The sequence below is a fragment of the Diceros bicornis genome, chromosome 14, assembly GCF_020826845.1.
Source record: "Diceros bicornis minor isolate mBicDic1 chromosome 14, mDicBic1.mat.cur, whole genome shotgun sequence".
NCBI lineage: Eukaryota > Metazoa > Chordata > Mammalia > Perissodactyla > Rhinocerotidae > Diceros > Diceros bicornis.
In genome coordinates, this window is record NC_080753.1 from 20,442,004 (window position 1) to 21,547,998 (window position 1,105,995).

The 1,105,995-nt window shown below is 40.2% G+C and overlaps 4 protein-coding genes and 1 non-coding gene across 16 annotated transcripts; 2 read left to right on the top strand and 3 right to left on the bottom strand.

Moving 5' to 3' along the window:
• Positions 1–39,420: 39,420 nt before the first annotated feature.
• Positions 39,421–163,679, bottom strand: RUNX2 (RUNX family transcription factor 2). 2 transcript variants are annotated; one of them, XM_058554225.1, is made up of 7 exons: positions 163,275–163,679; positions 154,165–154,321; positions 147,990–148,094; positions 94,494–94,667; positions 75,053–75,214; positions 45,210–45,275; positions 39,421–43,660 (listed from the first exon to the last, which is right to left on the bottom strand). In XM_058554225.1, the coding sequence occupies exons 1-7, from the start codon at positions 163,650–163,652 to the stop codon at positions 43,182–43,184; spliced, it is 1,521 nt and encodes a 506-aa protein (XP_058410208.1). In that variant the 5' UTR covers positions 163,653–163,679; the 3' UTR covers positions 39,421–43,181. The 2 variants fall into 2 exon arrangements, with proteins under 2 accessions (XP_058410208.1, XP_058410209.1); XM_058554226.1 differs by lacking the exon at positions 45,210–45,275.
• Positions 163,680–199,431: 35,752 nt separating this feature from the next.
• Positions 199,432–734,265, top strand: SUPT3H (SPT3 homolog, SAGA and STAGA complex component). Of its 9 annotated transcripts, none has more exons than XM_058554232.1 (13): positions 199,432–199,577; positions 212,181–212,281; positions 461,235–461,319; positions 547,737–547,823; positions 551,374–551,464; positions 560,931–561,070; positions 598,312–598,387; positions 603,430–603,542; positions 604,343–604,450; positions 607,995–608,162; positions 614,682–614,792; positions 696,423–696,508; positions 733,648–734,265. In XM_058554232.1, exons 2-12 carry the CDS (start codon positions 212,181–212,183, stop codon positions 696,462–696,464), a joined length of 1,122 nt encoding a protein of 373 aa, XP_058410215.1. In that variant the 5' UTR covers positions 199,432–199,577; the 3' UTR covers positions 696,465–696,508; positions 733,648–734,265. The 9 variants fall into 9 exon arrangements, with proteins under 9 accessions (XP_058410215.1, XP_058410212.1, XP_058410214.1 ...); XM_058554229.1 differs by lacking the exon at positions 733,648–734,265 and adding an exon at positions 717,467–718,937; XM_058554231.1 differs by lacking the exon at positions 733,648–734,265 and adding an exon at positions 710,585–710,962.
• Positions 734,266–1,019,657: 285,392 nt separating this feature from the next.
• CDC5L (cell division cycle 5 like) lies at positions 1,019,658–1,064,007 on the bottom strand. Of its 3 annotated transcripts, XM_058554237.1 has the most exons (16): positions 1,063,850–1,064,005; positions 1,061,119–1,061,222; positions 1,059,552–1,059,713; positions 1,058,839–1,058,966; positions 1,057,356–1,057,455; positions 1,051,423–1,051,641; positions 1,049,903–1,050,047; positions 1,048,518–1,048,706; positions 1,044,062–1,044,210; positions 1,042,249–1,042,411; positions 1,039,909–1,040,073; positions 1,038,552–1,038,632; positions 1,038,002–1,038,244; positions 1,034,982–1,035,179; positions 1,024,163–1,024,375; positions 1,019,660–1,023,198 (listed from the first exon to the last, which is right to left on the bottom strand). In XM_058554237.1, the coding sequence occupies exons 1-16, from the start codon at positions 1,063,892–1,063,894 to the stop codon at positions 1,023,094–1,023,096; spliced, it is 2,409 nt and encodes an 802-aa protein (XP_058410220.1). In that variant the 5' UTR covers positions 1,063,895–1,064,005; the 3' UTR covers positions 1,019,660–1,023,093. The 3 variants fall into 3 exon arrangements, with proteins under 3 accessions (XP_058410221.1, XP_058410220.1, XP_058410222.1); XM_058554238.1 differs by lacking the exon at positions 1,034,982–1,035,179 and having other exon boundaries at positions 1,019,658–1,023,198; positions 1,063,850–1,064,006; XM_058554239.1 differs by lacking the exons at positions 1,019,660–1,023,198; positions 1,024,163–1,024,375 and adding an exon at positions 1,025,652–1,028,352 and having other exon boundaries at positions 1,063,850–1,064,007.
• Positions 1,064,008–1,071,459: 7,452 nt separating this feature from the next.
• SPATS1 (spermatogenesis associated serine rich 1) lies at positions 1,071,460–1,091,524 on the bottom strand. Its single transcript, XM_058555463.1, has 9 exons — positions 1,091,516–1,091,524; positions 1,088,573–1,088,702; positions 1,083,958–1,084,105; positions 1,080,869–1,080,993; positions 1,079,426–1,079,587; positions 1,074,532–1,074,652; positions 1,073,864–1,073,926; positions 1,072,465–1,072,580; positions 1,071,460–1,071,521 (listed from the first exon to the last, which is right to left on the bottom strand). Exons 1-9 carry the CDS (start codon positions 1,091,522–1,091,524, stop codon positions 1,071,460–1,071,462), a joined length of 936 nt encoding a protein of 311 aa, XP_058411446.1.
• A 14,027-nt stretch (positions 1,091,525–1,105,551) lies between these two features.
• Positions 1,105,552–1,105,658, top strand: LOC131414271 (U6 spliceosomal RNA). Its single transcript, XR_009222164.1, has one exon. It is a non-coding gene; the product is annotated as a U6 spliceosomal RNA (small nuclear RNA).
• Positions 1,105,659–1,105,995: the final 337 nt, after the last annotated feature.

Sequence of the window (1,105,995 nt, forward strand, 5' to 3'; positions counted from 1 at the left end):
CCTCATGCCCGGCACACACGAGCTCAATCATATTTGCTATTACTGGTGGTGGCAGTGGGCAAGCTAGTCACTTTCTCTAGGCCTCCATTTTATTTTCTTCTGCCAATATGAAAAAAAAAAAAAAAAAGCACATTTTATTATTTGTAAAGTGTAAGTTTTACTAAAAGGCAAATAGATCAAAGATCAGTTTCTCCCTCCATTAAATTGCAAATGTCCTGAGATCCAGGACCAGAATCTTGTTTTTGTATTCAAGGTCCCCGGCCCCCTCCATTGCCCAACAGTACCTTATACTTGGTAGGCATCAACAAATGTTTATTGAGTTGAATTATCTAAGTTTAACTTCATGATAAGGGAGTAAATGAGTGAGCTGTTTTTGTGGGGGTGTTAAAGTGAGTCTCAGAGAGTCTGGGTGAGAGTAGGCGTGTTTATTAGCGATCTAGGGACGGACAGGGGATGACTGCACACAGGTATAAACATTTCTATAATTACCGAGCCTGCTTTAACTGACCGAAAGACTTCCAAGTAACATAAATCTCCATCTGGCAGACAGAGACGCCGTTATTAAAATTAAAAAAGAATAATAATACGGAGGCACATCTTAGCTCTCAAATGAATCAGATTTTGACATCAATCTTCCAAAGATAAGTCTGCATGGGGACAAAATGAGTGGCATGTTTTCCATCTTGGCCCTTTCTTGCCTTTATTGAAAATATCACCTAGAAGACCGCTTTTTCACTTTAGAAAACAACGGAAGGCAAGCCTTGCTTCTGCAGGGGTCCCACCCATCTCCCCTGTGGATAATAACAAGTACAGATGAAGGGCTTTGAGACAAGCCTGGGTGTCTAATACTCTACTTTAGAAACTTGAAATTAAAAACAAATCTAAACAGTGGATGTTAATTTATTTTATTTTTATTTTTAAATAGAGGAAAGAAAAAAACCACCAAGTGTTCTACCTGGCATGTGTGTGATGACTCACTTCAAGAAAATTGTAGGGGAAAAAACCCACCTCACTTTTACCTCTAGGAAATTCCCTTTTCATGGGAATGAAAATCCTGGCTCCCACGCTCTCAGATCTGGGGACGGTGGCGTGGGGAAGTAGGTCTGTCTTCCTGCCCCGAAGCTCCAAGCCCCCCGGCAACCCAGGGCTTTCTCTCTAACCAGATCATATTTTTCGATCTGAATGATTTTATGATGGGGGCTTAAGCAACTTCCTACATTCCCGTTGTTGCTCTTAATTTCTTCTACTTGGAGTGAAACCCCTACAGGGAAGCTGTAAAGAAAATAAAATAAAGAACGAACGAAGAAAATGTTTCTCTTCTCTTTCCTCCCTAAACCTCCCTCATAAACATCCCACCCCATGTCACAAAATGTATGGCGAGCGTTAAGCCTTGGCAGTATTTTGACACGGTGCGCCGTCCCTTTCTCCTCTCCTATTCCTTTGAGGTTCATCTCGCAGCCCAGGGCTCTGTTCCCCTGCCAGCTTGGTGGGAGTGTTTAGTGACTGGAAGGCTGTGGCCTGCTCTCCCCAGAACTTCACACTTCATTTTTCCATATCCCTGGGAGCAGCAGCAAATATTTCACCAGCCTGGTTTGCCGGCTACTGCCATAAATCAGACTTAGGCCTCAAAAAATATCCAGGCCTGTCAAGGCATTAGGCTTTTATTTTCTAACTCGATCCAGTGGTAAATGAGAGCTTGTATTTTCCTTTAAAACTGTAAAGGGATTTTTAAGGATTGTCGCTGGATGGTTGCCAGCTACGAAAGATACAATACAGAGTGTAACTGGTTAGGAGAGATTTGAAAAAGTCTTAAGTATGAAAAATGGCTTTTCTTAAAGGTTTTTCAATGAAATGAGAAACGGGGCTTAAATTTCATAAAGGTTTTTTTTTGAAAGACCTGAACTATTCATGAGAAAAGCATTAAGAAAGGGAAGAGTCGCGCTCTTGGAGAAATATGAGTTATATTTGTTAGGCGTGCTTTCTGCCATTTGCCCCCCTTTCTTCCTCTCTCTTTCTCTGTGTACACAGATACTTGGGCCGGTTCATTAGTCAGTTCCTGCCATCATTACTGAAGATATGACAGCAAGAACAAACAGACTGGACAGTTTTATGTGCTGTATATTAATTGCTTCATAATTTAGGCCTGCAAACCGGGACAGTGAGGCAAGTCCACTTGGAAAACCCCCTGCTTAAAATTCTAAGCAAGTTTGCAAGGTGCAAATCATGCCTATGAGATCACTTCTTAACGTCTCCCCTGGTTGAGTAATCAAATCTCAAACTCCAAATGCTGAAAGCCTTCTTGCAGATGGGAGAGCGATGGAGTTAAGTAGGCAGGTATTGCACCAAAACACCACGTCCAGGAAATCCAGAAAAAGCTGCAAGGAACCAGGCTGAGTTCAGGCCCTCGGTGTAGAAAAACAACCCACTTAGATTTTGTGATGTGTCATGTTTCATTGAGGTACACATTTAATTTCAGTAAAACATAATGAAACGAGAATAAACATCATCTTTCCTCTGCCTAGTCCAGGCCACCACATATACTTGCAGCCTGGGGTGGCCAGGAGGTGTGGGAAGGCAGGGAAGAAATAACTCAGGAGACAGTGATCCTCTGTTTGTGAAGGTTTAAAGTAGCATTTAAATCAGGATGAGACTGATCAAGAGGGTAACAAGGCCATGTAGACAATGTGATCTGATTTTATAACCAGAAGAGTTGGGGATGAGATGGGTGGAACTAATGGGAACACAGCAGCAATGGACCCAGGGAGTGGAAATGACAGGCATGTACCAAGGAGTGTCATAATAAGAAGAGGTAGCCCGGGCTGACTTTGCAAGGATCCCACAGACTATCCGCCCTGCTCCTGTAGTGTTTCATGTACACCTCTCCCACCCAACCCCAAGCCAGTTAGTTGCGTTAAATCTTGGGTGTTCCTAAGGTGGAGCGTTGTTTTCCTGAGTGTTGCTCTTTCTTTTTGAAGCAGTGCAGAAGAATCTGAAAGCAGACTTTCTGGCCAAAAGCAGCTTGAGTGACGGTTCAAATCTCCATGCAATCCCAGAATGGATCCACTTCTAAACCTCCTCCTAACTGATCTGGTTTCCTGACATCAAACCCTTCAGTGGCACATGGAGCCAAGCTGTCAGTGGCTGAAGCCTCTGCAGCCACATCCCCCACCTCCAGCTCCCACTCAGTGATCTAGAACAATGTTCTCTTCGTTCTTTCCGTTTGCTAAGCTTTGTCTTGCCTCTGGTCATTTCCCTCTGAACACTATGAAAATTATAAGGAATTCAGATTCAATGTCCACAAATAAAGTTTTATTGGGACACAGCATGTGCATTTGCTTACATACAGTATTGTCTACAGCTGCTTTCACAGTGTAACGGCACAGTTGAGTGGCTGTGACAGAGATTGTGTGGCTCACAGATATCCGGCTCTTTACAGAAAAAGCTTGCTGACCTCTGCACCGCTTCCCTTCATCAACCACACGCACCCACAGAGTCTGGCTGGCCCCTCCTCTTCCTTCAGATCTTCCTGCAGACTAACCCTCAGCTGAGTTGTTCCTGTCTTGTACACCCTGTACTTCTCTTGCATAGCGAATATTTTGTATATTGAATTCATATCTAAGTGCTTTTTTCATTCAAACTACAAAATGACAAAACTAGTAGATGAAAAATTAAAAAGCCATCAAGCAATTATAAAAAAAATTGAAAACTGGAATAATACACTCAAAATGTTCATATTGGTTATCCATAAGTAGTGATATTATGGATGAGTTTAACATATTTTTGATTTTCTGTATTTTCTAAATTTTCATAATACACATTCTTAAAATTTTCTCTATAATGTACATGTTCTAAATTTTCTATAATGTATATTCTGTAATGTATAGACGTTATTTTTAGCGAGACTTTTACAAAACCATGTCTTGAGCAACTTTTACACACAAGGCACTGAGTTAAGCACCATGGAGAATGTAAAGATGTATAAGAAATAATCCCTGCCCTCAAGGAAATCTAAAATCTGGTAGTTTGGAAAAAAAAGACACGCATAATGATAGTGACGATATGCTGATTTTGCCTATTTTGGTTGAGTATTCAAGAGAGCACTATTATTTGCTGAGGAAACGTGTTTGGGTGTTATTGGGTAATGTGTACGTTTGTGTCTGTGATTCCCTAGTTTATTTCCTCTCCTCGGGGGCATCCGCTTGTTTACTATAAGTCCTTGAGGATGTCTATGTCCTTTTTAAAAATGGAGTGTACGTGTTTTAGTTTACATTAAAGATATTTCGGTATTATTATACTGGAATCTTTAATTTTTACATTCTTTAAGAGTTATTAAAATTTCCCAAGACAGTTTTGGGCAATCTTCTGCTAGGTTAATTCCCAGAGCTATTGTGGGTTAGCTGCTACCGTGAATGGCATCTCATTTTCTACCATCTTTTCTAGTTGGTTCATGCTGGTGGATGATGAACCTTGAATATGGTACCCCTGCTGAGGAAGGGAAAAAGTAAGTAAAACGATAGAGGAACCTCTTACAGACCACTGTGCCCCAAACTATGTAGTCTGAGTCAGCACCCAAGTTCTAAAAGCCTGGGGTGGGGCAGGGCGGGGTGGGGGAGCCGTCTCTATCTGTGTCACTGATCAGTGTGTTTCATGTTCTTTATAACTCAGACCACTGCCAGCCTGCTACCCATGCATCTGGCATTTCCTGACACCACATCACTGCCACACGGACTATCCAACTTCACCACACAAGAGCGCCCAAGTAACCCATTCTTTCCTTAAAAATGCCCTGCAGAGTCTAGCTGAGGCTCTAAACCATAATCTCTACCATAAATCTATTGGCAAGAAGCAGCACTGGCAGTGTCTTCTTTCTCTTTAGGTTGCATTTGTACCCTCCAAGCTCTCCTGGCCTCCAGTATCCAGTAGATTGTTCCGGGTGGAGCTTACTATTCTGGGGAACACCTACCGGTTCAATAACTCCTGGAGAAATCTGGAATGATCTGAGCACCAGAGGTTTCAGGTCATGGCTGGTCCCTCTTGGCACCACCACCACCTGGGTTAAACCGTTTCATTGGTGTCATAACTTCCTAGTTCCCCCAGAGGTCTGCTGAGAGCGCCATTTTGGCAGGAGTAAAATGAGCTGGACAACAGGACAACTTTCTCCACATCCATGAAACGTTGGGAATAAGCTTTTGAGAGGCTTGTCAAAGACTCTAGATAATCAAAACTATCCTTAGCTGGTGTTTATGCAGGAAAAAGCAATGCTCACTCTTACTATGGCTGGGCCCAACTTCTCCCCAGTGACTTGCCTTCTAAGGACAGTTAGTCATCCCAGTTCTTTCAATAACTAGACCAATGGCTCTCAATCCCCTGGGAGCTTTAAACAAATACCAATACCTAGGCCCCACCCCAGAGAAACTGAATCAGGATTTCCCCATCTGCTATGCCTAGGGTGTCGTGTTCAGTCTCTGAGACCAAGTAGGACACTTCTGTCCATCGGGGAGAGGTGGAGGAGTGGGGTGGAGAGCTTCTCCTCTGACCCCACCTCTCTCTAACCACATCTAAGTTAAAACCACAAAGCCAAGTAAATAGGCAAGTGAGGATTGATGCAGTGATTGGAAGGAAGGGGGAGTGTGGGGGTGGGAGGATGGAGGAAGGAGAGAGGCCGTGTTTTATTGACAGTCTTCCTCAAGTTCAGCACTCGTGCTCCACAGTGGAAGGGATCTTTGAATGCCAGCGAGAAGGACCGAGCCCCTCTGAGTCCAGGCTGGAGAGGGCTGAGCCCCGGCTAAGTCCAGGCGTTACTTCCCCTTCCTTCCTGCAGCTTCGGGCCACCCTCCCGCTCCTCCACGTGCCCCCGGCTCACACTCACTTCATCATCTGCTGCTGCCGCCTGTGCTTCTTGGGTGTTCCACCCGGCTCTGGCTGCAGCGCGCGTGAGGGAAGTAATTTCCTAAAATGCCACAGCCTCAGCAGGCCGTTTCGGGAATGGGCAGCAGGATGAGCCACATGGCTCAGGAGAAAGTGTATCCAACAAGTAGGCGTGCTGAATACTCATTCCGGGAGCACTCGGAGTGGGGCAGTTTGCTCACCAGGGGTGTTTCTAAGAAAGGAGGAAATCGGCACCCCAAGGCCTTGTCTGACACTTTCACCAAAGTTACAAAGAAACAGAAATAATTTTGCTTCCATCTCTGTTTTCCTCTTAAAATGATCTTTCTTTCCCAGCCCAGGTCCCCTTTGCTTCCTCTCCACAATAATAAATACCTTTTATTGAATGCTAGTCAGTACTAAATGCATTGTGCTAAGTGCTCTCCTCTGTAACATTCTGTTCAGAGATGAAGAAACGGGGGCCCAGTGAGTTTCAGCAGCTTGCCTCAAATCACAAGGCCAGTAGCTGGCGGAGAACGATTTGGACTAAGGCCGTCTGAGACCAAAGCCAGAGCCTGCAACCACCACACCATGCCGACAGCTTTGTAGGCTACAGACCTGGGTTGTCAGTACAGTCAGAGTTGGTGCGCCAAGGGCCTGACCATCATCCCCCTATTCACCAGAACACAGAGCCACTTGGGCGACTCTGGTGGGCACGGTATAAGCTAGAGTTGGAAGCACCCACTGGCTTTGGAGTCAGACGGTTACTTGACTATCCAATATTCAGTGTCCTCATCTATAAAACAGGATGATAGTACCTACTTCGTTGGGTTGTGGAGGAAATAAAATAAGATAACACAGGGGAAACATTTACTACAGGGTCAGGCATAGTGTAAGAGCTCCATAATGTAGCCATTTTGTTATTAATAGTATTATTATTAGAAATATAACCACCAAACGTTTACTGACTCATTCAATGAATATTTACAGAGGGCCCTGTACCAGTCACTGAGGTACATGGGTGAACCAAAGAAAGAAGACAGCTATCAGTTGACCAGTTCATTCTCTCCCCATTTGGAAAGTCCACTATGGAAAGCAAGTCGCCATTGGAAAGCTGCCTGGAAGTTGTGGAATCATATGGCAAGTGTCTTCAAGTTCTGACAGCTTGAAGTGGCCACTTCCCTTCAAGCATCTTAGAATACTGGGACCAAGGCTCAGGATGGCCTGTCCACAGACAGGAGAATTGGGGAGAGAAGGGACCAAGCCCTACTGAGCACTTTCTAGGTGTCGGACACAATGCTCCTTGCTTTCATGCAGAGCAATGCCTCCCAGTGCGTAGGATGCCCACAACTCATGATGCAGGAAATGCTTGTAGACAGCACCAGAGATGCTCTCAGATGTCATGAAGTTGTAGCATTAAGTAACATTGACTCATCATGCAAGAGAAGAAATAGTCCTGTGGTGAGAAACTTCGGCTCTGAGACAAATCACTTTGGTTTGCATTGTGTCTGTACCCGTAACTAGCTGTGAGCTTTGAGCAAGGGATTTATTCTCTCTCAGTCTTGGTGCCTTCAGCTGGAAAAGGGATGAGAATGATAGGAGTACCTCTCTCATATGATTGTGCAGGTGTTTGTGGGAATACATGTAAAGATGGACTCAACAAATTTTACCCATTTCTGTTACCCTCTATCTATCTACTTTATTACACCAAAGAGAAAGTCTCAGTTGGGTATGTTGGTAAATCTAACACTTGCTAATCTGCTCTTTAACAAAAAGAGAGCAAGCCTTGGGCCCAGAGAATTCCACAGGCAATAGTACCTTGCTAGGACTTGACAACATTGCTTGTTTTCATTGTGGGGTGTGTGTGTGTGCATGTGTGTGTGTGGGGGGGGGGTAGCTTCTAATTGTGGTGAGTGATACTGGTTTTTCATTTCTGATGGTAAGAGAAAGCTTCCTTTTCAAATAAACATATTTCAGTAAAAAAGAAATCAACTTAAATGCAAATATTGAGGAAATAATAGGACAGGTAGCAGGCGTATATGGCAAACATCTTGACTGTGGCATTCCAATGATTGAAGTTTGGAAAACAATGGCAGGGCAGCCCCCACGTCACGGCTTCCAGACTCCAGTTAGAGCTTAAGAGCAGTAGAGCCAAACTCTGAACCTGGTTCTACCTCCTTCTCAGACCTCTGCCCTTTCCCAGTATGTGCTATCAGCAGAAATACATCTTTTCTTTCCAGCCACCAATTTTTCAGACTCCAAAGAGACCACTGCACTTCAGCCATCCCCTTCTTCTACCAGGTCATGCACCACGGCTGTAGTTTCACTCCCTGGAGTTGTACCCCAGCCTTAGGGACACAGCCCAGTCCCCTTGGAAGGATCAAGCTGTTTTTCAAGTCTTCTTAGAAACACAACTACAAACTGTCTCTAGGTGTGGTCTACTTTGCACATGGCTAACCTCACTCACAGGGTATCAGTTCCAACTACTTCCTTCCTTAGACGGCAACTGTGGCACCTTGCTGCAGCTCCTCATGTTCCAACCACACATCCGAGACAGATGAGCATCTCATGAAGCGGGAGAGGCCAAAGCCACATGAAGGATTCTGTTTCCATTGTGGCTCTGATTCTGTTTCTCACCATTAGAGAACAGGTGACTCCAGGCAGACATGGTTGGATAAACAGTATTTTTTAGCACAGCTGCAGCGGTGGGTCTTAGAAGTTAGTGAACTAGGGAAGCCAGGGGATAAGGGTTGGGAAGAGATGAGAATCATAGAAGAGGAGATAAAAAAGTTCCCTGAAACTACACAGCCCCACTATTTTGCTTCACACACGAGGGGAATGAGGCCGAGAGGTTACTGTACCTTCCCAAGGTCTCATGCACCCCAGTCAGAACACGACCACTTCCCTTTGGGCTTCTGAACCCAACTTGACTCTGGGCCTCATTAAAAATTCTTGCCATGTCTCTTTCTTCAGTGGATAATTTAAAATAGAAATAATAATAAATATAACACCTCGTTGTATATGTGTAGCACCTTTCTTCCAATAAATGGTGTTCTTTCAGCTTGCCCACCCAGGCTGCACAGAGCGGAAGTGTTTCCACTGTGGACTCTGACACTGGTTACTGACTGGAGCCCAGCTTCCAGCCCACACACACGTCCCTATCAAAAGTGTAGCTCGGGGGACAGGGCTCAAGTCCTACAGCAAGATCTGTTATTAGCTACTTCAGGGTGGTGTTAATACGGTGGAGGAATAAGTTTAGACAGCTAAAATTTTAACTATTTTTAAATTCAACTATTTTTCTTTTAACCATCTAATTCTTTGACTCTCCACAGAATAGCAGGCCCTTCTGTGTTTTTAGTAATAGTTATTGTTGTACTGGTAGAAGTAGTAATAGTAGACTGGTAGCAGCAGTAATAGTAATTGCTATCATTTACTAAACTTCTACATGGAAGGCATTTTTATCCAGTATCTTATTTAATCCTCACAAAAATCTTAATCATATAGATACTATTCCACCTTCCTGATGAAACAAACTAAAGCTCAGAGAAGTAATCTGTCCGATGCAAAAAAGTAAAGTCGTCTCTTTTTGACAATAGAGTGGACTAGATTTTCAGAGAATTCCTAGGAGTACCAGGTAAGATATAAAAACATTTTTTTTAATGTATGACAGATTTGGCTAGAAAGTGAAGTAATTCATTGGGTCCCAGAAATGACCAGAAAGCCCAAATCCAAAGAGTCATCAAGTACAGGAGTCGGCATTTCCCAGACACGAGAGACAAAACCTGAAGCCCGAGATGAGTAAAAGGTCAGAGCAGAGCCCACAAAGCCAAGAATATTGAAGGGCAACAATCTCCATGAATGAACTAAAAAACACCTACCCCACAGAGCAAGAAGATGGAGACACATGCCAGCTTGGCCTTAGCTCTGAGTGGAGCAGAAGAAGAAAAAACTCCCCCTCCCTATATCTAATTTCAGATCTGGACTTTTATGAGTTTGGGGCCTGAATATACACAACCATTGTGGATGAAAGAAAACCCTGAAAATTTAGTTTAAATTGGTTCCAACTTCGTGATATGCTTAGGCAGCTGGCAGAAGCAAATTCCAATCTTCTCTGGAAGGAAATACTTTTAAATGAGGCCTCAAGGAATTCCTATACATTAAGTTACAAGGAAAATAAATTATTTTTTTTAAATCACTAAACACACAAGGAAATAAGCCACCCTGAGTGAAAGTCACTAGAAACAATAAATTCTAGAATCAGATCTTCAGAGACCACAGATACCGAAACTAATCAAACATAGAATATAAAATTAGTATGTTTAATATATTCAAAATATATAAGAGGAGATTGAAAGTGTAGCAAAGAAAAAAGAGATTATCATAGTTGGCCAGATTTGAAAGAGGACCAAATGGGAATTCTAGAAATGAGAAATATGATAAATGAATTCAGAATTTCAATAGGCTGAAAGAGAAAATAGATGAACTGGAATACTGAAGAGATTACACAGACTCTATTAGTAGAGGGGGGGAAAAAAAGCAATGAGGAATATGAAAACATTTAAGAAACCTGGAGAATAGGATGAGAATATTCTACAGGAAACAATAAAGAGAATGAGAAGAGGCATTATTAAAAGAGATAATGGCTGAGAATTCTCCAGAATTAATGAAAGACACCAGTGCATGGATTAAGAAAGCCCAGAGAATCTCAAGCAGGATAAATAAAGAGAAATCCATTCCTAGATATATCACAGTGAAACTGCAGAACAAAAACAAAGAGAAGATCTTAAAAGCAATCAGAGAGAATAAGCAGATTATCTAGAATGACAAGCTGACAACTGAATTCTCAAGAACAGCAAGGAAAATTAGAAGCATTAACATCAAACAACTAGTATCAAATAACTAGAAATCTAGAATTCTGAAGAAGGAAAGCTATCTTTCAAAAAAAAGGGAAGAGGGAGCAAAGACATCATTTCAAACTATCACAAACTGAGAGAATTTACTACCAGAACACTCTCATTGTAGGAACTTCTAAAGGACACGCATTTTAGAAAGAAGGAAATGATTCCAGAAGGTAGGTCTCAAATGTAAGAGGGTCAGTGAGCAAAGATAAAGGTAAACATGTGGTTAAATCTAGATAAACATTGATAATATAAAACATCAATAATGTCTAATTTATGGACTTTTAAAAATCAAGAGAGAATCAAAATCCTGGATAACTGCATGTAAAATTTGGAGGTGTGTAGTTAGAATTCAAGTGTTCTTTGCTTCTTTCATTGTTCAGAAAGAGCTTAAATATATTGATTAACTTTCAATTCTATTATTTTAAGTATATATATTAAAATTTCTAGGATGACCACTAAAAGAACTGGAATACAGGAGAAAAATTAGAATTGGGTGTGGGGGGAAAGGAACCAATCAATTCAAAACAAGGAAGCAAAAGACAAAAAAAGAAAAAAGAAACACAGAAAAAGCAGGATAAATAATACTAGAAAGTACAAGACAAGATGATAGAAATGAATCCAAATATTTCATTTATTACAAATAATGTAAATGGACTAAATGCTCCAGTTAAAAGACAAAGACTACGAGACTAGAGCCTGACTTGGAAGGAGTGGTTGGTTGGAGTTAAGAAGGAATAGAAATAAGTTTCAGAAGGTAACCTGAGCAGCACCATATTACATAGGGCTTCAAAAGCTTAGCTGAGGCATTTGACTTTGATTCAACAGGCTGTGCTAGTGGGAAGCATGGGGCAGGAGACTGTTGTTCTTCATTTTAAGACTTCTATTGTTATTTGAATGAATTTTTGCTTAGCATATGCATGTATTATATTGATAAACATTTTAAAGTTAAAAAAGAAGAAAAGAAAGAATCTCAAAATAAAGAACAATCCTCTGGTTTGAAGACAGAGAGACAGAGAGAGAGAGAAAGATGAGATGAGATATTTTCCTTTATACACTTTTATATTATTTGAATTTTGGACAGTAAGTGTTATTTTCGTGATTAAAAAACACAAAAATAGGCAATGGGGTACTGTAGAATTTTAAGTCAGGAGGAACTTGAGAATGGAATATTATTTGCAGAGTAGACTGCAAGATGGATTGAGAAATCAGGAGACAAAGACTAGAGTCAGAGAAATAAGTCGGAACAACTAAAATGATTGTCTGGACTAGTGTGATAAATGTGAAATGGAAGGAAAAAACAAATCTAAAAGGAAAGAAGTGGTAGAATTTGTTGACTGTTCTTGTCCCTGCAGGTCAAAGGTAGTAAGAGCAATTGAGTTCTTGAAGATGAAGGAAGAGGCAAAAATTACTTAATGAATGATGATAACAGTGCTTGTTCTAGTCCGTTCCTGCAGGAGGATTCACTTCTAGCCTGAGCCGGCTGCAGAGAATCTCTATTTGGAAAGCAAAAGACTCACATATTGGACGTTCCGTAGGGTTACACACAATAATGACCTCCTCCTTGATATCGTTCCTTGAAGTAATTTGGCATAGCAGAGGATGAAACACCACCATAGCCTTCAGAGCCTCCCAAAACACAAGCCAATTTGATTAGAATGAAAAAAAAAACCTTCATTTGCATATTCTCCAAGGACCTTCCTTAATCGCAGTCCACAACACTGGAAGATCTGGAATGACCTTGGAATTTCAGATAAATTGTTGGAAGGAAGAGAGCAGTGCCGCGACCATGCTATGGACTCTCACATGGGGTTGGTAGGTGCACTCTGTGCCCTAGACCAGGTTCTTCCTGGAGCCCTATTATCCAGTGGTTAGACATGAGATCTTAAGCTCCAAAAGGCAAAGAACAAATTACCTGAAAATGGAAGCACCTTTATCATCATTTTTGGTGCCTCAAGAATGGTATCCAAACTGGTCATTTCCTAGGCCTTCTAGAACTCCACTTGTGTGACCTGAGCAAGTCACTTAGTCTCTCTGAGCCCTAGTTTCTAATCTGTGAAATGGGAAAGGCAATAACAGACTTCTAGAGGTTTATTATGAAGGCTAAATGGGACAATGATATAGAAATAACTTGTCACAGCGCTTGGCCAATGTACCAACTTAATACTTACTTTTAAAAATTAATTTTTCAAAGAGAAAACACAAAGAAAGTCCTTCTATTTCTGGAGAAGTGCTAGTGGAAATGTAAAGGAAAGAAGAGATATGAAAAATAGAGGAAAGGTAGAATCGACAAGACCAAATAGTGGGGATGAAAGAGATGGAATCTTCACAAATTCAGAAAATATATGCCTGGGCTATGACGGAAATTATGTTAGTGATCAAAATGAAAGATGTCAGGAGGGTAAGTCTTGTCTCTACAACAAGACTGTAAGATCTTTGAGGCAAGAAACTATGCTTCTTTGCCACAGCATTGAGCACACGCCAAAAATTATTTTAGTTCTAAAAAACTAAAAGTATTTGTTGAATAAATAATGAATAAGTGAAAGAGTGAATGAATGAGAAGGGGGAAGGAGTGCGAGGGAGGGAGGACAAAGCATAATGCAAGGCAGGTGCCCTCTCCTAAGGTGAGGACAGCAGCTCTCGCATGCCAAGGAGGGAGCCACTGTGGCAGCCCTCACCGCCATTTTATCTATTCCAAAACAACATGGGATTCTGAACCTTGAGGCCATTTGTACATTATTAACCAGAATCCTTTCCGAGTAGCTAACATTGGCCTTGAGTTTCATCTCCTGCTCCCTCATAGCATTTCCTGAGGTCTGAGCCCCGAGAAATGACCCAAGGGCTAGTGGTGCGCTCAAAGAAACATGGCCTTCGTGGGCTTCGCTGTACCTGGTTACAGGTACAGAGGCACGTGCTAGCCTGAAGCTTTTGCGTCTGCACTGCTCCAGGCCTGGCTTCCACCACAAAGCCCTTCTGCTCCAGAGGCATCAACTGACTCCCACCCTGGCTCTCAGCACTGGTAAGTCAAGTGGTTTTGGAGGACCTTGTACATGGAGTCAGGACATGAAAGGAGTTATTTATTTTCCCCAAAGACAGCTTGTTCTTTTGATAAACTTCAGTTTTATTTTATTAATGCCAACAGTGGATTGTGTTTTCTCACGATTAAGCTTCTTTTTCCCCCACTCTTCAGACTTTGGCTATAAATAGGAGCTTCTTTGTTAAGTCTCCTCTGGGCAATAACTGGAAACAGAAACTGGGGGAGACACCTCATGTCTTTCTGCGTCTCTTGGTTGTTTGTCCACAAGTAGGCAGTCGCACAAACAAACAGGCTGCTTTGTTTGTGTTTTCTCTGAAATGACAATTTCCTCCACTACATGTTTATGCATTCCAGCATCTCGAGAACTTCAGGACCAAGACTGATGGTATTTTAATATTCGTTTGAACATGTGTGCTTAATGTGCTTGGTTAATTGGAGTAATTAGTAGTCTTTTCATTCCAAGGCCGTTGCTGAAATTAAAACAGGGCTGTTATTTCTTTTAATGGACTAACTGAAGAATTTTTATTTTGAAAGTGAATCAGGACTGACAGACATGAAGTTCTGCTCTGCAACAGAGGAGGAAGGGACAAGGATTCTGAGGATCTGGGGGTCTTTGGGGACAGTTTCCAGCCTCATTTACTCCCTCCAGATTTCCACCTGTCAATAATTACAATGCCCGGGGTAATATAATTTAACACCCAAACCAGGACAGTTCTGAGAATGAAATGGAGCCTCATTACTGATTTCATCAGGACAACTGTCCTAAACAGGGATTGTACTGGGCAAACCAGGAGTATGGTCACCCTACCTCATGGATGTATAGCTCTGTATATGGGACATTCACTATTTGATCCTATCTGCTCCTCACTCTCAACCATGAGGGAGGGATCATTCCTATTTAACAGATGAAGTACCTGAGGCTAGAAAGCTAAGTGACTTGCCCCAGGCCCACCAGGCAGTGCATAAAATCATGCTCAACCCCAGCTCTTCTTCAGAGCCCTACTCTTCGTCCTCCACACTGACCCACATTCCTTTTGGTCAGCCAGGAATGGCCACAGGGCTGAGTGGTAGCATGTGGCGTGTACGGCAGAACCAGAAGATGGATGGGAAATGAAGGATGGCAGAGGGAAGAGCTGCATTAAGGAGTGGGCAGGATGTCCTGGCCAGGAAGACTCAGGGGCAGTGGATTGGTTTTCTGAAAGAGGCTGACCTTCTCTAGGGGCCTCAAAGACGGCTGCTCTGGTGTTTTGGCCCAGCTTCCTGCCCCTCAGGCATGGATGTGGCTCAAACGAGCTCCAGGGGTCCTGTGTGGCCAAGGGAGCTCTAATTATAAAGGCAACAGCTGTGTGACAGAATTTTCCAGAAGACAATTTTTGACAAATTTGTGGGCTGAGGGGGCTGGCCATAATGTGGCCATGGTCTGGGGGTTACTCTCTGTGTGTCACCCTCCTCGGTGACTCATCTACCAGGCAGTACTAATTCTCTCATTTCTACCCATTGCTTCTCTCCACCTCCCATCTCTCCTGCTCCCCCTCATCTTTCTTGCTTGGTGAAGGCAAACGTCCCCTGCTCTGTTTAACTAATTCCCTCTGATATCGGCATTTCTATCTTTACAATTTGGCGCCCCTGTGAAGTTCCCTTTGTACATTTCCCTGTTCCTATATTCCCATTATTCAGGTATCATCACTCAATAACCATTCGACAGCAGTAATGCTTTTCATATGGAAAGAATTCGTTTTTTATTGATGGCAAATGTTGTGATGAACTTTCATGCCCACTTGGAGCCAGAGGAGCTTTTTATTGGGTGAACCGCACTAAGATGTGGTTCCAAGAAATGTCTCTGGAGTGTAGACTGAGATGTACTTTTGGGAACAGGTCTTGTGGCCAGGGATGGGGAGGGGAGCCTTTCCCTTTATCAAAATCTCATCAATCAAAGTGTATAATAGCAACATTTTAATAGCCCTATATTTGCATCGCACTTGGTATTTTTCCAAACACTTCCCTGGAATCCTAAAATGAAGGCAAGGCAGATATTATTATTTCCACGTTACAAGTTAAGCAACATTGTAACAGGACTGACTGGCCCCAGGAGCGAGGAGTCAGTTGATAAGTGGGTAAGTGTCCCACAAGAAGGACACTTTTAGCAGGTGTGAAAAGCCATCTGTGGGCATCATAGATGCTCTCTGAAGATCAAGAGTCCTTCCCAGGCTAAACTCTTCTCAAGGTCCCCTTTGCCCAGTCCAGTGTAAGATCATGGCCACCACATCCAGGCATGGTGCTCATCTCAATGCTGCCTGTAATGCAATTAAGAGTCCTGACACCTAACCCAGATGCAGTGGGAAGCCAAGGATTATTTAGCAACATATGCCATTGGCACAGGGTGTGGCAGACAGAATGTGAATGTCATATATTGACTGTCCCAGACAGAGCCATTCTCCATTGGATCAACAGGAGAATGGAAGACATTGGGTGATGGAGGTAGTGATACTAGGTTATCCTGTCAACATTAGCCAGTTGGCTAGTTTGGACCCCAGCCCCACCTGCACTCCTCAGAAGCCAGCCTTGGCAGTGGCCTTGGTAAAATAAGAGAATATGGGGACTAGACAGGAACTTGGAAATCATCTGGGGCTGTCACCATCACCATTTGATGAATATGGAAGCTAAAGCCTCTAGACTATGAAGGGATTTGCCCTAGTTAGCAAGGTCAGCCAGGGCAGAGCAGTGCCAAGAACCGAGGACCCTAGCCCAGCACGTGGATCTCTTCACTCAGCCTCCCACATTGAACTTTTTGAACTCACCCTACCCGACTCTTCCTCTTCCTTCTTAACCCGTTGGCTCTCCCTTATTGCTTGTCTGCAGCTGGTGCTCAGGGACTCATGAGTCTATCTAAGTTTAGAAAAGGACATTTTTCTACACCTTTGGTTTCTCCATGCCCCCTCCCACCCTCTTGTCCACGTCCCTCATTATAAAGGAGCAAAGCCCCCTGAGCAACAGGTTGTGCAAGGAGCGCCTGGAGGTGGTGTGAATCAGCAGGATGTTGTAACTCTATGGGAAGCTGTGTGCTCAGTGTCCAGCTAGCACACCCACCGGGGGTGCACTATGAGATGTGTCCTGATAGCTCGGCTTCAGTTTGTCCTGGTCCCAGACACACTAGATCACTCAGGAATGCATGGGGAGGAAATGTGCTCTTGTTTCTAGACCACCAGCCTCCATTATTCATGGATGTCCCTCACCGGGTCCACAGCCTCATTGCTTGTGTTACCAATTGGCTCATATTGAATTGAAACACTCGGACTCTTTGGGGCTCAGATCTTTTGTCATTTCAGACATAACCCTCCCTGGCTCGTGTTTCAAGCGATGTTTTCTTGCTTATCCTTTTTGGCTTTCTCTAGTTCTTCGTCTGCTCTTTCTGTTTTGCTTGGCGTATGAAATGTCATATTTCATTCTAAACCAACATGCTCCTCCTGTATCAATTCAATTTCAGTCACAGAAGATTGAAGAGAGGGCCTAGATCACAATGAGCTTCTATAGACTCTAAGACTGTAGGAAATTCCATCCAATGGATCTACAGCTAATTATCCATGCTAGATGCAGGGTTCTTAATTTATATTTTGCTTGGCAAACAGAGCAACTAATGGGGACTTTTCCTCCTCAACTTCCCCTCAGAAATCAGCCATCTAGTGCTATTACAACCACCATTTGGTTAACGAGGGAGCCAAAGCCACCAGCCAGAGCAGTGGTGACCCTGCTGGGCCCTGATTTCATAGCTGTTATGGTCTTTCAGCTGCTGGACTTGCTGCACTGTTCCATCTTGCCCTCTGTCCTTCCAGCATCTGTCATGATGAGTCCTCCTCAATCCACCTTTTCCAATCTGGTTCCTTCAGGTTCTCCTGATGAAGATAGCTTAAGGGTTGCTTCCTCGTACACCCATGGCCATTGCTCTTTACAGTCAAGGTGTCAAGAATTAAGCACCTATTCTGAACCAGATACTGTGCTAGGCACTTTATATACATTATGTACATTATCTCATGTAATCTTCACCATGATCTTACATGGGAGATCTGAGAATCGAGCTCAAAGAGGGTCATGATTGCACAAGGTCAATGAAAGATTCAAATCATATCCACCTAATTTCAAAGCCTGTGCACTATCCAATATTCCACCAAGTTTTCTCAGGGAAGTGATTTCTATATAAGTGTCGCTTACCAAGCACAAGGACTTTTACCATAAGCCAGGTTTCCTCCTTTACCTTTGTATTTAGCCAATTCTTTTTCATCATACTGCTGAAGCTTACAGTCAGGGAGACCTTCAGGAACTCAGACTCAGTGACCATTTATAATGGCGACCGCATTTCAATGAACAGACACAGCTTGTGGTGGAATTACCAAACCTGAAATGACAAGCCCTCCAACTTCAGCAACATAGCCCCAAAGCATAAGCTGTTCCCAAGTGTAGCCTAGAAAATGCATTTGTAGTTTCTACTTGTACTCAAAAATCATGAACGGGCTCCAGGATCTCCAGAGATCCTCCAAAGAAGAGGATTCCAAGCACTTTGAGGAGGTGGAAATAAAAGGTATGCTGGAACCCGCTACACCAGCTTGTGAGAGCCAATCGTGCACATTTCTTCTCAACTCTGGTTTTAGTGATGTCATATTGGTAGCTTGAACTTGGCCATGGTGGGAGTATGTACACCACAGAAATCAGCAAACTACAAATAGGGTTTTTCTTTTTTTTTTTGGCCAGCATTTGCAAGAATAGGTATCATAATGAGAAACAGCAGGGCAGCCAGTTTACCCAGTGGGCTGTGAGAGGCTCCCCCAAATCCCTCTGCTCAAGACTCATTTGCCATGGTGTTCCCCCACCAACCAGGGCTCTACTCCCAGCCTGGGCCACTTCTCAGGACCAGACCACAGAGGCAAGTGCTCTCCCGGAAGGTTCTGGTTACCAGGCCCACCTAGGACCCACTTGTTGACCAGGCTTTCCCTCCTGCCCTGCCCTCAAAAGTGGTAGGCAGCATCCCTTTACCCAACGAGGAAACCCCCACTTGGGAGCAGTGGCATGCCTGGCAAGGACACAGGAGGCCCCGGGTCCCATGCTGAAGAGGACAGCATCCAAGTCTGAAGCTTTCTTGCTCTCTAGATGCCTGGCTGTGAGGACCGAGCCTGCAGGAACAGTGGGAAAGTAAGGAAGAACTTGGCAGAGGCAGGAAGCTGGGTTAAATCTCAAACTACAAAGTGCCTGCGTTCAGGGAGTTCGCTTTCTCCCCTCCAAGTTCTGGGGAAGAACTGCTCTTACTTGAGGAAACCCAGGCCAGGTGTACTCCTCCCCACAGTACTGTGGAGCCTCCTCCCTCCTGACAAGGACCCCAACCTCCCTCTCACTCAGCTACCCGTTTTAGGTGAAGGATCTGAGGGGAAGAGCGGCAGACAGAAGTCAGAAAGAAAGAAGGAAGAGGAAGAGATACAGAGGATAGAGGTGAAGCCAGAAGCAGAGGAGGAGAACGGAAATAGCACCTCCGCTTTGGAAACCAGAATAAGGAAGGAGGAGGGGGCGGGGCCGGGACAGGATGAGGGCAGAGGCCAATGGCACCATTTTGCACATCTCTACCGCGAAGGCTTTCTCAGCACGGATCCATTCTGCACTCAGCAGCTGGATGAACCATGAAAATACTGCTTTCATTGAGTCACTGTCAAAAACTTTCAACAGCTTCCTGTGGCCCCAAATCACTAGCTTTGCACCTGAAGTCTCCCTTATCTGGCCCCAATCTCCCTTCTCAAACCCATCTCCTTTTTCTCCTCTGAGCTCCTCCCAAAAGAGTCCTCTTACTTCAATATTCAAGCCTTTGCTCCCACTGAGCTGTCTGCAGAGGACTATTCTAAAGTAGAAGAGACAAAAAGGCATGGCAGCCAATGCAATGCCATCCCTGATTGAATCCTAGAACTGTTTTTTAAGTAGCTGTAAAGAATATCACTGGGACATTCTGAGAAATTTAATATATTACTATTTAGTATATTTACTATAAATTTACATAGTAATATATTATTTTAATATTTAAATAATCATAAGGTAATATTATTTTATCAAAGTCTCCTGGGTGTGATCGTTGTATTTTGGGCAAACATGATGAAGTATGCAGGTGTGAAATGTTGTGTTATCTGCAACTGACTTTAAAATGGTTGAGAAAAAAAATAGACAGAGTCAATGTAGTGAAATGTTAATTGGTGAATAATCTGGGTGAAGAGTATATATTGTAAAGGTCTTTTGACTTTTCTGAAGATCTGAAAGTGTTCAAAATAAAAGGTTGGATTAAAAACAAAATAACAAATAAAGCCTAAGGTAGCTCATGCCCTTCATCCTCCACTACCAAGAACTTCCACGGTCACCTCAGGATAAAATCCGAAGTCCTTCACAGCCTGCTACTGATGGTCCATGAACTGGTGCTGGCTCAATCTCCTACCACTCCCCAGCTCTCTCACTACATTCCAACCACACAACCCTCCCCATTGTTGCTAGAGCCAAGCATGGGCATTATAACTGGGAATACAGACAATAAATGTATAATCAGATAAAGAATGTAAGACTGGTTTTGTTAGTGCAAGAAGAAAAACAAAGCATGTGCCTGCCTCAGGGCCTTTGCACTTACGGCTCCTGTTGCTTGGAACAGTTTCCTCTGGGGTTAACACTCACTCACTCACTCACTACTTTCTTCAGGTTTCTATTCAAGTATGACCAGAAAGATCTTTCCTAGCAACCCTATCTATAATAGCATCCCCACCTATTCCATTACTCTCTGTGCCCTTTGTGTGTTTTTTGTTTATGCAAAGCACTTATCACAACTTGACATTATGTTATTTATTTTATTATAGGTTTACTGTTTATCTGCCCTTGTTATTATCTCCAGAGTCTAGAACAGTGGATGCCACATATTTTACATTACATAAATAAATGAGTGAATAAATGAATTGCTCTCTATATAGTACTTTGACACATATCATGCCTGAGTAGGTATTGTTGGTTACCTTTCCATGTATATGTATCTTCCATCACACCTAATTCTAGAAAGTTACTTTTTAAAAATTGATTCTTTTTTATTTACCGCTTGTCTAAGTGACTGTAAGCATAATCATTGTCATTATAAACTAACATGAAAAAGTAATTTTCCAGTTAATAAATATGCACCAATGTAAACTGTGTTCTTTCGCTAAAACAATTATAAAAGCTGCCGACAACTTTGGAAAGAAAATCAAGGTATTTGTCAGTGGCAAGACCTGACGAAAACTCTGATGGTCTAAACAACAAAAATTGACAAGCACAATTCCTCCCACAAGAACACTGGTAAATTACTTTAGATTTAATGACTTTGCCTAAGGATGATTTCAGGCATCATTTTCACAAATTCTCCCTGTGAAAGTGCATAGTAAGAGAACCCGTGTTGAAATCCTGGCTCTACCATTTATAGTTTATGGAACCCTGGGCAAGTTGCTTAACCTCTCTGAACCTCTGCTACTTCACCTGTCACATCATTACCTGCCATACCTTGCAAGCCTATTGCGTTAAATAAGATCAAGTATGTGAATGCAGTTTGTAAACTATAAAGTACTATAAAAATATAGTCTATTATTTTACCTCTGAGAAAGATTTGGAGAAAATAAACACCTCAAGTACCATTAAAAGTGTTAATAAAATAGCAATAGAACTAGTTATAAAAATGTGATTCCTCCTATACTTATTCTCTGCAACAGCACTGTCCAACAGAACTTTCCACAATAATGCAGATATTCTACATGTGCACCGTCTATGCTAGTAGCCATTAGCCACATGTGGCTATTGAGAACTTGAGACGCGGCTAGTGTGAGCGGGCAATTGCATTTTAAATTTATTTAATTTTACTTGGTTTTATTTAGATTTAAACAGTCTTATGTGGCTGGAGGCTACTATATTGGATAGCCCGGCTCTAAGACATCATTTCTCCAAACGCATTTTGCAGAGAACTCCTTCTCAACCTAACCACAAAGGAATTAGGTTTTGCAAGCATCAAGAAGCCGTGCAATGGAAATCTTACGGTTTGGAGTAAAGGATGAAGTGTGGAATGGAGGGAAGACTGGAAGAGGAGAGGCGAGGATGGCTTCCTTGCCCTGTCGCCATGCTGATTTTGAAAAAGCAAATAGAACCTGCCCCTTCGGAATCCAGCGTCCCTTCTTATTTGCTGTGTGACCTTAGAAAAGATGTTTAACCTCTCTGAGCCTCAGTCTTTTAGCTATAAAATAGGAATCATAATGCCTACTTCACAGGATTATTGTGAGGATTAAATGAAACAGATTAATGATACAAAGTGTCTAACACAGTGGCCCACACAAGGCAGGCTCTGAACTCTCTAATTCTCCCCTCCCTCTGGGAGCACGAGGAGATGGGCAGCAGCACAGGGATTCACGTTCTTGCCCTGACACCACCGTGCCGGGCTGCCTAGTGTGAGCGGGGCATCCCTTGGGCTGCGTGATGCAGCCTCAAAGCAGCCCGGCTGGGGCACGCCCAGCTTCCCGCCCGCCATTCAGGCCCCCTGAAAGCCCTGACCTCACCCAGCGCTCTGCTCTGGAGATCTCCGAGGGCTTCAAAGACTCGTCTCTGGATTCAACACAAACGATGTTCCTTCTGGGTATGTACACAGGTGCGGGGCAGGCCAGAGGGCGGGGCGCAACCACCTCTCAATGAGGCCGCAACACCCTCTGCTCGGCTCTCAGGAGATTGCCCGGCCAGCACTGCCATTTCCTCTGCTGTAGGGAGAAAACATGAAAGTCTAGCTCGTCCCCACACAGGCTCCCAGGTGAGGGCCTTGGTGGCTGCTGGGTAGACCTACTCCAGCTAGAAAGCAGGCGGTCTCCCACTTCTTAGGCGTGCCAAACGGAAATTTTAAGCAAACTGCTTAAAAACCATCCTTTCCCCCAGGATTACCCAAAATAATCCCAATTTTAGTTATTCTGTCTCCATAAACCTTCAAAATGCCCCAGAGATCAAATGTGCAAATCTCATCTCTTCGATTGCCTCTCTCCCCTGGAAGCAGCAACCACACCATTAGACGGTGGAGCAGCGCTCAGAACACGCGATCACCGTATGTGAGGGTTTAACAACACAGGTGCCAACTCTCTGACACTCCTCCCTTGAGAGGTAGAGTCCCCTCTCTTTGAATCTAGGTGGCCTTGTGACTGCGTCAACCAATAGAGTACAGTGAAAGTGACACCATGTGACTTCTGAGGCTATGTCATCAAAGGCCACGCAGCTTGCACCAGTTAGGCTGGGACACTTGTTCTGGGAGCCCTAGCAACCACAGAAGAAGTCTAACTAATCTGAGGCCACCACACGGAGGCCCTCTAGCAGGCCGTCCTCGCTAAGACCATCCTTTGGCCGGTCCAACCCAGGCACCTGACGTGTGAGTGAGCACCTCTCCGGCCTTTCGAGTCTTCCCAGCTGAGACCACAAACGTTTACAGTGGACACAAGCCATTCCTGCTGTGCCCGTTCAAATTCCCCATCCTCAGAATCAACGAGCATAATAAAATGTTGTTCTTTTGCACCACCAAATTCTGGGGTGATTTGTTGTTCTGTAATAGATAATGGGGCCCCAGTACATTGTCTCCATAGAGCCCAGGCCTCCTGATTCCCAGCTCATCTAGGAGACTGAATTCCATAGACCGAAACGCCCTGACTGTTGGTGGACGTATGCAATTTCCAGTGTCTTGTTGATAAAAAGGAGGCAAAGGTGGATAGGCATGAAAGTTGTCTGGAGAAGAACTGGGGGCGAGGGGAGACAGGCAGGAAGGAGACATTTTATTTTTTACTTTATTATAATTCTGAACTCTGATCTTTAAAATAATTTTTTTAAATAAAAAAGAAACTGACAGCGTAGCAAGGACTTACTAATGTGATTTCAGTGGATGGCTTTATTCTGAGGTTTTCACGTTGAAATCTGCTGGTGTCTTAGGTGTTTTGTTTTATGTTTTGCCAGCATTTTCTCTTCTGGTTACCCCATGTTCTTCAGGGTCATATGGAGCATTCAGTCCAAGAATTAAAAAAAAAAAAAAGCGACCATCATGAGTTGCAGTGTGGCTGTGATGGAAAATTCTTTACATCCTTAGAGGGACTTAAACATCTATGGAACAGAAGAAAGAGCCATGGGCCAAGAGGAGGAAACAGGTTCACCAACACGTTGCTTAAACTTGGGCAAATCATTTTCACATCTCCAGGCCTCAGTCTGGTCATTCATGAACTAGATTCAGTGATTTCTAAGGGCCCTTTTCTAACATTTTGGAAAGAAAGAAGTTAATATTTATTAAGCACTTACTTATGGCAAGCACCATGCCAGCCCCTCTATATAGATTATTCTATTTAATCCTCAAAAGGAAAAAATCCTAAGAACCACCGTCCCCATTTTGCAGATGAGGAAACTGAGGCACAGTGAGATGGAGGTTTCGGTAGCTGGGAGGTGGAGGGTGGAATTCCAGAATCAACATGACCACCCCCAGGGAACACTCACTCCCTCTCTGCCTCCACAGTGTTTCCCACACCTTGTGCCCAGAGGCTTCGAGAGTCTGCTTCTTCAGTTGCTAATCCTCCGTAGTTAGGAGGCAGGGTCCTAACTACATTCCTTTGTACTGTCATCAGCTACTTAAAGTGGCAAGAAACAATAGCCTCTTTCTCTGCTTTCCTGGAAGGGTGGCTCTTTGGACCCTGCTGAGTCTCTGAGTGACAACCAGGTAGCCCTTCCAGCCCGACTGTCCCCAGGTACCCTGGGCAAGTCTAGAGGAATCCTGCTACCCAGCTCTTTCCTGCAGATGTCCAAACTGTTGAATGATGTGAGTTTCTATTTTCCCCTTAAGCAGAGCCCCTCAAGTCTTGGTTATTTGACATACACTCAGTCTATCAGAGGACTCAAGGAAGCATATGATGACCCCTTTTACAAATACCAGGGGCTCATCTTTTCCTGCCAAACATGACCTTCTCCATCACCAGAATGCCTTCTTTGGGGGAGGGGAAGATTGGCCCTGAGCTAACATCTGTGCCAATCTTCCTCTATTTTGTATGTGGGATGCCGCCACAGCATGGCTTGATGAGCATTGTGTAGGTCCCTGCCCGGGATCCGAACCTGAGAACCCCAGGCTGCCAAAGCAGAGCACACAAACTTAACCACTATGCCACCGGGCCACCCCGCAGGATGCCTCTTATCCTTGTGTTTTGGTGAAGAAGGGTCTCCCTGCGCAGGGATGCCTCGTGCCCAAAGTCTCTTCTCCCACACCTGTTCCTGATGCCTGAATCCTGAAATAATTACCAAATGTCAACTGAGTCCCCCTGCAGTCAGCAGTGAATGGTCGTTGAGAACTGGGAGATCTCAGGGGAATGACTGCAGAGTGGTTAAGATCATGGGCTTCAAAACCAGTCAGGTTGAGTTTCAACTACATGTGGTAGTTTAAAGATAAGTGTAAATCCTCTGCCTTTCCTCCTAGGAAGAGTTGGAGGTCTATTTCCTTCCCCCTTGACTTCTGGGCTGACCCCTGAGACTGGCTTTGACCAACAGAATACAGTGGAAGTGACCTCACCCAGCCCCTCTTCTAAGGTGGACCTTAAAAGACATGCAGCTTCCACTTTTGTGCCTCTTAGAAGCCTGTGCTGTGGAAGAATTCTGACCACCCTGGGGCCACTCTGCCTGGAGGAAGCCCACACCAGCCCTGCAGAACCGCCCCGCTGAGCCCTGCCCCACAGAATCATACGCGATAAAACAGCTGTTGTTCTAAACCGCTAAGTCGTGGTATAAAGTAGCAATAGATGACTGAAACAGAGTATAAACGGATTGGAGTACAAAACTCACAGAACAGACGACATATGGCGTCACTGAGAATCGGGTCAGAATGGCGAGGAAGTCTTCATAGAGGTGGGGGACCTGAATGTTTGCAGGAAGGGGTGGAGTTGGATGAGTGAAAGGACGGGAGGTGGGGGGAGGAAATTCCACAAGATCCAGCTACTCACAGGGCTCTGGGGGAACGCCCTGAACGCTGACAGGACCTCTCAATTATTTCTGCTACAGCCACCTGACTGCAGAGAACAGACCCTTAACTCTGGGGCATTAGCTTGAGTTTGGCCCCAATTAACTTACTGCAAGTAGATTTCTCCAAAGTCCTGTTTTCTCTCTGCAACTCCTATGGATTTTGTATTGCATTCCATAATTTATTCATCTTTATTTTGATACAAAAAATGGTTGAAATTACTTACCAGTTAAATTACTTAACTTCACCATACCCCAACCTCTCCAAGGAAAATAGACACTCCAGGAAGAGGGGTCACAATAAGACCTGGGACTCTGCAGCCCCAGAACACACGTGCACCCTGAGAGGAGTGTCAGCCTCACCCTCCCTTTGAGGTCAAAGATTTGGGGTTTTTCTTGCACTATCAAGTCACACATCTTCAGCAGACAAACCTGCTCTCTGGCTTCCCCACTCTTGTCTCATTCCAGCTTTAAGCTATCCCTAGATTTACAAGGGACCCAACTCAGGAGAGACCCGCTGACTTCCTCCAGATGTGGATTAAAGACTAGTCACCTGACCATCTAGTTCTCTCTCTGACCTGCGCTCCAGGGCGGCCTCCCGTGCAGTGCTGGAAGCTTCCCCCACAAACTCGAGTGCTCCTCGAACTTCTCTTTTTCTTAGACAATTCACACACGCGCACACACACACATCTATAGCCTATGTAGATACGTTGACACTTGGAAGCAAAATAGAGGAAAGCTTTTATTATTGTTTGCCATTTGAAAATGATTATCCGGCAGGTTGACGCGAATTGAAGGAGACAGCTGGCAGTTAGCATCCCGGGGAGCGCTCCCTAGATCTGGGTGAGCCCACCCCACCTCCCAGCTTCTCGAGGCGGGGCTGCCTGGTGCCAGACTTGGATGCCTCCCAACACAAATTAAAGGAATAAGATGCCTCCTAGATGGGAGGCAGGACGTGGGAGAGGGAGAATGCTGAGAATTTTAAAGGGATCATCACCTCAGCAGGAGACCAAACATCAGCCTCAGAAAGAGCAGCTACCCCAACAGATGGTCCCCTCCGGTTCAGAGAGTCTTGGGGCTGGGTTACCGTGCGGTTGCAGATGCTGTCTCTCCTGGGCCCCACACCCACCCCCAGCCCAGGGCCTCGGCTCCTCCCGGCAAGACAGGCTCTCTCCTCCCAGTCCTACCGGGAAATGGAGCAGAGCCTTAGTTAAAATTGTGAGGCCCTAAAATGACACTATGGGAACCAAGCTAACCAACTTGTACTCAAAAGTGAATTCAGAGGTGGGAACAGGGAGCAACGGTTTAATGGGTACAAGGTTTCGGCTTGGGGTAATGAAAATGTAGTGGTTGTACAACATTGAGAGTGTTCCAAATGCCCCTGAGTTGTTCACTTCAAAATTTAAAAGAAAAAATTTAAAAGAAAAAAAAGATCTCCCACAGAAGAGCAAACCTTTCTAGAATCCCATCAACTGGCCCACATTTGACTCTGGACCTCAGCCTCCTCATTTGCTAGTGGGAGGTTGTGGGGGAAGAAGCAGTTCCAACATTCTACGATTGTTCCAGTTCCTAGCAGGACAAGGACTTCAGATGATCCGAGGACAGAGAGAAAATAAGACCAGCATGCTGCCCAGTAGGCTAAAATTAACTGACCCTCCATGATCTGGATTTGGCAAGTGACTGGAACGTCTCTTATGTTCCTCCTCTGTGAGCTCGAACACATCTTATGAGACTCCTGAGAGGAGCCCATAAAAATGATTATAAGACTCAGGCCAAATCTGGGGAGCTGTAGATTTGAGTCCTGTAACTTCATTTCATTCTCAGCCACCAGCTAGCAGTCTACACTAAGTCCCCACATCAGGCAACGCAGGATTTTTCTTAATATATGATTTCAATCTTCAACAGCCTTTGCCAATTCAAAATAAGGAGAAGAGAGGATGCTGGGAGCATGTATCCTATAAAATTCAAAAAGAAAATGAAAGAGGTCCCATTTTGTTCTTCAACAAGTTGATTTGATACTTAGAAAATGATCTGTTTGGCCAAATAATATTTTTACTTTGTGTGTCTATATAAATCAGCTTTTTATTTTTAATAGAAAGCACATCACTAGTGTCTAAAATCAAACATGGTTTTGATTGAACCGGACTTACACGTATATCTGAAGTTCATTTGCTAACAATAGAACTGGCTTTCCCATTCGCCAACATCAATGTTGACCTGTTTTCACCTAAATTTTATAGATGTCAGAAAAAGAAACTGTTCACTGCTCAGTGGCATACGCTGGCCTTTTTCAGCCACACTTCTTGCATTTTTGCAGCTCCTTTAAATTCCCCTTGTCACAAAAACTAACAATAAGGTCAAATATTTCAGTAAGAAATATTGAATTATTATCCAACTTTGTCAAAAAGCCAAGAGCCTACGAAAGCTAACCACAAGCTGTAGAAGAGAACGGCTTAACCTCAGGCCTCCCAGCCCTGCCTCCATTGCTCAGGGAAGGATTTTTGGCACTGGGGGCACTGGGAGGGTTGGGGAGGAAGGGGGGAGGCTTACGGGTGGAATGGAACTGGACGGCTCACAATCACGTCCAAGCTCCTGTCCCTCAGGAGTGTCTCATTGCACTCGCTTGCTGCTGCAAAGAGCCAGCTTTGATTTTTCTTGGAGAGGGCTCCAGGCACCCTAACATCTCAGCCATGCCAACACCACGAGGCTGCCGAACTCTCCCGATCCCCTGGCCATATCCCTGTCCATCAAGGCTAATTTCTATGACAACACAAACTTCGCTGTGTAGCCAATAAACTCAAACCCGATGGAACTTGATGGGGCCAGGAAGGAGAATGACAAACTGGCAAGACGTCAGGGCTGGAAATACAGCTCGTTTCACCGGCCAGTGGTTTGGGAGGGGTAGAGATGGATTTATGTGTGTGTGCATGTGTTTTATTTGTTCTAATCACACTAATAAAGATTCCATTAATCAATAAACTGTCTCTTGCAGAGACAGGAATAAATGCAAGGCCTAGAAAGCGAGCTTCAGGTAGAACCAGAATTCTCCCTCATCTTCACTTTAACCCATAGTGGCTAAGGGCACGGATCCTCTGTTATCTCAAGGGATCTAGGCAGGGTGCTTGGGCAAGAGAGAGAGAGAAGAAGGATTGGCTGCAAGGGAAGAGTTGCCTGCAAGAAGACGGCAGCCGCAGGATGGGATGTGAGGGATATCAAAAAAGTATCCCAAGGAAGGCTCCTGCCCTTTGAGCAGGGTATGTGGCTTTTGGTGGTTCCAGAAAAACTCCCTTGAAATGCAAATACACTGACTTCTCAAAGGTGAGGGTCAAGACAGTTTCACTTTATTAAAGGGGAGGTCCACAGTACAGGGTTACTTGGTGTGGGCTTGGGGAGAGAGGAAGAGTTCATGTGAGGTCCTTCAGCGGCATGGTGGGCCTCCCAAGGAGAGGTCTGGAGGTGTGGGTAGAGAAGACCCCAAGATCCTGCTTTGAAGTTTTACTTAGGGTCAGTCATGGGCATAGCTCTCATGACGTTCTTTGAATGTGTGAGCATCCAGAGCATAAACTTATCCCAACCATTTATACTTGTCACCTTTCCCTGTTGAATGCTGAAGGGTCCTATGCGCCAAATTACCCCTCATTCTCTCATCCAGACTCCAGTTCACTTGCCGCTAGGTGCAGAGCAAGCAACTGGATAAAATATATCTACAGTCTGTACCAGAAATTTGATATGTTATGCTATTATCTCTCAACATTTTTTTATATTGATGGCCTCTTTTGATAAACATTAAGATCTCACATTTTTTTCTTCCTGTTCTATATTTCGATAACATAGGTATTTCTTTTGGTTTTTACTTATTCTAATATTGAATATGGTTTTCTGAAGTATGACTCGTATCCCACAGAGATTCGGATACTGCTCACCCCACTCCACCACTCTAACCCCTTTGAGAACCCCTCTAGCTCGTTTTATTAATAGACGCGTGGTTTGCCAGCCTACAGAGCACCACAGAGCCTGGGGGCGCTATCTCGCTCTCTTTCTGGAACTCTCTACATGGGATCTCCGTGGTGGGGGGATTTGTCTACTCCCAGGTACTGCACTGCAGGGTAGATGTGGGGCTGACCCCACATCCCAGCTGCTGCAGACCCAGAATTGCAAGGAATTACTCATCCTTCCAGATCCAGCTCAAATGTCAGCTTCCTGCCTTGGCCAGGAGTTGCTGCCTCCTTGGGGCTCCTCTACCCTTGGTTTGCATCTCTGTTAGGGCACTGCTGCATTCTATTGTCACTTACAGGTTTATTTCTCTGTCTCTCTTAGCAGGTGGTGAGCTCCTTGAGGATAGGGGTATGCCTCGTTAGTTGTCATTCCTATCATTTTCTAGTAAGTGTTCAATCAGTACTTATTGAATGAATAAAAATGCAGCCCCTCCCTTAAGACCAGATGAGAGTTGGGGATTGTGAAGCAAAGCAATGACAACTATTCTCTCAAGCAAGGCATAGAGTGAAACTACAAATTCTTTCTCCTCTCAGCCCTCCACCTCCTTCTGCCCTGCAAATGGCTTAGCACTTTTGTCTGATAATCACCTGGCACAATGAGGTTGTCTCTATCATTAAACAGCGATCAAGCGAGTAACTACGTTGTAAGTTATGTTTAACAACACTACACCTAACACCTGTGTGTTCCATCATTGCCCCATTAGCATGGTTTTCCTCTTGCATCTTTTAAATTAAAGAGACGTGGGTTATAGATAACCCAGATAGTAAGTAGATAAAAGGTAAAAATGAGATGAAAAGTTTATCTTTTTTCAAGATTAGCTGTCATGTTTCCATTTGTTTAGGTGGCTAGGATATCACGTAGCGAAGTCAAGAGTGTGGCCTCATCTCTACAGCCAGAGTATGAAACAGCAAATAGAAAGACCTTTGACCACAACAAGGCCATGACATCCACTCTTAGCATTAAGGGCAAGGGACCATCTTGTCCCCTAAGGGACAATCAACTTGAAGCATGTTGCCAGTGGAGAGATCATCTTTGTCCGGGATGGAATGGCACTGATGCTCTTAGACTGAAGTTCTCACTCACTGTCAGGCCTGGCATATCACTTTATCTGTTTTTTTTGAAGTAACGTATACAGCAGGTCTTTTTCAATGAGGTTAGCTGGAGCAAGGTATGTTAGAAATTAATTTACATGAGTATAAGAAATTTTTAACAGAATCAGTTTGCCTAAGTTTATAACAAATGAAATAGGTTCATAAAAACTAGAAAAGTACATAAGTGTTAGTGCTTAATGAAAAGATAATGAAGAAGATGCTGCTATTATGAAGAAAGGAGATGTCTCCTCCAATGAATGAGTAGAACTCCTTGGAAATAGATGCCCAGCCCTTGGACATCTATCTGCCTGCATATAAATATCTTTCTACATTTCCCCTCATCTCTCTACATGGTGATCCTGCATAAGTGATTTGACCTCTCTGGGATTCCATTTCCTCATCCTCTACAAAATGGCCATTTTTGCCAATTCTCTGAGAAACAACGGACCTTATTCTCTCTCCTAATGCTGGGCAGACCGTAGCTGCACCTCTTAAAACTCCCCGTAATTTCTCCAGTCTAAAAGCCACTCCAAATCTATAGGTAAGAGTTACCGCATGGTCCAGTAACATACCATCTGGTAGGTAGTATATTATTTCCCACACTTAAGGAGAAGGTCAAGAGGGGTTAAGTGGCTTGTTCAAGGTCACACGTTTAGTTAGCAGGGGTTAAGGATCTGGAACCCAGATCTTTTTGTCGCTTTCTGCTTCCCCCTTTCAATACACCACTCAACCCCTTAATGCAGAGTTGGCTGCATGGCTGCTACAAGAGGGAGGAGAAAATGGAAGGGCAACTCTTCCCTCTTTGATTGTATGTAAATCACCCACTTTTTAAACACCAAGCCCCCCATATATTGTGGTGGAAATGAAAGGCTTGTATGACTAAATATAGATGCCAAGTGCCTTATAAATACTTGAGTATTTTAGGAAATGAGAAATGGGAAATGAAATTGGCTATAAGCAGAAATCAAAACTATCTAAAATCTCTCTAGAAACTAATTGCTAACTTTTTGGCAATCTGCAGCATTCATGAATTTGCTTAAATAAAGAATGGCCTTTATTGGAATGGATTAGGTTGAACAAAGATGCTTTCCAATATGCTTTTTAATGGTGGCAAGCCTTCTAGCATATTGCTCTGCCTGTAATAGGTGTTCGATAAATATTTGCAGAACGGTGAAAGAAAAGAAGGCAGAGAGGGTGAGAGGGAGAGAGGTCATTTCTGTTCTCCAGGATTTCAGTAAAATAGGATATTAATTCCATATAAAGTAGATTCAAGGAAGTAGTTTGTAAAATGCTTTAAGGTAGTTGGAAAGAAGTCTACCTATTCAGTGTAAGAGGTTTAAAGGATTCAGGGCAGGGAACACTGATGCCCCAGTCCCGAGTTCCTCCCGGCCCATGCACAAGTGCACACAGCCTTGCACACACCAGGTGTTCCATTTCAGGCTGCAGCCAGGTTTCCTGAGGCCTCCGGCTCCCCAGGTCAGCTCTCTCTACTGCACAGCATTGCCTCTTAGTGATGCCAGTTCAGGAATGGGGGGCCTGGGGCTGTCCCTTCATCAGGTGGTGAGGAGGACCCCAGAGCCAGTCCTGGAAAGGTAAGAGCTGAGGTTGACAGGAATTTCTTGGCTTGGGTCTTTCTCTCGTTAGATGAGGCCAATGCTGCCAAATTAAATTCAAATTAAGTTTTCCAGTAGCAACATTTACACGAGACTCAACACACGTAAATGGAAAACCTTGGAAGAGATTACAGATTGGGGATTAGGGTTGGGGTAGGGTCAACATTTCCGTTCTGAATGTGTCAATGTGTTTTATATTTATGGTTTATGTGATATGAGGTCCCTGAGCTCCTTCAGGGAAGGAGCCCCTGGTAAGCCAATTGCCAAACTTAGCCATGATGTTCAGTAGAAAAATAGTTTATAAATTATATAGAAAAATATTACTTTCAAAGAGCAACATTTTTTAAAATGTTAAAATAGTATTTTTAAAAAACTGTTCGACTTGTGCTAAAAAACCACTCTATTGTGATTCAAACTAATTGAAAATTTTGTTTATGCTTTTAAAAATAATCAATTACTATGAATAAGAATAATAGATACCATCTATTTTATATCTATTGTGTGCTGGACACTTTGCTAAGTACTTTCATGTCTCATTAACTCATTTACTTCTCATAACCTCCATTAAATAGATGATAAAGCAGATTGTGTCTAAAGTTTTAGCTTAGGAACACAGTCTTTGGAATCAGGCAGATCTAGGCTTGAGTCTTAATAGCTGTGTAACCTTGGGCAAGTTTGAACCTCAGTTTCCTCATCAGTAAAATGGGGATAAAAATGGTACTAACTTCTTCATAGGTTGCTGGGAAGATTGAGATAAGGCCTGCGAAATATTAAGCAAAGTGCCAGGCACATAGCCAAGTGTGCAATAAAACTTAAATATTATTAATTATTATCATTATTATTCAATCATGCTACCAGGACCAAATATGACTTTTCCCCAAAAGGAAATTAAAACAATGGCCTTCAGTGCCATCCTAAGAGGTGAAGGAGGGAAATCATCTTTGGTCCCCATTCCTTTCTCCCCAGGATGTTCATACTGGTGCCATCAGGGCCAAGTGAGCTTCAAGGACAGCTCTGGAGGAAGAAAATAGGGAGAAAAGGGTAGCTACTGTGCCCTTGGTACATTGCAGGGGAGGGAGTGGCACTTGGGGAAAGGAGGAAGGAGGGTTGAGGAGGAACAGTAACAAAGGGGACTATTGCTGGTAGGAGCCTGTCTACCTGCTCCTAACACCCTTCCTTCTCCCATTCACTCCCCTGCAGGCCTCGAGAGGAAAGCCCCAAGGAGAGACCGTCAGAGACCTCTGTGTGGACCCCTCCCACGGGGTACCCTGCTCTCTGGGAACTGACTTCTGGGGGCATTCTGAGGTGGCCTGAACCAGCACTGTGTCTGCTTTGTCAGCCTGGCCCCGCAGAGCCCCACACCGGCTCTGGCAGCAACCTGGGAAAGAAGAAAGCAGTATCTTGGGTGTGTGGCATATCCTAAAACAAAATAATAACTGAGAGATGTGATGGACTCTGACAGGGGGAAGAAGGGAGTGAAAAAGATGGAACAAAGATGCCATTTTAAAATTATTGGCTGACGTTCAGGATTTCACTATTTTCTATGGCAAGGAGCAAGTAAAAAATTCCTCCTATTGATGAGTATTTTTCTACAGTCATTGAAAGCCAAAGGGCTCAGGGCTTCCGACTTTCCCTCTTGGGGAACCTGTGAGCCGGTGTTCTGGATAACTTAGGAAAGGGCTGGATGGAAGGCAGGAGGCTCCAAGGCCCCCAGCAAGCCGCTCAGATGAGGGACGGGCGCAGGAGGACACACTGTGTTTTCAGTTTGGATTCTGTGATCTTTCTGCCAAACAGGGGTTTACAAAGCAAAAACCTCCAGAGAATTCTCATACTTTCTGGCTTATTCTCCTGGTGTTCATCTTAACAGGAATCAGCTGTTTGCCTTCTCACTTATACAGCATGTTGCCGAGGAGAATTTAGCATCTGGTCTGGCTATTATTAAAAACAAGAACATCCTGCTCTGTTGGGAGAACCACTGGTAATAAAAGGACAGAGATCATTTGCATTCAGGATTCCAGAGCTGTGTTTCGGTTCAATATCTCCTCTCCCTCCTCCCCCTATGGCTTTCATTTTAAAATTTCCTGATGCATCCATCATTGGCATCGTGGTCTCCTTTTTCCGAAACAGAAAGACAAAGCTGACTTTTTCCTTTCCCTGGGAGGCAGGAATCATTGGAGTTGTTCAAACGCTGACCCGCTCCTGCAGTGTGATAAAGTTGAACTACCAGAGGAATTTTTTTTTTTTTTTTTTTACAACTGCGGAAATGAAAAAGTAAACAAGACTGGGACGACATCGGTATTTAGGCTCCAGCTTTTTGTTGTTGTTTTTGTCTTTTTCTTTTTTTAAGCATTGGGCTAGGAGCCTGAAGGAACCATATAATATGAAAAACCCTGAGAGGTTTTATTAGCCAATAAAAAAACTTAGTTCCCATTAACCACTTAACTCCTTGCTAAAGTTCCACACTTCTTCCTTCTTGAATACTTCTCTCCCTCTCACGCCCATGAGGAATGAAAGTTGGTCCATCGGTCTCCCCCTGCACAACCTGAGTTCACGGTTCGTGTTCCAGAAGTTGTGGTTGAGAATTATATTCAATAATAATCTCTGTGTTTCTCATCTGTGAAACCACTAATAGGAAGATTTCGATAAGGAGTCACATTTTCTACGCCCCCAAATCCACACACAAAAAAGATTTTTTAAGCACACTGTGAAAAAGGAGAAAGGTCACTATGATTTTCAAGATTTAAATATTAAATGACTGTTAGAGAAAACAGAACCAGACTAAGGCATTACTGGAATATGTCATGATGCCACAGAAGGCTCCTCTCCTTTGAGGGCAGAAAAATAAAGAGAAACACAGAGAAACAGAAAGCGAAACTGGTCAGAGTTGTGTCACTGTCAGAGATGGATGGAGTTATAAAAAATAAATGACCTAATTTAGGAAGGAAAAGATGTCCAAGGAGACTTAAATCATAAAACCGTTGTATTAATACTCCCACAATTATCTGTGACATGTGGTTTTGTTGTTTGCTTTTTGGTGTTTTTAAAGAATAAATTTGCACGTTTACATCAATCCATCATCCAATTGTGTTTTGGGAGTTCCTGGTACCCTATCTCTCAAACACACCCTAAGCTCTGCCACCATATCCTGTATCTCCTAATTCCACTAAGGCTGCTATGTCTCACTTCCATTTTCCACATCCAGGCTAACTCTGGTACTTATGGTTCTGCAGGAGAAATGGCCTAAGGCCTAAGGAGTACAAGGCCATGAGAGACCTGGTCGCAATTTTGTGTTCTGGTCTCATTTAATGTTGTGGAGACAAGACTAGTTCTTGAGGGGCTTGTGTGGAAGAACTTTTGCTTGCCCTTCCCCATTTTTTTTTTTTTTTTTTTTTTTTAGCATTTTGCCATATGGTCTTGATTTCTTTATAAGAATGACAGGTGGGGGTAAATTCTTCCCTTCCTATTGGCTATGGAGTGGGACAGAATGATCTGGGACAAAAAGATAGCAATCAAGAAGTAAGCTACGTTCGCAATGCTAAAACATAAAGCAAGTTTTCCAGAAAACTCCAGTAAGTAGCCAGACATCACTGCAACAAGATAATAAGAAAACGAATTAAAATAAGTTTTAGTGAAAGTTAAGTGGGTTTCCAGAAACTTGATCCTTCTGCTTTCCAACTGGCTGAGCATGTCTGAACAGCAGGACCGGCTGAGTCACAGAAAGCTTTTGAATAAAAGCTTTACAAAAATTCATAATAACTCCTTCTTAAAGGTCAGCTTCACCGTGCTCCTGACATCTCAGGGGCCATCCAGTGTCCCTTGTCCCCTCTAAATAACCTATTTGAAGAAGAGTAACGGCTTCTTCAAGACTTGCGGGAGGAAGGTGGTGCTTTTTCGCAGAATTTGCATGAATAACAAACATCCAAGCTGTGTCAAGGAGCGCTGTGTACGTGGTGAGCTTCCTCTCTCTCCAAAAGGCTGCTCAGACACCTCTTTCCAGCCCTCCAACCTCCTCCCTCCCTCCTTCCCTCCCTTCAGGCATGCATGCACACATCACACACACACACACACACACACACACACACACTCTAGTATATTACCCTTTGCGTCTGCAGTGGATCCTTTTATTTGCTAAATTTTGATGCAGAACTTGTTTTAAAACTTCTTGTCCAAGACCTCCTGATTAAATAGCTACTGCTGGGATGCCGCTGGGAAGCCACAAAGAGGCTTATTGGAGTGCACAGGAATGGTGGCCAGGAGGGGAGAGATTCCCTTGCCTATGCTCAGAGCTCATAATTTACGTACAGAGCATCAGCTATCCATGTATCGTTCCTCCCTGGCCTTACTGAAGCACCTTCTCCAGGCCAGAGGAGAGAGCCACTGAAGGAAGAGCAGAGGCGAGGGGAGATAAATTGGAGTCACCCGGTGTCCCTAGGCCTAGTGTGCAGGCCAGCTGTCTCACCACCTGCACGTTCTCTGCACCAACACCCGGACAGCTCAGACATTGCACACTCACACACAAAGCTGTCCTTCCCAGGCCCTTAGGAACTGACTCGAGGAGCAAATGCATGAGTTTGCCTGGGATCTCATAGGTGAGCTGGCCCACACTCACTAAAGCCATGGCTGTCAGCTTATGTGTCCCCAGAAAACTTAGAGACTATAAGATGGCAGTTTTATCCTAAACTCCCTACACCTTTCAGATGCTCCCAAACTGTTGTTTCCTAGGACTGGTCTCTAAAATGATTTTAAATAATTGGGACAGAGCGGCCCGTGGACTGGATTGCCTGCTGTTAACCTGAGTATCTAGGTGGGGTTGTTTGCTTAAATCGGACAAGCCAGTCCCTCCAGTTCTGCCGTGGATCTTGGCTGTGTCATTATTGTTAACCACCCGTTTCCAGAGGCAATGAAAACTCAGTTCATGAAGATCTGTGTGCCCTGCTCTGTCTGTCTGTGAATGAGGGCTTCCTCCACCTCCTCCCTTGCCTTTGCAGACTGTTCTCAAATCCCATAAATATAAACATGTGGCTCTTCAACTGCATCTGTAGATAATAACTTCAGGGGGCTTCCTGTTTACATGGCAATACCCATTTCCCAGCCAAATAAACTCTGCGACTGAGAGCTGAGGTGTTTATTGGGCCAGTCTCGGCCGGGATTGAGTTAGCAGGAAACACCCACTCTCCAAGAAATGTCTGATGACTAAATATTTGGGGGGCAGGGGGCACAAAGGGTCAAAAACACTGGAGAAATTGCTTTCCTCTTCTGCCTGTCTTTTCCGGCGAGAAACAGAAGCAGCCATGATAAATGTGGTCAAGCAGCTCAGGCCTAAGAGAGCCCCACAGCTGTGCTGTTCACTGCTGCACAGCCCGTGACGCTGGGAGGAGGGAAGAAGTGCAGACACGAAAGCCAGGGCCTGCCTCACAACACACCAAACCTCAGGGGGCCATCAGGCGAAGGGGCAGGAAAGGTTGATGTACATCCACCACTGGGAGCCCCTCAGTCTTCTGCCTGGCTATCCTGTTTTAATGAGCAATGTATTCTCACACCAGCTCTGTCAATAAAGCCTGACCTGAGAATTCAGAGGGAGCCTTTAGCCCAGTGATTCTCCGTTGGGGCGATTTTGCCCTCCTGGGGAGATTTGGCAATGTCTGGAGACATTCTTCATTGTCACACCTGGGCAGGTGCTACTGGCATCGAGTAGGTAGAAGCCAGGGATGCTGCTCAACATCCTACAATGCACAGGACAGCACTCCCTGCACACACACTAAAGAATTATCCAGCCTGGAATGTCAACAGCGCGGAGATCTAGCCCAATGCCCTTCCATAAACCAAGAAACTGAAACCTAGAGGTGTGAAGTGATTTGCCCTAAACCATGCTGCTGGAGAAAGCTGGAGAGGACGAGAAAACCACTATGCCCACCTCCCACGCAATGCCTTTTAAAGTCACACAGATGTTTCATTTAAAAGGATAAATATACATCCTCAAAGAGTTGCAGACAAGTTCTCTGGCCTAAGTTCACCCAAGTGCTTTTAGGATGTCTTCTAGTCTTAGAAATTAGCTATTTCCAAGATTTCTCGGAAAACAGTGTCAAAGGGGTAAGAATGAGCAGATCTTCTGAAAGGATGCCTCTAACTCTTAGTGTGATGGGGCCCACTGGCCAGGACTGAGCTTCTCTGCACCACGGTTTCCTGGTCCCTCTTTTAGAACTGTGGTAAGCCAAGGCGTACAGAAAGTGCAGGACCTAAAGAAAGCAACCACTCTACCCCAGGCCCTCAACTTCATCTCAGGGGAGGGACTTACCAAAAATAAACAATGGCCCAGAAAAAAAAAATCTCCAAACCATAGTCATGCCCGCTAGTAGAACTTTTCTGAGGCTAGAGGTCTCCAGACCAAGGTCCGCTTTTACTCATCCTTGGGCTTTGGGTGACCTTCTTTTTAAGAACCCAAAAGAGATGTGGGAAGGAAAATAGATGATCCCCTATGGCTGGGCCGCCTGAGAGCTTGTGACTACAGCCAGGGGGGTCACTGCCGGGCCCCGTTCATGTGCCCAGAGATTAGAATCATGGAACCATCAAGGCTACTGTCCTTACGCCCTGACTGGTCCCATAGCTGGAATAAGGGGCTTTACCCAAGGATGGGGGGAGCACGCCTTCCTTTAGACACAGGATGATAAGGAAGTGGGTTCATGGCTAGATTCTTCGCCCACCCATTAGGAGCAGGACAAAACAAGACCCAGCGCTTACCAAGATTTTCTTTCCTCTCACCAGTAATATAAGATCTCTTCTCAACCAGCCCTGGCAAGTCCTACGGCCAGTAAGTGCCCAGGCGTAGGCAGGAGTAGGCGTCAGAGTAGAGAGGAAGCCGCGGATGAGAAAAGACCCAATGTACACACATAACAAAACCAAAAAAGCCATTTTATTGAAAATTAAAATCAAACTTCAAATTAATATTACAATCATGAGAAAAATGCCAAATAATTCAATTTACAGTTGCAACATACAATACAAATAGTCCCTTTGAAGTTAAGAATAAACTCATCCACAATCATGACCTGTGGCACAAAGCAGAATTTGTACAATATGTGCATGGAAAGCAAATCTTGGGCAACAGCAATTGGAAAAAATAAAAATGAAAAGCTTGTATTTACACAAAATGCTACAAATATTTTTGTTCCACAGAAATCTAAGAATGGTAAAGCATATCCAGAAAAATGGAATTTTATTCAGAATACCTAAGAAATTACTGTAAGTTATGGTTTTGGCTGATATATTTCAAAGTACTGCATTAAAAAGCAAACAGTTATTTGTAAACATGAAGTAAACAAACATCTAAAAAATTCTCACATAGAAAATATTTTTTTAAATGCATTATCTTTTTAAGAACAACAAATTCAAGGTTTGGAAGAGTCGTCTTTTATTTATTTTATGTATTATTGTTCTTTCAAATATCATAGATTTGATCATTGTTTGTGCTAATGCTTTGTGTTTCCATGTATTAACCTAGACTCTGAGTCAGTCCCTGTCCTGGGAATGGAGGGAACTCTTTCAGCCAGCACACACATCTCCTCCCCTCTGAATTTGCAACGATGGTCTCTAATGGTGTGGATTTCTCGGCTCATTTTTAAAAGGCCCTGGTGCGGAAGACAGTCCAAAGAGCAAACAACAGCTGATCTGTTGAGTCTCTCAGTTCCAGGCGGGATGTCATTCCACTAATCTAAAACCGAAGCTGTGGTACCTGTCCTGGAACTCTGACATAGGTTAAAATGTGTGAGACAACTGAAACAGACAGAAAAGTGGCTGTGTTGGTCACACTGTTAACTCCAGCAACGCTGATGCTACCTAAAGACTGTGCTATTTTAACCTGAAATAGAGTAGTAGTAGTAGTAAGGCTTTGCTTTGGTCTTGAAATCACAAATCATACACATGGCCCAGTGCAAATTAAGGACTTTTTTAAAAAAAAAAAGATAAAAGAAAAATTTAACCTCCAGGCCAAAAAGGGGTAGCATTTGATCTGAGAAATGTGAATTACCCCGTTGGAGTGGTTGGAATGAGGGTGGAAGGAAGAAGTGCTTGAATTTTTCCCAAGAAAAAAAACTTCTAAAGTGTTTCTGGGTTGCTGCCTGCAGCCACTATAATAACATTTCAACACAAAAGCATCCCTAACGTCACTTAGTATGTGTACTGTAAACTTAAAAAAGCCCTTTTAACATTAAAAAATAATGTACAAATATAGTACCTTTATTATTAAATAGGGTACAGCTGGCACTGGCGGTAACATTTTTATGTCAATTAATTAAAATCGAAATGTGTAACCAGACACTGGCTTTTTTAAGTGCTGCTGAAACAAACACACATATTTTACACTTACAAATAAATGGACAGTGGCGTGCTTCAAGCTACCACATACAAACAATAAATAGTATCAATTAGCACTTCCATCTTACTTAAGCAATAGAAAAGTGGCTTCTTTATCTAAGCATACTTGGTATACAACCTTCAGAAGGCAAAGTGTTTTGTTTTGTTTTGTTTTGTTTTGCCCTCAATTTTTATTAGGAGGAGTCAGGATGAATTCCCAGGGAGGCACCCAGGCAGGAAGCACAGGTCCAACTGCCGTGTCCTGCCATGCTTGGCAGCCTACAAAGCTGGGCTTGGGAATGACTAGAGAGCAAGGGCCTCAGGGCTGGAGGCACATCTCCGCAAAGTTCTGCTGAGGGGGGCACAGAATTCAAATGAAGGGGCCCTGACCTGTGGGGGGGAGGGCAGGGATTTGCCTGGCAGTGTCATGGAATGATCCCGGCTTGGATTAAGATTCATACTTGAGAATCTGCCCCATGGCCGCCAGGAGTGGTCACAGTGCATCCTACAGGAGGGTTGTTAACTCAAATCCAGACACAGTAGCAGACGCCCAATTCCACATGGCCAGCCTTCCCGTTCCCCTCCACTGTGAGAAATATGAATGTCAGAGGTTGTACATGGGTCCCCACAGGCTGTCTGTTCTCTCAGATCAGCTCTCTGTGGAACTTCCTGCTACTTCAGATGACCCTGCTCTCATAAGACAATGATTTAATTCTGCTCCTTTAAATGCAAATTATGCGGAGAGTTGTCAGTGGGGCTTTGGGTAAGGCAGACTTGGGTTCCCCTGACTGACTTTGGTAAGGCGGGTTGGTTAAGAATCCCTGGTGCAATTTTGCTTTCCGGTACCATGTGAATCATGACTGAGCCCTTAGCCACCTGCGTGGCTATAAGCTGACTGTCTTCACTATGAAGCCTGGCGATTTAGAGTTTTGCTTTAACTATGAAACCACAGAACATTTTTCTGCAGTTCAATGATTCACTTGTGCTTGTCTTTTTTAATATGACAGAGTCATCACTATGTGAAAGAAATTAGGAAACCACATCACTGCAGCATTTAATGCTGATAAAGGGCAACAGAAGTGATAAAGGGCTAAGAGTTGTTTCTTAAATCCCTAATTATTGCTTTAAAAGGCAAAGCTATGTTAGAGGCAATGGAAGATCTGAAAGAACTAAACATAACATTTCCTTCATACATCACAAAAACAAGCTACACCTAAAATATTTGGAGATGGAAGTATTTTCAAAAATCACATTGTGCCTGGATGAACTGAAATTGCTTAGCAATATTTCAGATATGGCTCTAGCCCACTGAAGAAATTTGTTATTTAATAAAGAGCACTTTTAGAGACCGAAGTCAACATATCAATACACTAAGAAATGTTTCAAGGGTCCAAATGTCATTAAATAATTATAAATATATCTTTAAAGTTATATGACCATTCACGTTAGCAAGTTACCTCAGATTTTACACATATTCATAATTTAAAAAAAAAGAAAACAACACACAGCCAAACGCAAACACTATCTATACCGTTATGGCTATAATAAGGTATTGCCATTTTCAGTTTTGCATAAAAGGAGAAGGGGGGCTTGCGGGATGGGATTTCTTTTTGGTTAAATGGGAAAAGGAAAACAAAAGTATAAAAAAGTAAAATAAATCTATCCTGACCAGTATTCTTGAAGTCATTTTCTTAGAGTAGGAAAAAAAAAACCCGAACCAAACAGTTCCAATGAGTACTTGCGGAAGTCTGAAAGCCAAGTTTGGAACAGTTGTTCCGAGTGGACCGTCCCGTCATGGGAGCGTCCATTCTCCCTCTTCTCCCTTTACGTGCACCTCGACCGGCTTTGTAAGCGGGTCTGCAGCGTGCACTGGTCCATCCACAGCGCAACCGGGAGGGCGTGTGGTTTCAAAGCACAGGGAGGAAGTGGCTTTGCTCCTCCTCCTCCTGAACCTGGAGTCCACCTCTCTGAATTGGCATATGAACAGGTTATTTATGATAACAGATCAAACAACAAAAGCAACAAAAATATCTTTTTCCTTTGTTTGTAAAAGTACATTTTAAATAGAAAACAATCTGAAACCCGGTTATGATTGTCTTTCTTGGGCCTTTTGCGTCTCAAAATCTACCCTCTTATGGTTGCAAGATCATGACTGAGTGAGTGAATGCAAAAATCTTCTAAAAAATAGGCACTTTGTAGATAGCTAATTGATATACATATATATGCACTCTCTCTATATATGTATATATCGATACATTTGGGACGTGGCTCCCAGATACCGCTGGGCCATTGCTGAGGAATTTCAATATGGTCGCCAAACAGATTCATCCATTCTGCCACTAGAATTCAAGACAGTTGGGGAACTGCTGTGGCTTCCATCAGCGTCAACACCATCATTCTGGTTAGGCAAATTTGGATTTAATAGCGTGCTGCCATTCGAGGTGGTGGTGCATGGCGGAAGCATTCTGGAAGGAGACCGGTCTCCCCCCGGCACCATGGGGAACTGATAGGATCCTGACGAAGTGCCATAGTAGAGATATGGAGTGCTGCTGGTCTGGAAGGGTCCACTCTGGCTTTGGGAAGAGCCGGGGTAGGGTGGTGGCAGGTAGGTGTGGTAGTGAGTGGTGGCGGACATACCGAGGGACATGCCTGAGGTGACTGGCGGGGTGTAAGTAAAGGTGGCTGGATAGTGCATTCGTGGGTTGGAGAAGCGGCTCTCAGTGAGGGATGAAATGCTTGGGAACTGCCTGGGGTCTGAAAAAGGGCCCAGTTCTGAAGCACCTAAAAATTATAACAGAAGATGGGGGGAAAAATCTGTAAATATCAATTAAAATAATGATAGAATTTTTACAAGAAAAAAGAAAACTTTAGCTTCCCAAAAAGGAACAGCAAGCCACAAACAGACCTTCAAAAGCACCAGCCACTACACAGTCTCTTTTTCTTTTTTCACTTAGTCTTAGTGGCATTCATCCTTAAGTTCTTTACCTCCAGAGAATCCCAAAGGGCTTTAAAAACCCAAACGTGTGCTAGGTCATATGCGTAAGCCAACCCAACACTCTGACCATATTGATTCACTCACCAGACTTTACGACTGAATCTTCATTGATCTTTTTCTCTTTTTGTTTCTCGTTGCACCTCAGATATTTGAAAGTGACATTTTTACTGAGTTGGACAAGTTTTTTTTTCTCAACCCAATACGAAGATATTCCAAAATGATCAATTTGTTATTGGTACTCTTGGTGGGGTCCCTTCATCGATGAAGGAACTTCAAAAAGATACCCTAACATGTTCCTATCATTTCTTTTCAACTTTAAAATAATTTAAAATCTTGTTTTATTCTTCATTTTAGTAACAGATTTCAAAAACTCAAACCAGATTTCAATGTTTTCCGGAACGATCTTACTTATCTGGGGGCGTAGAGGAAGGGTCTAGCCCTTAAGGGTCATAAACTAAATAAGCAGGTTTTGAAAGTAGGGGGAAAAGGCTTAGTACCTAGGAATCACTGCATTTACAGTCTTGATGGGAGATGTAGGACCTGATTGAGGCCAGGTACCGACAGTAGCTTTTGTAAAAGGCTCACTATGCAGGAGAGATGTAAGGGGAGGGCACCTCATCATCCATTTACTGGGCCCTGTCCCACATCCTACAGAATTAGCTTCAGGCCAATTTGAACAGGTAACCTGGAGGCAAAGATGGTTTTCCCCTAAAATGTAAAGTCTTTTAACTTCTACAGCTAACAGTATACCTCCTTTATAGATATTTCTGGTGCTTAACTCATGAAACCATGGTTATAAACCACTTCATGTGGACATTAGTTTTATGAAATGCCTAAAAACTTATAGTTGCGATCTTTAAAGACTGGGTTATGCTTTTCTAAAATTGACAGAATTGTGACAAGCCCTTTTATAATACCAGTGTTCTTAAGATTTGGCTCCTGTCTAAAATCTTCCAATTCCTTGGATTTCACATCTTTGTTTTTCCTATAGCTTTTATCTAGAAGGGAAAGCACTTAGTAATTCTCGAAGGCCTAAGGTAGTGGGTACACTAGCCCCATTTTTACTTAGCCCTTGTTCTGGGATACTACAACATTTATTAAAGAAATAATCCTAATACTTTCCTTTAAAGGTGCTGATTGAGAGTTGTTGATTTTTGTTAAAATGCACACAGCCTGGGATCTTCATAAAATGTTAGGGGTAAGTGCCATGATGTGCACTTGTAATAAAAAGTGACAATTTAAAAGCAATATACAGTTAACAAAAGTTTTCCTCACAAATTGGACAGTACAATCAGACAGCCCCGCCCAGCCCAGCCCGGCAATGAAAAGTCTCACCTGCCTGGCTCTTCTTACTGAGAGTGGAAGGCCAGAGGCAGAAGTCAGAGGTAGCAGTGTCATCATCTGTAAAATGAGGGGGATGAGCTCTAAGTTCCCTTCCAGCTCTAAGGTTCTATCACCGTGAAGTCCAAGACAGAAGAAGCAACAGCCTTAGGGGAGGGGGAGGCAGAGAAGTCCCACCCCCCATTAAGTACTTCCCCGGAATCCACAGGCCCACGAGCAGAGGGGGAAGAGCTAGCGAGCAGCTTCTAACATCAGAAGCAAACACTTTCAAGATGACGAACCAAAACTCACACAGCCTGGGCAGTTACTCTCTGCTTTTTATAAATTCCTCCATCCTCAACTGGCCTTGACCTAAGCCCTCCCAAGTACGAAATTCCAACAAGCTCAAGTTTGAAAATGTACAAGTAGTGATTATGACAGAAATCGCACACGGGAGCAGATGAGAGGTAACGTCGTCCCCCCCCCACACACTTCTGCACTGCCTTACACGATCCAGGCACTACACGGAGGCCACGGACGGCCCTCGCCTGGCCTCTTCATTGCAGGGCATCTAGGTGAACTTGAGTTGGCAGAGCTAATAGTTAAAGGCAGGCCACTTCTGTACATATTAAGTTCAATGCTCAGATCATGTGAGAGAAACCAGAATAAAGTGAGCAATTTCACACGGAAATAAGTCACACTTAACACATCAATGTTTGCCCCCCACAGAAGCACCGAGCTCACATAGATAGGCCTGTCAATGTAAAAAATGCTTCTCATGGGTATTTGTACTTAAAATATACCGTAGTCATAATTAAAATTCCATATGGTTTCCCTTATTTTGATGCAGAAGCCTCATTAAAACCCTTTCTGTGGGGCCCTGCCAGTAAATTCCAATATGGTTCTGAATGTATCCCTCCACCTCCCCACCTTCTGTATTTTATTTGATACATTTTGCTGATGTTTTTATTATCCATCACATGCCAGGATCACTGTACCTTTTTGGTTTATAGATGCCAGCTAATGCAAATTGACATTCATTTTTCAATTAATGAGCTCTGGTTGTGGTTTATAGAAAACAATGCAACAAATTTCTGCTACGTTTACAGAATTTTGACCAATCACTTCTAGTCATTTGAGACTGTAATATCTTGAGGATTAACTCCTTCTGGGCGAAAAGATTTAACATGGACTTTAAAGGGATTATACAGTAATTTTTGTAACTTAACAAAAAATAGAATTTTCTGGAATTTACTTAGTCATTTTGTGTTACCAAGAAATGTTTCTGAAATATACAGTAATGTGCTCTGTATGAAGAAATATTAACAACTTGCTAGTATCACATGAGATCCCTTACATAATAATCTATGATGGGGAGACAGAAGGAATCCTAAACTTAAAAAAAAACCATAAACCCTTTCCTAATCTTCAATTTATTTACAATAATTGTTGCAGAAGCAAATGATATAATTAAATTTTCTTTAATTGAATAGGGTTGTATCTAAACTTCTAATCTCTGTTTTGTACATGAATTCAGATTTTTTTTTAGACTTCTTGGGTTATATTGGCATTGTGCCCTAAACTATTCATACCTGTGTCACTAGTCACATTACAAACCTAGAAAAACACATTTACAGACTTAAAAACATAGACCTAGATATTATATCAACTAAAGAAAACGTAATATCTACTTATTAAAAGGGCCAAGATGAAAGCCTGGAGAGTTCGAGAAGTCCCATTACCCCAATCTGATTTTATAAATGTAAAGCCAAGGCTCAGTAACTGCCCAGTGATGTGCCCTAAGCCTTGAAGCCCCTCAGAGCTAGTTTACAACTCCTGACTGCAACCTCCTGACAAAAGGAAGCCGGCACTGCCCAGAGGTCCTTGAAGCCAAGATGAACATGGCACATCCTCCCAGTGGGCTGGTTCTACTCAACTTGGAGTCAGGGGGACAGTGTACAGTAAACATGAATGTGATATGGGGTAGAATCCAACACTTGAGTGAATTTGTAGACAAATAAAAAATGTCTTTGACAAAATTTTGCACTTGTGAATATTTAGACTATGTCTCCAGATTCCCTAAGGCACCCACTTACCCTCCTCTGCCAGTTGGGGTACTCTGATATGGAAAAATCCAAACCCCTCATTTACTGCTTAGATCATACTGAGCTAAGCCGCTGACCAACGGGGAAGCTGAGGTCCAGGGCAGGGGAGCCACTCACTCTACAAAATCATGCAGCTTGAGAGAGGCTGAGCCACAACTAGGCAGACCTCTCTGACTTCTGACCTCTTTGTAATCTTCGTCACCCTTAAGGAATCTGGTTGACAAATCACAGATACATAGATCTGCTGCCCTAAAAGTCTATTTGCCTAAATAAATTTGCCTAAAAATACTTAAGTAGGCTCCTCTGGAGCCCACGTGTTGCCCGAATGAAAGTTACGGTCCTCAGGACACTAATAACAATGCCTTTAGGTCTTGTTTTTGATCTAATCTGCTAAATAGTGAGCAACTAGTTCAGTTGCTCATGGCATAATATGAAGGAGACCGAGGTCAAGGGTCTGATTCCCTTAGGACCTGCTGGTTTCCTACAGATGCATCCCTTCCAGAGCCCTATCTGCACCCCTGGCCACAGTCAGAGAGCTTGGAAACAAATACAGCTGTCGTCAAGAGAGCTGCAAGAACCTGCTCCTTACCACAGCAGCAGGAGCAGCAGTGTTTCACAACCTAATGCACATGAAGAAGAATATATTAATAAAATGCCTGTGAAGCTCAAAAAAAAAAAATTAAATTAATGTTAAAAGTAAAAAAATCTTGCCCCTCACCCCAAGGTCTACGGGGAAAAAGGAAATAGCCTCTCTTTACTCAACCAAGTTTCTTGGGTCAGAGAAGTGGAAAGTGTGGTAGAAACAAGTGAAATCAAGATCAGGGAGAATGAAAGAGAACCTCTGACCTTTTATTCTCGTGGCCTGTGATCCCCTCTCGGCATCCTTCACGCACTGCTTTCCAATGCTAGTTATCTTGGGCCACACGGGACTCCTAGCTGAAGAGTGGGCTGTTGGGGGCAGAGATCCGTCTAATGCTTGCTTGCCCCTCCTTCAGGGCTTAATAACAATAATATTTGACATTTCTAAGCCTTTCCCTGGTACTTTAACATCCATTTTTTCATTTAGTAGGCCCTCAGTAAATAATGGTTGATTGAAAATGGGCAAGGAGATCTCTAAAATGAAAGGAAATGGGCGTTTGAAAAGAATATTAGACTGGGTACTTGCCATGCAGGGCTGTCAGCTCAGAAACATTGTACCCATGTATTGATCCCTGTAAGCCTGGAATTGACACGCCCCAGCTGAGGAGGAGGCTGGGGTAGAGAAAAGGAACAGGGGCCTGGAATCCAGGTGAACATAGCTGGCATGTTCAGAGTCCTCTGTCCTATGTTTTTAATGCAAGGGCATAAGGGTACAGAATGAAAAGCCATCATACTTCTCGGCAATGAGGTGTTAACTTCAAAGCTTCATTGGGGCCTTTTAAATGGCAGGAGTTACTGCTTCGACAAATCTCAAAAAAAGCCCGAGTACTTTTTTATTAACCCCCTCACGGCATTCCTTCTATTGGAACACAGAACATAAGAGATCTCCAAAGAGCTGCTCTCCTCTAAGAATCTTCTTTCTCTTCTACAACATTTTGCCTGCCCCCTCTCTCACTGCTCTGTTGTATCATTTCCTATTTCACTCCTGTTCCAATAGCATTTATTTTCCATGTCACACTTTTGGGCCCTTAGTCACTACTTTACAGGATTAGCTGTTTCTTAGCCTGTTCTCTCCAACTATAAAGTAAGCTTTGGATGGTAAAGGTTATCATTTATTTTCCTCTCATATCCCTCAGAACCTTTTACATTGTAAGAGCCTAAATATTTTTTAAATGTAGGCATATGGACGGATGGATAAATGAACGAATGAATAATTAGTTGAGGGATCAGGAACTCTGCACAGTAACTGGTACATTTTTGACACATTAAAAAAATACATATAATAAGCATTAAGCAATGCTGACATCAAACCTAAAACGTAATTCAAATACCATTCTCTACCTATAAAACCTCGTAAAACTCTGTTTAAAGAGTGCTCAAAGGTCTTCCCAAGCATCATGACATCCCTTGACCTCACGTTTCAGACAGGGGCCCACAAATGACAGTTGCCACTACTGAGCAGACGCCTCTGTTTTGCCACCAGTGTTGTTCGCAGTATCCTTAGAGCCAATATCTGCGTCTACGTCTACACTGGGAGCCACGGGGAGAAGAGATGGAGAAAAAGGGCCGGGCCAGAAACACACGGCCTGCAGGAAGGTTCATCAGCACACTCGTCTCTCTCAGGATCCTGGGGTAACTGCTGCCAAGAAGGTCATGTTATTCATTTGGAGTGGGGGGTAAAGGTAACAGAGGGTAAAACTCACAACTGTCTGAATCTCTAGACTAGTACACAGAGCCAGTACGTCAGAGTCATGAAGAATCATAGATGACCTTTATAGATGAAGAATCAGAAGCCTGGAGACACGGGGTATCTGAGTGACATCATGAGATTAAAATGTGGTCTTTCTATCCCAGGTCAGCGTTCTGCTCTGCCTCTGCTGCCCTGACAGAGGAGGCCAGCGGGAAAATGTGGAGGATCTGCCTTGAGTTTCCTTAGATCTGCATTCTATGAAAACACACATGAAAGGGGAAAATTTTCCACTTACATAGCACCTTTTCAGGCCACACAGGTGGCAGAGCCTTAAAACCAGAGGGTGTCACCCCCTACCCAAGCACAGGTCAGCCACCTTTCACAAGCATGACAGAGCAACTCTACAATGATGGGGCGAAAATAAGGAAGAGGTTGTTGGCATATTCAGAGTCCTCTGCTCTACTTTTCCAAGGTCACGTCCCACTACTCCTCATGGTCTGAACCCTCCTCTTCATGGTAGGACATATATTGAGGATCTTCACCTCATGCTCTCCCCAGACTCACGGCCACCTCTTTTCTCTCTGCCAGACCAAGGGAAGCAAGGACTGTCTTCAAAGTGCACCACTACACAAGGACCGCCCAGGTAGACAGATGCTTATCATCTTTTCTTTACCATATACATCTTCAACATTTATGTATGTAAATTCTACCACTCCATGCATTTCAAAGTATTATCATTGGTTTTAGATAAGTATTTTCATCTTCCAACTAAATGGAAAGCAAACTAAGAACCATGTGACCCTTCTTTTAGATCCTATTTAGTACATAGCATGGTGCTGACAAAAGACGGGTGCTACAAAAAAATGTGTTAAAAGGATGAATTACTAGCATAGTCTCAAGCAGGCAACATGATGGAAGCAGAAATGCTGTGTAAACATTATTCAAAAGTCAATTTTAGACTACATGCAGAATACTACTTTGCATTTTCCACATTGAGGTTTTAAGGGATTTTACATCAATTTTCTTAATTTCCCTGAATTTGTCCCCTTACACTAAAATGACCAAGTATCTATCACTAAATTAGTTTTACTTTTAATTTCATTAGATAATAATTGGAAAAATATACCCTATATGGGAGAAATGTAATGGATCATGCTGATGGAGAAGAAACCAGCAAAATGAGAATTTGAAATCAATTTTTCTAAGATAATGAAAGGTCAGACTAGCAAACTCCATAGTTCTGCAAAAGAGAGGAAAAGCGCCTCAACTATCCAGTATAAATATTTATTTTCCGTGTTGTAATGAATTGTACTTTTCCACTGCATGCTCACAAATTCTGAGAGACCAGCTGATCCTAAGGCTAAGAAAGTATGCTATGCTGAAGGAGAGAGAGAGAGAGAAAAAAAATAACCTGGCAATTTGCAGAAACTTCAACCATTCCTTAAACCCACCCAATTTTGAGGATATTGTTGGAATAATATATTTCCTCTTTACGAAGGAAAAGGAGGTAGGCAGTAGAAGATGTGCGAGCGTGTGTGTGTGTGTGTGTGTGTGTGTGTGTGTGTGTGTGTGTGTGCGCGCGCGCGCGCGCGCATACAGGGCGGGAGAGTAAGAGAGAAGGAAGGAACCAAAAGGTTGAGGGGGAGACAGGAAAAATGAGAGAGATCTTCTTGCTAGGCCTTGATTAAGAACTTTTTAAAGGCTAGGAAGGGTGGATAGTCTTTGAAACCAGATCCTCTGCAGGAAGAAGGCCAGCACCCAGGACACCGTGTCTTTCAGAAGGGGCCACCCACGGTGCCGTGGCGGTCATATGACTGCTCTGTCACATCCTGAAGCCATTTCCAGCCCATGCACACGTCTGTGCTCCCATTTAGAGAGGATGGGCTATATTGGGAACACACATATGGAAACACTTTCAGAGAATCAGTTTCCATGAAATTCATAATGAGCCAAGTGGCTTCAGATGTGGTTGCGTTCCTCCGATTAGCCAGAAAAAAAAAAAAGGAAAAAAGGAGGAAAAAAGGGACAAATCCACCCTTTCAGACCTTATTTCAGTTTCAGAGAAATTAAAAACCACTAATGACTTATGGCTACCACAACATGGAGCCACAATTAAGAGAGCAGGAACTAGGAAAAAGAAGGAAAGAGGTTTAAAAGCAATAGTCTTTCCCTCCTAAAAATAACAGCTTCAATATCAGTAATCTTATCTTAAATCAGGGGGAGGCTTTCCTGTGATGGTATCGGCTACAGTGGCGTCATGATTTTTCTGACATCCTGGCGGAATGTACCGCGCATGCGCACTTGTTGGGGGAGGACGCTGCAGAGGGAGGCAGAGGCTAGAAGACCCGCTCTTATTTGATAACATATGTGGCCAATTAAGATTATTTTAAAAATTGCAACTAAATGATAAATTGTTCCTAAGTAAATCTTTCAAAAAAGCCTGAGTGCAGAGGGGACAGCCTGGTATTTTCCTGTGGTCTGTGCGAGTGGTAACTCAGACTATATTAAAAGCAGAAATTTATGAACTGGTTGAGATGTTATATATTAGACACCAAAGCCTAGCTGATAGAAGGGCATGAAATACAAGAAGGGGACAAATGGGGGCGGGTTTGTAAAGAGGGACATTGAACTGATATTAGTAAGTTAAAACATTATTTTTATATTAAAACAAAAACAGGCACATTATAGAGTAAAATTCACATGAATTTTAAGATAAAACAAGAGACTTGAGAACGCTCTCCTTGTGGGAGCTGGGATTGTTTGCGGTTGTGTCAACAGCCTTGGGTGAGCAGGGGCAGTGAAGAGCCCTGGAGTTTCCTCTGCCCTTTGGGGTACTTCAGTGGAAAAATCTGAGGAGCGTTTCTTTCAAGCTTGGTAGCAAGACTAACCCATTGTTTAGGAACGCTCCGACTCGAGGCTGCTTGATGGGCCGAGAACCAGCACTGGCTATTGCTTAACAGACCAGTCTTCGCTTTGCTCCAACCCTAGGAATCCTATAAGTGACTTAATACTCACACTATTCTGTGGTGTTATGAGTTTTACTAAGAGGAAAGAGTGGCTAACCAAACAACTGAGATGCAATGGCTCCCATCTGCAGAGGATCTTTACGGAAGCACTTCTACTTACTTTGTGGCATCAAATCCTCACCACAGCCCTGTGAGGTAGACAATGTCACTGACCCCACATGATGAATGACAAACTGAAGCTCAGAGAAGTGAAACGATTTCCTCAAGTTTACAGACCAGTAAATGGTGGCCCAGGACCTGGCCCCAGAGCTGTGGGGGTCAGCTGCCACAGTCTCCTGCAGGGTGCGGGGGATTCAGTGTCATTCTCATGGGAATTCTAATAGATTGAGCATGCCTACCTGGAGGGCATGATGAAAGGGGTTTTGATCAATTTATCAAGGACAGCCCTGGGGATGGAAATGGGGATGGGATGTGCAATGGGGAGGCTGATGCGGCCACTTATTTGCCATGCTTGACTCCAGAATTCTCATATTGTCTTTACCACTGATATTCTGAGTGACCTTAAGCAAATCATGTTTATATTCCTCAGGTTCTCTCATTGGGTAAGACTCCTGTAAGCGAGAACTGGCAAAAAGTACACATCAAATAGCAAACATCTCCATCTCAAAAAGGCTTTCCTCTTACTGGTACTATTTGAACTAGTAGAGCCAGAGAAGAAAGAGACTGAAAAGATTGGGTCCAGGCTAGAAAAGACATGAGTTGAGAATCAGAATCCTGCAATTCCAGATTAACTCCACACATCCAGCTCCGGGCCCAACCAAACTCTTCTGTAAAAAGCCGCGCCTGCTGAAGTGGGAAGAGGAGGCTCAGACAGCAAATAATCACCACAGAGACCTCATTCCACCACCCCCCGAATGCTTCTATCTTCAGACAGGGCTTCAATTCTCTGCTTTTTAAAGTAGGAATAGTTCTGCTCCTCTAAATCTAGCCTCTCCAGTCTTACACTCTGCTGATAACTGAGTCTAGTGCTGATGCAAAGAGGTGCAGGGAAAGGAAGAGTCAGCTCCAGGCTGCCTCTGAGGCAGTATCACTCAAAACCTGAAGCTTGGAGCACACTTTTCTCAAATATAATTTCCCTCAAAAGGTTTAGCCTCTGGTGTGGTCCAACAGCCCCAAGGCCATCCTGGATCTTGAAGCATGTGACTCAAACCTCCCAAAGCCCCAAGACCCAGAACTTGAACCGGATTACCAAAATGCTGTTCAGTCTGTCGAAGTCAGCTCCAAGAGGTACAGCCATCCCAGGCCTAGCACATATGAATCTAGATCAAAGCCACCGGGGTTAGCCTCCAACTGTGTCCTGCCAGGACCTATCCTTATCTTTGCCCTCTCTCCCCTACAGTCAGGGGTATCCACTTACCTGCTCCCCCATGCCGGCCTGGGCTGATCATGCCCTGGGATGGGTTCCTGTCCCAGGAGGAAAATATAAGAGGTTTCCTGGTTATGACAGAAGGTTGCCTTAGAATCAAGATCCACTTTTGGGTTGTATGTTCTGCCCAGATGGCCTATGGAGGTTCCTGAATCCTTCTCTTGTCCAACTTTCTGATTCCTCAGGCTTTCCTTGTTTATGACTGCCTACCTGTTCTGTGACTTCATGTCATGCTTTTTACTCAAGTAGGTGTACATTTCTAGATCTCCGTATTAGGCACACCACAAACGTTTGCTGGAATACCGTCTTGTCTCAACTTACCTTCCAGCCTGTCTCTCTCTCTACTCCTTCATGAACTCGACCATCCAGTCAAACGGGACTCTCTTCCATTTTCTGTACGACCCTCCACTTTCCCACCTTCATGGTTTGGTTGACATTATTCCCTCAGTATTCCCTTAGTATCCCCACCCCCACCCTATCTCAGTCCCTGGAAATTCTAAGCAGCCTTCAAAATCTACCTCACAATCCCCCTCTGCTTCAAAGATTCTTCTCATGTTCTTGCTTAGCCCAGAGTAACCTCTCCTTCCTCTGCACTCAGTTCTTCATTTGTGTCTAGCCTAGGAGCTACCACCACCTACGACTTCTACCAGCCTATAAATTCCTTGAGAACAGGAACTCTGTCCTACTTATCTTTAAATGCATTGTATGCAGCTCCTCTCAGAGTGACCTACAGAAAGTAATTAAATGCATGTATAAGGAAAAAGGGATGGTGGTACCAGCTTCGACCTAACTCCTTATCTCTAACTGCAGCTTCCGTGTGCCTGCTGTTTCTGCTGTCCATCTTCAGCCAACTGCTTTTCCCGACCTACTGTGCCTGCGTTTACCTGGACCTAAAGGGCTCGAGTTAGTTCCACATTCACAGCTCTGCTCTGACCACCACTTTGGGGGTGCATCTCTTGTTCTAACCTGCTCCCTGATTTGTTCCCTAATCCTAAGAACAAAAAGTTTTTCTGGCTTTTAGAGTCCCAAGCAAAGTATCCCATCCCACATCAACACTGACTCTTAAAACTAATAATTAAATTAAAAAATAATGTCTCAAATTTATACATTGCTTTTTAAGTTGTCACTGTTTTTACATACCCCTGGTTTTACCTTCACAGAAAGCCTATGAGGTAGGCATGACAGGTACCAATTGACTGTGAAGCTTACTCAGAGAAAGGATGTACTGTCTCCAGGACGCAGCCAATCAGGGGCAGAACCGAAAGGAAACTGTTGGGTTGCCTAATCTGTGTCCCTTCATCCCCACTAGACTTGTCTCATTAGCATCTACACTTTTCATCCTAATAGAAGTCCTCATAGGGGAAAGGATGGTATTTCATTAACAATAGGGGACATTTCAATTGAATTTCTTGAAAAAGTGATGAGCGGCATGCTGTCTCACATTGGAGGTTTAGATCCAATAACATCAGAAACTAAACTACTACCTTTTATTGAACTGAAAAACTGACTCACTTTGAAAAGAATTTCTTTTCCTTTGTTGCTAGGATTTAGCCTAAAACCATATACAGGAGTCTCTGTACTATCCTGAGACAAGGCTCCTGCTGTAACTTCCGAATCCAGCGCAGTGTTACAGTAACTCGTTCCTTTGACAGTCTCAGAGTTTTTCCACTCAAGCCTTGCACACGGAATTAACTCAAAACTTCTGCAAGAAAAACGTCCCTTTTAGAGTTTGATTTGGCATCAGTTTCAAAGAGCTGTTTGTATATTTTAGAATATGTAGAATTTTCCTTTGATTGAAACCTCTCTTTTAACAATGGACAAGAGATGATTTCTCTTCTGAGTGATTTAAACAAAAACAAACACATCTTAGTTACATAGAGCCTTGTTCTCAGAGTGGTTTTTTTGAGAGAAATCAAACCCTACAGATTGTTAAGCATTTGGCAAAAGCCTTCCACCAGCCAAAGCTAAATAGTGAAAATTTCCTTGTTGTAGGAGATAAACAAATACCAGAGCAAATCGGAAAAAAAGAGCACCTCCTTTCACTTTCTACTCTGCTCCATAACGTGCCCGTCTCAATACGCACACCCACTGCTTCAGAGGGTTTCCTCCGCAGTGTTTATTCCTGGCGCTATAGTAATAAACTCGCCACAAATGGACATTTTCAACATCTGTTTGTGGCTGCTCCCAGACTTCTTGTATTTCTTCGGGACATGAAGCCCTCTGTCTCCCAAGTGTAAACAGACACACCTAATTATGTATTAAGGTGTCTGAGGAGCTACTTGTTTTGATGACCAAAAAAAAGAAGAAAAGAAAAGAAGGAGAGAGCCTGGTGTGCTCAGTGTGCTGTGAGACAAACACGCAGAGACCAGCAGTAGCTCCTCAAACAGCGGAAGTTCTCCGCTTGCCACAGACAAAAACCAAGCCCTGTTTTTCCCAGCCTGAGAATCCTGTTCACTGAATCCACTGCAGACATGGCCTGAAACAGCTGACGCCTGGTCAAGAGAGATGGTGCCATCACAGATCCAGGACAACGTCCATTCCATCTCTTCATAAGGATTTCATTTTAGAGTGAAAAGAGGAAAGGAGCAAAGGAGGAGATAATTCAGGGGTAGCTTTTTTCAGATAATAGTGGCCATGTAAAGCAATAACAAAAAGAATTTCTAATAGAAATGTAGCAGGAGAAAATGGTTCTAGAGCGTTGGACTAGCAGTGGGGGATGTGGCCTCTGGTCACGCACTGCCCCTAACGAGAAGGTGATTATGGTGGAGTCCCTTCCCTCCCTGACCCACACATTCCTTGTTGGTAAAATGATGGAATTTGACTAAATCATCTCCATGGGTTTCCAGCTCTAAAATTCTGATTCTGCTACAAAATAGACAATCTTGAGAATTCCAAAAATGCCTTTAAAAGTTCTATTAGAACTACTGTTCCTCTAAAGAAAGGGGCCCATTCATTAAAAAATAGTATAATAGTTTTTTAAAATGAGGTACATCTACTGTGCAAAAAATAGCCAGGTTTTCTCTCTAGATATAGAATACCAATTAGAAAATTTAGGATATTTTTCCACAAAATAAAAACATATAATTGTTGATAGTCTCCAAGAGGCCAAAATAAAATGGGAACACTATTAGCTTTTTAAAAAAGTTTTTCATCTTTAAATTTAGCACTAAACAGGGTTAAAATTAGCTTTAGGCTCACACATTCAATGAGAGAGATGATGTGAGTTATTTCTCTTTCTTCTTTGTTCTAAATTTTTCAAGCAAATTGTTTGATCTGAACTATCTGAAGTTAAAATAAATATTTTATATCAACCTTTCCAGCTCTTGCAGGATAGGATATATTGTTGTACATAATTTAAGTAAGTTTAAGTTTCCTTGCCCCACATATAAAAATATATACTTTGAGGCTTTAAGATTTTATGAATATGTACATTTTTAATCTCTAGAATAAAATTTAGATTTACAAAATTAGGAAGTGGATTATTTCCACTGATATTTCTGGTAGGAAGTTGGTGAATTTTACGTTATTTTGGGTACTCTGATCCACATCAAGCATGAACATTGGCTACTTAGTAAGGATTAGTGGTGTTATGTTGCCCAATTGTAGCCTGCAAAGACCAGTATGATAAAAATCCCTCTTAGGATGATACCCAGCCGGATTTGTAGCCAAGTCTGGCTCTGATGTGGAGACACCCATGACAAAGCATAGTGGAGAAAGCACAACTGGAGCCGAAAGACTTGGGGTTGAGTCTTGACTCTCCGACTCTTTCACTGTGTGACCTGGGTCAAGTCTCTGCATGTCTCTGTGCCCTAACTTCCTACTGGCAATATAGGGACTATAGTCACATCTATGCTCCAAAGGGCTGTTCCAGCAATTAAATGAGATCATGTCTGTGAAAGTGTTTTCTATATATTTAAAACATTATCTAAATATTATTATCATTATTAATACTAAGTTTTGCTATGCACTTATTTTTACCATCCCACTTTTGGACTTAGTTGCTATAATTCTTCCCCTTTTCCTCTGCACCTAATTTGTCTTAGTTTCTAAGGGGTGTTATTGATCTGTAAGCTTTAAGTAATTTCTGCCACCAGAAAAGCCACTGTTATAGACGACCTGAGTGTTCTGGCTCCTTTCAATTTCGTCACTATCTGGAGTTCCCGAATCAGAGAAGGAGAAGAGTTCAAGCTTCCCCCCAAGGATGCCTCGTCCTTCCTGGTGGTGTCCTCAGGTTTTCTTCACATGTTCTGCGGCACTGCTCGAGTCTCCACCTCTCTTGGCTGATGAGCCTTCAGGCCAGCATCCTCTGAGACAGCAGCTGGACCTGCTGCTGGAGTCCACGTGTCACCTAATTGCACTGGGCATGGACCTCTTCACATCCGGTGTGATGCTGCGGGGAATCCAGAGTCCTAGCTCGAAGATTGCATTTGCACAAATCTCTATTCTTCCCCCTGTTTCCCTCAATGCGAACCTGTTCATTTGTTATATTTGTTAGAGCTTACTTGCCACACTTTTAGGAAATTGAAGAGTTTTACCTCAATGCGAATGGCTCTAATTTGCCTTCTACATAATCTAAAGTGGTACTGTTTATTTGATTTTTATAAACTTTTAGAAAGTATTTTCAAGCTTTTAACTGGAAGTTCTATTTACAGTTTGAAATTTTACCCTTTTATTAAAATGTTGGCAGGAAGACCCTTGAGTGGGGTTCACTTTGGTGAAATAGTTTTTCTCTTCTAGGCACCAGGGAACACGGCAAAGAAGAGCAGGGTGATGCAACTGAGCCATCTGCAGGGGCCCAGGGCACAAGCTGTGGCTTTGTAAGTCCAAAGCTGACACTTCAAATACTAGCTTGGAAGTCTGCACATGGGGTGCAACAGAACCACATCTCCAGTTTTCTAGTTCTAAGGTTCTTTAATACAGGCCTAGTTATCTATGGCCTTACCCACTTTGGCAGTGATTTTCAATATTATACTGTAGTGTTGTAGAGAAAAAGAATGGTACCAACACCTAAGACTGGGGAGGACCATGAGTATGATCAAGACCACCCCCTCATCCCAAGAGGAAGGAAATTAATTATACAGGTCTGTGCCATCAGGATTCAGACCTCCTGGCTCCTGGGGAAAAAATACCCCTCCTTCTAGTAGAGCACACTATCTTTAAATTTTATTCCTTTTAAAAGTGACTATTTTTTTTCCCAGTGGCTTGTGTTCTGTTGTTTCTCAATCTAGTTTTGCATCCTCCTTACATTGAATCTTTGGCTTCTATTCTCCTGTACTGTTCTATTCTAAAAGACAAAGCCAGAGAGAAAGGTTAAAAACCAGGTTTGGAAACCAAAGAAACAGCCAACCTACTGTCCAGAACGCAAACCTATGAAGTTTTCAGAGTTCTTGAAATTATTCTAGATTTCCCATCCTCCGAAATGCCGACACCCTTTGAACTGTATCTTATTTTAAGTCCTTTGAGCTTCCAAAACTCAAAATAAATCCATCAAATAAATTTTAATTAGATTAGGTCACTGAGAAATGTGCTCCTGAGACCCTGATTTCACTGCTTTCCTTCCTTCCTTAAAAAGAACTGACAAACACATGTTTGTTAACGGTCTTCAGCACGCACACCTGTGCGCCTTGGGATTCCAGGAAGAAGAGGAAGCTCATGTCCCCGGAGAGCAGGATTTGTGTTACTTTTCAAACAGGAAATGTAAGAACAGCTCGTATCTTCATAAGATCTTGAAGCCAATTTCTAGGGCCCAAATTGAAGGTTGGAGGGGAGGAAAGAATCTCTTTTTAAGGCAGGGTTAAAAGATCTGAGAAGGGAGTGACAGCTGACGACAACCGTTATACTAATAGTCTCAACTATTTAAAGCTTCCTCCTTTACCTTAGTTTGTGCTTATGAGATTCTGCTTAGAACAAGTCCCTCATCCCTTATCAACTCAAGTTCCTTCCAATTTAAGACATGCCCCAATTTCCAGTCCTCTGGGAAGACGCTGCCTGGGCGGTGACTCCACTCACAGGGAGGACGGGTGCTGGTGTCTCAAGCGGCTTCACTTTTCTCAAATGCAGGATGTTAGCTTGCAAGCCTGATGTAACCAACCACTAGCCCTCGCCCAGGGGTCTCCTCACTTCGGGGCTGCTGCCACATCTGGTATGACCAGCTAATGAACACCCGCATAGCCAGCCTGGTCACACCAATGTCTGGTTTTCATTTTATTCCATCTTAAAAGCAGTAAAAGGAATTGGTGTGTATAAAGGCTATGAAAGATATAAAAACACTATCTACATTTTAAGAGGATAAGAACATATAATGCTGGTCAGTCCTGCAAACTAATTTCATCATTGCCCTTCACTGCACTGAAATCTGGGTGTGCACAGTGCCCAGGAAAGGGAGCTACTGGAAATAATCAGATGCATCAGTGAAAACAACCAAACCACACATTGCAGCTCTCAAAATGGACTTCTGGCCTGAATTTTCCAGGTTGGTGGTTCTGTAGTCACCCAATAAATCAAGCAATTCCTGAAATACCACTTCACTATAGAGTGTATGAACAATGTCTAAACATTAACTAAAATCTTATAAGATGCAATATTATTCCTTTTAAAGTAAACTAACAATTTGGGGAAGCATTACTAAACTATTTTGATGATATAGGCAGAATACCCTCTCCAATCCAGAGTGTCTCCATCCCTACCACTTCCAGGCAAGCATCAGCCACCATCCTCTCACCAGGGTGACTGCCATAGGCCCCAGCCACACTCTTGCTTCCTCCCTCATCTTTTACACAATTCTCCCCCAAATAGCCAGAGTGACCTTTTGAAAATAGAAATCGGTTCATATCACGACCCTGCTTAAAATCTGCAGGTGTCTTATCATTGCACGTCCCAGCAAATCCAACTTCTAATCCTGACCAGTAGAGGCCCTGCATGACCTGGAGCAGCCCATCTCTCCCCAGCCAGCAGCATTCTTCTTCCCATCTATGGGCCCCTGCGCTAGCTTCCCCACTGCCTGGAATGATCGTCACGGGGCTAACTCCTTGTTGTCATTGAGATCTTAGCTTAAATGTTTCCTCCTCATCACATCATCCTATTTTACTTTATCACAGTACATATCCCTAAATAATATTTTCTTATTTTCAGTTGCCTACACTTCCCCAGTAATAGCTAACATTTATTGAGTGTCAGGCATTATTCTAAGGGTTTTACTTATAATAACTATCCTTTAGTCCTCATAACAACCTTTTGAAGTTGGAGGTATTATTATTAGCCCATTTTATTTATTTATTTATTTATTTTTAAATGGCAACTTTATTCTTCCAGTTCTTTTTTTTTTGTGAGAAAGATCGGCCCTGAGCTAACATCTGCCAATCCTCCTCTTTTTTTTTTTTTTTTTTGCTGAGGAAGACTGGCCCTGGGCTAACATCCGTGCCCATCTTCCTCCATTTTATGTGGGACGCCGCCACAGCATGGCCTGAGAAGCAGTGCATCAGTGCGCGCCTGGGATCCGAACCGGCGAACCCCGGGCCGCCACAGCGGAGCACGCACACTTAACCACTTGCGCCACCGGGCCGACCCCAAGCCCATTTTAAAGGTGAAGAAATTGTGGTACAGACAAGCTAAGTAACATCCCCAAGATCACAAAGCTAATGAGTGAAGAAGCCTGGATTTAAACCCAGGGAGACTGAGTGTTTAATCAATATGTCATAAGCCAGTAGAAAAAGCTCCCTGAACTTTTCTGTCTTATTCACTGTGGTATCTCCAGTGGCTAGAACAGTCTCAATAAATGAGTAAATTTGATGTTGGTAATAATTTGTATGAATAAAGATTTTTATCATGTGGTCATAAAACACCATGATAGCAATGTTTCACTAAAGGGAACTTTGTTATAATTCTAATCATATTTTCTCTAAATATATCTAATTTCTTTAATATATAGAGTCTGGTTTTCTGATCCAATTTATTCTATTATTAACCAACTTCACCTGTTCTTTTGCTTTAGTAACCTTTAGCTTATAAGATTCTTATTTCTGTAGTAAGATAAATTAAACTTCGTTATAACTATTCTCAGGTAAAGAGGGTGTAGCACAGATAAGTTAAATAAAACCATGCAAGGGTATATAAAAAACCAATAAAATAAGTTCTTTAATTTTAAATTAAAGCTGGAGTTTCAAAATCCGCCAGCAGACTCTGACACACATGCACATGTATCAGACTTCATCCTGAAGAGAAGTTCAGCTGTGGTCAAGTGTCAAGGTCTGAATGTGTATGTAGTTCTTTGGCATTAATTAACTTAATCTTAGACTGCTTCTCATCAGAATCAACTAAAGCACAAGACAAAGCTTTTCTTGACATCTGTAGTAGTTATTCCTATTAATTTAGTTCATAAATCAAATACTATACTAGCCTTTATTTCTATTATGGGTGGTGGTGTTTAGTTTTCTGATGTGCTGATTACTAAATCTTTCCATGATAAAACCTATCCTTTCAGGCCTTATTTTAGAATCACAGACCTTGACAGCTTTATGACGTACCTTGGAGAATATCGAGCCCAACAAACTCATTTCACAGAAGAGGGAAACTAAGACCCGTAGACATTAAGTGACCTGCTCAAGAACTCAGAGGCACATCCAAAATTACATGACAGGTTGCTCAATTCCCAACCAAGCGCTGTTTCCAACACAATGCAGTGATGCTATGAGTGTTTAATCACTGTGCCATATACCTGGGCCTTGGAAGAAATGTTTTTCTGATACACCAAATCAAGTCAACACAATTTTATTGAGCAACTGCTATTTTATCAGTGTTGGGTTCAATCCTCCTTTGGGATGCGTGTCTCAATTTAAATGCTTCAATCATTTGTGAATTAAAGAGGTTGTCTGAGGTTTTACTAACCCTTCAAAGAGACAGTCACCCAACTGTATCAATAATCACTTTGAATGTCAGTGGTCTAAATGCACCAATTCAGACAGAGATTGGCAGAGTAGATCAAAAAACAAGACTCAACTGTATGTTATCTACAAGAAACCCACTTTAAATATAAAGACACACAGAGATTATGTGGAACAATGGGAAATCTCATTCATTGCTAGTGGGAATGCAAAATGGTACAGCCACTTTGGGAGACAGTTTGGCAGTTTCTTACAAAACTAAACATACTCTTAATGATGTTTGATCTAGCAATTGTGCTTCTTGGCATTTACCGAAAGGAGTTGAAAACTTATGTCCACACAAAACCTACACACAGATGTTTATAGATGATAAGGTCCTCACACTACTCATGAAGTGGTATAGTGTTATTGAAAGTGGACTTGGAGTAGTACAAGTGGACTTGGAGTAGTTGTACATGTATATGGCAAACTCTAGGGCAGCCACTAAAAATAGGTGAAAAAAAGAAGTATAACTGATATGCTAAGAAAGAAGAGAAAATGGAATCATATAAAACATTCAATTAAAACCAGAAAGGCAGAATAAGAGTGGAAGATAAAAATAGGATAAAGAACAAGGACAATAAATAGAAAACAATAACAAATGCTACCGGAAGATATTAATCCAACTATATCAATAATTACTTTGAATGTCAATGGTGTAAAAGCACCAATTGAAAGACAGATTGTCAGAGTGGACCAAAAACCAAGACCCAACTAATACTTCAAAGTACAGTACCTGTGACACGTACCAACTTCTAAGGTCAGGACACAACTTTAACTTTCTCTGTTAACTGCCCTGGGGGTCAAACTCTTTCCTTTTTGGAATCTTTTTGGCCAGCTCTCCACAGCACCTTTAAGCAACACTGAGAATGTACTGTTTTCCTAAGGTGTAGTTTGGGAGCTTACAGGTTTGTTTTTTGATGATGAGTACCACAACACTATTACCAGATGTTTTCCTCTTTTCCAAGCCTGTTTTCATTTCCTTTGTAGTTTTTATTTAGAAAGGTTCTTCTTAATTATGTATGGATTTATTGTGACCACATCAATGGGTTTACTATTGATTTATCGTGAATCATTGTTCTCCTTGGCATAGGGTGGAGTCTTTAGAACCATCGTTATATTTGTTATTATTACTCCATTAACTATAGCATTATTCTTAATTCCAGCAGGGATCTGGAAGAGTGACCGTTTTGGTTGGAGAGAGAGCGGTGAACTTTGGATACAGAAACATCGGTCTTGTCCCAGTCTGCCATGCATGGCTGCGTTTCTACCTTGGTCACTTAAGGTCAAAGTCACTCTGGAAAGATATGACACTTTCCTATTTAAGAAATCCTTTGAGATATTCAGCGACAATGTTGCCTAAGCAGTATTTTATTTTAATTTACATGACTTTCATGTTTTTGAGATTCACGAATTTTTTGAGAGTCATATTAAAAAAAATAATTTAGACAATGTAGTCAAATGGGATCTTAGATTTGCCTGAGACCAAGTCACTTAAATTCTGACCCAGTTTAATAATATATGCCTCCATATTCATTTTTTAAGAAAACAAAGGAGTCTGAAAATGACTTTGAACTATTTGAAATAAAATGTTGTCCAAAAATGACTTTGAACAATTCAAATTAAAGTGCTGTCATTTGCCTTTTTTTGTATAGGATTTTAATTATAAAAAAGCTTTTTACTTGTTTACTTACCTCTTTCATGTATATCTTTCCAAGTTTCCCCTTATAACTATTAACAAACCTAAAAACTAACTTAAAATAATCATGCAGTTTCTCTTTCTCTTTTCTACCAGCACCAATCAATTAATATTTCCTGAGAAATCAATGCTCAATGAAGTAACAAAATAATACTAAGACACACAGGTTTCAATAGTTCTATTTTTCCTGAAAAAAGTAAGTAGTACCTCGGCTGATATTTATTAATATCCCAAACAATCAAGAATATTTACATGTATATTCATTCTAAATGTAGTAAATAGGTGAATATACACATATGTACATGTATATGTTCTAGCATAGAGCTAACAGTGTTGCTTCACTTTAAAAGAGATAGTGGAAAATTCTATAATGTAATCACATGCTAGGACCATATTTGGGTATATGGAATATGAAATTAAGGTAAATGGCAACTGTCATTAGTCTCCTATACAGCCCCACTTCTAGATCTATTAGCCAGTTCCTAACAACAGTCATAGCATAAGTAATCCTGAAGCACGCAGCACTGACTATCCAGTAGACCTTTCTGCTGCGTGCAAGTAACTTCCCATGAGCATCTACATGCAGAGCATGAAACTAGGAGTTACAGGGAGAGATAGCAAAGGATTAGCAGGCCAGGTCTTTGGCCTGAGGGGAGCTTTCAATCTAGCAGAAGTGACAGAGAGATAGCAAAGGATTAGCAGGCCAGGCCCTTGGCCTAGGGGAGCTTTCAATCTAGCCGGATAAAGACAAGATCTTATATATTCCTGTCATATCTTAAGAAACAGTATGAAACCACACATGTCAACAAGCGTAATTTTTTTTTCAGTTGGAAATGTAATTGTTGAAGAGATTCAGAGTAAAAGTATAATCTGAGCAGAATGGGACTGATTTTTTTTTAAATTTCCTAACGGAGAAGGTTTTAAGTTGATTATGCATAGCGGCAAAAGAAATCTGTCACTGAAATCCTGAGCATTTTTTGTATATTCTGGCATCTGCACTGCACGGGCTGGTATCATAATGTAACTGTGTCATATTTGCATTATGTCACCTCCTAAAGGGGACTGAAAGCTTCCTGAAGGCAGAGATACTGTCTTCTATTCTGTTTTTATCCATTGCCTGCTTAAGCACATTTTAAATACGTACCAAGAATTTGTGAAGCTGACTTGAAATGATTGAAATGAATTGAAGGAAGACATCCCAGGTAGGAAAGAATGCAAGAGGCTACTAATTTATGGGGTGATTATAAAAATCCAAAAAGTTCTCGACAGGCAGAAAATATTACCTGAATTAAATAAGATAAACCTAACAGGAATAACTGTAAAGTATCATTCTTGGATCTAAAAACAACTGTAGAAGTAAAAAAATGGGAGAATGCAGCTTGACAGCAAGTGACAAATATGAGACAACAGTGTAACATGGCTATCAAAGAACTAAGGCCATGTCAGCCTGACTAACAGAGGCCAAGGAGAAAGGAGTTTGGTTCTGGGTTCCAGGCATTAAGAGGGACACTGACAAACTGTAATGTGCCCAGAGACCACTGAGCAGGACAATGAGGTGACCTGAAATCCTATCATACAACAAGGGTTTAAAAAGAGAGGGGGATGGGGGAATATAGGAAAAATTCAGCCTAAAGAAGACAAGACTTTGTGAGAAGCGATCATTGTCAAAAGCAGATCTTTTGCTTTGTTTTAGAGGAATAGTTTTGCTTCAGTTTACAGCTTAGTTAATATAATTTCTATCATTTTCTCAGAAAAGACTTTGACACTTCATTACACGACAGCTATAATTAATGTCAGACTCTAAATTAGAAGTCAAAAATTCTATTTGATCATTTGGTTTCAAGCTGGACCTAAAGTATGTCTTGGCATTATTACTAACTGTTAGCAGCAAGTTCTGGAAACAGATGGAGTCTTGATATGTGCTCTAAATACGAAACACATTGCAAAAAGACTTGGAGATAAAAATATATACTGCTTATGCACACTCTCACTGTGCTATTTCCTGTCCTTATCAGCAATAGAAGTTTCTCTTGTTTTGCCCTTTCTTTCTTGTTCCAGGTGAACAAAATCTTCTTATTTTTCCATTTCTTCTTCCCTTTTTCCTTCTACATGCTTATCTTCGTCTTCTTTTCTATCTTGTTTCCCACTAACAGCTGTTTATTAAACATTTACTGAGCACCTGCCATGTGCCCAAAATGGTGCCAGGTTATAAAGATTCAAGACTATGCAAGACACAGTCACTGTCCTCGAGAAGCTTACCTCCTACAGAAGGGGAAAGGCATGTAATCAAATTATTACACCAATGGAAAATATGGACACATTAGAGGTGTGTTCAAAGCACAGAGATGAGAAATGGATGAGTGCAGATCAAAGAGTGACTCACTTTGGGGGAAATGATGGTTGGCAAAGGGAGGCCTGAGAAGGATCAACAGGGCCCTGTCCAGCCGATGCAGAGAGCGGGGCTGGCGTGGAAGTGTGAAACAGCACAGCATACTCAAGGAATGCCAGGCATTCATAAAAGGAAAGGAGCATCCTTTACGCAGGAGAGTTGAATATTTAGGCAGACAGCCAAATAGCCACGTAAATGGACTGTTATTTTTCTCTGGGTCTGTTCTGTACTTGAATTGATATGAATGACCATCTAAAGGTAAATGTTTAGGAATTTGTCTATGGGTAAAACTAAAGAAAAAATTTTTAATTAAAAAATGGACGGGGTCGGCCTGGTGGCGCAAGCGGTTAAGTGCTGGCACTCTGCTGCGGCGGCCCAGGGTTCTCCGGTTCAGATCCCGGGCGCGCACCGACGTACCACTTGGCAAGCCATGCTGTGGCGGTGGCCCATATAAAGTGGAGGAAGATGGGCATGGATCTTCCTCTGCAAAAAGAGGAGGATTGGCAGATGTTAGCTCAGGGCCAATCTTCCTCACAAAAAAATTTAAAAAATGGACCAAAGATATGGAAAACCATAATCTGGACCATTTGGTGACAATTGCTGTGACAGAGGAAGTGTTTCCCCAGGAAGAAATGCTTGAAATATTTTCTGAAAAGAAATACCACTGACAAAGGCAGAGACAAAAGGAAATGGGGTGGTGGTATTCCTAGGGGCAAGGAGAGCAGTCTTGAGGTTTTTAAAAATATAACAACATCCTGACAATGGAATATTATTCAGTGGTAAAAAGAAATGAGCAATCATGCCATGAAAAGATACAGAAGAACCTTAAATGCACATTGCTAAGTGAAATAATCCAGGCTGAAAAGGCTACATACTGCATGATTCCAATTATATGACATTCTGGAAAGGAAAAAAACAGAGAGACAGGAAAAAGAGCAGATCAAGGGGCAGGTGAGGAGGGTAAATAGGCGGAACACAGAGGATTTTTAGGGCAATGAAACTATTCTGTATGACTCGGTATTGGTGGATACACGGCATCATGCCTTTGGCAAAATCCAGAGAATGTACAACCCTAAGGTAAAGTATGAACTTTAGCTACTAATCATGTATCAATACTGGCTCATCCATTGTAACAAATATACCAAACAAATGCAAGATGTTAATAATAAAAGAAAGTGGCGGGCTGCAGAGCGGATGTAGGGATATAGGAACTCTGTACTTTATCTTCAATTTTTCTATAAATCTAAAACTGCTCTAAAAATAAAATATTAATTTAAAAACAAATATATATAATAGTATGTTTCCACTTTTTTGAAGCTAATGACACAACTTAGTTTTTCCACTAGCACTTATCAGGTAAGGCGAGCTCTCTCTACTAAAAGTCCTCAGAACAACAAATCCCTGGACAGACATCATCTTCCTCCTTGCAGAACCTCTGAGACACATGGATGGGCAATTGGGAGTAATTTGCTTCCACGAGACCACTGAGGCACAACAGATTAACTGATATATCTGAGACTAGTGCAAAGAATCTCCAGTGACAACGAAACTAAAACTCAGGTTTTCCCAGTTAAATTACCTCCACCCTCTTCTCAGGTCCCAGTGAACCACAGAAGCCACTGTGTCATCAAAAAATTAGCATTAATACTTTTGGTTAGTGAGGTTCAAGCTCCCAAGTTTTCTTCTATGAAAAGAAAGGGATTGCAGCAAATCTTTCAATAAAATTTATAACTGTGTCTTTGCCATCCCTGCATAAGCATGATTCCCTTCATTACTAAATCTTCTTTCCATGTGTGGGTGGTTGTACATGCATCAAAATAAACTTTCACAAAAACAACTAGTAAGAACCAGGCATAAAATCAGGGTCAAACCATGTACGCAGGTTTCATTCTGAGCTTTGGTACCTCAGTCTGGCTACAAATAGCAGTAACTAGTCATACAACCACATTTAGTCAACTTTGTGAGCCGGGCCAACTATCCCCAACGGATCTAGTAGGAATGGAAACCACCTCTTGGGTCCTCAGCACTAGGAACTCAAAAGTTACAGTAAACTGAGGTCCAGGTACACCCTGAACCTGGGCCCACAGCAGTAAGATAAAAACATCAACTGCTCTGTGTCGCAAGGCAGCTTAATTTTAGAGAAAGCAACATGAATTTCAACTTAGAGAATGCAAAAATAACCCAAGCAATCACAGTCGATATAATAGAGAAGAATATTGAACATTTAATTGGTAACACAGGGCCTGCCTTTGTTTAGGGTCCATTAAATTTAATAACTTCCCCCTCTGTGGCTTTAAACAGAGAACGTCTTCAAAATAAGAGTGGCTCCTATTAAACTTAATCACTTGCCCGTGGCTGCTGCAGCAGAGGTGTGTCTACAAACAGGTGGCTCTTAATCAAGGAATGTCTCTGTAGTAAAAGTAGATGTACTAGTGTTTTGTTACAGTTGCCTTAACTTTCTGGTTTATTAGTATTAATTGCTGGAGTTTTCCTTTTAACCTCTCTTAAGGCGTCATTCCCTCCTGTGAGTTAAGTGTGCCCTGCTGAAATAAACGTCCATATATACTTGGCACATCACTGAAGCTGCTGGTTTCAAAACTCGACTCAGAGGACTTGAAGGAAACTCAGTTACAAGGGACATTTAAAAATGAGCTGCACTAAACACTGCACGGTTTGAAATGACATGAAACGATTCTTCCAATAGATCTTGAGTGATCAGATGGAGTTTTTCCACTGGCAATTTCTAGATTTTGTGGTAGTAATAAAATAATTTTTAGTAACTTTATTAGACTAATGCCTATTCTGCTGACCTGGGAAATACTATAGTTTAGCAACTGGAGTCATAAAAAAGGAGACATCTTTAATAGTCCTGTGCAGTTGATTAAGTGCAATTTTTTGATATTTATATTTCACTTATTTATTTACTTTTTTTGGTGAGGAAGATCGATCCTGAGCTAACATCTGTTGCCAATCTTCCTTTTTTTTGCTGAGCATGATTAGCCCTGAGCTAAGATCTGTGCCAGACTTCCTCTATTTTGTATATGGGACCCCACCCCAGCATGGCTTGATGAGCAATGCGTAGGTCCACGCCCAGGATCTGAACCAGCGAACCCCGGGCCAGGGAAGCAGAGTGCGTGAACTTAACCACTATGCCACTGGGCCGGCCCTTATATTTAAATATTTTGAAAGAAGAAATTTAAGATTATTTGCTTAAACAGGAAAAAAATAACCTTCAAAAAGATTACAGTTCTTAACTATTTCTCATGTAAAAAAACCCTACGAATGCAGAGAAAAATCATTCATACAACCCGTACTGGCCTCTCCCAGAGTAACTGAGGCAGACAACATGTACGACCCTTTCCTTGAATCTCTGACTTGTGTATCCTAAGTCTCTAAGAGACCTCCAGAAAGCATCAGAGAGGTCCATGGGCACAATGACCACGACCACAGAAAAATGCCTGTGTAAATCCCTGCCACCTCACGCGTGCCAAAGAGTGGTACAGACTTAGGTTAGTCTAAGCTACTTCACGCAGATGGGTGGGACAGCGAGGAGTTATCTGCAGTGAATGAACCTAGGTAGGGTCCCCGTTAGGACGCTAAGAATAGCTCACACTCTAACTACAAGTCAAAGAATCAGACTCAATAAACAGTTGTGCTTCTTTTCATAGCAGGTTAATTACAGAAAATACTTTTTGAAAGTCAGTAATTATTTATTTACATAGTATTTCGTAACGACCTCCAAAAAAGTAATTATAATCTTTGTGTCAAGCCTTACAAATGCTTTGAACATCAAAAATGTCATGAATGACAATATTACTACAATGCTAAAGGCAGGCAATGGTTTGGGTCTTTGTCAGGCTTATTGGTCCTGGCTTACCACACCTTGATCTTTAACACAATCAGTGAGAAATAACTTTGGCTACCTCTGTGCAGTGAATATTCTTTTAGGATCACATAAGACGAAATGAAATAATGTATAAAATCACTCGGGGGGTGGAGGACGCTACCTAAATATGTTACCTAAATATAAGATGAGGCCATACTTATCACAGTCAGTATGATGCGGGAGGGAACCAACCCCTCCAGGGCTTCCTCTGCACTGTAACATCTCTAGACTGGTTTCTGATAAGTCATGCTTAATTTTTATAATTCAGCTGAATACGAACTAAACTCATTACAATAAGGTACACCCTATTAGCCAATTACACGACAATAACTTATTGTTCAGTCATCAACCTATAGCTGCTGCTATTGTCCTTGTTATAATATTCAAGGCTAGTTGAAGTTAAGGAAATATTTCCTGAATCTTTGGATTGCACTTACGAACTTCAAGACATCTGGTTTTGTATATTTCTTTGCAGTAAAGTAGGGATCGTGGGTGACATACCTTTATCATCTTAAATTATTTACACCTTGCTTCCATAAAGGATTCGAGGGAGACTACAGGAACTATAAAATATAATATCATCATCATTATTGTAATTCATTAGGTTCTAGCATTGGTAGCCACACTTGAAAAATTACTCAGAAGAAAGGAACCAAAAAAGGAAGTTGTAAAACTAGAGTCTCTGAAGGTTTTTAAATAGATTAAATCAGGGTCTTTCTTTGGAATGATCTTTTAGGATGAACCAGAATTTCTTTAGAAACAGTTCTTTCTGAAAGATCTTTCTGGTTGCTTTTATTCCTATGATTCCTTTGAAAAGAACATTGTCGTGTCAGGTTACATGTAAATGTAACTTAACATTTTCTATTTTCTGACACTATAATTGAACAGTTATTTTCTCTTAGTGCTTTATTGATTTTTTGTGAATGGCTCTCAATTGCTTTTAGCTCTATACATATTCATTATAAATCTATAGAATAACAATAATAATAACAGTAAATATTTATTGAGTACTTGTATGTGCTAGGCACTGTGTTAAGTACTTTATGAATGTCATATGAGTACTAACTCATTTAAATATTTCAAGGGTTTTTTATTTTAAATATGCTCTGGTGATTCATTTTATACAGCAAATAGTCCCCTTTAAAATTTTAGACTTTAATCTACTTGATTCATTTAATCTAGGGCTTACCTGTAAATTATATATAGATATACAATTTTTACTAAACAATTTTAGCTTCATAATATCAGCTACAATCTGTTTAGCACATATGGTGTGCCAGGCTGGTCCTGAGACCTTTTCATAAGGCATCTCATTTAATCCTCACAGTAACCCAAAGAGATGAATATTATATCCCTATTTTATAAACAACAAAATTAAGTTTCAGAGAAGTAAGAAACTCACCTGATATGTGTACAAGCTGGGATTCAAACCTAGGTCTGAAACCTCCAAACCTATCGTATAAGTGAGGAATTTTATTCTTTCTTACCCAAGATCATATGAGAATATTTTGTGCATCCCTTCACATAGGGAGATGAGAACTGATTTCTCTACAAAAACATGAACCATTCTGGAAAGCATCTCAAAAAGTGAATACAGGACTGCTTGGGGATGGAGACGGAGGTTAATATTTTAGTTGACCATGTTACAGAGAAATAGCATCCTGGCCCTTAGGGACGGCTTTAGATATTGAGGACAAAAACTATGCAACTTGGCACCTCGGAACCTAGGAGACAGGCTCCTCTCCAAGGAGGTTCCCAGGACCAGTCCCCAGGGAAGTGAAATGGTGCTCACTCCAGAAGACGTGGTCCCCGAGTCCACCAGGCAGCGCTCTGGGGTGCGGGCACAGCCTCACACCCAAGAGCAAGGTCAGGTCAATCAGGGTTCCTCCGGTCCCCTGACAGTCCACATCCAGTTCTTTCTTGCTGTTTCCCTACTGCTGACAAGAGGGATTTTCTGTTCTCTTCACTTTAATGTTTATACAGAACCTCCCACCCTGGCACCATGTTACTCTGCCAGTAACAACTCATAGAATGTTTGGGGCAGGAAGAAAAAACTGGACTCAACTCAGTTTTAAACTAGTTTAAAGCAGAGGCTCATTTCTACCTTTGGCCTCAGATCAATATATGGCTGGATAATTAACCAGTTTCTGCTCCTACTGCCTCCTCTGTGAAATGGGAGGAGTTGTGTGCTATTTATTTTGCAGAAATGTTTTAAGTAATTATCAGTAAATTGACTCAAAATAATCTGGCTGTTCTATATTACACACGTAAATGAGAAACAATAGTGACGACCCATTGATGCAGCATTTTTCAGTGTTGTTTTCAATGGTTTTCCTACTGAGTTCATATACGAGTACACCTCAGTCAGAAAATGCTGTATTAAGCATCTCTAAAGCTTTACAATCACTCCCTGAGGATTCTTCCTCTAGGTACTGCCAAAGGACAAACAGCAAAATCTGCTTCAGCCACAGAGGGTTGGACAGATGGAAGCCCTAGAGGACCCTAAACAGAAGCAAGTTTGCACAAATCTGTGCTGGCAAAGTGTCATTTTGGCCCTACGTAAAACAAACGGACTCAGTGTAATATACAGCAGGAATGACCAGAACTAACTCAACACCATCCAGCACTGAGCCTTTGATCCCACATCAGCCTCGCTATCCCCCTGCACCTCACTGATCCTTCCTTGTGTCTTTAATTGACGTTTGCCTAAAAGAGGCAGTCGTTCCAATCAAGGGAAATGATAACTGAAATTCTATACTCTGCACAATCCCCCCAAAATACCATGTGATTCATGAAAATAACAATGGCAATCATAATGGAAAGTGGTAACATGGTCTTCCACAGAATGTTGCAGTTCCCCCTCCACCCCTCTTCTTTCCCTACTCACCCCTACGGAAGTCCATCTGCTGCAGAAAATGTGAAGGCACTAGGACCAGGGAGCCCTTGCCCGCTATTTGCTTGAGAAACAAAGCCTTCCCTCCTCCCAAGTTGAAAGAAAGAAAGGCAGCTGAACTAATCAAAACCTGCAAGCCGGCTGGTGGAGCTTCAGCTTGTCAGTGATGCAACTCAGGAGTGAGTAACGGCTTCGAGCTTTGCAGAAAACGAGAGAGGGAGAGAAACAGAGACAGAAACACAGAGAGAAAGAAAGACAGGCATTAACCTGGCCAGGAGTCAAACAGGTGCATGGGGCCCGAACGCTGAGAAGAGTGTCTGACAAACACGGGATCCAACTGTGTGTGTCTCTGTGGTCTACGTCTTTATTCATAGGGGGGCAGTGCTGGAGTCTGTATGTCGGGGGTGTACTGCGAGATCTTCTTTCTTATTCATAGGACTCATACGGTTGGCTGAGAGCCTTTAACGTTTTTCTACTTGTCAGTTTGAAGTCTTGGTGGACATTTCCGGCTCTCTATGAATTCTCCATGACAGAGAGAGGCAGCCAGGGTGTTTACCACATGCACATCCACCGTGAGCCACAGGTTTTTGTGGTGCCTTTGGAATAGTGGCTGTGTGAGCACTGGGGCTGCCACAGTGAGAGCGACAGCGGTGAGCTATAGGATTCACAGAAAGGCTGCCTCTGTCTTGAGTTGGCTACTCAGAGGCCACACGTTGCCTTTTAGACCCTTCCAGGCCTCACTGCCCTTCAAATGACTAGTTTCTGCTAGAGATCTTAAGTTTGCAGGTGCTCTCTTGGAACGAGCTAGCTTGGACTCCTGGGATTGAAGAGCCTTTAGAAATGGAGGGCTGTGCCCTCAATCTGTAATTTGGTTTACAGGCAGATATTAGAAAAAGAAAGGAACACAAGCAGAGGAAGGCCTGGCATAAGACCCTCAGGAGAAGGCCCTAGGTATGAGACAGTGCCCATCAAAGAGGAGACAATTCAGCAGGACTGAAAGTGGGTGGCATTAAATATCATCTTAAGAAAATTATGCCATCTCTGGTGGATTTTCAGTCTCTTGACTTAAACTATTCAAGTCTTTGATAACCCACAATTCAGAAGACCCAGTTTGTCCCTTGTCATATTGCCCACATGCCTTTAATAGAAAATTCCTGTGAATGTAGACATGAGAGCCTTGGCCCATCCTACAACCCCAACCCCACCCCTGCAAGGGAGTGGGTTTCCAGTTAAAATGCAGTCTTTACCTGAAATGCGCCTGGGCACGTCGGTGATGGCGGGAAGCCCTGTGCCCCGTGTGGAAGACAGCGGGGTGGTGGAGTGAATGGACGGGGACGTCATCTGGCTCAGGTACGAGGGGTAAGATTGGTCGTAGGACCACGGCGGGGGAGACTGGGCCTGCCTGGGGTCTGGGAAAAAGAAGAAAAGTCTTTAGCATACCAGCCACTGTGGCCTCAGAACACGCAACCCAAAACTTAGGATAAAGCAGAAAAAAAATGAGAACATATAAGGACTATTTCTTTCCTACAACCCCACCCTTTCAAGCCCTGCATAGCACAAAGCTTTCTAGACTTCCAGTCTCGATGACAGTAACAAAATAGATCATGCCTAAGGACTATTTGTCTCTCTCTCACATAAATATTTCTATTTGAGAAGACTAACAGTCATTTAGAAAACAATCTGCTTCGATTATCTTCACAAAGTTGAATTTTACTTTATTTATTTTCTGTATTTTCTAACATTACTCCAATCAACATGTTTTGCTTATTTTTTTTTAAAAAAGTTAGAAATTTTTTTGAACAATTAACTTGGTTAAAGAACAGGTAGACTCGTCTTTTACTGCTGCATATCCAGCTACTATCTTTCAGACATGCTTTTTGGTTTTTAAAGTGCATGATTCCACGCACAGTTCACTTTCTTTCCAGGCAAGGCAATGGGATGGCACTTTCTAGCATGTGGGTTAGGAGGCTAGGGGTAGAGATGGGGACAGAGGGGGCAGCATGGAAGAAGAACAGAAAGGGGGGGAGCCCAATATATTATTCTCATGCTAAAGCTACCCCAGAAAATAACCTTTAAGAAAAAGACAAAGCTTAATTTCAAAGTCAACTATCATTAAGAACTGAAAAGCTTCACCACCATCCAGTTTCAATGTTAAATATACGAATTTCTGACAGTAAGAAAATGACCCAAAACAGGAGAACAGGGAAATGTCTTTAATCCTATAGAAATCTGTTTAAAAGATGTCACATGTTTGGAATGTGACCTAGCGTCACCTATAGTCACTATAATAATGAAAATAATGGGCAGCCACCGTGTTAGGGTTAACTGCTGGGCATTAACGATATCTTTTGATGTATCTCTATGGAGTTTCTCGGAAGAACAACTTTGAGGCCAAGCAGATGTATCAAAAGAGCTTCAGTCTATACGAGAAAAAAAAGTAAACTGGCTGCAAATTTCCAGGGCAAAAAAGTGTGTATTTCAAACTGTTTTGTTCTTATTTGCGGGCTAATCAAACAGAAACATAAGCAAATTTTCTCTTCACGTGGTTTTTTTTGCTAATTTAAAAATTTTTTGTTAATTTTTAAAATTCTAATATACTAGGCTGTTCACAAGATGGCTTTGTATACTAGAATATCCATGGACTTTGGAATGTGGGGAATGAGGTTCAAGTTCTGAGACTTCTGCTTTGTAGCTGTGTGATCGTGGGTTACTCAGCGACTCTGAGACTCAGGTCCCTAAATTCTAAAGGAAGTGGGGGAGTAATTACATCTGAATCACAGGGATGTGAGAATTACACAAGAAAACTATGAAGAGAGGGCTAGCATGGGAGGCACTCAATAAGTATTAATTCTCATCTTTTTCAAAAAAAACCTCTTGCTGACACAGAGATAGTTCCATGGTTAAAATACATGTGAACTGTAGTTAATACATTTGAAATAAGTTGAAAATTATTCCCATATCACCTATCAGCCTCTGAAAATGAAAACCTTAATTTTCAAAAACTATTAATATATTGGAACAGTCAATTCAGGTTTATCTCTAAAATAAAAATGAGTATAACAAGACATGGGTGTTTCTGAGATGATTCCTCTCTTAAAGCCTCTCAGTTTTTCTGTACAATCAAAGCCATTTAGTTTCAGCTATTTCTTGTTTATTTGTTCACTTCAGAAACAATTTATTTAAAGACTCTAAATAGGACATACTTTTCTTGAGTCAAAATAATTAAATACATCTGGATATTTATCCGATGTTTACTATATCAAGAGATACACAGAAAAATTTCATTCAATTCAATTTTAAGGAACATTTACCTGTGTTCTCAATTTGAATTAAAGTATAGTACTGTAAATGGTTAACATAAACTTTTCCTTCAGAAATCTAAAGGATACTTGATCATTAAAGTAATGAACTTTTGTGCTTTAAAATGTTCAAGGCTGAGATTGTATAGATTGGCAACATTTCAAATCTGAGTGAGTGGTCCTTGTTATATATCTGATACTGACATACTTCCTTGCTTTAACCATTAACGCAATTCACTGTTCAGAGAAATGGTAAATGATCTTCAGATGGAAATAGATGCATTTCTTACAGCCCCAGAAAGCAATCTCAGACAGGCCAGGCCTTCTCTCAAGCAACATTTTCAACAGACGAAAAGGACAAGAATCACAGCTGAATGAGCCAGGCACACACGACTCAAATTTGGATTTGAGGTCTGATCTAACTTCACCAGATGTAGTTTAACCTGTATGTCCATTCCTCTCCTGTCACCTGTTGTTACCAGTAGCATAGGGCTCCCTACCTAAAAATGGGAAAAAATACAAAGACATGTAAAGAATAACTAAAATTATTAAAGTTTAAACATATCACAAAGGAATTAGGGAACTTAACTGGGATATAAGATACAGGCTTTCAGTTCTCCTTGTGCAAAGAGGCAGCCCAGGACAGCTGGAAACGAGCAGGCTTTCTAATGAAAGGATCTGAGTTGGAGCCCCAGCTCTGCTATTTATAAGCTGTGTGACCTCAGCTGCAGTAGCTAACTCTCTGAACCTTAGTTTCCTCATCTGGAAAATGAGGCAGCATACATGGTAAAGTGAATCCAGCCAAGTGGTCATGTGTACTGGCTGGGCGGACAAGCCCAGACTTGAATCAGAGCTCCCCACTGTGCTGAGCAAGTCACTTAAACTTTGTGGGCCTCAGTGGCTCATCTGTAAAATGGGAATAATGATATTAGGGTTGTTGTGAGCATTACATGAACTAGGCCTTATCTGATAAGCTATCTGGAGCTCTTGGCACATATTAACCACATAATAAATAGAAGTGATTATTGCTATGTGTAAAATGAGCATAATAATTACTATCATTTTTATTTATAAAATTAGATGAGATAAGTAAAGCATTTTGATAACTGTAAAGTACTATATTGAAACTATTACTGTTCTCTTTAGGAGCCCACAAGGTAAGGCCCTGCTGTGTGACATGGGGTGTGTTTCTTAATGTTGCTAAGCTTTAATTTCCTTATCTGTAAAATGGGTATGATAACACTATCTCAGAGAGTTGTAAGAATTAAACAATATATGGTGAGTGGGGAATCAACATTATTATTCAAAAAGATTAAAAATCTGACTCTAAACTATCCAGTGTTTAGAATGTCCAGTGTTATTCTTGAAGATTTCCAAAAGCAGACTCAGCACAATTCCATCCATATAAAGCCTGGCACGTAGTAGGTGCTCCATAAACAACCACTGAGTGACCCTCCCAGGGTGGCTTGAGTGAATAATGGAGATTTATAATGAAATACTAATTAGTCATTCCCTAACTTCCCCCTAGGCTATAAAAGAAGTTCTATCAGTGAGATTTTAGCTTTTACATAAACTTCCTGACTGCCAGAATATATACTAGAACAGCCTATTAAAGGAGAGTTTTGCTTTTAGTGGAGGTCCTTTCTGAAGATATCCAAGATTAGCAAAACTAAGTTCTCACTATCCCTAAACAAGTGAGAAGATCCCTCTTTATTTCTGTCTCTCAGAGGACAGACTGCAGTCCAGCCCATCTCTTTCAAGGTCACCATCCTAAGATTCTATGATAATAATCTACTTAAGGAGAGAGAGTTACTGAAAAAAAATAAAACACAAGAACTGCCGTCTGGGGTTCACTAGATCTAGTGTAAGTAATTTTAAAAGGGGAATGCAAAGTTAAAAAAAAGGAATGGTCTCCAAACACCCCAGGCGTTCTCTACTACCCTGTGAATGAGCCATCTTCACTGTCAGCTCCACTTCTGGCCCGTGCGATCTGGCACAAATCACAAACCTACTGAAGCTTCAAGTTTCCTAATCTGTACAATGGGGATAAGTATGAAGACCTCCCTCCTAAAGTCATTATGAAGATTAAATGAGAAAATGGGGTAAAGAGCTGAGCACATAGAAAGAACCGAGTAAATGCTCACCACTATTAAAACCTCTACCTTTACTGAACCTTCATTCTGTATTTATATTTCCAACCCATAACCTCTTATTCCAGCAGACAACAATTTTTAGAAAGCTTCCTGCAGTTCTGAAGTCACTATTTGGAGAATATATCTGTGTTGGTCCTGTCAATACCCCTTATGATCATTTAACCTTAATCACATTCTTTCTTAGTCTTGGTTTCTCCCAGGCCAAGAAAGCCTAATGCGTTTAGTATATTTTCTAATACTGTACACTTTAACTTTTCTCAAACTTTTAGTGGCAAAACATGGCTATAAAGTATTTTGACTTCCTAAATGCCCAATCACCAAGAAAATATAATCCTATAATAAATACACGATTACAGCATATTTGCTTTGCTGTGGACAATTATTAATGCTTACAGTAAAGATAAGTCACCTTAACCTGATCTCATAAAGGATTTCTGAACTCAACTTCCTGAAGAAACCTGAGACTTCTGAGATTCACTCTCAATTTGGATGAGTCAGAGCAGGTGACAGATGTTTTTTAGGCATCGCCAGTCAATCCTAAGGTTACTAATAGGGAAGAGGACAGGGCCTAACTCTGAGACAATCCTACTAATTAATTAGCCATTAACAAACAATAAATTGTCTTAATGTCAGGTCCCTCAGAGCTGGTATAATCCATTCCTTCACTCTACCCCATTCAGAGTTACACTGAATGGTTTGTCTTTTCGAATCTACAGAAACACGGAGGGTAGCATCGTGTTCTACCATGCCAACAAAAATAAGACTACCCTTGATTTTGTGTCTCAGAGGATAGAGGTGCCAATCATAGTCTTGATATTACATCCTGGGTGATCTGTAATCAATTATAAGCACCGACAAGTTTTCAGAGGCTAACTGAATTCTTTTTTTTTTTTTTCCCCCAAAGCCCCAGTAGATAGTTGTATGTCATAGCTGCACACCCTTCTAGCTGCTGTATGTGGGACGAGGCCTCAGCATGGCCGGAGAAGCGGTGCATCGGTGCGCGCCCGGGATCCGAACCCAGGCCGCCAGTAGCGGAGCGTGCGCACTTAACCGCTAAGACACGGGGCTGGCCCTAACTGAATTCTATTTCACAGAAATTTTCAAAAGACATGAAAACTGCTGTTGAACTTTAAATATTTTTATGCTGTTTTAAAAACTATAGTTCATTATTTTTATACGGCAATTCTCAGAAACAATATCAATATTATCGTTATTACTATATTATAGAAATTAAAATATTGACATGTTTTTTATATAGGTATGACGATTTAAAAACAAAACCTTTGGTGTTGGGTTTTTTATGTGTACATACTCTTTAGTGCTCAGGAAATGTGAAATGCTAAATATCATATGAGCATTTAAATAGGACTCCACCGCTATTTCTCCCCAAACTTCTCTCCTGTCACCTAAAGAAGGGGGTCTTAAAGGGAAGTTATAATCAAATTTGATCTGTAATATAAACTTGAGAGAGAAAATCAGGTCTTTCCTGTATAATAGGCCTGCTGTACTCACAGGCAGGATGTGACTAATCAAAATGACTCAATGAGAGAGAAGAGAAATAAGCACAGGACCCCGGGCAGAGCAGAGCTCCTAAAGACCCTGGAGATGAAACCGATGAGAAGCAGCCCCCAGTCCTAACTGGGAAAGCATGCTGAGAACTACCACCAGGCACACAAGGTCAGGCTATGCATTGAGCACCTCAGATTACAACTGCACACTTCCAGAAGAAATCGTGGTTTCCTCTGTGAGAGTAAACCAAATCTAGCTACTAAGAGTTCAGGTTAAATAAAAAGGAACTAGTCATTTGACATAAGGAATCCCTTCAGCATCATTCCACCTGAGGCAGAGTCTGTCACAGACACAGCTACTACCAAAACTCCGTGGTGTCACTCCATGTAGCTTGTATTTTAAAAAGACACCGGAAGCCCAGAGGCCTGCATACACTTAGCAGTTTCTCTCCCAACTCACTAAGTCAAGGGCAAGGCTCTTATTTAGCTGTCCCTTTCTCACCTACAAAGTGCAAATGGCGATTATTGCCACCTTAACAGGGCTTTTGAGGAGGAAACAGGAGTTTTTAGATGCTGCTCTGGTGAATCAGCAAATTATCAATTTTTATTCTGATAAACAGCTTCTGTATGCCTAGGTGGCAGTGTGATGGTCTAAAAGGTAAGAAATAAGACATTTCTTGCCTTGAAAAAGCTTACACAAGCAGTTGGGAAAGTAAGATTAACAGATATAAAACAACAATCAATTCAAAAATGTTAAAAGCATGTATTTGTGTTTTTAAGAAAGCTCTAAAGATAGAAATGAACTGCGGAGCAGCAATGTCAGAGTGGATTTTATAAGTTCTCCTTCTAGGGTGGTTTCCTCAGCTGAGACCACTTGGAGACTGTCTGCATCTGCTTTCCATACCATAAACCCCCAAGATATAAAAGTACAGAAGGCAACGTACCCAGGGGATGCTCCAAAATGCTACCTGGGGGAGGAGCGGTCCATACGTCTCAAGCTGTCTTTGCATCAGGCAAAAATGGAGACGACCATTCATTTAAACCTGTGGACTGAGGAAAGTAAGCTCTCTTCTTTGAGTTGGACCATAGCTTCTGAAGTTCAATAATTGGCATGGGGAAAAGGAAGGAGTAGCTGTGATTTCCTAAAATGATATGGAAGGAGTGACGGGCTCAAAGAGTATCCGTACTTTCAAACGACTGAAAAGCTAAACTTCATGTCTGCACAATTGAACTCTAAACACTTGGCGTCATAATAAGAGAGGAAGGAGGAGGCAGATGGTTAGAAAAAAAGGTACCGTAGGAAAATGAACTGACTCCAGGAAAACATGTAGAAGTCTTTTCTTAATTAATAAGTTTGAGCAGGGGGGAGGAGAACAGAGTGGGCAGAGAGCCTTATAAAAGCCCAGTGGAAGGTGTGCGTGAAACTCAGTGATTGCTATTAGCAGACCTCCTTCTGTAAACACTTGGGTTATACGTGTGGGTGTGAAGAAAGGCCTGCTTTCCTAAGAATCACTCACAACAAGGTACATCATGGACACGGTGCTGAACTTCACACAGAGATGGGAGGAAACACAAGGCTTCTTCCTGTTTGTGCTGCCAGCAGGCTGCTGTGTCACGTGACCCGACAACAGCCAGCGATTCTGCCAGAGCTCAGCGTGTCCACAGTGAGCACCTGTCGTATTTGGGGACTGGGGTACAAGTAGAGAGCCCCACATTCCCACCCCTTATCCTCCACCCATTTTCTCCCCACTCAGTACTCAGATCAGGCTGTGTAAACCTCAAATATTTCTTGAGAAAACTGGAGTATTTAAAATGAACTTATATAAAGTCTGGGTTAAGATTACACCTCTCCATTGCTACCAGGGTCAGATAAAGTCAACAATCCTAACAGGGAGAGGCAGCTTTACGGTTTCCTATCCTAAACTATTTCTGTCATATTATGGTCATTCAGAACACAAATATACTCACATTCATACATACATTAATTCCCATTTCAAAACAATTTACACTAAATACTAAATGTCAAATTCTATGTCTCCCCTAATAACCCTTTTAGCTAGACTGGAGTTTTAGAACGAGCTTTCCCACTCATTTCTGGTTCTCCTGACTAATAGGAAACCCGGTCTTAAAACAAACAGGCTCCTCCAAGTGCGGGAAGAGCCCTGGACCAGAGGCTCTGGCACTAACCATGCAGTCGTGCGCCAATAATTTACCTTCTCTGAGTCTCACTGTTTTCACCTGTGAGATGAGAATATATGGGTTATCTCTAAGATGTTTTCCAGCTATGAAAGGCTATGATTCTAACTACTGAGAAAAGTGAGCTCCCTACCCTGCATCCTTTCTGGAGACAGTAGTTGCAACAGAAATTACTGAAGCCACGTTGAGCTGGTCTGGGGTGGCTCTGAAAGGTGGCTGACACGGCTGATACTCAGGGCACCTCCCATCACAGAGTGTTTTGGCTCATGTCGGCAGAGAAAACGCCAAGAGCAGGATTTTGACTCTGCCTCTTGTCCCCACCAGGGACTTTCTCAAACTGACCAACGTGGCTACCAGAATCACTTGGCAGAAGATCAACTCAACTGAATCACAGAGCTTTAGACTGAAATTTGAGAAATAAGCGGCAAACTGTGTGGATAAAACTGGATGCTATGTAGGGTGCACCAGGCATGACAGCAAGTTATATTACAACACAAACAATGGAGAAGAGGGACTTAGTAAATCTTAAGAGACAACAGAAGGGAAGAGAATGAGAAATGATGTGTATGACCTAAGACGTCATACCCCATAACAAAATGTTAAAAGAAAAACCAGAAAGAAGTTCAATTGCTCAGACAAGGTAATAAGTGCTTTTTAAGTAACACCAACTTTTGGCTGGATGGGACTCATAACTGTCTTACAGAAAATGAGGCGATCTTCTTATTTAACAGAAAAACCTAATAGAAGAAACAAGAGGCTATACCACATGTCACACCGAACCAGGCCTCAGCCTTGGCATATTCTGGACCTCAATAGTAAAGCCAGCAGAGGGAAGGGAATAAGCTACAAACAGGTAGGACCAGAACTTGAGTCCTGTGGGTGTGGTGCTGGCCAGGGGAAGTGACCCTTAGTTCAAATCACAGTATTCAAGTGGATGTAGTAAACTCAGGTTCCAATCAGGCTGATATCAACATGCAGGGGGTCAGATATGGCAGGTGGGATGTTATAGAAGGTCCCCAGGCATGGTGATTCCTGTCATCGGATGATGGTGTCCCTGGTTCTAAAAATTGTCTCCAGCTCATTCATCCATTCAAAAAACATTTATTGAGTGCCTACTCTGACACTGCGCTACACACCAGCGATACTGATGGTGAATGAAGCAGACCTAATCCCCGCCCTCACAGAGTTGACAGTTTGGTAGGGGAGACTGACATTAATCAATTCATCATACAACTATGCTAAGTGCTAAGAAGGAGATGTCCTTGGCACCATAAGAATGTTCACTGGAGGACTCCAACTGCGCCTGGGGGTCAGGGAAGGCTTCTCTAATGATGTGATGATCAAGCCCTGAACTGAGTGGCAAGCAGAAGTCCAGTCGATAAGCAGGTGGGGTCACGAGAGTTTTAGGCAAAGCGAACAGCATGTATCAAGTTCCTGGGATGGAGGCAGTATGGTTTTTTTGAGGAGCTGAGAAAGCCAGTGTGGTTGGATTACAAACAAAAGGCTCAAAATAGTTCAAGATGAGCCTGGAGAACAGGCAAGGAGGGGCCAGGCCATGCAGAACCTGCTGGGCCACGCTAGAGGGTTTGGTCTTGATCCTAAGTGCCGTGGAGGTCACTGACGTGTTTTTAAGTAAGGGGTGACACAACCAGATCTGCATTTTTAAAATCTCCCTCTGACAGCATCATAATAGAAACAGGCAGAAGCCCAGTGGAGGTCTCAGCACATAGGGAAGGGTGTGCAGGGAAACAGCAGCTGCAACAGACACAAGGGCAGAGTCCAGGAGCTGCACTCAGGAAACGAGGAAGCAGCCTAAGGCACTTAGCTGCCTCCACACATCATCTGACCAGGGGCATGAGGCTCCTGAGACACCTCGGCTGCATCAGACAGGCTCTGGGTAAGCAAGGTGAGCCTGGGTCACGGGCCTTGGGCTGCAGCTGTGATTCGGGCAGGCTCCACCTCTGACACGCTGGTTCAGCGGCACAGCCTGGGCATCTGTACGTTTAACGAGCTCCCCAGGTTAACGCTAATATACACGAAAGTTTGAGAACAATGGGCATAATTTTTACTGATGACAGTTAGTTAGAAAGGAAAATTACCCAACACTATTTTGATTTAATCTTCCCTATCAAGAAGAATGATCTTCAAATAGAATGAGCAGAACAAACAAGCTTAAGAGGAAATTACGGGCCAAGAGAGGTAAAGAGCTAAGGGAGAGCAACTTGCTGCTCTGAATGAATCCAAGTTTCTGCTCCCAGATCATTATATCCGATAACAGCGCAAGAATTTGTGGAGACTAGCAGGCAAAGGGCTTCTACTGGGGAGAGCAGGGTCTACCAAGTTCTTCCTTATAGTAAGTACACACGTCCCTGTAACTCCACTCACTACTCGTCTTAGCCTCGCTCTCTCACTTCTCTTCTGCATGACGTTATTACATTATCTGAAGATTATGCCTTGGAAGTTTACTACACAATATACAGTAGTTTTACATTCTCTTACCCATTTATCTTATTCTGACAATGGCATTACCATTGGTAAAATCTAAATTTCAACTAGATTTTTGGAGCCATTGTTGGTGTTGACTTGCTTGCAGTCCACTAAAAACACATAAGTCACTTTCAACAGTCTGTGTACAATGAGCTTTCCACACTTGATCTCCACTGTGACTATCGGAAAGCAGAAGAGGTTCACTAAAAACATGTTTCCTAGGATTACTAGAGCAGTGGATTAGAAGAAAGCTCATCTATCTATTGTGTATCTTCACATCAGCAAGATAGATGCCTTATCTCTAATGTGATTTATAGCAACTGAAAAGGCCGACCAGAGAGCGGTCATTGATATGGATCATGATCAGCTTTGAGAGAGGGACACAGGGGCATATTCAAGGGCATTATAATCCTAGTTGTGTTAGCATCTTCATCAAATTCTTGAAGAATTAGAAGCAACCTTTCTAAATTGGAAGGAATAGCCAGCCAACACACTGGATGAAGAATCAGAACTATAAAGTAACCCTACAAAACGGAAAGAGGAGCTGGAAGCCACATGAGGAAACTGAGGAAGAACAAAAGTACAGTGCTGCATTCGGTCAACTCCAAGACAGGACGGGGGAAGCCTGCCCTGAGCAGAGTTTTTCACGGACCGCAAGCCATAGCATGATGGGATGACAAAAAGTGACCACCGTCTTGGGCTGTATTAAGAGAGTAGTAGACCCCTCCCGCCCTGGTCAGACATAGCTAGAGGATTGTGTTTTCTCAGCGCTTGTCAGACTAGAGCACTGGGGAAGACAGAACGAGGTATGGGATGTCCATCTGTCATCTGAGGAATGGTTGAAGGAATGGCCAAGAGCTCCCATCTACCCTCAACCTTTCCGTAAGACACTCCTACTTCCCCCTGGACTGAAACTTGGATTTCCTCAGATCTTTCCTCCTAACCTTTTCACGTGGCTGCTGCTCATTCTCCAAGGCCACAGATGAGCCAACTCCTCTTCAGAAGTTCTTCCATCTTTACCATAACCTACCAACCTCCAGAACATTCACCCACATTGGCAACTGGCTCAACATCTTCCTTGTTTCCCTGACTTGTACTGAGTCCTAGGAGAAACCGTCATTCTCACTGATGGTCCACCACACCAGAGCCCACTCCCATTCACAAACTGCAACCACTGCAGGAGATAATCACATAATTGTGCTAACAGTTCTTCCAATGATCTCGGCCCTTAGCTGGCTCCTCAATGATGCTCAACCAAAGTTATTTTCCGGCCCCCAGGCTTCACCTTGGTGACAGCTCCAAACACTTCCATCCATACTCTCACACCACCCCCAACTTGAAACCACCCTGTCAGATGTCACCTTCCTGGGACATTGATTTCTAATTTCAGCTCTGAGAGTTTCAGAAATCTCCTGGTGCCTAAGTTCTCTTATTCACTAAATAAGGTTCACAATACTCACTCTTCTGTGAAATCCGTCTTTTAAAGACTATTAGAACCAACTGTTTTTAAACAATTGAAAAGCAAGTCCTTACCAAAATTTAAAAAAGCCCTTGAAAGAATCTGATGGTCTTAACTGAGATTAATGCCATACAATTTTATTCCTGGAATACTTCTGCATATATTAAAATGAAAAAAATGGAATGAAAATACTTTTTAAACTGGTAATATCTGTAATATATTGTTGTTGCTATTAATACTGCATAGTGCAATATACACCAACACTCTGTTTGAAGCCCTGGGTGCCCAACCATGATTAAACACCAAAACACACCACCAGAGCATCCACTATACCAAACTGCATGCACGGCTTGCCCCTCTCCTGGATTAGCCCTATAGGTTGAAAGTTTCATTCAAAGTTAGACTCATATTCTGATCATTTTGCCCACAGGCCATTGCAAAAAGTAAAGAGGGGAGAGAAAGGTCCTTAGGCAATTAGTAAAGAGGAAAGATACATATACGTGTGTGTACACATATACATATATACATGTATGTAAAGATAAAACTAAACATAAAACTAAAAAGAGGAAGATGACGCTTTAGAAAAGAATGAGAGAAAGAAACTGAGACATCCTGTGGGCAGAGACCTAAAGACAGGCGAGAAACAGAGCAGTCTCGGGGAAGGATAAAGTGAGCCATTATGCAGGAGATGGGTTCTTCTTATCACCATTAGTTATTAACTATGAATCGTCTATTCCAGATAGGAGGAAATTAGAAAGACAAGTTTTTGGAACTCAAGACATTAATTTTTCTTGGAACATTGCCCCTCTGTTTTTCTAAAAGCACAATAAAGCCAAAGCATCTTCAGTTAATAAGGGAATTCCAACAGAAGCGCAGAGACCTTTAAGAAGCTAACCTATGGATGCTGCTAACAGGTCAAGAAACAACATGACATGTTGACTGCCAGCCCTTCACAAGGTCTTACTAAGCTTTGTACTTCAAAGCCAGCCCAGGCTTCCTCATAAGGTGGTGGCCAGAGCCAGATAGAAGTGAAATTGTGTTTACACACAGGATTTACACCATTTTCTCATAAGGATTGTAACCAGCAACCTCCTCTAAAGAGACTTCTTGCTCATATATGTGCATGGCAGCAGCAAATTTACTTGGCTATCCTGCCCAAAAGATCTCAGAGGAAGAAGACAGGACAAGACTTTCCAGTAACTTCAGAAATTAAAACATAGCACCACCAAAGTAAAAGAACAATACTTCCAACAATCTGTCTTTGAGTGTGGTGATTCAGTTCCTTAAGACACAAGATGCCTACAGGTGAGCAGGACCACAGCAGTCAGAAAGCATGAGACCTCACTTAACTCCCACTTTCCACACCCTACAATTCTCACACACACGGCACTAGTCATTCTTCCTGCTCACTCACAGTCACTGAGCCTCTCACGGGTTCATTCTCCCTCACACTTGCAGCCCCCACCACCCCACTGCATGCCCACATCACCTCCCAACTTGGTTCACAGTAAAGAATCATGTGGTCACTTGGCAGTTGAATAGGACAGTAATTTGAGACACACACTACTCAGCTGTGCTTTCCTAGTTCTGAAAGGATTATGCTAGTAAATGTTTCAGTGCAAGCACAGTGGGCTGGGGTCTCGGACAGCAAACATATACGCAGCCCAAGCCCAGCTGGCCTAATGGGTGGAGATCCTCTTAATGTGTAAAGAAGCAACGCCTGCCAAGAGAGTACAGAATCAGGCTGAGGTTGTGTGGAAACTACTTCACTTCAGTCAATGTAACTGCTGATAAGATTATGATTATTCTACATGATGTCAGGCAAAGTGTTTTTCAAGACAGTCCTAAAAATGTTACCTTGAACATATGCTCACATAACTGTAATTTAATCACTAAAAACAATGACATTGCATTTTAAAGCATGATTCAGATACTCCTAATGCATCTCTATTATAAAAATATCATCTCTAAGGATCCTAAGTAATATCCAAAAGAGAGAAGAAAAAGAAATTCGTCCCTTAAGACACATGTCACTTAGATTGTCAGCAACATGCTCGACTTGATGGGGATGAGGGTGATTGCCTACTAAGAATCTGGAACTCACAGTCAACTATAATAGCTGAAGAGGCCTTTAACAAGTCATTTCTCGAAGAATCAAGTTCTTCCACCCGTAAAATACGTACTTTTAAGAATTGTTTTAAGGCTTTAGCAAGAACTTTATGTAAACTAATTTGTGAATGGTAAAGAGCTGCACAGATGAAAGTTGTTAGGTACTGAAATGGGAGGAAACAGAGCCATGACAGAATATGCTTCAGCCTCCCAAGGGTGCCTGGTGGCTAAGAGCATAGGACCTTGGAGCTATATAGATCTGCTTTAATTCCTGTATTTCCCACTTACTAGTTCTAAGTGGGACCTTGGGCAAGTTATTTAGCCTCTCTGACCCTCAGTGTTCATAATAATGCCACCTATCTCATAGAGCTATTGTGAGGGGTGTGTGAGTTAACCTCATTAGAACAATGTCCGGCACCTGACGCATTCATAAATGAATTGCTAATAGCAATTCAAGCAAATAGGTACTAGAAAAATATTAGGGCTAGGATAATAATGGGTCACACTTCCTGAAGAAGTCAATGACCTGTTCATTCATTCATCACCAAACCAAAGTCACCAAGCACTAGGCATTATATAACACAATGGGGACACAAAGATAAATCAAACATGGCTCTAGACTCTGAAAGTTTAAAGTTTGATGGAGGAGGCAGACATGTAAACAAATAATTGTCACCACGTGGAACAGCAGTATGGAAGCCTTAGACTCGGCTTGGGTAGGTTGGAAGAGTCCTGACAGAGATGCCAGCATGGGATCTGAATTTTCAAGAAAGAAGAGAAATGCTACCATCCTTAACTCTCTCTAACTGCAATAGCTTCCTGAATGATGACCTGACTTCCACCACCTTCCCCTTATGATCCATTCTTCACACAGCATCCAAAGCGATTTTTTTAAAAACATGTGAATTAGATAATGTCATTCTCTTGCTTCACATCCTTCAATGGCACCCCACTGCGATCATAACAAAACCCAAGCTCCTCACCAGGACCTTGAAGACGCTCCATAATCTAGCCCCTGCCTGCCTTTCTGGATCATTCTCCTTGTTCACTACATTCCAGGAACTGGGGAATTCCAGGGGACTGACCTTCCTGTCCCCTGGACACACCACATTCACTGCTTCCTGAGAGCCTTTGCACAAGCTTCCCACCACCTGAAATGCTGTTCCTCACAGACCTTCAAAGCCCTTCAAAGAACCCTTTCCCAACTTTCCAACCAAAATTAGCTTCTTCCCTCCCTAAATTGCTCTCTATCGCATTACCCTATTTCATTTTCCCAAAGCGTGTATTATTATCTGAAATTATCTTGTATGTATGCTTATTTACCTACTGACTATACCTGTCACTAAAATGTAAGCTCCTCGTGAGCAGACACTAGATCTATATTGTTCACTTAAGTTCATGCCTAGCAGATAGTAAGCAATCAATACTTTTTGAATAAATGAATAACAGAAGAGCAGAATGCCCACCCCAAAAGTTAGGTGAATGTCCCAATACACCAAACCCAAGGGCCTGAGTTAGCCTTTTTTTTCCGTAGGTGCAGCTCACCCATCCAGAGAGTACTGAGTTGAACACAGTGATTATTTTGAGCAATGTCTCCTCACATAATATCCCTACTCCACTGCCATCATCACGTTCTGAATCACAAGAAGTAGACATCTGTGACAGACTAGGTGTTTCCTAGCACCAGAGACAGGCACCAGATGTCTGAAAGATAAAAAAAAAGGTGCAGAGGAAGGAACTTCCTCAGGAAGCCGTGGGGAGGCCCTGGGCCCTCAGGCAGAACATCAGCCATGAAAGACTGCCACAGAGTGACACCATCAGACCAGCACTGCAGAGAAGCCAGCCCACGCACGGCCAGGACCTGCAGCCCTAGGAACTGCCAGAGACACTGGAGAACGCTAATATGAAACACTTAATGCTTATGACTTCCTCAATTGGTGATTTCTAATTTCATTTCGCTCTTCTGGGAGTTTGACTTGCCTTTTATGTTGGCAAGTGGGAGCACTAGTGGTGACCATACAACCATGATCATTATCTACACTTTTGGGGTAAGAGCTTGAGATATCAAGAGGTCCAAGCCAACAAGAGTTAACTGGGCCCTTTCTGTAACAAACACCTTTAACCAAAGGATTACATGACCTAAAATGCAAATGTGGCATATTGCAACGAAGTTACAAAAACCATTATACGAAAGGCTCACAAGCAGAATTTAAATTTAATCATGCAATTATGTAGATCTTAAATTGGAGTGATACGAAATAGTTTAACTATGTAGGTGATATATTGAAACGTGATGTCTGCCGTTACTGTTCATCACCAGAGAACAATGGCACCCTGGGAGAGGAAATTAGAAAGAGCAGTTAATGCCCACAAGGCAGGATATTCCAGCCCCTCTTGCACTGATTTCTTCTCATCTAAACTTTCATTCATTCAACATTTAATGAGACACTACCACTGTGCTAGGCACAAAAGAAAACAAATCCCTGTAATAAACCCCTCAAAGAATTCACAACCTAGCAGGGCAGAAAAAAGCAAATATACAGGAGCTATAAAATAAGACAACCTCAACTAAAGCTTAGAGTATGGATAGGCAGCCTCTAGATGCAGGTTCCAGGACTCTTTCCTGAAGAAGATAACAGTGACCTTAAAGGATAGGTGGATCTTGACAACAGACAGCGACCACCATCCATAGACTAGGCTAAGTAAGGGGGTACAGAGAGAAGAACGTATACTCAAGGAACAACAACGTCACAGTCTGGGGCACAGGATGTGGCCATGCCAGGGCCTATCTTCTTCATTAGACTTTCACTCAAGGACAGAACTTTTCTTCCCTCCCCCATACTACCTAAGACCCAATTCTCTACATGTGGTAGGCTCTAAATCAGACTTATTAAATAAATAAGAAAATTAATCCAGAGAGAAAAAGATGAAATCTATTCAATTCACGTTGAAGTTGCTGCTGCTATGAGTGTTCTTGGGTTTTCCTAAGAATTTGGGTCACGGTAGAACTCTGTACATATTCAGTTAGGGGAAGATACTTGTATTATCTCACTAACAATATGGAAGCATTCAAAGAAAGTGCACATAGCCAAGAGTAGGTCGTGGTGGCATGTATATCTGCATGTGAATCTGCAAATTTGGAAAGTTGGAGAAAGTTGTTGGGCCCAATACCTGTGGATGTTAAAAACATGAGAAGACTGATCTGTAGATCGATTCTACCAGTGCTATAATCCCAAAATGCAGAGCTAATACTCTTGTAATATAACTCCAGAAATCTATGAGTACCTAGAAATAAACTTGTTATCTATTTTCATTTTTAAAAATCTATCTAGTGAATATTTAAATATTATTTTTAAATGATCATGATGGAATTGCAGTATGGTATTGTATAAGAAAAAATATACTGCACTGAGTCAGAGAACTAATTCTGCTCTGCCACTGACGTGCTGTAAAACTGCAGACAAGAAGCTTAACCTTCCTGAGCCTCCGAGCAGGGAGGAAGGAGGCTGATGAGAGGCTGGCGACCAGAGGAGGGCCGAGTCTGTGGAGGTGGCCACACTCCTGTCTGCTCAGATGCTCTTCTGGCATCGCTGTGCCCCACACCTCCTCAGAGCCTCGCTCTGCACTCACATCTGGGGAGGGGGGCAGGGGGGGTGTGCTACTAAAATGTAGATCCTCTTCACAACTTTTACCAGCCTTTGGTTAATGAGATCTAAGGTAACTTCAGATTCTAAAATGTCTTCTGGTTCTATTTTATGGTGTCATCTTTAGGTTTGAGGCCAAAGCCTTGGGAAAAGCATCTTCTTAAATGAATCAAGCAATGCAAAGGTTCCAAAGGCTGTTTAAAAGCATTAGTCATTAGCAGAACATAATGAGAAAACAGTTAAGGATTAGAATATAGAAATCAAACATTTAAAGAACCCAGAGGTTGCCAAATCATAACATAGTTTTTTATGTATATTTTATTAGCCATCATAAGTCCCTTAAAAATCATGTATAAACACTTTTATATATGTATACATATGCTTCTACACACACACACAGAGTCTAATGATTACTATAAGGAAAAAGGACAGCTATTATGAACCTTAATCAATGATCTAAAGTCTGCTCCTCTAAATGCAGTAGCAGCTATAGCTATAAGCTTCAAATGCATGAGTTAGTGTGAATTTCACCCTTGCATTTTTATCAAGGACGCATGTGTAGTAAACATATTAACCTTTTGATTCCTACACATCAACATTTAGAAATTTATTTAGGCTAACACGTGGCTATTCTTCACAGAGCTCTAAGGTTTTCCCTGATGCAGATATCTGGTTCTCTTCAGTGTTTACATATTTTATTTTTATAATTCTATATTATTTTTAAAATACATACTCAGGCATACCCATATATTCAGACTAATATGCATATACCCACAGAAACCTACTCTAAGTAAATATCCAAGAAGATATATACCTAATATGGGCAGGAGAGACAGAGAGGTAGATCATTTAGTTTATAAACAATTATGTTTATAAACCATTAAGGACACTCAAAACCTAAACCACTATAGACAAAAACCTAACCATTAGAAAAAAATCCATGTTGCGAGTTTATTGTACATTTTGTTTTGAGTGATTTTTCCTCTGTTCTAGTCCATTTCTGCCACCAATAGCAATTAGATGACATGGAGAGTTCCTTTCAGCTTTCAATAATTGTGATCTACAGATTAAAGATCTGTGATGATTAACACACTCTCTTGTCACCGTGACCTAAAAGCAATCAGACTAGTCCTAAAATATGATCTGTTTTTGCACAAGTGGGGCAGAAAAAAAGAAGAGCTGGGAGTCTTAATGCACCAAATGTGAATGATTAGTCTATAATGCAATGCTGATGTTAATTTTAAGAAGAAAGGTAAAGTAAGCAGCTCACTAGAATATATAAAGAGAAATGTCGCATGAGGAACTAGAGCTAAATGTGAATCAGAAGTGCATTCTGTCTGCCCGATGAGCCGCTCATTGACCTTCCCTTATAACCACCAATCAAGGCTTCCTGTTAGCCCTGGGCAATTTTCAAGCAAACGTAATGAAACAGTTATATACATAAGAAACTTAAGCCCAAATCTGAGACGGTAACACTAATTTTCTAATAGTGAGGGTGCGATGTTATCCCCTGGACCACCTGGACACAATATAGAAACTTACAGCAAACATTCTCCCAGAGAGCAGAGTTATTACCGTTCCACCAGCGTGCACACTGACACTGCTACAGAGTCCAGCATTAGTAGAAACTTCCCCCAAATTTTACCTCAGAGTTATTGAATACTGGAATTTGTTTTTTATAAAAAAAGACGGTCAGTATCTTCAAGTCTTGATTCTTTGATAATAAGCCATGTCACAGCTCCAGGAGTTCTGAAGTGAACACATCTCCTCTGGTAGCCCCTCACCCCCAGCCTGCCAGAGTCTGTGCAAGTGAAACCTATGAGTCTGTCTTACCTGTAATCTGACTCTGTCCTTGTGGATTAAAAGGACTTGGTGCAGAGTTCAGGGAGGGCCGTGGGTTCTGAGGCGGGACACCTACTCTCATACTGGGATGAGGAATGCGCCCTAAATCACTGAGGCGGTCAGAGAACAAACTAGGTTTAGAGTCATCAAGCTTCTGTCTGTGCCCTGGAAACAGCAAATCATAAAATAAAAGCATATTAATTAGCTGAACAATTGATCATGCTAAATAGATATGTGAACATACATACTGGGGGTTTAAGCCAAGGAATTATCAATACTGATATTTATAATGAAGTGTCCATACAATGCCTTCCATTTCAAATTGCTTTATAAGCATCCTCTGGTGGCAAGCATCCTAGTTCTGTCCTATAAGTGGAGAGTTGAGGGTCCCAGAGGGTGCCTCCGAGTCAAGCATCTGTAAGCAGGCCGGGATGCTGGAGCTCAAGAGGAACTCGCTGGGCACCTCCTCCAGCCTCAAAGTGAGGATGGGAAAGGTGAATGCGTACTGGGGTGTGTTTGCTTGTTTCATGAAGGAGAAACCTCCCCTGAAAGAGAGTCCATGCATGTGTCATATTGTCCCAAAGTTGGGGCAGAAACAGACACAAACATATTTGTCAAAGGGAAATTTCCATGATGACCATAGTGACTTTTTCTTTTTTATGTTACAACCATACCCTACTGAGACTCTTTTCTGAAAAATGAAAACTCAAACCCAGACCCCCTTAAGAAGAAAAAACAAAAATATAAGCAAGGAAACTCAAATTCTCAAGAGGAATCTAGATATTTTGTGAAATGCCAAAGCCTGAAAGCATATAATAAACTATGCTAAATCAGAGAAAATGCTTTTTTTATTTTAAATCTAGTACTGTGGTTTTGTAAAAGAAATTGAAAAACAGCCTTTGGGTTACCATGTGAATGTGAGAATCCATTATTTAAAAAAAAAACACAAAACTTAGTCTCTCTTCCAGTTTATTCAAGTCTATGTCCAAGGAAATTCTAGATATTAAATAAATATGCAAATTAAAATATAACCAAGGTACTAAGACTTTTTAAAAACCATCAAATCATTCTTAGCAAAGAGTATAGTATTGCCCTGGTGCAAATATAACAGAAAACCATCTGAATCTTGGTGCAACATTAGGTAAATGTAAATCTGTAGAGTGGTGCCGTAGTGAACAAGCACAATAATGCCTAATATTCAAACAGAAATATATTGTGGATTCCTTCTTCCATACTCCATACCAGTGAGGTCTCAGTAAGTGGCCCCAATGTTTTATTAAAATGTTAAGTAACTAAAGCTGATTCAAAGAAGAGCCATTAAGATGATGACTGGAATAAGAATTTGCCCTTTGAAGAAAAATTAAGGGAATTAGGACTATATCCATAAAAGAAAATACCTTGAAGGAGGATTATTAAGAGCCTTCAAGAATGGGAGGGTATATTCTGTGGGTAGCAGGAAGAACACCTCATCTTCCACTTCGTATAGGAGAAGAGGAAAAATCAGGATAGGGTTAAGTTGAACATTAGAATTTCCCAACTATAAGCTGTCTTCATAAGACAAATTCCTTATTTTATTTGCCCCAAAATGTATTTTCCTGTCTCCTTTTTCATTGCCTACCCAGCCCAAAGAAAACAGACAGGAAGCCAAGGCTTGGTAATATGAGTGTAGCTGTCTCCACAGCCAAACATGTTCCAACTAGGCCCATTAACTGAAATGCACCCACCACCCTATTTCCTGCCTGTGTAAGTTGGGGCATCTGCTGTAACAGAGTAACTAAGACTAGGAGAAAAATGACTAGGAAAAACTAGGGAAACTCATTGTTTCTTGATGGTTGTTTTCCCATCAACTTTTTATCCAGATTACAAGCAGACTTTAGACCTCTAAAGGACCTTCAGAAATTACCCAAACAGCTCCTAGACCCTGGCAAGTAAGGTGTTCATAGATGAAGCAACTAAGTCCAACAGAGGTAAAACAACTAGCCCGTGGTCCTCAGCTACTTACTAGCTCAGCCTGGACCAGGATATGGTTCTAGTCCTAATTTACTAAGCATTCCCCTCATCATGTGGCACCATCAATGTTGGCATTCTAGCTTTCTCTTCCCTTCCTCTCCCAGGTGCAATGGAACACTGAAAATATCCAGATCGACAAAGTGAGACACCTAAGAACTAAGTCCTGTGAGGTGCCAGGGCTGGTTTTCAACACAAGCAGAAGCAGCAGCAAGGATTCAATTACAAAGTTAATAGCTCACCCATTACCCTAAACAAACTTCCATCAATACATTTTGCTGAGTCTAACTAGTTTCACGATTAGGGAATTATATAGTACTTGTCACAGTTAGATCCATGGAATCCATTCCTCAAACACATACCAAAAAAAAGTATTGGTGTGGTCTTGACACAGCTGTAAACATTAACAAGAAAGCTTATGGAATTGTCCCTGGAAGTTATTTTTTTTAATAGGCCATATTTTTGGAATGGCAGATTCCCTGAGGGTTAAGGGAGACTACATGATCTTGCATGGTTCCTTTATACACTGGGACTTTATGTGGGCCATGGGTCACAAGGAAATTTAATAAGGTTTGCCTCTGTTTTCTACAGCCCTTTCATTAGGTTTTCATGGAGACTGTATGAGATATGAGCTCAGTACATGGATGTGTGAGCACACTTTTATTTTCTCTTAGCCCAGAGCTTCAGGGGAGTAATAGGACGTTGTAGGCAGGAATAAAGGACTTGGAGTAGCACTAACAAGTGTGAAAAACTTAAGAGCAGGTGAAATTTTAAAAGCCTCCATGACCTTTTGGAAATTACCTTCAAAGATGAGCTACCAAGTACTTACAGACACCACAGAGGAATTCAGGGAACATCTCTCTGTGGCTGCATGTATACAAAAGATATACCCATTTTCCTTGTAGATGTCTGCCCCTTCATAGCCACCACCACAACCACAACAAAATTCTTACTGTACAAGAAAGAGCAAAGGCTGAACAGGTTCTTTGTCTTTCAACCATGACAAATACCCGCTACCGCTAAACCACATCAGGGTAACACTCACATGATGGGCAGAATGAAGATCCTCAGCACCCAAGCGATCCCTTCAGAAATTGAGAACACAGAAGACAAGGGTGCGCTGACTTAAATCAAAGACAGGGTGCTCTGCCACGGCACACAGAGAAGCAAACCTCATCCAGAGGGCCAAAGAGTGGATCTTCCAAGCAGGAGGAAGGAATAAAGAACGGAAAACTCTTGTGTTTAAGACTATGGAAAAGCTCGGTCCTGGATCTTCTTTTCTAGCTGCACTTCCTCCCTTGAGAGTGGCTCCTCCACCCTAGCTGCGTAAGAAAATCCTCTAAGGAGCTTTGAAAAATATGGATGTCCAGGCCCCACATCGGCTCAATTAAATCGGAATCTCTGGGAGTAGGTTCTGGGGAAAGTTATTTTTTTAAAGCTCACCACATGATCCGACGTGCAGCCGAGGTAGAGAACCACTGCCCAAGCTGATCTCACTGTCCCAAGCACTCAACGCCTCCCCGTTCCTGGCTGAGCCCTGACCTCTGTCCTAAGTTCCAGGTTTGTGCGTCCCACTGCCTACTTGACTCTCCCCTGGGATGCCTCAATGGTATCTTAAATGAATATATTTAAGACAGAATTCTTGATTCTTCTCTCCAAAAAACTCTATTCCTCCCTAAGAGTCCCTCCATCTCAGTAAATGGCACCAGCCACTAAGTTGCTTAAGCCAAAAACCTAGACATTTTCCTTGATTTCCCCTTATCCCTCACTCCCCACACTCAATCCATTCCCAAGTCTTGTCATTTCCATCTTGCAAGTATTATTCACTTCTCTCATTTCCATCGGCACAACCCTAGTCCAGGACCCCATCATCTCTCTCTGGGCATCTGACATCGTCTCCTTTTCATTTCCCATCCCAGAACCTTTCTACTTTCCTGAAATGCTCTCCCCCGCTCCTTTGTATAGCTCACTCTTTCTCATCCCTTAGACCTCAGGGTGAACACCACTTCCTATGAGGAGGTGGAGGTCCTGGCTGCCCACTCTACCCAGAGTAGGTTCCCTCCCTCTCGAGCACGCCCTCTGTTTAGTTCCTTTATGGATAATTACACAGTCTGTAATTATCTTGTGTATTTATTTGTCTCCCCTGCAAAACTATAAGTCCCATAAGAATGAGTGCTCTGTCTTGTTTACAGCTGTACCCTCACAACCTAGTTCAGTGCCTGCCATATAGGAGGTGCTCAATAAATATTTATGCAATAAATGGACAAATGAATATTCTCTTCTTTTAGATAAATGTCTTGGTCAAGAGAAAATTTTCTGGCCCAAGATATCATATCACAACACTATCTTTACCAAAAAAAACTCTTCTCTTCTTCTTTGGCAATCTAGTGAATCCAGTGGGCAAAGCCTTTCTTTAGACACCAGCCTTTACTGCTGCTTCCTATGGAATTTCCCTGAAGGACAGTCACTTAAGTGAGACCTTGCTTTCTTGCTTTCTGAAAAAGCCCCATTTGCTCTCACCAAAATTCTTAAGCATTGTTGCAAGTCATTTAGAATCACAGAGCTGAGAAGGACAGCAGAAATCATTTAGACTCTAAATTTTAGAGCGATGTCCTTCTTTTATGGATGAAGACCCTGAGTCCCTGAGAGGGCAAGTGACTTCCCAAAGTCACATAGTTAGTGGCAGGACCAGAACTCGGGTTTTCTGATTGCTGGTCCAGGGCTCCTGTCACGCCCATTGCCAACCAGCTTATTTTAGATTCTAACAGTACAGCATCAGTCATTCAGGGGAGACCACGGTCAGAAGTGAATTTAAAACAGAAAAAAAAGTTTTCAGAACAAATTTCTTTCAAAAAGTTGAGTGTGTTTGGCTGAATATGACTTTTGTTGCAATAAATTCAGGGGCACAAGAAGAAAGCACAATCAAAAGGTCATAGCATTCACACATCCTCGGAGCAAAGGCATATGAGGCTCTGTTAAGTCACTAAGCAAGAGTCCAGCTAATCGTCCCATTCTTCCCCACCCAGCTCTTTTGGTCCAAGGGCAACTCACCCACAATGAAAACTGGTAATGCTGCCATTAGAACTTCTGCTTAAAAAATCATACATCTGAAACTGGTACGCAAAGACTCCGAAACTGTGGTATGTGAACCACGAAAATAAACTTGCCTCTGTGATGTGACTCATTTTGCCCATTTTTACAAAAGTTGATTGAGAGCTGCCTAACAACTCTGGAGAGCTATGTGGCCCCCCGCCAGAACCTCACACTCCATGCACTACATTCACAACATGATGCATTGCTCCAGTTAGAGCATTCCTCCCAAAGGATGCCCAAACACACTTACAAGAGAGTGCACCTTTCAAAACCAAGGCACCTTTCACAAAGAGGGCACCATGTCATGGTCAGTCCAGCCTAATGTGGCACAGCAGGGTCATTTTGCTGATCATTAGGGCATTACGGCAGCTCATCTTTTTACAGTCGTATTTTAAATCAGTTTTAAACGCTCACTGCTTTTATTACGTATCTACTTGTATCCTGGGTATCATGAAGATACAATCTTTAAATAAAATAAATAAACTTAAAAGGCAGATCTGCAATAGAGCATCAATCAGGACTCAGCACCATGTCCACATTCAGGTCAGTTAGTCCAGCTAGTGTGTACTGGGCAGCTACCACACACGTGTCTCAGTAGGCATTGTAAGGAGGAGAGAAGAGGAAATATACAAGATAAGATAATGCCCTTGCCCTCAAGCAGTTCACAGTGTAGTAGGGAAGAAAGGCAAGCAGTTAAATATAACTGAAAAAGACGGTGGTGAGGGCAATCACTAAAATGCTATGGTTTGGGGAGCAATGGAGGAATTACGAACATGGACTATTTCAAAACATTAAGGAAGTGGTGCTTTTTGTAATTAAGTAAGAATATGCTCTTATTTTTTGGAAGGGCTCACTGACATATTTAGGGGTAAAGTGTCACGATGTCTGGTATTTGCTTTAAAATATTTCAGCAAAATAACAATTGAAGTGAAAATGGCAAAATATTATTAATTACAAAATACGGTGATGGGTATATGGGGTTTTATAAAATATAATCTCTTTTAATGTATGTTTGAAATTTTTCATAAGAAAAAACTTTTTAAAAAAATTAAGTGCTATAGGAAGAACAGGAGAGCAACTGATGTTGACTAGAAGGAAAGAGAAAACTCTCACTGACAAGATCATCGTGTTCCTGGAGGTGGAGTAGGACTGTGATAAGCAGAGAAGGAAGGAGGGAAGCTGGCTGGAGGACAAACGACAGAAAAATGATAATAGATACCTTGTGAGATAAGATAGTGAGAAACATATATGTGATCTTGATCTAAACAGAGGCACACTATTCTTCAAATCACTTGATACCTCTAGTTGTACAACTACACATTAATTCTTTTACACTATACAATATATACGGGAATCGGCCCTTTGAAGACAGATCTTTTTATCCCCTGACCAATAAAACGATACTCTGGTAGCCTGTGAGCCTCCTCTGCCATGTGTTCAGCCTTCCCTGGAAGAGAAGGGTGACGGGGGAGACATTAGCTAATTCTGCTGTCAGCAAGTGTGTGACAGAATGAGATCTGGTTGAATACTCTAGGGCTCAAGCCACAGGATATGACTACTCAAGAATGTTGTGACAATGATCCTTGGAGCGAAAAGGAAGAGAGCAGAGGACTTGCATCAGAACTACCATTTTTCTGAGTAAACTGGTTATACAGCAACAGAGCTGCTATTCCACAGCAGTTCGGGGGGGGGGGGCGGAAATGGCGCCTTGAGTTCTAATCTCTCTACCCTGCAAGTGGTACAAGAAGGAGTGTTTGTAGGGAGGGTTTAGGGAATGATTTGACTAATTTTAGAGTCATAATTCAATTCCAAATGAAATTACTTAGAATTCTACTACTAAGGATGAGCCTTAGTATATCTCAGAGAGCTCAGTTTAGACGGTTTCCAGCAAAAGCAACATAACAGGGAAGATTACACAGACTCAAGTGAGTTCTGAGGGAAGCCATGCAACGTCTGGAGCCTAATACTTTATATAAGTACTGAGGCTCTGGATTAAAAACCTTGATTTTCTGCATTCCTACATATGTGTGAAAATGGAAATACTATTGAGAAAAGTGAAACTCTTCTCTGTTTACATTTGGATGACTACATTTCACTGGTGGTTCGAGAAAGCCTAAAAATCAAAGACCTATATTCTTGTAATGCTTGTAATGTTTAGTTAAGCCCTTTGCCTCTCCCTGAAGCACTAGCCCCCCCACAACCAATATAAACAGTCCCAACCAGCTTCTCCTCTAATTTCCTTATTTCTATTAATAACTTCATTTTCTAGTCTCCCAGGCTCAAAATCCAGCTTACGTATATCTTTGCCACCTCTCTTTCCTAGACCCTATCATCCAGTCAAGCCCATTCCTAAAGTTTCTACAGGGATGGGCCCCTGCTTTCCATTCCCATCAGAACCACTCCTAACCTCTCAGTTGTGGCTAATACACCAGAGTATCAGCCTGGCATAACTGAAAGGGCACCAAACAGTTGTATGACCACAGGAAGGGATTTAATGGAACTTTCTGGGTCTACCAAAATTGAAGGGTTTGTTTCCGTAATTTCTAAAATCCTTTCAGTCTCTAAATCCTAACATTAATGTTACTCACCTGCTCAAAACCTTTCAATTGTCTTATAATGTCTATTGAATTAAACAGAACCCCCTGAGCCCAGAAAACCAGGACCTGGAAAGTACAGTCTAAATGTACCTGGTCACTCTCATTTTCGATGGCTACAACTGCGCTGCTCCTAGCCTGTGCTCTACTCACCCTGGACCATCCACGGTTCCTCAGGAATCCCTGTGCCTTTGCCCAAGCTGTCTCCTCTACTTGGAATACCCTCTCCCCATCATCTCCATTTGGCCAAATCCCTTCCCAGTCTCAACTTGGTCATCACATTGTTCTGGTCTTTTCCGTCTCTAGGGCCTCGCTGATCCTTCTGGTTTCTATCTCAGCAAGCTGAGAGCAGCTACAATTGTTTTTTGTCTTCCACATGTGGTTATACTTAAGTGTAGTAGGCATTCGGTAAGCATTTACTATGAATTGATATAAAATATTTATACATAATTTCAAACCTTATTATCTTAGATTCTCCTGGACTTGACTGTGAACTCCTTAAGGATGGGTGTCATGTCTTATGTCTAGCACATAACTTGCAGCCTAGATACAGAGAAGACATACAACACATGTTTGTGGAATTAATAAATAAGAACATTCATAAATTTAGAATTCTCTCTCCTTTTGTCCAGTAAAAGACAGAGAGGATGAAAAAAAAAAAGGCTGGTTATTGGGAAACATTTCCCACAGTAAAATTGATGAGTCTATAATCTTTGCTGGGAAAGGCTGCTGAGTCATCTTTTTTCCTAAGAGTATGCTGTCTGGTTCAGGTCAAAAACTATTTCTGGACTAGAATAATGAAATGGACTAAGAAACTGTCTTCATGTTTAAGGCCTGTAGCCCCTCTGAGCCACTGGAAATTAGCAGCCATGCAGTATGACGTGTGCACGGGGCCCCACAGCTCACCCAGGACGGCCCGTGAGAGGAGACGGCCCTAGAGCAGTGTTAGTGTGTGGCTTCAGACAGAGGACCACAGATCATAAACAAATCTCCTTCCAGGAGATTCTTCTCTGATGGTATTTCAAAAATGAACTAACAGAGCTTCTCTCTAAGGGCCCTTCTTAATATATAAACCAATTTCTAAGGGAAAAAAATATCATAATCACTACCACATACATTCAAGAGCCCCCTTTCAGCCCTTGAACAGAGTCAGGCATGCAGAATTCAGAGAGTATCAAGGAGGAAGAGAGGAAGAACAATTTCACCCAAGAGAGGTCTGAAGCCTTCCAGTCTCTTGGGTAAAAACATAATTATGGGAAGAAAAACATAATCTACTCAAGAGACATAATTACGTAGTTAAGCGATAGACTCCATAGAAATATTCTAGGAACGCCAGTTCAAAGAAAAAAAATGTTAAAAGCTGAATTTGCTTTCTTTTAATAATAAAAGGCTCCGGTTTAGATCAGTGAGTAAAAAGTTCACTCTCCCAAACTCATATGTAGTCATTTTTTAAATACAATTAGACGCATGAGAGAGATCATTGAAGGACAGCCTCTTTCAAAATGCAGGCTTCTAAAGGTTAAAGAATTCAAAATCTTTCAATAAATATACAAATGAAAGAACTGTGAAATATTATTTTGCATGTATAGAAATGCAAGTTCCTTTATGACTTTGAGATTTTAGGCTGTGGCCAGTCACGGCAATCAGAGAATAAAGTATCTGGAAGAAAGGACGGCCCCATCAGGCTATGCCCCTATCATTCACACATCAGGAATAACTTCTAATAAACATATGCTTGGAGTATAATCTTTTTTCTTGAAATAATGGACTCAAAAAACTTGAAACACCTAAAGGAAAAGAAACTCATGGGAGGCAAGAAGAAAAACAGGATTAAAAACATTTAAAGAAAGGCCAGATGAAATCATAAGGGAAATACACAAGAGGAGATGTAATACCTTTTGCAGGCAGGGGAACAAAGAGCTAACAGAAGCTGGCTGTGTTCACCGCCGCCCCTCTTCCGCGTCCTAACATCTCTCATCTACTCTGCCGCTTTACCTCCAAATTCTCTGGCACTTTCTTTCTAGTTCCAATCCTGCTATCCTTGACTTTGTCTGCCTGCTGTTTCCAAGGGATGCTTCTTTCCCTCTTTACTCCCATTCAAAGTAAAATTATATGAATTAGAAGTTTTCAGAGCTGGAAGAGAACACGTATTTCACCAGACCCTGTCCTTCATTTGAGAAAAGTAACTGATGCCCAGAAAAATACTCTGACTTGTTTGAAGTCATGGAAGTAGGCAGGGACAGTGGAAGCCAGTCCCCTGACCTGCCTCAGCCCTCTTTTTCATATACCAGGCTGCCATACCAGGAAAGAAAAAAAAAAAGTTGAGGAAAAGAGACCTGGAAAGAACAGAATAAGAGAAAGCAGAGAAGCTTAATTCAGAGAGTTTATGACATTATACCCAGTCATTCCGACTCCGTTTTATCACAACACAGCTTATTCTCCTACTAATTACGACCCAACGTTCACAGCCATCCTCGGCTATCTGAATCTGTATCTCTCCCTTCAGTTTCTGGGAAATGAACAAAAGATCTCTTTCTCTATGTCTATCTACACTTTACTCCCAAAACTTAGTAAAACTTGAGTGTTTTAGTTGTGAAAACATTTCCTTTGCCTTTCCTTACCATAATATATTCACACACACCACAGTTTGGGGTTACTAGCATTTATAAAGACCCCACCGAGAGATGTAAAGATTTTTTTAATGGTAACGTTTTAAGCAGTGGAAATGGTAGTTTCCACAGTTGAACAAAAAGCATCACTGTTTATTTGCCAACAATCCAGCTAAACATGGATGGCATTATTCTTCAAAGAGTCCAGTGACAACTAGCCTACAGACTGTCACGCAATTCCTGGATCCTGGCTGAATGTCCTTAGCATGCGATCTTCTCTGTTTCTCTTTCATTATTACAGTTTTGTGCACATGTTATGTGACCTTGTGTGTGTTTCAAGCAAAGAAAGAAAAGCTACCTAGAAGTAATTAAAAAGTGCAAAGGGCGCCTCTCTTGACATGTGCTGCTACAGCAGCAGAGCCTCATTTTCAATTTTCCCATTTCTGTAACAGGAAGAAAATGTTAAAAAGTAATAACCAAGGAAAAAGGCAGCCAGCTGCCACAGCCTGGTCTTGCTGTGCTGAATGGCAGTGAAGATCATAGAGGAAGAAAAAAGAAAAAGACAGAAAGGGGGGAAATTTCTTGCTTGAACTGGACCTACTCCAGCTGGCAAGAAGAGGTGGTTTTCTTAACGCTTGCGAAACCTGATTACTTTTTTAAAGGAATGAAGAAGAAGGAGATGTAAACATAGCCATTAAAACAGATTTAAGGTACTTAGTTTTAATCTAGTCTAAGGCCTATCCAATTGTCTGCCGCTCTGGAATTCTCTGCTTGCTAGACATTAATACGGTGCATGCCAGTGTCTTCTAAGTGGCGAATGCTGTCCTCTGCGCTCTGTGGTTAGCCTCTCAGGTCAGGCATGGAAGGAATAGCAGCTTAAGCAATAATGGATGGATGTCTGTTAGTGCTGTGGCTGTCAGAAGTCTGTTTCACTACATTAAAGGACTATTGTGTTTATATCTACACAACAGGTCTTAAACAGATTGTTTAAACATGATTAAACCAGAGATGTCTTTGAAATAACCCCCCTAATAAAATTCAGATGGGTAAGGAACTGAAAAACGCCGTCAACAATACATTAAAAAAAAAAAAAAAAAAAAATCAGTTCTCTCTAAGCTGCAAGGGTAGCACAAGATAAACTCCAAAATAAAACAGTTTACAAGTTAAACTCAAAGGATTCCCTTACATATCAGCACCCTTTTCTGAGAGAATAGCCTTTATCCATCCACCCTTCCTTAATGCTGTTGCACAATTTACTACAGTCCTGATAGACAGATAATTGCTTTATTCAGCCATGTGTAATAAAGGGAGTCTACTGTGTTAATCCCGGTTTTCTTATCTTCTGTGAACTCTGAAGAAGGAATTGAAAACTCTATCACTTCATTCCAAAATGACTGGAGTTGACTCACGTTCAGATCTGCTAAAGTGTTCTTACATTCCACTCCGTCACCAAAGGGGCCAAGTATTTTGAGTAGGATCAAGTTATTCTTATATAAAAGGGAATCTAAAGTAGTGTTAAATGGAGTTAAAAGATAGCAAGTTTTACCCTTTTTTCCAAGGCACAGCAGATTAGAAAAGCACATTCTTTTCAAACCAAGGAAGTGGGTTGGTGCTCATTTTTCAGAGTTTATCGTCACCCTCTACCTCAATTAAAGAAAACGATTGAGACACTAGCTCAATACATTTTTTTTTTAATATTCAAAAAAAACTTAAGGTGGTCAAACTTTTTCTTTTTCAAAAGCAAGTGTAAAGTTTTAACAATTTTTGTCTGCTGGCTTCATGCTGAATTATTTAATCAGTAATGACAGCTGGTGAAATTTTTCCTTTTGCAAACATGAAATGTATGAAGTATTGGCTTTTCCACATATACATGTATATAGTTATAAATTTATATTATGTCTATTACATGCATACATATATATGCACAGAGAGGGAGAGGCCAGTTGAAGGAACACTGATACTAGGAATATGAGTTCTATGTCTCTTTCCAGGTAACTGGGGATGCTATCCTCTCGAGGCCCAACATGTTTTATCCTCTATTTACACCAGGACACCACAACCCTTCTGACCAGTGAACACACCTTTCCTTGCAACGTAGAGTTCTTATCCATCAGCCTAATTAAATGTCTTTGTCTTATTTTAAAATGGCACATGGTCAAAAATCTAGGAAGCTCACTGGAAAAGAAGCAGTGCAATCTGGAAAAGTGGGGTAACCAATGAAAAAATGTCATCATTTAATTCTTTCTCTTCTGGGTCGTACCTCTTTCATGGACCTTTCACCAAGAATGTTCAGAGAAATGATATCCTTTCTGCTCCAAGAATAGGCTCTTCCCAAGAGTTAACTGGCCCAATGGCTCAACAAATCCTACTAACAACCCTTGAGACTCAACAGCAAAGCTCTGTCTAATAGAAAAGACGATTGCCCAACGTGTAGTAAGAAAGATAACGTGTGACTGAAAGTCAGGAGATGCAGGTTCTGCCACTAACAGTAAGTTGTGAACATCTCAGGCACAGAATTTTCTCTTCTGATATTTGCAAACCATACATCTGATAAGGGCTTAATCTCCAAAATATATAAAGAACTCATGCATCTCAACAACAAAAAAACTACCAACCCAATTAAAAAATGGGCAAAAGACCTGAACAGACATTTCTCCAAAGAAGATGTACAGATGGCCAACAGACACATGAAAAGATGTTCAAAATCACTAACTATCAGGGAAATGCAAATCAAAACTACAATGAGATATCACCTCACGCCCGTCAGAATGGCTATAATTAACAAGACAGGAAACAACATGTGTTGGAGAGGATGTGGAGAGAAGGGAACTCTCATACACTGCTGGTGGGAGTGCAAACTGGTGCAGCCACTATGGAAAACTGTATGGAGATTCCTCAAAAAATCAAGGTTAGAACTACCATATGATCCAGCTATTCCACTGCTGGGTATTTATCCAAAGGACTTGAAAACACCAATTTGTAAAGGTACATGCACCCCTGTGTACATTGCAGCGTTATTCACAATAGCCAAGGCTTGGAACCAACCTAAGTGCCCATCAAGGGACGAAAGGATAAAGAAGCTGTGGTATATATACACAATGGAATACTACTCAGCCATAAGAAATGATGAAATCCAGCCATTTGTGACAACATGGATGGACATTGAGGGTATAACGCAAAGTGAAATAAGTCAGAGGGAGAAGGTCAAATACCATATGATTTCCTTCATTAAGTAGTAGATAACAACAACAATAAACAAACACATAGGGACAGAGATTGGATTGGTGGTTGCCGGGGGGGTGGGGGGGGAGGGAGGGGGGTGAAGGGGATGGTTCGGTACATGTGTGTGGTGATGGGTTGTAGTTGGTGTTTTGGTGGTGAACATGATGTAATCTGTGCAGAAGCGGAGGTGTAGTGATGTACACCTGAAATTTTTACAATGTTGTAAACCAATGTTACTGCAATAAACAAAAAATTAAAAAAAAAAAAAAAAGAATTTTATCTTCTGTAAAGTAAGAGACGCCCTAACTTTCAATTCTAAGAATCAGTGATGCTATGGATGCTTCTACTATCACTATGGGTTACACATATACACACATACAACTAGTGAACTTAATGGAAGAGTTAAAAGACCAGGCTGGTATCTGACTAAAAAGGAGAATCCTGTATCTAAACCTGGGCCTGATTACACAAGGAGGGGAAAAGTTGGAGTTTGTTCCCAGCTTTGCCACTAATTTGGTTGCAGAGCTGTCGGCAAATGACCTGTCATCCCTGTGACTCAGCTCTCTTCCATGACTCACCTTCCTCATCTATCAAATGAGGATCAAGTGTCTACAGCTCAGGAGTGTTGTCAGGATGAAATGTAATGTAAGTGAAAATGCGCTACACAGGTCAAACCACTAGGCAAACATAATATTCACTTATCAATTAAAATTTCCTAGGCACATACTATGTATCATGAACTGTGCTAACCTAGGGGGGTGCTCAGAGTATGCTTAGGAAGGCATCAAATAAACAAATAATTACAGCAATGTGACAAACATCATAATTAAGGTGTGAACAGGCAAAGGGGAACCAAAGAATAAATGCTTCACTTCCAAGAGAGGTCAGGAAGGGCTTACAGGGATGGCATTCAAGTAAACTTAAAGGATGAATTGAATTCAGTTAAACAAATACAGAAGAAAAAGACATTCCAAGCAGAAGGAACAGCAGATACAAAGACACACAGATTAAAAAAGTGTAGAGTGAAGCGATTTGGCATGGCTGGAGCTCAGCCACGGGGGTGTGGGAGCGAGGCAGTCGGGCAGGTTAGATGCTGAAGGGCCTTGTCCACTGTGTCACAAAGTCCGAACTTCATCTGGTAAATAACAGGGGACCACTGAGGAATTTTAAGCAAGGGTGTGCCATGAGCTGATTTACAGTTGAGGAGGAGCACTTTACTTACAGGGGAAAACAGATCTAGAAAGGAGTGCAGCTAGAGGCACAAAACCAGTTAGGAAATTATTTTTATATTACTGGCCAGTAGACAAACACTGAGAGTGTGAACCTAGCTAAAGCCATGCTACTAGGGATGAGGGAATGCCTCTGAGACACAGAACAGAGATACAGACATAGTACAGTGGCGTCATTAGATGCAAGAAGTAAGGCAGACAGAATGAATCTCAGGTTTCTAGTTTGGCCAAATGGGTGAACTGTGGGGCACTCAAAACTGGTAAAACTAGAAGGGGTTCATATTTGGGTAGAGAAGTTTGGTTGAAGTGGAGGTGAGAAATCTCAAATGCTGTGCGGGACATCAGTTTGAAGTACCTGTGGGAGGCCTTCAAGTGGAGATGCCCAGGAAAGCAAACTAGAAATGAGTCTGAATTTCAGAGGAGGGTGAAGATGCATTTTCAGTAGTCACAGGAACGTGAAGCCATTGGTGTTAACGACATGGCCACTCGGAGAATGGGTACAGAATGAGTGGAGGAAAGTATCAAAAAAGGAACCTAAGAAGCACAAACATTTAAGGGGTAGGTAAGGAAGAGGAGCCAGCAGAGAGATGTAGGAAGGAAGAGGAGGAGCCAGTGGTGTCATGGAGACCAAGAAATAGGCAGCTCTCCTTCTGGAGGACAGAAACCAGGATCCCCTGCTCTTTTGCTGCCTCAGGGGCCCAAGGGAGCCTGGCAGCAAAGCAGCCTCTCCTTCTACTCCAGGGCCAAGGGCACGAAGCTAATTCGGCCATAGTAAAGAAGCTAATTCTCCTCCACTCATTCTGTACCCATTCCCCAAGCAAACTCATTGATATCAATGGCTTCAAGCTCCTGTGACTAGCAAAAATGTATCTCCAGGGGCCGGCCCCGTGGCTTAGCGGTTAAGTGCACGCGCTCTGCTACTGGCGGCCCGGGGTTCGGATCCCGGGCGCGCACCAACGCACCGCTTCTCCGGCCATGCTGAGGCCGCGTCCCACATACAGCAACTAGAAAGATGCGCAACTATGACATACAACTATCTACTGGGGCTTTGGGGGAAAAAAAAGGAGGAGGATTGGCATTAGATGTTAGCTCAGAGCTGGTCTTCCTCAGCAAAAAGAGGAGGATTAGCACGATGTTAGCTCAGGGCTGATCTTCCTCCAAAAAAAAAAAAAAAAGTATCTCCAGTCTCTCCTGAACTTCAGACTCATATTTCTAGTTGCTTCCCGGCACTTTTTTAATAAGAATACCTGTAATGGTGATTGCAAGTGTGTGCAGTGTCTTTGAGTTCAATCTTGGTCACGTTATTTTGAAGGAATGGGGAAGGTACCTGGCCTACAAGCCCTCCCAACAGCGCGGCAATCAGCCCTTGCTGGGCCAAGTCACAAGTCAGACTGTGGCTCAGTACCTGTCACTCACACAGACCAGAAGCAAAATTTGTTCTGGTCTAAATATCACATTGGGAATGCCAAGATCAGAGTCAAAGATAAGGAAGAGCAAAAGAAAACGTGAAGCAAAAGCCTCTAAAACTAACCATCTTCCCAGCATATCTGCTGAGAAAAGTTCCTTCCCAAATCCCATGGAGCAGTATATTTGACCACTTCTCATCCTGCCATTTGCACTCCAGTAAGCTTAAGAGAAATACAGAAACAAAATAAAATAAACTCAATCCCTCTTCTCCACCCTCCCCCTTTCTGCATTCTCACTGCCATCGTCCACCAGAAAGTAACAAACCCTGAAGAATGTATATGGGAAGGGAAGAAAGGAACCCATCTGTTATGGATGGAGATATGGCAGGCATCCAATGCAAATAGCATGAGGGATATCATTTATAGAACTGCAAACTTACCTAACAAACACACAGGAAAGGACTTTGGAAAGCAAGTCTGAGCCACCAAGTTGGCCTGAAGATTTTTAGACTTTTTCCTTTTCCCTTTATGAAAACTGAACCCCAGAGGTTGCCAAATTCTAGAGGAGTTTAGCATTTCCCTGGAAAAAACATGATTATCACCTCTACTGACTTTGCAATGGGCTTATTTTCTATTAATTCAAAAGTAGGTCCTGGGCTTGTCTATAATTTTATGTGCCAGTTCACAGGATAAATTTTTATTCCTTAATATTAATCTTAAAACAAACTTCAATATGTATTTTACAAGTTAATTCAATGACATAATCTACTTTGTTCAACTGAATTACCTTCAACTGAATATCTACAATGTGCAAAACATTATTACACTGGTACTGGGGCAGCCCAGTAGAGGAGATCAACAATTAAGACATAAAAAATCAGGGGGCGGGCACAAGGGGTGGAGGGATGTATTTATATGGTGACTGACAAACAATAATGTACAACAAAAATTTCACAATAAAAAAAAAAGAACTAAAAAATGACAAAACTGTTAAAGTTCTGGAGAAGGCAGCATTTGAACTTAGACCTGAATGTTGAGTAGGCCCCAGATTAGGAGAGAAAAGAGCAGAAGACAGCTGAGGCCAAAGCAGTCACCTGACCCAAAGCACTGGGCCAGGCCAAAACTTCCATAGATCTGGAAAAGGAGCTAGGGTCAAGCTGGGGGGGTTCTGGGAGGGTAGGCGTTAATCATAAAAATAAAAGAGATTTAGTGTTAGTCTTCTGAAAGTCACCATCTATCTACCTAGCATTTAATATTCAAGAATTTCTGCCAATAAGTTTAATTACTGATATTCAAGATTCCACTCACATGCCTTCACTTCAATAAAACCTTCCCTCCACCCCAAAACTGAAGCACAACTGCTTCTGAACTTCCCATGTCACTTCAGCTGCCACTTTCTTATGCCCCTTCTCATTTTGTACTACTTTTTGTCGAGATCACAGTCCTTAATTCTGTGCTTTCTCCCCTTATTAGACTGAGCTTCTCTCTGGGCCATATGTATGACTAAGTCATCTCTGAATTCCCACAGCCCTTTTTAAAGCACATATGGTAGGCATCCAGTAAGTGTTGTTGACTAAATAAGAATGAATCCAGGGGCCAGCCCCGTGGCGTGGGGGTTAAGTTCTGCGAGCTCCACTTCAGCAGCCCAGGTTCAGTTCCCAGGAGCAGACCTTCACCACTTGTCAGTGGCCATGCTGTGGCAGCCACCCACATACAAAATAGAGGAAGATTGGCACAGATGTTAGCTTAGGGCAAATCTTCCTCCCCAAAAACAAACAAAAAAGAATGAATCCAGAATGTGAGTCAGCAACTGATGATATCTATATGCCAGCAACCATTCTATCTAGTAAAAAAACAGCTCTCACTACAAAAACACCTAAGGTAATAGAGAAGCCTTCTAACCATCCTAGATAACCAGTCACAGCTATCTTGCCTTCTTCCCCTAGGAAATGAAATGAAAAGCTGGACTTAATATCTATTCAGTACTCACTGAGTGTCTGACACTCAAGGAGACATTTTAACTTCCTAGTATTACCAACAGCCAGACTAAGATCTATAGATTCTGATAATATTTGAGCCTTATTAACAGAAAAAGAACAAATATCAACTTTTGCTTATATTCCTTCTACAGCAAAGACTAAATAGGAAGACTGGCCCCCCCAAAAAGATGAAAGGCACAATGATTCATCATAATGTACTCATTGTGTTGTGCACTTAAATACACCTATATGTGTAACATAAAAATACTGAGTATTACTTAATATATTTACCTTAGTTCTCCCCCAATTATTCCCTAGCCGTTATACAAACTGCACTCTTACTCATCTTACCTCTCACTCTAATATCGCTGTCTCTGGGGCACATGAGTACTGTGACAAGTAGTTCAGAGGAAAATTTTATAGCCAATGATGATGGGTAACAGAAAAAAATAGCAAAGCCACCTGCATCTGCATTAAGGCTTTGGCAGACAGAAGGTAATCATCCTGACCTTAAGATGTGTTTTCAGTGTTGACAAATCACGTTTCACTGGATTAAGGGAAATTTTTCTTTTCTTTTAAGAACAAAATCCCTAGGCCCAGATAATAATTCAAAACATGTATACCTGAGATGGCTGTGCTGCTGTAGCTCAGCTGGCCTCTTCCCAAGCCCCTGTTGACCACGGTGGCATTTGTGAAAAAGGCAAGAAAACATCTGACTTTCACAACTACGCTGGAGGAAGAAAACTTGACATTCATTCTCAGACATATGTGACTCCTTTCAAGAATTCCTGACTCAAAATTTCAGAGGGAAGTGGCCCTGTAATAACATCTCTTCTGAGAATAGTGCCATATGGTTTTAACAGAGGTTTATTTCCTGAACCCAAAGAGGGCTGCTGATTCTCAATCCAACAAAAATAATTATGCAGACAATTTCACTCTATTACTTTCAGTGAAACCCATTCTGTGTGGTCCACACATGCCCGCTGACACCTTCAAATAGACTTTAAGCCATTTTTATGTACCATACCCTTAATGGGTGGAATGCAAGGTAAATTTCCTTGAAGATTAGCACCTGTCGACACGCATAAGGCACCCCCACTTTGACTACCACATGTTAACTCTCTGAGTGGGTCAAGAAAGAGGAGAGAGCCGAACAGAAATTCCAAGTTGAATAATAACTAATTATCAGTCAGATATTAAGGCAAATATACACACACACACACACACACACAGACACTAAGAACCAGAAATACTGCATCTCCCAAAGTCAACAGCACTGCTGGGAAATTACTTCAGACACAATTGGCAGGTAGGAGGACAGGGGGAGGGTAGAGCTGGGGGGGGGTATGGAGAACCACTCCCTTGTGTAAATTTTAGCAACATTCAACTGCTAACTTTAAAATAATCAAGAGAATAAGAAAATAAAATCCCTTCAGTGCAAAAGCTGAACAACACAAATGCTGTAAAAATAAAGATTTAAACCAAAGAATACAACCATTAAAAATACCGCTTTCAAAGAAGACCACCCTTTAAGCCTAAGAATATTCCCTTAAGAACAGAATACGCTGACGCACGCCACGTTGCCCCTGAATCTGAATTTTATTACAGTAGTTGGCTATGAAATGAACCAGTTCTCCCTTTCAGACTATTAAAGATCACCAAGTTTGAAAATGAACCCATGAAAACTATTTTTTATTTTGCCAGCGTACTTGGCGCGTTGCAGAAAGATCTTCTTTTCCTCCCATAAGATCTTTGCCTTCCAATACCTACCCACCTCTCTTTGAATCAGTAGAGAAACAACCAAAAAAAAGGTAAAGTTTCTCTAGATGTCCACAGGAATTTCACAAAATGGAACCAAAATCACAAATATTCTTTAAGAGAGAGAGAGACTGTAAGGAAAGCAGTGTCCAGGACCACAAGGTCAGAGCGGGAACCAGATACAAGCCGGCACAGTATTCACCACAAGGCAGGCCCAAAGGCTGCTCCAGGACTGTTTTCTTTAGACTGCCTAAAAGCCTTGCCAAGAAACAGACGGATGCTGCTGAAAGAATATCTTCCACAGCTGGGCATCTGGGTTCTATGACAGACAGCCCTGCTCCTGTGTGTGTGGCCTGTAGAACATATCGAAAGCTTGGGAGGGAGTACTTGGCAGAACAGGAGAAAACCTAAGGATGTTCTTTTTTCGGGGAGAAGAGAACGAAATTCCAACATCACACGCATCTGATTGAAACTGTGCCATTGCTGCTGACACCCCAGACTTAAATTTTGTTTCTGATGTCTAGTGAATGACTGGACAGAGAACTCTCTCTGCTCGCTTCCATTTCCAGTAATACTTTTACATCTCGTTTTTGCACCAGCCAACACTAAGGCATTTTTGTTGCTGACAATCCAGGGGAATGTTTAAATAAAAAACAAACTGAAAATCTTGAAATTTCTTAAAAACAGAAACAACTGGAAACTGCCTACCCATGCATGAGAATGATGTTGTCAAACAGGTTTTGGTTGAATTTTCTTAAATTAAAAAAAAAAAAAATTCTACTTATCGTTGTTTATCAGATTTATTTTCTTAAAACACTAGCAGTACCAAAGTTTTACTTTGATAGTATAGGGGCTAAAACAATAAAACAAGAATAGAGCCCTATTAAATAAAGAAAACCAGGCTCTATTGTGCGCCCTTCAAAGTAAAAAGTCAGAGCTCTATAGAGAAAAGGAAGGTAAAGCCTGGAAATTAATCGTTACTAGAGATGCCTAGCTTCTAATCTCAATGGAATAATAGGACACCATCTTCTTGTCTATTCCATTCAATTTAAATAGCTCTGAAGACACCTGAGGTGAAGGATAGAGGTACTACTTGAGTTCCGCAGAGAAAAAAACATGCACAAAACATAGACCCTGCTTTTTAAAAACTTAAAAATAGAACAATTCTCTGATTTATATCCATAAATATCACCCCAACAGCAGCATTTTTTACAAAAGCCATACATACTCCTTACAGTCAGGAATTCCTCTGATCTGGATCTGCTTTTTGATGTAACAAACCTGGTGAAGCCAATGAGTGAGAATCACTCTACTAAATTTAAAAGTTGAGGCACCTTTGCTAAAAAGAATGGAAAGACATACAGTAATCTCTACTCCCATTCCCAATTCCCAGTGTCCCCCCTTATTAAGATGGCTCCTGGGTTGGTTTTCTATTTTCCTTGGCTCTAACTGGCAAACCCAAACTGCTATACCATTTTAATTACCACAATACCATTATTTATGTAAGTTTTTGTTAAATCTCGGATTTGGGGACTTGAATCCACAAAGTCTACAAAATTCTCCCTGGTACAGGGTGGTGGAGGGAAGAAATTAAAATGAATCCATTTAATTTCTATAGAAACTTTCTGTCCTCCCAAAAGCCACAGCACCTGCAGGAGTCTTGAGCTAGCAAATGGGAGAACTACAGAGCTCGGGGCGTGTCCTCAAAGAGGTGTATTACAAAGGGGAACACGCCTGGAAGGGAGACATTTTAATGCCCAATCTCGGTGCTACAGAAGACACAATGTCTGAGCCCCAAGAGAAGCTCATAGTGACCAAGAGAAGCATTCTGGCTACCAAAGGACAATCTGATCACAGGACAACTGGAGACTCAGAAGGAGGCCAGGACGTTTTTCCAGAGTGTCAGGGTCCACAATGACCTTGTCCTAGAAATCTGCAGTACTCTTGTCTGTATAACTCATCTGACATTTATCACACATTTCTTTTCTTTGTAATTTCCTCTGGCAAGTATTTCTAAGCTTCCCAGCTCTATGAAAGATCCTTGAAGGTAGATCACATCTTTATATTCCATTATGTCTCTCAAACTACAAGACGAGCTGGTTTTTAATTGACTGATTTGTCCAAAGTCTGGGCTTTTTTCTAAGTTGGGGTCTGGGCAAGGCTCAAAGCATCTGAGGCAAGAGATGGAAAGAGAGTAATGAAAATTAATCATGTCATTTGGCCATATCATTTTCTTGGATCACTTTACGTGGTCTCTACATTCAAAGACAAATACTTCCTACTTCAAAAAAAAATTCATAAACAAAGAGCTGTTAAGTTTCTCATCGTCCTAAACAGTAACAATATTTCTCTTGATTAGCACCTATGGCTTGACTAATTATTTAATACATGCAAACACAACCATCACAACCACACATCACCAGAGTGCTGCAGTTGGATTGACAGAAAAAATAATACCTACTTTTCCAGTGGCAGTGGTGGTGTGCAGTAGCTTAAATGTGTTTTTCATTGTCGAAGGGGTCTGATTTCTTTCATACGGATATTGTTAGCAGGCTGAGGACTGGTGATGGAGTTAAGATGACAGAAAATGAAGCCATGGCAGGAAAGACTGCACGAATGCTTCATGCTCCTCTAGTCAGAGATGAAAGGTGGGTGGAGCGAGCACTGGGCTTTCCGAGCTCATGTCATCGGAGAGAGATGCTCAAGAATGGAGTATAAAGAGTAAAAGTTTCAAAGCATTCAGTTCTTGGAAATCTTGCCTCCTCTTCAGACTGTATGTGTTAGAAGCAGATCTTGAGGGAATTACCCATAGTGGTTTTGAGGTTTTTGAATAAAGAGGGAAAACAGGGAAATTGCACGGGCATCCTGACTGACTTCAAAAGCTGATTTTATCTGTACATTTCAGAATTGAATGAAAAAGAGGCACTTTGGCCACATTTATCCTCATTTTCTCTATAATGTTTGAATGCTGTTTTCATTTTGCTCCAAACTCTTGCTATAGAGAATGTTCTTTTCTTTAATAAGAATTCTAACAACACATATTCACAAATATATATACAGACCAAACCTATAGACCTATAGAATTTCTGTGTGCTTTTCTGATATTAATTTGTACTATAAGAAGCTTATGACATGAAAATAAAATGTAAATATCAAAAAGTAAGTTTTAAATGCTAAAATCAGAACTAAACTTCCTTTTTGTTTTTCTACAAGTATTCTTTAAAAACTATCCATTCATTTATCCAATAAACACTCACTGGGCATGCACCACGTGCAAGGCCCTTTGCTAGAAACACCGAGGAATATAACCTCCCATAACACATGGTTTTTATCCTCTAGGATCTTACAAGCTGGTAGGTAAGATAATATCTATATATAAATAACTAACACAAAGCAAAATGTTTTAAGAATTGTAGAATGTCGCAGCCAGAGTGCTACAAGATTTTAGACTGCTAGACGTCCCTCCTGAAGGAAAGCCTGAAGGAGCATGTACCATTTGAGCTAGAGAGGCAGGTAGGGTTTCAAAAGATGGAAATGGAATAAGCATATTCAAAAGCAAAAGGCACAACATGAAAAGAGATATGCAATTGAAGAAGGGCAAGGCATGTTGAGGGAACAATAAGAACAGCTTGGTTAGAGCAGTGGTTCTCAACACAGACAGTACCAACCGCTGGGGGAGCTTCAGAAATTCGTGGAGGTGGTTTTGATGGTCACGTGAGCAGAGGTGCACGACTGCACTTCAGTGGGCAGCGGCTAAGGATGCTAGTTGTCCTGCAATGCATGGGACAGTCCTACGAAATGTAGCTTTTCCACATCCCTCATGACTTTTGTAAAACCCATCAGGCATTCAAGTAGGTGAAAAAATCTGGTTATAATTACCTGAGCGTAGAACCTAACTCTACTTAAATATAAATATAAAAGTATTCTTTTCAACAGTTTTAACACATTGGATTTTCTCAGAATAAAACTACCTAGAAATCAAGGGAAGAGCACACACTTTGTTTTGTCAGGAATTTTACCAGGAGTTGCTCAACATTTCAGAAAGTCTTCACCAAGAGTAACGTCACTGTTGGTGTCTGAGCCACTAATACACACGTGCACCAATCTCACTTTGTGCCTGTCACATGCAAGATGATTCTACACATGTTCAAGCAGCTGGCTAGTTCATTATGTTTTCTAGCATATTCTTCTCCAAGTACTTAGATACTAAAATATATAAATGTAATTTTGTCTTAAGCTCCTTTGTTTTTTCCTTTATACTACAATCATGGCATTATATTGATCTTTTCGAAATTATGTGGATAGATATGGAAAACCTATGATTTACTGCAGGATGGTAAAGGGAGATTATTGAGTATTTGTTATGAAAAGAGGGTGTTGGCTCTAACACATTTGAGAGCTACTGGACTAGAATGTGTGTAGGAAAGTGATTGGAGATGTAAAGATAAGATGGGGCCAAGTGATCGTGGGTGGAGAGCAGCCACCTGAGAAGCCTGTCATTGATTGGGTGACATCTAGGTCACCACTGAGGGTTCCCCAACGTGAAGCTCTCATGTTGACATGATCAAAGCTGAGCCTTAGGAAGACTGAGCTGCCGCACTGTGTAAAGAGAACTTTAAGAGGAAAGAGATTGGTGGCTAGAAGAATAATTAGTAATCCTGGCTTGTCACTACTGTTCCCTATATTAAGTAAGGAAGGGGCAGTTTTTACACAGATAAATTATTTAAAGATCAAAGATCAAAAGGATTTTGTGACACTAGTTTTAGAGATAAGGGAGATGGGGAAATTGAAGATGATGGTTAGGATGAAAGATAAAGATTTGGGAGTTGTTCATGAGATCAAGGTGATTGCTCACTCGATCACGCCTTAAATGAGCAAGCAAGGAAACAGAGAGAGAAAAAGCAAGTTCAGAACTTTTGGTGAAGTCCACCTGTAGGAGGAGGTGGGAGTTTAAAAGATAAAGCAAAAGAGAAAGAGGAGCAGTCAGAGAGGCAGGGGGAAATCGGAATATAAGGCAGAAGCCAAAAAGAGAGGCAGAGGAGGGAATCAACAGGGTTACAGGCTGCAGAGGGCGGGGGCCGATGACTGAGAGAAAGGCTGCCAGAGGGAGACTCGGGCCCTTCTAGCAATCCTCAAGTCAGCAGTCTCAGTGAAGCCAGGGGAGCGGAAGCCAGACGGCAGGAGGCTAGGAGTGAGTGGGTGTGAGGAAGTGGAGGCGACAAGTCTCAGCGACTCTTTCAAGAAGTTTGGTGGTTAGAAAGAAGAGAAGTAAGATATTAGCTCAAAGGAGTAGTACAAAAGAGGGACATTTTAGGACAGTAAATCTGACCAAATAAACAACAAAACGTTGTGGGGACTATTTTTCAATTTCCTTATCTGTCAAATAAAGGAACTGAGCTCCAGCGGCCTTGGTTACAACTCTAAGCTCTGTGATGAGCTGCTCGGATGTACCAAATTATATTGGTTCAGAAATAAAGCATCCTAACAAAGATCTGTTTCATAGAAACAGGATTTCTCTCTCTCTGAGATTTAAAGAGGGGAAAAGATAAACCGCCCACTCCTGGTAGGCTCCTTCTGTAAACTACAAAGCATTGTGATACTTGAAGGGCTCGCCAAGCCCACCCATAACAGCTGCCCGGCGTGGCGACCTGGAAAACCGCACAGCCACCCCGAGAGATGTGTCCTGGGCTGGCAAGGGCTCGGGCTCAGACGTCGATGCTGCATTCCAATCCTGGCTGTGCAACCCATTGGGCTTGAGGACTTGGGCATGTTACTTAGCTTCTCCAAGCCTTTTTCCCTCATGTTTAAATGGAGATCATACCAGTACCTACAGGGTTGCAATCACAGGGTTATCATGAATATTATATAATGTAAGGTATTATGATTGGTATTCTTCATATCTCAAGATTAGAGTTACTGCTGCAATTTAATAGGTACGGAACTGAGACATGGAAAGATGAAATGGCTTTCCTAAGTTGCTACAGACACAGAATGGAAGGCAAATTTCTAAGCTAACAACGTGGGGACCATATCAACTAGACCAAAATGCTTCTTCACTAACTGAGTAGTTAGTACCAGCTCAGATCAACTAAATATTGATATACATTATACAAGGTAAGTGTGGTTCTAAAATTAGAGTCCTTTAAGAATAAGACTCTTGTGACCAATATATCTATCTGTTGCTGAATACATCATGCAAAACTCCAAAATATCATATAATTAATCATGAAAGACTAATATTTCAGAAGAATGGATTAAAAGTGGTCATGTTTCTTTTCCACTGCCCTGTTCTGGTCTCACCTTACCCAACAGCCAAGCTCAGGGTGTGGGGAGAGAGGGGCATCTGGGATCTGGTGCCAGAGAGGAACCTAACTGACTGGCACCGGGCCCACTTGAACTTGTCACAGACATTTGGCCAGTGTTCATTTCTCAGGGCTGAGAATCACAATGTTTCTGAAAGATCCCCTAGGATCATAATAGGAACTTGGAGTTTTCAGAGTATCTATGGAATGCCCACAAGAAATGGTTTGGCCAAGGCTTATAAATATGTCATAACACAGGTGACCTTTCTTTCAGAAACATGCTACTCTCCCCAGAGTCACTGGGTGAATTATAAGGAACTACAGTAGAGACAAAAGAGTCACACATAAATTCTAAAACATCTTCCACAGTTTATAAACATTTATCTTATATGGCACAAAATATGGCAAATCTTGTATACTCAAGTATCAAGGACTCTCCTTAGAGTTCTCTTGTGTCTGAAAGCAGTGACGCAGCCATTTTGTAGACCAACGTCCCAGATACTTAGGAAGGCTGCCATGGTCCCCTTGTGCAATGAGAGAGATTGTGATTCACGTCCAGCAGAGGCTTTGTCCAGGCAACTTAAAAAACCATAAATCCAACTAAGACACAGTTAGGTTCCCAAAGCCATCAAAATGACAACTCCTGATGTTACTAGTGATATGAGGATATTCATTAGGGTAAAATGAGAAAGTGAATGAACAGGCTATATATCACTCAATCACATGCAGATTCTGAAGGAGGAAATTCCTCCATTTCCTGCAGTGAAGTGAGTTCTGGATCATGCTGTGGCACTGGTCTCAGCTGGTTTTTCCAGCTCTGTAGAGACCAAAGTAAAGGACACAATAATCTGGTTTGAGGCAGCTCACGTCACCCAAGGGCCGCTGTAGATACAGCTTTAGAATGCTGACGCTTCTCAAAAGGAAATAAAGGATTTGTATTTCATTTTACATTATTCTCATGTCATCATTCTAGTCCACTAAAGTGAAAAAAACCATGTTTATATTTAGGGTACTTCTTGGGTGTAGCAATCACTTACCAGTTCATTTACTCATTCTAAAACTTGACTGTTAACTACCACCTGACAGGTACTGGGCTGGGCACTTGTACACTAGGGTGAAAAGACAAAGTCCCTGATAAAGAACCTATAAACGTTCATTTGGGAGCCCAACTATCTGTTGCAAACAGTTTTCTAATTTTGAACACAATCCAAAATGAGTCCAATTCACTGTCTAGTTGGTCTTATCCAACAAATATAATAATATCTGACAAAGATAAAAACATTCCCATTAATTTGTTTATTTCCAAGATAAAGGGAAGATCTGGATGCAAATATTTCACTATATTGTCTCAAAGCAATATGATCCAGCTAAAGAAGAATAACAAACTGAGCAACCCGATTCTTGCCAGGGAGAAACTAAACTGAAAGAAAAAAGGAACAAAAATAAGAGCTAGGAGAATTAATGTTTTTATTTATTTATTTATTTGTGAAGAAGATCAGCCCTGAGCTAACATCCACGCTAATCTTCCTCTTTTTGCTGAGGAAGACCAGCTCTGAGCTAACATCTATTGCCAATCCTCCTCCTTTTTTTTTTCCCCAAAGCCCCAGTAGATAGTTGTATGTCATAGTTGCACATCCTTCTAGTTGCTGTATGTGGGACAAGGCCTCAGCATGGCCAGAGAAGCGGTGCATCGGTGCGCGCCCGGGATCCGAACCCCGGGCCGCCAGTAGCGGAGCGTGCGCACTTAACCGCTAAGCCACAGGTCCTGCCCGAGAATTAATGTTTTTAAAAAGAGCATTTAAATAAATGTGAGCATCACTGTATAATTTCTTTGGTTTACTACTATGACACTTAACGCTGAGGGAATCCATCAGTTTTTAACTCCCCTGGAAAGACAAAAGGAAAAAACATATACCAAATAAAATAAAGATAAATGTGGGAAAGATTTTTTTCTCCCCAGCTAGAAAGGAAATATCTCCATCCTTTTGAAATAAGGGAACTTAAAATGGCTTCATGTCAGCCTATTTAGCATATAGCCCACCTTACAGTGTTACTTTACTATTTTATGTCTTAGTCAATTCACTCACTTTTTAATACGCCTGAGGATGATATAAATGCTTCTTTGTAAAGAGCTTTCCTCTTGCTTCCGTATGAAAAGATTTTATTTCTACTGGAGAGCAACGGTATGCGCTTTATTTCCTTTAGAAAGGATCAGCGTGTATTTTATTTCCTGTGCTCATAAGACCAGAAAGAAAGACAAAGAAGTGACCCAGGAACTAAACCATTTGGGAAAGACTCCTTCCCTTTAAAAGCCATTGACCAATAGTTGGTGGAAAGAAATTGACTACGTCATGCTCCCATTTCAGTTCAGATACACAAGTGGCTGCTACTCTGCGAAGGTGCCTGAGCCAATGGATGTAACCCTCCCACAGGTCCAGATGGGGGTGACTTCAGCCTTGGGTTCTGGCCAGCCAGTAAAGTCAGAGCTTAAACAAGTCACTTGTTTCTTTTCTCACATGAACACAAAGAGATGAGATTACTCCACTGCTCATAAAAAGTATGCTAATTGGTGATGCTTTCCAGACATCTATGTCAAAATTAACTTGTAGCTGATGCCTACTTGCTTACGTTTCCTTCATTTGAGTTCAAATCATTTGCTCTGAAAGGGAAATGTTTACTTTTGTACACATTTTGGTTTCAACCTCCAAAACCATTGCTAGAAATTAATCTTAACCACTGAACATCTGCCTTAAAACCCAAACCCAAGTCCATCATTTTAATGACATCAATTACAAATACACTGTTTTTAAAATTGTATTGTGAATAGTGCATATCGTCACCACACAAACCATTAAAACCAGAGGCCTCGTCCTGATGAATTACTCAAAACCATAGTTCACAAATTAGTGAGCACTCATTATCTTATGCTTAAAGCTAGTTTTTAGCCAATTCAAGAGTTCGTTTATTCATGTAGCTGTCTATTCTCACCTAAATCTCCAGCTGCACTGTTATGTGCTCTTCTTAGACATATATACATAGCACCTATGAGAACATCAATATCAAGGAAAAATAAGGGCAGACCTGCCCACACCCCACTAGCTTAATGTTGAACCAATGACGGTGGGCCAGCACCACCCTCTTCCTATTCCCTCTGTAAAGATCAAACCAGCATTTTCCACAGGATTAGAAATAGAAAATGCGTTACTTCACTGACATAAATAACTCTGCAGCGCACTTCATTGATTCTAAATCCTTTAATGTATCTAAACCAATTCCCTTAAGATAGACTGTCAGAAATTGAACTTTTTTTCCTTTATTTTTAATCAATGTTTCTCTGTGTGTTTTATTTATTTTCATCAATATCTTCTATTTTTATTACTTACTTGTATGAGTGTCACATGAATGGCTGGGCCGGGGGGGGCTTGAATTTGACAATATTCTTTTGCAGTTGGACAAGCCAAATCTGGTCATGAGTTCTAACCACAGCTGCCCTGGGAACATATTTAAGGCTAGTAATGTGTATTGACAAGTCACATTTTTTTTTAAATTGCAGCAACAGATTAATATTGCTAATTCACTTAATAAATTACAAATTCATTTAGCAAACTATGTGACAGGCACAGAAGAATATACAGAATCCAGTAAAATATATCCCTCACAAAACAAAAAGAAAAAAAGAAAAGAAAAAGAAATGTAAGCCTAGTTCTGTCACAGCTTGGCTTCCTCCCACACATTTCCTGCCATGAAGGGTGTTGTAGTCCACCCTTAGAACAGAGCTCGGAGGAGTGCTCAGAACAGCAACGGCACATAGTAGGTACTCAATCAATACGTGTTGACTGACTGACCTAGGACTTGTTTCATGAATGTGTCCCCTTTTTGAGACACTTCTTCCTTTTGTACTTTCCTTCCCCATGATGTTAACACTGACTTTAATGGCATATAAACTCCCAAACAATAAGGTTCAATCCTGATTCTCATCACACTGGGTTGCAGAAGTACCTTTCCCGCTGGCTTCCTTGCCTCCATATGCTCCTTACCTCCTGTTCCTTGTCTGTTTCCTCCTGCTTCCCCCACCAAACTAAAATATCTCAGTTGCATCACAACCCTGGAGGTCTTCTGTAGACAGAGGTAGAATTTGCTCTAATCCCTACAATTCCACACCATCTAGAAATCCAAAGCCTTCCACTTCCAACTACCCTGCTGGGAAACCCACAGGGCCACCCTACTGCCTGCCCCATCAACCCAGACGCTTCTGAATGGCCTTTCCAGGCCCGCATCATTAGCCCAATTCTACCTATCCAGCCTGATTTTCCTCTTCTCCCCAACGTTCATCCTCTGTTCCAATCTGGCATTTCTCTTCACTTCCTCTTCACATTCCATGGTCCTTCCCTTCCCTGTGCCTTCAATGGATGTCTTCAGTTCACCCAATCATTCATATCCATTTTCTTCAGGACTCAGCTTCCTCCAAGCAATCACGTCTTTCTTTTAGAATTTCTACCACACGCTAAAGATGATAAGACTTTTACATTTATGTTGGAGTTTACAAATGACAAACTCTTATTATGCATTATCGCCTATAGTAACCATTATAGGTAGGTTTTATTACCCCCATTTTTATGTTGAAGATGCCAAGGCCCTGAGAGACAAAGTGGTTTGTCAAGGACACTCATTCATGAAGGGTCAGCACTGGGGCTCCAGTTTTGTAACTCAGAGTCCAAATGGTCCTTCCATTATGCCATAGCCCCTTCCAGTTTCTTCCCCATTTCTCTAATCCCCTTACAGAGAACACTCTGAAAGTGTGTTCATTTTCTAAATTCCTTTTACTCACCTCCTATCCTCCATTTTCTCTTAAACTTGCACCAAACGATCTTTTTAACCTATCCTTCCACGGACATTTCTCCACCAAGACTGCCAATGGCTTCCACATTGACAAACCCAACAGCAGTTCTTGGTCAGGACAATTTGACACAGTTGGTGACATTACACTTGAACACTGATTCCTTTGCTTCTGGGATGCCACATTCTTTTGGGATCCTCCTACTCACCAATGCACTTGCTCAGTTTTCCTCTCTGGCTCCTCCTCCTAATTCCAATTTTCAAATGCTGGGAATTACCCTACAGCTGCATCCTTGGCCCTCTTCTCTTATCTATTTAAAATTATTTCTTCCCCTCCCATGGCTTTAAATACCACTCCAGACTTGACCTGTAGCCTGAACTCCAGACTCACAGTCTAGATCCTACATGATCTGGGCCTTACAGCACCACTCTCTGCCCTCAACTACCTCTGTGGCTTCACAGCCGACCACTTTCCCATTCACTCACTCTGCTACAGCCACACTGGCCATCTTGCTACTCCTTAAACATGCCAAAGAGCTTAGCCTCCATGCCTTTGTTCTTGACATTCCGCTGCCTGGATCCTTCCCCAGACATGGATAGGGGGCTCACTCCCTAACTTAATCCAGGTCTCTGCTCAAACACCACCCCATCAGCAATGCCTGACCTACATAAAACAGCACCCACCACCCCTCCATGTTCTCTATCCCCTTTCCCTGCTTCATTTTTCTTTCAAGCATTTATCACTACCTGCATATTTGCATATACTACATTTGTTTGCTTATTATATGCCTCTTCCAATAGAATGCAAGCTCCATGAGGGAAAGAAATTTGTAGGTTTTGTTAAAGGCTATATCCCTAATACCTAGAAGAATGTCTGGCATATGGTAGGACTTAATAAATACTTGTTGAAGGAATGAACATGTGATAGCATCACACAACTGAATAAGTACCATTAATTGTTTAGTAATTATAGTGCTATCTCCTGGACCGTATTTTAATTCCTTCAGGGCAGAACTTTGTGCCTTATATTCCAAATTTGTATGTAGTTGGCATAGTTGTGGGCACACAGTAGGTGCTCAATACAGATTGTGGTTGCCTGATTGATTTAAGCAACGCAGAGAAATGCAGGATCAGAATTTCAAGGATATTCAACAAGTAGTTATTTTTAGGTAATTCTGTGTGTGTAGATTTTTACAAGAAAATTAACATATAGTCCCTGCCTTGTGGAAATATGTTTTATGATATTAAAAATCGAAAATCATAATGTGTGTGGACATAAAAAGGTACAGAAATAAATAAAAACATGTCAAGCCCTTATGACAAGAACTCAAACTGAGATAAATTCAACTAAAAGAGTAAGGGTGGACAGTCAGAGGGAATACGGGATTTTAACTCAAGCAATGTAGATAGAGATAAGGGCTGAATAATATTCTATACAAACAGCGAAAGGGAGATTAATCAGGAGAGAGGATGGAAGAAGGTCAGTGGTAACCTCAAAGCTACAGGTTACTGTCAAGTTTCAGAAACAAAGAAGACAGCAACACATCTCTGTTAACAAGTTTGTTCTGAGGGGACGGGACATGGACCTTGAGATTTTGCATCAGTAGCACCCACATCTCATATCAAAAACATTAACAAAATTGCAGCAGCTCTGGAATTTCAGGGTGTTGGGAGGTTCTGTAGTATTTCCAGATCATTCTTAAAATCAATCTCTCTCTCCTGCCACAGATTACTACCAATAAGTTTTATTTATAAAATGCATATGTGAGACTTGACAGGTTCACTGAACTAACTGGAAGATTCTGTTAGCAGCTGTTATTCATATATTTTTAATGGAATTTTTTGTACCAAAGAGGAAAAATTATCAAGAAATTATTTTTTGTTGACTTAATTAATTTACATGACAAAAAGGATTATCAACTGAAGAAAGCCATACTGTATTTGCCAGTTAACACATTTTGGCAGTGAATAAATGTATAATTTATTTAAGTTATCATAGTTGGTTCCTCAGTAACCCGGTGTTTCTTTCTGATTTTTCAATGTTATGAAAGTGAAATATGAACTCTAGGTAGTTTCATCAAGACCTTAAGACGCTTAACAAATACTCTGCATTGTCTATGAGCACTGTTATTGTGTTTAATTTCCTACCCCAGAACACATTATTGCATCTGTTTAGCTCCCATATAATCAGAGCATCTCCATTTGTCCTAGTCTATGCCTGTAAGCCTCCTTGTCTTATTAACAGGGGAAAAATGTACTTTAGAATCACCTCTGCAAACTTTTCAGAGTTTTTGACCACAAAGGTTGACTGAGCCTCTAATTTTTCCCCTCAGTCAGAGACCTTCCTCAGCCACCTCACCACTGCCCTGGCTTCTTTCTTCTGCCTTGTTCTGTGGGGCAGACTCTCCACAGAGTTGCTGTTGCTACTTCTGTTTCTCTACTTCACTTAGCGCCTCTGACGTTAGAAGTCAGACACTAGAAAGGCTGGTTTCGTTTTCACAAGCTTTGAACAAAAAATAATAATAATTCAAATTACAATTCCAGGTAGACTAAGTAGCTTAAAGCAAAGTATCTGCCAAAGAGAATGCTTCTTATTTTCCAGATATCCTTATGAACTGAGGATGTTTTAGATTTCAGGATTTTCTAAGAATCTTGAATCTACAAACTATCATCTTTCACGTTTCTAGAACTCCAGAAATAGGAAAAGCCACTGTCTGACATTGGATCTTCTTTCCACTTGCCCTTCACCAGACACCCGATCTCCTGTGGAGATGCGCCAGGAGAGAACAACTGGTCTACCCGCTGATTCAGCTGTCCCTCATCCACAGCCGTTTTCTGCTGGGAAGGCAGAATTATTCTCTTTCCCTTCCATTCCTGATAATGAGTGAGCAGCTACACTGAAGAGACAATCATTTTTCCTACATATATTTTTTTCTCCAATAACTGATTTAAATTGTTTTTTTCTTCACTTGTACTTGATTCCTACTTACTTTTGCAAAAAAAAAGCATATAAAAATTGGTTAACTTTTCTAGTTAGAGTAACCCGAAATTATCTTGGCTGTGGTAATACTTTTTGCACTCTTCTTTAAATTCTCAGCTGGAACCTTTTCTCGTCTTGAATTTGGTTTGAGTCACACTAAACCATTTTTAAATACGAAATGTTCAATAGAGATGTGTGACCCTGGGCAAGTCCTTTAACTTCTCAAGGCTTTTCCTCACTTGTAAAATGACATCTCCTCTGCCTACTACATAGGGTTATTGTGAAGTCAAAAGAGTTAACGTAAACTTTGTAAACTACACAAATATAGAATATAATACTTTCTCAAAGGTAGGTCTGAGAATCCTAAGCTAAGGCACACAGGACCACTCCAAAGGAGAACATATGGAGATGGAGCCTCAAAGAGGTTTGAATAAGGGACCCTGAAAGCATGATTATGGCACCCCGCACAGGATATTCTTGGTCATTTAGCACACCAGATGTCACATGAGCAGCTATTAGCACACCAGACATCACATGAACAGCTATAAAACAGAATAAAGCTGAAATGAAAAAAGAGACAAGAAGAAAAGCAAAGAGGGGCCGGCCCCGTGGCCTGGCGGTTAGGTGCACGCACTCCGCTGCTGGTAGCCAGGGTTCGGATCCCGGGCGCGCACCGACGCACCGCTTGTCTGGCCATGCTGAGGCGGCGTCCCACACACAGCAATTAGAAGGATGTGCAACTGTGACATACAAATATCTATTGAGGTTTTGGGGAGAAAAAGGGAAAAAAAGGAGGAGGATTGGCAATAGATGTTAGCTCAGAGCTGATCTTCCTTACAAAAAAAAAGAAGAAAAGCAAAGAAGAGAATGTACAATTAATGTAAGTTATATTCTGAGGCAGGCAACTATATAAGGAAATAATCCCGCAGGCTATAATATTTTTAAAGAAACTAGAATAGGAAATTTTATACCAATTTTTATAAACTAATTTTCAAAATGTTTATCTTTACCAAGCAGAAGATTTACCATTTTGAGATTAAGCATCAGGGTGTAGCCCAATTCCTTCTAATAATTAAAAAATGAAATCAGCTTAGAAGATATGAGCAAAAATGTATAAAATAAGAAGTAGGTATGAATATACATGCATACACACAAATATGCACTTAGGAAAAATATTAAAAGGAAATACATCAAGATGGGTTTATCTTTGGTGTTGAGTTTCAAGTGACTTTTACTTTCTTCTTTATGCTGTCTGAATTTTCTGAAATTTTTACAATAAATGTTTTTCTTACATAGTAATTAAATTAAAACATTACTGTGAGTAGATAAACTGTAGCATATCCAGACAATGGAATATTATTCAGTGTTTGAAAGAAATGAGCCATCAAGCCATGAAAAGACATAGAGGAACCTTAAATGCATCTTACTAAGTGAAAGAAGCCAATCTGAGAAGGCTACATACTGTATGATTCCAACTCTACGACATTCTGGAAAAGGAGAAACAATGGAGACAGTAAAAAGATCAGGGGTTTCCAGGGGTTGGAGGGGGGATGAATAGGCAGAGCATAGAAGATTTAAGGCAATGAAACTACTCGGTATGATACTATAATGATGGGTACACATCATTATACATTTGTCCAAACCCACAGAATGTACAACACCAAGAGTGAACCCTAATGTAAAATAAGGACTTTGGATGATTATGATGTGTTAATCAATGTAGGTTCATCAACTGTAACAAATGTACCACTCTGGTGGGGGATGTTGATGATGGGGAGGCTGTGCATGTGTGGGGGCAAGTGGCATAAGAGAAATCTCTATACCTTCCTCTCAATTTTGCTGTGAACCCAAAACTGTTCTAAAAAAATTAATCTTAAAAATAAATGTTATTTAAAATGTAAGCAGAAACAAGGGGCAGCATTGAACATTACATATGCTTTTATTACTAGTCCCACAAATGTTGTATTTTCACCAAAAAAGTATATTTGCCACATACTCTAAACTACCAAAAATAAAAGTACTACTACTTCCCTACAATGGCAGATCATTTATCCACAGTGGCATTAAAGACTAAGGAAACAGCAAATTCCGTATAGAAGGTGAGAATATCATTTCTTGTAACTAATAATAATTCCAATTTCTCTAAGAAGAAAAGATAAGCAAGGCCCAGAGGAGTCCAAAGTTGTACTGCTGATTGTCACACGAGACTCTCTTTGCCCTGGTCCCTCACCGTGCACCCGTCTTTCACTCTTCACACTGAGCTAAGGACAAACAGAAGGACTACTATTAATATCTGAGACTCTAAGTTAGCTTAGATTTGTCTTAACCTCTGATATAAAGTTCTATAAAGTTTTCCCCCAAAATTACTCACAAATATTCAAAGCATTTGTTATCAAGCAGCAGAAAAAGAACTGACCTGAAGTCAGAAAACAGAGCTGACTGTCCTACTGTGAGGGACGTGAGGCAGCTAACGCAACGTTTTAAGGCCTCAGTTTCCTCATGTGTACAAGAGAAGTTCATGGATAGAAAGCATCCAGCACAGAGCCTCAAAAACTCACGAACATCAGTTTTTATCCCTTACTCCACCAACACACATGCACTTTAAATTGGATGGGTTTTGTTAGACTCTATTTAGCTCTGGAACTCTTTCTTCGAATCAAAATGTACTCGGAAGCTCATTTTGTCAGGCAAAGAAGTGCTCCCCTGCTCAGGTTGAAGGGAGCATTGTAGAGAGCAAGGAAGCTTAAAGGTGCTGGTAAGGAAGTAGGTCTAGTGATTGACAGAGAGGTGGAGAGAATAGAGTGACGAGACACAGTGAGATGCAGTGGGAGATGGCGGGACTGAGTTCTCAAGGAGGGCGGAGAGCAGGTACGGTCGGGACAGAGGACTGAACACTTCGACGAGATGTGGCTGTGGACAGAGGCTGGACAACTGAAAACAAAGCATGACTTACCAATCATAAACTTGTATAAGTTATTAAAATAAAAGCTGGGACCCTGCTCATTTTCCCTACAAATTAAGCCTTTTATGTCCTGATGTGTTCAAAATAATACCGGGTACTACCCTTGGCTTTATTTCGATTTTGCTGTGGCTCTTTCAAGTTAGATTCTCAAAGTTATTTCAAAAGCACCTAGCATTCGGAGGCTCTGACACAGAGCAGTTTGCTATAAATGTTTGCCCAATTAATGCAGAAATACAGGATGGAGATTTATATATATATTACTAAAGCTGATTTTTCTTCCTAAGGTTAACTTACTTTACTACCAAAGCCACTACCAAGAATGAAAGGGTCTAAGTATCAACATTAGAATTTCACTAATTGCTACAGGTACTTTGTAAGTGGGTAGAGGTCTTGCAATTTAAGGTCCTAATGTACAAATAATCATATTTTTTAAAGCAGTTATTTTAAATAATTTACAAACCATGAGTCTTCCAATAGCCTGGCTAAATGTGGAAGAGAGCCATGTGACTACATTTTCCTGATGTGAAAACTATCAAAATCTATTCCAAGAACTGGCCAAATAGTACCAGGGATAGAACCAGGAATAGAACTCAGCCATGGTTCAGCTACAGGAGCTCTTTGCATGTAGCAAAAAAAAAAAAAAAAAAAAAAAAAAATGGTTTTCTTCCAATACACTCTTTGGTGCAATTTCTTCCAATTTTGAAAAGAATGAAAGGAGACATTTATAAATTAGCCAGAAATGCCACCTATTCCTTCAAACACAAGAATCTCTCCTTTCCCCATAAAATTTTTTATTTACAGCTATATTTGACTCATCCTGTTGAGTTCCTAGCATAGAGACACACAGCAAAAGTGGTAATAACCAGAGGCATCTATCTAGATCATCAGATTTCCTTCCTCTGGTCAGTTTGTGCCACAAATCTCATGCTGCAAAAGCTACATTTCATTCTTCAGTGTCAGATTTTTTCCAATTCAGTTGCAAATTGTTATTACTTATATTTCAGTTCTCCTAAAAAAAGAGAATGAAGAAGTGGTGACTGCACACATAAGGGCTTCTCCTGAGCTGCCACGGTGGTAGAAGGCTGACCCTCAGCAACAGTAGATGCTTGGTGCTGTTACATCTCATGAAGTCCTTTCTATTAACTAACTTGTATTCAGGCGCTGCCACGGGGCTAGCATGTGACAAATTAACTACAATCAAACAGCATCTTCAGCACAGCTCCTAGAAAGCCTGGATGAAGGCAAAGGGAAAAAGCACCTCTCCCACTTGAATTATTCCAGCTACTTGGCTCTACCAAGGAACTGCTGCCATTAGGTCTCACAATATATAGAACCAATATGTAATATATTTAAAAAGGGTGAAAATATGCTCTGCAAATAATAGAATGGGCATATATCCTACATTTTCATCCACCTATGCTTTTCTAATTATAGAATCTAAAAACTCCTGCACCCCTGGCCCCAGCCAATTTCCTTGCTATGTCTGATGGGTGCCACCAATGTAGAGTTCTAAAAATACCCAAGGAGAGCCTGTGTGGGAATCCCCCGAGAAGCGATCAAAGCACAGGATCTGCCACTGACACGCTACCCAAATCATCCACTTTTGCTCCCTTTGAATCTTAGGACCTTTATAAAAACCTTTGTCCTTCTTGATTATGCTTGAGACATCATGGCCATGTGTCCAACCTTCTATAAAGCTCTGACCACTGAAAGCTCTCACTCTGTCCATCACAGTTTCTCTAAAGGAAAGGGAGGTTGGTTCATAAGTCTAAACTAAAGTCCTCAAGGAAGAAAGGAGCTCAGGGAAGAACAGTTTTTGTGGGTACACCCATGGGTCCTTCTGTTGCTTCAGATAAGCCAATATATGATCAGTTGCACAGCTGATTCCTCAGGGAAACACAGCTTCGGTTCATGGTATTTCAAAGGTATTACAGAAGATAGGAACAAATGCCCTTCCACTGTCCACTCATGTGTAATGAAGAGGCTTTTCCTGTAACAAAGTATTCAGAAGAGGGCTTTTTTTTTTTTTTGAGGAAGATTAGCCCTGAGCTAACATCTGTTGCCAATCCACTTTTTGCTGAGGAAGATTGGCCCTGGGCTAACCTCCATGCCCATCTTCCTCTACTTAATATGTGGGACGCCTGCCACAGCATGACTTGATAAGCGGTGCGTAGGTCTGCGCCCAGGATCCAAACCTGCAAACCCCGGGCTGCCAAAGCGGAGCGTGCAAACTTAACCACTACACCACCAGGCCAGCCGTGAGGGCTCCTTTTTATATTAGGAGAAAATCACACCTCTTTTCAGTTGTTTTTCCTTCCCACCATCAATTTCCTGGCCTCAAGAGCAGAAAAGAAGGGCCACTGATCCCCTTTAGGTCACCATTTCCTATGGAAAAGGCAGCTATAGTTGTGGAGAATCCTTAGAACAGGTTTTGAAAATAAATTACCTGCAGGAGGAAGGGTTGGGGGGGACCCAAATGTAGAAATCATGAAAATAACTAAATAAAGGCCAGAAGTGCCAAGGGCGCTAAGAAAACATCACAGACAAGGAAGAAAGGAGGCCAGTAAAAGGAAGTGGGTTGTGACTTCTGACCCAACCGTGGGCTGCGGGTGGCTCTGCAATGGTGATGATGCTCTGGAAAGGTAAAGTGTAGTGGCTCAAGGGTCTAAATGCACTTAATGAGCCAAGAAGCCCAGGTTATTTTGGGAGGAAAGAAAAATATGTTTTCTGAGTATTTTTCCTTCCCCTAGCTTAGCACCACACCCACTTAGCCTTCTTCCCAGTCGTGTCACCTGTTTCAAAGTCTGTTTCTTTAGTCTCTTTGATTACTTTCTTCATTTAGAGAAAACTATATCCCCTTAGTTCAAAACAAAGGACTCATCTGAGAACACTGTCTGTGCCCTTTGTTTTTCACAGTTTCATCAGTGAGCTATCACGAGTATTTGAAGCCAACCATCTGCAGGTGTGCTAATTTATTATTACAAAAGTTGCTCAGACAGGTATTTAATAAGCAAAAGAGTAGACGCAGGAATACATTTAAAAACAAAAACTCTGACACTTGGCTTCATTGAGAAAGGTTAACCCAGGATCAGGGCTCTTTGCTTCCCTGCAGCTCCAGCTCCCACGTCGAAAGGAATGGCACATTCAGTCAGCCTTTCTCCAATTTGCTCTGCTCAACGTCTTCACTGCTCTGCCAGCTTTTAAATGCATGAAGGTTTCTGTTTTCAGAAATAAATCCTGCCTATTTCCTCTCTCCTTCCTTCCCTGTGCCGATAAATTCCTTGAGGGTGATTTTTGGATTGCATCTCTCAAGCTTCAGGTTATATGAACTTTGGTGTCACCTGGAAATGTTTTTAATTTCTCCCAGTAGGGAGGGAACAGAGAAAAATGAATCGACTTCATAAAACCCTATCTTTGTATCTGGCATACACAAGTCAAATAAACTGAGTTTTTCTAACAATAAAGCAGTCTCACCCTCACTCAGCCCCAAATTCTTAATGCATCTTTTCTGATTATCAATAACAATTTTTTTGATCATGTAGCAGATCTGTTCCTCTTTTTGGTCTTATTTTTCTCAATTAAAGATTCTAATGGCCATTGAAGCAAGACAAATTACCCTCATCATTTATGTCTACAAACCTCTGTGACTCTGAGCTTCAGAATTATAATGGGAAACAGAAATCATGCCTTTGATTTTAAAAGCAGAGAGGTGGCGCTTTGTTGCACTTCATAAACACACAGAGAATTGTTAAGATGGAAGGGCTTTGAATGAAAAGCCCTCGAGTCAAATCCTCAGCCTTCAGTAACCCATTCTATTTAACAAATCTTATAGTCAAGAAGTTCTTCTTTAAATCTAACCTAAATCTGTCATGCTTCAGTTAAAACCTATCCTTTCTCTGACTGTACCAGAAACAAAACAGCTGGTCACCATACACAGCTTAATAACTCCTCATAATCTTGAAGTCTGTTATTAAGTCATTTTTCAGTCTCCTCTTCTTGAAGCTAAATAATCCCAAGTCTTTCAACCTATCCTTATAGGTTCAATTTTACAATCCTTTAATCATCATCAATGCTCTTTGCTAAACATTCTTAAGTTTTCCATGTTGCTCGTATGTTTTGAGACCCAGCTCACCTTTGGAATTGCTTCTCATTGTCCATAAAAGCCCAAGACTTTAGTGCATTATACACAATCCAGAGAATCTACTCGAATAGGTAACCTACTGCTTTGTTTGGGTTATCTTTAGTACAAAGCTGCTCCTTCTCTAAGAAAAACATATTCTTCGGGACCCAGTATTCTTACTGAGTGCCAGCCACAGAGACGCCATTCCCCTCCACCTACTCCCATTCACTCTTCCTCACCTGAGCTCTTCACGGTCTTTCTCAACCCACTTTCCCTAAATTATCCTGTTATAAAATGAGTATCTAGCTAATCTGATCGGATCCACTTATTTAAACCAAGTTGTTAACCAAAAATATCTTAAAATGTGTTATCGTTGGCAGACAACATCTATGAAGGTCCTATCCTGAAAGCCTTAACTCAAAGAAGAATCTCAGGCACCTTGGTGAGAATCACAGGAGAGAGGTTTGGGGTCAGTGGGAATGGACACAGAGAATCCTCCTGCGCTTCTCAAATTATGCCACACCAGCCTCGGGTAGAACTAGAAAACAGGCAACTTTGGGGTGTGTGATTCTAGTCAACTCTTTTCCTAACCATTTAGGCATTCCTAATGCCCGCACTTCTATCAAAATTAGATAGTAGATTCTGACACCAATCATGTTCAGGGCTTTGCACATGATGTGCCCTTTTCCCTCAAGCCTCTTCCCCACTTTTCCTAGAGCTGGCTTTTTCTCGCCCTTTGGGTCTCTGCTCTAATATCATCTCCTCAAACAGGCCTTCCCTGCACACTCTAGAACGGGTTCCTATCTGACCCCAATGCCCCATTATTCTTTATTACTAAATCAGCTCCCTTTACAGCACTTATCACAATTTGCAATAGATGCAATTACAGATAAATATTCGTTTACATGTTTCTTGTCTGTCTTCCCCACGGAATGTAGGCTTCTCAAAGGTGGGGATTGTGTCTGCTTTGCTTTGTATGCTTGGCACCTAGCTAACAGTACACACTCAAAAATAATTTTTGAGTGACTAAACGTCCCCACTGCCAGAAACATTTATGTTTTAAAGCATATCTCTAACTGTCATAAAAAAGGCTCTATCAGCTATTATAAAGGAGGATGGTGTTTTTAGTAGTGGGACGGGGTCATGGGAAGAAGGGGTCCTTCTCAGATCCATCTTGTCTTAATCATTCAGGCAAGGCCAGCCCTCCCCATCACAGAGACAGCTGCTGCCTCTTCCAACAAATTAACTGGAAACTGTCATCAGTCCCATGGTCTTGGTCCTGCTCCTTAAAGCAGTTAATCTCGTTTCCAGTTATTCTCTCTCCTTTCAGCTTCAACATGGTCACGACACTTGTACCATTCCATCCCCCCTGTCCTGATGCTATTTCCTCCCTGCCGTTACCTTCACAGAAGTACTAGCATTATCAGAAAAATATTCAGGGGATTACATATCAAAATATTAGCAACAGTAATCTTTGGAGATGAGATTATAGACACTCTTTATTTTCTTCTTTTAATTCTTTTTTTTATGTTTTTTTTTATTTTATTTATTTTATTTTTTTTCCCCCAAAGCCCCAGTAGATAGTTGTACATCATAGCTGCACATCCTTCTAGTTGCTGTATGTGGGACGCAGCCTCAGCATGGCCGGAGAAACGGTGCATCGGTGCACGCCCGGGATCCGAACCCGGGCCGCCAGCAGCGGAGCGCGTGCACTTAACCGCTAAGCCATGGGGCAGGCCCTAATTAATTCTTATTTTCTAATTCTTCTACCATGTACTTGTCTACATTTTCTACTTGTGTAATTTTTTTAAAGTTAACTTTTTGTTCAAGTACTAACTATTTCACTGGTTTTTGAAAGTGAGATTCTACTTAGGGTTAACTTACACAGCTTATTTTCATCTCACAAAATTCAGTGTTTTCAGCTTTGTTAAACTTTCATCTTAATGAATTCAAGACTCAGTCAACATATACATATATCTGCCTTCTGTGTGTCAGGCCTTATACTTTGGGACTTATTTACTATATAGCAAAGCTATTGCATCAATGGCTTGCTTCTTAGGTAACGCTACTTCATAACATCAAACAAGAGTACCCCGGGCCCAACACCAGGAGCTTCCACAACTTTGATGACAAAGCCGCAGAGAGTTTTAACAGTGAATAACTGAACAGGAAGAGACCTGGGCTCCTTGCCCACCTCCATAAATCATCTGCTGACTTGCAGAGTGATACACAGCAAATGAGTTTTCAAATGCCCATGCCTCGGTTTACCTGCCTGTAAAGTGCATAATGCATCCCTCAAAGGGATGTGAAGAGAATCCGTGAGGTAACGTCTAAGTGTTTGGAACTCCTTGGCAGAAAGGCGCTACATAATTACTATTTGGTATTTAAGTTGCCCTTCACGTGTGCCAAGTGCTTTATGATCATTCCTTAGGAGTTACTCGCAGGCACTCTGAAGTTGTCTTCATGTCTAATTCCACTTAAGAGATGAAGAAACTGAACTGGAAAGAAGTTTGGTGATTTGCTTAGGTCACTAAGATGGTGGTCTCAAAAAAGGAATTTCCAAGTCCTCAATTCCCTAACCCATACCTTAATACAAACTCCTTGTACAGTTGAGTTCCCTCTTAAGCTACTCTGAAATAGCCCTTATGGAAAGAAAAACATTGTCACCTGTTTTGAAACAGAAACCAAAGCTCTAGAATTAGTAACCAGACCTCACCGTCATCCCTCTTTTTCACACACCTCCATTTCTCCTCATTTCCAGTATAACAGCCTGTGTTTCGGTACCTTCACAATCTCCTTGAAGGGCCCATATTTTTCTACTAATAATTTCCAGGGCCAACCCTGAGGAGGCATAGAGCCCAGGTTAAGTCATCCCGAGTACTGCCCAGCCAAAATACATGCTAGCACTTCTACCCAAGTTCTATCTCATGAAAACTAGTGCCCAGAAGGTAAAGAATGAGAAGATGCACATCACACGCAGAAGGTGCATATGCAGTCCAGGGTTCACAGAAAGGCAGCAAGTCCCAGCTTGCTTCAGTGTCAGCTAACCTCTTCCCCATCAGCACCTTCCTGCACGACTCCAATGAGGGGCGTGCAGAACCAACACTGGAGTCACCCCATCCACTTTGCCTAGCGACAGTTCAAACCCAGATCATGGTCTGCTAGCTCTCTTAAATCACGCTCCTCTAGTCCACACATCTGTTTTCTTCCCTCTACTTCATTCAGTGACTCATTTACCATATAAAAAAAGCATCTTTTGGTTCTGAGTCCTATACTCTCATTATAATGACAGATATTGTATGGACACCAACATCTAAGAAATGCTGCTCTAGCTATCCAATGAGTAACAGCCAGAAGACCTCTGAAGATCAAATGTAATGATGTAGTCCTTTAAGACAAATTTGGATAGAAAGTTCCAAAGCACATTAGGTCTTGCCCAAGGCAAAACAGTGAAGTAGGGGATTTAATTTCCTTTCCCTATATGCTCCTTTCTTTGCCTTCTCCCCCTCCAGAGAACATGCTCTCCCACCTCCTCTCCACTCATTGGCCCTAGACTCTTCAGAGCCCCCCATGATGAAAGGCGCTTAGACCCATTTCCCTTCATCCATCTTCCATGAAACTACATCTGTCCTGTATTCCATTCCCTTAAATACCACTCCAACTAACCTGATAATAATGGCCTAAAAGTCTCAGCACAAAGGAAGGACTAGTCGCGTGCTCTCGGGCACTCAGAGCAGACAGACTTTCAGCAGGGTGCCTCTCATATCACATCATGTTGGCGGCCAGCGAACACAATGGCTGACATTTTCAGGAACAAAAACTGAGAGTATTCCGCTAACAGGTTCTCACTGAAGGAACTACCAAAGGATCTACATCAAGAAAAAGGAAACTGAATCCAGAAGGAAGAACTGAGGTGCAAGAAGGAATAGTGAGCAATAAATCAATAAACACATAGGTAAATATAAAATAAACAGCTTAAACACTGATAATGACTAATCCAGGGAGTATAACACAAGGATAAGAATATCAGACAACAACATTAGAAGAGAGGGAGCGACTGCAGTTTACAGTATGCTAAAGTTCTTATATTATTCAAGAGGTGGGCAGAGATCATGATTAATTCTATTAAGACAAGCATACACGTTAAAATGGTAAGGATAACTATCAAGAGAAAGAAAGAAATTAAATGATAATTTTCAAACCAATAGAGGAGGAAAGCTAGCACATATCTAGAACAAAACTGAATAAGAAATATTCTGTAAAAGGGAAATATTTGCAAAAGGGTTTTTATATGGAAATATAAAAACCAAAAACTTGCTCTTTAAAATTACAGAATCCTGCAGTCTTAATAGCACACCAGACCTGAAAAGCATCAGACTCCACACCGCTATGGCTGATCCACAGCAATTCTGCGACGCTTGAAGAAGGCAACGACTGCCTTCAAGGCCCGCAGAGGCCCTGCCTGCACACTTGACTCACTGTTACTTTCTAGTGTCCAGGACTTCATCCATCGCTCTCCCTCTATCTCCCCAAACCTGCTCCCAATAAAAGATTCTACATCATTTATTTTTACCTTAATATGAATTTTAGTCTGAGTTACCTTTTCCAGAGGTGTTTGGATTTAAGCCTTAATCCTGAATTTTGATGAAGTGCTTTGTCTACTAGCAAATAGATTTTAGCCACCAGTGTGCAGTAGCAGAGAAATCTGGAGAGGAACAGGGAGCCCTTCTTTTGCTACTTAAACACCACATCCCAAATACAGTCTTCTACTTGAACTGCTGCGTATAACCTTGAATTAAGATTTTAGGTTAAAATGTTAGGTCTAAACAGCTTTTATATACTTGCTGAATTTCCAAAAGTTACTTGAACAACATGAGCAATTATTTTCCATACCCAGCTAAATAAAAACTTTTTTGAGATTCTACATAAAGACCAAACATGTGCTTTAGCTGACATCATAAATGTATCCTATAAATATGCTAGGTAGGGACAAGTATGAATACGAAGAGCAACACACTGAAGCTTTTCTCTCTGTTAATTTTAAGTATATCCTATTCTCCTCTGGTCCAGTTGTCCCTGAAGAAAATGCCATAGTAGAAACAAAATAGAAGGAAAGTAGTAGTTCAGCGATCTAGCAGGAATTCTCTCTCTTGGGAAGGAAAATTCATTTTTTTAATAAATAAAACCAAAAAAAAAAAATCTCTCTTTCAAGTCCCTAACACTGTCTTAAGAATGAGTGATTTCTGACTACACCAAGATACAAACTACTGACACATTTGGATCAAGTATACGTGTGTTTTTAGAACACATATCACTTGAAACCCTGCCATGCTATATTTAGTTGGAAGCAAATATATCAACTGGAACATATGCATGTGAAAATGTGCTCTTATTGTGAAAGCCACAGCTCCTTGTTAACACAAGTCCAATACAATGAGAAAGCACACTGAGGACTGGGAAGCCAGGGAAGAGTGCAAAGGAGGGACACGAGCATGTTTTAACGGCTGTGATAATTTGCCATGAAAGGATGTTAAGGCCATAGCTCCTTGCTGCAGCATGCCATGTGCTGCTGAATTAAATTACTGCCATGCAGTCTGCTAGCGAAGGAATGTGTAAACAGGCCATATATCCTTGCATCAGTTCCACAGAATGTTGCACAACACAAAATGCCTCTCGATGTGTCATTTCCTTCTTGGCCATCTTCCCAGCTCCTGACAGTCAGTCAACAAAAAAAAAAAATACTGAAAGAGATTTAAAACGGCTCTTCTCAAGAGCACATTCCACCAACCACCAGACACAACCTCCACCAGCACTTCTGACTCCCCACCTCTTCCATCCTCCTCAAAGAAAGGGAAAAACGGAACAGTTTTTCTAACTGTTATTAATCTCTTAAGTCAAAGATTTTCAACACCGTTTTATATACTAGTGACCAAATGATTAACATTTATGACAATCAAACTGCTGCTTGTATTTGCTGACTTGTAAAGATCAAAACACGGCATTTACCCATGACCTCCATTCCTTGGGCACTTCAGAGACAGCAGAGAACCAGGGGAAAGTCTGCAAGTCAAGAAGTTGAGGGCTTTCCTCCTAATGCTTTGCAGTAAGGACTAAAATTCAGGCATGTGGCACCAGGAGTACAGTACAAGGAGTACACCAGGAGTACAGTACAAGGCCTGTCAAGGTTTTCTCAAATTGTTTTCACAGACAACAAGCATGTGAATGCAAGAAATGCGTCCAGAGGTATCAAATCACCTTTAAAAAATTCTTCTGCTATCCCTCCATCCAACACATTTTACACATCCCCCACCTTCTTTCACACGTGACCAACCTCTAAATAAGCATCCACCATCGATAAATAAGTGAAGGTCGTGGGCCAGCCATCACAGAAAGCCTATTCCTTCACCCAACTAGGTTGAAGAGTAGTGGAAGACAAAAGCAAGCTGCCACTGACATCATCTGGAATGAGGAAGAGAAAATGCCCAGCCCTCCATTCTCTCCACCCTTTCCTGGGCTAGAAAACCGTCTCAGAACTGGGTAGAACAGCATGAGAGAAACATGAGCTGAGGCCCTGCCCGGACCACCCCATTCGGTTTAAGTCTGTTACCTCAAGTTTGTTACAGTAAAACTTCGGCAACTGGAAGTGCCTCAAGAATATGGAATAATCAAATGTCCTCTGAAGCTTTAAAAACTTGTTGATGAATTGGGCACAGGTGAGAATGAGCAAACAGGGAAAGAAAACAGTTTGGCTGCAGGACCTGAGCCTAACGAGACGAGTGCACCAGGCACTAAGGCAGTCCTAGGAGCAAACATTCCCTCCACTTCCAGAGAGCCTCTCACTCACCTGAGCGCCAGCCCCTACTGACATCACCAAAGGGGCCAAGAGGAGCGTTGCAGCCATTAACTCTAAGCCTGCAGGAAAGGAGCTGGATCACTGGGAAAGAAAGGGCAGAGCCTCTCCCTTTTCCCACCAGGCCTGGACAGGTAGCTGGTCCACTGTGAACAGCAGTGTCCCAGCAGTAAGTATACGGAGGATGGCTTTGGTCCCTCCTTAAAAGTAACTAGGATTTATGTCCCTGGGGCACAACACACAAAAACTCTTAGAAAACCACACACGTGTGTTAGCTATCAGGTCTGCAGGGTGCTGGCAAGTGAGAATTTTCAAAGCTGAGTGATATAAAGTATAAAATCCCCAGGCTTGTCCATTTGAGGATTCACAAGATACTTCTTCTACAGACGTGCCACATTGCCAGGCAAGGCTAATAACCTGTTTATGTTCAAACATCTGATGTTCTTCTCCCCTACAAGTACTCATCTGGCTCAGCTTCATACTGACCTGCTAATACCAAGCACCACAAGGTAACACCCACCCTTAATTCATCTGATAATTACCAAATTTGTTCAATTCAGAATGAAGCTACAATAAGCGACACTTGGAGTCACCTTGTAGAACTTTAAATGTCCCCCAGATTAAAAAATCAAGAAACCTTTCAGAAGATAATACCTCGAAAAAACTATTTCTCCTGTTGCAACAATGACATTTACCATCTAAGCACCTCTGGAAGTTGAAGATGTTGGTGGTCCAATGAACGACTGTCCCCATCAATCATATCTTTATGGGGTTTCTTCTCCTTGAATCTAGGCTGCACCTGTAGCTTGCTTTAACCAACAGAACGTGGCAGAAGTAACTCCATGCCGGTTCTGAGCCTTAAGAAGCATTAAGAAGGCCTGAAAGTGCCCATTTTTGCATGGTAGGGAGCCCTGTGCTGCCATGTAAGAAGTCAGACTGTGCCAGACAGACTTCATGGAGAGACCACATGGAGAGGCCATGTGGAGAGGGAGAGGTTCTAGGACAACATGGAGAGAGAGAAAGGCCCCACTGCCCCATCATTGCAGCCAAGCCCAAACCTCCAGTCATCCAGCCAAGGCACCAGACATATGAATGGAGCCATCATGGATGTTCCAGCACCAGCCACCATCTCACTGCAGCCACGTGAAAGACCCCAAGCAAGACCACAGAAAATCCACCCAGATGAACTCCAGTCAACACACAGAATCATGAGTAATAACAAACTGGTTGTAGTTTTAAACCATTATGTTTGGGGATGGTTTGTTATTTAGCATGGTTTGTTATTTAGCAATAGACAATAGAAAAGGCAGCAAGAGAATTAAAAGGATTCTAGCTATGTAAGGTGATTTCCTTTTTCCATCCTCCGGAAAGCCAAAAATATCTTTTCCATCCATCCTCCTCCCTAACTCAGAACCACTACTGTAGAATATGATGTTGCTAACCAAGTTTTCACCTTCCGGTAGAAGTTCTTCAAATCAGACTGCAGGTGGAACCAAGTGCATAAAGGGAACAAAGGATCCTAATAGAAACTGATGTTTAAAAGAGTCAGGTATCCAAATGCATTACTGTTGCTGCTGCTGCTACACTGACTTCTCCTGCTGGCGAGCACACAGCAGTTATTCTTCAGAGCTAACTTGCCAACAGAAGGTCAAAACGCCTTGCCTAAACACAAGACTTACAAATTTGGGATCTTAAGTATGATGTCATGTCTTAAAATGATAAGCTGGCAAAGAAAATAAATGGCATTTTGTAAAGATGTGCACCATTTTCATGTTTACACTACTTAAGATGAAGGTTCTAATAAGTCATCGGCTATGTTCCTTTAAAGGGAAGTTTTATAACTGAGATGAATCACAACTGCAGAAGATCAAAGTTAAAAAACATCAATGATGCCATGGGGTACTTTTTAATCTTGTAATGAGTGATGATCATGTGCTCTTATGAAGTTAGTCCAACTGCCAACGCCAGATGTGTATATTAAGAAAAGAAGTTGTTTGTGAAGTGACAGCACCGGTTCAGCTGCCAGAGACAGAAAACATAGAAGGACGAACTCTTTCTGATTTCTGAGTGAAAAGCAAGTCTTGGCAGATGTGTTGATCAGCAGAGCCTCAGAGGAGGACACGGGTGCCATCACATCCTCTCTTGGACTTTGCTGCAAACAAATTGTGTTTATCATCAGTTCTGCACAGCTGTCCTCAGGCAGCATGAGTACCTGCTCAAGGCACACTTTATAACACTTATTAGTGTCATTTACTCATGAGTAGAAATTAGTAAAGCCATCAGCAAGAAAAAAAAGTAATACACTAGAGAACAGAATCTAGATAGTATCCATTTCCTGGAAGCCTACTATAAGCAAAACTCTACAGCAAACTTCTGACACTGGAGGAAATTGATGTAATGACAGCTAACACTTAATGAGCACTTACTACATGACAGTAACTGTGCCATGCATTTTACATACATTACATCATTTAACATCTTTGCAGCAACTGATGAGGAAGATTATTATTATTCGCACTTTAGCAGATGAGGAAACCGAAGCAAAGAGAAGTCGGGTAACTTGCCCACCACCACACAACTAGTAAATGGTGGAGCTGGGATTTCAATCCAGACAGTCTGTCACCAAAGCCCACACCCTTAATCACCATGCTATACTGAATAAAGACTCAACTAGTTAACCCAGAACTTGTCCTTGTTCCACTAGCTCATTCACTAGAAGTAGCCTTTTCAATATATACTCTGATGTTCAGAAGGAGTGAAATTCCATTAAGAGGAATCAGTAGTGCAAAATCATCAACTCCTTCAAATCATTACAGTAATAATCAGATGTATACTATTTCTATGACAACCACCACTTAAAGAATTATAATTTGGTGAGAGAGGAGGCTAAAAGAATTACATTAATTGTCTTCTTTTTCGCCCCTCAAGAAAGCCTTTTTCTAAAGCCCTTCTCTGCTAACAGTCAATAAAATAAGCCACTTTGAAATCCAGAGCAAGGGTTGGCAAACTACAGCTTGTGTGCCAAATCTGACCCACCACCTGTTTTTGTAAATAAAGTTTTATTGAAACACAACCACAACCATTCATTTATATACTGGCTAGGGCTGCTTTTGAGCTACAATAGCAGAGTTAAGTACTTGTGAAGGAGATCATATAGCCTATAGAGCTGAAATTATTTACTCTCTGGCACTTCATAGAAAAAGTTTGCCAAGCCATGTTCTAGAGGATTCTCCATTTAACATTATCTATACACCAATCATTCAAAATCCTATTATACTCACACAGTTGAAGAAAACTGAAAATCCTGGGCATTTTCCACATGTAGGGGTCTCAAAATTAAATAATAATATGAGAAGAGCACTATCCTACAAACATTCAATGCCCGGGATGGCCAAAAGCAGGGCAGAAGGAAATAATCCAGGACAGAGAGTGCAGATTGTAGGATTAAGATGTTACTGATACCAGACCCATCTGTATATCCAGACACTGAATTTGGCAAGTCACTTCATGATGTCAGAGAAATGACATCACATTTTCACAGATATTTTTGCTTCACAAGAGATGTTACTCAGGCTGATCCGGGGCAGTGGTCTGCCACTCAAGATCTGTATCTGCTTCCCCCTCGCATCCTCAGCACCCTCAGCAGCACCCAAAGCCTGAACTCAGGTCACATGTATACCATCTGCCCTCTCTACCCCCAGCCCTCATTGCTTTCAAAGTCCTGCTCGGCCTTTAGGGCACTGCGCCTATCAACAAATTAATTCTGCCAACAACCTCTTGGGAATCAGATAATGCTATCCTCTCTTGAAAGAGAAGTGACTTTCCCAAAGCTACCCTGCCTCCTCACCTTTTGTCAAATCTTTCAGAATGGGGCAGCACCCATACTTCCCTGTTTCCTCTCCCAACCATCAACTTTTGAGTGGATGGACACATACACACACCCAGACACACAGACATACACACACACAATAATTATTTTTCCAAGAACTGAGAAAAGCAGCTGAGATCAGCGGGAAACATCTTTAAAAGAGAAGTATTAGTAGTGTTAAATGTTAAAAGACTACTACCCTGCCTTTTCAGGAACTCAAGCGTTAATTAGATAAAATGTTACAAGGTGTCTTCCATCACAAGGCATCCTCTCCGATTTATGGCAGTCCAGAAAAGTCAGGCAAAGCCCCAAACCAGGCAAGACAGCCCTGCTCTGTTCTATTCACCTGCACCGCCTAACCTCTGGCCCTTATGACCAGAGACTTGGGGCAACCCAAGACCTGTGTATGGCAACCGCCTAACACCATATTCTCAAACTGAACAGACAGGGACAGCACTGACCCAACGCTGTGAACCTAGAAGAACGCCATACACATGAAAGGAGGAGAACAGAAAAACCTCCAAGACTGGCTTTTGAGACAGGAAACCTCCCTAGTTCAGGCAAGTAATCAGCCTTTGTGAAAAGAGACAGCCGCAAGAGGAACGGAAGGCACCGTATGTTCCCACTGCTCAAAGATGTGCTACTTGCGGAGAAGCAAAACTTTACCAGCCCTTTTCTCTCAGTTTTAGGGGAAGAAAAGACATGCCACTCTCACTGCCTAGGCAGGTGTATTGCTATCTAACAAATATTTCTGCCAGCTGTACCTCTACCAGAAACCAAATTAAACTCTCTCAGCACAATGGTTAGGACTCCAGTGTATTCACTCATCAAAGGCAGAAGTTCTGTATGATGTTTCCATGGGCACAGAATTTTTAATGTTGTATATATCAAATAATGTTTAATCTCTAAATACACTTAAATACTGCTATGCCAAGTTTGTTCAAATCAGTGTTGAGGGAGAAAGCAAACCTGTTTCAATTTAGATTTAGGAGGAAAATGCATATTAGCCCAAATGGATTATGTGTACTACCTTAAAACTGATGCTGGTTAAACCTTCTGGATGTCCAGACAGACAAATAAACCAAGGTGGATTTAAACCTGGTTTGACTCTATCTGTTGAAAGAAACTATCTATAACAATTACTCGAACATGACCAAACAGCGGTGTTGTAACAATCAAGCAAGTTATCATTTGCAAATAAATTCTTTGTAATTAACCAGTGTGCTCTTTATAAAGGGAACTGAGTGGGCGAGTTAAAAAGTTAAAACACATTCTTAGACCATGGGAAACATACGCAAATGCTTTTTGACTAAGCTCAAGATTTTTCAGTCAAGTCTTTTCTTCCTCAGCTCTCATGGGTCTATTCTGCCCTGTCTATTGTGTACAGTGGATGAGCAGAATTTCTTAGGAAACAGTTACAGTGACTGAATAATTATGCACTCATTTCCCAAAGTTATGTAGGCCTTAGCAGTTTTGTGGCAAAGGTTAAAAGTGTAATTTGACTTTCTACTAACTCTGAAGTTCTACTGAATGTCTGTCATAAAAACAAGCAGATAGCAAACTTTGTAAAGAAGCTACTGACATGAAAGTAGTCTTAACTTATTTGGAATCAGTTCCTCAGAGGGTCTCCACCAACTCTGTTACCATTTCCGATAGGAAGGCAAGTACTTACTTCTGGGTTCCCGGGGTCCATCCACTGTAACTTTAATAGCTCTGTGATAGGTGGCTACTTGGGGAGGATTTGTGAAGACAGTTATGGTCAAGGTGAAACTCTTGCCTGCAGATGTAAAAGGGGAAAATCCACAGTGAATATAAAAAGATAGTATTGATGATAATATAGCAGCATCGATGTCCACATTGCATTTTAGCATCTCTGAGGAGGGGATGAGACAAAGCCAAGAGTCAGGACCCCTTATTCTAAATGAGAAACCTCTGATGGCCACTTCAGGAAGTTACTAAACTCGTTGAGTGTTAAGATCGTCATCTTCATTGCAGTACTACACAAGGCTCCAATTCCAAATACAAAGCAGCTCAGTAGCAACAGTTGTAATAAAAACAAAAACTTGGGTCCACTTGAGGAGGGTTCTCTTCCTTTCAGTTTTCTCCAACATCAGGAACACATCCAAGCGCAGACAATTTTAGAAGTCTTTATTTAGGATTAGGTCATGACCCCATGAAAGAACAATAGTAAATCACTGTTGATTATGTTATTTATTTCACCATGGCTTTAGCATTTCATTTCTTAACTGCGCACTACAATAAGAAGATGAAAGAGGAAGGTTCTTATGGGAATCATTTTAACAGGAGCCAGTGTCTCCTGTCCTGGCCTTAATGTGCCTGTGGTATGATGATTTCATCATTACTGGAACAAAGTTTTTCTCCTCCCTGCCCACCCGCCTTTCACTAACATACATCTTTGCTGTTAAATCTTGAAATAACTCCCTGACAGTGACTTATTTTTTCCTAAATGTACATGACATCTCCCAATATAAATATGGATTTTTGCTTTTAGGAGAGGGTGAGCTTCATCAAAATATTATATCTGATCTTTCAAATTAAGGAGCTAAAGGTAATGAATAAAGAGGGGAAAAGACAGGGAAAGTTTGGTAGCAGATTAGGACGTCTGCTTTCTCCAGGAGAAGATACCAGACTCTGTTACACAGGCTCACTGACAGTTGTAATCAGTTAGATTTGCAACGGTTAGTCATGTCAGATAGTCAGAACTGCAAACTGTTACAAGACAGGAAAAGGTGGGTGTGAAACAGTGACTCAATAAAACATTCAGCAATCCCAGGCCAGGGTATTCATTTGGCCTGCTCCTGTAACAGACCTTTAAAAAGCTCATTTTGTTTTGCTTTGTTTTTTGGTCAGAGACTGTTTTTCCCTTTACTGAAAGCTGAGGATATTAAATCAAAAAACAAATCTTAAACAATGTGTAGCAATGCAAAGTTTAATGCAATCTTTTCAAAGCTTAATATGGAACAGGTTATATACAAGGCTTAATGTGGAACAGGTCTTTGGCTGTCAAGTCTAGTGAATGGGTTTTCTTTCAACTCAGATCATATAAGTTCTTAAAATATGTTTAAGACACACATCATTTGTTATTCAGTATATATATTTTTAAGTCTTTCTGGCTATACTTTTCCATGGCCAAGAGAAAAAAAAAAGGAAAGAAAAGACAGGAAGGGGGTGGGGGGACAGGGAAAGATGAATATTGATTAGAAACCTATTAAATGCCAGCCAATTTATACACATTATCTCATTTAATCCTATCCAGTTAGGTTTATCACACCCATCCTACAAATGAGGAAACTGAAGCCCAGAGAGGCTTAGTAACTTAACCACACAACTAATAAGTGGAAAAAAATCAGGATCTGAACTCAGTCAGGTCTTCCAGACCCTAAAATTAATGCTCTTCTTTTTAACTTTGTCAGAGAACATTTAAAAATATTAATAGGTAATTTATTTCAACATGTGTCCCAATCAGCTCTATAAGATCAAGAAACAGTAAATATAAATATACTAATACAGTATCTCGGCCAGGATGATGAAAGCATCTATTCTTAAAGTGTTATTGATATATCATATTTCATCCACTATATATTGAATGTTACATGGATTTAAGTAATTTAATTGTCTGGTTAGGGAATAGAGAATTTATTATAAACATTAAGACTAACCAGAAGAATAGGCAACCAGGAGTCTAAACTAGTTACAGAAAACTGAAAGTCCACAGAAATGAAGATTAGAAAGTTGAATAGGAAGTCACTGGATCCAGATCAGGACCTCAAAACAATGGAAGGTCTGGAGGAGTGAACGAGATGAATCCCTGGATTAAAAGTTAATTTACATTAAACCATTAAAAAGATGCCATTCTGGGCTGGATCAATGGTCCATGAGCCAGGGCTGCATTTCTAACATTGGCTCCAAGGGCAGTGCTTGGAAGGCAGTTGTCATCCATGGCTTTAATCTTAATAGATCAAGGATGTATATACATATCAGTTGTCCTTAATGACTCTAAATGACCTGCTAGAGATACTGTCCATGAATTTCTCTAAACTGGTTCTGACAATATTTCTATTTGAGACTTTTACAACTTACTTAGGATATTAAAAGTCATCGATGCTTCTCCCAAATTCAGAGAAACACTTTGTGTAGGAACAAAAGCCAAATATAAAATTCACCTTATAAGCATAAAGTATCTAAATAGTCAAAGTGGAACCAGTTTTCTATAAAGTCTTCTAAAAAAAGGTGGGTTTTCGGGCCAGACTGGTGGCGCAAGCAGTTAAGTGTGCACACTCCAATGCGGCGGCCTGGGGCTTGCCGGTTCGGATCCCAGGCACGCACCGACACACTGCTTGGCAAGCCATGCTGTGGGGGCATCCCATATAAAGTGGAGGAAGATGGGCACAGATGTTAGCCCAGAGCCAGTCTTCCTCAGCAAAAAAAGAGGAGGATTGGCAGATGTTAGCACAGGGCTGATCTCCTCACAAAAAAAAAAAAAAAAAAAGGTGGATTTTGTGGGGAGGAAACAAGTATTTAAGTATGACTACAGTCTTCTAAAATCAAATCCTAAGGATCAAGATGTACTTTAACAACTAAAACAAAAATCAAGGAGGGTCCTTCCAGTTCCTATTGACCCTTCAGAAGGAACATGAACATAATGTTCAAGAAACTTCCAGAAACTACCACCCAAGTAACTGGTTCTTCACCTTATAAATAATGATATATTTGCTAAGTCAAATGCTTATGTGAAAATTCATGATTTCCTTAAATTAAAAAAAAATTTCCAAATCTCATTGTTTATCACTTTCCATAAGTGATAAAAACGCAAGTTTCTACTTAAAAATGCATGCTCTTACTTAGGGAGCTGGCACTCATTCGACAACTAATTGTATCATCCTTGGCTTCATTTAGGAACTAGTTCTGCAATATGTCCTCAAGTCATATATTTTCTGAGATAAATATAGAAGCTGTCATTGAAAGACAATTACAACCTAGCCTGAGGGGCTGTCAGGAATAGTCAGGAGGGATAAGAGTGTGAGCAGGAATTGTATCCTAAATTGATAAAGTACCATGCTCTGTATACTGTAGGTGCTTAAAAACGATTATAAATTAAAAGCAACACACGACGTCAAAAGTGACGAAGCACATGAACAAAACTTAAGGACCAAAGTCATTTTAAACACTTCTGTTTAAAATATAAAGGAGAAAAAAGGAAAAGACAATTAAAAAACATAAGCCACCCCTAACTTAATGCAAGTTTCATTGATGCTCTACTTTTATTCCAGAGCACTTCCAAAAGTTGTGGTCATCAGATAACTCACAATGCCAAAGTAAGTAGTGATGTGACTCCTTTATAAATCTAAAACTGTTTTTCAATTTCTGAGAGTTTATATTCCTACCAGTGAAAAGAAAAGGTATAACATTTGAGGAAATTAGCGTTTTTTAGTTTTTAATGCTACTGAAAATAGAAAATTGAAATAGCTGGGGAAAAAATACAAGGGTATTAGCGGGTTAATCCGGACTTCATGATTTAAGAGAAATGTAGAAGTGTGAAAATCAAAGAGGAAGCTGGAAAGAGTCTGTTAGAAAGCAGGTCAGGTACACAGGCAGGTTAAAGCGCTTCCTACCACTGAAAAACTGACCCTTTTTTTTTTTTTCAAAGAGTGATATCTCTTATCAGTGTTCTCTGTCCTTTCTCTTCATTTCAGTTTGATATTATTGTTTCGTTTCATATAATGAAAATGTAGTGATCTAAAAATCTATTATTAGTGATAAATCAATTTTCCTTTCTCTCTCCACCCGCTCCCCCCACCCCCAATCTAAGTCTCGAAGACAAGTCTGGACCAATTTCTCCATCCTGCCTCTGGCAGCAGACTGTAGCATTTCAGATCCTCCACCAAGTCCCGGCTGCTTCAAAGGAAAAATCCTACTTTCTTCAGTTAAGATCATAAGAAATATAGGGGGAGGGGGTCAGCTCTGTTTGGACATAATTACACTTCATCAAAAGAAGCTTTCTTCATCTTCCATGCGTGAAAAGTCTGCAAGCAGTTAAGTCTGTCTTTTTTTTTTAAATATAAAAATTGCTATTTGGGAAACCAGCCAAAACTCAGAAAGCCAATATAGTAAAACAGTGCACACCCTTTGTTTCTCTTTGAAGTTTCTTAAATAAATATGTTGAGGGTTTACAAAGTACACTATCACTCTGCCATAGCTTCTACTCAAATTGATCAGAGAAAAGTTATGCAGCATCTATATCATACAAAAGCAAGATGAATGAACATGCTGGCTTGAATCTGTAAAGTATAGTGACCGATCTTTTAAACACTAAAATTACTTTAATTAAAAACAAAGTAATATTACATAAGAAGAAAGATGCCATTCGGAGCATACAGGTAAATCATCATGTTCAAATTTTTCTTGATTCTTACTAGAAAAAAAGAGAAACTTTAATTGTACTGCAGACCTGCACCAGTAACTGAGAAAAAAACAAAAAAAAAGAATGAATACACACGCATACACACTTCACACCTAATCAGTCAATAGCGAGATAGGATGTGTCTTTTTTTCTTTTAATGAAAGTAAACTAAACCTGATGCAGAGATAACCCCTTTAGTTTTGATTCTACTAGAGGCTCTGAGCCTCATTTTATTCAAACAACCTTTCAGTGACAGTATCTCATTAGCATGCAACATTTTTTTTTTTTTTAAGTTAAAAGGTACAACTTCTTGGCCCTGTTCCTAGAAAGTAAACTAAAACTACTCATCGGAAACAGCCTTGCTTGAATTTCCCTTATCAAGTTTTTACAATGGTAATAATTTGACATCAGATCCAAACTAAAGAACAATTATTGGACATGGTTTAAAAATTGATGCTTCTCATTTCCTAATTCAAACCTGAGTTGCATTAATTCTGTAGATCTTTATAATTTATTTCACCTCAGTCCTAAAGTAGTCTATTTTCTCTCTTCTTATCAAAATACTTAAAATGGAAATATTAGAGTCAATAAATAAATAAATAAACATAATAATTCTAATGAACGACTATTAAAAGTCTCTCTATAGAATAAGTAAATAAAAGCCAAAGTATTGGTTTCCTTAGAGACTTCTTTTTAAAACATTAACCCCATTTATGAAACAACTACAAAAACCCTAAAAGTGATTATTTTCTATTTTATTATCTTTTTAAGGATTCCTAAGATTTGAATATGGATTCAGATGGTGGAAACACTTAAATAATGTGGAAATATTTACAGTCCTCATCATTCATCTGTCCAGGCAACTCTGTATGGTCATTCTAACATAAGTAACACATTATTCACTTATTCAACTGAAAAGCCTTCTATAAAAACCTAGGATTTTTAAATAGATTCTTATTATAAGAGTAAATTAAATCATATAGAGGTAACATATGTGACAAGTGAAGAACATTATGCCCGCTGTCCTTGCTACAACTTAGAGCAAAATTGATATTATCAGGAAATTGATCCAATGTATTCCTTTTTCTTTCCCCATTGCCACTCAATTTACTCAGTTATTTGGCTCCTCATAATTCAGAACTTGAACCTCCACTGTTCTTCTCTCCACCATATATGCTCACACTAGTGAAATTAGGAACCAGCTCTTCCGAAAACATTGTTTGAATTTTCAATACCATAAAACAAATGAAAAAGGCCTGAGCACTCAGAAAAACACTCAACTTCATCTGGACATATTTAAATAAAACCTCCAGTAATTCTGTTCAGTAGAAGGTGCTGATTTGTATACAGACTAGCCTACATTTCATCAGAGGAGTCGAATGTGTTTATTTCATTATCAATACTGTATTAAAAATCAGAGACCTACCTCGTCCACTCCGGCCCACAAATCTCAGATCGTTGAACCTTGCTACTTGGTTTTTCATAACAGCAGAGGCATTTCGGAGCTCAGCAGAATAATTTTCATCGTTACCCGCCATGACAGTAACCACAGTCCCATCTGGTACCTCTCCGAGGGCTACCACCTACATAGAACAGGAAACACAGCAGCAACAATGGCACATCAGAAAGGCTTAAAAACTGAGAATATATTCTCACTGTAAATGGTGTGTCTTATTGGGACTTAGTGCTCTGGTCCAATAATGGCAGACAGAAATGAGGCATCCGAATATGGGTGAGGATGCCACTTCAAACAGACCAATGTTGCAGGGTCCACCCATTTCAAAGGCAGGCAAAAGTTTCCTTCATTTGTTGTTGGATTCTTCACAGAATACATGTACATTTTTATTAAATCCCCATGTTAGGTTGTCCGTAGGAATTATGCCACAGAAGGAAAGCTGATGCCCCATCTGCAGATTGCGTAGTACATATTAAGGCACCGCCTGTCTGCAGCCCAAAGCACCCTGAAGTGTGGTCTCATCCAGATCACAGGCTAGAAAAAGAAAGTCTGGGGGCAGGCCCAGTGGTGTAGTGGTTAAGTCCACTGAGGCCCAGGGTTTTCGGGTTCCAATCCCAGGCGCAGACCTGCACACCGCTTGTCGGGCCATGCTGTGGCAGCACCCCATACACAAAATAGAGGAAGATGGGCACAGCTGTTAGCTCATGGCTAATCTTCCTCAGCAAAAAAAAAGAGGAAGACTGGTAACGGATGTTAGCTCAGAGCTGATCTTCCTCACCAAAAAAAAAAAAAGAAAGAAAGAAAGTCTGGTCAGCTCTATGGGAGAAGACATTTAGGTGAAATCTTAGAGTTCCTGACTATATGGAAGCCTAAATATGGTGTGGTACCCAGGACTACATTTCACCTCCTTACTTTGGACTAGATATTCAGCTTTTAATCACACTGCAAAGAATTACCGAATGCCCAGTATGCAGTGGGACACAGTGGGATATACAAAGCCATCAAGAAGCTCAAAGTCTAGGTGCAGAATAAAGACATGTTACAGGCTGAAAATGATGACTGAAAAATGAGTGGTATAGACAGAAAATACAGTCTTAGCCAAACTTCTATTCTGTCTTGTCCCACTTGCCATTTTGGAATGACACGTTTGCCTCCTTAATCATCAACAGTTAACCTGCGGCAGATTAACTCAGTCAAGTAAGGATCCAGAATAATCCATCTTTGAGGCTAATAAACATTTTCACTACTCCAAAGCTAGGGATCACACTTGTAACCAGGGTGGGCTAACTTGCAAATGGGTGCCTCTGATTAACATGGAGCCTGGTAAGGAATGTTGGTGCAGAGCCTTCACTGTCATATGTAAAACACACTACTCTTAATCCATTACCAAGACCCTGCCCCTTGATAACATCTTTTCTCTCAACTAACTTCCAGGATCCTGTATTCAGATGATTTCCATCTCTTCCTCATTAAGCTTCCAGAAGCCTTTGTGGTGACTAAACAGTGGCTCTAGCTAGAGCAGCCCACTACTCTCTGACACCACCACCCACGTGCGCTTGCCTGTCTGGCAATCATCCCACTCACCCTGCCTCTACTCCTAGTGCTACTCCCTCCTTTGTCAAGATTTCCATAAGGCAAACCCAAGCATTTAATTCTATGCTCCCAGTACAATTTGTACATACTCTCATTAAAGCAGATTTCTTATAGTGTGATAAAACACACACTAGAACAACACTTTAGGGCTGAATTTCCCCCACCCATGAACCCTACCCCAACATTTCTCCACTATACCCTCTGCTCCAGCCAGGAAAACAACCAAACAAAAACTTGTCAGTATTTTTTTCATCCTTACTTTTCTCTTAGTCTGTTTCTCAATTCTGTTCCTTCTTTAGCACTTTGTTATTCAGTTCAAAATCCTAAAGCTTTCCTTAAATTACAGAACCCACTTCCACAGCATCCCACAGTACTCAAATGATCCTCATTTCAATGTACATATATTTATGATCTAGCTACTCTTTTTGACACACTAGCCCAAAGCTGTGAGACTCACTCCTTAGAGTCCAGATTATACTAGACTGGAAACAACATGAGGGAAGGGCATTCATCTGTCTTGTTCACTACCATATGCTCAGCTTCCAAAACAGTGCCTGGCACACAGTAAGTGTTTGATAAATATTTTTGAAATAAATAAATGAAAGAGCTCCGTAAAGAGCACCACTTCCCAGGGCCAGTGGTCTGTGAGGCTACCAGCTAAAACTCTAAGAGAGAGAACCAGTTAAAAGGTTGAGTCAGCATCCCTCGCTAGCAGCTAGGAGCCCCTGCTCCGAACTAGTTTTCTGACAACTTCTTCCATCCCAGAGGAGAGGGAATCATGCCGACTATCCTTTACCAGGGGTGTATGGCTACTCTATTCAATCCGAGAAGTCTCCCAGGTCAAGGGTAAATCCCTTGAGAACATGACTTCCTCCCTGCATACTCCATCTAGTAGCTGAAGTGGCTACTGAATATAGGTAACGCTGCATTCCTGATGGAGGCAATGTGCTTTTCAATTTTTCGAATTCACACTGCCAAAAATGTGAACATTTGAAAATACTGAAATAATTGACTATGTTTGCCAGTATTCATCTGAATGTTTGACATTTTTTACACTCAGCATATTGTGTTTTAACACCTGCTGTGTGGCTTTCTATGTCAGAGTAAATATGGAACCAGTAAGCATATTAATGAAGGCAGAAAAGTTGTACTGTTTAGAAGAGAATGAACGCACCAAAAATCAAGAGCCTCCCCGCCCCCCGCCTTTTTCCCACCTCTGTTACATATCTGCCATGATCTCACACAAGTAACTTCATCTCCCGGAACCACAGTTTTCCAATATAAATTGGAAATAATTTTTTGAAAGTCTGTAAAATGTAGAAGATACTATATAAGTATAGAGTGTAATTACAATGATGTACTTTTTGTAAGACGAGGAGGCTAACTTCTATTCCAAGTCTGCTGTGTGCTAAACATAGGCTTTTACTTATAAGCATCCTTAAACGGTTCGGTTGAATACGCGATTCTTCACTTCATGTCCTGAGATATTTTTTGGTGTCGTTGAGAGATAAAGGATGACTGACTGCTGATGGGTTTCACTCCAGGCTGGCTAAATGTCAGAAAAAAGTAAAGAAATCTGCCCCAATATAAAGATTTTCAAGAGCTCTGGGACATTATTATTTTACTGCATATTTTTAATATAATGGATTTCTTTTGAGTTAGAAGAAAAGGAAAATTGATTCAATATGGGAAAATATGAAAGAAAAGATCCCTAAGAGTGAAATACATAAATCCATTTTTCTTTGCTTAAGCAGCATAATAATGACCATATTAAATGCTGGTATGTTTTACGGATTACATTTAATAACAAAACAAATAGGTACTCACAAATTGTGCAAGTCTTCTATGAGGTTTTGAACTTGGCCTGAAAAAAACATGCTAACTAAACGATATAGTGACAACTTTTCCTGTTATGGCTGAATTCTATTTTAATGGCTAAATATATTGTTTTTTCTGCTACCAAATCAGATTCCTAATGTTTTTCTGAGGAAAAAAAGAGGGGAGGGAGTACTGTATTTGATTTTATATCAATCAAAAGTGTAATTATATGTTTGAGGGTTTTAAACAGAACTAGATCTCTGAAGCTAAAAAGTTTCCCTTGGAGATTCTCAACTGTGTTTATCTAAAAGAAAACCAAAAGAATCAAGAAATTTTTACACATTTCATCTGTACCAAACCCAAGCAATGGAAAACATTTTAAGGGGTAGAGAGCAGTCAAAAATTGCTCTTTAACTAGTTAGGAGTAAGCACGCAATAAAAGTTGTTTCCACACTACCCAATACAAAAGTTCTGTCCTGCAAAGAATAATTTGTGATGAAATCTTAACAATTACTTTTCTAGGTGTTTTTAAAATACAAAATTTACAAATTCAAGAAACTTCATGGGAAAGAGGGAAGTCATTTTGTGTCCTAACATTTCAGAATAGAGAAACAAGTTCCTTTATTTAGCGCACCTCACTATAACCAGCATTTAAATCACATGATACGTAGCTTTTTCAAAATAAAGTAAAAAGCTATTTAACTCTAGAAACGCTATTGAAATTTTGTTTGAGACTCCTTATGATTAGATCTGTGAATTACTCTGAAAGAGGAGCAACGGAGAATTAACTCAGACCCTGAAAATTGTTTCTGTGGTCTTATTATATGGAAATTAAAATTGCCTATGACATATCCATGGACAGAAGTCTAGTCTTAACTAATCAATTACTGCTACGGACCAATATCATTTGGCACATTGTACTTGCCGCAAAATTGAAATATAATTATTTTTCAAGATAGAATCTGATCAAATCCTTCTTTGGAATAAAAAGAGAGGTAAGGAACTAATTGCAAGAGGAAAAGTTTTATTCCTATAGTAATTATTTAAAGATAACTTTAAATAAACTATCAAAAAGTTCCACAAATATTACAGCTGATTTTTAGAATTTAACCTAGAATTTAGGAAAATCCAACTGAATTGTAGAGAAAAAAGGCAATACAATATAAAATATCATTTCGTAATTTTTAAAATACATGTCAAAGACAAATTTGATGGGAATTATTTCAATTTAAGCCAGGAATTTGGGTGCCATGTATCAAGCTGGTTTAAATCATCTAACAATGGATATTCTGGAATTTTGAAAGAAAACAAACAGCAATGCCAAAGGGGAGAAAATAATAAAAGATATCTTCCCATGACTGTTTTCAAATATAAGTTTTTTTTAATTTTTTATATATTTATTTTCCATTTAAAATCATTTAGATTACCTTACTAATAAGTTTTACATATTGAATCCTAAAATTTTTAACTTTAAATAATTTTTACTGCATTTAAAGACATAACACAAAAATGTGTCTGCCCTCAGACAACTTGAAATCTATTATGATTTACATAATTTGCATAACAATTCATAGTAGGCTTAATAAGGTTTGAACAGATTTAATAACCTGTTTTCCTTTGCGTAGGTATAATTACATTCAAAAAGACACAGAGATGAAATCTGATCATTAAATATATAAGGAAAATACAACTCACTAGTGTCAAATATTTATTAGTTGCCTACTTGTTTTTGAAGAAAAAAATGGCCAATGATGTTGAAAAAATTATTTTCAAAAAGAAATTGCTCCATCATTTTGAAACCCTACTTATGACAAATACTGAAAGGTCTCATTAAACATATAGAATTAACTATGAGTGATAGATCACATATCTAAAAATGTGTTTTCTTTCTTTAACATTGCCAGAAAAACATATGATACTAGTAAATATGCAGTCCAGTGTTCTCTAACTTAAAACAGCACAATAGTCTTGCACTACTTTTAGTTTTAAAATATACATCTGGACTTAAACTTTCCGCATAGTGTTTCAGCAGGAAGCTATTTAAAGCAACTGAGTTATGAGCCCTGAACACCAGGTTTCACGGTGGAAATGCTGACAGAGCCCTAACTGGAAGGGTGCTACTGGATACAGGGTGGACATGTTCCTCCACCACTTCTACCTGACCATCAACTATTGAGCTTAATTTGCAAACAGCTTTTTTGTCACTAGAATTATCTAGGACAGAAAAGGCCTGGGATCCTCTAATAGTATCCCTTAACTATTTTAAGCTTTCAGTGAGATACACCTGAAAGAAATGTTAAAAATATTTATTTCCATTTCCTTGACACCTGGGAGGACTGAACATTTCAAAACTGTAGAACTTTGTTAAAAATATAATGCTAATAAACAACTTTACATATTTTAAAGTGTACTAGTTGTTTTTGCATTTTTCCATGTTGAGTATAAACGAATTAAGTACTTTTGTGTATCCCCAAAACAAGATCTTTTTTTGTATAACCCCAGATCTCTACTAATAGGTTACTTCCGTCTTAATACTATAGGTTATCAATATCATTTTGAAGCACTATTTTAAATTAACATATCAAAACACAGTCTATTGAATTCATTTCTGATTCTCTACAGTGCTGAGCTCAGTGTCACAGACATAAAATACGGGCCCAATAAATACCGTATTGATTTGAATACCAGACTTCCCAACAATTGAGTTCTCTGTGTGTGTTTTTAAATATATTTACCTATCCTCTATCTACCACACAACACTATAATTTACTTTGCACATAGCTCTAAATATGATAGCCAAATTGCTATCATCACTTTTAAAACTAAGACTTCATATTATTTCTTCATTGCAGATGTATTTGATTATGTTGCAAGAGTGAAGAAAGTCTATTGCTCTCAGGCTTTTATCTCGAAAGTAAGGTAAAGAGAGGCTGTTTTTACTAACGTTCAGATGAAAATAAAAACTGTTGTCAAAATCTAGATGTTCCAAATATCTACACCTCTTTTTCAGCAGAGACAAAACTTCTATATTGAGTGGATCTCAGCTATCATCAGCTATCTGAATTTTGTTAAACACAGGCATGGAGGTGGAAAACATTGCGAGTCAAGTTTTAGGTTAACTGTTTTTCAATTAAAATATATAATTTTATATGTCCATGTGTTGTCTACGGTTTTGTTTACTGTTTGAAAGTAAAATTACTCTGTAATTAACAAGTATAACTAATAGCAAAGAAAGCAATTTATTTTCAAAATTAATTTTAAAATGGTGGTAATGAGAAAATCTAAAGATAACCAAAATATCTGAGAAAAGCTCAAACTAAATTGCATTCTCTTTATGCCAAAAACATCTTTTCTATCCAAAATACTAATACTCAAAATTAACTCAGCAGCATAAACATAAGAGAATAGTTTAAGACAGTTATACCTAAAATACGTTTAGCAGAACAAACGGAATGTAAAACATCGAACATCTAAAGGATATCTTTAAAAATGTAGGCACCTATCCTTATATTTTCACATATCTTGACTTGTGGCATTGTATAGACAAAATATCTACTTATTTGCATTATTTGCTGTTTTCACTCAGGTTTTTTGTTTATGTTTTGAGGTTTTTTTTGGGGGGGAAGGTTGGTGGAAACAAATTTCTCACATAAGGCTAAATAGAAAATTCTAGGCCCTTGGACGATGAACATTGTAAAAGATATCTCTTGTATGGAAATTCAAACTTCTACAATTCACATATATTCTGAGTTTTTCATATTTCAAGGAAGAAAATATAACCTACAAAATGGGTAGTTTACAAAAGGAGAAATGGGACGGTTAAAAAAAAAAACACATTTCTTGAGCCAACTGCAAAATGAAACTTGCCCCAGAACGCAACATCCCCTTTCCATAACAATTCATTCTGATTTCTTTTCTGATATAAGACCCAGCGAGATACCCAGCTCTAATTGACCTGGACTCCTCTTTCCACGCCACCCACACACGGAATCTGAATTGGTGCGTGGGGGGCAGGGGGCCGATCAACAAATGGGAACTGCCGGTGGCCCGTGGGAGTTTCGCCCCAGGATTCCCAATGCAGGAACTGGCACGATTCCTCCCCATTTTCCCCCTCCCTCAAGGCCTTGCTCACCCTGCTCTCCAGAGACCCCAGAACCCAGGGGACCCAGGCCCACCTTCACGAGTTCAGAGGCTACACAAGGCCGGAAGCGCCTTTCGGAGCGCGCTCTCCTCCCTGTCTGGCTCATCGCCCCCTCCATCCCCGGCGTCCAGTCCCGCGAGTGAGGACAGCCCAGGAACCCGTTTCCCCATCAACCCGCCGCGCGCTCGGCCTCGGGGGCTCCGCGTCTCCCCCTGGCGAGGGCTGCCCGGGGAAATCCTGATCGCATTACGGAACCCCCTCGGGCTCCTGTGAGAGGCTCGGGACCTGACACCCTCAACCTGCAGCGCCGCCGCCTGCGATCCCGCCGCCGACACCCGCCCTCCAACTAACGGGCCGGGCTGGCGGAGGAGGCCGCGGGGCGCGCCGAGGGCGCTCTTAAGCCCCAGGGGTCACTCCCTCCGCGCCCAGGCCACCGGCCCGAGCCTCCCACGACCTTTCAGAAGCAGGAGGGACCCGTGGGATTTCAGTCCTCTGAAAGTCATCGTAAGACAAATCCGCACATTTCATCTCTGTTCAAGGCGGGCGAACTGAAGGCATTTCACAGGTTTCCTCATCCCTCCCAGGCGGGGCGCAGCGGGGAGCTGGTCCGGGCTGAACCGGGCGGCCCGAGCCCCCGCCCCCTCCACTGGCCCGCGCCGCCCCGCACTCGAGGGTCAGGCGCCCAGGACCCGGGCGCGCGCCGACCCCAGCGGCCCCGCCTTCCTCCGGTAACGGGAACTGGCGCGGGGCTGTAAGCCGCGCAAACGCCCCCGTCCTGTCTCCCTCTCACCCTCCCCGGGTCCCTAGGTTCGCCCGGGACCCTCTTGGACACGCGTAACGCGGCCCACGGGCCGCAGCCGGCACCCGGCGCCCAGTCGCGGGCGCGAACGCCTGGCGCCGGCGCCCCACGAACAGTGGCCCCCGAGCCCGGGAGGGGCCGGGCCGCTGAGGCTCAAGCGGGTCAGAGAAGGGGTCGCCGAGACGGGTGGCGGGGCGTTCCGCGAGGAAGGAGGAAGGTGGGAGCGCGCGGAATCCAGGCGAGGGGGGCGCGGGCAGCCCGCGGTGTGGGGTCGCCGGGATGCCCGGGGAGAGGGGATGCCCCGGAGTCCAGGGGAGAATGCCGGGGATCCTCGCCCCTGGGGAGTGGGGGGCGGGGTGGAGCAAGTCGGGGTGGCGGCGCAAGGAGTGGGCACCTGGGGGCTGCTGGGGGGAGGGGAGACGGCTCAGAGGAGTGGGTTAGAACATGGGCCGGGAGGCTGGAGGGGTGATGAACGGATGAAGGGGACAAGGGCTGCGGTGGTGGCTGCGGGCACAGGTGGGAGAGGGAAGCATCTGCGCAGGGTCACTGCGCCCTGAGCCCGCAGGGGGATCTGGAGGAAGAGGGCCAGCCAGGGGTCCCTCGGGTCAGAGCCACCAAGGTAGGAGGCCTTGGAGGCCGTCCGGGCGCCGGCCCCCGCGGGCAGAGAGACGCCGGCGGGCAGGTCCCGCGGCGCCCAGCCGGGGGCGGGGGGCGGCCGCAGCTGCTTACCTTGAAGGCCACGGGCAGGGTCTTGTTGCAGCGCCAGTGCGAGGGCAGCACGGAGCACAGGAAGTTGGGGCTGTCGGTGCGGACAAGCTCGGCCGGGTGGTCAGCGATGATCTCCACCATGGTGCGGTTGTCGTGCGGCGGCCGCAACCGGGGCACCGCGGCCGCTGCTGCCGCCGCCGCCGCCGCCGCTGCCGCCGCCGCCGCCTCTTGCTGCTGCTGTTGCTGCTGCTGCTGCTGTTGCTGCTGCTGCTGTTGCTGCTGCTGCTGCTGCTGTTGCGCAGCCACCACCGGGCTCACGTCGCTCATCTTGCCGGGCTGCAGGCTGCTGGAGGGGGGGCTGAAGCGCCGGCTGGTGCTCGGATCTACGGGAATACGCATCACAACAGCCACAAGTTAGCGAAGTGGCCGGGGGAGGGGGAGGAGGGTGGAAATGAGGGGCGAGGAGGAGGAAATTGGGGGGGGTGGAGGCGAGACGGGGGAAAGGGGATGGAGGTGATGGGGCTGAGGAGGTGAGAAATCAAGTTCGATGAAGCCAACTGCCGGGTGGAGTCTGACGGGCCCCGCGGTGGCGGTGCGGAGCAGTTGGGTTGGCGGGTGGGGAGACCCGGGAGGCGCTGATCCTGCCGAAGCCTTTGGAACACCCGGGGTGGCAGCTGCGAACCGGCGCGGGGATGTGTTTCGCCCGGCGAGGCGGGGGGCTTCAGTTTGCAGCTTGGAGTGGGGTCCCTTGGGGCACCACGTCCTGGGTGCGCTGGCGCCCCCTCCCAGTTGGAGTCCGGCGGTGGAGCGGAGTGAGTTCAGCAGTCCAGCTCCGGGGTCGGCATAGCCGCGCGCCACCCGCCACCGCCGCGCCGCGCCACGCCGAGCGCAGCTCCCCAGCTGCAGGCGTCCGCGCCGCCGCCCGCCCGCGCCGCTGCCGCCGCCTCCTCCGCGGCGGCCGCCGCTCCCCCCGCGCCGGCTGCACGCTCAGATTCCTCCCGCGGCGGCTGCCAGCCCGGCCCCCGGGCTCGGCTCCTTCCTTTCCCTTCTCTTCTTCTCGCCCTCTCACCGCCACCTCCTTGCATCCACTCCCTCCTGCTCTTTGCAAAGCTCCCCTGATCCTCGCGCTTCGAGGTGCCCAGAGGTAAGTCGCGGGCAGCGGAGCTCGGGGCAACGGATCTCGAGCCTGCGAATCGCAGCCGCTGCCGCCGCCCGCCGGCCGCGAGAAGGAGCCCCCCGGACGCCGCGCGCAGCTTCCGAAGCCGAGAGAGGCGGCCCCGGTCTAGGGGGAATCTCGCCTGGTTGCGTCCTCTTGCTTCTCCCCCCTCCCCCCAGGACAAGGAACCCCCTCTTGGTCGGATGAGGTTGAAGCTGAGACGCCAGAGAGCCGCCGGCTGATCTGACTGTCGTTATTTTTCGTTGTAACTTCAGGAGAGGAGGAAGGAAAATTCTTGAGCGTCTGTGCTGACTTCTCAGTACTCTTCACCCTTCCCCCACCCCACCCCCACCTCTGCCCGAGCGGCTCCTGGGGAAAAAAAGATTTTGCAGGGTTTGGGTGCTTTTTTGTCTTAAGTGACACAAAAAATTGGGGTGGAGGGAGCACTTGTCAAAATAGTTTTTAGAAACTCAAGTGGGTGGCTGGACACTTTTGTCTTCTATATTCAAACTTGTCGTTCCTAGAGAACAAGGATGAGTTTTTTTAAGGACTGGAAAACTGTCGGCTTGATGATTAAAATAAGTTGCAAAAACCTTGCTGGGGAAAAACCCCAGCAGTCTTCCATGAATTTCAATCTTTTATTAAGTCTATTCTGCATCTAAAACTAAGTCTAATGTCTTAACTTTCTTCCCCACCACTCCCGGGGGGGGGGAATAAAAATACAAAATAAAATATTCAAAATGATTCAATGGCTATTTATTTATGTATTTATTTCCCAACCTGGGTTAAAAAAGCGACTTTGGATCCCCCCAAAAAGTTGTGGTCGAGAGGATGAAGGAGCGCGGGAAAAAAGCGGCAGTTTTACCTAAAATGTGGTTTTTGGAGGCTGGGATTTCTAATGATTAGGTTTTTGTGGTTTATATAGACACGACTCTGGCTAAGGCGATCATTACGCTGATGAGAGTCAGAAGCACGTGGGTGTCTCCGACCAGCCTCAAACTCTGAGCCTTCAAAACAAATCAAACAATGTGCGGCGCCCACAGAAGCCGGGAAATCCGCTTGAGGCTATTGCACCCCTAAGAACGGGGCACAGGGCCCTTTCCACTCCACGTTGTGTACTGCTAAGTTCCTTGCTTACTGTCAAACGCCTTTAACCTCCCAAAGCTTGAAAACGTGTTTGCAAAAAGAATCATCAGTTGCCAAAGTTTCTAAGGTTCCTAATAGCGTAGCTGACACAGTAATAAGTGATTTTATAAAATAAATGAAAAATTATAATGCCTGGCCCTAGGAGTATTAAGGAAGCAAGATAGTTGAGTCATCACTTATCTCCCCTCATCTTATTTAAAACAATTCATACACCCATTAATCGGCGAATTTATTGCTCAGCGCAAACGCCTCTGTCACTCTGGTAGCGACCTGCCACAACCCTCCCTCTCGGTTTTTAAAGCTTTTCTTCCACTGGCTGAGACGGCGCTCGGGGTCTGCGCCTTTGCAGGGGCCTGGGAGAACTTCGAGAGCATCGGGGGCAGAAGGGGGGCGCAGAAGAGAAGACCTGATTCCTGTCACGGACTCTGGAGCCCATTTCAAGCGCAAGATGAACTGGCAGGGATGCAGTTGCATGACTTGGAGACCAGGATTGCCCTCTAAAGAGATGCGAGGGCGACTGAGCGTCTTCCAACCGCTGGAGCAGAGGTGGGGGGCGGGGGGGCTAGGCGTGCGCCCTCGCGGGAGTAAGGATGGGGTTCAGGGGGCACTGCTCTGTCCTTCCTCTTTTGGGCTTTATTTTTACCTTCCCTTTCTCCATTCACAATTCCACTCCTCCCTTGTCCGTCTTTCCCTTTCCCACTTTTCTCTCCACGTTCCCGCCTCTCTCCAAAATCCCCCCACAGACGCGAGCTTCGTCGCCGCGCCCCTCCCGCCTCCTCTGCCTTCCCAAGGCCGCCTGCCACCCTCGGTGACGCATTCTGCATCACCCGCTACGACACCCCCTCCTCAACCTACTCCTCGCCCCTGGCCACCTGGCTTCCAGGCCCGGGCGCCGCCGGGGTGCGAGGACCCCCTTATCCCGGCGAACTTGATGCACAGCGAGGAACCAAGCTGTCTGCTGCGCGTGCGATTTTTAATTATCTTTTCGGTCACAGGGGAGAGCTCTAACCCCGGGCACCGCCGCGCCGCCTGAGCGCACGGGGGTCGACTCTTCCCGAGCTGCACGCGGCCGACCCGCCAAGGGAAGCCAGGCTTACCCATCAAAAAAAGACCAGACTGCATCCATTACTCTGCTACCTTACACACCCACTCACATGCATTCGGACGCGCACTCTCGCACATCCACACTCTGACACTTATAAATACACATACGCAACTCACACACACTCGAATCTTTTATTTTATTCTTTTATTTTTTTGCCTTTTAGCGGGGCAGTTTTATTTTGGGCACGTTGTACCACTGTCTAACAAAGATCTCTGACTTGTTTTGTTTTTAAATGTGTGGGGGCTGCAAAGGAGGGAAGAAGTTACAGGAAGTGGATTATTTCTGTGGTCAAAGGGAGATAGAAATTCAGTAACTACCCTAGTAGGTGATATGCCGCCTTCTCTAGGGTTTTCCTTCTTCTCCCAGGAAGTCCACAGAACGGGAAACTTCCAGAAAAGACGCTAAGTAACAGGCAAGATTTCAAATATGGGCGACCAGATGGGCTTTTTTGAATAAGAAATTCTAGGGCAGTTTGAATTTAAGTAATCATCTTGGGGACTTTCCTCTGTCTTTCTCTATCGCTGTTTTGTCCTTTCTTTGTTTTACTTGGTGGATAGCAAAATATGAAGGCCTCAAAGGTTGAGTCCCTTGACTGGGGATTTTAGGGGCGATTTAATCAATGGTGAATTATTTATTTTAATTAATCATATCCGGTAATTCAGCTTTATAGCCTTCCTTGGGCATCCTCCCTCCATTTCACATTTCAGTGGAACTAATATAAGCAGCTCTTGGAAGTCACTAGTCTTGGATCCCTTAAAATATCCTACAGTTATTTATAATGTGGAAATGAAATTTTCCACTGAATACCCTAACAACGTTTCAGGTATCTGGCACAGCGGGTTTTCAGTCTCCTTTCAAAAATATCCTCTTGCTGAACATTCACACTTTCAACTGGAACTGACTTAGCCTGGAACTGATGATGTCTTGGCTCAGAGCATTATACTTAGAGGAAGAAAACATTTTTACAGACCCCTAAACTAAACCTCTCCTGGTAATAGTAGGCACATAGGAAAACCATGAAATTTTACATATGTGTATTTTGTGCTATAGTTTGCATGATCTCACTCTTGAGTTTAAATTTTCTTCTACCCCAAATGTTCAGAACAAATCACCACTAGATTCCTCTTCAGAGGTATTCATCTTTTCTGTTGTATATTATGGCATAAAAAACAACATACATTTTTCTGAAAATGTGGCTACTTCAGAAGATATAAGCATAATTTTCCCCTCCATCTCCTTTAACGTTTAATATAACTGCTTAGTAACAACAACTGGCAATTTTGACTTTCCAGACAAAGAAAATGATATGTGAAGCAGTCAAGTTATTTATCTAGTCAAAGTACTGATCCCCCAAACTAGGAACAGAACTCATGCTTTCTGCATCCAGGTTTCATCTTTTAACCCCTATACATTATTTTACATATACTTTTTCGTAATGAGAAGTGAAAAAGTCACTGTAAAATCTTAAAATAGTTTTCAATGGACCAGCTAATAAAGTGGGACAACCTTTCAGATGTGCAATGGAAAATCATGGACATAATGATGATCCTTAAAGTTTTGAATGTGTTGTATGGGAAAACGGAACCATCTTTAGCGAGTTTTCCTTTGGACTATGATGGAGTAAAAAAGTTACCCAGCCCTTGTAGAAGTGGCACTGCCACTAGATCAGGCCCAATCTGGCCTGATGCCTATTTTTGTATACACCGCAAGTTGAGAATGGTTTTTGCATTTTTAAGTAGTTGGAAAAAATTTAAAGAAGAATAATATATATGACACATGAAAATGATATGAAATTCAAATTTCAGTGTGCACAAATGTTTTATTGGAACACAACTATATTCATTTGAGTATGTATTATCTGTAGCTGCCTTCACCTAAAACAGCAGAGTTGTGTAGTTGTGACAAAGATTATATGGCCTGCAACGCCTAAAATATTTCATATCTGGTTTTTTACAAAAACGCTTTGTCAAATCCCTGCCCTAAAGTGAATGGGATGCAGGACCCTGGTGGAATGGGATAGCAGAAAGAAGTAAATATTAAAGAAGATATTGGCATGGAGTGTGTATAAGGTCCAGATTAGTCATTTAAAAGTGAAAAATGCTTCATTTAACTTATTCTTTTCTGTATAAAGTGTTAATTAATTAGACTAATATTTTTCACTTAATAATTTTGGATGTGCCAAAATAGGGAGGAAAGAATGAGAAGTTCATGCTTTTTCACAAGCTCCTTAAGAACCATTGTCTTACACATCTCTGTATGTCAGCATGTTCCATTGTCCTTCAGAGTGGGAGCACATTAACTGCATAGATGAGAAAAGAGTAAAGAAACTTTCGTGTAGCCTGAACCTGAAAAAAATAGGTAAGGCTTTAACAGTTTACTTTATCTGTTTTACAGATGATTACACAAGAAACATAAATGAGCTTACCAAGAATTTTCTGGTATATGATATTTTCACAAGTCCTACACGGTATATACTTTTAAGACAGCTTAATAACTTAAGTGATCCCAAAGCCATCTGACATATTTTTTCCATTTTAATTTTTTATACAGTTAAATACTATATGATTTGTTTTAAGCTCACTAATTTTTTCCCTTTGTGAATGGACCTATAATAATTTGCATGGCTGTAACAAGAGATGAAATGTTTGTAGTGGAGGGCTTAGCATCATAAACCTTTCCTTGTTGTTCCAGTTAGCATTCCCATGGGCCATTTTCAGGCCTTTTTAGAGAGTATGGCATTGTCATTAAAAAGCTGACACTGGCCACATGATCTTTCAGAACCACACTTATGGAGCATCTGTCTAATTGCTGTTTAGGAATGCACTGACTAAAGTGACATATATTGTGTTTGACTAAAATACCAACTTACTAAATGACACTGTATTTACCTGAAGAGACCAATGTAATTTCTAAAAAGAGTCTAATTAATTGCCCAGGAGTCAGAGAAATAAAACTAATTTTCTCAAATCAGCCCTTCGGTATTTTAGTGTTGGCAACAGTCCTAGGTGGTAGCAGTAATCTTTGAGAAGTAGTGGAATATTACATGTAAAAGTTTACAGAGGTCTGTGATGAAACATCTAAGAACACCCTAAAATTAAACATTTCCTGTAGTAATTGAACCCTTCTTTATTGATATGCTCACATATTACTTTCAAGGCACCAAGGAAGGTTGCTATCCAATTCTAATCCCATTGCCTAGGGTTCTAAAGTTCGACTTTAGACTTTGGGATGGTGGCCTGAACCATTTATCCCCTCTCCACCTCTGGCCATCAGGGTGAGAAAAGTAAGTCATAATATTCTTGGTCCATCTAACAAAGTACAAAAATCAGCATTTTCTCAGTGTGAGAAATTTGTACAAACTAGAAAGGCAGGAAAAATAGAAAAGAAAAAAAATAGAAAAACAAGTGTCCAACTTGGTTCTATTAGCTGCAATCCTAGGGGATGCCAGTTCTAGGTCACTATACTAAGTGTTTTGCTCCTCTGGATGTCATACTCAGAAACTCTTCCCCAGTGTTTTTCCCCAAGCTTTCCTGAGCTATACTTTTCTCAGAGAAAGCACTTTCTTCTTCCCATCTAGCCATGATCAAGTTCTATAAGCAATGATTCTTTTATCTTCTTTGACTTCAAATGATTCCCCTGAATTATTTTTGTTGGGCAGGATCTATTCCTCAATCACATTCCTACACGTCACTATTTTTCTTCCTGATCATTTTTCTTCCCTAGGTGTGCCACTTATCAACTTATTGCCTCTCACGTCCAAATTCATGCTTTTTACCTGCTCTGTGACAATGGATCTGGGCCCTTTAAATATTTCTCCTTACCAGCTGGCATTGATGTTTTGTCAGTAGGGGGCAAAGGAGAGACATTGCAGGAGGACAGGATTTTGCTTCCTGGTTCCCTAGTGTTCACACAGCAGGTTTCTACAGCCTAGCACAAGTAGCTTCTCCAGCTTCTGGCTCCTGCAGTGCACACACATGCAGCTTCCCCAGGGCCCAGCTGCTGCAGCAAGGGTCGTTTCTCCAGTGCCAGGGTCCTGCAGGGCACAGCCCCCAACAGCCCCCAGCAGCTTCCCCCAGCACCCTCCACCCTTGGCTGTTTTGTAGCAGTGTGCCTCTGGTGAGACACCTACTTGTGAACACATTTCCCCAGCACCCTAAAGGAGAGATCCAGCAAGTTCCACCAGTGCAACTTCTCTGCCATCCAGGGAGCCAAGGCTGTGCTCTCCTAACCAGGTCTGGATCTCAGCCCAGGGGGAGGAAGGAGGAGGACTCTTCCTTGGTTGCTCTATTTCAGTCCTGAGGGTAGTGGATGCTCTTATTCCTGTAGTCTTTAGAGTTCTCTTTACTTTTTCCTAGCCAACTCTTTGTTACTTCAATCCCTTGTTATAGTCAACAATTCTTTATATTAAACTTTCCTTGTTCAAATTACCATGTGGTCTCTCTTTCCTCATTGTTCCCAGACTGATATGCTAGAGTTTTAATTTTCTGGTCCCCAAGATGCTCTTATTCACACTAGTTTCCATTTTGGTGCACTCCATTTGGGTCACTATAAGATGAGTATTTCCATTGTTACATCACATCTATTAAATGATTTATCTCTACCTGATAAGTATATACTTAGAAGGCATATATTCTTAACAGAAGAAGGTGTGGTCAATTCTTTTTTAAGTTCTTTTTTAAATATATTACTAAATGTAAATTGGTCAATATTTCCCCCCCAGAGTCCTCTTGACATCTTCCATGAAATCCTATAGTCCACACTTCAATTAAAATATACATAAATAAAATCACACGCAAAAATTCCAGAGCTGCTCTATGCCTAGATCTGATAAAAACCAGGGCCAAGGAAGGTGGATAGATATCTTGCAGGATCAGAAGAGCAAAACCCTACCCCCGAGGAGAGGAGCGGGGAGCAGGATTATATGATGCTGCCTTATTGTACTTAAAGTCAGAGACTAGGCAATGCTATGGCTCTACAGTAAAATAAAACAGAAAAACACTGGAGGGGCCGGCCCCGCGGTGCAGTGGTTAAGTGCCGGCACTCCGCTGCTGGCTGCTCGGGTTCGGATCCCGGGCGAGCACTGACGCACCGCTTGTCAGACCATGCTGTGGTGGCGTCCCATATAAAGTGGAGGAAGATGGGCACGGATGTCAGCCCAGGGCCAATCTTCCTCAACAAAAAGAGGAGGATTGGCATGGATGTTAGCTCAGGGCTGATCTTCCTCAAAAAAAAAAAGAAAAGAAAAACACTGGATTAAACAAAACAGACCCAGCACTGCCAATTTTCTCCCAGGTTTTAATATGTTATATACATCTTGAATCTCCATGAGAAGAACCTAGAATACACCATTTCCCAAATTTATTTAATTATTGCTTCTGAGTGGACTTAAAGGTCTTTGAACTATTTTTAGAAAATACTGAGCTAAACCAAAGTGGAAAAAAATTTGTTGGAACATTAAAGGGACCATCCAGTCTAGAATGGAATATTGTAATATAGTAGAGAAATAAAGTTGAATAGGCTGCATATAGTTAGGTCTCAGATGGCCTTGGTACCATGATTCCTACCTTATACACATTTACAAGTGGGATAGTGTTCAGGCTGCTTCTAGAAGCCATGCTCTTTGTCCTTGTCCCACTATTCTAGCCCATTACCCTCCTTGGTCTGAACAGGAGAGTTGAAAGGAAGCTTCTCCGGCCACGGCCAGCAGTAGGGTGAGCCAGACGCGTCCTGCAAGTGCAGGGTCGGATCCCATCTTTATTTAAAGTTTTGATACTTTGTTCATGATGGATCTTTTGGTATTAAATTTGATTTTTAAGAATATTGCATTAAAATATTATCTTAAATAACGGGCTTCTTGGAACCCCCTCAAATTTTGCACCCAAGGCCAGTGCCTCAATTCATTTCATCCTAATCCTAGCCCAGCCCTAGCTCTGAGGGTACATGTACAGAACTTACAGAGGGATTCCTAACCTCCCTGCTTCGTCACCATTTACTTTGTTCTTTTTTAAATATATTACTAAATGTAAATACAAATTACAATAATTCCATATTCTCCCACAAAAGAACGCATCTTATAACTCTCAGTACCTAACTGAGGTTTCAACAGCAGATATAACAGAAGAGTTTGACATTCGATAACATGTAAAGGAAGTGTGTGTGTGTGTGTGTGTGTGTGTTTACCTGGTTATCACTCTTTGGCAAAAAATAGAGATCATCTGCTTCTTACTATGCAATTTGAAAAAGGTGACGCTGTGGCTTCTTTGTTGTTTAACTCTGTTTTAGAAGAACTATCTTCAATTTTATTTAAATAAAATATTTTGCAAACACAGTACAGTTAGGGCCTGTTATCTTTCATTTCTAGAACTATATCTTTGGTGTTAAATTAAATTCTTTTAATAAATTAAATGGATTCCCCCGTGATCAAACCTTTACAAGAGTTTTGTAAGAAACAATCTCTACTGGAGCTACTGTGAAAGTAAACTTTCACGAGAGTGGAAAAAAAAGTAAGACATTAAAAAAACCTTATTTGGCCGGTGTTCTTTCCTCTGTCAATACAGTTCTTTTTCTATTAATTCACATCTTTGCCCAGGGAATATATTTATTTCTATTTCCTAAGTAAAACCTCTAACTTTCTATAGTTTTTGATGACCAGATTTGAGGCTTAACCATGACATGTTGATTCTTAGGCATTCTGAAATAGGGATTTCTCACATGCCTTAAAATTAAACTCCTTACTTGACTCTTCCTGGCAAGTCTTAATTAGGACTTTAACCTCAACATTTATGCCAGATTTATATGTACATGGCTAATCAACAAATCTAAAATTCTATTGGGTGACACTATGTTCATTATTTTCAAGTAAGAAATAAATTGATGAAATGTTCCAGATCTTCATCTGATTTACTTAGTTTAAAGCTATTCTGCAAGATTGCTGAAAATGTGGGTTGCATCTAGTAGTTTCATTGAATATAGTCTTTTTTCTGTTTTTAACTTGCTTCACTGCTGTTTATCCTTATTGAAGGGTGTTATTATGGTGTGCCCATAACTGTAAACATGAAAACTAGTTGAGGTGTTACAATTTATTATATATTGTCATTTGAGATTTAATCATGGCTTCTCTGATGCTGATAGTATTGGTTTGTACAAAAATAAATACCTTTTTTTGAAAGTATCTGTGATAAAACTTGAACTGTGAAAAATATATTAATAAGGTGAAAATTACTGGAAATATGATACATAAGAACCATAACTCATCTTACAGCCAGCCTTGAAAATTGAAAGTCTTTGCATTTTCAATTTTGTTTTGCAAGCATTTACAAACTCAACCATAAAAATTCCCTCTAGGCAGAGATCTGACAAAACATTTCAGTTGAAAGCCAAACTTTCTATAGAATATTTCTTACTGTCAGTGTTAAAAATTACAAAACTGGAAGAAAAATAGTTGGAAAATTGCTTTGCACTTGTCACTGAAAAAAGAGGGGAGGCATATATCTAAAGTCTAAACAATCCATCAGTAGTTTTTATTAGATATGTATTTTAAAAATTACTTTTAATTCATTCAATTCACCTTTGAAATTATTGTACTAGGAGAAAAACCTGTGCGGCCTTGATAATTTTAATACGAGTTGCTCAATTTTCTGAACTTCTCAGTTGGAGAGTATGCAATTTGGAGCCATTGACAGAAAAAAAACTTTCAGAAGGTTTGTATCGGAGTGGAGACTTGGTCTCTTGGCTTTGAACTCCCTTCCAGGAGCAGAGCAACAGGACCACATGTGAACTATATTTCTTCTGGGCACATCTTAGAAGAGAGGGTAGAGCTGCAAATTGGGGAGTGCATTGGGACATCTTTTTAACTAACTCCCTATAAAACCTTGAACAAAGGCTCCAGACCAATATGTCCGATGGCCTCACAGAATTACCATCTGAAGATTCATTCCATAAACCCCTCAAGGTCAATATGTCCAATATACCCAGCTGATTGTTTCAAGCAGAAAGGGAGATAAGGGACAACTTTCATGTTCCCAAGGCCCACAGTACACAATCCTTACTTTTTCTCCATCTTAGTTAATAATACCACTGTACACAGGATTGTGAGTTCCATAATAGTAGGGGCTATGTTTCTCTGCTTCATAAATAATCTGGAACCACACCACTGAAGAAGCCCAAGGAATACTATTTCTACTATATTCCATGCATACACAGTGTGAATAGTGTCCTCTGGAATGGTGTAATATGGTAGCCCTAAATAGCCCCCCTAAAACCTGACAGAGAGTACATGATCAATATATATTAGTTCATCGAATGAATGAATATTCCCCCTTACACGGAAACTTGGGTATCATGATAAACTAATCTTCTCCATCATTTTCCACTTCTAGTCTATCACCTAATTCTACTAATGCTACTTCCTGAATATCATTTGTATCTATTTTCTTTTCATCTCCCTTACCACTGCCTTAGTTCAGGCCTCTATCATCTTGAGTCTCAACTGCAGTAGACTCCTAACTTGTCTACCTGCCTGCATTCATGCCCTTCTCAATCTGAATCCATCCTCCACATTGCCATCAGAGTTCTCTTTTTAGAATATAATTTCAATCATGTTGTTGCATTGCTTAAAACTCTTCAGTGGTTTCATATCATATATCATACAGGATAAACCCTTCACGATCTGGTCTTCTCAAGTTATCATCACAGAACCACAAGTACAGGGTTTAAAAGGTGAAACCCAAATTTGAAAACAAACACAGCTTGTGAAAAACCCCAGCCCGCACATTTCCTAATAGCCCTTGCCCCAAACTCAGCCACATTTTTCTCTCTCTCCCTCATCACTGCTATGCCAATTTACACTTACTTCCATTATTGCACTCATCTCCTGAATTCTCTGTTTACATAAATGTCTCCCAAATAGAATGTAAGTTCCTTGAGGGCAGGGATTGGTTTTATTCATCTTTTATCTTTAGCACTTAGCATAATCTAGAATATAATAAGTGCCTATAAATATTTGTTAAAATGGGTCAATGAACAAATAAACTGACCTATGAATAAATAAACTTACTTAAAATTCTGTTTAGACTTGAATTTTCTGTCTCTTAAAATAGGAACTTTCGTGTTATTAAATTCTATGGTTCTGTCTGAAATTATCAAATATTGATGAGGATGTGGAACAACGGGAACTTTCTTACATTTTATTGAGACTATGAGCTGGGGAAAAAGACTTGGGGATAGTAGTTTGGCATTCTCTTGTAAAGCTGAAGCTGTATATGCCCTGTGACTTAGCAATTCCACACCCAAGTATCTCCCCCAGTTACGAAACACATAGAAAATGACAATATTTTGTATGTTATGCTGGAGTAAAGAAATGAGAGGCTTGTGTTTGGAGGCAGTGGAGTGCAGCTCCATCCACTTCAGCCCACACTGTTCTGAGTGCTCAGGGATCAATATCTCAGTACTTGGGCTTTGGTGGTGGTCTTCAAACCCCGTGTACTGTGGTTTGCTGTATTATTTAAGAATATTCATTCTGCTCTAGAAAATCAGAGAAACAAATAAGGAGGATACATGAAACTAAATATAGAAGCTAGTAGCTTGTGAGACGTGTTAGACATAAAGGAAATAGAGCATATATGTGCTGAACATCAATTGGAAGGGATAGAAGGACCAAGAGCATCAAATACTCATGATACACTAAATACAAGGCATTCAATATTCTGAAGGTCTTAAATTGGCGTCCCATTGAGGACATCCATTCTGGCCCATATGTCCTCTGCCCAATAAACTCTGTAGCTGCTCATCAATCTAAATGGCAAGCTACAACTGTAGCCAGATGTACCAAAAGCAAGTGTGTATTGGTTCTAGGCACCTTCCTTCTGCAGAGCACTCTTGTGCAAATCTCAACTCCAGCTTGTAACCACACCATCAAGGGAAGGTTGATGCCATCAGAAACAGAGATGAGATATATGAACTTTGCATAATTCAGAGTTTAGGTAGTGGAATACTTCCACGCTGCTTGCACCCTATCCTAAGTATCTTAATCTACACCATCTCTATCCCCTTGCTTCTCCCTGTGTTTTCAATTAATTCAATAAATTGTGTGATTCGAGAATCGTAATGTGGTCTGTAAGCTTTTTGTTCAGTGACAGATATCTTGCCCTAGTGTTCTTAGAGGCTGCCTTTGCATCAAGATAATTCCCCACATAATACTGGGTTACACATACCCGTACAAGATATGAAAACTTTCCAGGAGCACAGATAGTTTTTTTGTGTGTGTGAGGAAGATCAGCCCTGAGCTAACATCTGTTGCCAATCCTCCCCTTTTTCGCCAAGGAAGATTGGCCCTGGGCTAACATCCATGCCCATCTTCCTCTACTTTATATGGGACGCTGCCACAGCATGGCTTGACAAGCGATGAGTTGGTGTGCCCCCGGAATCCGAACCCGCAAACCCTGGGCCACCGAAGTGGAGCGCATGCACTTAACCACTACACCACCAGGCCGGCCCCCACAGATAGGTTTAAGAATTAATTTTCAAATCCTCAAAGTCATACATACTCCTTCCTAAAAGTGATCTGCCTGGGAATTTGCCTGGGAATTTCCCATTTTCTGTCTTCACATTTCCCTTTTCCCACTTCACAAAAGAAAGAATACCTCCTGCTCACATTCACTTCCTATTGGGCATTGCCCCAGAGCATTAAAAAATCTCCTGGCTGCCACAGAGAACCTCGACGAATCAAGACACCAAAGCACCACTTCACTCAACTCCTTAAGAGATACATTTCCAAAAAAAAAGTCTGACTTTCGTGTTCAATAATTATTTATAAAAAATTATAATATATTTATGTTGTTTTCATCAATTGTATACTATGGCAATACTAATATTATAATAACTCAAACCAGAGGAAGTATTTTAACAGTTAGAAACTATGGATCTGGGATACTTAACAATTTCTAAATTTAATTTATGTAAGTATTTTTGCTACTGACAAATAGTCTAGCACAACTCATTGAAGACTTTAAAGCATAAAAATATACTGCATTAAGCTACTTTCTGTGGGAGAAGTGGAATAGCAGTGGGGTGAAAGGAAACAATATAAAACTTTTGACTGATGAGGATCTTGTTCATATATTTTTTAAACGGATGAATACGGTCTCAAATCACTATGGTATTTACTTGCACTGAATATATCTGAAAGAGTGACATATAGGTTTTACTTTTAATTCAATAATTACATTGGAAATGGCATCCTTGGCAACTATTTAAACATATAATGAAAAATGTTACATGTTCTATCAGTCAAGTCCAGTGAAGAAAACAAAAACATTTATAGGTATTGTTTTTTAACAAAAGGAATTTAATAAAGGTATTTGCAGACTATGGAAGAGCTGAGAAGTCAACAGGGAATATGAAGCAGTCCAGAGGCTAGGAACAGCTGGATTTGGTCCCAACACAGGACTATAGGAACAACAAGAGTAGATTTTGTTACCAGAACTCAGAAAGCAGGGCCACCTAGAAGCCAGACGCATGGTGGGACCACACTGAGGATCTGGAAATCACAGAGGGAAGAGTTTTTTAGTGTAATATGGAGCCACAGAGGCAGTACAGCAACTGCTTGAGACACTACCTGAGGTTGAATGAGAAAGAGAAATTCTCTGGCTTCGCCCTCCGTCTGTCCTCTAATCTCCCACTAATGCCTCCAATGGCTGGCCCTACCTGGGAGCCAGTTGGTAAGGGAGCCTGGAAAAGTAATTCCATGAAATACACAGCAGAATGTGAGTAAGGGAAGACAGACAAGTGACCAGCACAGATATTAACCTAAAATTGGGTAAGCAATATGCAAAAGAGTGAAGTTAGATCCCTACCTCACATTGTATACAAAAAGTAACTCAAAATAGATCAAAAGCATAAATGTAAAAGCTAAAACCATAAATCTCTGAGAGGAAAACATAGGTATAAATCTTTGTGACTGTAGATGACAATGGTTTCTTGGATACGACATCTAAAAGACAAGCAACCAAAGAAAAACAGTAAACTGGACTTCACCAAAACTAAAATCTTTTGTGCTTCAAAGAACACTATTAAGAAAATGAAAAGACAACTGACAAAATGGGAACAAATGTTTGCAAATCATATATTTTTTATTTATATCTGATATATCAATACATCTGATAAGGGTCTAGAATCCAGAATATACCAAAAATTCTTATAACTCAACAACAACAAAAAAGGCAAACAACTCAATTTAAAAATAGGCAAAAGATCTGAATAGACATTTCTCCAAAGAAGAAGTGCAAATGACCAATAAGCACATGAAAAGATGCTCAACATCATTTGTCATTAGAGAAATGCAAATCAAAACCACCATGAGATACCACTTCATACTCACTAGGATGGCTGTAATGCAAAAACTGGACAATAACAAATGTTGGAGAAGATGTGGAGAGATTGGAACATTGCTGGTGAGGAATGTAAAATGGTGTAGCCACTGTGGAAAACAGATTGGCAGTTTCTTTAAAAGTTAAACATAAAATTATACCAGAAAACACAGCAAGTATACCTAAGAGAAAAGAAATCATATGTTCACACAAAAGCTTGTACACAGATATTCATAGCGGCATTGTTCATAACAGTCAAAATATGTAAACTACTCAAATGTCTATCCACTGGTGAATGGATAAATAAATATGGTATATCCATTCAATGGAATATTATTTGATCATAAAAAGGAATGAAGTACTGATACATGCTACAATGAGTATGAAGATTGAAAACATTATGCTAAGTGAAAGAAGCTAGACACAAAAGACCACTTATTGTATGCTTCCATTTATATGAAATGTCCAGAATACAGACAGAAAGTAGATTAGTGGTTTCCAGGGGCTGGTGGGAGGGAGTAAAGGGGAGTGACTGCTAATGAGTATGGGATTTCTTTATAGGGAAATGAAAATGTTCTGAAATTAGATAGTGGTGATCATTGTACAACCTTGTGAATATAGTAAAAAACCACTGAACTGTACACTTTAAAAAGGTGAATTTGGGGGCCGGCCCTGTGGCATAGTGATTGAGTTTGGCCTGCTCTGCTTCAGTGGCCCAGGTTTGCAGGTTTGGATCCCAGGCACAGACCTACACCACTCATCAGCCATGCTGTGGCAGCGACCCACATACAAAATAGAGGAAGACTGGCAATAGATGTTAGCTCAGGGCGAAACTTCCTCAGCAAAAAAAAAAAAAAGATGAATTTTATGGTATGGGAATTATATCTAAATTTTTAAGAATTAAATTTTTTTAAAAAATGAATGCGTGGGCCCATTGTTTTTCAGAACTCTATTGGGGGAAAAGAGCTATAGCACTTCAGCTGGAAAATTATTCCCTAGAGAAACCTGTGGGTATGTGCTCTAGGAGAATATGTGAATATTTACAGCAGCACTGGAAACATCAACAGTAAAAGGATAAATATATTGTGGAATATTTATGCCACGGAATACTGTCAGCAGCGAAAATGAATGGACAACAGCTACACACAATATCACGGACGAATCTCGGGAACCTACTATTGAGCTAAAACAACAAATTGCTTGAGTATAAAGACATGTAGGAGAATGATCATAGCAATGCTCTTCATAATAACCAGAAAGGAAACTACTCAACCAACACCAAAAGTAGAATGGATAAGTAAATTGTGATATATTGACACAATGGAATACTATGAGCAATGAGAATGAATAAAGTTCATCTACATGTAACAATAAGGATGGAGCGCATAAAAATAACATTGGATAAAAAAGACAGAAGAGAAAGAATGCATGTTGTATGATTCTCTTTATATAAAATTCAAAAACAGGTAAAACTAATCTACAAGGTTAGAAGTCAGGACAGTGGTTACCTCAGGCAGAAATGAGGATAGTGACTGTAAGGTGGCCAACAGGGGGCTTCTGGGACGCTGACAATGCTCTGTTTCTCTGTCTCAGTGCAGGTTAATGGATATATTCTCTTGTGTAAATCCATCAAGCAGCAAACTTACGATGTGCACACTTTTCTGTATGTGTGTCATGTATCAATTAAAAGTTCAAAAAGGAAACAACCAGTTGCTAAAGAATTAGTGATGTATAATACCATTTATATAAAACTCAATAACATGCAAAATTAAATAATATATTGGAGAAACTAATATTTGGTAAAATTATAAAGAAAATCAAGGGAATGATAAACCCCAAATTCAAGATTTGGTTACCTCTAAAGTGGATCAGAGACCAGATCAAGGTTTCACAGGTATCAATAATGTTTTATTTCATATGCGGGGTTGTAGGTATACAAGTATTCATTGTATTGCTATTCTTTACACTCAACGATATTTTATAAATATTATTTTGATACTATTCAATATCTAATAAAGGCTATTTTTAAAAATTCTATGGTTCTGAATACCAAAGTCTATAACTTAAAGCACATATATTTCCCAGTGTTGAGTTGTGCTGGAGATTGGTTTGGAAAATCTACGTCATTATTTTTAGTACCTTTAAATACCATTAATTACTCTATTGGTTGAGTCAGGATATTGGGGAAATAAAAGTTTTTAGTGAAATCCTTTGTGAACCAGTTAACAAAGAAAAATCAATCAATCAATTTCCAAGTATAAACAATTACCCATTCAGAAGAATTGCATTCCCAAATTTTGTTTGCAAAAGGATTTTTGGGGGTTGGTAACACTTTCCCACAAAACAATATTATAAATATTGGTCAAATTCCCATCTGGCCTGGGAAAGCCTATTTAGCCTGCAATATAACTAAACATAATACTAAAAGTCTTATATTCTTCCACTGATTCTATGGAAAATGAAGCCCAACTTCTACCTGAGAAGTCAGGATGCCAGAACATACGAGCCACTACTTTAGCCCCAGCCTCTCAGTCAGTGATCCTTCTACTGTAATATCTAGAGACAGATTTCCATTCCGCAGTCAAGATCCCTTATCATAGGGATAGGTGAAAAGGAATCCACTGAGGCAGCAGAGAATGTGTACTCCTTTGTACAGCAGAAGAGTTGTGGGAAATAATGTTCCATAAATCAAGCATAGTTATATTGTGGACTTCCTTGAAATTTTTCCAGAGCCGTTGAGAATTAATGAGATAGGTAGAGGGATGATTAATAAATATTAAGCCATCAGTCATTAAATATTTACTATATATCAAGGATTTTTCTAAGTGGTTTACATGCATAAACTCATACACTCCTCACAACAACTTTATGAAGTAGGTAATTTAATATTCTAGTTTTCAGATGAAGAAATTGAGTGGCAGAGTAGCGTTTCACCAAATGTCACACAACCAGTAAACAGTAAAGCCAGATGTGAACTCAGGCTACTGATTTGTAGCATCTGTCAATTTCTACATTGTAAATACTCTCGTCAGAGTTGACCTTAAGCTACCCACACCAAACACTGGGTTAGAAAGAGAGATGCACAATTGGCTCTAGCAAACTGATACGAGCCAGCTCTATTATAAAATGGAACAAAGATTTATCAGTGCTTGTCCTATATAAGAATTAGTATGCTAAAGCAAAAAGTTGTTTAAGCTCCAGTTCTTGCCCTTATGGTAGTGATAGTATGAATGGAGAGACAATATTTACAGTCATGAAGTATTGAATAGAACATATATATGCAATGTTATAAGAGGAATGATAGTTCACATTTAATTGCCAAATCAATGTTATAGATATTAGTTTAGAGGTGGAAAAAATAGCAGTGGCCTCTATGGACACGTAAGGTTTAAATCATTGCAAAATCTGCATGGGTGAAGAGGAAAGCATTCTAAACAGGCATAAGAACTTGAACAAAAAGTGCTACTTAAGTGAGTTAACGTTCTTTGAAATCAGTTCAGTTTACTCAATCAGACTGCAAAGAGAAATTATAGAACCTCTCTCAATGGAAATTTTTCTAGTGACTTGGATCAGGTCAGTAAATCTGATCTGCCAAGAGGCACGAGGATGAACCAGATGACCTTTTGAAATCTTTTAACATGTATATCCTGTTTATCCATTTAAAAAAATCTGGGTTGGACATTTATATTGGGCTTCAATGTGAGGCCTTTAACATGTTTATCCTGTTTATCAATGAAATCTTTTCCAAGTTTGCTAGTTTTTTATAGTCATAGCTACCTAGCCTTCCTGATCTTATGTCTCTATTGCTGCCTTTTCAGAAAGGCATTAATGACGAGAGCACTGAAATCTAATCTTTCAAAATACAATGTTCTGGTTCTGGAATGCTGAGAATCTTCCTCTGGCTAAAATATGAATTTCACATCCTTTTTTTGTTAAACTGTGAGTAATCAATCAGGTTGGTCTGTTATGGTGATGTCTAGTATGTTGTTGACAGACATCCTGAGAATTGTAAATTCTGTTCAACTGCATGGATATTTTAAAGAATGAATTAACAAATGTCAATTGACAACAACACTATCAGAAAGAATGAATGAGCTAGTAGAGGAAGAGGAGCAGAAAGTGGTTTCCACACAGGCTTTTCTCTAACCAGGGAGAAGGCGAAGAAACACCACTGAAGGGCAGGCACAGAGGAGGGAGGAGTGGAAAGGCAGGGATTGCGGATGGAGACAGCTTAGAGTAGGAAAGAGGTATAGGGTGGGTCCTTTGCACTTGCAGTTCCTTATGCCTGAAGACTTTCATCCAGGATATCTGCGTTTACTGCCTCGTCCTTTCAAATGTCACTTTCTCACTGAAGTCTTCCCAGACTCTGTATGCGAAGTAGCAATTCTCCCCCAACGCCCCAACTGATTTCCTTATGTCTCTTGCCCTGCTTTATTTTTCTCCATTTGTCTAACAGTTCCCCATTTGGTATATATTCACCTGTGTTTGCTTATAACCTGTCTCCTGTCTTCCCCCAACTCACACATATGTTAGACTGTCAGCTCCATGAGAGCGTCTCTTTTTGTTTACTGCTGAATCCCCGGCACCTGGACCAGTGCCTTACACATAGTAGGCACTCAATAAATACTAGTTTGAATACAAATAAATGGAGAAGTGGTGATCAAAAGCAGCAGAGATGTTCTAGTTCCTTGAATAGACTGCATCTCCAACATTGATTAGCTAGATTACACATACCTCTCTCGATTATAAGGAAAATCAGAATGATTGAGTATAGAAGACAGCTTAAACCCACTGCCAACTGCTGAAGAAAAACAAAAGAAATCCTTAAATCCTATCTCTGTCTTAATGACACAGTTAATGCAATGAACTTGGACCCTTACTATAAGTGGTTGTGATAACAGCCTCGTAAGTGTTTTACAATCCTAAGAAGAAAAATGTCCCTGAGCGTGGGCTACTTTTTGAAACTGCATATATTTGCCAAAATGTTTTGCAAACATTGTGGTAAAGTTATTTAAAAAAAATAATCTACATTTATGCTTTTCCAAAAAAGGACTGTTAAATAGATATTTCACTATTGATTGTTATAGTCAAGATTTTTTTTAAATGCTTCATATAACTGATTATTATCTTTTAGCATTTTATAAGAAGCTCTATAAAAATTCCTAAAATATTCACTGAGAAATATATAAAATATTAATATGTATTTAACCAACTTGGGTGAAACCATTTTAGGGCTCTATAAAATCTTTTGTATTCTTCTGTTTAAATCTTGGTTTCAAATGACTTGCTCTGGAAGACATCCTGATATTGACTGATCTTTCATAATTCAGCTTGTGGTATATGATTTTTGCAACTCCAAGCTCGGTATGAGGCAATTTACAAAATTTGCCAGTTGCTAGGGAATAATTGTTTTCAAATTCCTGTTTATATTAGCTTCAGCTAAGGAAGAAGACAAGTTAAAAGAGGATAAGGGATGCTTAAATTGTTTTCAAGAAAGTGAAGTGGTAAAGAAACTCTTAAATGGGTAAAGAAAATTTATGGAGAGAAAGATGAGATACTATTATATACGTTCTGTATATTTTATTATATATTATATCTATATACAATATAGTATATATTATATACAGTGTATATTATATACTCTTTGAGCATAATTAACCAAGACTCATCTTGCATTATTTAATTTATTTCTCAGAGTGTAACAGAATGTTAAGTGGGACATTTCTTGATGCTCTAGAAGTAACTACTAGAACCCAAGGCACTAGGACCCAAAGCTGAAAACAAAGAGAAGTTGAGTATCCACGTTACCACTGTTTGGAATGACAAGGATGCATGAATTTTGTTTGTGCCCAGCAGGCCCTGCAGACAGTAACAGTACTGGAACCATTAAATGAACCAGTAGCTCATTTAAGAGCGCTGCCAGTAGGGTTGGAACTGGAAATGGCAGAAGGGAGCTGTTGGAAGAGGATGAGCTTTCACATTAGGAAAATGTATGGGTTTTTGAATGCCTGTTGTTTGTTAGCCGGAAAGGCAGGGACCCCCAACAGTCAGTCACATAAATAAGATTTGCCCTCTTTTCATTATCCAATTGTTCAATTACTGGTTACAGTTTTTAAAAGCCCACATTATCCAATTTAATTCTCATGGAAATCCTGTGTGAGCTAGGAATTTTTGAAAATCATACCACTTTTTCAGATTAGGAAACTTGGGAATGGACTCAGAGAAGTTATACAGCAAGTCCAAGGTCACACAGTGAGAGAGCCAGGACTTAAACCAATTTTTTCCAGCTTCATAGGCCCTCATGTATGTATTCAGCATCTCTTACGGACAGGGCACTGTTAAATGCATTAAAGACTATATACATATGTCTAAGATGGTTCTTGCTCTTAAAGAATCTTAAGGAGGTCTCTATTTAGGAGAAGTTCTTAAGCAGTTGGGTGAGAAGACAATAAAGGTCTCATTAGTAGGAGATAATACAACAAAGAAAGCTAAACTGCTCATTAGAAATGAACAGAAATTTTGGCGGGGTTTCCCCACTGTAGAGACAATCCACAATCGAAGAGAGAGAGTAGAATGGATGGTTGAATGACTTGCCAGAGAGGCTGACACTTCTTTCTTTTCCCAGAAGTGTTTTCTCAGATATTCTTATTTTACCCTCCTAGTAAGCCTATGATTTAAGAAAAATGGATATTACCCTCATTTTACAGATGAGTAAATATGAGCTCAGATGGATTGGGTGATTCAGCTAAAATAACCTGGCACCCAGGGGAATTAACACCCAGATATGAGCATAAAACAGGGTGTCATTCTACCACTGAATACTAGAGTGGCTTCAAATGATAGATGATAAGATTTTAATATTCATAAAATTATTTCTATATATGAGATTAGAGTGGACTTCCAGTTTTCAGTGTGACATAAAAAGAGCTTGGAAATCATCTCTCATCCTCACAAAAAAGAAAAAAGCTGAACAAACTGAAAATCAACCATTCCTCTTAGACCCATCAGAGAATTGAGATAACCACTGCCCCAAGCACAGGAGAGACAGGTCAACACAGACAATCACAGCTTACCAGGAAGAGAAACTATGACTGGATTCTGGTGGAACACTTAAAGTGGGTAATTCACTAACTGCTGGAGACTAAACTTGTGAAGTAGTTTGAGAGATTGAAAAAAAGACTCTTGGAGGCCCAGCCTTAGGAGAACCCCCTTACATTCCTGAGTTTTACCTCCAGGAACCCCACTAGGTTCTCAGGGTAAAGATCAGAGAAAAATACCCTGGAACTTCCTACAGGAGGATGGGGGAAAGTAGCCATTCTGAAATATGCCCAGAGCACTCTGTTCTGCTTAACTCTGTTCTGCCTTTGCTTGCTCTCAAGAGTAACTGTTTTACCAGAGCCTAACTGACCTGGAGGAAGAGAAATATCCAATTCCAGCCCCTCTAGCCTTCCACATGGGGGAAGAGAAATACCCTACTCCAGCCTTTCTAGTCTTCCAGTCCAACTTAATAGAGGGTGGGGGGGAGTGGAGAGGAAAAGATGAGGAGTACATGTGAAGGTCACAGCCCAGGGAAACATGCTCACTAAAGAACTGAAACCTAATCATCTGATTATAGGACACTTCCTCTGCCCCATACTTTACCACCACATCCATCAGGATCTTGTATAATAACAAAAGATTACAGCTAAAGGACCTGCAAGCCTCAGACTCTACTTGAGAAGGAGTCTCTAGGAGAGACGAAAATAAGGACACTAGAGGAAATTTAGCCTCTGACAATATGGCTACAGCAACAGTAAACACAGCCTAACTCCTAGCCAGATAAACATAATACCTCACATCGAAGGCCTATCTACCTCAGTTTCTTTCACCCAATACATCATGTTCAATTTTCAACGAAAAATTACAAGGAATGCTAAAAGGTAAAAAACACAATCTGAAGAGACAAAGCAAGCATCAGAACCAGACATATAGTGGAGTTTTGGGAATTATCAGACTGGGAATTTGAAATAACTATGATTAATATGTTAAGGAGTCTAACGGAAAAAGTGGACTACAATGCAAGAATGGGTGGATAATGTAAGCAGAGAGATGGAAATGTGAAGAAAGAATCAAAAAGAAATGCTAGAAATCAAAAACACTGTAGCAGAACTGAAAAATGCCTTTGATGGGCTCATCAGTAGAAATGACAGGGACAAAGAAAGAATCACTGAGCTTGAAGATAAGCTAATAGACACTTCCAAAACTGAAAAGCAAAGAGAAAAAAAGAATGAAAAAATCAGGACAGAATATCCAAGAACTGTGGGACAATTAGAAAAAGGGTAATATTATTGTGATGGGAACGCCAGAAGGAGAAGAAAGAGTGAAAGGAACAAAAGAAATATTTAAAGTAGTAATTGCTGAGAATTTTTCAAAATTAATGGCAGACACCAAACCACGGACTAAGAAGCTCAGAGAACACCAAGCAGAATACATACCAAAAACCTACAACTAGGCATATCGTATTCAAACTGCAGAAATCTAAGAGAGATTGGAGCATAGATCCAAAGTGTAAAGGGTTTTTGCTTTGATTTTTTCAAATTAATATTAGAATTTCTCGGTCTCGCTTCTTTTTCTTCTGACTCCCCCATCTAAATTCTCTTCTGTTGGGAAATATGGCAAAATTGTCACAGGGGGCTGTACAGCCTAATTATTTCCCCTTTCTATGAGGAAACTATATTTAAATATAAATAGCAAAAAATAAAATGTTCTATTAGCTTTATCTCCCCAAATGGACTGCAAATTTCTTGAAGGCAGAGATTATGTATTATATAATTCTGAATTTCCTAGAACGTTTAGCACTGTTTATACTGTACAAGCAAACGAAATGCAAGTTGTTTTAACTGATTGGAAGCACGTGTAAAAGCCTAACTGTACTGGAACCTGGCAGCTGTGTGTTGCTGTGATGCTGAAAGCTACACTGCTGGTATTTCAAATACCAGCGGGGGCACCCGTGGTGGACAAGTTGCAGCAGAGCTTCTAGACAAAGACAGACTAGGAAGAAGGACCTGGCCATCCACTTCATAAAAACTGGCCATGAAAACCCCATGAACAGCAGCGGAGCATTGTCTGATATAGCACCGGAAGGTGAGAGGATGGCGCAAAAAGACCAGGCAGGGTTCCGCTCTGCTGTACACAGGGTCGCTAGGAGTCGGAATCCACTCAACAGCGCTAACAACAAAAAATACTGGAACCTGCAGGTTAGGACTGCAACCTGGTGAAGAGATAAGCCACCAGTCACATGGATTAAATAGTTTTGAAGCAGTATTTAAATATTTGAAAAGTAAAACTCATCTCGTCTATGATCCCATAGTATGTTGTGCGTATAGTGCAAGACCCGCAATGATCTGTTTACAGATCCATTTCTCCTGTTAGACTGTAAGCTCCTCTAGGACAGAGATTACATCTTTGTTCTTCTTTTAATTGTGAGAGGCACTTAATTCATATTTGGTAAATAAAAAGTTGAGAGACACCTGATCAGAGGAAAGAGAGTCTAAAGCCATTCTATAGTAATAAAGTTACGCATTTAAAAGAAGTACCTAAATGTTATATTTCAGAGCAATTTTGAAGGAGATTTCTCCAGAAGAGAGATGTGCTCCCTTGCCCCACAAACCCAAGCTTCTCGGGGAGTCTGGATTCCACTCATTCCCCTTCCACCCGGTGACTTTCATATCTCTATTTCCATTGGTTCCTTCTCTTTTTTCCCCTAATCTAGTGTCCTCTTCATGGCGGGGAAACCCAACAGCAAAACAACCAAACCTCTTCCCATTTACCCAACTACCCTTTCCACTTCTGTCTTGTTTCCTTCCTTCCTTTAACTGCTAAATTTCTCAAAATCATCATTGTTCAATACATTCACATTCACAACCCCACCACACCATCAAGACGAGTTATGTTAATGTTAAAGAATTTCTAACTGAACTCAGAAGTTATTTCTCAGTTTCTCATCAACTTTAAGTTCCCTGTGTTTTAAGATCTTTTCATAAAGCAATGATCCTTTTATGAAGTGAGTAAGCACATGCTAATTTATCTGTTTCCTGTAGTTGTTAGGAGAAAGGCAGGTTTCCAGGTTGAGGTGCTGCCAAGGAGGGCTGTCTGAGCCTCTCACAGAAGAGTTGGAGTTTGGGGTTTGGCTCCCTAACCCTCACCAGGCAACATTAGCACTGTTCCAGAACTGACTCGCCCTAACTCATAAGAGATGCAGCATAAAAACCAAAATGCTGAGTCATTGATTGGCAATGAGGAAATATAACTGTTGGGTGGAATGAACCTTCCTATCAGCCTGATCATCACACTATTTGGGAAGCTTCATGGAAGCCAAAATATCTAAAGATTGCTGGTCACAACATTTCAGGGTAAGGGGAGTTAGCGACCTCGTTTGAATTCTTTAATACTATTAGGACTCTGATAGCCTGACCCATTTATCTTTTCCCAGTTATCTCCACAGTATACGAACGTGCTATGCCAGTTTGTTCTAATTCTGCTTTTTCTATGCTTTGTGACTAATTAACCCCTTTTCTTATTTACATACTATTCTAATCAGGTTATAATTAAGGCTTGTTGGCTTCGACCTATGTCCCTTCCGTGATCCATCATTTGTTTATTGTACAAATTAACTTTCAGAGGTTAGTTTTATCTGTAAGTAGTTGGGGGAATTTCTCACTGTCATCTGCTATGTGCACCTATAGATATTAAATATGGATTTCCACATATTATGTCATATTTTTTAAAGCAAGGCATACCTGGATAAATCAGCCTGATCACCCACCTACCTATTTGGCTGTAAAATAAGTCTTTAAGATCCTTTGAGACCATGACTATTGGCTTTTCCATTGTTTAGGGTATTCAAAAGAATGTCCCCCAGATCCTGAAAGTAGTTCCAAGTTAGGTTCCAAATATTTGAGCAAAGGCAACATTGCTGGAACAATGGTAGTAGACAATGACTGTATTATTGGTGTGTAACATAAAAATCACAGTCATAGACGTGTGTCCAATCACAGAGAAACTGTTGAACTAAGCATGACTGGCTCACTTCAAGTTTCATTAATATTCATGTATTATTTGTTCACTTATTTTGTAATCTATTATCATTTATTGAAGGATAAGCAGTTGCAAGGGCCAAAAGTTTAAGAAAAACTTATAAGAGAATAATTTAACATTGAGAAAATTCAATTCATAAACTTGAATTGAGAAATGACCACTATTATTTAGTTAGAATGCTTGATACCAGTGCAGGAGCACAATTTGAGAACTGCTACTATACAACGAGTTACTGAATATGTTTGATGCAGTGAACAACAATTTTATTATTTCTCTATTGTAAATGTAGAAATTGAGTAGAGAGGCAAAAATGTTTTATAGTATTTCCTTTGTAAGACTTGGAAGAAAGGATTCTCTTTGTTCAGAATTTTTAATCTTGTATGACACCCATTTCCAGAGAGAAACCAGTAGAGTTTTTTGTTCTGAATAAATATATTTTACTATAATATGGAAACTGTTACTAACAAATGACCAGAATGTGGTCAAGTAGCATAGTTTGCTTGCTAGTTGGAGAAAGTCACAAGTTCTGTACAAGTTCTCAATCATTAGCAAACCTCAAAATCACCTGGAGAGATTGTGGAGCTCTGCCTCCTGAGTTTTTTATTTTGTTGGTGTGTAGGGGGGCCTAAATTTGCATTTCTAACAAGACGTACGTGCTGCAAACATACTTTGAGGACCACTGCTCTATACTCTGCAAATTTTCAGTTTAATAAGCCTTGGTTCTCTCTCTCCAATTCCTCATATTGTTTCAACAAAACTTTATCAGTTTATGCCTGTTTTACTGCATCATCTCCACTTTTTCAGTATCCTCACTTTCCCACCTTACAGGGAAAATTGGGGTCAATAGGTATGAAGTATGAAGTGCCTCAAATTCTTATTCCTTTCTTCCAGTCTATCTTTTTCTTTTTTTGGCTGAGGAAGATTCGCCCTGAGCTAACATCTGTGCCAATCTTCCTCTATTTTTTATATGGGTCACGGCCACAGCATGGCCACTGACGAGTGGTGTAGGTCCATGCCCAGAACTGAACCCCAGGCTGCCGAAGCAGAGCGCACCCAACTTAACCACCAGGCCACGGGGCTGGCGCCTCCCTTTTCCATTTTAAGGCTCATCCCACTTCCTGGACTCTTGATCAAAAACTTTCCTATCTCTTCCAGGATCTAATTCCATCTTTTCATCCTAGAGATTTTGTCATTGGCCCTCTTCTATCTCAAGTGTTCAATCTTTCTCTCTTTACCAGCTTCTTTTCCAAAGCTTGTAAATAAGCTCAAGTCCTTGATCTTGAAAATCTATCCTATGACCCTAGATATTTCTCTAGCTACTCTCTTCTTCACAGGCCAAGTTCTTTGGAAAGAATAACACACTTGATTTCTCAACTTCTTATCTACTCTTCCCTTTCAAGTCACTATGACCAAGTTTCTAATCCCACCACTCTATTGAAGCTGTTTTGTCAAAGGTCATTTTGAACTGGCTAAGTCCAATTAACTCTAATTCTCATTTTATTACTATTAATCTCTCTCTTTGAAACTCTCTGATCTCCTGGTTTCTATGACACCACTACCTTCTCAGTGCTCTTTGTAGACTCTTCTTCTCCCTCTCCTATTGAATGTGGGTGTCTAGAATCCAATCTTTGACAACCTTCTCTTTGTTCTCTGTATGCTTTCTTGGGCATTTCATTGTCTCTCTTGGCTTCAGATGTGCCCACACAGATCCTTGTGAGAATGTTTCTAGGCCAAAGCTAAGAACAAGGCTAAATTCCACATCTAAGTGATGTATGTGGAATGCTGTATGCTGTATGGTGCTAGTTCCCAAAGCTAAATCTCCATCTACTCTCTTGAACTCCTGACTTTATTCTAGCTTCTATCTTTACCATTCTGTCTGAATAGTTGACTCCTGGTTATAGCCACCTGAAATTTTGTATGGCCACTCAGTAAGCTGAGAAACCTTAGATTCATCCTTGAGTTCCATCTTTGCCTTACTTCCATCCTCATATCTTACAGTAACTGAGTCCTATAGTTATACTTCCTTAGTATTTCTCTTACCTGTCATCTTCTATCATTTCCTATTCCATGGATATAGCTCTAGCCCATACCTCTTTCCTGAATTGGTAGCTCCTTCCAATTTTTCACCCTTCCAACCTTTCTTGCTCGTTACTGTTAACTTACTAACAGGCAAATTTAATCGTGTCATTACATTTAAAAAAAACACATATGTCCCAGGCTTCCCATTTTTTATTAGATGAAGTCCAAATTCCTTAACATAATGCACAAGACTTTCTTTGATCTGACCCCTACCAATTCTCTGGCTTCCCTTCTTACACCCTATGATCTCATCATGCTGGACAACTTGCAATTCCCTTTAACATACTGTGGCTTCGATCATGCTGCTCCTTCTGCCTAATTATCTTTCCTCAGTTTGTTCAACTATTACTCACTTTTCAAGGCTGAGTTTTTGAGTCATCTTCTCAATAGTAATAATAATAAACAACATTTATTAAGTGCTTATTATGTGCGAGGCACTTTACATACATTCTCATGTAATCCTCACAACGAGATTTTGAAGTTTATATCATCCTCGATTTATGAGGTGACAGAGGGTCAGAGAGATTGCCTTGTTGACATTTTTTTCCACCCAGTCAGCACTTAGTGCCCTCAAATGACTACTCCCTACTTTGTGTCTGTGCTATAATCTACACACAGAAAAGTGAAATAATTTATATTACAGCTGATAGTTTTGAAGGAAATGATCAACAAATTGTTTAAGGAAATGTATTAATAAGCTGCTTTGAAGGCCAGTAAGCCTTCAAAGACTGGGGCAGCTGGAGTCTAAGAAAAGAAGAAAAGATAACCAAACTACTTAGTATTAGAAATAAATAGGAACTGGTGGGCAGGCAAGACAGAGAAGGGCAGAGTAGAAAGAAGGAAAGGGGGCACTGTAGACCAACACGGCAAGTGGCAGGAGGGCTTCTAAGAATAGGCATTTACTTTTAAACTGTGTTTCTGTGATGTAAACCCCCTTTCCTCATCTCAAAACTTTAGTGAAACCTGCTGTCCCCACGCAGAGCTTTGTGAAAATGCTTTTGGCTGAAATCTAGGGATAAGGCTAAGTTCCACATCTGAGTAGATGTTTGTGGAATAAGAACAGTTGGCAGCTCATCCATGAACTTTGCTAATTTAGCATACGTGGAAGTTCAGAGCAAGAGAGGACTGTGAGAACATTAGCTCCCCAGAAATACAAAGAAATCTTGTGTTCGGCATCAGCCTTGCAAAGGAGGTGGAATGGAGGCTCAAGCCAATCTTAACCTAGAGCTTAGAAGTCAGGGAGATCTCAGCTAACATCTGGGTTACATAATATCATAGCACCTTTGCTCTTGTTTATATACCTTTGTCTCTCCTAAATTTATCAGGAAGAAGTCTTTTGGAGGGTGGAAACTCTGTGTTATTTATCATTATAACTCCATGGCCTAAAGACTGGTGTGCTTAATGAATCCTCAATAAATGTTTGTTAAAAGAATATTTGGTGGCCAGCCCCATGCTGTAGCAGTTAAGTTTGGCGCATTCTGCTTTGGCAGCCCCAGTTCATGGGTGGAACCCCGGCTGCAGACCTACACCACTCATCAGCCACACTGTGGCAGTGACCCACATATAAAGTAGAGGAAGATTGGCACAGATGTTAGCTCAGGGCTAATCTTTCTCAAGCAGAAAACGAGGAAGATTGGCAATGGACATTAGCTCAGGGATAATCTTCCTCAGAAAAAAAAAGAACAAAAGAAAATTTGTCATATTGACATATTTATTGAATTCAGAAAAAATAAAATGCTCATATTTGAGATAGGATCTTGTGTGTAATTTATTCCCATGTCTAATGCATCAAAAATATAAATAGCATAAAAATTACTCAATAGCTAACTAAAAACTAGAGGACAATAAAAACTACAAATTAATGAACGTTTTCAATGTGTCAAGAACTTTTCATTTAAATCCTGATAACTCTACCATATAGATATTCTTATACCTATTTTATAGTGTAATATTTACACTTATTTTCTGAGAGGTTGAATAATTTGTGCAGGGTATTATGGCTGATAAGTGGCACCAAAGGCCATATTTTTTGCACTTATACTTGACTGAATTAATGAGGTTGTTTTAAATATATTCGGGAAAGAGAAAATACAGCTTATGCTGCATCTACAAGAAGCTAAAAATAAAAATAGAATAACTTGGTCAAATCTGTTGGTATAGCTCCTTGATTACTATTTAACCATTGATCTGAGCATTCCTTAGTCAAAACAGATTTATTGCATCCAGCTTCAGAGTGTGAACTAGGAATAGGAGATTGCATTAACCATACTGTAGCTTATTTCACTCATGGCACTGATTAATTTTTGGCCCTGTTTCCATGCATAATAGAAAAATAAATGTATATGTATAATAGAAAATGGAGGCAGTTATTCAAATAATTCACTGAAATAGATTCAGTTTTACATCTAAATATTTCAGTGAAAATACTTTGGGGAACTGGATGTTTCCATGTATTTGCCTCAACTGAATTCTCCACTTACTATCAGGTATTGATAGACCAAAAAAAGAAGTCATTTCTTTTTCCCTTTTTTTTTTTATTTTTTTACACAAAGGGATGTTTAGCTTTCCTCACATCTTCTTAAAACAAGACTAAAATACTCCTTGACATATGTTGGACAGGTCTAGGTGGGCCTCTATTATGTGAGCAGGATTAGAAATTAAATTATTATTATAAAAAGTTACAAATACAACCTTTCCTTCATTTCCATAAGAACTTACTTATGTCAAAAACATTAAAGATAATATAAACACTGTACTTAATTATTTATTTATACCTAAAACTGAATTCTTGGTCTCTTACACCCAACCAACATACTCCATCCCCAGTCTTTCCCATCTCAGTTAATGGCAAATTCATTTTTCCAGTTTCTCAGAAAACTTTAGAGTCATCCTTGATTGCTCTCTTTCTCTAGAACTCCAAATCCAATCTTTCAGGAAATTGTATTTATTTTCAAAATATACCCAGAATCCAACCATGTCTTATGGCATCTACTATAATAACTCTAGTATAAGCTACCATCATCTCTTGCCTGGGTTACTGCAATAAGACCCAATACTCTACAAACCATTTTCAACCCAGCAGCCAGAGTAATCATTTTAAAGCCTAAATCACATCATATCAATCCTGTGCTAATAGCCTCCCAGTCTCAGGCACACAGGCCTTCCACCATCTGGCCTCCTGTTCCTCTGTGACCTCACATTATCCTATTTTCTTTTTTGGGTCACTCTGCTTCAGCTAAAATTGCCTCCTGGCCATTCTTGCAACTTACCAGGCCTGTTGCCACTTCAGGGCCTTGGCATAGGTTGTTCTCACTGTCTGGAATGCTCTTTCTTTAGATATCTGCAGCTATGTCCTTCACCTTCTGCCAAATCATTATTCAAATGCCACTTTCTCAGTGAGGCCCACCCTGCTTGCCTGATTCAGAAATTACCATTCTCCCATTTCTCCTGTGCTCTGTCTCATTCCATATCTCTTCCCTGTTGTATAATTTTTTTCCCTGTAACACTCATGGCCTTCTAACATATTATATAATTCAGGTATTTATTTTGTTTATTATCCAACTCCTCCTACTAGAATGTGAGTTTTGATGGCATGGATTTTGTCTGTTTTGTTTACTGCTATATCTGTAGTATAGATAGATACTAGAATAGTGTCAGGCACATGGTAGGCCCACAGTAAATATTTGTTGAATGAATGAAATAATTAGCACCCATCACTCACATTCAGCAAATAGATCTTATCTTCAAGTGGGGGGAATGTAAAAGTTGTTTATTTCCAGTACAAGAGGTATTATATATTGGATTCCATGGGAATGGGAGCAACTAAGTTTCCATGCGTCTAGAGAGCTCACTGGTCCTTTGAAGCCCTGATATTCTATGATTGCTTTCCCATTCTGAGTCTCAAAAGCATGATCATCTTCTCAGCAGCTAAGCACTAATTTTAAAAGATCCTGGATCTACAATCCAGGATGTACTACAATGAGAGGTTCCTAATAGGGTGGATCATTACAGTTCTACAAGCTGCTCAATACTGCAATTCTTAACATTTCTTCTCTCATCACTGTGTTGCTCTTCCTACTTTGAAGTATATAAATGTAATTGGAAATTATGGAAGCCAATTTGATTACACTTCAAATAATTTTGTGATGCATTCTCCTCCTGTGTATCAATGGATTTGATTAGTATATATTTTTCTCATGTCGGTCTTTCTTTTGAAATGCATAATATCAGTTGAACATCCAAGTTGGCCTAAAGCAAGAGCCCTGCATATTCACGTAATTTTTGGTAGCACAAATATGAATGCTGGAATTATTCTGTAAAACTTTAAGGTCCATCTTTCAGTCATTCCTATTTTAAAGGAATAGAATCAGGGCTGCAAGGTTTTAGCTCATTTGTTTTAATCACCTCATTTTATAGATATGAAAACTGAAGCCCAATGATGTTAAGTGACTTGCCCAGGTACCACAGAGCTGAGTAATCTTTTTGGTTGGAACAACTTGTTCTAAAAATAAAGCAAGGTACCTTTGAGGTTGCAGTTGAAAAATAATTCTAAATATCAGGAAATTAATTGAATATAGCAACAATTGCAATATACAATTCTAAACAATATGCAGTTCTATCCAGTTTATTTCCATGGTTACTATATACGCATTAGAAATCTAAGGCAAATATAGCAAAGGCTAAAACAACTGATAAATAGGAAAAGAAATTGCCCCTACAAGCATCCTAATAAATAAGAGTCATGGAACACAACAAAAGAGTAAGAATTTGCAGGTCACCTGAAATGAACTGTCCCCATAGCATCCCCATGAGAAGAACCCACTTTATCACAGAGATGATTCCATATTAGGCATGGCTTCTGCTATTCTTTGGGGGAATTAGGGCCTCTTTTATTACCTAATCTAGTCATTTTTTTAAGATGCCACAAGGCCTTTTTACTTAGATATGCACACTTTCTCTTTGCACTGGTGAGTCTATACGAAGGTTATTATGCCAGAGGAATGTAAACGTCTACAGTAACAATGCTTCATTTTCCTTTAACGGTTTTGTTCAAGGGATGGAGACATTTTTGTGGTGTGATGAATTCACTTGGTCTCCTGATGTGTTTTCTCCACATGCTTTGGAAATCATGTATTTTTTCAGAGAGGTGGTAGTCATCAATGTCTTAATTTCAGCAACAGCTTCATTGTTTTAGCTTTGTTATAATTAAGATGCCCTAGTAGCATTGATAGTTTAGGATATTTGATATTAATCTAATGGAAAATATTTTTGACCCTTTGTGTACAGCAGCGCTCTCTAACTACAAAGTTATAGCTAAATTAAATTTTTAAAAATGGATTTTAATAGATTCCAGGAGGTAGGGACACTAGGATAACTCATGTGATTTCAAAGTTAAGGTCTCTGCCAACAGCACAATTCACGATTTCCTAAGAGTGAATTTCTGAGCTCCCTCTACCAGTCTTAACTCCGTTTCCTTTCTCCATGGCTCACTTTCATTAACTCTTATTGTGTGTGATCATATGTAGGTTAGACACCAGTAGCCTGAGAGTAAGATCTGGGTTCTAGTCTGAAAAACTAGGTCAAATCTGGCCTCCATGTGATGCAGGTAAAACTCCCATGCAAGAACTACTATGGTAACATTAATTGAACATAGTCTTAATTGAAAGGATCTGCTTCTGTTATATTTCCTTAGGGTTCCTAAGGGTTGTATTTCCTTAGATGTAATATTAATTCTTGTCTTAATTTTCTCCTATTTTCTTGGTAATGTACTTGAAAGGGCTTTTCAACCATTGTATAAACCAGTCTTCGTTTGTAAGAAATTATGACAATTCTCTCTCATTGTTACTCTCCTTTACACTCTACACTTTGCCCAGCATTGAACTGAGCCCTGATTTACACATTATGTGAGCTTTTACATCCTAAATATATTTAATCTTTTGGAACTTTAAAGGATTTGGCAAATATTGAATGAAGTGTTGGGGAGATTAAAGAGAACTAAACACAAAATTAACAGAAGACTCAACTACAATCCACTGAGGAAATAACCAAATAAGTTGCTATTTTAAACAATGTAAGCAAATAGGAGGAAGGAAGGGATTATTTCAGAACACAAATATTCATACGTAAGAAAATTACTGAAGCAGTAATGCTTAAAAAGATCTGATGAAAGGTAGTAGTTGAATCTCTAGGATATATTTTATATTTGACATTGTAGGAGTGGATGTAAGCATGGATAAACCAGGTTTCCTCTCCAAGCAGCTGAAAAGAATGTTAATAACAAGACTTCACATAATATAAAGAGTGAAAGCAACCGAAATCATTGTCTTACAACTGTATTAATTTAAAGAACTACATCTGTATTACTCAAATGTGAGAGGACAGGATGTACAATTCAATAGCGGGGGTGCAAGATTTACAAATGAGGAAGAGGCCAACATCTTAAGTAAAAATACCAGATCACCCCTAAAAGACTTTGAAATAGAAAAAGATTTCAATAATAAAAACGTGGTCTTTAAATGCCTGAGCTTCGTAAAATGAGTTGGCGGGGGTGGGGGGTGAAAAATTGCAGACCATATTTTCCTACTGCATGTCCAATGATTGTGCAGGGGCTGGGTGGGGAGGGCTGGGGTGCGGGAGCCCGCGGAAGGGCTGGTGTTTCACGATCCCAGGAAGGGCTCCATGTCCACACCCCGGCCTTCGGTGCTTCGGGGGACTGGGACTTTCTGATCTCCCCGTTTCCCTTCACCATTCTAAAAGCACAGTCCGCCTAAGACGCTGGTTCACCCCAATTCCTGGCTCAATTCCATGGGCCGATTTGTGCTCTGAAGTTGACAACAAACTTCCAGTGTCGGTCACCAACCCCTCGAAAATCCTAGCCCTCTCAGCTCCACTTCTAAAACAGCCTCCGTCCTCAGCTCATCCCCTCTCCTCTCCCAGCAGCCCCCGCCCTCAGGGACGCCGCGCGGCTCAGGGTTGCCCGCCCCGGGCCCCGCGGCCCGAGGACCACAGCGGCAGAGACAGCGGCCGCCTGCGAGCACCCCGACGCCCCGCCCCCGCGAGTGTGGCGGAAGTGGCTCGCTCGGGAAAGGAGACCGCGCGCCACCTGGCTGAGCGCGCATGCGCCAGCGCCAGCGCCCGCGCCGCCAGTGGTGGGGGCGTCGGTAGCGCTCCCTCCTCCGTCTTCGCAACCCCCGCCTCACAGAGTCGGGCTCACGCCATCTTGCGCCCCCCCACCCCGCCCCACCCGAGCCACCTTTTCCCTTTCGACACTCTCAGCCCCCCACCCCGCCCCTTTCCAAGCGTGTCCCGGGCCGCAGGAGCAGAAACCGCACCATCTCCACCCCCACATTCTCCACGCGGGACGCGCAGCCGTGCCTACAAGTGTTCCTAAAGCAGAGGTTGTAGGGGGCGCGGAGGGCGGCGCGGGGTAGCGGGGAGACGGCTGGGAACGGGGAGGCACGCCGCGCGGCGAGCCCCGCGCCTCCGGGCCCCGCCCTGGCCCCTGCCCGGGGGCGGCCGCGGGGGAATAATTGGTGTTGGCGCTGGAGGGCTGAGGCGGCCGGTCGTGTGAGGCGCTGGCCCGGCGCGGCGCCCCGGTTCCCCCGCGGAGTGTGGCCTTGGCGCCTGGCTCCTCCCCGTCGGCGGGTGGGCGTGGGGCGCGGGCAGCCGGGCCGGCGGGCAGAGCCGGCGTGGCTGGGGTGTGTTAGGAGCACCTTCCGCGTGTCATCTAGGGAGTGCTTTGGGGGGAAGAATCCTTAAGGCAGGAAATGGTTGCTTTATGGGCAGGGTGGAAGAAGAGTTAGGTAGCGTTAGTAGAAGCGGAGCATTCAGAAAAAGGGCAAGATCCACTCTCTTCTCTGTGGGGTGAGCCCACCTCTGTGACCCCTGGGGAAATTACTTAGCATGTCTTTGTCTGGGTGCTCTGGTTTGTAAAATGGGGATAGTAATAGCCTAGCTCAGAATTGTGAGGATTATGTGAAGTAGCACACGTTAAATGATTACAACAGCGCCAGGCACTGATCAGTTACGTGTTAACTATAATTAATTTTAGTCTCGATGTTTTAAGAAATTCAGAATGACTGTGACCTTGTTTTCTAAATTAAAAATCAAGGTGCTTGGTCTGACAAGCGAGAGTGGATTTATAGGGACAGTGGAATGTAATATCTGACACTCAGACGATCCTGGACATACGTTGTTATTGTACACGTGGATAAATGAGCATAACTCCATGAGGCTGATAGAAATTTTAAACCATTTCTTTCGAAAGAAATGAATAGATCTGGGAGGAGAGGACGTAGGGTCCTTAGTATGTGTGAAGGGCAGAACTTGGGAAGTGGAATTAAGTTAGCTCTGCAAAGCTTTACTTGAAGACCGAACTGAGGAGGGAACACTGATGGATGTTCCAGAGAGGCTGGATTTGACTGAATGTGAGGAACAATTTCCTGACAGTACTTTGAAAAGATAGAATGCACCTCATTGTGCCATTGCAAGTTTCTTGCTTCTGGGAATATTCAAGCAAAGATCTAGAGCAGCCTAGGTCTAGAGCAGCACTGTCCAATAGAACTTTCTGCCATGATGGAAATATTCTGTAATCTGTGCTGTCCTAATATGTTACCCTTAGACACAAGTGGCTCTTGAGCACTCGAAATGTGACTACTGCACTGAGGAACGTAATTTTTAATTTTATTTTAAGTATAAATCACCACATGTGGCTAATGGCTACCTTATTGGATAGCATAGGTGTAGAATCTAGACTTTGAGACCCCTTCCCGTTCTTGATTTGGTTGAATTTTAAGTCAGAGAAGCCAACTCTCAGAACATTTATAGCCTTAGGGAATCATAATTGTATTCAAATATTGCCTCATTCAAATACTGTAGTTCAAAGCATGGGTCTGTTAGTACAGCTTGACATATTAGAGCAAAGCATTTATTGACTCCTAGGTTGTACAGCTAATGCCAGATTCATTTGGAGAGCAATAACAATACTAACTGGAGTTTCTTGTAATCATTGTACTGTATTGTGACCATGGGTTTCCACTATCTTTTATCACTTTGGTTACTTTTCAGTGAAACTTTTCAATTGTTTTATTCCTGAAATTTTTTCCATTTGAAAGGTGTTTTTTTTTTTTTTAACTTTTTGCATAATAAAACAATTTGATAAATTATAGTAATAACCTTTGAGCATCAGGATATTTTAGAAGTAGTTTTGTGGTTATTGGTATTCAAAACTTTTAAAGAGATAAGTCTGAAATTTGGTGATATTTTGCACAATTACTTTCTTTGAAATGTGTAAATCTGTTTTTTCTTTTTCAAGCAAATGTTTATAAAGTTGTTTGAAAATAAAACTTAAAAAAAACTTTATTTATAGATGGCACCCTTAACTCTGTCTGTAAAATGGTGCCCTTGATTTCAAGACTGAAGATAATCATTAGATCTAAAACAAAAACTTAAAGCTCATGAATTAAGTATATGCAGAGAATAGCTCATAATGTACAAGTCGAAATGGGTTGCTCTTATGTAGGGTAACTGTATACCCCACTTTTTCTGGGACCGTCATGGTCTAGAGCCTGTTTGTCCCAGCTCTAATTATTAATAGAGCCCCTTCACTGTAAAAATGTCTCAGTTGGGACCACATAATAATATGGTTACCGTATTTTTAGGGTTGTTGAAATTTGTAATATATAATTTTAGTAGGATTAACTATATTGCAGTCTCAGAAATATACTTGCTTTAAGGTAGTGACAAAGTTATTGCTTATGTGTTTAAATAATAGATGAGCTATCTGGAATGAGGCAAGCAAGTGACCTGTCGGTTTAAGGCATTGGTAATTCAAAAATTTTTCTTTTCTCCTTATAACTGGGTAGAAAGCTTGGACAGCCTGATTTTTGGTTCTCTCTCAAAAAATGATCTGTCACTGTGGAAGGCTGCAAAGAAAGGCCATGTCAATCAAATCAGAAGATTCACTATTCTTGTTGAAAATAATAGTCGTTTTATGGTGAGGTCGAATAGTGAAATCAGTCAGAAATCTGCTTATTAAGTATTAGAATGTTAAGGAAGGATTTTGCTTATAGATCACTTCAATAGTATAGAAAAATAATTCAGCCAAATGCATTATTGTATTAATTGAATTTATACTGTAATGGATAAAATATTTTATTGAGAGTCAAACACACTTGGTTTGAATCTTTGCTTTGCTAAGGGTTAAATCAGGTAACCCATGTGATGTGTTAGGTGCGGTGTTGGGTGCATCGAATCACATAAGAAGTACTCAATGAATGTTATTAGCGGCTGAGACTTAAGGTTATTGAATAATGGATCTGGAAGAGATATTAATGTTCTGAGATGCATTGTGGGTAGGTGCAAAGAGCGCTTAAAACTAATTCCGAAACTCTAGGTTTAGCCCTTTTCTGCCATATTCTCTCTTTGTGATTTCAGTTAAGGTATTTAACTTTTCTGAGCCTCAGTTTCCTCATCGGTAAAATGGAATTAGTACATAACCTCTTCCCACCTCCTCCCAAGATTTTTGGAGGCCTCAGATGAGAATTATATCAATTCGTGTCTTGTTTTACAAACATTTTATTATTTAATTAGTTTTGTCTACCTATTACTTTCAGTAAAGACTGACCCTAAATCTGCAAAAATTGTTGTATATTTTAATTTGTGAAACAGCATAAAGTATAATAGGCATCATTAACCAAGATTGTTTTCTTTGACAAATAAGTCACAGCAATGGTGCTTTATTGGTCTGGTTACATATATTCTGTACACAAAACAACTCCATACTACTGCTGGGGGGGAACTGACATTTTCATGGGGACTTGATGTGTTCCTTCCGTTGTGCTAAGTGCTGTACCTCATTATTTATCCAAACATGTCTTTCCCGCTTAGTAGGTATACTGATGAGGCTTTTACTTTCTGGAACAGATCTGTCAGTTTTTTGCATTATACTACTGCCTCTGCTAATATCTGGCTGTTAGTTAATGGATATTGAGGTTAAATAAGGTAATGGATATTGAGGTTAAATAAGGTAATGAATATGAAAATAGCATGCTATCTGGTGTGCATAGTATGTAGTCTTTTTTGCTGCAAAAATGCTGTGTTCCTTGAATTCATAGGGCAGTAAATTGAAATAATTTATGTGAGGGCACTTTATAAGTTGTAAAATACTATACAAATATAAATATTTTAAAATCTTGACATGTACTTTTGCTATTTTAAATGCTGTTGAGGTTTTATGACTGAATCCTGTATATTTTACTTTATTCATATTATTTGTTTTTGAATCTTTAAAAGACTACTCCTAATCATAACATTCTTTCTCTGAGAATATACATGTTTACTGATAATACTTTGTGATACATTTTCAAGAAGCAATACTTTTGCTTGGATTCTTCTTCATCTTCCATCATTATCATTATCATGAATTGAGTGCTTTCTGTGTATCAGGCACTGTCCTACATGCTTTATGTACATTACTTCATGTAACTTAGGAGGCGAGTATTTTTAATCTCCATTTTAAGATGAGGGAACCGAGATGGGGAGGTGATGTGACTTGCCCAAGCTCACATGGGGTTAGAGCCTGTATTTGACTTCCAGACCCCAGCTCTTTTACTGCTAACCTGTGAGTTGGCATAGGCAGATATTTCACACCAAAGTTCACTGTGACAAACACGGTGTGGAGGTCGTGTGAGTTAATTATGATCAATTTTTATTTTATGTTCCTTGAGGGATAGTAGAAAAACTCTGGACCGGGAGTCAGGGGACCTCAGTTTTAGTCCCAGCCGTATCACTAAATAGTGATATGTCCTTGGGCAGTTCAAGAAACCCCTCTGGACTTCAGTTTCCTCACCTGAAAAATGAGGGATTTGGATGAAATTAGTGATTTTCAAACTGTAGTTCTGAACCTCAGATGTCTTTGGTCCCTCTCCCACCAATTTGCATAGATATACTTTTGTCTGTTGTAGTTGTTGATCCATCTGCCTAAAATTTACTTTTCAGCAAAGAATTCCTGAACATAACTTATAAAGTCATCAGTCTCTAAGATAACTTAATGACAAGTCTCCTGACTACTACGTGTACAACTTCTCCATAATTCCATGTTATTTTAGTGTGTTAAAGGAGATAGGCATCTTTTACAAATGAAAAAACTAAGGTACTAAAATGGGAGAAGATTGGTGAATTTTTGTTAAAATATGTATGTAGATTGACTGAATATTTCAGGTTATCAGCTACTTGGGGTCAACCCTGTTTTTTGTTAGATTTGTGACCTTCACCTAGTATTTTTACTTTCAGCTTCCTCATTGGTGGGGGGAAGTGCTTGCCTTGTAGGGTGATTTTTGAAAAAATGTGAGCTAATAAGATGAAAAACCCTTTATAAACTCTGAAATGCTTATACAAATTCACCTATTTTTTATATGTTTACAGTAAATTTCCCATTCCTTTTAGTCACATGAACTATGTTTTTAACCACATCAGATATTTTTATTGAATTGTTTATATTTAATATAGAGTTCTCATAAGGTTTAATGTTTCTAAAATGTGAATCTAGACTGGAAGAGGATCTTGATGTTTAAGAAGTCTGCTCCTTTTTTGATATCCTTGTCAAATACACTTACCTCTTACTATTAGAAGTATAAGTGATTCCAAAACTTTGCACATATCTGAAAAGTTAACCATTAAGTCACTCAGTTATGTAGTATTTCATGTAAAAACAGCAGTGCTTCAGTATTGGAGAAGTAAGGTTGTCATTTTGTTGGGGTTTGGATGTTAAGTATTTTAGGGTGATCTGGTAGGCACATTTGCAGTGTACTTGAAGAACCATTTTTGCAAAGAATAAAAATTTTTTTTGAAACTCTTTTTCTGTAGGAGAGTACTGGATATGAAGGCACGTGAAATAGAAACCTACGTTAATATGAGACTAAAGAAGAAAAATATAGTAATGGAACTTGGTGTGTTTCTGAGCAGTCTGTCGCTGGGTTCCTATGTCTGTAGGTTAAAAAAATAATTGCTCATGTAGCCAACGAGGAAATGTAAACACACTGTTTATATCTGTCTGTCTATCTAATGGGAATTTCATAGTTGCTGGGTGTTTTGATATTCTTTTCAATTCAAATATATTTTTTGAGTGGCCCTCATGTGGTAGCCTCTGTCTTTATAACACCCCTCTGAGACAGGCAGAAATTGTTCTTGACAGATGGAGAAACTGAACTTTGGAGATTAGCTGATCCTTATTACCCGGTTCTACTATGTTGATTAATTATCCTTCTTAACAAAAACCCTATGACCATGACTTTTATTTCAATTTCCTGCTTTACGACATCTGTCACAAAGCTTCTGCAGGATTTCATTTCCACTCGAATGTCTGATAGTTGTCTCAAACTTAACATGACCCAAACTGAACTCCTGTTTTTTTCCTTTCCAGTCTTCCTGATCTCAGTAAATGGTGCCACCATTCAACCAGTTGCTCAGGCCCCAAACTTCAGAGTCATCCTTGACTGCTCTTCTCTCATATCCCGTGTCTAATCCATCAGCAGGTCAGCTCTGCCTTCAAAATATGTTCCAGGAATCTGACCACTTCCCACCATCTCCACTTGTTACACTAATTCAAGCCCCTGTCATCTCTCATCTATACAACTTCAGTAACTTGCTAACTGGTCTCCTTGCTTGTACCTTTGCTTCTTTATAGTATATTCTCACAGCAGCTGGAATTATCTTCTTAAAACCTAAACCATTTCAAGTCACCTCCCTTTTCACAATTCTGTAATAGCTTCACATTATACTCACTAAAATTGAACCTCCTGTGGCCAACAGGGCTTTATGTCATCTGACTCTTGCTTACTCTCATATCTTATTTTCTACTGCTTATCCCCTTTGTTCTCCTCATTCCAGCCACACTGGCCTCAGGATCTTGGTACTTGGGTGTTCTTTTTGCCTGGAGTTCTTCAGAGCCCCCTCCTGGGCTTTGTTCAGATCTATATTAAATGCCACCTTCTAGTTGAAATCAGCTTGTTAAATTGGTTTTCGAAGCGTTTGTCACTACCTCACATTATATTTATGTGCTTGTCTCCTGCATCAGAGTGTGTTTCTTTTTGTCTAGCTTGGTCGCTACTGTATCCCAGCTCTTACCCCAGTGTTTGGACTGTAGTAGGTGCCCAATAAATAGTTACAAATGGGTAAACCAAAGCACGGGTGGTGCATTGGCTTTAAACAAGAGGGTGCCTTGATTGTAAGAAGAGGGAGTCGAGAAGATGCAGTGGCTTTGGTAGAGGAGAGTGGAGGGAGTTACTAAAGAAAGGCCTTTTATTTCTCTGTGAAGGAGGAGGTGCAGTCATCTGCCAGTAGTTGGGGGAGAGATTACAGGGCAGAGGTTTATTAATAAACTAAAATAATTAGTGTGCACTAAATATATAATGTTAAACTAAAAGGATTAGTAAACTAAAACAATTAGATGTCAGAGAAAGGAGACTTCCTGATGGGTGGGTGTCTGGGAGGGGTTTTTGGAGGTCCTGAGCTTGGGTCAGGCTTTTCTAGACCACTGGTTTGGATAGGCGGAGAGAAACAAAAGGTACTGCAAGATGGGGAGAACTGTAGGGTAAAGATTCAGAAGAACCTGGGGGAGTTCGGGAGATACTGAATGTTTGATTTGACTGCTGCAGGAAAGGAGGCTGGAGAGGTCCCGTGGGACTGATGTTAGACAAGTTTTGTCCTCCAGGCAAAGGAGAGCTGTTGGAGGCTTCTGAGGAGAGGAGTAACAAATATTTAGAATGAGCACGCTGGAGGTAATATGCAGAATTATTTAGAAAGCTGGGAGATGGGTTTAAGAGATACTGTAGTAAGGATGTTGATTAAGGTGAGATTGGAAAGGAAGGGACTGATTTAGAATTGCTTTTTAAAGAGAAAAAGTGCCAGGACCAGAGTGCCTGAATATAGACAGGGAAGGGACTGGAGAATCAAAAATGCCTTGGAGTTTTTGACTTTATGTGACTGAAGAGTAGTGTTGCTCTTATAGAACTGGGAATGGTGGACAGGGAAGCAGATTTGGTGGGAAAATATACCAGGAAATAGTATAATATATTACAGAGAAGAGTTTTTCTATCTATGAATATGAAGTCTTTGATAATCATATTAACATGGTGGTTCTCTTGTCATTTTGATCATTAGGTGTTCCTTATGAATATTTATAGCTTCTTATCCATAGTAATTAGAATCAAACTGATTTTGGTTAGGAAGGACTTATTCCTGTTCTAGTAGTTTTTAGGAAAAATAATTGCTCAATGAATGGTGAGACAGAATATTTCCTTAGATCATATATTGCCCTTTATGGTGCTTCATAATTTTCAAAATACTTTCACTTCTGCACCTACTTCATTTAACAGTAATCCAGTAAGAGATGGGTAATTTGGACTTGCTAGTCATTTATCTGTTTTTTCTATTTAAACTGCAGTTAAATATGATGTATTTTCAGATTGTAAAATGTTAAATCTCAGTACAATTTTCCCATAATAATTGAGTGGGTCTGATGTTCCTCCTCCTGTCGTGTAGTATCTTCTGCATTATCTCTAAACTCATTCCATTGGGTATATCTGTTAACTTCAGAAGGCTGTAAGCTCCTAAATGGCAGGGATGTGACTGTCTTATCTTTATATTCTTTGTTATACCATTCAGTCATTTGTTTATTCACCCAACATGTACTGAGCGTCAGCCATGTCAGGCAGTATATTAGGTATCAAAATTATAGATACAACAGTGCCCTGTCCTTAAGCAGTTAGCAGTTTGAAGATGAGGAAATGGTTACACTACAGTGTGAGAAGTGCTGTGGTAGATAAATCTCATTTCCAGTTCTGAACTCATTTGGTGTATGGTAAGTGAATACAAATGATTTTTTAATTAGTGAAGAAAATACAATTAGCAGTTTCAGAAAAATTGCTATTGATTTCAAAACAGTTATAGATTATATGTGAATCATCTGTTCTTTGGATTATTCATATTACTTCAGTTTTAGCAGATAATTGAATGGACACTTGAGTTTTATACCTTCCAAAATCCACTTGAAATGGGGCATATATAAATATATTAGAATTACCATTGTGTCATCCCAAATACTTGGTATAGAAGTTTTAAAATTTTGTACATTTTAATTTATTTTTTATTTTTTGCATTCTCGGTGATTGAATGATCATTTCATATTATTTTTCACAGCAGGAGAAATTTAGATTGTGATATAACTTGAGTTTTTTCTTTTATTACAACAAAACTAAAATGCAGTGTATAATAGTGTTGGCTTAACCATAATTGCTTCCTGCCTTTGGAGTTCTAAGAAAATGAAAATGTTCTGATTATAACAGTTTTCTGTTTATATCATGTGTGATGTTCAGGTTATGAATAATTGGAATTGAGACTCTGTAGATGCTCAGAATCAGTACATAGGTCTATTTGAATTAATTTTTCTCAGCAGTGATATAATAGAAGAAATAGTAAAAAAAATTCCACTATTTTTTAATAAATGAGTAGACAGATGGATTTCACAATCCAAATTTTGATGTTGTTTTGGGGGTGCTGTAAATAGTAATAAAATTTTCAACTCTTTGAGGTATTTTAAGCTAATGATTTTTCATGGTATTTCTTCTTTGGTCATTTAGTCACCAAAAATATGAGCTATAAGTAGAAACCCAGTAACAATAAGTAAAAACCCAGTAACATGTTCATTACATTTTTAATTCACATTTGTGATGTATAACTTTACTACAGTTAAAAATTTTTTGTTGTTGTTGCAGTATTTTTGAGGAAAGGGGTATATCCTTAAATTCCACTATTTTAAATTAAAAGATGTTAGTTTTTCTTCTCTGGAACAGGGTTTTACAGGTGTGACACAGTATCGGCTATTGGCTTAATGATCAGATTTAAATATAAGTATTAATCAGAGATGAACTTACTCCTTGAGTTCACATTTAAACTGTGGCATGTTGAAATAATCTAGGTCTCCATCTGCACATCTGAATTCATTTTGTAAAATATGGCAAACAGCTGCATTTCAATTGAAAGCTAAAACAACTGCAGGACATTAACCCATTGAGAAGATTACAGTAGGTTTTCAGTCCCATGTTAACTGTATTTATTAGAGAAAATTGACTTGAGTGCTCCTGCTTTTAACTGACATTTTTTTTTAAATGTCTGGGAGAAAGGAAATAAAGGATTGGAATGATAGGACTTTGATGTGTAAAGAAGTTAATGTCTAAAGAAGTTAATTATCTAAATCATCAAACAAAATTTGGTTATGGGAAATAATTATTTTAAAGATTCTAATGAGCTATCAGCTCATCATGTCAAGAAAAATGTTATTCACCTGTTTGATTTAAAAATTGAGTAACTTGACTGTGAAAGGATGATCGTGGTTATAATAAACTAGGATTGGGACCTTTTACCTCTTACCAATAAATACTCTTGATGTGAAACATTTGCAGTAGGAGGACAACCGAAGAAAGCTGTGGTTTTAATATGAATTTACTTTCTGAAATGTCTCCTATTCAGAGAGCATTAAAGCAGGGTGACTGGATTTAAATATGAAAAAGGGGCAGATTGCTCCAGCGTTGTCTCAGGACATTTGACTACAGGATAATCCCAGAGAAAGGCATATCTTCAAATCTGACATGAGTCCATTTAAGTCATAACTGTTTTTGGAGGCTGGGGTTAATACCTCATCTTTGAGTTCAACATTTTCTCCAGGTTGTCATTGATCTGTTGGGACAACAAGGGAACCATTTTCTAAGGTTCTTGAGAAAGCCAGGTGTCTTTTTTATCACTTTGTCCTGATTCTGCGGGACTGTTCCTGGAAATCTTTGGTTTCCTGTCTGTTTTGCGCGAATCTTGGACTGGTGATGTGACTTTTTTTTTTTTTTTTTAGCCAGAGTTCTAAATGGTGATGCTTCTTTTCCTATATTATTTGTAGACAGAAGTACTTGTTTCAAAGGTCTTTGTGAAAAAATAGGACAAATTTAGGCTTCAAAAAAGTGATGGTCTTTCATAGCATTAGCTTCCTTATGTGTTTAAGAATTTTGGTTTTCATGCTCAATTTGAGTGAGACTTTTTTCCTTCTCTTCCTCTGCTCCTGCATTTTCTATCTAGTGGTTTTGGCCTGGCGCTTTGGGCCCTCAGACTAGACAAGGGCTTATGTTGGCAGATAGTTGGTCTTGTCACAGAAGGATGTTGGGATATTCCAGATCTAGCCACCCAACCAGCGTGCTGCTTGTCTTCGATCTCTGTCTTTTCAAGAGAGAAACTTCTCAAAAGCTGCATATATGGCCTGTCTCATTCAGTGGTTTGTAGTAGTGTTTTTTCAGCCTTCTTTCATGGGGCCCAGCCTTCCATCTCAGCTCTTGGTGAATGACCCTGGCTCAGGTTTCCTTTATCAATTTTAGCCTTCATTACCCACAGGAGTGGTCAGATTAGAGCTGTATTAAGAAGATAAATTTGGCAGCAATGCGGAGAACAAGAGGCGGGGAGGATGTAAGAACATAAAGTAGAATTTATTTGGCTTCTTGCAAATTATGGGGTACAGGAGAAGGAGTCCAAGGTAGCTACTGAGATTTTGAGCTAGGGTGACTAGTAGCAGTGGAGATGCCAGTAGTAAAACAGCACTTATTTTATAAGGAAACTACTTAATATTTGTTGAATTGTATTGAGGTCTTTTAGTGAAAATATTCAAGTTTCTTAAACTTTTGTGATTGTGAAGTAAGGGTAGTCTAAATTTTTCATAAAAGCCTTTAGCAGATCAAGAAAGGGAGAATTCTTAAGGTCTTTCTGTTTATAATAATAATAGCTAACATTGTGTGCTTACTGTATGCTCACAACTGTTTTGAATGCTTTGTGCATGTTAGTTCATGTCACCCTCACAACAACCCTAAGAGGGTGGGATTATCATTCCCATTTTTCAGATGAGGAAACTGAAGCACAAAGAAATTAAGTAATTTGCCCAAGGTCCTAGTAAAGTAGCAGAGCTGGGATTCAAACCTAGGCAGTCTGACTCCTCCTAATTAGTTTACTCAGAGTTCTCAGTACTGCTTTATTTTATTGTATGTTCTAAATTTGTTAATTCTTCTTTAGAATCTGCATGGTATTTTTATGTTAAGAAAAATTACAGTGTGGTAAAGTTTATATAAACATAAAATAATAGCTAACTTTTATTGAGCACTTATTGTGTAATAGTTGAGGCTTTTATCTACTTTCATTATTTTATTTTAATGTTATTTTCACTAATTCTTGTTTACCAGACTGCCACATGCATTAAATAAAATGGCATATATTAGGATTGGCATCTAGTTTTCCCATAATGCATCAGCTTAATTTTATTGGGAAAAAAGTCACATTTTAAATTGATGAGTTACTTAGCAATAAGATTATAAAATATCACAATGCTTACTTCTTTTCTACTGATTGACTTGATTTGTATTATTTATATTTTAGGCTTTGGTTCAAATGGGAATTAGATTATGCTGTGGTTTTCTAATTTTGTATCTTACAACTGTGCAGCTCTTTTTTTAAAAGAAATCTTACTTGAAACCCTGGTATATAAAAGAAAAATCATTGTTGTTCTGGTTTTCTGGATGGAACTGGGCAGGAGGATGTATGCTTGGGGGCCAGTGGGAGCTCCCTGAAATATTGCTGGTGAACCTTAGGGCTCCCTGGAATGCATTTTGAACACCACTGAGCTCTATTAAAATACTCTAGTGAGTATTTTTCTTCTGTTACTTATTACAAAATATGTACTGAAGTGTTTATCACTTAAGTGAGTAATTTTTTGATAATGTTCTTGATTAAGCAGTTTTTTTCCACCTTACTATTTCATTTTAATAGAGAACATTAGGTATGAACATATCAGATTTACATAAAACAAATCAGAAATTTAAAATTTTCTATACTTTTTGAAGTAATTTATAATTGCTTCTGTTTTCCATGCGTTTATTTATAGCTAAGTACATTTCTTTTTATTTCTCTTTTTTATTTAGATGAATAATACTGCAGCCAGCCCAATGTCTACTACCACTTCAAGTAGTGGAAGAAGTACAGGGAAGTCTATAAGCTTTGCAGCAGATTTACAGAGTATGATGTAAGTATGTCTCTACATCTCACTTATTACTATTTTAAGTTTACTCAAGTTCATGAAAGACAATAGAAATAACAAAATTTGTAAAACTTAACTTGGAAATTTGTGCTTAATCAAATAAAAATGAAATAGTCTGATAACATTTTAAATAACCATATGCAGAAAGGCCAAAATTGGTTAAAAATGCTACAATGGTACTGTATTAAAAAAATAAGTATTGGTTCATCTTTGGAAAAGAATGAACAATCACACAAACATTTTTGCTCTAATTATTATCTGCCCATATCTGTGTTATGGATTATTACTATTTTAGGTTTAGAGTTAGAAAATTTTGAGACTGATTGTATTCTTGGATAATTGAGATGTTTTCACAGAGTTCTCAAATGTCATAATAATTCTATGAGCCTAATTTAAATTAATTTTGTTTTGATAGTATTTGAATTCACTGTATTTGAGAATGTTGAGAAAAAACTTAGAACATTTAAAAAATCATACACAATCGTTAAGATTTTCCTAAGGCTCTTTTCAGCTTGACTTCTGACGACTTGCATTGAGTGAGATTGCATATCTTGATTCGGTGGGAGGTAGCCTATTTATTAGAAATGTTTGCTGGCACATATTAGTTTTTCTTTGTTATTGGTTCAGGAAGCAATTATCTGCATAAGAGGGACAACACCTTAGAGCTCTTCTTTTCCTATGGATACATTATTCATGATATACCTGGCAATTTTAAAAGAATGCTTCTGTTGAAGGTTGCAGTGTCTTCCTCTTGTGGGCATATACGGATAGCCTTCATAGTGGATTAACTCCACTGTGTGACAATTATTGTTCAAAGGAAAACTGAGCTTGAGCATATAGCTCGTAGTTGCTTGGTGAACATATTTAAACAACACTGAAAACATTTATGTCATAGGTTTTTAAGCTTTTAGGTCTCAAGATCCCTTTGTACTCTTAATTATTGAAGACTTTAAACAGCATTTGTTTATGTGGGTTATATTTATTAATGTTTATTGTTTAGAGTATAAAACTTAGAATAAAAAAATTATTAATCCATTTGAAAAATAATAAACCTATTATATGTTAACATAAAGAGTATATACCCTAGGGGCTGGCCCCGTGGCTTAGTGGTTAAGTGCCCGAGCTCCACTACTGGCGGCCCAGGTTCGGATCCCGGGCGTGCACCAACACACCGCTTCTCTGGCCATGCTGAGGCTGCATCCCACATACAACAACTAGAAGGATGTGCAACTGTGACATACAACTATCTACTGGGGCTTTGGGGGGGGGGGCGGAAAAAGGAGGAGGATTGGCAATAAATGTTAGCTCAGATCCGGTCTTCCTCTGGAGGAATTAGCATGGATGTTAGCCCAGGGCTGATCTTCCTCACACACACACACACACAAAAAGAATATATACCCTATAAAAATAATTCTATTTTAAAACCAAAAATTGGTAACACATTTTGATAGATAAGATGAGAATAAATTAAATGTATTAATTTAGGAGTTGTATGAGGTGAGCTTATATTTTAAATTATGGAAAATTTTAAGGGTTTATCCTTGTATAAACTTTTGTATATTAGTTTTTTTTGTTTAGTAGGTTTATATTAAGAATCTTTTATGTTGTATTATGTTAATTATGTTTAAAAATATTAAACATGTTATAGAAGTTTTATAGTAAAGTGAGGAAATTCATTTTCCGGTAGAGCTGGTTCATTGATGTACCTTGTATTTTTTTTTTTTTTAATTTAATTTGATTTTATTATTTTTTTTTTATTGATGTTTTAATGGTTTTTAACATTGTGAAATTTTGGGTTGTGCATTTTTGTTTGTCTATCACCATATATATGACTCCCTTCACCCCTTGTGCCCACCCCCCACCCCCCCACTGCCCCTGATAACCACAGTACAGTTTTATCTGTCCATGTATTGGTTTATATTCCACATATGAGTGAGATCATACAGTGTTTGTCTTTCTCTTTCTGGCTTACTTCACTTAACCTAATACGCTCCAGGCCCATCCATGTTGTTGCAAATGGGACGATTTTGTCTTTTTTTATGGCTGAGTAGTATTCCATTGTATATATATACCACATTTTCTTAATCCAATTGTCAGTCGAGGGACACTTAGGTTGCTTCCACTTCTTGGCTATGGTGAATAATGCTGCAATGACCATAGGGGTGCATAAGCCTCTTTGGATTATTGATTTCAGGTTCGTTGGATAGATTCCCAGTAGTGGGATGGCTGGGTCATAGGGCATCTCTATTTTTAATTCTTTGAGGAATCTCCATACCGTTTTCCATAGAGGCTGCACCAGTTTGCATTCCCACCAGCTGTGTATGAGGGTTCCTGTTTCTCTACATCCTCTCCAACACTTGTTGTTTTTTGTCTTGGTGATTATAGCCATTCTAATGGGCGTGAGGTGGTATCTTAGTGTTGTTTTGATTTGCATTTCCCTGATGATTAGTGATGTTGAACATCTTTTCATGTGCCTATTGGCCATCTGTATATCTTCTTTGGAGAAGGGTCTGTTCATTTCCTCTACCCATTTTTTGATTGGGTTTTTTGTTTTTTTGTTGTTCAGTTGTGTCAGTTCTTTATATATTATGGAGATCAACCCCTTGTCAGATGTATGTTTTGCAAATATTCTCTCCCAGCTGGTTGGTTGTGTACCTTGTATTTTTAAAAACTTTTCATTTGAAAATTTCAAACTCATAAAATTGTAGAGAATAGTGTAATGAACCCCATACATCCATCATCTGGCTTTAAGAATAATTGTGTTTTGCCAGTCTTATTTAACGTTTCTCCTTGTTCTCCAACTTTCTTTTTTATGAAATATTTTAAAGCAAATCCCAGACATCGTATTTCAAATTGGTAGTATTTATTAAAACAATATATTTGTTGGTAGGTATAAAACATGGACTGGCTGCCTGTTTTTGAAAATAAGGTTTTATTGGACCACAGCCGCACTCATTATTTATCTGTTATCTATTGCTGCTTTCATGCTATGTGGCAGAATTGAGTATTTGTGACAGAGACCATATGGCCTGTAAAGCTGAAAATACATACTGTATGGCCTTTTATAGAAAAAGTTTGATGATCCCTGATGTAGAAACTGCTCTCTATAGGAAGAAAGCTGTATTTCCTTTTGTCATTTATACTTAGGAGAGGTTCTACTTAGTGCATTTGATAGACAGCAGGCCACTTAAGAAAACTGGGAAAAAAATAAAAGCTAAATTCAGCACTTTTCTTATTAAATACTTTTGCAAACATCTTCCCAACTAATGTGCTTAAGTTGGATTCAGAATGCAAAAGTTATTGTTGGCTATGGCTTTGGAAGAAATGTACATTTTTCTTCTGTTTTAGACCTCATAGAGACGCCACTCCTAATGGTTACATTCATCATTTATAATCTGAAGTTATTTTTTCCCCTTATGAATTAATTCATAGAACAAGAAAATACGGCCAAATTGGGGAATCCTTTTTAATTTACCAATATTTTCTATTGATATAAGGTTTTTAGGCTTTTGGTTATATAAAATTAGAATCAATATACATTTGATCCTTGCTTATGTGATTTCAAATGAGAAAGTGCAGACTTAAGTCTCTGTTTATTTTGTGTTGTAGGAATTTCATTCTCTGAATCCCTACTCTTTTTTTTTGCTGCAGTTTTATAGTTCTTCTAAGCCTGTTTGTATTGTATTGCTGTTTTTTAATCCTCTACTGCAGCTTTTTTCCCCACCCATTCATTACTAATGAGCTGATTTTCTCTTGGCTGCCTGCTCTCTAAATAAGCAACAATATTGTAGTGTAATTTCCAGGGAATGGTTTCACTGAAAGGTCTCTAGTTGTCAGGCACAAAGGAAATTGTCATGATGTGGTATTAAATGTAGAACTGGCAGCCAGTCTCTTCTACTGTTGGAGCCTTGATAGAATTGACCATATTTTAAGTTTGGGTGGTAAATACTACCAGTGAAGCGCTCTTTAGGAAGTGCTTCTACAAATTTTAAACTAAAGGATTAGCAGTCAAATGATTGCCGGTGGATTGGGGATGACAGCAGCTTTCCCTTACCTAGTGCTTGTAACTGAGCACATTTGCTATATGCTCTTATCACAGCTCTTTGAATAACGTGCTGGAAGGGTCCAGAAGCTTTTCGTTTTAAGTTATTGAACTTAAGTAGCCTGTAAATTAGAAAGTGAAATCTTTTCAATCTACATTGCAGATATTTTAACAAACTTAAGAATTTTAATTAAGTTAAATGTACTTCAAGAGGTCTTCATTGGGCTCTCTCTTCCATGTTTTACTCATTTATGTGTTTCTTGCCTTGTTATGTTTTACTTTTTCGGGTTTGTAGGCCTGGTGATGAAGCCAGCTTTCACTGCTTGGTAGTATTTGGTAATTCTCATGTGACCAAATTAAAAAAATGAAAATTTCATCCTTATTTAAAATTCACAGAGTGGAAAATTTTTAAAAACCAGTTTCTTTGTATATAATAAAATCAGTCTTTTAATTATGCAGTTCTGCATGTTTTGCATTTTTTAAAATCAACATTTATTGAGGTTTTATATGGGAGGACCTAAATGCTTCAAAATAGCCTAGCAGTACAGAAGGGTTGTGGAGAAAAATAGTTATGTAATAGGATGTGAGAAATCCCACTTTAGTACAAAGAGGGAGTGGTGAACTTCTGAGGATATGCTTCCTAACTCTAGGTCTGTACTTCTGATCGCTTCCTGGAACGTCCATTTAGTATTGAACACGTCAAACTTAGTATGTCCAAAACTGAACTAATATCACAGTAAGGTTTGCTTCTTGGGAATTTTTGGGATAAATAGCAGCAACCATTTATTCATTGCTGTACTAGGCTAGGGCATAGCCGTATATGTGAAATGGTAATATTTGGCTATTATTTAGCATTATGAAGTTATGAGCTGTGGAAGAACATGTTCCCAGTTCTATCCTCACCTTAATCTGACTTTAAAGAGACCTAATATGTAAAGATGTGAATTAGTAATACCTGTTTATTGGACTGATGCAGGGTTCCTTCAAATATTGATTTTCTCTGGTGCATTTAAGTTTTTCAGGAAACTGGAGGAAAGCAAAATTCTTAAAGGTAAAGAGTGCTAACATTAATATATTACAATTTCAGAGATGCTCAAATAATCCCAGTGATGATAGCTAATGCTTGTAGAGAGCATCAGGTGTGCCAGGCACTCCCCTGAGTGCTTCCATATACCGTTTCATTTAATCCTCATACAACCCTATGAGGTGGATACTGTTAGTCCCTTAGATGAAGAAATTGAGACACAGATGTTAGTAACTCACCAAAAATTGCCATTATAGTAAGTGGCAAAACCTGAATTTAAACCAGGAAGTCTAACTCCAGAGTTCATGCTCTGGACAAATTATGCTAAACTACATTTCAATCAATACAACTTTTATCTTGACTTATAAAATTTAGTTTACAAATGAAGTTTTACCGGTTTATGTGTGACAATTGTGCTATAATGAAGTAATAATGTGAGAGCTAAATAATTGTTCAGTTAATTACTGTTATTAGTAAGGACGTCTAATTTTTATAAGTAGTATTGGATTAAGTTGTTATTTTCATATTATTGTAGCATTTATTTCAATTTCCCATACCTAACCACCAAATCTTTTTAAGTGAGGCCATATCAGTGACCAGGAGAAAGTATAATTTTTTATAGAAATATACTTATATATTTCTGATATTTCATAATTTTGGATATAAACTTGGCCACATCATTGTTGAATATTTAAATATTTATGATACTTTTATATTTTATCACTGTTAAATAATATTTGATTTTAATTCCTGATATTTAAATTACACTAAACTGTGGATAAACTTATCCTTGTACTTTTTGTGACATGCATCTATTTGGAATATTTTGAGATATATACTGTTTATAAATATAACAATAATGCGGAAGACTTTCAAATGATAATGTAAAATTGGTCACATTCTTTCCTGAAAGTGAGAAAATGTGTAAAAGCTGATTGAGAACTTAAAAGCCCTAGGTAACTAAAGTTGGTTATACTTTTTTTCCTTTCAGAAATGAAATAAGGAAGTGTTTAAATTGCTAGATCCAACTGAATTAAATGCCTGCATTGAAAAAATGTCATTTAATAAATGTGACAACATACAATTTTGAATTTGTACTTAAATCTCTCTCTCAATTCTCTCATAAAAAGAAAATAACTAGACCTTTCATTTTAGGATAGTATGCATATAATTACCAAGGGGGAAAAACTTTTTCCCATCTTAGAAATGAATTCTTAAAATTCAGGGAGACAGAGTTGTTTTTGTAGTTCTGTGTTGAAAATCTTTAGTTACATGGGGAAAAAGAGGTAAAAATTCACAGATCTGTCATTCTAAAATTGCAGTTTAGTTGTAGATTATCACACTGGAGAATGGGAATACCTGTTCTGAACTAATTTGATGGCAGAACCAGGACCTAACTGATAAGCAGTTATTTATAGTCTTCACTTATCTTTAGTGTTAATAGTCATACATTCCTCTGTGTCCCTAAGTGCTTCCCTAGACCCTGCTGAGGGTATTCTGAGTGTGTGGTTTATGTATAAACTTTCTCAAATCTGAAGCCTTCTGAATTCTGAAATACATCTTTCAGATAAGGGATTGTGGACTTATGTCTACCTCATAGGGTTTATGTGAAGATTAAATGAGATATTGAATCAAAGCACATAGTATTGTTCCTGGCATATAATAAGCAATGTCCTGTTAGTTATTATCATCTTTTTAGAAGATAATTATCATCAACATATTAATTAAGAAGTCTATAAAAATATTTCAAGTGCAGGGGGAAATGTTTACATTTTTATGGGAAGAATTTTTATTATAGAGAAAGAATGATTTGTCTGCATTATTGCATGCTGTCCAGTAGAACTTGCTGCAGTGATGAAATTTCTGTCTCTGTGCTCTTCAGTATGACAGCCACTAACCGCATGCACCTACTGAGTACATTAAGTAAGCTAGCAACTAAGCAACAGAATTTTAAATTTTATTTTAATTAATTTAAATTTAAATAACCACATGTAGCAAATGGCTACCATATTGAACAACACAGAAGAAATATGGAAAATATAAATTATTCACAGAATACTTCTTTTCTGGGTTGCTTGTATTATGTTTTTATTGAATTGAGAAAAATACATTTTGAATGTTCCCTGGTTTGTTGATTTTATATTTACTTTTAACACTGTCATTGATTTACTTTTTGCATCTTTCTCTTTTTTTGAGTTATCATTGTCCCACAGTTCTTTAAAGGTTTGGGAATGTTACTTTTGGTTACTTCGCAGGTCAGATTTGGTTGGGAAGTTTAATATTACATTCATGTTCCATTTTGTAGAAAGTCTGGATAATGTTGCAGTGTGTTAGTTTCTTAAAAATGTTCTTTTGAGAATTTACATAGTTTATTTATACTTAGTCTTTCTGAAAATCTTGTGACAATAACTCTGAATGTATTGTATTGCATTTGATTATCATGCTGGCATATGTAATTGAATATGTAATATCATTGCGAGTTTTGGGTCCTCATTTTAATGTAGCTAGATTTGCATAATTTCTGGCAGTTATAAAGTTAGCAATATGTTACGTAGTATTTTGTCAATTCATTATTTTTATTTTTAATATGCTGAGATTTTGAAAACTTGTTATTTTTAAATGTACCAAGTTCAAAATTAATCTTTAAAAAAGATACTGGATAAAAATGGATTCTTCAGTACTGAAAATATATCAGAAAGTGGTTAGTAATTTTGGGTAGGAAATAAATTTGATATCTATGATTATGTGTTGATTGCCTCCTTACAATAAATTCTGTCAATATAGAATGTAAACAACTCCTAAAATTAAAAAGATGTAATTTTATAAAAGAATGGTAGATTCTTAATATAGAGGAATGAATCTTTTTCATTTTGACTGTTCATTGAGTCTAAGGGTCCATGACTGTTTTTAAGTTGGCCAAGGCACAGTTCTAAATCTCTCTAGATATGAGACTGATATGCAATTTTATGTTACATCCAAAGAAATGGAAAGTGACTTATTCTGTGATGTGTTTTTAATATGTTAACAGATATGTTAATGTGTGTGCTGGCTTTTGTAAATATGTCTCTTTTTGACATATCTGCATAAATTTTTTTTAATCTTAAGTAAAACACCATATGAGTTTTTAAAAATCCTGTAGTCATTAGATTTTCTAACTGGCATAACATTTTTTCCTAGGACAGAATAAAGAGAGTTCACAAACCACTTTTCTAGGGAAGAGTGGTAAGAACTAATCCTTAATCTGTTATCTTTGACTGACTGCTTTCTTCCTTTACTTTTTTTTTTCCTCCCCAAAGCTCCAGTCCATGGTTGTATATCCTAGTTGTAAGTCGTTCTAGTTCTGTGTGAGCCGCTGCCACAGCATGGCAACTGACAGACGAGTGGGTGTGGTTCTGTGACTGGGAAGCAAACTCGGGCCACCAAAGTGGTGAGCGCCGAACTTGAACCACTAGGCCATCAGGGCTGGCTCCCTCCTTTACTTTTTATAGACTTCTCTGTCTTGAAAGAACCACGTTAGGACCAGTTTTTGCTGTACTTGTGGCTTTCTCCCTATTCTTGTATTATGTAGGTTGGTTATGGGTGTTTAATAGGGATAACAATATACTAGTAATATGTTTCTGCTAATTATGGATTAAATTAAACTTTTTGGGCTGGCCTGGCAATCAATTAATACTTATTTCTGCAACAAAAATAACATTCTTTTTGTGTAGAGTTACTCCCAAACAGTTGAAGTTGGAGTACAACCCATTTCTAAGTCAAACACTGATTGCGTTTTTTATTCTGCCTCTTCCAGCCTAGAATTTTGGTTTAACAGTGTCCTTTATGTATCTCTAATGATTTATAAGGATGTGATCAGAGATAATGTTTTGTTTTTAATATACAATAAAACTTCACTTATCTGGAATTTGTGATAAAATATTTTAACAGGTAAATTAATATAAAGGACAATAATGTCACATATAAGTGAATGATTAAGATAGCATGATACAGTGTAAATAACTGTAGATTTGGAGTCAGAAGATCTTAGTTCACTTCTGTATTGCTGGATTTTATATGTTAAGAACAAAATACCATCTCCCCTCCCCCGCCCGAAAAAATAAATCTTGGAAATGTTACGGGTAGAGGAATTGTCACATTAACATTTTATTCAAAATGATGTGTCTTTTATATTTCCTTATAGAAGCAGTTCCTGTTATTTTCTGAAAGGAAAAAAAATTGGAAAATACTGAAAGATCATAAAGAACACTTTAAACTGAGTTAAAGCAGTATTAATGCTTTGGTATTTATCTTTCCAGTTTCTTCCCAATGCATATAAAAAATAAATACTAAATCCCATATTATAACTGCTATTGTATGATTTTGGTTTTTACTTATTGTATAATATCATAAGCCCTTTCAATGTTGATAAATATATGGCATTTATCTTTATAGTTGTGATAGTTTATATTCTATTATGATATTTTTAAGCAATCTTGTTAAATACATTAAGTGGTTTCTAATTCTTCAGTGTTACATATAGGATTGTAATGAACTTCCTTGATATTTAGATATAGATCTATCTATTTTTGCCCCCCCTTCTCCCCTCCTTCCATCCTTTCCCTTCTCTTTCTTTTCCTCTCTCTCTAGCTTTGAGCATGTGCCTGGATATTTCGTTAGGACTAATTCCTTTAAGGTTTTTGATGACCTTCCCTAAAGGCTTTAATAAGTTATAATCCCACCAATAGTATATGTATGACTTGCCAATATTGAGTAATGTGGCATATGTATATAATATATATTGTTTATATATAATAAATTTGTTTGTATTTATATATAAATAAATACTTTTCTTTATATATATTTTAAATATGTTATCATGAAAGAATTGTTTCAGTTTAGTTTTTAATTAGTAATAAATTTACACATTTAAAAATGGTTATAGTTTTACAAAAAAGTTCTCCTTCCCTGTTGCCTGGTATCTTCCCTTTGAGTAACAATTTGTGTTCCTTCTTGTGTATTCTTCCCGAGTTTCTTTACCACATATATACACATATGAATATATTCTTATTTTTTCCTTTTTACACACGGAGTACCATGCTATAGATATTCTTTTGTGCTTGCTTTAAAAAAAAAAAAATGCATCTGGAGATCTATGCATAACAACATACACAGGAGCAAGAGAGATTGTTTGTGTATGTGTTTAATTTAAAATCTTCCTAGCATTTTGTAGTTGAGGTATTGTTTGATGAACTCTGGAGCCTAAGTAAACACATGGGAGCCTTCTATTATTCAAGGAAACTGAGGCAACTTCTAAATGAGTTTCGTAAGTCAGAAGAGGGAATGAAATCTTCAAACAGATAAGCAAAAAGAAGAAAATAAAAGCTATCTGTAATCCCTTATATACTTTGGGGTGTGTGTGTATGTGTCTGACTTAATTTTTTTATATTTTTTTAAGTTCTTAGTAATTCTTTGCCATTGTTGTGCTTTTTTGGTACCCTGCCCTTTTTTTTCCCCCACTTAATGTACCATGAACAATTTTCCATGTTATTAGACAGCTGTTTCATTGTATGGATGTCTATTATGTTATTAATCACCTGATAATGAACCATTTGATTATTTCTAGTTTTTGCACTGTTACTAAAAATGATGTAATGAAGTCTTGATACCTCTTACCTTATATTAAAGTCTTAGAAGAAGAACTTTTGAAAGCTTTTTGATAGTAACTTCCTAATTTTTCCTCCAGGAAAGTTCAACTGATTTATGTTTCCATCAGCAGTTATGAGAACACCCCCCTCCATCTCTCTCTGACATTTAACAGTAGAAACATTGTGCTGTTTTACACCTTTTCTCTTGACTACTGAGTTGGAAAATGTTTTGGTCGTTTATATTTCTTCATTTGTGGATGTTTGTTCATATTCTTAGCACAATTTTACCGAGTTCTTATTTTTTCCTATAGATTATTAAGGGCTTTTAATATATTAAAGGCATTGACCCTTTGTTCATCATATTTGTTGATCCCTAACTCGCCCCCTTGTCTTTTGGTTTCCTTAAGGTTTGTTTATAGTGATTTCTTTTTAATATGTGAGTTTTCATTTTTAATGTAGTCAAATCAGTCCTATTCTTCTTTATTGCTTCTGCCTTTGATGGAAAGTGCTACCCTCAATTTTTGTACATCTCATCATGTGCTTCTTATATTTCAAGATTTAGTTTCTCCAGTTTAATATTTAATCCATTATTTTGTTGTTTGGTGTGGGGGAGTGTTCTAAGTTAAAACAGTTTTACTTTACACTGGTTTGCCAGTGGTCTCACCACCACAAATTATATAAGCCCTCCTTTTCCCTCAGAATTGAAATGCTGTCTTTATCAGATAATAAATTATTTTTGAGTTTTCTGCTTTGTTACCCTGAATTGTCTATTCCTTTGCCAGTACTGCATTACTTTAGTTATTATAGCTTTTTAATATGTTTTAATATTTGGTATTATAGTTCAAGGTCATCTGCATAACTTTTCTTTTTAAAATGTTTCTTGTCTCTTTTCCTATTTTTATTCTTCCAGATAAATTTTTAGGAATCATTTTATCAAGTTCCAAAACAAATTCTAAGGGCAAATTTTAAGCAGTTTCATTTTTCTTTTCTTTTTATGCTTTTTGCCATTTACTCAGATTTCAGACATTGGTCTGTGCAATTCATTTTACTTTTAAAGTTGATTAATGAAATAATTTTACATTTAGAAAGTTTATTTGAGTCAACACTGGATAGAAACTGACTAATGAGTGAGTTGGTTAACTAGTGTATGATTAGAGACTCTGAAGAACTTCTCAGTTTCCCTTAATATTTGTTTTTCTTGCTTGAATGTAGAATTGTGCTGGGCCTGCAGTATGTAAAAATCAGCCAAACTATCCCCTCAATTTTAAATCATGCAGATATCTTGTTTTTGAATGGTGAGCATGATTGGAAACAAAAGACTAGTTTAATTTTTTTATAGATATGTAAAACAGTATTCCAGCTAATGGAATTATATACAAGGGTGTCTGTGTGATATAAATCACAGAGAATAAATATATGCTTCATTTTATAAATACATGAGTTCATCTAAGTGATCAAATGGATCTTATTTTGACCATTTTAATGAAAATATTTCTATTGTAGATTATGCACATTTATAACTATGTATAAACAGATTACCAGGTACAATTTAATCTTTTTTTTTTTTTGTGAGGAAGATCAGCTCTGTGCTAACATCTGCCAATCCTCCTCTTTTTTTTTTTTCCCGCTGAGGAATACTGGCCCTGGGCTAATATCCGTGCCCATCTTCCTCCACTTTATATGGGACGCCACCGCAGCATGGCTTGCCAAGCAGTGCGTCGGTGCGTGCTCGGGATCCGAGTGGGTGAACCCCGGGCCGCCGCAGCGGAGCGCATGCACTTAACCGCTTGTGCCACCAGGCCGGCCCCAATTTAATCTTTTTTTAAACTGAAATTTCATTGTAAATATCAGGTGTTGTAATCCGCTTGTACTACAGTGATGCCCTAGGGTACCGTAGAGGCGTGAAGTGTACTTTACTCCTATATATAGTAAATAGTCCTACTTTGCTATGTTGTTTGAATTTACATATATATTTTTGCACAGTGTTTATGTTTTCTCTCTCCTTTGCAGCTGCTAATTTTGTTGCTCTCATTGTGCCATGGTCTGGCAGTGTTTCACCTCCCCCCTTTTTGGATACTGTTTCTAGTCTACGATAGACTAGTAATCAAATTTACTAGATTTATATCTAACATAAGAGTTCATAAGCTAGGAAAGCCTGGCACACTTTCTCTCCTGAGAAAAATCACTTGATCTTTGGTGCATAAACTTAATATCAGTTTTGGGAGTTGAGCTTACTTCTTAGTTCTTGTTTTTGGCTGCATTTTAAATAGCTGAAATTGTCAGGTAGCAGGTCAAAGTTTATTTGTAAGTCCTTTGTTTGGGACTGAATCTGTTTTCTCAGCAAAACAGCGTTAGGACTTTTAGTTAGATTACTGGGTTAGTTCAGTCCATACAAAATTTTTTTTACTCATAAAAAAAGTCTGAAATAATATTTTCAGCTGTGCTTAGTTATCATTCTTACCATTTTGAAGAAGTAGGCAAGGCCACTGGCTAGAATTGAGAAGGATGGGAGGTAGGGGAGCATGGGGAGAGTGGTGAAGGTTTGTAATGGCAACAGTGGAGTTAGGAGAGAAAGCTAATTAGCAATATACTTAGTGTTGCCTAAGTTGTCAAGACTCAGCTGAGCTTGGGCCGCATCTATAAGGGCTTGAGCAGCAAGGTTGTGTAATTTTCGATAGCAGTGCTCAGCTGCTGGGCATAGGACTGGAAAGAAAGATGACTGGATTGATGTAGGGATTTGAAGGGCTGATGTAGCAGAAGAATATTGAAATTTGAGGTGTTAGAGGGTCTGATCATGGAGGCTCGGCTGGTGGGGAGGGATGGAATAGAAAGTATGAAGGAGTTGATCAATTTGTAGAAAAACAGGAGAAGGAGAAGGGTTTGGAGATTTCAGTGAAGTAGACAGTTAAGTAGACTAGCAGGAGTAATCAAGATAGCTGAAGGAGTAGAACCTGTAACAGAAACTAGAAGCGTCAGCTTGGACATCTCCTCCAGGAAGACTTCCCTGGCCTGTCCACTCTTGCGAACTGTCTTTCTGTGGCCCTGCACCTTGTGCTACACTTTCATGAAAGTCCTCCTTTTACTGCGTCGTATGTCTATTTTCTTACCTATGTCTGTCCCCGCTGTAAGCTTCACGAGTACAGGTTGTTTTAATTTTCCTGTTTTTTTCTACTGTGCCTGGTACCTCTTAGGTGCCTGGTAAATGTTGAATTTAATAGAATGAATAGGAAATTGTATTCACAGTAGGAGGTCTATCTCCATGGGAGGTGCTCAAGGTGAGAAAAGGTCAGAAGTCTTCAAAATAGAAGAGGTAGGAAATAGGGGCATGGGTGATCTATCTTCATACTGTATGTCCCTGTTAGAAATTCAAATTACTGCTTTATTTTAGTCATCCTCTGATTTTTTAAGGTTTTCAGCGTTTTTATTTATTTTGCTTCCTTATTATTAATTTTAGAACTGAAATTTTACCATTCCCATTATTTTCTTACTGCATTAACTTTAGTTTCTTCTTCATCTTAGCTGCATGGAAAACATTTTTAGGTGTAACATTTTGTATTTAGAGTGTCTCTGATTTACTTGAAACCTCTGCTGCTTCCTTAGAAAACTGTGATATATATGTAGTGTCTGGTTTACAGAAGGAAGAATGGTCTGGTGGAGTCATACAAATAGGAGAGGATCCCATTAGTTCTCTTTTTTTATATTACTGTGAGATCTTTATTATTTATAAAATTCAAATAACGGTACCCATCTCTCAGGATTCTTGTGTGGATTGAATCAGATTATGTGTGTAAATCATTTACATAGGAGATAGGTAGGTGTTCAGTGCAAATCTCTATATAAATGTCTGTACCTTTTAAATTAGTTTGAGTTTATGGATTATAGATAGAATTGAACCTCAACATATTTTTGTGGGACCACCTACCTGCCTTCATTCAGAAACAAAGGATTTTGGGTGGTATCAATTACTTTGAATGGAAAATCTGAGAGTCCTGAGAAATTGTTTGGGGCACTGGTTTTATTTACTCATGAAGAAACTAAAGAGCAGAGGGATGAGGTGGTTTGCCCTAGGATGTGTATTAGATTAGTTTTGGGTTCAGGACTGTATACCTTGTCTTCTGAATATCAGCCCAGTTTACTTTCCCAGAGCCTCTCTGCTATAAATTAGTGTTAATTTGACTATTTCTCCCTTATTCCTCTTTTTTTTTCTTTTTTATGCGAGGAAGATCAGCCCTGAGCTAACATCCGATGCCAATCCTCCTCTTTTTTTCTGGGGAAGATTGGCCCTGGGCTAACATCCGTGCCCATCTTCCTCTACTTTATATGGGACATTGCCACAGCATGGCTTGACAAGCGGTGCATCGGTGCGCACCCGGGATCTGAACCTGCGAACCCCTGGCCGCCAAAGCGGAGCGTGCGCTTAACTGCTGTGCCACCGGGCCGGCCCTATTCCTCATTTTTTAAACTACCAGCACCGACTCAGTTCTTTGTTTTACTTGTATATTTGAGATGACACTACAATGTTGACCCACTTTAAAGTGATGAGTGAGGTATCTACTTGAAGTGTTTATATTAATTCAGAGCATCACTTCATGTGCCTTAATTTCTGTGATCATGTGTTATAGATTGCTGAAAGTATAAAGACTTCATTCATTTAGACACTCCTGGGATGTCCACATTTCCTGATTAGAACCACACATTTAGCTGACAAAAAGAGCTTATCCTTACAATTTTGTATTGCTTTTGTATATTTCATAAACTTCCTTTAAAAGGCACAGTGACTTGATTACAACCACATTTCAGCAGCCAGACATTATTTTTACAAATTATTTTTTGGTTTGAAGTTAGTTTTTTTCCCTCTTATTTCAACTCCCAACGAAGTCTAACGTAGTCTAAAGCAGTGCCACCCAGCTGCATAGCCAGTATGTGAACTGTTTGTCATTCGTCTTTTATGAGGTAAGTAGCTTGAGAGCCACTGTAAACCAATCCACTGTTTCCTTCATCGAGGTAGTTTTCCTGTGATAGAAGCTGAATTGAACGGTGTGCATAGGGATGCAGTTGGTTCATATTCCGCTCCTTATCTCACTGTGGACTTGTAATAAACAGTTCGTAGACTGTCACCTGTTGGCAGACCCCGTTTGGTCTAAAGGATTATTGTATGCTAATGCTTTTCATTTGTTCATTCAGCAAATGCCTTTGAGTGCCTACTGTGTGCTAGGCACTCTTCGAGGCTCTGGAAATATAGCAGTGAATAAAACAAAAAAAACCCCCAAGTCTTATGGAGCTTACTTTCTGGTTCTGTTAGAAACAACATTATCATTTCTCATTTCTCAGAAGTTCTATTGTTTTTATAGTAAACTGTATTTTTGCAGTTTATGGTCTTGTGCACTTGAACCTTTAACATAATTGTGTGTATCTTTACATGTACTGGTAATACTACTTTTTAAAAAAATTAAACATTTTTAATTTAATCAACTTAATTTTTTAGTTGCTTCTCCTAAGCTTTCTAGATGGAGAATTGTATTATTCACAAATAATGGTTATTTCTATTTTAAATGAGAACTTCTAGAACATTAATAACTGAGAGTGAGGATCAGAGACCTTTTTATTCCTAATTTTAGTGGAAATGCTTTTCATATTCACTAGTAAGTATGATGTTGGCTTTTGGTTTAAAATAGTTTAAATCACTTTGAGGAAGTAGTTTTATATTCCTGGATCTGAAAAAGAAAATGAAAGGGAGTTGAATTTTATCAAATGCCGAAAAAGGTAATCTTTGAAATGATTGTATGCTTTTTTGTCACATTTGATGTACTGATGTGTTATATTGTGTTAACAGATTTCCTGTCATTAAACCATGTTTACAATCTTGTTGTGGCAGTTTATTATCATTTTGTTAATGAATTATATCTCTAAAATAGAGATTAATCTAGAACCCACTTGAACCTTTGCCTTGATTGTATATATCTTTACGTAGAGTGGTAATACTACTTTTAATTACATTTTTGACTCACATCATTTTCTTTTTCCTGTGACTTATAAAACCTTTGAAAACAGTAGTTGTATATTTGAGTCACCTTCCAGTTTTACTTGAAATTAGTGTTTCTGAAGCAACGAGTTTTTATTTAGAAGGAGAAGTAGGAGTTGATTTCTAATAAAAGAGAACAGTGACAACATGAATTGATTGTGCAGCGTATGTGGATAGAACAGTGTTAAATGCTTAATAAGCAGTCCATCAGTCTTTGGTTGCCTGTCTTATATTACTGACAGATGCCCTATTTGTCAGACTGTAGAGTATTTTAGAGGTTATACTGCAGTATTAGAATTTTAATGATGGGGGCTGGCCCCGTGGCTTAGCGGTTAAGTGCACGCGCTCTGCTACTGGTGGCCCGGGGTTCGGATCCTGGGCACGCACCGATGCACCGATTCTCTGGCCATGCTGAGGCCGCGTCCCACATACAGCAACTAGAAGGATGTGCAACTATGACAAAACTGTCTTCTGGGGCTATGGGGAAAAAAAAAAAGGAGGAGGCTTGGCAATAGATGTTGGCTCAGAGCCGGTCTTCCTCAGCAAAAAGAGGAGGATTAGCATGGATGTTAGCTCAGGGCTGATCTTCCTCACACACACACAAAAAAAAGAATTTTAATGATGAAATATGAAGACTGGCAAATTAAATTGGTGAAAACCAATGAAACAACCTATTGCTTATAAAGAATAAATCCTCTAATGTGATGATTCTCAAATTTTAGTGTGCATTAGAATCACCTTAGAGCCTTGCTAAACCATAAGACTGCTGGGCCTCACCTCCAAGCTTTCTGATTCAGTAAATCTAGAGTGAGCCCGATAATTTGCATTTCTAGTAAATTCCCAGGTGATGCTGATGGTCTAGGGACCACAGTTTGAGAGCCAGTGCACTAATGTTATCTAGCAGTGCTCCCCCGATTTATCAATCAACAGCTGATTTAATCACAGTTGTAGCAAATGGTGATTAAAAGAAAACTCAGTAGGTAAACTAAAAGCCAAGAAAGAAACTTAACGTTTTTCTTATTCCTTTTTAGTGGACTCATTAATGGAAGATTGAGGGACAAAAATCTAGAGAATTACTATTATTCTATCATTGTGACTTTAAATATTTAGAAGTAGACTGAAATACTAGTGATGTTCTTTTTTTCCCTAGAGCATTTGTCCCCAGAAATACTAAATTTAAATTTAGGTACCTCATTTGTATTACAGTCAATAACTTATAATCAGGATCCCACTGAGTATATAGAGATAAAATTTTATGATATCGGTGGAAAGATTATAAATATAAACATCTTTATTCATAAATTCACTTATTCATAATTTACTAAGTACATATAGTATGCTATGCACTGTGGATGTGTTTGCATAAATAATTATAAATTGTCATAAGGTCTGTGAAAGAAAATGTAGAGGGTACTATGAAATAGTGGAATGTGGGAACTTAATTTAGGGAAAGCCTGTCTAAAGAAGTTGATTTAGGCTGAACCTGAAGGATAGGTAGACATTTTGGCTATACAGAGTTATAGGAAGAGGGTGTATTACTACCGTTACTAAATAGGCATTGTGCACTAATATCTTTCCACATATTATTTCATTTAGTAGCCCTGTTATTTGGATATTATTATTCCCAAATTTTAGATGAAGAAACTGGAGATTAAAGAAATTAAATGACTCTTCCAAATTTACCCAGCTGTTAAGTGGTGGAGCTGGGATTTTATCAGGTCTTTCTGACTTCACAACCAAACTTTTAACTACTATGTTACGTTAGAGAGATTTGAGAATATTTTCTTAATTATTAAAGAACATAAGTTACCTTTCTATTTTACTTTTTCTCATTTTTACACCAAGGCTCTGCTTTCTGTTTGTATAAATTAGACATAGGTAGGCCATTTAGGGGGATACACACACACATGTGCAAATATACACATGCATACCTACATATTTATATGTATATAACTTTGAAAGTAACATGTTTGAGAGATTTTGGAATCTCTAGAAGAGCAAAAGAAGGAAATAATCTCATCATCCAGAGATAACCATATTGACATTTTGTTTCATTATTTCAGTATTTAGGCATTTATTATTTTTTTAAAATTCTAATTGTACTGTATGCAAAATTACTGATAAATAGACATACAGTGTTCAAATGAAAAATACATCTGTTTTTGGAATACTAATGCACTTTTAATAATTTCATTTCATAATATATCGACTTTACCCTTCATATAGGTAGTGAGAAGGAAGAGGGCTCACATTTTTCATGAAGTTAAATGAAAAGCCTTCTGTTGTAGTCATCTTTAGGAGTTAAATTTGGTAAATCATGCCTTAACCTTGTTGCTCTGATGGAGTGAAGTTTTTATAAGAGATATTTATAATCTAATTTCTGTTTTTCTAATTTTTAAGGACTATAAATAATTTTAAAGAATAAGACCTAATCTTGACTTATAGTTTACCATTACTTCAAGACATATTATGGCAGTAGTATCGCTAATTTTTTTATGCTGTTACTTTTCATTTACTGATTTGCATCCATTGCGTGAAGTTTGTTTGTTTTGTGAATACAGAAAAATAAACCACTTGGATTTTAGCCCTCTGTTTAAAGGACAGTCCCACAGGATTGTTTCTTTTATTTGAATTTTTTCTCACTACCATGTACATACTCCTTTGCTTTTCTAGACAGACACCAAGGATGCCAGAAGAGTTAAAAAATATGTGGAATGTAAGCCTTGCTGCATTTTATGTTTATTAACCAATTTTAAAAAATATTAAAGGTCAGATTTTGTTTTTATCTAACTTAACGTCTTGACTTTAATGATATATGCCTATTCCTTTTGGGTTCGTTATGTGTCATAGTGATTTGTGTTGAGGTATTTCTTTTGTGCACATCTACCTCCAAAAGATTTTAAATACAATTGCAGAACTTTACATTTGTAACTTGAGAAACAAGGGAACACACATTTTAAAAAGAAAATCAGAACACCATTTACAGCAGTCATACATAAATCAGTGAAATAAAATTCGTTTTAAAAAGCATGATAATTGTTCACTATAGTTTAATTTACTATAACTCTTATTTCTAAGCTGTGGAATATAAATTGAGTTTAGATATTAGCCAGATAGTGTATTATTCACACATAAACCTTAAAATGATGTGTGTAAATAATTCTTTTGTCTTTCTTTGGTAGTAAATTTTTATTGAAAACATCTCCAGTTTTTAAATATATAAAGTATTATCTTTTTTCTTTTCCAGCTGTAAAAATTATTTAAGTATTTTTCCTTTTTTCGTATATATTTCTTTAGCATGTCTTTTTTCTGTTCCTGTTATCAAATCCCTTTTCTACATCTTTTTATTTTATTTTTTGTTTAGATAATCGTAGTTCATCATTCATCTGTCCATCCACTCATACATTAATTCATTCAAGAAATTTTTATTGAATTCCTATTACATACTAGGCATTGGCTAGATAATGTGGAAGGAAAGTAAGGGGATGAGAGAGTGAATAGGAATTCTTTTGTACCTATGCTATCAATACTATGAAGTATGACTTTTATGTGTCCTATCTGTCTTATGTCATGTGTTCAGCACATGAGATACAGTTTACCATTTCCATTTTACATGAGAATTTAGGTTGAGAGAGAGAAAGGATTTGCATAGAGAACATAGTTTATAAGCAACAGAGCTCTGATTTGACTCCAGGAATATCTGATTTTATACAATGTTGCCTGCCTACGTGGGAGACAGATAAATAAAGTAGTAAGTATACTTCTTGTCTGCATAGATTGTGTAGTGTACTATACATTGTGAAGATGTGTGGGGGGCTGCTCAAGAGAGGGTGTGAGGTTCCAGCTATCTTCTCATCCTTTTTCCTTTGCAACCAGAGAGGCTCCTTTAAAAATCCATTTTATTTATTGGGCTTTCTTACAGCATTTTATGTGAAAAGTGGATTTTTCAGTTAAAAGGAAAAAAGCTTCAGAGTCACTGATCTTGAATGATATATATTTACATATATATATAAGTAGAGAGATAAACAGTCGCATACACCGAAACTGAGACAGAGAGTGATAGGAGGTGAATATGAGAGAATGATGGAGATAAATATGTGAAAAGAGTTACAGATACACTACTATGGGAATACAGAGATAGGTAAGAGAATTTTCAATTTGGAGGATGTAAGCTTGTGAAAATAATGCTATTTGAGCTCTGTCTTCAAGGATAGGTAATATTTGACACTGTAGAAATTTGGGGGGAAGGTGGCTAAGAAGATAGGAAGGGGACACTGCAAGTAAGAGCAACAGCTTGACCAGAGACCTAGAGGCAAGGATGAGGCATATGGGGCAAATAGTTTAATGTGTCTAGAGAGAGTCTTGATTGTAGGAACTACGGACCAGACTGTTGATTGGTATCAGAATGTGGCAAGCTTTGAATGCCAGACTAAGGAGTTTAGTCTTTTCCATAGGTATGCTTACACCTTTAAAATGTGTTTGAAAAGATAAAACATATGGTGTGTATTGATACTGCTTAAGAAGGATTGATTATAAGCAGCATGTAAAATGGATTGGCTGTGGGAAGACCTATTGTAGAAGTCCAGGTGAGAGGTAATGGCATAGGAATGAAGACTAGGAAACAAATATAAGTGATAATGCAAAGGCTGGATTGTTAGGTATTGGGGACTGATGGAATTAGTAGATTAGTTACCAAAGAGGATTCCATGGTTTCTATCTTGGAGGAATGGGAAGTTGATGGTGCCAAGTGGCAAGTTTGAGTGTTGAGTTTTATCGTTTGTATCTTAGTTGATTCTAAAAAGATTTGAGGAGTTTATCATAATTTTTATAGTAGAATAGGATAGAAAAAACAGGAAATCAAGATGAAGCCTAAAAGGAGTAGAGCTTGAAAATCAATCCAGGAGGTAAAAATTCACAGAGATGCATGTAATAAAGTCCCTCTCTGCTTGCTGAGATGGGACAAAAGTTTTACTGTCGAGCTTCCTAGCAATTAGGAAAGCATAGCGTTGTATACGATACTGTCTCAAAAGAAACTAGATTGACAGTCCATGATAGAACACCTGCTAATTGTTAGACGTATATCATTTTTTGGTGCTGAGGCCTGAGAGAATTTTCTTCCACAGAAGCCTGTGGGGACTACTATTATGTAGTCAACAGTGTCCTTAACTGTATCTCTACAGTTATAATACAGTTAAGTATAACCTCGAGTATTCAGTTGAACCTTATAACATCTTTGACTTCAAACTAGGGAAACAGCACTATTAACTAAAAGCACATTTATTTATTTATTTTGAAAGAGGCTAATGGAAAGTCTGATCTTAAGATCGAACTTTCAAATTGGGCTTATTAGAACCATAAGGGTTTCATCACAGACCTCTAGGTTCCTGGTCCCTCATTACCACTTTAATCAGAGCAGCTCTACCCTTATTTGTCTTATAGATTATATTTGTATTTTAAAACTTGGTGTCTGAACAGACAGTTTCGTAGCTTATATATATTTTTTAGACCTTAAAATTTCTATTTTCATGAACAATACAACAAATTATAAATAATGTTGGAAAAGTAACACATGTATATAATTTATAAACAAATATACAGTGGTAATCATTACATGTATATATTATGTTATAAAAAAGATGACACTCACTGAGCTAGAGGGATGCATAGGCAGAGTAACTTTGAGATAAATGTTATTTCACAAAGTTTACCCTTCAAAACTACTTGATTTGCTGAAGACTTCAAAGTTTTATTGTCTGGTCAAAAACTGACCACCCCATATCCTGTGTTACCATTTAAAGGCACAAACATATTCTTTTGGTCTAGTGAATAGAAGTTTGACCTTGTTTTTTTTATGGTACTAAATTGTAATAACTTATATTGATATACTTAAATTTTTATTAGTACTTTGACATATTTTATCTCATTTAAATCTTAAAACATCTGTATGAGGCAGGGCAGGTTGGTGGGTAGTTTTTCCTCCTGTTTCACAGATGAGGAAACTAAGGCACGAAGAGGTGAAGTTATTTTTCTCAAAGCCATGCAGGAAAGGAAAAGGGCTTCAGGATGAAGTTCTTCCATTTATCTGCCCTTTTCATTACCTTTTCTACCTCTTATCACTGCCCTGCTAGTGCTTTCTTAAAGCGTGGCTCTAGGGCTGCAGAAGCAAAGATCCAAAGTAAAAGATAGATGTCAGGGATTCGGTAGAAATGAGCATGGTTGAATGAAAGTCGGGAAGAAGAAACTGAATTTTGAATGAAAATATAAACCTTCATGAATGGAATGGTAAAAACTTTTCTTCTTGTCCACAAATTCCGATTGTTTATTAGTGGCTCCCTGAAGACCTGAGTTGAGAAGGGTTGTGGTTATGCAGAGTCTCAGTGGGAAAAAACGCCTTGTACGGTGATGTCTGCTGTGGGTGGCCTTATGCTGACCAGGAAATACTATTGGAAATAATCTTCTATCCAGAATATAATAAATATGGCAGGAACACAGACTTTGGAAAAGCCTTAGGGAGCACTGTGTAGTTTAGTACTGGCAGATGATGAAGCTGAAGCTCAGAAAACTAAGTGTTTAGTCTTCTTATATCATGGTAACTCTGTAACTAGATCTTAGTTCTCCTGACTTGCAGCTTAGTGCTTTAAAAGTCACACCCTACTAGAAAAAATTAGGGTGAGGTGAGAAGCTTGGAGAAAAGCAGAAAATTAAACATGTAAAGATATCAAGAGAAATAATTTATTAAGATCGTGTCCTGTGACTAGAATATTAGTCTTGCTTTGACTTTCTGATTTCCTGGTTTAATCATACTTTTTAATTAAGTTTGTTTCCTTCTTAGGGCTACCAATAGATGTTTGGGTGCTTTGAGCAAGTAGCTACTGGTCGTGAGGAACATTTTAATATACAGTCCCTTTTGTTAACGGAAATCAGTTTGCTAGATTTTGATTCAATTAGGTTCACTGGAGACATCTCTAAACTCACAGGAATGAAGCCTTCTTTATAGACGAGTACATGGCAACTGCTAAACCACCCTGCTGATAAATAGTCCTTTGTACTGCAGAGTTAAAAATTCTCTACCTTCCACTTGTTTTATTGCCTCTCTTGTCTTAGCTCTGAGTCTTGGCTTATCACATTCTTTAAGTGGCGTTCCTTTCTCCATCCACTAAGTATATTCTTCTTTTTGTCTTAAAGACCAATTCACATTTCATATTCAGGTTTTTCCCTCTAAGCCTTCCCAGCCAAGACTAAAAAGTGCTGTTTCATATATATAACTTTCTTACCCAAAAAGGTTGATACGTGTTTCTCTGTTCTTAATTTTTAGTGGATTTTAAATTTATGGTAAGCATATCTTTCTGTGGGCTCTTAATCATTTTTGGTGTGCCTAGCATAAAGCAATTAAGTGCTTAATTGATTATGTGACTATTCTAGGTGACATTCGAAGGGAAATCTACAGATATGGGCTCTCCACTGGAAGTTTGGAATCTAAGGCAGTGCTCAAATGGACAAGAATAAAAAGAAAGTTCAGAGAGAATGAAAAGAATAAAGCAATGCATGAATGGGCTCCTGAGGGCATGTCCTTTTTAAGGGTAGAGAGCCAGAATAAGTATATGGGTAAGGGGAGATTTAGGCAGAGAAAATGAGGGAATTCTCAGCTCTATAAGAAATAAAAGAAAGTTGAATGTCTGCTTAAGGCAGTCTAAGCAATCCCTTCAGAGGAGGTAAACGTGTAGCGGCTCTGTAATAGTCTAACTCTTTAGCTGCTGATTTACTAGATGTTCTGTTCTTTTGTCATATCTACTTTATACTGCCTTTTATTTCTCTAAATTAGGAAACTTGAATTACTATTTGGCCTGACAATTTTTCATGTATACAATTTTCTTCTATATTCCCTGTTTTGTTCAGTCAGTAGTCATGGAATAGAAAAAAGACAAGAACATGTACCTGTGATTGTGAAATACTTAACAGTAAACAATTAAAATGTCAAAGAGAGGAATTAGTTGCAAAATCAAAGTCTGATTTTGTCGGCTTGAGGCCTCTGCTGGCTAAGATTCTAGAATGTGTTATTAAAGGCATGATTTGTGAGGCACCGTAGAGGTGAGTACTAGAAGCCAAATGGTTTTACTCAGCAGTAGCCATGCCTCACAAACTCTGTGCTGTGTCAAGACTACTAGGTTGCTATCTCAGGAACATGGGACAGATACAGTGTTTTTAAACTTCAGTAAGGCATTTGACAAGTTTGTTGTGAGACATCGTTGACAAAATGGATAAATATAGACTGGTAGCTAGTTAATACAGTTGTGCAGCTCAGTAATTTACAAAATGTCTCAAATTATTTATTTATTTATTTATTTATTTTTTTTTGTGAGGAAGACCAGTCCTGAGCTAACATCTGATGCCAATCCTGCTTTTTGCTGAGGAAGATTGGCCCTGGGCTAACATCCGTGCCCATCTTCCTCTGCTTTACATGGGATGCGGCCACAGCATGGCTTGACAAGCGGTGCGTTGGTGTGCACCTCGAATCTGTACCTGCGAACACGGGGCCCCCGAAGCGGAGCGTGTGCACTTAATTGCTGCGCCACGGGGCTGGCCCCAAAAATGTCTCGAGTTATTGAAGACATTGTTTTAAAAGAGAGTTATGTACCACAGGACCCTCTTGTTCAGTCATAGTGGATAAATTGAGGGGTGAACATGAGAGCTCCCTTTAGGTTTGAAAAGTCTTTTGGAAGTGGAAGTAGGTTATACTTTGTGTCAATTTCTTCCAAGTCTCTCAGAATGAGGAATTAGGAGTAAACTACCAGGTGCTCTTCACTCAGCATCAGAAGGAACTCTGGAATGGAGATGGAGTGAAAAACTTCAGGAAGCTTTGTTCTTCCTGGGGATCTTGTGAAAATGCAGATTCTGACTCAGAAAGTCCAGGGTGGGGCCTGACGTTCTGTGTTTTTATACAAGTTTTCCGGTGATACTGAACCTGCTGGTCTGTGGACCACACTGTGAGTAGTCAAATTTGGACTTCTAAGAGGATTTAAGGATTGGAAAGCTGATTCTGTGTAATAACTGCAGTGATTTTTTTCTGGTTGGATGTAGGCACTTTACATGTGTTATCTTATTTAATTTTCACAGAAAACTTTCAAGGTAGGTGGTAGTATTTTTTACAGATGAAGAAATTGAGATGCAGGGAGCTTAAGTAGCTTGCTCAAGGTTTTATAGTAATTGGTATAACTGTGATTTAAACTTAAAGGACACCAAAACCCTTGCTAGGTCTGTCATGTTTCCATGAGATTCTATGGTTTTTCTGAAACTGATTTTCCCACGTAAAAATAGTTTCTAATTGTAGGAATTTGCTCTATTTCTTAGAACTTGAGCATATGGGGGAGAAAACCCAACATTGTTCTCAGTACCAAATTTGTTGTACGGGTTCAGGAAGAATAAGCATTTTAAACATTAAAGCATACTGTCAACTAAGTTTTTAAAGTTGTAATATATATTCATTTTTTTCGTTGAAAAATATTGGCCAGTATAAAAAAAGAATCTTCCACAGTTCTGTTATGTAAACAGTTTTTTTAGTTGAAAAGTATTGGCAAGTAAAAAAAAAACAGTCTTCAATAATTCTGTTTTGTAAACGTAATGATCATTACTGTTTTGAGTTCCTCTGATGCACATGCACACCCCTGTATAATTTAAAAAAATTGAAATTGTGTTATATATAATTAGTATCCTGTTTTTTCCCACTAAGCACAACTTTAATAATGATGAAGACAAAACTCTTTCTACTTTAACCCTCTCCTATTTTTCTCTTAATCATTGGCAACATCACCGTTCTCTCCTAGGCTGTAATCTCATTTTCCTTGTTCTTTGCCTCTCCCGATAACTGCTGCCAAATTCTACTGGTAGTTTCTTTGTAATATCTCTTCAATTGCCCATGTTTTTCACATCCAGGCTTGATTTTTTTTTCCTACTAGATTAATGACTACTAAATCACCATATCATTCTTAAATTTATTCTCTGCTTCAGTGGTTGACTGTTCTGGCTGCACACGAAACCTTGTGTCTTTCTTTTCTCACATCTTTTTAGTGGCTTCTAATGAAGTAAGTGTGAACACTGTGGAGTTTAAACTAAAGTCGATGATGTATTTCACCCTCTCAGCTTTCATGTCTACCCAAATCTTTTTTTAAGTTCTTGCCTCCTTTGCTAGATAGGGAAGCAGTTTGCATGTTTCCTTTTCTAAAGTGTAGTATCTATGATTTTATAGTTGCATATGTATTCATTTAATTTTAAGAAATGATTCTACCTTATTTAGGGTTTTTAAAGTTGGTTTCATCATTAAAATGTTACATATCAAATTAAATGTGGGTGCAGAATGATTGGAGAAGTCTGTTGACATTTGTAAATGCTCAAACAGCTTTCTCTTCTCCTCAGTTCTTTATTCTTTGGGAAGATGTCTCATCTACCTACCGTCTCCTATGGCTTCTGGTCAGGGCATCTTTCCCCAGTGGATCCTTATAGACTGAGAAGTATAATCTCACAGCTTTATTCCTACCCTCTGCCAGAAGACAAGCAGCTAGAGCTCTTTTGTGGCTTCTCTAAGAATTTTTGTTTTGAATAATAATGGAGAAATGGTTGTGGATGAAATTGAGATGAATAGTACATGTCAAAAATTACTTCCTAGAATCATGTACATAATTTCTTTGGTAGGCAAAGAAAAAAATACCCTTATCAGTGGATCTTTGGGAATGTCAAAGATTTAAATGAATAAGAATTTAAGAAATTATAATTAGAAATTAAAACTTAGAAGTTAAGATTGTCTTGGTCACTCAGCATAAGTGTGGGCGTGTAGGCCTTTTTAGGTAGGATAACGAGACCATGGTAATGGGAATGTTATGGATAATTATAGGAACTAGGATATGACTACAGATCTGACTGACACCAAAGCCCATGATTGAAACCAGTATTGTTTTAATTTTATAAATAAGCAGGATTACAAATTCCTTGTGTTCAATTTTAAGAGTTTAATGCTATTTTCATATCACATGAAGTATATATTGTATGGTGTGGACATTGAATAAGATTATTGATTGTAGTAATTGATTGGTTAAGAATTATTTAATCCCTTGGAACTTTCATTTTTCAGATCAAATCTGAGCTAAATCTTATTCATTGGTGTACTCTTAAGTTTTATTTTTTCTTAATCTCTTTCCTTCTCACTGATCAGTATTACTTAAGATATACTTTGGGAGAATTTGGAGACTCAAAGATTATCTCTCTTTTTGTATTTTGTCAATATAATAACTTCAAATTATATTTCTGAGAACTAACACCTTTATGGATGAAGCTGGGGATTAGGAAGTAACTGCATTAAGGTTATATATAACACTATAAGGAAGTAATTACGAGTGAAGAAGGCTTGGATTTGAATCCCAGCTCTTCAACTGTTTGATCTTCAGCAGGTTGTATTACCTCATTTTCAGTTTCCTCATCTGTAAATAATTATAATACCCATCTCATATAAGGGAGTTGTGAGAATTAAAGGAAATAATGTTTATAGCGGATGTAGCACAGTACCTGGCACGATAAACAGCCAACAAAGAAAAGCTAACCTAGAAACAAAGTCCCTTTTCAATTAAGGTATACTCTGAAGATGATGGAGGTATGCTAGGCACATGTATTTTCTTAAAATATGTTAATATGAGCTTAATTAAATGAATTTAAAGTTTAAAATATTAAGTTTTTATTTATTGATTTATATTTTTATTTTTTGTGAGGAAGATCAGCCCTGAGCTAACATCCATGCTAATCCTCCTTTTTGCTGAGGAAGACCAACCCTGAGCTAACATCTATTGCCAATCCTCCTCCTTTTTTTCCCCAAAGCCCCAGTAGACAGTTGTATGTCATAGTTGCACATCCTTCTAGTTGCTGTATGTGGGACGCGGCCTCAGCATGGCCGGAGAAGTGGTGCATCGGTGTGCACCTGGGATCCGAACCTGGGCCGCCAGTAGCGGCGCGCGCACTTAACCACTAAGCCACGGGGCCGGCCCTAAAATATTAAGTTTTTAGAATAAATTGAATATATACTTAGAATAGCTATTTAAACTTAAAAGAAAAAGAAAAATATTAATATTTTTGGGTGTATTCATCTTATTGTCTATGCTTCTGACTTTATTTTTCTTATTAATATTACTTGTTGGACACATCAACATTGGCTAGCTAACATCTCTACTGGAGGAAAGTAACAAAATGAAATTTTAAAATTTTATTTCTTGTGAATAAGCTTTACAAATGTTTAGGGGAGAGAGAGTTTGGGAATTTATCTATTTTGTATATACATTTTGTCTTTGGCTTATTTTTGGGTGTATTAAAAGTTGGCTATATTGGCTCTCAAACTTGGCTAATTTACCTGGAGAGCTTTGTTTAAAAAAATTCCCAAGACCCTCTCTTCTCCTCTCCCCTCCCCAAGACCTATTCCTCAGGTGATTCTGTTGATCAGCCAGATTTGGATTCCACTGGGCTATAACAGGTCATGTGTAACGCTGTGAATCCTTTAATGGAACATACTCAATGCTTTAAAAAAGTCTCATGGTCAAGTAATAAAGCCACTTAGTTTACTTTGAATGATACTTATGGCAATATAAGTCATCTTTAAAGAAAATTTGTTAACTATTTGTGCCATCTCAGAAACTCTAACTACTCATTAGAATATAAAATGATCATTTTTTAAATGTTTATTTACATTTAAGTTCGAGTGGGTCCTTTTTTTGTTTTTTAGAAAAATATAAATCTGATAGGCTGTTAAACATATACATTTCCTTATTCTTATCTTACTATACTTCTATGTTTTATGATACTCTGCTTAAAATATATCTCATGAAATGTGCCTCCAGAGCTGGACCTGGGCCTAGAGTGAGGCAAGCAGGGTGCCTAGGGCACGACATTTAAGGAGGCGCTGGCTTTCAGGGTTGTGCATGAGTGAGTACCTCCTTAAATGCTGCTCCCTAGCTGCCTGCTTGCCTCACTCTAGTCCCAGCCCTGCTCCAGAGAAGTAGGCTGCATATAAATTATTTTAATTTTAGTGCAGCATAATCTCATGCATGCTTGGATGTTTTATAAAAAATTGATGACAAGATGAAAATAATGTAGCCAAACCCAAATTTATATTACCCAGGAAAAAAATAAGTTAACTGTTTGAAAAAGATGTTATGATTTTATTCTTGCATGTTCAGTAATTGTCAGAACTTCAGAAATTCCAGTTCAGTAGAATCTTGGTTCACGCTGAAATATGCTTGGTTGTTTTATCTACTGGCAGCTACCTGAAATCCTTAGTGCTCTATGACAAGTTTCTTAATTTGTTGTATAGTAACATTCAGCCTTTAAACTTATAGACGATCATTGCAGTAGTAAGTAGTGACTCCAGGTTTACTACATTTTTATTAATGATTTTAGAATTCTTTGAGAATTTACCTATGATTTTTCTTTTTTTTTGAGTGCTACATCTGGAAATGCTCAAAAGTTGTTTGCGTTTTTAAGAGAATAGTTTGCAGTGAAAGTATAACTTCTTTAGAGGTGAGGTTCAAGTTAACGAATGGTGAATCATAATGTGAGGAAGCATAATATTGTGAATTATTATCTGGCAAACATAACTAATGCAGGCATTAGCTGCTGAAGCCATTAATAAAGTACCACTTGCGGAAACCTAGAGAGATAGGCAGCACAGAACTTTCTCTGTAAACTCTCAGAATGTAAACTAGCATACAACTTCGTTTTTTCAGTAAGGACTTAATTCTTTAAGTTTGATATGTTTGTAGGTTCCATGATTAATGTGTGACTAGAGTATGAAAGGAGTATTTAGAATCCGTTAAAATTTGTAGGTGTGACATCATTGTCAAGTTAGGCATTTTATTTCTTCAAGTTAGAATTTATTTAAATGCACTTTTTTTCAAAATAAATTTTTATTTCTACTTAGAGTGGTGCCAAAATAAGTTTTCCTAAATAGAATTATTTAATATTCAGGTCTGTTGATAGTGTTTAAAGTAAACAAAAATAAACCATAACAACCATGGGTGGAGAAGTATCTAGATTTGTTTTTAGCTTTCTTTCTCATGGTTTCTCAGAAGTGTGTATCATATTATAAATACATTCAAAATGTTTTGCTCTGAGGATATGTAGCATTCCTATAAAGGTTAAATCAATAAAAATGATTTGGACACATTCCTAAGCATGGCTAGAACAGGTAGCCCGTTGTTTTAGGTACCCTTGAGTTTCTGGAGCAGATCATTATGGCGTAGCAAAAGAACTTAGTAAAAGTTGCTTTCTATGTGTAGATGCATCAACTTAAAAAAAGTAAGATTTTTCTGGCCCTCTGGAAATGAATATTTTTAAAGTAGCCCTTTGTATATTGATTTAATGATGTGTTTTAAACTCAGTTAAAGTTTTGAAGCTTTTTTTTGTTTTCTCCGAATGCTGAAGATACACGATAATTGATAAGGAAGAGGTACGTACAGGAAAAACGCAATGGGCAAGCCTTTCTGGTCAGTTTAGAATAAATGGTAGTCTTAGGATTAACGAAAGTATCACACATTATAACTGCAAAATTAGGAATTAGATGTGATTCTTTTATGTCTTGCCAGTTTAGAAGAAAATTCTGTAGTCACTGGAATGTTATCTCTTCATTTGAGCAGTTCAGAAGGCAAGCTTTAATTTGAGCATTTATTTAAAAAAGCATATGTATTTCTACTGTGCTCAGGGTTGGCTGCTTAGTATAGTATTGTTGCTAGGTAAAGTTTTATGCATTTGTTTGCTGTTTTCTTGTTCTTTTCATGTGTTTGAATATGTAAGTTTTAAGTTCATATGTAAGTTTTCAGATCACACTGTTTTCACAGCTACTTTTCAAAAAATATCTTTCTGTCCGCTTGTAATTATAAGGTGATTTTTCTTAAAGAGTCCTTTAAAACAGCATTGAGGATATTAGATGTTTTTGGATCATGGAAATGCAATGAATTGACCATATATTTGGCGGAATAATGTTTAAATCAGGGTGAAAATTTCAGTTACTTATATTAATGTAGTTTCATTACAGAAGATCTCTTCCTGTCATTTGTACATGTAATACAGAATTACTTTGTAAATAAATACTTTATCAAAAATATTTTGTTACGTTATTTGTTGGAGTACATGATTTTATTTCGTAGTCAAGAATATCGTTTGAACATGTCTAAGTAAAAATTTTTTACATGTATAAACATACAGAGTTTAACCATTTAACAGTTAATTTAACAATTTAAGCCAAATATTTTGCTCTCTTAAAAAATATTTTTGTCTTGATATATTCTGATTTATCATTATATTTTTAAAAATAAGAATATTTATGAAAATAAAGATAAGCCTAATAATTGGCATATGGCTCAATTTTTTTCGGAGTACTTGTGAATGGTAATTTTAAGAAAATCTCCTTATGTCTTTTCTCAGGTCCTACTGGTGCACTAAAGTATTCTTCAGTATGCTTTTGCATATTATAAGGGAATGTATTATTAAATCTTTATTACTAAATCAAGGAATATGTTCTTCTCACAATACTGATTGTCCCTGTCTAGCTTAGATAATAACATTTTTAAAACAAGGTGGATACTAGTGGTAAAAATTTTTGAAAATGTTATAAGTTTTTCTCCTAAAATACAGAGAGAGAGAACATATTATGTGTATGTAGTTTTTAACAACTGGGGGAATGTGAAGAATTCTGTGTGAACGCTGGAGTTTTAATACTATGAAAAAGAAGAGTTTCTACTATGAAGAGAAGGTTGGGTTAATGATCAGAGGTTTGGATGACATTGACTTTTGTGTTTATACTGCTTTACGGATGTACTGTAGTACATTGTAAGTAGTATCTGCTTTATGGATCATCTTAAATGTTTTCATTTCTGTATCGAACTCTGTATTTTTAAGAGCAGTAGCAGTTTTCTCTTCATTTTGTCAAAAGCTGAATTACCTAAAAGCTTTACGAATTTCATGAGAGGTAAAAATTAATCTTACTAGATTACCTTTTGTAACCAGTTATCTTGCCTAGTGTTAGGATGCTGCTGTTTTGATGGAAGTTTTCTCGTAGATATCTTCTTATAACGTCTTAATATTTTTGAATTGGGTGTTATGGTCCTTAGTATGAAATGCTTATATACTTTTACAATTATCCATTCTATGGAAAACACAGTGATTGATATAATGTAGATTATTAGCCTAAAGAAATTTTCTTTCTGTGGTACTATAATATTGCAGGTTTCTGTAATCTGATACAAGTTTATGAAATAAAGTGAGAATTCATTTTTCTTCAAAAAATAAATTTTTTCTGATTAAGCTGTATTTACAAAAAAATCTTATAATAAAATTATATTTGATTAAATGGAATCTGCACCCTGTATCTTTTGGATGCTCATGTATCTGTTTTCTAGGATCAAATTACACTAATACCAGTGGGTTTACACCAGTGGGTTAAAATGTTATTTGTAAAATATAGTTCTTTATTATCTTTTCTTTTCAGCTTCACAGTGAATTCACTTTGTTTAGATTCATTTAAGCAATTTTTAATCATTTGGTAGAAATAATACCTTTTTACTTAAAGATTATCCTGGAAATTTGAAGTTTAAGTTGGAAAGTTAAGTAGAGAAATTTAAAAATAAAATTAATTATAATTATTTCTATCAAAACGAAACAACCAAATTAAAAATCACAAGCTTCATTTAAATTGTTTACCCAGGTTACATGGGCAATGAGTAGATATATAGAAGATATACTTGTTTAGCTCCAAGCCAGAGTTGTTCTTTGAGATAATGTCCATAAATAGGTATCTGTTAGCAGATTAATTGCATTCATATTTGCCCTTGTGACCTGTAATAATTTGATATCAGTTTTTAATCATATAAGTTTATAACTGGAAAATAACGTTCTTGGGTTTTACAGGTAGACTTTTTGATTATTTTTATCTTGAAATTCCCAGTAGATGCCTGATCTCTGTTATTGGTTTTATAGATTGACATTTCTCTGTTAGTATACATGCAAAAAGTAATTGATTATCTTTCACAAAAGAACTACAAACAATACCCAGTTAAATGATTTACAATTGTTTTTTTCCTAGTTTGCAATCATTATCCCAAGTTCTGTAGTCACTTATGTGTATGCATTCATATGCACATGCAAATGCATGTACTGTGTATTAAAATTTTGAGCCTGGGGTGATAGTTGAAAGAAATTTAAGTTGTATTTATATGACAGATATTTCATTTCTGTATAAAACTATGTTCATGTCTATATAAAGTTCCATGGACTATCACAGCATCATTATTCTAATTTTTCCAGAGAAAGACTGTGCATATGTATGTTTTTAAACCTTATTGATGATTGTTATTGTGATTTGGCTAGCATTTTTCCTTTATTTGCTTTTTTTTCCCCTGCTTTTACTAAACCACAAAATGGATTTAGTTGCAAGATATCTGACTATAAGGAATATGTAAACAATGGTTTGGCACACTCATGGTTCATATAATTTTAGAGGAACCTATAAATGTGTATTTAAATTTTTGGGTTTTTAACTTAGTCTTTTGTGTAAATATATTTTTGTGTAAATATATTTTTGTGTAAATATATTTTTATGGTTGGTAGTGTAATGATTTCAGTAGACACCATTGATGTAAAAAAAAAAAGCCAGTTTAACTGAAAAGTAAAATAAAATTAATTTATTTGATTTTGTCATAAAAATTATTTGCCCTGCACAGGATATTTAGATATACCTTGTTAGGAATGTCACTTATCTAATGTAACTCTTATCTATAATTTCTTAAGGGATAACAATAGAAATAGTGCAGATAACAGAGTCTTTAAACTAGTTGCCACAATAATCCTAAATATATGTGTAAGAATAATGTTAACTTGGTAAATTTTCTGACATCAGTATACTAATTTAAAAATATCTTAAACATTACTAAAAATTTCATTCATTTAATATGTCTGTATGATGCAGAATTCCTTGTTTTGTGGGCAATCGATTTAAAAAATGAAAATCATTTAATGAAGATAAACTAACATTTCTCCTCCTTTTATTAGAGCCAGAATCACACTTGATATGATTTTTGGTCCTGGACTGTATATTGGATGTTGGATTTATGAGTATCAAGAAGAACATATAGGGTATTTATGGGAGGTGTATGAATAACGAATTTTTTTTTCATGGCAAGTATTAAATGCTTATGTAGCAATTGGCCTTTAAAGGACTCTCTTAATTCTACAGCTTATCTTGTTTGGGAATTGATTTATATATCATGGTAAATGATGAGGTTTTTATTTATTAATGGAAGAAAGCATATTTATGAAAAAATATGCTTTAGAGTTAACATCCTCTTCAACAATAACAGTAAACACCTGAAATACTTGATTGGTGTTGCTTACATCCACCCAACACTGTTCCAAACCTTGAATCCTGTGTTCTTAATAAATAGTTTAAAGGGAAGGAAATACCTAAGAATTCAACATATGCCGAAGATATTGTATACAATGTAATAAAAGAGCATTTAATCTCAACTGCTATATCGGTCTTTAAAATGTTATGTGGGAATGTATGGCCTGTTTTGTGTGTGTTTGCTGTTGAATGGACAAAAGCTTATGGTCAACTGTGGTTAACATTGTAAGGAAACTCCCTTTGAATAAGGTATAGAATTTCCCCATTATTTTTTGAATTGTAACACATTAATCGAAATACATATCCACTGAATTCCATAATCTTTGAAATGTCAATAGATTGTATTAAGGTGTATATTTTCATTATGTGAGACTTCCTTTTCTAAAGATTTGTTTTAAAATATTAAACATTTCAGGTTTCATGAAGAATTTCCATATACTTTAGACACTTTAGAATATTTTACTCTTTAGAAAATACTAAGTATTGGCGTTTATTGTTATCCTTATTATAGGAGTTTAATGACAGGTTTTTTATTTTTTTGGGCAGAATTTTATCTTCAGTGGAATTCATTGGTATAGGAGAAAAAAACAGTGCATTAAGGTAACCTGGTGGGAAGCCTCTGCCTAAATTAGCATTGGTTTTGCTAGCACCCGTTTAATAATAAGTTTTGCATGGTAAACGACTAGAAAAAATAGTTAATGCTTTGTCACATTTACAATTTTATTTGCAGGAAGGATTTTTTCATATTGAAGGTATTTATCTATTTGACCTTATGTGTAGTATTTTTAAAGAGAATGTAGAGTTAGACTGTTCCATGTGAACCCTTAATGTAAAAATATCCCTAAAGATTTTTGTTAGATAATAGCATTTACAGTCTTAATGCTTTTGAGGAGCTTTTGCATGACCTCACTATTGACTTAGAATTGTCACATTTTAGTATCCTGGAACAAGAGTTAGAAGAGCATGGAAGGTTGGTATTTGTGTGCTTTGGAGAGGAATCTGAGATGTTACCCTTTTTTGCCATCAGTTTTCAAATATGCACGAGTGTATCATTAATCATAGGAAATGCAAAAATAAATAATCGAGTCCCATTGGATTTTTTTATATGAATACTTACGTTTTCCCTTTTTTGTGTATACAGTTGAGGTATTTAGGTAACCCCTAACCTTTTGCTTCAACAAAGAAGTACAGTATAAAAATATTACCACAGTTTTCATGTGAGCGGCTCTTGAGAGGAAAAAAAAAGCCCTTTAGATGAATATTTGTTGAAAAAAAAGTTGTGATACAGAATGTCTTAACTCAGCCCCAATACAGTACTTGAGGACCACCAGTGTATAAAATTGAAAGCACATGAGTTTTGAAGCACTAGAAAAGGTTTGTAATTGATTAGCGCTGCTTGAAAGTTTTGAAGTACAGTGAGTTTTGATTTGTGAATGGTTCTATTCAATAAAGATTAATTCTGTGTGTTTGATAAAATCTTAGTGCCTTCAATGAGTTAGCTTTTCCCCCCTCTGCAGTTTATTTAACCATCAAATATTTCAGCGTTCTTTTAACAAACTGGAACATTTCTATCTTACTGAATTTAACTTTAGCGTGACTGATTTAAACAAGTCCAACTATCAGTGATTAGTTCGAAGGGTGTAATTGAATAGATTAATTTTTGTTCTTTTAAAATAACTAAAATATATCATAATGTAATCGTGTGTATTTCATGCCTTCCTTTTGATTTAGAGACTATAAGGAGGTTCATACAAACTAAGAAAATATTTTTCTGCGATTTCTTTTAAATCTTTTACATTTTAGAATATTTTTAAAATGTAAAAGTGGAATCTTTAACAATTTTTCATGTAAAATTAGGGTTATTTTATTATAATTTAAAATAATTTACAATAACGAGTCTTTGGGAATTGCATTGACATTTTTAGCTTTTAATACATGTTGCAGTGATCTTCTGTGTAGGTTCTTGACTTTTTAAATTGTCTTCCTGGATTTTAGAATTTAGCTCTCTTATTTTAGAAGCAAGTTACAACACTTTGTCACTATTAAATCTTGAAACTATAAAATTATTATTGATATGGACCACAACTATTATTTTGGAAATAAGTGTTCACTTATCATGTTCAGTCAGTCGCTGTGGTCATTTACAGAGGTTTTATGTAGAAATTTAATCAGTCAGCTGATACATTTTCATAAATAGGTTCTTAATTGTAAGATACTCCATGAGTCACATCTATCATTTTCAAATCTTTATTTATGATAAATAACAGATTTTGAGTAGTGCAGTGTGAAAATTCTTGTTTAATTCAAGATAAATGGTATGCTGAGAGAACAAGGACACTGAAACACTTCCCCTTTCCCTCCCTCTCCCTCCCTCTCCCTCCCTCTCTCTCCCTCTCTCTCCCTCTCTCTCCCTCTCTCTCCCTCTCTCTCCCTCTCCCTCTCCCTCCCTCTCCCTCTCTCTCCCTCTCTCTCCCTCTCCCTCCCTCTCTCTCTCTCCCTCTCCCCCTCTCCCTCCCTCCCTCTTTCATACACACACACACACACACACACACACACACACACACATTTCACTCATTATATTTGAGGTGAGGTAATTGGTCAGTGTGTGCTTTGTCCCTCACCTAGGAAAAGCCTAAACTTTTTAAAAACTATTTTACAAAATTGGAACACATACTTATGACATTTCATTAGATTGTTTTGATAATCATTATATAAGAATTTGAAGCCTGAAGTGAGGTTTTTGACTTTATTTAGAATGGGGAAATGTTTGCGATGTGATGATAACCTGTACAAAACGTCCACTACCCACCTGTAATTAGTTCAGTGTGGTGGGTTCATCTTAAATTCTCTATCCAGGCTCTAAAGTACTATTTGGGGATGGGAGAGGGTAAATTTCACTTTTCAGAAGAGGAAGAATTAGTTATGATGTCTGAAAATCTATGACATGCCATAGCAGATGATCTTTATCCATTTAGTTCACTATTATGTCTTGTTTAGAAACCTGGTTAAGTTTTGGAAATTTTACTGTAGAAATAGTAAGGATATCACAGAAATATAAGACCCGTCATATGATAGAATAAAGAGCATTTTAACATATTTTTTGTGACAATGTTAATAACTTTACTGCTAGTGCTGAAGTAGTCCTTGAAACTTGTATTGTTTCTGATCTGGTTAGAAAAATGAATCTTTGAAAAAATAGAGTAATATTGTGAAAGAGTAACTTAACTGCTTGAGATGTCTGTTTCAAGTTATCTCTCCATATAACAATAGTTTTAACCATTTTTTTTCTCATTTCTTGGGTGGGAACAGCAAAAGTTCCCGTGTATAAGCTATAATTATAATATGGGTTGTAATGCAGTCTAGTTGTATATATGTTCTGCTTCCTTAACACAGCAATTTTTAGAGTAACGCTTATTATGTACCATTAAATTTTTAAAAAATAATCTGTGATTATTATATTGTGTGTGTTATAACTAAGGGGGTCCACTTACAGATATTGAGGGGGTCACGGCAGCAATTTTACATTTTGTTTTCAGTAAACTACAAAGTACATTTCCTCACCCTTTTAAGAGAAAACTTCTTTTCTCCTTCAGGTTTAATTATTTCTCTTTGACCTAAACTAAGATTGATCCTCTGGTAGCCAGTTAAAATGTGTGAAGTAGGAGGAGTAAAGGAAACTCCAATCGTTAGTTGTAAGTTATAAAGCAAAGTTAATATGGGTATACACAGCAAAAGGATTTATTTTAAAGGATAAAAGATAATTTTATAAACTTGCCTTGTGGTTGGAACATGTTGGACATCATAAAGAAAATCTTGTAAGTGTTTAGATATTTTACTATAATACCATGTCAGCTGATGAATGTTGAAGTAGTTTACTTTTGTGTATCAACACTAACTTGAAATTAAATATTAGGGGACTATATTATGCCTGTTTTCTTTTAAAGTCCAGCATGTTTTAGTAGGTATGGCTCTTTTAAATCATGCAGGGTATCCTACGGAGTTTTATTTTTCATGAGGCTAAATGGTATTCATTTTGGTAGGTCCAAGAATATGATTAAAAGAATCCTAGACGTTTCGATGGCTATGTGTTTATAACAAGTTCTACATATGGATGATAGTGTATAGATGTAAAATTAGAATTATATAGAAAAATACAATTACATGTAAGTTTTCAAAGACTTCTGTGAACTTTTTAATATCCTGGATATCCTGGGCAACTATAAAGATTTTTAAAAATGGCTGTTACATACTTATCATAATTTTATTTCAGTTGTAAATATGCACCAGTTATATAAAGTTGTTTAGAAAGAAACTTATCCAGATATCTTATGGTGCAGTTTAAAATTATAAATAGATTTCTTTTAGTTGAGCTTGTTAAAATGTTAACTGTACTGCAGGTTTATTTCTCTGTTTTACATAGTAGAGCATAATGCGAGATAATTCTGTGGTGTGTTATTTTGTAAAATTGCTTTCTTTTTGAAGTTTGCTCAAATATTGGGAGCTGCCAGAGTGAATACTTCATAATACTTCGATTAATTTAGTGTCTTATTTTATTTCAGTGAGGGTTAATCTGAATATTAAACTTTCCTTTACTAGTTTAATTATCTCATTTCTATAATTTTAGAAAACATTTTGACTAATATGAGATAACTTAATTTTTTCATTTCAAGTCATTACTCTGAGAAGTAAATAAGGTACAGATGCCAAATGCAAATATGTACAGCAATTGCATTTTTCAACTTTTAGTTCGACAAAATAGCATTATTATTATGATCTTTAGTATAATGTTATCCAGAAAAGCTAGCAGTTTATCGAAGAAACATACCTTTATGTTCAACAGGTTCATCTCTTAAGGATTTTAAAATATGGTAACACTTACCCCAAAAGAAGTTTTGCTGACATGGTGTCACTGTGCTGAAGAGGCTGTTTGATGCCATAGTCCCTCCTTTTTTTTTCAGATAGAACTTGTACCCTCTCTTGTAAATTCTGCTTGCAGCCTTAAACTGAAAATACAAACCATACCCAAACCTTGTTTTAGTTTTACAGTATGCCTGGAGTACATAGACTTTATATTTATTTTTTTCTGTCAAGAAATTATGTAGCTGGTAACATGTGAAAAGCAAGGAAACAAAACAAAAAGAGAATGAGCAAATATTTGAAGGACCTACTATTACTGCATAGACTGTGGTTAGAGAGCACTCACTGACTCTGTTGGTCTCGGTGGCTGGTAGTGACCTGCGGAGATTAACCATTTAAAAACCAGAGACTTCTTGCTGTCCTCCTGGAGAAAGTTTGCACCGCACTTGTGGTTCTGTGGTTGTTTGTGAGGCGAATGAAGCATTCACACAATCCAAAAAAGCAAAAGCTTTAAAACTCCTTTTTTTTGCAAGCACTATTACTGGAGAGACAGAATCATGTGGTTTGTGACCTCACAGTACTCAAAGTAAAGTGGGACTGCCTACCACTGTGGCTTTTCCCCTCTTGCTCTTGCGCTCTCTCTCTTTCTCTCTCTCTCTCTCTCTGACAAAAGGCTTGTGGTAAGGCCCTTCCTGGCATCCAGAAGGATATAGCTTTTTAATTTTTGTGACTCATGAGGATTTGGATAGAATACAAATGCTGAAGGAGCCCAAACTCCTGTAAGGTTAAGCATTTGTAGAGCAGAACTCTGCAGTTAAGGGCTTTCCTTTCTGTCCTCCCACTCCCACTTTTTTTTTTTTTGCCTTCTCTTGTTTAGTTCATTATTGTGTCTGTGGAAAAGTGAGCAAAATTGGCTCAAGAGGCTATGTGAAATTCTGAACAACAGTGATGATTTACAATAATTTACATCCTTGGATTGTATCACATTCTGGGGTCTGCTTCATATTTGCTGGGTGATTGGAGTCCTTCTGTTTTTCTTTTTCTTGTCGTCTTAAACTTGTGAATCTGTAACTCATTGTAAAAAGGTTTACCTTTCTTCAGGTCTGGTTGCAAACTGCTTGCTGGGCTTGACTGTGATTGGCTGTCATGAAAGTGTTAGTCTGGGGATTCCTTTACAAATATTAAATCATGTCTGTCTAGTTTATGTGTAATCAATATTAGATGCTGACTCCTACAATAAAGATTAAATGTAATTAGTATCTTTTATATTATGCATACTGTTATCTCATGACCAGTTTGAGGATCTTATAAAAATGAATGTTGAGTTGTAACATAGTTTATTGGATGAACCTTAGTTTTCTTGATGCTTGTAATTTTATTTTTCAAGGAAATGTATTTATTTTGTGTGTCTTTAGTTTATTTGGATATTAACTTGAACAGAACCTTTGATAGCAAATCTTATACGTATATAAAGTAAAATTCTTATATTGTAACTTAGATTGTTCAATACAAGGTTTTATAAGCTCAGAATGGAGTGGGTTAACAGAAGCTGTATTTTTTGTTTATAATGGAGGCTTTGAAATAAATTACAAAATGCTGCGTGTAGCAAGGAATAATGCACACAGACAGAGTATGTTAGTCGTCTCGATTTGCTAATTCTGATTCAGAAGAAAATTGGAAACATCTTTGGGAAACTATCTCCTTTTTTGCCCCTTTGGACATGTATGTATAGAACTCATTTTCTTATTAGGATGATTATATATCATAGGCAGAGAATTTTATATTTATGAATAGAGCTTCCTGTTTTCATCAGTTGGGAGCAAGGAGGTATTTTTCAACAAAAATTACAAAGTCGAACAGACCGATTTTCTAGGCATTTTTTGCCATTTATCCATGCCACTCTGAATTTGCATGTTAGACTTCTTCCTAGTGTGATCGTAACTAGGAGTGGCGTGAAGTAAATGACTGGGAGGGTGGGCGGAGACAGGGAATTACAAAACATTATTTGGGGTATATAATGGGGTAAGGGCTGGGGAAACACTCAAGAGGGTGTTAGAGCCAAAATACCTCTGCATATGGTCTTCCTGGAACAATTCATTATCTATTTTTGGTTTATATTAGATAAAGATAAATGTACAAATATGTTCATGAGTTACCTTACAAAAAGTTGCTTTGCTCAAAATGCACTGGGAGGACATGGGAATGACTTTAATCCTTATTATTCAAATGTCCAGAACTTCTCCGTAACAAACTTTTAGTGATAAAAAACCAGAAATACATTTTAGTGTTTTATTTTAGATATAGATTTATCATGCCTCATTGTGTGTGTAAACAGGTTTTACATTGAAAAGTAAGAGCTTTCATTTAACGTGCAATTATTCATGCAAAAGAAGAAAAGTTGTTCATTTATTCTCTCTTGTAAATAAGGTATACCAATATGATCTACATCTCTAATTAATATCTACAGTAAGTTAAAGGAGGGCTTTGTCTATATAATTTGTGGAATTTCCAAACATGGTTCCGTATGCACATACAATAGCAGCAGAACCAGGCAATGGAAAGAACTTAGGTATCTGCTATAGTATGGTAAGTAAATGCTTTTCTGCTTTTAGAATGAGTTTTTAGTTTCTGTATGAGAATTCTCTGACATCTTGCAACCCCATATTACAACTTTTTGCTAAATATTTTCTCCCTTAAAATTTTTTTATTAAGCGTACTTTGGCCCTCCAAATTGACTTAATGTGTATTTGAATAATTTTTAACGTCTGTGTGTCTCTTAACTGCTTGTTCTCTTCTTGCAGGTAACCCTCCTGCACATAATTTTGGGTCAGGATGATCACTCTTATTGCATAAGAGTTTAATAGATGTTGTTGAATATGGCCTTTCTGTTCTGTTAGGCCCATCAAATTCTGGCAGGAGAAAGATAGTGAAGTCATGTGCTTTAAAGTTTGTATATTCGTTATCCACATATATTTTTGTTTTCTAAATTAGAAATATATCCTCTTTGGAGCAAATATTACTTTGTGATAAAAATTTGAAAACAACAGTGATAACTGGTACACGTTTGATAACTGACAGTTTGTTTTATTAGAAATAGGTTATTACACATGAGGAAGAGAGACTGACTCAGAACAGTCACTGCAAATAAAGCTCTTGATTATGGATTCATAGTATGTTTAAAATCAGAAATGGAAAGCACAGGGTTTTTTTTGTTTTTCAAAGACCCTCAAAACTTCATCCTTTTTGGGGATGTTAGTATTTGCTATGTGGAAATAACTAACAAGTTTAGGTCAGCCGTATAAATTACCTTTAATGCCGCAGAAATGAAATATAGCTTTGAACTTGAAATCAGTTTTAAAAAGTAGTTAGTTATCTTGCTTCTCCATTACTTGATATTTACTAAATTTGTCAACTTTGGTCGAACTTTTTATATTGTATACTGTTATGTGATATAACAGTATAATAGTGTTTTAAATGCTGCATATATCTTCATTGTTACTTTTTGAATTATTTTTTATTTTCTGAACTAATTATCCTATTTTAATACAGTAGTAGTTTTATTTTATCAATATCAATATTGTTCTCATTTCTATGTGTTTTTTGTCTTGTTTTAAACTTCTATTTGCTGCTGTTCTATTTTTCCTTTAATTGAAAACAGTGGGAGCAAATGGTTTGATATAGGAATTTTATAAATTATGGAAATCCTGATTTGGCTGAAAATGTTCTCACTGATTATGAGGTTTTAGCAAGGAACTTTTTCATTTATTGTTTCTACTTGGTGTGTCACAATTTATTTTTTCAACAGTTTCTTTTTGGATTTGATGAATAGCTGTTTAAGCTTACATAGCATTTATTGGTCCTTATATTGATGATTTGAAAATTTTTTATATTAGTAGAATATGTATAGTTTTATTAATGTTTTAAATTGTGATGATTATTAGAGATTAATTCCACTTCCTTATTTTAATGAGGTATATGTCCATGTACACAGCTGCATGCACATGTGTGCGATTGTGTATGTGTGTACAGGGTATTATTTTGTGGTACTTTTTGTAATGAGAGTATTTTTTTTTTTCTTCTCAGTTTGTTTTAATTAAATTATATAAAAACCCAAAGCACCACCATGTCCATGATTGTTTGAACAACTTCGTTTGGTTAGTACTAACAGCTATCTGTCTAAATGTGAGATTACGTGGAAATTGGATTCCGAAAGAGAAAATACTCTCCCTCTCTCTCCTCGTCTCTCTTCCTCCCTCCCTTCCTCCCTCCCTTCCTCCCTTTCTCCTCCAGGCTTTTTTGGTTTCTCTTTCTCTGTTTTGACATTTCTATAGAGTCTCAAAGTAGATTCTTAAGGTTCTAGTAGGGGATATTGACATTAATCCTCATAATGAATACCTGGCAGGTTTGAAGCTCCTAACATTCAAGGCAAGTCATGCCTATATCCTGATATAGTACACCTCATTTGTTAGATGGTCTTGGCATCTGATTACAGAGATTTTCTTTTAACAGTTTTTAATTCCTTCCTCTATGTTTTTACTTTAACACTAACTTCACATGACATTAATACTTTAATTATAAGGATTGCTTTCTTTTTTCCCTTTGACTATTCTTCGAAATGCAGAGTGATCCATACTTGTTTAATATAGCTGTATAAATAATTCATGTTTTTTTTAATTATTAGAACAATTCATCTTCTAATGCTGTCATCTTTCTAAGAAGAAAAAAAAAGGCGAGAACTTGCAGAAAATATGGGAAACATGCTCATATGACAGCTGAGGATGTGGCTAGGCTAAAGCAGGAAACTACTACCCACAATGCAATGTTACATATACTACCACTTAATAAAATTTATATCAAACATGCTACTGACAAAACCAAAGAAAAATAATATCCCAGCTATACTAGTTAACGTACTAAATATATCTAGGGAAAAGTGAAACTAATCTTTTGGAACCTTTGTACTTAGAGTATATAGAAAATGAGACTGTGGGACGTCACAGTATGCTGGAACTCTGTGGTGACCTTGCCTGGGCTGTGGGACTTGGTTGTAGATGAAACTGTCTTGTAATGAGAAGATTTTGGATATTAACTGTCCTGGAAAAGGCACAGAAAGACACCCCCTTTCTTTTTCAATTGATTTGTTGCAGTGTTAAATTGGGTTAGAGGACATTATCATCTAGTAGGAAAAATAAGTTAAATTATAAGATATTCGTCATGATTACTTAAACTTTTTAACCAGCCAGGTATATTTCTTTACATTTTGTTTTATATTGCCAGGTTGGAGGTGGGGCCTGAATCGTCCACTGAGGCATATTTCTTTTCAAAGTAATTGTTTTTCTTGCTCTTTCTTTTTATTTATGTTAATCTACCTGTAGCTTACTTGATCAGTCCATATGCTTTGCTGTAGGTAGGGTTAGTCTAAAGCAAAAATGTAAACTGCTTTTATAATGTGGTTGAAAAAGATATTAAGGTATCTTCTTAAAAAAATCAGGTTTTAATATATTTAGGGTTTCTGTTTATAAATCTTAATCTTCTGTGCTCTTAAGCCTGTCAGACTTCAGCAATTTTGATGAATTTAGTACCCTAGTAATTTAGATGAATTTTGAGGTTTTATAAGGATTTTTAAAAAACATTTTAATAAGGGAACATAATAGAGTTTTTGAGTTGATAAATAATATATAGAAATTTTATCAGCAGAAGAATAGAAAGGACTAGTAAGTTAGTGTTACTTACGAAAGATCCTCTCTTAGTATTCCACTATATAAATTGTTACTGTTTCGGACCTGGCATGGTATATGTCATCTCATCATTTAAACATTAATATATTGTTTATCTGTCTGTATTGCTATTAAGGATGACTTGCTTAATTGTTTGAAGTATTTTCTCCTTTAGAGACTACTTATCAATAACAGCTGTGGCACTGTGGCTTTTCTCCATGGACTCATGGTGGTCTTTGGAACGACGTTCTTCAACTTTGACAGGTGAGACAGAGGCTCTCCAGTGCCACTGCTTTTGGATGAATCTAGCTGTGGTTGGAGAAAGTGCATCTTGCCAAAATGTATGGGTGAGACCACACACAGCCTTTAAAATAGTTATTGTAGGCTTATTTTTAGGGATACATGTCTTGACAGTGCTTTTATTTGCATGCCAGTTTCATTGCTGTGTATAGATTTTTCATTGGTTTCAGTAAAGGCGAGTGCAGATTTAGGGCTCTATTTGTTAAGCTTTGTGTATAACTTACACTGGAAAATACCCTGAGTTCAGACATAATTAACAATATAGAAAATATATTGAAAATGAGTCACTAGAATACTGATCTTTTTGTTGTTATAAATTTGACAGTATTCCCATTGGAAATCTTAATTTCTTAGTTTAGTAGTCAAAAATTGCTTCAATGTGAACATTAAGATTATATTAGGAGAGATTAGGAGAGAATGTTAAAATCTTCATATACTTTAATTACATTAATAGTAAGAAAAAATTTGTGGTTGTTGTACATATTTTTGTAATATTTATATAATAAAGCATTGTTCAAAATGTAAGTTTTGTACTTTAGTAAAAGCTTGAAAGCATTGAAACAAATTGACAAAGAAGTTAATTTCTTGATAGATAGGCGTAATATGAAAGCTATCCAGTCTTTTTATGGGATGATTAAAATTTATTCAACCTAGTGAACCGTAAAATTGGGTATATGTTTAAAAAAGTATGTTTAGTCTTCTAAAACTGATTTTTTCAATGACCAGTCAAGTGCACAACTTTTATAATATGTTGTTTCTTTTTATAAAATGATATATTTGGATAATTATTCATGATTCTTATTAAGGAGTGATAACAATATTAAAGCTTAACTTCTTGAGCCCTGGCAGGTAGTTAAGTCACGAGACTTTTCACTTAATGATCAATGAATGTTGGTTGGGTATAGATTTATAAAAAGTTATAACCAGCTAAGATAAGATTACAGTTTCCTTCTAGATATTCTTATAGGGAAAGCAGAATCTACCGAGATAATTGAAAATTCAATTTCCTCCTCACCGTTATCACAATACCCTTCTATTGCTGAGTGGTTCTGGCAGGAAATACTGGTGAAATTGTGTTTCTATGGCTTTTCCAGAGAACAAGTTTATGAAAAGAAGAGAGAACATGGGAGGCATAAAAAGATTGTTTAAAGAAAAATTAGGCAGTTGCCTCTCAGAAGTTGGTCATATATGTGAACCTTGATTGGATGTTATATTTTAAGAAAAGCTTAATCATTTTTAGGATGTTTGAGTAAACTCGATTATCAACTGGATATCAATACTGTGGAATAAGTTAAGTGTGATAATGCTATTGCATGTTTATAGGAAAATATCTGTATTAAAAGAGGTGCATGATGAATTATTTTCATGAAGTCAGTACTATACTTAAGCAAATACATATATAAAACAAATGTGGCAAAATATTAACAATTGGTGAATCAAAGTGAAGGGTATACAGGCATTCATTTTACTGTTTTTCATCTTTAACAGTGAATTCTGAAAGGTGAAGCACTTTGTAGGAAAAGTGTACAGGGATTTGATTTCAAATTGAAATCAAATAGATAGTTGGGGGAAATTCCTCTATTTGTATAAATAATCAGTTAAAAAAAAATAAGTGAATATGAATAGCTTGGGCTGTACATAGCAATTTTAGATTATAGTTTTATTTTTTACATTTAAATTCTATTCACAGTACAACATAGCTAATTTTCACAAATTTATACATGGCAAATATAAATTGGAAATGGTAAAATATTTTTGAAAATACCAACTTTTAAAATTTTGTGTTTGTATTGTAGTAACTCTAGTCTAGACCAATAAGCTAGAGATTTTTAGAGGATCAAAACAAGCATCTGTTACTACTGTGTCATTTGTTTTTCTTATTTGGATGCTTCTAAAATATATAAAAACACCTTAAGTTCATTCACATTAAATAAATACTACTGAATTGTGCTACTTCTACTAAATCGTTTATACTATTAAATTGTACTCTTTCAAGAAGTATTCTAATAAGCAGAAGCCTGTATCTCTGTATACAAATTATTAATTCTGAATTGTGTTGTACTAGTTGATACCCTACCAGGGGTCCATACATTTTTCCTACAGAAGGCCAGATAGTAAATATTTTTAGCTTTGTGGACCATGAGGTCCCTGTCCACTACTCAGCTCTGCAGTTGTAGTCTGAAAGCAGACAATAAGTGAATGGACACGGCTGTGTTCCAGTAAAACTTTTACATAAAGAGGCAGCTGGCCTGCCATAGTTTTCCCACTCCTGCCACCTATACTTTATACATAGAAATTTTTGGTCCAGCAGATATCCTTTTTTATAGAATGGGCAAGAATAGTTTGAGATAATGATCAATTTTTTAATTTACATATCATAATGGAATTCTTTCTTAATGTGTTTACAGAACTTGAGGGTCTTTTTTCTTATGTGAAAGATTACTGTGGTACTTTCAACTGTCAGTTGAATTGAGTAGTATAATTTCATCTTGATCATGTAATTATTATATATTGTAAATAGTTTTATAAGCCACCCTAAAATCTTTTTAAGGATAAGGTTGGAATACAAATAAATAATCTTGATTATAGTCTATTCCAAAATTATCATAAATCTCAATATTTATCTAGTTGTTCATTATTATTAATAAGAAAGATGCTAAGGGGTTTAATGCTCAAGCATAAAATATTTAACAGAAATCATATTAGTGATTGTGATGGACTATTTTCCCTCTTTTTCATTTATATTTGAGTTTGTCTGAGTAGAAAAAGAAATTAATTATTTTTGGTATTAATTTCCAGAACATTCATTACACCCACCATTGGACATAATATCAAAGTAAATTAGTTTCCTGAGGATTCAACTACATTAGGTAGACAATGACTATTATTTATTGGATGATGATGATGATTATTACAACAACTGAGCAGGAAAAATAACCAATTTTTTTTATTGGTAAAGAGCAAAGGAACCCATATTCTGATCTGAATTTGAGACTTTTAGTGTATTAATACGTAAGGTTTTAAATATATGAGCTCTATATAAATGAGATGGCTTTAAGCAAAAGTTTACAATTCATATTATTGAACACCTTATTTTACCCATGATCATTTTAATCAGTTCCAGTTATACACGTAGCTAAGGACCAGACAGTGGAAAAATTATTATATAAATCTTGTACAGTTTCGTCACAAAGGAGCAATCCTCCTTCCTTCTTTCTCCCTTGCAAATTCCCGTCATTGCCTGTGTACCCTCATTTGTGATAAAGTTCTAACAGATTGTTTTTACACCTCTCCCCTTTCCCCATTATTTAGTTATAAAACAGACACATAAATCATTGTGAGGAATAAGAAGAATAGCTTGTTTGGGAAGGAAACACACAAAAATACTAATATACGGAAACTCAAAAAGCATCATCCAGGGTCATTTAATGTAAGTTCAGCCTGCCCTATCTACTTTAATAGATTTTTAAAGGTATCATTGCGTTGTAACTATTTAATAAACTAGTTGACAGGAGGAACATTTTATTAAGCATACTTTGTTTAAACAGATAAAAAGATGAGAACAGATTAGTGGTTACCAGAGGAGAAGGAGGTGGGGGGAGGGTGAAAGGGATAAAGGGGCACATATATGGTGACGGATAAAAACTAGATTACTGGTGGTGAACACAATGCAGTCTATACAGAAACTAAAATAATAATGTACACCTGAAATTTACACAATATTATAAGCCAATATGACCTCAGTAAAAAAGAGGAAATATTTAATATTTGTATGGGGAAGATTTTCATCCAAAATTAGTAAATTAGAAAGAGTTTTGGCATTTAAAGTTATAATGTTCATTTAATAGGAAAATGAACCTTTGAGGAATAAAACCTGGCCTAAAAATTAATGGTTAAATTAAATTTACTTATTATATTTTGCTGTCTCTTTGTACTATTTTAAATCTCTAGATTCTTGTCCTTTTTAGCTATCAGTCCATTTTTTAAAAAATTAAAAATCCTGAAGATTTCATATTTCTGAAAGAATTCATGGTTTATTTAATGTAATTGATATTGATGGCAACATTGCTATGTAGTTATTTACTGAATGAAGTTTTTATAAAGTTTAGTACTGAAAATGTCAAAAAGGACTTTTTAAAAAATTAATAGACTATTTTTTTAGAGCAGTTTTAATTTTACAGAAAAATCGAGCAGAAAGTACAGAGAGTTCCCATATACCTACCTCCTCAGCCCTCAGTTTCACCTGTTATTATCATCTTTCGTTGGTGCCCTACATTTGTTACAATTGATGACTCAATATTGATACATTATTGTTAACTAAAGTCAGTAGTTTACATTAGGGATCACTCTTTATGTTGTGCAGTTCTGTAGGTTTTATCAAATGCATGATGTTATGTATTGACTATTAAAGTATCATACAGAATAGTTTTTTCTAAAAATCCCCATTAAATTTTGGCTAAATACATGTAACATAAAATTTAGTATGTTAACCATTTTAGCAACTGGTCTTTTTGCTCTCTGTATAGTATAGTCATGCGTTGCTTAATGATGGGGATACATTCTGAGAAATGTCTCCTTAGGCGATTTAGTCATTGTGTGAACATCATAGAGTGTACTTACACAAATCTAGATGGTATAGCCTACCATACACCTAAGCTAATAGTACTAACCTTATGAGACCATAGTCTTGTGTGTGGTCCATTTTTGACTAAACCGTTGTTATGAGGCTCATGACTTGTCTGTTTCAGAATATCATATAGTTGGAATCATACAAACTGTATCCTTTTCAGACTGGATTCTTTCACTTAGCAGTATTCACTTAAGGTTCCTCCATTCTTTTTTGTGGTTTAATAGCTAATTTCTTTTTACTGCTGAATAATATTTCATTATATGAATGTACCACAGTTTCTTTATCCATTCGCCTTTTGAAGGACATCTTGGTTGCTTTCAGTCTCTGGCAATTATGAATAAAGCTGCTATAAATATGAGTGCAGGTTTTTATGTGGACATAAGTTTTCAACTCATTTGAGTAAATACGTAGGAGCACAATTGCTAGATTGTTTGGTAAGACTAAGTTTCACTTTGTAAGAAACTGCCAAACTGTTGTCCAAAGTGGCCGTATCATTTTGCCTTCACACCGGTACTGAATGAGAGCTCCTGTTGCTCCACATTCTTGTCAGCATTTGCTATTCTCAGTGTTTTAGATTTTAGCCATTCTAATAGCTGTGTAGTTGTACCTTGTTTTAATTTGCAGTTCCTCAATGACAAATGATGTTGAGCATCATTTCATATGTGTCTGTTCAGATCTTTTGCCCTATTTTTAATTAAATTTTTTATTTTTGTTCAGTTTTAAGAGTTCTTTGTACGTACCACATTTTGTTTATACATTCATTTGTTGATGGACGCTTGGGTTGTTTTCACCTTTTGGCTTTTGTGAATAATGCTGCAGTTGAACATTGGTGTACCAGTATCTGTTTGAGTCCCTGTTTTCAATTCTTTTGAGTATATACCTAGGAGTGGAATTGCTGGGTCATATGATAATTCTCTTGAGTTTTCTAAGTAGCCGCCAAACCAGATATATGTTTTGCAAATATTTGCTCCCAATCTGTGGCTTATCTTTTTATTCTCTTAACAGTATCTTTCACATAGCATAAGTTTTCCATTTTAATGAAGTCCAGATTATCAGTTTTTCTCTAATCATCCAAGGTCATCTAAATTTTCTCCTATGTTCTCTTCTAGAAATTTCATAGTTTTGAATTTTACATTTAGGTCTATGATTCATTTTAAGTTTATTTTTATGAAAGATGTAAGGTCAGTGTCTAGATTCATTTCTTTAATATTTGGAAGTTCAGTTATTCCAGCACCATTTGTTGAAAAGACTGTTCGTTGGATTGTCTTGCTCCTTTGACGAAGATAAGTTGGCTATATGTGTGAGTCTGTTTCTGGGCCCTCTATTCTGTTCCATTGATGTAGATGTCTGTTCTTTTGCCCATGCCACACTCTTGATTATCGTAGCTTTATTATGTTGTAATAATATAATATATCAGTTTGTTGATATTGACAAAGTAACATGCTGGGATTTTCATTAGGATTGTGTTGAATCTACAGATCCAGTTGGAAAAAACTGGCGTCTTAACAATATTGTCTTTCTGTCAGTAAACACAGACTATCTTTCCATTTATCTGGATCTTCTTTGGTCTCTTTCATCAGAGTTTTGTAATTTATCTCATATAGATCCGCTACATATTTTGTTAGATTAATACTTAAGTGTTTATTTTTTTGTGCCAATGTAAATGGTATTTTTTTTTTAAATTTCAAATTCCAGTTATTGATTGCTGGTATATAGGAAAATAATTGACCTTTGTATATTAACCTTGTATCCTACAGCCGTGTTATTAACTGCTGTTTATTTCCAGGAGTTTTTTGTTGATTCTTTTTGATTTTCTACATAGACAATCATGTCATCTGTGAACAAAGACAGTATTATTTCTTCTTTTCCAGTCTTTGTACCTTTTATTTTCTTTCCTTGGCTTATTACATTGGCCAGAACTTCCAGTATGATGTTGAATAGGAGTGGTGAAAGCGAATATCCTTGCCTCGTTACTGATTTTAGGGAGGAAAGCATCTAGTTTCTCACCATTAAGTATGACGTGAGCCGTAGGTTTTTTTTGCAGATGTTCTTTCTCAAGTTGAGGAAGTTCCCTTCTATTTCTAGTTTGCTGAGAATTTTTATCCTGAATGGGTGTTGGATTTTGTCAGATGCTTTTTCTTAATCTATTGATAGGGGCATATAGTCTTTCTTCTTTAGTCTGTTGATGTGATGAATTATATCAGTTGATTTTCAAATGTTGAACCAGCCTTGCGTACCTGGAATAAATCCCAGTTGGTTGTGGTATATAATTCTTTTTAGACATTGTTAGATTTGATTTGCTAATATTTTGTGGAGAATTTTTTGCATCTATATTCCTGGAAGATACTGTTTTGTATTTTTCCTTACTTATAATGTCTTTGTCTGCTTTTGGTATTAGGGTAATGTTGGCCTCATAGAATGAGTTAGGAAGTGTTCTCTCTGGATTATGGAGAATTGTAGGGAATTTCTTCATTAAATCTCTGTTAGAATTTACCAGTGAAACCATCATGGCCTGGTGCTTTCTCTTGGAAAATTATTAATTATTGATTCTATTTTTAAAATATATATAGCCCTATTCAGATTATCTGTTTCTCCTTGTGTGAGTTTTAGTAGTTCCTGTCTTTCAAGGAATTGGTCCGTTTTTATCTAAGCTATCAAATTTGTGGGCATAGAGTTATTCATTGTATTCCTTTATTATCCTTTTAAATGTCTATGGGATAAGTAGTGATGTCCTCTTTCTCATTTCTCATTTTAGTAATTTGTGTCTTTTTTTCCCCTTAACCTGGCTAGAGGTTTGTAAATTTTTTTTTTTCAAAGAACCAGTTTTTGGTTTCATCAGTTTTTTTTCTCTTGACTTCCTGTTTTCAATTTCTTTGATTTCTGCCCTAAATTTTATTATTTCTTCTGCCTACTTTGGGTTTAATTTGTCCTTTTTCTGTTTTCCTAAGGTGGAAGCTTAGATTATTAATTTTAGATCTTCATTTTTTTTCTAATATATGCATGTAATGCTATAAATTTCTCTCTAAGTGCTTCTTTTTCTGCACCCACAAATTTTGATGGGTTGTATTTTCCTTTATATTTAATTTAAAATATTGTTAAGTTTCTCTTGTGAATTTTCTTTGACTCATGTGTTTACTGGTATAATTGGATTAATATCTACCGTATTTGTGACTGTTGTCTATCATTGCCCTTGTTCTTTTTTTTTGTTTTCCTCTCTTTTTATGCCTCTCTTGGTGTTAATTAAGCATTTTATATGATTTCATTTTCTTTCCTCTCTTACCGGATCAATTATACATTTTTCTTTCTTTTTTTAAAAAGTATTTTTAGTGGTGTTCTATAGTTCAGAATATATAGTTAAAACTAAGCCAAGTCCACTTTGAAATAACACTATATAGCTGCATGGGTATTACCACGTACCCTATAAAAGAATACCTCCTTCCTTTGTAGCGTTGCTGTCATTCATTTCACTTATTTATAAGCTTTAATCACTGAATACATCATTGCTGTTATTATTTTGAACAAACTGTTATCTGTTAGATCAGTTAAGAATAAATTAAATAAAAAAATTATTTTACCTTTATTTCTTGTTTAATGCTGTTCCTTTCTTTATATAAGTCTGTGTTTCTGACTTATTTTCCTCTCTTTGAAGAATTTCTTTTAACATTTCTTGCAAGGCAGGTTTACTGGTTATGAATTCCCTCAAGTTTTTTTTGTGTGAGAAAGTCTATTTCTCCTTCACTTTTGAAGAATAATTTTGCTGGACACAGAATTCTATGTTGGTGTTTTTTCTTTCAATACTTTAAATATTTCATTCATCTCTCTTCTTGCTTGAATTCTTGTCGTTGACTTCTATATGTAAGGTGGTTTGTTTTTTCCTTTTCTGGCTTTTTTCAAGATTTTCTGTTTGTCTTTGATTTTCTACAGTTTGAGTAGGATATGGCTGGGTGCTGATATTGTGGTATTTATACTATTTCATATTGTCTCAGCTTCCTAGATCTGTGGTTTGGTGTCTGTCCTTAATTTTGGAAAATTCCCAACCATTATTACTGCAAATATTTCTTTTTTCCTTTCCCTCTTTCTTCTTCTTTTGGTAATACCATTTACATGTATTTCACTTTTTGGGTAATTTTCCAAAAGTTCCTGAGTATTTTTATCTGTCTTTTTCACTCTTTTTTCTTTTTACCTTTCAATTTTGGAACTCTTTTGACATATTTTCAAGTTCTTTGGTTCTTTCCTCTACTATGTTCAGTCTACTGATGAGTCCATTAAAAGCGTTCTTCATTTCTTTTACAGTGGTTTGATTTTTGTTTTAACGTTTCCTTTTTTAGCATTTCTTTTTGATTTTTCTTTAGTGTTTCCATCTCGTTGCTTACATTACTCATCTGTTCTCACATGTTGTCCACTTGTTCCATTAGATCCCTTAGCATACTACTCATAGTTATAAATTCCAGTCCAATAATTTCAGAATCTCTGAGTCTGGTTCTAATGGTTGCTTTATCTCTTCAGATTGGTGTTTTGCCTAATTAGCATGCCTTGTAATTTTTTGTTGAAAGTCAGATGTGATGTATCTGGTAAAAGAAACTGAGGTAGGTAGGCCTTCAATGTGAGGTTTTTATTTTTATCTGACTAGGAGTTAGGCTGTGTTTACTGTTGCTAAAGCCATAGTGTCAGAGACTAAAATTACCTCTAGTGTCCTTGTTTTGTTTCTCCTGTTGTCTTTGGGTTTCCCTCGAGACTGCTTCTTAAGTAGAGTCTGAGGCTTGTGGGTCTTTCAGCTATAATCTGTTATTATACAGGAAACTGATTGTCATGGTGGTATGGATGTGAGAAGGGGAAGTGTTCTATAATCCTATGATTAGTTTTTATTCTTTTAATGAGCCTCTGTCCCTGGCTGTGATCTTGCTAGTCTGTGCTTAGTCTCCAGCAATTAGTGAATTACTCTTTAAATGAACCTACCAGGATCCAGACATGGGTTCTGCTTCTGGTTAGCTGTTACTCTTTCTGTTCATTTGTCTCCTCCAGTGTTTACCATGGTAGTTTGCTCTGTGACTTCAGTTCTCTGACGGATCTAAGAAGAGTGATTGATTTTCAGTTTGTTTAGCTTTTTTCTTGTTTCGAGGAAGGGAGTGACACCTTCCAACCTTTTTACATGTCATACTGGAAGTGGGAAGTCAGAACCTCTTTTTACAACAATTTTATATATAGCAGTGTCTTAAAACATGGAATTTAAAAGTTCAGTAATATTCATTCATTTGTTCATTCTGTATGCATTTACTAAACACTAGTGGTATGTTAGGCTCTGTGTTAGTGCTGGGAAAACAGAGTTGAATAAGGCATAGTTCACAAGTCAAATGAATTTATATTGAAGGACCTGTTTGGTTCACACAAATAAATCAATGAATATAATACTGTGTGTTAAATACTGCATAGACGTATAAACATGTTACTAGGTAGTGGTAGAAAAGGGTAATTTCAATCAGATTGAGGGGTTCAGTGAAAGTTAGTCAGAATTGGTGAAAGTTAGTTGAATTTGAAGGACTGTTAAGAGTTGACTCAACATCTGTATGTAGGAAAGGCAAGAGGAGTGAAATCCAGAGAGAAAGAATAGTATGGTCCAAGACCACACAAAACAACATGCAGCATTTTGTGAATTGCAGTCAGTTTTAAGATGCTGGGGTAAAGGTTGGGTGAGAAGTAGCTAGAGAAGAGTCTGGAAAGGTAGATAAAGGTTAATCAGGAAGGACCTTTCTTATTTTTTAAGCTACTAAGTAGATTAAACTTTATGTTCAAAACTAAGGGGAACTGTTACTGGATTTTTAAGGAAGGAAGTAACATGATGTGAGTGTAGAATGATCCATCTGATAGCAATGTGGAGGATACATTATTAGAGGGGACCGGGGTGATTTTTTAGTGGAAAGAGGGCCTGAATGAATTAAAATGATAGAAAGAAAGGGAACTCTGAAAACCACTGGTGGAAGTTGATAGTTTTATGTGGCATGCAATTCTATTTATGAACAAACTAATTGACTGAGTGGATATTTTGTTAGGCATTATTAAAATAGATTCATCTAACTGAATTTAGGTGAATGTATTTGTGAAAAGGTTTTTGTTACTTAAGAAATTCAAAACATGAGAAATCATGTACATTTTCTCTCTCTCTCATAGCACTAAATCATGAAATGAAGTAGATAGTGCATGGAAACAATAAATACTACAGTTATGTTGGAGCTGGTGTGAAAACATCATGCTATTTTGTGGTTTTTAAGGTTATTTAGAAGTGCAGGTGGTAAGATAAAATGAGTTATGTTTGAGTATTGTGAAAGCTGTTGGTTTATGTTTATAGCTAAAAGCTGGTATTTGTTATTTTAAATACAGGACATAGTCTAGTATTTTAGGGTTGGAAATATCTGTGAGCCATGATTAGCCACATTATTTTCCAGGCTTGATACTTCAAGATAAACAATACTTCCAGATTTCTTGGACTTTCCTTGAAAAGCAAACAAACAAGCAAATGCAAAGACTTGAAGAAAAAGCCCATTCACTAGTGATTTCTGTTGAAACGTATTATGTGTTCAGAGTCTAAAGAAAATCAGGCCATGGATTTAATAGAGATGGCATCAATGCTTCTTTGCTTTCCGTGTTTCAATTGGGTTTGTGTCATCAACTGTTTCTAGGAATAAAAATTTCAGCTTGTTTGTTTCTTCTGTTTGTGTTCTGTTATAGCTCAAGTGCGTTTTAATGTTAAGTATATTATAAACTGGTGACAATTTTGTATTATTGTTTGCATTTAAAAAAAGGAAAACTAAGTGTAATGGCATTGTTTGTTCACTTTCTAAGATCGTTTTGGCATTCTTACTCATTAAAATGGTTTTCTTGGTAAGCTAAACAATTGCAAAAAAATCTTTGAAGCCTTCTTTCCTATTTGTGTTTTTCTGCTTTCATTTTAAATGTTGTTTCTTTTATTTTCTCACCCCGTATTCCTAATTACCTTCTTCCTTGGCCTTTCTTGTTAGGAACATTTTTTTTTTTTAAACTCTTTGAGGTCTGTTGGTATAGCTTTGAAATAGCTTCTGCTAATAATCTCTTTAGTTTTAGGAAAATGATACTAGCCTTTTAGAGTAATGGAATACATGCAATAGCACATGTTATTGTTAATGCCAAACATAATGATAAAATAGTGGAAAAATTCTCTATAAGTTTAGCTTTTTTGGATTTAATTACATTGAAATCTGTCTCTTTTTCAGCATAATTATTATTAATTATTGAGGTAATTTATCTTTCCTTTAAATTATTTAAAATAAAATTCCTTACTATGCTAAATTATTTTTCAAAATTAGAACTCTTTAATTTGGACGGGTGAGTAGAGAGAAGTTACTTTTATTTGTAACATTTTCCTTTAGAAAACAGTGTTAAATGTCTTTTGATCTATTCTAAGTGAAATGTAATTGTTGGATGTTAGTATTTATACGTTTAAATGGATAAAAGGATATGTTATTTTTCCACTTACCTAGCATCCAGTTCATGAGAGTGACTCTAGTCTGTCATTGATCCTGACCTGTGGTGTATGAGCAGTCAGTTCCCATGTAGCAAGCAATTTAAGCAACTTTTCTACAGTAGATAGTCAAATCCACTTGAATCAAGGGTATTCAGAATACAAAGTTAAAAAAATCGTCTGTACTTTTGATTCCTTTTTAGTGATGTTAAAACAAAGTACAGTTTAATTGAACAAACTTTTATCAACTTCCTAGTAGATGCCATATATCAGTAGTATAAGTATGGGTAAACCCATGATCTTTGCTATCAATTACATGATAATTTAAAAAGCAGACAGTCTTGCAAACATAATGCAGAACCATAGCTATGAACAGGATTTTGAGGGAGACAATTCTTGAGAGCAGTCACTTCTGCCAGGTGATGTGATATGAACTAGGAGTTTGGTAGGGATGAGAACTGATGGCAAAGGCCATTTCATGCAGAGCTGAAGGGACCATCTACTCACCCTCCCTGCAGCAAAGCAAAACACCCAACCAATGAAACAAAAACTCAAAACAAGAAGAAAAACAGAGGGATAAACGATAGACCAAAAAAATGAATTCCCCATTATGTTTTAATAGGTTGAAATTATGCAAAGTTGGAATGGAAAAGAGCATGAGTTATAAGGTAAAGAGAGTAAGTTTCAAGTTCCACTTATACTTGCTGTGTGATTCTAGATAAGTCACTCAATTTTTTAAGCCTCGGTTTCCTCCTTGAAGTAGATGCTGTTGGTACCCCACCTAGATCCTTTTTACCTGGGATGGGGTATCTACCTATCCCTCACCTGTGGTCTTGGTGAGTGACAGCTCTCAGTTGTAACCTCCTTCACAGAATTGCTGGGAGCTGCCTTGACCAGAGATGCCTGAGATGTTATGCTCCTCACTTCCCCAGAGAGTGGGTGGGTGACCTGTAGCCAAGACTGACTTTTATGGGCTATGAGGGCTTGGCCAGGTATCAAGACAAGACAACTCCCTGGTGCCCTTTAGACTCCAGAGTTCACTCTGGGATCAGGTTGAGACTAGACTTAAGTTGCACCCATGGCTTTGTTGCCTTATCCACTTCCTTGAATTTTTTACATGAAACACTCCCTCAGTCCCTTGCAAAGAATTCTCATCTTAGGTTTTGCTTCTCAGGAATTCGACCTAAGACACTCCCTCCCCCATTTAAAATTGTGATCAAATACACATATTTTGAAGTTTACCATTTTAACTATTTTAAAGTATACAATTCTGTGGCATTAAGTACATTCACAATGTTGTGCAACTATCTAGTTATCACTATCTAGTTCCGGAACTTTTTCATCACTCCAAAGACAACCCCATACTCATTAGGCTGTCCCTTCCTGTTACTGCCCCCGTCTCCCCCCACCCCCCCAAAAAAAAAAAAACAGACTCTCACTGGCAACACCTAGGAGTAGAATTACTGGTTCATATTGTAATTCTCTGTTTAACTTATTGAGGAATTGCCAACTGCTTTCCAAAGAGGCTGCATCACTTCATATTCCCACCAGCCATATATGAGGGGTCCGATTTCTCCACGTCCTTGCCAACACTTATTATTTTCTATTTTTTGGTTTTGTGACCAACCTAGTAAGTGTGGACACTCATGTTTAAAATTGAACTAACACTTATCCTAAGGTTATTGTGAGGATCAAATAACTTGGCAGACAAAATATTTGACATACTACAAAGCACCATACAGATGCCTTTACTTTTTGTGTTGCAATGTGCAGTTTGAACTGAAATTGGATTTAAATGATAGATCTGTTCTTAGCTTTTGTAAGACTTGCGTGGAAAGAGAATCATAAAACTCAATTGTGATAGACCATGGGGCAGGCTTTTGGTGTTAATTTTTTGGTTATCTGTTTTTACATTTAAAAGATGTTATTCTTGATATAATTTCAGTGTAAAAATAGATAGTTGGGGATCTGTTTCATTTTCAGTGCCTGTTTATTAGCAAAAGGGCCACTTTCACCACAACTTGCCATTGTTATGCTTTGTTGTGAATGATGTTTATATACTAATTTAGAAAAATAGCAAAATGTTGCTTATAGCAAATAGCAAAATAGCAAAAGAACATAAAAACACTCATGATTCTTTTTCCTAGAGGTAAAAATTTTAAATCAATCTTTTTTCTTTTAGCGTTAAATCAGTTTGTTTTTTCTTTTTACATGTATTTGAGACATATATAATTGTACATATGAACGTGATTTTGTTATTTATTTTTTTTAGTTAGCATTATGATTTATCCCTTCTAAATATATTAAAAATCTCTATAACATCATTTTTAGTGATTGTATAGTATTCCTCCTTGGGGGTATTATAGCATTTTTTTTTTTTTTTGTGAGGAAAATCAGCCCTGAGCTAACATCCATGCCAATCCTCCTCTTTCTTCTGAGGAAGACCAGCTCTGAGCTAACATCTATTGCCAGTCCTCCTCCTTTTTTTTTTCCCCAAAGCCCCAGTAGATAGTTGTATGTCATAGTTGCACATCCTTCTAGTTGCTGTATGTGGGACGCGGCCTCAGCGTGGCCGGAGAAGCGGTGTGTCAGTGCGCGCCCGGAATCTGAACCCAGGCCGCCAGTAGCGGAGCGCACGCACTTAACCGCTAAGCCACGGGGCCGGCCCCTATTATGGCATTTTCATATGGTTGAACTTTTAATTCTCTATGTTTTTTTTTGTAATATACGTGCGTGTGTGTGCGTGTGCATATATTTAAAGGCTTTTTTTGTATTTGGGATCTTCAGTTATTTTAAGATGTCTTTTGTTTCAGAGGCTACCTATTTTAGAGCCTGTTACTGCTTTTGTTTTTAAATAGTCATCAGTTTAATATCATTGCTTCATACATTTCTACAAAAGATTTTTATTTATTTTGATGCTTTTTAAACTTTGGACTTTTGTGGTTTTGTGACCTTTCTGCCAGGGATAATCAAAAGCCACAAGGTTAAAATGGCCCCAATTCTTGAAGCATCATTTTTAACCTTGTAAGTAACTTTTTAAAAATCTAATTACAAACATGGAAATATTGTAAGATCAAGGTAAAGTTAAAGATAACAGGAAATTTAAAGATAAAATTGGAGATTTCAAAAACATTTTATAAATTTTAGTACTTTGGTGGAGAGGTTTGAGAAGTATTGGTTTAGTTTGCAGTATGTGATATTTTCAAATTTTACCACTCAGATCATAAAATAATGATTATGTTTAGCCTGCGGTCATTTATTTTTCTTTTTTGAGCAGACCTAGTAGCTCTGTATGTTTTACAGTTTATTGTTGGGGACTTTTGAATTATTTTTCATTAAGAATTAGATAACATTTTAATAAATATTCTTTACATATGTAAGATACATCTTGCAGGACTCCTTTCTGATTTTGTAGATGATTTTTTTCATATGTTACAGATGGATCAAGGCACAGATGTCTGGGATTAACTGTGAAATGTCTCCAATTCTCCTCTTGGTTCCCTATTTTCTTCTTCATTTAAGTAATTAAAACAAATTTTGTTTTTTCCTGATTTTATAACTTATACATGCACGTTGTTGAAAGGTAGAAAACAAAATTTCTTAATGGCAGAGTCGTTCTTCCAGTCATCACATTTGCAGTTCTCTTCCTTGACTCCTTTCAGCTGGTTCTTGTTTCCCTCCATCCTTTCTTTCCCTTCCATTTCTCCGTGTTGGTTTATACCCTAAACTTTACTACCCCTTATAAATTATGTATGATCTGGCTTCTCTGTCTCCAAATTTATCCACTCTAGTTCTTTTTAATTTTTATTTTTGCTACTACATTAATCTTTTCAAACCTCTTATATACTTAGATACTTTCTCTTAAGTTAAGTGCTTGGTTTAGGTAAGGGTACTAGACATCATTTCCCAAACTTGTTCCCTGCTGTCTGTCTTCTATTTTTTGCTTCTGTTCATTTCTTTGTCTGTAATGGCTTCCTTGTCTCTACTTTCTGAAGTCCTGGTTATCCTTCAAGTTAATCACAAGTCCCACCTTTTCATAAAACTTTTTAGTGAACTTCAGAGTAAGAACAGCATGAGGCTGTAGAAAGGTAACAGCTTTGGAGTTTGTCAAAACTGCGTTCCAGCCCTGGCTCTGCAAATTATCAACCCTGTGACCCAAAGCAAGTTATTCAACTTGTGTGATTTTCTGCTTCTTCGTCTCTAAAATGGGCATAATTATAGTTTTATGGATATTGTGAGAATTATATTAGATAATGTTTGTAAAGTACCTAACACAAGGAAGCAGGTAAGCAATTTATGTTGAACCATTCATTCAATAAATACGTATTGAATGTCTGCTCAGTGCTGTGTTTTCTCTAGATGATGAGCTGCATAGGGAGGTAGATGTTCCAAGTTTTAAAATTTTACATACCATTTATAATTTGGAGGAGGGGAAGTATAAGGTAAGAGAAATTAGGACTGTCTTTTAAATTTTTAATAACAAGAGACAAAAGTCCCTATGCTTGAATGTTCAGAGAGCCTACTTCTAGGTATAATATAATACTGCAACTTAAAAGACTATAGACAAAGTGTTTATGAATACGTTTTTATTTCTGTTGGACCTAGGACAGCTTTAGGATGGTGTGATTTTGGGTAGACGTCAACCTCAGTGTCCTCATCTACAAGTTAGGGTTAAGAGTGTATGCCCCCCACTCTGGGACTTGTGTAAGGATCAGATTAGATAATGTATGTAAACAGATTAGCACAATGCTACCTGCTATTGCAAGTCCTCACAATAACACTATGTAGTAGGTACTATTATTTTCCTATTAAGAGATGAGGAAATGGAAGCACACAAAGGCTAAGTGACATATCCACAGTCTTGCACTTAATAATAATGGCAGCAAAAGCAGCTACCTCTCTCACTACCCACTGTGACTTTGTGGATTCTGGTCTCACCAAAATTTTGACAACGTTTTGTTTTTTCGTGAGGAAGATCAGCCCTGAGCTAACATCCATGCTAATCCTCCTCTTTTTGCTGAGGAAGACTGGCTCTGAGCTAACATCTATTGCCAATCCTCCTTCTTTTTTTTTCTTTTTTTTTTTTACCCAAAGTCCCAGTACATAGTTGTATGTCATAGTTGCACATCCTTCTAGTTGCTGCATGTGGGACATGGCCTCAGCATGGCCGGAGAAGCGGTGCCTTGGTCCGCACCCAGGATCCGAACCTGGGCCGCCAGTAGCAGAACGCGCGCAGTTAACTGCTAAGCCATGGGGCCGACCCGAGCACGTTGTTTTTAATGCAGATCATTGTTGCACAGGGGAGTAGGCAAGAGAATCACAGTGGATTTTCCTTGACTGTTATGGTTGATGGGAAGTTGCATATCAATGTTATTTGCTGATGGTAGAGAGTTTAGAGAATCGAGAGAAAAACTATATGTCCAGAATTGCTATTAGATTGCTGAAAGATCAGATGAATTGATAATCTCATTGTGGTTCAGATTAACTTCTAAAAGAACAAGTAATATTTTTGAGAACTCTTTATTCTGCTTGGTGATACCATTGGTATAAGAGGAAAGATGCATTATCTTTGAATTTAGAAGGGTATAATTTAAGTTTTTCTTCTACCACTTAATAACTGTGACTTTGAATAAACCACATAACCTCTGAGAAGCTATCCTGAAAAGTGATGATAATGTATCTTGCAAGATTATGGTAAGCTAAAATGAGATAAAGTTTAATTCCCTCTAGCATGATGCTTAGCTCATGGTAGATGTGACATTCATGCATTATCTCACTTAATTGTCAGCTGTGGAGGCTCTGTTTTTATTTCCATTTTGCAAATGAGGAAACAGAAGCTCAGAGGAAGGTCGTGTGAATTGACTAAGTTCATACAGCTAATAAGTAGTGGATCTAAGATTTGAACCCAGATGTGTCTGCTTTCTTTGCTAACTAGAATTCTGTATAGTAGAGTTGTGTCTTAGGTGGGATTTAGATGGGAAAGTGTTTGTGATATCTAAGGCCAGCCTTCTCCCTTTCTCTATTTTGCTTTTAGTGTAATGGTTGAGTCAAACTTCTGGGTTTGAAACTTGGCTTCACCATTTATTTGCTGTGTGACTGGGGATGAAGTACTTCACTTTCTTGGCTCTCAGATTCCTCATTTGTAAAATTGTAAAATGGGAATAGCAAGGCATCTCTTTTTACGGGATTTTGTGATGTAATACTGTGGGATGATTTAGTATATCGAGTAAGCCCTCAATCGGTGTTAGCTGCTGTTATTATATGACATTAGAAACAATAGTGTCGAAAGAGTTTGGAATTGAATAGATCTGGGACCTGATCTAACTTCATACCTTTTAACTTTGAGTGAGACTTTCTTGAGCAACTTAACTTTTTTGAAACTTAGTGTTTTTTTCTTATCTTTAAAAAGAGATCTTAAGACCTACCTTACAGGATTTTTGTTGATGTTTAGAGGACAACATATTTAAACAATGCCCAGAAGAATAAATATAAAATAAATGTTAGCTTTCCCTCCCGTTCCACTCCCCACTCCTGCCCGTTTTTTGAAATCTTCGCTGTCCTGGTCCTTCTCCAGAAAGATTCCTTTGGTCCTCTGACAGTGCGGTTCAGAGCTGACTGCTGTGCTGCAAGTGTAGTACAGCCTGGGCCTGTAGACAGTCTCAGTCTCAGGTCTTCTGAGGTGGTTGTATGTCTGTTAGCTCAGTAGTTGTCTTCCTTTTTGCCCACAAGTGAAAGCAGGAGTCTTTTTACTTCTCAAATAATTTTTAAATTTAAATTGAATTTGTTCAAAGGAAGGCAACTGTATTTTAATATTTGCATAAGAAATTGTTGCTGTTAAAAATATAATTCATACTTCATTCTCCTCTCTACTGGTGTTAACAGCTGACTGATATGATTTTCTTTAAAATCTTTCAGCAAGCATGTTTAGTAAATGTCTCACCCTTAGCTATGACTTACCACACGTGACATAATCCAGGTATGATTGATGGATGTTTTCTCATGTTTACCTGTTTTTCAGGAACTGAAGATAAGATAGGTAGGCATAAATGTTTTCTAAAAAGTCTATGTAATGTGTTATCTGACTTCTCAATAAATTATCATTCTGATGATATCTCTTAAATATAATACCATTAATGATTATATAGTATTTCATGGTTTATTTTCTTAAAATTTACATGGTAGTTTTGAGAGCAAAATATTACACACCCTTCCCCTCCTTTTTATGAGATCCGTGAGGCCCACCAATACACTAGGATTAAGTGACTTAAGTCCCATTGTGTATGTAATTCCCAGAACCAGGACTGGATCTCAGATTTTAGTTGAAATTTTAATGAAAACTGCATTATTTATTTAAACGCTTCATGGTTCCAAAAGGAACTTAAAATACCTTTTAAAAGTGGAAACAGTGTTGCAAGATATTTTAAGAAAAAGTGATAAAATGAGACTGCAAATAGAATATAAAGATAGGAAAATAGGATGGTGTTCAGGAGTCAGATTTATATGTGAAATGCACTGTTGTTTAATACTCTCGTTAAAGCTTGGATGCAGATTTGGGTTTTCAGCTTCTAAATCCCCACGCGCCACCACAAAATAATCAGTAAACCTGAGAACCTCTCCCATACAACAAGGAAACTGAGCACAAAGAAATATGCATAAAGCATTCATTGCAGCCTTGCTTGTGTTATCAAAAATAAAAAACAATCCAAATATCAAATAGGAGAATGGATAAATAAGTAGAAACAAAAACATAGAATGGTTGCTATTGAGCAGTTTAAATGAACGAAGTCAATATGTATTAATATGAAGGAATTTTGAAAACAAAGTTGAGTCTGAAAAGCAAACTGTAGGAGGACATGTACAGTAATGACATTACTGATGCAGCTTTTAAAAATAAAACCATACTGTTATTGTGCATAAGAGTAGTATTCTAAAACATGGATGAGAAGGATAGACACCAGCCATCGAATAGTGGTTATTTCTAAGAAGGGAAAGACAGAGAGTGAGGGAAGATAGTACAAAAGAGATTTCAACCACTATCTCAAATAATGTATTTGAAAAAAAAAAAGTGATGGTGACTTTCTATTATATTCTCAGTAATGTTCTATCTTTAAAGTAATTCATAATTTAAAAATGTTAACATGAAAAGTTTTAACAAAAAGCAAATAGCAGTATATTATTAGAATTTAATAACATTTTTGTTCTTATTTTTACAGTTCTCTTATTTATAGTAAATTATTCTGGATTTTTATTTATGTCAGTGATTAAAAAGATTCCCTTTAAAATTTGTTTAAGTAAAGAAAAGGGTTGATATTTGAAGAAATATTTTAAGAAAATATTAAGTAAGTAGGAGTTCAGTAGTATGTTGATGTGCAAAATTGTTGAAGATGGGATATGGAAAACACGTTAGGACACATCAAGTTTTAACACTGGGTTTCCTATAAGATTAAAAGAAGTATATTCCTCATTCTTTCCTGATGCTGAGACTAGAAATTTCTCTTGTGGATCCTATAGGGAGGACAGTATATAGTTTAATGCGTATCATCTGTATCATAAATACAGAATGCACTCACAGGAATGCGTCCATACAGTGCTTTTATATTGATTGATATTTCGCACCAAAGTGCAGTTCAGAGAAGGAGAGGAAAGGTGGAAAGATGGGATAATGGACAGAGGATGGGCAAAAAGTTGTGCTCTAATGATTCATCTTTTTCAAAGAGTGGGTTTTAAGAGTATATTAAAGTATCCCATAGCTTGATTATTGCAAGGAATCTATGGATTTATAAACAGTACTCAGAGAATATTGAATGTAGACTTTAAAATGGTTTACCAAATATGCATACTACTGTGTCTCGATTGTGTAAATATTTTTGTGACTTATAAAGTACAAATACATTTAAAAACATTACTGAATGCATAGTAGGTTTTGTCATCTATATTCTTCATCATTGTAGCATAGTTATTATGTTTGAATATGTGATTTTTTTAATGTTAAAAAATCGATATTCTGACCTAAAATGGTTGGAGACCCCTGTTATTGAATTGACAAACTACATATGCTTAAGTTTCTGCTTAATAAATATTATTACTTTTAGTTCTCAGTGATAATCCCTGAAAGGTACATAGATTTCAGTCCTTCTTGGTTGCTGATTAAGCAGTGACTTACACTTTGAAGATGAGTTGAAATAGATTTGACATCATATTGTGAGAGTTGAGGAGCCTAAGTTAGATGTGCCAGATACGGGAGATGAGCTCAGGAATTACCTGATGGCAGCACTGGGATTCTCTTTAGGAAATAATATTAATAATATTAGGTAAATTCTAGTAAGAAATGGGCCCCATAATTTCATATAAAAAAGCATGGCCATAGTCATATTAACCTGGAAACTTTTGAAAGCAGATGTAACTATTAGCTATTCTTAGCCATAAAAAGATAAAATTTTAGGAAAGCAGTGTACGGTATATATAACTCTGGATAATATTTTAGTATGCAGAATTAATGTTTAGCATTTTTTAAAAGTTACAAGATACACAAATAACTATGTGTAGTAACTTGCCACAAATAATTATTAGAATAAGTCAGTTAAAGTTAGGAAGCTGCAATTTATTTTTTGGAAATAAAAAGTTGATTTAAGTTTATTAATGTTCATACACTTTTAAAAATTGTGGCTACATGCATTTGTATAATGTATTGCTACATAACATTTTACATTTGTATAAATGTAAAATTTAACATTTTAACCATTTTTAAGTGTGCGGTTCAGTGGTATTAAATACATTCACATTGTTGTCTAACCATCACTACCATCCATCTCCAGAAATTTTTCATCTTCCCAAATTGAAGCTCAGCATCCATTAAACAATAACTCTGTATTCTTCCCTCCCCGTAGCCATCACCGTTCCATTTTCTCGCTCTGTGAATTTGACTGTTCGTACTTCATTTAAGTATAATCATATATTATCCATCCTTTTGTGACTGGCTTATTTCACTTATTTCACAGCATAATATCAGAATTCATCCATGTTGTAATGTGTTTCAGAATTTTTCCTTTTTAAGGCTGAATTCCATTGTATGTGTATACCACATTTTGTTTATCCATTCATCCTTTCTAAAGTGAATTAGGAAAGGTACCCTTTCTGGGCAACTTAATTAGAAAAAGACTCCCTCTCTGGGCTGAAAACCCTTGACTATATAGACTGGTGAGCAGATGGCACCTTTGGATTAAAAGAAAAACCACTCGCTTCTTCTGGTGTACTTTACCTTGCACCAGGATACACAACTGGGTAGTTGAGCCTTTATCTGCTCTCTCAACCAGGTGCTTTTGTGCAGTATATAAATCTTCTAACTATGCTTGATAGTCCTGTTTGTTTATATATTTCCTTTGGTTAAAACCATGTGCCTTGGAATCATTGTCTTTTTTATTACTTAATTTTCTTGTGTTCATTCATCATAGCAATTACGTATTGTCAATATACATACAGTACGTATGGTAATTGTGCTTAGTGCTGGAGATATAGAATGGATAAAGGACCTTAGAGTGTGTTAGGTGGTAAAATGGATGAGCAAAACAACATCATAAGGATGGCAGAGGAGAGGTACTCAACTTAGCCTGAGGGGATAGCAGTGGGCTAAATATGATTTTTAAACTGAATCGTAAGATAGCAATTATAGCTAACCCTTAAAATATATCTTGCATGGCTCCTACTCTTTTAAGGCTTTATATACATTAACTCATTTACATCTCAACAACCTTATCACAGTTAACAGATAAACTGTGGCAGAGAGAGATAAGGACTTTGCTAAGATGATACAGGATTTAGTCCAATTTGGAGTAAGGATTCAAATTCAGGCAGTTTGGCCCCCAAATCTATGGTCTTAACCATTTTGCTACATGTTTCTCAGGACTTGTAGAGTGGAGGGTTGGATTAGTGGAGAGGGTTGTGGTACAAGTGGTGGTAGTTGTGGGGACACTAAGGGAGATCCGTTTGGGAATTCCAAAGAGATGGAACATCGTATGCAGTATTGCAGAGGCTCGAGAGATCATTGCCCTTCTGAGGGAACTGCAGGTTGTATATTTGGCACTTGGCTGGTATGCGCGAAAAATTGGTGGGCGATGAGCTAGGAAGTAGATGGATTTAGATAATGAAAGACTTTGTATACCAGGCTTACATTATCTAGAAATCCTCCATTACTTTGAGGGTGACGCTCTGTATATTAGTTCCCTTTGTCTACTTTTAAGTCAAAATGATTCCTCACGTCTACCTTCGTGTACATCTGTCCAAATGGGATGAGTAGAGGTGGGGTGAGGAACGTAGTAGAAGATGAGATCAAAGACATATTAGGGTGTCCGTCATGTAGGGCTTTTTAATGATATAAGTGGTAATAAACTCGAGGAATGGAACTCCACAAGAATTTTAATGAGTGACAGTTTTTTCATTGTACTTACAGGGTCTGAAAGTTTTAAATTTCATGAATTATTTGAATATTTTTTCCAGAAAGATTGTTCAAATAGTCATCTATTTTTCTTTCAAAGTTAAGTAATTATCAAAAATTTACATCATACTTTCTGTATCAATTAAATGATTTTTATATTGCTTAAAGGTCAAGATAAGCACTTTTTGTGTTTATTGTCTTATTCATGAATGATTTGCAGTTCCCCTAAATATGTCTGCTTGTTGTCCAAGAATGCCTCAGTCAAGTGTTTTTTAACTGATTGTTCTGTCATTCTTTATAATCATCTTTATTGAACTAGTCACAGACTTATCATTGTACTCTCCTCAGTGTAATTCTTGCTCATAAATTTTAGTGCTTTGAAGAAATCATTCAGTTCTTTTGAAATGACATTTAAAATGAAATCAACTTTAGTTGTTAGAAAAAGTAACAGCTGTGACTTTGTAAGCTACTGTTAGTGGCTTTGGAAGCTAGCTGGTTAGCTAGTTGTCATAATGAGGTCATTTTCCAAAAGAAGATGAAGTCATTTGCCATCTTGTTTTAGTCATAGTGGGCTCTTTCTTTGACCAAATATTTTCAAATTACACATTCCCACCCACTTATTTTCATAGTTGCTAATACTTTCATGGAATAAGATAATGATGGAACTTTTGAAAGGCAACAGTTTATACTTAACATGGTCAGTATGTGATTTGTGTTTTATACCATAGTTAGAAAAAGACCTGTATAGACTTGAAATATTATTAATTTATATTTCCTAATGGGAGAGCCAAGTACTTTGTGGTATTTTGTGTGTAACTCTCAGCACACAGAATATTAATTCTACCAAGAATTGTGTTCTCCTGAGTGCCTGTAGGCTGTTGATCTAATCAGAGCCATGTAATCTCTACCTACTTGAAGTCCTGTTGCTTCACCATATATTACTATATATTCTCTTGTGGTCTCAGGCCCTTACAGATCCACTTGTGATGGAGAATTTATGTGCAGTAGAGATAAGGAGTGTTGATGCAAAATAATCAATAACCATTCTATAGATAAGAGAAATAAGGTGACTTTACTTGAGCCAGAGTGAGGATTATAACCTGGGAAGGCCTTAGAAAGCGTTCCGGAGAAGCGTGGTTTGCAGTACCATCTTATATCTTTTTAGAACAAAGAACATACATTAAACACACCAAAGATACATTTTTATCAAAATTTCAAAGAGGTATTCAATTGCAAATTAGCAGGTCAAAATGACTGTGATGTCAGGAAAGGGACTAATCCGGGCATTTTACCAACAGGGCATTACCAATAGGGTGTAGGAGGGGAAGTGTGCATTCTTAAGAGAGTGTATTCTTTACCTTAATGGTTAAGCAGATGTACAATGTATGTTTGATAGGCCATAAGTCAGGCTTTTTAGTTCAAGCAAAATCAGTTTTGAACCCGAATAGTTACCCCATGTACCTCAATATGTGAAAATCTCTTGTCAGGAGTAACTATCGCAATCTTTCTCATGTAGTTTTACTGGTGCTTGAATGATCTTTTCCTCTGGGTTGTAGCCGTTATAAACCTGTATGTTTATTTTAGCCTCCGGATTCCAAACATATCAGAAGGGGTAATTCTGGATACTTAATGACTATCTGAGCCAAGGGTCCTTTTCTTTACAAAGGAAAAATAATTAGTACATTGTTGTTATACAGTAATATAAAAATAGTTATATATAATTTAGAAAGACACTTCTAATAACGAAAACTATTTCTATGAGATATTAGAATTTATATTTAAAATAATAATTAATTTGAGATCAGTGGCATAAAATGGAGAGCCCCAAATTAGGTTCAGCTGCATTTAAGAATTTAATGTAAGAATCACAAAACAAGAATAAGTAAATGTTAAATAATGTCACATTGGATTAAAGAGTTTAATGTAAAGGTAAAATCATAAGAAAACTTATAGAAAACAGAAATGTATTCTATCTTCAGAATATTGTAATTAAAATATAATTTTCTGATGACTAAAGTACTAATGTTAAAGTAGTAAATAGGTATCTTGTATAGGTTATCTATTGCCAAATAGTGCTGTATCACAAACAACTCCAAAATCTCTATGGCATACAATAATAAGTGTTTATTGCTCATGTGTCTAGTATGGTGAGTTAGGCAGCTTTGCTGATTTTGGATGGCCTTGGCTGGAATAACTGATTGACTTGGTTTTACTCTTATTTATTTTATCATTCAACTGGCTAACCTAGGTATGTTCTCATGGTGATGAGAGAACTGTAATAAAGACCAGAAAATGCCATGCATTTTGGAGCCTGGCGTTGTAGTGGGTGTGCCATTACTCCCTCTTTAATCTGTTGGCCAGAGTAAATCACAAGGCCAGCTTAGGTTCAGGGGGTGGGAAATAGACATGATCTGTTTAGTGAGAGGAACTGCAAAATCACATGGGAAAAGATTCATATATGAGGAGGGGTGAAGAATTGGAGCCCTCATTGCGGTTTACCTCACATACCCTAAAACATCAAAAACCAAAACAATGAACAATTCATTTCAATGCATGGCTTTCTTCTCTTTACATGTCATTTGATTTTATATATATATATATATATATATATATATATATATATATATGTTTTTATAGCTGGGGTTTCTTTTTTAACTATGAATTTATTTTCAGTGCTAGTAAATATATTTCCATATTATAATTTTAAAAAGCTGTAATTTTTTATATTAATTTTTGAATGTTAAATGATCCTTGCATTTCTGGAATAAACTCCACTTAGTTTTGTTATATCACTCTGTTTATATGTCTGGATAATATTTTGATGTATGTTTATTTAAACTATTTTTATTCAACTTTTAGGCTGTTTTATATATGTATGTTTGTTTGAATTTTTGTTATAGTCAACAGTGATGCAGCAATGTCCCTGTAGCAGAATCTTTCAGCTCATTCTTTGCATAAATTCTATGATTGGAATTTCTATATGAAAAAGGTATTTCTAGGGGAAAATAATATGCATACCCATCCATGCATGTATTTGTGCATATACATAAAAAAATCTCCAGAAAGATATACAAAATAGATGATATTGGTTGCCCCTTGGTTAGGGTTAGGGAACTGGATAGATGGTAGATGATAGGAGGAGGGAGACTTTTCAGTCTGTATTCCTTCTTATTTGTTAACTCTGACTGTTAAGTCATGTAAGTGTATTTAGTCACAAAATACATTTTTTAAACTTTTTACTTTGAAATAATTTAAGCAGTTCAGAAAAGTTGCAGAAATAGTGTAGTGAATTCATGTGTACTCTTCACCCATCTTCACCTATTGTAACAACTTACCTATCCATAGTACAATTATCAAAACCAGGGAATGACAGGTTTTTTTTTTTTTTTTTTTGGTGAGGAAATTGGCCCTGAGCTAACATCCGTTGCTCATCTTCCTCTTTTTGCTTGAGGAAGATTAGCCCTGAGCTAACATGTGTGCCCATCTTCCTCTATTTTGTATATGGGATACCGCCACAGCGTAGCTTGGTGAGCGGTGCGTAGGTCCGCACCTGGGATCCGAACCTGCAAACCCTGGGCCGTGAAAGTGGAGGGCATAAACTTAACCATTATGCCACCAGGCTGGCCTCAGGGAATGATAGTTTTTATAAAGCTATTAACTAAATTACAGACTTCATTTAAATTTCACCAGTTTTTCCCTAATGGTCTTTTTCTGTTCCAGGAATGTGTCTAGCATCCCACATTGCATTTAGAGTTTCTGTCTTTTTGTCCTCCTAGTCTCTTCCAGTCTGTGACAGTTCTTCTTTCTGTGTCTTTGATGACCATGACACTTTTGATGAGTACTGGCAGCCATTTTATAAAAAGTCTAATAGATAATTTTTTAAAGGACTCTTTATAACAACAAATTTAGAAATACATCATAGTGATTTTTTTCCTTTCTCTAAAAAGTTGTTGAAGTAAAACATATGGAAAAGAACACACATCATAAGTGTACAGCTCAATGAATTTTCACAAACTGAAATCACCCATAAAACCAGCATGCAGATCAAGAAACAGAAGGTTGCCTTCATCTCAGAAGCATTCCCTCATGCTCCCTTACAGTCACTGATCCCTTCGCTATCCTACTTCTCAGTTCATTTTATGAAGCTAGTATTATCCTGATACCAAAACCAGAAATCACAAGAAAACTATAGAGTATTATCTCTTGTGAATATAGGCACAAAAATACTAGTAAACTGAATCTAGCAGCATATAAAAAAGATTAGACACCAAGTGCAAGAGGGATTTGTCACAGGAATGTAAGGTTGGTTCAGTATCTAAAAATCAATCAGTGTAATACACCGTGTCAATATAATAAAGGACGAAACAACATGATCATCTCAATAGACACAGAAATAGCATTTGACAAAATTCAACATCTTTTCAGAATAAAACACAATTGAAAAACAATATAATTTACATTCACTTTAAGGAAAATGAAATAGGCACAAATCTAACAAAACACATACAGGACTTGTATGTTTAGAAATACAAAGCGTTGATGGAAGAAATCAAAGAATGCATAAATAAATGGAGGGATATATTATGTTCATGGATTGGAAGACTCACCACGGTAAAGATGTCACTTCTCCCCACACTGATCTATATGTTTAATGCACTTGCTGTCAAAATGCCAGCAAGGATTTTGGTAGACATAGATAAGCTTATTCTAAAATGTATATGGAAAGTTATAGGCCCTAGAGTAGCTAAAACCATCTTGAATAAAGAAGAAAAAAGTGGGAGGAATCACTCTACTTGATGTTAAGGGTTACTCTATACCTGTAGTAATAAAGACTGTGGTATTGACTGAAGGACAGACACATAGCTGAATGGAAAAGAATAGAGAACTCAGGAACAGACTCATACCTGTGTGCCCAACTGATGTTTGACAAAGGTGCAAAAGCAAGTCGATGGAGATAATATAGTCTTTTCAATAAGTGATGCTGGAGGAATGGGACGTCCGTAGGCAAAAGAATGAACCTTGACCTAAGTGTCATACCTTATACAAAAATTAACTCAAAATTGGTCACAGACTTACCTGTAAAATGTATGACTTTCAGGAAAAAAAAAAGGGATGGAATCTTTGGGACCAGGGGTGTTTATACTTGACACCATAAAAGAAAAAATTGAAAAATTGGACCTCATCAAAATTAAAATATTTTGCTCTGAAAATACTATTAGCTGGTTTAAAACATCACTCTTTCATTTAAAAAAATGTTAAAAGAAAAACAAAATGAAAACATGTAAATAGAGGAGGAATAGAAGGGAACTACTGGGGGCCGGCCTGGTGGCGTAGCAGTTAAGCATGTGTGCTCCACTTGGGCGGCCCGGGGTTCGTAGGTTGAGATCCCAGGTGTGCACCAAGGCACTGCTTGTCAAGTCATGCTGTGGCAGAGTCCCATATAAAATAGAGGAAGATGGGCACGGGTGTTAGCCCAGGGCCAATCTTCCTCAGCAAAAAAAAAGGAGGTGGATTGGCATTGGATGTTAGCTCAGGGCTAATCTTCCTCACAAAAAAAGAAAAAAAAAGGGAACTTCTTCCACTTAATATAGAGCATCTACAAAAAACCCACAGCCTACGTCATACTTGACGGTGAAAGACTGAAAGTTTTGTCTTTAAAATCAGGAAAAAGAATAGAATGTCTTATCTCACCAGTTCTGATGAACATTGTGCTGGAGATTCTGGCCAGGGCAATTAGGAGAAAAAAAAAAAATGCATCCAGAAAGAAATAAAAGGCATCCAGATTAGAGAGAAAGAAGTAAAATTCTATTTGCAGATGATATGACCTTGTAGATGGAAAATCCTAAGGAATCCACAAAACAACTGTTAGAGCTAATGAGTTCAGCAAAGTTGCAGGATACAAGATTAATATACAAAAATTGGTTGTATTTCTATGCACTAGAATCAATCTGAAAATGAAGTTAAGGAAATAATACTATGTACAATAGCATAAAAAAGAAAATATCCAGAAATAAATTTAACCAAAGACCTGCAAGACTTGTACACTGAAAACTACAAAACATTGTTGAAAGAAAGAAAACCAAAATAAATGGAGAGAGATCTTATGCTCATGTATTGGAAGACTTGTTAAAGTTGTTACTACACAAAATTGGGGTTCACTTGCCTGATGTGCATAAATGACCAATTAATTACTTCATCAGCCTTTGGGAAAAGAGATCAGCTTTATTCTGCGAGATCGACCTGCAGGGTGACAGAGAGTGTGTGCCCTCAGATCTATCTCCCCAGTTCAGAATTTGGGGCAAAATTTAAGAGGTTAGAGAGAATGAGCTGGCACACGGTAACACTGGTGGGACGGGTTTTGATTGGTGGGCTTCAAGCATTTATGGTAAGGTTTTAAACATTTATGACAGGGTTCTAAACATTTATGATGAAATTCTAAACTTTTATGATAGGGCTCTAAATGTTTTTGATGAGATGGGGAAAGAATTTTAACACTGGATCTTCCTGAATGAGGGACCCCTCGCTTCTGATAAGAGTCCAACTTGCAAGTTCCAGTCGTTGGGTTCCTTGACCCATTTCAGGTCAAAATTTCTTCTTTTGCACACGCTCTGGCTATGTGACTTTGCAGATTTTTTGAAAGGCAATTTTTAATCACTCTGTTGATAGGAGATGAGGTCAGTTGAACTGGTCCTAGAGGGCCCTTGGTTACAAGGTGGCACTAGACTCCCCAACTTGATCTATTAATTTTCCCTGCCTTTTTATAGAAGTGGACAGGCTGATTCTAAAATTCTTATGTAAATGCCAGAATCCGGCATGGAAATGACCTGTATTCTGGGTCAGAAGGAGCCCAGAATAGCCAAGACAATCTTGGCAAGAAGAGCGTTGGAGGTCTTATGTTTATTGATTTCAAAACTTACTATAAATCTATAGTAATCAAGACAGGGTGGTATTGGCATAGGGCAGACATTTAGGTCGATGGAATAGAATTGAGAGTCCAGAAATAAGCCCTCAAATTTATGGTCAGTTGATTATTGACAAGAGTTCTGAAACAATTCAATAGGGAAAGATTAGCCTTTTTAACAAGCTATGCTGAGACAGTATGCAAAAGGAAGAGTTTAGACTCCTTATTCACCATACACAAAAATTAACTCAAAAGTAGACTATAGGTCTAAATGTAAGAGCCCAAACTACAAAATTCTTAGAAATCAATATAGGAGTGAATGTTCTTGACTTTGGTTTGGGTGAAGTGTTCTTAGATATGACACCAAAAAACACAAGTGACCAAAAAAAATTGGATTTTATAAAAATTAAGACATTTTATGCTGTAATGGACAACATCAAAAAAGTGAAACTAAAATCTATGCAATGGGCGAAAATTTTTCAAATCATATATCTGATAAAATACTTATATCTAGAATATATAAAGAATTCTTACAAGTCAACAATAAAGAGACAACCCAGTTAAAGAAATAGGCTAAGGAGGGGCCAGCCCGGTGGCATAGTGGTTGAGTTCACGTGCTCCACTTCGGCCGCCTGGGGTTCTTGGATCCTGGGCGCAGACCTACGCACCACTCATCAAGCCATGCTCTAAAGGCATCCCGTGTACAAAATAGAGGAAGATGGGCACAGATACTAACTCAGGGCCAATCTTCCTCAGTGAAAAGAGGCAGTTTGGCAATGGATGGTAGCTCACGGCCAACCTTCCTCTCACACACAAAAAAAGGCTAAGGATCTGAATAGATGGTTCTCCAAAGATTTACAAATGGCCAGTATATGCGTGAGAAGATGCTCAGATTCATTAGCCGTCAATGAAATGCAAATCAAAACCACAGTAATACACTACTTCACACCCACTAGAATGTCTATGACCAAAAAGATAACAAAATTGATGATTTGGAGAAATTGGAACTCTTTTACATTGTTGATGGAAATGTAAAATGGTGCAGTTGCTTTGGAAAACAGTTTTTTACTTCCTCAAAAGGTTAAACAGTTTTACCATGTGATTCATTAATGTCACTCCTAGTGAAGGGAAATGAAGAGAAATCAAAATATTTGTCCACATAAAAATTTGTATGTGAATGTTCATAGCAGCATTCTTCATAATAGTAAAAAAGTAGAAACAGCCAAAATGTTCATAAACTGATGAATTGATAGATGTGGATTATTCATACAATGGAATACAATGGAATATTCATACACAAAAACAACGAATTACCAATATATGCTAAAACATGGATGAACCTTGAAAACATTAAACTAAGTGAAAGAAGCTAATCACAAAAGACCTCATATTGTGTGATTAATAGTGTGAAATGTCTAGAATAGGCAAATCAATAGAAACAATACATTGGTAGTTGCCTAGGGCTGTGGGCAGGGGGCAGATGGGGTTGGGATGGGGGAATAACTACTAATGGGTACAGGGTTTATTTTTGGGTTAAGGAAAATATTCCAAATTTAGATTGTGGCGATGGTTACACAACTCTATAAATACACCAAAAGTCATTGAATGGTACGGTTAAATGTGTGAGTTATGTGGTATGTGAATTATATCTCTATAAAATTGTTAAAAATGATCAATAACCTTTGCCCTTTGAACATCTGTCTCATATGGAAGACAAATGTGTAAAGCAATTAAATTTATAGTGTGATTAGTGCAGTAAATTGAAGATACTGCTAAGCTTAAAGGTTGACTAGTTGTCTACCTGGGAGATAATTCTATGTAGACAGGATTGTCTTTGCTAAGCACACAAGCATGGGAGGGACTGATACTTTCAAGGATTGACAATTGTTCTGTTTGAGTAGAAATAAAGTGTGAGGATAATACTCAGCCTTTAGTAGACTCTCAAATTGTAGCTGTCATGATAATTACAGTGGGACACAATACTAATAACTTTAGTAATTAAAATGGTATAGTCTGATGAACTAGTCATTCCTATATGTTAGCATTTTCTGAAATATGCTCTGAGGAAGGCCTCTCTTCAGAGTCTTCTTGACACAAAGGTGATAAAGTTAAAAATAAGTTTGAGGAATGTGGTATTTTTGGAGCTTAACAGCGTGTGTACTATAGTAAAAGTTCTGAGTAGTCCTATAGTAAAGAAGCTGTTTGATTTTGTTAACTCTAGATTACTGAAACTTAGTTTATGCAATGTTCTTTTGTTCTCACTACATTTATTAACCTGCTTTGTAATTTGTATTTCCTGAAACAAATTTCAGTAAATGCTGCTCTAATTTCTTGATCTTGTTTACAGAAACAAAACTAAAACGCTAGATAACTAAGAAGACAGTTGAGATAGTTTCAGAAACAAAATTATTTCAGATGACCTAGGCTGGGTTGATTAATTGAACACAGATCTTTGTTTTGAACTTCATGCCAGCCAAAGTTAAAAGAAAAGCATATTGGTTACACGGCTCCCATTGTCTTACCTAATAAAATGAAGCACAACAGTTCTTCTTCAAGAAAACAAAACTTTTTGCCTATCTTCAAAAGGATAGTGTCATGCAGGGCTTTTTGAAAGAGAAAAGTGACTATTACAACTGAAAGTGTTGTTCTGTAAAGTCACTAAGGACCCAAATAAGTAAAGCCTAAGTACATAATACCACCTTCAAAACAGCTGGTAAAAAGTTTCAGTTTTTGTGCCTTTCTTGTAGTTCACTTTAAATCCTTTTTTGAAAGTAGGCGAGCTATACATTTAATTGCTTAGAATGAGAAAAAAATTCATATGTCAATTGACTTGTATAAGAATGTGTTGTGGGCCAGCCCCGAGCCTTAGCGGTTAAGTGCGCGCGCTCCGCTACTGGCGGCCTGGGTTTGGATCCGGGTGCGCACCGACGCACCGCTTGTCCGGCCATGCTGAGGCCGAGTCCCACATACAGCAACTAGAAGGATGTGCAGCTATGACATACAACTATCTACTGGGGCTTTGGGGGAAAAATAAATAAATAAAATTAAAAAAAAAGAAAAAGAATATGTTGTGGTTATGTTTGGGAGAATGTCTTTTAAATGACCTCCAGTTTACCTTAATTATTCATTTAAAAATATTCTAGGGAGTTTCTATTGTATATTTACATTGTATGAGGTATTTTTTTCTTTCCCGTTAGGCAGATTTACAAACCATGTGTTTAGATGCTAACCAATGGAAAAACACATCATTTATCATTAAAATTTAATTGAATTTTCATATTTTGGATGATTTACAACTGTTAATTGCAGTATTTCTCACGCTCTTCTGATTTTTATTTCTAAAAGTGTTAATTGGAGTTATAAAATATAAATTATTTGGGTCTCTGAGTTTTTGTCATTTGTCAAAACAGCATAATTATGAATGCATATAATTATGAGAGATAGTCAAAGGAAAGTCTACTTTTTTCCAGTGGTGTGTTTACTTGAATGATTTTATTGCTGTTTAGTTGAAAGTTTGGAAATCAAGACATTTGATTCTGTGGAAAGAGAATTATTTTTATATTGTGGTTGTTGCAACATTGATGCCAAAGAGAATAATGGCATCCTGTAACTCGTTTTGCTATTGCAACAATGTCCCCAAACCCAGTGACAACAATTATTTATTACTACCTTTTTGCTTATCATTTGGCTGGGCTTACCTGGGCAGCCCTGCTTCTCATTGCAGATGTGTGGGTAGGCTGGATTGGCTGTACTCCCTTTGACTTTCCTCTTTATTTTATGGGACTACCTAGGGAATGTTTTTTTTTTTTTTTGGTGATGGCAGAGCCTCAAGAGGCCCTCTTAAGATCTCGGTGTGTAACTGGCACATTTTACCACTTCTGCCCATTTTTCATTGGCAAAAAAAATTTCACGTGGCCCATTTAAAGTCAAGAGGCAGAGAAGTATACTCTACCCACAATGAAGCCATGGCAATGTTATGGATGAAAACATGGAGCCCATTATGTAACCTACCACAATTTGAGAGTTCAAAGGAGGTAGATGCTAGACACTGCACAGTGACACTAAGTGACTGAATATTAACTAAATTCCCCTAATCATCATCCCCTAATATCTCAGTTGGGTTTTTCAGGTGAATAAATATCAATTAACTGTCCCGATATACAGCAAATTAATATTAGGATCATTTAAAGCTTAAAATAAAAACATTGCACTTATATGCATGTGCAAGCATGTGTGCATATATATATTTATGTATAAATGTGATGGAGAATTAAATAAAATAGTTTTTCACTCTATGTACATAAAAGGAATAGATTGAAGAAATAGGATATTTTAGGTATCATTAATTCCTTAATAAGGGCATGAATTTTAGGTCTTAAAAATGCATATTTTCCAGACCTATTTTATAAATTAGAATCTGAGATATATGTGTGGCATAGTCATTAATACTGATTTATTAAATATGTCAACAGTTTTAGTAAAGAAGGCTTTCTGTAGTGGCTACCTCTGTTAATATTGGAAAATATATTTTTCGTCCTATGCTTTGAAGTTGCTATATGTGCCTGAATGTAGTATCTGAATATAAGGCAAATTCCCTGGGTCAGAAGAGTGAAAAGAGTTTTTACCTACTGGAATGTGAAAACTATTAGGGATGTAGATGTCATAAAATGTTTATGCACAGTATTAATTTCATTACACGTATTTAAATCATTAAATAAATGATATTAATTTAGAAATAGAATTTTCTCATTTAAATTTCATGAATCTTTTCAAGTTGTCCACATGCACCTGATTTTAGTGTCGTCATCAGCGTTAGAGCTATTTTTAAGCTATCAAACACAGTTTTCCAGGGCATATGATCTTTATTCATTCTTGATTGTTTGAGGTACAGCGTAATTTAATGAAATAATTAGAAATTTTTCCTAAGCCCTAAGTACCTATTCATTATTTGTGATATCTACATGACAAGTACTTTGATCTATTTCTTTTTTAATATTAAAAGACTGTTTTTTTTGCAGAAACAGCTAACATTTTGAATTGTAAAGTAATTCTCCCAGGAGTAACTGCTAAACCTGCATTGAATTTCCTTGTTACTTCTTTCTCTCTATTTTTTAAATCTTGATTTTGTCAGGTGACCTTTATAAGCTTCCAGAACTAGTATAGCATGAGGTTGATTCAGGCTAGTGTATATTTCCCAAATTCTACTTTTTGATTCAAAATAAAATATCTTGGTAGAGTGCCCTATAACATGAGAACCTTTGTTAGGATTCTAATATGAGGTAACTCTGTTTTTCTGAAAGGTAATTTTGTGAAAAAAAGAAGTTTGATATATATTTGGGCAAAAGGCATACATAAGTTCATTTTTGATCACCTTTAGGGAGATGAATTTTAACATATTTCCCTCTTCCTAAATATGCACCATTTTTCTTCCTTTAGTGTGATCTTACCTTTAACTACTTTCAAGACATTGTTGATCAAACATAATAATTGTTGCATGCGTAATATGTTTAGAACCTCCATTAAAATAAATGGTATAATTTCCATTGGATTTCTGCATGGACCACATGAATTTTATGTGGTTTTTCGTGGCCATGTGACACCATTTGTACTTTTCTGAAGAATTATTTCCAAAGACAAGAGGTAAAAATCCTAATTTGGTGTGCCTTGTATATTTAAGGATTTTTCACAAGTCCTAGACTTAACCGTAATGTGTTTAAATGTATTATCAATGTTGCTCAATGTGCAGTTTTTTCTTGCTAACCTGGAAGTTGTGGTTGCTAAGAAGACATATCCTAAGTGGTATAAAGGTTAAAAAAATTATAAAAAATATTTTAAGACCCAGTCTTACTGAAATCATGCTAGATTTTACTACATCAGCCACAATTGTTAGTGAATTCTATTTGATAGGACTAAGTTTAGTTTAAACATTCTCTATCCATGAACAATTAAAAGAAAATGAACAAAAATAACAGAATACATAAGGTTATTTTTGTGACATCATAAAATAGAATTGAAAGTTGATATGAATGAAAATCTTTTAATTAAATTAATCATGATTTAGTACGGTTTTATTAAAATTAAGGATCATTTAAAATAAACTGATAATGTTAGGTGTTCTGTTGTGAGCTCTTTTGTATTGTGTGTATTTAATTCACTTCAAAAAATATTGCATTAACTGGAAGAATATAAATTCTCTTGCTGAAATGTACTGGTTTGAAATAATTATATATATGTCAAGGAAACTTTAATTATAGCTGTTTTCTCCTTGGCCAAATACTTAATAGGGGAATTTTCAATTCAAATCAATCTAAGATAAATTTTTTTCTTTTAATAGATAAGTTTATCCTATTTACATTTATTGTTCTGATATGTTTGGTCTTCTCTCACATAAAAATAGTTTTTCCTTTTTTTTCACTAGTTCCTGTGTTTTCTAAGTTTTTCTCTCCCTCCTTTCCTATTTTTTTAATTTTTTAAAAAAATTTTGCTTGAAGAACATTTCTTGGAGAGTAGGTCTTCTGGTGGTGATGAATTCCCTTAGTTTATGTTTATCTGAGAAAGTTTTTATATCTTCTTCATTTTTGAAGGATAATTTCTCTGGTTATAGAATTCTAGGTTGGTGGATTTTTTTCTTTCAACACTTTAAATATTTCACTTCTTTCTCTTCCTGCTTGTATTGTTTCTGATGAGAAAATGGTAATTCTTATCCTTATACCTCTGTAGGTAATGTTTTTTCTCCTCTTTTTCAAGATTTTCTCATTTTGTGTTTTAGTTTAGCTTAGTTCTGTTGAATCTACTGATGAACCCATCATAGGATTCTTCATTTCCTTTACAGTGATGTCAGTTTCCTTTTTTATCATTTCATTTTAATTCTTTCTTAGAATTTCCAGCTCTGCTTATATTACTCATCTGTTCTTGCAAGTTGTCTGCTTTTTCCATTAGAGTCCTTAACATATTAGTCATAGGTATTTTTTGTGTGTGTGTGTGAGGAAAATCAGCCCTGAGCTAACATCCATGTTAATCCTCCTCTTTTTTTTGCTGAGGAAGACCGGCTCTGAGCTAACATCTATTGCCAATCCTCCTCCTTTTTTTTCCCCAAAGCCCCAGTAGATAGTTGTATGTCATAGTGGCACATCCTTCTAGTTGCTTTATGTGGGATGCGGCCTCAGCATGGCCAGAGAAGTGGTGCGTTGGTGCGCGCCCGGGATCCGAACCCGGGCCACCAGTAGTGGAGCACGCGCACTTAACCGCTAAGCCACAGGGCCGGCCCAGTCATAGTTATTTTTAATTCCCTGTCTGATAATTCCAAAATCTGTGTCATATATGTGTTTGTTTCTGATGATTGCTTTGTTTTTTCTGTGTCTGTTTTTGCCTTTTGGCATGCCTTGTAATGTTTGTTGACAGCCTGACATGTCCTGTTTGGTAATAGTTACTGAGATAAGTGAATCTTTAATATAAGGATGCGTGTCAATTTGGTTGAGAGTTGGCCTTTTTTAATGGTTATTTTACCAATCATTGATGGAGATTTCAAATTTCTCTACTGTCCTTATTTTTGTCTCATCTTGGATTTGGGCTTCACTAAGTCCTATTCCTGAGAGTAAGTCTGTTTTTTACAGCTCTTTAAGCTGTAATCCACTGCTGTGATATTGGTTATTGATTTGAGATCTTTCTTCCTTTTTAACGTAAGAATTAACACCTGTAAATTTCTCTCTGAGCACTGCTTTTGCTCCTTCCCATAAGTTTTGGTATTGAGTTCTCATTTTTGTTCTTCTTGAAATGTTTTCTAATTTTTATTTTAGTTTCTTCTGTAATGAGTTGGCTGTTTAGGAGTGTGTTGATTAATTTCAACGTATTTTTTAATTTTCCAAATTTGCATATTCTATTGATTTCTAATTTTATTTCATTGTGGTTGGAGAAGACACTTTGTATAATGTCAGTTGTTTGAAATTTATTTAAACTTGTTTAGAGGCCTAGCATGTTGTCTATTTTGGAGAACGTTCTATAAACTCTTGAGAAGAAAGCACTTTCTTTTGTTGTTGGTTGGATTGTTCTATAGGTGTCTGTTAGGTCTAGTTGGTTTATAATGTTGTTAAAGTCTTACAATTTCTCCTTTCTGGTTCTATCCACTATTGTAAGAGGAATTTTGGTCTCCAATTGTTACAGTTGAATTTTTTATTTTTCCCTTTAATTCTATCAATTTTTCCTTCCTGTATTTTCACGCTCTGTTTTTAGGTGCATTTGTGTTTATAATTGTTATCTCTTCTTAGTGAATTGACTATTTGGTCAATAGAAAATGACATTCTTTGTCCCAGTAACAAATTTTGTCTGATATTAATATAGCCCCTCTGGCCACCTTTTGGTTATTGTTTGAGATTTTCTTAAATGCCTGGAACCAAAAAAATCTCTTAAGACTTTGCCAAGCTTCTTTGTGCGTGTTGTGGTATGTCTTCATTACTCAGATAGGCAGGTTACAACGCATCCTTATCCTTCACTTCCTGCTTGTATAGACCTTCAAGTTCTGCCAGAGGTGAGAGCTTTAGACCTTCTTAGGTTTCTCTGAGCATGCAGAGAGTCCTACGTATATGTGTCATTTTTTAGGTTACCAAGAATATGTTAGAGTTTTCAAAGCCCCCATGGACATCTCATTCCTCAAGTTTCCTTTCAATCCTTTTCGTTAGTTTATGATTTGCCCCAAAAGTTATCCATCTTAGTATTGATGTTGAAACACTTCATTCTAAAATGTGTTTTCTTTGAATACCCCAATCTTCTGCCAAGAGAGGCTTTTGTACTATCTGAGTTTTGGGTCACGTGACATAAAGATAAGCCTTTTGAGTGAGGTCTTCCAGAATACTACTAGACAAGTCAAATAGTTACTGGTCTTGGGAATGAGATTTGGAATGAACTTAAGCTTTGGAATGCCAATTGTTATTTTCCAACGCTACCTCTGAGTTTGGGTGCAGGGGATGGTATTAGGATAAGTTAAAAGACCATAAAGATCCCTATTCTTGCTGAGATACAGCCATTTTTCTTGCACAGATGCTCCTCTATTGCTGGAAGCATTTAGTTAATTTCCAGAATTCTGAAAAAATTGACTATGACAGTTTTTACCAATGTTTCATTGCTTTTAGAGAGGGTCAAAATTTCAAAGATACTGTCTTTGCCATTTTCACTGATGTCACTCCAGTTTGCTGATATGTATTTTTTAAAGGAATATATTTTCATCAAAGATATGGGTTTGTAATTTTAGTTTCTAATGATATCTTTGTCTTTGGTATCAGGGTAACTCTGATGTCATAATGAGTTCTGAAATATTTGCTCTATATTCTGAGTTTGTGAAGTAATATTATTTTTATAAATGTGTACTAGTCAAGTTGGTTAATTTTTGTTTTTTATTCTTCTGTGTATTTAATTTGCTTTCTAATTGGTATGTCCATTATTGAGAATTATTGTATTAAAATCTCCTACTGTTGTTGAATTGTGTTGTTTTCTTCTTGATGGTCTCCTCTGTTTTGTCTCATCTGTTTTGGTGTATACATTTATACCTTTGTTATATATTGACCCTTCTATTGAAGTGAAATATCACTTTTTGTTTCTAATAATACTTCTCTTGAAGTCTATTTTGTTTGATATTAATATAGGTACTAGGTCTCTTTTTACTTCTGTTTGTATGATATATCTAATTCCATCCTCTTACTTTCAGCATTTTCTGTCTTCGACTCTGAGGTTTGTCTTTTGTATACAGAATAGTCTTGGATCTTGTTTATTTTTCTAGTTTGATGTTTCCTACCTTTTTGATGGGTTGTTTATTGCCTTTACTTTTAATATGATTATTTATAATAGTTGATTTACATGTAGAACTTTTCTTGTTTTCTGTTTGTCTCCTGTTTTTTAATTCCTTACTTCCCCCTTTATTGCCCTCTATTGTGTTAAATAAGTAATTTTATTGTTTCGTTTTGCATCTTCACTTGATTTCTTTTTTACTATATATTTTGTTTGTTTGTTTGTTTGTTTTGTTTTTTTTGTGAGGAGATCAGCCCTGAGCTAACATCCGCCAATCCTCCTCTTTTTTTTTGCTGAGGAAGACGGCCCTGGGCTAACATCAGTGCCCATCTTCCTCCACTTTATATGGGACGCCGCCACAGCATGGCTTACCAAGCAGTGCGTCGGTTCGCGCCCGGGATCCGAACCAGCGAACCCCGGGCCGCCGCAGCGGAGCGCGCGCACTTAACCGCTTGCGCCACTGGGCCGGCCCCTTTACTATATTTTTAATAGTTATTTTCTTAGTGGTTGTTCTAGGAATTTCAATATGCATCTTAATTCATCCCAGTGTACTTCAGAGTAATATTTATTCAATTCTAATAAATATAGGAACTTTCCTCTAATCTTTTTCTCTACCATCCTTTGTTCTATTATTGTTAGATATATTACATCTATTTGATATAAACCCAACAATATATTATTATAATTATTGCATATTCATTCTTAAGTCTTTTACAGAAGTTAAGAGGAGTATTGAGATAAAAATTTTTGTTGAATTTTTGATATTTACCCATAGTTTTACTATATCTTGCACTTTTCATTTTTTATTTGTGTTTGATTTTTTGTGTCATGTCTGCTCCATTTAGATGCAACCTCTTCCTTCAGTATTTCTTTTAAGATTAATTTACTAGCCATGAATTTTCTGTATGTTAACTTGCCTTTTCAAGCAATTTTGCTAGATATAGAATTCTTGATTGACAGTGTTTATTTTCTTTGAGCACTTTGAATATGTTATCTAACTGCCTTCTTGCCTTTATTGCTTTTGATGAGTCAGCTCTTAATCCTATTGGTGTTCCTATGTATGTGAAAAGTCACTTTTCTCTTAATGATTTTAAGATTTTCTCATTGTTACTGGCTTTTAACAGTTTGGCCATGATGTGCCTATGTATACATCTTTTTGTATTTATCTAATTCTTTAGTCATTGATATCCTTGGGTTTGTATATTGCCTTAAGGAGTTTCAGCCATTCCTTCAAATATCTATTCTTCCCTTTTTTTTCCTTCTCTTTTTCTGAGACTCTTATCACATGCATTTTTGTACATTTTGTTTCATCTCACAGATCTGTGGGGCTGTGTTCATTTTTCTTTTTTCTCTCTGTTCTTCAGAATGAGTAATCCTCATTTTTACTATCTTCAATTTCAGTAATTCTTTATTCTGCTATGTCAAAATTGCTATTGAGTGTCTTTAGTGAATTTTTTATTTTAGTCATTGTGCTGTTAAATTCAAGTATTTCCATCTTACCATTTTTTTTTTATAATGTCCATCTCTTTATTGAGGTTCTGCCTTCATTGAATTATTGTTATCATACTTTTTTTTTTGGGGGGGGGGCGGGGAAGATCAGCCCTGAGCTAACATCCATGCCAATCCTCCTCTTTTTGCTGAGGAAGACTAGCCCTGAGCTAACATCCGTGCTGATCTTCCTCCACTTTATGTGGGACACTGCCACAGCATGGCGTGACACGTGGTGCGTCAGTGTGTGCCTGGGATCCGAACCCGGGCTGCCAGCAGCAGAGTATGCATACTTAACTGCTTCGCCACGGGGCCAGCCCCCCATACTTTTCTTTAATTCTTTAAATATGGCTTCTTTTAGTTCCTTGAAGTTATTTATAATTGCTGCTTTGAAGTCTTTGCCTGCTACATCTAATATAATATCTGGCACACTGAGAGAGTTTCTATTGACTGCTCTTTTTTGTGTGTGTGTTGGTCATTTGTTCTCATTTTTTACGTTTACAGTACTTGTTTTTTGAATACTGGACTTTTTAGATAATATATTGTACAAGTCTGCATTCTGGTGTTTTCCCCATAGGAAATGTTGTCATTGTTTGTGAAGTCTGTTTCCCTCAAAATGTGGGAATGCTTATATCTCTTTCCTTTTTTTTTTTATTTTTATGTAAACGCCTAGGGCTCATCCCTTTATCTGCAGCGTTTCTTGTTGCTTCTAAGTTTGATTAGAAGTCATGCTGAAACATTTTTAGGTGGTAACACTTCTGCTCATTGCTGATGGATCTGTTTGTAGGTGGAGAGTATTCCCTATTCTGGCTGTTTTTAAGTCAGCTTTGTTGTTTACTTCTTTTGTTGTGTCTCGTATCTTTTCTGTGCAAGTATGTAGGCACTATAGGTCATGGATGTGTAGGTGACTCGGGTCTACTTCAGTCTCTGCTGTACATGTACACCTCTGGTCAACCTAGGATATGTGAAGAGCTTGTCAGCCTCTATTTGGCTGTCTTACCTCCTGGAACTTTCTGTTAAACACCTGGCTAGTCACTCTGTTTTAAACACAATCACAACCTGAGGTGTACTGAGCTTCTGGTCATTCTTGTTCTAATGTCACTGAGATCACTTTACGTGATGATGCTCCAAATTAAATGAACTCACTTTAGCATCAGCAGAAAAACTGGTGGTTTTCACAACCTCTTTTGCCCTGCTTGAACTACTATAGTGACAGGGCTTTGGCAGATGGAAGCATATCTAGGTAAGATATCACAGCGTCATGATGTTTTCCATTGAAGTTGTGTATTTTTCACAAATACATGCTTCTCAGTTTTTTGTATTCTTTTGTTTAATTTCCACAGTGCTGAAATGGTTCTTTTTGACAGTTTTGTCTAGTTTGTAAGAGAATTTGTTGGCTTCTTCACTCTCATTCCTGACACGAATTTCTGGTATCATCATCTCTTGCCTGTTTGTTAATACATCTCACTCTTCCCTCAGTTTTTGTCCTTGCTCTCCCTATATTCTCTTCTGCATGTAGCAGCCATGCTTTAGATGTTCTGAATGTTTAAATGTTTTAAAACGCAAGTGGGATGATGGGTTTTTTGCTTAAAGCCCTCAACGTCTTCTTGTCTCACTCATGGTAGAAGGCAAAAAGACTTACAATGTCCATTGAGGCCTTCCATGATCTTTCTTCTGTTACCTTTCTGACCTTTTCTCCCCACATTCAGCTGCTCTTGCTATAGTAGTTTTCTTGTGGTTCCTCTAAAATACCCAGTATGTTCCTATTATAGGCCCCTTGTACTTGCTTTTTGCTCTGTCTGGAAGATTACTTTTCCTTCAGGTTCACATAGCTCACATCCTCAGTGCCTTAAGCCTCTGCTGAAATGTTACCTTCTTAGTGAAACCTTCCCTCACCACCTTATAAAATCACAGATTCCCAACCAACATTTTCCTTCACATGAACCAAATATCACTACTTCCTTTTTCTCCACAGCATTTTATACCATCTAATATATTATATGTTGACTTGTCTATTCATTGCCTGTCTACTCGACTATAAAATAAGCTTCAATAGTGTAGAGATTTTATTTTGTTCTCTGTACCTCCAGTGTCAAAACTTATTTTTCCACAAGGTAGGTAAACATTAAATATTTATTGAGTGAATGAATGGGCACAAGGTATCTGCCTTATGGCTTTTCATTCCAGGTAGAAAGACTTGGAAGGACAATGTATAAGACATTGCCCTTTTATAGTTTACATATGAATTTAGTGAGAGATAATTATAATGTGGTAAGTACAACGTTAGAGGTACATGCATAATGTTGTGTTTTCAAGGATAAATTTGGCTAAATTTTGCTTGCAGAAGTCTCGAAATGTTTCGCTCAGAGACCTTTGAACTAGGCAAAGGAGGAGTAGAATCTGCTGGGAGATAAAGGGAGACGAGGAAAGAATTGTGAAAGTGTCCGTGTCCAAGAAATGTTGATTTTATTGTGGGCATCACTGAGTGGGATGTGGGAGAGTATAGGAAGATGTAGATGGATAAGTAGATAGAGGTCATGTAATTGAGGATTGTGACTGCCATATTGAGGAGCTTAGACTTCAGTGCCAACATGGGTCTTAAGCAGTTGACTGACTGAGTTTTATGTTTTTGGAAGAAAACTATTTGAGCATATGGAGGTTGAATCACAATAGGGATAACTGCAGGATAATGCATTTTAGAAGGCTTCTGGAGTGGTTGAAATGAGAAATGATGTCATTTTAATCTTCTGTTATTGGCAATGGGAATGAAAAAAGAGGAAGGATTTTGCATGTATAATTGAGATAGAACTCATAGGATTTGGAAGTTAAAGAGAAGAATGAGTGAAAGATTTAGTTATTTTTTCAACAGAACACACACACTGTGTATTTTAGGTGCTAGGAACATACTAGTGAAGGAAACCTCCATCCCTGCCCTCACTGATCTTATATGCTAGAAGGAGAGACAGACCGATAAAAATAACCATAGTTCCAAGACCCCCAGTGGATGCCTGAAACCACAGACAGTACCAAACACTATATATACTATGACTTTTTCCTATACATACATAACTATGGTAAAGTTTAATTTATAAATTAGGCACAATAAGAGATTAACAGCAGTAATTAATAACAAAATAGAGCAATTATAACAATATACTGTAATGAAAGTTACCGTAGATCTTAGCAACCTCAGCATATGATTTTTTTTCTCATGAAGTCGAAAACTTTTACCTTTTCAATTAAAGGAAGCACTCAGCGACTTCCCTTTGGCGTATCCGAATTGCCAGCATCACTACTCTTGCGTTTGGGGGCTGCTATTGAGTAAAATAAGGATTACTTGAATGCGAGCACTGTGATACCACAACAGTCTATCTGATAACCAAGACGGCTGCTTAGTGACTAATGGGCAGCGTGTACAGCGTGGATATGGACAAGAGGATGATTCGTGTCCCAGGTGGAATGGAATGGGACATTGTGGGATTTCATCATGCTGCTCAAAATGGTGCACAACTTAAAACTTATGAATTATTTTTGGAATTTTTCATTTAATATTTTCAGACCGTGGTTGACTACAGGTAACTGAAACCGCGGAAAATGAAACCACAGATAAAGGGGGGACTGCTGTATGCAAATAATTATACAGTATGTTGGGTTTTAATAAGTATTGTGAAGAAAAAACAGAAAAGTAGATAAAAATGTTTTGTGGAAGGATTTTTTTTTGGTGTAATAAGATGGCTGTGGAAGGCCTCACTGATGAGGGGACATTTGAATGGAGGCCTGAAGGAAAAGTGGGAATGAACCTTGTGAAGACTGAAATTTAATAATCACAGACTAAGAAAATAAGTAGAAAGAGAACCTAATGAGGTAATGGCTCTGTCATGGTGGAATAAAAATCTCTGGGAAGATTCGCCATCTGTTAGGGTACAAGACATTTTCTACCTGAGACAGTCATGTGCTGACCTACTGAGAGAAGAAAAGCTGGGAACATGCTTGAAGGTCTCAGCACTTATGCTTTTGAAAATGGCATTAGTTGTAGTGCCATTAACTGTGACAGGAAATCCATAGGGAGATGCATATTTGTGGGAAGAGAGTTTACTCAGTTATCTTGTTCTTGAGTTTGAAAGCTTGCGTAAGGATTTTGCTGCTTAGTTTGACATTTTTCACATCTCCTGTTTTTGTAAGTTCACGTTTTTCTCAATGAAAGTGGTTTATTTCTTTGAGATGTTGAACATCCATCTTCTTTACTGTTTCTGGCACAGTTTCCAGTGCAATGGTTGGCACATCCAAAAGAGTGAATGAATGCTTTACTCACTCCTGCTAAGTAGAAATCTCTGATTAGGACTTTTTTTTTTTGCAGTGAACATGAGTGTATTAAGATATCTGGAGTCTGCCTTGATGTTGTGAGACTTTGAACTTTGTGCTCCCAGTGGAGCGGATTGTCACCTGTTTTCCCGCTTTGCTGTCTCTATTCATTTCACTAGGAAGAGTAGGGTAGTTGGGAGAGGGGAATAAGTTGATTATCTTCTTTAATCCGGAGTGTGGGAGAGGAGGAACTCCAGAGGTATCTTCTGGAGAATTACATTTTATATTTGTAAAATCCTTTGTAGTTTATAAACTAAATGTTTATATATATGTCTAACTTGATTCTTCATTTGAACCTTATCAAAACCCCATGAGACAGGCACATTGGATGGGAATAAATACATTTTATAGAATAAAAAAAATTGAAGTTCAAAAAAGTTTAGTAATTTATCCAGTGTGTTGCTGCTATTAAGTAAGAAGCCTTGAATCCACACTAAGGTCTTTTGATTTTCATGTTTAGGAGAGAGCAGATAGTGGTTTAGAACCAATCTCAAAAGGAAGACTGAAAAGATATAAGTGAAGTGTGCTGAAAAGTAGGCTTCCCTCTGATTAATTTTCAGTGAAGAGTGTTACTCATAGGTTTTAAGAGATTTTTTTACTGAAAAAATTGTACTTATTTGAGGACAGGAAAGGATCAGAGATAAAAAGATAGATGAACTTACTACCACCGCTACCTCTGAGCTCACTGTCTGGTTTAGGAAACAGATATATAAACATATCGTTATAATATGGCATGAGTAATGATTTAGTTGAGCTATAATAATAGCTTATATTTGTATAAGCCATTTTTTATTACAGCTTGCAGAATATATTAATATGTCTGTTCCTACATACCCCCTTTGGCTTCATCTTCTAGCGCTCCTCAACATGTATTCTTTGCTCCAGCTATCAAAATTATTTTGCTTTTTTAAAAATTAACCACTTCTTTACTGTCTAAACTTTATTCGGTCATCTCTTCCCAAATGCCTTCCGATACTCTTAATTCTGTATCTCTGTTGTACCACTTATAACACTGTCCTTCAAGTATAGGTATTTTCTCTGCCCTATTGTAAGGATTTTGAGGCTTCAGAAGGTTTCCTTTTTGATTTTTAGTCCCCATTATTAAGAAACTACGACTTGCAAAGCATTATAATTACATAATAATCCCTCTCTCTAAAGGCAGGCCTGGTTTGTAATTATTTATTCAATTGCTCCCCCCTACCTTAAAAAATGTTGCTTTCCAAGTGGTAGTTCCTTAATAAATGTCTATTGAATGAATTGTATCATTTAACTGCAGCTTTGCTACATTCCTCTGAGGTTAATCTCATTGCCCCTATTTTACAGGTAAGCAAACAGCCCTGGTGTGGAGTTAACTTATGCAAAGTCTCACAGTTGGTAAGCATCAGAGCCTGGGTGCCACATGTATTCTTGTGCTCTAGCTGAGATAGTCCACTGTAGAAGATTATCCAGCTTTCTGGAGGTGACAGGGAGGACTTCCCTGCCAGACTATCCTGCTTTTGTCTGCCCTTTGAGTGCTTTAAATTTACATGAAAGAGTAATGGAGAAAGTAAAAATGTCTTGGTATCATTACAAATTTGCAGAGGTTGGATTAAATTTTTTTCCACTTGAAATTTAGATCTTTGCAGGCCCATAATTTAGATTTAATAATTTCTTAATAACTTGAGCTTAAGAATCAAATTTTAGTTGTCAAACATAGCATTAATGTAGTGGGAAACTTTTCCAGTAAAAGGATCAGTGCAATGATTTTGAAGAAGCTATTTAGCTCCACTTATTACTCTTCTTATGTCATTTAATGAGAAGGTAATTCCTTTTTCCTTCCTCAACATAGGCTTACTTTTCTTGAGAAAGTTAGCAAATGAAAGAAGAAAGTTGGCTGGTGAACTTTTTTCCATTTTCCTTCACAACAATTAAAAAATGTGTATAAAAACACTTTTTATAAAAGCTGGCTCATTTAGTGATGCGGGTAATATACTGTGGACAGTTTCATCTCTTTGGATGAGGAATTTATTGCAAAGGATTAGACTAGGCCAGTGACACAGCTGGGTCAGGTCCTTGCACTAGTTCTTATCTTGATGACGTCCAGTGAAGCTCACTTAAGGCTTACACAGGTCCCTTACTGCGAGAGCAGATATCCGATTGTAAGATTTATTTGGCTATCTAGTCAGCTTGGTAAGAAATTCTTTTGTTGTTCAGATGATCTTCTATATAGGTCATCCATGTGAAGATTTTCAGGAGTTTTTTGTTTTTATAAAGTAGGAGAATTCTATGAACATCTTTGTACCATTGCTCCCCAAGAAAATGGCAAAAGCTATTAAATATTCTTATGCAGTTAATGTTAATTTACTATTTTATTGGTTCAATTAAAATATAGGGATAAAAGATAATGATCTGCATTATGAAAGACCTAAAAATTAGTGAAAACATTGACTTATCATTAAGTATACTTATAGGTTTTAAAATGATATATTATGATTGCCATTTAATCAACAATGCTACTAGAAAGCTGTCACTTAGCTTGATGTTTTTCTAAATATGTTAAAATTTTTTTAGGGCACATTGATTTCTAATAGGAATAAATTGAACGTGCAGTGACCATGGCAGCTTTGGCCATGATTTTTTAGGTAAACCACAACTAATTCATAAAGTGCTGTGGACCCTTTAATACCAAAAGTGGGCAGGCTGTCAATTTGGAAGATTCCATCTAAAACATATTCCTTCACTTGGCCCTTGAAAAACTCTACCGCAGTACCCTGCATAGAATTTAGTTTATTTACTGAAAAGAAGGAATGGTTGAGTCAACTCACAGGAGATAAATCTGTGGTAGGTGTTACAAGGCTGATTTTTAAACCACACGCCATCTCCCTCTTTTAGTTTATTTTACTTGCTAATATGTAAATTTTACCAATGAAGCCAGGTGGGCTCATTCAGAGATATTTTAGACTTCTTTTTGTTGAAGAAAAACAGTGCTTTTGTTAGAAATGACAAATTAATTTTGTCACTGAATAACTAAGTTCAAAGCTTTTAGAAGAGGATGAAGTTCTTTATTTAATATGTGTTAAGACATGACAAAAGTAACTATCCAATGTTAATTTATTAATTAGTTAATATTTTTAAAGGTCAATTTACAATACAAATTGTAATATTCGGTGTTACCTTTCATTAGATTAACTGATAGAAATGAACTTGTTATTTCCAACATCAGCTTTCAACATCAATGTTATGCTGCCTTTAATGGAGGGGATCAGTGTATATAACATCCAGGTTTCAAGCAAGGCCCAGATGAGGCGCCAGAGTTACTAGTTTTTAAATGGCTTGATTAAAAAAGAGGAGGCTCCTATGCACTGAAATTTTCTCTTTTAAAATGGGCACATTTCCCAGCATAAATATGATACTTCTATACTAATCAGGATGGAGTCTTATCCTGCAATAGGACTTACATTTTGGGCTTTTCACCACATCATTGCTGTTTTCTACGTGGTCAAAAATAGATATAGAGTAAACCAACCCCAAAAGTCAATTACAGGGTTTTATAGTGATGTACTGTGAAAAATTTGGTCGTGTTTTTCATTATACAGAATGTTCTTTCCAAAGACATAAACAGAAAAAGCGCACATATGTTTGATTTTAAAAATAACTCTGCTTAGCTCTTTAAAATGCTGGAGACATTTTGGATACTTTTAAATGATCAGCATTATAATTACATGATAAACCCTCTATCTAAAGGCAGGCCTGGTTTGTACTTATTTATTCAATTGCTCCCCCCCACCTTAAAAAAAATTTTTTTATGAGGGATCGACATAGATATTTTGAAAGTATTTGTGATGTACATTTGAATGATCTGGTAAACTCATCTTATTTTCTCATCTCTTCCCAAGATGCAAATGCTAATATGTATTATATCAATTTTGGAGCATACATGCTAATTTGCAAGTAATATATTCTAAAATGTATGGAAAATTAAAACCGTTTGTCCATTATGAATTAGTACTATGCTTAAAATATGATTTGTGAAATCTAATTGCTAGTAAAATTGCTAAAGTAATATAAAACAGTACTTAAGATTATTTTAAATTAAACTTTACATTCTTAAGGAAAGCTTATCTAAGCCTCACAGAACTTTAAAGTGAATGAAAAAATTTGTTATAATGATATTTTATCAGAAGAGATACTTTGAAACCATATAATTTAAAATGCTCTTTTTTATTAATGACTTTTTGTCATTTTCCGGCTGTAAACTGCAGTTAATTTATATTTTGGCTGTTTGAAATGTGCAAGTAAATATTCTTTATTTAGTACTTTGCTCCTATATTGAAGGCTTAATTTTCCATAGCCAGATTTCAGCCTAATGCAAGTTTTGGTGTCTTTGCTTTATTGAAATGGTTGCTTTCTTTGCTGTCAAAGTCTTTTACTTACTGACTGACATCATAGTTATTAGTTTACTCATACTTATACAAATAACACTAGCACAGTTGTAACTGAATAACTCTTTTTAAACTTGGTAACTTCTCTCATTTTTGAGATAGTATAAACAAGAAAATTCAAAGTTTTTTTTTTCATATACACCTGTAGGAGGCTTTTTTGTTTGTTTTTGTTTTTTGGTGAGGGAGATTGGCTCTGAGCTAACATCTGTTGCCAATCTTCCTCTTTTTGCTTGAGGAAGATTCACCCTGAGCTAACATCTGTGCCAGTCTTCCTTTACTTTGTATGTGGGTCGCTGCCACAGCATGGCTGACGAGCGATGTATGTCTACACCTGGGATCCGAACCTGTGAACCCAGGCTGCTGAAGTGGAGTGTGCCAAACTTAACCACCAGGCCAGGGGGCCGGGCCCCCAGACATTTTTTATTTGACTGATTGAGAGCCATTCTTACCTTCTTTCTTTCTGGAAGAGCCTTGAGTTTGCATAGAAATCGTGAATAATCTAAGACATTTATTCTTATCAGTAATTGGTTTAGGAAGAGTCATGTGACCCAAACCTAGACTATGACATATGAGAAGTCTGAATGGCTCCTGGGAAGGTTCCCTCACTGATAAAACAAATTACCTGGAAAAGTCTGCCCCTCCACTGCTGGATGAGATGCGTGAACTGCTGTAGCAACATAATGTAAGATTATGGGCTATGGAGCCAGGTTGCCTGTGTTAGAATCTCAGCTTTTCCTTTACTGGCTTTGTGACTGGGCAGTTTGTTTAATCTCTCTGTACCTCAATTTTTCTTATTGTAAAAATGGGGCTAATATACACATGGAACGTTAGTCATTAGAGAAAAATCATTATCATCATTAGTAATTAGGGAAATGCAAATCAAAACCACAATGAGATACCACTTCATACCCACTAGGATAGCTAAATTCAAAAAGTCAGGTAACAGCAAGTGTTGGTGAGGGTGTTGAGAAATCAGACACTGCCGGGGGGAATGTAAAATGGTCCAGTTGCTTTGGAAAACAGTAAGATAGTTCCTCAAATGATTAAATGTAGAGTAAACCATGTGACCCAGCAGTTCCACCCCTAGGAAACATAGTTAACACAGAAACTTGTGCATGAATGCTTATAGCAGCATTATTCATAATAGCCAAAAGGCTGAAACAACTTGAATGTCCATCAGTGGACATATAGCAGCATTATTCATAATAGCCAAAAGGTTGAAACAACTTGAATGTCCATCAATGGATGAATAGATAAGCAAAATACAATACATCAATGCAGCAGAATATTATTCGGCTACAGAAAGGAATGAAGTACTGATACATGCCACAATATGGATGAACCTTGAAAACATGGCGAGTGAAAGAAGGCCAGTTAACAAAAGACCACATACTATATTATTCCACTCATATACGAAGATCTAGAATAGGAAAATTTATGGAGACAGAAAGTAGATAAGTGATCGCTTAGAGTTGTGGGTGGCAGTAGGTCAGGGGAGGAGGAGTGATAGCTAAAAGTTATTGGGTTTTGTTTTCAGGTGATAAAATGTTCTAAAATTCAGTGTAATGATGGTTGCACATATCTGTTGATATACTATAAGCCACTGAATTGTATACTTTAAATGAGTGAATTATATGGCATGTGAGTTATATTTCAATAAAACTGTTAAAAAATGGGGCTAATACTAGTATCTGCCTTATAGGCTGCTGTAAGAATTAAATAAGTTAATGAATGTAAAGTTCTTAGAATAGTCCTTGGCTCATAGCAAGCACTCAGACAATGATAAGTGTGCTAAAAATTAATTATAGCCCTGCGAGGAGCTAGTCAGGAAACAGACAATATGCAGAAGAAGGAAGCTCCTAGAGTTGGAAAGGACTCTGCCTTGTTTTGGGACTACTCATGTGATAAAATAAGCCATGTGATTCAGGTCTATTTCTTGCAGCTGAAGGCATCTTATTGGTACAACACCTTTCTTCTGTGATCTTATTTATTCTTTCTCAGTGCATGTAAGCTGTCGCCTTCTCTTAAGTTTTATACGTAGAGGTTTTATCCTCTTTGGCCTTTGTATATGCTAATAATGTCTATATGTTTATTTTTAGTTTGTGTGTCATTACTAGATTAAAATTTCTTTGAGGACATGGGCCATGTTTAAAATTTTAATGTCCTTTACATTGCTGAGCCCAGGACTGTGCTTGCTAATAGTAGGTGGCTAATCATTTGTTAATAAGAGAAAAGAAAGTGACTTTTAGGTTTTGTTGGCATAATCTAAAATTTGCTTATTTTTTGAATCTCATTTCACTTTTGCTTCTGTCTTACGCTTGTCAGCACTTCATGACTGAAGTCTCTCTTTGCAAGTTTAATGCAACCTGAGTTCCTATTTCAATTCTGATTGAAGTGGAAGAATGTTTAAAATGCTAGTAGCTACCTGCTACAGACCTTCACCTCAATTGCCAAATAGAGTGGGACTTGTTGTTGTTTCCTGATTATAAATTTAGTACATACTCATTTAAAGAAAAAATGCAGTTGTAAAATATTTTTAAAAAGTACAAAACTCGTTTTTTTTTCAGTGCTTACACTTAATTTTGATTGTGAATTAGAGGTAGCCTGGGGAGCAGTTGGAGAAAGTGGATTAACTAAAATTTAAAAATTGACTGCTTATTTAGGCTGTTTTCTGAGAGTGCATTTTAAACTGCCCACTAGTACTTGGTAATTAGGGAATCAGCAAATTATCCTTGAGTACAAAATATGTTTGCGACTTCTAGATCTCCACCCTTTCTTCAAACAGACTAATTGTTTGTGAATTATCTGTTGTTTCTTATTCATTTTAAAAGAGATATTTGTATTTCCTTATTGAGTTATAAGAACTCTATATATTAAGAGAAGGTCTTTAAACCTTTGTTTTTTGTACTGCAAAGTTTTTTTGTTTATTATTTGAAGTAATAAATTTACGTGTTTATAGTATTTATTATTTTCATTCAGAAGTTTTAAAATCTGTAGGAGTCACATGTGACAGTCTTATTTGTGGTTTTCTAGCTTCGGTGTCATGGTTGGTAAATACTTTTGGTAGGATTAGTATTAAGCCACCGTCTCATAGCTGGTGTCAAAAGCTCATTGAAGATGGTAGGCTCACATATTGCATTTTTGGTCTTTAATGCTTATTAGACCTTGAACACAGTTTTCCTAGGAATAATCCATAGGATTTAGAATGTTTTCTATCTTGGCTTGTTTTCCTGTGTTCTGATACATTATTCCTGATTTTCTTTTCTTCAGAACCCCAGCCCTACTGGCTAATGTCCATCTTGTTACTTACCACTAAATATGACTGGCATATAATAGGAGTGTAGAAAATATTTTTGAATGAATGAATAAACTTCGTGAACTGGTATAGGCGTCACCTCTTCTGGTGTATCTTTTCTGACGGCACGCCTTTCTTTTTTGGGTGCCTATTTGTATTAGACCTTAGAACTTTAGTCCTTTCTAATTTACATGTTTAGGTGACTACACTGCCATTTCCAGATGTGAAATTCTATTGGAGAGAACTGTGAGCACCGAGAAACAGTGCTTATCATATGGTAGGAAATGAGTAAATTTTGAACTGAACTGATAAGCTAACTTGGCAAAAGGACGGCATAGAGACAAATGGCAAATATCTTTTTTTACCTGAATCTGTGTTGTTTCATTATTTTGGTAGAAATATGGGCTTCATAATATCAGAAACATATTCAAGTGAAAGTATGAAATTTCATTTTAAAATTGTGTGTAAATCAGTTTTGGACTAGAACAACATCAGCTGTAGAATTAAATAAGGAGCTTCCTCTCCCTATTAACTGTGATCTTGGGCAAATTACTTAACCTTTCTCAGTATAATTTCCTATCTGTAAAGTAGAACTAATGTCTATTGATGAGCATTGAAGGAGATGTCTGTAGTACAATATGTGGCACGTAGTTGAGAATCAATAAATATTTACATGTTGTTGTCATCCAGTCTCCTTTTAATTTGGGATGTAGAGCTAAATTTGAGATGCCCCTTCATCTTTCATCTTCCAGTCAGCTGGATTTTTTCCTCATTTCCGTTTTCTTTATTTCTTTTCCATCTTTTCTTTATTTAAATGTAATTTATTTGAAATAGACTATTTGAGATAATGGCCTGATTATGTTCTCTTCTGGATGATCTTTATTATCTTGGGGCCCTGTTCTTTCACTCTTAAGAACAGTTAATACCTACTAAACCTTTGGAGACCGTATAGCTTCTTGAAAGAAACACTGAAATTTATCACCAGGGTAATTCATTCCATTAATCTGGCTTTTGTCAGTGGTAAAATGAAGCTAGAACTAGCTTCACTTTACCAGTATATGAGGTATGTGAAAGTACATTGATCTTCTTAGAGAAATAATTAAGTTTTGTAAATATCAGATAGTGATATTTTATTGAAGCATATCCTTTTCTATTTGAAAAGTTTGTCTTTTCTATCACATCTATCTTTTCATTTTAATTTCCCAATTTTAGTTTACTCTTTATTAAAAGAGGATTTTTTTAGGACTTGAAAATTCTGTCACTAGATTGTGCTCTGATTGAAACTGACAGGCATAAGTTTCTTTATAGTGAACTGTATGTGGCGATTACCCACAGCAAATTTTTAATCTCACTCTGGCTTTCTGCTGGCATTGAGCAGTTTTCTTGGCAGCTTTCCTTCATAGTAAGTTAGAACGCACTTAAAGAAGAGATGAATTTCAGCAATGATTTTAGAAAAACATAATTTAGATGTTAACTATTGTTGAAAGATAAACACGAATTCTAAAGCTAAGTGTAATGAATGGAATACATACACATAGATTTCAGATCATTTGTGTATAAATTTCATACCATTTGGTAATAGATTTTGGGTTGAAAATCATTTTCTCTTAAAATTCTGAAGCCTTTCTCTCACTTATTTTGTAGCTATCATTGTTGCTCTTGACAAGTCCCATGTCATTCTGATCTGTGAGCCTTTACATGTGACCATTTTTCCCCCCTACTCTTGACACTTTTAGGATCTTTTCTTTATCTGTTGTTTTCTGATATTTTATGATATTGTGTATGATATGGGTCTTTTTTCATCTACTTTGCTGGGTAGTTTTATCTTTCAATTCTTGGAAATTTTCTTGAATTATTTCTTTGATAATTTCTTTCTCTCTCTGCCTCTTTCTTCCCCCTCTGTATCTCCCTCTCTTTGTGTGTGTCTCTCTGTCTCTGTTTCTCTCTCTTTCCTTCCTTCCTTCCTTCTGTCCATCCATCTGTCCATCTTTCTCTTTTTCTCTTTCTCTCCTGAATTGCCATTATTCAGCTGTTGGACCTCTTGAAATGGTCCTTCAATTTTCTTACCTTTTCTATTCCATTTTTCATCCTTTACTGTTTTGGTCTACTTACCAGGAGATTATCCTTAACTTCATCTTCCAAACTTTTCATTCAGTTTTTAATTTTTCTCGTCATAATTTTAATTTCCAAGAGCTCTTTTTTTGTCCTCTGAATGTTTCTTCTACATATTTATTTAAAAAAAAGCCCTCCTCTGTCTTTTTTTTGGATGTAATATGTTATCTCTGAAAGAATATTTATGATTATGTGAAGCTTTCTCTTATTCCCTTTATTTTCTCTTCATCATTTGATTTCCTTTTTATTCTCTTTGTTTTGGTTACCATCTCTTATATTAGAGGCTTTTCTTCTCATCTGGGGATTTTTAGCTGTCCATTTATATTTCAGACAGAGGCACAGAAATGTGTGTGATGTGGGCCTTTATTGTAGGATGATCAGCTGTTGGTCTGGCCATTTTCATGGGGCATCCCTCAATGATATCATTTACTGTAGATTTCTATTCTCTTAGACTGAACATTTCTCCAAAGAGGAACCTTTTAGTCTTCTGCCTAGGGTTTATAAGGTTGGCTATGAGTATTTTTGGTAGCTGAGGAGAAGAAAGAGCCTGGGGTGAGGGTGGGTGGGGATGTATCTCTCATAATTTAGCATGTAGACTTTTCCTTAATCTTCCTCTTTTCAGAATGGTGTATCAGACACTCTTCATCCTTCGCCATGCTTGATGTTCACACGCACAGAACTTCTATGGTGATTTCTCCAAAGATGAAACCTTCGTTCTTTTGCAAGAGTGGTGAAAGAATAGTGGTGTGACTTGAATGAGATTGGAAAAGGGATCTGGGGTTCTAATTGCTCCCTGTAGAAACTACAGTGTATTCTGGTTTTCAGTCCCACCGTGCATTCCTGCCTTCGGTTCCCAAACTTTGTCACGGTTCTGTAGCACAGAACGCTTGATTTTTATTACCTCTGGGCTTAGGATTTCCCTTTGTCTCCTTTCTAGCTTCCAAAGTGTTATTAACATTCTTGTCTGCTGTCATCTCCTTTCCCTTTTCCTTCGTTCATTTTATATTACTTTAGTATTTTTTACTAAAGTTTACTTCTTTAGTTTTCAGGATAGAGCAGAGGTAAATGTATTTAAGTAGACATACCATTTCCTTCTTACGATGGAGCATGTAATGTTTGCATATAGTTTTATCTCCATGATAGAGAAAAATGAAATACAGAGAAACTAAAAGCAAAATAAAAGAACAATAATAAGTGAAGATAAATATCTCTCAAGAATGAATCAAGTCAGAGAATGAGGAGAGAATATTCGAATGTGTCAACAAACCAGTTATTTAAATGAAATATCCCTACAGCTGGGAGTGTATAACTACTATTGTTCAACTACTGTTTTGTTGCTATAGAATATTAGAAAGGATATTCTATAGTTTCTAAGTGTTAAATACCTAAGAGTGGAATTGTCAAATCATGTGGTAAGTATATGCTTAGTTTTATTAGAAACTGCCAAATTGTTTTCCTGAGAGGTTGTCCTCTATTTTACATTCCCATCAGCAGTATATGAGAGTTCTAGTTCCTGTCCATCCTCCTTGGTGCTTACTTGGCATTGCCAGAGTTTTCTTGTTTTTTTTTTTTTTTTTTTTTTTTTTACCATTCTAATAGACGTGAAGTTGTATCTCATTGTGATTTTATTTTGCATTTCTCTAGTGATTAACAGTGTTGAGCATCTTTTCATGTGCTTGTCATCCGTAAATGTTATGCCTGTTTAGACTTTTTCTTGCTTATTCATATTTTCTTTTTTTTGAGGGTTTTTTTTTGGTGAAGAAGATTAGCCCTGAGCTAACATCTGTTGCCAATCCTCCTCTTTTTGCTGAGGAAGATTGTCCCTGGGCTAACATCCATGCCCATCTTCCTCTGCTTTCTGTGTGGGATGCCTGCCACAGCATGCCTTGATAAGCGGTGCATAGGTCCGTGCCTGAGGTTGGAACCTGCGAACCCTGGGGCACCAAAGCAGAGCCTGCAAACTTAACCACTATGCCACCAGGCCGGCTCTTATTTTTGAGTTTTGAGGGCTAATTGTATATTCCAAGGACTAGTCCTTCTGAAGTCTTTTGTTTGATAATGTGATTTGAAAGTATTTTCTCTGAGTCTGTAGCTTGTCTTTTCATTCTCTCAACAGCATCTTTTGTAGAGCAAAAGTTTTTAATTTTGATGAGGTCCAGTTTATCAATTTTTTCCTTTTATGTATTATGCCTTTGGTATTATATCTAAGAAGTCTGCCTATCTGAAGGTCACAAAGATTTTTTTCCTGTTTTGTTCTAAGAGTTTCATAATTTTCTTGGTTTACATTTAAGTCTATTTTGAATTAGTTGTATGAAAGTTGTGAAGTATGGTTTAAGATCTACTTTTTTTCTGCTTGTGAATGTCCAGTTGTTCTACTATTTGTTGACAAGTCTATCATTTCTCCATCGAATTGCCTTTGCATCAGTTGACCATACTTGTGTGGCTCTACTTCTGGACCCTTTTTTCTGTTTCATTAATCTTTGAATCTAGCGTTTTCCCATTATCATACTATTTTGATTACTGTAGCTTTATAATAAGTCCAAAAATCTTTTAAGGTGAGTTCTCCAACTTTATTCTTTTACAAAATTGTATTGGCTATTCTTGTTTTCTTACCTTCCTTTATGAAATTTAGAATTGGTTTTTCTGTGGCTGTAAAAAGTCCTGCTGAGATTTTAATTTAGTTTGCCTTAAATATATAAATACATTTGGGGAGAATTGACATCTTAACTATCCTGAGTCTTCCAACCCATGAACATAGTCTCTTCATTTTTTTTTTTTTAGTTCTTTTTTTCTTTCATCAGAATTTTATAGTTCTCAGTGTACCGATTTTTCATTTATTTTCTTAGATTTATTCCTATGTATTTTATTTTTTGTGGAGATATTGTAGATGGTACTGTTTAAAAAGTTTTAGTTTTCAATTGCTCAATGCTACTGTACAGAAATCTGATTGATAGTTGTATGGTGACCTTGTATCCTGTGACTTTGCTAAACTCACGTATTAGTTCCAGGAGTTTTTTATAGATACCTTGGATTTTCTTTGTTGACAATGGTCTGTGAATAGAGACAGTTTATTTCTTCTTTTCAGTTTTATGCCCATCCTTTCCCTCCCCTCTCCTTTAGTCTTATTGCATTGGCTAGGATTTCTTGTTGTACAGTGTTGAATACAAGTGGTGAGACGAGATATTTTGCCTTGTTCTCAGTTTTATGTGGAAAGCATTGTCTTTCACCATGAAGTGTGATGTCAGTTATAAGTTTTTTGTAGATGTGCTTCATTTCATTGCAGATTTTTTTTTCTATTTCTAGATTGCTGAAGGTTTTTATCATGAAACAGTGTTGAATTTTGTTGAATTCTTTTTTCTGTATCAGTTGATAGAGATCATGTGACATATTTTCTTTAGTTGTTAATATGGTAGATTATATTCATTGATATTTAAATGTTGAACTCGCCTTGCATTCCTGGGATAAATCACACTTGGTTGTGATGTACTATTCTTTTTGTATATTGCTGGATTCAATTTGTTAATATTTTGTTGAGGATGTTTCATCTATATTCATAAGGGATATTGATCTGTAATTTTTTTTTTTTGTATTGGTTTTGTTATCCAGGTGATGCTGGCCCCATAAATGCATTGGGAAGTGTTTCTTCTCTTCTGTTACTTGGGAGAAATTGTGTCGATTTGGTGTTGTGTCTTCCTATATGTTGGGTCGAGTTCCCAGTGAAATCATATGAGCCCAGAATTTTTTTTTATTTGGGAGATTTTAAAGTACACATGTTATTTCTTTAATAGCTATATATTCCAGGGTTTCAATGACCAACTACTTGTTCAGTGATTTGCTAGGACTCACTGCACTCACCATATAGTTTTACTCACAGCTATAATTTATTACAGACCAGCAAGGGAAAATGACTTAAGGAGAGTCTGGAGGCATCCAGACTCAAACTTCCAAAGTTCTCCCTACTGAGAGCAATGGACACAAACAGTATACTCTGCCAGCACTTAATTACAGTAATGCATTTGCAGTGTTTCTGCCCAAGGCAGCCTACTTAAGACTCAGAGTCCAGGGTTTTAAGGAAATGGTCCATTTCTTCTAATCTGTCAATGTTCATGGGTTTGTTTGTAGTGTTCCTTTATTATCCTTAAGCATCCGTGGGTTCTGTTGTGATAGTTCTTGCGCTTCTTCTTGCTTGAACTGGCTGGAGCATTATTAATTTTATTGTTCTTTTCAAAGAAATAGTTTTTGGTTTCATTGATTTTTCTCTATTACTTTTCTGTTTTCAATTTCATTTATTTATGTTCTTTATTATATCTTTCACTCTGCTTGCTTTTGGTTTACTTCTCATTTCTTATGGTGGAATGCTTACATTATTGATTTAAGACTTTCTTTTCTAATATAAGCATTTAATGCTATAGATTTCCCTCTGAGTGCTGTTTTAAGTGTACCCTATGAATTTTGGTTTGTTGTATTTACATTTTCATTTAGATAAAAATATTTTTTAATTTCCTTAAGACATCCTCTTTGACCCATGGATTGTTTAGAAGTTTGTTTTATAATTTCTGATTATTTGGGAAGATCTTCCAGTTATCTTTCCTTTATTGACTTCTAATTTAATTTGCTTATGGTCAGAGAACATACTTTGTAAGATTTCAATTCTTTTATTTCTGTTAAGATTTGTTTTATGACCTTGAACATGGTCTGTATGGGTGAATTTCCGTGTGCACTTGAAAAAATGTGTATTTTATTGTTGAATGTAGTGTTCTATAAATGTCTTTCAGGTCAAGTTTTTTGATGGTGTTCAGGTCACACATATCCTGCTAGTTTTCTATCACTTTGTTCTGTTAATTACTTGAGAAAAGTGTGTTAAATTGTCCGTCTCTACATATGAATTTGTCTATTTCTTCTATAAGTTCAATCAGCATTTACTTTATGTGTTTTGATGCTCTGTTGTTAGGTGCATACACGTTTAGGATTGTTATGTCTTCATGATGAAGTAATGTTCTTTATTCCTTGTAATTTTTCTTGTTTTAAAGTCTTCTTTGTACGGTATTAATTTAATCACTCCTTTCTTTTGATTAGTGTTTGTATAGTACATCTTTTTTTCATCCTTTTATTTTTATCCCATCTATATCACTTTAGTTAAGGTGGGTTAAGCCTCTTTTGATGCCTGTGTCTACTTTAATGGCTTAGGAAGACACTTGTCTTTTGTACCCGTAAGTGAAGTAAAAAGATGTTTTAGGATTAACCAGGGATTGAGGTTGTTACTGGATTTTTATTTTAGGATGTGGTTGTAGTTGAATTGCACCACTGGACCACAATGCCCAGGAAAGTAATAAAAAGAATCAGAAAACTCCTTCTGGGAGCAGTTACGAGGCTGTCTATCCTGAGGCTTGATTACAGGCTCTGGGTAAAACCCCTTTTAGCATGCTCCATCCCTAGGGTCCCTAATCACAATAGGCACTGTCATTTCTCAGGTTCAGGACTGGTTTGATCACTGATAATTTGAACTGCAGGCAGAGGGATAACAGCGTTATGGATAATATCTAGATATTTTGGGGGTATGGTTTTTGGTAGTAAATAGAGGTTGCATGAAACCCACGACTTTTTCTTTTTCTTTTGGTGCACTGTAATTTCTTTTGCATTACTTTTAAAGTAATTACAATAGGTCCAACTCAGAACCCAGGTCTGCCTTTATATTTTTTCTCTTCCATCTGTACTTCTCTACATTCTGTATATTTTGTGGAATTAATATTTCTTGGAACATACACTCAAATCACAAAAATATATTGTAATAAAAATATTCCTTTGTGTGTTTTTGGAAATGCAACGTTAGATTTTCAAATGCAAATCTCAGTGCTTGTACACTAATTGTATAGGGAAATAATTTCCTTGGTCTTTACTTTGTCTAGACTCTTTATCAAGGCTGTCTACAAAGTAAATTATCTTTCTTTAGATTATCTTATCCTTTCAAATGGCTTTTGTCAACCTTAAAAAATAAAATAGCCAGTTATTTTACCAGCAAAATGAATTTATTTGGAAATAGCGGAGAATTGCAATTGGTGACAAGCAGGCTGTGATGGACCATAGGCAAGTCCGAAGAGACAAAGGGAAGGTTAGCTGTTATTAGATTTTAGGAGGAAATTAAGGAGGGTTGTTTTGAGTAAAAGTTCATTGGAGAAGAACAAGAGTTAGAGGTTGTGGCGGTTTCTCATTGGCTGCAAGCTGTGGGTAGTGAGTTGTTACTGGAGCAGGGAGGGATCTTCTTTCCTTTTCTTTAAAACAGGAGATAAAATTCCTAGGTGAAAAGTGTCTTCCCTTGTTGAAGTAATTCTTCCTTTTTCCTGCTTCTTATGTAGGCTGCAAGTTGTACGTGTGTGAGAGCTCCCCCTTCAGGGCTTCCCGACTCCGTTTTAAATGAGATTTCCTTTATTTTCACACTTTAAATACCATTGATATGTTGATGACAAATTTATAACTTTAGTTCACACTTCTTTTTTAATTTCCAGAGTATTATATCCAACTGCCTACTTGACGTCTTCATTTGTATATTTAATAGTTTAAAACAGCATCCTTGATTTCCTCTACCAAACATTCTTTTCTACTTTTTTCATCTTGGTTTGATGTCAAACTCCTTAGCCTTATTTTAATTATTCTCTTTCCCTTATGTTCTACATCTAATTTAAGATCAAGTCCTTTCGCCTGTATCTTCAAGATATGCTTAAATCAGGCTACTGTTTCCTAACTTGAGAAGTTTCTACTTAAAAGTATCTTCACTTCTTTTACGATTCTGCGGAGGATAGTGGTTAAGATCATAGACAAGGGAGCCAGACTACTTAGGTTAGAATTCTAGTTTTACAATATTCTAGTTGTGTGATCTTTGGCATGTTTTTTAACCTCTGTGTGTCTCAATTTCCTCACCTCAAAATAGGGATGTAGTACTTACCTGACTGTAGAGTCTGCCATGAGAATTAAAAAAATAATATTTATAATATTCTTAGAACAGTGCTACATATTTGTTAGTTAAAAAAATGCATATCCCTCTCAATCTGTTCTCTAAGCAAGAGCCATGATTTATTTAAAAAAAAGAGAAATCATTCTTTATCATTCCTATGCTCAAAAACATTTTATTGGCTTCCTATCCCAGTCAGAGTAAAAACCAGACTTCTTAATATCCCATGTGAGCTGGTCCTAGTTACCTCTCAGATCTGTCTCCTGCCTAGTTACCTCTCAGGAGTGTCTCAGCACAGTCTTACCTGTGCTCGTGCCATTCTAGCCACACTGTCTTCCTTACTGTTTCTTAAACATAACAATCACATTCCTACCTCAGACCTTCTAAAACATTCTCCTCTCCCCTCACAACTCTTTATTCTCATACTCTTTTATTTTTCTTCACAGCAGTTATCATTATATGGAATGATATTTAGTGGCAAATATTTTTTGTCCTTTTGTTCGTTTTTTATGTTCGCAGGATGTGAGCTTCCTGAGAGCAGAGACTTTGTACGTCTTTGTATGTAATCCTTAGTGCTTAGAACAGTGCTTGCCACGTAGAAGTTCATTAAATATTTATTGAATGATTGAGTGGCTGACTGAATGAAACAAAATAAAACAAGTCCTCTACATTCATTTCCTAGACAGTGCAGTCTTGGAAATTTGGAAGTTTTTACTCATTGTCTGTTTAAAATAATCATAGATATTTACAACTGGTGGAGACATTTGAGATCATCACATTTCATTCCTTTCTTTTAAATTAAAGAGAATGAGTAGAGACAGAGTTAGGAGAAGAACCCACATCTTATGACTGTTTGTTCTTTTCAGTATAACACATTTCCTTCCTGAACCATGTGGTGATGGTGGTGGTGGAGGCTGAGATCCCCATATAGTGTTTGGTTTCATAGGAAATAATAGCATCATATTTTCCTATTATAAATCCACATTACTTTTTATTCTTACATGCTGGTAGGAGTTAAAATAAATATTACTTCTTTATTCTTAAGAGTATATGCTTTTCATAATTTGGAGAAAATTATCCATGGAACTGGTAATTTTAACTTAGTTCCAAAGTTACACTGTATTTCCTATTCTGATCTTAACTATATATAAGAAAAAATTTATTTAGATAATATTTTAATGTCAACTTTTCACTTTAAAACATTGCCATTTGCTTGTCGATGAAATAGTTGTCTTTTGAAAAAAGTTTTTGAAATTTCTCAAACAGAAAAGTTCACATTTTTGCTGAATGTTACATCTTGAAGATCTGTTTTACCGTTTTAGTTGTTATACTTCATGATCAAAAGAAGTCACAATGTGAGTACCGTGCTTCTGGGCCTCCCATATAGAAAGATGATTTGAAGCCATTGTGCTACACAGATGGACAGTTGATGAGAAACGTAGATTTTGTCATGACCTGTATTCTTGCCTGAACCTATCCTTAGTGTTTTCTGAAAGATTAATATCTCTTTTTTCCACCCTTGACCTCACAATGAAATACTTGATGTTATAGCAAAGTCCATTATAATGAGGTTCCAGTATAAATCACATTATAGTTTAGATTAATATAAAAACTATTGTTAGTTTGAAAGTTAAGGATAGTTTCCTACTTGTGGATGCTTATGTTTCAAAAGTTCACTTGTATCAATCAAAGACCTAAATGTAAGAGCTAAAATTGTAAAACTCTTAGAAGAAAACGGGAAAACCTTCATGACATTGAATTTGGCAATGATTTCTTGGCTATAACACCAAAAGCATAGGCAACAAAAGAAAAAGTAGATAAATTGGACTTCATCAAATTAAAAACTTTTGTGCACCAAAGAACACTATCTACAGAGTGAAAAGGCAGTCCACAGAATGGAAGAAAATATTTGCAAGGCATATATATGATCAGGAGTTAATTAACATCCAGAATATATCAAGAATTCCTACAACTCAACAACAAAGAGTTGTAGGAACTCTTTTAACTTTTGCCGGGTTAAAAAATGGGCAAAGGGCTTGAATAGACAGTTCTCCCAAGAAGATATACAGATGGCCAATAAGAATATGAAAAGATGCTCAACATCACTAATCATCAGAGAAACGCAAATCAAAACCACCATGAGATACCACTTCACACCCATTAGGATGGCTGTTATCAAAAAAACAGAAAATAACAAGCCTTGGGGAGGATGTGGAGAAATTGGAATGCTTGTACGTTGCTGGTAGGAATGTAAAATGGTGCAGTTGCTGTGGAAAATGGTGTGGTGGTTCCTCAAATATTAAAAATAAATTACTGTTTCTAAGGCGTTACTCCTTTCCCCTAATAATATTTGGATTAGTATCTTCAAACTTGTTTCTCAGGCATGCTACTTGAGCCTTCCAGGTTTCAGAGGAGAATTTATTCTGGAGTTTGGTACTTTTGGTGAAAAGAAAGACTGTTTATATGGGTGATGTGATGCAGTTTGTCCTTTACCAATAATTTAAACTTTTCAAATATTGTAACTTTTCATAAGTAATTATGAAGAGGAGTTTTTAGCTGTTTAAATGTAGCCTCACTAAAATTTCTGTATTGACTCAGGAAAATCTGTTGGAACTATATATATATCATTTTTTCCCTGTAAACAGTAATTTAAAACATTTTATTCATAATTTTATATAAAACCTTTGATGATCTCTGTTGTAGGCTTTCTTCCTAGGGTTAATTTTAATTTCTTAATTCCCCTTCTCTCTTTCTAATATAAGGTAATTTCTGTATCATTTTTCTAAAATCGGAAAAAAATTTCCAAGGGAGATATTTTCATGTTGGGGTGGTTAGGGCAGAATTTTGCAAGATGTCTGGTTTATTTGGCTGTTATATTTTAAGAAGGGCTTTGTATAATATTGAACTATTGCTAGGGGTTTTAAGAACATGAGACTATTCAGTTTTATACAAATCTGTTGTACCCTAGAGGAGCCTCCAATCAACAGAGAACTCCTTGGAAAATTTGTTATTTCAATGAAGAAAATTATGAATTGGGTATAAAGGTAGTAACTTGATATCCAGCTGTAATTTGTTTACACTTTCAAAGTCTTCAAGTATAATAATTTTAAGTTGTTATGCTGTAGGAGTAGTGATGAAATTAGGTAAACAAAAGATGTATAGTATTTCCACCAAACATTAAAAAAAAACTCAATAATTGTTTAACTTGAAAATAAGTATTTATTCAGCCCAGTAAAAAATAAGAAACTTGAAGTCTTATACCTGCTTTTATTCAACAATGTTGATATGGCTTACTTATCAAAGGATTAAAGAATTTTAAATAATTGAACAAAACATCAGTATTTACTCAGTAATCTATTTTATCCAAGAGTTGAATATACATGGGTAACATTTTAAAAGAAAATGTTTGGGGTTTTTATAGCGTTAAAAAGAGCACTTGTTATAACATCATATAGCTGATTTAGAATTTGATGCATATGTAGTGAATATCTTTCAAGGACTGCTCAACCATTTTTTTTTTTTTTTTGTGAGCTAACGTACATGCCAATCCTCCTCTTTTTGCTGAGGAAGACTGGCCCTGAGGTAACATCCGTGCCCATCTTCCTCCACTTTACATGGGACGCCGCCACAGCGTGGCCTGACAAGCAGTGCGTCAGTGCATGCCCGGGATCCGAACCTGGGCCGCCGGAATCCGAACCTGGGCCGCCAGCAGCAGAGCACGTGCACTTAACTGGTACGCCATGGGCCCGGCCCCTGCTTAACCATTTTTTTGAACAATAAGAAGAATTTAAGATTGTGTCCATTTAATTTTCTGTTTTAGTAATGTGTCTGAGTATCACAATAAAGGACAGCTATTTTGAATGTAATTTATGGTGTCAGCAATACTGTTTTAGAAGATTTACTGGAAGGTAAAACATTGTCCTTTAGGGTAGCTGTTGGCATAGTGTAGTGGTGAAGAATGTGGGCTTAGAGTCCATCTAGGATTTGGATGGGAGTTTAGCCACTTACCAGTTGTGTGTTCTTGGAATAGTTGAGGTGTTTGGGCCTCAGTTTTCTCATATTCAAAATGTGGCTGATAATTTTATCAACAATGGAGGCTGTTTAGGAAGATTAAATGACATAATATATAAAAAGTATTTAGAACACCATCTGTGTCTAGAACATAGTCACTACTCAGTACATGTAAAATATTGTTATTTTTTTTGTTGTGGTATTTTGGTGTAGAAGAATGCATGGCTCATATTTATATCTCATTCTGTGTATTACATGCTAAGGAGGCACTATTCCCTCTCAGAGTGAAAAACCCAGCTAAATCAGAAAACTGCTGTTTCATTATAAGCTAATTTATGGTTCTCCTAGGAGAAATGAGTTCAAAGGCTTTTAACCTCTGCTGTGATATAGAGTCCCAAGAAGTTCATTAAAAAAATAGTTACTTTAGTGAAAATGATCATTGTGCTAATAATAAATAAAAAGTAAATAAAAATAAAAAAACTGAAACCAATAATATTTAAAATAACTTATATTTTTAAAATTCACCTCTTTTATATAACAAGAGACCATAGTTTTGATTTTACGTATGATTTTTTAAAATGTTAGTATTCATCCTAGCACATTTTAGAGTGTTTGTTAATTCATTGATTCAAATAAAATGCTTTTGTGTGGGATTATTTCTTCTCCTTATAGTGTCATAGGTTCAATTTTCCTGTTGGTAAATTAAATTGATCATAAAAAATTTATTTTTGTATATATATATATATATAAAAACACACACATATATGAAGAGATTTGTGTGTGTGTGTGTATGTGTATGTGTGTGTGTGTGTATATATATATGAAGAGATTTACTGTATGGAATTGGCTCATATGATTGTGGAGGCTAGCAAGTAAGACTGGAAGCTGCTCTAGAACCAGGAGCAGCTCATATGTCAGTTTGAAGGCTGTCATGAAGAGCCTGTGTTCCAGGTGAAGGCCATCAGGTGGGCGAGTGCTTTGTTACTTGCGGGCGAGTCAGCCTTTTGTTCCATTCAGGCCTTCACCTGATTGCATGTAGCCTACCCACATTATGAAGGGCCATCTGCTTTTTTCACTCTACTGATTTAAATGTTAATCTCATCCAACAACACCCTCACAGAAACACCCAGAATAATGTTTAAATATCTGGGCACCCCATGGCACAGTCAAGGTACACATAAAATTAACCATCATAAAAGGGAAGCAGAAAATAATAAAAGCAAACTCTTTTGACTTGACTTACTTATTTCTCTTGAGGATCAGCTGGAAGATGACTTAGTTGTAGAGGTTACTGCTTCATATGTGCTATTGCCATGACATTGCTGTTAGTGTGTGTTTTGAAATTGTCAAATGCTTATGTACTTTGAATGTAGATATTTTGTTTTGGCTTTAGTTTTTCTTCCTCATTCTTCTTATTTTGAGAAAAAAGTAAGATATAAAAGATTTTTTGTTTTTACTTTTTGGAATATATTCCTTGCTCCCACCAGCTCCCCACCATCCCATCTGAAAACATTAACTCTATTACCGTAAAGTGCTTTATAATGTCAATGTGTTTTTTAATTTGTCTGGGCAGACAAAATATTAAATTAAGGAGTACTTACTGTTAAGTTGCTTGGTGAAGTAGTCAGTACCATGTGTTTGTCCATCTTTTATTTCCTACCTTTGTCTCTCATTGTTCATAGCATAAAGCTGACAGGTGGCTCTGAGTATCCTGTCTCTCTGGAAAACTGGTTGTGATCTGGGAATGCAACAGATGTTTGGTCCATCTTTCCCTTACCTAATGTATAATTTTCAAATCTGAAACATAAAATGGAAAATGAAACCTAAGTATAAATATTCCTTTTCTTGAGAAGCTTGGAACCAGTCTGAAACAGCAGAAAAATAATTTCTGCTGTTGTTTCTTGGAACAGCAGTAATAATTGAAATTGCATGAATTTTATTTTTTTATGAGCAGTATCTTGTTTTATAATAACTATTTATGTATTTTTAAGGCTGAGATCTAGAATTGAGTTAAATAAGTTAAACACACTTGTGAAGGAATAAGCACACAAACTTCATGGCATTAAGGAATTCATCAAATTAATTAACATATTACAAATACTGAATTCCTGAGAGGAGAGAATTGTTTTCATTGGAATATCTAATACAAATAATTTTAATAACTATTTTAATTCTAGAAATTCTTCTGTTGTAAAAACATCATTATAGGCTCCTTCAATCATTGAATTGCCTTTTAAATTTAATTACAGTATGAACCTATTTTTATGATGCAAGAACTTTCGCCTCTAGGAATAACTATATGGATAGAGAGTGTTGCACTGTCCTTGGTCCCTGGGTTCCTCTATTTTTAATGGGAATTTTCTTTCACTATTTCCTTTTCAGTTAATTAAATAGGCTGATGGTAGTGTAAGTGGAGAGGATTTTCAGTATTCTTTAATTTTATAAACTAAAGATCATTAAAAAGATTAAAAATTTGAAAATTTAATAAGCCTATTTTAGTGGCACATTCAGTCGTTATGCAGATTTAAAACTTTGTTATTGTTATCTGTATTTGAGTAAACGAGTTTTATTTTATATATATATATATATATATATATACACACACATATATATATATAGATATAAAATAGAGTCATAGTGTATACCCAGTGGTGGCAGAAAACTAAAACAATTTAGCTGCCTTAAAATAGGATTATTTTTCTGAAACAAAGTTTATAGTTTCCTGGATTTGATATAGCTGTTGTGAAATTGTAGAAATATATGTAGGATTATTGAAAGGATAAAATTAGTTAATATATGTAAGGGGCACAGTGCTTGGTACATTGTAAGTGCTGAATAAATCTAGTGCTTATTCTTACGTATCTGAAGATCACATTGGTATATTAAAGTCTTGTGAAGATGACAGTGTTTGGGTTAATTTTTTCTCCTTAATGAATTTATGCTCTCTTCCCAATTGTGCTAGTCAGTTTTTATATAGACTAGGGAATGTTTTAGCTGTGTATATTTTAGTTTCACTGATAAACCATGACTATGTAAAAGGCTATATGTCCGTGTGTCTTTTGGGAGTGTATCTGACATATGGGTATAGTGAAGTTTTCATATATATTTAAAAGTATGGTGAGGATGAAATATACTAAAATTGTAGCTTTAATTCTAAAGCAATTTCTGTGGAAAAGTAGATTTTTATTATGCATTCTTAATGAAAGATCTGAGGCAAACTGTCGAGATATTTTCAGGGTTGGAAAAAAAATGTACTAGCTAATCACCTATTCAGTGATGAGGAAGAAGAAGATAGAGGAAGAAAGAGAACGGTAAATTCCTGCCAGCTAATCTTTCTCCATGTGTGAAATGGATAAAAGCATTTCTAAGTTTGAATTTTAATAAATGGTAAGAAATTTAGTAGAGATCACAACTGGGGTCAATATTAACAGTATGATAGAATAGCTATGTGTTGGCTTTGGAATTGGACCTGAACCTTGAAAATTAAGGCATATAAGAAATTCCGTAAAACGTAGATTAAATGGGGTAGCTGTAAAAAAAAAAAACAAAAAAACATTTCACCTAAATGTTCTTATGGCCATGTTAGTAAAGAACATAAAAATCCCTTCTCAAAGTGTAGATTATTAAAAAATGTTTAATAATAAACTGAATACGTGGGAAGTTGTATATTTTCAAAAAGGTACATAAGTATAAGTAATTTTTTGCTGTTTCCTCATTCAAAATTTATTGTAATGTTAATGATAGACATTATAATAAATAAGAAATTTTGTTGCCTTTACTAACACTTTATAAAATCTGTTTGATATAGTTTTAAATTAACTGTTGTTTCCCTATTTGTTCTTTTGTCAAATGATGATAACATATAGAGATTTAATTTTTTTTAAGATTATTTGGTGCTAAGGTGCTATATAATGGGAAGCGTCACTACTGTTTTTTTTTTAATAGTAAACTGAACGTGGGTGGTGGCAGAACCACACAGGGAGAAACATTCTTTCGGCATGTCATAGTTTGTTCTGCTCAAACCATGAAGTACTGTAGATCCTTTAATAATCCCACTGAGAGAATTTCTTGCTACTTAGGGGTAGTACTTACATATGGGTAACGATAACATCTTTAAGTAGACTATACAATGGAAGCAGGAAAGCTTCAGAAATAGTGGATGGTAAGACTGGTGTTGATTAATTTAAGATGACATATTTACATTTTATATGACTATATATTATGTTTGACTTTGAATCCAATAAATGAATTCTAACTGAAAAGATACTACCTTTGATTCTTTGTGGAACTTGGTTCAAAAAATTTGTTTTTGATAGATTATCAATAATATATTTTAAATTTAATATGTATATATAATATATATTTCAACTCAGATATTTAGGCATATTTTATTTTGACTTATTCATATAATTTAATCTTGATAAGTAATTCTGTTTGTAGGATTGTAACTTTTCATTTAATATCATCAAATTAAAAATATTACAGTAATGTTTTTGATTAAGAAATTCAAAATAAACTTGGAATTTTGAGCTTCAGAGTAAGTAAATAGAATTCTAAATTTGATTTTATTAAGATATTTGTGTGATAGAGTAAATGCATCCTTAAAGTTAAACGTAAAATATTTGTTGATTTTAGACTCCCCTTATTCAAAATTTGCTGAAATTTGATGTAGCGTACAATTTAATCTATTTTAAGAGTGTGAGGTAACTAGAAGATATGATATTAAATAAAGAGAAAGTTTTTTATTAGTAATTTATTTAGTGTAAATTATAGGCGCTTTATAGGGTATGGTTTATCTAAGAAAAAATTTAAGTACTATAAATAATTGATGTTCTAATTCTATGACTGATATTCTTTTTTTTATCAAAGTAACATTGGTTTATAACATTATATAAATTTCAAATGTACATCGTTATATTTTGATTTCTGTGTAGACTACATCATAGTCACCATTCAAAGAGTAATGACCATCCGTCACCATACACATGTGCCCTGATTTTGGTATTCTGATTGGAATTGCTAGTCATATATGAATTTAGTGACTCATACCCTGTTAGGCTTTTATAATAGTATATTGTATCATTTCTGTTTTTTTAATTAAACTTTTTATTTTGAGATAATTACAGATTCAAATGCAGTTGTAAAAAAAATTACACAGAGAGATGCTGTTTACACTTTACCCAGTTTCCTCCAGTGGCTACATTTTGCAACATTGTAGTACAGTAGTCCCCCTTAGCCATGGTTTTACTTTCCATCGTTTTAGTTACCTGCAGTCAACCATGAGTCAAAAATATTAAATGGAAAATTCCAGAAATAAGCTGTTGATAGGTTTTAAATTATGCACTGTTCTGAGTAGCGTGATGAAATATTTCATTGTCCCTCTCTCTCCTCAGGATGTGAATCATCCCTTTGTCCCGCGTATCCACAGTGTATACGCTACGTACTGGTCCCTTGGTAGCCATATAGGTTAACAGATCTGCTGTGGTATCACAGTGCTTGTGTTCAGGTAACCCTTATTTTACTTAATAATGGCCCCAAAATGCAAGAGTAGTGATGCTGGCGATTTGGATATGCCAAAGAAAAGTCTTCAAGTGCTTCCTTTAAGTGAAAAGGTGAAAGTTCTCGACTTAATAAGGAAAGAAAAATACCATATACTGAAGTTGCTAAGATCTATGGTAACTTTTATTACAGTATATTATTATAATTGTTCTATTTTATTATTAATTATTGTTGTTAATCTCTTACTGTGCCTAATTTATAAATTAAACTTTATCATAGGTATATATGTATAGGAGAAAACATATTACATATAGGGTTCCATACTGTCTGTGGTTTCAGGCATCCACTGGGTGTCTTGGAACTTATCCATCTCAGATAAGGGGGGACTGCTATACACTAAAACATGTAGTACATTATCACCATCAGATTATTGACTTGATAAAATCCATTCATCTTATTCAGTTTTACTTGTACTCACTTGTGTGCATGTGTGTGTGTGTGTTTTTTTTTTTTTTTTTTTGTGAGGAACATTGGCCCCGAGCTAACATCTGTGCCAGTCTTCCTCTGTTTTGTATATGGGTTGACGCCACAGCATGGCTTGATGAGTGGTGTATGTCCGCACCCGGGATCTGAACCTGCAAACCTGGGCTGCCGAAATGGAGCGTGCTGAACTTAATCAGTACGCCATGGGACCGGCCTCATGTGTTTGTATTTTTATTGCATACAGTTCATTTGTGTGTGCATTTTCATTACGTGTAGTTCCACGTATTTATTACTACAATCAAGATCAAAACAGTTTCATTACCACATGATTCCTCGTGTTGCCTTTTTATAGCCTCCTCGCAAGTCTGTCACCCTCATCCTTATATCTCCTGGCAACTACAAATCTGTTCTTTATTTCTGTGATTTTGCCATTTTAAGAAAGTTAAGTGGATTTCTACAGTATATAATCTTTTGGTATTGACTTTTTCATGCAGCAGAGTTTCATGCAAGTTGTTGTTGCATGTGTCAGTAATTCATAGCTCCTTATTGCTGAGTACTGTTTCATGGTGTGGTGTATCACAGTTTGTTTAACATTCTTGCATTGAAGGATATCTGGGTTTTTTACAGTTTTTGCCTGTTACAAATAAAGCTTCTGTGAACGTTTGTATACAGGATTTTGTACGAACATTAGTTTTAATTTCTCTGGAATAGATGCCCATAATTGCTAGGTCATGTGGTAATTGCATATTTAGTTTTTTAAAAAACTGCTAAACCGTTTTCTAGAGTATCTGTACTGTTTTACAATGTATGAGTGACCTATTTTTTCTATATCCTTGCCAGCCTTTGATATTGGCCCTTTTCTATTTTTGCCATTCTGACAGGTGTGTAGTGATAATCTTGGGGTTTTCATTTGTGTTTCTCTACTGGCTAATATGTTGAACATCTTTTTATGTGCTGATTTGCCGTCCATATATCTTCTTCTTTGAAATGTCCATTCATGCCTTTTGCTATTTTCTAATTGGATTATTTGTTGTTTTACTGTTAAGCTTTGAGAGTTCTTTATAGATGTACGTACTAGTACTTTGTCAGATATGTGATTCACAAATATTTTTCTCTTAAATTTTTGTGGCTTATCTATTCATCCTCTTAACAGAGTCTTTTATAGAGCAAATGATTTAATTTTCATGAGGTTCAATTTATCAATATTTTCTTTTGTGGAATGTGCATTTGGTATCAGGCCTAGCCCTAGATCCCCAAAATTTTCTCCTATTTTTTCCCTAAAATTTTTATGTTTTACGTTTAGTCCTGTGATCCATTTAATTTTTGTATAAGGTGTGAGGTTTAGATTGAGGTATATTTTTTTGCCTATCATGTCAAATGCTCCATTATCATTTGTTGAAAAGGCTATATACTTTCTCCATTGTATTGAATTGCATTTGTAACTATGTCAAAAATCAGTAGGCTGTATTTGTTTGTGCCTGTACCTGGGTTTTCTATTCCATTCCATGTGTCTATCTGTTTAGCAGTATCACACTCTCTTGATTACTTTAGCTATATATAGTCCTTAATATCATGTAGAATGAGTCTTCCCATAAGTTTATTCATTCTTAAGATTGTTTTATTTATTCTAGGGCTGCAATAAAGAATAAGATTCCCTATGTCTACAAACAACCCTGCTTTGATTTTGATAGGTATTGCGTTAAAGCTATAGATCAATTTTGAGATAATTGACATCTTTATTATGTTGAGTCTTTCAGCGCATGAAGACAATACATCTCTCCATTTATTTAGGTCTTCCTTTGTTTCATTCACTAACATTTTATACTTTTCAATGTATAGCTCCTGTTCATGGTTTGTTAAGTTTATATCTAAATATTTAGTTTTATATGTAGTGATTATGATTTGTTTGAAGTATTTTAATTTATGTGTTCACATGTTCTTTTTTAGCAGTTAGAAATGACTTGTTTTTGTGTGTTGATATTGTATCCTCTAATCCTTGTGAACTCATTTATTAGTTCTAGGTGGTTTTTCGGTAGATACCTTAGGATTTTCTACGTAGAAAATAATAATATCTGCTAATAGGGACACTTATTTCTTCCTTTCCGAACTGTATGCCTTTTGTTTCTTTTTCTTGCCTTATTGCAGTAGCTAGAGCTTCCAGTATTATGTTGAATAAGAGTGACGAGAGTGGACATCTCTGCCTTGTACCCAATCTTAGGGATAAAGAATTTAGTCTTCTACTATTAGGTACAGTGTTAGCTCTGAGTATTTTGTAGACACTCTATCATGTTGAGGAAATTTCCCTCTATTGCTAACTTGCTGAGAGTTTTTAATCATGAAATGATGTTGAATTTCATCTGATATTTTTTCTGCCTCAATTGATAAGATCCTATTATTTTTCTTCTTTAGCCTTTTAATATGATGGATTACATTGATTTTTTTTGAACATTGAACCAGCCATGTATACCTGGTATAAATCCCACTTGAACATGATGTATAATTGTTTACATACCTAGTTGGATTTGGATTTACTAATATTTTGTTGTTTTGGGTTTTTTTTGCGTCTAAATTCATGAGAGGAAATGATCTGTACAGTCATGTGTTGCTTAAGGGTTACGTTCTGAGAAATGCATCGTTAGACGATTTTGTCATTGTTGAACATCACAGAGCGTACTTATACAAATCTATGTGGTATAGCCTACTACACACCTAGGCTATATGGTGTAGCCTATTGCTTCTAGGCTACAAACCTGTACAGCATGTTACTGTACTGAATACTGTAGGCAATTTTAACACAATAGTAAGTATTTGTGAATCTAAACAGTAGAAAAGGGACTGTTAAAAAATAGCATAAAAGATAAAAAGTGGTACACCTGGGGCCGGCCCCATGGCGTAGCGGTTAAGTGTGCGCACTCTGCTGCTGCTGGCGGCCCGGGTTCAGATCCTGGGCACGCACCGACGCACCGCTTGTCTAAGCCATGCTGTGGCGGGGTCCCATATATAGTGGAGGAAGATGGGCATGGGTGTTAGCCCAGGGCCAGTCTTCCTCAGCAGAAAAAGAGGAGGATTGTCATCGGATGTTAGCTCACGGCTGATCTTCCTCACAAAAAAAAATAAAAAGTGGTACACCTGTATAGGGCACTTACCATGAATGGAGCTTACAGGACTGGGAGTTGCTTTGGGTGAGTGAGTGAGTGGTAAGTGAATGTGAAGGCCTAGGACATTACTGTACACTACTATAGACTTTATAAACACTATACACTTTGGCTACACTAACTTTATGAAAAAATATATTTCTGTTTTCAATAATAAATTAACCTTAGCTTACTGTAACTTTTTTATTTTATAAATTTTTAAATTTTTTTTAACTTTTTGAGTCTTTTGTAATAACACTTAGTTTAAAACACAAACAGGTTGTACAGCTGTACAAAAATATTTTCTTTCTTTATATTCTTATGGAATAAGCTTTTTTCTATTTTTAAGATTTTTAATTTTTTTTTTTTACTTTTTTAACTTTTTTGTTATAAGCCAAGACACCGACACACACATTAGTCTAGGCCTACACAGGGTCAGGATCATCAATATCACTGTCTTCCACCTCCACATCTTGTCCCACTGGAAGGTCTTCAGGGGCACCAACGCGTATGAAGCTGTCATCTCCTATGATAACAATGTCTTTCTCTGGAATACCTCCTGAAGGACCTGCCTGAGGCTCTTCTTGAGGAGGTGTCACTCTTCAGAAATATGTCCATGGTGGTTTTCTTCATTTGTTTCTTTTTCTTGTCGTAGATTTGTATTAAGCAGATAATATACCATAAACATTTCTCTTTGTTAACGAAAACCTTTTGGTGTTGGAGGTCCATGTTTTCAAACTTTTTAAGGAGCTTGTTGAGGTCTGCAAAACCTTCTGCTAAATGCTTCACTGTGAATTTTCTTGGGGGTTCTTCTTTTTCTTCTGCAGTTTTCTTTTTTCTTGCCTTTTCTCTTGCTGTGGCATTACAACGGCTGTGATGTCACTAGGCAATAGGAATATTTCAGCTCCATTATAATCTTATGGGACCACCTTCATATATGTGGTCCATCATTGACCAAAACGTCCTTATGAGGCACATGACTATAGTTATCTTTTTTTGTATTATTTTTGGTTTTAGTAGCAGGATAATATTAGTCTTATAAAATGAGAATCATTCCCTCCTCTTCTTTTTTCTTGAATAGATTGAAAATTGATTTTACTTCTTTTTCACGTTTTCTTGAATTCTTTACTGAAACCACTTAGGCCTTTTTTGGGGCGGAGGTAGGCAGCTTTTAAATTATGAACTCAATTTTTTTAATTGTTATAAGAAAATTCGTTTTATCTATTTCATCTTGGTTGTGTTTTGGTAGCCTTTGGTTTTTAAGGAATTGGTCCTTTTTTTAATTAAATTGTCAAATTTATAAGCATAAAGTTGATTGTAGTATTCTCTCATTATACTTTTAATGGATGCATGGTCTGCAGTGATGTCCTTATTTTCATTCCAGATGTTTGTGATTTGTCTTTTATGTATTTTGTCAGTCTTCCTAGAGGTTTATCGATTTTATGCATTTTTTTCCCTGGGAACTAGTTGTTTTTTCTATTGATTTTTCTCTATTTTCTTATTTTCAGTTTTATGTCTTATCTTTATTATTTCCTTCCTTTTGCCTGCTTTGGGTTTATTTCCTCTTCATTTTTTTTTGAGGTAAGAACTTAGGTCATTCATTTGAGACCATTCTTTTTTTCTAATAATACAAGCACATAGTACTGTCAGTTTCGTTCTCTATAGTGCTTTATCTGCATGAAACATATTTTGATGTGTTGTATTTTTATTTTGTTTCAGTTTTATGTATTTTAAATTTTTCTTTGTGACTTCGTCTTTGAACCATGGATTATTTAGAAGTGTGCTGTTTAATTTCCAAGTGTTTAGAGATTTTTTCATTTTTCTTTCTGTTATTGAATGTTAGTGTGATTCCATTATGGTTAGATGACATGATCTGTAGGATTTCATTTCTTTTAAATATGTTGAGATTTGTTTTATGGCCTAGGATATGGTCTGTCTTGGTGATGTTTCATGGGCACTGTTGTTGGGTGGAGTATTCTGTATGTTTCAATTAGACCCTGTTGGTTGTATTGTTCAGATTTTTTATGTCCTTGATAATTTTCTTAGGAATATTTTTATCATTTGCTGGGAAGGGATTGTTGAATCCCAATTACAATTGTGAATTTGTCTGTTTCTCTTTCTAGCCATGTCTGTTTTTGCTTTATGTATTTTGAGACCTTTTTTTTTGATGTGTGAACATTTGTAGCATTGTTATGTCTTCCTATTGGATTGATCCTTTTATCATTATGTAATATCTTTGTCTCAAGTAATTTTCTTTTCTCTGAAATCTACTTTATCTGATATTAATATAGCCACTTTTGCCGTTTATTGATTAATGTTTACATGGTATGTCTTTTTTAAGCTTTTGCTTTCAAAGAATTACTTTCATGTGTTTTTATTCACTCTGCCAAACATTTTAATTGGTGAATTTTAACCATTTACATTTAAGTTAATTATTAATGTGCTATAGCTTATCACCCATTTTATTTTTGTTTTCTGTTATTTTCCACTTTCTCATTTCTCTGTTTCTCTTTTTCTGCTTTCCTATGGGTACTTCAGCATTTTTTAGGATTCTATCCTGATTTTTTAATAATGTTTTTGAGCATATTTTGTATAATTTTCATAGTGGTTGCTCTGAATATTAACAATATACATATGTGAGCTATCTTAATCCACTGGTATCAACATTTTGCACTTCAAATGATGTGTAGAAGCCTTATTTCTATTTGTCCCTTTACTTCCTCCCTTTTAAATATCATTATCTGTAGTATCAGATGGTGTTAGAGGTTTTGTTCTGATTATCAAGCATGATTTATAAAACTTAGGGGAGTGATAGTCTATTTATGTACCCATATTTCTGCTTTTTCTGTTTCTTCTTTACTTGTGCTTTAAGATTCCTTTTTTTCATTTATTTTTGATGATCTTTCTTTAGCCAGTCTTCTAGGACAAATGCCTTCATTTATTGCTTTTAAACATGAGATTAAATTTTTAAAGTAAATGTAAATGTATTATATGCTAAAGACATTATATGTTTTATTGGTATGAGGAACATTAAAATATTTTCTTATACAGATGAGATATTTTGTACTTTGTGAGAAAGAACAAAAATATTTTTGGACTGTAATAAAATGTTGTAAGAACATGTCTGATTATACTGTCCTAGCTTTGAAATAATGACAATAAGAGTAAATAAGCTGTTTGCCATACTTTTTTTTAAACCTTAAGGGAAGGTCAATGTGTTGTAATTAATCTGCATATTAGTATATTTATTTATACTGATTTCTATACTAATAATAGTATCTTAATGATAATACAGACATTTTATACTTTAACATTCCCCACCAATTCATATTACAAGTGAAAGAGAGTAATATTTTCGAATTGAGATGTCAAAAAATAGTGTAATTTTTAAAAACGGTCTTTCTTGTTTTGGAGTTTCTTAGATTAACTGGGGAGCTCTGTTACTTTGACAGTATACCTATATAAGGTGAAGGCGTTTACTTTGTAAATAGTTACACATGAATTTTGGTATCTTGAAGTAAGTTAGGAATATATAAATTGTTGATATTCACCTTTTCTTTGAAAGCATTTGAGTTCTGTTGAGTTTGGTAAGCAGATGCTATTGACTACCCTTAATGTTCTCTGAAATGTGTTTTCTCTGCATATTCACAAATGTCTGCAATGGATAATATTTAGTCTTTATTTTAAAATATTCTATACTTAATGATCCAGATTGAAATGCTTATATACTTTTAGTGTTTTAAATGAGTAAATTAATCATTAGACAAAAGTTTCTTATTTCTTTCAGATAATGCTTTCACTATTGTCAGTTTTTAATGCTGTCAATCAAATCACTTTCCCATTTCACATAATTTATACTTTTTCTTAATTTTTATATCATTTTTCCTGTCATTTTCACTCCTCTATAACTACATGGATTGGGAATGTGTGTGGTCAGATATTTAAATTTTTTTCATAAGGTGTTGTAGAAAACTCATTTCTTCCTTCTGAGCTGTTATGTATGTACTTGGGTGGTCACTGAATCGTTTGATACTGTAGCTGTGAGCTATGCTTGCTCATTTATACATTGCTTTATTGTTTAAAATCTCTTCCTGGAGTTAATTGCTTTCAGTCTGTTGATTTTCTTTCTTTTTTTCTGTTTCACAATCAGAAGTCTTTTGAATGCTATTGTATTGGCGTGGTTGTTTACATTAGTGACTTGGTTGTTTACTTGAGTGGTAAATCATGTAGATTTAAATGGATTTGAGAAAGTTTGAAATAAATCCTCGGTAGTACCAACTTTCAGAGTTCTCTATAGTATTTTGATTTCCACATGAGAATTTAAGAGATCTTTAGGTTAAAATGATAGGGATTTTGTACCAAAGAGTATTGTCTTATTTCTGAATTTGGAGAAATTTTTGTGTGATTTATTAGACTAAAAGTCTTTCTAGTGATCTAGGAAGACTGTTTGCTAAAGAGGTTCAGGATGATTTCTTTTTTCTTTTAAACTTTTCTGTGTTACATGCATATTTAATATGAGTTCAGAATTATCTTTATAATCAGAAAGATGAATAAAACTTTTTATTTTGAAAATAAAGACAAAACTTTTTTTAAACCTAAACCTTTAATATGTTGTGGACATCTTTCTATGTCAGTACATACAGGTCTCTTTTGTTATTTTATATCTGCGTAGTTTTATTATTTATTCTAGGCAGTCTCTAGTGGTAGATATTTGGATTGTTTCCAGCTTTTAAATATTTAGCCAACACTTAATGGACTTCTTTGTTCCTAATAATTTGTTCAATTTATTATCATGGGGTATATACCTAGAAGTGAAATGACTGTTTCAACAGGATTGGTCATTTAAAGTTATGATAAATATTGTTTTATGAATGTACTCTTTTAAAACAATGACTATGAATATTGGTTTCTTTAACAGTTTTACCAACACTAATATTTATCTATTTTATCATTATCAATGTAGAATGATAGCTTATTTAACTTACATTTCTCTTAGTGAACTTGAACCGTTTTTCAAAGGTTTTGGCCGTTTATGTTGTCTTTTTTTATGAATTACAAACAGTTCATTTCTCTTTCAGGTATTGATCTTTTGCATATAAAACTTAAATGGCTGGGGCTGGCCCCGTGGCTCAGCGGTTAAGTGCGCGCGCTCCGCTACTGGTGGCCCGGGTTGGTATCCCAGGTGCACACCGACGCACCGCTTCTCCGGCCATGCTGAGATGGCGTCCCACATACAGCAACTAGAAGGATGTGCAACTATGACATACAACTACCTACTGGGGCTTTGGGGGAACAAAAAGGAGGCGGGTTGGCAATAGATTTTAGCTCAGAGCCGGTCTTCCTGAGCAAAAAGAGGAGGATTAGCATGGATGTTAGCTCAGGGCTGATCTTCCTCACAAAAAAACAAAACAAAACAAGACCAAAAACTTAAATGGCTTTTTATATGTTACAGGTATTAACCCATTTTGTGTTATATGTTTGTTGTGTTCTTTTTTTTTTTTTTTTTTGGTGAGGAAGATCGGCCCTGAGCTAACATCTGCCAATCCTCCTCTTTTTGCTGAGGAAGGCTGACCCTGGGCTAACATCCATGCCCATCCTCCTCCACTTTTTATGGGACACCGCCACAGCATGGCTTGCCAAGTGGTGCATCGGTGCGCGCTCGGGATCCAAACTGGCGAACCCCGGGCCACCGCAGCGGAACGCGCGCACTTAACCGCTTTCACCACTGGGCCAGCCCCTGTTTGTTGTATTCTTCATCCATCAGTTTCCTTTAGATTTAGTTGAGCACCAGAATGCGTGTGTTTAGGGGCCCTCTTGTTAGAAAAATGGTACTCAAACTCTCTAGACACATTAAGTGTGGTGAGATGCTCAAGCTAAATGAAGCATGAGGGAACTGATTCAGACTGCAGCAATAGTAGATTCATTTCTCTCTTCAGGGCGTATACTGTTTGAGTTGTGTGGCAAGCAGAATTGTTTTCTCTTTCTGACTTTCTTATTTTGCAGTATTGGGGTGAATGGCCCTTGTATGGCTAAACTAGTATATATATATTTTTTATTTATTTATTTATTTTTTTGTGAGGAGATCAGCCCTGAGCTAACATCCGCCAATCCTCCTCTTTTTTTGCTGAGGAAGACGGCCCTGGGCTAACATCCGTGCCCATCTTCCTCCACTTTATATGGGACGCCGCCACAGCATGGCTTACCAAGCAGTGCGTCGGTGCGCGCCCGGGATCCGAACCAGCGAACCCCGGGCCGCCGCAGCGGAGCGCGCGCACCTAACCGCTTGCGCCACCGGGCCGGCCCTATATATATATTTTTTAATTCTTTTTTTGCTTAATTTTTTTATTCTGATAAAATACGTACAGCATAAAATTTATCTGAATACACTTACATTTTTAAATATACAGTTCAGTGGTATTATAGTCATGGGTTGCTTAACAATGGGGATATGTTCTGAGAAATGTATCGTTAGCAATTTTGTCATTGTGCGAACATTGTAGACTCTACTTACACAAACCTAGAGGGTAAAGCCTACTACATGCTATATGGTATAGCCTGTTGCTCCTAGGCTACAAACCTATGTAGCATTTACTGTAATGAATACTGTAGACAGTTGTAGCACAATGGTAAGTATTTGTGTATCTAAACACAGAAAAGGTACAGTTAAAATATAGTATAAAAGATAAAAAGTGGTACACTTGTATAGGCCGCTTATCATGAATGGTAGGACTGAATGTTGCTCTGGGTGAGTCAGTGAGTGAGTGGTGAGTGAATGTGAAGGCCTAAGACATTACCTTACACTACTGTAGACTTTATAAACACTGTACACTTAGGCTACACTAAATTCATGAAAAAATATTTTTTTCTTCAATAATAAATTAACCTTAGCTTACTGTAACTTTCATAAACTTTTTAATTATTTTACCTTTTTAGTCTTTTGTAATAACACTTAGCTGAAAACACAAACACATTGTATGGTTGTTCTAAGATATTTTCTTTCTTTATATCCTTATTCTATAAGCTTTTTCTATTTTTAAAATTTTTAGTATTTTTTAACTTTTAGAACTTTTTTGTTAAAAACTAAGACACACACACATTAACCTAGTTCTACACAGGGTCAGAATCATCAATATCACTGTTTTCCACCTCCACATCATGTCCCACTGGAAGGTCTTCAGGGGCAACAACATGCATGGAACTGTCATCTCCTATGATAACAATATCTTCTTCTGGAATACCTCCTGAAGGACTTGAAGGTTTGTTTACATCAGCATTACCACAAACATGTGAGTAATGGATTGCGCTACAACGTTATGACGACTATGTCATCACTAGGCGATAGGAGTTTCAGCTCCGCTGTAATCTCATGAGACCACTGTTGTATATGAAGTCTGTTGTTGACTGAAACGTCATTATGCGGGGCATGACTGTAAATACATTCATAATGTTGTGCAGGTATCACCACCATCCATTTTCATAACTCTTTTCATCTTGTAAAACTGAAACTCTGTACTCATTAAACAATAATTCCCAATTCCCCCTTCCTCCCAACACATGGCAACCACCATTCTATTTTGTGTCTGTATGATTTTGACTTCTCTAAGTCCTTCGTATAGGTGGAGTCATACAGTATTTGTCTGTTTGTGACTGCCTTATTCCACTTAATGTAAGGGCCTCAGAGTTTATTCACATCGTAGCATGTGTCAGAATTTCCTTCCTTTTTAAGGCTTAATAATATTTCATTGTATATATATTTCACATTTTGTTTATCCATTCAGCCTTAGATGGACACTTGAGTTGCTTCTATGTTTTACCTATTATGAATAATGCAGTTTTATCTATTATGAATAATGAACATGCATGTACAGATATTTTTTCGAGACCCTGCTTTCAGTCCTTTTGGTATATAACCAGAAGTGGAATTGCTGGATCATATAATCTTATTTTTAATTTTTTGAGGAACCACCATACTGGTTTCCATAGCACTGTACCATAGACAGCTTTAGCGTCTGTAAAATACAACTTAAGCCTCTAAAAGGAATGCAGGCCAGTTGATACCTTGATTTTAGCCCAATGAGACCCATTTCAAACTTCTGACCTGTAGAGCTATAAGATAATACATTTGTGTTGTTTTAAACCTCTCAGTTTTTGGTAATTTGTTTTAGCAGCAGTCGGAAACTAATACAGTCATTAAACCAATATCAGCAATCACCTACCTCTGGACTTTTCATTTGGTGAAAACAAACCAACCAAAACCTTATGTATTTAAATCTGTCTTGCTGGGTCTCTGTTATAAACAGCCATTTACAATTCCTAGCAGATAAGAGGAATTTCCGTCTTTATTCCTCTCTAGAGGCATTGATATTATGTCAAGATTATCTGTTTTTAGACAGTTTTATTTAACTCAGCTCTAAAATTGTCTGGGCCTGTCGGGGATGTGTGTGTGTGTGTGTGTGTGTGTGTGTGTGTGTGTGTGTGTGTGTAGAGTGAGAGTTTTTTTTTAAACTACAGATTGAATTTCTTTGATAGCCATGGGTCTATTTAGGTTTACTATTTCTTTTTGATTCGTTTTATTAAGTTACAGTTTTCTAGGAAACTACCCAGTTCATATTGTTTTCAAATTTATCTCAGTAAAGTATTTATAGTATTTTCTCTTTGTGTGGTTATGTTGCCCTTTTCATTCCAAATATTGTGACTTCCTTTTCATTGATCAATCTTATGTAAACTGTTTTAAAAGAAATAGCTTTTAGTTTTTTGATACTATGTTTTTCATTGTTTTCTATTCCATTGTTTTTTGCCTTTATAACTATTTTTTTTTTTTTTGCTTTTCTTAGAACTTACGCTCTACGTCTGCAACATTTTGAGTTGAACACCAAGCACATTATATTTTGTCTTCTAAAGTATGCTTTTTTCCCCTATAGCTTTAGCTGTATCCTACATGTTTTAGTATGATTCTGGCACCAATTCTGATATGTATTTTTTTTCTACATCACCAAGCCAGATCCCACAGGTTAAGGGCTCAGTCCTACAGTACTGACCGCCTCCCTTACTTCTGCCAGTCACAAGTGCAGGTTGTTACTCATGCTTCTGATTGACCAGCTATAGATGGTTCTAATGATCCCCACGTTGGGTTTGATTACTTTGCTAGAGCGCCTCACAGAACTCAGAGGAATTCATTCTGAGGAATGAAACATGGTCCTTCCTTTAATAAGAAGCTCTTCATTAAGTAGGGAAAATGTGCTAAAAATGGTGATGTGAGATGACGGAAGAATTTTATGGCATTTGCTCTGCAGGTGGTGTAAGGGAGGGTTTTCTAGAAAGAGGGAAATGCATATATATAGGCATCAAGGTACGAGAGAGAATGACTAGTTGTTTGATAGAGGCTAGATTATAAGGTGCAGGGAGAAATAAGACAAGTACAGTAAACAGGCCAAATGTGGCCTTCATAGAATTTGGACTTCATTTGTAGGTCAGAGCTTCCCAATCAATATGTCCTGCCACCCTGTAGCATGTAAATCAGTAACAGTGGTGCCAAGGTACTGATCACTTCAGCTGTTAATGAAATAAATAGGGAGGCCGTAAAGGTGGGGAAGTACTGCTCTAGGGGATATGGAATATTGAAGGATTTTTACTTCAAGGAATGAAATGCTCAAGATCTGAGTTTCCAGAATGATTGCTTTGGCAGCCTCATATGGGTTTTGAGGCAGGGAGACCAATTACGGTTCTGTCCCCAGAAGTCCAGGTGAGACATGCCAAGGGTTTGTACTAAGTTGGTGTCAGTTGGAATGAAGAAAAGTACAAAAATTTGAAACATACTGAAGAAGTAGAATTCATGGGACTTGGTGAGTGGATGTGAGCTCAGAGGTTTAGAATGAGTTTTGGGCTTGTGAGGGGGGATGCTATTAGTCAAGAGAGGAATATAAAAGTAGTTGCAGGTTTAGGGGGTGAATTGGTGTCTTCTTTTTGAGGCAAGTGAAATTTGATATATCTTGGGACTTCCAAAATTGATAATCCAGTAATCAGTCATAATATGGTTCAAGAAGATTTAGGGACTGAAGATAAATGTTTTAGAATCATCAATTTATGGGTAGCAGTTGAAACCATTGGCCATGGATGGTTTTCTCAGGGAGAATGTGTAGAGGGAGAAAAGAAAGCTGAATAGAGACTCCAAAGTTACCAATATTTAAGGATCATTTGGAGAAAGAGAAGTCAACAAAACAGCAAATGGAATTACCAGAGAGTAGGACATAATACCAGAAGACAGGTTTCTAAAACCTCAGAAAGAAGGATTTTCAAGGTGGAAGTTGTCAAGAGTATCAAACAAGATGATACTAAAAGGCGATAAGTACCCTTGTGTTTGGGGAAAAGGAGGTTATTTGTGGCTTTGAAGAAAATAATTTAAGTGGAGTGATAGTAGTATAAGCCAGAGTAGACTAAGGTATGTCAGTCTAACAGAAGTATCTGTGAGTTCTGGGGCAAGAGTTCAATTTGTAGCCCACTCCCCTCTGTTCTCACTCCCAGTCATGAGGGACCTTGCTTGCATGGATATGGATACTCCAGCTCACCTGTTAAAACGCCACCCATCCCTGTATGTCCTTTTGGCTATCCCTGAGACTTAAAGGTATGTAAACTGGCAGTGTAGTCAGTATTCAGGAAGATGGACCTGGGTAAGAAGTTTGCATGGGTTCTGAACCTGGACTTGGGGCATTTGACCAGGGAATTTGAGGGTCCTGGGACCTGGAATATAGTCTAGAAAGGATAATGCAGGCTTGGGTCAAGCAAGTCCTCTTGGTTCCCGTGGACTCCTCCCAGAGTAGGATGGGCGTGGCCAGAAGAGAGCCAGAGTGGGACTCTTTAAAACACATGGTCCAGGGCAGGTTCCCTGGTTGCCTCGGTTTAAAGGGTGGTATTAGAGATGTGAAGAATTGGTCAGAAATTTGAGATAGCAAATGGATACTTTCTGGATCTAAACATCTTGTCATTCACCTTACCTTAGCTACTATTTTCCCTGGTTCTACTTTTAATCTGGTTATTATTGATACCAGCAACCATTTTATTATCTTAGTTTCAAGACTACCAGTCTTTTCGATCACCACTGTTTCTCTTTACAGCACACCTCTCTACTATCCCAACTCCAACAAATTCATTGATTTGGCCATTTTTTTTCATTTATTTTATTGAGGTCATAATAGTTTATAACATTGTGTAATTTCAGGTGCACATTATTATTATCAGTTTCTGTATAGACTGCTTCGTGCTCACAACCAATAGTCTAATTTTTATCTGTCACCATCCATATGTGTCCCGTTACCCCTTTTGCCCACCCCCTAACCCCCTTCCCCTCTGGTAACCACTAATTTGTTCTCTTTCTCCACGTGTTTGTTTATCTTCCATATATAAGTGAAATCATGCAGTTTTTGTCTTTCTCTATCTGGCTTATTTCGCTTAACATCGTACCCTTGAGGTCCATCCATGTTGTTGCAAATGGGATGATTTTGTCTTTTTTATGGCTGAGTAGTATTCCATTGCGTATATATACCACATCTTCTTTATCCATTCATCAGTTGAAGGGCGCTTGGGTTGCTTCCGTGTCTTGGCTATTGTGAATAATGCTGCAGCGAACGTAGAGGTGCATAAATCTCTTTGAATAATTGTTGATTTCAAGTTCTTTGGATAAATACTCAGTAGTGGGATAATTGGATCGTATGGTATTTCTATTTTTAATTTTTTGAGAAATCTCCATACTGTTTTCCATAGTGGCTGTACCAGTTTGCATTCCCACCAGCAGTGTATGAGGGTTCTCTTTTCTCCACATCCTCTCTAACATTTGATATTTTTTGTCTTGTTAGGTATAGCCATTCTGACAGGTGTGAGGTGATATCTCATTGTAGTTTTGATTTGCATTCCGCTAATAATTCGTGATGTTGAACATCTTTTCATGTGCCTATTGACCATCTTGTGTATCTTCTTTGGAAAAATGTCTGTTCAGATCCTCTGCCCACTTTTTGATTGGGTTGTTTTTTTGTTGTTGAGTTGTATGAGTTCTTTATGTATTTTGGAGATTGACCCCTTGTCGGATATATGATTTGCAAATATTTTCTGCCAGTTGGTGGGTTGTCTTTTTTGTTTTTTTCATGGTTTCTTTTGCCTTGCAGAAAATTTTTAGTCTGACGTATTCACATTTGTTTATTTTTTCTTTTGTTTCCCTTGCCTGAGTAGACATAGTATTCGAAAAGATGCTGCTAAGACCCTTGATGTCAAAGAGTGTACTACCTATATTTTCTTCTAGGAGTTTTATGGTTTCAGGGCTTATATTCAAGTCTTTAATCTATTTTGAGTTAATTTTTGTGTATGGTATAAGGGTCTACTTTTCGTTCTTTTGCATGTGGCTGTCCGGTTTTCCCAGCACCATTTATTGAAGAGACTTTCCTTTCTCCATTGTATCTTCTTGGCTCTTTTGTTGAAGATTAACTGTCTATAGATGTGTGGTTTTATTTCTGGGCTTTCACTTCTGTTCCATTGATCTGTGTGTCTGTTTTTGTGCCAGTATCGTGATGTTTTGATTACTATAGTTTTGGCCTCTTTTTTATTATTTTACCATTCTTGAATTCCTTCCTCCCTCTTTTGCCCACCTGTAGTCTATAGTTTGTCACTATAATCATCACAATGCAAATATCCTCAACTCTTGAGCTTCTTTTTCTTTCTCTTCTTTCTCTCTCCTCAGTTGTTTTCCTCCTCTCTCCCTCCTTCCTTAGATTAAATTCAACTTTCTGCCTACTCTCTGCTTCTTGCATAGGCACAAGTCAATGTGTTTGAAGAAAACACATGATACTGACTTTTCTAATTTAAGTCATAACCACTAGCCTCAACTTGTACTTCTTTGCAAACTTTCATTCTCCTAGTCCATTCACTCTTCCATTATTTTAGACAAACCATTTCATACATTCTCCTTAAACGTTCAGCATCTTCTTCCTTATTCTAACTCTCAGTTGCTGACTTTGCTCCTTATTTCATTGAGAGGATATAACTATTCATTAGAAAATTTACACAAGTTCCCATCACCGAATATACATACCCATCTGTATCTATGCCAGCTTCCTGACTATTACTATCTGTACTCCTATCTAAGGCCAACCCTTCCACGTAAACACTTAATTCTGTTTCCGCTTACCTCCTCAAGGACGTTACACCAGAATTTCTTTGTGTTTTCTATTTCTGTTGGATCAACAGCATACAGAGTTGCATAAATTGCTCCCATCTTGAACAAACATCAGCAACAACCATAATCTTGATCCTACTTCATTCTCCCTTTACCATGCCATTTACTCTGCTCCCTTTTTAGCAGAACTCCTTAAAAGAGTTATTTGTTCTGTCTCCACTTATCTTCCCATTCTCTCTTGAATTCACTTCATTCAGATTTTTGCTTCCATTGCTCCACAAAACTGCTCTTCTCAGGGTCACCAGTAACCTCTATATTTCTAAATCGAGTGGTCATTTTTCGGTGTTCGTCTTCCTTGACCTATCAATAGCATTTGACACAGTTGATCACCTTCCTTCTTAAAAGACTTTATTCACTTGCCTTCCAGAACCTCACTCCTCTGGTTTTTCTGTTACCTTATTAGTTACCTCTACTCATCTCTTGGATATTGGTTGCTTCTCATCTCCTGGGTCTCTACCTTATTTTTCTCCAAAGACCTTACCACTGTCTGACACTGTAAGTTTATTCATTCATTCATTTATTCATTCATATATTATGTTTCCCCTACTAAAATGTATTCGTCATGAAAGTGGATATTTTAGTCAGTTTTGTGCACTGCTGTATCCCTGGCATGTGGTAGGTGCTCAATAAATATTTGTTAAATGAACGAGTCTTAACATTGTGCATGAGTAGAGAGACAAATAGCTAAAAATTAATATAGTGGAGAACCAAAATTTTTTTCATTGAGCCTTGTGAGCTGTATTCAAACTCTAGCAGTCCAAGTCTAGAGTCCTGTCTCCTAATTGTTACACTATAAGGCCTCCTGTGAAGATAGTTGGTATACAGCTGGACTATAAGAAAAAGGGGTGAACTGAGCTGGACTAATAGTCTAGTTCCTGGCCAACCATTAACTTTGTTGTATAACCTTGAACAAGTTCCTTACTCTTTTGAGTTTCACTTTCTCATCTAAACAGGTAGATTGTAGGCTACATGTTATCTAAGGTCTTTCATAACCTCAGTAGTTTTATATTGTGTAATTGTGGAATTTTATGCAAGACCAATGGACGTAAGAAGTATAGAGAATGGAGGAGATATAAAGATCATTCCTATAGTTTAAACTTGTCAAACTGAGAACATGGGGTTCTATATGTCTGATGTGCCTTGGCCACTTAGGCCATGCAGCTCTGGGTCTCTGGTTGGGTACGCAGAGAGAAGAGGTGTAGAGCATCCTGCCTGAGTGATTATGGTATACTGTTGAGAAACCTGATCAAAAAAGAAGGGGTTCTAATATGTGGAATAAGTGATTTGGGCAGGTTGTAGAAGGAGGATTTTAAAAGGCACAGGTGGGGCATTTTGTTTTGTTATGATATGAAACTGGAATCCACCAAAGATTTTTGTTATGGATAAAATGAAAGTACTGTATGAGAAAGATGAGTCCAGCATGGATGTTTTTAAGGAAAGGGAGATTGGAATTAAGTAAGCCACGTATGAAGCTGCTGTAGTAATTCCAGGAACGAAAAGGATCTGACTCTGTTTTAGCCTGGCAGCAGTGGAAATAGGGACAAGCGGATGGAAGTGAGATTGGTTAGATGTGGAGGAATCAAGTAATTAGAAAATTAAGATGATTTTGGGTTTTAGCCAGAATTATTAAGGTGGTTTTTATCAATATATTAGGAGTGATAGCAGGAGGAAGGGATCTTCTTATATGAATGGATGGACTGCAGGTCAGGATTTGGGAATTATTCAGCATAGAGGTTTTCAAACTTTTTTTTTTCCTTCAAATGAAATGTTATGTGAAGATTCAATATGTAAAAACCCATAAAAGTGAAGCTGATTTCGTTGGAGCAAGGCACAGCTGTGTGGTAGATGGGACCAACATCTTGCTGGCTGGTCTTCCTCCTATTCTCGGAGGCACCTTATTGAATCTGAGGGCTCTGATGAGTATAGTCAGAAACCACTGAAGTAGATCATCTGTAAGTACTCTCCTAGATTGAATATTTGGTGACCTGAGAGTCTTTTATATCCAGTGAATCTTCCAGGTGGCAACATCTTCCTGTATCTTCTTGGCTTAGCAGTTAGCAAACATTTACCGTTTCAGACTCTTGTCTAGGCTCCAGGGAATGGTAGAATACAAAAAAGAATAGTCTCTTTCCAGTGGAACTTAACAGTTCATTATAGAAAGCCACCATTTAAAAGACAGTAAAAAAAATCATCAAATAATTGTAAGTATAGTCCATAAACTTCTGTGATAGAGAAATATCAGTTGATCTGAGTTTGTAAGAAGACCTGGCCTAGTCTGAGGCAGTCGAGGAGAGGGATGGTCAAGGACGACTTCCTTGGGGAAGTTACAGCTGAGCTTGCCTGGGGATGAAAAGAGAGAGACAGAGCGGGTGGTATCTGAGGAACTGAGAACAGTCCTTCCTGGCCAGGGCAGAAGCCTCCACGTGAGACTGTAGGGGATGCAAGGTAAAACTGGACGTATAGATAAGGACCAAATCAATACTTGTCATGTTAAAGATTCTAGGCTTTATTCTGAGAGCATTGGTGATCCACTGAAAGGTTTTTTAGTGAGTGGGTAACATGACCTGATTTACATTTCAAACAGACCAACCCCGTAGAGAGTTGGTTTCAAGTGAGGATGAGGTGGAGATGGGGGCAAGGGCAAACAGGGAGCCTACCTAGGAGACTACAGAAGTGGTTCAGGTGAGAAATGGTTAGTCTGAACAATGCTTGGTATTACTGGGGAACCGAGATGAAAACTGAATCAAGTATGTTTAGGAGGCAGAGTTAACAGGAATTGGTCATTGTTTAGCTACAGAATGTAAGGGAGAGAAAGTAACATTGATGACACCTCAGATTTTGATCTGAATAGTTGGATAAATGTTATTACCATTTATTATCTTCATGGCCTGTACCTCCTTTTTTTTTAGTTGTTTTTCATGTTGCCTTCACATGCCATTTTCTATTCCTTCTGTCCCCTCAAAGCCTCTCTTCATCACCATCTCCTCCATGCCTTCATGTCCTCTCTACATACTTAAAATGACTGCTTCTTCCTGTGTTTTAATTCAAATTGAAACCTCCCTCCAAACCATGGTGCAAAACTTCCTTCTTAGAGTCTACCATCAATAATCTCATCCTTGATTATGTTATCTTTACTTTGTAGTTTATCAGTAGTGTGTATAGTCTGTATCTTACTGTATTATATTTGATGTTGCTTTGTAATTGTTCTCTAGCTATTTTTCTATGCGTGTACATACATATATAGGATGTCCCCACTTTACATTGAAATTTCCTTCTATGTTATGAATGTTTGCACCTGAAAATCAGAGTATTAGTACCTCCTCTGTCGTCATAATTTATTCTTTAGGTCATTAAATAGAATTTTATATTATTTATAAATGTTGCATTTATATTGTTGAGAACCACTAATTGCCTGTTCTGGGTAAATACTCTAAATTGAATAGCTAAGGTATTTTAAAATAGGGAATTTGATGGGAGGAGTGGTGATAGTGTACAAGATTTTTTGAAGTTAGCTATTAAGAAATGCTTATGGATAAAATTATTTAGGCAGTCTTCCTAAATTGGACATTTGGCTGTTTTATGAAAGAGGTCATTGGTTAAAATAAATCTGATTAAGTTTTCATTAACTTTGTAAATGATTTTGAATTTACTATTAGATAAAGAGTAGCCTTAAATTTTTCTTATTGTAGATTTTGCTTTTTAAGTATGTTTAATCAAGAAGCACATAAGGCCTTTACTGTTTTCCTGTCTTCTCTTTTTTCTTTCTTTATCCTTTCTGTTATAATTATTTTGTTTTTAATATACCCTGAATCTGAAACTTTTTAACTCATTTCATAATTATCTGAAATGTTATAGTTTTGTAGAAGTTCCAAGGAGAATATCATCATTAATTCAGAGATTCTTATTGATATATTTTAATGTTGTATGTTTATTTTTAATTTATAATTAATAAGTGAAAAGAAAAGTTGAAATATTGAAAATTAATAGTATTCATTTTGATGTCTGATTTTGAAAACTTTGACTCTTTATTTTGGAAGATATATTCAAAGTGAAATTAAAAATGAATTCACATTAATCTTAAAATGACAAAATATATAATTTATCCCATTTTAGGAAGTTGCATGAAGGTCAATTAAAATCAGGTGAAATTTCAGAAACTTTGGAAGTAACTGATGTAAAATGTTGATTAGGTATGCATTACTGTACTGTTTTTTAACACGTTAACGTAATTTGAAAATTTGAACTATGTTTTATGAGATTAACTAGTTGTAAATTAAAGTAAAACAAAATAAAACTACAATATTTTAAAAACTAAGCATAAGGCAGTTTGGTAAAGTTTCAGAACATGAATGTTTTAGTTGGACCAGATGTGAAAGACATATTATTTTAAAGGAAAATGAGGTCCACAGCTATCTGTTTGGAAATGTCTTTCAATTACAGTGGCGTCCATGAATGTTGGATTTGAATGAAGATTTGGCTAGAACTTTTCTATATCCTATTCTGTATTTCCTTTTGAATAAGAAATAGCATGTGTGAAATACATTTACTATAATCCATTCCATACTGCGTAATAAAAATTCTGTGAAGAATGATTATGCACGGTATGAAATTATCCTGATTATATGTTCTTTTCACTTGCAGCTAGCTAGTATTTTAAAGTTTATATAAATGTTATAGACTGTGTTGATATATTAATTTATTTTTCAAAATGGGAATACGGAATAGCTTACTCTTGTTATAGATAATCACATTCCATTGGTGGTGTAACTTCCTATATTTAACCAAACATGAAACATTATTCACTGAAAAGAAGTAAGAAACTTACCTGAGTGAACAAAAGCCCAAGCAATTAGAAATGAATTCTTGCATTTTAAGTTGGGAAGTTGCTGAACAATATTATTTGCATTTACCAATTCTTATATTAAGCTCTAGAATGGGCTTCAATTTTTTAAAAATGCAGGATAATTGAACCAGTTAAAAAGAATAACGTTTAGTTCACATTAAAAGTAAAATGAGTGACATATTTATTTAAACTTAAATATTAAAATTTAAGTAAATAAAATGCCATTTAACATATATTTAATTATTATATAGGTGACTAGTCAGAAAATATTTTTATGCTTGATTTTAATAAGTTCAGTTATATTGAAATCCTCTTGTTCCCATAAGGAAGTAGTATGCATGTGCTTATGTGTATATGTGCGCATATGACTGTTTAATTCAAATCAAGAGTATTCAAACTTTTGAATAGGTAAACATTAACTTGATTTTGTTCTTTGAATGTAGAAGATAAATAAGATATAGAATGACCATTCGTTACAAGTACAGTAATTTTATATAAGGCTTCAGACATTTATGTACGCTCATATAATAATCTTTTACATATTTGATCCAGGCATTATATCAGTGAATGTCACAGTTTTTTCAAATTTTAAAAAGTCATATTTTACCATGAAACTTATAAGGGTAGACCTCAAGAGCGTGGATTTTGGAACCAAACTATCTGCCACGTAATAACTGTGTGACTTCTGGTAAGTTGCTTAACCACTCTGAGCATCATTTTCCTAATCAGTAAAGTGAAGGGTGTTTTACAATAGCCAAGACTTGGAAGCAACCTGAGTGCCCATCAAGGGACAAATGGATGAAGAAGATGTGGTATATACACACAATGGAATACTACTCAGCCATAAGAAACCATGGAATCCAGCCATTTGTGACAACATGGATGGACATTGAGGATATTATGCAAAGTGAAATAAGTCAGAGGGAGAAGGTCAAATACCATATGATCTCACTCATTAAGTACTAGGTAATAACAACAACCAAACAAACACATAGAGACAGAGATTGGATTGGTGGTTACCAGAGGGGAAGGGGGGAGGGAGGGAGGCAAAAGGGATAATTAGGCACATGTGTGTGGTGACGGACTGTAATTAGTATTTGGGTGGTGAACATGAGAACATGGTGTAATCCATGCAGAAATAGAAGTATAATGATGTACACCTGAAATTTATGTAATGTTATTAACCAATGTTACTGCAATAAACAAAACATTAAAAACAAAAAGTGAAGAGTGTTTTGACCATTAGGTTCAAAAATACAAAGTGATTACCAACAGTACCATGCATGTAATAAGTTCTATTAGCGTATAATATATGTGAGATAATAGCCACACTTAAACAAATATGTGATTTTAGAATCTTACAAGTTTGTTAATTTTTAAAAAAATATGTCAAAAATGGGATGTGCTTTAACTATTTAACTGGACATTTTGACTGAGTTCATTTTTTATTAATGCATTAATTCATACGTGTTTTCATTTAACATTCGGCAATTTAACTGTCATTTAATATTGATAACTTTTTAGAAAGTTAGAAGTCACGTAAAATATACGTGACAATTACATGGACAATATTTCATACAATAATACAATTAGAAAACAAATTTCTAGATGCTTATTATATGGAGGCTCATGGCATCTGATCAAACATGGCACTCACTATGTTCACAAATTAAGGTTTTATTAAATATTTTCTGAATTGAGTAGAAAATGTTACATAAATGTATTAGTACATAAAGGTTACATAAATGTATGGATACATTGTTAATTTTTAAAACTGTGAATGTTTTATTTCCTCTCATTTTGCTTTTCATTTTTCTCTTATCGGTTGCATAGAGAAATGGTTCTTACAGTCTATGAGTTGGTGATGGAGGATATAACATTTGAGTGCCTCCCGGTGCAGATGTCTACATGGATTGAAGCTAGGTTATGGTATTTAAGATAGAAACTGACTGACTTTCCCTGGAACAGAAAAATTCTTGTCAGTTAAGCCACAGGCTCATGTAAATCAGGCTCTGGTCTTAAAGAAACATAATGTTTAACTGATGTTTGAAAAATCTTGAGTTCAAAGTCATGCATTGCAAAAAAGGAAAACATTTCTGAATTATGAATGCTTTTTATACTGCAGACAGATAAAAGATATTCCTTTTAGGGTTAAAGATAGAAAAAACACCCATAGCAAAACAGAAAATGTGTTATAGGTTTAACAGTGGTTTCAAGTAATATGAAAAATTATGCTACTGTGAAACTACTGAAGAGTCATTATCTAACTATTGAATTACCTACAAATGTCAATCTTCAATATTTGGTAGAGTTAGTTGCTTTACCATAATGCAGGAAAAATAGTCGATTGGATTACCAAGTATTTTTGCTATATACTTTACTCCAAAACAAGTGACTTTTTTCACTATATGCAGCCCAGGAAATGATTTTCATGTGGTTAAGGAATAAATGTGCAAAAAATAATTTTTTCATAAAATTATTTAAGGTGCTGCTGAACTGTGAAGGTTCTTGCTTTGGTAATTCCTCAGATGACCAGAGTGGGTCTCAGGTTACAGTATTTGTATGTAATTTAAGTTCGTAATGGTGTGATAAAATAGTTTAAATTCAGCTGATTTTTTTTCCTGGCAAGGAAAAACAGACATCTCTATATTAGAGGTATTCATTAGCTGTGTACATAACTGAATGCAATATAACAACAACATAAAAAATGGTTTTTTAAAATAGATGCATCTTATTATCTTTGGGTTAATAAATTGTGAAATATAAAATTGTATGCATTTCTAATTTTAAGGAGACTCTATTCCTAAGGATGACAACAGTCTTTATAAAGCACTAGTGAAAGGTGTAATTATTTCTTAAGACTTTAAAATGTTATAAAATGACACAAATATTTGTAAAGGAAGTAACAGTACAGGAAATAAAGTGTTATAATCGGTCTGTTTGTAGCTATTCTCTTACATTTTTCTATACCCTTAATCACATGATTTAGTTCCATGTTATTCAGAGCTTAAAATAACGGATATGATTAGAAGTTAATGTGTCTACTCAAAAAGAATAGGTAACTATTTCAATAGCTAAGACATTAGTGTTCCAAATGTTATAATTTCATGTAGTGTGACCTAGAGTAACTCAAGGACTATGTATATAGAATTAAAAAGTTATAGCTCTTTACATAGTCAAAAGCATTCATGTCAACTATTGTAATTAACTTAGGATCGAAGTAGCTTTCTTCAAAATTTATTTCACAACCTAAAAATAGAAGTTCTTATAAGTATGTCAGTGTTTTATAGAGGACACGGTGATTCATTGTGTGTAGCTATTCCCAAGTTCTGAAACTTGATTTGTTTTCACAAGTGAAATTTTTAGCAAATTATTACAATATATTAGAGACTGATCTTTTTTCTCTCTCTGTTTTCTTATCGTTAATTAAAAAAAAAAAAAGAAGAAAACATATTTTAACCAAAAGCTATTATAAAGTATTAGGAGGAAGCTTTTTAGTTTTAAATTGCAAGATTTGTATGTTCCAAAAGCTGGTAGTGTTTAATTCTTAACTTCTTTGCATCTGAGAACTTTATGATTATAGTAAATGAGGTAGACATTTATACTTTTATCCTCTTTTTTTATACTGTTGCTGAATACAAAATGACATTCAGTTTTTATAAAAGTGATCCTATTTCAAGTCAGAAAACTGCATTACTAATATATACTCCTATTTTGAAAAGCTGTTTTAAAAATATTCTTCTAGCTTTCATATCGATTAGACCATCTCTTTTTTAGGAAAGTATGATGAAGTATTATTTTGAAGTAATAATGGGCAATTCAAAGCAGCTAACCTTTCAGATGATATCTTATTTAGCAGACAAGATAAAAGATAAATTGAGAGCTTTGAGAGAATTTTAGATAATTTATAGAATTGTATTGGTGCAGTAAAATCAAATTTGTATTATTTAAACAGCATTCAAAGTACGAAGAAATTGTCTGAATGCTTTTATAAGTTCTCAGTCTAATAGATGCTAACTGTAGATGAGAAAAATATATCTTTATGTTTCTTAATTTATGATGTAATTTGCATGTTTTTTGAGATTTTGTTTAGCAGTTAGGTTCGCTTTCCAGTTTGTAAATTCAAAGAAAAGCAATTGTCTAGCAGAAATCAGATGGCTGTTACAAGACATGGGGACAGAGCACTGTTTACATAACATATATAGGGGCTTAAAGAAACAAAGCAAAATAGTTTTACAGTCTTGACTTTCTTATTCTTTTCAGTAAACTAAAAAATGTAACATAGCCAGTTTATTTTTCTCCAAGTACCCCAGAACTTTTATTTTTCTTTCTCATTCAGTTTACCTTAATTTTGTTACATTGCATTTTTAAATCTGAATTCTTCCTTATATTATTTTTGTTAGTTTATAAAAGCATATATTATAAGGGACATATAAAATTTTCATCGAATCCAGTAAGCGTATATTTAGTGAGTTTTTGAAAATTTGTTTTAGTTAAGCATACTTGATAAAAATGCGTGTAAAGAGGAACTGCCACAAAAAGCGGGAGCTATTTAAAAATTCCTTGGTAGTTTTATTTTCCTTTCAAATTAGTTAATTAGAAGATAGTATGGACTAATTGTTCATCAACTTTTGAATCCTTCATTTAAAAAATCTCATTAAAAGCAACAATTATCTGAAATGACCAAATGCCATTTTCTCCATTTATTTAATCATTTGTTAACTCAGTGCCAATTCAACAACTTTTTTATTGATTACATCAAAAGATTAACAAATAATCTTTCAATATTCTTAGCAGTGGTACTTAAAAATCAGTTTAAATCTGTAGCAGTATGAATTTTAATACTGTAATGAGAAATAGAGTATTGAAGAATTATTCTCATGACAAAACTTTTTTCTCCATTGTTGAGTTTAACAGTAAATATTTATTTCAATGTTTTGTACCACGGTGTTTTCTTTCTCCTCCTCAGAAGCTGATGATGTGTTATTTTAGATAAACCATGGCAGGGAAGAGACACTAAATCCATGTTGTTTCTTTTTACATATTTTATAAAACAGGATTTTTTCTCTTTTGATTTATAGCATCACAGTAAATCAGTCTTCTCTGTGTTTCCCTGAATCACTTTCATATTCTCATCTTTTAGTGGTAGTTTTCACAATATTTTTAAGGAAACAAATGCGTCATAATTGTAACACACATAATCTTTTGAGAAGTTATGAAAATACAATTCTTTTGCTTAATGGTATTCAGAAAACATAATATTCTGAAAAAAGAAATTTCCTTTAGTCAATTTAAAATTAAACACTCTAATGCAAAAGGATATCTAAGGTGAAAGATGTTTGTGTAATGCTAAACATAACCAAAGAAACTGTGGTTTTAGCAAAGGTACTATTGCTCTATTTTATCAAGTGCCAGAAGTTGCATAATGAAAGTCTTTCAGTTCGTGAAAATATAAGTAAAAAAACATAAAAATACCACCCAGCTGGTAGAGATCTTCCTAATTTTTACCTGATTGTATTTCTGAAGAAATATGGCAGGGCTGTCATAAATTTTCAACATGAACTGCATTTTTGTTGCCAATTTCCATATCCTTTAAAAAGTGCTGAAGCGTGCATTTGCTATTTATGTTTGCAGTAGACTGAGTACACTTTTACTATTTGTGGTTTTAGAAATTGGAAACAACCAAACAGCGGTGCTATGGTCTAAAAAAATAAATTTTAAACAGCTGCAGGACAGTATTTTTAGAATGGTAGGAGTCCTTCTAAAGCAATATAATTGTCCCCCACCCCCTTTAAAGATGGAATATAGTCACGGATATGAAGTCAGGTTTCCATTGTCTTTTATGGATTAAATAAATGAAACTAAAAGTATACTTTTGATCATTGTGAAACATGCTTTCGGCATCCTAGAATCAACTCTTTTTTGCTAACCTGCAATTGTTTGTTAATGTATACTAGGTACTGGGCTCAATCACTTTATAGATATTGAACCCTCACAAAAACCCTTCCATGGATAAGAACTATCATTATCCCTATCTTACAAAACAGGAAACTGAGCCTTAAAGAGAGGGTAAGTAACTTGCTCAGGATCACAAAGTGTGTAAAGAGTAGACCTGAGCTTCAAGTAAGTTCTCTCTAACTCTAGGCACACTAATCCAAGTGTTTTCAACCTTGTGTTTTGTGCAGATCCCATTGAAAGGGGAAAAGAAATTCTTGTAAACCTCAGTTTGAAAGCATTTTTATGCTAACAGTACTGAAATATGTACAAACATAAAAATCTAGATAGCAACTTCTTATTGCATTTAAATCTAGTGAAACTATAAAATCAAAACAAATTTAGAAATAAGAAACAAATCCATAATACCAATAACAATCAAATTAATGATCTTAATTTAATGTGACAGACTTTTCACTCCTGAAAATAAATCCCCTTCTTCAGCATGACTCTGTGGTATAAGAGTTTGGTACATATTTCCAGTGGTTTGCAATCCTTTTTCACATCACGGCACAAGTAAAAATGATAGTATTCACAGGGCCGAGAAATGTAAAAGCACGAGGTTGCTCCTGACAGGAGACAGTAGTCCAGGGGGATCCTGAATGCCCCTGGCCCCAGCCAGCCACTCCAAAGGCTGAGAGAATTGAAATCTATGCACCTGTACCCAGTTGGTGGCTTTTGTTTCAAGGGACATGGGTTGAAAAACTGTGATCACTGCTGTCTTTTTCCTTGTGAAAACTCAATTTTCTGTGGCTTTTCTTTATTCTAGTTATTATGAAATCTATGTATAGTGCATCCTGGCATTATTTGGCCATTATTTATATATTTATTCGGCCATTATTTATATATTTATTAAGTTAGCATCATTCCATGTTGCCTCTTCCCTGACTCCCCATTATTCTGCCACTAGTTCAAGAGTCCTTGGCTGCTAATTCATTGTTTTTTATTGACACAAAAATTTAATCATGCAAGGAATATTACTGAAAACATGTAAATTCCCAAGAATTAGGTCCACGGTCTTCAATTAAGAGACAGTACTCTGCTATGTACAGGTCTCTTCACAGTAGTTTAAACTTTTTAATGTACATATTTTATGACTTGGTGTGCTGGAAACGTAAATTTGCTAAGTGAGTAGTCAACCTCTTTTGGAGTAAAAATTGTTGCACAGTGTGACATTAGGTGAATACTACTCAGGATGAGATTTGGTATAAATTAGGTTGATTTAAGTCACTGTAATAAAATCATCACAGCAGATTCAGTTTAACTTTCCTTCTATTGTAACTGTATTCTTCTTGCATAAACCATCGTATATTTTCTCTAGAACCAAATATGTATGCGTAAGTGCTTTGATGCCAATTTGGAGAACTGATTTTGATTGTGTATATATGTGCATATTTAACTAAAATGTTTTGCTGCATGTACTTATAAAGGCATTAGAAAATAAACCAATTTCATTTTAAATTTAGTTATAGAGGATTGAATGACAATATTACTCTCCTCTTTTTTTGGAAAACAGTTATCATCAATACACTTGGATGATTTTCTTTAAATGTATGATTTTGGGACTTTATTTTAAATAAACAATTGGTTTAGTAAAGCAAGTACATTTATATATATGGATGAATAAATAATAGAGGTATTTTTTCTGCCTGCACCACTGACAAGACTTTTAAATACTATTTAGATTATGGATATTTTTTTTTGTCAGCAAGGCTATAAAGCATGATTCTCCTGGGGAGAAGGGGTACATGTATAGTATGCAAAATATAGTTTATATTAGAAGGTGATTTGTTTATTTGGAAGATGGAAAAATGTATATATTATGTTTGTAATACAAACTACAAAATGTAAAGTTTGACAGAATCTTTTTGGTTGTCAAGGCATGTCAGTTGTGAAACACTAACACAGGCAATGTAAAAACCTAGAAATAAACAAGAATTTATCTGTAATTTCTAATGCGTGAAAGACTTGGAAAAGGAAGGTAAAGACCCTGCTGCATAACCTGATATTTTGAATTTCTAATCTGGAACAGATATAAGATCTGTTCAATGTCTGTTTAAACAAAGACACATTTTACATATATAGATAAAATAATTAAAATTTCAAAAGCCGTATGTTAGCTTATAGGACTAAAGTTAATTTTCTTTGATGTTTCTCAAGGTCTTTTAGTCTGCACAAGGGCTCACTTTCTCTAAGAATTCTATATAATAATCTTTGAATTGAATTCCTAATATAGGTTATGACCTCCTGTGACCTCCTGATAGAACTTTTCTATGGAAGCTAGTAGAAATACATTATCTTATTTAATTTTGTTGAACAAACAAGTATTTAATGAACTCCTGCTCTTTGCTAGGCCCTGGGAATATAAAAATGAATTTGATACAGTGTCTTAATATTTAATTTGATATTATAGATCTTATGTTTCATGATACAATCTTGAAATATTAAAATATTTTTGATTCTTAATGGAAACAATCCTTTTTGAAATTTGGAACTGCATTTTAAAACGTATTTTATTTAGGATGTCCAACTTTTCTGATCCTGGGCTGTTCACAAACAATACATTTTATATTAGGGACCAATGTACATATGTAGGCGTTTTTGGTGTGTGTGTGTGTGTGTGTGTGTGTGTGTGTGTGTATGAATTGAAATCAGAAGTTTCGAAGAGCAACGCTTATTCCTGACTACACATACATATATTTTGATATTTCATTTTTTAAAAACTGATGGTCATAAGTCCACTAATGAATCGTAACCTTCAGAGTTTGCAAAACACTGTCAAAGAATGTTCTTTGGAACCCTATCAATATTGTTTCTGTTTTTTTTTTTGTCCTGGTTTCTACAGTAAGTACCCTCATAATCTAGAAAATCTGGCCTGGTCACAACACCTCTTTATATGGTTTAAAGAGTGAAAGAGTGGGATACATTTTCTTAAAATTCTACGTTGCTCGTATCTGCTTATATCGTAGAATACTAGAAGTCAGAAGTTTTTTTTTTTTTTGGTCTTAAACCTTGTGGAATCTTATATTTCTGACTTACCATGTATGTTGTAGCTAAAATTTCTGCAGTAGACATCTAACTCAGTGTGATGTGATGAATCATAATCAACAAGTTGTGAAGTTCGTTGTAGCCTTTATTCTCAGGGCTAACCACTTTGCTCTGATTAGAAATATGAAGTCAGAAAAATACTAAATGAATTTTGCTTTCTTGTCTGATTAAATCTTATAAAATGTGCAAAATATTTCTGTCCTTACACCTAAGATGAATAACACTTATTTAAATAATTTATTAATAAACTAAATGAGAAACACAAAAACATTACCTAATTATTCACCCTTGTTAGGATAACTTATTTGAGATATAGTCCAATATACCCTCTTTAAAAAAATAAAATTAAAGCCCAAATAAATTTAAACTTATCTTTTGTAGTAACCAAAGTTCACGTGATCTCAACTCTCCATTCTCATTTCAAAGCTCATAATTCTTACATTTATTCAGATTTTTGCTTTTCAAACAATTTTTTTTTTTTTTTTTTTTTTAAAGATTTTATTTATTCATTTTTTCCCCCCAAAGCCCCAGTAGATAGTTGTATGTCATAGGTTCACATCCTTCTAGTTGCTGTACGTGGGACTCAGCCTCGGGTTGGACGGAGAAGTGGTGCCTTGGGGCGTGCCCGGGATCCGAACCCGGGCCGCCAGCATCAGAGTGCGCGCACTTAACCGCTAAGCCACGGAGCCGGCCCAAACAATTTTGTTTTAATAAAATGTTATATAAATGGGAGGTGGTTTTTTATTGTTTGGTTTTTTTTTTTTTTTTTTTTTTTTTTTTGCCCTAAACCCTGATATTTTATTCACAAAGTCAGTATCACAACCAGGAACTATAATGCCGGGATCAAAACCTTGAGTTCTCCTTTCATCAGAAGACTAAGGGAGGGCCGGCCCCGTGGCTTAGTGGTTAAGTGCGCGCGCTCTGCTGCTGGTGGCCCGGGTTCGGATCCCGGGCGCGCACCGACGCACTGCTTGTCTGGCCATTCTGAGGCCACGTCCCACATACGGCAACTAGAAGGATATGCAACTGTGACATACAACTATCCACTGGGGCTTTGGGGGAAAAAATAAATAAATAAAATTATTAAAAAAAAAAAAAAAAAGACTAAGGGAATTTAAACTGACTACGAGTTCCAATGACTGCCTGCAAAAGATGTTAGAAATACACTGGAAATAGCAATCTCTAAGAAATCTAAATCGAAGAGATTTAGAGAATGGGAGTACTGGATTAAGAGATAGGAAAACTTATTTTTGTGATAGCTTTCCCATGAACTAATGTTGTGCTCTTAGACTTGGCAGTCTCTCTGATGAAAATTTATTCAGTAAAATAAGTGAATATGAGATGACTTCAATAAAATATGTCAAAGATATGTAGCAGGTGTAAAATTCGATGACATGAATTAAGACACTAGATATATTAATATTTTTTGGTCTCATGACCTGAATTGTTTTAAGCTGTGGACACTGGGAGTCTGCGAAAATATCCTCTCTTCTTCTGCTAGAGTAGATGGCATAAATATTTTAAAATTGGTCTTATTGTGGAGTTGTGATTCAATAAAAACAGTATTTTCATAAAATTTGAACGTAGATAATGTCTTTCTCTCTTGAAATGCCCACTTTTATTGTGTTATTTTAAAATTTATAGTCTTTATTTTTTTTGTGTGAGTAAGGTCAGCCCTGAGCTAACATCCATGCCAGTCCTCCTCTTTTTCTGCTGAGGAAGACTGGCCCTGGGCTAACATCCGTGCCCATCTTCCTCCACTTTATATGGGACACCGCCACAGCATGGCCGGAGAAGCGGTGCGTCGGTGCACGCCCGGGATCCGAACCCGGGTCGCCAGCAGCAGAGCGTGCGCACTTAACCACTTCGCCACAGGGCCGGCCCCTAGTCTTTATTTTTTAAGAGCAGTTTTAGGTTTACAGAAAAATTGAGCTGAAAGTACAGATACCTCTTCTACCACCATCGCCACCCTCCCATTTCAATTACCATTGATGAGCCAATATTGATACATTATTATTAACTAAAGTCCTTAATTTACATTGAGGGTTCACTCTTGTTGTTGTACATTCTGTGGGTTTGGACAAATGTATCTACCATTATAGTATCATACAGAGTAGTTACACTGCCCTAAAATTTTTCTAGGCTCCACCTATTCATCCCTTCTCTCCCCTTGACCCTCTGGTAACCACTGATCTTTTTACTGTTTCCATAGTTTTACCTTTTCCAAAATGTCATATAGTTGGAATTACACGGTATGTAGCCTTTTCAGATTGGCATCTTTTACTTAACAATATACATTTAAGGTTCTTCCATGTCTTTTTGTTGCTTGATAGCATACTTCTTTTTATTGTTGAATAATATTCCATTGCTGGATGTACCGCAATTTGGTTATCCAATCACTTATTGAAGAACACCTTGATTGCTTTTAAGTTTTGACAATTATGAATAAAGCTTCTATAAACATTCACGTACAGGTTTTTGTGTGGATATAAATGTTCAACTCTTTTGGTAAATACCAAGGGATATGATTTTTTAGTTTTGTGAGAAACTGTCAAACTCTTTTCCAAAGTGGCTGTATCATTTTGCGTTCCCACCGGCAATAAGTGAGAGTTCTCATTGCTCCATGTCTGCACCAGCATTTGGTGTTGTCAGTGTTCCAGATTTTGACCATTCTAACAGGTGTATTTTATTGTTGTTTTAATTTGCAGTTTTCTGATGACGTATGATGTGGAACATCTTTTCATATGCTTATTTGCCATCCATCTGAATGTCTTCTTTGGTGAAGTGTCTGTTCAGATCTTTTTGCCTGTTTTTTAGTAGAGTTCTTTGTTTTCTTATTATTGATTTTAAGAATTCTTTGTATATTCTGTTTACCAGTTATATTTTATTTACCAGTCCTTTATCAGATATATGTTTTGCAAAGATTGTCTCCCAGTCTGTGGCTTGTCTCTTCATTGTCTTAAAACATTTATTTTGGAAACCTTCCCTCATAGGCTATCCAAATCTTTCCAATCTCTATTTTTATTCTGACCTAAAGGATCTACTTTTCATTTATTGAGAATGACTCAAGAAAGTCTTCTACTACTTAATTAAAGAGTGAAGTATTTTTTTCACGAAGTTTCAGCACAAAGAATTGGTCTGTTTACAGAGTTAAGATATGTAAAAACATTCATGAAAGTTTAATATCAGGTTTGAAAGCACAGGGCATTTGTCATGTCCTGCTTTCAGAAATTTTGCATTGAACCCACTGATTTCTATGGCCAATTCTAATTCCTCATCCATCTTAGTTTGCACTTCTAATAGCATTTCTCAGTCTATATTCCATGAAACTTGAATATTTTTCAAAATATATATAGATTTTTTTATGTATTCAATTTTTATTCTTTAGTCACATATTTTGGGAACAATTTCATATTTTATCTCATCATTTGGAGATTTGCAATGCACATTAAAGCTTAAAAAACAAGTTTTTGTAGTAAAGAAACCTGTTTTATTTATTTAATGGAGTAGTTCCAGAAATGTTTGATGATGGAACCTTTTCTTTTGGAACATTTATGACACCTTGCACAATGCTATTGTGCAGAGCATCAGTGAGGAAAATGATGCCCTGAAGCTGCATGCTCTGGGAAATTCTCTTGGCCTAGTGCCAAAGGGAAGATAAAATGTTCAATGTTTAATTTTTGCTATGAGCATAAAGGAATTTTCCTGTGATAATTTTACAAAAAATATTTTCAATTCTGTACTTACTAAAAGTGGCCAATTGTGTTACACATAGCTTGTGACATCAAGGAACATAGGGTTACTACTTAATGGCTTTCCAATCAAAATAAAACTGTTGCCCTATTTTTGTGTAAAAAAGGGTCTCAAACTTAAGGGTTTTGATTTGTCTCACAAATTCTTTTGGAGAGAGTGTTGTTTTCTTTGGTGGTGAGGACTTCCTCTTTGATTTTATAAGATTTGACTGGTGAACATGTCTTTGGGTGGTCTTTTAGCCTGGGGGATTGATAGAAAAATCTTAGTTTACCTTTTCTGATAAATAGCCACTGCAGTTCTGTTACTCGGACCCCGTCATATGGTTTCCTCTATAGGTGTGGCCAAAGGAATAGGATCGGCACATGAGCTTTGCTGAGGCTTGGTTTTTTAAAAGGGAACCATATTTCCCTGAAATCTTGGATTGATGAGAACCTTAACCGTCCCTCCCCCCCCATTTTTCGTTAGTTGAACTGAAATGAACCTGAAGTATATTCGCATTAGAAATTATAGTTTTCATTTTAGAGACTGATATTTCAAAGGTTTTGTTTCTGATTAAGTCTTTGAGCCTTTAGTGCCAAGTTTTGATTTATGAACATGGCAAGGAGAAAAAAAAAGAATATCTTCCTTTTGGCTTTCAATTATTTCTTAAGGTGTTTTGTGCTTTTGAAATTTACAGTTTAAATTTCTACTCAGTGTTCTTTGCATTTCCTCATATGCTTATTCTCTTTCTTTGAATATATATATATTTTTTGCTGCATAGATAAAGTTTTCAGTATTTACAATATGTACTTAATTATTTTAATTTATAAGAGACAGTTAAGGATGGTTTGTAATTGATTGGCTTTTTAAAATTGTTATTTCTTAAAATTAAAGCAAGTAGGAAATGGAGAAAATTGTGTTTGTTTCAACCTAACTCTTTTATAACAGAGAGTGGGTACTAGAATTGCTATGTAAGAGCTCTGAGTGATACAGTAATTATCTAAAGGATTTTATTTTTCCTTCTCAGTATTTTTAACATACATAATTTGCTTTTGCTTGATAAAATTTCATTTATTTGGGAAAATTAAAATTAAGCGATCTCTGACATTTATTTTTTTAAAAACTTCTTTCTAAGAAAGTGCCAATGCTATTAGCCACTTTAAAGAGGATTTATTATACAGTGAACAATTTTTTCCACCCATATAATTCTGAAATATAACTCTCATATCTCTAAAAAATATGTGATCAAGTTCCTCTGTTTCCTTCCATTTCATGTCTGAAGTCTTTTGTTCTCCTGCGTTCACTTATTGAATATGTTATTTTTAAGGCACTAAACAATGTTTTATTTTATTGTGGTTATATTTGCGTGTCTTTTGCTCCAACACATTGTAAGCTACTCTAGTGTATTTTAGTCATCTTGTTATTCTCTTTGGCATCCAGTATGCAACCTTGCATATTGTGTACATGTTTTGTATCTTTTGGATCATATTATGTGGCAAGATTAAGAATTAAATATTCTGGTTAACAAAGACTTCTCATACATTGAATATCTAATATTCAAGAAATTACAGTACAATAAGGTACATTTAATGTTCATCTTTAAACACACACACACACACACACACATATACACACACAGGTTTTTTTTCTTAAGAAAACACTTAGAAGGCCTGCTTTCCTTCAGAGTCTTTGGTATAGAACTTCAAAAGTGTTTTCTGAACACTGTTGATTGTTTAATGAGTAGAGCAAGGATTCAAATGTTGTTTCTCATTAGTTATATGAATATGGATAAGTTGCTTTCTTTTCTTGACCTTTAGTTTCCTCATCTATAAGTTGGAGAAGTACCTTCCTCATCATCATTGTATTGACAGTTATTAAATATTTCCATGTGTACAGATAATATTCTAAGTAGTTTATGTTAATCCATTTAATTCTCATGATAATCCTATGAGGTATGGGGGCATTACATTTTACCATTTTACAGAGGAAGAAATTGACATATTAAGAGGTTAAGTACCTTGTGCAGGGTCTCAGAGCTAGTAAATGAATGAACCAGATTGGAACCAAGATGATTTAACATTTCCATTACAGGCTTCTTATATTAACGTAGAGAAGATAATATTTGTCAAGTATTGAGTTCTCATGATTGCACATATTAGGTTCTCAAAAGATGTTGATGCCCTTCCTTCTCTTTTTTTGTGTTTGAATAACATTTATATGCTTTTTTCAATCTAGAAGTTATTTCCCCCCACTTGCCTTCATGGTAGGAAATCTGTCGACTATGTAGCTTTCGTATTACGCAATGCAAATTATCTAAAATATAGATAAGTTCAGTTATATTGCTTTTTACAAAATATTTCTGTAAGTATTATATGGATCTGAAAATTATGGTAGTGGGGAGTGAGTTTTATATAAATGTTACATTTTTCTACTTATCCAGGGGGATAAAGCTTGATGTGGCTGAAATCACAGAAGTCTTATATAGGAGATCTGGGTGTTTTTTTCTAGCTCTGTCATAATTGGTTGGTAACTTTGAAAGTTATAACTGCTGGATTTTAATTTTATTACTTGTAAAATAATAGGGTAGAAGTACATAATTTCTAACATTTTTGGATCCTGTCCTGCTCCCTTTAGTTTTATGTTTCATATCAAGTTACCTTTTCATTTACTGTATGTAGAAAGCTTGCCAAAGGAAATCAGTAAATACAACTTCCATAGAAAAGTATGTTAATTATTCTTCTTGTTATTTTCTTTTGAAATGTATTTAATTGACAGCAATAGTATAGTTTTACAGAGTTCTTTTTCATTGCTCCCATGTGAATTGCTGTTTGTTTATGAATAAAAGCTGAATGTTATAGTTTTAAATTAAAAACTCAACCTGAGAAGTGGTGATGTTGGCATTGGAAGCCTCAGGAGGAGATTTTCTAAAGATCTCAGATGCTCAGACAGTTGCAAGATGAATGCCTGGCTACTCTAATGTCACGTCGCCCATTTTCCTACTGGGTCCTTTCTTACACCAAGGCTTCTCAGTTGTGTTTGAGGAGGTTGAGAAGAGTGTTTGCAATGAGCAAATAACCTTTACATGTCTGCCTGGATCTATGTGTGAATTTTGATTCTCTTTAAATGGTCTAGCATTTTAGTCTCATACTGTTTTGTAATTCCCTATTTCTGAGACTGCTATTTACTGCAGATTTAAATCTTCCTTTTGAGAGAAGAAGTCAGGAGAGTGGCTGCAAAAGTGGTGACATAGGAGGCTACCAAAATCCCTCCTTCCCATGGACACACTGAATGTACAGCTACACACACAGCAATTCCCTCTGAAAGAAATCCAGAAACTAGCTGAGCGACTCCTGCACGTGGGGCAAATGAGGAAATACCCATGTTGAAATATACGCAGTCATCTAAAGGCTGACTGCAGTCATCCCCACAGAACAGGGAAGCTGGTGGACACCTTCCCTGCTCTCTCCTTCTAGCCCACTCCACATCATCAGTATCTTTCTAAAAGGAGCTTATAGACATTTCTGGCACCCCAGCTTTTGCAGCTGCTGCCAGAGGAACAGGTATCCGGATCACCTAGATATGATAGGCAGTGAGGCATGTGTTCACGAGTCTGCAAACTAGCAAACAAAGAAGTTCTTAACAGGCTCAGGAACATCACCCCCTTCCCCCTGCCACCTTGAGGCTATATACCCAGGCTCCATGCAGGGGGAGCAGGCAAAAATTACCCCCTCTCACTTTCTCCCTGGAGGGGACCTAACTACATACTTTCCCAGCTGCTGTCTGAGGGTCCACCTTCCAGCCATCCTGCATTTAGGTGCTGACTATGATACTCCCCTTTGGGATGCTAATAGGTCTTGGCACATCTTTGGGTACTGGTATACAATAAGAACAAAGAAATCAGCTTGAACAATCACAAAGGTTTGAGAGTCCACCAAGAACTAGGGCCTTGGCTGATTGACAGGGTACATTTACTACATGAGACCACTCTGTCAAGACAGAGAGGTGACTGTTTTCTCTCACGCACAGAGATCAACACGAGAGAGTCAAGGAAAATGAAGAAACGGGAATATGTCTGAAACAAAAGAACAAGAAAAGACTCCAGAAATAATTCTTAAGGAAATGGAGATAAGTGATTTACCTGATAGAGAATTCAAGATAATGGTCAGAGAAATGCTCACCGAGGTTAGGAGAATGATACGTGAACAAAGTGATAATTTCGACAAAGAAATAGAAAATACTAAAAAATGCCAAACAGAAATTATAGAGCTGAAGAATTTAAGAACTGAACTGAAGAATTCAGTAGCCAAATAGATCCTGCAGAAGAAAGGATCAGTGAACTTGGAGACAGGGCAGTGGAATTCATCTATTCAGAGGAAGAAAAAGAAAAAAAGAATAAAAAAGAGGGAAGATAGCTTAAATGACTTATGGAACTCCATGAAGCAGACCAATATAAGTATTATAGGGGTCCCAGAAGGAGAAGAGTGAGAGAAAGGGGTAGAAAATGTCTTCTTGGAATTAATGGCTGAAACCCTCCCTACCCTGGTGAAAGAAGCAGATATTGAGATCCTGGAAGCATAAAGAATACTAGAAAACATAAAACTAAAGAGACCCACTCGAAGACACAACATAATTAAATTGTCAAAAGTTAAAGACAAGGAGAAAGTCTTAAGAGCAGGAAGAGAGAAACAACTTGTTATGTACAAAGGAACCCCACGTAAGACCATCAGCATATTTTTCAGCAGAAACTTTGCAGGCCAGAAGGGAGTGGTAAAATATATTCAAAGTGCTGAAAGAAAAAGTGTGCCAACCAAAAACACTCGACCCAGCAAAATTGTCCTTCAGAATTGAAGGAGAGAGAAAGAGTTTTCCAGACTATCAAAAGCTGAAGGAGTTCATCACCACTAGGCTGAACTTACAAGAAACATTAAAGAGAGGTCTTCAATTTGAAATGCAAGAACGTTAGTTAGCAACAGCAAAACATATGAAAGTATAAAAGTCACAGGTAAAGGTAAGCCTATAGTTAAATTCAGAATATTCTAATGTTGTAATAGTGGTGGATATAGCACTTATAACTCTAGTATGAAGGTTAAAAGACAGTATTAAAAATAACTATAACTACAGTAATTTGTTAATAGATACGCGAGGTAAAAAGATGTAAATTGTGACATTAAGAACATAAAATGTGTATGTGGGGGAGAGTGTAAAAATGTAGAGCTTTTGTATGTGTTTGAAACTAAGTTGTCTGCTTAAAATAATTCTCTTTTAACAGTAAGATATTTTGTGTAAGCCTCATGTAACTATAAGCAAAAACCTATAGTAGATACAGAAAAGGTAAAGAGAAAGGAATCTAACCATACAACTATATGAAATCATCAAATCACAAAGGAAGAGAGCAAGAGAGGGAGAAAGGAACAAAAGGATTACAAAACAACCATAAAACAATTAACAAAATACTAATAGTAGGTCTATGTCTACTAGTAATTACTTTAAATGTAAATGGGCTAAATTCTCCAGTCATAAGACATAGAATGGTTGAATGATTAAAAAAAAAAAAAAGAAACAGGACCCAACTAATTATGTTGCGTACAAGAGACTTGCTTCAGTTGTAAAGACACAAATAGACTAATAGTGAAGTGATGCAAAAAGATGTTCCATGCAAATAGAAACCAGAAGAAAGCACAGATAGTTAAATCAGATAAAATAGATGTTAAACCAAAGTCTGTAACAAGGGACAAAGAAGGTTATTATATAATGATAAAGAGATCAATTCATCAAGAGGGTATAACATTTGTAAATATTTATGTAACCAACACAGGAGAACCTACATATATAAAGCAAATATTAACAGTTCTGAACAGAGAAATATAACAGTTCTGAGCAGCAGTGCATTATTGTAGGGGACTTCAGTACCCCAGTTTCAACGATAGATCATCCAGACAGAAAATCAATATGGAAACAATGGATGTAATCTATACATTAGACCAGTTGGAATTAACAAACGTTTATAGCATATTCCACTCAACAGCATTGGAATATATATTCTTCTAAAGCACACATGGAGCATTCTCCAGGATAGAGCATCTATTTGGCATAAAACATGTCTTAATAAATTTAAGAAGATTGAAATCATGTCAAGTACCTTTTCTGACGACAACAGTATGAAACTAGAAATCAGTAGAAGAAGAAAACTGGAGATTTTACAAATATGTGGAGACAAACATTCTCCTGAACAACCAATGAGTTAAGGAAGAAATCAAAAAAGAAATAAGAAAATATTTTGAGACAAATGAAAATGGAAACCCAACTACCAAAACTTATGGGATGCTGCAAAAGCAGTTTTAATAGGGGAGTTTATAGTGATAAATCCCTACATTAAGAAACAAGAAAGATCTCAAACAACCTAAGTCTACACCTCAAGGAACTAGAAAAAGAAGAATAAACTAAGCACAAAGTTAGTAGAAGGAAGGAAATAACAAAGAGCAGAAAGAAATGAAATAGAGACTAAAAAGACAATAGAAAAGATCAATGAAACTAAGAGCTGGTTCTTGAAAAGAGAAAGAGACAAACCTCTAGATTGACTAACCAAGGAAAAAAAGAGGTAAGATTCAAATGGATAAATTCCTAGCAATGTCCCCAGACTGAATTAAGGAGAAACAGAATGCCTAAACAAACCAGTAACAAATAAGGAGATTGAGTCAGTAATCAAAAACTTCCCACTGAAGAAAAGTCCAGTATCAAATGGCTTCACTGGTGAATTCTACCAAACATTTAAAGAAGAATTTATACCACTACATCTCACACTCTTCCAAAAAATACTAGAGAAGTGGTCACTTCCAAACTCATTTTAGGAGTCCGGCATTGCTCTCATACCAGAACCATAAAAGGACATTGTAAGAAAAGAAAATTGCAGACCAATATCCCTGATGAAAATAGATATAAAAATCCTCAACCAAAAAATAGCAAACCAAATTCAACAGTACATTACAAGAATCACACACCATCGGGCTGGCCAGGTGGTATAGTGGTTAAGTGCGTGTGCTCCGCTTTAATGGCCTGGGCTTCGCAGGTTCGGATCCTGGGTACGCACCGATGCACCGCTTGTCAAGCCGTGCTGTGGCAGTGTCCCATATAAAGTGGAGGAAGATGGGTACAGATGTTAGCCCAGGGCCAATCTTCCTCAGCAAAAAGAGGAGGATTGGCATTGGATGTTAGCTCAGAGCTGATCTTAGAAGGAAAAAAAAAACAAGAATCACACACCATGATCAAGTGGGATTTAGTACAGGAGTGCAAGCATAGTTCAACATCTGCAAATCAATCAATGTGATACACCATGTTATCTAAATGAAGCATAAATTCATAGATCATCTCAAGACATGCAGAAAAATCATTTGACAAAATTCATCATCATTTCGTGATAAAACCTCTCAACAAACTGGATAGAGAGGACACATACCTTAATATACTAATTTCCGTATATGACATGCCCAGAACTAACATCATACTCAATGATGAAAAGCTGAAAGCTTTTCCTCTAAGATTGGGAAGAAGATAAGGATGCCCGATCTTGCCGCTTTTATTCAACATAGTACTGCAAGTCCTAGCCAGAGCAGTTAGGCAAGAAAAAGGAATAAATGGCATCCCAATCAGAAAGGAAGAAGTGGAATTGTTTCTATTTGCATATGACATGATATTCTAATAAGGAAAACCCTAAAGAGTCCACCAAAACACTGTTAGAACTAATCAATGAATTCGCTAAAGTTGCAGGATACAAAATTAATATGCAAAAATTTGTTGCTTTCTGTACACTAACAACAAACTGTCAGCAGGAGAAATTAAGAAAACAATCCTATTTAGAATAGCATCACAAAGAATAAAATACTTAGGAATTAAATTAACAAGGTGGTGAAAGATGTGTACACTAAAAATTATAAGATATTGGTGAAGAAGTTGTAGCTCATGTAGATAAATGGGAAGATACTCCATTCTCATTGATTTCGAAGAATTAATTTTGTTAAACTGTTTCTGCTACCCAAAGCCACCTACAGATTCAATGCAATCTCTATCAAAATTCCAATGGCATTTGTCTCAGAAATAGAAAAAAAAATCCTAAAATTTGTATGGAACCACAAAAGGCTTCTGCACAGCAAAAGAAACAATAACCAAAATGAAAAGATGACTTGTGGAATGCGAGAAAATATCTGTAAATTATATATGAAGGATAATGGGTTAATATCCAAAATATGTGAGGAACTTATTCAGTAGCTTTAAAAAATTTCATTAAAAAATGGGCAGCAAAGCTGAGTAGACGTCTTTTCGAAGAAGACATATATATGGCTACTATGTACATGAAAAGGTGGTCAGCATCACTAATCATCAGGGAAATGCAAGTCGAAACCACCATGAGATATCACCTCAAAACTGTTAGAATGGTTATCATCAAAAAGACAAGAGATAATAAGTGTTGGCGAGGATGTAGAGAAAGGGGAACCCTAGTACTCTTTTGGTGGGAATGTTATTTGGTGCAGCCACACAAGGAAAACTATATGGAGGATTCTCAAAAAATTAAAAATAGAACCATCGTATCATCCGGCAATTTCGCTTCTGAGCATATACCCACAGGAAATGAACTCAGGATCTTGGTGTGATATCTGCACTCCCATGTTCATTGTGACGTTATTTACAATAGCCAACCTATGGAAAATACCTAAGTGTCTGTCAATGGATGAATTGATAAAGAAGATGTAGTGTGTGTGTATATATATATGTGTGTGTGTGTGTATGTGTGTATATATATAAAGACACACATACACACACGCATGCATGCAATAGAGTATTATTCAGCCACAAGAAAGAAGTTAATCCTGCTGTTTGTGACAATATGGATTGACCTTGAGGGTATTATGCTACGTGAAATAGGTAAGGCAGAGAAAGACAAATACTGTTTAGTATTATATACGTACATATTCCATATGTATAGAATCTAAAAAGGCTGACCTAATTGAAATAGAGACTAGAATGATGGTTACCAGGGGTTAGGGGTGGGAGAAAATAGGGAGATGTTTGTGAAAGAGTGTAAACTTCCAGTTATAAGATGAATAAGTTCTGGCTATCTAATGTGTAGCATGGTGATTATAGTTGTAATACTGTATTATATATTTGGAAGTTGCTAAGAGAGAAGATCTGAAGTGTTCTCACCACACACAAAAAATTGTAATTATGTGAAATGGAGGTTTTAGTTGATGCTTTGGTGGTAATCCTTTTGTCATATATAAGTATCAAATCAGCACATTGTACACCTTAAAGTTACAAAATGTTATATGCCAATTATATGTCAATAAAGCTGGGGGAAAATTATTCCATTTGAGGACAGTAAAAACAAAAGAAAGCTTCAAGTATGGACTAAAGCAGTCTGTTACAAAGACTCAGAAGAGGAAACATTGTACAGAATTTAATAGAACTTAGTCACTAAGAATGTGTTCTACAAAGTCCTTTAAGAGAGTAGATTCTACCATTTTAAAGATGTACCTTTAAAAGTACTGTATTTGTTTCATACAAAAATTTTTCCATTGGACTCTGGGAGTCAAGAGACTTGGATTCTAATTTCTAATTTATTTGTGATTGTAACTGGGCAGATGGCTTAACCTGTTTGAGATTCAGGTTTCATATTTGGGTCAAATGGAAAACACCAGAGTTTTTTTCAGCCCCACAAATAGGATTTTGTGAAATACCAAATGTCCTTGATTATAAGATGTGTGATTTAACTTTCTGAAGGTAGGATGCCTCTTAAATTGATAAGTATATTTAAAGTGATAGTCTTTCTCGATTTTCATAAGTAGTTTTTATTAATCAATGGCTTTTGTAATCAGTAGTGGCTCAGATTTAAGGAGAAATGGCAGTTATCTATTTTAGGGGTGTATGTTTAAAGGTAACATTTAATAATCTCAGATTAAGATTTAGTTGGAGAGTTTCACATTTTGCATACACTTAAATATTTTCTGTAATGTATATCAATGTTATTTAAAAACAAAACAGAGAACACAATGATAATACAAATCAGACACTCCTCTTTTTTAAAAATATTAACTATTAAACTATAAACTTGAAACATGTATTTCATGGAACCATATTACCCCAGAATTATGACTAAGAAATTTAGGTGGCAGAAAAAATACTGGAAATAGACTTGTTAGTAAACTTTGAATCTAATTTTGGCTTTGCCACCAACTTGTTTTGTTATGTTGGCCAAGTAGCTTAACTTTTCTTTTAATTTTTTTGATGACAATTAAATTATCTCCCCTTTAATTCTAAGACCCAAATGTTGTTATAAAGCTCTTCAAATATCATGTGTTTTGAAAACCTTTAAAATGCGTGATTTTTGCTCTGTTTGTAACTTTTTTTTTCTTAAAAAAACGCTTTAAGTTTTCTGTGTTTTTTCTTTTCTTAGTGAAAAAAGAAAAAAGAGTAAGAATACGCCCTACCTGGAATAAAATTGAGTTTCCTTTTTCATGAATATCTTTTAAGGGAGCTAATGAAAAAATAGTGAAACATTATATGTTAAGGTCTTGTTACAGTTTTAAAGCTGATATGTTGGATTTTAAAATTAAACTTTTAATTTTGAGATATGATAGATTCACAGGCAATTTTAAGGAAAAAAACAGATCCTTGGTACCCTTTACCTATTTTGCCCCAATTTAACATCTTGCAAAACTGCAGTTCCATATCACAATCAGCATATTGACATTAATACAGTCAAGGTCCCCAACAATTCGTTTACCACAAAGACCTCTCCATTTGCCCTTTTATAGGCACACCCACTGTGCTGCCCCTCCCCACTAGTCTCTCTTCCATTTCTACATTTTGTCAACTCAAGGATTTTATGTAAATAGAAGTATACAATATGTGACCTTTTGGGATAGGTTTTTTTCACTCACCGCAATTTCCTGGAGTTTTTGCGTGTGTCAGTAGTTTGTTCCTTTTTATTGTGTAACAGCATTTTATTCTACTACCGCAGTTAATTTAGTCATTCATCTATTGAAAACATCTGGGTTGTTTTCAGTTTTTGGCTATTATATATAAAGCTGCTATGAACATCTGCATATAGATTTTTGTGTATTGAATGTAAACTTTCATTTCTCTGAGATAAATACCTAAGCATGTAGTTGCTGGGTAATATGATCATTGCATGATTAGTTTTATAAGATGCTGCCAAGCTGTTTTCCAGAGTGGCTGCACCATTCTACACTCCAATCAGCAATGTATGAGCGATCCATACATTGATGAGTGATCCAGTTTCTCCCCATTGTTGCCTGCATTTGGTGCTGTCATTGTATTTTTGTTTTAGGCATTCTGATAGGTGTGTAATGATATCTCTTTGTGACTTTCATTTGCATTTCACTAATGACTAATTATGTAGAATTTTTTTTTTTTTCTGGTGAGGAAGTTTGTCCCTGAGCTAACAACTGTGCCAGTATTCCTCTACTTTATATGTGAGTTGCTGCCACAGCATGGCTTGATGAGTGGTATAGGTCTGAGCCTGGGATCCAAACCCACGAACCTGGGCTGCTGAAGTGGAGCATGCCAAAATCAATCACTACGCCACTGGGCTGGCCTCTAGAATATTTTTTCATGTGCTTATTTCCATGTATTTCCTCTTTGCTGAAATGCTTGTTCACGTCTTTTGCCCATTTTATAATTAGATTCTTTTGTTTTACTGTTGAGTTTTTAGGAATTTTTTATAGATACTTCTCTTTTGTTAGATATGTGTTTCACAAATATTTTTCTCACAGTTCTGTAGCTTGTCTTTTCCTCATCTTAATAGGGTCTTTTACAGAGAAAAGTTTTTGATTTTGAATGAGGTCCAGTTTATCAATTTTCCCTTTTATGGATTGTGTTTTTGGTGTGAAGTTTAAGAACTCTTTGACTAGCCCTAGATTCTGAAGATTTTCTCCTGTATTTATTTTTCTAAAAGTTTTATAGTTTTAGGTTTTACATAAAGCTCCATGACCCACTTTGAGTTAATTTTTATGTAGGGTATGAGGTTTAATTTGAAATTAATTTTTTTTTTGGCCAATAGATCCTCAGTGCTTCAGCACCATTTGTTAAAAAGGCTGTCCTTCCTCCTTTGGATTGTATTGGCAACTTTGTCAAGAATCAGTTGGGCATATTTTTGTGTGTATGCTTCTGGGTTTATAGTCTGTTCCATTGATCTATGTGTGTATTTCTCTGCCAATACCATACTGTTTTATTAGTGTGGTAGGCCTTAAGATCAGATAGGTTAATTTTTTTCCACTTTATTATTTTTTAAGACTGTTTATTCTAGGGCCTGTGCCCTTCTATATAAACTTGGGAATTGGCTTCTATGCCTACAAATAACATTGCTGGGATTTTGATAGAAATTGCATAGCCCATAGATCAATTTGGGGAGAATTGACATCTTTGCTATGTTGAGTCTTGTAATCCATGAAAATGGTGTGTTTCTCCATTTCATTTAAATATTCTTTAATTTCTTTCATAAACATTTTTTTAATTTTCAGTATATAGATCCTGTACATGTTTTGTTAACTTTATACTTAGTTTATTTTCTTTGTGTAATTGTAAATATTTTAATTTTAGTTTCCACATGTTCCTTGTGGGCATATAGAATTTAATTGTTGTGTGTTAGTCTTGTATCTTGTGACCTTGCTGAACTGACTGAACGGTTCTAGGATTTCTGTAGATTTGTTGGAATTTTCTACGTAGAGAAGCATGTCATCTGCACATAGGGATGCTTTTATTTCTTCCTTTCCTATTTGTGTTCCTTTTATTTCTTTTTATTGTCAGTGCAGTGGGCAGAACTTTTAGTACTATGGTGAATAAGAGTGGTGAGAGCAGACATCCTTGCCTTGTTCTTGGTCTTAGGAGGAAAGTTTTTGCTGAGAATTTTTATCATGAAATGATATTGGATTATGTCAAATGCTTTGTCTACATCAATTTACATGATCATATAATTTCCTTAGTCTGTTGATATGGGGTATTGCATTGACTGATGTACAAATATTGAATTAGCCTTGTGTACCTGGAATAAATTCCAGTGGTCATTGTGTATAATTCTTTTTATATATTGCAGGATTTGATTTGCTAATATTTTGTTGAGAGTTTTTGCATCTAAATTGATGAGAGATATTGGCCTGTAGTTTTCTTTTTTTTTTTTTTGTACTGTGTTGTGGTTTTGTTGTGCTTTGGTGTCTTTGTGCTATACTTTGATTTGGTATCAGAGTAATACCGGTCTTAAAATCAGTTGGCAAGTTTTTCCTCCTCTTTAATTTTCTGTAACAGTTTGTGTAAAGTTGACGTTAATTTTGCTTTAAATATTTGCTAGAATTCTCCTGTGAAACCATCTGGGCCTGAAGATTTCCTTTGTCATTTCTACTCTAGCGTTGTGTCTATACAAGTGACTTTATTTTGGTTATTATATTTTTCAGTCCTATAATTTCTTTTTTTTTACTTTTAAAAACTTATTAATTTGTTTTAAGAGAATTTTAATGGCTTGTTGAAGCATGTGTGATGGCTGCTTTAAAATCCTTGTCAGACAATTCTAACATCTAATTCATCTTGGTTTTGACATTTGTTGGTTGTTTTTTCTTATTCATGTTGTGCTTTCCTGCTTCTTGGTATGACAGTGATGTTTCATTATATCCTGGATATTATATTGTGAGACTCTGAATCCTATTTAATCTTTTTTTTTTTTTTTTAAATCAGGTAGGACTCTGTTTGAAGCGTAACATGAGGGCTGGGCGAATGTGTTTGTTCAGATTCCCGCTAGGTTCCCCTGCCTCCCGCAATATGTCAGGACCACTACAGGAAAAAAGCAGCACACTGACTCCCCATGCCTTGTGGCAGTTGAGTAGGCTGGACGTTCACCTAACCCTCTTGGGGATTTAGGTTGTAGTATCAGTTCTCTGCTGAGCCTGCTGGCCCCAGGGGAGGGATGGGGGAGTGGAGTGCCAACTAGCTCTGCATCCAGCCGCCTCCTTTGGCTTCATTAACGCAGAGTAAGGTTAGGACTCTGCTTCCCCTTGGGCCCTGCTGACACCAGGGGAGTGGAGAATAGGAACGTTGACTAGCCCTCCTGGGCACTGTTGGGTAGGTACGGAAATCGAGCTCCCCACTGGGCGTCAGTGACGCTAAGGGAAGGAGGAAAGTGGAGCGGGGACTAGCCCCGCTAGTGCGGCCTTGGTCAGTCTCATTGATTCTGTGTGGGGGTTGAGGCTCAGCTTCTTCCTGGGCCCCACTAACAGCAGGATTGCCTTCTTAGTAAGTCTCATTGCTGCTGTAGGGGTGGAGGCTCTGCTTTTTGCTCCACCCCGCACATGCTACTTCATTGGGGGAATTCTAGCAACTGAGAAGAATGAGCAACAGAGAGGAATGTAAGATCAGCTCCCCACTTTGCCCACTGACAATATCCTAGCAGGGGATTTGGAGCACCCCCTGATTCTCCCTGGCAGAGGATGGAAGATCAAACTGCCTGATTCACTACCAGTGGGTGAATTAGGCTGTCTGCTTCTGTGTGTGCAGGGATGGGGTAGGGTGGGGATTTTGGGGTGGAAATTTTACTTCTCATTTGGCCTGCTGAAAGGGGAGAGTGCGGTTTTTCCATTGGTGATTGGCTGGAGTGGGGTGAGTATTGTCAAAAATGTTTTCTGTTGTTGGTCCACCCTTTTCCTGGTCCATGGCTAGGAAGGAACAGACTTTTCTTGGAGCTTTTTTCCTTCTCTACCTCTTGGTGGTTCCACGTGAAGTCTTCTGTGGTACCCTGCCTGGGATATATGGGAGGCAATAAGGAAACCCAGGGCCCTCACTGCCATGTTATTCCTCAAGTGTTGAGGTCTCTAGGCAGCCAGCCTCCTTTCCTCCCTTTCAGAAACTTCCTGTGCTTCTTTTTGTGTTATATCGAGGATTTTTTAGTTGTGAGAGGGAGGACCTGGGAGTTACGGGGCTTTCCATCTTAATAGAACCTAACGTCCCTCAAGATCTTGTTTTTGTTAGTATGGAAGCACTTAAAAATAAACTTAAATATTCTTATTATAGTGGAGTAGTATTTAGTAAAAATTTTTTCCGTGAAGATTTTCATTGATGTCTACATTGGATTGTGATTCATTATTAGCATTTTGTTTTCTAGAATTACAGACTTATTTTCTTATGAAATGAGGAATGTCTCACGTTTTTTTACTGTGGTAAAATATAAATAACATAAAATTTTCAATTTTAACTATTTTTAAGTGTACGATTTGGTGGCGTTAATTATATTCACAGTGTTGTGCAACCATTATCATTACCTATTTCCAAAACTTTTTCGTTAATTAATAGATTTTTTTTTGAGCTGTTTTAGGTTTACAGAAAAATAAATGCAAAGTACAGAAAGTTCCCATGTGCCCTATTCCTTCCCTCCTTTACCCTGTTATTAGCATCTTGCATTAGTGTGGTACATTTGTTACAATTGATGAGCCACATACATTCTATGGGTTTTGACAAATGTATAATAACATATGTCCATCATTACAGTGTCATACAGAATAGTTTCACTCTCCTAAAAATCCCCTGTGTTCGACCTATTCATCCTTCCTCCTTCCCTCCCCCCAAACTCCTAGCAACCACTTATCTTTTTACTGTGCCTAATTTAATATCATAAAATATCCCTTTCTTTTGAAGTTAATCGAAACATTTGGAGAATATAATTCAGTTTCAGAACATTAGGTAGGTGAAATTTAATGCAAAAACTGTTTTCATAAATGTTCATTTTAAATAGAGCCTGTTACTACAAACTATTCATATGTTCTTTTAAAGTATATTGCAGAGGTGCTATTTTGATTTATAGCTCATAAAAGTGGAAGCCAATCTAAACAGTTAACATCATGCTCTGTTATGGCAATTGATGTTCATGTCTTCTCAGTTTTCCACTATTCACCTCACTTTTTATGCCCAGTGATTCTTAGAATGCCTCATGGTCTATATTGTCTTAGGTTTGGAGCATATATTATAGATTAGCAAGAAAGGGGCCAGACTCTTGATAATGTACTTAAATACCCTTATGTGATACAAGAGGAACTAAACTCCAGAGATATAAAAGGATAATTTCTTATTTGTTTAGAGAAAAGCAAAACTTAACAAATATTAGACTCTTACTTTGTGACTGTAATATGTCTTCATACATTTTATATATTGACAAACCTGAGGCCTAGAGAAATGGGTATTCTTGCCCATGATCTCTCAGGAACTTCATGGCAGAACTCAGATTAAAACTGTGGACTCTCAACCACTGTCCAGTATTTCAGCCAGGAAAGGCTACACATTGAAGCTCTTCTTCAGACTTCTTCCCTCTTTGATGTTGAAGCCCAGTTGCTGAAGTGATCTAGAATGAAGGATCAGAATCCAGTGGACGCAGTTTATCCCTGAGTATAAGAATTATCCGATCAGATCCCCAACCTAACCATTGTGTCATAATATGATGCTAGTAAAGTGTGTGGATGTGGTGGGTATGGGAGACACAAACATAAAAAGAAGGCAGTGGGGTAAGTAGAACAATAAAGTAGATAGTGACAGTGCAATGTGATTAATGCTGTGATAGAAGTACTTTTGGGTATACAAGGTGGGGTATCAGAGATGTCTTCCCCCCAAAAAGAGACAGCTAAACTGAATTTTGCTATTGGCATAATTAAAGGGGTCTTAATATCTCTGAAGCATCTATCTTTAGGTCTTTTGAAATATATTTGTGGCCCTTTCTGAGTCTAGGCTGACAACAGTCCTCCCCAACCTACTAAGATTTCAAGCCCCAACTGGGAAAGTACAGTTATAGTTGTTGCTTTAAAACCATTAAAAAGAATCAAACTTCTATATCTACTATAAGTGAGAGATGTTTGTGATAGTGACATTTAATGAAAAATAGCTTGTTTTGTGCTGGTAAGAGCTCAGCCTTGGAATTAGGTAGAACTGATTTGATTGAATCTGGATTCTACAGTTATGTGACCACGGATAAAGGAGATAACTGCTGTAAAATAAGGACACTACCGTTTTTGTGGATTAAATGAGATTATGCTTATAAAGCTCTTAGCACAGTGCCTGGCGTATACTGAGTACTGTGTTAGCTGCTTTTATTAATAAATGAGCCTTACCTTAACTGTGTTTATAACTGTAAAAATATAATGTTAGTACATGTTACTTGGTGCTAAATTTATGCTTAAAATAGTTGGGAAAATGTTTTATTTAAGTTTATGTAGAGTTATAATAATATTTCCAGTAGTAACCATAAATTTAAACACGTGTGAAGAAATGAGAATTAAGAGCAGTCCTATTTTGGTAAATAGATAATAAACAGTTTTTTTTAAAGAAGACCACAAAGAATTTAACCATAGAGTTCTTCCATGTGTGGCATCAGGATGTTTAGCATTTGATTGTTTATGTGGACCCTCTCCAATACTTGGGAATCTGTATGCTTTGTGTACATCTTTAGTTCATCACATCTTAGGACCAAGAAGCTTTTGGTAAAGAAATTTCTTGTTTCATTAATTTTAGATTGCTTCTTTTATCAGTGTTGAAGGATTGCCAGTACAATTGCTCAACTACTAAATTTTTTTATGTCTTCGAACTTTTTTCCTTTTTGGAACATATTGGGTCCATGGTTAATCATTTGAAAGTTGTGATCCCTGGTTTCAGAGAGTTTAAAATCTGAGATGAAGAAGATTGATGCAAATATATACATGGTAACTTAAGGATAATATTTTACACATAATAAAAATAAGAAAATAAATAAATGTGACCATATGCTATTGGAATCCCATCCCATCGCTATTAAAGAATCCAGTGAAATTTTGTGAATGCCTTACCAGGAGGGATGATTTCAGATAGTTGTCTACATTTTATAGCAGCTGAGTGATGATCTTACATTAGATTGTGATCTTACTTTTATCAGTCTTGAAGTGACTCACTGTTCAAGTTGGGGGCACTGGTTTGAAAGGTCCTCTTCAGTTATAAGCCATAAAAATGCCATCGTGGTTTGGGGTTTTGATTAAAAATAGAGTGTGCTGATTTCTGTGTAGGCATGCTTACCATATTTGTTTACAGTTATTCAATGTTAGTATTGCTTTTATTTCTAGCAAATATTTCTTAAGTGTATTTTTGTCTTGTTTGTGTTATAAAACAGAAAAAGCAAAACTAAAGGTGTAAATTCATACACATTTTATCATGTTAAATAAGGCATTCGTTTTAGCAAATAACATCAGAGAAGTTGCATTTTTTTCTCTGCCTCTTTCTGTACTTTTTTCTTGACAAATTAGAGCCCTGAGATTAATTAAAACTTGTTGCACTTTTCATTCATATTAAAGCTGATTCTTAAAACTAACACAGCTACAAAAATGAATACTTTTTAGAATTTAAACAGTTATTATACACATGAACTGTTCTGCTGGAGATCTCACTACTCAAGATTCATAACCACTCCATTCAGATGTGACAGGACTGGGCTTATTTGGGTATCTTTGAGATTTGAAGCAAATCTGTAAGAGCCAATTTGTTGATAGTCTTCATTGGCCAGAGACAGAGGCTTTTATAGATTTGATTTGAAATATAAATTTAAAAACACCAGCAGCTAATGGGTATGCAATACTTTATTATTTATAGAGCCTTGTATGTACAGGATGTCCTCTTGATTCTATCACCAATCGGATGAAGGAGTGTTACTATCTTACAGAGCTTAATTGACCTGCCTGTGATCATAACACCTAGTAAGTGACACCACCAAGATGTTAGACTCTAGATTCCATGTTCTTTTCTATATTCCCCAAGGAAATGTCTTTAACATTAATCTTAATGAATATTGGACTCATGATATCTTAAAATTATTTTATCTGATCTTCCATTGCATTTTGGAAAAAAAATTAACAGAGAGATGTTAAGGCAGCATTCCTATGTTACTAGTCAGAAATGACAACTACAGAGGTGCTGGGGAAATGTTAGGCCCTATGGAAATGAAGGTAATTGTAGGATCCAAGTTAAGTACAAGAAAATTATATTCACATTCTGAACACAGAACCAAGTGAGAACTCCAGATTCAGAATTTTAAAGGAAAATAAAATAAAAACAAAAAGAAAACTAACTAAATCACCAGTTTTACTTGTAGTGATGTTGTACTAATGCACCTTTTAAAGGTAGTGATGATGTATTAATACACCTTTTAAAGGTTATGATAAACTGCGGAGTTGTACTTTAGTTCCGTTAAACAGAATTTCCCTGAACTCATTTCAATTACAAGGGATTTGTGGACTTAGTCAACATCAACGAACATAAACATTTCATTTGGCTGGAGAGGCCAGAAAGGTTTTTCTGCGTAAAAGACAGGGCAAATGCTCTATATATGGAGACTGAGGAAAGTTCGTATGCTATGATTTTGTTCTAATCAGAAAAAATTTAAGGAAATACAAAGTATTTGCTAACGGCCTCCATTGCCATTAATTAAACAGGACTCATATTTGCCCCCAATGCAGGCCTGCTTCTACAGAATTGATCAAAAAGGATTTTTTTCTGCTGCCATCAAGCCCTGGAACAGTAATTATGTCTCTGTAGCTAATACACGTATTGCCAGTATGCCCTTTAAAAAGGTAAATTTCCTACCTGGAAGTCTACCAAGAGTTGTTTTCCAAATCATAGCCTTTCCTAAATCAAAGTGAGGCAACTGTTGACTTGTGTGTGGGTACAGAGGAGTGGGAACTATCAAAGCAAGCTGCGGCTCGGGGTTCCCATTCCCATCTCCTGGGGTTGTGCCCTGTGGATCTGTTTTGAGTTGCCAGACTCAAAGTAAATAATTTTATTTAGCATCTTCTTTATATACTGGCTTAAAGCTTAACTTTGTAAATTAAAAATAAATTACATTGCAAGCAGTTTATCTTTCTTAACTGATTTTTGTCACTTTTCATATACTTTGCAGTTCTCGAAATACTAGGATGAGTCTTATTTACTATAAAAGTAAAGAGATTTTAAATATATTATTGTTCTGGCTAGAAAATATTAAAAGTACATTTCACAGAAGAGTCTGTTAGAGTTAGAAAGAACCTTAGATCACTGAGATCTCTGATAAGGGAGCCATAGCAGAATAATCTGAAGAACTTTCCACAAATTTCCTCAGATCATTTGATTGGATAGTTTTGAGGTGGCTCCTGTGCATGGTACATTTTTATAAAGCTTCTGAGGAGATGATTTTGATCATTATTCATGGTGAAGAACTACTTAAGCTCATCATTCAACTGTTTCAAGTGAGGCTCAAAGATGTGAACTTTGAGCCTCACTCCTCTCATCTCCTACCTCAAGTCCCATGGCTTTTTCCTGCTTTACCAAAATCACCTCCTAATTTGGATATTTACACTAATACTGGAAAACCCTCTTTTTTTTTTCTCACTTGTGAGATTGTGGTCACGTGAAATGCTTAGAGACTCGACTTCCGATATCGTAAGTAACTTCAAGATAGGGACTCAACGTAGTAATTTGTTTTAACCTCTGGGAAATGTGTTACATAGTTTTTTTAATGTAAGCACTCAGTAAGTGCTTATTAAATGAGTAAGTAATTCTGATTTGGAGTAATGTAGCATCTAGTGCCACACACACTTGGTTCATGGCCAGTGTTCAACAATATTTATTGAATAAAAGTCAGTCTTTAGGTAATCTTTTTACAATTTTAGATATAAATTCCATTTTCCTCATAATTTCTGCATAATTTAGAATAATTTTTATAATTTAGAATAATTTTTATTTTACCAGAATAATTGTTTTGTTTTGCTTTGTGTTTAACAGTAGCTTAGTTGTTGCTTCTGAAAGTATGATCACATTTGAGTAGTAAAAAGAGTAATAGACTTAATGTTAGACCAAATTGCATCACTATCTTGGGTTTAATTTTCCTCTATCTGTAATTGAATGAAGTAGGCTAGATTGCTGCTCGAAAATTATGTGAATATATCCTATTAGCTCTGTTTCTTTATATACATATAAAGATATATCTTGTTGTCTCTGTTTCTCTGGAGAACCCTGACTAATACAGTCTCTCTATATTTCTTTTTCATAAAATGTTTAATATAAATGGTGGTAATGCTAAGCACTTTTAAGAAATAAAACAGGAGATAGGAGACTAGAGAGTGATCAGAAGTGCCATTTCAGATAGAGTAGTGAGAGATGGCGTTTCTGAATAGATGGCATTAGAACAGAGTCCTGAAGAAAGTAAGGGAGTGAGAAATATGGATACCTTAAGGGCAGAGGGAAGTGTATGTTTATAACAGCTTCATTCATAATAAGTCAAAACTGGAAATAATCCAGATGTTCATCAGCTAGTAAATGGATAAACAACTTACGGTGCATGTATACAATGGAATACTAACCAGCAATAAATAGCGACAAATTATTGATACAACAACGTGGATACATCTCAAAAATATTATGCTACGTGAAAAAATTCAGCCATAAAAGAATACACACTGTATGATTCCATTATGACATTCTAGAAAAGGCAAAACTATAGGAACAAAGAACAGATCAGTGGTTGACAGAGATGGAGGGGAGGATTGTCTATAAAGCGCACAAAAAAACTTTTGGGAGTGGTGGAAATGTTCTCTATCTTATACTGTGGTATTCACACATCTTTATTCATTTATCAAAATTCAAACTATACATTCAAAAAGGGTGAATTTTACTGTATGGAAATTACACCTCACTAAATCTGGCTTAAAAAAATTCTTTGTAAATGACATAATATGAAATAAACCTGATGCCCACTGAAGATATGCCCTTTCTATCTTTGAGGATAGAGTATCTCTGTTCCAGTTTGAGAAGCATGGAGCTAAGAAAATTATCACAAATAGTTAATTATGCTAATTATGCTAATTAATGAACAATTTCAGCTGTAAAGAAGTGCTGCTTAGCATTTCATAAATTGTGGAAGTCCTAGTAAGCAATAGTTTCTTGAGGAACACAAGTAAACAATGTTCTAATTACAAAATAAAAGCAAAAGATATTGTTATTATTATGATCAGGGATATAGTTTCATATGATGTGAGAAGTGAACTTTAACTGCCAGTGTCACAATCAAAACCTGAGTCAAGCCATTGCCATGTTTCATCAAAAGTTCAGTAAATATTTATCTCAGTGTTTTTATCGTCTTCTAAATTGTCCTTGTTCCAGCCATAAAGGAAAAAAATCAGCCAAAATCACCAGTCTTTTCCTTCCTAAGACTTAATTGAATGCCAAAATCCCTAAAGTAATAAATGTTGAGTCTAACCAAAAGATGCAAATGATCAAGACTAAAAATACAAAGAAGCTAGTTTAGCACATGAGCAAAGACAGAAAACATCAGGAAAAAAAAAACCCACCAAGTCCCCCCCGCCACCTTTATTAGCCACACTACCAGAACTTTCCCTAAAAAATTTCTTAATGTAACTGCATCCCAGTCACCCCAACAGAGTTATGGATTCTAGCAGCTTCATAGGAAAGACAGATGCTTAGTTATCATTTAGTAAGCTCTTTGAGAGCAGTGGAGCCAGATGTAAAGTTCCAAGAGAAATTCCAAGAGAGCATCAGACTTTGGTATACCTGAAATATAGATTTTTTTTTTTTCTATCACTTCTTTTCTTCTTCATTCTTGCCAAAGCATTAGGTTAGGGTAGAGAAAACTAATGACTGGCTAGGCTTTACAGTGCCTACAAATCCTATCCATTCAAAGCATTTAACCCATTTAGAGAATCCTGCCCATGTAAACTACATGGTTGTATCTTTTCAGAGATCCTAATATACTCCTGGCAATTCAAATTTAAGACTATTTTTTAACCATTTCGTTACCCTATTGGATAAATACCTAGGTGTGGAATTGCTTGGTCATTTAGTGTGTGTTTAATTGTATAAAAAAACTGCCAATGTATTTTCTAAAGTGGTTGTACAACTTACTTCCACATCAGCAGTGCATGAGAGTTCTAGTTACTTCACATCTTTGTCAGTGCTTGGTACTGTGTCTTTTCAATTTTAGCCATTCTAGTGGGTATATAATGGTACGTCAGTGTGATTTTAATTTGCATTTCCCTAATGGCTAATGCTCATGTGCTTATTAGCCATTTGAATATCTTCTTTGGTGAAGTATCTGTTCAAATTCAAATCCTTTGCTCAGTTTTTATTGTTGTTTTTTGTTTGTTTTTTTGGTCTTTATTATTGAGTTGTGAGATTTCTTTATATATTCCAGATACAGATCTTCATCAGGTAGTGTTTTACAAATGTTTTCCCTCAGTATGTGACTTGTTTCTTTTCCTTCTGGTGTTCCAATTTTATGTATATTAGATCATTTAATATTATCCCACTGCCCTTGGATCCTCTGTTCTCTTTCTTTCACTTTTTTTCCCTTTGTATTTCATTTGGATAATTTCTGTTCACCTGTCTTCAGGCTTACTTATTCTTTCCTTAGCTGTGTCCTTACTGCTGATAAGCCCAACTAAGGAATTAATCTCTGATATTCTATTTTTTATTTCTAGCTTTTCCATTTGACTTTTTTTGTAGGTTTCATCTCTCTGCTGCAATCTCCCGTCTGTTCATGCATGTTGTGCCCGTTTCCACTAGAACCTTTAACATACTAATAATAGTTATTTTAAAGTTCATATATAATATTTCCCACTTCTAGATCATCTCTGATCCTGGATTTGTTGACCACTTTATCTTTTGACGGTTGTATTTTAGTTGCTTTTATTGTGTGTTTCTTAATTGTCATTGAATGCTGTATATTGCTTATAGAGGAACAGTATATATTTTGCTAAATAGTACTTACTCCTGGTAATGGGCACACCTCCTCTTCTGTTAAGCATGGGTGGTTGAGTCAATCAGTAGTTGAGCTGGGTTTGGATTTTGTTGTTGCTGCAGTCACCTTTAGTGCACCAGGCCTTCATTTCCTCCAGTGGGGCTGATGTTACCTTGTGCTTAGTGTAGAATCTTAGTGCTAGTGGGTTTTTCTTAGTGTTCCTGCTCTTTCAGGACAGCTTTCTGCAGTTCTTGTATGCCTGCACCACAGAGTGGGCATGTCTCTCTCCATGCTCTTGCTTTTCCCCCAGCAGTAGACTGCTGTTTCTTGTTACTGGGTGTGGGATTTGTGGTCTGGGCAGGATGGAAGTTTCTCAGTGCTTCTCGTTCTACTTTTATCTTAGGTAAACCTCGTGAATATGGGCCTTGGGGGTGTGGCCTTCTCTGTGTACTGGCTCACTTTCCTACACAGTCAAACTTTGCAGACTTCTGCTAAAGTCTGGGCCCAAGAGGGTTTCCTGCTTTTCTCCTAGTAGCTTAAGCTTTTGTTTAGTATGAGATAATGTTCTGGGGAGGTGGATGAGGTTTTATATACGTGCTACTGAGGCCCATGCTCACCCTTTAAAATTCATTAAAATTTTACCTGTTTTCTTCTGACCCATTTTTATGGTGGCCATCTCTTTCTTCAATGTTCCATCAACGGTGAAACAGTTTGTGCATCTAGTCTCTCCTGATAGGCTTTCATTACTCTCTGGAATTTGTTTACTTGGTGCCTTGTAACCTCAGCTCTCTGATGGGCTCAAGAAAAGTTATGATTTTATAGATTATCTGAAGTTTTCTCATTGCTAAGGTTGGAGCAACATTCTCTTGTGGCTCTCTACTTTCTAAAGCAGAAGCAGAACTCCCCAAGAGTTTTTATATATTGGGATGAATTTTTATGATAAAATATGAATCTGCAAAGGAATAATCTGTTTATGGCAGACTGCTTTGTTGCACACTCCTCAAACTGTCTGGCATATGTGTTCCCCTCCTCTGACATTGGGGGACCTTTTATGGAAAATTCAAGAAGTACTCAATCTTAGGCCAAGCAAAAAACAAAGGCAGAAAAACCCACCTTAAAACATTGGAGTCATCAGTAAGATAGACAGTTGTAGGTTGGCCACTCATTCCAAACCCCTTCCGTGTCTACCTCTGTAAAGAGGTGGCTGGAAAAGGTAAGTACACTTGATTCTTGTTATTGACAGAAGTTAGGTTCTATAAAGTTTCCAGAACACTGAACCATTGTTCCTAGGGGAAATATGTACACACAAACACACACACACACTCGCACACATACCCACCTCACACAGACTATAATTTTAAATCCTAAAAACAACTCATCTTAGTAGATTCTATTTTCTTTATTTTACAAAAGAGAAAACAAGGTTCACTTGCCTGAGGCTGCCCCACCAAAAGGTTCCAGAGTTGAGATTCAGACTCCATTCAACTGGCCCTTGAGTAGGAGCTTCTTGCACCACATTACTCTGCATTACAGTCTCCATCCTCTGATAACCTCTGTATGAGAGCTGAAACGAGAAGGCAGAGGGTCACCTTGTTAGACGTCACCTGGGAATTTGTGAATTGGCAACTAAAACTTTTTGCAGCTCTGCATGTCCGTGAAAACACGGCAAGTATTGATTTTGGGATTGCAGATAAATTTTAGTGAGGAGATGAATTTGCAAATATGGAATTCGTGAATTATGAGGATCAACTGTATTTACTTTTCTAATCTCCCTAGTAGTTAGTGGTGGGTAGGTAACTGAGTTCTAGCTAATGAGAGGTAAGTAAAAGTCTACTGTAGGGCTTTTGCTTTTTTTGATAAAAGTGACGAAGTGACTGGTGCTGCATCACCCTTTGCTTTCTGATTTGAATGTTGCTGTGAGTTGGAATGTGTGGCAGTAGTCCTCTGGCGACTAGATGATGCTAGTTGAGGATGAAAGCAAAACTGCAAGGTGGAAAGATCATGTTCCTTGGTTGTGCCTGATGAGCAGCTAAACTCATCTTAACAATCATCTACCTGCAGTCACTTTAAGTGAGAAAAATAATCCCCTCCATATTAAAGCCACTATTGGTTAAGCTAACTATTACTTGGAACAGAATGCATTCTTAATTGACATAGGCAGTAATTCAGTTTTTATGTAGGTTTTATTTTTTTGAAACATGGAAGCTTAACATACTTAGTGCTGGTTGATTATGCTCACCACTTAATGTATGTGATATTTATGTACTGTATTAGAGAAAAACTTTTTTTTTTTTTTTTTGTGAGGAAGATCAGCCCTGAGCTAACATCCATGCTAACCCTCCTCTTTTTGCTGAGGAAGACCGGCTCTGAGCTAACATCTATTGCCAATCCTCCTCCATTTTTTTTTCCCCAAAGCCCCAGTAGATAGTTGTATGTCATAGTTGCACATCCTTCTAGTTGCAGAGAAAAGCTTCTTTTAACTGGCTTTATTCACGGCCAGGTTTAGGTAACTAATGCAAAGTTAGGTACAGTATGCTGGTGCATGTCTTTTGATAATCACAAACAACAAAGCAGTTAGCAGTGAAATGAATTGTACCAACTTGAATTTGGCTTTGGTGACATTATTACTTTGAATCATTAGTAATGCAGTGCAAAGCTTATTGTTTCCACATGTGTCTGTAGTTCATCTAGAAAGGTCAGAAATATAGGGACTAGTGCCCAAGAGTTCTATATTGATCACTGTTTTAGATACGTAATCTCCCCCACTTCTCTCCTAGTATAGATATTGGTCTGTAATTTCATAGGTCAGAAAAAGACCTTGAAACATCAGTTTTTGTACCCTACTGTCAGGTAGGTAGCAAAATAAGAAAGTAACTGTCAGCTCACAGTCTAAAGATCTCCAAGGATGGAGACAGTCTTTGGAATACACACTAGTCTTGTCCTCTCTAGGTCGTCAAGTCATCTTTTGTTTGAGTGAAATCGTTTCTTCTACCCGTAGTCAGTTTCCCCTTATTTGATCTTCATTCATTATAGGCAGTTCATTATTTTCATTATTCTTGTCATATAAAAATCATATTACTTATCACTATGAACAAGTCTCCTGATTCTCAGAGAATGAGCATCAAGGGACTTGGGGTCTGTTGCTGGATTTGTTCTTTGAACCACCTGGGCAAGTCCTCAGATAGATTGTGAACACCTTAAGGTCAGGAACCATATCTTACTCATCTTTATATCCTCACCCTCTAGCACAGGACCGTACAATAGGTAGTTTCATACCCATTTGGGAGTTGAATTATCTCTAATTTGGATATAATGTTTTAGTTTTTTAAAAAATGAGTCTCATTAATTTATAGTCAAGTCACATAATACAGAGTTATTTTGGCAAATTGTATGATCATTTGTAAATCCGTGGAATAGAGATCCTGCCTATTTTCTGTAGGATTGGGAAAAATGAAAAATGTCCATGCCCTTTGAAAGCAAAGAATGGCATTACCTTTGTCAGTTCCATGTTTGCGTTTTTGAAACGTGTTCTGAAGAGTTACACGCATTCCTGTATATTTTCATGGATACTGTGGTGGTTATTAAATCTTTATTCAGTACTTGTTATGTTTAAGGGACTGTTGGAGACTCAAAAGAAACAAAATGCATAATCCTTAACCTTCCTGGTCTTACAATCTTGTTGAGAGATAAAGATATTTGAATTTAATAGTATGGAAATATAGTGCTTAAATTCAGTAGTATAAAATAAAGCATCTACTTGTATGATGCTGAAAAAAACCTGCGAGTGTGATAGTATAGTAGGTCTTCATTAATTAACTGTTTATTGATTGCCAGCTGTGATCAAGGCACCAAGACGGGTTTTGTGTGTGTTGAAAGTTAGCAGCTTAGGGGTAGAGAGGGAGGGTTAAAGTCAAGCCAGACCCAATTTCTGCCTTCATGGAGCTCTGTCCATCAAGTATAGTGGCTCTTAGCTGGTATGTGCTTCCAAATGTGCTTTTGAAAATGCGGTTAGTGAGGATCTCACTCACAGTTTGTTTTAGAGAAGGGAGAATGCAGTAAGAGTTCAGACAATGGAGAGATTTCTCTGGTGTCTGTGCTCTTAGAGACTTGTGTTCTAGAAGATTATTGCCCTGCATTGAAGTCAGGTCTCCTGAGTTTGGTGGAGTCAACCCGAAACTTATAATGTGGCTTTGAGCTAGTGTTCCTTCTTCTGTGGGCCAAGAGTCACTTATAGAGCCAGGACCAGGAAATACTTCCTTCTAGACACCATAACTTATCAGTTAAACATTACCCTATTTCAGACACAGGAAAATTTGTGGACTGGGTAAAGGTTTTATAGAAGGAGCTTCTTATCAAGACCTAGAATAGAACCTTTGAGTATCTAGATTTTTCCTTGTATAACAAAAGCATTATATCTCCTACAAATTATACTTCCTTTGCTTCTATGAGTAGTTTTACTGTGTTCATGAATTTTTTTCTTTTGTGCTTACTTTAATTTCTTATTCTACTCTTCTCATTTAAACATACAAATTTTGCAGATTTTTTTTGTGTTTCAATTCAGTATTCATTTCAGGCAGTTAGGAAACTCACCATAATTCACTTACATATAAAAAATGTTTTTACCAGCTAAAACAATATTTTTAGTTTCAGATTTTGCTATGCTTGCAGAATCTGTGTGTGTTGTGCTCATTCATTTTTATGGAAAATCTTTACATCTCTAGACTGTAGACATAGTACTTATATTTTCAGTCATCTAATTTTAGACTAATTTTCAAGAAAACATTTGGTCATGCATTTAAAATGTTTTCTCTTCTACTCCGAAGCTGTACTGTTGTGCTACTCCTCTGAATACTTGCCATAGATCTGTCTTTTTTTAAAGTCCCTTTTAACATTCCAGAAACTTTTAACTGCCTTGTTTGGAGACCTACCTCATACTAATAATTTTCAAAATAAACAATATAGTGAGTTTATATCTTAATTGATAAGAACATAAATGAGTCACATCTCAGCCTGACAAAGGGCTGTGTAAGAGAAACACCTTGGTATTGTTGTTAATGATCTTGGTTTTAATCATTTGAGAAGTACATGCCGTGCTTTATAACAGGCCTTATTGTACCTATATTTCAAATGATATATATATTTTTTGTGTGTGTGAGGAAGATCAGCCCTGAGCTAACATCTCCCAATCCTCCTCTTTGCTGAGGAAGACTGGTCCTGGGCTAACATCCGTGCCCATCTTCCTCCACTTTATATGGGACGCTGCCACAGCACGGCCTGCCAAGCGGTGCGTCAATGCGAACCCCGGGCCGCCACAGCAGAGCCCGCGCACTTAACCGCTTGCGCCACCGGGCTGGCCCCTCAAATGATATTTTAAAGTTCTATTTTATTTCTCTGATGACTGCAACATAAATTAATCATTTGGACCCATTTCTTAGGTTGTTTTATAACCTAGAACAAATTTTTAGGATGTTGGACCATCTTGTTATTTGTGTGTGTGTGTGTGTGTGTGTGTTTAAACTGTGGCTTCTTGTTTCTACTTTCAAGAATAAAGCTCAGATTAATTGTTTTTTGACAAATTCCTGACATTACTGAACTGAACTGAAATGTATTAATATTTCACATTTCAGAAACAGAAAAATAAAATAATTCAAGAGCGAGACAAACCAACCAACCAACAAAAAACATAATAGGGAGAAGCTAACTAAATACAGATCTCAATGTTAATAGCTAAACAAAGAAAAGAATTAAAATACTTTAAAAATTACAAATTTATGATAGAGTTGTAGAGTAGAAATTACAAATTTATAGTCTATTTGAAACATGAAATCACTTACTGTTCAGAAACTGTATAGACGAATTGTAGGTTATGTGTGAATCTGCAGGTTCTAACGGTCTCCATGACACCTGTCTCTGAAGAAAGTTTTATGTTTAGATATTGAGTGAGGCTAATGATGGCAGCAGATCAACGATGGTAACCTGTCTGTCAGGAGATCCTCTCCTGGGGATGACAATTCTGATCTGTACCTCAGATATCTGATGGATCTCATTGATTTTGGAGCCTTAGATGCCTAGTTAGGCAGCTGATGAATTTGGAATGCGGCTTCATGAGCAGTAGTCTGAACAGGTGCATTCAAACATGCCTAGTAATCTTTTCACCTTTGGAAAGGTGGATTCAGTGTCACTGAATCTGATATTGCTGTGCATCATAGGAAAATGGGCCTGTTGCATTGCCGTCAAGTGGAGCTTGATCAAATCTGGCATACTGTCATATTTGATGGCATACTGTCCTTGAATGGTAGAGGCTTGACCACCTGCAGAGATAACTGGAGAACTGGACAGCTTGGTCATACTCTTCAGTGGGGGTAGGAGGGTAGGGATGTAGAGGCAGAACTCACACACAATTTGTAGATTTTTTTGACATACTCTGTTATGGATTATGGAATGCAGCAATAGAGATGGACGCTCAGTCGAATTGAGAGGCTTATTCCTTACCACTTGGATTGGAGCCCCTTTGCTCTGTCTTATTTCTTTGATTCTGCAGCTACTTTTCCCAGTGAGAGCGCCCCACTGACTGGCAGGGACCATCTGCCTCAGGTGACTGGTAGTGGTGGGGTGTCTGTTGTTGTTATTTTCCCATTATCTACATATTCTTGATGCCAGGAGCTATATGATGTGTTTATATCAGGATATGACCTCTGGCTCTGCATCTTCATAGCATAAAACAGGTGAGTCAGTACAGTGAGAAATAGGAATATTTCTGGAAGCCATTCCTGTACCATAACTACTAGCAATAACTATACAAAGAAGTTACTGTTAACCACTAAATATATCACACTAACCCCAAACTAAAGGTATCCCCAGTTCATCTTTCCCTTAGCAGGATTCTAAAACTGCCTTCAGTCACTCTAAAGTCACCCCACAAGAGGGAACTGTGATGGAGGGAAGTCAGTGTGGAAGAGATAGCTTTCTTAACTGACAGTAATGAAAATGCTTTAATTATTTATTTTATTTTTTAGAAAACCATATGCCCATATATCTTAGACCCCTTCAGGGCCATGGAAAGGGTCGATACAAATGAGACCTGAAGCTTAACTTCATTAAACTTTCATGGTAAATCCACTTGTGTGTGTGTGTGTGTTAAGTGTGTGTGTAAGATAAACTTGAAAATTATTACAGGATCAAGAAAACAATGCAAATAGACAAAACAATATGAGTTTATTAATATTGTATTATGAAATAGTTAAGAGGTGCTTTCTGCTATTTATATGTATATAAATATATATAGTTTGCTGAATAAGCTATGTATAAAAGCTTTGAATTGATTTGTAGTTTAAATTGTGTGATTGTGTTTATGTCTAATCTTGCACTCAGCCTTATGTTGGGTTCTATAGGGGTTATAAATATAATTCTTATCTTTAGGGAGTTTATAAGTCTTATTGCGATAATATACTTACATGGAATAATTTAAGAGTAATTTACAGCCTTATGATAATTACATCTAATAACTGTGTGTGTGAGAATCATGCTGTCCTTCCAACAATTCTCGGAGCTACCCTGAGAGAAGAGGTTGTTTCATAGCTGCAGAAACAGAATCAGCAAGTAAATCTTGGAGCTAGGACTAGAATCCATGTCATTTGCCTCTTTATCTTTTTATCCTTAAGTTTTTAAAAAAATCTTTTCCCTCTTTTGTAAATAATGAAATGCTTTTTACGGTACTATGTTTCATAAAGTGTAATTATACTGTATTAGTTTCCTAGGGCTGCTGGCAACAAAGCACCACGAACTGGGTGACTTAAAACAAGATGAATTTATTGTCTCACAGTTCTGGAGTCTAGAAGTCCTAAGTCAGGGTGTCAGCAGGCTTGGTTCCTTCTGAAGTGTCTGAGGGAGAATCTGTTCCATGCTGCTCTCCCAGTTTCTGGTGATTGCTGGCAGTCATTGGGATTGGTGAGTTTTAGATGGATCACACCATCTCGGCCTCCACTTCACATGGTGTTCTCCCTAGATCTGTCTTCACGTGGTCATCTTTTTATTGGGACACTAGTCATATTGGATTAGGGCCCACCCTACTGCAGTATGACCTTTTCCTAACTAATTACATCTACAATGACCGTATTTCCAAATAAGGTCACATTCTGAGGTACTGGGGTTTAGGGCTTCAGCATTTCTTTTTTGAGGGCAACATAGTTCAACCCATAGCATAAACCTAGGCAGATTATTATTTTTGGGCAAATCTCATTTTCTTCTTTGAAATTTTGTCAGTAGATAGATTAAAGAAAACAATTTTGAATTTGGCCACAGAAGCCACATTACATTAAGTGAACTATTAAACCTCTTGCAATAAAGACTAGATAACTCTGCCTTGTCTAACTTACAGTGTGCCTTAGAGAATCAAGTCAGATACTTTAAAAAATGCTACTACTTGCTTTTGTTTTGGTTTTTTCCATTGAAACATTAAGCACCTTTCATTTTATTGAGGCTTTAACTTGAACTATTGATATGTAGTTATGGAGGAGCTGATTTCTACATAAAACCCTTTTCAAAGTGTTCCATATAGGCTAGGATTAGAATTATTAGTGAGGATAGTTTTAGTGGTATTATGACTTAAATGGTTTTTGAAAGAATTTTAGATAAAAGTTATGGAAACCACCTTAGATACATAAATGTGTATACACTGTATAAAGTAATTGAAAAAGGTTATTTGAAGGATTCCTTATTCAGTAATCACTTTATTTTATTTGATAAAGAAAGAAGAACGTAGAGGTTAAAAAATGAAGATTGTAGATCAGGGACAAAGTGACTGTGTTAGGGTTTGAAATTGTAAAATAATTGTATTAGATAGTCTTCAAAAGTTATAATTTTAGATATATAATTTTTAGAATGCTAATCGTGATCTAGGACAGTGATTCTTATCCTTGACTAAATATTAGAATTACCTTAAAAGCTTTTAAAAAAATATTTATGCCTGGATCCCTACCCAGACCAATTGAATCAGAATCTACTGGGGGTGGAGTTTTGGCATTGGTATGTTTTTCAAATCTATATGTGATTCTGTTGTGCCGCCAGACTTGAGAATGACTGATCTGGAATGAGTATTATATTAATGAATGATCTTTAATCTGGGATTGATATATTATAAGTGAAATGTTACGTCATATATTTATTTTTGGAAGCTGATTTTTAATTGCTACCTTTAAAAATAATATGACATTTTAAAATACAAAAATTGATATTCCTTTTTCCTAGTCTTATATTGATTGTTAAGCCTCTTTAATTATTGAGGCATTACTGATACTCCTTTCTAAAAACAATGTTATATATAAATAGAATTGAACAATAATCCTATGAAGTTGAAAGAAAGAAAAATGGTTTTACGGTTGTTTATAATAGAAAAAAATCATGTTTTCCAGATAATTGCATTTTCATTGAAAATTATTGGAAGTGGCATTCCTTTTAGTTATTAATGTTCTGTGATCACATCAGCAGAGATGAAGTTATAAGTGATGATATCTGTTAAATTCTTTACACGTGTATCTTGGCTTTAACTAGATTATCAGAATCCCACATTCCTTTTCACTAGTACCTTAGAAATTATGGAATTAAAAAGTTATAGAATTACTTAAATTTTTTTAACCAAAAAATGTTACAAATTATCCTTTCAAGTTAGTTAATCCAAAAATCTTTCTGGTCATAGGTGAAAAAAATACTTCATTATTCCAAAATATGTATGGTTTAAGAGAAGCCCTAGGTACATTTTTAGGGTGCATATTTTTTCCTCACACTCGTTTGTAATTACTGTCATGGAATTGGAGCATTAAAAAATACTTGTTTCTTGTCATGCTCATAAAATTGTTAATATTTTCTTTGGATTGATAGAGGAATACTGCAAAGCTGGCATTGATTTAAACATTTTTAGAAGCAAAGAGCCCAGAAACTTTTTGAAATCATATTTAATCATGTGAGTAGCAGAACAGAAAAGAAAAAGAAAAGGGAGAGAGCATTTTGAAATTTATGCCAGTTATTGAGCCTGTGCCTTTAAATGTGTTAGGAAAGGTTATCCGAAGAAGTGTTTGCATTGAACCTTTGACTGTTCTAGAACTCAGGAAGGATGCAACAGTTTGTTAGTTAAAAAGCACTATACAAATGTTGAGGATGTCTGCATGACATTAGGGGATTGAAATCATTTTGTCGTCCTGTGATAAGACCAAGACCAGGTGGCTCTATTTTGTGGCTTAGGATGTGGGTTTCTTGGGTTCTGCTAGTCTCAGACACTGAGGGAAACAAGTTATGTATGCAAAATGAGCTGTCTTTTAAGCTCCCTGTAGCTTGGTAGTGTAATTATTGGCCATGGAATCTGTTCTATTGGCCATTTTGTGACAAGCTTTTTTCTGTTTTGTTTCTTTACGTAGAGTGTAGATGGGTCATGCTGAGGAATTACAAATATATTGTTTACTGTAAAATAGAAGTACGGGGTTTGGCTTTATTCTTATTGTGTTTGAATATCAGATGAATTATTTGCTGTGATGTATATTCTGAAAATGAAAACTGCCTTTTTGTGGGTGGAGTGGCCTGTGATGTGTATATATAAGGGAACTTTTACTGATGTTCTGTAGAATGCCTCATACTAGACTCTAATTAGCTCCATTGCCTTAAACCATGGGGTTTTTTCCTCAACACAGTGACCTTGGAATCTCAGTCTTGCCCTTTAGTCTCTCTAATTTTTTTTCTTACTTTGCTTTTATTCATTAAAGAACAACATTCTCAGTCACTTGTATGTAATGCAGAATCTACTTACTCTTTATGAGAAAATTTATGGTTCAACCTATACATATTAATAGGAAGTTAGAAGAAACCAGCTTAATCAAGATTCTAATTAGTCCACTAAGTTTCTTTTTTTAGTTTCTATTTGTTTCCACTAATTTTAGTGTGCTATCCTTTTCAGACCTACCTTCCTTCTTTCTAAGACAGTCAGAGTCACACTTTCCAAATTGCAGATCAAAAACTACCTTCTCCACAGAAGTCGTTTACTCAATGTCCGTATATCAGGCACTTTGGCATTAGTTATATTTCTTAAACCTGTTGACAGTCTTGTAAGCTTTCTTCTTTATTTTTTCATTCCTTCATTGAACAGACATTCGCTAAGCATCATCCTGCAATATTTTTTAATAATAGCTTCACACATACTGTAAAATGAATTTCCACAATTTATCTAAGTAGTCGCATACTTAAGATGAAATTTTGCTTTTTGGTTGTCTTTACAGACCTCATAACTTTGGACCTCAATTGTCTATTTGCAAATGGCTAGGTGGAATGTGCCAAATGTAGAAAAAAAGAACTTAAGAATCATTTTTATTGTGAGCCCATTATGATCCCTGTGAAGGCAAAGAACATGTTGTTCACAGTATTTATAACACTTCCAGAATCTTTGCTCTATATAGTAGGTGTGAAGTAAATAATCTTTGAATGAATGAATGATACAGATATCAAGCTACCTGTGATTGAACCAAGTAGGCAAAACAAAAGGTATTAACCTTTAGGATTTTTCTTTATATGAAGTTAATTTTCAGTTAGAAAAGGAACTGCTTTCTCAGGTTAGACTCCATATCTCTCATGATTTTGAATAGACTGACTATTTCTGTTTTTCTAGGTGTCTTTACATGGCTTGCATCATAGAAAAGACAGCGATTGTCAACAATATTATTCCAGTCATTGTAAGCATTGATGATTAATAATTTTAAAAGTGCTTTGAGTCTTTTGCTTCTACATATAATATTGAGTTACTAAATAGGCCTCCTTTTACACACTTTGAGCCTAATTACACTGAAAAACACAGCACATCCCTCAACTTTTAAGCCATTTAATAGTAAACTTCAGGCAAAGCCTTTATGTTAAAAATAAATTGAGGGGCCAGCCCCACACCCTAGTGGTTAAGTTTGGCACGCTCTACTGTGGCGGCCCAGGTTCACTCCCTGGGTGTGGACCTACACCACTCGTTGGCTGCCATGCTGTGGCAGCGACAAGATACAGGAAGATTGGCAGAGGTGTTCGCTCAGGGCGAATCTTCCTCAAGCAGAAAGAAAAAAAGAGGCAGATTGGCAACAGATGTTAGCTCAGGGTGAATCTTCCTGAGCAAAAGAAAAAAAAAAATTCAGATTAAAAAAAAAATTCAGATAAAGTTTCTAAAGCTACATGTGCCCAAAAAAAGTTAAATGAAAAGATTTAAATGAAAATATTAGATATGTCTAAAAATAGATCTTGGCTAGAGCAAAATGATTTGCTTTTAACAATGATCACATTTGTGATTATTTGAGACAACTTTTTCCTTTTTAAATGCCTTTTAGTTCAATTAAATTTGAATGAATTCTTGATAAAGATATTAAATGTAATCTGTAATCCTTTGCATTTCTCTTTCAGTTACCCATATGTATATACATAGTACTTACCTTAATGTGATTTTTCAGTATACATTTGCATTTCACTTTGCTTTGTGTCTGGGCACAGAGGCATATTATATAGAGATCTCACATATAATAAAATATGACCAGAAAAATTGGCTGTAAAGTTAATTGATTTAGTACCATTATGTTTACAATAATCCCCTCATTATCCATGGGGAATATGTTCCAAGACCCCCAGTGGATGCCTGAAACCAAAGATAGTACTGAACCCTATGTATACTATGTATTTTCCTATACATACATACCTATGCTAAAGTTTTATTTATAAATTAGGCACAGTAAGAGATTAACAACAATAAATAATAATAAAAAAGGACAATTATAACAACATACTATAATAAAATTTATAATAGATCTTAGCAATCTCAGCATATGATTTTTTTCCTTTCTTTTTTCTTTTTTTTCTTTCTTGAGAGCTTTCACCTTTTCACTTAAAGGAAGCGTTTGATGGCTTCTCTTTGGCGTATCTGAATTGCCAGTATCACCACTCCTGTGCTTTGGGGCCATTATTAAGTAGAATAAGGGTTACTTGAACACAAGCACTGTGATACCATGACAGTCGATCCGATAACCCAGACAATGGATATGCTGGACGAAAGGATGATTCACATTCTGGGCAGGAGGGAGCAGGACGGCACGTGATCTCATCACGCTGCTCAGAACAGGCACGCAATTTAAAACTTAGAAATTGTTTCTTTCTGGAGTTTTCCATTTAATATTTTTGGACTGTGTGGTTGACTGCAGGTAACAGACACCACAGAAAGTGAAACTTTGGACAAGGGGGGACTACTGTATTTACAACTAATTTCTTAGAAACTGAAGAGGATAACACATTAGGTATCATTTTCAAACATATTAAAGATAAAGCGATCAATTTTTCAAACCAAATATCAGGAAGTATCTGACAAGTACAAATGTACTTGAAGAAAGCGGGATATATTGTCACCAGAATGTATTATCACGGTGAATTTGGCTCTAGCAATGTGAAATAAAAACTCACATTTAATTTTTCTATAAATAAGGAAGCAAAAATTACTTCTCAGCCCAGAAAATAGTTTTGTTCAAGAAATAGGATTTGTTCTGTAAACTGCACACAATTCCTTTTATGCAATTGACTGTATTAAATTTCATCTTCACTATTAACTGACTTAAAGACAGTTAGCTCCTGAAGTCATCTTTGAACCTCCATTTCTGTGTCTTACTGTAAACCAGCACTTTGACTGGAAGGACATTCTCCCCTTTGGAGTGTCCTAGAGATACTCACTGTAAATGGGATGGATATTGAATCCTGGAGAAATAGACAGTCAAGATTTTAGAGTCCCTCTTCTTTCTAGCACCACGTTTTCCCTTGTCCCCCGTGCCTAAAATAGATCCATTTAAGTTTGACACGTTGGGCTTTCATGTAAGATTTCATTTAAGGACAAGATTCTAGGGGCTGGCCCGGTGGCGTAGCAGTTAAGTTCATGTGCTCCGCTTTGGCAGCCCATGGTTCACCAGTTCAGATCCTGGGCGCAGAACACCACTTGTCAAACCATGCTGAGGTGGCATCCCACATAGAAGAACTAGAAGGACGTACAACTAGGATATACAACTATCTGCTGGGGCTGTGAGGAGAACAAAAGGAAAAAAAGAGGAAAATTGGCAACAGATGTTAGCTCAGGGCCAGTCTTCCTCAAAAAAACCCAACAAGATTCTAGCTGCTTAAAAAAAAGAGGGCATAGTGGTTAAGTTCATGTGTTCCGCTTCTTTGGCAGCCTGGCGTTTGCAGGTTCGGATCCCGGGTGCAGACCGATGTACCGTTTGTCAAGCCATGCTGTGGCAGCGTCCCATATAAAGTAGAGGAAGATGGGCACAGATGTTAGCCCAGGGCCAATCTTCCTCAGCAAAAGGAGGAGGATTGGCATTGGATGTTAGCTCAGGGCTAATCTTCCTCACAAAAAAAATAGAAAGAAAAATAGTTTTAAATCACTGGGCTAGATAATCTTTAAAGTCTCTTCTTTTCCCCCCTTCTTCACTATTTCCTCAAGATAAAGAGTCTGTTATTCTGAGATGATTTTAAATATGAGATAAAATAAAATTGAATTTTTCTAGAAATTTAAATTACATGACATCCATATTATGTCAACAAAGAACAAATAGGTGAATTATATAAAGGATTTTTATGTTTACAAGTAATCGTATGAGTACCTTTTGTGTGGTAGAGCATGATTCATGGAAATACGTGGTTAGACAGGGTGGGGATATAGAAAAATCCCCATCTCATATTAGTAAGAAAAAACTAAACTTAATGGAGTGAGTGAACTTTTAAAACCTATTTTAATTCTGTAACTATGGACTTGGCAACTTAAACAATATAGTACTTTGTGAATGTTCAGCAATGGCTTTTGACCTGTCTTTGGTAACACACGTATGCACAGTGATTTTCCATATAGTATTTAATAATGTATTATAGTTCCTATGCAGGTTTAGTCATCAGCTTCTTTTCATTTTTCCTTTATTCATTTTACTTTATTATTGAAAGTTGTTTAATGAACATCAGAAATATAGTTTAATGTCTACCTATTGTCCCTATTAAATGACTAATTCCTATTGTCCCTATTAATGTCCCTATGAAGAGCTAATTCATTCAACAAATTTTATTGTATGCCTACCCTGCCTGAGGCATTGTTCTAGCCGCTGGGGTTGTGGTAGTGACCAAGATGAAGTTTCTGTCTTCATGAGGCTTACATTCTAATGGCAAAAGTAAACAACAAATAAATAGACACATGTATGTCTGTTAGTGATAAGTAAGTCCTAGGGAAAAAAATTAAGCAGGGTAAGGGGATAGAATATGATAGCAACTGACACTTTCAATATGGTGGCCAAGGAAGGCCAATCTGAAAGGTGATATTTGAGCAGAGATCTGGATGCAGTTATGCCAATATCTGGGGAAAGAGCAATTTCCATCTGAGGGGATAGCGAATGTCAAAGCCTTTAAGTAGGAACATATTTGGTGTGTTCAAGGAACAATGTGAAGGCTGTTTTGTAAGGGTAGAAGGAATGAGGGCAAAGAAGCCAGACCTTGCAGGCCATGTCAGGAGTTGTGATTTATTTAAATATATATATTTTTAATTGGAGGACTTTGATCAGGGGAGGGGACATGATTAGTTTCAAAAGGCTTACTGTAGCTGCTGTGTGGAGGAAAGATGCTAGGTGGGATAAAGGGGTAAGCGGAGAAACCAGGCAGGAGGCTATTGTAATAGCTCAGGCTAGAGATGATAGTAGCTTGGTCTAGGGCAGTAGCAGTTGGAGATGTGAAAAGTGGTTGAATTCTAGAAATATTTTGAAGGTAGCTGACAAGATTTACTAATAGATCAGATGTGGAACATAAGAAAAAGAAGTCAGAGTTTATTCTAAGGCCTTTGGGCTGAAGAATTGGGTGAATGAATATATATAGACACAGTAGTTCATGTAAAAGAGAACTGGAAGTTTAAGATGTCCCAAAACGCATTGTGTGCTAACAGTTTGGAATGAGTACATAAAGAAAGGTGGGAGACCCTATAACTTAAGAGCATTGGCTCTGAGATGAGCAAACTTGGATATCACTTCACTACTTAGAGTTAGTTCTGCTATAAGCCAATGGGTTTGTTGCTAAAAAATTACCATGCTATGCAAAAATCGCACAGTGAAAACCACAGGACTTATGGGAAAATGAGATTATGGCACAATACTCGAAAACTTGTCGGTGGCATATCAAAAAAAGATTGTAAATGTTACATGGTTGACAAATAAATACTGCAGTACATTTGGCATTTTATATTGCAAAATGTATTATTCCCTTGTGGAAGTGGGTGTGGAACGGGTTGAAAGATTGAGTTTTTGTGGAATGATGGAACGAGGCTTACTGAAATCTGAAGGAAAGTTGTAACACCAGATGTAAATGAATGTGAGTCACACTTCATGTGGTGCACCGACATGAACTGAAGTAGCTGGTAGGTATTTGAGGTGTGTGTGTTCCTACATGGCTCTGTTCAGCTGGGTGCAGTTTTCTGCATTCCCCTTCTGTTTCTTGTGGGTGAAATCACTCATAATCAAATACAAAATCTGAGTTATACTCACATTGTTCCCTAATATATCAGTTGTATTGGAATAAATTTACATTTTCAAAATAAGTGTTGGAGCAGAACTGACTATACCATCTAGTGACCTTTGGCACGTTACTTAATCTCTTGGAGCCTTGATTTCCTCATATGTAAAATAGGGGTAATAGTATTGACCTTACAGGGTTTGGGGGAGGGTTAAGTGAATATATACTCGCAAGTTTAGAATAGAATATGGTATATATTTGTTAAAAATGCAACACTCCTATAACCTTCATTTAGAAATTGCTCCATCTGGAGAAATTAAAAAGGTAAAAATATATGTTTTTGTGATTTTTATTTCTCTAGTTAGGCATAGATGTATAAATTTAGCTTTTTATAGATGATTTAAGTCTATGCCTGTAATTCAGTTGCCACTAGCAATAATGCCTTATTTTGTTATGGGACTACATGGTAGAAAGTTAGCATGGGATTATTGCCTAATTTTCTCTATAATGATAAATTTCTTTATTAAAATAGTATAATCATTTAACTGCTAGCTAGTTGACATTGTTTCTTTCATCTTTTCTCTTTCCCTTCCTTCCATTGTTTTGGTTGAGGCCTTAATCTTTCATCTTTAGTATTATCATAATGGAATTGAATTCCTCTGTTTTCTGCCTCTTTCCCTGTCCCTGGTACTAAGATGTGCCTTCTTCCTTCACTGCCCCAATTCATCCACCTCACCTCCCAGCCATCTCCTCCTATGACATCGCACACTTCAGCCATCCTGGATGATCTAATTCTTGCCTGTCTTGCTGGATGTGTCGGAAGCCTATCTGTCTGTTTCAGTACCATCCACCCTTTATGTATATCCCTCCTACAACAACAATTACACTGTATAATAATTCTTTTCCAATTTATGGCCTCATTGAAATCTAAACCCTTTGTGTTCAGAGATTTTTGTATTTCTTGTTATCCCTTGGGTCTAGCACATACTAGATGTTCTATAAATATTACGGAAATAAATGAAGGAAAGAACATTGAGCCAAATGTAGATCAAGAGTTTTTAAAAATTGAACACCTGGGTTCAGTGTTAATGAGTTATTCACTTCAGCTTTTATAATTCAGTGTTTAACTTAGATTTCTTTGTTTCTACAACCAGGACAAAGTATTTTAAATATCTCGACAGTGTAATGTCGTGGTTGGGAACACAGTCTCTGGAGCCAGATGGCCTTGGTTAGGTCCCTGGCTCAGCCACTTACTTGCTTGGTGACCTTAGGCAATTTACCAAACTTTTTGGTGCCGTAGTTTCTTGATCTGTAAAATGAGAATAATAATGGCATTTACCTCATAGGCTTACTGTGATGATTAAATGAACCGTTAATTGTAAAGTGTTTGGAATTGTAGCCGGCACATGATAAATAACTCGATAAAGGTTAGCCATTCTTATTCTCAATTATTATGAATTGTCTTAAGAACACATGCCCCTTCCCCTTTTCTCTTAGGTACTAGGTTCCTCAAGATAGGATATTTTTTGGCTTTTCCAAGGCTTCAAGGCAAGCCTCGAAGATTCAAGGCAAGCTTCAAGGCAAGCTGGCAGATTTTCCATCAGCAATTATCTCAGCCAAGTGTTCCTGATGGTATAACTACCTGCTAAGTGTCAAGGACTTTTTCCCTTCTTTTACTCTAGAGCGTCTTGCTTCCTACCCTTCAAAAATAGGAACAAAGACACTGCAGGTCTTGATTCACAGGCTCTATAAAGTCCTTTTCCTGACTTTTTTCCCTCTGTAAAGAGGAACGCAATTGATTTACAACCAAGTTCTCCTCTCTGATGACTTTTTTCAACAGCTGCTGAACACATTCCCTTCTACAGAAGGGATCCTTCTTCAGTAGATCACTATTGAATCATTGCAGCTGGCTACCTGTGTTCTTTTTGCTTCCCTTTTACAATGGTTCTTGCTTCTCAAGTAGCATCCACACATTTATTTTTGTGAACAATTTTTTTTTTCTTTTGGTGAGGAAGACTGGCCCTGAGCTAACATCTTTTGCCAATCTTCCTCTTTTTTTTTTGGTTGAGGAAGATTTGCCATAAGCTAACATCTGTGCCAATCTTCCTCTATTTTGTATGTGGGTTGCCACCACAGCGTGGCTGCCCAAGAATGCTGTAGGTCCGCGCCTGGGAGCCGAGCCTGGGCCGCTGAAGCAGAGCATGCTGAACTTAACCACTAGGCCATGGGGCCTGCCCCTTGTTATTCAGTTTTAACAGTTCTTTATATATTCTGAATACAAGTCCATCAGATACGTGATTTGCAAACATTTTTTAGCTGTTGCTTGTCTTTTCATTTCCTTAATGTTGTCTTTTGAAATGCGGAAGTTTTCTAATTTAATCAAGTCCAGTTTATCAATTTTATCTTTTATTGCTGGTGCCTTGTGAGTTGGGTGTTTAATACATTCACATTTAATGTAAATATAGTTATGGTGAGCTTTACCCCTGATATTTTGCTGTTTGTTTTCTGTCTCATGTCTTTTTTTGTTGCTCCATGTTTCCTTTGCTATCTTCCTTTCCATTAAATAAATATTTTTCAGTTTACCATTTTAATTTCTGTGTTACTTTTTGACTATTTTAAAAAATATTTTTTGTGGTGGTTCTAGGAATTGCAATATGCATCTTATTACAGTTTACTTCAGAATAATACTATCTTAATTCTGATAAAACACAGAAACTTTGTTTATTTAATATGTATCCTTTTTTCCTCCCTTCCTTTGTTCTCTTTTCATATAGATGACGTTGATATATGTTGTAAATTTAGTACACAGTCTTATAATTGTTGCTTTTTTACAATCTTATGTCTTTTTTTTTTTTTTTTTGTGAGGAAGATTTGCACTGAGCTAACATCCGAAACCAATCCTCCTCTTTTTGCTGAGGAAGATTGGCCCTGGGCTAACATCTGTGCCCATCTTCCTCTGTTTTATATGGGATGCCCCCACAGCATGGCTGGATAAGTGGTGCATTGGTGCATGCCTGGGATCCGAACCTGTGAACACCAGGCCGCTGAAGCGGAACACGTGCACTTAACTGCTATGCCACCAGGCCCACCCCCACAATCTTATGTCTTTTAAAGAAGTTAAGAGGAGAAATGAGAAAAAGTATCTTTATAGAATCTTTTATATTTACTCATATATTTACTATTTTTAGCACTCTTCTTTTCTTTTGCTAGATTTGAGTTATTGTCACGTGTCACTTCCCATTCTTTATTTTGTATTAACTAAAATATTTATTATAACTAATACTAATATATAATATTAATATAATTTTATTTTCTATAACATAGAAATATATTGATTACAATTAAATAAAAATATATTTTATTGAGATATAATTGTATAACTGTAATTTTAAGGTGTACAGGGTGTTGATTTGATACATTTATCTATTGGAATATGATTACCATTTTAACATTAGCTATCACCTCTATCACCTCACGTAATATTATTTCTCTGTCTTTTTTTTTTTTGGTGAGGAAGATTAGCCCTGAGCTAACATCTGTTGCCAATCCTCTTTTTCCTGAGGAAGATTGGCCCTGAGCTAACAGCGGTGCCCATCTCCCTCTATGTTATATGTGGGATGCCTGCCACAGCATGGCTCAATAAGCGGTGCATAGGTCTGCGCCCTCGATCTGAACCTGTGAACTCTGGGCCGCCGAAATGGAGCCCTCGAACTAATCAGTACACCACCGGACTGGCCCCAATATTATTTCTTTTTTGTGGTGAGAACAATTAAGGTCTAGTTTCTTAGCAATTTTGAAGTCTGTAATACAGTATGGTTGCCTATAATCACTGTACTGTGCATTTGATCTTTAGGACCTATCTGCTAGTTGCAATTTGGTACCCTTAAACAATATCTCCCCAATTTCCCTACTCCCTGGCCCCTGGTAACCACCATTCTACTCTGTTTTACGAGTTCAACTCTTTTGGATTCCACATATCGATGATATCATACAGTATTTGTCTTTCTATCTCTGACTTAGCTCACTTAGCATAATGCTCTCTAGGTCCATCCATGTTGTCTCAAATAGCAGGATTTCCTTCTTTCTCATAGCTATTGTATATATGTACCACATCTTCTTTATTCATTAATCCATTGATAGACACTTAGGTTGTTTCCATATCTTGACTATCGTGAATAATGCTGCAATAAATATGGGAGTGCAAGTATCTCTTTGATATCCCATTTTCATTTCCTTTGGATATATGCCCAGAAGTGGGATTGCTGTTTCTTATGGTAGGTCTATTTTTAATTTTTGGAGGGACCCCCATACTGTTTTCTATAGTGGCTGCATCCATTTACATTTCCATCAACAGTGTACTAGGTAGGTTCCCTTTTCTTCACACCCTCACCAACACTTGTAATCTCTTGTCTTCTTGATGATAGCCATTCTAACAGGTATGAGATGATATCTCTTGTGGTTTTGATTTGCATCTCCCTGATGATTACTGATGTTGAGCATCTTTTCATGTACCTGTTGGTTGTTTGGATCTCTTTGGAAAAATGTCTATTCAGGTCTTCTGCCCATGTTTTAGTCAGATTGCTTGTTTTTTTGTTATTGATGTATATGAGTTCTCATTATATTTTGGATATTAACCCTTGTCTGATATATAGTTTGCAAATATTTTCTCCCATCCATAGGTTGCCTTTTCATTTTGCTGATTGTTTCTTTTGTTGTGCAGAAGCTTTTTAGTTGGATGTGGTCTCACTTGTTGATCATGTCACTTCCCTTTCAAATTGAAAGACTTATCTTAGTATTTCTTATAAGGCAGATCTGCTAGCAACATGTTCTCTCAGTCTTTGTTTGTATCTGGGGATGTCTTTATGAAAAATGATTTTGCCTGATATAGAATTTTTGGTTAATTTTTTTTTTCTTTAAGCACTTTGAACAGGACATTCCATTGCTTCTTGCCGTCATTGTTTTTTTATGGAGAGTCAGCTGTTAATCTTAATGTGAATCCCTCTGATGGGATGAGTAATTTTTCTTCTGGTGCTTTAAGGTTTTCTCTGTGTCTTTGGCATATAACATGACTAGCTGTGAATCTCTTTGAGTGTATTCTCTTTGGAGTTTGTTGAGATTGGATGTGTTAATTAATACTTTTCATCCAATTTGGTTTTCAGCCATTATTTCTTTAAATATTTTTGTCTTCTTTTTCCCTTACTTCTTCTGGGACTCTGTTTACACTTATATTGGTGTATTTGCTGTTCTCTGAGGCTCTGTTAATTTCTTTTTCAGTCATTTTTTTCCTTTGTTTTTCAGTATAGTTTCTACAGATTTAAGTTCAAATTCACTGATTTTTTTTCTTTTGATAGCTCAGATCTGCTGTTGAACCTCTCTAGTGAATTGTTCATTTCAGTTATTGTACTTTGCAATTCAAGAATTTTCATTGTTTTTTAATAATATTTCCGTATGATATTCTATTCTGTAAATCATTGTCATACTTTTTTTAGTTCTTTAAACATGGTGAAACATGTTTGGTTCTTTGAATGTATTTATAATAGGTACTTTGAAGTCTTTATCTGTTAAATCCAGCATAAGAGGACATTTTAGAGGTAGTTTCAAATGACTCCTGTTTTCCTGAGTCAGTAAGTTATACTTTCTTGTTTCTTTGTATGTCTCATAATTTCTTTAAGTTGAATACTAGATGTTTATGGTAATATTTTATGGTAATTCTAGATTCTGATTTTTTTCCTTCCCTGAGGATTGTTGTTGTTGTTATTCTGTTTGTTTGTGTGTTTGGTAATTATCTAGACTAAATCTGTTACCCAAACTGTCTGGCCACTGATGTCTCTGTTTAATGTTTTTTTTAAAACTGTTTTTATTTGTAAGCCTGGTTTCCTAGGTGTTTTCCCTTTGTTTCTGCTTAGCTTCATCTTCAATCAGTTATCTGTCAGAGATTGTGCTCAAATAGTTTGAGCCAGTAAGGCTTCCTCTTTTTGGTTATGGATCTGTGTGTGGTTTGGGGTGCGCATTCAGTGTTTAGGCTGTTTTTTAAGCTTTTCCTGGCTCTTATTTTCCACTGAGCTCTCTTGCATCTCCTCTGTCTGTTATCTCTGGTTCTGTTTTCTAAGGATGTGTGAGTGGCTTGCAATCAGTCCAGCCTTTGCTGTGCGTATATTAACCTCAGTCAATGCAGGATATTTGGCGATCTCATCTAGCCCCATGTGGCTGTCTCACCTCCCAGAATTACCTTTTAGTTACCTGCTTGCCTGCCAGTCTATTCCTTGCCTGAAAAAGACCCAATACTTCAAACTAGTGGAGGCAGTGGCCCTCCCTTTTCATGTGCCACTAAGATCACCATTTTAACTGACAAAACTTTAAATCAAGTGAGCCCCTCTTCAACAGCAGGAGCAAAACTTCCGGCTATCACTTCCTGTCTTGCCCTAAAGAACTACTACATATACAGAGCTGGGAGCTTGTCAGAAGCCCCAGGAAAAATCACCACAGACTCATGCTGTTCTTACTCAAAGTTCAGTGGTTTTTATGAATAACCGTTTCTCAGTTTGTTGTAAGCCTATGGTTGATTTTCTGAGTGCTGAAGTGGTTGTTTTTGACAGTTTTGTTAAGCTTTATAGTTTTTGGGAATGGCAGAGGACTTGTTGCCCTCCCATCATGCTGGAGTGAATCTGCATTAGTTATTGTAACTGAGTATGTGGTGCAGTTTGTTTTCAGACCTAAAATGATTCAAATATCACAGATAATCAGAAATTCAGGCTGGCATGGTTATCCTCACCCCCTCTCTGAATATTCTATACTTGAAAGAAAAATTCCACTGGGGAAGAAAAGGATTCCGTTAATTCACATTTCAAACTTTTTTGTGGTTAGGACTGCAGGAGACTAAATAGCTGGGTTGAAGATCTGAACAATGGTATGGAGTATTAGAAGAAGAAAAGAACTTGGTATCAAATCACTCATTCCTCAAGGTTAGAACTTTGACACTGCCTGTTCGTTCTGAGCGTGTCCTGACCAGTCTGAGTGATTAAGTAGAACGGGGCTGAAAGTAAGCAGGTGAAGATTATAACTGTTAATTGTGTGTGTGTTTGTTTTTGCTCTTAAGACATTACTCTCCTCCCTCACCCCATCATTATCCATGGGTTACAATATTGGTATTGGTTAAGAGCTCCTCGGGATGTGGAGTCAGACGGACCTGGATTCAAACACTTAACACCTTTGTGTCCTTGTATAAATCACGTGACCTCTGCAAGTCTGTTTTCTTTTTTTGTAAGGGGATGATAATAATATCATTTTCATATTTTCTGTGAAAATTGGATTACGTCGTTTCTACTATTGTTATAGTTCTGTTAATTTCTAGACCAGCACTTCCCTAGGCAACCAGTGTTGAATCATTTTGCAGAGTAAAGAAAATTTCTCTAAGAAAAACATCACTTGCTAAATTTACTTTTATGAATTTAGATGGATTGTTTTACATTCCATCTGAAAATTTATTTTTATAAATTCAGATGGGTCATTTTCCATTGGGTTGTTCTAAAACATAGTGCACTTGTATATTTGGATTTGTTTTTCTCCATGAACAATCACCAAAAAGAAATAATGAAATGCCAATCTGCTAAGTTTTTTTTATAATTTTTACTAAAAGTTTCAATTAAAATTTGGCACACTCTATTACAGATAATTTAATATGTAAAATGCATTGGTCTCAGGAAAGGTCCAGTAGTCAAAGAGAAATGTAAGAAAGCAAAAAAGAGATTTCTTTTTCTATTCTGTCTTTCATTTCCCTTGTTTTGCTATGCACTAGGCTATCAGGTATTAGGGAAAACATTTAAAGTAGGTGAAATCCATGACCTTTTCTGCTCTTGTTAGTGGTGCAATAGATTCAGACATAGACACATTTGAAGTCATCTTTTGCAGCAATTTTGAATGGGAAAACAGGATTGTAAAAGCCTTACTATTATCTGTCAGCCTGTTTGTGTATCAAAGTTAATGAGAGGTCTGAAGAGGCAAACAGTCTGAAGAGGCAAAACTTCCTACCTCTTAGTTTGGACTGCTTCCGTGGAATACAGAGATCCAATTTTAGAGGAGATTTGGAATTGCCAGTACTTGGGACAAGAAAATAAATCCAGCATTGTTCCAACCAGCGTGAAACGTTTGGTCATTATAATTGCAATGAAAAAATACTTAACTAAAGCTGTAATTTACCTGTTCTTTATTTCACATTGCTTCTTGGGAATAATATTTATTCCGTATACTTAGCTAGATTACAGTAAAAGTAAAAGAGTAAAGAACAGCATTCAATTTTGTTCTTTGCCCATAGTTTTATCCTGACATTTAGGTCTTACAGCAATCTGAAGATATTTTTTATATATGATGTAATGTTGGGGGTTAACTTTTCCCCCTCAAATTGCTAGTCAGTTTATTAGTACCACTAATTGAATAATCCATTCTTTCCTCATTGATTTGAAAATACATGTATTGTTCTTATATATAAATGGTGATATTGCTGTATTCTATTTTGTTTCATTTATTTATTCATTCACTGAGCAAATAGATCTTGAATTACTACTCTGTATCAGGCGATATGTTACAAAGTGAGAGTACCTTAGTAGTTGAGACAGCCATTAAATAAATGCTTTACACATCACGTAAAATTGCTACTAAGTGTCACAAAGCAGAGGTGCTTAATGCTATGATAGCTTACTACAAAACATTTATCTATTCGTGAATGTTACACTGTTTTAAGTATAATGTATTTTGATATAATACTCTCCTCATTGTTCTTGTTCCTAGTTTCTTAGCTAGTTTTGTGTATTTCCTTTTCCAGATTAGTTTTAAAATTTATATTAGTTCCTGTTGAAATTATATTGAATTTATGGATTAACTTTGTGATAATCAACATCTTTATAATAACGAGTCTTTTCATCCAAAAGTACAATATGTTTTCATTTCTTGTATTTTTATGTATACTTATTATTTTTTTATTGTGATAAAGTACATATAAAATTTACCATCGTAACTATTTTTAAGTGTATAGTTGAGTAGTATTAAATACATTCATATTGTTGTGCAACCATCACCACCATCTACCCACATAACTCTTTTCATCTTGTAAAACTAAAACTCTGTATCCATTAAACAATAAGTCTCTATTCTCTCCTCCTTCTGGTCCCTGGAAACTGCCATTATACTTTCTGTCTTTATGATTTTGACTAAGTTCCTCGTATAAGTGGAATCATACAGTTATCTTTTTATGACTGGCTTATTTCATTAGCATAATATCCTTAAGGTTCATCCACGTTGTAGCATATTGTAGAATTTTCTGCCTTTTTAAAGCTGAATAATATTCTTTTGTATGTACATACTACACTTTGTTTATCCATTCGTTCATAGATGGACGCTTGGGTTGCTTCCACATTTTAGCTATTGTAAATAATGCTATGAACATGGTTGTACAAATATCTCTTTGAGACCCTCACTTCAATTCTTTTGGGTCACATTTCTAGAAGAATGGGTAGAAGTCATTCAGGCCTGACCCCTACAACATCCTTTGCCATCTTCCATGCTCTTTCTTGTCCCCCCATTTCTAGGCTGGATGTCAACACTCAGGGTATTCTCAGGAACCACCTTTTAATGTTGGTGAGTCTCTGCCTGAATTGCTGCATCAAGCAGATATCCTGTCCTTTCCCACTCCTGTCTCCAACCGTGATGTGAAGCAGACTAAGTTAGATTCTGGGATTGTTTGTAACAGCTTCTAGCATTAATTCCCTGACTTGTATTCCTGTTGGTTTTGCTATGACCATCATTTATTTTCTTTCTGATGTTAAGGGACTTTGCTACAAGCACTCTTTTTTTTCCATCTCTGTCATAAAAGTCTACTCTATTGTTCGGAAGCCATTGAATTCTGTAATATTTTCTTTGTGTCTTTACAGCCATCTGGAGATGAACTATTTAGTCATTTTGTAATCTGTGTAGTATAGGCTATACAGAGACTTAAATATTGGCTCAAATTTTCTTTCTTAAGTACAAAAATGTATTTTCAGAGGAATGTTTAAAAAAATAAGTCAACATATGTGTTAGCTATGCCAAGTATTTTAGGTAGGAAGTAAATTGATTTTAAATCTTCTAAAAAACAATATTTGGGGAAATAAGATTTTTTTGGTAAAAATATTATTTCTTATTCAGAATTGTTTCTACTCAAACAATGGATGCCTTATTATAATGATAGAAGTTTACCTTTGTGGAGCCCTCTGCAGGTTACATAGCAGTTTGAACTTTATATGAGTCCTATAAGGTAGGCAGGACAGGTGATTGGTTTATTTTTTTAATGAGAAATTAGGGCTCAAATAAATATTTTTATTCATTTATTAATAGAATGCACCTGGAAATAGTAATTCAAAGATCGGTATTTTTGTTTTGGCTCTCATTAGGCAAATTATCTTGTCAAGTCACTTTTTATGGCTTTGTGAAATTGACATTTGTTAAGTGAAGCACAGGTTTCCAGAAGGTGAGCTGTGGTTCTACAAAAGACCACAAGAGAAATTGAAATAGAGAAGTTTATCACTCACAGGTCTTGGAGGAAGTACATGGCACACCTCAAGAGCCCACTTGGGAAGGTAAAGGCCGAGTACAGACAGAGAGAGAGAGACAGGACCTGGCGCACATGTCTTCCTTAGGGTCCATGGATAGAGTGCTTTGAGGTTCCTAGGCTATGGTCAGATCGGTCACTTCAAACCAAAATACTGGGGTTTTGGCAAGCTCCATGGGGGTCTTACCTAAGGGGCACGTAAGGCATATAGGTGTTGGGAGGTAGGGGAGACTGTTGATCACAAGGGCTGTTGGGGAAGTGATCTAAAGAACTTACATTTGCTTGTGACTCTGCAGGCTGCCGTCTAGGCATGCATTTGCATGAGGGGGCTAGTGTCAATCTGAGGTCCCTACAGGCCACTTGGCGAAACAACATGGGTGCCTAGGCAGCAATACCATGGAGTAGCTTAGTTAAGCTCTTCATATCACTTTTTCTTTTCTGAGCTTTAATGACTTCATCTGAAAAATAAAAACAGTATATAACCTCTTCCTCTCATAAAAATTATTGGAGAAATTACCTGAAGTGACTAAAAGTGTTTTATAAGTGTTAATATTCTTTCTTTCTTTTTTTTTTTTTGTGAGGAAGATCAGCCCTGAGCTAACATCCATGCCGATCCTCCTCTTTTTGCTGAGGAAGACTGGCCCTGAGCAAACATCTATTGCCAATCCTCCTCCTTTTTTCCCTTTTTCTCCCCAAAGCCCCAGTAGATAGTTGTATGTCATAGTTGCACATCCTTCTAGTTGCTGTATGTGGGACGCCACCTCACCATGCCCGGACCAGTGGTGTGTCAGTGCGTGCCCGGGATCCGAACCCGGGCCGCCAGTAGTGGAGCGCACGCACCTAACCACTAAGCCACTGGGCCGGACCCATGTTAATACTTTCCAACAAATGAAATATATTACTGACAAATAAAATCTAGAATCAATAGAAAGACAAAGCCAATAAAATATTTAAGAAACCGTGGAAATAATATCTGTTGATTACCTCAAGTAGGATCATAATTAGCAGAAATGCCATCACACTATGTGCTTATGAAATAACATTTTACATTTTAGTGCAATTGAAATTTAGTATAATCATTTAAAAACTGTTTTATCTTCAGAAATTTTTGTGTTAAACTAATTTTTGTGACCAGTGGGTGGTGGTGATTTTAGTACCCTATTCATTTGTTCTAGTTTTGTTTTATGACTCGAATGTGTAGATTGTTTCTTACTTTCAAGGATAACTTTTTGAAAAAACAAAAAGACTGAAATTTAATAGAACTATTTTTGGTTTTGGCTTGTATGTAACAATTTGACTTTAATGGCTTCTTTTATCAGAACTGATGTGTGGGATATTAATATGTGTGTTTTTATATTGACCATGTTATTAGAAACCATATATACCTGAGGTGCCATAGTTACATATAAGCTTGAAAATACTTTGTTATTCTGATTTCTGGATAAAATATGTTACTAGAAAAAGAATAGTTTCCTATTTTATTGTAGACTTTGTACCATGAATCAGGCAGAACATTGAGGGGAAAAAAACATAAAATTTTTCTTTTTTGTGCTTGAGTTCATTATATCTGGAAGGATGAGACATTTAATTTTAAATCATAATACTTTAGAACATAATGCAACTTTTATTATTGTTAACCCAACATCCCTCATTTACAGATGAGGAAACTGAGATCCTCACGGGGAGAGTGACCTAGTAAGGATCATGGAGCTGATAACAATGGCATTGAGAAGAGAACTCAGGTTCTTCATTCTTAGTCCACTTCTCTCTCTTGGTACTTAGAACTTTTTTTTTTTTTTAACTTTCTTTTTCTAATGTAATGTATCTTCCCACTAGTGAGGCTCTTTAAAGTTGAAAGGATAAAAGATACCCACAGATGACCTCAGATGATGTGGGTTTATAGTAAAAATGCAGTAGGAAGTACAGACACATAAACCCACCATCCCAGCAGCTCTAGAGCTAGGCCTTAAAAAGGACAAGAATAAACTTGTACACAAGTATTCATAATGGCATTATTTATAATAGCCAAAATGTGAGGAAAAACCCAAATGTCCATCAGCTGAATTTTATTATAAATAAAATCTGGTATATTCATGCAAAGGAATGTTATTTTGCCATAAAAACAAATGACTTACTGATAACATGGATAACTGATCCATGTTATGAATAACTTGAAAACGTTATGCTAACTGGAAAAAATCAGACACAAAAGACTACATATTGTATAATTCCATTATGAAGTGTCCAGAATAGGTAAATCTGTAGAAACAGGAAGTGGTTAGTGGTAGCCTCGGGTAGGGTAAAGGTTAGGAGAGAGGACAGAAGTGGAGAATGACTCCTAATAGGTAAGGGGTTTCTTTTTGGGATGATGAAAATGTTTTAAAATTAGATTGTGGTGATGGTTTCACAACTCTGTGAATATACTAAAAACCACTTAACTTTACACTTTAAATGGGTGAATTTTATGGTAATGTTATTTATATCTGAATAAAGCTGTTAAAAATGATCTTCGGAATACTATGATGACCTAGTTGTCATGTGGCACGTATGTTGCTCATTACTCCTTTGTGACTCGACTCCTTTCTGCTTGTTTCTCCTCATTTTTCTCTTAATTCCTCTCCATCCTTTCCTGATTTATCTGTTCAGAATTCTTCCAAAAGAGATGATCTAATTGAATGATTTGTTAATTGCCCTCAGTAGTAGACATCTTTTCTTTCTGACATATGATATTGATTTTTCATGATAGAAAATTTCTTTTTAAATAAGTTTATTAAAGTACAAATATATATTGGCTTAGAGAAAGTAATAAATAACAGCCTAGTTAGAACAGAAATACCAACCCAACTTGTGAAGCTGGTAGTCAACTGGCTGCCATTTGGTCCACACTGCTCTAGGACATGGTAAACTTTCAATAAGTGGTTCTTGGTATTACAATTCTCCGTATTTTAAAGATGAAATTATTGCTTGAATATCTACACAAAGAAACCACAAATTTGAAATGCAAGGTCACATAACTAGGAAGTTACTGACTAGGACTGGATTCCAGAACTTCATTATCCCATACTATGCCTTTTTTGTTATTGAGCACCAGTGACCAGATTGTCAAACTAAAGCTTCTTTATCCACCAAAAAGCCTGTTTAAAACATACATCATCAGTAGCAAGTAAGTGTGTTGTCTTTTACATCGCAGTTTTCATAGCAATGCAGAGAGAATGATTTGAAGGGCTTTGTCTAGTGGAATACTAGGTCAGACAGAGTCTTTGAGCAGAGGAGTTTTCCCCCCAGTTTATGGAGATATCCTTGATATAGCACTGTATAAGTTTAAGGTGTACAGCACAATGAGTTGACGTACATATATTGAGAAATGATTACCACAATAAGTTGAGTTAACATCCAACATCTCATATAGATAAACACACAAAAAAAGAAAAAGAATGTTATTATCCTTGTGATGAGAACTCTTAGGATTTGTTAACTATAGTCATCATGGTGTACATTACATCCCTAATGCTTATTTATCTAACAGGAAGTTTGTACCTTTTGATCACCTTCCTCCAATTCCCCTTCCCCCCACCCTCCTCCTCTGGTAACCGCAAATCTGATCTCTTTTTCATTGAGTTTGGTTTTTGATTTTAGAGTCAATGTGTAAGTGCATTTATACAGTGTCTTTCTCTATCTGACTTATTTCACTTCGCATCATGTCCTCAAAGTCTATCTATGTTGTAGCAAATGGCAGGATTTCAATCTTTTTTATGAAAGTAGTATTCCATTGTGTATGTGTGTGTATATGTGTATGTGTGTGTTTATATATGTATATAGGGAACTCACACACACACCACACACCATAAATTCTTTACCCATTCGTTCATCGATGGACACTTAGGTTGTTTCTCTGTCTTGGCTACTGTAAATAGTGCTGCTATGAAGATGGGGGTGCAGATATCTCTTTGGCATAGTGTTTTTGTTTCCTTTGAATATATTCCAAGAAGTGGAATTACTGGATCATATGGTGGTTCTATTTTTAATTTTTTTTTGTTTTTGTGAGGAAGATTGGCCCTGAGCTAACATCTGCCAATCCTCCTCTTTTTGCTGAGGAAGACTGGCCCTGGGCTAACATCCATGCCCATCTTCCTCTACATTATATGGGATGCTGCCACCTCATGGCTCCACAGGCGGTGCGTTGGTGCGCGCCCGGGATCCGAACCAGCGAACTCCGGGCCGCCGCAGCGGAGCGCACGCACTTAACCACTTGCGCCACTGGGCCGGCCCCTATTTTTAATTTTTTGAGGAGCCTTCATACTGTTTTCCGTACTGGCTGTACCAATTTACAATCCCACCAATAGTGCACAAGGGTTGACTTTTCTCTACATCCTCACGAGCATTTATTATCTAGATCTTGCCTTTTTGGTGGTAGCCATTCTGACAAACATGAGGTGGTATCACATTGTGGTTTTGATTTGCATTTCCCTAATGATTAGTGATGTCAAGCACCTTTTCATGTACCTCTTGGCCATTCATATATCTTCTTTGGTAAAATGTCTATTCAGGTCTTTTGCCCAATTCTTAATTGGGTTATTTGTTTTTTTGCTATTGAATTGTATGAGTTCTTTATATATTTTAGATATTAACCGCTTATCCAAATTATGGTTTCCAAATATTATTTCCTGTTTCGTAGGTTGTCTTTTTGTTTTGTTGATCATTTCTTTTGCTGTGCAGAAACTTTTTAATTTGATGTAGTCCCACTTGTTTATTTTTGATTTCATTGCTTGTGTTTTAAGTATCGTATCCAAAAAATCATTATCAAGACCTGTGTCAAGGAGCTTTTTTTTCCCTGTGTTTTCTTCTAGGAGTTTTATGGTTTCCAGTCTTCATTTTAGTCTTTAATTCATTTCGAGTTAATTTTTGTGAGTGGTGTAAGATAGGAGGCAAGTTTCATTCTTTTACATGTGAATATCCGATTTTTCCAGTACCATTTATTGAGAGACTGTCTTTTTCTCCACCAAGTTTTCTTGGCTCCTTTGTCAAATATTGGTTGACTGTATACGCGTGGGTTTATTTCTGAGCTCTTAATTTTGTTCCATTGGTTTACGTGTCTGTTTTTATGCCAGTACCATACTGTTTTGTTTACTATGGCTTTGTGATATGGTTTGAAATTGAGAAGTGTGATGCCTCTCACTTTTGTTGTTCTTTCTCAGGATTGCTTTGGCCGTTCGAGGTCTTTTGTGGTTCCATATAAATTTTAGGATTGTTTTTTCTACTTCTCAGAAAATGCCACTGGAATCTTGATAGAGATTGCATTAAATCTTTAAATGGCTTTCAGTAGTATGGACATTTTAACAATATTACTTCTTTCAATCTGAGAACACAGGATACCTTTCCATTTATTATGTCTTCTTCAGTTTCTTTCATCAATGTCTTGTAGTTTTCTGTGTAGAGAACTGTCACTGCCTTGGTTAAATTTATTCCAAAGTATTTTATTGTTTTTGATGCTATTGTAAATGGGATGGTTTTCTTTATTTCTTTTTCAGATAATTCATTGTTATAGCGTGGAAATGCTACTTGTTTTTATATGTGAATTTAGTATCTTGCAACTTTACTGAATTTCATATAACAGTTTTTTGGTGGAGTCTTCAGGATATTCTATATATAAAACTATGTCATCTGCAAATAGAGACAATTTTACTTTTTTTTTGATTCTGATGCTTTTTATTTCTTTTTTGCCTGATTACTCTGGCTAGCACTTCAAGTACTCTGTTCAATGGGAGTAGTGAGAGTGGGCACCCTTGTCTTGTTCCTGATCTTAGAGGAAAATCTTTCAGCCTTTTATCATTGAGTATGATGTTAGTTGTGGGCTTGTCATTTATGGCCTTTATTATATTGAAGTATGTTCTTTCTATACGTAATTTATTAGGAGTTTTTATCATGAATGGATGTTTAATTTTGTCAAATGCTTTTTCTGCATCTATTGAGATGATAATATGATTTTTTTTCTTTCATTCTATTAATGTGAGGTAGCACATTGATTGAAATGTGTATGTTGAACCATCCTTACATTCCAGGGATAAATCCTACTTGATCATGGTATATGATCCATTTAATGTGCTGCTGAATTCAGTTTGCTACTATTTCATTGAGAATTTTTGCATCTATATTCATTAGGGATACTGGCTTGTAGTTTTCCTTTCTTGTAGTGTTCTTTTCTGGCTTTGGTATCAGGGTAATACTGGCCTTGTAAAATGAGTTTGAGCATGTTCCCTCCTCTTTGATTCTTTAGAAGAGTTTGAGAAGAATTCACATTAATTCTCTTGTAAGTGTTTGGTAAAATTTACCAGTGGACCATCTGCTCCTGGGCTTTTCTTTACTGGGAGACTTTTGATTACGATTTCAATCTCCTTGCTAGTAGTTTGTTCAGATTTTCTGTTTCTTCCTGATTCAGTCTTAGTAGGTTCTATGTTTCTAAGAAGTTTTCTATTTCTTCTAGGTTGTCCAGTTTGTTTTTGTGTAGTTGCTCATAGTAGCTTCTTAGGATCCTTTGTATTTCAGTGGTATCAGTTGTAATGCCTCTTTTTCCATTTATAATTTTGTTGATTTGGGTCCCTTCTCTTTTTTCCTTGGTTAATCTAGCTAAAAGTCTGTCAACTTCATCTTTTCAAAGAACCAACTCTTAGTTTTTTAAATCTCTCTTATTGTTTTTCTTTTCTGTATTTGATTTATTTCAAGCAGAGGATAGTTTAAGTTGCTCTTGTTAATGTTTTTTGCTCTGTAAAAATTGATAATGCAACTTAACATGCATGTATAGGAAATGTTCATCTTTTTTTAATCCTTTGCTTACTAGAGAAGTCAATGAAATGATGAATTGAAAAATTTGTTTTAAATACATAGTGAAATGTGGCAAAGAATCTTTTAATAGAAAACAACAATCTTTTAATTCTAGAGACTGGACTCGTGTGAATGATTATATTTTCTAAGTTTCTCATGGTTCATGAGAGATTTTTGTGACTTCTTCCTTGAGGAAGCTCATTTGATTTTCTTGAAACTTGCAAAGCCCAGTCGCAACGATTGGGCGAGCTAGTAAAGCTATATTAATATCAAAGTAGACTTCAGGATAGGAAACATGTCCAGAGATAAAGAGAGTATAATGATAAAAGGATCAGTTCATCAAGAAAGACAATAATCTTAAATATTTATGTACCTAATAAGAGCGCTTCAAAGTATACAAAGCACAACTGACAAAACAGAAGGAAGAAATAAAAAATTCACATGATGATATATCTGGATTTATAAGTAGACTCTAAAGCAGTGCCTCCAGGGAAACTTATACCTCTAAATGCTTACATTAGAAAAAAGAAGAAAAAAGATGAAAATAAGTATTCTAAACCTCCACGTTAAGAAGATGGAAAAAGAGGTGTAAATTGAATCCAAAGTAAGTAGAAAAAGGAAATAATATAAGAGTAGAAATCAGTGAAATAGAAAATAGACAATAGAGAAAAATCAATGAATATAAAAGATGGTTCTTTGAAAACATCAAAAAAACTGATACACCCCTAGCTAGGTCAAGAAAAAGAGAAAACACAAATTACCAGTATTCAGAATGAAAGAGAGAACATCACTGTAGATCCCACGGTCATTACAAGAAAATAAAGGAATGTTGGTAAGTTAAATAAATGGACAAATTCTCTAAAAATACAAATTACCAAACTTGATACAAGAAGAAATAGAAAAATCTCAGTAATCCTATATCAAGTAAAGACGTTGAGTTACTAATTAAAAATCCTTGCACCGAGTAAACTCCAGCCCAGATAGCTTAGTTTTGTGAAACCAGCATTATCTTGATACCCAAACCAAAATATTGCAAGAAAACTACAAATCACTATCTCTTATGTACATAAGATGCAAAAATTCTTAGGTAAATATCAGAAAATCTAATTTAACAGTATATATAAAGAATAATACATGAAGACTAAGAAGATTTTATGCAGAAATGCATATTTGTTTCAACATTAAAAAAAAATCCATCATATTTCTCCACAATAACAGAATAAAGGGTAAAAACCATAATCATCTTAATAGCTATAGAAGAAGCATTTGATAAAATTCAATATTTATTCATATCAAAAACTCTCAGAATACTATAAAGGGAAATATTCTTAAACTGATTGACTACGTATGAAAGCCTACATATAATATCATAATTAATGGAAACACTGAACATTTTCCCTATAAGATCAAGAACCAGGCACGGTGTTTACTTTTACCACTTCTATTTGATATAGAGTGAAAGTCATAGAAAGTGCAGCAAGGCAAGCTGAAGAGATAAGAAACATTCCAGTTGAAAAAGAAGAAGTAAAATTGTCTTTATTCAGAAATTATGCAATCTTGTATATGGAAAATACTAAAGAAGGATTATAATAATAATTTTAAAACTACTGGACCTAATAAAAAATTTATCAAGGTCACAGGATACAAAGTTAGTAAACAAAAATTAATGTATTTCTATAACTAAGCAGTGAAGAATTAGCAAATGAAATTTATTATTCGTAGTAGCCAAGACGTTGAAGCAACCTAAATGTCAATCGATGGATGAATGGATAAAGAAAATGTGGTATATACATACAATGATATATTATTCAGCCTTAAAAATGAAGGAAATCCGGCCATTTGTGACAACATGGATGAACCTGGAGAACATTATGCTAAGTGAAATAAACCAGACACAGAAAGACAAATGCTACATGATACCACTTGTATCAGGAATTTAAAATAGTCAAACTCATAGAAGCAGAGAGCAGAATGGTGGTTGCAAGGGGCTTGGGGGAGGAAAAAACAGGGAGGTATTAGTCAAAGGGTACAAAATTTCGGTCATGCAAGATAAATAATTCCAATAGAACTATTGTACAGCATAGTATGTATAGTTAATAAGACTGCATTGTGTACTTAAAATTTTGCTAAGAGGATAGATCTTACGTTAAGTGTTCTTATCAAACACACAAAAAATAAAGAGGGAAGGAGGAAACTTTTGGAGGTGATGGTTATGTTTATGGCATAGAGTGTGGTGATGGTTTCACGGATATGGATATATACTTATCTCCAGATTCATCAAGTTTTATGCATTAAATATGTATAGCTTTTTGTATTATCAGTCATACCTCAATAAAGTGGTTTTAAAAACAAAGAAAATGAAATTTAAAATCATTTATAGTAGCATTAAAAAGCATACAATAGGAATAAATTTAAAATATGATAACTTTCTACACTGAAAATTACAAAATATTTCTGATTGAAAAAAATAAAAGTAGTCATATACCTCTTTAATTTATTGTCAGTTCTCTCCAAATTGCTTTGTAGTTTAATGCAATCCCAATCAAAATTACAGGAGGCTTTTAAAAAAATAGTAATTGACATGCCTATTCTAAAATTTATATGAGGACAGAAAATAGCCAGAACAGTTTTTTAAAAGGATAAAATTGGAGGCTTTACACTATCTGATTTCAAAACTTTAAAAAAAGTAAAATGGTAGGGGGCTGCCCTGGTGGCTCAAGTGGTTAAGTGCGCGCGCTCCGCCGCGGAGGCCCGGGGTTCGCCAGTTCTGGTCCCGGGCGCGCACTGACACACTGCGTGGCAAGCCATGCTGTGGCGGCGTCCCATATAAAGTGGAGGAAGACGGGCACGGACGTTAGCCCAGGGCCAGTCTTCCTCAGTAAAAAAAAAAAAAAAAAGAGGAGGATTGGCAGATGTTAGCACAGGGCTCATCTCCTCACCAAAAAAAAAAAAAAAAGTAAAACGTATAATAATCAAGGCAGTGTGGTAGTGGCAGAAGGATAGACATATACATCAATGGGACAGAATAGAGAGTCTAGAAGTAGATGCGCATAAATGGCTAAGTGATTTTCTACAAAAATGCTAGGGTAATTTAATGACAAGAGGGATACCCTTTTGACAAATTGTGCTGGATTTACTGAAAATTTATATTGAAGAAAATGAATAGATAGGCCAAAGCCTGGTAGAAAGTATTTGTATACCTATGTCTGACAAAGAAATTGTATCCAGAATATGTGTGTAACTTTTACACCTCAATAATAAAAAATTAAGCAAACCAATAAAAAATTGGCAAAAGACTTGACATTTTACAAAGGAAGGTATATGAAATGCCAGTTAACACATGAAAACTACTAAACATCATTAGTCTTCAGGAAAATATAAATTAAAACTATAATGTGATGCTATTGCACACATCCAACAGCAGCTTACTGTTCTTGAGATTTGTGTCTTGGGTGCTGCCTGCACCTATGGCTTTCTTCTCTTTTGCTGTATTCCCTCTCTTCCACTGTCCTTTTTTCTGTCTTGCGGTTTTTGGTTACTTGAGCTTCTGTTGCTCCACTGCTTGAGCTTACTGCTTTCCTTCTTGTGTTTCCTTACTTCTGCCTATCCTACCTCCTGTTGACTTGGTCAGTTTTCCAAGAGAATAAATATAATCAGGGAATACTCTATTGTAGAGCAAAGCTGTTATGTTGGTCTAACTTATTGTCTGCTGGCTTGTCAATAAATATATGCTTTTAGGTTAAGCATTCATCCCAATTGGGTAGGACTTGAGTATTTAGATTATCAGAGTAAGGTAAAGTGCCTATTTCATTCATTACTTTATGCCCAGTGCCTAGACCGATACTTGTCACAATAAAGTGTTCAGTAAATATTTGTTGAATGAGTGAACTTCCTCTGAAGATGAAGTTGAATGTGGCTGCTTCACCTGTAAAGGGGCATGATATGTCATGTTCAGTATATGATTCTTACAAAATGATACTTTCAGGGAACTATGCGATTTCTTATTCTTTTTGAAGATCTGAAATAGCCTAGTACTTAAGAGCACCAACCCTGGAACTTGAATCAGCCTAAATCAGAACAGGCAATTTTACTATGTTTGTGACCTTGAACAAATTACTTAATCTCTTAATGTTTTACTATCCTTACCTGTAAGTGAGATAACAGTATCAACCTCATAGTATTGTTGTGGGGATTAAATAGTTGAATGATGTAAAGTGCCCAGGAAGAGTACTTGGCACACAGTACAGGTGTACCTCGTTTTATTGCACATTGGTTTATTGCGCTTCACAGATATTGTGGTTTTTACAAATTGAAGGTTTGTGGCAGCCCTGCTTCGAGCAAGTCTAACAGTGCCACTTTTCCAACAGCATTTGCTCACTTCATTTCCCTGTGTCGCATTTTGGTAATTCTCACAATAGTTCTGTCTTTTTCATTATTATTATATTTATTATGGTGATCTGTGATAAGTGATCTTTGATGTCACTACTATAATTGTTTTGGGGCACCTGTATAAGATGGCAAACTTAATTGACAAATGTTGTGTATGTTCTGACTGCTCCACCAACTGTCCATTCTCCCATCTCTCTCCCTCTCCTCGGGCATCCTTATTCCCTGAGATGCAACAATATTAAAATTAGGCCAATTAATAATCCTACAATGGCCTTTATGTGTTCAAGTGAGAGGAAGAGTCTTACATCTTTCACTTTAAGTCAAAAGCTAGAAATGATTACACTTAGTGAAGAAGGCATGTCAAAGCCGAGGTAGGCCATAAGCCAGGCCTCTTGTGCCAAACAATTAGCCAAGTTGTGAATGCCAAGGAAAAATTCTTGAAGGAAATTAAAAGTGCTACTTCAGTGAACACACGAATGATTAAGAAAGTGAAACAGTCCTATTGCTGATATGGAGAAAGTTTTAGTGGTCTGGATAGAAAATCAGACCAGCCACAGCATTCCCTTAAGCCAAAACCTAATCCAGAACAAGGCCCTAACTCTCCTCAGTTCTATGAAGGCTGAGAGAAGCTGCAGAAGAAAAATTTGAAGCTAGCAGATGTTGTTTCATGAGATTTAAGGAAAGAAGCCATGTCCATAACATAAAACTGCAAGGTGAAGCAGCAAGTTCTCCAGAAGATCTAGCTAGGGTAACTAATGAAGGTGGCTATGCTAGGCAACAGATTTTCAATATAGACAAAACAGCCTTATACTGGAAGAAGATGCCATCTAGGACTTGCATAGCTAGAGAGGAAAAGTCCATGCCTGGCTTCAAAGCTTCAAAGGACAGGCTGACTCTCTTGTTGGGGGCTAATGCAGCTGGTGACTTTCATTTGGAGCCAGTGCTCATTTACCATTCTGAAAATCCTAGCGCCGTTAAGACTCATGCTAAATCTACTCTGCCTTTGCTCTATTAATGGAACAATGAAGCCTGGATGACAGCACATCTGTTTACATCATGGTTTACTGAATGTTTTAAGCCCACTGAGACCTACTGCTCAGAAAAAAAGATTTCTTTCAAAATATTACTGTTCATTGACAGAGCACCTGGTCATCCAATCTCTGATGGAGACGTACAAGATGAGTGTTGTTTTCATCTCTGCTAACACAACATCCATTCTGCAGCCCATGGATCAAGGAATAATTTTGACTTTCAAGTCTTATTATTTAAGAAGTACATTTCAAAGGCCATAGCTCCCATAGATAGTGATTCCTCTCATAGATCTGAGTAAAGTCAATTGAAAACCTCTGGAAAGGATTCACCATTCTAAATGCCATTAGGAACATTTGTGATTCATGGGAAGAGGTCAAAATATCGACATTAACAGGAGTTTGGAATAAGCTGGTTCCAACCCTCGTGGATGACTTAGAGGGGTTCAAGATGTCAATAGAGGAAATAACTGCAGATATGGTGGAAATAGCAAGAGAACTAGAAATAACTAATTTATCTGTCTAGAAGTGGAGCCTGAAGATGTGACTGAATTGCTGCAATCTCATGATAAAACTTTAATGGATGAGGAGTTGCTTCTTATGGAGAGCAAAGTGGTTTCTTGAAATGGAGACTACTCCTGGTGAAGATGCTGTGAGGATTGTTGAAATGACAACAAAGGATTTAGAATATTACCTCAACTTAGTTGATAAAGCAGCAGCAGGGTTTGAGAGGATTGCCTTCAATTTTGAAAGAAGTTCTACTCTGGATAAAATGCTATCAAACAGCATCACGTGCTAGAGAGAAATCGTTCATGAAATGAAGAGTCAATCTATGCGGCAAACTTCATTGTTGTCTTATTTTAAGAAATTGCCACAGCCACCCCAACCTTCACCACCCTGATCAGTCAGCAGCCATCGATATCGAGGCAGGACCCTCTACCAGCAAAATGATTACAACTTGCTGAAGGCTCAAATGATGGTTAGCATTTTTTAGCAATGAATTATTTTTTAATTAAGGTATGTACATTGTTTTTTTAGTCATCATGCTATTGCACACTTCATAGACTATAGTATAGTGTAAACATAACTTTTATATGCACTGGGAAACCAAAAAATTCATGTGACTTGCCTTATTGCGATATTCGCTTCATTGCGGTGGTCTGGAACCAAACCCCCAGTATCTCCGAGGTATACCTATATGATGGGAGGGTTCTTAGTTGTTATTATTATTACTATTATTATTTTTATTATTATTATTGATTTTGGAGGGGAAACATCATTATTCATGTCAGATACAGAATGGAAGTCAGAATCTTAAGAGCCCATAATCTCTTTTATCAATGTAAATTTTTTTAGGCAAGCCTTTTCCCTTTTTTTCCTCCCCTACTCCTCTTTTTTAAAGAAGGAACTAAATTACAGAGGTATTTAAACATTAGAAATCACTTTGGAATCTTACAAAAACGCTTGAAGTGAGTCGAGAAAAAATATACAGTGAAGCTTTGCTCCCTGTCTGTTTCATCCTAATTTCCCTTTGTGGTAACTACTGTGTATTTTTTATTCTGAATTCCAGGCCCCTCCCTTAGAGGACAGGCATGCTCAGTGCCCTTAACCCTCACATCTCTGATGCTGTCATTCATATCTTTTTTGGGGAACCTTTAATTATCAGTCCCAGAACATCCTATAAATCTTCATTAGGAAATTCCTTCTGAACTTTTGCTGAAAAGTAGTTACTGTGCACTGTGTGTGTAGCAGCTGTTTGCCTAAGTTAAAAAAAAGTTGACCGTTTTAATTTGCTTTAAAAATATCCACTGGCACTGGTTCTCATTACAGATGTGTGGTTGTAACATTTCATTTTTAAAATGTGTATCCATCTTTTTTCAGTTCTAAAGGAGTCCAAAGAAACCATCTAAAACCTTAAAAATAACCACTAAACCTACAGTGTTTTTGGTTTTTAAAAATTCTCAAGGGAGGACATTTTTTATCTTGGACTTAAGCTTCATACAGGGTGGCCCATTTAAAAGAGGCCCTGTACACAGCCACATTATTAAATGGGAACTGTTTTAAATGGGCCACCCTGTAAATCAGGGTTTTTTTTCCAATGGATATTTACTTCTTTGCACACTTGTGAGGTTAGTTCAAGTTTTCAGTTACTGTGCTTGATAAGCAGCCTTGAAATTTAAATTTGGGCACCTAGGTGATGTTGAAATGCACAAATCTGAGTTCAGAGATATTAAGAAACTTATAAGTTCATTTTTTGAGAGATCATATTTGGATCTCTGAAAATTTGGCCAGCGTTCTATGCGAATCTCCTTTTCAAAACATTTTTTTAAATGGATGAAATACAAATAAACTGAAAATGGAAACTTTACCATAAACAGTAATTCAGCTTTGTACATTCTTTTACTGGAAATCTTTAAAAACAGGAAAGATGTCCACTTTTTTGGAATAGGTTAGGGTGAATAGTTCTTAATATTTTTAATCCAAAATTTGCAAAAAACACATTGTTCCTTCAATTGCCAAAAAATAAATCTGTGCTAGAAATGGTATTTTATTTGAACCATAATGTGTCTGACTCAGGTTTTGCTCTAGCCCACCCCTAAAATTTGCAGAGCAAAGAGCAAGAATTTAAATGAAGGCCCATGTACCATATGTCGTCATAAATATCCCTGAATCACAAATGAGAATAGGAGGAGAAGCAAGAAAACGGATCCTTGGCACTATTTGAAAATGGTACTTTGTAGTGCAAGAATCTTTTGCATTCATGCTGTCTGAGAGGAATATTTGAGAACTCAGCATGTCTAGCGCTTAATCCTCCCAGCTCCCCAGAGCCATGTGCATTTCCCATGTCAGTAGTAACATGCCCCACAAACCTTCATGGCATTCTGATGCAGTAGCCTTTTGTTTTGAGAAATGTGAAGTTTTTCCTTAGGGCCTGAATGGTGTCAGTCCTGAGAATGGATGATTTGGGTTATGTGCCACTGATGAGTATTGATGTTGTTGTGTTTGTAACATTCAGGCTCAGGGTAGACTTCTCTCTTACCACATCTTAAGGTAATATTGTTAAACCTAAGTACAAGTGTAATTGATTGATTGTAGAAATCTCAACTTGTACTTTAAATATAAATGGAATCTGTGTCTCCAAATTTGTACCTAGTATGCCTCTACTAATTTACTACCAAAGAGGTCTTTTAATACATTTCCCCAACTCTAAGTAATTTTTGTCCAAAGAAGTTTTTCTTATCTTAGTACATTATAGGTTATTATAATCTTGGGACTATGGTTAATGGCTTGGGTTAGAACCTACCACCTTGTTTTAATTCTATACATTATAGAAAATAGTACATTGGGAAAAAAGATTAGAAAAGATTCCAGATGAAGTGTGTGTATAAATTGGAAGCCTGAGAAGGAAGAACAAAATGAGGAGTTGTAACAGCTAAATACGGCCTAGATCAATCAGCTTCCTCTGGATGAATGTAAAGAAACTCAAATTAAGAGTAAATTATTGAACCTTCCTAGGAAACTCACATTTTCAGAGATGTTCTATCACAACATAGAATGAGGATAACAAATGATCTTATAATTTGAGTCCTTCTTAATACTCTTAAAATATCCTACGTTGTATAAATCAAAGTTAAAGAAATGATTGATGTATAGTCTTAAAAATAACAAAAAAGGCAATCTAACAACTCTGTGGTAAACTTGATGTTACTGAGTTACTTTATTTTTATTGAGTGGCCTCAATCCAAAATAATGCCCCAATTATTCTTTTTTTTCCTAAAGAAGTGAGGCTGTGCTCACATTTAAACCATTAACAGACTATTTAATGAAAATGTTAAGGCGTAACTACTGTAAGAAAGAGCTCTTGGGTAAGTACGTATGCTTTTATTTGCTCTAGGAAAAATATGGTTTCTTTTACTTTTTAATGTGAAGCTCCATCTTGAAAAAGAAAAAAATTGACATGGATCCAAATGAATTTCCTGGTTGCTTATATTACCTCCATTTGGAAAGAAGGTGGTCTTAGTGGTCATTTTTTGGATTACTCAAAGCAAACCAGGCTTAATGTGCAGAGATATACCATATGGACGTTGAGGGCACCAGGGCCCCTACTTGCAGCAACTTAATTAATGACTCATCTGCTTCATTTAGGAAACTTTCACCTGACACCAAGATGCAACAAGACAAGTATGATTCTGTCTTTCCTTCTGCCTGTTAGCTGTCTGCCTTAACCAAAGAGCATCTGGTTTGAAGTATTGAGGAAAAAAGACAAGGAATGACTTGTTCAGTAGCCAGATCATGGAAAGAAAGTCAATTTAATTTTAACGTGACAGTTTTAATGCACGGTTCGTTTTATTTCAAACTTTATATTTTATTTGTTCCACAGAACACAGAAACTTATTGTTCCACAGTTCTGGAGGCTAAAAGTCCAAAATCACGGTGTCAGCAGAGCCATGTTCTCTCTGAAGCTCTAGGGGAGAAGCCTTCCTCATCTCTGCTAGCTTCTGTGTTTGCAGGCAATCCTTGACATTCCTTGGTTTTTAGGTGCGTCACTCCAGTCACACTGCTGTCTTCTCCCTGTGTGTCTTCACGTCGTCTTCCCTCTGTGTGTCTGTCCCTGTGTCCAAATTTCTTTTTATAAGGATACCAATCATTGAATTAGGGCCCATCCTAATCACCTTATTTTAACTTCTTTACCTCTATAAAGAGCCTATTTCCAAATAAGGTCATATTCTGAGGTTAGGCTTTCCACATATCTTTTTTGATAACCAATGGCAGTTTGTTTTTTGTTATTTTAAATGTGAATATATAATATTTCAAACATTTGTATTTAAGCTGTACAGTATAGCTTAAACAACAGCCTAATGCTTAATTGCATGTTTACTATGTTTTGACAAAATACTGGGTTTTTTTTCAGAGTGGAACAGCTTTCTTGCATATACTAACTAGATAGTAGCTGCAATAAATGAATTCTCATCATCCTTAGATCAGCTCAAGCCCTGGCTCAGGTGCTTCTTACTCAAAGTCCTTCTTGATTATTCTAACATGTTTTCCTCTCTCCTCTCTGAACACCAGTAGCAATTATGATCAGTACCTACTAGAGTCACTCTAAATTTGTGTATTATTTGGTGGTGATGTTTGATTGTACCAGGGGTTGGCAGACTATGGCTTGAGGGCCAAATCCTGATAGCCGCCTGTTTTTGTACATCACATGTAACTAAGAATGGTGTTTACGTTTTTAAATGGTGGGGAAAAAAAATCAAAAGAATAATAATATTTTGTGACATGTAAATTCAATTTTTATGTGAAATTCAAATTTTAATGACCATTAATAAAGTTTTGCTGGAACATAGCCATGCTTATTCATTTATTCATGGATTGTCAGTGGCTGCTTTGGCACTACAGTGGCAGTTGTGTAATTGCAACAGAGATTTTGTGGCCCAAAAAGCTGAAAATATTTACTGTCTGACCTTTTATAGAAGACGTTTGCTGACCCTGGATTATACCAATAGTTTATTCCCAACCTATAAGGCTACCTCATATATTATAAGAAAAAAGTAGATAATCAGTATAATTTCATATTTGACTAAAAGGGACAATTGTGCTCATTTATTTGTATGCTCATTTACCGATGTGCTGTATGTCGTGTTTAGACTTGGTGGTGTTCATGTTTGTGTTCCTCAGCCTTTAGGAGAGGGCTTTCATCTCAATTGATGTTGAGCGAATATTGTTCAATTGAATTTATATGTAAATTAAGATGTATGTGTGTGTGTAGTAGACATTAATAACCCCTATTTGCTAATAACATACCCACGATATTTAGCTGATATAAAGAAATTTACCCCAGGTCCTCCAACATATGAATGATAAAGCTGAAAATAGAACATATATAGACTCTAAATTTCAGCCTTTCATCTTCAGTGTACAATCCAAAATGAAAGAATTTAGCAAGTTGCATATGATGATTTTTCTTGTTAATTGGGTCTGAGAGTTTAGTATTCAATGTGATTTAAACTTAGAAAATACATGTGAAGTGCCCCTCCTTGTTTAATTTGAAGATATCTCCTTCTGGGGTGACTCCTTTTCAACAGTACTCCCAATTTGTTTCTTTTTCACAAAAATTAAAAACAAAGCTGTTTTATGAGGCTAAGAGCTACCCTCTCTTCTGTCTTTGCTGTTTTAATTGTCCATGTGGTGATCTAGCCTTAAAGCTTAACTTTGTTATCAAGACGTTAGGGTAAGGCTAGTTACCAAAATAAAATTAATGATGGTGGATTTAGTACTCTGTCAAAGTCTGTTATTTTGTTTTCTTTAAAATAGATCAAAAAGAGGCATTTTATTTTATTTATTTGTTTTTTTCCCCCCAAAGTCCCAGTAGATAGTTGTCTGTCATAGCTGCACATCCTTCTAGTTGCTGTACGTGGGACGCGGCCTCAGCATGGCGGGAGAAGCGGTGCGTCGGTGCACGCCCGGGATCTGAACCCAGGCCGCCAGCAACGGAGCGCGTGCACTTAACCGCTAAGCCACGGGGCTGGCCCAAAAGGAGGCATTTTAAATATCAATATTTTATAAATTAAAAAAATATTTTTATAAATATAAATATTTTTCTAATTCCAAAAGTGCTGTCAAATTGTTCTTAAATTAAGTGTTGTAGCAGGCAGGCCCCGGGCTTGTGGCCCGGGGTTCAGATCCCGGCCGCGCACCGACGCACCGCTTCTCCGGCCATGCTGAGGCCACGTCCCACGTACAGCAACCAGAAGGATGTGCAACTATGACAGACAACTATCTACTGGGGCTGTAGGGGAAAAAAAGGAGGAGGATTGGCAATAGATGTTGGCTCAGAGCCGATCTTCCTCAGCAAAAAGAGGAGGATTGGCATGGATGTTAGCTCAGGGCTGATCTTCCTCACAAAAAAAAAAAAAAGCTTTTTAGACAGAAGATGTGTAAGGGCTTGAAAGTGTATGTGATTTTAAGAAAATTGAGGTAGTTATACTGAATTAAACAGAGGTTTTTCTGTTATGTATATTCTTCTAATCTACTAAAAGTGCTGCAGACAATTTTAGTTTTCTACTTCCTCACCAGTCCTTTGCCCCACCCCCACCCCAGGTCTGGAATAGATTTTTGTAGGCTGTTGCATTTTAACAGCATAATAAAGATGACACCTATGTGAAAATATAGTAAGGGTAAACAGATTAATTTGGCATTTTCTTTTTTACAGTTAAAGCTTATGTATATAGAAAATAGTATTTCCTCAGTCTGGCGCTCTTTATTTTCCTCTTTCATTTCTTAAAAATGAAATCTCCCTTTCACTTAACTTTCTTCTCTTAGGGTTTAAGAACACATCTATAAATAGAAACGAGCTCTCTCAATTTAATGAAGAATTCAGTAGTACAATATGAGCAATTTAATTTGAAATGTTAAATATTTGAGTCATCCAGCTGTGAAAGATATTTTGACAATCACCTAAACATAGTTTTATAGTTTTTTCAATGTTTGGAATGAGGGGCAAGGAGAGGGGGAGCTCCCTGAAGCTGAGAGAACTCGGATTGTGTATCTAATATTCTACTACCTTATCAGTACTAAGGGAAACAAATTGTTTACAGTTGTTTGAATCTTGGAAACCTCTGGGCCCCAGGGCATAGAGCATCATGCTTTGCCTTTTTTCCCTCAGAGTTGCCTAAGGTTTCTGTCTGTGAAAGCTAAGCAGAAATTCGCCTAGGAGATTGAGATATGAAATTTGTTCACAATAAAAGAAGCTTTAATTCTTACTTCTGTAGGAACCTGAGGTTATGGAAATTAGAGATCTTGGTTTTTTTGGAGTGATTTGGGAAGCCATATTTTTCTGGGCTTAGATTTTTCTGGGTCTTTTCTGTTTATCGAACTCTCTGTGTATGTTGTATGAATGGTACTGGTGTCTTTAAGCTGCAAAGAAAACTTCACTTTGAATGTAATAATAATTATGTACCTAGTTAGTCATCCTGTTAACAAGTATCAATTTTCATCTCTGTGTGATATCTGTATTATAACACATCTAGTATCATGAAATTAACCCTATACTTATTGTTTTACTATTTCTGTACTAAAGCATAATTTTTACCAAGTTTTAGCCTTGGAAAATTTTTACATTAATTAGTAGAGTGCTTTCTGAACTTTGTTCCAGAGCCTCAGTGATTAATTTATGCACATGCATATGTGATTTATGCTTAAAGATGCCATGAATTTTCCCAGTTAATGCTGTTTTGATATTTGCAATTAATTTTTGAGACTTAAAAGATGAATTTCATGTGTAAACTCAGCTATTTGAGTGAATAGAGAGGAAGCCATTTATTTGCATTTGACTTGGAAGATTTTATTCACCCTTCTAGTAGATTTCTTTTTCTGGCTATTGGTATAAAGAGCATTTGACGTTCCAGTTCTCCGGATTTTTCCTCCTCAATCTTGTAAACTCAACTATTGTAGCCTTTATACGTTGGTTTACTTTTCTGCATGTTCCACACTTAATTGTCAAAAAGTCATTTGTAATTTATCCAAGTGTCATCCAGTAACCTACTGCAACCACCCTAGTTGGATATATGCTTATATGGTCTTAAATTTTTTATTTTATTTTTTATTGTGGTGGAAGTTGAATAAATTATATGAGGTCCCTTCAGTTTCTATGAAAGACAGTATTATAGAGTAGTGAGGGGTTTGATTTTTGGAGTTTGCAGTTAGACTGGTGAGAGATGGAATCCCATTTCTGCCACTCATTAAATATGTGACCTTGGGTAATCTAGTAGACCTCTTCAAGCCTAGAAATGGAAATAATAATAGTACCTACCTCACAGGGTTGTTTTGCCATTTAAATCAGTCCAGTAGTATCTAGCAAATAGTAAATCCTCAGTATATATTATACATATAATCATTTTTCTCATCACTGTACTGATTCTAAATCTTATGTCCTTTCAGATTCATTGATCTTTTTTATATCTGCTGCTGTTAGAAAAATATATCATTAATCTGGTACCTTTTTGAATAATTTTTACCTGTCTCCAAAAGCATACCGTAAACTGTAGTAAAAGTTGGAACATTATTTTCCTTATGTTGTTGTTTCATTCTGTAAACATTTATTGAGCTCCCACTATGTGCTGTTTTATTTCACAATTTTTTTTGTGTGTGTGTGAGGGAGGTCAGCCCTGAGCTAACATCCATGCTAATCCTCCTCTTTTTTTTTGCTGAGGAAGACCGGCTCTGAGCTAACATCTATTGCCAATCCTCCTCCTTTTTTTTTTCTTCCCCAAAGCCCCAGTAGATAGTTGTATGTCATAGTTGCACATCCTTCTAGTTGCTGTATGTGGGACGTGGCCTCAGCATGGCTAGAGAAGCGGTGCATCGGTGCGCGCCCGGAATCCGAACCCAGGCCGCCAGTAGCGGAGTGTGTGCACTTAACTGCTGAGCCACCGGCCTGGCCCTGTTTTATTTCATAAAGATGAAAAAAGTAAGTCTCTACCATCACCCAATTACCGCTAATGCAGTATTCTTATGCTATAATTATGCATGTACAGATTTCCAAGAGTATAATTAGTTCCTCTTAGGATAGATGTTAGAGATGATTTCATGGAAGGGGAAACATTTGATCAAGACCTTAAAAGACATAATGCTATTGGACAGGTGATGAAAGGTGGTGGCAGATCGAGGGAGTACAGCAAAGCCAAAAGTGCAGAAGCAATGAAGTATGGGAAATATGTTTGAGATTAAAGGAGAAATGAGGGCCTTTTTGCATCTTTGAAGTTCTGCCTATGACCTCGGCATATGACAATGTTAAGATTTCTAAGAATTCACCCTCTGATTCTCTGCCTTGGTATCTTCTGCTGCATAACCTAATGCCACCCTATGTTGTCAGCCAAAGTACTACAATTATTGACTCGTTCCTAGTAACAACTATATTCACAAGTCACATGAATTGTGAGTGTTTTTTGTCACCTAACAGGCAGCTACCTATATGCCTTAAGGTATTCATCTGCTCTACTAGTATTTAGTGTGTGCCCACTGAAATTGCACACCATGGGGAGGACGCCTTGGAATCTGAGATCCCAGTGAAATCAGATGGAAGGTGAATCCCATCTCAATAGCTGTCCTCCTTCTTCACCTGTATGTTTTTCCGTAAGAATGTTTTCTTCTTCAAACAACTCTCCTTTTGATTCTTGCCTGCCTCCCTCTCACCCTCTCTCCCTCCTTCTTTCCTCTTTCTTTCCTTCCTTCCCTCCTGCTCTCCCTCTCTCCTTCCTTCTTTCCACAAACATATATTTCGTTTCCACGTGCAGCTGGCATTTTGTCAGGTGCTGAGAATACAAATTTAAATAATACATGCTGTCTCTTCTAAAATCTAGGGAAGAAGAGATAAGTCAGTCACTATAAAGGTATGATGTAATATATACTATGATAAGTGCTATGGGAGCATTTAGGAGGATGGATCTGTTATTTATTGCCACAATAGTGCTGCGTAACAAAAAGCCATAAAACCTCAGTGGTGCAACCTCAGCATTTGTGTTTATGTGTCTAGAATAGTAGATTAGACAGCTTCACCAGTCTTGACTGGGTCTTGTCATCTGTCTGAGTGTCAGCTGACTGTCAGCTGACTGTCAGCTGATTCAGCTGATGTAGGATGCCTCAACTGGAACTGGAGTGACTCAGCTCTGTTCCCTGTGTCTTTAGTCTTCCAGCAGATTAGCCTGGGCACATTTTCATGGCAGTGGCAGACTGCAAGAGCACAAGTTGAAGTGCTTAAGTGCACCTTAGCCTCTACTTGCTAACATCCTATGGGCCAAAGCATATAACTTGATTGAGCTCTGAGTTATAGTGTGAGGGCACTTAAAGTCACTTGACTACGGACTGGATATAGTGTGTGGGTGTGTGGTGTGTGGTTAGAGGGTGGTACCTGTTGAACTAAATTTTGAAGGAATTAGTTGAATGAAAGAAGACACAAAGACGTATTTGTCAGAGGGTTCATCACATACAAAGGCCAGAAGAAGTGAAACTCATTGTGTGGTCAGCTATCTATGGTAGTTTGCTATGTCAGGCAGGAAGAAAGGATGCATGGCTGGAAATAAGGCCAGAACCAAAGGCAGAAGCCAGACTTCAAAGACTTTTATATGATAAACAAAGGAATTCGAAAGTTGTAGGATTCTTTGATAGTTCTAAGCCTAGGTGTTAACTACTATTTTATTGATATTAATTATTATTAGTGTTTTTATTTGCTACCACAGAGCTAGTCTTTATGAAGATACTTAATAATATAAAGGCTGGTGGTTGGTAGGTACATAGATGTATGTTTTTTTAATATTTGTAGTACATTTAGAAGACTGCACTTGTTATTCATTGCAAGCTACTAGAACTACAGACTAAGCTTTTCATAGTATAACTTAGAGATTAACATGAATTTCAGTGACGGTGTGTGTAAACATCTATAAAAGATTCTTATTTATACGTGCCAAAATTTTACAGTTGTGGAGTATAATCTGAAGTAAAACCAAAAGATCATTCATTATATCTATGTGTTTATTCTCAATAGAATTGTTTTTTTTTTTTTTTTTTTTTTTTTGTGAGAAAGATCAGCCCTGAGCTCACATCCATGCTAATCCTCCTCTTTTTTGCTGAGGAGGACCGGCTCTGAGCTAACATCTATTGCCAATCCTCCTCCTTTTTTTTTTCCCCCAAAGCCCCAGTAGATAGTTGTATGTCATAGTTGCACATCCTTCTAGTTGCGGTATGTGGGTGTATGTGGGACGCGGCCTCAGCATGGCCGGAGAAGCGGTGCGTCGGTGCGTGCCCGGGATCCGAAACCGGGGCGCCGTTAGTGGAGCGCACACGCTTAACCGCTAAGCCACGGGGCCGGCCCAGTAGAATTGTTATATAGAATTAATTCTTAACATTGTTCTCATGTTATCACTTTTTTATCGGTGTTCTTGAGAACAGACTTAAAAAGCGTTTCTGGGCCAGCCTGATGGCGTAGCAGTTAAATTTGTGTGCTCCACTTCGTCGGCTCAGGGTTCGAAGGTTTGGATCCTGGGCATGGACCAACACATCACTCATCAAGCTATGTTGTGGCAGCATCCCATATAAAGTAGAGTAACATGAGCATGGATGTTAGCCCAAGGCCAATCTTCCTCAGCAAAAAAGAGGAGGATTGGCAGCAGATTTTAGCTCAGGGCTAATCTTCCTCAAAAACAAACAAACAAAAAAAAAGCATTTCTTCTGAGCATACTAAATTCCATTTCGATTTGAGGAAAATTGTGGAGACTAGAGGTAAACTTTTTCTCAATTTTCTCAGAATAGAAGTGACTGATTATTGTTCAGTTTACATATTCTAGAAAGACAGTTGTCTTATATGCTTCCTGATTGAAACTGAAACACTTTGTGAAGGACCAAATGGAATGCATTATGTACTGCAACTGGAATATATTAGGTATTTTCCTGTTGGCAGTCACGAATATTTGCACAATTAATTTCTGAGTTGCTTAATTGGAAATATAACAACTTTGTACTATTTTCCATATTTTTTAATTTGCAGGTTTATTTAGTCAGTATTATAGTATATGAGACTAAAACTGTTGTTTTGGGTGACAAATTAAATCCTGGAAATATAAGTACCTTAGGAGAGAAATTATTTACAACAGTGGTATTAATTATTACCAGGTGGTTTTTCTAGAATACTATTTAAGAAAATGTAATTGTTGTAATTTTGGCATGAGTTTGCTTCCTTTAAAAATTGATGGGGAAAGGGAAATTCTGGTCATTATGTGCTGGTGAACCTGACATCAATCTCCACAAAAACTCTGGAATCTGTAGTTGGTAGCCAACTACGTGAGTTCACAATTCATATCAGAGTAAAATCATTTTCTTTTCTGATCGGGTAATGCCATGACAGTAGAGTACAAAATTTCAGCAAGATGTTCTTCTGGATGAGATGGAGAATTATCGTCCTGTAGTCGACGAGACAAAGGTAGCTTGATAGTTGGTTCAGCTCTTCCCAGTCCACAGGTTGATTAGTGGGTCTGTTGTCTCAAGGATGTCTCTTAGCTACAGGGCTTTTATATTTGGCTTATGACTTGTCCAACACTTAGCTTACAGGTTGTCTTTCCTTTAGTTTATTTAAAAGTTTTGGAACCTTTTTCTTCAAATGAAATCTTGGGCAAGACCTTACTATATAAACCAAATAGATAAATGCTGAATTTCTCTGATTCAAGTGAGGATTGGAAGTGGTGATAGTTGGAAAAATCTTTCCAACGATGTGCCATTTAAGTAGAGACCTAGATGATAAGAAGTGAGGAATCTTTAACTTGAAGAAGACTAGAGAGGGGTGCATGGTTTCTTCAAATAGATTAGTGGTTGCCTTGGGCTGGGATGGGGATGGAGATTAACTGTAAATGAGCATGAGGCATCTTTTTGGAATGATAGAAATGTTCTAAAACTGGATTGTGGTGATGGTGGTACAACTCTGTTAGTTTACTAAAAATCACTGAATTGTACATTTTAAACATGTGAATTTTATCTTAAATGATATCTAAATAAAACTGTTTAAAAAAGATACTGTTTACCCGGAAAAAAATTTTTAGGCAAGCTTTCTTCATATTTTTGAAGACCTGTCATGTAAAAGATAGATTTGATATTTCATCTAGTTTTAGGGTGCAAAACTAAGCCCATTATGTGGAAGTTAACAAATAGAATTTCACTTACTATAAGGAATATCTCTCCAAGAGGGGGAGAGACAGGCATAGTGATACTGGGTTATGGGGTCTTTAAGAGGTTTAAATTGCATAATTCATCTAAGTATCCTAGGCACATGTAAAGCACTCAATAAATGTTTGCTGTTCAAAGAAAAATATAAAGATACAAGTATATATGTATGTACATGTGTAATAGATGTTTTATATGTGTATAAATGTGTGTGTATAATTTTGAGAAAAAGTTAAATGTGCCAAAATGTTAACAATTGGTGATTCTACGTGAAGGATGTATAGGTGTTTATTGTACTGTTATTTCAATTTTTCTATTGATTTGAAATCTTTCCAAATAAAAAGTTAGGAGGGAAAATAGAGGGAGTGGTTAGGCTGACAGGGTTGTGAGAGCAGACTTTCTCAAACACTGTGTGAAAGCATAATGAGACCATTATTCAATATCTGAAATAGAGAAAACCGGATTTATTATTTCTTATCGTAAAGGAAAGGTATATGCTGGTCCCGCACAGTCTCTCAGCGGGAAGATTGCTGACCTTGCCTCGAGTTTTCAGGAAGCATGGAGTTCAGGGATTGGTGTTGTTCTGGAAGTTGACATCATCTACAGAAGAGGTTACTGAGGTGAGGCTGTTGTGGATTGGTTGGCACTCAGAGGCACATTTATTGGAGTGAGGCTGTTCCTGATTGACTGAGAAGTGAGGGGCTGCTGTTGTTAGGAGATCCACAGACAAGCTTTAATACTGGTTCTGGTGACTGCTTAGCATGGCTGCAGAAAAATCCTTAATTTGTGGAAACTTGAAACATTTGCAACTAGTGTAAAATTCAGTGCCTGACATGATATAGACCCACAATAAATATTTGTTGAATGAGTAGGGAATAAAGGAAAGAAGAACAATTGTTTGCTGTTATCACCGCCACCACCATCTCATTGTTTAAAACTGAAGAACCTTGAAGTTCTCACACTTTAGGCTGCAGCTTATTCGGAATCCTGTCACGGAAGTTCTTAGCTCATATTGGAGTTCTTTTTGCTTATGTCAGCGTTTCCTAACTTGATTTTCAATGCTATATAACTAAATGGGCTTAAAAAATGATTACATGCACAGCAAATACATTGAAACCCAAGTTTCTTTACTGCGGAACTTCTCAGAGTGTCTAATATGGTAACATGCGTTGCAAATCTAGAGAAGAGTAAAATATGTTGTTTACTAAACTCATTTATCTACAGAATACTTTTTTTTACTGGACGTCAGTTTGGAAAGTGTGCTGGTAAAGTATGCAAAGTTTATCTGTTTTGCTAATTTTCTAAATATGTGCATAGTGTAAAATTCTCCTATCTCTGAGTGACTGTCTTACAGCATGTAATTCTGAAGCTTACTATTGCTAATGCCATGGGCAAATCTCTTAACTTTCTTAAATCTCTGATTCCCAGTCCATGAAATATGCTTGAAAATTTGGGTGAAATTTGTGATTATTGTGTGTCTATATCCAATGTTTTAGAAAGTTAATTTTTGACTGTTAAATTTCAACAATAATCAGATAGTTAAGTCCTTGTGTTATTAAATGTTTTGAGGGCCTAAGGGACTAAAATAACTTTTTGAAGTTATTACATATCTCTCTAAAAGCCTTAAAAATTATTTATACAAAGTAATTAAACCAGGCTTCCTCTGTATTATTTTGTTAATCTTAAACTTTGATAAATGGGCATTTAAGGTTAATTTGTCTAATTTATTACAGTTTTTGCACACTTAATATGGTATTGCAGCAGAAGAGTTCTGGACTAAATAAAAGGCCCAGGTTTTGCCTCTAACTGGATTTGTGACCCTGAGATGGTTATTTCACCTCTCTGACCTTTATCTTCCTTGTTTTTAAAACAAGATGAATGGGGGCTGGCCCCATGGCTTAGCAGTTAAGTGCGTGCGCTCCGCTGCTGGCGGCCCTGTTCGGATCCCGGGCACGCACCGATGCACTGCTTGTCCCGCCATGCTGAGGCGGCGTCCCACATACAGCAACTAGAAGGATGTGCAACTATGACGTACAATTATCTACTGGGGCCTTGGGGAGAGAAGGGAAAAAAAAGAGGAGGATTGGCAATAGATATTAGCTCAGGGCCGGTCTTCCTCAGCAAAAAGAGGAGGATTGGCATGGATGTTAGCTCAGGGCTGATCTTCCTCACAAAAAAAAAAAAGATGAATGGACTAAATAATCTTTATCGTCCTTCTCTAACCTATATTCAGTGATTGGTATACTTCTCATTCATTATCTTTCCTGTTCCTCAAATAAAGAGTGCTTATAATCATTTGCTTTATGCTGCTATTCACTAGAGTTTGAATATGGGGATATTTGCTTCTTAGGAATTTAGGATATATGAGAAAAATTGCCCAATAACTTATTGGAAGAAATTCATATAGATATTATGCTATTTTTGTAACTTCCTCAGATGCATATTTTCATGCCTTGTGCTCTGATAATTCTAGATGAGCTTTCCTAGATGAGTCTTTGGTTTTTACAAAGTTTTCTGATTTATTTTTTCTCTTTCTCTTAAAACCCGTTTCTTTCACACATCAAAAATTAATAAATACTCATTTTAATATTTCATATTGCCTCCCATCCCCTATCTCACACTTCCCGTTTTCTGATTCTGTTCTGTTTTCTTTCCCCAAGTCATCTTTTACACATACAAATCATTTATTTAGTAATTTATACGTATATTATTTGTTAGTTCCTTTCCTCACTGGAACACAAACTCCACTCATTTGTTATCTGTTTTGTTCCGTTGATGTATCCGAAGCAACTAGAACAGTGCCTGACACATACTAGGCACTCAGTAAATATTTGTTGATTAATTATACCTATAGGTGATTTAAGTATTTACTTTTTCAAAGTTCTACTGTCTCTTAACTTTTATTTTACTTTAAACAAATATATTTATTAATATATCTGTATTTTTTCACATAGATATTATTAATTTTACATCATGAATGATAATTTTACAATCTTGTTTTTCTATATATCTTCAGATACTTATTTCATGGAGTATCATAAAATTCTAAAAATATTCTCAAAGTTCTTTTAAATTATATATGAATGTATACTGTAGTAAAGGGGGTGGGGAAATGGATATTGAAAAATCAAGCAAGCAATAAAAATGATCACTGCTAGAAAAACTATCGTCATGGTATTTATTTGATATTTTAATTTACTTATCACTTTTGCTTTCTCAGAGCCATTGTTAATTGAATTTATTTGTTCCTTTGAAAAACAGGTAGATAAAATCATAAGTTACGATGGTTAGAGGTATTAAAAATTGAAGAGTAAGGATAATTTGCATGTGTTTATGACTGTCTGATTGCCTTAAATGACTGCTCATGGTCAAACTTCTGCACTTTTTTTTTTCCTCTTTGGGCAGTGGGTAAATCAGTCTCAACAAATATTGAGTAAGAATGACATAAACAGTATGATGTCTGTGTTTGCATGTGCTGTCTAGTGCCAGGTTAGCTGACGAGAGTGTTAGGGCTCTAGCCTGCTATTCACTCTAATTCCAGTTAGGAGAAATTCCTGGGTATTATAGTAATACCTAGCCTATAAAAGTATAATCAAATAAGTGGTTTGAAGAGAAAAAGGAAACTTTCTTTTGGGGACAGAAAGTCACCCAGGGCCTTCTTACACCAAGCAGTAGTCACACAGTGTCCATTCCAAAGTAATGTCAATTACCTGAGGTAGAAAAAGGTCCAAAAAACCAGAAGTAATAAACAAAAAAAAAGTAACTAGCTCCCAAGACCACAGCAATTACTTAACCACAGCATCCAGAATAATTTAACCACATGAGAGTTTGTAGCCAGTGGTAAGTACTGAAGGCAACGCAGCATCCAAGAAGACACACACACGGCGGTAAAGAAGCATCTCTTTGTCCTTCCTTTTATGTTTGGTTCCTGGATGCTTCATGAGCAGATCTGCTTGTCAGCCCTGTTCTTCAGGACTGGCCTAGCAGGCTCTCTCTCACAGATTCTTACCAAACTTACCCTCTTGTCTTCTTTTTCAGAATCTCTTTCTTTTCTCCAGCTGTATTGAGGTATAATGGACAAATAAAATTGTTAGATATTTAAAGTGTACAGTGTAATGACTTGATATACATATACATTGTGAAAGGATCTCTTTAATTAAAGAATCACTTTAATTAAAACTTATTCAGTCCTTGGACTCTGTTGTTAAACAGGGTTTGAAAATTTGAAAACAAGTATTTTAGATTCAAAAGTCAACCCTGTTAAATATACTTTAAAAAAATAATATAAAATCCTGTGATAATATCTCCAAGTAAAAAACACTTTAGCCTTTTTGTTGTTGTTGTTCATTTCTTTAAGGGGCAGTAGAATGTTTCTTGGAAACTTTTCCACATATAGGACCAGGAGTAAGTTGTAGCATTATTGCTCTTCCTCTAATTGTTTTTCATTCTGTGTTACCCAATTTAAAAATTTCTTTTTTCTTAATTTCATGATTGTTACCAAATTTACTCAATTAGTAAGATTTACTTTTCTTACAGGAGTTTTCTTATAAAAGTGACTTTCTTAAAATATAATTTTCTTATAATTCTTGAAGACAGAAGTTTTTAGAATTTAAGGATTATAGCTGCTTTCATAGGCAAAAATCAAATATCTGAAAACGGATCTTTAAAATCATCTAATCCATCCCCTCCTTCATTATTGAGGAACTGAAGTACCCAGAAAAGTTGCTTGCCCAGGGTTAGAGTACTACTCCGTGGCAGAGTGGGAACTAGAACCTGGTCCTCTAGCTTCCGGTCTAATTTCTTTTCATCACAACTGACTTCCCCTTCTTTGTAGCTGATGGCCAGGATATAGTGGGCCTTTTGGCTGCATTATTGTAGTCTTATAGTTGGATGCTGACCATATAAACTGTATCTGTTTTTCTGGGCTCACATCTCTGGCCCCTCATTCAGCTGGGGGCTGTGTCTTCTCTTGAGTGGAGGCAGTGACTACACTGAAACTCAGCTGGGTAGCTACTCCTCATCCACTGACTTCATGAACTTCATCCTCAACTTCACAGCATGGAAAAGCAGTATCTCCAAATGGAGGGATAAATTCTCTATGTGCTATTTGTTTCTCTATTTTGGGACCTTAGAACTCAAATAATGAGGTGATTGTTTGAAAGTAAATATACAAGTTTTATTCATTATTCATTTATTCCATTGTCTTTTTTTTGAAAAAAGTATGTCATGACCCATTAGTATTAATTAAGCTGATTTATTTTTCATTTATTCGAAAAATCCCTTAGCCCCAAGGAAACTGGAAGTGTTGGTAATGCTAATAAAGAAATATATATTTTAATCAGAGCAAAATAGTTTTCTGATGTCAATAAATAAAATAATACTTATTTGAAAAATACCATTTGTTTCATTTTTACCTCCATTGAAATCTCTTTTGTGTTTGTTTTATACTATGCTTTTGTACTAGTATGATATATATTTGTATAACTTAAAAAGAGATAAATATATACATATTATATGTGCTTGCTCAAAAAATGTGTTTTTCTTAACAGTTAAAGACATTAAAAGAATTTGGAGTTGATTGCCTTTCACAGCTGGGGATAAGTGGATGTAAGGAGCATGGGTCTATGGAAGCATCATCATATATATATATATATTTACATAGGATCTGGAGGTTAGCAAAAGATTTTGGTACATGAATATGCTTTAGAATTTACAGAGACATTAAAAGTTGTCACTGGGGCTGGCCCCGTGGCTTAGCGGTTAAGTCCGCGCGCTCTGCTACTGGCGGCCCGGGTTCGGATCCCGAGCGCGCACCGACGCACCGCTTCTCCCGCCATGCTGAGGCCACGTCCCACATACAGCAACTAGAAGGATGTGCAGCTATGACATACAGCTATCTACTGGGGCTTTGGGGGGGAAAAACAAAAAGAAGGAGGATTGGCAATAGATGTTAGCTCAGAGCCGGTCTTCCTCAGCGAAAAGAGGAGGATTAGCACAGATGTTAGCTCAGGGCTGATCTTCCTCACAAAAAAAATAAATAAATAAAAAGTTATCACTATACTTTGGAAGCATGTCGGCATAGAGTACTAACCAAAGATGTCAAATAGGGGCTCAACATAGAGTAAGACGGCACATATCCGTCACCTGATGTTAGAAACTACTGAAGTAGAATTTTGTTGTTTCTTGAGACCACGTAGTGACTACAGTAATATTCAGGGTATATTTTTAAAAATTTGTTTTCTTGTTTCGGAAACGCCTCTGTTTTTTTTTCTGTTTTATTCTGCACTTTCTATTAATAAATGTTTTTACTTTAATAGATGTTTATTTAAAGGATAGCCCCCAATTTTAGGCTGTGTTGAGCATACACATAACACATAAAAATACTGAAAGGCTTAGTTGTAAGTTCTGCAGGCTTTTTGGAACAGTATCCCATGGTTTTGTTCTGCATACATCCTCCTATATCTAAGTATATGTGTACAGAACAAGGAGTGTAACTTCACCTCATGAGTAGTCATGCTTATTTCATACTTCCATTATGCACTTGACAAGGGAATTGCAGAGTTAGCTGCCCTAGTGCTCACTGAGACATTTGATCCTGGGATTGAATAAAACTAAACTTGTTTGGGTGAGAAGGTAGGGTATAAGTGGCTCTGCCACTGACATTATTAAGAGGAACCCGGCAGGATTGCTCTGGACTTACTGCTTGTTGTGACCATAGTTATCACAGTTCCAATCCTTCCTAAAATAGAGGTTTGTGTGTTATAGCAATGAAGCTACTGCAGGAGGCCAGTAGAGGGACAGCCTTTTCAGGAAAGTTTCCTGAAAGAACTTTAGTGGAGGCTCGTCTAGCAGTACTGGTGTGGTTACAGGCACCTGGGCAGTAGGTGAAGGCATTGAGTATCAGACTCTATTGGTTAGGACTAGACCCAGGACAAGTCACTCAAGGCATCAGTTAGTGGTAAGGTAGGTCTTTAACAGAAAAAAAACTAAAAAATTTGTATAAATATCAATTACTTGGATTTTGTCTTTAAGTGACTTAAAAATATTATATACATTGCAAAGCAGAAAGGAAGTGACTGTGGCTAGGTATTGTGGTTTTCATTTCTATTTTCCAAAAACCACTAGGACAATGTGTAGCTTTCTGTGTGTGGGGAAAAAATTGGCAGAAGTAATGTGAGAAAAACTGGGATTAAAGCTCAAGTAGTACAACCCTGAAAATTAAAATAATATACTCATCAAATTCCATCACTAGTTATATGTCTTTAGCTGGTTTTAGATACTTGACGTGTTTATGCTAATGAAGACTGTGTTCAGTAGGAAAGTTTTAACTTTCTCATAAAAGCTTGAGGTAAAACTTTATAATTATTTGTACGTTTTATTAATATAAGAAGTATTTTTAAAATATTCTTTTTACTAGAGGTGTGAATTGAATTCATTGTTTTGAGTCAATTATTTCACTTTGATAACTTTGTACTTTTTCTATAGTGAGATTTGAGGTAACTTAATGGAAGGGAAACTGTTCAGGCAATCCAAAGAATTAAATACTGGATATATCAGTAAACATAGTAGAAGATTTTTGCCATTGTGGAGTTTACTCTCTAATGTGGGCTTTTTATTCTCTTTTGGTTCTGTTTGTTTGTTTGTCCTTGCACCAATAACACACTATCTTAATTACTACAGCTTTATATAAGTCTTATAGGAAATAGCCTCCCACCTTGTACTTCAAAAGTGTCTTGACTATTCTTGGCTCTCTCATATACAGTTTAGAACCAATTTATATTTCTTTTTTAATTGCATTTTCTGCCTTTGTGTGTTTTTTTCTCTGGGTTTATTCAGATATAATTGACATATAATGTGTAAGTTTAAGGGGTACAACATGTTGATGTGGTACATTTATTTATTGCAAAATGATTACCACTATAGCTTCAGCTAACACCTCCATCACATCATATAATTACTATTTCTTTACGATTTACTCTTAGCAACTTTCAAGTTATAATACAATATTATTAACTTTAATCACCATGCTATACATTACATCCCCAGAACTTATTCATCTTATAACTACAAGTTTGTACCCTTTAAGCAACATTTCCCCATTTCCCCCACCCCTAGTACTGCTAGCCACCACTCTGCTCTGTTTCTATGCCTTCGTTCTGTCTTTGTGTTGATGATAGTTGTAGATTGATCTTATAGTTGAAAAACTTCCTAACTTCTTTAATTAATAGAAATAATTTATATCACAGTTATTTTTGGTTTTCTGTGTAGATACTCAGATTATATGTGAATAAGACCAGTTTTTTCTTTTCCAATGCTTGTCTGATTTAAACCTTTTCTTGCCTTAATATTCTGGCTATAATCTTAGGTATTCTATTGACTAATAGTGGTGATAGTGGGAATCCTTATATTGGTCTGAACTTCAAAAGGTATGAATGCTTACGAGTATGTTGTTTCCTATAAGGTTTTTGGTAGATTCCCTTTATCAGATTAAAGAAAATCCCTTTTAATCCTATTTTGCCAAAATCTTTGTCATGAGTTCTTGTTGAGTGGTTTTCCTGTATCTATCGAGATGATCATACGGTTTTTCTCTTTTCATATTTTAAGTAGTTAATTATATTAATAGATTTATGTTCTGTTCTTGCCTTCCTGAGTGTTATATTAGGGTTCTCCAGAGAAACAGAACCAATAGGATGAGTGTGTGCGCATATAAAAGAGATTTACTATAAGAAATTGGCTCACACAATTATGAAAGCTGAGAAGTCCTAAGATCTGCAGTTGGCAAGCTAGAGACCCAGGAGTGCCAATGGTAGGGTTCCAGTCCAAGTCCAAATACCTGAGGAGCAGGAGAGCTGGTGATGTAAGTTCAGTTCTAGTCTGAGTCCAAAAGCCTGAGATCCGGAAGAGCCAATGTATAAATTCTGTTACCAGTATGAAAGCCTGAGACTTCCAGGGTTCCAGTCCAAGGTGGTGACATAGAAGGCTTCTGAGCTTACCTCCTCCCACGAACACACTGAATCTACAGCTATACACAGAAAAATTCCCTCTGAACAAGATCTAGAAACTAGCTGAGCGACTCCTACACGTTGGACAGATGACAGAAAAAAGCGACTTTGACATGAGTAGAAAAGACTGAGACACGCTCTTGCCGTAAACACCACCTGGCACAGTGACATAGAGTAAGGAAGGAGCTCCCAACTCCCGGCTTCTCTCTGAAGAGCAAAGGGTTGGACTCAGTATTCAGTGCTGCAAATTTTAAGACTTCCACCTGAGGGATAGGCTCCCGAAACATCTAACTCTGAAAGCCACTGGAGCTTCATCCCCTAGACCCACAAGACTATAGCAAAGAAAGAGACATTTCTTAACAGGTTTGCAAGGACTTGCCCTGGCTGTCTCCTCACAGCTCAGTTCAGAGGTAGCAGACAGAAATGCCTATCTTCTAGTCTTTCCTTGAAAGAGGCCTATTTGCATATCTTAAAAGCTGCAGCTTGCAACCAAGCCTATAGGGTCAACTAATACTTGACAACGGGGCTGAGAATACTCAATGGAGAAAGACAGTCTCTTCAATAAATGGTGCTGGGAAAATTGGATATCCATATGTAAAGGAATGAAACTTGCCACCTGTCTTACACCACTCACAAAATTAACTTGAAATGGATTAAAGACTTAAATATAAGACCTGAAACCATGAAACTCTTAGATGAAAACATAGGAAAACAAAGCTCCTTGACATAGGTCTTAATGATGTTTTGGATATGACACCTAAAGCACAAGCAATGGCAACAACAAAAAATAAACAAGTGGGACTACATCAAACTAAAAATCTTCTACACAGCAAAAGAAACCATCAACAAAGTGAAAAGACAACCTATGGAATGGGAAAAAATATTTGCAAATCATATATCTGATAAGGGGTTAATATCCAAAATGTATAAAGAATTCATACAACTCAATAGCAAGAAAACAAATAATCCAACTAAAAAATAGGCAAAGGACCTGAATAGACATTTTCCAAAGAAGATATACAAATGACCAGCAGGTACTCTCTTGAGTATCAAGAGATACTCAATATCTTTAGTCATTCAGGAAATGCAAATCAAACCCACAATGATATGTCCCCTCATGCCTCTTAGAATGGCCATCATCAAAAAGATAAGAAATAACAAGTGTTGGCGAGGATTTGGAGAAAAGGGAACCCTTGTGCACTGTTGGTGGGAATGCAAATTGGTACAGCCACTATGGAAAACAGTATGGAGGTCCCTCAAGAAATTAAAAATAGAACTGTTATATGATCCAGCAATTCCACTTCTGGGAATATATCCAAAGGAAACAAAAACACTGACTTGAAAAGATATCTGCATCTTCATGTTCATTGCAGCATTATTTACAATAGCCAAGACATGGAAACAACCTAAGTGTTTATAGATGGATGAATGGATAATGGAATATTATTCAGCCATAAAAAATGAGGAAATCCTACCATTTGCCACAACATGGGTGGACCTTGAAGGCATTATGCTAAGTGAAATAAGTCAGACAAAGATAGACAAATACTGTATGATCTCACTTATATTTGGAATTTAAAAAACAAACAAAACCCTGCCAAACTCATAAAAAAAGAGATCAGATTTATGGTTACCAGAGGCAGATGATCGGGAGAAAGGGAATTGGAGGAAGGTGGTCAAAAGGTACAAACTTCCAGTTATAAGGTAAATAAGTACAATTGTCCCCCCTTATCTGTGGTTTCACTTTCTGCCGTTTCAGTTACCCATGGTCTGAAAATATTAAATGGAGAATTCCAGAAATAAACAATTTATAAGTTTTAAATTTCATGCCATTCTGAGTAGCATGATGACATCTCATGCCGTCCTGTTTTATCTTGCCAGGACATGAATCATCCCTTTGTTCAGTGGATCCACACTGTATACACTACCCACTCGTTAGTCACTTAGTAGCCATCTTGGTTATCAGATTAACTGTTGTAATATCACAGTGCTGGTGTTCATGTGATGCTGGTAATTCGGATATGCCAAAGAGAAGCTGTAAAATGCTTCCTTTAAGTGAAAAGGTGAAAGTTCTCAACTTAATAAGAAAAGAAAAAAAAATCATATGCTGAGGTTGCTGAGATATATGGTAACTTTTCTTACAGTGTTTTGTTATAATTGTTCTATTTCATTAGTAGTTATTGTTGTTAATCTCTTACTATGCCTGATTTTTAAATTAAACCTTATCATAGGTATATATGTATAGTTTATAGGTTCAGTACTATCTGCGGTTTCAGGCATCCACTGGGGGTCTTGGAATGTATCCCTCAAGGGTAAGGGAGGACTACTGTACTAGCTATGTAATATACAACGTGATGACTATAGTTAACCCTGCTGTGTGATAAATAGGAAAGTTGTTTAGAGCATAGATCCTAAGAGTTCACATCACATGGAGAAGATGTTTTTCTCTTTCATTATATCTGTATGAGGTGAATGTTAACCTGCTGTGGTAATCATTTCACAGTATATGTAAATCAAACCATCATGCTGTACACCTTAAACTTATACAGTAATGTACGTCAATTATTTCTCAGTAAAACTGGGGTGCAAATGCAGCCTGAAGGTCAGGCTCCTAATTTAGCAACATCTTCAAGATGTCCCTCTGTCCCACTTCAGGTTGCCAGTATCTTAATGAAAGGAGTTTATGCACACAACTGGTGATCCAGCTTTTGCGACTACTGTCCAGAGGACCCACCCTTTGATCCCCTGGCTATCGTGGCCAGCAGTGCTTATGTTCCTGGGTCCCATGGGACTGTAGCAAACAAACAGTTTTTACTTGGCTGTCCTCTCAGGCTTCAGCTTAGAGGCAGCAGTGGGAGATGGCCATCTCCCATTCTTTCCCTGAAAGAGGCCTATTTACATGTCTTAAAACCTACAGGTTAAGGCTTAGGTTTCTAATTTGTCACATATCTAGGAGCTGACCGTGAACCTCCCCAAAGACTGGGGATGCCTGTGGACACCATCTCCGTGTGCTCCCTCTGGCCAGCTCCAGGTCACCATTGTCTCCCTGGAACGAGTTTGTGCACACATCTGGTGACCCAGCTTTTGTATCTGCTACCCAAGGGACACACCCCTTGATCACCTGGCCAACAGTGCTTGATTTCCAGATCCCACAGGACTGGAGCAAACAAAGAAACACTTCTCAACCAGCTGCTCCCCCAGAGCTCAGCACAGAGGGAACAGAGAGAAATATCCATCTCCCAGTCTTTCCCTGAAAGTGGCTTATTTGCATACTTTAAAAGATACTGCATAAGGATCCAGCTTCCAATAAACCTATGTCTAGTTGCTGACTGAGATCCTCTTCTTTGGGACACTGACAGGTCTTGGCACATTCTCAACTATTGGGAGCCTCTAAGAACAAACAAGGCAACTTGGCCAATCACAAAGTTTTAAGAGACAACCAAGAGTTAGGGCTGAACGATAAGGTTCATCTTCTGCACAAGACCACTCCATCAAGACAGGGAGAGGTGGCTGTTTTATCTAATGCACAGAAATCAACACAGAGAGTCAAGGAAAATCAGGAAACAAAAGAATATGGTCCAAACAAAAGAACAATATAAAATTCAGGAAACTGAGATAAGTGATTCACCTGATAAAGAGTTTAAAATAACAGCCATAAAGATGCTTACCGAGGCCAGGAGAACAACGCATGAACAAAATGAGAATTTTAACAGAGAGAAAATATAAAAAAGTACCAGACAGAAGTCACGGAACTAAAGAATACAATATCTGAACTGGAAAATTCAATAGAGGGGTTCAACAGCAGGCTGGATGAAGTGAAAGAAAGGGTCAGCGAGGGCCGGCCCTGTGGCTTAGCAGTTAAGTGTGCGCACTCCGCTACTGGCGGCCCGGGTTCGGATCCCGGGCGTGCACCGACGCACCGCTTCTCCAGCCATGCTGAGGCTGCATCCCACGTACAGCAACTAGAAGGATGTGCAACTACGACATACAACTATCTACTGGGGCTTTGGGGGAAAAACAGGAGGAGGGTTGGCAATAGATGTTAGCTCAGAGCTGGTCTTCCTCAACAAAAAGAGGAGGATTAGCATGGATGTTAGCTCAGGGCTGATCTTTCTCACACAAAATAAAATAAAAGGGTCAGCAAACTTGCAGAAAGTCTGCGTAATTAATTCAATCAGAGAGGAAAAAAAGGAACGAGTGAAAAAGAGTGTAGATAGCTTAAGGGACTTATGGGACATCATCAAGCCAACAAATATTTGCACTATAAAGGTCCCAGATGGAGAAGAGAGAGACAAAGGGGTTAGAAATCTTATTTGAGGAAATAATGGCTGGGAACTTCCCTAACCTGGAGAAAGAAACAGATGTCTAGATCCAGAACACCCATAGAGTTCCAAACAAGATGAATCCAAAGAGACCCACACTGAGACACATTATAATTAAATTGTCGAAGGTTCAAGACAAGGAGAGAATCTTAAACGCATCCAGCGAAAAACAACTTATGTACAAGAGATCCCTCATAAAGTTAACAGCAGATTTTTCAGCAGAAACTCTGCAAGCCAGAAGGGAGTGGCATGATATATTCTAAGTGCTGAAGAAAAAAATCCGGCAACCAAGAGTAGTTGACCCACCAAAGTTGTCCTTCGGAATTGAAGGAGAGAGAAAGAGTTTTCCAGACAAGCCAAAAGCTGAAGGAGTTCATAACCACTAGATCAGCCTTATAAGAAAGGTGAAAGGGACTTCTTCAAACTGAAATGAAAGGATGCTCATTAGTAACAGCAAAACATATGCAAGTACAAAACCCACTGGTTAAATTCAGAATACTCAAAATGTTTTAATGGTGGTGAGTAAATCACTTATACATCTAGTATGAAGGGCAAAAAACAAAAGCAATAAAAAAAATTACAATTATTTGTAAGATACACAAGGTAAAAAGATGTACATTATAAAATTAAAAACATAAAACATGGCAGGGAGGAGGGTAAAAATCCAATATGAAAGCCTGAGAAACCATTCAGCTGATAGTGTAAGTCCCAGCCCAAGGTTAAAGCCAATAGAAGACGGATGTCCCAACTTGAGGATAGGCAGAGAGTGAATTCTTCCTTACTCTGCCTTTTGATTTATTCAGGCCTTCAAGAGATTGGATGAGGCCCACCCACTCAGGAGAGGGCAGTCTTCCTTACTAAATCTGCCAATTCAGGTGTTAATCTCATTCAGAAATACCTTCCCAGACATATCCAAATTAATGTTTAATGAAATATTTGGGCACCCCATGGCCTAGTCAAGTTGAGACATAAAATTAACCATACCCCATGTTGACATGGCTCCCATATGCATCTCCTTAAACTATACTTAATCTCCAAATAAAGATGATAACAGGGTCATAATTTTGCCTAACATGATGCAGTTATCCAACATACAGCTGAAAATGCACTAACACCTTCCCTGGAAGATGAGGTTAAGTCCTTGAGTGATGTTTGTACTTCTCTTTGATATCCCTAACTTAAATATTATGATGTAAACTTATTAGTACTTAATTAAATATTATGATATAAATCCTATACATCTTATGTTATATGATAAGGGAATAAGAGAGGGAAGGAGAAAAAGATATTTGCCTAACACACACACACACACACACAAACACATAGGCATAAGGAAATACTCATGACAATTACAATCTTTGTTTTTGTAACTGGTTATGTGGTCATAGCTGCTATTAATAACTACGTTTTTCTGTTACCTGTTCTGTATTCACTTTGCCTTCAGCAAGCACCACAGCTGGTTGTGGTTCTTTACCTGGTTCTTCACCCAAACCTTCATTCCTGAAGAATCTGGGCCGTTAGTGGTCCTTCTTGGATTGGGTTATCGTAGTTTTCTATTGACCTTAATCACACGGCACGGTCATACTAAGAGAAGCCCTAAGGGATTTCCTGTTTTCCAGACATACTCTTCCTTACCTCCTCTGTGGAGTACCAGTCCAGTTTTCACTTGGTAGTCAGGATCACTCACCCTAGCCAGCACAGTAACTTCCTCTTTGCTTGTTGATTCAGAAGCATGAGGAATCCAAAGTGACTAAGCAGCAATGTTCATTAAGTTCCATTTCAGTGGAATAATTGTGTCAATGGAATAAATGTGAAAGCATTCTTCCCTCTTGAATTAAGACCTCTAGGCCAACAGATCATAAGATCCTGGGAACAGAAAGCGAAACTTCTGCAAGTGGGTCTTTAGGGGTAATAATGAGTGGTGCCACTCCCATTCCACCCTTTTATTTGTGAACCCATGAATCTTATCTGGGGGGGAAACAGCACCATATACTGGATGCTGATTCATAGGATATATAATGTTCTAGAGAACTTTGCCCCAGCTCTACAAGGTATTGTCACCTAACTGGCACTGTAATTGAGTCTTTGAAAGGCCATTCCATCATTCTATCAAACTAGCTACTTCATGATGGTGGGGAACATGTTAAGACCGGTGAATTCCATGAGCATGGGCCAAGAAACAAGCATTGTTTCTTGTGAGAAGTGAGTTTCTTGATCAGAAACAATGCTGTGTGGAGTAACATGACAGTGGATAAGCATTCTGTAAGTCCATAGATGATAGTTTTGGCAGAAGCATGGCGTGCAGGGATGGCAAATCCATATCCAGAGTAAGTATCTATTCCAGTAAGAACAGTATACTTTCACGATAGTAGTTGTCTAACGTAATCAACCTGTTACTAGGTAGCTGGCTGATCACCTTGGGGAATGGTGCCATATCAGGGAGCCATTGTTAATCTCTGCTGCTGATAGGTAGTTACTCACCTGTGGCCATAACAATGTTGGCTTTGGTGACTGGAAGTCCATGTTGTTGAGCCCTGCATATCCTCCATCCCTCCCACCACGGCCCCTTTGTTCATGAAGCCATTGGGCGATGACAGTGTGATTGGGGAAAAAAGCTGATGGTATCCACTTGATTAAAATCCTTCTTTGCCAGGTCACCCATGAGCATTCACATGGGACGCAAGTATCTTCATGTTTTTTTGCCCGTTCAGAGAGATCTGTCCACTTACCTCTTCCCCGGATCTCCTTCTCAATTTTCCAATCATGTTCCTTTCATATCCTGTGCCATTCAACGAACTATTCGCCATAGCCTGTGAATCAGTATATAATTGCACACCTGACCATTTCTCTTTTCAAATAAAGTCAACCATTAGGTGCACTGCTAAAATTTCAGCCCACTGGGAGGATTTGCTTTCACCACTGTCTTTCAGGGATGTTCCAGAAGGGGACTGTAGAAATGCAGCTATTCACTTTTGGGTAGTGCCTGCATATCATGCAGAACCATATGTAAACCAGACTTGAGTCTTCTCTTCTTCTAACTGATCATAGAGAGCTCCCCATAAGGCCATCGGTGCAGGGTAGGAGAGAGAGTGAATTCCGCTTTACTCTACCTTTTGTACTCTTCAGGCCTTTTGTTTTATTTTTTTTTTTTTATGTTTGTGTACATGAGTAAAATTTATCTGTAATTTTCCTTTCTTTTACAGTCCTTTTCTCGTTTTGATACCAAGGTTAGACTAGCCTAAATAAATGAGTTAAGGATTGTCTCTCTTTTTCATTCTCTGTAAGAGTTGTGTAAGATTAGAATAACCTGTTCTTTGCATGTTTGGTAGAACATTACAGATGAGGTAAGCTTGTTTTGTTTTATTTTATCTCCTGCTGATTCAATTTCTTTAAAATTTATAGACCTATTCAGGTTTTTTGTTTCTTTGGGTCAGTTTTGGGCATTTCTATTTTTCTAGAAATTGATCCATTTCAACACAGTATCAACATTTTGGGCATAACATTATCATGATATTCTCTTATTATTCATGCTGCACTGTGGGTGATTTCCTCAGATCTGCTATCCTGAACACTAATTATCTTATTAGCTGAATCTAGTCTGCTTTTAAATTAGTCTGTTTCATCCATTTTTATAATTGTGGTAAAATATACATAACTGAAATTTACCATTTTAGCTATTTTTAAGTGTACAATTCTCTGGCATTAACAGTGTCGTTAACTGCACATTTACAGTGTTGTGCAACCATCATCACTTTCCATATTCCTGAAGTTTTCATCATCCCAGACAGAAACTCTACACATTAAGCAAAAACTCTTCAATCCCCTGATGAAGGGGGTTCTACTTTCTGTCTCTCTGAATTTACTCATTGCAGATACCTCATATAGGTATCCCACATCATACAATATTTGTCCTTTGTATCTGGCTTATTTTACTTAGCATAGTATTTTCAAAGTTCATTCATGTGGTATGTATGTATCAGATATGTATCCGAACTTGTATCAGAAGAACATGTATCAGAACTTTTTTCCTTTTTATGGCTGAATAATATTTCATTGTATATATATACACACACCACATTTTGTTTATCCATTCTGTTGACGGACACTTTGGTTGTTTCTACCTTTTGGCAATTATGAATAATGTAGCTATGAACATTGTTGTACAAGTCTGTCTGAATCCCTGTTTTCAGTTATTTTTGGTATATACCTAGGAGTGGACTTGCTGGGTCATATGCTAATTATATGTTTAACATTTTCAGGAACCACCCAATTGTTTTCCACAGTGGCTGCACCATTTTGCATTCCAACCAGCAAAGTACATTTCTAGTTTCTCCACATGCTAGCCAACACTTATTATTTTCCATTTTGTTGGTAATAGCCATTCTTGTGGGTGTGAATTGATATCTCCATGTGGTTTGTGCATTTCCCTAGTGACTAATGATCTTGAGCATCTTTTTATTTGCTCTTGGCCATTTGTATATCTTCATTGGAGAAACATCTATTCAAGTATATTGCACATTTTCAGTTGGGTAGTTTGTTGCTTTGTTGTAGGAGTTCTTTATATATTCTGGTTATTTATCTGATAAATGATTTTCAAATTTTTTTTCCGTTCTGTGGGTTGTCTTTTAGCTCTCTTAATAGTGTCCTTTGATGTATAAAAGGGTTTAATTTTGATGATATCCAATTTGTTTTTCTTTTGCTGCCTGAGCTTTTCATGTCATACTTAAGAAACCATTGCCAAATCAAAGATCATGAACATTTCCCTCTCTGTTTTATTTTAAGAGTTTTGTAGTTTTAGCTCTTTAATTTAGGTCTTGGATCTATTTTGAGTTTATTTTTATATATGATGTAAGATAGGAGTCCAGTTTCCTTCTTTTGCATGTAGATATCTTGCTTCCCTGCACCAATTGTTGAAAAGACTGTCCTTTCCAAATTGGATGTTCTTGCCACCCTTATCAAAAATCAGTTGACCATATATATAAGGTTTATTTCTAGGCTCTGTATTCTATTCCTTTTGTCTATCTTCATGCCAGTACCACGGTTTTTTCTCTTCCACTCGTAGCCTTGGGTGAGATAGGCAAAGTGCTTTCTGTGGAGTAGGTGTTTTCCTAGTTCACACACCGAAAGTGTCACCATCTTGGTGTTACTTTTTCAACTTCATATTAGGTTCCTTGAACTAATCTCCTACTTTGCTGGAGATCACAGCATTTTTTCTTATACTTTGAATACTGTGCTAGTTGAAATCCAGGCTAAAGGATGCTATGAAGAAGTATATGCCTTCAGAATAAACTTTGATCCAGCACTCTCTTATCTTGTAGAACTGTATTTACTCATCTTGTTTAACTTCTGTTTTGTCTTCTCTACTGCTAGTTAAAGCATGCTTTAAATATAGGTTTTGAATATATTGTTGTGTATTTTCAAATGTTCTTTACCAGGAAGGGATTCTCCACACATCTAGACCATCATATGAAAGTTGAGAAGACTTTTAAAATCAATTTTGTAATCCATTCTTGATAATCTGCTTATATATAGTTAGAAATTATAACTTATGGCATTTACCTAAATTTTTCTTAACAACTTTCATTTTAGTTACATTATATGCTTTTATAATTTTCTATGTGGCTATTATTATGTTACTGTATTGTAATTTGGGTATGGTAGCATGATTTTTTGGTTGCCAATATTGTGAATTGGTTGTTAATATTTTGCATTTTGAAACAGTAAATGCCCTTAAAATGAGTACAAATAAAGGGTTAGCATAGATAACACTGCACTTTTCTTTGGAAGTTGCAACTTGTGTAGGAGAGATGTCCATGAAAAACTATACAGCCACTCCGTTATTTGAGAGAACAATTTGTACTTTATTAAATAGATTATTATAATAAATATCTTTCTCTTTTTGCCTTTCTTAGTTTTACAGTCTTTAATATTGGTGTGTTTAATTTTTTTTTGCAGGTTTTCTTTAGGGGATGCTAGGAGGCCTCTTCACGAAACAGCAGTTTTGATAGAAGATGTGGTACACACTCAGTTAATTAATCTGGTAAGAGCATGTTATTTGATACCTCTTCTCTGCATTCTGCTTATATTGGGATTGCAGCTCAGCACTTTTTTTTAAAAGATTATATTTACATTTAGAATTCTTTTTGTCAGCCCTATTGAGGTCTAATTTACATATAACAAAATTTCACCAGTTTAAGTGCATAATTCATTGTTTTGACAACTGAATATTGTCATGTGCCTACCAATACAGTCATGATATAGAACATTTCTATCATCCAAAAAAGTTCCCTTATGTCCCTTTGTAATCAGTTCTTTCACCCAGCCCCTGACCTCCGGCAACATCCATCTGTTTTCTATCTCTATGTCAATATAGTTTTTCGAGAACCCTTTTAAAAACTTTTTTATTTTGAATTTTGGACTTATAAAAGAATTGCAGAAAGAGTACAGAGACTTCCCAGATACCCTTCAGCTTCCTCTGTTAACATCTTACATAACCATGGTACAATTATCAAAACCAGGAAATAACATTGGTACAATACCATTAATAAAATTACCAACCTTATTTGAATTTCATCAGTTTTCTCATTAATGTCCCTTTTCTGTTCCAGGAGCCAATCCAGGATAACACATTGTAGTTAGTTATCATGTCTTTGTAGTCTTCTCCTATCTGTGATAGTTCCTCAGTCTGCTTGTCTTTCATGACCTTGTCGCTTTTGAAAAGTACTAGACAGTTATTTTGTAGAATGTCCTTCTTTTTCAATTGGTCTGATGTTTTCTTATGATTAGAATGTGGCTATTCATTTTTGTCAAGAATACCACAGAAGTGGTGGGTCCTTCTTTGTGTATCGTGTCAACAGCTTCATGTTCTTGATGTTTTATTTGTGATCTTAACCCTGATATGATAACTTGGTTAAGGTGGTATATGCTGAATTTTTCCACTATAATGAAATTACTATTTTTTTTTTCATTTTATTCTTAATAAATATCTTAGGGGAGATATTTTGTGACTGTGCAAATATTCTCTTTCCTTGAAAATTTTTGCCTATTAATTTTAACATTCATCAGTGGATCTTGTCTGAGACAGTTATTACTGTGCTATTTGCCTAGTAGTGGTTTTCTGTTTCCTTCTTTTCTTTTATATTTTTAACTGCAATTATTCTTAAAGGAATAGTTATCTTTTATCACCATTTATTTATACAATTTTTAATGTATATACATATGAGCTAATGTATATTTAAATTTTATTCTTAGGATCATTATGCAATAATATCATTATTTATATTTATTGCTCAAGTAGTTCCAGTGTTGGCCATTAGGAACACTTTCATATCCTTTCCCCATTTTTCTGTCAAGTTCTTGGTCTTATCTCCCATATATATTAGGAATATCAGTCTTTTGTGGTATATGATATAAATATATTTTTCCACTGTGTCAGTTATCTTTTGACTTTGTTTTTATGGCCTTTTTTGGGCATATGAGTATTTTTATTTTAACATAGTCAAGTGCATAAATCTTTTATTGCCTTTGGATTTTGAATCATTGTTGGAACCAAGTTTAAAGAGAAATTCATCCATGTTGCCTTCTAGTACTTGTATGATTTCTTTTTTAACATTTAGATCTCTAGTCTATTTGTAGTTTATTCTTGTTTTTGTGTGAGATATGGATCTATTTTTATCTTTTTCCAAATGATTACCCAGTTATATCATCACCATTTGTTAAAAAGTCCATATTTTCCCTAATGAGTTGAGATGTCTCCTTTATCATATACTAAATTAGCATATGTATTGAGATCTATTTCTGATTTTATATTCTATACCAATGGTTTATTTGTCTGTGCATGTACTAATATGACATTTTTAATTATAAAGGTTTTGTGGTATATTTTAAAGAAGGTTACAGCTAGACTCCTTTTGTAATTTTTCTTTCTGTGTTCCTAGTTATTCTTGTATGTTTATTTTTCCATATGAATGTTAGTGTTAAATTTTCTAGTTCCATAAAATAGTTTCTTGGCACTTTTACTGAAATTGCATGAATTTATAAGTTAATTTAGAGAGAACTGCATCTTAAGAATGTTTAATCAATCTAAGCATAGGGAATGTCTTTACATTTTCTCAAGACTACTTTATGTCTTTCCTGAGTGTTTTAACATTTTTCTTCACTAGACTTCACATACTTCTTGTTAGATTTATTCCTAAGTATTTAATCTTCTTTGTTGTTATTGCAAATGGCCTTTCTCTATAATTGCATAATGGCTGAAAACATCTGAAATTTACTGAAATACATAAATCTACAGATTCAAGAAGCTGAGAAAACTCCAAACAAGATAAACCCAAAGAAATCTATGTTCAAACTGCTGAATACTAAAGGTATAATATAAATCTTAAAAGCACCTAGATTCATTACCATAGGGGATCAAAGGTTTGAAAGACAGCAGAATTTTCATTACAAAACATGGAGACTAGCAGGAAATGGCACAGTGATTTTAAGTACTAGATAGAGAATTCTCAGTTGGCAGTTACTTTTCTCTGACTCCTTGTTCACATGGCCTTTTTTCCTTTGTTTCTGTGTCTCCATGTGTCCTCCCTTCTTACAAAAACAGCAGATATTTACTAGTTAGTGCTACTGTTATCATATGTATTAAACCTGTGCATGCTATTACCTACACATTACAGTGTTGTAGCTTTTCCGTTAAAGAACCATACGTCTTTTAAAGAAATAAAGAGATAAAAGAAAGTATATATAATCTTGCACATTGACCCACACATTTACCATTTTCCATGCTCATCATTCTTTCTTATAGATCTGAGTTGCCATTTAAATTATATCCTTCAACCTGAAGAACTTGAACATTTTTTGTGGTACAAATGTGCCAGTGATGAATTCTCTTAAGTTTCTTTCATCTGAAAGTGTGTTTTTTTCACCTTTGAGATATATCTTTTCTATATGTGGAATTCTAGTTGTAATGTTTTCCCTTTAGCTGTCTGAAGTGCCACTCGAATATTTTCCAGCATGCATTAGTTTCTGATGATAGGTAAGCTGCTATTCTCTTGTTCCCCTGTATATAACATGTTGTCTTTCTCTGGCTGATTCCAAGATTTTCTCTTTATCATTGGATCTCAGCAGTTTGATGTGCCTAGGACTCATTTTCTTCATGATTATCTTGCTTGCAAGTTTGTTGATCTTCTTGGTTCCGTAGACTAATATTTTCCACCAGTTTGCAGAAGTTTTCAGCTGTTATTTTTTTCCTGTGTCTTTCATTCTAGGATTTCAATTATATGTGTGTTGGACCACTTGTTATTTTTTCACAGGTCTCTGAGGGCCTCTAAATTTTCTTCAAACTTTATTCCTCACTCTGTTTTGTTTGGCTTTGGTAGTTTCTGTAAGTTCACTGATTCTTCTGTAATCTTTAATCTGCTATTTAGTCAATCTAGTATATTTTTCATTTTAGTCATAATATTTTCTATTATACTATTTGAAAATCTATCTTATTGGGTTATAATACCCCTTTTTGAATTTCAGATGCACTTTTTTATATTGTTCTTCCATTTTAAATATAGAAGTTGGAACATTATTTGATGATGACCATTGCAATAGTATAAACAAGAAATAGCTTATCTTGTCTTTACTGATAAAGAGCCTCTTATTACAATGTATGCTTACCTCTCCTTACCCATGTAATATTTTGATACTAGTTTTGATTTCTATTTGTGAGATTGACCCTGTCCAGATATCAATAAGTGTGAAGTTGAATGAGAGACATTGCTAGAGGAAGGCGTTGCGGTTTTCTCTTTGCCATATCAAGGCAGGTATCAGAGTGAGTTCTTCGGATGAAAGAAAGACTAATCGAGAAATGGTTTTAAATAGTTTGTCTTTTTTCACCATTGAATATTATATAGCCATTACAAATTGTATGTGTGTGTGTTTTTTATGCTCTGTTCTGTAATTCTGTACCCATTTACCTATTAAGACCCATTTTTTCCTTTGTTTTTTTCCATGTTTATTGAGATATTATTGACATATAACATGGTGTAAGTTTAAGGTGTTTAATGAGATGATTTATGTTTATGTTATATATATGTTATAATATATGTTATTGTGAAATGATTACCACAATAAGGTTAATTAACACATCCATCATCTCACATATTCAACATTTTTGTGTGTGTGTGGGGGAAACATTTAATATCTACAATATTAGCAACTTTCAAGTATACGATACAGTGTTCTTAACTATATTCACCATGCTATACATTAGATCATTAGAACTGATTCATCGTATAATTAGAAGTTTATATGCTTTGACCGCGTTCTCCCATTTCTCTCACCCCACCCTCTATGAGTTTGCTTTTTTTAGGTCCGCAAGTAATGAGATAATACAGTATATATCTTTCTCTTTCTGACTTATTTCACTTAGCATGGATTCACACTGCTTTTGTGTCTAGGATAGGAAGTACTGTTGGAAGATAAAAACTATGAAACTCACTGCCAGATTCTTATATTCTGAATTCTGATTTCTCTTTCGAGTCTACCTGCTACAATTTACTTTTCAGAATCCTTGGATAGTTGTCACATGCATTCTCTCCGAGGTTTTACATTATACTCAATGAGAGAAGCAGTGTGCTTACTCCATCTTAACTGGCAAAATATTTGATTTTAATCATTTTCCTAAACATTGTTGGATCACCTGAGTCAATGAATGCACTTTATTTTCATTAAAAAAATCTTCATTGAGATATACTTGATATATAACATTATATTAGTTTCAGAGGTACAGCATAATGATTCGATATTTGTATATATTGCAAAATGATCACCATAATGAATCTAGTTCATCAGAATAGTAGTACATTTTTATCATAGCATATTTGTTCCATAATGTTACCTAAGGAATTCCTATTTCTGATATTGATATAAAGTAAAAGTACATTGCTTCCAAGTAGAGATTCATTTGCAACAAAGTGAAGTAGTTTACTCCAGATTTAAACTTCTCTTAAAGAGAACTTGCTTGTTTAGTTACCTTTGATGGTAGTCTCCCGATATTCTTGAAGCTTAGACATCTAGTTCTCTTAGTTTTAACCTGCATGTCAGAGACCTCTTTTGATAGTTTTTATTTTTATTTATTTATTTTATTTATTTATTTTTTGTGAGTAAGATCAGTTCTGAGCTAACATCCATGCCAATCCTCCTATTTTTGCTGAGGAAGACCGGCTCTGAGCTAACATCTATTGCCAATCCTCCTCCTTTTTTGTCCCCAAAGCCCCAGTAGATAGTTGTATGTCATAGTTGCATATCCTTCTAGTTGCTGTATGTGGGACGCGGCCTCAGCATGGCTGGAGAAGCGGTGCATGCCCGGGATCCAAACCTGGGCCGCCAGTAGCGGAGCGCGCGCACACTTAACTGCTAAGCCATGGGGCCGGCCCTTTTGATAGTTTTTAAAACTATTTTTATTTATTGTTTGAAACTTCCACATTGTGTTATGATGTCACTTAGTGATATCTGGTTGCAGCTCAAACATTCATAGGGCTGTTATATATAGATAAGGCTTTAGGAATTGCTGTTCAGAAAGCTTAGTGGTTCTCAATGCTGAAATGTCTTTTCAGATCCAGTAGTCATAGTATCTTGAAATATTCTTTATGTGTTCACTGTAATTGGTTTGTTCCAATATGTTTGGAATCCCTATGTGACTAAACCTTTAGCCACACAATCTAAAATGATATGTAAATGGTTCTCAAGTGTCCTTTCCACATGAAAGTTCAATTTTTAACAATGCCCTGAAAACAAAAGTGTAAACGAGACCATCATTTAATTCCTAGAGTGCCATATACTGTTTCAAACTGTTTCCTGCTTTAGTAGATTATTGGGTTTTCTTTATTTCGTTTATTCATTTTATTTATTCATTCATTCAGTAAACCTTTATTGAGTGACACTAATGTAGCTGTGGTTCTAGTGGTACAAAGGTGAATAAGAAATTATCTCTGCCCCTGACGAATTTATGGTTTTCTCATGGATATAGACACATAGAAATTAATTTTAAAATATCATGATAACTGGTGATGCTAATATGCACAGAGAGAGATGGAAATTTTGATAGCAAATATCCAGTCTGGAACTCTTCATGTATGTGTATATACATGTCTATATAAAAACATGTTAAATCTTTCGTAGGAGTCAACATATTTATTAAATTGAATCGAAGAAAGTATGCATCAGAATAGAGGTTATAAACTATTGACCTATGTGTAGATATAGCATAGCAATATGTTTTATTTCATTTGCACTAAATTTTTAAAGATATGAATTTAGTTGCCAACATTTAAAAATTAGGTCACTTTTACATAAAAAAAATTTAGAATTTCTGGCTTCTCTTGAAACATTGAAATTGGAATGTTTGGCAACCTGAATTTTAGCATGGAACTCTAAGCTCAGTGGCTGCTTCTACCTGTAGACTATGCACAGGCTGGTTTTTAACAGGCTGGCTTCATTTACTTAGGAAAGCATTCAGTATTGATGGAGTCATGCAGCATATTGTTGCCATATTTCCCATATCCCTTCCCAATTTCAGTTTTTCAAGAAAACATACTTCCTAATTTTGAAGGAAAGTGATGCTATTTTAAAATGCTATTGTACTTTCCCTCAGAAGCTGTGGAAACGGTTGTTATGTATGTCACAGAAGTTCATAGACAAAAATAATAAAGATGACGTTTCCTATGTGATTTACTTTTTTTGCCCCCGGTAACTTGGTGCTGTTAATGAAAGAGTGATCAATTGAAGGTAATACAAAAATTGTAGAAGCAACAGGAAGCATTTAGATTCTTGTTACTGCCTATTTAGAAGAGAGGAAAGTGATTCCCATCACAATCTCCATTGTGCTATGTCTCCTGTCAAAAAGCACCTTTAACTACTGGTGTAAGTGAGCTAGGTCTTCAGCAGCTAACGTGTTCTTCTTTTTCCAGCTGAAGGCCCTTAATACCTTAACCTGAAACTTAAAGGGAAAATAAATGTGGAAGTTCAGCAGTATTGCCAATATCCCTTGGCTCTTCTTGATGTCTCCTCTAAACTCTTTCACGCAAACCAGAAGGCACAGAGCTGATATCTATTGAGGCTGTACAGCAATTCTTCGGTTATACCAATCCACTAAGTCATGATGGGGCCTGTAAAAATCCAGATTCTCCTTAAGTATAGAGTTAGTGTCGGTTGTCAAGTTGGCTAAGAAGTATTTGCACAACGTATGAAAGATTCTTTGTCCATACTCTTCCCAAGGGATTCTTTTTCAGGAAGGCTTTGGTAGGGCTGAAGAATCTGTATTTTTAATAAGCACTCAAGATCTTTGTAATCCAAGCGGTCCAAGGACTAAATTTGAGAACCACTAGCTTAGACTGGTGGGTTGTAACCAAGTCTGGGCAACACAATTGCCAGTGTTTTTTAAAGAGTAAAAACATGATCTGAACCTCAGGTGGACAAGATGAGACTACTCCTTGAAACTGTTAAGTAACAATACAAAGTTTGACTCTAGCTTAATGAATCCGTTGTTTGCTTTACAACCTAATACATCTGAATTTTAATTTTCTCTTTCAAAACAGACTTCCTTAAGATACCATAGAATTGTTTCAATAATGCTAACATTACTCAAAGCGTTCATGTGTGTGTGTTTACCCTTTTGGTCGGTCTTGATTGTTAAAGTCAATAAAATCATTCAGAAACAAGTCAGATGAATAGGGTGGTTGATTATACTTGTATTATATCATCTGTCCCAAGGTATTTAGTAGTAGTTCTCAACTTGAAGTTCACATCAGAGCCATCTGCCAGGCTTTTAAAAAAACAAACAAAAAAAGAAACAAAAAACACAACTACCAGACCCTATTCCTTATCTGCTCAAACAAAATTTCTGGAGTGAGTACCCCTAAAAGAAGAATCCCGGCTGACTCTGATGAGGAGCTCTGGGTATGAGCCACTGTATTTTAAAGTGTTTGTGTATGAGTTGGCCTGCTTCACTGAGCTTCTTAAAGATGTGTTCCTAGGCATGTGCCTCTTAATGCTTAAAAATGCTTGGTGAAAATCAGATGGAGTAATACAGACATTGTATTAAAAAAGTGATTGGAATAGTTTATATGCATAACTCAGATATGTATTTACATAACGCTTTTTTATTCATTTTGGAGACTTAGAGAACTAATATAGGACAATTATAGATATAAATACAATTTTTTAACGGTTTTATTTATTAATTTATTTATTTTGTGAGGAAGATCAGCCCTGAGCTAACATCCATGCTTATCCTCCTCTTTTTACTGAGGAAGACTGGCTCTGAGCTAACATCTATTGCCAATCCTCCTCCTTTATTTCCCCAAAGCCCCAGTGGATAGTTGTATGTCATAGTTGTACATCCTTCTAGTTGCTGTATGTGGGACACGGCTTCAGCATGGCCGGAGAAGCAGTGCGTCGGTGCGTGCCCGGGATCCGAACCCGGGCCGCCAGCAGCGGAGCGCGTGCACTTAACCCCTAAGCCACGGGGCCGGCGTCGATATAAATACAATTTTAATCATCAAATTTATACCTAATAATATAGCAATCGGGAGAATTATTCATTTAATCCAAAATTTAACCTCTGGACCAAATATCCACCTCAGAATATCAATACCGTCTTTCAAGAGCCATTGCTTGTTTCAGTCAGCGTTTTTGAAATCCGTCTTTGATCTGTTTGTATCTTCAGCATTTCACTGTGTAAGGTAGCAAGTTCCACAAGGTTAACACCTGATGTATATTGTGCTGTCCCTTTTGTCCCAAAGCATTTTTTTCAATGTCAATTTGCATGCTGTCCGTGGCTGCTCAGAATTTGTTTCTCCTTTCTTCTGTGGACTGTTCTAGCTATTCTCTCTTGACATTACTGATATTAGAACAGTGCACGCGCTCCGCTACTGACGGCCCGGGTTCGGATCCCAGGCGCACACCGACGCACTGCTTCTCCGGCCGTGCTGAGGCCGCGTCCCACATACAGCAACTAGAAGGATGTGCAGCTAGGACATACAGCTATCTACTGGGGCTTTGGGGAAGAAAAAAAAAGAGTAGGACTGGCAATAGATGTTAGCTCAGAGCCAGTCTTCGTCAGCAAAAAGAGGAAGATTAGCACGGATGTTAGCTCAGGGCTGATCTCCCTCACCAAAAAAAAAAAAAAAGATGTAAGCTATCGTTATAAAAAAAAAAAGAACTGAATACAGTGCCTTAAAGCAGGTAAGCTGTGTTTTCGGCAAGGCTTATGTGGTATACTTTGATTCTTCTTTTAAATGCCTTTCTTGTTCAATCAGTCAACACAGATTTTTGTTGAACATTGACTGTGTATCTAGCACTAATAATGATGGACATTTTTTGGATCATTTTGGCAGCAGTTGCATATTGTTTCATTTGGGAAATATTACAGTAGGACTGGCAATAGACTAAATCTGGAAATTTTTCCTTAAATCTCTTCTTTTGTCTCCAGTTTCTTTGACCTGTTATTCCCATTTGAGACCTTTGCCCTCTCATCCTACCCCTGATTCTAACTCAGTACTTCAGCCAGGCCTACCCTCCATTCTAAGTGATTTCACCTAACTCAACTCTATTCCACTGCCTAGGTTGTGACTGGCTTAGGCCCCAGCTAACTGTTCTTCACTGGAGTTCTGCATGAAGATTATAGAATATGTTAAGTAATAAAAATATATAGTTTAAAATCTATATAAAGCTTTTGATTTTATTCAAGAACAAGTTAGAGTATTAAAATCATAGGATTTTAAAGTTAAATTACACTTCAGAAATTAAGTTAAATAAGTTTGAACCAAATGAAATTGCCATTTTTGTATATCATAAATGGTTGAATATTGACAATTTTATGTGATTCAGTGCAATACAGATTAGAAATTGTCACTGGAGAGAGTCTTCAAAGGTCTTAATGTCCATATTTTGTAAAGTGACAATGCTAATATTCACTTTCTACAGTGATTATAGAGGGTCATAAAAATTAGGTATAATGTATATACAGGACTTAGTGAAGTTCCTGGGACATGGTTTTCTTTCTCTAAATTATAGTAATGCTAGTACTAAATGGTTACTGTTAATGATTAATCCTGATAACAGGGCTATTTAATGACATGATTTAGTTTAGAAATGGATTGAAAAATCTGTTGAAATGCTCTTTCAGATTTACCAGAGAGATGCAGACGTTTTCATGTCCTAGGCTTCTGTCTCCTCCCCTCCCCAGGTTGAGCTACAATTTGTGCCAATTGGAAATTGTGTGATTGAGTTCCTATTATGATGCTGTCAATAATAATATCCTTTTGAGTTCAAAAACTGTCATGATTTCTGATGGCTATATAGCTGATTTCATATTTTTATTCATTCAAAGTTAAATATCAGAAGAGTCTCTTCGTTTCATGCGTAGAATATAATTATCTGCCATTCCATTTCAAAATCATATTGGATTTTCACTGTATTAATATTCACTATATTAATCTACCAAGTTCAATAGTAAGCTATTCAATCTTCTGTACTATGTTTTCACATCAGAATCAATGTTTCAGGGTTATTCTGATCATCTTTAAATATGAAAATTAATAACAAATTTATATGTGTGAAGAGTGATTGCTTTAATTTCCCATCTGGATTAAAAGCATGCACTGAACTATCCATCCCCACTCCCACCCCTCTTCTTACTTCTAATGCTTTTTAATTTGGCACTTAATCTCTCTGGTAGCAGGAGCTCATGCAACGTACTGTTCAATCTTCATCACCACTTCTGTGAGCCTCTCACTTATGCCACCTCAGTAATGGTTTATGAGTATGTTTTAAAATAGTAGTAAAGTTTCCTGTGTGGAACTTCAATTATAAGGGTTATCAAAATAAGACAAACTAATATAATTTGTGATTGCATAAAATAAAGGAAGTAGAGGTACCATGGGGACCTAATGAATCACAGAATGGAAACAGTCTTCTAGCTAACTAAACATTGAGACTTTGTACTACGTCAAACCATGTATGTGTAACTCAGCAAACCGGAACACACTCTGTGTTTACATGAATTGGAGAAAGGAGTTCATAAATACCATCTGGGAAAAAAATTCTTGGCCCATTTTGTCTGTTCCTACTGTGGAGTAAATGAAGTACCACATACTTAGCATAAACAGACTGAAAACACACCTGCTTTGTGGAAAACACACGTGCACATGTAAACATACAGAGTGGTTCAAAATATAAAACATTGTATGTCACTAAGATCTGATTACTTTTCTTCATTTTTCCTTACAACTTTATTTTCTTATAAATGTACTATGGAAAATTCACTAATTGTTTTGGACGGTGCTTCTGTCTTATTGATTGCTCTTAATGTTTCCTATTTAATTAGTCTTATTTTTTTCTCATATATTACCACCTCATGCCTCAAGAAATACTATTGTATCTCCTCTTTTTAAAAAATAATAAGTTGGTATTGCAGTTGATAGAAATTTAGTTTTTAATCTGTGACACAAAATGGGCATATTCTAAGTAGAATGCCTCTTTAGCTACATTTCCCTGCCAATTGCCCTGGGTAGTTTCCTACAGGCATAACCTAGAGGACCAATTGGGAGGGAATTTCCAGTCCTTTCCCCACTCTTTGCATGTCTTCTTTTTTTTTTCTGCTGCAGTATATCCCACTAATAGTCAACTCTTCAAAGTAAGAGAATCTCGGGGTATAGATTGTTTACAGTTCAGTGAGTTATAAGTAATGTCTCATGTTACTTGGTTTTCTTAGCACAGATATAAAACGGTATTTTTCCACCTTTCCATGTGTGTCAAGGCTTTTTCTTTAGGGTTCTTCATTTTTTTCCTGCTTGTCTGCTAGGATCCTATCATCTGACTTAAGCTAAGCCCTGCTAGCGGCTGTACTTGAATCCTGTGCCAAGCTTGAATTTCTGACCTGTGCTGCAAGTTTCAGTTCTGGCTGAAACTTCTTAGAAATGCCTAATGCATAGTTTCCAAGAATTTCAGATTTACCAGAGAGATGCAGACCTTTCATAAAATCTCACTCTCCAGATTGAGTTGCATTACTTAATTAAAGTAGATAGAGATTTGTACCAACTGGAAAATGTGTGACTGAACTGATATTATAATGCTGTCAGTAATATCCTTTTGGTAATATTCATTTTGAGTAAAGTTCAAAAACTATCATGATTTCTGATGACAGTATAGCTACTTTCATTTCTTTAGTCACTCAAAGTTAAATATCAGGAAAATCTCTTTGTTTTATGCACATAGTATAATTGTCTACCATTCCACTTAAAAATCTTACTGGATTTTCACTATATGAATCTTTCAGGCAACTAGTAAGCCATTCAAGCTGTTGAATTATGTTTTCATGTGTGAGTCAGTTTTCAGTTATTCTAATAGTCTTTCATTATGAAAATTAACCAAGAATAAACTTATATGTGTTAGGAGTGATTATCTAATCTCTCATCTGGATTAGCAGATGTGTGTTCTCCCTTCCTCCCTCTCTCTCTGTTCTTACTTCTAATGCCTTTTAATTTGGCAAATGTCTCCCAAGTACTCTATTCTCATTCATCAAATCTTATGTTCTCTTCTGTTTCTGAACCAAGAGATTGTTTTTAAACTCCTGTGCTCCAGTACCTTTTCCAAGATCTCTGGAAGTCTTTTATATATTCATAAATCTATATCTTCTTTTCTCAGTGTTGCTGTTACTCTTGATTAGTGTGGAGATTATGCAGAAAAGAAAAAAATAAAAGGAAATGTCTACTATGTACCAGGCAGTCTGCTAAAGATTTTGTAGGTATTATTTTATTGTACATATATAGGCCATTTTCCATGTTTAAAAAAATAGCTATGATTTCTATATAGCTTTTTAACTTACAGATTTCAACCTAGTTGGACATTGCCTTATTTGTTATATAGATATAATTAGAAGCCTTTATTTATTTCTCAGATACTAGTATTATATATTATTGCACACTTGAGGAATATATAATAATTCTTTTTTAAAATATGTTTTTTATCCCTTCAGATATCTACATCCATTCTGATGTTTTATTAGGGATATTATTTTGCTACATTGTGATAGGGAACAATTTGTTTATGCTGATAATTTCAAATGTTTCTAGTTATTTTCATATCTTTTGAATTTATAAATCACATTCTTAGGTTCCCAAGAATGTATTAACTATCCTGAGATAGTTCTTTAGAGTAAGTTCTTCTGAAATTATAACTGACGTATATAATCTGAAATTCAAAAGATATTATTTATATTTGAAGCAGTGATATAAAATTGACTTCAAATTTTTAAAGTGAATGGAAAGAGAAGTAAAGTGCATTAAATAAATGTCTCAATTAGAAAAGGCTTAAGAAAACACCTTAAGAATGTTTTGAAGCTAATTTTGAAAATGATGTTTTATTATCAGTAAAATTTTACTGACTTTGCACTTCTAATCCAGCTAAGACTTTGAAAGTAAGCTGTAAAAGGCAGTAGATACTATAAAAATCACACTTATTACTCAATGTGTTTAATGTAAAAATTCATTTCTGTTTTTCTTTTTTGCAGTAGAGTAGAAGCAGCAGATTGGTGAGGACCAAGGCAATTAGTTACTAAGCAGGCACTGAGAAGCAGCAGCAAGAAGTTGTTAGAGTGTCAGAGCCAAGAGAAAATAATTGCTAAAAAACAGATACACAAGGGCCCGGCCTGGCCCTGTGGCCTAGTGGTTAAGTTTGGGGCACTCCACTTCGGTGGCCCTGATTCAGTTCCCAGGCACAGACCTATACCACTTGTCAGTGGCCATGTTGTGACAGTGACCTACGTACAAAATAGAGGAAGCTTGGCACAGATGTTAGCTCAGGGCGAATCTTCCTCAGAAAACCGAACAAATACACAAAATTATAGGTACCCAGTTGGTCTAGGAGTACAATTTATACAGTATTCCAGAAAGTGTGTATTGTAATATCTAAAGTTTCTTGATAAAGTTCTTTGGTTGCAGAGACCATCATCCTTATTTATTAGAAAGTATGATGATTGATATTCACAGTAAAAGTTTGAAACAATTAGAAAACGTTGATACGTTCAGGATACTCTTTAGAAAGTGAAGATGGTGTGTGATACACTTAGAAAGATGTCTCTCAATAATACAGTTTAATCTTTTTTTTTCTAATCTGGAAATTTAGTTATATATAGTATAGCATATATTTCTTAAAAGACCAAAATCTTTCTTTTCCAAAACTTTGTGTGAAGATTCCTTGATTTAGCAAATGTCCTTAAGAAAATAAACTATTTTATTTTTAAACTTCCACTCTATGCACACTTTGACAGAATGGTATCTCTTATAACAAACGTTTAACTTAGCATTTACAGTAAACCTAGAGAGTTAGAATATATTATCTTCATTGTATAGGCTTGGAAACTGAAGAACAGAAAGATTAAGGAACTTGCCCAAAGTCATACAGTTTGTGAATAGTAGATGTGGAATTCAAGTGATTTCTTCTTTAGAGACTTTGGAGAGTCTTTGGGATGATAAATGCTGATTGTTTTATGGATACTTATCTGACTGAGTTTGCTATGTATCTGTAAGGTCCCTTCTAGTTTTGAGTGTTCTCTGGTTCTCTGAAGTGAAGAGTATTGTTTTCAGAATAGAATTTATATTTTTTGAAGGTTTTGTAGAGAATAGTGAACAAAAAGAAGTGATTGAACAAGAGAAGCCCCAAGAAAGGTCAGCAGAATCTTCTCTTGGTGTGGAAAATACAAATTCAAGTTCAAGTCTCTGATAAAGATTTATCATACTTTAAGTTTGTAAAGAGAAAAAGTAACATTCTTCCATTCTTCAACATGAGAGATGGTCTTAGCCAGCAGAACATCTTAGGCATGATGGGTAATTTTATAACATGAAAGTAGGCATCATTTGATAGACCTCTGCACAAAGATAGTGAAATATATAAGAAAGAGATTTAAAAACACTTGAAAAAGGCATTTAAAATATTGTGAACTTTTCTAGAAATCTGTATTGCTGCTTGCATTGGTAATAGGCTTCAAGAAGAAAAATTTTAGTAAAGGCTTTTTACTTGAGGGCTGAAGTTGCTCCTTAAAGTTTCCCCTTGAAGACTGTTTTGTTAAGAAGATTACTAGACTTCAAATAAGATTTGATGATAATATGAGAAGTAAAATGCCTAATAGTTTTTCTGACAAATTTCTTATGGTCCACTTAATAAAAAGAGTAATAATTTTTTCAATCTCTTCTCTTATTATAACTTTTACTCCCATCATGAAAGTCTCAGGTTTGTTCTGTCAATCATGTTGTCTGTAGCAGGTTTAAAGAAATCAAATATTGTTCTTTTTGCTAAATATGTAAGCATTTGATTTCGTTAATAAGAATAAGTTGCTTTGGGTGCCTTATGTTTACTAGGAGCTCAATATTTTAAGTTATTTTTCCGTTTAAAAGCATTAATTTTCTTCTAAATAACTTAGTATTTTCTGTCATGTTAGATATAAAATAAAGGCACTGCATTTTCCTATAAACCAGAGATCAGGTGGTGATATAGTTAATACTTTCAAATGTCTCTCTTGTGGAAATGAGGAAAATACTGGAATTCAGGGTTTTTTCCCCTAACACATCTAATTTATTTGTTTTCTTTTTATGCTAGTCGGGAAATGAGACTTCCTTGTAAACAAAAAAGTTATTTATCTATGTCGGTATTAAAGAACTAATGACTACTCTCTCCAAAAGAGGGAATGATAATTAATAAATTATCCTTTTATTTACACTTGAATTTCAAAACCAATTGTTTCTGTTTTTTTAGCTAAGTCTTTATGCTTAGATAATAAGCCACCTAGTAACCATTAAAACTATGTTTAGATTTCAGAATGGATTTGAATGATGTTGTCAGGAGGAAAATACCTATTTTCACATGTCAGATAAATTGTGCAGTATTTGCATGTTATGCCAAGAAAACAAAATTTAGCCATTGGTTTATATGAAATCACCTCTGATGAAGCCATGTAGATTTCCAATTGGAGTATAAACAATTTCTTAAATATATACTGGAGAAAAGGGATGAAAAAAAAGGTTGGGACTAGATTTTCAATGTCATTGAATTTCAAACTGAGGAATTTATATGTAGTTCTGTAGATTGCTGAGGGCATTGAAAATTTTAGAATCTGGCATAGACAGGAAAGTGGATAGAAGAACGTGGCTACTTTATATATGATAGTAAAAGACTCAAGATGCCACTTCTGGAGAAGCCTGTTAGAGGAAGGATATTGAAGTATTTAGGCAAGAGTTATTACCAGCTCTAAGCTAGATGATGACAGGTTCTGAACTATATTTGCTATCTATAAACAATAGTCCATCATGGGTGTAAATTAAAATCTGTATCAGGAAAAGTAAAAATTCAAAATGATATAACAATCAAATCCACCATGACAGCTCTCAGAGTTTATCCGAGTGAAAAACTGGTAGAAGTACTGCGTTAGTACATTTAGATGTATCAATTTGGCGTATTTTCACTTACTAATCATTGTTCTAAATGTGACTCTCCTGCTTACTTTTGCAAAACCCACAAGAGCTTGTCAACCATCATTTGGGAAATGCTGGTAGAGTGGAAGGTTTTTGGAGACAAACATCCCTGGGTTTGAATCTTGGCTTCAAGATTATGCAACCTTGAGCATATTTCTTAATTTCTCTGAGTCTTGGTTTACTCATCTGTAAGAATTTACTTACCTCATAGGCATTATAAAGATAATGTATTGCAAGTAACCTAGCACTGATAAACACTATCTCTCAATGAAAACATGATTTAATTAATGGCAACCAAAAATTTGAAGCATAAATCTATATATATGGAGTAACACAGTGTCAAGGGCAAAGACACTACCAAGCCAGAAAGAGAGCTTGAAGAGGCATATGCTGTATGTATTTCTGGGACCTCTTTCCAGCCTTTGAATGTCACACTATATGCAGTTCTATCTTTATTTCTCCTACTTCTACTTCTCATTCCTGATATGCTTACATATCTTAAAATGCTTAGGTATCATTTTAGATAATGTATTATATATGAATTTCCCTGTTCCTTCCTTGTCTCTTCCCTTCTGACTTGATGTCCCTGAGAAGAAACCTGCAGACACAGAATGGTCTAAATTGCCTTTGTTAATTCATTTCAATCCTGGGGCTTGGAAAGCTTTTCCATAAACTTCATGCTTTTCTCATTTTATGACTATAATTTGAATACAACTTAACTATCAGTGAAACAAGAGCACAGTATTAATTAAAAGCATTTATTTTTCTCTGGTAAATCCTTGGATGCTCTCCTAAATGATTTTTCAAGTCCCAACATTTTGTGTTTTAGTGATGACTACTATGTTTAGTTTTGTTCCTTTCCCACAAATGATGACTTTCAGAATATTGTATGAAAAATTTTCCCAACATGCTTGAAAAACACATAGAAAGATTTAATAAATAGATAGTGATGTGGAGTTTGAGAGATAGAACAGAGAAATGGATAAATGGGTGGGTGAGAGAGAGTTCAGTAGATAAAAGAGAGAGTTCAAGCCCCCAAAATGACCACTGTGCTGAAATGACTGTAGATTTGTTAAGTTATTACTATGGGGCCTAAGTTAGGTATTTACTATGAATATACTTTGTAAAATATGAGGCGCTATTTTAATGTTAACTTTTCCTTTTATTATTTTTGATAATAATAACTACCTTTTAAAAACCTGTTTTAAAAGGCTTTACCCTGAAGAGTCTGTAGAGAAAGGTTTTTACCTGAAATACTGGTATAGTTAATAGATGCTATATTTAGTATTAGTATTAGCATTCACATGTTAGAAGTAACCTCTAGGTACCAGACTTTTGGAAGAATCGATCATCCTTTCCAAGTTCATGTGTTCTGTATTTTTTGTGAATTGACCCTTTAAGCGTTTTAAGTTCTAATACCTTGACATTTACATAGGAAACTCTGTTCAGGGGAAAGCTTAAAATTCAGTACCCTTTATTAATCATCTAGCATTATTATTTTGAAAAATAATTATTTTCGACCAACTAAAATCATGCAACGTAATACTTCCAGACTTATACCTGTGGTGTGTTTAGCACCATTCTTCAAAATATGTACTCTTAAAAGTAGAATTATTTGCTGTGCTTTATATAGCTGAAGTAACAAAACACTGTAACTTCTAATAATCAGCTTAATCTGGTTTTTAACTTTTGATGGGTTTGGAACAGGAACTTTTGTTTGAAAGAAAGATTGGCTTGTTAACTGAATTATGCTATTATAAGTAAATGTGGTCACAGCTGCTTTTGATTTCTTTGTTACACACCTGATTGGAAACAAGTTTTTAAAAATATTTTTCCATTTCTTACACTGACACCTAGTGTTCACTATTCCTGATATCTCAAATATTGAGTTTTAGTTATTAATAGCTATGGAACTAGAACTACATTAAACATTTTTTAAGCAGTGCACCTGTTCACAGATCAATAACTCCTATTTTCAACACCAGTGAGACGCAGTGTTTTTAGTTATGTATATGACACCATTATGAATCAATTGCTTGAAGCTGTTTTGAACACTGCAAACTCAAAGAAACTCAAAGAAACACAGAGTTTTAGAGGTGGAAGGAACTTGAGGGAGTTTTTAAAACCCCAGTGCTTTGTTATGTACACAGGTCCTTCAAGTCACAAGTCAAAGTAGATGAATTTGTTTATGTGAGCTTGGTTCCCCGGGTGATAGAGATAACACATCACATTTAATCATGGAAGCTTTGAAGATCTGTCTGATATTACTAGTTGGCCAGAAATGAAGCAAGATTGAGTTGTTTCTAATTTTTGAAATGGGTGACCTTGTGAATGTTATATGTTTACTGTTTCCTGTGAATTCCTAAGGATGATTTAAGTGCTCCAGTTTTTCTAGTAATGAAGTTTAAAGATCTAGATTAGTATCAGATTATGTGTAATTAAGTGAAAATGTATATATACATTGGAGAAAATTTATTTATGCAGTAAGCAACTGTTAAACCAGAAATCTAAGTAGCCAAAGCGTATAATGAAATTTATTCATTTCATTTTTTTTTTTTTTGTGAGGAAGATTGGCCCTGGACTAACATCCATGCCCATCTTCCTCTACTTTATATGGGACGCCACCACAGCATGGCTCGACAGGCGGTGCGGTGCGTTGGTGCGCACCCGGGATCCGAACCGGCAAACCCCGGGCTGCCACAGTGGAGTGCACGCACTTAACCGCTTGCGCCACCGGGCCGGCCCCTATTCATTTCATTTTTTATATCTTTCATTAAAGTGGGGAGTGATATTATTAGTAAAACGAAAATTTTTAACTAAGATTGAACATTTAATTTCTTTAAATATTTACAAAATCAGTGATAAAGACTAAATTGCAAGTCATTTCTAACAGAATTGCTGAAAACGTCAGATTATTCGAATATCCAAATCTATCTTTCAATGGAATATGATTTTCTCATACCTAAAAATTAAACATTTTAAATATAGGAGATAATCATAATTGCTATTTATTTTTAATAGTAGTTATGGAGTTTTTAATCTAAGAACTCAGAAAGGAGAACTCTATCTCATAAGCTGTTGTTTCATAGTTCATGTAATATCATTTCCCAAGACGAGCAGAAAATTTTATCATTCTTTCTTTGATCCATTCAATAAGCGTTTATTTATCATGTGCTATTGATATATACTATTTTAGATGCAGGAGGTAAGTGTCTAATAAGGTCTTTATTCATACTATTTTGGTTAAAAGGAAAGATAATAATAGAGAAATGTAGAAGAAAATTAGAAAAGAATTTTGATGACCATTTCTTAATTTTTAATAATTTCTAGTGTATTTCTCACATGATCCTATTTTGGGTTGACTTTCAGTATATTTTTGAATTAATATTTTCAGGATTATCAAGTTCCCCCAAGAATCAACCAACTTCTTAGAAAAGAGGTGCCCAATCTCTTTAATTATATCTCTAGCACATGTAACATAAAAGGTCTGAAAGGAATTTGTCAGATATAAAAAAATGAATAATGAAGTAAGTAACAATTGTGGAGTACATAGTTTTTCCTTGGCTTTAATGGGTTGAAACTTGTACTTCTGAATGTCAACATACATGTATGTTAAATAAAAATTGGAGCAGTAGTAAGTAATGAACATGATACTGTGATTCTGTGTAGATAGATATTTCAGAACATTTAATCAAATATTTAAGTCTTCCTGTTGTAAGGCAGGACAGAGGAAAATTTCAAATCATATTTTTTCCCAGGCATCTAAAGAAAATACATATATTTCGCACTTTTTTTTTATTTACGAGTTCATTGGCTTCCATTTTATTCAGATTACTTATTTAATTTAGAAGCCCAAATAAAATTAAAGAAAGGCATCACACTTATATGTAATTGAGTTAAAGTTCACCTGGGTTTTTTTCCTTTCTGTTCCAGGTGCAAAAATTGGCTGAAACTGCTGAGGCAGGCAGTTATTTTATAATAGTTTCTGGTTTAATGTTTTATCAGGCCCAAGAGTAAAATATTTTGTGGCTACTGCAGTTTTATATTGCTACTTTTAAGGTAGAACCCTGTTAAAAATAGTATATAATTAGGTGGATTCTGATATCATATAAGTAAAATCCTGTCTGCTCAATTATACTGTATATACAACACGTAGAGTTAGATTGGGTGGGATTGTTAGCTGCGCATCATTCATTCATTCATCAAAGATTTATTGATAAATATGCCAAGCATTGTCTTTGGCATTGGAGATACAATGATACCTAAAGCCTCTGCTCTCATGGAGCTTATATTTCTGTGTGCAAGAAAGATAATAAATAAGTGAATAAATAATATCAGGTGGTATTAACTGGTATGAAGAAAATAATGCAGGATAAGGAAAGGGAGAGGTAAAGTTAGATTACTTCAGAGGAGATGATATTTGAGCAAAAAATTAAATAACGTGAAGTAAAATACCCTGCATAGATCTAGGGGAAGAGCATTCCAGACGGAGAGAACAGGGAGTGTAAATGCTCTGAAACTGGAACGTGCTCCAGAAACTGAGAAATATCAGTGTGTTCGGAGTAGAGTGAGTAAGTGGTCAGATGGTAGGAGATGAAGTGTAAAAGGTAGACGGGGGCCAGATTATGTAGGCCTTGTATTTCTCTCTCTGTGTCACTTCACTCTGACTTTATACAGGACAAAGATTTTAAAAAGGTTTGATTTACGTTGATAGGTAAATCATGTTAAGGAGTTGAATTTTGTTCTAAATCCAATAGGAAACCACTCAAGTTTTTAAATAGAGTGATTTGTGCTCTGATTTAAGGTTTTTTAAAAATTTATCTTTTTAGAATTTATTTGAAAAGACTTTGAAGCAAAAGCACATCAGTTTCAAAAATATCTCTGTCCAAGAGAAGTAAACTCACTTATTTTTTTCACCATTCCAATGGTTTCTATGTGTACAGTACAATATTTTCAACCACGTGCACATTGTTGTGCAACAGATCCCCGAACCTCCTGCATGACTTAAAGTTTTTAAAAGATCACTCTGCTACTTTGTGGTGATTAGGCTGTAGGAGTTTCGGAGTTTAAGTAGGGAAAGTAGCTAAGAGGCTTCTGCGGTGGTTTGTGGTAGCTGGCATTGGTGTGGTGGTGAGAAGTTGTCCAATCTGGCTTTATTTTGAAGGTGGCACTGACAGGACTTACTAACGGAGTGGGTATTAGATGTGAAGGTGTGGAAGAAATCAAGGGTGACCTCTAGAATTTGTATCTGAGCAGCTAGATAAATGGTGTTTTTGCAGCAGAAAGTTAGCATTTGATGTTAATTGTGTTAAAGTTGAGAAGCATGTAAGACATCTAAGTGGAGGATTTGAATAGGCAGATTAATATATGACTTGAATTCATGAGAGAGGTTTGTGCTAAAGATAAAAATTTTGGAGTCATTGGCATATAAACGGGATTTAAAGTCATAAGATAGTATGAGATCACTTAGGAAGAGAAGAGAGAAGACTGGAGAATGGCCCCTGGAGGTACTCCACCAGTCACAGGTTGAAGAAAGAAGACACAGGAGAGGAGATGGGTGATGGTAGGTGCATGTGGTATCCTGGTAGCCAAATGAAGAGGGTGTTTCAAATCCTGTTGAGAGGTTGACTAAAATGAGGACAGAGAGTTGATTATTGCATTTGATAGGATTTGGCAAGAGTAGTTTTAGTTCAGTGGTGAGGACAAAAAGTCTTTTTAGCATTAATCACAAAGAGACTGGGAGATGAGAAGGTGAAGGCAGAAATGATAGTCAATCTTTTAAGGAATTTTTGCTCTACAAGTTGTGTGAACACGTGTACAGGATTGCTCAGGAAGTCCTGGTTTATGCCTATCATCCCAGCATAGTTATTATCAGCACTCCTTGTACTGTCAAAGATCTGAGAGAGGATATGCTATCATGGGAGGATTTTACTGAACCTGATAAGTGTTATTCTAATGAATCTAGTAACATAATTGTTATGGTATAGACTTTAAATTCTGGGAATATGAAGAATTCTAAAAGGACAAAGCAACTGTGCCCCAATTAAGATACTTTTGTTGTGTATTTCCCATTTCTGAACATGATTCACACATGTGCTCTTTCACATGTATATTTTAACTACAACTTTCCAAGAAATCCACAGGTTAGTGAAGATTATACTTACTTTGCCTTTGTTAAGTAAACTTCTTTAGTGTAACATGTACACAGAGGAATGTGTAAATCGTAAGCATTTGCAGCTTGATGGATTTTCACAAAGTGAGTGCATCCGTGTAACCAGCATACAGCCCAGTAAACAGTGCATGACCAGCACCCTGGAGCCCCCCTCGTGCTTCCTTCTAGATACTACCTGCCTTCTAGATAACCACTTTTATGACTTCTTTTTGTTGTTGTTTACTTTTTAATTTGAAATAATTATAGACTCACAAAATGTTGCAAAAATAGTACAGAGAATTCCCATGAACCCTCACCCAGCTTCTCCTGATGGTAACGTCTTACACAACTAGAGTACATTATCAAAACTAGGAAGTTGACATTAGTACAATACTATTAACTAGGATTTTTCCAGTTTTTACAAGTGCATATGTAGTTCTATGAAATTTTATCACATGTGGAGATTTGTATAACCACCACCACAGTCAAGTTACAGAATTTCTCCAACACCACAAAGAAACCCCCTCATGCTCCTTTTATACTTGTGCAGCTCTCTCACAACCCTCTTCTCTGTACCCTAGCAACCACTAATCTGTTCTTCATCTCGTAATTTTTGAAATTGAATTATGTAGCATGTGACTTTTTGAGATTGACTTAGTAAATTTAGCATAAAGATCTTGAGATCCATCCAAGTTGTTTCTAGGTATCAACAGTATGTTCTTTTTTATATCTTAGTAGTATTCCTTTTTACGGATGTACCACAGTTTGTTATTCATTCACCTGTTGAAGGACATTTGAATTGTTTGCATACAGGTTTTTTGTGGATATAAATTTTCATTTCTCTAGGATAAATGCCATGGATTTGTGATTGCTGGGTTGTATGGCAGGTGCATTTTAGATTCAATAGTTAGAATCTTCCTGAAAAAATGTAAAAGAAACTGCCAAACTGTTTCCCAGAGTGGCTTATCCCTTTGCATTCACATTAGCAATATATGAAAGATCCAGTTTCTGTATATCCTCACCAGCGTTTGGTATTGCCAGTATTTTTTATTTTAGTCATTCTTATCAGTGTGTAATAGTATCTCTTTGTGGTTTTGATTTGCACTTCCCAAATAGCTAATGATGTTAAACATATTTTTGTTCCTTATTTACCATAGGTATATCTTCTTCGATGAAGCATTCAAGTCTTTTGCCCATTTTTAGTTGGAATGTTTGTTTTCTTACTACTGAGTTTAAAGAGTTCTTTATTTGTTCTGGGTACAGGTCCTTTTTTGGATATGTAATATGCAAATATTTTATCCCAGTCTGTCTTGACTTTTTGTTTCCTGGACGAAATATTCTCACTTCTAAAGCTATAAATATAGTTTTGCTCATGTTTGCACTTTATATAAATGAAATCTTACAGTATATATTTTTCTGAGTCTAGCTTCTTTTACTCAACATCATTTTTGTGAGATTCATCATGTTATGTGTAACAATAGTTTATTCTCATACTAGATAGCATTCCATTGTATACATTTGCCATCATTTATTTATCTATTTTACTTTTAATAGACATTTGGGTTATTCCAATTTAGAACTATTATTAATAATGCTTCAATGAATATTCTTGAACAAGTATTTTGATGAACATATGCACACATTTTTGTTGGGTATACTTATGAACAGAATTTCTCTGTCATATTGTATGCAAAAGTTCAAGTTTAATAAATATTGACAAATAGTTTTCCAGAGTGGTTATGTCAGTTTACACTGCTGTCAACAGTGTATGAGACTTCTGGTTACTCCACATCCTTGCCATCACATAGTACTTTCTTTCTTTTTTATTTCATTTGTTCTGATGGGTGTGTATATTGCAATATGGGTTTTTTGTTGTTGTTGTAAAATATATTCAACATAATATTTACCATCTTAACCATTTTTAAGTGTACAATTCAGTGTGTTAATATTTAACTCTCCATAAACATTATTTAATATAGTAGGATTTGCTTTTCTAATACTTTTTTAACGTAAGGTAGGTTATTCTACAAAATGATTAGGCTATTATTTTATTTTATAATTTAGACATTCTCAAAACAAAATCTGATTTTAAGCCATTCATTTGACTCAACTATATTGAAATCTGAATGTCTTGTATTGGACATTAGGGATACAATGATAGCTAAAACCTTCAAAGAGTTCACAATCCCACACTAGAGTCCAATTTGTATTATGATCATTGTATTAGTGTGTAATATATGTAATAGAAAGACATTTAAGCTATAAAATGGGCCTTATAATTAGTTACCACTGTGTAGACTGTATCTATTAGGGAAAGTATTCTTTTGAAACTTTGATTTTCAGTGTTTAGTAAAAAAGAAAAATGATAGCTGTAGAGAGACAGGGTGGTTTGTTTCACTTATTGTAAAAGCTATTGAGATATTAATTCTTTAAGTGTAAATACTACTGAATAAATTGCTATGGAATGTTATATCAAGAATTTTTTAAAAGTTAATTTAACTTAAAATTTGCTTGAAATAAACCTTGAAGAGTATGTGATTTGCACTGCAGTGCTAAATATAACATCTGGGGCAGCTTGAGAAGTTGGTTATTTTAAGAATCTACTTCTGCTGTTAAACAGGTGATTTCACTATAATTAAAGTTTTTAAATGCAAATATAAAATTAAAATTATGCCTTTTTATAATCCTATGCATATTGGAAATAATGGCTTCAGGGGCTGTTGGAAGTGTTATCATCTGTGTTACACTGAGACCTGATCTCTCATTTGCTAAAATAATGACTCTATCAAACTAGACTTCATAGTCATTTAGGTAATTGGTAATTCTGTATAGGAAAGGGACTTGTTATATCAATTGTGGGAATGAATGAAACAGAAATGCTCACGTCTTTCACAAATATGTACTCTTGTTCGTGTTTAGAACTTGATGATTTTCTCTGTAAAGCCTTATCTAACTCCTCTGGGGTCAACTTTGGGGATGGATTTCAGAGATCCAGAGTTACAGCTCTTGACATATCTATCAAGCCTCTTTGACTAGAGACTTTCTTTTGTCAACCTTGGAGGATTTAGACTTGATATTACATTGTGTGGGGTCAGTTTACTTTACAACGTGTTGTAAATACTTCCCTGTCCTTATACTGAACAAGATCATAGATCCTTTCTACCTATAATAGTCTGTGACTTAGTTTCTTTTCTCGTGAACTCAGATAAGTGAAGCAGAAAACATCCATTTCTTGTGTTAGAGATAATGATAAGATTTTTATTAAATGACCTCTATTTCTACTTAAAGTCTGTGTCAGAGTAGATTTACCTTTCATAAAATCTTGATTGAAGTGTAAAAGAGAGGGAAAAATGCCAGAAATTAATATCCGAATGGCAGAACTTAATATCTCTCTATATCTGTCATATATAAAATGTTCAATTTATGCTTTCTCCTTTCTTCAATATCAATACAGTATTCTAAAAATATTTCTTAAAGTAGCGGCTGAGTTTATTTTATATCTGAAATTTAATAACAGTTCTCATTCTCCAGAAATAGGACTAATCCAAAATGGCAGGCAACTCAGAAATCATTTGTACTTAATTTTCGGATGCAGTTTTAGACAATCTGTTTAGATAGGAATGCATCTGATATTTTCTGCTTTTTTTTCTGAAAACAAAGTTATGAAAGCATAATAATAAGGACTGACCCAGGAAAAGCTAAAAGGCTGTTTAGTTCTGTACTGCTGGTCCATAACTTCATCTAGCCAAAGTCAGTAATCTGGTCTTTACAAATGCATGAGCTAGAATTTAAACAATATAAGTTATGGAAAAACAGAGTCATTGTATTGAAAACTTGAAATCAAAACGTTTAAATTTTATTTAATATATTAGCCAATCAAGTTTTAAACTTAAATGTTTAGTAATTTTTCTCTCTCACTGAGATTGTTATACATTGATCTCTCTGTCTTCTCACCTCCTCTGGCACCTATCTTCATTTTGTTTTTTACACATGCTCATTGTAATATATGTAAAACTGAGGAAGAAAGTAAAGTCCTCTGAATTTGACCTGATATCCATTCTGAGATAATAATTATCAACATTTTGATGACCATCCTTTTGCACTTCTCCTTATCTACATGTAAAGACATAAAAATTTATAATTTTAGGGGCTGGCCCGGTGGTGTAGTGGTTAAGTTGGCACGCTCCACTTCGGAAGCCCGGGGTTCGCAGGTTCAGATTCTGGGCGCGGACCTTTGCACCACTTATCAAGCCACGCTGTGGCGGGAGTCCCACATATAAAGTAAAGGAAGATGAGCATGGATGTGAGCTCAGGGCCCATCTTCCTCAGCAAACAGAGGAGGATTGGCAATACATGTTAGCTCAGGGCTAATCTTCCTCACCAAAAAAAATAGATAAATAAAAAATAAATTTAAAAAATCTATAATTTTAAAGAAATAAATTATATGTAAAGCTGTGGCCACTTTTTTTTTGCTTACTCTCCCTTTCCTTCCTACCAAGTACCTACTGTTAACAACCTGGTATATAGCTTTCCATACCCTTCTTGCTAAAAAGTTACAACTGTAAAAGTGGTCTTTTGTCCTTGTTTTACACAATTGAGATCATATGACTTAAATTATATATGGTTTTCTGCTCCTTGCTTTTCATATTTAACATCACGTTACTACCTCATTTCTTTTTCATTGTTTTATAACATCCCAGGGTATGGAATTACCATGTTTTGTTCAACTATTGAATTATTGATGGACAGTCACTTCTAATGTTTTGCTGCTTCAGACAAACAATGCTGCAGCAGGTATCCTTGTAGTAACACATATCCTTTTGTGCCAGATGCCTAGAGTGAAATTGCTGAACACAAGTATGTGTTGTTAATAGATGTTACTAGATATCTCTTCAGAAATACTCTAAGGGTTTTATTTGAACTAGTATTGTTTGCTGTTAGGAGTTGCGACCACCCTGTAATTTTGCCTGTCTGATGATTTATAATGATGCCTCACTGCTACATTGATTTGCATTTTCCTTTCTCTTGGTGCAGCACAAGAACTTTCCACACATCTTCAGCTACTTTAATTTGTTGCTCTGTGAATAGCCTGTTTATAGCTCTCATCCATTTTTCTATTAGGTGTTTTTTTGTATTTTGTTATTCGTTTGAATTATTATGGCTCATTTGGAAATTGTTTTACCATTGCTCTATTTAGAATAGTATTTGCTGTCGTTCTCATTAATTAGTCTTTATTATATCTAAGTGGGTTGCTATTATTTTGATATAACTTAGAGGTTTTATTAGGAAGGACTCCTGAATTTGATCAAATTTTCTTTCATTATCTATACATATGATTCTTTTTTCCTCTAATCTTTTTATGTTTCATATCGGTAGATTTTTTGAAATTTTATTGAAAATTTTGAAATTTTGAAAGTTGAAATTTTCTTGCATTCCTGAAACTATCATAGTATATAATTCGTTCAATATATTGCCAGATTCTATTTGTTAATATTTTATTTAGTATTTTTATGATTTTTTTCTTAGCATCTTTATTAGATATTAATTTTTAAGGTTTTCCTGATTTCACAAAATGAGCCATTATATCTGTGAGTCTGGAATAGTTTAAAATTGGAATGATCTGTTCTTTAAACGTTAGATTGAAATAATATGTAAAAGCTTTTTTTGATGCTGGGGTCTTTTAAAATGGCTGATCTTTTTATTTATTTATTATTTTTTTGTATTTGTTTTAAATTTTTTGTTTATTACAGTAACATTGGTTTATAACATTGCATAAATTTCAGGTGTCCATCATTATACTTCTATTTCTGCATAGATTACATCATGTTCACCACCAAAATACTAATTACAACCCATCACCACACACATGTGCCAAATTGTCCCTTTCGCCCTCCTCCTTCCCCTCTTCCTCTCTGGTAACCACCAATCCAATCTCTGTCTCTATGTGTTTGTTTATTGTTGTTATTATCTACTACTTAATGAAGGAAATCATACGGTATCTGACCTTCTCCCTCTGACTTATTTCACTTTGCATAATACCCTCAATGTCCATCCATGTTGTCACAAATGGCTGGATTTCATCGTTTCTTATGGCTGAGTAGTATTCCATTGTGTATGTATACCACATCCTCTTTATCCATTCGTCCCTTGATGGGCACTTAGGTTGCTTCCAAGTCTTGGCTATTGTGAATAACGCTGCAATGAACACAGGGGTGCATGTATCTTTACGCATTGGTGTTGTCAAGTTCTTTGGATAAATACCCAACAGTGGAATAGCTGGATCATATGGTAGTTCTATCCTTGATTTTTTGAGGAATCTCCATACAGTTTTCCATAGTGGCTGCACCAGTTTGCACTCCCACCAGCAGTGTATGAGAGTTCCCTTCTCTCCACATCCTCTCCAACACATGTTGTTTCCTGTCTTGTTAATTATAGCCATTCTGACGGGGGTGAGGTGATATCTCATTGTAGTTTTGATTTGCATTTCCCTGATAGTTAATGATTTTGAACATCTTTTCATGTGTCTGTTGGCCATCTGTATATCTTCTTTGGAGAAATGTCTGTTCAGGTCTTTTGCCCATTTTTTAATTGGGTTGGTAGTTTTTTTGTTGTAGAGATGCATGAGTTCTTTATATATTTTGGAGATTAAGCCCTTATCAGATGTATGGTTTGCAAATATGTTCTCCCAATTGTTAGGTTGTCTTTTCGTTTTGTTGATGGTTTCCTTTGCTGTGCAGAAGCTTTTTAGTTTGATGTAGTCCCATTTGCTTATTTTTTCTATTGTTTCTCTTGCCGGGTCACACATGGTGCTTGAAAATATGTTGCTAAGACCAATGTCGAAGAGCGTACTGCCTATGTTTTCTTCTAGAATTTTCATAGTTTCAGGTCTGACATTCAAGTCTTTAATCCATTTGGAGTTAATTTTTGTGTATGGTGTAAGGGAAGGGTCTACTTTCATTTTTTTGCATGTGGCTATCCAGTTTTCCCAACACCATTTGTTGAAGAGACTTTCTTTTCTCCATTGTATGTTCTTGGCTCATTTGTAAAAGATTAGCTGTCCATAGATGTGTGGGTTTATTTCTGGGCTTTCAATTCTATTCCATCGATCTGTGTGTCTGTTTTTGTGCCAGTCCCATGCTCTTTTGGTTACTATAGCTTTGTAGTATATTTTGAAATCAGGAAGTGTGATACCTCCAGCTTTGTTCTTTTTTCTCAGGATTCCTTTAGCTATTCGGAGTCTTTTGTTGTTCCATATGAATTTTAGTGTTCTTTGTTCTATTTCTGTGAAAAATGTTGTTGGAACTTTGATAGGGATTGCATTCAATCTATAGATTGCTTTAGGAAGTATGGACATCTTAACTATGTTAATTCTTCCAATCCAAGATCATGGAATATCTTTCCATTTCTTTGTGTCTTCTTCAATGTCTTTCAGAAATGTTTTATAGTTTTCTGTGTACAGCTCTTTCACCTCTTTGGTTAAGTTTATTCCTAGGTATTTTATTCTTTTTGTTGCAATTGTAAATGGGATGGTATTCTTAATTTCTCTTTCTGCTACTTCGTTGTTATTGTATAGAAATGCAACTGATTTTTGTATGTTGATTTTGTATCCTGCAACTTTACCATATTCGTTTATTACTTCTAAAAGTTTTCTGGTGGATTCTTTAGGGTTTTCTATATATAAAATCATGTCATCTGCAAATAGTGACAGTTTCACTTCTTCCTTTCCAATTTGGATCCCTTTTATTTCTTTCTCTTGCCTGATTGCTCTGGCTAGGACTTCCAGGACTATGTTAAATAGGAGTGGTGACAGTGGGCATCCTTGTCTGGTTCCTGTTCTTAGAGGGATAGCTTTCAGTTTTTCACCATTGAGGATGGTATTAGCTGTGGGTTTCTCATATATGGCCTTCATTATGTTGAGGTACTTTCCTTCTATACCCATTTTATTCAGAGTTTTTATCATAAATGGATGCTGTATCTTGTCAAATGCTTCCTCTGCATCTATTGAGATGATCACGTGATTTTTATTCTTTATTTTATTAATGTGGTGTATTACGTGGATTGATTTGTGAATGTTAAACCATCCCTGCATCCCTGGAATAAATCCCACTTGATCATGGTGTATAATCTTTTTAACGTATTGTTGTATGTGATTTGCTAGTATTTTGTTGAGGATTTTTGCATCGATGTTCATCAGTGATATTGGCCTGTAATTTTCTTTTTTTGTGTTGTCCTTGTCTGGTTTTGGTATCAGGGTAATGTCGGCTTCGTAGAATGAGTTAGGGAGCTCCCCCGCCCCCCCAATTTTTTGGAAGAGTTTTTGAAGGATAGGTATTAAGGCTTCTTTGAATGTTTGGTAGAATTCACCAGGGAAGCCGTCTGGTCCTGGACTTTTATTTTTGGGGAGGTTTTTGATTACTGTTTTGATCTCCTTACTGGTGATTGGTCTATTCAAATTCTCTACTTCTTCTTGATCCAGTTTTGGAAGGTTGTATGATTCTAAGATTTTATTCATTTCTTCCAGATTGTCGAATTGGTTGGCATATAGCTTTTCATAGTATTCTCTTATAATCTTTTGTATTTCTGAGGTGTCTGTTGCAATTTCTCCTCTTTCATTTCTGATTTTACTTATTTGTGCCTTCTCTCTTTTTTTCTTGGTGAGCCTAGCTAAAAGTTTGTCAGTTTTGTTTATCTTTTCAAAGAACCAGCTCTTGGTTTTATTAATTTTTTCTGTTGTTTTTTGGTCTCTATTTCATTTATTTCTGCTCTGATTTTTATTATTTCCCTTCTTCTACTGATTTTGTGCTTTGTTTGTTCTTCTTTTTCCAGTACCTTTAGGTGCATTGTTAGATTGTTTATTTGAGATTTTTCTTGTTTGTTGAGATAGGCCTGTATTGCTAAAGCAAACTTCCCTCTTAGAACGGCTTTTGCTGTATCCCATAAATTCTGACATGTCGTATTTTCATTTTCATTTGTTTCCAGGTATTTTTTGATTTCTTCGTTGACCCAGTTGTTGTTCAGTAGTATTTTGTTTAATCTCCACCTATTTGTGGCTTTTCTGATTTTCTTGCTATAGTTGATTTCTAGTTTCATACCATTGTGGTCAGAAAAGATGCTTTGTATTATTTCAATCTTCTTAAATTTATGGAGTCTTGTTTTGTGGCCTAATATGTGATCAATCCTGGAGAATGTTCCATGTGCATTTGAAAAAAACGTGTATTCTTCAGTTTTTGGATGGAATGCTCTGTATATATCTACTAGGTCCATCTGTTCTAGTGTGTCATTTAAGGCCAGTGTTTCCTTATTGATCTGTTTGGATGATCTATCTGTTGGTGTAAGTGGAGTGTTCAAGTCCCCTACTATTTTTGTGTTACTCTCTATTTTTGTTTTTATGTCTGTTAATAATTGCTTTATATATTTAGGTGCACCTACATTGGGTGCGTAGATATTTTCAAGTGTTATAGCCTCTTGAGGGATTGTTCCCTTGATCATTATGTAATGCCTTTCTTTGTCTCTTTTTACAGTTTTTGTTTTAAAGTCTATTTTGTCTGATATGAGTACTGCTACCCCAGCTTTCTTTTCATTGCCATTTGCGTGGAGTATCTTTCTCCATCCCTTCACTTTCAGTTTGTGAGTGTCTTTAGGTCTGAAGTGTGTCTCTTGTATGCAGCATATATATATGGGTCTTGTTTTTTTATCCAGTCAGCCACCCTATGCCTTTTAACTGGAGCATTTAGTCCATTGACGTTTAAAGTAGCTATTGATAAGTATGTACTTACTGCCATTTTTTAACTTTTTTTTCCTCAGTGTTTTAGTAGTCCTTCTCTGTTCCTTTCTTCTTCTATACAGAATTGATGGTCTCTTTAGTTTGACCTCTGTCTGAAATCTCTACTCTTTAACTCCGCTCCTCCCTCCTTTTATGTCTCTTTTTTGTGCATTTGTATCCATTACCCTCTTGTCATGGAAATAGATAATTTTTCCTATTTGTGGTCTTCTCTTTTCCCCTTAAATCAGTCCCTTTAACATTTCTTGCAATACTGGTTTCTTGGTGACAAACTCCTTTAATTTTTGCTTGTCTGGGAAATTTTTGATCTCTCCTTCCATTTTGAATGATAACCTTGCTGGGTAGAGTATTGTTGGCTGTAAGTTTTTTCCTTTTAGCACTTTAAATATATCATGCCACTCTCTTCTAGCCTGTAAGGTTTCTGCTGAGAAGTCAGCTGATAGCCTTATGGGGTTTCCTTTGTATGTAACTCGACTTTCTCTTGCGGCTTTTAGGATTCTCTCTTTATCTTTAATTCTGGACATTTTGATTATGATGTGTCTTGGTGTGGGCCTCTTTGGGTTTATCTTGTTTGGGGCTCTCTGTGCTTGCTGTACCTGGATGTCTGTTTCCTTCCTTAGGTTAGGGAAGTTTTCATCTATTATTTCTTGAAATAGATTCTCTGCCCCTTTGTCTCGCTCTTCTCCTTCCGGGACACCTATAACACGGATGTTAGTGCACTTGATGTTGTCCCAGAGGTCCCTTAGACTGTCCTCACTCTTTTTAATTCTTTTCTCTTTTACCTGTTCAGCTTGGGTAATTTCTTCTAGTCTTTCGTCCAGCTCACAGATGCGTTTTTCTGTATCCTGTACTCTGCTTTTGAGTCCCTCTAGTGAATTTTTCTTTTCCAGTATTGTATTTTTCGTTTCTGATTGGTTCTTTTTTATATCTTCCATTTTGTTGACATTCTCACTGAGTTCATCTATTCTTCTGCCCAGATTAGTGAGCATCCTTAACACTCTTTGTTTGAACTCTTTGTCAGGTACGTTGCTCATTTCTGTTTCACTTAGTTCCTTTTCTGGGGTTTTGTCCTGTTCCCTTACTTGGAATGTATTCCTTTGCCTCCTCATTTTGCCTCTTTCCCTGTGCTTGTGTCTACGTATTAGGTAGGTCAGCTACGTCTCCTGCTCTTGGATAGGTGACCTTATGTAAGTGATGCCTTAGGAGGCCTGCAGTGTGCTTCCCTCAGTTCTCAATGTTCCAGGGGTGACTCCTATGTGGGCTACGTGTGTCCTTCTGTTGTGGCCTGTTTGCTCTCCCTGTAGGTGCCCCGGGAGGCCGAGTAATGCTCCTGGCCAGCTGTTGTAATGCTCAGCTGCTTGTAGTTGTTGTGGGCCCTTCCGTCTGTTTATCAGGTGTGGGGAGCCCCAGCACAGTTGGCTGCAAGTTCTAATACCACATTTGTGTTGCAGTATTTCTTTTAAGTGAGTAGGCCCCCAGCGTGGCAGGTTGTTAGGCTCAGGGCCTTACAATTGCTATAAGTCTCCAGCCTTTAGGTCTCTTGTCAGCTCTCTGAGGATTGCAGCTGGGTGGTTCTGGCCTCAGGCACAGGAACACCCAATTGTTTCAAGCTTTGGAAGGTGGGGCAAACCCTCTATGTGGGTCTTTGAGAAGCACAACTCTTCTGCAGCTGACAAGCCCTGCCGCCCACAAGTCCACACACACAGTCAACACAGTCCTGCCCAGTGTGTGCCCCCCGACCTCCTGAAGCGGACCCAGTCTCTCCACAGTGGGAGCCCCACACACTCCACAACCGCCCCAGCTCTCCACCCGCTCCTGGTACACGCCCTGCCCCACTGAAGCCGGCTCAGTTGCCAGGCTGCAGAGAATCCAGTCACCAATCTATGCAGGCCCACAAGTTGCCTGAGGGCTTGTTGTTGGGTGGGGCCAGTCTCTAGGGTGGGCTGCCTGCCCTGGCTGAGCTGGATTAAATCGGTGCTCTAGCAGGTGGGGTAAACCCTGGGCTAGCAGGCCCCAGGGAGAACTCCAATGGCGTCCGTGTCAGCAGGCCCACACCAGGCCACAACAATGGCCACCGCCAATGTCCCAGTCCCTGGAGTGGTCTCACCTCTCACTGAGATGCACTCAGGGCCTATTAGGTGAGTCTCTTTTCACCAAAGCACTCTGCACCTTTCTTTCTGGTGATTTTAGGTTGCTTTCTGAAACGGGTGAGTTTGCGTGTGGGCCCTTTAAGATCCGGTTTTAATTTCTTTGTGAACCAGCTTTTCTGGGGGTACTCCCCAATGTTTTAGTAGCAGGCAAAGTCAGATATTATGCCACTCGTCTCGATTGTGCTGGGTCCACAAAATGCCCACAGCGGGGTCGCTCCCCTGCTCAGGGCCCTGCTCCCCCAGGGAGGGCTGCGTACCTTTGTGCTGCTCACGGGCGGCCGTGAGGCACTGCGGCTTGTGAAGGTGGCGTTTTTTCTCTCCAGAAGGGAGTTTCTGCCTCTTTTACCTCAATTAGGATTGTCCGTTGTTGCAGGAGTTCCTCTTATCCAGTTTTTAGTTCTGTCTCAGGGGTAATTGTTCCACGAGTAGTTGTAAATTGGCTGTGTCCGCGAGAGGAGGTGAGTTCAGAGTCTGCTTATGCCGCCGTCTTGACTTCCAATCTAAAATGGCTGATCTTTATTAAAGTTCTCAGGCTCTTCTAAGGTAATTGGTCTGGTCATGATTTCTAAGGTTAAATTTTATAATTTATGTTTTGCCAGGAAAACTTTTGTTTTTCTTTAGGTTTTCAGATTTGTTGCAGTGGCAGCAATTAATAGTTCCTTAACCATGCATCCATTCTCATTTTCTTGCCTAGCAACAGAACTCCTGTTTTTGGCACAGCCCTGCCCAAAACAGAAGACCATTTTCCTGCCACCCTTGCAGTCAGATATTATCAGGTGACAAGTCTTTGAGATGTAGGGGAAGCCTGCTTAAAAGGAGCTGCCTTTACTCCTTCTTTCGGTCTAAAACTCAGAAGTAGTGGCTGGAGCTCCAGCAGCCACCCTGTTTTAAAAATGACTTGAGGATGAAAGCCATGCACTGGGATGGCAGAGCAGAGTGTGGGTTGTGGATGACACTGTAGAGCTATCATAGCAGCGCTAGACTACCTACTTGGGGATCTTTTTTTTTTTTTTTGCATGAGAGAAAAATAAGCCTCCATTTTGCTTAAAATGCTGTTATTTTAGGTTGTTCTTTGATATGCAGCCTGTTCTTTGATATGAGCCTAGTCCTGACTAATACAGTAGCCAAAGAGTTACATTTAGTACAAGAATATTTATTCCTTGCTACCCAAATCTATTCAGTTCTTGAACTCAGATAATTAGAATTCAGACAGGATGTTCTGATAACTCAGAGTACCGTGCTATCAGAATCTGCTTGTTTCTAAGTTTGTGATAGTGAGAGCTTTATTAGAAAGTTTATCCTAATTGTTTTTGTTTTTACGTTTGGATTATTGAAGTTTAAAGAAATAATTGTTTTCCTTTCTTCCATAACTGTAGATTAGTTATTTCTTATATTGCCTATGTTTGTTCTCTTTCTTTTATTCATTAATTAATCTCCAAAAGACTTTATCAATTTTAGTAGTCTTCTAAAAGAATCAGCACTTGGATTGATGTTTTTTCTGTGTTCTCTTTGATTAATTTCTCCTTTTATCTTTGTCTCTCTTTCTGGTTTATTTTGGTTTATTTTATTGTTCTTTGTTCCCTAATTTCTTTAGATTAGAGCTAAGTTCACTAATGTTTTTATCTTTTACCAGTAACTGGATTTGTGGCTATTAATTTTCTCATAATTACAGTTTTAACTCTGACCCCATAGCTTCCTACTTTCATTTACTATCCGTGTAATTTTCAGTAAGAGGTGATTTCTTCTTTGCTCCGTGGAGAGTGTGCCAAGTATGTCAGTGCTTTTACAATCATTTTTTATTTCTAATTTTGTAGCATTGTGAACAGAGAATATAGCCTTTGTGTTTTGTATATTTAACAGTTGTTCAAATTGTGTGTATAGTCAAACACATGGTCACTTTTCATTTCTGTTTTGTAAACATAAGAAAAAATTAAGATTCTTCATTCAAGAGATGTAAGAATGGATGGAGATATGTATGTGTGTGCACTTATGTACAAATACAAACATAAAATACACACATGCTTGTAATTTCAGCTTATCTATATCTTTACTTACTTTATTCTAGTAGATTTGGCCAGTTCTAAGGGAGATGTATTGAAAACTACCACTTCACTAATCTCTTGAATTTCTAAGATTTTATATTATATAATTAGCTTCTGTCTCATTTGAATATGCAGGTTTATATCTGTTATATCTTCATAAATTACTTCTATTATTACATAATCTGTATTTCCAATATTAATATTGTCATCTGTTATCTTAACTTATCCATGTTTTCCTGGTATTTCTTCATTTGTCTGCTAAAGAGTACTTGTTTTAAGTAACATGTACATTTATTTTTAAAGCAAATCTGACAATCTCTTTTTTAATGAGAGGATTCAGATATTTCAAATTTTCTTTAACCTATTTTTTCTTACATTTTATGATTATTTTTACATTTTCTCTATTTTTCCTTATTTGTTAATTTTATCATGTTACCATTCACCTCTTTTTTTCTGCTTGTTAATTTTTGAGTTTTCCTATACTTTTACATTCAAATAATAGTTACTTTTTCTTTCTTGGCACTAACCATCAAGCATATTTTTCTGCCATTACGTAAAAACAAAATACCAACTGTTGCTCTCCCATTAAGATGCTTTATTCTTCTGCCTCTCCCCATAAGATGAGACTTTAAGAATGCTTTTCTTTCTCTGTACTACCTTCCCCATGGAACATTTAGAACACTTTTACATCTCTATTTCTCTGAATTCCTACATTTTATTGAGATAGTTAAGTATCTTTAATTCCATATTATTTACTGGCAGTATATTTCTTCTATTTCAAGAATCTATTTTTTTTTTTTTTGTGAGGAAGATCAGCTCTGAGCTAACATCCATGCCAATCCTCCTCTTTTTGCTGAGGAAGACCGGCCCTGAGCTAACATCTATTGCCAATCCTCCTCCTTTTTTTTACCCCCCTTTTTTCTTCCCAAAGCCCCAGTAGATAGTTGTTTGTCATAGTTGCACATCCTTCTAGTTGCTGTATGTGGGACGCCGCCTCAGCATGGCTGTGCAAGCGGTGCATCGGTGCCTGCCCAGTATCTGAACCCTGGCCGCCGGTAGCGGAGCGCGCGCACTTAACTGCTAAGCCTCGGGGCCGGCCCCTCAAGAATCTTTAATAGTCTCCTCATCAATATCTAATTAGATTTAATCATATTTAATCAATTATGGCAAAGTTCCTTTTTAAATTTTTTTTTTCTTTTCTAGTTTTATTAAGATATAATAGACATGTAGCACTGTTTAGGTTTAAGGTGAACATATATTGTGAAGTGATTACCACAATAAGTCTAGTTAACATCTGTCATCTCATGTAGATACAACAAAGAAGAAACATATTTTTAAAGTCTATTTTTAAATAGACTTTATTTTTTAGAGCAGTTTTAGATTCACAGCAGAATTGAACAGAAAGTACGGATTTCCCATGTACACCCTGCCCCCCGCATTTATAGCCTGTCCCATTGTCAACATCACCCACTAGAGTGGTACATTTGTTACAACTGATGAACCTATATTGACACATCATTATCACCCAGACCCATAGTTTACTTTAGGGTTCTCTCTTGGTATTGTACGTTCCATTGGTTTGGACAAATGTGTGATGACATGTATCCACCATTTAGGTGTTCCTATGTTGGATGCATAAATATTTACATTTATCAGTTTATACCATCAATCTTGTTGGATTGATCCTTTATCATTATGTAAGACCTTCTTTGTCTCTTATTACAGTTTTGGCTTAAAGTCTATTTTGTCTGATGTAAAGTATAGCTACCACTGTTTTCTTTTGGTTTCCGTTCGCATAGAATATCTTTTCCCATACCTTCACTTACAGTCTCTGTATGTCCTTACATCTGAAGTGAGTCTCTTGTAGGCAACATATAGTTGGCTCTTGTTTTTCCACTCAGCCACTCTATGTCTTTTGATTAGAGAATTTAGTCCATTTAAATTTAAAGTAATTATTCATAGATATGGACCTACTATTGCCATTTTGTTAATTGTTTTCTGGCTGTTTTGTACTTTCTTTGTGCATTACTTCTCTTACTCTCTTCCTTTGTGATTTGATGATTTTCTACTAAGATATGCTTAGATTCCTTTCTCTTTATTTTTTATGTACCTACTATACGTTTTTGCTTTGTGGTTTCCATGAGACTTCTATGAAATTTCTTATAGTTGGAAGAGTCTATTTTAAGTTGATAACAACTTAATCTAGAATGCTTACTAAAGCTCTACATTTTTACACTCTCACCCTTATTTTATATTTTTAATGTCACAATTTTCATTTCCTTGCCTTGTATATCCATTAACAGAATGTTGTAGTTATAGTTATATTTAATACTTCTGTCCTTTAACCTTCACACTATTTTACAAGTGATTTACCCACTACTATTAAAACATTTGAGTATTCTGAATTTACTTATATATTTACCTTTATCAGCGAGATTTATATTTTCATGTTTTCCTTTTGCTAATTAGCATTCTTTTATTTCAGCTTGAAGAAGACCCTTTAACATTTCTTGTAAGGCTGGTCTAGTGATTATGAATTCCTTCAACTTTTGCTTGTCTGGAAAACTCTAAAGAGTTCTCTCCTTCAATTCTGAATGACAACTTTGCTGTATAGAGTTTCTTGGTTGCCACATTTTTTTCTTTCAGCACTTTGAATATATCATGACACTCCTTTCTGGCCTGCAAAGTTTTTGCTGAAAAATCTGCTGACAGTCTTATAGGGGTTTTTATGTAATGTACCAGTTTATTTTCTCTTGTTACTTTTAAGAGTCTCTCCTTTTCTTTAACTTTTGACAATTTAATTATAGTGTGTCTCAGTGTGGGTCTCTATGGATTCATTATATATATATATAATGAATATATTCAATATATTCATTATATTGAATATAATGCCCCTTTCTCTCTCACTTCTCCTTCTGGGACTCCTATAATGCAAATATTCATCTGCTTGATGGTGTCTCATAAGTCCCTTAAGCTATCTTCCACTCTTTTTCATTCTTTTTCCTCTTTGATTGAATTAATTCCACTGCCCTGTCTTAAATTCTCTGATCCTTTCTTCTGCTTCATCTAGTCTGCTGTTGAACCTTTCTAATGTATTTTTCAGTTCCCTCATTATATTCTTCAGCTCTGTGATTTCTGTCTTGTACTTTTCTTATATTTTCTATCTCTTTGTTAAAATTCTCACTTTGTTCATGCATTGTTCTCCTGACCTCAACGAGCGACTTTATGACCATTAATTTGAACTCTTTGTCAGGTTAATCATTTATCTTGTTTCATTAAGGTTTGTTTCTGGAGTTTTATCTTTTCCTTTTGTTTGGAACATATTTCTTTATTTCTTCATTTTTCTTGATTCTCTGTGCTGATTTCTGCACTTTAGATAAAAGAGCCACTCTCCCAGTCTTGATGGAGCAGTCTTGTGTAGGAGATGAAACTTATCATTTAACCTGGCCCTAACTCTTGGTTGTCTCTCAAACCTTTGTGATTTTCTAAGCTGCTTTCTTTGTTCTTAATGTCTCCCAGTAGTTGAAGAGTGTGCCAAGACCTATTTCAATGTAGGTAATTTCTTATTCATCCGGTGTGTAGGAGTTGCTCATCTAGTTTCTAGATTTCTTTCAGAGGGAATTACTCCATGTGTAGCAGTAGATTCTTGTGTCCATGGAGGGAGCTGAGTTCAGGAGCCTCCTATGTTGCTATTTTGGACAAAACTCCTTGTATATCCTCTTTGGTGAGGTTAAGGTCTTTGGCCCATTTTTTAATCAGGATGTTTGTTTTCTTATTATTGAATTTTAAGAGTTCTTTGTATACTTCAAATAACAGGCCTTTATCTGATATGTCTTTTGCAAATATTTTCTCCCAGTCTGTGGCTTGTCTTTTCATTTTCTTGACAGTGTCTTTCAGAGAGCCGAAATTTTTAATTTCAGTGAAGGCCAGTTTTTCAGTTATATGGATTTTGCCTTTAGTATTGCATCTAAAAAGTCATTGCCAAACCCAAGCTCATCTAGATTTTCTCTTATGTTATCTTCAAGGAGTTTTAGAATTTTGCATTTTACATTTAGGTCTGTGATCCATTTTGAGTAAATTTTTGACAAGAGTGTAAGGTCTGTGTATAAATTCACTCTCTTGCATAAGAATATCCAATTCCAGCATCATTTGTTGAAAAGACTATATTTGTTCCATTTTATTGCCTTTTCCCTTTGTCAAACATATTTGACAATATAGTTAAATATATTTTTGTAAGTCTATTTTTTGGCTCTCTATTCTGTTCCATTAATCTATTTGTCTTTTCTTTTGCTAATACTACACTATCTTGATTACTGAAGCTGTATAGTAAGTCATGAAATCGGGTAGTGTCAATCCTCTGACATTGTTCTTCTCCTTTAATATTGTATTGGCTTATTCTGGTTCTTTTTTCTTTTTTTTTTTTTGTGAGAAAGATTAGCCCTGAGCTAACATCCGATGCCAATCCTTCTCCTTTTTGCTGAGGAAGATTGACCCTGGGCTAACATCTATGCCCGTCTTCCTCTACTTTATATGGGACACTGGGACACTGCCACAGCCTGGCTTGGCAAGCAGTGTGTTGGTGCGCGCCTGGGATCTGAACCTGCGAAACCCTGGCTGCCGTAGTGGAGTGCGCACAGTTAACTGCTCCGCCACCTGGCCAGCTCCTGGTTCTTTTTTTCATATAATGTAGAGTCAGTTTGTGGATATCCAGAAAATACCTTGCTGGGATTTTGATTGAGATTGTATTGAATGTATAAATCAAGTTGGAAGAACTGATATCTTGACAATATTGAGTCTTCCTATCCATGAACATGGAATATCTGTCCATTTGTTTAGTTCTTGTTTGATTTTGTTCATCAGGGTTTTGTAGTTTTTCTCATATAGATCTTGTACGTATTTTGTTAGCTTTATACCCAACTATTTTGTTTTTGGTGGGTGGTAATGTAAATGGCAATGTGTTTTAATTTTAAATTTTACTTGTTCATTGTTGGTCTATAGGAAAGTGGTTGACTTTGTGTATTAACCTTGTATCTTGAAACCTTGCTATAATCACTTTTAGTTCCAGGAGACTTTTTCTAGATTCTTTAGGATTTTCTACATAGATGATCATTTCATCTGTGAATAATAACTGTTTTATTTCTTGATTTTTATCCCTTTTACATCTTTTTCTTGTTTTATTGCATTAGCAGTGACTTTCAGTACTATGTTGAAAAGTAGTGGTGAGAGGGAACATCCTTGCCTTGTTCCTAATCTTAGTGGGAAAGCTTCTAGTTTCTCACCATTAAGTATAATGCTAGGTGTAGGATTTTTGTAGATATTCTTTATCAAGTTGAGGAAGCTCCCTCTATTCCTCATTTACTGAGAGTTTTTTTTTTTATCGTCAGTGAGTGTTGGATTTTGTCAAATGCCTTTTCTGCATCTATTGATATGATCATGTGATTTTTCTTCTTTAGTCTGTTGATGTGATGGATTACATTAATGATTTTGAATGTTGAACCAGCATTGGATACCTGGGATTAATTCCATTCGTCATGGTGTGTAATTCTTTTCATACCTTGTTGGATTCAATTTGCTATTTTTCTGGAGGGGAGGGAATTTTGTACCTGTGTTCAGGAGAAATATTGGTCTGTAATTTTATTTTCTTGTAATGTCTTTGTCTGGTTTTATATTTAGGTAATGCTGGCCTCATAGAATGAAGTAGACAGTATTCCCTTTGCTTATATCTTCTGTGAGAAATTGTAAAGAGATTGTATTGGTATAATTTCTTCCTAAAGTGTTTGGTAGAATTCACCAGTGAACCCATTTGGTCTGGTCCTTTACGTTTGAGAACTTTATTAATTATTGATTCCATTTCTGTAATACGTATAAGGGCTATTCAGATTTTCTATTTTTGTGTGTGAGGTTTGGCAGATTGTATCTTTAAAGGAATTGGTCTATTTCATCTATGTTATCACCTTTGTGGGCATTGAGTTGTTCCTGGTATTCCTTTATTATCCTTTTAATGTCTGTGGGATCTGTAGTGATGTTCTCTCTTTCATTTTTGATATTTGTAATTTGTGTCCTCTTATTTGTAAATTTTTAAAAATTATCCCGGTTAAAGTCTTACTGATTTTATTGATCCAAATTTTAAAAGAACGAACTTTTGCTTTCATTGATTTTTTTCTCCTCAGTTTCCCTGAATTCCATTTTACTGAGTTAAATATGCTTAATTCCAATTTATTATTGGCAATATGTTTCTTCTATTTCAAGAATCTTTAATAGTCTTCTCATAAATGTCTAATTAGATTTAACCATATTTAATCAATTCCAGCAAAGTTCATTTTTTGCCCCTATTTTCTCTTCTTCTACTTCAATTCAGATGTCTCTGTTCTAATTAATTTGCTACTTGGCTAGAGTTTAGTCCTGAGTTTATCACTTAGATAGGGTAATGTGAGAAATATATTTGCTTGTTTTGCATATTATAAATATTTTCCTTTATCTGTGGAAAAATAAAATAGTGGTTTTGAAGATGAATCTATATCTATCACCATATACTATGTGTCTAAATATTTAAAAGTTACGAATCAATCTAATTGTTACATGAAATATGTTCCATCCTCTACCTTGACAAATATCTTTCAAACAACTTGGATTGCCAGGTTCAAAATTAGAATGTGACTTTATAGAATTTCATATTGGAAAGTTGTGACAGCCTCCAGTACATCCCCATTTTCTCCCTGAACCCTAACTCCATGGTGAAGAGTCTCTCATACTTGTTTGTGGATACCCAGCCCTCACATCCGGCGTCAGGCTTAGGGGTGCACACACTCATAGAATGGTCTGACCTTAAGAAGATATACCCTGTAAGAGCCCACTCATATCTTGGAAGTAGTAGGTTTGAAACTGAGCAGGAAATTTTAAGGTTCTAGGGTGTGGACAAAGGCTCTGAGTGGACCTGCCCCTCTGTCCTCATGGACTCTGCCCTCCATGGAATTCATCTTAACTCTGCTGATGAAAATCCTGATTCTTTTTTTCTTAATAAGTCTCTGCTGTTCCTCCATTTGTCACCCAGATGATTGCCCCGGGGGTCCCTGTTGCTTTCTTGTCTTTGAGTTTGGAGCCTCCTAGGAATTGCTTGTATCTTTTGGAAAGTCCTCTCTTTCTTATGTTTTGAATTTTGGTTTTTCTCAACCAATCTTCCATTCATCTAATTCTGTTGAATTTCTGTTTTTTAGGATTCCTCAAAGTTTTGGCCCACTAATGTAATTCGTTATTTTCCAGTGTTGTTTTTGATGTATTTTTTTCCCCAAAAAATACATACTTTTTAAATTTCATGAAATTTTAGGCAAAAAGAAAAATTGAAGCATGGGAATTTTTTATTTTGATCTATCTTTCTTTATCTTTGTGTTCATTGCACTTTTCTACTGATAATAGGACACTTTTCTACTGATAATAGGACATTTTATTACATAAGTGAAAAGAATTTTTTTTTTTTCAGTTTGTTTTTAGCATCTCCCATGCCACCATGGCAGTTGGCCCTGCGGAAATCCAGGAGTTTATTCATTTATTCTATGAACATTTCTCCCATGTCTACTATAAGCAAAATCCTACACTAGGTACTATATAGGATGACTTGTACCTTACCAGAGAGGTTACAGTCCAGTAGTGGATGTGATAAATTCTGAAATGAATATACTACTAAAGGAAGATGTAATGTTGTGTGAGATGTTACAGTGATTCAAAGAGGGAGCAATTAGTTCTTCCTCTAAGAATCGGAGAAAGTCTCATGAAGGAAACAGTTTTTATGCTGGACTTGGAATTAGTGATGTGTGATCTTGTACAGATTGTAAATAATTATGGAGTTAGATAGTAGAAGGTATAGGTAGGAGGATAGTTTGAGAAAAACAAGTAGTTCATTTTCAGGGGAATATAGCATACATGGAGCAACAAAGGGAAATAAAAATTTAAAAGCTACCAGACTACATTTAATGGAAATGGAGAGTCTTTTAAAGTTTTGAGCTTATTTTTCAGTTGCTGTTTTTAGATGATAACCTAATATCAGTACATGGAATAGTTTGGGGTAGAGAGACTACTGCTGGGGTCCCTGCTAGGAACTGGGCATCTAGACTACCAGGGCTTGATGATAGGTTGGATGGCTACCAGACACAGAGTGGAAGGGTAGCATATGTAACGGGGAGCAAACCTTTCATTCTGAGCTGATCGTGTTACTCAGTAGGCTGCAACTTAATCATTTTGACAGGAAAAAAGAGCTAACAATAAAAAGTATTGATTTAAATTTTAAAAATGTTTGGCCATGTATGCTGGATATAACATTATTCACTCTATTATAAAAGTAAATAAGCATTTTGATGCTAAAGAGTCTTTCACTTTGCTGGTCAGTGTAAGTTGAGAAGAGCCTATTTGTTCCACAGAAAACATCAGAATCTCTACCCAAGTTGTTTTTTCCTTCATACAGCATATTCTTTATGATATCAGACATAGTAACAGGAAGAACATCTCCATCTGGTAATCATTACCTGTAGCTTGTATGTGTCTTCTGGAAGTTAACTTTTAATGTTAAACAAAGGAAGCTGATCAAAACCAGCTGTAAAACCTTTGCATAGTTCATATTTTATATAGTCAGCATTAGGTTACCATTCACATGACTGCATGTCTGAAGTTTAAAAAATAATAATAAGGTAAATCTTTTCCTTTTATTAAAATTAATGTAATCCTGATTTTATAGTTAACACAACTTTAATTGTTTCCCTGTTTGGCAGGAAAATTTAATGCAATTTACATCACTATGTATGTATGTTATACACCTTGGAGAAATAATGGCTCATTTGTTGGCTGTATGTGCCACAATTAATATATTTTGGATGCAGTCAAAATAAAAACAGTAAGTTGAACTATAATTTTATACTTTAAAATTATGGGTTTAGTAAATGTAGAAACTTGCCAGCTAAACATGTAACAGTCCATTAACTATATTATGTGAACTAATTATATAGATATTGAAAATTACTCTAGTAATACCCCCCCTTAACACATGGCATTTATTATAATCCTGGGTACATGCAAACATAGTAATTTTAGATCATTACTATTTGTGATAAGAAATGACTCAAAGAATTTTAAATCAAGAAGAGTTTCTTTTTCTTCCCTTAATTGAATTTAGAAGAATGATGAAATTTGGAAGAATCAGAACATTCTAGGCAGTGTTTTGAATACTGTTGGTACACTGTGTGTGTTAAATAATAATAGTTTCTTCTGCCTGGAACTTGCAGTTGTTATATAAATATCAATTTTGAAATCACAAGGAAGCACATGAATTTATAACAGCACATGCTTTTGAAAGATCTATAACAATGGTATTGAGGATGTGCTATCGTGAGATGAAATTTCGTAATGAGAAAATGCCCCAGATGATGTCATGACTCAGGCATAACAATCTAGGCAGAAGACAGTAAGCATTTCTCTCCTAAAGAAATATTTTGAAACTCAGTGGTTGTTTTGCAAGTGATTAACACTGTTTTGTTGGAAATGTTCTAGTCTGGAGAAGCCTAAGTATTGCTCACAAATACCATGTAGGCGGCAAAGCCCCGGACAGTTCTGACTGTCCAAGTGTAACACAATATCAAGTGTGACCGTATCTGGTATCAGTGCCAACTGTTGTAAGGTGCTTTTCTCAGTCTTTGGTTAATATTAAGCTTTAGGAAGCATTCTAAAGTGGACAAGTATGTAAATGTGAAGTAATTGATAGTAAACATTAATAATTTTTAAAATATGGTAATTTTAGTTTGCATTTCTGCAAATAGTGGCATATTCTGTTTTTACAGTTGTATGCTGAAAAGGCACTGAACCATGTTATCATCTGAGAATTGACAAGTATTCTTTAGGCGGGAGATTTAGAGAATGTTTTACCTTAATCATAGCATTTGTATTGGAACATTTAAGTCAATTTAAGATATGTTCATGTTTAACAAAAATAATTTAGAGCACCTAGCACATGCTGCAAACTCAGTATGTGTATGTTTATTAAATTATTTATTGTACAAAGAAGGCTTAGTTAGTTAAATTTAGCACTTTTTCTTATATATATAGAATATATATAAAAATATAAGCATGTATGTAATATATGTAAATATACATATTTGTATATATAAAATTAGCACCAAAAATGCCCCGATTTATAGTTGCTCAGTTCAGGGAGCTTTGACAATTCTACACTCCCATGTAGAAGGGAGTGTAGAGGAATAACATATCCATTGCTTTAGAGAAGTCTTCTTTCCAGTCACAACTTCCTCACTGCCCCCAGGTGATTTCTGTCACCATAGATTAGCTTGTCCATCCTTCGCTTTCATATAAATGAAATCAGAGAGTGTACTCTTTTGTGTCTAGCTTCCTTGAATTTGTTAGTCTTTTTATTTTATATGTTCTAGTGGCTATGGAGTGTTACCTCACTGTGGTTTTTATTTCTATTTTCTTAATGCCAAGTGATATTTAACACTTTTGTGTATGTGTGTGCTTTTATTGCCATTCATTCATCTCACTTTGTGATGTGTCTATTCAATTTTTTTGCCAATTTTTATTGGGGTTTTTGTACTTTCCATGTTTTGTCCAATAAATCTTTGTGTACCCCAAGGTCATGAAGATTCTCTCGTTAAGTTTTCTTCTGGTATTTTTATTGTTACGGATTTTATGCTTAAGTCTGTGATCCACATCAAATTAATTTTTATATATGGAATGTGATAAATATTGAAGCTTATTTTTTCTATCCACTTGTTTCTGCAACATTTGTTACCCAGGTTGCAGCCACTTTTTTGGGATTGGATAAAGGACCATGTGAGTTTTAAAGTTTTGTACAGTTCCTCAACATTTCTATTCTCCTAGCTCCTTTGAATTTAATTGTAGTTTGCCCACTAGTGAATCCACTAAACTATACCCACCGTAGCCTTTCAACAAGTTGGTGTCACCATGCATTCTAGTTTTTTATTCTCTTTCATAAAGTATACTCATAGACCACTTACTTCTGTTTGTCAGTATGGAGTGATCTTTGGTGAATTGCACCTTTGGTGAACTTCTAACTTACACCTCTCCTCACAATCTCACTTTGTCTGTTTCTCCTACTCTTCTCAAAGCTGAGTGTAAACACATGGACCACAGTACTTCACAAAACAAGCTATAAGATCTTAAGTATTTTCTAAAACTAGTTAACAGAGTTTTTAGAACGTGATACGCCTAACATATTATAAGTATGGTAGTGTAATGTAATGGTTGAAGCCCAATGGCTTTTCTGTATAAGATTTTTTAGGGTTCTGTGTTCATTTTAGGAACCCATTTTGATGACTGTCATCAGTGAAGTCATTAGAAGATTGATTTTTAGTTTTTCAAATTAAATAATCTATTTTGTTGAAGAGTCTATTTTCACCCCAGACTGACTTATAAACTAGAAGGCCTATTTATTAATTTGAGCTTTTTATGGGGGATGTCTTCGTTATGCTTTTTTTATATTTTCCAGCTTTCCATGATAAACATGTATTGCTTTGATAACCTGGAAAGAAAGAGTAGCCATTAACAATGTCCGAGAGTGGAATGTGTTCTTTAAACTTTTGACAATGCCAAATTAATTAACAGGATATATTTGAATATCAGGGTATATTGGTTAATGAATTTTGAAGTTAATATAAATAGAAGATGGAGGAAATTGAGCTTCTAGAATGCTTTCAGTTGGTGTGTTTAATTATATTGTTTGAACTATATAGATCTGTATATTTAAGTAATACTGCGTTTGGAATACCCACACATCTTCTCTGTAGATAATGGAGACTGTATGCCAAAGTATCAGCTAAAATGTTGTTTATAAGTATAGGTAATGGACGAAAAACAGACTGTAGGGGAAAAAGTAATTCCTTTCAAATTTGTATTTGGGGAAATAAACAGTAGTAGAGAGCGGCAGCACAGGGGAACAAATGATACTATTGTTTCATAGACTCTAAAATGATTTTTTTTAAGCTTTTTAACTTTCTTATATTTGAATGTGTAGTGACACAGCTGTTACTGCTTCAGTACTTCTGGTAAATTAGAGAGAGGGTCAGTACTCACATTTGAAGGGTGCTGGTCCATGTCTGGGATTAAAACCCAGGAAATGATTGTGGAGCAGCCGTGGTAACACAGAGAAACGTGAGTACCAATGACTGTGTCAAAGAGAGATTCAGAAGAGTCAGAATTCTGAGTTAGTGCTTCTCAAACTATTTCAAGTAAAGGTCCAGTTTTGTTTTTCATTGTTTCGGTGTTTTTTGTTTTTTTTTTTTTAACCTTCACCACCTTTATAAAATACAAAAAAAAAAGAATTATAGCAATATCAAAATGTTATAAAAGTTTCTAAACACTCTCATTTTCTGTTCTTATCTTGTTGATAATAGTTTATGGTTTGGCCCTGGTCATTGCCCACGTTTTGAGTGGCGCTGATAAGAAAGCATTCTATCAGTTTGATTGGCAGTATATTGTGTTTTTTTTTAGTGCTAAAATAATGGTGATCTTATACTTGATGGTGTTAGAAGTTTGATGAAATATTTGGTATATATTGCTTAATTTCTCTAAAAGCAGAGTTTCTGGAGTCAGACTGCCTAGTTAACCTTGGGGCAAGTCCTGTATCGTTTCTAAGCCTCAGTCTCCTCAGTATAAAATGGGGATAATATTAGTCCCTACCTCATAGCATTGTTGTGATGATTAAATAAGAAAACTCATGGAAATTGCTTGGCAGGACATAGTAAGAATGTCATATAAATTAAAGCATATTGTCATTCTTACTCAGACTTTTTATCTTAGGAACTCAACGACAGGCTACTGTGGAGAGATGATTAACATGCCAGGTCTGGTTGGGGAAGGTCACTGGAGCTTACCTCTTCTTATAGAGCTGGCTATCAAGGACCAATAAACTCAGCTTTAATTCGGGGAATACCAGCTGCCTGTGCATTTCTTTTGCTAGGTCTGGGCATCAGGAATCTCTGTCAAATTGAAGGAGGGATGTCTGTGTGGGTTGAAGTAGGTCTTTAATAAGCAACTGATACAAAGTCAAGGCCTACCTCCCCCGAGAAAGGGATCTGATAAAAGCTAAGATGGGTCGTGAGGATTCAGTTTCGAGACACTGATGTTTAAGACAGGACTCTAATCCCAAAAGAAAACTAGAGTGCAAGCTAGTAACCAGGACATTTACCCAGTCAGAAGGTGTGACGTTACATGACAGAGTTCTGGGAAGGCTGTGTCTTGGTTGACATGTATTCACATATACATTCATATGTTCTTATATATTCATGTAAGAATTTACTGTGCACATTGGATATCAGACTAAGACAACAGATTGTCTTTTGCCCTTTCTGGCTGCTGACTCATTCTCATTGGCTCCATGCCTAGAAAAGACTGAGTTTACAGGTTAATGGTCTTTAATGGATATGGTGGAGAAAGCAAAGAGGGAGATAATGAAGAGTTATTTGATTAGGTAGGTTCCTCACCTGCGACTTTTGCAGCTTTTTAAAAATGTTTCTAACAAATAATTTAAAAATGTAGATTAGATCTTGATGTTGGCCTAGGGAATCCTCAATTCACTGTCCTACGGGATGAAATAAAACTTGGGGTCTCAGATGTCTCTTAACCATGGTTTCATTGTTTCTCTCTCTCAATAAACTTGAAACTCTTACCAAACAGGAAGCTGCCTGAAATGAAGATACATACCTTTCTTCTTTTTCTTCGTTTTACATTTTCCAAAAGAGTAGGCAGAGACAAAATACTGAGAAACTTCTTTTTCAGTCTAGGGTTGATTACTCTCTATTGTATTTATTTTAAGTATGGTGAACATACAGATTATGGTAAGAATAAAGGGCAGAAGAAGAAATTTCCTATTGACAAGGAATAGGAAATTTGTTTTGTGGCTCAGATGCTTGTTGCTTATACATCTGCCTTATTTCCTGCGATTTCATTGGTGGTTTTGAACTCAGTGATATGGGCTGCTTGCTTCCATTTTGAGATGAAAGGATTTCATTTTCCCAGCTGTTGTCCATGCATGCAGCCTCTTCATCAGAAACTTATATCTCTGAACACTGAATAAGAATATTGGATCCTGTAGTTTATAGACTGGCTTTGGGGTGGTCTGAAAAGATCCGAAATCTACTTTTTGATCTGAAAGCTCTATAAATTCTCATAAATTTCAACGTGTTTTAACTCCAGTCTGGATAGTGAATGTTCTTTGGATAACATGGGTTTATTGGATAGCAATAGTCTTTTCCCCCTTAAATTTCCAGAATATATAAAGTAAATAATGATATGCTGTTTATTGGATTCATAGCCAGTGAAAATGAGGAGATTTTCTACTATGTATTGGGAAGCTTCAAAGCAGGCTCTGTTAGAAGTCCTTTGGGGGATGGACCATGATGTATTCATACATGACATTAATCTGTTACTCTGCCACATGTGGCCACTTTGTTGCATACTTCTGCTGAAGTGAGCAGAGCCATTTCCGTCTCCCAGCAGTTACAAATGCTACTACCAGTAGCCACTGGTGGTCTCCTCTCTAGGCATATTTAAACTGCTGGAATGGAGTTAATGTGCTTTTCCTTCATGTCAGAGAAGTTACCTAAGAACTGTGGGGGAGAAGGTAGCTCAATATTACCATTCAAATATTTTTCAAAAAATCAAACCAATTCAGTGACTTAAAAAAAAAAAAAGTTCTCTACAAAATATCATTTGTTAAACTGTGGGTTTTTAGTGGTTTCCTTTCACTCTACTCATATATCTCAGATTCTTTTTGTATAATGCTGAAGCAGTTAATCTTTAAAACGCTTAACAGAAACTTTCTAGGAAATATGGAGGCAACTACGAGTATACTGTTTCCTTCCATTAGTTTACGTATACTTATATGAATCCTACTTACACTTTTTTCCCTCCAAAACTTCCTAACCCAAGCCAAATATGCTGTGCCAATTTATACAGGCCTATAAATCTAAGTAGTATTAGGACCACAGAGCCATCCTTTTTTCTTACTCTCTTCCTGCAGCTATAAAATTAGTCCATGTGGTGATATCTGGATTTCAATACCGTTTCCTCCTGTCTCCTCCCGTCCTAACATGTGCTGTTAATACCTAAACACAGCTTGTGTCCTGTCACTCCCCCTGCTCACAGTCATGGAATGTTGTTTAACACCTTCTGCTTTGGTTCTTAGAATACCTTTTGTTTGTGCTCGCATTGTGATAGTCACAATTTGCTACCTTGTTTTATTAGCTTTATAATTTTTTTGGTGAGAGGATCCATATTTCTCTTTATCCCCTAGCTTTTAATTCAGAGTTTTATATTCACATATTTTATATTGACCTTCTGCTATGCTCTAGGCTGTAAAGTACCTTGAGGAATCATAGATGAAAGCTATGAAATATACTCCTAAGAAGCTTGAATTGCTTTGATGCTCCATTTAATGTTGGTTGGTTATAATGTTTTCTAGTATCTTATGTTATACTGCTGAGGAGTTCGTCTAAGAATTACAATTTTATAATATTCACCATCATGCTCTGATTTATGCTTTTAAAAATAGAATTTATTACAGTTTAGATTTATAATTTTTATGTTAATTTTTTGCCATGTTGCCTGCTTTGCTTTACTTTGTAAGTTATTTTGTAATAAATAGGTTTAACTCTTCACAAAAGTGCTACAACTTTGAGTTTATCATGGGTTGGATCAAATGATTAGCTTAAAAGAGGCATCTGTATCCTTTACTGTATCAGACTCCAGTGTAATGATAGGTAAGGTGTATATTCATATAAAAATTAGCTTGCTTTGTATTTGGGAGTAGATTGATTCTGGGTACTGTCCAAATTGTTTAAGAAAATTTGGATATGGAGTATCACTTTCATTTTAACACTGTGTAGATGTTCATATAACACATTATCACCCAGTTGAATCCCCTTCAATTTGAATTTGGGTCCTTGCAAAAAAAAAACCCCTGATGGATAAAAAGCTGACTGTATCACAATTGATTTTGGAAATTAACTCTGAATTTAACAACTCAGAACAATGGGTGCCTTTTTCCCAGATAGTGTGGCTAGAATTCTTTTAAACATGAATATCATTTAAAATATTATTCTAATGTTGATTTATATATTCATATATAATGGATTTTTAAAACTATTATACACATACATCATTGCAAAAGCTTAAAATAATAAAAATTATGGATCGACATTGTAATAAATTCTAGTTTTAAAAACATAAACAATCCCTAATTTCTGAATAGGGTGTGTTCCAATGCAGTATACCAAAAGTTGATTCCATACCATGTAAAAAGTACTATGCTAAATGCTGAAGGAAAGCAAAAGCAAAAATGAGCAAAATACAGATCCTACCCTCCTGATGCTTCCTGTCTCATTTCTATGACACATCGTAAATTAAAGTGCCATAAAAAAAAAATGCTGAGATATTCCACCAAGGGAGAGACCAGATCTACTTAAAAGATCAAAAACAGCTTTATAAAGCGCTTTATAAAGCACTTGGAATTTTGGGGTGAGTCTTGAAGGATAAATAGTATTTCAAGTGGAAAGATGGGTAAGTGGAGAGGGCAGGCATTCAAGGCCAAGAGGAACAGATAAGTGTGAACATGTGCATTTGGGCAACTTCAGGAACTAGTAAATAGTGAATAGTGAGTTTGGCTAGAGCTAAGAATGATGGGGGGAGAAAAGGGTACTGAAACTGGAGAGGGAGCTGAAGTCATACTATAGAGCAGTGTCTCTCAATGACAGTTATGCCCTCCTTCTACTGAGAAGGGTTAGAACCTTAGAAGAAGAGAAAATAAATTTAAATGTATGTGTGAAGTTTCAAAAAGTCCCACAGGTACTTCTCATACGGCTTTCAGGGGGATATGCTCCCTAAAAGCGAAAGCCGCTATGTAGAACATAATTTAACAGCTTATTCTTGACACTATATTAAGTACTTTGCATCCATTATTCTAATCACAATTCATAGATTAGAATTCATAATTCGAGTCACAAGCTTGTGCATAGCATATTCCCTAGAATACAGAAGACTTTTAGTAAATATTTATTGAGTGAATAAAGGAGTTAAAAAGTGAATGTAAATGTAGTTATTATTGTTCCAGTTTGCCAGATGAGGTAAGTAAGGTTGAAAACATTAAGTGTCAGAGATCCATGCTAAACTGCAAAAAACTGTGCATAATCTTCAAAAATGGTGGGCTACTGCAAGGGTTTGTTTTATGTTTGGAGGATCTTATCTCCTCATCTGGATTATTTTCATTTCATCTAATTATCCATCTTGCTTCCAGACTTGTTTTTTACTCCTTCCAATAACAGAGTTTAAAACTGAATCCTATTCCTATCAAAATAATCCACTAATTCACATTAAAATTAAAAGATAAAACCTCATCATTTTCCAATATTTGTTCACAATTCTAAAATGATATTTATTTATTTATTTATTTATTTTGTGAGGAAGATCAGCCCTGAGCTAACATCCATGCCAATCCTCCTCTTTTTTTTGCTGAGGAGGACCGGCCCTGAGCTAACATCTATTGCCAATCCTCCTCCTTTTTTTTCCCCTTTTCTCCCCAAAGCCCCAGTAGGTAGTTGTATGTCCTAGTTGCACATCCTTCTAGTTGCTGTATGTGGGATGTGGCCTCAGCATGGCTGAACAAGCGGTGCATCGATGCGTGCCCGGGATCTGAACCCGGGCCGCCAGTAGCGGAGCGTGCGCACTTAACCGCTAAGCCATGGGGCCGGCCCCTAAAATGATACTTTTAACTTAGATAACTAATTTAGGTTACTTTCTAATTGGATTATTTCATGTACGTAACTAAAATTAAGTGAACATTGTCAGGCTTTTCAGGCAATATTCAAGTAAAATATTTCTAGGTAGGAACTATCACAATGACTTTTAAGTTCTGTGTAGAACCACCTCTGCTGTCAGTTTACTTAAACAGTTCTTTTTTCTAGATTTTTCTTTGTTTTTGATCCTGCTGATTAGCTAAAGTCATATTTTTTCTCCCCACTGTTGCTTTCCCAGCAGTTTGGAAGTCTTTCACAAATCATCTTTTACAAGTGGTAACACCCAATAATTAAACTTTGTATTCTAGGCCTTGCTAAATCTTTGGTTATCGGTTGTCTAAACCTTCTTTTATTATTCCCAAATAAGAGATATATGGCTACTGAAAACACAAGTAAGTTATACTGAGCAGCAAAATAAATACTGTCATCCCTTCCTCCCCTACCCCCCATCACTTCCTCCCTCTCCCCTTCCATAGAATTTTAAAGCTTAAAGCATTTCACTTTGGAAGGTTAGCTTTTGTGGCATCACAGTACCTTTTACAATTCAATTTATTTTTTTTTAAGAAAAAAATCTTGGTTTTTCTAAATGAACATTCCTAAAAATTGGACTGTATTTAATTTAACGTAGTTTTAGATATGCTTGGAGAGACGGTAAAAGACTAATAAAAACATATCTTCAAATTATGTAATATGGTACAAAAATCTGATTGATCTCTAGGAAGAATTGTTGGGTCTGTAGTAAGAAGGATTTTAAATGTAAAAATCTTGTCAAAAGAAATGAATTAAAATTTTTTTTTTGTTTTTTTCCTGATTTAGAATGCTAAGTAGCACTTTTCAGGCATTCCCATTTAATAATTTAAATAACAATAGCTTTTTTTTAGAGTTAATTTCTGTGTTTCCCTAAGATGTCTGTTTTACATTAATATATTCTTTGGATTTTAGAAAGGGGATAGTATTTAATTTATTTTATAGCTTTATCAGATACTTCCAATACATCAGTCAGTTCTATGTTTATAGTAACTTAGGTACCACTAGTATATTTTTGTCTACTAAGTCCAACATCTGAGCCTCCTCAGAGATACTTTCTGTTGACTGCTCTTTTTACTATATGTGGGCCATATTTTCCTCTTAATAGTTAGCTGGTGATTATCAGTTTTCTTTAAATGCTGTCAGACAGGGGACCAGCCTGGTGGCACAATGGTTAAGTTCACATGCTCCTCTTCAGTGGCCCCGGGGTTTGCAGGTTTGGATCCCAGGGGCAGACGTATGCACTGCTCATCAAGCCATGCTGTGGCGGCTTGCCATATACAAAATAGAGGAAGATGGGTACAGATGTTAGCTCAGAGCTAATCTTCTTCAGCAAAAAGAGGAAGATTTGCTAGGGATGTTAGCTCAGGGCTGCTCTTCCTCACCAAAAAAAAAAAAAGGTCAGACAGTTTACGAAGTCTGTCTTTGCCTTCACTTTCTCACAGTCGGCTGTGGATGCACAGAGCCTATGGTATACTATGGATGAGTAAATAGCTGGGGTCCTTTCTGGGCTTTTTAAGTGTGTGGGTAACCCTGTGCATGTATAAGCCTTCCAGATCCCCCGGAATATGTTGATGCTTTTCAAAACTCCCTATTGCTGTCTTGTTCTATAGATCTCCATTTTAAATTTTTGGTTGGTTTTTGCTTGCCACATTTGCAAACTTACACAGCTCTGATGCCAGTATTCCTGATTATTTGCCACCAATTGCTATTGTTTTTGACAGTGCCCTGGGAAGGAGGCTTTTCCACAGAGCTCCAAGTCAGGTGGTCCTCCTCTAGCAGCAGCAAGGCTACTGCTATACTGTGCCTTGGAACTGGTGGTGGGAGGGGAAGAGAGCTAGTTGATGGTTGCAGCTCAAATTATATGTCACACACCCTGCTACTTTTACCACCATTCAGTCATTTTTCTTAGCTAAGTGCTTTTCAATTTGTTGTATGCTTTCCAGAGTTTAGAAATGTTTGTTCTCAATAATTTTGCCAGTTTTTTTTTTTCTTTTAGGGCGATTGTGTGTCCTGGTTCTCACTCCATCATTCCTCAAGTCCTGTTGATTGTTTTTAATATTAGGAAATATTAAGGTCCCTTAGAATAAAGTTGGAAAAGAATGTTGTGAAACTTTTTATCTGCCTAGTTTCACTTTGTATTATAAAGGCTAATATAAAAAAATTTATTGGGTAAAATAAATAGCAAGTAAGTTAATTTGCAATCAAATTTTGTAATCAGAGCTAGGTGTGGGAGAACAGCAGGCTCTTCATGAAATTTGTTTTAGAGAGGTTTTCATCAAGAATATCATTATAGAGGCCGGCCCGGTGGCACAAGCGGTTGGTTGTGTGTGCTCCGCTGCAGTGGCCCGGGGTTCACCGGTTTGGATCCTGGGCGCGCACCGACACACCACTTGTTGAGCCATGCTGTGGCGGCGTCCCATGTAGAGTGGAGGAAGTTGGGCATGGATGTTGGCCCAGGGCCAGTCTTCCTCAGCAAAAAAAAAAAAAAAAAAAAAAAAAGAGGGCGGATTGGCAGATGTTAGCTCAGGGCAGATCTTCCTCACAAAAAAAAAAAGAATATCATTATAATCTACAGAAGAATAACTAATAGAATTGATTGTTGCATGCTGATTATAGGAAAATTGTGCAGAAATATTTCCCAGTGCCTTCTCAAGAAGAGTATAAAGGGATAACAAACTACATCAGAAATTAACCTGTAGTTTGAATATATAATGTAGTTTCCCTCAAAGAATGAAATATTGATCTCTGAAATATTAAATAATGCACACCTAAATTTTTGAGATTCTAAGCTATGTACATGTCTCTTGGTATCCAAGTGTAATATAAGAAAGGTTGATTATTTTAATATCAATAACAACAATAATTGCTATTCATTTACTTATACACCCATTCGTTCACCAAATATTGAGAACCTACTGTATGCCAAACACTGTTCCAGGTGCCTGGGATATATTATTTGCAAACAAAACAAATAATAATTCTCACCTTCTTGGAGCTTACATTCTAGTGCAACAACAGTTTTTGGAGTGCTTACTATGTGCCAGTGTTTTAGGCATTTTACATATATTAATTCATTTAATCTTCAGCATAATCCTTAGATAGGCACTATCGCATTTTCCACATAAAGAAACTGAAGGAAAGATATATTAAATAATTTGTTCAACGTCACAGAGTTTGGGGAATGGTAGAATTGAGATTTAAACAATCCAGGCAGACTGGCTTCAGCATCCATGCTTTTAACTACTCATCTGTATTGTCACTTGAGCAAATTCACATCATCAAGTAAACTCAAAAGCACGTAGAATCCAGTCAGGTAACTTAAATGAGTGTTGCAACAGGGGAGTGTTGGAACATTGAATAGTAGGGATTGTGGCAAACACTGCTATTCAGCTGCAGTGAATTGTTGCCATGTAGACCTAGAACCACACCATGCGTCTCTCGATTGTCATACTGTGGCAGCTGCGTGTTGCTGTGATGCTGAAAGCTCTGCCGCTGGTATTTCAAATACCAGCAGGGTCACCCATGGTGGACAGGTTGTAGCAGAGTTTCCAGACTAAGACAGAATAGGAATAAGGACCTGGCCACTGACTTCTGAAAAAATTAGCCGTGAAAACCCTGTGAATAGCAGCAGAGCATTGTCTAATATAGCGCTGGAAGGTGAGAGGATGGCACAAAAAGACCAGGCAGGGTTCCGCTCTGCTGTGCACAGGGTCGCTAGGAGTCGGAATCCACTCCATGGCACTAACTACAGAGACTTAGTATTATCTTATTTTTTTCAAGAGAAGTTGAAAGTCTGGATTTTTATATGAAATCTCCTGATTTTTAAATGTTGCAAAATAATTAAAAATTTCAACAACTCTGTACAAGCCAAATAAAACATATTCAGAGGCTGGATTTGAAGCAAAGGCTGCCGTTTTGCATACTTTACTCACGTTTTAAATACCATCTATATTATGGTGGGTCTGAGCCTCTCTCCTCCGTCTTAGAGACTTATGGGCACTTCAGATATGCATCTGAAACCAAACTCTTTGGCTTACCCCTCAAATTCCTGTCTGCCTGCAAATATTTTATTTCTCATGTGGGGATACTGCCTTCTGTCCAATTAATAAAACAAAAACCATAAAGTTATCCTTGACTTCTTAATTTCTCTCCCTCCCTCCTTCTCCTCACTCTCTGCCCCCGCCTCACTCACTCACTCACTCACACACATGCACACATATACCTTTGTCTTGCCTTCTGCCTTGCTTATGCTTTCTTCTGCCTAGAATGCTCTTTTCCTCTTTCATACTCTTCTCCCCACCCTTCCTTTTCTGGTCTGTCTTAACCTTATTAAAATATGACCTCCCTAAGGGTGAGGACCACATTTTAGTCATCTTTGCATTCCTAGTCTTTGGTTTACTGTCCAGTATACCTGAGATCCTCTCAGGAGTTTGGGGTAAGATATAGTCTATGGATTTGTTTCTCCTGACAGTAGGACTAAGGTAATGTCTGTTAGTAATAATGGGGCATTTTCTAAGAGCTGTATTTATGTAGAGGTTTTGTTTTGCTATTGCTTTAAATTTGGTTAAATAAGAGTGTCTGCGTCAAAGGTGTTTAATTATATTGACAGTCATCATCTACTGAGAAATGCAGTCTATACAAAATCTGCCATTTGTATGATTGGATTTTTTTGCAAAGCTATTGAGAGAGATTCATGCTGTAGTTTGGAAATTATATTCACCACATTCCTAGAGAACCTTTCAGTGAAACTTGGTATGCATGTATATCTGTTTAACAATCCTTCTTAGCTCTTATCACCTCTGATAAACAAAAATCTCATGCCCTTCTTTAATATTAATTTAAATTTCAGAATGAAATATGACAAAAACAAATCATAACATTCTTTTTTTTAATATGCTTTTTCAAACTCATAACTCCCTAATGGCATAATTCTCTCACCCCATTAATTATTCCATTTCAGAAAATGTTTTAAATATTCTGACTCACCTCAAAAAAGCTTTTTGTTCACCTCCCTATTATAACTAAAACTATCATTCCATCAGGCAATACCACCAAATACCTAGGCCATTCTCTCTGATTTCTCAAAAGATCTTATTGTCTGGTTCATTGTCCTGCTGTCCGTCACACTCCTGTGATAATTCTTGGTCATTTCCTTGGCCACATACATGGTCCTTCCAGTACCCTGATCTTTCGCTGTCTTCATTTCCTCTCCTCCAATGATGCTGTCCTCCAGCTTGCTTCAGCCATGAATTCCCATGGTCAAACCCGAGACTTTGCTGTTAACAATAACTGCAACCTCTCCACAGCTTCAATTTAAAGTATTCTACGCTCCAGTCACCACCTCCCCTTATCCCTCACTTAATTTTAGATTTCATGGTCAGTAATTATAATCATTCCCTTGCAAATGTGCTTAATTCCGTTTGCCTTTTCCCCTTAGTCTTGTTCACCTGGCAAAGCCCAATGCTGGTTAAATTCTACTTTCCACCAGCTTTGAGCCTTCACCCATGCAGCTAAATATCACTGGAGAAAAACATACACTTGTGCTGATTGGTCTCACATTAAATTCATGACCACTAACTTCAAATGAGTTTTTGCTGGTGCCCTGTGAGATATGTATATATATAATGTAATAGATCTGTAATATAAAATACAATATATGTAAATATATATAATGTATAAAATATAGTATGTGTAAACATTTGTATATATATCTTTCCCTCTATTTCATTCACTCTCCCAGTCTCCTGGATGAAGTAGTCTACCTTTTTTTTTCCTTTTAGTCTCTAACAACTTCTTTCCCATCCTCATTCTCAACTTAGAGCCCTCTTTCTACTTCTTTGAGAAAGTTGAAGTAAATAGATCAGGGCTTCCACCTTCTTCCACATCTACTCTTTATTCCTGCGTGTATGCACACATACGTGCCTTCTATCCTGTTTCCATGGCTTAACTATCCATTCTTCAGTCTAAAGCCAACCGCACCACTTGTGCTTTAAATTCCATCCCTCTCACCCACACAAGGACACCAGCACTTCTTTCTTCTGCGTCATCACTTTCCCACTCTGCTGGATTATTATCCACATAAAAATATGCTCTCATTTCTCCTGTCTGAAAACTCCCCCTTTTCTTTTTGACCTTCTTTCTCTAGCTGCTTTCCTTAATAGCAAAATTCCTCAAAAGAGTTGTTTATATGGGCCATCTCCAGTTTCTGCTTCCCTTTTTCTAACAGTCCAATTCTTGCTCTTTTATTTTATATTTTATTCTCCTTTCTTTCATAGTAAGAACCTACTTACCAAAAATCTCAATATATTTACTTATTTGTTCGGTCCTCTAATACATAAAAAATAGTTGCAGGATTGCTATACCAGTGCCTCTACCAAAACAAACCCACTTAGTAAAGTTCAGGACTGAACACTTTCTAATTAAGAGTAAAACCAAGGGGCTGGCCTGGTGGTGTAGTGGTTAAGTTCATGCGCTCTGCTTTGGCAGCCCAGGGTTTGCAGGTTCAGATCCCAGATGCAGATCTACACACTGCTTGTCGAGCCACACGATGGTGGCATCCCATATACAAAGTAGAGGAAGATTGGCACAGATGTTTGCTCAGGGACTATCTTCCTCAAGCAAAAAGAGGATGATTGCCAACAGATGTTAGCTCAGGGCCAACCTTCCTCACACACACAAAAAAGAATGAAACCAAGGCAAGGATGCTCCTTTCACTCTGTATCTTAACCATGTTGTATTGGATACCCTAGCCATTGCAATAGGGTAAGATAAAAAATAAAAGGCATAGCAAATGAAAAGAAAAACAAAACTGTCTTTATTTGCAGACAACATAATTATGTACATAAAAATCTTATAGAATTTGTTTTAAAAGTTTCTGGAATTAATAAGTAAATCTAGCAAGGTCAAGGACACAATGTCAATCTACAAAAAGCAATCATGTTTTTACATAATAGCAATGAAATTAGAATTTTACAAACAACTTTAAAATAGCATTAAAAACATAAAGTACCTTGGGATAAATTTAACAAAATACGTGTAAGACCTGTATACCAAAACCTACAAAATATTGCTAAGTTAAAGAAGACCTAAATATATTGACAGAGATCCTTTGTTTGTGGATTGGAAGAATCAACATTGTTGGGCATCATTTCCCCAAAATTGAGATATAGATTCATTGCAACCCCAATTAAAAGCCCAGCAGGCTATTTTGGAGACATTGACAAGCTGATTCTAAAATTTATATGAAAATGCAGAAGACTTAGGATAGCCAAAACACTTGTGAAAAAGAACAAGTTAGATGATTTACTTTGTTTCAAGACTACAGTAAAAAACAGTGTGTGTGGTATCGGCGTAAGGTTAGACATATAGAGCAATGGAACAGAATAAGAAATGCAGATATAGAGCCACATATATATTCAATTGAATTTCAGCAAGTTGACAGGGTAGGTAATTTAATGTGGAAAGGATAGTATTTTTAACAAGTGGTGCTGAAACAGCTGGATATCCATGTAGAAAAATAATGACTCTCAACCCATCTTTCATACTTTATATAAGCATTAACATAAAAACTAGATGTATAAAAATTCTAGAAAAAAACATAAGAGAAAACCTTTATAACATGAGGGTAGACAGAAATTTCATAGGTAGAACACAAAAAGCAAGAACAATAAAAGAAAAAAAAATGATAAATTGAACTTCACCAACATTAAGAACTTCTGACTCTTTGAAAGGTACTGTTAAGAAAATAGAAAGGCAAATTACAGACAAAAAATACTTGTAATACATATATCTGTCAAAGGATTTGTATTCAGAATATTTAAGGTACTCTTACCAAATAAAAAGGTTGAAAATGCCTATTGTTGATGAGGATGAAGAGCTGGTGGGAATGTAAAATGGTAGAAGCACTTTGGAAATCAGTTCTGCATTTTCTTACAAACTTACCCTAGGACTCTGCAATTCCACTATGTATTTACCCAAGAGAAATGAAAAGCCAAGAGAAAAATAAAATGCCTGCACAACTACTTTTACATGATGGTTTTAAACAGCTTTATTCATAATAGCCCCAAATTGGAAACAACTCAAGTATCTATCAAAAGTTCAATGGATAAATTGTAGAATGTTCATACAGTGGAATACTACACTAGAATAAAAAAGAATGAACTAAAGATACCACAGATAACATAGATGAATCTCAAAAAACATTATGCTGAATGAAAGACTCCATACAAGAATACATGGTGTATGATTCCATTCATATGGTGTTCTAAAACAGAGAAATCTGATCTATGGTAACAGAAGACCTATCAGTAGTTGACTGGGGTAGGAGTGGTTGACTGCAAAGGGGCATCTTGGGTTTGGGGGTTATGGAAATGTCCTAGATCTTGATTCTGGTGGTTAGTGCAAGGGTGTATATATTTGTCAACACTCATCAAATTTTATACTTAAAAACAGGCATTTTATTATATGTAAATTATACCTTAGTAAAGTTGATTTTTTTTCAAGTGAATTTGGGTATTTTTTCCTACTGAATGTTGTTATCAATGAGTATCTAGTTCCATTCATTTCTTCCCTCCTTCCGCAGCCACACATGTTCTTATTGATTCAATGTGATTTTTTGAATACATAAAACATTAAAATGACTCAAAGGTCAAAAATATATTAAAGAGTTTTTTCAGGAAAATCCCATTGTTTTCTTTTCATATTTATGTTTATATACAACGTACACATACATATAGTCATGTGCCACATAATGACGTTTTGGTCAATAATGGACCGCATATATGATGGTGGTCACACATGATATATAGGTTTGTAGTAAGCTTTACCACCTAGGTTTGTGTAAATATACTCTATGATGTTCGCACAATGGCGAAATCCTCTAACTATGCATTTCTCAGAAAGTGTCCCTGTCAATAAGTGATGCATGACTATATTTACATATATACAAACATACATATGTATATATATATGTATGCATACATATAAAATATATGTTATATAAATGATATAGATATCTTCACAAAGATAGTATTCGTTTTGTTTTTGGTGAGGAATATTAGCTCTGAGCTAACATCTGTTGCAAATCTTCTTCTTTTTGCTTGAGGAAGATTGTCCCTGAGCAAACATCTGTGCCAGTCTTCCTCTATTTTATATGTGGGATGCCACCACAACATGGCTTGATGAACGATGTGTAGGTCTGTGCCAGGGATCTGAACCTGTGAACCCTGGGCTGCCAAAGTGGAGCATGCGAACTTAACCACTACGCCACTGGGCCAGCCCCAAGATAGTATTCTTTATATACCCTTTGACCCTTGTTGTTTTGTTTTTTACACTTAGCAATATATACTGAAAATGACTCCATGTCAATTCATAGAGATATTCTTCATTCTTTTTTTCCACAGCCAAATAGTGCTACATTGTGCAACTGTACCACAGTTCATTCAGCCAGTCACTATTGAGTGGGCATTTAGTTAATTTCCATTATTTTGGTATTTACAATATTTTATATACAAAGTAAGCTACAGTGAATAACTTTGGGCATAAGTTTCTTGCATATTGTTGGAGTTGTATCTTTAGGATCAATTTTCAAAATGGGTTTGCTGGGTAAATCAATGTGTTAGTCTCGTTAGATGTTGCCAAATTTCCCTCCACTGGGCTTGTGCCATTTTACTCTCTTACTAGCAATGTCTGAGAGTGCCTATTTCTCAATCCTGGATGATGACGTCAAGCTTTTGAATTTTTTTTTTCATTTTATAGGTAAGAAGTGGTATCTCAGTGCAGTTTTCATTTGTTTTTCTCTGATTTCAAGCAAGATTGAAATCAATGTTTAAAGGCTTATTGTGTATCTATTTTTATGAACTGTCAGCATCTTTTGCCTGTTTTTCCAGTAACTTCTTTTTTAGTTTTTTTTTTGTTTTTTTTTGTTGTTGTTGTTGTTGAGGAAGATTAGCCCTGAGCTAACATCTGTTGCCAATCATCCTCTTTTTGCTGAGGAAGATTGGCCCTGGGCTAGCATCCATGCCCATCTCCCTCTACTGGATATGTGGGATGCCTGCCACAGCATGGCTTGATAAGCGGTTCGTAGGTCCTATCCTTGGGATCCGAACCCGTGAACCCCGGGCCACTGAAGCAGAGCGCGTGAACTCAACCACTGTGCCACTGGGCTGGCCCATCAGCCCTTTTTTGTATTATATATTATAAACATTTTTCCCAGTTTGTCATTTGTGTTTGGTTTTGTTAATAGTGATTTTTGCATGCAAAAGATTTTTGTTTTCATATAGTCAAATGTATCCATCTTTTCCTTTATTGCATCTGCATTTTAAAATCACAGTTTGGAAGCATTTCTCTGTACCCTGGTTGTAAAAAATTCACTCATATCTTTTTTTTTCTTTTTTCTTTTTTTTGTGAGGAAGATCAGCCCTGAGCTAACATCTGTGCTAATCCTCCTCTTTTTGCTGAGGAAGACTGGCTCTGAGCTAACATCTATTGCCAATTCTCCTCCTTTTTTTTTCCCCCAAAGCCCCAGTAGATAGTTGTATGTCATAGTTGCACATCCTTCTAGTTGCTGTATGTGGGATGCGGCCTCACCATGGCCAGACAAGCGGTGCATCGGTGTGCGCCCAGATCCAAACCCGGGCCGCCAGTAGCGGAGCGCACACACTTAACCACTAAGCCACGGGGCCGGCCCCTCATATCTTTTAAAGTATCGTATGGTTTTATTTTTTTACACTTATATCTCTGATCTATTTGGAGTTTATTCCAATTTTATCTTTTTCCAAATGGCTATCCATTTGTCCCAACTCCGTTTATTAAATGGAGGTTAATAATCTCTGCCTTACCCCTAGTGATTTGAAATACCATTAAAAAAATAACATACTGAATTTCCATATACATTTGGATCATTTCTGGACTTTCTATTTTGTTATGCTAGCCTGGCTGTTCATATGCTAGTACCACACTTTTTTAGTTATAGAGACTTTACAGTATGTTTTAATAATCTAGGTAGGACTAGTTTCCCGTCATTCTTTTTCTCCTTCAAAGTTTTTTTTTTTTTTTTTGGTGAGGAAGATCCACCCTGTGCCAACATCTGCCAATCCTCTTCTTCTTCTTCTTCTTCTTTTGCTGAGGAAGACTGGCCCTGGGCTAACATCCATGCCCATCTTCCTCCACTTTATATGGGACGCCGCCACAGCATGGCTTGACAAGCGGTGCATTGGTGCGCGCCTGGGATCCGAAGCGGCGAACCCCGGGCTGCCGCAGCAGAGCATGTGCACTTAACCGCTTGTGCCACCGGGCTGGCCCCACTCTCTTTCAAAGTTTTTATTGCTATTTTTGCGTGTTTATTTTTCTACATGAGTTTTAGAATAAACTTTTCTGTCTCCAGATAAAAGCATATTGGTGTTTTTATCGGGATCTCCTTGACTTGATAAATTATGTAAGGTAAATTGGCGTATTTATGCTATTGAGTCATCCTATCTAAGAATAAGGGATGTCTTTTTCATATGTTCAAGTTGATAATGGTTTTCAGGAGTTTTTAAAAAGTTTTCCTCACGTAAGGTTTGCACGTTTTTTTTTTTGTGATGTATATTTATAACATATTTTCTTTTCTTCCTTGGAAAGGATATTTTTTTCCATTATCTCTTCAGTTATTGTTTATGTATAGAAAAGTTTTTGATTTTTGTATTTTAATTTTATATATTTGAGCTACATTAATGAATTATTTTATTGTTTGAATCCAATTTCCATTAGACTCTGCCAGTCAGATTTCTCCCTCCCCAGTCCTCTGCAACTGTTCTTATTGAGATATAAGAAAACTTCATGTTGCTGAGGCTGGTGGTGATTCTGTCTTCATCTTACTCCACATTTCAGTAGTGTTTGATGTAGTTATACATTCTCTCCTCAGTGAAACATTGCTTTCATTTGGCTTCTGAGGGACTACACTTGCTTATTTTCCATTGCCTCGCTTTCCTCAGCCTCCTTTGCTAGCTGTTCTTCTCAATCTGGAATTCCCCAAATGTCAGTCCCTAGCACTTTTTTACTTTTTCTCCACTCCCTCCTGGGTGTTCTTTTCTAGGATCTGGCTTTAAATACCGGATATATGCTGATAAGTCCCAAATGTATATCTCCAGCCCAGACCCCTTAACTGGTCTGCAGATTTGTGTGACCAGCTTACAATAGCCTTTGTAACTAGTCTCTCTGCTTCTGATCTGTCCTCCCTAGAGTTTACTCTCAATAGAGCAGACAGAATGATCATTTTAGATGTTAAGTCAGATGTCACTCCTCTGATCAAAACCCTCCAGTGTTTTCTCACCTCACTCAGTTTGAAAGCCAGCATCCTCACACTCACCTGTCAGGCCCTACAAGATCTAGTCTCCCACTACATCTGCGACCTGATCTCCTACCACTTTGACTCTTACTTGCTGCATTCCTGCCCCATGGGCCTTCTTACTCCTCCGTGAACATGCCAGGGAAGCTTTTGCCCCTGGGCCTTTGTACTTGCCACTCCCTTTGCCTAGAACATTCTTTCCCTAGATGCCTGTCTTGCTTCCTCACTTTCTACAGATCACCTTCTCAATGGATTCTTCCCTGACTACTCCATTAAAAGTATCAGTATCTCTCCTCCTTCCCACTGGCACTTATGATCACCTGTCATTCTTCTGTCTTTTCCTTATTTATGTATCTCCTTCTCCTGACTAGAATATGGTTCTAAGGCGATAAAGATGGTTTGAGACTGTTTTCCTTTCCTTTCTCTTCACACTGCTGTATCCTCACCTCCTCAAATATTTCCTAACACATAGCCAGTGACCAATAAATATTTGGGTTCTTACTGCAAAGCAGCAAGACTGTTCTCTTCTGTGGCTCATACACTGTTTGAGAAGGCAGTTCTCAGTGATGATAGCATTATAGACATAAGAATATAACCACCTAGACAGACAGCTTTAAATGACGCAGTGGTTTGGTTTGGTTTGGTTTAAATACAGACGTTGGGTCTCTCTGATAAAATTCATTTATTTAAAGAAAAATATTAAAGAAGAAAAATAGCAAGTTCTATTTTTCCAGAATTACTGGTGGTTCCACTGTTAAAAAAGAAAGAAATGAAAAAAGCTAAAAACTGTGTTTACATGTACATATTCTATACACACATACATGCTTACACATATTAGAAGTTTACTGCCTTATTAAGTATAACTACATGACTACATTCCATAAACAAGGTAGTTGGGTTATGACAGCATTTTAGAAGAATTTAGAGGGTTTAATACTTTGATGTTTTTGGCTTACAAAGGCAGTGTGTTCCCCCAACAAAAAAAAATAGAGTTCCTGAATTGCTGAGGAGGAAGCAGTTTCATTTCTTATAACAGTGGTTCTCAAAGTGTGGTCCCCACAGACCGCTGATGGGCTCCTAGGAGTCTCTGGGTGGTCTGCCAGCTGGTTTCTTCTATGGTTTGTAATATGACAGTGTCTGTAGTCTGTTTTATGTCATGGATTAATAATTTACTTAATGACGTTTCTAAAGTATTTTCTCAGATGCCATTTTTCCCATGACTAATGATGAGGTTTCTTTTCAGTGGCAAGTGGGTATAAGTGGAGTTGGTGGTCCACTCATTCTTTTTTCCTCTCGTGAAATAATCCATAATGTGAAAATGAGAACTGCTACCTTAGAGATATCAGCTGTTTATATGATTATTAAAGCTTTGAGAAGGCCTTCGCTGGCAGTTTGAAACACTAAAATTATGTTTTTTATGCTGAAATCCAGGTTTGCAGGCTTTAAAATGACTCTTCAGTTGGCCAGAGGGTGGTGGCTCTATTTTCATACTAGAAGAGATCACGTCCAAGAACCTAAGACCTAAGATAATACTTTCAGTTGACAGCATTGGGTCACCTGTCCTGAAACCCAGCAAGCCTGGATTTATTCCTGACTCCATCACCTAGTAACTATGAGACTTTGATCAAGTATTTTCCAATATTTACCATTGATAAAATATTAAAGTATTTATTATACCATATTTATGTTCCTAGAACAGTGTCTGACACATTCATTCATTCAACAAAATTATTTTGACTGTCTACTCTCATGCTGGGTGCTGGGGATTCATAAGCGGGTAACATGTGATTCCTGACCTCAAGTCATTTTGCACGTAACTGGTAGAGATAGGAAAGGAAATCTACCCTTCTACTTCAGTGCCCTCATTTGTTCAGTAGTGTTCTGGGCATTCTGAGAACAGGAAATTGGGAAAGGTTTCCTAGAGGATATGAAGTGTGAGCTGAGTTCTGAAGATTGAGTAGGAGTTAGCTAAACAAAATTGGAAAGATTATTCTAGCCTGATGGAAGAGTAGATTCACAGACATACCAGCAGAACTTGTATGGAGAGCTTTTGGTCTGGTAGCAGTGAACAATGCCTAGAGGGATGGGTAGGAGATGAAGATAGAGACTTGTTTTGGACAGGGACTTAAGAAATCAATAAATGGATACTGCCACTGCCACTACCACTACCACTGTTTTACTATTAGTGTTGTCATTTTAGATGGCTGGATGAGTGAATGGGAATTGTAGCAGCTCCACTTAAATGAATTAAATGGTTTATCTTACTTTGTTGCAAATATAAGTAGAGGAAAAAATGTCTTTTTCTTTCTTTTTCTTTTTTTTTTTTGGTGAGGAAGATTGGCCCTAAGCTAACATCTGTTGCCGATCTTCCTCTTTTTACTTGGGGAAGATTGTCCCTGAGCTAACATCTATGCCAGTCTTTCTCCATTTTGTATGTGAGTTGCCGCCACAGCATGGCTTGATGAGCAGTATATAGTTTCACACCGGGAATCAGAACCCGTGAACCCTGGGCTGCCAAAGCAGAGCGCGCAAACTCAACCACTGTGCCACCGGGCCAGCCCCCAAAATGTCTTTTTCTTGACTCATATACCTGAAATTAATAAATTCTGTTTCTGAATTGCATATTTCTGAGTTTTTCATTTTTTAGAAAAGGAGTGAGTGGTTCTTGAGAGACTTTAGAAGACTGAGTCATTTGTAGCTTCAATATGTTATGTCAATTTTCTTCAGTGAGTAAAAGCTAAATTTCAATGTCCAGTGTGACTCAACAATTACAGATTTGAAATTAGCAAATGCTGAATGAATGTGATTTTATCAAATAGTAGTTATGCATAGCTATAATCAAGTCATGTTTATTTATGAACTTCTTTATGTTTGTCTTCAGCCTTTGAGATGTGGGGATGGTCTCTCACATCGGATAGGCTCCTTAAAGGCAGGCTGAGACTTTTTGCTTTCGTTTTTCCACTCTCTTTTATTTGTAACTCTAAATAACGTCTAACCTAGTATTCTGTGCAGAGAATAAACCAAGCATTCAGAATTTTGTCAGAAAGGGATTTTTAATCTACGTATAAGTCTGATTATTGCTCCCTGTGGGAATTTTGCCTGAGGAAGAGAAGGAACTAACAACATGAAAACTACTTACTGCTCTTTGTGTGTGTGTGGTGTTGTTTCTTTCATTTTCATGAATGGAGAATAAAAGGAAATTAAATAGAAATTGATTAAGTTAAAGATTTTACATTCTCTTTGTAATCTGCCTTGGGTTTGTTTTTGTTTTTGTTTTTTTGTTTGTTTTTAGATGTACAGCTCCCAGAACAGTGTGCATTTTAGGGGATAGTCTAAATAATCAATGAGACAGAAAAGATCCTTTTTACATGGGCTGAATACCAAACTGTTTTAAATATTTAGAAAAAAAGAATGATGCCATTTTGTAAAATCCTTTTTTGAGCAAAATGTTGAAAAAGGGATAATTCTTTAATTAAAATAATTATATGTCTGTAGTTTCTCCTAATAATACCGTATATGGAGTGCCTGCTCTGTCCAGGCTTATAGCAGGCACCCTCACCATGTGTAGGCACTTCGCATACGTTTACCACTATAAGCAGGGATTAGACTAAATGTATTTTTAAGGAAGTTTGACTTTTTAAAAGTCTTTTAATAATGAAATTTAATTCAAATTTTGTATTCTATACCATAATGTATCTGTGTATATTTCACTGCAAATATAATGTTGTAATTACTTACTGTTTAATACAGTCGACACTTCCGGAAGTCGACACTTCTGGAAGATGTGCTGCACATTTATTCTTCACCTTCTCTTACCCTAAAGCATGGTCCTGCGTACCATGCTATCTTTATACCCTTCTGGGAGAAGCCCATGATCATCTTACAGTAACCCTAAGGAGTAGTTCTTATTATCTCATATTTTAAATGAGGAAACTGGGGCCCAGAAATACAAAGTTACTGAGTCCTGAGACTATGCAGGTATCTTTATAATGTCACATTGGCATGAGACTATTTTACCTGGTTTCAGGACTTATGACTAGTGAGGATTTAGATGTTTAGATTTAAAAAAAGGTGCAGGATAAGAATAAGGGCATGTTTTCTCTGCATTTTCAGTGTTCTTGGAAGTTTTCATTTCATAAGCAGTTTTTTTTGATTTAGGAAGTCTGCCATTTACTGTTCATTAATTTTGAAGGTTTATAAAGAAATGCATCTGAGTTAAACTTTGGACTTATTGACTTGTAAATTAATAAAATATTGCAAATCTACTAAAACCTTATCTGTTATTGATCATGTAAGTAAGGAACTATAAAGTAGATATCCAGGAGACCTGAGTTTAGCTTTACATACGGATACCACTTTTCTTTAAAATAATTAGTTTTTTAAATCAACATTTACTAGTACTTTGCATTAAGTGTTTGCTTACTTTTGATGAGTACACAAGGGGTTAGTTAAAAGGAAAATTGTTGAAGATAGTATGCACATATTGGTTTATAGTTTTATTATGTTTTATAGTATCTTGTGGAGTTATATCTTAAAAAGTTCTAAAATACTGTATAGTAAATCAGTATACCTCGTACATTACTTCATCTCCATTAATAGTACTTCCCATGTTACCAGTTTTATCCTTGAATAAGCTTATTGATGAAATATCAAGAAATTCTGTTCAGTCTACCTCCAAAATATATCTCCCATTCATCCACTACTTTGCATTTCCAGTACCATCAAACACTACCCATTTCTCTTTTAGAGTACCACAGTAGTAACCTGTCTTCCTGCCTCTTTATTTTGTCCTGTTTCAATCCATTCTCCTCACAGCAGCAAAAGAGTTCTTAAAATGTGGTCAGACCTTGCCATTTTTCTGTTTAGTTCTCTGTTTAGCCAGGACAATGTGGTTTTAGCCAGTTTTCCAGGTGATGTTATTAGTAATGCCCTCATTCACACTTACAGAGAGTACTAATTTGGAGAAATCATGTGGTCAACCAACTTAAAGCTCTTGAGTGGTTTCCATTGCACCTAGAATCAATTCAGACTTCTTATCATAGCCAATGCTATCCTGCATGAGTTGAATACTGCCCTTTTCTCTGTCCTTATTTATTCATTCTTGTTTTTCTTTAACTTGCAATTTCCTATTCAAGACAAGTTTGCTGTCTGAGGGTCTTTGCACGTGTTCTTCCTTCTGCCTGTGTACTGCTCTCTACTACTCCTTTCCGCCCCGTGAGTGCCCTTTGAATGGCTAGAGCCCTGTAATCCCTGAGGTCTCAAGTATCAGCTAAAATGTCACCCAGTAAGAGAGGCATTCCTTGACACCACTGTCTGATGCAGATGCCTCTCCTGTCATAGGTTCTATTTCATCAACCCAATTTTTTCTTTATATCATTTATTTTGACTTGTAAATTTTTCATTTATTGATTTATTTCTTCCCTATCATAATGGAAGCTCCTTGAAGGCAGGGATCGTGGCTGTTTTTTTCAATATGATACCCTAGCTCCTAGTACAGTGCATAGTGTATAGTAGGCACTCAGTAAATATTTGTTGAATGAATGAATGAGGACAAATTGAAAGCCAGAGCTTGCTTTAGTCTTGCTTTTATAGGACAAGAGTCAAAACAGCCACCTGTTCTCTGTTGAGATTTCTTTGCTAAAATCATTTAACTTGCTTTTGAAGTAGAAGAAATTATTTGCACATCAAGAGCTTGATGCTCAATTTATTGACCGCACATATAAAGGAGGGGAAAATCTCTCAAGAGAGGAGAGGGAGAATAATTAATTTACATATAGCAACTCAAAGCTTATGGCTCGTTGTGGGTTTGTATTCTAAATTTCCTTATCGCTGTCGATATATTTAATTAATTATACATCTTAAAGTTGTGGGGCTTCCCGGTCATTCAACAGGATTATTGGTAATCAGTATCATCTAGTTCATTATTTGAGAGCACATGAGACTACGGTGGAAATACAATATTTAGTGTGTTCCTTAAGCATATGAATTTCTATTTGAAAAGGTGTTTTGTTTTGTTTTGGGAGCTTCTAGTCAGTATTTGTAAGGGTAAAAGTATTAGGAGAATATAGGACTTTGCAAGTGTATACTTTGCAAGTAAATGTCAAAAGTTCTGAATGCTGTTTTAATAAGATAGTTTATAAAGTCATATCAAAACTTCTGAATAGCTAATGTAACTAATCGTGTGTTTTTCCCAATTGTTCTTTATCTGCATGTACTTGTGTGGATTGCATATTTAAACTGAAGTTTATGTTGAGTTTTGAATGCTGCTTTTTTTGTTTTGTTTTACAGCATAGCATTTTTTTCTGACACAACATAGTTTTCATATTTTCCTCATGATACTGTAGACCAGAGGCCAGCAAACGATGGCCTGTGAGACAAATCTGACCCTTTGCCTATATTTGTAAACAGAGTTTTATTGGAACACAGCCATGCTTATTCGTTTATATAGTGTGTTATGGCTGTTTTCATGCTGCAATGGCAGAGTTGAGTAGATACCACAGAAAGTGTATGGCCTGCAAAGCTGAAAATACGTACTATTGACCCCTTTACATAAAAAGTTTGCTGACCTGTGTTGCAGACCATATGAAGGCAGTGGCTGTGTCTGATCTGTTCGTCACTGTTCATCCTCTTAGGGCCCTGATGGAGTCTGACCAACTCCAAAATTCTATTGCTGGTTAAAAAAGCCGAAAGCCTTTATTCTTATTTCCATAACCATTGTACCAAATTTGGAATATCTTATAAATTTTATTCAAGTATGGCAAAGATAAATCCTACTTGTCTAATAAAATTTTCTTAGTTGTGCATGTCAGAGTTTTTTTTTTTTAAGTAAACTGATGAAAACAAATTTCAGAGCAAAAACTAAGTTCTACTTAATATTACAGAAATACTCATAAATCAGTCCTAGTAAGTAGTTATTATTTCTTCCTACAATTTTGACATTTGCTATTTTATTATTGATTTTTGTTTGAAGTCTTTCACACCTTATAAAGTAGATTTGAAATGTTTAGACAAGGCCCATCCACATATTAAAACATTTTTCTCTCCAGAGGAAGTATAGTAATTTATTCTTCTAGAGGTGTTGTGACTTAAATGCATCTTTTTCTTCCTGTTTCTTGATCCAATGTAATTAAATAATAGATTTTATTTCATAACTTTTCAAAAGGAATAAAGAGGAAATTATGTTCAGCAGACTTGTTTATTTTTTTCCATGCCCTTCTAAAGTTTAAATGGGGTCCTTTCTCTTTGCACTAAAGGGAAGTGAAATAGCCCTTTCAAATCAATGTTTTTGGGAAATGAATGTTAATTAAAAAATATACTTTAAAGAGCAGAAACATAATTTTTTCCTGGAAGTATCTGATGGTTAAATCTAAGTTAGCCGCTACTCTGAAAATAATGCTAAGATTTTTCATAACTACTCAGTCACTTAAAAATCAGTGCCATAAAAATGTATATACACAGTGAAGTGTAACTTAACTAGTTGCCAATTTAGTCCTTATCAACTAAGTTTTAGTTTTTATACCAAGAGAAATGTTTACACCCTTAAAAACCATCTCTTCAAATTGTATTTGTATATCTTATGTGCTATATTCATTTATCTTGTCTATGTTGAGAAATAGTTTTCTCTTAGCATTATAAAAAATAATTGCAGATTTAGAGTAAAGAAGTCCTGGTGCCGCAGACAAAATAGCAACCAGGGGATTCTTTCATATTTGCGTAGTATGTGTAGCTATTTGTGTATATTTTAAAGCCAAAAGTGAACTCAGGTACTTGCCCAACCAATATTATTCAGTGTTTAGGTACAATGAAGTAGGAATTATTAATTTTTTACTGTTTTTATCCTGGTGAAATATTCATTTCTGATTATTATGAAAAATTATATTTAAAAAATACAGTAGCATAATATAGATCAGCTACCCTAATCATTGGGCATTTCATTTTCATTAACATTTCCCATACCCGTCTACGTATGAGCTATTGGTGGGTATTATACATACAGTTCTTTCATTTTACTACCTGCCATATATGATTTTTAACACTAGCAAAACCTGTGTAAAGAAGAAAGTACTTAGATTTTGGGAAGGCCTTGAAGAATTAATTTGAGTACCCTCCAAACAAGCCAGCTAGCAGTTCCTCTGTCAAGCCCAGGAAGCCAAATTTTAGACTGTTCCCATTACAGTCATGTGCCACATAACGATGTTTTGGTCACTGATAGACCACATATAAGACAGTGGTCCGGTAAGATTAGTACCATGTAGCCTGAGTGTGTTGTAGGCTGTACCATCTAGGTTTGTGTAAGTGCGCTCTGTGGTGTTCTCATGATGACGAAGTCACCTAATGCACTTCTCAGAACTCTCCGGTGGTTAAGTGATATGTGACTGTGTGTAAGTTATGGTCCTTATCTCATAATTCTTTGATTTTCAGCATAAACTTTAATTGATTTTTTTAAGCGTAAACTTGTTTAACTTATTTAAAGTTTTTATAATAATCATAATATCTGTTGCCATTTATTTTATGTCTTAACTGAAAAATAAGCACAGTCTATAAACTGTGTGAGATTAGGAGCTGTGTTTTGACTTTTTTCTTGTTGTCATTGTTTTGCTTGCTTGCTTTCTTTGCTTTGCTTCTGATTAGCCATAATTTCCAGTTCCGAGCCCAGTGATTAGCCTATACTAGGTGCTCAGTAAATATATATTGAACAAACCAGGGACCAGTGTTCAATTAAAAATAATAGATTTTTAACCTCCATGCTTACTTCTTTGTTTTAGCCTCATCTACAAGACTGTAGGTTGAAGATTTGTCCTTCTATGGCTTCTCTTTTAAATGTTTTTTTTTTTTTTCTTCCTCACTTGTTGTTTTTAACATCCCTGCAAGATAACTGTTATTATTTCTGGATTTGTCTGTTGGTTTCTTTTGGTGAGTTAGTACAGTCTCATTTATGTTAGTTATTGGCCACATTCCTATGGAGGTAACACTAGGATCCAGCAGTCCTCAGCCTTCCTACTCTAGTCCCTATTCCCCTGCACCAGTGGGACAACTTCTCATTTTATGTGGCTTTTGCCAAATTGCTTAACTACCATTTCACTTCATTCTAACACACATTAATGGAGAGTCTGCATTCTGGAAGGAAAGCCGTCTTCTTGTAAAGAGATCTTTACAAGATAGAGCGATAAATGAGAAGCTGGATGAAGTCCAACAAGGTACTCAGGAGCGCAATGGAAAGGGGGTGATGAGGTCTGTGCTTGAGTTAGAGGAGACCTCAGAGAGGCTGTGGCACCTCACTTGCATTTTCAAAGGTGTGGGGGTCTGTCTTCTCTATGCTGCTTGCTTTCTCAGAATGTGACTGTGTGAGTGTTGTTGAATGGTTGTACCATTTTATCCTCATATGACTGAATCTCTTAAGAATTTCCTGGTTTTGGTTTTAGTAACAAATCTAAAACATTTTCTTTACTTACCAAATTATCAGTAGACTCTTTTTTCCTTTTCTTATATAGATTATTTCGCCTTACCCCTAACCAAGAATGAGTCATCCCTAAGCAATATCTTAGGCTTTTATAGCGCTTCATAGTTCTCCAGGTGCCTGCACCACATTATTTCATTTGATCCTCACAATAACCTGGGAGTGTAACAAGATCTATACTATATCACTTTCTTGAGCCCTTTTTAATAACCTTTTTAATTCCTGAGTGGAATATGGAACTAACATCTGAGCCTAGGAAACCTCACTTTTCATTTAGTTTTACATATACTATAATCTAATTTGGTAAATAGTGTATACAACATTTATTGGTTTTCCTATGCAAGCAATGTTTGGATACAAATTTGAATAAGGATTACTTTCTCTGACAGACAGGGGGAAGTATATACAAATTATCTCTGTTCATCATATAATAAAAGCATAGAGCAGATTGGAAACAGATAGAGACCAATCTCTTTTACACATTAGTAATTGCATTGCTTTAATCCCATTTTGCAACTATCTTTGGCTTTCAAATGTATCGGGAACTATTGGGTAGGATACTGGGATAATTAACTATATCACCTGATGGTTTGTGTACCACGGTAAACATTAGGGTAAAGTAAGTCATTAATGCTAAATAGTAGTTCAACCTCATACTTCCTTCCACACTCATGCAGTTAATTGGATTGGTTGCTATTTCCACAGATATGACTAAGTGGATTTCCCTTTCACAATTGACTCCCATCTGTACCTCACCAAGTTGTACTATGTCTTCTTGTGATTCTTCTTTTTTGTTTCTTCTCTCATTAAGGCATGTGCTTAATTGTGGAGCCAAAAGTAAACTATACCTAGGGTTAAATACTAAAATCAGAAAGTAAAAGCCAAAAGGATCTTTGGAGCTCGTTTGGTGTCCACCTGTCTTTAGTTGCTACTTGAAGAGCCTGAGGACCAGAAAGATCAACCATTCTTTTAAAAACTTGAGCTTCAAAATGTATGTACATTAACACAGGCATTATATCTCACTCTGAGGTGATTCTACACGAGAAATTATTAGAGAAGCTGTTAGTTCTTTTCTTTTTTTTTTTTTTTTTGTGAGGAAGATCAGCCCTGAGCTAGCATCCATGCTAATCCTCTTTTTGCTGAGGAAGACTGGCTCTGAGCTAACATCTATTGCCAATGCTCCTCGTTTTTTTTTTTTTTCCTCAAAGCCCCAGTAGATAGTTGTATGTCATAGTTGCACATCCTTCTAGTTCCTGTATGTGGGACGTGGTCTCAGCATGGCCGGAGAAGCGATGCGTCGGTGTGCACTGGGATCCGAACCTGGGCCACCAGTAGCGGAGCACGCGCACTTAACTGCTAAGCCATGGGGCCCGAGAAGCTATTGGTTCTATATCAAAAGAAGCCCATGTGGTTTTTCTCTTTAAGTTTAGATGAGAGTTACTTTCTTAAAGCTTATAAGAGAGAGATTCTTGTGATATACACACGTGTGTATGTGTAGGTATATACAAACATACATATATATGTTACATATATATAATTATCCATGCAAATTAATTACATCCTAAATGTGTTTATGGTAAAATGTCATTAGTACTAAATAATGGTCCAATAATAGCCTTTAATCTTTGTGAATACTAGAAGTTATAAACTTTTTAATGATGACTCTGAAACTCAACTTCTCATTTCTAAATAAATGTAGGTAGCATTTATTCAGGGCTTGCTGTGTGCTGCGTGACATTATCTCACTTAAACTTCAAACCATAGGCATTTAAAAAAATTTTATGAGAGGAAAAAGGTCAAGATGGCTTTTGAAACTATTTTAAAGTAATGATTTTTTAAAGCTTCTTGATTAAACTACTGTTGAAATCACTTTGTATAGTGCTATGTACTATGTGTGGAGATAATCTACTGAGTTAGTCTGACCATAAGATGGAGGTAATAATCTAAATGTTCTGGAACACTCTTCAGGATACACAGTACTGACAGAGGAAACCGTACCTTCACTGAGTTTCATAGCAGGCCCTTGCCCTCCTTGTGAGTGGATTAGGTTCTGAGACCCAGCATCAGAAGCTGCAATTCTAAAATTGTGAAGTTCGCACTTTATCCATATATTTTCTCAACAAAAAGACAAAATTATAAAATTGCTTTTGCCAAAAACAAGGGTGATAGTAACAGAGATAAAATTAGAAATCAGTTTTTCTCATTCCTCATAATTATTCTTGAGCAATACTTTATTCTTTCCATTTAGTAATTTTTTTCAGTCATTACGTTGGTCTGTGTGTGGTCTGTGTAATTCAGTGCTTTTAACACCCCGATCTAACCATGAAGATTTAGTACAGGACCTAATGTTTAATCCTAAACATTTTAGGGTGAAATGAAATCAGGTTATCATGTGAAAATTAGGCAGAGTTCCAAAAAAACGTAATTAACTCAGTCTTCTTACCTGTTGGATTCTTGTCCTTTGAAGAAGTAAGTGATGGCTACGACTTTTTCAGTGGATGCCTTTTTAGAAATGTGAACAGAAGGGAGTGTGGAGGGAGGCACAGGGGTGCCAAGAAATGAGCAGAGAAAAAAAGAGGCATTATTAAATGTAGATAAGGAAAGTACAAATTTTGTAGGCTACCCCAAATTTATATGCTACTAAAATTTTAAGAAATGCACATGAAATGTACATCCTTGGATTTTAAGCTGTTTCATTTCTCAGTTATTGAGTAACCGAAAGATATATAATGTTGAACAAATTCAAGATCTGCTGCCATCCGGGGCCGGCCCCGTGGCGTAGCGGTTAAGTGCGTGCTCCGCTGCTGGCAGCCCAGGTTCGGATCCTGGGCGCACACCGACGCATTGCTTGTCAGGCTATGCTGTGGCGGCGTCCCACATAAAATGGAGGAAGATCGGCCTGGATGTTAGCACAGGGCCAGTCTTCCTCAGCAAAAAGAGGAGGATTGGCATGGATGTTAGCTCAGGGCTGATCTTCCTCACAAAAAAAAAAGATCTGCTGCCACCTTTCAACAATTTTAATTGTATTTTAGTTTAAATAGTTAAATAGTAGTTTCAGTAGTTAAATAGTAAATAGTTAAATTTTAAATAGTATTAAGTATAGTTAATAGTTAATAAACTATAATCTAGTTTATTACTTTAATTTCCACTTTAAAGAATTTCCAAAATATCCTTTTGCTTACTTTCAAAACTTGAGGTGTTTAGACTTGAAAGTAGCTTATGAATAACTTATATGCAAAATAGTTTAAAAGAAAACTTTCAAATGGTGGTTGTTCTCCTAATTTCACATTTAAATAAGAGTAACCAAAGAATTAGTTCTTTGTCAAGGTTGCTGTTCTCATACAATAAATACAGTCATTGTTTATTGGACATTTTTTAAGCTTTGCAGGCTCATATTGATTGTGGCTTGGTAATTCTTTAAAGTATTTGTATAAATAGAAATGAATTCTTTGAGCCATGAGATACTGGTAATTATAGCCTTATCATATTTTTTAAAACTTAACTTAACTGTGTTTGACTTCCTATTCTAAAAAGAAGAGTTAAAATGAAACTCTAAGAAGTTAAGGCACATCTTTTATCAATTTATATACTTGTTTATGTTTCAAATGTCTAAAACAGTGAAAGACCAGTCACCAACAAAGAATAAGGAGATCATATGATAGGAAAATACCAAGTCAAATATCTTACATTTATAGTGTTCTGAATGTTAACTGTATTTAGTTACAAATTCATTTCCTTTCAGACACTTGCTTAGTTCTCAGTCCTTAGCTGTGTCTGCATGAAGCAACTGGCTCAGATGTTTTGATCCAAACCTTTTTTTTGGCAACCATTTGTTTGCCAGCAATGAAAATGTTTTGAAAGGCAAATAAATGTTTTTGTGGCTAGACTTTTCTATGCAATGTAAGGCTTGATTTACTGATCATACCTTCCTGTATTCTGAATAAGAAATTAACCTTGGAGAGCAAGATGAATGGCTTGATACTAAGCATTCATTATTTAGTGCCAGTTTTGTGTACCTGGACGTCTCTCATAGTTTTGTTGTGAGAGTTAAATGAGATAATATGTAGACGGCATGAAGCATAGGGTCATACATTCAATAAATGTTAGCATAAAAAAAGGAGTATCAGCTTCTGTTTAAACATGGGTGGTACCTGTGCCAATCTGCAAACATTCTCAAAACCCCACTAAATGACAGCAAAATAATTTTAAAAGACATAAACCTCTAAAGACAGAGAAACTGGGAAGAGATTAAATAGCAGATGAGAGATGCCAACAAATTATGGAAGCTTAAAAGTGGATAGAAATGCTAAAGGTTTAACAGACCTGAGAAAAATGAAACCTCAGAACGTGGAAAAGATCAGGATTGACAGTATCTCCAAAGAAAGAAGTCTTCAGTGGATGAAAAACAGGAGGATTGGTGGAAAGTAAAGGAGCAGTTTTATCCCAATACCCTATCAAAGGAGCAGTCAACTACCCCTTTGCCATTCTGGCAAAATAGTAAAGATTTACTCCCTAAAGAGGTTGAATTAAAGAAGTCTCGTATAAGAGATCCCAAGCACAGAGACCACCAAAATTCACTTAATAGACATTCTAGAAAGAACCCAGAAACAGAAGGAAAGAAATTTTCAGAGTAATTCAAGAAAATTTCCCATACATGAAGGACAAGAATTTATAAGTTACAGTATCCCTGTGAGTCCCAGGAAAATATATGAAGACCCTCATCAAGTCACAGCACCATGAAATTTCTTAATTTCAAGTAGAAATAGAACAATAGTAAAAGTTTTTCAGAGAGGGAAAAATGTCATATAAAGGCTTAGGAATCAAAAGACAACTAACTTCTCTATAGCAACATTTTAAGCTAGAAGACAGTGAAGCAATGCCTTTAAATTTCTGAGGGAAAATGATTTTTAATTTCAAATTCTATACCCAATCAGATTATCAATTTAATATGAGGATGGCATAAATAAGTTTTCAGACATGCAGGATCTTACAAAATTTATTTCCCACTCGCATTTTCTCAGGAAACTATCAGTGGAGTTTTCAGCTGTAGCCCACCACTGTGGGAGGGGAAATAGATATTGCAGTTTGAGTTCATTCTGGTTAATTGCCTGTTTAAAAACATATACATATCAGTATTCTTCAGAGGAACATAACAGAATCCAGAGTCCTTACAGTGTATCATTCATAATATCTCAGATAAAATCCCAGATTCTTTAAAATGTAAAGTAACAGGAAAACATGACCCATACCCAAGAGAAAAGACAAAATGGAGACTGACTCCAAGATGACTGAGATGTTGAAATTAATAGAGAGAAATTTTTAAAGCAGCTATTACAACTGTGCTCAAGAATGATAAAGGAAACTTCCAGAGAATGTGCTGTACCAAAATAAGGAAGTAGATTAAGAAAGAGCAAGAAGGGGGATCAAGAAAACAAGAATCCAAAATGGAATTGTTGAAGAAAGTCTGGAGGGCTCCAGGTAAGATGTCTGGAGAGGGAAAACAAAAACCAAAACAATGAAATTGAAAGAAATTCTTATGTTTCAAGTCTTTCAAAGAGTTTGAAATGAAATGGTATTAGGGTCACAAAAAATTAAGCAAAAAAACAAAGCAAGAAAATTATTACCTACAAGAATAAAAATTTTTTTAATTATAAAAAAAAATTTGATCATAGTGGCCAAGCTGTAATAGTATTTACATAGTCATAATAATATAAACACTGGAAATTAATTTAACAAAAAATTATATTTTACAAATAAAATCAAGAGAGGAGGAAGGAGATGGCTAAATATAGGCATCTGAGAACACTAAATGTTCATCTTCCACAGTAAGAAATCAATTGATAGTATTTAAAGCTGAAAAATAAAACAAGCATTATAAGCATGTTTCAAATATGGAGGTAAAGCTAAGAGAAGGACAACCTAAAAAATTTGAAAGTAGTTGCCCTGGAAGCAGAAGTACAGATTCAAAAGAAGTATGGCAAGATATTCCTGTCTATCACTATAAAAATTATAATGTTATTTGACTTTTAATGTTATATCCATTATAACATTAGAATTAGAATTAAATATTGGAATTAAATTAGAATTAAATATTTGTAACACACATAGCACAGTGCCTGGTACAAATTAGGTACTCAATAAGTGGTAGCTATTATTACTGCTAAGATTATTTACTCTCCTACTAGTCATTAAAATTATTGGTTACTCATTTCTAATGGAAAAGAAACATATACCTACAAATCTAGAAAAGTTATTTGATGGGGGTTTTTTTTGTTGTTTTTATTTAATTTAATTTAATTAGTTAGTTTATTTATTATTTTGCTGAGGAAGATTAGCCCTGAGGTAACATCTGTGTCAGTCTTCCTTTACTTTATATGTGATTCGCCGCTACAGCGTGGCTGACTAGTGGTGCAGGTCTGCGCCTGGCATCTGAACCCACGAACCTGGGCTGCCAATGTGGAATGCACTGAACTTAACCACTATGCCATGGGGCCAGCCCCTGTTTGATGTTTTAAAGGTTATACAGAGGAGAGGCAAAGTATAGTTCCAGTCCAAGTCCAAAGATGTGAGAACCAAGAGATGGTTCAGTCCAAGTGAGAAGACTGGAAAAGACTTGAACTGTCCCAGTTCAAGGCAGTCAGCCTTTTTGTTCTTTTCAGGTCTTCAGCTGACTGGTTGAGGCCCACGCATGTTAGGAAGGGCCATCTACTTTACTCATGTACCATTTCAGATGTTAATCTCATCCAGAAATACCCTCACAATCACACCCAGAATAATATTTGACCAAATGTCTGGGCACCCCATAGCCCAATCAAGGTGACACATAAGATTAATTAACCGTCACAAGTACACAAAGGCATAATAAAGATAGAACTGAAATTATTGGAGCTTAAATGTAGACTAATAGAGAAAAACAAGAAATATAATGAGAATGAAGGTAGAGGGAACGATCTATGAGTCAGTCAGGCTTTAAAGACCACATTGAAGTTAGATAATAATGAATTGTCATGGATCCTGGCGCAAGAATTGTGGACATGATGTTTGAGGAAGATCATTTTAGCACTTAAATCTAGGATGTATCACAATTTGGAGGCACTGAAATTTAAAAGCCAATAAACAAAAATCCCCAAAGGCCTGGATTAGGATGAATATTGTGGAAGTAGAGAACAAATTCCAGACCCTGAGAGATTAAAAGAAACAACAAAATCAATAGAAGTTGATGAAAATACAATAGAGCGAGAAAAAAAATTGAGTTTGAATGTTAGTGTCATTGATAGCAATGAGAAATTGAGAAGAAATTTATTTGTTGGATCAAAGATGAGGCATTTAAGATGACATATAAAGTTTAAAGTGTACCTTTTAATGCTCAACGTCCAAAATATTTAAAATGCAAACATGAATTTTAATATACTAGGGGAAAATTTTGTCCTTTAAAGAGTTGTTACAAGTTTAATATTAGTTTTTGTTTACTTTGAAGAATAGAAATAATATCAGAAAGAACAAATGCTGTAAATGAGTTGCTATTGTGGTAGAATAATGATGTCTTTTAGCAAAATATTTTTCTAAGTTGCAAACAAGTCTCCATAAGGTTACTATTACCATACTTTTGTCCATATAGTTAAGAAAATTACCTTTGTATACTCGTTCAACTAGTGAGTGGTCTTAAAATATTCCTCTGCTCTGCCATTTCTTGCATATTTTATAATGCAATTACATGTATACTACTTTCATTGTAATGAAGAAGATTGTAAAATGTACTGTTATTTCATATTATTTTAATTACTGCCAGAAATATTTGCCTTGCTGCAGTGAATAATGAAGTAGAACTTCCATTTATTTTCAAGGATTAAGAAATTGAGGAATTTCTTAAGGTATTAGGAATATTTTGTGATTTACCAATCCTGAGCTCAGCATCCTGTGGAACTGGACTGCCAAGCTGCTAACCTGTTTATTAAGCTTGTGCTGTTAAAGAGGAATTTCTTTACTCTTTGTTTACTCTTTCTGGTAGACATAGGCAAAATTTCTAGAAGCAAGCCAATAGGTAATGCACACTAGTGCGATCACTGTAATTAGCTGTTAAGGTTGCTCTCCTCACTTGGTAGAGAAGACGAGGTCAGAGTTTGGGAGAGGCAGTTTTGGAGCATGGGACACATCAGGGCCAGATCGGCTTGATGAGGTAAAACATTGATAACTTTCAGTCCCAAGGATTCACGTCATGGGAGTCCAAGGCATACTAGAGAGCGCTAGCGGTGCTAGTGCTAGTAGGAGTAGTAGGTTAGGTGAGGGAGATTACTAAAACGGGTAGATGAAAACGAAAGATAACATTTTCCTGCTAATTGTGACAACATAACCATGACATAAATTCCAGATCCCTACAATAGGTATGTACAGGTTTTGAAGCAGTGTTTTAAAATACATAACTCTTCCGTCTTTATTTTCCATTTTCTTTCTTTTCCAAGTTAATCTGTTTGTAAACTGACATTCTGGAGAGTGTTATAAATACAGATTATTTCTACGTAGTGTGGATAAACAATTGGTTAATTGGGAAACTATTTAGGGGCATTTATTTATCCTGATCCTTTCTTAACATGAGTAAAATTACTTATATCTGTATAGTACTTTATAATTTCAAATCGTCACCATCCTTCATTTAAGAAAATACAAAGTTATCTGACATTGTTGCCTCCTGTTTCTCTGTATGTGTCCAGACAAATGGATATGGAGACCATATTGTTCCCCACGCTGATTGCATGTACTTTAGACTGTGACAGAAATGTTTTTATTTGAAAAAACACGTGTACACATATTTCCCTGACAGTCTTCCATTTTTTAGAAAAATATGTTCAAATTTTTCCTGCTGAAAACTGTTAGTTTCTTTCTGGGTAGATACATCATCTTTTTAAAAACCTTTCCCCCAAGATTTCTTTTTAAATGGTTCACAGTTAAATTTAAATTTCTATATTTAGGTAGAATTATGTTTATATACAAACCACCAGTATCCAGGAAATCCAGTGGTAAGGCTGACACATAGGGAGTTTATAGTCTATTTTGTAGTCTGTGTATTTAGACAAGGTTTGAAGCTTGCTTAGCAAAATCGCTTAAACATTCAAGCAGAATTTCTTTAGTACAAATGCACTATTTGATTTCTTATAATTGTTGAGATAACAGTGTGTCACTTTTTAAAGATTAATTTTCAGGACTATGTATTAGATTTATTCCTTTCAAAGAACGATGCATTCAGGAACTGCTTTTATATGTAAATATTTTTATAATATTGAATAAAGTTGGTTTGGTGCAATCACCATGGGTTGATCAAATTTGGAAGAAGTTACAGGCACATTTTTGTAGTGTTTTCTCCAGCATCTTTATTTTTTTCAGCTGGATGTATTTTATGTTCCTTCCAACTAATCAAAATAAGAGACTGATTTTGCCTGTGCCAAAAAATAGAACTATCGTTTTTCACATTCTTTTATTTTCCAGGTCATTTTCAAGTAAGATTGTGTTTCTAGGACTTCTGAATTCCAGAAAACTCTCAACTTTGTAGATATAAGGGCCCAGATGAACATTTCAGGGGGAATCTAACTTTTCATGCAGTATGTTTTGTGTTCTGCATTCCAGATACAGTTAACTTTTTGTGTGCATGTGATTAGTGTGGAAAGAAATTAATGTAGTCCAGTATTATGATTTATGGACTGAATCCTTTGCCCACTAAAGACTTGCCAAAACTAAAACTATTTTTTTTCCTTTGGATATTAGAAACAGCTACTGTTTTTGTTGATCTTTTAAAGTTCTGAATGGGCCTATTTCAAATCATACCAGCATGGGAGCTCAGATTAATAATATGCTTATTCAACTAGTGATACTGAGTGAAACCATTGCTCACATGGATATGAGGATAAAATTTCATAAAATTATTTTCAGGTGCATTAATGCATTTCTGGAAGCTGCACGTGATTTTTCTTTTGCATGAAAGAAATCAAGGATTTCTGTTTATTGTATCAGTTACAGGTGGGCTTATAAGTTAATTTAATTGCACTTTTTTATGCTTTAAAACATAAGACATATTGCTTTTAAAAGCAGTAATGTGACTGCTGGATTATTCCCAAAGGTTTTTAGCTCTTAGTATATCTATCTCTTGAAACATCATGACTGTAGTATATTTAATTTAGATTATTGAAAAAAATTCCTAAATTTTTTTGGTGTTAGTTACAGCAAGCTGCTGAAGTTGCTCGGCTTCGGGGAGCAAGGGTAATCTCTGATGAAGATCTTCTGTTTTTGATGCGCAAAGATAAGGTAATATAAAAAAATTTCATTGTATTAAAATGCCATGCTTGATGCTTAATTACACTTATATAAGGAAATTACGCATCCTTGTTATATAGCTTTCAAATTGGAATCATAACTATTGAACTAATGTTTTAGTCTTTGTAGTTTGCACAACAAAATAGTTTCCTACAGGAGAATCGATATTTATTTTCACATGGGCAAGAGCACTTATGTAAAACTATGCTAACAACTAATTCTCACTTATCCTTACATACCTATTTAGACATTTTCATTGCTGCATAATATTCACTGTGTATCGACTGTATGCTTTATTCTGATAAGTGGGATATAACTGAATGGCGTATTTTTTTTTTCTAATTTTATGCAGGATTACAGGCTTTCATAGAGTAATTTTTTGACTTGAAATACGAGGTTTATTCTGTGACACTGGTTTATAGGAAAAAGCAAAGCAATCAGGATGAATATTCAAAGAGTATAAATATATATACCATAATGTCTAGATTTTTTAATAAAGATCTCCTTTCTTACTCTTTGAACTCAGGTATTAAAATATTTAAGCTGCTATTTAAAAGTCTAATTTTGTCATAACTATCTTTTATGAGTAGCAAGTTGAAAATATTTTATAATATTTACATGTTTTTAATAAAAGCTTCATCTGCAAGTTACATGTAAAGAACTAACTGAATATCCGTGGGTGTGTTATGGCAGATGCCCTCCCGAGTTGAGCAAGCAGTGCTCGGTTCCTGATGTTCCTTCCCCGTCTCCCCGTTGCTTGTTCCTGGCCTGTTCATGCACTCACCCACTGCTCTTCCCCCAGTGCTGTATGCTTGCAGCTCTGAGTTTATCAGAAGGCATCCCATCTAACCTTTTGAGTAACCTTTTAACATCCTTTCTACTATCCAGTTACTTTATATCTGTAAACCCTTGCATTCTGATTGACTGAAGGTTGACTAAACTTGGATCAAGTATTTTCTCTGCCTTATGCGGTGAGATTCAGGGTTCTACAAACTGCACTTTGACCACTCTACCATTAAATTGTATAAATTTTTAGTTCATTAACTCTTAGATGGTATAAGGAATGTAAAGAAAGAGAAAAGAAATGTCTTCACTATCAAGAAGCTATAATCTGGTTTAGGAACTCTGTAAGATTAATTAGTTAAAGAAGCATTTTAAGACTCAAAGAATTTTAAGGTTGTGTAATTTGATGGAGAGGCTGTATGAGTTGTTGAAGGCTGCATGTTCTGCCTAGGGTGAGAATCATGCAGTCATAGGTAGAATGGACCAAATGCAAGGGAACTAAGCAGGATGCTCGTTCAGTAGTCAAGGCAAAATACGATTACTATGGTGGCTCTGGAAGTGGAGAAGGAAGAATTCAGAAAGATAGTGAAGAGTAAAATATGCGAGATTTGGTGACTTGATTATACTCGGAGGCCTAAGGAGAAACAGGTGCTCTACCGCAGTGGCACCGTGAGGAAGGAGCCTGAAGGTGCTGTTGGTGGAAATGAGGACCTTGAGCCAAGATTGTCTCTGAAGGCAGCTGGAGAACAATAGAGTTAGCGTTAGCACTTCACAGAATCTGTCCAGTCAGTTTTTCCTTTTCACTGACAGAGGTAAAGAGGCTAGCATAAAAATAGTCCATACTGACACTCTTTCCTGCCTTTTGGACAAGTCAAAATTTAAAATCATATTGAAACTTCGGGAACATACACTAATTGACAATGCCCTTCTGTCCAGAAGGACTCTTAATCAGAATCTTTTTTATCAATCGAGAACATAGCTGTAGTATCAATAGTTGCCAGTGTTCTCATCTTTCTCCTCAAGATGATAATTTTGTTTACATGCTGACATGTTCCAAACAGAATTTAAAGTAGTTTACATAGGTATAATATGAGACGAAGTAAAATTTAAAGTACTGAATGGAATCAGAGCAAAGAGAACAGAAGGATAGCAAACGACTCGTATACAGGTATATGTTTTTTCTCTTATTAATTCCAGTTTATATTCAAACAGTATTTATTGACCGCCTACTATGTTTTACGTATTGCACCAGGCAACTTCATGCATTCTTTCATTTATTCCTCACAACAGTCCTGTAAGGTTGGTACTTTCCTTACTTTGTAAATAAAGAAACTGAGATTCAAAGGTTATATGTTCTACCGCTGGCCCTACTAAACTCTAGTGGTAAGACTTTTTAACCTCAGTTTCCCTACATATAAAAAGGAGATGATTATATTTGTCTACATCTCAGGGCTATTGCAAATATCAATATGTCTGTAAAAGAACTTTGTAAAATGCAATACATTTCAGCTATTATTAGGAATCTTAAACCTGAAGGCCAAGAACCAGTAATAATACATTCTAAGTGTAAGCACACAACAAATTAACAAGTATTATCAGTTACTTTTAAAGTTACGCAGTATTATGGTCTTCTAATAAACCTAAAGAAAGCCATCAAGACCCAACTATCATTCGTCAGCTTTGAGTTTCATAAAAAAATATTTTTCAGATTATAGAATGTTTTCTAGAAATATAAAACATAAACCAACTTGTCTAAATAAAAGATTTTCAGAGACTACAAAACAATAAAAAGGAGAGTGCTTGGCTTTTTAGAGCAGTTGTTACGCACTCCTCGTCTAGATGTTTATAAATCATTTTAAAAAATAAAATTTGGGGGCTGGCCTGGTGGCATAGCAATTAAGTGCGCGTGCTCTGCTTCGGGGGCCCAGGGATTTACAGGTTCAGATCCTGGGCGTGCACCGACACACCACCTGTCAAGCCATGCTGTGGCAGCGTCCCATATAAAGTAGAGGAAGATGGGGGCCGGCCCGGTGGCGCAAGCGGTTGGGTGCGCGCGCTCTGCTGCGGCAGCCCAGGGTTCGCTGGTTCAGACCCCGGGCGCGCACCGACGCACTGCTTTGGCAAGCCATGCTGTAGCGGCGTCCCATATAAAGTGGAGGAGGATGGGCACGGATGTTAGCCCAGGGCCGTCTTCCTCGGCAAAAAAAAGAGGAGGATTGGCGAATGTTAGCACAGGGCTGATCTCCTCACAAAAAAAAAAAAAAAAAAAGTAGAGGAAGATGGACATGGATGTTAGCTCAAGGCCAATATTCCTCAGCAAAAAAGAGTATTGGTATTGGATGTTAGCTCAGGGCTGATCTTCCTCACAAAAAAATAAATAAATAAAATAAAATAAAATTTGGTCTTGAATGTGTACAAAATTCTATAAAGTCAGTATAGTCAGCTTAGTGTGGAAAACGTGATATTTATCACAATCTTCAGAAAAAATTTAAAACTTTATAAGATAAGAAAAGTTGTGATTCTGGAGCAGCTGGGTACTTGCAAAGGAAAAGTGCTTTTAAAAATACTTGTGTTTTATCTTTTATGTTTAATTTGATAACTACATTTTTATTTCATAGTATTATGCTGAGAATTGCTATTTTTTCCCCAATGATCCTGGGGTACATGTGTATTAAATTTACTTATTGTTGTAGTCTTTAATTAGTAAAGTGAATATATGTATGAAGTTTCTTATTTACTTATTTCATATTTTTAATAGAAAAAACTTAGAAGACTGCTAAAATACATGTTTTTCCGAGACTACAAATCAAAGATTATCAAAGGCATAGACGAGGATGATCTTCTGGAAGGTAATCTAAACAAAATACTAAACTAAAAGCAGTATGATGCATGTATGCTGGATGACACGTTTATGCAACGTTAATATAGATATTCACATCACAGTAAAATATATATACTTCCATTAAATTATGTAGTTTAGAAATTATCCAAATATTTATTTTGTTGGGAAGTTAAATCTTGTGGTTTTCTATTTGTGTGACTTCATAGTAATCTGGAATTTCAGTTCTTTCTTTTGGTAATATGTCCTGCTTTACATCAGAATATCATAAAACTAAGAAAACTTTGTTGATTCAAAACATAATTGATTTTAGCAAGTGTAATTTTTCTGTCATGGATGTAGGAAACCAGAACTATTATAAAATATCTTTGAAATGGACATGAATGAGTTTTTATTAATTTATTATTGAAAGTATCTGATATGTTTTCTGATGTAAAGTCACCTCATTTTGATGTGTTATTTTGTGCTATTCTAACAAAAAGCCTAACAGAGTAGAAAATATTCATTTTCTCATTTTCCAACTCAATTCCTCATTTTAGGATATTTATAAAAAATATTAATGTTGCAAAATTAAACAATGCTAAGCTGAAAATAGATAATTACTAAACAATACTTACTGAATCAAAGTAAATATGTTGTATTTTTAGAAATAACTCATTTATTTTTTATTGATACAGTCATTGTATAGTGGCATTCATTGCTAATACATGCATTGATAAATAAAATAACTAAACAAACTCTACCGGATTAAGGACAATTCCAGGAAACTATTCAAAACCAAATGAAGAGTTAACAAACTTTGAAAGAGAAAGAGTTATTTGCATTTCCCTTCAACAAATCAGCAAGTCTAATAACCGTGCAAAAAAAATTTCTGATCAAATGTTTTACTCAGTGTTGCCTATTTAATATTCCTGCAATTCTCATAGAATTTAATTCCTGGGAAATAGTTCTCCAGATAAATTTAAATCCCTCCTTTTATGGAATGAGTAAAGAATATAAACTTGGAGCAAGACAGATCTGAATTCCAGTCAATCTCAGTTCTCTGCTTTCTCTCTGTGTGACCTTGAGAGTCAATTTTCTCATTTATCAGTCAGAAATTATATCACTTACCATGTGGAGTTTTTATGAGAGTTCAACATAATGTATGAAAAGCACCTGATACCTTCCTGTCACTGAATAACGATAGCTGTTAATACCATGCTTTGAACACCAAGAGGCTCGGAGTGGTGAGACTAGTGTTGAATTATACTAAAACCATCAGTCAGTTGAATGCCCTCTCCTCCTTATTTATTTCAAATCTCTCCTCTTTATCCTCATTTAAATTTTCTAATTTTGTGTCATATATAAAGTTTTAAAATATTTCGTCTAATTTATAAGATAAAATACTCGGGTAAAATACATCTAATACTGAGGTGGGACTTGTAGAATGGCCATGTGAGGAGTGTGGTAGGCTCTTTCCCCAGTGAAACACATGTAACTTGTGAAAATTTTTAAAAATGATAATGTAAAGTCTCTGGAAATTGTCCTAAGGGTGTACAGCAAATCTAGAAACATATAATCAAGAAAATCTACTAAATCGCATTAAGAACAGTCAGAATCTACTGCATTTGAGCCATGACTTGCTCCCCTCTTCCCTTCTCATCCTAGCTCAATATGATAGAAGCTTTACTGTGGGCAAATGTGGCCGAGAACGCTGGATACCTGCTTCTCCAGTTCCCGGTCTAGAGCAGCAGTTTCACTCCCGGAGAGACAGGAGGTCAGCATTTCTCATGTCCAGCTCCATGTTGCAGAAGCTCTATTCTAGGCAGGCACAACTGAAAGTACTGGAGCTTCCACTCATCTTCCATTCGTAGAGAAGAGAAGCTCTACCCTAGACATGGCGGACTGAGAATATGGGGCCCTGATTGCCCTACTCTAGCTTGCTCATAGGAAGTAAAGCTCCACACCAGAAGGGACAAGTCTAGAAGACAAGAGGCTGCCATCCCTGCCCAGCTCGCCACTCTTAGATCCAGGAGAGTCTCTCCAGGAGAAGCTGATCGCTCGCTGTTCCCAACCCCAGCTCCAGGACAGTGGTGGAAAAGTTCAGTCCAGAAGGAGAGGCAGGCCTTAATAACACAGAACTCTGCAGCTCTCCCTATGGAGACTGACTGTTTGGAACAGAGCATGTAGAAGTTCATACCTAAAGGTATTGTAAAAAACAATGGAGATCCTGGTGGTGAGCAGTTAAGAGGAAGCTGGAAGCTCCGTGATGCTAACAACAACAAGCAAGACAGTGCTTCAGCTAAAAGTTTAACAGAGGAAACAAAGGAAAGAGATGACTAAGAAGAGTCCTCCTGGTGTCAGAGGAAAACTTAAGGGCTGATAATAACTTGACTCTGCAGAAGAGCCCAACATTACTTACATCGATCTGTGAAGCAATTTATGCCCAAGAGTATTGTTAAAATCGATAGAGCAATCAGCCAACAATTAGTGGAAGCTGACAGCTGTGTGTTATACCAATAGAGTCAGACCAGCCAGAAACTTAACAGAGAGATCAGGAAAAGTTACAGCCAAAGAGAATCTTACTAAAACCACAGTCATCCCTGGTGATTGAGGAGACTGCACGCTCAAGTCTGTGCCCTCTGAGGAGCAATATCTGAGGCTACACACTGCAAGGGAAAGAGACTTTATTGAACTAGTCCAGCCAAGTCACTAAATAAACAACCAAATAAGCAAACAATGACAACAAGCCCCAGGAAGGGGAAAGAATTATTATCTAGAGTTGCTACAGCATATTATGTAGAATTTCCATTTTCAACAACAACTAAATACCAGACATGCAAAGAAACAGTTATTTGTGATCCATAAAAAGGTGGGGGGGAGGGAAGCATACAACACAAACTGCCTTTGAGGAGGCCCAGATGTTGGACTTAGCACAAAAACTTCAAAGTAGCTTTTTTAATATGTTCAAAGAACTAAAAGAAACAATGTTTAAAGAACAAAGGGAAGATATGATGACAGTGTCTCACAAAATGGAGATATCAATAAGGAGACAGAAATTATAAAAAATACAAATACAATTTCTGGAGTTGAAAGGTACAATGGAAGATAAAATATTCAGGAAGGGGGCTCAGTAGTGGCTTTGAACTGACAGAAGAATGTGTCAGTGAACTTCAAGACAGATTGCTAAGGATTATGCAGTCTGTAGAACAAAGAGAAGAAGGAATGAAGACAAATTAACAGAGCTTCAGAGAAATATGAGGCACCATTAAGTGAGCCAATATACACATAATGGGACTGCCAGAAAGAAAGGAAAGAGAAAAAGAAGCAGAAAAAATATTCAAAGAAATAATGACTGAAAACTTCCCAACTTTGATGAAAATTATTAATCTATACATCTAAGCAGCTCAACAAGTTCCAAGTAGGATAAACACATAGAGAGCCACATTGAGACGCATTCTAGTAATGGACAGCGTAATGAAGTTTTGGTCAACAACGGACCACATATATGATGGTAGTCGCATAAGATTATAATGGAGCTGAAAAACCCCTATCACCTAGTGACATCATAGCCATTGTAACATCATGGCACAATGCATTACTTACACATTTGCGGTGATGCTGGTGTAAACTTACTGTGCTGCCAGTCATATCAAAGCATAGCACGTACAGTTATATATAGTACATAATACTTGATAATAGACAACTGTTACTGGTTTATATATTGGCTATAGTATACCTTTTATCGTTATTTTAGAGTATACTCTTTCTACTTATTAAAAAAAAAAAAGGTTTACCATAAAACAGTATGCCCTATTACACCTGCAGCAACCTCATACGTCTTATGTTTACTGCATCTCTTGATTGCATCATTTTATCTTATGTTTGATTTAACCTTGTGTTGTTTTGTTCATCGTGGATCCTAAGCATACAAAATCCACTGCTGATGTTTCCAGTAAGAGGCCACATCGCATGATTGACATAGAAACAAAATTAAAGTGATTAAGGTCTATGAAGTTGGAAAATCAGTGATGGTTATTGCTCACCAGTCAGGCATGTTCCATTCCACCATAGCTACAACTGTGAAGAACAAGAACAAAGTGACACAAGCTGTTGAAGGATCTGCTTCATTGAAGGCAATGAGACTAACAAAGTTTTGAGAAAGGCCTATATCAGTTCCTTGGAGGAACTTTTAATGACCTGGATTGAAGACCAGACACAGAAGCATATCCCTCTCAGCACCATGACGATCACAGCCAAAGCAAAAAGGTTGTGATGTTGAAAGAAAAGACTTGACTCAACTAAAATGTGAAATTTACTGCTAGCTCTGGTGGTTGAAACAATTCAGGAATCGTTATTCATTACATAATGTGAGAGTAAGTGGTGGTCTGCAAGTGCTGATGTGAAGGCAGCTGAAGAATTTTTGGAAACTCCAGATAAGCTGATTATGGAGGAAAATTATTTGCTAGAGCAAGTATTCAATATGGATGAAAACTCCCTAGTCTGAAAACGAATGCCTGAAAGGACTTTCTTCCAGAAGAAGGCCAAGTAATGCCAGATTTCAAGGCGTTTAAGGACAGGATGACAGTCTTGCTTGGGGGCAATGTTACAGGCTGTAAATTGAAACTGTTTGTGATCTGGCACAGTGAGAACCCAGGGCCTTCAAGCATATCAGTAAGCACACACTGCCAGTGTACTACAGGAGCAGTAAGAAGTCATGAATGGCCCAGCTCCTCTTCCAAGATGCCCTCCTGAATTGCTATGCAGGCAAAATGGAGAACTACTGTTTAGAGAATAACATACCTTTCAAGATTTTGCTTCTTGTTGATAATGCTCCCGGACATCCTCCTTTTATTGGTGATCTTTATCCCAATGTGAAAGCAGTGTTTCTCCCTGCAAACAGCACTTTTTTGATCCAACCAATGGATCAAGGAGTTTTAGCAGCTTTTAAGGCCTACTACCTGAGGAGGACCTTTGCCCAGGCTATTGCAGCAACTGAGAAAGACACTGATGCAGTTCTGGAAGGATTACAACATCTATAACTGCATCAAGAATCTTACTTGGGCTTGGGGTCATGTCACCAAGGAGTATATGAATGGCATCTGGAAGAACACATTCTAGAGGTTCATCCATGACTTCAAAGGATTTGCCAAGAATGAATAAGTTGCAAAAATCAACAAGACTGTGGTTGAGATGGCGAACAACTTCAACCTGGGTGTGAATGAGGATGACATTGAGGAGCTCCTAGTGGTGTTGCTTGAAGAATTGACTACTGGGGAGTTGGTGGACTTGGAAGAGGAATGCATAGCTGAACAGGAAGCAAGAGAAAAGGAAACTACAGGAGGAGGAGAAGAAGCACCCCCAAGAAAATTCACAGTGAAGGGTTTAGCAGAAGCTGTTGTAAACTTCAGGAAACTCCTCAAAAAGTTTGCAAACATGGACCCTTACACCAAAAGATTTTCTTTAATAGAGAGGGATGTTCATGGTGCATTATCTGCTTACGAGCAAATCTATGATGAAAAAAAGAAACAAACCAAGCAAACTACCATGGACATATTTCTGAAGAGAGTGACACCGCCTCAAGAACAGCCTCAGGCAGGTCCTTCAGGAGGTATTCCAGAAGGAGAAGACATTGTTATCATAGGAGATGAGAGCTCCATGTGTGTCATTTTCCCTGAAGACCTTCCAGTGAGACGAGATGTGGAGGTAGAAGACAGTGATATTGATGATCCTGACCCTGTGTAGGTCTAGACTAAGGTGTGTGTTTGTGTCCTAGCTTTTAACAAAAAAGTTTAAAAAGTAAAAAAAATTTAAAAATAAAAAAACTTATTGAACAAGGATATAAAGAAATAATGTATTTTTGTACAGCTGTACAATGTGTTTGTGTTTTAAGCTAAGTTATTACAAAAGAGTCAAAAAATAAAAAATTAAAGTTTATAAAGTAAAAATGTCACAGTAAGCTAAGGTTAATTCATTATTGAAGAAAGAAAAATATTTTTTATAAATTTAGTGTAACCTAAGTGTACAGTGTTTATGAAGTCTACAGTAGCATACAGTAATGTCCTAGGTCTTCACATTCACTCACCACTCACTCACTGACTCACCCAGACTTCCAGTCCTGCAAGCTCCATTCATGGTAAGCACTCTTTATAGGTGTACCATTTTTTTATCTTTTATACCATATTTTTACTGTACCTTTTCTATGTTTAGATACACAAATACTTACCATTGTGTTACAGTTGCCTACAGTATTCAGTTTAGTAACATACCGTTCAGCTTTGTAGCCTAGGAGCAATAGGCTACGCCATATAGCCTAGGTGTGTAGTAGGCTATACCATCTAGGTTTGTGTAAGTGCACTCTATGATGTTCGCACAACAAAATTGCCTAACGATGCATTTCTCAGAATGTACCCCCATCATTAAGCAACACATGACTATTTAGTAAAAATGTTCAAAGACAAAGACAAAGAGAAAATCATGAAATCTGCAGGAGAAAAGCACCTCATCACATACAATGGGACCCCAACAATATTAACAGCTTACTTCTCATCAACAATATAGATCAGATAGCAGTGAGATGACATATTCAATGTGCTGAAAGAAAATATAGTTAACCAAGAAACATATCCAGCTAAACTATCTTTTAAAAATAAGGCAAAATAAATATATTCTCAAATAAACAAAAACTGGGGGAATTTCTTGCTAGTGACCAATATAAAAAATACTAAAGGAAGTTGTTCAGGCTGAAAGCAAGTTGCACCAGAAAATAATTTGAATCCACACCCACACAAAAAAAGCAAAGAGCACCTGTAAAGCTAATTACGTCAATAAATTTAAGAAGCAATATAATTGCATATTTCTTTTCCTTTCTTCTTTTAACTGATTTAAAAAGCAGTTGTATGGCCAGCCCGGTGACGTAATGGTTAAGTTTGCATGCTCTGCTTTAGCGGCCCAGGGTTCGCAGGTTTGGATCCCGGGCATGGACCTATACATTGCTTATCAAGCCATGCTGTGGCAGGCATCCCACATATAAAGTAGAGGAAGGTGGGCACGAATGTTTGCCCAGGGCCAGTCTTCCTCAGCAAAAAGAGCAGATTTGCAACAGATGTTAGCTCAGGGCTATTCTCCCTCACCAAAAAAAAAAAAAAAAAAAAGAAGCAATCATCTAAAACAATATATATAATTGTAATGGTAGGTCTATAACATATAGTTATGTAATATATTTGACAGTAACAGCGTAAGTGAGATGAGTGGTAACAAAGCTGTATTGGAGTAAGGAGTGATACAAGATTGTAGCTGAGATTACAAAAAGAAATAGAAATGGTAAATAAGATGGTTAATGTAACCAGTTCTTTAAATATTTACTTTCTCTCGTGTAAAGAGATAAACTACTGAAACTGAATTAAGGAGAAATAGAAAATCTGAGTAGACCTATAGCAAGTAAAGAGTTTGAATTAGTAATTTTAAAGCTTTTCACAAAGAAAAACCCAGGCCCAGGTGACTTCACTGATGAATTTTACCAAATATTTAAAGATTTACGAATTCTTTCCCAACTCATTCTGCAAGACCTGTATTACCCCAATATGAACACCAAACAAAGACATCACAAGGAAAGACAACTACAGACTAGTGTCTTTTTGAATATAGATGTAAAAATTTTCAACAGAATACTACTAAACCAAACCCAGCAACATCTAAAAAGGATTATATACCATGACTAAATGGGATGTATCACAGGAATGGAAAATTGATTTAAACTTAGAAAACCATTTGTGTAATACATCATATTAATAGAATAAAAGACAAAAGACACATGATCATCTCACTAAATGTAGAAAAGTCATTTCAAAAAAATCCAAGTCTTTCATGAGAGGAACACTCAACAAATGAGGAAGAGAAGGGGACTTTCCTGGTCTGATAAAGGTCATTGCTGTGAACTGAATGTTTGTGTTCTCCTAAAATTCTTTTTTTTTTGGTCAGGAAGATTGGCCCTGAGCTAACATCCGTTGCCAATCTTCCTCTTTTTTGCTTGAGGAAGATTGTCACTGAGCTAACATCTGTGCCGATCTTCCTCTGTTTTACACATGGGACACTGCCACAGCATGGCTTGATGAGTGGTGTGTAGGTCCGCACCCAGGATCCAAACCTGCGAACCCTGGGCTGCCAAAGCGGAGCACGCGAACTTAACCACTAGGCCACCGGCCCCTAAAATGCTTTGTTGAAGCCTAATCCCCAGTGTGATGGTATTTTGAGGTAGAGCCTTTGTAAAGTAATTAACTCATGAGGGAGGAGCCTTCATGAATGGGATTAGTGCCCCCCTAAGAAGAGACATAAGAGAGCTTGCTTTCGATCTCTGCTCTCCACCATGTGAGGATACGAGAAGACGGCCATCTGCAAACTAGGAAGTAGGCTCTCATCAGACACCAGATCTGCCAGCACCTGATCTTGGACTTCCCAGCCTCCAGAACTATGAGAAATAAGTACTTGTTTTTTAACCCATCCAGTGTATGGTATATTTATTATAGCAACCCAAACTGACCAAGACAGCCATCTATGGAAAACCCACAGCTAACATCATACTTAATGGTGAAAGATTGTATGCTTTCATCCTCAGATGTTTGGGTTGTTTTTATTTTGTATATAAGCATGTAATTTATCACATTAAAAAAGAATCTAGGGGCCAGCCCTGGTGGCCTAGTGGTTAAGTTTGGTGCACTCTGCTTCAGCAGCCCAGGTTTCGTTCCTGGGTGCAGACCTACACCACTCGTCTGTTAGTGGCCACGCTGTGGTGGCAGCTCACATACAAAAAGAGGAAGATTGGCAATGGATGTTAGCTCAGGGTGAATCTTCCTCAGAAAAAAGCAGAACAAAAAGACAATAATCTAGTTCTTCCTCACTCACTAATTCACACTGATAGTGTTATGCATTAAACTGTTTTAATTACCTATTGTAATATTACATTCTTTCCTGACTTTTTGCAATAATTTTCTCAGAGTTATATTTTAGTTATAAATAACTATGATAGTTTTATTTCTTAAGAGAAAAAGAGTAAGATCTTATCCCTTTAGGTTTCAAATGTATTGCCACAGTAATGTACATAATATTCTATTAATTCCATGTCTCAATCCTGATGTTATTTATTTATGTCTTTGTTTTTATTTATTTTCTTAATTAGGCTTGCCATAGCAGTATTCTTTTTCCAAATCTGAGGACTCTTCCTTTTTTTGGTCAGGAATTTCAATCAGTTCATTCACTCTTATTTGGTAATTGATAATTTGGTTTTATTCTCTCAATCTTATTTGTAACATGAATAAATGATTTAATTCTGCATGACTTACACTTTTGTTTTGGATGCAAGGATTCTCATTGTAAAGATTATTTTCAGAGAATTCCAATTCTGAATTTCATATGCAGTATTTAATTCATGTAATGATTGGTGCTGATATAAACTGATTAAGCATGTTTCTTTTTTTTTTCCTTCCCTTATCTTCATGAAGACAAATTGATTGGCAGCAATAATGCGAGCAAAAGACAAAAAACTACTCAAGACTTTCTCAACTCTATTGACCAAACAGGAGAACTCTTGGCAATGTTTGAAGATGATGAAATTGATGAAGTTAAACAAGAAAGAATGGAGGTATAGTACATCCTTCTCTTTTTATCTAGTAGAATAACCATTGCAATGCCAGTGCTATTCGATTCTATTCTTATGTTCTTTAAATGTTGTCTGAAATTCCCAAATCGGTGATTTCACGTCTGAAGGCAGCATTGTTCAGTGGAGTAGTCTTGGAGAGGGTGTCACACTCTGCCTTCAGCATTGACTTTGGGAGATGATTTCAGTTTTCTGTTTCACTGTTCCCTCCTTTGAATATTTCCCCAAGCTTCCTTCTGTATCTTACTTTTACTGATACTATTTTATTCTGTAAAAGCTAATTTATAATTAAATATTTACTTATTTTTTCTCCAAACCATTCAGTTGTCTTTGTGGGCAAAGGTAATTCCTGCTGCTTTTGTTTTGGCATGTAGCATGAAGAGCTGTTTTTCAGACTCTAGTTGTAGGCTATGGTTGGACTCACTAGCTAAGGTAGTATCCAGGGCAATTACATGCTTTATATCACTCTAACACAAAGTTAGTGACATGTGTTTGGATTCCCTGGATATGTTTTAACAATGAATATGAAAATTGTATACCTTCTATTTACCTTAGCTATCTATTCATAAAAGTGTTTCCTTAAATACTTCTGGAAAAATAAAAGTAATGATTGATTTCATTTGAGTGCCTTCCAAAATAAAAGGCATTATTCTTGTCATTCATCTTCTTATTGTACTTTACATGTAAAAAAATCATTTTTCTCTTCTCTTTACCTAAAGTGGGCAGGAGAGGTAATTCCAGAATTCTAAAAGATCGTGCTAAGTGCCTACTTTATCATAGTCTCTATGCATGCTAAAAGTACAATTATTTTATGTTAAATTTTGGTGGAAGTCCAATAGACATACATGTTTTATAAACTTTAACAACCTTCTTTAAAGAATTACTGTGCTTAGATCATGAACTATGATCTAAAGGCAATATTCTTCTTAGGTATCAATTACCTTAGAAATGTGTGGTTATCTTGGTTTGGGGCAACTGCAAATGGTTTTAGTTCAACTTTGCCTCGGGCCAGAAACATGCTAAGTTGTCCAAAGCAGATGATAAACATATATTTCTGATGTCATTATGGCCTAAACAGGATATGATTGTTTAGTGGCATGGTTTCGCTTATGATGCATTACACGGAGAGCAGATATTGTTTACGCTTTATTTTAAAAACATTTTTATATTACACAAATGGGCATTAAGAAAGAGTCATTAAGGAAGGACTCTACATAAGACATAAGTAAAATGGAACAAGTAGCTTTTCAATTTTGATGGGAAAATCTCTGTCAACCAAGCCCATTGCCCCGAAAGACATTCCACAATCAAGAAAAAGAGAAGAAATGGAGCATGTTGTAACACTAAACTTACAATAGCAGGCTACTGTAGGCCTGGAAAAATGATGAGTCAGAAAGGTACAAGTTAACGTCAATAAGATATCTGGAAATGCAGGCTGGAAAAAGGTTGGGAACATATGCTGTTTATATACCTCTTCCCTGTAGTTATATCTTATATTACATAGTAGTAAATAGGATAATAAAATATCAATAATTGATAAAAAATAGTTACAATGAAAATCAGCTTCATCTGTACAAAAAATTAGATTGGCAGTTTCTCTAAGCTTTATACTGTAACTAAAATCTTCTCTAACCAAGATAACAAAGAGTAGTTTTGATATTCTACTCATCCAAATAATAGAGTTTAACTGAATAAAAAGTGCTGAACTTATAGACATAACTGTAGACAGTAGAAAGTGGAACCGTTACGAGCATAGGCCTTGCCTGCTTCTAATTTGACAGGTTATAGTTTCAAGCATAAACCACAACTGTGGCAGTCCATATGAAACCACTTTGGACCGACAGACTACAATCTCTTGCTTTAAAGTGCAGTAGAATAATCAGTCCTGGCATCACTCGGTGATTTAATTTTCCTCTAAGCATCACTTACGGCTGCAGGAACTTTGTTTACTACCTTCTCCCCTAAAATGTATGAAAATGCTATAGACCTACCAACAAAGCTTATTATTGTTTTTCTTTCTTTCTTTCTTTTTTCATTTAAATGTAATTTAGAAGAGAAAAATTTTTACAGACATAAAAACTGACTTGGGACCCTAGCTTTTTCTCAAAACATTAAGCAAGCATACAAAAAACTGAGTTCTTCCCTGTTGTTTTCAGCCGATTTCTATGTGTGCCTGGCTTTGTGTTTCACTCATAATTTACTTCGTTACTATTAAGTATTATATGACTTGAAATATAAAAAATTTCTGAATTTTTACATCCATTTCTACTTGCTAGTTCATCGTCATGTCTGTAAACTAACTCTTAACCTATTTATTTTTCCCCAGCCCCAAAGTTTTAACACTTGGATATATGTATTTTAGAGATCTATGATCCATGATCTCTGAAGATCCTTCTAAATTATTAAATAATATTCAAAATTGCTTTAGTGTATTTAGGGGACTGGGAAAGAGAAGCAGGGAAATGATAATTATACTAATACCTAAAAATACAATTCCCTTCCACCTACCCCTCATCCCCACCTACCCCTACCCCAGAATGACACAGGTGTGTTTTACTGTTGATCCTGTTTCTTACGTTCTAATTTTTTGAGATCTAATCATCTCAATGTGACTGTGTCAACCAAAGGCCAAGAAAGGTCACTAAAAGCTGCGAATAGTTTTGGATTTTCTTAACAGAGGAGCTGTGGTCACAAAAGAGCCTTGCCTAAGACACAGCTGCTCTACTGAGGAGGAACCTGAGTAGCTCAAGTTTATCATGGATCAAGTGAAATATCTGGTCTAATAAGTGACTAGGTTTGTGAAGGGGATGTAACCAATGAATGCTTAAAACATTGGCTGAACTCTACCTTCTGACTAATCTTCAAACTGGTGAAAGTAAACAAGAGAACAAAGATTAGAGCTCACCAGAGAGAGCAGCCTTTAAAAAGATTGAGGTGCTGAAAATCTCCAGTGACTGTTTATCTTGTGTTTTTAGGTCAGAGGCCTAATACTGGAATCTAGAGAGAAGGCAGAATGGAATACATAATATTTAAAGCAGCTTAAAATTTTTTTTAATTGGCTTTAAATTGGATAAGGTCCCAGGTGGCCATCTGAATTTACCCTGAAGTGACTGGCCATAGACTTTAAAACAGAAAGTTTCTCACGAAGTAATGATCAGAGAAATCAGATATACCATTCAGTTACGCCCCAGGTGTAGTGAGGTTATGATCCCTGAGGGTTTTGAATCCCAGTGTTACAGTTTTTGGAGCTAAGTAGTCTGGAAAACTCATTGAAGAAGCCACAGAGGTAGGGGGCCATAGAAGTTCTCCATCTTCTCCTAGTTTTGAAGTGTGTTCTTTCTACTATTCCCCTTTTCTACCTATCATGACTTTTTTTAATTATAAAGGAAAGTAACATAAAATGCCTTTAATAAGACTAAGAGTTTCAGAATAATATCTTAGATAAGATTTATCATAAAAGAAAAAAGCTAATCCTAGTAAGATAGATGTCTACAGATACGAAAAAAATTGAAAAGATTGAGTTAAAAAGATGAAATCCATAAAATGGTTTAAAGTTTAAATATAGATGGGATTAGGAAATACAGAATTTATATACTATAAAGATATTGTTTATATACATATATACATACATGATATGTAGAAATATGCATTACGTTTACATACATACATATACTATGCCCATATGTGTGTTCATCCTATAAGAATAGAAATACAATTTTACAGGATGTTTTTAACTGTGAAATGAAAAGAACATTCAGAGGTATATCAGACAAGCTCAAATGCTGGTCGTAGCAGTCTTAGTTCAGAGAGAAGAGAATACAAAGGGAAAAGCTTAAAAAAGGAACAAAGCCAGTAGTTTTATGTTACTAAAAGATGCTGCCCATGTTGAAGATAGTAAATACAATATGCTAATCATCAAATTCCAGAGAATTGAAACATACCAAGCAAAAGCTTCCAGTAGTTCGGAGAGAGGTCAGAGAAATGCATTTGTTGTAGAGACTGGAACACACCATTCTCAGTATTTAGCAAATTGACTTGGCGGAAAAAATTTTACTAATAAAATTTTAAGTTTATCTAATAGATGCATATAAAACACTTTATAAATGATTAGCGGTTTAAAAATCTTATCCAGGTAGCTCCAGGGATTCCATGGTGCTCCTTAGGGAAGGTGAGGAGAGGTTTGGTGGCATTCTAGCCTCCATTCTCCCCCACACCTTCTTCAACCAGAAGAACTTCTTTGATTGTACATAATGGATCTATATATCATCAATAAAGAAAGAATTTCACTGTATTTTAAATTGAAAATCATTACAAAACACCACTATTCAACTGCCCATGAGAAGTCTTTCTCCCTCACACACAGTCAACAAATTCCAAAATGCAGCAATTTATAGAGCATGTTACTTACCCAAGCAGAAAAAGAAAACCTGAAAATAATAACAGAAGTTAAATAAACAAAACCGTAACTGATTGAAAATTAAAAGAGGAAAAACCCAAATAAACTGCAGAAACAGCTAATGGACCAGCAACAAATAAATTTAAAATTACTACCACACACTTTTTAGATAATAGCAATGAGAATAGTCCATATAAAATTTAATAAGTATGGACAAAGCTTTATTTAAAATAGAGGCAACTTTTTAGCTTTTAAATCTTTCATTATTAAATTGGGAAAAATGAAAATAAACATGCAACTGAAATTAAAAATTTTACATCAAAATAAACAGAAAACAAGGAAAATGAAGGTATAAAAATTAAAGCATAAATAAAGTTAGAAAACAGTAAGAAATTCTTTGCAAAAATAAGAACAAAATGGTGGAATGAATCTATGATAAGTCTAAATAAGAAAAACAAAAAGAAAAGACAGCTCCTAAAAATTAGCAATAAGTAAGGATATAGCTGTATACTGGAGAAATCAGTTCTCATATGATTCTCTTCTAATATATTTGTAAATCTTCGTGGAATGGGTATTTTTCTAAGAAAATATAAATGATTAGTTTTACTCAACAAGAAGTAGAAAACCTGGATAATCAGTAACCTTGGAAGAAATGCTAAATGTTTTTAAAGAATTATGTCCTCAAAAATCTCTGAATCCAAACCAGTTTATGGGAAATGTCTTTTAAACATTCATAAAGCAGTTAATTATCATGCTATATAAACTATCTCAAAGCATAGGAAAAAAGGAAAACTCATTACATTTTACAAAGTATAGTGTAATCTTGCTTATCGAGTATAAATGCAAGAATCTTAAAATATTAGCAATTTTAATTTGGCAATATATATAATGAGGAATGTACCATGACCAAATGGGATTTTTTCATGAGTTCAAGAATGCTTCAGTATTAGAAAATATATTACTATTGTACACCAAATAACTGTCAGAGAAAAAAAGCCACATGATCGGTTTAGTAGATGATAAAAAGACATTTGACAAAATTCATTTCCTATTATCTTTAGAAATTCTCAGTAAACTAGGAATAGTAAAGTGTCTCCATATCATGATAAAGAATATCTCACTGCAATGAACAGACATCATTATAGTTTTAAAAATATTAACAGGGTTCCGTTAAATTCTAGAGGGCCCACTGTTATCACTTTTATTTGCCAGAGTTTAGGAAGCACTAGCCAGTGCAGTAAAAAGCATCGCTATTGGCAGGAGACATAAATTATCATTATGTACAGATGATATAATTTTTTAGTAGGTAATCCTTGAGAATCAATCTAAAAACCATCAAGAACCGATTAAAGTCTTCATTAAATCATATAGATACTTTAAAAATCAATAGTTTCTCCCGTATTTCAGTAATAGTACATAAAAATAAGGTGCCCTGTGGGGGACAAGGGGAAGAGTGGTTTATTTTCAAATAAATTTGTGAAATCCTAAATTTAAAAATTTAAGAGGTTTCTCTTAGGCTTTTCAGAGTCTTTTGTATGCAAATATATATTGTGAATTTTTCAAGAGAAGAAATAGAATCTCTTAAAATCTTCTGAAAGGATACTCAGAGCCCAGTTTGGGGAAGAAAATCACAAAAGAAATGACTGTTAAATATGATCACATAAAAATTATGTAATTTCTGTATGTCAAAAAAAAGACAAAAGTAAAAGGCAAACTAGTGTAAAAATATGACAAAATATTAATATCACTTATTTATATAGATCATTTAATCAATAGGAAAATAACATTCCAGCAGAAAAATTGGCAAAGGATATGAATAGACAAATCACAGAAGAAGAAATAAAAATAACTAATAAACATACAAAATATCTGCTTACTTGCAATGAACCCATGTCATTTTTGCTTATAAAATGGTCAAGGGTAAGATGGGATTGGGTACACATTAACTGTTGGTGGAAGTGAAGATTGGTAAAAACCAGAAACAATTTAAAAATATCAATTAGAGGCATTAAAAGCATCCATATACTTCCTAGTAAACCTACATTTGGTAATATGTCTAAGGTACAATCAGAAATTTTGATCATACGTACATTCACATGTACAAGGCTGTTCATCACAATGTTATTTATGATAGTGAAAATGGGATGAGAGAACCCTATTTACCCAATGATCCCAATGATAAGGGAATATATATATATTCAGATTTCTAGGAAGTTTTCCTTAAGAGACAGCATGGTAGATTGAGTGGAAATCATTTTCTTTGGATTCAAGCAAATCGTGCACCCATTCTTCCGTTCTTTAATTCATTCAGAATTTATTTGTTGAGATTCTTTTATAAGTCAGTCACTGTACTAGATCCTGAGATTATGATTATAAGAAAGACAAAAATATGGTTTCTGCCTCACAATACTATAGTAATAACTGGCAAATAAAAAGATAACTGAGTGCTCTGATAAGGGGAATACAGGCTTAATAAATGGTTGGTATTCTTCTTATTATTACTATAGTTGGTCTTGAATTTTGAACCACTAGATTACTCGTTGTGTAATGTAGCCATGTATTTTCTATTTCACTTGCTATTTTATTTGAAATTTAGTTTCAAATGAGGTAAAGCACATTACTTCTTTAAGAAATTTTTATAACTAACCTCAGACAGGGCCATAGAATTAGCTTCAGTGTGGTTTGCTGAAGAGGGTACAAAATAAAGTAGAATAGAACTAGGGTAAGTTTTAAAACCTGAAACAGTGTAATATATCAGGGTTAGTTCCTGAAAAAGATTTATCAGGAAAACACATTACTATGTCTGTTTATTCTTTTGAAGGTAATTTTGTTCATAATTTAAAAATACTGTATGAAATCATTCTTCAGAGACTATTAGTAGAAATACCTCCAAAAAAACCTTTGGTAATTCTAGCTATACAGAGCAAAATTAATGTAATTTAGTATTTGTTTTTCTGGCCTAGAAACTACAGAACAGGGAGTATTATGTGACTTTAGGAGACCCAAAGGTAGGTGTAATGTATAGCTCTGAAACTGATTTCCGTTTGTGACTCTATAGACTCTATCAAATTACTTTTTATCCATACCTGTAGCTGTCTTCTGATTATGTAATGGTAAAGATCTGTATATTTGTTACCGTAAAAGACTTGTCTAAACTTGGGAAAAGTGTCTTCTGGAGAAGACGTTTTTCAATTAAGGACATGAAAAGTAAGTTACAGATCTTATACAACTAGAACATTCCCTAACTCTTACCCAGGTCCTTATCATTCTACAGCTTAATACATCAGATTTGACAGATGGTTCTCAAGGGATTCTTTTAGGCTTTTGTTAACATGTGAACTATGGGCTCTAACAGAGGGCTCTAACAGACTTCTGCTTTGATTAGAGCACCCCACATACCGGGTGTGAAACTGAAAGTGGTTGGTGTTTTTGTTGTTGTTGTTTTTTAGTTGTTCTCAAACATTACAGGATATTTAATCTCTTGGGTTATTGCTTTGCTATAGAAAAGTTTTAGAGCAAAATTAGTCAAATTACTATCTTTATGATAAAAATTTTAGTATCACTCCCATTTTGTCTCCTACCCTCAGACTTATTTAGAATTTTTTACAATTAGTCTCTGGGTGAAATTTAAAAGATTTCTTCTCCCTGCCCCTTTGTCTAGTCTACTGGGAAGCAAAATACATGGTGACAGCATTGAAACAATACTCATAGTAATCGTATTTTCCCTAATCCAAATCAGGACTGACGATTTGATGTCCACAAGTATCTTTTGTTATGGGGAGAGACTATTTTAAATCAGGACTTGGTAGTAAAATATAGGAACAATGATTGCCATTCACTTCCACCTTCCCCACATCCAGGAGTTTCAACCTTAGTGAAGCAGAGAACCATTTCTTAGGGTAAAGCTACACACCAGCACTGCAAACTAAACACTCACGTCTACCAGTGGTAATGTGTGTGCGCAGGTCTCACTGGGCTGCTGTGTTTAGCCTTGCATAAATGGACATTTGACTAACACATCTGATTATACTGTTCAATTAAGTTTTTTATAGAATCAATCAATATTTTCTTTCTCAGATAATTTCAATTTGTTCTTTTTAAAATGAAAACCTTCTCTTTTGAAAGATACATCTCAAGGGTTTTCTTAGAGATCAGTCCACCAACTTGTTTATAAAACACCTTGGCACAGAAGAGTTTTGAAATATCATCGAATTTAAGAACACCACAAGATTTACCACTAATTTACATTTAATGTTTATAGTTCTCAAATTGTGGTTGTTGTAATAACCAAAATATTTTTGCCCTGAATATTTTGTGGATTATATTTCCCTATTCTTTCTCCTTCACCCACATTCCCCACAGTAGGTGGGCAGATTGTTGTTACATAGTCTGGCTTTTATTTATCTTTATTGATTTAATCTCAATAAGTTAGTACTTCTAAATATGAAAATAAATGTATTCTCTGGCAAGATTTTTGTCTTTTTAATGCTATAGTTTATTTAGTGGAATTAACAGATCATTGCTTGTTTAGTATAGATCATTTCCCTTTGTTCCTTTATTTGCATCCATGCTGAGGAGCTGCCTTGAGTTCACTACTTATTGTTGCCATCACTTTATGGTAAATCATGCTGCTCAAGCTGTTTAATGCAATTAGACTTCTTTCTAGATTATTGTGTTCCTCATTTAAAAATAAGGATTCTGAATTAAGCTCTAAATATTTAGTAATCAGTGTAATCCACTGCATTTGGAGGTCTGCTGGGAACTGTCTTTTCATAAGCATCATTCCAAAAGGCAGATGAGATCTTGCCAGGCTTCTGCTTTTCATGACTGTCCATTTTCTACACAAGAGTCTTAATTCCTTAGATTAATACATCTTTTATAATCTGGTCCCAACCAGCCTTTTCATCTTCATCTCTCACTGTTCCTGCTCCCCATCTGTTACCATATTCTCTCCCAAAATGTGCATGTATACACACACACGCACACACACACGCGCGCGCGCGCGTGCACGCAACTTAAAGAATCCCCTTGGACTTGTAGTTCCCTAAATAGGCATTCTCTTTTCTTCCCTTCCCCTGAGCCTTCTCCATCTGGCAGCATCTCAGTTCAGATATTTTAGTACGTGATAGATTATACTTGGTTGTGTTTACTTAGTTTAACTTACTAAATAAGCTCCTTGAGAGCGTGGACTTATTTATTTTCATATCTTCTGTACCTAGCACAGTGCCTCAAACATTATAAACTTTAAGTAAATATTTGTCCAAATTAGGCAAATAAAATAGGTATAATTTTATAGCTGATATATTGAATATTATTAATCTATCCTTTGGATGATTTGAATTGTTTTTTCTGTTTTTCTTAAAGAATGCAGTATCCAGGTATATAAAATCAGTCATTTCTTCTGACTCACATAGGATTGCAAAAAGGATATTGTAATTAGTTATGTTCCTTTATGAACCTTTTGTATCAGGAGTTCTTCGACAAATCTTTTACAGGTGCTTTCCAGTTGCTAATGGTTTTCATTGCTTGAATAACTTCCTGTTCATATTATAGTAGTGGCTTTTCCATAGTTCCAGCTATAGAAGTTCTCCTAACCACATTGCTTCAGTATTGACTTGTAATGTCCCAGATGTGTTTACAGGCTGATACTGAGCATCAATTCTAGTTTCAGTTAGCAGATTTTTTTTCAAATGGACCAATACCATCTGTGACTATTGGTTCATTCTATCTAGTTGCCAATTCAGAACATTTGGCAATAAATGTTACATACTTTTTCTCATGTATTTGCTATTATACAGTTTTATAATTTAGCATCTTCAAATAATAACATATTCATTTTTATGATCCATTAAATACCTCTTCTGGACAATTCTTTTAGTTATTGGCTGATTTATACTTAGAAAATAGTTTGAATATGCATGTGCCTTAAGTTACTGTTAAATTTTTGTGGCACAGAAATTTTGCATCTCAGCTCATTCTACTCTATACAATAGGAAACTTGTTTCACTTAGTCCTTCTAACACTAAGGAACAATTTACCAACAGATCACCAGATTCACCAAAGTTACTTTTGCATCTATCTGCCTCATGTACTATATTGACAGACTGTGGGGTTGCCATCACTCCTATGGGGCTCTTATATTTAGTTACAAAGGGTAGTGTTTTGCCGTACTTCCCCAATTAATATCATACCCATGTAGTAAACTTTTTTGTGTGATGTTTAATTTTTTAAAGTAACTAAGTAATAAGTATTAACAATTTGGATATTTTATCTTTTTCTTTTAAAATGTTTATTAAGTCTTAATTTTAAATACCCTTACTTTTAAAAATCCTTGAAGAGAGGACATCTATTTCTTGTGGTTATTCTGTACCCTAAGAAGAAGACAGTCATTAATAATGGGTTTATTGAACTACTCTCAAATATGGGGAAGCTGTCAATACAGAAGTGACCACCTTTGGGAAAATACACTCTAGAAAAATCCAGAATCACTGGGGTAATTGTTTTTATTTTGAAAAAATACCTTACTGTATAAAAGCTCTACCAGAGCTTTTAAATAATTTAAAATTAGACTTTATTTACCAAAATTCAGTACATACACAAATATCTTCCTACGGTATTCCTTCACTGTAGAAATTATCCAAGTGAGAGAGAGACTGAAAAGAGGAGAGGAACAGAGACAGGAGAGGAAGGGAGAGAGGGGTAGAGAGAGAGAAAGAGAGGAGGGAAAAGGAAAGAAGGAAGGAAGGAAAAAGGGAGGAAAGGAGGGAGAGAGGGGAAAGAATTGAAACCTTTTTTCCTAGAGAGTAGCTCTGTGTAGTTTCCATTATCAATCTAGGTTTAGTGGGAAGATATTTGAATCTTGGAAGACTTGTTCCAAGTCTTGTAATGACTTCATTACAATCAATAGAATAAAATAAAATAGGCTGATAAGACAATTATCACTCTTCTTTACAAAAAAAAATGTTTCAAGTGAAATTTTGGGGAATTTTTCCCATCATCTTAAGCAGTTCTTATTGATAACCCATCATATGGTTTTGAAGTAGAAAATGCAGTACATTATTTATATAATTAAATATTGCTTAAACTTTTTCTGTGAATCATAGAAACTCATTATGAACATTTAATTTTTAATTTATTGTAACCAAAGAGTGATGAGTTATCATGGTAGCTTGGATATTATTTCTTTGGGATATCAATCATCTCAAACTCATCAACTGTTCTAAAAAATTCTTCTACTAGTGTCTCATGGCATTATTTTAAATCATTTCGTCCACTTGTGTGGGACTTGGATACTTTCATATATAATGGTTGTAGGCCAGCTGGTTATATTTGGGATTTATTCAAAGAATTATGGATTCTCTGAGGCAAGAGACAGCTATAAGAAAATTTATAAATCATTTGTAATACATTTTAATAATATTGAATCTCATCTCCCAGCCCTCCCCCCGGAAACCAAACCAAAGCTAGGGAAAAAAATCACATTTTATTTAAGCTAGAAAATATATTTTGTTTAATTTGTACTAAGAATTATTCAATGTTTACTTGGATGTAGAGAAATAGACTATCGCTTATATTCGTGGGAACATAAGTTGACACAGCTTTCTGCAGAGAAGTGTGGCAATATCTATCAAACACATTAAAAACAAAAAACCTACATGTCCTTTGATCTAGAAATTGCATTTTTAGGTACTATCCTAAAGAAATATTTGAACAAAGACTTTTTTAAAAAATCAAATGTGTTTATTGTTTTTTTTAATAACAAAATTTTGTTTAACAATGGAAATATTAAAATTGTGAAGTTTCTTCTTAGTGTAGCTTTTGATATAGCCCATAGATTTTAAAAATATATACTACTTCTATTATTTAAATATTATTTTGTAACTATTCTTTAATTGCACTTTTGAATTGCCTTTTGGTCTAATTTATTTAGGAGAATATTTAAGATATATGTTTTCCAGGTGGCTGGATATTTTGTTTGTTTCTGCCTCTGTTAGGTGTTTTATTTGCTTTGTTGCATAATAGTCAGATTGTTAGATGTATCATTTTTAGCTTAAGGAATGTTATTAGAATTTACTTGGTGTCCTAATATGTGGTGACTTTTTGTAAATGATCCATGGACAGGGTAGGAAGATTTTTATGTATCTATTAGATTGTCATTATTTATAGTATTCATTTCCTTTTTATCATTAGTCTACAAACTTTTTTTTTTTTTTTTGGTAAGGAAGATTTGCTCTGAGCTAACATCTGTTGCCAATCTTCCTCTTTTTTTGCTTGAGGAAGATTAGCCCTGAGCTGACATCTGTGCCAGTCTTCCTCTATTTTGTATGTGGGTCGCCACCTCAGCATGGTTTGACAAGTGGTGTAGGTCTGCACCCGGGATCTGAACCCGTGAACACAGGCCACTGAAGCAGAGCGCACTGGACTCAACAACGACACCTTGGGGCCAGCCCCCTGCAAACTTTTTTTGATTACAGACCCTTGTCAGGAAACATCTGGGAGCTCACACTTAGACTTGACCTACCAAAACCCCAATCCTGGTTAAATCCAATTCTTTGCTTATTTTATAGCTACATTATGTCTATTCCCCAGTAGCAGAAGATGGCTAGAGAACACAATCAAGCTGACTAGTCTCACTTCAGATTTATAACTAAGAACCTCAAATAGCCCTTAGTGCTGCCCAACAATTTTAGAATGTCCTAGAGCACCCCTTCTCCCACTGACCTTAATAACTGTCTAAACCTTCCTTTCATCAGACCTCTAGTACTTCTCTTGTTCTTGCTCAGCTGTCACTTTGTTTCCTGTTTCCCTGAGAAAAGAGAAGCAATCAGAAATGTACTTCCACAAGTTCTACCACAGCACCAATACACTTTGCTAATTTCTCTTAGAACAGAAAAATGCTATTATTTCCCCTGCCTTAAAACAAACAAATGCACTTCCAACTACATTTTTCTACTCTCCTTTAGAGTAGAACTTCCCAAACGAGATTGCATTTGCTGTCCTCCATTCTCTTTAGAACTCACTTGAATCACATTTTCATCCCCACCACCCTATAGAAATTGCTCTTTTTAAAGTCACTAATAACTTTCATTGTTGCCAAATACATTGATCAACTCTCCGTTTTTCTCCAGATATCAGCGCTCAGTGGCTCTGAACTAGACTAGCACATTGCCACTTGCAGACTTTTTTACTTACTGTTCTCTAGCCCTTTCATTTCCTCAGATTTCTGCTCAAATATCATGTCATCAGACATATCTGCCTCAACCATGCAGTGGATAGGTGCTGTGGACTGAATCATGTCCCCTCATAAATACATATGTTGAAGCCCTAACCTCTAATATGATGGTATTTGGAGATGGGGCCTTTGGGAGATAGTTAGGTTTAGATGAGGTCATAAGAGTGAGGCCTTCATAACTGGATTAGTGCAGTTAAAAGAAGAGGAAGAGACACCAGAGCTCACTTTCTGCCATGTGGGGACACAATGAGAAGGCTAGCTGTCTGCAAGCCAAGAAGAGAGCCCTCACCAGAACCTGACCCTGGTAGCACTCTGATCTTGGACTTACAGACTCCAGAATTGTGAGAAATAAATTTCTGTTGTTTAAGCCACCTTGTCTATGGTATTTTGTAATGGCAGCCCGAGCAGACTAAGACAAAAGGAATACCTCTCCTACCCAGTCCTTCTCTGTGCACTCACTCTACTATCTTTTGTTCATAGCACTTATCATCTTCGATCTTTTCTGTGCTTGTTTATTGTCTGTCTTCCCCCACTGGAATGTGAGTTCCAGGAGGGCAAGCGCTTTGTCTGTTTCATTTGCTACCGGATCTCCAGTGCCCAGAACAGTGTGTAGCTGTATAGCAGGTGCTCAATAAATACATGTTACATCAACAAACAAATTAATAATAATAAAAATATTTCCAAACATCTATAAATCATAGATGTTTCATCATGGAAAGCGCTTATTTTCTTACTACTTTTTACCTGTAAAGGGATACATAAATTGTGTTTATTTAAAAAAAAAATATCTGTTAGTAACATTCAATGGCTATCACAGAAAAGTTCAGCAAATTTATAACACTTGTCTTTTAAATAGAAAAATCATTCGTCTTCAAGTTCTATAACCCTTTTAATTACTTTGCTTGGAGATGATCTGTGAAGCTGTGGATAGTATAAAAGATTTTTATGTTCATTCTAATCTCAATTCCAAGTATTGCAAAGATTCTACTACTGGTGATCTTTTTAAAAAGTTGACACAATGAAGACATCCTCCTGTACCAGGTAAGGTGAAAGAAATTGCAACATTGTCAAACTAAACAAGCGCATGACTACACCACGGTCAGCCTGTCTGTGTGCAACCACTGCTCTCCTTCAGGATGTTTTACGCGTCACGTGCAATTATTGGACATAGGGACTGATGGGGGGTGGCAGTGTCAGTCCACGTAAAATGTATTTAACTTTTTAATTAAAAATAAATATAAATAGGTGTTTCACTATTTCTTTCATACCCCAATAGATCATTTTAGACATCTCCCCACATTTTTTTTCCTACTTAATCAAATAGAAACCAAGAAGTATATTAAAAGTAAGTCTAACTGCTGTGACGTTTCTGTAAATATCTCCTTTAATGTGCAAACGGTTTTTCTGTCTATCGTCCAGTTCGCCTGCATTAGGAGGGCGAAGTTAAAGAGTTTTCTTCGTTGTTGATGGACCCTTCGTCAGTGGAAACTGGCTCTGTTGCTCCAGTCAATACCTAGGCTTGTTATAAGTTTGCCTGTCTTTACTTTTCATCTTTCTGAGCCAATCTGTTTAGGTGTAACTGTTGTTAACAGCATATATAGCGGAGTTTTGTGTTTTGCCCCAAAGCTTAAGTTTTTTTCTTTAATTTCTTTCAATTGATAAAAGTACCCTATTTACCTTTATTGACATAGCAGGTATGTTTTTGTCTTGCTTTATTCTTCTATTTTTTATTTTTCCATGCTCATTTTCTTTAATTATCTTTTATCTGTCATTTCAGAGTCTGCCTGCATTTAAATCTTTTAGTGGTTATTTTTAAATTCTGAGGAAACTAACTCGATATGTCTCAATTTATCAACTTTGAAAATGAATTAGTATTTTTTTCATTTGATAAATATGCTTTGAGTACCCACTGGCTGTCAGCTACTATACTAGATTCTGGGGATATGGAGTAGTGTCCACAATATACTTCTTTCCTTGACAAAATTTGTGATATACGAGAGGAATAGGCATAGTAGTAATAATGGCGGAGTCCTATATAGGACTTCCTACATGCCAGACACTGTGCTAAACCCTAACATACATATCAGCTCCTGTGGCAGTCCACCCCTGAGGTGGGTCCTATTACTATCCCCCCTTTGCAGATGAGGACCCTGATGCACGGAGATTTAGGTGACTTTCCTAGGGGCAGAGGTACAAAAAGAAAGTGCTGGTAAGGAAGCTCATGAGTCGTGCACTATCTGAAAAAAGAAAGTAGAGGGGAAGTTTCATATGGCTTCTAATCTGGCTTTATCTTGAAGAAATTCCTTGAGTTTTATTGTCTATGATAACTAGCCACCCTAATTTCAAGACTGATAAAGATATTTTGCTTTATTTTTGCTTTTCTTTGGCCATTTCAGGTATTTTTCTGAATAGAATCACATATTTAAAAAGATAATGGCTTTATCATATTTGGTTTACAGATGTGAAACCTCATTATCTTAAATCCACAATTTTCAAAGCCTTAGTTGATAAGAGATGACTGTATCTTCTTTCAAAATTTTTAAAAAACACATGAAGGGCCAAGGACACTCAGTTATTTACATATTGATGTGAATCAGATTGCTTAGCTCTTAGTCATTAGCTGAAAAGAACTTTCTTTAAAGAATTTTGGTCAGCCAGGAGTAGAAGTAAAGTAGTTTTGAACCTTAGAACAGAGAACATTAAGTGATGTACTATATTATGTACCTGTGGGAAAGAGAAAATTTGAGAGAGAGATGCTAGGAAGTTGAGATTTTGGAAATAAAGTGAGAAGACGTCAAACACCAACTTTGTGTTTTCAGAACTTGGCATAATACTGGACCATGTGGAAAGCGGTCAAAATTCTCTTAATTAATTATGCCCCTCCGATCCTTACATAAACTGAGTGCGTATGGGTTAAAGAGGTTTTTTTTAGATTACTTGGGAACATAACCACCATTTAAGACAGTATTCCTATGAGAAGATGCATTCTGAATTTAAAACAAACTTATAGGATATAATATATATATGATAATATATATTGGGGGATTCTGTATTTTAGTTTTAAATGTGAATTTTTATATGTTCACAAATTTTCAATGAGACAGAGCTGCTTGTCATCTCTAGAAACTCTTTTATCAAGTTTGTTTTCTCTGGAAGCAGAAAACTACTGGTATTAGAGACCAGTACTAAGTAAAAATTTGACACTTCTGCTTGATTTCTTGACAGGTTATTTAGGAAGATCGTGTTTCCTACTGAGTAAAGGACTCCATGATTGCATTATGCCTTATGTAATTTATGTCCGAGCTACTGGCAATGTCCTGATGGTAAATTAAAGGTGTATATTAATTCCATGCACTGTTAAATAGATGAAGTGTTGGTTACATATAAGAAAGAGGTCAGTTTTTTCAGGATAAAACAAAGTTGTCATGGGAGTTATACTTCAATAGGAGTTACCATGGTTCTTTCTGTGATTGCTGTACAGATTGAACAGAGATGATGGATTCATGGAGAGACTAGGGGTGATAAATAAGCTAAATTTAGGGGCCGGCCCTGTGGCGCCAGCGGTTAAGTGGGTTAAGTGCGCACACTCCGCTGCAGCGGCCCGAGGTTACCCGGTTCGGATCCCGGGCGCGCACCGACGCACTGCTTGTCAAGCCATGCTGTGGCAGCGTCCCATATAAAGTAGAGGAAGATGGGCATGGACATTAGCCTAGGGCTGGTCTTCCTCAGCAAAAAGAGGAGGATTGGCAGATGTTAGCTCAGGGCCAATCTTTCTCACAAAAAAAAAAAAAAAAAAGCTAAATTTATAAATTCATTTATAATCCATTTGAAAGTTTAGAAAAATAGTTAACTACATAACAGACAAATTTCTCATGTTTTAAGGAAGTATACCTTCTAAGCAACCCAAGGATGGAAGTACAGCTGGGCCTCAGGAACTACAACTCAGATATCAATGAAATCAATTTTTTGTTCTCTCTTTCTGATCTCTGCTTCTCTCTCTACATAGGCTTAATTTTTCTCTCCCTGTTGAACTGCATTTTTCACTTAGTAGATAATTGCTACCAGCAGGTGCCCCCAGATTAGCTTCATCACCAGAGAGAGGCAGACCCAACTCTCTGGATTTCCAATTTCAAATCTCAGGAAATGGCTTCTGATTAACCCAGCTTGTGTCAGTGTCCAGACCTGGACCTGGCAGTGTGGCTGAAAGGCAGGGCCATGCTGTGTCACTCTAATAGAAGGCTTGTACGGTAACTTTGCAGTGATGAGGCAGCAGGAGTGGGCAGACAGTGCCTTAGCTGCTTATTACACCAGACCATCCCTCCGTCCATCACTCATCATTTATAGCATGCCCATATATATTTTAGAGTTGATTTTGAGACTATCAGTGTTTTACTTCAGAATTGATTTTCATAATCTAAATCTAATTTCCTTTTATAAGCTATAGGGGATACTGTACAGCATCTTAGACTTCAAGGAAAATGGCTAATGAAAGAGTAAATAAAAATCACACTAAAGTTCACAGAATGACAGAGAGAGAAAGTAAAATATGCCTCAGTCAATCTTGTTCTCTTAAAAACTATCCTCACTAAAACTGTAAAACATTTCAACAAAACATTTCCTTAAATATGTTATTTTAAATACTATATTACTTAAGCAAATATTTAAATACTGTATTAGTTTCTCGGCATACTTGACTTGAATTTAATTCTACCTGTCTGCCAAATATCTTGAAACTCCAAATCATTTTCATTTGCCAGGTTAAATGTTTATTTTGTTTTCCCACATAATATGCTCTTTACAGTGTCATAAGCATACCAAATCTGATTTCTTTTTAATAGGGATGTGGTTGAATTTTTTCTTTCTTCAGTTAATGGTATAGGATATGCTTTTCTTAAGGAATATGTAAAGGTATGTTCACATTCCCCACCTACAGAAGGTGCCTGCTACCTTTGTTAGCTGTTGGAAAATAATACATTAACTTTCTTAAAGGAAATTCAAGATGTGCCCACTAAATTTACCTACGTTTTTGAAGCCTCACTATTATTTTCTTATAATCAGAATACCAAAGACTTTTCTTGTGCTGTAGAATGTCTAGTTTTACCTAACAAGCGACTCTGTATAGACTAGTACAATGAAAATGTTTTAGGCTACAGTGATTTACAAATAACTGACATCACTGGATTATGAGGTTTCCCTTTTCTTCTGCTCATCTGTGTTTATGTGACTCAAACATCCATTTGAAACTTTTGTTCTTATTTTCAGAGGATATTTACATGCCTTTGAATATTACCATCTCTTAGATATACTTCTCTAAAAAAAACTGTTTGCTTAATAGCTTTCAGTGCATATCTTATTTTAAAAAGACAGGTTTAATATTCACCTCCATATGAATTGCATAACGGTTTTTACTTTTTGCAAAGTTCACTAGTGCATCTTCTTAGGTTTCTTGTATGGGACCTAATTCGCTACAGTAAGGAGCATCTTGAGGAGGAGCTATTTGAAGCCATGGTGGTAGTGATCTTCCTATCCTTAACTTCCCTGAAAAAGAGTACCTGGAATTCGTTTTTCTTTCTCCATATATTATGAAAGTGCAGATTCTTATGAACACCCCAGCCTTTCTTCCATTATCAGTGTCACAAGGCCTCTTGATTTCCTAAACCCTTCTGTGTGAGAGGTGGGAGGCAGAGAGAAATTTGATACAGTAGATTAAATAGCTGTATCGTCGTTACAGGTGAAGCAGTTTGCACTCTTACAGTTTTAAAATATCTGGCTGTTCCCCAGAAGTTAGGAACCTGATGACTTCTCTCAGTGATATTTCTTCTATATAAGAATCATTGCACATAAACTGAGACTGTTTTCCAGTGTGGACTTGAACAGGTTGTCTGGTCTCTTAAGTCTTAGGACCCATGGCTCTCAAATGTTTCTAGAGGCTTCAGGACTTCCCTAAGATACAGGATGCCCACAGGACCACAGAGTGTCAGAGCTTTATTAAAGAAGAGAGAACTCAGTCACAGTGGAATGAACAACTTAACCTAGAGATTCCCCTCTTGTGTTAGATGCAAAACCAAGACCTCAAGTACAGGTCTTCTGATTTCCAGGTCAGCATTCTCCTCACTAGTCACTCCAGTCTTTCTCTGATTGTCTAGAATGTCTCTCTCTCAATATATAAGAATATTTCAGAGCTTTAGATTATGATTAAAAGTCAGTTGTTACTGTTCAGCACTGTTGATTTAGAATTTATGGAGATTGGGTTGGAATTGTCTTCACCCTATAACGTACCCTATCTGTTCCTTTTCAAATATATCTTGAATGTCATCTTGCTTTTTGTTTGTATCTTTTTATCAAAATAAAACAGTGCATAAATGTAGAACCTCTTGAGAAGTATGCAATGTTTGCATTTTTTGCAATTTTAAGTTTTTCATTAAAAAGTGAAGCAGTATTTTTCGGATATTATAGCCTGCCTGTTGATTAAAATCCACCCTGCATTTATTTATATCCAGCTCTGAAGATGTTCTCTGTTACTTTCAAGTTCCTTGTTCTCAGGATTGCTTCAGCCCTCACCACCCTGGGTCTGCTTCAATCATCTTTTCTGTCTTTGGTGAAATTTGAGATTGATGGCTTTTCATTGGCTATATCTAGGATTCCAGTAAGGGATTAAAATAGAACAGGTCAAAAGTAATGTCCCCATCCTGCCAGCCAGTGTTTATGCAAAATGCGTAGATGAGAATGGCGAGGCATTTAAGCACCCGTTGGAGCGACTCGTCTGTCAAGCCCCTTTTCATATCACTCACCTTTGTTGAGTTGCTGTTATGCTAACCCTAACATATGAATAAATTAAATGCAACCAAATCTGTCTCTTCCTAGACTAGAGTGTCTCAATCTTTTTGGAGCTAGGATAATATTGGTTATTTGTTTGACTTAATGTTGTCCTCTCCTTATCCCCTGAAAGCACTGTGTGAAAAAATAAATTTTTTTCATTTTTACATTAAAAAATATGTAAAATACGTTGCATTTTAAAAAAATGTTGGTGAGTAATATGATGGGAGAGCATCCTCACTGAAGCTCCTTTGAGGCTCCCATGACTGCAGAAAATCAAGTCTGGAAATCAGTATGATACAAATGTAATGACTTTTTACACATAAGTCATTATACACAAATGTCATGACTTTTATATCTCAATCGTATACCAGCATGATAGAGACAGCCACCCAATATCCATTTTCTCCTTCTTCCTTTGCAACAAAACTCTGGTTTATAGCTGGTTATATTGCCATCCAGACAAAATACCACATTCCTCTTCTTAGCTTGCTGCTAGGTTTGATTGTCTGACTGAGTTGTGGCCAGTGAAATGTAAGCAGAAATATTCTTTTGGACTTCGTATTAGTTTTTCTCAAACAGAAGGAATACACCCTTTTTCTTCCCTTCCTACAATTGATGGCTTTATGCGGATGTGATATCTGGAGATTTAGAAGCCATTCTGAATCATGAAGAGAAAGCCGCAGCCTATACAACATTATATGTCAGTTATTTCTCCATAAAGCCAGGGGTGGAGGGTGAGGGAATTAATAAATAAATAACTTTTAAAACTTGGGGAGGGAAAATAGCCACAACTTAGAAATGTCAGAGCAGATGCTGGAGGAGACTGAGATCCTCATAACTTCAGCAAGTGGTTATGTCAAGCCTGAACTGCTTATCTCCAGAATTCATTTATATGAGGAAAAATAAACTTCTATCTTGCTTAAGCAACTATAATTTGGGATCAGATTCTATGCAGCCAAAAACATTTTAACTAGTAAAACCTGTGAGTGAGCCCCCTAGATTGAGAAAATTGAGAATATACTTCTAGAACTAATTAGTGTCTTAGGGTAGAACAGTTCTGATATAAAAATTTTTGGTTAGTCATAAATGGAAGGCATTTGATAGTTCCAATCTATTTGACAATGATTGGATTCTGTTTTGCCTGATGCTAGTAGAAATTCAGGTTCTCTCACACAGTCTATTTCTAGTCTGTGCCAGTGAAATGAACTCGTAAGTTGTGAAACAAACTTTCTGTGTGCCACATGATGAGAGCAGGTAATTCTTAGCTGTCCTGTGAACTCATCACTTTTAATGTATCAAGGAAGCTGTAGAGATGGCTCATCCTAGCCCTCTAACACAAGCTTCTGTGTCTCTCACTGTCAGTCCCAAAGCTCCACTTTGGACAAGGCTAAGGCCTTTTACATAGGACATTTATTTTTTTCCCCTTTGTTAATTTTTTCCCCGTTAATTGACAAATTAAGTATATTTTTTATATTGAAGGAATATTTTGTCATGCAGCTATTGATTTTCAAAGGGCTGTCATACCCATAGGACAAGTGTTAATGTCTTATGTTTTAGCCTAAGTCTCATATTAATTTAAAGAGTTTTGTTTATCAAAACTTATCAACATCAAAAGGTTGAAGAAATCATTCAGCATTTATTAGTATGTTTTCTGTGTCTTAAATTCCAGAGGAAAATAGGGGAAAGGATTTGATTTTAGATTTTTGTTTGTTTGTTAATCAAAATATCCATCCTGCTGCTTAAGAAATTAAAATACTGTGCTATAGAAAATAAGTACCATCTGGGCTGTGTGTTTTTCTACCTCCTCTAAAGAACACTATGCAAAGGAGAGTATGCAAATTAACAGGGCATGCTTCGTTTAACTATACTTATGGGATACCTGATGTGGTACAATAGAAATAGTATTTAAAAGTTGTGTATAAATCAAATTGTAGTTTATTTCATCATACTGTAAATGTACCAGGAAAACACCAATATAAAAATTCTAAGAGGATTGCTTTTGTGCTATGAAGAATCTTAATGTATTATTTTGGCAAGGTCGTATTTTCATCGTGTGGATTTTCATCACTTATTTCAATGTTGCGTATGTGTTGTTGTTTTAATTCACCTGCAACATTTGGTCAATCTGGTTATGAAACCTATTGCACAGTGATCATCAGGCTTGTTGGACTGCTCTGACTGGCTAATTAAACTCTGCTCTCCTCACTTCCACCCCCTGCTCCTCCCACGTGGAGCCTTTTTGTTGCTTCTTACTCTTTGGAAGAGGGTGACCTTCCCAGAAAGATGAGACCATGCTTATGTCACAATAGTATGATCCCACTTCAGGCCTACAAACTAACAACACACAGACGCTTTATACATATTCTCAAAGTCTTTAGCCAATGTATTTGTTCCCTTATAAAGTCTTTATTATAGAATGACAAAATATTTTTTATCTGTTACCAAACTTTTTGCAGTATGCCTGTCTTCTTTCTGATGTTCTCTTTAGACTGCATGATGTTATGACTGGGACATCAGCTTTGAGGTCAGACAGAACTAGGTGTTCAAATCACGGTTCCATCCCTTATCTTGTCCATGATATCCTTGTTACCCTAGACAAGTTACTTAATGTTTCTGAATCTCAGATTCCTCAATGGGACTCACACCTTAGAACTGTTGGGAAGGATTTGTGATAACATATGTAATGTACCTAGCTTAATGCCCAGCACATGTGTGTTTAAGAAATAGCAGCTGTCTTTGACAAAATCTTCTTTAAAAAAAATGTATAGTATGGCTAAATTCCTATAGATACACATACAAATGGAATTTAGTTTAGATACAATTTATTTCATAGTGACTACAATCAGAAGTGAAGAATTTACTGCATATATGAGGTATCAAGTTATTGGAATATCTATCTAACATTGACTGCTATCCTCCAATAAAATGACTCAGAAAATGTAGTGTGTATCTTCAGAAGGCACTATGTAAGATAATTCGGTAACATTTGTTACAGAATCTTATATCTTATTAAATACCTTATTCATGTTAGAATGCATTTCTAAATCTTATCAAAACTGCACATAGCTCAAGTTTTAGGGTTTTCAGTTCTGTAAAAACTAAACCAGTTTCTTATCAGCACTACTAAAGAGCATTTCAGGTAGAATTTTTTAGATTATTATAAATCTTATAGGTTTCTAGAGTTATAACATGTAGTAGTAATGTCCAATTGAACTCCTGGGGTAAAATTTTACTTGGGTAAAATTTTCTTGGGTAATTCTATCTGTATTCAGATAGAAAATTTCATATTTGAGTAAGGAGTTTTGTTATAAGAGTCAGTGATATAGTGGAAGGAGCACTGGTTTTGGAGTAGGAATCTTAAATCTTTCTAGCAATATGTCTTACGTTGACGAAAAGTCACAGAAATTCTCATCCAAGCACTTAACACACCTGATCCTGCTTGGCATCGGAGATCAGCAGGGATAAGGAGTATGTGGGTGGTGATGCTGGGTGAAGAGTACACAGGAACTCTCTCTACTGTTTTTGCAAACTTTCTGTTAATTAAAATTATTTCAAAATATGTTTTTTAAAAAAGCCACAGAGAGTCAGGGAGCTTCCATTTCTTTTCTATAAAATGGAGATGATAATAGTAGCTGACCTTCCTACCTCACACAGTTGTTGAGAGGATCAAAAAGTAAGGCAATATACATAAAACTCAAAAATGCTGCTCTTCTCTGCTATGATTCCTCCTCCTTGACTTCGCCCATTTTACCACCTCTGATCTTCCTTTCTTCTTGCTGCCGAAGTTGTCCTTTGCTTCCTTAAAGATTTTGTGGTTATTTATTCAAGGTGAAACCCTGCCTCACATCACCAGGTTACTAAAACAGTCCTCCCTTCTTCGTGTTTCTTTGTAATCCATTCCACACTCTTCGTGGCATGACTTCTTTAAGGTTTCTTACTTAAGAATGAGGCCTAATGGCCACTGACATTTAATCAAATAGCAGTTATAATACATTTACTCATGAGTAAAGGCTGATTAAAATTTGGGCACTGACATCTGAGGATGGGAATTTCATCATCAAATATCTTAACAGAAACCATTTTGTTAAATAACCATAATTATAGGTTTCGCATTTATGATTCCAGGGGATTTTGCTATTCTGCGTTCTTTGAAGCCCAAGAGGCTGTTGTAGTGTTCAGGCTACTTGAAATACTGAATCTAAATAAAGCCAGGGCTGCTTCAGGAGATAAGTCCCTGCAGGACTTTATCTATTGAAGATCTTGAACGCATAATTATTTTAAAAATGCTTTCTGTTTTTGTTTATTTTTTGAATTAGGTAGACTTTTTAAAGATGAGAGTTGAAAATAGACATTAATTTTCTGAATGTATAGACAATGCTGCTTTTTTCTGTTAATTAGGAATTTTCGTTTATTACATTTGAAACAGAAGCAATTTTGATAGCTATAATTACTATTGTATTCTCATTATGGTCATATTTGGTCAAGTCTGTTGTCTTCAGTGATTGAATCTTGGCATACTTAGGAAATCACGTTCTTCCTTTTGTTTTGTGTTAACTCGTGCCTTCAGCTAGATCAGTCTCTGTGGCAGATTTTTATTGATGAACTTACTCATTTCTGACTCATGAAAACAACTCAGCCAGTTATGAGAAAAGAAACTTCAGTTTTAAAATGATTAAGAGAATTCTCTTTAGTGGAATAAACAATTTAATTTGGTTTGTTTTGTTTCTAATCTTAACTCAGATGGTGTCCAGTTGTAAAAGCCTATTTTTCTTCTGTAATATATTCCCTTGAGAATTTTTCCTAGACTGGTGACTTCATTTCTTCACTCGTATATAATGTAATAGACTTCATTATTCATCTTTTCTTAGTTTCATCTTTCTTTTTGAATTTCTAAAGCATGTGTGATTCAGATTTACTGTTAAACATGTTTTTTGATATCCCCATTTATTTCAAAATTTGTTTACAGCAGTATTTTCCTTCAAATGAAAATTCTAAATGAAGAATTAACCTTCTTACTGGGACACCTTCTTAATTTACTATATGAAGAGCCACTTTTTAAAATATTTTATAAACACTGAGATTGAAACTATCAACATAAATTATGAACGGTGAAGACTATAAACTGCTCTTTCTAATCCATCATTGAGCCAATTATCTCTGCTACTGCTAAACATTTCTGGCAGCAATGGTGTACCTTTCAGATAGGGTGTAAGATTCTGATGAGAGGGAGGGCAGGTCCTATTGTATTGGCTCAGGAGGGTTAAAAGTAGCAGTGTTTGTTCTGGTCCGTGTTTTAGGGGCACTCTGGTATGTGATCCACAGATAAGCCTGTCACTTTTGCAACAGACCATGATGTCAGAACCAAGGAGGGATTTAATGGAAATGACACAACATGATTACGTTTTAAAAGCTCACTCTGACTGATATATGGGGATTAGTTGTTCCTTCAGTACCGTGGTCGTCCTGTGAATCTCACGTTTGAAATGGCCTCTGTTTTGAAACCAGATATAGAGAGACAGTGCTTGTTCCTTGAAGGGCAGGCCGCATAGGATAGCATGGTGGTTTTCAGATGCTCTCCTGCAATTTTTAATGTTTCGTTGAGAAATACCTTGCAGAGGAGAAGGAAAATTGGAGGGCTCTAAGTCTCCTTCTCTCACCTCTATCAAAGCATTTCTGCTGTTGGCAGTTTCATTTATGAGAGTTCATAGTAAAAAGAGCATAGAGTGGAGTAAGATAGACCTGGTTTCAGATTGCAGTACTTGCCTAGCAACCTTAGACAAGTTACCTAACATATCTGAGCTATCACTTCTTCAGTTTAAAAATAGGAATCAGGGGCTGGCCCGGTGGCGCAAGCGGTTAAGTGTGCACGCTCTGCTGCGGCGGCCTGGCGTTTGCCGGTTCAGATCCCGGGCGCGCACTGACGCACCCCTTGTCAGGCCATGCTGTGGCGGCGTCCCATATAAAGTGGAAAAAGATGGGCATGGATGTTAGCCCAGAGCCAGTCTTCCTCAGCAAAATGAGGAGGATTGGCAGATGTTAGCTCAGGGCCGATCTTCCTCTCAAAAAAAAAAAAAATAGGAATCATATCTGCCAATTGAGATTATTGGAAGAATTAAAAGAGATAATGTAAAAGACCAAGCATGGTACCTAACACAAAGTAGCGCGTCAACCAACGTTAATCCCCTTTCCCTTAGACTAGTGGTTCTCAGTTGGGTATGATTTTGCCCCATAGGGGACATTTGACAATGTTGGAGACATTTTTGGTTTTCACACCCGAGGGTGTGCTATTGGCATCTAGTGGGTAGAGGTCAGAGATGCTGCTACACATCCTACAGTGCGCAGGACAGTCCCCACAACAAAGAACTATTCAGCCCAAATGGTCAGTAGTGCCAAGATTGAGAAACTCTGCCTTCGAGGTATTAACTTTTCTGTATAGAGAATATAGAAAAAATACATACATGTGTTCATTCCATCAGTATTTATGAAACACTTACTGTGTGTCAAGCTCTGTAGCAGCTTTGAGGATTTAGCAGTGAATAAAATAGACAGAGTTTCTGCCATCAGGGAGCTGACATTCTAGCTGGGGAGAAGTAGACAGTAAACAAATAAATAAATAATATTATTGTGGCAGATGGTAGTAAGAGCTATGAAGAAAAATGAAGCAGGGTAATGGATAGAGAGTGGCCTGGGGGCAGCTGCTATTTTAGGTAGAGTGACATCAACAGCTTCTCTGATAAGGGGCCCTGAAGGAAGTGAGGAAGTAAGCCAGAGAGTGATGTGGGGTTAAGATATTCTGGACCAGAGGTGTAGCAAATGCAGAGACCCTGGGGTGGGAATGTGTTTGTCATTTTCAAGAAACATTAGGATAGGCCAGTGTGGCTGGAGTGGAGTAAGTGAGAAGGAGAGTGATAGGAGATGGCATCAAAGAGGTAATAGGGAACCAGATTATGTAGGGATTTATAGGCCATTCTGAGGATTTTGGCTTTTATTCTACATGTGATGAGAAACTATGCCATCATAAATGGCATGATCCAATTTTCATCTTTTAAAAGACTGCTCTGTCTGTTATGATGCACATAGACTGGAGAGTTGAGAGTAGGAAGGAGGAAGAGTGGAAGCAGGAAGACGCATTAGGAGATTATTGCAATAATCCAGGGGAGAGAGGATGGTGATGGCCTGGACCAGAGTAGTAGTAGCGAAGGTGGGAGGTGATAGAAAGCAGTTCATTCCAGATATATTTTAAAGGTAGAGCTGATGGAACTTGCTTAGAGGGAATTAATTGATGAATTAATCTAAGATAAAAATTTTATTTTCACATGTTAAAAAAAAAAATCTTTATTGAAAAAACTTAGTTGTATTACATAGGAACAACAAAGGGAGATTCCAAGCAGGGCCCGCCCTTGTTCTGGCCAGAGTTCCATATATCCGTGAAGAGGACAGTGAGAGCTGTGCTGTACTGACAGGCTTCTCCCTTCACAGGGTTCTCTTTTAAAGGGGCCAAACTTTCCCACTATGTAAGTGAAGCCAGCCTCCGTTCGGTATGCATGTTGCACTGCTTGAGAATTTGGTCTTGGCTAAATCAAAATGGAAAGGTCTACAGCTCTAACTCAAGGTTAAAGAGAAAGTATGAACTAAATTTTATGCGGTAGTGGCTTTATAAACATATTTTCCAGGCAATGTTGTAAAATTTTACCCTAAATGACCAAAATATTTAACTATATCCTTGTATGTTTGCTAGACTTTAAAGCCATCTGGGCTCATCTGGATATTACATAAACCTATGAGAATTTTTAGGGATATTATTCAGAATACCTAAGGAGTTTACACATATTAACCTCGTATGTTCACTTTTGGATATACAGCTAAATAAAAACCACAAAAAAGGATTACAGCATCCTCAATCAGGAAAATAAAAAAGAGGTCAATCTTCTATTACTTTAAAGAACTAATTGAGGCAAAAACTCACATAGTTTTTTATATTATTTTTCAACTTAGTTATTACAGACCATGTTTACAGTTTTAGCAAAACATTGGTGAAAAATAGTACTAGCTACATAAGAATTTGCAACGAAACATGGAGTTAGGTTGTATGATACTAGGTTATTAAAAAAAAAAATACGTTTCTTAGCACACATTTTATCCCAGGACAGGAAATATTTTATTGTGTTTAATTTTCCCCACTACTAGCTTAGTAAATTCAGATTTAAAAATTTTAAATGGACATTAAACCAATTTTAAATGTACTATTTTGGTTTTAAGAACAACTATATTTTCTTTACATAACCAATTCATGTTGATTCTTGATAGTTTAAATATATAGAAAACATTGATTAATATATTTAGACCCATAAGGTATAGACCAAAAAAAAAATCCAATATTTTGAAACAACTCTATTATGAACTAATACCACAAATATCCTTTTGTGTATTTCTTGATCACTGATGCTTTGTACTTGCTGAGAATTACTCACTTATTTTTAGCACAAAATTCCTTTTAAATCCCTTGAACATTCTCCTAGAGTCAACAGCTATTTCTTTAGGAACCTTCATATGATTACTGTAATACATTCTTAATACCTTGGACTTATAAAATTGGTGTATTATAAAAGTCACTCTGGGGGAACAAATTAGCACCAATGGAGACCTTATTTTTTAGGCTATGAAATAGAAAATATACTCTATTTTTATTCTATTATATAATTCAGAGAAAATTCTGGGTCAAACTTAAGTGAACTTTTGATTTCAAGATTACATCAGTTCGGGTTCTGAGTTGATTAGTAAATATTGCAGTAGCATTCTGCTTTCTCCCTCCCTCCCTCTCTCTTTCTCTTGCTGAGAACATGTACCCTAACCTATGCTGTTTCTCTGTGATTTTCTACCTCTTGAGTAACTGCTTTGATTATTTTTATGTATGTGGACATTTATTTAATGATCTCCTGTAAGTCAAGCAAAATTAACTCAAAAGGAAAGACTTCTTTACTTTTAAAAATCTTTTCTTTTCTGATTGTAATTCACTTAAGAAAAAAAGGAAACATTGCTGAAATGTGTGACTGAAAAATGAAAAGTTCCCTATATTACCCCCAGAGATAAATACTATTAAAAGTATAACACATATGCTTCCAGAGGTTTACACACACAAATGTGTGTGTGTTCAAATATAAGTGGGATCAAAGTTCATACATTATGGTTGGCAACTTGCTTTTTCAGTTGATGATACATTCTCACAGATGTCATCTTTGATGAGAGACAAAAGTAGCACGCATAGAAAAGTGCAGGGGTATAATACTATCTAGAAGAACAAATATGTTTCGGAAGAGAGAAATCAACGTGACCTGGGATCTTCAGGGAAAACCTCCTGGAGGAGGTGGTACCTATGCTGAAAAGGAAGGAGTTAAATGACCATGTGCATGGAGGAGGGCATGGCCAACATAGTAATGAGGGAGGGGCAGGGGACAACAAAACATGGCAGATGTGACAAAGGGTGACCTGACTGAAGCAAAGAATATGTTAAGTTTTAGTGAGAACAACATCTGCCTTCATAGAATGGGCCAGATTATGGCTACAATTGGAATCCAGGCACTTGAGCTTGAAGTTGATGCAGTAATCAACTGAGAGCCATTTGTTCAAGTTTATGAGTCAAAGGAATGAAAGTGGTATGGGGATGGAGGAGGGCCTACTGTGGTGAGGTCTTGCTATATGCCAAGGCCTTTTCTCTGTGTTTTTATTTCAAGTAGTTGTACCCAGATGGGTTGGGAGAGTTAAAATATTTGGAAGGAACCAGCCAGGAACCTGTTGCAGTACTCCAAGCCCAATATGATGAGCTTTGTAGTGGCGTAAAGTCAGGGAAATCTACCAGATGTTTTGAGGTAGACTCACTTGACCCTTGCAGAGAGGAATCTATTAAATTACAAAGTGACCCAGGAAGCAAAACGAGCACTCACCTGGGTATCAGGTGCCTCTGCAACAATCCAGGTAAACCCTTTAACTTTTCTGGACCTCAACTTTGTCTACAGTGAGTTGTGGATATAGTTAGAAACTGGGGATATAGTTTCTTCAGCATTCTATGCTGTTTACTGATCTGTTAGTATCCTTCTGTACACGGACCACAACATACATGAACATGCATAAACATTCCGTAATCCACATGTTGTCATGTTGCTGGATGCTGCTGCCAACCACTCCATTTGAAGTTTTCAAGTTCGGCAGCCAGTTCCTGTCTAACATGAAGTAGTTGGTAGATTACCATGGGCATTTTGCCTTTACATGTAGAAAGGGCTTTGCGTTTCAACTGTAAGACTTCTAAGAGTAATCAAAATGAGACTTTTCTAAAATCCAAGGCGGAAGTGAGAGCAGATAAACTTTCCTCTTGGTTTAAAAGTTATGTTCTGTGATTCTGTGTTGCTAAAGAAAAATAAATGTCATGTGTCTTGAGAAGATGCCAAGAGATATGCCAGCACATAGCTTTTGTAACCTTTAAAATGCTTCGGTGAAAGCATGCAGAGAATTTAAAAGAAACTACATGCTGTTGAAGTAATCCAGCCTCAGACCTCTAACTGGTATAGGCAGGGGCAAGGGGTGATTGTCATTGTTGAAAGTATTTTTCAAAGACGCAAGCAGTTTCATGTTAATTGAAATCAAAACTTTTCACTGAAAATTTCGATTAACAAATATGTGCTAAGAGTCCGTTGTGTTCAAGGTATCGAACAAGCAAACAACTTATACTAGGTATTGCATCTGTAGGGATATTTGCCTCCCTGTTTTCATTTAGGTAGGGCCTAGAAAATGGGTTCATGTGGCATGGAATTCTGCCTTCTAAGTTTGTTACAATAACCGGAAAAAGCTGTAACTTCTTGGTAGTGAGATGAGTGATTATTAGCATAACTGTACTCTTTTATCTTTTTAAAAAGCTATTCCAATTAAATTTTAAAATATTGTTGGGGGCCCGGCCCGGTGGTGCAAGCGGTTAAGTGCGCGTGCTCCGCTGAGGCCGCCCGGGGTTTGAGGGTTCAGATCCCGGGCGCACACCAACGCACTGCTTGTTGAGCCATGCCGTGGTGGGGTCCCATGTAAAGTAGAGGAAGATGGGCATGCATGTTAGCCCAGGACCAGTCTTCCTCAGGAAAAAAAAAAAAGAGGAGGATTTGCATCAGATGTTAGCTCAGGGCTGATCTTCCTCACAAAAAAAGATAAATAAAATAAAATGTTGTTGGGTGTTTGGAAAATTTTAGGAGTAATTCTTTCAAAAGTAATTTTTCCATGTATTCCCCTCTGTGATAATGCTGTGTGCTATATTGTAACACTGTTAAGGTTCAGTTTCAGAAAAGCCTCTGAGTATGTAGTATATTTTTACGTGTGTTCAAGAGCACTGTTGATACCTAAAGAAACCAAGGAGTGGGTAGAAAACAGATTAAGCAGAAAACAAACTGAACTTGCAGATACAAGAGCATGACTAATCCAAGAATGACGTTACATTCATGCGGCTGTCTGAGATCAGGAGAGCACTATGTAATTTGAGAATGTTCATATGAACAGAAGCTATGATTAACATGCTATGATTATTCAGTGATGTACCTCAGAGTAGATCATTTAGGACCCTATTTTACTTCTAGCTTTGCCTATTTATTAACTATATGCTTTAAAAATTTTTTTTACTTCTCTAAATCTGTGTCCTCAGCTGTAAAATGGAACTATTAAAAGGGTTTATCCTAAAGGTTATTGTGCTGCTCTGTGTAAAGAGTAGGCATTGTTATTTCTAATCATGCTGTTTTACTAGGATTACGATTCCCCCTGCCCCCACCCCTACCCTGTATCTTTTCCCAGCAATTTCTTTTACTACCAGGAATAGAAAAGGGCTGCCAACGTGCACTTTAGTGTGGATTGGAATGGGTGATCTGAACAGAGGCAGAAAGGAAAGTGGAATTAGGACAATACAGAAAACAAGAGCCAAACTTATTTAATAGTTGGCCAATGTCTTGATTTATGAATCTTTGGCTTAAAAAACTGCCTAGCCTCTCTGGAATTCGTACAATTTGATTACAAATATTTCTAAATAGGTTCTTGGACCCAATTCCAACATGTCTGTGGGGGGAGCCTTCCCCACATCAACAAGCAGTTCTCGGTCGCCAGCAGGGTGTCCAAGAATTCAACTCAGTTCAACTCAATTCTGACACTGTCTACTTGGAGACAGCATCAGATTCCACATGTTAAGAGTTCAGTCCTACAAGATTGCTCCCCACTTCGGATGCCACTGGCAAGCCCATGTTGGTACCTGTGCTTCTGACCCATAGGCTACAGATTGGAGGTTTCCATGACCTACCTCCTCCTTGGGTTTCAGATGCGAGTTGCAAGTCCAGGTTGTTACCTGTACTTTTGACCGACTGGCTGTAAATCAAGAGGTTTCCAAGACCTTTACCTCAGCTTTGATTAACTTGCTCAAGCGGCTCACAGAAGTCAGAGAAACATTTTACTTACTAGATCACCTATTTATTGCAAAAGATTATAACTCAGGAAGAGCTAGACAGAAAGGATGCATGAGGCAAGGTATGGGGAAAGGGCTCGGAGTTTCTTTGCCCTTTCCAGGCATGCCACTAATCCCAGCACCTCCATATGTTCATCAACCTGGAAGCTCTTCGAATCTTGTCTTTGTGGGTTTTTATTGAGGCTTCATTATATAATCATGACTGATTAAATCATTGGTGTTGGTGATTGAACTCCATCTCCAGTCCCTCTCCCCTCCCCGAGGTCGGGGGGGTGGGACTGAAAGTTCACCCTTTAATCACATGGTTGCCTCCACTGGCAACCAGCCTCCATCCTTGAGTGCTTTCCACAAGTCACCTCATTAAAATAACAAAAGAGGGGCCAGCCCCGTGGCTTAGCAGTTAAATGCTCACGCTACTGGCAGCCTGGGTTCGGATCCCGGGCGCGCACCGATGCACCGCTTGTCCGGCCATGGTGCGGCGGCGGCCCACATACAGCAACTAGAAGGATGTGCAACTGTGACGTACAACTATCTACTGGGGCTTTGGGGAGAAAAAGGGGAAAAAAGGAGGAGGATTGGCAATAGATGTTAGCTCAGGGCCAGTCTTCCTCAGCAAAAAAAAAAATGAGGATTGGCATGGATGTTAGCTCGGGGCTGATCTTCCTCACACACAAAAAAAATTAACAAAGGACACCTTTTCACTCTCCACACTTAGAAAATTCCAAGGGTTTTGGGAGCTCTGTGCCAGAAATGGAGATGAAGACCAAGTATATATTTCTTCTTATAAATTGCAATATATCAATTATAGTTCGTGATTTTAAATCAGCACACAGGGATTTATAAGCATTTCTTTTGCCTCAGTCTATCCATCCATCTATCTGCCCAGTCATTCAGCTAGCCAGCAGACGTTTACTGAGGCCCAGGTAAATCCAAGCTAAGCATTGGCCAACACTGAGATTACGGAAGCGAAACATAGTTACTATCTTTAAAGATAGCATAGTCCATGAAGGTTAGATATTTACTGCCTTTCCCAGTATTTAAGGTGATAGTATATGGACAGGAGATGATGCAATCGGGTGCTAAATGATTTGGATCCTTTTATAAGGTGAAATTTGTCCCTTTCTTTTGGTTATTTGAAACACTTCAAGAGAAAGGAGTAAACAAAAATTAGCATGATGAGCATATCTGAATCATTCTCAACATCCTCAAGTCCCAGATAGTGTCTCTGATTTCATCTTGAGCTCACTTAACCACGTGGCGCATAGCATGCATGCACTGTGTCATGGAATATTCAAGCACATTCGTATTAGTACGAGTGCTTCCCAACCTTTTTCATGTCATGGCACATATAGAAAATGATAATATTTTTATGCCACACCAAGGTAAATGGATAAGGCAACTTGTGGCCAGATACCAGCCTGGGAGTTCTGTTGCCACAGGCTTCTGTGACGTCCAGAAGGTGGAGGGGAAACCGTATCTCTGCACACTTGTGATGTGTTTGCAGCACACCCATGCACTATCAGGTACATCACAGTTCATGCACTCTGCACTAGATTATGCCCAGGTTGTGCCTTCTGTGCTGACCAAGGGCCTCACTAAATTCGTTTTCTCATGAACAGTTCGGGCAGGTTAATTGTAGTGTCTCCATGAAACGTTGTAGAGAGACAATGTACATAGAGTTCAGAGGATTCCAAAGAAAAATATTGGAGTAAAAAATTACTATAGGTTAGAGACAGCTTTTTATAATGAAAATAGGCTTGCTCAGGAATTGGGAGTCCTGGGCTTCAGTTCTAACTTAGTCACTTTTGGCAAATCACTTCTCTCTGAACCTCAATTTCCTTATCTTTAAAATGAGAGGGATTGAACATGATGAGCTTTAAGCTGCCCTCTAGCTCTAATATGCTATGGTTTTGTACTGCCTGTAAATCTTGCTGTTGAGTCAACTGCTTTGCACTGAGTGTTTGCTGTGTGCTAGGCACTGTGTAAATGGCTTCCTATGCATGCCCTAGGGCCAGCTTTATGGGGCTCCTGAGATCAAAGGTTACTGCTTGGGAGCTAGAGGAATTGAAATCAAACCAAGATGCTTAATGAATAAAAAAGAATAGGCGCTGAAGAGAGTGTCTGAAAGGAATGAAGCTAGCTGCAATAATTTACAGGCCTTCAGTGTCTTTTACCTGTAATCAGATGATAGGCTTTGCGGTTCAGTCTTCCAACTAGCTAAAAACCTCACTTAGTTAAAGCTGGCAACCCTGGCAACCTTAACCTCTTAGGATAAGTTTTCCTAACTTTCATTTCCAGAGATACTTATTACAGATGCGTCAACTATCTAAGCATACATACAGAAGCCAAATATTGATTGTCCAACTTGGTGGAAGAAAAGTTAGTGTTAAGACTCCTGTTAGGAACTTTCTTTTTCCGTAGTTATCCACGTCCTTTCTGTCTAGCATGTGTTGAGTGGATGAGGCTCCCTGGCTGGAGAGTAGCAGAGAAGACCTGTAGGAATGCACAGATAATCAAGGACTGGCTGCAGTATGGTGATAGTCATTTGCCCTGATCAAAGACTAAAACGGTAGCATTTGTTCATTCTACCAGTGTTTTATTGCTTATTTACCATATGTCAGATATTTTCTAGGAGCTAGAAATTCAAATCTGACAGACAGACCAATAGACAGACAGACAGACATACTACATACATTAAGAATACAGTGTTATCAATCTTAGAGGTTTTTTTAATAAACACATTAGTTAACTGATTTGTTACGTACAAAACACATAAATTCTCACTTTCTTGCTTCCTATTTTCCATTGGCAAACATTTATTGAGTCATGTGTCAGACACGTTAAAAAGAAGGATAAAACTAAACCATACATTCATATATCAAAAAATACTTCTAAGTACATAAAACTTCACCCAATAATATACCCTTAAGGAAACATGATGTTCTGGATGCGTGCGCAAGAGGGTACATATGCACATATGTATGTGTGTGTGTGTGTGTATATATATGTACACACACACATATGAGAACATATGACACATAAGTATGTGTGTGTGTGTAATATTTACTTGTATATGTTCAAAAAGGATACTTGAACCTAGAGGGTAAATAAACAAGAGAAGTCTGGGTTTGTGTCAGTGCATATGTATGTTTGTGAGTATGTGTTGGGGAGATTAGAAAGGAAAGGAGGGAGGGAAAGGAGGAAAAGAAGGAAGAGGAAGAGGAGTCTGTGGTCTTGGAAGGAGCCACAGTAATAAATTTTACCTTAGCTCCCCCTGCCCCATCTATCTTTTCTGTACTGAGCTGCAGCTAGTGCACCATTATTAATTCCATGAACTGATTTATCATTGGAATTAAGTTGACCACATACCCAAATCAAACAAAATGAAAAAAGAATAATTTCAGTTTAAAAAAATATAAAAATATCTACAGACGTTGGAAGTGGTACTTATGTACTCCAACAACTGTGATAAAGAAAACTTGCTGAAAGTCCTTCCAAAGCAGAAAAAAATTTAAAATCTCAGGAAATTTTTTCCTTTACTGGCCAGAAACTCATTCCAAGAAGTACCAGCCTGTCTCATTTCAAAATGCTTCCCTTGCCAAGGAAGCGGAAGTGGTCATATTCTTTCCCACCAAACTATGGGTGAATTATAATTATCCTACCTCTTGTGGGACAATGAAGCAGCAAACATCTGCTATACTGACTCCAAAAACCCACGAATGAAACTATACCAAGCTGTGAATCATACCTGGACTCAGATTAAAGGATTTGTGTTGTGTTTACCTTTTTCTTTATTTTCTTTGCAATTTAAAATATGCATTTGTTAGCTCTGGCTCCATGTTCTAACTGAGGGGAAATATATGGATTCCATTCATTGACTCCTATTTTAACATTGAAAAATCCCAGCTTTAAGGCAGATGGACAATAATAGTTAATAACAATTTTTGTTTGTTATCATTTCCCCACAATTTTCTTTTTCTTGAAAAGGATGGTACAGTTAAGAAAGTTTAGAAGTGCACAATCTAAGAAGTGAAGCCATTTAGTTTTTTCTTCCACTATAATGACAATAACAGGGGACTGGAAAATGGTATTTTAAACTTTATTTCCAAAAGAAACAAACTTCAAAACTACTGTTACTTACCATAATTTTATGTATTATGGTATTTATGGTGGTACTAAACTGTTTATCTAGAGTAAGGAAAGGAAAATGGAATTTCAATTCTAAGTTTTAGCTGTGAAATATATATACTAGTCTACTAACTTTAAAAAAAAAATTTTGTCTTTTTATCATTGTCTATTAGAGAGCAGAAAGACAAACTCGAATTATGGATTCAGCTCAATATGCAGAATTCTGTGAAAGTCGACAATTAAGTTTCTGTAAGTAAGCATTTAACTTTGCTTCATTATATGTTTAAGAGATTATGTGTTACAGATATACTAAAGTATGACACAATCTCTGTTCCTTAGAAATTGGTGAGTTTAATATATGCATAGTTATAACTGTTACAGAAACAGCCTCTGCATTGTAGGGGAGCCTATAAAAGATTTTACCCCACTCTACTGTTTTGCAGTTAATAGTATTAAGAGGTTTTAAAGGGTGCTAGTTAATACATAGCCATTTAACTATTCACATTACTTTTAGTCAGAAAAATCCCATTTTTCTTAATATTCCCATTTTAATTTCTTTTCCAGTTTCTTAGTCATGTTTACACTATTGCTGATTGTACTTGACCCATAATGGACTCTAGTAGTAGTCATGACATTTAAAAACCCCTAATATTAATAAATAACAAACTTTCCATTTATTTATGCATACTCATATTACCACAAAGGAACATATCAATAGTCTCTTCCATTTTTGCCTGTGACCTCCTGCTATGGCACGCATTCAGTGTTAGCCAAATTCATTAATCCATGCTCTTGTAATACTGATAACCTAATGGTAAAATTAGTACTGTCCTGTCCCTGCACACAGGCTTACTAAAAGTACATAAAGGCTCATGATAAATCGTGGGCTGGATTTGTAGCAAAACATCCTTACAGCAACAGTTCAGTGATGACTAAGACTCTCGGGGTAAAGGTCAAAGAGTAAGTGGGATGAAAAGTCCAGTTAAAATCTGACCAAGTAGCACATGACCCTGGTCTGAGGGATTATAGACACAATGGTGTCTTTAAACGAAAAGCTATTATGTGGTCACAGTAACAATGTATCTGATTTGGAAAAAGAAAATGAGAGCTTCATTTATAGATCATAAAGTGCAAATAAATGACACATTTCAAATAGTGTCCCATGTAAATGTCAGTAAAATATAGGAAAACATGTTTTGGAAGATTTTTTTCCTAACTAAATATACTTTGCAGTCTGACTAACAATTTGGCATCATACATCTGTGAAGCATTAAGTAAATGACACTTCAGATCATGGCAATTTCAGTAAATGAGAGGTTTTTGTATTGTAATTTTTAGGTTTAAAAATGGCATTCAAGTCTTTTATAAGTATAAATCTCCAGTTTATAAAGTAACATTTAGTGCTATTGAACTATTTTTTAAAATCATATTTTAAATTTAATTCACTTAAAGAAACAGAAGTACAGTCATTGAAGTATCCTAACACCCCTTTTGTTTGAAAGCCAGATTTTTAATAGCTCAATTTTTTGTTTGTAACCCAAAAATAAACTGTAGTAGATTAAAAATTAATACTTTCCCTTTCTGCATAAAATAATTGTAGTATAAACACTATATTATGCTTATTTTTTTTTCTTTTAAAGAAGAGGAATTTGGGCATTTAAAAATATTTTTTATATGGTGCCCATAGGTGCTTCATTATGAAACCTTAGTGGGAGAATCTGTTTTATAGGCCAAAATGCTGTGGCTGGAAATGCTTAATCCAAGTGGTTCAGCAAATTCAGAACTGATACCACACGGTCAGAGGGTTAGGCTCTTTTCATTCCTCTCCTTCTGATAGCTTACCAGGATGTGGGAATTGTGATCCAGCCATGTGTGTCGTCTTCAATATTTGATCATAGCATTCACTAATTGGGACTACTGGTACATTTTAAAATAGCAAGTCTATAACTTTATAGGCTGAGAGTAATATGTAGAATTGGGACACTGATCACATTCACCAGTCTTTTGTTTTTATATTTACATAAGTCCCGACAGTCAGTTCCCTTCAAGTATTTTAAAATCTAATATTAGTATCAATTCACAAAGCTTTAATTTAGTTTTAATTTGTTAAATCTTTTTCCAATCCTTTCCTTTCAACCTTTTATTTTATATGTGGATTTTGTAAACAAATATCTAGATTTTCTTTTTAGTTAATTTGAGAGTCTCTTTGTATTTCAATTGATGAATTTTATTTACATGTATTTAATTACTTATACTTTTGGGTTTATATACACCATCTTATTTTGTGTTTTAAATTTACTGTGCTTTTTTATTTGTTTTTCCTCCTCCTTTTCTTTGTTCTGTTGGATTAATTGGGTTTTCTTCATTCCATTTTTCCTCAACCAGTTTGTATATTATATACTCTATTTCTATTATTTTAGTTGCTATCCCTAATTTTTTTAATATACATCCCTGACTTAAAATTTTTAAACTTGGTAAGTACCTAAACTTTCCTTTTCAACCTAATTTTATTTTTCCCAAGGCTCTGTAGGGGCTTAAAGCACTCATTTTTGTCTTAAAAATGGCTTTATTTGTCTCCTATTTGATAGATTAGTTGGGTCGGAAATTGTAGGCTGATAGTTATTTGTTAAAGCATGATGATTCTTTTGTCTTTTAGCCTCTGTTTTTGGTAAGAATTCTGCTGTCTACTTGTTGTGTATTTTGCCTGTGGGAGAAACTAAGAGAATGAAGGTATTGCCTCCATGCCCTCTAGTATATGGGGAAATGAACAGGCTGGCAATCAGTAACTGACCAATAAATATGTACAAAAGGAAAGAAAGAAGGACCCTCTACTATAAAAGATTCCAGGGAAAACCATGCCCTTTGAGGAAGGCTATTTTCAACTAACCTAAAGAAAAGTGATTTTGAAGAGACTGAAGTTGCAGAAGAATTTCATCGGAGTGGAATGAACATTACAGGGGGCTCTGAGGGAAGGATCAGGAATGGAAAGACTGGTGAGAAGGAATGAGGTAGAAATAATGAAATAGTATGCAGGGATGAGAGAATGGAATATTCAGAGAAACTTGAATTTTGCCAGTGTTCATTGATGAGAAAGATTAAAAAAGTATACAAGAATTAACTAACCTTAAATTTCCATATGAAATTATTGTGTAAAGTCATTTCAATTCCAGCACAGACTGAAAACCCAGGTAGTGTCAGCTGATAATCCAAGAACTTTTCACCTTTGTTGGAGATTCTCTTTACATTTGTTGATCAGTTTCCAAGATTACCCTTTCTCCTGACATATTGAGAAGATGGGTGAAGGAGAAGGAACTCATTCATTCTGATGCCCCCCACCTCTTGATGGAAACAAACTGTCTTGACCAGGAGTATCTGTGCCTCTTTTGCTGGAACCAACAATACCCTGGAAGGGTCCATCTCTGAAGCAATCCTTTTTCAGGTGACATGGAGGGAATTAGCTCAAAGAATCTTCACGTGTTGCTGATATAGCAGTAACCTAAATAGTTTTATGGTACCTCTGTGCATCTTCATGATGTATAGAAAAGTTTGGATTCTACCCTTTTATTAGAGAAATATCTTTCATTCATTCATTCAGTGATTCATTTCTTCTAGAAATTTTTATTGTGAGTCTGCTCATGCCAGGCACTATTCTAGGGCTGGGGACACAATGGTAGACACATGGTCCTTGCCCCTTCGTTCATAAATCTAGTGCATAAAATCTAGTGAGGAAGCTACTAATTCTGTTGCTGAGGTGGACAGTTCTGATGGAATACTAGGAACTATCCTTTCCCTCACTTTTAAAATAAATTGTTTAGAGCATAGTCACAAGATATCTGTTTCTGTGTTCCTAACAATCTGTCAAATGGAGAAGTGAATAAGGCACATTTTATTGATCTTGCCAAATTGCTGCCTGTTAACTTCAACTTCAGGCGTATTCCACAGATGTTAAACAAGTGTTTGTGAGCTCTTGCAGCTTACCAGTTAGATGGAATGTTGCCTGTCAGAGAGTATTTGGAAGATTGGTTACTTTAGGGAGATAGCTTTAAGGGGGATTATCATAATTCTGCCACAGTTGACAGCTTTGGATATGTGCTTCAATAGCAGGAGTTAATGTCTTCTATGATTTATTTAAAAGAAAACTCTTCTGTATGTGGAATCTATGAAGACTGTATCTATAAAGATCAAAACATCATGCTTTGAGTTACTGTTAAGTGTTTTATGGACCTGTGGGACCAGATTAATCAAAAGAATAATCAGTGGATTTTTTTAAATAGATTATGTTATAGATACGATAAAATCGTCACTATCAATCTTTTCCGTCTAGGTTACTGGCTAAATTAGTAATACCTAATGAAGGCCTTATATCACGTTAGACTCTGCTTAGCACTGTGGCAGTTTAGAGATATTTAACGGAAGGTTCCACATGTGCTTGGTACTGTTAGGTATGCAGAGACCTGGTGGTTGCCCACAAAGAACTTATAATATGGTTTGCGAAATTATAAGCAGACATGAAAGGATATCTGCTGATATAAGTATTCAATAAATGACTAGAGTGGGGAAGTATCTCTCTGGCCTGTCTGAGCAGGTTCATATGAATGAAGAAGAGTGATGAGAGGGCATTCCATGCAGGGAAAGGAGCAAGGGTGAACATGGAGAGGATTATCCTCAAGGCCAGGTGACATGTGAATAGGGAACAATATAAAGGCAAGTTGGAATCAGACTGGATGGTTTTAAGAGTCAGGCTTAAGAATTTAGACATCTCTGTAATAAGGAAAATGTAACCGCAGTCTTAGATCAGGCCAGATATCAGTTTATTCTCTTTAATTCTAAATTCGCAACTTTGAGCCTCTTCTAGTAATAGACATGTTTTGAAAGGTATTAAAAATACGATTTCTGTATGTTCCGTTTTTCATCACAGGTTCTGTCTTGCAGGATTTTCTTTCCACAAGAATAAAGTAAAGTAACATCAAGCAAGTAACTCTTCTGACTATTGCTATAACTTAATCTATGGCCAGTGGTAACTTATTCTGACGCAGTGTGAGAAATGCTAAACATTAGAGGTTTAGTTTACTATGTCATGTAGCATAGATACAAAATAAATGGCCCAAAGGTAGAACGGATTTCTTGGGGCCAGAATATCTAGACACTGATAAAACTTTGAAAACATTGCATTTTATATGCGTTATTTTTCATATGCAATTTTCAAGAGACATATTTTTCATTTTGTGATAGTAACATGCAGTATTAAAACACTTCAAAAATTAAATTTTCTATGCTTGTTTTTTTAATAGCCAAAAAAGCCTCCAAATTTCGAGACTGGTTGGACTGCAGTAGCATGGAGATAAAACCCGATGCTGGCGCTATGGAAATTTTAGCATATTTAGCACATGAAACTGTGGCACAGGTAAGAATTCTAATCTGTCATATGAGACCATACGTGACTGGCCATATAGGCTTTCTCCTATCCCTGTCCATGATCAATTCTTCTTCCACCTGCTGCTCTACCAGGAATGAGAACAGCCATGAACTTTCTTCTATGACAATCTGATCATTTTCTGAAATTTAGTTCATTTGTGTTTCTTTGCATCCTCAGCTTTGGTGGGTATTAGGATAATAGTGACTGTTTCTTGCAACTTTATCCTAATCAGAAATGGAATGCCTGCTTACTTTTTCTCAACATTGAATTCTAAGTACACATCTGCCTTGTTTAGAGATTATTTTTGAACTTTGAAAAATACCTTTCTACATATGTACAGTCTACTGACTGCTTGCCAAAATCTGAGTCTGGAATCACTGCCCTTTAACAGTTTCTCAAAGCATGGTCCTTAGACCACAAGCATTAGCATCTCCTTCGTTCTTGTTTGAATTGTAAATTCCTAAGCTACCCCTGAGAGCAGACCTACTGAATTAGAATCTCAGGGCTTAGAGCCCAGAAATCTGTTTTTTAAAATGCATCCCTAGTGGTTATGAAATAAAGTTTGAGGACTACTCCCCAAAAGGTCAGAATATATCATTTCTATTCATGGGTGGGTCCATTTACCAGTCAGTGAAGGCATGTATGTGCCCATGTTCACAATACAGATTTTGAGGCAGACACTATTATCAATAACACTTGGAATGTCCTGCTCTTAGTTCTGCCACTTTGGTGACATTGATGATTATCTCCAGCTATATGGCTTGATTTTCATTGCTCTGATCTTTCAGTTAGTGGATCTGGCTCTTCTTGTGAGGCAGGACATGGTAGCCAAGGCAGGAGACCCCTTCAGCCACGCCATTTCTGCAACCTTCATTCAGTATCACAACTCTGCTGAGGTAAGTATCAAAAAATCTCTTTGACACATCTGTGGATTTTTTCTCATTTCTGGTATTTACATTAGTAGTTCTCTTGAAAAAGATTATGTAGGAGTTTATAGCCCTCAGAGACTCTTAGTACATTCAACATTCAAAGAAATATTTATTGAGCACCTATTGCATGCTGGGCCCTAACAATCCACAGATACGGTGATTTTTTTCCCTTCAGTGAGAGAGGGATAGTTGCAGAGCATGTCTCATTCCCATGGGAGGTGAACAACTGGTTTAGGTAACTGAATAACATTGAAAAAAGTTACTTATTTCTTTGTACCTCAAAGATGAGAAGATTATTATTAATAAGTCCTGACATTTATTGATAATTTTACTTTCCAGTTATTGATCCGTCTCTAAACATGACTTCAAAAAGCATGGCTCCATTCATCCTTCGTGTTTAGCTTGGCCCTACGCTGTGAAGATCACATCCTTTGTGATCCAGTTTATGTTGCTGAGATCCCTACCTAGGAGGACTGCAAAGTCTTCTGGCCAACTTTAAGGCTTTGTGTAGTGACAGTGTACCACTTCTGGTATAAAAAATATTCTTTGTAAGCAGCAAGTGCCTAAAAACCAGAAATGTAGTATCTATTTGATGAATTTGCTAATACTTGACCTTTTTTACTGACATAAACAGCAATTTCATATAATTCAATCCAGTAACCATAGAGAAGACGGCAAGGAGGTTAGGTTAACATCTACATGGGTAATTGTGAAGTGAGCTTTGGTTCAAGTTGGGTGAAATATATAATCTGAAAATGTCTAATCCCCTTTGAGAATCTGACAAAAACTATAAACCCTTTCTCCATAAACACATTCACAAATCTTGCATACAATTTTAGGGTGTTCAGAGACCCTGTGAATCCATTCTGTGGATCTAAGGGATCTATGAACTTTATGGACCCTAAGTTTAAGTATTTCTTCTATAGGATACTTAGAAAATATATATGGGTATATGCCTTTATAGCAACTTGTTACAAGCCAAGAGTTTGACATCTTTTTGTGCTTTTTGGAGAATCAGATTGGCTTGGAATCCAAGTAGAAATTAAAATGTTTGTGCCCATTAAAAATCCATTTTTTTCTTGGAAAAGGTCACACATCATTATCAGTCAACATACTTTAAAAGTCTCTAAAGCTTACCCAGTTGATTAAACACTAGTTGTTTTCTTTATGTTACAAACCCAAATTATGATGTCAAAGAACACCCTTTAAAATGTCTTTGATATATGTTCACTTTATGAATATGTGTATAAGTATGCTTTTCATTAACATCAGACAAATTTGTTGTAACATTTCTAATTGAAGAAATTTACAGTGAACATAACAAGCCTAGTTTTCCCTTAACATTCAAGGGATTGCTTGCATGGCTAGGAAAACTCTTTATTTCCCCCCCTTTCTTGGTTCTCCAGGGTGGCCACGCTGCCCTGGGCAACTGCTCAGCAACCACAGCCGCTGTTCCCAGCTACCCAGCAGTTAAGAAAAATGGCCTATGTGTGCTGGATTTCCTGGGCTCTCTGGGAGGTGGGAGCATGAGTGTCGGAAAGCATCCTGACTAAATATGTTAGTACAAGCCTCAAGCTTTTCCCTGGCCTGCCAGACACCCCTCCTCTTATGCGACTGGTGGTCAAAATGAACATTCAGAGGGACTGGAAGTCTTCCTGCCCTTTATTACCTGACAAAACACAAAGAGAATGGCCATTCTAAAGTGGGAATCTTACTCATCAACTACAAATCAGCAACCACATCAAGGGCCTGCTTTCAGGACTTGACCAACTTGGGTACAAAGGGAGACTCTGGAGACTGGTATCATCTGTATTCAGGGAGATAAAACATTCTGTAAAACAAACAAGGAAATAAATGAACAAGCAAACAATTCAAGATAGCATATACTAATTTCTAAATGAGTGGCAAAGACAGAAAGTGCAGAGGTAAAAAGAAAATTCCCTAATTGCAATCAGAGAAGACTTCAGAGAAGAAGCTGGGTATTGAAGGAAAGATAGGACTGCTTTGATGAGATGATAAAAGTGGGGAGAATACTCCAGGCCTCAGAGGCAGCATAAGTAAAATTGTACAAGGGAAAAAAAAAAACTCTGATTAAAATATCCAAGCAAAGGATTCATTGAGGATGGGTAATAGAAAGTTAGATTAGAAAGTTAAGGCCTTAGACTCTTAGTTATTAAGGAAGAATTGAAGATTTCTTGGCTAAAATGTGATGAGTTCAAAAGGGCATTTTAAGAAGCTCCAAATGGAGGTGCTATGTGCAGTGGATTGGAACTGGAAACTCAAGGCATGGAGTTAAGACACAGTGCATTCTGCTTTACTAATTATCATTGTTGAGCACTAACCATATAGGGAATTGAGCTAGTTAAGCTTGGGTTTCTCATATTAGATCAGCAAGTTTAATATTAATTCAAGTTAATTTTCTGGGGTTTTTTTTCTAGCATATGATTTATGCACAGGAAGAGTGATCCCTAGGAGTTATCTTGTTTTTCCTAAGAACAACTCATGCCAGATTTGCTTATTCCTTCTTATTTGATAATGTTTCTAGGCAAGCAAATCAAAGAAATACTCTTGAAACCAATATCTGAGTTTCAGCAAAACATTTTACAAAGTTTAGCATAATTTTTAAATACATTATAGAGAATTGTAGGTCAGTAGATAATATGGTTAGTGCAGTTGATAGAATGAAGAAAATGTAGATTAATAATACCATATATGAAAAACACTTAATAGACTTATTTGCCTATAAATTTCTTAGGAGCCAAATTGTGATGTTACTGATAAGGAAACTTTTTTAGTTTTATTTTATAGGCACCATCCTATAGGATGGACACTGACACAGTGGAGGATGTCTAAAGGGGAGTAATTAGGGGGTGAAGGAACCTGAGAACATATCTCATAATAGGTGCTTGAAGGAACTTGAGGTGTTTGACCTATAGCAGAGAAGAGGCTGTGAAATGTAACAGTCTTTAAATATTTGAATTGCTTCCACATGGAAGAGAGAACAGACTTGTAGTCATAGCCAAAGGAACCCAGATAGATATGAGAGATACTATCAGAGAAAGAAGGAACTAGATGTCAGAGGAGTTAGAGGTATCTACATGGACCCTAAGACATTGAGTTTGAGTTACTGGGAGAAGGCTGGTCGCCACTGATACGAATAATGTCTGGAAGGCATCTAGTTTGGGGGAAGGTTTAGAGGTTCCTTTTGAAACATGTAAGTTTGAAATGCTAACAGAACTTCCAAGTGGAAATGTCTGTATCTGACAAAATCAGCAGAAATTTTGGAAGCTGTATCTGAGGAATCCTGCTTTTATCTAAATGATTAGATTAAAAATTAACATAGTAAGGCCCTTAAGGGCAAGATGGGGTCATCATTTCTATGGACTGGATAATAATAAATTGTGTTCTTATATTTGTAAGCTTCAAATAGTATTAAATTCATGAGATATTAAAATAGAATGCTGGTAGAAGCCCTGGTCACTTGATTTCAAAGCCACATCTCTTTGGGCAGGGGTCTTGCCTGAAGTCCTACCCAGACTCCCCTGAGAACACACCTCCTCCTACACCAACAGCTCCATCATCTGGATCACAGCACTCAGGGAAAACCACATCAGGATCCCTAGGGAATGGGAGCGCTGGACAAGAGTCAGCTAAAACCAAGCAAAAGAAAAGAAAAAAGGTCTGTGATAATTTTTTTTTCTTTTTCTTTTTTTGGTGCAGAGTGGAGAAGGTCTTAATTGAGTTCTTTTCAGAAGTATGGAAAATGTGCTCTGTTTTTCTCATTATTCAAATTTTTAGAGGCAGCCAGTTTGCACTTAACAGTGCTTAATGACTTCTACTTTAACTTTTTTAACGGCTTTTTTCTAGATAAAGCAAGATATTGATTTTTTTCTAATATTTTATTATAAAAATTTGCAAACATACAAAAAGTTAAAAGAATTATATAGTGAACACCATTTATCTGCCATCTAGATTCTACAATTAACATTTTATTAACTGTGTATTTATTATATTAATGTTTATTATATCTATGCATGTAATTGTTCCTTTAGTCATCCATTAATTTTTCTTTTTTTTTTGATACATTGCAAAGTAAGCTGTAAACAGTACACTTCATGCCTCAACACTTCATTATGTATAATTTGTTTATGGTTCTATTTTTTAAGGTAAAATTTATACACAGTGAACCACTCAATTCTTAAGTATATAACTTGGTGAATTTTGACAAATGTATAAACCTGTTATTTTCTAAACCCTTCTCAAGATATAAAACTGTCAGTTCAGAAAGTTCATTCATGCCACCTCGCAGTCAGTTCCCGCCATCATCCTCAGAAGAGCAACCAGTGTTCTGATTTTTCCATCATAGATTAGTTTTTTCTATTCTAGAACTTCATATAAAGAAAATATAGTATATTCGCTCTTTTGTGTGAAATTTCTTTCATTCAGGATATTTTTGAAATTTATGTTTTTCAATATAAGTATAATTTATTCCTCTTTATTCCATTGTTTGAATATATCCGTTTATGTATTCTCATTTTGGTGGACACCTAGGCTGTTTCCAGTTTTTGAGGTATTATGAATAAACCTGTTATGAGCATTTTTATATAAGTCTTTGTGGACAAATGCCTTTGTTTCTCTTAGGTAAATAACTAGGAATGAAATTACTGGGTCATAGAGTAGGTATGTGTCTGGTTTTTAAAGAAACTCCAAGATTTTTTTTCCCAAAATGGTTGTATCTTTTTATACTTCCACCAGCAATATATGAGAGTTCCAGTTGCTCCACATGCTCGTGGACATGCTTGTCATTGTTTTCACTTTTAACCATTCTAATGGATAAGTGACTCATTATAGTTTGAATTTGCATTTCCCTGATGACTAATGATGTTGAACATTTTTTCATGTGCTAATCGGCCATTCATATATCTTCCTCAGGGAAGAGTCTCTTCAAATCCTATACCCAATTTTTTTGAGGGAGGGTTGTCTTTTATTACCAATTTGTAGGAGTTCTTTATATATCCTTTGTAGCAATCCTTTGTCAAATGTATGTTTTTCACATATTTTCTCTCGGTTTGTGGCTTACCTATTCATTGTCTTAATGGTGTATTTTGATGAGCAGAAGTTTTGAGCTTCTAATGAAGTCTAATTTATCCAGTTTCTTCTTTTATGTTTATTACTTTCTGTGTCCTGTCTAAGAAACCTTTGGCTACTCCCGAGTCATGATGATATTCTCCTGTGTTTTCTTCTGGAAACTTCATAGCTTTAGCTTTTATGTTTAGTTCTATTAATCAAGTCAGATTAACTTTCGTGTATTTTATGAGGTATTTCGTGTATTTCATTTTTTTACACATGACTATCTAGTTATTGCAGAACCATTTGTTGAAGACTCTTTTCTCCCATTGGATTGCTTTGGCAGCTTTGTTGAAAATCAAATGGCTGTAAGATCTATCAATCTTGTTGAAAGCTATTAAATTAGAGTTATTTTACAGCAAAGTTTTCCTGAATAAAGTATTAACCCAGTCTAAGTCTGAATTCTCCTAAATTCGAAATTAGTGACATCAGAATTAATTATGTCCCACTTCAAAGCTATTAATTATTTCTCTATTTACTCATCCATATCTTTCTACATTCAAACTCTTGCTATATTTTGATTTTTACTAACTGGAAACATAAGCTATAGTAGTAACATGGTACAATTCATTCTACATAAATAATAAAGCCTCTATTATATACCAGCTATGTGTATAGGAGCCAGGAAATTTGATGTATAGCCGTATTCTGATGCTATCATTATAATCTTGGGCACACCCTTGATCTTCACTCTCTCATCTATAAAATAAGGTAGGAGTTGAGAAAGTTTAGAATAGCTGATAACTTGTGTTCCTTCCAGATTTGATAATGTGTGAATCCTTGAATTCACTAGTTCTCTCTTGTCTTCCCCTTAAATACCTTTTCTAGTGTTTATTTCCTCAGTTAAAGCTTTTCCTAATTATTTAGAACTACCATTTTAACATTTAACATCTTAAACTTTGAAATGAGGAAATTAACTCTATTATATACTATAACCTTTGGCCTGACCCACCTTCATCTGAAGAGAAATCTTCTATAAGTACAAAGCTCTGGGAGAGCTGTCTGTACAACAGTGAGGAGAGAGACACTTGCCTGGCCAGTCAGATTATATGTCAACCTTTGTGGTCAGTAAGTGACAGAAGTATTAATAATAGTGGTACTAACCTGTCATTTGCTCTCATCTGAGATACGTGTTACTCCTCTGTAAGACTTAATATTTCAAGTTTAACAAAAGATCTAGTCCACTGTTACAGATGTGTAAAGAATAAGAGGCAATTATCTGAGATTCCAGGTCCTTGGCAAAGGGAAAGCTGATAAAGGAGAGGATACTTTTATCTTGACAAGAACTTTGAAGTTGGGAAGAAAAGAGTCAGGACAGGTACAAGCCTTTGTAAGAGATCGAGGGGTAACAGAAGTTTCAATATAACTTCCTTATACCACAGTTGAGAGTTCAAACTGCTGAGAGGTTTTATTCAGTGCAAGCCCGCAAGGACAAGCAGAGGGACAATACTCAAATCCAGGAAGTATGTGGGACTCCCTATGATACTTCAGCTTCCAGTACCCAGCCTCAGTTTCTGGATGAAGAGACGTGAATAAAGATGAAATGGAAGAATACAAGAATGGAGTATGAATGCAACCAAGAGGAAGAGGAACTGACCTACGAAGAACTGTACCAAGCAGCTTGTACTTTACTTAAGGAAATAAAGAGTTTAGTCCCCACAGAGATTTTGACATCCGCTGGACAACAGAACTCAATATTTTGTCAAATATGTGTGTTCTTTTTAAAAAAATTTAAAGAATATCTAAAATGTGGGTACATTCAGAGTAGGAAAGATGAATTGATACATAAATCTAATACTCTCCATATGTGTTTACAGCAGATGTAAGATTTTTTAATATTAGATAACAAATATATAAATTTAATGCTAATTCTTCTGATACAATTTTGAAGAATATTATAAAAATGTTAGAGTCACTGCTAAATTAAAATTCTAAACTTGGTATGAATTTTGAATTTGAACAGATGATAAGTACCTTGGTAAGGTACTGTATATTGACAGAAATGTGAAGTTATTTGTTGAGGTGGAAACAATACTGAGAATACAACATTTTAGATTTAAAGATTCCCTTCCTAAGAACTCAATGGGCAAGTCAAGAAAGTATGAAAGTGAACATGGTAACTTTATGCTAATGTTTGCAGTTGCTTAATTATAGCAGATAAACCTGAAATTGGCCAAGTGGAAAATCCAATGACATTCTTCACAAAATTGAATATTTTTCTTTTTGTATAAGTTAACTTCATCTTTTTGGCAAAGATAACATGATTCAACCAGGCTGGCTTACTTGTCTCAATATCTTACAATAGCAATCACAGGTAGTTTCTAACTTATGCTTCCTACTTCAGTGCTCTCAAATCCTATTTGATTGCCATGCCAGAGGTTCTGAGCGATTTTGACCAAAATGTTCTATACCAAAACCAAATATATTGGGGAAAGTAGAGGAAGAGTAGAATCTCTATTGACCGTGGAGAAAAGAAATGAAAAATAAATCCAGTTTGTAGGGAGAGAGGAGATGCCATAGAAGGATACACAGGAAGGACTTTCCACTCCACTTAGTGTGCAGGATATTGACCCTCTTGATGTCCCTTTTTTGTATTTCCACTGGAAAACTTACTTTAGATTCCAAATCCAGCTAAATATTTGCATTCATTTCCGCAAATGGATAGAATGCCTCAACTTACTTCACAAGCATTTGTTAAATTGAGAAGGTTAATGTCTATATTAGTCATATTCATATTTTGGAGCTGATTTGACTCACAGAAGAGTCTTTACCCTTATCTGGTACCTTATAATTGCATTTATTTTAATATATTCCAACTGGGACAAAGTATTTGGAATGAGAATTGAGACAGCATTCAAAAAAAAAAATCCTGTGCACTTTTGTATTAGTGCCAAAGTGAGGGGTTAAGATAACTTAATCCATGTTATTGTGGGCATAGCAGATGTGTTATTTAGGGTATTGTTGGAATGAAATTGAGAAAGATACCCTAGAGTAAATTCCTATTTGGCTTATTTCAAATCTTGTTAAAATAGTAAAAATAATCAAGATCTGTTTTGTTTTATATTTTAAGTCTTTTTTTAGGTTCAGCTTGGATAATTAGCAGTGCTCTCGTAGGAATTTTTACATTATGTTACTAGTTTGTAATAGGAAAAGCATGCACAAGGTACCAAAAGTATTATTTTAAAAGTACTGAAGCATATACAGTAAAAAATGTCTTCTCTAACTCCTGTCCTCCAGCTACCCATTTATCCTCCAAGAGATAAGCACTGTTACTGATTTTTGGTGTACCCCTGCAGAAGTGTTCTGTGCTTCAATGAGTGTAAATGTACAGCCTTTTTTTTTTTAAACAAGTGGAACCATAATGCCACCCAGTTGGATACCCTGCGTTTTTTCACACAATATATCTTAGAGGTAGCTCCATAGGAGTATGTCTGTAACTACTTCATTCTTTTTGGTGGTTGCCGTGGTTTCTGTTTCGTTGAATAGGTGTATCATAATTTATTTCAGTGTTCCCTCATTGATGAACATTTAGTTTATCAATCCAAATAGGGCTGCAGTGAATATCCGTATGTATATATATAGTATGTGTGTAATATATCTGTAGGATAAATTCTTAGAGGTGAAGTTGCTGGGTCAAAAATGATTGTGCTGGGCCAGCTGGGTGGCGTAGCGGTTAAGCTCGTGTGCTCCACTTCGGCAGCCCGGGCTTCGCAGGCTCGAATCCCGGGCACGAACCGATGCACCTCTCATCAAGCCATGTGTGGCGGCATCCCATATACAACATAGAGGAAGATGGGCACAAATGTTAGCTCAGAGCCAGTCTTCCTCACAAAAGAAAAATGGTTCTGCTTTTTCATTTTGATAAGATTTTGCTAAATTGCTGTCTATAGAGGTTGTACTAGTTATACCCCTACAAGGAATTATGAGAGTGGTAATTATAGTAATTATCAGAGAAACCGATAATCTTCATTGAATGACTTCTGAATGACTTCTAGTCACAGTGATACACAGCTCCTATTTCTTTCTCTTGACTCTTTGGTGTTGATACCCTGCCATCTGGTATCCACTGCACTTAAAATAAATTAGCTTATTTCAGAACATGGAGGTTCCATTTTTAACTCTTAATTTAAATAATAACTTAATGCTATTAATAGCTAACGTGTACTGTTCTAAATGGTTTAGATATATCAACTCATTTAATTTTCAGAAAAATCCTATAAAGCAAGTGTAATTATTATCCCAATTTTACAGATGAGGACACTGAAGTGCAGAGATAGTAAATAACTTGACAGAGCTGGTAACTGCTAGGGCTGGGATCTGGACCCAGGTGGTTGGGAAGCCAGAGCCTGCAACTAAACCACGAAACTATAATGCCCCTATTGAGCATTTTAATGTTTTTTTAAAAAAAATCACACTACACACATTTCTTGAGTTGGTATTCATACTCTCATTGCAAATAATCTTTCTCTTTCTTATATCTTTTTGTACTTTCAAACCTGCCTTTTACAGATGAGGCAGATTAAAATAGAAGATTCTTGTTTTATTTTGTTTTTGCCCTGAGGACACCTAGAAAATTAAGAACCAAGTTGAAATGATCTTTTATGACAGTCCCCAGTACTATAAATATATAGCAGTTTTACATTTTTCTTTTTAAAATTGATGACCCTCAAGTTATTTCAGAAATATGCCCAACAAACTCTCAAGATTTATAATAATAAATGTTTTAATGTTTTTTAAAAAAATAGCTTCCTGTGCTTCTTTTAGCAAGCCCCCCTGACACTTTTCCTCTGCACGCAAGTGGCTGTATTCTCCTGTACCTTGACATGCAGGCCTAGGTGAAATATTGTGGGCATAAAACTTGCATTTGGTAGGTCTGCTAGGAAGGGGTCATGTAAAAGTCATCTTTGATTTGTTAATGGGATTTTTTTTAGATGTAGTATATGGCAGCAGTGATGTGTATCCTAAGGGAAAAAAACATCCATTTTATAAAAGTTTATTTTCATATTTTATACACTGCAGTTCTGTTGTGTGTTTTTGATTTAGTAACAATTTATGTGTTTTTCTGTCGCAGAACACTGCGGCCTGTGGTGTTGAGGCCCACAGCGATGCCATCCAGCCCTGCCACATCAGAGAGGCCGTTCGACGCTACGGCCACAAGATTGGCCCCCTTTCCCCGTTCACAGTACGTAATAACAGAGTTATAAAAAGTTATATTTATAATCTGAAAGAATTTTGATTTTCAAGTGGTCAAATGAAGAAGCAATGGAATTGTTGAAAGCAATTTGTGGTGACTGTAATTTTGTTGTATAAAAGTGGCATAATTCTCTTGGGAAATAAAAGTTAGTCATTTTTGTCTCTTTTTGGAAGGACAATTTTTTTCTACAAAATATTATTTTCTTTCAATTACAAATTATGCTTTTTTGTTGGGGCTTATATTTTCTATTTTTCAAAGCTTGAGTTTATAAAACTTTTTTGTCAAATTATATGTATCCAGATATTGCCAGAAGCACTTTATATTTTAAAATTGGTTAGATTGGCAATACCACTTCTATCAGATGTCCTGCTCCTAAACATACTTTGAGTTGGAAGAAGAAGAAATGATTTCTTTACTCGCTTTGAAGAAGGCTGAAATGCAGACAGTCTTTCACATCTTCAAATGGTTTTAAAACTTATAATCAGGGTTTTTTTGTGCTTTTTTTTTAATGGAGAATTAAAGACTTTATATTTCAGCAGCCTAAAGAAAGTACGTGTGTGTGTGTGTGTGTATTAATTAAATGCTCATTTTGTGGCCCTTTTTTTTTTTAAATCTTTATGTTAATAGAACTTTCTCCAACTCCTCCTCTGTTTATAAGGAATTGGTTTGATTTTCAGAAAGTGAGGTTTGATTTATATGACTGAGAAGTAGTAGAGTGTACCTTTTTTTAAATATTGCTTTCTGCTTTAACATACTAAAGCAGAATATATATGTATAGCATTATACATACGTACGTAAGTATAACGTAGTATGTGTTTTTTCCTAAGAGTAGATTTTACTATTGATTGATAGAAGTCATGATTTCTTCTACATTATATCATCTCCTTTTTTACTGTGTTTTAGTTAAAGAGAGTAGTTTCTTTCCTTTCTTTGTTCTCATTAGTTTTTGTTCATTGTATGGATTCTCGGTGTGACAACAAGAATGTGTCAGAAGCTTTTTACATGTGTCTCCAAGCATTTTGTAATGGTGATGATTGTTTTCACTTTTGTTTAATATTTAAAACTTTTCTAATGTATTATAAGAACATGATTTTAATACTACTGATTAAAGCAATATCCTTTTGCATGAATGTTTTTAGATTATTATAGTTGAAAGAAAGAATGAAATCAAGTATCTCTTGTTTTATTTTTTTCTACATGATAGATAAGACTATTTTAAGCAATAAGCCAAAAGGAAGATGAGATTTAGAAAAATAGGAGATGATTGGAAGAATTTAGAAACCAATTGAAATTGAAAGAATCAACTTACAACACAGGATTAAAAAGATCAAATCCATAGATAAGATCCAAATAATGACTTAATAGGTTGAGCAATGGAGTGGAGAGAGAAGAAATAGGAGGCAGTGTTGACAATAATCTAGATATAATTAAGAGTAGCAAGGGGAACCAGGATTTTTGCAAAGTAACCTAAAACGGTAACTAAAAGTAACGGATAAAATTACATGAAGGAAAATGTATCTAAGGCAAGGGAAAAATCTCCTAATCATGAAGTCTGTGATATTTCCTCATGAGGAAGTGGTGGCAGTGGTGGCTGCTTCATTTTTCAAGTTTTTGTTTTTAAGTAGACTAGACAGATCACTTGAGAACTATCTTGGTTGATGACATTATTTGTGTGTGTGCATGTGTGTGTATTCGTATTCAGCCAGCCCCGGTGGTCTAGTGGTTACGATTTGAGCTCTCATTGCCACAGTCCGGGTTCTCTTCCCAGCCAGGGAACCACACCGCCCATCTGTCATTGTCATACTGTGGCAGCCATTTGTTGCTGTGATGCTGAAGGCTATGCCACTGGTATTTCAAATACCAGCAGGGTCACCCATGGTGGACAGGTTTCAGCAGAGCTTCCAGACTAAGACGGACTAGGAAGAAAGACCTGGCTACCCACTTCTGAAAAGATTAGCCATGAAAACCCAATGAACAGCAGTAGAGCATTGGCTCTTATAGCACCAGAAGGTGAGAGGATGGTGCAGATAAGACAGGGCAGAGGAGCCGGCCCTGTGGCACAGGTGGTTGGGTACGTGCGCTCTGCTGCGGTGGCCCGGGTTTGGCGGTTCAGATCCTGGGCGCACACTGACACACCGCTTATCAAAGCCATGCTATGGCGTCGTCCCATGTAGGGTGGAGGAGGATAGGCATGGTTGTTAGCCCAGGGCCAGTCTTCCTCAGCAAAAAGGGGAGGATTGGCAGATGTTGGCTCAGGGCCAATCTTCCTCACAGGAAAAAAAAAAAAGACAGGGCAGGGTTCTGCTCTGCTGTACGCAGGGTGCTAGGAGTCAGAATTGACTCAACGGCACTAACAACAAATGTATATATTCATTCCCCCATGTCTAACCTGGTACTCTATTATTCATCTATTGTTGCTTTTATAATCTGATTGTAGTATATGGTCAGAAAATGTAGTTAAAACTAAGTTCAGATAAAGTTTAAGCTAATTTTTATCTAATAAACATATAATCTATATGCTTTTTAAAACTAATGATGCAATTTTAAAATGCTTAATTTAAATAGATCTGGAAAATACAACAAATAAGCCATGACCTAGAAGGTTCACTTAGCCACTACCAAAGCAGACAGACAAAATCAACAGCAGGTGGTAAAGAACTCCACCAGACAGGGGTACTAAGTTTTTATAACTCATCAGAAAGGACCCACTTTGAAAGGTCTGCTCCATTTCCTAGAGCTACAAGAATTTGCGCAGGACTGAATATGCCTACTCCACTTTATATCATGAGTAATATGATGAGGGAGACACAATGTCATGGCATATATTACAATACATAAATCTGCCTTTTAAAGTTAAAAATTCTCTTTAAAGTGGGATAGATTTGCAGAGTGTATGCTAACAATGGGCCACCTTGCCCTGGCTCCCACATACCTTCAACTGCTGGAAGGAGGTGCTCCTGACCTTGGGTGATGCTGATGTTCAGTTCCCTGATGACCACTCCCTGAGGTGATACTTTATGCTGCAGTAGGGACACTTTGCTACCTATGCTTTGAGCTGCAGCTCCTAAGAGGAGAAGGAAGCATGTGGCTGCCCCTATAGTAACTGTAGATTGAGACCTAAATTTTCATATGGAAAGGCTGAGCTAACTTACATCCAATGTAAAATTTCCTTTGTAAGCTAAAATTCCCATGAACAGCTAGTTTATATTTATGAACCATAGCGATTTTGTCTTTGCGCCATGTCATTCTGAATCTAGAGTGCTTGTCTGATGTATACATAAATGTGATGTCTAACTTAGAATATCCATAACTTGATTCGTGTAGAGCCAATAATTTGAAATTAATTTGGAGAATTAAAATAACAACCAATAGTTATATGGAAACTAAATCCCAACATCAATCAATAAACCAATAAAATTCTGGCTTTAGTGAGGCATCATTCTGTTTTCTAGTGTATGACTTATGAAATAATTTTATACAAAAATCACAACATGATCAATTTCAGGAATACAATTCATTGTGTAAAAAATTATAAGTGACGGGGCCAGCCCTGTGGCCTAGTGGTTAAGTTCAATATGCTCCACTTTGGCAGCCCGGGTTTGGTTATCCGGGCATGGACTTACACCACTCATCAGCGGCCATGCTGTGGCAGCGACCCACATACCAAATAGAGGAAGATTGGCACAGATGTTAGCTCAGGACGAATCTTCCTCAGGGAAAAAAAAAAAATGTGAGTTCTTCACCTTGCGAATTAGTTGAAATGATAGAAGAAAGGAGTGATTAAAGCCACACTAGGTGGAAGAGAGGACAATGCTTTGCACTGAGTAGCTGCTGGAGGAGAGGGAAGGGGGAGGGCAGCAGAGACATCAGTTGCCTGCCACTCGTGAGTGCTGTAGAGACACTTAGAAACCACATCCCCACTCAGCTGGTGATGAGAGTACTGTCTTTGTCGTGTTGGTTTTAATTAGTGATTTCTTTCTTTTCTGTATTCTCATGTATTCTCAATCCTATGCAGAAGATCAGAGAAAGCATCATATCTAGAAGATTTAAGTAATTTTCCTGAGGTTAAGCTATTAATTAGATTAAATGATGGAACCAAGGCTAAAATTCAGACCTTCCAACTCCCATCTCCAAAATCTTTCTCCTAAAATACACACTTTTGCAACTGTCCCCAGCCCTATATACTTGATGTTCTGTACACACATGCTAAAGAACATTTAAAGAGACTAATTTTACCTTTAGCTTATTGTTTATTTTTCCTAAATAATTCTGAAAATAGCTTCGGAGTCTATGATTTGTACTAGTAATTTTAGAGTAGTCACACACCCTGGAATGTCCTACGTAATTTTGATGCTTGTCATCTTATGTTGTCCTTTTACTCACAGCAGGTGGTATCACGTGTGGCTGTGTTGTGTGGTGATTAAGACTGTTCATCCTAGAGTCAAATGGCCAGGGTTCAGATCCCAGCTTTGCCACCTACTAGCTAAGTAGCCTTAAGGAAGTTTCTTAACCTCCCTGTGGCTCAGTTTCCTCATCTGTAAAATGGGTATAATAATAGAATATACCTCATGATAGAATTTAAGGAGTACTATAAACTTGACATGTGGTAAGCTCTTAATAAATTATATTAATAATAACGGAAGTAGGAGGAGCAGTAGCAGCTGTAGTATATTTTCTAAAAGGGATTAGGTAAGAAGGATACAGACAGGGCCGGCCCCGTGGCTTAGCGGTTAAGTGCGTGCTCCGCTACTGGCGACCCGGGTTCGGATCCCGGGCGCACACTGACGCACTGCTTCTCCGCCCATGGTGAGGCCGTGTCCCACATACAGCAACTAGAAGGATGTGCAACTATGACGTACACCTATCTACTGGGGCTTTGGGGGAAAAAAGAAAAAAAGAAAGATACAGACAGACTAAAGTAGAAACCATTCCCCATACTACCCAACCACACAGACACACACACACGCACACAGGCCTCACTTTGTAATCCCAGAAGAAACTAAAACGTGAATCATAGTGTGATTTCTTTACATACTAATAGTTTATACTGTTAAAATTTAAATACCATTTAATGATTATTGTTGCTGAAAATAAATGTTCATTTTTACTTTTTGGATTAATAATGGTTGAAGAACATTAATGGTCTTTTATCACCGTTGTCACCTTAAAAACTAAGGTCTCTAACTGAAGTGTGCATAGTTATCACTCGATTTTTGCACGCTAGCTAGATTTTACACACTAGCTCTTAAGAAACAGAAATCTAAAGAACAAATGACATGGCCTCAGATTTATAAAGCTTCATCAAATTCAGTTTATATGAGTTTATATATTTGTATAAGTTATTGAAAACAAGTTTTCAGAGACTGATGAGTATATCAAAGTTGGTTATAATTTTTTTTAAATAAATTATTACTAGCCACATTTCCCTCAGTTTTTAAAATTTCTTCATTTTATTGATTATGAAAGTAGTGCTAATATTTTAGAAAGTATAGAAAAGTAAAGGATAAAATAAAATTTACGTTAAGAAGGGCATCTGGGCCCAAAAAAAAGGTGTAGCAAAAGCTGTAAATGAATTGTCATATCAGAAAATTAACTGGCATTTAATTGTTTGCAGAGTATTTTCTTCTCACAGCCTGAAAAGTCAAGTGCTTTTGGTAATGGTTTTTAAAAAAATATTCTTAGAATTTACTTGTGCAAGTTTAGAAGTAAAAAGCATTTTCAAATTTTGTGAATGAGGTGGACTTTTATAGTTAGAGCATTTTGTTTTTTCTCTCAGAGAGGATACCCCAAAGAGTAACCCAATGTACTGGCTGTCTGTCACATAGAGGATAGTCAGACATTTGTTTTATCTAGATCCTCACTTTTATAAGCAGTGGGGGGTGCCCATGGTTACCTATTCCAAAGCTCAATCCAAGCTCTCAATGGGAAGTGCTGTAAATGGCTGATTTAAACCAGGTCTGTAATTTTGAAAGGCAGAGAAAGGAAACTGTGTACATAGAGTGAGATGACATAATCCCGTGTGCAGTGCCTAAATCTGTTTTAATTTCTCCTGAGTGATAGTTATAGTAGAAAGATATATTAACCCTCTGAGCTTGTATGTTATCAGGTGGCTTTCTATTGAACTAGAATAGTGAGACAATAAAATTGTTCGTGTAAGCATGGTCATTAACCTAAATAATACCTTAAGTGCGTCCCTAGAAGTGTGTCGCTTCAGTATCCACTCAGCTGTCTACAATTCTGAGACAGAATCACCGTATTTTAAAGCTGGCTAAGCCTTGAGAAAGCCTTAGTCTCAGTCTCAGAGAAGCTTTGCAGTGTACCCAGAGGCACCATGTAAGTGAGTGATAGAGCTGACCCTAACGTCCAGCCTCTTGGCCCTCGGTTTTCTGCTCTTCCACCATGGCCAGTCACTTTGATGTGTATATAGTGCTAGGGATGCTCTCATGTCATTGATTCTCCAGGAATGTTCGCAATAGACAAATAGGGATAGAAAATATGAAATTTTCTTTAAGACTTCCTCATATTAAACTTTTAAAAACAAAAGTGGCATAGCAGATTGCTTTGAGTATTTTGATCTGGAATTTCACGTTCATGAACAATTCTTATGTCATGAGTGCATTAGATTAGTCTGCATTTTATGTGTTCAACCTGGAAAATTAAATGTCACAAAATAGTAGAAAAATTTTAAAATGTAAATACCAAGTAGAAATTGGGTAGGAATTCTTACATGTTTGTGTTTTGACTGGAAGTAAAAATTTTCTCAATAAATTTTTGTAAGTACTAAATCTATCATTATAAATTGGAGCCAAGTACCTCTTTATAGTTGTGGGCCACTGATTCTCAGAAAAAAAATTAACATGTGGCATATTTATTATATAAGAATAACCTAACAATAAGTGTTCTCTAGAAAAAAATGTAAAACTTTTAATTTAATAGTTTTTAATTTTAAAATAAGGTAGGGGAAGGAATTTGTTACAAAATTTATTAGATCAAATTATATGAAATTGCAGTTTCTCTAGGTCAAAAACAATTGAAAATCAGAAATTTTATATGGTTCAACTAATAGTGTTCAATTTAGGATTAATTAGGGAAAGAATGTTTCAAATGTGGAAATAAAGAAGTTGGAAGAGTTTGGGAAGGAAAATCATTAGAATCTGAGACAAGTGTTAGTTGATCAAATAATAACATAATATTTTAAAAGAATCTTTTCACCTGCATTATGTTATTTATTCTTACAACAGAGCAAGAAGAGTGTTATTATCCCCACTTTATAGATAAGAAGACTGAGATTTAGAGAAAAATTAAGTAACCAACTTAAGGTTACATAATAAGTACCAGAGTTCTATCTGTAAGTACAGGAGCTAAATACTCTGTGGTTCACTGGGACCATGGGCTTCAATGAATTCTCACTAATCCTACTCATTAAACTTCCTCTTTGCAGACTGGCCTCTGTTCTTAACTCTTTTAAGTGGTCTTATCCTGACAATATGAGATAGCATTTCCTAAACTATGTTGAGCAGAAGACAAGTGTTCCAAGAGGTATTAAAACATGTTCCACAAGAAAAGAGTTTCTTTATCAAATATTTCAGAAAATCTGTATGTTATATCTAGAAGATCCACTCTTAAAATCTCATTCGGTTAAGAACAGTGAAGATGTTTTGAAATCAACGTTATGGGTGACAGTTGTAATATTATATCCATCATAGTGTCCACTTTATTTCCATATGTTATTTACGCAGCATTGAGAAGTTTTGATTCACAAATACAGCAGTTTTTAATAATGTTCTACACAGACCTGCAATAGTCTTAGCTCAAAAGAGAAATAGTAAGAATTTTTTGCTTAAAAGTTGTTTCACTAACAGTATCTAACAAGTGCTCACATTTTTAAACTGATAATGTTTAGACGGAATCAATATATGGATTTCTTATCCAGCATAACTCTTCATGGTTTTCTGGAAAATATTTTTTAAAGTATTTTAAAACATTGTAAGCTACTCAAACATGTCATAAAGAAAATCTCAGAGCCAGCCTTGATGGCCCAGCAGTTAAAGTTCTGCACCCTCCAATTCAGCAGCCTGGGTTCAGTTCCTGGGTGCAGAACCACACCATTCATCTGTCAGTAGCTATGCTGTGACAGTGGCTCACATAGAAGAACCAGAAGAACTTACAACTATACACAACTATGTACTGGGGCTTTGGAGGGGGGAAAGGAAGAAAAAAAAAAGGAGGAAGATGTTAGCTTCGGGCAAATCTTCCCCTGTAAAAAAAAAGAAAAGAGAGAGAGAGAAAAGAAAATCTCAGTTACCTGTAGACCTTTCTCTGACAAATATTTGCTTAAAGTTTCAGGGTCAAATTTGTTTTCCTTTGCCTGTTGAATCCAAATTTGGTGAACTTCATTACTGATACATTTTCTACTGTTGTAAGCATAGCATCATAACTCTGTATTGCCAAGTAGAACTGGCACAATCATGTTATATTGTAAAACTGTTTAATGTTTTCTTAAATCATCAGGCAGAATGGGGGGAGAAGGGAAGAGAGATATTATCTCATTTGAACTTTCTGCAGTAATACCTTAAATTGGGGCAGCCAGTGAATTTGTTTATAAGGAATTATCCAGGGCCTGGCCCCTTGGCAACAAGTGGTTAAAGTTCCACGTGCTCCACTTCAGCATCCCAGGTTCACAGGTTCGGATCCCAGGCACGAACCTACTCTACTCACTAGCCATGCTGTGGCAGTGTCCCACATACAAAATAGAGGAAGATTGGCACAGATGTTACCTCAGGGCTAATCTTCCTCAAGCCAAAAAAAAAAAAAAAAAAAAAAAGGAGGAGGGTTGGCAATCGATGTTAGCTCAGGGCGAATCTTCCTCAGCAAAAAAAAAGCAATTATCCAGTTCCATTTTGAAAAATTATCCAGTTCCATTTTGAAAAATTCTGGTATTATTAACAACTGGTTTGTTTTCACAGTAAACAGTGACCATTGAAACACATTTTGCTTTTTTTCTGCCTTCACTTTATATCACCTGTGAAGACCTCACATTTAGTTCACATGGGGTATACATGCTAAGGTGATGTACTCACCTGCACAGTTTTATATAGTGCAGTTATTTGGGCTGCTTTAAATATCAAAAAAAAAAAAACTAACAAGGCAAAATTCCAAGACTTAACTTCCTAATCAACAAAACATTTATAAGAAGTTGAAATATAAACCATGAGATGACAGAACCTTTATTTTGACTAGCACAAAAATTGTAAATGGACATTCAAATCAAACATCTGTGAAGCCCCTAGAAATCCTTCTAAGAATCCTGGAATTTTCAGGAACATAGTGTGAAAAGGAAGGAATCAGTCTTCTCTGATGGGGGGCGTGGTTAAAGTAGAAATGAAAGATGATAGCCCTAATCAGCCCTGTGTATTTTCTCCAAGTTTGTATCCTTCAAAGACTTTTTAAATTTGAAGTAGTTCAAGAAGGTAATGAATCTCTATTCATTGTAAGAGGCAGGCTGTATCTTGGAGAATAGAGGAATAATTTGAACTTGAGTGCAAGGAAAAAGGAGTAATTAACAACAAAGAGAAACTTTTTGAGCAGAATATTCTAAAAGGACCAAATCTTGAGATTTGAATGTGTTATTATAGTTTCTAGGTTTTTGCAGTCTTCTGCGGGAATGGAGATAGGATGGAAAAATATTTTGAGTGACTCCCAAAAGGAAATTATTTTTTTCTTAAAAAAAAAAAAATCACAGGATTCGTTTAACTCATAAATTCATGAAAGCAGCGAAAGGATTAGTTGGGAGAAACTAAACTAAGTTGAGATACTTCTAAACTTAAAAGTTGTGCTCTAAAAATGGCAATAAATTTCTTTTGTCTATGAATAAACAAGAAGATTGTAAATATTGTTAGACGTGTAACTCAGTCAGTATATTAAATTGCTCATGTTTACCTAGCAAATATACTATTTAAATTTTTAAATATTATATATCTAAACTAGGTGAATATTAGAAAAGAACACATTAGTTTTATTAAAATAGATTCATTAACATTCATAAGCGTGTTTTAAGTGAGACGTTTGTGTACTGTTTTATTGACGGTGTGACAGAAATCCCCTCCAGACAGCCATGATGAAAGCCTGTTGAACTGGAGATGATTTACTTTTTGATGATTTCTTAAATGGTGTTATATACTTTAGTCTCACAAATATAATCATTGAACTGTCATTTAATTTACTGATGTAGTTGCAAAGTTAATCCCACAACATAATAAGTAGATTGTTTTAAGTGGAAGAGTTAACACCTTCCAAAAATGAAACTGATAACCTTGCTCTTATTGTGCCCAACATATATTTAAGGCTATAGCCAAGGTAGGAAAAATATGCAGGAAAAAATAATTACGCCTTGTTTTCCTGGCTGGCGTTTTAATTATGATTTGATTTAAACTAAATCCCCTAGGCTGTGTATGCACAGATCAAATATTCCATCCCCACACACCGCCTCTGCATGACCCCAAGCTGTGAGAAGAGAAAATCCATAGCCCATATGTCAGTCAGATGTTCATTCTTGCCCTGGCACCTGGATAGGCTCTCCCACCAGATTGGAGTGCACTTTCAGTTCTGGGCATATACCCAATTCGGAGTAGGCTCTCCAGATCTGGAAATATTTTGGTTGATTAGTTGGCAGAGGTCATGAGGGCAGAGCCCAATGTCAGGCTCTGAATTTGCCCAGGTGCATTCAAGGTAACAGCTGGGCAGCTGTGCCCTGGTGGAAATACCAGGGAGGGAGTATTTGAGTTGACTCTCTGGCTCCCGAAGTTCACAGCCTGACCTACAGTTTCCTGTCAATTCCAATTCAAACACTTGTGCAGATTTTATAGTTTCCAGTAAAGAAGTTAGAGGCTACATTTCTGGCTCTGATTTAATTCTACATTCCTCATCTAACCTAAAACACCCACTCTCATATTCTAGACTAATTAGGTAAGAGCCTAATAAGTAAATAAGTTATAGTTGACAAGCATTCTTAATCCAAGCACAGTTCAAAGCACAGGCCTTCCTGATAGGGTGAAAGCACGCTTTCACTTGCTTTCGGAGTGTGGACTAGATAATAGCAATCCATTTGCGGAATCCATATTTGTACAATTGAACTACACATGATTTAGAAGTGCAAGGACTGGTGTTAACATCCCTACATGTCCTGAGATCCTTACAGCTCTGATATCTCCGTTTATTAATTCAATAAACATGTGCCAAACATTGAGGTAGAAATATGTGGAAATGGGGGTATGATGTATGGGGATAAGTAACTAGATGTTCCGATACAACAAAGGAGACGTGCATATAAGCAGTGCAGTGTGATGGGCATTGTAACTGAAGAATGGACAGAGCGCCTCAGGTACAGAGAACGAGGGCACAGTCTGCCTGAGGAAGTCCAGGAAGCTTTGTACAGTCATTTACACTTGAACTGAGTTTATGAGACAGAGATGAGGGAAATGAGTAAGAATATTTTTTCTTGTGTTTTTTTTTTTTTTTTTAATTTTTGAGAAAGATTAGCCCTGAGCTAGCGTCTGTTGCCAATCCTCCTCTTTTTGCTGAGGAAGACTGGCCCTGGGCTAACATCCCTGCCCATCTTCCTCTACTTTATATGGGACGCCACCACAGCATGGCTTGATAGGCAGTGCGTAGGTCCATGCCCGGGATCCGAACCTGTAAACCCCAGGCCACCAAAGCGGAGTGCATGAACTTAACTACTACACCACCAGGCCGGCCCCATGAGTAAGAATTTGGAAAAGATAATTCAGGCAGAAAGAAGAGCAGGAATAAAATGGGGAAAAAAAGATAGCTGTATGACCACAGTATGGCTGCTCAGGCCAAGGTGAGGACCTGAGTGTAGAATACTTTGAGAGGACACGGAAGCATCAAAGGTAGGGCGAGGACATTTTGAGAAGAGCTTTAACCTTCAAGCCAGTGTGTAGGCCAGCAGTTATCTATCTGGGGAATCTGGGGAATTCTGGCTGTCATCTGCAGAAACCCCAGATTACTTTTTTTACAGGTATTCTGCAAATAATAAAGTGTTTTCTCTAAATAAAACATAAATTTTTATCTCTGATATGTAGTGGGTTCTCAGTAAGATTTTGTTTGGAAAATTTCTTTTTAAACAACTGATGTGGTCATCAGGGAGCTATTTTAGAGTTTTTGAGCAAGGGGTTGATATGAACAGATCTGTGTTGTAGAAAAATAACTCAGATGATGGTGTAGTGGAGGAACTAGAGGTAAGAGAGATAATAGGCAGAGAGACCTCTGCAGGTGGCTGCTGCAGTATTGTAGGCAAGAGGCCAGAAAAGCCTCTGCTGAGGCAATGACATTGAGGACCGAGAAGATAGAATGTATTCAAGAGATATTTGGCATAAAGAATAAGTAGAACAAGACCCTGAATGAAAGAAGACTAAAATATCACAAGTTTGTAGTTTGGGCCAATGCGTAAAGCAGATAATTAAAAATATTCTCAAGAATAAGTTCAGTGCTCAGATGCTTACAAAGAATTTGCATGAAGTTTAAGATTGAACGAGAAGACTAGTTTCAAGGGGATTTCCTGGGGAGGAGGGGTGGGGGGAGGGCACTCAATGCATAGATCACCTGAACTTAAAAAAAATAGACATTCTAGCTTTCTTTTTGAACTTCTGGGAGTGTTTATGTATATGACCAGAAAGTCCCACATATTATTATCCTGTTTTGATGAACAAATTGACTTTCTAAGCCATTAATGAATTTGGTCATGCATTCCTGAAAGATGACTATAATCTAACCAGATTTCAGACATTGTTTCATCATTAAAGCCATGCCTGCAATAGCTTTGTGCTAGTGTAAGTTCCAGGGCATCATTTTTCTAAACTTGCATTAATGGCTGTCATCTCTTTGTGAACCCGTTGTCTCCACCACCACACACCCCCACACATAAACTCTAAGGAAAGTAATGGGAGCAACACTGACTCAGCAACCAGATTTTAGAGGACCGATGGAAGGATAAGTTGTTACATTTTTTGCTCTGTTTAAAGGAAATCCAGTCTTCCCAATTGTAGTGATGCTCCTAAGTGGAGACACGCTCTGTGCAGTTCATCATCACCCACACAATTATTCCACCTCAACAGGCACTTCCAGTCCATGAGAAGCTCAGTCTCAATTTCAGACATTTTGCCCTTCCCTGCTAAGAGTCCCTCCTTTAGATTTATGAAAGAAAACATTTCTTTCTGTGAAAGGTTTTTGTACACCCGCATCTGGAAGTGTTTATTTCAGTGGCATGTAAGCTATCTGTGGATTTAGTTAGCACCAGACCCCCTTTTGTATACTCCTGCCTTAAAAGTTTTATAAATGATCTTACTGAATTTGTGCCAGTGTGCACATGGTTTGGCTGATTGCTGCGTATATCCTTTACCTGCCAGTCACCTTTGATTTATGTTCCTTCTGCTAAGCTTTTACCTTCCAGAAATGGTGCCACTGAACTGTCCTCTAAATCATCTTATTGGTTAAATTACTCCAAGATGAGTTGGTATGTTTTTGGTTGCCTATAGACAGATGAATTTATGTTTTTCTGCCCTTACCCACTTCTAGTAAAGCCACTTACAGAGGAGGATTGGACTTGTTATGTCATCGATCTCTTCATTCCAAATGAATACCATCTGAAACACCATGCCAAGTCAAGACTAAAGTGACAAAGAAGTGTTCTTTGGCATCCACTTCTGTTATGAGACCTTCTTTGGCAAATAAGTTTGGGCCTTGAACTGAATCTGATGTGGGGACCTTTCATTTCTCAGAAAAGGGGAAATAAAATCTCAAACAAAATAAGTAAACTTCAGAAAGACAGAGACTTTATAGGCTTTACATAGCTTTACTAACTTGTGAGTTTTATGATGTTTCCTGGAGAAAAGCAGGTGGCTTGGCAGTTATTTAAAATGTTGGCTATTTGTGGTAGTGGTTTCGAGGGGTTTCATATTTCTAAAGAGAGATCCTGAAGAGCTAATTCTTGAGTGTTTAACAAATGATGCATCATTTTGAACTAATTTTCTAGGAGTTCATTGGTCATTGAGCATGCTGTTTAACTTGATGTTGTAGGTTCCCAGCTATCACCATTGGGGGTAACCTTAATACTTAAAGTGAATTTGCTAATGAGGAAGCCAATATTGTGCTGATAGAGTGTGGCATTGCTGATATAATTTTTAAAGTGGCTTTTAGATACTCAAATATCTCATTTAAACAAGCTTTGCCAAGAATTGCTCTTTTTCTGTTCTATATGATGATAGAGGAGTATTTTTAAATTTCATGATTGTACTTGAAATGGTGTGGAAGCATTTAAAATACTTGGATTACACAGATCTTGGTATCATAGTTCACAAACTATTGTAAGCAAAGCATAGAACTTCTAGGCTGCTTGACTGTGATCCCACCAAACCTGGAGGTATTTATTCCAAAAGACTCAGGAGATTTCATTTATACTCCTGAAAATTGATGTGGAACTCCCTGTGTTCTACCAAGGTGAAAAGTGTCTCAGGGTGTGTCAGTCATATTTGCATTGTTTAGTCAGTCATGGTACCGACATGCTTTTCAGAGAAACATCACATGTAGGACTGCTGTTAGAAAATCAGCACCAGAGATGAGCTGTATGAGCACTGTATTTCCATTAAGATGTCACTTTTATTAAAACATATATATCTTTTAAGTATAAATAATTTACATATGTGTATGTGTATATATATATGTGTGTGTGTGTCTGTACACACATACATATAGTCTTATTTAAAAGGATTGTCTTAATTTACCCCAAAATTTTACTGATAGTGTTTCATGTAAGTCGCCATTTAACATTCTGCTGTCTTTGGTGGTTTTTCAAAGGTTTTGAGTCAGATGACTTGCCTGAGCCTCAGTTTCATCATTTGTAAAAATTAGCAATTTTGAGTAAGTATTAGTAATAACACTTGAAAGCTCCTGGCACAGTGCCTAAAATATAGAACGTGCTCAAAAAAATGCGAACAGAATGTTTTCTTAAAATCATTATCATCTAATAGAATTCAGAAGTAGAGATGACAAGGCTAGTTTGCCAACAACACCCTTCTCAGAATTGCAAAGGGAGACAGCCTGGCAAAGGAGTGTGGGAGGCAGACTCGGACCCACTGATTGGCTTTGTAGCCTTCAGAAAATTCCCTAGTGTTTTTGTGTCCATTTCACATGTATAAAATGAGTAATAACGTGTTCTTCATAGTTTCGGAGTATCTTGAGATCCATGAATGCTGGACTTCTTTCCTGCCCCACGTTTCTGCCCTTGTGTGGGCAAACAGGCCCATGCTGAGGACCATTTTACTTCCGGTAGTGGTGGTATTACTTACCACATATGGGAAGTGAGGCTTAGATGCAGAAAGAGTATGGTAAAAAGATGAAAAGCTACAGAAATTGTGGGTTGCAAAAAGTGACTGCCAAAAGCTTTTCCAGGAATGAGAGCTTGGAGAGGTTGGAAGCTTTAGATTGAAAGGAAAGAATGAAAGATGTAGTGCGTTGCAAACTGGCTTTAATTATAAGTTTCCAACTTGAGAAACAGGGAAGGACCCTTGCCCGAAAAGGTTCCTGCTCCTGCTTTCACTGATTCCTAAACTTCTACTAGCGGAGCATTGTCCTCTCTTAAAATATATTTTGTACGCGTGAAAATTTAATGTTTCAAACCTCTGGGTGAGGTTTGAAATTCAACAAAATTGTTTGGTGGTGATGCTTTAAGTTGGTGACTAGTATGATCCTTGATCCATTCTCTTAGTCCATTTCAGCAGGATCTTATTAAGTTATTCAAGACAAATGAGAATTTATACTGTTTCCAGAAATCGCCTAAGAATTTAATTGTGAAATCTCTATTCCCACGTTATTCCAGCATCTGACAGTTATACACTTTACTTCCAACCTAAATTGAAAATTTTTCTTTATTTCTCCTCGGTGAAAAGAAAAATACTATAATGTTATATGAACAAACTCTCTGGGGCCCCTCCTAATTTTGATAGCAGTATTTCTCACATATTTGCTTGGGAGAATTTTGTCACTGTCTCCACTTTAATCTCGAGATGGCTTCTGAACACCCATGCTTCTTTTAGAGGTCAGAGTCTAGAAAAAGAGTCCTTTTCAGACTTGGACAGATCTGGGCTCCTGGGCTCAGGGAGTTCCTGGTGATACAGGATATGGTAGGAGGATTCCAGATCCCATCTCTTTCTCACTTCCTTGACCTTCTCTGAACTGGTTTCTCCTTTTGAATCAAGCCCTGAACTTTGACCCACTTCCTCCAAGATATTTTGTATTTCCTGGTCTGATCCAAACCTGATGAGGACCTATCCTCAGGTAGACCAAGAAACCATGTTTTGGTTGGTTGGTTGGTTTTGGTGAGGAAGATTAGCCCTGAGCTAACATCTGTGCCCATCTTCCTCTATTTTATATGTGGGATGCCTGCCATGGCATGGCTTGATAAGCGGTGCGTAGGTCCACACCCGGGATCCGCACCTGTGAACACTGGGCCGCTGAAGCGGAATGCGTGAACTTAACCACTATGCCACCAGGCTGGCCCCCAAGGGACCATATTTTAATCATCTTGGAATCTCCCTCAGCAAAATACAATACTTTATGCCTATTTGGAGCTCAACATAAAAGATGGATGAATGGATGGGCAGATGGACAGAATGGTGGTATGAAGTGAGAACAGCCTTCTAATGGACAAAATCCAACTTTAATCTCCCTGATCAGTTTTAGGCCCTTGAACTTGGCACGCCCTATATAAATGGACACTCCACTCCTTATGTATGGTTGCTTCATTATTACTATCCAGCATTAAGTATTGATTCCTCTGGAATCTAAGGCAAAATAATGCCTGAGTTACCACGTGAGTGATATCTGTTTTAAAATGAATATGTTCAGTGGGTAGTTATGTACCAACCGTATCGAAGAATCCTTAGCATATTCGGAAAAGTATGCAGTCAGCCCCTGGCATCATGCTGGAAACATGATTGGATCTAACATAGAACTATTTCATTGATTGACCTTTGCGCGCAGCACCCTGGTCGACACTGATGAGCAAAGCTCCACAGACTCAACCAATAAGGAGGAACTTTGCTATCAGTTGTAAGGCTCCAAGGATTGTCTTTTAACGTCACTCTTCAATCATTTTGCAGAGTGATATTTAGGAAATTAGATGATGATATATAAAACATCCAATCCTAATGGTTATTTTTATGACAGAAACCAATCTTGTTTACATAATTGCTCCTGATAGCAAGGTTTTTTTTTTTTTTTTAATATACAGGAGAGCAGTGTCCACTACTGGGCCCTGGAAGTAGCCTTGTTATAGAAAATTATTCCTTGTAATGGTACTTGATCAAGTCAGATTGTACTCCTATGGCTGTTAAACTGAAAACACTTAATGAGGACTATAGCTGATAGTTAATAAACATCTGTTATTAAAATGACAACAATTAGGGGGCCGGCCCGGTGGCGCAAGCGGTTAAGTGCGCACGCTCCGCTGCGGCGGCCCGGGGTTCGCTGGTTCGGATCCCGGGCGCACACCGACGCACTGCTTGGTAAGCCATGCTGTGGCGGCGTCCCATATAAAGTGGAGGAAGATGGGCACCGATGTTAGCCCAGGGCCGTCTTCCTCAGCAAAAAAAAAGAGGAGGATTGGCGGATGTTAGCTCAGGGCTGATCTCCTCACAAAAAAAAAAATAAATAAATAAATAAATAAAAAATAAAATGACAACAATTATATGAAACTATACTATACTGTGGTAGGGGTGGCACTGAATCATCACTCTCCATTGAGGAAGATTTTGTCTGAAAAATTTTAGGCACCAGAAATAACCACTTAGAAAACAAGATTTGAAGAGCCCGAGATAACAGAATTATTTGGACATTAAGACACGTCTATTTGTTAGATGATTATGTATTCTCGTGGACGCAACCTATTTTTTCTGATAAAAGTGCTTTTGTTAGTGGGATGCTCCTGTACAGTTTCAGACACATTTTTATGATACATTTTTATGCCTGACCATCAATTAGGAAAAGAGTCTAGACATCTTGTTTTCAAATTTGGAAGAACTATTTTCTTCTTGAATAACAACTTTACATGCTGCCGTGAGATATGTCAGGTTCCCACAGAGACTATAGTTATCTGCATTCTTAGTGAGGAGCTTTCCTCTCACCCCATTAAGAAATAAATTCCCAACATATAATAATTTGTCCTATATGGATAAATAAAATCACTGAACAGCCGCAATTTGAAGATGGGACTTCACATGTTTCCTCACTATAAGAGAACTTGTCTTTCTTTTTATGCCAAAGAAAAGCAGACGTCCACAGGGATGCTGCAATTCTACTTTCCTTAGGAAAAATGGAAGAATTCTCAGGATAATTAACAAAGGAAAAATAATGCAAAGGAATGTGTCCTGATGTACACTGTCAGCTGGAAGGATGGTAATTCTGCTCCATAGGCAGATAGAGATAAGACTTGAGAAGGAAAAGAGAAGAAATCACCTCTCCCATGTATAGTCAGGAAACCCAGTTCTCTGAGGCCTGTATCTTTTTCCTGAAGGGTATGTTTGGTTTGCCTCTTCTCACTGGCCAGGGAAATCAGAACTTCTAATGGGCAAGGAAGAATAAAGGTCATGAGTAATTCACATATTTTGTTAGGAAGAAGTCATTTTCCAGTCAATCAGCAATAGTTTTCAATTCCTGGTATGTAGTTAGTGCCATGTTAGACACAGGAGAAGAGAGGAAGGAAAAAAGTGAACATCTGCTGAGCTCCAGCACCTAACACAGTAACTGGCACACAGAGAGCCAGGATTCATTTCCTTTTCTGTTAACTACCAGCACCAACACCTGGGAACAGAAAGGGAGCTTGAAGTTGAATTCTGGGGAGGGCAACAGTAACTCACTCTGTAAATAAATATTAAACTTTATTTCATTGATTGCAGGTGCTTTAGGAATTCAGAGGCAGAGGGAAACACAACAGCTAGAGTAATCAGGAATCTCCACCAGTGATTTTTGTGGGGCAGCAGTACTGTCTTAGACCCAGGTGGGAAGGACTCCTGCCCTAGGCCCCATGCTGTGTGGGGTACCTCCTATCACAGGCACTGCTCAGGCCCCATTTCTCCACACTGTGCTCTTAATCAAAAGGCAAGTGCTGATGAATGGGTAAAGAAAATGTAGTACATACATACAGTGGACTATTATTCAACCACATAAAGGAATGAAGTTCTGATACATGCTACAACATGGATGAACCTGGAAAACATTATGCTAAGTGAAATAAGCCAGACACAAAAGGACAAATGTTGTATAGTTTTACTTATGTGAAATATCTAGAATAGGCAAATTCATAGAGATGGAAAGTAGATTAGAAGTTTCCAGGGATGGGAGAGAGGAGGAGTTATTGCTTAAAGGGTACAGAGTTTTTGTTTGGAGTGATAAAAGTTTTTTGGAAATAGATAGTGGTGATAGTTGCACAATATTGTGAATGTAATTAATGCCACTGAATTGTACACTTAAAAATGGTGAAAATGGAAAATTTTATGTTATATATATTTTACGCTCCTCCCACCCCCTCACCCCCCACCCCCCCCAGAAAAACCAACTGCTGGCAAATGCCATGAAGGTCTGCATTGTGCTACCACCTGAGTCTTGAGTGGACACTGCTTAAGGAAGAGGAAGGGGAGGATTTGAGCTGCAGAAGATTTCAAGTAAGAGAAAAGGCACATTAACTCATCAAATCGTTCTCTTCATGTTCTAACTCAGAGTTCCAGATATACTCACAAATTAACACAGTATCCACAACAGTTACACATGGTGGCTGAAAACAGTAACAACTCACAGCAGTCTTAAAAATTTGTATATACATAGGTCTGGATGTAAAGTGCATGAAACGTAAGAGTCATTCTTTATATTGGCATCTAGATGGGCATTAAGCATTAGAATTGCAAATAGATTTATTTTTTATAAAAATATTTAGTGATTCCATTAAATTTTCAAAAAATTAAAATAAAAAGTTTTAGCTTTATTTAAATAATTTAAAAGGGTCTCAAGGGCGAGACCATCACAATGGTATTAACACAGCTGGCAAAGGAAAAAGGTATATGTGCCAGAATTTTGGCAAAAATTCCAGAAGTATTTTTTGTGCTTTGAGCAATTTTGAATTTTGAATCTTTTGAATTTGTTACTAGAAGTTGTGGTCACAACTCTGCCACTAATGATGACATTCTTTGGAACAATTTGAAGGTTATTTATGATATTTTCTGGGTCTGCCCAAAGAAAGAACATCTTAATGAAATAGATATCAAATTTGACCTTGCAACCACTGTCAAACACATGATGGGAATGCTGACTCAAAACAGTTAAAGTGACTAGATTTAATTTTGAGAAGATACAAGATCAACTAAAAGGAGTTAGAACAACAGAAATTTCTCAAATAAAGAATAAACCAACGTCTTTGGAGGAAAATAAAATCAATTCTAAATTGTGCTATCCGAAGTTTCTTGATATGAACTATTGCTTGTTATAAATAGTTAGCAAAAACTTACAAAAAAAATATGTCTAAATTTGGCTATTTCACTTATAAAAGAAGTTAACTTTTTTTTAATTTAAGAGAAAATAATTTTTCTAAATTGAAGGAAAATTTGAACAAGGAAATGAAAACATTTGCCTAATTATGAAGAAATTTCACAAACAAATAATCTTAAAACTAATTTCTATAGAGAATATTTTCTGTTCATTATAGATCAAGGTGTATTATTCTAAGAAAACCATTTCAATGGATCTCTTATTTGTTTTGCTGTTGTTATTTCTGGAAAAGTTACTTAAATTCTGTGGATGAGTGAGGGGATATGCGTTGTTTGAAAAAGTTTCAATTTTATCATTTAATTTTAATTTAGAAAATGAGAACAATATTTATTAATTTTGAAATATAAACTACAAGAGGTAAACAGTTGTCTCCAGCAGGATATGCGGTGGAGCAACCTGGGGAGAAGCTATCAGACTGGGAAGGGAGGAGTGGCTGTAAGAACAGAAGCTGATAGGAGAAGTTGGGAGGCAGGGGAGGTGGAGCTTCAGTGAGGCCTCATCAGCCCTAAGATGCAGGGTCTGGGGAGAGGAGAAGGGAGTGGAAGGGAGGCTCTGCGGACAGGCAGAGAGATGAGCATGATCACAGGCCCGCAGAGGACAGTGAGGGAACAGGCCCAGTTGGAGCAAAGCATATGAGCTCTGGAGTGGAGGGGGGCATAGGCTGCACCAGAAATCCCGGCAGCAGTCTTCCTCTAAAACACTTTAAGCCCTTTGGTATGTACTGCCCAGATGCTTTCTAAAAGGGCTGTGCCAGTTTACTCTCCCACCAGCAACTTGTGAGAGTTCAGATTCTGCTGTTTTCATGCTAGTAGTATTGTAAGTTTTAATCTTCGTTAAAAGCTTAATAATTTGATAATGTGCCAACATTTCTGAAATGTAACATTGCAATAAAACTAAAACCATCTCTGTTTTTAAAGTGTGTCTTGGGGACTCACCGTGCTCTCTGCCTTTGGTATGGTGGGAAGAGCTCTGGGCCAGGTGTCAGAGCCCTTGCCTCCCAGTGGTTAGGAGCCTCTCTCCATCTGTAATGTAAGTCATGGTATATGTCCTGCTTAGTCCCAGTGCGGTTAAGAAGCTTAAAGGAGATGATAAAAGTGAACATTCATAATAGCAACATTCTAGATAAATGTCAAGTTGAAGATAATTTGCATATATTATATTAGTATAGCATATGGTTGTCTTAACCTGAGTACGTGCTTCATAGGCTTGTGTGAGACTTAAATAAAAGAGACATCATTTCTGATTCCAGTTTTTATAAATCGAAATTTGAGGTGACAGGAAGGACTAAAAAGGCAATCCTGAAGTTCATCTAGAAAATCAAATATTTAAGTATAGCCAGGAAAATTCTCAAAAAGTATAATCGGGGGAGGAGGGAGTATTAATTAGCCAGGCCAAATATTACAACATATTACAAAGCTGTAGTAATTCACAGTTTGATGTTGGTACATAAATAGATTAATTGAGCAGCCTAGAAAGACAAGAAATATACCCAAATGTGGATGGTGAATTTAACATAGGATAAAGATGAAAAAAACAGTCTCCAAAATATGTTGGTACCCAAAACAAAAGAAAAACTCAGATATAGAGCAAGAGAAAGGTACATTGTGTTATTATTTATACTAAGAGGGCTAATCGAGGAGAATATCTATATATACATATATGTCTGTGTCTGTACATGCATATACACATATGATTCTGTATGCATAGAATTATCTGGAAGGACACGTATGAAACTGGCAAAAGAGGTTGTTGATGAATGAGTTCAGAGATGAGAGGGAGGCTTACTGTTATTATCCTTTGCTATAGTTTGTGGAGTTTTTAAACCAATTTCAAGTATCACCTATTTTTTAATATTTTAAAGAAAATATTAGCTCAGAGTAATGCAGACCCAATGGGATGTTCTACAAACCAAACATCTTGGTGATTTTTTTCAGCTTTTCCCTCAGGTATTTTAGTGCCCTGGTATCTAAAATATCAGGAGTTGTATAAACCTGCCTTTCTGCAATTCTTTGCATAGTCCTGGGCACGGAGTTGGCTTGCAGTAAAGACTTTCTGGAGCATGAAGGTAACTTTCCTTTACTACTGAATGGGTCTAATTTAGGAAGCAGGATTGCATAGTTGGCAGTCCTCGTAAATACCTTCCCCATAGTACCAGTGTAAAATATCAAACTTTTGGCAGCCAGGCAAGTTCCATGAATTCATGTGTAGCGTTTCTTTTCTGTTTAGACTTGAGATCCAATGCCCAGTGCCTAGCTTTTAAAAATTATCTTTCTGAAAATCTTGCTACGTTTTTGCACTGGTTAACATGAAGCCCTTGGCTTCATAGAGAACTGTTAAATTTCTTCATTTGGAAACTCACTGCACTAGATTTCAGCAGGGATATGTGTTCCTTGCTGCTCGTTCAAATTCTTATTGTTTTGGTCCTCCACAGTCCTTAACTCTACCACAGGCAGAGCCACTGCATCAAAACTTATCTTCAAAAAGTAAACTAACCAAGTTTCATCTTTTTTTAACTTAACACTGAAGAAAATATAGATAAACATATATTACCAATAATTTTATCAAATCAGGAATTTTGCAGGCCTGTGAAGTCAGCATCTCACAAAACGGAGACAGCCATGTTATATATATATGATCATCTTGAAAAATATCACCTCCGAAAACAATAATGCCTATAACAACCACCTACAAATCAGAATATAATGATTTAACTGCTGGCCTTTTGGCCAGCCATCATCATTAATGGTAGTATAGACTGTAATAACTAATGGAATGATGGTGGTTTATGAATTACAAGAGAATCACAGTAAGCTATTGTATGCTCTCAAGATTAGCAGCAGTATTCATTATCTATTGTATTGTATCTATTATAACTGTAACAGATAACCCCAGAACTTAATGTCTTAAAACAACAGTAATCATTTATTATTTAATGATCTCTGTGGGCCAGGAATTTGGGAGCATTGTAGTTGGGCAGTTCTGGCTTGTGGTTTCCCATGAGGTTGCACTCAAGTGTTCACTGAGACTAGACCATCCACTTTTAAGGTCGTTCACTTAACGTGGGTAACAGATTAGTGCCGGCCGTTCGCTGGGGATCTCAGTTCTCCATGAGACTACTTTAGTGTTATTGCATGGCAGCTGGCTTATTCCAGAACCAGCAATCCAAGAGAGCAAGGTGGGAACCACAGTGCCTTCTGTGACCTAGCCCCAAAGATCACGTAACGGTTATTTCACCAACCGTGGGAAGGAACTACACAAGGCATGAATACCAGGAGGCAAGAATTATTGAGGACCATCTTGGAAACTGGCTACCAGAGCAGCTCAAGCAGGATATAGTCTTTAGGAAAAGAACAATTTGGGCTCGGTAAAAAACGCAATGCAAGGTCAGGAGGTTCATCTCTTCTCCATAAGTACAAATGCTGAAGATTAGGCTATATTACATCCAATAACTGGCAATTTTACAGGAGGAAATTCTATTGAATAAAGGACCACAGCCAAGAACCACTGAAAGTAGTTCAGTTTTTTCCCCCCACTAAATCTTAAGTGAACATTTTTCTGACATTAGATTTCTATAGGATGACTAGTAGACTGTAGGGTAATTCAGCCATTGTTTTTAAAAATCTGTTTTGGCAAATAAACCTGAAAGAGTTGAGGTTAACTCCTACTCCTTCAAAAAGTACTGAGGGGCCTGTGTGTGTCCTCTCTGTAGAGAGAAGGCCTCCCTTGTCCACGTCTAGCCCAGACCCCACGCTAACTGATCTGCCTGGCCTTCAGTTTATCCTCTTGAGTAGGACCTTGGGCTGAGGCAACACAACTGGGATTTGAAATTTTGACTCCAGAAAGTCTGCATTTTTTAAACCTCAGACTTAGCCATTCTCTGATTTTAAAATTAATAACATTTTAAGTTATATACTCAACGGTAGATTTAGCATTAAATGAGATAACGTACATAAGATGCTTTGGCACAGTGCCCTAAAGAGAATCAGGATTCAATAAATGAGATGGTATCACAACCATTCTAATTGTGTCATCATTATCACTGTCATACAGTTGACCTTCTGTCTAGCTATACTATACACTGATTTCAAGGTATCCTGAGTTTTCTAACCTGTTTTTAAAAAGTGGGAGCGGCAACTCTTTCTCACTTCTACCCTAGAGGAATTTTATACATATAAATGAAAGAATATATGAAAATTACTTAGAGAAAAGCAAAATAGGAAAGAGATGCTTTTAAAAGGCCACTAGAGGGGCCGGCCCAGTGGCGTAGTGGTTAAGTTTGTGGGCTCCACTTTGGCAGCCCGGGGTTCACACCTTCGGATCCTGGGTGCGGACCTACGCACCACTTATCAAGCCATGCTGTCGCAGACGTCCCGCATATAAAGTAGAGAAAGATGGGCACGGATGTTAGCCCAGGGCCAGTCTTCCTCAGCAAAAAGAGGATTGGCAACAGATGTTAGCTCAGGGCTAATCTTCCTCACCAAAAAAAAAAAACGCCACTAGAATAAGATCTAGAAGAGGTTCAATGTCTTCAGGTAACCAGCTTACATTAGAATTTAAGACTAGATGATCTTAAGGATCCTTTCCATCACTAATCATCTTAATTGATTTTGTGTTTTATCTCACAACAACCCTATGGAGTAAGTGTTATCTTTGGGCAAGTTACTTAACCTCTGTGATTCGGTTGCCTCATGTAGAAAATGTGACTAACAATAGTGCCTTCTCATGGGCTTGTGAAGGATTAAATGAAAGATGATGATTTTGCAGACGAGAAAGCTGAGATTCGTGAAAGTTCGTTACTTTTTCTGAGGACACACAGTCGTAGAGCTGGAACTTGAATTCAGGTCTTCTATTAAACTGCATTATTTACACATATATCTTTCAAACCTTGTTATATATCTATTTTTGGAATATATAATTGATTTTCACAGCATTTAAACAGCTAGACCCCCAGTCATACCCTGCCAAGGTTGTTTTACAGAAAAAGGTAAGGAATGAGAAGATGGGATGTTCTTTGTCCCAGGATTCTGAATGTCCGTGGGACATATGGCAATGCCTCTTCACAGCTAAATCCCTCCAGGGCATCACCACCTAGGAACGTGGGAGAGAATTCTCCTTAATTCCCAGGGACTCTTTTTGGCTTCTCAGTTCTGCTGACACTGCCTGTAAATCACTCATTTTACCTGAGCTTAACAGTGTCTCCACATTTCCTACTTATTTGGATAAAGAGAATGAATTTCATTTTACACTGTACAGCCTTTTAAAGCAGTAAATAATGGTTTGATCTTAAAATAGATTCTTTGTTCTCCAGTTTTTCCATTAATTGTGATTCTGCTTTGGGTGAATGCACAAAAAGTAAAATCTCATTGTCTTTGGTGCAGTTAGTGCCTCAGGATGGGCCATGGCCCTGGATAATGCAAATATCATTTTAGCCCTTTTAAAAGATAGGTGAAACTAGAAGGTAATTTGACTAGTTTTATTGTTCTTATTGTTTGTTTTGTTTTCAAATATAAACAGAGTATTATTTCTCTGAGGCTGTGTCTTTCGAAACAAAATGTCCTTGAAGATCTCTGCAATTCCAAACAGTACTGCCTTTACTCAAAATATTTTTGAAATTACTCTCTAGTAATTATCCTCAGAGTTTACAACACATTCTTTTGAAAAGACTCAGTGCTGACAAATCAATTATATTATTTTATTACCACATCATATAGTTGTAGATTCAGACCACTACTGACATAAATATAGAAAAATGTGAAATGGTTGTCTCATGGCTCAATTCAGTGGCTGTGTGTAGTGAAACTAAATTGATGCAGAAAAGTAAAGAAATGTTAAAGAAAAATTTTTAAGAACTGACTGGTACTAATTGATTATTACCATTTCTGGATGTCATTGGCACATTTCCATTGTATCAACATCATTAAGAGTATTTATCTTCATACACTCTAAGTTTACCTAGTGGAAAAGTTAAATAAAAAGCTCTATAAGAACTTTTTTTAACAAAATAGTGTTCAATTATTATATTGTTCAATTTTTATATTTTATATTATTTTTAAATGTTATAAAAATGTATTATTTTATTGCCCTATAAAATGCACAAGCTTATTAACTTGGTTTTCTTGGTCTGTTTCTGAGAACATTTTATCAAAATGGATATTTTGAATCTTATAAAGATGTAATACTGTACTAAATTAGACTATAAATAATTAATTTGGAAAACAAATACATTTTTATTATTTTTCTAGAATGCCTTTATATGTAGGCAACTTTTAGGAAGTAAGATGCCTTCTGTGTGCACATATGGTATCTTTGGGCACACAGGCCTCTGCTGTACATAAATAATTGAGTCAACATTTGTCCAAATTTAAGTGTTGGTTTTTGTGTTTGTACTTATCCTTTTGTATACTTATGCACATTCTGTATTTGTTCAGAAGATTTCTCTTTAGTTTTTATCCTGTATGGATAAATTGATTTGTGATAAAACTAAGAGGAAAGAGAAAAGTATGGAGTCAGAAAAATGGAGCTGAATTCTTGAAAGACATTTCAGTAGAAGGAAAGAAATTAAATTTCTGGCTGCTAACACTTGGCACAAAGGGTTCGATTTAATGAAGCTGCGTGGTGTGGTGAAAAGACCAAAAGTCAAGAGGCTTGGGCTTAAAAACCATTAATCTCTCTGAAGGACCTCAGACAAATCACTTGACCTCTGTGAGCTTTTGTTTCCTCATCTGTAAAATGAGACTTCTGACAACATGGTTGCTAAAACCTCTTCCAGTTATAACATTTCGTCATTCTAATTCTGAATGTACTGATTCAGATCTTCTTTTCCTTCTGTATTATTTGCATGCAGACTACCTAAATATCCACAAATGTTTAACTTCCAGACTTTGTATTAGTCAGCTCAAGCTGCCATAACAGAATACTATAGCCTGGGCAGCTTAAACAGCAGATGTTTCTTTTCTCACGGTTTCTGGAGGCTGGGAAGTCCAAAATAAAAGTGCTGGCCAATTCGATTCCTGGTGAAAACTCTCTGCCTGGCTTGCGCTCTCCTCACATGATCTTTCTTCAGTAGGAGAGCATGGGGAAGAGATCTCTCTCTTCCTTCTTATAAAGCCACCCATCCCATCAGGTTAGGACCCCATCCTTATGAGCTCATTTAACCTTAATTACTTCCTAAAAGCTCTGTCTCCAAATACGGTCACACTGGGTGTTACAGCTCAACGTAGGAATTTAGGGGGACACAGTTTAATCCATAGCAGTTCCCCTAGATATTTCACTCTAGACCCACTCTTCATTCCTGGTGGTTTGTACTCACTCTCCTCCTTTTTAGGTTAAAAAGAAAAAACCTAAAATTTCATGAGCTTCCAAAATCAATCAGAGAAATAATAAGTGTACTATCAACAAATCTGTAAAGGAAATAGATGTGGAAATAACATTTTGATGAAACTTTTCCCCATCATTTTTATTATGGAAACTTTGTAACATAAAACACACAACTTACAGAAAAGTTGATAAAAGTTTACAATGAATACCCATATACCCGCCACCTGTATCCACAGTTAATATTTTACTCTTCTTGTTTTTTCACAAATCTATCCATCTTCCATTCATCCGTCAGCTATGTTTTTTTTTGATGCATTTCAAAGTAAGTTGTAGACATTAGTATTTAGCATGCATATTATTAACTAAAGTAAATTTTTTTTCTTTTAAGATAAAGTTTTCATACAATGAAATGCACAAATCTTAAGTGTACCATTCTGATGAAAATTTTTTAGATCACCATTTTAAACCTTGCTATATTCTATGTACATGATAATTGAAAGAGTTATGTTGTAAGAAAAGGGACACTGTTTCAATAGTAGAAGGTAACTTATGCTAGTTGTTGAAAGCAAAGCACCATTATTTAAATCACTGAAAAAGAGAGCTAGGAAGTGGTAGAATGAAGAGAAATGTCCAAATTCTTTTAAAAAAAAAAAAGGCAAATTTGGCAGATGGTTGAGAAAAGACGGGTTATAGGCATTTGGGTACTTTGTACATACATGTATACATAACTTGCTTTCTGCTTTTGCTTTGCTTTGTAAATTTGAGGGTAGAGAAATGGGAAAAAGGTGTTGTTTTTCTTCTCTACTGTCATCCCTAGAAATTCTTTCTCAGCTAACGGAGAGAATCTCACGTGGTTCCTGACACACAGCTATTATCTTGTTAAAGATTGATAGATGAGGGAGTGAGAGAGGAGTGAGTGAAAACAATGAATGACTGTCCTTGGCAGTCAGAGGGTCTTTCTAGAGACTCCTTAACTGGTGGTCATGAGATAATTATCACATATCAATACCTCTAATGGATCGTGCACTGGGATCTCCAAAAGTGTTAGAGCAAGAGATTCCAGGCAGGTTAGAGAGGGCTTTCTCATTCATAGGTATGCGTAAGTGGTTGAGATTTCTTTGCATTTATATATATAATATAACATGGTTATATAATATAGCTTTACATTATATACATATTTAAATATGTGTTTGTATTTATATATGCAGGCACACCAATGTTGTCTGAGCATATTAGGAGTATTTGTCAGCCTGCCTCTTTTGCTAGTCCCTGAATTAGTTGTAGATTTCTCAGAACAGTTGGAATTTAAAGTCTCGCTAAATCCACTGGAGTCTTAGTTGCTCCTAGTGGTTTATATCTCAGCTCTTTGTTCACTGCTCAGAGTTCACCACTGGCCTAATGAGTCATCCCAGCATTTAGCAGCATCCATGGCTGTTTTTCTCCAGAGTCACTTGAAGTGAACTCCTGAGCACTGGAAGGAGTTGTTTGTGCGGGTGACAGTTTTAAAGAAAGGCTTTTTTGGTATTGCCACAGTCCTTGGGGTGTGATATGCTATTTGTCTTTTCCAGCAGGCACACTTAAGGGGAAAAAAATGGCAAACTAACGTGTTCTCGTTGTTGAGAATTGCTTACTTTTGATGTTTGGACGAGAGCCGGCACTGCTGGGGACGGTCTGCCTTTTTAAACACTGCTCACGCCATCCACAAGGACACCTAGTCTCATCAGCACTCCCGTCCTGCTGTGGGCGGGCGCACACTGTCAGTGCAGATAGGTAATAGAAATGTCAGTGAGATTTGGCGCTTTCATTCAGAGCAATCTAGAGTAACAGAGAGGAGCCAGGATCAGCAGTTGGTCCACTATCTGGGGCAGTATAGATCCCAAGGCAGTCATTGTCACAGGAGCTCAGCCTGGAGGCAAAAGCATGGGGGTCAGGGATTGCAGCAGTCTGTCTGCAGTTGTGGAGCTCAGCCAAAAAGTAGTAGTGAGGATCTGTGACTAGGTGACAAGGAACCCACTCTGTCGGGAGGTTGGGGCAAACAGGAAATGCAGGAAGATGTTGCTTGTGGTGAAGTACAAGAACACAGGCAGCACTGAGGGGCTCCAAAGAAGGGGGGACAGGCAGGAGTCAGTAGGTACAGGAACACCCAGGGGCAGAAATGACGTCTGAAAGAATCCCAGCAGCTGAACAGAGTCAGTGGAATGACAGGGTGGACAGGGCAGGGTCTAAGCAGAGAAGGCTACCTCCTCACAGATGATTTTCTTGTGAGATGCAACTTCATCTAGGCAGGCAGGTGGTGACATCATCCTTAAAAGGCTGAAATGGATGGTTCCATGCTTAGAGTTTTTTCTTTAAAAAGCATAATTATTGGGGCAAGAAAAAACTGTTTTGAACTTGGTTTTTAAATTTTACTTTACATTTTCCTGGGGTTTAGTTCTATTTGCTTGTAGTACGGTCCAAATACCTACTTCAAAGCAAACATTCTAACAAGAACTTGTTAAAAGGAAGGGAAACCAGCTCCTGTGGCTTCTTATACACCAGCTATGGAGGCCCTCACAGAACCAGGTTTGTGACTTGAGTGTAAATGAATCCGAAACCTACAAATTAGATTTCCCTTGAAATACACATGGGTTTAAAACCTTAACGGGAAAAGAACTTGGCAAATCAAATCCGACCATATTCAGTAAAACCTCACTAATTTGCACTAATGACCAAGAGACCCATTGAGAATTACTGAATTTTTGTATGTTAGCATGGGAACAAATACCAAAACAGGGGTGAGGGGATGAGTGGGTATGGAGGGAGAGTGGGAGGGGGAAAATCAAAGTTCCAGCATCAAACAAACATACTTTCTGGTACAATGAAGAATGTACTTGAACGGTTACTGGAACGAAACTCAATAGTTTAATGAGTGCCTTGCTGTGGTGCGCCTGCCCGCTGGGGAGGCAGCCATGTCATACAGCCTGCTGAAGCCAGCAACTAATATGCACTTAGGTAAAGAGGCCTTTGCTTTATTGAAAGTTGGGGGGTTGTGGTTTTTGCAGGGGTGTGAACCAATGAGATTCTACCATGTGTCATGCACGTTTGTTATGGGCTTGCACATGCAGGCTGTGATTGTAAATCAGCATTGGAGATGGGATTACTCGTTACCACTTAAAAAAAAAACAAGAACTTGCTAGAAGAGATACAGCAAAGGAGGTTGGAATTCTGACTAGCTGAGTCTTCCTTAGATGTTAGTGAATCGTACTAGTGGTAGAAGATATTTAATTTAAATTGTTCTGAATTGAAGATGGACTATTTAGTAGCCCTTGATTGTGACATGAATTACATTAATAATAAAGGTTTCATCTTCCTTTATAAGCAAGTATCGAAAAAGTTCTTTGAAGATTTGATTATCTGTGGCCCAAATTTCAGTAATTATAATGACTGTGTTTAATTCATTTCACTTGAGAAATAGGATACTTTTTTCCAATTGTTACTGTTTTAACGATTGCAGTTAAAGTATAGCAATGATGCTTTCTTTCACTTTCTTCTCCATAATACCTGAGAATATCTAGGGTTTGGATATTCTTTATAACTGAGGAGTATCTCTTAACTAAATGTGCTGTTCCTCTGACTTAAGAACAGCCCCTGGTAATGATTTGTATTTATACTGATTTCAGTTGCTCCTTCCTACTTGCCTTCCTGCGAGCTAACGTTTTGCCAGCGGAAGAATAATTTAGAACTTCCACTCAAGCAGCCATTAAAGGCTATGGGGAATAATAAATATGTGTAGCCAGAGCTTTCTCTAGGACATAATTTGAGCAAATGGTTTCAGGTCTTGTGGTGTTGCTCCTGGACCAGAAAAGGAGTTGTCAACGCAGCTGGAGCAGAAAAAGACTGAACCTCATTTGACTTACCCTGGAGCCTTCTGCTTTCATCATTTTTAATCTTTTCTTTCTTCCCAACTCCCCAATTAAATAATAAAATGCGATTCATGCAGACCTTTTGTGCCATCTCCACTTCAAGTCAAGGAGTAGAGAAGCAAGGAAATTTGAGGGGTTTGTCCATTAGCATCCCCCATAGGAACTGTACCAGAACTGTTGACTCTTCTCAAGCCCCCATTTTGCCCCCATGGCTCAGGCAGGCGATCTGCTTTGCTTTAAAAAAAAAAATCCAAGGTCAGTGTAGGCTTTCTAAATTATTTTCTTCTTCACTTAAGAATTTCTGTAGTTTAAATTCCTTTTCTGTCTCTTGGACCTGTTTCTGAAGAAGTAGTACTCATTGCTTTGTCAAGCAGGGTGCCTGAACTCCCCTTCCTCACCACAGGCTCTCTCACTCTGCTCTCTTCCTTCTCTCTGTACATGAAAAGATTCAGGTCTCCTCTGTCTTGAGTTGTGTCCTGTACAGTTCAGTTTACTGTTGCTATCACTGCCCTTTTACAACAGAACCCCTTAGAAGGTTGGAGAACATTCTGCTTCCTATGTGTGATGGACGCCAAGTCTTTACCTCTAATGCTCTACATGATCTTGCCCTGAAGGCCTTTCCTAACTTATCTCCAACTCCCCACCCTCTTGCTCATTCTGCTATAGTCACACTGGCCTCTCTCCTGTGCCTCAAATGCTCCACTTAGGCTCTTACCTCACGGCATTCCCACAGGCAGTTCTCTCTATCTAGATTCTCTTGTGTCCTATCTCTGCATGGCTTACTCCCTCATTTCCTCTAGGTCTCTCTGATCAAATGTTACCTTAGCTGACAGGCCTTCCCTGAACCCTTACGTATAACAATAACTCCATCCCCTCTTCAAGGTCCCCATCGCCTTTTCCCATAAGACTTGTCAGCTCTACCATACTGTGTATTTAGTTGTTGGTTTGTTGTATATTTCTCCCGCTATAATGTGTTGCATGAGGGCATGGACTTTGCCTGTTTTGCTCAGAGATGCATTCCCAACACCTAGAAGAGTGACTGGTGAGTAGTGGTTACTTGGTAAATAATTAATGAAGGCTTGGGTGGAAGATACAATATAGATACATAGAAATATTCTGCAGATATATACTGAAGCTTTCTCTGGTTAACTTTGATATTGTGTTTTTTGTTTTTAGTTAATGATTTTTCAGTTTTTTCTTTGAGGGAAGTTTTTAAAACAGATTTTAAGTGTAGTGTTGCTCTCTGGCTAAAGGTTCTTATTGCTTCATAACAGGTATCATACAGTCAAATCTTGGTTGAGACTCATTTCTTAATTTAGTTTAGAATTAAGATTTTCACAATAAGAGAGTATGCCTTCAAGGAGATAAGCTGTGTGTCATCAAGGTGTTTTTCAGAATTTTTGAAATTAAATTTTTTTCTCTTAGGAAGATCCACCCTGAGCTAACATCTGTGCCAGTCTTCCTCCATTTTGTATGTGGGTTGCCACCACAGCATGGCCACCAACAAGTAGTGTAGGTCCATGTCTGGGACCCAAACCTGCGCCGCTGAAGCAGGGCACTCCGAACTTAACCACTAGGCCACAGGACTGGCCCTGAAATTAAATTTTTAATCAAGTTCAAGGTTTTCTTTTTTTTTTTTAATTCGCTCTTTCAATAAGTCTTTATTGAACTTTTAGGCAATAATATTTTAACAAATATAGAAGAGAAAGGCCTTGCCCATAAGACATTTACAGCCCAGTTGAAAGAGACAGTATAGAATTATATAATTTCATTATAATGTTTAATTACTGTGATCATTCTTCACAGGATGAAATAGGAGCAAGTGGTGGGTAATTCACCTAGTTCTAGGATTCAGAGAAGGCTTTATAGGGGAAGGATTGCCTGAGCTGAATTTTGAAGGATAGGAAGAGTTTAGCTAAGCAGAGAAGGAAGACATGCAGGGGAACATGAGCAAAAGTAGCATTCTAAGGAGGTGTGAAAAGCATTGCATGGTCGGGAGGTGACCAACAATTTGAAATGATTAAAGCATGAAGTACATGGTGGGGATGGCTGGAGATGAGAAGAAAAGGAGAAGGGGGGCTGAGGCATGGAGAATGCCGTATTTAGGAGCTTGAACTTAATCCTTGATGGGGTATCGTTGAAGAGCCTTTAAGCTGGGAAGTGAACATCAGAGATAAAAGGAATATTGTCGTACTTTAAACTTTTTGGTGGTTTTGAAACTTTACCATATAACTTGTTCTTCAGTCAAAATCTTACATATTAGCGTAATATCAAAATCAGATCAAAGCAGATCTGCCCAGTTGAATTTGGGGTGGAAAACTCAGAAACTTCCCACCTTGGCCTCCTCCTCACTCTTCTCCTAGCCCCTTTTGTCGACTCCCAGGACATCTTCACAGAACCTCCAGGGCTTTTCTGAGCACACTTTTAAAAAATAACCCTTTCAGTTTATAGACTAGAAAACTGTGACTCCAAAAGTTAGAGTATCTCAATGAATTAATAGCAGAGCCCAGAATAGAACCAGATCTCTTGATTCCCAATTTAGGGCTTTTTTTCAGTATAACCTACTATCTGGAGAAAAATTTACTCTTTCATACAACAGAAATTCCTCACTCCTATTATGCAGGTGAAATATATGAGATAAAGAAAAAAAATTGTCCAAGTGAGAGTAAATTTTCTATATTTAGTACATGCCTATTAATCTTTATACAGTATTTTTAACACATTCTTCTAGAATTGGATCCTAGTTCATACAGTTTCTTTGCCTTTTCATGCTGAGAGAGTACCAAGTTATCCCTCAACTTGAATTTTTAGGAATTAAATACATGAAATTTTCTGTTAAGGCCTCTTGTTAATGGAATCCCTTCCCATTAAGTCTTGACAGTGCCTGGGTCTACTGACCTTGTCTAAATAGTATCTCGTGGCCGAAGCCTGTTACAATGGCAAAAGCAGTGGAATAAGAGTCAGGAGACCTGGTTCTGCTCCCAGTCCAGCCATTAACTGGCTGAATAACATTTGGAAAAGTCACTCAAGCTCGACTGTACAATGAGAAGGTTGAACTAAATTACCTCAAAGGCCCATTCCAGCTCCTACAGCCTGTGATTCTAATTACAGCATATGTTGTGTTTTATCTTTTAGAGTGCTGACGTTTTATAGACTGCCATAAGCTCTCATTTTTGGTGGTCCTAATGACTCAAGATAGTTGGGTACATGAAGCAATTGATTGTGAATATCTCAAAAGAGAAGTGGCATTTACTCATCAGGGCAAAGAATATATGCTAATGAAATGTGTTAATTTATTTGCAACCATATTGCCATACCCAACTTGGGTATTGAGTGGCTTCTCTGAAATTCTACTAATACATTCCCCATGACCTTATCAGGGGGCAGCTCAGCCTTGGACAGCCCACTTAGCAGATAGGAGGTTGTTTATGAAGAGCTCTGCTTATGTCAGTGAAAATCATGGTATATGAACTTTCAGGACTCTCAGAATTATAGAAGTCCTTCAGAGTCCTTTTCTGAACTCCCCAGTCTGTATTTGATTCCCCGATCTCATTTTTCTGCAGAAGCCCTTCCTCAATGTGCTATTTAAAGTCCTTCACATTAAGCCCTATTACTTTGAGAGTAAGTGTGATATAACAAACAATGACATTATTATGTTGTAAGGACAAGAAATAGGGGGTGAGTTATAAAGCAGAACATTTTTATTTACACAGCAGTGTTTTAATAAGCAGTAAAATTTTGGAAGAGAACTAGAAAAATAGTTAAAAGATAAATGGACTTATGTTTCAATGTTATGATTTTTCACATACACTCAAGTTCATTTTTACTTTTTATTAAAGCCTTGAATTTCGGACAGGACCCTAGGAGAGTTGCTGGCATCCTTTGGTCAACACATTTGTCAGGGTATTTTCTTTTTTTCAATGTCCTTCTATGGTTCTATTAAGCAATAACCTCATTAGCAACACATTCTGAGTGGTATAGTATGATAGCTTTACTACAAAGGGGTTCTGTATTTCAGTTGCCAGGATATAACACACTTATGACAGGGGAGAAAAAGAAAACTTGCTATGAAGGGGAAGCTTAGACATTATTTACTCTAAATATTGGAGCTTTCCATTTGAAAGTTTACAGAGGCTGAAGAATTGTTGAATTTGGAGATTTCAAAATAAAAATCTCCAGCAAACTCTAAAAATGTTTCCACCTTGAAAACAAGTCCTATTCCCTCCTGCGAGCCCTTGCCTTACATAGCTTTGGATTAGCCTATAAGTTATTTTCATCACAAATACCTTTCACTAAGAGACACAGTATCACCCTCTTCTGGAGTGAAACAAATAAAACATTCTGGTTCAGGCCAGGCAATTTGAGAACAGACTGTCAGTTGTGTTGAGTTAGGTGGATTTTTTTTACCTCTTTATATCAAGTCTGTTTTTTAGGCTACATCAGGTTAGAGCAATGTAGCCTCTGGAAAGCCCAATCCAGATTAACCCTGGCAGTCTTCCAGAAGTGCTGGGAACTGGCAAATTTAAATCATTTTCAACTCCAAATTCTTTTTTTCTTTTACCTTTGGCTTTATGTCATCATATATGAGTTAAAACTATGGAAAAACATGTTATTACTGATTTTACCTCTTTTGGGGCCCTTGACTTGGTCTACATAGGCAGAATGTATTACAACCGATGTCATTGTTCAGAGAAGGGTTATATATGGCAAAGAGATCATTACATCTCGGACGACCATAGAAATAGGCTCTGTTCACACAGTTAAAGAGAATTCTATGCGTAAATGCTTTCTCTAGTCTGTATTCATGTACTTGGCACTCTCTAGCATGCCAATATGTAGGAGTGTGGTGTTTTAGCCAGCTGTGGGTGAATGGGGTAAGACCCAGGGATAAAGACTAAGCTGTAGCTAAACTCAATATATAAAGCTGAACCATATGAAATTGCCATATTTGTAAGTCAAAACTGATTGAATGTCAACAGTTTCATATGATTCGACCTAATAATTATTTTGATCTGTTATCAATTAGCAGTTACCCTTCCATTTACCTTGGTTCCCAGCATATAGATTCACCTAAATTGACAAGACATTTCTGAAACAAAGAAACTCAAAAAAATCCAGAAGGTTCTCTGTGCCTCAGTTTCTTCATCTATAAAATGGGGATGGTAATGGTACCTGCCTAGTAGAGTTATTGTGAAGATTAAATGTAAAGGGCTTAGAATAGTGCTTGGCACATAGTAAGGACTCAGGAAGTGTAACCATTATTAACATTGTCATCATTATCAGCATCAAATTTGTTTGTTCAACAAATATTTATTGGCATCTGACTACATGGCAGGGTAAGTGTCAGGTCTTCTGACCAAAATTCTGAACAGATTATGTTCCCTACCCTAAGGAGCCTATAAGAAAGTATATGGACAATTGTAATGTAGCATAGTAAGTGCTACTGTAGGGTCAGCCGGTGCTGTGGACACGCATAGGTGAAGCCTAACTTTGATCTGTTATGACATAAAGCCCTGATGCTTAACCATCAGGGAAGGCTTCTTGGAGGAAGTATCATCTAAACTGAAACCTAAAGGACTAGCCAAACAAGAAGAACCAGAAAGATGAGTCTCATCAGCATGATTATGAAGTAGAGAGGCCTGAGGAAGAGAGGGCGTGATGTGTTCTGAGACCTGCAGGTACTTAAATGTGGCAGAAGCAGGGGACAAAACTGAGATCACTACCTCCCTCCTGCTTTGCATTTGTTACCGCATATGTCAGCAGTTTTCGTCTGGTGCCGCTAAAGCAGAACTGTATGTGATTTCTACCAATAGGATCAAGAGCTTACTGCCGGTTGCCAATTCAGATAGCTTGAGAGTTGCTTACCAAGGGATTCTAACTATAATGTTTGTGTCCTATACAGAAGTGGCTATTCTACAAAGGTATTTTTATATAGCAGAGGTCCTAGGTAGGAAATATGGACTAAAAAAATCTGGCCTTTGCAATAAAAAAGAACTTTTAAAGAAAATCTGTTCATAATGCCACATAATAATAGCAATAATAATGTGATTGTAGAAGCCAGATTACCTATTTATCTGAATAATCAAAGGGTACATTCTTTAAAAATAAAACCAGTTAACATGGAGCTAAACGTGGACATTAAAAGTCAACCTGATTGATCCGGATTTTTTTTTCTCTAGAGCAGAGTAAACCAGTGAATGCAAAAGATTACAGCTGTCAGATCCCTCCTAGCAAGGCTGCTCCCCCAAGTAGAACATCCCTTCCTTCAGCAAACCCATATGTGTTCAGAGGATATGTTTTCCTTTTCTGCTTTTTTCCTGTTACTAAGGTAGAACTAGCATGCCCATTATGCTGCTTTATGTTTGATAAGGTATTAAAAGTGATCCTTACATTTCTATTGTATTTTCAGAACATCTGCAAAAAAGATTAAAAAGGTAAACAGTGTGGAAGAAGCAAAATATAGACAATACAAATGAAAAAGATAATTTACCAATTAATGTTGCATTGAGAATCTGAATATTTAATAGAGGGATAGTTCTTTGAATCTAAAAAGACTGCTTACTGTTCAACCTAAATGTTTTGGGTTAGTTTATGATATAGAAAATTGATTGAATTGAAATGTATATCTTTCTCCCATATAATAACCTACCTAATTCTAAATCATAAAGGCTAAAGTCCCCATGATTTCTTTATTACAGATTTTATTCTCATTTATGAGTTCCATGTTAAACTGTTAAATCAACGGAATCATCACCTTAGCCTTAAATTAGCATAGCACACCATTAGGGAAAGCAATGCTATACATTTAATTGCTGTTTTTAAAAGTTATGTCATGTTGTCATGGCCTACATTTGTGCTCATATGTTACCATGTTTAATTTATAACGAGTTTGTTTAATTTACAACAAGCTTCTGGGCTACTTCCTGTTGTCCATTAGCTCCCTCAAAGCCCAACTCTTTGGTAATAGCTGTGGCTATTGCTATGTGAATATTTGAAATACAGTGAAACTAAAGTGATATAGGATGAGAGGACACATGTTAGAGAACTGGAAAAAATATAAAAATGGTGCAGCGTGAAATGTCAAACCACATTTTAGGCCACTTTTACTGTATTTCCATAAATGCATGTGGGAATTATGTTGCAAATACTTGAAACTGTTTGTTTTCATTTTTGGCCTGATTTTCTAGCATTGAAGAAACCATGTCTAATGATCTTGAGTATTCTTAAAGAAAAAGAAATTATGTTTTACATAATGGTTTGCATGTGTGAGTTCCCTCTGGCAGAAGCACTATAATTAGTGTGTCATCTCTCAGAGAAGAGACTATCTGTCTTAAAGATGCAATGGCCACATTTGGCTGCTGGAGCTGAGTGCAGAACATTGTGATTTTGTTAAAAAGAGAAACACCATCTCTTTTCACTTTTTCGTTCCCTCTCCTTCCTGCTTCTTTGGCTCAAGCAAAAGAAGCAAAGGACAGCTGAGTACAAACAGTTTTCTTCCTTCCTTATTCAGCAAACCGTGGAGAAAGATCTTGGCTTCTTGACATTAATAACTTTGCTTCAACTCTACTTGGAACTATTTGGGCAGCTTTTCAAAAATGAAAAAGGTACAGTAAAAGAGGACTGAACTTCCTGTTTTACTCGTAAAGTAGCAGATTCAGCAGAGGCTCACTCTCCTCTGGGAATCACTGTATTCTTCCCTGGAGACCCGAGATTGTAGAATATTATTTCCTTGCACAGCCTCCACTGAAACTGTTAAAAGACAATCAGCTTGAGTAGACATAGTGGCAGACGGTAAGAAGCTTTTCAGGCTTGTTATTAAATAAGAGTAATGGTGATGTAAATGCTTGGCTGCCTTTTAGACAGTCAGTACTGTCCCTGATCAGAGGAAGGGGGGAAAACCTAAAGGCTATCCTTGAACCAAAATAGAAAAAGAAAAACATGTGAGCACATATATAACAGATGTGTATAATATATGAATGTATCTGATATCTATCTGCGTTATACACACTGCTTACAAAATCCTGCACGCCCCATCTCTGTCATAGTAGCCTTTGCTGTATATTAACTTTTGATTCCCAGCAATATTTGAGGAAATGGAATTGACCAGGGGTCAAATACAGCACATTTCAGGTCAATACCTGTGGCTGCACAGTAGAAGGAGTGGAAGGATTTGAAGAAAAGATGACAGTTTCATTAGGAGAGCAAAAGAAGAACAACTGTGCCTTCTGATTCTGTTTTGCGTTAGTTTGCATTCGTTTCTGAGTATACTAGAGACAGGATGTCTGCCACCCCTTATCTATTGCAGTGTGGGCCATAAAGCCTGGGAGATGAAAAACTGCTGCCTCAGTAGAAGCATCTGCCAATCAAAACTGGCCAGCCCAAGAGATGGGGCTCAAGCCCATCAGCACCTCCCTTCTCCACAGCAGAGACCCAGCAGAGTTAAGTGAGCAGTGTTATATGACCCTCCCTAGAAAGTGCAACATGTTTATGTACAATTCCATGTGATGGAAAGAGCCTAAGCTTTGAAATCAGAAAACATGAGTTCCTCATTTGGGTTTGACTGTTCTTTGATAACCTAACTGCTAGTTGCAGAACTGAATGGAAAAGAATGAACTCTATGGTTGTTTTTATTGTAACGTGTACCTCATCAAGAACACATGTTGTGCTTTCTCCTCTTCATTTTTATCTTCTAGATAGGGAAATACTGTGTTTTATCTCTGAGAGTTTTCTTGGAACTTAAGCCATAGAGCTAATCCTGTTTCATAAGATAGACCTTCAGGTATTTGAAGACAGCTATCATGTTTCCAGATTTTGTTAGAAAATCTTTAAAAGATAAAAGAATTATCTAAATGATAAATAAGTTTCTGTTTATCTTTTATATGAATAATATTTTTAAATTACATTTTAGATATATTTAAAATGCTTGCATTTTTGCTGTAGTGTGCTTTTGGTCATGAGCAGGGACTGGAACATAGCACAGAGAGAGGCCAACAGAAGCTGGGTCTACAAGAGGAGTCAAGAAAAGAAAGGAGGACTCTAGTTGGGGAGGTAGCAAATGGGGGCAGGGAGAGGAACCTCCACAGAGGGAGGCTGTTCAGTGACATTGACCCCACTAAGCTGTCCCATTCCAGAACCAAGTTCAACAGAGGAGCGGAGCAGAATGACTCACAGTATCTACTGTTCAGTATTAGTTTTTCCTGATTGACTGATTGCTTCTTTTCAAAGTAGATGATAAAGGATCACTCTGACTGCTGTGAAGAGAGTGTCCTATAGGCCAGAAGAGAAGCAGGGAGACCAGGTAGGAGGTTATTATAAGAGTCTGTGCCGTGTATTTTGCTTTGGGAAAAGCAGTTGCTGGTGCAGTGTATTTTGCTTTGGGAAAGTTATTTCAGCCAGTCCTTTTTTGCCTGTCACCATTCCTGCATTCATTTTTATTCCCCTGTTTGGGGGCCACCTCTGTTTTTACCTTTGTAATTTGCACTATGTGCATTTCCAAGCACTGAGCATAGTGTAACTATTCATGTGTTTAAATGACTGCATGCCATGCCAGTGATGGCTGCGTCTTGTTCATTCTTCTATCTCCAGTGCACAGCCCAAGGTTAGGTATAGGGTAAGCACTCAGCATATATTTATTACATGCATGCATTTACTGAGTGCAGGTTTCCTATGGTGACTGTAGAGCTTCCCAAGAGTATCAGTGAGCCCAAGGCCAGTATGATAAAGAGCTTGGGAACATGGTCTCTGGAGCAACCACTGAGCTCACATCATGACTACCACTTAGTAGATGTGTGACCTTGGGCAAGTTATGTAGCCTTCCGAATAGCACCCACCTCATGGAGTTCTTGTAAGAATTAAATGTGTTAATACAAGTAAAGTGCTTAGAGAGTGCCTGGCACAGAGTAAACACAGTCTGTTAGCCTTTATAATTATCATAGAGAAACAAAAGCTTATTTCTCTGTAATCTCCAGAAGAGAGAGCCGTTAGGTAAAATACTTTCTACAGTCACTGGGACATTATTTAGAAATGTTAAAGATGTCAATTTAAAACTTTTAATTTAGAATTATTTTGGACCAGATGATGGAATGGAACCTCCTAAAGGTGAAGTTAAATTGTTGCATAAGTGATATAAATGCTTCAATACACCTTCCTTCTGCTCTTGCCTAAGGTCACCTCACAAAGACAAATATGTAAGAAGTATCATTCATTTTATGCAAAGTAACCAATAGTTTTGTGGGAGAGCAAGACTATTTGTGTGCTGATAGTCTTTTTTGTTTAATCAAACACTGAAAGATAGAAGACAATAGAGAATTTAACATAGCTGTTCTTCCATGAAAATAATCTGTTCTCAACATTAGAAGAATGGGTAAATATAGCATAAATTTTTTTAATGTATTCATTCTCTTCTAATGTTCGTAAATGCTGTTTCTTGTGTAGGGGTTTGGAAGGAAGGTAGGGAAAGGAAGCAGAGGCATGGGAAAAGAGAGAGTTCCTTCTCCATTCAATTTTTCAAAGGATTAAATCCTTCAATAACCTTACAGTCAAAAGAAGTTAAGTAAAAATGTAAAATGGAAGCCTTGCTGAAATTCGACCCCTAAAGCCATTTTGAGGTGGGTGCCATGTTATATGTTCACAGCTCCATGGCGTAGCTTTCAGTGTCATTAATGAAGCTGAGCAGGGTCTGAGCCTGTCACAGCCAAGCGTAGGGCATAATTAGGGGCAAAACAGAAGAATGGAATTAGTTGAAAGGTAAAAGAAAGCAAAACGGAAAAAGTGGCTATAGTGGGGAGTTTGTCTACTGTCACCAATAATTACTTTTCCTCAGGTGCTCATTCTCCTAATTCTGGCTTAAATGCCTTTAAATAGTTGATTCTGAGCCTCTTCCTTCCTCTCTACAATACAATAAAAATTAGAAGTGAAAGTCTTTTGAGTTTCCCAATGGCTGGAAAATACAAGATATGGTATCATTACCATGAATTGGTCTTCAAATGTCTGAGGATGATGGATTTTCCGTTTCCTTTGGCACCCAAATTTATAGGAAATGACTTTGGGGCCCCTCTTCTATAAACAAGGAGTCAATCTTCATCCCTTTGGCAGTTTAAGTTCCTGGAAAAGGCCTGACAAGTCAAAATGGTGTGAGTCAATTTTGAATTTTCCCATAGAAACAGTGTTCAGTAGGAGTTTATATTCTTGACCAAGGGCTTGATGCCCAGCTTTTTATAGAAATAACTCCAGACACCAAGATTTCATCAACTAAATCAATTAAAGAAGGTACTCTAGTGTTTCATAACTTAAGACTTTTATGTATTTTTACTATAAGGTCATACCATATGGAATGTTTTTAAAGTTTTTTTCCTATCACATTTTTATTTTAAGGAACTAGAAGGTGACAATATGTCTATATTAGTATGGAAATTTAAAAAGCTAATGGGGAACATTTTGACATGTTTCTTCAAGGAGATATAGGGCTACTCAATGATGACTCTTTGATAAAGAAATCAAACTTTTTCTCATTGCTAATTCCACTATAGCCAGCACAAGTTTTAGAAAATGAGAATTTTGGTAGATCAGTTTGAGGTTGGATTCATTTCCTCATATATTTCCTTATAAATCTGTCTGTGCTGCCAGCTATAACTGCGTTGGATACTAACAAAAGCATGCTCGTTGCTGTGAGTCACATCTGTGTCCCTCCAAGATTGCCTGTTTACTGATGAAAGGGAATCTCTTGTATCCTGAGGTTCTACTCATCCCACCCAGTTTGTAAAACTCTTTTTATTCCTTACGTATTGGTGTGGCTTTATTCTACTCCTTATTTAGGTAAATTTTATATACAAATCCTTCAAAAAATATATCTAAAAAGCCTCGTGGAAAGGTATTATTGAGAATTATTGGAATTATTCCAATGAGGAAAACTAAGCTATTCCCTTCGTGTGGTCTCTGCACATGGAAAAATCCTCAAGTCCTTGGTGCTTATATCTACAGTTCCATCCCGTGAACCAAATTCAGTGTCCACGCACACCATCTGTCAGTGGTCACAGACTTGTCATTAGATCTCGAGCTCTGCAAAAAGAGAAGACTTAGTCTATGGGTGTGATTCCTACACTAGCAAATCTTGAGCAGAATCTGTATCTCCAGATGAATCAGTAGCTTATTATAAATCTCAGTGTGACTATGCAAGAGGTAACCAAAAGCCACGATAAGTGGTGGCTTCACAGCACTTATGTGTGTTTCATACACATACACAAATACAGATACATTAGATACGATAGATAGATAGATAGATAGATAGAAAGAAAGAAAGAAAGAACTGTGAAAAAACAATACCAAAACAAACCCAGCTTCCCCAGACTGACTGACAGAGCAAAATAATTGAGAAAAGAGAGTTCAGCATTTCAGTCATAAATTACCAAGAGTCATTTCTATCTGAGAGTGTTTTTGTCTTGCTAACCACAGAGAACAGTTGGAGCGAGTGGATCATTTTATTTCGATTGCTTCTCCGGCGCTGGCCCTGAGGGACAGACTTGATGATCTAATAGGTCTTTTCCATCCCTAATATCTGTAATTTTGGCTATTCTGTGGCAGCTTCTTATTGCTTAAAATAAGCCATCTTAATTCAAAAAACATACATCTGGATTTGACCTGCCTAATATATGTCAAAAAGTCTGTGTCCCTTCAAAGCCTCACCAGGGACTCTCTGAGAGACGAAGGAAACTGAAAAGAAGCAAGAAAAAAAGAGCAGAAAAGTGGGGAGACTATGAGTCAAACAATTTTCCGTTTATTTAAATTTTTATTTTTCAATGATGAGATTGTCCCTTAGGCCTCTTTAAATCTTTTTCATTTTTAAAAAATCTAATCTAAACATTAATACATTCTTACTTTGGTAATTTTTGAAAATTGTTGATTCTGTTTCTTGGAATTTCTCCTACCATTAACTAGCATTTTGTTTCTCAGATTTTGGTCATCATCTCTGACCAATTCTTGGCCTCAGATCCACTTTGCAACTTCTCAGACTTAAATGTCTAAAGAGGAAGTGGTGTCTATGCATTGCTCTGAATGTCAGCCAGTGGTGGTCCTCAGGCCAGGTGTGTTGGGAGCATTATTACAAATGCATAATAATTGTCTTCTCCCCAGCTAACTACATTGCCAACACTATGAGTTAGCTTTTATAAATGTATACATATGCAGCCTCTGTAGTTGTACTTGAGGTCATACATCTGGTTGATCTACTGGAACACCTATTCTTTATTCTTCCTGCACAGTGATTTTCATTTAATGTGTAGGTCTTATAAGCTGTTGTCAGTTAATATTTTCTCCTGCACTTATTTAGTTACATCCTGAGATTACTCTTACAGACAGGAAGAACAGAGGACCATGTTTGTGTGTCTTATTGTCCATCAGTCTGACTCTGTCTTCCTCCAAGACTAATTCAGCCTGAATGCTGAACTGCTTTTTCTGACCCTTTCTCCAGGTCCTCACGATTATAGGCAGATCAAACCAGGATAAAAGTTGAAATTCATTGGGAGTTCTTATCCCTACAGTTGTCCTCTAAAGAAGGATCATATATGTTGCCACAAATAGTAGGATTTTGTACATTTATTCACTCAACAAATATTTGGTGACCACATACTGTATTCCAGGCATTTCAGTAAATTACATTAAAGTAATTCTATCTATGGTACCCAATGCTTCAGCTATAACTCAGCCTCTAATATCACATTTGAGTTGGAATTAGTCACAAAGGAACAAGAAAGTCATCTTTCATCACTTCTGTTCTCCTTCAAAGGAAGGTCAGGTGGAATGCAATAGTGGAAAGTGTGCTGGGTTGGGTGTTAGATGTCCTGGCTTCTAGTCCTGCCTCTGTCACTGCACTCTGAGATTTAGACGAGTCATTTACCCTCTTTGCGCCACAGTTTTCTCATTTAAAATGAGCATAGTAATCCCACCTGCTTTCCAGCATTATGGTGAGGTTCACATGAGATAATGCTTATAGAAGTACCGTGTCAACAGTAAACCACTGTGCAAACATGCACGTAACATGTGTTGTTGATGCCAGCTGAAACTAAATGATGGGGCTAAAGCAAGGAAAGTGTCTCAAGAGCAAGCAGTTCGGACTTCTTAATACCATCAGTCTCTAATAGAAAAGATTTGCTTAAAGCTGGTGGATAGGAAAATCCTGATTAGAAAAGGCCAGTTGCAGAGATCCACACGATAAATGTACACAGAATATAACACAAGGGATGAAGACAGCAGGGAATTAAACACAGAAAGAACCTAAAAGACAAATAGGGTTTGATTATTTTTTTTTTCTTTATCAGTGGTTCTCCTCCCTGACTGGACATTGGAATTGATGCCTGGGCTCCACTTCCAGTAATTAATTGGTCTGGGGGTGCCAGACTGGGGGTGCCATCCGGGCCTCAGGATATTTTAAGATTCCCAGGTGGTTCTAATGTATAGTCAGCCAGTGTTGAGAAAAATCACTGTACTAGAGAGATCAAAAAAAGACCTCCAAAATCTAGTTATAAAGATAGAATTTGTGGACAAAAAGAGATAATTGTCAATAGTAGAAGAATATATGTGTCTAATGAATGTAGAGAAAATTAGTGGGACCCATAGGCCTCCCACAACAGTCTTATGGTAGTTTAGGCTGACATCTCGCCAAGTGAAAAGTAAGAGTAGAAGAAAAGATGGAGGGAGTTACACAGATCTTCCCATAATTGTTAAAGTTTCTGTTGGAAAATGAGTTTCCAGCCGGTAATATGATAGCTATGGAGTGAGTCAAGTGGCAATAGGTATACGTAAACATGAGTATTAAGTGTTATTTTCACAATTCTTGTTCCCTGTAGTAAATATTTATGTAATGGCTAATCTGAGTTGTTATAACTAATCATGGTTGGTTCCTTTTTAATGTGCAGACACGTTGATTGTGACCAGACTTGTAGTCTCAGGTCATTTACAGAAATGCCAAAAAAAAAAAAAAAGTCTTTCCACAAGAAAGACAGTGGCATTTTATGTTTAGCAAAATAACTGTATCAGCAATTGGAAAAGTATATAGTAGTTAGCACAGTCCCAAAATAAAATGCAAGAAACAAAGTATTAGCCTTTCATTGTGGTGCTCAGGGTCCAATTCCCAGAGCATTGTCCTGATTTATGCCCAAGGGTTCAATCTGATCCTAATGTCAGTTACCAAGAAAAAGTCACATTTATGTGTTTTCAAGTTCTGTTTTTAAACACAGAAAAAACCAAGAAAGTCAAAGAAACCGTAATGCTAAAAACTCCATTCCTGGTGTGGAAAGTTATTCTTTACTCTTCAAAAAATATTTTCAATTGGGAAAAGACAAAAATGTTCAGAAAGGTCAGGCCTCCCATGTTCTCTCCAAAGACCCTTCTCAGTTTCCCTGCAATATACACGTCTCTCTCCGTCTTACCTCCTTTCCCCACTTTTTCCCTTCTAAAAGCTCTCTTTGTTTCTTTTGTTGTCTGCTCCACATGGTTTATTGAAGGGCTCTGAAGTTCCTTCCCAAGGCTGTCTGGTGTCTCTGCTACTCCTGAGCCTCTTGTCACTCTCTGTGGTTAGCGTGTTGGGATATTTAGAAGTATCAGAGATCAGTGAACTCAACTCCTTGTATCCTTAACTAGCCTTTTACATTAAGTTAAGGAAAAGTTCATGATTGTCAAATCTAAAGTTACAGTGCAGAAAGGGAGCAAAGTTGGAAAGCAAAGTGATGAAAAGCACTAAGGGTCAGAGATGTTCCCAAAACCGTTTTCAAAGCCTGCTACTTCATACACCCTTATCAAAAGACAGTTTTCCTGAATTAGATTTCAGGCTCTCCGCAGAGAAATACCATTTCAAAGCTTCTTACTGATAGCTGATCACTTCCAGTGATAGCGTATGAATGAATGGCTTAGATCTACTACATTGTGAGTCCCTGGAAATGCTGTTTTATGCCTCAGGTATCTGTTTTCTTCCCACCTGGTGCCTAGCCCAGAGCTGGGTACATAGAAGGCATTCAATAAATGTTTGCCAAATTGAATTGATTTTAGAAATATATACACTTTTTACCTTGGTTTTAACAAAATAATTCTAGCCATATAATTTTTCTATTCAACTAGACCTTTCTAATGAAAACATAGTATGCTGCATGTAGAAAACCAACAACTTGGAAACTTACTAAGTGTTGTTTTCCACTTCCTAGCACTGTTCAAGTCCAAATATTCTTCCTGCCTATGATGTACAAATCCTGACCATTCCCAGAAAAGCATATTTGTGTTTTTGTTTTGTTTTACTGAAGTATAATTTATATACAATAAAATTCACTTTTTTAAAGTATATGGTTTGATGTGTCTTGACAAATATATAGTCATATAAACACCATCACAGTTAAGATATAGAGCATTTCCATTGCTGCAAAAAAAAGTCCTCATGCTCCTTTGTAATCATTCTTCTTCCCCCTCCCAAGCTCTGTTAACCGCTGATCTGTTTTCTGACCGTATAGTTTTGCCTTTTCTTTAGAATGTCGTATAAATGGAATCATACAAATGTGCCTCTTTGAGTCTGACTTCTTTCATTTAGCATACTGCATTTGAAATTCATCCATGTTGTTGCATGTATCAATAGTTCATTCTTTATCTATGTTAATACACATTTTGGGTCATTTCCAATTTGAGGCAGTTATGAATAAAGTTTATGTAAAGATTCACATGTAAATCTTTATGTGGTCATATTTTCATTTCTCTTGAGTAATTTTGAAGAAGTCCAGTTTGTCAAGTTTTTTCTTTCTGTGTAAGTATGTTAGTGTTGTTTATTATAAGGTCACAAAAGTTGTCTCCTCTTTGTTCTTCTAGAAGTTGGTTTCTAATGTTTGGGTCTGTGATTCATTTCTAGTTAATGTTTGTATACGGTGTGAGGTAAGGATCAAGTTTCTTTGTTTTTGTTTCTATTTTTGCATAGGGAATGTCCAATTGTTTCAGCTTTGTCTGTTGAAAAGACTGTCCTTTCACCCATTGAATTATCTTGGCACCTTTACTGAAAATGAATGCACCACATCCATGTGGGTTCATTTTGGGGCTCTCGCATCCGTTCCGTTGATCTACATCTTTATCAATGCCATTACCACACTGACTTGATTACTTTAGCTTTATACTAAGTTTTGAAATCAGGTAGTGTACATCCTCCAACTTATTCATTTTTAAAGTTTTTTGGCTGTTCAAGGTCCTTTGCATTTTCATTTAGAATCAGTTTGTCACTTTCCATAGAAAAGCCTGGTGCGATTAGAAAGGAAGTGCATTGAATCTATAGATAAGTTTGTGGAGAATATCTTAACAATATTGTCTTCTGATCTATGAACACAGTATATCTCTTCATTTATTTAGATCTTCTTAAGTTTTTCTCATCAACATTTGGTAGTTTTTATTGTACTGGTCTTACATGTATTCTGATAAAATTTTCCCTAGGAAGATCATGTTTTTTCATGCTTTTGTAATTTCTTAATTTTAGTTTCTACTTGTTCATCCTATGTAAATAAAATTGATTTTTATGTTGACCTCATATTCTGCCACTTTGCTAAACTCAGTAGTTGTACTATTTTGTAGATTCTTTGTTTTCTATGTAGACAATTGTATTGTCTGTGAATAGAGGCAGCTTTATTTCAGTTGTTCCAATCTGTATGCCTTTTATTTCTGTTTTCTTGACTTATTTCACTGGTATTGATGGTAAATAGGAACGGTGACAGTGGGACATCTTGCTTTATTTCTGATCTTATGGGGAAAGTGTTTAGACTTTCACAATTAAGATTAATAGTAGCTGTGGGTTTGTTATAGAGGTCCTTTATCAGATTGAGGCGTACCATTGTTTTTAGTCTTTTTCTGTGTATGTGTATATGCCTCATTTTGGAATTTCTAATGCTTTTTCATGTATATCATTAGGGTGCTAATATAATAATACAACTTATAATAATTTCTGCCACGAAGAAGATCTTTGGTTATCACACCAAAGTGTGTCTATCCTGAAATTAGACTTTTGTTTTTTACTATTTCTAAAATTTCTAGTAATATTGAATACTTTCTTATCTAATCCACCTTGTCATCTAGGTGGCCACAATGTCCACAGGTAACAATTCCCTTCCACATAACATTCCTTTTCAAAAGTCAGTGGACTTGAGTCTTTTTCATTGAGCAGTGTTTCTTTGTTGCCACCAAAAGCAAGTGACATCATTGAGCATTTGGTATGATTCATATTGACGTGGGCATTTGTTCATAGTCACTGCCATAACCTTGTGCTGCTGCTGTATGGTATTGTGATAAATGGTCTCCTCCTGTCTTACAGGAGACTGGATAAACGGGCCTGTCTGTCACTGTCCAGGCCTGTCTGTCACCACACAGTGATCATATTCCCCTGTTGTCAAAGCACAGACCATCAAACCCCCCTTACATCACTGGCATTAAAAGAAATAATTTTTCTTATCTTTATATATCATCTAAGTATTTGTTGTGCATATATATATATATTTAATTAGATATGTGAAGGCATGAATAGCCTTTGAGTGGTTTATGGCTGGTAATATCTCTCTCACTCTCTTCCCATTCATTTCCTTATATTGAAATATTCCCAAGGCAATTGCGCAGCACCGACCAGACTCGTGATCTCATGTCCTGACAGGTTTGTTATTAAACTGATACCAGTTACCTGTTTTTATAGAAGCAGCAGAACTTTCACATTTATTTCTAAGCTTAAGCTACTTTAGATAAGACTTTAACCACCCATGGCCTAGCATTCTCAGCAGTTACTAAAACCCGCAGTGTCTCTTGTTGAGAGAGTTCGTATTAGTTGCTACGGGTAATAAATGAGCTCTCTATAAGACCTCAACATTAAAGAAGTAGCAGGTCACGCATAATGTGTGATGTACTTTGAGATCCTCATAAAAGTACTATTTGTATGTTGCTATATCTAAGTCAGGATTGCAAATAAGTGCCCCAAATACACACCGTCTCTTCCTCCCAGATGACTTTACAGTGGTGATGACGTCAGTGCCTGTTTCCTCTTGGCATGTAGACGAGTGTGAGACCTCTGAAATTCAGTTAATTTTCCTTTTTTGATTTGAAACTGTGGCTCTGTCACTCACATAGGACTGAGCAGGGCTGTGACCATTATTCTTGGAAAGGTTGTCTTTGATAGCTTTGTGTGTGCATGAGTGTGCGTGTGTGTGCATACACATATGCATACACATATACGTCTGAATAACTTTCTCCCTTTCCCCACCCCCTAACCCAAAGCAAGACTCCTAGTAACAAGAACCATGACTGTTGCACTGGCTCCTCAGAGCCCACTGTGTGCCTTTCACACAGGATATACACAAGAAATATTGGAAGAAGATAGGATGTTCTCAGTGTTATCATTATCTTGCCAGGGTTCTCCTTTTCAGTGTGATTTCAGTTGTGCCCCCACCCTCCGCTGCTACCATTCATAGTCCATGTGCACTTCGCTGTCTCCAGGGCTCCCTGCCTTCATCCCGGCCTCTGAATGTCTCCTTATCAGAGAGGCAACACTCCCCCCATCTCTCTCTGTCCCCTCACCCTGCCTTGTTTTCATAGCACGTATCACCACTGTCATATTGTGTGTTTCTTTATTGACTCTCTTACCCCACTAGAAAGTGAGATTTAATGTATTCATGATGCATCCCTAGCACCTGAAACAGTGCATGGCACATCATAAGCACTCAATATATACTTGTGAATAAATGAATACACAAATGAAAGCCAGGGGGCCATTTTTAAACCTGTGGACCTGAGTTCCCCAAGAGCTTTGTAGTTAGAATAGGACATCCCCAGACACAAAGGCACGTTAAGCCTTGTCTATAAAGAGGATAACTGATACGTCTTGATATGTTTTCAACTGTATGTAGATACTGTTGTGATTCATAAAAGTCATTTAGACAAATCATTGAAGGATTTTGATCATTACTTATTTTCTCAAGTCAGTTGCTACCAGAAGTAAAACTCTCCTGCAAGTGTTTTTAATTGTTTTTTATATTTCCTCATACACAAATTCTGTGCACCATAATATATATTTTTAATATTCCCTTATACATTATAAAGATGGGGATTACTGATCCTAGGGTTTACTAGGCCAAAAATAAAGTAACTTGATCTTAGTTACTTAGGTTAGCCTTAAAGCAAAAAGACTGTGGTTTGATGGCCATTATCAAGAACTTAGCTTTTAAAATATCTCAGACTTCTTCATTTAAAGGCTAATACTTCATGTTCTCTTTTCTTGTACTTTCACACGGTGTTTGAAATGAAAATGCCACGGTCTTGAGAATATCACTGTAAGTTTTTTCCTTTCTAGATTTATTATTTAGGAAAGGCTTACTTACAAGTATACTTTAGGGCCTGTCTTTGTTGCAAGTGGCTGTGGCACCCTGTACTTGCCGTAACAGGCAGCAAGAGAAAATTTCCTGGCCGGGTGGAAGCAGAACTGATCTCATTTGACCCTCTCAGCCTAGAAAATTAGTGATCGTACCATTGCAAAAGCAGCTGTTTCTACTTTCTTGACTGATTTAGGTTTTTGAGGGCTTCCACAGTGACCTTAGTTTCCAGACTGCAAGTCATGCCCTGCGTAACGACATTTCGGTCAACAACGGACCGCATATACGACAGTGGTCCCGTAAGATTATAATGGAACTGAAAAATTCCTACTACCTAGTGATGTCGTAGCCATCGTAATGTCACAGCACAATACATTACTTACGTGTTTGTGGTGATGCTGCTGTAAACAAATCTACTGCACTGCCAGTCGTATAAAATTATAGCCCATACAATTATATACGGTACATAATACTTGATACTGATAATAAACTACATTACTGGTTTATGTATTTACTTTACTTTTTATGGTTATTTTAGAGTGTACTCTTTCTACTTATTTTAAAAAAAAAGTTTACTGTAATATAGGATGCTGTGTTAGGCCAGCAGCAGCCTCATATATCTCATGTTTACCGTGTCTCTTGGTTGCATCATTTTATCTTGTGCTTGATTTAATCTCGTGTTATTTTGTTTATCATACGCCCTATGCATACAAAATCCACCATCTTGAGTGATTGACCTGATATGAATTTAAAAGTGATTAAGGACCACAAAGATGAAAATTCAGTGATGGTTATTGCTCACCAGTCAGGCATGTCCCATTCCACCATAGCTACAATCTTCAAGAACCATAACAAAGTGACGGAAGCTGTTAAAGGATCTGCTTCATTAAAGGCAACAAGACTGACAAAAATTCGAGAAGGGCCTATATCAGACATAGAGAACCTTCTAGTGACCTGGATTCAAGACCAGACACACAAGTGTATCCCTCTCAGCACCATGACAGTCACAGCCAAAGCCAAAAGTTTGTTTGCAATGTCAAAAGAAAAGGCTGGACCTAACTACGATGTTCACTTTGCTCTGGGTAGTTTAAACAATTCAGGAATCATTAGTCATTACATATTGCAAAAGCAAGTGGTGAGTCTGCAAGTGCTGATGTGAAGGCAGCTGAAGAACTTTTGAAACCTCTGGGTAAGCTGATTGTGGAGGAAAATTGCTTGCCAGAGCAAATACTCAATATGGATGAGACCTCCCTATTCTGAAAATGGGTGCCTGAAAGGACTTTCATCCAGAAGAAGGCCAAGTCAGTGCCAGGTTTCAAGGCTTTTAAGGACAGGGTAACAGTCTTGCCTGGGGGCAATGTTGCAAGCTAGAAATTGAAACCCTTTGTGATCTGGCACAGTGAGAACCCAGGGCTTTCAAGCATATCAGTAAGCACACACTGCCAGTGTACTACAGGAGCAGTAAGAAGTCATGGATGACCCAGCTCCTCTCCCAAGATGCCCTCCTGAATTGCTGTACCAGCGAAATGGAGAAGTTCTGTTTGGAGAATAACATACATTTCAGGATTTTGCTTATTGTTGACAATGCTCCTGGTCATCCTCCGTTTTTCGGTAATATCCTTTCCAATATCAAAGCGGTGTTTTCCCTCCAAACACCACTTTTTTTTGTGTGTGTGTGTGTGTGTGTGAGGATATCAGCCCTGAGCTAACATCTGATGCCAATCCTCCTCTTTTGTTGCCGATGAAGACTGGCCCTGGGCTAACACCCATGCCCATCTTCCTCCACTTTATATGGGAGGCCACCACAGCATGGCTTGCCAAGCAGCGTCGGTGCGCGCCCGGGATCCAAACCGGTGAACCCCGGGCCGCCGCAGCGAAGCGCGCGCACTTAACTGCTTGTGCCACCGGGCCGGCCCCCAAACACCACTTTTTTGATCCAACTAACATAACAGATGAAGGAGTTATAGCAGCTTTTAAGGCCTACTGCCTGAGGAGGACCTTTGCCCAGGCTATTGCTGCAACTGAGAAAGACACTGATGCAATTCTAGAAGGATTACAACATCTATGACTGCGTCAAGAATCTTGCTTGGGCTTGGGGTGATGTCACCAAGGAGTATATGAATGGCATTTGGAAGAACACATTCTAGAGGTTCGTCCATGACTTCAAAGGATTTGCAAAGATGAGGAGGTGGCAAGAATCAACAGGGCTGTGGTTGAGATGGCAAACAACTTTAACCTGGGTGTGAATGAGGATGACATTGAGGAGCTCCTAGAGGTGGTTCTTGAGGAATTGACTACTGGGGAGTTGGTGTTCTTGGAAGAGGAATGCATAGCTGAACAGGAAGAAAGAGAAAAGGAATCTATAGGAGGAGGAGAAGAAGAACCCCCAAGAAAATTCACAGTGAAGGGTTTAGCAGAAGCTGTTGTAAACTTCAGCAAACTCCTCAAAAAGTTTGCAAACATGGACCATAACACCAAAAGATTTTCATTAATAGAGAGGGAAGTTCACGGTGCATTATCTGCTTACAAGCAAATCTATGATGAAAAAAAGAAACAAACCAAGCAAACTACCATGGACATATTTCTGAAGAGAGTGACACCTCCTCAAGAACAGCCTCAGGCAGGTCCTTCAGGAGGTATTCCGGAAGAAGAAGACATTGTTATCATAGGAGATGACAGCTCCATGTGTGTTGTTGCCCCTGAAGACCTTCCAGTGGGATGAGATGTGGAGGTAGAAGACAGTGATATTGATGATCCTGACCCTGTGTAGGTCTAGACTAATGTGTGTGTTCATGTCTTAGTTTTTAACAAAAGTTTTAAAAAGTAAAAAAAAAAATTTTAATTTAAAAATAGAAAAAAAATTCTATTATATAAAGAATGAAAGTATTTTTGTACAGCTGTACAATGTGTTTGTGTTTTAAGCTAAGTGTTATCACAAAAGAGTCAAAAAAAATTTAAAATTAAAAAGTTTATAAAGTAAAAAAGTTAGAGTAAGCTAAGGTTAATTTATTATAGAAGAAAAAAGTATTTTTTATAAATTTAGTGTAACTTAAGTGTACAGTGTTTATGAAGTCTACAGTAGCATACAGTAATGGCCTAGGCCTTCACATTCACTCACCACTCACTCACTGACTCACCCAAAGCAACTTCCAGTCCTGCGAGCTCCATTCATGTTAAGTGCCCTATACAGGTGTACCATTTTTTATCTTTTATACCATATGTTTACTGTACCTTTTCTATGTTTAGATACACAGATACTTAACCATTGTGTTATAGTTGCCTACAGTATTCAGTTAAGCAACATGCTGTACTGTTTGTACAGTACAAACCTTGTCCTAGGTTTGTAGCCTAGGAGCAATAGGCTATACCATATAGCCTAGGGTGTGTAGTAGTCTATATACCATCTAGGTTTGTGTAAGTACTCTCTGTGATGATCAGACAACAATTAAATCGCCTAAGGACATGTTTCTCACAATGTATCCACATTGTTAAGCAACACATGACTATATCTGGTTAAATCCCACGAGTAGACTAAGCCATGCTTCTTCCATACCATGCAAATCTATACAAGAAAATAGTAAAAGTGGGTCGATTACCATCTGTATTAGTTTTCTAAGACTGCTGTAACAAAGTATCACAAACTGGGTGGCTTTAAACAATAGAAATTTATTATCTCACAGTTCTAGAGGCTAAAAGTCCAAAATCAAGTTGTCAGCAGGGCTGGTTCCTTCTGAGGGCTCTGAGGGAGAATCTCTTCCATGCCTCTCCTAGCTTTTGGCGATGACCAGTAAGCCTTGGTGTTCTTTGGTTTGTAAATGCATCATTCCAATCTGTGCTTCTGTCTTTACATGGCATTCTCCCTGTGTGTCTGTATCTCTTCTTAAAAGGACACCAATCATATTGGATTAAGGCCCACCTTAATGACTTCGTCTTAACCTGATTACATCTATAAAGACCCCATTTTCAAGTAAGGTCACAGTCACTGCTGCTGGGAGTTAGGACTTCAACTTATCTTTTTGGAGGACACAATTTACAAATGACCTCATCCAATTACCATTTTATCAGAATGGTATAATAAATAAATTTTGTAAATAAAATTTGCCCCAGCATAAGATCCGTAGAAATGACCTTGCCAATGTTATTATGGTGAAACAAATGACCAAAAAGAAAAAAGGAAAGAAAAGAAAAGAAATTCAACATGGCACATTAAAGTAAGAGGTAAACAAATTTACCATCATTACATCTCCATTATTAATAAATATTATCAACATTTTTGAAAACTGTAATTACAACCTAACTCTAGAACCCTGAAGTAATGAAATACCTTCCCTCCACCTTCTCATTTAGAGTAGAGGTTGGTCTTTGATATCTTCATATCTTACCTTTCTGCACCTAGCGGAGAACTGTCAGGTGGCCTAGTGATCTCAGACTCCAGATTGGAGATTTTAGAAGCTTGTCACTCAGCCTAGTCAAGGCACCAGCTCCCTCAACTTCCCTCTGCCCTTGAATGCCAGGACCCTACCATTCCCTGCCACAGCCTACCTGGATGGCTCACCCATGCTCTAGGGCAAGGCCAATGATTCCCAACTATTGTGAGTAAGAGGACTTTATTTCACTTTATGAATACCTACCCCTTCCCCCGTGATAGCAGTTGGACCATCCTTTATTTAAGAAAAGCTACTCTGCATTTTGTTTTATTAATTACACATATATTTGAAAATAATTAATATATGTTTGAGAAATAAAAATTCTCAATTTGAAATAAATTACTTTGCAAATATGTGTTCATATATATTGTTTTTGTTTTTTACATGAGGACTATCCAAACTTGAATAGTCTTTACTCATTTACCAAATGTTTATTGAGCATCTAAATGTAAGGCATTATGGGAGCTATAATAATGGCTAAAGTAGAGTTTAAAAGGTAGAAGTTATTAATTAATATAATGAATTATATTAACATTTACAAATAGAAATATATCTTATTAGAGAATTATAATCAAAGTGCCCTCAGAGTCGAGAATATGCCTTTCAGTGAACATACATTTGTTAAAAGTTAAAATTCTCCAAGCATATTATTTGGTTATATGTTGTTATAATTATAACTGGATTAAAAATACATATTGAATACGGGTAGAAACACCTCTACTTATACAGGGCTTTGCATTTTACTGAATACTTTAATGTATGTTATCGTAGCCAAAACTCCCAAATCTCTCTTCTCCAAAGTTAGATTGTAACATCATGTTTTAAGGTATTACAACCTTACTTGACTTTCTTTCATTAAAAGTTGGACTCTTTGGGCCGGCCCCGTGGCTTGGCGGTTAAGTGCGCACGCTCTGCTGCTGGCGGCCCGGGTTTGGATCCCGGGCGCGCACCGATGCACCGTTTCTCCGGCCATGCTGAGGCTGCGTCCCACATACAGCAACTAGAAGGATGTGCAGCTATGACATACAGCTATCTACTGGGGGGAAAAAAATAAATAAATATGGGGGGAAAAAATAAATAAATAAAATCTTTAAAAGTTGGACTCTTTAATATCACTATATAGTTATGTTTACATGAAGAATTGGGAAGAAGTCATAGAGTCTCCATATGTTCATTTCAGCCTGGGTGGCTAAATGGCTTACAACAGTCAATGCATGAAAATGGCCTACGGTGAATAAATTAGGAAAATCACAAAAGGAAACCACTGCAGGAAATAGTTTTACACATGTAATTGCTGAAATCCTCTAGTGAATGTGTCAATCTGTACTAACTAAATAAATTTGTGTATAGACATGTTCTGTATTAGCTTCCACTCTTTCACAGCCCTTTGCCAAACAAAATCCCACTAGAAGTAGGATGTTCACACCCGAGTAGGAGTTTCTTGGATAAATATTTTTGCTATATGGAGACCAAAACCACTTCTACAAATTTCAGACTTTGATTGAAATACTATATTTCTCTAGCTTTTTTCTTCCCATCTTTTCTCCTGGCAACTACTCATGCATTAGCTTAACTCCTCTCACCTCCCATGGCTGTGGTGAACTAGAGGCTGGCTGCCTGTACAGGGGGCCAGTGGACCCTGAGAGTGAGGGGACCAGCCTACTCAATTGCTGCCACCACCACATGGACTAGACAGGCAGGGAAAGGTTCATTTGCAAAATAGCTTTCCCTCCCCTCTCCTAAAACCTAGTTGAAATGATTCATTGAATTAATTTCAGTGTAGAGATTATACATCCTGAGGCTATACTTTATAGAATGCCTGCTTATATTTCATTTGAGTGCTACATGAATAGAATACATAAAGGTAGAATTCATTCAGCCCTTTCTCAAGAAATCATGGTAAGAGTTATTCAAATATAACAGCCACATTCTTTCATAAGGATGACTCTGATCTCAACTTTTGCCAACAAGTTTGGAATGAGAATCTCAACTGACTTCTTAATTCTTTAGTCTAGAATTGGTGCTGACATAGGCCTTCTAAAAATCTATTTTTAAAATTTGGATAGTGACTAATAAAACAAGATGTTAAAAGAAAGTGTTTTTAATAGTAATAACTTTTGTTAAAGTGAAATTAAGAACATTTCTTTTTAATGTGCTAAACCTAAATCTTCTCACAGTTTTTGCAAGACAATATGACCAGTAAACAGTAGACTTGAACAATGGTATGATAGTGGTAATCTGGGCCAGTGCAGTATCCTAGAGACTGTGACCCAAATAGCCCTCCATTTAGGGTAAACTAAAATCATACCCAATACAATGAGCACTGACATTGCTATATAAATAATACATCTGAGTTGGGATGGTTCCTTACCCCAGGAGATTTAGTCATTTAATATGATAGCTCTATTCAAATTAATGTTTCACACTGGAGAACGCACTGGTTATTTATGATATTTTGGAGGTAAATTTTCAAAATGGCTAAGGCAGATTGTAAATGTCTGTGGCAAATCTGATTAACACAACTCTGTTATGGAAATGTAGGTATATAATATGTACAAGGCAAAAGATATGTTCATAGTGCCTCAAGAACACCTAATTAGGGAAAGAGACACAAAGGCATGGAGGAGGCATGCCTGTCATTGTCAGTACACAACAGTTCAATTTTGAATAAATACCAAGAGGGAGTATTCCAATTTTTTTAATACTTTTTTTTTGCTGAGGAAGATTTGCCCTGAGCTAACATCCATTCCCAATCCTCCTCTTTTTTTTTTTTTTTTTTTTTGCTTGAGGAAGATTAGCCCTGAGCTAACATCTGTGCCAGTCTTCCTCTATTTTGTATGTAGGACACCGCCTTAGCATGACTGGTGAGTGGAGTAGGTCTGCGCCCAGGATCCAAACCCACAAACCCGGGCCACCAAAGCAGAGCTCACAGAACTTGAACCACTCGGCCACGGGGCCAGGCCTTAATACTTTTTTTTAGAACAATTTTAGGTTCACAGAAAAGTTGAGCAGAAGGTACAGATCTTTTTTCTAAGTACCCCTTGCCCCACACATGCATAGCCTCCTGCATTATCCACATCCCCCACCAGAATGGAGCATTTGTTATATTTGATGAAGCTGCAATGACACATCATTGCCACCCAAAGTCCATAATTTACCTTAGGGTTCACTCGGTGTTGAATATTCTAGTGGTTTGGACAAATGTATAATGATATGTATCCACCACTATCATACAGAGTAGTTTCACTGCCCTGAAAATCCTCTGTGTTCTGCTTATTCATCCCTTCTTCACCCCTATCACCTGGCAACCACTGATCTTTTACTGTCTCTATGGTTTTTCCTTTTCTAGAATGTTATTCACTTGGAATCATATAGTGTGTAGCCTTTTCAGATTGCCTTATTTCACTCAGTAATATGCATTTAAGTTTCTTCTATGTCTTTTCATGGGTTAATATCTCATTTCTTTTTAGCATTGAATAATAATTCATTGTTTGAATGTACCACAGTTTATTTATCCCTTCACCTACTGAAGGACATCTTGGTTGGTCAAAGTTTTGGCAAGTAGGTATAAAGCTGCTATAAATATCCATGTGCAGATTTTGTGTGGAAATAAGTTTTCAACTCCTTTGGGTAAATACCAAGTAGTGCAATTGCTGGATTGTGTGGTAAAAGTATGTTTAGTTTTATGAGAATTTCACGTCAAGTTTTTGAGCTTAAGTTTTTCATCATATTTCTTTATTATCCTTTTAGTGTCCATAGGATCTGTAGTGATGTCTCCTCTTTCATTTCTGATATTAGTAATTTGAGTCCTCTTTCTTTTTTTCTTAACCTGGCTAGAGGCTTATCAATTTTATTGATCTTTTCAAAGAACTAGCTTTTGGTTTTGCTGATTTTTTTTCCCTATTGGTTTCCTGTTTTCAATTTCATTGATTTCTGCTCTAATTTTTATTATTTCTATTCTTCTGCTTACTTTGTTGTTTTTATTTTATTTTATTTTTATTTATTTATTTATTTATTTTTAATTTTTTGTTTATTGCAGTAGCATTGGTTTATAACATTGTAAAAATTTCAGGTGTACATCATTATACTTCTATTTCTGCATAGATTACATCATGTTCACCACCAAAATACTAATTACAACCCATCACCACACACATGTACCAAATTATCCCTTTCACCCTCCTCCCTCCCCCCTTCTCCTCTGGTAACCACCAATCCAATCTCTGTCCCTATGTGTTTGTTTATTGTTGTTATTATCTACTACTTAATGAAGGAAATCATACGGTATTTGACCTTCTCCCTCTGACTTATTTCATTTTGCATTATACCCTCAATGTCCTCCATGTTGTCACAAGTGGCTGGATTTCATCGTTTCTTATGGCTGAGTAGTATTCCATTGTGTATATATACCACATCTTCTTTATCCATTCGTCCCTTGATGGGCACTTAGGTTGCTTCCAAGTCTTGGCTATTGTGAATAACGCTGCAATGAACACACGGGTGCGTGTACCTTTACAAATTGGTGTTTTCAAGTTCTTTGGATAAATACCCAACAGTGGAATAGCTGGATCATATGGTAGTTCTATCCTTGATTTTTTGAGGAATCTCCATACAGTTTTCCATAGTGGCTGGACCAGTTTGCACTCCCACCAGCAGTGTATGAGAGTTCCCTTCTCTCCACATCCTCTCCAACACATGTTGTTTCCTGTCTTGTTAATTATAGCCATTCTGACGGGCGTGAGGTGATATCTCATTGTAGTTTTGATGTGCATTTCCCTGATAGTTAGTGATTTTGAACATCTTTTCATGTGTCTGTTGGCCATCTGTACATCTTCTTTGGAGAAATGTCTGTTCAGGTCTTTTGCCCATTTTTTAATTGGGTTGGTAGGTTTTTTGTTGTTGAGATGCATGAGTTCTTTATATATTTTGGAGATTAAGCCCTTATCAGAAGTATGGTTTGCAAATATCTTCTCCTTACTTTGGATTTAATTAGCACTTTTTTTCTAGTTTCCTGCTGTGGAAGCTTAGATGAATGACTTTAGATCTTTCTTATTTTCTAATACATGCATTTAATGCTATAAATTTCCCTCTAAACATTGCTTTTGCTGCATCCCACAAATTTTTATAAATTATTTTTCATTTTTACTTAGTTCAAAATATTTTTTAATTTCTCTTGAGATTTCTTCTTTGACCCATGTGTTATTTAGAAATATGTTGTTTAATTTATAAGTATTTTGGAATTTTTCAGCTATCTTTCCATTATTGATTTCTAGTTTAATTCCATTGTGGTCTGAAAACAGACATTGTATGATTTCTTTTCTTTTAAATTTGTTAGAGTGTGTTTTATGGTCCCAAATATGGTCTATCTTGGTGAATGTTCCATATGACCTTGAGAAGACTGTGTAATCCGCTGTTGTTCAATGAAGTAGTCCATAGACGTCCATTATGTCCAGTTGATTTATGATGTTGTTGAGTTCCACTATGTCCTTACTGATTTTCTGCCTGCTGGATCTGTCCATTTCTGATAGAGGAGTGTTGAAGTCTCCAACTATAATAGTGGATTCATCTATTTCTCCTTGCAGTTCTGTCAGTTTTTGCCTCACGTATTTTGATGCTCTGTTGTTAAACATATATCTGTTAAGAATTGTTATATCTTCTTGGAAAATTGACCCCTGATCATTATCTAATGGCCCTCTTTATCCTTGATAGCTTTCTTGCCACAAAGTCTGCTCTTTCTGAAATTAATATAGCTACTCCTAGTTTCTTTTGATTAGTGTTATTCATGGAATGTTAATCATGGAATGTCTTTCTCCCCATTTACTTTTAATCTGTATGTGTCTTTATATTTAAAGTGGATTTGTTATAGACAACATATAGTTGAGTCTTGTTTTTTGATCCACTCTGATAGTCTTTGTCTTTTGATTGGTGCATTTAGACCATTGGCATATCAAAGTGATTATTGTTATATTTGGATTAATATCTACTATATTTGTTCCTCTTTTTTATTTGTTGCCCTTGTTCTGTGTTCTCATTATTGTCCTCCACTCTTTTTCTGCCTTTTGTGATATTAATTGAGCATTTTATATGATTCCATCTTCTCTCCTTTCTTAGCATATCAGTTATACTCTTTTTTACTTTTTTTAGTGGTTGCCCTAGAGTTTGCAATATACATTTACAGCTAATGAAAGTCCACTTTCCAATAACACTTTGCCACTTCACAGATAGTGTGAGTACCTTGTAAGAACAAAATAATCCTAATTCCTCCCTCCTGTCCCTTGTATCATTGCTGTCATTCATTTCACTTGTATGTAAGTATACATAAGCACGTGTATAATCAAATACGTTGTTGCTATTATTTTGAACAAACTGTCATCTATTAGATCAACTAAGAATAAAAGTTTTTATCTTGACTTCTACCTTCTCTGATACTCTTCTTTTCTTTATGTAGTTCCAAGTTTCTGACATATATAATTTTCCTTCTCTCTAAAGAACTTCTTTTAACAATTCCTGCAAAGCAGGGCTGCTGGCAAAAATTCCCTCAATTTTTGTTTTTCTGAGAAAGTGTTTATTTCTTCTTCAGTTTCAAAGGATTATATCACAGGGTACAGAATTCTAGGTTGGTATTCTTTTTCTCTCAACATTTTAAGTATTTCATTCTACTCTTTTCTTGCTTACATGATTTCTGAAAAGTCAGATGTAATTCTTATCTTTGCTCCTCTGTAAGGTGTTTTTTCCTCTGGCATCTTTCAAGTTTTATCTTTAATTTTCTTAGTTTGAATATGATATCTCTAGGTATGTTGGGGTTTTTTTGGTTTTTGGGTTTTGTGTTTTTTTGCATTTATCCTGCTTGGTGTTCTCTGAGCCCCCTGGATCTGTGATTTGATGTCTGACATTAATTTGGGGAAATTCTCAGTCATTATTTTTTTAAATATTTCTTCTTTTCTCTTTTTCTTCTGCTTCTGGTATTCCCATTATGCATATGTTACACTATTTATAGCCGTCCCACAGTTCTTAGACCTTCTGTTCTGTCTTTTCCAGTCTTTTTACTCTTTGCTTTTAAGTTTTGGAGGTTTCTAGTGAGATATCCTCAAGCTCAGAGTTTCTTTCTTCAGCCATATCCAGTCTACTAATAAGCCCATCAAAGGCATTCATTTCTGTTAGTGTTTTTTACCTCTAGTATTTCTTTTTGAGTTTTTCTTAGAATTTCCATCTCTTTGTTTACATTGCCCATCTGTTCTTGCATGCTGTCTACTTTATCCATTAGAGCCCTTAGCATCTTAATCATAGTTGTTTTAAATTCTTGGTCTGTTAGTTCAAAAATGCCTGTTATAAATGGGTCTGGTTCTGATGCTTGCTCTGTCTCTTAAAACTGTTTTTTTCCTTTTGGTATGCCTTGTAATTTTCTCTTGATAGCGAGACATGATGCACTGGGTAAAAGGAACTGCCAAAATAGACCTTTATTAATGTGGAGGTAAGATGTGAGGGGAAGGGAAGCATTCTATACTATTATGATTAGGTCTCAGTCTTTTAGTGAGCCTGTGCCTCTGGACTGTGAACTTTATAAGGGCTTCTTAGTTCCCCACCTCCCTGTTAGGTGGCACAGGATGGCTATAATAGGCTGAAATTGGGTATTTCCCTTTTCCTAGGTCAGTTAGGCTCTTATAAAACCCAGCAGGTTAAATAGTTTCTCCTGAGGGCAGACCTTGTTAAGAACAGAATGCTTTGGGGTATTTCAAAGTGTTTTCCCCGCTCCCTCCCCGAAGCATGAGGAGATTTTTCTATGATATTCACTGTGAGAACCTGATAGAGCTCCAAGAGGTAAAACAAAGGTGTGGGCCCATTTCCGTATCCCCCATGAGTGAGTCCCCCTGGAGTTTTATCTCCCAGATTTGTCCATACTGAGCTTCTAGCAATTTGTCAATTACAGTTCAGAGTTCCCTGCCACAGCACTGGTTCCTGCAGGGGTTTCTTCTTATAGATTTGTGCTCCAGTAAGTTGTGATTCTCTATATTCGCCTGTCTGTCTCTCTGATTTTGAGGGCAGTGGTTTGCCCTGTGACCTCACTTCTCTTTTAGATCTCTTTTGATTTTTCAGTTTGGTCAGCTCTTTAATTTTTCTTAAGGTAGAGTGGCAACTTCCAAGCTTCTTACATGCCAGACCAGAAACCAGAAGTCCTCTGATTATTCCAATTTAATATAAAGAGTTTATATCAGGCCCTAAAGTAGTGATTCAAAAGAATTAGTTGAATGCTTATATAACATGAGCATTTCTTAGCTAAATTTTGTTACACCGTTAAGTGGTAGCTAGTGTGGGTTGGTGTCTTAGATTTAATGTTTATTGTGACAAGCATAACCTCTTATCTGGTGTTTGGGAGCAAGATAAGTCAAGCTTTCTCTCCTCTGGGTCTTACCTAGAACACTCTTTTGTTCTGCTACCCATTCCCTTCCCATCCCCAACTCAGTCTTAGTTGAGTGTCTTTTCCTTCAAGAAGCCTTCTTGATCACCACCACCCACTCCTACTGCCCTTTTATATGGACTCATTATACTCTATTCTCGTTTTTTAACTCCCATCACTTTTGTCATTTCTCATTCAATATATCTCCTCCATTAGACTATTCAGCATGAAGGGCAGGAGTGATCACTGCTGTGTCCACTTCACCTTGCACTCTATATTGTTGAGTGAATGAATGAATGAATGAATGACAGTGGGTTCATACAGAAATATACCTTCTCAGGTGGCTACCATATGTGATTGATATTATTAACTACTGTGTCCTGCTTGTTCTGTGTCATAATTTTTAGTATATATTGTCTTGAAAGAAGTCTTAAGAACCTTTATTATAATGAATTTACTATCCTAAATTGGTGCCTTGACCATTGGTAAACAGCTGTTGCTGTCCATGTTCTTATTCCATGTGTTGTGTTTTTTGATGTAGCAAAGGCCATTGAGGCAGTATTTTTCTTTTTCTTTTTATCTTGTATCATTGTTGAAGACTGAAAATACAATTGAGTAACATTGCCACACAACCAAGATTGTAAAAAAAAATTATTTTATACTATTTACTGTAAACTTCACTATTGTAATTTTCAGTAACAGAATATTTGAACTTAAAATGTTTAGACACAATAAAACAACTTAACAATGTTGTTTTAGATGACTTGGATTCTCTTTTTCTGGCAAACAAGGGAGTTGGCTTTATTGATGTAAAAGTTTTTACTCCTGGCAGATAACAGTGAGGAGAAGCCCAGAAATGCTCCCAGTGGGAACTGAGAACTACTATCAGAGTAACTATTTGCTTTGCAGCATTGCTTATGGTTAAATTATTAAAGCACTAATTTATTTTTCTTAATAATTGCTGCTGCTGGTTATCTTGTGAAGTGATAAATGTGTGGTCTAAGCCTAATTTTTAGGAGCTGAGAATATCCGTGCTCTATGGTGAACACGTTAGCATTTCTCATTGTTGTCCAGAGGAAGCCGAGCTACTTGCTAGTCAAATGCATCTGTTCATTGGATGATTATTTCTTGAACGCCTACTTATTTGCCGTGCTTTGGGTTATGACCTGGACCTACAGAGATAAATAAATTATCAAGTTCCCTGCCTTCTAAAGACTATGGGTCAAGCCAGAGAAATGAAAATTAACTGTTGTTAGACCTGAGCCCCCCGAAATGGAGATTTCATTTACTAACACTTGCCGATTTGGCACTGTTTACACATACGAGTTTGCAGCTTAGAATAATTTTAGACATCTATGTTTTGATTGTTTATAATATAAGGTAGCTGAAGAAAAGTTTAATATTATTGGCATTAAGTTATTATTAGCCATAGATGTATTTAAGTGCATACAATATCATGGAAAGAATAATTTATACATAAAAGTGGTACACTTTTAGTCATAGAAAATTGGTAAAAATAACATTCACAAAAAACGTTTTTTTCTAAGATAAAATGTTTGTATCAGCCACTTATTTTGCTTAACAATAACAAAATTAATACATCTCATAATTTGATTGAGATGACTTGGGCGATTAGAAATGGTAATTTTTAATAACTAAATTTTAATTGAGAGATTCTTATATTCAGAATGCTGAAATAACTTGTCAATAAAAAGAATATGACACAGACTTAGAGAAAAACATGCATAAAAGGACAAGTTCCTCAAGATTTATAGACTCCCAGTTACTTGGAAAAGAATGAGAGTTAATGCTATGTCTTTTTTCTCATTCTGCCAGCCAGAGAAGACCTCTTATTTAAAGGGCAGGGCTCCCTCCACTGTTCTTAAATCAAGGCTCTGCTGTCTGACAAACTGCCCTCCGTGATTTTCACAGGATATTTATAACATTGGGAAGTATACAAAAAAGGAAGATGTTTAATGAGGAGCTCCTGCATGTTACAGTGCTATACATCATATGGTTCAATTTATTCTCTGAAATATCAGAGTTAGAATGAAATTATCAAAAGGGGGAAAGTCACATGGCATTGGTACAAACAAGATGTGCCTATTTGTATTTATGTTTGCTAATGAAATTCAGCCATGATTTTCACTTTGATTTTAACAGTCTTAGACCACCATTCAGTTTTATTCATTGTAATTAAATCTCTCGCCCACACACAAACACAAGGGCAGCAGGAAAAGGGGCCATATTTTATCTTTTAAAAAGCTATTACATAGCTTTGATATGAAGCTCCAGAGCTTCAAAGATTTGTAGTATTAAAGCAGAACAATATGTCTCTCAGGGCACAGTCACCTCCTTAGGCAAATGGAGGGGCTGGGAGAGGGCTTGAACTCTGAATCCAGCGGCCCCACAGTGGACAGGGCTGAATGTGGGCGTATGGGGGCAACAGAATTTGAGACAACTTGGTGTAGTCTCCAACTTTGCTGCCAAAAGAGAGGTAGCAAAAGGTCAGATAACTGTAAAACTTAGGAGTGAAGTGGAGCAGAGAGCAGGACTAATTTAGCTGTCTTTTGAAACAGCATTCATACATGAGGATGTACGTACCTTCCCAATCCCAACTCACCTGAGTATTCCAATAAATCAAACGCTTAGGTTAACTTCATCAGTAAGGACTAGTGAAGGCCTATTGCTTTCAGTTTACTCCACTACCTCCCTACCTTTTCCTCCCCAAAACCAAGCCAGTGGCTGTAGGACCACTGCACTCTGTGCCCTCTTTATCCCTGTGGAGCAGAAAAAAGCATTTGGGAAACCGCCAGGGCGGCTCGCGGGACCCACAAATCATCCAAAATGCAGAGGGTCTACCCTACACTTAGTTAATTGGGAGTTAACAGTAGTTTGGGAGAAGGTGAATGTATGCTCCAAATCTTTTTATTGTCCTCTTTCTACTAGATTTAACCCAAATTGGCCAACTCCAAACAGATCCAGGCAGACCACGTTATTTGCTTAGCCCTAAATCAGACACTGAGCACAGCCATAGTAAGACTTCAGTGGGAACACATGGTGTGTCACCCCCTTGAAGCTCCTAAAGATGCATACTTTTGCCACAGAACCTTTCAGCCAGGTTTATCCTAATTATTTTGATATTTCATCCATTTATCAGAATTATTATTTTGGGCACTCGGGGAAATTAAGTGATTCTCCAAGGGAGAGCTAATCATACAGCAGAAGAGCCAGCAGTAAAACTATAAGCTCATAATGGCCTGCCCTGTTCTAACTACTCAGCTGTACTGTTTTGGACATCATTAAATCTCTCCCTTCCCCCTAGTCTCTTCACTTTTGTTCTGCTCCCAGGGGCTCCAGAAAAACAATTTCTTTCCCTGTATCTGTTTTCCCCATTAAGGTCAGAGAAGCTAAACACACAGCTTTGGGCAGAATGGGAACCATCCATAAAGAGCCCTAGACTGAGTCTGGAATCCTGGGCTCTCCCGACGTGAGCATGGGTAGGTCACTCTCTCGGGGCATTAGTTTTTTTCATCTGTTAAGTTAAGAATTGGACGAGAGGAGTTCCCAAAGATACTTTCCAATTCCAAAATCCTATTGTTCCTTGATTCTAGGTGTAAGCAAAGGGTTTGTTCAGCGTGGTTCAGTAGGCTTAGTTTCCAAATTCCTCTTTCATTATGAAATTAAATGTGGTGTAGCAGTCTGAAGGACTGTGCTCCTTAGCAGTGGCATCCCAGCATCTGGGAAGGAAAAAAGCAATGACTAGTCTACAGATGGCCCGCCAGTGAGAAATGTGATACAGGTAACCCATCTGCTGTCTGGGTAAAAGGCATGGTCTGAAAACCTTAATTTCTCTTTCTTCTGTATTAAATTAAATGCCAATATTAGGATTTCCATTATGAAATTTTGTTGACAGTATAATCATGATAGATTCTGAAAGGGTTCCTTTTATTGACAAAACCATTTTTGGGTCCTGTTAAAGGTATAGTCATCCACTCTGCCACCTTTCTCAGCCCTCACTATGCATCCGAATCACCTAGATTGCTTTTAAAACATTCCAAAGCCTAAACTCCACTCAGACCAATTGACTTTGAAGAAATGGAGCCGAAGAATCTGTTATTTTTTAAAGCTCCCCAAATCATGCACAGCATTTTCATTATATATGATTTTTAAAATTAGTCTAGAAAATAAGCACTAATTGAGAATGCCTCCAAGCTGAAGATGATTTAAATTCAAGTCCCATCTCTGCACTCTGGAGTATTGTACAGGCTAATCTAGTTTCAATTTGAAGTGAAATTTTAATTTACCCTTTAAGTGATGTTTAACAAGAACTGAGTTTGTTAGGACTAGGAGAATATATATGTCTATAGTAATCTGGGTGGAATAAATTATGCCAGATTTCAGAGTTTTTTGTTTTCTTTGGCTTAATGTAAGACAATGTGGTATAATGAAAAGAATACAGGCCCTGGGTTTTGAATCCTAAATCTATTGCTCACTAGACATGTCACTTTAAAAAGGAGAATAATAAGACCTTTCTTACTAGTTGTGGTAAGGCTAAATTAGATATGGACATGAAAGTACTTCATAAACCATAAAACCGGGTAACATTTTCTCATCTTTGCCCCTCGCTGCTTTAAAAAATATACACATCTCATGCCCTTTTAAATGTTATTTGAAATTAAATATTATGATTAAAAGCAAAAAAGCAAACAAAAAGCCTGCCTTGTTTTGTCCCTCCTTCCTGCCGTTGAGAATGGCCTCTCAATGCGTTTTCCTTCTGGTAGTTCAACAATTAACATTAAATTGGAAGCTTCGTGACTGCAGGGACTGTGTTACTTATCTTTGTGTCCTTTGCACCACCAAGCACATAGTGGTTTACACAGTTAGAACTCAATAAAGATTTGCTAAAATCAAATTACACAGATTTATAGGAATTCAGACAATGGAACCAAAATCTTCTGTCTTAGGCCTTTGACAAATGAAGCATTTGTGAATTTGAGACCTGCTGCAATGAAATTCTTCTTTTTTTCTAGCTTTATTGAGGAATAATTGAAAAATATAATTGTATATATTTAAAGTGTACAAGGTAGTGATTTGATATACATATGCATTGTGGAATGATTAACAAAATCAAGATAATTAACATATCCATCACCTCACATAGTGACTCTTTTTTTGTCGGCAACTTTCAAGTATACACTACTATATTATTAACTATAGTCACCATGCTCTACATTATATTCTCAGAGCTTGTTCTTCTTGTAACTAAAAGTTTGTACCCTCTGACCTACTTCTCCCCATTTCCCTCTCCCCACAGCTCTGGTAACCAGTGTTCTATTCTCTGTTTCTATGAAATTACCTTTTTTTTTCTTTTTTAGATTCCACATTCAAGTGATAACATGCAGTATCGGTCTTTCCCTGTCTGGCTTATTTCACTTAGCATTATGCCCTCCAGGTTCATCCATGTTGTCCACATTGGCAGGATTTTCTCCTATTTTATGACTGAATAATATTCCATTGTATATATATACCACATATTCTTTATCCATTCATCCATCAAAGGACATTTAGGTAGTTTCCATATTTTGGCTACTGTGATTAATACTGCAAAGAACATAGGAGTGCAGATATCTCCATATACTGATTTCATTTCCTTTCAATATATACCCAGGAGTGGAATTTCTGGATCATGTGGTAGTTCTGTTTTTAATTTTTTACACAACTGCTATACTGTTTTCCACAGTGGCTATACCAATTTGCATTCCCACCAACAGTGTATAAGGGTTCCCTTTTCTCCATATCCTTGCCAACATTTGTTATCTATTGTCTTTTTGATAATAGCCATCCTAACAGATGTGAGATGATATTTCATTGTGGTTTTGATTTGCATTTTCCTTATGATTAGTGATGTTGAGCCCCTTTTCATGTACCTATTGGCCATTTGTATGTCTTCTTTGGGAAAATATCTACTCAGGTCCTTTGCCCATTTTTTAATTGGATTCTTTGCTTTTTTTCCTATTGAATTGTATGAGTTCTTTATATATTTTGGATATTAACCTCTTATCAGATATATGGTTTGCAAATATTTATCCCATTCTGTAGGTTGCCTTTTCAATTTATTAACTGTTTCCTTTGCTATGCAGGAGCTGTTTAGTTTGACATAGTCCACTTGTTTATTTTGGCTTTTGTTGCCTTTGCTTTTGGTGTCTTATCCAAAAAATCATTGCCAAGACCAATGTCTAGGAGTTTACTCTGTATGTTTACTTCTAGGAGTTTTACACTTTCTGATCTTAGATTCAAGTTTTTAATCCATTTTGTGTTGATTTTTGTGTATGGTGTAAGATAGGGAACTAGTTTCATTCTTTTGCATGTGGCTGTCCAATTTTCCCAACACCATTTATTGAAGAGACTATCCTTTCCCCAAGTATATTTTTGGCTCCTTTGTCAAAAATTAATTGACCATATATGTGTGGGTTTATTTCTGGGCTCTCTATTCTGTTGCATTGATCTGTGTGTCTGTTTTTATGCCAATACCATACTATTGTGATTACTATAGTTTTGTAATCTAGTTTGAAGTCAGGAAGTGTGATACATCCAGCTTTGTTCTTCTTTCTCAAGATTGCTTTTGAATATTCAGGTCTTTTGTGGTTCTATACGAACTTTAGGATTGTGTTTTCTATTTCTGTGAAAAATACTATTGGAATTTTGATAGGATTCAATTTAATCTGTAGATTGTTTTGGGTAGTATGGACATTTTAACAATATTAATTCTTCCAATCCAAGAATGCAGGATATCTTTCCATTTATTTGTGTCTTCCTCAGTTTATTTTACCAATGTCTTCTAATTTTCAGTGTACAGGTCTTTTATTTACCTGGTTAAATTTTTCTTAATTGTTTTATTGTTTTCATTGGTGTTATAAATAGGGTTGCTTTCTTAATTTCTTTCAGATAGTTCATTGTTAGTGTATAGAAACACAACTGATTTTTGTGTGTTGATTTTGTATCCTACAGTTTACTGAATTTATTCATTAGTTTTAACAGTTTTTTGGTGGAGTCTTTAGGGTTTTCTATGTATCAGATCATGTCATCTGCAAACAGAGATTTTTTTTATTTCTTCCTTTCTGATTTGGATGCCCTTTATTTCTTTTTCCTGCCTAATTGCTCTGTCTAGGACTTCCAGTACTATGTTGAATAGAAGTGGCAAGAGTGGACATCCTTGTCTTGTTTCTGATCTTAGAGGAAAGGCTTTTAAGTTTTCACCATTAAGTATGATGTTAACTGTGGACTCATCATATATGGCCTTTATTGTGTTGAGGCACATTCCTTCCATGCCTAGTTTGTTGAAAGTTTTTATCATAAAAGGGTGTTGACTTTTGTCAAGTGCTTTTTCTGCATCTATCGAAATGATCATATGATGTTTACCTTTCGTTCTGTTAATGTGATGTATCACGTTGATTGATTTGCATATGTTGAACCATCCTTGAATCACAAGGATAAATCCCACTTGATCATAGTATATGAATTCAGTTTGTTCATATTTTGTGGAGGATTTTTGCATCTGTATTTATCAGGGATATTGGCCTGTGTGGTACTGTGATTTATAATAAGAAATATGTATTTAGTCTTCATCCCTGTTTCTGACACAGAGCTCCTAAAATCCTCTGGATTTCCTGTGATGAGAGCTATAGCGGTGTCTGTTGTTATGTTAATGAGGTGACTTTGGGACCTCACCTAAGGATGGAGGTTGGTTGCCAGTGGAGCCAACCCGTGTGATTAGTGGGTTGGAACTTTCAGTCCTACCCCGTGACCTGCAGGGAGGGGAGAAGAACTGGAGATTGAGTTCAGTCACCAAGAGCCAATGATTTAACCAATAATGTCTATGTAATGAAGCCTCCAAAAAAACCCAAAAGGATGGAGTTCAGAGAGCTTCCAGGTTGGCGAACATGTGGAGATTCAGGTGAGAGGCATGCTCAGAGAGAGCATGGGAGGCCTTTGCCCTTTCCCAGTACCATGCCCTATGCTTCTCTTCTGTCTGGCTTTTCATATCCTGTTATAATAAACCAGTAATCTGTTAAGTAAAATGTGTCTCTGAATTCTGTGAGCCACTCTAGCAAATTAATTGAACCTGAGGAGGAGGTCATGGGAACCTCCAATCTATAGCTGGTCAGTCAGAAGCACAGGCGATAACCTGGACTTGCAATTGGCATCTAATGTGGGGTGGAGGTGCAACAGTCTTGTAGGATTGAGCCCTTAATCTGTGGGATCTGCTGCTATCTCCAGGTAGATAGTGTCAGAATTGAGTTGAGTTGTAGGACACCCAGCTGATGTCCAAGAATTGCTTGTTGGTGTGGGGGAAAAAAACCCACATTGGAATTGGTGACCAGAGTCTTAACCTGTAATTTTCTTTTCTTGTAATGCCCTTGTTTGGCTTTGGTATCAGGGCAATGCTGGCCTCATAAAATGAGTTTGGAAGTGTTCTCTCCTCTTCAGTTTTTTGAAAGAGTTTGAGAAGGATTGGTATTAATTCTTCTTTAAATGTTTGGTAGAATTCACCAGTGAAGCCATCTTGTCTTGAGCTTTTATTTGTTGAAAGATTTTTGACCACTGATTCAATCTCCTTGCTCATTATTGGTCTGTTCATATTTTCTATTCCTTCATGATTCAGTCTTCATAAGTTATATGCTTCTAGGAATTTATCCATGTCTTCTGGGTAATCTAATTTGTTGACATGTAATTGTTCATAGTAGTCTCTTATGATCCTTTGTATTTCTGTGGTATCTGTTGTAAGGTCTCTTCTTTTATCTATAATTTTATTTATTTGAGTCATCTCTCCTTTTTTCTTAGTCTAGCTAAAGGTTTGTCAGTTTTATTTATCTTTTCAGAAAACCAACTCAGTTTCATTCATCTTTTCTATTGTCTTTCTAGTCTCCATGTCATTTATTTCTGCTCTAATTTTTATTATTTTCTTCCTTCTGCTAACTTTGGGCTTTGTTCTTTTTTTCTAGTTCCTTGAGGTGTAAGGTTAGGTTGTTTATTTGAAACCTTTCTTTTTTCTTAATGTAGGCATTTATTGCTATAAACTTTCCTCTTAGAACTGCTTTTGCTGCATCCCTTAAGTTTTGGTATATTGTGTTTCCTTCTTTGTTTGTCTCAAGGTATCTTTTTATACCGCTTTTGATTTTTCTTTGATCCATGGGTGGTTCAGCAGTATGTTGTTTAATTTTTACATGCTTGTGAATTTTCCAGCTTTCCTCCTGTTATTGACTTCTGGTTTCATACCATTGTGTTCAGAAAAAACACTTGATAAGATTTTAATTTTCTTAAATTTGTTAAGCCTTGTTTTGTGACCTAACATATGATCTATCCTGGAGAATGTTCTCTGTGCACTTGAGAAGAATGTGTATTCTGCTGCTGTTGGATGGAATGCTCTGTATTGTCTATCAGGTCCATTTGGTCCAAAGTGTAGGTCAAGTCCATTATTTCCTTATTGATGTTCTGTCTGGATGATCTATCCATTGTTGAATGTGGGATATTGAAGTCCCCTACTAGTAGTGTATTGATGTCTATTTTTGCCATCAGATCTGTTAATAACTGTTTAATATAATTAGGTGCTCTGAGATTGGGTGCATATTTATTTATAATTGTTATAGCCTCTTGATGAATTGACCCCTTAATCATTATATAATGACCTTCTTTATCTCTTGTTACAGCTTTTGACTCCAAGTCTATTTTTTTCTGATATAAATATAGCTACCTCTGTTCTCTTTTATTTTGCATTTGCATGGAATATCTTTTTTCATCCCTTCACTTTCAGCCTATTTGTGTGTTTCAAGCTTAAATGACTCTCTTGTGGCAGCATATAGTTAGGTCTTGTCTTTTTTTTTTTTTTTTTCATTCAGGCACTCTATGTCTTTTAATTGGAAAATTTAAACTGTTTACATTTAGAGTAGTTGTTGATAGGTAAGGACTTACTGTTGCCATTTTGTTAAAGTGTTCTCTGATTGTTTTGTTCCTTTGTTCCTTTCCTCATCTCTTGCTGTCTTTCTCTGAGAATTTATGATTTCTTTGTAGTGGTATGTGCTGATTGTTTTCTCTTTATCATTTGTGTATCTATTATGGATTTTTGCTTTGTGATAACTATGAGGCTTTTATAATATATCTTATAACCATCCATTTTAAGCCAATAACACCTTAACTTCAATTGCATAAAAAAGTTCTACACATTTACTTGTCCCCCCACACACTTTATGTTGTTGTCACAATTTACATCTTTTTATATTGTGTATCCGTTAACAAAACATTGTAGCTATAGTCATTTTTAACATTCTTGTCTTTCAACCCTGTATGCTAGAGTCCAAAATGACTTACATACTATCATTGCAGTATTAGAGTATTTTGAATTTGTTTATATATTTATGTTTATCGGTGAATTTTATACTTTTATATGTTTTCACATTACTAATTAGTGTCCTTTTGTTTCATCTTGAAGAACTCTCTTTAGCATTTCTTGTAAGGTGGTTCTAGTAGTGATAAATTCCCTCAGCTTTTGTTTGTCTGGGAAAGTCTTTATCTCTACCCAGGAACTAGTTTCCTGGGTAAAATACTCTTGATTGGAAGTTTTTTCTTTGAACACTTTGAATGTATCATCCCACTCTCTTCTAGTCTGCAAGGTTTCTTCTGAGATATCTGCTGATGGCCTTATTGGGATTCACTGTTATGTGATGACTCCTTTTAAAAAACTCTTGTCACTTTCAAAATTCTCTCCTTGTCTTTGATTTTTAAGAGTTTGATTATACTTTATCTCGGTGAAGATCTCTTTGAGTTAAATCTGTTTGGGGATCTTTGATCTTCATGAATCTGGATGGCTGTCTCTCTCCCCGGATTTCAGAAGTTTTCAGCCATTATTTCTTTAAATAAGTTTTCTGACCCTCTCTCTCTCTCTTCTTCTAGGACTCCCATAAAGCAACTATTGTTTCACATAATGGTGTCCCTTGATTCACATAGGCTTTGTTCATTCTGTTTCATTATTATTTATTTTTTCTCCTCTTAATGGATGGATAATATCAAGAGATCTGTCTTCAATTTTGCAGATTCTTTCTTCTGCTTGATTGAGCTGTTATTGAAGCTCTCTGTTGCATTTTTCATTTCATTTATTGTATACTTAAGCTCCACAATTTCTGTTTGGTTCTTTTTTATGATTTCTGTCTCTGTTGAACTTCTCATTTTGTTCATGCATTGTTTTCCTGAGTTCATTGAGTTGTGTGTCCACGTTCTCTTGAATCTCATTGCACTTCCTTAAAATAATTATTTTGAATTCTTTTTCCAATAACTCACAGATCTCCATTTCTTTGGGGTCAGTTACTGGAAAATTATCGAAATTCTTTGGTGCTGTCAAGTTTCCTTTCTTTTTCGTGTTTCTAGTGGCTTTGCATTGATGTTTGCGCATTTGAGGGAGCATTCATCATTTCTGGCCTTTCCAGACTGACTTTGGTGGGGAAAGACTTTCACCTGAAGGTGGCTGTGAGGGCTCTGGCTGGGTAGGGTGCAGCATCTCTGATTCTGGGGAAAGCACAGCGGTATAGTCTGTGTGAAGCTCCATCAGCTGAGGTCAATATTGGCCAAGACTAAGGGGGTCTTTGGTGGCCAAGACTGCAGAGGTCCTGAAAGTGCCAGTGGTATCTAGGGCTCTTGGGGTCTTTGGTGGCAGAGGCTGCTAGGGTCTTCCTGTTCTCCTTTTTTCCCTGTTGGAGGAAGTTCTAGCCAAGGGGATCCCTCTTGGCACCAGATCTGGTGCACTGGCACTCAGAGTAGCAATGGAGCCAGATTTCTGGGATCAGGCACATGTGGAACTACCATGGCACCAGGGTCCTGGGGCACAGTTATGCTTGCTGTGACGGAAATGCCAGTGTCTGAAGTGCAGGTATATACATGTCTCCTGAGGAACTGGAGTCTGGGTCTGTGGGGCTCACCACAGTGATTTGGGCACCAGGGCAGGGAGATGCAACCGTGGCACAGGCTGTGGGATGACAGGGTCCAGCAGTGGCTTGGGCCTAGGGTGCAGGGTGCAGCAGCAACATGTCCTGGGGATAGTGGGCCACAGTCCTGACTCTGGCCTCAGGGAGTAGGGTACAGAGCAGCAGCAGCTCAGCCTCGGTGATGCCAGGTCTGAACCACGACTCAGGACCCAAGGGGTGAGGCACAGAGCTGCAGCAGTGCAGCCTAGTGATGGCAAGTCAGTGCCATGACTTAGGACCTGGGGGTGGGACAGAGAGCAGCAGCAGCACAGCCCTGTGATAGCAGGTCAAAGCCTCAACTTAGGACCCATGGAGCAGTCACAGAATAGCAGCAGCTCGGCCCCAGTAATAGTGGGTCAAAGCCGCAACTTAGAACCCCAGAGGCAGGGCACAGAGAGCAGCAGCAGCTCTGGTCTCGTAGATGGTAAGTCCCTGTGGTGTCCCAGTCCCAGCGAGTGGGGCACAGTGTCACCTGGGGCTCCTGGGGCAGATGCTCCTGCAGCAACAGCTCCAGCCCCCGTGAGGAGACGCAGCAGTGGGGCTCCAGGCAGCTCCATTAGCTGGGTTCGTGCTGGTGCAGACTATGGGGGTCCTCGGTAGCAAAGACTACAAATGTCCACAGCAGTGACGAGGCTTCCGGGGTTCTCCTTTACCCGTGGAGTGAAGTCCCTGCAAGGCGGTCCCTCTTTGCACTGAGCTCCTCTGGACTGAGGGAGGGGGCAACGCAGGGAAAATGCTCCCTACACTTTTCTGTGTGGCTGTGCTCGGTTTTTGAGCTCTGCAGGGTTTCTGCTGCTGCTTTGTTGTAGTTCAGAGCTTTCCCAAAGCTGTTTTTGTCTGTTTGTAGTTGTTTATTTATTGGTTTTGTGGGGGAGACAAGCTTTGGGACCTCCTAGCCTGCCATCTTGCTGATGTCAGTCCCTACAATGAAATTCTTCTTTTATTTTATTTAAAGTCTGAGAAAGCAGAAAAAATCAGGAAAGGTAAAAGTGAAAATAAAATATAAGTTTGAACTGGGGGTAGGGGTGGTTTTATCTATAGTTAAAGCTTCATGAATTAGGCTATTGGCACAAATAACACACACAATCATATTCAACTTGGAACTACCGGGTATATTTTGTAGCATATTTGTCTTCTTTTGCTTTAAATATTAATTTGGGGCTGGCCCCATGGCTTAGCAGTTAAGTGCGTGTGCTCTGCTACTGGCGGCCCAGGTTCAGATCCCGGGCACGCACCAACGCACCGCTTCTCTGGCCATGCTGAAGCCGCGTCCCACATACAGCAACTAGAAGGATGTGCAACTATGACATACAGCTATCTACGGGGGCTTTGGGAAAAAAAAAAAAAAAGAGGAGGAGGATTGGCAATAGATGTTAGCTCAGAGCTGGTCTTCCTCAGCAAAAAGAGGAGGATTAGCATGGATGTTAGCTCAGGGCTGATCTTCCTCACAAAAAAATAAATAAATAAATAAAAACTGTTTAAAAAAAATAAATATTAATTTGTATTCCTTAAAATGTGCAACTTACGATGACCCATAAAAAAACAGAAGGAAAACAGTTAGAGATTTAAATGTATTCTCTAGCTTGTCGGTTGTCCATACTCAAATAAGAAAAAAAAGTCACATTTTAGGAGTACACATGAGTTAATTTCCCCACCAATGCCCAATGCAGTAGGTAGAATCTGTGTCTGCTTATTTAGGTAGACTGAGATTCTGGTAACAGGTTTAATTTGGAGCTGAATGAATAAAAGAATGTCAAAAATTGGGAGCTAGTCTGATCCTCAATTTAAAAAAAAAGCCTAGGAGCTACAATTGGTCCTTAAAAATAAATATCATCTGTGCTGGTAACTTTGAGAGATGCTAAAATATCTGAGCTTTTCAACAAATTCACATAGAAGCAATTAGTATTTGGGAACAGAGCTTTGTTAAATCAGAAATAAAGCTTAAGTGGTATATGGCATGTAGGAGCTGGTTTTGGGGGGAAGTCTGATTGTGTTATTGGCTAATGTATACTTTTCAGTAGTTGGGGGAGGTCCTGACTGTTTCTGGTCAAGGTCTGGGTTTTACTAACAGTGTCTGTGAAGACATAGAACCAGGAATCAGTCATTGGATCTGACAGTAGAGAGAAGTGGGATACAAAGTGTTTTGTGAGAATGTGGCCTCTGGAAGGCCCTCACGCCAAGCATTGTTTAAATTTAGTTTCAGCATTCACAACACAAATAGAAATTCACAGTTGACACAAAGATGAGTTGTCTTCATCTGTCTTCCTTTCAAGTTGATTACTCTGGAAAGGATGCCAAATTTGGGACATTCCCGTGATCGCCCTACATAGACAACATATATCCTTTATACATCAAAAGGAAAGAGCAGTGACTCACGGTGGAGGACCCTAGGGGATTGGTTTGCTGAAATTGCTCTTCACTAATTACACATGCTTATTTGTTCCTTTTTTATTTTAGAGTTATAATAAGAAGAACTTATTCCAGAAATCTAGGTCAGCTCTAAACTTAGGTTTTCTCATTAAACTTGGTTACTTGAGGATCTGTGTTATTAAACAAACCTGTAATCTTTTAGTGGTTTGCAAACAATAGATAAATCATCTGTGAAGGTCAACTGATCTTTGAAAAGTGACCTTTTCAGTGCTAGAGAGAACCATTTTATATTGCCCATCCTGGAAAGATTTAACTGGGTAATTTCTCAGGTGGGCTTAGCCAAGACTCAGTCTTCTCGTGAGCCAAAACTTCTTTTTCAAGCAAGGCTCACTTCAATCACTTACCTTTACGAGGAATCCAGCTTTGCTCCCAGGTCCATTTATCTCCATGTAAACGATCTCTATGCTTTAAATATTATGTTAAGTTAAAGGTTGTCACTGTGGTTGTCAAATTTAAAATATCAAGGTCAAGAAGCTGAAAGTATTCCTTTGGCCTAAGCCTCTGTAAGGCCGCCGTGGTGGTGGGGGCTGTTTCAAGGCCTGAGGCTCCCCCGCCTGTGGTTGTGGGAAGACACTCTATCCATTCCTGCAAGTTATTTGTGGCTCTCTGAGGAACTCATTTAACACTGTTCTCCAGTGCACGATCTTAGGAGGTAAAGTTGGAATTTTCTAGTCCTTGTTAGAATGTGTGCTTCAATCCAGAAGTGTCCTATGGCTTAAAAAGTTTGACGGTCAGGAACACGCTCACAGAGAGCCCTGAGGAATGAAACTTGGAACGTGCCACTGTCTTCTCATCGTTGATATGCTGATCTGGAGTGAACCTTGGAGCAGCACAACGAACCGATGAAATTTCAGCTGGGGCTCAAAGCCTGACAACCATAGTAAATCCCGTGTAAGCAGGATACTTGGAGGGAAGGTTGTGAAGTTAATTGAATTTTATGATTAACAGAAAGTTATCCAGAAAACCATTTTGTTTCACCTCATCTTCGTGGAAGTGTTTCTAAAAAGCTTGGGTCCACTTTACTTTTTTTTAGTATAATTAAAATTGTAGTTTAATCATTTTTTTAGAATTAAACGCTTCAGCACCTCCATAGCATTATCCTAATCATAAAAGCTTATTCTGTATTTCTTATAATATGACTGTCGAAGGTAAATTTGTTGGACTGAAAGTATACAGACTCCAGAACAGCCCCAGAGTTATTAGCTTAAAGGAAAAGATCCCTGGTATGAGATTTTGTCATTTTTTCCATTTTTCTGAAAATAGATTGTAGAAAAATTCCATCTAATTGAGGGTTATGAATTCTCTGAATGTGACTGTTCCTGGTTTAAATAATGAAAAATATGGTGGTGAAAAGGAGAATTTTATTCCTAAGTCTTGGATTTTAGTTCAGCTTTGCTCTGTTTATTATGAGACTCAGGACCAGTTACAGAGGCCCTGTATAGCCCAGTTCTTCCAACTCTGAAATGCAGACTATATCTCTTGAGATGGAAAATCACGCAGTTCTACTTTCTTTACTGGGATATATTATATTATTGCAATTAGTATCCATTTTCCCATTTTCTTCTATGGGAATACTTTATCCCATCATGAATATCCATATATACATCTGTATGTACATGTATGTATGTGTATAAAATAATGTAAGATTCTAGTTTTCTATAATGTACAGAACTCCTTAGAGATCACCATATTTTAGGGAGGAGGAAAGGTGTCTATTAGTGTCTGTTCCCATAGCTTTTCACTGAGACTATAAATTAGGCCTGGGAAAGCTTTAATGAGTCAGTAATTTATAGACTATTAAGATACTTAGTTAGAAGTGATTCTTGAGCATGTCCACTAGAGAACACATGTTTATAGAGGACAGAGAGATTCAGCACAGTGTCTTTGGCCTAATCAAGCCTAATCAATTAACAAAATGGGATGTCTTATTTTGCATATCTCCCACTCCCCCAAAATAGATCCCTAACCACTTGTTAACCACACTGACTTTTTAAGAGACAGAGTGGTTCCATAGCTTTGCCACCAGAAATGTTCAAATTAAGCACCCTATTAGATTGTAGCCAGCAGAGTCTACGTAACGGGAAGAATGCTCTGCGTGCTTCTTTGCCTCCTTTCCTGGTTTGACTTGATGTGATAATTCATTGCAGATTTCTTTTTCTTTGACAGAGTGCCTACCGCAGGAATGGGATGGCTTTTCTGGCCTGCTGATGTGACTGTGACTGCAACAACAGGAAAGGCAATGTTATATTAAGGTGATTTCTTTTCCCTCCTTGGACAAAATAAAATACAAGTTTACCTTCTCCGTATCCTTGGGAGTGGGTTGGTTTGTTGTGACTATCAACTGGCTGACTCCAGCTCTTTTCCAGCCCCCTCAACGCTTAGTCTTGTTTACTAGAAGGGCCCTTTAGCTAATTAATGGCAGGATGTTTGGGATAGTGTGTAGGTGGACAAGAATGCAGATCACACAATTTTGAAATTTTAATTTGGAGTGGATTCACTGCCCTCAGCTCACATGTCTTAAAAGCAGTGTCTTTTTTTTTTTTTTCACTGTTTAGTCTATGTTTTATTTGATGTATTTTGTAATCTAGGTTTGAGACAAAGGAAACAAAATTAAAAGGACAGTCAGTTTCCCCCTTGCTCTATCCCACCAACTTTACTTTCCAACATCTGCTGACTGTATCTACATGCATTTTAGAGACAAATATCCATTTTATAAACTCACGCTAATCAAAGACCTAATTGACCTGGTGAGCTGTCTGTTCCCATCTTCTCTTCTTTTCACCCTGCTTAGAGGATATGTGTCATTTTCATGCCCTTTTCCCAACTTCCTGCGTGTCTGCCTATCATGTGTGCTCTCCTCACATAGACCCTCTTCCCCCGTCTTCATTTCTCTCCTTTCCCTATCCCTCCAGTCCCCGGGCCCACCCTCACACACAGGCTGTGCCCATTTAGAAGCAAAGTAATCAGAATCAATAGGAGGGGAGCCGGTGGCTTGCTTCCTCCCGGCCAAGCACCAGCACGCCTCAACTGGATGTGCGGACTGGGATTTCCTGCTGGTAGCAGCTGAGCTACCCTTCTGGCATCTATACTTTCTCAGTGAATGAGGAACTGTAACTCTTGGAAACAAACCAAAATATAGCAGATGTAATTATGCAGTTCCTGATTAAACTTGAATTGCAAAAAAGGAAGTTATTTCTTTAATTCTGTAGGAGTTTTATGTAATTTTACTTTTATCGTGGTTTTTATACACACTGAATCAGCCTTTGTAAAGAATTAATAAAAACAGAAATGAGAAGCATGAAAGATTTTCCTCTTGTGACCAAATCATTGTGAGGCTCAGTTAATATGATTGTGCCATATTATTCACATTTGTTAACTATCATTTACCTGTTCTATGTTAGTTCTTCTGGAAAAAATCTTCATGTCAAGAACAAAAAAACGCAGATATATAATATCAAAAAATTGCCAAAGGGTTTTGATGTTCCATCTGTGCTTGTTGAAATGTATGATTAAACTTTTCTTTTTATCATCATTCTTATTTTTCTTGGCATCCCTAATCATGGAAAATTATAAGCTTGCAGTAAACATCCTAACTTTTAAAACGACAGCATTTATTGTATTTAGTTTCGATCTGCCAGGCTTAGAGATGTATAAAATTTTCAGAGGCTAATTTTTCACATCAAAATTCCTTCTCTCCCACATTATATATTTTAAAGTATGCACAAGGCAGAAAATATAGGGTTTGGGTTTTTTCCCTTCATTTTATTCTACCTGATCTCCTTATAGTCCCAGAGAAGGAAGACTCAATGTACATTTCTCTCAGAAATATGACAGGTCTGTGTTTTTGTTGGTCTGGCGTATGTTTGTCTATCTTGAACAGTCTGACAGGTAATTATTTATAAAATCTGGTTTTGCCCAGTAAGTCCATATAATAACCTTTCACTTTTCATCATAAGCCAGTGAGCTGAATTTAGAATAAAACAAGGTCATTTATGTCTGTCTCAAATCAGCCTAGATGTCCTCATAATTGCTCAATATTAATATTTTTAATTCTTTTTTTTCTTTTCTACACTTAGGTCCTTTCTCTGACTCTTTCCACAACACTAAATTTGAGCTGAAATAAAATTTCCTTAAGCAGTGAGTGCAGAAAAAAAAGAAAATTTATAAAAGGAAAGTTTCAGAAAATGTGACTTCAATAAATTGCTCTCTCAAAGTTAAAATGTTATGTAGAATCATCAATGTTAAGAGCAGAAGATGGTCTTAAAGATCATTAAAAACAACCACTCATTTTACAGATGAAGAAACATGGCCTAGAGAGGGAAACTGACTTTCCAAATGTCACTCAATAATGGCAGTGACACATGAGAGACCAGATCCATGGTCCCTAATTCTCAATCTAGTTATAATTACGTAACACAGTCTAATTATACTCCATCCTACTGGATTTGCGTGAGACATTACGAAGACATGTTGGGGTTTTGTGGCATGTTTATCTTAGACAGTTACGTAAATTTGTTCTAAAAAGATTCTAATTATGGACACATCTTAAAGCATGAGTGTTACATTAGAATCTTCTTCAAAGGGGCTGTGGTATTAATTAAATAATGTTATATGTCAATTATGCATCAATTTAAAAAAAAAGAGGCCTACGAGCAAGGGAGAGGAGATTTAACATACTCTGAGCACCTGCTTTGTGTCAGGAACCTTACCTCTGATACTTCGTTTATCCTCACAATGACTTCATGCAGTGGATGCTATAAAACAAAACAAAAAAACCCACGTCAGGCTCAACTCTAAATCAAATGTGAGTACACAAAACAGTTTCTATTTTTGTAGCCTTGTGTTTTGGAGACTGAATTTGAAAATAAATAAATAAAACCAACAAATAAATAAGCAAATAAATAGCCTCTTTTGTGGGCAATTGACATTACCTCATAGATCTGAGGGTAAAGGAAAACAGAATTATTTCTCCCTTCACCTAAATTTGGAAATGCAACTTTCTGAACATGCCATTTTGAGGCTGTCATTGACCTTCCTGCCTTTGCATATTGCAATAGTTGAGATTCAAAAATAATGTTCCAAGTTTAGAACCAAGAGTTTTTATTTAAAAACCATCAGAAGAACAAATATTTTTTTAAATGGTGTATATAATTCCTGTATCTAGGGAGAATTCTTCATTTATTACTGTTTGTTTCTTTAAAATAAACAATCCGCATTTAATGCTTTTACCACGTAGAAGACAAATAAACACAACTGGTGATTCTTGGTCTGGAAGAAAACAAGTTTACTTCTCTAGAAATTATAAAGTTTAATTTTATGAAAAGTTTTTTATGTAGTTCCCAGATCAGGCATTTCTTTCCAGTTCATATAACCCCTTGTGTAACACTGAATTACTACAGAGAAAGTATTCCCTCATCTGCCCTCCTGGAATTTAGATAGAACCTTCCCAGCCTGCATTTAAAATTCTACCATCAACCATGTATACATCTCATAAAATATTTTACAGTTTCCTGTATGCTCTGGCTCAACATTTCATAGTGCATAAACACTTCTGCAAATAATATAAGGGCATCGAGTTGAATATGTCATAACAGTGGCCCCCACATAAAGCTGATTCTCCAGCAATTTATTTTCTTATTTTTATCTTCTTATTTGAAATCCACGATGAAACTTTCTGTGCTTTTATTGTACAGTTGGAGGAGGTGGTGCGCGCAGGGGCCTCTAGCAGTTTTAGTGGGGTTGTGGTCATTAAAGCAGAGACTTTCTGCAGAGGGCATCAAGCCAAGCTTAAACAACAAAACCATGCCTGCAGGAATTGGATGTAAATGTGATGGTTAAATAAGGGCCAGATGCCTTTAAAAACTCCAATATTAAAAAGTCATATCTCTTAAAGTAAGTCTCTAATGTTGTGAGTAGGATAGTGATACCATAGCACTTAAAAAAAGAAAGAAACAAAGAGACTTGCATTTGTTTTCTGGAAGAAAATATCAAATATTCAAGCTGTCATAAGTCATGAGAATTTTGGCAATTGAAGCATATTTTAAAACAATCAATTCCTACAAAGTCACAAGAAACGCACATACAATATTTCATTGTTGGAAACCACTGTAATTCTGTATAGAGCATTATATTCCTGTTCCCGTTTCTGTTCATCACCACCCACTATTTCCTACTCCCATTTTTTTCCAAGGGAAAATAAAAATAGAAAAAGATATAGGAAAAATCAAGATGATTACATATATAATTTTACTGATACCAGGTAACAATTTATTATCAAAAATGATATATCGTATCAGCCTTTTAATAATAAGTTTGACATGATAATCATAGCACACCGTGTGCCACCCTGTGTGCTAAGCACTTTGTGTGGGTTAGCTCATTAAACACCCACAACTCCACTAGGAGATGTGCACTGTTGTTCTCCTTTTTGCCCACAGGCAGTGGAGAGGAAACAGGAGCAGAGGTTCAGTGTCTTGTGCAGAGCTGCCCAAGATGGAGCTGGCATTTGTACCCAGCACTTTGACCCCAAAGCTCATGCTCTTAACCACTGTTATATGGCAGGGACTGTACTAAAGTAAAGATTTCTGATAACATAGTACCAGGAATTGCTGCCCTAAACCCAGAAGCACTTCTCAGTACCAAACAACTTGATTATAAGAAAATTTTCTTTTAACTTAACCTTCCATCTCTAAGGCCAAGTATTATATATTTAATAGAATATCATATAATGTATAATAGAATATAATTATATAGAATGATGCCAAGTCCTCTGTAATGTCTTAAATCTTAAGATACATATAATCAATGCACATACTGAGAATCTCTATAGAGATTATGAGAAAAACTTCCTCAAAGATCTATGTGTACAAAGCCTCTCCTTTGTGAAGACCAGATTTCTCCAGAAGGCTCTAATTACACAGGCTACTATTTTATGCTTTCACAAAAGGCATTTATCTCATGTTATAAAATAATCCCCATCTTTTTTACATGGTTTGCATGGCAGATACAGAAGTACCTATGGCAATTCCTTGAAACTTTATACAAATCCCCCTTTTAGGTGTTTGCTTGTTAATTATGGTATAGACATTGTTTCTCCTAGCCCAGGATGTTTGTGTGTGTGCTTGGGAGGGGTGGTGGACAGAGAGAAAGAAGAAAGTGGAAAGAAAGTTGCTGAGCACAATCTGAATTAGAAATGATGATTTTCCTCTCGCATCAGGAGTTTACAGCTTCTTTAATTCAGCCCTAGGTCTGTTCTGCCTCAGGACAAGTCACTTCCTGATTTATGTCCTTTAAGGTCCCAAGGAGCAGCACCAGCCTGTGGTACTGCATAACTGCAGCATTTTTTTTTCTGAATGGCATTGATCTACGTCTTCAACCACTTTACTTGGAGAAGTTAGTTTACCTGCCAGTACACTGTCCACTTCTCATCTCTCCTCCCTGACATATATGTGCCAATCAGCCAGGCATCCCTAAGCAGCAGTGACTACTGCAGCTGGTGGGTTAGCTTGCCACACTTCCATAGATTTGGCCGGTGAAGAGACAATGAGCCCAAATGGGTTTAGGCAGTTTATTACTTAGCAGCAACATAAGCAAGGTCAGCATAGTGTCAACTTTCCATGTTCCTAATCCCCCCAGGAAGATACCAAACCAAACGGGCCAGATGACAGACAACATGAGTGGTGGGTCGCTGTGTCATGGAGGCACCAACTCTAAACTGCAACCAAGTAATTTTTTAGCTTGCATCCATACCCAAAAGGAGGTCGAGTGGAAAGTCCCATGCCTCACCAGAACTAGGGAGACGGGAAACTACCTTGTGGCAGCTCCTCCCAAGACTGGCTATCTTGCCACATCTCTTGGATGACAGGAGACTGTGGTGGAATGTGGCTTATGTGGAGACATGCAAGGTCACTAGGGTGCCTTTCCCCTGCGATATGTAGAGTGATGTGTGTTTCTGCTGACAGTATGAAAAATCAATCAGCCTCTTTCCTAGGTTTTCATGGTGGCATCCTTCCTTAGTTCTTTCGTGTAAAGATTCCTGCATGCTTCAATGCGCAGTACCCTCTGCTTTCTCTCATGTCTTTATTCCACTGTTGGTCCCTGTACTTCCTATTTTGTGTCCTTAGTTGTCTCTCCATGTCTTTGTAACCTACACTAGATTAAGAATCTCTTGAGGACAAGTCTTGAATTTATACCTCTTTGTAATCACCACATGCACATATTGGATATTCAATAAACATTTGTTGGTTGGTTGATAGAAATCATTTACTTAAACATGAGCACTGAATCCTTTTTCTTTTTTGGTTAAGTCTCTGTTAAATCTCTTATTGATGCTTGTTTTACTTTTTTGGCTACAAATCTCATGAATTGTAGATGGTCACAACCTTTTTCTTAAAGACAAGTACAGTGTCTCAGAGAAACCAACTCAAAACATGCCACGCATCAGGCTTCTTGTGGCCTGTATGAGTAGGTCACTGTGACTTCAGTCTTGTTTGAAGGGGTTAATGACCTCAGAAAGAGAGGTAACCTCAATCACATTAGTACTACCTCAGACCTAAGAACCTTGGTGTCCCACCTGAATCTAGACAAACTTGAAAAAGAGTCATAGACTTACTCGCTATTTTTGTATATAATAGCATCTTTGAAAGCCTGCTGGTTCTCCCACTAGTTTATTCTAAAGACGATGAGCTGTTTTAGGATGAGATTTCCCTAAAGGTAATGGAAATAACATATCCACTGAACTTAAAGCAAATATGAAAATCTATGTAGATTGAAAATAATGAGATTTTGTGAACTGGAAGCAACAGTTTATCACCCAAAAGTAGCTTGCAATTAAAGTGTCTGTTTTCTCTATCTCTGTTCGTTCATTCATTCATTCAAAACACATTTTTTTTTAGCGCCTATGAAAGCCAAGCAAGCAACGTGGAATCTACAGTTCCCAAACAGTGAGTCAGGGAGCTGTGGGGAACTGTGGAATTCTGGAAGGGGCTCAGGAGGCCACCTAGATGAAATTATCTGTAGGTTAAATAAACGTGTTTTGCCCTTATAGCTGCCACTCTTTAAATATATACATACAGGCCATTGTGATTTATAAAACATAAATTCATTTAAAAGTGATACTAAAATCCTGGTTAGCGTTTTCAAATTACTTATTTTTTCATTGAAGAGGTAGCAAAAGTACAAGTTATAGAATACATGAGTCAGTGAATTTATGTTAAAAAGTGATTCTCGAGCGCAAAAAAAGATAACATTCCTTTCTGTGCTTTTACTGTAACTGTTGTCCCCTCAGTTCTTCAGTGGTGAGTAGATTGTGCCTTCTGCAGGTTTTGAGCTTCTTTAACTTAGATTTAAGGGTATTTTTTTCCTTTGACATAAAGTATCACCTGAACTTTTTTCATATCTCTTATTTTGGGAAAAATTTATGATCTTTTTAACATTAGGAAGTTTTGCTTTTCCTGACATTTTATTACTTTGCGTATTTGAAACATTTCAATCCCAGACAATAAATATTATGTGATTATTGTTTTCAAATGGACTGGCTATTTCCTCCTGTTTTTTCTAACCCCTTTCCCAGCTAATAATACTCAAAAATTTATTAATAGTAAACTGTGCCATTCAGCTTTTCCAGAATCATGTACAATGAAAATTGAAAGAGGGGCAGGTTTGAGAGAGGAGGGGTAGTAGTAGTGAAAAATAAATTGAGATATGTGGTTTTCATTCAGTTGGATTTCAAATGTGTCTTGTTCAGTTGAAATGAAGATTATATTTTTTCTGTAAATCATTTTTATAAACTGTCATAACCAGTTATCATATTAAATGGTATCTTTTTATATCATTATTGAAGCTAAGTGGACCTCAACAAAGTACATGGGTGTTTGCTGAGTTCACCATGAGTGCTCAGTGTTTAAGAGCGCCCACCTTCAAAAGCTGTCTTCATGGCTCCCTCGCCTTCTTCAAGTCTTTTCTCAAATATCACTTTCTCAATTAAGGCCTTCTCGAACCACCCTTTAAATACTGACACCCTGACCTCTGCCCTAGCATACCATATGCACCTTCCCTGCTTTCTTTTTTCACCCTAACACTTACATACCATTTCATAGACTTATTTATTTTGTTTATTGTCTCCTCCCTCTTGAATGTAGACTGTCTGAGATTAAGGACTTGTGGTCTGTTTTGTCTGCTGTTATATCCTGAGCACTTAGAGCAGGGCCTGACACATAGTGCATGTAAGTCAGTATTTTACTAAATGAATGAAGGAGTGATCAGTCCTTAATTCTGCAGATCCTTGCAATACTCGATCCATATCATTGTACTCTGGTTCTTCTCAAGCCTTTAACTCCAGCCTCTGTTTCCTCTCATTCCTGTCCTGGCTTGTCATCTTACTCAGTGCCTCGACTGTAAGCTTCCCCTTGACTTTCCAAAGTCCTCTGAACTTCTTTAACTGTGTTCCTCAATATAACTCTTTTTTTAAATGTTTTTACATTTTAGTACTTCCTAAATCACAAAATTCAACAGAATAAGAAATTTGGCCACCACAAGCAAGAGTTAGTTATGATGTAGTTAGGTTTTCATTAATATTATATCAAATTTTTTGATTTATCTATTTCACTACTTATTCAAATTTTCTTTTTCCCACGACTCCAGGTTAGCAATTTTTTAATGCATTTATTTATTAATATGTTGCAGTAGTTTTTATAGACAGGAAACATAGAATATATATATATTTTTTAATTAGTTTAATGTGGTATAGCTTATGTACAGTAATAACTTCTTTTTAGATGTGCAGTACAATTCAAAGACTTCTGACAAACTCAGTTGCCTAACCACCATCACAATCAGGAGACATGAATGCCAGAAAGTTCTCCCATGTTCCTTTGTAACTAATCCCCCACCCATCACTAACTCCTGGCAACCACTGATCTGATTTCTGTCTCTCTAGTTTTACCTTTTCCAGAATCGCATATAAAATGGAATAATTCTGTATGAATTTGAATTTAAAGTGTTTTTTGTGTCTGACTTCTCTCACTTAGCATAATGCTTTTGAGATTCATCCGTGTTGTTGTGTGTATCAGTAGTTTGTTTCATTTTATTTCTGAGTAATATTCCATCACATGGATGCACCATAATTTGTTTATCCATTCACTATTGAATGGACATTTCGATTGTTTCCACATTCTGGCTATTAAGAATAAAGCTGCTGTGAACATGGATGGACAGAGCTTTGTGAGGACTTTTGTGTTTATTTATATTGAGTAAACACCTACGAGTAGGATTACTGGGTCATATTGCAAGTGAATATTTAATTTTATAAGAAATGGCCAAAGTGTTTTCCAAAGTAACGGTACCATTTAGCATTCCCACCAGAAATATGAGATGTCTAGTTGCCCCATCTTTGCCAGCATCTGGTATGATCCATTCTGTTATGTGTTGTTTTGTTTTGTTTTAATTTTAGCCATCCTAATAGGGGGATAGTACTATCTGATTGTGGTTTTACTTTGTTTTTCTCTGGTGACTAAGGATATTAACTGTTTTTCATATGCTCATTTGCCATCTGTATATTTTTTTTGTTGAAGTGTTTGTTCAAATCTTTTGTCCATTTAAAAAAATTGGTTGTTTGTCTTGTTATTACAATATAAGAGTCCTTTATATATTCTAGATACAGAAATATGTTTTTCACATATTTTCTCTGAGTTTAGGGCTTGGCTTTTCTTAAAGTCAAGAAGTTGGAAGAGCTGAAGTTTTTGACTTTGAAGAAGTCTAGTCTGTCGATTTTTATTCTCTTATGGCTCACACTTTTTGTGTCTTACCTAAGAAATCTTGATTTAACCCAAGCTCACAAAGGTTTTCTCCAGTGTTTTCTTCTTGATATTTTAAATTTGAACTTTTACTTTTAGGTCTTTGATTCATTTTGAGTTTATTTTTGTATATGGTGCAAAGTAAGAGTTGAGGTTCCTTTTTTTTTTCCTGCATATGAATGTCTGATTGTTCCAACACCATTTGTTAAGAAGACTATCCCTTCTTCATTGAATTTCCTCGACGTCTTTGTCTGAAATCTATTGACCGTATATGTAGGGTTCCGTTTTGGATCCTATTTCATCCCATTGATCTGTACGTTAATAGGTATGCTAGTACCTCACTGTCTTGATTACTCAGTCATGAAATCAGGTCTTATGAATCCTTCAGCTTTTCTTTTTCAAGATCATTTTCTAGTCTAGATTCTTTGTTTCTAGGTTCTTTTCTAGATTTCGCCTGTTTCTACAAAACACTTGCTGGGATTTTGACTGGAATTACTTTGATCTATAGCTCAATTTGGAGAGAACTGATACCTAATCTGTATTTAGCCTTCTAATCAATGAATGTGATATAGTTCTTTATTTACTTAGGTCTTTTCTAATCTTCCTCATTAATGTTTTATAGTTTTCAGAATATAAATCTAGTACATATTTTGTTAGGTTTATCCATGGATACTTCATGTTTGATGCTATAAGAAAGATTTAAAAATTTTTCAATTTTCAGTTCATTGCTAATATTTAGAAATAAAATCAGTTTTTGATTGTGAGCCTTTTATTCTGCAACTTTGCTTTATCTCGCTTATTAGCTATCATAGCTTGTTTTTTTGTTCTGTTTTGCATATTCTTTGGAATTTTTTACATAGATAATCTTGGTATTTGAAAATAGGCAGTTTTGTTTCTTTCTAATCTGTATGCTTTTTATTTCTTCTTCTTACCTTATTGCAGTGACTAGGATCTCCAGTACACTGTTGAACCGGAGTGATGAGAACAGACATCCTTGCCTTTTTCTTGATTTTATGGGGAAAACATTCAGTCATTCCCTATTAAATATGATGTTAGCCACTTTGGATAACATGTTGGCAGTTTCCTTTCCTTTTTCCTGATTTTAAGGGTAAAGTGTTCAGTCTTTCACCATTAAATTAGCTATAAGATGTTCTTAGATGCTCTTTATGACATTGAGGGAAGTTCCTTTCTATTCTTAGTTTGCTGAGTGTTTTTATAATGAATGGATGTTGAATTTTATCAAATGGTTTTTCTTCATCCTTGGAGATGATCATATAGTTTTTATTTTTTTGGTGGTACATTGCATTGATTGATTTTTGAATGTTGAACCAGACTTCCATTACTGAGATAAATGCCACTTGGTCTTGATGTATTACTCTCACTATATTTTGCTGGACTTGATTTACTAATATTTTGTTAAGTATTTTTGCATCTGTATTCATGAAAGATATTGAACTGAAATTTTCTTGTAATATCTTTTTTCTGGTTTTTGCATCCGATGATACCGGCCTTATAAAATGAGTAGGGAATTACTCTTTCCTTTTTTATTTTCTGGAAGAGTTTCTGTAGAATGAGTATTATTTCTTTCTTTTAAGTTCAGTAGAACTTGCCACTAAGGCTATCAGGGACTGAAGTTTTCTTTGTAGGGAAGTCTTTAGCTATGAGTAACCTTAGATGTAAGGCTATTTGGGTTATCTATTTCTCTTTGAGAGAACTTTGGTAGTTTGTATCTTTCAAGGTATTTGTCCTTCATCTAACTTAACAAATTAATTGACATAAAGTTGTTTGTGAAATTTCCTTATTATTTTTTACATAGCTGTTTGATCTATGGTGATGCTTCTCTTTTTAATTCCCGATATTGGCAACTTATTTCTTCTTCTTTTTTTCTCAGTCTGAATAGACTTTATCAGTGTACTGATTTTTCAAAGAATCAGCCTTTGGTTTCATTGATTCTTCTTTATTTTTTTCCTGTTTTCAGAGTCAGTCTGCTTTTATCTTTATTATTTCCTTCTTTCTGCTTGCTTTGGGTTTAATTCACTCTTCTTTTTCTTTGATTTTAGATCTTTCTTTTCTGTAAGCATTTTGATGCTATCTGCTTCCCTCAAAGTACTGCTTTAGATATATCTCAAAACCTTTGATATGTGTTGTGTTTTCATTTTCTTTCAATTCAGAATCAGAATATTTTCTGATTTTCTCTTTGACCCATGGCTTATTTAGAAATGTGTTGATTAGTTTCCAAATATTTGAGAATATTCTAGATATCTTCCTGTTATTAAATTTTAGTTTAATTTTTTAATAGAGAACATACTTTGTGTGATTACAGTTCTTTTAGGTTTGTTAAAGTTTGCTTTCTGGCCCAGAATATGTGCATGTGCGCTTGAAAACATGTACATTGTGCTGTTGTTGGGCATAGTATTGTGTAAATGTCAATTAGGTCAAGTTTGTTGATAGTATTTTTCAGTTCCTCTATATCCTTACTGATTTTCTACTTTTTATTCTTTTATTTTTTTTTATATTTATTTTTTTTGTGAGGAAGATCAGCCCTGAGCTAACATCCATGCTAATCCTCCTCTTTTTGCTGAGGAAGACCGGCTCTGAGCTAACATCTATTGCCAGTCCTCCTCCTTTTTTTTCCCAAAGCCCCAGCAGATAGTTGTATGTTATGGTTGCACATCCTTCTAGTTGCTGTATGTGGGACACGGCCTCAGCATGGCTGGAGAAGCGATGCGTCGGTGTGCACCTGGGATCCGAACCCAGGCCGCCAGTAGCAGAGCGCGTGCACTTAACCACTAAGCCACGGGGCCGGTCCTCTACTTTTTAAAAATCAATTACTGAGAGAGGAGTGTTGAAGTTGTCAACTAAAATTATGGCTTTGTGTATTACTCTTTTAAGGTTTATTAGTTTTTGTTTGGTATATTTGGAAGTTCTGTTCTTAGTTGCATACACATTTTGGAATTACATGTCACCTTGATTAAATGTTCCTTTAGCATTATATAATGTCCCTCCTTATCACTGGGACTATTTCATATTCTGAAAAGCAGACACATTACTTTCTGATAGTCCAATACTGGTCTGATATTAATAAAGCCACTTTGCCTTTCTTTTGATTAGTGTTTGTTATGGTATATATTTTAACATTCTTTTTCTTTTAATGTATCTGTTTCTTTATATTTAAAGTGTCTTTCTCATTGACAGCCTATAATTGGGTCTTGTTTTTTCACCCAGTTTTACAATCTCTGCCTTCTTATTGAGCTGTTTAGACTATTTACATGTAATGTAATTATTGATATGCTTTCATATAAATTTGCAATCTTGTCTTCATTATAACTTATTAATTTGTATTCCTTGGTTTTAACTTATTTTTATCATTAAATTCTTTAACTTGTTCTTTATAATTCTTTTAAACTAATTACCTAAAAAGATATACAGTTATTGTAAACAAATAAACAAAAACCTAGAAGATGCAGAAAAGCACAAAGAATATAATCCACAGTCCTTTAACATTGAGACTAAACAGTAATGACATTTTAATACCCACACACAAAAAAATATCTTCATATAGTACATACATCTTTATAGCCTATTGTTAAACTTTCCCCTGCTATTTTTTTTTTTTTTTTTTTTTACTGTTGAGTATTTTATACTGTGGCTAATTCATTATTAACTTAATCATATCCTATTATTGGATATTTTGATATTTCTGAAGTTTTGCCATTATAGAACATACTTTATTTCCTGTACTTATCAAATTATTTTCTTTGTCTTTTGGCGTCTGTCATTTTGGTTGCCAGCATTATTGTTGACCCCTATGAAAGTAATGTGTCTGCTTTTCTCTGGCTACTTTTGAGATTTTTTTTCTTTCATTTTTCAGCAGCTATAGTATGATATGCCTACATGTAGTTTTCTTTGTATTTATCTGTCTTGGAGTTTATAGAACTTCTTGAATCTGTGGTTTCAATTTTTTTTAACATTCTTAGCCACTTTTCTTCAAATATTGCATCTTGTCTTCTAGGACTTTAATTACGTGTATGTCACACTTTTCATCGTATACAATATGTCTCCTATATTCTTTTTGTATTTCCCATCTCTTTTTCTCTCCGCTTCAATCTGGATATTTTCTACTGACTCATCTTATCCTTTATTAATCTTCTCTTTTGCTGCATCTAAAGTTCTATTAAACTCATCTATTGAATTCTTAATTTCAGTTTTTTATTTTTATTTTTCAGTTATACAATCACCATTTGATTCTCTTTTTAAAAACATTCTAGTTCAAGTCCCTTTCTGGTTACCCCAGTGTCTGGTTTGCTTTTGGATCTGTGTCTGTTGTCTGGGTTTTTTCCTCTTGATTTTCAGTCACTTGGTTCTGTATCCTTCTATGCCTAGGAGTTTTTTATTGAATGCCAGACATTGAATACGAAGAAAGTGTAAAAACTCTGGATGATAATTTCTTCCAGAGAGGATTTAATTTTCTGACAGGTAGATTGGGGGGATAGTCAGATCAAGGTTGATCTGCTTCTGCTTTGCTCTTATTCCTAGGAAGTATCTCTACAACCTCAGCTAAGAGCCTATATTATTTACCAGACCCTGCAACCTTGGTAAGCCTTGAAACCCAGCCTCTGACACCCCTGCCCCACAAGGTGGGTGAAATTTCTGCTCACCTCTTTAGCCTCCTAGCTGCTGCTCTCACTCCACACATGTGCAGCTTTGGAGTTGACATACACTTCAGGGCAAATTGCATGCAGAATTATAGGCTCACTTCTCTGCACTTTCCTCCTGTCTGAGATCTCAGTCTCTTGGCTACCTTGGCAGCGCCAATCTCCAACCTTTGCCTCCCCAGCCCAGTGAGACTGCCACAGCCCTAGACTGCTGCTTCCTGCGTGACTACTCTTCCTCTCACATTTAATTGGCAAATTCCAAGAGGAAAAAAAATGAACTTTCCTTTTGTTCAATTTCTTGGTCTCTCAAATCCTGACGATGCTTGGCTTTTTTCTGATACCTCAGATAAAGTGTGTCCCCCCAAAGATGTCCACTTCCAAATCCCTGGAACCTGTGAGAGTGTTACATTACATAAAAAAAAAGGGAATTAAAGTTGCTAATCAACTGACTTTAAGGTAGGGAGATTATCCAGGTAAGCCCAGTCTAATCACATGCCCTCTTAAAAACAGAAGAGGGAGGCAGAAAAGTAGGTAAGAGAGATGTGACATGAGAAGGACTTGACATTGCTGGCTTTGAAGACGGAGTAAGGGTGCCATGAGCCAAGGAATGTGGTGGCCTCTAAAATGGCCCTTAGTTTACAGCCATCAGGAAAACTAAGACCTCAGTCCTACAGCCAAGGGACTGAACATTCCTGACAATCTGAACCTGCAGGAAACTGGTTCTCTCCTACAACCTTTAGAGAAGGCAGCCTCCCAACACCTTGATTTTAGTCCATGAGAACCATACCAAACTTCTGACCTATAGAACTGTCAGATAATATATTCGTGTTGTTTAAGCCACTAAATTTGTGGTAAATTGTAACAGCAACATAGAAAACTATTACACAAATGTTTTGTATTTTATCCAGTTTTTATAATTGTTCTCAGGTTAAGGATTAGTCTCTCACAGCTGGATCTGTCAGTCAGAGTTCAGTCACAGTGTCAGAACCACTGTGTGTTATGGGGTAAAGATTTTATTATAGAAATCAGATCTTACATAGTTGTGAGAGGAGCTGGGAAAATGAAAGCCTAGGAAGGAAGTTGGAGGATCAGAGAAAAAGTCACCAACCCATCAACTTGAGAAGCAAAGCACAACTACCTGCCAAAAGCGGCTGCAGAGTGATGGCTCATAGGAGGGTCTGCAGGAAGCCATGCTTCTGTATAACTACCACCTCTGTGGGTCCACCACCAAGTCTCTGGTAGTAAGCTTGGAGCCACTGTTGGTAAACAGCATCTTCAGTCAGGAAGAAGAGCTGGACATAGAGTGGAGGAAAGTGAGGACAAGCTAGAACTGCCAGCACTTCTGTGTCTGCCTATAACTGCATCTAACCACAGTGAACTTCATAGATTAATAACTACTTCACTTCTATCTTCCAAATCTTGCATAAATTTCTCTTTTGGCCAATTCTGATTCAGAACCATATAGGGAAGGGGATTCTGGAAAAGTAGTTTCAGTTTCACCAAGTTGACACAGTACCAACAACCACAGTCTACCCTTTGTCAACTCGACACCCATTCATACCTCTTTTAACTGTATTAAAAAACTCTCCAAATAAAGACAATAGCAAATGCTTCCACCTAACGTGATGCATGCTAATTCTGTCTTCCGAAAAGGATATAAATACCTTTGTGGTCTTTCTCCCCAAAACCCATAACCTCAGTCAAATCATGAGAAAAGCATCAAACAGATCTCAGCTGAGGGACATTCTACAAATACCTGACCAGTACTCATCAAAACCATCAAGGTCATCAAAAACAAGGAAAGTCTAGGAAACTATCATAGCCAAGAGGAGCCTAGGGAGACATGATATAAATATATTGTCATGTTCTAGATGTGATTCTGGAACAGAAAAAGGATATTAGGTAAAAACTAAAGAAATCTGAATAAACTGTGGACTTTAGTGAATAATAATGTATCCCTTATTGTGACAAATATACCATACTAATGTAAAATGTTAATAATAGAAGAAATTGGGTGGATGGTATATGTGAGCTTTGTATTTTCTTCACAATTTTTCTATAAACGTAAAAAGTTAATTTTTTTCTAAAAGGGTATAAAGTCCCGTATGACACATCCATTTTGAGGATGATGTTTTTTGTTCTTTTCTCTGGGTTATACTCCCCCTTTGATATCCTGTAACTTAAAAACTGAGATATATGACTAACCACTATTAATACCCCTTATGTTAAATAATAAGAGAATGAGAGAGGGGAAAATATAAAGAAAAAGAATTGTTTAATACCTAAACAAGTATGCTGTATTCATATTAAAGTAAGGAAGAAATATTCCTAACCTTGAATGTCATCATTTCTGTGACTAGCTAGTATCATAATGGTCATACTAGTATCTCTAACTTCCTTCTTCCACTAGCAAGCCATATTCCCTTACCCCTCAGTAAACACCTCAGCTGGTGTGGTTCCTTGCCTAATGGGATGATCCTGCCTATTTCTGTTTCAGTTATCTTTTGCTGTATAACAAACCGCCCCAAAACTTAGTGGCTTAGAACAACAATGATTTCTTACTTCTCAGGATTCTGGGCCTTGGGGATTCAGGCAGACCTTGACTGGGTAGTTCTTCTGCTCCACGTGGCATCATTTGGTAGTTCCTTGGCTGCATTCAGTGGGCAGCCAAGCTGGACCAGGTCATCGATTTGGAGATTTGGAGTCTCAGCCTTTTGTTTGTGACAAGCTTTGGCTTCCTCACAGCCTGGTAGTTTCAGAGTAGTTGGACTTAAAAGGCAACTGGCTTCTGAAAGAGACGTAAGAGAAACTGCCAGTCCTCTTAAGCTGTGGCTCAGAAGTCCCACAACATCACTTCTGCTATATTTTGCAGTCAAAGCTAGTCACAAGGCCAGTCCAGATTAAAGGAGAGGAGAAAGAGACTCTGCCTCTTGGTAAGAGCAACAGCAAAGAATTTGTGTCTATTTGTAATCCGCTAAACTGGCTGTGGAAATCTCTATTTCCTTTAAGGTAAATCCCTAGAATTGGCATTGCTGCATCAAAGGTATTCCTCTTTTAAAAACTTGACACATATCCAAATGGCACCCCATTCAGGTTTTACAAGTTTGCATTCTCATTAGCAATGTTTGCAAATCAGTTTCTCTGTGCCTTCACCAACACTGGATATCATCACCCTCTTTAATCTTTTCTGCTTTAAAGAAGGGGAAAGTCTGACCATTGTATTCATTTGCATTTTTGAATGCCATTGAAGTTGAGCATTTTTTATGTGTTTATTGGCCATGCATAGATGTTCTTTTTTGAGTTGCCTAATGTTGTACTTTGCCCATTCTTCTCTTGGGCTATTCCTGGTTTGAGTGTTGATATTGGTCTGAAATCTGGGTTATTAAAGTTTAATTGACCTTAGACAACCCTACAAGGTTTTTAAATGTTATGAATTACTCTCACCCAAAATAATCTATCTTCATTTCCGTTAGTTTATTCTTTATTTCCCTAGATCATATCACCTTTTTCAGTCCTTTCCTTTCTCAGAGTCACGATATTAGAAGTGCACATCACCTCATTTTTCACTTGAGGCTGTTGGCACCAAAAGAGGGAAGGTTTTGTCTAGAGATTCTGAAGGTGAAGGAGTCTGCTCAGTTTGGATCCATAGGATCAGTCTTTTGGCTTCTAGTCAAAACTACACCAACAATGCATTTAACTCCTTCACTGCAAGGTGTGTGTCCGCCTTGGGTCTGGCACTAAGAAATTCTATCTACCAATAAATCCTGCCTCATGAGTAACTTGGATCCTGGATTCCCCCTGCCGCTAACAGGCAATGTGTCATTTGATAAAATGCTTTAACTTTGGGGCCTTGGATTCCCCATCTATTAAGTGGGAGTGTTGAACTTTGTCTAGATGACTCTAAGGCACACTTTTTACTCTTGAAGTCTCTTACTTAAGAGGGACTTTTATAGAGTATGGATTAGGGGAAACCAGCATAGGTAGAAGTCAGACCTTTAAGAAATTTGTTTCAGCCTAGAATGTCTATTTTTGAAGGAAACTTAATCAAAGCTTTTTAAAAATAGTTTTTAATTATAGGTTCGAAACTTTGTGTTATTTGTAATACCTTTTTAGAAGCATGAAAATAGCATTTCTCTCTGTACCAACTTTGTGCTTTTCCATTTGGTAAACACTGATTTTATTTCTCTCTGTGCCTGTAGGAGTAAACCACGCTAACTCAGGACTTCCTGTTTACCTCCTGGTCATGCATATCGTAGAGGGCAACAGACCTGCTCTCAAAATAAGCTTCCTTGGTTTAATTCTGCATTTTCTGGTCAGGCAACCAGCCTGTCAATACTTGAACAATGAAACAATTTGGCTGCTGAAGTCCTGTTCTGATATTCCCCCTTCAAATTGTCGGTGGAAAGGAAAGTCATTTAATGTAATAGTAGGGATAATATAATAGTAGGATTTATATTTAAATGGGAGCATCACACAGTACCTTTCATTTGAGAATGTCAAAGCATTTTTAACTCTTAAACTTGGAATGTGTCCTATGGAAGAGCGTAAAAACAGTAAATAACCTGATTTCCTCTGGAGATTCGCAGTGCTCTAAATATCTATTTTTTAAGGAAGAAAATTGAGTTTTATGTGTATTGAGTGACTAAAGTGTAAGTTTAGAAATATTTTATGTTTCCATCATAGTTTATTCTGCTTAGCATAAATCATCAGAGCCAAACAGAACTTACCATTTATTGGAGATTTTTCAGTTGTATTATACTCATGTCAGACACACCTTCGTACAAGTCCCTCCAGGTCAATAGTTAGAAACTCTGCTTCTTCCATCCCCTTCTCCACTCGACACTTCTGGAAATATATGCTAATGGGAAGAGAAACAGCCTACCCAGCTTTACCAGTGCTAGACGACTCTTAACACAAGATTAATGAGATAGAAGTTTAGGGAAAAATAACATTTCTCAAACAGCAAGAGTGTAGATGCCAAGTAAAAGCCAACAACCCTCCCGGATCAGTCAAATTCCAGTTTGCTTTCCCTTGACTTCAGTTAAAGAAAAGAGGAAATCCTGTACATCCAACCTTGCTCTGGCCATTGTTGCCACCCTCAGGCTCGGTGCAGCTGGCTCTCCTACCTTCCCTGAGGCCTCTGCTCAGCAGTCACCGTTGTGCAAAACAAGACCACAGATCAGGGTTTAGAATAAGACTCTGCACATTGCTTGCTAAGGTGGCTTGCAAGAAAGCATGACAGGCACAGACATACTGCAGGTGGCTGCCTGTATTCATGACTGGCCTTTGTAGATGTGATTTCTATCCATAAAAGACTGCATTTTAGACAATAATTAAAGTCACAGATATTGGCAAGAACTTACGCTTGTGAATATTCTACATTGTTGATGTGTGATTGAACCATGGTTGGCAAACATCAAGAGCTATCAGAGGCTGTCTGTCAGAGAACAGGATTCGCTTAGAGGGAGAAAAGTCTAGGGATCTTACTCATTTGCTGAGCCCATAATTGGTGTACTGTGTGACATATCTGTATTATTGGGAGTGGAGAGCTGATTTCCTCTTAGATTTCTACCTCTTACAAGATCCAAAGGCAGCCTTCACCTCTAGCTCATGCTCAGCTCCTTATAAGCACCCTAAATTCCTCCAGTACTGACCAATCACACTGGAAATAGATTTTACACTTTTTGTGTGTGTGTGTGTGTGTGTGAGGAAGATCAGCCCTGAGCTAACATCCATGCCAATCCTCCTCTTTTTGCTGAGGAAGACCAGCCCTGAGCTAACATCCATTGCCAATCCTCCTCCTTTTTTTCCCCAAAGCACCAGTAGATAATTGTATGTCATAGTTGCACATCCTTCTAGTTGCTGTACGTGGGATGCCGCCTCAGCATGGCCGGACAAGCGGTGCGTCGGTGCGCGCCCAGGATCCGAACCCGGGCCGCCAGTAGCGGAGCATGCGCACTTAACCACTAAGCCAGGGGGCCGGCCCCAGATTTTACACTTTTAAAAAGTGATGTTCTTTCACACCTAGTACCCAGATCTTAGTTTCTAAATATTGTCCGCTGATATTCAGTCTCCTTGGAGAAAGTGCTGATTCCAGGGAATCAGGGAAAGATGCCTGGAAAAATGAGCCTGGAATATCGTAATTCACCAGAAAAGAAGGAATTGCTCAAAAATGGGAACTTGAAGAGGCTCCCACTGGCCAAATCTGGGATAATTTGATCATCCAAATAAATAATGCTAGTAATAGGTTGTCAACCATAGAATAAATAAATATCCTTGAGTCCATACAATATAAATAAGTAAATAAATAGAAGAGAAAGTGAAAGCTCTTCTTTGCCATAGAATGCCAATTAAAAACTATAGACGGAATCATGTCTTTAAAAGATCATCAACAGGAGAGAAAGACTGATAAGGAGTGGATGTTTACATAGTCTCACATTATCTCCCCACAAATAACTTAATTACAAAGGAAAACCAGTAACAGGAAAAAAACCTAATGCTCTTTCATTCATTGTAAATATTGTTAATAAAAATATGTTTTTATTGTTTTGGTTCACTAATGGTTAAGCTCTTCTTTTGCTTAAATTTTTCCTTTCTTCAGGCCATGCTATTAAATAAGAAACGCAGACAGAAATTCATTTATAACAGTTCAAAGAATATCGCCAATGATGACAAATCCTTTGATAAAATATACTTTGGGTAAATGCCTAATTCAGCAATTTTTGTTCAGACTCAATCCAGAAATTGTTCTTCCCTCCAAAAGCCAGAACAGGCTGACCCTGCCACACAACAGAGACGTGCAGAGCTTGGAGCACTTGGATCAGAGGGAGCCTGAGAGCTACAGCACCATGTGAGCAGAGGTGGCTGTTCCAGGTTGGCACCAGAACTCCATCTGTTCCTTCCCCAGTAAAGATTCTGGCCTTCTTTATTTCCCCTTTTGTTGTCTATATAGGACCAGAAACACTGTTTTCAGTTACTGTGATGGTTAGGTGTCTGAGGCAGGCAGGATGCTGATGTCCAGAGAGGGCAGACGGGGTAAACAGGATGCCTAGATAATGCTGGCTCAGCTGGGCCCCCGGCCACCTCGTCATGCGATGAACTGCTCGAGCATTCCAGGGAGACGGGACAGGCACCTCGAAGACTGCATTCAGACGTTAAAATACACACCCACAAAACAGCCATCCCAGACCTCTAATCTTACTTTATGACCAAACTGTAATTACATTACAGCAATTACTTGAATATTACATTTTTATTACTGTTATGTCATTATGTCTACTAGGAAAAAAATATGCCTACTTTAACCAATAAAATTCTTAATGACTCATTTAAGCTGTGTCTACATGAAACCCCTGACTTTAACATTTTGGTCAAAATAATTTCTAGGGCCTGGGGGAAGAAGAAGGTTAATCTCCATCACTATAATTGCCCAGAAAGCAGGAAAATTTCCGTTTGTAGATGTACTTCTAGAGATTAAAAAGTTCTAGCCAAGGCTCATCAGAAAGTTATGATGGTTACATTTCAGAGCTCTCTTTATAAAACATCAATTCCTTATCATATATTGATCAGTTCAACTACTAACAAAGTCGAGCTGAGACTCAGGACACATCCATGTCTCCATCCTCCGAGAGCAGGGAGGCACATCTCATTTACTTCCAAAATGGCTAGTGGGCCCAACTGTGGAAAGAGTCTGCAGAGGCCAGCTTGGCCAGTTTTTCAGCCCTTTCTCTGGAGGCCAGGGCTTTATTTGGAACTCACTAAGGACACTCCACAAATAGAGTTACTGTTGTGTGGTACTTGTGTTTTTTAATCAGTATGTTTTACTTTGTTACCTCTCTTTAGGTAGTGCCTCGTTCTCTGTGGGCCTTATCTTCTCTTGCTGAAAAATTCCAGGCTGTCAGACTCCGTGCATCTAACCTAACCTAACCACTTCCCAACTTCACCCAAACCATGTCCCTTTCCCAAGCAGCGCAGGCCCAGACAAGCGGGGGATGCTGCTTGTCTCGGAAATAATTCTATAGTTTGAGAGCCAGAATTCAGGCCCTTGAATTTTGGGAATTCACCAGATGAGCTGACTGAGTCAAAATATCCAGATTGAACTACTTTTGAATTTTTTTCACACACATATTTTACCCCCAAATATTCTGTACATCGAACAAACACTTTGCTACGAGAAAATGAAGTGGCTAAGAGGTTTTGCTTCCCCTAGGTGAACCAAGCCCAAGGTTTGCTTTCTGCTTCATTTTTTTAAAAAATCCTTTTGGCAAATACATGTCCTCTCTATTACTATGTCAAATTCAGTGCCTAATTCTAAAGTTATGTGCATCTGCTGGACATATATGCTGTTAAACATTCACGACTGCCTACAAATGTGAAAAGTATTACCAGGGCTATTTTTAACATTGTTTTGGCAAGGCTGTTGCTGTGAAAAAAAAAATTCCTATAGAATCTTAATGAGAAAACTGAATGATTCTTTGAAATGTGGTTGTGATTCTCTGACTTATTAAGTGGTGATGTCACCGGTGCTGGGCAGCAAGAAACAGTAGAATTACTCATTTGCCAGCACGCTCTAGAGACACACCAGAAGAGAAATGAAACTCATCTTGAACGCGGTCTCTGCTGAACTGCACTTCCCCCCGCAGCTCGGAGGATCACATATGTACAGGACACGTCGCGCACACTTGGTTTATCATCTCTGTGAGCCTGCGTCGTGGGAGGGTGTGCTGTTTGCATGTGCTTTTTATAGAACTTGATGTGCCCAGTGGCCTTTTTTCTGTTCGTTGCCCACATTTGTCTTACAGAAAACAACTACCTTGCTCCAGCTGTTGAAGAAAGACAGGGGTTTCCTCCAGCTCACCTGAGTCCCCTCTGTCGCTTAATTAGCAAGTGGCAAGAAGTTCAAAGAAGTCTGGCAGGACAGAAGAATGTGTCTTGTGAAGGAGGCCTTTCTCATGCCCTCGCACCCTCCCCATCCCTCAACTCTCTTCAGACCTCCTTGCCACCCATTTTGAATCCTACTTGTCCTGTCCTAAGTGGGCACAGGCCCTAGTGGAACGAGGTGTCAGGCTGTTTGGCTCTGTGCACTAGGTGGGTCTGGACAGGGTTATACAGACTGTGCGCTGCACAAAGGCACCAGGCCAGAGGGGCACACGTACAGCTAGCTTCCAATTTGTTCTCCACTTGCCAAGCCTTGTGTCCTGACACAGGAGCTATGTCAGCCAAGAGCAAGGTCCACTCAGAGGGACCTTGTTGTTTCTAATTTCTCTACCTAGAGGAGCACACTTTTGTAATTCTGCCCTGGGAGGACACGTTTTTCTGGCTTGTACAAAGTCACTGTGTATGTGTACAGGAGCCCTGGGACTTGCCCTGGAGGAATCGGGACACGGCATCCTGAAGGGGCAGAGTTCTGCAGCTGAAATGTTGGCTGGATCAGCAGTGAATATAAGAGATGTCGTTGCTTCTATGGAAAAAGTGCTACAGAATAAGTTCTTTCATCCTACACAGCAAGTCTGGATGGTTTCAAAGTTCCAGGGCCAGCCATAGCTTCAGGAGGAATCATGTTCATTCAGCCCGAAGCCTGCAGAACTAGTATAGAGAAAACCACGTTCCATTCAAATTAGGGGCCATTTTCAGTCTGCATTTGGGGGAAATGGAACGTGAGGGGTGGCCCAGCTGTTCTCTTTAAATCTTCCATTGAATCATGGGATCACTGGAGTTTAGAGCAGGAAGAAGCCTTGGGCCCTGTAAGATCCAGTCCCACTTTCCGAGTTGGGCCCAGGAACTTGAGGCACTGCCCCCAGAGGTGGTAGGTATCTTCTCAGCCGCAGGAGCCTGCCTCTCCCTCCTATTCTTCCCCCATCCTGATGCTCTAGATCTTTTGGGAAGAGGATTTTGGTTCTTAGGCATGGACCCACTGATGCTCTGCTCCCTTCTACAAGTCATTTGAGAAAGGCCTCGCTACCATTAATGACCCAGTGATGTCCACCATTCGCACAGAATGATGTGTTGGCTCAAATCCTCTTCATTGGCCATCCATGATTGCCATAGGCTTCCAAAGGAACTCAGAGTCATCAACCTATAGTCTTAGCTACCCCAGTCCCAGCAAGCCTGGCATGACATCCATTCTCACTGGTGCTAGAGGATTCTGCATTTCATCGTCGGCTTCCTGGGGGTCCTTTCCAGTCCACTGAGATGATGCAAGGACACATCCTGTCAAACCCCGCCTCCCCGGGACACTCTTGTTTCCTGCTCCTTTACCCTCTGACTGAGATCCAGCTTCAGCTTGGTGGGGAAGGTTCCCCCCAAAGCCAAGCCTCTTGACTATTGCCTCTGCAGAGACTCCTGCTGGGCCCCACTCAGCAGCTCAGACTTGTGCACAGATATCCCAGCCCAGAGCCCTTTACCACACCGCCTTGGACAGTGATTGGACTAGTGCCCATCTTCCATGGAGACAGCCCTACACCCCTGTTAGTTGTGCTAACTCCAGCACCATGTATTTGTCAATTTCTTCCTTCTGCCCATCAGCCTCCAGTGGAGTCCTAGACGCCTTGCAGCAGAGCCTACACTGGAGATGGCACGTGGTATTTGAACCCACTGGGAAATTTCTTTGTCCTTGCAAGAAGGATGTTGATTTGGCAGGTTAATTTGGTAAATCTATAAATCAAGAATGGGGATTGTGACTTCACAAACTGTTATATTTATGATGCTGCATATTAGTTTACCAGATTCCACAGAAAGAATTCACTTGTTACAATAATATTTTTATAAATCTCAGATAAACATTGGCTTTCCTTTCAGAGACTGCCTCTTATAAACTAATGTTACATTATTCTTGTAATATTACAAACCCACCTAAGACCTGACCAAGACACCATTTGATGTGCCATTCCATCCTCCTGCCCAAGAGTGTGGCCCTGGGAAGAGCCCCTCAGGATGGCCTTCATACTGCTGCTCTCTGTGACCAATTGCATGTGCCGCTGCCATCACCTCAGGTATTGACCTTGGCCTTCGTCATGGCCGACTTCACCATTAGTTCTGACTGATTAAGTTTTGGCAAAATCTCTACAAGCTCTGTATCAGTTAGCTATTGCCACATAACGAACACTCCAAAATTCAGGAGTTTAAACCAATAGGCATTTATTGTTGCTGATGAGTTCAGAGGTCCTCTAGTCTCAGCTGGCTTACTCGGCTGGCATCTGTGATTGGTAGGCGACTCTGCTATTCTTGGCTGGACACTTGGGGCTCAGGTGGCTGTGTCTGGTTTAGGATGGCCGCGGCTAAGACAGCTGGGCTCTTCTCCATGTAGTCTCACCCTCCAGCCCGAGGCTGTTCACATAGAAGTGGCAGATTCTGTGAGAGAGGGGAAGCACGCCAGGCCTCTTGAGCCCCAGGCTCAGAACTGGTACAGTGTCAGGCCAGCCCTGGTGGCCTAGTGGTTAAGTTCGGCACACTCTGCTTCAGTGGTCTGGGTTTGGTTCCCGGGTGCAGACCTATACCACTCGTCTGTCAGTGGCCATGCTGTGGTGGCAGCTCACGTACAAAAAGAGGAAGATTGGTGGGGCCGGCCCAGTGGCGTAGTGGTTGAGATCGCATGCTCCGCTTTGGCAACCCAGGGTTTGGGGATTTGGATCCCTGGGGCGGACCTACACACTGCTCATCAAGCCTTGCTGTGGCGGCCTCCCATATACAAAGTAGAGAAAGATGGGCACAGGTGTTAGCTCAGGGACAATCTTCCTCAAGCAACAAGAGAAAAATTGGCAACAGATTTTAGCTCAGGGCGAATCTTCCTCACCAAAAAAAAAGAAAAAGAGAAAGATTGGCAGCAGATGTTAGCTCAGGGCGAATCTTCCTCAGCAAAAAAAAAAAAAAAAAAGAAAAAGAGAACTGATACAGTGTCATTTCTGCCACATTCTGTTGGCCAAAACAAATCACAAAGCCTGCCGAGGTTCAAGGGGTTGGAAAACAGGCTCTTCTGCCTCTTTATGAGAGGAACTGCAAAGTGACATTGCAAAGCGTGTGGGCAGGGAAGGGCGACAAAGTGTGGATATTTTTGCAATCAATCTACCAAGGCTTTGTTAACAGCTTTTATTTTCCTCATTTTAAATCTAAGTGACTGACTAAATGTCTTTGTAATTTTAAGCTTTCTCTTGCATTATTTTACATAATATGCTCAACCTGAGGCTTTCCAGCTAGGGAAACTAGAGGCTCTAAGAGGTTCAATTGCTTGCCAAGAGCTAGTAAATGACAGCATAGGACTAGAATCCAGGTCTTCTGATAGCGAGTTCAGAGCCATTTCCAATATTCCACTCAGATGATCCCCTTTGGCCTAAAGGCATGCATTTAAAAATAGTTTCCTCCAAAGAAAGGGGCAATTTGTGGCCACTTGTGGCTCACTTCCACCCCACCTCACGGCCTCCCAACCCCCCCTCTCCCCCTCCCCACCTATCGTCATGACAGCGTCTCCAGATTACTTGGTAGTGCTATTGGGGATCACTACTGGGGCCAAGCTTGGCTTGGATGAGAAGGAGCTGATCCTGCTGTTATGGAAAGTTGTGGAGCTTGCCAACAGGAAGGTGGGACAGTTGCACAAAGTACTAGTTAGACAGGATCAGTTGGAGCTGACGGAGGATTGTAAGGAAGAGGCTAAGATGGGCACCAAAAGCCTGTCCTCAACAGCTGGACCAAGCCCTCCAACAGTTCAACCAGTCAGTGAGCAGTGAACTGAGTATTGGGGTGGGAACCCCTTCCATCTCTGTACAGATGGGCAGCTTCCTATCAGGCAAATCCTGCTTCTGAGGCTTCCAAGAAGAATGTATTATTGCCTGAATGCTTCTGTTCCTTTTTTGCTCTTCAAAAAGAATTTAAGAAGTGTTGCCCTCGTTCACCTGATATTGATAAAATGGATGTTGCAGCAATGACAGAGTGGGGGTGGGGCTTACTGATCCAAATGGAGCCTGACCCCGTGCTCTTGGTCTCCGCATCTCCTTAGCAGAGTGTTGGAACCCCCTGAGCCAGATAACCCCAGCAAGAAGCTGCACGCTGCATGCCCTCAGACACACCATCCAGACTAAGTGATTCCATGACGCTTGCTTGCTTTAACGCTCTTACTTCTCGTTAAATCCTGGTCTACCAGCCGGCCACAACTTAGCACTTGTGTCTGTTTCCACTGTCACACTGCAGTCTCTGGCTGCATATCCCAATCTCAGATCTGTCGCTTGCACCTTGAATCCATCTCCCCCTTCTCTTGATGTCTGCTTGATATCTCAGGCTTGTTGGTTTTTTCCCAGGACTGTAGCCCTCATCCAGTTTTTATGGAGCCAGCTGGTGACCTCACGCGCTTCTCAACTGTGCTGCAAACCATTTAAATGCAGCCACCAGCCCTGGAGTTTTAATAAGAAACTTGACCTGGGGCTCCTGGTTCTGTAGCAGCTTGGTGGCAGCTCAGTACCTGCTAAAGTGTTGCTTCCCCCCTGGCCCCACAGAAGGATTGTAAAAGGTTGGCCTTGAGAGTGGGCAGAGGCTGTCACACGCCAGCTCTGGGGCCCACGGGGGACTGCCTTTCTCAAGCCAGCCTCCTTTTTGTCTTTCCCTGACTTGTTTGTTCTGACATCTCTTTCACTGAGGGCTGTATGCGCAAGATAAGCAGCGGCACAAGCAGGGAGGCCAGGTCCGGGGTGAAGAGAAGAGGTTGGGGAGGTGCCCAGAAGTTGCCCCGGACTGTTCTTCACCTCACACAGACACTACTCGGCTGCCCAGCTCCGCTCCGAAAACTTGAAGGGATGGCCATGGACAGCCTGAATCTGACTCACAAACTCCGCCTTTGCACTTCTTTTGCCAAAAGCAGATCTCGGGTAGCAGAACTTTGTCTTTCAGGAGTCTCTTTGGGAAATCAAGACTGAATGATGACACTTGGCAAGTCTGAAAAGAAGACTCCAAGCTTCTCCCTCACTGCTCCCAGATTCTCTGCAGTGGTGCAGACAGAGCGAGGGAGTGAGAACGGCTGGTTTATTTGAAGTTTCCCGGGGGGGGGGGGGTGTAAAAAACAAACAAACAAAAACACACACACACAGCTTGACACTCAATAAATAAACCATTTGCAGTAACCTAAGACAAAGCGTTCCTGGGAGCTTCTGAGCCCCTTCTGTTTGTCGCTGCTCTCCAATTAGCCGCGAACGCCTGCGGATTGTGCTAACGCAGCATGGGGCCCCCGTGCCAAACACCTTCTCAGGTTTTCTCCCCTCTGCATTTTGCTAATCCCTGGATGAAACATAATCGCAGAGAAATGTTCAAGGTTGGACACAACAGGGAGGAACTCAGCGTTGGCTCCCACCCAGTGGAAATAACATGCCACTGGACTCAACGAGGCAGGATGTGAAACACATCCACTGTCTCTAGCCCTCACTAGCAACGGCCTGTTGCTCTCTGCAAAAGCCCCAGATTTCCTCAAGCTGTTCACTCTGCTCCAAAGTTTCATCACCTGAGATATGTTTTATACGAGATAAATAGGCAGGGAGATCAGCGAGCAAAAATTACAATCAGGAAAAGAATGGAAAGAGAATTAAGTCATTTATTTCCCTCTAGGGCAAAATAAAAGTAACACAAGTATTTATATGTAATAAATGTATAATTATATGTAATAATTAAACTCCAGCAACTTGCAGTCATAATTCTTTTTCACTGTCTCTCCAACCAGAGGAAAGCATTTCTCCCTATTGTGGTTTCAAGTTAAGATTTCTGACTTAGAAGTTCCAGGTTTCACAGACTCCTGTCATCTGTGTTCTGATGATGGTATAGGAAAGGAAATCAGAGAATGGGACAGAATTTTCTGTAGTGGAAAGAGAGAGAAAGCTATCTAAAAGTACTTACAATATTACACATATTATCTAAAATATACACGCATATGCATATATATTTATTTATAACTCATTTAATCTTTACAACAACCCTATGAGACTTATGCTGCTGTTATTTTACAGTTGAAAATATGGGGTGCAGAGAGGGTTAAGGCCACCCAGATTGAACCAGGGAGTGAATTGGAGATCCCCAGGTGATCGTTGACTTGCTCTGGACCTCTTCCCTTTCCTCTAAAACCAGCAACTGCTCTCTAGCCCCCAGGCCGTGCAGCCAAATATGGCCGCTGGCCTCGGCACTGGCTCCTATGGCTGTTACCAGTGTCTGCAAACAGCAGTCACTCCGTCTTCCTGCAGATCATCCAAGAGCCTCTGAAACAGCCTTTCTTCCTTGAGTCCTCAATGTGCCGAGCACTGTGCGTCACAGCAGCACAGGGAGGATGCAGTTTCTGCAGTGTTTCCTCGGTCAAGTAATGTGTAGTCCTACTCGGTATAGATGTACTATTAACTGTGTGATTTTCTCACCCCTACTACCTAACAGAGTTTGCTGAACTTCCCTGGACATGGAGGCAACATGAAGTAGTGAGAACCTCCTGGGCTTTGAGTTCTGGTTGTGGTCCTGGTCAGCTGTGTGCTCTTGGGTGTGTCACTTGACCTCTCTGACCTTCAGTTTCCTCATCCATGTAATGGAGGCGGTCATTCCTACCTGGCAGGCTTTGAGGTAATGCCAGAAATGCAGCCGGCACAGATCACGCACTCAGGGAGTGGACTCTGCTATTACACCATCTTAGTTTTCATCAACGTATCTCTAACTCTCTTGTTTATTCTGAAGATTTTTTTCCTACCACAGTAAGTAATCACCAAAAGCCAAATGTTCCATCCACTCCCTGTTTTTTGGTTGTTTTTTGTTTTACATCTGATGACTCCTTCCAGAAAAGTATTTTGCCTGTCTCCTGGGTTAGTGTATTCTTTGAAAGCCTTTGGCAAAGGGGAGCACACTTCTACTAAAATGCCGCCAGCAAAGAGAGTGGAGGGAGGCCCAGTAATACCACTTCTATCTGGAAAGCCTTTTCCAGACAGAAAGTGTTTGCTCACCTGCTGCCTCAGTTCATCCCAGAGCAATCCTGAGAAGTGATCAGAGCCGAGACTGTCAGCCCATTTTACAAATGAGGAAACTGAGGTTCACAGAGATTGTGCGGCTTGCCAGGGGCCACACAGCCAATATGTGAAGCCAGATCTCTAAAGCAGGTCTCCAACTCCACATCAGCGCTCCTTCCACCACAAGGAGCCTCTTCTGGGAGAAGTCCTTTTTCTTATTGCAAATCAAAGAGAGGGAGGGTTTTTGGCTATGGCCTAGGGTATGGGAGTAGGGCAGCAGGTGGCCCAGGCCTGCCTTGCTTCCTGCACTTGCTGGAAGGCTTTTGCTATAGCTTCCTTTTCCAGGAACACAGAGAGTTAGGGCCTCTGTGTCTATACTCAGCAGTGGAATTCATCCAAATCTGAAGTCATTGCAAATCCAGAGTCTTATCCACCAGCCCAACCTCACTCAAGTCTCCACTTGTTACTGTATGTGAAAGGTTGCATGAGTAATAATCCTGTTTGAGCCTTAGTCTCCTCATCAGTTAGTTGGGGATGATAAGACCTACTTCTCATTGTTGGGATGACGTATTCTCATACGTCAGCAATTTCCACATTGTGGGCATCTTATGTAGGTGTATTATATGCCAGGGATTATTCTTGGTACTGGGGATAAGCAGTGAATGAGACAGAAGGGGACCTTCCTCTTATGGAGCTTGCTTGCTACAGGGGGAAGGTCAATATAAACAAACTAAAAATGAACAAGATAAGTTCCCAATAGTAATAACTGCTATGGGCATATATGATTGGGTATATAAATGAATATTTAAAAAATTATTCAAACTGAAAGAAATAATCATTTATGAAGTTGGTGATACATTCACATAGAGAAAAGAATTACTTCAGGTCATTTTTAAAACACAGTATTTTGATTATACATCACTAGTAAGATATATTCCCAGGACAAATAGAACCACAAAGAAATCTTAAACTTCATTCAGTAGCCTTATTATCATTTTTAATTCATATTAGAAAATTAATATGTGTTCATAATTCTTTTTTCTCTTAAAAAATAATATTTTCTGGGGCCGGCCTGGTGGCGCAGTGGTTAAGTTCACACGCTGCAGTTCAGCGGCCCAGGGTTCGCAGGTTTGGATCCCAGGCGCAGACCTACGTACTGCTCATTAAGCCATGCTGTGGCAGCATCCCATATATAAAATAGAAGAAGATGGGCACAGACGTTAGCTCAGGGCCAATCTTCCTCAGGAAAAAAAAAAAATTCTAGCTCTGCCCATTGAAAAGGCTAAGAAGCTGACAACCCAGTGACAGTAACTTCCTAGTTTTATGGTCTGTAAATGTGATTTCCTATCAAAAGGAATCAAAGATTCATGGAAAAATGGTTGATTCCAGATCTAGGACAAGAGATACACAAGATCAGCCTTGGATATCTTGTACAAGAGAGCAAGGAAACTATTAAAGACTAATTTTAATGAGTCTACTCAATAAGGACATAGGAGAGTCTACTTGAAGGAGCTCCTGTTGGCCTAAGGATAATTTGAACATCAAAGAGATCAAAACACATCAAATATATATAATAAATTTTATCCATGAGCTCAAAACAATTCTAAAACAAAAATTCACATGTTACCTTTTTCAGGCTACTGAGCCACCAACTCATTATTCTGAAAATTGCTTTTAAAAAATGGGAAGAATTAAGCATTTATCCCATCTTTGCTGTATTAACTGTATTTTGGAGTAACCAAATTATTGTTAGGGGAAAGTTTTTCTTTGTAGAAGAATTTCAAGTAATATATGCAAGAAAGACTTCTGGAGGTATAAAAATCACCAATTTGCAACTCTCAATGAAATAATGTATCTAACAACAATCATCGAAGGTTGGTGGAATCATGGGATGAAAGGTTGATAGGCTACTTTACAATGGAATGGTCAGGCTGGCACTACCTGAACCCCCCAGTCGATCTTAGCATCACGAAAGGAGGGACAGCTGAACATTGTGTGTTTCATGATGCGATGTACTCCTCTGAAGTATTGCCAAACAAACTTAAATCTGATCCTAACTGAGCCTGGAGCTCTAACTACCAGTATACAGGAAATCCAGGGGACAGAGAAAAAAATCAATACCATGAGGAAGCAATCAGCCAAAATCAGTTCAAATAACCTGATTTCGCCATCAAATCAATGGCATTAAAATGGTGATGGGGGGTGGGGGGGTGGGGGAACAACCTAAGTGTCCATCAATGGGTGAATGGATAAAGAAACTATGGAATACTATTCAACCATAAAAACAGAATGAAATCTTGCCATTTGAGACAACATGGATGGACCTCAAGGGCATTATGCTAAGTTAAGTCAGTCAGACAGAGAAAGACAGATACTATATGATCTCTCTTATATGTAGAATCTAAAAATAAATTAACTAATTAAAACCAAGCTCTTAGATGCAGAAAACAGATTGGTGATTGCCAGAGGTGTGGGGGTGGGGAGGACCACCAGATCCCAGAGATTAACTTGTCCACGGGGCTGGGAAATGGATGGGACAACAAAAGGGACATGACAAAGATTGGCAGGGTCCGGGGTGAGAGGAAAGAAGTAGACTCATTACCTGGAGACTGTGCATGATTGTTCCAGCATGACTAATGCCCCAAGATGCTGTTCAGCCCCATCCTAATTGCATCTACTGTAATGGCACAGGACACCCATAAGCTTCCCAAACAGATGTGACCCACAGAAGGGGTATATCCTGAAAGTGAAGGCCCCCTTCCTTTACATGGGACTGAATGCCCTAGGAATTTTTCCTAAGCAAGGACAGTGGTAAAACACACACTCTTACACTTAGATTATACTTATATTTACACTTATACTCATACTTAGCATGAAACAGCCACTCCAAGACCTAGAGGCACCAATCAGTCAACTGAGATCCCTGCATCTCAAGCCCTCAGTCCCGGGATAGACAATCCAATGGGCTCAGCTTGGGTAAAGAGGCTACTCTGTGTCTCTCTCCTGTGGCCAGGGGGCTGGAGTCATGTGGCCTCGTGGCCTCTCCCTTAAGGGTTATGGGGGCATGTGCTCTCATTTCTTCCCACTCCAAAACCTATTCTTCTCTAAGTCTTCCCCCCTTCTGGTGGAGGTCATGACTGACCCCACACTGCCAAATGCAGTTGTCACTTCTCTCTCCTTTCTGTCGGAGCCTCTCAGCAGCTTGTGGCACAGTGGACCACTCCTCCTTTTTCCTACTCTCTTCTCTCGACATCAGTGAACCATCCTTGCCTGGTTTTCCTGCAACCTCAGTTGCTATTCCTTCTCAGTCGCCTTTGCTGGCTTTTTCTCCTCTGATCACACATTTAGTGTTGAGATGCCCAAAGCTTGGTCCTAGAGCTTCTCTTCCCACAGTCTCTCCCTAGAAGATCACATCTAGTCTTATGGCTTTGAATACCATCTCTTTGCCAGGGACTCCCACATTCATATGCCAAACCATGGCTTCTCCAATGAGCATTAAACTGCTATAGCCAGCTGCCTCCATGGCATCTTCATTTGGAAATCTAATTCCATATCCACAAGGCCAAAAGAGCACTCTTTACCAAAGAGTTATCAAGTTTATGCCAGAAACGTGTTCTTCCCAATTTCAGTAAATGGCCCCAACATACACCCAGGTGCTCAAACTCAAAATGTAAGGAGTCATTCCCAATCATCCTCTTTCCCCCAATGCCCATATCCAATACATCAAGCCAAAATATATCCCTTATTCATCCACTTCTTTCCATCTCCACAGCAACAGCCCTAATTCAAGACCCCATTACTTCTGAACTGAGCTCCTGCAATCTTCTCTTTAACTTCCTGCTGCCACATCTACCTCCCTACAGAGAGAGCATGGCTGGCTCCCCCCTTCACTCACATCTCAGCTCAATGTCACCTCCTCAGAGAGTCCTTCCCTGACTTCGAGTAGCTGCCCTCCACTGACCCACTCAATCTCTGCCATGTCACACTATTTTACTTTCTTTATTTCATTCAACATTATCTTGTTAATTTACTTGGTTGTTTTGTCTCCTTTCACCAACCTATAAATTCTATGAGAGCAGGGACCATGTGTCCCGCACTCCTAGCACAGTACCAGGCATTCAATAAATACTTATTGGATGAATGCATCCACAAACTTATACGTAGCTGGGGTCAGTCTTACTGTTCCTAAAGAAGATGGTTTATGAGTAGAAGACAGGAGTGAGTAGAGCACAGAGGGGATCCTTAGTCCAGGCTGGGTGTCTATGGAAGAAAAACTGGATTTGAGGATCTGGGAGAGGTGACAGCAATAACAATGCCTTCCATTCTATGGCACTTTCCCAGGTACTATCTTACTTGGCTGTCACACCCCCTCCTAAGAGAGAGCAAGGGTAACCCCTCATTTTTCTCATTTTTTTTGCCAGTGAGGGGATCAGGAGGGGTGAAGTAAATTCCCAAGGTCACACAGCCAGTTAGTAGGGTTTGGGTCTGGAGCCCAGATCTTCAGTCTCCCAGTTCACTGCTCCTTTGTGACCACCTACTACACACTGTCCTACTCTTGGGCCTCTGGGAAAGCTGAGCAGCAAACCGCCTGAGTGGTGAGACCTCTGTCCTCCACACTCTGGGCGGCTCCCCAGTTTCAGGACCGGGCAGGCTTAGGAAGGTGCCGGTTCCTCACCACAGGAGCCCTCTGGACCGACTTCTGTTTTCTCGGTCCCATTGCATACCTGCTCGGGATCTCATTGCATAATTACCCCAAGCTTCCTATCAGATCTTTGAGCCACAAAAGGCACATTAGATGATCTGGTCCAAACTTCTCATTCTACGAATGAGGCAACTGAGACCCCAAGAGAGGTGTGACTTGCCAAAAGTCACATGGGAAATTAGTGGCAGAGCTGGGGTACAACAGAAAAATATAGTGAATAATACACCCACGGCCCAGCTCTGTCGGATTTTTACATTTTTCAAAAATTGGCTACAGTTTTTGTGTTTAAAATAAAACATCATGACACAGTTGAAGGTCTCTGGGTACCCTCCCCAATTCCATTCCTCTCTCCTCCTCCCCAGATGTTACCACCATCCTGGATTTGGTGTTTTTCATTCCCGTGTGTTTGTATACTTTTACAGCCTATGTGTATATCCATCAACAGTACCTAGAATCATTTTGTATGTTTTTAAACTTGATATAGACAACATTGTACTGTACAAGTCCTTCTGCAACTTGCTATGTTCTTGAAATTTAACCATGATGAATGCAGCTGGTTCATTCATTTAACAACTCAGATCCATAATTTATTTATCTTTTCATTGATGGACATTTAAGCTCTTTCTTTTTTTTCACCGTTACAAATAATATTGCCATAAGCTTTTTGGGGACACGATTTTTCTGTTCTCCTGTCAATGGACTCTTCTCCCAGCGTGTTGCTCTCTGCCAGCGCTGCAGTGTCTCCTAGACATGCAGCCCAGGGCTTCTGTAGGGACTTTGCCCCAGAGGAATCGCTGGGCTGCAGGATATGCGCGGCTTCAGCTTTCCTAGATATTGCCAATTTGCTCTCCAGAAGTAGTTGTACCAATTTACACTCCCACCCAGCTCAGTAATCTTTCCATCGTGCCAAGCTGCTGCCTGATCCTGCTTTCAATTCTTTTGAATTTATGAAAGGAAAATATAAAAGAGGTGCTATTACCTTATTAAAAACTCCAGCTTCCTTTCCCTGCAGAAAGGAGAGGAGAAAAGAAGGGCAACTGCATACTGGATTAGGGGCTGGCATGCATTCATCAACTTTATAGTAGCTCCGGCTTGGAATTCGGGTCTCCTGAGGGGGGAGAGCGGGGCCGCTGGAAACAAGAGACACTTTCAGCACGGCCTCCTCCAGGAACGCAGATATAATTTACTCTAAGGTACAAAAACGTTTGCACTTACAGCCTCCCTGGTTCCAATCAGGACATGAAGGGAAAGTGCCAAGACACCAGAGAATAAGCTAGTTCTCATAAACTTTCCAGCCAAACTCTGCAAACTCTGGACGGTAGAATCGAGCCTGGTAATGAACTTGAGCGCTCAGGCCAGGTCAGCTCTGAGCTCTTTTGAACAGTGACTGGCAGCCCCCCTCCCTGCTGGGGAGGGCCCTCACGTCTTCCCCTCGCTGTGCCACCCTGAGTCCCTGTGCCAACTGCACAGATCCGTGTCATGTGTCTGCCCCGGACTGGGCCGCCTCTTCCCCTGGGGCTTTATTGGAGAGAAATGCATTGACCTCAAAGGCCTGTGGGATTCCCGGGATCTCTAGTCTCCTCTGAATCCTCCTCCTCCGCAGTCTAGACTCATCTCTCCCTCTCAGCCTTCATGGCACTGTGCTCATCACTGTCACGGTGCTTAGTACTTAGTTGGGCTGCCTTGATCCAGACATGTGAGTGGATCTGTGTCCCCAAAGCCTGTGGTCCCCACCCTGCTGCCCTGCCCGGTGTGTGCCCACTGGTTTGCTCTGGGAGGAAAAAAGGAAAAGAAAGACAAAAACCCCAAACAACAGCGATTCAGGCCCTTCCTTATGCTCCCTCTCCGCCTTTCCGTCATGTGCCGTTGCTCTCGTCACTCCACAGTGATTATCTGCTGCAGTTTGTGTAGCAAATAAAGATAGTCAAGTTTTCTCAACTATCTTCCCAACGAGGCTGTGTGTCCCCTGAGAGCAGGGCCCACGTGGGGGGCAAGTGTTCAGGGGACTGAACAGCGCACAGTAGGTGTGCACCAAACTGAGCGGCATTGAAATTTCATTTTCAGTTTCCGATTTGACCCAGTTCCTCATGTCTAATTAGCTCCAGGTATCTCTTTATTGGTGAGACGAGAACAGAAGAGTGAGCTCATTAAAGTCTGGGGTAGGAGGAGAAGGTCAGAGCCTCGAGGCTGCCCCAAGTGCAGACTGGAGATGAGAATGCCTGAGGGGAGAAAGAGAGAGACCCATTTTAATTGGAACGCTTGTCTTATTTTCCTTTTCTTCTTCTTGTTTTTAAGTTTCAGTCTTGGATCCTAGAAATTACAGGCTCCTTCAGCATCGCCTCTGCGGTTGGAAAAAATGCTCATTTCACTTTTAAAACAAACAATGGAAAGTTCCTTTTAAAGAAAAAATCTTATTAGCCCAAGTCCAAGGAAATCTGCAGAGAGTTTCAGTCCGATCTGCAGGGATCGACCACAGGGCAGAGGTGGCCCCCCAGGAGGCAGCCCTGAGGGAGGGTCTGTCTGACCTCCCCGCTCAAGGGCTCCCCTTCTCAGGAGAAGCACCCACCCACCCCTCCCTGCGGGCCAAGCAAACAGAAGACCTCACAGAGAACAAACACAGGAGGAAACCACGCAGACATGAAAGGGAGGAGAATATCCTTTACCCAAATAAACAGCCAGAGGAAGATGCAGAGGGAAGCGAATCCCATCAGACAAAGCCACAAATTAAGATCACAAGAGACTGGGCTTGGGAGTTGGGCTCTGTCTGTAAAACATCTTCCAGGAAGCTGCCCTTGGGCAACCCTGTCATCTTGCTGGTCCCTCTGCTCATGCTGGGCCTCAAGTGGCCCTGCAGTGGGCATCTGGACGTGGTGCTGAGTCATAAGTGACATTGGGAAGTTGGAGGGAGCCTGAGAGGGGTGGGGTGGGGGTGAGAGGCCACAGTTTAGGGTCAGTGATGTGTAAGAGGGACCATGTAGAGGAGGGGACGTAGCCGTTCACAAAATCCCGGGCAGCACCAGGCAAGAAAAAAGAGGCCTGGTCCCCGAGCTCCCTCTCTGTCCCTGACAGAGCCCTCTCCACACACAAGCCAGGCTCCAGGCCTCCACAAAGACTCACGTGTGGCTATACCCCTGGGATTCAAAATGGGTAAGCTCTGCTCAAGCCGCTCTTCCCTCTCCCCATCACACCCTTTGACGGAGCCGGCAGTCGGGATACTGTGTGGCCAGTCTCAGGAGCAGACCGCCTCCTCTGAGATGCCAGCTCGACTTGTATATGGAAACAGTGTGAAGGCACTCTGATGCCACCTGAAGGCTCACCTGGTCTAGTTTAAATGTCCCGATGCTAGGACATATGGAGACAGGAGATGCTGGAGAGGGAGAAACTGGTCCAGCCACACTGAAAGCAATCTGGCAGTATTTAAAGAAAACCAAGTATGTGTTCGGTAAGGGGACATGTACAAGAAGGTTCAGTGGCATTACTTTGGTGATGGAGAGTTAAGGGGAACCCTAAGTGTTTATCCCTGGAGGAATGATAGGTAAAATGAGGCGGATGCAGCCTGTGGACACGACGCAGATACCGTGCATCAAGACTTGGGGGGGGCCGCTAAGAGCAGTATGTGGGACGTTCCCTCTTTCCATGCTGACATCAGAAAGTAAGAAAGCATCAAAATTAGTGAGACAGCCATCCAAATTAAGAAGTTAGAAAAAGAACATAATAAACCCAAAGAAAGTAGAAAGAAGGAAATGATAAAACTTAAGGCAGAAATTAATGTAACAGAAAATGGATAATAGAGAGAATCAGCAAAGTCAAAAGTTGGTTCTTTAAAAAGACAAACCTCTTGCAAGATTAATCAAGAAAAAGAAGACAGTAGAGCACACAATTTTAGGAATGAAAAATGGAACATTCCAACATATACTGTAGAGATTAAATAGATAAGAGGATGTTATGAACAACTTTATGTTAGCAAATTTAAAAATCTAGATGAAATGAAATAGATAAATTCCTAGAAAAATACGACCTTCCAAAGTGACTCAAGCAGAAATAATCTGAGTAATCCTATAATTATTAAAGAAATTGAATATAGTTTAAAATCATTTTTAAAAGAAAACATCAGTCCAGAAGGCTTTAGAGTGAGTTCTATAAGTCATTTAAAGAATTGATAATTCCAATATAAACAAAGGAATAGAGTAAGAGAAATTTATTCCCCCCTCTCTAATTTATTGAGGAGGCTAAGAGGACACCCAAGTCAGATATGATAGTACAAGAAAGGAAAATTACAGGACAATCTCACTCCTGAACATAGATGCATGGATCCCAAATAAAAGATTAGCAATCAAGTCCAGAAATACATTTAAAAACATAATACATCCTGACCACGTAGAAAGCTATTAATTACACAATTATATTAACAAAATAAAGTAGAAAGACCCTTATGATCATCTCAATGGTTTTTAAAACCATGAATTCCTTAGAAAGCATTAGGTAAAATTCAAAAATTCATAATGAGAAAACAACAGCTTTTTGCAAACTAGGAATAGAGAAACTCTTCTTAAACCTGATAAAGAACATCTACAAAGAACCTACAGAAATCCCAGGTGCCCTTTGAAATCCCAGAAGCTCTCCCTTTAAGATCAGAAAAACATGGAGGTGTCCACTCTCACTACTGCTAGTCAACACTGTCCCAGCCATCTCCATGAAACAGGAGAAAGAAATGAAACGGCAGGGCTGGAAAAAACCAAAATTATCATTATTTGCAGGTGATTTGGCTTTCCATATAGAAAACCCAAAGTAATCTAGAGATAAATTATTATAATTAAGGAAATAGATTTTTAAGATGATATGTATTAATTTCCTTTCTATACACTAGCAATAATCAGACATCATAATAAAAACACCATTTACAATAGCTACAAAAATATAAAATATCCAGAAATAAATCTACCAAAGATTTTCAAGTCCTCTGTAAATAAAGTTATAGACATGTATTGAGACACAAAAACCTAATTAAATTAAGAGTATATGCACTTAGATAGGGAGATTCTATATCCTAAAGATGTCAGTTTGCTCCCAAGTTGATATATAGAGTCAATGCAATTCCAAGTGAAATCTCACTAGCTGTGTGTACATGGCAGTGGTTGAGGGGGAGAATATGGGGGAGGGGAGGACTAAACAAGCTGATTCTAAAATTTATATGGAAGAACAAAGGGTCAAAAATAATCTGAAGGTGGGGAGACTTGTCCTACCAAATATCAAAACTTATAATAAAGCTGTAAAAATTAAGATAGTGTGGTATTGGCACAAGAAGAGAGAAAGAGACCAATGGACGAGAATAGTGAGCCCAGGACGAACCTAGAACAAAACAGGCATTGCAGGATGGACTCATCAACATAACTAAGATGATTTGTTATCTATGTGGGACAAAAACAAAATTGGATCCTTACCTCACACCCTACATAGAAATAAAAATTTTAAAAATTCCACGTGGATTAAAAACCTGTGAAAGGCAAACGTTTACATCTTTAGAATACAATGGGGAAAGTTATCTGTATGATCTCAGAGCAGAGAAGAAATTCTTTAACAAGTTATGTAAGTGCAAACTATAAAGGGTAATATTACAAACTTGACTACATTAAAATTAAGATACCATAGAGAGTTGAATTAGGCAACAGTAAGAAACAATGAACTAAATGCACGTACATGGATATTTCTCAAAGCATGGTGTTGAGTGGAAAAATATGGAACAGAGCAAAAATTATAGTATATTTCCATTTATGCAAGTTAAAAAAATATACACAAAACATTATATATTTTACTAGGATACCAACAAATTTAAGTATATCCATCCAACACATTAGAGTGAGTACCTATTGGAAATAAATGAAAATGTGAGTCAGAGAGAAAGAGGAAATGGAATAAAATAGAATGAGAGAAGGGTCTCACTCAGGCTGGTGGAGATACTGCACTGGGAATTAGGGCATATGATTACCTCTATTCTGCTCCTGAAGTCCAACAGAGAAAACAAAACAAACAAAAAGCTGCCAATATTACCTCAACCAGGAATCCCTGAACTTGACATTCAAGGCTGTTTAATTCTTGTTCCTGATATCCAGGACAATTTCACAAAATGTCCCAAAATCCCATTATCTTGAATAAGCACCACTTTATCATCACTAGGTATTTTAGGTTGAGTTTCCCAGAAGCAGAACCTGAGACAAGGATTCTACGTGCAAGTGTTTTATTGAGGGAGTGAAGAAGGCCGGACAGAGGAAGAAGCTAGGCAAAGAAATGGATTCTGCTAAAGTCTAGTCTCAGTACGATCCCATGGGGAGCCCTGGGATATGAGTGATACCAAAAAGTTACGCCCCTTACAGGCAAAGAGACTGGCCTTTTATATCCCGGTATCAGTCAGGGCTACTGCAGGTCACATCCAGGGGCAGGTGTAACTTCCCAGGCATTTCCAGGCAAGGCGATTCCTAATTGGGGGCATCTTTGAGGCTGGCTACCACAGTCTTCCATGTAGCCCCCCAAGTTCACACTCCCTGCCACCTGCAAAACACACCACCTTCCAAGCTTCCCAAAAATCTCATCCCATTACAACATCAGCTCCACGTCCAGGATCTCATCATCTAAATCAGGTCCAGGTGCAAATGAGGCTCCTTGAGTGTATTTCCTTAGGTAAGCTCCTTGAATACAGACAAGTTATCCCTCCCAACATATGATGTTGGAACATGGACAGGATAACTGCTATAGGCACTCCTGTTCAGAAAGGGGAAAAATGAGAGTACAAAGACATCACTGGCCCATGGGATTTCTGAAGTCCAGTAGAGAAAATGTTAGAAGTTCCTTGATAAACATTCAGTCCTACTTCTGCCAGGAAATAATTTTTCATGGCTCTTAAGTCTACCTCCTGGGCTCTTAGTTCGACCCTCTGGGGCGCTTGGTTTCATCCTCTGAGTCATCCTTTACTTTTTTTCCTTGGTTTGCTTCCTGCCAGTAGAATTTTGGAAGTCCAAACCTCTATTTATTCTGTATTGTCTCTGTCCCTTTCAGTCCAATCTGGAGATCTTTTTGTGAATATAATTATCTTTAAAAATTTGTGGTTTTCCTATGACTGTTTTTGGGGTTTTCTCCATTAGACAAAAGCCACACACAAATGTCTTTGAGATAAGCCCTTCTCTACCTTGGGCTTCTAATGCAATGGCTAAGCTTACCCATAAGCTTCTTAGAAAGCCTATTGTTTGATTGAGAGGATCTGTGAAACATATCCTCAAACACTTGAAAGCACCTTGTGTCTAGTTGAATGATATTATAGGCACCCTCTTTGATCTTCTGAGGTCTTAAAGGATTTTACAGCCACATCCTCAGCTTTATTTTTGGACCGTGCTTTCCTGGCAATGCCCTTGATTTGATCTTTAGTTGAAAGCTATTTCTTAATTTTATCATCATTTGTCATCTGGAGTTGCTGGGAAGCTTCTAAATCAGAAAGTCTTGGTTTCTTTTTGTTTCATAGTCTTTCCTTTAGCTCATCTCTCGCCTGTTGCCTTTTAGTTCAAGCAGTAAGAACCAGGGAAACTTTTAGCACTTTGGCTGGAAGAATCCTTAGCTAGCTCACCCAGTTCATTGGATGCATTTTCTATTTCCCTATAACTACAGGTCACACTGTTGCTAAACTTTCTGCCACTGCATATCATTACCCAGTTTCTAATACATGTTCCTTATTTCCCTTTAAGCCCACACCAGCAGCCTGCTCAACGTCCAGGATGTTCAAGGCACTTTAGACCTTTCATTTACACTCTCTTCCATGTCCTTCTAGCTTCTACTCACTTCCTAGAACCAAAACCACTCCCAGATTTGTAGGTATTTGTTATGGTAGCCCCCTTTTCCAGATACCAAAAATCTGTATTAGTTATTGATTGCTGTGTAACAAATTACCCCCAAACATTTATTATCATACAACTTCTGTGGTCCAGGAATTCAGGAGGAGTTTGCTGAGAGATGCTGGCTCAGGGCCTCTCATGTAGTTATTGTCAGGATATTAGCAGAAGTTGAAGTCATTAGAAGGCTTGTCTGGGACTGGAGGACCTATTTCCAAGATGACTCACTCACATGGGTGTTGGCAGGAGGCCTCCTTTCTCACCAGATGGCCCTCTTCATAGGCAGCTTGAGTGTCATCACCATATGGCAGCTGGCTTCGCCCAGAGCAAGTGATTCAAGAGAGCATAATCTTACGTTTGAACAAGGATCATTCTGGTTGCTGTGTGGAGAATAGACTGCAGGGAGCCAAGGATAGAAAAGCAGAACTGAAGACGCTAATAAAACAATGCAAGCAAGAGATGATGGTGGCTTGGACCAGCAAGGAAGCAGTGGAGATGGTGAGAAGTGCTCCAATCCTGGATATATTTCAATCTTTTGCAGGCAGAGCTGATACGATTTGCTAATAGATTGGATAAGGAGCCTGAGAGAAGGTCAGGAAGAGCAACAAGACTTTGGTCTAAGCAAACTGAAGGAATGGAATCGCTGCTAATTGAGATGGCCACCCTCCAGGCGCTTTAGGAATCTTGATTATCTGTATTTTACAAAGGAGCAAAGTGAAATTTTTGCTGTTTAAATAACTTGCCAAAGGTCTCCCAGATAGTAAGTGATGTAGCTGGTTCTTAACTATTGTCCACTGTGCCAGGAATATATTAGATGGAATCACTTGGCAACATACTTCACTAAAAGCAACTGGCAGTTGCCACTGTTGCCTCCAGACGGCCGGCTTAGCTGCAGAGCAGGGCACAGAGGGAGATTCACCCCTATAGCACATGTGTGGGGCCACAGTGCTCACTGTCTGGGCCCCTGCTCTCCTGGGACCTGGGCCAGGGTCTGGTGCTGGATATGACTCATGCTGATGTGAAAGCTTCCAAACATGCACTGAACCCTCTAGAGAGAAGGCAAAGGTCAGGGGAAACCTGTCCCTTGAGTGCCACCAGTCTGCCTGCTTTCCAGCTGGAGGATGTTAGCACCACGTTAGGAATTCACCATCAGGGCCAGCTCTGGAGTGCAAAGCTGCTACTGGCTTTGCCCTAGAAGATGCCAAGGGCAGGAGCCTGCAACAGTCATTTCTGCAGCTGTCCACATCTGGACATCAGGGGAGGTGGGGCTAAGCGTTTTCTATAGTCTGGATTCCTTTCCAGACAACTTGGCTTTTCTTTTTCTTCTCTAACTCAATTTTCACCCTCACCTCCTAAGCTACATTCCAGTTCCTGAGGAGGAGAAGGAAGAAAATTCCGAGCGGCTGCCCTGGGGAAGAAGGGATCCTGTTTCCAAACTGGTCCCCATTTGCTCTGTCCTTGCTTGAGAATCCCTTTATAGTTTTCGGGATTAAAATGTTTTCCTTTTTCTCCTTCTTTTCCTTCTCTTTCTCTACAGGTGGGTATGTAATGGATGCTTTATATACCTGGCAAAATTTGTGGATAAGCCCCAAAGGAAACAGTGAATTTGTTTCATCTTGTATTAAAGAAAAAAAAACCCTCTAAGGGGGGAAAGAAACAATATTTCAGTGGTTTCACTTGGGGCCTGATTAGGGGGAGTTTCCTCGGGGGGACCTGGAGTGGGGGGCCTCAGAGTATCCTGCTGACTGGGAGGAGGTCTGGGTGTCACCAGCTTTTCATTTCAAATAGAAAACACAGGAACCCAAAGGAAGATTTGAAGTGTGGACCACAGGTCTATGGGACACTGAGACACGAGGAGCCCGAGGGACAGTGTCCAGCCTCCTTGGGGGTGGAAGAAATGCAAGTTAAAACAAGTCATCATTTTTCACCTATCAAATCTGAGGATTTTTTTGAAATGATAAATCCAGCATTGGTGAAGATGTAATTGACAGGCGTTCCCATGGCAGGTGGGAAGATAAATTGTCACAACTCTTAGCAAGCAGTTTGTACCAAAAGCCTTTAAAACACGTCCACGCTTTGAACCCACAATTCCTCAACTACAGATGTATTGTAAAGAAATGGTCCTGGATGTGCACAGGGCTTTGGCTGAAAGAATGCTTGCAGCAGCTTTGCTTATTTGAGGAAAAACGTTGGAAACAATTACAGGAAATTGGTTAATAAATCATGCATCCAAATGCTGACATTAAAACATGTATGATAGAAGAATATTTACTGATATAGGAAAATAGGCATCTTGTATTGTCAAACGAGAAAGACACAAGAAAAGGAGGTGTGTAAGATAGATGATCATAGATAGATAGATGATAGATAGATAGATGTATCTCCAACAGCAGCCTAGCAAAATGACTAAGAACTCCAACGCGATATTCACATAACCTGGGTGACCTAACTTACCCCCTGAAAGCCTCAGCGCCCCCCCCCCCCCACGAAATGGGATCAAAGGCACTTCCTCATGCCCAGTGGTCAGGAGGGTGTACTCCAGAAGGCTTCAGGCCGTGGTTTTGGTCAGCGCTGGATCGGAAGAGCACATCCCCGAGGTTCCTCTTTTGACTCTGCACTGCCAGGCCCAGTCCCTTCCAGGCGGCATTAATTCACACAGTGCAGGAACTCTTCCCACGGAGTACCCGTGGGCAGGTGCCACGCCCGTCACCGCAGAGGTGGAGACAGTAAGTGCCTGCCTGAGCCAGAAGGTCTCCACTGTGCCCGGGACCACCACGTTCCTTCACCCCAGTGGGCTCACCTGCCTGGAATGCCACCCTCCTTCATCTTCTCTTCTCACTGCCCCATCCTCCTCAGCCTTCCAGGCCCAGCTCAAGCTTCCCCGCCTTCGAGAAGTCTCCTTAGGTTCTGGTCTCTTCCTGTACTGTATCCTTCCAGCCCTGCTGAGCAGGCTGAATACAACCACACCCACCCCTTAGGATGTTCTTCAACTCTTCAGCCTCCAACCCAATAAATAAACCTGGCACCAGGCTTGCTACACGTGTGCCTGCAACAAGTCACCTGACCTCTCCAGGCCTCCCTATCTCATCTGTGAAATGGGGATAATCACATTGCCTTGCCAGTTGTTGTAGGCTTTAGAAATAAAACCTGCAAAGCAGGCACAACTCAATAGCAGTTCCTCTCTAAATAGTTTGAATCTATTATGATTCAAAGCCAGACGTCTCTTTTCTTGTGTAATTCACCCTCCCTGTCTGTAGAAGAGTGAACAGGTGTGAACGGAGGACCGAGGAGCTAGCCGTGGGAGTACAGTGCATGATCTTTGGCATGTGGACCTCTGGGAGGTTCAAGGATTTTCTGCTTCCTTCCTGGTTCTCAGCTGAGAGTACTTGAGGGGTTTCCCAACTTGCTGCGTGATTTAACCATTTCATGCAGGTTTCTGTTCTCCTTTGGAAAGTGTGTTTCACATCCAATGCCCTGAATTTGAATAAAACTCTCCAGTACTTTCCAGGTTTTGAAAAAACTGCTCGATCACAGAATTTCCCACCTTGGATGAGTCAGCTGAGGAAGCGGCATTGGCAGGACCACCTGTATTTCAGGCACAAATAAGGATCCAGCATGTGTCTCCTGAAGGACTCACCAAGGAGACCACAGATGTACAAACAACCATCCAAGCCGTGATCCGAGGCGGCCAGAGGACCACTCCGGGGGGAAGCAGTTACAGATGGCTTCCAAGGTCAGGACCTGAGTGACACAAGGAATATAGGCTTGAGCTACGAGAGTGTGCTGTGAGGGTCACTTAGAGGCCTAATAATCTCCCAAGCTGGGTTGTGCCATGTCCAGAATTAGAGCTTCATTCCACTGGATTCCTCTCGCTCTCTAAACACGCATTTACTCGGGGTTGGGTAATCATTCAGCTAACTGTGTTTACTTGCACTAAGATGTTGCTGAGAAAGACCAACAACTCAACTGAGAAGTGGCAGAAGGGTATGAACAGCGAGTTCACAGAGAGAAAATAAAGGGCCCCTAAACATTAAAGAAATGGTCAATGTCACTCATAATAAGAGAAATGCATGTTAAAACTCCATTAAGATACCATTTCTCACCTACAGGATGGCAAACATGCAAATGTTTGACAACACACCTTGAGGTGTGCCAGTTGTTAAGTTGTTGACTCGCAGCTCCACGCTCATCCTTCTCTCTTCTGCTTTGTGACGCTGGGGCTGGGACCCTGCAAACCGCATCTCTCCTGTGCCAGCTGCTCCCTTTTACGCTCTGCCATTAGGGGGCGCTAGAAGGAGACTGCAAGGTTGGAGGATGGAGAAAGAACTCATGCCTTCCTATGTTGCTTCCTGTCTGCTTCATGCTTCTTTACTCTTTTTGAGAAGATCACCCTGGCCTTTGATGGATAGAACTAGTAAAGCTGGTGAAAGCACAAAATGGTACAGCCCTTATGTAGAGCAATTTAACAGTATCTAACTACATTACAAATTCAGTGACCATTTGGCCCAGTAATCAATCCCTCTTCATTCTAAATGTCGCGTGTCCAAGATCATCTATTGCAGCATTGTTTGGATTAGCAAAAAGTGTCCATTTATAGGGGACTGGCTAGATAAACTGGTATATCCACATGATGGATACTCTGCAGTGGTAAAAAAGAATGAGAAAAACTTATATTGTTAAGTAAAAAAAGCACAGTGCATAATGATGAATATAGTGTTCTGCTTTTATGAAACAAACAGGGTAAGATTAGAAAAGATATTTATATTTGCTTACTGTTGCGTATCGAAACCGTGGGAGGACACTCAAGAAACGGGTAAGAGCAGTTCCCTAGGTGGTTAGAGCAGGGGAACTGGGAGACAATTTCCTGCATGTCTTCTGCTCAGAAGCCCCACAGTGTTTGTTATAGATTATCTTTTCAAGGATGTCTGTGTAGAAACAGCCTTAGAAGATAGAGATAGTGTCTCCCTCCAGAGCAAAAAACAAGTTTGTTTGCTATCCGATAAAATTAAGATAATCTCTCCCTCCAGGGCAAAGATTGGGCAAGTTTGTTCTCAGCCTGATACAAAAGATTGGGGCTTCCTAAGCTCGGGATTCCTCCAGTGTGAGCAAACCCACCACATGAGCAGCATCCGCCTGGGTCGCTCGACGTGGCCCCCATGGAATTGTGGGCACAGGAAACCGATGTGAACATTGGGCTCACGCTGCCTGCTGTGCCATGAGTAATGAAGTCCTTTGTCTCTTTCCTAATTGTCGCCTATCTTCTGCCGGTACCCAGGAGAAAGCGGCGAGCTTACTTGTTAGCTTGCAAAGAGGGTAAAATCTTAGACCCTTCCCAGTTCTTGATGGGGAAGAAGAAATGAGATCTATGAGATGGAGTAGGATGAGACTTCTCATTGTATATCTTCATATTGTTGTGTTTTGAACAACATGATTGTATTGCCTATTCAATTATAAATAACATTTAATTTGAAATAAAAATGTTACTCTTGTACGTGAGTCACGAAACTTTAGAATTCTGGCCCCAGCAAGGGCATTAGAGGGCATCAGTTATGACCCTGGGCTCCTACAGTGGAGGAGCCCAAGGTCAAGGGACACGAAATGACACACCCAGCTAGTTACTGGCAGATCCTGGATGACCCAGACTTCCTGACCTCCAGTCCAGTGTTCTTGCCCGTACCCAGGCTGCATCAGGGGAGACTGAGATATAAGTGAGATACAGATGTTGAAAACAGAGATGAAGACTGTGATTTTGATTTCACAGTTTAGCCTAGAACTAACCCTACCTGAAATTATCCCACCAGTCTCCCCAGGAGCTCTCAGCATTTTGTCCTTACTGTAACATCTACTGCAGAAGATAGTCTTATAGTAAACTGCCTCAAATTATGCTCAGAAGCAAACAAAACATTTAAAAATGCGTGCTGATATGCTAGTCCACCCTGAAAGACTTACCCATCCTATTAGCAGCAACCATGGAGAAAAGACAGATTCAAGGCTTCCTGGAATTGCCCAAAATTCCTAATAAATCAGTGGCAGCATGAAATGGAAAAGAGAAATGTAGGATACAGGGGTTTGGATGGTGGGGGCTCCTGTAGGAAGATGTTTAGAGGCCAAAATGGGGTCTATCTGGTCAAGAATCATATCTGTCCCTTCAAAGGCAGGGTAGCTATAGAATGTGCCTAATAAAGGTTTGTCAAATGAATAAGTGAGAGAAGTAAGTATTGCTATCACTCAGGTAAATTTCTAGATGCAGTAATATCAGGTTTGCTAATACCTGAGAGCCAGAGAAGGACCACACCCTTGTCCCTGTGGCTGTGGAGCTTGATATGGTGTGGAGAAAAGGGTACATGATGGGCCCTGAGAAGATGCCTCTTCAGTCAGGCCAGCTCTACCTGATTCCATCCATCCATCCATCCATCCATCCATCCATCCATGTATCCATCCATGAATCCATCAGTCCATCCATTGATCCGTCCATCTATCCATCCAATGATCATCTATCTATCCATCTGTCTTCTAGGAGCTTTGAGTTTGGGTGCAGGGGGAGATGCACAGAGATCATTGGAATACAGTCAGAAAAGTGCTGAAGAGTACTAATACCTAACACAGATATGTATGAGGTGGAAGGGTAATGGAAAATGTTGTTTGCCTATTGCCATCTCTTTCTCCCTCACCAAAAAGTGAGCTCCTTAAAGGTAGTGAACTGAGCTGCACTACTTTCTGTATCCTCGGGACTCACGATAGCACGTGGTAAATCAACCACGTTCAATAAAAGAATGAGCATGCGTGTTAGAGAGTATCAGTCAGAATGAATTAGATTATGCTGTGGTGGCCAATAAAACCAAAATCTCAGAGGCTTAGAACAAACAACAAAAGGTTGATTTCTTGCTCATGAAACATGCCTTCAATTGGCCGGGAGCTCTAAATTGTCGTCATGCTGGACTCGAGCTGATGGAGCAGCCATCATCTGGAAAGGTGCCTGTCGTCTTGGCAGAGGGAGAGATGGAGAACTGATGCACTGCCCAGGAGCACCCACATCACCTCTACTGATGTTTCATTGACCAAAGCAAGTCACTAGGCTGCACTCCAAGGAGGAGGAGAACAATTCTGCCATGTGCTCAGGAGGTCGGGAAGTATTTGTTGTTGAATAGTGCTCATATCTACCACAGTCTGCCCTTCTGCTCATAAAATATTTGATTCCCTCTCCTCATCCCATAAAAAGTGAGTCCTCTCCTCCCTGAGGAAGACAATTGGAAAGTCCCCTGCACACCTCTGGTGGAGGTCCGGTTCTGTTTGTGGCTTTTCCTGATCTGGATGCCCGTGGCATATCTGCTCCACACCCCCAAGGCGCAAGGGGTGCAGGGGAGAATGGCACTCCAGTCCTGAACCGAGAACAGAGGGAAACGAGCAGACACTGAAGTCCCGCCTTGAGGGCACCTATCCTCCAACGGGATTGTTTTCTGTTTAAGCCCTGATTTCACCATCTGCGAGCAGCTCCCATCGTCTGTTGCTCTCTGTGACCTCTGGATCAGCTCTCTGAATGTTCTTTTTCTTTCATTATCCTCTTTGACCAAGGCAGAAGTGAGCTTTGAAGATATGTCTCCCGTGGGGGCTGAGTGGCTTCTCAGAGCCTGCACTGTCTGCAGTGGCTGTCACCGTGGCAGAGGGAAAGCTCAGGCGCGGAGAGTCACGCGCTGGCTCTTAATGCTTCCGCTCAGAAGTGACGTGCCCCTCTTCGGTTCACATTTTTTTGGCCAGAGCATCTCACATGTAATGAAATGTCATCCTCCCATGTGCCTGGAAGGAGAATTGGAAGTCTCCTTCCAATGTCCTTCCAAGGTGAGTGACATTTGCGTTGAGCGAGTTTCATCTGGCTCTGGAGGTCAGGCCAGCCCTCCAAAAAATGGCATTTGGTTAATTTAGAGAAGGTGCCGAGAGGGGCAGCTTTGACCAAGAGGAAGTGGGAGAAGCGAGAAGGAAGCCTGAACGTGGGACCCATTCCTTTAGGCCACAAGACGAAGCTGAGAAGGGTGAGTCCCGGGGGGAGTGGACCAGGACCTGCGTGCCCCCACCCCCGAGGCCAGTATGAAAGGTTCTGCTGTGTAAGGCTGCAGGGTGGAGTTCTGGAAAATAAAAGGAGGCCATCTGCTCGGTAGGAAGGCTGTGGAACTCATGGAGGACCCACAGCGTGTCTTAAGTGACACAACGGAGGCCCATGAGTCAGGAAGCTACAGAGTTCAGAGTGTCCCCGATCTCTTGAGGCTGGTGTCACCACCTCTCCCAGCCACGTTCGCCCTCACCTGCCCCAGCTCTGGAAATCACGGGGGCGCCAAGGGGCACCTGGATGGCAATTCTTCTGGGCCTACTGCATGTGAACTAACAGGAAATAAACGGAGTTTATAAAAACTCTCAGTTACAGACTTTCTTAAAGAAATCAAATGCTGTCTAAAGAAATACGGTTTATTCCTCCTGAGGTCGAAAAGGAACCTGACATAGGCTATTGGCAAGGGGCGTGCTGAGTGCTTCCACGGGGGCAGCAAGGAAGAACGAGGCGGAATTGGCACATCAATTGGGTACATGTAAACGATGTGTCTAAAGTACTTAAAAGCCATTTGTTCTCTTAAGTGGGTTAAACATTCCCCCTATCTTTTCTTCTGCATCTTTCTGCAGTCAGTGAAACAGGCAAGCTCCCGCCTGGCCCCCGGCCCAGTTACCCCAGCTGGGGGTCTCACCCATAGTCGGGCTACCCTGCTAATAAGCACCATGTTTTCTAGGCTGGCTTTTGCACCTTGCCCGGAACTGTCTTAAATCGTACACTATTTCTGTAATCAGCAGCAAACACAGACGTCTGAGGCTCCTGGTCTTGATTTTCAGAAAATGTAAGGCGTCGTGTCACGTGGAGGAGACCTTTCCTGTTGGGAAAGATGGCAGGCAGTCGAAGCCTTTCTGGAGCGAGGAGGCACCATTTGCAGGTGAAGGTGCTGAGGAAGGAGGCTGGGGTCCCCAGGGATACATTTTTGCGGCTTAAGATCCTTCTCTAAGCCCTGGGTTCAAGGAGCTGTGCTCCCAATGGCCCCAGGAAAAGCCTTCTTGTGGCAGCAACCCCTCTACGTCTGAGCCGTATGTTTGCGTGAAGACTATCGCAGGAGAATTAATTGCATTGAGAGAGTAATGTATGCTGTGTTTGTCCCTCTCTTGCGGTTAGGAAGTCTCTGTGTTCCTGCAACTCTGGGGGGCTCGTGGTGCAGGCTGGGAGTAAAGGCTGCTTGGGGACAAGCCATCTTCTAGGCCTTTGCCTTCCAGAAGCTAGAGCAGCTTAAGGGGAATCACCCAGGGGGGGAGAGGAGGACTCCATACAGAGGAGCCTGTGGAGTTCCCCTAGTCAGTAGGACCTGCAGCCACCCCAGGGAGGTGACAGGAAGGCCCAGAGGCCACCGGTGCACATGAGTGATGCGAGGTGGGAAGAGGGTGACCCACCGTCCCAGTTTGCCCAGAACTGAAGGCATTGCCAGGACAAAGGACTTTCAGTACTAAAACTGGGAAAGTCTTAGGCAAACCAGGACAAGTTGGTCACCCTGGGTGGGGCAGAGGTCTCAACTGACCCCAGTGTGAGAGCCTCCTGCTCTGACCCACGACCAAGAGGAGCTGAAGGTGAACCTGCCCCATAAGCTCCCTGATTCTTGTGCCATCCCAGGACAGGGGCCCCTCAAGTGGCAGTGGGGGCTCAAGGTCAGACTTACTTTGATTTAAAGCAAATAATGGAATTTGGTGTTTCTTCTATGCCAAGAGCTGTCTACTCATCTCTTCCTATCTCTATGTCAAGATTTCCCCCTCTCTCCTCCCCCTACATTAGACCAAATGAGATCTCCTGGTGACTTAGTGGCCAACAGAATGACCAGGGAGAGACCTGAGCATCTGGCTTCCCTCTTAGCCCCAAGCCTGGAACCTGGATTTTTGTGTTAGAGAGGCACCACCCTCCAACTTCCCCACCCCATCCTTGAGGGCGAGGGGAAGCCCCCCACAGCAGTGAGGGAGTGGGGGACTCGGGTCTCTCTCTGAAGCTGGCAGCATCTCCCGTCCGAGGGGCCCTGCCTCACAAACAATCGGACAGGAGGGAATTCCTTGGCAGCTGTGGCTTGCTCAGATACCCGGCCGGTCTGCAGAGCGTGCCAGCACTCAGAACAGAAATGAGCAGAAATCACTTCAGTGTGTGCGGTTTGTTTTCTGTGCTTGCTCTGACACTCACAGCCTGCAGCGGGGGCACTGAGCTGTCAGAAGGCATTAAGGCACCAGCCAGGCATCCCCACGCTCTGGGGAAGCTGCCCACCCAGCTCTCCCTCACGGAAATTGCCAGCACCCCACTGTCTGGCCAAGGCCAGGAGAGGGAGACCACGATGGCACTCAGCCCCCTGGAATGCCAGCTGGGACAATGACTGTGACGGTGTCCTGTCAGGGAGCTCTTTAGATACAAATCCCCACAAATGCCATTGAATCTCCCCCAAGACTTGCAAGGTGGCATAACCCCGGTGTCACTGAGGCCACCTGCCCCTTAAGATGCAGACCTGATAGGCTTGAAGCCCTTCCCTGGCACATCCAGTGCCCGCCCAAGACTGCTGGGACTGCTCGGAGACTCCCGTAGACCCTGCCTCCTCGGCTCTGCTGCTGGCTTCCGCTGAACTGTCCGTTTCTCTGTGTCTTGTTGCTCTTCCTCTGCCACCTCCCCAGCACTGACCCAGAAGTGAGGTGACCCTTTTCCCTGACCCCCCAAGCCTCTGTATACAATCAGGCCTGAAAACTGGGTATAGAGATTTTCCTGGAGATTCGGGACAACAGCAAGAAGCACGCATCTCACTCCAAGCTGCAGAGAAAATAAACAGTGGACTTGGAAGTTCTCAACAAGTCCCTGGGCTATTTCCTCCCCCTCAGCTTCAGGTCCAGGTTGCTCCAGCCCTCTGTCGCCTAATCCCCCTGCCTTTCCGCCACTGCCAACTCCTGGTCCCTTCTTCTACAGACTGGGATGGTTCTCTATTCCTCCTCTTCCTCCAGCCTCCTCTGAGGGACCCCTCCCACTCGCAAATGTCCTATCTGTGCATTTTCCTAAACCAAGATTGTTCTTTTCCTAAGTGAAACTGATGCAGGTTGTGGTGAAATAGTACTGTTCTTCCTCTGAAAGTATCATTCTTTAGGGATGTGGACATTTGGGCTCAGACAGGCTAAGTAACTTAGTCAAGGTCACACAGTGGCTAAGAAGCAGAGGTGGGATCGCATTGGGATCTGTGGGACTCATCTTTGGGACTCAGTCCAGGTGGACCCTCCTTGGAGAAGCTTCTCTGACCTCCCCATCCAAAGAAGCCCCCAGACCCTCCCTACCTCCTCACCTCACCATATTTTCTTCAAGGAACTTGCCCAAAATTTCTCCATCTGTTTATTCAATTATTATTTATGGTCTGCCCCTGCCCCCAGCAGGAGAGAGTGGGCCGTGTCTGTCCTGTTCTCCCCAAGTCCCCAGGGCTCGGATCAGTGCTCGCACACAGCAGACGCTCACCAAACATTTGGTGAAGGACTGAATGAAGGGGACAGACTCTGAACACCAGCAAAGGCCATCTTTGTCCATCCCAGCGTCCCTCTCTCTGCAGCCCCAACCACCTCAATGGCCATATTTCTGCTCCCATTTCTCTGTGAAAAATTGCTGCAGGAGAAGTCACATCTCAACCAGATGTCACCCGACAGGAGTCCGGGACAGAGCCCGCGGCCCTCCCCCGTGGGCCTCGCTGTCCAGGCTTGGACCCCAGCCTGTTAAGCCCTGCCCGCCGACCCCACCCCGGGATTCCACCTCCTCTTCTGCTCACCCACCTCAAGGCTCCAGGGAAACAAAACTAGTTCTGCCTGAGGACCAGGCCCAGACCCAACCCTGGACCCTGGGGCTCCTGGTCCTGTGTGCGACACGCTGGCCATCATTGGGCCTCGGTTAAATTCCTCTTCTGTCAAACAGATCCCGCCAATCAGTCCCTCTAACGCCCTGCAGGGATTCCAAGGGATCAATGAAATATGAAATCAGAAGCACCTCCTGCTTCTCAGATGATAAGCACCGCCGGCAGGGAGAGATTCACCGCCATAGAGCTGACCCATGTGGGGCAAATTGCTTTGTCTGGCAGATTTTTATGTGGGTGCGAGGTGTAGAGTTTGAAGAAAAAACACAGCTTGTTGCATCGAGCTATTATGGGATTTTCTCTGTAGAAGCAGACAGTCTCTGTGCAGCCCTGAAATGTTTTGACAGCTCAGGCAAAGCCTCAGGAAAACCTGAGGCCAGAGCGTGCCAAGGAGATGCTTATCGCTCGCTCCCCACACCCCCATCGGTCGTCCTGGGAGCTTCCCCCGCTGGCTTCTCCGCAGGCCCAGCCACCACCCTGCCGGCGGGGACCAGCCGCACACGGCCCAGTTATGAATCAGGCTTGTCCTCCCTTTCTGATGCGGGAAAATGGGATGATGAATTCATTTCCATCACCACACTGCCCATAAGTCATGGCTTGAAGGGCCTTTTTTTTTCTTTTGGAGTTTCCAATGACAAAGATTTCATTATCCGAAGCAATAATTTTTAACCAGAGCAATGCAAGATTTCACTCTACCTGAATTAGGCCCATATGTGAGCAGGAAGCCGGGAGAACGTCGGTGTCTGGAGGGGCGGGGGCAGGGGAGGGGGAAGGGGAGGGAGAGGGGAAGGGCTGGCCTCCTTCTGTGCTCTCGCCCCCTCCCCCATTCTCTCCCTTTTCTCTCCGTGTGGGTGTTCACTTTGTTCTCATCTCCCTCCTCTTGAGCCAACCCACCTCCTGTGCTCTGCACCCACTGTGATCCTCTCCCGAAGGGGCTAACCCCCCTCCCAGTGACAGCAGCCACGCCCAGGATGACATTCTCTGTCTGTCTCTTCTGCCTGTCGGTTCTCCCCTCCCTTGCTCCAAATCCCCTTCCCACAACATTGGAGCCAAAGAAGGGCAGAGTTACCTGTCTTAACCCTTCTCCCGATGACAGGAATCCTCAGCATTATTTTCAAGTGGAGCCAAAGGACTTTCCTTCTAAATGGAAAAGCAATTCCAAAACCCCTGCAGGAGAAAAGATGCCCAGGGCTGGCTCACTGTGAGGCTCTGGATGTGCCACCTCCTGCCAGGCCCCGTCAGCCTCCATGTTCATTTTCACACTAAGGCCTTACCTCTCCAAACCCAAAGCCTAAAGTTGGAGGAGGCATAAATAAGAATCTAAGGAGGGAAATGTGGGGCCCTTCTACAGCAGCTAAGGAGGAGCTGGGACAGGGCCCTCTGCTCTCAGCCCTCCTGGAAAACAGCATTTTTCTTTCAGGGTTTCCTTTGGGGGCTGGCCTGGCCTGAGAAGCCTGAGAGCCCTGCCAAGAAGGGCTTACCCGGGGCTAGGATTGGGGTGCCTCTGGCATACCCACCGTCCACATCCCAACCCCATGGAGCCTCCCTGCTCCACCTTCCCGGCCATCACAACCCTGCAGGCAAACGCTTTCCTGCTAAAGATGCTGCCTCCATCAGTCCAGGGACAGGCCCAGGTCAAATTGCCTGTTTGACAAGCCCAAGGTGAAACCCTGCTGTCAGATCTGAGGGGACCACATGCAGCAGGTCTGTGTTTAAACAGCAACTGTTATTTATTGAGTACTGACCAAGCGCAAAAGATGAAATAAATACATAAGATGCAGTTCACTTTCTCAAAGAGCGAATGCAAAGCATGGCTGACGCTGGATTTTCTGAGCTACTAAAACAGCAGTTTCAGGTGACTGACCTACATCCACGCCTGGATGGAGTAAATAACATGGACGAAGCCCAGACAGTTACTTCAGTTCAGGGGAGGAAGGAGGCTGGAGTAGGGGGTCTTCATGGAAGATGTGGTGCTCAGTAAACGAAAGCAGAGGAAAGGGCCTGTGGGGGGGACTGCAGGGGCATGGATGTGGAGGTAGTGATGATCCTGGAGGGTCCAAGAGAGTGACAAGCAGAGGAACAGCGTGTCCTCAGGAGGCGTGGGAGTGATTGTAGGGAGTTGGGGGCCCAACAATTGAGCTTGGAAGCCCAAGCTGAAGATCCGGGCCTCACAGTAGTCCCCAGCTAGCCACAAAGGATGTGCCTTGAGGCCTCCTCTGTTCCCCCAGTTCTCAGCCACCACTATTACATATCATTAACTCTAAATGCAGTTACAGTGCGCCCGGGGACAAAGAGAGAGGAGAAGAGGAGCTGGGAGGGGTGGCGCCTGCCCTGGGCCAGACCTGCTGCATGTGGCCCCCTCAGATCTGATGCCTCTAGTGCACTCACAGGTGAAGAGAGGCCCTTGTAGCCCCCACCCTTGGCCCCATTACAGGCCAGTCCCAAATTCCTGCCTTGACAGTGTCGCCAACAACCTCATGTCATGAATCTGGAATTCTGGGTAGGCGCTGGGAGGTAGGAATGACGTGTGTATGCCGGGGTGCTGTGCGATTTGGAGGCAGTGGAAAAAGGTTTTTTTTTTCTTTTAATTTTTTAATTAAAAAAAATTTTTAAGGTAAAATTCACATAACACAAAATTAACCATTTTAAAGTGTACAGTTCAGTGGCACTTCGTACATTCATGATGTTGTGCATCTACTACTTCTATCTAGTTTCAACTTCTATCTAGTTCCAAAACGTTTTCATCACCCCAAAAGCAAACCCTGTACCCATTAAGCTGTTCCTCCCTATTCTCCTCCCCCCAGCCCCTGGCAACCACTGATCTGCTTTCTGTCTCTATGGATTTATCTCTGGACATTTCCTATAAATGGAGTCATACAATATGTGACCTTTAGTGTCTGGCTTCTTTCACTTAGCATAATGTTTTCGAGGTTCATCCGTGTTGTGGCTGTGTCAGTGCTTCATTTTATGGCTGAATAGTATTCCATTCTATGGCTAGACCGCATTTTGTTTATCCATTCATTTGTCAATGGACTTGTTTTCCCACCTTTGGCTACTGTGAATGATGCTGCTATGAACATGTGTGTACAAGTATTTGTTTGAGCCCTGCTGTTAATTCTTATATGCCAAGGAGTGGAATTGCTGGGTCATATAATAATGCTATGTTTAACTTTTTGAGGAACCACCGAGTGTTTTCCACAGGGACTGCGTCATTTACATTCCCACCAGTGGAAAGCTTCTGAGAATCCTCAGACAGACAGCAGACGGCAGAGGATTCATCTGGGAGTTTTGTGTGATGTGGGGGAGGCCGAGATGGGGCTCCTACCTGTTGCTCCCAGGGCACCCAAGTTCCCCGCCCTCAGCACCCAGCACAGTGTGGGCCCAGAGTCTGAGGTGTGAAGGAACGGGGAGGGAGGAGGCCTAGCAAGGCGGTCATGACGTAAAGGTTCTGGGACCCAGAGTGTTGAGCCACCCTGCAAATCCAGGCCCAGGGCCGGAGCCTGGGCGTCTTCCCCCTCGGGCTCCTCCGCGGGTAGCAGTCTGGGGAGCCGGACGCCTCTGCAGATCCCATTACTGGGGGCCGGGCTGCAACATGAAATGGAGAAAATGTAAAACATGAGGGAACGTGCTGTAAATCACTTATTGGCAGCGCCTCGCCTCCCAGCCACGCCCGCTCTGAGCGCGATGCCGTAGCCGCTCAGGATTTCCTCACGGCCGGGACCAGGCTTTCCCCTCGGGGGCCAAGATCCCGACCTGAGAACTGAAACCCTGTGAGGAAGACACCTCGGCCTGACTCATCCTGCCCTCCAGCCGGGAGCATCACCGACCCCCCTGCTGGCTCCGCGCCCGCCCCGGGCCTTGAGAAACCCCTGCCCTCCAGCCTGCACTTCCCCGGTTTGTGAAATGACGCCGCCTGGGCTTGACTAAGTCCGGGCTCTCCAGCGTATTCCAGATGTCTCTTTGATTCACAGAATTTCCCGCAGTCCTGGCTCTCCTCACTTGGTCCCAGGGGGGGAATTGGGAAACAGAGAAAAGAAGTGGCCGGTTCAGTGAGGCCCCACGGACAGAACGTGGGGGCCCAGTGTCTGCAGCGAGCTTCCCGAGGGCCCTGCCGTTCTGGGCTGGGCCAGGTGGGGGACGGGGGCGCCTGGGACTGTAGGATTCCAGAGACAACGGGCATTCCCTCAAACGTGCAATGCAGAGTGTGGCTCCTTGGAAGCAACACCCAGATTAAAAATCTAAGAAGGAGAGCAAAATGATGGGCTGTCTGTCGGCGTTCTAAAAGGACTCCCCTCAGGCTGCCTTTAAATACTTTGTGTCCAGTGGATTGTACTCCACACACTTGTGCAGTGTCATGTGTATTGTCTGAAGTGGATGTAAATATGTATAGCTTTTTTTTTTTCTTTTGCTGAGGAAGATTCGCTCTGAGCTAACATCTGTGCCAATCTTCCTCTACTTTTTGTATGTGGGTTGCCACCACAGCATGGCTGACGAGTGGTGAAGGTCCACACCCGAGATCCGAACCCGTGAACCCGGGCCACCAAAATGAAGCATGCTGAACTTAACCACTATGCCACGGGGCCGGCCCCAACGTATATAGCTTTGATTCAACTGGGTAGACTTCCTCAGTCCCTCTTGGAAGCTGTCCCCTTCAGCTCAGCCTGAGTTGGCCACCAAAGCAAGCCCTGAGCAGGAGTGGGGAGCAGGAAGAGAGAGAGGATGGGAGCTGGGGGCCGAGAGGCCCTGTGGATGGTGGCTGAGCTCTGGCTAGCAGGAAGGCCAGTGATGGAGGGGTTAAGAAACACTGTGTGCCCTCCAGCGAGCCCTTCTCATCTCTCCTTTCCTCCTCTCCACAGTGAGGACAGCAGACCAGGTGATCTCTGAGTCTCTCCAGCTCTGATGTTCTAGGCTGTGAGTCTTCATGGAGCAGCTGCATATTCATGACGCTCCAGGCAGGCCAGTCCCAGCCAGAGCTAAGATGCACAAGCAAGTCCCCCTCCGACCCCTAAAAAGCAATGATGGTGTCGTGGTCCACACACAGCTGAGTGGACCACTCAATCCCCCATCTCATCTCTCCTCTTTGTTCTGAGAGGAACCATGCAAGTGGTTCCCTTTTAAGTGCAAGAGGAATCAAATGCTGTCCTGCCTCTAAATATCATTTAGCAAAGCAGGGATCCAGAGGTGTCAAAAAGACTATTGTTACAAGGAAGTAGAAGGTCAGTGTATCCAACCACTCCGTCCCTGTGTACCGAATACATCAACTACAACAGCTGTGCCGTGTGGGACGTTGGGGTAATCGGCTGTCTCTCCTCACTGGGCAGCAAGTTTACCTGTAATGCTTCTTCAGTCTTACTGCACGCAGCAGTCTCATCTCCCCAGATTCATGCTTTTTAGTCAGAGTCCTTTCATCATTAACCTGTAGTGCTGGGCACACAGTGGATGCTTAATAAATGTGTGTGGATTTGTTTCCAAGAGCTGCCCAGAAAAGGAAGACCAGTTTCAGTCACCTGTGGCTGCAAAATAAACCACCCACAACTTAGCAGCTTAAAACAACAACAATTTACTCTTTCTCATGAATCTGTGGGTTGGCGGGGCTCACTCGGCAGCTGCATTCACCTGGGAGCTGGAATGTCCAGAGCCTCTCTCCTATGGCCTTGCATCATTCAGTGGTCTAGACTGGACTTCCTTACAGCATGGTGGCTGGGCTCCAAGAGAGACCATTCTGAGAAGACAAGCCCACTGTGCAAGCACTTATCCAGCCTCTGCTTGCATCACACTTGCTGATGTCCCATTGGCCCAAGCAAGCCACGTGGCCAACCCAAGAGTCAATGTGGGAGGGACCACACAAGAGCGTGAATGCTCAAAGATGTGGTCCATTGGAAGCCACCAATGCAATAATCTACCACAGCTAGTGAATCCCCCCTGGTGAGGGCAGAGCCGTGGTACTCTGAGCCATTCTTCATTCTCCCAGGGAGCTGGAAGCCAGGTCTCTCAGCAGACACAAACATTTCCTATAGGACATGAAGAAGACAAGTCACCTACTCTCAAGGTGGGGGGAAAGTTCCTTGAGTCGCATCACGGTCATGCTTGAATCTAGCAAAAAGATGCTGGGATTTCTTTTCAGATCCTAGAGGATAAGCGGGGCCTGTCAGTTGCATGCATGCATTCATTCTTTAATTCATTCATTCATTCACTGAACACAGTGCCTGAGCACTGCCATTATAGGGCACTCAGGGGATCCAGGTGTATCAGGGCAACCCCTGCTAACAACAGTAACATGTGCATGTCCTCCCACATCCTTGTGGGCCATGGGGACCACCTTTTTCTCAGTGGGGAGCAACAATGTCATGCAGTAGTTAAGAACATGGACCCTGCTGGCAGATGGCTGGGCTTCAGGTTCCAGCTCTGCCACGCACCAGCTCTGTGAACTGGGCACCCTACCCGACCTTCCTGAGCCACGGTTCCTTCATCTGAATTCTCTTGAGGGTTCAATTCCTTAGTCCCTGTAAAGCACTCAGAATAGCACCTGGCATGAAATAAGCACCAGGCAAGCACTTGCTAATATTATTCATGCTGAATACTTACAGAAAGAACTTTCTTTTAAATTACAAAAATAATATATACATGATGTAAAAAGAAACAAACCAACCTTGCAATATGGAAAAAGAGAAAACTCAGAGCCATAATCCCACCATCCAAAGAGAAGCCTACTAACTGCATGGCGTGTGCACTGAAATATGTACACATGTCCCTTCTCTTCCCAAAAAATGGTCTCAAGCTATTCATACTGTTCATAGCCTGTCAATTAAAACCGAACAATATGTCAAAAATGTTGGCCATAAATATCATTCTACAATTTGATCTTACTGGCTGCATTGTTTGACCAATCCCTTCTTGTGAAACATTTATATCATTTGTGATTTTTCACAAATAATGCTGTGATGAATATTCTCATGTATGTCCCTGTTTATGTCTTAAGAATAAACTCCTAGAAGAGGAAATGCTGGGTTCAGAGGGCAAGTCCAGTTTTAGGGTTGTTTGATTCAGATATTGCTGGACTGGCCTGGAAGGAATGAACGTTTCTAGAAGGCACAGCAGCAGAGGAACACGTCATGTCCTCCCATGTCCTGGTCGGCCCTGGGGATCACCTTTTTCTCACTGGAGAGCTACAGTGTCAGTCTCAAGAGCCATGATACCCTGAGCTGGGACATCCTGCTGTGGTGTGGCCTCCCCTCAGCAGCAAGCAAGGCCAGAGCCACCTTCAGAGCCCCAGGAGCCTGTGCCTGCCCGTAACCACTAACATGCCTCAGGTTTCCACTTGACTCTCCAGCGACCCTCTCTACACACCGGATTTCCCTGGCTTTAGGATCTACTCTCCATCAGGTGACCCCAGATCCACATGTCCTGCTCTGGTGCTCATCTCTGGCCTGGATCTGTATCTCTGCCTGGCTGTCCCACGTGGTCCTCAAACTGGCTCGGCCTAAACCAACCTCCTCGCCTTTCCCATAACCTGCTCCTGCAAGCTGTTTGAGCAGGTGCGCAGGCTTCAGAAGTCAGGCAGCCTGGGTTTAACTCCTGGCTCTGCCATTTTCCAGCCAGGTAACTGTGGGCAAGTGACTTGCAGTTTTTCTCAGCTGCAGAACAGGGATTGTCATCCTGGCAATGAGGGCAATGAGAATTCAATGGGGTGACTTCAGATCCTGGCACAGAGTAAATACTTAATAAATGGAAACAAGAGCAATGTTGATTATTATTTTTATTGTTACTACCTAGTGCTCCAATTGGAAACCTCCTCGCCATTCTCCCTCCTCCCAGGGTCTCTGCTCTTCCAGAAACCCAGGAAGTAAACCTCAGAAATGGCCCCGGAAGCCCTGCCCGCTGCCCTGCTCCACGCGCACACAAGCTCTAATGAGCTGGGTGACCCGGCAGATCACTTCCTCTGCTTTCTCTCTCTGGACCCTGCTTCCGCATCTGAAAAGTCATCTCCAAGGGCCCTGCAGCAGCAGGAAAATGCTGCGATTTCCATCCCTTCGCTGCTTCTCTGCCCCAGGGAACTCAGGAGCCTGGCTTCATCACTCAGGCAGGCAGATTCTGAGCGGGAGAGGACTGAGATGACAGCTGCAGAGATAACGCCTCTTTTTCTCTCCTAAACCATCAAACCCTCCCCGAGATTTCTGGACTACTGTCCTTTGGCTGGCTTGGAAATTTATTAGCTCTACCAATATTTTCTTTCGTAGTTCTGTAAAGCAAGCTCAAACTCGGCGAGTGCTGCCTATGCAAAGACCTTAAACCACATGTTTATTTTCCTAAGCTATAAAAAGTTTATAGGGGGAGCTGGACTCCTTGTCCAACACCATGCTCAGAATTGCTACTGCATTCCATGGGAGGACAGAGGGCTCTGTGTCAGCCCAGGGGGACGGGCAGGAAGTAGGTGGAGCCAGGCTGTCCAGCCCCCAGTGGATAGGGCACAGGGCGTGGGACAGGACAAGGGAGCTGCAGACTCATGAGGGGGCAGCGGGGAGGAAGCATGGGGAGAGGATCGAATGTGGGAGCAGCGTGCAGCACAGCAGCAGGCTCAGAACGCGGAAGGCATGCATCATCCTAGCGCTCTGCTCTTCAAGTCCCTCTCCTGTCGAGGCAGCTTTGAGGTCACGGAGGCAGCAGAAACCCTGGGGCTGGCGCTGGCTGAAGCCCCCCTTCTGACACAGTCCCTTTATTCTACGATATGGAGTCAGAGACACTGGACTGTGGAATAAACCACCAAGTGTAGACACCTTCCCTTAGTGGCTCTCTAGTTTCCTACTGACCTCAGCCCATATATTTACTCATTTCCAACTCGCCCAGAGCCTTAAGTGGACATCTTAAGTGGCTCTTGGACCCCAGCATCTACAACGCCTCCTGCCAAGACCTATAAGTCTCGCTGAGTCTGGGTCCTTAGACCTCCAGGCCCATCTCCTGCTCTGGCCCATCCTGGGACCTCACAGGAGTCACGTCACAGGAGGAAGGAAGCTGGTGGAGGCGTGTGAAGGCCCTCAAACCTCACTCCAACTGCACGGATTTGAGCACTGGATGGAGGCTGTCTGGGTGACCTTCAAATTCTCTTCCACCCCTGAAATCCTATGATTCTTAGGAAAAGAAGGAAACCGCCATTTGCTCAGAGCAGGGATTCTCAACTTTCCCAAGCGCAACGCTTCTTCTCTGTTACAAATATTTCATGATGCTCCTTTACTATCCTGAAATGAAAGAAGGTAATATGTATCTACACACAAAATTTTAGAAGGTCAACATCTTAACTCCAATAGAAAGAAAGCAATTTATGATAAATTAATAGGTATTGCCATATGCAAATGCCCAGGGGCAACTACTCTGGAAGCTCTGATGAAGCATGGCCACACCTGCGAATGGACAACCCTCTTCCCCCACCGCCCCCCACCCCAGGCCGGCAACACCACTAATGCAGACGGCTGCTGGTGGGTCATATTGGGATTCAAAGACTACCAGCAGCATTTCTATCGGGGACAAATTTTAACTAAATCATGAACACTGCTGAAGTACAATCTTATCTTAATTGATGCACTGGTTGCATTCCTGGGAAAATTCAATGTATTCTAAAACCATGCAAAAATAATGGTATTGGGTTCTGGTATAAGATAATAAAAGCAGGTTTTTCACCTCCAGGAATGACTGTCCAAGCTGGACATTTGACAGTCGTGCAGGCTGTGGGACAATTCATTTTGTAGGACAGTCTTAGGAATGGCAGAGTGTCAGGCACCCACCTACTAAACGCCAGTTGTGGCCCCCCGGCTGTTGGTACCACCCTACTCAGAATGGCTGAACTGGACTCTCTGCCTGGGGCTTTGAGAGGCAGGAGGTGGGGACACTGGGCATCCCAGGGTTACCTGCAGGATTGGCCGGGACGTGACTCTGGTTTGCTGGAGTGGACGTGGTGGCACCTGTTGGGCCACTGAGGACTTCCCCTGACCACGCCGCACCCCCAGCTTCGTCTCTCACGTGGTCCTCGGCCTCTACCCCGGCCCCACCATCTCAGGTCTCATTTAGCTTCGCACGTTTATAAACCAGGCAGGTGGCAGCACTGAGGGCGCAGGAGTGGGCTTGTCTCGAGTGAGATGCTTTCAGAAGAGCCTGGACACCCTCACTTTTGGACCAGACACGGCCTACGTGTGCTTTTTGCAGTGGTTCTGTCACCGCCCCCCCCCACCAACCTACCCACAGAGGCTCTTATAATCAGGAAGCTGAACCAGAAAGAAAAGATCCTGTGACTGGGCAAGTTGCTTAACCTTTCTGTGCCTCAGTTTCCTCATTGGTAAATGGGGATAATATTATAGGGATAATATTAACCTCATAAGCTTGCTGTGAGAATTAAATTAGATAATACTGATGAAAGAGATTTTCAAATTGGAAGCACAAATGTAGAGCATTACTACTCTTTCACTTTTCAGTATTAATAACACTGGTACATTGAGCCCATCTGAGAAACATCCAACATGCGCTGACCACAGCCCATCCTTTGGCCTCAGAGGAAGAAGGTGCCTAGAGCCTCTCACCGCCTGGCCTGGCCTGCCGCATGCTCTGCTCGTGCCCAGGGGCTGGCAGGCAGGGGACACTCCCCACCTGTGGGAGCTCGGGGGTCTGCCAACAGAAAGCCCAGGGCAGTCAATGAGGCCACTGTGGGGGAGCTGGCTGTTCTGGAACACGAGCGTCTGCCCAGAAGATGGCACAGTGGCAATGGCAGCCGAACACCAAACAATGACACTGGCTTTTTTTTTACAGCTTTACAGGGTACAAAGACTTGGAGTCTATTTCTTCCTTCAATTCTCACTACAACCCTCCAAGGGAGGCAGGCAGATCTAAAATCAGACCCATTTTACTGGGTAGGAAACTGAGGAGTTTAATGATTTCTGACACCCCAGGTAGGGTGTCATAGGCCTTGCCTCCCTGACCAGTGCTCTCTCTGCCCTGGAGCACAATGCCTCACCTGTGGGAATTCTAGACTGTTGCCATGACTGAGGGACACCGGGGACAGCAAAGTGAGAATCTCAGTGGGCGCTGCTAATGACAAGGCAGCCTTTTCCAATTGCTCAAGATCTCTTGGTCCTTTCCCGAGGGCAGGGCCAGGCTTGGGACATTCCTTCCTGGGTACAGTTACCGGAGAGGCTGCCCCAATCCCAGAGACGCTCCAGAGCTGAGAGTGACGGGCAGAGAGTGAGAAACAGACTGAAGAGGCGAGCTGGGACTGGATACTGCGGGGCGGAGAGCCCGACAGAGAAAGAGAGGCGACTCAGCCTGTCAGAGCGCTGTCCCGTCCTCCAGTGTTCCCACCCTGCGGCCCAGGCACTGCCCCCGGCGGGCAGCGGGCTCAAGACCCGCTCGGCTGCTGGTGTCCCTTCCACGCACCTTCCCCGCTCCTGACCTTCCTTCTGAGGCCGGGCCAAAGGTCTCCACCCCTCCCGCCTCTCCCGGGCCCCAGCCGCCCGTGGGGAGCGCCGAGCGCCGGGCGGGCTGCGCAGAGAGCCGGGCGCGTGCAGGAGCGCCTGCCTGCTCGTGCCGCCCGCCTGCCTCCCGCACGCCCCGGTGCTTGCCTCCCGCAGCTTCACGCGCGCCGGGGGCTGGGCGCTGCTGCCCGCTGCCGCCGAGGCGCCCTCGTGGCGGTGGTTGGCGTGCGGTGGCGTCGCTAACAGGGCTGGAGGAGTCCGGCGCTGACCTCCTCGCGTCCTGATCGGAGGCGGGGATGGCAGGCCTCTCCACCGGGCCGCGGCTGTCCTCGCCTGGTCGGATGTGCGGTCACGTTTGAGGGGAGGCAGCTAGAAAGACTGAGGGCCGGAGTGCAGACCGAGACACACGAGGGCAATTACGGCCGCGGCCCCAGGCCTCTCCTGACCGGTCCCGGACGGGCGTGGGTGGAGAAGGGGAGAGGAAAATTGGTCCCCAGGCGGTGAGATCCCTGGGAGAGGGGCCACCGACAGAAAGGAACTTGGTTTTCCTGTTTGGAGGCTTGACTGTATTGAGTCCCTTCCAGGGCCGGGGCGTTTTATATACCTGATGAGGTGGGTATTGCTGTCTCTGATTTATAGTTGGGGACACGCAGGTCCCGGGTGGGTAAGTAACGTGCCCAGAGTCACACAGCTAACAACCGACAGGGCGCAGATTTGAACGCAAGTTTATCACTTGCCAAGATGTTTGCTCTTTCGCACCATTCGGTGCAGCCTCCCGACTTTAAAGGGATGTGAGCTAAGGAGAGCCCCGAGGCCTCCAACTCAGCAGTGCTTGCTGGCGTGTTCAGGGTGGGAGGCGGTCACTTTGGGTCAGCACATCTCAGATTTTCAAGGTACATGTCTGTCCCTAACACAGAGGTGGAGGGTCGTGGTGAACCCAGAAGTTCTGGAGGCATATCCAAGCAACCATCCTCACGTTAAATGCATTTAACATGTCATGTTGTATCCCAAAAATTCCTCTCAAGTTTCCTTCTACTCCATAATGCATCCATATCTCCTTTCATATACAAATGTTTGAAAGACATAACACTTGAGTACAATTGATTTTGTGGGGGCCATCCTTATTGATCCAGGAACCAGTGCCGTGTCCTCGGGCAGTTTTATCGATAGTACCCATCCTAATGGGTGTGAGGTATGTGATTGAGTTTTACATGTGCTTCTGTATTGAGGCTTTAAAGAGCACGGTTTAGTAGTAGGTCTGATGACCTAATAGTGAAGTAGTGCTGGGAGTAAATATTTCCTGATGTGCACAACTGTAACATGAAAGTGTCTGTGATTTCTGCTGATGGTAGAGACGGCGTGTACAGGGAATGCTAACGGGTGGGAGGTGGGCGAAATGGGTGAAGGTGGTGAAAAGGTACAAACTTCCAGTTATGAAATAAATAGATCCTGAGGATGTAATGTACAGCATGGTGACTAGTTAATAATACTGTATCGTATATTTGAGAGTTGCTAAAAGAGTAGATCTTAAAAGTTCTCATCACAAGAAAAAAAATTTTGTAACTATGTATGGTGAAGGATGTTAACTAGACTATTGTGGTGATCATTTCGCTATATGTACAAATGTCGAATTATTATGTTGTACACTTGAAACTCATATAATGTTGAATCTCAGTTATATCTCAACAACAAAAAAGGGGAATGCTAAATTTCAGTTTGAGGTGAGTAAAAATAAAAATGTACTTTTCCTCTTATCCAAATTCGTGGACCCCTTGAAATCTTAACCCCAGGTTAGGAAAACCTGTAGGAGAGAGACATCCCTGGGGGAGAGTCCTGGAATCCTGAGAGATGAAGCTAAAGGAAAAGGTCTGACAGATTTGTGGGCCCACCTTCCAGCCATCCTGGTGATGTGGCAGAGGGACCCGACGGGTGAATGTCCTCCCCTTTACCCTGAGTCCATCCTACGTCATCGGATGAACTCAAGCCATGATGAGAGTCACTGAACAAGATTTGCAAACCCACCGTGTTCACACACTCTGTGCTCTGCGGTCCCTCGCTGCCCATCCCCACCTCTCAGCCTTGACCTCTAAGTGCTCCTGAGAATGTCACCCTCTGAGTCACACGATCTCTTCTGGGAACTCCTCGCTGCAGAGGAGGTGAGGGGTTTCTCTGTCCGGAGGGCCAACTGTCGGTACCACTCCACCGTGAGAAATGAGGCTCAGACCAGGAAGGGCCTTTCAAAGCCCCAGAAGTCAACCACCCCGCCCTCCCGGCCACATCTTGAAGCATTTTTACTATCAAGAAGAATCTGCATGCAAATTTCAGAATCCGTCTGCCAGTTCTCTTTGCAAAGAGTGTTGGAACTGTGGCATGAAAGAAAATCCAGAGAGACAGGGTAATGGGTGTGGACGATTGCTAATGGGACCCTCAAGTCCCTGGGCTGTCAGCCCTGTCTCCCTTAAGTACACGTTTGGAGTTCAAGTTCAGCAAGGTGGAGGTGTGTCCTGATTTGTTGATTTTTGGGGAAAAAAAAGAAAGAAAGAACATAAAAAACCAGATCTCTCATCTCGTGGAGCCGTTGTTTAAAAAAAATCAATATTTTAACCATTCATATATTCAGTGAGGGCAAGAGCTCATTTTCAAACGCTAGATTGTAGGAATGTTATGAACAATTTTCCTCATATGCTAAAAATTATTTCTTTGTGTTCTGCTACACACAATATGTATTTGGAAAGAAAGGGTGACACTGCTTGTGAACGGGAGGATATTTCTTTACAACTTCTGTTACTGGTTTTTTACAACAGTTTTTTCCTCCTCAAGATGGAATATGTCAAGGTGGAAAATTAAACTGAAAATTGTGATGGTAATACACCTGGGATGTCTGACTTGACAGTTTGGGAGTCAAAATATAACCCCCCAGAGTTGTCTCAACGGTCAGTGCTTGAGGCTCCAGTATGTTGAGTTTCTTTCTCAAGTTCCTCCCTCCCTTCACCTCCCTTCCCTCCATGTCAAGGAAACTCCAGTACGTCAGTCTGGCTGTTGTCAATGGAACCTAGCTATGTAGGGAATTAGAGAGTGACTCTGCCTGTGGCTACTGCCTTAATACAGGAAGCACTGTGGCCGTCAATGAGAGTCCTGAGCTCTGATCACTGCCGCTCCACCAGTTGTATTTCAGGAGATTGCTGGAGGTCCCTGGATTATAGTCTGGGCTTTAGATTCATCCTCACTAATGTCCATGACTTGAAATCTCTGGGAAGAGAGACTGAGGTTTCATTCTAGTTTCTCCCAGAAGGCCCCTGAGTTCCTTATGCAAATTTGCTCACATCTTCCCAGTAAGTTTCAAGTCAGTCATGTGCAAGCTTTCAGAGTAATCAGTTTGCTACACATGGTGTATCAGTTATCTTTTGCTGCATTACAAGCCACACCATAGTGGCTTAACCTAGTGGCTTAAAACAAGAGCCATTTATTTGCTCATGATTCTACCGTCTGGAGGCTCCATTGATGCTGAATAAATCAAGAAAGCCTCACTCACATGCCTGGCCTTTCAGCTGCTGTGGCTGGAACAGCCCAGAGCTGATGGAACCTTTGTCTGTGGAGGGTAGTCTGACTTACATGGGGTAGCTCAGCATTTCAGGATGGCAAAAGCTGCCAGGACTCCCTTCCACAAGGTTAGATTCAGGGAAGGAGGAAAAGACCCTCCCTCTCAGTGCCCATAAGGGATGGAAAGGATTATTATATTCGTTGTATTTGCAGACAGTCTACCCCAGTTAGAATAAGTCCTACGCCTGGACAATTTTCTAGAAATGACAGTTGCACTCCAGACCGGCAGGTTCCAGGAGAGGAGGGTGAAAGGAGGCATCGAGGGCTGCTCCTGGGTGTTTATTGAGGGCAGGACACAGGGTCAATTGTGGGGCGAGGTGGGGGGCAGGGAAGAACACCACTGTTGCTCCGAAAGGCAGGATCTCTGGAACCGCTCTTCAGGAGGTGCTCATGCCCGTCGCACAAGCCGGCTCAGGGAGTGGCTTTAGAAAGCCTCAGCAAAACTAGAACTGAAAACAAAATCTCTCAAAGGCTGTGGAGACCATTTCATGCAGTGTGAGTTATTGTCAGCATTGTAAGTAGTTAATGGAAACACAATTTTGGTTAGTAGGTGATTTGGCCTGATCAAAGGCAAGAGTGGCCGTAGGTCCCCCAACTCTTCCAGGCCTGCAGTGAGCTGGAAACACCAGCAAGCAGATTGTGTGGCAAACTGGTTTTTGGCCGATCAGTCTGTTATCTGCAGAGCACTTATGGTTTACAATGCGCTTTCTCATTACTTATTTGATGTGGCTGATTTAAATCCATCTCAAAAACTGATATCTCAAGCTCTAAGTTCATGATATTTTCATTTACCCCCAGCCACTATTTGTCCTAATCAAGACAAGCAGAGGGAGCCTGGGCTGGAATTTGAACTCATCTGGGTGTGTCTGGGAAGCTCAGGGCAGGGTCACCAGAAGCGTTTGTATCCAAAGGCACAAGGAGCCCCTGAAGAGCACAGCCCCGGAGGCAAGGCAGCCACGTGGGGCCGACTTGCCCAGTGAAAGAACACCTGTCAGCGTCAGAGGGAAGCCGCGACTCTGAAGAGAGTTTGATCTTGAAATCTGTGACTCTGGTTTGTAACCTCTGAGACGCACATGAACTCATTTCTGGGACCTAAGAAGATAGAAGCTGAGGACAAACAGAAGATGTTTCATTAACAAAATCTGGAAGCAGCACAGCAGCGGGAACCTTTGTCAGTCCCGAAACAAGAGGGGGCCCTTCCCCATAGACCACAGGCTGTGTCTATAGGGACAACCCCCAGAAATACTTGGGGGGCTGAGATCCTTCCTGAGCAAACAGAGGCGAGAGCCAGTGAAACGTGGGTTCTTACTCTTAATGCGCCTCCCTCTGTGCTTATAGCCTGGGAAAACTGGGGTCCCAGGGGAAAATAATTAGCCCTGGGAAAGCTATGTGAATAAAATCACATTTACTGATTGTTGTCTGGGATATGGACCTCAGTCTCTGTTCAGTTTTTGAGATACCCGAAAGGAAAGTGAGAAAACACACTATTCACTTGAGTGATGGCTCACCATGGACTTACCAGGGAGCTAAGGGATCCCATTAAGACATGTATGCACCCCCCTGAAGACAAGGAAATTCTGGAAGTTAGAGCAAGACACCAGACCTCAGGAGTCCCGCTGGTATTTCTCGTGCCCTTGTGTGCTGTCAGGTGACTTGGAAATTCACTTCTTTGGTTCAAAGTAGTTGGGAAAATACATCTAAAAGCAATTTTTCAGTGGATGACTCCAACATTTTCTACAAATTCAGTGGTTCCCAAATAATGTGAGGCCGAAAGTTAAAATTCATTAATGGACATGAACTTAGAGCAAATATCAGTTCAGCAGACTGAACTTTCAGGTTAAGTCCTGGTTCTGCCGCAGGCTCTTGCAAGTGCCTGTGGGTGTTTTGGATAAAGCTTTCGTGCTGCTTTTCAAAGAAAAGCAGGGGTCCTCTGCCAGGGTCCTGCAGCGTGAGGCGTGTGGTTCAGAGACCTCTAAAACTGTCGTTTTTCAGGATGCTCATGAGCCAGTCTTTTCAAGTAACTTTTTGATGCAGAGCCTCTGGCCCAGCAACTGGCAGGATTTGCAGGTTTGCTGAGCTCTAGGGCACTGCTCTTCTCACTTCCCGTGCACACTCCGGTGAGCAACAGAGACAGAATCAAAACCCCATGGTCAGGCTTTGAGCAGAGCCCAGCTGTGCACCCTGAATCAGCCCAAGCTGCTCTCTGCAACTAGAAGCCAAACCAAACCCAAATGCTAGTTTTCAAAGTTCGCCACTGACCAAACCAAAGATTTTTCCAAAAGCCCAGCAAACCTAGTTTGAAAAAGTAGTTGGACCTGTATAAATTTTTTTTTTTTTTTTTTTTTTTTTTTTTTTTTTTTGTGAGGAGATCAGCCCTGAGCTAACATCCACCAATCCTCCTCTTTTTTTGCTGAGGAAGACGGCCCTGGGCTAACATCTGTGCCCATCTTCCTCCACTTTATATGGGACGCCGCCACAGCATGGCTCACCAAGCAGTGCGTCGGTGCGCGCCCGGGATCCGAACCAGCGAACCCCGGGCCGCCGCAGCGGAGCGCGCGCACTTAACCGCTTGCGCCACCAGGCCGGCCCCTGGACCTGTATAAATTTTTAAAAATGAAAATGAAAACCTAAACTGGAACAAACACAAAGCATAAAAGTGCTCTCCAAGTTGGACAGTTACTTTACTTGGTTCAGGTGTCTGATAAATCTAAGGGCATAGTTGGTGTTAAGCTATAGAATTCAGCCAGAGGAAGCCTGTTTTTTATAATAATAGCTATCTCCCAGGCAGTTATGTGCCTTCGTGCTTTTATTCATTCCATTCTCCCAATACCTGCAACACAATTTCCACTTTGGTCCCATCTTACAGAGGAAGAAACTAGGGTACAGGGAGGTGAGGAACTTACCCTTGACTGGCTGAGCCACTGGAGCTGGGATCTGACGGCTTCGCTGAATCTCCCCTTGTGACAGAGGCAGACCGTGAAACTGTGCAAGTGGGACCATCACAGAGCAAGAGGCTCCTTAGCGGAAACATTGGCACTGAGGAAGCTTTCATCATATGTGGAATATGAAATGATATTTTTATTACCCAGTCATTGATGTGGGTTTTTAAATTAGGCAGCTCAGGAAATAGCACCTTATAATTTTGTAGCACATGTTTAAACAGATTTGGCACCTTGGAAGACCCCTAAGCTCCCATGAGCAGGCCACAGGCCCTGCTCTGGAGCTCCCGGGCATCTCCAGGAGGTGCTGCTCCACCTCTGCTCCATCCTGCTCCTCTGCCTGCTGTCTCTGGCTGTCCATTGTCTCCACCCGCCCTACCTCTTGGTAAGGAGGCTTAAGGAGGACTATCATTGGCTCATCCTTGCATTTGCCTTGGGTAATGCCATTCAGAACTTCCCCAGCTCCATCCAGCAGCCCATGGGTCCTGCCTGGGTCCAGGGAGCCCCTCCCAGGGGACAGCTCAGGGGAGGTGCCTAAACCCCTGGGCCAGGTGGAGCCTCTGATAGTACTTATCCTGAGGAACTCAAAGCATGTCCCTGCCTTTGTCGACTCCAAGGGCACACCCCTGGGTGTCGGTAACAGCCATGCTGTATTCACCTTGGAGAAGGAGAGAGGATTCCTTGGTGAGGCAGGTGGATGAGGATGAGCAGAACTGTTCCTGGGCACGCGCGAGCCCAGGACCTCCAGACATACGTGGGTGAGGAGGATGAGGTCCTTCACTCATGCTAGCAGGGACTCAGAGCCAGGAGAATTTGGTTATTAATGTTGGCGGGGCTTTATTTGCACCCTGTATTTGTAAGTGTAGGCTAAACTCTTGCAACAAATAGACCCAAACTGTACTGTTTCAACACAGTGCAAGTTTATTTCTTGCTCACATAAATAGTTCTGGATAGCTGTTCAGAAAGGCAGGGTGGTTCTCTTCCATGTCATTCAGGGACCCAGGCTCCTTGTATCTCATGGCTTTGTCATCCTCTAGGGCATTGTCCATCCAGTTGATGGATGGAGAAAACCATGGCGGATCACACATGGGAGACTTTATGCCCAGGCCTGGAAGTGGGCCCTCACGTCCTCTCATAATCCATTGGCTAAAACTCAACCACGTGACACATCTTCCCAGCAGGAAAAGCTGGGAAATGGATTGTTTGTGTGCCCAGGAAGAAAGAGAGAAAGGATTTTGCTGGGCAGCTGTCACACACCTACAGATTGGTGAGACCTCCTGCAACCATTTGGAAGTTACTTTATAAAGAATCTAAGGGAAAACAAAAGATCAAGAGAGAGATTTAAAAATGATTACTGACCACAGTGAACTAAGTAAATGTCAGGTTACAGGTTAAAGTGACTAGCCCAACTTAAAGAATCCATCTAATCTAGCCTGAGAAAATCATCCTAAATCTTTCATGCAAAAACTGTTAGTGGCTGCTTTATGTGTAATAATTGACCGTTAAAATAAGTTCTCATTCATAGGGGAAAGATAAACTGAATCTCGGGTATAGCCATCCCTTTAATAATGATATCTCAGTGACTAGGTAATAACCTAAAAAAACTGCTTAAGTTAAATGGAAAAGCAGGACAGAAAGTTGTATATACAGTATGATGGCTGCTGTGTAACACTAAAAAAAAAAAAAAACTCCCTGCAGAGAGAAAAGGCAGGAATAAATATATCAAAATAATAGTAATAGTTGTCTTCGGATAGGGAAGCTCTACCCCTAGCATGCATTGTTTTGTAATGGGGATAGGTTATAGAAGAGAGAATCAAATGCCCTAAGAGGCCCGCCCTGCCCTTGTCTGTCCTAAATCAGACTTTTCTTGCATGTTCTCTTTCTCCCCTTCATGCTCCAGAGGGTCGATCTGGATTAGACATCACTGTCCTGTCTCCCCTGGTGCAGTGGAATGCTCATGCTTACCAGTTCACCTACCGCTGACCCAGCAGGAGTCCCAGCATCCTCATCTTCCACTGTCAGGAAACAGGAGAGAGGCCCTTGCTCACAGGACCACATGGCAGGGTTTCCTGGGCTGGGAGGCTCCAGGTTACGGTTGGTGTTTTCATTGTGAGATCTGTTCCTGAGCCCTAGCTCTGCTCGTATCAGCCGCTCTTCGCCTATCAGCCCCTAACGCCAGTCCTTGCCAGGGTCCGGTGTTAATGTATGTGTTATGTGTTAATGTTGTGTGTTCATGTATTTGTGTACACATGCAAACATACATCCTTGTGCTAACAGGTGTCAAAGACTGAACAGAAATTAAGATCTGCAACCAGAAAACTTTTCTATTTTCTACTCTCATCAATGGCCGACTTATATTAAGGTCTGAGGGCTTTGGGTCATTATTATTATCTATGAACAAATAGAAGACATTTAAGCTGAGACTTGAAGGATGAAGGAGAAAGAACCAGTGGTGTGTGTCTGTGAAAGGCTTGAGATGGGTGTGGGTGTCTGGGAGGAGGGGATTCAGCTGAATCCCAGGGAACATGAGAGGGAGTTGCGGGAAGCAAGGGTTGGATCATGTAAGGTCTTAAAGGTCACAGTGAGAAGTTTGGCTTTTTAATTCTAACTACAATGGGAAGCCACTAAGCAGTTTTATGCAGAGAAATGCATAAAATGCGTCATGAGCTGAATTATGTTTTGAGAAGAAAGGCAGTTCCTGGGGCAGCTGTGTGGAGGATGGATTGGCAGAAAGGCTGGGAGGGAAGAAAAGTGAGTGGAGATGGTGGAGGCCATCTTGGAGGTGACTGAGGTTGTCCAGACAGAAGATGCTGGTGAGTTGGAGGGGGACAGCGGCAGTCTCTGGATTCAAGAATATTTTGGGCCCGGGAGTTACACTTCCAGGGCTTCCTGATGGACTGGAGCTGAGGATGAGCAAGTGTCTAAAATTTTCAGTAGAACATTAAATTCAGGACAGACCCTGAGTGATTCCCAGTCACTTTTCCTTTTGGTATCGTTTTCAGAATAACATGTCCCACACTCAAAAGCAGATTCCTCCTTTGAACAGCGACGATAGCTGCATGGTAGTGGTAGTCAGACTCAGGTCAGGTTTGGAAAGACTAACACCGCAGGGCAGACTGGAGAACCAAGGCGGCAGCGACTTCTCTTGAGAATTCTGCAAAGCCACCCTGCAGATGTGCGGCGAGCACAGCCATGTGTGTAGGAAGGGCGAGGACTGGCCCGGGGGCCACTGCCGCGACCAGTCCTTGTCTCCAACTCCGTTCCCATTTTTAAGCTCAGCAAAACCCTAAATGCATTTGGGCCCCAAACTCCCTTTCTTCTGCATGGAAGTCCCTACATATTTCAGGGAAATCTGTAACCGATTTGTGAGCAATCTGCCTACCCTGGAGCAACTTTGTCACAAAATCTGTATTTTCGCATTCTTGTTGAAACCACTGATGTGTCCGCCCCCACCCCCCCCAGCACACTCCCGCCCCACCAATCAGGGCCTCTTTCCACAGATGTAACTGTTGCAGAATGGGTGCCAAACCCGGCAACTGGTTATCTCCAAAATAATTTCCATCTTCCATGGGGCCATGTGCTCCAGGGGAGTAGTTAGGAGAAGGTATACTGTAAATCAGAACAGCTTATTTTCAGAAGCCACGTTTTAGAAACTTGATAGCAGCTCTGTGTTCTTGATAACCGTACCCCTTGGAGGGCTGCAAACAGTCTCTGTTGATGCTGGACTGGATGCTTCCAGATTAGCTGGTTGGATCAGTCAAATGGCTCAAGCCCCTTTCCTTATATTTTGGGCTCATGGAAACCCCAAATGCTCTCCCCCCACCCCTTCCCTCTGGGTTGAAATTCTGTGTATTTTAGATAAATTTTATCCATCTGTTTCTGATTCATTTACCCCAACTCATCATGATATTTGTTTTGCAAGAGATATTCAACAACTGAAAAGTTATTTTCAAGTTCTTCATAGAGAAAGACATGTCTTCTCATGTACAAAGAGAATGTCTGATCTTGTAAAAGTGGCTGAATCCCTAAAATATAGTCAATCAAGAAGCGAAGATGGTGAGACTAGAGGTTCAGAATCTGACTGCGTGTCCACCCTCCATTTTTGCTAACTGCCAGTTGTCGAGGAATCAGGAGGGGACCCACTCATGAGGCATTCGGCATGTAGGGTTGGGGAGGGGGAAAGGTGACAGAAGATGCTTCCTAAGTGCTGGCCCTGGAGTCACATGCTGAAGGAAGCGGACACCAGCAAAGGTGCTGGGGGTGACAACATGGTGTGAGGTGACTCCTAGTAGAAAGGAGAGTGATGCCAGCTGAGGACAATCCATGAGACCCCAAGCCTGACCCCACAGGAACAACGATGATATGAGATGGTTCCTCTATTTGTGACAGACACCGTGCCTCATTTTAGGAAGGGTTTGAGGCTGCTTGTAATAACTGGTCCAGACTCCACAATACAGGTGGTGTGCTGAAAGGGCAGCGTCCTCCTGCGTTGGAGGAGGATCTCTGCGCAGCCGGGCTCCCTTTTCGGTGGTGGGAGCTCAGTGGGCCCCAAGATCATGGCAGTGAGCAAGTCGAGGAAGATGACCCCAAGAGAAAGGAGGCACGCAAGCCCCTTGGTGGGCCGGATGCAGGAGCCCAGCCGCTCTGAAGGGAGAGGGCGTGAGCACGGGCACTGGCTTGGGTGGCTGGTCGTTTCCGTGGTGGTAATGGGGTTTTTGTGGCCATCTGCCTCTCCCACCAATGGCCCCAACCTTCTGCTGCCCCTCTGCATCTGGCTGTGGCCACAGCCAAGGGTACAAGGGTCCAGCTCCTGTCACCACCAGCGTGTCGGGCAGGCCGGGGCTGAGGCTCGGGGAAACACCGAAGCAGAGGCAGAGGCAGGCGCCATCTGGGAACAATTAGAGGCTGACTTATCCCGAGGCCTCTATAAACCATCCATCAGGGAGGCGAGGAGAAAAAACACAGCCTTCTTTCCCTTTTTATTTATTTATTCTCTGCTTTGTTTATAGTGACAGTGGTCAGTTTCCCTGAAAGGAAATCACTGAAAATTACAGGGTGTTTGGTTGGACTTTTTAAAAATTAATTTCCTCTATTTTTGCATGAATTTGATTTGCTCTCATTCCCTTCCACTAACTCGTGCTTAGTGAAAAATCTCTTTTGATTTGTTCCTAATGTGGAAAATGTTGGCAGTTCCACCTGGCGATTGGAAAATATCCGAGGAGCACAAACCAGGTAGAGCTTTCCGCTGGCTTCCCAGAGTGGGGAGATGGTGTTTCCAAGGGGAGGCCGTGGACAGAGCCCCTCACCCGGCCTTTGCCTCTGCGTCCGGGAAGCCTCTCCTCCAGCTCATCCTTCAGTCCTCCAGTCAAACCCCTGACTCAAAAGCTTGCTTTGTTTCTCCCCCTCTCACAGCTCCCTTCCCTTTCTATTTCTAGTCAAATTATCTTTCCAAAAGAATAACCCCCATTAAAAACCCACTTCTGCAAGGTGCTGTCCCCAGACTGGAAATTCACTGTTCTGGAATTAGCTCAAGTTGCTGCCTCCTGAGCTGGGACAGCTTCTACAGGCCAAAAGTATAAGGTCTTCAGGGTTCAAAACAGGTCCCTCGTCTTACTTCACCACAAAAGCAAGACCCCCGGACGGGGGCATGGAAGGACGCAGGGGCCTCTAAGGCAAGTGCCAGGAGCTGGGGCGAGAGCTCCCTAGGGACGTTCAGAAAACCTGGTTCCAGATCCAATTCTGGATGACTACCTCCCAAAGCTTCAGTTCCTTAATGAACATCATCCTTGCTGCTGTTACTACTGTCCCTTCTGTTCGGAGGCTATCCTGTGCCACCTGGGTGCTGAGCTCCGTGCTCACCTTGCCTTACTTCAGCCTCATAACAACCCCAAGGGTAGGCATTTTTATCCCCATTCTACAGATGAGGAAACTGAGGCTCTGGGAAGTTAGATTGTTTTTTGGGAATTGAAACCTGGGACTGAAACCCACATTCTAAAGCAAGTGCTCGTAACCACCACCGTTTCATTCTGCCCACCTCCCACTAATAAGAGCTAATAGTTCTGAGCATGTACACCATTCTACGTGTCTTACGTGGCTGAAGTCCTTCAGCCTCACAAAGCCCTTTGAGACAGACAGCCAGGAAGGGGTGGACCGGGACTTGGATGTGGGCAGTGAGCCGAGAGTGCACACACTAACTACGGTGCCAAGCAGCAAGGTGTAGATGAAAAATGTTTCACTCGGATTGTTATTTGAAGAACAAGGGCAGTCCACCCTGAGCAGCACCCAGGGGGCTCAGGGTCCAATTCTGGAAGCACCGAAGGGCCCTGTCAAGGGCTTTTCTGCAGAGGGCAGTTTAAACAAGATGCTCACGTGACCCGGTTCTCAGCTCACTCTTGGAAGCTCCGTCCTTGGCGCTCACGCCCCAAAGCGCGTCTGAGCAGCGCCTTCGTGACCTGACCGCTTTGCTCATTTCCTCAAGCTTCCTCTTTGGCAATGGTTGAGCTCCTGTGGAAATGAGCTGTGGGCCCCTGTGGGCGGAGGGAGAGCCACAGAGGTGCTTCCGGGCCCTGGGAGCCGCTCCCTCCCCAGGCAGGCATCCTGCTCCTGGACCCCGGTCACAGGGCCCACCAACTGCCCACTGAATTTCAAGTCTCATCTGGACAGCCACCTCCTCCTGTCACTCAAAGAGAGAGCATTTTAGTCTGGTCCGAGCATTTCTCTCCAGTTTTTCTGGCCATCTCACTGTGGTGGCTCAGTCCACACTTGTTCCCAAGGCCAAGCATGGTTTGGTCAGTTACAGGGACATGATACAGACACCCCAGTAAAACCTGGGCCCTGGAACAAGACCCTGCCTGGGCTGGGACAATGCTGGACTGTGGGGGTCCCTGCCCCATTTGTGGGAGCTGGAGTCTGCTCTGGCCTTAGTGAGCATGACAATGTTTGGGCACAGGTAGCCCAGGTGCACAGTGCCCATCGCTGTGCAGGAGGGAGGCATGTGGGCTTTAGCCAGACAGTGCCAGGCAATCCACTTGCTGTGTGGCCTCTAGCAAGTTACTGAGCCTCTCTAGGCCTCAGTGTCCTCGCCTGTAACATGGGGCTAATAAGAACTACTGTCTGTTTAACCAACACTTACATTGTGCTCGCTCTGTGCCAGGCACCGTTCTCTCTGCTCTACACACAGTTGCTCGTTTAGCCTCATATCAACAATATGAGGTAGGAGCTGTTGTTATCCCCATTTGCAGCTGAGAACACTGAGATCCGAGAGGTTCAGTAACTTGACCAAAGATGCCTAGCGTGAGGATGGCTCACAGGTGCTCAGTAAATGGTAGTTCTTTCCACGTAAAAGTGTTGTCTGGACACGGCAGGACGTGGCAGGGCAGGGGTAGACTTTATTCCCAGAGCTGAGCAGGAGGCAGGGACGAGCTCAAAGTTTTGGCACTGGAGAAGGGCCAAGAAAGAGCAAGGCGGTGCCAGAGCTGGGATGCAGATGGGCAGGGGGTGTGGAAGACACAGCCCCAGCCCAGGAGACAGACGGGGGCTAGAGCTGAGCTGGCAGCCGGGGCCCAGGGGAGGAGGGTTGCAGAGGTGGGAGCAGGCCAGGTTGAGCGCAGGGTTCAGAGCCCCACATGCTATGTGTCTATTTCCAGTTGCTGAGTGACACCAAACAAAGGTTGAGTTAGCAAATCTTCAGCAAGGAAAATGTCCATTTCCTCCTTGTTTCTCTTATTTACTCAGGACTAAAAGAGGAAAGTGTTTATTTTCAAAATGTGCTACTAGCCCTCCACACTGAAATGCAGACTGCAGCTGCAACCTTTTCTCTTTCTTCCTCTCCCCTTTCTTGGAGACAAGTGGTGAGGAGTCCTTGGTTTTCCTGTTATACATTTTATTTCTATCCTTTAAATAGCTACCCTAAACATGCAAACAACACATCCTGACCTAACAAAGTCTGAAGGTAATCAGTATCCCTTCCCTCCTTCCTAACAAAACGAGGGCCTTGAAAGGCTTTCCCTCTGATTACCACCCTCATCTTCTGTTACTATTTTCTAGTATGTTTTTGTTTTTAACTCCTGCTTCAAATCAGTTATTATTACTATTTTAAAAATCAATAATAATTTAGAATTAGTCAATATTTACCAGTTTCTTTGCTCACCATTTTTTCTTGCATCTCCTTTTGTCATTAAGGATTCAATTTGCCGTTTCCTGGAGTTTGTCCTTTAGATCTTTGAGTGAGGGTCTGTGAGCTGTAAATTCTCTTAGTCTGTGCATTACTGGAAAACTCTATATTTTACTTCCTTGAATGATAGTTGATATACACATTGGATTTTAGGTAGAGTTATTTCCCTTCAACACATTTAGGATATTATTGCATGTTTTCTGGGTTCCATTGTTGCTGATGAGAAGTCTACCATCAGTCTGTTATTCCTTTAAAGGTGATCTGCTTTTCCTTTCTAGTTGCTTTTGTTATATTTTCTTTGTCTTTAGTGTTCTAGGGGGTGGGTTTATTTTTATCTAGCTTGCTTGTAACTCTGAACATGCATGTCTTTAACAAATTCTAGAAATATTTTAGCAATTATCTCCAAATATTTTCCCCCGTTATCTGAGTTGACTTTCTCTACAGCTCCTATTATATGTGTGGCATCTATCTTCCGTGACTCTTCACCTCTTTTTCATATTTTCATCTCCTTGTGTTTCTGTGCTTCAATTGGAGTAATTTCCTCAACCCTATTTCCCAGTTCATCAATTCTCTCTTCAACTATATGTAATCTGCTGTTTAACCTGCCTATTGAGGTTTTTTAATTTTTTTGTTTGTTTTGTTTTTTAATGAGTGTATCTTTTTATTTCTTGAAGTTCCATTTGTATCAACACTGAGAGTGATTTTTTCTTAGTGACTGTCTTATATTTTTGATATGTTATTAGCAGGTGATAATAGATGTTGATGGTTGTGCATAATTCAGGGAGGGAGAATGATATTCTTGAGTTTAAGAGGTTGGTTCATTGACTTTGTTACTTCTAGATCTTAGAGTTTCAAATAAAATTTTGCCTGTGCTGGACTCACTGCCCATAAGCACACCTTTCTAGTGTGCCTCCCCGTACTACAAAGTCAGGGAGGCTAAAAACTACACTTCCAAGACACCCTTTCAGCCAGAGTTCTGGATGACAGCTAAGTTCTGTCAATTGAGTGCAGAAATGAGACAGAAGCCTACTTCCAGGTGCTTTCAGCTGTTTTCTGCTGGTAAGAAGAAGATACAGGATCCAATTCCGTTTACACGGTTTTGGAAAGGCAGTTGAAGCACTGTGCCAACTGAACACAGCTTTCCAGTGTCCAATCACTAGCTTCTTGGGAGTTAAGGAACAATATTGGTGATGGTGACAGCTTCCTGGTCTTACTGAGATGGTTCCTGATCTCCACCTGACCTCCTACCCTCCCCACCTTCCTGATTGGCAGGTCATTTCTGCAGTGTTCTGGGAGTCTTTTCTGGTGGTCCAGCTGAAAGCCTGCCCCTCCTACCATTCCAATGATTTCATAAGCAACTACTTCATGGTATTAAATCCTATTCCACTTAAAATACACTGTTCAGTTTTGTTTTCCTGCACTGAACCCTACATACCACATTATTATATCAGAACTAGGTCTCTTTACAAATATAGTTAAGCCCAAACATCTTTTAGAATACGGCAATGGAAAGAGCAGGTGCTCTGGAGTTAGCCAGCCATATCTGGGTTGAATCCTTCTCCTCCACTGTCTGGCTTCATGGCCTGGGGAAAGTAACTCATCCTCTCTGAGCTTTAGTTTTTTTCTTCTGTAAAGTGGGGTTACAATATCTCATTCATAGGGTTGTTAAAAAATAAAATGAATTAGTTTATGGATCATTCCTTGCACAGAAAAGAAACTTAACAAGATTTAGAAAGAAATGTTGAGATAATATTTCTCCAAGGCAAAGTTTTAAGATGAATAAAACTTTAAAAGTACAAATTTGCATCAATCTTAACCTAATATTTTTCATTTTTGTTCTTTTCTCTCTTTTACCTTTTTAGCAATCTTTAAAGTGAGGCCTTCTAGTTCTTTCTCCAATTCACCTGTTTGGTGTTAAAACCTCTCAAAATGACCAACTCTTGCTATAAATATTTATGCTTAGCAAAGCACTGTTTTCCAACTACCAACTCTCAAACTACCTTAGCCCCAGTTCTCTAAGACATAGTGGAAACAGGCTAGATGCTGGAGGCAGAGTTAATCACAGCCAGAGTCTCTCAGATCTCATGTGCCAAATCCCACTGGACTCACCAAAATCTCTTTAGGTGAATAAATCACTCCAAATTTGCTTTTGTGTAATTTCAAAATAAATGCCAAGCATGGAAGTTTCTTTTATACACGATGGATTTCTCTTCCTCTCTTTCCTTTACGTGGACCACAGGTATAGAGCATTGCCCTCAGTGCACAGCACCTGTCATCCGTCAGTCTGCAGGGTCGAGCCCTTGTTCCATTGATTCCCCATTTTCTGCCCTCATTCGTCTCTCCTCTCCTCATAGGCAGCCACTCTGATGTGCTTCATATGTATCCTTGAACTTGTATACGTACTTCTAAATCCTTAGTATGGTGTGTAAGTGTGCAAATATTTACTTTGTATAAATGGTATGGTCCTATGAACCTCATTCTGTTTCTTAGTTTTCTTCCCCCCACTAAACACCATGTTCTTAAGATACATCCATGTCGCACAATGCTTCTCTGCTACACAGTACTCCATAGTGTGCATTCACCCCATTTTACTTGTCCACACCAAGGTTTCCTCCATCTCCTGCTTCCACACATAGTCTGTGGTGAACATGCTCATGCATTTCCCTTATGGACCCGGAGCTTGAATTCATTGGGCTACACTTGTGGGAGTGGGGCTGCTGAGACATGGGGCATAAACACACTTCATTGACTGTTGCCAGGTTGCTTTTCAGCATAAGTGTACCTATCTGCATTTCCACCAGTAGTTCACAAATTCCTATTTCCGCAGATCCGTGCAACCTTGGCATTATCCAACTTTTCAATTTTGATATCCCAGTGTGTGTAAAGTGATACATTATTGTTGATTCTATGTGAATTTCTCTGAGTTCCAATGAATTTGAGCATCTCTCCACATGCTTCTTTAGCCATTTGGGTCTGCCTTTTTTGCAAATTGCCAATTCACATCCTTTGCCCATTTTTTTCTATTTGAGTGTCCTTTGTAATATACATTAATGTTTGGTAAGGCAAATCTCTCCTTTTTGCTCATCTTTTGTTGACATAATTCTTTGTGGACTTCTATGTTTCCATCAAAATTTTAGAATAAATGTATTGAGTTTCTCAAAAGATGCAATGGATTTTTATATTAGGATTATATTGAATTTGTAGATCATTTAGGGGAGATATTTCAACCATATAATGTTATGGCATCCCATCTAAGTGTGTAGAGTATCTTTCCCCATTATTTAGATTTTTTTTTGGTATCTCTTAGAAGAACTTTAACTTTCTTCCATGGTGTGTTCTTTAAATTAAGTCCTGGATACTTCAGTTTTTCTGTTAATAAGAATAATTTTATTTTTTATTACATTTTTAGTTGTTTGTTGCCAGTTTAGAAAAAATGCTATTAGTTGATTTTTTTGTAAGTTAAAATCTTGTATCTATCAACCTTGCTAAACATCCTTATCAGTTCTATGAGTTTGCTGATTACTTTGGGGCTTTTCTTATTTCCAGGTAAGGACAGCTATTTCTTCCCTGCTAATCTTCATATCTTTTCTTATTGTTGTCTTGTTCCATTGTGGATTTTTTTTGAGGGGGGGTGTACTTATAGTTTTTGCCAGGACGAATACTTCTCTAGATCGAAGCAGCACTGAGATCTCTATTTTGTTCTTATCTTAAAGGGGATCTCTAAAGTTTCTCCGTTAAATATGATGCTTACTCTAGCTTTTTGATATATATGACCTTTATCAGGTTGAGGAAGTGCACAACTATTTCTAGTTTGTAAAGAGATTGTCTTAGTGCTTTCAGTCTGCTATAACAAAATACCATAGACTGGGTGGCTTATAAACAACAGAAATTTTGTTCTCACAGTTCTGGAGAGTGGAAGCCCAAGATCAGGGTGCCAGTATGGTCGGGTTCTGGTGAGGCCCTCTTCTGGATTGCAGGCTCCTGACTTCTCACTTTGTCCTCAAGCATGGAAGGGGCATGGGGTGTCTCTGGAGCCTTTCTTATAAAGACACTAATCCCATTGATGAGGGCAGAGCTCTGTGACCTAATCATCTCCCAGGTCCCACCTCCTAATACCATCCCCTTGGGGGTTAGGATTTCAACACGTGAGTTTGGAAGGGATACAAACATTCAGTCTATGGAAGAAATTTTGTTTTCTGATCACACGTAAATGTTGAAAGTGCTTCTTTTGCGTCTAGAAATGAGGTGATAATGTGATTCCTTTTCTCCTTAACCCATGAATGTGAGGAATTATATTGATGAATTTTCTGGTTTTGGACTATCCTTTTCTTCATGGGATATTGGGATAACTGGGATTGTGTTGTTGTTTTTTAAATAAGATGTTGAATGAGGTGAGCTGATATTTTATTTGGAATTAAAAAAATTTAACTTCCTTGCTGAACACATTCTTTGAAAATTTGTACTGGAAATAGAGTTTCAAGCCACAAAACTGTACATCATGGTTCTTGCTCAACTTGGAGAAATCATAGATAAGGATCTGGCAGAGAATTAAGAATAGTAAAGGACATCAGTGTTACAGTAAAATAAAGACATTTACTTTATTAATTGGACTTATTCTCTTTGAGAGAGAAAAGCTGGTATAGTCTGAATGTTTATGTGTGCCTGTGTGTGTGTGTGTGTGTGCACGTGTGTGTGTACGTCTCCCAATTCATATGTTGAAATCTTAATCCCCAAAGTGATGGTATTAGGAGGTGGGGATTTGGGAGGTGATTAGGTCATGAGGGTGGAGCCCTCATGAATGGGATTAGTACCCTTATAAAAGAGACCCAAGAGCACTCTTGCCCCTTCTGCTATGTGAGGTTATAACAACAAAAAGACAGCCATCTGTGACCCAGGAAGCGAGCTTCACCAGACACTGAGTCTGCCAGTGCCTTGGTCTTGGACTTCCCAGCCTCCAGAACTGGGGAAAATAAATTTTTGTTGTTTGTAAGCAACCTAGTCGATGGTACTTTTGTTGTAGCAACCCGAATGGACTAAGACAAAGTTAATGAGAGAAAAAAGCTAAGGAGAGAAAATCTCTGAGGTCACCAAATTTTCTTTTTTCCAACTATGACTTTAAATAATCAGTTTCATGATTTTCTGTCAAACTTTCATTCCATTTCATTCAGTGCTTCATTTTTTTTATCTTCCTCAAAGATCTAGCAAGATTGCCAAGAAGTTCCAACTTTTCCCACATGTTCTAGATGACAGGTTCCTGATGAGGCAGAGGGATAAACTCTTCATTCCCAAGATCTCCAGGGGGCTGGGCAGTCTCCACCTGACCTGGCCTTTGAGGCTCATCAAACCTATGGAATCCTCTCTGGTCCCAGGTCAGTGGGAGAGGATGGAGCCAGCAAAGCAGGACCTTGTCTTTTCTTCTTTTGTGAAAGCAACGCTTTTCCCTGGAGGAGGGAAGCCCTCCCTGGCCATTGCCGGCTGCTCCGTGCAGTGTGTCCTCAGGGTCGGTGGTGGAGAGATGCAAACTGCTTCCTCTGAGAGGCGAGGACGTTGAACAGTAGGTGAGCATGTGGTCCTGCTCATCTACTCTATTCTAAAGAAAAGGCAGGACCATAATTCAGAAGTCTTATTTTCATTGGAATGTAACTAAGACCTTTATAATCTCTCAGTGGAAAATAGATATTTTTCTCCTGAATTTCTCTGATCTCCCCATGTCCCCAGCTTTCCCAGGACTGAGTCCCACTGACCCTGCTGCGTCAACCTCTCAGAAGTGACAGGAGGTGCTTAGGAAGCCGGAGTGGGTCACTGTGTGAAAATCAACTTCCAGTGCATCTCCTCCTACGTGGAGAATCTGCAGACTCTCCCTCAGCAAAAGGAGCCGCATGTTGTTACACTAGTAACAGGTCTACCAAGCACTGTCCAGGGCCACTTACTAAGTGTCAGACACATACACAGCATCCCACTGTGCTGGGAGTGTTGAGTCATGATCTCATTTAATTAATTGACCTACCTGATAGGCAGGCCTTATGATCCCCATTTTATAGATGGTGCAGCTACAGCTCAGCAAGGTTAAATAACTCACCCAAGGTCATACTGCTGTGCGTGGTGGGGCCTGGATTTAAACCTGGCCGTAAGCCTGTTTTACTGCCTCCTATAAGCTTTTAAGCAACGTGATGGAGTTGTGCAGACATCTCAGAAGAGGGAGCACCAGAAAACAAGTCCAGAAACTTGGAGTCTTGTCCTACCCTCTGCCCCCGCCTGGCTGTGGGACTCTGAACCGTGGTTCCTTTATCTATCCAGTAAGCAGGCTGCATAGATGACTTTTAAAGGCCCTTCTAGCAGTGCTTTTAGGGCCAAGAAAACATCACATGCTATTTCACACTAAATTCCAGCAAATTCCTCACGCCCAGAATGAAGTGGCCCACATGGAAGAGACTCCAATTAACAGCTTTGTGGGTCTGGGGTGTGGACGAGCGACTTCACGGGGCAAACAAGCCAAAACCATCCCCACAGGCAAGGACCACCAACGGGCTCTCCAAACCCGTGTTCTGAGTGGCAGGCCATGATGGAAATCTGCAATTAGCTGTTTTAATCCCTGAAATAGCTTTGCTACTGTTGTATACAGTCATGTAGGAAAAGAAAAAGCCAGGGGCCACCACAGCAAGGTCGGGGGGAGCTGGAGATTCAGGGCTCTGAGCACCAACCTTCTATTTGAGTTGTGTGTGGTTGCAAATAATGTTCTGATTTCCAGCGAGCTGACAGCTGGGATGAACGGCTGCTTAACCTGATTAGATATGCCTCAGCCACAGACTCTGGGGCCCTAGACAACTGCTCATTTGAAATGCATGCCACTGGCACCCGACTGAAAGAATAAAGGGCAGCCTCAAACAGACAACACATTCTTGGATGCAAACCTTATGGTTTCTACACAGCAAGAAAGGTTTATAACCGCCTGGGGTTCCTTTTCACTGAATATTCTTTGTTGAAGTGTGTTTAGAACAACTTGTAACTTTAGCACTTTACTGTAATTGCAGCTTGTCATTTAGGACCTAGTGGTATGTGGGGAACCCGGGAGGCAGGGAGAGGGGCACCCAAGAGCTACTGAGTTCCCGTGTTGAATCCACTCTGTGTTCCCTCAGACCCTGGGGTAGCTCCCAACTTTTCCCGTCAGGACCCCGGTGTGGCCAAGAAGCTCTGCTGTCTTCCTGCTGGTTATCAGGACAGCACAGCATTGATTTTACCACCAGCTAGACTTGCTGCCCAAAGGATGTCTCCTGGTTGATGCACAGTTCTAGCACTGGTTCTTGGTAGCACAAGGCCCCTTGAGGCGTTTCTGGGAGCCATGTCAGTGCTGTTGCAGTATCCAGTGTGGCCTCATGGGAGGATCATGGGAGAGGTCAGAGGAAATTCTTCTTTGAGGATTTTTTTTTTTTTTGGTGAGGAAGTTTGTCCCTGAGCTAACATCCGTGCCAATCTTCCTCTATTTTGTATGTGGGATGCCACCGCAGCATGGCTTGATGAGTGGTGTGTAGGTCTGCACCTGGGATCCAAACTTGGGAACCCTGGGCAACCGAAGCAGAGTGCATGAACCTAACCACTATGCCACTGGGCAATCCCCTTCTTTGAGGATTTTTATGGTGCATTTAAACGTAAGCACAAAATATTATGGTCTGAACAAACACTCTTGGCCTAGTATTGAGAACAGCACCTCTTTAGAGCTCCCTCCTGGAAGGACAACCTTTCCCCTCCACTGATCTCTCAGGGAAGCACTGTGGCCTGAGGTCCATGTGTAAAATGGAGGTACGTGTCACGACCACAGGAGCAGCAGGGAATCTGTTCCTTCACAAGCCACACATCAGATCCAAGAACACATACTGAGGCATGTCAGTCATCCTTCTACACCTGAATGTTTTTCAAAAGTTGGAACCTACTCAAATACTAACTATAAACTATGAATCCTAAATCTTCCTCTTTGCTTCTCTCCAAATGATAGATTTTTCCATGTCTTTTAATAAGCCTCCCTGCTTCCCCTCTAACCACAGTGGTAAAGACCATGGATGGGAGTATCTAACTTGGATGTATGGAGTATGGAGAATCTAACTTATATATATGGAATATGGAGTATCTATCTTGGATGTACGGAGTATGAAGTATCTAACTTGGACTCCTGGAGTATGGAGAATCTAATTGGATGTATGGAGTATGGAGAATCTAACTTGAATGCATGGAGTATGGAGAATCTAACTTGGACCCATGGAGTATGGAGTCTCTAACTTGGACCCATGGAGTATGGAGTATCTAACTTGGATGAATGGAGTATGGCATATCTAACTTGGACCCATGGAGTATGGAGTATCTAACTTGGACGCACAGAGTATGGAGTACCTAACTTGGACGCATGGAGTATGGAGAATCTAACTTGGACCCATGGAGTATGGAGATCTAACTTGGGTTGGAATCCCTCCTCAGTGTGAGCCTCCGTTTCCTCATTAGTTAATTGGGAATGGTATGACTATCTCCTCACAGGACTGTTGTGAGATTAAATGAGAGGTGTGTGTAAAGCACTTAGCAGAGGACCTGACTCATACGACAGGCTGAGTGAATCTGGACTGTCATTACTATCATCAATACTCCATCCTCCACCCAATCATCAACTTTGACTTTGCTTGAACCCCTCTTTGATCTCCTTCCCGGTTTAAGTTCCCCCCATGGAGGCATTATTCCACCCTGTACTGTAATTGTTTGGGTACTTATCTTATTCGCTTTATTAGAGTCATACGCTCCTTAACGGCAGGAATTGGGTCTAATTCATCTGTGCATTCTGTGCAGTGCCTCTCACACAGAATGTGCTAATTATATGTCAACCCCTGCTCCAAAACCCTCCAAGATGCTCCAGAGCCCTCTGATTGAGGTCCAGCTCCTATCTTGATGTCTGAGGGTCTTCAATTAGAGCCCCAACTGTGCCTTGAATTCCTACTGCCTCACACATTTGCTCATGCTGTTGATGTTGCTTAAAACCCCCCACCTCTATCTCTTGAACTCTTATTCATCCCTCAAAGCCCAGCTTAAAACACACATTCTCAGTGACATATCCCAGAAGACAACAGTCAGATGGGCTTCTTCCTGCCTCTTATCTCCTAGAAAATTTGACTTTAAAGGTCAGCAAATTTTTTTCTGTAAAGGGCCAGATAGTAAATATCTTTGGCTTTGTGGGCCATATGGTCTTTGTCACAATTACACAACTCTGCAAAAGGAGCCATAAATAATACATAAATAAATGGCTGTGTTTTAATAAAACTTTATAAAAACAGGTGGCAGGCCAGATTTGGCCTACAGGCTGTAGGTTGCCAACGTCTGCTCCGATCTTTTATGGTATTAATCACAGGCTGCCTTTATATTATGGTCATTTGAGGTCAAATCTCCCCTCAACTTTTAGAATAAAAATTCCTTGATGGCAAGGGAAGTCTTTTTCTGTTGCCATCACTCATAATAGGCACTTAGAAATTACTTGTTAGATATCTGAAGAAAGACCAGAAGAGTGAGGTAGGTGAGAGAGCTTGGGGTGAGGGTGAGAGAGAGATACTCAGAGAAGGGCACACACAGGGGACACAGAGAGAGAATCAGAAAGACAAAGAGATACAGAGACAGAAGCAAAGACAGATAGACTAGATGAAAAACCGGCAAGAGAGCCCACAGCAGAATCTTCCCAGTGCAAATGCGTAGAGATTAAAAAGAGAGTGTTGTGGGCTGAATTGTGTCCCTCCAAAATTCACATGTTGAAGTCCTAACTCCCAGTACCTCAGAATGACTGTGTTTGGAGAGAGGGCCTTTAAAGAAATAATTAAGTTAAAATGAGGCTGTTAGGGTGGGCCCTTATCCTATCTGACTGGTGAGATTATAAGAAGAGGAAATTTGGACACACAAACACCAGGGCTGCGCACACACAGAAAGATGACCATGTGCAGACATGGTGAGAAGGCAGCCGTCTGCAAGCCAAGGAGAGAGGCCTCAGGAGAAACCAGACCTGCTGGCACCTTGATCTTGGACTTCCAGCCTCCAGAATTGTGAGAAAATAAATTTCTGTTGGTTAAGCCACCAAGTCTGGGGTATTTTGCTATTGCAGCTCTAGCAAACTACACAGAGAAAGGCCGATTAGAAAAACAGAGAAGGAAGGCCCAGTAAATGTTAATGATTTCAGATATTTTGCCTGTTATTTCTCAATAACTACAGCTTTCTGAAGACATTAGGGTTTTACTCTGTTGGGAGGTGAGGGTAGGGGGAGTGAAGAATGGATTCGGTTTCCAAGTCCTGGGTTTCACGTTTTAGCTCCAGGCTTGCATTTCTAACACTGTCAAATCCTGATGATTCTGACGAGTGCTATCCTGGCCAGCTGCCCCACAGTTTTCCAGAAACATTTCTTGCATGTCCACTCAAACTTAATCGCCTAAATACCTCCCATTTCTCATGGACTTTTGAAGGGTTTTGTTTGCTTTGTAGAGTTTAAGGAAAGCGTTTGATTTTTCTCCCCTTGTAAAAACTCCAGTTGGAAGAAATAATTTTATTTTCCCCTCTAGGTTTATTTTGTTTAGCTAAAGCCATTAGAAATAGCTTCAGTTTTACATTTTTCTTGTCTGCTTGCAAAGTGTGTTGACATGGTGGTTGAATTTCAGTGGTTTGGATTGTTTTAAATGACTTCTGTGTTTTTGTTCCTGAATCCTCAAATAGTGGTTGCTATCTAGGTGACCAGGTGAACAAGTTAATTAGTAATAGGTATTTTCACTAAGTGTAGGTTTAAATGTGTATACTGAAGTTGAAAACCTGGGGTTCCCGTAGATACAAGACAACTTGTGTACCAAGAGACCCAGCGGCCAATATTTCCTCTCCTTCCTCAGTAGACTCTGAGACCTCACAAAGCCAAATCTTTGGGGCACATGCTTTGGCCTCCATCGCTGGAGAGCACTCTGCTAGGTCAGTAATGAAAACCGCCTGGAAGGGTCTGACAGAGTTGCATTTCCCTGGATCCCATCTTCTGGCAAATGGTGCCGTAGGAGGTTTCCACTTGACTAGTATACTTTTGAGGTGCTCATACAGATTTCTGGACTTCGTTACATTTTCTTAGCAATCCTCTGGAGTTAGGTGCTGTTTTTGTTATGATCATCCCCATTATATGGGTAAAGAAACTGAGGATCAAAGAGGCTGTCAAAAGCTGCCTTATGTGTCAGTTCTCTTTTATGACTGTGCCTTGCCGATCAAGAGTCTGCTGGCAGAGTCACTACGGACAGGACCTGGGTTCTTTGACTCCTTGATGTCCCCTCTTGGTACCTTATAATATTAGAAACAGCGTTATGCGTTATGACTTTCAATAGTACTTGCAGTTTAACAAGACATTTACCAAAATTAACAAAATCCCCAGCTGAGGGATTTGAGGGATCAGCGACAAAAAGGCAGTACGGGAGAAACTTTTTTGACATCAAACTTTCCTAAAGGCGCTCCTGAAATCACAGGACAACGTGGCCGCTAATCCTGCTCCTGCACAGAAACCTGTTCCTTTGTCAGGCAAACATGCCCTGAGGTGCACTCACTTCCCTAATAAAACTCTGAGACGGATGGGGAGGGAGAGCTCCCCAGGGGAAGGCCCTCCTCCCCAAACAGAGAGGATATCTCCACCAAACCAGGAACCCCTCGCTCCGTGCTGGTGGGATCGCCTGGCGTGCTCCGGGCTGCCGAGGAGGGCTGTCTCCCGAAGTCGGTGTGCAGGAAACAGCAGTTAGGACTGATCCCCAAGAGGAAAGTAGGTTTTGAGGGACGAGAATCAAGACTGGGAGAGGTAAGAACTCCCTACCCACCAGGAGAGTCTCCCCACTTTTGCCAGTTTTGGGGTATCTGGAGCTCAATTTTGTTGAAGAAACCAAGCATTTATACGCACACATCAAATCAAGAGAACAGCCTCTGACTTCTTGCCGTGAAAAGAGACTGCTGCCTTAAGCATTCATTCTGAATTGGCACAGTTCCCTTATCAACTTGGAAAGCTGCCCTCTCCTGACAAGGTCCCTCCACCGACAGAGCCCCAGTCCTCTGGCCCGGATTCCGGCCCCCGCCCCAGCCGCCTTCACACCTGCAGCTCCCTGATTTAATGAGGGCTGTCAGGGATTATCAAGTCATGAACTCGCTTGCATCCGCCAGACTCGCATGAATGTGGCGTTTTGTTCAGCTACCTCTCGCTTCGTGTTTCTTGGAGCCAACACACAGGGAAAAGGCAATGAGTGAGCAGCTATTTTGGGCCAGGGTCTAATATTTGAATACTGCATGATGAAATAGTGGGCCTATCAAGTCTGTTTTTTTTGGTAACTTTCTTTTCTCTCCCTCTTCCTGCCACCTCAGCTAGCCCCACTCCCACCCTCAGCCTGGCCTCCCAAACCCTGTGGTGCCCTTGCCGGTGGGCTGGTGACTCTGCAACCGGTGAGTCACAGCTCGGGAACCGAAACGGAAAATTGCTGCTGCTGCTGCAAATCCCCCGATGAATGGTCACCGGAAGCCGGACCTGGGAAGCAGGGGCTGTTGGCCAACATCTGAGCTTCCTGAGCTGGGCAGATTTAGAGTCCGACCCACACCGAATCCTTCTTGATCCAAGTTAATTTTCTGAGGGAAATCCGATGGGGAAAGGCCTTCTAATTTAGTGGTGTTTTGAGGCTTATAAAACATTGATCAATAGCAGAAGAAAATAGTTTGAATATTCAATTGCTTTCAGTTGACAAGATTTTGATCGCAAGGAGTTAGAAATTTTCAGTGAGGCCCTCCTCCAGGGAGAAGGCTGAGAGCACTAGTGGGCCAGCCTTTGGCCTTCAGGCAGGATTCCCTTTGTTACAACCATAGTAACTGCTGTTAGTAACAACAATTATGGGGAATTATTCTTTGCCTGTTTTCTAGCTATCACCCCAGAGAAACCCAGAGCCCTTGGCTGCTGTTGGAGAAGAGAACACTGGGATCATTTCCACCACCCTTCCTCCCCCCTTTACAGCCAGCTTGAAAAAGCCTTGAGTGGGCCTGTACAGTTCACAGGGTTCTTCCAAATATATTTTAGGCAGAAGAAAAATCCTACCTTGGTTTAAAATTTCTCTCCAGCATTAACATTATTTATCTATCTATACTAAGAGGAAGTATTCCTTTTCAAAACAGACTAGCATCTGGAACCTCTGAAAGACGTCTGTAGACTGAAAAATCCATGGAAGATGGAAAACAAAAGGTAAGTCTGCCTGGAGGTTCACAGGTGAGGGGTTTAGAAGAGAAGGAAAGAGACCACTGTTGAGTTGGTGACCATTAAAACAGGGTCAGAGCAAGACAGTGTTCAACAAAGTAGCTGTTTGTGGCTGTAAAGAACTATTTTGATCTGGGTGCACCACAAACCATGGGAGCATTCAACTCAGAGGCGCTTCGAAGGATTAAAACACGAGCCCTGCACTTTGATGTCCTCTCCGACAGGCAGAGGCTGTTGGCTGCGATGCGCATCGCATCACGTTTGATCCTTGGACAGCCTGAGGGAGCTGCCTCCTCGCTCTCCAGCATGGCCCTGGCCTCTTGACTCTGAGTTGAGGCCCTGGTGTCTGGGTACGAATGAGTGTGGCCGTGCGCAGCTGCACGCTGTGGCTTAGACTTTGTGATTGCTGTGGATGGAGTTGAGTTTACTGTGGTGTCCTGTAACCAAGACTGGTCGGCCATTCCGGAAACCTGAGGGTAAAAATAGCTGCAGGGCTGCCAGCCCCTGGCCAGTGCCACCACGGTGGAGAGGAATGACAAGCTGGAAAGTGCTGACTTTTGTGATCTTTTCTTCCTTCCGGTGGTGGGAGGTTCTCAGAATAAGAAGATCTGGGCTTTGGATTCCCCCAAGGGTTTCTCGGTGCTTCCCAGGCCTGCTGAGTCAATGCACTCTGGCCCGGGTGAGCTTTCAAGAAGGGCTGTTGGTTTCTGAGAGAGGGGGCGTGCAGAGTGAGCCAACTTAGGCTCAGCAGCAGGGGAGGTAACCGCTGAGGGCGCCCACTGGTTGTTGTCGACCTCCTATGGCTCCAACATCCTGTCACGGAGGGTTCACAGCTTCCCAACCACCTTCCAAAGTAGACTCCTCAGGCCCAAAGCCTCTTCTTGCTCCATTGTTCTTGCCTCTTGCCAATTCTGCCTCTGAACATTGCCATTTCTTGACTAGCATCTTCACTCCGGGTTCTTCCTCTCCTGTCTCTCCAAGAAATCTGGTTAACTGACGAGTCCATGGTCCAGTTCCTGTCCCTTTGGTACCATCCCACGTGCCAATCCCCATTGCCATTTCATCTTAACCCTGAATCCCTCTGTACCGTATTCTCCACACTTTTCATGCAAATGTGCATTGCAAAAACGCCCTGGGACCCCCTCAGCGATGGAAAACATAACCTTTCTACACATGGTCCACAGAGAAGCTGGACTGACTTGGACTGAGAGGAACATGCATTTGAACTAAAGGTACATCTAAGTTCTACAATGTCTCCAGAAGGGTGAAAATCTTATTATTTTAAAGCTCCCATAGTAGTTTCAACTTGGCATACCAAAGTTGAGGTGGTATCAGCCCTTTGATATCCTGGTTTAATAACTTGATGAGAATAATTCTAATTACTAAGTTACTTTTTCAAATTAAAGGTATTTCTGAGGTGAGTAGGTTTCTAAAATACTTGGTTGAGTTTTAAGTTTTCTTGGGCCTTGCCCAACCCAATTCATTCCTCTTATCACTGTGCTCATGCAGAACTTGATTTTTTAAATTAAATTTTGAAAATTTATTGTGTGTGTGTGTGTGTGTGTGTGCGTGCGTGCGTGTGTGTGTGTGGGGGGGGCACTTAGATGCTTGCTTCTAGGCTGCTCTGTGAACTCCCTCTGAAAGGGAAAGATTCATTCAGTTCTGCATCTCCAGTGCCCTTATGAAACGGTTATTGAATTAGATAGCGTTACATGGAGTAAAGATTCTTCTGGGAAATCCTGTTTACGTTATTAATTCGCTTGGCAAGTTCGTTCTTTCTAGATAGCAATAAGGTATAACTCATTGCCGGCCCCTGTCCAAATTTAAAATTTCACTTGAGTGAGGCTCCACTACCTTTCCGGTCTTTATTCAATCAGGTCTTTATTTCTCCCCAAGTGTTCCCAGGAGGACTGCAGCCTGCAGGCTGGCTCCATCGCCTGGAGTGTGGCAAGAGGTAGGTGTTTGGCTGGTTGTCTTCACTCAAACCCAAAGGCCTCCTCCTGAGCACTTGACCCAAGTCAGCCACTTGGTCTCAGAGGGCAAGGTGAAGTTGGAAGGGCCCATCTGGTACGCATCGGGGGACGATATCCGTGGGCTTTGGCACCAGACCCAACTGGTATAAAGCCTGGCTCCAGCACTTTCTAAGTGTATGGTCTTGGTCAGTTCAGTTACTCTCACTGAGATTCAGTCTCCTTTTCTGTAAAATGAAGAAAATAACATCTTACCTGTAAGAATGCCCAAAGAATTGGGTACTAAGTGTTCACAATGGTTATCGCAGTGGTTGGTAGCTGTTGATAGCAGGAAAATCTTTTCAAGATGCACTTGCCTCACCATGTTGAGTCCCACCATCTTTACGAGGTCAACACTTTGAGTTTCAGAGTCAGAGGCCAAGGAGATGCTGAAGAATCCAGAGGCCAGGTCTAGTGTGCAGCAGGGAGTCTTGGCCAAGAAGAAGTTTGAAAAGAATAGCAGTGGTAGTAAAGATGAACTGAGTGCTCACTCTGAACCAAGCACTATCCTAAACATTTTACGTGGAACATTTTATTTAGTCCTCACAACTCCCATTTTTTTCAGCTTTATTGAGGTATAATTGACAAATAAAATTGTAAGATATTTAAAGTGTACATCGTGATGATTTGATATATTATACATTGTGAAAGGACTCCTCCCATCTAGTTAATTAACACATCCGTCACCTCACATATTCATATGTGTGAGTGTGTGTGTGTGTCTAAGAACATTTAAGTTCTGCTTCCTTAGCAAATTGCATTTATACAGTACAGTGTTATCAATTGTAGTCACCATATTTTACATTAGATTCTCAGACTTATTCATCTTATAGCTGAAAGTTTGCACCTTTTTACCAACCGCTCCCTATTTCCCCCACCCCCAGCTCCTGGCAACCACTTTTCCACTCTGTTTCTACAGGTTTGACTTTTTTTTTTAGATTCCACCTATAAGTAATAGCATGCAGTATTTGTCTTTCTCTGTCTGGCTTATTTCACTTAGCAGAATGTCCTCAGGGTCCATCCATGTTATTGCAAATGCAGGACTCACAATTCCCATTTTACAGATTAAAAGCTAAAGCTCAGAGAAGCTAAGTAACATGTCCCAGTTCACCCAGTTAGCTGAAGTCAAGTCAGCTCCAGATAAGAGCCAGGCATTGCTCCCAGGGTGGGCTCCTAAAACTTTCAGTCTCACTGCCTCAGTGGGACCCACCCCCCCCCGGGGTAAAGGGAAGAACAAGCCATTGGAGATGGGGAGAGGTGAACGGAACCACACTTCTGATAAGGAGACCAAAGCCTACAGAGATGAAAGGAAAGCTTTGTCCCTTCTTGTGACTGGTTGGGGCAAAGCTGAGACCATCCCAGTCCTTCCACGTGGGGTCAACTAAACAGGAGGGATCAGCCCACTTCCCCGGATCCTTGGCATCCTCTTCCTGACTCATGCAGAACAAGCTCTCGGGGCGGGGGCGGGAGGAGGAAAACTGACAAAACCAGTGATAGAAAAGCCCCAGATTGGAACATTTAGCTTCGTTCAGGACCAACTATAAACCGCACCTCTGCCTGCCAAGCCCTAATCGTCATCCCCATGGCACAGTCCCTTCTTAGTCACTGTCTGCCCCTCCAGAGGGGCTTGTAAGACAATTACAAGAATCCAGCGATAATCTCTCCCTATTTACATCTTTCAGTTTTTATTTCCCGGGTTTTCCAGAATTTGCTCTCATTAAACATCTAAGCCCAAAGCCAGCCGAACAGGCTTTTCGGCAAATGTTATTGTCTTCCTCTGCCTGGTTCTATTACTTGGATCAAAGTCCCATTGCAGTCCTAGGGTTTGTGTCAGCTTCAGAAGGATCAGAGGGAGAGAGACTAGGCCCTGGGAAGTGAACAGCCTTGGAGGTGAGAGTGAGCCAGCTACCAGCTCCATTGGCATTTTATGTTGGAGTTGGAGTTGGAAGGCTTAGGCCAAGAAGGGGCTGCTTGCTGGGCAGAGGCGACCTACACCCGGGGGCATAATCCAGTGAGGCTGTACCCTGAGGTCTGGGGGCAAGGCCAAGTCTGGTCACAGTCCATCACAGCTGGACGATTGGCACAGCACACGGAATGGAAGTTAGAGCATGACTTCCAGAAGGGGCCTTGTTTAAATTCTCAACCCCAGCACTCTCCATCTAGCCCTCACAGCATGTGTGGATACATACGCACATATACACACATGCATACACGGACACACGCACTCTGCATGAAGAGGGAAGACTGGGAAATTCTTGGTCAGAGGGGAGTTCTGGGATGATGAGGACTTAAAGACACCACTTCTTTGAAAGGCTGCTCCTGGCTCTCTGAGGTCAGAACTTGGTTGGGACTGAGGGGGAGTACTCAGAGCTATGGGTTATGGAAGGACTATGAGATCCCTTTGGTGTCTTTCCTCAACATCCCTGAGAACCGCTCTCTCTTCTATTGGTGTCTCAGCACATTGGTCCTTCTACACATGTCCCTGAAATGTTGGATCCTGAGGGAGAGGGTTCTAATTTTCCCTCCTGGGTTTCACATACCACACCCAGACCTTGATCTTTTATAGTTTTAGCAAAATACACCCTCTGCAAACAGTGATTGTAATTGAGGAGTAAATCCCACACTGGTGTAGTAGTTCGGATGCAAGCTGTAGAAGATGCTGGAACAGAGACCCCAATCAGGCTGAAGGATACTTTGCTGTCACATGACAGTCTGGAGGTGAGTGGCCCAGGCCAGCAGGGAAGCTGTGCTTCACACGATCACTCAGCACCCAGACTCCTTCCATCTTGTTGCTCTGGAAAGTCGTCCTCATCCACGTGGCCAGAACTGGGTCACCACCATGTCAGCATCCTTGCTCACAGACAGCAAGGTAGAGCAGAAATGGAGGGCAATTTATTTTCACATAAGCAAGTGATACAGAATTTACATACCTCGGTTCTGCTCAGGTTTCACTGGTGAGAATTGAGTTACATGGCCACACCCAGCTGCTAGGGAGGCTGAACAATGTGGTTTCTACTTAGGTGAACGGCTGCTGCTGCAGGAATTAAGGTTTTTGAATGGAAATGTAAATGTGAGCTCGTCATTTAGAGCACTGTACAATGAGAATTCATTCTTCAAATAATGACTCTGAGACACTCCTGGATCCCCATCTATCTATCTATCTATCATCTATCTTCACTGAGAATATGGTGGAAAGCTTGGCAGGAAAATAGACTCAAGATTAAAACATCAAGTAAACTAACCATTTGTTCATTCATTCAACAAACATTTATCAAGTTCCTACTCTGAGCCAGGTGCTGTGCTGGGCATTGATATACACAGATATGTGGAAGGCACGTTCCCTGACTCTGAATAACCTTGTCTGTGGTTTCTAAACTTGCCAATCCACCCTAACGCCCAGAGAACCTGTTTTTAAACTGACCTCAAATGATGCTTCTTAGCCAGCTCTGTTTAATTGAAGGGTGTCCTAAGATTGCAAGCTAATTAAAAACGATTACTGTTTGCAGCTACTTATCTTCTTAATGACCTGCAACAACAACAAATGCAGAAATACATTGACTGCTGATGTTAATGTGATTATAACTGTCATCCCTAATCTTGAATTTTCACTTTTGAGGCCCATCTAATCAGCATCACTGTGCTCATTTACTGGCTCTATAATAAGCCAATGTTATAAAATTGAATTTTAAAAATTACTGCTTTTGCGGGGCTGGCCCAGTGGCGTAGCGGTTAAGTTCGTGTGCTCCACTGCGGCAGCCCAGGGTTCACAGGTTCAGATCCCAGGCAAGGACGAACGCACTGCTTGTCAAGCCATCCTGTGGCGGTGTCCCATATAAAGTAGAGGAAGATGGGCACGGATGTTAGCCCAGGGTCAATCTTCCTCAGCAAAAAGAGGAGGATTGGCATCAGATGTTAGCTCAAGGTTAGTCTTCCTCAAAAAAAAAAAAAAAAAAGTACCACTTTTGGTAATTGCTTTTTCTTTTGACAAAACTACTGAAAAGATTTGAAGATCAGTGGAATTAAGTTTATATAGATTCTTGCAATGCAGAGGCTCTGCGGCTCCCTGATTCTCTGTGACATCTTGTGGGATTGGGATAGGATGTGGGACCACTGAGAGGCAAAACAGCACAAAACAGGGGAGAGAGGTCTGAAAGGTGGGCTTAGCTTGACAGTTTGCTGAGAGTCCTAATCAAGAACTGTCGGGCCTGGGAGTGGGTGAATCAGCAGGTTTCTCTCACGCATCTTTGGTGCAGAAGCTCACGGGGTAGGAGTCAGAAGTCTGACGGGGCTTGGAAAACCCCAGGGCCAGGGATCCACATCTCCTGCAGCTGCCAGATTTATTGTTGAAGGAAAATGATTTTCCTCTCAAATATGTGCATGCAACCCCACAGCTGCCTTGCACATGGGCTGTAGCAATGGCCTCAGCAGCCCCCTACTCCTCACCAGGTACCCCCAGAGTGACTGCCAAGAGAGTCTGGCCTAAAGCAGCCAACTAGTGCGTTGTCAACACATCGTCACTCTCCTAAGACTCTAGAGCTGGAGTGGGTTTGCTGTGTTTCAAAGTCATTAGTGTCTTTTCACAGCCATCAACCTTCAAACCCCAGAGGGATGTGACAGATTACCTAGCACAGCCTCTGGGGTTTGCAGAGTGGGCAAGGAGATGCCCAAGGTCACACAGCGAGTTAGTAGCTATGTCCAACTTTAAACCCTGGATTCCAACATCCCATCTCCTGTTCTTTCCAACATGACAGCGATCTCGGTTAGCACACATATGCATGTGGTTTAATGAGCAATAACAATAACAGTGACAGGCCTATTGCCAGAGTTCTGTGAACCCTCCATATCATTTTATTCACGCCTAGATGAGGCGCTCATCCTGCCAACAGCCTTACAGAGTGGATGGGGCAGGGATGAGCTGCACAGCTTTGGCAGAGGCAGGGTCCTGGAGGCTGAGAGCATGAAAGCCTGAGCATCAGCACACATGTGGTCCAAGACGTATCCATGATTTGAACCAGCTCTCCTGGCCCCGTCCAGCGTGCTCCCCATTCCACGGCTCGGCTTCCCTACTGGCAAGGTGCCACCACCTCTTCAGGTCTTGGTCTGCTTGTTTGCTAACCGAAGAGAGAAAAGAAAACAAGATGAAACATTGACAGTGTCTCCAAGACATCAGCAGCCATAGGCTCGTAACCAGGGCTGAAAGGCACAGCAAGATCCCCCAGTGCAAGGCCCGTGGATGGCGCCTGTGTCCCAGCTCATCACCAGCTCGCCCAGTCTTTGTGGAGTGCTCACTATGTGCTAGGTGCTGCCAGGCACTTGGGGAAGCCCAAAGCAAGGCCTCTACCCTCTAGGAAAGAGAAATAAGACTGAGAAAGAAGAGTTAGAGTAGTTGCCTACTGTGCTAAGCACCTTCAAGTATTATCTCATTTAATTCTTACAGCTGCATTCTAAGGCACGTCTAATTGTCCCCCTTTGACGAAATCTCAGGCCCAGGGAGGTTAAGCAATGCCTGAGGTCATACAACTAGTAAGTGGCCAAACTGAAGTTGGGACCTAGGTCTGTCTGAATTCATGAGCTTTCCAGCCTAGCATTGGGTCTGGTATATAGTAGGTGCTCAATAAATGTGTTGAGTAAATGAATGGGCAGAGTGACGTAAGACCACGCAGAGGAGAGAAGCATGAGTTGGTGGTTCATGGTGCAGTGGATAGAAATTGTGGTCATCACTAAGAGGTGGTTTACACTGTGGAAAACACTGTGGATCCTGTGGTCCTAGGGAGGAACACAGAGATGGCTTATCACAGCCACCAAGAGGAAGGCCAGCCTTCCTGGCCAGGGAGGACACAGCTGGAGAAGGCTGTATTTCTCTGCTCTAGGCCTTGCCCACGGGGCAAGGCACCCATGTTCATTTTCATGGTCATCACTGAGGAGTGGAGCTGGCTGCCTTGTTCACCCCCCACCTTCACCACCCGTCACCTGAGAGGGAAGTCACAGTGTGCTCAGCAGTCACACCCAGGACTCTCCCCACCCTGCTCTTACTGCCCATGCCTGTCTTTCCAGAGATGACGTAAGAAATTAGCAACCTGAGAAGAGGAGCCCGAGTGGCCCTGGCCCACCTTCGAGGAGGCTTGATGCTCGGGGCTGGGCGCCGACAGCTTGCTTAGCTGAGACACATCTCCAAACCACGGACCTCCGTTGCCATGGCGTGAACTGTCTCTGAGCCTCCTCTTGGGGCAGCCATGGCCTGACATTGTGGTTCCTAAATGGCTGACAGATTCTTCTGTGCACTCTGGAGAGTCACAGGAGGATTATAACTGTCTGCCCCATCCTATTACCCCTCCAGCTGCCTGTGCCCCTGGAGAATCCCTTTCCAGTGTATAGGGATGTCATCATCACAGCCACATTAGAAAAATTTGTAAGTGACATTTTCAAAACTGGAGCGTGACTGATGTGTGTGTGTAAGTATGTGTGTGTGTGTGACTGTAAGCCAGGATCGTATCGAATATATCCCTCCTGCCTCCCAGGGTAGGTTTTCAGGTGGCGGGAGAAAGGGCTGAAGCAATGAATGAAATCTCCTGAAGATCCTGTCCACTTCTCGGTCCTGGCCGTGGTGCACTTTTTCTTTCTTGAAACCCCCTGTCCCCGATCCCCCAGCATGAAAGGAATCTAAGTGATCTAAGAGGGCCCATCAGGAAAGGCGCATCTGGAGACCAGCCTTGCAGGCGTGCCACGGCCAGCACAGCTGGGCCTGGCTGGCCGCAGCGTGCTCCACCTCCCCTCCTGTCCCGAGTACCCCAGAATGCCAGCCGTTCCTGCCCCTGTGACCTCTCCCCAGCCCACCCCTCCTGCGCTCCATGAGTGTCAGAAGCATCCATGTGTTGGACGCCCTCTCTCACTCAGGAACTTCATTAGACCTGACAGGTCCAGCTGAGCCTTGTGCAATTGCTGCAGACGAGCCTCTGGGTGTGCACTGTCTCCAGGGAGGCTTGTGGGGATCCGCGTCCATGTTGGTCTCATTCCAGGATTGTGGGGTCCCTCCATGAGTCTGGTGGGGCTGCCAAAAAGAGCTCTGAAGCTGGAGGGAGACTCTTGTTTGAAGAGAGCAGGCCACATCGCCATGGCTGGGTGACACCCTTCCTCCACCTGAGCACACCCCACATCACTGGAGACGTCACTCCTTGGGAAGAGCTTGCACCCTCCCAGACTTACAGCCTGGGTCTCTTTGGAGGAGTGAGGTGGTGAAGCAGATTATCACTGATTTGGGAGCAATTTCCTTTCCCAGAGACCTAGGGAGCAGGCTAGAGTGCTGTCCCCAGGTCCTCTCTCTGCCATCCGTGACGCCTGCTGTACTTACAGCTGTGCACAGCACCCTGGGCTCGAAGTCAGGGGCCTGTCTCCACTCCCAGCTAAGACGTAGACTCCATCTCTGTCTCCTCTGGCCTATCCCCGGGGAAGGCAACAGCCTGGAAAAAATCACCGATCCTATTCCCTTGACTATTTTCTACATTTTATGAAAAACTGTGGTTATGATTCAACCCCAAACAATGACCAAAAGAAATCAGAATATTGCTTTGTTTAAAAAAATATATAAAATCTGGATTGTGTTATTTTAATTTAAATTCTCCCTTAAATTGGTTTCTACCATCTATTGTTCATTTTTCATATTAGGAGCCCCCTCTGTTATGGTAGATGGCATGGCCACTATTAAAAATATACAACCACTCATTATACATTATAAATTAAAATCCTGACTTATATGCTACATTCCACATCTCCATTATTGAAGGAGTCATACAAAATTATTTATTGGAATGTCATATTTAATTAATCAGCCTAACTTTATTAATTGTGTTCACCTTCAGCCCAAATATCATTTAGTCATACTCAGGATTCAATGGATTGAAAGAATATAAACATTCATTATATTTTTCATTGTTGTCAAACAATAAACATTTTCTTTCTTTTTTTAAAAAAAAAATCAAATAGCTTTTTTTTCTTGGAGTAGATACTCTTTGTTGTTGTTTCAGAGGGGATGTAAATCAGTCTGGGCCCCAGCAGGAAGCAGATGGCACACTCAATTTGGGTCATTTGAGGAGAGTTTGATCAAGGGACTCTTAGGGAGGACCGCCAGGGACAGTGCCGCAACCAAAGGCTAGCAGCAGTGGGGAGTCCTCAGCAGCCCAGGCCCGAGCGGAGGGAGGTTTGGAGAGAGAACTGTGTGGAAGAACAGGCCCTGGGTGGGGATCAGTCAAGCAATAACTCCCAGCAGGGAGGGAGCCTGGCTACGATCACTTTGACCTCCGACTCCTTCCTTTCTCCTTGCTGATCCTGCAATCTGCCAAAGCCAGTTGGCGGGCTGAGCACACTGGAGCCCTTTGATGGGCCCATACAGATCTGCCTTGAGGGGACCAAGAGGAGCAGAGCAGAGCAGAGAGCGGATCTGCAGGGGCAAACAGAAGATGCATCATATTTTTGTCTCCATAACACCTTCTGCTGCTTGGTCATAGTTTCCCGTATTTAGCTTTATATGCTGTCCCCAAATTAATCATCACAGAAACTCTTTTTTTCTTGAAAAGCTCAGGAAAGAATTGGTATTTTTGTTAGGATATCATTTATTAAAGCCGAATCTCTAAAAACGTTATTTTCAAAACGTTCAACTATTGCTATTCGTAATTTCTGTTAAAACAAATATCCAAACCTGGACACAATTTCCAATCTGCTTTTCCAGCTCTTACACTGCAGGCTGCCTCTTGAGGTGTCCACATTCTTCTGGATTTTATTATTTAAATTCTAAGCTCTTCAAATGTATTATTTAATCCCTAATAATGTTTTATTTGAAGAACGGTGGTAAATAGAAAGTTTATGGAAGAAAGATTTAAAGTGATTTATTTTATTTACATCTTCCATCACATCTTCAAAGATAACTGAACACAGTGACTTAGACTACACCAAATTAAAACATCTGGAAAATTTTCTAAAATTTTGGTTGAAATCTCCGATATGCTCCATAGCATTATACTGATACTCTGTACAAAATCCAATGAGATTTTCATGTAAATATAGCTCAGTGGAAAATTCTTTTCTCCAGCATTGATGATAAACTTAGATATATAATTTCAAATGTTACTACTTCCAGTACTATAAGATGAACAAAATCTATTAAACTGTCTTCAAAGACTTAAATTTTACATATAAGTAAATAACTACGCTTCCATTTGAAACAGTTGAAGTTTTGTCACCAATTGTTGACATTTTATTGCTTTGATGTATATGTTTTCTAAAAAACAATTTTCATGTTTTAGTACATAAATGTTTTATAACAAGCAGGACCATAAATCTAGATTATAATAATATGCCCGTATTTAAATTATTGTTTTTTGAAGTTTATTAAATATTTCATATCTGAAAATACTCAGTTTTTTTTAACTAGCCACTTGATATTGTTACAGAGTCTAACAGTACTTTCTAAACGTTATTTGTTTCTTCATTGACAGTCACTGATAAAGCTTTTTTCAGAAATTTTGATGATTTCAAATGCTGTTTTATATAAAATTGACTCATGATAATCTTTTCTTCGTTGATGATTGCAAACTTTCTTTATTTGGACCATGAGCTTCACTGGAACAAGATTGCCATTCTGATAACTTAGTTAAGTGTCCAGCACTTTCAACTTTTAATGATACGATTATTGAGCACTGTTTGCATCCCACATTTGCATTACTAGCAAAATAAGCTAGTCGTGTTTTTGTCAAAATAATCAAGTTATAAATTGTTTTTCATTCCAGAAATGTAAATTATTTGGTTTATTTTGGACCAATACTTCTACAGTATCACAGACATTCTGTTTGGTTTGTTGCATGGCATTGGGAGATGTTCCAGGCTACAGTTGATGATTAATATCATATCTTCTTTGTTTTCCTGCAGAGTCAGAAGATTAACATTTATGATACTTTAAAAGGAGCATTAAGAAACTTATCTCAACTTTGATATTTCTTCATTCTGAGTGTTCAGAGTTTTGTTTGTTTTTAAGTGAGAACGTATCATTAGTGGAACCAGCAAGATTGTCAGACTGATGCAAAGAAAATTAGAGTAAGCAAACTATTTACACTGACTGAAAGGAAGAATGTTTGAATATGATTGCTAATTTAGATACATAACTGATTAATATCCCACAGAGTAATAACAGTGTAACTTCAGAGTTATAATTCTAGATCAATAGTAAGTAGTCTTTTTCCTGTTGTCTTGCTCTATATCCTGTTTCTGTAATAAACCTGTGCTGTGATTATAACCTGCTATTAGGTTTTGTGAGTTCTTCTAGCAAATCAGCAAACTTGAAGATGGTCTTGAACCCCGTGAAACAATTCTTTTAAAGAATCTCAGAACTTTCAAAAGTAAGAAAGTTTTGTAGTTTGCTATGTTAAAAATAATCAAAAGCCTGAAAAAATTAGCACAAAGCACAGAGTCATTCTGAAGTATGGAACCTCTGCTATCCAGGTAAAGAAAACTCTCTCACTACCACTTTTTAAGAGCAGACTGAGTAATTTGTCACTTTAGTAGAGAGAAAACAAAATTCTGACTTTTGCATTAATATAATATTTGGCAGTAAATGCTTAACAAGTTTCTTTTAAAAAAAAATCTTATGAATAAACTCGTAAAACTTAGCCAGCTCTGGCAAAATTTTACATTTTCATTGCCTATTTTGAGACTCATTATTTGTAGGTATTATAATTCACGGCAAATAAAATTCTCTTTTCACAAAGCTTCCACTGCTTCCTATATTCATAGAGGTTTTATCCGTCACCATCCTCTTTCACACTCTGGAACAGCCAAACTCTTTATTTTAGGACAAAATTCCTTTTTTTCCCCTTAATAAGCGAAAACACCACCCACTACCTTGCAAAAACAGACATATTTCTCTGTCACTATTACTCCTGGTATAGTCTCAATCACCCATGTTAATTATAACTTTTTCCAAAGTAGGCCAGTCTGTTCCGTGGTGAGACCTGGAAGGTTTTTTTTTTTTTTTTTTTTGGTCCATTTGTGGGAATTTGTGACCCTGGTTTACATATAACAGATTATCATGATTGTTAGGTAAGCAACAGAGATGAAAGAGACAAGTTATATTTTAGAGTTGAGTTTGTTTGACTAAGAGATTCTAGATGAATCTCATACATGCTTTAATGCTGGAAAGTTTGTCTAAGATGTTTATATCCTCTGGATGTAGACATGCCTGGACATATTTGGGAGCTGTTGAAGCAGCTGTATTCACATGAGAGGCCAAGAAGCCTCTGGAAGGAATTCTCCAAACAGAAGATGTTTGCAACCAGTTTTCTATCTCACACCTGAAGCAATGTGGATCAATATGACAGTGATCCCCAAAGAGGTGAAGTAGATGGACACCTCTACTGAATTAGTTAGGACCGCTCTGGCTAAAAGCAACAGAAATCATGACTAAACCGTGGTTAACATAAATTAAGGAGAATTTTTTCCTTCATAAAGCAAGAAGTCCAGATGAGGCAGTTCCTAATATTAGTTCACGGATTCAAGGATTCCAAAGCTGAGGTCTCTGCAATTTCCTTGGCCTTTCCCTTGCAGTCACAATATGGCTGCTAAACTCCCAGCCACTGAGTCCAAATTCTAGCCAGAAATTAGAAAACAAGGATAAAGAGCAAAGAAGAGGGGGCAATACTAGTTTCAGAAAAGTAAAATTATTCCCCCAAATCCCCAGTAGACTTATGCTATGGTTTATCAGTCAGAATGATAACATTTGGACATGTTAGCTGGGCAAATGGCTCCCCTGCTAAAATCAGGATTCTATTCATAAGAAAGAAGTTATGAAGGATATTGGATATGTGCATCTGTCAGAAAAACAGAACCCAATTTATGCAGTTCAAGCAGAAAGGAAGTTGATACAGAGAATTGAGTGCTTATAAGACTGTTGAAATGGCTCAAGGAGGGAAGAGAAGGGAAGGCTGGTGCTGGCTCTGAGGTTCACAGCTAGATTTCAGGACACCAGGAAGTTACTCCCACAGGAAACTACTACTAATTCTAGAGCTACTACCTGCTAGAACTACCTGTAACACTGAGGCAGGTGATTCACAGGGGAAAAGCCAGAGGTGACTGCAAAACCCCACAACTGCCAACACCAATGTGTCTTCCCACCACTGTTGGAGGAAAAACATGGCCTGTGTTTCCCTTCTGCCTTCCAATGCTCAGATGAGTGCCTTTCATTGGGGAATCTAAACCAGAAGCCAGCTGGCAATGGATTCTGGGAAATGTAGTTCCAGGCTTCCAGCCCCTGCATTACAGAGATGGGGGTCTGAATGGTGGTGAATATCAACAGTCAATTTGGCACAGTAGGCAACTAGCAGTGTTTACTATATCCATGCCGAGTGGAGGCATCAGAATCTCTCTGTGTGTGTGGAAGGATTGGAAATCCCTCCCTGTTCTCCTAAGCTCCTCAGGGAAGAGAGGTAGAGGTCCACATGCCTGATGCAAGGACAATGGGTTATCTCCAGAGGGGCAGGGAAATTCTTAAAATAATTTGAATTTGTGCAACTCAAATCATCCTCCCCTCTTGCATTCTCCTTTACCCAGAGCCCTCCAGCACAAGTGACCTGGCCCTGGGCCGGAGTTCCAAAGAAAGGAGATTGGGAGAGAAAAATGATTGTCACGGAGTAAGGCTGATCACCGTGGGGCTGTTGAGAGGGTAAAGATGTTTTGCTAACATTAGGCCATCAGCACTCAGAACAGAGACAGACTGAGTGTGTGTTGGAAGCTGCAGCAATCTGGGAGCTACTGGCCAATGTCAGGAGGAGAAGAGGGCTTAGTGAAGGAACCACTGAGTCACCACAGTCTGTCTGGAGCAGTGGCCTTGGAGCCAGAGACCTACAGGGCCAAGACACAGAAGATGTCTCAGGGTGGCCAGGATGACTGTGACTGAGGAGGTGGGGAGGGATCCGGGGCAGGGTGGTCACTGTTCTGAGCTACAGAAATACTGTTTTATTACTCTTACTGTGGCCTTACTGGCCCCCTCCCAAAGATAAGGGGCAAACCTCACCATCCAAGAGCCCGACCATATGAAACTTATTACATGAACAGTGATGAGCTGCTCCTGGCGGAAAACTAGATCCTCTAGATGGGAGGGACGCAAGTGTCGAGGGGGAGTGCTGCCCCTTCCCTCCCGATGTGGACTGCCAGCAGCTGCGCTTCACTGTCGCCCTCTCTGCTCTGAAAATATGAATATATTTAAAGGGGATTTGAGAAATGCTTGGTTGGCAGTTGCAGGGATTTCCACAGAAGGGCTCCATGGAGCCAAAGGCACCACGGGCCTCTGTCCTTTCCCTCAGAACATTGGAATGGTCGCTGCAGGAGCTGCAGTTGACCTCAGCGGCTGGGGAGGTTTGCAGAACATGAGTAGCTCTTTTTAGGTAATATGGAGTAAGTAAGACCAGTGGCTTTGGAGCCAACCCCTAAAGGGGATGTGAACTCGTCAGAGGAGCCAAAGCGGAGGTTTTTAGAACAAGGGTGATGTCACAGCTGACTGGAATTCACCTCAGTTCCATGGTCGTCCGGTCACAATTCTGAGTTACTGCTGGAGTACAGCCTCGGCTGGGAGCCAGAGAGGGAGCGGGAGGGAGGGAGAGAGAGGAAGGGGCAGGCGGAGGGAGGGAAGGAGCAACCAGAAAGCTAAGGAGGGGTAAGAAGTGACACGCAGGAGCCTGGGCAGAGCCTGGGGCTGGCGTCCTGGCTTCCGTCCCGCAGAGAGGAAAGCCCAGATCCAGGGTGATTCCTGAGGCTATGGTGGGGGGTTGCTGACTTCTGGCAGAGGAGCTGCTGGCAGTCATCTCCCCAGGGTGGACAGAGCTGGCAGTCGCCACCAAGGGTGTTGCCATGGAGTTTGTGAGGAAAGGGCCTACCTCTGCTGATGGCTCCCTCTCCCTTCTGGGGAAACTGGGGGGTCTTGGGCCCTCCTATGCCTCTTCTTGGAAAGGCGTGGGGGCCTCAAAAGGACCCAGGTCTGCTGGCGCAGACTGCCCCTCCCAAGTCAAGAGACTGGCTGATCCCTAGCTGAGCTGAAGCGGGAAACGTCAAAGGAGACGAGGCCCCTTCAACGCTGTGGCCCCCGGGCAGGTGGGGTGGGGTGAGCCCCAGTTGGAGGAAGGAGCGAGAGCTCCGGGCGCGACCCGCTACCGGCACTCTTCACGAGCCCCCGCAGCTGGTGGCATTTGGATTCCACTTTAGAAAGTTTGGAGTCGTCCAGGGTTGACCTTCAGCAAACCACAGGGTGACCCAGGGACCACAGGGCTGGGACTGGGGAGCAGGGACAAGCTGGGTCAGAGAATTTGCATAGCCTTAAAGGAGCAGCCTGTCACAGTGGGGACTGCAGGGGAGGAGTCAGGCGGGGCGGGCGGGTGAGGACTCCAGGCGCTCTGGGGGAGTGGGGACAGTGGATGACGGGACCCAGCTGAATACGCTGCTGTGGGCAGAGGGCGGGACTGGGGGCATGCTTCCAGAAAACCTCAGCATCCGTGTGAAAACAGATGCTGATCCTGACAGCTGGATACCCCACAACTGGTCTCTCCATTCAACGAATAGTAAGCACCTACTGCGTGCAGAGCCTGGTCTAGATGTTGGGGGAACCACAGTGAGCACAACAGACCAAGTTCATGAATAAACAGAGCAGCGTCCCGTGGGTGCGAGGAAGCAGACCCCTCCTGACCCGTCGGTCAGGGCCAGAGTCACCGCCGTTCTGCGACACCGGGTGCCCTGCTGTGTGTGGTTCACGTGCACTCTCAGACTTCACCGTCACACCTGCCCCTGACGTGGGTTTGGAGTCCTTGTTTTGGGGCTGAGGAAAGGGAGGCTCAGAGAGAGAGCGGTTAGAGTAACACGCCCAAGGTCGCGCAGCTGCTCACTGGAGGGTTGGCAGCCCGTGCTGGACCTTAGTTTAACAACTCTAGCCCCGGAGTCCGGTCTCACTTGGACAAGGAGGTAAAAACCAGGCTCACAGAACCACTCTTCTGTCATCCCACCTCTTTTCTAGAGCTCATTGTTATATCTTTCCAATAAGTGACTAAGCCTTTGGGGCATATTTGCAAGTGCTCAGTCTCACGTTAGCCTTGTTTAGGAGTTACCACTACTACTAATAATAGTAATATTGATATGTACTCTCTGACCTTGAGGAGCTTCTACTCTACTGGCAACTCTGATTGCACACCTGTGAATTAACCTGAGGCTGGTTACAAAGCAACCAACCCCCACAGATGGAAAATGAAAAACACCTCTGCTAAAGGACACCAAATAATAGGGCATCACGGTAGAGCTGAGGCAATCAGGGAAGGCTCCCTGGAGGAGGTGGGTTTTAAAGAGAATTTTAGAAGCTATGATCTACCCAATTGTTGGAGATGCAAGAAGACTGCATTCTGAGAAGGCGTGAACTAGTCACAAAAGAAGGAAGGATCTGGGGAGCAGGGGAAGAGGAGGGGGTGGTGGAGTAGGGATGGAATTTGAGTTTACTTTGAGCAGTTGGTCTTCAGAAAAGAGTAACCAGAGATGTGGTTGGAGAAACTGTGCAGTTGCACATGGAGGAGAGCCGTGAGTTCTGGGGAGACCTGGAGAGCGCCCTGGGGGTTAAAGACCCTCCTCTGATGGGTTGTTGCCGTGGTCACGCCCATCAGCGTTAAATGCTGGCTCACTCTTTCTCGTCAGACCTCGATGCACTCAGCCCCACAGCCCTAAATGTGGGGTGGTTCAAAACTCTACTCAATGATGCACCTGACAGGTGAGAACTTGTGCCTTGTCTGCACAAGCCTGCAAAACCTTGTGAAGAAACGATTTCAAGTTATGACTGTGGGCACCTGGTCTTTGCATATGCTCAGAAGTCCCCCTTCAGCCCAGTGACATGCTGGCAAAAGTTCCTGGCTCCCCATGGAGAGAAGCCCTGATTTGTAGTGGTTGCCAATTTCTGCAGTGTAAATCCTCCCACTGTGGCTTATTTCAGCCGCCCATGTGAAGTCCCTGGAAGCAGAGTTGGAACGAGATGCCCACAATAGGCTGGCACCAGCCGGCTGCAGCACACACGCCTGTGCCCTCCCATTTGCCTGCTAACTCCCACCCCTCTTCCAATTCTGGCCTGTCCTCACCACTCCCCACCGCCACCCAGACCAGGTCGGAGGCTCCCAGAGCCCACAGCAACTCTGCAATTGTCCTGCATAGCATCCATCGTAAGTGCGATGACGCGTTTATTAGTGTGATTCTGTTACTGTCTGCTGCCCCACTGGATTATAAACTTCATGAAGACAGGCTGTGTCTGTCTGTCCTGAAGGACAGGGCCAATGTGTAGTTGTGAAATGGAGGAACAAATGAATGAAGGAATCACACGCATTCTTTCTATATTTAACAGGGTCACGTTGACTCCCACCTCTGGGACCGCTGGCCCATTGCATGACATTAGAGACCCTCAGGGGGGCCACGTAGAGATGTGGGCAGAGAGGGATCATGGAAACAAGAGTAGGAGAGGCAATGGGAGTGGGCGTGGCTGGTGAGAACAGGTAGGAAAGAGGACAGTGACCTTCCTTAGCAAATGAGTAGAGCTTATCCAATCTTGGCCCTGAACTTCTTTACACAGGAACAAAGGAGCCCGAGGAAATGCTAAGCTGTGTATGCAGCAATCACTCTTGGTTGTTTTGGTTTGACAAGAGATCTGAAGCTGCCTCAACCTGATACAGAAGCCATGTGAAAAGAAAGTTCCTGCATCACACCCTTCTATCTGGTTTGAATGCTATTGTATGAGGATGTGATATCTGGAGATGTGGCTGCCATCTTGTGACAATGTGGAGACCCATTGCAGTCAGGCTGAGAGAGCAGAGTGGGATGGTGGGAAAAGTCTGGGTCTCGATGACATCACTGAGCCACTACAGCCTGGGACCACCTCTCTGGGCTTCTTGTACTGTAAGATAATTAAATGTCTTTATAGGTTAAGCTTTTCAAAATGTGGGTGTCCTGTAACGTACAGCCAGGACCATTCCTAACTGACACATCCCATTAAGTGGAATCAAATGCCTCCATCACTTAGGAGAGGCTTCCTCATGATGCCTCGTTTGCATCATAGGGCCCCTCTCGATGGGCAGGCACTGGAGTGGGATGGAGCCTGCACCTCTGGGTAGCAGAATGGAGGCAGGAGGAGAAAGAGGGGGAGGCTGGACGTGAGGCTGCTCCGCCAGCTCACAGGAGGCTGCAGGCATCCGTCTTACCGCTTCTCTCTGAAACAGTGAATCGTGTGGGGTGTGGGCCAGTGAGGAAACGGACAGGAGAGGAGAGAGGGGAACAGGGCTCTTGGCGTCAGGCCCCCAGTTGAGACGTGGCCTGGCACGCAGGGATGGAGGGGACAGCTCAGCTCCAGTGAGATCAAGCCAGGGAGGGTGCTTGTGAAGGGGGTGCTGGAGCCCCGCCAGCCGCATGGAACAGCGTGTGGGCCACCTAGAGACCCTGTGGCAGTCCAGAGGGAGCTGAGGATGTTCCTTCAGTTCTCTGGGGTGGGAGCCGGTACAGCCTCTTCTCTTGTGGCCCTCCTTATGCTGTGTCCCAGGGTTTACTTGTTCGTCTGTACTGCTAAATTGGGAGTCGGCCGCTCGGGAACAGAGACGCTCACAGTTACTGCGTGGATGAAAGGATTCTATTTTGTCACTATGATTGGGGGACCAGTATACCCCTCAACTGGTGTGACTTGTGATGGTAACCACGGCATCTCTTCAGCTCGTGTTGTATTCCAGGAATAGTGCAATGTAGACAGCCAGTGCCTGCGTATGTGTAAGTGTGTGTGTACATATTTGTGCATGTGCATGTGTGCAAAGCTGTACGTGTATTTGAGTTTGTGTGCATATTTGTGTGCATATGTGCATGTGCGTGTGTGCGTAAGGTGGGGAATGATGCTATAATCAGTTACCATCTCTTCTCCATCCTTTGTCTTAGAGATCATTTTTTAGCCCATCCACGGAATTCCAGCTGCAGGTCAACAAATACTATCAAAAAAACTAAAAAAAAAAAAAAAAAAAGTCTGCTTGCCACTGGTTACATGAAAACACGCTGATACGTTATATTTTCCAATGGTGGAGTCATTTGTGTTACTCTGTGTGTGGCAGAGTCGATGTATTTCTGCCACTTATACTATTTGAGGTGAAAATACCAATTTATTTGAGCAAAGTTACGCTGACAAAAGGGAGCCACATGTTTATGGCACATAATGTCACCAGTCTGGGCTGTGACACTCAGCAGGCCAGGCTCTGGGACCAGCTGTGGAGCAGGTGGGGCTTTATTTAAACTGAAGGCAGAGAGATTGGAAGCATGAAAAGAACTGGACCGCTTGTGCCTTTGAAGTGATGAGGAATGCGGGAGGCCTGAAGGAGCCAGGGAGGCTCCGGCTGACGTCCAGCGAGGAACTGGATTCTGCCAATGACCCGAATGATCCTGGAGGCGAACCTCCCCCGGGGCGTCCAGATAAGAGCCTAAACAATGGACTTTGGCCTTATGAGACCCCAGGCTGAGCCACGCCATGCAGGACTTCTGACCTATAGGACTGGAGATAAGAAATGGAGTTGCTTCAAGCCACAAAGTTTGTGGTGATTTGTTACAGCAGCAATGGGAACCGATACATCCTCTCTGCTGGCTTCACAGAGCCCTGGGTGGCAGCCCACGTCCTGGCTGGTTCCTTATCCTCCCTTCATTGGGAAAAAATGCTACCTGCCCTCCATTCTCTGCTCCTTGGTCCTGGGCCTGGGAACCAAGAATCTAACTCCTGCTAATCTGCAAACGGCAGTGACACGGATGTCTTCCGGCTGAGCGTTTGGAGTGGACTGAACTGGAGACTTCCAGGCATTCGCAGGAGTCGAGAGTGATGGTGCAAGCTAAGCCAACAGGGCTGACTCCTATCCTGACTCTGCCTCCGCTTACAAATCTCACATCGGATGTGACTTCTGAGGGATCCAGGCGCAGGAAATTGCCCACAGGCTGAGTGAGGAGCCCTTTCGGGCTGACTCAGCCAGGGTCTTACGGGATTTGAACCCAAGGCTCCAGGGCGTCTAGGACTGGGACAGGAAACCACAAAACCAGCATCCCCTCCGCATCCAGCCAGGGCACACCTGCCAGTAAACGCCCCCTTCTGCTAGGTGGTGATTGCTTTTGTTTCCTGGAAGTCGCCTCATCAAAAGCTCTAATCGTCTCCTCTCTTCCTCCTCCGGGGAGACCACCAACCTGAAAGACAGAGCTCTACGTGGCCTGCGCTGGCTCGCAATCCCACCTGTGCAGGCTCATAGGCATAGCCACTCAGTTTTCATCCAAATCGCCAATGAAGATAACAGGGGGGCAGCTTTGCTGGAATGTTTGGTTCCAGCATTCTAGAATGTGGTTCTTCACCAGCAAGTGCCCTCCAGGGTAACTGCACCTCCTTGAATACAGTTGTTCAACCAGTTACTCTCCTGCGCAATTGGATTGGCACGTGGGCAGAGGGCTCAGTCTTGTCCAGAAACACAATTTCTCCTGTCTCTTACTGATACGCTCATCCTGGAACCCCATCGAGGGAGGCGACGTGGATGGGCTGATATAATTGCACCCAGTGGATCAGGCTCCTCTCCAGGAGACACTCACTAGAGAGAAAGGGTGGTGTAGTGGTTAGGCCCAGGCTGGGGAGCTGGGCCACCTGGGTATGAATGCCGGCTCTGCCACCCGCGGGCCGTGTGGCACTTACTGGCAAGCTGTGGAACTGCTCTCCGTCTCAGTAGCCTCATCTACAGAGTAGAAGTAGTCACGGTGCCCATTTCATAAAGTGGTGACGAGGATGGAAGGAGCACACGAAGCTCAGGTGTTAGCCATTTTTATTACTACCTGCTTCTCCAGGTATTGGCAAAGCCCTCACCTTAATAACCCGCATTCTAGAACCCTGGCCCCAGGGGCTCCAGTTCATGGTTGTTATCTTCTCTGGCTGAATAATACAGGAGGGTCCATGTTCCTGCTGGTGGCCGTCGTTATACTCAGGGGCTATAGCGGTTATTTAAAACACAAAAATGCACCATTTCTCCAGGCTGGGAACAGTGACAGAGACACATCTGGACAGCAGACAGATGTTTTCAGACCTTGGGCAGAGGGAGGCTGTTTGGTGTCAATGTACTAGAACGCAAACTCCACGCAGGGGCAGTCTGGCCCTTTTTCTTCTCCCCAGTGTCCAGCACACTGCCCAGTATATGCTTGGTGCTTGATCCACATTTTCTGAATGAATCAATGAATGAACTGAGAAATAGAACACAATAAAAGACAAGGGCTTTGGAATCTTTCAATGGAAAGCCCATGTCTTACTGTGATTCTTTCTGAGAGGTTGAATTTGTTGGTAGAGCTTGTCTCTGACCTGTTGGAGCCTCTTTTTCAGGGGTGCCAGACCATTTTGGAAATACCACCCATTGGGCTACCCAGCATCCACAGGTGCCTCCCCACTGAGCCTGGCTCTGAGCCTTGGGTCTGCGTCTCCATAGCCGAGCTTTGGAGAGAGAGGTGCTCAGGGGTCCAGCCGTCCTCCAGGAGGAGGCGGCCTGTCTGCCTGAGTCCAGGGCAGCGGCCTGCTGTCAAACCTTGTGGTGGAGAAGGGACAGTTGATCTGTGCGGGACCTTGGCCCTCGGAGGCGCCAACTCCACCCTGGGTGATTTTTGTGGAGCTTAACTTACATTTGGAAGCCAGGAGACGTGGGTGACTAATGGCTCCAACGTGAAGGGTGGGGAGGGAATTTGCATCCAGGGAGGGTGCGCCTCTGTGGGTTGGATTAAGGCAGTTGAGCAGTCTAATAATAGGCTTTCCAACAGGTAAACTTGTGAGGCCCGTTCAATCCGTCCAGACTTCTGGTGCCTGGATGGACTCATCTTTCCAGTGCCCCGGGGAAGGTTTCCATAAAGGCGCCTTCCTTCCGGAATTCAAATGCTGGGTTTGCTGTCACCTGTGGGCGAGGGCCGCTGCTCCGTTTGAGGCTCCCAGCACAGCCCAGGACAGAGGCTTGGCCCTGACCTCTTTGAGATCAGAGCATCTTTGTGAGCAGGGCTGTTGGGCTAGTGTTCCGCCCCGAGCCTCTTTCTCCAGCCCCGCTTGTCTGCTTGCCCTTTATAGCGCAGCTCCTGCAGCTGCTGGGAAAACTCTGCATCCACCCATGTGGAAATAAAGGATCACGTAAGGCCGTCACAGATTTTGTTAGGAAGTCTGGAGCAAACATGAGCTTCCCTCCAGTTTCCTCCTCTCAGAAAAACTCACCAGCCTCCATCAAGTCCTTCCTGTCCCCACCCCAGCACTTGTTAACTCTTGCATTTGTCCCTCCTTTCTGTTTTTCCTGCCACCCTACTCCAAGGACATGACCATTTCTCTCCCATAACAGCCTCAGGGAGGACTCCCTGCTTCCACACTTGCTCCCATAATCCATTCTCTTCACAGTAGCCAGAGGATATTTTTAAAATGCAAACCTGGTCATGATGCTCCCCTTTAAAAAATCCTCCAAGAATAAAAATCCAAATCTTTAACCCAGCCAGTAAGGTCCTGCATAGTTTGGCCCTTGCTCCAGCCCCGCTTTGAAAAAAATCTCATCATACTCCTTGCTTTGTCTTCATGCACAAATCTGAGTTTTCAGTTGTATAATGGTGGGATTGTTTGAGTAGAGAGCAGGTAGAGCACTTCGTGTGGCTGTGTCGGTTGTGCACTGCACAGTTCCGGGGTGCGGGGGGTCATTTACATAGATTAGGATGTGACTGGACACCTGGAATTATGGAGTGCATAAACTGTACAACCATACACAGCAGCCCATTGTGTTAGCAGCTCCTGGCAGAGTACCTGGCACTTGGTAGGTGCTCATTAAATATCGGTTGGATAAATATATGTTGATGCAACTTAAACTAAATGAGAGGATAATGTGAACATCCTAGAAATCTTAGTGAACCGCAGATATAATCAAAAATTCCTAGAATATTAGAAACGTAACAGAGAGAAATTCTTCAAATATGAATATTTTGTTGGTGTTTGATCACAGTAGCAATAACATTTATCTATAGTCTTTTACTCCTGACACAGTCCTAGGTTGACTGCATGATTTATTGTACTCGGTCTTCACAATAAGCCCATGGAGTGAGCCCAGTGATTATTTCCTTCTCACAAATGAGGAAATCGTTCTTCAGAGAGGCAAAACCACACAGCTCCCGAGTGGCAGCACTGGGAAGCAGGGCCGTCTGACTCCAAAGCCTGTCTCCTCCCCTGGAGCGCGACACCAGTGTCCAGGGTCAAGACTCTTCTTTTCTTTCTTCTCAGAATCTGGCTTGGCACTTTGGAAGCAAACAAGAGGATCTTCAAAGCCTCGTGCCCGCCTGTCCTGAGTGTGTCACCACTCTCAGGATGCCCTGGGGCAGTGGATGAGGCCATCAGCCACATCTCCACAGGCCCTGACCAACCGGCTGCCAGAGAGACGGGGAAGAGGCTCATGGGCTCACCACCGGAGGCTTTCATATTGGTCTCTGGCTCAGATGTGACGCAAAGGGGGCAGCGGGGGGGGGGGGGGGGCAGCGGCCAGCCAGAGCCCGCTCCAGAGCTTGGGGTCTGAAACGTCTCCTGTCGTGGTTATCGCCAACACCCATCAGTTACCTGTGCTGTCCAGGCATCTTCCAGACTCTTCTGCATGTATTACTCCTCCGGAAGGCAAGAGGAATCATGCTCATTTTACAGCTGAGGAAACTGAGGCTCATTGAGGTTAAGTGATTCTTCAAAGCTTCTTTAACCTGAGAGCGGCAGACTTGGGGTCCAAATCAGGTCTGTCAGGACCTAAAGCCCATCCTCTTACTAGGATGCCCCACGGCCCAGATTGTATCTAAGGCCAAAGACCAGCTCCCTGGGGAAATGGATGATGTGATGACCTTCCAGCCCTCCCCACAGTGGAGCAATGCTTGTTTAGGGGAATTATCCCTCTCCCACATCCATAAGCCAATCAGCACAGGCTCATCCTCCTCCCCATAGTGATTTGTTCAGGGATGAGAAAGAACCCAGGCCATAGTGGTTGGCTCAGGCTGGCCCAATCAGAGTGAAGTGTAGAACTGTTGGGTGGGGGTGGGGAGAGAGGGGTGGGAGAGCTCTCTCTTTTTCTCCATGGTGTGGTTTGTGGATGTGAGGCCTGGAACTTCGGCAGCTGTTTTGCAACAGAATACTATCTGGGAAATCAGGCTGCAGTGATGCCAAGCCACCAACCAAAAAAGGGCAGAGCTGAGAGGCTCACCAAGAAATGGAGACAGAGCCCTGATCAAACCACTCCTGAAGTTTGAAGCACTCCTGGACTTTAAGTTACATTTCCTAATGTGTTGTTTCAGTGACATTACATTTCAGTTACATTTCCACTTGTGTTATTTCCATACTGTTCAAGTCATTTTGGAGCTGGGTTTTCTATTAATTGCAGTAGAAATGATCACACCCAGAATCTCCAAGAAGTTGGCCTGGGTTTGTTTTCTCCAAATCCAGTTGCTTCTAATAGAAGACGGCAGATGGGGTAGAAAAGTAGTTGGATGCAGGGCGCAAGGTGCAAGGAAGCAAAGAGAGCAGGCTGCGGGCAGGGGAGGAGTGAGGGAGGTGAGGAGTAAGGATGAGGGAGGTGAGGGATGAGGAGTGAGGGGCCCAGGAGTAAAAGGGGAAGAGAGTAGAGCAGGAGCCAGCTGCCTGGCTGCTACCCCCCCCCCCCCCCCCCGCGCCTTCCCGGCCAGGGAACCGCGCATCCCGGGATCTGGCGGAAACCGGCAGTGACAGCGCTGGGCCCGGTGATGTCACTCTTTGCCTTCCATGTTTTCAGTTCCTCGTAGCTTAGTTAGAGGAAGTGAGCCCTGGGTTTTCAAGATCCTTGTGCTGAGAACTAAACGTAAGAATTCACCTGCTTGGGCTGGCCCCATGGCTTAGCGGTTAAGTGCGTGCGCTCCGCTGCTGGCCGCCCGGGGTTCGGACCCCGGGTGCGCACAGACGCACCGCTTCTGCGGCCATGCTGAGGCCGCATCCCACACACAGCAACTAGAAAAAGGATGTGCAGCTATGACATACAACTATCTACTGGGGCTTTGGGGGAAAAATAAATAAACAAATAAAAAAAATTAAAAAAAAAAGAATTCACATGCCTCAAGGAGAGGGAACATTTTGGAATTAAAATGCGCCCACACCTCTTGCCTCAGCCTTTCCGTCCAAGGAGCCTGGGAAGAGCTCGGGTGAGACTCCAGAGGAGGGAAGAGGCCCCGACCCCTCTACGCAGACTCTATTCATGAAAATCGGGAATTACGAAAGGGAGCTAAGGCGACAGTGTGATTACAAAAGGCTTTTTCCTGTGACAAAGAAAGGTTCTAGAGTAGTCTGAATAGTGAGCTATCCAAGTGTCTTTAAAATAGATCTCCATTTGGAGGAATCTGGTCCCCATTTTACAGAATCCATCACTACTGGCAAGCAAGGCACACCCAAAGATGGGGCAGACCTAAGGGCTTCCCCAGGAGGATGGCCTGAAACAGGCTTCTGTCCAATCCTTGCTCAGCACCTCAGCATCTCATCCTCCAAAAGGTGTGGAGCCGTGGCCCCTCCAAATACCCCCAGACTGGCCTGTTGAACCTCCTCTCTCTCAAGACGCACATGCTTTCATCGTTCCCCAGTCCATCCTTCTTTCAGAGCTATCCTGAAAGTTTTAGGTCACGGCGTGGTGGGCAAATTAAAAATCTTGTCCAAATCTAACTGTGTGGCCTGAGTTCTGTTTCTTAACCTCTCTGAGCTTCAGTTTGTTGCTCTCTTACATCACAAGGCAGTTGTCATACTACACAAGAAAAATGCACATCAAAGTGCAGTTCCTGACACACAGTAGATGCTGAATCAGTGGTTAGAAGGAAAGAACACACCTGTGCAATGAGTGGAAGGATGGTGTGACCAGAGTGCCTGGTGGGTCGTAGTGGCAGACAACAGAGTCCACTTCAGCTAGTTTACAGGTAAAGGGATTTATTAGAGATTATTGGGGAGTCTGTAAAATTTCTTGGAAGGCCAAGGAACCAAGCCAAGAACAATGCAAAGGGGAGGAACACCTCACCACACCACAGGACAATTTCAGCAGAAATTCCACATCTGTGATGTCGGGGACCAGTCAGGGTGGTTCCAGAAAAAGCAAATGCCTCCTCCTCCAGGGGATCTGATGTCCCCACGCTCGGCCACCACCTCACATTGCTCACTGCCACCTTCCACACCTCATATGGAACTGTCACGTGGTATACCTGGGCGGTCAGCAGAACTCGGGCTGCAAGAGGCCAGCCCCCGGAATTCAGGAAGGCTGGTTGGGGCAGATGTTTGTGGAGCCAGCCTGCAGGGCCAGCATCCAGGTCCAGGAGAGGGAGGTCATGCTATGGGCCCTTCGCTGTCCCCACCGACGGTCTATGGCAGCAGCTACAGCATCAGTCTCTGCCATGCTCCTCAGTCTCCTCCAAAGCCCTCCCAGATGCCAGTCCAGCCTCCTCCCTCGGCCTGGCCTTCCACCTCTCCTCTACAGGCATCCTCTCCTCCAGGCAGCCCAGCCTTCTGGCTTTCGCCTCCTGAGATGCTGTGGGACATAGGGGACAGTGGGCGCTGTGCACATAGGTGCACAACGCCTTGATTTCCAGGCCCACCTCTGTCATTTATCTGCTGGCTGTGCGCCTAGGACACATGATTCCCTCTGGGCTTTCAATTCCTCATCTACAGTCAGGTGATCATCATCACACCTGCCTTTGTTGGGAGCCTCCAAAGAAGGAAGAGGTGGGAAAGGCGCTCGGTGAATCGCAGAGTGCTCCGTCATCGCTCAGAGCTTTCCCGGCCTCCCAGTCTCAGCTCCACGCCGGCCTCGCTCTCCAACCCGCCTGGATCTCAGTTCTTTGGGAATTGCTTCCAGGGCCTGCTCAGCATTCTTGGAAATGTCCTTCAAAGGTTGCTAGTTCTCGTCATTTGAGGGTTGATCTGATATTTAGAAGTAATTGAAAGCCATTTGAGGCCAATCTCGGGGAATTAGGTGAGTAATCAAACGGGGTAATAGAATTTTTCGGTCAATAACGAGGTGGGGCGGAGTGGTTTATTTTTCTTCCATGGAGCCCACACAGACGGACTCTGAAGGCAATTCCAAAAGAGATGCCACAAGGTACTTGAGCAATGGCAGCGTCCCTGGAATAGGATGGAGCTTTCCAGTGGAATGTCTTTGGAGTTCTAGTCTGTTTGCTGAAAAAACACAGTCATTATTTTATAATCACATCTTGCATAAACATCAGCTTTTCTCTCCTGGCTCTGAAACTGGCATATATAAACAGTGTTCCCTCAATTTATTTTGAGCAAATGACCATACTCAACAAATAAGAACTTATAAAAATGGAATATATGTATGTAGAATTTTAGTGTTGTAATTAAATCAGACTTACAGTGAAGTGACTCTGATACGTATTTAATTGTTTACAGAGTTGTTGCTATGTAGCTTGGTAATAGGCATTAATGTTTTTCACGTAATTCTGGCACAACGACGTCAATCATTTTGGCCATCAACAGGGAGGGAGGGAGGGAATGGGAAGTGTTTGGGCCCACGGGCCCTCTCCCCAACACCCCTCCCCACCAGCTCTGATCTTGGCACGGGAGGCTGCCCAGCATTAAGCTAAGACACACTACCGATGCTGAGCCTGTGGGCCGGGCCTCTGAGGACAGTGGGCTGTGGATGCTGCCAGTTTGTCTTCTGGAAGAAGAAAAATGAGTCAGAGCTTGGGAAGATGCTTCTGAGGCCCCAGGAGGCAGGCGGCTGCTGCCCTGTAGGCTGAAGAGTCCAGGTGTGAACCGGGCACGTGACCTTGGGCCCTTATTAATCTCAGCACTCCTCAGCAGCCTCCGTGATTCGATCGCAGGGTCTGTGGGGCATCTGTGGATAACTCTGGGTGCACAGTAGGTGCTCTATAAGTCTGTGGTTCCCTCTCCTCTCTATCCCCAGGGAAGCTGGGAGGCTTCAGAAGCACATAAGCAAAGTCAGGGGCCTCGGATGGGGAGGCAGGTCCAGGATGTCATCTCTCCATCTGTCAGCAGTGGCTGCACAGGGCTTTGGGGAAGCTCTGCTGAGGGGTCCTCTATGGAGCTCTTCAAATGTGAGACCTTCCTCCTTCCCCTCCTTCTGTTATCAGAGTAACTCCTAATGCCAGCATTAAGGGAAGAGGTGTTTTTATTGGGGTAGAGGAAAGAAGGGGCTCTCTCAAGAAACATTTATGGAACATGGACTACTTCTGAAATTCCCAGGGGCTAAGTGATTCCTGAGGGCAGGGGACAGGCTTGGCAGGGGCGAAGGGGACTGGACGGTGGGCCCGGATGGGCTGGGTCATTGAGGTCCAGGAGGGAGACAAGGGAGAAGGCACCAGAAGCAAAATGAGGTCTTCTGCACTTCCTAGAAACTGAGAGATTCTTCTTTAACCCTCTGATGGCTGGGCTAGAGCTACTCACCCCGAGGGGGTGCCCTTGGTCTGGGGAGCAGACGGAGGGCAGACATGGAGGATGAATCAGAGGTGTGTAGTGAGAAGCTGGGGCTCCAACCTGACCCACCCCAGTGAGGTGTCCTGTCGGGCTGGCCACCCAGATTCTGGGGGAACCCATCCACGCATCCCTGTAACTTGGCTGGATTTTATTCAAGGTGGGCAGTCTCATCCTGGGGGTGGGAGGAGGGAGGGAGGAGAAAGGTGCTCAGGTTGTGTTGCTTATTAATGGGAAAGAGCCTTTCTCTGGAGACAGAGAGAGGAAGAGGAAAACAGCGACGGGCGTGAACAGTCCAAAAAGCCAGAGAAAACAAGCTTGTCAGACCCCCAGCCCTCCCGGCTCCCCCTTCTGGAGCATTTTACAGACCTAAAGACGACCATGACTCATTCATTAATTTGGAGAGAAAACGGGAAGAAAACAACAGAATAGTCCAGACATGAGCATTCTTCTAATGCCTTCCATTCCCCAAACACACATTTTAAACCAGATTCCTTTGGCTTCCCAGAATGTCTTAATTTTATGCTTTCATGAGTCATTAGAGAGAAGAATTCTGAACCCTATGGAAGGGACAGCAGTCAACACAGTTACTGATACAGAAGGACTGGGGCACAGAGGCACCAAGGGAGGGGACCAGTCGGGGACCCCGAGCTCTGCCAGCCTGGCCCCATCCTACAGGTGAGGGGCCTGAGCCCCAGACTTAGGAGACTTGCCCCCACTATTGCCTTTGTCCCCCCACTCCTGCTCTGCCTTCCTTTCCCCTCCCCTCCCCTCCGTTTCTCTTCCCTCCCTCCCAAAACTTCCCTCACACCCTCTCTTGCCACTTCTTCTCTCCCTCTGGGTTTCCTTAACGGACAGGTCACCTTGGGTCACCAGACACAGCCCCTTCCCTTGTCCTACAAAGCTCTGGTTCCCAAAATCCCACCCGTGCCAAGAAGACCGGTCTCTGCCCAGGCTCCTTTGCAATGCAGAACAGACCTACCTGGCTTTATGCACGGCTTAACCAATTATTTTAAAAAGAAGCAGCCAACTTGGAACACTATGTGAAGGAACTTTTCTTGGTGCTTTTGCTTTTTCCTTTTTTTCCCCAGCATCTTCTCCTACCGTCCCGAGCCCCCTCTGGACCTCTCCTCCCCCAAATGCTTGCCTTGGCTTGGGGGAGAGGTTTTCGATATCTGACACCTCTTGAAAGTGTAGTTTGGCAAACAAGAATTGAAATCCACTCCAGCAGGCCAGGCCTGCACTGGAGGCTGCGTAAAAACACCTGGGTACCTCCTCACGCCCGACGAAAACCAGGCCTCCTGTCTACAAAAACAACACCCCGGTCTTTCCACTGGTCCCTGCCCTGCTCTGTGCTCAGCTGCCCCTGCTCTTCGGAAACTGAAATGAATTGAAACCCTGGTCCTAAAAACAGGTGGTAGACGTAGACAGGAGGAGGCCTGGGCAGACTTGGGGCATCTTGCAAGAGTTCAGACGGGGGACCGTTGAGGCTGGGCCTCTGGGCTTGTTCCCTATCCCTCTCCTTCCTCCTCACCTTCTACAGCCTCCCCCTAGACCCTGCCATGCGACCATACTCAAAGGCTTGCAGATGTTCAAACTGATTTAAGACATTTCTGGAAATGACAGGGGAAACTGTCAAGGTGTCTTTAGCAGGCCTCACCTGAGAGCCCCCCTCTTCCCCATCCGCTGGGAGAGCTGTTACAGTCAGTCCGCCTCCTTCTCCTTGGGAACCAAAACTATTTTCCAAGGCCTGGATGTGGGCTGGTGTCAATTGCCCCACATAAAACAGCAAACACCCTGTCTAAGGAAAACAGTTTTTAAGGTGCAGCAGAACACATCATAATAAAGAAAACTGTGGATGGCAAGCAACGGTAGGGCAGATGGAGAAATGTGCTAGAAGTGTGAACTGTTAAACCAACAGAATGGTTAGCACGTCGTAGCACTGGGCTGAGGGGAACACCCGCTCACAGACACACAGACCCACACACGGAGCCAGTTCCCATCGCACTTGTGTGCACACACACGCACACACAATGTCCCCTGATGGTGGCAACAGAGGAATTTTGCATCATGAGATCTATACTTTTATTGGACACATTATAGACCGCATATTAAAAAATTTTTTTTCCTCTAGGTATAAATTATTAGGGAAAAAAAGAAAATGAATTCCAGTTTATCTTTTAAATAGTGTTCTCAGAGAAGAGTCGTGTTGCCGAGAATCGTTTCCAGCGCCCGCAGCCCTGTTCTGAGGGCAGTGCTGGTCCTGCAGAGGGCCCTGTGCTGCAGCCGGGAGCCTGGGTCTGCCTTAGCTTCCCCACAAGCCAGCTGGGTGGCCTACACAAGACCCTTCTCTCTGGACCTCAGTTTCCTGCTCTGCTGTAAAGTGAAATTTTAAAGCTTTTTCGGCGTTAGTTGATGGTTTAGAAACATAAAATGCAAGCTTCAGTTCCTTTGCAACTTATCCTCTGCCCTCCCAGCCCAGCCCAGGGCCTCTGCTCGTTAGGCTTGGAGCAGTTCCATGGGAGCCAGCCTCTGAGTGTTTCTCTACGGAGGTCTGTCCTTGCTGCTCTGGGATGGAATGAAGGGAGGGTGGCTGGGCCGCCTCAGGGGACTGCTGTCTGTGTGAGGACCACCCTGGGCCAAGCTGGCAGAGCCCTTCAGTGTCCCTTGGGTCACTGGACGGGCACAGACCCCAGATGGGGATGGTCTCAGAGCCAAACTCTTCATCTGGACAATTTCAAGGCAGGACCATCTAGTCTGTACCTGGGATTTCTTATTTATCTAACTCAAGTATCTCCACATCCAGGGCTGGAAAAAACAAGGAAAATCTGTGAGCTCAGTCCGTCTCTGGCTAAGTGCTTAACTTTTCTTTGGCTCCAGACGCATGTTCCAAATACGAGGGTTTACATATAGACATATCTATTTGCAGATAATTTGTCTGAGCCCTTATTATCCTGTAATTGGGTTAAATACTGCTGTGTAGGCAGCAGCATACCAAAGCCATTGCCGAATCCTTGCAAGGCATCGGACCTGCCCCCTCCCCTGTTGCCTTCTGCAGACCTATTGGAAGAAAAAGGTAGAAACATAAATTAAGGCAAGGAGAACATATTTCTTTCTTGGAATGAGCTATTTAAAGAACAAGCCAGATGGTGCAAATAGACATTTTCCTCTTGCTCTCTGCATTTTAAAAGATTGTGTGAGTGGGAGAGAGAGAGAACTAGAGAGCAAGAGAGTGAGAAAGAGCGAGAGGCTGAAATAGACCGTTCTCCTCCCGTGGAGACTGCTACACTTTTCAATGCGAGCCGCCTGGTTGGAGGGTGTGATGGTGGTGGGTTTCGCTGGGCAAACCCATGGCAGCAGGCCCTGGGTCTGCGCTCTCCCAAAGGCTGCCCACGCTGTCCTCCTCTCCCCCTTTCTGTGAGTCTCTAGGTCAGACACGATCCTTCTAGGCGACCCCCCAGGAATGGTGGGGCCTCTCTGAGAGCCTGTGTTCCCTGTGGCTGGAATACAGCTTTTACAGTTCCCACTTACCGCGGGAACACCAGCTTCATGAGTTACCGGGTTCTCCCCAGACAATGTACTCTTTGATATTTTCATTGTTTTAGGGAAATCTTTCTAAAACATATCGTGCTTTCCCATCTTAAAAAAATTGCCTATTGTGTTGAGCATCATTTAACTTGAAGACTTAAAATGAAGGATGGCCCTGGTGGCTGGAACAAGCTTAGAGCTGGGAGTCAGAGCTGGGTTCAGATCCAGACGGCATCACTTCCTATCTATGACCTTGACAGTTCCAGGAGTCTGTCTCCTCACAAAGAGAGATGATTTTGACCTTCTGGGGGTGTGGGGAGGATTAAACGAGATAATCCTGTCATCTCCTTTTTCCCTCCTCTTCGTCTCCACTGACTTCACGCTCCCTCTCCCTTGCTTGCCTGGATTACTGCCAACCACTAAGGAAACCTCTGTTTTTGCCTCTCTCCTCTCCCTTCCCCTCCCCCTGCCTCCCCTCTCCTCTCCCTCATGCTTTTGGACAGAATAACCTTTCCAAAATGTAAATCGCACTCTCTTTCTCCTGCTTAAAATCTTCAGAATTCCCCACAGCTCTAAGAACTCGTTCTGAGTGCTTGGTTTGCTGCACAGAACATCCGAGACTGGTCCCTGCCTCCCTCGTCCCACCTCTCCCTCCTGTGTGCTGCACTCCAGGCCACGCTCTGTGCAGGTCAGAACAGCCCAGTCCTTTTGTCTCCCTTCTGCTTGGCTACTCGTCTTCAAACTCTTCCTGGAAGCTTTCCCAGACTGCATTAGGTCCAGCGGTATGGGCTCTTTCATTCATGGGATTCATCTCATCTCACTAAAATCCTGCCCACGTGAACCCGTCGAGGGCCGGGGCTGTATTTCCCCCTGTGATCCCCAGCGCCCAGAGTAGTGGTGATGAACAGACAGCCCTCAATGATTTAGGCTCCATCTTCCTTCCTTTCTTGCTCTTCTGCCTCAGTGTCCTGAAGACTGATGATGGCGGTGGTAATTATGAGCCTAGGCTACTTGAGTAAGGCTATTTTTCTCCACCCTTAATAGGCCCAGACCACTGGGGTTTTAAATAGTCCTTCTGTGTGTTCTTCTGCTGTCGATTCTCACCTCTCACTGCTGACTGTGTGTCTTACTTTATGCACAATTACTGGGCGAGCACCTTCCCTGTCTTAAAAATTAAATTGCAGGGCCCTGAGCTGTTTTCCTTGCCACACAGAAGTCTTGTTCCCTACCTTTGTCTCTGTGGCTTTGTCCTCAACCGTTGGGGTGGCAGGAGTCTGGCTTGTGGACACGTGGTGGGGATGCTGCGTGGGGTGTGTGTGAAGTGCCTCGTGTGGAGCTGGGGAATGAGCAGGGACAGCATGCCAACTGCAGAAACCAGAGCTTCCAGGTGGCTTCAAGGACTAATTTGATTAAGAATAACTTTGATTCCTGGAACCTGCTTTGAGAGCTCGCATCTGTGTAAATGTCAAGTCTCTTAGTGTCAAATTCAAAACCACAAAAAGAGAGGTGTTTTGCTTAAACTGGAGGATGACTAGACCTCTTGCAAGAAGGATGCACCGGGAGGCCAAACAGGGCCACCGGTCCATGCCCTTGACAAGTGCCTCTCCTGTGACAGTAGGGCTCACACAGCATTCCCCACAGGCCTGCCCTGTCTGCGAGGCAAGTCAGATGCCAATACAATGACCCAGGGAAAGGCAAGGGGTGCACCCACTGAGGAAAATGCCCGTGTGTGTGAGGGGCCCAGACGCAGGATCCACCTAGACGAAATGTGGGGAGACTGAACTACCGCGTTACAGGAAATTCAGAGTTCAGAGGGACATGTTGAGCAGTACCAAGAGCTGCGAGGAGCACGGGCCAGAGCAGGGGAACTCTGTGGGTCCTCCATCAACTCTGGCTTCCTCAACAGAGAAATGGCAGAGAGAGAGGCAGAACCTCTACGTCAGGGTTTCTCAATTGCAACACTCTTGACATTGGAGCCAGGTCATTCTTTGGCATGGGGGCTGTCCTGAGCATTGTAGGATGTTTAGCGGCATCCCTGGCCTCTACCCGCTAGAGGCCAGTAGCACCCCCCATCCAGTTGCAACAACCAAAAATATCTCCACACATTGCCTAGTGCCCTTGGGAGCAACATTGTCCATAGGTAAGAACAACTGCTATAAATTAAAAGAGGCTTAAGAAACGTATTGACCAGTCACAATGCATGGACTTTATTTAGATATTGAATCAAACAAGTAAAAATTTAACTGTTTAAAAATAACAAGAAACATTCACGAGAAAATCACAGAACTACACATTTGATGTTATTGAGGAATTATTATTAATTTTAGGTGAATAATGGCATTATGAATATCTCTTAAAAATGCCTTATCTTTTAGCAGTACATATTGAAACACATGACTGAAATGATATGACCTCCAGGCTTAGCTTCAAAATAAGCCAGAGTGGGAGACAGATTGTAAAACGAGGATGAAACAAGATTGGTCATGAGTTGAAGATAATTGATGTCTGATGGGGCTGGGGGGTCATTATACCCTTCTTTCTACTGTTGTGTTATGTTTGAAAATTTTCACATAAAAATATGTAAAAGGAAAGAAAAAGAGTAAAAGAAGGAAAATAGTAGCTAGGATTCTGAAGCTGGAAATATTTTTTTCTCCTCAAAGAACTGCTGTCACTTTCTCACCAGCTTTTCGAAATCTGCCCTTTAAAGGGCACCCCAAAAGGCATCAAGCTGCGCAGAGAAAAGTCACATTCGGCCGAGTCCTTGCTCCACGAGAATTTTCGTGGTCAGCGGAATCTGCATGACCCGTCTTGCCCACGCAGTTCTTTCTACACTGAGCTCTGGAAGCGCAAGGTAGGCACCTCACCCACGGTTTTTGCCTGCAGGCATACACGAATGAATGGGCTCCTGAATGGGCAGAGTTCAAGGCAGTCTGCTGGGCTGTGGGACAGACGTGGTAATAAATAAGTCATGGTCCCTGCCCTTGAGAAGTTCACTGTCTACTGGGGCTGGAGATGTTTGAACAACTGACGTGAAAATAGTTCAGAATGAAGTCAATGCTAAGTAGACTCTAAGCCATGCGACAGGGCATGGCCAATTTGGAGGAATGAAGAGAGCGAAGTCCCAGCTAAAACCTTAGACTGTGCTCAGAAAGAGCAGCACAAATTCTTATGACATCCAGTGGCTGTTTTCAACTCTTTCAGTTGTGAAGTCATAAAAGCCACCATACTCTAACCGATTCACCAGGGGGGACTTGGCTGGCTACGGAGGGGAAAGTCTGTTTACATTAAAAAGAAAAAAAAAAATCAGTTCAACTACTGCAAGAAAACCGAAAATCAGAAAAAGCTGTCGATGGCTTAATATGCTCTTTAGCGGCTTCAGAAGATCTGAGTCATGTCTTTTCCTAATATGTCTTCCTGTGTCAAAATCCACCACCTCAAAGGGAAGCGGAAGACGGTCTTATGGAGACCGTGCTCAAGACAGCCACATGCGAATGGTGCCAATGCGTTAGCTCATCGCCCGGAGCGCAAAGTCCTTTTAGGAAATTGATTTTCCTTGGATAAAGTCACTTCCCCTCTCGGCACCTCAGTCTCTTCCACTGTAAGATGAAGCAGTTGGATGAGATCAAGCATGGCAAATTTGTGGCACACTTGCTTCTCCTTACGGCTCTGTGCCCATGGTAGACATTGCTAATTGATCTCAGCACACTTCCCCACAGAGCCCAGCCACACTGGGTATACTCAACAGAGGATTCCTGGCACCCACATCCATCAGAGAGCACTGGGGCTCACCTCAAACCTCCTTATCATCTCTGGCTTTCAATTTTCTAGAATTCTGAGTAAAAAAGCCCTGATCAAGACTACATTAACGGAGAAAACCCAAGCATACAATGACTTCGCACAGTTGTTATCAACAACAAAAAAGTTAAGGAGACCCTGCGGCTTGCTGAGTGTTGTGATGGGAGCTGAGATGCCTGCAGAAGATGTGGCCTGCTTGCTCCTCTCCTACCACAATTTAAGGGGCTTCTGATTTTGGTAGGAGAGAGGAATGATGGAGGAAAGACCGACCACGGTGCAACACCAAAGGCCAGGGGAGTGACCACTGATAGCCAGGCTGCAGGAGGTGGAGATGGAGGTGACATGGAGGGAGGGGGCAGTTGGAACAGGTTTCTCCAGAAATAGAGACTACAGTTGAACCTTGAAGGATGAGCAGAGTAGACAAAACAGGAAAAAGAGCCAAGGTCACCCAGGAGTCGAGCCCCTGCTCTGAGCTCTCCCTCTGCTCTCAGGAGTGAAAAGTGAGCTCCTTCTCCTTCTCAACCCTGTTTCCTTTGCATGGAGCCCCATTCCTAACCCGTTTCCCCAGTGATGTAATGGCCCCAGAGATGTTAGGTGGTGAGGTCATCCTAACTGTCTCCACAATGGGAACGGAAATCAAGCTTGAGAAATCTACATTCAAAGGCATCTTTTCTCCCTACAAAGGGAATACCTAGAAGAAGTTTACTGGTGGGTGAGCATTTTATCCACTCCCCCACCTAGAGGATGGAAATGGAAGGATGGAGGAGTTCCCTGAAGTTAACTGGGTAAACACAGGAGGTAAGAAGTCTGGGTGTCTGCAGGCTGCATTTCTTTTACCTGGATCTTTTGTCTGTTTTCAAAGTAGCTGCCCCAAACCTTCATTCCTGAAATAGGGCTGGCCGAGGCAGAATCTGCAATGAAAAGTCTGCTTTAGCTGTGTGGATAATGGGACAGTGTATTGGGAAAAGGCACAATTTGATGTATGTAAAGGGAAATATATTTTGATCTGTTATTGATTTCTAAAGAGGAGTAATTTGAGAATGCACCTCAGCCAAGCTGTAAAGGGGTGGATCAGAGGTCTCCTTCTGTGTCTCTCTCCTGGGTCTGGCCTCAAGTCAACTGGACAACAGACTTAAGGCCTGTCCTCTCTCCACAGTGACCAGGCTTGGGCGCAAGCTGGAGCTGACCAAGTCCCAGGACTGTGAGCCCTGGGCAAGCCAGGATTCATATCAAACTTCCTCAAGCAGCCCCCAGACCACCAATTATCCAGTCAGTCAGACCTTCTCCCCGCTGTGTACCCAGCTCTCTGTCCCTTTGCATGACCCAGATTATGGAGGAAGGGACGGTCAGGGGGCCTTGAGGAGTGCCCCCATGGGCAGAGGAAGCAGCTGAGGGTTTGGGGTCCAAAATGGGAGGTAGAGGACAGTGACTCTGACCCTTGGAAGCTGGTCTGGGCTTTTCTGATTGCAGGACCCTCTGTTTATTTAGGGAGAGACCACTCAGAGGAGCTTGGCTTCTACTCTGCTTTCCCTCCCCCCCGTGCCTCAAATCATAGTATGTCTGAGCCACTGAAAACCTCAGGGACAATTTAGTCAAACGTCCTCACCCAACATCCCATTCCCTCTATTTTGATACTTTTCGTCTGTTATTGTCTGAGAAACTCACTCAACAGGTTTGTTGGGCCTGAATGTCAATTAAAAATATACAGCGTGGAGGCTGGAAATTACCCAAATGTCCATCAACAGTCAAATGGATATATAAATTGTGGAATAGTCATACACTGGAATACTATACAGGAATGAAAATGGACAAGCTACAACCACACATAATGGTATGAAAATAGGTAAAAGTAATCCATGACACGGAAGTCAGGAGAGTGGTACTCTCTGGAGAGTAGGGCTAGGAGGTAGTATGAGGGGCTTCGGGTGGCTGGTGATGTTCTGTTTTCTTGATTTGGGTAGTGGTTGCTTGGATGTGGTCTGTTTATGAATGTTTGTCAAGCTGTATGGTTAGGATCTGTGTCCTGTATGCATATTATACATCAATAAAAGATTTTTAAAATTTATATCTTACATAAAAAGTTACATAGTGTATGATTCCATTTGTATGAAACATCCGGAACAGGTAAATCCAAAGAGACAGAGAGCAGACGGGAAGTTGCCAGGGGCTGGAGTAGGGAGGGGGAGACTCTGCCTGGGTAGGAGGTTTCCTTTTGGGGTGATGACAATGTCTTGGGACTGGACAGAGGTGGTGGTTGCACAACATTGTCAAGGTACTAAATACCACTGAATTGTTCACTTTAAAGTGGTTAATGGTTAATTTTATGCTATGTGAATTTTACCTCAAAAAAAAAAATCTGTATCTAGGATGGGCCGTCCTCTAAAAGCCATCTTGTTTGCTGTAATTCCTGCAGCTTGACAGCTTTGCCATCCCCCCTGGCTCTTGCTGTGGTCACAGACGGCTGAGTTCCAGGGGGTCCGGTCTGAGCTCCAGGTAACTGGGGTTCCAGGCTGATGCCGAGTCAGCTATTACAGCGACTGGGCTCACAGGACTTAAAGAGTCTGTGACACCTTCTGGGGGTCCGTGGGTGATGAAACCTGGGCTTGCCGCATGCCAAGCTTCGTCCCACTGCTGTGTCAGTGCCACTTCAGAGCTGAAGACGTCCCAGGCCTTCAGCTGCATCCTCGGCAGAGCTGGGTTTGGTGAGTTTCCCTACAGCCTTGTGTAGAAACTCACATACACAGCCATGTGTGAGCCCCGGCTGGAGAGCGATGGCCGCTCACACTGTTATCCCTTTCTTAGCAATAATGTTTAGGTTCGGGAAAGAGTTCCAAGATATATATCATTCCTCATGCTGAGTAAGGGCTCCAGCCCTGCCTCCGCTGCTGCTCAGGCTACTGCTCTCTCCAGGAATGTTATTACACCAGCCGCCGGCCCAGCACTATGGATGGGTGTCTCTCAATGTCCTCATTATGTGCTTCGTATTTTTCAGGTCATGTAATTCAGCTGTAAAAATTTGCCCCTGGCTGCACCTGGCATAGGAGTGGTACAGAGGGGTGTGTTTATTTTTTTTTTAAGGTGCTGTTAAAAATAAATTTAATAAGAGAAAGAGAGAGGAAGAGAGAGAGCAAGAGACTGAAACTATATTTAATTTGAACTATGGAGGAAAAAAAACGTGAACACAAGGTCTGAGATCCTAGTGCTTTAGGCATGTGTGTGTGTGTGCATGTGTGTGTGTGTGTGTGTGTCACGTGGGCAAATGTACGTTTCTCCTGAGTAACTCAAAGCCAGCTTTGTTTATTAAACCGAGATTTTCCACATCGTTAGGTTGTGATGTGGCTTAGTTTATACTGTGCCACATCCCATTTTAAACATACACAGGTATACAAGTAAAAACCAACTGAGCTACTTCAATTAGTAAGAGTATAGGCAGCAATTAAATTTACATGAACATTTTCATGAGTTTTTTCTTCCCCTTCCTTCCCTGGGCCATGTAATTAATGAGTCTCTGAATGAACTCAGTCTCTGTCTATGAGACTAGAAGATTTTGGCTCTGGACTCCACAGCATAAGGATGGAGAAGAACACAAGAGTCTCCAGGCTGAAAGCTGAGGCGGCAGGCGGCCTGTCCCTGTTGGTGCTCCATGGGTAGAAGAGAGCCATCTCCCCTTCCCAACAGCCCCCAGCCCTAGGAAGATAAGATGTACCATGGGAGACCTTATCATCTGAACCAAACCCCAGTTTATTTGGCCCGATGGAGGACTTCTGTCCCACTTCCGGCTGAGAGAAGCTGATTGGGAAATACCATGCTGAATATTGGGCTTTCTAGATTATTTTCAATGATTTATGAGAAAAAACTGAAATTGACATGTCTTGGAAAGATTGAGCGAGTCCCAGTAGTGAGGGGGTGGGGGCAGGGAGGGGGTGACAGTGACACACCAAGTTATTCCTTGCTCCACTTGAGCTGTGTTGCTAAGGTTTTTGGCTTGTCCATGTCCCCCGGACCCCACAGGTCCACGTTTTCACTCAAACAGTGTACCACACTGAAATCAAGAATCAAGGTTCCGTGGACAATGGGGAAGCGACGGGGCCATGGACAGAAGGGCCTAGCTTCCGAGGGGCAGCCCCCGTGTCAGAGTCTTCTCCTTACCTCCCTCGACTGTGATTAGAAGCTTGGGGTCTAAGGAGGACTCCTCTGATGTAACCATGTACATCTGCTGGTGTCACCCAGGTGCCATGAAGGGCCACCCAGAGCTGAGGAGGGGCTGAGGGGATGTTTCCTTCTTCTAAGTCAGAAGAGGGCCTCTTAGATAAAAAGAAGGAGCCCTCCTCATCACACACCTCCCATGTTCTGTCTCTGTCGCCTGCCTGGCAGGGCCCTGGGCCCTGCGCCCACAACCCCTGCCCGGTCACTCTGCCTTGGACAGCAGGAGATTGGCCGCGGTGGCTTAGTGTTGAGAGAGGGCGCCCTCACGTAAGCTCTCACCAAAATGCTACCCCACCAGAGACAGGACACCACTCTTTCGCTGGCAGTTACCTTAACCCATTCTGACAGTTTGTGGACGCTGTTTCCCCTCCGAAATCAGCCCGTCCTCAAACTCCCTGTTTGGCCTTACTCGGGCGCCACCTGGTGTCCAAGAGGGTCACTGCCTGAGGGTTCGGCCTCATGGAAAGGGCGCCGGAGGTTTTTGCTTTTGTCTTTGTTTTTCCTGCTCTTCTTTTAGGCCCAGAAAGGCTGCGTGGTGAACGGTGTGGTCTGTCTCCATTACGGCAGCTGAGCGGGCACGAGTAACTTCTCTGCTCTAAGGGACATGCGGTGCTCTGGCCGGTTTTCACACATCACAAGGAGCTCAGAGACCCTCAGTCAGTATTTTGTCTTGTTTTTCACATACATATAGAGAGAGAGGAGATTTGGAGACAACGGATTGGTTAGGAGTCAGGCTGGGTTTCTGTCTTAGCCACTTACTAGCTGTGTGATCATGGGCAAATTACTTTAATGTCTCTGAACCGCACTTTCCTTATCGGTGAAATAGGAGAACAATACCCACCTCAGAGGGTTATGTGAGATTTAACATAAGAGCAATCCTGCCAAATTCTTGACAATTGAGGATGTTCAGTAAGTGTTAGTTCCTTCTTCTCTTAGTGGACATAGGGAGACGCAGATGATACAGGTAATAATTGAAGTTTAGTGACACAACGAAAGTAATATTTGTTTTTCTTGGTGTGTGGGGGCGGGCAGAGCAATTGGGAGTGGAAGGAACTTCTTCATTCTTACTTTCCTCCAAACCCCTCTAGAATCTTCACAGCCGGGAAGAGGAGTCTGGACTGGCCACTATCCTGTGCAGCAACCCGGTCACACCTCCATTGAAGAGACTAATGGCACACTCCCACCCCAAACTTCACACAAAACTCGTTAATAAGTAATAAGGGAAGTCACTGTTGACTAAGCTTTGTTTGGACAAGTTCTCCAGGGCCCGGGGTGCCCAGCACAGACCAGCTTTCACACCATAATGCTCATCACCATTCACTGAGCACCTATCTAGGGGAGGCACAGTTGGTATTTTATAAATATTGCCTCATGTTCTCTTGTAACAACCATTCAAGGTCGGTGTTACTGTCCCCATTACATAGATGAGAAAATTGAGGCCCAGGTTAGTCAAGTCACTTGCCTAATGTCACACATCGAGGAAACAGTAATGTCCACACAGTTCTAGATCCAGTTTGTCCTCTTCCTGCTTTCCCCAACTGCCCCTGAGAGCTGGCTGGCCTCTTAGGGGTCTTCTTCTAGAGTGACAGCCTGTCCCTGAACCGACCAGGAGCAGCTTTCTCCACCAGCCCCAGCTCCCCCGGCATAAGTCCAGTCTCTATTCCTGCCCATGGGTCATTGGTTGGGCTCCCAGCTGTCTTCCGGCTAGTTCCTGGCGTGTGGCTATATTAAGAATGTGAACTGTAACATTAACACTTAAAAAAATCCAAAAAAGAAAAGAAGAAAGAAAGAAATACCCCTAAAGAGTCTAATGTCAGGTCCAGCCAAGGGTCATAAATCAATGTCAGTAAATTTATAAACAGTTCATAAATGTAAGTGCTTTTTACAGGGCTGTTTGTTATTGTGTCGGGGCTGAGGTGGGGGTGGGGCTGGGTGCGGAGAGGAGCACTCCGTCCATCTGTCTTCCAGGCGGGAGCCGCGCAGATGGTTCCAGCAGCCCCAGCAGCAGAAGGAACAAGGAAGGGACCGATGCAGCCTCAGTACTGACATCCAGGCAGTCGTGGCATGACGCAACCGTGCGGGAGGGTAAGAGGACCAGCCCGGATGACAGCTGAGCTGAGCTTGAACTTGAACTGAGGTTTTGAGCACATTGACAGCAACAACAACACCACAACTGAATTTTTCTCCAGGTTCTCTTTTACTTCTCTAAGTATTCTGCTCTTGGAAGCTCCACTGTGTGCTGGACTGAGGTGAGTGGCCAAAAGGGAATACCAGAAAGCAGAGAATCAAATTCTTCACACATAGTTCCCACCACACACTATAATGGCACTCGACCCCCACTTCACCTTCCCTGGCCAGTGCCGGGACTCCAAACCCAGAGACTGGGTTTAAAGACAGGCTTTGCCGTGACGCGCCCTCTCCAACTGCAGGATGGTGACTCTGGCTAGAGAGTCTGAGTTTTGCAAATGAAAGGAGAGAATGATTGACCCCGCCTCCCCATCCTGTCACTGTGTTGAGAGGCAGCAGTTCTTGGGCTGTGGGAGCTCACAGAGCAGGTCTTGAAAAGAGCTTCTCAGCTTCTCTCCATCCCTCCATCAAGACTAGGAAACACACCGTGGCATAGAGGTTAAGTGCACACGCTCCGCTGCTGGCAGCCTGGGTTCGGATCCCAGGCGCGCACCGATGCACCGCTTGTCAGGCCATGCTGTAGCGGCCTCCCATGTAAAGTGGAGGAAGATGGGCACAGATGTTAGCCCAGGGCCAGTCTTCCTCAGCAAAGAGAGGAGGATTGGCATGAATGTTAGCTCAGGGCTGATCTTCCTCACACACACACACACACAAAGACTAGGAAACATGCAATGTCTCCTTCATTATCTTTATTTTTCTCTCCTCCTAGATACCCCCTGACTTGTGCACATGCCACTTCCCCATCAGCCCCAACCAAGAGACCCCATGCAGATGAGCTCTTGCCAATGGGTCCTTGGGGTGGAGGACAGGGTGTGGGGCTGCCTCCCTCTTCTCCCCAGGAGCTCTAGTTTCTACAGTCCCAGCGCTGGCCCAGCCCAGATACCCTGTGTTATGTCTCCCTCAGTATCCGCTGGCCAGGTAGCCAGTGGGTAAGAGTGGGGTGTATGTTGGTGTTGACCTCCAGCCTCAACTGCCCACTCCCAATCCCTGGTCCCCTGAGCTAAGTCATTGATGATCAGCTCAGAATATCAGTGAGGACCTGGAGGATCAATCAAAGCTGGGCCACCTTATAACTATACTATTACAATTTACAAACTCAAGACCCATGAACCTCTCTGTAATGGCACATAATGAAGGTAGATGCATATATCTGGTGCTTTCTAGAAGCTTCTCCCGCTCCACCTCTGAGACACATACATTTCTAAGTGTGAGTGATTATAATTCTGACACGAAGCAACTCTTTTTTTAGTGAGATTTTTAAAAAATGCATTTGCCCGTTTACTTTAAAGTCGTTCCATTATTCTATAACCTTGTCCCCTGATTTCTGGAAGACTCTGGTCACTGCACGCTCTTCAAGAGGCTGCTGGGTCTGACAGAACCACCTTGCGCAGACAGAACTGCCCATGAAAAGTCCCTTAACCAACGGCACCTTTGCAGGCCAGGACTAAATAGGGATTTCATTTATTTGAAAAGTAGGTATTAAATATGTCAGATATAGGAAGTTAAATGTAATGGGCCCAATTCCACGCTCGGTTCCATATGCGTAAATCCCACTGATGGAGCACAGAGTGCGGCTGGAGCAGCAGCAACGAGGCCCCTGGTCTGCGGGAGGAAACTGCGCTCCTGATGGATCTTAGCTGACATTCGCATGGACGTCAAATCGAGACTGTTAAAACTGGAAGGGGCCCTGAAGTTCCTGGTTGGGTGGTTTTAGTTTTTTTTAAGCTTTAGGAGTTGTCACATTCTTGCTTTACTACTTGGTTTTGTTTTCTAACTCCCAGTAAACATTTGCCATTTCTCCTCAGAGCTTTTGTTTCACTTCAACCATACTTGAGCTGAGTTTTCTGCGAGGGTGGCTGGGTGCTTGTCCAAGGAACAAGCAAACATTTCAGAGCCTAAGTTTAGGGAGTAGCCGGAAGGCCCCCAGCTACTGAGACTACGTGTAAAGCCTGCTACTCAAAGTGTGGTCCCTGGACCAGCAGCATCAACATCCTCTGGGAACTTGTTAGAAATGCAGGGTCTCAGGCCCCACCCCAGACCTACCGAATCCAAGTCTGCATTTTAACACCATCCCAGGTGATTCATGTGCATGTTACAATTTGAGAAGCCCTGGATTAGAGAACAGAAACTGGACATGACCCCTTCTTTGACACGAATTTATCACCAGGCATTCTCTTAAGAAGGCAAGAATCCGGTTCAGGTGTTTGTGATAACTCTGCGGTGGTAACTCACTAGCCCACTGGCTCTCTTCCCTTGCTGTGCATTAGAATCACCAAGGGAACTTTTTGAAAATGTGAATGTGTGGGACAAACCCAAGAGACTGTGATTCAACTGGTGCCTCAGACATTTGTATTTACTTAGAGTTCCCAGGTGATTCTGCTGTGCAGCCAGGGCTGGGAGGTCCTGGGATAAAATATCGCCTTGAATAGTTAGACTTTTTTAGGAGCGAGAGTGATATAATTTTCTGATTCACTCACTACATATCACGTACCGGACCCGTGGATGATACAGAAATGGATACCACTAGTGCAATTCTGTTGAGGAAAAAGTGAGATGCGTAGCAAGAGGTACCACACAGTGTGGTTTTGAGAAGTGCCAATGGGGTGAGTCCACGGCAGGACTGAGACGTGCTGTTAAGAAAAAAAGTAAGTTGCCAACAACAGTCCCAATGAAAAGGCGTGTGTGTGTGCGTGTGTATACAAGGGTTGTGTGCAAACAGTGGAAGCGGTATCTCTCTCTAAGGGGCTCAAGCATGGATGCTGGCACTCGATTACCTGGGCTCCAATCCCAGCTCTACTACCCATGACCTACTCTGGCCAACGTCCTTAATCTCCATGTGCCTCAGCTTCCTTATCTTTAAAATAAGACTAGCAGTGCCTACCTCAACGGATTGTTATGAAGATTAAGTTCAATCGCTCAATAGAGATAAAGCATTTCTGGCAAAGCCTGGCACATGGTAAGCAATTCCCAGGTTTGAGCCATAACTGATATTATTAGCCCTGAGGAGGTGAGTGGAAGGCAGGGATACAGGACAGAAGGGAGACTTTCAGGTTTTGTTCTGTAAACTTCTGTTAGTTCAAATCCTGTATAATGAGATTGTCTTTACATAGTAAGTGTATAATAAAGCACACACACAAAAGAAAGAGATGTCCTGGTTTAGCCCACCTCATCTTTTCAAATAAACTTTTTATTTTGGAATAATTTTAGATTTACCAAAAAAGTTGCAAAATAGTACAGAGTGTTCCCTTCTACCTCTCACCCAGTTTCGGTTTCCCCTGTTGTTATCATCTTACATTTCCGTGGTACGAGTGTCAAAACTAAGAAACATTGGTACGTTACTGTTAGCTCCATTCCAGGCTTCATTTGGATTTCACCAGATTTTTTTACTAGTGTCCTTTTTCTGTTCCAGGATCTCATCCAAGATACCACAATGCATTTAGTCATCATGTCTCCTTAGGCTCCTCTTGGCTGTGACAGTTCCTCAGTCTTTCTTTGTTTTCCATGACCTTCAACACTTCTGAAGAGTACTGGCTGGGTATTTTGTAGAATGCCCATTAATTTGGGTTTATCTGATATTTTCTCATGACTAGACTGGGGCTATGGTTTGGGAGAAAACCACAGTGTGAAGTGCCCTTCTCATTGCATCATGCCAGGGGGCACATGCTGTCAACATGACCTAGCACTGGTGATGTCAACCTTGATCACCTGGCCAAGGTGGTGTCTGCCAGGTTTCTCCACCGTAAGGTGACCCTTCCCCCTTTCCATACTCTGTTCTCTGGAAGCCAGTCGCTATGTGCAGTCTACATGCTCCAAGGTGGGAGAGACTAAGCTTGTCCTCCTGGGGGAGGGAGGATTTACATATTATTTGGAGTTCTGTAGGAAAATTTGTCTCTTCTCCTCCATTTATTTATTTATTCAGTCATTTATTTATACAAGAATGGACTCATGGATATTTATTTTAGACTTTGGCTTATAATCAAATAGCGTGTTATTTATTTTATTGCTCAAACACTTCATCAGCAGAGAGGCACTGGATTAGGGGGGTGGGGGCTGATTGGTGGCTCAGGGGCTTCAATAGGGACAGGGATCATAAGTTATAGATACAGCTTGTGGTCTTCAGTTTTGTTTGGTCTCTGTGAAGGCCATGGCCAGTGGGAAGCAGAAAGAACAGAGGCTGTGTGATTTGTGGCAAGGCTGCTGCCCGTGTGGAGGGCGGGGGGTGGCGGGTGCAGCTTCAAGGGTGAGGGGTGTAGACAAGGGGATCTAGATATGCAATTTCAAGGCACTTCTCATCTGCAAAACCCTGGGGAAACCAAGGCCATGATGTGGTTGAGAAAGCAATGCTGTGGAGACCCAGGACTTTCTCAAGGATCAAAGAACAAAGACTATCAGAGCTGTAGGCTTTGTGTTATTTTGGGGGAGGGACACAGGCGTGTTGAAATCCCCATGTGGGTGGGTGGGGAATAAAATGTGGTGTGAAAAACATGTAATCAGAGGCTCTGACGTTAATGGGAGGTGTATCAACCTTGCTACTGTTAGTCAACTTGTACAGGGAGTCCCCAAATGCACCCAACAGTCTCGACTGCAAGGTTGAATCTTATCTTCTGTCCTGTAAGGAGTCCACAGGGGTGTGGGAGGCCCTTTTTTCTCCCTCTGTGGCTTCCTTCTCTTGGCCTCCCATATGGGGTCTCAGGCCCTCTCTGCTCATTCTGACCCCACTGGTCTGAGGGCAGGGGAGGGAAGAGGATGGGTGAGGATGTGAGCAGCCCTTGGATCCTGTGATCACGGCCAAGCTGGCCTCTCCCAGCACAGCTCCTGGGGACATGAGATTCTGGGGCTCCTCTCTGCCTGGAGTCACATCTCCCAGTGCCCCATTGCCCTGGCCTCCTTTCTCCAGGAAGCAGGGCATGGGGTGAGGGAGGAGCACCTGTCCTTTCACAAATGCTTGTCAGACATTCAATGGGAAGAATGAAAGACTCTCTACTGTTTTCGCATATTAAGAGACAGAAAGGACAGCTCTACAAAATCTTCTTGGCTAGTGGGCATGCGCCTAGAGAGACTCTATCTACAGGGCCAAATGAAGTAACATATGTGAAATAATTATCATTCTTCATTGGAGCTGTTCAGAGTATCCTTTGGTGGCAGGAGGAGAAGTCATGGGATTTCAGTATTTATCAGAAGGTTAAATGGGTTACAAATCAAGTGTGGAATCTCAGGCCTAGACCAACCCATAGGTTTGGGCAGGTGAGGGGAAAGGCCTGGCATGGAGGGAGTCTTGGCCATGGTCACATCCAAGTCCTCTTGAGGTGTCTTTTCAGCTAACTAGAAGTTATGGGCTTCTCCAAGACTTCTTCCCATGAGGTCTGGCTGGTCAAGGCAAGAATAACTCACACTGGAAGAAGAGGTGAGTCAAAGAGAACAGCCTCCAGGAGGAGGGAGAGCAGACAGCCTGACCACAGGCAGGCCCCCTGGGTCAGCTTCCGACTCCCACACGCGATGGGAGAGCGAGCCTTCCTGGAAGCCGGAACCCTCTGGCCAGGAACATTTTTTTGAATACCAAAATGAACCATATGTGGATCCTGGGACACAGACCATCAAAGAGGAAGAGGAAGAAGGATGAGAAAGGCCAATAAAGGCTGTGATGCAAATGCACTGTCCACAGATCAGCTCCTGGAAACCACCAGGGTGGTGACACGTAAATGGGAGGACACTCCTGAGTCAGGTGGGGGCTGTAGCCTGACTCAGCCAGGTGTGAGTCCCTTCCCCAATGAATGCCCCACAGGAGGGAACCCCTTCTGGCCTGGATGCCCCTGGCCGAAGGGCCTTCCTCTGCCCAGCAGCCTTATTGCAAGAAGGAGCCGAGAGAGCCTTGGGTTTCTGTGAAGGCAGGAGAGGCTGAAGGTTGTCCTCTCTGGCAGGCTGTTATGAGCAGGCCCACAGGAAATACTTGTGGCTGGTTCTGTTTCCAACAGGAGGTGAGTGTGAGGGCTGCAGGGGACACAGGAGACAGTCCCTGCCTTCAAGGTGCTAAGCGTCTTCTTGAAGAGACAAGTCTGGTCTGGGCAGTAGCACAGTAGGGGGTCCTACAGTGTGGACTGGAGCCTCAGCTGTGCCATTTATGGGTTTGAGTTAGCATCTGTGTAGGTGGTATCATTATCATCTTCCTCATGTTACAGAAGGAGAAACAGGCCAAGAGAGAAGCAAAGGATGTGTCGGGAGAATAGCTGAGGGTCTTGGAGATCGGTAGGAAAGGAGAAATGAGAAGAGGACAGAGACAATCCACAGATAACTTTCTAAACGGACTGTAGAGGGCCAGCTCACCTTTGACACAAATCTGGGCGTGATGTGAAAAATTCCTTCTGCAAAGCGAGCACCCGTTGCTCCCTTGGGATACATTCCAATAGTCCCTTCAGGCGTAGAGCAGGTGTCCCGGCATCCGGGCTGACATCTAATTTTCAGGGCATCATCACCCTAAGGACATCTCCAGTCAGTGTCTGGGCAGGAGACCTGATTGTCCCGGAAGCCTGCAGTCTCAGTACTGTCATTCCTCAGGAAGTTGCCCTGAGGCTGAATCCTTCCTGGAACCCACAGCTTTAGCAGCAGGCCTAGAGCAAGGTCTCTGCGTGTCTCCTTCCTTCTCTTGTGTCCCAGGGAGGAGAATCAGGCCCTGGTCAGCGTCTGCAGCTTCTGCCCAGTTTCTCATCCATCCTCTCCTGACCCTAGGAAGCCTGGCTTGGAAGACCCAGGGCAACTCCAGGACAGGCCCACAGCCCCCAGACTCAGCCCAGAGAGGAGAATGACCTTTAAACTCCCTCCAATCAGGAAAATGCAGGAAGCCCTGGAGGCCCCAGGAGGAGCCAGGAGCAGCAGGCTTTGGCAGAAATGTCTCCATGAATACTTCCCAGTGCACCAATCTTGGAACCCACTGAGGACCTAAAGAGAGACACATGGGACAATCTACAACAGAGAGATCTGAGGGGAATCATTCCCCATGTTTCTGCCCAACTCCATCTTTTTCTTTTTCATTCTTAATTTTTTGGCTCTAGTCCTGGTGAAAGTTTGGGTAGAATTCTCTAACAATAGTAACCACATCAATGATAATGGCTACTACGTACGAAACACCTGCCTATACGGACCACCTCCTGGGCTAAGTGCTTTACAGGCATTATTTCTAATCCTTATAAGAACCATGCAAAGTAGATGATATTCCCATTTTACAAATGTGGAAACTGAGGCCAAAGGAAGCTAAATAACTTCCTCAAGCTCACATAGTAAGTCGGTGGCTAAGTGGGGATACCTAAGTCTAGATGACCCCAAATTCTTAATTTAAAAAAAATTTTTTTTTTTTTGGTGTATGTGTGTGAGGAAGATCAGCCCTGTGCTAACATCTGCCAATCCTCCCTTGTTTTGCTGAGGAAGACTGGCCCTGGGCTAACATCCATGCCCATCTTCCTCCACTTTATATGGGACGCCGCCACAGCATGGCTTGCCAAGTGGTGCGTCGGTGCGGGCCCGGGATCCGAACTGGCAAACCCCGGGCCACTGCAGCGGAGTGCACGCACTTACCCACTTGCGCCACCGGCCCGGCCCCCCCAAATTCTTAATTTTTTCACTAAATCACACTGCTGATCTCAACCAAATCCCGTGGTACAGATATTTCAATTTAAGACCTCTCAACCTTTTTCACATTATGGCACAATAGGAAGCTTAACCTTCTTATGGCACCAGGAGGAAAACAGATGAGGCTGCTCATTGGGGTGGTGACATCCATGGGGCCTCTGTCCGCCCCACACCTGGCTCAGCTATGAGGGATGAGTGGACAGAGATCTTTGCACTCCTGTGATCCATCCTCAGAATCCCTTTCTGGAAATTCTGTCCTAAATTATTGATCAAAGCATAGTTCCCAACTTTGGCAAGGCATTAGAATAGCCTGGGGAACCTTAAAAAATACCTATGCCCAGGCTATACACGCTGTCGGAGAGTAGGCCCTGGGGGTAGGTATTTTTGAGAAAGCATTGGCTCCCTTCTGTTCTTGCTGATCCCTCATCCACACTACACTCCCTACCCTCACATTTGTCTAGCCTCATGTTCCAACCCCCATCACGTACACATACACTGCATGCCCTAGAAGAACAAAGACCACGTCTGTTTTGTTCACCACTAGACTCCACGACTAGCAGAGTGTCTGGCATGTAGTAGGTACCCAAAGGATTTTTTTTGCATGAACAAATGTTGAATATCTTGGAAAGATTTCAGGCAAGGCTCTTACATTTTTCTAATTGAATGACAACTCTCTACATAGCACAGTGGTTATGTCATATAGTGGACTAATATTTGTTGAATTAACCTTTCTTTCTTCACATTTAGAATTTGAAGCATCAGTTTGTTCTTTAACACAGAGGTCTCCACAGTGCCTACACATTATAATCATGTGAATATGTAATTATACTGCCCCAGACCCACTGTTTCCTTCAGTTCAGAAAATTGAGTTGGCTCTCCTCAGGCTCATGAGAAAGTATTCTGTTGAGACCCAAATAAAATAGAGGGGGTGACTTCAGCCTGGTGACAGTCATAATGTTGTTCACTTACTTAGGGGAGCAAACTGAGAGGAACCAGAGGAACCGGGAAATGTAAAATGTAGCACATGAGGAAGAAGGGAGAATGAGAGGCATACCATCCTGGTGTCCATTGCTCTGGGTCTTGGATACGATGGAAAGGAAAAAACCCCAGGTGATGGCTCCCAGCTGGGACAGTCCATCATCTGTTAATGAAAGGTCAGCTGTCTCCAATGCCAACTGCCTAACTTAGTTAAATCCTGATGAGGCTCTAGGGAGGAAGAAGCTCTGAAGAGGTTGGGAATGCTTTCTAGAAAAGGTGGGATTGAAACTGAGATTACTGCTTCCAGCAGTGTGGCGGTAGACTAGGTGTCCAGACTAGCTCTCCTGCTCAAAACAACTAAAAATGCAGGGAAAATATTTTTTAATATCTTCAAATACCTCCATGAGTTAGCAAGAAAGTACAGAATACTCTAGTCAAAAAAATAAATGAAGGCACAACTCAGAATGTGAGAAGAGCACTGAAGCCAGAATTTGCTTTGAAGGAATTTTCTGGATCTAGTCAACTTGAGAATTGATATGTTTGGAGCCTGATGAGGTTTTGTGGGCAAGAGACCAAACCCAGGTCTGCCCAAGGTGGACCATCTACTAGGAGACATCCCTTAACATTAGAACTTCCCAGGGCCATACCCTTAGTGTAAGGAAGGACTAGAAATATACACAACCCCCTTCCCAGATTTGGGGAGCAGGTAACACCTGCAAGGAAAATTGCTTATCTTGAATCTTGGCACTGGAGTGAAGGGGAGAATATCTCTTCTGAAAACTATAAGCCAGGCTTCTTGTATATTTGTAGCCTGAATTCACTTTGCATGGGTGACCCGGAAAAAACTAGGCAGAAAATTTAGATTAAGGGGATCCCAGACTAGATGACTAACAGGCACCCAAATCTTCTCTGAAGGAATTCACCTTTTCCCTAGGCCTCAAAGAATTTCCAGCAATTTCTAAGGAAGATGAGATGCTCACAGTTAAAAATCACCACAGATATAAGGAAACAAGGCACCAAGAGCAAGAGCCAGCAGAAACGACAGACAGCAGAACCAACTGGCAGAAACTTCTGGTTTGGGAATGATCAAAGAGAATATAAATGTTTTTCAATAAACGGAAGAGAATCTTTAAAATATGAGTAAAAGATAATAGATTTGTCAAAGAATAAAACAGAACTTCTAGAAAATAAAAGTCTGGAAATAAAATAGAAATTAAAAACTCAGTGGATACAATTAACAGCAGACCAGACACCACACAAAGAGAGACTCTGTGATCTGGAGGACAGAAGTGGAGAAATTAACCAGGATGCAGCCCAGAGAGACAAAGAGACAAAGAAAATGTACAAGAGATGAAAAGCCATAGAGGATGGAGTGAAAGGTCCAAGATATGTCTAAGCAGAGTTTCAAAAGGCGAGGAAAGAGGAGATGAGGCAGAGGTCATTTGAAGGCATAATAGCTGAGATGGTCCCAGAACTTATGACTGACACCAAGCCACAGATTCAGAATTTGAGCTGAGTCGTGAAGCTAGAAAGGGTGGAATTTAGATGCTCAGAGATGATGCACGTGAGAAGCCGCATGACCTCAGAACTAGCCTCCTGTGACTGGCAGAAGGTTCAGAGTCTTGAGGAGGCTTCAAGGAGAATGTGAAGCACAGAGCTACATCCTTCCTCCTGGTGGAGAATCAATGGGACCGAAATAGCAAGAACAGCAGGGTACTTCTGTCTTGTCATTTGGGGGCAACATCCTTGGGCGAGAAGACATAGCATATACTGTTGTATGGATTAGGGAATTGAAGCACAAAGAACAGAGTGCTAAAAAGAAGTGAAGTGGTGGCCCCGGGATCAGAGCTCTCTCTGTTGATCCCCAGGGAGGCACCTCTGGGTCACTAACACAGACACTGTGGTTCACTATGTGTTTGGCACATCAGTCACAGCAAAGGATGGAGCCACTGACATCATTGTCAGCTCTGATGAGACTTTCAAAAGGAAAAGCAAACCACAAAAGGACATTGTTGTGCAACAGTGTCCCCTGGGCCCAGGTCTGGATGCAAAGTCCTCATTCCCCATGACCGTCTATACCTGATGACTTAGACCCGGCCGATGCAGTGTTGTGACATCTATGTGAGTCACGTGCACATGAGTAAATCTGGGCATAACAGCTGTCACTGGGAACCGAAAATGCATCTGACACATATTGTTCTACGTGCAATGTGGTGGAACAGCAGAAGCTCAGCAGTGCCGAGTCGTGCGGGTGTGTCTGGTTCCCACCCCACCCCCATCTCTACCTTCTCCTTGGTCATTCCAAGATGATTTTGTCTAGAGAGCAGGAGAGAGTGTTGGTAGTGGTTATGCTCTCCAGTTCTTGGGAACTCCAATTCCAGGCCTATGACTGTCACAAATGACTTAACATCTCTAAGCCCCACTTTCTCACCTATGCAATGGGCTCTATACAACCTCTTGCAATTAAATGAGACTACATATGTTTTGATACTTTTATCAATAGATAGTAAATATTATTATCAGGCTTATTTCTGGTATTCCTATATGATGATTGACTTAAACAGCCAAAGGATTCTATTTGCCTATAATTAAGCACCGTTGCTTTTGACTTAAGGTTTTGAAGGAGGACTTAGAAAATTATAGTAGAATTCCAAACTGAAGCAGCAAGAATTTTAAAAGAAAGAGTAAAAATGCCCAAGGGGAAAAAGTAAGTGAATTAGAGGTTTCACTTTTTTTAAATTCGTACTTGACAGTGATTCTCAGCTGGGGCAGCCTAACTTTTTTCTAGGTCTCAAAGACATACTTCCTATTTTGTCACATTCTGGGTTTTCTTACTTCACTGTGCTCAATTTGGCTCGGGGGTTGAGAGTAGACATGATGGGACCCTGGCACAAAGAGGTGATGTTTATATGTGTGCATATTAGAGAATTAACAGCGTGGTTAGACAGATGGCTGGACCTGGAGTGTGTCTGAATCTAACAGATGGGACCCCAGTGCCACAGGCATGATTACCGACAATTCAAAAGTGTGTCACAGACCAAATAATGTTGGGAAATTCCAGTTTACATGTTTGAAGAGCAGGCACAGTGGGTGGTCCAAAGGGATCCAGCAAGAACATGACAGTAGGAAAAGAAGGAAAGGAAAAATCAGATTCAATAAAAGGGAAAAAAATTCCAAATGGTGAGTTCGTTCTATTTGGCGGCAGTATAACTCCTCTGGGGAACATGGTGGAACTTGAGTCATTTAAACCTTGGCTGGGAAAAGTCGTGGAGGATGTATGATAGACAAAGCTGGAGTTTGGATTAGTCTGGTTGGGGGAGCAGGAGACCCATAGGTGATTTTAATCTGCATTGCTCTGATTCACCAGATGTACCCCCTGCTGTGCGTCTGCCGAGGGACTGACTTTCGCCAAGCTGATGGGCCGTGCCTGGACACGTGTGAATGGGTGTGTGTGCGAAGGGAGGTGTTTTCCAAGTCATCGTTGCCTCGTTTTCTCAGACCGACTGGGATGTTTGGAAAGTTAGCATGTTCCCTCTCATAATAAATTTCACATTTCTTGCAGAGAGTTTGTTTTATAGAAAAAAAAATAGAAGCAAGGGAAGGATATTCCATCTGAGTTTGCAGGAAATAATCTTTTTAATTAGAAGGCTGCCACACATTTCAGACTTTCCAATGGTGCTTAAGTTCACTGCCGTCATATGTATGTGTGTTTTTTATAAAAGCACACTACTATTAATTATTTGTTTTTCCTAGAAAGTACTGGTTAAGGTGTGATTTCTGTGAAATTAGACCATTTTGTGCCATCCATGTGATCAATACTTGGTTAAACGGCATGTTTTGTGGAGTTTGGTTCGTAAAGTTATTTGAAGCCAGGAACCATCACTACAAACTTGGTATAACCCAAGATTTTACATTCAGTATCACCCATGTCTAGCACAATGCTGGGCAAACAGAGAGTGCTCAATAATTGCATGTTGACTAATTGATTTGGTAAGTTGCCCAAAGTAATAACTCTTCCAGAGTCTCTGCAGGGAGCAAACGAATGAGTAATTAAATCCAAGCTCCTTTTTCAAAACCAGTTTGCTTTTCATTTCAGAAACACACAGGAATCCAAGATGGGGGAGAAAACAATCTGGATTTTACATTAAGAGACCTGGGTTTGAATGCCAGCCTTCTCAGGGCTCATCAGAGGACTTAAGCAACATCCCACCAGCCTACCCCGCCTCGGTTTCTGAATCTGGAGATCTGGGAGCTGTCTCCAGTGCTTTCTGCTCAGTAACAGCCAGGGTCCAGCTGCCTGGTGTCATCCTGCCTATAGCTGCCTAGGAGTCAGTGATGGGGGCCACTGCTGCTATTTTGAGGGAAGACGACATGAGAATATTCTCATAAGGTAGTAGACAGGCTATCCAGGGAAGTTTGCCAACGCGCAGAGCAAAGAGAAATCAAGAACAAGGACACCTGCACTCTGGTTATAGTTCCGTTTTTGACCTGACTTGCTATATGATCTTTGCCAAGTTGTTCAGTGTGTGTCTAGATCACGTTATACAAATGTGAAGGGGCATTAGCACAGTTATTACTAGCAGTCATTCATGAAGGGTATGTTAGTCTGTCTGCTTGTTTGTTTGTTTAGCTATACTCAGGTCTCTTATTCCCCAGAGGATTTACAACAGCTTAAAAATGAGGTAACACCCTGGAGAAAACCCCCCACATCAGAGCCCCTTCTTTGGCTCTCTCTCAATTTTTTTTCTGCACATCCTCACCACCATTTATTTACTTTTTTAAATATTATTTTATTGAGATCACTTTAGTTTACAACATTGCGTAAATTTCAGGTGTACATTATTATATTTCAGCTTCTGTATAGACTGCATCATGCTTACCACCAATAGTCTAGTTTCCATCTGTCACCATATACCTGTGCCCTTTTACCCCCTTCACCCTCCCCCCACCTCTTCCCCTCTGGTAGCCACCAATCTGTTCTCTGTATCTCCGTGTTTGTTTGTTTGTTTATCTTCCACATATGAGTGAAATCATATAGTATTTGTCTTTCTCTGTCTTATTTAACTCAGCATAATACCATCATGGTCCATCCATGTTGTTGCAAAGGGCACAATTTTGTCTTTTTTATGGCTGAATAGTATTCCATGGTGTATATATACCACATCTTCTTTATCCATTCATCGGTTGATGGTCACTTGGGTTGCTTCCACGTCTTGGCTCTTGTGAATAATGTTGTGATGAACACAGGGTGCGTATATCAGCTAATGTCTCAATATTTTGGTGCAGGTCATTAAGAAGACAATGAGCTGCTGTGTCTCCTGTTCCTGTTCTAGTCCTGCTAACCCATCAGCCACATAACTTGGGGAAAATCACTTCACTCTCTGGAGTGTGTGGTGGTTTTAAAACATGGCCACAAATTCATGACTTTCTTCCCATAAAGAGATGATGTCTAATTTCCCTTGCTTTGAATACAGCCAGCTCAATAACTCACTTCTAACTCACTGAAGTACAAAGTGCAGTGGAGGTGACACTGGGTGACTTCTGAGGCAAGGCCTGGTGCTCTCTCTCAGACATGCATGTTTGGAACCTTGAGCCATCCTGACACCACCTTGCTGGAGAGACTGTATAGGGACAGAAAGAGAGAGAGATGCCTGGGGGCCCCAGCAATGCCGGTTTCCCAGCCGAGTACCAGACATGTCAGTGGAGGAGCCTTCAAGATGACCCGGCCACAGGCACCCTGTGACTGCAACCTCATGAGAGGCGCTGAGCTACGATCGCCCAGCTGAGTCGTTCCCAAATTCCTGACACACAGAAACCGTGATAGATAATGAATGACCAGTGTCATTTTATGCCACTAAGCTTTGGGGCAATATGTTAAGCAGCAACAGATACCTAATACAGGGGCTTTCCAGCCTCTCCCCGCTAGGAACCCCTGAAGAATCAGTGTTATCCAGGGGGCTCTCAGGCCCCAAATGCACCTTGGGAAGTGTTTCCATTACTGGAACCCACATCCTATGGTTTTCCTGACACAGTCATGGAATCCAAGCAACTGGAGACTCCTAACTTTGATACTGATCTTGGGCAAATCACTTCAATTCCTTGGGACCTCAGTTTTATCTACCGTAAATAGAAGAGCCTTTCTCCTATCTTTGTACTTCCCAGGAGTATAAATTATACAATCTGAAACTTGCAGGTTGACAAAGCATTTTGAACCCCTCAGAAGGCCCTATTTTAAATTCAAGTACTGTCACAATGCATCTTCTGCATAAACATGGGTTTATGTTATCTTCTGCACCTTTATCTTCTGCATAAAGCCCTACATGGGTTCAGCACTCTCCCAGCAGCCATGAGAAGAAAAGGCCTGGCTCTGGTTCTCCTGTTCCAGCTCCCTTCAGCCCTTGGCCAGTCACCTCACTGGTCACTACTCCGAGCCCCTTGCCTGTAGAATGGGTGGATTGGCCAACATGCTCTCAATCTCTTTCCGGCTGTGAGATGCTGCAAACAAGACAAAAAGAAGAAAAGATAGGCTCACTGCCTTCAGATGTTCCAACCCAGTGAGGAGGCAGATCCAACCACTGCAAATACTAGAAGACCACAGGCAATTTAATGTTAAATGGGGTGGGGCATTTGAAGACAGGCACATCTACAGAATCGAAGGCCCCAGACAGGGTAGGAGAAAAGTCATTTCTTCAGTTGCTCTTGAAGAATGATGCTATGGACTAAATGATTGTGTCTCCCCCGAATTCATGTGTTGAAGCCTAATCCCCAGTGTGATGGTGTTAGGAGGTGGGGCCTTTGGCAGGTGATTAGGTCATGAGAGTGGAGCTCTCATAAATGGTATCAGTGCCCTTATAAGAAGAGAGATGATCTCTCTCTCTCTGCTATCTGAGAATACAAGGAGAAGATGGCCATTTGCAGACCAGGAAGAGGGCCTTCCACAACACTGGATCTGCTGGCACCCTGATCTTGGACTTTCCAGCCTCCAGAACTGTGGGAAATAAATGTCTGTTGTCTAAGCCACCCAGTCTGTGGTATCTTGTTGTAGCAGCCCAAAATGACTAAGACAGATGGTGTAATAGTCACAAGTCTTAGTTGCAAACAACAGAATCCATTCTTGTTCATTTAAGGAAAAAAAAGGAGTTTAATCAAGGCTATTAGGGAGCCCACAAATGTCCAGGAGAGCCAGACTCTGAAGGCATTAGCCATAGAGTGCCCAACCACATAAAGGAGTTTCTCAGAGAAGATCCCACAGCCACTAGGCCCATAGGACCCTCTACACTGGAAACCAGAAGTTCTATATCCTTGGGAACCAAGGGTCTCTGCTACCCCGTTGTGGCTCCCCTGATGGGGGCACTGCCTCAAACCCAATTCTCATGTGGACACATCACATACAATACTTGGCACAGGAGTCTAGAGAGATGAGTTTTCTAGCTTCTCCTTTCATAATGTGGGATTTGTAATTCAGGAGATATCCAAAATGCAGGGAGGGTATGCAGAGATGTGCCCTGATGCAACAAATGCCCCCCAAAGTTGGGTAGAGTGGAATAAGCAGAGGATGGAAGGAGAGGAGCTGTTTCAGGAGAGGGAAGCAGCATGAGGGAGGGGCTGGGGCAAGAAAGAATGTGCGGACGGGACGCCCTCCCTAACTAGAGCAGAAAGGTGGGCTGAGTGACTGAGGGCACAGCTGAGGGGAGCCAGGCTGATGAGCCACAAGCCCTACATCTCGAGATGCCTGTCGCCTGGCTGTCTGCACCCCTTCCTCCTGGCTCACGCCTGTCCTGCTCAGTCGTTTGGAAGCAGCCATTCTCCCCAGAGCTGGCGTTTTGCAGTTGGCAAGGAGCACCCTGCCTTCTCTCAACAGCCGTCCGTCTTCTTGTCTTCCCCTTTCCAACAGGGTGAATACATTTCTCTTCTGCTGCTCATGCCAACATACCTCGAATTTGCTGGCAGCACTTCTCATGTGTTGGTTTTGGAACCCTGTAGCAGTTTGTCCGATTTCTCTTCCATCTGGGCTAGAAACATGCCAACCAGGATTTCTTTGGAGTTTTTTTCTTAAACCTGGGCTGCAACCCAAGGGAGCATGCATGCAGACCCCCTAGGTCTCAAACTCCATCACTGGCCTCCCCCTGCCCCTCTCACTGGGCAGCATGGCAGTTGGTCCCTAGGTGTACTCCCAACTTGTGGTGACCCCTCAAACTTTGTGCTCAGAGGCCAGGTTATTACAAAGGAACATTTGAGCTTCCACTGGAAATTGGTAGTATATATTCTTGGCAGCAGGAAGGACAGGCTGTGAAAATTCTTTTAGTGTTGGACCTCTTTTAAGGAGTAGAGTTTGGTTTAAGCATACTCACAGGCGGCGGAAGTTGTGGGGGGCAGCGAAATGGGAAAACCAGGCTAGAGAGTTGGAGATGCGTGAGGGTGGCAGGTGGAACCCACAGCTATGTGTCGGGAGAACATCGGTGCCTGCCACCTGGTAGGTGCTCAATAGTTATCAGCTACATAGACGACTAGATAAAATGTAGGAGCAAGCAACACATGGTGACATTTTGACTTCACCTGTCAATCCTGGAGTCCCGTCAAGTCCACCTCCTTAAACTTCGGGCCCGTATTACCCCCCCTCTCCCCTTCTGCAACAGCTGGAATTCCTGCCCCCAACATCTCCCACCTGGCTTCTGTCCCAGCTTCCTCTCGGGTTCCTGGCCTCCAGACCCGGGCCTCTCCAGTCCACTCTGCATACCACAGCCACAGTTTATTTTCTAAAAGCAAACCTGCTAAATGTAGGATCCTGGAACAGAAAAAGGACATTAGTAGAAAAACTGGGGAACTCTGAATAGAGTCTGAAGTCTAGTTCATAGTAACATCAATGTTAACCTCGTGGTGTTGACAAATGTACCATATGTATGTAAGATGTTAACAACAGAGGAAACTGGGTGAAGGGTATACTGAATTCTCTGTACTATCTTTACAACTTTTCTCTGAATCTAAAATTATTCTCGCAACAAGCAGTTATTTTAAAAAAAAAAAAAAGCAAATCTGACCATATCACTCTCCTGCTTGAAACTAGGATGACCGACCATCCTGGTCTGCCCAGGACGGAGAGGTTTCCTGGGATGCAGCACCTTCACTGTTAAAACCAAGAGAGTTGGTCACCCTAAACCTTCAAATGGCCCCCCATCAGGTACAGATGAGGTCCAAATTCCTTAGGGTAGCTTAACAAGGTCTTCCGTGGCCTGCATCCACCTGTGCCTCTAGCCACAGAGCTCACTGTGATCCCTCACCCTGCCCGCCACCCTGGACTCTGCTGTGTGCACTCCCCACGGGAGTGCGCCCAGCTGCCCCTCCACCTGTGCCTTCGCTCATGCTGTTTCCTCAGCCTGGAGGGCCTTCTCACCCCCCTCATCCCCCTGGCCAACACACACAGTGCTCCTGCTTCAGATGCATCTCCTGAAAAAGACCTTTCTCTACCCAAAGGAGTTGAAAACTTATGTCCACACAAAAACCTGCACACGGATGTTTATAGCAGCTTTATTCACAAGTGCCAAAACTTGGAAGCACCCAAGATGTCCTTCAGTAGGTGAATGAATAAATAAATGGTGGGACCTCCAGACAATGGACTATTAGTCAGTGCGAAACAGAAATAGCTCTAAAGCCATGAAAAGACATGGAGGAAACTTAACGCATGTTACTAAGTGAAAGAAGCCAGTCTGAAAATCCTATATACTGTATGATTCCAACTGTATGACATTCTGAAAAAGGCAAAACTATGGAGACAGTGAAAAGATCAGTGGTTGCCAGGGATTGGGAGGAGGGAGTGATGAACAGGCAGAACACAGACAGTTTTTAGGGCAGTGAAACTACTTTGTGACACTACATGGAGGATACGTGTCATTATACATTTGTCAAAACCTATAGAATGTGCAACCGCAAGGGTGAGCCCTGTTGTACGGTCTGAGTCTTCGGTGCTGGTGCTCTGCTCTGTGGCAAAGCAAGGACCACTTCCATCTCACAAGGCAGCCCAGCCCTATGGATAGAGAGTAAACCTAGAAAACTGCCCCAGCCTGCCCCAGAAATTCTCCCTCATCATGAGCTTGACTTCTCGGAATGCATCATCATCCATTCAAGTGTGCATACCCTTGAACCCTTTCATCCAGCAATTCCAGTTCTAGAATTCTCTGTAAAAATACTCATACATATGCATCAAGATGGATGTACCAGGATATTCTGTTATAGTGAAATGGAATAATCTACGTGTCCATCAATAAGGAAATAGTAATATAAATCACAGTAAATTCATGCAATGGAATACTGGGCAGCCACTAAAACAACGAGGTAGATTTACATGTATTAGCAGGAAGAGACCTCCAACACATAATCTACGTCAGGCAAACCAAGTCGGCAAACCAAGTCCCATGAGTCAACCCCTCTGCCTGTGTCTGTACTGCTCACAAGCTAAGAATGGTTTTTGCAGTTTTAAATGGTTGAAATAAAATCAAAAGAGTAACATTTTGAGACACCTGAAAATTATATGAAATTCAAATTTCAGTGTCCATAAATAAAGTTTTATTGGAATGCAGCCACGGCCATTCATTTATAGATCTATGGCTGATTGCTTGATACAGTGGCAGAGTTGAGTAGATGCGACAGAGACCGTAATGTTCACAAAGCCAAAAATATATGTTATCTAGCCTTTTACAGAAAAAGTTTGCTGACCCTAATCTAGGTAATAAAGGCAATTCATATATATATATATATATACTACTCCTTTCACGGACTACTCTCATAAAAATTATACACACACTCACACACACATATGTGTATTTAAGTATGTAAATTAATAGAAACAGATGTGGAGGATACACCCCAAACTGTTGACAATGGTTCCCTATGAGAGAGGAGCAGGATTGGAGAAGGAAGGATGGATAAAGGGAGATGACATGTTTTATTACTTACACCTGTATTTCTCTCATTTTGTACTGAACATATGTATATACACACATACAGTGAATTCTTGTGATTTGCAGTAGTTATGTTCTATGAAGTTGCCACGAACACTGAGATAGAGAACACGGACCCATTGCTTCTGGGGAATACAGGGTTAGGTTCCTATGAGCCTCTGGTCACAATAGTATCATCAACCAGTCAACATATAACCCTGTTCTATGTATGTTTCTGTTTAAAGACACCATATTTAATATATATTGTTGATCCATTAACATTGAACTCACAGCCAACGGCTCTATAACTCATATCTGAAGGAAGCTTACCTAACACATGTATTTTTTCTGTAGGGCACATCAGGGCCTTCTTTGGCTTAGAAACACTAGACAGCTTTTCAACACCAGGCTTGGGGGCCATTTGAAACAACAAAATCACCAACAAAAAACACAAAAATGCAAAAAACGTGGCAGTAAACAGATGGGGAAGAGGCTACTTGTTTACAGTATGAGGACTGAAACCAGTGTCACCTTGTTTGACCTTAGCTGGGTGTGTGCTCATTGGGTGACTCAAATTCTTTGCCACTCTGCCCATGTCCACAAGTGGCTACAAAAGCACCACGTGTATTAATTTGTGGATTACAAATAAATTCTAGTGAGTAGGCAAATTCACAAATATGGAATTGGTGAATAATGAGGATCTAATAAATATATATATATATACACACATATTATTTTTGTACATAAACAATCAATAAAAAACATGTTTAATGTTTACCCTTGACTACAGAGTTGTCCCCAAAGTCTATCTTTCGAGCAGCATGCAGAGGGTCTCTACCATGCCTCTGATGGGTAGAGATGTTCCTTTTTACGTAAGTGAGCCAACCTCCAACCAGGACCCCCGCTAGGGCTGAGACAGCAGAAAGCAGAAAACATGTGAAGACTTCCTTGTGGCTGTTTCCTAGTGTCGAAGGGTTGACTTCTTGTATCTATGAACAGATGCTCCCTGGGGACTGGCAAAGCCACAGGACCATCTTTGAGGCATGAGAACACTGGCAACACACAGTCAGGCCGGCCAGAGGCGTGTGGTGAAGAGTTGGCCTCTCCTCACCCCGACTTCCATTTTTCATCCACTCATTGATTCATGCCATTCATGTGTTCACACCATTCATTCACACAGACGATGCGTTCATGATCTTCTCGCATTCACTCCATAAACTGTTATCCAGAGTGGAGCTGAAAGGCACAGCGTCTTGCTCTGTTTTGTTCTTTCCTCCCTTGGCACCCCAGCCTTCAGGGCCAACTTGGAGTGACAACCACTGTTTCATCAGCATGACGGGAATGAATTCCTCAATGGACACCCTGGCTGGCCATCTCACAACTGTCCCCTGGCACTGAAGGGAGCAGCATGAACGGGATCCTGGGCGGGGATGTTGTGAGCCCCCACTCTCCCACTCCAGCTTCCCAACCTCCTCCCAGAGCTGCCACCCCAGTGGGCCTGCCGCAGCCAGAGGTGGCCCAATGGGAAAGATGCTAAAGAGTGCAGGGGAGAAAGGGAGCCTGGAGGGTGCTGGAGAGAGGGTGCACAATTCAAGCAATATTGCTTCCAGGTGGAAAAGCTACTTTAAACTCTTTTCCTAAAATGAAAAATGTAAGTTCAGTACCACATATGGCCCTAAATTACATATATTCTTCTATTGTCTAACAGGTTTTCAATCTTTGGCTTGTCTTTCCTCTGGCCTTGTTAGAGTCCTGTGAGTAGAACTGTGTCCTCGTGCCACCCACAATCCCACAGAGCTTATAGAAGAACCAAAAGGGGCAGAACCAGTCAACAACGGCAAGTCAGACTGGAGTTCAAGACAATAAAACAGGAAGGAGAGACAGACCCAGGCCCACGTTGAATGAACCCTCAGACTGACCTGAAGATATTGAAGGGATATTCAGACCATCAGGGTTAGGGCTATGAGGTCCTGTCCTCAGAGATCGCTGGATGCCACCCCCCCGCCAACCCCCAGCTGGGGCTCCCACAAAGCTCTGTTGCCATCTTGTGGTGAGCAGAGGTGGGCTGGAGCTCTCGCTGACTTCTCCAAGCTCATCTCAAGTAACAATCTCCCCGGGGGCTTACACGTGTTCCTGGAAAGGCAGTCCTTCCCTAGGGCTTTGACTGCCCAACACCTCCACTGGAGATGGGGCCCTGGACCAGGCTCTACCAGAGACTGGCCGTGTGGCTGGGGGAGACTCCTCTCTGGGCCCCAGTGCCTCCTCTGTAAAACTCCCGATTGTCCTGGCATCACAAAACCCTAAGATCCCTTCCAGTTCTTACACGCTGTTTACACAGTCACTGTTTTGTGCAAGGCACTATGGGGGGCCCAGAAAGCTGTAGGAGCTGCTTCTCTCCTCAAAGCACTTAGCATCGTGTTGGGGTTGCTGAGAGACTGCTCTCAGTACATAAGGAAGAGGAAAATATCTTCTTCGTGCCTGCCCTCCATGTCCAAAGATGAAGTACATTCTCTCTATGTGTGCTGGCCAGAGGGTCAGAGCAGATAAGACCTAGGAGAGGACATGGAGGGATTGTGTGCTCACGAGTGTGCATGTGCATGCATGTGTGTGTGCCTGTGTGCACGTGTTTCTGGGTATGCATGTTTCAGTGTCTGTTCCCATATGAGAAGAGGCAAGACCTGGAGGGCGAGGGACGGGAACAGAGGAGCGCCAGGCCTGCAACTGAAATGCTAGCTTTTCTTCCATGAAAATCAAGGCTGGGCCTGGAGAAATGATCAATTCCACTTCCTGGGGGTTGCCCTCAGGGCTGGAAGCTGCAGATTTCATGGCCATTATTTCAGCGCTGGGTGAGACTTGTATTGCCTGTGAAAACAGTAGCGGAGGGTCCTACTGCAGGACGTGGAAGCCCACGTGTGTCCTCCGGCCCCCCAGCAGACCCTGCTCCTCACTCGCTCCGTCTCCACTCTGGAATACCCCTCCTCACTCCCTCCGTCTCCAGCACTGCTCCAAATCCTGGGACCTAGCCGGCAGGCTCTGTCCCCTTCCCAGTCTCAGGCTTACAGCCAGGCTTTATCTCAGTGACGGTCCCTGCTCAGCCGCCCCGGGGCTCATGGGGAGAGGTGGGTTCCTACTTGTGAGTCCAATGTTGTGAGCCCACTGCGGCCGTGTTTTAGATCCAGGAAGCCCAGCTCCCAATGTGTTAAGCAGGGCAGTGATTGACAGCTCTGGGGAAGCTAGTTTTTCATACTTTCCACAGGAAACGTTGCTGAGACCAGCCCAGGTTGGAGTGGGATGGGGAGACAGGGAGAGAGTACCAGGGGGCTGGAGTTGTCACCATTCCACTATGGGGGAAAACAAGCCCCAATCTGGGTGGTATAACAGGTCTCTAGGAGCCCTGGAATTAATACATGAAACTTCTACACCCTTTGCAAAGGATGGTAAATCAGTATTACTGTGTCAATTTTACAGGAGCGAAAGCAGAGCTTTGAGGTTCATCTGTGAAGTTCTTGTCTTCAGTAGCAGTACTATTCATATACATATATTTCATACTTTACATTATGTATATACATGCTATTTACCTCTATTCACCGTTTTACTTTTCCATCATCTTTCTTGATCCCCAACAGCTCTGTGAGGCAGAAAGGCCAGACAGACAGTCTCTCAGCCGGGGACAGAGCTCTGCCAGAACAGGGCTCCTGCGTTTCTGGCTGGGAACACTGTTGGTTGCTTAACTGTTTTCATTTCCAACTCACCCTCCTCCTGCCCTCCTTACAGAGTCCAGTTAAGGCCACCTGCCCGCCTTGGGTAATGCCTGTGTGTCAGGGGACTCCGATCACAGCAGTTAGGGTGACTCAAATCTCCTTGCCTGAGTTGGATTCAGAACCCTGGGTTAGGCCAGTCAGTCCAAGATGTCAGCCTAGTGGCTGCTATTAATCTGGATGGTGGCTTAATTTGACCAGTTCAGACTGAAGGGGAAAAGGTTTCCTCTCTTTCTCCCTGGACATGACTGAAGAAGCAAGCGCCAAGCTGCTGCTGGCAGCCATCTTGCAGCCATGAAGGAAATCAGTCTAAGGAAAAGAATTAGAAGAGGCCAGGGCAGGCAGGATTACAGGAAAACAGAGTTGGCACCCTGATCATACCCTACCTGAAGCCCTGGCTCTGGGCTGCTTGTTAGATCATATAGTAAACGTCTTGTTGTTTAAGTCAGTTTGCATTGATTTTTCTCTTCCTTGTATCCAAAAGCATCCTAATGGGCCTGTCTGGACAGACACATTTTCTTCTACTTCTGCTGTTAGACTTCTTCTTGCTTTCCTCTGGCCCCTGTCAGAGCCAAGTCAGCACACATTGAAAGGGCCAGGGCAGACTAAATGCGTCTTCTGGACACCACAAATGTCTTTGTGGTATCTTAAGACTTTAAAAACTGTGCAGGGAGCTGCGGCCTAGCTCAGCCCTGCTTCCCATTAGGATAAATACATCCCTCGATGTAGCGACCCATGCACAGCTCCAGAAATAGCCTGCCCACCAGAGAAAATGCACTTTATTTGACAGGCTTCCACAGCCATATCATTATCATATAATCTCTTTTATCCACCCGTTTCCCCCGCCTGGAACTCAAATTGCATCTTTAAAATGCTGAAATAGCAGCTTGGTGATCTTCAGTGCGGCTGTACTTGACACTGAGCTGGGAAATCAATGTCCAAAGCCCAACTTAACAGAAGTCTGGGTAAGGGGTTGGGGGGGGATGTTTTACATCCAATTACTTTTCTGTGAAGAAAAATGAGTTGAAAATACTTGACAATAGACTAAATTTCACTGTTCACAAGTCCAGCTTCCAACTTCTGAATCCGTGACATCAACCCCACAGACCTCGCCCGAGCACCTGTGTGTGACTTTCCACCCTCGTTCCCGGGTGGTGACTTACTTCTGGCCCCCTTGTCACAGGCCCAGCACAGCCACGCCTGGGTGTAGATGCCACAGGGGCTCCAGGAGAAACCAGGAAAGATGCAAAGAGGCAGCCCCAGGAACAAATAATGATGGCATCTAAAAATGCCAGCTGGCAGGGGACAGTGCCAGAGCCGTTCCTGTGGGGGCTGCTCAGGGCGGTCAAAGACAGCAGCAGAGTAAAACAAAGGAAGCTCCCCAGGGGAAAGAAGGAGTCCGCACCGGGGGGTGTTGAGGGTTGAAGACATCTGGGCTAGCTCTTTTGGAGATGGGTGAACTCCATTTACCCAGGGCTGGCTCTGAGCAAAACAGAGGGGTAGGTGGGAGTTTGTGGCCCCCCCCATGCCTGGCCCCCCACCTCCTGCCTCAGTGCCCCATGTAGGTGAAGCTTTTACTCTTTCCTCTGAAAACCTGCTCCAGATCCTCCCTGGACCTGAGTGATAGACTCCAGCTTTGAGTGCTGAGGGGAAGGCCAGGGAGGCAGCCAGGGTGTCGGAGGGTGGGGTGGATTTCTGAAAGGCAATAAAGCCTTCCTCCCGCCAAGTCCATTTCCAACAGCAGACAGGAGGACTTAGAGGGAGAGGAGAGCATGAGGCCTCTAATCCCTTGAGGACCCACTTCCTAGCAGCCACCATGCTTACCCCATCTCCTCACAGCCTCATAAGAACTGCACATCATGGATGTCATTGGCCCCAATTTACAGATGAGAAAACTGAGGCTGAGAGGGTCAAGGAACTTTCCCAGGATCACACTGCTGGTAAAGTGGCCAGTGGGATTCAAGTCCAGGTCTTTCTGCCACTCGAGGCCTGGCTTATTCCTCTACCTACTCTGATTGCCTGCTTAGGGGAGGTGGGCTCTGACCTTCCTTACCACCTCTTAAACTGACCCAGGGGAGCAAATCACAACTCCCCTTGCTGGAGCCCACAATATGCAGGGTTGGATGGGCTGGTAGTTACAGTCCTAAAAATCAACCTTTTCTTTTCATTCAAGTTGCTCCTGATCAATGCTGGGCAGCATTGGCCATCCCAGAAGAAAGGGCCATATGGATCTTTCTGGAAGCCCACTAAGTCGTTGAGTTCATAGGGGCTTGTTGGAGCACCCCAGATGTCTGTACTTGGTCTCCTGTCATTGTTTCTCTTCTAGGGTGGCAACTACTACTTCCTCATGCCTTCGGTCAGATCCACCATGTTCCTCCTCATCTCTGCAGAGTCCTCCTTGACTTTTCTTCCCAGGATCCTCACCCTCCTGAGACACATGCACACACACACACACACACACACACGTGCACACACACACACGTGCACACACAGACACACAAGAATCCGTTCTTCTTGAGACCAAACTATATGAGCTTATACAATCATATTTTCTTCTAGATTTCTAGAGTATTTTAAAAAAAAGGTCATTAACTCTATACTTTGGGTTGAGGAAAATTTCAATCATCAAAATGCAGCAACGGAGAAGCAGAGTAGATCTGTTTCTAATGAAGAAGGTTGGGGAAAGGCAGCGTTTCTGCAGGCACGTGTGTCCCGGGACTGCTTCCACTTGTGTGCCTGCCTTCGTGTGGCTCCGTGCGCCTGAGCGTGTGCCGAGAGATCCAGAAGCACCAGAGCCCCCAGTCCAGTCAGAATCAGGCAGAGAAAATCTGCATTTAATTGCAAATGTTGTAAAAATAATCACACAGAAGACCAAGCTAGCATTGAAACTACGCGCCCTTGACTTAGTGCCTGAGTGTGGGACAGCCTTCTCCTGAAATGCTTATAAAGCTGTAAACTATAAGTCAAAATGTCTTCAAGAACATGTCTTCTCTCGTTAGGATGATTTTACTTCTGAGGGTGTTCCCAGGCTTTTCCGGGAAACGGAGATGGCCGGCGGGGGGGGGGGGGGCGGGGGCGGTGGACATGAGGATTTGTAGGGTGAAGGAGCGGGACAGGGAGGCCGCCTTAGGTCTGTCTTAAAGATGTCTTTGTTTTTAATTATCCGTGTCTTGGGCTACAGCGAAATCAGCCTCTCTCTAGAGCTGAAACTCAGATAAAATGCTCTGTGTTGTAGCCTTCTCTCTACCTCCCAGACGGCGGCCTTTCCCCATTTGAAGATTATTTATTGCTTCTCAACCACCTTTCATGTCGCTAAATGATTCTCCATGCTCAGTGAAGAAAACAGCCCAGCGGGATTTTATTTTATTTCCCTGAGTGCAGCTTATCCTCCCACCCCATCCCAGGGAGCATTTTGGGCTTGACCGTCTGCCCTGCTCTCTCCCCTCCTGGGGCAGCTCTGTGTCCTCAACCAGGGCAAGGCCCCCAGAGGCCACTGTCACTGGGCTGCCTCTGGGCCTGCACGACGGTACTTTCAAAAGAGGGAAAAAACAAGCTTCTAGAAGCTTGCTGAGAAGGAGCCCAGTCTGAAATGCTTCCCTTCCAGCTCCTCCACCCCACAGAATGTCCAGGAGGTGGGCGCCCTGCGGGACTTGAACACACAGATGTAGCCTAAGTGGGCTGATGCCAACACCCCCGGCTCCCCACCCAGGTCCAAAATAAATTCACACCTCTTTATTTCTGTCCCATTAATCAGTCGGTCTGGGGAAAAGCAAGCCAGCCAAGCTCTGGCGGGTGGAAGGGCCACAGAATACCCGTTTTCAGATATTTTTAAATTAATTTTATTTCCTACTCATATTTTTAATTTTGCTTCCATTACCTGAACGCAACTGTGCTGTACCTCTTGTAAGGAAAACTGCAAATTCTCTGGTTAGACTCCCCGCCCTGAAACGACAGGCTTTATTTGCAGGCTCGGCACGCCCTACCTCCCAGGCTCTGGCCCCGGGGCGAGGGTGGACCCCAGCCCCTTTGGGTCTAATTCTCAGCTCCAGCCCCGCTCCCTTGCTGGTCCTTACCTCTCACTTCTGGCCCAGTTCTGGCAGTGCCTAGCGGGCCCTGAGACCAGCGCCCACTCCCCCTGGGCTTGGGGGAGGTGGCCAGGTGACAGCCTGGCTCCTCAGCTGCTCCGCTTCTCTGCTCTCCCTCTTTCCAGGCCTGACCCTCCCGCCTGCCTCCTCCTTCCGCTCGGGAGCCTCTTTAAAGAAACAAAAGCCTCAAGAGAAGGTCAAAACCTCACTAGAGCTTTCTGAGTGCCAGGCACCATCCTAGGCACCTCACATGGATTGATTCATTTACTACTCACAACAACCCTGTGAGGTGGGTACTATTATCACCCCACGTTGCAGGGGACTGAGGCCCAGAGAGGCTGAAACTTGCCTGATGTCACCCAGTCAGGATGTGGGAGGGCTGGGATTGGAACACAGGCAGCTCGTAACGGTTGCATTGTTGTACCTCTCTAATGAGAAATTTTCTCTAATGGGAGAAAAGTCGATGTTCTCATTTTTACTAGTACAGTCATATTTTGTTTATAAAAGAAGTTAATTATTTGATAATCTCAACCATTCGGGCCTCAATCAAGAACTGAAAATGTAAGTAAAGGGGGCCTTTGAGAGACTAAAGAATATGTCACAAAATTCAAATCCAAAGATTCCTGAGGAAAGCCCCTCTGGCCTTCCCACAAGATCACGAGACCAATTAACTCTTACTTTACTTACGTACAGTTCTAACGGGCTTGGTGGTGGTTTCCCCCCAGAGCCTCTTAGAAACAACAAATTAGAAAGAAGTTAGCATCAACCTGAAAGGGAGGCATAAGTTAAACCGTAGCATCATGCCCAGCCGTATTTGCAGCCCATATCCATGATGTTGGTGATGAATTTGAAATTAACATAGGGAAATGCTTATATCATAATCATAACGAAAAATAAGCAGGATGCAAAGTGATATCTACAGGATGACTTCAACGTGTCAAACAAGCAGACAAAACTCAAAACTATGAAAAAAGCAATAAATTAGGAATATACCAAAATGTAGTTTTCTCTGGATGCCATGGGTGATTTTTTCTTTCTAATTTTTTGGTGTCTTTTTCTTTCTTAAAATTTTCTGTAATGAGCGTGTAGTCCTTTTATAATGAAAAACTCCCAATAAACTAAAAAAGAGAAATAAGGAAAGAGGAGGGGGGAGAGAAAGAAAAGGGAGGTTAGGGAGGGAGAAGAAGGCCACCCCGTCAGGTGCAGGCCGTCAAGCGGTACTGAGGGAGAGGAAGAGAAACGAATTAACTCACAGCCAAGAATCCAAACTGCCTGACATCCCAGGGCTGCTTCCTGGAAGGGCAAATTGCTCTACATAAATCCCTCGGCTTGAATAGATCACAATATAATCAACTGGCAATTAGAATAATACTTACTGTCAACTAAGTGCTCACCTTTTTCCAGGCAAGGGATTTACTTACTAGGTCACTGGCCTGCAAATGAGCCTTGTGAGGGAAGTGTGCTTTTCCTCAACTTGCCCATGAAAACCTGAGGCGTGACCACTGATCCGCGTTAGGGTGAAGGTTTGATTCTATTCATGATATCCAGCTAAAAAGGCTGAGAAGCCAGAAGCCAAAAGTAACATATTCCCATTTAAAATATCTAAAATGAACGAGAGCATTTTATTATGAAAGGGTGAGTTTCAGGTGTGGGAAACACCTACTTCCTCAGCACACCTTACAGGGCTAGGCAGTGAATACAAGAGGACCTTCGCCAGCCCCCACACCCCGCGGAGTGGCAGTGGGAGTGGGAGGGCTCTGCTCTCTCTGCTGGAGAACTGGCCTTGCCTTCCAGCACCTTGAGATAGTGTATTCCTTCTGCACGGATTGTACCAGCACTCTCCTCACATGGGGCTTCAGGCAAAGGAAGCACCCATCATAGGGTCTACTGAAAGGAAAGAAGGGGTGAGGGCGGGAGGAAGGTTCCGTGACCCGTGGGCTCACGATTCTATTATACAACCCCAGTGACTGAGGGGGCCTCAGGTATGACATCCAAGCCGCTGTTAAAACATAAACGGTGTCCAGGAAGGCTGCTTAAACTATGAAGCTAGCTCTCTAAGGAGCAGAGTGTTAAGGGAGTGGAACACGGGAGGGGTCAATTTGGACGCAGGAAGAACTGGGTGTGCAGCTGGGGAGGGGAGACTTGGAGTCTTCTCCGTAGACGTGGAGCTAACTTAAAATATGGTTGTTTTTATAGCATTATAACATTTTAGCTCTGAAAGGTACCTTCACCATCATCTAGTTTCTGGTCCAATTTCCTTATTTTACACCTAAGGAAACTGAGCCCCAGAGAGGGGAATTGATTTACCCGGGGTCGCATTGCAGGTTTGTGCCCAAGCCTGAACCAGAAATCGCTTTCCTAACTTCTTGCTACATCAGACTCATTTTGACAGTGGGACCTAAAGCTATACTTCAGCGAACGAGGCCCAGTTTATCTTCAAACCTGCTTGCTGCTACCGCGCAGGAGAGAACAGGCTGTGTTCTCAGAGCAGTTACTGAAAATCCTCCGCGAAGTGGGCTCCCAGCCCCCATCCCGCTGCTCTTTCCATCTGAGATGCCTTGAGATAAGGGTCTTGCAAACAACCACCCTGTAAAACCCAAACCAGAACAAGTTTCAGCCCTGGCCTAACCCTAACCTGCACCCAACCCAAATACCAATCTTTCCACCGAACCACAAAAGGAACTAAAGTCTTTCGGAAAAATTCCTAGTGAAGCATTATGAACCAGAACCAAGTGGATACGCTTTCAATGCAGCTGAAGCATATCAGAATGTTCTCTGACCCCGCGAAGTTTCAGCTCTTGGCCATTAGTGTGATGTGGATAAAGAAGAGAGAGAGTGGGGGATAGAAAGAAAACTCTGTCCTGTAGAGAGAAAATGGAAGTTAGTTGCCAACTATCCATGGATGGGCACTCCCCCTAACGAAGCCCTATTAGGGCATCTGAGATTCCTGTTTATGGGGTGGGACAGAAAGCTGAGCTATGTCCTACCCAGCCTCAATGTCAGTGACCCCTTGAGGGTCAGAGACCCCAGAGAGTCCCTCATGACAAAGATGAAGACTGAAGACATCAGAATGTCAATGTCTTGTGTCAATGGTTGAACTGTTCTTTGGGTTATAGAGGTGTATTGAGTTAGGAAGATCGTACTTGAAGAACACAACATGAATTCTATCTGGCTTCTTATCACAGGGCCAGCATTTCAGGAATCTACCAACTGGTTACATTCAGTGAAGGCAAATGCCGGCAGGTTGATATGTGCACTCTTGTGAACTGTCGGAGTGTACCTTGGGAATGTCAACATAAAATTTGAAGCCCAGCTTTCATTCTTCTTTCTTTTTCCGACTCAAACGTCCTTCCCTCCACTGAACTCACTTGATTGTTCTACACACCCTCACGGTGGAATCAATTTCCCTCCTCTGAACTCACACATAAGTGTAGCTGTACTTCTCCTACAAGATCGAACCATTTCTACTCCTGATTATGGTTATTGATGCCTGTGAGCAACTTGGGGAAAGGTATCCCATCTGACTTTTCGCTGAAGAGGAGCCATACCCCCTCTGAAATCACAGGCACATCTGTGCAGACAGTCATGCACATGTGCTGTTTGGGGAAGAGAGGCCACAGCTTTTATCAGATTCTCAGAGGGATCCAGTTCCCAAAATGGTTAAGAACCACAGCTCTGGGATTGTGGCGAGGACAAACCAAACGAGGTGGTGTCTGTGAGGGAGCTTGGCTTTCCCACTAGGGGAGTGTCTTGTGTTGAGGTCCTGGAAGTTGGCAGACAGGCCAGGCCTCCACTCTTTCCCTCTCTCCACACCTCACTCAGCACTAATGACATTAATAACCACACCATTTTTCCAGGACCTATTAGGCACCAGGCTCTGCTCTAGTGTTTGCTGTATTACAAATGAAGAAACCAAGGCTCCAAGAGGACGAGGTCACTGAGGTCATGGAGCCGGTAAGTGCAGGGCAGGGTTCAGAACCCAGGGTTTACCTTGGAGTCCTTGTAGCTCTTCCTCTGAGGTGGCTCATAGGATACATGCAAATAGGACTCTAAGTAGTGTGCTTGGCATGGCAGGGACCTCCAACTAGGAACTCCCGATATCCCAGCTATATAAAATGTGTGTGTGTGTGTGTGAGTGTGTATGTGTATAACACGAGATGGATGGATGGATAGATGGAAGGGGAGAGAAAGGAACCCATTTTTAGCTGCTTCTGGATGTTTATCATCTGGATGCCTAGGTGTGGCACAGACTGAATCAACTTGATACACCCTGATGTGGAGAACAATCAATTCAAACAAGAAGACTATATTCTCTGTTATGGGTGGAATTATGTCACCCTTGTCTCAAAAATTCACACGTGAAGTCTAACCCCCGGTACCTCAGAATGTGACCTTATTTGCAAATAGGGTTGCTGCAGATGTTATTAGTTAAGATGAGGTCCTAGGAGGCTAGGGTAGGCCTCTAATCTGACTTGTGTCCTTATAGAAAGGTGAAATTTGGACACACACACACACACACACACACACACACAGAACAGTGTGCGAAGATGAAGGCAGAGCTCTGCAAGCCAAGAAACACCAAAGAATACCCCCAGAAGCTAGGAAAGAGGCATGGAGTAGAGTCTTTCTCACAGCCCTCAGAAGGAGCCAACCCTCCCAATGCCGTGTTCAGACTTCTAGCCTCTAGAACTGTGAAACAATAAATTCCTGTTGTTGGGCTGGCCCGGTGGCGCAGCAGTTAAGCTCGTGCGTACCGCTTTGGCAGCCCGGGGTTCACCGGTTCGGATTCTGGGCACGGACCTACTCCCTGCTCATCAAGCCATGCTGAGTGGCATCCCACATAGAAGACCTACAACTCTACAACTATGATATACAACTGTGTCCTGGGGATTTGGGGAGAAAAATAAATAAATAAATAAATAAATTTCTGTTGAAATCACCCAGTTCGTGGTACTTTGTTGTAGCAGCCCCAGGAAACCAATCCCCTCTCTTTCTCCAAAAGAAGAGTGAAGGTGTGAAAAGATGCATATAAGCTAAACTCTAGTTCTGCCCCATGTGCCAAATTCTAACCTTTTACTCCTTGATTCCTCCCACAAAATCGAGACAAACAAGCCAAGCAGTACCGGCATGGCAGGAGTGAGGGAAAGCTATTCTGAGCTGATTGAGTTTTGCCCAGCACCATGGCTTGGTTTTCATCAAACTTTTGTTAAATTGTGTAAACATCTTCTTAACTCAAACTGTTCTCCAGAGGTTTACATTGCTTATTTACTTGTTTATGTTCAATGAATAACTAATCAAATCAGAAAGCCAGTAACTCTGGGAATCTGGTTGGAGCCTCACCTTCTCCCAGTTTCTAGCCTTACGAATGAGCAACTCCCAAGCCTTAACTGTGACCCATGATGTGCTGGACCCTGGGCAAGCTTCACTGAAGGGAAAGGAAAGAGGCCTGAGGACAGCCCCTGCCCACAAGGGGTCTACAGTCCAGCCAAGGGGACAAGACCGAAGAGGGATTCATAGTATAAGATTCAAGTAAGGAGAACAGACAGTAATGCAAGAGAAGTCACGCAACAGCCAAATGAAAGATACAACAACGGGAACGATGAGTTTGGAAAACGGAGGAAGAAGTTTGCGGAAATCAAGACGATGAGAAGAGATAAATTGAAATGTACAATAGTTGAAAATTCAGGCTTTGCCTAAGTCAAGGGGAACTTGAAACTCGAGTTTCCAGATCACATCTAAATTTAGAGCCAGAGTTTTAAGTGGGTTTGAAACCTGGCCAAATTGCCTATCTTTCAGGTTTGATTCTCTTGATATATTTGAAGCCACAAACACAGCATGTCTAAACAGAGGAACCAAAAGTCAAAGGAAGTCAGCTGGTTTGGGTCCCGTAATTATCGTTAATGTCCCTGAGTCCTGAAAGAACAAGTCCTGCTCCCACTGTAGGGAAAGACCAGGCCTGTTTGCTTTAGATGGGTTTTCCATTCTGCTGTTACTCTCCTGGGCTGGGGGTTACTGAGCGCTTACCGAGTGCCAGGCACTGGGCTACATTCAGGAGGGCTGCCCATGGTGCCTACACCATAACCTGCCCCAGCCTGACCCCTTGGGACTTAGCCCAGGGATTAAATCACGTACAAGTGCAAAGTAAACCAGCCCACCCTGCAGCAGGGAGCCCCAGCATAGGTCAACACACATCCAGAAACAGAAGCTACCAAAGGTAACAATCTCCATACATTATCTTCACAACAACCATCAATTTACCCACAAAATGCTTAAATCTTTGGCAGTTAAAAGTGAAATCTGGGGGCTGACCTGGCGGCATAGTGGTTAAGTTTGCGTGCTCTGCTTTGGCGGCCCAGGGTTCACAGGTTCAGACCCCGGGGTGCAGACCTACGCACTGCTTATCAAGCCAAGCTGTGGCAGGCGTCCCACATATAAAACAGAGAAAGATGGACACAGATGTCAGCTCAGGGCCAATCTTCCTCAGGAAAAAGAGGAGGATTGGCAACAGAGGTTAGCTCAGGGCTAATCTTCCTCATCAAAAAAAAAAAAAGTGAAATCTGGCAATTGAAGACACTCGCTTCTCTTCAAAGGGTTCTGCTACCTCTGACATTCTAATTCTCAGTCCTGGTGAGGTGGATGGTGAGGCTGACTTGTCGTTGAGAAGCCCACAGGCAAGCCAACTAAATTGAAGTGCTGGCATGGGAGGAGAAGGCTGTGATTACAGCACTGGCTGGAGGGAGACTGTTCAGAGATTTCGGAGGGTGACTTGTCTGTCTGTGTGTGCATGTGTGTGATGGGTGAAATCTTCCACCAGGCCCTCCCTAACCCTCAGAAGTGATGTCTCTGCAATATGAGACCTGGGCGGGGTCCTCCAGAAGATCCACCTAGGCTGGCCTGGGGATCAGCGGTGCCTCTCCCACTTCAGCGTCCTGTGGGGGACACACCACGCACTCAAGGGAAGTAAAACAGAGAAGCTGGAAGATCAGACATAATGGAGCAAATGGATTATGTACCTGGAAATGGGCTGCAGGCCCACTAGCCATTCCTGCTGGTGTGTTGTAGGCTGCTTCCCAGGGGAGCCCCAAACTTAGGGTGCAGTCAGGTTCACACCCTGATTTTGTCAGTCCACTCAGGGGCACATGGGTCCTGGGGAATCAAGTCATAATCACTAACACACAGGAGGGATAAAAGGGAATGCCAGCGTGCCCTTCACATGCAGGGTACCTGGAGCGGTCATCTCTTCCCAGGTGGTAAGTCCACTCTGGAAATCAAACCCTAAGCCTGTGAGTGAGCAGAGCATAAAGAAAAGTAAATTCGTGGCCTCTCCTCTTTGGATCCCGATTTCTTCACCTGTAAAATAAAGGGGTTGGATTTGATAGCTTCCAGAGGCTTCTTAGAATTCCTATTCTAAGAAAGTTAGTGCCTTTCTCTAGAACCAGGTACCTGTTCGCTGGGTAGCATGGCTGCCTTAACAGCTCCGCAAGTGCTCTCTGTAAGGAGGGAGATCCATAGAAAATCAAGTAACAGGTTTACGGAAGGGGCCAACTTTGGCAGGGCACTGTCGGGAAAGAGCTCCATTTCTGTCACCACTATTTTCTTCAGTCACAGTCTCTTGGGTCTGACTTCTCCAAGCCTGGATGACAGCTTTTCTTGTCCCCTTTAGAAAGTATAACAGTCTCATTTTCAATTGTTAAAAAGTCCAGTACAAACTAAATCAAAACTTCAACCTCTCATCAATTCAAACATCTGTCCTCCCTCCCATCTGCTTTGGGGTCCTGGCAGAAACTCAAAGACAACAGGGACGGCACCGTCTAGCACCCTCTTACACGTGCAGAAAGCACAATTGGTTCAGTGTCGTGTTTTGTCACTTCTCACTGAGTTACGTGTGGTATTAAACAACCCCAAATCTCGGTGGCTTAAAGCAACAAGGTTTACTTCTCACTCACATTTTATGTACCTGAAGGTGTGGCTCTGCTCCACATGTCTTTATGTGAAGGAGAAGCCCCCCTCTGGAACATGCCATTCTGTGGCAGAGGGAAAGTCCCAGTGGCATTTAAAGCTTCCAATCAGATGTGGTGTACACCACTTCCTAATCACGTTCCATTGGCTGAAGCAAGTCACATGGCCATGCCCAACAACAGTGGAGCAGGGAAGTGTACTCCTCCCAGAGGGGACACTGTGGATCCCATGGCAACAGAAAGGGACGTATAGTCCTCTCATAGGCAAGGTGCAAGTCACTGGGAACAATAAGATCATCTACCACAAGAAATCTTTAATAATTTCCAAAAAATTTGTCATTTCATTTGTCTATTTAATAAATATGAGATCAATTATAGTTTATCTTACAATAATCACATTTTAGAGTTTGTCTTCCTTCAAGATTCTAATGTTGTCTCAATCCCCAATTTACATCCTATGGTAGGCTGTTCTCAAGATGGACAGTTCCATAAATTTTGTTCTAGTTTCTATTTCCAAAAGATACATTTTCTCCTCTTGTCCCCAAATTCTTGGACCTAAGGACCCTCAACTCTGACTGACATTTAGTTTGGAAAGAGAAGTTAAGGAGGAAGGGGCTTAAGGTCACTTAAGTGCCTTACTCACTGCCTGGCACAGAGTAGGTGCTCAACTGGGTGCCGGGTGAGTGCATGAACAAATGAACGGGATCTGGTAACTGCTGACTGCATCCCTGGAGGGCCTGATGATAAGAGTCAAGCTTTGACTTCAGTGGGAAGAAATGGTGCTCAGTGTTTGAACAATCTTCCTGATTTGAAGGAGTTTGGGGGCTGTGACAGACAGACTCTTATGGTGGCCTACATGATCCCTGCCTCCTGGTGTTCATGTCCTGTACGATCCCCACCCCTGAGGGTGGGTCCTGTGACTTTCTTCTACCCAGTAGAATGTGACAAATGTGACATCGGTTTGTGACTGTATGTATGTGATGACATGATTACATACATGAGATTGTGACACTTGCCTTGCTGGCATCTCTCACTCTCCTGCTGGCTTTGAAAAAGCAAGCTGCTATGTTGTGGGCTGCCTTTTTTGGAAGGAACTGAGGGTAACCTCTAGGAGCTGAGGATGGACTCCAGCCGACAGCCCGCAAGAAACGGAAGCCTTGCGTCTTACAGCTGCAAGGAACTGAATTCTGCTAATAAAAGTGATCCTTCCCCAGACAAGCCTCGGATGAGGCAGAGCCCCAACTGACACCTTGATTGCAGCCTTGTGAGACCCTAAGCAGAGGACCCAGTCTGTGCCCAGACTCCTAACCACAGAAACTGAGATAAGATATCTGTTTTTTAAGCTACTAAGTGTGTGGTGATCTGTTATGAAGTAATAGAAAACTAATAAAGGCCTGTTAGTGCTACAAGATCCTCCCCACAGAGCTGTGAGGAAGATATTATCCACACTGTGCACCAGAAAATGGAGCTCATGGGCAGAACTTGCCCAAAGCCACACAACTATCGGGTGTCAAACCACGATGAGAATCCACCCTTCCTGCCTTCTTCCTCGATAAATTTAAGAAACTGGAAGGAGCTCCCTGCCTGGGGGGGTGTAAGTCCATTTCTCCGCTAAGGATTCTGGCATTTTCTAATCAAGGACTGGCCACCCAGCAGGCAGGGAACCTTAGCTGTAGTGTTTAGCCTGCTGTGCCCTGGGAACAGAAGACTCCACTTGAATTACCTCTGGTCCAAAGCCTCCCCCTCCTCAGGGCCAGGAGACTTAGTGGGAAACTACTAATTAACCATCCCCCAAGTGCAGATTAATTGTCTATCAGGGCTAAACAGCCAAGAGCTGAGGAGCTTTGTTCTGCCACAAGCTTCTGTTAATCACCCCAACGGGTAAACCACACATCACTTGGGATGACCCAACTTCATTCAAACCTCCCTCCTAGAAAACTCTGAGATGGTGTTGGTATCAGAAAGACTTATAGGAGCATCCTGCAAAGAGAAAAGGCACATGGCACAGAGCATCCATGCTTCTCGGAACAGCTACTGGCCGTCTGGGCAGAGGTGAGCTTACACAACCTCCTGAGATGTAGAGGCTCTCAGCTTTCAAGCAGGAGGGATCATTTTTTTTTTTTTTTTTTTTTTTTTTTTGTGAGGAGATCAGCCCTGAGCTAACATCCGCCAATTCTCCTCTTTTTTTGCTGAGGAAGACGGCCCTGGGCTAACATCTGTGCCTATCTTCCTCCACTTTATATGGGACGCCGCCACAGCATGGCTTACCAAGCAGTGCTTCGGTGCGCGCCCGGGATCCGAACCAGCGAACCCCGGGCCGCCGCAGCGGAGCGCGCGCACTTAACCGCTTGCGCCACCGGGCCGGCCCCAGGAGGGATCATTTTTAACGTAGAAGTTGTTGATAGTAGTTCTGTTTTTTACATTTGGGGTACAGAAAATTCCTAAAGATGAAAAACTACTAAAGATTCAGTAACACTTTCGACTGATTTGTGCTCCTTTACAATGGGACGCACATCTGTCAGGTACATATGTGCAATATCAATATTTCTCTAGTCTAGATCAAGACATTGGCTTGCTCACTACATAGACACACTTAGTGAGTCCTGGCGCTGCTCCGTAGCTTTCGTCAATTTGAAGTTTGGTTGAAACAATGAAGTTTCTACCTTAAATCTGGCTACACACCCAGCTTGTTTCAGAAGTTAAACTTTGGTGTCATGGTGTTCAAAAACAGAGCATCACTTTACAACGGGACACCCAGCAGAAGCTCAGAAATGCCCAAATGGTGCAGAACAGGTGAGGGATATCATTTAGAGATAAAAGATAAAAGTCGTAATTTCATTTCCAAAAGCCAGAAGAGAAATTCTTTCTGTCAAGCACAAATGAAGAACTAACAATAAAAATAACACCAAATCTACTATTCACGCTTGTCGGTTGGGAAGCAGTGGTGGACAAAAATTCAGATTTGGAGGTAGACCATATGTTGAATACCAGCTCAGCCACTCATTAGCTCTCTGACCTTGTCAGGTCTCTTCGATTCTCTGAGCTTCAATTGTCTCAAATTGAGATGCATTTGTTTTATATTGCAATATAACAAATTACCTCCAATAGCAACCTTAAACCCATTCACTGTCTCACTGTTTCTGTAGGTCAGAATCCAGGCGAGGTCCTCTGCTCAGGGATTCACAGAGGCTGAAATCAAGGTGTTGGCCAGTCTGCGTTCTCACCTGGAGGCACTGGGGAAGAATGTGCTTCCAAGCTCATTCAGGTGTTGGCAGAATTCAGCTCCTAGCAGCTGTATGATTGAGGTCCCTGTTTTCTTGTTGGCTGTTGGATGGAACTGCTGTTGGCTCCTAGAGGGTGCCCTCAGCTCCTTGCCATATGGCCTTCTCCACTGGCAGTTCGCAACATGGCAGCTTACTTCTTTAAGGCCAGCAAGAGAATCTCTCTGCTGCCTGCTAAAATGAAGTCTTACATAATCTCATCACGGCATTAACAAACCCATCACCTTTGTCTTGTTATGTAAGCTAATCTATCTATCTATATTGATATTCTATCATATTTACAGGTCCTGCCCACACTCAAGAGGAGGGAATTATATAGGATGTGTATACCAGCAGGCAGAACTCTGGGGGGCAATCTTCTAATTCTACCTACCACAGCGTTGTGGGATTTCATAAGACACTGTGTGTAAAACGCTTAGCTCAGCGCCTGGCCCACAGAAAGCTGCAATAAGTGGTAGTCATAGTCACTACCATCAATATGCGTAGTTTGCAAAATAATGGCCCCCCAGAGATGTCCTTGGAATCTGTGACGATGTTATGCTACGTGGCAAAGAGAATGAAAGTAGCAGACGAAATGGAGGTTGCTAATCCGATGACCTTTAAATAAGGAGATTATTCTGGATTATCTCCTTACGTAATCACAAGGGTCCTTCAAAGCGGAAGAGGGAGGCAGAAGAAGAGTCAGAACCAGAAAGATGGCAGCATGAAAAGACTTGGCCCGACGTTGCTGGCTTTGAACATGGAAGAAGAGGACCAAGAGCCAAGGAATGTGGGCAGCCAGGGATGTGGCCAAGCTGGAAGGGGCAAGGAATAGATTTTCCCCTGGAGCCTCCAGAAAAGAACACACCCTGCTGTCACCTTGATTTTAGCCCAGTGAAACCCATTCCAGACTTCGGACCTCCAGAACTGTGAGATAATAAATTTGTGTTGTTTTAAGCCACTACATTTGTTGTAATTTGTTACAGCATCCATAGAAAACTAATACAATGTTACATATTTTATTGGGGCTAGAGAAAAAGATTAAAATGACAGAAATCAGGGTGCATATTGATTCACTGATCATTTATAAAAGCTGGTTGAGAAACTGTGAAGTGGAGAATCTGAAATGGAGTAGATAACAGTCTCCCTGTGTCCACCCTGCTTGGCCTGAGTGTACGTGGTGTGAGGCCTATGGAGAATGAAGACAGAGCAGAGCCCTTCCAAAGGAGACTGACATGAATAGCGGAGAAACTAGAGCTGAAAAGACAGTGGCGATGTGGGGATTGGATGGGGTTGTTGGGAAATATTTGATGAACTGTCTTTGGAAGAGAACTTAGAAAAATTGTGTACAGTCCCAAGGGGAGATCTACTGGGTGGAAGCTACTGGAACTCAGCACTCAGCTCAGTATGAGTAATTGCTTCCTGGAAGTCGATGATTGTATCAGTTAGGAATAACAGATCAGAACCACCCATGGCTTAAGCAAGAGAAAAGTGTCTTTTCTGTCATGGTAAATGCCTTCTGGAGGTGGGCAGTCCAGGACTGGTTTGATGGCTCCATGATGTCAGGGATCCAGGATCCTTGATCCAGTGCTGCCTCCCCTAGGTTGATGCTCTTGCCTACGTGATCCAAGATGGAGCAACATCACATCCACATTCCCAGCAGGAGGAAGGGGGAAGGGCACAGCCTTTAAGTTCACATCCCAGAAGTTGCATACATCACTTTTGCTCTCATCTCAGTGACAAGAACGTAGTCATATGCCCTCCTGGCCACATAGGAAACTCATTCTGGGTGGCCAAGCAACTTGCCAAAAAACTGGAGATTCTATTACCACGGAAGAGGAGGGAAGAATTGATTTTTGTGGGGGACAAAAATCACACAAAAATCACACTGTGCACAGCAAACTCTGCACAGTGATGACTGGGTTATTTTGGAGGTAGAGATTTTCCTCCCTGTGATGGACCCTCACTGTTTTGACACTCTAGTAGCACCCTGATTCCCTTTTTGAGAAAGAACCCCTCTCACATGGAACTCTCTGAGGGGACTGTTAATGGCGGTGCTGCTCTCCCACAGCCAAGAGCTCCATCATGCCTCCTCCCACCAGCCTCAGGGAGAGACTGATTCCTGCTACCCTTCAAAGTGCATAGCACCTGCCCTTTCTCAGACCAGTTCTCAAGCCTTTCTTTCCTTGCCTGTCTAAAAATGTCCTTTCTGCTTTGATCAGTTAGAGGGGGTTTCTTTTGCTTGCGACCTATGACTCCTCACAGATACACTCTCCCCTGAGTCTTCCAGCAGAAGCTTGCAACATCTTGGCAGAGCCGGAAGCAAGCCTGTTGTAGGGCAGTGCGTGTTTTACTATTGCATTGGAGAGTCAGAAAGCAAAACACCCACTAAATTAAATGATTTATGAGAAGATTATATTGCCATCCCTAAGACACTCAGGGATAAGCAATCCAGAATTGGCACAAGACACACTGATCCTGTTAAGCAGGGATTGGCAAACTTTTTCTGAAAAGGTCAGACCATAAATAGTTTAAGGTTTGCAGGCCACACAGTCTCCGTCACAACTACTCCATTCAGCCATTGTAATGTGAAAGCAGCCACAGATAATACATAAAGGAAGGGACATGACCATGTTCCAATAAAGCTTTATTGACAAAAACAGACAGCAGGCTGGGTTAGACCAATGGGTCTTACTTTGCTGATTCTGCCATTAAGAACTCAACTCCTTCTCTCTTCCCGCTCTGCTTTAGCATGTGGCTTTTGTCATCATGCTTATCCCATCATTGTCATAGGTGGCTACTTTCAGCATCATCTCCTTTTAAAGAGACTTGCTAGATCTCACCCAATGATTTCCATCTACATCTCATTGGCCCTAACCATATCACATGACCACCTCTATCGGCCAAAAAAACCCCAAAATTGGGACATGGTGGTTTTTAGAGAGATGCTTTGACACCCTAAATAAACCAGGGTTCATTGTAAAAGGAAGGGAGGGAGGGAAGAAGGGAGGCGGAAGGGAAGGAGAGAGGGAGGGAGGGAGACAGATCAGATAAAGAGCAAGCAATGAGCAGTGTCTACAACAGGCCAGAACTACATCTTGTTCACTCTGGGGTCCCCACACCCAGTGCAGTGCCAGCCACACGGTGAGGAGGAGGAAGAGGACAGTAACCACTATTGAGCCAGGTCCTGGGCTGATCAATTTCCATTCATTTATTTGTTTAACCCTAAAAACAACCCTGTGGCATGGGTGTCATTATTCTTGCAGGTTTACAAGCTGTGGAGATTGAAGTTAAGCATCTTGCCCAAGGTCACAGTCAGGAAGTGGCACAGCAGGGATTCAAACCTGCGTCTGTCTGACTTTGAGCTAGTGTGCAAAGCCGCCAGGACATGTTTATGGAAAGACTGAGGCTGAACCAGACAACCTTGACGTTGATGGCCCCTCCACCCTGATAGGCTGTGATAGCTACCGTTGCTTAAGCAAACTGAAGTGGAGCCTCTCTGTGGTTTCCACCTCGTGCCCAGGACCAGCCTCCAATTACCGTCCTTTCCAATTTCTCTCTCCCTGGTTATGCTGACCACATTTTCTGAAACAAAAATCAGGGCATATTCATCTGGCACTGGCCTAACACGCCGTCTCCCAACACAGCAGGCTGTTTGAAATCAAGACTTTCTTGGAAATTCTAGGGCACAGAGTCACTGCCCCAGGGTCCCTCTGAATCAGAGACACGGGCCTCACCCAGCCAAGACTCAAGGATCAGGGCCACCGCCTCTGACTCTTGTGTTCATTCAGGACTGGGAAGATGGAGGTGGCTGTGGACATTTTGGAAATTATGGAACCTATAGATTTTTCTGCAGAGGACTAGCAATCAGACATCTCCTGGAAAATTTAGGTCTATGGACCGTAACTCTAGAGTATGAGACCCTGCTTCACTGAGGCAAAGATGCTCAGAGAATCAGAAAGTAAGAGCATCATGTGACAACACGGTTCTTGCTGAACAGCCAGGAAGGAAACCCATAGAAGTGAGTTCAGGAGTTCAGGAGCTAGCTGGATGTACTGGCTGGTTTGGACTCACTCAGCTTGTTGACCCCAGGAGTAGGCGTGAGGAGGGAGCATGGCCATTTCCTCCTCTGCACCTTCAGAGACGAACTCTCACTTGCCAGGCATCTCTCCGGGTGCCTCCATGTTGTCTCAAGGTAGCCCAGCCTCCTCCTGGACACAACACCCCTCTCCCAAAAAGCCCCTTCCCATTATCTCAGCTGCCCTCCTTACCAAACAGAAGGACATCTACACTTACGTGTACACCTATTTTATAGCTGAGGACACGGTGTCACTAGAGATCAAGTGACAGCCACTGTAGCCCAGAGGATGGCCTGAGAAATAAGGCCTAGGCCCCCCAACCCCCATTCATGGGACTGCTGGTCTCCCTAACCCACCCCAAACGCAGACCCAGAGGCAAATGGGAAGGCTTTGTAACGAGGGTGGATGCGTCAGGCACTGAGGGGAGGGTGACGTGAGGACTGACACAGGTCACCACAGCCCTCTGGGCTTGGGCTGAGCAAAGAGAGGACAGTCCAGGCTCTTCTTTCCCTAGGTCCTCCTTTCCCCATGCACCAACCCAACGGGCTTTGGGTTTTTTACCCAAAGATTACCCAAAGGGCCACGATGCCTCAGAGCTTCTGCCCATGCTGTTCCCTTACCTGGAACATTCTCCCCCAGAAAACAGGACCCTTGAGGAATGGAGGCATGTTGGAGGATCCAAAAAGCACCATTTCCCATCTGCAAATTGGGAGAGGATGATCATCCTCATAGAGCTGCCAGGAGGATGCAAAGAGAAGATGTGCCTCGAACCACATCAGGCACACAAGAGCCAAGGGGCAGAAACTCGGAAAAGTTGAAGGGTTCTGGGTATCTGGACCATGACAAAAGGAAAGGGTCAGCCCAGGGATAGAGGATGGGGACTTCATGGCAAACTGTGTTTTTGAAAAATGTCACAAGTTTTACTTAGGCAAGGAAGGGTAGAGTTTATTTCTAGCCTTGATATAAACTGTATCTGTGGGTAGAGGCAGAAGAACAAGCATGGACTCTGGAGCCTGGCCGCCTGGGTTCAAATCCCGGCTCTGCCACACACTAGCAAGATATTGGACCTCTCTGTACTCTACAGAGCCACTTTGTACGTCAGTTTCCTCATCTGTGAAATGGGCTAAAGGGATTAACGGGCTGTGGTGTGTAAATTGCTTAACAGGACTCGTGACACCTGGTGAGCACTGGGTAAGTGCTTACTATTATTGCTCAGACCAGCATTAACAGCCATCATTTCTTGAGCACTGACGACATGGCTGGCACAGAGCCAGGTACTAACCATTATCTTCCATCCTCACACGCCTGCCGTGTAATGCCTGAGAAGAACAAGGCTCAGAGGGGAAGAATGACTTGCCCAGGGCCATGCAGGTAGAAAGTGACTGAGCTAGGACTATACCCCCGATTGTCTGACTCAAGAGCAGAAGCCAGGACACAAGATTTTCTGGTCGCTTTTGGGAGGCAGGTTTTGGAGAACTGAAATCCCTCTGTCCAAGTTCAGGTATTTTCACCATCTGTTTCTTGCCTCCCTGCCAGTAAATTTATATGGAGCAAATAGAAACAATTCCCAGAGTGCTTTGGGAATTAAAGCCATAAATTTTGTGAAAGCTGGTTGAAAGATCAGAACTGGTTCCCAGATTCTCCTTCTTGCCCCAACACGTCACTGCCCCCCTGGGGCTCCCTGAGAGCCGCATGCTCTCGGCTGGGGAGAGGCACCTGGTGTCCTAGCCACACCTCTCCCGTCAGCATAGTCTGGGCTGCAACGAATGCCTTGTGATTTCCAAGGAGGCGCCCTGGGTCTCCTCCGCCTGCTCCCTGCCCCGCTCCACCCCACCCTATGAATTCTGTGACTCATCTTGGGCAGAAGGCTGGGGAGGTGGGGCCACTTTATAGGATCCCAATGTCTGAGGACCCTCCCTTTATTCATGTTCTCAAGACCTTTCCTGGGACCAGATATGCTCATATCTCTTTCCCCTCCTCCTCCTTTCCCTTCCCCTGCCCCCAGGAACACACTTCTCTTTCTAAACTGATTACTGATCCTTGCCTTTCTCGAGGGTAACCCACTGCAACCAACCCTCAGAAGGCCCAATGTGAGGCCAAGTCTGAGGACCCGCACTCCCTGACCTCTTGCCTCCTGCCTGCCCTTGGCCCTGCTGGAGAGGTCCAAGGTGGGGACATTTTAACGGGGTAATGGTGGCCTTTAGTGAGGGCCTTGAAGAGAATGATACAGCCACACCCCACTCCCTTTCTGCTCTCAGATACACCTTCTCCTGATCAGAGGCCCCACCCCCTCATTATAACTCCCAGGATTGTAACCAGCCCCCAGCAGAAGTCCCATAGCCCGGATTTATTCTCTATACCAGAGTCAGTACTTCTGAAGAGAACCCAGCAAATGGGTGTCATTAAACCACCCAGCTCCGAGAGCCACCCAATGTGGAACTGGCCCTTTAGGAGGTTCTGACCTCCCGTCACTACAGGGTCTACAGGTCCAGGAGAGGGGAGACCAGAGGTTCTAATCCCAGCCCACACATCAGAACCCCACATGCCAGGCCCCACCACCAGGATGCCGACACCATACACCTGTGAGGGGCTCAGGCACACGTCATCCTAATGTCTCCCCAGCCGTGGTTGAAAACCATTGGGTCAGATCATCTTCATGAAGATCTTTGAGGGGCTCATGTTAGGGGTTGGTGGTTAAATCTGGCTCAGTTCAACCCGCGTGTATTGGAGAACTGCTCTGTCGCATAAACTTGTGCCGAGGCCTGTGAGGGTGAACGAGGCATGACCATTGCCCTCAGGGTGCTGGCAAGCTCCCAGCTGAGAGTGAACAACTGGAATAAGACAATGACCTCTCAGCCCCTTCCAAACCCAAGACCCAGGGCGCTGAGATGCACAACTCTAGGGGGAACCCTTCACGCTGTAGACCTTAGGGATGTCTCCAGCGGGTGCTACCAACATGGAAAGGTTACATACAATGTCCCCCAGCTGTGCCACCTGGAGCTACTACAGGAAGCTAAATAGAAATGAAAGCAGAATATTGGTTCACTCTTTGAACATGCAAGGATTCCAGTGAGCCACTCCCTAATGCAGTGCAGCTTTATCTCACTTCACTCACTCCAAAAACATGAGCTGCCTATTTTTTCTAACTAGATTGTGATCTCCCAGCAGCATTTTCATACTGAGGATAAATAGACCATGTATTGTCCAAGCCAGAGCGCTTCTGAGATTAAAAGAGGGAGCTAATAAGAATTACACTAAAAAACAGGTGTAAACCAGGACTGCCCCAGGAAACAGGAAGTGTGGTCCCCCAATTTATATTCCTGCTATATCCCCCTCAGTGGCCAGCACAGAACTTTGTGCATGAGAAATATTGAGAATATTAAATATTTCGTTGCTTGATGGATTTACGTCCCTCTTCTCAGCTGAACGAAGCACAGAACAACCTTCATATGAGGGTGTCCTGCTTAACAGCACCAAAGAAGGAATAGCTTCCTCGAATTGAATTCATTCCCCTGGTAGACAGAGCAAAGCCAGGTTGCAGGTTCCTTCACTGCCCAGAGAGCATAGCAAAAGTGTAGGCATCTGACTCGCCCCCACCCCCCAAGGGGTGTTCAAGAGCAAAATCATGGCCCTGCCCTCTGACTTGGAGCCTTGCTAGAGGATTTTTAGGCCTTCTTCCTGTGGTTTGGGTTGAATTGGGGGAGGTGGAAGCAGGATTTTCACTTCCCTTGTAGAACATAGTAGAATAATAGGAGAGCACTGGCAGAATCATGAATGAATTATTAGTTCCACGAACACTTGGCCCAATGCATGGCCCTGAATGCACAGTCGGTCAACCAAGTCAAGGAAGCCAGGAAATCAGGACTTATTGCCTCTCTGCAATTTCTCTATATGCCAGGTCCCCAGGCTGCTCCTGCCACTGGAAACTTCCTACCCTGGCCACAGATCTTTTCCTGTACCTGCCTCCATATCAAAAGGCTGTCCTATGTTACATGCCCTTTACTGTGGACTCTCCCCCGCCAAAAAGCAAAAGGCTGATGAGGTATGATGCCTGCTAACGGGTAAAGCAGGCTGCCCCTCTCTAGTCAGCTATTTCTTTTTAATGGGAGCCTTCTTGACCTCAAGGCATGTCTCCTAGGAGGAGAATTTCTATTTCAGGCCAAAGGGTACTTGGACATCTTAGAGCTCTTCAAAATTACATCCTACATAAGTGGACACTTAGCTGACCCACAAAACAGGGAGGACTAAGGCCAAATCCATCAGCAGCTGAAAAGTGATGCCCTGGGGCAACGGGTTGTGTTCTTTGGGGTTTTTTTGTGACTTGCTCACAGCCCAATCTCTTGAAAATAGACCTGCTCTCATCCCTGCGGCTCACATCTGTGTGACTGGTCCTGCCCCGGGGCCCATCTGAAATGACAGACACCGTGCAGAGAAACGCAAGAGGACCAGCCCCCGTCAGGAACCTGGAGGGTTTCTCTGGGGGTCAAGACGGGCGCACTCGCCTGTTGGCAGGTACCATTTTCCCTGGCAGGTCTAAAAGAAACAGGAGAGGGCCGGCCCCGTGGCTTAGCGGTTAAGTGCACGCGCTCTGCTGCTGGTGGCCCGGGTTCGGATCCCGGGCGCGCACCGACGCACCGCTTCTCTGGCCATGCTGAGGCCACGTCCCACATACAGCAACTAGAAGGATGTGCAACTGTGACATACAGCTATCTACTGGGGCTTTGGGGGAAAATAAATAAATAAATAAATAAATAAAAACTATTAAAAAAAATAAAAGAAACAGGAGAGAAAAAGAACTGAAGTGGCCAAGTGTCTCCAAAAGCTGGAGGGTTGCAAGGCACGGATGAAGTCTTGCTTGTCTTGTTCATTGGCTCTCTTCACAGCTGTTTTTATTTTGCCAAATGTAGTGGAATTAAAATGCTGATTAGAATTAGAGTCTCAGTTGGAGGCTTCAAACAGTTCTCTCTCTCTAATTAGGGGACTGTGTCTCATCAGCTACTCACAAGCAACACATGGTTACCACGTGCGGCGACTTCAGGGTCCCTCGCCCCCTGCAAAAGCTTCCAGGGACTCCGTGTCTCTGCCTGAAGATGACGCTTCTGGGGCCCAGGCAGTAACTGTGGCCCTGCATGCCCCAAGAGCCCCAATTCCCTGAACCTTTGAAGATCGCCCTGTTGCCCCTGGCACAAGACACTCTCAGCCGTCTTTCAGCGCCTCCTCATTCCCGCTCCAGCGCGCATCCTTCAGGGGCCCAGGACCTTCCTGGACACTGCCCCCTCCCTCAGACCTTTCAGGGAGAAGGGACATTTGTGGAGCATCCAGATGTCCCAGGGACTCCGCTAAGCACCTAGCACTCGCCATCTCATTTCATCTCCGTGGCCCAAATGCAAAGAGAGAAGTAACTTTCTGGTCACCCAGATGGTCCTTGTCAGAGAGAAAATTTGAAATAATCTCTGTAGCCCATGCTCATCTTAAGTCACTTCTTTCCTACTCTCCCCCACTCAAAACTTAACTGTCAACCTTTCTAAACCCTTTGAGTTTAGTTCTCTGATAACTAAAAAGCCAATAAACTACTACGTGCTCAATTGTTGGTAGTTGATAATGGTGTTAAGTGGTTTAAATGCCTGCCCCTTTCTGTCTTTGTCTGAGATTGCTGACTTTCAGTTCTGGATACCCAGATGGTGTCTCTCTCCCCACCTCCAACACCCCCTCCATTGTCTCCCTTTCTGTCTATTGGTGACAGACCTCCCTCTCCCCGCAAACCCCAACCCAACGCCATGTGGGGGAGAGGCGAGTGAGCTTCGGCTCAGAGGGAGATGAATGGAGATAAGTGGGGCCCTTAGCCATTGCTGTCATTATGAACAGCTGAAGCTCGTGGCTTTAGAAACGTTTCCATCCCCCAAAGGCCTTCCATCTGTAAACAGGTGTCTGACCCGTGGGCTACGGGCCCTAGGTGTCCTCAGAGTTATTGCAAAGAGTTTGTGAATCCACATGTGTGTCAGGCAGTGTCAGTATAGTGCATAAATGGATATAAATAGAGCATATAACATACTATTTCCCAAATGTATATAGCTTAATAAAGTACAAATTCATTTAAAATCACTTTGTACTTTCCAAGTATAGCTACTGTCATATACACATCTATGAAATGTTTTGAGCTTAAAAGAGGCCTTCCTACTAATGAAGGTTGGCAGTTATGGGTTAAAATATTACACACAGCTCCTATCCAATCTTATCATCCTCAGGTTACAGACAGTTCATTGAACAGCTGTTTGCTGGTTGCCCACCATATGCCAGACACTTTTCTAGGCACTGGGATTATATCCATGAACAAAATAGACAAAAATCTTTACCCTCCTGGAGCAGACAGCCTAGTATGAGGAGACAGAAAATAATAAATAGTCAAAGTGCATTGTATGTTAGGTAAAAACTGCCGTAAAAATAAAGCAGGGCTGGATGAGGGGAATTGGAAGTCTCAGGTGGTGAGACTGCATTTTAAATGTGGTGGTCAGGGTGGACGTCGCTGAGATGTGGCTTTGGTCATGAGAAGAATTTATTATGGGCTTTCTAGCAACATTCTCAAGCCAAAGACTTCACTTTGGGTAGACATTTCTGGATTTTAAAAGGGTAATGGGGGAAATGTTAGGGGACCCAGGGGGCTTTTAGCACCTCACAAAGATTCCTCACAGCCTACCTGTAACGGAAACTTCAGCCTCCCACCTTCCTATAGGGAAAAACCCAGTTCTTCCCTACTATGACTTTTTCCCTTGTGTGTTTCCTTTCCTTTTACACAGAACACTTTACTTCTGGTCACCAAATGTGTGGAGGTTCTTCCCCACACCCACAAGCAGTTCTTGGACACCCTGCTGATGTCCTACAATTGAACTCAATTCTGACACTATCTACCCAGAGATGGCGTCAGATGCCACAGGTTAAGGGCTCAGTCTCATAAGAATGCCCCCCATTCAGACACTGGACACAAGCCCATGTTATCACCTGCACTTCTGAGCAACTGGCTATAGATTGGAGGTTCCCACAATCCCCTCCTTAGGTTCAATTAATTTGCTAGAGTGGCTCACAGAACACAGGTAACCCTTACTTACATTTACCAGTTTTTTAAGGGGTATGATAAAGGATACAGAAGAATAGCCAGATGGAAAGATACATAGGGCAAGGTCTGGGAGGGTCCTGAGCACAGGAGCTTCTGTCCCAGTGGAGTTGAGTGTGTCAACCTCCCGATGTGGATGTGTTTACCAGCTTGGAAGCTCTCTGAACCCTGTACTATTGGGATTTTATGGAGGCTTCCTCACGTAGGCATGATCAATTAGTAAATCTATCTCCAGCCCTATTCCCTCTCTGGAGGATAGGAGGACAGGGCTAAAAATTCCAAGCTTCTAATCATGGCTTGGTCTTTCTAGTGACCAGCCCCCATCCAGGAGCCTCCCAGAGTCACCTCATTAGAACAAAAGATGCTTCTAGTGCTCTTATCACTTAGGAAATTACAAGGGTTGTAGGAGCCCTGTGACAGGAATGGGGGGCAGAGACCAACATATACATTTTCTATTATCTCATCCTCCCACATAGGCACAATCTTGTCTGTGGTGCCTGGCCTCATGGAAACATGAAGGGACTGGATGACATTGATCCTTCCATTTTTCTAAAAATAAACTCTAGTTCCTTCCTAAATGCCCTGCTGTGGGAGCGCATAGGCCTCCACCATGTCCCTCAAGGTTTCTTGAGGCCACACACAGCAGGCTGCCACCCCAGGCACACTCTTGTTCCAGAACTACCCGCCCTGCTCTGCTTCACACTCAGTGTCCTCAGTCGTCTGTCTGCTTTGCCTTGACCTTTTGAGGGGAGAACAGGGAAGGTGCTGGCTGCTCATGTGACCCCCTTCCCCATGCTACCCCTGGGCAGAGCCAATTCGAACTCAAGTCTCAGCAAATTTCCTGATTACCTCCCGGGGACCAATCAAACTTCAGAACAACAGATGCTGTATCTGTAAAGACCAAGGACCAGGCAAGCGGAAGCCTCTTGACTTGAGCCCTCCATGTGGGACAATTTGCCCAAAGCCCTAATCATGGTTCACTCCCCAGGAATCAGGTGGGCTGTCTGGGCCCAGGGGCACCGCTCCCTGGCCCAAGGTGGGACTGACGAAGGGCGAGCTCTCAGATTTCTTCCTTTGGGGAAGGGAGCTAAGGCATGGAGGACATTAGCGATCAGGAGCTGAAAAACGTCCTGGTGTAGAAATAGGGTTCTCTTGGGCCTTGGGCAAGAGGATAAAGTACCCTGAGAAAGCAAGAGAGGAATGGAGCCAAGAGAAGCACAGAAGAGGGAGACCAGCAGCTCACAGAGAGTTCTAAAAATCTGCGTTCTTGATTTCCCAGATAGAATCCCAGGACAAGCTGGGCTTCACTGGCTGGTCTCAGTGCTAGGAGATGCCCAGCCTCACCTCCATTACTTGGGCTAGTTTAAGTGGGGTTCTGCTCCTTGAAATGAAGATAATCCTGCACTATGGCCCCACCCAGGCCCTGAACATACATGTATCCAGCTGCTGCTCCCAGCTATTGGGCTGGCCTGGACTGTACGCTCTGAGCCAGGCAGTTGGGGGGCCCATGGGAAGGCCAGGGTGGGGGCACAACCCCATGGAGTAGCAGCCTTCCTTCCAGACTCCAGCTCCAGGGGCCCTGTCTGCAGGGCTGCACTTTTGCCTCAGTTTCCTGATTTGCCCTCCAGGTCTCCCTTCTTGGCCCAGGTTCCAATCCCCTTTTTAACACATTTCAGTCCTGTCTTGAATTTTGTAACATTCTTTCTTTAATATAATAGCAAGTGTCTTCAGATCATAAAAAGTTAGGGTAATGATTACCTCTGGGAGGCACGAGATAGGGAGATTCTGGGGTGCTGGTAAACGTTCTATTTCTTGACGTGGTGGTGGTTGAAAGGGAATTGGCTTCATAACCATTCAGTAAACAGTGCACATATGTTTTCTACTTTTTTATATGTATGTTATTTATTACATATAAAAAGAGAAGTTGACACTGAAGACATTGCCCCAGCCCTTGAAGAGGTGGCAGTCTCTTTAGGGCCTCGCTGGAACGTGCTCATGCCCAGGCGCCCTCTCCTCCTCCGCCGCCTCCTCCTCCTCACCCACACTTTGCTGTTACCCACTCTTCTGGTTTCTCTTCCTCCCCACCTTCCTGCAGCCCTCGCCGGTAACCCGCAGTCCTCCACGCCTGCCCTTTCTTTCTATCTTTGTCCGGGATTGCTGACTTTCAGTTCTGGATACCCAGATGGTGTCTCTCTCCCCACCTCCAACGCCCTCTCCATTGTCTCTTTTTCTCTCTGTTGGTGACAGACCTCCCTCTACCCCGAAACCCCAACCCAACGCCATGTGGGGGAGAGGTGAGTGAGCTTCGGCTCAGAGGGAGACGAATGGAGATAAGCGGGGCCCTTAGTTATTGCTGTCATTACGAACAGCTAAAACTTCCTTGTGGGTTTGGAAATGTTTCCATCTCCCAAAGGAAACAGGACTAGAACTGATGGAGAGGCAAAAAGAAGACTCAGACAAATGAAAGTCACACCAAATCTTGGGTAGGAAGACTCAATGTCAAAATGAAATGTCAATCTTTCCTCAATTACTGTTTTAATTTAATGAATTCTAATAAAACGCTAACATGTATTTTTTGAACCAGATTATACGATTCTAAATTTCTTATGGAGAAATAAACAAATAAGAATAATCCAGACAACTCTGAAAAATAAGAGAAATGAGAAGGTCCTACCAGATATAAAATATGTTCAATGTTTTAAAGAACTGTGATATAGGCACATAAAGACATAAACCAGTGGAACAGAATAGAAAGACCGGAAATGGGCCCAAATAATATAAACTTTTGTTACGATGAAGGTGGCATTTCAAATCATTGGTGAAAAAATTAGATAATCTAAAACTAGATAATTCAACTAGATAATCTAAAACTAGATTATTCAATAAATGGTACTGGAATATCTTGCTAGCAAGCTAGATAAAGATAAACTTGGACTCACTCAATTAGAAAATTCAAAATTGATCAAAGACTTAAACAAAAGATAATAAAACTGTAAAAGCTCTAGGAAAAATCTTGGAAGAATACTTCAAAAACCTTGGAGTAGAGAAGGCCTTTCTAACTATAAAAGAATATCCATATTATAAAAGAAAAAGATGATTTGATAGCATGAATATCAAAAACTTCTACATAGCAAAAAAAAAAAAAAAAACACCCCAAGAAAAAAAAATTTTTTTGAGTCAAACTAGGAAGAAACATTTGCAACTTATCTCAGTGACGAAGAGCTGACCTCTATAATAAGTAAAGAACTCCTACAAATTAATAAGAAAAGACCAACAACACAGTACAAAAATAGGCAAAAGATAGGAAAAGATAATTTAAAAAAAAAAAACTACAAATCTCTCGTAAGCATTTGAAAATACATACAACCTCACTCATAAGAAGACTCTAAATTAAAACTATTTCACCTTTTTCCTGGCAGAATGACAAAAGTCTGAATGTTTGAACACACATTCTGTTAGTGGAACTGTGCAGAAAATGGCACTCTCATACACTGTTGATAGGAATAAAAATTGGCACAATAAACCCCTATAGAGAGCAATTTGGTATGCATCAAAATGTAAAATGTATATACTCTTTGACCCAGCAGTTCCACTTTTAGGAATTTATCCTTCAGGTATACTTGAATATATGCAAAATGACTTATGTGGAAGATGTTCATTGCATTATTATTTATAATAGCAATGGAGAACTGGTTAAATAAATCATACTACATCCTTACAATGGAATACTATACATCTGTTGAAAAGAGAGAAGGCAATCTTTATGCTCTTTATTATCGTATAAAAATACTTCCCAGATGTATGTATTAAGTGAAAAAGCAGGCTGCGGTATAGCATGACACTGTTCACGAGAAAAGCAAGGATAAATATAATGCATATCTCAATTACCTTACAAATATACAAAATAAAATCTGAATAGAAATAATGAACCAGCAACAATGGTTACCTGTAAGATGGGATGGGAACTGAGCAGATAGGGGTCAGGGGTAGGAGAGCACATTTTTAATCTATACGTTTACATATTTTTAAATGTTTGAGCCCCATATATGTTATCTATTCAAAAAATAAATTAAAAATAATACAGAAAGAGAAAAACAGAACCAGCACTTAAGTGGCTTAGCTATAAAGGATGTGGCTAGCAAGCAGGCACACCCCAAAGAGGGCCCCAGAAGCACATTGAGCAACGACAGCCTGGTTAGATCAAGGGACAGCTTTGGGGCAGAGCGCTCTTTGGACGTCTCCATTCCGCCATGTTTAGTTTTGTGCAAAGTCTCAATGGTTTTATTGCCGCTCACTATTTTATACAAAGCACACCTGGAACCAGGCATACGAACCCCCAAAGACACAACCCTGTGGTTCTACCTCCCTGGTGCTGGGGGCCTCACACAGGGCACCCCCTTTGCCTCCAAAGGGTCCCGAACCAGGCATGAGGCTAAGGATATGGAGGGAAGAAGAAGCCAAGATTCTCCTGGAAATTGTCCCTCCTTTCCTTTCTTCTACGCCCATCTCAACCTGACCTCCTACCTGGCTTTCTAAACCTAGTGGGATGGCCTCTTCATTTCACTGTTATTGCCCCCCATGCTCCCCCTTAACTTTTCACAGTTCCATCTGCTTATTTTCTAGCTGCGTGACCTTGGGCAAGTCACTGCTACAGTTTGGTCATCTGTAAAATGGGAAGAATGGAAACTATTTCCTAGGGTTGTTACGAAAAGCAAGTGATATTATATAACTGAAGGGGCTATATTGACGTAATATGTTGTATTAACCAAAATAATTAATGCTAGCAGCCACACAGTAAACCTCCAGATCTAAGTAGCTTAGCACAATAAAGGCATATTTCTCACTCAGGAACATTCCAGTGCAGGTTGGGCAGCCTTTCTCCATCTTGCACTCAGGCCATCTGGACCACGCAGGCTCTAGGGTTACTGTAGTAGGGGAAGAGGGAGATGGAAAAGGTACATTGGCTTTTAACTGCCTCAGCCCAGAATTGACACCCAACATCCTGCTCATAGTCCCTTGGCCAGAGCTAGTCCCATGGCCCACCTTACCCACACAAGAGGCCGGGGAAGGTGTGGAGTGTTTGGGGAGCACTGTCCCCATCTAGGCTTTCACCCTCACCCTCATCTTATCACCCCCCACCAGGCCTTGTACTTTCCCACCCAGAAAACGCCTACTTAACTTTTCTGTCCTGAGGCCCAGGCAGCAGTCAGGAGAAAATGAAATGCTAATAATGGAGAATCCAAAGAAATCTCATCTTTGCCCCACGTGCTAACTCTCAGGGCGTCAACTCATCACCTGCTTTTCCCCCACCCTCTCCCACACAGAGCCGGGGCAGCCTTGCTGGGACAAGGAAGTCAACAAAGACTCCCACCTGAGTGTGGGGCCAGGTGAGCCCCTTAATTTGCTCCAGCTGGAGTAAGGCCCTGCCAGGAGGAGAGCCAAGTGCACAGATGTGTCACACCAAGAGCCAGATCAGTGGAGACAGTGCTGTGGGGACCAGAGAGAGACGGAGAAGCTGGGTCTCTTTGACCTTTGACCTCTGACTTCCTGGGCCACAGTCTGCCCTAGCTTTCTGGGTGACTGGTCCATGTGTCCAGCCATTGGAGGTGCCTTGACACTTGGCATTTGTGTGGTCCACGAGGGGCTGTCATATGTCTCATCTCACTTTCTCTTCTGCACAAAACTCCAAGGGACTCCCATTAGGTGTGGCCTCCTACATCTTTTAGTGAGAACCCAGCCAGAGGAGCCAGGAAATGTTTTGCCAGGGGGGCGGGTCTTTCTTTAGTCTATCCCTGCCTTTCTCTGTGAAGGTCCCTTTTCCATTTGGAGGCCAACATGGCAGTGAGGGTCAAAAACAGGAAAACACATCAGGGAGATGAAGCAGAGAAAACCTAGGCAAATTCTGTTCCCGCCACCCAGCTCTAGTCCTCACACCCTCTCCTTCCCAGAATAGTCTCGGGGAGGAGGGAAGAAATGGGTGGAGAAGGGTGTCTTTCTCTCCTCCCCTGGGCTCTCTGCAGCTGCTTGCTGCCCCCAGAAGGGCCAGCTGTGAGGGGCTGCTTCCTCTCCTGTGGGCATGTCCTCGCCACACTTCCTGGGAGGGTGGTGCCTTCTGTTAGCCACATCGGGGAGGAGCACCCTCCCTCCACATCATGGGTGACCCTTTCCGACCTTTTGTAGCCTAGACCATGCAGGCCCTCCTCGAGTAGTCAAAAGAAGTGGCTGCAGCCTCATCCCATAGGAATGTGGGAAAGCGGCTTTGTCCCTAAATCCAGAGACTCCCGGGAGATGTCCATTCTCAGAGTCACCCCTCCCACGGCTGCTGTCCTCTTTCTGCACCCCCCATGTGACTCCTACGGTTCGTCTTCCCTTCCTCAAGGTGCCACGAATCCACATCTGATGTGTGTGGCAGATGAACGGGAGACAGTATCAACCCAGGAACCAACATAACAGCCAATGTGAGACCTCACACTGGCATTGACACCCACCCAGCGCGCCCACCCAGCGCACACACCCAAGCACACGTGTGCGCGGGTGCACACACACACACACTTAGTCTCTTGTGGGCTGTCCTCCTTAGGCCTAGCTGCATCTCTTCTCCCTCTTGTCAGAGCCCTGTCTCCATGGCCACATCTTCTCTCCTTTCTAGGACCCCTTACCCATTATCCCCCCACCTGCCAAGGAAAGGTTCCAACTTCCTGGTTTCTTTATCACGCAGAGTGTTTTCTCTCTCATACATCACAAAGAGGCAGAATATCATGCTGGTTGGGAGTACACCGAGCCCCGAGCCAGACTGCTGGGTTCATATCCCACCTCTGCCGCTTACTGGCTGTATGACTTTGAGCAACTTACTTTCTGAGCCTCAATTTCCTCATCTATAAAACCAGGATAATGATATTACTTACCCCATAGAGTAGCCACCTTTTGAGAATTAAATGACCTAATGCGTATAAACTACTCTACTGGTTTGAATGGTAGCCACAAAAAAGATATGTCTACGCACTAATCCCCAGAATCTGTGAACATGAATTTATTTGGAAAATGGGTCCTTGCAGATGAAATTAAGGATCTCAAGATGAGATCATCCTGGATTACCTGAATGGACCCTAAATCAAGGACAAGTGTCTTTACAAGAGACACGCAGAGGAGAAGGGCCATGAGAAGACAGAGGCAGAGACTGCAGTGATGCAGCCACAAGCAAAGGCACACCTGAGCCATAGAAGCTGGAAGAAGCAAGGAAGGATTTTCTCCTGGAGCCTTCGGAGGGAGTGGGACCCTGTCAACACCTCGAGTTTGCACTTCTGGCCTCCAGAATGGAGAGAGAATAAATTTCTGTTATTTTAAACCACCCAGTTTGTGCTAGTTGCTAGGGTAGCCCTAGGAAACTAACACAACTACTCGAACAGTGCCTGGCACACAGAAAATGTTCAATAAATGTTAGCAATTATTATTATTGGACCCGATTATTATCTGAACCTAACTTTTCATTAAAAGTAATAACTACAGGGAAAAAACCCATCCACCTGTTTTGCTAAGCCAAAGAGACGTCTTCCCAGGTTTCACCCTTAGCCATGTAAGATGCCTCCTGAAGTTTTCAAATTATTCTTTTTAGATCCAGTCCTAAGACTGGGCTCCTTCTCCCAACCAACGAGGGATTGACTGGAATCTTTCTTCCTGTCACACTCCCAGAACCTTCTAATCCATTCTCTTGGTGGTCTGGAGGCTGGACTCTTGGTCTGGGCGCTTTCTGATGAATTTTAGTTTCCCCAATCCTTTGTGCCAGCCAAATGAGAGGACTCACTGTCTCTCTTGCACATGCTGTGCTTTTCTGTCTCCTTGCTTACGCCCACAGTGTGGCTGGAGCCTGGGATTGTCCTTTGGTATTTCCATGTATTCCAACTCATCCACCTGTCAAGACCCATCACAGACACTGCCCTCCTGTGAACCCTCCCTGACAGAGATTATGAACTCTCTTGCCTCCTTGTGCCTCTCTTTGGGCACTTGGGAATGATACCAGGCATCCATGCCTGATCCCGCTTCTATGTTCTGTGCCGATACCAGCAAATCACTCCTCAGTGCTCTGTCTGCAAAATGGAGCTAACTACATCCTCTGGCTTGGTTTCTCAAGCTATCTCTCAGCTAGTTAGTTTCAACAGCAGGACTGGAACCCGGGTCTCCTGATACCCACAGCAAGAATCTTTTCATGATCTACATTTCTACCAGGAGAGGCAAGTGGCAACATATGTGGGTGTTAATTTAGAGCGAGAAGGGAGCAACGCTACTTCTGGGTCAACTCTAGGAAAGTTGCTTTCTGTGACTCAATTTCTCCATTTGTGAAATGAGAGAGCTTGTAGAAATACCCATGGAACATGGGCTTCCCTGGGGACAGGGATGTCCTGGTTAACTGGCATGCTTGGCACTGGGGTGTCTGGATCAAATAAGACAAAGAATGTGACAGCGCTTTGTAGAATGGAGAGAGCTCAGGAACTGAAAGCTATAGTTTCAATTACTAATTAATTCCTCTAGTTAATACAAACATCAAATATGGATTTCCACTTTTTAAAAGAATCAGAATCCACAACACTAACTCCATTTTGAATGCAGAACAACAGTCACAAAACCCAGGTTTGAAAACGACCCCCTGTGGGTAGGGTAAGTCCACGGGTGAGTGCTTGGGCCTCAGTGTTCTCACTGATTAAATGGGATTCACAGCTGGCTCCTCTTACAGGCATTTTTTTAACTGCTGGGAGACCCGTGCTCTTGCGATCATTTCTCATGGGTAGTGGTGCTGTAACCACTCCAGCTTTGCACAGTCTTGGGAAAATAAGAGAGACAGAAACCTGAGCTGTCATTCCACATCAGCATTTATGAGCACTGTGACTTTGAGCAAGTCTCAGTTTTCCCATCTATAAAATGGGAATTTATTTAGTCTCTCCCGTTCACCTCACAGAGCATTGGGTGGTTGAGAAGAAATGACCCCAGGTCTGTAACAATGACTCATTAAAAAAAATATGTATATACAAGGGACATCTATTGTAATGACATCACTCTTTCTATCTCTGCTGCTGTGAGAGTCTCCAAGGATGAAATTGCTTCTTAATGAAGGCTTGAAGATTCCAGTGTCCCCAGCCCCCAAAGAGAGCAGGAACTGGCGCACAGAGCTGGAGGAGGTCACAGGATGGGGCATCAAGGTTTGCATGTGGCTTTGATTTCAAGCAGTTTGCAACAGAGAAGATGATCCTTGCAAAAGCAGTGGCCTCACCGAAGGCTTAAGGGGCAGGATGCTGGGACTTGAGATGGAATTCAGCATTCTTGAAGTTCTGAAGCCTGACACTTTTTATGTTTTAAATTCTCTTTCTTATTTCCTGTTACTCTAGTCTTCCTGGCTGTAATCTTACCTATTAACTCAGGAGCAACGTGATTTAAAGGGGACACAGGGTTTCAAATAGTTTCAAGGTGTTCAGAGTTTTAAATAAACCACTCAATTCCCTCTTTTTTTTAATTTTTATTTTGCGGCCCTCAGGAAAATAATCTGGGTTGTTTTTTTTTCCTTTCAGCACTTTTTGATTAAAGTCAGATTGATAGAGTTTTTTAAAGTAATCTTTTAAAAGGAAGGCTGAATAATACAGTTTAACTTTATTTTTCCAAAGCTGATGTATAGATTATTTTCTGTTTCCTGTGTCCAATGGTTACTGCCATCAGTTAATGTTGTTCTGCAGACAATAACTGTACCCAACATTTGGTAAGCCCTTTCACATTCATTATCTCAATTATTATTCTTCACCACCACATCATTCCTGTTTTACAAATAAGGAGACTAAGGCTCAGAGCCCAGAGCCTCACAGCCAGTAGATTCACGTGTCAATTCTAAATTGGCACTGTTCAGAAGCAATGCTCATACCCGGGTAGTTCCAAATACAACTGCCCTTGGAGTTGTATTTCTGGACTGTGGGTGGCAGCCAAACAGGACTGGCTTGAAAAGGCCAGATAGAAAAGACAAGAGGTGAGTTCCAATGGCACAGGTAAGCCCCTGGGCTGGAAGGATCATGAAGGTAAAATGTGCAATCCAAGGAAGTGAAGGTGTCCAGGACAGGCCTCCCCAGGATGTACCACTTTGGCATGTGAAATATTTTGAGCTAAAGGCAATCAAGACCCTGCAGGCTCAAGAGAAACTTTTACCTCTCCCTTAAAGAATTTAAATTGGGGGCCTTGCCCATAATAAGAGCTATTACCAGAAATAACTTTTTATGACCTATTTGTATGGTGGGGCAAACCTCCAATTACTGAACATCTGCTCTTCTTATCGTCCTGTGAATTACCCTCCTCCCATCTGGAGCCTCAGGCCCCTATCCCATTCCTTAGCTCAGGATGGCATATATACCTCATTTTACCTTTTTGACTCTGAACTTCTCATGTACGTAAGGTTTCTGACTCTCTCATGTTTATGGGATTCCCGTACATATGAAATTAAATTTGATTTTCTTCTGTTAATATGTCTCATGTCAATTTAATTCTTAGACCAGCCTGAAGAACCTAGAAGGGTAGAGGGAAATTTATTCCTCCACCTAGAAGTCAGTTGAGACCAGTGGAGCAGAGCACTACAACCTCCAAGGGCTTATAAAGAAAGAACGTGTGTACCCTGGTCCAAAGCACTCATCTGGTTCCTAAGAGGTCACATGTGTAACACTCATGCTACTGTGCAATTTGGGAACATGAACTAATGGGCCTGTATCAATGAGGTATTTATTGAGCACTTACTATATCAAGCGCTGAGCCAAGTGCCATGGAATACAAATGCCACATAGGCAGGTGCACTATCCTCGAGAAGCTTCCAGTTTAGTTAGGAAGACAAGGCTAAAACATGAAATGGCAGAAGAAATAGTGTCTGTATTCAATTTCATAGCATAAACTAGAAGGTGTTTAGGAACATAGAGCAGAAGAAGACCAATGGGGACCAGAGGCAATTAAGAGACATGGAAGATAAAATGAAGAGGGCTAATATTTCTAATAAGAGTTCCAAAAGGAAAGAAAAAAGATGGGGAAGAGGCAATTGTCAAAGAGATAATGGCCTCACTTTCTCTAGAACTGATAAAAGATCTGAATCCACAGGTACAAGTGCAAACTATATCAAGTGAGATTTAAAGAAACACACATCTGCACATAGACAGTGAACTATAGAACACCAACAATAAAGAAAAGATATTAGAGCAGCCAGACAGAAGACCAATTATCCAAAAAAGGCATAACAATTAGCATAATTCTCAAGACCAAATATGGAAACCATCTTCAAAATGCTCAAAGAAAATCATTGTCTACCCAGATTTGTGTATCTGAAAATAATTATTTTTTAGAACCAGGGTGAAATAAGGACATTTCCTGATATGAAAATAAAGAGAAAACCCAACAAGCTATTAATTAAAAAATAAAAACTTCTGAAGAATATGCTTTAGGAAGAGGAAAAATGATCCCAGATAGAAGATCTAGGATGTAAGAAGGATTGATGAACAAAAGGATAAATAAACCTGCACATAAATCCAACCAAACATTTTCTATATAGAAATTACAATAATAGCTATTTTGGAAGGTATTAGAAAAAGAGAACTAAATACTGAACATAAATGCATATATGTCTGGAAGGTGTACACAAAAAGTTAATGTCTTTCAAGGCTCTTGTATTATTTGAAATGAGGGTTAAGATGGTGGTTAACTTAAAATTTGTTTAATATGCATCATAAAATTCCAATGAAAGAATAGTAGGCATGTATAACATCCAAATCAGCGAGAGGGTGTTGGGTGGGGGAGGGATGAAATAAGAAAACAAACTTAATTCCTAAAGTGGGAGTAAGAAAGGAGAAAAAAGAATCATAGAAAAAGTAGGACAAATAGAAAGTACACAGTAAAATGCTTGAAACAAATCCAAATATGCCTGCAATCATAATAAATGTAAAAAGACTAAACTCATCACTTAAAAGACAGGGATTATCAGATTGACATTTTAAAGAAATCAATCATATGCTGCTTATAAAGTGTAGGGGAGCACAACTTGCCACCTCAAAATATGTCTCTTTGGAATAAAGACTATTTTAGGCTGATTATTTTTAAGAAACTGCAGACATAGGAGAAGGTCTGAAAATTGAGTGGAAGTTACCCTTTTTATAAGAGACATTTACATTTATAAGGGAAATCTCCATTTGTAAAGCTGTATCCCTCGCTGTACCAGGAAGAGGGAGATGACTCAATCTCTAGAAACACTTATCAATGGAGAAGGTAAAGACCTAAATCTGCATAACAACTTTACCCTTGTTTATTGTGATTTTCCTGTTAACCTCTCATAACAGACTTCCCTCACCCCCAGCATCTTCTTTTGTCTTTAGCTGAAGATGATGTTTAAGGTGGTGGCTTCAACCATTTCAGTGAGTTACTCAGTTTTCCTAGGTCTCTCCCAAGTGCACAGGAGATATACATGCTATTAAACTTCTGATAGTTTTCCTCCTGTTAATCTGTCTCATGTCAATTTAGTTCTTAGACCAACCAGAGGAACTGAGAAGGGTAGAGGAGAAATTTTTCCTTCCTGACAAAAGACACATCTAAACATAAAGACACAGAAAGGTTGAAAGTAAAAAAATACGGAAAAAGATACATCAGCCAAATACTAATCAAAAGAAGGCTGGTAATGCAAACTTACTATTAGACAAAATAGACTTGAGAACCTAGGGAGTCCAAGAGTGCTCCATAGAAGAGGTGGGACCTGCTTAGTATTCAGAAAACCAGAGAGGAGTCTAGTCTGGATGGGAAGAACTCAACGGGTTTGTGCCGTGGGAAGGAGTCTGCGCAGTGGGATGGCTCATTAGGGTTTTACTAGCTTTACATAACCATATAAGGTAGCCCTCTCCTCCCGAACAGCACAGCATATTAACGTACCATGTGCCACAAAACATATGGAACCTCAGCTTACTCACATGAGGCCATCTCCCCTCTGCCTGAGGGAGAAATGAAAGCCTAGCTTTGTTTAGTGCCTGGTCCTGGGGCAACAAGCTCCTCCTGATTTGTGACAGTGCAGTGACTAGGGCCTATATGGCCTTGGATGTGATGGACCATATAGGCCCATGTGGATGTGTGGATGTGATGTGGGGCCCTTTCTATTTGTTTCTCTAAAAGAAGTTCTTTTAGTAGGTATTTGGGGTTCAGATGGACAGTGTAGTATATTCAGCAGGTGAATCCTCCTGAATGCAACATCCCCCTAATGCAACCAAGGATGGGGTGTCAGGGAGAGGGCCGTGCCAGACAAGGCTGAGTTTATCAGTGCATCTTTAAGATTGGTCTTAATCACGTCGACACCTGGCTTTTGCCTATTCTTCTAGTTCTACAACAATCCCCTCCAAATTCTCTCCATCTCCACCCATTCCAACTCTTCAATATAGCGACACCTCAGGTAGCCAGAACTTGAGATGATACAACACTTATCATCCACATTTTCTTTAAAAGCTTGGCTTCTGGAATAAACCCTGAGATTGGTTCAGATTCAGCCCAAATTCAACAATTCTTTGAAGTGATTGTTTATGTTCATAATTCTATCTCTGAGTAACTCTATTATTAAATAAAGAGTCAGCTATGTTCACTATCAGAGGCCACACCCTCTGCAAGGTGAACAAGGAGACTGCATGAGCAGAGGCCTCCCCAGATCTCAGGCCTTAGTAAACTGGGTCCCAGCTCTCCCAGCTCAGGGATCGGGATGGCCCAACCATCACATCCAGAGTCCTCCACGTCATTCATAAAGGCCAGTTTGCATGGACTACACCATGTAGACATCCTTTATATTTTTGTCTTCTTTCAAGGAAATGCATTGTGTTTTGGGGGAATGTCCAAGTGTGGAATCTATTGAACCAGATGTTTTTGGCTATTTGCTCAGAACAATTAAAAATTTCTTTCTACTGTGTAAATAATAAATTAAAAGCAACTATACTTCCCTTCTGGAGCTGCTGTCCCTCAATGCACTGTCTTGAACATGTGAGGCTGACTGACATTTCTCCCATCAGGTCGCAGCCAGATTTCAGCAAATCAGGATTCACCAGAGCCCCGCCCTCTCGCTCTTCACATACTCACTTCTTATTAGCCAGCCCCGAAAACTAACCCGGGACAGAGCTGGTGCAGCAGCAGGTGTAGCACTCGAGAAGCAGCAGATGTCCACTGACAAAGTGAACTCCTCACGCCAGTGACTAATAAGGTAATAAAGTTTCACCTTTTACAAAAACCTCAGGAAGTGGTAGAGAAGATGACAAAGGCAGACACTGTTGGACCAGGTTATATGAAAAAATAGACAAAAGTTGAATTTTAGAGAGAGCCGGTGGCTTTATACCTGACTTCTGCCTCAGGCCTTGCTGCTTCCGGAGCTGCCCGTCTTCGTCACACTCCTCTTACTGAGACAGGGGCAGGGGCTGAGAAGTTCTATTGGGATTTTCATCCCTAAGATTTTAAACAACCAAAAAAAAATGTTTTCTTGTCCGTCAACCAGTTATTTGGAAGATTCAGTCAAACAAAGCCCTTTCCTTAACCCTGAAAGGTACTCAATGATTAGGTCTACAGTAGTGCAAGGTCCTGAAGCTATGTTTTCATTAGCAAGCTTTAAATAATAACAATAATGATAATAACAACAACACTCTTGGGCCAAGGTGTGAGGTTCATGGTCTAGACAACAGTGCTATTATTTCCTAAAAGAGCCTCTTATCAAGCTAGAACTTATGATTTAATGAGTTTGAGCTTCTAAGACCAGGAAGTAGGTTGGTTTTTGGTATTACTGGCAAGAGACAACACGGTCCCATGCCCCAGTGCCCTGCTTCACCCAAAGACTACCACTCTGATTTCTTATCCCACCATAACAGTGACGGATCTCGAGTCTCATTTCCTCAGGATTCTGCTCACTTCCAGGTGCCAAGTATGAATTGGCCCATATCCATGGGACAATGGGTATTAAAGGGCTCTTCCTCCTAGGAACCATGTGTAGGGGGACCTCTCTCCAAGCCAGTCCTGTTTGTCCCACCTTAGACTGTTTTCCTTCCATAGTACCACACAGGAGGAGGGGAAGAGCAAACCTGGAGAGAGAAAGTGGAGGCCACACAAGTCACATGCTGCTGGCCTGCAGGGATGCCCATGGTCATGTCTGTGTCCCCCATCGGTTTCAGAGCACCTGCCTTCCTTTCTGTCTCTTCACACTTGCATGACTCCACACTTCTAGCCATGGTAGTTTGTCAAACTCAGCCAATCATAGTTGGCTGGCTTTGGCAATTGGTCCAAAGCGTGGATCACGTGACCAAAGACCTTTCCAGGGACTTTTTAAGCCGGAGATGAAGAGAGAAGCCATTTCCTTTTCAGTGATAAATGTGGGAAATGTGAGTCAAGAGCAGGCAGCAGCCATGGGCCCCCTGTGTAAAGAAATCCCATGCAAGGTAGGAGAAAGGAGAGAAAAGCCACAGAGAGACTCTGGCGACTCCAAGCCCCTGGTTTTCACCTCCCCCAATCTCACCCTGCCTTTCCAGATGGCATAAGCGATTAAAGTCCCTTTTTGCAAAGGTTAGTTCCAGTTGGGTTTCTGTCACTTACAGCCTGGAGTCCTGACCAGTATAGGAAGTGCCCTGTCAAGTGTGCTCAGCTTGTTGGTGGCTGGGCTGAAACGAGAATCCAGAGCGCCTGATTCCACCTCCTCAGCTCACAAGGGGGTTCAGCTGGCTGAGTGATCTCAGACAAGCCAGAGCCCTGCTCTGGGCTAGATATGGGGTTGGGCTCCATGATCTCAAATGTTTCTCAAGAAAAAAATGTCTGTGATTTTGTCTGGTTTTAAAGCAACAAAGAAGGAGGAAGAAAAATAAAGAGAGAGACAGACCTCTGTGTGTTTGTGTGTGTGTGTGTGTGTGTGTGTGTGTGTGTGTATGAAGAGAGAGAAGAGAGCAGCTGCTTAAAAAAAGCCCAAATGGCACGACTAATCTTTGTTCCCTACTAGAGGTTGGAAAAGTGAGAAGATTATTAGGAGCTCTGAGACAGAGTGATATCAATCAGTTGTACAGAAAAATAAACTTTTTGGTTAGAGAATGTGCCACCCCAAACTAAGCTTATAGAGAATCAGACGACCCCAATTGAGAAGAGTCAACAGTAATAGCTCAAGTCGGTGTGGCCAGAAATAGCAGGGGGCTTCTAGGCCTTTATTACTTGGTGAACAGAATGTTGCCTAGAATAAATGGGTCACCCGCCAAGTGCCAGAAACTTCTGTGGCTCGGGGATTTCCATTCTTACTGGCATGGGGATGGCAGAGGTGGAGTGATTCTAGGTCTGTGATGGAAGCAGTTCCAGATAGGGTCAGTTCTGCAGCATGGTTCTGGGAGTGTTCCTGGTATCTTAGATCTGAGTGTGTTTCTCCAGCCCTTCCAACAACTCTGGAAGTTAGTGAATATCTCTTAATACAATCCTTTTCTGCTTCAACCAGCCAGAGTCGATTCTGTTGCTTGCAAGTGAGAACCATAACATGTAGGTGTCTGTATGGTAGAATGGAGCTTGATGGGGAAGGGAGCACCAACCACGTGCCAGGAACTGTAGATAATGCAAACATGACCTTGTGTATCTTATCCTAAGAAGCCTGTGAGGTAGGTACTGCTGCTTTCACTGTAAAGATGAGAGAAACTCAAGTCAGCGAAGTTAGGTAGCCTAACAAAGTTACCCAGCAATTAGCAGAGCCCTGGTTCAAATTCAAGCCTGACTCTAAAGCCTATGCTCTTTCTTCTGCTCCAGAGATTTCTCACGTATGTTCAATAATTCACTTCATCAAAAAGACAATTTTCACTGTGTTTAAAACTGACTTAGGAATTCAATCTGATAAATCTAAGAAACGTCCATGGGATACCCCAACCCCACGTGGCCTCCCTCAGCCGTATCTCTCTGTGTTCCACTTCCCCAAGACTCTGGATGGGCAAATTGACCTCTCTGGTCACATAGACCCTGCCTGACATGACCCCTGTCTACATTCCCAGTCTTGTCCTGTATCACTCTCCTCTCTCACTCACGTTGCTCCTTGCTGTGGTCTGAATGTTGGTGTTCCCCAAAATTCATGTATTGAAATACTAATGTCCAATGTGATGGTATCAGGAGGTGGGGCCTTTGGAAGATGCTTAGGTCATGAGAGCAGAACCCTCATGAATGGGATTAGTGCTCTTATAAAAGAGACTCCACAGAGCTCTCCAGCCCTTCCACCACGTAAGGACTCAAGGAGAAATCTGCGGCCCAGAAGAGGGCCCTCACCCAACCATGCTGGCACCCTGATCTCAGACTTTCAGCCTCTAGAACTCTGAGAAGTAAAAGTTTGTTGTTTATAAACCACCTAGTCTGTGGTATTTTGTTATAAGAGCTTGAAGGATTGGACTAAGACAATACTCTCATTGGCCTTCTTTCATCTCCTAGGACCTTCTAAGATCTTCCCTGTCCATTGGTTCAGCATTGAACAAAACTTGACACTTAGTAAGTATGTGCTCAAAAATATTTATTGAGTGAATGAATGGATGATTCCTCTGAGGGAGTTGCTGTGTTGAGTCTTACAATATGATGGAAAGAGTTTGGAAGAACTCAAGTTCTATTCCCCTGAGCCCCATGGCTGAAGTTCTATGAGGTGCAGGATCCAGGCCATTTCCCATGTGTGTGGGGAGAGGAGATGAAGCAGTGCAAAATGCGAAGACCCTCTGGGACTTCTCTAAAGGATCTCAATGATCCTGTCCATTTGGTTAAGTCCTCTCCACTCTCCAGTGACTTCAAGCTGGGACCATGGTTGGAGAAGTTGGAATTGATGGAGGAGGGGTCCCAAGACACTCTCGTATAATTAAGTTCCTTAGAACACCATTCAACTCTACCCAACAATTATGTACATACATGTGTGCGTGTAAATATGTATAAGTATACACATTGAGTAGTTTATCCACAAATCTTCTGGGTAGATGAGAAACCTTCAGGAAAGGGGAGGAGAGATGGACAGGTAGAGAACATATCTGCTGGAAAGATGAATAAAAGCTGCATAGTATTTTTCAAGGGAACTTCTTCGGAGCGTTGTCCTCAACCAGCAAACATTTCTGTCTGGTCCCAGAGACCTGGTTTGGGTATCCCTGGATCCATCCTCATGCCTTTTCATTCCCATACTTTCTGACGATGATGATGTGAAGCGAGCATCATCTTAATTGTATAACCCATTTTGGTTCTTTTGTGGTCACTTCATTAAAAAAATCACAGATTCTTTGGAGGTTAACAAATGATTTATTTGCATTCTTCTTAAGTAATAGAACAAATCAGTCTAAAACTCACAAAATACCTTAGAGACCACTGAATGTGGTCCCTCCTTATTTTAAAGGATGGGGAAACTGTATCCCAGAGAAGGGAAATAGTTTGCTCTGAGTCACAGTACTGGCACAAGCAAGCCTCCAGCCCAGGTCTCCCAACACCCAGTCTAGGTCTCTTGTCACAGCACCACATGTCCAGCCACCCAGGACCGCAGGCTTGATTTACATCACAACCTGTGGGCTCTTATAGTCTCCAGTCTGGGCTCCCCACCACGCTGTGGGGGTCTAGATGAGCCCTTTACCTCACACGTTGACTTCAGCAACACCACCTGATTGGTTGCTCTGCCATAGAGCCCAAGTCTCCCATTGTTAATCATCTTTTAAAAGAGTTTAACATCTGCTGCAGGGAAATTTACTGGCCTCAAGTTACCGGCTATAATTTTGGTCATTTGGGGGAAATAATGATGCTATAGTCGTCACTTTCCAAATGTTGCAGGAACTTGACCCAAATCAAGAAACCTCTCAATAAATCAGCTCAAAAACGGCATCAATTTCTAGCCTCGCTATTTAGAATGTTGCAGCTCTGAATCAGTGTCTGGGCTGGAGAAAGCATCCAAGTCAAAGTCTCTAGATTTTAATAATAGCTGCCATTGTTCAAAGAGGGATTCATAACTCTCAATGGACTCCAGCCAAAAATCTTGAGCCAGACTCGGTATTTATGTATGTTTGGACGTACCAAGTGCTCAACAAGTTTCATGAGTGGTTCTTTCAACGTAGGAGCTACCGAGATCTCCAAGCCATGGTCCTACTTGTGGATATCACCCTGGACCAAGCCCTGCCTGCTGACAAGTCTTCTTTGGCCCTTGATTTATGTCCAGATGGCCAGGATCATCGTACATAATGACACAGGTCGTTAATAATAAAAACAACAGCTAACTCTTATGGAGTACTTGCTCTGTGCCAGGAGCCATTCTACTAACTCAAGGAATCCTCACAACCCTATGAGGCAGGTACTACTATTACTTTCATTTTATACATAAGGAAACTGAGGCACAGAGTGAGTAAATGACTAGCCCAAGATCACACATATAGTAATCAGAAGAGCTGGGGTTTGAACTCAAGCAATCTCGTTCCAGACACCACCCCCCTCTCTTTTTAAACAGCTTTATTGGAACATAATTCACATACCATAAAATTAACCTCTTTAAAGTGTATAATTCAGTGGTTTTTAGTACATTCACAGAGTTGTGCAATTATCATCACTATCTAATTCCAGATAATTTTTATCATCCCAGAAAGAAACCATATACTCATTAGCAGAACTCCCAGTTCTCCCCATCTCCCAGCCCCTGGAAATCACTAATCTACTTTGTGTCTCTACGGATTTGCCTGTTCTGGACATTCCATACAAATGGAAACATGCAATATGATCTTTTGTAACTGTCTTTTTAACTTAGCATAATGTTTTCAAGATTCATCCATGTTGTCACATGTATCAGTACTTAATTCCTTGTTATAATCAAATAACATCCTGTTGTCTACACAACACTTTAGTTGTATATATCACTTTAGTTTACTAATCCATCAGTTGATGGACATTTGTGTTGTTTCCATTATGGGGCTATTATGAAAAACGCTGCTATGAACATTGGAGTACAGGTTTTTTTGTGGACCTATGTTTTCTCTTCTCTTGGGAGAGGAGCTAGGACTCCTAGTAGTGGAGTCAAATGTTAACTCTATGTTGACCTTCTTGAGGAACTGCAAAACTGTTTTCCAAAGTAGCTACAGCATTTTACATTCCTACCAGCAACATATAAAAGGTCCAATGTCTCCATCACTAGCACTATTTTCCATTGTTTTGTGGATCATAGTGGGTGTGAAGTGGCATCTCGTTGTGGTTTTGATATGTATTTCCCCAATGACTAATCTTTTCATGTGCTTATTGGCCGTTTGTATATATATTTTCTTTGGAAAAATGTCTATTCAAATGCTTTGCCTGTTAAAAAATGGTTATTTTTTTCTTTGTTGTTGAGTTGTAGGAGTACTTTATATATTCTGGATACAGGTCCCTCATCAGATAAATGAATAAGTGATTTGCAAATATTTTCTCCCTTTCTGTGGGTCGTCTCTTCACTTTCTTGGTGGTGAAGCACAGAAGTTTTAATTTTCACACGGTCCAATTTATCTATTGTTTTCTTTTGTTGCATGTGCATTTGGTGTCATATCTAAGAAGGCTTTGCCCAACCCAAGGTCATGAAGATTTTCTCCTATGTTTTATTCTAAGAGTTTAAAAGTTTTAGGTTTTATATTTAGGTCTTGATATGGTGTGAGGTAGAGATCCACCTTTATTCTTTTGCTTGTGGGTATCCAGTTGTCCCAGCACCATTTGTTGAAAGGACTGTTCCTTCTCCCACTGAATGGTCTTGGCACCCCAGAGGCCTCTCTTGACTACTGCACTCAACTACCTGTCTTGAAAGTTTTCGGGGGATAAAAATGGCTCTATTTATCTTGGGGATAAATGTGTGTGTGTACGTGTGCGTTACAAAAAGCAGCTGAATCTAACCAAAGCAGTGACCTAACACGCTAGCCTCTCCTGAACTTAAATGATCAGATGTCTGAAAGTCTAAAGAGTAAACACAATGAAATAAGACCAAGTCCAGAGTATCCACCTGACCTCCAAAGGCTGAAACACACTATTGGAAAGGAAATGGGGTCTTAATCAAGGTCTGACAAATGAAATGAAACTCTCCCAAGGAAGAAGGAAGACAACTCCATAAGGAGAAGATGCTGCCCAAACTAGCAGACATCATCTGGTCACCTCTTAGATGGGATCTAGTGTTCTCTGCCCAAGACACCTCTGAATGAACATAGAGTCAGACGGAGTCAGCCAATGGTGAGACTTGAGTTTCAGATCTGTGATGATTTCCATCAGTCCTTCCTCTGAGATCTTAGGTTATTCCCTTCTTTGTCACAACTGTTAATGCAGTAACTTCCTGCCCATTAGGCCAGATTCTGCCCCATTGGTGACTGAGGGTCCCCATCTCTTAGCCACTCCTAGAGCAGAGAGGCCCTGATTTTATGGCCCTGCTCCTTCCATAAACATCTCTTCAGCCTCAGAAGGAGCCCCAGCACTATCCAGTTAGTGATTCCTTACCTCTTCTCCAAAGACAGCACAACACACATGAGGCGTGCTCAGGAAACTCAGAAAGTCTCTGTAATGATTAAGGTATGGTTACAAATGTAAATTATTATAGATATTTGTTATCTTCACTGAGCTATAGGATTAGAACACTAAGGGGAAAATGTCATAAGACTAGATGATTTGACAACTTGTTGCCTTTCAGGTAAAGGAGATATTTTGATGGAAGAAGGAGAAACGAAGTCCAATGCCTGGGCTGTTGCTTGGCCTTGGTAGGGTAAGCAGATGGCAGCACCTGAGTGTGGCCAGAAGAAGTGCTGAAAAGGGATGGAATGAGGGGTCCTAAAGCCAAACCTATGTATAATCTCAAATTTGCTAGGGTCTGGACTCATCTGTGCAACTGAGTGGTTGGTAGAAAAACTCCACCATCTGAAAACAGCTCGCAGCAGAGGCTTAATTGTCCAGACACCGAGGCTGTGTTGTTGTCCCTTACAGTGAGCTGAAACCATCTGGTGCTCTCCACCCAGGCTAGTAAGCTTCCTTGGGAGGCCACGTGGCATGAATGAAAATCCTACAGAAGTCTGGACCAAATGGGGCCAAGTAGGTCCAACCAACCATTAGTATTTCCAGAAGCTCATCCTCAAGACCTGTGTTTCCTAGTAGGCTATACGGGAACCTGGTGCTAAGGGATATTAAAAAGTAATAAAGGGAAAGGATTTAAATGTGGGAAATATTGGATCGAATAGAATAAAATAGATTACTTCTTGCAGAACATCTCAGAGCCTCGAATAGCTTTAAATATGTTGTCAGTCTCCAAGAAGGTAGGCAGTGTTTCTCAAATTTTTTGGCCCTAGGAGCCCTTTTTCACGAAGCATCTTACAGTCCAGGGAGTTGTTGTCAGGAAAGGCTGGTCTAGACAGATGCCAGAGAGGGGGCTGGAATGTTATTGAGCCTTAAATATGGGCTTGGAGGGCTGGGTTACATGCAGTTACATAACTGATATTCACATGACCTCCCCGCTTTATTCTCTGGGCACTTGAGTCCATTCGCCATCACCTCCCTGCCCAGCGCCTTGGATGGACACTTTGGTTGGAGAATCTCTTAGGCTCTCAATTCTTCCTTTACCTCCAGGTGCTACAGGGAGACTCTTTGACAAGACAGGTTTTAGGATATCAGTTATGTCCTCTTCCTAGACAAGGAACAGGAGTGCACTGCAATGGCTCAGTGATTCCCAGACAGCCATGCAGTGTAATAGGCCTGCCCACTCCATGGCCAGAACCCAGGGCTATCTCAGACGGGTGCGATGGTTTATCATCCCACACACTTGGGGCCTTCACAGCCCAGGGGTGGTGAGAACAGTTCTGGGGTGATTTCTCAACCAGATGTCACATCTTTCCCAAAACCAGAAGGCACATGTAACAGAAGCAGCATTTCACATGCATCCTAAGCAGCAATTCCTCTTGCCTGTGATTCTTTAGACAGATCCTGCTGTCTGTGGCAGGATCTATAAGATAGTACTAGAATTTCCTACCTGAATACCCTCTGCTGTGTCCCCAAGACTTAAGAATAACATTCTGGCCCTCTTTCTTTGACAAGTTTTGGAAAAACTGAACTGAGCCTGGGCTGGAAGAAGGTCCGTGAGCCACGTCCCCAGGCCAGGTCTGCGAGGAAGTGAGAGAAAGAACAGCCAGTACCAGCTCCTCCTCCTCCTGCTGCTACGGGCCCCTGTTTTCTCAGCCACCTCCAGCAGTTCCTCCTTCCAGCTGCGGCTCGGGTGAGAATTATGGGATTGCTATTATTACCCCAGCCCAGTGTCCAGGGCTTGATGGCTGCTGCCCTGGCAGCTCCCACCCAGAGGGGAGCCAACGGCAGTGACAATAAAATAAAGTCCTTGGCAGCTGAAGGCCTCTCCCCTGTATGCTGACGAACGGGATGTGGAGCCAGCCCTGACTCCGGCTCCTTGGGAAGTCTTGGAGCTGGCCCACCGCCTCCCCGGCATCTGATTCCAAAGGCATTTTTCAGCCTAGCTGGGAAGGCTGTGACAATCTCAACAAGGCTCACTTTATCGACCTTGAGAAATGAGAGTCTCCAAGCCCAGGCTGTCTGTTCGGGGCTTCTTCTAGAAGAGGAGATGAGTTTGCTCTAATTTCGCTGGCTTTATCAGTCAACCAACTAACTACTCAAACTAACAGCATTTAGAGAGCACCACTGCATGCAAGGGCATTGCTCAAGATTCATTCATTCAACACATCTTTCTGCAGTGCCTACCCTGCATCAGGCACTGTGCTGGGTGCTGGGGACGCACCCATGCACAGGGGAGAGAGAAAGCCCTGCCCTCCAGGGAGCATATACTCTATTGTCAGGAGAGAGGTGAGAAACAGAATAAATGAGGGATTTAGTGAAGGAGAAGGCAGTAGGTGCTGGGGGGCAGTTTGAGCAGAGACAGGGAGATTGGGCGTGTGAGAGGCAGGAGCGAGGTTTAAATGCATGCTCAGGGAAGGCCTCACTGGGAAGGCGATATTTGAACCAAGACTTGAAGGAGGTGAAGGGTGAAGACCTAAACCCCAAACAGATCTGCCTTCCAGAAGTTTACCAGCTCTGAGGGAGAGCAGATCTGTTCACGGAGAGCAGTAACAGCAGATGCCCTGTGAAGCACCAGACTGAGGGGTGGTGGGAATTCAGAGGCGGAACCGATTATAACCCACCGTAACCTGAGAAGGAGAGTACTCCACCCTTGAAACTGCTCCCTGAAAGCACTTCATTGCTTGAAACTTGGGTGAGATGCTTGAGTCAGGTAGGATTTGAGCTGGGGTGTGACCAGAAATAGGAGGAAAGGGTATAACTGGGGCACAGGAGAGCAGAGTAGAGCCAGAGGCCGATTCAAAGCCGGGGCAGTGCAGGGAAGAGAAATACCCAAGGAGGTGCAGTAGATTGAGCCCGTGGGAAATCTCCCTTCTTCCTACTTGGAATACTTCCAGATCTGTTCATTGTTCTCTTAAGACCAAACCCACTAGACCAGAGGGTCTCAAACCTGCTTGCCCATCAATACTACCTGTTTTTTAATAATACAGTTCCCTGGGCCCCATTCTAGACCCATAGATCAGAACCTGTGTTTTTTTAAAAGCTCTCCAGATGGTTCCAAAGAGCCATCAGGCTTGGGGTCCACTGTTCTGGCCTTACACTGTTACGATTTTACTGCCTGAACCATTTCAGAGGCAGCTCCTGTAGTAGGAAAGGCGTATCGGGGGCTTTCCCCACTGAGTAGGAATGATCTATTCAAGAGTCAGTCTCCACTATGAGGCTGTGAGCCCCTTGAGGGCAGGGACTATCTCTTACTTTTCCATATGAAAATTCAGGCCCTGAACCATGAGAGGCATTGATAAATATGTTCTGAACTGCACTGAGTTAATCCTGGTTCCACCAGGTACTAGCCATCTGACTGTGGTCATGACACTTCCCCCCGCTGGGCCTTAGTCTGCATCTATAAAATGGATACAATGATTCCTGTGCTTCCTGTCTCAGGAAAGATTTGTGAGAGGCCCAAAGTGAGGCAACTCATACATTTGAAGGAGCAGTTGAACAGTTTCTTTAGAAATTCCCAGTGGAGGGGAAGCGAGGCACAGATGATCCAAAATAGATCATCTTGTTTGACCTTGGAATCCAAACTATAGAATTCAACCTTCATGAATTTTTTCTTTTGCTTTAACTAAAACTCATTCACTCAAACTGAACAAAGAGTGAATAATCTACTATGACTATAAGTAGAAGAATCTATTACGAAATAAGAATCCACTATGTGCAACACACCATATTTGGCAAAGGGAACCCACAAATTACTCAGACATAGTCCTGACTGTCCCAGAGCACAAGTTTGAACTGGGGGAGCAAACACTGGGACTAAGAATGCTGATATAAGGAGTGGGAGGGAGGATGACAGCTAAAACTTTATTTCTAGGCCAAGAGTTCACGGCAGAAAGTGCACAGTGGCCAGACAAAGACAATGAGACAGAAAACAGAGAAAACAGACAGCTCTTTTAGGACCAACAAGGCAGGTGACATGACCAGGACGAGGAGGAGTGGGTGCAGAAGATGCAGGAAAGGGGCTAGGAGTGGTCGCAGCCTCAAAGATGGTACCCAATGATCTCTGCCTCCTGGTATTTTTGCCTGAGTATAATCCCCTCTCCTTCAGTGTGGACTGGACCTAGTGACTCACTTCTAACAAACAGCATACAGCAAAAGTGATGAGATGTCACTTCCAAGGTGAGGTTGCAAAAGAGACTCTGACTTCCTTCTTGGGTGCTCTCTCTTGCTCTCTCACTAGCTCACTCTGAGGGAAGCCAGTGCCATGTTGTGAGCTGCCCTGTGGAGAGACCTCTATGGCAAGGAACTGATGTCTCTTGCCAATAGCCAGGGAGGATCTGAGGCCTTCAATCCAACAGCCTACTAGGAACCAAATCCTGACAGCTATATGAGTGAGCTCGAAAGTGGGCCCTCCCCCAGCTGAGCCTTCAGATGAGACCACAGCCTGGCTGCCACCTTGATTGCAGCCTTATGTGACCCTGAGATGGAGAATCCAGCTAAGCTGCACCCAGATTTTTAATTCCCAGAATCTATGAGACAATAAATATTTGTTGTTTTAAGCTGGTAGGCAATATGTTACACAGCAATAGATACTTAATACAGGCAGCCCTTAGAGTTTTCAAGCATGAAAGTGAAACAATCAAACCTAATCTTTAACCATTGGGTTGATTGACAGTGAGGGGTCTCAGCAGAAACCCCAGCAAGGAGATGGGAGCTTGAACAAGACAGTGGCAGAGGGAACAGAGAGGAATGAAGGAGAGATCTGGTGAGGTACAGTTGGCAGGACTTGTGTTCCAGGAGGCCACACTGCCCATTCATCTGGTTACTCAGATCAAACGCCTCAAAGTTGTCATTGATTGCTCCTTTTCTCACACCCCACACTCAATAAATTCCACCAGAAAATTCTATCTTCACCTTTCCCTCCCTCCTCCAGGACTAATCTCTCCAGCCAGATCATACCACTTCCCTGCTCAAAACCCACCGGTGACTTCTAACAGCACTTAGAATAAAATCCCAAATCCTCCCTGTGGTCTGCAAGGCCCTGTGTGACCTGGCCTCTGGCCACTCTCTAAGCTGTCTCCCTGTTCTTCCCGATCACTCAGCCCCAGCCAAATAGTCCCTTGCTAGCCTCTCCATCTGGAGTTCTCTTCCTACAGATGCTGTGTTTGCTCTACTCACTCCTTCAGTCTCTTCAGAAAAGTCTTCCTAATGAGGAGTCATCTAAGCTGAGATCCTAAAGAAAAACCATGGAACTTGCCATCTTTGGTTGGCTTAGGGAAATTGGCCTTATTCCTGTAGAATCACATCACCTAGGGCAGGGTTAGCAGTGTTAGGTGGAGCAAAAGCTTTCCTGTATGATGCCAGGATGGTGGGGCCTGGGGCCTGATGACCAGAGAGAATAGGGACATTCTTCTTGGAGGTCACTGCACTTGCGGGATGTCTCAGCACCAGCCCTCATGCCTGACCCAGCCCAGACCCTTCCCCTCCACAGTGGGCTTGCTCTCCCAGCAAGGCCACACATGCCATTTTTGCCACTGCTGCACAGTTGGGCAGCAGAGGCACAGGGAGGTGGGGTGACTTGTCCCGGGCTTTCTTGTCCCCAGTTCAGGTGCACCTTGTCTTCCTCTGGTCTTCAAAACAATGAGCACCGGACAGGAAAAAATAAATAAATCTTAAGAAAATAAGTGACATGTAAAAAGTGTTTTATCACTTGCTATTCATTTAATAACTATTTCAGCTTAATATATTGTGGGTTTGAAGCAGTCATTCATTCATTAAGTTAGCCTTCACTGGCCTCCTACCAACCATGCGGTCAGGCAGCTATTCACTGAGCAGCAGCTATTCACTCTGCGTGCCCAGTATGTGCCAGGGCGTGGCCTGTGGGGCTCAGGATGGGGCTTCTCAGTCTGCAGTGCCTGGGGGAGTGGGCCTAAAGAAAGAAGGGCTTTCTGGGCTAGTTACCTGGAGCTGGTGAGAACCATAGCCTCATGGGGCTCTTCGTTGTCTGCCTGATGAAGGGTCTTCACAGCCCTCGGCAGAGTCACCCATCCTCCTTCACTCTCAGCCAGCATCACTCTGGGCTCCCGGGAGGCTTCCTGCGGGATGCTGGACCCAGCCAGCTGGCAGCAAGTCCACAGCAAGTATGGTGATGGTCTCTTGGCAGCGGGCAGGGCCACGGTGATGTGAAATGTCTCCATCGGGCAACCCGGTAAGTCAACAGTGTGTCCCTCCCCCCCCGAGTCCTCGACCTCATCATCTCCCTCACGGCCACCCACAACGTCCTAGAAATGCCAGCTCTTCTATTTTCACTTTTTCCCTAAAGACAGAAGAAAAAAAGACAAGAAGTTAGAAAAGCCAAAGGGCCAGGTAGTAAGCAGGCAGGCGCCACAGGGAGGAGACAGACGGGGAGAGTACAGGGCTTCAGGGACAAGGGACCTTCAGAGGGTGATGGGCCCCACCGCTGTGCTGACAGGAGGGCCCCATAGCCCCTGGGCCATCTCTCCTAACCTTGGTTTCAAGTCAACTGATGTCCAAAGAGGTTAGATGAATTGCCGGTGTTCGTAATTAAGCCAGATTTGTTCTGGCCTTAGAGAATGGAAGAGAACGTTGAAAAAATAGTTACCTTGGACAGAAAACCTGCGTTTTAAGGCACTCAACCATATAATGACACCTAATCATTTACCTATGATCGGTCTCCATCTGGTTTCCTGTAGGCAAGTCTAAGTTCCTGAGGGAGGGCTGTTTCCATGATTCTCTTGTGTCATGGACACCCAGGAAGTGTTGGCTCAAATAAGTGACCAGAAGAAAAGAGAACAGCAGACAAAGCCCAAGCAATGAATTATCAGAATAAATGATGAGCAAAAAGACACCTCCTAAGTTGCCTACAGCTCACTCCTGCTGAGAAGTCAAAGCCAAAATAAAAGGCAGTGTGATCTAGTGGAAAAGCACAGAATCACAAATAATTCGAGTCATATTATTAACACTATCAAGAAACGTATGTTGCATGCCACACTATTTTGTCACAGAGCCCTTCCATCATGGCCAAGGGTGCTGATCCGGGCTGGTCGCAGCCACACTTGCTCCACCCAACCGACCCAAAAGTCTCGCAGTAAAAGGAAAAATCACAAGGAGAGGAACGCTGTTTCTTGCCTAAAGCCCAGGCAGCTCCCGACAAACTCAATTTCCACACCTGCCTTGAATGAAAAATAGCATGTTTCAATGCCTGCTTCATGTTTATCAGACTCTCCAGGGGAGGGAAGAAGTTTCGGAAAAGCATGATCTAAAATTACCGTTGATTTCTTTTTTTGAAGTCACGAAATCATTTATTTTGTCATTAATTTTGAAATTTCAAAAAGCATCAAGCGAGGGCACAAGATTTTTTAACGCTCATCAGAAGGGGACCCAAGCTTGAAAGGCTGAGAAATCCCACAAACATGTCTGCTTCTGCTGGGGACATGCTCCCCACTCCGGTGTGTCCTCACTAAGAACACAGAAGGGGTGAGCTGGGGTTTCCTCTCCCCACCATTCTCCCTGTGAGGGTAACAAACAGTCCTCCAGCTGTATTAGGGGATCTCTTTTATCTTCCTCATGTCATTCGGTCCTTGTAATATCTCTGTGAGCCAGGCAGGAGCCCAGCTTAACTAAATAAATACTCATTAAGGGCTACTGTGAGCAGCATGGCGCTCAACAGACCAGGAAACTAGCCCGTAAGAGTTAAATGACTTCTAACTGTGGGTCTGGAAGAGGAGTTAGAGATGACTTTCATTTTCCAGATAAAGAAATGAGGCCCAGAGAGGGAAAGAGGTTGTTCTCCATAACCCAGTGAATGCTGGAGCCATGACTCGAACCCAGGTCCCCCAAATCTTCACAATCCAGTGTTTGTCACCACATCACACAGCCCCTTCGGTTGTCCCCTGTCCAGAGAGAGAAGAGGGACAAGGGAGGGAACTAACATGGATTGAGCACACGGATCTGCCAGCAGCGTGCCAGGCCATCTATTAGAGACGGTCATAACCACGGTCTTCTGCACTTCTGACTTGCACGGCCCTTTCCTCTCTGTGAGTCCTTGAACCCACCCCCCAAGCACTGTGAGTTTTGAAACTGCTAGCTGTCTTGGTCTCTTCACCTGTAAATGGCCGTAACCACACGTGCTGTCCAGCATTGCTGTGAGGATTGAGGACACCAGGTCTTACCTCCCCACGCTCCTCTTGTAGGCTGCAAGATGTCTCCTTGCCCTTATTTTGCATCCAAATCACCAAGATGTGATGTGCCACTGCTGGTGGTGACCTCAAGGGTCCCTGACTCCCAGCAGAGGGTCCTCCCCTAGCCCCACTGCGGGACCGGCCTGCAGTGAGCCAGGTTTTCCCTCTGTGAGAGCACAAGGGAAACCTAACAGGAAACAGTGCCCCAGTGCCCGGGGCTCCAGTGCCCCCACACAAGCCAACTTGGAAGGCAACCACCATCGAATTAGGCCAGGCATTTTATTTTCAAAGCCCAGATTCTATTTGTGAGGTTTCCTTCCCTACAAGGTCTGTCAGGCACTTTCAGTTGCTTTTAGGGTGTGGGAACTCCTACTGGGGCACCAGAATAACCTCACAATCAAGCCTCCTGTGTGCACAGCAGTTCGGGCTCTGACACCCAGCTGACGGCTCTCGGGCCATTTCTCACACGTGCACCAGAGTGTCTGCTTGGTCCAGACATTCACACAGGCGTCCTGTTCCAGGCAATCATGCCACGGGCTGCGAGTCTGGGTGGGAAAATTGGTAAAACCCATGTGATGTACATGGGAAATTTCTAGTTGCTATAATGTAAATCCTTAACTTGCGAAACTCATTCCCCGCCCCAATGATACCAGAATGTTCCCCAGTTTGCTGGTTTGGAGTTCATATTCTTTTCTCAAACAACCCTGTACATGGTTCCTTCTAGGTCTGTTGGGTGGGTCCTTGGTATAGTTTATCGAAAACAGGAAGTTTCCAGACGTCAGAAGAGTGTTCTCCCTTCACTGTCTTCTTAGAATAGGCACGAGGTGGGCCGAGATGGCTAAAGGGCAGCTGGGCGGTACGGTGGGAAGAGCACTGGTCGCAGGGTCTAGCCATCGGGCTCTAGTCCCAGCCTTGCCACTTTGCTGTGTGGCCTTGGGCAAGTTACTTCTCCTCTCTGGGCCTCAGTTTCCTACTTTGTAGAATAATCTGCCTGTTTGGAGGTGAAGTCTGGGTGGCCTGCCTGTTGAGTGCATTAGATTCCAAGGTTTACTGAGAGCCTGGACTCAGGAACCAGAGAGATCTTGAGCAAGCCGCTTAACCTCTCAGTGCCTGCATAACACTGAAACGATGATAATAAAATGCCTACTTCTTTGAGTTTTGTGAGGGGTAAATGAATTAACACGTGTCAAGTGCTTAGAGCAGCGCTTGGCACATGACAAGCGTTAGCTCGTACGCGCTTTGGCTACGTCAGCAAGGGCTGTGTCTTACTCATCTTTGTATCCTCATCACCTGGTGTGAGGCCTGGAGGGCGCTGGCCAAAAGGAGGGTTGAATTAAAAGAAGGAGGAAAGAAACTTCGAGCTCTAAACCAGATATATGAAAGGGGAGGAGAGGTTGAAGGAGGTGGGTACTTCTGGGGGGTGGCAAATATATTCCCTGTCTCCAGCCCTTTGAAGTGTCATGTTGGTTGGGGTGGGATGCAATGTCCCAGGCCCTCCCACGCCCCACCCCACCCCACTTCTGGAGCCTGAGGAAAACCTGGTCCCCCCATGCCTGGTGTCTGGTGGCCCCACACAACCCCACCCCCCAACTCAGCCCATCTCAATTGCCCCTCCGTCTCCTCTCATCCCATAGTTCATCTTCAAACTCAAGGGAAACAGTAGTCAAAAAAGAAACAGCCCTCCGCCGCCCCTCAGCCCCCGGCCAGTAATCCGAGCTGCAGAAGGAAAGGGCAATTATGGTTTGGGGTTTCTCCCCCTCCTCTTCCAGCTCCTTGACTCACTTTTCATCTTTCTCCTGCCTTTTGAGAGCTAGGCATGGAGCTCAATGGGCCTGCCTTCTAGGGGGTGGCTGGACGGGGGTGCTCAGCCGAGCCCCCCACTTCCTCGGAGAAAGACAGGGCGGGGGAGTAGCAGCCCTGGGGGGCCCTAGTGCCCCTCTGCTAATCCACAGCCCGATGACTCTCGCCAAGCGCCAGGCTTGCTCACCCCTCTCCCAGAAGGAAATTTATTAGCAGAGGCTGCGGGGAGGGCTGGGGTTACTGAGACTTCATTACTCTTACAAAATATACTATGGGACGTTTACTAGTGTCCCGTGAAGTGCGGCCATAAATCAGCGGCTCCGCGGCGCTTGTCAGAGGGAATGAGGAAAGTGCGTTTGCTCGCCCCCACAGTGGCCTTGCTGTTGACCCCATCCCTGAGCAAGGCCAAAGCGCTGGGCACAGCTGTGCCACTGGCCGCCCTCGGGGCGCCCTCCTGGCCCCAGGGCTGAACACAGGTCTGTCCCAGCTTGCATATTCTGAGTGAAAATGCCCTCCAATTTCAAATCCACACATATCACACGTTGAATCTCTCCTGGAAATAATATTTCCTCTGCCAATTTTATTCTCCCGGCCCTAGGGACCTACAAAACTTCTGTGCAGCGTGATCCTGTTTCTAATATATATGTGTATATATACAAAGGAAATACACCCAAAGGTTAACAGTGATTCTCTCTGAGCAGAACAATTACAGGTGATTTTTATTAACTTCTTTATACATTCCCGTATTTTCCACACTTTTTGAAAAATAAGTATGTGTGACTTTTATAATCAGAAAAACGTCACTTTTTGAAAAAAGAAAATTCAAGAACCAATCATGGGAAAATATGAATATGTTCATGTTTTTCATAAAAATGTAAAACTATAAACAACTTAATGTGTCACAATTATTACACATTACCAGGACAGACTATTACACAGCCACTTAACATACTGGTTTTGAAGAGGTGGGGAAAAGCTTATGATTTAATGCTTAGAGAAAAAAACAGGCCATTTTTGTAAGCATATGCTGATTAGTAGTATATAAAAATTATACAGAAGAAAAATGCCTAGAAGGAAATATTATTGTTGTATTAAGGTATGGGCTTCTGGAATATTTTCTTTTTCTCTTTTCTGTTTTCCAAATTTTGTGTAATGTGGTTATAGTTCTTTTTTCATTTTTGAGTGTTTGAAAAGAGAAAAGAAAATGCAAACCGGTTCTGGGGCTCCTGGCCCTCCCCCTGCCCCCATGGCCCAGTACCACACACGTGTTCTTGCCCCACATTAAAACATGAGGCCCCGGGGTGCCGTGGTGGGTTCAGTTCCGTTGGGACAATCTGGAACAATCAGCTCCACCAATGAACTTTTTATGGAGTTTCTGACTTTGAAGCTAAGTAATGAGACTTGGCCCCTGACCAGGCCTTGAAATGTTCAAAGTGGTCTCCCCTCCATCAGTTAGCTACTCTGGGGCATCCGAGGTAGGTGGTGGGCAGGCGGGCAGTGATCGCCCGGTTTCTGGAGGAGGACAAGAGAGGAAGGTGTCCCTGCCTGAGGCCAGGCCAGGCGTTTGAGGGCCCCGCTCCAGCCTATGGCCAGACCTGGGGGTTGGGGGGGATCCTTCTTGAGGACCCTCTCCCCCAGCTCAGCAGCCTGCGTGAACAAGCCCCTTCCACCCGTCTTACATTTGGGGGCGCCTCCATAGAGGTGGGGGGGAAGAGCATTTGGAATTCTTGGGGCTCTGAGCTCTATCAGTCAGAGGCGTGCTTCCTTTGGAAAGGAGACGTCTGCTGGAAGGAAACAGGCTGGTCTCGAGCACCCCCTGGCTGACCAGGATGTCCATTGCTGCAAACCACCACCCCCCGCCTTAGCACAGGCAAGAAGGGCCCACGCTGGCCTCTCTTCAAAGCAAGTCCCTGGGTACATTTCTAGATGCTGGGTACAAAGGAACCATCCCTTGCTCCCCCCCCAAGAATTTAGAAATAAATCAACCTTCCTCAGTAAAGCGATTCCTCAACCCCAAGGGAGGGGTGCGTTGTGAGGTTTGGCTTATAGTGATTGGGTGGGCTCCTCCCTCTTATTTTTGATAAGAAGTCACTCTCTCCTGACCTGGGGGGTGGGGGCAGGTGAGCCTCTGGCCCACTCCCGATCATCTCATCACCCTTCACTCCGCATTTTCAATGGGTCTCACAGCATTTGGAATTTCAGTGGCATTTGGTTTTGATTTTCAAAAGGAAAAAAAAAATCTTTGCCTTGAAGCAATGAGTTCTCTTGGCAGCTCTGGGAGCTTGGCAATGTTGAGACCTTTCCTGGCAGGGCTGAGAAGATGAGCTGGTTGGTTGTGGTGTGTTTAGAAGTTTAAAACAGCAAAAAGACAGAGGGAGGGTTTGCCGGGCGGGGGCGGGAGTGGGGGGCGGGCCTGGGACTGAGGCAGGGGGAGTGACAAGACCTCCAGATCTGTTCTCCTCTCTACTGTAAATTACAAGCCTGCTTTTTTTAATTTCCTTTCCCAGAACAATGTTATTCATTCGATTCCAAAGTAAACACTGGGCTTAGATACTCAACAGTTTGGGAGAACAAACTGTCCTCGTTGTTAGGGTCTTTACCTGTCAGGGGCCTGATTAAACCCATATATCTTCATGGCTGCCATAGTGGGCTGTGAGGAGGGACCAGGCACCAGCCCCCTGTTCCCACACGAGTGAGGTAAGCCCTAGGTGCCAGCCCTGGGCGCGGGGCTTCCCCTCTCTCCCGGGCCAGCTACAGTAGGCTGTCTGTTCAGGGCTCCAGGCTGACCCTGAGCCTCTGGGGTAAGGGGACAGATCAGAGGAAATGCTGAGGCCTGGAGGGCACCAGGAAGAGGGGAGGAGGGGGGGAAGGTGGCGTTTGAACCGCCTTCAAAGTGATAGATGTTTGTACTATAGGGAGTTGATTTGGGGAGAAACGCAGGGGTTGGGTAGTAAATCATGCAATCCGATGTCGGTGCTAAGAATATGGAAGCCCATTTCCTTTCTCCTAGGGGAAGGCTGCTTAATTAAGAGATCTCCGGGTACTCGACTTTCCTCATAAATTTTAGAGAGCTGTAAAACTCAGTGTGTGTGCATGTGTGTGTCTGCGCGCGCGTGTGTGTGTGTTTGCTCGCGCACCCGCAGGACGGGCAACGAAGAGCACATTCGGAGCTCTGCTCATAGTGGCACTCACACAACTGCTCACCTTTTGTGCCTCAGTTTCCCCACATTGGGAGTGGCGGTAACAGGCTGCCTCTCACATCCCCACTTGCAGTAAACATCAAGATACCAAGTGGAGTGAATGGAATGGGGCTGGGGCACCCATAGGGAGAGGAGGGAAGGAGGATTTGACCCATTGCTTGTGTTGGGTGGGGGTGGACAACAAGCCCAGACCCCAGCCCCAGATGACAGTTGCAGATGTCAGGAGCAAAGCTTCCATCCTTCTCAGCCCTCCCCCTGGGATGCTGCAGTCTCTCTGGTGAGCCTTCCTCGGAAACCGAGGCTGGAATCTTAAGTTTCCTGCTCTCCTCGAAGGAATATTTAATTTCCAAAGTACAGTCTGTTTCTCTTCCAAAAGAACTCGTTTCCCCTCCTAGCTTATCTGATTGTGGGTATCTCAGGGAGCGACTTGTCACCTATCATTTTCCACAGAAGTGAACATTAGCAGTTGGGGAGCCTCAAGGGGGGCTCCTGAGGAGCCAGTGATACGGGCACTGGGGGGAGAAACACAAGCAAGATACAAGAGGCAAAGGAAGGGAAGAAAAAGCCATCCGTCCTAGAAAACGCGAGCTAAGTCAAGTTCTTGCCCACGTGGAAAGAAAATACTCTAGTGTGGCCTTCTCCCTCCATAGCACAGTTCAGCTCTCATTACCTTGGGTCCCAGAGAACGGAATGGGTAAGGCCAGATTATTGCCCCTGTTGCAGAAGGAGAGCTCAACGGAGGAAAGGTTAAGTGGCCTATCGTAGGTCACATCACCAGAGACCGGTAAATCCAGTCCTTGAACCCACGTCTCCAGGCTCTTGTCACATGTTAGGTCAGCCTGTGTCAGGATAGCACCTAGAGTTACAGCTGACAAGGGTTGCATGGTGTTTTGTTTTTCCATTTCAGGACCGCTCATTAACGTGACAAATGTATGAAAGTTGCTCTGACTGGTGTGGCTCCAATGCCCTTGACCCAGGGTAGATCCCTGGCAGTGACTGCCAATGCCTGGGATGGCTCCGGTGTGCTCTCCATGCCCAACTGACCTGCTTAGTTCTAAGCCCTCAATTCCATTTGGTGGGGAGCGCTGGTAAGGATCAAATTAGGCAGTGTCTGTGAGCATGCCAGGCGCAGAGTGTCTCCCATAACACATGGGTTTCACTTTTCGAGAAAATGGAAACATGCATTTGAGCTAAACAACTGGCACGCTGCAGCCCTACCCTGAGCTGTACTTGTTGAGGGAACAAGGTTAAATGCTGAGACCTGGTTTGTTCACAGGGCTCCTTCCTTCAAAGTCGATAATGCCAAGGATCCAGAGAATGGGGATCAGAACACAGAGGCAAGTTCTGCTGCTACCGGAAGAGAGCCGTATGCCAGCCTGAAGCACGCTCTCCTTAGGTCCATGGTCCCTCACATCATGGTTAAAATGTTAAAGTTTTTCTGCTTCTTGGTTCTTTTTTCTACAATAAATATGCATTACTTGTACAATGCATGAAATAATAAAATGTTTTTAAAAGAAGATTCACATTTAGGGCACGTAAGACCCCTATCTCTTTTCCTTTCCTGGCACTCAAGTACATTATAAGGTAGGTTAAAGTTATGAAAACTCCATAGACAAACCTTTTGGAAGCATTGCTGTTACATGGTTCAATTAACAAGCGTTTACTGACCATCTCGCATGTGTCGGGCACCACGCCATCCCGTGGTGACATGGAGATGGATATATCCCTCTCCCTGACCAACACCACACAGCTCAAAACAAAGCTGTGTGTGTTCTTTACACCTTCCACCTCCAGAATGTGTGGGAGACCTCAAGACCCACCCCAAATTCCTGCCTGATCAGTGAAATGAGGAGGAAAGAGCCCCAGGCCAGGAGGCAGGTGAGGAGGATGGCAGTCCTGGCTGTGTAACTCTTCGGGTGACTTTGGGTAAATCTCTTCCCCTCTCTGAGCCTCAGTTTCCCCATCTGCACAACAAGAGGTTGGCCTATAAGACTCCCAAGGTTCCCTCCAGCTGTGTGGTCCTGTGATCTGAGCCCCCTCTCACCCAGGTCTGTCCTGGAGTCTCCCATCCCCTGTCACGTGTTGACTGAGCCTAAGGCTCACTCACCCCAACGTCCCCCCAGCTTGTCAGTGCTGGTGACCGGGGTAGCACAGCTGGCTTTCCTGCTGTGGGTCTGGTCTGGATCCAGAACACACGGCCTTTCCAGACGGTGAGGGGTAGGCCTGCCCTGGCCCTCCTTGCTCTCTCCACCCCACTATGCAGAATGAAGGAGGTGAAAACCAATATAAAAAAAGACCCCAAACACTTCCAGTTTGAAGGAAATATGAAGGCAGAGGACGAGGGGCGCCCAAATACAATGTACAGGTCTTTGCTGAATTATGGGCTACAAAATTTCAACTAGACGTCATGCCCCAATTTTCTGTATCTGTATGAGAAAGAGATCCCTGCTCTGAGCTGATATTATGCTCTCTAACATTTAGCAGAGTGTCCCTTTGAATTTACATACCTGCCCAAACTCAATATATCTGTATATCAAAGTGAGTGGAAAGATCTCTGACCTGGAAAACCTGGTTCAGGTCCCTCCACTGACCACCTGGTGACTTGGAGCACATCCCCGTCCCTCGCAGGGCCTTAGATTCTTCTTTTGCACATTAGGGGAGGCCCCCACATCCGCCCTGCGTAGATCCCATCCGCCCTGCATAGATCCCCCAGGCTTTTCCAGACCTGACTGCTGGGATGTACCGGGCAGAACCCTGCAGGTGAGGCTGGCTCTGGTGGCACAGCGGCCCCAGCGTGTAGAGCAGTGTTCCCAGCTGGCCTCCTAGGTGCAGACTAGCCCACCGCCGGGCTGCAGGTGGCATGGCTCAAGGCTCCGCTGGCTTCTACTCTGCATATTTTGGAGGCCTCCCTGAAAACCTCTGGGGTAGCCAGCATTACCCTCCCTTCCTCTGATCTCAGTGGAAACAGCTTGGCCACATCAAAAGGCTATTGAGGGAAATTTAAGGCTCTGTGTGGGCCCAGCCATTTTCCCGGAGGCCCAGCTGCCCGGTTGACCTCCCATGGCTCCATCTGCCATAGACAGGCCCAGTATACGCCGTTTGGCCCCACATAACTATTAGCTCTGCTTCCTTTCTGCTCAAATGTGACCCAGTTTGGAAGATAAATATATGGTGACCCTACCCATGAGGCAGAGCGGCCTTCCCAGGAACAGGAGTTTGGATCTCACTATGCCAAGTTTGGGGGCACAGACCCATTCTAGGCCAAAATGTGAGGGTTACTGGGCGGGTTAGGGTCTTCTGGCTTCCGCCACCTAATTTGCAGCCACCCAACCTGAAGCAATGTTTCATACCCTCCCTAGTGATAAATATCTCTTAAATTTACCTGTCCTCCTAGAACAGTGGTTCTCAAAGTGTGTTCCCTGGACTAGTGGCATCAGCATCCCCTGGAAACTTGCTAGAAATTTAGGGGCTCAGGCCCCACCCCAAACCTCCTGGATTGGGAACTGTGGGGGTGGGGCCCAGCAATCTGTGTTTTAACTAACACTACAGGGGATGCTGATGCCTGCTGGAGAGTGACAACCACTGCCCTGAACTAGGAGGGAGCTGACCCAGAAATTCCCTAGGCTTGTGCCGCCACCTCTTCTACCTCCTGCTACAGATGGAGAAGCTGAGAGCCAATGGAGGTGACATTGTACCCTGAATTCCCAAGGAAATGATGCCTACACCTCGCCCCGATTGCATCTGACACCTACGTTTCAGTCCCTCGGGAGTAAGGATTCAGACGTGTTAGTTGGGCTAACAGTGTAGTCTTAGCAAGGCCCTTTCTCCTCTGGGCCTCAGTTTCCTCATCAGTACAACTGAGGGATTTTCTTAGATGATCTTTAAGATCCCTTCCAAGTGCAACATTCTCTCTTTGCTCATAAATCCTACTCCAGATAATGTCCACCTTTCATGGAAGCCTCAGGGCTCAGGCTGTGACAAGATAATTACAGATGATATTTCAAGGCAGAGGGGCTTTTTGTGACTCTCAAACTATCTTAGAATCAGATTTTTAACCTTGAAGGTGGTTTGGGTGCCGGCTTTCTCAACCTCAGTACTATTGACATTTTGCACTGATAATTCTTTGTTAAGAGACCATCCTGTGCACTGCAGGATGTTTAGCAGCATCCCTGGCCTCCACCCACTAGACGCCAGTAGCAACTCTCATCCCAAATGTATTTCCAACATACAACCAAAAATATCTCCAGCCATTAAATGAAACCAGGATGAAAATGAAAAGACAACCCACAGCTGGGAGAAAGTATTTGCAAGTCACATATCCGACAAGGGGTTAATCTCCATAATATATGAAGAAATCACACATCTGAACAACAAAAAAGCAAAAAACCCGATTAAAAAAAATGGGCAGAGGATATGAACAGACATTTTTCCAAGGACGATATACAGATGGCCAATAGGCACATGAAAAGATGTTCAACATCACTGATCGTCAGGGAAATGCAAATCAAAACCACACTAAGATATCACCTTACACCCGTGAGAACAGCTACAAACACCAAGACAAAAAACAGCAAATGTTGGAGAGGTTGTGGAGAAACGGGAACCCTAATTCACTGCTGGTGGGAATGCAAACTGGTGCAGCCTCTATGGAAAATAGTATGGAGATTCCTCAAAAAATTAAAAGTAGAAATACCTTATGACCCAGCTATTCCACTACTGGGTATTTATCCAAAGAACCTGAAATCAACAATCCAAATAGGCTTATGCACCCCTGTGTTCATTGCAGCATTATTCACTATAGCCAAGAAGTGGAAGCAACCCAAGTGGCCCTCGACCAATGATTGGATAGAGAAGATGTGGTATACATATACAATGGAATACTACTCAGCCATAAAAAAAGACAAAACCGTTCCATTGACAACAAGATTGATGGACCTGGAGGATATTATGTTAAGCAAAATAAGCCAGACAGAGAAAGACAAACACCGCATGATTTACTCATATGTGGAAGATAAAGTAACACACAGACAGAGAGAACTGTTTGGTGGTTACCAGGGGGATGGGGTTTGGGGGGTGGGCACAGGGGGTGCAGGGACGCATTTATATGGTGACTGACAAACAATAACTTACAACTAAAATTTCACAATGTTATAAACTATTATGACATCAATATATATATCTCCAGCCGTTGGCAAATGTGCCCTGGGGAGCAGGTCAGTTCCGGTTGAGACCCACTGCCCCAGATGCTCTCTCCCGCATTGCCACCATCCTCTCCCCAAGCAGGAATCTCCTGCACTGCTCGCTCAGCTTACAGGGTGCCAGCAGGGATGCCAAATGCCTGGGAAGCTCTTCTAGTGCTTCTAGAACATTCATCCAGTCCACTGTCCTGCCTTCACCACTTTCTAGTTATGTGACCTTGTGCAAGTTACTCAACCTCTCTGAGCCTCACTTCCCTCACCTATAAAATAGGAACATCATACCTACCTAGCTAGCATTATGGTGTGGCTTAAATGATGTACATAAAGGTACTGTCTGGTTGGACTCAACGATGGTATTATGATGAGAAAATGGGAGTGATGTTACCATTTAGTATTATTCTTTTCTTTTTCTCCATCTCCAAATTACAATTCCATCTTCAACCCACAAAGGTCGATTTTCCCCAGGAGAGATTCCGTTTGTTTTGTTTGGATTTTCTTCCCCAGTGAACACAGCTGTCTGCCACCATTGGTACAGGCAAAGCTAGAAGGACATTTCTGAGCAGCTTTTGGGGTTGAAGAAAACTTAATTATGTGGATCGATGCCTGGCCCAGCCTGAGGAAACACAGGAACCCAGACCACAGACTCCAGGCCTCAGGGCCAGACAAGACATGAGAAAGATCCTGGCCCAGTGCAGGATGGGACGGGAGGGCTTGGAGACCTGGGTAGGGACAGGGCATCCTTTTCAAAGAGAGCCACCTCTTCTCAGCTCCAGACAGTTGCTCTGCATGGGAATGTGGACATAGAGTTGTCACGGTTTCCACTTATTCATGAGAAGCTAAAAATCCAGATTTTTACGTGAAATTTCCAGATTTTTAAAAATAGTGTGTCAATTTAAAGTCAATTTAAAGAGAGACTCAATAACTTAATATTCACTCAAAACAACCCTATGAAATATGAACTATACTTATCCCAATTTTTTATTGAGGAAACTGAGGCACAGAGAAGTTAAATAATTGGCCCAAGGTCACATAGTTAGAAGTGAGGGGGGAGCCCCGCACAGGAGGGGTTAAGGGAGGAACTATAGGCCCTTGTGTTGAATAAAAGAAGACAGAGCCAATTTTTCTACCATAAAGGTAAATTGGCCCCAAATTAAGCCAATACCCAGTTCTTATTGCTTCTGCAAAGAATTAATAAACCATGACATCTTCTGAAATAGGGGAAGGCCAGCTGCTCAGAGAGATGTCAGAAAGCCCTTTATGGGGTTGGAGCTGTTCTGCCTTAGCGAGTAAAATGATTATGCCACAAGCATGCAGAGAGGGAAAAACAGAGGGGGCTGCAGATTCCTGTGCCCGCTCTTGGCTTGGCTCGGAAATGTGCCCACCGCTAGGAGACAAGGCCTTGCAGTAGCCTGCTCTCGGGCGTTAATGGCTGTGGCCTCCCAGAGAACACTCTGGAATATTTTAGGTTTACATTTTGCAGATGGTGTGCCAAGTCATTCCCTCATTCCGCCTATTAGATGGTTAGTTTCCTTTTTCTAGTTAAAGGATTAACTAGAATTATCAGTAATCACGAGCTTCCCCCAAAGACAGGTCAAAGGAAATTAATGGAAACTGCGGCAACAGGGACACGGGTTAGCTCCACGAGAGGGATTCCTGCCTGGGAGAATTATGCCTGGCGTGGGTTCCCAGGGAGTGGAATTAGAGAACCTATCACGGAATCCAGGCAGAGCTGGAAATTCCTACAGGCCCTGCCTCCAAGAGGAGGTTACAGGCAAATAAGAGGGAGGAAGGAAGCTGTTTAAATATTTTACCATGAGAAGTTCCAGAAACTTGGAGCTTAAGGGGGCCTTTGAAATATTCCAGCCTGACCCCTTAATTTACAGGTGAGAAAACTATGGTCCAGAGTTGGACAGGCACTTGCGAAGGGTCACACAGCTAAGTAACAGCAAAGCTGGATCTCAGGGCCCTGATCCCGGCCATAGTTTCCCACCTTTGAGCTAGAAATGTTCACTAGAGATGAGACTGCAGACTTGTCAGGTTCTCAGTTTGTCGATCTATAAAATGGAGCATTAGACTTAACACATCATAATGCAATCGTCTATTTACACGGCTATTCCCTCTCTAGGCTGGAGATGAGTGTCTCAAGGATGGAGACCATGACTTTCTCACCTAAAAGACAAGGTCATTGGGTGTCCTCCACATGGCCTGACATGTGGTTGCCCTCAGGAAGTGGTGCAGGATTGGGTGAAGAGTCAACTTTGAAGGTACTGAGGCTTAATGTATGCAATCTCTGAGAAGTGCTGGACAAGATGTCCCTGTACCACAGGACAATATCATCATTGCAGTTGGAACAGATAAGAAACCTGGGTTCTGGGAACCACCTCAAACATGCCAAATGCTATTGTTAAATCTAGGCAATGGGCATAGGGGCATTCACTACACCATTCATTATATTCACTATTCATTATATTCAAAAGTATTCATTGTACTTTTCTGTTAGTTTGAACATTTGCATAACAAATAGTCAAAAAACTTTAATGGCAACCTAAAGCTTAGTCCTAAAAAAGCACATGTTCATGAAGCTTGGTTCTAGAAAATAGCCACATCATTCATTCAGTAGATGTCTAATGTTGCTAATGGAATGTTCCGAATTCTTCGGTGGCACAGAAGTGAAGTAGACGCAGCCCCTGCCCTCAAGGACCTTGAGGGGAAATGAGACTCAAACGACATCGCCACAAAACAAGGCACTGCAGGGAACATGTGGAGAGCTGGGGCAGCCAGGGCACAGCCACCGACCCCACCCTCTGACCAGCACAGGAGACACTACCCACTGCACCCTCACAGTCTCACCACAGGCACGTTTGGAGGCAACCAAAGGCTGGCTAATGACCAGGGTCCCCCCCGAGGAGAGCATGGGGGCCCTCGCCTCCACTCCTCCTCATTTCCTGCTTCAGAATATTTGCACACATGATCCATGAGGTTTAAGTGAAACAAAGAGGAAAATGAGCCCCAAAAGAGCAGCTTGGGGCATGTGTGTGTGGAAGGGGAATGCAGGGTCACTGCAGTGGGGACTTGTTGTGGAAGGAGGAGGGGAGCAGTGTTTATGGGCTGATGATGTGGTTAAGAATGCCACTGCCAGCAGCGGGGTATCCCAAGTCTAGATTCACGATTGATGGGCAAATTTGTAAGCTCCAGACTGCAGCATGAGAGCATAGAAAAGCACCAGAATTTGGAGTCAGACAGCACTGGGTTCACATCTGAGCTCTACACTACTGGTAGTGGTCAGCAAGTTGCTTAGCCTTGCTTTTCCCATCGGTAAAACGGGGTTAACAATGATTATCTGTCTCACGGGGCTCATGCAGATGGCTACACAGCACAGCGTGGCATAGAGTGCATGCTCAGTAAATGCTTCCTTACCCACTCACTCTTGCCCCTTTGCAAGGAGAGCTGGATGAGGTCATGTAGACACAGAAAAGTGTGGGTGCCTATATGGTTTTTTGGTTGAGAATAGACATCCAAACCATCTTCTGTAGGTTTTTACTTTGAGTCCTGTGTGATAGTGACCATTTCTCCTGTGGAGGCACAGCCTTGGGCAAACACTCAATGAAGCCAACAGGAGATGATACCTCCTGAGTTAGTTTGGGTTTCCTAAGAGGCTGCCCTGAAACGAGGATTCAAGCATCCAGAGTTTATTTGGGACATGATCCCAGTAAACATGGGCGGGGGAGTGGGGAATGGAGCCAGGGAAGGAAAGAAGCCAATGCACAGAGTGTAGATATGCATGTTACCACAAGGGGCAACTGGGTACCAACTGGGGACTCAATCCCACAGGGGAATTCTAGGAGACTGTAGGACATACCTTAGAGTTACCTACGTTAGAGGTGAGGGAGCTGGGGTATTTATCCTCCAACTTCCATCTATCACTGGCTGAGGGAGCTCCTGGGCACACAAACTCCCAGGAATTTCCAATCTGCTGCACAGGCAGGCTAAGAAAAAGCTTTCATGCCCTCAGTTATAGGTGCTTGTAGTAGAAAGTGGTAGCATGCTCTTGGCGCACATTGAAGTGAGGACCAAAGGGTACAAATGGGGTACCAATAGCACATGTGTATCCCATTACATGGAATTCCTTCTCATCACAGTTATTTTAGCTTGGGTTTTTGATGGCTTTGAACCTCTATTTACATGAAGTGCCTACCTATATTTCCTCAGTCTTCTAAAATCTTTCATCTCCAAATGAGTATGTAGTACGCCCTACTGAGACACGCGTAATGTGGATACAGATGATAAAATCCTTTAGGGCAACTTCTTTTTTTTTTTTTTTTTTGCTGAGGAAGATTCACCCTGAGCTAACATCTGTGCCAATCTTCCTCTATTTTGTATGTGGGTCACCACCACAGCATGGCTGATGAGTGGTGTAGGTCTGTGCCCAGGATCCGAACCCATGAAACTAAGCCGCCAAAGCAGAGCACACTGAACTTAATAACTACTCCACGGGACCAACCCCCAACAACTTTTCTTATGTTTCTCTGTCTTGACATGAGTACAGCCATGTTTGGCCGCTCCATTGACCTACAGCCACCAGCACAAAAAATATATATAAAAGCTGCTTTCTGCGTGGTGGAAACTGGCCCTTCTCCCATGGAGATAGTTGCAATGTGTAAAAATTTCAAGGCCCTTTGGGTGCCGCAGCCTGGGACAGACTGGCCATCTGTGCCGGGCTGGGACGATAACCACAGAAAACAATGCACGTACACAACTACTGGGCTGGGACAATAGCCAGGGGGCTCAGTGCACGTACGCCACTGATAACCATTTGTGCGTGGGAACACTGAATGCTTGCTCTGTAAACTCTGTAACTGCTTATATAAACTGCTGGAAACCGAGGCCTGGTGAGAGTTCCACCTGTGGAAGTGACGCCTTGCCCAGGACGTGTGATCTCCGCCCAGCCGTGTCGATTGACAGGACTCTCCCCAGCAGTGGGGTGTGGATGTTATGAGTAATTGATTTATTACGAAGTAATTGATCTGATGTGTTCTCCTTTCGGTCAACCTGGTGTTTCTCTTTCCGGTTGATTTGTGTCATTTCCCTTCAGTCGATCTGGTGTTTCCCTTTCCGATCAATCTGATGTTTTTCCCTCTTATTATATGACCTATTCGAATCTGCCGCTATCTCAGCCGATGTGGATGTTTTCCCTTTCCAGTCGAGCTGGTGTTTTTTCCCTCTTATTATTTGACCTATTCGGATCTGTTTGTGCACTATTGCCTTTACTATCCTCTATATAATAAAATATACCTTCAGTCCATTGGTTTGGAGTGGAAAGTTTCTTTTACGTCTCGGATCGAATCCCCGAACCTCTCATAACATTCTCTTTTACCGTGACTTTGGGTTAGTGACATGCCCTCACCAGCCTTGGCTTCTTCATCTGTAATATCAGAAAGTTTGCCATGATGGCCTCAGAGTTCCATGCTGAGGTACAGATTTTTATGATTTTTAAAATCTGATTTTTATGCTGTCAGCTACCACCCCAAGCCCCTGGAGCCAAGTAGAGCACATGGTAGGCATTTCCAAAGATGGGTGGGCTAAACAGACACACACTGCTCCAAGCCAGAGCTCTTTCCACTCTTCCAACTGGTAGAGCAGGAGACCCAGCCCTTCTCTCAGAGAGGTGGCAAGGACTGGAGGACTAGGGGCAAGATGGCGGCCAGCAGAAGCTGAACAGAGGAGAACTGAATTCTGGGAAAGGAAGCTGAGGGCAGATATGGCATAGTCAGATCTGTGTGGACAGAACCCCCAGAGGTTACAAAATCCATCCCATGCCCTTTTGACAAGACCACACTTAAGCCCTTCAGATGAGAACACACGCTAATTTCAAAGACCTGTAAAGAACTGGACAACCCCTGGCCCTCCCACTATCAAGTACCCACCATGCTGTCCTGAAAAGTCAAAGAAAGAGACAGAGACAGAGAGAGAGAAAGAGAGAGAGAGAGTTCTATAGTTCCACGCCAAAATACCCAAGCCTCAGGTAAATGGACAGTTCTGGTGACACAGGGAGTGGGTTTTGCCCAGGACCCTGCAGGAACTGGCTGCCCTCCCATGTAGGACCAGAAGATACCCAGAGCCCCAGTCGCTTCGTCTCCTTCTTCTGGCTCCAGGCTCACTGGAGATGGGGAACAGCTGTTTGCTATTCTGAGTGGAGGAGCCTTTTATATACTTGACGACATATTAAATCATCTCTTAATGATGGCTGGGAAGACTTCTTGTTACAGCTACCGCGTGGATAAAAAGTGATGGGCCGTACAGCACTGGTGTAAAATTCATCTGGGCTATGGACATCCAGGCATAGGGTAGAAATTGAACAAGTAGAATAGTTTTGTTTTTAACACTTTACCTTCAGGCAGAGAGACTGTTAAAAAGTGTACATTTCTTTAAATGACTAAAATAGCAACAGTCTAGTTCTGTGTGGTGGAAAGATAGGTGGATTTCATTTCTATGTATTTTCTAAATTACCTACCATGAACATGAATAATTTTTTAACCAGGAAAAGATAAGTGATGTATGCTTCCAAACACATGGGTTTTTTAAACAGCTTGTTAGTTTATACCCACTGAGATTTTAGTTTACAGCTGTTTTTGAGATAGAGAGATAGAAGTAGCAGAGAGGCTAAAGGGGAAAAGTCCAGAAGGAAAGGTAACAGATTCCCCAAGCAAGCACATGGTAGGCACACAGCAATGATTTGGGGAATGCTATTACTTGCCTAGTATGTCTTAAACTAAAAAAGCTTCCCTTTATCCAGAGAAAATAGTAGTTGGTAGACAGACACGCATCTCCTAAGGAAACTCTTGAAGGAGCAGTGTGTGTTGAAGCTCTGATTTTCTTACTACCGAGTTAGAAAGTGTCTTCAGCTTTCGAAGTATGACTAAGGTTGGAAGAGACTACCCACATTGCATGGGATAGAAGGAGTTCCCCAAACACGAATACAGTCACCGAAAAAGCATGACTGCTGGGGAAATGTTGATGATAAAATGTTAAATAAAAAAGCAAACCATAAAATACTATATATACTATGACCACAGCTATGAAAACACTATTCCTAGAGATAAGGGCTCAAAAAAATCAAAATAGTTGCTGTGTTGGGATAATAAGCTTTTTTTTTAAAGTTCTCAATGTAACTGCTAGCCATTCAGGGTTTTTAGTCAGCATTTTATTACGAAAATTTTCAAAGATAAAGCAAAGTTGAGAGAATTTTACAATGACCCCCCGTTTACCTGCCACATAGATTCTGCCTTTAATGCTGCTTAGTTTTTAAACTATGTTAAAGTGTCTTACATTTTTTTCTACTATGTAATGTTTGGCACTTACATTAACATATGTAAATTATAAAGCGTAATTATAAAATGAACACCAAGGAACCCATCACCCAACTTAAGCACCAGAATATCTTCTTCACTCTTGCATCTCCTTGTGTGCTCTTCCCTGTTCCCAATCCATTTGCCTTCCCCCAGGAGTAACCATATCCAAAAATAACCAGATTGTTATTTTCCTCACCTTTCTTATAGCTTTTGTGTGCATCTGCTTTGGCCAGGGCAGGCTAGGTCAGGCTGCAGTAACAAATCAGCCTAAAATCTCAACTGTTTAACACATCATCAAAGGTTTGTTTCCTGCTCAAACAAAACTGACTGCAGGTCCAGCTGGCTCTCCAGGCCAACTGTCCTGCATGTGGCAACTCCATAGTCCAGGATGCTTTGGTTTTTCAGTACCACCATTTAAATATAAGGCTCCCCCAGCAGCAATTAATGCTTCAGCCCAGGAGTACCCCTTTCACTCACAGCCCGTGGTCAGAACTAGCCACTTGGCATCATTCCACGGCAAGGGGGGTCCTTCCACGTGCCCAGGAGGAGAGGAGAACAGGGTACGGGTGAGCATTAGAAATCTCCTTCATATTACACACCAAGCAACATACAGTTTACTTTTTGTTTGGGTTCTTTTAGTTTTTGAGTTTTGCCAAAAAAGAAAATAAAATTAGGTAGGTAGGAAGGTAGATAGATAGATAGACAGACAGACAGAAATGTAGATTTATAAGGCACGAGTTGGACCGAGGAAGAATAAGTCAAAGATTAAATTAATGTCTTTGCATAGAACTGCAAATTTACCAAGAAGAAAGAAACGATGAGGAAGCTGTTTCTTCTACATAATTTGGAGTTTCTAAGGCGGTGTTTCTCAATGTCAAGGCGTCACCATTTCAAAAGACAGCCTGAATTCTCAGAAGATTTTGATGCAAAGTTAATTTTCCTTTGCTTCCATTTTGAAAATAAATAAATGCCACACTGTGACCTTTTTTCCTTTTTTGCTAGAGGGAGGCACGTCTTGGAATCAAAGAAATAATGACAAGGTATTTCAACTCCCCCAAGATTGGTAATCACCAGCATATGGCCTGGAAGGAAATACATGAAGCAGGGGATATAAGGCTATTGGTGACAGATTTTGACGTGGGCTAACTAAGGAATAATGTTAATCATGTAGTTTATCCTACTGGGTTCCTAGTAGGATCCCTCATTTAGCTTTGACCATAAGCAAGAAACTATGGCCTTGATGAAATATGTTTGTTTTATGTCAATTTCTTGGGATAATAGAGGGAATCTGGTAACCCCCTCTTGACAGGTCAAGAAAAAAATTGAGAGATAGTCTTAAACAGCTTTGGAGTGGATGACTCTTGGGTAAACTGGATGAAATGCTGGGAGAAGTCTGGGAACCTGCCATCCTTGGTTTTGCTGATCAGAAGGAAGAGTGGATGGATAATAGCACTGACCTTAGAGGACCAGGACACATAGTTGGCCTCTGACCAAGGGCAAAGGAAGAGCACCCAGGCTGCAGAGCTCCTTTCCATGGGAATGCAAAGATGACCAGCTGTCCATGAATTAGTAGGAGCCACAGCTTGTAATTCAATGATCAAAGAATGGGGCTTAATCAAGTTGAAACAAAAGTAGACACATTGCTCATTTTTTGCTGCCACTAATGGGGCATTTCTAAGTGCTATCCATCATGCACTGTCTCCTCATTTCTCACAACTAGCCAGTAATGTAGGTGAAGTTATCACTCAAGCTACTTGGTAGCAAGAGACAGAACCAACTTTGGGTGATTTCAGCAGAAAAGCAGTTTACCAAGAGGTTATGGGGCATCTCAGAGAATTACAGGCAATGTTCAGAAAATGGGCAGGAGCCAGGGGAAGCCAGAACTTGAGTTTAAATCATGAACAGCTAATGCCGTCACTGGACGGGCATATGCCTGGTGCTGCTGCCACCACTGAACAGCAAATGAGGCTGCTGACGCTGCCAACGCTGCAGCTGCTACTGCTAAATAATCCCCCACCATCCCTGTGTCTCTGCATCACGTGTCCCAGAGTCAAAGTCCTAGGCAGAAGGGTGGGCTTAGTTGAGCTTGGGGTATGTGTCAATGTCCTGGGCCAGCAGGTAGAGATGGAGGTTGCAGCCCAGCAGGGAGAAGCAAGAGGCTACCTTTTATGCTTTCTGACTCTGAAGCAGCCCTGCTTCCCACCAAGATCCATATAGCGGGGAATTCCACAACTGTAGGAAGGACCTTCAGATGCTGGTCAAAGGCACAAAACTGGCAAGTGTCCCCTAAAGCAGGAAATGTTGTTATCCCCGTTTACAGACGAGGTGTTCTGATCGTCCCTGTCCTGATGCATCACAATTGCATGATTGCTGGGATTCCTCGCAATTTATACCTGCGTTAGGCTGGCTCCGGCTAAGGAAGAACTGCTCTGCCCCCAAATTAAAATGAAACAATGTGTGAATTGTAATAGCTAACATTTGCTGGCGCCTTACAAAGTGCATTAACCCATTTGCTTCACGTCATCTTTGCCAAAAATAATCCTCACATCCACCCTGATAGGTGGAGAGGGCATCTCACTTGGTGCATCAAAACTGAGGCCAAGTGGACTCAATGCCTCAGCTGTGAGTAGAGGCTAAAGCTGGATATTTTGACCACAGTCTTCATGCTGTACCATGTGATTGTTAAGGACTTGGTTGATGGTTACTTGGTTTAATGCTCCATTTAATGTTTTTAAATGTTATTAAAGTGGGACTTCTCAAATTTTGATGTGCAAGGGAATCACCCAGGGATCTTTTTAAAATGCAGATTCTGAATCAGTTGGTCTGGAGTGGGGCCCAGATCTGCATTTCTAACCAGCTCCCACGGGATGCTGAGGCTGCTGGTCCAGGGACCACACTTTGAACAGCAAAGATGTAGAGAGTTAGTAACAAGGATCAAGAGCACTAAGGGCTCTTAATCGGTGTCACACAACCTCAATATTTTAATAACTTAGTGAAGAATTGTTTGTGACACAGTGCAGAATTTTTATTTCTTCCATATTTTGATCTTTTGTGTTGCTTCTCGATTAAGTTTAAAGAAGGTTTGAGGGAGAAAGGTGTTGCACAGATGAAGTGGTTCTTGTTTAATTTTTGTTCTGCTCTAGAAAGAGGCACAGGCAGCGGGTGACACAACAGCTTGAGGAGCGGGCCAGGTTTGGAGATGCAGTGCTACCGCTCAGAAACTCAGAAATCTGCTGGTCGTTACAGCAGGAATTTCACAGATAATCTATCTCAGCATGCAGCCTGAGAAATTCAGAAGCAATTCTCTCATTTCAAAAGTAAGCTCTCCTGAAATGTTTGCAAACACCCAATATTCCTGCATGGAGAAACACAAATAGAAGAGACGGAAAATAAAACAAAAACCTTCACGGTGAGAAACAGAAGCCACACAACTCTGAGGGCCCCAGTCAAGCTTGAAGCAGCCGCTGAGACGAACCCTGACAGCCTTATTAGCACCAGGTCTGGGAGAGCCCAGCAGAGTGAACGCAAGTGAACTGACGAGGACAGTTGACGGAAGATGAAAACAACGGCAGAACCTAAAGAAAACAGAGGGGGTTAGTAAAAACAACCGTCTCCTCGTGAAAGTAAACAAAGACTAAAGGAGAAAGAAGCAAAGAGAAACCAGATGCAAGGTTTGCCTGAAACCCCAGCAGCGGTGGCAGAGCCGGGCAGAGTGGGGATTTTGGAGCAGATGAAGCTTCAGGGAAGTGCGCCGGAAGCCAGAGGAGGAGAGTTAACACAGTTCCTGGAGCGAGCATCATCCGGGGGCAGGTGGCGATTAGCTTAGCAAAGGGGAGTTGGCACCAACCTGCCCCCAACAGACATGTTTGGGGACGATTGTTAGAAAGCTACTTTTGTGGTTTCCTTTGTCTCTCTGAGACACAAGCTGAACTGTGCATATGTTCATCTGCTTGGGAGCCTGAGAAAACAATACTGATTTCACCAAAACCCTTGAGCTTTTAAAAATAAGAAAACACTCATCTAAAGCTTCCATGATTTGTTTCAGTCCTTAGGAAAATATGTTAGGAAATAAAATATTTATTTCTTTTCAAAAGGATATTATTCAGCAGTTTTGGTTTATTTTTCTCCTCTCTCCAGCTAGATTGCCTCTTGTTTACACAACGAAGGAAGAAAACAGGGGTAGAATATTTTTAAGCCCCTAAATTGTAGCCTTTGAGGGTGGGGAGCGTGCTGGGTCTCACCATTCAGAATGATGCTGTCCATTTCAGAAAGGTTCTCCCTCCCTGCAAACTCCAGCCTCCTCAAAGCGGCCGTTCCCTCCACGTGACCCACCCTCCCCCTTGAGGTGTGAACCGGGGTCTCTGGATGGCCTTGCACGCAGTCTCAAAGAACCAGCCACCTTCCCTCTCTCCCGGGGACTTTCTCTTCCCTCTCACTCCGTGTCCTCCCCCTGTGGTGTTCTCATCACACTTCTCACTCCGCATTTAGAAAAGGTCGATTTTTGCTCCCACTGACCTCATCCACAAGCCCTGTAAACCCCATCAATGTTCTTCAGATTTGTTTAAGAGCTCCCAGGCTCTGCCTGTGGGTCCATACTGATGGCTGTTATGGTCCCCCAGATACTTCCTCAAGTTAAACTTCAGACTCTTGTCTGAAGGTATCAAGGGACACAGGCCCCAGTGTATCCTGTGGAGGTGTCATCCATCAAGCTTACTCACACACTTTGGTGGGTCACCTCCAAGTCTCTGCTCATAGCATTGTTCCCATCTGCCCAGGCTTACCTGTCTCTTATTCAAATCTAACCCACCCTCAAGGTCACCCTTAGGAGGCAGCTCTCTCGGCCAGCTGCAGTGGCCCAAGCTCTCCAAGAAGCTGCCCCGTGGAGGTGAATCCCAGGAGCCTTCTGACTTTTGGAAAGTCCAGAGCTCACCTCACGTGGACCCAGGCACCATGGTCTCAACACTCTGATTTGAAGAGTCTCGTGTCCATAATCCTTAGGCTGCCTGCTGTGTGCTTCTATATGCCTAGACTTACCTGTGGCCCTTCGGGTAGAAGGTCTTTTTGTGTGTGGCCCCTCTGATATTTGATCTTTTCATGTCTAATCACTGGGGAGGGTGGGGAAGAGGGACTGCAGAATGGCTTGATCTCCAGGGAGACTGTCAAGAATGGTTATGATATATACTCTGGCTTTTTCTTTCCTGAAATCACATCAGACAGTAGAATGGCATGATCTTTTACAGCACACGCACAGAGGTACAGCTGACCCACGTCCACTCTGTCAGTCCAGCACCCACATCTTCCAGAAAACATCCATGACCCAATCTCTACAGATGTCTCCTTTCTATAACCCCTGGAGCAGAGGTCAGCAAACTACAGCCCACAGAACAAACTTAGCCTGCCATCTGTTTTTTTAAATAAAGTTTTACTGAAACACAGCCATGCTCATTCATTTGCATATTGTCTGCGGCTACTTTTGTTCTACAAGGGAGAGCTGAGTAGTTACAGCAGAGATCATATGGCCTACAAGGACCGGAATATTTTCTATCTGAACCTCTGTGAGAAGAGTTGTCCAACCCCTGCCATAGAGTATCTTCCATCACAATTTAACACTTATTACTTTGTGCTTTTCTGTGTACTCATCTCACCTGTCCAATAAACAATTGAGAACTCTGAAGAGCAGAGACTGTGTATACCGTGTGCTCTGTTGTTTATCCCCCCTTAGTGCGTGGCACAGTGCTGGTAATAACAAATACTCCTCAGTTATTAAATAGCTGTGACAGAGTGCTTTCTCCTTCATGTGACAGAAACTCTCTCTCCGACTCGCTTAAATAATCATGGCATTTACTGTTTCACAGAACAAGAAGTCCAGAGGTAGGGCAGGGGTCAGTGTTGGTAGATTCAGCCACTCGACCCAGGTTCTTTTCATTTCTCTGCTCTGTCAGCAACAGTGCTGGCTTCATCCAAATACTATTTCCCCTCATGGTCTCAGAATGGCTGCCAACAGCACCTGAAGCAACATGCTTCCTTTTTCACATCCAGCAAGATGGGAGGAGAAGAGCAGTGGGACTGGCTGCTCCCACTCCAGAAGTCCTGAGCCAGCCTCTCCTCCAGTCTCATTGGCCCAAATTGGCTTACATCTGCGTGGCACTGAGCCAACCCCTGTCAAGTGGAGTGGAATGAACATGACTAAGTTAGGCTGCTTATCATCTGGGGGTGTAATGGATGTTGGAGAGTCAACCTCAATGTTCCTACAACCGAAACTTACAAAAATTGTCCTGTCGCATCTTCACTTCCCAGTATACCATGTTTTGAAATATTTCTAAACAAAAGCCAAGTTGGAATTTAATCACTGAGAATCGTGGTGTATTCTGTGTGTCGCTGGTCTTTCACGGCATTATTGAAACTGTCGTGAACATTCGCTCAGTGCTGCAATCTCAAACATACACAGCCTGTGCCCTCCAGAATTATACCTAAATGACCCAAAAACATATATTCTCTATGCATCACACATTTATACCCCAAACCAAAAGTATCTAATTCCAATGTATTCTAGAACTTTTAATTTACTAAACTCCAGAGCTTTCTCCCAAGATTTTCATTTCTATAACATTGAGGAGCCTTCTACCCCAGACCCCCACACCCCAACTAATTGGAATTCCAAAGGGCCCTGACAACCATTTAAGGTCATAGGAAAATACCTGATACATCTGTGATAAGATGTTTGGCCTGCTTTAATACTCTGCTAACTAGCTCAGGTTTTTTCCAGAGGTTGCTAGAATGTTATTTCTAGAGAAAAAATAAAAGAAACAAAAAAAAAATAAAACTAATAATTCCTTCCAGAAAAGAGCAAAAAGGGCAACCTACTGTCACTTTGCCCCGTTGCATAACGACATGAAAAACACAGGGAAACGGCTTTAATTAAACTGCCGCCACGATTTCAGATCCGTGCCAAGAAGGCAATGGACGACTGTGAGCGCTCTATCCATACAAGGATTGGTGAGGCCTTGACCAAGCACTCCCCTCAAGGAACAACCAGGACCCACAAATAGAGAGCCTAAGAGAGGTAAATGGGCAACCCTTGCCAGAGTGTGCTACGCGGGCACTAAAAATCTACCTAGAGGCAGCCGTCACCCGTCTCACCACCTTTAGGGCTAGCGGCAACCCTGACACAGGCCCAGGCTGAGCTGTGTTTCCTCCTCAAAATCAGGTGGAGTGGATATGTGCAGGAAAAGAGGTGCAGAGCTGCGCTGGCTCATGTAGTAACAACACGTCAGTGGCTGGGCCGGGTGAATTATAGGTTGGGGACCCAACAGTGGTTTTCTCATAGAGAAAGGGCATGAACCTGCCTCTGAGAGTCGTTCCCTTTCTCCCAGGGAAGCCGTATGTCTACTGCTCCCAGTGAGGCCCCACTCCAGTGAGGGAGAAGAGTGCTATTAAATTATGTCACTTTGATATAAGGGCCTCTGTCTAGAAATTCAGTGTTGAATCATGGTGCGCTTGACTTGAACAATATTGAAGGGGGCCGCTCATATCCCCTGGGTAGGTCAGTCCAGGTCTGGACTCCTGTGCAATGATGACATTGCTGCTGATGTGAATAATAAGTGTGATTTATTGGTTCAAGCTCCATATTCCAGGCAGGAGTGGTTTGTGGGGCTGACGACCTGCAAATCACAAAGCGGAAAGTTTACGGGACGGATTTATGGAGAAAGCAAGGGGCCGCCTTTCTACACAGAAGACAACTAAACGCCTCTGAAGGCAAGGTCTTGTTCTTATCAAGCCAGCTTGCAGCTCACAGAGCCCGTCCCATCCATAAAGAAAGGTGGCAGGAGGCCACAGTGTCCCTTTAGACTCTTACTGGTGCACAGCGCTCACCATGATTCCCCCAGCACTGTTGCAAATATCACGACTTGGGACGCCCCCATCTCTGCCACCATCACCTACTGTACCCCTACCATCATAGCCTCTGTTGCTCCTGTTACTACTCTCATCACCACTGCCATTATCCTCACCTTCACCATGACCCTGCCACCGCCATTATGCTCCTTACCATCAACGCACCATGACCGTTGTTAATACCACTACCGCCACCATCAAAACCTCCATCAGCAGCTTCACGGCAGCCCTCACAATTCCCTCAGGCCCTTTGGATGGTCGTAAATATCTTACCTTCTCAAGCACAACTGAGCTAAGAACGGACCATCCTAAAGAGACACAGCCTAGAAGGAGCAAACACACATGTTTCAGCTTCATTTCATAATGGCTTCACAGCCTTCACAGGATTCCCACCCACTCACCGTTCCAGGAAACCTGTGGTCATGGAAATCATATTCTTTTTATTACATTCATGTCAATAGAGACTCCAGGAAACAAAAGCGTATGACTTCAGCGGGTCTCCCATGTTGCTAAGATCTTTATTAGCCTTGGGCCCATTGACCTCCCTAGGGTGCACATTCCTGACCTCTTTAGGTACCATCGCCTTGCTGCTAGCCAGGGTCATTAGCCCAGTAAAGCCTAATGGTGTCACTAATACACACATGGTCTATCTGAGTTGAGAGCTCTTTCTCCTTAGGGGATTACTAAAGTTATGCCAAACTACTCACCCTCATTACCGATGTCCTTATCATCAATGTCACCACCAGAACCATGACCACTATCCTCATCTTTACCACCATCACCACCTTTGACATCATCCTGACCACTAACATCAGCAGGAAAGGTTAAGTATGAAGTTGCACAAAGTTCTGCATAGAAAACTCCAGAATCCTAGTTTCCAGAAGAGTGGTCCCCAAAGAGTACTCTTCAGAAAATAACCCCAAGAGAGACACCATATTTAAGAGGAAAAAAATCCCACTGCCAATTGAACTTGGGAAATGTTGCATACGGACAATGCACTTGAGCATATTAAAGGCTCTGAGAAGTCCTGGAGGAAAGAAGTTTGTTTAAGTCTGCTTGACCCAATATTTCTCAGCTGCGTTTTACCACTAAATCATTTTTTCACCTAACCTCTATTAACATCACAATGAACCCGTGTTCCACAGAACACACTTTGAGAAGTGCAGCTCTAAAAATTTAAAACTGTACAGGCAACAGTGACACGGACACAGATGTGCTCATGGGCCACCAGTTTGAATCCTTCTCGGGTGCACATTCTAGGACCCAATCACAAAGCCTATCCTTCCATCCTATTCCAAAATGGTAATCCCTCCCTGGCCCCTGGAAGACGGGGGTCGTCATTGTCTCAGCCTCTACAATATTCAATGTGTCCTCTGAGTATCATGAATACAGCGTTTTTCATGCTGTCCTCAATACACTCAATTCCCCCTCCCCGGGTTTGGCGATGTGCCACAGCTCTGGATATGCATTTTCTGGGCAAGAAGTAGCTAAGGAACACTTCACTGACACCTGAGCCCCCACACAGCCATCCCCAAGTGCAGATCCCACAGCCTCGGAGATGGGAGAGACTGAGGAGAGTTCCCAGTCCAACCCCCAACGACATGGAGGCACAAGGAGTGGTGAGCACCCCTCCACGGGCCACAGTGGCTGATGCCCTCCCCCCATTTCCTTCTGGCACAGCAGTCCCCAAGCACCAGTCCAGGAAGGGGGCTGGTCTGGGATGATGTTTTCATTGGTCCAAGATGAAAGGGGAAGAATATGCTCCCAGAGTAGATTTTGCATAAAGCTAAATGCATTCAGCTCTAAGGCTGTCCTGAGATTCTCAGCCCTACTTTGGGAGTTAAAATATCCTTAAATAAGGATGATATTAGACGGTGGGTATATTAGTTTGCTAGGGCTGCCGTAACAAAGTACCACAGACTGCATGGCTTAAACAACAGAAATGTATTGTCTCACAGTTCTGGAGGCTGGAAGTCCAAGATCAAGGTGCCAGCAGCCCACATTCCTACAAGACTCTGGGTAGAATCCTTCCTTCCCTCTTCCCAGCTCCAGTGGCCGCCATTCCCTGGCATTCCTCGGTTTGCACATCCATCCGATCCCTGCCTCTGTCTTCACACGGCCTTCTCTCCCGTGTCTGTGTCTTCACACCGCCTGTCCTCTGTGTCTAAACTTCCCTTTTATAACAAAAGGACACCAGTCATATCGGCTTAGGGGGCCATTCTACTCCAGCATGACCTCACCTTAACACCCAAATATATCTGTATCCACAACGACCCTACTTCCAAATAAGGTCATATTCCTGGGTACCAGGGGTTAAGACGTCAACATATTTTTTACGGGGACACAATTCATAATAGTGGGTTTTTTCCTAAAGTCCTTCCTGGACAAAAGAAAAAGTTGGCAGTCCTTACGCTGAATCAAGATGTTTGTTTGCTTTTTGTTTATTTTTGCTATTGTTTTCCAGGTGAGTGAAGTCCCACCACCGGAAGCCATAGGAGGGAGCGTCTTCTGTAGTTCCCACTCTCCCACCTCCTCACCCCACCCTGGCTGCTCCCAACCACAGGCCTCACCCTGAGGGCTCCTCTCAGGAATGAGGGCTGGTTTCAGCCTCACTGTGACCTCCCTAGGAAACTAAGGGACACAAGTGGCCCCTCACACTCCCCTGGCAGGTAAAGAGGGCTGGAGCCAGAGTGTGGAGGGGCCCTCCCCCCCACTCCCCTGCCAGTCCCCTTCCCTGAAGGAGAAGGAGACTCTACTGCCTGGCCCAACCCCGGGAGGCTTTAGACTTGGGCAGAGTTGACATCAACAGCCTTCCTGCAGTGGCCCCGCAGGCAGGGCACGTCCCATGCCCGGCTTGGGCCTCCTGGTTCCAGCTGCAAAGCATGGAGGACAGGTTGATGCTTGAGGCCTCACCAGAGGGAGAGCGCCTTTCCTGTCTGCTCGGGGCCTGAGATGACAGTTGCCTGGCACATAGTGGGTGCTTAAGAGAAGCTTGTGGAATTGAATAAAATAAACTGAATGTCATATTCCCCATTTCCATTTCATGTACTTGGCTCCCACTGCTCCCCTCAAACCAGGCCCCCTTTCTCACTCTCCCTGTATAGGCCTTGTCAGTTCTGACTCCCATCTCTTCGCTCATGCTGTACCTGCTGCCTAGAATGCCTTTTCCTTTCCTCCATTTAGGTGAATTCCAGGCCCATTTCAAGGATCAATGCAGTACCCACTCCCTCGGTGACGTGCCGGCCTCTGGAGCCCTGAAGCTCCGTCCCAGGCGTTTGGGGTCCAGATGTTGTCTTGTGCTGGCTGTTATCTGCTTATCAAAACGCATTTTCTCTCCTCAGTTGCATAGGAAACACGTTGGTGAACGATGTTATACATCACTCTATTCTCCTTACTCGTCCCCAAGGCCCTGTGGCACCATATCACAGGAAAGGCATGAGGTCTGGCTTCAGACAGCCCTGGGTTCAAATCCACGCTCTGCTGCTTGCTAGCTGTGTGGCCTCAGGCACGTGTCATGCCCTCTATGAGCCTCATCGGTAAAATAAGGATGTGAAGACCGCCTCGTGGATTATAGACACAAAGATGCACCTCCCAGATCCCCCTTCAAGGATGCATTACTGCCCCCAGTTCTGGGGGCGCAGTAGCAGCCAGCCTCCAGATGTTCAGGATCTAGCTTAGCTGCAGGAAGCCGCCACCCTCCTCCAAGGTCATACCCTTTCCAGGACAGCCTGCATCTGGTTACAAAGCCAGATGGGGCCATATAGGCCCGGCCATCTCAGCCCACCACCGGACACTCTGGTGGGCAAATCTTGGTCTGCACTCCCCACCAGGCCTGTGTCGCAGTTCAGCATCTTCCTCCGCACGCCCTGCTTCCTCTCCCCACCCCCTCCCAGCGTTAACCCCTAATAAACACCTTGTATCCCAAACCCCATCTCAGCTTCTGCTTCAGAAACCAACCTGTTACAGAGATGGTGAGAATTTCAACTTAGGATCCAAGAGCCCCAGTAGCATGCCTGACACACAGTAGGTGCTCAGAGACATCACTCCTTCTTTGTCCCCCAACAAGGAATAAATGGAAGGCTCTGTGGAGGCAGTTTGAGTTGAATCTCTCCAACAGGGTAGGAGACCCTGAAGAACACCAGACGCCAAGCTCCTGGAGAGGCCAGGCGGGAGACACGCAGGGCCCCGTGATTAAAGAGACAGAAGTGGATTCAAATGGCCAGGAAATCTCGAAACTCACCACCGCAAGCAGTAGCCAGGGACAAGTGGAAATCTATACGCACAGTTAATGCTTTCCAGCTCCTCCAGGCACCACTGCCCTGCAGACTTCTGCTGTCTGCCCAGGAGTGGAGGGTTGCGCAGCTTTGAGGCATTTTTCCTATAAAAAGAGCCCCCTGGCTATTATTGTTTGCAGTGTGAAGTGGAAAATTACCTGGATGAGGTTTCACGTGAAGCAGCGAGTTGTTGGAAACGGTTGGAGGAACTTCTGAGCTGAGAACAAGATATGAAGCAAGTTCTTAGGGGTGCAGAACTAAAAGGAAGAGGGAGAAAAAGAAGGGAGTGTGGGTGTGACCTCAGGGGCCTGGTGCCCAAGGCTCCTTGGCATGAAAAGCTGAGGCTTGATCAGCAACAAGCTCCTCTGCCTACCTTTTAGGATCCCTTCGATCTGCCCTCACACGAGTTCACCAACCTGAAGGACCCTTGTGTGGTTTCCAGCAAGGGCATAATGGAGCAGAGAGACCCAGGGAGAAAGCACAGCACCAAACCAGCCTCAGCTCTGCCCCTTTGGAGCTGTGTGACCTTAGGCAAATTATTTAACCTCTCTGGGCCTCAACTAGCTATTATCGTCTTTATTATCATGTTATTCTTGCCATCAAGAGTTACAATCTCTGGGCGAAAGGATGAACATGGCTTGAAACAAAAGCAAATCATGTGCTCCGCCCTACTCGAGTTCACCAGAACCAGTACAAGCTAGGCTGGAGCAGTCAAGGTGGACTTCATGCAGGAGACGGCATTTGAGTGGGGCCTTGAAGGGCCAACTTTGGATGGGCCTGGGAAAGAGAGAAGAAACAGGAGACATAAAATATTCAGACGAAACCGCGAAGGCAGGAATGGATGCGGGATGCTTGTGGCACAGAGGAACCCGGGGAACCACACAGATGCTGCATCTGTTTGCTGGCCCTGAGGATTTAAAGGTGAGTGATATATAGTCTGGAGGGGCCAAGAGAAGGGAACAGTCTAGGTGAATCAGAGTCTGCTCAGGGAAACAGAGACCCATAGAGGACAGAGAGGCAACCCGGTTGGCAACATCCAGGAACCAGAGACAGCCAGTGGGGGCTGAGGCCAAGGAGGAACTGCGGACCTTGCCAAAGGCTCCACCAGACGAGGGTAAGAAATACCCCAGCTTCTCCCCTCCACTGCCCCCCAACTTCCTGTCATTGCCTTCCGTTGATGGGACCTAACCAGAAGCCATAACTGCAAGGGAGCCTGGGAAACGTGATTTGCAGCAGCCAGCCCCCTGTGGTGTGGGGCAGAACAGATGAAGGCACGGACAACATAGCGATGATCATGACAGAAATAGTCACAGATGCCACGAGAGTACTTGGCAGGGTGACTCTCAGGACCGGGAGTCAGTGAGGGCTTCCCGGAGGAGGCAACACCTGAGATGAAGCTGCCAGAGGAGGCATTAACAAGGAGAAGAGAGGGAGGCCCTGTGCTGGGCCCAGGCACAGCAAGTGGATGGCCTGGAGGTAAGGGGCATGGAGCCTTTGCACCCAACATGCCAGGCAGGCATGGCCCCAGGGGAGGCAGGGAGGCGGGTGGAGGCCGGATGGCAGAGAATCTTCCTGGGGCATCTGGGCCTACCCTGAAGCCTCCCGGGAGCCCTAGAAGGTATGAAGCAAGAGTCACCCAGTCATGCCTGTGTGAGCGTCATGCTCTGGCCACCCTGAGAGGCCTGGATTTGAAGGGGACAGGCTGAGGGCTGGGGGCCCAGAGACTGTGCTGAGGAGCTGCAGGGGGTCGGAGAGGGAAAGGGAGCTTGGAGAGATATTGCCGAGGTGGAAGTGAAGGGCTTGAGGGGCAATTGGATGGGGGCAGGGGTGAGGCAAGGGGGCACATCAGGGTGACACCCAGGTTTCTGATCTCAGCACCCAGAAGTTAGAGCCTCTCCACACAGCGTCTCATTTAACCTTCACATAACTCTGAGTTTGTCAGTGTTGTTATCCCCACGTTCCAGGTGAGAAAATGGGACTCAGAAAAGTGGACTTACCTCTTCACCAGCTAGTAACAGATGCACAAGGCCCTGGAACAGGGGCTCTTAACCCGGGATCGTGCGGAAAAGAACACCTTCCTTCTTCCTCAGCGCTGCCTGATGTTTAGCATTTCCTCCCATTGCGAATGTGGGCCACGAACGCTGTGACAGCCCCTGGGACGTCGTGGGCTGTAGAAATCTCCCTATTTGCACACCACACCACAGTTCTCACAGTTATCTTGCAATTCTGTTTGTGCTCCTCATGTCTTCAAAATGGCAGTCATTACCACCTGCCACTAGATCTTGCAACTTAAATGTGTTAAATACACATACTGCTCTAGCACCATTTTTATAACTATTTCAATATAATTAGTTTACTTTGTAATCCTTTGTTTTTTATCTTAGGCTTCTGAAAACATTGTTCTGAAAGCGTCCACAGGCTCCAGATCATCCACTCAAAGAGAAACCTGATCTAAAAAATGGATGCCTTCCAAGGCTCCACGATTCTTTAGCCAACATGGCCCATCCAGGTCCCTGGGGGTTTAGTGGACTTGGGGGCGCCCTAGTGCCTGTAAGACTCTCAGGAAAGAATGGAGGACTTGTTTTTCCTCAGTTAACACCACATGGATATGTCAGCTTCAGCCTCTGATTTTTCAGCGCGGGCCCTAATTAAATCACATTTGTCTTTGTCAGGCCGTGGGTCTCAGAGAGGGGTTCAGACACCATGGCCACAGAACATAGGAACCCCTCAAGTACATGACTGACCCTCACAACAGCCAGATGGGCAGGGAAAGCAGAGGAAACAGAAGGCTGGAAAGGCTTTGAGGCTGGTCCAAAATGGGAGCCAGGCTGGGGACTCCCACCCCAGGGCTGCGCTGGGATGCAGGGAGCAGCTCAGTCTGAGAGTCCCCTGACATAGAGCGCTCATGTCCCATCCCGGGGCTTCCACAGCTTGCCCATGAAGACCCAGTGCGTCTGCAGGCTCTGGCCCAGAGTGATGTGTAAATGCGTTCCACGGGAAGCCGGCCTTGGCTCTTCCCTCGCAGAAGCTGCGGTGCTGTGAAGGGACCCTTTGCCTTGTGTCTGACTCCCTGAAACGGTGCATCTTTGTCTGCAGCAGGCTTCCCTGCAGAGGGAAACTGATGAAGGCCGAGCCCCCCACTCCATCACCACTACTCCAGCCCCCATGAGCAGCCCCCACATCCGCTTCTCCAGGTCACTCCTGGAACCCCAGAAGGGTTCCCTGGGATCCAAGCCCCAGCAAAGGGGCCCACAAAGGAAAATAACCTTGAAATTGCAGGATCAGAGGCCTAAACAAAGGCAGGCAAACCATGAGTGCCCCAGGGGCTGGGTGGAGAGTGTTCGCTGGCACTGGGCAGCACCCTGAGGAAGGAGCTGGGGTCCGTGGGTGTGGTGGAGCAGCTCAGGGGCTTCATGAGGGCCGGCGCTCTGCACACGTGGCAGGGCTCCAGGCACCTGGATGGACCACGCACGCATCTACTGACCCTCTTCTGTGCTCGGTGGGGGAGATATTCACACCACTGTGTCATCAGATCTCTGCCCTAGCCATGGCTGGCAGGCCCAACCACCCCACGCCATAAACGCCTTAATCTAAGCGTGTACAAGGTGTGGAGGAGCAGAGGAGGGAGTGGTTCCTGCTCCTGGGAGGGCTGGGACCTCCTCTGTGTGGGACACTCTCATGCACCATCCAGATAGATCCCCCTTCAAGGAAGGACTTACTTCTGCAGCTGCTGGGAGTGGTGGCAGCAGACAGCCCTCAGCTCTCAGCGCCTCAGCCATTGCCTCAGCTGCAGGGAGCTGTCTTCTCAAGGTCACGCCCTTTCCCAGGTGGCCCACATCCAGGACTGATCCATCTGGGGGAAGAGCTACCTCGCCCGAAAGCAGGTTGAGCCACCCGGGCCGCGGTGGCTGCAGAGCCCCTGTGGGGCGGAGCAAGGCTGTCATCAGGCCTGCACGGCGGCTTGTCTGCTCCCTCCGCCCATGCCTGCTCCCTACCCCGCACCCCCCCGGGCTCCCAGGGCCTCTCTACTACACACAAACTCCTTCCCGGAGTCTGCTTCCCAGGGAACCCAACCTGCAACAACTCTCCCCAAAGAGCGGCAGCATTTTCCACCGTGTGCAGGGTCCAAGGCAGAAAGCACACACTTTGGTGGCCGCTCCCGTGAGCAGCTGGCATCCTAGTGCTGAACGAGAAGCGGTCCCGCTTTCACAGAGCTGTGTAGTGGGCGGGCAGTGTATCAGGGCAATAATAGGCCTGCTCTCAGGAGCACCAAAGGATGTATTTGCCCAAAGGGGCGAGAAGGGCCTTCCATCCGAGCTGACGTTGCACTCTGCTTTGAAGCAGGCGAGAGAGCCCACAGGCAGAGGACAGAGAGAGGTACAGGGTGGGGGGCCTCCACCCCAAATATTTGCACAGATGCATGGAGAAAGGAGGCCATTGGAAGCCATTGTGGAAATTGTGAGATGATCAAGGAGATGTTTCCAGAAAGGTAGGTGGAGACCAGACCATGAGGGCCTTATTTGAACTTTAGTTTTGGGACAATAGGGAGGCTTTGAGGGATTTTAAGCACGGGAACATCAACATCACGTTTGTTTTCTGGGAAAATGACTAGGGTAGCAGAGCTGGATCGAAGGTGAGAATCCAGTTGGAGGACCTGAATGAGAACCAAGGTGAGCTGAACTAAGACAGCAGTGGGCGTGGGGGTGGGGAATGGTATGATATTTCAGAGTTACTACTGATGGGTAGATTTCAGAAACAGGAAGCCTGGGTGGAAGCCCTGCCTCTTACAATAATTCTGCAAACTTCGACATCTTAAGACCTCTTTGATTCACATTCTTCCCCTCTTCAGTAAGTGCCTACCTTGCAGCACTGTGGTGAGAAGCAAACTCAGTAATATATGTGGACGTCCCTGGCATGCAGGAAATGCTCAATACCTTATGTTTTTTATTTCTTTACTTTCCATACAAGGGGTTTTTGTCATCCCAGGCAACCGATGAAGACACTGAGACCCCTGTAGAGCAAGGATGAGTTTGACAGTACAGGGACTGAGTAACCAGGCTCCTGGCCTACCCACTCTGCCCTCTGGGACCCCACCCTCACTGCCTGGCCAGAGGTCAGAGTCTGGAGGGCTCCAGAACATACTCAGTTCAGTTGGGGAGCAGTCAGACTCCACGAGTTGCCTTCTGGCCTGGTCTGTAGCCCAAAAGGGTGCAAAGATGGGAGGGTTTGTGGGCACAGGTATTCAGAGCACAGAGCAAACCAAACCAGAGCCAGGGAGGAGAGGGGCCGACAGGGAGGGTGGGTGGGGGAAGGAGGGAGGGCAGGGCCGGCGGGAGGGCGGCTCCTGCCATTGCCTATCACCAAGTCTGGGAGTCAAGGAACGCGAGGGCCCCAGAATGAGAAAGAACAAGGGGAGAAATTAGACGCAAAATGTGAAGTTAATAAAAATACTTTATTCAATCAAACTCCGAAAGCAGCTGCACCCGTGTCATGGCAGCCACAGCCGGCTCTCTGATTTTTCACTTTGGTTAATTATCTAATGGCTTGCAGGGCTCCCTGCTGCTTTATGACTTGCACATTTTTCTGTTTCTTCTCTCCTCCCACCCCCACCTTCCTGATCTCTTCTGGTCTTCCTTCCCTGGAGCCTACCTCCCCTCAAAACCAGCTTCACCCCGGTCTCCTCTCTGTCAAGGGAATGCTGAGTCATCAACGGGAATTTTCTGGACCCCAGTCTGTTCTGGGTGAGCAGGTACCTCCAGGGAGCACAAAGAATAGGGATCTGGGTCCTGTCTCTCGAAAGTTCATGGTCAAGGTGGGGCAGAGATTTTTGCATTCACACATCCGGTAAGAAGGTGAATATGTCTCTGTTACCAGCCACGTGGGAGGGCTCAATGCATTCTGAGGGGCAAAGGGACGTCTCCAACCCGGGCTGGAGCAGGGGACAGCCTCCCAGAAGAGCTGCTGGCTGTGCTGGGTGTTGTGGGAGGTGCTGGCCAGTGGAGGAGCGGGCAGGGGGTAAAGTTGTTCCAGGAAGATGGAGCAGCAAAGAGGCAAAAGAACAAGAGTTCACGTTGATGCGGGAGTAGGAAGGGGCAAGCGGGAGCCAGCACTAATTACCAGGCTGGTGGTCAGAGAAGAGACCAGGGCAAAAAGATTTTTAGCCAGTTTGCCCTTGCAAAACGACCCAAACCACTAGGCTGGAACTGAGATGTGGCATGTAAAGGATTTGGGTTTTGATCCTATGGGCAATGAGAATAAGATATTCCTCGGGCTGGATTCTCCTAGAAGCAGAGCCTGAGACAAGGATTTTGGTGTAAATGGTTTTCTTGGGAGGTGATCCCAGGAAGCATGGGTAAGGGAGTAGGGAAGTGAGACAGGGAAGGGAAGGAGGCCAATTTGGGGTGGAGTAATGAGGAGGTTACCACTGAGGGCATCTGGGGCTCAATGCCCCTGGGACCTCTGAGACCCTGACTAGGATGTGCCTCAGAGTTGTCCCACCTGAGGGGCAAGGGAGCTGGGGTATTTATACACCAATGGCATCAGTGGAGGGCTGCTCCTTGGAGTGTAAATGCCCCTGGCATTTCCAGCCAAGCCCTCAGGCAGCAAGTCACAGGTGCTACAGCAGCCACCACCAGTGTATGGGAATGGTGAGTGCCAGGGACTGCGGGCAAGGCACCGTGTCCCCTATAGACACCACCAAATGGAAATTCAGCTCTATTACCACCCATGACACCCGCATGGTCCGGAGCGCACTATAGGGAGAGGCCTGGAGGGTTGGGGAAGGAGAATCTGAGCTGACTGGAGAAATGCATAGAATCAGAGATGCAGGAAGGAAGGGAAGATATTCTAGACAAGAATGAAAATCATTTCAAAAAAAGGCCTGGACAAATGGTGGAGTATGCAAGACTGTCATGGAAAAGACCATTCGTGCTCTGTTCCAGGAGCCTGACAGGAAAACAACGGGAGGTAGGCCTGGGTGAGAGGGATGCTGCTGGACACTCAGGCCCGCCCTGCTCTGCGGACAAGACACTGAGAGTCTTTGGCTCCTGACACTCTTTGTTCCTGAGGCTGGAGGGCCCAGCCTGCCCACCCCGGGCTGCCTTCAGAATGGTCAGCCTGTGGGTGAGAAAACTGGGCGAGGGGCTTTCTCCCTCCCACCCTGCCAGGCCTAAACTCCCTGAGACACCTTTAGAAGCCTTGGGATGGTTCAAAGGACCAAAAAACCTGACCATAGTTGTTCAAATAGTAGGGTTCATAATCTCTCCTATCAAGAAGTCTGGGGGTAGGTGGCTCCTGTGCGAGTTCATTCAGCCCCTCAGTGATGTCAAGGCTTTTCTGTGTAAGTCTCTTGGCTTTTCTTGGTGCTCACAGGTGGCTGTCACGACCCAAACGTTACATGTTCACACAAGGTGTGAGGCAGGCTGGAGGGAAGAAGGAAGTTTCTCCTCTCTTCTTATCAGGGAGGAATGGAGTATAAGCTCCCTCACATCCTGTTGGCTAGAACCGGCTTACACGCCCACCCCACCTGTGAGTAAATGGGCTTCTGCAGCAGGAAGGGGGGATGGTGCTGGGTGTGACCGAAAGAGTCTGCCACTCTCTGACTTCGGAACCCCCTCACACCGAGGGTTGAGTGTGTGGACCCTGTCAAGGCCAAATAGGGATGAGGAGAATCCTCTCCAAATATCTGTCTTCCTGGGCTGCTCAGTGTCCCCAAATCGTCCCCCTGTCCCCACTTCCTCCATCAAAACTCACTCTTGGTAAGACTCTAAAACCCATTCACTAAGGTGTAAACAATAATCAATGTTAAATCAATGTTAAATGTTGCTCCAATTGGGATTTGCATTTTAACAGAAAACAAGAAACTTTAATCCAGAGATTTCCAATTAAGCTTTCAGGAGGGCAATGATGGGCCCTTCATTTCATTATTTCTGAGACTGTGAAGACAGCCTATGTTTGCCTGTGATAAAGTCAAACAGGTAAACTCAAAACGTAGAGCTCCTCTGTTCTGCCTGTGAGCGCATTGCACTCTCTGTGGTCATCTCTTCCAGTCTGAAGCTCCAAGCGGCAGCTACGTGGGTCTCTGAATGAGAAAGATAGGAAAATAAATTAGTAAATGAATGCAGTTAGTTTGGCTGATAAAATGTTCCCAAACCTATGGTCAATGAGGGAGAAAATTTAGTAAAGAAAGTTTCTGTAGTGTCAAGTCATTTGGGGACTATTGCTTTAATGCCAATGGTACATACCATGGAGTCACAGACAATCATAGCCTGGGGGACCCAGGAGACCCCTCAGTCTCCCCTGAAACTTCATCCTATGCTCTCCTCTTCCTCCCACCACTCCAAGTCCAGACCTGCTGTCCAAGAGGGGCCGCCATTCACCCCCTCCCATTTTCACTCAACAGATAAACTCAGGCTCTCTTCTGTGTACCAGGCACCGTGGGGAATACAGAGATGCAGTCCCTGCCCCCTGGGATGCAGAGTAGGAAGAGTGATAGGATGAGCTACAACTGAACCAGAGAGGGCCCATGTGGGGGACACGAAGCTGCATGGAGCGCGGCCTTAGCGATGAGCTGGGAGGGAGGTCCACGCCACTCTTACAGAGCACATACAGAATGGGGGTGGCCACTCAGACAGGGGAGCCATGGGAATGATGGTACGGAGCAGGGGTTCAGGGCGCATTCAGGAATCAGCAAAGGGTCTTAAAGCAAAGTGCTAGAAGCACAGGCCACATGTAACAGTGGAGGAGGGAAGACATTGGCAAAGTAGATTGGGACCAGATTGCAAAGAGTCTGGAATTCCAGACTGAAAGGTATGTATTTAATTCACTAGAATACATGGAGAAGTTGAAGGGCTTTTTGGGGGGTTTTGTTTAGACAGAGAAGAAATAGGCTCAGAGCTATAGATATAGGGAATTGCTGTGACAGACACTTCGGGAGTTCTGGATCTCAAATGGCTTCACCTCCAGCTCATTTGGTCAATGAGTAAGTAGGGATGAGACCCTGTGATTTTGTTTCCAATGGATTCCAGGCCAGAGCAGGGAAAGAGGGGACGAGTAGAGCTGGAGATGGCCACACTCTGGGGCCACATGCCAGGGAGGGTCAGCTAACTGGGAAAGGTCTTTGCCCCCAGGCAATCCAGGGGCCGATAGTGGGAGAGGACATAGTGGTGGCAGAGAATACCAGAGGAGGTGGGGTGGCATCCAGGGGGAGAGCTCATCACACCCACTGAGTAAAGAAGTCACAGTGTGCAAGGCCCCAGGACGGGCTTCAGGAGCAGGGTCACCAGACTGGGCAGGAAGGATGGACTGAACCACAGTCTGTGAGAGATGAGAGGGTGGCACCACCCACTCTCTGGAGGGCACTCTTGCTCCAAATCTAGCCAAGAGCCCCAGGAACAGCTCCTTCCAGCCTTTCCCACTACGCACCTCTGGGCAGGGCCTACCCCAGGGGCTCTGGCTGGGCCAACAGCCAGGCTCCAACCAGCACATCAAAAACCCACCAAAGATGATTAAAATCTCAATTTCAAATGACATTCCTCTCCTTTTACTCCTTCAGGTAACCCTAAACCTTATAATGTCCAAATTATTATGCCGAAAGCGAAATCGAGTCCTTTCTAGCAGCAGGCGATGCTTCCCAGTGAGTGCGTAGCAGGGTAATGGTTACCAGGTGCAGGTCCAAATCCCAGATCTGCGCTGATGTCCACCTGCACTTACACGGGGCTCTAGTCGCACAAGGAAAGGTGGGCCTGAGAAGCACCCAGTTTAGCACATGGTGAAGCCATGCTTAGCTCTTGCTATAATCCTTCAAGGCCCTGCCGTGGTCAGAGAATCCACGAACGTGAGGCCTGGAAGAACCTTTGAGCATATAGTCTCATCCACTGGTTTGGAAAGCCATGCTTGAAAAAAATTGAAATGTTATTTCCAGACCCCAGAATAGGACAGAGGAGGAGGCCCTCCTGAAGAGGGGTAGAGGTGGGGCTCCACGCCCACACAGCAGGCCCAGAGGTGGCCTCTAGAAGGACTGTGTGAAACTGTGCCTTGCACAGCTCAGAGAGAAGCAGGGAGCTGCTTGTGACCACACAGCCAGGTAATAGCGACACTAGACACAGACCCAGGACTCGGTGCTCCTTGTGCCACACTGTTGTTTCTACCACCCAGCCTCCAAATCAGGCCGCTGAAGAGTCAAGGTCGTTATGCTTTGTTTCTGGATCTGCAGGGACAACAGAGCATCCAGAGAGAACCAGCTGTGAACGCAAATGACGTGACAAAGGACAGGTACCATGAAATCTGTGCACACCAGGCCTCCAAAATCAAAAATGACAGTCATTTCTTAACCGTGCCAGTAATTAATCACTGCAGCTTGATGTTTTATTTATTTATTTATTTTAATGGTCTTAAAATTCATTAACCCTTCTCAGTCTTTCCAGGAAGCAACTTTATCTCAAAGCTGATGTAACTCCAGTGAATATCACTTTCTTTCACCTCTGTGTCCAGCTGGTCACCAAATACAGACAAATCATAAAAAACAGCTTTCATCCCATCCCCCACCGCCACCCTGCGTGCTGCCCCAGTTCAGCTCCTCATCTTCCCGGGGGCCTTGCTCCAGCCTCCTCCCTGGCTCCCTGCCCCACTTGTCCTGTGCCCAAGCTCGGTGGCTGTCCCTTGAGCCACACGACAGCATCTAAGCGCCAACAGGAACTTGATGTAACTCCCTCCCCACCTCCCACCCTGGGCAGCCCTCAGAGCTCCTAGGACAGGGCTGTGCTCTGCAGGGGGAGCCAGGGATTCCATTAGGTGAGGGAAGGGGTGTTTCCTCCAGGATGTTAAGTTCAAAAGGTGTGGACCCCACGTGCCCCAGCTCCCCTTAATAACCATTTACAGCCCATTCGTGGTTATCTCAACCAATCCTTCTTGGAACTCTGTTTCCAGCCTAAACCTCTTGTCAAGGTGGTAAGTTCTCAACATTTACTCTCACATCTGTGTTTCAATTGTCCAAACCCACCTCCTCTGAGGTTAAGGCAAGTAGGTGGGGTCGGCGGTCCTTAACTCCAGTGAATGAGGTCAGAGCCCCTTATCCATTCCATTCATGGTTGTTTCCACATCTGTAAAATGGAGATAAATAGTAGCTACCTCTTAGGATTATTGGGGGGCTAAATGAGATTATGCATTCTGAGCACCAAGTACAATGCCTGGCTTGGAGTAAGTGCAAAATAAATGTTAGCTTTAAAAAATAGCATGCCTGTAAAGCAAAAAAGGAAAGAAAATAATATTTCTTGAGCTCCCCTACTAGCAAGGCATGGCGCCAGTTTTCTCATATGCCATGTCAGTTAATCTGTTCAGCTACGCCTACAGCTATGCTATACATTTTTATCCCAATTTTTACTATTTTATAAATCAGGAAACTGAGGAACTGTGACGGTGACTTGCCCAGGATTTCTAAACGAGTCAGACCTCTTTTGGTTGCAAATGATCAAAGCCAACTTGGCCAACCTTACACAGAAACGGACTCAATGGTTCAGAAAATACAACCAAGTATTAAAGAAGCAAACCACGCATGGGGATGGCAAGGGGCAGCCAGGCCTCGGAGCAACTAGAAGCAGGGCCTCAGATACCACCAGGCCTCTCTCTCCACCTCTGCTCTTTGCTCTCACTTCAGACAGGCTTTCTGCATGTGGCAGGAAGTGTGTCTGCCTATATTCCAACATGGCTGTCATCCACAGCCTTCGCCAGCAGAGAAGAACTGACTCCATTCCTCAAGTCTGGTTTCGGAAATCTCAGGGAAAGTCTCTGATTGGTTGACCTTGGGCCAGATGCCCACCCCTTAACCAATCAACTTTGGCCAGGAAGATGCCCACCCCTTATCCAATCAACTTTGGACAGGGAGATGCCCTTGTATGAGATATGTAACTTCCCACAGAACCACCTGGATAAAGTAGGGGTATGGGCAGGCTTCAGAAAATGAGTGTGCAGCTCCCGAAAAAGAGGGTTGTGGGGCGGGCCACAAAATAGTAGCACGCTCCAGTTTCATCGCCAGTAAGTGGAAGAGTCTGGATATATGCCCAGGTCTGTTGGGCTCCAAAGCCCACATTTATTCTCTGACGCATGCTGCCTCTCTGAGGTTCTAAATGTCTACTCCTGCATTAGGTAAACAGGGTTGGTCAGTCAGCCTCTCCAGAAAGTTAAAACAAATTTACTGTCTAGGCAATAATACCCATGGACACTTCTGGCATCTGAAGCCAGATGAAGGACAGCACCAGACTGGGAGCCATATTTTCCATCTCCTATTCATAGTCATTGTTATCACCACCTCCACCACAACTTTCGTTTTTATCATCTTTTTAGTAAATTTTGTCCTCAGCCCAGCTGGAAAGTAGGGTTTTCTGGCTAATAGAGAATTTCTTTAGGTATTATATTTGGGTTACCAATTTTCTAAGTATGGAAATCATAGATTGTTAGAGCTAAAAAAGAGATCTCAAAACTATTAAATATCTCCACCCTTCTCATTTTACACATGAAGAAATAATGATGTTCCCACAGCCAGTTGGTGGCAAGCTGGACCGCCATCCAGGTCTCCTCACTCCAGTCCAGCGCCCAGACGCTCCCTGACTCTGCCTTTTCTAGAACACAGTACAATACAATGTTGTATTGTATTATGTTGTACTAAACATAATTTTGGTACAAAATTTTATTTTTAATGATCCAATAAGCACTTCTGTTTTTAATGAGTAGGATCAAATTCCCTAAATCCTTCACTGCCTCATAGAACACATTCTTCACCTCCTGGCTGTACCTAAAATCCTGCTGGCCTCTGAGAACACGACTTCTTTTGAGACCTTTCAAGTAAAAGCCATTCATCTTGGGCCGGCTCCGTGGCTTGGCGGTTAAGTGCGTGCGCTCTGATGCTGGCGGCCTGGGTTCGGATCCCGGGTGCGCCCCGAGCCACCACTTCTCCGTCCAACCCGAGGCCGAGTCCCACGTACAGCAACTAGAAGGATGTGAACCTATGACATGCAACTATCTACTGGGGCTTTGGGGGGAAAAAAATGAATAAATAAAATCTTTAAAAAAAAAAAAAAAACCATTCATCTTCACAACCAGTGCACCTGGGACTTGAAAGTGTTGACAGTTCTCCATGGGTCCTTCACATTTCAGCACATCTTGCCAGCAGAGACATTGACTACCTTCATTCTGGAATTTTCTTTTTCAAGAAGTTTGTATGGTGACCAGGTTTGGAATATAGAGATGGTATCTCCCTCAAGAGCAAACAGCAGACATGCTTACTGACCAGCATAAAAGATCCAGAGTCTCTAAGCTCAGGGTTCCTCTCCTGAAACATAACCCACTTCATGCGCATATATCACTTGACCCTCTTTGCATCACCCTGTAGGAATTGGGGCTCAAAGAATCAATACAAATGCTAATACTCTGGCTACTGATATTGCTGTGAGTAATAAACTGTCCTTTGTGTCTGACCCAGGAGTTTCAAGTCTTCTGCCAGCATCCATGAACCTGTGTCAGGCTAACTTCTTAGCTTGTAAGTGGGGTAAAATCCCAGACCTTGCACAGTTCTTGACAGAGAGATGGGATCCATCTCCTCACTCCCCAATGCCACTTCCAGATCTCTTCTTCACTCCTGTTAGAATCCCTGCTCCATTATGCTTCAATCTTACCTGGCAACACTCTGTCTTCACCTTTGTCATCTACTAAACTTCCCCTCATCCAGTGACGTCTTTGGCACCTGCCTCCCCACCCCAAGTCCGGCCATAATTTTGGATGACTTCACAGGTCACATGAACAACACACCCAACCCCATGGCCTCTCAGTTCCTTCACCATGTCAAATCCTCTGAGTGACTCCTCCACTCTGCCTTAGCCAAATGCTCCCACTGGCCACACCTGGAGAATGCCAACACCAGTGACTTCTCTACCTCAGAAGGTAGATCATCTCTATTTTGATTACTCTTTATTTTGATCAAACAGATCATTCTCTATTTTGATTATTGTATTTTTCAATTCTAAGAATTCTATTCGATTTTCAAATCTGCTATGTCATTTTTTATAGTTTGCTGTTTCCTGCAGATATTTTTAAGCTGATTTTTTATTTCTTTAAACATAGCAAACAGTTTTTTCATAATCTGTGTCTGATAACAATATCTAAAATATATAGGTCTGTTACACTATGGGTTGCTCATGGTAACTTATTTCCATATTATTTATCTTTGACTGTGTACTGCTCATTATACTTGAAAAATTATTTATAGAGGATACGTGCCTGGTAACCTTAGTCTAGAACCCACCTTTAATCCAAAATCAAGGCTTGAGTTTTCCTGGACCACCCAGGTGGTACAAATCTGAGCTGCAAGACCATATAAGAGTTGGTTTAATTTGATTCACTCTGCTTTAAGGTTTCTTAGCAAGCCCAGCTTATAATGGGGAAAGCTTCCTACTGGACTGGACACTTTATGCTGGCCTTTGACTGATTTTGGTAACAAAACAAAAGTTCAGATTTGCTAAAATGTCAAATTGCCTTAGGGCAAAAGCAGACTCTATGCCTGGTAACTGTTGCCTGGTAATTTCTTACAATCTTGTCAGCTCTTGTTACTTTCAAGAAGATGTTTTTATATTTTATCCAGCATTCTTGGTTGTTTTCAGCAGGCCGGTTAGTCCAAATAACCTAACTCACTGTTACCTTGAACCAAAGTTCTAATAGTCCATTCTCTATCAATAACCACCTGTGACTTCTAACACTTTTCCTCCATTAATCTCACAGCATCTGTTTTTAACCTTATTGAGACCTCAGACTTTTGGCTACTTTATTTCTCTCAATCTATCAGCCCCTTCTGTCTCCACTCCCTTCTTTTTACCCCATGATCCATTACTTCAGCCTCTGTCTTACAAAAACTCTTAATTTCTGCCCCATTTTCCTTCTCTTATATCTACCTGGAAAAAACTAATCCTAGATTGAACAGCCTTCCCTGTTCCTATACTTATGCTGCTGAGTGCTTCTGGGGAAACCCACCCGAACACCCATTTTGGTGCTACTTTTCTCTCATGGTCCCCAATGACAGCTGGGCCCCCATCACCACCCAGTAGACATTCTCCATGAGACAATCAGCCACCACGCCGGTTCTTTCTAGCAACTTTGCTAAACTTTCCCTTCTCATGAAGCCCTTCACCTTCTCACCACCCTCCACGCTCTCAGAACATGCTCACACCTTCTGGTTCACATAAAGCGGCTGCATCTTTCCATTTCTCCACCTCTGGTTTCTTGTCTACTAGCTCATCCACATCTATGTCCACCCTTGCCTCTTTCTCATCTGTTTCACAGGCAGGATTCTCCTTCCTCCTATAGCTCATCCGCCCACCTGGCTCCATCCCTTCCCACCTTCTTAGGAACCTCAGGCCAATAACTGACCTCAATTCTTTCTCTTTCTGATGGCTCCTTCCTATCATACTCAAGTTCCTCCTATTTTAAAAAGGAGCTCTTTCCTTCAACTCTACAGTCCTTCCAAGGAAATATTCCTGGCCCTGCTCCCCCAGTGTGGAGTAGTTACTCTTCCTACAAGTTCCCATTGTGCCCGAGGGTTATAGTTTGTTTCCTTGTACTACAATTCCTCCCCAAAAGACAATGAGTTCCTTGAGGGCTGGGACTTCGTCTTAATCACTGTTGAATCCCCAACATCTAGCACAGAAATTATGGGAGGAATGAAAGAATAAAGCCTGGGGTCATTATTAGGCCCAGCAGCCCCCATTAATCTCTGTGTACTGGTTACCAGGGAATTCTGCTTTGATGGGCAGCCAAATGGCAGAGAGCTAACTTCACAGTGTTACTGATGCTGTGCAATTCTTCGCAGTCTATGGAAATTCTGGCTTTATTTAGTTAGTATCTAATTTGTAGGTTAATAAGTCTTTGTCTGAAGGTCTTGGTGCACTGCGCACGGCTAGGATCACCTTTCTCAGACTCCCTGGGGTTTGGGGGCAGGGGGATGAGTGTGTTTTGAGGCACTGACTCTTTGCATAACTTACAGGATCTCAGTCTGGGCGTATTACTCATTAGGGTTTATTTACCTTTTGTGGTGGCCTAGAAAAAGCCAAGCTTAATGAAGTGGTTACCAAAAGCCTTTAACATCATATTTTCCACAGAGTTCATAAAAATATTGACAGTGGACTTGACTGCCATATTTCGTCTTTCAAAAAGACGAACAAAAATGATTTCAGCATATTGATTTAGTTTTTCATAAAGCTTTCATATCAAGAAGGCTGGTGTGTTCTCATTCTCCATGGCAGCAAGTAGGACCTTTCCATGGATGATGAGTAAGTTGGCCACATGGCCTTGGGCACGCCACTGTCCTTCTCTCAGTCTCGGTTTCCTCACTATAAAATGAGAAGCTTGGATAAAATAAGCTTTAAGATTGTGTCTATTTCAGAATAAAATGATGCTATTCTTTCTAAATTCACTCCCAGGACAACATACTGCCTTTGCTTTAAAAGGAAGGACAATGGGGAATATTATTTTTATCTTTAAGATGCCCCACAATCAGTAGAGATGGCCATTAAGTTGAGGGAAATGGGGATGGTCCTCAGGGCACAAGTCTCATGTTCTCAGCAGAATTCTTGTCTCCAGCCATCTTGGTTCACAGCCTGGCCTGCCCCAAGGCTGCCTTGCCTTGAATCCTTCCAGCTCTCCTCACTTCCTGCTGAGGTGTGCTGCCAGCCTTCCCTGCAGACTCCTCAGTAGAGAGATGAGAGGACAATCAGAGATGCCTAAAATATCAGTGCTGGGCAAACCTTAGTGATCGTCTCGACCGTGTGGTTCTCAAAATCAGCTGAATAAAACATCCTGAGACCCACACTCCACCCAGACCAACTGATTCTGAATCCTCAGGCCTCGATGTTTTTAAGAAGCTCCTTAGATGATTCTGATATATGAGAAGGGTTAGACAACTCTCTTGAGCTCCCAGTGCAGGCTCTTTTCACAAAACTGTGATGCCCACATGGAGCGAAGAGCCTGGGCTGCTGAATTAGGAGAGCTGGGCATGAGTCCTACTAATACTTACAACCTGTGTGATGCTATTACGTCCTTATCCTCTTCGCACTCTGGTTCCCTCGGTCAATGGTGTGAGATGCTTGGCAGAGTACCTGGCACACAGTGAATGTTCAAAAATTGTTGACTTTCATCCTGTCTTTGTCTTTCTCACCATCATCAGCATCATCAACATCATTATCTTTATCATCACCATCATCAGCATCATCCACGTTATCACAATCCCTGACATCATCTTCTCATTTTTCTCCTCCTCCTTCATCAGCATTATCATCACCAACATCGTTATCATCACTGACACCATCTTCTTTGTCTTCTTCTCCTCCTCCTTCTCCTTTTTTTTCTCCTCCTCCTCCTTCTTGGCATTCTCATCCTTCTTCTCTTTCTTTCCCCTCTCTTCCTCCATCATCATCATCATCATCATCATTATCATATCATCATCATCACCACCAGGAAAGCCTGACTCAGCCCATCTTAGAACGTGATTGGGCATTTGTACCTCACTTATCAAGTCTCAGTTTCCTCATCTTAAAAATAACAGCATTAATAATAGCATTTATTTACTGGTTACTATGTGTTAAGAATTGTTCTAAGTGTTTTATATGAGGAAAGTAAGTTATTACTATCCCCATTTTACAGAGAAGGAAACTGAGGCACAGAAAGGCTAAGTAACTCGCCCAAAGCCACACAGCTAGGAGGTGATAGAAAAATGAGGGTGATAATAATAGTATTGAGCTTACAGGGCAGTTGTGAGGATTAACTGAGATACAGGTACAAGCATCTACTACCAACTGTGACACATGGCAAGTGCTCAACATGCGTTCTCAGGTCATCCAAGCAGGTGCGAAGGGCCTGGATTTGTCAGGAAGTTGCTGCCTCCTCCTGTGTCCCTCCCACCGCACAAACATACTACCTGTCAGTGGAGCCTGAAATCCCAGGATAAGCTGCACACCCAGCAGGGCCAGAAGGGAGGCAGGAAGAACATGCTGGGCCCTTTCCCCACCTCCAACCATTGTCCCCTGTCCAGTCCCTGGCCCTCCTTGCACGTATACACACACACGCAAACACATGCACACTTCTCTGATAATACTGGACATCCTTGGGGGTTAAGAGTCAAAGGGAATTGAGGTCCTTGGAGGCCACCCAAAGGTCAAGTCCTGCCTCCTGCAAGGATGGGTTCCTGAGCCCCTGAGTCCTGTCTCCCATCTCCCTGGATAAAGCACACATGCTGGGCAAGGCCTAGTAGGGTCTACCCACTAACCACCGCCATTTCTTCCAACTGACAGGACCCAATTTTATTCAGGTGGCAGCATGTTTAGTCCTCAGAGATGAAAACTGGTTCAACTGAAACCAGCCATTCATGGCCACCCCGTTTCCTTTTGCCAGGGTTGGTATGTGGAAGCCATGAGACCCTGCTCTCGTTAGTGAGATGTAAGAAGAACTCTCTGGGTGCTTCTGGAAGAGATTTTCCCTCCTGGTAAAAAGTGAGGGCAGCGTGAGGAAAAGTGCATGTGCCCCCACCCCCAGCTTCCTGCTCTAGAAGCTCTCATGTAGTGGAGGGAGGCACGGAGCAATGGTAGCCATGAGGGGAAGGCCAAGGGAGTCACAGAGACACTGACTTAGCACTCTGACGTCACTGAGCTCCTGTCTAACCCGGAACCCCTACCTCAAGACCTGCCATGACAAAGCAGCAGGAGAATGTAGACCCTGGGGCCACACCACCTTGGAACCAGTCAAGTCCTGGCTCTACACTTCACATGAACTTGGGCAAGGTGCTTAACTTTTCTGAGGCTCAGTTTCCTCATCTGTATGGAGACCATACAGCACTTCCCTTGTAGGAAGGATATTAGGACTAAACGCCTGAAGAAAGCGTATAGAACAAAGGATGGCAGGCAGTAAGTACTGCATAAGGGTTTGCTATTATGATGTGAGATCATTAAATATCTTTATTATTTAGACCACCAACAATTACACCTTCTATTACTTGCAACCAAATGCATCCTAATTGATACATATGCCTAACAGCTATTACTTTTTACTTCATTCATTTCATAGTGCTCAGTTGGGCAAAAGCCAAAAATTCTTGCTTGGAAAGAGAGTTCTAATTAATCAATAACTATTTATTAAGGGGTCAACAGAAGCAGGAGCCTTTGAGGGGCATAAAGTCATGTCAAACCTGGTCACTGCCTCCAAGAACCTCAGGGATCAGTATGGAGGAGGAGCCGTTCCTGCAAGAGGAGCGACCCCAGACGGGCAGCCCCAGAAATCTGCCAAAGCAGGCAGGATTTCACTCATTCATCAACCAGCCCTGACCCAGAACCCACAGAGCTCTGCCCTGGGGCTGCGATGGCGAACACGCTGGCAAGACCCTGCCCTCGGTCTAGTAGGGGAGACAGACCAAGCAGTATACACACAAATAGGCGAAATAATAGCAAATTGCATCGAGTGCTATGGAAGTCCCAAAGAGGATGGTGTGGTAGATACTTAAAGAAAGGATCGCATTTGGAAGAGGCAAGGAAGGCCACCATGAGGAGGTCACATGTAAACTGAGAGCTGGAAGGTGAGAAGGAATTAGCCAATGACAAAGTGGGGAGTGTGTTCCAAGCACAAGAGACAGCCTGTGTAAAGGTTCTGAAGCAGGAAAAAAGATTCGCTTATTTAAGGAATCCAAAGAAAGCCAGTGTGCCTGGAGCATAGGAAGGAAGGGAGAAAGCTGAGGGCCAGAGCAGGCAAACAAGTATACCCTGGGGGCCATGCTGAGGAGTTTAGCTTTTTTCCCAAGTGCAGCAAGAATCTAATGGGTTTATAGGGTGGTGACAACTAGTCCTTGGGTAGAAAGGAGAAGTGGCTTTTCAGGAGAAGGCAAAGGTGTCACAGAAGAAAATAAAGGCTGAAAGGGTAGGAGGGACAGTCTCTGAATTCTAACCAAGGAATTATCCGTAATGTGCTTAAACCCTCCAACAGGCGCAGACACTGTAATGATTGGGCTATTTTAAAGCACGCGCTCTCTCTCTCTGTTCTGGAAAATCCTTCGAAATTTTAAGCACTAATAAAAAGAAAGTATACTGAGGAATTTTAGGAGACTTAAACAGCTTGCATGATTAAAAACCATCCTCGTCCAACGCCCACACGCCTCCTGAGAAGTGTCAGCTGGAAAGAAATTCATACTGAAGCCACACGGGGTAGGAGTGGGAGGGGTTGGTTTAGCTTGGGATGGCCATCCTCAGACATCCCAACATAGCAAGTGACAGGGGCTGGCTGACCAGAGAATATTACAGGAGGGCAAGTGCTTTTCCCCATCAAACAAGAGCACAAAATCCTCCACCCCACTGCGCAGGAAAAGTTCAGTGAGAGTTTGAAGATATTACGCCAGGATTTCTAGAAGCCAAGTAAAAATGACCTTGAACATAAACCACATGCTGCTGCTAATTAATCTTAGTTCCTGGCTTTTTCCAATCAGACCCTGAACTATAATCCATCTTCATTACACTTCTTTTAAAGCAAAAATGGTGCATTTCCGCAAGTCTAATTAAGGAAGGAACATTATAAGGCCTTAGGTCATAACTCTCTTCTGTCACATGTGCACACATCTGCTATACACACACACACGTACACACACATACGCACAAATAAATGCTTTTTAAAAACCCTACGTAACCTATTTATTTGCAACCACAGGCAGATCACTCAAGAGCCCAAGGAAGGATGAGATGGCCAAGCTGGTGCCATTACAGTCACGTCAGCCAGTGGTCCTCCTCATTCCAGTGTCCCCACCTTGCTCATATCCACCCACTATACTGCTGTACACATACCTTGTGGGCAGCCATAGGCTCAGGGAAGGGCTGCCTGGCCCCAGTTCCAGGGGATGAAGCGGGATCAGTCTAAACTAGGAGTGCTAATTTATTGCTCTTTGACAGTGGTTGGCTTTTGGGTGGCATTTGACCTACTTCTTCTGACCAATGAAACAAAAGGGAAGATCTCTTGGGTGTCTCTGGGGAAGATTCTCTTCCCTGACAAAAGCAACGGTCCCTGAATGTAGTTGGGTTGTGTGAGGGTGAGATGCTTGTCTCTGCAGCAGCCAACATGATGAAAAACTAGTGACCACAGAGAGGAAAGTTACCTACTAGTGAGGACCTGCCAAAGACATGACTTTGGGAGTTTGGGAGAACTTGGTGAGAAAGTGCTGGGGTGAAGTTGTGTTATCTCTGACAACTTGTCTGGTTGTCACTGTCTACCTCCAAGATTTTGACTTGGGATCTCAAGGAAAGGTCGGAATGGTTCGGGACCCAGCTTTGAGTTGGACTTTGCATTGTAGGGGTGGGGACCAAGTTGGGGTCATGTTTGATGGTAGGTGTTTGGTGGTAGGTGTTTCCCAGCTTGGGACGGGTCCTTTCCATTGACACGTTCCTCATCCCCATTACCATCACCACCCTCACAACTCTAGATGAATCATAAGATAGATTTGAGTTTTCCCAACTGTTGATAATTGTAGGGTTCCTACAAGCCTCTCACAGATTTTATTCATCTAAGTCCACGAACCTATTGACCCTTAAGGGGCCTCTGAGACTTACTGAAGTCTCGCTCTCATTCACCCACGCCTTCTCTGCCCCGCACCCACCTACTCCATCCCATCCCCCACTTATCGCAGCAGTTCCTATCACTCAAACTGTGGAATGACCTCTAATTCCAGTTCTAGCCTAAATTACACCAACAATTATACACCATGAAGAGAGATATACCAGCCCCTGAATTTCCTGCTTGGAAAATTTAACAATCCAATCAGCTGATTCCCCCTTCTCACATGATAAGCTCAGCTCAGAGCTGGTCCATTCTCATTGAAAGAATATACGCCATTGCAGTTTAGAAGGTGCCCGAGTACACAATTGTGGATGATATCCTCTTAGAGATCATATTCACACACATATATTTGTATGTATTCATATGCACAGTATGAGGTCCAGCCAGGGAATCTTCAACTTGGGGGCAAGAGAAGAGGGCTGTTGAGCTGCCACAGCCAGCAGGTTATATTAGAACTTGAGGGGACAACCGCCTCACTATACGGATAAGAAGCTAAATCCCAAGAAGGAAAGGGTATTGGCCAAAGTCCCAAAGCTCCCAGCTTAAAACAAGTAAAAACAAGTGAGTTAATGTTGGTGTTAAGGATGCTGGTTTCCTGTGTAGTAAAGTGGTAGGAATGACTTTGTATGCTATCCAAGGTTCAGCCTTGCTGGTGTGTGGAATTTCACAGAGCACCATAGACACCTCTTGGGTGGCTCCTTGGAACTCCCCCTTCAGTGGTGGGCACAGCCAGACATTCCAAGATGGTCCCCAAAGGCCACGTCTCTGCTACATGTTCCTGCCACTGGCCACAGCTGACTGACCGTGGGAGGATGCATGACTCAAGGCGAGTCAGAGACATTCTGCTTCCCAGGAACGTGACATCTATATCAGCACACATGGGCTGGAAATCTCTGGGGCTGGGTTGTGTTAATGGGAGCCCACTGAGGAAGGGATCTGGAACTCTGCTGCTGAGCCATCAGGGGCAGCCCCATTTCATCCCAAATCTTAGTTGTTCAGGACTTCCTTTGATTTGTGAGGTACTCCATAGTCCCTCTCACAAATTACCTTTTTTCTTTGCTTAAGCTAGTCAGAGGGTTTCTGTTGCATGCAACCAAAAAGACCAACCAAACCAACAAAAATGCTTAACTAATTGAATGACAAGTCTGGCGTTCCATGGATGCCCCCATTTGCTGCTTCATGGACAGCATGTCTGAGAGTTCCATGAAGCTGAACTAAATAGATAACCAAAACTAATTATCATATGGCTTTAAATCCCCTAATGCTGTTTACTGGGGCAAAATTAATTAATTATATGAATAAGGCAACCCAACCCAACATTTTAAAAAGCATGTTGAGTTTTATTGAGAATATTTAACACTGTACATAAACATTGTCCCAAAAGGATGACATTTTTGTCTAGACAATGATCAAGCTTAGGGGGCAGAAACTGGGAAATGACTCACCCATTCAGAGACCTCAGGGCCAAACGTCCAGACTCCAAGTCCAGGGTTCTTTCCCTGTCCCAAGCACTGCAGACCCCTGAGTTAGGAGATTGGTTCTTTCATCTTTGTTCATCCACAAACTCACCTTCTAGCCTGAAACAAGCCGTTTTGTCTCTCTGGAAACAATTTCCTCCTTTGTAAAACGGGAGTATAGAAATAAATTATTTCTATGTTCCTTCATAACTACAAAATCCCCAAATTCTATTAACCCAGTCATCAGAAATCTTCTGTTTATTCGTATTTAGGCACCGATTCCAAAAGTGGTCCTTCTAGAGCTCACTGAATGGGTTGTGTCTCAAAACATATTATTGTAATAAATTTAGCTTAGGCCTCTGTGCCAGCCTCCAAGATGGCCCTCAATGATCTTTGCCTCCTACTAGTCACACTCTTGTGTAGTCCCCTCCCTCACTGAATCGGGGTGCTGTGTGTGACTATAGCATCCTGTGGAGGGGATGGTGTGTGACTTCTGAAGCTAGGTTATAAAAGGCATTGTGGTTTCCTCCTTGGCCTCTTGGATCACTTGCTCTGAAGGAAGCCAGCTACCATTTTGTGAGGGTGCTCAAGACACCCGGTGGAAAGGCTCCTATAAAGAACTGGGACCTACCACCCAGAGCCAGCACCAACTTGTCGACTATGTGAATCGGCCACCTTGGAAGCAGATCCTTTAGATGACTGCAGCCGTGATCAACATCCTGACTACATCCTCCTGAGACACTCCTGTTCAGAACCACCCAGCTCAGTTTCTCAACAGAAACTGTGAGAGATAATAAATGTTTATTGTCAGTTTAAGCCACTTAGCTTTGGGGTAATTTGTTGCATAGCAAAAGATAGCTAATTCCATTTCTACAAATGTATATCTGATTCATTTGATACAAAAATTAGAAATTCTGATAACGGTAACAATGATAGGATTGTTATGGTACTTTTTTCTTCTAAAGGTCCAAAATGCTTTCAAGTATCTGTCTCAATTTTCCCAGAGAGATTGTGTCAGGTAACTAGAAGACTGTGAGAGACTTACCCCTCTTCTTGCTACCTGAGAAATTTGTATATTACTTTTAAATTATAATAGATTTGGCGAAGCATTGATAAGCTGATGGGTACCTGGGGGTTCATTATGTTATTCTCCTTACTTTTGTGCACATTGGAAGAATGCTATGCTCAGAAAGATTGTAATTGTTAAACCTTTACTAAAGTGAGTGGGAGAGACAGAACACCTTGGCAATAGGCCTTGCCTGCCTCTCCATCTATATCTGCTATGCCTCTACTCAATCTCACTCTACTCCAGTCATACTGGCTTCCTCCCTGTTCCTTGAACACACCAAACTCACTCTCCGATCTGTGTCTTTGCCTTTGCTGTTCCCCCTGCCTCTGGCAGAGACCACTAGCTGTCCACCAAAATCCATTGTCCCCTAGGGTGTTCCTGGGCACACGACTAGACTACATTTCCCAGGCTCCCTTGCATTTGGGGGTGACCATGTGACCAAATTCACTCCAGTGGAACATGAGCATTACTGGTGTCTGTCACAATCAGACGGTGCCATAGAAAACTCCCAAGATGCCCCTCCAAGCTCTTTGACCTTCCAGCCAAATGGGATAGTGATGCCAGGAAGACCTTGGAAGTCAAAAAAAAATTTTTTTTTTCTTGGTGAGGAAGATTAGCCGTGAGCTAACATCTGTTGCCAATCCTCCTCTTGTTGCTGAGGAAGATTGGCCCTGGGCTAACATCTGTGCCCACCTTCCTCTACTTTATATGTGGGATGTCTGCCACAGCGTGGCTTGACGAGCGATGCATAGGTCCGTGCCTAGGATCCGAACCTGCGAACCCTGGCCCTCTGAAGCGGAGCGCTCAAACTTAACCACTACGCCGCTGGACCGGGCCCTGGAAGTCAAAATTTGCCTGGATCCTTGAACGACTGTACAGGGGAGAGCCATCCCACCAGCCTGAACACTCACTCTAAAGGATTATGTGAGAAATAAAGAAACATTTTTCTTTAAACCATTTGATTATGAGGGTCAATTTGTTATGTCAGCTCAGCCTCTAGCTAACATTATATAATTATCTAGTTATAATCGTAACATTATAACTATCCACATTGCTCATCCCTTCACATCATTCAGACCTGCTCAAACAGCAGTTGCTGGGAGAAGCCTTCCCTCTCAGCCCATCTAAGTTGGCCCCTCCCCATCCTCTATCACATTACCCTGTTTTCTTCTGCTTCATAGCACGTATCCCTACCCAGAAGTATACATGCATGTGTTTAGCTGTTCATCATCTGTCTCCCATGCTAGAAGGTGAGCTCCATGAAGGCAGAGACTTGGCCTGTGTCCCCGCAGTGCCTGGCACATAATAGGTCCTTGCTCAGTAAATACCTGTTGAATTAATACAGTGGGCCATGTTGGGAACGCAGGCTGGGAGGTCCTGATGCATAAATGAACTTAACCAATTGGTTTCCAAATCTCAGGGCGATGTCTCCTTAGGGAACCTACTAAAAGCACAATTTCTGGGTCACCTGCCCAAAGATTCTAACCTGTCAGGTTTGGGCATGGGGTAGGGACCAAACCTCTGTGTGTTAATGCACGACCAGGTTTGAGAGTCGCTGCTCTGGCTCTGGTCAGGATCTAGACGTGCCCCTTGGATATGAGCTCAGGAGATGGCCTTCGTCTGACCTCCAACTGTTGCGGGAGATTGAAGATCAGCTCCCAGGGAAAAACAATGCTCATCATGGGCAAGTAGACATCTTATTTAGGATATAGACTTGGCTACAATTGACAGAGACCTCAATGGCCTAAACACCACGGTAGACGTCCATTTCTCTCTGAAGCAGAAGTCTGAGTTGGGATGGCAGCTGTGCTCATCAGGGCCCAGCCTCCTCCCATCTTGTTGTTCTGCCATCATCTGTAGAGTGTGACCACAACTCAATGGTCAAGAAAGCTCTCCACCATGTCCACAATGCAGCCAGCAGGGAGGGGGAGGGGCATACCCTTCCTTCCCTCTAAAGGCATGACCGGGAAATCACACACATTGCTTTTCCCATATTCCATTGGCCAGAACTTGGCATGTGGATGCACCTGGCTATAAAGAAGGCAGAGAAATATCATCTCTGTTCTGGGCACCACAAGCCCAGCCAAATGTTCTCTAACAGTAGAAGAAGGTAGGGGTGGATATTAGAAGACAACTAGCCAACTCTGCCACAGAGGCCGTGGGGCTGCTAAAGGGAAGAGAATCAAACACCAGTGCACAATTGCAGGCCTAAGAGTCAGGCTACCCACCCAGCCTTAAGCCTCTGCCTTTAGGCCCCATAGGCCATTTGGGGTGACAGACAAGCGAACAGTGAAACTACTGAATGGACCATAAGTGGCCTCAAAGGCCTCCAGAAGCACAGACGACGGTAGACTAACTCACACTGGAGGTTGGGAAGGTTGCTCCCAAAGGAGACATTTCTACTGGTCCCAAATAGGTGAGTGGAAGCTTGCGGGGGAGGGACCCAAGCAAGACCTCTGGAAGAGAATCCAACACGCGCCAATGTCAACAAGCATGGCAAATCCTGGGGTCTTCAGAAAAGAGAAATAAATCCCGTGTTTAGATTCTAGGAGTTTAGAGGAAGAGCAGGAGATGAGGCTGGAAAAGCAGGTGGGGCCAACCTAACAGAGGCCGTATTCAGGAGCCGGCTGCCCGGGTTCTAATCCCAGCTTCCCACTTACTAGCTGTGTGACTTTGGCCGTGTCACCATAACCTCTCTGAGCCTCAGTTTCCTCATCTACAACATGGAAATTAATAATAACACTTCACCCTAGGCTTTTGTGAGGATTAATGTAGGTGAAAAACTCGGCACAGTGCCTGGCCTCGAATGCCTGGAGGTGCCAACTGCTTTAATTGTTACCCTACCAGGGGATTTGCTTTATCCTTGGTTTCTTAGTAACTAAATCCCTTTAGAAAAGTTTCAGCTCTCTCAGCTGTACTAAGGATGCTTTCCCATGCTTAGGTCTAGCATGTAAAAGAGGGCACCTTGCAGTGTGAGTCAGAGCACCAAGATTTGGGGAAGCCCAAAAGGAGAGGAGGGGAACAGTCTCCTCCTTTGCCCCCAGAGAGCTCAGGGACTTCTTGGAGGCTGCTTTCCTCACCATCTCAAGCTGTCTTGTGCCAATTTTATGAAAGAGAAACGATCAGCCCAGATTGAGTGTGGCCCCGACACCCGTAAGAGGAATTCCAGTGGGTGGGCTCTGCTGCTATTTGCAGATCACGAGGAAGACTCTCCAGAAGGACAAACAGCGGGCGCCTCTTCATTCATCTGCCTGGTTTCCCTGCTCACACTTAACCGAACCTGAAAGGCTTGGAGCCCTGGCTTTTAGTATTGTTGGCATTGGTGAAACAAACCTGCCACTGTAGGGTGGGCACAGCAGAGGGCAGTACCCTGCTTCGTAATGCAGAACAAGTGGGTTTGAATCCCACATTCCCTAATGCATAAATATTGACTGAGTCCGTGCTAGGAGCCAGGCACTGTGCTTTAGGGCCTCACGGGTTCTTGTTAGGAATAGAAGGAGATGATGAGACCAGCAGGCAATCTATGAAGTAACTGTTAGCATCAGCACCCAGCAAGGACATGATTCAACTTCTCAGACAAGGGGAGCTGTAGGTGGGCACGTCTTCTTCTTCTGAGGTGGGTATCCTGGTCACCTGTCGATGGAGAATCAGCCCCCCACGAGACAGCCTGACCAGATACAGCCTAAATGGCCATTTCCTGCAGCAGCCAGCCCAAATGGGCACAGAGGAGGGGTAGGGTAACCAGGGACAAGGAGAGTCTGTGCACAATGACATTAACTAGCCCACGGGGCACACAAATCCCCACCAATTGCCGTTGAGTGCCAGTTCCAGCACTTTTCAGGAAGACCCCCAGCCCGCTCCAGGGTGGGGGGGCGCGGCCCCCTGAGAGACTCGTAACCACCCTGCTGCACTCCATTACCAAGTTTTACGGCAAGCCAGGGAAGTGGCTCTCCACGTGCACGCTCTCCCCGATGAGCAATAAAAAACACCCAAACACAAGAGTCAGATGTGCTGTATGTTAGGAGCGTTCCGTCCTCCTTCAGCCTCTGAGTGTCTGCCAAGTCCCATAAATTAGGCAAACGTCTCCAGGCTCAGGAGCCGAATCGCCAGCAGCCAGAGCAGCAAATCCAGAGAACAAGAAGAACAGATCAACATCAGCCTGGCCTTGGGGAGGGAAGCCTCTGAATTTCCCGAAAAACTCTCAAGAGAGTTTTGTGCCACTTCACAATTCTCTAGGATAGTGATTCTCAAATGCTGGTTCCCAGACCAGCAGCATCAGCGTCACCTAGGAACTTGTTAGAAACGCAAATTCTCAGGCCCCACCGCAGAACCTCCTGCATCAGTAAATCTGGGCCTGGCAATTCATGCTTTAACAAACCCGCTTTACTCAGCCCTCCAGGTGACTCTGATGATCACTAAAGTTTGAGAACCACTGCATTAGAGGCCTTCTTGTCTAACCGAGATTTGACACATCAGCTGGCGGTGACAGGCCAGGATGAGGGTGACGCAAGAGAGACCCAAAAAGTAAGGATGCACTCCTTTTCCAGACAATGCATTTGCGTGACCCTGAGAGCAAGTGCCTCATAATCCCAGCCCTGTGTGGTGATGACGTGGATGGTGAGAGATTGTAGGGGGTGGTAGCTGGAGCCAAGACGGGGCGTGTGGGGCCTGGGAGAAGTGGTGATCTACAGGAAGCAAACTCCACTGCTCACAGCCAGGAGAGGTGGGGAGGTTAATGCGGCAGGGATCCCCAGAGAGCCTGGCAGCAGGGAGGCCACACTGGGGGAGGGCAGGGACCCAGCGGGGCGTAGACTCATTGCCGGTGAGCGCCCACGGTCAACATGCCCAGGCCAGGCACCTCGTGCCCCTTCATCCACTTAATACCCACAGCAAGTGGGGAGGAAGGCACCGAGGCCCCATTTAGCTAAGGAGGAAACTGAGACCCTCAAAGGCCCATCATTCACTGAAACTCTTCCAGCGAGTGAGTGTCATTGCCACGCCTCTCCATCTCCCCTGCACGCTGCCTCCCAGGGTGGCGGCTGCGGAGGAGAGGAGGCAGAGAGGAGATGAAGGAGGGAAAGAGGGAGCTTCCCAGCTGTCATCACGGCAGAATCTCCATTCAGGACTGTCCCTCGGGGATTTTCAGGAGCCTTTCTCTCTCTCCACAAAACCCTGCCAGCGAATCTCCAGTGATGGCTTTCATGACTATGATCTTGGAAGGCAAAAGCGTGAAGAGCAGCTCTTTCCTTTTCTTCACTTCCTGCTCCATCAGTCTTCATCTCACAAGGCGATGTGGACCCCCTGACACACAGCAAAGTGCAGAGTCAGGCAGGGGAAGGAAGCTCAGACCAAGATTTCAGATCAGCTTGCTAGATCCGTCCTAAAACGCAGAATTTTGGATCAGGGAAGAAATTTTCGGATGACCCTATCAAGCGCCTCATTTTATACACTAGGCAGAGAGGGAAAGTGACTTGCTCAGGGTCACAGAGCAGATTGGCGACTGAGCTGGGGCCGGAGTCTGGACCGAGCACCGTCCTGCAGTGAGAAACACATCCAACCCAGCCTTGCTGCCCGTGGCTGTCTCTAAGGACCAGGTGGGGTTTATCTCTCCTCTGCTGTGTTTCTTCATTATTCTATTGTCTCACTGATGTTGCATTATTGTAGACGCCTTTCTCTCTTCTGAACTCAAGCTGTGTATCAGTCACTGTGGCTTATTCTGCGATACCCAGCGGCCCCAAAATCTCAGCCTTAACACATACAAGCTTGGTCCTCCCTTCTAAATCCCTCCCCCCCTGGGAGATGAGTCTCCCATGAGCCTAGATGGAGAGAAGACTCAGATATGTTTGAGGACCAGTGATGTTGCCAACACCTGTGACGGAGCGGGATGTGTCTTCACAGTGTGTGACACGTAGAAATCACCCGTGTGAATGAACGCAACACACGAGACAAAACAAGAAAGGACCTGAGTGGACAAGGGGAGGTAGGGCCTGGGTCTCCTCTGCCCATCTGATGTCACTTAATCCCCAGGCAGCAGGCAGAGAATAATGGACACAGGGTCAGGAGGGCTGCGGGAAAGTCCCAGCTCTGCCACCAACCTGGCTGTGTGGCTTTGGACAGGTGTGAAATACTAGAAAAAATGTATATATAAAGGTCTCTGCCCCCAGTCCCTGGCACAAAACCCTCATAATTTCCTGAGTGATAGAAGTGTTTTTTGTTCTAATGAGGCGACTCCAGTGGCTCCTGGATGGGGGCAGGTCACCAGAAAGACCAAGCCATGATTGGCAGCCTGGAACTTTCAGCCCTGCTCCTCAATCTCCAGAGTGGGAGAAAGGCTGGAAAATGAGTTAATAATCAATCATGCCACGTGATGAAACCTCCATAAAAATCCCAAAAGTACAAGGTTCAGAGAGCTTCCAGGTTGCTGAACACATGGAGGTGCTGGGAAGGTAGTGTGCCTGGAGAGGGCATGGAAGCTAGTGCCCCCTCCCCACAGCTCTCCTGATATATATTTTCAACTGGGTGTTCATCTGTATCCTTTATCATACCCTTTATTACATAATAAACCAATAAACATGGGTAGGTGTTTACCTGAGTTCTGTGAGCTGTTCTAGCAAATTATGGAACCCAAGGAGGGGCCGTGGGAATCCTGATTTACACCCAATTGGTCAGAAGTACAGGTCACAAGCTGGGACTTGTGATTAGCATCTGAAAGGGGGCCAGACTTGTAGGACTGAGCCCTTAACTTACGAGATTTGACACTAACTCCAGCTAGATGGTGTCTGAACCGAACTGAATTGTAGGACACCCAGCTGGTATCAGAGAACTGGTGGGTGTGGGAAAACATGCACACATTTGGTGACCAGAAGTGTGAGTATGGTAGTAATAGAGAGTAAAGAAAGAGGTGCTGTCCTGACAACAGGTCACTTCCCTTAGCTGGGCTTCAGTTTTCTCACCAGTAGAAGGATACAGTTGGACCATCAGAAAATAAGTTGTAAGGTCTCTGTCAGCTCTAACCTTCTGTCAGCTACAACTATACACACCAGAAGAAAACACAGGGCAGGCTCCTGCTGTATGATGGTGTAGTTGGAGCTTTTGTGGAGCAAGTCCAAGAAGATTCATTAGGGAAAAATGACCCAAACCCTACGTATTGTAGACTCTGAATTAATCATCAGTTATGACTCAAAAATTCCTAAGGATAACGGCAAAAATGTTCTTTGTCCCAAAGGGTAGACATTATTGAAGGAGTATTGGAAATGGTACCCTCTCCTGGCCCAACCCCCGGGGGGAGTCAGGCCTGTAACACTGAGTGCGGGCCGGACTTCGCACTTGGAGGGAGCTAGAGAAAGTGCAGCGGAAGGCAGCTGGGCCTTCCTTTACCGCAACCCCCCCCCTCCTCCTTCCTCCTGCTCTAGGAACCCCGGAACCAACTACGGGCCAGTCCCTGACCACTGGTCCTCTGGCTTCCTGCTGGGATCAGCCAATGAGAGGCCCTGGTGGGAGATCACAAGACAGGAGAGAGCCAGGTGCCAGTCCACCTGTTTCCTTTCCTGCGCCTTGGCCTCAGGCTGGCTGTGTCCCTCCGCTTCTCTAGATGGCTCTTCTTCCAGGGACCAGGAACTGCTCTTCTTGCCTCCCTTGGGCCTAGGAGTGGTAACAGCTCAGCCTGCACAGCCCCGGTCATGGCACAATCCCTTATGGCTCCCCTACATCCACACCTTTGCACATAAACCCGCCTCTAAATGACCTATTGTTAGCGAGCTGCTGGTTTCCTGTAGGAATGGAGGGAAAGGCTACTGATGTTAATGGAGGACTAACGAGAGGAGCCTCCCAGACTGGAGAAGGAAGGAGTGAGGAGACAGCATGAGGGTCCACAAAACTAAGAAGGGCTGATCCTGAGAGTCACAGACTTGCTCCTCAGACCCTGGAATATGAGCTCAGGGGACATGCTCCCACCAGCAGAACACAGGTCTGTGACAGATATGAGGGAGCATCACACAGATGACACATCATGAGGTGTCAGCTCCACCCAAGCCCCCTTCTCTGGGAATTGCCCCCGCGGATAACATCTGCTGACCGTGGGCCTGAGTGGGCGTGTCTGTGCTGTGTAACGCCCCCCCCCCATGCTACCCATTGCTCTCCCACCCCCCGCTGCTACTCATTGGACCGGGCACGGATGACTGATGTAGGCCAGACCAATCACATTTACTCCGTCCAGCCGCTGAGTCAGACAGTGACTGACACATCTCATAGAACATGCTCTATCACATGGGTTGAAAACTTATACAAGTGATCAATCTAGAAGGTGGTGAAGACCAAAAACATAACACAAGACAAAACAAGTTAGATGCATCCAGGAGCCATTTACTATAAACGGATTTGTATTTTATCCATGTCCTTTTATATATATAATAAAATATATGTATATTATATTTCTTAAATATTTTATTTTAATATATTAATACTTTATATATTACTATGATTCTATTAACATATATAATTATATATCTATTATCTATATAATTTCTTCCCAGCCTTTCCAGAATAGATTCTTCAAGCAGTCAGTTATTGGAAGTGGGTGGGAGTGAGGGAAAGGACGTAAGGCTCACCGAGCACTGTTCTGCACCAGGCTCCATGCCATGTGCTGCACATAAACTTTATTATTTAGTCCTCACAACCCCCTGAAAGCAACAATAATTTCCCTCATATTGGAGTTAAGACACTGAGGCTCAGAGAAGTTAGGCTCATTTACCGAGCAAATGGATTTTGAGCTCCTCCTATGTGCCCAGCATGGTTCTAGACTCTGGAGATACGTCTGTGAACAAAACTGACCAAAGTCCTGACCCCAATGAGCTGAAATTCTAGTGGAGAAGAGAGACAAGAAGTAAGTAACTGGAACATGTGGCCCATCGGTTGACAAATGTTAAGGAGAACAGAGTATTTGGAGCAGCAGGGAAGGGGCATGGGGTGTAGATGACGGGGGACGAGAGAAAGGCTTCCCTGGGGGCCGCTGAATCAGGACTGTACAGAGCGGAGAGTGTGAGCCACACAGCCATCTGGGCAGGAGTGTTCCAGCAAAAAGGAGCTGTCCATGCAGGGCCTGAGGCTGGGCAGAGGAGCAGCAAGACCAGTGCATCTGGAATCCAGTGAGTGAGGGGGAGGGAAATGGGAAGTGATATTAGAGAGGTAGCATGGGGCAGAGGGGAGTGGGAGGCTTTGGAGGATCCTGAGCAGAGGAGCGACATTGTCCAACTTGGGTTTTACCGGATCCCTGAGGCTGCTGTGTAGAGACCAGACTGGAGGGGGCAGCTAGGAGGCTGCTGCAATAATCTAGGGGAGAAAGAAGGGTGGTGGCTTGGACTAGAGTGATGGCAGTGGAAGGAATGAAAGTGGTCAGATTCTGGATCTAGTCTGAAGACAAATCCAACAGGATTTGCATGCAGATTGGATGTGAGTATGAGAGTAAGAGAAAAGTCAAGAATGACTCTGGAAGGTTTGGTCTGACAACTGGGAAGAGGGTGTTTCAGTTACCCACTGCTATGTAACAAACTACCCCAAATCTTGGGGGGATGAAACAACCATTTGTTTTGCTTATGATTTGGTGGGTCAGGAGTTAGGAAAAAGCTGGCTGGGTAGTTTGTCTCTGCTCCATGTGGCGTCAGCTGGGGAGGCTGGGGTAGCGGATCTGCCTCCAAGATGGCTTCTTCACTCATGCCTTGTGCTCAGTGCTCCTTAGCACCTCTCTCTTTCTTTCTGTCTCTCTCTCTCTCTCTCTGGCTCGGGCATCTCACAGCATGGTAGTCCCTGGGGAGTCGTATTTCTTACTTGGCAACTGCCTTCCAAGAGTCAGGAAGTAGAAGCTGCCAAGCTAGTTAACGGCTATATCCCAAACTGGCACAGTGTCCCTTCCACCATATTTTATTATTCAAAGCAGTTATAGGGCCTGGCCTACTTCAAGGGAGTGGACAATTAACTCTGCCTTTTGATGAAGGAGTAGCAAGTTCACATTGCAGAAGAGCATGTGAGATGGGGGATATTACTGTGACCATCTTTGGAAAGTACGATCTGGCGCAGATGATGTTAGCATCTTCTAAGATGGGGAGGACAGTATGGGCGAGGAGAGCCAAGCTCAGTTTTAGGTGTGTTAAGTTTGAGGTGCCCACTGGTTATCTGGCCAGAGATGGAAGAGAAGGCCCAAAACCTGCCTTCATCCATCCACCCACCCACCCACCCATCCGTCTGCCAGTCCTTTATGGAACAACCAGGACCTCGATAATTGGCCTTTCAGTGGATGAACAGTTTCAGAGGACTTTTATAGCTTTCTGCTGGGGAGGACAGGAGAGTGGAGATAAGAAGGGGGATCAGGACACCTTCCTCTCAGGCAATGTCAGGCCATTTGTAGTTATAATAAAACTTCTGCTGGCTCCATCCAAGGCCCCAGCACCAAGGTGTTGTAAAAACGGCTCTGAGTCAATGAGAGGCAGCTGCTTGAAGCATTTCCCAGTTTTTCATATGACTCATAAATTTGTTACATGGTGAGGAAATTCCCTGAAAGCTTTTTGGCAGTCTCATCCAGTCTGACCAGTAGCTAAGAAACACATAACCTTCCAGTTAAGAAAAGGAAAGAAAACACATAAGGCTTTGACTCAGGGCTTAAATGGAGGGTCACTTTAAAAGCTTTCCTTCCACCGAGTTCACAATGGCTTTCCGGGAGAGATCGGCGATTTATTAGGAAGGTTTGCTGTTGCAACCAGACTTCAAGCTATAGATAGACCATGGGGAGAGGCGTGCTTGTTTGTTTGTCTGTGTGGGCACATGCACATGCCTTAAAGACCAAGCCCCTGGCTGAGGTGGATAAAAAGAGACTCAGTCCTCCGACAGGCCTTTTTCTGATTGCTGAGATGTCCAGACACACAGACACACACATGCCTACACCTAGTGAATCAGGGCCAGGCTAGAGCAGAATTGTGAAGTTAGCTCCATCTCTCCTGTCTCTGTCCTTATAGGAACAATGCCCACTTTGGGGGCTCATAGTACAGGCAGTAAAAAGACACTGGTCCCTTTCCTCACGGTGTAACTTCAGGCAAACTGCCTCACCTATTTGTTAGAAGCCAGCATGATAGTTATCTTTGGGAAGGAGAGTGGGGTAGTGCCTAGGAGGGGCACAGGGGGGCATTTCTGGAGCACTGGTGGTGTTCTATGTCTTGTTCCAGGTGGTGGTCAACAGATGTGTTCACTTTGTGCTACTTCATCAAGGTTTTCAATCACAAATCTAATGACTCTTTTTCCATTTTTTTTTTTTAGGCAAGTTGCATGTTATTTGACATCTTGGCAGCATACGAGTCTGTCAACCAATCTCTTCTCTCGGCTTCTAGGATAGCGCTTTCTCCGTAGAAGGTGTGTACTTCTCTATATGTATGTTATACTTTCACAAAAATTTTATTTTTATTCCTCGTCTGTAAAATCGAGGTAGTAATAAACACCTCCTGCCTCGTGAGGGTGTGGTAAGGATTAGAGATACTGATGGAAAGTGTCCAGCACAATACCATCAACAGTAGACACTCAGCACCTGCTGAAGCTACACACAACAAAACGTGTTCACGTGTTATCTCCTGTGATATGACAGGATTGTCACAATAAACCATGGCTTCTCCTTCCCTGCCCTCTCATCTACTCCCAACCATCAACCCCAAGGTGTCTGTTGATTGGCATTGTTTTCACGGATTAGATTTTCAGAATTAAAATTACTAGGCCAAAGGATAAAGGAAAAAATTAAAACTTTGAATATATTGGTAACTTAAACTGTATTAAAAAACAAGAATCTTTGAAGACCCAATGGATGTTGCTAATGTTGAATAAGAAACAGTGAGGACATTCTAGTGGAAGGAACTTCTTGGGCAAAGGCTTGGAGGTATGAAGGCAGGGAAGGTGCTGGAACACACAGACAACGGGAGAATGTTAGTGAGAGAGAATGTAGAGAGAAGTTGATGGACACGAGGGTGGACAGGTAACCTTACATTTCCTGGTACAGGGTTTGAATTTTACCCTGAAGGCAGATGGGGAGACTCTGGGTTTTAAAATAAGTGTCAAGACTGGAATTGCATCTCAGAAAGAAGGCAGCATGGAGGGTGGGGATTGAGAGGAGGGGATAGGATCAGGAGAGACTTAAATCATTTTTTTTAATTGTGGTAAAATATGCATATAAAATTTATCATCTTAGCCATTTTTAAGTGTACAGTTCAGTAGTGTTAGGTATACAGTCAAGCACCACTTAACAACGTTTCAGTCAAAGACAGCATATACAACAGTGGTCCCATAAGATTAGTACCATACCACCTAGATATGTAGTAGGCTATACCATCTGGGTTTGTGTAAGTAAGTACACTCTATGATGTTCACACAATGACGAAATCGCCTGATGCATTTCTCAGAATATATCCCCGTCATTAAGTGAAGCATGACTGTATTCACATTGTTGGGCAACCCATCTCCAGAACTTTTTCTTCTTACAAAACTGAAACTCTATACCCATTGAACAACAACTCTCCATTTCCCCCTCAGATCACTTTGATAGGGCTTGTTGACCTACTGGATGTGGGGATGAGGAAGAGGGAGGAGAGAGGGGTGACTCCAGGTTTGGGGGTTAGAAGACTGTTTAGGTGGTGGTGCCATTCACCAATTCAGGGGATATAGGATGCTTTGGTCATCTATTGCTCAAAGCAAACCACCTCAAAACTTAGTGACTTAAAATAGCAAAGTTTTATCATTGCTCATGATTTGGAGGGTTAGCTGGATGCTTCCTCTGCTGGCTTTGACTGGGTTCACTCATTTAGCTGTATGCAGCTGGAGGGTCATTTGGACTGGAAGGCCTGAGCTGGCTTCACTCATGAGCCTGGCGGTTGGCACTGGCTGCCAGTTAGGGCACTTCTACCTCTCATGCTCCAACAGGCTAGACTGGCTTCCTAACATGGCAGCTGGCTTCTCTTAAGGCCTAGGCTCCAGAACATTCACAATGCCACGTCTATCACATTCTGTTAGTCAAAGCAAGTCACAAGGCCAGCCCAGATTCAGGGGGGAGGGGAAATAGATTCCACTCTTGATAAGAGAAACTTCAAAGAAAGTATGGCCATATTTAATCTGCCACATAAGAAAATGACCAAGTTTAGCAGAGAAAACAAGTTTATGGTCATAAAGATAGAAGAGAAAGTTGACATGTACTCAAAGTAAGAGATTTCCTGACCCAAAGGGGAACCATAATACTTAAAGGAATTTAAAAGATAGGTGGAAGAGATGGACCCCAAGAGACTGAGATGAGGTGGCCAGAGCGGTAGAAAGAACCAGGAGAAAGCTCTGTTCTAGAAGCTGAGAGAAGAGAGTTGACAGAATCATATGCTGCCAAGATATCAAGTAGCATGCAATTTGTCTAAAAAAGAATTATTAGATATGGTGATTGCAAAGACTCTAATGATCACGTTGAGAGAATTTTGGTAGAGTGCTAAGAACAGACAGGAAACTGCTCTGGATGATGAGTCTAATAATCCTGAATAATAGGATTAATAGGTGCCAGTAATAGGATTATTCTTCCCCACCCCATTGACATCAGACTGTGACTTGCTTTGGCCAATAGGATGTAAACAGAAGTCACAGGTGCCGTGTCTGAGCAGAAGTTTTAAGTGCCACACATGGTGCCACCATTGTTCTCTTTTCCCCACTGCCTTGAGAATGGCATGTCTCAGACGGAGGCTGCTCCTTCAGCCTGGAGCCCAGAATGGCCAGGCAATGTCACAGCCAGATGTGGCTGACACGGAAGGCTACCGTAAACCACGGAGACATGGGGGTCGTTTGCTAACACAGTATAACCCAGCAAAAGCTGACTGATGTGGTACTCAATAGATGCTCACTGAATTCTCTCAACTAGAGACAAAGCAGTGAGAGCCCAGAATTGGGAGTGCTCCATAGTGACTGAGGTGATGGTCAGAGAGGGACTCTAGGGAAGGGAGCATTTGTGCTAGACCTTGACATCTGGCCAGGATTTAAAGAGGGGGCAACTGGGGAGGTGGTATGTTAATGTAATAATCATGACCACGTACTCTTGGGATCTTTTTTAATGTTATAAATTCTTCATAAAAACGTCTAGTTCCTGCAAATACTTGTTTAATGCTTTGGTTCTTTCTTGAAATATGCTTCAAAACCTGTAACAGCAAACAGGGGCTGCATATTAATAGTCTGGCCCAGCTTATACATGGGAAAGAGGTCCAAATAAAATTGGAGTTTCAGAGTGAAGAAAATAAAGAGGGATCTGAAAAGAGCTCCAGATTCTTGCCTGAAAAAATGATTCTGCCTTTGAGATGGACATCTGACACCCAGGGGACACTCATCCACAGGAGCTGAGCCCCCTTCGGAATGTGGGCAGTTATGGCCTTGCAGGAATGGGGGGTTGGTTGACAGGGCCGATATGGCCCTGCTAATAGCTTCTCTCTCCCCCCTCAGGGCCCAGCTGGTTTCAAAATACAGCAGGAAAAGGCAAGCTGTGAACAGGTTGGGAGTGTAAACCCTCTGGAATTCTGAGGCTGCACCAAACCCTCCAGAGACTGTGTTCCAAGGCCTTGGGCGAGCAGATTTGGTGGGGTGACTGTGTGTGTGTGTGTGTGTATGTGTGCTCGTGTGCACGAGCACACACGTTCAATTTAGCAGAGGAAGTCAAGGCAAATAGTTTAATCACAACCATCCCTAGAGGCAATTTGGGATAATTTTCTCATTAAAGAATACAACGTGTAGCATGACTAATGTTCAATCAGACAGTAGCTTCCAGTCCCCTCGCTCACTGCCATTACGCAGCCTGGGCTCTGATTAATGGAGGAGGGGGGTTTTCCTTCCTCTTTGGGGCTAGGATAGTGGCTAGAGTCCAGTGATGGGGAGACGAGGGAAGGGAAGATCTTTTTCAAATATAATCATGAGAAATAAAATAATGGGACCCCTCAGAGCTTGCAGCAGACTGATTAAAGCTGGAGGCAGGATCACCCCCTGGGTGGGATGCCAGGGCAGGGCTGCCATCTGCACACCCCACCCCTGACAGAGGCAGAACTGGGACCCTGCATTTCTCCCTTTGCCCCCCTATTTCTCTCTCCTCTCCACCTGTGCTCTCCCGGCCGTCTTCCTCCTTCTCTCCGTGTCTCCCTGCCTCTCTCTCAGTTCTCAAGTCTCTCCTTCTGTCTCTTCCCTGTTCATAGCATCCCTCGCTGTGTCTGCGGCCAGCCACATGGCACCCACTGTCTGTTTTTCTGTCCTTCTCTCTGCCTCTGTCTCTCCTGGTGTGATGTGCGTGTGTGGCCTCTGCGCCCAGAATTGTTTGTGTGAGGAAGCCCTGAAACATGAGGAACCCAGCCTCTGTTCCCCCACTTCAAAACCGTAGGCTGGGATGTGCACACAGAAAATGCCCTCGGGGATTTTCTAGAGCTCGGCTGCTACAAGTGTGGCCTGTGGACGAGGAGCATCAGCATCACCTGGCCAGTGAGAAACGCAGACTCGCAGCCCTCCTCAGATCTGCTGAATCAGAACCCGCATTTTATCAAGAACGTGTGCCCAGCAAAATCTGGGAAGTGCTGGCCTGACTGCCTCATTTCAGAGGAGGTGCCTGAGGCCCAGAGTGACACACACGCCCGAGTTAAAGACTGTCACAGCCCCAAACCCAGGACCCCTGATTCACCGTAGTCCACGCCCCGCAAGAAGCCCTATTGTCTTCGAGGTGCCTCTCATTTTAAGATGACCAGTTTTCAAGTGTCTCCTTCAGAGATCACCTTAGAGAAGGTTTACCCCCCAATACAAAAGGAATCTTCTCTTTGCAGGGGCCCCCTCCTCCATCCCTGTTCTCCAAGTGCATTAGGTTATGGGCATTCAGAATATCTAATAACACACATATATTTTAGATGCACCTACGAGGCACAACACTCATTTTCAGGCCATGAGGGAGATCCATAGACAACTCAGAACTTGGTTCTGGCCCCCAACAAACATTCATTCCCAAGGTCTATCACCTGCTCCAGATACACCAAAACCTCAAGTCAGGGTAGAGGAATCCTCAGGTGCCACACACACTCGTATGCGTAATTACGCCCATTTACACACACACGCGCACATAGGTATTAAATAAATCAAATAACTGAGCCAGAATGGAATGTCTGGAACAGAGACACGGTGAATCAGGCAAGACTTCCCTGGAGCTAGAGCTTCTCAAAACTCTCCTGGAAGTTGCTTTGGGGCAGATCACCTCCTCCCCCGCCCCAGTTTCCCAGGGTAGAAAGACAACAGCCCTCGGGCAACAGGAGGGTGTCACCCACGTAGTATCCTCTTTTCTCCCTCTCAGGAGTCTGAGGTTTAGTGAAGCAAGAAGCGGTGAGAGAGGAGCGGAGGCAGAGCCAGGCGGCCCCAACTCCGCATTTCCCTTTTTCTTCCTTGGCCCAGATGACTGATGGGTTATAGAATCTCAATTTACACCACACAACAGCTGCCACGGCCAGCAAGGAAACAGGCATATCACGGCGGGGCCATTCTCTGATGTCTAACCTAAATCCTGCAAATTCCATCAAGGTGGAAGAAGCGCGAGCCGTGGGTCAGGCAGACCTGCTGAGTCCCCGTCTGCCTCTGCCAGTCGTGTGGACCGCGTGTGTCCCCTGACCTCCCTCAGCCTCACCTTCCTCATCTGTGAAATAGGGACATCAAATGAGGGGAGGCACGTGAAGGCCTTAGCAGTGTGCGTGTGCGTGGACCGCAAGATGTGCTCACAAGGGGTTGTTTGCAAAGTGTAAATATTTGAGAAACCCTCCAGAGCTCCAGACCTCCAAGGTGCCAGGCACAAAGGCATGGGGTAAACGCTGGGGTCGCTGCATGTTGATTTGCGTTAAACAGTGTGTGAGACCTCAAAGACCCACCAGGTCTCCCCTGCAGGGGGCAGGAGCCAACTGGGTTACACGGGGACCTGGAGCCTCACCTCGCAGCTCACAGAGTCATGGGCACAGGAGCAGAGCTGGAACCCTCAGCACCACCCCAGCTCCCACAGGTTGGAGTGGGAGGGGAGGCCTTGACATCCATGAAACCATTCTGCCCACTGCTGACTCCCACTTAAGCTGCTGGACAAGCCCCCACATTTGAGTCTGAGTGCAAAGGTTGTGGGGAGCATCTGTGAGGCCATTGAGGTTTGTTCCGGTGCCCCCTACTAACACACTCATGTCTTCTGGGCCGACACCACCCTCTGCCAACCCCTCATATACACTATTTAAGCAGCCACCCTCCCCTGAACATCCCCACCCAGAACCTTCATGCCCCCAATTGCCTAGACACCCACTTGCACCTTAATGGAGCCCTCAGTAGCCCTCCAAGATCATCAGTGACTTTACTGGAGAACCACCAGTTCAGCGAGGGACTGACCCTTTACCTGACTCATTCAAGACTATTAACCCGAAGTCACAACTTAAAAAAGCAATTCAACCGTGAATGGAGAGAAAGCGCGGTGGAGGCCAGCGGGAGACGCAGGGTCTCGGGGGACTGTCAAGTTCCACCACTGGACATCCCCTACTCAGGTTCTGAAGAGGGCAGGGAAATGGCCCTCAGGGAGAAGAAGACTCAACCTCAGCTCTGCCCGACTCGCAGCATGGCTTTGGGCAAATATCTTCCCCAGTTTTAGCCCTGGGCCCCTTTCTTTGCCCAGGGAGAGACTAGCAGATCTCTAAAAGGCTGTTCCCCTGCCAGCTCCATCGTCCTCAGATCCTAAATCACCTGGACTATGAGCCTCTCCCCACGTTGAACCCTTCACATGAGCTCTGACATCAGCCTCCATTGTCCCATTGTCCCTCCTCCCTCTGAGGTCCCCAATCCACTTAGCGCCTTCAACATCTCCCCTCACAGAACCACTCCTAGGAAATGCTGGGGGTGAGGTACAGCTGTCACCTCTGGAGGCAGGTGGCTCGGCTCAGCCACCATCTCTCCCAAGGGTCCAATCTCTGATTTTAAAGACTAAACTAAATGGAGGATGTGAGTGTGACATGGAAACTGGGAGAGCTAGAGTATTGTTCTTAGAGTTACTGGTATCTTGACTTATCTCCCCCTCTTGAGGGCAAGGACCCTGATTCATTCATCTTCAAATCCTCCACAGCATCTAGGGCCACTCCAGTGCATGATAGGAGAGCAAAAGATGCTTGTTGAATGAATGAATGGATGGATGGATGGTTCCATGGCTGGGAGGGTGCAGCAGGAATGCTGGCAGGCAGAAGATGAAGGAGCATTGGCTGCCAAACCCAGCGAGGGGCCAGCCCTCCTGTGGACAAGGCCTGGCAGTTGGGCTCAGTTAAAAACACTGGACAGCATTCTGATGTTCAGAAACCATATGGAATATTTGTCATTAAATCTATATCAATGTTTTTTTTTAAAGCCCAGTGGAGACTCTCTGCACAATAAGGGGTAAACCTTGGCACCTTCACTGTCAAGGCCCCAACCATCTTCCCCAGTCAGCTTTTCACATCAAGCTCTGCAGTCACAATGGTGAGGCCCAGGAAGAAGGAATTCGGATTGGGTCTAGGGACCGGGATCCAGCAGCCGCTGGCCTCCTATAGCGGCCACGCACCAGCATCCCTGGGCCCACTCGTGTGGAAAGACCCGAGTGGGATCCAGAGCGATGGCATCTGGCTCAGCCCTGGTTCCCCAATCTGGACCTCAGTCTTCTGACGCTCTCTTGGGGCCCTTCTGACACTAACATTGTGTGTGCTGTGGGTACTTCTGATCTTTAGGGCTTACAGTGTCTAGTCAAAGCACCCACCAGATTGGAGGTCAATGAACACACACCCCACATCGGTCTCCTTCCAACTCCCCCCTCACCACTTAGCCTTCTGGACACTCGTGAGGCACCTACACTAGATCCTTGCTGCTCAGTGTGGTCTGGACCAGCAGCATGAGCGCCACCTGGGGGCTTGTGGGACGTGCAGACGCTCAGGTCCCCACCCCAGACCAGCTGACTCAGAATCTGCGTTTTCACAGGATCCCCAGGGCATGCGAGTGCACACTGAAGTGTGAGAAGCGGGATCCAAGGCGCTCTGATCCCTGGACGAGGCAGCCACGAGGAAGTGGAGAAAGCCTGGGGTTGGGCCTCAAAGGCAAGCCAGCTCTGCACCTTGTGAGCTCTGGTGGCCACAGGACCTTTGTGCTCAGGATTTGCATCTGTAAATTGGGGGGAAAATGCTCCACCTACACATCAAATACCAGATGGAACGAGTTTCTCTAAGTAAATTCATTAACAGGTGCCCAGTGAACAAGGAGTTCACTGCAGGGCCGTTTATGGTAACTGGACACAATTGAAGTGTCCATCCCGCGGAGACTGCTGTAAGAATAGGATACATGCAAACAATACAGGACAGCACGATTAAGAAGGATAAACAAGAATTGTGTGTTTATCATCTATTGCTGAGTGAAAAAAGCAGGATTACAGAACAGTATGCATTGTATGGTACCAGTCATGTATATATGTTTACGTACGAATGGAACATACATAAACCACTCACACATATATGTTTATGTATGAATGGAACAATCTGGAAGGTTATAATCCCACCTGATAAGAGTGGATAATTGGGAGGTAGAGGGACTCAAACTAGGGGCAGAGAAGAGGCTTTCATTTCCTCAACATTGTTTTAAATACTAAAATTGATCAGAAAAAAATTAACATGCTGTATAAATCTGAGGTATTATTACCATCGTTACTCGTGAGGTGGAAATATTAGTGTTAGTGACTTTATCCAGGAGACAGAACACATCCAAAACATTGTCTTTCTGGCATCACTAACCTTAGTAGGACCAAGACACCAGGGCCACAGGGACAGTGAGGCTCTAGGGGGTTCTCAAACTCAGTTCCTGGAATCAGGTGTGTTGCTGCTCAAGTGAAATGACTCACAGAGGGTAGAACATTTTCCAGTCTAAGTGTTCCCCTCCTGTCCATTTGTCTCACCTAAAATACCACTGGTCTGTAGTACAATATAGGTTAAAATGGCACCCTATTTAGAATAGAATTCCTTCGTGCTCAGTCACTTGGAGTTGAATATATCTGCATCTCATGGGGTTCCACAAAGTCCTGACACCCACAGCTGTAGGTAGCAGTTGGGGGAGGGCCGTGAGGGGGTGCGGGGGACACCAGGCGATGGCCGTTGAGGGGTCAGAGGGCACTGCAGGAGGGCAGTGCAGCCCCTGCAGCCCCTGCAGCCCAGGAGGTAGCCCCAGGAGAGGAAGGGTCCCCTGGCAGACCCCTGCCTCTGCCCAGCAACCCTCAGGAAAGTCAGCTCTATGTGACTCATCAAAGAAGGGAAATCAAGGGCAGGGAGCCTGGGGCTTCCTGAATCGCACCACCAATGCCGCCCACCCACACCTGCATGGAAGACTGAGCCTGGTGGGAGCAGAGGAGCCCGAGGGGAGGCTGGCTGGGCAGGGTATTTCAGGAACTAGCCCTGACACAGGACCCCTGTGGCAGGCTACCTGAAGACAAGTATAAAAAGCCAAGCCCCAGAAGCATTTCCAAATACGCTGCCTGATGAGGCAGGAATTGGCTGTGGGTACAGATGGAGGAGTGGGAGGTGAGGACCTGGAGGGCAAGAGTCACGAGCAGGGTTAGCACCAACAAGCAGGAGGGCGAACACAGAGACTGGAGTGTTTACCAACCGCCTGGCACACAGTAGGTGCTCAATAAACAGCAGCGCGTCCTCCTTACCCCCGCTGCTCCAAGGCCTCCTCCCTCCTGCCACCAGTCATCCTTGAGGAGCTGTCTCAAGTCCAAGGATGGAGGAGCCCTCATCTCCCCTAGAGAAGAAGCACTCTCTGCACAAAAGGAAGGGGCCAGCTGGGGCCCGGGGAGCCATCCTGCAGGGCCCATTTCCAAGTCACGTCCACAGGTTCCATGTTGTGTAGTGTTGCCAGGCAAAATACACATAAAATACTGCATGGAACATACTTACACTGAATAATTACTAGTAGTTTATTTAATTAGGCATCCTGTTTGGTTTTATGTTGTTTTGTTTGCTTGCTTGCTTGCTAAATCTGGCTAATCTAATCCCAGAACAATCTTTGGACGAGCGGGCAGCCAGGATGCCATTATCCCTACACTGCAAAGAGGAAAGTGAGGTCCAGGATTTTTGATTGTGCTCACATGCTCAGAGCTGCTGAGCAGTGGGGCCAGGACAGGACCTCAGGCCCCCGGATTCCCAGCCTGTCATTTCCCCAACACCAGTAGCTCCCCGTCTGCCCAAGCAGCAGAACTTACTAAAAATAAAAATGGCTGAAGAGAAAGGTGTGCGAGGATGCAGCAAACGGATGGGTCCCCAGGGGGACGTGCTTGGCTGGGGAAACCAGAAGACTGTGTGTTTTGTTTCACACACCTCCATATCGCTCGACTGACTCTCCTTGAGCGTATGCGCTGCTGTTGCGATTTTAAAACTAAGAAAATAAATGAGCAAATGCTCCATATTGGAAGGGGGCAGGAGGTGGGTGTATTGGGGGAAAAGGAACCCAGCACAAGGGAATGAGCTAAGTATTTCAAAGTCTGCTCTAGAGCTTTCTGATACACCCAGGAACCCAGCTCGAGGAAGTAATCAGACACGCAAAGATTCCCTTATGTGCCGCCTGTACAAACCACGCTTTCAGAAAGGACTGAATGTCATGGGAAAATACTCATGATCCTCAGAAGGAAAGGGACACCAAACTGAGTGTGTGGCATTGCTCCAGATATAAACGTAGGTGCAATAATAAGGATGGGAAGGAAGTGTGCAGAAATGTTCAACGTGACTCTCATTACGGTTGATATTTTCTTAATTCTCTAAATGTTTTACGTGAACATGCATACTTAAAGACTTTTTAAAATTAAGATGCTGGAGTCTCACCTCAGAGAGACTAAACCAGAATCTCTAAAGGCTGTGAATCCCAGAAATTTGTACTTTTAAAGCATTCGGGTCTCCTCTGCGCCTACACCACACCAGTGTTGTATAACTCACCACTAAGACTCACAGATGGGAAGTGGTCTTTGTCCTGCCTGTGTGCGACTCTGCTCACCTGATTCATTCTGCCCCTCCAGGTGGCTCTCGGGAAGGAATGGCTGGGGGCATAGGGGAGCCTGTGGGAGAGGAAGGGCAGCTCCCAGGCAAATGCTCACAGCATGTGACTTCCTCTGACTTGGAAGAAAACAGAGCTCTGTGGCTCTATGGAAATCACTTTGCAAACGAAATGGAAAACAGGGCCTTGGAGACGGCCAGCCCCACAGCACACCCCTAGAGTCCCTCCCTTGGAAACACAGTTATAGCCAAATAGGTGGCACCACCCTGTGTAATTCAATCAGAGTCTTATCTACGAGCTGACCAAGTAACAAAAACGTTTCACACATCACTCTGCCCTGGGGTCGCCATCTTGGAATTTAGAGTCCAGGAGGACTCTAAAGCACAAGGACAAAAATTCCTTGTGCTTCACAAAAAGAAATTTGCCCACGATCAAACGAGTCAATGACTAGGTGGTCTGTAATCACTTTAGCCACGGGTCTAGTGGCTCCTGGACAGAACAGGAGACAAAACAGGTCAGCTTGGATGGCTGAGAGCAGGTTGTCCCCTGAGGTCTCCCCTCAACCCTTGGCATCTCCCCTCCCCCAAAGTGCCCAGAACCCCCTCCTACAGGTTCCACTGCCTGGGCCCCAGTGAAGATCTGTTTAGCCAAAATTCTCTCTCTCTTAATCAATCCTTTCACCAAACTTCTAACCCCTCCATGGGCCGGGCTCGACTACATAGTAAGCAGAAAGAAAAATGATCAGATTAGTTCCCATTAAGGTGTGATGGACCCATAAACTGACCCCCGTGAGCCACAGGAAGCGGGTGAGCCGTGAAGAACATCTTGGTTTCTGACTCCCTCTGGGCTTTGGGACTCCTGGGTCCCACTGAGGGGTCTGGAAGAGAGGTTCTTCTGGACGACTTCTGCCATCCAGAAAGGAGGCTTCTTCCTGGGCTGCCTCGGTGAACATCGGCAGGCCCGGAGCCTGAGGAGAGACTCTGGGGCAATTACATCAGCACAGGACGCCTTTGTTTTGAGCTGAGGCTGGTTTTCCCACAAGCGACTGAAATAAATTAGAACGTTTTCAACGAGGGCGGTTGAAAGCGGCACTCTTGGAAAAATCTCAGCAGCTGCTCTTCATTGGATTATAACTAGGAGCAAAACACCCCAAACCACACAATCGCCTGCAAAGGGGGGGAAAAATCAAATCAAATACAACATTGTTGTCGGCTCTGGAAAATGTTTCCCCAGGAAAACCAGCCTGGGAACCTGGTCAATGTTCTCTAGCTCGGCTGCTTGGGGAGACAGACACTGCTCCTCGGGGGTCAGATACAGTTTGTCTACACACAGGCGGCTGGAGACACCGACAGACAGCCACACACAGGCAGGCTGGAGACAGGGGACAGGCGCCCCAGTGCAGGCCACCGCCACAGGGATGCGTGGAGGCCCGAGGAGAAGGTCCTCTCTGCAGGGGCAGCCAGCCGAGGACCCTGACACATCCGGCCCCCTTTGCCAAGAGGTCTTTAAAAATAGGTGAAACCACTCTGCTTATGGGGTGAGCAAATCTCATCACGCCCTGGAAGCCAGAGGCGGGTTGCATTCCCTAAGACGCCCGTGGAGGCATTGACTCCTTCGTCGGTATCCAGTTCAGCAGCTGGCTTGCGATGGAAAGACGGAGCACTCGGCTGGGAGACCAGAAACCTGAGTCAGTCTGACTCTGCCACCACTCAGTTCTGCGAGCTCAAGCAAGCCATTTCTCTGAGCCTCAGTTCTCTTATCCATAAAATGGGTATTATCATATCTGTCCTCCCTCTCTCCAAGGTGGCGGGGGGGGCGGTGTTCATAAGCCTCAAATGAGAAGTAAAAGGGAAGAGAGATGAGAACAGTGGTTGTTTGGGGGGGCTAGGGATGGACTGGAAGGGCAGAGGGAGCTCTCTGGGCTGAGGCAAATTCTCCAGATCTTGTCGGGTGGAGTTCCTCAAGTACATGCATTTGTCAAAATCTATCAAACCCTACATTTAAGATCTGTGCATTCCACTCTATGTAAATTACACCCCGATTTTTCAAGATGGGAAGTGAATTTAAAGTGCTGAGCGAAGGAAACCTACTCCTCCCGTACAGGGAGCTCTACCGGCCTGCTGCGAACACGACATTCTCAAGCAAAGAAAGTCTCACTTCGCCCTCGGATAGATTATTTTGAAGTTCAGGTTCAATGGTTTCAGAAAACACACATGTTTGTGTCTAGTTCAGACTGGCTTGGTGGGTATTTAAGAAAAAAAACATTAGTTCAATTCAGAGTTCAGTTGAAAAATAATAATATTTGGATTCGGTTTTGGGTTCAGTGAATCAGGACAGTGTTTTCCAAGGTGGGGGTCACGGTTCGGTTCAGTTCAAGTTCTTGTTAGAACAGCCCGGCATGGGGCTTGGCCCCTGGGACACAGCCAGCCTGGCCCACCAGCCGTTGTCTGCACGCTTCCAGCCCTTCCAGATCAGCATCGGTCAAGGGAGCCCTGTGCAGCCTCTTTCCTGTGCCTTCCAAAAAGAGGAGCCAGAACTTAAGAGAAAAAGAAAATAGCTCAAGTTTTTGGCTATGTCAAATCAAAGCTAGGGCCACACTCGTGCACAGGTGGGCAAGAGGTAGGTGTTGGTCCCTGAGACGCTGCCACCCACCGGGAGGAAGAGTAAATAATCATGACGTCCGGGCAGCTTATGCCCTGGCCACTGGGTGGGTGGGAGCCACTGTGCCCTTTTGCAGGTGGTGGAACCAGGGAAGGATGTGTGACTCACTCAGCGCCCTAGGCAGGGGTGGGGACTGTGCCCACAGCCAGGTCTACACAAGCAGTGGGCAGGTGTGAGAAGTCCTTCCAGACACCCCAAGCACAGGGCTGGCTCCTTCCGAGTCCCCACTGCACCCTCTGTCCCCCGTGAGTCCCAGCAGGTATACGTGCGGTGTCAGGACTTTCTTCTTCAGACCTGGCATTTCTGCCTGCGAGCAAGGCTCCCAACTTCTATTTCCGAGACTCCCAGCAGGAGCAGGCACAACGGGCAGAAGCAAAGCTCAGAGCTATTAATGGAGGTTTCTGGGAATACATTTATGGGGTATGGGAATAAATATCAGGGGAGCCCACAAAAACATGGGTTACCTCCCCATCCTGCCCTCCCTTGCTGCCCCCTTCTCTCCAGCCGCGCTCATCCCATCCTGGCCTCAATCACAGAACAATGCACAGAAGCCCAGGTCTCTACTCTCTGGCCCCTGCCCACCTCACCCCCTACTGTCCCCCTTGCACCCCACTCTCCAGGCAGCCTGGAGATTTTATGCCTCCGTGGGTTTGCACATGTTATTCGTTTGCCCAGGAGGCCCTTCCTCCTCATTATCTCCCTGAATACCTTCCCCTGGGTGCTTCCAGGTAGAGCTAACCACTCTGTGCACAGAGGGAACCAGGTGGGGAGAGCATCACCTAGGTCTCTGACACCTCCGGCTTCACTCCTGCACCCACTCACGCCTGGCACTCTGCTCCTTCCTGATGAATTCTCTCCCAAAGAGCCCCTCAGTCCCTGACACAAACAGGCTTCTGTCGGCAGGACCGCCATGCACAGTTGCGTAGTTTAGGCACTGCACCAGGACATCCACCTGAGGGGGCTAGTGGGGACTGAGCTCCACTTGCAAAGCTGTGCTGTTGAGAGCTGTGCCAGCCAGAGGGGGCGCTTTTCCTTAATTCTCACCTGTGACAGCCGCAGCAGCCCTGCTCGGCAGACACGTGCAGATCCCAGGAGAGGACAATTGACACCTTGAGGACTGACAGTTGACATCCCGGTTGCAGTGACTTGCTGAGGAGTCTGTCTGCTGCTGGACAGGCTGCTCCCGCAGGCGGACACGGGAGAGCTGGGGCTCAGCTTGTAACGCTGGTCCTGAGCACAGCACCCAGCCTGGGCTGACAAGGGCTGGTTTCACCGAATGGATGGAGGACCATGTGCATCATTTCATTTGGGTTCTCATGCTCAGCTTGAGTGTTTTTCCAGCCTCTCTGTCAGAACCTGACACCATTTCATGACGAATTGGGGAGGCAGCCCACGCTGTCCCTGCCTGCCGCGCAAGGGAGATCACAGTGAACTTCCTTCGGGATCTGCTTCTTCCTGCCCACCAGGTCCTGCCCAGCTCAGCCAGACGAGCCCTCTTCCCAGCGCTCCCACACCCGGCTCCTGAGCTCACCAGGCCTGGGGCTTTTGTTCTTGTTTTGGATAAATGTCTGGGCTCTAGAGGAGGCAGATGAAGTTATTAGGGCCTTCTTGGTGGTGTGGTCTACCCCCTCCCTCCCCCAAGTCCTGCCAGCCCCAAAAGTGCCCCCTTGGCCTGGCCCAGTGTGTGCCTTCCAGCCGCCTGTGTTCTGACTGCAGATCCACACGAGTCCCCATCTGCCCCGCCCAGCTTTCAACATGCTGCTTCCCCTAAAATCCAAGCCCTCGAGGAGCTCCTGGGCTGCTGCCCCAGCTCAGGCAACCACTGCAGACACAGTGTAATTATCTAAGCCCAAGACCCACAGCTGCCTACTGTTGGGACCTCTCAGATTCGCTTGTGAAAGCCACTTCTCAGCTGCAACTTCAGAGGCATCCCGGGAGACAGTGGAGCGCAGCAGAAGGAACATGAGTTAAGTAGACTTTCATTCAAATGTCAGCTCTTCCCTCCTCATTTGGAGAGTTTGGGCAGCTTTTCTGGCCTCTTTGACCCTCAGTTTCTTCTTCTGTACTATGCGGATGATAATACCACTACCAGTGTGGATTAAATGAGACAACGCCTGAAAAGTAGCTGGTACCCAATTAGGATGCCCAAGTTCCAGGCTGCCCTGGATGCTTCCTTTCCTGGGTTTAGCACCAAAGTCTTGCATCCCAGGAACCCCTCAAGTGCTGGGCAAATGGGACTACTGGTCGCTCTATTTAGATGAGCTGCTTCCTTTTCTCCTATTATTCAGAGGAATGACTGAAAATCTAGAACAAGAGCCTCAGCACAGCCTCTGGAGTAAAGAAAAACAGGCTGGGAAGGAGAGGGACTCCGCTTGCCAGCCCGGGCTGGGCCCCCTCCTTGTTACACTTGTGAGTTCCCCTTCAAGGTGTCCCATCGCCCTGCCGGGTTATAAAGTCCAGAAGTGCTGTGTCCCCCACGCCCCTTCATCAGGGCACCCCGACAGCTCCCAGGGCAGAGCCTGGCAAGAGCGGGTGCCCTGAACACCCAGGCGCTGAGTGACACCGCAGGAAGGGCGCAGCGCAGCAAGCCTGCATGGAGTCCTCCGCCGACTGCACCTTCCCAGCCTCGTGGGGGAAGGAGGAAGAGTTTCACTCCTCTTCTTAGGCGGAAGTGGGGGCTGAACAGGTTTCTAACCTGTAATTTTCGCAGGCAAGCCCTGTGAGGCGGGAACAGAGCGGTTTGCCCCGCCGCGCGCTCCGTCCGCCGGGCAAGCAGCGACACCTGCTGGCCGGGGCCGCGGCGGCTGCGGGCTCCGTGGGCCCCACGCGGCCGGATCGAGGTTTCCCGGGGCGGACTGTCTGTGCCCCAGTGAGCCTCGCCGGAGCCCCCCGGACCGCAGAGGAGGCCCGGCCGCCTGACCCCCCCGCCCTGGGGCAGGAGCGAGAGGCCCGCAGGCGCTGGCGCGAGGGCGGCCGGGCCGGGCGCCTGGGCGGGGGATGCTCGCGGGGCGGCCTGGCGGCCTCGGGGAGGGAAGGACCGCGGCCGCGCGTCTGTGCCCTGGGAGCGGCCTCCACCGCCTCCAGGAACAGGAGGACCGCCTGGATGGAGCTGCGGCGGCCTTGCAGCCGCAAACACCCTCTCCCCGATCTCCTCCGTCCTCTTGCCAGCTCCCCAAATGCCCCAACACATCATTCCTCCCACAACGCTTCTTCATCGTGACTACGAAGCAGCGCTTGCTCTGAATCTTCATTTTCTCTTCCTTTCAATGCTGGCGCTAAGAGCTGGCTTTCTCTTCAGGGCTTCCTCCAGAAATGAGTCTTGTGGCCATTCAGGAGCGTGATGGGGAGGTGCCTGCGAGTGTGCAACCGCGGAAGCCGTGTTGAGGGGAGGACACCCTGCCACCAGCCGCCGCGCCTGGTGGCTGACTGACCCTGCCTGCGCTCCAAGCCTCAAAACAGCAGCAGTTCAAAGATGAGGCCTCGGCGACATGACGGGCATCACATGGCTCCAGGGCCAGTGATCTATCAGTGTGCTATTCCCATTGGACGGATGGGGAAACTGAGGCTCGGGGAAGTGCAAGGCCTTGCCCAGGATCTCACAGCTAGCTTCCGCTGCTCTGTGCCCCGCTTCAGGCTGCTGGAAGAAGTCGCATGCATGTTTGGGAATGTCACGATATTGAAGAGAAAAACAACAAAACATTAAATGTTTATCAGTAGGGTTACTAACTACGTAAATAATGCATATCCACTCAATGGAATACTATGCTCACCTTAAAAAGTAGGAGATATATATATACACATATATTTGTAAATATATATACACACTACTATTTTTTACACACACATATATAGACATCTATATATGCAGATTACAAAACAATGTATGTGCTTATTATCAGTCAAGGTCCTGCAAAACCTGAGGTGGTGTGATTTGAGGAGTGTTTAATAAAAGGATGTATTTATAAGGAAATTTTAGGGAAATTAGGAAGGGATGATGAAGCACGCAAGGGCCAGTTGCCATCCCTACGGCTGAAGGGTAAGGGAGGAGGCTGTTGTGAGAATCCAGAGAGTGAAAGCCCCCTCACAGGAGCTCGGACCTGCAGCAGAGGCTGCAGCCAGCCGCCGACCTGGCAGAGAGGGAACTAGCTGCTACTTCAGGATAATAAATATCCCTGCCACACTTCCTGTCCCTTGCAGGGGCAGCGCGAGGGGGGTGGGTTACCTGGATGAGAGCCCAGGTTGTATACATATAAACATGTCCAGGGGCCGGCCCCGTGGCGTAGCGGTTAAGTGCGCTCGCTCTGCTGCTGGCTGCCCGGAGTTCGGATCCCGGGTGCCCACCGAGGAACCATTTGTCAAGCCATGCTGTGGCGGCATCCCATATAAAGTAGAGGAAGAGGGGCACGGATGTTAGCCCAGGGCCAGTCTTCCTCAGCAAAAAGAGGAGGATTGGCATGGATGTTAGCTCAGGGCTGATCTTCCTCAGAAAAAAAAAAAAAATGTCCAAAAAGATCCACCCCCATGGGTTAAAGTGTTAAGAGTGTTAATCTTGGGGGGAGGGGGCCAAAAATAATGAAAATATTCCATTTTGGGAACTACCTAGAATTCGGTGAGCTCTGATGCAAAGAGCCCTATGGAGGAAGGAGGGTCACCTCCTTCAAGAGGTCCCGCCGTCTTTCCACTCCAGCCAGCCTCATGCCTCCCTGCTCAGAGCTCCAGGTTGAAGGACCGCAGCTCTCGCTGGGCTGTTCTGGACCGTTCCACTGAAATGAGGCGTGTATATCCGCGGCTAGACAGCAGCCACCTCAACGTCCTTGCCAACAGCCCAGCTCTGGGCACAAAGGAGGTGCCTCGTAAATACACAGTCATGACAGACTGCTGGACCACGCAGGCTCCACGTCTCCCAGCAGGGCGACCTGCTCTGTGAGTCATTAACTTCGGTGTCCTCGTCTCTCAGGTGCAGAGATTGATGGGGGCCGCGCTCACCTCCCAGGGCTGCCGTGAACTGGAAACATTCCGGAAAGTCAAGAGCACATGCAAACCCAACGTGTCGGGAGTAACACGCTTGGATTCACGCACCTTTGCAAATGCTTTTCTTTTCATTATTTAAAAAAAAAAAAAAAAAAAGTGTGTTTCAGAAGAGTGATCACTTCTCTTCATTTCCTGCCCGCTCCCCTTCGCAGGGGCATGAGACATTTCATTCAGGGTCGCAGATTCTGTTTCCGTCTGGGGGAGGCAGGCCCCGGGGGAATGGCCCCCTTTAGGAATTTATACCGGCTGGGAAATATAATCCAGTGTTTTCCAGCCATCATTTAGTAAAGAGTTGTCATCGGAGTGGTTTCCTCCCTCCCAGCGCTGCCTCTCTCCTTACCCCCTCCCAGCCCCCGAAGGACCGACTTGGTGACTCTCTTCGTAGTTATGAACAAGCAAATCTGCGAAAACTTAGGAGGCCTCGGCTGAACCGAAACGTTTTTCAAAGAAACACTTTCCAGCCCGAGAAAGGTAATATCCTGGAGGGCTGCCCGCCTTCCTGCAATTAACTAGAATACCACCCAACAGCGCTTTTGTTGGCTACCATTTCCCATGGAAATACCTCAAATGCTTTTCCTCCTGGTGGTTCAGCAACTAGAGACATGGAAACAGACAGCAGCCCTAAAATGGGACCTTTGTCTCTTTCCTGTTCAAGCCGCGAAAGGGCAGCCTGGACCAGCAAGCCCTTCCTCTGCCACCCACCGCAGCCCGGGCGCCATGGGCAGGGGGCAAGGGCCTGGCTCCCGGGTGGGCTCTGGAGGCCAGGAGCCCGAGGGCGGGAGGGAGGGGAAGGGGCGCTGTCTTAGGAAGGGCTGGGGGTTGAGGCTCTACCAAATGTGCTTTCAAGTGCAGCCCGACCAGAGAGCCGCCAGCTGTGACCTTGACCAAGTCACTGCACTTTCTCAAGCCCCTAGACCTCCCCTTCCTTCTCTGTTAAGAAAAACCTCTCAGGGCCGTTGGGGAGATCAAATGAGGTGACCCTCGTGCAAGCTCCTGTCACACAGTGGGTGCTCCATACAGCCTAGTTTTCATGGCGTTCTGTGGGTTAGAGCATGGCCCTCTCCTGCTGCCCTGCTGTCTCCTTTTAAAATATAAACGCTCCAGGAAGGGATAACCTTGGAGGGTTTCCAGGAAGAGGAATGGAGGTGCAGGCGGAGGAGGCCAAAGGAGACACGTCAGAAGAACCTAGCTGCAAAGCAGCCCGCCTCTCGCATCAGGGCCAGTAAGAGAGGCCACCAGGCAAGCTTTGGGGCATCAGAGCTCCCAGACGCCTAGAACATGCCCCTCTAATGCAAGGGCTACAAGGGCTGCAAGAGCCACCTCCCATCCCCTGGCCCGGTTGCCGGCACATGCCATGGGGGTTTCACCGCTAACGGGGTCCAGAAGGGGAACTGGCGTGCAGGGCATGTCCCTCCATCTTCAGCCTGCCCTGTGGGTCCCTCCAGGACCTGCACACATGCCCACTGCCCTCCCTCCCAGACTGTCCTCTTTACTGGTCTCCAACCGCCCCGACACTGGGTTATTGGCACCAGGCCTCTCATTCCCACGAGGCAGGCCCTTGTCCACCCAGCGCAGCCTGACCGGCCTCGGGACGGGCTCCTCCCCCAGATGATCTGTCCAGCTGCAGCGTCCGTGCCTGAAATTACACCACTCATTGTTTATTTCTGGAAGTAAGGAATGTACAATTTTGAAAATGTTCAAACCAAAGAGGAGATAAGATGAAGAGTAAAAGGGAAAAACAAGTGGGAAATCAGGAGCTCTGCTGTTGTTTTACGGAGATGAAGACAGGGATGAAACGGTTGTGTTACTGTATGACTCTACCTTGCATTTCATTTTTGCTCATTGAATCACCTCATTTATTATCTCTGATCCTTTTTGGACTAGGGCAACATATAAGCTAGTTATTCAATATCCAGTTGGATGTATTAAATTTAAATATATAATTTGGTCAGAAAATAATAAATTTGCTCATGGAACTTCGTTCTTTACTTTTTTGTGTGTGAAAAACAGGGCTATACGCTGCTAATCCTTTATAAATCTAGCATCTTGACTTTTGTCAGTTTCTGAAAAGCAGTTAAAAAGTAAGAAAAGAAGAAAATTTGCTATTACAGAGCAAAACTTTGGATATTCATGTCCTCCGGACACCTTCAAGGAAGGAACAATTCTGAGCCCCAAAGCAAAACTAAAAGAGCTGATTGCCGAGTGAAAGAGGAAGAGACAGCACACCAGTCTTTGTACAGAAAGTTGAGGTGTTGTGTGCAGACAACAGGGAGCAGAGGTGGCCATGGGGACATTGGTAACAAGATGGCACAGGGCACAGAAACTGGAGTGAGGAACGTTGAAGGTAAAATTTACCTGATTTGCAGTTTTGCTAAAGAGTGCCACTGGTGCCAGATGACACCTTAGTAGATTTATTTGCTTATGCTGATTTTTTCTAAAATATGTTGCACACTTGAGTCTTTCAAAAATGTTTTGGATAATCCAAGTTTTCTCTTTCTGGGGATTTTTTTTAGCTGAATTTAAAGAATAATAACAATCACTTGTATTCACACCACCCTGAATTAAGAGCTGTTCATTTGCACGGGGAACATAACGGTGAGGTATGAAGCGCTACGATCATGCCTATTCCGCTTGTATTACAGATCCGTGACAAAGGATCTGTATTTGGGGAGTGCCCAGCTGTATCGGTTGGCAAAAAGCTGATGTTTTTACATACTGGTTGGCGAATAGCCCTCACCTTGGGCCCCTCCCTGGGACTCCTGCACCTGTCTACAACCTAGCACCTAAAGAGCTAGCACCTGGCACAGCCCAGGGTCCCCAGGACCTAGGTTACTGCCCCACGGGCCCTCTGAAGCTCTTGAGTGCAAGACTCCATCCCTACATGGCTCCTTGGCCACAGCAGCCTGGACTCCTTGGCAGTGGTGCTGGCACCCTGCATGGAAACAACCATCTCCCCACCCCAACTCCCAAAGGCTGCAGCTGCCCCTGCCCACTGCCAGTCCTCTGGAGTCGCCCTCACATGGCCACATGTAGGAACTGCAGTCTCTGCAAAGCTGAAAATATGGGAAGGGGGAGAACAGGTGGGCAGGCAGCAACAGAAATCACCGGTCCAATGCTGCCAGTTCTGGAATGCGGCACCCATGTGGCAGGAGGAGGTGATACAGGATGGCTCAGATCTGCAGGGGCAGTTTGGGGCCAGAAGTCACCTGGGGTATAAAGTCCTTCTTTCCATAGTCCCCAGTGAATTTCACCTCCTGTTAATGGAAGACGTATTAAAATTCATTAAGCACCTGTCCATCACTGGCATGATCAATTTAATTAATAAAAATGAGAGCTGACACTTACATTGTGCTTGCTCACTGCCAGGCATCATTTTAATGTATTATACCTCACTAAGAATCGTCAATATCATCATCATCATCATCATCCCCATTTTCACAGCTGAGGAATCTGAGGACAGAGGAATTTAAAACTTAAGTGGCAGAGCCCAGGATTCAAACCCAGGCAATCTGACAACAGAACCCATGCATTTAGCCACCGTGCCGTACCACCTCTCATCTGCCTGAAAGATTAGACTTGACCTAACTAAATATGACATTTCAAGGAACAGTTTTCAATAATTTAGTCAATAACAGAGATATGGAATAACATGGAAAACTCGGACAATTTTATAAAGGCTAGAAACTCTTTAATCTTGTTGCTGTTAGTTTAGCAGAATCTGAGAGAGGTCAACATCATTTGCAATACCATTGATGTTCAGAAAGACCTTCCACTTACTAAGGCTACAAGTTACCTAATGACTATAATTTAATATGGAAATTGTTAGAAGAGTTTGATGCCATTTCCTGTATCAAATCATGGCCCAAACAGGTGCATCATTTAAGTAGGATCAGCCACATCAAACAAAAGCTCACACCAGCAATTCCTAAACATGAACAAATAATTTGGAAATTATTAGATTTATTTGATGAACCATTTGTGCTGCAACTTAAAGAGTAAAGGAGAATATATTTTTAATTTTTGATGTATATATTGAGTTGTGTAGTTTACATTGTCATTCCAGTTAAATATTTGAGTATCAACTCCTGTCCCTACCCCATAAATAAGTGGATTAGATTTTCATAAATGCTATCTTTCCAAGCGCATCATTCTGAGTCCTGTTTTTCTCGGTCATTCCTTTCGACTGCTGCACAGTACGTCCTCCTGAGACCCTCCCACATTCCGTTTATCCTTTCCCCCACTCACGGACGTTCAGGTTGTTCCCCACCCATGTACACTTCTTGTGCACAAGTTGAAAAGTTTCTCTGGGTGTAAGTGCTGAGATAGAATTGTTGGGCCACAGGATGCACACGTTTTCCACTTTACTGGGTTCTACAGAATTACTCTCTCCCAGCCTCAGTGTATGAGATTACCAGGTTTCTTTGTATCCTCATCAATACTTGATATTGTTAGACCTTAACTTTTTCAGTCTGGTGAGTGAAATGGTATCTCAACGTTGGTTTCTTTTGTTTTTTTTTTGTGAGGAAGCTCGGCCCTGAGCTAACATCTGCCAATCCTCCTCTTTTTGCTGAGGAAGACCGGCCCTAGGCTAACATCCGTGCCCATCTTCCTCCACTTTATATGGGATGGCTGCCACATCATGATCTGACAAGCGGTGCATCAGTGCGCGCCTGGGATCCGAACCGGTGAACCCCAGGCCGCCGCAGCAGAGCACGCGCACTTAACCACTTTTGCCACCGGGCTGGCCCTAACGTTGTTTGAATTATTTCCCTCATTACTGGAGTGGTTGGGCATCTTTCCATATGTGCGTTAACCATTGAGATTTCCTCTTCTGTGAATTGCCTCTTCAGATTTTTTCTATTAAGCCATTTGCCTTTTTCTTTAATCTAATTGGAGGAGTTCTTCATAAAGTCTGGTTACCAATCCTTTGTCTTCCACATACATACAAATCTGTTCCTTGTCTTTTCACTTTTATGTGACATCTCTGGCCATCCTGAAAATGAAATGAAATTGACGGTTCTTTCTCTTCATGATTGGGGAGTGTGGGTGTGAATCTTATTTAAGAGCATCTTCCCTACAGGAGATCTTAAAAATAGTTTCCTATTTTTTTATAATAGTTTCAGGACTTATTTTTCATGTTAAATTCTTACAGCATCTGGCATTTATTTTTGTGTATGGTGTGAGGTAGGGAGATAAGACAAGGAGACACACACAGGGGATTTAGGAGGCAAGATGGCAGCCACCAAAAGTATTACAGAAAAAAATTAACAACATTAAAAGATTTACCACATAATACTACATTTTTTAAAAGGCAATTACAAAACTGCATATACATTATTACTGCATTTTTATTAAACATACATGCATATTTTTGAAGGAGATAATCCAGGTCATCCTTGGACTTCTCCTCCCTCCTGGTGGACCTCCTTCTCCCATCAGTGTCTCCTCTCCCCTCCACCTTCTCCCAAGACTAGTCTTTTCTAATTCTCTGGGAAGGAAAGAACTGTTCCCTCAAGAACCATGCTTTGACCTTTGGTCAATAATGGAATGTCCTAGTTTTCCTGAGACAGCTCAGTTTTCCCTGATTTCTCAATTATTACTAGTAGCCCTCCTCACTCAGTGTATTTGATACCCAGAGTGAATCATATTTTAACACATCCCACTTCTTACATATTAAAAAATCATTGATTAAGCTAAAATTTGCACTTATTAAACAAAAATACTACAACTCACCATTCACACTGTTTCACTGTTTAAATTTTGAATACAAATAAAAATTCCAAGTGGTCACATGGAATAATAGAATTAAAGTAACTCAAGTTCTGTTTCTTCATCTTTATAATCATTGTGCTATCACTGTTTAATTCAAATCTATTGTTTAAACCCAGGAGTACTCTACCAGGGGTTGGAGACACGAATTGCTCACCGTGCCTGAATGATGTTGAATAGTTAATGAACTTCTTCTCCAAATGAATGTACACATGGTGAGGTCCCACATGCAGGGGGCCAACTGTATAACTGGGTGTTCTCCAAATTAACTTCCATATAGAATATAATATTTATTTATTAAAGGGCAAGAAGTTGAAACAAGCCAATGGGAAGCTTGTGTGTATATAAAACAACAGTAACCATAGCAATTGTTTAGGACTCAAACCAACAAAACATTTTTTCAAGGAGGCGTATGTTATCACTGACATGTGATAACTAGTATGATATGATAACTAGTGTGATATCACTAACATGTCAGAACTGCTGATTGCTGATGCATGGTAATAATGAAAAGCTGATTTTTATTTGGGTTAATGTTGTTGTTGTTGTTTTTCATTCTTTAGTCAATGTACCCCCTTGCCAGACTGTTCCCACCTCTCAGAAGTGTCCCAGTTTAGATGATAAATTATTTGGTCAATGGTTTCTTTGCATCTTTGTGTTTGCTTAGACAGGGACTAGGGAAAGGAAAATGGCCCTTGGGAACAAGTGAGAGAGGAGAGAAGCAGGGAGCTACAAGAGAACAACCACATGAGTACTCTGAGGTATCACCCTGCACATTCTCACTGGGCTGTGATCTGTCTCTGTGGGACTGCCTCCTTGGCCCTGTGTCTCTCCCTTGAGGTCACGTGGAAGAAAATTAAGCCTCTTCCACATGGCAACCCTCCAAACATTAGAAGAGGGCTTGTTACGGGTTGAACAGTATTCCCTCAAAAAAGATGTTGAAGTCTTAACCCCAGTACCCATGAATGCCTTATTTGGAAATAGGGTCTTAGCAGATGAGCAAGCTAAAATGAGGTCATTAGAATGGGCCCTAATTTAACATGACTGTGTCCTTATAAAAAGGGGGAAATGTGGACACAGAGACAGGCAGACAGGGAGAACGCCGTGTGAAGGTGAAAGCAGAGATGGGGCTGCTGCGTCTACAGGTCAAGGAGTGCCAAAGAGTGCCAGCAAACCACCACCAGCTGGGAGAGAGGCATGGAATGGATTCTCCCTCACGGTCCTGAGGAGGAACCAACCCTGCCAACACCTTGATCTGGGCTAGGCCTCCCAGCCCCCAGAACTGTGAGCCAAAAAACTGCTATTGTTCAAGCCACCCAGTTTGTGGTGCTTTGTTACGGCAGCCCGAGGAAACAAACACAGGGCTCTCATGTAGTTTCACCACCAGCTCTCTCTCAACCGGTGTTCCCGTACCACCTGCTTCCATCTCTCCACTCTGATGGCCATATTTCCTCCCAAATTCACCACTGAACACAGTTCCCCCAACAGTCTTATACTGAGGCCACTGGTGTTTGGGCCCAAACTAGGCAGATTCTTCCATTCATCCTCATCTCATTTTTCATATTGTTACATGCAGTTCATCATTCTATTTGGTCAAAATATTTTTTGCATCTTTGTAATATTTTTCAAAATAGCAGCTCTCCTAACTGGTTTCAAATCACCCCCAAATGTAGTAAGTATGTTTTTTAGGTCTTCATACAAGTTATTGTGTTAAGCAGACCAGGGTCAGGTTAGAGCCTGGGGCACACCACCAGATACCACCCTTGAGGATAACACTCTTCCCAACATTGGCTGCAGAATTTACTCTTCCTGTGTCTCTCAATTATTCACAGCTGGCCCAACCTCACCAGGTGCTACCACAGGCCTGGTTACACCTACTGAAATTTTAGGTAGTGTGTTGGGAGAAATAGTCAGCCCCTTTTAAAGATATCTTTGCATATTCAGAAAGTCCAGAGATTGTCAAACTGGGGCTGGTGTGGCCCTCCCTGGTGTAGGGGACTTAGGGACCTTCTATTTTGTTCTCTCTCAAGCTCAGCTTCCCTTCTCAGCGTCTCCTTGTGGTACAGTGGCAACTGTGCCATGCCCCCAGTTCCTGGCACAGAACTCCTAAACCTCTTGGAATTTCCTGAGTGATGGGGGTGATAGGAGTGTCTTTTGTTCTTCATAACAAGCCCCTTTCAACATATCTGAGTCTATGCCAATAAGGTGACTCTTGGTGGTCCGCTAGATAGCTTCAGGATGGGGGCTGCTTGCCAGAGGAAACAACCATGTGATTAGAGGGTTGGAACTTTCAGCCCATCCCCCCAACCTCCGGGGAGAGGAAAGGGGCTGGAGTGCACTCACCAATGGCCAATGATTGAATCAATCATGCTGACATAATGCAACCTTCATAAAAACCCCTCGACGACGGGGTTTGGAGAGTTTCCGGATTGTGAACGTATCCGTGTGCCAGGAGGGTGGTGCACCCCAACTCCACGGGGGCAGAAACTCCTGTGCTTGGGACCCTTCCAGACCTCACCATATGTACCTCTTCATCTGGCTGTATCCTTTAAAATCCTATACAGTATCCTTTATAATATCCTTTATAATAAACCGGTAATAGTAAGTAAAGTGCTTTCCTGAGTTCTGTGAGCCATTCTAACAAATTGTCGACCCTGAGAAGGCAGTCAGGGGAACCTTCAATTTGTAGCTGGTTGGTCAGAAGTATAGGTGACAACCTGGAACTTGTGACTCGTGTCTGAAGGGGGGGGCAGTCTTGTGGGACTGAGCCCTTAACCTGTGGGATCTGATGCTCTCTCCAGGTCAATAGCGTCAGAACTGAACTGGATTGTAGGACACCTAGTTGGTGTCCAGATAATTGGAGAATTGGTTAGCGTAGGGAAACAAAAGTCCCCGCCTTTGGTGCCCAAAGTGTTGTGAGTAAAAACAGTGTGGAAAGAGGGGAGAAGGGCACTCCCCACTTTTTATAATTTTTTTTATTTTTCCCCCAAAGCCCCAGCAGATAGTTGTATGTCATAGTTGCACAGCCTTCTAGTTGCTGTATGTGGGATGCGGCCTCAGCATGCCCGGAGAAGCGGTACGTCGGTGCCCACCCGGGATCCGAACCCCGGGCCGCCAGCAGCGGAGCGCGCGCACTTAACCGCTAAGCCACCGGGCCAGCCCGCACTCCCCACTTTTTAAGAACACGTCTCTCACATACATATTTCTGCTTCCATCCCACTGGCCAGAATTTAGACACAGGTTTTTTATATGGGCTTTGAAAACTGACTGTTAAAAGAGTGCTGAGAATGTTAATTGACAGAGTGGTAGTTATTTTGGAAAAATACAAAACAGGCTTAAACGCTAGGCCATGTGTAGGAAATTTGGGGCTTGTAACTTTGGATTCCATTCCTAAGAGATGTGGGGAATTTATGTGTAAAGTAAGTGTATTAGTTGGGATTAAATTCAGCTGTAACAGAAAACCCCAAAGTAACAGTGGTTTGGTTCTGTTTCCCGTTTCTGAATGTATAAAGTGATAGTAACACCTACCATCGACTGGAGGCCTGCTGTGTGCCGGGCGCAGTCCTAGACACTACATTCAATCTTCACAAGACCCTATAAAGGAGGTTCCCCCCTTCACAGGTGAAGACACTAAAGCTCAGAGAAGGTAGGTAACTTGCCTAAGGTCACACAGCTCCTTCGTAGTAGAGCCTGCATGAATCCAAAGCCCCTTCCACTCCACCGCCTGCCCCTCAGGGGACAAGCGCCACCCTCACTTCTCCCCCGTCAGCACTAAGGGCAGAGGGACATCACCCAGCTAACTGTACAGTTGACAGAAGCATGTTTTCTCAGACTGGCTTTCAGAACATATGTGTTAATGGTTGAAAACTAAAACTGAAATGTGTTTCCAGACTCATCACCCCACACTGCTTCTCCTGTTAATTTTTTTAAATCCCACAGAGGAACATATTTTGGTTGTGCTTCTGGTTCACCAAGTACAAACAATCGACACATCCACTCACTCAGATACAAACCAATGCCAAGGACATCTGAGTCAAGACACCGTGGAACGATGCATCTCCGGGCGCTCCCCACCTCCCCAGCTGCGTCCCCTCCTCCGCCACAGTACCACGGTTTGGCTGCGCATCCGGCGTGAGGCTCCCTAGTATCTTTCTCCATGAACTACGGCCAAGTCGTCCTCAAGAACACAGGCGATAAGAAAGCTCTGCAGGTGTGGGCGCTCGGCGGCTCACAGACCACGCTAACCTGACTCTCGCGACAATCCTTCATGCGAGCATAACAGATGCATTTCACACAGAGAAGTCAAGTTCAGAGACATCAAGTGATTTGCCCGAAGTGACACCGCCTAAAAATAACAGAGACGGGACCCAAACCAAGGACTTCTGACTCTGAGAAGAGAGCTTGTTCTCGTTCCAGGACGCTCCTCCTCAGCGACTGCCCTCTTCCTATTCCCTGCTATCCAGAGCAACAAAAGCACTTCTTTGGTCATTTCCAGACTCAAGGCTCATCTGCTAGTGTGGGTGCCAGGGGTGGAGACTAACAAGAGGATCTGGTGTTTGTGGGCCAGAGGTACCCAGAGACAAGAGGGAGAGGGAGAGGGAGAAGAGAAACACACACAGAGAGAGAAACAGAGAAAGACAGATGCAGAGCACGACAGAGTGACCAAGCAGTCCTCCTTCCCGGCAGATACTTATTAGACATGGTTCCAAGAAGCTTATGATCTAGCTAGGAGCTAAGATGTGACACAGCAAGAAACCACAAATGAGGTCTAAAATACATGAGACCAAATAAATATCAGCACATGAGACCAAATACATGTCATCACCATGGGTGACAGAGGAGGGCCAAGGGTGGGCTGGAGCTGGCCTGGCTGGACTCGGACAGGTGAGGAAATGGAGAGGGCCCAGCGGGAGGATGAAGAGAAGCCCATCCTGGAGCAGGGGTGAGCAGGGGGAGGCCCTCAGCCCCAGGGTGCAGGACTGCGTGGTACTCCATGGCGTAGGTGTTGCCACAATGAATTTAATCCATGATGGACATTTAGGTTGTTCCCAGTCTTGCACACACACAATGCTGCAATGCTGGATTTCCTACATGGCCGGTATATCTGTAGGATAAATCCATAGATGTGGATTGCTAGATTCTGTATTACAAGGTTTGATTTTTTTCTGCCAGGCTCCCTGCTGTCTTCACTATGCTCAGACAGCCCCAGAGGGGCTCTCCTGCCTCTTTCCAGCTCAGTGACGTGGTAATTTGTGCCCTGATCGTGTATTTGAGGAAATGTAGAGAAATCAGGGTTTATAAGCTTATTCTAACCTTTTCGAATGTACTAGGGAGCCTGGGCAGGTCTGTAAACTCCACAGTGACTGTGGAAGACAGTGAACAATCACTCTCTCTTTTATGCGCTGTGGGATAACGTCCAAGTTTCCAGATGATCAACACTTGCAGGGCTGGTTTAGAAGGGGGTGGGGAGAATATTGTTCTCTGGGGTGACCTCCACATCCCCAGGCCCAAGATGCTCCAGCAGGTGCAAGACTGAGCACTGGGCGGTCCCAGACCTGGGCTGGACCGTGAAGGCCTCGGACTCTGTTGCCATCCCAACCTTGTCTTAAATTGTCGCCCTTGTCTTGGGCATTCCTTCTCTCTCTCATCCACTTCAGAATTGCTTAGAAGTTTGCACCTATGTTCACATAGTATCTGTAAGATGTGATCTCAGCTGAGTTTGAAATATATTGAAATATACTATCAAAGACCAATGCACAGACATAGAGCTAATTCTTAGAGGCTGCTTCACTTCTGTACGAGGAGAACCAATCAACAGCGCTGCCTAAATGAGTCAAAAGACGAAAAGCTTCTTACTGACACAGAAAAAACTGCAGGGAGAAGGTGCTTTGAATTTTACGCAGGAAAAGCATAGACACATTTTATATGTGCAAACCCTTACATAAAATGCTGACCTAAATAAGAATGCAAATACCTTTGTGTCTTAAAATATCATTTTGCTGAGCTGCCAAACTAAGGTTTTGTTATGTAAAACAGCCTGCATCAGGGTTAGTCTCAAACCTGTCAGAATTAAATCTCAAAAGCAATACTAAACTTGGACAACTTCCTATTCTAATACAGTTATAAAAGAAGCTTACTCCTGCCATGTTCACTCGTGAGTTTTCTTCTAGGGAGAATAATATGCACGTTATTGGAAATGCAGGGAGACAGGAGTATGTTTTATTGTTGTTGTTGATCAATTTTGTTAATCATGTTTTATTTAACTGAATGAGGATTCATGAAGGTTTTCATCTTCTAAGCCCATGTGCAATTCAGAATCGCACAAGCACACTGCCAGCCAGTGACAGACGCCATCCTTGTATAAAAAGACCATTAACATTACTGACTGTCCAGTGTGACACAAGGCAGACAACGAAATGGGTCTTCTGGTTTCAGGCTCAGTACAAGGCCCACAGCTCCTTGTCACTTCAACAGAGGAAATGGACACAGATGCCCCTGTTTTAATTTCTGTCTTCAAAGCATCACGGAGTCGAAAGGCACACTTACCCACCCATGCCTAGGGAAGGCCATGCAGACTTTCAGGGCCCCTCTTGTGCAGTTCAGTTTTGAATTAGAAATAAACTACTATATCTTAGCAGCTGGCAACCCTATATGACTTTCTAGAATAGCCCTGCCCAATAGAACTTTCTCGATGGTGGAAATGTGGCTTTTGAGCGCTCGGAATGTGGCTAGGGTGACTGAATGTATTTTTATTTAAATTTATGTAAATTTACGTAAATTTAATTTAAAGGTTTATTTTAATAGCTGTCTGTAGCTAATGTCCACATTGGACAGCACGGTTCTAGGAGAACCAGCACCTTTCCGAACATTTTTCTGTGGCTTTCTCTGCCTCTTTGTCAAAGTACAAAAATGGGAACTGTGGATACAGCAAGAGCCTTGTTCTCCTCATCCTCACCCCTAACTCCCCCTGCCCTTTCCACTACTCCCCCTTCCAACAAAGTTCTCTAGAGCTTTCTAGGACCAAATATTATTTCTAATAACAGAGCTTTCTCACTCCAGTTATAATCACAAATCCCTCTGGGGAGAAAGTCTTATAGTGAAACAAATGGCCTATCCAAAGGTTTCAGAAAATTACTTTTTAAAAACTCTTTGGAGTGGACTATGCTGGGAAATGAAATAAGTATCAGGTTGGTTTGAGTAAGTTATCACATATGCCCCATGAGCTTCAGGGCATGTTTTGAGAAGGCTTTTTTCACTGCTCCCAAATAACGGACAAATTGTTGATATAATGAGTGATCGAAGGAAGGGCCAGTTGGCAGCCTTTGGAGCAGGAAGGCCTCCACAGGGAAGAGAATATTAATCAAGCCTTCCCGAGAGCAGGGGGCAACAAGGAGAGAAACAAGCTTCTCCTTCATGTACAACGCAGCTCCTGGGTACGGTTCCAGCAGTGTTTCCCAAACTTTGTGCATGCACACCACTTGAGGAATCATGTTACAATGCAGATTCCCATTCAGCAGGGCCGGGTGATGCTGAGACCACACTTAGCGTAGTGAGGCTCCAGGCCTGAATGCTCCTGAAGTCCACAGAGACAGTCCACTCAGAATACCTAGCAGTTGGCTGCCAGTGCCCTCCCAGCCTACCCCTGCCTGCCGAGGGCTAGGTTCTCTTGAAACGACCATCTTGGAGCCTGTCTCCCAGGAATTCGGTCCTGCTTTATCAACTCACCTGCTGCAACCAGCAACCAACAGACCTTTGCAAAGTTGCCAGAACCCATCAAAATATACAGGACCAAAGCCCTGAGAGACCAGAGGGAGGCAGCAGTCCGGGTGAATCCATCTGCTCCACAAACTCACACTGGCCCATAAAGCGGCTACTCTGAGGCCTGGGGGTAGTGGGAGCACTAGGAAGCCACTGTCAGCACAAATCTAAGCCCCATCCTCCAGTCTGGTTTCATCGGTAATACCATTGATGTTTTCATTTATTTCTTCTTGTTTCCTACTCTTTCACTTAATTCTGCCTTAATTAGGGATGAAAAGGGTAAAATTTGCCCTTTCAAACCACTTATCTCCATCTATAACATGAGGATAATAGAGCACCTACACCTCTCAGTTTTGTGAGGATTAAGTTAGTGCATAGAGGAGTTTAGCATCGTCTCTAGTATGAGAGATGCTTACTAAATGCAAGCTGTAATGATAACAGGTACAAGCATACCTCAGAGTATTGTGGGCAGGTTCCAGACCACCACAATAAAGCAAATATCCCAATAAAGTGAGTCACACGAATTTTTTGGTTTCCCAGTGCATATAAAAGTTATGTTTACACTATACTGTGGTTTATTAAGTGTGCAATAGCATTGTGGCTAAAAGACAATGTAATTAAAAAATACTTTATTGCTAAAAAATGCTAACCATCATCTGAGGCTTCAGCAAGTCATAACCTTTTTACTGGTGGAGGGTCTTGTAAAAAATGCAGTATCTGCAAGGTGCAATAAAGCAAAGTGCAATAAAACAAGGTATGCCTGTACTCAATGATGTTTATTCCATAAATCAGCACAGATCAGTCTCCAGTAACAACCTCTCTTTTGATCTCCAAACCCAAAGCCTGCTTGATATTTCCACTAAAAGCAACCATTTCATCTTTTCTCCAAAATCAGTTTCCCTTGCCATCTTGTCAGAGGTATCATTATTGTCTCTGTCAGAGACAACGAACCCAGAGCCATTTTTTTGCCCCCATATCCAGGTACCAACCCTTCAATTCAGCCTTCACAAAGCTTCTTGAATCCACTCTCCTGTCTCCATTGCCCCCACCCTCATCACCTGTTCTTGGGCTCCTGCGATAACTTCTCACCAGTCTTCCCGCCTCTCTCTCTCTCCTTTCCAACCTACGTCCATGTCAGTCTTTCCTGAACACCACTGGAGGTATTCAAAAGAATCCCCAAAAGCTGTCCCAAAGACTTTTTTTTTAAGCAGTGGCTGCATTGTTGGACTAAGTGCATGGCTTCCCAGGAGACTCCTTGGGAAAAGGCCACACATGCGCCCTGATGCTTATGAAATAGCTCCACAGTCAGTCACGGTACTTTAGAGCCTCATCACAGGTAGATGCAGACGGTCACTGCCTTGTCCACACTCACGGGGTGCCTACTAGGGCTGGATGCTGAGGCGTTAACAGCTCAGTCTACTGAGGGAGACTTAAGTCTCGGGTCGGGTGAACCTCTGTTTCTCAGAGAGCACTGGTTTTGTTTAGGTTTTTCCCTCTACATATTTGCTGTGGTTTTATCACCAAGCAAAATATTGCTTTTATTTCTTCATTATCTGCTAGGGGTTTTAGGACCTAGTATTATTTTGGAATTCATCTAGTTCAAAATAAAGATTTCCAAAGAAGCAAGTTCGCTTGAAAATAGGGATGACGCTTGAGAATGAACATGTTCTGTTTCTCAGATTTGAAGGTCAAAACGTCTTAACTCACTTGTTGATTTGAAAGCAATTCCTCCATTTAACCACAAGACAGCACGTGAGCCACAGAACACTGAGCCAGCTGCCTCCAGTTTAGGACCACACCCCACGGGCCCCTGGCAGAGAAGAGACAGGAGGAATTTGGAAGAGGTGTGCTATCATCACTTCCTTACCCAACCATAACAGGCATGTCACGTCAGAGCCAATTCTTATTAAAGGCAAGACCAAAATACTTGATTAACATCAAAGCAATAGCAGAAAATAAAACCAAACAGGTGACCTGGAAAATAACTCCACACGTGAGTCTCTATGTCATGATTCTCCCTAGTCCCACCCTCTGGTTCCATCCCCCCTCCCCCTGAAAATGAAAATTCTGTAGGTTAACTGCTGCCAATCCCTCTAGTTTAGTGCCTGTTCCCATCTGCAGGCTCATCATTGCTAAGATCCCCACCCTCCCTCCAAACTCACTTCTCCAAGGTGCAATCCCGTAAGTATTCAGAAGCTGTTCATTCACATGGGCTCCTCCTAACTCACCAAGCAGAGAAGAGGTGGCTCGCTCATGCCCAGCCTTAGCTCCCCGCCAGCTAACACCAATTAAAACATGGCTGCAGTTCTCTTCCTTCTTCTTCCGCCAGACATTATGAACCAATTCCAAACTCTGGGGGCAGACACTGGACAATTCTGTGCATGTTAAAAATTTCTCGTCAGATTTCTCAAGCAAGCAAACCCTAAATCTGGACAGGTTTCTTGACCTCTCCTTCCTCAGGTAAAGAGTTTTAAACACAAGCGTTGGCAGGGCTGATCTTTTTGGTTGGGCAGCAAATTCTCCTCGGAGTAATCAAATAACCATCACCCACATACTTTGACCATTTCCACTCTCAGTCAGATATTAAGTTTCCTGCAAGAGATACTATGGGAACAGAGAAGAAACTATATGCTTAATCTCCCAATTAATCCATGATACACCTCCTAGAGGCAAGCCATACACATCGCTTTTAAAATCTGGTCCGACTTCTGTTTTTTAGCCACTTTATTACACCAGGACAATCTTCGAGTACACTCAGCCAAATGCTCTTGGCAGGAGGGGAGCAGGGACAGAACATCACATGATGCTTGGTGGGAAAAGATGACAATTGCTTTTCCATAAATTCAGTTTTAAAGGTTATCAGCACAAGATATACTCCCAAGATACAGAAAGAACCTCCATAATTATTCATAAATCAAAAAGCTGGATTTGTTTAAACCTTTGGTTTATGCCAGTTTTCAGGGTGACAAGTCCTTCAGGTTAATTAGGTACAGTACTATAAACGGTTGTTTTATTTAAAAACCAATCGGTGTTCTGGGACTGATCAGTCTAGTCTGAGATTTCAGATGCCATGGCAGCTGACTAAAGCAGAAAAACAAGGCCTGGACCCTGGACTTGGCTCAAACATCAATTTCATTATTTGGGCAAATCCCTTCCCCTCATGAGATTTTAGTCACCTCATCTGTAAGTAAGACTTTATTGTATTAATTGCTTAGGGTTCCCTCATGACTCTACTTTGCACACCTCTCTAGCATCAGGATAGAAAACAAAACAAAACAAAACAACAAAACCTAACTAGTCACTTCTGCTGCTTATTTAAGTTGAAAAGCCTCAGAATCCAAGAATGAGAGTAAGGAAAGGATAGAGACACTGCATGCACGAGACATGGCCACCCCAGCCTTTCCCAGGCACATGGGTGGGGCTGGAAGGACCCGGGAGAGCAGGGCACACGGCACTTCTGATCAGAGATCACAGAGTGCTGCAGACTCTCGGAGCAGAAGACATTCCTCAGAAGCAGCAAGTTTAACCTAAATTGGCAGTTCTCAATTTTCTGGATCCCAGGATCCCTTTACACTTTTAAAAACTGAGCATGCCAAAAATCTTCTATGTGGGTTATATCTATTGGTATTTATTCTATTAGAAATTGAAACTGAGAAAGTTTTTAAATATTTATCTATAAATTCATTTTAAATAATAATACTTTACTAGAGGAGGGCTAGGCAAAGTTTTTCTGTAAGGATCAGAGAGTAAATATTTTAGGCTTTGCAAGTTACATGGTCTCTGTTACAACTTCTCAATTCTGCTATTGCAGCATAAAGGCAGCCACAGACAACATGGAACAAATGAGTGTGGCTGTGTTCCAATAAAATTTTATTTACAAAAACAGGCATGGGCCATAGTTTGCTTGAAACAAAGCCTCAAAAAGGATTAAGCTGATCTGCAAGTAAATTACCTGCTAGAATAAAGCCCAATATAATTTTAAAAAGCACAAAAGCCAGTGACGTAATATTCACAATGTGTACCATCCTTTGTAGGTACTAGACTGGAAAATAATCAGGAACCAAGAGAAAAATCAGTCAATAGAAATAGACCCAGAAATGACAAATGATGGAATTAGCAGATAAAGATGTTTAAAAAGCTGTTATAAACATGCTCTTTATATGCAAGAATGTAAAGGAAAATATGAAATAATGAGAGAAATGATGTAAAAAAGAACAAAATGGAACTGCTAAAGACAAATACATCTGAAATGAAAATTTCACTAGAAAGGAATAATAACAAATTAGACACTACAGAAAAAAAGATCAGTGAAGTTGAAACCCAGCAATAGTATTTATATGAAATGAAGAACAGAAGAGAAAAGAAATGATAATTTTTAAAAAGAACAGTGCCTCAGTGATCTGTGGAATATCAAGCAGTCTAAGATACATGCCCACCAAAACCAACAAATGATACCTATAAAAACCCACTCTGACTATAGAGACAGAGAGGTTCAAGTAAAAAGATGGAGAAAAATACAGCATGCAAACACTGACTATAAGATAACCGGAGTAGCAATATTAATATCAGACAAAGTAGGCTTCAGGACAAAGAATGTTGCCAGATATAAAGAAGGACATTTCATAATGACAAAAGGGACAATGCAACAAGAAGATAGAATAATCTTAAATGGGTATGCAGATAGTAACAAAACTTCTACACAGAAGAAGCAAAAAAATGATAGAACTGAAAGGAGACATATGCAAATCCACAATTATAGTTGGTGATTTCAACATACCTCTCTCAGCAACTTAGACAACTGGAGACAAAAAAGCCATTAAGCATATAGAAAACTTGAACTCTACTGATCAATGTGACCTAACTGGTATTTACAGAACATTAACAGCCTGCAGAATACACATTATTTTCAAGTGAACAAGGAACATTCATCAAGACAGACCATATGCTGGGCCATAAAACAAGTTTCATGTTCAACATCACTAATCATTAGGGAAACGCAAATCAAAATGATGATGAGATATCACCTTACACCTGTTAGAATGGCTATAATTACCAAGACAGAAAATAACAAATGTTGGAGATGTGGAGAAAAATGAACCCTCTTACACTGCTGGTGGGAATGTGAACTGGTGCAGCCACTGTGGAAAACAATATGGAGATTTCTAAAAAATTAAAAATAGACATATGGGCCGGCCCTGTGGCTTAGCGGTTAAGTGCGCACGCTCCGCTGCTGGCGGCCCGGGTTCGAATCCGGGTGCGCACCGACGCACCGCTTCTCTGGCCATGCTGAGGCCACGTCCCACATACAGCAACTAGAAGGATGTGCAGCTATGACATACAACTATCTGCTGGGGCTTTGGGGGGAAAATAAATAAATAAAAAAAATCTTTAAAAAAAAAAAAATAGACATACCATACAACCCAGCTATCCCACTACTGGGTATTTATCCAAAGAACTTGAAATCAACAATTCAAAGAGATTTATGCACCCCTATGTTCACTGCAGCATTATTCACAATAGCCAAGACGTGGAAGCAACCCAAGTGCCCACTGACTGATGAATGAATAAAGAAGATGTGGTACATAGATACAAGAGACTACTACCCAGCCATAAAAGACAAAATCATCCCATTTGCAACAACACGGATGGACCCTGAGGGTATTATGTTAAGCTAAATAAGCCAGAAAGAGAAAGACAAACACCGCATGATTTCACTCATACGTGGAAGATCAACACATGGACAAAGAGAAAAGATTAGTGGCTACCAGCGGGGAAGAGGATTGGGGAGTGGGCACAAGGGGTAAAGGGGCACATATACATGGTGACTTACAAATAATAATGTACAACAGAAATTTCACAATGTTATACACTATTATGACCTCAATAAAAGTTTCAACAAATTTTAAAAAACTGAAATCATCCAGAGTATCTTCTCAAATCAAAATGGAATTAAATTAGAAATCAATAACAAAAAATTAGAACAGTGCTGTGCAGTAGAAATATAATGCAAGTCACATACATAATTTCAAATTTTCTACTAGCCCCATTTTTAAAAAAAGAAACAGGTGAACTTAATTTTAATAACATTGTTTTATTTAACCCACTATATCAAAAATATTCTTATTTCAACATGTAAGCAATATAAAAAATTGAATTTTTTTTTTTTTTTTCACACTAAGTCTTCAAAATCCAGTAAGTTACTTACAGCACATCTCAATTTGAACTAGCCACCTTTCAAGTGCTCAATAGTCACATGTGGCTCAACAGTCACACATCACATACTGGACAGTGTAACTCTTACATGGTAAGTTAACAAATGTGTTATAGCTGGTAATTTTAATATCCATCCATTACTAAATTGCTGTATTTTTTTTCCAAGGGAAAGAATCTTGCTTTGAGACAGAAGACTTTTTAAATGTTTAGTTAGGCCTATCTAAAAAAGTGTTAACACATTAATCATCACGTTTGCTAATTTGCCTTCAAACTTTTACTCCCTTTCACTCACCCATGACTGCAGTGGGCAAAAGCCTTGCCAGTTTTAGCCACTGTTCTCGAATTGGTCCACCACTCCTTCCACGAATACCTGTTGGCCACGTTAGGGTTCTCCTGCTCTCAGTGTGTTAGATGCCCCATTGCCTCCCTTTAATTTTCCCTGCACAGACACAACAGCACACAGGTCTTGTGTCTGGTGGTGGTTTATCCTCACCCACTCATATTTTGGAGTCCATGGGGATATCTTGTCATCTAGCTTTGTGGTAAACGTTGTCTATGGGTTTTTGGTTGCTATGTTTTTACGTGGAGAGTAAGAAAATCCAAAAATCCAAGAGATTCCGGCCATCATCATCATCTCAGAATTTGATTTTGTAGACATATCCATGTATTACTGATAAAAATAAACTTTTTTATAAGAGACAATATTGTCTGAACTCTCCTCCTTGGCTTTATTTCTGGCTGCAAATGTGGAATAAACGGGACCTAAAAAAATAAAGTACGATTGCAGGAAGAATTAAGAACCAAGGAAACACTCCAACAAATGCTCTAAGCACAAGGCCAGGCAGAGAGATGAAAAACTCGGATCCAAACCCAAAGACTGGCTCCCAGGGACAACAAGCAGATGAAATCAACAGCTTTGAAAAGTGAAACAGGATGTGTACCCTGGAGTTTCCCTGGAGACATACATAAACAGTCCCCTGACCATGGTGTGAAGAGCTGTTAGTGGAATTAAAAATAGTTCAGACAACAGCTTCATTCTTTACTCAGCCAGTAAGAAAAATACAGGCTTGAGTGGGACTTGGAAGAACAATGGTTATTGTGTCAGCTCCAAATCCATCCTCTTGCCCCACTTTGTGATACTGGAGTTGTAACCTATCAACATTTCTCCTTTGCCGGCGGACACAGTATTAGGCACTGTAAATAGAAGGCACTGGAGGGACACTGCAAGCGGAAGGGGCTTCACCGTCTCCTGGTTCTGCGCTCCTACAGCGTCACTGTCAGAGTGTGGCTTTCTCACCGGCAGGAGGCTTCTCTGCCAGCGACGTGTGAAACAGCGTGGCACACATCCTCCAGAGTTTTGCTGGCACCCCAGCAGGCAGCTTTCCTGCAAGTGTCACCAGCACCCCAGCAAGTAACCTCTTGGCAAGTTTCCCTGATACCTGCCTGCCACCCCAAACCGTGGCACCTCCACAAACTTGTCCCTCCAGCAGGCCAAACACACCCTCTTCACTGGGATCTGAATCTCAGCCTTGTGGGGCGGGAAAGGGCTCTTCCAAGTTTGTTCCTTCCTGGCGTTCTCTCAATCTACAAGACATGACTGCTCCCTACATCTGCTATTCCTGTATTCTTTAGAGATGTCTTTGCCCCTCTTAGTGGCTAATTCCCTGTTACTAATTAATAATTCTTCATATTGAATTTTCCCTGTTCCAATTACTGGTATGGTTTCTTTCTCCTGAACCCTAAATGATACCACAATCATTTGCAAAATTTAAAAGAGGATGTATATTTTCTAAATCACTAAGAAAATTAAAGCCAGGAAATTACAGTCCATTTAGAAAATGAGAGGAATCAGTGAGAAAGCATAAAACATGATCACAGAAGACCAAAGTCAGTAATTAACATAAAAGCAAATACATTAGACTCTCTATTAAAATGCAAAGACTCTCCAAATGGGTTGAAATATAAAATCCAACAGGACATGCTGCTTAAAAGACAACTAAAGATTATATGAAAGTCAAAAATAAAAGGACAGACAACAATTTATCAAGTAAATATAAACCAAAACAAAGAAATATTCTAATATCAAAGAAAGTAAAATTCAAAGCAAAAAGCATAAATAGGACAAAAACAGTAACTTTAAACTAGTAAGTCTTCTTTATGAATTGTACCTAACAGACACAGGTATTTGTATACTAAATAACAGTATCAAAATATATAAGGCAAAAGCTCTAGACAAACAAGATGAAGCTGAGAAAAATAACTATAATAGGAGACTCTAAGACAATACTATTAGTCTATAGTAGTTCATAACCAAAAATAAGAAAATAAGATTTTAATAACATAATTAAAGTGGTTGAACAGCTATATGTTCACCTGTCCCACACAAATTGAATAAACCTTCATTTACAACATCCACAGAACACTTTCTTAAAATGCTAGGCCCCAAAACCTCAATAAATTCTAAAAAGCAGAAACTACATAAGCCATATTTTCTTTCCACAAGGCAAAAATCCTACAAGTAGCAGAGATTTAAAAAAAAAGCCAACCACACTGAAATTTTTAAATATTCTTAATTATTGAACCAAAAACTTAAAACACAATGATAAACCTACTTAGAACACAAGACACATCAACATAGCTGGGATGTGAACATTTTTAAAATTAGAGATAACCAAAAGCCTTCAATGTATTCATTTGTATACAAACAAAAATAAAAAATAAGCATCAGACTCAAAAAATTACAGAGAAAACAAAGGAAATAATAAACATAAAATGAGAAAGTAATACATTTTAAAACAAAATCACAATTGATAAACAAATCCAAACACTAGTTTTTTTGAAGGGAAAAAAGATACCTGTAGCAAGTCTAATCAAGGAAAAAATAAGACATGGTAGAATTAAGAAAAGGCAAATTTCTTATAACTTAAAAGTAGCAAATTTAATAGAAATGAGATTTTTTTATCCTATTTCTATTAAAATTCTCTGCTAATGTACTAAATTTCAACAAAATGAAAAGTTTTCTGGAGAAGTATAAATTATGTAAATTTAGTGGATAATAAACACAAAAAGAAAAATACATTTTAAAACAGAAAATTTTAAATTTAAATTTAAAAACAGAAAACATACTAATAATCACAGAAGAAACTGATAGTTATATCAAGAAATTATTTCCAAAAAGGGCTCCGAACTTAGAAGTTTTATAAGCATGGTCCTTCAATCTTTCATGGAACCAATCACTGCCATACTATAACAGAACTGCTTAATCACAGAAAAATATATAGTTATCCTATTCACTTTAGAGAGCGAGCAAAATCCCCATGTTAAAACCTAGACAATGGCAGCCCAAAAGACCAAAGCAATTTCCCTAATTATTAGCAAATCAAATTCTGTAGTACCCATAGGGCAGATATATTTTAGAAGAAATGCATTCCAGAAGATATCAAGTATTTCAAAACTAATTTTCCCAGAAAAATAAACGTAAAAACAGAGGATGCATGGTTGGACAGTATAAGTCTATAATCACTGTAGTGTATTTTTTTCCTTTGAGATGCTTTTTCTTATCTCAGCATTATTTCTAATATTTCAAATGAGACTCTCACTCACAGTGGTGGTTTCTTTGGGCTCTTTATCACATTTAATTTCTGTCCCAAAGTTACTGAGACTTGAACATGCTTTTCAACATGAGTTTTAACACCACCACTTAATGAATGCCTGTAAGAGAACATGATCAATGTGGATGTTCAGAGAGTCACCAAAATCACTCTCAAGAGTGGTTCTGGTCAAGAACGCCGGGCTTTGCAGTACACTAACGAAGGCTGATGGCATCTGTTCACCAGTTAAAGCTGCGCTGCTGTGTGGCAGAATCGTGAGCAGTTTACAAACGCACTGAGGCTGCCAGTTTTGAAATGATGCAATTCTTTAGGCTCTAAGTATGTACATCACTTCAAATTTTGAAAACAAAGTGAGTCTTTCTTAATATTATTAGATCAACTATTTTTAAATCCATACAATTCAAGTCTACATAAGATGTAAGTAAACCGTAAATCTCTTTAAAAAATTTTTTTTAATTAATCTATCTGACCCCGGAAGTTCAAAGATGGTTTAATGTTGGAAAATCTATTAATATGTCATCAATGAATCAAATGAAAAAAAAAAACTACATGATCATCTTAACAGATATCCAGAAAGTATATGTGACAAAATTTCAGAGCCATTCCCAATTCAAATTCTTGAAAAACTAAAAATAGAGGGATATTTCCTTTCTAGATAAAGAATATCTAACTCAAAACAGCCAACCTAAAGGTAAAACACTTTGGATAGTCTCATTAAAATCAGAAACAAAACAAGAACGTCTACCATCATCATCATCATTTAACATTGTTCTAAACATTTCAGCCAACAAAACATGTAATAAAAATTAAATAAAATTATTAGAACAAACATTATCATTATTCATAGATGATATCAAAGTATTTCCTAGAAAACTCATATGAAGTTACTGAAAGAAGTACTAGAATTAAGTGACTAGATACCAGGAAAATATAAATTTATGGTCTGATGAGACTAAAGAATTATTACAGCTCAAATCTTTCCATCTGTCTCCATCAGGACTGCCTCTATCCTAGTTTGAGTTGCTATTACTGTTTGCCTAGATTACTGCATCAGGCTCCTAAATTAACTCAGCCTGGTGAGACATTATACAGGACAGCCACAGGATGCTTCTAAAACAAATCTAATCATGTCATTCCCTTGCTTAGAATCTTCTCATAGCTTCCCACCATAGAGTAAGATTCAAATTCCTTACCACAGCCTTATATATGGCCCTATAACAACCAGGCCTTATACAAATGCCATTTCTTGACACTCTAGCCACACTGTCCTCCTTTCTGTTCCTCAAACACACCAATGGGGCTTTGTGCTAGTTATTCACTCTGCCAGCATGGCTCTTCCCTTGAATCTCACAAGGATGGCTCCTTCTAAACTGCCAATCACATCTTATCTTAAATGTTATCTCCTCAGAGAGCTCTTTGATCATCCAACCTAAAGTAGCCACCCAGTCACTATCTCTCATCACCCTATTTTAATTCCCTCCATAGAATCTAAAGTTCATGATCTGATACTTTTCTCTGTATGTTTAGTATCTCCTCCTACTACTGTCACCTCCATGAGCAGGAACTTTGTCTCAATAACTGTTCATCTACAACACTTAAATCACATAAGAAGAGTCACTCAATAAACGTGAATTTTAATTGTCTATCATTCCCAATAGACCGTAAGCGCCACAAAACAGGAACCATACCTATTTTATTCATTCTTCTATCTCCAGGACTCTGACACTGGGTATACAGTCAATAAATATCTGAGGAAGGGAGGGAGGGAGGGAGGGAGGGAGGGAGGGAGGAAGGAAGGAAGGAAGGAAGGAAGGAAGGAAGGAAGGAAGGAAGGAATCCCTTCTTCCCTCCCTTTAGTCCCTAGTAGTCTAAGATTGGGCAAACTTTTTTGGTGAGTCCAACACATTGTTGGCCTAGACTGAACTTGCAGCCAATTAATACTGTCCTAAATGACTTCATATGAATTGTTATAAAGTTAGATCTTCTCACCTTTACCCATACCCCAAATTCTACACTTGTGTGATAGACTTAACATAAACACAGAGCTTTAATAAAATTTGATAGCCTTGTTGAAATTACTCTTTAAAATGCGCCGGTCAAAAAAATATTTACAAGAAAATAACAGGTCAAGAAAAATTAAATCTTTTGAGTCCTAATCCATAAACTGTGTAAGTAGCTGGCCAGAGAAGAGACCTTCCCTAAAGTTATACTGAAAAAAAAAACTGAGCTATTAAAAAGTTAATCTATCTTGTCAGTATACAGAGAAATGACCATTCTACACTAAAACAGTCAAAACTAACAAAGCCACAAAAGCATTGCCTCTTAAGGATTTCAGTTAAGATTCTGGATCGCCATTTTGATTACCCAAGAATTACTCATTAAATATGACACAGAGTACATATTTGCTGGTTTGTGGGCACTCTTAAGTATCTAATTACTTCAAACAAAAGGCTACATTCTCAATTTTTTATATTTTGTTTTTATTCAAGAGTTTAGTTACAGGCAGCACTTTAAAATCAGGCTTTTAAAATTAAAGGCCAAACTGAAAAAATTTTGCAAATATGACACTGCTAAAAGAATGATCGTCTTAATAATTTAAACCCTAAAATGTCCTATGGAGTTAAAGTCTTTACACATAGAATGTGTAAGATCGATATCATTTAAAATAAACAACTGAAAAACCACAGATCGTGGGCAAATTTGTCAATGAAGATAAACATCAGTTTCAGCCTTCCAGAGTGTGAAAACCAGCAATTAATTCATCTTGTGACAGAATATAAACTATGCTTCAGAATTTGGACTTTAAAGTCTCTTTCTCCACCAGCAAATCAGCATATCTATGCTGAAGTTCCTTTTCTCTTTCCTGTTGTCGCTGAACATCTTCTTTTAGACACTTGAAAAGAAAAAAATATTAAACAATTATTTCATACGTAAGCACACTGAAAACTAAAAATATCTTAAGGTACTTTCTCATCTTACAAACAGCTGAGTTAAGTCATGACTCTTAAGAGGTAAGTATTCCCAAAGAGAAACAAAAATAGCAACTACTTTTGCTACAAAACTAGTACAGTCATGCATCACTTAACGATGGGGATATATTCTAAGAAATGGGTGTTTAGGGAGATTTCGTCGTTGTGCAAACATCATAGAGTGTACTTACACAAACCTAGACAATATAGCCTACTACACACCTAGGCTATATGGTACTAATCTTATGGGACCACCGTCGTATATGTGGTCTGTCACTGACCGAAAAGTCGTTACGTGGCACATGACTGTACTGCAGCCATTCTCTGATTTGGTTATATGACTACCATCTGGTTGTAAAATCTCTGCTGCTATCTCAAATAAACAAGCCATTATTGTCCTATCAATACCCACAAATGCACTTAAATAAGCCCTGGCTGCCCTTTATCTGTATCATGTACACTCGGCAAATAAAGTTAAATCAAATCTAGTCAAAGGAATTTGATGCTTTGGAATGACTAGCTATATTCCCAGCATCCTAAGTTACAAAACAAAAAGACACTGGTTTAATGTACCTCTGAGAGCTATATGAATGGGATGCAATTAAGTTTCAGGGGACAAATCACAAGGGTTACATATTCTATTTCATAGCATATATAAAAACAGAAAATTAGTAAAGGAAAAGCCTTTGTATCCACAATTGGCCTGGTCTATCCATCTACACACAGGCAATTCTAGATTAGAAAGCCAAAAACTTTAGGCTCTCACTGAAAAAAGCCAGACAGTATCAACTTCAGAAGACAGCCTGCACAGGAAGGGAAAAAAAGGGAAAGTCCTGATAATTCTTTGCAGGTCTCTTTCTAAGCAATGCTGCAAGGCAAGAATGTTACCTCTAGCCTCCGGGGAATAGCAGAATCTTCATGTTTCTTGAGTTCTTCAAAAGTGCGTAACTCCAGGTAAGCCTGCTCAATTTGGTCCCATAAGTCATTCAACTGTTTCATGAGCCCCATAGCACGAGACTGGTAACCCCCAAGCAAAATTTTCATCTTCTTTTCCATCTTTGCAGCTCTCTTGGCTTCTGTCGTCATGTGACCCCTGTTTATCTGGGGGGCAAGGAGAGATCACATCAGCACACATGAGAAAAGCAGGCCAAGTAACAGGACTAAAAAGGTTCTACTGGTTCATCCACTGCTCAAAGCAAAGCACATTAGTGTTCCTTATACCTCAGCTACTGTAACACAAAAAGAGGCTTAAGAAGGGTTTGTCTTGCACCTGAAGGGTTTTACAGGTTAGTCCTAAATAACCTATTTATAACTTCGCCCACGATTCAATCTCAAAGCAGGCTTGAATTCTACAGCACGAAATTCTCTACTTCTGAAAATGACTTCTACTATCATTAATCCGCATTGATTTTGGGACTGGCGGCAACCCATCTTCACCATCTATATCTCAAAAATGTGCTTCTATTTTATACATCTAGTACATTTTTAACAATTGAATAACTGAATTAATACCCAATTAATGTACCATAGTTGTGATCAAAACATAACGCCTCAAACTATAAAATTACTAGATTATTTTTATGATGTTATAATCCAAAATTTGGCATAAACCCCATAAAGGAAAGAGAATATCACAATTGGCAACAAAAAAAATTCTTAAGTTTTGAGGAGTAAAAAGACCCCATAAAATTAAGAGAAATGACAGTTTTCCTAGTAAATACGTATATTGAGCACAGGTGGGCTGCCTTCTCAGATCATGCTTAAATTAGGGAAAATAATTAAAAACATATAAACTCACAAAATAACAGGAGTGGGACAATTAACAGAAGGAAGATTTCAACAAAATTCTACAGCTGATGCAGCAAGGCAGAGAAAGTCCCATCTTAAAGGGTCCAAGGAGAGGTGGCTGAGAAGGGGGCAGGTGTGTAGTGCAGAATCCTATTAGCCAACACCTTCTCCAGGTGTATATTCTACATCCCACAATATAATCGCTTCATAGTGATCTGCAAATACTTGTTTTCAACACACAATGCCATAATTGTAAAGTCAAAGCCCCAGGAATAATTATTACATCTGTGTTAATTTCTTTCTGTCTGTCTGTCCTTTCCTTCCTCCCTCCAACTTCCTCTCTCTCCCCGCAAACTGATTCTATCAAGTGACTTCTATAAGCAACCAAAACTAAGTAGTTTCAGAATAATGTGTACCCAAATGATACTCTGTGATTCATAATAAGGCAACTGAGAGCACCCTATAACAAGGAAGACAGTGACAACATAAATACTTTTTCTCTGAGATACCTAATGTGGGAGTAGGGGTAAATACGCAGAAATAGCACCACAGAAAAATACTGTTGAATATGAAACACTGACACGAAAACTGTACATTGGATGTTTTTAAATATTTAGAAACAATATAATCACCAAAACAAATATATAACTTTCCATGATAACAACTTGGAAACATCCATTTCAATGCATAACATCTGATTTAAAAACAAATATGTCACTCTCAATGCTTTATGATTAGAATATATAAGAAAACCAAAAAAGAAAGTGTTCTTCAAAATATAAAAGTATACTTCTACTGGAAAAGTAGTACCTCATATCTATCCATCTCCAGCTTAGTTTATTAAAAGTCAAAGTCAAATAAGCCTACAGGGAGAGGGGGACAGACATGTTGCATGTGTGTGCCTTAAGAACGTGAGATGGATCTAAAATTAATTTAAATAAAGCTCTTTTAAAACCACTCATATCTTCAGCATTTTGTACGAGTTAATAAGCTTTTTTATTCCTCTGCAATTCACTTGAAGAATAAATCCATGAATAAATAATGTCCCTTATAAAGGAGCCCTTTTCCTCTAACAGATAACAAATCAATGATATGTCTTCTAAGAGTGACTGGAAATACTGGGTGAAGTCACCACGGTATAGTGGGGGAGTCAGTCCCTCTTTCTACCCAGCTCTGCCACCCAGCTGTTCTGAGCTGATGCAAGTTATTTAACCTCTGTGTCTCCATTTCTCCATCAATAAAATGGCAGTCATTGCTAAAAGTTATTAGGAAGCTTAAATAAGATAATGTACATAAAACCCCTTAGCTGCCCAGCGACTGGCATAGAATAAGCAGTCAACAAATGTTAGCTTTGATTACAATTATTTTATAGGTAGTAAGAGTTTAACCATTTTGCTCTCCTCTCCAATGGGCCAAGAGACTAAGGATGAGGCTTTAAAACCTTCTTTAAAATTCCAACTTTAATAAAAAATGGTGTGGACCCCTTCCTGGAAATAAAGCAAGGAAAAGTAGCTATTCCTTCCTCTAAGTGAGCAGTTTGCCTCTTGAGGATCGCCACACCAAGCCACAAGTACTGGAGCACGTCTTTTCAAGCCAGTGGTTTTCAACCCCGGCTGAATTTTAGAATGACCTGCAGAGTTTTTAAAATCTACCAGTGCCAGCACCCTAAACCCAGACACCCTTATTTAAATGGTCTCAGAGCTTTGTATTTTTAAAGCCCCCAGACGATTCTAATAGGCAATTAGGATAGAGAATCCTGTTTCAGCCATTGTCATTAGAGAAGCTAGATGCCAGCTGTTTTCTCTTAACTAGACCTATACCAAAAAGTTTTCATTCCCAGTAAGTGAACAACTAAATCCATGAGTTGCATCAAGTTCCTTATACTATAATTCAGCATGGTCTAAGAATATCAACATTAGACACTCTAATCACATGTGAATTCAAATACACATTCCAAAAACCTTAACAGCACATAATTTCAAATTAATACATAGAGTGCTTTTTTTAAATTAGTCATACAAATTATCATTTTCATTGGTTAAGATAATTCAATTAGCTATACACTGCACTCCATTAATATTCAATTTCCAATTTGCTGTAATGCATAATACTTATGCTCAGAAAGTGTTTAATTAGCCACCAAGGCACATTTAGTATGATTGGTACCTTGTATCTGGGACTTACCTCACCTCAAATAGTTGAGTCATTTATTATTCCCAAACCACCAAACATTTTAAAACTGCAAAGTTGCTAGCTTCCATTTAATGCCAACAAGTTTATTTAACTTAGCTCAAGCTTTATAAGTCTTCTGGCTCGACTATTGTGCTAAGATTCTAAGCAAATATGGAAATAAATTATGCAAAAAATTTAAGTACAGGAAAAAATTAATTTAGTCAAATAACTATAGAAAGACAGTATAAAAGTATAGAGCAGAAATGGAATACGGCTTTTAATATTCTATTTTAGCTTAGTTATCTTCCATCTGCCATCTGACCATTAAAATGTAAAGGAAGAAAAATGCTCAACCTATGATCACATAATACACTTTAGGAGGAAAAAAACTAACCTATAACGTCTGGCCTTTTTCTAGCCAATAAATCTCAAGCATGAAATGCACATGCATACATGGGACAGAACTACCTTAAATCAGCCCCAACAACCCCATCCCACACTCATATACACACAGAAACAACATTAAAGTCCAACAGAGTATAAAACCTTATTGTTTAAAATACAAAGAATCAGGAAGACTCTGATTTAACCAGACTCATATTTCTAAGCCCTTTAAAAAACACACACACAATTAAGCATTAGCAACCACCTTGAAGGATAACTGATTTTGAACAGTATTGGCTTACAGAGCTTGCACTGCATCTTACAACTGATGTACCAAAAGTTCTCAAAAATGTTTTTTCAAATCCTTATCTGCACTTACAGATACACTTGAAAGTCTTCTTAAACATCTAACAAAGCTAGTAGTGGAGTTGGAATTAAGTACTTCATTCACTTGTCACCAGACAAGCCTCCCAAATATGGGGACAATGGAAATTTGTGCTTTAAATAGGTATCAGCACAAGATTTCTAATATTCTTAAAGTTCACTATAACTATTAGGTATTTAGAAGAGGACAACACTTGATATAATTAAAGCTGACTATATCCAAAAAAACAGTAAAATTCAAATCAAAAGAGGAGATAAGGGGCCAGCCCGGTGGCGCAGTGGTTAAGTTCGTGCACTCCGCTTGTCAGCCCACGGTTCACAGGTTCAAATCCCAGGCGAGGACCGATGAGCTGCTCATCAAGCCATGTGTGGTGGCGTCCCATATACAAAAAAAAATAGAGGAAGATGGGCACAGATGTTAGCTCAGAGCCGATCTTCCTCACAAAAAAAAGAGATAAATGAGAATACATCTACATATAAATGTGTAAGGAGACCAAGATGACAAATTTCATGCATGGTAATTCTGTTTTGTGATGTCTGAAATTCGCTTCACAATAATGGGGGAGGGAGAATAACATGAAACAAGAGTGGCTATGAGTTGATGACTGCCATAGCTGGGTGATAATACATGAGAACTCATTATACCAGTCCACTTTTGGGTATATTTGAAAATTCTCATAATAAAAGGTTCTTTAAAATTCAAATTTAATATCTACTCCAAAGGCTAATTATTTTGTTAAGACCATACACCACCAACCATGAAACATCAATAAAATGAAATATAATGGAGACATTAAAATTTACAAGTATGTCAACTATTTAAATATACTAAAATGTATTTATGCAATGTTAAATTAAAATCCACAATTATGTAAAATCCATTTACACTAACCAAAATCTGAGCTTTAAGTCTCAATCTCTCTCCTAAAATCAACCCATGTCTCAAATTTCAGACATTCATCAAAATTTATAGAATAACAACCTAGCCACCCTGTTGTTCAAGGTAAAGTTACTTTTGATACCTCATAGTATCAAACCAAGTTTAATTCAATTTAGATAAGGGTGAAAAGACCTAAGAGACATGGGAGAGAATTCCCATTCACTACAACTTGCCACAGTCATGCGTCGCTTAATGACAGGGACACATTCCAGGAATTCATCATTAGGCAATCTCGTCGTTGTGCAAACATCATAAAGTGTACTTACACAAACCTAGATGGTATAGCCTACTACACATCTAGGCTATATGGTACTAATCTTAACAGGACCATCGTCTATTATGGGGTCTGGTTCATTGTTGACCAAAACATTGTTCTGCGGCACATGACTGTACTTTCTAGACACACAGTATCTCATTTAATCTTACATTACCTCAAACTCTCACTTCCATGAGATACAAACTATTATCCACTCAAATTTTACAGACAAGGAAATTTGAGACCCAGAAGGGTTAAGTAACTCCCCCTAGGCCACCCAGCCACTAAGTGATGAAACTATGCAGTTGTGCCCTACTTGAAAAATCTAACACATTAGGCCACCCCACTAATAAACCAAATGTCCTCTCTGCCTCAGCCCCTGAAATGCAAACATGCCTGAAGAAATTCAAGCTGTGGGAGTAAATGGCTTAATGCCACCAGACAGCTGCCCAAAAAACAAATTATTCTGGACACATGTAAACAACATCTTAATTAATACATCTGCCCATCATTCTTTCCCTGATTTAGACATTAACTTGTACATACCCACTTGTAAGAATTTTATTTGACACTTGAGAAAAGCTTTTACTTTCCCCAGCTTATAATTTTAAATTCCTAATTCTTTTATTCTTAACAAGCTATAAAACTATGGGAAAACAAACATCTCTCAGAAAAATTTTACAGGGAAAAAAGGTTATTTAACAACTTTTTAAGAAGCTAAGAATACAACTAGAGTAATAATTTGGAGATTTCACCAAAGCTAACCTTTGCCACAGACTTTAAATGAGAGCAAGTGATCAGTTTTTTTTAAAATGATACTTACAATATTATACTATTAAACGAACAAAGTAGTAAATAATGATCTCAATTTAGTTTTAAACACCTTCCTCCTTTCATCCACACATAGGCATGTATGTTTATATATATATTAATCTTTTTCTATCATATTCAATCTTATATATACACACACACCCCAAAATTTTTAGGTGATTATGTCTAGATGGTAGGCTTCTTTTCTTTATTTTTTAAATTTCTTTTAAGGTTTTCTACAAAATACAGGTATTATTTTTAGAAAAATGCCTACAAATGTTATTTTTTAAACGCATAGAAGAGAAGCTGTCTAAAAAAGACTGGCCAGAGACCAATGGAAAACTGATGGTCCCCAGGAGATGAATCAGTGGAACCATAAGTGTTTCCTCGGGTCATTACAAAAGGGGGCTGTATGGGACTTATAAAAGTGTAATTGTTACTTTCAAACTCACTAAGTTTGTTAAGGTTACTAAGCTTAAATAATTCCAAAATAAACACATTATCCTTGGGTCTCCAATACTGTCTTCAGTTAAAGTCTGTTACAGTGAGGTTCAGAAACATTAAGAGCATCCCTCTTGCTTGGGGGCTCAGAATATAACCTTATACCACTGGAAAAACACGTTTAAGGATACCCAAAATAAATATAGAGTTGATGGCAGCTTCACTTCCTAGTCCATCATTCAGCAATATGATCCTATAGTAGTAAAGATGTGGTTCAACCACCAAAATGTTTGCAAACATGAATCCATGAGTGACTCTTCTTTAATCTCTACACTGCTCAATAGCGTTCGGTTTTATCGGTGATCTTTCTCTATATTGATGAGATGCAGGTACAAGTAGGCGATTATTGTCAGCATCTAATCAGACTTAGCAACAGTCCAATTGCATCCCTGCAAAGTAAGCTAAGCAGGAAGGCAAAACCTTACTAAAAACCTCTCCAAGAAAAGCAATGTACCAACAAAGCAATATCACAAGCACTTTACACTGGCATAAGTTAGGAAATGAAACACACAAACTGCATGACAAAAATTCAACTCCATGTTGAGGCATAACAGAAGCAACACGGTTGTACCAAGGAGCTCTGTGGTCCAGCTCTAGAGTTCTTGCTAGAAAGAACCAAGAAATCTGTCAATGCCTTTAAGGGTCATGGCAGAGAGCAGAATTTGAGAGCGCGAGCATTCCAAAGTACTGGGAACTTCCCTCCTGCACCCCATGCTACCCCCTCCCCCACACACACACCTCCGCAAGGGAACATAAGCATGAACTCACTGAGACACTATAACACACAGTCCTCCACCCAGAACTGCCCACCGGCTTAATCCTTACCCTAACTTTTCACTCTTTAAAGTATTAAGGGAATGTTTTCCTGTGTGAAAATATATGACTTTATAATGAAAATCCCTGAGAAAATGGGATCCATTGTGCAGCCAATTTTGCTGAAATATAACCATTCGGGAAAGTCAAGGGTCCTCATAAGAGTTCTACAAATACACTGAGAAGGATTTTAAATGTGTTATCTGTGTTCTTTACGTTACTTTATTTCCAAGAAGTCAATGTTACATAATATTTCTTGACTAAGTTGACTGTGCCAGTAAAATACAGGAAGAAGTATTACTTCTGGACCTAGTTTCCACCTCTAAGGAAAGCCTTTCCATTTTTATAGCTAACATGACAAAATCTACTTTTCAGCCAAACTTCCTCAACACAGCAGTTTAGATACTATTTCAAATACTATTAAATTTAATAGCAGGCCTGAATTCAGACTTCTCATTTCACTTTTGCACCTACTGGAAATTATTTCACTCAAAATAATTATGTCTTCAGACCATTTCCTATTTCCACTTAAAGTGGAAACAAATTAGAACACTTCAAATTCTATTTGCACTTCCCAAATACAGTAATGACTCATTTATCTGGCATCGTCAGAAAATGAGGTTCTCCACACCGAGCGTTTTCCAGATAACTGAGGTCCACAAGAGCAGAGAGCCTGTCTGCCCTGTTCCTGTTGCATCCCCAGGGCCTAGAACAGGAGCTGGCACAGAGCAGATGTTCAGTAATATTCACTGACCATATGATTAAATAAGTACTAAAGCTCTTTTATTTTTAACCATTTGATGAAAATTTTTCTACAATTAGAGCCATCTCTCTCTAAAAAAAAAAAAAATGACACTAAACAGAAATTAAGCTTTTCTTATTAATTTGGGGTATCAGTATAAACAGCAATCACTCTACCCTCCTACCATACACCTATAATGCCCTCAGAAGCTATTAAAATACATAGGGCTTTTTGCCACCATGTTTAAATGGCCTCAATATGTTATGCTTTCTAACTTTTCCTTTTCTGATATTAGCTGTCATTTCTGATTGCTGCTGCTGCCTTATTTTACACACGAATGTCTGGCAAGGTTCTAACATTAATTCTGCCTCCAAAGCAGAATAAAATACATGGACTTGGTTATAATTCACAAGTCTTTCCCGCTTACTTCTGACCTGTGACTACGTTCTGATTCTATTTATTTAACAGACTCCATGTACCACCTACCATATTCCACATAAAATCTGAGATGGTTCTATTAGTTTTAAATGAGTATCTTAAGGATTTTCATTTAAGTTCTAAATTTCAAATATTAATCATGAGTAACGGCTCAAAGACTAGCTCCAATATAAACCTTAGGGCATATTTTTTTAACCCATTTAGGAGACACCAACCACGACAAAGCTGGATTTCATCTTGCTTGATACACTGTGATAGGGCCATAATTTAGATTCACTGTTCCAAAGTTCATGGCAGCAAAAATCAAACACACTGGCAGCCTTGGTGTACTGTGCTTGCACAGAAAGGCATATCCCCCGAACCTAAGAGTGGAAAGGATAATTTAAGTATAGCATTTAGTTTATATAATACAACTGGAGTTCCTTCCCCACAACAAACTTTGAATAATGTTTATAATTTAGCAATCAACTGAAATGATGAAAGAAGTACCACAACTGAAATAAAATATTTATGTATTTCAAACCAGTGGAATTGTGTCCTCAAAAACTAAAATAAGCTAAGACAAACCTAGTTCTGAATTAGGGATGGATACAAATAAAATGAGGGATTTGTTTATTTGGGTTTTTGAGTTTCTTTTCTTCTTTTTAAAGATTTAATGAACTTTCATTTGAAATAAGCACAGTTTACTAAATTAAAAGATTTGATTACATATTCTTTAAAAGTAACTAGTTGGGTAAACAATAAAGTAAGTTATCCAGGAGTCAAGAAAAGAAAAATTACTTCAGACTGTTTTATGAATATTCTTCCAAAATCACCAATCCTTCAACAAAAATAGTTCAACGGAAGATTTCAGTTCCTGGTACTGAACTGAACAAAGAGAACCACATGTTTTTAATGGTTGCTCATAAACGACCCAAATAAATCTCCAAAAGAACAGCAGTGGTTCTTTCTGTATTTTTCCCTTCAAAACTCACAAGACCAATTCAACGCAGAAATAAAAATTACTGTACTTTACGGCACCACTCACTTTGTGACACATTTATTTGCTGTCATGAAAGTTAGTGCCTCGACAAAGTAAATGAGATTTAGGGAAAAACTCTTTTTTTTATGTTTTAAACGGCACAAAATGTCCTTACCATTTGAGGCAGAAAGAGTTTACCCACCTCAAATGAGAAGATTTTCCAACTAAGTGAGAGACCTAAGTATTCATATATAAATGTTACAAGGAAACTTTCCAAATAGCTTCCCAATCAATTATGATGCTGACCTTAGATCAGAATTACACTGCTAACTACCATTTATAAGAAATGAAGCCTATACAACAGAAAATATAACTTAAAATTTAACCACTGATGTTCTACTTTCCCTGATTTTAACTGTGAATTAAAACAGAGCAACAGCACACCCTGCTGGAGGCTTGTAATACAACTAGAGTGACCAGCAGCACCGGACTGCTAAAATTTCACCCAATATAGAATTACTTCAGAAAGAAACTCTAATTTCCCACTAAATGATAAAAGAAGTTCACGGGCATTAACAACTAGGTGCCCATATATGTAATCTTAAAGGTAAAATTAAGAATTACAATAATTTTAAATTAAAAGATACTGCTTTTCCTGCTCATTTCCCTCACCTCAAACAGCCCCAATCACCCCAAGTGATTTTACTATTTATTTTAACCCTAAATAAAAATATTTTCAAATCTGCTTTCTGTAAAGAGAAATTGGCAGTCAGAGAAGAGGAAACTGAGGCCATTTTCTGCATTTGAGTGCCTGAAGCACCCTTTCTCCTTCCCATCCTATCCTGGCCTCAGAAACATCCCCGAAGACCACCATTAAGAATCCACAAGGCAGCCTAGTGGTCCTTGAACCACAATTTGCATGCCATTGGCAAAATGCCTACACAGATTCTGGAATTCAAAAAATGCAGACTCTATGAAGAAACCACGTGCCATGAAACTCTCATCTAGTACATTTCAACATTTTCATAAACATGAAATCTTGGAAGCCATTGTCTAGATAATCCAGCTCAGCACTCTTTCTGTAAATTAAACTCACAGGAATCAGAGGATGAATAGAAAGGTACCAAAGTTCTGTAAATGTGCTCTCTTGGCTATAGAAAAAAAGCTCCTTGGTACCACTGAGATCCCTCCTTAGAGAAAACAGGCTAGCATTGATCTACATTGTTTTGAGTGACTAGTGTTAACTTCTTGGCTCCTGCTCCCACATTCTGACTGACCTGGGGTCAACTTGGAGGGCTTTCTTTATCACGAAGGCAAGCAATTCTGAAAAACCAGTGAGGAAGGCCAAGGAAGATCAAACACTTCACTGTAGTTTTCCCTCAAGAACTGCAAAGGCAATAATCACCTCAGGTCTATTTTTCTGAAGTTGTCTTCAGCAAAGAATTATACTCTAGTATTATACCCTAGTTCATTATTTCAATCAAAGTACATTTAAATTAGAATTTTAAGGATACCAACCTCAAGCCTCTTTTCAAGTGACTCAATTCTGTCCTTTTTGCTAGCGAGGTTGGCCCGTGTGTAGCGGCTCTGCCCAGGAAGATATAAAACTTGACTGTAGCATTCTTCCCACACCTGGTTATAAGCTTCACTTGAGAGTTCTCCGTGGCTCATTCCTTGTTTCACCACTTCCATCTCCTGTACCAGAATGTCCTGGGCCTGTTTACAATAATAATTTCAGGAAGTTTGAGTAATACAAATACTTGCCACCAACAAGGAGCTTTAAAAGACTAGTTTTTCCTCCTCCTCACAGCAAAAGCAAGGAGTTTTGGTTCATTGGTTGTTTTTTGGAAGGGAGGAACAATACCTAAGCAAAATGAATTAAGCAGCCTATAAGGCAATGCAGACTGATCCGAAAAGCCAACATCCACGTATCCCTGACAATATAAAAGTTCTTTGCCTTCACTCATTATAACAGCAGCCACCATTTCTCAGGTATCTACTATGTGCCAGGAAGTAGATTTAAAAGTTTTACCTACCTTATCTCCAAACATCACAACCATCTTACGAAGCAGCCATTTTAAAGATGACGAAACTAAGGCTCAGAGAAATTAAACTACTGGTTCCAGACCACATCGCTAGTAAGCAGACAAGACTGGATCATGCTCAGGCCAAACAGCACCAACCCTTGTGTGTGCTCCTTCCACTCCACCATCCCTCCCTACACTTCAGACTTCACAGGATCATGAAGGGGAACAAGGCATTTTTCTGCTACATGGCTTTTTTCTCATCCGAAGGAATGCCCCTGACACTGCGAGAGAATGAGATTGGGGGCACAAATCAAATAACGATGGATCATAGACCAACTCTTGTTCACTACTAAAGAAACAGTTTAAGATGACGGAATGAGGGCCGGCCCCGTGGCTTAGCGGTTAAGTGCGCGCGCTCTGCCGCTGGCGGCCTGGGTTCGGATCCCGGGCGTGCACGGACGCACCGCTTCTCCAGCCATGCTGAGGTCGCGTCCCACATACAGCAACTAGAAGGATGTGCAACTATGACATACAACTATCTACTGAGGCTTTGGGGGAAAAATAAATAAATAAATAAAATCTTTAAGATGACGGAATGAGGGGAATGGAGATGGACAAGCCTGGGTTCAAATCACAGCTTTACCATTTATGTGGCTGTCTGAACTTGCTTAAGTTCTCTGAGCCCATCTCTCATCTGTAAAATGGGGATCATACCTACCTGACATGTTTGCTGTTAGGATTAAGTGACACAATATATATAAACAGCCTAGCCCAACATGAGACACACAGACTCCATGAGCACACCACATGAACTTTTTCCAGAACTTTGCTTCATGGCTCATGAAAAACTGACAACCACTTTCTGTGCTTTACAAAAAGCTTTCATCATTCCAGTAACATCAGAAAATAAACACAGACCAAAATATATAAAATCAACATAAATGATCAGCATACAAAAAAATATAAACAAAAAAACAGAAAATCATGTCTACAGAAGACAAAAATTGGATACTTTTAAATGATAGCTCTTAGGGGAAATAAATAAACCAAACCAATTTAAAATACTTAATGAAAATCTGAAACTTTATTATAAGAGAAATGGTATTTCATTCTGAAACTGTATATAGTAAAAATTCACAAATTCACCTTTTGCAATTATTAGGAGAGAGTACAGCTAAGTTATTTTTAAACTGTCCATAAAGAATTTGCTAAGTAAACAGCTGCTTCAAATTCTTTTTGGAACAAAGAGGAATATAAATAGATAAATAAAATATGGGAGAATATTCAACTACTTTGTAATGGTTTCAAATAATTTCAAAGTACTACTTACATTATTATTTTCAAAAATTTTATTGGACTCTATCCCTTACAGAACTGCTGTACGCAACAATGGGATCCTTATTTCAGGTTTCCATAGATACAATAAATTTAGGAAATCTTCCCCTTGTATTTTCACTCCATAAGGAGGAAACTGTTCAAGTATCGAGTTCACAGTCTAGTTCTTAACCCCAGATCAATGATTAAACGTGCCTGCCACAGCACAAGCACGCAAGAGATGGCAGCTTCCCATCGCACTTAGCACAAGACAGTAACTCAAAGCTACTCAGGAGTCAGGGGCAAGCTGCTGACATATAAATCTAAATCCTCCTCCCTTTCTCTATTTTCTAAAAATCTTGTACTAAACATGTATTATTTATGCAATAAGGAAAACAGAAAGTAAGAAGGAGAGGGAAAGTGCAGGAGAGAAAATACAAAAAAGAATCTGATTTGTTTTCTCCCAAGTATGCTTTAGCCCCTTCCAATCAACGGGTCCATCACTGCCCCTCAAGGCTGAAGACTAAAGACAAAAGACTTTTAAGCTAGTAACCACTCAGTTTCCAACCATAAAACCAACTGTATTTTCTTATACCAACGTGCAGATTTCTATTCACAATCACAGCTATTTGCTCCATCAAAGCAGAAAGAACAAAATGCATATGAAGGAAGAGGCAGAACAGACTTTACACAAGAAAACGTTTGTTTATTTCCTTATCCAAAAGGATAGGGGAAATCACGTGAGGGGACTAAATTCAGTAAAAATATTTCCTTTCTTTGAATAGGTGAAAGTTTTAATCTATAAACATTTTTAATATATTCTTGCTTTTTCGCATTACTCCAAATAAGTGAGGTTTAAGTGCTAAAGGCATTCAATTCTATTCAGAGACAGCAAAGTTAAATACAGAAAACAGCAATTGTAGCAACTGTCAATCAGGCATACACCTGTGAAACAAAGATATCTTGCCGCCAAAGCCAGTGTTTATCTGATAACAGTCTACCACTGAACAAGGGGACAGTGGTGAAGGAGTAAAGTGTGTCCTTTTCATAACACTTAATATGAACATTTATCTCCTAACCATGTATTGCAGTTGTTTATGAATATCAATACGGGAAAATAAGTTAACGTTTGTCCATGATACACAGTATCTAACAAACACTTAAATCTCAAGACAGAAAAGTCCTGCTCAATCATACCTTTTTCAGTTCTTCTTTGGAGAATTTTTCATAAGGGTTATGCTCCAGATAAGCAATGTGCTCTGAATTATTGGTACCAAATCCTACAGTTTTTCCTTTTTTATTTCCAGATGGTTCATAAGGGTGATGTAGAAGGTCATAATGAAGCATTGTAATCATTTCTTTTTTGATTAGTTCTTCACTCTTCTGTAAATCTGTTAGAGGTGGTTCTACATTTAAAGGTCTTAGAATAGTTTCATTTACCTAAAAATTTAAAACAAATACAAATTACCAAACATATTACTGCAACATACTCACGTTACTACTTGTGCTAGGCAGGAATTAAATAGCAGTTTTACATTTTCAAAAGAAATTCTTTTTTTTCCCTTCTAAATTCTTATTTGTACCAGTGAAATATTTAAAAGAAAGGATCTGGGAACTACTTTATTCCAGAAAGTAGATGAAATTTTGTTTTATAGACACACTGAAAAGTGTGAAAAGTGTGATATGAAAAGTATCAATCGCATAAAAAGAAAATTAAATGTCCTAAACCAGAAATTCTAACACTTACTTCTGATGGTCTTGGCAGATCTTTCTGGACAGCTTTGTGCATTCGTTTCATTTCCTTTACACGCTCCGCTTCTCGTATGGCCTAAAAAATTATGTTTATACCCGTTAGTGCAGCTATACAATATTTGACACATTTCAATAAAGTTGAAAACACTTTAGTCTATAAGAACACGTATGTTCAAGAGTTAAAGCTGTAGAAATCTGTGTAAGTTTGTAGAAAGGCAACAGAAGGCAACAGAAACTCATCAGTATATTCATTCTCTTATTACAATAGAAACTAAGAACTTGCAATGTCTACCAGAGCATTCTCCAAATTTACATGGCTCCATCCATCAGATAATCATTCTTTCCCTGTCTAAATGAGAATCCTAAACCTAGAGGGAACTCTTAACTATTTATCCTGCAACACTACCCTTCATTTCCAACCCAAAAGCTACTGATTTTTAATTTAAAAAGCCAGCCAATGAAGGTATTGTTTCCTGATTCTTAAATCATGAATAATGTGGGGTAACACATTCAAGTTTCACGCCATTGCTGAGAGTAAACGTAACTCAAAGTAACTAAGAGAACTAAACACAAAAAGTATTATCCCATATTCCCCACCAAAAAGCACATTCACATGATTTCCCTCTAAAATATGATTTCCACTGATGCCATTCTCACTCCAATCCCATGAAATTATTCAATTTCTAAAACAATCCTGAAATGGACTGCAGCAAGAATTACTGAAAAGGGTCATATTATCTCAGTTCTAGCTCACCACCTTCCAGCCATGAGACCTGGGAAAGTTAACTTAATTCACCTAAGCCTGTTTCTTCATTTCTAAAATGAAGCTAATATCTATCCTATTCAAATCACCAGGTTGTTATGCGCAAATGAGAAAGTAATTAACTATAAGATATATTAGTACAAGGTGTTACTAATATTCGATGAACTCTCGCTAAATTTCCAAATATATATTTTTTATTACTTTACACTGAGCCAAAACCATTTAATCAACCAATCCAAGATGTATCTGTTTTCAAGACTGATCAATAACATCTTTTCTTGGCTAGGGTGAAACACAATGTCTAAAAGACTACTTATGTATATTTTAAAGAAGCATAATAAATTTGACACAGGGTATTTAAATTGCTATATACATATACATTTTAAGAATGCCTATCAAGATATTCTGAATATATTATTAATTACATGAGTATATATTGTGGCATAAGTAATTTATTTTAGGGTAATTCTTCTAAATATTGAAAAAACTGTTAAGGAGCAATCTTGAGACATTTAATTGCCATTCTTCATTGTTTCAGCCTATTGACACATTCAGCAAACTCACGCTGCCTTTCTAGCACAATACCCACCTGCTTTCGTGCATCTACGTCAGCAGCATCTTCAATGTAAGTATCATCTATTTCACGATCTTCCAGCTCCTTCTCAGCATTTTCTGGTAGAACAATTTCAAAGTCATTCTTAGGGGCAGGAAGGCCCAACAACCCTAAACGGAGGTGCTCACGAGACTCTCTTTCCTGTAGAAAAGAATTGGTCCTTCTCAATTCATACGCATTAAGTGTTCAACCAATATTCTATAAGAGTTTCTGAAAAACAATTAGCCTAATTTTAATTCTAGAAAAATGAACTCTGACTTCAGAGCTGAGACAAGTTTTTTGTTTAACTTCTATCTCCGTTTCTTCCCTACATTAAGACCAATCAAAAACTCAGATTTGTGATCAATGAAGTTACTCTGGGACATTCTAATAGAAAGTCTGGGAATTACCTCTACAGGGGCAGAAAAATGTTCTTTAGATTTCCATTTAAGGAAAACATTTTTGACACTGAAATTTAACAGCAAATGAAAAAAACAAGTTCAAAATTCAATTTGTCCTTGGACTAATAAAACCTAATCTGTAAAGATGTCTGAATGTGTGTGTGTGTTTATCTTTAATGGAAATACCAGATCACAGGCAGGCCAAAGAAAACAATCCATAGTTCCCAAAAGAAACTGCCTGGTACCCAAAGTTTTCCCCAATACATCCTCAGCTCACCTTTCTAGGCTTATTCCCCACTGCTCCATTACACATATGCTAGGTGTGAGGAGTTGCTATGTCCAAAACACGCTCCATGCTTATCATGTTGTGGCCTCCGTCTCAGACAGCACCCACCCTCCTTCTGAACATATCTCCTCAATGAAGGCTTTCCTAGTATCCACCCAACAAATGTGATTTTCTTTCTTTGGCCACCCTAAGATGTTGATCTTACTCACAGGGCTTATTCTGATCTTATATTACAATTATTTTTGGACTTTGTTTAGTACTGTGAGAGTATCTCTCCAGAGTACAAACCTCTTTAAGACAAAGGACATCTTGACTCAACTTTAGATCCCCTAAAGTGTCCGGATTCATGCTTTGCACACAATAGATTCTTTTGTTTAATTCTTATGTAGCCATTCAGAGTTGACATTAGTTGATATCAATCTGGGCATTAAAAAAACATTCTAAACTAACCAAATCTATACATGAAGTTAGAATTAACTTGTAAACTGAAAACAGGCCAACATCATTGGAACTCATTAAAAAAAAAATCTCTGGGCCAGCCCAGTGACACAGTGGTTAAGTTCAGCGCGCTCCACTTCGGCAGCCTGAGGTTGACAGGTTCGGATCCCAGCTGTGGACCTAGGCTACTCATCAAACCCTGCTGTGGCGGTGTCCCACATACAAAACAGAGAAAGACGGCACAGATGTTAGCTCAGGGCCACTCTTCCTCAAGCAACAAGAGGAAGATTGGCAACAGGTGTTAGCTCAGGGCCACTCTTCCTCATAAAAAACAAAAAACAAACTCACAATGATTTCCTGTGGCATCAGATAATAAGGCCCAATAGTAACATAATAAAAGCAATAAGATGGGCAGAAGCAAAACTGTAACTTTTATAATTAGCTTTCTACACTACCTTGCAAAACATACAAAAGAAAACTTCACCAAGATCAGCAATAAACATCGAATTAACTTGGTTCTGAAATCTAGACTGTCCTTCTAAAAGTACAGAGGAAACAAGAATCAAGGCTCAAAACCTAATTTATGAAGCATTTGAAACCCAAAATTCATTTCACAGAAATAGAAAATCAAAATAAATGTATCATCAAGAAAGTAAAGTATTAATTAGTAAATGATAAAAATTAAAATCATAAAAGAGATACAAGGCACATTACTACCAGCATAATCAATATTCACAAACATATTAAGAATAAGAAAAAGTAGGCTTTTCAGACCAAAAGGTTCCCCTTCTCAAGTCCTGCAAATCATTTTCCTTTTCTGGTGTCCACAGGTATATAGATTCTTGAGATATATATAATACACACTGACAAGGTGGAAAACTTTAATTTGGCAACCGTGAGATATAAATTTTTTGTGTGTGTGTGTGAGGAAGATTAGTCCTGAGCTAACATCCATTGCCAATCCTCCTCTTTTTGCTGAGGAAGATTAGCCCTGGGCTAACATCCATGCTCATCTTCCTCTACTTTATATGGGACGCCACCACAGCATGGCTTGATGAGAGGTGCTTTGGTCAGCGCCCAGGATCTGAACCCACAAACCCCAGGCCTCTGAAGCAGAGCACGTGAACTTACGTGAACTTCACCGCTACGCCACCAGGCCGGCCCCTAAAATTTTTTTTAAAAAAAGAGGTTTAAGAGATAATTGACATGTACCATCTGCTTCACATAGGAGGGATCACTATAGTCGGCCATTCCATCCTCGGGATTAATGTTTAACTTGTCTCGAAGAGGAGTTCTACCCGGGGTGGAGTTAATAACTGGTTTGGGAGTTGTCCCACTCCGGGGAGTCAGTCCTTCAGATCCATGAGAAGGAGTCCTAGAAAAACAGAAATTCCAATTAATAAAAGTGCCACTTTTATCTAGATTGTGCTTTCAAATGTTTTTCACATGAATTATTTAACAAGGAAAGCAGAAAATAAAGAAATAAAGATTCCAGAAATTCTGTTTGCCTACCTGGTTTTAAGAAAGTTAAAATAAAGGTTTACTTCAGCTAGCTTATTTACCCACAGTATTTTTAATTTAATGACTTCAAATAAAGTCACTACATTTGCCATTTTCTTGTCTTTCTAAATTAAGTCCACCAAACATTATTTCAACCTTTTTGTGACACATTAGGGAGGATAAGAACATATAGTGGGCAGAGAGGTCAGCCACCACACTCAAAGACCCCAAATAACTCTTTTTGAGTTCAGCGTCTTCATCTTATCATTTGTTTCCTCCCTGCCTATAGCTGCTGGTTATCACGTCATTATCACATTGTCATCAGTATGCATACTTTAAGTAGTTTCTCCCTTTACATTTTGTTTGGAAACCAAACATCAGGCTTTTAGAATCACATCTAAATAAGAACAGCTAGTAGCGAGGGCTAAGAGACTCTCCTGGGAATAAAGTCCATAGACTTTGCAACTTATATTTTAATTGTTCAAAGCCTTTTTTTGTTTGCTTACTTCCTGTATCTTGGCTGTGTTCCAGACAGATGGTGCTGCCAGAGAGCTGTTCCCAAGAGGTGAGGTTATCGTATAAGACACGGTCCCTGCCCACAAGGAGCTTACAATCTAGTCGAGAGACAAGACACACACAGGAAAAGAGGATTAGGCTCTCTTACCAGCCTTGCAAGAAGTGTTTAAATATAAGGATTTGGCTGCCAGTGCTTCTTGATCCTGCTGCCACGTACAGTTCTAGCAGTCTGAGATGTTTCCTATACTACACAACCAGTAGGAGGACATACTCTAACATTTAAAATTAAAAGAAAGCCCAAATATTTCCAACCCTTAAAAGCTCAAATTCCATTTTAACACAACTTGCTACTATAACGTTTATGTCTTAAAAAATTCTCTTAAAAAAGCCGCAGTTTAAAACAAAGAATTGTAAACAAATATTGAACTTTCAACTCCAGTTAATGATACGCAGGAGGAAATGTTTACAGATGAAATGGACTGATATCGGCAACTTACTTTGAAACGCATTAAAAAATAAGATGGATTGATAGATGGATAGATACGTGATAAAGCAAATACAGTAATACATTAACAACTGTAGAATTTAGGTGGTGGGTATATGGATGTTTGCTTTACCATTCTTTCAATCTCTCTGAATGCTGGTAATTTTCATAATGAAATGTTGGGGGGAAAGCAGTAGTTAACACATGCATAAAAAGGATTACAATTTTTATAAAATTCACCTAATGATCATTAACAATGGATTGAGTTTTCTCTTTTAAATCAGACAAAAAGTATTCAGAAACAAGTGATAGCATCACAAACTGTGAAAAAAGAAGAGCACTCCAGAGTACTTAACCACTTCCTGGACACTGTTATGTTATTTACTATTATGAGTGAGGAGAAATCAAAAAGACAAGTTGATCCCTTATTTCCATTCTCTGTCAACATTACCAAAGCAAGTATGTTGTTCAAATCCACAGATTCAAGTTTTTCTACAACAGACAACATTTGTTTATTTACAATACCTGAATGGGGTAGAAAGAACTGTATTTGGAGTCTGTACAACCTGCCGCTGAGGAGTCACACCTGAGAAGTCACTCTCGTGCAAAGGGGTGTTAAGTCCACCTTTTAATGGGGTGTCCACATTGGTCAGAGCCATGAGGTTCTGGGCTTCCTGATTAACGAGAAAGTAAAGAAGCATGTTTTAACAATTTAGACAAGACAGCAGAATCTTCTCTTCTGGTCCTGTTATTCAAATCTTAAAGCAGCCAGAATTTTTAGACAATTTCTCAAAGAAACCCATGAAAGAAAATGAATACTAGGCCATAGCTGAATTCAATACTTCCATTCCTTCTGTCAACCTAATAGCACATCAGGAGTTTCAGAAAAATGTTTTATGTACCAAGAAACACTTCTGTAGCCTCCCATATGAAATAACCATTACTCAAAAGCTTCTCCTATAATAACTAAGAATTATAAGTAACTAACAACTATAAATAACTAAGAACTCAAATTTCTCAATGTGAGCTTAGGCTAATTGTCAGAACGCCCATGCTTTAGTCTAGCTTTATCACTTTCCCCACCCCGCCCCCCAAAGCCCCAGTAGACATGTCATAGCTGCACTTCCTTCTAGTTGCTGCATGTGGGACGCGGCCTCAGCATGGCCGGAGAAGCGGTGCGTCGGTGTGCGCCAGGGAGCGTGCACTTAAACACTAAGCCACGGGGCCAGACCTATCACTAATTCTTTATCTAATCTTCATTAGCCTCTCTGAGCCTCAGTTTCTTTTACTGGGAAGTTAAGACACTAGCAACTAACCTATTCACATCACAAGAAAACTCATGAGGGCAGGCTCCTTTCTGAAGACTTGCCTGACCTCTTTAGGGAGGACTGACTATGCTCTCTTTAGTCCCTCCACTTTAACCCTGCACTCATTACTATCACTGCACCTACAATCTCTTAATCCCCAACTCAGGGCCTGTGAAACACCATTATTTTCCAAAAATAGTAACAAACATATCTCTCATCTCACATGTTCTTCTTATAATGCAACCTCTCATATGCTCTTCTTATAACCCAACCTTGATACTCCTTCCATCAAGAGATGGGGTCTATGTCCCCTCCTCTTGAATCTAGGTGGGCTTATAACTTGCCTGTAATTAGCAGAATGCAGCAAGTGACACTGCTCGACTTCCAAGGCAAGGTTAGAAAAAATGCAGCTTCCCACCACACTCACTACAAGACTCACATTGGAACCCTGAGACACCATGGGAGAAGTTCAACTCTTTTGAGGCCACCATGCTGTGAGAAAACCCAAGCCACATGGAGAAGCCACACACAGATTTACTCCACATTCGCAGGTGAGGACTCAGCCCACAGCCAGCAGCAAACACTAAACAAGGAAAGATGAGGACTGCAGCTCCTATCTGTCAAGTCACCCCCAAAGGCTGAGCCTTCCCAGCTGAGGCCCTAGACATCATGGGGCAGAGACAAGCCATTCTTTCAATGTCCTGTCTGAACTCCTGACCCACAGAAACCATCAGCATGATACAATGTTTTAAGCCACTAAGGTTTGGAGCAAAATGAAGATAACTGGAACAAAGCTTATTCCATTATTCTGCATGTCTTTATGCGTTGAAAGAACTCTGAATTTCACATTATCAAAGTCCTGTATGTATTCTTTTGGCTATCCCAAATACAAAAGCATTTTTCCCCATCTAGGCTCCCAAAAGGCTGGCCAGCTTTATGTCCTCCAGGCAGGAGATTAGAAGCTACTTCTCTGGGGAATCCAACAAACCCAAGAGAAAAGATCTAGCAATACTGACATCAAGAATTGCCCAATGAGGGGCTGGCCCAGTGGCGCAGTGGTTAAGTTTGGCGCACTCTGCTTCGGCGGCCCAGGCTCACGGGTTCAGATCCCAGGCATGGACCTACACCACTCGTCAAGCCATGCTGTGGCAGCAACCCACATACAAAAATAGAGGAGAACTGGCACAGATGTTAGCTCAGGGCTAATCTTTCTCAAGCAAAAAAAAGAAGAAGATTGGCAACAGATGTTACCTCAGGGCCAACCTTCCTCACCAAAAAAAAAAAAAAAATGAATTCCCCAACAAAACACCCGGGGCTGGCCCCATGGCCTAGTGGTTAAAGTTCTGCACGCTCCACTTTGGTGGCCCAGGTTCACAGGTTAGGATCCTGAGTGCAGACCTACATCACTTGTCAGCCATGCTATGGCCGACACCCACATACAAAACAGAGGAAGACTGGCACAGATGTTAGCTCAAGGCTAATCTTCCTCAAGCAAAAAAAAAAAAAAGATGATGATTAGCAGCAGATGTTAGCTCAGGGTGAATCTTCCTAGGCAGGAAAAAAAAAAAATTTCCCAATGAAACACTCCAGCCAGTTCAGCCTACAGGAAAGTCCCAAGTCAAGGAGCACCAGCTATACCCAAGGAGCTTCTAGCCAGTTTTAGCTGCCCCACCCCAAGCCCCTAGATACAGGCAGAAAGCCAAAGATCAAAAGACATTTGAGGAAACATCCAATATGAAAGACAGAGAACAAAACAAACAAAAGAAACTTAAACACTGGACAGGAACAAAAAAAACCTATAAAAACAAAACAAAACCATCATTAATAGCCTCGGAGAAATAAGAGAAGCTATTCATTAAATGAGATGTTAAAAACTTGAATACATTTAGAAAAGGGCTCTGAGAAATTCAAAATATGATAGTAGAAATTTAAAAACTGAATAAAGATAAAATTCAGAAAATCTCCTAACAATAAATCAAAAAGTCAATTAAGACAGAAAACCAGAGAGGAATAAATAAGAAAATTCAAGGTTCATAAAAACAGATCAATGAAAAGGATGAAATTTTTAAAAATGTCAAAATAATTTCCCAGAATTGAAGGCCATGAGTCTCCAGAATGAAAAGATCCACCAAGTACCTAGCATAGTGGTTGAAAACAAACCCACACCAAGAAACAGGCATGTGAAAAAGAGAAGATTGCACAAGCTTCCAGAGAAAGAAAAAACCAGGTTTCCTATTAACATCCTGAATGGCACAGGAGGTCTCAATAGCAACAATGGAAACCAAAAGACATTGGAGCGCTGCCTTCAAAACTGAACAAAAACCATTTCAATTTGGAATTCTATACCCAGCTATACGATTAATCAAATAAGAGAGTAGACAGTAATTTACAGATACGTAAGGTCTTAAAAATTCCATCTCCCATGAACCCTTCCTCAGAAAGCTACTGAAGGATATGCTTCACTAACAAGGGAGTAAACCAAGAAAGAGGAGATCCAAGGGACTTTCCACGGTGACAGTGAAGGGACATCAAGAGAACTTGCTGTAAACAAGATCTAAAGAGCCATCAGTCTAGACTAAAACATTCAGAAGTTCCAGGGAAGACTTCTTCAAAAAGATAAGAATAGCTAAAATTTGACCAGATTTCAGGAGATTTACACAGTTAGTACACAGTCAAGTTGAATTAGTGCTAAGTAATCAGAAAATTTAGCAACTGAATAAAAAAAGTATTAAGTCAAAGAAAAATAAAATACTGTGCAGTAATTATAAGGCACTTTGTGGCTCAGCAATGACTCCAGTTTACACAGTCATAAGGTAAACCATGAATAAGGAGCTAACCAAACTACAATGGAAGTTTGATAACATACAACGATAATGGAAGATGGAGGAATGGAAAGAGTATGTGTGCATGACAGAGGCAGAGAGTGTGACAGCGCCAAATACTCAAATTCTAGGCAGAATAACACCTAAAACCGAAAAAAAAACCAACATGTAACAAGTGTCTTAGCAATAAAGATAAAAACAAAGAGCCATAATTGAAGCCTCTAGAGAGCAAGTGAGGAGGGGCATGACTATTTTTCTTACTAAGACTTACAGGACTATTTAACTCCTGAATCAAGACCTTAAAATTCTATTTCTAACTATTAGAGAAGGAGGAGTGAGATGTAAGGGTGCTAATGGACTCAACAGTGTTTTGTTAGGTTTGGCGATTCTCTGGCACGCAGACACACTAAGAACACAGACTGTATACACCATGTATTACGGGGAGGGAGGGAGGCAGTACTGATGACAGTCTATGTCAAGCTAAGTACAGAATCGCAAAGAAGTTTTAAAAATTACTGACTACGTGTCTGATTTCTTTCTAGGACTGCTAGGCAACATGAAATTTTTACATGCTGTACTTTACTGACAGGTACTAAAGACTAATGAAGGTAGAAGGCCTAACTTCAAACAAAACTATGAATTAATAAACATAGAAAAGAAACCACTTAATTACTCAATCTGCTGATTTAACTTCCCTATTACAGAAATCTCTAGGATCTATACATTCAGGACTCAAGTTTCAAACTGTTTACCCTAAAAGAAGCAAAAGCAAACCACTTAATGTTCTCTTTCCTGATACTTCTAAGGACAATAAACAAAGTGAAAGACTCATTCTACTATATGACAGCTTACCTGCAGAATTCTGTCCTGGGAAGCTGGCGTTCGTGGCGTTCTAAGGGCAATGCTGTTGTTGGTGACATTGTACTCGGACAAAAGAGTACTGGAAGCAGAGTTTGTTATGCCAGATTCCTCAGCAGTCTGACGTGCAATTTCACTTGCTTGGCCTACTTTTACAACTTCCTGAAGTTCTGCATCTGAAATCTAAAATGACACAATTATCACAGTAAGCAATATTTTAACCAGAGAACAACACAGCTTAAAACTTCCATATTCCAGAAAGACTAATTGCTGAAGCTGTGTGATGAGTACAGAGGGGTTCATTGTACTACTCTCTTTACTTTTTGTAGGTTTGAAAATTTCCCTAATAAATTTCTTAAAAGTCTTCCCTATATAATGTGGGGGGAAAAAATTCCAGATATGATACAGTATCAAGCTGCAAAGTCTTATATTATATCTACATACTGAAGTTCTTTCAAACCAACACATTACTATACCAAGAACATAAAATAATAGTTTGTACAAAACTACTTATCAACAGCGGAGAATGACTGAAAACCAATTAAAACATCATATACACAGAGAAGAGTCCACTAAGCCACAAGAGCCCTAAGAAAATCAAAAGGTATTATTCTTAATTTTACCAAAATAAATATCCTAAGGAGTACTAAGAAAAAAAATTACAGGCAAAATCTCAATTTAAGAAATATCACTACTAGGAGTGGCAGCATCTGACACAATTATTTTGTTTGTGACCAAGAATCTTGTGTTGATGTAGCCAGGGCACTCACTGGGGAAAGAAGCTCCTCTCACCTCCTAAGTCCATCCCTCCATTAAACTGTCCAATTCTACAGAGTGTACTACTCAAAACAAAGCAAGAGTTTATTGAAAATTCCATGTTTCTCACCAACTATAATTAAGTCAAAGGAACAGAGCCTGTGATAAGCTGAATGAGGGAATGTTTCTCTCTCTCGTCTCTGCAACTCCCACACTGATTTTCACAGCTGTTGTCTCAAAGAGAAGTATGCCACAACAAAGCATTCCCTAAAAGAAAGCAGTCTCAAGTCCACACACCAAACTGACACCTTTTTCCTGGTCAGCTACAAACAAGAGGCCTGGAGCCCTAACCTGCTGACAAATTGCTAAGAGCTGACAACTACTTACTACACCATCAATGAGCAGTTTAAGGCCTGATATAATAATTTATACAGAGAAGCTGTTCCTCATTTATCATACTATAACACATGACTTATTTTTATGTGGCTCATCTGTTACACCGCTAATTTCTTAAGGGCACCCAGCACCTAGCAAAAGCCTGGCACACAGGCCTGCAAATATTTGCTGAATAAATGATAAGGATATGAGTTCACACAACGTAAAAATTGCTTTTATCAGATTACCTGAGGGGCAGGAAGTACTAGTTTGCTTCTCTTTTTAGTAAATTCAGAAACACCACTAGTTTGAAGAATAGCTGAGGGTAAATCAGATTCTTTTTTTCTTTTCAAATGCTGCTTGTCTTTTTTTCTATCTCTTCCTTCTTTTTCACTGTCATGGATCAGGTAGAGAAGAGATTTTTAAGTTACATATAGACAATAACATTGAAAGCCATAAAAATACTCATACACTTGAACAAAATAATCCCATTTCTAAGAAAATTACTAACAAAAAGACAACAACTATACACATTAAGCCATTATCTACCCACTATATTCAAGAGGAATGCAGACTTAGAATAGCAATAGAATTATTAGGAAAATCGGATATACTAAGTAATTTAAGTACTAAGTATTAAAACTATGTAACTATAAAGGCTATGATGATAAGCAAAATGTTACATATGATGTCAAATAAAAACATAAAACTATTCCTATATCATGAATTATAGTCACATAAAAATATGTATGCACATAGGAAAATGAGGAAGACAAGTATACAAAAAGGAAAACAATTATATGAAGGGGAGAGAATTAAAACATCATGAATTTTTAAATTCCCTTGAAAACTGTTTTAATTCACAAATTTTTTTAAAAGGATAGTTAACTTCTAACAAATAACACTAAAAAGTTGTTAAGAAGTCTAAAACCAGGCTCAAAGCTGTCTTTTAAAGCTCCGGGAAGGCCTCCTCCCCCTCCGCATGTCATCCCCTTCCCCCACCTAGTCTACTCCTTCCGGGTGATTTGTTTTCCTCTTCAGTCTCTTTATTTGTACAGGCTACCTAAAGCAAAGTCCTAATTTGTGAAATACATACAATGGAGTGCATCCAAGAAAATCGTGTTCACAGTGGCTGACATCTGCTGTTGAGTAACAATTCATGTCAATAGAAATGGAAGGTCAATCAGGGAGTAGAAAACTAAAAATCTGACAATCATAAAAGGTTTCCCCATAATATTCCAATGTAAAAATTAAAGAAAGTCTAAAAATCCCTAAAAATAGGCAAAATCCTCTGCACCCTAAAATAAACATTTTATGAATATACTTACTTATCCCCATTAAGTAAAAAAGATTTAAGAATGCATCGGTAATTTTTTCTTTGAATTTCATTTTAAGAAAAACAATATAAAATTTTCACTAGAAAAGACTAAAAAAATGAGACCAGATTTTCACAAATTCCTTCAGGCCATTAGTAAAACAACTAACCTGTTTACAAATGTACATAAATGTTGAGATTGTGACCCAGTGAGCAGACAGTTCACTAAGGGCCAAGTGCTGAGATCTCAAGAGTCGCAAACAGCATTCTGCACTAAAAACATGACAGCCAGGTCACTGGTTTTCTCAGGAAAGTGAATCCATTAAATAAATAAAAGCATTATGTAGGCCACATTGTGCCTAACAAAAATCTGGCTCTGACAAGGATAATACTTGGCCCTCCATAAAATTCCTACTATACTTGCCCATTTTCAAAATCAGAAAGACAACTTACGATCTTAGCTCTCCATCAAGATCCTGTTGTCTTAATTTTCTGAAATCTGCATCAAGAGCCTGGTAGTTTTCCTCAGAAGTATCATAGAAACCAAGAGCAGGCTTTTTTTCAAATGGGATTTCAGCATTATAATCAACTCCTCTCTTCTTTTTTCTTTTCTTCTGAATTTCTATGCCAGCTGCTCGCAGTTCTCTTCTCTTTTGCAGGGCAGCAAGACGCCTGCAGGAAAAGAATGTAGGATCATCTTGAAAATCATACACCATGGGGAAGGGATGGATCATCCAATTGAGTTAAGAAAACTATCTGGTTATTTGGCAAAGAAATATTTACTTAAATCCTCACCTCATACCATTCACTAAAATATATTCCAGTTTTGATTCAAAGGTACATACACACTAACACAAAAAGAAAAACCAGAAGGAACTGTAAGTAAATATGTATCTTATCTCTGGAAGAGAATGTACCCACTTATTACAAACTAAAGGCAAAAGATCAGCAGCTTTGAATTTCTAATTTTATATCTCTGTAGCACTATTTTTTTAAAAATCATAAAACAAAATTAAAAGGCAAGTAATAGGAAAAAATAATTGAAATTAATATTCGGAATGGTGAGATATCTACGCAAGTTTCTAAAAAATGCATCCCAAGAGAAAAAAAGAAGAAAAGGAAATAGACAGTCCACTAAGGAAAAAAATGCAAAAAGCTAAAATGACAAAAGGTGGACTTAATAATTAAAGAGTCACACATCTGTAGAAGTGGAGGTGTAGTGACGTACACCTTAAATTTTTACAATGTTGTAAACCAATGTTACTGCAATAAACAAAAAATAAAAAATAAATAAATAAATAAATAAATAAATCAAGTACCATTTCTACATATCTGATTAAGTGTTCAGTTTTTTGTTTCAATGGCAAGGGTGCAAAAGTGGACAGTCTCCCACAACGGTAATGAGAAAGTAAACTGCTACAGCCTTCCCCAAAGAGAATTTGGAAATACACATTAAAACCCTAAAGTTTTTCACAGTTTTTACCTAATAATTTCACTCCTCAGCCCTTAACCTGAGGAAATAAATAAGAACACGAACAAGGCCTTGGCTACGAGACTGTTCACGGAGCACTGTTTCTAAGAGTGGACAACTGCACACAATCTAACCGTCCAACAATAAGAAATTAGTTAAGAGAATTTATAACACAGCTATAAGATAGGATACTATACAGTCATCTACATAATCTTTAAAAAACCTGTTGATAAATAAATGGCAAGCAATAGGATATATTGGAGCATATGAGGAAGCCATTTGGTATAAAACTAATTCAGCCTGACCTTGTTTTTCTAAAAGGGCCTGTGGCCTTTGAACATACATTGTTTATCTTCTTAAGCAACTAACATGTCCCAAAGACAAGAACAAATGCCCTTAAAGTAAGGATGCAACTTCCCCCACAATGGCATTTCCTTAAGGGTAAGCATTTCTCCCTAGGCTAGGATTTGATTGCTGCACTCATCCTGTGACCACCAACTTAAGACAACAGACTTGCTACCTGCTGTGCCCATCGAGACAGCAGACCTGATACCTGTGGTGTCCATCAATCGCTATGCCAACAGGGCAATCTCATGACCACTGTAAAAGGGACTTTGCAGTCATACGTGATACATGCTCTTTGACGGTATATAACCACTCTGTACAGCCCCACTGCTTTGGAGTGCTCCATTCCTTTGTGAAAGGACTCTCCCAGGCTATATGGTCCTCAAATTTGGCTCATAATAAACTCACCCCAATTTTGATTTACAGATTGTTATGGATTATTTGCGTCGACACTGTAAATCTACTCTGACGTGGAAAAATACCCAAGACACACTGCTGTGTATAAAATGTTACAAAGTTTACACGCTATGGAGCAACAGGCAAAAATTACATGCATATCTATCAGTGAATATATAGAGGGGGAGATGTGAAGGACACCCATCAAAATATGAACAGTGATAATTACTGGAGGTTGGAATTTCACTTAATTTTACTTTTTTCTTTGTACTTTCCCATGATGCTATAATTTTAATGATGAGAAAAGTTATTCACAATACTAAAGGAGGGAAAATCAAGTTACAAAACAGTATAAAGGAACAACTTTCAGCATGAGGCTCAGCAGACCCACTCTGCAGTGAAACTCCTGAAAATTAGTAAAAAATATATATTTACATTAAGTCTCTAGAAAGGACCCTAAGAAGATACAGCAAACAAAGAAACATTTATTCAAGAAAATCTACTAAAATTCGGTAAGAAAAGTGAGAGTCTGTGATATTTAAATCAAGACCCATTCCCTCGCTCTCTTCCCCCTCCCAGCTCAGGGAAGCAGAAACTCTACTCCACACTGGTGCAGCCAAAACACAGGGCTCTCTCTCCTCTCCAGCTCCCAGTAGGAGGGCTTTTATTCCAGAAGAGGCAGGATGTCAGCATTTCTCATCCTGCCTCCAGATACCTGCTGCACAGGCTAAGAGTGGCCGAGAAGTAGAGGCTGTCTTCTTCTGCCCAGACAGAGGCTCTACTTTGAGCACAGTGCTGCTGAGAATACCGGAGGCCCAAAAGCCTTTGCCCCAGCTTGTGGGATGAGGGTTCCACACTGGGTGAGGCAAGCCAAGGAGACCTCGGGCAGCTGCCCACACCACCACCTCTCCAACCAAGCAATCAGCTCCTAAAGTAGGCGTGTCACTCAGAGACAAGCACATCAGACTAGGGGTAGAACAGAGAACTCCAAATCTCTCCCCAAAGAAACTGCCTTCATTTGCAACAGAGTACAGAGACGTTCAGGCCTAAGGGCACTCTCAAAACAACGAAGTTGTGGTGAAAGGAAAATGGGAAGAAACCGATAGATTCATTGGAGATATAGGTTAAACTGCTGCCAGAGAGAAACAAAGAAAGAGCAAAGTGAGAGGAGCCCTCCTGGGGTCAGAACAAATATCAAACACTGACCTCAGAAACTACCCCTTCAAAGGAGCCCAAATTTGACTGGATCAGTTTGTGGAGCAATTTATGCCCCAAGACACTGTTGAAAACAATACAGCAATCAGCTGCCAACTAGTAGACTTTAACAGATGAGTGTAGCCAGGGGCAAAGATGGTCAAAGAAAGTCCTGTCAAAACCACATCATCCCAGGGTGACTGTGGGCATACCCAAGACTGTGCCCTCAGGAGAACATCAGAGGTTTCACATTTCTCCGGGGAGGAAAGGGGATAACAGACTTCACTAATAATCCAGCCAGTCACTAAACAAGCAAATAACAATAACAAGGAGGGGGTGGGGGGAACATAGCACCCAGAATTGCTACAATATATCATCTCAAGTGTCCAGTTCCCAACAAAAAAATTTAGGACATGCAAAGAAACAAGACAGCATGACCCATATACCAGAAAAAAACAGAAACTGCCTGTGAGCAAGCAGAAGTCAGATTTAACAGAGTTCCAAGGAGCCATTATAAATATGTTCAAAGAACAAAAGGAAATCATGATGAAAATGTCCATCAAATAGAGAAAATCAATAAAGAGACAGAAATGATTGGAAAGAAATGAAATAGAAATTCTGGAGTCGAAAAGTATAAAGCTGAAATAAAAACTTCACTCTAGGGGCCCAACAGTCGATTTGAACTAACAGAAGAATCAGCAAACTTGAGGACAGATGGATAAAGATTATGCAATCCAAAGAAAAGAGAAAAAAGAATGAAGAAATATGAAAAGAGCCTTGCAGAATGTGGAACACCATTAAGTGACCATATGCACAATAGGAATACCAAAATGCACAACAGGAATACCAAAAGGAAAGGAGAAAGAGGAGAATAAAATATTAGAAAAATAATGGCTGAAAATTTCCCAAATTTATCGAAAATGATTAACCTACACATCCAGGAAGCTCAACGAACTCCAAGATAAACATAAAGAAATTCACAAACAGAAATACCATATTAAAGATGCTGAAAGCCAAAGACAAGGAGAAAATCTTGAAAGCAGCAAGAGAAAAATGATTCATCACTTACAAGGGCACCCCAATAAGATTAACGAATAACTTTTCATCAAAACAGTAGACAGTATGATCCGATCTCACACAAATGTTACTGCATGTGTACACACACAAAAACGTACATCTACGTTAAGAGAGAGAAAGGCTTGGAAAGACATTTCAAAAGTAAAGTAATTTCATTCTTTAAATAAAGGAAATAATGACTTTAAGTGACATGAGAAAACCTTTACAATATAATACTAAGTGACTATAACCAAGCTATACATAGCATTATATCAATGATGCCAGAAAAAGAAAACAGTACAACACTGAAGGAGAAGTGTATTACTTTTATAATTAGTAAAAAGCTTTGTTATAGGGGCCAGCCCAGTGGCACAGCAGTTAAGTTCCAGCACTCCGCTTTGGCAGCCCAGGATTCGTGGTTTCAGATACCGGGCGCGACCTGCACACTGCTTAACAAGCCATGCTGTGGTAGGTGTCCCACATATAAAGTAGAGGAAGATGGGCACAGATATTAGCCCAGGGCCAATCTCCCTCAGCAAAAAGAGCAGGATTGGCAATGGACGTTAGCTCAGGGCTAATCTTTCTCACAAAAAAAAAAAAAAGCTTTGTTATAAAACAGATCTGTAATTTAGCATTCGATGTAAACAGCCCTGCACCGCATTTTGCATACAGACCAATCTAGTCTACTACAAGACAAATGTATGACACAAATTAAAAAGATGTGTAGATTCTACAAGAAAATCTACAACAAAGTGTAGGGTAAATTTAAATCTGCAAAAATTTATTTAAAGCAAGCAATACCAGCCACACTTGCGGATTTTTCATATACGCACTTGCCATATCCCTGGCCCAACCCACACGGTTAAAAAGCTCAAAAAATTTGGTCCCCAAACAACCATGGACAAAAATAGAGAAGTGAATTTTTTTCAACTTACTCACATTACTTAACCCTAATTAGTGTACAGAATAGAAAGGTGACTGAGACTGGGCAGAAAATTTAGTACCTCCTTTTGGTTTCTGTTTACTGTCCCAAGCCAGTCATACTCCCATCCTAAGTGACTATTCTGGGCTCGTGATTGGCCAGCTATGCCAAGCATCCTCAGGCATGAAAGACTCTTCCATCCCAGGATCTGGCACTCCAAAGTAATTACTGGGGAGACCATCAACACAATGCTAGTCATCAGGTCAGGAAGCACTTCCCAACTTGGAGACCAAACAAGGCAGCTGTGTAGGCTAGAGAGGTTATTCCAAAATGCCTGAATTCCAAAAGCTAATAAGCTCTTATACAGTTCAGCTTTTCTCTTTATCCACTTCATCTCAGTTTCTGGGCCATCAGGAAAAATGTCAATCATGAATCCAACCAAAAGGAAAAAGGAAGAGGAAAGTGAAGGAAACCTTGAGTAGAGGGCAGTACTGAATTCTACTCACTTTTTAAATGAAAATTTCTGTGAGAGCCTAAAATTTGGTTCAAGGCTCATTAACTCCCTCTATGTTCAGCTGAGTTTCCTGTTTCACAGCCCGTGCCTGCCCAACACTAATCAAGGAGAGTCACTAACCGGCAGTCATGCAAAAGTCACAGAGCCTTGCGTGTCCTCTAGGCATCTGACCCCCAGATGGCTACAACAAATGAAGCTCTCCTATGCTAACAGAACAAATCCAACACACCAGGTGAACCATCTGGGTATTACTTCTGCCACGTCTTACAAAATTTTTTTAAATATGTATTTTTTTTCTATAACCATTCTGAAATGGTTAGGGGAAAAAAATATATGACTTTTCCAAAGTAATAAAGAAACCAAAGAATATCAGCAAAATTGGAATTGGGCAATTCTTACTTACCCAACAGGGTTGATAAATCATGCAGTTTTATCAGACATGAGGATGCAGAGACTAACTGTTCAACTATGGAGGGAAACAACCATACCTTGCTTCTTCCAGCTGCTTCTCTCGTGCTTTCCTCTTGGCTTTCTTTCCCTGAGTATTAGCCAGGCGGGCTCTAGCTTCAGAAAGCATCTCAAGTTCATCTGCAAAAATAAAGAAAAGAAAAACTAAGCTCTTCTCCAACAGAAGCCAAGTATGTGAGACACACTCTAGTGGTTAAGATGAGAAAAACCATACATATAATCATTATATGGTGTAGCCTAATGGAAATAGCTTGGGTTTTTGAAGTCAGAGAAACCTAAGTTAAAAGCCAGGTCCACCACTTGCTAATTATGTAACCTCACATAATTTATTTACCCTCCCTGAGCCTGTTTCATCATCTATAAAATGGGAATAACAATTCCTACTTTACAGGGATGTTGAGAAGAGCTAAGTAAAATTAAATAGGTAAAGCATCTAGCAAGTATTCATTAAACAGTGGCTAAAACTATCATATCCTTCATTATCATCAACTAACTGGCACAGAGAAATTGTGAAACATTATAAAAACTATTAATTATAAGGGAATTGATAATCTTCATTAAATACACCTTTTTTTCCTCAAAACTATTTCTCTCCCTCCAATATATTTTCCATGGCTCCCCAAAGTAGAATAAATTTCATTACTGATGCCTATTCCTATACAAGGCTGTCCAATGGAATCACAAGGGCACTTTTAAAAAAACTCAGATTCCAGGATTACCTCCCCACTCCCCGACTTACTGACTCGGATCTCCTGGGGAGGCCTTCACACCTGTATTTTTAAAAGTTTGCCATGTGACAATGACGCAGACAGCCTAGCCACAGCCTGCCTTTGAGAACCACTACCTTCACACTTTTAAATTTCAAAAACTCAACAAACATTCACTGAATGCTTCACAACAATCCTGTAAGGTAAGACAGACATTATTGTTCTCCATCTGGCAGGAAAGAGAATCAAAGCTCAGAGAGATTGATATGACTTGCCTAAGGTCAAATCGCTAGTAAATGGCAGATATGGGTCTAAAATCCAGTTCCTCTGATTCCTGATTCAATGTCTCAAGTAAGCATCATAAGTCTCCAACACAGTAATGCAGTGTTGCCTCTTCACAAAGATTACATTACCTGCCTAAAGTCAAAGTAGTAGTTAATAGGAGGACTGGAGCCCAAAATCCTGACTTGTTGCCTCTCTCTGCAGAATGGGAATGAGAACACAGAATCCTCAAGGGCTTACCTCTAGCCTCCAGGAAATCTTTCCAGTAGTTTTACACTGCTTAATTTAATCAATCAATTGAAAAATGAGAAGACAAAAGGACATTGTCCAAAAAGAGGCATTTCTCTATAATAGAAGACTGGACACATTTAGAAAGAGACTTAGAATAACAACTGCAGATAGAATTGGGATTCTAAAAAGTCAGAGGAGTTTACAAAGGAAATAAAGGAGTTCAAAGAGGCCTAAGGAGTCTCTGGTTACCAAAGAAACGAATTTCTCACAAGCATACACTTACCCTCGTCCATATCAATTGGATCAGGCCGTGCTGGTTTTGTTTCTGGATTTGGATCTATTTCTCCAGGTTTAAGTTTTCGTGGATCATCTGTTGTTTCCTCTTCATTGTCTCTTTGGGCAGCTTTATCCCTAGAGAAGAGCCCAGAGGCGTTAGTCTTAGAAAGACAACATTTAGTCCTAGAAATAGCAGGTTTCCTAGTGCTGGCACTCTTTTCTTTCAAAGCCCAATGGATAGGCATTAACAAAATAATGCATTTCTACTACTGCTTCACCTGAAAGAGATGGTATTAAAATTCTCTCTAATTTTAGTGAGTGTTTCTATTCACCATGAAATAGGATCCAAGCAGCTCCTTAAGCACAAATGCAGTTACAGCCAAATAAACTTTCAGTGAAGAACCAAGATGTTCCAATGGTCAACTCTCAGCAGTATGATTATGAGTGACTTTTATTTGCCTTTTTACTATTTTTTCTCAGATCTTCTATGATGAACATGTATAATTTGTATAATATTTTTAAATTATTCTTTTAAAAAGTATATAACAGATGACATAACTTTGATCAACCACATGAAATCAGGAGTACATACTCCAATAGCTTTAGCTCTTTTGGCTTTACTCAGATCTGTAACTAAATGTTTAAAGACAGAACATGTTTATTCAGCCTCATTCAGAAGATATACACACATTTTAATACCGCTTTTGAAGATTCACTTACAGAAGAAATTCATAGTGTTCCAAGCACTGGGCAGCTGTTCTTCCAATGATTGGAGCAATGGTCCTCCACTGAGTTGGCATCAACTTGGCCAAGTGCAAGAGTTTTTCCTCTTCTTCTCTGGACCATTCTGTTTTCTTAATGCTTGGATCCAGCCACTCATACCTATTAAAAAGACACCACTTTAGACATTAATCAGTCACCTAGTATAAATATCCTATTTACACACTAGATACACTGACTTCCAGTGTCTAAAAAACACAAGCTAACTCTCATCCTTCAATTACAAAAGCTGTTATTTTCTTAGAACAGAATATTCACTGTTTGGTTAAACTTACCCCATTCAACATTCCCCATCTCACCAAATGCTAATGTATTTTAATTATGCAAGGTTAACAATGCTTAAAAAAGATAACTTGACTGAAACATGATCATATGCCTTCTTTCTCAACTATCAATTGTTTTCATTTACTTTACACTGTGTTAGAGGTTTTGAAATTATTAGTAAATAAGACAATATCACCTCATATTTTTATAGTGTTTCTGGTTTTCACAACACTTTCTCACACCACCTTTGGCTTACTTCTTTAAGCATTTGACTTACACTCACTAAATGCTTTTCAGTATCATATGCTTTTGTTTGGTGTGTTTTTAAATTTAAGTAAAACTACTATGTCATCCTCTGTCTTTTCTAATGCCCCACCCAACCCATCTTTTCCAACCAGTCTAATTAGCTGGATGAGAGGCTGGCAAACAAGATTTAAGCCTTCCTTAACACAGGGGCAGGACCTTAGCTCCACTAAGAAAAGCAGAAATCCGAACCACTTCTTCAGGCTGAGGACCACCTTCCTCTTTGGGGTCCAACCTCTACATTCTGATCCTTTCCCCCTACCCAGCTGCCTAGGAAATTAGGTCACTCTTGTACAATCTAAAATATGATTCTAGTACACGTGGGTCAGGGCTAGGGCCAGATCACTCATACCCAAACCACATGTAAACGGCTTAATGTGTCCACTACCTTGTGACTTAAAAGGGGAAACCTCAAGTGTAGTGTTGGGTTACGTCATATTGCGGGGTGGCAAATATAAAAGATTTCAACTGTGTTAATGAGGACACTCAACTATTGTGAACTAGCCTAGAAAATTAACCATTATTTATCATCTATTTCTTTGGGAAAGTAAGTTCTAAGACAACCAACTTACAAACTTTTAGAACACATCCACTTATAAGCTGGGATCCATTTGTACCTAAAAGTATATTTATTTTATGCTTCACAAAGCACTCTCAAACACATTAACTCATTTGAGCCTCATATCTCCATCAGTTAGGGCCAAGTACTATTATCCCTAACAAGGAGAAAACAGGGGCACGATACAGGGTGATCCTAAGATGCATAAGATCACAGAGGAAGCAAGTGACAGCTAAGTCTTAAACCTAAATTCCCATCTCCCACTCCATACTTTCTGTTATATCACAATGCCTGCTTTCTTTGGTAAGGTTCAAAGAACTGACATTTTGTTCATCATAATGAAGGTCATTTACTGTTTTCCACTCATTAACTGGTACATACCATCTGGCTTTGCACTGCTTTGCTGATTTTCTATGCAGCAATGAGGCAATCCTAGACCACTGGTTTTTCCCATATTTCATTACCGCTGCTTTCAGAATTTCATCCTAAAAAATTGTCAAAGAAAAACAGTATATTCAATCACAAAACTCCAAGCAAGAAAAGACAAAATTTAAATTAACTCTAACAGGGTTGCTAGGGAGAAAGAGAGAGAAACACACACACACTCACACACACACCCCGCCTAGGTTTAAACAGAAAGTACAAAAACCTCATTCTAGCAAGCCAGAATCAGCCAAATGCAAGAAATTAGGGGGAAATCCCTTAGGATATCCTACCCTCCCTTACACACAACACTCCCCCAATAAATTGGGAGTGGGTACAGCCCAATCTGAGAGACCCTATTTGATAGAGATTAACAAAAAGTATTCTCCAATGTGTAGCTGTCATTCTCTTCAAAAGAGTACAGCTCATTCACTTATTCATTCATTCAGAAAACATTTCCTGAACACCTACCTTGTACCGGGTCTTGGGTACTTGGGGAAAAAGAATCGAATAGGCCACATCCAGCCCTCAAGAAGCAAGTCAAGACCCTGGTGAATCCACTCTCCAATCCAGGCTTCCTGTCTCCAGTTTACAAATGGCATTTTCTCTCCAGTCCCATAACTCTTACTCTGACCCAAAAATCCACATCTCAGATCTAACCTAAGAATTAAGTCAGTTCTTACCTCATGGGTCAGTTATGCCTCCAGCCTCCCCCAGTCTCTAGATACTATTTCACCAGGGCACCCACTCCAATATAGAATTCACCATTTCCAGGGAAGCCCAGCAAGCTAAGCCACAGACACCAGGGATAACAGTGCCAGAGATGAATCCACTTGCGGCATTTTACTTTTAGGCGTTTTTCCACATTGAACTCGAGCTACATGGCTCATACATACATGGGCCACTCCACCTCCACCCCCATCATCAGAGATTTAAAAAGACTACAGGGCTTTGGCCACTGCATAGGAATCCTGCTGTTATTTGTTTTTGTACATCTGTCTCTCTCCCAGAAGGCATCTCTTCTCCAATTTAAACAGCCTGTTTCCTGCTCTGCAAGCTCTGAGGCAAGGCTGTCACAGAGTTTATTTGTAACTCTGTTGCAGTACTGCTATACTCAAACACATCTTCAACTAGGTATACATACCAGTTATCTATCCTACTAGATTCATTCCACAAACATCTGCCAAGCAACCTACTTCATATTAGTTACTGATCTAGGTTCTAGGGATAACAATTACAATGCTGTCTGCTGGGGGAAAGAAATAGCAACTAGCACTTACTGAAAGACTACTACACAGCAGACTCTGTTCTAAATGTTCCAAATGTACTGACTCACTTAATCCTCAAGAGAGTAAGTAGTATTATCATCCCTATTAGAAAAATGAGAAAACTGAGGCTGTGAGAGGTTATCAGAAACTTACCAGCAGGCCGGCCCCGTGGCTTAGCGTTTAAGCGCGTGCGCTCCGCTACTGGCGGCCCGGGGTTCAGATCCCAGGCGCGCACCAAGGCACTGCTTCTCGGGCCATGCTGAGGCCGCGTCCCACATACAGCAACTACAAGGATGTGCAACTATGACATACAACTATCTACTGGGGCTTTGGGGGGAAAAAAAGGAGGAGGATTGGCAATAGATGTTAGCTCAGAGCCGGTCTTCCTCAGCAAAAAGAGGAGGATTAGCATGGATGTTAGCTCAGGGCTGATCTTCCTCACAAAAAAAATAAATAAATAAATAAAGTCTAAAAAAAAAAAAAAGAAACCTACCAGCATCACACAGAAGAATGTGATTCTTGCAAAAGGACAAAGCAAAATACAACTAGATGAAAGAGGTGCCATGGACCCCTGAGGGTGCAGTTAATTTTTACAGGGTGAATGGGCAAAAATTCGAAGAAGAGTTTCTGAATTGGGTTTTGAAGGATGGTCAGAAAGACGCCAAGGGGGAAGAGGCAGGAAAAGATATGATGTGCTCCAGAAACCGACAAATACCGCGCACTGTAAACACAAACGGCATTAAAATCTTATTTCTATTTTACTCCCTCTCTTCTGCCCTTTGGCTCACCACTAGCATTATCCGCTACATTTCTGGAAGCAAAGAGACTACTGTAGGCAGTCTGTCCTATCTGGCTTCTATCCAGGCTGAGGCGGAAAGACAAGAAGCGACAGGATCTGTCGGGAGGAGAGACAAGCTATGCCTTGATAACAGATAACCGGAGATGCGGGCAGAAATGGGCTCTTTGAACCTGGCACTCCAGCTGCTTCCCCTCTACAAGCAAGTCAATGAAGCAACAAACTTGTGGCCACAGCACTTGTTTATTTTTTAGTGTCAGAGAGAGACATGGTGCCCGGGCTGAGGGACGGGGGTGTCCCAGAAAACCAACTCTCGCGGATGTCCTATCTCCCCCTCCACACTGAGTTCCTCCAGGGCGGGGGGCGCGTCCTCACTTAACAAATGTTCACGACGGGCCTAACAAGTGCTTGGCAGGTAGTCAGGGGTTAAACCACGGTCCGCCCCCAGACGTGCTCAGATAACAACGGGCCTGGCACCACATAACGGCCCCGAGGATACTCCCCGCTCTGCCCCAGCGGCCGACCCCACTGGGCACATCCTCCACGCCTCCCCGAGCTCCGCGCGCCTGCGCACAAGCTGCCAGAGGGGGCGGAGGGCAGCGGACGGCGGGAAAAGGTAACTTACCTCGGTATTCCTCCACACGCCTCCCTTGATCATAATTCGAGGCATCTTGGTGGCGGGGTGTCTCGGCAAGCGGCCGAGAGGACCTTCAGAAAACTAGTAATGGCGCTGCGGACGCGGAACCCACAGCCACCACTTCCTCCAAGCGCGACCTTCTGCTTTGAAGAGATCTGCGCAGGCGCAAGGGGGTGGAGGGAAGCAGAGTAGCAAGTCTCGCGAGAACTCGGGTGGCTGAAAGGCAGTAAGTACCTTGTTAAAGCCTTAGTCTAGGAAGATTGACTGAAAACCATGAAACTACCCTGACTAAAGTGTCCTACGCCGCGCGTATATCCAAAACAGTTTGGAGGAAACCACGGCTCTCGCGAGATATCGGCGGTGGCTCTTGGCAGGGAATATAGTGGTGGGGTTGGTCGTGACGTCACCTAGTGGCAGAGAGTGGATACATCACGCGTGTGGAGTATCGGGCCAATTGGTCAAGAGTTTTGTTAATTTATTAACTTAGCACTATATTAGGCATTTAACTAATAGGAATTTATTCATAGAATACTCAGGAAAAGGCAATAGCTTAAGCCTAAACTTCCTATCCTGTAAAATAGATAATAATACAGTAGTACCATCCTCATAGGTTGTCCTAAGGATTAAATGCGATCACAAACCTAGCACAGTATCTGATACATAACAACTGCTCAAAAAAGTGGCAGCCGTTATTACAAGAAGGGCAACGCCGGGCCAGCCCGGTGGTGCAGCGGTTGAGTTCTGGAGTTCCGCTTCAGCAGTCCAGGGTTCGCTAGTTCAGATCCCGGGCGCGGACATACTCACCACTCACCAAGGCGTGCTGAGGCAGTGTCCCACATAGAAGAGCTACAACTCTACGACTATGATACACAACTATGTACTGGGGCTTTGGGGAGAAAAAAGAAAAAAGAGGAAGACTGGCAACAAATGTTAGCAAAGGGCCACTCTTCCTCAAAAAAAAAAAAAAAGAAGGGCAACCCCAGGTGATCAGCGGTTGTCCCAGAAACCTGCAGAAATGTCATGTCAGAATGTTTCATTCATCACTATTCAGTCTTTGTGGATTAATAATAAAGAGTTACCGCGCTGGTATTGGGCAAACTCGGGTTGAGTTGAAATCTTGGCTCTCTCATCATCTTGGGTAATAATCTTGCTGAATGTCAGCATCCTCATCTGAAAAATGGAGTTAACAATACCCACCTCACAAATTTGAAGGGCAAATAACTTAAGGCATACCTAAAACCCAATGAAGTAGGGATTGTGAAGCACCTCCCAATTACTCCGTCTCCTTCACTGTTTAAACACATCTCTTTGGCCCCAGCCCTGGAAGGTATGCAAGTATTTAGTTAATGGACTGGGAAACACCCTGAGTATTTATATAATGTCTTTCTCTTTATAGTTCTTCATTTCTCCATTTGCCTCTTCTGGAAGAGCTACAGAATTTTCTGATTAGATTTTAGTAAAAATTTTTACCTTGAAATGCAAAATTGTATCAATAAAATCACCACTTTGTTGAAAGGAGGCAGTATTGGATTATGAAGAACACACAGACTTAGCCATATAAGATCTCGGTCCACTCCCATCTCTGCTGTCAACTGACTATGCGACTGGTGACAAGCCATTTTCTGTCTCTGGACCTCTGTTTGCAATGCTCCTCTGTAGGATGTGTGACCATTACCGGTCCCACTCCCAACATCCACTCAGTTGCTGTGGTTACAGTCTCTCTCTCTCTCTCCCTCCCTCTTTCCCTCCCTCCCTCCCTCTCTCTCTCTCTCCCTCCCTCTTTCCCTCCCTCCCTCCCTCTCTCTCTCTCTCTCTCTCTCTCTCTCTCTCTCTTTCACACACACACACACACACACACACACACACACACACAGGCTATTTGATTGATCTGATCAAAGCTGAGTCAATTAAGTCTCCTCCCCAGGATTTTGACACTGGAACCTAGAAGAGGCCAATCTCTCTGCTGGCCAATGAATCGCTACCATGTGACTCCCAGGAGTTGTCTGCCACCAGGTTTCGTACAACGTAAACTAAGAAGGAAGGAAAGTAGGTCCCAGATGCATTAAGAAGAGCAGAGAAGAGAGAACAGAGAGACAGAGGTAGGTCCTGACTGTGCCAGAGTCCCTGGATCCAGTATGTTCCTTAGTTGTAGGTGCATCCCTGTTCTTATGATTAGTTCTCCTTTGGCTTTAGCCAGTTGGAGTTGGGTTTCTATTATTTGTAAGCAAGATTCTTAGCAAATCCAGAGTTGGACCACTCCTCTCTCAAGAGCCATTTCAGACCTAACATTCCAAGAGCCCATTGTGATGGCTTCTCCTTCCCATTCAGGACCACCTTTACCCCATATGTCACCTTTGTACCAACTAGAAAAAGGTGCCCCTTCCTCAGGGGACTTTATTGACAACTGCTGGAAAATTGTCACAAAATACCGATGTTTTGAGAACAGGCCACTCTTACTACAAGAAAATTTGATCTACCATGTCTACAATGTGAATTGCACCCCCTAGGGGCATGCGTTTTACAACTTGCCCGTTGGGACAGAGCAGCTCCGTCAAATGTTCCCCAATGCGCCCTTGAACTCGCAGACTCAATATCCCATTTCAAGCTTCAGAAAATGCAACATCATGCCAGTTCTGGGACGTCTAAAACCGGAGCCCCATAGCCACAAACACCAAAGGCTCTCCTCCAGCATGGCCTGGATTGGCTAGCCTACCCCACCATATTACCTCAGCCTCACTAGCCAGGCCTCAGGGCCCCCAGAAAGAGGCAATCTCCACCCCAGTGGCTGCCAAGGATCTCTGGCCAGAGCAGCCATAAGGAGCAGCCACCATCAGGCAACCAGACTGTACAGTCACTGTAAACCTTTAGGAAAGTGAGTGGTCATTGCTAAACAGAGGCTTAATGAGAGAGAGGCTCCACTTCTTCCCCACCCACCCAAATATGTTCCTCAGAACACTGGTCACATGGGACACTCCATTAAAAATAAGTTTTTCATGATTACTTGAATTTGAAAAAATCAGCATGCTCTGTCCACTCTCGTTTACAGAATCGCCAAAATTGAAGCCTAACAAATTGTAAGATGAAGAAATCTATTTCTCCCTGTTGTGGGTTAAACTGTGTCCCCTAAACAGATATGTTCAAGTCCTAATCCCTGGTACCTGTAAATATGACTTTATTTGGAAACAGAGTCCTTGCAGATGTAATCAAGTTAAGATGAGGTCATACTGAAGTAGGGTGGGCTCTAAATCCAGTGACTGGTGTTCTTATAAGAAGAGGATAAGAGATGTGGACACACAGGGAGAATACTTTACTAAGAAGGAGGCAGAGATTGGAGTGATGCATCTACAAGCCAAGGAATGCCAAGGATTGTTGGCAACACCAGAGGCTAAGAGAGAGAGGCGTGGAATATATTCTCTCTTTGAGCCCCCAGGAAGGAACCAACCTTGCTGACACCTTGATTTCAGACTTCTAGCCCCTAGAACCGTAAGAGAATAAATTTCTCTTGTTTTAAGCCACCCAGTCTGTGGTACTTTGTTACGGCAGCCCTAGAAAACTCATACACTCCCTTTTTAATATAGCATTTCCAAACGAATTTGACCCTGGAAACCTTTTTTCTTATAATATCTATAGATATGCAGGAAACACAATTTGGGAAACTCTGGCCCAGGAAAAAGAGGCTGGAGGTCCATCCAGCTTAAAAGGGGGGAACAAGAGATGTCAGGAGAATGCATTGTCCGTTTCCCCATCCCTCATCTCTTTTGAAAATAATCAAAATTCTAGTTTCCCTGTTGACCAGCTTTTTACCATCAAGAAACTGTACAGAAAAGAGTTAAAATTAGGGTCAAAAGCCTGTGACAACACCTAGGCACGGCTAGGGGCAGGGGTTAGCCGCCTCCATAATCTTCATCATCTCCCCAAATAAACAGATGGAATTTAAGTAGAAACACCGTGCTGCTTTGCAAATACAGTTTCAAGACAAGTCCTCTAGCCCCGCCCCATGTACCAGATTGCCACCTCTAAGCTCCTCCATCCCATTTAGAAATTCCTCAGCTAGTGCTGGGAAAAGCTAATGTCTGGGTGTCAAGTTACTACAAAATGGAATTCCACGCACTGTAAATGCTGGTAATTCATACTGTAATTCTAACCATGGTTAATCATCTAAATGGGCTCTGGTGTCACCCACTGACACTTCCTTGTGGTGGATCCAATTGTAGTTTTTTCTCAGGTACTCATCTTCATGGGTGTTATTTCTGGGGAGTCCCCTGTGCCCTGAGGTGAAGAAGCGTTCCCAAAGAGAATTTGCTTTTTGTCTCGCCCCAGAGGTCCAAGAGTCTTTTTGAGCTCATTTCTCAGTTTGGGATCAATATTCCAATCCGGCAATTTACATCTAGACCCTGCATCCACAAGGCACAGGCTTGGGTTTTACATTCTACAGGAGACTTTTTTTCACACTCATATACCAGACCCCAGACTCACATGCCCAACTACATCCTGGACAGTTCAACGTGTGTGTGTCACAGATTCCTCAAATGCAACTTCCCAAAATTGAGCTCCCTCCAGAAACCTATACTTCTCCAGCATTTCTTATTTCAGTGAATAATAGTCCAGGGTTGCTGTGTATGGTTGTGTAAGTAGTTCACTGCACAAGGGACAAATGGGGGCTGAAATCTAGCTTGCACATTGCTCACCAGGCAGTGCATCTACAGGACTGTGGCCCCCAAGAATGCATCTTTCTCTAGATGTATAAAGACATCACATGGGCTAGACACCACATGTTGCCCTGGCAACAGCACCACCATCCCCCTTGTTGCCTTGTTCCTTCTCCCATACCTTCCCCTGACTCATATCCAAGCCATACCAGAGTCTGGCCACTTTTACCTCCTAGTTAGCCCTCAAATCCATCCCTTTGTGCCACCTCTGCTGTAAGTTGCCAGATTTAGCAAATAAAAATACAGAACTCCCAGTTAAATTTGAATTTCAGATAAACAACAAATAATTTTTAGTATAATTATGCTTCATGCATCCATTCTGTCCTCCCTTTCTAAGAAAACACCGATTTTTACTCCAGCCCACACTGCACCCAACCAAAAGAACACATTTCTAGCCAAATGATCATACCCACGCTCAGACCATCACCACTGGAAGCTGCCCCCACACCCTCTCTATAGTTGATGGAAGCAGACACATTTCCTCAGAAAACAAGTCATTGGGATATTTGGCTTCTTATTTGATATGAGACTGGTCCCTCCATGCACACCAAGAAATGTTTACTTTTCATGTATGCATTTCTTACAAAATCCGGGTTTAGGAGCCTCTGTGTTGAGCCTAACTCAAGTCAGTAGTGGCCAACCCATCCCCCGGGGGGGCTCAGGCCATACCCCTGCTGGAGTTCCCCAGCATTGGAAGGGCACCAGGCATCTCAAGTGGGATCCCACATCCTTTCCCAGAATCCACTGGGAATTTGGCCAGTGGACCCCCCTAAAAGGTGCACCATCCCACATCTGGCACATTCCTCAGTTCCAGGTGGAGGCCTCACTCTCCTGATTTTCCAGCCAGGCAAGAAAAGCCTCTCTCAGTGGCATGATCTTGAGGAGCTCCAACTCTAAAATACTTCACCAAGTCAAATCCTATAAACAAGGCTTTTACCTACCTAGGCTTTGAGGGCCAAATGCCTGAGAGCAAAAGAAAAAACAGTCTAACCAAACTGAATACCTCATGCCAGAAATGCAGACAATTAATGGAATCACACAGAATATTCATAAATCGTTTGTGGAATTGTAAAAGTTTAATACCCTGATACCTTAATATCTTGATAACTTAGAGTGCAGAGACTAGAAACAGTCTTCAAATTGTCTTTATTTAGCTTATTTGCACTTTAGTACCACTAGCTGTATAATATAATTTTCCCTCCAGTCTACAGAGGCCATTTTTCTTTTTTACTAGGATCTGAAATTAGAATACCTTATGTGTAATGTAAACTTGTCACTCTAATGAATTTACTTGTAAGTGTTGTGTACAGGTTGTTTCTATCACACCTGCAACCTTCAGTTATTGAAAGTAAGAAATGAACACACACAGACAGAGAGAGAGAGAGAAACACCTGCACACATGTTTTTACTCACCAAAGAACCTAAAGAGAGGTGAAGGGGATCTTCATGTCTAATAGGTTCAACCTCTTTGTGCCTACAAAGAAGAAAGGGCTGGAACAGCCATGAAACTCACATATTTTTCCCATTTGGCCTTTGTCTATGTCTTAGTCTCCCCCCAAACACACATGCGCAGGCACACATGTCCTGCCCAAAGTTGGCGGTGGAACTCTTCACCTGCCACTGTTGGGAGTGCCATGGAATAAGGCCTGGCCACTGAGATGTGTCCACAGAGAACCCCAAATCCAGTGAAAATGGCCCTGATTTCCAGGGGGTGGAATGTCCCTCTGCAACTCCAGAAGTTCAATTATTTAATAGTTTTCTTTTTTAAATCATATCTACTCTGGTTTAGAGCAGCATCTAGGAATTATATAGACCTCTTTGAAATCTAGAGACTGCTACATGTCTTGAAACTGAATTTTGGCTATTTTTCTTAATACCTTTACTGTGTATGACTCCTTCCCTCCAAAACACCAGAGTACCTTCTGAAAGCAGTTTCCTGTTCCACCCAGATAATCCCATCTGGAAATTCCTGCAGAACCTTTTTTTTGAATCTATATTGTGTTCTCCATTATCCACCCACACAGGTGGTTGCAGTTGACTTTTTTATATTTTAAGAACTAGAAGCACAAAAAATTATTTTGGGTGGGGGCTGGCCGGTAGCGTAGCAGTTAAGTTCACACGCTCCGCTTCGGCAGCCCGTGGTTTGCAGGTTCCAATCCTGGGCGCAGACGGACGCACCACTTATCAAGCCATGCTGTGGCGGTGTCCCATATAAAGTAAAGGAAGATGGGCATGGATGTTAGCCCAGGGCCAATCTTCCTCAGCAAAAAGAGGAGAATTGGCAATGGATGTTAGCTCAGGGCTAGTCTTCCTCACAAAAAAAAAAAAATCATTTTTTTCAGAAGTTGAAAAAACTCAAGAAAATCTGTTGGCAACCTTTTTTTTTCCTTTTCTAAATTATTTGGTTTATTTTCTTTCCTGGATTTTGCTGGGGATAGGGGTGGGCCTCGTGTCCCAGGGGCAAGAGAATTAGCACAGAGGTATGCTAATGTTAACCCAAGCAGTGGTCGGGCACAGTTGCTGGCAGTAGTCACCACATTCTCTGCTAGTTAGTCTAAAGGCCTGTATGAAGAAAGCACGAATGTACTGTGTTCTAACCCACTTCATCGGCTTTGGCTGTGTCTGGAGACAATGTTTTGACAAAAAAACAAATCACGTCTCATGTCTTGGGCACTTTGAGTCTCAGCATGGGTCCCAGTTCTCTCTTTCCACTTTAAGGTTGTGGGAGACCAGATCTGCAGCCCTCATTAGCCAACCAGTGGGGTCTCCTTAGTGGAGAAGGAGATTGGCTGTGAACATGTTGAGAGTCACAGCCTGACTGTATAGGGTTGGCTTTTATTCCCACCTTTTCCTCCAAATGTTTGCGTCTTGCCTGATTCACAAGAGGCCCTAAGACTCTTGATTGGTGCTCACCGAGCTCTCATCCTGCTTGGCTGTGTAGACAGACAACACTGAAATGGGAAATGGAGCTCCAGGGCAATGGCATCAGTCACCTGGTGGAGATCCAGCCTTCACGTTTCTCTGACATGTGCCAAGTGAATAGTAGAGAAAATCTCAAAAAGTATTGACAAAATGAGAATAGTTTTACCAAAAATAACGAAAGTTCATGCAACGTCTGCATTTTACAATTGATTTGAGGGCATCCTTAGAAAACTAAATTTAACTGAATAAAACTGAATGTGGACAGTATACTAGTAGTATTGTATTAATGTTAAATTCTCTGAATTTTCTATCTGTATTCTGTTTGTTAGAGAACATCCTTGACCTTGGGAGATACACACTGAAGCATGTAGGTATGTAGGAGTAAAGGGTTATGATGTCTGCCACTCACTCTCAAATAACTCAGCAAAATAATAACAGTAATAACATGAGACAGAGAGCGTGCACAAATCTGGACAAATATTAACAATTGTAGGGAAGGATATATAAGTGTTTGTTCATTGTATGATTCTCGCAACTTATCTGTACCGTTGAAAGTTTTCAAAATATGAAGTTAAAAAAAGCAAGGCACAGCGATTCCTCATCAAAGTCAAACATTTGATTTAGAACAGTCACACTGACAGAAGCAATCAGCTAGAAGAGGCTCTCCTGAGTACAGTCAGTGCATGCTTTGTGGGCCTGTTTCTGGCTCAGGATTGTCTTGTAAAGAGCCTGTGGATAGAGGTATGGAGTTAAAGGTTGTGTCTCATTACAAGACTAACAATTCTCAACCAACGCACTCGACCGGCAGCATGGCCATGACATCTGCCCAAGGGACCATTTCGGGGCAAAGGCACCATCCACTCGGGGAGAGGCTTTGCCTTCTCTCCTCACCATTGCGAAGCCTCTCAAAAGCCTGCTCTTCTGGGCTGGCCTCCAGTTTTTATACTATTATTTGAAGGTTCTTTAACTCACCAGCAGGGAGTAGACTGTGTATCAAGGAAACCGCTGGATGCCAATTGTCAAGCTCCTCAACTTCTCTTATCTCATTCTTCAGCCTGTTGGCCTCCTCCTTCACCCAGAAAGGCAAGCTGTAGGAAGAAAATAACACCCTGAGTTTGAATTTGTCTGATGCAAAATTTACAAACACCATCAGCAGACAAAGCACTATATCCTCCAAAAGTAAGAAGGCCTCCAATTTAGGAGACCAGTGTCAAAATAAAACACCATGCTAATCGTTCACCATGTGCCCCTGCCCCAAACCCAGATCTCGTTTCTGCCCTTCTCTGCCCAGGAAGCTGACCCCTGCAGCCTGCAGCACCCTGACTCTGCCCTGCCCACATCTTTGAGCTGAGATTGGCTAATGGGAGGCACCAACAGGAGATCAGAAGGTAGGAAGAGTAGAGGTTGGGGTATTTCTTACCTAGCTCCTCCACTCCCTCCCTGTCTCCTGAGGTACCCCAGTTCTGGCAGTGGCTGCTTTCTCCACTGCCACGGCTCATTTCAGACAGCCCTTCTCCATCTCCTACTGCTCTGTGAACCATGATCCCTCTTCTTGCTGCTCAGACCTAGGAGTAGTAAGAGCTTCCCACTGTTGGGTGCCCCTGGGTGCTTTGCCCTCTCAACCTGCCCACACATCTGTAAACAGTCTTTTCATGAAACTGCCTTCAGAATCCCAGCAGAGTGTGCTTTCTGTTTTATGAGCTCCCAAGTTTGGAATAAAAGGCTTTTATTACCACTGAGCTTTAAGGTTCGGTCTCCCAGCTGAACCCTGGTGGATCAGACTCTGGTACACTTGCCCACTCTATTCATACTTATACGAGACGTTTTTGTATTAGAAAGTGAAATTTTTTTATACTGACACATATCTCTTTCTAGGTCAGACCCTACTTGGGCAAATAAATGAGGTTCAGAATGGAGCTGAGCTAAAATATAAGATCAGAGGAATGATACTTCCCTCAAATACAGGAAAACTCCAACGGCTCTTTCCCTCTGCCTCTTCAAACGCTAACCATCCTGTCTGGCTGCACACATTTAATCATGTGTCTTTCTTTTCCAACAAACTCTTATGTTTTGGAAAGCAGAGACCCTGTCTTTTTGCTCCATGTAAACGGCCTATAGTGCATACTTAGCACAATACATGGCATCTGGTAGTCTGTCAATCACATCTGTTGAAACCATGAGCAACTCAGTTGCCAGACTCCACAGACACTTGCCCTCCAAGTGTCTCACCAAAAATCCTCCATCCAAACTGCCCCACCCACCTGCTGGGACTCAAAAGGTCCCTATGTGTTGGGTGTCTATGAGCTCCTCCATTAAATAATTGACCTTTTCATAAAGATAGGATAATATAAAACATAGTGAGAGAACTCACTTGGGAATTTGTGGAAGAGGCTCAAGTGGAATAAATGTATCAAATTTCTTTTCATAAGGCACTCTGAAAAACAGAAAAGGCAATCATAATATTGGTATGGCTTCTATGTAAAGAGACCAATACATCATTATATTCAACAAAAAGTCTTATTTACTGGTTTTAATTGTCACGCGTGGGCTTCAAAACTGTAAATGCCATAATTGTTATTATTTTTTATCATTTTTAGTAAACATCATTAAATCAAACATGATTAATTTTTCAAAATAGTATTTTTAACATAATACACCAACTATTTTTCTTTTAATTTAATGACTCTCCCTTTCTGCTCAATCGCTTTGGTCTAAGTTTCATTCCAAGTGTAAGTCAACCCAAAGTAGCCACTAATCAACAATCTAATCTGATATGAAATTGAAAAGACTTCAGACTTGTGGTAATAATAATAGGAATAAATTTAACAGCCACTTTTTTTAGTCAAGATTCTGTATATAATTTCAGTTATACACATGCATATGTGCATACTAAGGAAGTAGATATGGACTTCTTTAGGAATTTTCACCAACCATGTCTTGTTGAGATCTACCCCTTGTCAAATATAATTTATATGTAGTAGAGAAGGATACAATTCCTTTAAAGTTAACTAAATAACCCTAGTATTAGCATAAACTTACATTGAAAAATTCACTGGTGGGAGAGTTGATCCTGCTTTGTAGAAGCCTTTACTCTGTTCTGGGTACATATATGGATTATCTCCTGGAGTTAACTTTGGGATTCCATTTCTTGGATCAATATCTGTGAAAGACGTTTAAAAACAAAATCATAAAAAGGGGTGAAAATGATCCACAGATTTGCTGTAAGTATTGACATGACCATGGAAATAGGATAATTTAGTGTTTCATTACAAGGTACATATAGGTTTCCTAAAGTTCTGTTAGTGATTGTCTCGCCTCGAGATGACGATAAAAGTGTGATCCTGTGCTTGGGATATTTTCTAAAAGGTGTTATGATTACCTCACCCTGGGAAAGAAGAATAGCTTAGGTTCGGATGGGATGTTTTGGTTTAAAATGAACGGTGAATCAGAGGTCTGTATGCAATGATGAGCAAGAGCTCTGCTTAAAATCTTTTCATTACTGAGCACTAGTGTACTTTGAAGCCCTGACCCCTGGCAGGGTCTCAGCTAATGAGAGTCCTGCTCCTCCTTCTCCTTCAAGGACTGGGGCGGTGCAGCAGCGGGAGGTGGCCTTCCTGGGGAGGAGGAGCCTGGAGAAAGTCCACTGATGCAGAGCACATACTGCTTACTCAGCCGATGCTCTGACACCCAACTCAGCCCCTTCAAATACCTCAGGGACAAGTAACTAGTTCACTTGAGCTCAAAAGGAGTCAGCCTGGTACAAGATGGTCATTTAAACCTACATCTCTGACATCAGATGCATCTCCTAAGACAACAAGCCTGGACTGCGAGACTAACCAGCCTTGGAGTCAGAAGCAGGCATGCATGGCTGGAAGCACGACCTCCTTCTTTGCCCACACACCCAATGAACAGGCCTCTCTTTTTTTTTTTTTTAAATGCTTGTTTTGATATTGCTCAATTCAACTGTACCCACAAGATGCAAGCCAAAGGGAGAGCTAGGGAAGATTTTTGATAAGCTTTTTCCTACCTACTCAAATTCCTCTAGCTAACTCAGCAAAGCCATCTGCACAACGGGTGGAAGTACTTGAGTTACTGGAGTATTTAATTTTTACCTTTCTCTTTCAAAAGCCCTTTCAACAGCTAAGACCCTTCATCTAATTTTTTATTAGCTCTTAACTGTAGTGAAATAGCATCAACTACACCCATGCATTGAGTGCCTGCTGGATATGAGGTGCCGAGGACTCAAAGCAAAGAGAGTGGAGTGACCCCATCTCTTGAATCCCAAGCCAGGGAACTGACAAGTAAAGGTCAGGTGACAGTGAGAGGGGTTTGGACTCTGGAGGGATTCATGCCTGAGTGCAAATTCAGTCCTGCAGTTTCTAGTTCTGTGCCCTTGAGCTATCTATCTAACTTCCCTAAGCCTTAGAATCTTAATTTATAAATTGTTTATTTCAAATATCTGCTTTGCAGAGTTTTCATAAGTACTAAATGAGAATAATTTGGGCACATAATCAGCACTCAAGAAATGGTAGTAGTTGTTATTATCATTTAAAATCAGGGCTGGGCTAATACCACCCCTCATCCCAATTTTTTTTAATCTAGAAAATACAACTGCCATCTAGCTAACATATAAACCTTTCCCTAGGGAATCTCATGTAGTTGAGGAGACAAGCCATGTATATATGGATATTAAATAATACTATATAAGGCAGTAAATGCCATAACTACAGAACAGTAGTTCTAAGATTTTAGCATAAGTGAGAATCACCTAGCGAGCTTGTTAAAAAGAGTTTCCTAGGTCCCAACCCAAGAAATTCTGTTTCAGACGGTCTGGAGTGGTTCCCAGAACCAGCTTTTTTACAAACTCTCAGGTTGATTATGATACTTCTGGTCTGAGGACACCACTTAGAAATATACTACTGTAAAAGATCTCATGAGACAATGTCAGCAAGTAGAAAAAGAACCAATGGCTTTTGTGTAAGTATAAGACGTTACTTTTAGGGAAAAATCTCCCAAACAACACCTCTGAGATAACATATTTGTTTAAGCTTTTAGGTATATTATGGAGAGCCGGCCCCACGGCCTAATGGTTAACTTTGGCATGCTCCGCTTTGGTGGCCCAGGTTTGCAGGTTCGGATCCCGGCACGGACCTACACTACTCATCGGAAGCCATGCTGTGGCGACATCCCACACACAAAATAGAGGAAGATGGGCATGGATATTAGCTCAGGGTGAATCTTCCTCAGGCAAAAAGAGGAAGATTGGCAACAGATGTTAGCTCAGGGCAAATCTTCCTCAGCAAAAAAAAAAAATAATAACTATAATTATTGTTCATTTTTTTATGATATGAGAATGGTATCATGGTTATGTTAATAAAAATAATCCTTATCTATTAGAGGTACATACTGACATATTTACAGATGAAATTATATCATGTCTGGAACTTGCTTTAAAATAATCTCTGGGGGAGAGAGGTAAAGATGAAACAAGATTAGCTATCTGTTGATAATTGTTGAAGCTAAGTGATGGGAACACCGGGTTACGTTATGTTCCTCTCTCTACTTTGGCACATGTTTAAAAATGTTCCTAATAAAAAGTTTTTCTTGTTAATAAAGGTAGAATAGGGGTTACCACTGGAGCAGGGGGAGGACAGATGTTGTATTCAGGGAGGGGCCTATTGGAAGCTTTAAATATAAAGAACATATTATATTTCTTAGCTAGAATGAGAAGCATACAAGTGTTTGTGATATTTTATTCTATATATTAAATAAATATTTCATAAATATACTTGTACATTTACTCAGTATTTATAAAAACCATAAAAGGGAGGAAGGAAGGAAGGAAAAGGAATAATAAACATAAAATTCAGGATAACATTTACTCTTGAGTTAGGAGGGAAGAGATGGTTAGGGTTAGGATTTGGATCATGATAATCTCATTTACTTTTGATGTTTACTTGCAGCTGCCCCAGTTCTGGCCAGTGAGACATGGGTAGAAGGAAGTCTCCTAAGGACCATATGGGAAAATCTTTCCTTCCTTCTAAACGAGGAAGGCAACAAGAGAGTTTCTTCTTTTTCGTGTCTTGAATATAGACGTGATGCTTTGAACTGCAACAGTTACCTTGTGACCATAAGGTACAAGCATGAAGACAAAAATCTAACACTGCTAAGAATGGTGATACATAAAGAAAAAAACGAGCCTATATCTTTGATGACGTCATTAGGCAACCAGACCATATAGGCCAGCTAGATTTCAAAGCTTGTTGTTAAGTACATAATAAATATCTTATGATTTAAGCCTCTAATAATTTGGTTTTTCTCTTACTTGCGGCCAAGGGCATTCCTAAGTAATTTACAGCCAAACTTAGTCCCTTCTTGGTTTTTCTCAGTTGTTTCAGATTTAAACCAGTTAAATAAATCCTTCCTATTTTATGCCATGGCTGCATCTCAGATGGAAGCGGAAGCAGGGGTGTGCACAGCAGGCTTATGTGACATCAAGGCTTTAGTGGAAAGTTTTGAGTCCTGGGTCACTGTCTGCAAACCACACTGATATCTGCTGCTCACCTTATCTCTGTTACTCTCTAAGAGTTGGCATCTATCTCTGTTGTCTGCCAAATTGCGTCATCTAGTCTGATCCTCAGGAAGCCATCCTCCTACACAATGCATCAGGTGGTGAAGCATAAACTTATTTTCATATGATCCCTGGCTTGATGGTCTACAGCACATCATACTGTGGCCTCCCAGCCTTCCAGCTATGAGACCTGTGCAGCTCTCTGGTGCTCTCTCTCTCTCTCTCTCATTCTTTCTCTCTGTCCTAACCTCCACAGTCTTCAAATGGCACAGAAATACAGCTATTTTTCCACATCTCCTGGGTGGGTGAGCCCCTGAGGCTGGCTTTCTGCCCATACATTGCCCACAGCTCTCACTACTCGCCTGCTCAGAGTCAGGCCAGATGCTGCTTCATTCTGAGGCTCAAGGTCTTCCCCCGGCCACGCTCTGAGGCAGAAGCCCCAGCTGGATTCACGTCTGATCAGCCACTAGATTTTGATCTCAGAAGTTGGGCAGGATGCAGGACCCCTCAAAGTCCCTGCCTCAATGACTACTCTCCCACCTCCTCTTGTCTGGCCTTTTGTGTATTCTCTATCCAAACAAAAGCCTTGGTTTTCAAAACTATTTGTCTTTACTATGAGTTTAAAACTCTATTTTAAAACTCAAAAATGAGAACTTTCTATTTCTTTCTCTTTGTATTCCTGCTACAGCCATCCTATTCATCCCTGAAGCAATGGCTGCCTCCTACACAGGTATTTTGGTAGAAGAGCGTGCCATAATGGTCGATTGGTACTCGGCAACTCTGTGAGGTCTTTTAATAAATCTACTAGGGGTAGGCTGGTACAGAGAACTCACCAAGTGACAAACCAAGGAGACATATATATTGATGATAGATAGATATTTATATATACATATATATATATAAATGCTCATCTCAATTACTTTAATTAAATAAACTATAAAATAACAACATGCACTTCAGGCTAAGGTTTATGGGATGTTTTCCTTGTGAAGAATATAAAGTACAATTTATATGCATATGACAGGCAGCATCTAATTGAAATATAAATTATTTTCTTCGGACTTCAATGAAGGTTCCTATTAATAAGTATCTGAGAGAACTTATCTGATGATTTAAATATCACATTAGCATTTTATGAAATTCAGAGAAAAACAAAAATGTGGATCAGCATATGTTGTGAGTTCTTTGCCAAAAAGTGCAGCCTGCCAACGGTCCCCTTCCCTTTCCTATCTTCCTGGCTGCACTAGGGTGACACGGTGATCCCCCAGGGCTGCCCCAGCCACAGAATGCTGGGCCTGCAGAATCACGACTCAAGAGTATTTTCAGGCATTGCACAGCCAAGGTCCAGCAGGAAAACATTACCATATTTCTTCCTCCCAAAGCACTTGTCCACTGTCCTCTCTGACAGAGACCTCCTGTTGCCAAGGAAGACCCCGTTAAATAGGCACTGCTTTCCAACATGGTAGGTGTGGATATTGCAGCTAAACCTTGGGTAAAATGTCCACTCAGGACGCTGCCCATCTTCTGCAAGACATCAGAAATGCTTCCGTTAGCACTGTTCTCAGCCGCTTTTACAAAAAATTGTAAAAATTCCCCAGGCACTATCTGGCTGTACAACCTTTATCAATGTCTATAATTCCTTGGTTCTACATCAGGGGCAGTGTTAACTTCTGTGAGACTAGGCCCAAAAGGAAGGGATGTAGGGAGAAAGCTATCTAAAAGGCCTCTTTTTTATTTTTTCTTTCCTTTTTTAGCCTCCTCTCTAAAAATAAAGCCAATTTTATGGTTGGAAGTGATGTATGGGTTGGGAAGCTCAGAGACGGTTTTATAAGCACCTATGATCCAACCTTCACCATGACAAATGTGTAGGAAGAATAGAATGCCCATCAACCAGGGATGGGCTGGGCCGACCATGGCCCAGTACCAGATGGTACGTGGTGTTGGCAGCAACAATGGCACGCACATGCACTATGGTGACACAGGGAAATGTGTACATGTGACAATGGCAAGTGAGAAAGGCTGCTGTGAGACCTTAGGCTAGTTACTGGACTTCTCAGTGTCTCTGTTTCCTCACTTAATACTTTCCCTGTAAAATTGCTGAAGTGATTTTAAACAATAAAAGACCCCCAAAGCTCTAGGGTTGCTTGAGAAACACTTGGGCTCCGCAGTGGCCAAGAACGCAGGCTGTGGAGGCAGGCAAGTTTGGGCTCTAATCCCATCCTTCTACTTCTGAGCTATGTGTACATGCCTGGGTGACTCAATCTCTCCAGGCCTCAGTTTCCATCTGTGTAAAATGGGTAGGTTTCTATTAGCCACATAGATCTATATGTATTGACACAGAAAGAGGTCCATGATCTATTTACTTTGAGTGAAAATAATTTGTGTACTATTTTCTAATAGTGAAAATATGGTTGTATATTACAACCCATGTATATATATATACGTACACATACATACATATACCTTTCAAAATTCTGGAAGAATATATATCAAACTCTTCACAGCTATGGAGCAGAATGGGGATATTGTTAGACAATATGGAGAAGGTGTTTTATACTCTACTTACTTTTACATTATTTTAATATTTCACTACAGTACTTTTACGGTTTTTATATAAAGATATTTTGTTTTTGAAAAGCATATAACAATAGCTCCCCAGCAGAGTTGTTGTGAGAATTAGAGATGAAGCGTGTCAAATGCCTGGCACTGAGTGGGTCTTCAGCGAATGGTGCCCAGCAGGATGACAGACTTCTGAAAAGCCCCCAGGCATGGAGGCGTGTGGAGGAGGATCTCTGACTTACTCACTTGTCTGCAACTTAAGCAGGCTGAATTCCTCAGGATATTTATCCTTTTGGATTCTAGGCAATGAGTTGTCAGAGGAGTGATCAGAATGTGAGGAGGAGGATTTCAGAGCCAAATCTGCAGGAGGGCTGGAAGGGAAGCAGAAGGACTAGATTCTTGTATGTGCTTAAATTGGTAGTTAGAACCTGATCTTACATCTTACACTAGAATTGCCCTCACGTATAGGAACTAGGCCTACTCCTCTATAAAAGTCCACAAGCATATAATTTGTTTATTCACAATTTGAGGGGACTGAAACATATTCAAAAGATGCATGCTTAGAAACAGTTTGATGGTTCCTGAAAAAGTTAAATATAGAATTATCATACAATCCAGCAATTCCACTCCTAGGCATATACCCAAAAGAATTGAAAACAGAGACTCAAACAGATACTTGTACATGGATGTTCATTGAAGCATTACCCATAATAGCCAAAAGTTGGAAATAATCCAAACGTCCATTGACAGAAGAATGAATAAACAAAATGTGGCATATACATACAATGGAATATTATTCAGACATAAAAAGGAGTGAAATTCTGATACATTCCACAGTACAAATGAATCTGGAAAGTATCATGTTAACTGAAATAAGCCAAACACAAAAGGACGAATTTTGTATGATTTCACTTATATGAAATATCTAGAATAGGTAAAGTGATAGAGACAGAAAGTCGATTAGAGCAGCAGGGACTGGGGAGAGGGGAGAATAGGGAATTATTGCTTAATAGGTACAGTTTCTGTTTGGGGGGATGATAATGTTTTGAAAATAGACAGTAGTGATAGTTGCATATCATTGTGAGTGTAATTAATGCCACTGAATTGTATACTTAAAAATGGATAAAATGGCAAATGTTATATATACTTTGCCACAATTTTTTAAAAAAGGAATGATGTACTGATATACGTTACAACATGGATGAACCTTGAAAACATTATGCTAAATGAAAGAAGCCAGACACCAAAGACCACATATTGGTGATTCCATATATATGAAACATCCAGATTAGGCAAATCTACAGAGGTAAAAAGTAGACCAGTGGTTGTCTAGGGCTAGAGATTTAGGGGATGTGGGGGGGCAGAGACTGATAAAAGGTACATGCTTCTTTTGGAGTGATGAAAATGTTCTAAAATAGATTGTGGTAATAGTTGCACAACTCTGTGAAGACACTAAAAACCACTGATTGTACACTTTAAATGGATGAATTATATGGTATGTAAATTATGTTTCAATAAAACTGTTACAAAAAAGATGCATGTTCAATAAAACCACTAAATGGAAATAAAAAATCAATAAGTATAAAGAGAAGAGGAGGAAATAATCAAAAACAAACCTAGATTGAAATGGTTATAATAACGGAGCATTATGTTTAGTGCTGAACCTCCTGGCAGTTAAAAAGGCCTACAACAAACTATCACGGGTGTCAACAGAAAAAGCAATCACTTCTGCTTTAAGTTGCTTTGCATTTGATAGACGGCCTTGGACAATGATAGCCTGACAATGTTTTCAGGTATAGTTATCTGCTATCAAGTCATAGGATCTTTTTTCATATTATTACTTATATCTGAATAGTTTCAAACCAGTTTCATATTGCTTGTCTCATTTGCTCCCTACTAACAGTCCTATGATGTAGGCAGGGCCAGTAGAATCATTTCCATTTGAAAATGAAATAGACCCTCAGAGAAATACATGTAGACAGGGTCAGAGCTAGATCTGAGTCTAACTCCAGACTATGTTGCCTAAAAATCATAAAGAACCCTAGTTCAATAACTCATGAGTCTTGTATAGCTTGATCTCCAGTTTTAAATAAACATATCGATACTAATAGTTCTGAACTTTCGTAGTGTGCAGATAAAGCGAAATGCAATAACTCAGAGTCCCCCAGTTCAGAACATATGATAATTTTGACATTGGAGTGAAATATGTCTCTCCTAAATATTTTTTTAAAGGCTTTGCTGAAGGAACTGTGTAGAAAAGATTGCAAGGATAAAGGAAACCTTCCAAAAGAACTTGAGAAGTATCCACCTACTTGGTTTATGCAACAAACATTTATCTGAGGACACTTTGTAGCAGGCACTGTTCTAGACACTGGGGGTCCAAACACAGTCCCTGCTCTCAAGGAGCTCAGGGCACAGGGGGAGAGGACATGACAGATACACAGGTGATTGTGGAAGAGTGGGTAAATGCAGAGTGGGGAAAAGCAGGTTTATAAAATAGTAGTACAATATGATCTTAATTGTGTAAAATAAATATATATTTATATGCATAAGAAAGAAATAGATTTTTTCTTATGCATATAAAAAATAACATCAAAATGTTAACATTGATTCTCTAAAAGGTGGGATTATTGTGATTTTTATCTCTAATACTGTTTTTATATTTTCAAAATTTCTACAATGAACTTGTTACTTTCATTATAACAAAAATCGTTAGAAAAAAGGTTTTCAAAACTTTTTACTGTAAAAGAAATATAAACAGAGAAAAGTATATAAAACATAAATACAGTTTTACAAATAATTATAAAGCCAATGTCCAGGTCAAGAAGCAAAATATGGCCGGCCTTCCCCTCTCACTCCCCAGAAACCATCTGTGTGTCCCTTTCCTGGAAAGGTAACCACTGTCCTGACGCTGACTCTCATGGTAATCACTTCTTTGCTTTCCTTTAAGATTTACTACCTATGTATGTATGTATGTATTCCAAAAAATATAGTTTAGTTTTACCTGCTTTTGAACCTCATGATAGCAAGCACTTGCACAGCACCTATGTTATGCCAGGGAGTCTTCTAATCACTTTACACTTATTAACTGATTTAATCTTCACTACAATCCTGTGAAGTATTATCCCCATTTTGCAGATAAGAAAACTGAGGCTCAGGGAGGTAAAGTAATTTGCCCAAGTTCACAGAGACACTAAGTGGCAGAGCTGGGATTTGAACGAGCTCTTGGATTGGATCCATGCTCTTGCCAAACATGTCATGCTACCTCTCAGACTGGCGGCTCCCTGGTCAGAATTTACTCTCATGTTTACACTCGTCACTGGACCCTTACTTACTCTAGGTGAACAGACACTCTGCAGGGGCCTGGAGGCTCACTGACACTCAGACCTGTTTCAACAGAAGATGAGGGGCTGATGCTTCTGCTAGAGGATGTTGTGTTGGCAAAGCATCCCTTAGATTCCAGAAAATCATTGTGTTTAGTACCTGTAACACATAGATATCACCATTTGACTACATTAACGAAAATATTTTTCATTCTATCTTGTTCTCTAGATTATAAATAATTTATGTTTTTAAAAAAAAACAACTAACATTTGCTTGAGCATTTACTGTGTACTAGCGATTGTGTTAACATCTTATACACATTATCCCATTTAATTCTCACAACAACCCACAGACATAGGTAATAATTATGCTTCCATTTTACAGATGAGGAAATTGAGGCTCAGAAGATTAAGCAATTTGCCTAAGATCACAGAGAAAATAACCATCTCTGCCCAGATTTGATCACAGGACTTGTAACACTAAAGTCTAAAATCCTAACCACTGTGCTAGACTGCTCGCCCCACCACGTGGTTCTAAGTGGAAGAGAGAAGATCTGAATCGAGCTCTATATCACTGCACATTGTATTGAGCATCTCAAAGCAATTTTCCAAAGGATTTGTTCATAGAAACACTAATGAACATAGCTGATGATCATAACCCAAAGAACTGTCTTCAGAAACTTCTATGGTTTCCCCCCCACACTGTAGTGGTGGTTCCTCCCCACACTGTAGTGTCGTCATTCATTTATATACACATCTTTCCCACCAGACTAGGTCTTATTCATCTTAGTAGCGCTCAGAACAGTGCCTGGCACAAGAGGTTTGAGTTAATAAATGAAAAGGAATTATAACTCCCCAACCACCCAGAATTACAAGTCCTGGAAGCCAGTGACTGTAGATAGAGAAGTGCCCATTATCTCACTCTGCTATACAATTACTGCTTCATGAAAGTTGATCTGTTCTCTCGTCATTTTATACAGTGTGTGCCTGTCCAGTCACTTAAAATGTCAGATGAATGGATATCCCATTTCTTTATACGTAACTTCATACAGCATAGATGCTCAACAGACACAATGTAACCTCTGGTTATAAGAAAATTACAAGCAATAAGAGTCAGACCTCTCTGACTCTTGAGCACATTTTTAGACTGCCCGCTGACTATACGGCATCCTGCTTCACATGTATAAGGTATACATCATGTACTCTCTGCAAATTCCCACCATCTATCAGTGGGACTGCTACTTAGACAGTTTTTTACTCATTTCTTATCAATTCCCTCTCAAATTCATACAGCAAGTGAATCATATCTTTTTCACTCTTGCCAAGTCCCAACCCTATCACCAAACCCTTTACTCTTAAGAGATCTTGTGACTCTACAAAGTTTAAAGGCCAGCAAAGCCACTTCCTCCCCTCACAATCCCCCATTCTGGGGTTTCCCAGGGTATGACATAAGGACTGTCTGCATCAGAAGTACCTGAGAGACCTGTTAAAAATACAGATTCCCAAACCCCATTACAGATCTACTGAATTAGAACCTCTCTAAGTGAGGCCTGGGAACCCACATTTAAATATGTCCCCTCCCCCCGTAGCTCTTAGGCTTACATCCGGCAATGATTCTCTTCCTCTTCGAGTCCAGCTCCATCCCTGCACTGCCTTCTATCCCGTCCCACCTCCTGATTCCCAACCGCACAAAATTCCCAAAATTTGCCCCATCATGAGAATCACCTTGGGGCACTGGTTCAACATGCAGATTCCAGGGCTCTGACCCAGACCTACAGGGGAAGAACTGGGAATCAGTATGTTTAAGAAGCATCCCAGGTGATTCTCAGAGCCAGCCGAGGGTGGGAAGAGCTATTCTGGAATATGCCACAGAGCCTAGAGCAGCCCCAAGTGAGGGTCAACTGGTTGCTTGAAGTGTGAGTTGTCGGGATGGAGTGGAGCCCAGTGGAGAGGGCAAGAAAGGGGCAGAGCTGTGAAGAGGAGAGCACAGGTCCCCAGCAGCCAAAGAAGCAACCGCCGATATCCTGAGCCACAAAAGTAGTATCAACAAATATAATAGAGACCACACTCTCTGACCACAATGCAATACAATTAGAAATCAGTAAGGGGAAGACAGCCAAAAAACATCTACACAAGCTTGGAAACTCAAACCACACTTCTAAATATTTCGTATAAAAGAAGAAATCATAATGGAAATCATGAGGTGCTTAATGATCAATGACATAAGTACTATATATCAAAATTTGCTGGATTCGACTAAAGCAGTAATTAGAAACTAGAGCCTTAAATGCATAGCCTGTATCTCACTGAATATGACACCATCAATTGTAATAACATTATTATTTTATGTACCACAAAGAACAAAGGCTGCCAGTTAAACTATGACACAATGCCTTATCACTTAGAATTTTTACCTTATACTTATTGAAGCACTCTTTTAGACTTCCTTAGATACAGATTTTAATCATGTATCACTCGTGTGCATATATAAAGAAGGAAATATGAGCAACATAAATTGGTTAAGGCATTCTTAAATCTTACTCATATTCAAAGTCTGATTACTGAATCACTTTTCAATTCAGTCACTGATGTCCACACTTTCCACCTAAATTGACCTCAGTGCAACAAGAACACAAGTGATGCAGCATTTCTTAAAAGAGTTCTCCTCTATTGCCTCTGGAATTTTCTTCCAAGCCACTGACACATGTTCTGCATTATTGAGTGCTCATACAGCAAAGTTTATTGACAACTGCTTCACACCTGCTGCTGGGCCCACAGCACTAGTAAGACCAACCCAACTTCAGAGAAGCAAACTGTGAAAAACGTCCGTCTTAGAATTGCCATTGTGTAGAGTAACGCCGAGTTACTTTAGGCAAGTCAATTACCTCTCCATGCCCAGCTCCCAACACCCGCCCCACCTCTCTCTCTAGCTCATGAGGCTGTAGTGAGGAGCAAATAAGCTAAGGTACCTCCTTCTTGAAGGGTCACCATCCATTATGATAATTGTTATTGGAATGCAATAAATGTCCAGTCAGCCATAAGACAGAAAATTCTAGCAAGTCGCTAAAACACTATGCGATAAGAAAAGATGATCCAACCGAAAGGACCAAGAGAAAGTTCTCCTGACTAGAAAGGAATTCCTGGCAAAAAGGAGAGTTTAGAAGAAAGTCTGTTTCCTTGGTACCATCTGTGGAATTCACGATAATTATTTCTATTTCTCTGGGCAGGAATAACACCTTACGTAACCAAGGCACTTTCACACACTTGCCATCTCAGCTGACGTACAGAACAGCACTGTCTGGCAGGAAGAGAAGAATACATCAAGCTAACTTAGCTTAATGTGGATACTCTTTAACCAAACACTCAGTTTCCCACGCCTCTTCTCCGCTCAACAAACAACCAAAGGATCTAGGACAGTGGATTCTAACCCTTCTCTGGATCACAGACTCCCTGAGAAGTAATGAAAGCAACGAGCCCTCTCTGCTGGAAAAATGTACATACACCCATAGTTGTGCATTGATCTTCAACTGGTTCGTGGAGCCCCTTCCTTCCTGAAACCTGTGGACTCCATGTGAAGCTGAGCTCAGATTTATCTCCTGAGTGGACACACCTACAGAGCAGAAGAGGAAGCCACGGGTCTTTAGTAAATGTGGTCTGGGGATCTCAGGGGCTGGCGCTCTTCTGGTACCCCTAATTCAGAAACATGAAGCCCCTCTACTCCACCCTCAACCCAGATCAACCCGGAAACTGCAGAAAGGTCTAGAGCTTAAACTTAGAATCCCAGAACCTTTTTCTCCTTGCTGACCTAGCCACGTTGGGCAATTAATACAACTCTACTGGCCCCAGCTTGTAGGTGGATATAGTAAATCATACCTCCCTCCTCTCCCTGCACTTGTGAAGGAGAATGAGGAGATCACAGACCTGGAATACAGAAGACCAGGGACCAAGCTAAGATCTGATGGGGCACAACAGAACATTCCACAACCCCTTTTTGCAGCATGCAGGCCACTCACCGATAACAGGTAAATGCCAACCTGGGCATATACTCACTCCACGGTTTTCTGAGAGACTGGCTGTTCTGCTCCAGGATACTGTTCTCTAAAGGCAAATGTGGCCCTAAAAATACTCCTCAGCCTTAACAACCAATTATGGAGCTACCATCCATTATTTGACTTAAACCTTTCCTTAAAGTGTTCACAGTTTCCACCTGAGCTGTCCCAGCCAATAAGTAGCACCATGAATCTACTAATATATGAACAAATTAAAAAAAGGAAAGGGCATGCACAGGCTTTGGAGACCCAAAGACTGGTGTCAAATCCCGGCTTCACCATTTATTGACTGAAGCACTGGGCAGGTCAAACCTCTGGCTCCCTTTACTCATGTGTAATATATCTCGCTGGCTGGTTTCAGATCCAGGGAGGTATTTTATGAGAATCTCTGCTTTGATGCTGCAATCTACCTTATCAGATTTTGGGTTAATATAGACATAAGCTACTATTTAAGTAGTTCTTTTTATATGCCCCCAAACAAGCCTCCTTTTAAACTTCAAGTGGTGCCTCCTAGCTGTAGTATACTTAGATATGGCAACCAAATCCACATCCCATCCTCCTGACTTCTTGAACTCAACTGTATCTCCTCTCCACCGTGATCATGCCAGAGTCTCCTTTCTCTTGAACCTTCTCCAGCTCTCTGCAGCAGGTCGCTCTTGAGAAAGAGGGGAGATGGCAGCCCCATGGACCGTTCCCAGTATACATGGACTCGTCTATGCACGTGTTGATTTTAAATATTAAAAGCAACTAGAGACAAAGAAAAGACCTTTGTAAAAAAGGCATCAGTCAAAGCAACCAGAAACTCTACAAGTCATTGGAAATCAAGAGGGCAGGGTTGGCCTCTTAATTAGAGATTCCCCCTCTGTCTCTACCCGGGGCGTTTCTTGGTTTGGAGGCTCCCAGAGCTCGCATGGGTCTTGCCCTCCAGCCCAAGCAGTGCTCACTGTCCAGCCCACCCGAGGAGCTCCTTCCCTTCCACGTCTGGTCTTCCACCCCCTTCCTCCAGGGGAGGCCTCCAAAGAGGACGCAGCCGAGATCAACACACCAACTGGCAGCCGAACTGCCGAATCTGGCCAGAGGAACGGAGACCCAAGGGCGAGAGGGCCGCAGCCGCGGCCCGCTCCTCCTGCGGAGGCGCGTTCCGGGGTTGCCAGGACACCAGCCCCAGCAACGCAGGGCCGCAGCTCCCCGCCAGGCCAGGCTTCGCGGTCCTCCTCCCTCTGCATCCCGGAGCTCTCTGGCCCTCCGCACCTGATGGAGTCTTCTGGAGGGGCTGAACTAGAGGCTCCAGCCATGATCCGTGGGCAAGGACCGCTGGAAAAGCTGCTTAGTGTTTCCGCATTTTTTATTTTAAGTGTTGTGGTTCTCCTCCAGGTAATTTTCATTATCTGAACTGTAGCCTCTGGTGGCAGTGAAGGATGAGCCCTCCGCAGAGCTTGCAGATGCCTGCTTATAATTGGCATTGATTAGACAGATCACCTACCACTTACAGAGCGCCTTTTCTGGGCCAGGCGCCCTGGTGGATGTTATCTTCTTCAAGGAGCCAGCATTTTTCAAAATAGAAAGCTGAATTTGAGCACAGGCTTGCTCAAGGTCACCCAGAAAACTGAGATTCATTTCCAAGTTTCCTCCCTCCAAATCTACCACTCTTTCCATCAAACCAACTTGAATTTATCTTACTAATCCTTTCCAGCATCTAATCAATCCTGCATGGAAAGCTTTTCTCCAGGTCTAGTTTAAGTCCCTCAATTCAAATTCAGACCTAATTTCTCCCTTGGTGAAGTGAAGAAAAATTAGACCCTGTTTTTATTTTTAATGAACTTTTTACTGATTATAAAAGCAATAAAAAAGAAATCTTGGTCATTGTAGAAATCTTGGAAAATATAGAAAAGTATTGTTAATACCTATAATCCCACAATCCAGATAAACCATTTTTTCTGGATGCCTACTCCTGCATAACAAACTGCCCCCAAACTCGGTTGCTTTAAACAACAACAATCATTATTATCTCCCGATTGTGGGGTTGGCTAGGCTAAGCTAGGCTGTTCATGATTGGGGTCATGTGGTTGCAGTCAGAAGGTGGCTGGAGCTTCGTCACTCATACATCTGGTGACTTATGTTGGCCATCAGCTGGGACCTCAGCTGGGGCTTTGCCCAAATCACCTACATATGACTTTTCCATGTGCTTCCTCACAGTATGGATTCTGGGTTCCGAATAGGAGCATCCCAGGAGGACCAGGCAGAAGCTATATTGCCTCCACAGTCCTGGATGCAGGGAGAGGGAACCTTGACCACGCCTCTCAGTGGGAGAATGAAGGTCACGTTGTATGAAGAGCCTAGGGGATGGGGGATCTTGTGGCTGTCTTAGAAAAAACCAATCTGCCACACCACTACTAACATTTAGGGGCTATTTCCAACCTGTGCTTTTTCTTTCTTTCTTTTTTTTTGTATGTGTGAGGAAGATCAGCCCTGAGCTAACATCCATGCTAATCCTCCTCTTTTTGCTGAGGAAGACAGGCTCTGAGCTAACATCTATTGCCAATCCTCCTCCTTTTTTTTCCCCAAAGCCCCAGTAGATAGTTGAATGTCATAGTTGCACATCCTTCTAGTTGCTGTATATGGGACACGGCCTCAGCATGGCCGGACAAGCAGTGCATCGGTGCGCGCCCGGGATCGGAACCCAGGCCGCCAGTAGCGGAGCGCGTGCACTTAACCGCTAAGCCACCAGGCCGGCCCCTAACCTGTGCTTTTTCTATGCACATATATGTTAACGTAAGTGGAAATGAACTACATATACAATTTTGTATCATGCTTTTTTTTAATTTAACATTATATCCTGATCATTTCTTCTTATTAAAGTTTTTAAAAAAAACACATTTATCTGTTTCGTTATCCCATGGTAGAACAGATAACAGCTTTGCAACAGAAATGTTAGCTGGGCAACAGCATAGTTATTTTTTTTTTTTATAATTTTATTTATTTATTTTTTCCCCCAAAGCCCCAGTAGATAGTTGTATGTCATAGCTGCACATCCTTCTGGTTGCTGTATGTGGGACGTGGCCTCAGCATGGCTGGAGAAGCAGTGCGTCGGTGCCCGCCCGGGATCCGAACCCAGGCCGCCAGCAGCGGAGCACACGCACCCAACCACTAAGCCACAGGGCCGGCCCCAAGCATAGTTATTATTGGCTTGACCCAAGATGCTGCAATGCCAGAAGGGCAGAGATTTTGTCTATTCTGTTCACTGCTGTACACCAAGCACCTAGCACAGAGCCTGGCACAGATGGGTGCTCATTAACCATTTGTTTAATGAATGAATACACGCATGGATGGATGATTAAAATGTCCTGAACTGAGCCCCTCCCTCTCCTGTTTGCATCCTCCTGGAGGAAAGAGACCAGGTCTCTAACCTGCACCACCACGTTCCAAGACATCAGGACCTATCTGTTGGCCGCGGGATTGTAGGGAAGGCGGGCAAATCTCAGAGCCAAAACTCTCTCTTAACCTAAATGAGTCCTGCGAACTGGACTCATAAACTTTCCGTAACTTTGCAGTTTTAAAACCTTCTAGGCCACTTTGCCTTCATCCCTTGGGCAAGTTTTCAATGCCTCCTGCCCTGGGCCAGCCCGGGCTGCTGAGCCAAGGTTTGAGGGACACAGGAGCCCCCTGAGGGGTTCTCGGGGCAGCAGAGCTCACACACAGCCCGTGGGTACCCAGGCCTGGCTCCAGAAGCTTCCTGCATGCAGGAGCCCGGCCACCCAGATTGGGCAGCAGAGGTGAGGTTGAGGGGGGTGCTGGGTGTGTCCAGAAGCCCGAGGCCTCCTGAAACTCCTAGAATACCCTGCCGGTAGAGCCAGGAGGGCGAGCGCCATTGCCAAGAAGAAGGGCTTCTCTAGAGTTCTTGACCTGGCATCTCCTCTCCTGGCTACGTCCCCCAAACGAAGCACAGCCTGGAGGTCACCACAGAACCTACGTGGGAACAGAGGGGCCTGAAGGGGGGAGTGGGGCCAGTCCCAAGCCCCTGAGATCAACTCGACCTTCTCTTGGACTTTAGGGCCCTCCTTGCAGCTCTACAGTCCAGGATCCCACTGTGCCATGAGCCTGGGTCTGAATGAGCCTGGGGAATATGGGACTCCAGGGCCGCCACTAGCACATATAGGGTTTCCGTGCCTAAGTATTACATTGAACTGTATGAAATTGCTGTTTTTGTAGATCACAAATGGTTGCATATTGGCAATTTCATAATTCAACTTAATCGTAAAAGGCAGACGCTTCTAACAGGTTCCGTGGTGAAGTAAAAGGAAGGTGGGCTGGACTTTAGCCCCACCATCCCGCTCCGCCCTGCAGAACCCCACCTCGAGTTCACTGACCGGGAGCTCAGCTCTGAGAAGGGACAGCAGACAGCCAGGCAGGGTGGTGGACGCAGGTGGACAGGGCTGGCTGTCACAGGCATGGATAGGGAGGGTGGGTTCTGGTTCTCCCTTGGCCTGCTGCAACCCCAGACCCTTGAGAGCAGCTGGGGCAGCTATGAGAATTAGGTGCCTAGGGATTAGAGGAAACCAGACAGCAGAGGGGGAGTGATAGCAACCAAATTCTACCCCTGTTCCTTTTCGGTCTTGGAGGAACACAAAGTGCCTGCCATAGAGAGAAACCTGAGCCTAGAAGGATGGCATTAGTTGATAGCTGAGCAGTCAGGGACACTGGTAAAAAGCCTCCTGTGTTTGATAAACCTCAGGAGCTGCAGGCTAAACTGGGGGGGTGGGGATCCTAAACACTACCTGTCCCCGCAACAGCACAGCAAACAGCCCATATAGGGCAGCCTCTCTTCCCCAACGTCAAGAAAAAGTCACCACAAACCCTCATTTAACATGCTTGTCCCATAAGCACACAGCAGAGGGCAGTGTCAACCAGGACATGGGAAGTAAAATGTGGTGGGAGCAGCTCTCTCGCTGCCTTCACACTGAGGCATCACAGGGCCTCATACAACGGGGGAGCTGGGAAAGTGGGTGTTGAGCGGATCACTGACGCACAGTTGCCTTCAAAAACCTCCAGTGGTAAGCAGAGGGGCCCTGGCAGAGATGGGGAGAGGGAGCATTAGCTACTTTAGAACCCGCTACCACCACCAGCTCCTACATCCTCAAAGGGCCTCTCCATCAGTTCAGGCCAGGAAACAATTACGGAGCACCCACGCGCCAGGCACTGTGCTGGGCAAGGATTCAAAGGAGAGTAAAACTCAGCCCCTTCCACAGTTGAGTGCCTCTGACATGCCAATCTCTTTACATTCATTATCTCATCTAATCCTTACAACAGTAATGTGCTATATGAATCATCCTCATTTTACAGATGAGGAAAGACAGACTCAGAGGGTAAAGTATTAGTCTAGTTAGTAACTGGCAAAGTTGTTAAACCCAGTCTCTCTAGATTCAGAGCCCGGGGCTCTCGCCACCACACCAGAGCCTTGTTAGTATGTGCTCTCCACAGTGACAGGGTCCCTCTGCCATCTCAGTACCAGCCAGGCTACTGTCACTCCCATCATAGGCTGCTAGACTGCCCAGGAGAGGCTGGGATGATGCTTGTCCCCAGAAGCACAACAATCCACTTGCCTTGGATTTCAGAGTGACATAAATAAATGACGCAGATTTTAAAATATAAATAACACATACCATATATAAAACAGATACATAGAGTAAGAATACCAGCTTATGTGATATCAGTAATTCCTGTTCTCTAGCGATTTGGAAGCGCGAAGGCTGAATTTGATGGGGTTGTTGTGGAAATCCTTGAATACCAGTGGAGGAATGATGTGGCAAAAGTTGGTGTATGCTGTGTGTCCTCACATCCTCCCTTTGCCCCTCCAGGTACACTCCCCACTGTCCCCACCCTGCTGTGTGGCCAGAAGGCTGACCTGTATGGGAGGCACTGAAGGAAGCAAAGAAGTCAGGATATTTATCCCCCAGCACCTTCCCTGCTGGGCCTCAGTTGTCTATGCCCCTCTCCCTAAGGCCACAGCACCTGTCAGAGGCCCTCTCCACACATCTGTCTCAGGGGTCAAGTAACAGCTCCCTTCCCTGGACCCTCAGGCCTAGCGGTAGCAGTGGCTTCCCACTGTCACAGCCCTGGGGAATCGCTCCATCCCTTGTTGACCTTCCTAAACCCCACCTACACCTTTGGGAATAGTCCCTTTATTACACTCTCTGCAATTACCCAGCTTGAATGTGCCATGTCTTTCCTGCTGCAACCCTAGTGCTCTAGATTAGTCTGATGAGATAGAAAGGCCAGTGGGTGGGAAGGCCACTGTCTGAGGAGGAGGGCAAGGCTGGAAAGGACTTACTGGATATGAGAAACCAACCAAACAGAGGAGGCAAAGCACTCCAAGGCTTGTAACCTGAGGACACCAGATCTTGGAAAATGGATGTAATTGTACATTAGTTTCTGTGTGAGCTAGAGAGGAAAAAGGGGTGACAAGGGAAATGGTTAACTTGGTTTCTGCCAGGCTGAGAGTGGGGAAATGTTAGTATAACAATAGGAAGTTGACCGGACTCTTCCTGTTGCCAGGAATAGGTACCTAGGGCTCAAACTTAGGGACAAAGAGGCATTAAGTAATCCATATTCTAAAAAGAACATTCACCCTTGGAGGGCCAGGCTCTTCTTAGGGCCTGTTAAGAGACTGCCACATCTCTGAACATTGCTGAATATTTGTTATTTTTCCAGAAAAAAATAAGTAAATAAAAGTGGTGATGGCCTTCAAACCAGCCAATACTGTGAAGATGACATTACGACAGAGTGGGGGTGAGTTCAGGCTTCAGAGCCGGATCCCACTTACTAGCTGTGCACCCTGGGCAAGTTATTCAGCCTCTGTGACTCGGTTTCTTCCTCTGTAAAGGGGGATAATAACAGTACCCACCTCACAAGGTGCTTGAGAGGATGAATGAATAAATACATGTAAAGCACTTAGAATGACATGCACATGGTAAAAAGCCAGTAAGTGTGTGCTTCTGTTAAGAGCATTTCCTTCCATGGCTGATTTCTATAATAATGAAGTACACAGTCAAATCGGATACAAGAGGAACTGAACAGAATTTGGCTTGTTCTCTTGGGGAAGGGGTGAGGAGAGAAAACATTAGAAGCGTTTTTCATTTTTGCAAGTTGTTGAACAGCTTGAGGCCGTAGGGGCAGGGTTAGGGCACCCCCTTACTCTGTCACCATGCTCTGGGAGGAGGGCTGCTAAATCCCCTGGCATCCCCACGCAGGGGTTGAAACATGACCAGGGACAGACAAAGAGCCTCTAGAAGGACTGGCTTTAGAAAGCAAACGCCTCCTGGGGCAGATGGGCTCCTCTCCACGAACTCTAAGAAAAATGTAAAAATGGCTGGGCAGAGAGCCCACTGATCTGGGAAATTCTCCCCCAGAAAAGGAGCGTGCAAGACAGAATGAGAGCAAACGTATAGCGGATCAGAAAAATAAATGCGACTGAGTGTTCAGAGACCAGTCTGGCTAAAAATAGCCCAGCTGGAGAGTGATAAAGGTCATCTGATCCATCTTACAAAGCACAGGTGTGACAAGGGCTCACCTAGCTCATGGTGGACGAGCCAACTAGAAAACAGGGCTGCCCACAGCCCAAGCTAGTGGTAGGATGGAGCGTCCTGCTGATCTCCGCCACCTGCTCCTTCAGGTCCACCTCCGCTTTTCTCCCCCAGGAGCATAAGAACAAACAGACTTCCCTGAGGAAAAGGGAAAACAAAAGCAGGCAGATGGGCTGAAGTGGGCTGAGGAAGAAGGTGACCAAGGTGGAGGACTGCTTTCTGCTCAGAGTATTGCCAGTGAGAGTTCAGGGCTCGGTCAGGTGTCACAATCCATTTGGTGGGACTCCTGCCTTTATGAAATATTTAGGCTCAGAAAAACGAGATATGTCCATTGCTTACTGCACACCAGATACCAGTTCTTGTTGCAAAATGGCAGCACAGTTATTGATATGAATTTATGGAGGGCTTTACTCTGTGCCCAACGTGTCACATACTCACTCTCACTCACTCCTCATGACAACCCTATCAGTTGGTACAGTTATTATTTCCCTTATCTCCAAATCTCAGCCTGGAGAAGTTAAGTAACTTTCCCAAGGTCACAAGTCCAGCTCTCACCAGGCATCTGTGCTTTGGAGGGGTGGTTCCCTGTGCTAATGGCTGCTTAAAGTTAAGGAGCATCCCAGCCAGTGGGTCCAATACCCAGTCAGCAGAGTTCTGTCCTTAGATCTCACACGTCCCACCTTTCTATTACTGCTCCATTGACATATCGTGACCATGAGCCGAGGTAGACCCCAAAATTGGAAGTCTAGATCCTCCTAGGAATCAAACTTCTACTCTCTGGAGACCTCCTAGATATTGGCAACACTGCACAAAGACACCAGAAACCCCAGTGCTCACCAAACGCATAGAGGATGGTGTGTGCACGTGTGTGTGTGTGCGCGCGTTGCTCCTGCCCCACTGCCCATACCAGCATCTGATGGAGCTGCAGCTGCAGTACTCCTTTCCTCTCATCTCCACCTCATTCTTCTTCTTGGAGGCCCTTCTCTACTCGCTCTCTGCTCAGACCCCACCATCACTTCCTTCCTTACTCATACACCAGCCACCTACTTCACTTACCCTTCTACTCTCTGCTTCTGCATTTTGGTCTTTGTATTAGTCAGCTTTTGCCACAATAATGCTCTGTAACAAACTTCCCCAAAACTCAGTGGCCTACACAGGCATATATTTTTATTACTCGTGGGTCTAGAGGTCAGCTAACATCAATCTGCTTCAGGCTGCAGGTCAGCGTGGCTCTGGGGTGCAGCTTAGATTCAGGTTTGCTCCCCAGGATTTGTCTCATTTTCCTGGGGGCAGCAGCTCCCCAAGGCATGTTCTTCTCATGTCAAATGGCATCAGCAGACGAGGGGTGAGTGAATTGGCACACTGTCACTTCCAACCACATTCTGTTGGCCAAAGCAAGTTACATGGGAAAAGCCAAAGTCATTGAAGTGTGGACATATACTCCATCCACACCAGAGGGGAATAATACAGTCACATGGCACAGGGTGTGGATGTATAGTTCTAATACAGGGAGTGTGATGAGCTGAGAACAATAATTTAATCCAATGAATTTCATCCATCCTCAACAGTTGCTCCAAGATACCAATGGGGCTAGGAGGCTGTTGGTCCTTGTTACTTTCCAAGTGGAGAGAAAAACACCTTTTATTCTGTCTTCTCCAACTCCTGTGACAAAATTGTGGCCCACTTTTCTGACACCTGGACTGCTCTCTGGTTCATTCTACGAGGCTTTGGAGAGAGTAAGGCCTTGCCTGCAGGACTGCTCCCTTCCTCCAAACCAAATGTCCTCATGATTCTCATCCTCTGGATTAAGGCATGGACATGTTCTCCCAGCACACTTCAATCTTTTCAAATTCCTATTCTGCTCTTTCATTTTCCAGAAATATTCTAAACAAGATGTGCCTATCTTCCAGATGAAACAGGCCTTTAAAAGTTCCAGATGTTCCTTGATTGCTAAACAGGATTCAGATTTAGGGAAGGAGTCAGGGCAGGAAAGAGGCAGAACTGCATATTTAACACATTTTTCTTTTAAACAGACATTCTTGGATACAAAACCTTCATATTTAGGAAGCAAGTCTTTCAGAGCAGATGAAGAAGAAAAATTCAGAAATCATCACTATTGGAAGCAGCATCCTTCAAACATGGCTTCGATTTATTCTAAGAGATGGTGTTCATACCGCCACTGAGCCCTTAACCGAATCCACTCAAGGGGAAGGAATCCACTTATTACCGTGATGGGTAGGAGAAGTTAACTGTGAAGTTGGCAGCTCCTGTTACTCATACTGGAGACGGTGGTCTGACACTGAAACATTAGCTGCAGAGCAGTTTCTCACAGCGATGACAGGAAACGAGAGAAAAATCCATGAGAACAGTCCTCAAGACACCATTGCTAGCTGGCGACTGTCATCACACAGCTGGATATTAATAAACTTACAGCAAATAGAAAGAAATGGGAGGCACATCGTGTCTAACCTCAGGACCACAGCCAGTTCACTTCATATCAAAAGTCCACGGCCATATAGGAGGTCCCTGGAGTAGTCAAATTCATAGAGACAGAAAGTAGAATGCTGGTTACCAGGGGCTGGGGGAGGCGGGGGTGGGGAGTTGTTTAATGGGTACAGAGTTTCAGTTTGGGATGATGAAAAGTTCTGGGGGTGGATGGTGATGGTTGCACAACAATGTAACTGTACTTAAGGCCACTGAATTGTACACTTAAAATGGTTAAAATGGTAAATTTTATGTTAAGTGTATTTTACAATAAAAATAAATAAAATTATTAAGAAGTCCATGACCACTGGAAAATCCCTCCAGTGGTTCACCTAAGTGCACCCTTCTGCACCTACATTATACTTCAATGACAAATCTTAAATGGTGGGGAAATAAATATGAAAATGAGAAAAATAAGTGCTGTGAAGAACATGAAACTAGGAAAGAGAATGGAGAATGAAGAGGAAGAGGCAGGGCCCAGGACACAGGGCTTGCTAGACTATGTTATGGACTTCATTCTCTCTCCTAAGAACGTCAGAAAGCAATTTTATACTTCTTTTTTTGGTAGGAAGAGATTAGATTAAAATTCGAGTACTTGTAGTACAGTATGCCAAATAGTTACTGCTCAATCTATTTATCTGTTATATCAAAGAGGAGAATGTTAACTCATTCAGGGTAAATAGAAGCCTTCTCGTTTATAACTGAAATTTCATTTCAGCAAAATCCAAGGGCTTTTCATTTTGGTATTTCATTTATTCCATTTTTAGAATTCTTTTTTATCTGGTCACAACGTTTTGCATGGAAAAAAAATGGTGATAAATCTTTGTTAAAAGTCAAATAAGAAATATTTATATGTACATGTGTGCATATGCATTATATGTACCTGTGTGGGCATATACATGTGTGTGTGAAAAACAATTTTCCTTAAAAGAAAATTATAGGCAATTTTTTAAAAGTCCATGACCACATACTGCTGGATTTTCGCTTTGACTTAGGGCTCAGCTAAAATCAGATCCAGGGGACTGAGGTAAGCAAAAAGTTTGGGGTGAGACCCCAAGGAAGCTGGCCTCAAACCACAACTCAGGGAAAGACAGTTCTCATGAGGTCCTACTCCACATTTTCTTGTTTCTCCTAAGTTCTGCAACTCACCCCTCTACCCCAACTGCCATAATCTGGACTCTCTCCCTGAGTAAATACTGTCTGGGGAAAAGAAAATGCCAAGTGTCTTTCAGGCATCAATATTTCTGCAAGACTGCTCCAACAGAATTAATTACGTTTTCTTTCTCAGTCTGCCCCGTGTCATCTAATACCTTCAATTTATCATTCCCTACAGTCCCCTGCTTGGGCGAGGGCAACAGCGTCATCTGCAGGACTGACAACCAGAGTTAAACAACTCGCCCATCATCTATCAGCCTGTCGCTGTAGACGAGAGTGAGCAAGCTGACTTGTGCTTCTGTGAGCACTGACTTAATTCCTGAGGCTCCTGGCTACTCCTTCCCTTTTACCACTACTTAAAGATGAAAGAAAAGACACTGTTAGCTGAAGGTCCTTCTGATTCCTGGATGATACATCCTAGGTAGTACCTGCTTACCCACATCCCAAAAGGGCACAACGTCCACCCTAAAGTTTGCTGGAGCTTGTCCCATGGATGGGGGAAGCTTGGAACAGAAAGAAAGGAGAACCGCAGAAACTCGAGATGTTAGTTTCATGGGTCACATTTATCAGGGCAGAGAAGCTCCTGAATGGGTTTTTCAGCTCCAGTTTCCATAAAACACAAGAACTCCCCTCTTCAAGTAAAACTTAACCCTGCCAGGAGCTAGAACAGTGGCCAGCAAAGCTTCTGCTCAGCCTTAGGACTCTGCTTGGATGTCCCTCCAAAGAGCCTTCCCTGATGCCCCAAGTAAGGATTGGGTATGTGCCCACCAGTGTTGATCATTTTTATGTCCACATGCTCATCTCTGTGTCCCCGCACCGCCCATCCCCAGACTGTGAGCTCGGAAGGCAAGGACTCTATCGTTGACCTTGCCTGGCACATAGCAGCCATTCCATAAATATATGTGGTACTGAACTGAATTTACATCCTCTCCCTTATTACGTCAACCAAGTAGAGTATATTCCTTTTTCTGCCAGCATTTAGAAATATTCCCGGGATGTTTCCAAATAATTAAAGTTGCCTCTATTAGGCCTCAAAGCTTATTATTGAACTTTTTCTAAAATGCCTTGAATATTTCCTTGATTTGTTAACAAAATACAACAAACATAATGTAAACTTTCCTTGATGTTCCGGCTGTATTCATTAGCTTGTGAGTTTGGCTGCTCTAAGAGAGACTTAAAATGGCTTAAACAAGAGAATTTGTTTCTGTCACATGTAATAATGCATGAATAAATAGTCCAGGCACCCAAATGAATATTTTGAGGCTGGCAACTCCACAGGGTCAGAGACCCAAGCTCTTTTCAACCTTTGCTGTTATCTCTGGGTATTTCCCTTCTCACCAGCCTGACCCCTAAGACCACATCCAGCCCATGAAGAGGAAAAGGCAGAAGGACAGAGCTTGTATGATCCGGCACATCTCACTTCTGCTCCTAGCCCCAGGGCCAAAACTTAGCCACATGGCCACTCCTAGCAGTAAGAGACTCAGCAGCTGGGGGCCATGGAAAAGTTGGGAGTTCTATTACTAAGAGAGAGAAGGGGAAATTGAACACTGGGGACAGCTTATAGTGTCTGCTACAGCCATCTTTATAAATTTTAATCATGGTACTATACTGCATTTTGAGTTCCTGCAAGGACAACAGAAACATGCGGGATTGACTCCTAGCCAGGACCCAGACTTCATGAGCTTACAGGTTCTCCATCCTCAGTCACCACTAGGCTGCCAGCTGCCTCTCGATGTTACGAGTACGCTTGCTTCTAGTGGCCCCACTTCCTAATCTACTGAGAGTTGGAAGACCAAATATCCGAGTTTTTTAGAATTATGTGTGTTAAACACATACATACACACACACACAATCAGATGGGAGGTGAGTAGACGTGGTGAGTGAGATAGGCCCCGGAGCCAGGCTGCCTGGGTTCAAATTCCTGCTCTACCCACTCACTGTCTATACGACCTTAACCAAGTCATTTAACCTTTCTCAGTTTCTTCATCTGTAAAATGGGAATAATAATAGTAACTTACCTCATTGGGTAGTTGTGAGGATTAAATAAGTTATTGCATATAACCATGTTACCAGGCACACAGTAAGTGCCGAATAAGGGAGAGCTAATATTAATATAAGTTACTGATTCCACAGGCCCTGAGTGCATACGGGAAAGACCTTACTTTGAATTGAGTCTTATGAGCTTTATGGCAGCACTTTTCACAGCTCAGAGGCCCTTTTCCCTCATCTCTTGCCCTGGGCTGTGTTCCAGATGGCTAAAGCCGCTGGAGGCCAGAAGGCCAGAGAAATGGAGTGCCAATGCAAATTGGAATCAACTTGAATTTTGATACGTTTTACCTCACTCACATCCTGCATGCATTCTTAATAGCGTCTCCAAGACGATGGAGTAAGCTGATAGCAAATGAAAATTGCATTAATGTTAGGATTCCTAATTCTGTGTTTACTTTTCCATTCTCCAGACATCCTTACAGACAGACAGAGGCCCCATTTCAAGAAGGGATAATGGAAGTCTGTGTTCTAATTTATTAAATACATGTGGCAGAAGGGCTTCTCATCATCAGTCTGTAGACCACAGCCAGAGTGACTATCTCCATCCCTAAAATCTCAAACAACAAGAAAGAAGGAAGCCGCAGGGAAGTCAGATGCTCTGGTGAGTGAGCTGATTTGATTCCCAGGAGCCACGGCCATCACGTGATGCCTGCCTTTGTAGCATGTGTTCTAGAAGACAACGCTATTCTGCATCCCAAATCCCACAGGTAGGCAGGGGTCTGCCCAAATATCTTTGTGAAAGGGGACGGACAGGATGATAAACTTACCTGTAGAAGAAACAAAAAAGGCAAAGAGAAATAAAACCAATAGCAAAATAATGTTCCTTAACGGCAGAGCCACATGCAGGACATTTATTAAGACAGAGTCTCTCTCTCACGGTGTAGTGATGGTCTTTGTAACTGAAATTATGATTAATCAGGGAATGCCAAAGCCTTAAAATTTCCCATTTTCATGTGTTCCAAGGAACTAGAGAGCATTGTCTCCTGTTATTCTATATTCTCTTTTTATATTTTATTACTTAATTTTGAAGAGGAAATTTATTTACATAGCTTGCAAAATCAAAAACTATAAAAAGGTATACAAGGAGAGCCTCCCTCCCACCGCATCCCCATCCCACCAGGCCCCACCTCCGCCCCATCCTGAGAGAAACCACTGTGATTTCTTATGAATCCCTTCCAGATCCATACAAGCAAATATGACTCTGTTCTTTTTCCATCCCTTTCTGCACAGTAGTAGCATATACTCACACTCTTCTTTTCACTTTTGGAGATCTCTTCATAGCATTACATACAGAATTTCTTTATTCCAGATTCTCTCAAGGAAGGAAAAAACACTACACAGGCCCCCTGGCCTTGGTCAACTTGATAAGAGAAGAGATTCTATTTTTTTTTTCTTTTGGTGAGGAAGACTGGCCCTGAGCTAACATCTATTGCCAATCCTCCTCTTTTTGCTGAGGAAGTTGTCCCTGAGCTAACATCTATGCCAATCTTGCTCTATTTTATATGTGGGACGCCGTCATAGCATAGCCTGATGAGTGGCGTGTAGGTCTGCACCCAGTATCCGAACCTGCGAACCCCGGGACACCAAGGCAGTGTGCACGAAGTTAACCACTATGCTACCGGGCTGCCCTGAGAATAGATTCTTAATTGTGCAGCCCCTAGAGCTGCTCATACACTTCCACCAACGAGCATTATTGGCTCATCAAACACACTGCCGAGCGATAGGGCTGGACTCATGGACATGCTCTCTGTACATCTCACCCCCTCTTCCCTCCCGTCACAGCACCAAAGCATCTCAGGTCCATGACTGGAAGGTGGTTTCACACACAACACAACCCCATCATTCACAACCACACTTAAATGAAGCTGCTTAATCTTCAGCTTTTTTACAATACACATGCAATTCTTCCGAAATTAGAAAAAAATTAATAAATAATGCTTTTTAAAAATCAGTGAATAAGTGATGGTGCTTCATTAACATGTGGCCTACAAGTTTTGAGTCCTTTTCCCCACTCTCTAAAATGAATACCTCTGAATTCATCCTACTTCTGATGCATTTCACAGTAAGTTGCAAATATCAGGATGCTTTACCCCTAAACAGTTCAGCATACATATGATCAACTACATTCAATATTGGTTTCGTTTTTTTTTAAATTACACACTGTGAAATGTTGTGACATAAGTTTTGACAAACGCCTACAATACCTCGGTTAGCCAGGGTAGTGATGCTGTACAATTTTCTATCTGCCAATCAGATAAAGACTGCTCCCCTCAGAGCTGCAGCTGAGATGATGAGAGAAAATCCCATCAGACATTAGCGATAAGTGGAGACTTCCTGTAGCTCAAACCGAAGATGCATTGTAGGAAGAGAGTGTACAGAAAGATTGCCACTCTCCAAAGTATCAAAAACGGTTCCATGTACCAGCTGGGAAGGGTAAGTGGGAGGTATGAAAAACTCACAGGATTAAAATCCAAACAGAACCCATAGAGACCATAAACTCTGAGAAGGGTCTGACTTAAATAGTCTGGGCACTCAACTGGCTCTCTCTCTCTACAATCACCTTTTCTATTTTCTTAGCACCTCCCACCCCCCAACCATGAGTTATTTTATGTACCTCTGACTCCTGCTACAGGTAGTGTGCAAAGATGTTGTTAAGAAGTCATGGAAAATACATGGGATAACTGACTTAACATAATTGTCACAACCTAATCCATTGTGTCACATGAAGAAAAAATATGTTAACAGAAGAAGCATGGAGGCTAGAAGCGTGGAGTCTAGAAGGAAGACCAAGGGTCAAGAATGTGAGAGTGTCTCCAGCCTTGCTCAGGGGATAGTATGCTGAGTCCAGCCAAGGGAAACATTCCAGTTGGATTTGCAGGCATGCATCTGGCCACCCTAAGTCGATGATGTCAGCCACTAAGCCAACATCCCACTCACTCCCCTTGCTACATTGTTCTGCTCACGAAGGAGGCTTTTGAAGACATTTGTTTCTCACGTCCACAAGAGAGAGAATGTAATGACCATCAGCCCCAAACATCTGATCCACTTGGCAGTTTTACATCTCATCATTCTGGTTTGTGTATTAATCTCCTGGGAAGTGGGCTAGCATCATGTGGGCACACACGGGGCACTCAGGTGTTTTAGTTTCTGAATTTGCAATCCTGAGAGCCAAACTCTGAGCCCTGGTATTATCATGCCATTTGGAAATCCTGCCCAAGAGGCCAGGGGACTTCCGCTAGCTCACACTGCTATCTTGACTCTCTATAACTTTAAATGCCTAAAACAATAGGAAAACCAGTAACATATGTAATCTCCTTGTCCAGACAGGTCCATCCACACAGACATTCAAAGGTGGATTCTAATTGCCCTCCCTCTTTCCCACTCTCCATACCTGGTCCCCTTGATCCTTGACTCTTTCCCCCTCCAACCCCAACACACACACCTCCAGGGTCCTAGTTCCAAGGCCAGCTGGTTCTACACAGTTTGCCCCTGACGCCTCTGCATTGCTGGAGGAGTCTTTTCAGCCCCTCAGTTCCCACAGTCACTAAAGGAATCTCAGTCCTTCAGAGTAAAACTTCCCCAAGACAAAGAAAATTTCCCCCAAAAAAGGATTTACTATGAAAATTTCAAACATAAAGAAAAGTTGAAAAAATTATATAGTAAGCACTCATGTACCCACCACCTAGATTCTGCAATTGGTAACATTTTCCTATATTTGCCTTATCACCTTATCACACATCTATCCCATCCATCAATCAACCCATCCTATTTTTGATGCATTTCAAAGTAAGTTGCAAATATCAGGACACTTCACCCCTAAACATCTCAGCATGCATATCATCAACTAGACTCTGTATTTGTTTAGGGTTTTTTTAAGTATTTTTCCACCTTTTACTCTTGTTATCAAAAATAGTTCAACCCTTCTGCATGTTTAGTTTTGGGGTTTTTTTTGGCAAAAATTATACACTGTGTGGGGCGGACCCGTGGCTTAGCGGTTAAGTGAGCACGCTCCGCTACTGGTGGCCCGGGTTCGGATCCCAGGCACGCACTGATGCACTGCTTCTCCGGCCATGCTGAGGCTGCGTCTCACATACAGCAACTAGAAGGATGTGCAACTATGACATACAACTATCTACTGGGGCTTTGGGGAAGGAAAAAAAAAAGGAGGAGGATTGGCAATAGATGTTAGCTCAGAGCCTGTCTTCCTCAGCAAAAAGAGGAGGATTAGCATGGATGTTAGCTCAGGGCTGATCTTCCTCACAAAAAACAAAAAAAAACTTATACACTGTGTGCCCACTTTGGCAGCACATATAATAAAATTGGAATGCTACAGAAAACATTAGCATGGCCTCTGCACAAACATGACACACAAATTTGTGAAGCGTTCCATATTTTTTAAAAAAATACATACTGTGATAACACTTCATATCTATTAGGATGATTACTATCAGAAAAACAGAAAATAACAAGTGTTGACAAGGATATGGGGACCCTGGTGCATTGCTGGTAGGAATGTAAAATGGTACAGCCACTATGGAAAACAGTATGGTGGTTTCTCATAAAATTAAAAATAGAATTACCATATTATCCAGCAATTCCACTTCTGGGTATATACCCAAAAGAATTGAAAGCAGGGTCACAAAGAGATATTCGTATACCCATGTTCACAGCAGCATTTTTCACAAGAGCTAAAACATGGAAGCAACCCAAGTGTCCATCAACAGATGAATGGA

Excerpts from the sequence above, each read along its gene's own strand:
- RUNX2 (XM_058554225.1), bottom strand. The coding sequence starts at position 163,652 with ATGCGTATTCCCGTAGATCCGAGCACCAGCCGGCGCTTCAGCCCCCCC. Across the intron at positions 148,095-154,164 it reads TGTGGGCCGGAGTGGACGAG|GCAAGAGTTTCACCTTGACC; the intron begins GTAGGTCTCTGA and ends TTACATCTGCAG. Across the intron at positions 43,661-45,209 it reads CAGTAAGAAGAGCCAGGCAG|GTGCTTCAGAACTGGGCCCT; the intron begins GTGAGACTTTTC and ends TATAATTTTTAG.
- SPATS1 (XM_058555463.1), bottom strand. Across the intron at positions 1,079,588-1,080,868 it reads CCTGCTTAAGTTGCAGACAA|AAGATGGGCAGCGTCCTGAG; the intron begins GTGAGTAAGTCA and ends GATGTCTTGCAG. Across the intron at positions 1,074,653-1,079,425 it reads CTTTGGGAGGAAGAAATATG|ATATTGATCCAAGAAATGGA; the intron begins GTAATGTTTTCC and ends CGTCTTTCACAG.
- SUPT3H (XM_058554232.1), top strand. The coding sequence starts at position 212,181 with ATGAATAATACTGCAGCCAGCCCAATGTCTACTACCACTTCAAGTAGT. Across the intron at positions 461,320-547,736 it reads ACACTCAGTTAATTAATCTG|TTACAGCAAGCTGCTGAAGT; the intron begins GTAAGAGCATGT and ends TTTTGGTGTTAG. Across the intron at positions 561,071-598,311 it reads TTAAACAAGAAAGAATGGAG|AGAGCAGAAAGACAAACTCG; the intron begins GTATAGTACATC and ends ATTGTCTATTAG.
- CDC5L (XM_058554237.1), bottom strand. The coding sequence starts at position 1,063,894 with ATGCCTCGAATTATGATCAAGGGAGGCGTGTGGAGGAATACCGAG. Across the intron at positions 1,058,967-1,059,551 it reads GAACACTATGAATTTCTTCT|GGATAAAGCTGCCCAAAGAG; the intron begins GTAAGTGAATCT and ends GCTCTTCTCTAG. Across the intron at positions 1,048,707-1,049,902 it reads TAGTACTTCCTGCCCCTCAG|ATTTCAGATGCAGAACTTCA; the intron begins GTAATCTGATAA and ends GTGTCATTTTAG.